The sequence below is a fragment of the Rhinatrema bivittatum genome, chromosome 10 (assembly GCF_901001135.1).
Source record: "Rhinatrema bivittatum chromosome 10, aRhiBiv1.1, whole genome shotgun sequence".
NCBI lineage: Eukaryota > Metazoa > Chordata > Amphibia > Gymnophiona > Rhinatrematidae > Rhinatrema > Rhinatrema bivittatum.
In genome coordinates, this window is record NC_042624.1 from 21,895,360 (window position 1) to 22,827,816 (window position 932,457).

The 932,457-nt window shown below is 45.7% G+C and overlaps 2 protein-coding genes across 2 annotated transcripts in view; both read left to right on the forward strand.

Moving 5' to 3' along the window:
• Positions 1–112,359: 112,359 nt before the first annotated feature.
• Positions 112,360–726,284, forward strand: UCK2 (uridine-cytidine kinase 2). Its single transcript, XM_029618633.1, has 7 exons — positions 112,360–112,655; positions 223,743–223,902; positions 372,738–372,834; positions 463,444–463,586; positions 503,549–503,646; positions 610,080–610,128; positions 725,224–726,284. Exons 1-7 carry the CDS (start codon positions 112,515–112,517, stop codon positions 725,361–725,363), a joined length of 828 nt encoding a protein of 275 aa, XP_029474493.1. The 5' UTR covers positions 112,360–112,514; the 3' UTR covers positions 725,364–726,284.
• A 135,476-nt stretch (positions 726,285–861,760) lies between these two features.
• Positions 861,761–932,457, forward strand: part of LOC115100348 (nucleoprotein TPR-like) — a 101,929-nt gene continuing 31,232 nt past the window's right edge. Inside the window, exons 1-3 of the mRNA XM_029618765.1 lie at positions 861,761–861,941; positions 914,169–914,221; positions 923,224–923,304. Coding sequence (XP_029474625.1) covers positions 861,761–861,941; positions 914,169–914,221; positions 923,224–923,304 — 315 coding nt within the window. The remainder of the gene's footprint in view (positions 861,942–914,168; positions 914,222–923,223; positions 923,305–932,457) is intronic.

Here is a 932,457-nt window from a genome sequence, read left to right on the forward strand (position 1 = left end):
CCACTTTCTCATCAATGGATCACGAAAACTACTCTAGTCGTTCCCTCCAATACAACTCATCTCTCGCACACTCCAGAGATGCATCCAAGACCGAGCGGCTGTACACCTGATCCCACCCATATGTCCACGACAACCAAGGTATAGTTTCCCTACTACACCTATGAGTCCACAACCCAATTCCCGGGCAGACAGCAACGGCTTCTTACCCAGAACAAGGGAATGCTACCACCTCCTCTTCACTCCTCCCTGAATCTCACGGTGTGCAATTCGGAGGAATCACTTACTAGCGCTTCCACATTTCTTCTGCCATTCAAGACATATACTTGTCATCAAAGATGCTGCCAACTAGGCTCAATTTTCAGACAAAGTGGTTACGCTACACTTCTGGGGTACATCAATCGGTCTTGACCTATTTTCTTGCTGCCGGAACGGCTTCTCTCCTGTCTCCATCTGCTTTCAGCAAGGACCTTCCTGTGTCTCCGCTACGAATTCATTTAGTATCCAGATTACTAGCAGGCGTATTGCATCTACGTCCACCTTTGGCATAAGCCACAGGTGCTGTTGCACATTAATATACTTCTCGACAGGCCGATGCTTTCGCCTGTGCACCTTTGAATACTTGTCACCTTCACCGCCTCCCATAGAAGGTGCTTTTTCTTCGTTTGCTTTCAATTCTGTAAGGAGAAGAAGTGACTTCCAAACATTGATTCACTACCCTCCTTATCTTCAATTTCACCCGACAAGGTGACCTTGCAACTCTCACTAGAAAATTCTGTCAATGCTTATTTCCAGTTTTTCCACATTACCACACCATCACCTTACGACCTTTTCATCCAAGACCTCATGCAAATGCCAATGCGTAAAACTCATGCACCTTGCATTGCAACCATGCACTACCGTACTACAAAAAGCGCACTCTGTCACCCAGTCGACCTTCACACCTGTTTCTTTCGCTCTATCTAAAGCGCAATGGTGTCCAGTGACAAAGATCTCTATCCTCAGGGATATCCAACTCCATGCAGTTCAACCATAATACAACGTCTCACATGCTATTGTGACCCTGGGGACACATTGCGTGCGAGCAATAGCAGCCTCAACTGCTTCTCCACAAAGAACCTATCATGGATATCGATGCACCAATGACATGGAAATCACTCCACTTTCGCATTCCACCGCTATTTACACAGACAGACGGCGGATGATTCCCTTTTGGAATGGACTTCCTACAGAAGTACACAATTGACAAACAAATACAACCTTCTTAGGAACTGTCCGCCACTGTTATATTGAGGAAAAAGAAAAAAAAAACTACACAGAAATAACGCGCACTTCTGCTCAATACGTCAGCTGGGGACTCCCATACAGCATGGCTAATTCAGCTGCTTATCTACCTGAAAAGAGAAAGTTTACTTACCATAAACGGTGTTTTCCGTAGATAGCAGATGAATTAGCCATGCTGACCCGCCCGCCTCCCCGGACAGTTCTAGCATACCTACCTTGCTTTGATACTGACTGAGGAGCCTGAGGTAATCCTGTCAGGATACAGGAGGGAAGGGAGTACCTAGCTAAAAGACTTTGCTAGTCTTAGCTCCGCCACCTAGTGGCACGGAGGACGTACCCCATACAGCATGACTAATTCATCTGCTATCTACGGAAAACACGGTTTACAGTAAGCAAACTTGCTGCTCTTCGTCTCCCTCAGTTCCACCAGATATTCTTCCTTGTGATCCTCCCTTTGGGATCCTTTATATTTCTTAAACACTTTTCTTTTAGCTTTTATTTTACCAGTCACCTCCTCTGAGAATCAGATAGGTTTCATTTTTCGCTTGCTTTTCTTTACTTTTCTAACATATAGATTAGTTGCCTTGGTAATTGCTTTTTTTAGTTTGGCTCACTGTTGTTCCACATCTCTCATTTTCTCCCAGCCTTCTAGTTCTTTCTCCAGGTACTTCACCATTTCAATAAAGTCACTGTTTTTGAACTGCAAATCTCGGTTGCGACTTCTCCGTATCCTATTTGTGATATGAAACCATACCGTTTGATCACTGGTGCTGAGGTGGGCACCCACTTGGAGATTAGAGACATTATCTCCATTAGTGAGCATTAAATCGAGTATAGCTCCCTCCCTCGTGGGTTCCATTACCATTTGTTTGAACAGAGCCCCTTGCAGGGCATCCACTATCTCTCTACTAATGTTAGATTCTGCAGAAGGAATTCTCCAGTCTACATCCGGCAGATTAAAATCTCCAACAATCACCATTTCTCCCTTCTTTCCCATCTTTTGGATGTCTTCAACTAGATCTCTGTCAAGTTCTTCCATTTGATTTGGAGGCCTGTAAACCACTCCAATAAAAATGGATGCTCCATCATCTTTAGGACAGCCCATAATGCTTCTTCTTTCCCCCATCTTCTTGCAGCTCAAGAAGATGGGGGGAAAAGCCACATAAGGAGCCACTCTTCCCCTTTTCTGTCCTCTCTGTCCTTCCTTAACAAGTTATAGCTCAGTATGGATGTAAGCCAATCATGAGATTCCGTGAACCACGTCTCTGTGACAGCACTAATGTCCAAGTCCGCCTCCAACATTAGGGCTTACAGATCTGGGATTTTATTGCCCAAACTACAAGCATTTGTGCTGATAGCTTCCCAGCTTTTCTTATTCAGGGTACTGCTTTTCTTTGACTCCTTGAGTGACTTATTTAGCTAACTTTTGTTATCCACTTCACCCTTTTCCATTGCATTTGTATTTGGGGGGGTGACATTCTAATTTCCTTCTGCCACCCCCGGCATCTAGTTTAAATGCCTTATTACATAGGATTTGAATTTATCTCTTAGGATCCTTTTTCCTGCCACAGACAGATATAAGCCATCTTTTTGACAAAGAGCTTTTTACTGTTCCATACACAGCCCCAGCCCCCAATATATCCAAAACTTTGTTCCTGACACCAGGATTTGAGCCATAAATTGAAGTTATCAATACAGCTTAGCCTCTCCTTCCCCTTTCCATGAACAGTTAACACTTCTGAAAAGGCAATGGTAGTCGCCATGTGACCAATCTGCTTCGCTAGAGACTGGAAATCTCTCTGTACCACTTGGATGCTGTTTATAGCAAGGTCGTTGGTTCCCAGATGGATGATAAATCAACTTTAGAGTCTTTGCTTTCTTCTTTGATCGCTTTGACTATCTGAATAACATTTCTGCCAGCCGATGATCCGTGTAGTGTTTCCTTTGAAAATAGTTCCCAAATTAGTGCCTCTGATGACAGTCACCCAGCACAATGAGCTTTTTCCTTTTGGTTATTGATTGTATTATGGAATTTCTGTATGCATTGGGCTTCTTCCTTCTTTTCAGATACCACTTCAATCTCTTTCAAAAGAGCTTCTTCATTATCTAATACAGAGAAGGCGTTTTGTACTTGTGTCACTTGAGAGACCATGTGTTCGCATCACAGGTTTTACTCTACCAGAGCCCACTATAATCTCTTTGTTTTTTGGGTTCCTTAGCACCCTGTGTGAGTGGGGAGGTAGACATGCGGGCTGCACAGTTGTGAAGAATGGGTGTCTGTGGGTCACAGGCCTTATCTTACCTGAGTCCACTGTAAACCCCTTTTTTCTTGACTTTTGGTTTTTCTGTGGTAATAGGGAATTAATTCCTGAATACAGTAAAGTGGGTGAAAATCTATTGCAGCTAATTCAGCTTTAACTTCAGCCAGCTCCTATTTCAAGGAAGAGAGTTCTGAACAAATGGGGCAAGCCCTAAATTTCCAGATGATTTCCCTCAAAATAAAGGCTCCACAATAGTTACATTGGATAGTCCTCATTTTGGTAAATTTATTTGATAACACCTGAGGAATTACCATATTTCCAAATTATCTTGTTGCCAATTATGTATTCAGGCAGACTAACTCCCTCCCACCCTGCCCCTGGGTTTGTTTTTCTGATATAAACAGTTAACATTTGGCCAGGGCTGTTCACTGGACACTATCTGCTATTGATTTTGAACAGACCCTCCCCCAGATTGGCTAGCTAAGTCAAACATTTTACTTAGCTCTTCACAAGAATCTGTAGTTATGGCTGTCTCCTTGAGTTCAAAGCTGACCGAGGACTTGATTGCCCCCTGCAATGCACTATGTGTCACCTGCTCAAAGCTGAATAGCCAAAATAGAGAGTAGGATTAAATGGACAATTTTCTCAGTGGAGGGGGGTGGGCAGTGGAGTGCCTCAGGGATCCGTACTGGGACCCGTGCTTTTCAATATATTTAAAGGAATATGACGAGTGAGGTAATCAAATTTGCAGATGATATAAAATGTGAATCGGTTATTTAATCTTTCAGATAATAGAAGGACTAGGGGGCACTCCATGAAGTTAGCATGTAGCACATTTAAAACTAATCAGAGAAAATTCTTTTTCACTGAACGCACAATTAAACTCTGGAATTTGTTGCCAGGGGATGTGGTTAACTCAGTTAGTGTAGCTGGCTTTAAAAAAAGATTTGGATAAGTTCTTGGAGAAGTCCATTACCTACTATTAATCAAGTTGACTTAGAAAATAGCCAGTGCTATTACTAGCATCAGTAGCATGGGACAGACTTAGTTTTGGGTACTTGCCAGGTTCTTATAGCCTGGATTGGCCACTGTTGGAAACAGGATGCTGGGCTTGATGGACCCTTGGTCTGACCCAGTATGGCATGTTCTTATGATGATAAGTATTGCCAAAACAAGATTTATTTTTTTTAATATAAACTTTTATTGACCATATATACAAGCATCATGCCTCCTCATAGTCCATACAATTCACAATGTCAATAATGGTCAAGACATTTTGTAATTTTGTAATTCACATGTTCAAACTACAACATGTATCCCACCCCACCCTCCCTCCCAGTCTCGCCAGACAATACCACTGTATGATATAAAATAATTAAAAAAAACATATTACGACCTGGTTTCTGCTTTCATGTGTTGCGATCCTGCCCGCGAGGAGCGCGGGCAGGCTCTTACCTTCTCGCAGCCAGTCGGGCTGCTGACGTTGCTGCTTCTCTTTCCCTGAATCAGCTGGGGCCGTCCCCACAGCTGTTGCCATGCGGCCCGCTCCTCGACGTGCTGCTGCGATCCCGGGACCTTCAGGCAGCAGGGCGGCCATCCCTGCCTGTGCTTTCTTCAGCCCGGGTCCGTGCCTGGCAGGGAAGCCGTCCCTGTCAGTGCCTGCAGCCTGCTACAGCTCTCTACTCTGCCTGCAGTCTTATCTCTCCTCCTGGGGCTGTCTTCACGGCATGGAGCCGTTCCTGCAGTCAGCCCTTCTCCTGCTTCCTGCTTCAGTCCTTGCAGCTCTCTGTTCTCTCTGCTGGTGCCTGCAGCCAGCCTTACCTCTCTCTGCTTCTTCCTGCTTCAGTCCTTGCAGCTGGGAGCTGCTCCAGTGACCTGCTTTCACCCAGCTCCAGCCCAGGGCTGCTCCACTGCTTCCCTGGGCCTTCCACACAGCTGGAAGCTGGTGGCTGAGGACGCCACCAGCTTCCAGCTCTTCTCTCCAGCTCCCTAGGGCGCGGGCGCGCGCCTCTTTGCTCCTCTTCAAGGGCCAGCCAGGTGCGGACCCCTGCTGACCCCTCCCTGGGCGTTGTCCACCTCAGCTCTACTAAAGGGCTCAGCGTTCAGTCTGTCTTTGCCTTCGCAAGGTGTTGGTCACTCCTGAGATCCTTCGCTCCAGGAAGTTGTCCGTGTTCCAGCACTTCTGCAAGGTCCTGTGTTCTTTGTTGGAGCTCCTCGTCCAGTCCTGATGTCTACCCGCTGTTCCAGTCCTGATGTCTGCTTGCTGTACCAGCCCTGATGTTTGCCTGTTCATGTTCCTGCCTAGTCTGTCTTCCAATCCGCTATCCATGTTCCAGCCCAGATGATGCAAGCCTTGTACCTTGTTCCTGAATTCGCCTGAAAGCTAAGTACCTTGTTCTTGAACCTCCTGAAAGCTAGCACCTTGTTCCTGTGTTGGTTAATGTCCCGGTACCTCGCGGCAAGCCATGTCGTGGTCCGTGACCAGCCCCACGGGTGGGCTGAGTAGGGCGCTTCGTGATGCAAGCCATGTACCTCGTTTCTGAGTCTCTGAGAAGTATTTACCTTGTTCCTGAATTTCCTGAAAGCTAGCACTTCGTTCCTGTATCTTCAGTATGTCCTGGTGCCTTGCGGCAAGCCATGTCGTGGTCCGTGACCAGCCCCACAGGCGGGGCTGAGTAGGGCGCTTCGTGTTGCAAGCCATGCACCTCGTTTCTGAGTCCTTGAGAAAGCCTTACCTTGTTCCTGAACCTACTGAAAGCCTGGTATCCTGCGGCAACCCCTGTCGTGGTCCGTGACCAGCCCCACGGGTGGGCTGTGTAGGGCGCTTCATGTTGCCAGTCTCGTACCTCGCCCTTGAGTCTCCTGTATGCATCATACCTCATTCCTGACTCCTCGTCTCTTCCTCCAGTACCTCGTTCCTGAGTCTACGTCAGCACGTCCAGTACCTTGTCTCTGAGTCTACGTTTGCACTTCCAGTACCTCGTCCCTGAGTCCACGTCTTTGCCTGAGTCTACCTCGTTTGAGTCCCGTCTGCATCCATGTTCCAGCCTTCGCTGCCCTGGCCTCCATCCGGCTTGCCGCTTCGTGCCGTAACCTGCGGCAGGTCCGAAAGGGCTGGGAACGGTCAGAGGACTGTTCACAAGACCAACATTGCGTCGTTGGTTCTTCCGAAGCGTGCAGGTCCGGAGGAGGGCCTGTCGGCCAGTCTTCACTCCAGCTTGCTTCCGTCCTGCCCATGCTCGGGCATGCCACGCCTCCCGCGGCACCTCTTCAGATATCTCTGGCGTCGAGCCGCGGCCCAAGGGCACACACATCTCCCAGGAGTGGGATCGCTCTCCTAGCGCTCCACAACATCATGTAATTGAGTTCTGATCCTGTAACCACTTGCCCAGGGATTTCCACACTGAATGGAAGGCCATCAGTCTATCTTGTTTCACAGCTGTGAGATAGGCCATACGGCAATGAGAATGAAGTCTGTGAATCACCGCTGAGAAAGAGGGAGGGTCAGTTTGCTTCTAAGCTTTTGCCAATTCGCATCTGGCAGCTATATATACTTGTGAACAAAAAGTTTGGGTAGACTTATCAAGACCCTCTGCTGGTATGTTTAACAGGACATGTTTGGGTTCTAGTATCCCACCTCCCCCCAACAAGTCAGCCAGCCAACTCCTGATCTTTTCCCAGAAAGGGACCACCCTTGGACAGTACCACCATATATGCATATAAATGCCTATCTGGCCACAGTTCCTCCAAACATTTGTCATTTAGGAAACATTGCATGTAATTTAACTGGTGTCAAATGCCAACGATATAGTATTTTATAGCAGTGTTCCTGTAGAGCAGCAGAAATGGAACTTTTTGCTGTCTTATAAAACACTAAATCCCAGTCATCCTCATTTAGTACATCCACTAGATCCTGAGACCATGCTATAATATGTGAAAAGATGTAGTGTGAATGTACATTAAGTATAGTGTAAATCTTTGATATGACACCTCTTATTTTGTCAGAATGTTCACAATATGTTTCAAACAAGGATTTAGATAAACGCATAGTCTTAGCTTCCAGCAGCACTTTTAAGAAGTGGCGGACTTATGCAAAATTTAGAAAATTCTTCGCACAATCTTGATATCGTCCCTTAAAATCAGCTGGCGTCATCATTGCACCCTCCTTCCAAAAATGTCTTATACAAGCAAACCGTGGCCAGCCCATGTGGAGAAGCCGTGTGATTCTATTCCCACTGCGAAAGAGGTATTATGGAACAGATAGGAAAGATGAAATATTTAAAGGGTCCCACCAATTTAGCCTTCCATTGGTTCCAAACTTTAAGCATATTCTCTAAAGCTGACTCCATAAAGCTCACTAGCCTCCAGGTATGTTTGGATTGCCACGGAAGTGCCTGCAGCAGCATTCACCCACCATCACTTGTTCCAGGTGAACCCATTGTTTAATTTCAATCCGGTTGTAAGCATCCACTAAGGCCTGGAGTTGCGCTGCCCCAAAGTACCATAACAAGCTAGGGACACTCCCTCAACCATTCCTTTTGGGAAGAAATAATACAGCCCTAGCAATGCGCGGTGGTCTTTTTTTTCCAAATGTAGCCGAAAATATTCTTTTGCCACATCTTCTCAGAAATTTAAGAAAAAGCTTAAGACATGGCGTTTCAAACAGACATACCCTGAATAGAGTCCGTTCCCCCCCCCCCCTTTTCTTCCCTCTATTCTTCTTGCTTCCTATCCCCCCTTCTCCCTGTCCCCCTCTTACATCCGATCCTCCTTCCCATTATTTCACTGTATTCATATTTTATATAGATTACAGTTCATATCATCCAGTGTCAATCTTGTAAATCCTCTCTCATGTATTTTAGTATATCTTTTGCCTTTTTTATTAGATTCACCTTATTTTATAGTATCCATTTTTAGTCCTGCACTTTATTCCCACTGTATCTACAATATAAATGGGCTCTGACCGATGGCCCGCAAATGCGCAGTAGAGAGCAGCTCTACCATGCATGTGCGGACCAGACAGCTCTGCGTGATGTGTTGGGTGTCACAGAGGGGAAGAGGAAAGGGCAGACGAGCCACCGCTCCGAGAAACGGCTCAGCCCTTTCCTCCGCTGCCAGGGAAAGGGGGAGGGAGTAGGGACTGCCGGACCGTTACGCACAGGAGGAGGAAAGGGCAAAAGAGTCGCCGAGCCAGTCCATCCGCCACCGGGGAAGGGGGGAGGGAGTAGGGACAGCTGGAGCAGAGCAAATCTCGCCCATTTGGAACGCCACAGTACACTGGGAGGGAGGTACGGAGAGAGACAGGTCCCCATAGTGGAGCCCCTCCCCTCTGCATCTCCCACGTTCAGCAGGGTACAGCCGGCCCTGTAGAAGAGAAAAAGAAGGCGTGGAGGAGGGCTGAGAGAGAGGGAAGGGGTTGTGGATGAGGTGAGAGAGGAAGGAAAGGGAAGATGAGAGGGGATGGAAGGAAAAGGGAAGAGGATATGAGTGAGTAAGAGGGAAGGGTAAAGTTGTGGAGAAGAGAAAAAGAGGGAGTGGAGGAGGGCTGGGAGAGGGAAGGGGTTGTGGATGAGGTGAGAGGGGAAGGAAAGGGAAGATGAGGGGATAGAAGGACGTGTGTCAGTAAGTGGAAAGGGTAAGAAATTGTGGAGAAGACAGCAGTAGTATAATGGGTACACGATCAATCAAATTGATTGACAGGTGAGATAAGGATGACAGCAGCCAATCAGCGTTCACTTCCGGTCTAAGCCCCGCCCATGCCCCGCCCACTCCCCATAGAAGTGAATGGGGGCGTAGCCATGCCCCCTCCCGCCTCATCCCACGCCCCCAGGCCCCACCCCTTCCGCCACAGGCCACACCCCCTCCGCCCCTGGCCCCACCCCAGACCCCATCGATGCTCCTCCCCTCCCAATAGAAGTGAATGGGGGGCCCCGCCCACACCCCAACCCCAAGCCACACACCCCTGTGATGTAGCGGATATGACATCACCGGAAGTCCACCCCACACCGCCCCCCAAAAACACACCCCCTAAAACGTCATCAGAAAGGGTCCTGTCGCTTTTTTAATGATGTCAGAATTAATGGACTCTGGCTGTTTTTGATGATTTCACCGGAAGTACAATACAAAAGTCCCGAATTATGCGCTCCTAGAACCTCCTGATGCCTTTTAATGATGTCGGAGCCGGAAGTATGCTTTTAGGAGGCAGGAAAACTGCAGGAAATATGCTTTTTTTCTAGCCACTCTGTTTTTAAAAAAACAAACAAAATACAAGCTATTAGGAGGCAGAAAAACTGTGGCTCATTCTGTTGACAAGGATTTGGTTTTTTTAAAACAAGTGATTGAAGCTACCGGTGGTGAATTGCATGAACTGCAGGATCAAACTTTACAAAAGACAGGTTGTTGTTTTTTTTGCAAAGACTAGGGACCGGAGTAGTTTATGGGTACGCTGTCACTCAAACCCCCAAGCCAAACCCCCCCAGTGATGTCACCAGAAGCCCAAGCACACCCCTCCAAGCCCTTGCTGTAGATAGGCATGCCCCAATAAAAAAAGTTACCAGAGAGCAGGCAGGAAGCTGTGACTCATTCTGTACACAGAGACAGGGAGAATCTCTCCCCCCACACACCCCCTTCCCTCCGCCCCTCTCTGCCTCAATCCTCCCTGCCAGCCTAAAATCTGTGCAGAGGATAATTGAAAGCAGTGGTGGGGTATAGGTTTGCAAATGGTAAACCACAAGGCTTTAGTTTTGTTTTAAAAAAAACAGACTTCTGTATTCTCCCCCACAACCCTTCCCTCCTCCCCTCTCTGTTAGACACGCCCAAACTTGCAAGACCGGATATAGAAGTAAGCATGTGATAGTGATCACGTGAGAACAATCTTCAAGCAGAGTTGTTGTAATTGTTCATGAAAATGGCCGTATATGAAACACCTAAGCGTCTTGAAATGAAAATCGTTCAACAGCCAAAACTAAAGAGGAGCCATAAACGAAAGCGGAGGGCAGAAGAAGAAGGAGGAAGCACTGACCCAGATTTTGATGAACTACCGTTGGGACAAAAGCTTTTTGATTCGCAGGATCCAAACTTGATCAATGAAAACGCTTTAGATTCTGAAGATTTAGAGCTGCACAAAGCTGCTCTGGATGCCGAAGCAGATTATTTGTTGGAAAAGCTTGAGTGTAAGGTAAGAAAAAATCTCTTTCCTTCTAATGATGCATTTTAGGGGTGGCGTGTTTGGGAGCTATCTATAATAGAGAGTTTGTTTAGAAGAGGTTTTAATTTAATGTTTACATTATGTTTTATAGGAAAATGAAGGATCTTTACAAACAGAAGAATATGGAGACACACCAGGTATCAAAATGAACTGTATTTGCTGCTTCTGTCCAAGTATAAAAGAACCAGATACATGTGATCCAAAAAAAAAACCCAGTCCTGAAGATGTGCACGATTTCAGCTGGTGGAGCTATATAGGATTCCCAAAGCCACCGCCGGTGCATGGAGTTTTTCAAAAAACAACATTTAGATCAATCATAAGGGTGGCTGTCTATAGTATTCTTACAAAATGTCTGTCTGGCATACGGTATGAAAATTGCGAAGGCTGTGTTCTCGACGATCCGAGTCAGGATGATCATAGTTGCGTTTATTGGACTGCCTCTGACACACAGGAACAATTAAGGACCGCTTGTAACAGGTTGTGCCTAGAGCGTGTTTTGAATCTTATAGTATTAGCATCATATAAATGAGGTGTATTAAGCCTAAACAATGACTATATGAATCTGATCATATATCTTATACACAGTGTGAAAACTGCTGAAAATCCTGTTCAAAAACTAAACAGTTTGCTTAAACCTACAGATGAGATTTTAATGATAAAATATATAAAAGCCATCATCTATGGGAGAAAACACCAGTCCTTTTTTAAAAATGTATAATAAAACAGTCTTTGTTTTCTAGTAATGTTTTTTCTTGTCTGTATTTCAGAAGTATGTATTGACAATGAAATACTTTGTAATATTTTAATAAATTTTGCCATGTGTATAAATTAGTTAATAAAAACAACTAATAAATATATCAGAATTAACAAAATGTGTCAATTGTGCTTTAAGGTGATATGGAAGTTTTTAGGGGGTATATCTTATGGTTTTATTAAGTCTCTTTGATATCAATGCACAGGCTGTAAAATGTTTGATACAGCAACTATTTCATTAACTAAGGTATGTATATTGCTATGAGCTATGAATGGGGGGGAAGTTGTCTGGATCCAAGATCTGTAAATGGTTAATCTAATCAGAATGAGACAATGTTTGGAAGGGAAAAAAAAAAAAGACCAGAATGACAAGACGTTCAAGAGAGGCCTTTCATTTGTTTTTTAGGATTGCTGTGTGGGTGGGTGGGTGGGGTGAAGGAATACACAGGGGGGGATGTCTCTTAAAACACACCAGTCTACATTTTTTGTAAAGTGCCTCAAGACCTAAGAGGGCGCTGGTAACACACTACCTTTCATGAACAAAAAAGGGGGGGTGTATATTGTAATGAGGTAGGTGCGGATAGCTGTCTGGGACACATGATCTAATCAGGGAGAAACAATGGTCAGCAAACATTAAATCACAAAAAAAAGGTTCAACATGCTATAGTTTTGTGAATGGGCTTCAGATCTAAAGAGATATTGATAATACATACAAAAAGCCCTGTAAATGATAACCCAAGCAAGAGAACTATCTTATTCTATAAGATGGGTAGTTGTAGCAGATGTCCATCACATGACAGAGAGGCCAGGTAGCTTTTTTTTTTGTTTCAATTCACAGGTTTTGAGGTTTGTTGGTGGTTACGCCCCACCTAATGCTGGTGATAAAAGGGTATAGCCGGTGACCAGAAAAGATTCAGCAGTCTGGAGTTTGAAACAGAAATGGATTCTTCAAACAAAGAAAGGCAGAAGTCTGTGTTTATTAATAAAATGTCACTTACTAAAAGAAGAAAACAAAGAAAATTAAAAGGTGAGTTAATAGTTTTAATGTATATTTTTAGATATGATTTTTTAAAAAACAGTAGTAAAAACAGTGTTTGTCTGTTTTATCATTAGAACAGGAAAATATTGCAAAATCCGACACAGATTTGAACATAGAACAAGAACAGCCTGGATGCAGTAATGCCTTAGAGAAAAAAATAGACCAACAAGGCATTTCTGACAGCAATACAAATAATGGTGAGAAATAGGTTTTCCTTAATGTCTATGACCCCTCAAATGTCTCTCTTTTTTTCCTTCATAACAGTCAATGAAGCAGAGAACTATTTACAAAGACATCAAAAGTGTGTGTTTGACCCTGTGTTTTTTATTTTATTTTGTAATTTTTAGAATGTGAAAATGATGCAAACAAAACTATTTCCAAAAGAAAGAGAAAAGAGTCTGAAGGTGCAGTTGAAGGTAAGAAGTATTTTTTTTATATCTGTACGGGTAAAACAACAATTAGTTCACAGCTGTGTAAAAGCAAAGGTATTACCATGTGGTTTTTTTTTTACATAACAGACCATGAGCAGCATATGCCAAAGAAATCTGACAATAGACCATACCAAAAACCCAGAGATAAACAAAAGAGTAAGAATCTATACTGTTATAGTTTAAGAAAAATTCTTCTTAAAATATTGCAAAAAAAACGTATGAGACCACCCATGTTAATTATTATTATTATTTTTAATTTTAGACCGTGAAAAGACTGCAAAAAAGCCTATTTCCGAAAGAAAAGATGAGAGAGAGACAGCAACAGACCTGTGCACAGGGAGGAAGTAGAGAAAGAATGTGAAAGCATGTTCTTAGATAATTGTACCGATGACAATGTTTCAGGGGGGTTGGTAAATAATTGTATACCAGAGACCTCTGAAAATGCAGCTGTAGAAAATGAACCAGTTAATTTTGTGCAATTTGTGAGAAGGTGGAACCGTGATTTAGAAAAATTTAATGGCGTGCTTTATTCAGAGGAATTTCGTTTTATTAATTTAGATAGAATAGATTCTTTCATAGATGCGCAAAATGTTGTGAGACAAGGCATACAGCATGTTCTAAATGAAATAAGCCATAACGTGTCCCCTCATGATTATATACAGATTCATTTACATTCTACAGGTTTTCATAATTCTTTGTATTCGGGAAAGTTAAACCCTCAGGATTTGAACGCTGATGATTTCTTAGATCAAGTTAGTAAACTCCTGCAGAGTTATAGAGAGATACAGTTTGGTGAGACATTCCGCATAGTCATTCTTGTTATAAGGAACAGAGGGGGCGGGTCACGAAGGGTTTTAAGGTCTATTCTGTACAGTCAAATCATACATAAAAAGAGAAGGCATTTAATAGACTTGAATAACACAGATAATAACCTATGTTTTGCAGGGAGCGTTACAGCGCTCATGTCACCAACAAGGCTCACAGATGCAGAGCTATTAGACCGTGCTAAAAAACTGCACACAGATCTAGGGTGGTCAGAACATAAAAAGGTCATGCTAGATGATGTCTCAACATTTGAACAACATTTAGGTATAAACATAAGAGTTGTGCTTTATACAAAAGAATGGGGGTGTTTTAAGACAAAGGACAGACCTGAATTCCAGAAAACTGTATTTATATTGCTACATGATGACCATTTTTATGGAATCTTAGATGTAAAAAAGCTCTATGGGGAGCGAAACATCTGTCATTTTTGCCAGAAACCATATAGTCACGATCATAATTGTACATTATGGTGTCGTCTCTGTTTAACAGCAATGTGTGTAGACAATGTTGGTTTACAACAGAGATGTCCGAAATGCAGGCTGTATTGTCGTTCTCAAGAGTGTTTAGAAAGGCATACGGTTCTGGCTTTAAAAAAAGAAGTTGAGTGTTTGCTTAAAATACTGTGTGAAAAATGTGAATCGTATGTTGATAAAAAACATAAATGCCGGGTCAGACAATGTAAGCTTTGTTCTGAACCCTTGATCGCTGGCGACAAGCATTTGTGTTTTATGCCCCCTATTGATCATGCACAAATATCTGAAAAATATATATTTTATGATTGTGAATGTGTTCAGGAAACAGGCTTTCATGTTCCAAATTATATATATGCAACAGATTTAAACAACACAAGAAACTGGGAGTTCAAAGGTCTTGAGAGTATTTCTAAGTTTTGTTAAGATTTTTTGTGACAAAAAGTTCAAAGGATACACCTTCATAGCGCATAATTCTAAAGGCTATGATGGTTATTTTGTAGTTAGAGAGCTGCTAAAGGAAAAGATGGATGTGCGCTTGTTAGCTCAGGGTGCTAAGCTCTTAGAAATCACGATAGAACCCCTGGGTATATGGTTTAAAGACTCTTTAAATTTCCTGCCCATGAAGCTTAGCAAGCTTCCGCAAGCCCTGGGGTTTCAAGGCTGTAAGGGTTATTTCCCGCATTTTTTTAACACCAGGGTTAATCAAAATTATGTGGGACCCATGCCCAGTGTTGAGTATTATGGAGATGGGTATATGATGTCTGGAGAAAGAGAGGAATTTTTTAAATGGAACAGGGACAATCAAAATAACGCCTTTGATTTACAAAAGGAGCTGGCCTATTATTGCCAACAGGATGTGAACATTCTGAGGCAAGCTTGTGTCTTATACAGAAATGAAATCATGGCTTTGACAGAGAGAGAGGTGGTTGTAGAGCAGGATGGTGGATCTAAAACTGTGAAAAGGTGTATAGACCCCTTCCAATATATAACACTGGCATCTGTGTGCATGGCTATGTACAGGTTTATGTTCTTAGAACCCAAGACCGTGGCACTCGTCCCTCCAGACAACTATCACAGACACACAAAGAGACATTCAACACCCTCTATACAGTGGCTGGTGTATACAGAGGCCACAGAGCAAATACAGATCATCCATGCTCTAAAGGGGGGTGAAAAGCAGGTGGGTCCCTATTTTCTTGACGGCTTTTGAATTTAACGGCTGTTTTTTCCATGGTTGTCCGAGCTGTTATAACGATAAAGACCAGAACCCCTTAACGGCTACAACCTTTGGTTTTCTCAATTACAAAACACAAATCAAAGCAGATTTCCTGAAAAGAAGAGGGTTTAAGGTCATAAGCTTGTGGGAACACGAATGGAAGAGAATGGTGAAAGAAAATATCAGGGGTTGTGCAGACTTTCTGGTTAAATCAGGCCTGCCGCAGCAGCTGGTACCCAGAGATGCCCTCTTTGGTGGTAGAACCAATGCTACATGTTTGTACTATAAAGCCAGGGCTGATGAAAAAATACATTACTATGATTTTACCAGCCTCTACCCCTTTGTCAATAAAACCAAGGAATACCCTGTTGGCCACCCGCAAATCATTTATGACAGCTTTGGTCCCCTCTCAGACTATTTTGGGCTTGTTAAAGCCAAAGTGTATCCACCACGAAAGATCTTTTTCCCAGTATTACCGGTCCGTGTGAGTGGTAAGCTCATGTTCCCACTGTGCCGCACATGTGCTGACAATAGTCTGCAGGATATGTGCAACCACACGGATGAGGAGAGAGTCCTCGTAGGGACTTGGTGCACTGTGGAGATGAATGAGGCTGTTGCAAAAGGGTATGTGGTTGCTGAAATATGTGAAATATGGCACTTTGAATGTAAATCTGTCAGCCTGTTTTCTGAATACATAAAAATGCATCTCCGTCAAAAACAGGAGGCCTCTGGTTACCCTCAGTGATGTACCGATGTAGAAAAACAAAACATGTATATATCTGATTTTTACAAAAAAGAAGGTGTAGTTTTAAGGCCTGAACAAGTTAGTATAAACCCCGCAAAGCGTCAAATTGCCAAGCTTTTCTTAAACTCTTTGTGGGGGAAGTTTGGTCAAAGAACAAACCTACCTGTTACAAGTATTGTGAGAGATCCTGACGATCTGTATAAGTATTTGTTTTCACCCGAATATGATGTTTCATCATGTGATTTTATTGATGATGAAACAGCCCTTGTGACATGGAAGCATTCAAAAGACCGCAGCATATTGTCAGGTAATACAAACATCTTCATTGCCTGTTTCACAACTGCTTATGCTCGTTTAGAACTGTACAAACTGCTTGACAGTTTGCAAGAACGTTGTCTGTACCACGATACAGACTCTGTGATATTTGTGAGTCGTGAGGGTGCCAGCGATCCCCCTTTGGGAGATTATTTAGGACAGTTGACGAGCGAGATACCCGCAGACGAGCATATCACAGAGTTTGTATCGGTTGGGCCCAAAACATATGGCTACAAACTATCCAGCGGAAAGACCTGTATGAAAGTGAAGAGGTTTACGTTAAATGTAGAAAATTGTAAAAAGATCAATTTCACTAATTTGAAAGACCTCGTCTTTGACTATAAAACTGACGCTGTGGACAAGAGTCCTAAAAAGATACAGGTACAACAATCTGGGATCATTAGAAACAAAAAGACCTGGGCGATAGAGACCGGCCTACTTAAGAAAACACAAAGGGTCGTATACGATAAAAGGGTGATAAAAGAGGGTTTTAACACGCTGCCTTATGGATACTGAATTTGTGGATGTGCGCTGGAGGCACCCATTTTCGTGTATTTTAGCCGGACCGTCAAATAGCGGCAAAAGCTTCTTTGTTAAAAACCTGCTAGATCACGCTGGACGTGTGTTGACTGACATGCCTGATAATATTGTATGGTGTTATAGTTGCTGGCAACCTTTGTATAAAGAAATGTTGTGTAAATATCCTTTTATTACCTTTATGGATTCTTTGCCTGATACTTTTAATGATGATCAACTGTTTCCAACCAATAAAATAAATATGGTTATTATAGACGATTTGATGGCTTCTGCTTGTAAAAGTGATGAAATCGAGAAAGCCTTCACACAATACGTGCATCACAGAAATCTGAGTATTATATATATTGTACAAAATGTCTTCTGTCAAGGCAAAACAAGCAGAACTATAGCCTTAAATACCAAATATATGGTGCTCTTTAAGAATCCTAGAGACAAGTTGCAAATCGCTATTTTAGCCAGACAGATGTACCCTGGTAAGTCACGCTTCTTTTTAGAAGCCTTTGAGGATGCCACCAGAAAGCCATATGGATATCTCATCGTGGATTTAAATGCTACGACCCCTGAGCGTTACAGATTGAGGACAAACATCTTTCCACCAGAATGGACCACGGTATATTGTGAAAAAACACAACCCCTCCATAAAAAGAAGTGAATATATATTCTCCCCCACATATTTGTTTTGTGTGTGTCCCAGAGATCATGTCTGCTCGCTTAAAGCGGAACCTAGCCCTTTTAAAACTTTTAGTTCAAGCCTCTCCGCAACGGAGAAAAGCTATCCTAAAGGCCGCTTCTAACGATTTAGTGGGGGCCATAGCGGAGATCGCATTAAACACTCTGAGAGGTAATGTTCCTTTATCACAACAGCAGATAAACATCTTGAAAAGGAAACGTCAAGCCATAAGGATTTTGGGTGATAAAAGAATAACACTTAAGAAAAAAAAGAAGCTGGTCAAACAGTCGGGGGGGTTTATCGGGCCTCTGCTAGGATTCGCGCTACCACTCATCACGGGGCTTTTGAGCTAAAATACTAATGCAGTACACAGAAAAAATGTATTTAGTGTCTAGTCAACAACTTGACCGTTTGAGAAGCCCTTCAGTTCATGAGGAAAATATTAGAACCACAGCTGTTCAAAGACTCGATGAAGAAATGAAAGGTATACTTCAAAGTTCTGGTATGTCTGAATATGAGAAAGCCAAACGCTATTCAGAAGTGCTACAGCGCTATCTGGTGCTTAACAGACACGGAGAAATGGAAAAAGAAAGAATAAATCTGTATCTACCCCCACAGGATGATACAGCAACCTCTGCATTTCTAGAGCACAAAAGCCCCCCAGACCCCATCCTGCAGGAAGTGTTAAATAGCATCAGCATGCACCGTAGAAAAAATGCAGAAATACTGCTCAATAAACTGTCAAAGAATAAGGACATTGCATCCTGGGAGAGTAATGGGACTTTTGTATACAAGGGAAGACCTGTAAGTGGCTCTAACCTATTAGACCTGATTCGTGGAGCTACACAGACCCGTGCTCTTTCACATCGGAGGATACCCAAAGGTTGGGGAGAGTTCATGCAAACCCTGGCAGAATTAAACATGCCCTCCACCGTCATGGGTAATCCAGCCAACAGGGATCTGCTGGTACAGCTCAAGGAAAATCCTTCAGCGACAACTGCTGAAATGTACACAAAGACTGTAAAGTGCAAAGACCCCCTCCCCCGTAAAAGACGTAAAGTACTTGACACAAACAGATGGTTGAAGATGTAATTATATCTTTTCAAATTAAAAAAAAAAAGGCTTTTTTAAAATATAGACTATAGACGTTTGGTTTGTTTTTAAAAAACTCTCAAGAGAGATTGTTTTTATTTAGGATTAGTACAATATTCTTGGTTCGGTACACACATCTGGGGGTATGAAACAGACAGCGAAAAGATTTAGACATACAACATGTTCTCTGTTTGTTGTTTTTTACAAATTGTAAAACCATTTTGTCATTTTGCAATGGTTCTTCGGAATACAGTTTTAAAATATTTTCAAAAGACAGCCCTTTACAGCGTTGATGTAGGAAAAACACACAATGCTTACCGCAGGTTGTAGATACAGGGTGTTGCAGTTGTTTGCTGCTGTATAAAACATCCTCACAATGTTTATTGAAAAAGTTCATAATACTGTTAGGGAAGAACAAACTATCAGGCTGTTGCCCATAGGAATCAAAAAATTCTCCTGTACCGTTTTCAGTCACATAAATTGCTAACCAGTGTTCTCCAGGAAGGTCGTGGGGGTGGGTATTTACCACCAAGCTTGCAGGTTTCCTTTCTATTTGCACATCAGACAGCCAGTCACTGGGTAGGACGTCTACAAAAGATTTTGTAACATACGGATCCTTCTTTAAAATATGGTAGATCTGTACGGTGTTCATCATCATAGATAATCAAAAAGGACGTTCCTTCTGTGGTTAATTTCTATCACGTTGTCAAAGACACCATACACAATCATATTCACCGTGTGTGGCAAAGCGATGGCAAAACGGATTTCAGCCCGCAGATTACCGGTTTTAATCAAAGAGTAGTGGTCCATGCACTCTTGGTCGGGTGATAGGTCAAAGGCCAGTAAGGTATAACCTTGGTAAAACTCTTGACGATCAATCAAGAGAGCACTGTCTTTCAAATGTTTACCCGTTGCTTGAACCAGTTGCATGTATTTTCTGATACAACAGCCATTATCGAAATCCGGTTGGAGAGGTTTCCCTGGGACTTGCTCCCCATCCACATACAGCACAGCAAAGTTAATATCATAATGTTTAAAATTGAAGGGGTTTTTAGAGTAATTACCGCTGAAAGCGTCATTATCCACAAAGCCCAATACGATAATTTTGGGTAATTGTCCCAAAAAGAGGTTTTCCTGGTTAGTCACACGGGCGCCAGCCGGTATGCTAAAGACTTTCAGACTTACACGGTCCACGGCGTACTTGACATTAGCTCTCAGCAGCGCTTCTGCATGCCCCAAGCGCACTCCCGGGGACACTTTCACTCTCCTTACAAAGAGGGCTGCAGATAAAATAAGGAGTTTGTACGTCTCGTTGGCATCTCCGCTCATTAAGCAGAACGTATCTTTGTTCCGCGTTAGTTTAATTTTCACATCCACGCCATTTATGAGCAGCTTTTCTTGAAAAATCAGATCGCTATGTAAATGTCCCAGAAGCTCTACTTTATGGCTAGCGGCTGTAATGCGTGGATGAGACGATGGTGCAAGGAAGAGGGATTCAGTTTTGTTAGGAACTGGGGAACCTTTTGGGGAACCTTTTGGGGAAGGGGGAGTCTCTTCCGAAGGGATGGGCTCCACCTTAACCAGGGTGGAACCAGACTGCTGGCGCTAACCTTTAAAAAGGAGATAGAGCAGCTTTTAAACTAGAACAAAGGGGAAAGCCGACAGTCGCTCAGCAGCGCATGGTTCGGAGAGATGTATCTTTAAAGGATACTAATGATGCATTAGAATTAGGGCATCCCGACAGTGAGGTTCCAATAATTAGAAAAGTAGTCCAAGTGCCTGTAACTAAAAACTCACCTGAGCTAAAAAATTCTAACTTATCCCTATCAATTAAAAAGCAGAATAAAAATACAAACAAAAAACAAACTTTGAAATGTTTGTATGCTAATGCCAGAAGTCTAAGAAGTAAGATGGAAGAATTAGAATGTATAGCAGTAAATGATGACATAGACTTAATTGGCATCTCAGAGACATGGTGGAAAGAGGATAACCAATGGGACAGTGCTATACCGGGGTACAAATTATATCGCAATGACAGAGAGGAGCAGTCGGGAGGAGGTGTGGCGCTTTATGTCCGGGATGGCATAGAGTCCAACAGGATAAACATCCTGCATGAGACTAAATATAAAATTGAATCTTTATGGGTAGAAATCCCTTGTCTATCAGGGAAGACTACAGTGATAGGGGTATACTACCGTCCACCTGGTCAAGATGGTGAGATGGACAGTGAAATGCTGAGAAATTAGGGAAGCTAACCAAATTGGTAGTGCAGTAATAATGGGAGACTTCAATTACCCCAATATAGACTGGGTAAATGTATCATCGGGTCACGCTAGAGAGATAACGTTCCTGGATGGAATAAATGATAGCTTTATGGAGCAATTGGTTCAGGAACCGACGAGAGAGGGAGCAATTTTAGATCTAATTCTCAGTGGAGCACAGGACTTGGTGAGAGAGGTAACGGTGGTGGGGCCGCTTGGCAATAGTGATCATAATATGATCAAATTTGATTTAATGACTGGAAAAGGAACAGTGTGCAAATCCAAGGCTCTCATGCTAAACTTTCAAAAGGGAAACTTTGATAAAATGAGAAAAATTGTTAGAAAAAAACTGAAAGGAGCAGCTACAAAAGTAAAAAATGTCCAAGAGGCGTAGTCATTGTTAAAAAATACCATTCTAGAAGCACAGTCCAGATGTATTCCACACATTAAGAAAGGTGGAAAGAAGGCAAAACGATTACCGGCATGGTTAAAAGGGGAGGTGAAAGAAGCTATTTTAGCCAAAAGATCTTCATTCAAAAATTGGAAGAAGGATCCAACAGAAGAAAATAGGATAAAGCATAAACATTGGCAAGTTAAATGTAAGACATTGATAAGACAGGCTAAGAGAGAATTTGAAAAGAAGTTGGCTGTAGAGGCAAAAACTCACAGTAAAAACTTTTTAAAATATATCCGAAGCAGAAAGCCTGTGAGGGAGTCAGTTGGACCGTTAGATGATCGAGGGGTTAAAGGGGCACTTAGAGAAGATAAGGCCATCGCGGAAAGATTAAATGATTTCTTTGCTTCGGTGTTTACTGAAGAGGATGTTGGGGAGGTACCCGTAATGGAGAAGGTTTTCATGGGTAATGATTCAGATGGACTGAATCAAATCACGGTGAACATAGAAGATGTGGTAGGCCTGATTGACAAACTGAAGAGTAGTAAATCACCTGGACCGGATGGTATACACCCCAGAGTTCTGAAGGAACTAAAAAATGAAATTTCAGACCTATTAGTAAAAATTTGTAACTTATCATTAAAATCATCCATTGTACCTGAAGACTGGAGGATAGCAAATGTAACCCCAATATTTAAAAAGGGATCCAGGGGTGATCCGGGAAACTACAGACCGGTTAGCCTGACTTCAGTGCCAGGAAAAATAGTGGAAAGTGTTCTAAACATCAAAATCACAGAACATATAGAAAGACATGGTTTAATGGAACAAAGTCAGCATGGCTTTACCCAGGGCAAGTCTTGCCTCACAAATCTGCTTCACTTTTTTGAAGGAGTTAATAAACATGTGATTAAAGGTGAACCGGTAGATATAGTGTACTTGGATTTTCAGAAGGCGTTTGACAAAGTTCCTCATGAGAGGCTTCTAGGAAAAGTAAAAAGTCATGGGATAGGTGGCGATGTCCTTTCGTGGATTGCAAACTGGCTAAAAGACAGGAAACAGAGAGTAGGATTAAATGGGCAATTTTCTCAGTGGAAGGGAGTGGACAGTGGAGTGCCTCAGGGATCTGTATTGGGACCCTTACTGTTCAATATATTTATAAATGATCTGGAAAGAAATACGACGAGTGAGATAATCAAATTTGCAGATGACACAAAATTGTTCAGAGTAGTTAAATCACAAGCAGATTGTGATAAATTGCAGGAAGACCTTGTGAGACTGGAAAATTGGGCATCCAAATGGCAGATGAAATTTAATGTGGATAAGTGCTAGGTGATGCATATAGGGAAAAATAACCCATGCTATAATTACACAATGTTGGGTTCCATATTAGGTGCTACAACCCAAGAAAGAGATCTAGGTGTCATAGTGGATAACACATTGAAATTGTCGGTTCAGTGTGCTGCGGCAGTCAAAAAAGCAAACAGAATGTTGGGAATTATTAGAAAAGGAATGATGAATAAAACGGAAAATGTCATAATGCCTCTGTATCGCTCCGTGGTGAGACCGCACCTTGAATACTGTGTACAATTCTGGTCGCCGCATCTCAAAAAAGATATAATTGCGATGGAGAAGGTACAGAGAAGGGCTACCAAAATGATAAGGGGAATGGAACAACTCCCCTATGAGGAAAGACTAAAGAGGTTAGGACTTTTCAGCTTGGAGAAGAGACGACTGAGGGGGGATATGATAGAGGTGTTTAAAATCATGAGAGGTCTAGAACGGGTAGATGTGAATCGGTTATTTACTCTTTCGGATAGTAGAAAGACTAGGGGACACTCCATGAAGTTAGCATGGGGCACATTTAAAACTAATCGGAGAAAGTTCTTTTTTACTCAACGCACAATTAAACTCTGGAATTTGTTGCCAGAGAATGTGGTTCGTGCAGTTAGTATAGCTGTGTTTAAAAAAGGATTGGATAAGTTCTTGGAGGAGAAGTCCATTACCTGCTATTAAGTTCACTTAGAGAATAGCCACTGCCATTAGCAATGGTTACATGGAATAGACTTAGTTTTTGGGTACTTGCTAGGTTCTTATGGCCTGGATTGGCCACTGTTGGAAACAGGATGCTGGGCTTGATGGACCCTTGGTCTGACCCAGTATGGCATTTTCTTATGTTCTTATGTTCTTAAACAGCTCTTTCGGTAAAACCTTTATTACGGGATCCCACGTCTCTCACTTCATGGTTTCCGGCTGTGTCTTTATAAAATAGACCGCTTGTAAACTGTGTTTTGAGAGGACCCTCGCCGTAATTGAGAAACAGTTCTATGAGGTCTCTGTAAGGGTAACAGTTGTTGCTCTGACTAATGAGTCTATCTCCGAGAGTGACATCCAGCTGGCTAAAAATAGAGGCTATTGGATAGTTCACGAGAGCTACTCTGGCCCCTACTTCAAGATCGGACCCATCTTCGTTCACGATTTTGCAGGTCAGGTACAGCAACGTGTTGTTCAAATCCAGGTAATCCTCGCCATGTCCGGCTATATAAAAATCTAAAGGGGCTGTTTCTGACAAGGCAGATAATGGCGGAATCTCCACATAAACACTTTTTTCTATGCTGGTTTGTGTGGGGGCCAGTTGAAACAGATCCAGTTCTGATTTCAAGCATTCTTCAGACCCCTGATGTACAAAAGCCATAGTTTTTAGAATATATCTTGCTTCTTGGCGGAGAGGTTTCTCTTCTTAGCCTTGCGGTTAGTCTTTTGAGACTTGACACGTTTGGTCTTCTTTGTTTTAAAAGGTTCAGGAGGCCCCTGTTGATTGGTTCTCTTTCTTTTAACAGCTCTTCTAATAACCACTAATCCTGACCCCTCCTGCTCTGTGTTATTGTTCATTTTATGCAGAACCGCCGTTGTGACACGGCCCATAACATCTTTGGCGATGTTTTTTGCTGCACTTTTCACATGAGGTTTAACAATCTCAAACCCTTCAAAAGAGGTATTGCTTTTCTAAAGAGACTACGAAAAATACCGCCTATCCCAGCCCCGTACATGACCGGAGCGCCGTAATACCCCGAAAGGCCTTCACCAGCCTGTGCTGCATAGTAATTTCTGTATGCGCCAGGGTCCCCATAGTCTTTAACCACAACCATTTTAAAAAATAGTTTTCCGGGGTCGCAGGTGTAGCTTAAGGATCACTTTCCCATAGCGAAATGAGACGTGTTGGTTCTGGTCCGTCTTTATTTCAAATGTTATGGTGTCTATGTGCTGCTTGTTCACAGGAACATAATGCGGTTTATCATAAGTGAAGGTGATAAACTCGTCCTTACCCGCTTTATTGGGAACACAACGAAGTGGCTGCACAAAATGGTCTCCCACCAGCTGGTGCTCTACGATATCCGTATACAGGTATAGGGTATTAAACCCTCCTGTGATATCCGTTGGAAATAGCGAGCGGTTCGTATTCGTTTTAGCTTCTAGCCCCAAAATGGTCGCTAAGTCACCCCCTGCAGAAATTACTGCTTTGTCCTCTGATTTTAATTTGATTCTTCGGATATTGGGGTCATAGATGATTCGTGGTGCCATGGCTTTGAGGACACTGTTCATGTCGTGGATCATTTGATCCATCAGGTTTTGAACGGTTGCATAATACCCTCTTTGTACAACAAAGTGATGCTCCGTGCTTTCTTCACCTGTGGTGACAACATATTTATGGTCTTCTTTAATATTATCCCATGTGTTCGGGTACTGTATTTCCACCAGACCCACTTCCCAAAGGCCCTGTAGGTCCAAAGGTCTAGCTAATTGTGTGGTGAAATTAGAGCTGTTGTTTTGTGGAAATATTCTCGCAGAGGCGTTACTAGGCAGCGTTATGTAAAATCCCCCTTCATTCATTTTTTCTTTTTATGAGACAAGGCCTTTTCAAATCAAATGTTTTGAATCTCTGATGCTTTTATCCAGCTGTTAAATTTTTCAGGCCATCCTCGCCATTTCACAAAGCACTGCTTGTTCTTACCTCTCCCTTTTACCTTTAGAACCTTATCAACGCGGTATATTCTGTCCTGTTGAGGGCTGACTTTCTGTAATTCTTCAGGATAAAAAGAACCTTGAATGGTTTCCTCACCATAATCTTGTATCTTGTACACTGTTTTCTGTCCCCTGCTTAAGACGTCAGTTATTATAAATATCTCATCTGTCCATGTTTGTTCATAACCTTTTTCAAATTTCCCTTTAGTTTTTGACAGTCTAACTTGATCCCCCTTTTTTAAAAAAGGCTTAGCAGTTTCATGTTTGTTGTTATTGCCGTAGATTACTTTCCAGAACCGCAGTGAGTTTGAGGTTGTTACATCGATGGGGCGGGCCTGTATTGTTCTGTGAAAACTGTGATTGTAACTGTTCATAAAAGCCGGAAGCACATCTTCATAGCGAAAAGTGTTGCGCGCTGTAAAGTATCGCCACATTTTGGATTTTAAAGTCCTGTTAAATCTCTCCACAACTGCTGCCTTAACATCGTTGTTGGTCACAAAATGATGAATGCCCCTGTATTTTAACAAACTCTTCACAGATCTGTTTAAAAACTCTTTACCTCTGTCTGTTTGTATTTTGTTGGGAACACGACCACCTTTAAATATATTTTCAAAGGCCTCGGCCACTTCACGACCTGTTTTTGTTTTTAGGGTCACAGCCCATGCGTATTTTGACAAAATATCTATCACCGTCAAAATGTATTTGTAGCCTCTGTTATAACCAGACAAGGCGGTCATGTCAACCAGATCTGCTTGCCATTGCCAATCCACATCTGGCACTATGGTTTTATTTCTTTTAAATCGTACCCTAGCAGGTTTGTGTAAAGAATAAGCATCTTGTTCTGTAAGCCAATCAATCACTTGTTTCTTGGTCACAGACGGCATACATGCTTTAGCTGCCTGCAAAAGAGGTGTTATACCGCCAAAACTGCCGGTATTTCCTGGCTCATTATAAATTTTCTTTAAGTTCCGCTGGTGCATTCTTGTTTTTTTATATGGCTGTAAAATACAGAAGTCTGTTTTTTTTAAAACAAAACTAAAGCCTTGTGGTTTACCATTTGCAAACCTATACCCCACCACTGCTTTCAATTACCCTCTGAACAGATTTTAGGATGGCAGGGAGGATTGAGGCAGAGAGGGGCGGAGGGAAGGGGGGGTGTGGGGGGAGAGATTCTCCCTGTCTCTGTGTACAGAATGAGTCACAGCTTCCTGCCTGCTCTCTGGTAACTTTTTTTATTGGGGCATGCCTATCTACAGCAAGGGCTTGGAGGGGTGTGCTTGGGCTTCTGGTGACATCACTGGGGGGGTTTGGCTTGGGGGTTTGAGTGACAGCGTACCCATAAACTACTCCGGTCCCTAGTCTTTGCAAAAAAAAAAAAAAACAACTGTCTTTTGCAAAGTTTGATCCTGCAGTTCATGCAATTCACCACCGGTAGCTTCAATCACTTGTTTTAAAAAAACCAAATCCTTGTCAACAGAATGAGCCACAGTTTTTCTGCCTCCTAACAGCTTGTATTTTGTTTGTTTTTTTAAAAACAGAGTGGCTAGAAAAAAAGCATATTTCCTGCAGTTTTCCTGCCTCCTAAAAGCATACTTCCGGCTCCGACATCATTAAAAGGCATCAGGAGGTTCTAGGAGCGCATATTTCGGGACTTTTGTATTGTACTTCCGGTGAAATCATCAAAAACAGCCAGAGTCCATTAATTCTGACATCATTAAAAAAGCGTAAGGTACACTACACTGAGTGCACTATTAAACTACCGGTTCTCTTACCCAAAGTAGTTACATCACCAATAAGAGAACTCAAAAACTTTCTCAATTTTATCAATGTTCAATTTCCCATATTTATTCATGAAATATACACTTCTTAAAAGATCCTATCTAGACAATAATTACTCTCTAGCACACTCATCCTTCCATACACCTATCATACACACATAAAAACAACATATTATAATGTGAATTCCATCACCACAAATTTGATTTCAATTCGGATAACAATGTAAAATAAATTTTACAATATTATATAAATTTAATATAATATATGTTATACAACATTGCATTTATTGGATATCTATGACTTCGTTTACTTATGTCACCGCATCTAAGCTTCTCTTTGAGTTCTCTCAATCAAACAGCGACATCGTCCATTGGACCTATCCGACAAGGCCTCCTTGTTTCGCCCACTCATCTGGGCTTCATCAGGGAATTTATCGTCACCAATGCCTTTAATTCATTCTGTATTAAACAAAGCCTCATGTGAATATCACAAATCCCGTTTATTTATTTATTTATTTATTTTTTTATTTTATATAATGTGAACCCTTTAAAAACTAACCCATATATAACCCCCTTAAAACATAGAAAGGATCTACCTCTGCACATCATGAAATCGTTATTCACAACTTGACAAAATTAATCTCCGTGATTGTGTTCAAGTATACTTTCATCCATATAATTTCCAAAACGTTGGTAAGAATAATTCCACATATATAACTTCGCTAAATCCGGAAGCGAACCCTGCAACCAAAAAAATAGCTAATACTACCATCTAACAGCAGCTTAAAAAACGCAGCTTAACAAAAGCCTGGAACAGGACGCTCAACCGACTAACCACATACTCACATTTCCTCCGGAACTGATGACATCACGTACAACGGCATGATGTAAAACCATCAACTTGAGACGAATTCTTTATACAGCTTCCAATTAGTACCTGACTGATCCCACCTATAAACAATTCCTCATTACTTATCCCACAAAGCAATTCATTAACAAAAAAACTCACATATGGACCAAAGCAAGTCCCTCATAGAAATGCCTGCCATTCGATTGGACCATTGAGTCCGTGGGGTGCACTGGTTTACCAATCGAAGATAAATCTCTGCTCCACTCTCCTCAAAATTGCAGACAAATCACCTCCCCACTGCAAGGTGATTCGTTTGATAATAAAAAATCGTAATTGTTCAATCTCATGTTTTGCATCTATCCAGTGTTTTACCAATGGTCCAATGGTCCAATCGAATGGCAGGCATTTCTATGAGGGACTTGCTTTGGTCCATATGTGAGTTTTTTTGTTAATGAATTGCTTTGTGGGATAAGTAATGAGGAATTGTTTATAGGTGGGATCAGTCAGGTACTAATTGGAAGCTGTATAAAGAATTCGTCTCAAGTTGATGGTTTTACATCATGCCGTTGTACGTGATGTCATCAGTTCCGGAGGAAATGTGAGTATGTGGTTAGTCGGTTGAGCGTCCTGTTCCAGGCTTTTGTTAAGCTGCGTTTTTTAAGCTGCTGTTAGATGGTAGTATTTGCTATTTTTTTGGTTGCAGGGTTCGCTTCCGGATTTAGCGAAGTTATATATGTGGAATTATTCTTACCAACGTTTTGGAAATTATATGGATGAAAGTATACTTGAACACAATCACGGAGATTAATTTTGTCAAGTTGTGAATAACGATTTCATGATGTGCAGAGGTAGATCCTTTCTATGTTTTAAGGGGGTTATATATGGGTTAGTTTTTAAAGGGTTCACATTATATAAAATAAATAAATAAATAAATAAATAAAAAAACGGGATTTGTGATATTCACATGAGGCTTTGTTTAATACAGAATGAATTAAAGGCATTGGTGACGATAAATTCCCTGATGAAGCCCAGATGAGTGGGCGAAACAAGGAGGCCTTGTCGGATAGGTCCAATGGACGATGTCGCTGTTTGATTGAGAGAACTCAAAGAGAAGCTTAGATGCGGTGACATAAGTAAACGAAGTCATAGATATCCAATAAATGCAATGTTGTATATCATATATTATATTAAATTTATATAATATTGTAAAATTTATTTTACATTGTTATCCGAATTGAAATCAAATTTGTGGTGATGGAATTCACATTATAATATGTTGTTTTTATATGTGTGTATGATAGGTGTATGGAAGGATGAGTGTGCTAGAGAGTAATTATTGTCTAGATAGGATCTTTTAAGAAGTGTATATTTCATGAATAAATATGGGAAATTGAACATTGATAAAATTGAGAAAGTTTTTGAGTTCTCTTATTGGTGATGTAATCATTAAAATAGAGAAATCATTAAAATAGAGAAATAGATTGGTCGGTTTTTTGAACAAATAGTGAGAAGTGACACATTAATCTATTGTTTCTCTTTATAATTTAGACAAAGAAACGATTTGATTTCTCTATGGTGATCGGGGGATGTATAGCTCTTTAATCCGCAAGCTCCATGGGACTATTAATTGTTCTTGTCCTATGGCAGCATGGGATTTGTAGTTTGTTTGATTATTTTTTAGTACTATTTCCGGTGACGTGGATCACGGAAGTAGGCTTTAAAAGCAGGCTATGCCCGAGTAGATTGAAGACGCTGTGGCGCCATTTTTTGAATAAGAGCGGTGAGACATTATTTGTCCAGGTAAGCTTTTTTGTTAAATATGAAAGGTGTGGGGATGTTTTTTGGATACGCAAGATGGTAAATTGTGGTTATATAGGCAGGAATAAGGTTAGATGCACTTTTAATTCTTTTTTGTCTGTTTTTAAGGATATTGAAGAATATCGGCTGTGTCAAGTAACGAGTACTGTGAAATGATCCCCTGAAGAAGATTGTTTAACAATCGAAACGTGACTCATGTCGGGAATGATTTGATTTACATTTCACGTTGACTTGGCTAAGTATTCTTTTGTAGAAAATTTAGGGTAAAACAGGGTGAAAAATGAGGAGTGAGAAGTGAGAAGTATTAAGTTTTTCATATGGGTATACCTTTCTTAGGGGTGTTTAGAATTAAGTTTATTGACAAATTATTTGAAATAAAGTTTTGAATAGGGATAGACAATATGACAATAAATGATTAAAAAGGTATTACACTCTGCTTTATAAGCTGATTGAAGCTTGCGGCCCATTGTGAGGCGAGAGGCTGCAGATGTAAATCTTTTAAAGCAAAGACTGATTATGATATTGTCATTTGTCAATTAAGTGGGTTTGAGATTGATATTGGACGTTGATCCTTTTCCCTCTCTTTTGTGCATTGTTGATCATTAAAAAAGCGACAGGACCCTTTCTGATGACGTTTTATGGGGGGTGTTTTTGGGGGGTGGTGTGGGGTGGACTTCCGGTGATGTCATACCCGCTACGTCACAGGGGGGTGTGGCTTGGGGTTGGGGTGTGGGCGGGGCCATCCGTGACATCATGGGGGGCGGTTTGGGGGTGGGGTGTGGGAGGGGCTCCCCATTCACTTCTATTGGGAGGGGAGGAGCATCGATGGGGTCTGGGGCGGGGGCCAGGGGCGGAAGGGGTGTGGCCTGTGGCAGAAGGGGTGGGGCCTGGGGGCGGGAGGGCCGGGAGGGGGCGTGGCTACGCCCTCATTCACTTCTGTGGGGAGTGGGCGGGGCTTAGACCGGAAGTGAACGCTGATTGGCTGCTGTCATCCTTATCTCACCTGTCAATCAGTTTGATTGATCGTGTACCCATTATACTACTGACAGCGGCTCTGATCGATGTGCCGGTCTGACCGACGGAATCTCGCCCGTTTGAACGGGATTGCAGGAAAAATTGGTGATTGGAGGAAGGGGAGTGAGTGACCGAGGGGGAGGAGGATGAATGACCGAGGTGAATGAGCGAGGGGAAGGGGGAGTGAGGGAGAAGAAGTGTAGAAGACAGCCGTGTCCGAAAATGAACCGAACAAAAATAATTTTAATGTAGGCCGTTTTGACGCGCTTAACGGCTTGTTTCAGTATATTTTATACCTTATAAGACGTAAGAAATACTGAAATACATCTCAGTATATTTTATGCCCCGTTCTTCAGTATTTTCTATGCCTTGCTACCCCTGTACCTTGTAGCCGTTGTTTATTAGTTACACCTCATTTTATCTTAATCCCCTTCCCTGTGTATTTTACTACCCTTCCTCCTGTGTTAGCTTCCTCCAGCCTCCTTGTTCATATTAGTTACTCCTTTTATCCTATTCCCCCCCCCCCACCTCCCTTGTTCTTTGGTTCCACGTTCGTTCCCTTGTTTCCCCCACCCTCGTTCTTTGTGTAACATACCTCTAGGAACTAGGGCAGAGAAATGTTGAATCATCATTGTGACATGAAAAGACTGACAATAGAGTGCTGTCTCTTTAAGAGCTGGGGGGGGGGGGAAAGGAGATTCAAAATTGGATTGTCTGAGCATGTGCAAACAGATCACTGCTCAGCTTGAACAGAGTTCCTGCCCTGCTCTGAATTAATAAATATTATCTGTACTGATTAAGGTGAGCAGCCCTCTATTGTCAGTCTTTTCATGTCACAATGATGATTCAACATTTCTCTGCCCTAGTTCCTAGAGGTATGTTACATTTGTAATACGTTAAGTTACCTGTAAACCGATATGATGTACCCAAGAATACCGGTATAGAAAAGTTGTTAAATAAATAAATCTTTAAAATAGCTGCAGAAATGTGAATGGGGATTGTGGAAAAGAAATACAATAAGCGAGAAATACAATAAGCTCTCCAAGCCAGGATCCAGGGCTTGGATTGAGATTTCTCCTGTACCCAGCCCTCCATTGGACCCTCTCCTCCTCCACCACCTCGTGGCTGTTAACCCCTCCCCCAGCTGGAAGACGTCCCAGAAACTAAACGAATGTACTTTTAAATCTCCCTTTTGTGCAGGTAACTTCATTTCTGCTGCTTCTGTTTGTGCAACTGCTCTCCAAGCCAGGATCCAGGGCTTGGATTGAGATTTCTCCTGTACCCAGCCCTCCATTGGACCCTCTCCTCCTCCTCCACCTCGTGGCTGTTAACCCCTCCCCTAGCTGGAAGACGTCACAGAAACTAAACGAATTCACCTTTAAATCTCCGTCTCACACAGGTGTCGTGCACCTAAGGAGCGCAACAAAGGGGCCAGCCCCTTTGTGCGCCCCTTAGTGCACCCTTGAGCACCCTCCGGCTGCACCACTGCTCCACAGGACTCGACCACTGCTTGACCCCTCCTCTACGCTCCACGGTCTGCCAACAGCTCTGTGACTCCAGGCACCCATTAAGGTTACCTGGCCCAAACACCTACTTTCAGCAAAAACTTCACACGCCTCAGGTGACTTCTATCTTTTGCAGCTTGCTGTTAGCGTATGTACCTTTAATATCTGCTCTTGACTCTTCTGACACCACTGTATATGCTTCAACCTCTATTAATTCACTGTTACAGTCACCGCTTTATACTGATATACTATTTGTGACCACAACCTCATTGTTTATTTCCTCCTGCTATCTGCCCCCTGCCTACAGCACTGACCGTTCCTCCTTATCCCCCCACCATGGCCTGCATTTCCAGCCTCCCTATCCCATGCATCCATCACCCCTCCCACAGAACACATTACCCCATATTAACCACCCAGCGCAGATCCTTCCTCCTCCCTATCCTCGTCTCCCCTTTCACTCAGCTCCTAGGTCTCACCACCCTCTTCATCATGCTTATGAATGCTCAGTCCCTATCCAAGAAAACTGTCATTCTGTCTGATCTACTAGATGACCATAAGCCAGACATATGCGCCGTCACTGAAATCTGGCTCAAGGACTCTGATATTGTCCTCCTTAATCAGCTCCCTTCTGACACCTATGACTTTTTCTCCATCCCTAGACCGAAGAAACAAGGCGGTGGTCTCCTCCTCGCTGCTAAAAAGCACATGAATCTCAAACCTGTAAAAATCATCACACCACACAAATTAGAGATTGGGCTATTCAAATCTCAGAATCTCCAGGTCTGCCTAGTATATGCCCCCCCCCTAGCATTCTCGAACACAATCCCTCCCCCCTTATCGAGTTCATCTCCAACAACATCAACAGTGACGCCCCTGCCATTATTCTGAGGGATTTCAACCTCCATGTTGATGCTACCCCCCGCTCCACCTCATGTGAAGCCATCCTCAGCACACTCGAAGCCATCGGCTTTACCCAAGTTATCACTTCTCCCACGCACAAAGCAGGGCACACCCTGGACCTCCTCTTTGTCAACTCCAGCATTAGCCTACCCTCTAAACCACGCTGTACCCCTGTCCCATGGTCTGATCACGCTATTGTCAAATCCTCCATCTCTATAAAGATACCCAAACCATCCAAATCCCCCTCCACCACATCTTTTGCCTACAGAAAATCCTGCCCCAGTGAGGACCTCACTTCAGCCTTCGCCAGCTCTTCTCTGAAACTCAACTGCTCAACTCCAAACACAGCCCTAGACTCTTGGAGCCACATCACCTTAGATATCACAAACAAACTGTGCCCTATCACCACACATAAAACTAAACTATCTGCAAAAAAACAAAACCCATGGTACTCCCCAGACCTCAAACTAATGAAATATGAGCTCAGGCAGAAAGAACGCACATGGCGTAAAGACCCATCCCCACAAAAAGCATCCATATTGAAATCCTCACTTCATCTCTACAGGCTAGCCACCCTTAAAGCCAAACGAGACTACTACGCCCTAAGAATCCACAATTACAAATATAACCCCAAAGCCCTCTTCACCTATGTTTCTTCCCTTACCAAACACACATCCCCCCCCCCCCCCCCATTCCTGACAGCGAAGCCAGCAGCAAATGTGAAGAACTGGGACGCTACTTTCATGACAAAATCGCAACCATCCTTCTCCGATTTCCCTCTACTCCCTTCTCACTCCCAGCTGACACAGGCACTGTCCCACCCTTGTCCTCCTTTAACGACCTTGAACTCGTTTCATCCACTGAAATCACATCTGTCCTTAAAAAGATGAAACCTGCGACTCATCCATCAGACACTATCCCCACCAAAGCCCTCCTCACCATACCTGACATCATTTCCAAACCCATTGCAGATGTTATCAATTGCTCCCTCTCTTCAGGCATTGTCCCTGACCCACTCAAGCATGCTGTGGTCAAACCACTGCTCAAAAAACCCGCACTTGACCCCAAGGACTCTGCCAACTTTCGCCCTATCTCCAATCTCCCTTTCATCTCAAAAATCATGGAGAAGGTCGGCAACTCACAACTTACAGAATTCCTTGAAACTCACAACCTTCTCCACCCCTCTCAATTTGGCTTCCGTAAACACCTCAACACTGAGACCCTCTTACTTTCCTTGACAGACTACTTACTCAGGGGAATGGATCAAGGTCACAGCTACCTTCTTGCTCTACTGGACATTTCAGCAGCTTTTGACACCATAAATCACACCCACCTCCTTGCCCGCCTAACCGACATTGGCCTTTCCGGCACAGCCCTTAAGTGGTTCTCATCCTACCTCGACAATAGGAAATTCACCGTGAAAATAGGCAATGCTGAGTCCTCCCACTACGCCCTCGCCCAAGGAGTCCCCCAAGGCTCCTCCCTCTCTTCTACCCTCTTTAACATTTACCTCACCCCCTTGTGCAAACTCTTATCAGAACTTGGCCTCAAATTCTTTCTCTACGCTGATGATGTGCAAATCATCATACCCATTCAAGGCTCCCTATCTGACGCCCTTGAATCCTGGGGAAACCATCTCGCTGCCATCAACTCCTTACTTACCAACCTCCACCTTGCTCTAAACACTGCCAAAACTGAACTCCTCCTCATATTCCATCACCCCCCTACCAATCCCGCACTCACAATTGACTCTGCTATCAAGATTCCTCTTGCACAGCCCTGCGCAAGGAACCTGGGGGTCCTAATCGACCAACAACTGAACTTCAAAAAACATATCAGTATCATACTCAAAGAGGGTTTCTTCAAACTTAAAGTCTTTAAAAACCTGAAACCTCTCCTTCACTCTAGTGACTTCTGCACTGTTGTCCAGGCTACACTGGCATCCAAGATGGATTACTGTAACTCCCTCTTACTTGGCCTACCCTACTCCTCCTTAAAGCCCCTCCAAATGCTACAGAACACTTTAGCCAGAACCCTCTCCAACGCTTACAAATACGACCATATTTCCCCTATACTGAAGGACCTACACTGGCTCCCTATTCCCTCCCGCATCCTCTTTAAATCCCTGATCATTATCCATAAAGCCTTATATTCCCATCACTCCAACTGGCTGGTAGATCCCCTCCAATTTGCCTGCTCGAATCGACCGACAAGGACCACTAACAAAGGGTCCCTCCATGTGCCATCCCTAAAGAAAGCACACCTCACAGCTACAAGTATTGGGCGCTCTCCATTGCTGGACCTATGCACTGGAACTCACTCCCAACCCACCTCAGACTTGAACCTTGCATTACCAAATTCAGAGGCCAGATCAAAACCTGGCCATTCAAACAAGCCTTTCCCCAACACCCTTGATGAATATTGAATTGTGATGGATAATGACCTGAATTTGACTATGATCTTGTTCTTATGACATTATAGTTCTCTTGTTGTTTGTTCCTATGCTTCTCTGCTCTCCTATTAGTTTTTTGTACCCTTTCCCCTTCCCCTGTTACTTGTAATTTCCGTTGCTTTTGTTCCATGTAAACCGAGGTGATGTTTAGACTAACATCGGTATAGAAGACTCTTTAAATAAAATAAATAAATAAATAAATCTTTATAACAGTTATATGGCCCACTCAAGAGAAGGGTTCCCTACTCCAGTTATTAAGGTCTTTTTCAATTTTCTTCCATAGTGGGGCATATTTAAGTTCAAAAAGGCCAAATAAATTGGAGCCAATCTGAACATCCAGATATTTAATGGACTTTTTAACCCAGCGAAATGGGAAATTTTTTGTTATGCGAGCTACTTCTTCACTTGGGAGATTTATATTCAAAAGCTCAGATTTGTCATAGTTCACTCGGAAGCAGTCCAGCAAACCCACCATCTCCACCAGTGAATCGCAGGGCTCTGTGAGGGTAAATAAAATATCGTCTGCAAAGAGTAATAATTTAAAATGTAGGTCTTATAGCACCACTCTGAGAATGCGCTCTGATTTACACACCCTGGCTGCAAATGGCTCCAGGAAAAGAGCAAACAACATTGGAGACAATGGGCAGCCTTGTCTGGTACCCCAGTGTACATTAAAACTAGGGCCATAGCCACAATTTACCTTTACCCTGGCTTTGGGTGAGTCATATAACTTGGCTACCCATTGCTGGAAAAACCTCCCAAAACACATTTTTTGCAGCACCTTAAACAAAAATGGCCAGTGGACGAGGTCAAAAGTCTTTTCGGCATCTTTGGCTAACAGGACAGAGGGTATTTGATTACGTTTAACTCAGTCCATAATGTCAACCACTTTTCGTATATTATCACTTGCCATCCGAGCGGGTATAAAACCCATTTGGTCGTTATGAATTAACATAGGTAATGTTGTGGAGCGCTAGGAAAGCGATCCCACTCCTGGGTGATGTGTGTCCTTGGGCCACGGCTCGACCCCAGAGGGCTCTGAAGAGGTGCCGCAGGAGGCGTGGCATGCCCAAGCATGGGCTGGACGGGAGCAGGGCTGGAGTGACATGGAAGACAGGCCCTCCTCCGGACCTGCACGCTTTGGAAGACCCAACAACGCAATGTTGGTCTTGTGAACAGTCCTCCGACCGTTCCTAGCCCTTTCGGACCTGCCGCAGGGTACGGCACGAAGCGGCAGGCCGGATGGAGGCCAGGGCAGCGAAGACTGGAACATGGATTCAGACGAGACTCAGGAACGACGTAGACTCAGGCATAGACGTGGACTCAGGACGAGGTGCAGGATCCATAGACGTGGACAGGCATAGATGCAGGATCCTTAGACGTGGACTCAGGCAAAGACGTGGACTCAGGAATGAGGTGTAGGATCCATAGACGTGGACAGGCACAGGCGTGGACTCAGGACTGGATGCACAGAGGTGGAATCAGGAACGAGGGCTGAAGGAAGACATGGGCACCGTCCCTCAGGGCGCCCTACTCAGACCACCCGCGGGACTGAGTCGCGGACCACCCTGCCTCATGCGCGCCCTACTCAGCCCTGGAAGGCTGGTCGCGGACCACGCAGAGAGCGGGAGAGCACAGGAAAGAGGAAGCAGGTTCGCTGCACTCCTGGCAGCACAAGGCAAGGATACGCTGCTCTCCTGGCAGCACAAGGCAAGGATAAGCTGCTCTCCTGGCAGCACAAGGCAGGTTAAAGCATCAGGATCAGGAACAAGGATATCTTGGAACAGCAGGAACATCAGGACTGGAACACAGATACTGGAACAAGAGACACACCTCAGGGCTGGAACATGGACATCAGGAACAGCAGGAACATCAGGACTGGATCAAGAGACAGACCTTGGGACTGGAACAGCAGGCAGACATCAGGACTGGACGAGGAGCTCCGACAGGAAACAAGAAACACAGGACCTTGCAGAAGTGCTGGAACTCGGACGACTTCCTGGAGCGAAGGATCTCAGGAGTGACCAACGGGATAGTGCATCCGCCTTGATATTCTTGCTTGCAGGTCGATACCAGAGTTCAAAATCAAAGCGAGAAAAAAATAATGCCCAGCGAGCTTGCCGCGGGTTAAGACGTTGGGCTTGTTGTAGGTAAATCAGGTTCTTATGATCTGGAAAGATAGTGATTCTGTGCTGGGCCCCCTCCAGCCATTGTCGCCATTCTTCCAATGCGAGTTTAATGGCCAATAATTCTTTGTCGCCAATAGCATAGTTGCGCTCAGCAGAAGAAGACAACAACGAGTACTCACCCTTCTATGTCTTCACAAAGTTCATACGGGACTTAGCAAGGCGCAGGAACGACCCTAGCTTCTCATACAGCGCACATGAGATACACAAAATCAGCCACCGAGTGGGCGAAAGGCCAACCAAGGAGCACGGTGGCAGCAGGAAGCCCATTTCCATGCACAAAACGGAAGTGTCACCTGCAGCATCTACATCAGACCAACTTCCCAATATGGATAGGGCAGAGAATCCAGACTGGCAGTGCCCCATACACATAAAACTTCACCTACTCAGAAAGTGCCGAGGATTGAAAGGGAAACCTTTGAAAGAGCGCAAAGAACTGTTGAAAAAGTACAGAATTTGCTACCAGTGCTGTTCTTCGTCTAACCATATGGCTAAAGACTGTAAAACAGCCATCAAGTGTTCAGAGTGCGGGAGTGACCAACACGATAGCGCCCTGCACCCTGACGGAACACGATCCTATCCTTCCAGAACCTCACGTCCCAGTCCAAACCACGGCGGGGAGGAGAAGACAGAACAAACACCTGAACCTGTAATGATCCCCAAATGCACACAGACTGCTGGTGCTAACCTTTTAAAAGGAGATAGAGCAGCTTTTAAACTAGAACAAAGGGGAAAGCCGACAGTCGCTCAGTAGCGCATGGTTCGGAGAGAGGTATCTTCAAAGGATACTAATGATGCATTAGAATTAGGGCATCCCGACAGTGAGGTTCCAATAATTAGAAAAATAGTCCAAGTGCCTGTAACTAAAAACTCATCTGAGCTAAAAAATTCTAACTTATATCTATCAATTAAAAAGCAGAATGAAAAAACAAACAAAAAACAAACTTTGAAATGTCTGTATGCTAATGCCAGAAGTCTAAGAAGTAAGATGGAAGAATTAGAATGTATAGCAGTGAATGATGACATAGACTTAATTGGCATCTCAGAGACATGGTGGAAAGAGGATAACCAATGGGACAGTGCTTTACCGGGGTACAAATTATATTGCAATGACAGAGAGGAGCACCCGGGAGGAGGTGTGGCACTTTATGTCCGGGATGGCATAGAGTCCAACAGGATAAACATCCTGCAAGAGACTAAATACAAAATTGAACCTTTATGGGTAGAAATCCCTTGTGTGTCGGGGAAGACTATAGTGGTAGGGGTATACTACTGTCCACCTGGTCAAGATGGTGAGACGGACAGTGAAATGGTAAGAGAAATTAGAGAAGCTAACCAAATTGGTAGTGCAGTAATAGTGGGAGACTTCAATTACCCCAATATTGACTGGGTAAATGTATCATCAGGACACGCTAGAGAGATAACGTTCCTGGATGGAATAAATGATAGCTTTATGGAGCAATTGGTTCAGGAACAGACGAGAGAGAGAGCAATTTTAGATTTAATTCTCAGTGCAGCACAGGACTTGGTGAGAGAGGTAACTGTGGTGGGGCCACTTGGCAGTAGTGATCATAATATGAGCAAATTTGATTTAATGACTGGAAGAGGAACAGTGTGCAAATCCAAGGCTCTTGTGCTAAACTTTCAAAAGGGAAACTTTGATAAAATGAGAAAAATTGTTAGAAAAAAACTGAAAGGAGCAGTTACAAAAGTAAAAAATGTCCAAGAGGCGTGGTCATTGTTAAAAAATACTCTTCTAGAAGCACAGTCTAGATGTATTCCACACATTAAGAAAGGTGGAAAGAAGGCAAAACGATTACCGGCATGGTTAAAAGGGGAGGTGAAAGAAGCTATTTTAGCCAAAAGATCTTCATTCAAAAATTGGAAGAAGGAACCAATAGAAGAAAATAGGATAAAGCATAAACGTGGCAAGTTAAATGTAAGACATTGATAAGACAGGCTAAGAGAGAATTTGAAAAGAAGTTGACTGTAGAGGCAAAAACTCACAGAAAAAACTTTTTTAAATATATCCGAAGCAGAAAGCCTGTGAGGGAGTCAGTTGGACCGTTAGATGATCGAGGGGTTAAAGGGGCACTTAGAGAAGATAAGGCCATCGCGGAAAGATTAAATGATTTCTTTGCTTCGGTGTTTACTGAAGAGGATGTTGGGGAGGTACCCGTAATGGAGAAGGTTTTCATGGTTAATGATTCAGATGGACTGAATCAAATCATGGTGAACCTAGAAGATATGGTAGGCCTGATTGACAAACTGAAGAGTAGTAAATCACCTGGACCGGATGGTATACACCCCAGAGTTCTGAAGGAACTAAAAAATGAAATTTCAGACCTATTAGTAAAACTTTGTAACCTATCATTAAAATCATCCATTGTACCTGAAGACTGGAGGATAGCAAATGTAACCCCAATTAAAAAGGGCTCCAGGGGCGGTCCAGGAAACTATAGACCGGTTAGCTTGACTACAGTGCCAGGAAAAATAGTGGAAAGTGTTCTAAACATCAAAATCACAGAACATTTAGAAAGACATGGTTTAATGGAACAAAGTCAGCATGGCTTTACCCAAAGCAAGTCTTGCCTCACAAATCTGCTTCACTTTTTTGAAGGAGTTAATAAACATGTGGATAAAGGTGAACCAGTAGATGTAGTATACTTGGATTTCAGAAGGCGTTTGACAAAGTTCCTCATGAGAGGCTTCTAGGAAAAGTAAAACGTCATGGGATAGGTGGCGATGTCCTTTCGTGGATTGCAAACTGGCTAAAAGACAGGAAACAGAGAGTAGGATTAAATGGACAATTTTCTCAGTGGAAGGGAGTGGACAGTGGAGTGCCTCAGGGATCTGCATTGGGACCCTTACTTTTCAATATATTTATAAATGATCTGGAAAGAAATACGACGAGTGAGATAATCAAATTTGCAGATGATACAAAATTTTTCAGAGTAGTTAAATCACAAGCAGATTGTAATAAATTGCAGGAAGACCTTGTGAGACTGGAAAATTGGGCATCCAAATGGCAGATGAAATTTAATGTGGATAAGTGCAAGGTGATGCATATAGGGAAAAATAACCCATGCTATAATTACACAATGTTGGGTTCCATATTAGGTGCTACAACCCAAGAAAGAGATCTAGGCGTCATAGTGGATAACACATTGAAATCGTCGGTTCAGTGTGCTGCAGCAGTCAAAAAAGCAAACAGAATATTGGGAATTATTAGAAAGGGAATGGTGAATAAAACGGAAAATGTCATAATGCCTCTGTATCGCTCCATGGTGAGACTGCACCTTGAATACTGTGTACAATTCTGGTCGCCGCATCTCAAAAAAGATATAATTGTGATGGAGAAGGTACAGAGAAGGGCTACCAAAATGATAAGGGGAATGGAACCGCTCCCCTATGAGGAAAGACTAAAGAGGTTTGGACTTTTCAGCTTGGGGAAGAAACGGCTGAGGGGGGATATGATAGAGATGTTTAAAATTATGAGAGGTCTAGAAAGGGTAGATGTGAATTGGTTATTTACTCTTTTGGATAATAGAAAGACTAGGGGGCACTCCATGAAGTTAGCATGGGGCACATTTAAAACTAATCGGAGAATGTTCTTTTTTACTCAACGCACAATTAAACTCTGGAATTTGTTGCCAGAGGATGTGGTTAGTGCAGTTAGTAAACTGTGTTTAAAAAAGGATTGAATAAGTTCTTGGAGGAGAAGTCCATTACCTGCTATTAAGTTCACTTAGAGAATAATCACTGCCATTAGCAATGGTAGCATGGAATGGACTTGGTTTTTGGGTGCTTGCCAGGTTCTTATGGCCTGGATTGGCCACTGTTGGAAACAGGATGCTGGGCTTGATGGACCCTTGGTCTGACCCAGTATGGCATTTTCTTATGTTCTTATGTTCTTAAGTGTGCGGAAAAAATGGCAACGGGAAATCCTGCACAAAAATATGCTTGGGTAGAGTGTATCCCAAGGAGTGGCCTGAGAAAGCAATCAAAATGTATGTCATCATAGATGAGCAGAGCAATAGATCCGTGGCGAGGCCAGAATTCTTTGACTTGTTCAACATCCAGGAACACTACTCGCCATACAGCCTGAAAACCTTCTCAGGAGTCACCCAAGTGACAGGGAGGAGAGCGAGCAGATATGTAATAGAGCCGATGGACGGCAGCACCCAGTCAAACCTGCCCACGCTCATCGAGTGCGACCAGATTCCTGACAACAGAGAAGAGATTCCTATGCCAGAAGCCGCCCAATATCACCCTCATCTGAAGTCTATAATCACCAGCTCCCACCATTAGATCCGGAGGCAGAAATCCTACTGCTATTGGGCAGGGACGCACCAGTGCTGGTCAAGACCCTGGAGATGCGTGATGGCCCACCAGCTGCACCCTATGCTTATCAACTCGCTTTGGGGTGGGTAATAGTCGGCGATGTCTGCTTGGATCGGACAAGGAAACCAAGCGTTCAGACATACGCTATGAGCGTCTTAGAAAATGGGCGCACTTCCCTGTTTGAACCTTGCCCTAACCATTTAAAATCCAAGGAGGTCTTAAGCTTCGAGGAACCAAATCTTAGTTCGGCCATCAGTTGGACCACCCCCCTGTCAGATGCAGAAGAGCATCTAGAAGACTCAGTTTTTCAAGTCACCAAGGATGATGACAAACCTGCTCTTTCTGTGGAAGACAGAGAATTCCTAAGAATCATGAATAAAGAGTTCTCTGTAGACGAATCAAACAGCTGGGTGGCCCCTCTACCGTTTCGGACACCCAGACCTCGACTCCCTAACAACAGAGAACAAGCACTCTCACGACTCATGTCACTGCGGATAACTCTGGAAAGGAAGCCACCAAAGTCTTCGTGTCATGTGATGCCGTTGCATCAATCTTCTTAGTCTTGTCTTCGTGTCAAGGTCTCCGTCTGCCCTCAACCTCAGACCAGGCCTGCTGCTCCATGCTGCTCGCAGCAGGTCCAAAAGGGCTCGGAATTGTCAGAGGACCATTCATCTTCCAACATCCTTGGATGTTGGCCTTGGGAGCTTGCCGGCCTGGCAGAGGGTAAGACCGTCAGCCATGCGGAGCCACTGTCAACCGTCAACCGTCAACCGTTCGCTCGGCCCTGAAGGTCTGGGTCCGGGCTGAGGCCCATGGGCACACGTAAACACCTCCGTACACAACAGAATGCAAGGCCATGTGCCTGATGGTTGTTTCTGTGATGGACTCGCCTTGTTCAAGCTTTGTTTGTGTTCCTGGACTGTTATGGGACCAGAAAAATTTTTTCAGGATTTTTTATGTATACGACCTACTGGAGGCGCCAGTTTGCCATAGTTACGACCTGCTGGAGGCGCCAGCTGTCTGGATTTCTTTTTTGTAATGACCTGCAGGAGGCGCCTGCATCCAGACTTTTTGTCATCATATTGCCAGGTTGGGGTTTTACGACCTGCGGGAGGCGCCTACACCCCTACTAGTTTTGCTGGTTTTTTGCCCATTCTGGGTTCCCCCCCTCCCCAGGTCTTCTTGGTGTTTCTTGGTGCTTCTTGTCTGGGTCTTGTTTGTTGCTTGTTGTGTCTTGTTCTTTGTTGGTTGCTTGTTTGTTTGTTTTCCCTTTGTTTTCTTTCCCGCTTGTTGGGTTCCGCTTGTGTGTTCCCCGTCCTCGTTCCCGCGTTTCCGTTCCCTCGTTTCCCTTCCTCGCTCTTCGCTCTTTCGCCCTTCGCTCCTTTGCTTCCGCTCTCTCGCTCTTGGCTCTTTCGCTCTTTGAGCTCCTTCGCTCTCCGTTCCCTTGCTCTCTGCTCCTTCGCGCGCCGTTCCCTTGCTCTCCACTCCTTCGCTCTCTGTTCCCTTGCTCTCCGCTTCCTCGCTCTCCGTTCCCTTGCTCCCTCTTTTGTGTTTTTTGTGTTGTCGGTCGCGCGGTCACTGTTCGCTCGATCGCTGCTCGCGCGGTCTCCGTTCGCTCAGTCGCTGCTCGCGCGGTCTCCGTTCGCTCAGTCGCTGCTTGCACGGTCTCTGTTCGCTCGGTCGCTGCTCCCTCGGTCCCGTGTTCGCTTGGTCCCATGTTCCCTCGATCTCGTCTGCTCTCGGTCTCATCCTCTTGGTCTCTCGTCGTGTCTCTTGTGTTTGTGTGGTGTGTTCTGTTTTGTCTTGTTCTTGGTCTGGTTTCCTGTGGTTTGTCTTTTGTGTTTCTGCTGCTTTGCTTGGTGTCATGCTGTCCCCGGATTACCAGCTTCCATTTTTTGGACCCTCGAATACCTCCATCCGGTATGGACTGATACCCTTATCCTCGGACTGTTAATAGGAGGTTTGAGGAGGGGGGCTTTGAGGAGGGGGTACTGTTATGACTGCACTGCCCGCGGGTTTCCCCACGAGCAGGCTCACTCACCCCATGCTGTCTTTAGCTGACGCGGCAGGACGCCGTCGTCGGCCTTCCCTCGCGGCCGGAGCCACAGTCTGTTGCTGCCCATGCGGCCCGGAGGCCACCCTGGAGTCTCCTCTTCACTGCGGCCGGAGCCGCGGACTTTTCTGCCTTCATCGGGACTGGGACCGCCCCCGACGCTGCTTTCCTTCTTCGCGGAGCTAGGCCGCAAGCCCCGGTGCCATCCGGCCGCTGGAGCCGCCCCCGGGGCTCCCCGCAGTGGCTAGAGCCGCTGCCCACGTCAGGGCCTGCACTTCAGGCCCTGCCATGCTTCTTCGGCGTCCGATGTCGGTGCAGGCCGCTGTCCGCGGTCCTGCACAGCTCCTGCTCTCTCCTTAGGTGCCGGCGCGCGCCTCTCTTCTAGATTTAAAGGGCCAGGCACAGGAAGTGTGCTGGCCCCACCTGTCATTGGACTTCCTGCTTCAGCCCTTTAAAGGGCTGCTCCGTCAGTCTGTTCTTCGCCTTGCATCGCAGTTACTTCACTCTGGAGGCTCCTGCCTGCCAGAGCTCCGTCAGGTCTTCTATTGTCTTTGGGGAGCTCCTCATCTCATCTCATCTCGTCTTGTCTTCTCGTCATGCCACATCATGTTTTCATAGCCTGAGGTCCTGGTCCAGGTGTCCTGGTGTCTTGATGATCTTCTACGTCCTGGTGTTCTTGCCTTACTGGATGTCCCTTCCTGTGTCTTCGTCTTCAATGCTCCTGAGCCTTCTGGTCCTGTGGGCCGGACTCCCTCGGATGACATCTTTCCCGGGTTGGAGTGGCCTGCAGGTGGACTGGTGTCCTGCGCTCCCGAGCCGTCACATCTTGGATCTTTCCTGCGCTGTCCCGTTCTCCTCGTGGTCCGTGACCAGCCTGCAAGAGCTGTGTAGGGTGCGCAGTGGGACAGGGTGGTCCGCGACTCAGTACTGCGGGTGGCCTGAGTAGGGCGCCCTGAGAGACAGTGCCAATGTCCGCCTTCCCTACTTCTCATCTTGTCTGGATTCCAAGTTCCTCGTTATGTCTGCACTTCAGCGTCATGTCTCTGATGTCGTTGCATCGACCACTGGTCCGGGATGTCTTCGCATCAGCCTTGGTGTCACGTCTTCAATAGTCCTGGTGTCATGTCTTCAACCCAAGTCTTCATGTCATGTGATGCCGTCGCATCAACCCAAGTCTTCATGTCATGTGATGCCGTTGCATCAATCTTCTTAGTCTTGTCTTCGTGTCAAGGTCTCCGTCTGCCCTCAACCTCAGGCCAGGCCTGCTGCTCCATGCTGCTCGCAGCAGGTCCGAAAGGGCTCGGAATGGTCGGAGGACCATTCATCTTCCAACATCCTTGGATGTTGGCCTTGGGAGCTTGCCGGCCTGGCAGAGGGTAAGACCGTCAGCCATGCGGAGCACCGTCAACCCTTGGCTCGGCCCTGAAGGTCTGGGTCCGGGCTGAGGCCCATGGGCACACGTAAACACCTCCGTACACAACAAGTTCAAAGGGACAGCTTTTTCGTTAAAGCTTAGGGAGTTGAAAGGAGATCACTGCCTGTGTTAATTGGATAAGAATCTGAATTCTGCATATAGATCACCCCAGCTAAGAACTAATCTGCCTTTATTGGAGGAGTTAAACTACAACAGATAAGATTTTCTGGCTGAATTAAAGTTTTTACTAATAACTTTTTGTTCTTTTTTAAGTGATTTTTTCCATTGCTTTTTTTTATTCCTAGACATTTTTCTACTTAGTTTTAGAAAGGAAGGGGCCAATGCAATAAAGGCGCGTAGAAAGCGGGTGCTGAACAGTCAGCGCCTGCTCTCTTAATGCGTGCATGGCTCCCCAAAGGGAGGCGCCATGCAATATTCAAATTAGGGAGTCGCGTTAGCAAGGATGCACTAGGGTCGCTTGCGATCCTTAGCGCATCCTTGCTAACGTGAACCCAAATGGTTTTTGTGACTGCCGTACGCCGGTCATGAAAACCGACGCCGATAAACCCGACAGTGGTTTAAAACAAGCCAGGTTTATCGGCGTCCGTTTCCCTTTAAAACCCCCTATTGCATGGCGTCCCACATGACAGGTCAGGTCAGGCTCGAGTCTGTCAATGGGGCGGGGAAGGGAAGAGAGAGCGAGCGAGGTAAAAGGCGGGGGAGGAAGCAGAGATGGTGCCAGGGAGACCTACGGTGGCGGGAGTGGAGTTCCCGGGCTGTGGTGGGCGGTCCCCGGGAGAAAAGGCGGCCAGACACCCCCTTAGCATGGGTCTGGGAGAGGGGGGCAAGGCAGCCGCTGCAGAAAATTGCAGCCTTGTGGAAGAGCACCAATCGTCCAGGAAAGGAACACATCCAATTTCTGAATTCTTCTGTGTCTTATAAGCGGTGCATGAGAAGGGAGGGAGAGCTTGCAGCCATTCTTTTAAACAGGAAGCCCCAGACAGCAGGAAATCGCCGAAACTGTCAAGAAAAGATGGGGAGGGCAGGCGCGAGGTAGGAGGAAGTGCCAGAGAGAGAAAAAAAAGGTGGGGGAGGAAGCAGAGACGGGTGACCCTACGGCGGTCACAAAAACCGACGCTGGGTTTATCGGCATCAGTTTTCATGGCTGTCCGACGGTAACGACATTTTTTTTCCTATTCTTTTTTCTTTTTCTTCTTTTTTCGATGCGCACATCTATTAACGCATACTCCTGGCAGGCGTTAATAGATGACAGTTAAATGTGCATCTCTGACACACATTTTTCTTTTTGCATTGGGAGTGAATGCCTAATAGCCTCATTCACATGCATTTGCACGTGAAGAGCGCTATTAAATTCACTCCGTGTTAGACGCACGTTGAATAGGCGCTAATCCCCTTATTGCATTAGGGGTTTGATTAGTGCCTATTTTACCTGCGTCTAACTGCATGTTAACAGTGCACTCGGCTCAGCGCACCATATTGCATCGACCCTGAAGAGTAGAAGGAAGGAGCATACTCCCCCCACCCCTACCATCACTTCTAACTTTATAGACTAATCCACTAGTTAGGGAACTGGACATTGGTTGGCAGAGTATCACAAGGAAATAATTTAGATAAATGTAATTACTGTGGAATCAAGTAAAGTTTCAGAAGGAGATTAATTAGTAATACCATAGTAGATATTTCTGGGAATTATTTTTCAGGATAATACTGCTTGTTACTAGAAAAAAGAGTGAGAGCAAGTGAATTAGCTCATTCTATGTTTTCTGTGTTACGTTGGCTGTTCAAGGAGCTCGCGACCGGCCTTCCTTACCTCCCCCGCCATACTGTCAGTGCTCCCAGCGCTGTCCTTCCTCTGTCTGCTGCTGGGAGGCCTCTACTCGCTGCAGAGCCGCCGCTGCCGCCGGCTTTCCACACTCAGCCCCCAGGCGCACGCACCTCTCTATTCTTCTTAAAGGGCCCGCGGCCACATCACCTCTTACTTTGAAGGTTGGTCCGAATCACTTTTATATCCATCCTTCCTACAGCCGTGAGCCTGGTAAATCTGGGTCTGCCATGGCTACAGAAACATCAGCAGCAATTCAACTGGGCCACCGCCGATTTGATTCAGTGGGGTCCGCGGTGTTCAGAATCCTGTTTGGAACCAGTAGAACCTCTCCGGTCCCTAACCGTGGCTACCGCCCTTCCTAATCCCCTTCTTCCATGCAAGAAGTCTTAGCAGACTCAAACCAGGCTTTGTTTCCTCCGGAGGAATGTCTTAGGGGCGGTCTTCACCCAGTTGAAGGAGCAGCTGTTGCAAAAGACGACTGAAACCAAAGCCCTCGCAAGGAGTCACAGTCAAGCCATGAAAGGTTTTGTGTCCCTTCTGACTTACAAGAAGGAGCAAATCCAGAGTCTGCATGCCCTTTTGCAGCTTGAGAAGAGAAAAGAGCACCCCTCTTTGGCTCTCCCAACCCCCGTCAAGGGTTTCAGTCGTTCCTCGAGGCAATTCTGAGATGGTCATCCCCCCTGTGCTCTGAGGGTCTTCAATTCATGAATCCACAGGAGCCAGGGGTCAACTGGCACCCTGACTACTCCGACCCTCAGAGGGGCCTTGAGGAGGGGTACTGTTACGTTGGCCAGCCATGGAGCTCACGACCGGCCTTCCTTACCTCCCCTGCCGTACTGTCAGGGATGGTTCTTGCCATCGCAGTAGGTCAGGAGGAGTGCTCCTGGTACTGTCCTTCCTCTTGCGTCTCTGTCTACTTCCGGGAGGCCTCTGCTCATGGCGGAGCTGCTGCCGGCGCCGGCTTGCCACACTCGGCCCCCAGGCACAGGCGCGCGCCTCTCTATTCTTCTTAAAGGGCACGCTATGGCTCCCGGTCCTCCTCCGTGACGTAACCACTGCAGGGCTATATTAGGTAAGTCCTGACTGTCAGGACTCACCTTGGCAACTGTTCCCCTCACTTGGAGAGATAGTTGCTTCCGCGATTCTCTATTCTCCTGACTCCTGCCTCCGACCATTGCTACGTCTGACCACGTTACAGCTTGCCTCCTACCTCTGACCATTGCTACGCCTGACCACGCTACAGCTTGCCTCCTGCCTCCGACCATTGCTACGTCCGACCACACCACAGATTGACTCCTGCCTCCGACCATTGCTACGCCTGATCACGCTACATCTTGCCTCCTGCCTCCCACCACTGCTACGCCTGACCACGCTACAGCTTATCTCCTGCCTCCAACCATTGCTACATCCGACCATGCCACAGATTGCCCCCTGCCTCTGACCAATGCTACGCCTGACCACACCACAGATTGTCTCCTGCCTCCGACCATTATTTCATCTGACCATGCTGTGGGCTTCTGGCTGACCCTCTCATCGATCTTCCGAAGACTTCGGAAAGAGGTCCACCTAAGTCCAGCCAGCCCCGGTACCCAAGGGCTCAACCCGCGGTGAATGAGGGCGGGTAGTGGCGAAGCTCCAGCCGGCCTCTGTCAATCAGCCAGCTCCACCTACCAATGGTGGGTACCTGTGGGGCTCAACCCCTCAGGTAGCGTTAACCCCACCTCAGCCCAAGGGTCCACGAAACCCCAGAACCTAACATTCTGCAAATAGAACAAATTAAGTATATTTCTTGTGAGCTGATTGGTTTCATCAAATTAGATCTTGATGGGAGCCCTGAAAGGAGATGATTGCCTTGCTGGTGGCTAAGAAAATCAGTAAGTACTGTTTTGGGAGATTTTGAAACTTAAAACGTTTTGGGGAGAAGTAAACTATTGGGGCATATTCTTTAATGTGTTGTGTATCTTTATTCAATTTTCATTCAAAAGTTCTTTAAACAAAAATATACATAAATAATGTTGATACCAAATAATTATCTTAGGTATATTAATACATATATATATCTCAATATCTTGTATCTCAATTACATCTCCAATAAAAGGGGGAGAAAACATATTACTTCAACATAAATATCATTTTAAGGAGAGAGAGATATTTAACTTTCTTTTGGACCATCTAAACTACCTCCTTCTATCTGTTTAACATGCAAAAATGTCTCCAAATGTAATGGGTCAGAGAAACTATACTTATTTCTTTGAAAGGTTACATAACAAATACAGGGAGATTTTTAAAAAAAGCTAGCCCCAATTGCCAACAATTTTGCTTTCAAGGTTAGGAAGTGTCTCCTCTTAGCCTGCGTGGCTCTTGAGACATCTGGGAACATAAATATTCTCTGGCCACAAACATTTAGGTCTTTATGTTTGAGAAAATCTCTGAACAGTTTATCCTTGTCAATTTCCAATTGAAAAGAAACCAATAAAGAAGCTCTTTTCTGTATAATATCTATGGATTCCTCAAGGAAAGTAGAAACTCCAATAGTTGAAGTCTCAACTTTTTCCTCGTTTTGCCTTACCAACCTTTCTGGAAAATAAAAATTCTTAGATTTATTTATTTATTTATTTTGAATTTGTATATACCGATATTCCTATAAAGAATATAGATCACACCGGTTTACAATGGAACAGAACTTTCGCTGGGAGGCGATAATTAAATTCAGGATCCAATTCAAATCCTTAATGATGATACATAAAGCCTTGTACAACATAGCGCCTCTCAAGCTAACATTCCAAATTCAACTACACACATCCATGAAACCGACCAGAAGCGCTTATCAGAACAGACTAATCACCCAACCAGCTAAATCCGCGCTGAGAAAACGCGCCCTATCCACAGCAGGCCCTTCACTCTGGAACTCACTTCCCACAGACCTTCGCCTTGAACCATGCCACTCCACATTTAAAAAGAAACTTAAGACTTGGTTATTTAAACAAGCATTCCCGCAGAGCTAAGAGCAGGTAGAAAGTCAGTCACTTATCATCCGTTTACCTCAGCATATTTCACATAACTTGTTATCTTATTTACTGTTATTTTTCATGGATGTTCACTGTTAGTTACTTATTTATTTCTATTTTATTTATGTATTTATTGTTATTATCTATTTATTATCACTTCTTAATTGTTAACATTATTATTTATATTTCCCTGTTATTTTTGGATTAACCATGTTCATTGTAAGCCTCTAACTTGAAGCGATATTTACTGTTCATTGTAAACCGGGGTGATATGTATATTATACAGGAACCTCCGGTATATAAATCCTTTAAATAAATAAATAAATAAATACATTAAACAATGAACATTAGCGAATTGTAACATTCAAAAAACATTTGGAAACAAGGAACCATAACAAACCGAGAGCAAAATATAAAACTGTGGATAAATAAAATAAAATAAATAAAATGAAATAAATAAAAATACTTGATTTAAAACTAGGATGGGTCCTGGGGGGGTTGTGAAGAGATAGTTCAGTAAGTCCATTAACTGTTGGCCTTGGGGCTTGGTTCATGTTCTAGGACCTGCGTCAAAGAGAACTTGGGTTTTCAGGGAAAGTTTGATTGAAAAGCCAAGTTTTTAAGTCTTTCTTGAAGGTTTGGAGACAATGTTCTTGAAGGAGGTCAGGAGGGAGAGTGTTCCAAAGAGTCGGCCCTGATGTAGATAACGCTCTTTTGCTTAGAGAAGATTTAGTAGGGGGGGCATGCAGAGGGCCTTTGTAAGCTCTTCTGACTGGTCTTTCAGAGATGTGAGCACGGAATTGATGGCTCAGTTTGAGAGGGGCGATGTTATGAATGACTTTATGTATCATCATGAGTACTTTGAACGAAATCATGGCTTTGATGGGTAACCAGTGCAGTGACTGCAGTATGGGAGAGATATGCTCTCTTTTGTTTGAGTTGGTAAGTATTCTCGCCGTGGCATTCTGTACCATCTGCAGTGGTTTTATTGTAATTGCAGGGAGACCAAGCAAGAAGGAATTGCAATAGTCTAATTTAGTAAGGATAATGGACTGCAGCACTAGTCGGAAATCTCGAAAGTGAAGGAGAGGTTTAAGTTTTTTTAATACTTGTAATTTAAAGAAGCATTCTTTGGTAGTGTTTTGGACAAATGATTTAAGATTGAATTGGTTGTCTAGTTGAACTCCTAAATCTCTGACATAGGGGGAGTGGTTAATAGCAGTTGTGAGTGATTGTGTTGCATTTAGGGAGTTGAAGAGAACTTGGTTTTCATCTGAAGAAATAATGAGAATCTCTGTCTAATTTGTATTGAGGATCAAGTTAAGACTGGTAAGTAGACTGTTAATTGATTGCAGACAGGTGTTCCAGTGGGACCAGGTTTTGTGAAGAGAGTCTGTGATAGGGAGAAGAATCTGGACATCATCATCGTAGAGGTAATAAGTTAATTTTAAGTTGGAGAGTAATTGGCAGAGAGGGAGCAGGTAGATGTTAAACAGTGTAGGGGAGAGGGCTGAACCTTGCGTGACTCCTAGGTTTGATCTGATGGGGTGAGAAACCTTATTGTTAATCTTCACCTTGTAAAATCTATTGTCCAGGAAGGATTTGAACCAACTGTGAGCCACTCCTTTGATACCAATGTCAGCTAGACGCTGAAGAAGAATGGAATGATTCACCGTATCAAATGCTGCAGATAAGTCAAGTAGTACTAGTAGGTACGGCTGTTTCCTCTCAAGGTTTAGGAGAATGGTATCCGCTAGTGATGTTAGAAGGGACTCAGTGTTTCGTGTTTTGCGGAATCCAAACTGGAAAGGGGAAAGGATGTTGTTCTCCTCCAGGTATTCTGAAAGTTGTTTATTTACTATTTTCTCCATAATTTTGGAGATCAGTGGTAAGTTAGCTATAGGTCGGAAATTTGCAGGATCGGTTGTTGGAAGGTTAGGTTTTTTTAGTAGGGGTTTGAGTATAGCTAGTTTAAGTTGGTCAGGTACCATCCCTTGTATCAAGGAGCAATTAATTATGTCTGCTAAAGCTTTTGAAATAGTGTTCAGGATGGAGAGCAGGTTTGAGGGTATTGCGTCCAGTGGATATTAATGGTATATCTTTATCTTCATATTGTAATATTTCACGCAAATACTTTTTAAACATTTCCATTAGAGATAAAAGTCTCGTCTGAGGAAAATTAATAAGACGTAGATTTTTATATCTCATCATATTTTCTATTTTTCTCCAATTCTTTATGTACAGAAAGACTATCTCTTATATGAATATTTTCAGTATCTTCCAGTAATTTTAGTTTAGTTGTAACTTTCACCATGTCATCATTCAATTTAGACACATCCTTTTTCTGTTCCTCTATCTGTACTCTATTTGAATTTATAATAGTTGACAAAGACATATTCATTTGAGAAACGTTATCATTCATCTTAGACATCATTTTTCAAATGTCCTTAAGTGTAACGTCCTCAGGTGGATCAGAGGGCCACTGCTCAGGCCTCTTTGAAACTCCTTCAGGATTAGATGGCTGATCACTTGTTTTTGAATCTTGAGAATCTACACAGTCACTCCTTTTTGGGGGCTGCGAGGTTCTAGATGCAAAAAACCATCTGGTAGTGTTGACGAAGGTTGTGGGGGGAGTGGTGGTCTTACGCAAGGACTCAGGGAGGCTGAAAACTGCCCCCCTGAACTGTCCTCCAATGGCGAACCGACCCGTCAAAAGACATGGTCGTCCATTGGCCCTCTCGGTGTTATAGGAGATATGGGGAAACTTTTAACTTTTCTTTTCCTCCCCATAGAACTGGGAGGGTATAGACTAGCAAAGTTCACCAATATTCAGATTCCTGTACTCACTTTACAGTTGCTTCCACCAACCTTCTGATCTTCCCGGTCTTCCCGGGCTAAGCCGGGCAAAGCCGCGCGCCCCTTGGGTGCACGCGGCTTAGGCACGCGCAGATGGTGGCGTTGCGCCGCTTGACTGCCGATTTTATGGGCAGTCCCTCTGGCAATGTCACTGGTCCCGCCTTCAGTCAGCACTCAGCTGTTCTCTTGGGTGGTAATAGTGCACATTACAGCGCTGTTAGGGTTCCAGGAATGCTGAAGAGCCTCTCTCTCTCTCTCCTTTTCTCAGGCTCCCCAGTTCTTGCACCGCTTGACTGCCGATTTTATGGGCAGTCCCTCCGGCGACATCACTGGTCCTGCCTCCAGTCGGCACTCAGCTGTTCTCTCGGGTGGTAATAGTGCAAGTTACAGCGCTGTTAGGGTTCCAGGAATGCTGAAGAGCCTCTCTCTCTCTCTCCTTTTCTCAGGCTCCCCAGTTCTTGCACCGCTTGACTGCCGATTTTATGGGCAGTCCCTCCGGCGACGTCACTGGTCCCGCCTCTAGTCGGCACTCAGCTATTCTCTCGGGTGGTAATAGTGCAAGTTACAGCGCTATTAGGGTTCCAGGAACGCTGAAGAGCCTCTCTCTCTCTCTTTCTCAGGCTCCCCCTAATGTGTTGTGTATCTGTATTACATAGCTAGTCAGAAGGAAGGCAGAAGCCAGGAATTTGGGTGTTTTGATTTTCCTCCCTCACACCCACTCCTAGCTCATCCTCTGATTTATAGGTAGGAGACACTTTCACATAAAAAAATAAAATCAGCCTTTTAATTGAAACACAGGATTTCCCCAAGCCTTATCAAGAGTTTAATCATCCCCTTGTAGATCACTACCAGATAGTTAATTACACTAATACATTTAAAGGACTCAAATTGTACACATCCCTACTCCCATAGCAACCTAAACTTAACTAGGAACTGAACAAAATTAAGATGAAGGCAGCAGTCCAGCAGCCAGAGGGGGGCCTTCCAGTCTTTTGCATAAGTGTCACGAATGATTTTTTTACCCGCCGGGGAGAGGTTGAACAAATCCGATCTTTGGAGGCTAGAGTGGCAGACCTGGAGGAGCTGAGGCAGACAGAGAGGTATATAAATGAGACCTTCAGGGACATAGTAGCCATGTCTTAACTCCAGTCTGGCAGCCCTGGTGCTGCCTTGGAGGAAGGTGTCCTGGTCAGACAGCATCAACCTGGTGTGGCAGAAAATGATCCTGTAGCAAGGATCTGTACTCCAGGTGATGCATTGTCCTCTCGCACCGAGGATGTGTCTCCCAGGACTACTGTCCAGGATGGAAGAATTAGGTCAGTATCATAGTGATTTGATTATTAGGAATGTAGATAGTTTGATGCAGTGCAGCACTGCCGGGGTCAGGAACAGCCCCGGCACCATAGGATGAAGTCAGATAATACCAGAGGCAGACAGCAGAGGGCGTTGTCGAAGACACAAAAAACTACAACTCCCAGGTTTTTAGAACCGCCTCCTGACCTGTGGGCAGAGCAAGAGGGGAAACAGGTGTCAGAGTTAAAGGATAACGAATCAGACACAGCTGAATCGATGGGAGATGGAGGAAGGGGGCGTGCCAGCATGGTGGCAATGGCCAGAAAAGGCTAGCTCCTCGGAACAGGAGGAGGAAGGGATGGAGGTAGGTTCTGAGGGAGAGGAATCCTCCAGCTCACTAATGGATATTGAGTAACCAGGAAGGGAGAGGGTTACAAATGATACCTTAAAGGAAGATGGGATGAAGGGCTCTAAAGAGCATATTGTGTTTAAATGCTTAAAAAGAGGGTTTTTGATTTAAATAGTAACACTGGTCAAGCACCCGCTGTTGGGGAGTGGATGTTCATAAGAACATAAGAACATAAGAAAATGCCATACTGGGTCAGACCAAGGGTCCATCAAGCCCAGCATCCTGTTTCCAACAGTGGCCAATCCAGGCCATAAGAACCTGGCAAGTACCCAAAAACTAAGTCTATTCCATGTAACCATTGCTAATGGCAGTGGCTATTCTCTAAGTGAACTTAATAGCAGGTAATGGACTTCTCCTTCAAGAACTTATCCAATCCTTTTTTAAACACAGCTATACTAACTGCACGAACCACATTCTCTGGCAACAAATTCCAGAGTTTAATTGAGCGTTGAGTAAAAAAGAACTTTCTCCGATTAGTTTTAAATGTGCTCCATGCTAACTTCATGGAGTGTCCCCTAGTCTTTCTACTATCCGAAAGAGTAAATAACCAATTCACATCTACCCGTTCTAGACCTCTCATGATTTTAAACACCTCTATCATATCCCCCCTCAGTCGTCTCTTCTCCAAGCTGAAAAGTCCTAACCTCTTTAGTCTTTCCTCATAGGGGAGTTGTTCCATTCCCCTTATCATTTTGGTAGCCCTTCTCTGTACCTTCTCCATCGCACTGAGTTCCCAAGAACTGGTGGAGGTGGGGGGTGAAGATGTAAAGGTAATGAACATTTGAATTGCCTTATAAACTGTTTTGAAGAAAACTGTGTCTTTGCACTATCTTTTGATTGGGGGGTGGTTTCACCACCCACTCCTTCTAAGGAGAACCCTGAAGCCAAGAAGAGACAGGGCCTGCTTAGACCAGGACCTGGGGAGTTACGAGCGCCTGGCGGGTGCAGGGGCAAAGAGGGACTCGCGAAAATGTAACCAGAAACCCAGAAGAGTGGCAGATCCAGGCAGCGCTGGCGGTGAGGCATTACAATAGCTAGGTGGCTGGTGGGCAAGAGGATTGCCTGGTAACATGCTTACCTGATGTGAAGGTGGCAAACCTCACACATCACCTAGATAGGATTTTAAACAGTGCTGGGGAGGAGCTGGTTGCTGTGATACATGTGGGCACCAACGACATAGGAAAATGTGGCAGGGAAGTTCTGTAAGCCAAATTTAGGCTCTTATGTAGAAAGCTGAAATCCAGAACCTCCAGGGTAACATTCTCTGAAATGCTTCCTGTTCAACACTCAGGTCCCCAGAAGCAGGCAGAGATCTGGAGTCTCAATTCGTGGATGAGAAGATGGTGCAAGGAAGAGGGATTCAGTTTTGTAAGGAACTGGAGAACATTTTGGGGAAGGAGTCTTTTTCGAAGGGATGGGCTCCACTTTTACCATGGTGGAACCAGGCTGCTGGTGCTAACCTTTGAAAAGTAGATTGTTCTAGTTTAAAAGCTGCTCTAAGGGGAAAGCCGACAATCACTCAGCAGTGCATGGTTCAGATGGAGGTATCTTCGAAGGATACTAATAAAGAATTAAATTAAGGGCATCCCAACAAAGATGATACAATAATAAGAAAAGTAGTCCATGTGCTTATAAGTAAAGAGTCACCTGAGCTAAATGATTCCAAATCAAACTTGACAGAGAGAATTTGAAAAGAAGTTGGCTGTAGAGGCAAAAACTCACAGTAAAAACTTTTTTAACTATATCCGAAGCAGAAAGCCTGTGAGGGAGTCAGTTGGACCGTTAGATGATCGAGGGGTTAAAGGGGCACTTAGAGAAGATAAGGCCATCGCGGAAAGATTAAATGATTTCTTTGCTTCGGTGTTTACTGAAAAGGATGTTGGGGAGGTACCCGTAATGGAGAAGGTTTTCATGGGTAATGATTCAGATGGACTGAATCAAATCACGGTGAACCTAGAAGATGTGGTAGGCCTGATTGACAAACTGAAGAGTAGTAAATCACCTGGACCGGATGGTATACACCCCAGAGTTCTGAAGGAACTAAAAAATGAAATTTCAGACCTATTAGTAAAAATTTGTAACTTATCATTAAAATCATCCATTGTACCTGAAGACTGGAGGATAGCAAATGTAACCCCCAATATTTTAAAAGGGCTCCAGGGGCGATCCGGGAAACTACAGACCGGTTAGCCTGACTTCAGTGCCAGGAAAAATAGTGGAAAGTGTTCTAAACATCAAAATCACAGAACATATAGAAAGACATGGTTTAATGGAACAAAGTCAGCATGGCTTTACCCAGGGCAAGTCTTGCCTCACAAATCTGCTTCACTTTTTTGAAGGAGTTAATAAACATGTGGATAAAGGTGAACCGGTAGATATAGTATACTTGGATTTTCAGAAGGCGTTTGACAAAGTTCCTCATGAGAGGCTTCTAGGAAAAGTAAAAAGTCATGGGATAGGTGGCAATGTCCTTTCGTGGATTGCAAACTGGCTAAAAGACAGGAAACAGAGAGTAGGATTAAATGGGCAATTTTCTCAGTGGAAGGGAGTGGACAGTGGAGTGCCTCAGGGATCTGTATTGGGACCCTTACTGTTCAATATATTTATAAATGATCTGGAAAGAAATACGACGAGTGAGATAATCAAATTTGCAGATGACACAAAATTGTTCAGAGTAGTTAAATCACAAGCAGATTGTGATAAATTGTAGGAAGCCCTTGTGAGACTGGAAAATTGGGCATCCAAATGGCAGATGAAATTTAATGTGGATAAGTGCAAGGTGATGCATATAGGGAAAAATAACCCATGCTATAATTACACAATGTTGGGTTCCATATTAGGTGCTACAACCCAAGAAAGAGATCTAGGTGTCATAGTGGATAACACATTGAAATCGTCGGTTCAGTGTGCTGCGGCAGTCAAAAAAGCAAACAGAATGTTGGGAATTATTAGAAAAGGAATGATGAATAAAACGGACAATGTCATAATGCCTCTGTATAGCTCCATGGTGAGACCGCACCTTGAATACTGTGTACAATTCTGGTCGCCGCATCTCAAAAAAGATATAATTGCGATGGAGAAGGTACAGAGAAGGGCTACCAAAATGATAAGGGGAATGGAACAACTCCCCTATGAGGAAAGACTAAAGAGGTTAGGACTTTTCAGCTTGGAGAAGAGACGACTGAGGGGGGATATGATAGAGGTGTTTAAAATCATGAGAGGTCTAGAATGGGTAGATGTGAATCGGTTATTTACTCTTTCGGATAGTAGAAAGACTAGGGGACACTCCATGAAGTTAGCATGGGGCACATTTAAAACTAATCGGAGAAAGTTCTTTTTTACTCAACGCACAATTAAACTCTGGAATTTGTTGCCAGAGAATGTGGTTCGTGCAGTTAGTATAGCTGTGTTTAAAAAAGGATTGGATAAGTTCTTGGAGGAGAAGTCCATTACCTGCTATTAAGTTCACTTAGGGGGTAATTTTCAAAAGGAGTTACATGCGTAAATGTAGCTACTATTGTAGCAATTTTCAAAATCCATTTACTCAAGTAAAGTGCACTTATGTGAGTAAATCCTATGGACAATTCAATAGCATATATTGTAGCAATTTTCAAAAACCCACTTACTCAAGTAAAGTGAATTTACTCCAGTAAACCTGGTTTTTACTCGAGTAAATGCTTTTTAAAATCAGTCCCTTAGAGAATAGCCACTGCCATTAGCAATGGTTACATGGAATAGACTTAGTTTTTGGGTACTTGCCAGGTTCTAATGGCCTGGATTGGCCACTGTTGGAAACAGGATGCTGGGCTTGATGGACCCTTGGTCTGACCCAGTATGGCATTTTCTTATGTTCTTATGTTCTTACAACTGAAAAGCAGAATGGTAATACAAACAAAAAACACTTCTTAAAATGTTTGTATGCTAATGCCAGAAGTCTAAGAAGTAAGAATTAGAGTGTATAGCAGTGACTGATGACATAGACTTAATTGGCATCACAGAGACATTTATTTTTTTATTTAAGGCTTTTCTATACCGGCATTAGTGTGCAAACATCATGTCGGTTTACATTGGAACTAAAAAAAAGGAGGAAAGGAAATACAATGAACAGGGGTGTGGGGAGGGGGACATAGCATAGGCTGCAGAGGAGATAAGGCAGAAGAGATAAGGAGATAAGAGACATAGTGGAAGGAGGAGAACAAATGGGATAGTGTTGTGACCGTCACTGCCCGACATCTCCACTCCGCCCACCTTACCGCATTGGCAACTCCCTCCGGGGTTAATGGAAGGCTGGCTGCCGTAGCATCTCTCTGTCGACCTCGTCCGGCGTCCCTGGATCGGCCTGACACTGCAATCCGCCATGTTGACCTGATGCCTAGGGGCGCGCACACGGTGCGGCCCTGCCTCAAGTACCAGAAGTGGCGCGAACCTCAGGGGTGTCCCACTGAAATGACGTCATCCGCTTCAGATATTTAAAGGTCTCTGAATTGCTAACAACTCGAGTTAGCAAGGAATGGCAACGGACTCGCTACGACTTTCCAAGCTACTCTGCCTCCTTGGACTTACCAGGGGTACCCGCTCCTCGGGGGCCTCTCTCTCTCTCTTACTTTGTAGGTTGCAGTCTGGAACCGGTACTCGCTTCTCGAGGGCCCTCGTTCCCGGACTTCTTCGGAATTCACTTCTGCCTGGAAGTCATCGTGGCCTATTACATCTGTGAGTTACCATCACTCTCTCAGAGCTTTCCCTGGAACCAGGTACTCGCTCCTCGAGGGCCTACTTCATTCCAGCTCCTGGGCTTCTATGAGACATTGTGTGAGTGTTACCATCAGGTTCTGTCCATGAACTCTGCATACATTGCCTACTCACTATACTTCAGTTTCTCTAAAGCTCAGCCTCCAGGGATCGCTGTTCCACTATCTGAGGGACTACAGCCCGGCCGGGTATTCCAGCTCACTACTGCCACCTTTGGTGGTTCAGTATACTGTCTAATAAAAGAACTAGTATGTGTCTGTCTCCTAACTCTGAGCCTGACCGGTGGTCCCTCTCGGGATCTTCCCCCGGGGGCGTGGTCATCTGCCACCGGTCCAAGGATCCACCTACAACTCTCCTAAATAATAACAGATTGTTAACTCTATGGATCCGGCACAACTCAATGCCTTGCAGGCCATACCGGGCCTGGCCCAGCACATTGTGAAGCAGCAAGACACCTTGGAGAAACTTACTGCAGCATTTCATCAGCTACACACACAGAAGGTTCAAGGCACAGCTTCCAACCAAGAAGGTCAGTTACCGGAGGTAATGTTGAAGACTGCTGTACCACTGGCGGCTCCAATTCGCTTTTCCGGAGAAATCCAGAACACCCGGGGCTTTTTGAACCAGTCCTGCATGCACTTTGCCTGACAGCCGTCTCTATTTCCTACAGCTCTCTCCAAGACTACCTACATTCTTTCATACCTGGATGGTAGGGCTCTGTCTTGGGCATCCACCTTGTGGGAAAGCAAGGACTCTATTTTGCAGGACATAGAAAGATTTATGGACTTGTTTAAATCCGTTTTTGATTACCCTGCTCGAACTTCTGTAGCCAGTTCTGCTTTAGTGAATTTGAAGCAAGGCAACAGATCATTGGCTGAATTCGCCATAGAGTTCAAAACTCTTGTGGCAGAACTTCACTGGGACCCCAAATGTCTCAATACTCTCTTTTGCAGAGGCCTGGATACCCGTTTAAAGGACGAGCTGGCTGCTCGTGAAACACCTGACTTGCTGGACGGATTAGTAGCCTTGGCCACTCGGATTGATCAACGACTCCGGGACAAGGTGAAGGATCTCCGGCTTAGGGTGTTACTCGGGTTGAATCAGGCCAGTGATGTCTCTACACCTCGGATGGTTCCAGTAATCCCTGCTGCTGATACAGATGAACCTATGCAACTTGGTCATGGACACTTGACTTCAAAGGAGAGAAGATTTCGGAAGAAGCGCGGCCTTTGCATGTACCGTGCTCAACCCGGCCATGATGTTTCTACATGCTCCATTTGTCCAGGAAACAGACGGGCCTAAGTCCTGCAGGAGGACTGTTCTTAGGCCATACCGCGACATCTCCTCCGCTCTCTCTCCCAGTCTCTTTGACCTACGGACCGATCACGGTTCAGATTCCTGCCCTGGTGGACTCAGGGGCAGGAGGCAACTTCATTCTCAGACGTCTAGTGGAAGACCTGAGGAGTCCCCTCATCAAATTAGAAGATCCACTATTGTGTTAAAACTTGAAGTGGACTTTGGGCGTTCCCCAACTTCACCACTTCCATTGAAGATCTCAGTGATGTTCCCAGCAGCTCATCCATCGCTGCTGACATCTACAACAACATACTCAGCGAATTTTCTTCCAAGACTCACTTATCAACACAGAAGACGAATTAGAACTCAAAATCACAGAGATTCTGGATGTTGGTAAAAGAGGCAACACTTTTGAATACCTTCTAAAGTGGGAAGGTTTCGGCCCTGAAGTGATCTCTTGGGAGCCTCAGACCAATATCCTGGACAAAAGATGCTTTGTCAGTTCCATCTCGCGCATCCTTCAAAACCTAAACCTGGTACCTGAAGAGGAGATCACCCTTTGAAGGGGGGTACTGTTGCGACCATCGCTGCCCGACATCTCCACTCCGCCCACCTTACCGCATTGGCAACTCCCTCCGGGGTTAATGGAAGGCTGGCTGCCACGGTGTCTCTCTGTCGACCTCGTCAGGCGTCCCCTGATCGGCCCGACGCTGCAATCCGCCATGTTGATCTGATGCCTAGGGGCATGCACGCAGCGTGGCCCCGCCTCAAGTATCAGAAGTGGTGCGAACCTCTGGGGCGTCCCCCTGAGATGACATCATCCGCTTCACATATTTAAAGGTCTCTGAATTGCTAACAACTCGAGTTAGCAAGGAATGGCAACGGACTCGCTACGACTTTCCAAGTTACTCTGCCTCCTCGGACTTACCAGGGGTACCCGCTCCTCGGGGGCCTCGCTCTCTCTCTTACTTTGTAGGTTGCAGTCTGGAACCGGTACTCGCTCCTCGAGGGCCCTCGTTCCCGGACTTCTTCGGAATTCACTTCTGCCTGGAAGTCATCGCTGCCTACTACATCTGTGAGTTACCATCGCTCTCTCAGAGCTTTCCTTGGAACCAGGTACTCGCTCCTCGAGGGCCTACTTCATTCCAGCTCCTGGGCTTCTATGAGACATTGTGTGAGTGTTACCATCAGGTTCTGTCCATGAACTCTGCATACCCTGCCTACTCACTATACTTCAGTTTCTCTACAGCTCAGCCTCCAGGGATCGCTGTTCCAATATCTGAGGGACTGCAGCCCGGCTGGGCATTCCAGCTCACTACTGCCACCTCTGGTGGTTTAGTATACTGTCTAATAAAAGAACTAGTGTGTGTCTGTCTCCTGACTCTGAGCCTGACCAGTGGTCCCTCTCGGGAATCTTCCCCCGGGGGTGTGGTCATCTGCCACTGGTCCAAGGATCCACCCACAACTCTCCTAAATAATAACAGATTGTTGCGGTCCCGGGCCGGGCCCCGGTCCCTCCACCTACCTCGGGGGCGGCCTGGGCCGTTTCGGGGCTTCTTCAGGCCGGCAGGCCCTCCAGCACGTCTCTCCCTCCTCGGGAGAGACGCCGACGATCAGGCACGGCTGGCCCCGCCCCCTGACACGCGCATGCGGGAAGGAGCTCCCCTTAAAGGGGCCAGCGCGGGAAAATCCTCCTTGCAGCTGTGGATGACGTCAGACGCCTTCAGGGTATAAGTACCCTGCATCTAGTTTACCCCAGTGCCTTGCAACAAGGTTCCTGGTCTTCGGCCTGCTGCAGCTGTGTTCCTGGTTTGCTTCGTCCCGCTTCTGCCTTGCCCTTCTCTCTGATTGATTCTTCTGGACTCCGACCCCTGGATTGGATTTGGACTGTGCTTTGGACTTCGACCCCTGGATTGGCTTTGGTCCGTGCTTTGGACTTTGACCTCTGGATTGGCTTCGGACCCTGCTTGGACTTCGACCTCTGGATTGGATTTGGACTTCAACCTCTGGCCTGGCCTTGGACTCCTCCTGCACTCAGACTCCTGGACCGACTTCTGAACTACCTACGACCTGCTGGAGGCGCCAGCCGTCCGGAACCCACGACCTGCAGGAGGCGCCTGCATCCGGACCATCTTCCACATCCAGGTAGTCACCTAAGTCCCAGCGGCCGTGTCCCTACGGGCTCCTCCTGGGGGGACTTCGGCTTCCAGGGTGAATCTCCAAAAGTCCCAGCGGCCGGACTCCTAAGGGCTTCCCCCGGGGGAGTGCCGGTCACCAGGGTGAACACTCCGTTATCACCAGGGTCCAACGTCGTCCGTCCTCCCAGTGAGTACCGAGTCCTTGGTCGCAAGGACTCCACCATAGTCCAGTATCCTCGCTTGCTCCGAGCCTCCGAACCGCCTCCTGGTTGGGATCCTTGCTGTGAACCCCTACAGCGCTCCATCTTCGGTCCCAACCGGCCCAAGGGTCCACGAACATAACAGTTTGCAAGGCCATGGACCCGGCGGACCTTGCAGGTCTGAAAGCCATCCCCGGTATTGCCCAGAGGTTACAACAACAGCAAGCATGCCTTGATGCCTTGACAGCCACGGTTCAAGCTTTAGCCAACCGGGTCGGTGGACCCCCTGCTGCTAGTTCTACACCGTCTGGAACTGGGCCCTCCACTGCCGCTACCGTTCCAGTTCAAATGCCAGCACCTTCAAGGTTCTCTGGAGACGCAGGACGCTGCCGAGGATTCCTGCACCAGTGCCACATTCGGTTCGACCTTCTTCCGCTTCAGTTTCCTACTGACAGAGTCAAGACCAGCTACATCATTTCCCTACTGGATGGGAAACCCTTGGCCTGGGCCTCCAACCTATTGGAACGCCAGGATCCCCGCCTGAATAATTTGGACCACTTCGTTTCTGCTTTCAGACAGGTCTTTGATGAGGCCTCCCGTAAACCCACGGCTGCCTCCGAGTTGCTCCAGCTGCGACAGGGCAATCGGCCTCTAGCGGAACATGCCATGGAGTTTCAGACTCTCGCTGCAGAATTAAATTGGGGAAGCGACATCTTACATGGTATTTTCTTCGAGAGTCTTTCCCCGAGGTTGCAAGATGAACTGGCAGTCCGCGATCTTCCTGATGACCTGAATGAACTTATTGACCTGGCCGGCAGGGTGGACCGCCGCATCCAGCGTCGCTTCCGGGAGAGGAGGCTGGTTCATAGGCCTGCCACTCCGGGGACCACTCCGACCCTTCAAGCAGGTTCCCAGCCAGCCGCGCCTGCAACCCCGGACGTCGAACCCATGCAAGTGGGTCGAGGCCCTCTCTCCCAACAGGAAAGGAGGAGACGTTGCTCACAGGGCCTTTGCCTATATTGCGGTGGAAAGGGCCACTTCCTTGCCCAGTGTAGTGAGCGTCCGGGAAACGCTCGGACCTAGGAATTAGTGGGGAGCTTCCCCTAGGTCACGCCTCTACTGACTCCCCGTGCTTCGTCCCGGTGACCTTGCTTCTCCCAGAGGGAGAGTTTGAGACTCAGGCCTTAATAGACTCTGGCGCAGGAGAGAACTTCATCCTTCAGGAATTAGCTCAGCAACTCCAGATTGGGGTACAACCCCAAACTCCCCTGCTGCGCATTTCCTCCATTCAGGGAGGACTTCTTCCAGGAACCATTTCCACGCGTACCCAACTGGTCACCTTACGTATGGGCGTGCTGCACCAAGAGGAGATCTCCTTCCTCATTCTGGAGAGATCTATGCATCCTATCATTCTGGGAATACCCTGGCTTCAGAAACATTCACCTGTCATTAATTGGGATACCCTCCAGGTGGCTTCCTGGGGACCGACCTGTTTTCACTCCTGCCTGACTAAGGTACTCCGAGCCCAGGTGCCTCTCCTGACAACTCCCTTGGCGCTGCCTCCGCACTATCAAGAGTTTCATGATGTCTTCTCCAAGGAAAAGGCTGAGATTCTTCCCGAACATTGCCCCTTTGACTGTGCGATAAACCTTTTGCCTGGTACTACACCTCCACGAGGTCGGGTGTATCCCTTGTCTCTTCCTGAGACTCAAGCTATGTCTACCTACATTCGGGAGAACTTGGAACGAGGGTTCATTAGGCCTTCTAAATCCCCGGCAGGAGCCGGGTTTTTCTTCGTAGCCAAGAAAGATGGGTCACTCCGCCCCTGCATAGACTACCGTGGTTTAAACAGCATCACCCGCCGTGATTGGTACCCTCTGCCTTTGATACCTGAGCTTCTGGATCGGCTACAAGGGACCAAGGTATTTACTAAACTGGATCTCCGCGGGGCATATAACCTGGTGCGGGTTCGTCCTGGTGACGAGTGGAAAACCGCATTCAACACAAGGGACGGTCATTATGAATACTTAGTTATGCCCTTCAGCCTTTGCAACGCCCCGGCGGTTTTTCAAAACCTCATGAATGAGGTCCTCAGAGACATGCTTCACTCTTCCGTTATAGTTTATTTAGACGATGTCCTTATCTACTCCAAAGACCTTGAGACGCACTGCCAGGAGGTTCGACGAGTACTCCAGAAGTTGCGAGACAATCAACTATTTGCCAAGTTAGAAAAGTGTATTTTCGAGCAGGATTCCTTACCCTTCCTCGGGTATATCATATCCTCCACCGGGTTTCTTATGGACCCAGAGAAAGTTTCAGCAATCAGGGACTGGCCACAACCTCTGGGGGTGAAGGCACTCCATCGCTTCCTGGGTTTCACCAATTTCTATCAGCAGTTCATTCCCCGCTACTCCCAAAAGGTGGCACTGCTAACGGCTCTTATCAAGAAGGGTGCTGATGCTAAACACTGGCCTCAGACGGCTATACAAGCCTTCCAGGAATTAAAAGAAGCCTTCCTCCAGGACATTTGCCTCCGCCATCCAGATCCGCAGAGACCATTCATCGTGGAGGTCGATGCCTCGGATGTAGCGGTGGGGGCCGTTTTATGCCAACTCTCTGAGAAAGGGAAACTTTTGCCATGCTCCTGTTTTTCCCGCAAGTTCTCCCCCGCTGAAAGGAACTATGGCATAGGGGACAAAGAATTACTCGCTATTAAGCTCGCCTTTGAGGAATGGCGTCAATGGCTGGAAGGGGCCCAACACTCAATAACTGTCTATACAGATCACAAGAACCTGGAATACCTGTGTCACGCCCAGCGCTTAAATCCACGGCAAGCACGCTGGTCCCTCTTTTTCAGCCGGTTCAATTTCACCCTACGTTACCGACCGGCATCCAAGAATACCCGGGCGGACGCTCTGTCACGTACCTCTGAGACTGAAGAGGACTCTTCACCACCTCAGTACATCCTGGATCCGGCCAAGGTCCTCCTAGCGGCCGCTGAGGTGGCTCCCGCAGGGAAGACTGTTGTTCCTGTTCGTTCACGTAGGAGGGTATTAGTTTGGGCCCACGATTCTCGGACTGCCGGACACCCGGGAATAGCCAGAACCCTGAATCTCCTCTCCGAATTTTACTGGTGGCCGCAAATGAAGAGGAACGTTCGTCTTTACGTCCAGTCCTGTCCCATCTGTGCTCGGCAGAAACCCCTCCATGGACGTCCCTGGGGTCTTCTTCAACCGTTACCAGTCCCTATTGAGCCTTGGACTCACGTATCCACTGATTTTATTGTCGACTTACCAGCCTCCGACGGGAAGACCGTAATCTGGGTCACGGTCGACCGTTTTTCTAAGATGGCCCACTTTGTACCTCTCGCCAAACTACCATCGGCACCGGAATTGGCCACCCTTTTTACTCAGCATGTTTTCCGCCTCCATGGTCTCCCGTCCCATTTAACTTCAGACCGCGGTCCGCAGTTTACTGCAAAGTATAGGAAGGCTCTTTGAGGGAAGTTTGGCGTACAACTTCACCTGACCACGGCCTTTCATCCCCAAGCCAACGGGCAAAGCGAGCACACCAACAGGACTTTGAAGACATACCTTCGCTCCTTTGTAGGAGATCTCCAGGATGACTGGGTGTCCTTACTACCATGGGCAGAGTTTTATTATAACCGGCACAAGCACTCTGCAACGGACCAATCCCCGTTTCAGTTGGTCTATGGAAAAGTTCCAAGGCCTCCCCTACCTCTATCTCTGACGGTGCCATCTCCAGCGGTCCAATCTACGGCACAGCAATTGCACCATTTATGGCGAATTACACAGGAGAAACTTAGTCTAGCAGCGACCAAGGCTAAGAGAACTGCGGATAAGTCTCGTCGACCTGCTCTGGTCTTCCTCCCGGGACAGAAGGTATGGTTAAATACCAGAAACATCCATCTACGGACGCCATCCATGCGCCTGGCTCCTAGGTACATTGGCCCGTTCCCAGTCCTCGAGCGTGTCGGGACGGACTCCTATAAATTACGTCTACCTTCCACATTGAGGATCCACAACGTGTTCCACGTATCCCTGCTCAAACCGGTGATTCTCTCCAGATTTCACACGCCGCCGCCTGAGCCGGCTGCCGCCACGGCGATTCCTGATACTATATACACCGTCAAGGACGTCCTGGATGTTCGTTTCCACCACCGCTGGTGGGAATACCTCCTCTCGTGGGAGGGGTATGGTCCTGAGGAGAATTCCTGGGAGCCGTCTTCCAACATCCTGGATAAGAATCTTCTCTACCAATTCCATCTGGATCACCCAAGCAAGCCCGGGCCTCCAGGGAGGGGGCGTAGGAGGTTGGGTACTGTTGCAGTCCCGGGCCGGGCCCTGGTCCCTCCACCTACCTCGGGGGCGGCCTGGGCCATTTTGGAGCTTCTTCAGGCCGGCAGGCCCTCCAGCACGTCTCTCCCTCCTCGGGAGAGACGCCGACGATCAGGCACGGCTGGCCCCGCCCCCTGACACGTGCATGCGGGGAGGAGCTCCCCTTAAAGGGGCCAGCGTGGGAAAATCCTCCTTGCAGCTGTGGATGACGTCAGACGCCTTCAGGGTATAAGTACCCTGCATCTAGTTTACCCCAGTGCCTTGCAACAAGGTTCCTGGTCTTCGGCCTGCTGCAGCTGTGTTCCTGGTTTGCTTCGTCCCGCTTCTGCCTTGCCCTTCTCTCTGATTGATTCTTCTGGACTCCGACCCCTGGATTGGCTTTGGACTGTGCTCTGGACTTCGACCCCTGGATTGGCTTTGGACCGTGCTTTGGACTTCGACCCCTGGATTGGCTTTGGATCATGCTTTGGACTTTGACCTCTGGATTGGCTTCGGACCCTGCTTGGACTTCGACCTCTGGATTGGATTTGGACCGTGCTTGGACTTCAACCTCTGGACTGGCCTTGGACTGCTCCTGGACTCAGACTCCTGGACCGACTTCTGGACTACCTATGACCTGCTGGAGGCGCCAGCCGTCCGGAACCCACGACCTGCAGGAGGCGCCTGCATCCGGACCATCTTCCACATCCAGGTAGTCGCCTAAGTCCCAGCGGCCGTGTCCCTACGGGCTCCTCCTGGGGGGACTTTGGCTTCCAGGGTGAATCTCCAAAAGTCCCAGCGGCCGGACTCCTAAGGGCTTCCCCCGGGGGAGTGCCAGTCACCAGGGTGAAGACTCCGTTATTGCCAGGGTCCAACGTCGTCCGTCCTCCCAGTGAGTACCGCAAGGACTCCACCATAGTCCACTATCCTCGCTTGCTCCGAGCCTCCGAACCGCCTCCTGGTTGGGATCCTTGCTGTGAACCCCTACAGCGCTCCATCTTCGGTCCCAACTGGCCCAAGGGTCCACGAACATAACACAGATAGTGCTATACTGGAGTACAAATTATATTGCAATGATAGAGAGGAGCAACTTGGTGGTGGGGTGGTGTTTTTATTTCCGGGATGGCATAGAGTCCAGCAGGATAAAGATTCTACAAGGGCCTAAATGCACAATCGAATCTTTCACGCCCAAGACTTTAGAACAATTTTGCAAGCAATAATCTTTTCCAAATTAGATTATTGCAACTCATTACTACTAGGCCTCCCAGCTTCCTATACCAAACCTCTACAAATGGTCCAGAACTCTGCAGCCAGAGTCCTCACAAACTCCAGGAAAATGGACCACATTTCACCTATCCTCAAAAACCTCCATTGGCTACCGATCCACTATAGAATCATGTATAAAACCATTAACATCATATACAAAACTATCAACCAAAACACGCACCTCGACCTACAAATACCTCTTAAAAAATACACTTCCGCTAGACCCATCAGGGAATGCTACAAAGAGTCACTCCAAATACCAAAGGCCAAAACCTACCAACATAAATCATTGAGTCTCAGAGCCTTCTCTTCAGCAGGTCCAACTCTCTGGAACTCTATCCCACCAGATTTGAGACAGGAGCCATGCTCTCTAACATTTAGAAAAAGACTAAAAACTTGGCTTTTCAAAAAAGCATTTCCAAGCCTTGAATAATACCTCCATTAAATAGCACAAACTCTTATCCAATAACTGGACCAAATACAATTCAATCAACCTTAAATTGACAATCATCAATACCTGCTGAACTTTTATCATAACACTGTCGTATTTATGCATTTGGTTATTTATGTTCCGTTCCATAGTGAGGTATTGCCACAGTTTCTCACATATTCTTATTTACTCACTATGCTACTCTATTACATTAATAGACTGAAATGTTAATATTGCTCTTTGCAATCTCTCCCCTTTTCCAGCTCCAAGTTGATTTCCCTGATTTATTGTAACTTTCTCAATTCCTTTATCTGATTCACGATATTTAAAGTTCAAGGTTCTTTTTGAGAACATTGTTTTACGTTATGTTATGTTTTACACACTTTGTTAATTGTAAACCGGGTTGATGTGATGCCTGTCATGAAACTCGGTATAACAAAAACAATAAATAAATAAATAAATAAATATATGTAGAAATCCCTTGTGTGTTCGGGAAGCTTAGAGTGATAAGAGTATACTACTACTATAAAGAGAGACCCCAAAACATTCAAGAGAAGTCTAAAGACATGGCTTTTTAAACAAGCCTTTTATAAAGAGACCGGAGAATAGAAAATACACTGGAATAAACAGAAGAGCAACGGCACACAGCACTATTCTCATAGATGTGCAATACAATATTTTAACATTTATTTATTTATTTTATTTAAAAGCATTTATATACCGTTTTTTAAAAATAAATTTTTGTCAAAAACGGTTTACACAGGTGAAATAAAACAAAAAATAAACAAAATAAAATATATTTTTTAAAATATACATAAAATAATCAATAACTAGTCAGGGTGCTAGCATGAAAGCCTTTTATAAATAAAAAAGTGGTGCCATGGGACTTATTATTTCTGGGTAGGTGAGAAAATGTAAAATATCTCCCCAAGGATATCTCCCCAAGGATATCTCCCCAAGGCCTACTGCCCAGGAGGGAAGGGTTAGGTCGGCCGTCATAGTTGGTGATTCGATTATTAGGAATGTAGATAGCTGGGTGGCTTGTGGGTGTGAGGATTGCCTGGTAACATGCCTACCTGGTGCGAAGGTGGCGGACCTCACGCGTCAACTAGATAGGATTTTAGACAGTGCTGGGGAGGAGCCGGCTGTCGTGGTACACGTGGGCACCAACGACATAGGAAAATGTGGGAGGGAGGTTCTAGAAGCCAAATTTAGGCTCTTAGGTAGAAAGATTAAATCCAGAACCTCCAGGGTAGCATTCTCTGAAATGCTCCCTGTTCCACGCGCAGGTCACCAGAGGCAGGCAGAGCTCCGGAGTCTCAATGCGTGGATGAGACGATGGTGCAAGGAAGAGGGATTCAGTTTTGCTAGGAACTGGGGAACCTTTTGGGGAAGGGGGAGTCTCTTCCGAAGGGATGGGCTCCACCTTAACCAGGGTGGAACCAGACTGCTGGCGCTAACCTTTAAAAAGGAGATAGAGCAGCTTTTAAACTAGAACAAAGGGGAAAGCCGACAGTCGCTCAGCAGCGCATGGTTCGGAGAGAGGTATCTTTAAAGGAAACTAATTATGCATTAGAATTAGGGCATCCCGACAGTGAGGTTCCAATAATTAGAAAAGTAGTCCAAGTGCCTGTAACTAAAAACTCACCTGAGCTAAAAAATTCTAACTTATCCCTATCAATTAAAAAGCAGAATAAAAATACAAACAAAAAACAAAATTTGAAATGTTTGTATGCTAATGCCAGAAGTCTAAGAAGTAAGATGGGAGAATTAGAATGTATAGCAGTAAATGATGACAAAGACTTAATTGGCATCTCAGAGACATGGTGGAAAGAGGATAACCAATGGGACAGTGCTATACCGGGGTACAAATTATATCGCAATGACAGAGAGGAGCAGTCGGGAGGAGGTATGGCGCTTTATGTCCGGGATGGCATAGAGTCCAACAGGATAAACATCCTGCATGAGTCTAAATACAAAATTGAATCTTTATGGGTAGAAATCCCTTGTGTGTCAGGGAAGACTACAGTGATAGGGGTATACTACCGTCCACCTGGTCAAGATGGTGAGATGGACAGTGAAATGGTAAGAGAAATTAGGGAAGCTAACCAAATTGGTAGTGCAGTAATAATGGGAGACTTCAATTACCCCAATATCAGGGATGTGCAGAGCAAAATTTTATGTTCATATTTCTTATGTCCGAAAGGGGGTCCCACTTGCGGCCAATATGGACATAAAAAAAATCCAATGAGTTGGGTATATGTACATATGTGCAAAAAAAAAATTTAAACCCCCTCACCCTCCTTAATCCCCCCCCCAGACTTACCACAACTCCCTGGTGATCAAGCGAGGAGTGAGGACGCCATTTCTGCAATCCTTGGCGAGAAGCATGTGACGTCGGCGGCACGTCGAGTGACGTCGGCGTCACGTGATTCCCGGCGAGTTCGCGCCGGACGGCTCGTTCGGCCCAAAAAGAACTTTTGGCCAGCTTGGGGGGGTCAGGAGGCCCCCCCCAAGCTGGCCGCCGACGTCACATGCTTCTCGCCAAGGATTGCAGAAATGGCGTCCTCACTCCTCGCTCCATCACCAGGGAGTTGTGGTAAGTTGGGGGGGAGGGGGGATTAAGGAGGGTGAGGGGGTTTATATTTTTATTTTGGCTCAACAATCGCGATTTCCCACATATCGAACATATCTATGTTCGATATGTGGGAAATCCGATCGTTTATGTCGAATCAATTTTTTAAGTTAAAAAAAAATATGAGTTGCGTTTTACTAATGCGGTCAATCCGAATGCACACCCCTACCCAATATAGACTGGGTAAATGTATCATCGGGTCACACTAGAGAGATAACGTTCCTGGATGGAATAAATGATAGCTTTATGGAGCAATTGGTTCAGGAAGCTACGAGAGAGGGAGCAATTTTAGATCTAATTCTCAGTGGAGCACAGGACTTGGTGAGAGAGGTAACGGTGGTGGGGCCACTTGGCAATAGTGATCATAATATGATCAAATTTGATTTAATGACTAGAAAAGGAACAGTGTGCAAATCCAAGGCTCTCGTGCTAAACTTTCAAAAGGGAAACTTTGAGAAAATGAGAAAAATTGTTAGAAAAAAACTGAAAGGAGCAGCTACAAAAGTAAAAAATGTCCAAGAGGCGTGGTCATTGTTAAAAAATACCATTCTAGAAGCACAGTCCAGATGTATTCCACACATTAAGAAAGGTGGAAAGAAGGCAAAACGATTACCGGCATGGTTAAAAGGGGAGGTGAAAGAAGCTATTTTAGCCAAAAGATCTTCATTCAAAAATTGGAAGAAGGATCCAACAGAAGAAAATTGGATAAAGCATAAACATTGGCAAGTTAAATGTAAGACATTGATAAGACAGGCTAAGAGAGAATTTGAAAAGAAGTTGGCTGTAGAGGCAAAAACTCACAGTAAAAACTTTTTAAAATATATCCGAAGCAGAAAGCCTGTGAGGGAGTCAGTCGGACCGTTAGATGATCGAGGGGTTAAAGGGGCACTTAGAGAAGATAAGGCCATCGCGGAAAGATTAAATGATTTCTTTGCTTCAGTGTTTACTGAAGAGGATGTTGGGGAGGTACCCGTAATGGAGAAGGTTTTCATGGGTAATTTTTCAGATGGACTGAATCAAATCATGGTGAACCTAGAAGATGTGGTAGGCCTGATTGACAAACTGAAGAGTAGTAAATCACCTGGACCGGATGGTATACACCCCAGAGTTCTGAAGGAACTAAAAATTGAAATTTCAGACCTATTAGTAAAAATTTGTAACTTATCATTAAAATCATCCATTGTACCTGAAGACTGGAGGATAGCAAATGTAACCCCAATATTTAAAAAGGGCTCCAGGGGCGATCCGGGAAACTACAGACCGGTTAGCCTGACTTCAGTGCCAGGAAAAATAGTGGAAAGTGTTCTAAACATCAAAATCACAGAACATATAGAAAGACATGGTTTAATGGAACAAAGTCAGCATGGCTTTACCCAGGGCAAGTCTTGCCTCACAAATCTGCTTCACTTTTTTGAAGGAGTTAATAAACATGTGGATAAAGGTGAACCAGTAGATATAGTATACTTGGATTTTCAGAAGGCGTTTGACAAAGTTCCTCATGAGAGGCTTCTAGGAAAAGTAAAAAGTCATGGGATAGGTGGCGATGTCCTTTCGTGGATTGCAAACTGGCTAAAAGACAGAAAACAGAGAGTAGGATTGAATGGGCAATTTTCTCAGTGGAAGGGAGTGGACAGTGGAGTGCCTCAGGGATCTGTATTGGGACCCTTACTGTTCAATATATTTATAAATGATCTGGAAAGAAATACGACGAGTGAGATAATCAAATTTGCAGACGACACAAAATTGTTCAGAGTAGTTAAATCACAAGCAGATTGTGATAAATTGCAGGAAGACCTTGTGAGACTGGAAAATTGGGAATCCAAATGGCAGATGAAATTTAATGTGGATAAGTGCAAGGTGATGCATATAGGGAAAAATAACCCATGCTATAATTACACAATGTTGGGTTCCATATTAGGTGCTACAACCCAAGAAAGAGATCTAGGTGTCATAGTGGATAACACATTGAAATCGTCGGTGCAATGTGCTGTGGCAGTCAAAAAAGCAAACAGAATGTTGGGAATTATTAGAAAAGGAATGATGAATAAAACGGAAAATGTCATAATGCCTCTGTATCGCTCCATGGTGAGACCGCACCTTGAATACTGTGTACAATTCTGGTCGCCGCATCTCAAAAAAGATATAATTGCGATGAAGAAGGTACAGAGAAGGGCTACCAAAATGATAAGGGGAATGGAACAACTCCCCTATGAGGAAAGACTAAAGAGGTTAGGACTTTTCAGCTTGGAGAAGAGACGACTGAGGGGGGATATGATAGAGGTGTTTAAAATCATGAGAGGTCTAGAACGGGTAGATGTGAATCGGTTATTTACTCTTTCGGATAGTAGAAAGACTAGGGGGCACTCCATGAAGTTAGCATGGGGCACATTTAAAACTAATCGGAGAAAGTTCTTTTTTACTCAACGCACAATTAAACTCTGGAATTTGTTGCCAGAGAATGTGGTTCGTGCAGTTAGTATAGCTGTGTTTAAAAAAGGATTGGATAAGTTCTTGGAGGAGAAGTCCATTACCTGCTATTAAGTTCACTTAGAGAATAGCCACTGCCATTAGCAATGGTTACATGGAATAGACTTAGTTTTTGGGTACTTGCCAGGTTCTTATGGCCTGGATTGGCCACTGTTGGAAACAGGATGCTGGGCTTGATGGACCCTTGGTCTGACCCAGTATGGCATTTTCTTATGTTCTTATGTTCTTATAAGGGTTGAATTAATATTGCAGAGGTGGTATGTCAATTAGAAATGTATAAAGTGAAGGTTATAGAGAGTGTAAGTAGCTATGCAAATTGAGTACACAAACATATTGAGTACACAATGAATGTAATAAGATAACACAGTAAATGTGATTTTTTTTTACTTGTAAAAGTACCTTCTAGGTACACCTTGTTGTGTCTCGGATGTTTTAGTGTGCCCTTGGGCCTCAGCCCGACCCCAGACAAATCCAGGACCGAACCGAGGGTTGGCGACGTGTCCCAGGATGGCAGAGACACGGTCTTACCCTCTGTGGGGCCTGCAAGCTCCCAGCGCCAACAACATGATGATGTTGGTAGGAGAACGGTCCTGCCCCTTGGATCAGCATGGAGCAGCAGGCCGGCCTGAGGATGAGGGCAGACGGAGGCCTTGACACGAAGACATGACACCAAGGTTGATACGACGACATCACAGACGAGGGATGAAGCGAAGACATGACACCAAGGCTGATATGAAGATATGACACCAACGATGATGAGCAGACATGACACCAAGGATGATGCAATGGCATCAGAGATGAGACAAGGAACGTGAAGAAGTCCAGACGAGATGAGATGAGGTGTGAAGGAAGACATTGGCACTGTCTCTCAGGGTGCCCTACTCAGCACACCTTCATGGGCGGACTCAATGGGCTGGTCGCGGACCACCCTGTACCACTACGCGCCCTACACAGCCCAAGGAGGCTGGTCACGGACCACGAGGAGAACGTGACGAGCGCAGGAGAGGATCCAGTCGAGGTTGGACTTCGACGACGAAGCCGATGTCATCTGAAGCACCACAAAGACTGGCAGCACAGGACGGCTCAGGAACACAGGACACCAGTCCACTGCCGGCATCTCCCAAGATGGAGAAACGTCACCTGGAGATCCAGGGCCGGCAGAACAAGAAGGCTCCAGAGCTCAGGCGAAGAACAAGGGACCTAGAACATCAGGAAGCGGACATCAATGACGAGACACCAAGACATCTGGACAGGGAACTCACACGATGAAGACATGACGAGACGACTAGACAAGGAGCTCCACGAAGAAGAGGAAGATCTGTCGGAGCGCTGGCAGGCGGAAGCCTCCAGGGCTGAAGAACTCTGATGCAAGGCAACAAGGAAAAGCAGCAACAGCCCTTTTATAGGGCTAGCACAGGAAACAGTCACAAAGGTGGGGTCCAGGGCATATCCTGCCGTGGGCCCTTTAAATGCAACAGAGAGGCGCAGCTGCGCACCTAGAGGGAAGCAGGAAGCTGTGCTGAACCACCAGAGGTGGCAGTAGTGAGCTGGAATGCTCGGTGCAGGACCATGGATAGTGGTCCTGCACCGACGTCGACGTCAGAAGCAGCAGGGCTGGCCTGGACGCAGGCCCCAATGACGGCAGCGGCTCCAGCCGCTGCAGGAGGCCCCGAGGGCGGCTCCAGCCGTCAATCCAAGTCGGGGCTTGTGGCCTCCAGCCGCGATGATGTTGAAGACGTCAGCGGCGGCTCCGTGCCACTTAGGAAGGCAAAGAAGTCCGTGACTCTGGCTGCGGTGAAGCAGGACACCAAGGGTGGCCTCCGGGCTGTGTGAGGGAGGAAAATCCGCGGCTCCGGCCGCATGGGAATGCCCGACTTTGGCGGCTTCCGGCCGCATCGGGGAGAACAGCAAAAGCCACGGTAAGGAGCCTGCTCACGGGGCGACCCATTCGCAGGGTTCATAACACACCTGGCCAAAACCTACATCACTAAACATTTGTACGTATTTTTATGATTTAATGTAACTGAAACTTAATGGCACTGGTTAGAATGTACTATAGTACGCTTACTCCAAACTTACTTATGTGCCTACATGTAAACCGTTGCGATGGTATATAACTTAGCGACGGTATAGAAAAGACTTTACATAAATAAATAAATAAATAAATAAACACTGTCCACTGGCCAAAATGATGAGACAGACAGTGAAATGCTAAGAGAAATTAGGGAAGCAAACCAAATTGGTAGTGCAGTAATGGGAGATTTTAATTACCACAAAATAAATGATGAGCAAGGACTGCACTTCAAACGAAATCGCAAAGTACAAATAGTGCAGGAGGATGTGTAATCCTGACAGAACTGATTCAAACAGTCTTATAAAACAAGATGTTTATTATTTTTTCAATATGGCAACTCCACAAAGTTAAACGAGCACCGGCTTAATGGCGTCCCCCGACACGGTCCCGTGTTTCGCCGCGGGCTGCATCGGGGGGGATCGCCACCGCTGGAATTCGCACACAAGCTAGAACATAAACAAATTAACAAAGAGTCAGAATGAAAAAAGGGACTTACAACCGACCAAAATAAGTTTCACATAAGCATTACATACCTGACAGAAGCGTTTTGACAGTGACAGGGAGCGCAACGCCCTTCAAACTTGACAGGTATTTAAGGAGGCGCAGGATTGAACAACGCTGGATCTTCACGTTAGATACCGTGTCCCCAAAAGGTTTAAATCGGGAGATTGAATGGTTTTTATTTATCTAGCAGGTTAGGCTCAGTTACTGCTTGGGTGCACTACAGGAACGGGAACCAATGAACTCATTTTTTCCACTCACGTGGTTCCCTTCCCTGTAGTCCTGGCGCCTCCTTAAATACCTGTCAAGTTTGAAGGGCGTTGCGCTCCCTGTCACTGTCAAAACGCTTCTGTCAGGTATGTAATGCTTATGTGAAACTTATTTTGGTCGGTTGTAAGTCCCTTTTTTCATTCTGACTCTTTGTTAATTTGTTTATGTTCTAGCTTGTGTGCGAATTCCAGCGGTGGCGATCCCCCCCGATGCAGCCCGCGGCGAAACACGGGACCGTGTCGGGGGACGCCATTAAGCCGGTGCTCGTTTAACTTTGTGGAGTTGCCATATTGAAAAAATAATAAACATCTTGTTTTATAAGACTGTTTGAATCAGTTCTGTCAGGATTACACATCCTCCTGCACTATTTGTACTTTGAGATTTTAATTACCCCAATTTTGACTGGGTAAATGTAATATCAGGGCATGCTAGAGAGATAAAGTGGATTGCATAAATGACAGTTTTATGGAGCAATTGGTTCAGGAACTGACAAGAGAAGGAGCAATTCTAGATCTAATTCTGTAATGGTTTTGAGGTGTTGGAGTGGATTCTTGGATACTGCGGAGATGGCCACGCCCACGGGGAGAAGCCCCGTGAGGAACTACAGTACTAGGCTAGACTCGTGACATGCAAACACAGAAGTTTTGTCTTTTATTATACAGCTGGATGGTACCACCAGAGGTGGCAGTAGTGAGGTAATCCAGTAAGAGCAGTCCAGGGATCCTCTGCAGAGGAGACCCATCTCACAAAGGCAGATGCTAACAGCACCCAATAGTATAGGGAGTTCCGGATGCAGGTTCCCAGTGTACAGCTATGAGACAGACTGACAAAGTTAGATTACTCAGATGGTAGCTGCATAGTTGGAAATCCCAGCAGGCAGAAGTAATTGGATGCAGGCACCAAGGCAGGGAGAGCAGGCTCTCGAGGAGCGAGCACCTGCTCCCAGAGAGGTACCTGAAATAAAGCAAAGGGCCCCCGAGGAGCGGGTACCCAGATTAGATGAAATACCCCGAAGGGCAGAGAGAGCTTCCAGCGGCAGCACGGAAGCGGCAGAGTAGCACAGACCGGAGGCGTATCCAATCCTTGCTAACTCGATTTGTTAGCAAACGAAGGGCAGGCTAAATACCTGGATGGCGTGACGTCACTCGAGGGGAACACCCCCGAAGTTCCCGCCATGACGTGGATAAAGATGTGGGTGGTGTGCGCACACGCACCCTAGGAGGCCCTCAGGATAAAAATGGCGGATAGCCTTGCCATAGCCGTTCCGGGGACGCCGGAGAGAGCGGCAAGCAGACGCGGCGGTAGCCATCTTCCCAAGGCTAGCGGGGAGAGCAGAGAGAAAGGTGAGGCACAGATGTCGAAGCCATCTGAGACCGACGGATGCAACAAATCTCACTGGAGATCGGGATCTGGTGAGCAAGATAACGATGGTGGGGCCGCTTGGCAATAGTGATCATTACATGATCAAATTGGAATTAATGACAGGAAGGGGGGCAGTAAGTAAATCCATGGCTCTAGCACTAAACTTTAAAAAAGGAAACTTTGACAAAATGAGGAAAATAGTTAAAAAAAAAACCCTCAAAAAACAAAAAACTTAAAGGTGCACCTTTCCTTGTTCTACAAGCATGGACATTGTTTAAAAATACCATCTTAGGAGCGCAATCCAGATGTATTTTACATATTAACAAAGGTGGAAGGGAGGCCAAACTATTGCTAGTGTAACCCTTGAAGTTCAATTTTCTTTATGACTCCTTGTGTCTGAAACCTGCACTTTGATTCCCAACCCAGTATCAGAAATGAATCCACACGCTCTTTAGTGAGTAACAGTTTTATCTTTACTGGAATGAATGACTGAAATAAATCTGTTCACTTCCTAAGCATCTGCATTTGTCATATAAACACATGTATATAGTACAAGAGAAAACTCAACTTTGTCATAAACTCATGTTAAGTATTTCAACCAGAATCAGCATGTGATATAGCACCCGACCTTAAGCAGTCTCTGAACAAGCAAAGTCCCAGATTGTATCCTACTGTGTGTCCATTTGAATATAGAACTGAAGAGGGCGTCAGTACTGCTGCTCCAACTGCCAAATCCACAATACAGCAGCCTCTATCCGAAAGAAGAGCTTCAAATCCTGACAGGGCACAGTTCAACTACTCCCAAGTCGTCCACAGCAGGGTTCCAGAAAAGAGAACCTTAATCAGTACAGATAATATTTATTAATTCAGAGCAGGGCAGGAACTCTGTTCAAGCTGAGCAGTGATCTGTTTGCACATGCTCAGACAATCCAATTTTTTATAAATCTCTTTAGGTAAAGTAAAAAAACAACTTCAATACATCTCAAAACAATGTTAACTAACATAAATACATTACACATGAATACAATTATAGAGGGCTGCTCACCTTAATCAGTACAGATAATATTTATTAATTCAGAGCAGGGCAGGAACTCTGTTCAAGCTGAGCAGTGATCTGTTTGCACATGCTCAGACAATCCAATTTTGAATCTCCTTTCCCCCCCCAGCTCTTAAAGAGACAGCACTCTATTGTCAGTCTTTTCATGTCACAATGATGATTCAACATTTCTCTGCCCTAGTTCCTAGAGGTATGTTACATGGTCCCCTCCTAAAACCTGACGTCCCCGGCAGGTATTTATGTCCACAGCTTATATATTAACTCTGTTTGTTTGCTCAATATCTCTTGCATCATACTACTTAGTTGCTGCATGGATATACACGTCTCCAATGGATTCCTTGAATATGACTGTCTCAATATGTTGTGGCTGTGCAACCCCTTGGGCAATTGCACTTCAAAGTCATCGAATCTACTAGGCAGTCTCCTTGGTCTCTGCGATCTTTGAGGTAACGGTAGAAGTCCTATTTTGGTCTTTGATTCTTCAAGAGTTTTCCTCTTCCCCGAGGAGGATGCACTCTGTTCTTCATTGACTGAGCTGTTCAAATCGCATGAATTGTTATGATTTACTGGTATACTAACTTCCACAGGATCCTCTTCCCATGACTCTGGATGAAACTCCTCCGCATTAGGATTTAATGTTCCATTTGACTGAATTTCACCAGTAATTGGACTCTCTTCCAGTTCAGCTGGATCTGAACTTCCGCTCTCCATGATAGAGCCATCCATACTATCCTCAGCGTCCTCCTTCTGCTTTTTCATCAATTGCTTGGTACTATTGAATGGTTCACAGTGAATATCAGCCTCTTCTCTTCCAGAAATAAATCCACAGGGGCGCAGTAGATCCCTGTGTAACGTCCTTTCGGGTCCATCCCCTGTTTCTGGCTTCACCACATAGACTGGTATACCTTCAATTTGTTTTACCACAATATACACTGAAGACTCCCACCGATCAGCCAATTTGTGCTTGCCCCTCAACTTCACATTCTTGACCAATACTCTATCACCCTCTTCCACTGAGGATGGCATTACTTTCGCATCCCATCTGCGTTTGTTGGCTAGTTGATGTTTCTCAGCTTCCTGAGTAGCCAGCTCGTATGCATACTTCAACCTCTGACGTAACTCTCGTACATATTGGTGATGAGTTTTAGCGTTATGACCCACTGGACTGATGCCGAAGCATAAGTCTATTGGAAGTCGAGGTTCTCTTCCAAACATGAGAAAAAACGGAGAAATTCCAGTACTGTCATTCCGAGTACAATTATAGGCATGTACTAGTGGCCGAACATATTTTCTCCAATGTTCCTTACGCTTATCCTCTAATGTACCCAACATTTCTATTAAGGTTCTATTGAAGCGTTCTACTGGATTTCCTCGAGGGTGATATGGAGTGGTTCTGGATTTAGTGCCTGCTATTCTACATAGCTCTGAAATGAGTTCAGATTCAAAATTGGCTCCTTGGTCACTATGGATTCGTTTTGGAAATCCATAGTGGCAGATGAAATTCTCCCACAGGGTAACAGCAACAGTTCTTGCAGTCTGATCTCTAGTGGGATATGCCTGAGCATACTTAGTAAAGTGATCCGTGACTACCAAAACATTTCGTGTATCCTTGTCGTCAGGCTCTAAGGTAAGGAAGTCAATGCAAACTAGCTCCATGGGGGCGTAAGCTTTTATATTTACCAAGGGGGCTGCTTTTTCTGCTCTAGCTTTTCTCCGCACACATCTTTCGCATGTCTTCACCCATTGCTCTACCCCATGTGCCATTCTCGGCCAATAAAAACGTGCACGTGCTAAGTCCAAGGTCCGTTCACAACCCAGATGGCCAGTTTCATCATGTACCCCCTCCAGAGCTCTCTGACGATATTTTCTTGGAATCACAAGTTGTTGGTGTGGTCCTCCACTCCTCATCACTTTTCTGAAAAGTACTCCCTCTTGAAGACATAGTTTTTGCCATTCTCTGAAGAATAATCGCAATTCTGGATGCTCCCGATTCCTGTCTCGATCTTCAAATTTCTCACCTCTCTCCAGCATCATTATGACTTGGGATAAACATGGATCTTCCCTCTGGAACACTCTCCAGTCACCCAAGGTAAACCCAGGTAGGGTGGGTTGTCCAGGCCACAGGTCCGGGTCATCAAAATCATCTGGAACAGCATCTCCTCCTGCAGGTAAGATTTCCACCAAGGCACCAGGGCTGCACTCAAACTTGGAAGTAGAATGAGGTGTAATGGGAGTGTCGTAGTCTCCCGAATCTTCTGAAATATGTGTCAAAATAGAGACATCATGCTTCTGGAATGCCGCCTTACATATTACCTTAGATAGAGTGTCCATTCCTTCTTGATCTGTCTTCACACGAGATAGCATCTTGGCAACCCTCTCCTCATATTTCAAAAATTCTTCATCATCTTCTTCAGGATCATGTGGTCTCCTAGACAACCCGTCAGCATCTATATTGGCTTTACCAGATTTGTATCCGATGTCAAAGTTGTACAGGGAGAGGGATGCTAACCATCGATGACCTGTGGCATCCAGTTTAGCAGTCGTCAGGACGTACGTCAGAGGGTTATTATCTGTCACTACTTTAAACTCTGCACCATATAGATAATCATGAAATTTTTCACAAACTGCCCATTTAAGGGCTAAAAATTCCAATTTGTGGATAGGGTAATTCCTTTCACTTTTAGTGAGCCCACGACTGGCATATGAAATCACTCGCAGTTTTCCTTCTTGAATTTGGTAAAGTGCAGCGCCTAGCCCTGTAGTGCTGGCATCAGTGTGTAATACATAAGGTAGCTTCCAATTTGCAAAAGCCAACACAGGGGCAACCGTGAGTTTTTCCTTTATAATTTCGAATGCTTTCTGACATTCTGAGGTCCACCGCGTACCCAATAGCTGCTGACTTTGAATCCGGGCTTCTTTCCTATCCTTTCGACTGTTTGTTAGTCCCACCAACAGATTACTGAGCGGCTTCACCAAGCGTGAGTATTGATTCACGAATCTTCGGTAATAGCCCGCAAATCCTAGAAAAGATCGCAGCTCTCTAATGTTTTTAGGTTGTGGCCACTTAGTAATGGCTGAAATTTTCTCTTCATCGGGGAGCACCCCCTTCTCTGAGATATGATGACCCAAATATTTCACTGACTTCTGAAAGAATTTACATTTAGATGGAGAGAGCTTCAATCCACATTTCAACAGTCGTTGTAACACCCTCATCAATCGGTCCTCATGCTCTTCCAGTGTATCCGAGAATATTATAAGATCATCCAAGAAGGCCACAACTTCATGTAGATTAATATCAGTCATTACTTTCTCTATCATTCTTTGAAAACTTGCTGGAGCATTTGTCAGTCCTTGAGCCATTCTCTTAAACTGCCAGTTTCCAAAGGGCGTGGTGAATGCAGTTTTAGGCCTATCCATTTCTTCTACCTCAATCTGATAGTACCCACTCTTGAGATCTAGTACTGAGAACCACTTGCTACCTGATAGGAGAGTGAATGTCTCCTCAATTCGAGGCAATGGATAGGAGTCTTTTCTGGTTATGTTGTTCAATTTACGATAATCAACAACCATCCTCAAGGTACCATTCTTCTTTCTAACCAATACCACAGGTGAAGCATAAGGGCTATCAGACTCCTCAATCACTCCTGTGGCTAATAGCTCCTTCAGGTGCTGCCTGAGATCCTCAAAGTCAGCTGGGGATACATGACGTGTGCGCTCTTTAAATGGAGTTGGATCCAACAGGGTGATTTTATGCATTATTCCTGGAATACATCCAATATCAAGGTCATGACAGGAAAATGCTCCTTTTGCCTCTTGATTAATTCTCTTTTCTATATGCTGTTTAAACTCTTCAGATATTGGAGAATCTCCGAAGTCTAGCGACACCTTCTCAGACTCCATGTTACCCTCTCCAATAGATTCTAGTTTAGCACCATCCTTATAGGTCGAGCCTGTAACGTTCATGGTCCTCACTATATCGACTGGCTCACCTACACCCAATGTCCTTCTAGGAGGCAAACTGATGCTACAATCCGATATATTCTTCAATAGCACCCTAGCCTTTGTGTGCGACTTACTGCCAGTTCGGATGAGTTGAGGTTGTACTAGTAAGCCTCCGGGTAGAGGATAATTTTCTGAAGCCTCAAGCAATATGGACAAAATCTGACCATGTCTGGGCATTCTCAGAATGCATTCCACTTCCTTCGCTTCATCCCTTTCGAACACTATTGGTCTGGTGCTGGTCAATCTAGCCATCATTGGCCTAGTAACTCTTTGATTGGAACTTTGATGAGAAACATAGGTCTGATATGTAGTTACCCAATTTTTGTCCATGGCTAACTCCTTAAGGTAATTTGGGCCAGCCAGTTCTTTACAGTCATGTATTAGATGTCTGAGAATATTTGTTCCCACTATTAAAGGCAGGGGTTTGTTCTTTTGATCGGGACAGACTAGAGCAAGGACAGAATATTTGTTCCCACTTCCACAGGCCTCCTTGGGAAACTGTACTTCAACTTCAATATACCCCAGATAAGGAACAGGTTGACCTCCTGCACCCGTAACACAAAGTAAGTCTTCTAGCGGGTATAGCTTCCGATGTGATAAATAGTCTTCATAGAAGGTTTGTGTTATGCACGTCACTTGAGAGCCAGTGTCCACTAAGCAAGGGCACTGCACACCATCCAAATAAGCGGTTGCAGAACAAACCTTTCCCACGAGGCGTTTCAAAACATCATCTGGTAGAGGTCATGGTGGGATATGATCACTGGATATTTTTCTTTTGGGACTTATCTGAATTGCATTTGGTGCCTTTGTCTGCCCCTCGCAAAAGCACCTTTTTAGTTTAAAGGAGTATTTGAAACCTGCCTAATGCTGGGTATTTTTTTTTTTTCAAATTTTTCCCGCAATTTCTGTTGGACTAGAGCAGCATTTACAGGATTGATGCATTCTCCCATCATGTGTCCATTCTCTCCACAGTTATAGCAAAATGAAAGTATCTTGGGATGATGCCTCCCTTTTTGAGGCATCTTCTCTACCCAAGAGTTTCTTCGCATCATGCTGTTTGCAACAGGGCTATTTACTATTTCTGAATTGGCAGCTCTACAATGAGTGATCAATGGGGCGAGCAAAACATTATCTTCTCCTGAAAATGTTCCCAACTCAGATCCCACCTTAAACTCACTTGCCTCTGGTGTCATATGTTGAGCAATGCTTATGTCATTTGCTAGGTAAGTCCTGCTTACAGGTTTAATCTGGGTAACTCCCAATTGACGTATCCTCCTAGATTCTTTCATGTTTCTTTCTTCCTCAATCGTTCTGATTTTAAATAGCAGCTCCGAGTACTGTGGCAGTTTCTTCGACTGGCTCTCTAATAAGTCCCTCAATTGCAGTCGGGTAATCAGGGTCTCCTCCCAGCACCCACGTACAAACTGTTGTAGTAACTGCCTGTCTGGGGCGAGCCCAAAGAAAATTCCCCGCTCCACGACTTTCTGTAACAGGACCTGAAGCCTTCTCAAATAGTCTGAAGATTTTTCTTTGCCATTCTGGAAAGTTTCAATAAATTGAAAAAATAATTCCTCTCCATTAGTTACACTGCCATATGCCTTCTCCAGTTCCTCTAAACACTGCTCTGCTGTGGCGCTTTTATCTATGTAAGAGACAATATTTAAAGCTGGAGGAAGGAGACTTTCAATTAATTTCCTTTTTTTTGCACCTGCGGTGAGATCTGGATCCTGCAGTAATTGCTTAATTTGAATATGCCAAGTTTCATAGTCTCCTTCATTACTAGGTTTAGGGACATTTCCAGAGAAAACTTTAATTTTGTAGTACGTATGATTCAACTCTGCGCCCTTTTCCTTAGGAGTTTTGATCACATGCTCTACTATAACCTTTGAAACATCCGCAGGAATAGAAATTGGTGGAATGGAATATTGAGAAGAATTGACTGCCACAGGATGTTGGGTTAGCATAGCATCCAAGCACTTGGGGACTCTTTTTCGGCTTTTAACTGGAGTCTGCAATATACTCTGGGGTGATTGATCTATATCTCGTGTTTCTTTTTCTTGTGACCCCAAACTCTCAATCATGAGAGCAGATGTTCTTTTTCTCAGATCTTGAATATTGATTTTATGACTGTCAGCTATATATGCTAATTCTTCTTGAAGTCGATCTGTCATATCTAAAAGTATGTCACTCACTAGTGGGTCAGTGCATGCTTCAGGGGACATTGACTCAACATCCTGTTCTGATACTGTCTCATCTAAGACAGGTAAAATTATCCACTGACTGTCCAGTTCCCCTTTTAAGCTCATTCTTTCTAAAATAATTATAGAAAGCGGTTCTTCAAACTCACACAAAACTTGATCAGATGACTCAGCTCTTAAACGTTTCAATTTTGTAACTACACCTGCTGGGCTTAATGCATCTTCTACACTTGCTAAAGATATTTCAGGATTTACAGAACTCAGAATAACAGATCTATCAGGAATACAATCATAGTACTTGCAATACTCCATTTTGTATGAGAAAGAAATAAAGAGAATACTGTGCTCACTTCACTAATGATGCTGGGTCGCTCAGTAGCAGGTCAGACAGAGAGAAGAGAAAAAAAAAAACACTGCCCCACGTTGATGCGCCAGAATTTGTTGTAACCCTTGAAGTTCAATTTTCTTTATGACTCCTTGTGTCTGAAACCTGCACTTTGATTCCCAACCCAGTATCAGAAATGAATCCACACGCTCTTTAGTGAGTAACAGTTTTATCTTTACTGGAATGAATGACTGAAATAAATCTGTTCACTTCCTAAGCATCTGCATTTGTCATATAAACACATGTATATAGTACAAGAGAAAACTCAACTTTGTCATAAACTCATGTTAAGTATTTCAACCAGAATCAGCATGTGATATAGCACCCGACCTTAAGCAGTCTCTGAACAAGCAAAGTCCCAGATTGTATCCTACTGTGTGTCCATTTGAATATAGAACTGAAGAGGGCGTCAGTACTGCTGCTCCAACTGCCAAATCCACAATACAGCAGCCTCTATCCGAAAGAAGAGCTTCAAATCCTGACAGGGCACAGTTCAACTACTCCCAAGTCGTCCACAGCAGGGTTCCAGAAAAGAGAACCTTAATCAGTACAGATAATATTTATTAATTCAGAGCAGGGCAGGAACTCTGTTCAAGCTGAGCAGTGATCTGTTTGCACATGCTCAGACAATCCAATTTTTTATAAATCTCTTTAGGTAAAGTAAAAAAACAACTTCAATACATCTCAAAACAATGTTAACTAACATAAATACATTACACATGAATACAATTATAGAGGGCTGCTCACCTTAATCAGTACAGATAATATTTATTAATTCAGAGCAGGGCAGGAACTCTGTTCAAGCTGAGCAGTGATCTGTTTGCACATGCTCAGACAATCCAATTTTGAATCTCCTTTCCCCCCCCAGCTCTTAAAGAGACAGCACTCTATTGTCAGTCTTTTCATGTCACAATGATGATTCAACATTTCTCTGCCCTAGTTCCTAGAGGTATGTTACACTAGCATGATTAAAAAATGAGGTGAAAGAGGCTATTTTAGCCAAAAGATCTTCATTCGAAAATTGGAAGAAGGATCCACTAGAGGAAGATAGGATAAATCATAAGCATTGGCAAGTTAAATATAAAGACATTGATGAGACAGGCAAAAAGAGAATTTAAAAAAAAGTTGGCTGTAGGTAAAAACTCATAATAAAAACTTTTAAAAATTCATCCGAAGCAGAAAGCCTACAAAGGAGTTGGTTGGACCATTAGATGGTTGAGGGTTACAGAGGCACTTAGGGAAGATAAGACCATTGTGAAAAGACTTAACAAATTCTTTGCTTTGGTGTTTACTGAAGAGAATGTTGGGGAGATACCTGTTTTGGAGACGGTTTTCAAGGGTAATGATTCAGATAAACTAAACCAAATTATGGTGAACCTGGAAGATGTAGGAGGCCAGATTGACAAACTGCACCCCAATGCACCCCAGTGTGAAGAATGTAAAAAATGAAATTTCAGACCCATTTCAATTAATTGGTAACCTGTCATTAAAATCATCCATTGTACTTGAAGATTGGAAGATGGCCAATGTAACCCCTATATTTATAAAGGGTTCCAGGGAGATCCGGAAAACTATAGACCAGTGAGCCTGACTTCAGTGCCTGGAAAAATTGTGGAAACTGTTATAAAGAACAAAATCACAGAACATTTAGATAGACATGGTTTAATGGGACACAGCCAGCATGTATTTACCCAAGGGTGCCTCACAAATCTACATTTTTTTATGAAGAGCGTTAATAAACATGGACAGAGGTGAACTGGTGGATGTGGTGTATTTGGATTTTCAGAAGGCATTCGACAAAGTTTCTCATGAGAGACTTCTAAGAAAACTAAAAAGTCATGAGATAGGAGGTGATATCCTTTTGTGGATTGCAAACTGGGTAAAAGATAGGAAACAGAGAGTAGGATTAAATGGTCTGTTTTCACAGTGGAAAATGGTAAACAGTGGAGTGCCTCAGGGATCTGTACTAGGACTGGTGATTTTTTATATATTTATAAATGGTATGCAAAGGGGCACGATGAGTGAGGTGCTTAAATTTGCGGATAACACAAAATTATGCAGAGTTATTAAATCTCAATCAGATTGTGATAAAACGCAGGAGGACCATGTGAGACTGCAAGATTGGGTGTCTAAAATGGCAGATGAAATTTAATGTGGACAAGTACAAGATGATGCATAGAGGAAAAATAACCTTTACTGTGATTACACGCTATTAGGTTCCACATTAGGAGTTACAACCAGGAAAGAGATCTAGGCGTCATAGTGGATAATATATTGAAATCGTCACCTCAGTGTGCTGGGGCGGTCAAAAAAGCAAACAGAATGTTAGGAATTATTAGGAATGGAATATTGAATAAAATGGTGGATGTCAAGCTTTCTCTGAGAGCTAAAATCTGGTGAAGCGACAGACGATATACCTACCGGTTCCTGATTTATGGTTCCCAGTTACATTTAATTGAGTTTATGAAAGTTCTCTTTAATAGTTTTCCTGTATACTTGTGTTAATGTATTCTGCCCCTGAGGCGACTGTTTTAATGTATTTCCGCCCTGGAGGCGACTGTTCAGTTCCTTGTAAACCAGTGCGATATGTATTCTTTACAGGAACATCGGTATATAAAAATTAAAAATAAATAAATAAATAAATAAATAATGACTGTATTACCCCATGGTGAGACTGCACTTTTAATACTGTGTTCAGTTCTGGTCGTCGCATCTCAGAAAAGATATAGTTGCACTGGAGAAAGTATAGAGAAAGGTGACCAAAATGTTAAAGGGGATGAAATAGCTTCTCTATGAGGAAAGGCTAAAGTGGTTAGGGCTGTTCAGCTTGGAGAAGAGATGACTGAGGGGGGATATAATAGAGGTCTACAAAATCATGAAAGGACTTGAATGGGTAAATGTGAATTGGTTATTTACTCTTTCAGATAATATAAGGAGTAGGGGGCAATCCATGAAGTTAGTAAGTAGCTCATTTAAAACAAATCAAAGAAAATTTATTTTCACTCAATGCATAATTAAGCTATGGAATTCATTGACAAAGGATGTGGTTATGGCAGTTAGTGTAGCTGGTTTTAATAAAGGTTTGGATAAGTTCCTAGAGCAGAAGTTCATAATCTGCTATGAATCAATAAGGATTAGTAGTTTTGGAGCTATTCATTTAGGGGTAGATTTTCAAAGGGTTATGCATGTAAGATACGCATGTATTCCCCGAAAACCTACCCCTGCGTGCGCCGAGCCTATTTTGCTGGGGGTGTAGTGGCGGTCCGGGAGCGGTCCCAAGTGCCGGGGGCAGGGGGCGTGCTGGCGGTCCGGGAGCGGTCTCAAGTGCTCCTTCACAGCGGCCTGTGCTGGGGCATGGCGCGCCAGCAGCTGTCCGGTGCGTGCAAGTTACGCCTGCCTCAGGCAGGCGTAACTCCTGAAAAAAAGGTAGGGGGGATTTAGTTAGGGCTGGGGGTGGGTTAGATAGGGGAAGGGAGGGAAAGGTGGGGGGGATAAAAAAAAGTTCCCTCCAAGGCTGCTCCATCGGGGCTCCACTTGGGCTCGGCGCGCGCGCATGCTATAAAATCAGGTGTACATTTGTACGCGCCGGGTAGGGCACACAAATGTACCCCTCGCACGCGTCTTTAAAAATCTACCCCGTAATGTTTGGGTCCTTGCCAGGTACTTGCGACTTGCTTGGCCACTGTTGAACACAAGATACTGGGCTTGTGTCCTTGGTCTGACCCAGTATGGAATATCTTATGTTCTTATGAACCCTCCACCCCTGCTCCTTTTTCTCTATGAAATTCTCCCCAGCCAAACGCAATGATAGGGTTGGCGACAGGGAGCTACTGTTGCTCAAAATAGCGATTGGAGGAATGGGACCACTGGTTGGAGGGAGCACAACATCGAATAACCATCTACACTGACCATAAGAATTTGGAGCACTCCACCAAGCCCAGTGACTTAACACCCGATGGGTCCGCTGGTTGGTATTCTTTACTTACTTCAACTTCGAACTCGGATACCAGTCCACAACCAAGAATGTTCAAGCAGATATTCTTTACCGCTTGTTTTTGACTCAAGACACTTCGGAACCACTCCGACACTTCATTGACCCGGCCTGCGTCCTCCTCACATCCACCATGACTGACCCTTCATGGAAGACTGTTGTTCCCTGCAAGCTACTTGAGAAAGTGTTAAAATGATCCCATGATTCCCGCGTTGCAGGCCATCCTGGATAAGCCCAGACCCTTGCATTTCTCCCAACAGTTCTACTGGTGGCCCCATTTGCAGCAGTTCGGGCCTATCCCACCTGTGTATAGCAGAAGCCATTGGTGGGATGACCCTGGGGGCTGTTACAGCCATTGCTGACCCCCAGGGAACCCTGGATCCATTTGTCCACAGACTTCATTGTGGATCTTCCCTTCTCTAATGACAATATGGTCATCTGGGTTGTAGTTGACAGTTTCTCTAAAATGGCCATTTTCACCCAATCCCTGGTTTCTCCACGGCCCTGGAGCTAGCTCAGCTCTTCATTCAGCATGTTTTGACTCCATGGGCTCCAAAAATACATTGTCTCAGACCGAGGTACACAGTTCACTGCTCGTTACTGGCGGTCTCTGCACAAGAAATTCAACATCACACTCGACTTCACTATGGCCTACAACCCTCAAGCGAATGGGCAGTCCGAACGGATAGAAGAATATTATGCAGTTTTATGGCCTCCAAACCGCAATGTCGTGAGAAGAACAAGCCTAAAACACTGAATCAGAAGATGGTGGCTCCCCTCAGTGCCCCTCCGTCACCGGAAGCAGTGGAAGCTAGAAGTATGGAGGTAGCGTCAGCGGTGGTAGCCATTTTAGAGGCAAAATTTGATAAGGTTTATGCCAAATTTGATGACGTTTTTCTGATTCTTGCAGATTCCAATAAATTGTGGAAATGCAGTCAGTTATGCTAGACCTAACAGATGAGTGCATACAATGGAACTGGAGATAATTTCGCTAACAAGAGATTGAGACCAGCAAGCTCTTAAAATAGACAATTTAGAAAAATTATTGCATAGGGTCAACCTCCGCTTCATAGGGTTTCCTGAGTCTATTCTTGATCAAGATTTGGAAGGCATTTTGGAAAAATGGCTGCCTTGGGTGCTGCAATTCAGCAAAAAACATGGCTAATTCAGCATAGAGAGAGTGCATCGAATTAGGCTGAAATTTTCACAAAAAGCTAAATCACGTCCTGTCATCGCAAAATTGCTGAATTCTGTGCATAACATCAATATCTTGCAATCTTACTGGGCTAATCGCACACTGATATATGAAGGTACTCCAGGATTATTACACAATAGTCGCAGTAAAATGTAAGGCCTTTGCACCCATATACGCTCAAAAGAAGGTACCCTGTTATAGAGCTAGGGTGAGAAAACATAGTAGAAATTTAATCTTTTTGAGACTTTCCTCACTCCAAATGACATCAAATCTTCACCAAGGTGTAGTGTGCTGTTCGTACGTCTCAATCTAAATGCAAAACCAGCCCCTAAACCACCCCTAAAACCTCAGCTTGATCTATTAGATCCTATAGACCAGTGGTTCTCAACCTTTTTCCCATCGTGACACACCTGACAGGCCACGCTCACATGTGTGACACACTGCTCATTACAATTTATGACGGAAACAAAAAGTAAAGGTCCGGTAATTATTTTTATTGTTTAAAATGACACGAGGAAATGATACATATTCTGTCTGAACAGAAATTGCATAAATAGTAAACATCCCACACCAAAACAGCACCAATTTCCAGCACTTAAACAGTAACCACCTTACCTAAGAAAAGGCAACACTGAAATATTACACCAGGCCTTAAGACACCACTACATCTCCTATTAGGAAAACGGGTCAAGTCAGGCTGCTATACAGCCCTACACAGAAACTACACGCCAGCAGAAAACCTCACCTGAATCACATGTGCTGACCCTCCCCTAACAAAGAATAAGACCAAAACGCATAACTAGAAGCATGCAGAAAAAACTGAATTGGAAACTGCAACAAGCCAGTCTCTATATGCAGTGTAATAAAGGAAAAAAGAAACATCACCCATCCTTATAAAACAAATCAAGAAATATAAAATCAGTAGCAGTAAAACCATACTAACAAAAAGAACAGATTATTTTGAAACAGCTGAGTGGAATATCCAATAATTAAAAACTCATATAAAAAATTTCTAGATACCAATAAAATATTTCAAAATACAAAGACCCAGTAATGAAAAATAAGGATACAAAACTTTTTTTTCTCCGCATACCTGGAAACGTTTGATATCCAGGTGTCCTGAGATTGTTTTGAATTAGCAGGAGGAGGGGTGGTTTGCTTGGAACTTTCTCCTCTCTCTGTCACATACCAGCGCTCTCTCTCACACTGGCTCTCAATTACACACCTATACACACATGCTCTTAGTCACTCACATATACACATGCTTTTTCTCTCACTTATATAGGCTCTTAATTACACATTTACACACATGCTGTCTATCTTTTGACGCTTACACACACACAGGTCCGGCGGAACCACTAGGCGAGCTAGGCCTGTGCCTAGGGCGCCGAGACTTAGGGGGCGCTGCGGCAGGCAGCAGAATTTTGAAAGGGCAAATGATCCCGACCCCCCCCCCCCCCTAGTGGTCCAGCGGAGGTCCCGGGAGCGATCTGCCGCTCCCGGGGCCTCGGCTGCCACTAAGCAAAATGGCGCAGGTTACCTTCAGCCCCTATCATGTGACAGGGGTCAACTAATGGCACCAGTAGCCCCTGTCACATGGTAGGGGCTGAAGGCCACCGGCGCCATTTTGCTTAGTGGCAGCTGATGCCCCGGGAGTGGCAGATCGCTCCCGGGACCTCCGCTGGACTACTAGGGAGGTGTCGGGAGGGTAACACTGGCGGGGCGGCGGGGCGAGTCGGGAGCTGGCTGTCTGCCGCGGGGCCCCCTAAGTCTCGGCGCCGATCTTCTTTCTGTGAGTGTGTGTGTATGTGAGAAAGGAATCTGCCAGTTTAAAAAAATGAAATATGATAATACATATACCTGAACTCTTGAAAAGTTGGATGAAAGATAAAATTACTAAATTTTAAGCATCCCTCTTCTGGAAAATAAAATTTAACTTAAAGTGGGTAGAGACAAATACTAAAGCAAAAAAATTAAAGTTTTTAAAATGTTCATCTCAGCAAAATCACAAATTTAAGATACTGATGGCAGGTGGGTTGTTTTTTTTTAAAGCATAATTTAAGCATGAAGACTAGAATAGTTCCAATCTGAAACGGTTTTGCTATTTTTTTTAAGCCTTTAGAAAATGTATATTTTTAAATGACTAAGACTGGAACCTTCCTATGTAAAAGGGAAGCCGACTAAGGATGTCTTTCGGTTCCATATCTCCCACATGAATAATCATACGACTGATAGTTTGAAGAAAGACACTTGCTTTATTGCCTGGAAGCGTAAGACAAGAGAAGCTGTACTGTGTGGGTGGCTGTTCCTTGGGAGGACAGAACCTGAAGGAAGGGTGTCATTTCACCTTCTGATAGGAATGTGGTTTTCTTATTTAATGATTGGGATCATCACTTTCACTTTTAGTAAAAGTGAAAAATGCTGGAAGTTTGAAAGTAAGGTGCTTCTGTGAGAATGTAATGTGTATGTGAGACAGGGAGAGTGCTTCTGTGTGTCAATATGTGTGTGTGCAAGAGAGATGGGGCATGTTTTTGGCTGGCTTGTGGCTGTGAGAGAGGGCATGTGTGTGATTGAGCCTGTTTGTAAGTGAGATAGAACATGTGTGTGATTGAGAGCTTGTGTGTAAGTGAAATAGAGAGAGCATGTGTGTGATTGAAATCTTGTGTGTAAGAGGGAGCCGACAGCATTGTGTGACTGAGTCTGGCCAGAGAGGTGACGTGTGTATGTGTGAGAACGGCTGATCAGGGAGATGACTGGTGTGTGTGTGTGTGAGAGAGAGAGAGACTGGTTGGGGAGAGATTGGTGTGTGAGAGACAGAAACTGGTCCTGAGGGTGTGACTGGTATGTGTGTGAGAGAGAGAAGAGACTGGTTGTGGTCCCTAAGGAAGAGGTCTGTGAGGACAGCTTCAGCAGCTACTGCTGCTTCTGGTATGGCCTGCAAGGGAAAGGAGTAGGAGAACTGCTGAAGAGGGTAAGTAAAGGTGGCTTTTTAAGTTCATTTTTCTTGATTGACTACCATTTTAATTATTGGGTAGTATGTGATGTGTCTGTTGTTTGAAATATTTTATTGGTGTTTGGTAAAGCTTTCAAAATTTGCATGCAACTTTAATTATTGGATATTCTATTCATCAGCTGTTTTGAAATTATTTTATTTGTATGATTTTATAATTATTATTAATGATTTATATATCTTTATTTTATTGATTTGTTTCATGAGGAATGGTGATATTATTGTTTTTCCATTGTTGCACTGTATAGAGTCTGGCATGATACATTTTACAGTTTAGATTTTGTTTGTACATTTCTATTTATACTTTATGTGGTTTTATTCTGTATTTGGTGAGAGTTTGTGTTCTGCATGCAAAGACTGAGATGAAGCATTCTTTTAGCTTGTGGTTTCTCTGTAGGGATCTGTAGTAGCTTAGCCTGTTCTGTTTTCCTGATAGGAGGTGTATTGGTATTTTAGATTCTGGTGTAATATTTGTGGTATTCTTTTTCATAGGTAGGGTTGTTATTCTTTGAGTGTTGGCAGATAGTACTGTGTTGATACGGGAGGACCATGCCGAAATATATCATAATAGGTATGATGCCATATGAATTCCAAGATGCAAAGTTTTCTTATTAGCATCAAAACAGTGCATGAAATTATCACAACAACTTGTATATTAATTTTACCTCAGAATGTCATTTTTCATGTAAAATATGTTATAAATGCATAATTTAAAATTGTGTATGGGGAGGGGGCGCTAGACTGTAAGGTTTGCCTAGGGTGCCAAATACCCTTGCACCGGCCCTGCACACACAGGCATTCAATCACACACATACATGCTGTCTTTTTCTCTCACGCACAGACTCTCATTCACATGCTTACAAACATGCTCTCTCTCACATTTACACACAGGCTCTCAATCACATACTCACATGCTCCCTCACCTAAACCATTTTTCAATCACACACAGACACACATGATCTCTCTCTTATTTATACACACAGGCTCTTAATCATGCATACACATGATCTCTCTCACACACAAAGGCTCTCAATCATATACACATACTCTTTCACACAAACAGGTTTTCAATCACAAACTTACACATACAGGTTCCCAATCGTAAACTTACATTCATGCTCTCTCTCTCACAGGCAGGCTGTCAATCACAGACATACTCTCTTTCACATATACAGGCTCTCAATCACACACATACATGCTATTTATTTATTTATTATTTATTTAAATTCTTTTAATATACCAATGCTCAAGACCACGTCTTGTCGTACCGGTTTACATCAAAACCAGGGGAAACCATAAATTATAAGAATGAAAGTTACGTTGAACAGGGAGAGTAATTTAGGACAATTGGAAGAAGAAGAAATTAGATTAACATAACGCTTCTGAAAGAAATGCAACAGGCAACTAAAAACAATTGATTTGCAAGGAAGCCAATTTAGCAGGTAACATTAGCTAAGTTGTTCGATCTTAACAGTTCCTTATGATAGATGGTGGAGTAGGGAGGGCTGGAGGTGGGGTGAAGGTAGGCGGAGGTTGTAGGGTCGAGGCGGGGAGGGAGGGAGAAGGGGGGGGGGGTAAGAGTCATTACTAGTTGGGGAGAGTCTCATCCGGGAAAGGCTTGAGAGAACAGCCAAGTTTTCAGTTTCTTTCTAAAGGAGAGAAGACATTGTTCCTGGTGTAGATCTGGGGGTAGTGTGTTCCATAGCTGTGGTCCGGCGGAGGACAGAGTTCGTTTTTGAAAGGAATTGTGGATAAAGGATTTGTGTGGAGGCGCCTGGAGAGTTCCTTTGTATGCTGATCTTATCGGCCTATTGGAGTTATGGAATTCGAGTGGGATTGTGAGTTGTAGTGGGGAATGATTGTGGATGGATTTGTGGATTATGGTCAAGGTCTTGAACAGTATTCTATAATGGATGGGAAGCCAATGTAGGTTTTTAAGTATCGTTGTGATGTGGTCCTTACGACGTGAATTAGTGAGGATCCTGGCTGCGGCGTTTTGCAGCATCTGTAGAGGTTTAGTTGTGGAGGAGGGGAGGCCGAGCAGTAGCGCATTGCAGTCGTCAATCTTTGAAAACAGTATGGCTTGTAGGACTGAGCGGTAATCCTGAAAGTGGAGGAGAGGCCTTAACTGTTTTAAAACATGTAGCTTATAGAAGCATTCTTTAGTGGTGTTGTTGATGAAATTTTTGAGGTTCATTCTGTTGTCCAGAATAGTACCGAGGTCTCTCACCTGGCTTGCTGGAGGTAAGATTGGGTTGCAGGCGAGGGGGTTATTGTCATTAGAACAGATGACGAGAAGTTCGGTTTTGGACGTATTAAGAACTAGATTGAGACTAGAGAGTAGGAGGTTGATGGAGTGAAGGCAGCTGTTCCAGAAGTTTAGGGTGTTGGGGAGGGGGTCCTTGATGGGGATTAATATCTGCACATCGTCAGCGTAAACAAAGTGGGTGAAGTTGAGATTTTCTAGTAGCTGGCATAGTGGTCGCAGATAAATATTAAACAGTGTTGGTGATAAAGAGGAGCCTTGGGGAACACCTTGATTGGATTGGACGGGGTGGGATTCTTTATCATTTATCCTAACTTTGTAGTGTCTGTTGTTGAGGAATGATTTGAACCAGATGAGCGTCGATCCTGTGATGCCAATTTCTGCCAGATGGTTGATGAGTATTGAATGATTGACTGTGTCGAACGCTGCCGAAATGTCGAGAAGGGCCAGAAGGTAGGACTGGCCTTTGTCAAGACCCGTCATAATTTTGTCTGTTAACGAGAGTAAGAGTGATTCTGTGTTTAAGTGCTTACGGAAGCCGAATTGAGAGGGGTAAAGAAAGGTGTGGGAGTCTAGGTAATCTGTGAGTCGGTTGTTGACCAGTTTTTCCATTAGCTTGGCGATAAAAGGTAAGTTGGCAATGGGGCGGAAGTTTGCCGGGTTGGCTGGATCCAAGTTAGGTTTTTTTTAGTAGGGGTTTTAGTGAGGCAGTTTTTAATGAGTCCGGGACCGATCCTTGCATGAGGGAGCAATTTATGATGTCAGCCAGGTGTTTGGCTATGGTGTTAGGGATGGTAAGTAAGAGTTTGGTAGGTATTTGGTCTGTTGGATGAGACGAAGGCTTCATTTTCTTGGTAGATTCGATCTCCAGTGAGGAAGTGTGTTCGAGTGAATCTAAAATCGATTTATGGGTATCAGGGGATTGGTTTGGGGTAGGTGGAGGCTGGGTGTTTGATGAGGTCATGGTTGTGAGTAGATTCTTGATTTTGTTATTGAAGAATAAGGTCAATTCTGTAGCTTTGTTTTGGGCTTCTTCTTCTGGGATGATTGGAGGAACCGGAGTGGTGAGGGATGCTACATATGAAAAGAGAGTCTTAGGATCGTACATAAAGCTGTGAATTTTTTTGATGTAGAAATCTCTCTTGGTACGTAGAATGGTGCTCCTGTAGAGGTTCATAGCGGTTTTATAAGCTGCCTGGACGGATGGTGAGGGGTCTTTACGCCAGCGTAGTTCTTTATGTTGCAGGTCTTGTTTGAGCTTTTTCATTTCAATTGTGAACCAAGGTTTCACTCACACACAGGATCTCACTCACACACAGGATCTCAAACACACAAGCTTGCTTGCTCATTCACTCTCTCTCCCTCCCACCCTCCCCAGAACTAGTGGCAGCAGCAGCCTCCTCACAACCCTATCCTCCTTCATTTTCAGCCCTCGCGGAGGAGGAGTCCCATCGGCCGTGGGGGTTGATGTTCTTCTTCATTTTCCTCCGAGCCGCGCTGCACATTCTTCAGACCACGCCTCTCTTCATTTCTTCGGGCCGATTCTGACCACAATAGCATGGTCTCTTCTTCCCGCGCATGCACCCGCTGCTCACCACTTCCTCTTCCGGGCCGCGGGGCGCGGGAAGAAGAGACCATGCCGATACCGCTGACTCTGGCTGTCCTGCCGCATTCCGCCCAGGCTGACAGCATTTTAAGCCCGGGCGGAGGAGGACCGGGGAGCAGCTGGGTCAGCGGGGGACCGGGAAGTGTGGCGACACACCTGCGTGTTCTTGGCGACACACTGGTGAACACTGGTTCACTGGTGAACTGGTGAACCGGTTGAGTACCACTGCTATAGACATATAAATACTTAACTACTATGAGGGCTTTGTAGATAGGCAGGCTGGCTCTCTCTCTCTGTCTCTTCCCCCTCCCTCTGCAAAAAAGTCTCTCAGAACTTGTATAGCAAGCTTGCCATACCAAAAATATTACCTCTAAAACTCATATCAACAACAAACCAACCTACAAAAAGGCAGCACTAAAAATACTATAATGTATCATAAAAAACTGATATACTTCATATTGGAAAGCACAGATTGGAAAACAGAACAAACTGGCAAGCTAATGTGATAATCTGTGCATTAAAACTGTCCACTGAAATTCAGTGCACAATTTCTTAATGCACATTGTCAGAGAAAATAAATCTAGTAACTGGAGTACCACAAAGATCAGCACTATCCGCCACACTCTTTAATATCTACCTACTGCCACTGTGCCATCTTCTAGCAGGCCTGGGTATCATACACTGCATATACGCCGATGATATTAAAATATTACTACCAATCGAAGACTCACTGGAAAAAACACTAAACCTAGCAATCATGTACCTTGACATCATTAAACAACTACTAAACCAAATGGAGCTAGTCATTAACAGAAAAAAACGAATTCCTCCATCTTGAACAAAAAAATATGACAGTCATCCAATCTCCTATACTACTAAAAAACAATCAGAAAATTGAAATAGCCGAGAAAGTACGGAACCTCGGTGTAACATTAGACACAGAACTCAGCCTCAAACAACACATATCATTAAAAGTCAAAGAAGGATATGACAAACTAATGGTCCTCCGAAAACTTAAACCGTTACTAAATCAAACGAACTTCCGAACTGTCCTACAAGCCTTAATATTTGCTAGCACTGACTACTGTAATACCCTACTATTAGGATTACCATACACGACAATAAGACCACTCCAAATACTCCAAAACTCGGCTGCAAGAATCTTGACAGGCAAAGGAAAAAGAGATCATATCACTGAAATGCTAGCTGAACTACACTGGCTGCCAATTGAATACAGAGTAAAATATAAAACCCTTTGCACTATACATAAACTAATCCATGATGAAATAGCTGAATGGCTAAACACAGCACTTCGCGTCCATGTCTCACACAGAAACCTGAGATCTGCCAACAAAGCCCTTCTAACCATCCCCTCAGTCAAAACTGCAAAACTAACACAAGTCAGAGAAAGAGCACTATCATTGGCCAGACCGATACTATGGAACACCATGCCTACAGAGGTAAGACTACAGAGAGATTGCAAAACTTTCAAAAAGAGCTTAAAGACATGGCTCTTTAGAGAAGCTTTTTTACAAAGAGAGCGAGAAAGAGAAAAACGCTGAAAGCTGTACAAACAAAATCTATTCACAGCACTAGCACTGTATATGTATGTACGTCATGGTTTTGTGTACTACATCTCTTAATTGAATATATAATCTATTAGTCTGTAATAGGGATGTGAATCGTGTGATTGATTGTCTTAACGATCGATTTTGGCTGGGGGGGGAGGGAAATCTGATCGTCATGGTTTTTTTTGTTAAAAAATCGTAAAAAATTGTAAATCGGGGGAGGGCGGGAAAACCGGCACACCAAAACAACCCTAAAACGCACCCCGACCCTTTAAAACAAATCCCCCACCTCCCAAACCCCCCCAAAATGTTTTAAATTACCTGGAGTCCAGTGGGGGAGTCCCGGCGCTATCTCCCGCTCTCAGGCCACGGCTGCGTTAATAGAAATGGCGCCGGTGGCCCTTTGCCCTTACCATATGACAGGGCAAAGGTAGCGCCGGCGCCATTTTGGTTCCTGTCACCCGACGTCACAAGTGCAGGAGATCGCTCCCGGACCCCCGCTGGACCCCCAGGGACTTTTGGCCAGCTTGGGGGGGCCTCCTGACCCCCACAAGACTTGCCAAAAGTCCAGCGGGGGTCCGGGAGCGACCTCCTGCACTCGGGCCGTATTGCCAATATTCAAAATACTCCCAATGCAATAAGTTGTTAGTTAATTCATTGGGAGTTAAAATGTGCGTTCAGCACAGGCTGAGGGGGTTGGGGGAGCTACCTCACACGCAGGCTGATTCAGTAAAAGTCACGGGAGAGTGGGCGAGCGCCCGCTCTCCCAGCACACGCACAGGCCACTCTCCTGTGTGCGCGATTCAGGGGGGAAGAACATGCAAATTAGGGCCCACGGTAAAAAGAGGCGCTAGGGACACTAGCGCGTCCCTAGTGCCTCCTTTTTGACAGGAGCGGTGGCTGTCATCGGGTTTGACAGCCGATGCTCAATTTTTCCGGTGTCGGTTCTTGAGCCTGCTTTCAGCTACTGTTCGGAAAATGGACGCCGGCTAAATTGAGCGTCCGTCTTCCGATCTGCGGGCCGCCAGCCGATTTAATTTTTTTTTTTTTAAATTTTGGGGCTTCTGACTTAATATCGCTATGATATTAAGTCGAAGGGTGTACAGAAAAGCAGTTTTTTCTGCTTTTCTGTATACTTCCCCGGTGCTGGCTGAAATTAAAATGTGCGGCTTGGCTGCACATTTTACTTTCTGTATCGTGCAGGAATAACTAATAGGGCCCTTGACATGCATTTGCATGTTGCGGGTGCTATTAGCTTCGGGGAAGGGGGGGGGGGGGGGGGGGTTGTGAAACCCTCTAAAAGTCAGAAAGAAGGCCCAGACAACTGATCCGTAAAGATAGACTTTTATTGCCAGCAAGATGCAGCTAAGACAATGGCTTAGTACAACTGCATGCCACTCCCCGTGGGAAGTAAACTCTTATACATTCATTAAAGTAGGTGTAGCTTATAATCAGACCATTGTGTCGTCATTTTAATTGACGTGTTAGACATTTTATAGCGATGATCGTATTAATACAATACAAATTATTAGAATTACAAAATGGTGGTGCGTTCCACTGAATGTCAGTACGTGAGCACCTAATTACGTACTGCATGCCATTGCAGTTAAAATGTTAGTACATTCAAGATGGCTGAGCGTTTCAATGCGGTTCACTGCTGGCAGTGTTAATTAGAGGTTTTCAGTTTTCTCATTCAACGATTGTCCATAAAATTGAACTCCTTCATTCCCCCCTTTGATACTTCAACTTCTTTAGAAGGTGCAAGTATCACCTTCATCTGTGAGGTAGCTGAAAAGACAAACAAAAATTAGTATCAAGGTCACTCAGTGTGGGCCCTAATATGTCTGCTAGGTCGTTGGTTTCTTCACGGGTTTGAGATGGATGGGCCCTATTGGCTTCACCCCCCTTTGTAGCCCGACTTACCCGAACAAACAGGATGGCCCATGTATGTTAGTTACATTAATTGCATTATAGGTTAGTGTCAAAATATTCATCTTCTGAGTCTGATGAATCTGATGAGGGAAATGTTGAAACTGGAGTGTATTTGTTCATCATCATGATCTGGGCTGCTGCTCTTCGATCGGCAATCGTTTCGATCATTGAACGTAAGTTCCTAAGGATAAGAGGGAGACACAAAGGAAATAAAACACAAGAAATTAGAAAGAGGAACAAAGGAATAAAGAGCTCTTTTAGCCCTGGAATTGAGGTCAGCCAGCTGGGCAATGATGCCGTCCAATCTAGAGCTCCGGTCCAGGTCTGCACAGGAACATGAGCTAGTCGCACCATACGATCAGTGATTTCCTCGATGACTTTGCTTTTATCATCAATCTGTAAACAACAATTAGAAAGATTAAATTTTCCACACACACCACCTTCCTGGGCTAGAAGGTAGTCCAAGGCCAATCGGTTCTGATAAACGGCTGTAATAATTTTCGTGTTTTGCTTGGCCAGAATGTTGAGGGCCAGTGCAGAGTCTTTAGTAAGGAGTTCTAGTACTGCTTGAAGGTGGATGATGCGATTTAACATGTAGATTGGGGTTCTATATCCATATGAACCATCTTCTGCCCATGTAGCAGGTCCATAATATTGCACAATGCGCTCAGGTGGCCATTCTTGATCAGTCCAATCTCCTATTGAAACTTTATTGCTCCTTCGTCGTTTGTTTGGTTTCATTGAACTATATACAGGAACTCCCAGTGTTTCACCTGCTGTGACTGGCAACAAGAAGAAACTTGGGCGAATTGTTGCTAAGAAACATGTTCCATACCAATTGGAAGGTAATTGTTCATAAGCCCTTCGACCGCATACAAAATAATATCCATCAGGGGCTATGAAGGAAGTTGAAGGTATTCCAGCAACTGTCCATGTTTTATTTAAAGTTGGTTCAGTCCAGAAAGAAATAGGTCTGGTAAAGTTCTCTGTCTGCCACCATTGTTACGATCCCGGTCACTACCTTCCTCTGCCGCGCCGCGAACTGCCGGGTTCCTGGCCTCCAGGGCCGCATGGCAGCGGCGTCTCCTCGTGGAGACGCCGCCGGGGACTCCTCCCCCCATCGGGGGAACGCGCGCGCGCGTAGAGCCACGTTTTGAGCCGTCTGCACCCGGATGTGCAGACACGCCTCCTCTGACGTCAGACGCCGGCTAGGGTATTTAAACCAGGCTTTCAGCTTTCCAACTTGCCTTGCAACGAAGTCTCTCTGCGGAGTTCTAGTTGCCCGTCGGATCGTCTGCTTACCTGGTTCCTGATCCTTGCCTGCCTGATTCTGGTTCGTCTGTCTGCCTGGTTACTGATCCTTGCCTGCCTGATTCTGGTTCGTCTGTCTGCCTGGTTCCTGATCCTTGCCTGCCTGATTCTGGTTCGTCTGTCTGCCTGGTTCCTGATCCTTGCCTGCCTGATTCCGGTTCGTCTGCTTGCCTGGTTCCTGATCTTGCCCGCCTGATTCTGATTCGCCTGTCTGCCGCCTGCCTTGACCTCAGCTTGTGACCTCGACTCTGCCTGCTTGCCGCCTGCCTTGACCTCAGCTTGTGACCTCTACTCTGCCTGCTTGCCGCCTGCCCTGACTCTGGACCGTGTCTTCATCCGTGGGTTCTTCAGCCTTCTCCTAAGTCCCAGCGGTCCGGGTCCCTACGGGCTCCTCCTGGGGGGACCTCGGGCTTCCAGGGCGAAGACTCCTAAGTCCTAGCAACCTGGGTCTCCACAGCTCCTCTGGAGGGATCACGGGTTTCCAGGTGAAGCTTCGTCTGTATCATCGAGTTCTGCCTCCCGTCCGTCCTTCCCGACGGTCGGCCCAAGGATCCACTTCCGGATTGGACAATCATAACAACCATGTACGATTATCTGTTGTAACTGTAAGAACTCCTGTACACGGGGAATTTCCAATTGGCACACTGTATATGTTTGAGTATTGTCGTGATAAACACTGTCTTCCGATGACATCAGTCTGGAGAGCCCACTCATATGGACTGTTCTTTCGTTTATAGGTTACAGTTGTATTCAAGGCATTGAGGTCAGATTGGAACACTTCCTTAGCTTCCCAAGGCCACTGTTCTCCAGTATTTGTTCCTCCACATACAAAACAATTTTTGACTTCCAAGGAGAGGGCTATATTCTCGGCCAGATTCACAAACATGTTCTTAGCTTGATGTGAAGTTGTGTGCTTCTTTAATTCCTCAGACAATTGAGATACTTCATCGAAGAATGATTGATAACCAATTACTGTAGTTTGATGGATAATTGGGCGTGGTTTGTCTTTTCGCTGTGTGATTGTAATGTAAGTCATGGGATCCCTTCCTGTTCCGTCGATTCCGAATCCCCAGGTATCCTGCCACGGGGAGCCTTCATTTCTAATTGGCCACTCCAAAGAAATGATGTTTCCAGCTGCTTTCATTAGTTTACCCACTCCTTGGCAACCTGGGTATCCTCCTCCAGTATAGTCGCACACTAATGCCCATCCAGAGAGTGTAAGGTCCCCAACGCATGGCAGCCAGCTGGATGGATTGGATACTCGATTGTATGGGCAGAGATATTTATGATTGAAAACATAGGATGCTTTCCATGATTGAGATCCACAATGGACTGCATTGAGATGTTTATCAATTGCTTCACAGGCATCAAAGGTAAGTGTAACACTAGATCCTCCTCCCATGAGGATTTTGGTGGAGTTGATGTAATACAGGATTCCTTTTCCATCTGGTATGATGCTAGTCGTGGGACTCTTGGGTAAACCAGCGGTGAGAGTAATATTGTAGTATTTAGGAGTGGTTGGAGAATGACAGATAACTCTGTTGTTTAGCATGCATCGATGGAAGGATTGATATCCTTGAGTCGTATTTAAAGCGCAGGCAGGTTGTACTGTGCAGGATGGCGGAGGTTGAGATTGATGTATGATTGTAGAAATAAGCTGAAATCCATCTTGAGTTGTAGTACGTACTTGTTTGATACATTCAGTGCAATTCTGACTCAAGGGAGATTTGAGAGAGGTCGTTGCTATGCACAAGATTATTATTAGGAACTGTAGAACTCTCGGCAGATGATGAAAAGAATCAGGAGGAGAGCAGATCCGAGGATGTAGGTTACGGTGATGAACCATCTCCAGAAACTTTGAGACGGGCATATGATACTTAGGGCTGTGATAAGGAGAGCACAGACGGCCCACTTCCGGAGTGATGAAATCATGTAGTACTTATGCCTGTAAAGAAGGAAAGAAATAGACACATTAATATTCTCCAGTATTACTTTTGAGTCTTTTGCTCAGGATTCGCTCTGGGCCTGCATCGAGTAAATTTTAATTTATTGTCTCCAGTCCTGGAGACCTGCCAGATAGGAGAGGCAGGTTTAAGTCGGGTCCAATGAATCCATGATGGGCATCCAGAGACTTTTACAGCCGTAGGGGTGGTCAGCAGTACAGTATATGGGCCTTTCCATCGTGGCTTGAGAAAATCAGATTCATCCCATTCTTTTACCCATACAGAGTTTCCAATTTGAAATTGATGAGTCGGTGTGAGTAGAATTAGGGGCTCAGTCTCACAAGTATAGTTGCGGATGGCGACAACTGTGTCATACAGTCCTTTTAATTGTTTGCTGAGGGACATTTCTCCTTGGATCTGCAATGAATCAGGGAACGATGGAAGCGGTGGTGGTCTTGCATACATCATTTCATATGGTGTTAGACCGGATTTTCTGGGACTGCATCGAACATGTAGTAGAGCTAATGGTAGGATATCAGGCCATTTGGTTTTTGTTTCTTGACACAACTTAGCTATTTGACTTTTCAAAGTTCTGTTAGCTCGTTCAACGGCTCCACTGCTCTGTGGTCTCCAGGCACAATGCAAATGCCACTTAATGCCCAGAATTTTGCTTAATTGTTGAGTGACTTCACTAGTGAAAGCTGGTCCATTGTCAGAATTTATTTGTCTTGGTAGTCCATAGCGTGGCAAGATCTGATGAAGTAATGACACCACTTCTTTAACTGTTTCAGTCTTTGTAGGTATAGCTTCAATCCATCCGGTGTAGGTGCAGACAGATACTAACATAGCTTTGTATCCTTTGGAAGGAGTCATGTGAGTAAAATCAATTTGACAGACTTGGAATGGTAGAGTTCCTCGAAGGATATGGCCGGGGACAGGACCAGGTCCACTTCGAGGATTGTTTCTTGCACATGTAACACATTGATTGATTGCATGCTTTGTTAACTGAGTAATTCTATTGATATAGTATGTTTTCTCCAGGAGTTTTGCCAGTGAATCCCGGCCAAGATGTGTATTATCATGTGCTTCTTTAACTATAGTCCAAGCAATGGCTTCAGGTATCCATATTCGACCATCTTGTATAATCCACCATCCACTTTGTTGGTGAAACTGCTCGTTTTGTGCCCATTCATTTTCTTCTGTGGTCTAAATAGGACTTTCACTTGGGAATTGTAAGAGAGGGCATGCTTTTGCTGTCATTTGAGATGGTTGTTCACGAGCTGCTTCCTTTGCCGCTTTGTCAGCTCTTTGATTCCCTTGTGCAATGGGATCTGACTTTCCTGTATGTGCTTTACAATGCATGACAGCTACTTTTCATGGTGCCCAAACTGCATTTAGTAAGTTATGTACTTCTGATGCATTTGTCAACTGCTTTCCTTCGGCAGTCAGAAATCCTCGTTCCTTATATAGGGCTCCATGTACTTGGATGGTGAGAAAGGCATATTTAGAATCAGTATAGATATTTACAACTAGTCCTTTGGCTAACTGCAGAGCTCGAGTGAGAGCAATTAGTTCAGCTTTTTGTGCGGATGTCCCTGGGGGAAGAGGTTCAGCCTCAATGATTTCATCTTCGGATACTACTGCATATCCAGCGACCCGGGTCCCATTTATAACCTGGCTACTTCCATCAGTGAATAAAGTCCAAGCTCCTTGCCAGGGTTGATCTCTCAAATCGGGTCGGCTAGAGTGTACTGTAGCCATAACCTCTTCGCAATTGTGAGTGACTGGTTTAGGTGCTGGCAGCAAGGTTGCAGGATTCAAGTTCTTACTGTCTTGTATTTGAATTTCAGGGGTTTCACATAACAGGGCCTGATACTTTACAAGACGGGAATTTGTCATCCATTTTGGTCCATGAGTCTCTAGTAGTCCTTGAATAGTGTGAGGGGTTGTGACTTGCAAAGTTTGTCCAAAGGTTAACTTAACTGCTTCTGGAATCAATAAGCATGCAGCAGCAATGCTTCGAAGGCAACCAGGCCATCCTTTTGCGACATTGTCCATTCCTTTCGACAGATATGCAACAGGTCGTTCCCATGATCCTAAAGTTTGAGTCAATACCCCAATGGCCATGCCTTTTTTCTCATCTATGAACAAATGGAAGGGTTTCATTACATCAGGTAATCCTAGAGCAGGGGGTGAGATCAAGGCTTCTTTCAGTTGATGCAGATTTGCTAGTTCATGCTTCTCCCATTGGAAGGGTTGGGACTCTGCTTCTTTACCTCGTAGTTTGTCATACAATGGTTGGGCAATAAGTGCATAGTTTGCAATCCACAGTCTACAGTATCCTGTGGCTCCTAGAAACGCACGAAGCTCTTTTTTGCAAGTAGGTACAGGTTGATCTCTTATAGAATTAGTACGAGAGATTCCAAGACGACGAGTGCCTTCACGGATTCGAAAGCCCAAGTATTCTACTTCCAATTCACAGATTTGTGCTTTCTTTTTACTTGCACGATACCCTTTTGAGTACAAAGTCTTTAACAAATGGTGGGTGGATGCTGCACATTCAAGATAAGTTTCTCTAAACAACAAAAGGTCATCCACATATTGTATAACTGGCCCAAACATGACTTGATACATCTTCAAGTCTTTTGCCAGTTGTTCACCAAACAGAGTAGGTGAATGCTTGAATCCTTGAGGTAAACGAGTCCATGTATACTGTTGCTTTATTCCAGTATGGGCATTTTCCCACGTGAAGGCAAAAATTTTCTGACATTCCTCCGCTACTGGGACGGAGAAGAAAGCATCTTTGAGATCAATGACACTGTACCATTTGGATTTAGGAGAGACTTGAGCCAAGATTGAATACGGATTTGGCACGAGGGCTACTAGATCTGCTACTTGGTTATTTACTTTTCTCAAATCTTGCACAGGTCGATAATCATTGGATCCTGGTTTCTTTACAGGCAATAGAGGAGTGTTCCAAGCAGATCGAATTCGTTGCAGAATGCCCAAATCAAATAGTCTTTGCAAGTGTATTTGTATCCCTTGCCTGGCCAAGTATGGGATGGGGTATTGAGTTTGATTGATGACCTGTGCGTTTTGTTTCATCTCTATCCATATAGGGGTAGCATCGGTAGCTAGTCCCCCTGGCTTATTTTCAGACCATACCTGGGGTACGCTGTCCATCAGTTGCCTTCGTTTCTCATTAAGAGGTGTGTCGTCTTCATACCGATGTTCGATGGCCTTTTCAATAATGGGGAGGTGTAGTCTCCATTCTTCTTGAAGAGAGCAGATAAGAGAGATTGGGTTATCAGCAAAGGAAGCTTTGATTTCACCATTTGATTCAAATTGTAAATTGGCTCTCAACTTGCAGAGAAGATCTCTTCCTATTAATGGCACTGGACATCCTGGAACATAAAGAAATTGGTGGGACACTAATTGCCCTCCCACCCGAACTTGTCGCTTCTGAAGAATAGGAGCTGCCAATGGTCTTCCAGAGGCTCCGACTATTGAAATACTTTTTGATGTGGGCGTGGTTATTGCAGTTGTCATTACTGATCGCTGTGCTCCAGTGTCCAGTAATCCTTTAAACATTTTGGTTCCCACTTTTATCTCCACCAATGGGTCAAGAGGAAGATTCTCCTTGTCTAGTCATGCATCACTCTCTTCGCCAGATGTTTCGTCTACTGCCATCTGCCACTCAGCTTCTTTTGATTTGGACGGATTATGTCCTTCCTTCTTCTGTTGAGGTTTCTCTGGACAATCAGACTTCCAATGTCCTTCTTGTTTGCAATATGCACATTGATTTATTCCTAGCGGCACTCTTCCTCCTCTGAACGGTCCTCCTCTAACCGGTCTTCCTCTGAACGGTGCTCTAGATGGCGATCTGCCTCTCCCTCTATACCCAGGATATCCTTGATAATATCTGGCTGGGTTCCCAAAGTTAGTCTCTTCCATGGCTGCGGCTAACAGGCTAACACTTTCTCTTAACCTTCGACCACTTTCTTTTTTATCCTTCTTTTCTTCTTCTGTTTCTCGATTTCCATAAACCTTATCTGCCATCACTTTTAACTGGCTGATAGTCATCCCTTCAAATCCCTCTGTCTTCTGAAGTTTCCGACGTATGTCTGGACAAGATTGCCCTACAAAGCTCATTACTATGATGGAATGATTCTTAGAATCCTCAGGATCAAATGGACTGTATCGGCGATAAGCATCCATCAAACGCTCCAGGAAATCCCCGGGAGTTTCGTCCTTTTTCTGCACTACGTCCTGGATTTTACCCATGTTTACGACCTTCCTCTTTCCCTTCTTTAACGCTTCTAGGAAAGCTTTCTGATAAGCAGCTATGCACTCTTGTCCGGTTGAGGTCTGATAATCCCATGCGGGGTCTACAAGCGGGGCGAATTCTTTCACTGCTTCATCAGGGTTGCCGTCTGACCCGGCTCCCTCTCGGGCTGATTCTTCCATGTTCAATTGTATTTGTCGTCGTTCTTCAGTGGTGAAAAGGATGGAGGCTAAATGTCGAATATCAGCCCAATTAGGATTATGAGCTGTAAAAATTCCAGATAAAAAATCTATCATCTGATCTGGTTTGTCAACGTATGAGGGGCCGAGTTGTTTCCAGTTAAAAAGATCACTAGATGTAAAAGGTATATATGTGAATAATTTTATAGTCTGCGTAGTGCGATACTCATTTTCTTCCGTAGGGGCCAGTGGCACTACTGTTGAAGTCTCTCTAATTGGTAAGTGTAAACTTGCGGCTTGCGTTTTACTACGAGTGCCGTCTGCAACAGACGGTTCTGCATCGTCTTCAATTTTCGCCGCCTCAATTTCTTTTCTCGTTTTATGCGATGGTCCGGGTATTGGATCGGCTTGTTCATAAGCGGGGGTCGGTGGCAAATTATGCAATTGCGGATATATGGGAACGTATGGTGGCGGCAAGGGACTTTCGGGTTCGGTTGCTAGTATGGACGGCACTGTGGACGGCAGTGGTTTAACTTTTTTTTCTTGAGTCTCTTTATTCCCTTGCACTACAAATATGGCCGCCGCAGATGACGTATCTTCTTTTATATCCAAGATGGCCGTCCTTTCCTTTCTCTTCCGGTTTGGGGACTTCCGGTCCTTCATTTTGTGTACGTGAGCCACCATTACGAGGGCGGCTCCCTCTACTAACTTCTTTGCCCATGACGGCGGGTCTAAAATGACTGCAACCCAGGCATTAATATACGGTATGTCCTCGGGGCAACCCGGGTTTCCTTCTCTTATTACTATATTTTGGACTCTCGTGGCCGTTTGAAAATCGAAAGTTCCTATCGGAGGCCAATTAACACACAGACCCGGCCACTTATGGGTGCATCGCTGAATCATCCCGGGTTTCGTGCATTTATGTCTATCGAACACTTCGCTATAATGCTCCGTCATGACTTTTAATGTAGTCGAACCGCCCCCTCCCATCTTAGGATAGAATCACAGACAGAGGAGGGAAGGGAAGACGGATAGGTAAGGGGTCCGTATCCGCCAGACACAAAAGGATCACACTCGCCTCGACTAGAACGCGGTCGCCCGGCCTAGAACTGCGAGGCCTTTCACTCTCTTTCACACAACAAGAAACCTATTCCCGCTAATCTATATATATTAATTTTTCTTCTTCCCAATCGCGTGGTCTTCGGAGCGGGATTCCTACTAGCCACTGTGCAGAGCTTGATCAAAGCTCCCTCGATCCTGTGTAGTAACAGATCGGCTAGTAATTTAGCTTTATCTAGTCTCTAATTCTATTTCTTATCTTATTTCTTCTTCCCAAAATACTTGCCTGCAAAGTTCTTCCGATCGTCACAAAAGCCTTCTTCCCGGATCACCAGCCCAGAGGTCTCAGGAGATTTTCTGTGGAATGGTCCCCTCAGAAACCTGATCGCTGAACTCAGCGGTGGCCACTCACCAGGTAAGTCTGGGGGATCGCTCCGCCACCAAACTACCGGACCAACTGGGGGGCTAAAATAGCGTCCCCGATACCTCCTGGCTGGCTCGCCAAATGAAACCGTCTCTAAAAGTCAGAAAGAAGGCCCAGACAACTGATCCGTAAAGATAGACTTTTATTGCCAGCAAGATGCAGCTAAGACAATGGCTTAGTACAACTGCATGCCACTCCCCGTGGGAAGTAAACTCTTATACATTCATTAAAGTAGGTGTAGCTTATAATCAGACCATTGTTTCGTCATTTTAATTGACGTGTTAGACATTTTATAGCGATGATCGTATTAATACAATACAAATTATTAGAATTACAAAATGGTGGTGCGTTCCACTGAATGTCAGTACGTGAGCACGTAATTACGTAGTGCATGCCATTGCGGTTCAAATGTTAGTACATTCAAGATGGCTGAGCGTTTCAATGCGGTTCACTGCTGGCAGTGTTAATTAGAGGTTTTCAGTTTTCTCATTCAACGATTGTCCATAAAATTGAACTCCTTCATTTGGACGCGCATTTTCAATGCGCTATTACCCCTTACTGTATAAGGGGTAAAGCTAGCGTGTCGAAAACGCGCGTCCAAACCCGGGCTACTGTATTGGCCCGAATGTGCCTGGTAATGGAGGTAGTATGTGTCAATGTCTTTTTAAAATGATGTAGTTTATTAATTTTATTTCTTTGTTTTTTATGCATCAGTTGTATTCTAATTGTATTTTATGTAAAGTAGATGTTTTTAATTTTTATTTTTACCGTATCTAACTATAACCTGCTTTGTGGCTGTAAGGGGAAGATGGGTAATACAATTTAACAAAAAAGAAATACATTGGGATCTTTCGTGACTTCAATTATTGGAATGGGGTCGCAGGTCACCCTTTGACTGCTGGTGGGGGCGGCCCAAGGAGGCCATGAAGCAGCGCTGCAGGGTGGGACAAATCACGTATCCGGCAGCGGTACTCATTTTTTAATCAGTTTCATTGTGTATTGGGAGGGCGCTCAGATTCTCCCGTGATGCGGGGCTGATTGAAGTCACGGACTCCGCGGCTGTACGGAGCAACACAGCTTCTTTTAAACGACTCGGGACTACAAGTCCCTTCATGCAGTGCAGGAGGAGCCGCAGACACGTGGCCACAGGAGGCAGCATGGCAGGGGATAAGGAACAGAGGCTTTCTTCAGGGATCTGTCAGCACGGCCAACCCTTTCTTATCGGAGTGAGTGGCGGCACGGCCAGCGGCAAGGTGAGTGAAAGAGAAACAGCGCCTGTTCTTCTTGACCCTGGGAGCTGTGGATCTGGTTGTAAGAGAAAGATTACTCGTCTTGGCTACAGTCTCATGTTCTTGCGGTATAAGGAAAGCCCATGCTGTTGCTGAATTATACTTTAGCTTTCCTTTGCACAGGGCGGTGGGGGTGGCTAAGTGGGGAAGTGCTTCTCAACTCTTTCTCACGTACAAATCTTGGATGGCACACCAGCCTCCATGAGGATGGCAGTGTTGGCATGGAGAGGACTTATAGTCATAAGAAGAGCTAGGAAAGTATTGAAAGCCCCACTAGACTCTTCTAAATTCTAAAACAAAAAGAGAGAGGGGGCAGAGACTCAACATGCATTTGACACAGTGAGCCAGCTCCCTCTTATATACAAACGCAAAACCCCCCCAAACAAACAAACAAACCCCAAACCAGGGAGAAGCCGGTGTGAGGCGGGCAGCTGGCTCAGTTAGTTACCTTGTGCTGCATGTGTCTGCCAGAGTTCCTTTCCCACTGCTGCTTCCAGAGTGAGTCACAGGCTCTCCCTGTCTCACTCAGCCTGGGGATAAAAGGCTGGGAGGACTCAAAAGAGGAGGCTCAGTAGGAGGACGATGAGGTGTATGCTGCACAAAGTAAAGCCTGACTATCCGTCCCCTTGATGTTACCTGTTGGTTACCACACTCCTATAGGCATGCATGACTTGCACATGTTTTCAGTTTGGAGCTTTTGCATTTTTAAGAGCCACTGCTGTTACTTCTTGTTGCTGTGAGGCAGTGGTGTAGCCAGAATTGATTTTTTGGTGGGCTGTAGGCATGCAGGTCTGAGACCTACTAGTTTTCTTATTGATAAATAATGCCATATACTGCACCCTAGAATGGCTTTCCAAGTAATTTGCAACAGCCATTATGCATCATGTGTGAAACTTTAAAACATTTAAAAACTTCCTGCAGGGGTACTTGGGGGGGGCTGTTGCTGCTATGCACAGGGCCAGTGCAAGGGTATTAGGCACCCTAGGCAAACCTTACAGCCTGGTGCCCTCCCCCCACCTTCCCATACACAATTTTAAATTATGCATTTATAACAGTTTACATGAAAAGTGACATTCTAAGGTAAAATTAATATACACTTTGTGATAATTTCATGCACTGTTGTGATGCCAACAAGGAAATTTTGCATCTTGGAATTCATATGGCATCATTCCTGGGCCTATCTTTAATCACCCTAACCCTCCTCAATGCACAATCCTTGTCAAAAAAATCCCAACTGCTCAACGACTACCTCTTGGACACCCAACCCTACCTGTGTGCAATCACCGAATCCTGGTTGAAAAACACAGACACACCCCATTTCAACCAATTACTGACACAACTATATGACCTTTTCTCTATTCCCAGAGCAAAAAAAAGAGGGGGGTGGACTACTGCTAGCCGCAAAAAAGATCTGAGTCTAGCCCAACACCCAATTAAATCTGCGACCAAACTTGAAATCGGATTATTCAAATCCTCCCAGCTCCAAATCTGTCTGATCTACGCCCCGCCTGGGCTACTAGAATCCGACCCTTCGCCTCTCATAGAATTGGTAGCCAAACACATCAATACTAACGCACCAGCCATACTACTAGGAGACTTCAACATTCATGTTGACTCTCCTTCCCCATCCGCCAATTGTGAAGCCCTCCTCTCTTCCCTACTAGCTATGGGATTCAAACAAATTATTAATAAAACCCATGCACAAAGCAGGACACACGTTGGACTTAATATTTACAAATGATCCAATCTCGCCCACTTCGGCGCCTTCCTGTACACCCATCCCGTGGTCAGATCACTCAATGATAGAAGCTGAACTATCCATAAAGAAAAAACCGACCACCAACATCCCTATACCCTCGATCCAATTCAGAAAACCATGTTCCATGGAAGTCCTCAACAACACCCTTACCAAGGACCTATCTAACCTGGACCTCACAAATCCGGACAATGCTTTGAACTCTTGGCTAACTATCACCCGTGCAGCAGCGGACAAAATATGTCCTTTAACATCCAAAGAAATCAACCCCGCCCGCACCAACAAAAAACCCTGGTTTTCCACAGAATTATAGAAACATAGAAATGACGGCAGAAGAAGACCAAACGGCCCATCCAGTCTGCCCAGCAAGCTTCACATTTTTTTCTCATACTTATCTGTTTCTCTTAGCTCTTTGGTTCTATTTCCCTTCCACCCCCACCATTAATGTAGAGAGCAGTGATGGAGCTGCAACCAAGTGAAATATCAAGCTTGATTAGTTATAGGTAGTAGGGGAAGTAACCGCCGCAATAAGCAAGCTACACCCATGCTTATTTGTTTTACCCAGACTGTGTTATTCAGCCCTTATTGGTTGTTTTTCTTCTCCCCTGCCGTTGAAGCAGGATATGCATTGAAAGTGAAGTATCAGGCTTATTTGGTTTGGGGTAGTAACCGCCGTAACAAGCCAGCTACTCCCCGCTTTGTGAGTGCGAATCCTTTTTTCTTCTCCCCTGCCGTTGAAGCAGAGAGCTATGCTGGATATGCGTGAAGTATCAGTTTTTCTTCTCCCCTGCCGTTGAAGCAGAGAGCTATGCTGGATATGCGTGAAGTATCAGTTTTTCTTCTCCCCTGCCGTTGAAGCAGAGAGCTATGCTGGATATGCATTGAAAGTGAAGTATCAGGCTTATTTGGTTTGGGGTAGTAGAGCTATGCTGGATATGCATTGAAAGTGAAGTATCAGGCTTATTTGGTTTGGGGTAGTAACCGCCGTAACAAGCCAGCTACTCCCCACTTTGTGAGTGCGAATCCTTTTTTCCACATTTCCTCTTGCTATTGTAGCTTAGAGCGATGTTGGAGTCACAGTAACCATGTGTATGTTTATTGAATAAGGGTATTGTCTCCAGGCAGTAGCCGTCATTCTGGCGAGCCACCCACTCTTTATTGACGGCCTCTTGATTTTATGGATCCACAGTGTTTATCCCACGCCCCTTTGAAGTCCTTCACAGTTCTGGTCTTCACCACTTCCTTCGGAAGGGCATTCCAGGCATCCATCATCCTCTCCGTGAAGAAATACTTCCTGACATTGGTTCTGAATCTTCCTCCCTGGAGCTTCAAATCGTGACCCCTGGTTCTGCTGATTTTTTCAAGCAAGATCTTCAACACAAAGAACAACGCTGGAGGAAGGATCCCTCACCTACCACACAAGCTTCCTACAGAATGGCAATGACATATTATGGAGCCACCATTCTTCGCACAAAAAGGGACTTCTACGCCAAAAAAATACACGGATTCCTTTATGACCCCAAAATATTATTATTCTCATATGTGGCAGCTCTCACCACTTCTATTCCTCCCACCTTCCGAGAAGAAGAGGCCCAAAACAAATCTACTGAGCTAGCAATTTTCTTTGATAACAAAATCAAAAATCTACTTATCCCACCAACAACCTCCATTTCTACTTTAAACTACCAGCCTCCACCTCACCAAAACTACTCCTCAAGGAGTCACAAACAGTCCCTAGAATCTTTTGATCCCACATCACCCTTAGAAATTGAATCTGTCATCAAGAAAATGAAACCTTCATCGCACCCAATAGACTAAATCCCGACCAAACTCCTTCTCACAATCCCTAACACCATCGCCAAACCACTGGCCGACATCATAAACTGCTCGCTCTCTCACGGAATTGTCCTGAACGCTTTAAAAACAGCCTCCCTGAAACCACTACTAAAAAAACCCAACTTGGACCCATCCAACCCTACAAACTTCCACCCAATCGCCAACTTACCTTTTATAGCCAAGATAATGGAAAAACTGGTCAACTCTCGTCTCACAGACTTCTTGGACTCGCACGACATTCTACACCCATCACAATTTGGATTCAGAAAACACAGGAACACAGAGTTGCTTCTTCTCTCATTAACGGACAACATCTTGATGGGCCTCGACAAAGGTCAGTCACACCTGCTAGCTCTTCTAGACATTTCTGCTGCGTTTGACAGTTAACCATACAATCCTCATCAACCGCTTGATGGAAATAGGCATCTCAGGATCTGCACTCCGCTGGATAAAATCTTTTCTAAGTGACAGGTATTTCAAAGTAAAAATAATCAACAAAGAATCTTCCCCCATAGCATCCAAACAAGGAGTACCCCAGGGATCCTCGCTTTCCCCGACCCTATTCAACATCTATCTTCTCCCTTTATGCCATCTACTCAAAAACCTCAATCTCACCTACGACGTGCAGATCATTATCCCCATCAAGGATCCCATCTCCGATACTTTAATCTATTGGAACAGCTGCCTCCACGCTATTAATATCCTTCTCACGAGCCTCAACCTGGTTCTCAATACATCCAAAACTGAGCTTCTGGTCATCTCCCCCAACGATAACAACCCACCAGCTAGCACCACAAACATACCATCAGTAAGTCAAGTGAGAGACCTTGGAGCCACCCTAGACTCCAGAATGAACCTTAAAAAATTCATTAACAACACCACAAAAGAGGGCTCTTATAAACTTCAGGTCCTAAAACAATTAAGACCTCTCCTCCACTTCCATGAATACAAATCTGTCCTTCAAGCCATACTATTCTCAAAAATTGATTACGGCAACGCTCTCCTGCTTGGTCTCCTGGCCTCCTCCACTAAACCTCTTCAGATGCTGCAAAACGCAGCAGCCAGGATCCTTACTAACACGCGCAGGATGGACCACATCACACCGTTACTAAAAATACTTCATTGGCTACCCATACACTTCAGAATACTCTTCAAGACTCTGACCATCATTCACAAATCCATATATCATCAATCCTCTCTGCAACTCACCATACCCCTCAAATTACACTCCTCATCATGGCCTACCAGATCTGCATACAGAGGCTCCCTACAAGTTCCTCCCAGCAGTTCCACTAAACATAACTCCATCGAAAAACGAGCGCTTTCCACTGCGGGACCACATCACTGGAACTCTCTCCCACCAGACCTACGCCAGGAACATTGTCATCTCACATTCAGAAAAAAACTGAAAACTTGGCTCTTCGCCCAAGCTTATCGATGAAGAAACCCATGGTACCCGCAAGGACCTCCACCCCGGTTGATGTCCTCTTCCAGCTGCATTAAGTCTCTGCTATTCTAGAACCGCTCATGTATATTAACATTACAATTGAATCTCCACTATGTAAATATGTATATAAGTTTAACAGAGAAGCAACCGCTCCTTGCTGTTCGGCTCTTCTATACATTTAGAATAGAAAGTGTTAATCTATCCTTTCTCTTCAAACAGCCTAGTTCGACCTCCCTGTTTTAATGTAACTTTCGCTTCCTGTGTTAACTGGTTTCCCCCCTTGTTTATTGTAAACCGGTATGATAAGACCTTGTCTTGAACATCAGTATATTAAAAGAACTTAAATAAATAAATACCTATTGTGATATATTTCGGCATGGTCCTCCCGTATCAACACAGTACTATCTGCTAACACTCAAAGAATAACAACCCTACCTATGAAAAAGAATACCACAAATATTACACCAGAATCTAAAATATCAATACACCTCCTATCATACAAAAGAGATATTTCTAGTGTCATCTCGGGAGCAGCAACATAAACACTCTCTCCTACCAGGTGCAATAGCCCTCCTTATGAAAAAACAGTAATTTACCACCAATGCATGTTCTATTGAGAAAACACAACAAATAATATTGATACAAATGCCTACATGCTAGTAAAATACTTCACCTCTGTCACACACACAGAATCGACCTTCACCAAGTACAGAAAGACCACAAATTACAAATATGGAAACCCAAAAAAGCCACTCTGCATTCTGTGCAAAACAGAATTATAGCATTTAACAGACTTCCAGGATCTGCAATAATGTACACAAACTAATGCGCACAAAGTTACACCTGCATTATGGAACTCAAACAATAATAACCCCACCTATGAAAAGGCAGCACTGCAAAAATTGCACCACACCAATACACCTCCTATTAGGAAAACAGAACAAGCCAAGCTGCTATAGATCCCTACCAAGAAACTACAAGCTTGCAGAACACCCTTAGCTGGGTCACACACGCAGAACACAGACAGACCCTCACCAAAAACAGAATAAAGTGACCATAAAGCTAATGTTTTTGCATTGTTGCACTGCATACAGAGTTTGGCTTCTTGCTGTTTCCAGTTCAGTTTTTGTCTCCACGTTTCTATTTATACATTCCTCGCAAAATATAAAATAATTCTAAAACTAGACTATAATAAATGTTTCAAAACTGATAAATGGAATAACATCCAATCATTAAAAATTTTCAAAATTATTAAAAATTCTCCACCAATAAAATATTTCTAACAGCAGACACATCACATAATACCCAATAATTAAAATGGCAGTCAATCAAGAAAGATAAACTTAAAAAGCCACCTTTACTTACCCTCTCCAGTAACTCTCCTACTCCTTTCCCTTGTAGGCCAATAGCACATACCAGAAGCAGCAAGGGCTGCTGAAGCTCTGTCCTCACGTTCTTCTTCCTTAGGGCCCATGACTCATACACACACTTTCTCTCTCTCTCACACACCAGTCATCTCCCTGACCAATTTCTCTTTCTCTCACACACACCAGTGACTTTCCTGAGCAGTATCTTGCTCTTACTTACACACACATTCTCTCATACACTTACACACATGCTGGCTCACTCTCTCTGTCTCACTCACCCCCACCCACAGCACACATGACAGCTACAGCACAAGGTAGCCGGAATGCTGCTATTAAAAGCAGAGTCCTGACAGGCTAGAAACTGCAGTAGGAATGCCCCCCCCCCCCCCCCCCCGCAGTGGTAAGAAGACAGCACTCAGCTGATTGCTTGTGCTGCTATCATGGCACAGAGCAGTCAGCCTAGAATGTAATTCTATGCTTTTTCTTCTCCCCAGCCTTTAATTTTTTTGCAATTTGATTATTACTATTTTTATGTTTTTTTGCTGGTGTTGCACTGGCAAGAGAAGGGGAGGTCAGAGCCAGGCCAAGGTGGGGTGGGGGGCAGCGGCACCGTACTCCTGCAGCATCTGGCAGAGTGACCAGCCAGCACCAATCTTCAGCTCTGGGTCCGGGCAGCTAATGGATGAATTTCTCCAACAGCCGTGCGGCAAGAAATCCCGGCGGCCACATTCTCAGCTGACTACTCTGTGCCGCGATGATCGCAGCACAGGCAAACTGCTGAGTGTAGCAGGGCCAGGAAATGCCTTGAGGTGCAATTTCTGCAGCAGCTCATGTATATTAGGAACATGACCTTTTCTTCTTCCCGCGTGCCCGGTAGACATCACTTCCTCTTCCGGGCCACAGGGGCGGGAAGAAGAAAAGGTCATGTTCCTGTTGCCGGCTTCCACAAACACTGCTGCCATTCCCCCTCTGGGCTTGAATGTGCTGATAGTCCGAGCAGGAACGGCAGCAGTGCTTGTCTCGCTGAGGTGAAAGAGGGGGAAGAGCAGCGGGTGCGCGACACACCTGCCGGTGCTTCGCAACACACTAGTGTGCCATGACACACCGGTTGAGAACCGCTGTCTTTGTTTTAAATTATATGGGGGCAGACTTAATCTAAATATGTATCCCCTAGGGCAGTGTTTCCCAACCCTCTCCTGGAGGCACACCTAACCAGTCGGGTTTTCAGGTTTGCCACAATGAATATGCATGATATAGATTTGCATATGTTGGAGACCCAGGGTATGCAAATCTATTTCATGCATATTCATTGTGGCAAACCTGAAAACCCGACTGGTTAGGTGTGCCTCCAGGAGAGGGTTGGGAAACACTGCCCTAGGGGAATGGTGAGAGAGGGGAGATAGGATAAAAACATTTAAATACCTCCAAGTTTTCCATGCACAGGAGTCAGGCTTCTGTCAATGGAAAGCAGGTTTTAGAATTCAGAGGGGCCAAGGGATAAGGGTGGAAGGGGGGGGGGGGGTAGACTCAGGAGTAATCTAAAGAAATATTTCAGCAGAAAATGACACAGCTCTAGCCCAGCCCAAACCTAGTTGTGGTTTTTTTTTTTTTTTTTTTTAATTTGTATTTTATTATGATTTTCAACTTAAGAAAGGTAATAAACTGGCGTCATTTTACACACAGGCCATTCGATACATAACAAGTATAGAGTTTAAATAACATAGATTTAAATGTATATGCATACATCTTCCAGCTTGCATCCTGCATTGTTGACCATTTGCTTTTGAATCGCCTCTGTATCAATATAATATAAACGTGGTTCTTATTCATATTAAATATTTTAATTAAATCAAGACCAAGCAGTTGTTATGTCTCTGTTAGTCTCTATGGTTACTGGGTCTTGTAGCCAATCCGGCATTGTATAGTGTTGAAGGCAACCAAAATAATGTAACATATATACTGAAAACAAATTCTTTCTAACCATAAACATTACCCTTGTTATGGTTTTGAGGTGTTGGGGTGGATTCTTGGGTACTGCGGTGATGGTCACTCCCACGGGGACGAGCCCCATGAGGAGCCGCAGTACTAGGTTAGACTAGAGACACGTAAACACAGAAGATTTGTCTTTATTATACAGCTGGATGATACCACCAGAGGTGGCAGTAGTGAGGTGATCCAGTAGAATCACCTCACTACAGTAGGAGCATTCTAGGGGTCCTCGGCAGAGGAGACCTGTCTCACAATGGTAGATGTTAGCAGCACATGAAAGTATAGGGAGTTCCGGATGCAGGTTCCCAGTGCTGAGCTGTAGATGAGACAGACTGACAAAGGTTAGCTTACTCACTAACAGCCCGATACTGTAAAACCGCGGGAGAGCGGACGAACGCCCGCTCTCCCGGCGCACGCACCGGCCCTTCGCTGGTGCGAGCTATCCAGTATGCTCCAGCATGCAAATTAGGCGACGCGGTGCAAACGAGGGAAAGGAGGCGCTAGGGACACTAGCGCGTCCCTAGCGCCTCCTTTTGGCCTGGAGCGGCGGTTGTCAGCGGGTTTGACAGCCGACGCTCAATTTTGCCGGCGTCGGTTCTCGAGCCCGCTGACAGCCACGGGCTCGGAAACTGGACGCCGGCAAAATTGAGCGTCCGGTTTTCGGCCCGACAGCCGCAGGCCGAATTCAAATTATTATTATTTTTTTTTTTACTTTTTTTTTACTTTTGGGGACCTCCGACTTAATATCGCTATGATATTAAGTCGGAGGGTGCACAGAAAAGCAGTTTTTACTGCTTTTCTGTGCACTTTCCTGGCGCCGGAAGAAATTAGCGCCGACCTTTGGGTCGGCGCTAATTTCTTAGAGTAAAATGTGCGGCTTGGCTGCACATTTTACTTACTGGATCCCGCGCGCATACCTAATAGGGCCATCAACATGCATTTGCATGTTGAGGGCGCTATTAGGTGCTGCGGGTGGGCCGCGTGTTTTCCTCCCCTTACTGAATAAGGGGTAAGGGAAAACACGCGTCCAGAGCAGGCTGACAGTGCGCTCCGACGGAGCACACTTTACTGTATCGACCTGTAAGTTGGTAGCTGTAATGTTGGAGATCCCAGCAGGCAGAAGTAGTTGGAGAGCAGGCCCTCGAGGAGCGAGTACCTGGTATCCCAGATAGGACCCTGAAATAAAGCAAAGGGCCCCCGAGGAGCGGGTACCCAGGTTAGAAGAAATACCCCGAAGGGCAGAGAGAGCTTCCAGCGGCTGCACGGAACTGGCAGAGTAGCTCACACCGGAGGCGTATCCAATCCTTGCTAACTCGAGTTGTTAGCAAACGAAGGGCAGGCTAAATACCCGGATGGCGTGACATCACTCGAGGGGGACACCCCCGAAGTTTCCTCCATGACGTGGATAAAGATGTGGGTGGCGCGCGCACTCTAGGAGGCCCTCAGGAGAAACATGGCGGATAGCTTTGCCATTGCCGTTCTGGGGACGCCGGAGAGAGCGGCAATGGCACGTGGCAGCCATCTTCCCAAGGCTAGCAGAGAGAGCAGGAAGAAAGGTGAGGCACAGAGGACGAAGCCGTCTGAGACCGGACGCAACAACCCCCTAATCCCTCCTCCCCATCCCTGACTCTAGGACCTGCTTTCAGTTCTCAGCATTCATCCTATGGGAAAAAGTTCCAGCATGCTCCTTCCACCCCTATTGCCCCCTAATGAGGCTGGTTTTCTACTGGGTATAAGGACACCATAACCTCTCAAACTTAATGGACCATTTACGTCGTATTGCTTTAAGGAGACTTAAGTAATAAACTTTGTGTAGCCTTTGGAGCACGTTTTGCATTGATGGTAGCTGCGGGTCCTTCCATGCATAAGCCAGTTCGCCTGTAGCCGCCATGATTATTTGTTGTGCCAAGAAAGCTGCTTCTTGCTCTATATTTTAGGTATGTACATTTAGAAGGAAAAAGACTGGGTCTTCCGATGGCTGTACTCCCTGTATCTGCAAAATTAGTTCCAACACCCTATCCCAAAAATTGGACACCTTTGGGCACTCCCACCACCTTTGGTAAAAAGACCCCTCAAGCCCGCAGCCTTTCCAGCATAGATTATCAGTACCTGGATAAAATTTAGCTACTCTCATTGGGGGTAAATACCATATGTATAACAATTTATATCCCTGCTGTACTATGGCAGTAGATATAGAGCTTTTAGCAATCTGCAAGTAGCACTTATCCCATGTCTTTTCTCCTAATTTCTTGGCTAAGTCCCTTTCCCAATTCACCACGTGTGGGAGGATTTGCCCCGCATCTCTACTTAGCAATATATAAAGCTTAGATATAACTTTGGTGATATGTTGGGCCTTCTCATAATAACCCTCAAATAAAGGTTTTCCTTTATATAGATCGCTCTTCAGCACTTTTCTGGATAGGTATTGGCTTATCTGTAAATATAGATAGAAATCAGTGGTGTCAAAGTGGTAAGCCTGTTTTGCTTCTGTAAAGGGCTTTACATGTTCACCATGTTGCGCTGGGGGGTGGACCCTTGTCCTGGAGGAGTGGAGAATGGCTCCCTGGTAGGGACCAGGAAGAACCTGCCCCCAGGGGGCGGAGCACTGGAGGAGACAGAGGGTAGGATGAGCTTCACCACTGGAAGCCCGAGGTCCCTCCGGGAGGAGCCCGTAGGGACCCGGGCCGCTTGGACCTAGGTGGGCCTCGCAGGGTCTCCTGGAGAAATGGAAGTCCGGCGTGCCCACAGACAGGAGAGGAGCGCGGTCAGGTTCGAGACTGGAGGTCAGATGGAGCAGGGAGGACCAGAACAGCGTAGGTGACGACAAGGCTAGGAACAGAGCCAGAATCTACACGTGGTCAAGCAGGCAGGGTTGAGGATCCGGGGGTCAGTCTGAGGAGTGGTCAACAAGGCAGGGCTCAGGTCACAGGCAGGTCGAGTTCAGAAGGCAGGCTGAAGGCAGGCAGCAGGCAGGCAGGTCAAGGAGCAAGCTGAGGTCAGTACCAGTGAGTCAGTCCAGAGGTACTACCTGGGGAGATGGACGGATGCTAGAGAACTAGGATGCAGGAACAAGACTGGAACAGAAGAATCCTGGAACGAGGCTTTGAACAAGACTGGAACAAGGTTCAGACGCAGTGATAATCTAGCAAGACACTAACCCGATTGCCAAGGCAAGGAAGTACAGGCAGGGACTTCCTTATATCAGAGAATCAGTTAGGGCGTGCAGTGGAGCTAGGACCTGCTCCTGGCCTTACAAGAGGCTGGGCGGTCTGCTCGCGTAGGGGTGTGGCCAACGCCACCGAGCTCCGGCGTGAGGCCTGGTGTGCAGTGGAAGGCCCGGCGATCACCGCCGTAGAACGTCGAGGCCTGGAAGAGCTTGCAGCTGCCACTAGGGAGGCCAACCCAGGACCTGCAGTGGAACCAGAGAGGTGAGCAGGCCTGTGCGCGGGCCGGGCGCAAAAGGGGTGCGTAACACACCATCCCATATATGACCCAGTCTTCAACAGACCTTACCCCTCCATCTGCATGCCACTATTTTAGAACAGCCTGGAGTGAACTTTGAATTGTAAAATATGGGCGTGTTATAAAAATACTGACAGTTCCCCACTAGTTTAGTCTTCCCAGAGTTTCAGTGTTAATGTAATCGTGGGGGATATCTTCCTGGGTATTCTGCACGAGGGGGGAAGCCACACCAATCCAGAGAGTGGTGTCTCTTGCATCATTGTTTGCTCTATCTCGACCCATCTGCTTCTTTCCTCCCCCAGGTGCCAATCCACCACCACTTTAAGCTGTGCACTCACATAATATCCCTACAGCCAAGGTATGCCCATCCTCCCTTTGCTTTTGATAGGTACATGACCTTTCTGCTGACTCATGGTGGCCTGCGCATCCAGATAAAATGAAAAAGTTTCCGCTGCCACAAATTGAAACTATCCTCATTAACATGTATTGGCAGTGTCTAGAATAGGTAGCTCAACCTCGGTAGGATATTCATTTTGACAGTAGAAATTCTCCCCATCCAAGGTGCTCTATCCCATTTTTGTAAATCTCCTTGAATCTTTTCCCATACCCCATTGTAGTTAGCATGCATAAGATTGTCTGATTTGGCTCCTATTTTCACCCCTAGATTGTTAACCTCCTTTGTCTCAAGTTTGAAAGTGTCTCAAGTACATTTCCTGTACGCTGATGATATCCAGGTCCTGATCCCCATTAAGGATTCCCTTGCAAAAACGCTGACTTACTGGAACACATGCCTTCAAAAAATTCAACTCCTCCTCACCAGCCTCAACCTGGTACTAAATTCCGGCAAAACTGAACTCCTGCTCATCACCTCTGAGAACAGCACCATCACCTCGACACAACAAGACACACCAACAATCACACAAGTGAGAGACCTAGGAGTCCTAATTGACAATCGCCTGAATTTCAAAGCCACTATCAACAAAACAACTAAAGACTGTTTCTACCAACTACAAGTGCTGAAAAGAATTAGACCGCTTTTCCATGCCCAAGATTTCAGAACCATCCTGCAAGCAATCATTTTTTCAAAATTAGACTATTGTAACACCATCCTACTTGGTCTTCCCGCTTCTTATACCAAACCACTTCAGATGGTACAAAATGCAGCTGCACGAATACTGACCAATTCCAGGAGAAGGGATCACATAACCCCCATCCTAAAGAGACTCCATTGGTTACCTATACACTTTAGAATAATATACAAGGCCATCCTTACCACATACAAAAATATCCACCTATTGGCTCCCATCGACCTACAGATCCCTCTCCAACTACATAATTCATCAAGACCAACAAGAGATGCATACAAAGGAACGCTACAGGTACCACCGCCCAAATCTACCAGACACTTCACACTAAGAGATCGGGCATTCTCTACAGCCATTCCACCGTTATGGAACTCTATCCCCTCAAACCTCAGACTGGAAACATGCATCTCAACCTTCAAAAAAAGACTAAAGACATGGATATTCACACAAGCATTCCTGGACTCAAACTGATCTATTTCATCCATACCAATCCCTACCTTCACCTACACCATGATTAACCATCTCCGCTATCGTTTATATGTTTGAATTAATGACCTGTCCTTTCTCTTCTTCCTCTGCCAAGTTCTAATCACCCTGTTATATGTAACTGCCTTTTTCTGCACCATTGTTTTAGTTTATGTTTACGATACACCCTTGTTTTATGTGAACCAGCATGATGGGACTGCGTTCTCGAATGCCGGTATATAAAAACCCGAAATAAATAAATAAATAAAGACTGTTTAATGTTTTCAACCTGAGCAGCAGGTAGGGTGATATTCAAAAATTCCGATTTCTCGACATTTAGCTGATACCCTGAGACTTTACCAAATCTCAACAGCTCTTGCATTAAGAAGGTCAGTGAGTTATCTGGTTGAACCACAGTAGACAGGATATCATCTGCGAACATAGTGAGTTTGGACTTGCAATCGCCCACCCTCACCCCTTGGATTTCCTTAACAGATCAAATTTTGTTAGCGGTTCTAAATATAAGGCAAACAATAAAGGGGATAGCGGACACCCCTGTCTAGTGCCTCGGGGAAGGCTTCCGAGTAACCGCCATTCACCTTTATACATGCACTAGGGTTAAAATAGAGCTTCCTGATCCAGTTAGTGAAGTTCCCTCCTACCCTGACTCTTTCTAGCACAGCAAAAAGACCATATCGAATGCTTTTTCTGCATCGATCATGAGGAGGCCCATAGGGATTCCCTTCTCTTCTGCCCACCAGTTTAAATTGATTACCTTCCTAACATTGTCTGCTGCTAGTCTTCTGGGGTTAAATCCAGTTTGGTCAAAATGGATCAAGTGGCCCGCTATAGTGCCCAATCGCTTAGCTAGGATTTTAGCCAGAATCTTTAGGTCTAGATTCAGTAATGAAATGGGCCCATATGAGCTGCACAGGGTGGCATCTCTTCCTGTTTTCATCAATACAGTAATACCAGCTTTGTTGGTTTCCGCTGCAATGGTACCACTACTTAATAATTCGTTAAAGGTCCTTGCAAGGGGAGCCGCAATTACTTGTTCTAATTGCTTATAAAAGCCAGCTAAGAAGCCGTCCAACCCTGGGGACTTTCCCATCTTTAATACCTTGATTGTCCTTGTGACTTCTATTTCTGTTATCTCTCTATTAAGACTATCCTGTTGTCTAGGGTTGGCAGTTGGTGCATCTATTTTGCTCAGGTACTCCATTATATTGGGAATAGTAATGTCTGTCCTTTGCTGATATAAATCCTTATAAAACTCAGAGAATCTAGCTCTAATATCCTCATTTACTGAGAACATTTTACCATTTTTGGCTTTTATTTTTAAAATCTGATTATTCATGATTTTATTTTTAAAGACCTAGCCAGCACCCTTAGGCCTTATTGTCCCCCTCAAAATAGTCTTGCCGCACCTTATCTAGTTGATAGGCGATATTCTGCACATCTAATGCACTCAATTTGCTCCGTAGCAGCTCTAATTTCTTTCCTAGGTTCTTCTCCGGGCAGCATTTATGCTGGATTTCCAATTGGCCAATTTGGGAGAGGAAAATCTACTCTTTTTTTTTTCTTATCCCTTTTCCTTTTCACAAATGAGGCTCTTGCAATTAAGTGGCCCCTTGCCACTGCTTTAAAACAATCCCATAGCGTCCCTACTGACACTTCCCCATTATCGCTTTCATCTAGATATCTCACCATATCCTGTTGTAGGGAGTCTGCAAATGATTTATCATCTAATAGGCTTTCATTTAGCTTCCACCCACTGTTTTGAGGCCTGTTCCATTACTTGATCGAACTTAATCCACACAGCTGCATGGTCCGACCACAAGATCGGTTCAGTGTCGGCCTACTGACTTCTGCTTACTAGGAGTTTGTCTACTAGGATAAAATTGATGCGTGAGTATATCTGATGTGCCTTAGAGAAGAAAGTATAGTTACGTTCGGATGGGAGTAACAAGCGCCAAATGTCAACTAACCCCCATTCCAACATTAAGGCTTTCAGGCCTGTACTATTTACCTGTGATTTTTACACCTCCTCCCCCCCCCCCCCCCACTATGGTCCAAGTAAGGATACCTTGTCATATTGAAATCCCCTCCTACAATGACATGGCCTTCTGTCCACTGTTGTAAAGTCTTCGAAAACCCCTCTAAGAAAGGACCCTGTCCCTTATTGGGGCAGTATACATTTCCCAAAGTGTACAGAGAATTTCCCAGTCTAAATCTTATAATAAGGTATCTACCATTTGTATCTCTTATGACCGAGAGTACGTCCACTACTCTGTTCTTGGAGAATAAAATACCCACCCCGCAATACTTATTAAGTTTGGAAGCAGAAGCGAAACATTGAGCGGGAAACTGTTTCAAAGTCATAACACGTTCATGTCTTTTCCTTAGGTGTGTTTCCTGGCACAGCAAAATATCTGATTTGAGGTATATAGCATCATTAAATAATTTCTTTCATTTAAGCTGGGTATTTAGCCCCTTGACATTCCAAGATACAATCTTTAAGCCCCTCTGTTTCTCTCCTCCTATATCTTAGCAACACAAACTGGCTTAGCTGAACAACCAGGAATTTACTCTGAAGAGAGAACGGTGTTAAGCGGAGTGCCGCAAGGATCGGTGTTGGGACCGGTCCTGTTCAATATCTTTGTGAGTGACATTGCAGACGGGATAGAAGGTAAGGTTTGTCTTTTTGCGGATGATACTAAGATCTGCAACAGAGTGGATATGCCGGAAGGAGTGGAGAGAATGAGACTGGATTTAAGGAAGCTGGAAGAGTGGTTGAAGATATGGCAGCTGAGATTCAGTGCCAAGAAATGCAGAGACATGCATATGGGGTGTGGAAATCCGAAAGAACTGTATTTGATGGGGGGTGAAGGGCTGATGTGCACGGAGCAGGAGAGGGACCCTGGAGTGATAGTGTCTAACAATCTGAAGTCGGCGAAACAATGTGACAAGGCGATAGCTAAAGTCAGAAGAATGCTGGGCTGCATCTAGTAAGAGAAAGGAAGCGATGTTCCCCCCTGGTATAGGGCTTTGAGACCTCATCTGGAGTACTGTGTTCAGTTCTGGAGACCGTATCTCCAAAGGGACAGAGACAGAATGGAGGCGGTCCAGGAAGGGCGACCAAAAAGGTGGATGGTCTTCATAAAATGACTTTATGAGGAGAGATTGAAGAACCTAAATATGCATACCCTGGAGGAGAGGAGGAGCAGGTGTGATATGATTCAGACTTTTAGATACTTGAAAGGTTCTAATGATCCATGGTCAACAACAAACCTTTTCCGTTGGAAAAAAAAATTAGTAGAGCTAGGGGCAATGATTTGAAACTCCAGGGAGGAAGACTTAGAACCAATGTCAGGAAGTATTTCTTCATGGAGAGGGTGGTGGATGCTTGGCATGCCCTTCCGGAGGAAGTGGTGAAGACTAAAACTGTGAAGGATTTCAAAGGGGCATGGGATAAACACTCTGGATCCATAAAGGCTAGAAGATGCGAATGAAGAGTGGAGCCATGCTGCAGTAGCTTGCTGGAATGGTGGCTACTACCTGGTGATTACTACCCTTACTCAATAAGCCTTCACATGGTTAACGCAACTCCAATATTGTTCTCTGCTTCAACAGCAAAGAAAAATGTGGAAAAGAGGATTTGCATCCAGACAACAACCAACAAGGTCTGAACTACACAGTCTGGGTAAACAAATAAGCGTAGGGCTAGCTTGCTTATTGTGGCGGTTACTACCCTAAACCAATTAAGCCTGATACTTCACTTTGAATGCATATACAGTGTTGCTCTCTGCTTCAATGGCAGGGGGAAATGTGGAAAAGAGGATTTACATTCAGACAACATCCAACAAGGCATTGATCTCTGCAGTCTGGGTAAACAAGCATCGGGATAACTTGCTTGATGCGGCGGTTACTACTCTTAACCATTAAGCCTTACGATTAACCTTTGTTGCAACTCCAACATTATTCTCTGCATCAATGGCAGGGAGTGGCAGGAAATTCGAATCAAACAGTTACCAGCAAGGGCCCTGAATTTGGTGGTCAGTGAAACAGATAAATATGAGAAAATAAATGTGGGAGCTTGCGGGGCAGACTAGATGGGCTGTTTTTGATTTTTTTCTGCCGTCATTTCTATGTATCTATATGGAGATCCCCTATACCCTTAAACATTCTTCGAACTTACCCCTCCTCATGGTCCTCCTGCTCCTCCTTCCACGATCGTCCCTAGCTGCCCAGTTCTCATCCCTCTCCCTCTTCATGCATTTCGCCTGAAAAGGAGAGCATTATTTTTTGCACCGCAATATAAACCATTGATGGGTATCCCTTAACCATGTCCGGCTACCACAGTTATGTCCATTTAGCTGTTAGTCCCAAAAGAGAAGACTCCGCATAAATGTCCTGTTTCAATTCAGCTGGCTGTATCTTTCACAGATGCTGAGCCTCCAGAATTTCTCCTCCGCAGTTTCCCCCCCAGTAGAACCCTCTGCCATTGTTGGTAAGGTCCTTTACTCTCCGCTCCAGCTGGTGAGGTGTTTCTTGCATTACTAGTTGTGATTAAACTGGCTGCCATCAGAACTTTCCTCTCTTCCTCCACTGATTTTACTTTTGAGGTCTCTCCTTTGATAGTAAGTTGTATGCCAAAGGGGAACAGCCATTTATATCGATTAGTTCCCATTCCTCAGTATTTGTACGATGTCCCTGAACTCTCGCCGCTTTTGGATCGTTGTTTTGGAAGACTTCTATTTTGTGGCCTTGTCAAAGCATTTTCTTCCTCTTCCGGGCCAGGGTCAATACGCGCTCTTTCACTCCATATTTGTGGAAGCAAACCACAATGTCTCTTGGGGTATTCCCCCGTGGGTGAGCCAAGGATCTGCGTGCTCTGTCCAACTCTTATTCTGGTCTCTCTTCCATGGGTTCATTTTTATAGAGTAACAGGTCGCAAATGTCCTTGATTACCCTGCTGCTATCGACATATGCTGCCTCTTCGGGGATACCTCTGAATCTAAGTTTCCCCCTTCGAGATCTATTCTCCAGCTCATCAACCCACTCTGTAACATTGCGTTGTCTTCCTGGAGTTGCTTGACTTCGCACTTTAGATTTTCTGCAATGCCGTCTTGCTTGTCTACCGCTGCTCTATGGCCTCAGCCCTGCCCCCCAGTTCCTCATGGTCTCGTCGGAGATCACTGACAATCGCGTTTAGTTCTTGCTTCAGAGAACACATGTCTGCTTTAAGCTCACCGAACCAAGCTTGGAAATCCTCACGAGATGGGGGCAGGGTATCTGTCCGCGAGAATGTAGTCTGCGGATTGCTGCGTTCTGGTGTCTCTGGCCTGCCATCGCCATCTTGAATTTCCTCCTCGGCGATTTGAGCCTCCACAAATTTCATCGCGGCATTTTCATAAGAAAATTGCTTTTAAGTCCGGAACCTTTTTCCTTGCTGTCATTGTGCTTCTTTGTTTTTCCAAGAACTATGGGGAATCCTGTGATTGGCAGTTGGATTGTTGAGTAATGTGGTGGATTCTTAGAAAGGGGTTGGGAGTTTGCTCTCTAGGCGGCCATTTGCGATCATGACATCCCTTCCTCCCCCCAAGCCTAGATTTTGACCACTCTGGACACTCAAGCCTTGACCCCTTCGATAGGGGAAGGATTCAGTTTTACCTAGAGGTCCTGCAGAATAGTGGAGTTTGGTTACTATTTGCACTTCTCCCATCCACCACTGATGCACTGATGTTCATCTTTAGCCAAGATTTGTCTCACTTGATCCAACTCTACCTTGAGGTGGAGTCGTTTCTGAACCAGCTGGAGATTGAAACTGTCATCATGGCAAAGGGTTCTTATCCTGTTATTTCCTTACCCCAAAGAAGTCAGTGGATTGAGACCGCCCTAGATTTATGAAGTTTGAACAGGAGCGTGTTGCAAGAGAAGTTCAAAATCAATTTCCTTCACACCATTGTACCCTTTGTTCAATCATGAGACTGGATATGTGCCTTGGATATGAAGGATGCCTATGCTCACTTACCCATTCATTGTTCCTATTGGCATTATCTCTGTTCTGTAACGGATTCCTCTCATTACCAATATAAAGTTCTTCCTTTTGGGCTTTTGGTGGCTCCAAGAATCATGAAATGCCTACCAGGAGTAGCAGTACACTTTTTTTTTTTTTTTTTTGTCATCAGGCAATTTGTGTCTTTCCTTACCTGGATGACTGATTAGTGATGGGGCCTTCCTAGGCAAGGGTATTATACTCTCTGCAGAAGATGATCCTGCTGCTTCAGTCATGGGGGTTCATTGCAAACTTCACCAAAACAGAGTGAAAGTATACCTTCACACCTTGATTCAAAGCTTAATATAGCTGAAGCAGGTCCCGGCCGGGGGGAAGTGTTAATGGTCCTTGGTCACATGGTGGCAGAAGTACATGTGGTCTCCATGCCTACCTCAATATGCAGTGGAGTCTTCTCACTGACTGGGATCGCTTCAGCCCTTGTCCTCCTCCATGAAAGTTGCATTTACTTACTGTAAATAGTGTTCTCTGTAGACAGGATGAATTAGTCATGCTAAATACCCATCGACTTCCCTTGAGAGTTGACTGCTTAGCTAGACAACGCTAAAATCGACTGAGGGCTCACTAGGCAAGTCCTATATATACTCAGAAAGAAAAAGCTCTGTAAGTGAAACGAAAAGGATTGGTTTGGCTCTATCTGATGATATCACCCACATATCATGGCTAATTAATCCTGCTTACAGAGAGAACTGTTTACGGTAAGCAAACTTGCTTTTTCTGCAAATAAATTTGGATTTATGTTTACACAGTTTTCTGCACATAAACCATGTTTTTCTGGGGGGTCAAATGATGCACTGGTGCTGAGCAGTTGTTAATCTTACCTGCTTCTGACTCCATTATATATTGAAAGCCTCCATTGATGACTCCAAGAGCTAACTCCTGGCAAAACATGTCTGAGAAGTCATCGAACAAATGCTGAGAGCTAAACATACATGAAGAAAAACCACCATGGAGAAGGTGGGCTGCACCAAAGCGACTGGCCAAATTTTCATCTTCAGAGGCAATGTGACCATTCCCGTTGAGATGTCAGAGGCAGTAATGAGACAGCTGGGGGTTAAAATCCACTCCAGCCTGGATACTAAACTGGAGTCTGTGGTGGGTATGGTTTCCAAGCTGGTTTCCAATAGGAGATATATTGGCCAGACTGGACAATATGACCAAATGAGTCGAAGAATTCAGGATGTCCCTAATGTCCATGTGGCAGCAATTGAGGATTCTGGAATGCTCTCATAAGGTTATGGAGAAACAAGACTATCCAGAAATTGGAACTGACGCAATAATATTAGGATCATGGGGCTTCCCAAGAAGACTGAGGGTGCTGATGCAGTGGCCTTTTTTACAACCTGGTTTCTGACGCTGCTCAACCTTCCATTTAAAAATGGTAGGGCCATGGTAGATTGGGCCCATAGATCCCTGGTGCTAGCTCCGAAAGAAAATGGTAGGCTTAGAACGGTAATCATTCACCTGCCCAATTTTGGTGACTAATGAGAATTGCGAGGGAATTGAGCTATCAGGGTAAGCGAATATTCATCTTTTATGGCGCCCACTGATCTTTATAGATGCCTCACATTCATTCTTTCATGCTCTTCTCGATTCCTAGTATGTAAAAGCCCAGACCAGAGATGGCTATTTTTTTATTTTGGCGAAGCATGGAGGCTATAACATTGCTTTTACTTTGGGGAGAGGGCAGGGGTGGTTATGGGAAGTGTGAATAATGTACAGAGCAAAAGTGTGGTGGGGGGAGGAGTGCGATTCATGTGTGTTTTCTGCTAACATTGACGCAGATTCATTTGATCTCAGGGGAGTCTCCTTGCACTGGTCAGTCAGGAAACACTATAGAAGGTCCTGAGTTAGAATTGTTAGAGTTTCTGATGTCTTCCGAGGACATGTGCAGATGTGCTGACAAGCTGGAGGTGCTGGTCAAAGAAATATGCTGGTCATGACAGGGACCTTGGGGCTGAAGTATACCAAAATTTTGAACTTCAATATGCCAATCTTTTGGAAGATTCAATCTGTATGAGACTGGGGTTGGTTGATAGTGCTTGAACTACTTGTCAGTGGAATGTGTGGATGGTGCAGAGTGGGGAGGAGGAAGATGGGAGGTTTATAGGGTAGGGTTGATTTGATAGAGAAGCATGCGGGACTCAGGGATCCTCTTGCAGGTCTCTAAGGAATGGGAGGTGGGGATGGATTTTGCGACTAGCGGATACCAGAGGGTTTTTTGTAGCTTATTTGATGTTTGCTGCCCTTCTTTCTGGTTAAGAGAGAGGGAGTTGAATCAGGGGCTGCGTTTAGTTTATAAAGATTTAGATTTAGACTTAAACTACAAAAAACACATAAGAACATGCCATACTGGGTCAGACCAAGGGTCCATGAAGCCCAGCATCCTGTTTCCAACAGTGGCCAATCCAGGCCATAAGAACCTGGCAAGTACCCAAAAACTAAGTCTATTTCATACACAATTGAGCCCTATGAAGATTTTTGAATTCCAGACCACTGAGAATATGTGTCGCACCATGAAATGCTCCAGATATGTTATATGGGTACATCTTGTGGATGGCTAAGCTTTCTGTTAATTTTATATCTCTCAATGTGAGGGTTATTGGTTCCCCGGTAAAAACAAAAGAAAAACAGAAAAAAGAAGCAGGATCCTGGGTTACCTTAAAAGCAGGGTGTTCAGGTAGCCCTTCTATAGGAGACTCATCTCATCGATGCTGAACTTTGAGATGGGACTGGATTGACTGAGTTGAATTTGCATCACATACCTCTAAGAGTCATGGGGTATACGTTCTTATTCATAAATCCTTGCCAGTTAGGGTGGAAAAAGTTTTAAAGGATCCCAGTGGCAGATATGCTTGTGTCTGTTCTATGATCAGAGATTCTTGCTGGCATGTAAGGCCCTAATGAGAGATGCAGGAAATTCTAAGCACAATTGCTGGACACTGGAGTCTTTTTTTTTTTTTTTTTCCTCTTTGCCTTTATGGAAGGAGATTAGAATATATGTCTAAACCCTTTTCGTGACAGATCCTCATACACAACCAGGTGGCCAGGTGGAGACTCTTAAACTGATGATCAAATTATTGGGGCTTATTGATATGTGGAGGGAGAAGAACTCCACTGGGAGAGGTTACACGTGCTTTTCTTGGCAATATAAAACAAAGCCAAATAGATTTATTTCTTTGTGCCAAATTCTTAATGTCTTTGGCAGGTCAGGCATATATCTTACCTAGTTTTATATTGGATCATAGTCCAGACATATATCTTACCTAGTTTTATATTTGATCATAGTCCAGTCTTTTTCCTGATTCAATTGGCGTAAATCTTGAATACTGGTAAAAGTTGGTGGCTTAATACACTCTTATTAAGACAAAAGCTTTTCTGTTCCATGATTGTGGAGGCAGTAAAATAGTTTTTTGAGATCCTTAGCTCCGGGGAATATACTCCTATCCTATTATAGGAAACTTTAAAACTTTTCTTAGAGGGAAAATAATTAGCGCTGCCTCTTATTGCCAAAAAGAGAGGCTGAAAAAAGAATCATCACTAGAAAGGCATACAAGCTAGCTGGAGAGGAGTCATAAATTCACAGGGTCTTATAGAACAAGAACTGGAGAATGACTGAGCAAATCTTAAGGCCCTGCAACTGATAAAGAGATCCTTCACTACCTTGGGGGGGGGGGGGTTCCCCCCCACAGGGCTAAGATGATTGTGAAATTGTTGCTACGTAGCTATAGATACACTTTTTTTTTTTTTTTTCTTCCACAAAATATCTTCTTCCTTGCCCCTGCAATGTGAACAAATGGGTATGTACCTGCTTGTATGGTAGGAATGCCCTTTTGTGTACTCTTTTGGGATGAGGGTGGGTAGGCTTGTGTGCCAGGTGCTTGATAGTGAAGTAGTCTTTATGCCAGCATTGTGCTTACTGGGCTGGTAAGAGAACCAGGTTGTAGATACTAGAGCATATTGGCTCAACATCTAATTCATGCAGTCAGATTCTCCATTGCAATTAAATGGAAATCGGTGCCCACTCTTGAGCATTTGCTAGGCAAATTCATTCTATTGCATTGATAGAAAGCTGACTTTTATGCTAAAAGATAATGTTAAGCTGTATGAAAACATCTGGGACCAATATTGGAAGTTCTCTTATTCTGCTTGTACTTGATACTTGCCGGCTGTTTACCTAGTTATGGAAATGTCTTACCTTCTCTCTTGTAAATAGAGATTCACTGAGTTGTTTGGTATGTTAAAGAGTTTTAAAAAATTTTTTCTGTGCAGTAAGACTTTTATTTGCACACATTTTTTCGTTTTGTGTGGAATGTTTTTAATGGTCAGTGCATTAGCATACCTTTAACTTACTGCATTGGAAATTAACACACACAAGCTAATCTTTTTATGTTTAAGTGTCTTTATTAGTTTTCGCTAAAACCAACCATGTCACATGACAAACACTGCATCAACAATAGTTCCATACATAGGTAATAATGGCAACACATGCACACTGAGAACATAACAATCCCAACACCCACAACCCTCCTCCCCCCTACCCCCCCTTCCTCGAACAAACTCAGTTCGAAACAATAGATACAAGGAGAGGCTGATGGGTTCTTCTCAGCCTCCTGCTGCAGAGCGGTTAACTCCCCCCCTTCCCATAGGCCTTACTTAGGACTAAGCGTGAGTGAAGCAGCGATACAGAAGGGTTTAAAGAGTAGTGGATGTGGACACTTCATTCAGTATTAAACTGTGTGCCCTGTGGGGTAGTGATTGGATATGTCTCCCAAATGGTGGAAAAAGGGTCTAGGTTTATGGACCACATCTATGCGTTATGCCACCTTCTCAGTCAAACATAGCAGGTGGATTTGATTTTTCCAAAGTGTCAGGGTGGGCGGGTTGGCTCCTACCCAAGTCTGAAGGATGGATTTCTTAGCTAAAAGTAGAACCTTCCGGATCCATAGCCGGTTCAAGCTAATTTTTTTAAAAATAGAAATTGTGTGCTGAATTTCAGCACACCGCTTTAATGCTCAGCTTATTACATTGACCCCAGGGAAAGATTCAGATATATTTCAACCCTTGCCATCAGTAGACATGACCCCAGTTTCTGAACGTTATTGGATAGTTCAGGGATTTTGGGTTGCATTTATTTATAATTCTCTGTTCTGATTGGCTGAGCAGCATGGAAAATCAGTTTTAGCCGGGACATACAACTGTGCTTTTATTTTTGTAAAATTTGTGTTTTATATTAAGAATTCCCATTTTACTCTTAGGCCGATATGAATGGTTTGATTATAAATTGTTTCTAATTTGTTTGTCATTTATTTGATTTATATTCTGCTTTTCCGCACTTCAAAGTGGATTACATTCAGGTACTGTTGTTATGCTCTGGTGGTTTAGTGTGCCCATGGGCCTCAGCCCGACCCAGACCTTCTGAGCCATGCCAAGGGTTGACGGTGGTCCCGCATGGCTGACGGTCTACCCTCCGCCAGGCCGGCAAGCTCCCATGGCCAAACATCCGAGGATGTTGGAAGGTGAATGGTCCTCCGACCATTCTGGGCCCTTTCGGACCTGCTGCAAGCAGCATGGAGCAGCAGGCCTGGCCTGAGGTTGAGGGCAGACGGGCGTTGACATGAAAACATGAAGATTGATGAGACGGCATCCATGGCACGAAGACTAGGGTTGATGCGACGGCATCCATGGCACGAAGACAAATGGCTGATGCAACAGCATCCTTGACAAGACATCCAAAGAGGCAACACAAGGCATGGACATTGGCACTGTCTCTCAGGCCACCCGCGGGACTGAGTCGCGGACCACCCTGTCCGTTACGCGCCCTACACAGCCCCAAGGCTGGTCACGGACCACAACGGGAGCGGGACAGCACAGGAAGACACATCCGGGACATGACTGCTCAGGAGCACAGGACGACCGTCCACAGGCAGGCAGTCCACCCAGGAATACTGCATCTGAGGGACCCCCGGCCTACCGGTACCAGAAGGCTCGAGAGCGAAGACGAGGCGTGGCATAGGGAAGAACAACCAGGAAGGTAGGAACACCAGGACGAAGAGGAACGAAGACACCTGGACATGGACCTCAGGCACGAAGACTTGGACATGGCATGGCAAGCATGACGAGACAAGATGACATCACGGTGAGGAGCTCCACAAGATGAGAAGACCTTACAACGGGCTCTGGCAGGCAGGAGCCTCCAGAGCGAAGACTTGACGACGATGCAAGGCACTGGAACAATGAACGGAGCAGCTCTTTATAGGGCTGGAGGCAGGAAATAGTCCCAAGGTGGGGCCCAGACACTTCCTGTGTCTGGCCCTTTAAATATAAAGAGAAGACGCGGCCGCGCGCCTAGGAGCAGGAAGTAGAGGCTGTGCAGGACCATGGCCAGCGGCCTGCACAGCATCTGTGCGTAGGACGTCGGCAGAGGCAGGGCTGAGCCTGAGCGCAGGCTCCATCGTCTGCAGCGGCTCCAGCCGCTGCAGAAGGCCCCAGGGGCGGCTCCTGCCGCTACTCAAGCCCGGGGCTGCGGCCTGAACGCCGCAAAGATGGTAATGACGTCGGGGGCACTCCCAGCCCTGAAGAAGGCCGCGGCTCCGACCGCGGAGCGGAGGAAGTTCCAGAGTGGCCTCCGGGCCGCGTGGGCAGGCCGATGGCGGCGTCCTGCCGCGTTGGCTGAAGACAACCGTGGGGGTAAGTGACCTGCTTGCGGGGGGGACGACCAGTGGGTAGCGCTAGTTCATAACAACTGTAGGTATTTCCCTATCCCCAAGAGAGCTTACAGTCTCAGAGGGAGATTCATCAAGCCACATTAGGAGTATAATGCACAATAAATGCTGTATATTGGTCATGATATTACATGATATTGTCATGATATTACATGATATTCACTATAATATGCATAAAATTGGCTTGATTCTCCTATTACAATGAGCTGCTTTACATGGTATTTGCATGCATGACTTTTGCAAAGCAGCTGATGTATAGGTAATCCAATGTAAATAAAATAACGCATCTGACTTAAAAATTTGTCAGCCATGCTATTTTATCTACACCTTTGTGAAAAAACGCTAATCTACTGTGGGAGCAGAGACCCTATCGCGGGTCCTGATGCTTCCATGGTAGATTTAAAGGACCCAACACAAAATAATAATAAAATAGCCATGAAAAGAAGAAAATAAAAATGACCAGGGGTCAACCTTGATCCCCCCCCCTCCCTACACCTGATATGGTGACTGATCAAAATGGAATAATTATATTACTAAGTGTTTGCAGCATGCATCTTATGCAGTGGGATATCATATTCAGTAGTCAAGTGCATTGCTAACTTGGTATAGCACATTCGGTAGTCCAGTGCTTTGCTAACTTGGTATAGCAACACTTCTAAAGACTTGGTTGCAGCTGAAGGCTTAACTTTCTTGCTCTTATTTTTCTCCTCCTTCCTCCCCATCCCCCGCCCCACCCTGCGAAAGCTGCTATTTTCTTCCCCTGGCTTGCTTCAGCTTGTTTTGTATAGGCGTGAGAGCAAGATAGAGATGCAGGTGCTGCTAGCAGTTTGGACAGGTCTAAACTAGTGCTAGGTATCTGTCACATGCAGTACACTAAACAGATGGGAGAATAGATTCATTTCCTTTTCTGCTTTTCCTCAGAAACTACTGCACTTCTCCCTCCCAGAATTCTCATGGAAGCACTTGCTGAAGCTGGTCAAGGATACTGAAATTGTAACATAGTATTGATAGCAGAAAAAGACCAAATGGTCTATCCAGTCTGCCCAGCTCATTTTTTATAGTAGTAAATGCTGCTCTGTGCTGGTTTCCTCCAAAAAACAGAGAGGAAGACGGTCTAAAAAAGCCGTGAGGAATAAAATAAAGAATAGCCGTAAGTCCTTCAAATATCCTTTATTAATTGCCCGACTCTAGGCCTGAGTTTCGCCCACCAAAGGGCTGCTTCAGGGGCTATAAAAGATGATAAATAATAGATAATAAATAAACAATAAAACAACTAATTATATTTGATCAATTCTATAAATATGATATATAAATAGTTAAAATTGATACAATTAAAATTAATTAAAATCGGACACAAAAATGGCTTTTACTAGAACATTCAAATTTCACAGTATTCATCTATTACTGTGAAATTTGAATGTTCTAGTAGAATTGATCAAATATAATTATTTGTTTTATTGTTTATTTATTATCTATTATTTATCATCTTTTATAGCCTCTGAAGCAGCCCTTTGGTGGGCGAAACTCAGGCCTAGAGTCGGGCAATTAATAAAGGATATTTGAAGGACTTACGGCTATTCTTTATTTTATTCCTCACTGGTTACCCCAAGCCTTATATTAAGGGTAGTAATATTTACAATCAAAACCAAACAACTGTCAAACCCATAACAAAATTACAGTTCATATTTTTAACGGGGTGAACAGCCTTCTTGCTAATTCAGTTTGAAGGTGCTTTTGCTTTTGGACTTGGCCATAGAAGCAGTCCTGTGTTTTTCCCATAATGTCTGCGTATCAGTATCCCAGACTGTGAAAGTTGGGGCCCCCCCCCCCTGTCGTTCAAGCAGAGAGCAATTTTGCAGTTGCATCAAGGTTAATTGGTTAAGGATAGTAATCCTTAACCAATACACCCATTTCTGTATTTCCATCCTCTAGCCTTTAGAGATCCACAATCTTTATCCCATGCCCTTTTGCATTCATTTACCATTTTCATCCTCGCCACTTCTTCTGGAAGGACATACCAGGCATCTACCACCCTCTCCGTGAAGAAACATTTCCTGATATTGGTTCTGAGTCATCTCACCTGTAGTTTCATTTTGTAACCCTTAAATCTGTTTCCTTTCCAACAGGAAAGGTTCGAAGTTTGTGCATCATTAAAATCTGAAAGGCATCTGAAAGGCAATCACAATAGGTCTATATCATATCTCTCCTGCACCTCCTCTCTTTTAGGGTATACATATTCAGATCCTTTAGCCTCTCCTCATAAGTCTTCCGATACAGACTCCATACCATTTTTGTCATTGGCTGGACTTCTTCCATCCTCTTCTCTATCCTTTTTGAGATATGGGTCCCAGAACTGAACACAGTACTCCAGGTGAGTACAAGGACATTATCATCTCCTTTTGCTTACTGATTATTCCTCTGTGCAGCCCAGCATTCTTATGGCTTTAGCTATTGCTTTGTCACTTTGCTTTGGTGCCTTCTGATCTTCAGATACAGTTAACCCAAGGTTCCTCTCCCAGTCCCTGCATGTTAAACTTTCACTCCCCATCACATTCAACTCTTTTGGATTACTGTTACCCAGATGCATGCATGACTCTGCATCTTGGCATTGAATCCCAGCTGCCATATCTTTGACCACTCTTCAAGCTTTCTTAAATTACTTTTCATTCTCTCTACTCCTTCAGGTGCATCCACTCTGTTGCAGATCTTAGTAGCATCTGCAAATAGACAAACTTTACCTTCTTTCTTTTCTGCAATATCGTTCACAAAGATATTGAACAGAACTGATTCCAAAACCAATTCTTGTGGCTGTTATGGTTTTGAGGTGTTGGAGTGGATTCTTGGGTACTGCGGCGATGGCCACTCCCACGGGAAGGAGCCCCATGAGGAACCGCAGTACTAGGCTAGACTATATGCAGACACAGAAGATTTGTATTTATTATACAGCTTGGAGTTACTGGCCAGGGGGTGGCAGTAGTGAGGTAATCCAGCAGAAGTAGTCCAGGGGTCCTCAGCAGAGGAGACCAGTCCCACACTTGAAGAGATGGTAGGCAGCGCGAGGTAGTAGAGGAAGTCCCGGATGCAGACTCCCAGTGCTGAGCTGTAGGTGAGACAGACTGGCAAGGTTAGATTACTCACTGAAGTAGATAGCTGTATTGATGGAGATCCTGGCAGGCAGAAGGAGCTGAATTGCAGGCACCAAGGCAGGGAGAGCAGGCCATCGAGAAGCCAGTACCCGGTATCCCAGATAGGCACCTGAAAGAAAGCATAAGGGCCCCTGAGGAGCGGGTACCCAGGTTAAAGATGAAATACCCCGAAGGGCAGAGAGAGCTTCCAGCGGCAGCAAGGAAGCGGCAGAGCAGCTTAGACCGGAGGCGTTCCAATCCATTCACGATCCTTGCTAACTCAGTTTGTTAGTAAATGAAGGGCATGCTAAATACCCGGATGGCATGACGTCACTCGGAGGGGACGCCCCCGAGGTTCCCGCCATGACGTGGCTAAAGACGTGGGTGGCGTGCGCTCGTGCACCCTAGGAGGCCCTCAGGAGAGAAACATGGCGAACACCATCACTGTTGCCGTTCCGGGGATGCTGGAGAGAGCGGCATGAAGACGCGGCAGTAGCCATCTTCCCAAAGCTTGAGGAGAGAGAAGGAAGAAAGGTGAGGCACAGAGGTCGAAGCCGTCTGAGAGTGACGGACGCAACAGTGGCACTCCATGTAAAACTGTTCTTTCTTCAGTATACGTTCTCTTTACAATTTCATGCTGTCTCCTGTCAGTCAACCAATTTGTAATCCTCTCCACCACCTTGGCGCCCATTCCCAAGTTTCTCTTTTTATTTACGAGCTTCCTATGTGGGACCATATCAAAAGCTTTGTTGAAATCCAAGTAAATTATATTGAGCGCTCTTCCTTGATCCAATTATCTAGTAACCCAATCAAAAAAATCAATCATATATGTCTGACAAGACTTTTTTTCTCTGGTGAATCCATGTTGCCTCAGGTCCAGCAACCCACTAGATTGCAGATAGTTCATTATCCTTTCTTTCAACAGAATCTCCATTCTTCGAGGACAAGCAGGATGGTAGTCCTCACACATGGATGACATTATCAGATGGATCCCGATGTGGAAAACTAAGCACACTGAGAATGCCCAGTATGCCCCATACCACGCGTTCACACGGGGGGTCTCTGCAGTCTCTTTTTATTCCCACAGAGCTGTGAGCCTTGTGGTTTGATTGAGCTCTAAAAACTTGGCTTTTGCCTTGTGGAAAACATTGGTTTTTGCGGGGTTTTTTTTGGCCATCTTTTTTTCTTTAGGTCCATTGCTGGGTCCCTCGCGATGCCTCCCCATGGTATACCCAGTCAGGGTTTACGGCGTTTTGGGTAAGTTTCTTTTCATGATTGTTCCCCATATGGTGGCAGTACCTCGCTGGCTGCTGTCTGCCACTATCGTTAATCTTTCCCCCCCTTTGGTTTCGCCCCGTCATGGCCATGTCTCATTTCCGCATCTGCCTCTAGTGCCCAAGGACCATTTTGATCACCAATCATGATGTTTGCATCCTCTGCCTGGGGGCATCGCATAATGTTTGGGGTTGCCGCTTGTGCACCCAGATGATACTGAAGGGATGTCAGCTTTGACTCAATAAGATGGATAAGCTCTTCGGGTCGAAGATCCAAGCCATTGAAATCTGCGGCATTGGCATTGAAGGACCTCAGAGCCACCTCTGGACACCTCTCCTTCCTCCCAGTCTGTGTTGCATCGTAAGTGTTTGAGGAGGAGCTGGCGCATAGAGTCCAGTTGGCAGTGGAGCGGGTGCTGCAGGGCTTTGGCGCTGTGGCACCAATGGCACCGGAGCTGGTGCAGACCGTCCTCATACTGCTTCTGGAGAAGCTCAATGTGCTTATTAGTGCATTACCGACCCAGCTGGCATTGGTTCCCGGGACAGCACTGGTGCCCAGTAGGGCACAGAGGCCTCCCCCTACTGATATAGTGGTCGTCTCTGGTTCCTCAGAGGATGACGCTCCACAGAGGATGGCGAAGATGCTGAGGCCTGTAGTCCCCTGTCCAGTTCCATCGGTACCTGCACCTCTCCACATAGGCAGTGCACCTAGGGCCCCATCCCCTGTGACATACAGTGAGGATAAGGGGTCTCTATGACCCCGGGGGGGGGTGTGTGTGATCAAACTGAGGACTAAAATGTCTCCTGTCAGACCCTTCTCCTCCAGATGAGCGAATGAAGTCTCCGCTTGAGGACTTAACCTTCGCATGTTTTGTGAAGGTTATGGCAAAGGCCATCCCAGTCCAGCTTTTGTCTGAGGAGAATGCCAGGCACAGAATGCTTGAGATCCTCCAGTTTGTGGAGCCTCCTAGGAAGATCATAGCGGTTCCGGTACACAAGATCCTTAAGCTACTTCTGAGGATTTGGGAACACCCCTCACAGTGCCTCCCATTAATAAGAAGGTGGACGGGGTTTTCCTCAACCAGAAGGCTGTTGGATTTGATAAGCATCAGCTTGTACAAAATGCCTCCAAATCATTCCTATAAATATAACACAAGCACCACAAAAAGGGGGAATGTTAAAGCTTAATGGTGAACTTTGTTGTCCGGTACACACTAAAGCTTGCCATATCTTTGGCTACAACCAAATTTCAAGCATTGTACTTTATTGCTATGTTTCAAAATTTTTATTTTTTTAGTTTTATGTAAATAAATTTTTCATGAGTCAGTTTCTCACTGTTAATTTCCTTTGTCAAAATGCTGCCAGTGTAGAGTATGATACACCAAGCAAGATATTACTATTGAATAAGCACAGAATGGCACCGCTATAAAGATAAGTGCAATATAATAAGCAAACCTACATAGAAACTTAAGACTTGGTTGTTCGAACAAGCTTTCCCATAGAGCTAATGAGCAAGAAAAAAGGCATTTCATATCCTCCGTATCTTCCCCAGCTTATATCTCTCTGAAGAAATTAACACGAAACTGTACTTAAGCATATGCAACACTATATTTTATCCTGTTACCAGATTCTATCAAGTTCAATGTTATTTACTTATTTACTTATTAACTGGTTAACCATATTATATACTTTTTCTCAAATTAACTATTTTATGTTTATTTATGTTTATTTATGTTTGTTTATGTTTTATTATGTTTTTCTCAAATTAACTATGTTCAATGTAAACCGCTAAATGTTCAATGTAAACCGCTAAATGAAGCGATAGTTACGGTTCCTTAGCGATAGTTATGGTTCCTTGTAAACCGGGGTGATATGTATACTATACAGGAACCCCGGTATATAAATTCTTTAAATAAATAAATAAATAAATAGTGTTCAAATGACATCGAGAGAGTAACAAATACATGAGAGGATCACAGGTATAATTCTTCTCCACACTAATTCGTAACCTTTTCCCTGCAGAAAGCCCAACTGTGAGCGTCTCGCCATAGCTGGCTCCTCCTACCTCCTTTCTCAGCTCCCGGACCGCTGCTCGCAGCAGCGCGCCGGCATGGAGGTGTCGTCAGTTCAAGCCCCTGGCCTTCTCCTTCTTCGCAGCAGGAGGGTCGTCCACGACCACGCCTCCTGCCCTGATTTTAAGGGTCAGCTGCAGTTCTTCAGGGACCCCTCCCTGATGACATCATCGACACCAGACCTATTTAAGCCTACCTCTTCCATACTACCATGACTTGGCAATGAGTCTGCTTCACTGCTCAGAACTCTCTTCCTTGAAAAAAGAGCTGGCTGAAGTTACAGCTGAATTAGCTGCAATAAAGAAAGTTTCACCCACTTTATATTATTCAGGAGTTAATTCCACATTACCACATAAAAACCAAAAGTCAAAGAAAAAGGGGTTTACAGTGGTCTCAGGCAGGATAAGACCTGTGACCCATAGACACCCGTTCTTGACAGCTGTGCAGCCCACAAGATTACCCCCTCACTCACATAGGGCATTAAGGAACTCAACAGAATTGCAGTGGGCTCTGGTAGAATCAGACCTGTGATGCGGAGACACACACACTGTATTAAGTGACACAAGCGCAAAAAGCCTTCTCTGTATTAGTTATTGATGAAGCTGTTGCGAGAGACTGAAGTGATATCCAAAAAGAAAGAAGAAACTCAATGCATACAAAAATGTCACCCCCCCCCCCCAAATACAAATGCAAAGGAAAAGGGTGAAGTGGATAACAAAATTCAACTAAATAAGACACAAAAGGAGTCCAAGAAAAGCTGTAACCTGAACGAGAAAAGCTGGAAAGCTATGAGCACAAATGCTCGTAGTTTAGTCAATAAAATCCCAGATCTGCAAGCCCTGATGGTAGAGGCGGACTTGGACATTGTTGTTGTCACAGAGACGTGGTTCATGGAATCTCATGATTGGGATACAGCAATACTGGGCTATAACTTGTTAAGGAAGGACAGAGAGGACAGGAAAGGGGGAGGAGTGGCTCTTTATGTCAGAAACAATATCCAAGCATCTGAACTGGAAGATGGAGCAAAGAAGAAGCACTATGGGCCGACCTAAAAAAAGATGATGGGGCATCCATTTTTATTGGAGTAGTTTACAGACCTCCAAATCATATGGAAGAGCTTGACAGAGATCTGGTTGAAGACATCCAAAAGATGGGAAAGAAGGGAGAAGTGGTGATTGTTGGAGATTTTAATCTGCCGGATGTAAACTGGAGAATCCCTTCAGCGGAATCTAACAATACTAGAGACATAGTGGATACCCTGCAAGGGGCTCTGTTCAAACAAATGGTAATGGAACCCATGAGGGATGGAGCTATACTTGATTTAGTGCTCACCAATGGAGATAATGTCTCTAATATCCAGGTGGGTGCCCACCTCAGCACCAGTGATCATCAAACGGTATGGTTTCATATCACAAATAGGATACGGAGAAGTAACACGAAGATCTGAGTTTTGTAGTCCAAAAACACAAACTTTGATGAAATGGGGAAGTATCTGGAAGAAGAATTAAAAGGATGGCAGAACAACAGAGATGTGGAACAACAATGGACCAAAATAAAAGGAGCAATTACCAAGGCAACTAATCTATATGTTAGAAAAGAAAAATGAAACCTATATGGTTCTCAAAGGAGGTGGCTGACAAAATTAAAAGCTAAAAAAAAAAACCAGCGTTCAAGAAATATAAATGATCCCAAAAGGAGGAGCACAAGGAAGAATATCTGATGGAACTGAGGGAGATGAAGAAAGTAATCAAGATAGCAAAATGTCAAGCGGAAGAAAGGATTGCCAAAGAGGTAAAGCGAGGTGACAAAACATTTTTCAGATACATCAGAGAAAGGAGAAAAGTTCCAAGTGGTATAGTGAAATTGAAAGGTGAAAAGGATCAATGTGTGGAGAGAGACGAAGAAATGGCAGTAATATTAAATGAATACTTCAGTTCGAGGTTCACTAAAGAGGACCCTGGAGAAGAACTGTCGCTAGTTAACAAGAAACTGGAGGGGAATGGAGTAGATGTAACTCCGTTTACAGAAGAGAATGTATGGGAAGAGCTAGGAAAAATAAAAGTGGACAAAGCCATGGGACCTGATGAGGTCCATCCAGGATACTGAGGGAGCTCAGAGAGTACTGGTGGGTCCACTTTTATTTTTCCTAGCTCTTCCCGTACATTCTCTTCTGTAAACGGAGTTACATCTACTCCACTCCCCTCCAATTTCTTGTTAACTAGCGACGGTCCTTCTCCAAGGTCCTCTTTAGTGAACACTGAACTGAAGTATTCGTTTAATATTTCTGGCCATTTCTTTGTCTCTCTCCACACAGATCCCTAGAAACGGGAGTGGTACCGAGTGATTGGAGAAGAGCGGTGGTGGTCCCGCTTCACAAGAGTGGAAGCAGAGAGGAGGCTGGAAACTACAGGCCGGTTAGCCTCACCTCTGTGGTGGGAAAGGTAATGGAGTCGCTGCTGAAAGAAAGAATAGTGAACTATCTACAGTCGGAAAAACTGCTGGACCAGAGGCAGCATGGTTTCACCAGGGGAAGGTCCTGTCAGACAAATCTGATTGCCTTTTTCAATTGGGTGACTAGGGAATTAGAGCGCTCAATGTCATCTACTTGGATTTCAGCAAAGCTTTTGATACGGTCCCGCACAGGAGGCTTGTGAATAAAATGAGAAGCTTGAGAGTGGGTTTCAAGATGGTGGCCTGGATTGCAAACTGGTTGACGGACAGAAGACAATGTGTGACGGTAAATTGAACTTACTCTGAAGAGAGAGCGGTGTTAAGCGGAGTGCCGCAAGGATCGGTGTTGGGACCGGTCTTGTTAAGTATCTTTGTGAGCGACATTGCGGACGGAATAGAAGGTAAGGTTTGTCTTTTTGCAGATGATACTAAGATCTGCAACAGAGTGGACACGCCGGAAAGAGTGGAGAGAATGAGACATGACTTCAGGAAACTGGAAGAGTGGTCGAAGATATGGCAGCTGAGATTCAGTGCCAAGAAGTGCAGAGTCATGCATATAGGGAGTGGAAATCAGAAAGAATTGTGTTTCATGGGAGGTGAAGGACTGATGTGCACGGAGCAGGAGAGAGACCTTGGGGGCGAAACAATGTGACAAGGCGATAGCTAAAGCCAGAAGAATGCTGGGCTGCATAGAGAGAGGAATATCTAGTAAGAGAAAGGAAGTGATGATCCCCTTGTACAGGGCCTTGGTGAGGCCCCACTTGGAGTACTGTGTTCAGTTCTGGAGACCGTATCTTCAAAGGGACAGAGACAGGAAGGGCGACCAAAATGACTTATGAGGAGAGACTAAAGAACCTAGATATGTACACCCTGGAGGAGAGGAGGAGCAGAGGAGATATGATACAGACTTTCAGATATTTGAAAGGTTTTAATGATTCATGGCCAATATCAAACCTTTTTACAATGGAAAAAAAATCAATAGAATTAGGGGTCACGATTTGAAGCTCCAGGGAGGAAGATTCAGAACCAATATCAGGAAGTATTTCTTCATGGAGAGGGTGGTAGATGCCTGGAATGCCCTTCCGGAGGAAGTGGTGAAGACTAAAACTGTGAAAGATTTCAAAGCGGCGTGGGATAAACACTGTGGATCCATAAAGGCTAGAGGATGGGAATAAAGAGTAGAGCCATGGGGTGGCTTGTTGGAATGTTTACCACCTGGTGATAAATACCCTTACTCAAAGAAATCCCTTGCACGGTTAATGCAACCCCAACATTGCTCTCTGCTTCAACGGCAGAGGGAAATGTGGAAAAGAGGATTTACATTCAGGCAACAACCAACAAGGACTGAACTTCACAATCTGGGTAACAATCATGGGTAGCTGCTTATTACAGCGGTTATACCCTAAACCAATTAAGCCTGATACATCACTTTGAAAGCATATATAGTGTTGCTATCTGCTTCAATGGTAGGGGGAAGTGAGGAAAACAGGATTTGCATTCAGACATCATCCAACAAGGCATCGATCTGTGCAGTCTGGGTAAACAAGCATCGGGGTAGCTTGCTTGATGTGGCGGTTACAACCCTTAACCATAAGCCTTATGCTCACCTTTGATGCAACTCCAACATTACTTTCTGCATCAATGACAGGAGATGGCAGGAAATTTGAATCAAACAGTTACCAACAAGAGCCCTGAAGTTGGTGGTTGGTGAAACAGATAAGTATGGGAAAATAGGAGTCGAAGCTTGCTGGGCAGACTAGATGGGCCGATAGGTCTTTTTCTGCCATCATTTCTATGTTTCTATGTCTTCTGCGCCTTGGTGGTATCATGGTTCTTGTTCCTGCCTTCCAAGTCTTCCTCCTGCTCTTCGGATGGATTCTTCTGGCTTCTGATCTTGGACTGGCTATCGGTGACTCTCTGGCTTCTGATTCTAGACTGGACATCTGTGACCCTCTGGCTTCTGACTTTGGACTGAATATCGGCGCTTCCTTAGTCTTCACAAGGGCCCACCTAAGACCAGGTGGCCCCACGCACCCAAGGGCTCAACCTGCGGGGAACAGGGTTGGTATTGGTGAAGCTCCAGCTGGCCCTTGCATCAGTTCTGCTTCACCTCCCGACGGTGGGGACCTGTGGGGGTTCGTCCTCTCAGCTAGTATTAGCTCCCCCTCGGGCAAGGGGTCCACATCTTCCTCTGCCAATATAACAGATTGCCAAGTGCATGGACCCGGCAGAGGCTTTGGCTTTCCAGGCCATTCCAGGTATCGCTCAACGGATTCGGAAGCAACAGAAGACCCTGGACTCACTCGCCTCAGCAATAGAAAACCTGAATCAACGCTTGGACTCCATCGGCCTCATGAATCCTGTCTCGCCACTGATACCTACTGCCTCACTGCCGATATCCAGTGCTCGTCCTCTACCTGCTCCTCCCCACTTCGCTTGAGACCTGCAGTCCTGTAGGGGCTTCATAAACCAATGCAGCATGCACTTCTGCCTACAGCCAGCCCTTTTTCCAGAGGACTTTACGAAAACAGCCTACATATTGTCCCTCCTCGATGGGAAGGCCCTAGCCTGGGCATCTCCATTGTGGGAACGTGGCGACCCTGTTCTGCGAGACCTGACCAAATTCCTGTCTCTCTTCCGTACAGTCTTCGACCCCACTCAGCAGGCGGCCTCCGGGGTGACTCTTCTACAACTGTGCCAGGGTTCCCAAACCTTAACTGAATACATAATCAAGTTTCGAACTTTGTTCTCTGAATTCCATTGGGACACCAGTTGTCTGAGGGCCATCTTCCTGGAAGGGCTGAAGCCTAGAATTAAGGATTAACTTGCTGCCTGCGAACTACCAGAGTCCCTGGACACCCTCATTGACTTGACCAGGCGCATTGACAGACGCCTCCAAGAACGTTCTTGGGCGGTTCAGTTTTCCAGGAGAGCCGGCAGCTTCAGACGTCCTAGAGTTTCACCGTCCCCGAAGACCGACCCAGGCTCCCCGGAGATAAGAATCCATGCAACTGGGCCAAGGCAAACTATCCCCTCAGGAACGCCGTAGACGTCGGCAAGGTGGTCTCTGCCTCAACTGCGGCGGTGCTGGGCATGTCTTGGCATCATGCCTGGTGTGTCCTGGAAACTCCTGGGCCTAGGATCTGAAGGAGGACTCTTCCTAGGCCTTGCCTCGGCCGCACGGTTGCCTGCCGGTCACCCTGACGATGGGGGCCCACTACTTCCATATCCTGGCTCTGGTTGACTCGGGAACCGGGGGGTAACTTTATCATGAAGAGTTTGGTGGAACACCTCAGGCTTCCACTCCTCCACGCTCCGGTTCCATTGGTTCTCTCATCCATTCAGGGCGAACCTCTTCCAGGTCAAGTCACCCACGTTATGTCTCCCAGATCCGCACTGGAGTGCTTCATATGGAACCTCACCTTCCACGTTCTTAATCGGGCCATACACCCCATTTTGTTGGGGCTCCCTTGGCTACAAGCGCACTGGCCCCAGTTCGATTGAAAGACTCTACAATTAGTCTGCTGGGGATCATCCTGTCAAAGCTCTTACCTTGCTCCGGTTTTTCCTCTACGATGCTTGACTGCGACCGCCCTTCCACTTGGTCTGCCGCCACAATACGCTGCACACATGGATGTTTTTTTCCAAGAAAAAAGCCGAGACTCTACTACCTCATCGATCCTTTGTGCGATTAATCTGCTACCTGGTACCGAGCCCATTCGGGGGCGCACGTATCCTCTCTCACCTACTGAGACCCAGGCCATGTCCCACTACATTCAGGGAAGCTTGGACTGAGGATTCATCTGCAAATCTAGCTCCCCAGCTGGTGCCAGGTTCTTCTTCGTGGGCAAGAAGGACGGGATGCTCCGTCCCTGCATAAATTACTGGAGGCTGAACACTATAACACTCAAGGATCGCTATCCACTCCCTTTAATTTCGGAGCGCTTTGACCACCTTCAGGGTGCGCGGGTCTTCACCAAGTTGGACCTTAGGGGAGCCTACAACTTAATTCGTAACAAGGAGGGTGATGAGTGGAAGACGGCCTTCAATACCAGGGAAGGGCACTATGAGTACCTAGTTATGCCCTTCGGCCTTTGTAACGCCCCGTCCGTCTTCCAAAACTTAATGAATGAAGTTTTCCGAGACTTACTGTACCAATGTGTTGTCATTTACTTCGACATCTTAGTTTTCTCCAAGTTTCTGCCTGCCCACCGCCAAGATGTTTCCCAGGTTCTCCAACGTCTTTGGGAAAATAAGTTCTACGCCAAACTTGAAAAATGCATCTTTGAACAAGAAGCACTCCCATTCTTGGGGTATATTGTCTCCAATCAAGGGTTTTATATGGATCCTCAGAAACTGAAAGCCATTCAAGACTGGCCTCAACCCTCCGGATTGAAACCTCTACAACGATTCTTGGGTTTCGCTAAGTATTATTGTTCTTTCATCTTTAATTACGCATCAATCTGGCCTCGCTGAGTGCCTGACCCGGAAGGGAACCAATCCTAAACACCCAATGCAATTGCCACATTTCTTCGTCTAAAGGAAGCATTTCTTTGCGAGCCTTGCCTCAGTCACCCTGACCCACGACGCCCGTTTGTCGAGGTGGATGCTTCCACGGAGGGAGTCGGGGCTGTCCTCAGTCAATACTCCGCCCATTTTCCACAGCAGAGTGTAATTACGCTTTTGGCGATAAAGAACTCCTTGCCATCAAGATAGCCTTTGTAGAATGGCGCCCCTGGTTGGAGGGGGCCCAGCACCAAATTATGGTCTATACTGACCATAAAAACATTGAATAAGAACATGCCATACTGGGTCAGACTAAGGGTCCATCAAGCCCAGCATCCTGTTTCCAACAATGGCCAATCCAGGCCATAAGAACCTGGCAAGTACCGTTGCTAGTAATAGCGGTGGTTATTATCTAAGTCAACTTAATTAATAGCAGGTAATGGAGTTCTCCTCCAAGAACTTATCCAATCCTTTTTTTAAACACAGCTTTACTAACTGCACTAACCAAATTTTCTGGCAACAAATTCCAGAGTTTAATTGTGCGTTGAGTGAAAAAGAACTTTCTCCGATTTAGTTTTAAATGTGCCACATGCTAACTTCATGGAGTGCCCTCTAGTCTTTCTATTATCCGAAAGAGTAAAAAACCGATTCACATCTACCCGTTCTAGACCTCTCATGATTTTAAACACCTCTATCATATCCCCCCTCAGCCGTCTCTTCTCCAAGCTGAAAAGTCCTAACCTCTTTAGTCTTTCCTCATAGGGGAGCTGTTCCATTCCCTTTATCATTTTGGTCGCCCTTCTCTGTACCTTCTCCATCGCAATTATATCTTTTTTGAGATGCGGCGACCAGAATTGTACACAGTATTCAAGGTGCAGTCTCACCATGGAGCAATACAGAGGCATTATGACATTTTCCGTTTTATTCACCATTCCCTTTCTAATAATTCCCAATATTCTGTTTGCATTGGGCCTAAAGTCCCAACCCTCGAAAAGCCCGTTGTGCCTTATTCTTTGCAAGGTTCGACTTTGCCTTACGATATCGTCCGGCCATCAAGAATCTGAAAGCGGATGTGCTCTCGCGAGCCTTCGACACCACCGATAACGCCAGAACCCCCCAGCTTCATCATTGACCCTTCCCGTGCCACTACGTCAGTTCCTCCAGGGAAAACCGCCATGCCTCCGAAGTCAGGTCTTGTTCTGGGCTTATGAATCTCACAGCTCCGGAAATCCAGGTAAACGCTGAACCCTGGTTGCTCTCCGATTTTACTGGTGGCCTGGGATGGCTAAGGATGGATTGATTGATTGATTTATTTATTTATTTATTTAAAATAATTTTATATAAAAGGATTCTCTATCCTATGTTGAATCTTGCCATACGTGTGCCTAGCGCAAGAATCCCACTGCTTTACCTCGGGGCCTGCTCCATCCTCTGCCTGTCCCACTGTGGATCCACATCTCAATGGACTTTATTGTTGACTTACCACCGTCTAAGGGCAACACTCCCATCTGGGTCATCGTGGACCGTTTCTCGAAAATGGCCCATTTCGTGGCACTACTGGGATTACCTTCTGCACCTCAACTAGCCCAGCTTTTCATCCATCATGTCTTCAGGCTGGTTTTACCCAAAGTCATCCTGTCTGATCGGGGACCCCAGTTCACAACCAAATTTTGGAAATCCCTCTATCAAAAGTTCGATGTCACCCTAGAATATACATCAGCTTATCATCCACAAACCAACGGCCTGGCGGAGAGAACTAACCGGACTCTCAAACAATTTCTACAAACTTACGTGAATAACAGACAGGACGATTGTGCGGATCTGCTTCCTTGGGCCGAATTTGCCCTCGATTCCCGCCCTTCCTAGTGGTATATGGCAAGCAACCTCTTCCACTGCTGCCCATTCACATGACTGTCCCTTCATCGGCGGTGCAGCTGTCCGCTGAGGAGTTGCATCGCCTTTGGACCTTCACCCAGCAAAACTTGCTCAAGGCTGGCCAGGCAGCCAAAAATTCTCAGACCGTCATCATAGACAGAGTCCACCTCTTAGACCTGGCCAGAAGGTGTGGTTAAGTACGGTGTTTATCCGCCTGAAGCTACCATCGATGTGGCTTTCTCCTCGTTTCATTGGTCCATTTCCGATTCTCTGCCGTGTCGGCTCAGTAGCTTATCAGCTTCAACTCCCTTCATCACTTAAAATCCACAACACCTTCCATGTGCCACTCTTGAAACCACTGGTGTTGTCATGGCCGTCCAGAGTGCCACCTGAACAATAGTTTCTCTCCTCCGAGGATGTCCTCACCTGCCAGGTCCGAGAGGTGCTTGATGTCAGGAAACACAAGAAGAAATGGGAATACTTGCTAGCCTGGGAGGGGTTCGGTCCTGAAGAAAAAACTTGGGAGCCTCTTGCCAATATTTTGGACAGGGATCTTCTCGCCCAATTCCATGTGGACCACCCTTCCAAGCCGAGACCTCCGCGGCTGGCTCCTCCTACTTCCTCTCTCAGCTCCCAGACTGCCACTTGCAGCAGTGCACTGGCAGGGAGCCGCCGTCTGTTCAAGCCCCTGGTCTTTTCCTTCTTCGCGGCACTGGCCGCCGATGCTGAGCCACCCACCGTGGCAGGAGGGTCATCCTCCGTCCTCCCCTTTGCGGCACAAGGCCACAAAACAATGCCTTTGACTGCTCCGGTCGGGCTAGGCGCACAGCTGCGCCTCCTGCCCTGATTGAAAGGGCCAGCTGCAGGACTTCCGGGACTCCTCCCTGATGCCTCTCCCACACTACCATGATTTGGCAACGAGTCTGCTTCACTGTTGTGAGGCCTGCTGCACCTGCGCCTTGGTGGTATCGTGGTTCCTGTTCCTGCCTTCCGAGTCCTCCTCCTCCTGTTTTCATCCTCCTGCTCTTCGGACGGATTCTTCTGCCTTCGGTGATTCTACTGGCTTCTGACCTCGGACTGGCTATCTGCGATTCCTTGTTTTCACAAGGGCCCATCTAAGACCAGCCGGCCCCACACACCCAAGGGCTCAACCCGCGGGGAACAGGGTTGGTATTGGTGAAGCTCCAGCTGGTCCTTGCATCAATTCTGCCTTGCCTCCCGATGGTGGGGACTTGTGGGGGTTCACCCTCTCAGGTAGTGTCAACTCCCCCTCGGGCAAAGGGTTCCACATCTTCCTCCGCTAATTTAACAGAGTCAACATAAACTATGGGGGAAATTGTTGCAAGTTCCTCATTGTAAATGTGGTGACGGTGGGATTCTATTGCCTCTCTCTCAGGTTCTGAGATCAAATCCAGTTTTCCCTCAGCAGCACAATCTCATGTAATTTGGCTAAACTTTTTTTTTTTTTTTTTTTTTTTTTGCAACTGTTTATTTTAACAGGCGGAAAACAAAATGTCATACAATTAATTGCATAGTAAGGTTAACATACTTCCTAAATTATAAAGTCCAACACCCAGAGATAAGGCGCCCAGCTCCAAACTCGCCCATATACACAGGAGACATTCAGCCACCCCTGAAATTAACAAAGCCACCACCCCCCCCCGGCCATTTACCTTTGTATTATTTTTCCAAATAATCCCAACATTTTCTACAAACATAAGAACATAAGAAATTGCCATGCTGGGTCAGACCAAGGGTCCATCAAGCCCAGCATCCTGTATCCAACCGAGGCCAAACCAGGCCAGAAGAACCTGGCAATTATCCAAACATTAAGAAGATCCCATGTTACTGATGCAATTAATAGCAGTGGCTATTCCCTAAGTAAACTTGATTAATAGCCATTAATGGACTTCTCCAAGGACTTATCCAAACCTTTTTTGAACCCAGCTACACTAACTGCACTAACCACATCCTCTGGCAACAAATTCCAGAGCTTTATTGTGCGTTGAGCGAAAAAGAATTTTCTCCGATTAGTCTTAAATATGCTACTTGCTAACTTCATGGAATGCCCCCTAGTCCTTCTATTATTCGAAAGTGTAAATAACCGAGTCACATCTACTCGTTCAAGACCTCTCATGATCTTAAAGACCTCTATCATATCCCCCCTCAGCCGTCTCTTCTCCAAGCTGAACAGCCCTAATCTCTTCAGCCTTTCCTCATAGGGGAGCTGTTCCATCCCCTTTATCATTTATCATCAAGAGGTGGGGGCATCTTATTAGCTACAAAAAAAAGGCCTCAGATTCACTCAACGACCTGTCATATCTGATCCTAAACTAGAAATCGACCTTTTCACTTCAGACCTTCTTCAAATACTACTAGTCTACGCCCACCCCCGGGCCTCCTGGAAACAGACACTTCTCCTATTATCGAAATAATCACAACCCTTATCAATTTGGACGCCCCAGCAATAATCCTGGGAGATTTCAACCTGCATGTAGACGACCCCACACCCTCACCTAGTTGCGAAGCCTTCCTCACTGCCCTCTCAGTCTTGGGTTTCCACCAGATAGTCAACAAAGCAGGTCATACGTTGGATCTAATATTCGTCAACTCCGGCATCAGCAGTCATCTCCCCTTAATTGCAAGAATGTCCCCTGGTCAGATCATTCACTAATCTCAACCACACTCACGATGAATGAAACCTCCACTGACCACGCACCCCAACCATCCTTCCAATATAGAAGATCCTGCTCCTCAGAAGACCTCATCAATCAACTTACCTCACAACTTTCTCGCATAGATCTCACCAACCCTAACACAGCTCTCCACTCCTGGAACAAAGTCACAGAATCCATAGCTAACAAACTATGCCCCCTTATAACAAAAAAATCCAACACCAACGCGACTAAAAGACAACCGTGGTTCACCAACGAACTGAGAAAACTGAAACAAAGCTTAAGACAGAGAGCAAATGGTGTAAAGCCCCTTGTACAAGCACACTCTCCGCCTATAAACTGGCACACCGCCACCTCTATATCTAAAAGGGACTTCTACTCGCGACCTCGTATTCGACGCCAAAGCGCTGTTTACCTTTGTTTCCAACCTAACCCAAATCAACGTACCGGGCATCCCCAATAATCAAGCACAATCAAAGGCTGATGAACTGGCCCTGTTCTTCCAAAACAAAATCGACAATCTTCTAACACAGCTGCCCACCTCCACCCCCCCCACCCCCGACATGAGCCTACACCAATTATCCAACAACAAATCCATTCAACTACATTCATTTGAACCCATCACCGCCACAGAGATTCAGTCAGTCTTAAAGAAAATGAAACCTTCCTCTCACCCTTCAGACCATATCCCCACCAAACTTCTCATGGCAATCCCTGACTCTATCTCACAAACGCTGGCGGACATCATTAACTGCTCTCTCTCCCAAGGAATTTACCCGGACGAACTCAAACTGGCATCCCTCAAACCACTGTTAAAGAAGCGAAATCTGGATCCTACAGACCCAAACAATTTCCGACATGATGTTAAATCACTTCTGTATCTACTCTCCCAGTTTGATCCTCCTTGTTTTTTCTAACTGCAACTTCCTCTGCACTAGTTCCAGTTTTTTGCTTTCTGCACCCCCTGTTCAACTGTAAACCGGCATGATGTGATTGTATCATGAATGCCGGTATATAAATAAATAAATCATTTTCGTGGCCCTTTTCTGTACCTTTTCCATCGCAACTATATCTTTTTTGAGATGCGGCGATCAGAATTGTACACAGTATTCAAGGTGTGGTCTCACCATGGAGCGATTATAGAGGCATTATGACATTTTCCGTTTTATTAACCATTCCCTTCCTAATAATTCCTAACATTCTGTTTTCTTTTTTGACTGCTGCAGCACACTGAGCTGACAATTTTAAAGCATTATCCACTATGATGCCTAGATCTTTTTCCTGGGCGTTAGCTCCTAATATGGAACCTAACATCGTGTAGCCTTGGTTCTCATCCGCATCATGAGTACACTATCCAACTTGAGGCCTTCATAGTCCTCCCCTATTTAATTTCCCTGTTTTTCGCCCAAGTTTTATACAGACCCAATTCTCTATACTTGCTTCACCCATTTTAAGTTTCCCAGGTTATTTCTACCCTGTTCAATGTAAAACAAGACTTTGTCTGTTATTTTTTTGCTGGTTGTAATGTAAACCGAAGTGATAATTAATCTTGTTAATTGAACCTCGGTATATAAAAGTTATAAATAAATAAATAACTACAGCAAGGGTTATTTTTCCCTATATGCAACACCTTGCATTTGTCCACATTAAATTTCATCTGCCATTTGGATGCCCAATCTTCCAGTCTTGCAAGGTCCTCCTGTAATGTATCACAGCCTGCTTGTGATTTAACTACTCTGAATAATTTTGTGTCATCTGTAAATTTGATAACGTCACTTGTCATATTCCTTTCCAGATCATTTATATATATATATTGAAAAGCATCGGTCCAAGTACAGATCCCCGAGGCACTCCACTGTTTACCCTTTTCCACTGAGAAAATTGACCATTTAGTCCTACTCTCTGTTTCCTGTCTTTTAACCAGTTTGTAATCCACTAAACGATATTGCCTCCTATCCCATGACTTTTTAGTTTTCGTAGAAGCCTCTCATGAGGGACTTTGTCAAACGCCTTCTGAAAATCCAAATACACTACATCTACCGGTTCACCTATATCTATATGTTTATTAACCCCTTCAAAAAAGTGAAGCAGATTTGTTAGGCAAGACTTCCCTTGGGTAAATCCATGTTGACTGTGTTCCATTAAATCATGTCTTTCTATATGCTCTACGATTTTGATTTTGAAAATAGTTTCCACTATTTTTCCTGGCGCTGAAGTTAGGCTCACTGGTCTACAGTTACCCGGATTGTCCCTGGAGCCTTTTTTAAATATTGGGGTTACATTGGCCACCTTCCAGTCTTCAGGTGCAATGGATGATTTTAATGATAGGTTACAAATTTTAACTAATAGATCAGAAATTTCATTTTTGAGTTCCTTTAGTACCCTAGGATGCATACCATCCGGTCCAGGTGATTTGCTACTCTTTAGTTTGTCAATCTGGCCTACTACATCTTCCAGGTTCACAGTGATTTCGTTCAGTTTGTCTGACTCATCACCCCTGAAAACCATCTCCGGAACTGGTATCTCCCCAACATCCTCATTAGTAAACACGGAAGCAAAGAATTCATTTAGTCTTTCTGCAATGGCCTTATCTTCCCTAAGAGCCCTTTTAACCCCTCGGTCATCTAATGGTCCAACCGACTCCCTCACGGGTTTCTTGCTTTGCATATATTTTAAAAAGTTTTTATTATGAGTTTTTGCCTCTATGGCCAACTTCATTTCAAATTCTCTCTTCGCCTGCCTTATCAATGTTTTACACTTAACTTGACAATGCTTATGTTTTATTCTATTTTCTTCAGATGGATCCTTCCGATTTTTGAAGGATGATTTTTTGGCTAAAATAGCCTCTTTCACCTCACCTTTTAACCATGATAGTGATCATTTTGCCTTCCTTCCACCTTTCTTAATGCATGGAATACATATGGACTGTGCCTCTAGGATTGTATTTTTAAACAGTGTCCAAGCCTGTTGAACACTTTTAACCTTTGCAGCTGCACCTTTTAGGTTTTTTCTTACTATTTTCCGCATTTTATCAAAGTTTCCCTTTTGAAAGTTTAGTGTTAGAGCTGCAGATTTACTTATTGTCCCCCTTCCAGTTATTAGTTTAAATTTGATCATGTTATGATCACTGTTGCTAAGTGGCCCCACCACCGTTACCTCTCTCACCAAATCCTGCGTTCCACTAAGAATTAAATCTAAAATAGCTCCCACTCTTGTTGGTTCCTGAACCAATTGCTCCATGAAACAATAATTTATTACATCCAGGAACTTTATATCTCTAGCAAGTTCTGATGTTACATTTACCCAGTCAATATTGAGGTAATTGAAATCTCCCATTATTATTGCACTGCCAAATTGGTTTGCTTCCCTGATTTCTCTTAGCATTTCATCATCTGTCTGACCATTTTGTCCAGGTGGACGGTAGTATACTCCTATCACTATACTCTTACCCAACACACATGGGATTTCTACCCATATAGATTCTACTGAGCATTTAGTCTCTTGTATGATCTTTATCCTGTTGGACTCTATACCCTCCCGGACAAAGTGCCAGACCCCCACCAAGTTGATCCTCCCTATCATTGCGATGTACCCTGATATAGCACTGTCCCATTGGTTATCCTCCTTCCACCTAGTTTCTGTGATGCCAATTATGTCAATCTCATCATTTGCTGCTATAAACTCTAACTCTCCCATCTTACTTCTTAGACTTCTGGCATTGGCATACAGACATTTCAAAGTGTGTTTTTTGTTTGTTTTAACAACCTGCTTTTCAGTTGTTTGGGATAATTTGGAAATCATTAGCTTTGGTGATTTTTTACATATAGGCATATGGACTATGTTTGCTTTTAATGGAACCTCTCTGTTGGGATGCCCTAACTCTCCTGTTTCATTACTATCCTTCAAGGATACATTGCTCCGAACCATGCACTGCTGAGTGACTGTCGGCTTTCCCCCTTGTTCTAGTTTAAAAGCTGCTCTATCTCCTTTTTGAAAGTTAGTGCCAGCAGCTTGGTTCCACTCTGGTTAAGGTGGAGCCCATCCTTTCGGAAAAGTCTCCCCTTTACCCAAAAGTTTCCCCAGTTTCTTATAAAGCTGAATCCCTCTTCCCTGCACCATCGTCTCATCCACGCATTGAAACTCTGGAGCTCTGCTTGCCTCTGGGGACCTGCACGTGGAACAGGAAGCATTTCAGAGAATGCCACCCTGGCAGTTCTGGGTTTTAGCTTCCTACCTAAAATCCTAAATTTGGCTTCCAGAACCTCTCTCCCACATTTTCCTATGTTGTTGGTTCCCACATGTACCACGACAGCCGGCTCCTCCCCAGCACTGTCTATAATCCTATCTAGGTGACACGTGAGGTCTGCCACCTTCGCACCAGGCAGGCAAGTTACCAGGCGGTCCTCATGTCCACCAGCCACCTGCTATCTACATTTCTAATAATCGAATCACCAACTATGATGGCCGGCCTAAGCCTTCCCTCCTGGGCAGTAGCCCTGGGAGACTTGTCCTCGGTGCGAGAGGACAATACATCACCTGGAGAGCAGGTCCTTGCTACAGGATCACTTCCTGCTACACCAGGGTGATGTTCTCCTACTGGGAGACCTTTCTGATCCAAGGCAGCACTAGGGCTGCCAGACTGGATTTGGGACTTGGCTACTATTTATTTATTTATTTATTTTAAGTTTTTCTATACCGGCATTCGCGATAAATATCGCATCATGTCGGTTCACAATTAACAAGTGGATAGGAACAAAATCAAAAATAACATTTAGTAATAAATAATAATAATAATAATAGTAGTAAAAAAACATAGATCAAGAGAAGGCTAAGGAATGCAGTTACAATAAAACAAGGGAATAAAATAACTTGGATCTGAGAAAAGAAGCAGGGGTTTAAATTAAAAGAATATACTATGTCCCTGAAGGTTTCATCAATGTACCTCTCTGTCTCCCTCAGCTCCTCCAAGTCTGCTACTCTAGCCTCCAGAGATCGGACTCGTTCCTTGAGAGCCAGGAGCTCTTTGCACAGAGTGCACACATACAATCTCTCACCGGCGGGTAAAAAATCATACATGTGACACTCGGTGCAAAAGACTGGAAAGCCCACCTCTTGCTGCTGGACTGCTGCCTTCATCTTAGTTTTATTGAGTTCCTAGTTAAGTTTAGGATACTAGGAGAGTTGGAATGAGTGGTTTAAATTTACAGGTGAATTTACTAATTAATCAGCTAGTGTCCTACAAGGGGATGATTAAACTTTCAGTAAGGGCAGGCAAAATAATATGATTTAGATAAGACCCTGATTGATTTTTAATGAGAAAGTGTCTCGTGCCTAAAAATCAAGAGTTGAGTGTGTGGGAAAGACAGGCACTAGAATTAACTATCTCTGGCTTGCTTATTACCTCAGACACACACAAACTCTAAAGACTATATCCCTTAATTTCACCTTTCACCAAACTTTTATAAGCCCAAAAATTTCTGAAAGCTATACTTACCAACCCTCTTTTCCTAGCGTGTAGCCAGATGGACTCAGAACAAGTGGGTATAGTGTGCTCGTGCTAGCAGTTGGAGACGGATCTGACGTCAGCACGGGTACATATACCCCCACAGGAAGTGAAGCAACTCAGTAATTTCCGTCTCCAAAGCAGTTTGGAGAGCCTGCACGCTCGCTGAGCGTGTTTTCCAATACTACTTTCTACTTTCTTACTTTCTGAATTTCTCAGACGACGAGCCCCGCACTCCTGCGGTGATACCCTCTGGTCCCTCCCCCAGTCGAGTTTCCCGAGGAGATTTCCGTGGTCCCTCGGAGGTTTTAGGCCTCGGTCTGGTGGCCGAATCGCGGCAGGGATCTAGCCCCCGAGCGAGAAGGGCTCGGGCCTGGCTGAGAAGTGCCTTGGTCCCGGCGTGGACTTAGCCCCGAGTGAGACGAGTTTGGCGGCTTAGATGCAGCGGGTGCACTTCCTCGAGCGCGGCGGTGAAGGTATTTCCTTCACCGCCGCGCTCGAGGAAAGAAGAAAGAAGAAAGAAAGAAGAAAGAAGGTATTTCTTTCCTGTTGAAAGAGAGAATAGTGAACTATCTACAGTCGGGAGAATTGCTGGACCAGAGGCAGCATGGATTCACCATTGGAAGATCCTGTCAGACAAATCTGATTGACTTTTTTGACTGGGTAACCAAGGAATTGGATCGAGGAAGAGCACTCGATATCATATACTTGGATTTCAGCAAAGCTTTTGATACAGTTCCGCACAGGAGACTGGTGAATAAAATGAGAAGCTTAGGAGTGAGTGCCGAGGTGGTGGCCTGGATTGCAAACTGGTTGACGGACAGAAGGCAATGTGTGATGGTAAATGGAACTCTCTCTGAAGAGAGAGCGGTTTTAAGCGGTGTACCGCAGGGATCGGTGTTGGGACCGGTCCTTTTCAATATCTTTGTGAGCGACATTGCGGAAGGGATAGAAGGTAAGGTATGTCTTTTTGCAGATGACACTAAGATCTGCAACAGAGTGGACACGCTGGAAGGAGTGGAGAGAATGAGACGGGATTTAAGGAAGATGGAAGAGTGGTCGAAGACATGGCAGCTGACATTCAATGCCAAGAAGTGCAAAGTCATGCATATGGGGAGTGGAAATCTGAATGAACTGTATTCGATGGGGGGAGAAAGGCTGATGTGCACGGAGCAGGAGAGAGACCTTGGGGTGATAGTGTCTAATGATCTGAAGTCGGCGAAACAATGTGACAAGGCGATAGCTAAAGCCAGAAGAATGCTGGGCTGCATAGAGAGAGGAATATCGAGTAAGAAAAGGGAAGTGATTATCCCCTTGTACAGGTCCTTGGTGAGAACTCACCTGGAGTATTGTGTTCAGTTCTGGAGACCGTATCTCCGAAGAGACAGAGACAAGATGGAGGCGGTCCAGAGAAGGGTGACCAAAAAGGTGGAAGGTCTTCATCAAATGACTTATGAGGAGAGATTGAAGAATCTAAATATGTACACCCTGGAGGAAAGGAGGAGCAGAGGTGATATGATACAGACTTTCAGATACTTGAAAGGTTTTAATGATCCAAAGACGACGACAAACCTTTTCCGTAGGAAAAAAATCAGCAGAACCAGGGGTCACGATTTGAAGCTCCAGGGAGGAAGATTCAGAATCAATGTCAGGAAGTATTTCTTCACGGAGAGGGTGGTGGATGCCTGGAATGCCCTTCCGAAGGAAGTGGTGAAGACCAGAACTATGAAGGACTTCAAAGGGGCGTGGGATAAACACTGTGGATCCATAAAATCAAGAGGCTGTCAATAAAGAGTGGGTGGCTCGCCAGAATGACGGCTACTGCCTGGAGATAATACCCTTATTCAATAAACATACACATGGTTACTGTGACTCCAACATCGCTCTAAGCTACAACAGCAAGAGGAAATGTGGAAAAAAGGATTCGCACTCACAAAGTGGGGAGTAGCTGGCTTGTTACGGCGGTTACTACCCCAAACCAAATAAGCCTGATACTTCACTTTCAATGCATATCCAGCATAGCTCTCTGCTTCAACGACAGGGGAGAAGAAAAACTGATACTTCACCCATATCCAGCATAGCTCTCTGCTTCAACGGCAGGGGAGAAGAAAAAAGGATTCGCACTCACAAAGCGGGGAGTAGCTGGCTTGTTACGGCGGTTACTACCCCAAACCAAATAAGCCTGATACTTCACTTTCAATGCATATCCAGCATAGCTCTCTGCTTCAACGACAGGGGAGAAGAAAAACTGATACTTCACCCATATCCAGCATAGCTCTCTGCTTCAACGGCAGGGGAGAAGAAAAAAGGATTCGCACTCACAAAGCGGGGAGTAGCTGGCTTGTTACGGCGGTTACTACCCCAAACCTAATAAGCCTGATACTTCACTTTCAATGCATATCCTGCTTCAACGGCAGGGGAGAAGAAAAACTGATACTTCACGCATATCCAGCATAGCTCTCTGCTTCAACGGCAGGGGAGAAGAAAAACTGATACTTCACGCACATCCAGCATAGCTCCCTGCTTCAACGGCAGGGGAGAAGAAAAACAACCAATAAGGGCTGAATAACACAGTCTGGGTAAAACAAATAAGCATGGGTGTAGCTTGCTTATTGCGGCGGTTACTTCCCCTACTACCTATAACTAATCAAGCTTGATATTTCACTTGGTTGCAGCTCCATCACTGCTCTCTACATTAATGGTGGGGGTGGAAGGGAAATAGAACCAAAGAGCTAAGAGAAACAGATAAGTATGAGAAAAAAATGTGACGCTTGCTGGGCAGACTGGATGGGCCGTTTGGTCTTCTTCTGCCGTCATTTCTATGTTTCTATGTTTCTATGTATGTATTTCCCTTCTTCCCCCTGCAGCCGGAGACCGCCCGGGTTACAGCCGGGAAGCGCCGAGGATCAGGTAAGGCATACATCTTTTACTTTTGGTCTCCGAGGTACGAGGATCGGCGGCATTGCCTGCATGCGGCACGCCGTGGAGGTCGCCATTTTGTCTGCCTTGTTCAGGTATTGAGCGCCCACAGATAGGCGCCTGTGGATAGGCGCACAACGCAGCATATATATTGCTAAGCATATGTTATTGAGCGCATATTGCTGAATGCATATTATTGAGCGCATATTGCTGAATGCATATTAATGAGCACATATTATTGAGCGCATATTGTTATTGGGCTCATATTATTATTGAGCGCATATTGCGGACAGTATAAGCGCCGGCGCCCTGTATTCGCAAGACGCAATGGAACACTTAAACGCCCTGGCGTCTCTAGAGGTGGCACCTCCTGATTCCGGCGTGAAAGCTCTTGGCCTGTGCTCAGCGTGCCAGCTTAGAGCCACACAGAGCGAGGAGCCAGACTCCCTTTGTGCCCAATGTGAGGAGGCCATGGGAGCCTCGGGCCAGGACCAGTCTCAACCGAGGTTTACCGACAGTTCCCCAGGGGCCACCCCGGACCTAGCGGGCTGTCTCGAACAGCCAGGAATCCCGGGGGACCTGGTACCCCGACGGCTGGAGTCCGCTTCCATTTCCTGGGTGGACTTATTTAAGGGGATCCACGCCTTTGTACAGATGCAGCCGGCTTCCCGTCCTGGACCCGCTGCTGCTCCGGTTGACCCTGCCCCCGGACCTTCTTGCCCTTAACGTGAGCACCAGCCTCCGGGCAGTCCGGCTCATGCGGACCCTGATATCTTGGAGGACGAGTCCGAACCCCCCGAGGAGGGGGAACTTCCCTCGGGGATAGAGCCATATCGAACTATGAGGCGGTTCTTTCCCAAGGACGATCTCTCCGACCTGGTCTCTCAGTGCCTGACGGAGTTGGCTATTCCAGGCCCCAGCACCATGGAGGCATCTACGTAGAACCCCCTGCTGGAGGGTCTTTGTCCCACAGCCCGCCATTTCCCCTTCCTGCAAGCGGCGCAACAGTGGATAGATTTAGAGTGGAATGCGCCGGAGGCCTCGTTCAATGGGTGTCTGGCCCTGTCCGGCATGTACCCCCTGGACCCGGCAATCAAGGATATGCTGGCGTGCCCTAAGGTGGACGCCTTGGTTAGCGCTGTGGTCAAGCGCACTACCATTCCAGTGGAGTGGGGGGCGGCCCTCAAGGAGGCTCATGACCGGTGCCTGGATGCCATCTTGAAACAAACCTTTGAGGTGGCAGCTCTGTCTTTGCGAATCGCAACCTGCTGCACAGTGGTAACGCGTTCCTGTTTGTCACAGGTCAGGAACAATGCTCCGGCAGCAGACATGGAGTCAGCTCTCTCGTTCCTTACGGATGCCCCCTCCGACCTAGTCCTTACAACAGCCAAGGGGGTCTCATCCTCAGTAGCAGCCAGGAGGCAGCTCTGGATATGGAATTGGTCAGCCGATGCTCCTTCTAAGACACGTCTCACTAGAATGCCGTTCAAGGGTTCTCTCCTGTTCGGCAGCGACCTAGATAAACTGGCCAGCACATGGGGCGCCTCTCCAGTACCTCGACTGCCGGAAGACAGGTCCAAGAGGAACCAGTGCATCTTTCCGAGGCCCTCCAGAGGTAGAAGCTCCCAACGCTTCACTCCCTATAGGAGTCATTACCAGGCACCTCGTCCTCAGGCCAGGAATCAGTCCTTTCGGACCAAGCAGTGCAAGAGGGGAGCCGGCTCGGGTTCAGGTCCCGGCCGCGCCTCACAATGAGAATCAGCCGATCCATCCGGGGGACGGAGCCATAGGGGGCAGGTTAACCCTCTTCTACCCCAGATGGGTCGAGATTACGTCGGACCAGTGGGTCCTCGCCATCATCCGAGAGGGCTATTATCTGGACTTCCATCACACTCCTCCGGACAGGTTTGTGGAGTCTCCGTGTCCAATCCACAAGAAGGCGGCATTAGAAGTTACGCTGGCGAGGCTCCTGTCCTTGAAAGCCATAATCCCAGTACCTGCATGGGAAATGGATTCTGGGCACTATTCCATTTATTTCATGGTGCCCAAGAAAGAGGGCACTTTCCAGCCCGTATTAGACCTCAAGTCAGTCAACCGATACTTAAGGGTCCCGAGTTTCGCATGGAAACTCTGCGCTCAGTCAAGACCGCAGTACAGCCAGGGGAGTTCCTCACGGCCTTAGACTTGTCAGAAGCCTACCTGCATATCCCGATCCATCAGGACCATCAGCGTTATCTACGCTTCAAGGTTCTGGGACGACACTTCCAATTCCGGGCTTTGCCCTTCGGGTTAGCCATGGCACCGCGGACCTTCACCAAGGTGATTGTAGTGGTTGCAGCGGCGATCAGACGGGAAGGAATCCTTGTCCATCCCTACCTAGACGATTGGCTGATCAGTGCGAAATCCCGAGAGGAGAGCCATCGGGCAACCAACAGAGTGATCGCCCTTCTGGAAAGCCTGGGATGGGTAGTCAACCTGAGCAAGAGTTGCCTACAGCCTTCCCAATCACTGGAATACCTGGGAGTCCAATTCGACACCCAGGCAGACACAGTCAGTCTCACCACCAAGAGAAGATTAAAACTCCAGACTCGTCTACGGTCCTTGATGGGAGCCAGCCGGCCCATAGCTTGGGATTACCTGCAGGTTCTTGGTCTCATGGCATCCACCCTGGAAGTGGTACCTTGGGCGTGGGCCCATATGAGACCACTACAACGCTCCCTTCTCTCTCGATGGAGCCCACGCTTCCGGAATTACTCCGTGCATCTACCTCTACCAGCCAGAGTGCGGACCCAGCTACGGTGGTGGTTGCAGTCCGACCACATGAGCAAGGGGTCGAAGATGTCCTCCCCCATATGGACTCTGCTCACCAAAGATGCCAGCCTGAGCGGTTGGCGAGCACACTGCGAAGAGTTCACCGCCCAGGGGCGGTGGAGCAGAGAAGAGTCGGGGTCGAACATCAACCGTCTAGAGGCACGGGCAGTCCGGTTAGCCTGCCTGCGATTTGCTCCCAGACTGCGGAACAGAGCAGTCAGTGATGTCAGACAACGCCACCACGGTGGCATACATCAACCAACAGGGCGGAACCAGAAGCCAACAGGTGTCCCTAGAGATAGCCCCGCTGATGGCTTGGGCAGAGGCGAATCTCCAGGACATCTCCGCCGTCCACATTGCTGGAAGGGACAACACCGCGGCAGACTTCCTCAGCCGGGAAAGCCTAAACCCGGGAGAATGGCAGCTGTCCCCCACAGCCTTCCAGATGATCGTGGATCAGTGGGGGACTCCGGACATGGACCTACTAGCGGACAGGTCCAATGCTCAAGTACCCAGATACTTCAGCCGCAAGCGAGATCCGTTCTCTCAAGGGATCGACGCCCTGGTTCAGCCGTGGCCGCCAGGGACCCTGCTATACGCCTTTCCTCCGTGGCCCCTGCTGGGCGCCCTTATACACAAGATTCAGAGGCACAGGGGCCTAGTTCTTCTAGTGGCACCAGACTGGCCAAGAAGACCCTGGTACGTGGACATGAGAAGACTGCTGGCAGGGGAGCCTCTTCCCCTGCCTCCGCTCAGGGACCTGCTACGTCAAGGTCCCCTCCTCCAAGAGGATCTGGCTCAATTCTCTCTTACGGTCTGGCCATTGAGAGGGCTAGGCTGAAGAAAAGAGGTTACTCGGAGCCGGTGATAGATACACTCCTCCGAGCTTGCAAGTTTTCCACATCCCTCACCTACATAAGGATCTGGAGAGTATTTGAAGCCTGGTGCGACACTCATGGCACCAACCCACATGTGACTACTATCCCTATTGTTCTGGATTTCCTGCAGGATGGGCTTCAGAAGGGTCTCTCCCTAAGCTCCATCAAGGTTCAGGTGGCTGCACTGTCTTGCTATGGTCCCAGGAGGGATGGCAAGACCATTGCCACGCACCCAGATGTGTCCCGCTTCCTGAAAGGAGTCAAGCACATTCGTCCGCCACTGAAGTGGCCAGTGCCCCTGTGGAACCTCAACCTCGTTTTGGATTTCCTCGCGGGATCCACCTTCAGACCCCTTCGGGGCCTGTCTCTCCGTTCGCAAACTTTGAAGATGGTATTCCTGCTGGCAGTGTGTTCAGCACGCTGCATCTCAGAGCTACAAGCGCTGTCCTGCCGTGATCCCTTTCTCAGAATCACTCCTGAGGCTATCCATCTTCGCAAGGTTCCCTCTTTCTTACCTAAAGTAGTCTCACAATTTCACCTCAACCAAACCATATCCTTGCCTACCACGGCGGGTTTGAAGAAATCAGAAGAAGGGTGTTTGCTACGCCATCTCGACATCGGCAGATTACTGCCCAGATACCTGGAAATGACACAAGAAGTACGAAAGACGGACCATCTGTTCGTCCTTCACAGCGGGAAGAAACAAGGAGAAGCGACCTCACGGCCCACCATCGCCCGCTGGATCAAAGAAGTTATCAGAGCGGCCTACGTAGAGGCCGGGAAGTCTCCGCCTCTGCAGGTCAAGGCTCATTCTACCAGAGCGCAGGCGGCCTCTTGGGCGAATCTAGGATGCTGTCGCCCGCGGAGATATGTAAGGCGGCGACATGGTCCTCCCTCCATACCTTTTCCAGATTTTACCGTCTGGATGTCCAGGCCAGGGAGGACACAGCACTTGCGAGGGCAGTCCTACGCGGTCCTCAGGCAGCCTCCCGCCCAGTTCGGGAGTAGCTTTTGTACATCCCACTTGTTCTGAGTCCATCTGGCTACACGCTAAGAAATGTTGAGATTACTTACCTGATAATCTCCTTTTCCTTAGTGTAGACAGATGGACTCAGCATCCCGCCCGGCTGCCGGTATACAGGGGTTTCATCGATTCAAGGTAAGCCTTATCACTTCTTACATGAGTGCGTCCACTCTACCAGGTGTTGACGTCTTCCGGTTGGGAACGCTGGCGGTCTCCAGCTACTATCAATAGGATTCCCCTAACCGGTTTCACTAATTCATCGATCGGTCAGTACACATATATCCATAACAGCTTTTGCAAGGAAGATTACTGAGTTGCTTCACTTCCTGTGGGGGTATATGTACCCGTGCTGACGTCAGATCCGTCTCGAACTGCTAGCACGAGCACACTATACCAACTTGTTCTGAGTCCATCTGTCTACACTAAGGAAAAGGAGATTATCAGGTAAGTAATCTCAACATTAATCACCGTTAAATTAATCTTCAGTCAGTTAATGGAAGGTTTTGAGATTCGGCGCGCGCTTCCGGTCCTCCTCTACTGCAAAGGAATGCGGGGCCGCTGGAAGCTGGGCTATGGACGTCAATCCCTGGATCGCTTGCGGTGACTTCTGGACTCCTCTCCCGGGGGATGCTGGGAGCAGTATGCAGATGAGCCTTCCAGTCCTCCTCTACATGATCATATTTCTCCAATTTTCTCCTTAATGAATAAGTGAGGTTCTCAATGATAACAGAGAATACCTCTGAGATATATTGGGAGCACCTTTCCAGTACAATGCAATTGTATGTGAGGTGGCGTGGAGACACTGATTAATAAGAAGTAGATACATAGTGGAAATATTTCCAGTGATGTCCTTCCAATAACCCAGAAGTCCCACACATGGAGTTAAAGAAAAATGATGATTACACATTAATATTACTTCCCTTTCTATATCCTCCCAAAAAGATATTACTTGTAAACTTGACCACCACGTATGAAAATAAGTACCATTTAGTCCACAGCAACGCCAGCACAGTGTGGAAGCTGGCCCAGAGAAGTTTGTGAAAAACATAGGGTGATGATATGTACCATACAATATTTTAACCATGAGATCCACTCTTTTTGCTCAAATAGATATGGAATGGGATTCCCGCCATATCTCATCCCAGTCAGTATAGTCCAGTGAAAGTTGTAAGTCGTCATTCCACTGTTGTATAATTGATGTGGCTCTATCTAGAATTTCATCCATGTCAGTTTGGACTGATACATATGAGAGAGAACTTCCCCTCAACGTGTGATCACTAAAACAACGCTCAAAGTCACGAGGGGCTTGAGGGTTCTACCCCCTACCCCTTCATCTCATTAGGGCACCCCTTATTTGCAAATACAGGGAATGAGTATTCTCCCCTATATGAAACTGCTTAACGAAATCAGTGAATGACTCAATATTATCTCTCCTCTATAGCTGCCAGAGAAATTGAAGGCCACATTTCTGCTAGTTAGCCATATCTGGAATGTAGGAACTATATGATAAATATGGATTTTTAGCCAATGGCAACACTCGAGAACATTCCCCCCCCCCCCCCCCCCCCCGTGGAATCCCCACATGTTTGCAAGCCTTCCCCTAAATGTGGCCCATATGTTCAATTAAAGGATTACTCCTGAGGATCCTCCTGGCCACCACCAAAAGAGAGGGGTAAAGTCAGGAGTAAGGGTAATTCTATTTGTTCCAAATGAGCCCTTTCCAATTGGAACCAACCGCTTGATGCTGCCCAATAAAAATTGAAAATATGGTAATCCCATACTCCCCTGGGATTTGGGCCTATGCAATACTTTCCTCTTAATATGTGCCACCTTGTTGTGCCAGATAAAGCCCCCACCTGCCCATTCAAAGCCGTAAAGATAGACTGAGGCACATTACAAGGGAGATGCTGGAACAAATACATTAGCTTAGGGCAAAATGTATATCTTAATCAAATTTATCTGCTCCGACCAAGAAATATACAAGTCAGTTTCCTTCCTCTCATTCGCTAGGAGAGGAAAGGAATATAAGGAAAATAATTCTTTACAAGTTGGAGCAACCTGCATCCCCAAATATGTGAATCCACAAGTAATGTGCCTAAAATGCCGCAAACTTCTAGGCATAGAAGCCCTTCCTCAAAAAAAAAAATAAAATTTGATAGCCTGATAGTGCTCCATATTCAACCAATAACCTCATTAAGGCGGGGCCAGATATATCCAAGTGCATCAATTATCCAGGACGTCTTCCGCATATAGAGATACTTTATGCTGAACCCCATCTACCCTAACCCCTTGTATCCTTGGGTTTTCCAAATAGCCTATGCAATAGGCTCAAAGGCTATGTCAAATAAGAAGCAATAGGGGGCATCCCGGTCAAATGCTACTGGCCTTTGGAACAGGGGATGTGAACCGCCCATTAACACAGATATACGCCTTAGGATCAGTATTCAGAGCTCGCACCCATTTGTTGAATTTCTCCGGGAACCCAAACCTCTCGAGAGCTCTAAATAAATACGGCCACTGAATCCTGCTGAAAAAGCCCCTTCAGTTCTACATGTTCTGATCACATGATTGATATTAAAGAGCCTTCTGGTATTATCTACCGACCAGCATCCTTTGATAAATGTGGTTTGATCCCTATGAATTATGTATGCCCTCCAGAAGCAATTGCAATATTTTTGCCAATATTTTAACCTCTTGCATTAAGAAGGGAAATGGGCCTATAGGAGTGTATCTCTAATTCGTCTCTTTTCTGTCATTTAACTCTTTAGTGGACTCTAGAGAGACTCTTACAAAATTAGAGATCTTTTAGCCTGGTGAACAATAAAACATTAAACTTCTTGAAGAAGTCAATATGGTAGCCATCCAAGCCAGGACTTTTACCGGATACCAATCTGCTAATAGCCCTTTGTACCTCAGACACTGTGATAGGAGTTTTAAGACTATCCACCATAGACTGTGGCAGAGAGGGAAGTCAGAGACCCTGAAAAAAAAATGCCATTTCCACAATATGGCATAGTAGGCATATATCACCTCCCCCAGTGATTGATCATTATAAACCATTGGTCCTATAGGAAATCTAAGCTTATATATCTGAGTGCGTACCTGTCTTTCTGACTGCCTGGGCGAATAATGGACCCATCTTGTTAGTGTTCGCAATATCTTTGCCTAGTATACATAAGTGCCTTTTTGATCTTTCCCACCTGAAGGAGTCTCAGCTGCTTCCACACCTGACCAACTAGCAATGGGGTAGATCTTTAAAAGGTACGCTGGATTTTATAAGATACGCGTATATCTTATAAAAGCCGGGGTTGGCGCGTGCAAGGGGGGTGCACATTTGTGCAATCTGCGCGCGCCGAGCCCAGTGCGCGCTGCCTGTTCCCTCCAAGGCCGCTTCGATTTCGGAGTGGCCTCGGAGGGAACTTTCCTTCGCCCCCCCCCCCCCCCTAACTTTGCGCTCGCCGGCTGGCAGCCCCGCTCCATCCTCCGGTCCTGGGGGCTGGTCTGGAGGCCTCGACCATGCCCCTGGGCCAGCGCCACGCCCCCGGGCCCGCCCCCTCCCGCCCCTTTTCGAAAGCCCCGGGACTTAAACGCGTCCCGGGGCTTTACACGCGCCGGTGGCCTATGCAAAATAGGCGCGCGCAGGCCTTTTAAAATCCGCCCCAATATGTTTTAGCTGGGCATGTCTATTTGTGCTCCTTTTCCAATGCTAAGGTTTCGGTCTCCAATCATACCTGCTTGACTAAATTTGCCTTCTTAAAGTGGCTGGTATAACTGATTATAGCTCCCTTCAACACTGCCTTCAGAGTCTTCCACCTCAGCACTGGATCATATACCTCAGGATTATGATGATTAATTAAAATCCGAGATGGTCTTTTCTAACATTTTCTCAAAATCTTGGTGTCCCAATAGGGAAAGATTAAGGCGCCATCTCCCCTCCTGGATGTCCCCTCCCATCAAATCTAAAGTGATTGAAACCGGATTATGGTCAGACAGGTAACTCGGCAAGACATCACAACTAACCACTCTAGACAGCAAATTGTCGGAGCATTGAAAAAAATCTATGCGACTATAAGTGTTATGTCTGGGAGAGTAACTTGTATGGTCATGAGATGGGTAACTATTCCGCTGTACATCTGAACCAATGCTGTCAAGGACCCCGGCATCTTCCGATATATGCTAGAAGAACTGCCACTCTTGGGGTTACGCAGGCATTCCAATCTCTGCCTGCCAGCAAAGGGAGGCCAGATAAGAACCCTAACTGTACTATGAGATCTGAGTAGAAACTATTAGACTCATCATTAGGACCATAAATATTAACCACACCGAATTCCAACTGTTGGAAGTGGCACCTCAGAAAGTGTAGTGGAGGGAGTAGCCTAGTGGTTAGAGCAGTAGGCTTTAAACCAGGGAGATCAGGTTTCAAATCTGGTTTCAAATCAAGGCTTGTGACCTTGGTCATCACTTTACCCTCTGTTGTCTCAGGTATAAACTTAGATTGAGAGCCCTCTGAGGACAGAGAAATAACTACAGTACCTGAATGTAATCTGCTTTGAAGTGCTGAAAAACAGAATATAAATGGCAGATGAAATTTAATGTGGACAAATGCAAGGTGTTGCATATAGGGAAAAATAACCCTTGCTGTAGTTACACGGTTAGGTTCCATATTAGGAGCTACCACCCAGGAAAAAGATCTAGGCATCATAGTGGATAATACTTTAAAATCGACTGCTCAGTGTGCTGCAGCAGTCAAAAAAGCAAATAGAATGTTAAGAATTATTAGGAAGGGAATGGTTAATAGAACGGAAAATGTCATCATGCCTCTGTATCGTTCCATGGTGAGACCACACCTTGAATACTGTGTACAATTCTGGTCACCGCATCTCAAAAAAGATATAGTTGCGATGGAGAAGGGCAACCAAAATGATAAAGGGGATGGATCAGCTCCCCTAGGAAGAAAGGCTGAAGAGGTTAGGGCTGTTCAGCTTGGAGAAGAGACGACTGAGGGGGGGATATGATAGAGGTCTTTAAGATCATGAGAGGTCTTGAACGAGTAGATGTGCCTCGGTTATTTACACTTTCGAATAATAGAAGGAATAGGGGGCATTCCATGAAGTTAGCAAGTAGCACATTTAAGACTAATCGGAGAAAATTCTTTTCCACTCAACGCACAATAAAGCTCTGGAATTTGTTGCCAGAGGATGTGGTTAGTGCAGTTAGTGTAGCTGGGTTCAAAAAAGGTTTGGATAAGTTCTTGGAGGAGAAGTCCATTAATGGCTATTTTTTTTTTATTATTTAATCTTTATTAATTTTCAGCTTACATAAACAGCAAAAATTTTAAATGCATGCCAATGCAATAATTCGTATATTCATAATCGAACAAGTACTTTTCCTAATTGGATCAATTGACATAAAGAAATAATACTGACTATGTAATATACATCTAATTTATAAAGTAATGGGAGATCCAAAATTCCACAAATTAGGCAGCAGGAAATATGTTTGTTTTAAAATAAAGAAGGAAGTATACACACTCATTAAGTCTAATCCCGTGGGAAGCCTAGGTAGCATTATTTAAAGAATTATGTGAATCAAGAAAATTGCGTAAATCTTGAGGATCAAAGTACACATATCTTTGAGTATTTAATTTAACAACACATTTACTAGGGTAACGGATCACCATATATGCGCCCAGGTTTTTAACTTCCTGAGCCATCTGTAGAAATTGTTTTCTACGAATTTGCATTTCTCTCGTGATGTCCGGATAAACCCAAGCTTTTCCATCAAGATAAAGTTTATTCCTGTTATGGAGAAATAACCTCAAAATAGTGTCTCTATCTGAGGAATAGACGAATCTTACACAAAGAGTTCCCCGGAATTCTATCTGTTCTTCCATAGACTGTTCGAGGAACTCTGTTAGATTTCCCAAATCCTGTGCTTGTGCTTCTATATTTCCTTGTTCATTCCCTGGCTTCTCCCCAGATTTAATGTAGAAGATCTTTTCTATAGAAGGTATAGCTTCTGAAGTAAATTGTAAATTTTCTTGTAGAAATCTTTTAAGTTGTTCCAGGGGAGAGATCAACTTTACTCGGGGGAAAGTTCAAAATTCTCAAGTTTCTGTATCTAGCTTGATTCTCTATAATCTCTGTTCTTCTTATATTATTCTTATCAGACTTTATCAATTCAGCCTGTACTTCTTTTATTTGAGTAATTTGTTCTTGTAAATTCTCAATCTTTTCAGTATGTTGTTTCACTACCGGATCTAAACTTTGTGCTTGATTCTGTGTAGTTGAAATAATAGTTGACATGTTCACTATTGAGGTTTTCAACTCCAATAACACAGTCCATACATTCTCTAAGGTAATTTTTTGTCCTTGGTCCTCAAGAGAAGGTAAAATTACGCTTACCGGCATTTCTTGACGGCGTTGTTGCCTAACTTGTAAGGCCGCCGCCATCTCTCCCTGCCCGTCTGGCGTTGATGTTATCGGTAAGGCGCTAGATATTTTCCCTCCGTCCTCACTCAGCTGTTGTCGCCGAGGATTTTCGGGGGTCACCATAACCAAGCCAGCCTCCACTACATTCTCCTCCTTTTCCACTCCGAAAGGGCCTCCCGATACTTCCTCCGTAAGGTGAGCGTTCTGACCCAGGAGCCGGGGTTGTATGTGGGTCGGCGGTAGGGGAACCACGGGAGCTCCGGGGCTTAAGGTGGTATTTAGGTCTAAGACCGTTGGAATCCACTCCAGTCCAGCGGCAATCACAGAATCGCCTCCCGGAGGTCTACTTGCCAGCGTGAAGAAGCTTTCTATTGCAGGTTGAGAAAGGGCAGTAGTCGGGGTTGTCGGAGTTTCAGCTCGGACTCTGCCCTTTCTTTTCGTGTGAGGCATTCTTTGCGGAAAAATTTTCAGGAATCAAGAGCGCTTCCTCACACGACCTTCCTTCATTAATGGCTATTGATCAATTTTCCTTAGGGAATAGCCACTGCTATTAATTGCATCAGTAGCATGGGATCTTCTTAGTATTTGGGTAATTGCCAGGTTCTTTTGGCCTGGTTTTGGCCTCTGTTGGAAACAGGATGCTGGGCTTGATGGACCCTTGGTATGACCCAGTATGGCAATTTCTTATGTTCTTATGTACATTTTCCTAGCGTGTAGCAGATGGACTCAGGACCAATAGGTATAGTGTACTCCTGATAGCAGTTGGTGATGGATCAGATTTCAATCTGACGTCAGCTCTAGTACATATACCCCTGTAGGAAGTGCAGCTCTTCAGTATTTTTCATCTCCATAGCAGTTCGGGACTCTATGCACGCTAGGACAGCGTTAGAGTAATTTACCAAAGAAAACCAAAACAAGAAGAATTGTTACCTCTACAGACGAGCCCCGCTCTCCTGCAATGACACCTATTGGGTCTCTCCCCAAGTTGAGAATTCCAGAGGTGATATCCGCGACCCCTCGGAGTTAAGCCTCGGTCCCTCCGCCAACTCTCGGCAGGGACCTAGCCCCGACATCGGGTGAGGCTGAGAGGCAGTGGGTGCAACTTCGAGCATGGCGGTGAAGGTATTTTCCCCCTCCCCCCGCAGCCGGAGACCGCCCGGAATGAGACCGGAAAGCGCCAAGACAAGGTAAGGTAGAAATCTATTTAAAAGTCTCCGGTCTCCGAAGCTCGAGGAGTCGCACAAGTCGCCAGCCAGGACCAGTGCCACCGGGTTGATCTGCCCTAGCAGGGCTAGACCCCGGTCAAATCAGAGGGTCCTCAGAGGTGGTCGCCATATTGTCCGCGTGGTCACAGTCACCATCTTGACCTGTTCGCCGCCCTGTCCACTGCCCTGAGCCATGCGCACAACATTGCGCGCTCAAGTACTGCGTGCACAAGCGACGCACATAGCCACGCGCTTACGGTGCCGGGCGCATAACTTCGATCTGTGCGCACAACAGCGCGCACATCTCCATGAGCGCGTACCATTCCTACGCGCACAACTTCGACGCACCGTAGCGCATAACTAAGCCACCCGGGCCCTGTATTTTACGCGCACAAGCCATGGCACCACCGGAAAAGAAGCTCAAGGTTCAGGTCCTTTGCCCAGCATGCCACATTAGAGCTACACAGCATGAGGAGGCCACGGCCCTGTGTATACAGTGCAAGGAAGCCCTGGGGGATCCAGCCCATGGCCCTCTCCAGCCGGTACCGGGTTCCAGCTTCTCGAACAGTACGCCGGACCTAGTGTCCCCCAGAAGGACCCTCCCTCAAACGGGGCTCCCCAGAGACACAGCACCTCTTAATTTAGACCCAGCATCTATCTCCTGGGTGGAATTCTTCAAAGGCCTGCACACCTTCGTCCAAATGCAACCGGGGCCTCCGATAATACAGCCACAACCTCCGCCAGAGGACCTCAACATCCCGGGACCCTCTATGCCCAGGGAAGTGATTCCACCGCCCAGAAGCCGCACCTACGGGGACACGGACAACTCAGATGAGGATTCAGAACCTCTGGAGGAAGGGGAACTCCCCCCAGGGACAGAGCCCCACCAAACCATGAGGCGCTTCTTCATCAAGGACGAGCTTCCAGACCTGGTCACACACAGCTTGAAAGAGCTCGCTGTCCCGGGCACAAGTGCCTCTGGGGAACCTAAGACGAATCCCCTCCTAGAGGGACTCCGTCAGACCCCCTGTCATTTTCCACTATTACAAGCAATCCAGCAGCTAATTGACCTGGAATGGGATGCCCCGGAGACTACGTTCAAAGGGGTGCGTACCCTGGCAGCCATGTACCCTCTGGACCCAGCTGCCAGAGATCTCCTGGCATGTCTGAAAGTGGATGCCATGGTCTGTGCGGTCTTGAAGCGCACTACTAGAGACTAGCCCAGAGAGGCACTCTAAGGGCCCATCCTCTCAAAAATTCACTAAGTAGAAGAGCTCTTTCCACCGCTGGCCCTAAACTTTGGAACTCACTCCCACCAGACCTCAGGCTTGAACAATCGACTCCCACCTTTAAAAAGAGACTTAAGACCTGGTTGTTCAACCAAGCATTCTCCTAACCCAATAAGCTAGTTTGTGAACTGCATGACTGTCGACATCAGTCCCTACAATTTCAGTCCCAACAATTATACTCACTGTTCCTCAAAATATATTGTATTTAAATTATATTCTCCTTGCTCATTGTAAGTTGTTATTATCTATTTTCTCCAAGTTCAATGCACCTTGTTCATTGTAAGACATTATTCTATATATTGTCAATTAATTGTTGTAATGTAAACCGAAATGATTAGTAACTTTGTTACCAGAACTTCGGTATATAAAACTGTTAAATAAATAAATACTATCCCAGTTGAGGGAGGAGCAGCACTCAAAGATGCTCAAGACAGACATCTGGAATCCATCCTCAGTCTTTTGACGTCTCCGCTATGTCTCTACAGATCGCGGCCTGTTGTGCCATGGTGACACGCGCCTGTTTATCACAGACCAGGAACAGCACTCCTGGGGAAGCCCTGGAACCAGCAGTATCATTCCTGATGGATGCTGTTTCTGATATGGTGCACACCGCAGCTCAAGGAGTGTCATCAGCCGTGGCAGCCAGAAGACAACTCTGGTTCTGAGGCTGGTCGACCAACGCATCTTCCAAAATGAGACTCACAAGGATGCTCTTCAAGGGAACCCTCCTGTTCGGAAGTGAACTAGAGAAGCTAGCCAACAAATGGGCAAATCCCCACTGCTGCGGCTACCGGAGGACAGGAATAAGAAAAACAGCGACCCTTCCCCCGAACTTCCAGGGGCAGAGGATCACAGCGCTTCAACCCATACAGAAGCACATATCAAGCAGCTCGCCCCACAGGCAGGAGCCAGTCCTTTCAGAACAAGCACAACAAAAGGGGAGCCAGCTCGGGCCCAGGCCCCAGCCGCACCCTACAATGAAAATCAGCCGACCTGTCCAAAGGAAGAAGCCTTAGGGGGCAGACTTGCCCTATTCTACCAAAGATGGATCGAGATAACTTCGGACAAGTGGGTCCTAGCCATCATTCGAGAGGGATATTACCTATATTTCCACCACCTCCCTCCAGTCAAGTTTGTGGAATCCCCGTGCCACAACCCTTCCAAGAGGATGGCAGTGGAAGCTACACTGACCAGATTTCTAGCCTTAGAGGCTATAACACCGGTGCCCGCACAACAAATAAATACTGGACATTTTTCCATCTATTTTATTGTTCCCAAGAAAGAAGGCACGTTCTGGCCCATCCTGGACCTCTAGTCTGTCAACCGCCACTTGAAGATCCCTCATTTCTGCATGGAAACCCTACGCTCGGTAATAAGGGCGATACAACCAGGAGAGTTCCTTACATCCCTGGATCTGTCAGAAGCCTACCTACACATTCCGATCCTTCGAGAGCATCAGCGTTTTCTACGCTTCACGATCCTGGACCGGCACTACCAGTTCCGGGCACTACCATTTGGGTTAGCCACAGCACCCCGGATGTTCACCAAGATCATGGTGGTAGTGGCAGCAACACTGAGAAAGGAAGGAATCCTCATACACTCTTATCTAGACGATTGGCTGATCAGGGCGAAATCCCCAGAGGAAAGTCACCAGGCGACCAACAGAGTGAAAACTCTACTGGAGAGCCTCGGGTGGGTGGTCAACTCAAACGAGCTGTCTGCAACCCTCCCAATCTCTAGAATACGTGGGAGTTCGGTTCGACACCAAACAAGACAAGGTCATCCTGACACAGACAAGGAGATCAAAACTGATGACCCAGTTGCGAACCCTGTTGAGCGAGCTTCGTCCCACGGCATGGGGCTACCTCCAAGTCCTCGGCCTCATGGCATCCAGACTGGAAGTAGTGCCATGGGCAAAAGCTCACATGAGACCCTTACAACGCTCACTGCTATCACGATGGAATCTGCTGTCCCAGAACTACACCGTATGTCTTCAGCTCCTGGACAAAGTTCGGACCCAACTACGATGGTGGTTACAAGAAGGCCATCTGAGCCAGGGAGTGAGACTATCCTCACCAACCTGGATCTTGCTCACCACGGATGTCAGCCTACGAGGATGGGGAGCACACTGCCAGGAGCTAACCTCCCAGGGGCAATGGAACAAAGAAGAGTCTGGATGGAACATCAATCGCCTAGAAGCCCAGGCAGTCAGACTAGCCTGCCTATGGTTCGGTCACAGACTCAGAGACAAATCAGTCAGAGACATGTCGGACAACGCCACAACAGTGGCCTACATCAACCGTCAGGGAGGAACCAGAAGCCAACAGGTGTCTCTGGAAATAGACCTCCTAATGTCATGGGCGGAAGCGAATCTTCAAGAGATCTCAGCCGTCCACATTGCAGGGAAAGACAACGTCGCTGCGGATTACCTCAGCAGAGAAAGTCTAGACCCAGGAGAATGGAGGCTGTCGACCACAGCATTCCAATTGATAGTAAACCGTAGGGGAACACCAACCATGGACCTAGTGGCAAACTGGTCCAACGCCCAAGTGCCCAGCTTCTTCAGCCGCAGGCGGGAAACTCAGTCCCAGGGAATCGATGCCCTGGTACAGACCTGGCCACAGGAAACTCTATTATATGCCTTCCCACCGTGGCCCCTATTGGGCGCAATCATCCACAAGATAGAACACCACAAGGAACCAGTACTTCTAGTGGCCCCGGACTGGCCAAGAAGACCGTGGTATGCAGACATGTGAAGGCTGCTGACAGGGAACCCACTACCGCCACACCAGGGACCTGCTCCAGCAAGGGCCGATCCTCCACAAGGATCCAGCTCGATTCTCTCTTACGGCCTGGCCATTGAGAGGACTCACCTGAGGAAGAGCGGATACTCGGGGCCAGTAATTGACACCCTGCTCCGAGCACGCAAGTTCTCCACATCCCTAACATACATAAGGATTTGGAGAGTATTCGAAGCCTGGTGTGAGGACCGCGACATCATTCCACGCTCAGTCAAAATTCCTGCGATCTTGGAATTCCTGCAGAACGGCCTACAGAAGGGATTGTCTCTCAACTCCTATTTATTTATTTATTTATTTATTTATTAATTAGTTTTTCTATGCCGATATTTGAATGGACATCATAACGGTTTACATAAAACTGATGAGAAATACAATAAACAGGGAAGGGGATAGGGGGCAGCGATGAACGATAAGCTCTGAGAAAAGAGAAGAATAAAAGGACAGAACAAAACAAGTGAACAATAAATAGTGGTGGATGAACAATTGTCCAAGGGCTAACAAAAAAAGCACTATCTACAAATTTACAGTAAGTATCAAACAGTATACAAAATAGGCAATTGTATATAGTGTAGCAATCTACAAGACAAACAGGTACAAAGTTAGCACTGAGTACAATGAGGTAAGCACTGAGAGGCGGGGTAACTGATGAGGGGAGGGGAAAGGGGGCGTAATAACTGTGAAAATGAAGGAGCTGGAGCGGGGGGAGCAGGGGGGGGGGGGGAGGAGGGACCGGGGAGGGCGGGGGGTATACGCAGTCATAGAAATGAAAACCTGGGATCAAGGTATTATCAAGGTACAGGTGGCCGCATTGTCATACTATGGAACCAAGAGTGAGAGCGGCAGCCTAACCTCTCACCTGGATGTCTCCCGCTTTCTGAAAGGAGTCAAGCAGATCAGTCCACCCCTAAAGTGGCCGGTGCCTCTATGGAACCTCAACCTGGTCCTAGATTTCTTAGCGGGAGCCTCCTTCAGACCTCTTCGCGGCCTGTCTCTCCGACTATTAACATTGAAGACAGCCTTCCTGGTGGCAGTCTGTTCAGCCCGTCATATCTCCGAGCTACAAGTACTGTCCTGCCGGGAGCCGTTCCTCAGACTCAGTCCAGGAACCATCCAGTTACGCATGATCCCGTCCTTCCTCCCCAAAGTGATTTCTCACTTCCATCTCAACCAAACCATATCGCTACCATCGCCAGATGAGTATAAGAATTCGGAAGAGTCTTGCAGTCTATGCTACCTCAACGTCGGCAGACTCCTAGTCCAATACCTGGAAAGGTCAGAATCCATATGAAAGATGTACCATCTATTCGTCCTTCACAGTGGGAAGAAGCAAGGGGAAGCGGCCTCGCGAGCAACCATAGCCCGCTGGATCAAAGAAGTTATCAAGGCGGCCTACGTAGAATCAGGCAAGCCACCGCCTTTACAAGTCAAGGCCCATTCCACTAGAGCCCAGGCAGTGTCCTGGGCAGAAACCAAGATGCTGTCACCCACCGAGATCTGTCGGGCGGCGACATGATCCTCCATCCACACCTTCTCCAGGTTTTACCGCCTGGATGTTCAGGTGGTAAGAGGACACAGCATTTGCAAGGGCAGTACTAAGTGGGCCAGGGGCAGCCTCCCACCTGGTTCAGGAGTAGCTTTTATACATCCCATTGGTCCTGAGTCCATCTGCTACACGCTAGGAAATGGAGAAGTTACTTACCTGATAATTTCGTTTTCCTTAGTGTGGACAGATGGACTCAGCATCCCACCCACGGCTGCCGTTATTCATGGAATCCTCGGGTGACATCCCATGCTTTTCTCCAACTAGGACACCCATCCTACCGGGTGTCGACGTTTCTCGGTTGAGGGCACTGGCTATCTCCAGCTATAACCAATTCAACCAGTTCATGTTAATCAAGTTATCCAAGTTATTCAGTCACGCATATATCCACAATTGCTTTTCGAGGAGAATACTGAAGAGCTGCACTTCCTGCAGGGGTATATGTACTAGGGCTGACGTCAGATTAAATCTGATCTGTCTCCAATTGCTATCAGGAGTACACTATACCCATTGGTCCTGAGTCCATCTGTCTACACTAAGGAAAATGAAATTATCAGGTAAGTAATTTCTCCGTTTTATTTATTATTTTATCTCCCCTCCATATCCAGTTTTGAATCAATGACTTGTAATGGAAAAAGCTTGTGCACAAATACACTTTGGGATATGTAGGGGGTCACCCACACCTGACCCACCCAATCCCTCGTTTCTCATGCTCTGCGTGTGAAAGGTGTGTCTCCTGCAGCAGTATAATTTGAGCTTAAAGAATTGCAATAGATGCTTCCTCTTAATTGGGTGAGAAATGCCTCTTTTATATTCAAGGAAATTAACTTAAGCCATCCCATTGGCTAGCAAGAGAAATTTTTCATCATCTAACTTTGGGATCCCAAACTCTTCAATAACCTCATGATCATAAGGTGACCCACTGCAAGCCAAGTAGCTGTGCAAAAGTCTATCTATACTTCAAAAGTTTAAGAACATCCCACCCCCTCTTCCCACCAATCCACCCAACCCTCTCAACAATTTCCTTCCCTTTCCCAAAACCTCACCTGAACAATTTTGAATGTTTAATCACCAGCCACACCACCACCACCAGAAACCCATATTCCTGGCACCCACCTTAGAACCACTTTCCAATAGCGTCCCTGGGCGGGACAATCATCTAGACCCAGCCCCCTATCACACATGTCTTACACACATTGAAACTTCCAAGGTATGCCGTTCCCCCTCCCTCCCATCAACCTTATCCAAACATCCTCCCCGATTCCATCACCCATCCTCCCACCTCTCCCACCCATTGTCAAATAATTGAAATCTCCAAGCTTGATAATAATCCTTGTGTTAATATGTCCAGCCTTCAGCCACAATTGTGTCCATATGAATAATGTTTCACCATTCCTGAACTCTTCCTGTGAAGTAATAGCTGAACTGAAACAACATCTTGCCTTTCACCTGTGTGCCAGCACATGCCGTCTTCCAATCTGCCTTCATTTTGTAAGGGGAAATCGCCCCCACAGCCCACAAGCCAGATAGCTTCAGGCCTGTACATACAAGACATAAATATGACAAGGAAAAACAAAATCCGCTCTTCTTTCTTCCTCCCCGCCAAAAATCTGAACCTTACTATTCTTATGCTGGCTCCCTCCCACAGCACTAGACCCCATTATTATTCAATCATTCCCACACTTCCATCCCCCAACCCCCATCTTACATCCCTAATGAGAGAAAACCCCACAAAAGAAATGATTTATGTTAAGAAACAGGATATCCAGCATCTAGTGCAGTAGCGAGCCGAGAAGTCTCTTATAACTTCTGGCACTATCATGGCCAAGATCTGCACACTGAACAATCAGTCAACATCCCCACACTCCGAATAAGGGGATTTCTGCAATCCACGTCCATATTCTGCTTGCACACGTTGTGTTCCATGTGCTGCTGTCAGGCTAGCTGTTAGTAATCCCTCGCATGCCAACAAACTTGGCCACTCAGATGAGTCCTGGAAATCTGGCATATGCTGACCCCATGTTACTCCTGCCACCCGGAGATGCATTTGAAGTACCCACTACATGATGTCCCTCCCTTCTGTGACTTCTCTGCCATCCAACACGACTCACGGGCTCATGACAGGATGAAACGACGCCATCTTTAGCATGCACTGTTGCAAAGGCCAGCGCCACAAATGGGGTATCAAAACTCTTCCATATCCCATTGACCTGTACCATCATCTTGGTGGGATATACCAGCCTCAATTGCAATTTCTGGTCACGCAGGGCCTTTTTCACCGGCAGAATTCAGTGTTGCTGCACTGTAATCCAGAAAAATTGCTATGCGGGTGCCCTTATACATCAGTGGATCTAGTTCCCGTGCTTTGCACGGGATCTACTCCTTAATCTGAAAGCGATGGAATTTTATAATGAGCGCCAACAGGTAATTACCAGGCCTACCAGCACCTGCCACCTGGTGCCCTTTAGCTCCAACTGGGGTACCCCTCTCCTGGACATAGCACGGCATGCAGAAACTGCTCCAGAAATTCTCAGACTCTTTGCCCCTCCATCTTTTTGGGGACCCCCACTAATCTCACGTTGGACTGCCTGGACCAGTCTTCCAGGTCAATTATTTTTTCTCTGCGTATTGATTTAAGAACTGACTGGAGTAATTGCATATTCCGAGGAAAGAACATAGTTCTTTCAAAGTCTTGGGGATAGGGCGTTATTTTCAATAAGGTTTCTGTTCTTTTCCTTTGGGGACATAGTCATAAGAACATAAGAAAATGCCATACTGGGTCAGACAAAGGGTCCATCAAGCCCAGCATCCTATTTCCAACAGTGGCCAATCCAGGCCATAAGAACCTGGCAAGTACCCAAAAACTAAGTCTATTCCATGTTACAATTGCTAATGGCAGTAGCTGTTCTCTAAGTGAACTTAATAGCAGTAATGGACTTCTCCTCCAAGAACTTATCCAATCTTTTTTTAAACACAACTATACTAACTGCACTAACCACATCCTCTGGCAACAAATTCCAGAGTTTAATTGTGCGTTGAGTAAAACAGAACTTTCTCCGATTAGTTTGAAATGTGCCCCATGCTAACTTCATGGAGTGCCCCCTAGTCTTTCTACTATCTGAAAGAGAAAATAACAGATTCACATCTACCTGTGCTAGACCTCTCATGATTTTAAACATCTCTATCATATCCCCCCATCAGCCGTCTCAGCCCCCTCAGTTCCTCAGCTGAGACTTCATATCCTAAGTAGTTGAGTGACTTCCTACACCACTGATCTTTAGAGAGAGACAGTTTAGCTCTAGCAGCCTGCAGCTGGGCCTAAACTTGATTCTCAGATAATCCTCAGTTAGTATTTTTAATTAAGATATCATCCATGTACATTAAAGTGACCCTAGCATCTGCAATGGGATAATGCCTTGTGTAGAAAAATGTTGAAATCTGCTGGAGAATTCAGATACCTAAAGGGGGTTCTACTCCAGTGTGGTGTTTCTTCCTGAAGGAGAAAGCCAATTTACCTTGATATTTTGGGGTCTGTAGGAACAGTCTAGAACCCTGAGGTTCAATCAAGGCTGGTAAAATATTTGGTTCTCTGAATTTTGGTTAAATTCTGATTCAGGTGGCCATGGACTATCTGGACAAGGTACAATTTTGTTCATTTTCCTGTACAGTCTTTATATGCCATTCCTGAACAGTCTCCATATGCCACTCTTTTTCAAGATAGGCCATATGGGACTGTTAAAGGTGCTGTGATACTGTCTGATAATTCCTCTTTCTTCTAGAGTGAGGAATCCTAATTCTTGCACTGACTCGTATGAAGCTAGGAGTATTTTGTATGGGCATCAAAAACTGGCTTGCTTTTTGACTCTGTGGACTCTTGAGTGACATGTAAGTCAGTCAAACAGTAGTCATAGACATCAATGGCAAAGATATCTTAGCTGATCTCGCTCTGCCAAACTCATGCAAGCATATGCTTCCATGAGTTGGTTGTTTACCATCTCATTGAACTTGGGGAAAGTTTCGTTAGGAGCTATATCCACCTGCTCTTCTATCTCCTTTGAGATGGAGTGAGTCTAAACTGAGCTAACAGTTCAAACCTCTTCAGCCTGGATTTCCTCTGTCCTGCTTTCAACAAGCTCCCTTGAAAGTAGGAGGCATTCATTTTCCAGTTGAACTTTGGAAGCCTGATCTTCATAGGGCCAAATCAACTTTAAGCGGATAAGGCCTTTAGGCAGTTTCACAACATAGTGGGATCTTCTCCAGAGTATACCTTGGTTTTCCTAGGTAATTTACCTATGATTGAAATACTTAGCTCAAGGTCAAGGAATGATTCACCAATTAAGGAACCTGAGGGAAGAAGAACCCTTAATGTAATTTGGCCTGGGTTAGTATTAATCACTAACAGGTTCAGCAATGTGTCTGACACTTCCATACAAAGTGTGACTCCCATAGATAACCCAGATTCTAGAAATTTGATGTTTGAGGAGAAGAAAGCCTGTTCTGATTTTGAGGTGATAATTTTGAACACTGCTAGGAATATAGGCTTCTGCAGTGCTCACCACTTCGCATACCTTAGGAACTATCTGGCTGGATCTGAGTGACTTGTCAATGTCGGGGCTGCTTCCCGGGTCACCTTTCTGTTAGCTCCAGACAACATCATTCATCATATCTATATAGGCTCCCAGTCTGAAGAGAGAGTCTGAGCCCAGATACACTGGTGAATCTAAAGCCCTGATTATGGAGAAGTTGTGTTTGAAGTTTTTACCACCTAACTTCAGTACTAAGTTACATGCTCCCACTTTCAACTTCATTTTTTGCCCAGGTTTCTATACTAGAGTACTATTGTGTTTTACTGCATCCAGTTCTATCTTAACCTTTCACCTTGTGAAAGAGGCACTCTCTAATGAAGGAGTCTTCATTACTGAGCATCAGGGGTACCTGTGTGTTTGCTAGCTGGACATACACTGAAATAACATCTCCACTCTGGTGTATGTCGGTGAGGTTCCTGGAGTGTACTAGGTGTGTGTTTTTGGTTACAGGTGGACATACCTCCTGTGCTGCTGAGTCAGCCCTACTCTGGTCAGTGGGATGTGGGGCTTGATTGAGGCAAATCTCCGTTCAGTAGGTGTCTAGGACAATGCTGAGTATAGTCTCCATTGTCGTCATTATCTCCCCCTTGTTTGGTCTGTCTGTACCGAAGTAATAGTAGAGAGACCTCTGTAAATTTATTCTGAGAGTACTATCTTTCTGCTGTATGGAGCAGGAACTACGGGTCCCCTTGCTCCCTTAATCACTTTTCTGTACAGGAGAGGGTATCTGACCTGAGTCCACATGATCTCATTTACATAATCAAGAATGGGGGATAGCCTCATGAGGATTTGATTTCCAATTATGAATTCCTCTCCGGGGTTTTTGGTGATCAGAACTGGGTGCTTCACTTTCATCCTCCCTATCTGAATGGTGAGCCAGGCCTTACCTCTGATCTCCATGGGCATTCCTCCATAGGTCCCTAGGGCCACAGTTCAAGGAACTACCCTTGGAGCGGACCTACGTACAGGAAGCAGTGTGCTTTTCAAACCTTTTCTGAGTGACCATGGTGACCTTGGAACCAGTATCTAGAACTCCTTCAGAACTAAATATATCATGCATTTGGATGTGGATCATGTAGCTGAATCCCTGAGGCTTCAATTTTCCTAGTAAATACTTATGCTTCCTGATAGAGTCTATGATCAGAAGGAGGCAGAACTCTCATGTGGCTGGATGTCACCTGGTACTGCAGAGGTATTGGCATCAGCAGGTTCAAACAGGGAAGACTGCCAGGCACTTATGGTAGAGACCCTGGGAGAAAAAACATGATTGGTTAGTCAATGCCTACTAGTTGAGGGCCCTGAGGAACTGGGCCCTCTTGGGGGGTACTAAGCCCGGTGCTACTTTTTGATTCCCTGAACTTTTTTCTGATTTTTCTGGGGAACTTTCTCAGCGCTGCCAGCTGACTCTCTAAAGACTGCCTTTGCTTATAATTTTGCCAGTGCCTGCGATTCACTTTTGGAGAATGTGAACCGCCCAAATCCTTTTCTGAGTTTCCTGCCGGGGCAGCGGATTGCTTCTAGGGAGGAGGCATCCTGGGGCTGTCGGATAAAGAATTAATTTCACGGTTTCCATCTGGGTTCTGAATTATGACATATTTAATTACTTTCTTCTTATCTGTATTCTGTGCCCTAATGGTGGTTTTGTCTTTGTGGTAAATAACATGTAGCATGTCTGCTTCTTCTACTAGGAAACCTAATGGGGTCGCCCTGTGGATATATGTGACCTCTAAGAATAGAGATAAGAGCTTCATAAAACAGGTTCCTGAGGGTTGCCAGATGTGCCTGCATGGGGCAGAGTTTGCTGTAGAAGAAAGTTTGCTGTAGGCAGTAGCTAAAAGCTTGGGAACTCTTCTCAGGGCCACACATTGTAGGTGGCTTATCAAGCCACTTTTTTTTTTTTTTTTTACTGGCATAAGCCTCAAAGTGTTCTTTAACAGCCGACTCAAATGTGTCTAAAGAACCCTTAGCCTCTAGGGGGAGCTCCACCGGGATGCTCTGATTCATATATGCTCTGCTTTGCAGGCTACGCGCCCTGTGAGGTAACGAATGTATATATGGATCCCAAATCTTCAAGAAGGTGCGCTGATGACGAGGAGATGTGCGCGCTGTCAACTGTTCCATCTGCATGAGTCGGTGCAAGTGGTTCCGCCACCCCCAGAAAGAGGGTGCCACCGCCTCCTTCCACTGGGGGAGAATCAGTAGTTTACCTACAAAGCAAGCTTTCATAAAAAACAATCGAGGCCCTGCTTCCCTGATGCGCAATTGAGGGATACATTCAAAGAGAATCAGAAGGGGGGACGCTTGTAAGGAGACACCCAGCAACCCAGCCAAATAAGAGATGATACGCCTCCAAAAGTGCTGGATAACCGGACAACCCCAAAACAAATGTGAAAGGGTGCCTGTCTCTCGCTTGCACTTCATACATGTAGCCTCCGGCACTATTGTAGAGTGAAACGCCACCTGTGTGGACACATACGCTCTCCAAAGAAATTTAAATTGCATTTCACGATAGTAGGAGTTAATTGAGACTTTCGCAATGCATTTAATCTGAATCACTGAACTATTGTATTTTTGACTACTGATTGCTGGGTCGCTGGGCTCTTTGCTTCCACATCACAGTATGACTGTCAGGCATCATTTGCTTTGCTTTGGGTGAGTGGGGGAGGGGGGGTGTGGGTGTTATAATTTGTTTCCCAACATGTATTTGCATTCTGACTGTTCTTTTAGTGGTCGGACACTGAAGGATACCTGTGTTCGGCTAACTGTTCGGTTCTTGTTCTTAAGTGGAAAATGCAATAAAAATTGTTAAACATAAAGTGACGGGCTCCGGTACAACAGCAGTTGTCTTTCCTTTCAATAAATCAATCGTCTTTTGGGATATCATTCCAATTTAGATTTTGCTTTCTGCAGCACCTCTGTTGCATTCTTATTTTGCAAGAACTTCTGCTGCTGAATTAGCATAATCTCTTGTTTAGTTTGCTTATCAAGCTTCTGATTTCTGGCCTCTAAACAACTCTTGAGAAAGCAATAGCTTGTGCTTTCTTTCCCTGCTGGCCATTCCGCTCTGAAACTATAACTGAGATAATCTCTTGTGACAGTGTTTGAATTCAGCTTCTTTACTGTCTGCAACTGTCAGTTTTAGCTGTGGTTCTTTCAGATGAGACTTGAGAGATTTAATTTGTTTTTAGGTTTCCTCTGGAGTTTTCTCTCTTCCTGGCCTTTTATAATCCCTTCTAACTCTTGAATCCATCCTATATATTCTGGTAGTTTATCTGCATCTGTACTGGGGTCCGAGTCCCTCGAGTTGCCTGCAGAGATCTGCCTTTCCTTTCCTGCTTCTGTCCTTAGTTGGCTAATATTTTCTCCAATATCTGATTCAGCAACATTAGGTGTGAATTATCACTTTGTAATAATTCTCTTAAATGCAAAGTTATGGTATACTCAGCTATTATCTTAATAGTTAATTTAGAATCATTAACCAAGAATTTCAGGATAGATACATAAGTTAGTGACTGTCCCTAATTGCAGATATGTGTTTTAAATTCTCATGTACCCTAGAGATTTTATTCTGAACATCCTCTTTATTAGTATAATAAACCTGCATAATTCTCACTAGTGCTTGCTCTTCTAATTCTGGTAAATCTGTGCATCCAAAACCATCTCTACTGATGGGAGTGGCCTTAATCTATCTCGGTGGAACCTCTGGATATATAAACAATATAAGGGTATTCTATAACCTCTGTTACTGTGCTCTTCTTTCCCATTCCCCCCCACATGTATTGGGATGGGCAGTGCTACAGACCATTACCTCCTATACCTATGCAATCCGAGTAGCTTAGAAAAGACCACTGGATTTTCTCATAGAATCAGACTTATTTGTTAGACTTTTCAAATTTAGCAGTATGAACTAAATAAACAGTATATGTCTCTAAAGTCCTTACTGCTCGGTATCAGTTTATACTGAGTAAAGCTTGCATCAAGAGTAAACATAAACATATCAGACTTTAACTTGCCTTGAATATATTAATAAATGTAATTAGCTTTTTTTAATATATCAGGGATTTATTGGCCACCTTCCAGTCTTCAGGTACAACAGATGATTTTAATGATAGGTTACAAATTACTTGTAATAGGTCTGAAATTTCATTTTTGAGTTCTTTCAGAACCGTTGGATGCATTCTATCCAGTCCAAGTGATTTACTACTCTTCAGTTTGTAAATGTGGCCTACTACATTGTCCAGGTTCACGGTGATTTGGGTTAGTTCATCTGAATCTCCAGATGTAGTTTGGAGTTTCCCTACTGTAGAATCTGCAAGAAATAGAGGTGGTGTATGCCCTTCAAGGTGGCTGTGCTTCAGCAAATGGTACTGGAACCCACAAGGGAGGGAGTAACACTCAACCTAGTGCTCACAAAAGGAGATAGTGTCTCCAGTGAAGGATAGGAGCTCACATGAGCACAAGTGATCATCAGATGGTATGGTTTGGTATTGCAACCAGGAGAGAGAGAAGTCACATGAAGATTCAGGCTTTAAATTTCAAAAATACAAACTTTGCCCAAATGAGGACATGTGAACTAGAAGATTGGGAGGAAATGGGTGAAGTGGAACAACAATGGGCCAATTTAAAAGGAGCTATTACAAAGGCAACAAATCTCTGTTTAAAAATAAGCAAAATTAAAAGAATAAAGAAACAGATCAGGTTGTTAAAGGAGGTGACTGAAAAAATAAAGGCAAAAGGAACGGCATTTGAGAAGTACATAAGATCCCAAGCAGAATAACGCAGGGAAGAATATCTGGTGAAGCTGAAGGAGACCAAGAAATCATGAACGCAAAGGGCAAGTGGAAGATTGCCAAAGAGGTAAAACGAGGTAGCAAAACATTTTTCAAATACATAAGAGAAAGGAGGAAGGCTCGAGGTGGTAGAGTGAAACTGAAAGGTTACAAAGAGCAATGTGTGGAGAATGACAAAAAAAATAGCAGAAATATTAAACAAATACTTAAGTTTGGTTTTCACTAAAGAAAACCCTGGAGAAGGACCGTTTGTTGGTTGATAAGACCATGGATGGGAGTGGGATAGATGCAATCCCATTTACAGAAGTGAATGGCTGGGAGGAGCTAGGAAAACTGAAAGTGGACAAAGCCATGGGGCCGAATGAGGTACATCCCAGGATACTAAAGGAGCTCAAAGATGTGATAGCAGATTCATTGAAAAACCTGTTCAATAGATCCCTGGACATGGGAGTAGTGTTGCAGGACTGGAGAAAAGTGGTTGTGGTCCTGCTTTACAAAAGCAGTAGCAAAGAAGAGGCTGGAAACTATAGGCTGGTCATCCTCACCTCACTGGTGGGAAAATTATTGGAAACTCTACTGAAGGAAAGGATATTTAACTATCTACTATCTGGTGGGTTGGTGGACCCAAGGCAGCATGGAATTGCCAGGGGAAGATCCTGTCAGACAAATCTGACTCTTTTTTTTTACACTGGGTGATGCGAACTGGATCAAGGAAGAGCATGTGATATGATTTACTTGGATTTCAGCAAAGCTTTAGCTACGTTCCTGCATAGAAAGCTTGTGAATAAAATGAGAAGCTTGGGATTCAGCAACATGGTGGTAGAATGGAGTTACAAAATGGTTGAATGACAGAAGACTCCATGTAATGGTAAATGGTTCCTACTCTGAGGAGTGAACAATTTTAAGTGCAGTGCCTCAAGGATTGGTTTTGGGATTATTTATTTAAACAGAAACGAATAAATTTTTTAGCTCAGGTGAGTTTTTAGTTACAGGCACTTGGACTACTTTTCTTATTATTGGAACCTCACTGTCGAAATGCCCTAATTCTAATGCATCATTTCCTAGCGTGTAGCAGATGGACTCATTACAAATGGGTATAGTGTGCTCGTGCTAGCAGTTGGAGACGGATCTGACGTCAGGACGTGGTATATATACCCCTGCAGGAAGTGCAGGCGCTCAGTAATTTCTGTCTCCAAAGCAGTTTGGAGCTACCTCACGCTCGCTGAGCGTTTTTTTTCTTTTTTTTTCCAAATTCTAACGACTAAATTCATAGAAGTCCTACCTGAAGACGAGCCCCGCACTCCTGCGGTGATACCATCTGGTCCCTCCCCCAGTTGAGTTTCCCGAGGTGATTTCCGTGGTCCCTCGGAGGTACGAGCCTCTGTCCGGTGGCCGACTCGCGGCAGGGACCTAGCCCCCGAGTGAGAAGAGCTCGGGCGCGGCATTGAGGCAGCCTCGGTCCTGATCCGGTCGCGGTGAGGACTTGGCCCCCGAGCGAGACAAGTTCGGGCGCGACCTAGAGGCAGCGGGTGCACTTCCTCGAGCACGGCGGTGACTGTAATCACCCTCTCCCCCCGCAGCCGGAGACTGCCCAGGTCGCAGCCGGGAAGCGCCGAAGATCAGGTAAGGCGGATATCTTTACTTTGCTGGTCTCCTAGGAAGCGAGGATTAGCGGGGTCTGCCTGCGTGGCAGCCCGCCTAGGAGGTCGCCATTTTGCCTGCCTGCTCGCCGTCACCATCTGCCCTGGTTCGCCGCCTCGCCCTAGCGCTCAGACCAGTCTCAGCACACAGGCGACGGGCACATTGATAGTGATAGGCGCACGCTGCTAAGCGCATGTTGATAGGCGCACGCTGCTAAGTGCACGTTGATAGGCGCACATCTTCGCGCATATTACAAAGCGCATAGAGATAACAGACGCGATGGAGTGTATGAGAGCCCATGTGTCCGCAGAGCCGACGCCTCCGGAATCAGGCATAAGAGCTCTAGGCCTCTGCTCAGCATGCCACCTCAGAGCCACACAGAGCAAGGAAGCAGACTCCCTATGTGCCCAATGTGAGGAGGCCCTGGGAGTTCCAGGCCAGGGCCGGTCCCAGCCCAGCGTAATTGCTAGTTCCTCAGGGAACACCCCGGACCTAGCAGGCCGCGGTGAGCAGCCAGGGAATCCTAGAGACCTGGTGCCCCTAAGGCTAGAACCTGCTTCGCTCTCATGGGTGGAATTATTCAGGGGGATTCACGCCTTTGTCAAGATGCAGTCTGATCCCCGAACGAACCCATACGTACCGGCTGATCCTACCCCTGGACCCTCATGACCTAGGCACGGCCACCCGCCACCTGGAAGCCCCACTTATGGGGATTCAGATTTCTCTGTGGAAGAAGAAGAAGAGCTCCCCGAGGAGGGAGAACTTCCCTCGGGGATAGAGCCGTATCGAACCATGAGACGCTTCTTTCTTAAGGAGGATCTCCCAGACCTGGTCTCTCAATGCCTGTCGGAGCTGGCTATCCCGGGCCATGGCACCCCAGGGGAACCTAGGATGAACCCCCTGCTGGAAGGCCTTCGGCAAACGGCCCACCACTTCCCCCTCCTACAAGCAGCACAGCAGCTAATCGATCTCGAGTGGAATGCGCCGGAGGCCTCATTTAAAGGGGGCCGGGCCTTGTCTGGCATGTACCCCCTGGACCCGGCAACCAAGGAGCTGCTGGCGTGCCCCAAGGTAGACGCCATAGTTTGCGCAATTGTGAAGCGCACCACCATTCCGGTGGAAGGAGGGGCGGCCCTCAAGGTTGCACATGACCGGCGCATGGACGCCATTCTGAAACAAGCCTTTGAGGTGGCAGCCATGTCCCTACGAATTGCGACCTGCTGCACCGTGGTGACACGTTCCTGGTTATCACAAGCCAGGAACAACACCCCGGGAGAAGAAATGGAATCAGCCCTCTCGTTCCTCACTGACGCTGCCTCCGACCTAGTCCGTATGGCAGCCAAGGGAGTGTCATCTTCAGTGGCAGCCAGGAGACAGCTCTGGCTACGAAATTGGTCAGCCGACGACTCCTCCAAAACGCGCCTTACAAGAATGTCCTTTAAGGGATCCCTCCTATTCGGCAATGACCTCGAGAAACTGGCTCACAAATGGGGCGCCTCTCCATTGCCCCGTCTACCAGAAGACAAGTCAAGGAGGAACCAACGCCCTTTTCCTAGGCCATCCAGAGATAGAAGTTCTCAACGCTTCAACCCTTACAGGACTCGCTACCAAGCACCTCGTTCTCAGACCAGGAACCAGCCCTTTCGGACCAGGCACAGCAAGTGGGGAACCGGCTCGGGTTTGGGTCCCGTTCGCACCCCACAATGAGAATCAGCCGACCCATCTGGGGGAAGAAGCCATAGGGGGCAGGCTAACCCTATTCTACCGCAGGTGGGTTGAGGTTACTTCGGACCAGTGGGTCCTCGCCATTATCCGGGAAGGGTATAACCTGGACTTCCTTTAACTCCCTCTGGACAATTTTGTGGAATCTCCTTGTCCGCCCCTCAAGAGGGCGGCGCTGGAAGCTACCTTGGGAAGGCTCCTGTCCCTGAAAGCCATAATCCCAGTGCCTGCATGGGGGAGAAATTCTGGGCATTACTCCATTTATTTCATCGTGCCCAAGAAAGGGGGCACCTTCAGACTAATCCTGGACCTCAAGTCGGTCAACCGACACCTAAGGGTCCCCAGCTTTCGCATGGAAACTCTGCGGTCAGTCCGAAGTGCCATACAGCCAGGGGAGTATCTCACATCCCTGGATCTGTCAGAAGCTTACTTGCATATCCCAATTCTTCGGGATCATCAGCGCTACTTATGCTTCAAAGTCCTGTGACAACACTTTCAGTTCCGGGCTCTACCCTTTGGGTTAGCCACCGCGCCACGGACCTTTACCAAGGTAATAGTAGTGGTGGCGGCGTTAGGAAGGAAGGAATACTCGTCCATCCCTACCTAGACGATTGGCTGATCAGGGCAAAGTCACCGGAGGAGAGCCACCGGGCAACCAACAGAGTTATATCTCTTCTGGAAAACCTAGGATGGGTAGTCAACACAAACAAGAGTTCCCTACAGCCTTCGCAGTCGCTGGAATACCTCGGAGTCCGATTTGACACCCAGGGAGACAAAGTCAGCCTGAACTCCAAGAGGAAATTAAAACTCCGGAATCGTTTGCAGACTTTGCTGAGCGCCACCCGGCCCACAGCTTGGGATTACCTACAGGTCCTCGGCCTAATGGCCTCCACCCTGGAAGTGGTACCATGGGCGCGGGCTCATATGAGACCGTTACAACACGCCCTTCTATCGGTGGAGCCCACGATTACGGAACTACACCGTGCATCTACCTCTACCGGCCAGACTACAGCATCAGTTACGGTGGTGGCTGCAGCACGGCCACATGAGCCGGGGGTCAAAAATGTCCTCTCCAACCTGGACCCTGCTCACTACAGATGCCAGCCTGAGTGGCTGGGGAGCACACTGCGAAGAACTAACCGCCCAAGGGCGGTGGAACAGAGAAGAGTCGGGGTGGAACATCAACCGACTAGAGGCACGAGCAATCAGGTTAGCATGCCTGCGATTTGCCCACAGACTTCGCAACAGAGCAGTCAGAGTGATGTCGGACAATGCCACCACGGTGGCATACATCAACCGACAGGGCAGAACCAGAAGCAGACAGGTATCCTTGGAAATAGCCCCTCTGATGGCTTGGGCGGAAGCAAATCTCCAGGACATCTCCGCCGTCCACATCGCCGGGAAGGACAACACCACGGCAGACTTCCTCAGCAGAGAAAGCCTAAACCCGGGGGAATGGCAGCTGTCGTCCATGGCCTTCCAGATGATCACGGATCAGTGGGGGACGCCGGGCATGGGCCTACTAGCGGACAGGTCCAACGCTCAAGTACCCAGATATTTCAGTCTCAGGCGAGATCCTCTATCCCAGGGGATCGACGCCCTGGTACAGCCATGGCCTCAGGAGATCCTGCTATATGCCTTTCCCCCAGGGCCCCTGCTGGGTGCCATTATACACAAGATTCAGCGGCACAGAGGCCTAGTTCTTCTGGTGGCCCTGGACTGGCCAAGAAGACCCTGGTACGCAGACATGAGAAGACTACTGGCAGGGGATCCTTTACCCCTGCCTCCTCACAGGGACCTGATGCGACAAGGTCCCATTCTCCACGAGAATCCAGCTCAATTCTCTCTTACGGTGTGGCCATTGAGAGGGCTAGACTGAAGAAAAGGGGATACTCGGGGCCGGTAATAGATACACTCCTCCGTGCATGCAAGTTCTCCACATCACTAACTTATATTTATTTAACAGTTTTTTATACCGACCTTCATAGTAAATAACCATATCGGATCGGTTTACAATTTAACAAGGGAATAACTGGAGTAACAATTCAAGTAAATTAAAGATAACAATAGGAAGGAATAAGTCAAAGTTACAATCAACAGGGAGAGAGAACTTGGAAGCTTACAACAAGCTGGAAAGAAGAAAGGCCGGTAATAAATAAGTAGTGTTACCATAGAGCGTACAAGTTAAAAAGCTTAAAACGGTGCTTTAACCTGGATATATATATATATATATATATATATATATATATATATTAAAATCCCCATCATTTTGGATTTCCTGCAAGACGGGCTCCAGAAGGGTCTGTCTCTCAATTCAATCAAGGTTCAGGTGGCAGCGCTATCCTGCTACGGCCCCAGGAGTGACGGCAACAGCATTGCCACACACCCAGACGTTTCACGTTTCCTGAAAGGAGTCAAACACATTCGCCCGCCACTGAAGTGGCCAGTGCCCCTGTGGAACCTCAACCTAGTTTTGGAATTCCTAGCGGGACCTGCCTTCAGACCCCTCCGAGGCCTGTCCCTCAGTTTGTTAACCTTGAAGATGGTGTTCTTGCTGGCTGTGTGTTCAGCACGCCGCATCTCAGAGTTACAAGCACTGTCCTGCCGTGATCCGTTTCTCAGGATCACCCCAGGGGCTATCCATCTTCGCACGGTTCCTTCCTTCTTACCCAAAGTAGTCTCGCACTTCCACCTCAACCAAACCATATCCTTGCCAACCACGGAAGGTTTGAAGAAGTCGGAAGAAGGTCGAATACTGCGCCATCTCGACATCGGCAGGCTGCTGTCCAGATACCTGGAAATGTCGGAAGCAGTACGAAAGGCGGACCACCTGTTTGTCCTTCACAGCGGGAAGAGGCAAGGAGAAGCGGCCTCACGGGCGACTATTGCTTGCTGGATCAAAGAAGTTATCAAGGCGGCCTTCGTAGAAGCAGGAAAACCCACCACCTCTACGGGTCAAGGCTCACTCTACCAGAGTGCAAGTGGCCTCCTGGGCAGAAACTAGGATGCTGTCGCCTGCAGAGATATGCAGAGCGGCAACGTGGTCCTCCCTCCATACCTTCTCCAGATTTTACCGTCTGGACGTCCAGGCCAGGGAGGACACAGCATTTGCAAGGGCAATCCTAAACGGACCTCGCGCAGCCTCCCGCCCAGTCCGGGAGTAGCTTTTGTACATCCCATTTGTAATGAGTCCATCTGCTACACGCTAGGAAATGGAGAGATTACTTACCTGTTAATCTTGTTTTCCTTAGTGTAGGCAGATGGACTCAGCATCCCACCCGGCTGTCGATATACATGGGAAGGGAATTCACCGATTCATGGTAAGCCATGTTTTCTTACATAGGGCATCCACCCTGCCGGGTGTCAACGCCTCCCAGTGGAGAGCACTGGCGGTCTCCAGCTACTATCAATCGGTCAGGTTAATCATGTTTGGTTAATCAATCGGTCAGTCATGCATATATCCATGAAGCTTTGCAAGGAAGATTACTGAGCGCCTGCACTTCCTGCAGGGGTATATATACCACGTGCTGACGTCAGATCCGTCTCCAACTGCTAGCACGAGCACACTATACCCATTTGTAATGAGTCCATCTGCCTACACTAAGGAAAACAAGATTAACAGGTAAGTAATCTCTCCATTAGTATCCTTTGAAGATACCTCTCTCTGAACCATACGCTGCTGAGCGACTGTCAGCTTTCCCCTTTGTTCTAGTTTAAAAGCTGCTCTATCTCCTTTTTAAAGGTTAGAGCCAGCAGTCTGGTTCCATCCTGGTTAAGGTGGAGCCCATCCCTTCGGAAGAGAACTCCCCCTTTCTCAAAAGGTTTCCCAGTTCCTAACAAAACTGAATCCCTCTTCCTTGCACCATCGTCTTATCCACGCATTGAGACTCCGGAGCTCTGCCTGCCTCTGGTGACCTGCACGTGGAACAGGGAGCATTTCAGAGAATGCTACCCTGGAGGTTCTGGATTTATGTTTTCTACCTAAGAGCCTAAATTTGGCTTCCAGAACCTCTCTCCCACATTTTCCTATGTCGTTGGTGCCCATAGTGAGGTTCCAATATTAAGACAAGTAGTTCAAGTGCCTGTAACTAAAAACTCACCTGAGCTAAAAAAAATTCTAATTTATCCTTATCAATTAAAAAGCAGAATGAAAATACAAACAAAAAACACACTTTGAAATGTTTGTATGCTAATGCCAGAAGTCTAAGATGGGAGAATTAGAATGTATAGCAGCGAATGATGACATAGATGTTGCGCCTGTCTGTCGCAGGCGGCTCCGCGATGGCGTTATCTTCTCACCTCTTTTTTTTTTTTTTTCCCCTTCACCGTCAATCATTGGGGGAATGGCGGCCTCCGCCAACCGGGACGGCGTGGGCGCTGCTGACCGCCATCTTACTTCCGGAATCACCTAGGCGTATACGCAGGGCCTTCTTTTGTATACGTCATGGCGGAAAGCTTGGGGGCGTCCCCTTCCGATGACGTCAGCCTGCTGGTATACTTAAGCTGACCGGCCCACTGCTAAGACGAGTTAGCTAGGAGTTCTCTCGTTGTTAAATCTGCTCCACTTTGGGATCTTCTGTTCCAGTATCTCCTCGTGGCATTCGGACGCTCTGGGTACCCGCTATCTGCTCCTCAGAGGGCCTCTGCTTGTGGCAGCCCCAGAGAGGATTCTTCTGTTCCTGTGCAGATAAGGCTGTCTTAAATTTGAATTACTATATAGTAGAGAATCTGTGCATAATAGATCTCTGTGTTTCTAATATTCATCTACTAGTGCTTTGATTCTTAGCCTCTGAACTCTGTGTAATAGGAAAGTCTCAATTTCCCTTCTTTCAAGCGCTCTGACTCTTAATTTCTGTGGTGCTCTTTCTGGTGGGGAAACCCCCCCCCCCAAAAAAAAAACAAACCTGCTGGTTTTCTTTCACTATTCCTTCTAATCATTGCTCTGTGCTCCATTAATATCTGGGCTCTCTGTGCAGTAGAACTGCTCTGTTTATACATTTCTCTAGGTCTGTTATTATATAATAATTGTAATTGGTTCCTTGCAAACTGTTTGTTTTTAAGATCCAGTATACCTCTCTTATTGTATAGCTGTTCTTTAATAATCTGGTTAATATTGGCACAGAAGTGCTGAGGGATCATTTAATAGCTAAAGGACTATTAAAGTTCCAAAAAGTGTCCTGCTCTACCCAGCTTGTCCCAGGTTAAACTGTTTGATACCCTCCCACCGTACCCTTCTACCCACTTACCCCTGGAGTTAGATTTCTAATATAGACTGACTAAATTAGCATTAGCAACAAGATAAATTAGTAAATTGTTAACAGCTAAGGAAATACCAATCCAAAAATTTACCAATATGAGAACTATCCAATGCAACTGTTGTGGAGCCTTTATTCTGAGGGAAAGCATCTGGAGACTTGGAGCTTGCCCGATCTGTGCACAGCTCTCTTCTTTGGAAAAGGAGCTGACTGAGGTTAAAGCTCAATTAGCTTCAATTACAAGAATTACACCCACATTGCATTACTCTGAAAATAATTCCCCAATACCAAAGAATAACCAGGAGTCAAGAAAAAGAAATACAGTAGACTCAGGTAGGATAACACATGTGTCCCACTGTCACCCATTCTTGACAGATGGGAAGCCAACAAGTATACCCCCCCACTCAAACAGGTCATTCAGTAAATCATTAAAAACCAGGATTACAGTGGGCTCTGGTAGAATTAGACCTGTAACAAGGAGACACACACAGTATCAAATGCAACAAGAACAAAAAGCCTTCCCTATATTAATAACTGAAGAAGTTCTAGAGATAAACATTGAAGTGTTACCAGAAAAGAGAAAAAACCAATGCATGCAGAATTTCAAGATCCATAACCAAAAGAAAAAGCTAATTGAGATGGATAACTCTGGCATCAGTGGCACAACTGCAAAAGGAAAGAGTGAAGTGAATAACAAATCTCAACTAAAGTCTCATAAGGAGTACAGGAAAAGCAATAAACTTAAAGAGAGTACCTGGAAAGCTATGACCACAAATGCTCATAGTTTGGGAAATAAAATCCCAGATCTGCAGGCCCTAATGATGGAGGCAGAATTAGACATTGTTGCTATCACAGAGACATGGTTCACAGAATTTCATGATTGGGATAGAGCAATACCAGGCTATAACTTGTTAAGGAAGGACAGAGTGGATAGAAAAGGGGGAGGTGTGGCTCTTTGTCAGAAATAATATCCAAGCATCTGAGCTGCAAGGAAGTTAGGGCAAGGAAGAAGCACTATGGGTCGACCTAAAAAAAGATGATGGAGCATTCATTTATATTGGAGTGGTTTACAGGCCTCCAAACCAAAAGGAAGAGCTAGACAGACATCTGGTTGAAGACATCCATAAGATAGGTAAGAAGGGGGAAGTGGTGATCATTGGTGACTTTAATATGCCAGATGTAGACTGGAAAATCCCATCTGCAGAATCTAAAAATAGTAGAGCGATAGTGGATGCCATACAAGTAACTTTGTTCAAACAAATGATATTGGAACCCACGAGAGAAGGAACTATACTCGACTTAGTGCTCACTAATGGAGATAATGTCTCTGTCAAGGTGGGCGCCCACCTCAGCACCAGTGATCATCAAACGGTATGGTTTAACATCCCTAAAAGAATATGGAAAAGAAGCACAAAGACCAGAGTTTTACAGTTCAAAAACACGGACTTTGAGGAAATGGGGAAGTACCTAGAGGAAGAACTAAATGGATGGGAGAATGAGAGAGATGTGGATCAGCAGTGGACCAATCTAAAAGGAGCAATCACCAAGGCAACTGCTCTATATGTTAGAAATGTAAAGAAAAGCAAAAGAAAAATGAAACCTATCTGGTTCTCAAAGGAGGTGGCTGACAAAATTAAAGCTAAAAGAACAGCATTCAAGAAATATAAAAGATCCCAAAGGGAGGAGCACAAAGAAGAATATTTGATTCAACTGAGGGAGACGAAGAAATTAATCGTTGGCAAAAAGTCAAGCGGAAGAGAGGATTGCCAAGGAGATAAAAAATGGTGACAAAACATTTTTCAGATACATCAGCGAAAAGAGAAAAGTCCAAAGTGGTATAGTGAAATTGAAAGGTGGAAATGATCAATGTGTGGAGAGAGACGAAGAAATGGCAGAAATATTAAACGAATACTTCAGCTCTGTGTTCACTAAAGAAGACCCTGAAGAAGGACCATCTCTACACAACAAGAAACTGGAGGGAAGTGGAATAGATGAAAATCCTTTTACAGTAGAAAATGTATGGGAAGAGCTAAAGAATCTGAAAGTGGACAAAGCCATGGGGCCTGATGGGATTCATCCAAGGATACTGAGGGAGCTCAGAGATGTGCTGGCGGCTCCGCTGTGTGACCTGTTCAATAGATCCCTAGAAACGGGAGTGGTGCCGAGTGATTGGAGAAGAGCGGTGGTGGTCCCACTTCACAAGAGTGGGAACAGAGAGGAGGCTGGTAACTACAGACCGGTTAGCCTCACTTCGATGGTGGGAAAAGTAATGGAGTCACTGTTGAAAGAGAGAATAGTGAACTATCTACAGTCTGGAGAATTGATGGACCAGAGGCAGCATGGATTCACCAGAGGAAGGTCCTGTCAGACAAATCTGATTGACTTTTTTGACTGGGTAACCAAGGAATTGGATCGAGGAAGAGCGCTCTGTCATCTTACTTGGATTTCAGCAAAGCTTTTGATACGGTTCCGCACAGGAGACTGGTGAATAAAACGAGAAGCTTAGGAGTGAGTGCCGAGGTGGTGACCTGGATTGAAAACTGGTTGACGGACAGAAGACAATGTGTGATGGTAAATGGAACTTTCTCCGAAGAGAGAGCGGTTTTAAGTGGTGTACCGCAAGGATCGGTGTTGGGACCGGTCCTGTTCAATATCTTTGTGAGCGACATTGCGGACGGGATAGAAGGTAAGGTTTGTCTTTTTGCGGATGACACTAAGATCTGCAACAGAGTGGACACGCCGGAAGGAGTGGAGAGAATGAGACGGGATTTCAGGAAACTGGAAGAGTGGTCGAAGATATGGCAACTGAGATTCAATGCCAAGAAGTGCAAAGTCATGCATATGGGGAGTGGAAATCCGAAATGAATTGTATTCGATGGGGGGGAAAAGGCTGATGTGCACGGAGCAGGAGAGAGACCTTGGGGTGATAGTGTCTAATGATATGAAGTCTGCGAAACAATACGACAAGGCGATAGCAAAAGCCAGAAGAATGCTGGGATGCATAGAGAGAGGAATATCGAGTAAGAAAAGGGAAGTGATTATCCCCTTGTACAGGTCCTTGGTGAGGCCTCACCTGGAGTACTGTGTTCAGTTCTGGAGACCGTATCTACAAAGAGACAAAGACAAGATGGAAGCGGTACAGAGAAGGGCGACCAGGAAGGTGGAGGGTCTTTATCGGATGACATACGAGGAGAGATTGAAGAATCTAAATATGTACTCCCTGGAGGAAAGGAGGAGCAGGGGTGATATGATTCAGACTTTCAGATACTTGAAAAACTTTAATGATCCAAAGACAAACCTTTTCTGTCAGAAAAAAATCAGCAGAACCAGAGGTCACGAGCTGAGGCTCCAGGGAGGAAGACTAAGAACCAATGTCAGGAAGTATTTCTTCACGGAAAGGGTGGTGGATGCCTGGAATGCCCTTCCGGAGGAAGTGGTGAAGTCTAAAACTGTGAACGACTTCAAAGGGGCGTGGGATAAACACTGTGGATCCATCAAGTCTAGAGGGCATGAATAAAGTGGAGGCAGCAAAACACTGCACGGAGCGGCAGTAGCCACAGAGGCGTTCAAACAGTGCACGGAGCGGCAGTAGCCACAGAGGCATTCACGGAGCGGGATGCCAGTGGCCAGTAGTTAGTGTTCCAACCTTCACGGAGCGGAAGGATGGAGGGATGCTATCTCCAAAAAAAAATAAAATAAAATAAAAAAACAAAAATAAAAACAGGGGTGGGTAAGAGTATGGGGCAAGGGTGTGGCCTGCTTGTTACAGCGGTTGCTACCCCTAATTGAGGTGGATGTCACTTGGATGCAGATACGGCGCTGCTCTCTAAATTAGGGCTGGAGGGTACTGGAAGCCAATAGTAACAGGTGTGAGAGAGAAAAAGGGAAAAAAAAATGGAGAAAGTGCGTAGCTTGCTGGGCAGACTAGATGGGCCGTTTGGTCTTCTTCTGCCGTCATTTCTATGTTTCTCTGCCTTGGAATTCTCTGAACCCATTCCTTGGGTACCTGGTCTGGAACTTCCTGGTGTGAGTACCTTCTTCACTATCTATCATATCTTCACTGCTGAAGCCTCCACGGTGTACCCTGTGCCTCGGGCCATTACCGTTATTCAGTACAGTGCTTCTACCTATCCTGAGCTACAGGGTATTGCTGCAGCCACGTAAGATCCTCTGCTTGATTCCTGCATCTACGACCTCTGCTACCTTGCCACCTGCAGTACAGCTATCCTCGGCATGCCCCGCGCCGCGGGCCACTACCAGATCTGCACTCTGTGGTATCTCCAACAGCCTACAGGAATCTCCTGGTATACCCCGCAATGCAGGCTACTACCAGACCCTCTCATCTACAGTATCACCCTGGCTATCTTGCTCAAGAACTGTGTTTTTTGCATTCCACGCTCCTTTGGTTATGCAGTATCTTTTTCTCTCTAATAAAGTCTCTCATAGCTGTGTCCACCGTCGCTGAGACCACGCCCACCAATAGTGAGGCTCAATGGGCTATTCCCTGTGGGCGGAGACATCTCTCATCTTGGTCCAGGGTTCACAAATTCCTACAAATTATAACAATAGATTTAATTGGCATCTCGGAGACATAGTGGAAGGAGGATAACCAATCGGACTGTGCTATACCGAGGTACAAGTTATATCGCAATGACAGAGAGGAGCATCCGGGAGGTGGTGTGGCACTTTGTCTGGGATGGCATAGAGTCTAACAGGATAAATATCCTGCATGAGACTAAATGCACAATTGAATGTTTGTGGGTAGAAATCCCTTGTGAGTTGGGGAAGGGTATAGTGATAGGAGTATACTACTGTCCAACTGGCCAAGATGGTGAGACAGACAGTGAAATGCTAAGAGAAATTATGGAAGCTAACCAAATTGGTAGTGCAGTAATAATGGGAGATTTCAATTACCCCAATATTGAGTAGGTAAATGTATCATTGGGACATGCTAGAGAGAAAGTTCTTGGATGGAATAAATGACAGTTATGGAGCAATTGGTTCAGGAACCGACAAGAGAGGGAGCAATTTTAGATCTAATTCTCAGTGGAGCACAGGACTTGGTGAGAGAGGTTACGGTGGTGGGGCGGCTTAAGTGATCATAATATGATCATAATACGATCAAATTTGAATTAATGACTGGAAGGGGGACAGGAACCAAATCCACAGCTCTCGTGCTAAACTTTCAAAAGTGAAATTTTGATAAAATGAGAAAAATAGTTAGAGAAAAAACTGAAAGGAGCAGCTACAAAGGTAAAACATGTGCAAGAGGCTTGGACATTGTTAAAAAAAAAAACAAAACAAAAAAAACATCCTAGAAGCATAGTCCAGATGTATTCCACACATTAAGAAAGGTGGAAGGAAGGCAAAACGATTACTGGCATGGTTAAAAGGTGAGGTGAAAGAGGCTATTTTAACCAAAAGATCTTCATACAAAAATTGGAAGAAGGATCCAACAGAAGACAATAGGATAAAGCATAAGCGTTGGCAAGTTAAATGTAAGACATTGATAAGACAGGCAAAAAGAGAATTTGAAAAGAAGTTGGCTCTAGAGGCAGAAACTCACAGTAAATAAATCTGAGACAAAGAGAGCATAGTAACATCTAAAATAAGGCCTAAGTAAAAAAACTATTGACAACCCTCTTCCTTTTTGAATTTATTGTTTGGTTTTATATAAGATTATAGGTCGCTCCCCCATTTATAATTTTCTTGTTCAACATTTGTTTGATTATTTGGAATTGGTATTTGAAGTAAGAGTTGGATGTTGTATAACAAGATTACCTTTTTATTTTTGAAATTATGGATATGCATATGAAAAATCTTCAATAAAGTATAAATTGAAAAAAAAAAAAAAAAACTCACAGTAAATAGTTTTTAAAATATATCCGAAGCAGCCTGCAAGGGAGTCAGTTGGACCGTTAGATGATCGAGGGGTTAAAGAGGCACTTAGAGAAGATAAGGCCATCGCGGAAAGATTAAATGATTTCTTTTCTTCGGTGTTTACTGAAGAGGATGTTGGGGAGGTACCCGTACTGGAGAAGGTTTTCATGGGTAATGATTCAGATGGACTGAACAAAATCATGGTGAACCTGGAAGATGTGGTAGGCCTGATTGACAAACTGAAGAGTAGTAAATCACCTGGACTGGATGGTATACACCCCAGAGTTCTGAAGGAACTAAAAAATGAAATTTCACATCTATTAGTAAAAATTTGTAACCTATCATTAAAATCATCCATTGTACCTGAAGACTGGAGGGTGGCTATTGTAACCCCAATATTTAAAAAGGGCTCCAGGGGTGATCCGGAAACTACAGACCAGTTAGCCTGAATTCAGTGCCAGGAAAAATAGTGGAAAGTGTTTTAAATATCAAAATCACAAAACATATAGAAAGACATGGTTTAATGGAACAAAGATAGCATGGCTTTACCCAAGGCAAGCCTTGCCTCACAAATCTGCTTCACTTTTTTGAAGGGTTTAATAAACATATAGATACACTACATCTACAGGTTTAAGTTTATTTGGATTTTCAGAAGGCATTTGATACTTTTCTTAGAAGCCTCTCATGAGGAACTTTAAAATATCATGGTATAGGAGGCAATGTCCTTTTGTGAATTACAAACTGGCTAAAAGACGGGAAATAGAGAGTAGGATTAAATGGGCAATTTTTTCAGTGACTGGTGTGGGCAGAGGAGTGCTTCAAGGATCTGTACTGGAACCCGTGCTTTTCAATATATTTATAAATGATCTGGAAAGGAATAAGATGAGTGAGGTAATCAAATTTGCAGATGATACAAAATTATTCAGAGTAGATTGTGATAAATTGCAGGAAGACCTTGTGAGACTGAAAAATTGGGCATCCAAATGGCAGATGAAATTTAATGTGGATAAGTGCAAGGTGATGCATATAGGGAAAAATAATCCATGCTATAGTTACACAATATTAGATTCCATATTAGGAGCTACCACACAAGAAAGAGAACTGGGCTTCATAGTGGATAACACATTGAAATCATCGGTTCAGTGTGCTGTGGCATTCAAAAAAGCAAACAGTATGTTGGGAATTATTAGAAAGGGAATGGTGAATAAAATGGAATATGTCAAAATGCCTCTGTATCGCTCCATGGTGAGACTGCACCTTGAATAATTCTGGTCGCCGCATCTCAAAAAAGATATAGTTGCGATGGAGAAGGTATAGAGAAGGGTGACCAAAATGATAAAGGGGATGGAATAGCTCCCCTATGAGGAAAGACTAAAGAGGTTAGGACTGTTAAGCTTGGAGAAGAGACGGCTGATGGGGGATATGATAGAGGTGTTTGAAATCATGAGAGGTCTAGAATGGGTAAATGTGAATCGGTTATTTACTCTTTCAGATAATAGAAGGACTAGGGGGCAATCCATGAAGTTAGCATAAAACTAATCGGAGAAAGTTCTTTTTCACTCAGCACACAATTAAACTCTGGAATTTGTTGCCAGGGGATGTGGTTAGAGCAATTAGTGTGGCTGGGTTTAAAAAAGGATTGGATAAGTTCTTGGAGGCGAAGTCTATTACCTGCTATTTATCAAGTTGACTTAGAAAATAGCCACTGCTATTATTAGCATCAGTAGCATGGTATAGACTTAGTTTTTGGGTACTTGCCAGGTTTTTGTGGCCTGGATTGGCCACTGTTGGAAACAGGATGCTGGGCTTGATGGACCCTTGGTCTTATCCAGTATGGCATGTTCTTATGTATTAATGATGCGTAAATTTCAAACGTTTTCTGTTGGAAAGGAAACAGTAGAACTAGGTGTCATGAAATGAAACTATAGGGGGACATCTCATATCTCACAACAGGAAGTATTTCTTCACGGAAAAAGTAGTGGATGCCTGGAATGCCCTCCCAGAGGACGTGGTAAAGACAAAATTGATAAATGACTTCTAAAGGGCATGGGATAGATCCTGTGGATAGCTAAATGATAGATGTTGGAAATGGAAAAAGGGGAGCATGGTGGGGTAGCCTGTACAGAGTTGCAGTTACTCCTTTTATTAAAAGGTATGGGATAACCTGCATGGAGCAGCAGTTATTACCATGACCAGTTTGCTGGGCAGATTGGATGGACATTTTGTATGTTACTCTCTTACTTTCTACTACACCAGGTGACTTTCCTCCTTCAATGCAACACAGAGGCTGCTAGATTAGATTTGGGTCTTGGCTACTATGGTCTCCTCTATGTATCAGCCTCAGCTCCTCCAGATTTGCCACTTTCACCTCCAGAGATTATTCTGAGAGCCTGGAGTTCTTTGCACCAGGTGCGTGCCTACAATTTCTCACCAACTAGTAAATAATCATACATGGGCACTCTATACAAAAGCCTGGAATGCCCCTATCTTGCTGTTGGACTGCTGTCTTCATTTTAATATTGTTGAGTTTTTAGTTAATTTAAGTTCCTAATGGAATAGGGATGTGTAAATTAAAGTGGTATATGCAATGTTGGTTTGGTAATGATGTGCAAGGAGGCAATTAATCTATTGATAAGAGCTGGTTCAGTTCCCTTTTTTTAGATGCAGTAAACCCCTGATCAGTTTTTGATATGAAAGTGTATCTTGTCCTCTTACATAGCTGATGTAGTACTTGTTTTATGTGGTCTGTTACTTTGGCTCCTACCAGAATTCTCATAGTTGTACTCTGTAGGAGCTAGAGGCGCTTCATATTGTATTGTGAGATACTGTTGCATAGAGAGCTGCAGTAGACTATTCTGCTGGGGATTAGTGCATGAATCACTGTGGGCTAGCATGTTTGTGAAGATATGGCAAACTCCCTCAGCACTAGAGATTCCTGTGGTAGCTAGTTCGTTCCACATCAAGTGGATTGTAATATCAGTTTCACAGTCTTATGTCTTCTCTGATAGCACTAAGAATCTAGTTGGCATTTTTGCTAGCTGAAGAACCTAGTAGGCATATAGAAGTCCATATTCAGCAGCTGGCTGGCTAGCAAAGTTAGCTGTATAAAATCTGCCTATCTTTTCAGGGATATTCAGTGGCACAGGTGCACTGCTGAATAACTCTGGCTATCTTGAAGTTAAGTTTATTTGGCTAACTGTAGGACAGCTCTTCAGCTGGCCTAAAGTTATCTGGTTATGTTAGCTGGATAACTCTGAAAATCAGTGTTTATCTGGCTAACTTGTGACCAATCAACATGGTAGGATTTTCAGATCTCATCATTTGAATATAGTCCTTGTAACCTTTTTCTTTCCCTTCAAATGCACCTCCAAATTAATATCTCTTCCAGTAGTTGCCTAGCAGAAAGAGTTTCTGTTTTGGAATATTTTGATAGTGGTTTGAGTTGTTCGTAAAGAAGGTGTCTTTTTTTTTTCTTTTTTTTCGTAATCTGATATCAGCTCAGATGTCATTTCTGAAATATCTTCTGTTTCCAAGGCTTTGAAAGCTTATTGTGTAGGTGTCATTTGAAGGGAATGCTTCATGTCCTAGATCTGTCCCTATGAGAGCTAACTGTTATCCATCTATTTCTGTTTTTTGGGATTCTTGGTGGAAGCTTATCCAAAAATTGTATAGTAGGGGAGGCTTTTTCATATCACTCAATTCCTCTATAAGCTGAGTTAATTCCCTTTTCAATGCCATTAACTGCAGGTGAATGGGGAAAGCTTTGAACCTTCAGATGGTTTTCGGACTAAAACATCCTAGTTATTACACTGAATAATAGTCATTGTTACAATTAATTTCTATATGGAGCAACAGTAATGTAAAGTTGTGGAAAAATCCTTTAATCTGCTCAGGCAATACCTGACCTATACCCTTGGAAGATTATTTAGAAAAGTAAGAACAGTAATGGGTGGATGGGTGGGAAGGAAAACAAACTAATTAGAAACCCTGCACAGTCTTCCTGCCAAACTGTAATAGAGATTGCAGCCCTTTTCAACCTCACCAAACTAAAAGCAGAATAACTTTTATACTATTTATTTATTTATTTATTTAAGGCTTTTTTTTTTTTTATATCGATATCGGTTTACATGGAACAGTAAGAAAAGAACAATTACATGGAAAGGAGTGTAGCATAGTATAAGATATAGTAGAAGTTTAAGCAGGATTCTGGGCTTGATAGACCAATGATCTGTCTCAGCCAGGGACAGATTGTAGGAAAATATCAGTTTGGAGTTTTGGGTTTTTTTAAACTGGCCCATGTGATTTAATGACTCCTAAAAGCACAGCAAGCTGACCCTAGAGAGGGACATTATGTGACCTGAACACATACGCCTCTACTGTCAGACTTGAGCCAAAAAATCTCCAACACCAGGGATGGTATTCTATTAATCAGTTGTTTTGAAAATATATTCTAGTTATTAGTTTAGTTTTAGAATTATTTTATTTTCTTGAGGAATGTATAAATAGAAATGTGCAGACAAAAACTGAACTGGAAACAGCAAGAAGCCAAACTGAATAATAGAAGGACTAGGGGGCACTCCATGAAGTTAGCAAGTAGCACATTTAAGACTAATCGGAGAAAATTCTTTTTCACTCAACGCACAATAAAGCTCTGGAATTTGTTGCCAGAGGATGTGGTTAATGCAGTTAGTGTAGCTGGGTTCAAAAAAGGTTTGGACAAGTTCTTGGAGGAGAAGTCCATTAACGGCTATTAATCAAGTTTACTTAGGGAATAGCCACTGCTATTAATTACATCAGTAGCATGGGATCTTCTTAGTGTTTGGGTAATTACCAGATTCTTGTGGCTTGGTTTGGCTTCTGTTGGAAACAGGATGCTGGGCTTGATGGACCCTTGGTCTGACCCAGCACGGCAATTTCTTATGTTCTTATGATGCCCGCCCCTTCCCCAGTTTCACATTTACCTTCACCCAATTCTCAAATTCCTGCTTTAATACCCCTACCCCTCACCGCAGCTTTTTTTTTTTTTTTTTATTGCAGGTAACCTTAGCTTACCCTACAGGCTACAACTGATACATTCAGATGCTGGGTTCTGCAGCACTTTGTTGTCCTGGTGACAGTGGTAGAGCTGCAATATGATGGTCCCAGCCAGTCCCTCTCTCCTTCATAGCTTTCTAAACTTTACTGGATTCACTAAGGCCAAAAAACCCTCAGTTTCTTGTCCCAGGGCAGTGCTATTTTCAGTCACAGTGCTGCCTACCAGTGCTTGCACAACCTTACTTCCCCTTCTATCTCTGAGACTACAGGCAGACCATTTCAACCGGATGGAAACAGAGCTCTGTTACTGCAGGACTGGCAATAGACTGCTTTTTTTCTCCCTAGGAAGGGCTCTGGGGCTGATAGTAAAAAAAAAAAAAAAAGAGGTGGGAGAGAAGGAAGGCAGGCTGGGGCCAGGACACTGTAGCTCTTTTTTTTTTTTTAAATTGGTATATAAAGCAAACAGTAGTACAGGTACATCATTAAGATACACAACATGATGTCATAACTTAAAGCCAAGTATTTGCTATATGAACAATCAATGGTCTAAGGCACTATGAAATATCAACCCATCAGAAAGTGACATCAAGAAATAGAACTTGTATTACCTATAAAGGCAAGGCAGGAGAGAAAAAAAGAGAGTAGAAAAGAACTAGCAAGAGGAGAGTTAGAACGTAAGGATTACATATGATGTGTAGACGACATCCACTACTTTAAGAAGCTGAGGTTGTATAATCCTCCAATGATTTCCACACCCAGAACCATTTCCTTATCCAAATGTACTTGATTGCCATGGCTTTCTCATATCAGTAATACATACAAACCGAATTCCACCAAAGATGATATGATAAGAGGTCACTACGTTTCCAATTGGACATAATATTATGTAAGGCAATATCAATTAGAAAATCTAATAATTTAGCCTGGGGAGGTGATAGATTGAGAGATGGGTGAGTACCTCTCAGGATTACCAGGGCGAAGCTGGGTGAGGGAGAAATAGGCAATATTTTAGATAAAGTTACCCAGATTTGTTGCCAGAATAAGGAAACCCATTCACAGGAGTATAACATATGTTCTAATGTGGCTTTGGGGGAGTTACAGGACCAGCAATTATGATCAGGGAGGATTCTCGCTTTGTGTAACTTCCATGGCGTCCATGCCGCCCGATGTAGAAGGAAATATGAGGTTTGGGTGAGACTAGCTGAGAGAGAGATACGAGTAGAGGTTAGCCATAAGTGAGACCACATAGATTCAACAGGCAAAATTCCAATATCCTCTTTCCAAATTAAGGTCAAACGGTGATGAGAAAGTTTGGTTTGGTGAACTTTTATTAGTTTATGTAACTGGGATGCTAAGTGACCTTTATAGCCATAATCCTGATATATGTTTATTAGGTAAGGTTTTTGGGTTATATGAAATTGTAAGAAGGGTTTGGACTATGTAATGTTACACAGTTGAAGCCATTCATAAAATTTAGAAGAAGGTATACCCCATATTTGCTGAAGGGCCTCAAAAGGAACGTGTTTTGTGTCTTCCATAATATCAGTTAGATGCCAAATATTCTTGGACTTCCAGGAAGGCCAATTGAGAGGATGTCTGCCAACCGTTAACGAGGGATTCATTAGCACATATCTGTGCTAATGAAGATAGTTGCCATGAACAAATGTTAACAGGACACAATGCGTCAAACTGTTTTAAAAGCTCTGTGTAAAGATCGCAATATAGGATTTAAGGCATGTTGAGGCATTAATGTCATACCTGGGAAACACGTTGATGGGTAGGGGGAAATTAAATACGTCTCCATTGCTAGCCAGCGAGGATCCTCTCTGCAGAGGGAGTCGGGAAACAAATGATGAAAAGCTTGTAAAATAAAGGCTTGGTAATATATATATAAAAGTCAGGGAAGTTGACCCCGCCATCTTCTTTCCTTATCTTCAATTTAGATAAGGCAATTCTGGGGGCCTTATTCCGCCATAAAAACCTCACAAGGAAACTTTCAACCTGCCTATAAAAATCGGTATTGAAAAATATGGGTAACAGAAAGAATGTAGGTAATTTTGGGAGCCAATACCATTTTGATTGTTTCCAATCTGCCTCACCATGTAAGGTAAAGAGGGGGACCATTGTAATATAGTATTGTGGAGGCTCTTCAATATCTGCTGTTCAGCATTATTAATAGTTTGTTGTGGTTCCGGAAAAAAGTGATTCCCAGGTATTTCAATCCATGTAGGACTTTCTGAACTGGGGATTGGGAGAGGTCTATCATGGAGCCTAAACAATTCAATGGAAGAAGTTCGGTTTTGTGCCAATTGATTTTGTAACCAGATAAGGAAGAATAACCATCAATGAGATTTAACAGGTGAGGGAGAGAAGAATCAGGATTATGAAGAAAAAGAAGCACATCATCCGCATATGCCGAGAGTTTAAACTCATCAGAGCCACAGTGTACACCTCTTCAATACGAACATCTTGTCGAATAGCAAGGAGTAGCGGTTCCAAAACCAAGTTAAACAGGAGAGGTGAAAGGGGGCAACCTTGTCTCGTTCCCCGATGAAGTGAGAAGGAGGGGGAGATTCTATTGTTGATATATAGAAATGCCATAGGGGCATAATAAAGAAGGCGAATCCAGGTTATGAATTGGGGACCATAGCCAAAATAATGAAGAGTATAGAAGAGGAAGGGCCACTCAACTCTGTTGAATGGTTTTTCCGTGTCTAGTGAGACTGCGACAACAGGGGAATGTAAAGAAATTGTTGCCTCATGTACATGAAGAAAAAGTCGGGTGTTATTAGCAATTAAATGATGCTTAATAAAACCCGACTGGTCTGGATGAATTAAAGGTGAATTAAGGAAGCCATAACAGAAATAATTCTAGTGGCTAATATTTTGTTAAATATTTTATAATCCAAATTCAGAAGTGAAATGGGCCTCTAACTTCCGATTTGGGTCACATCTCTCCCTGGCTTTGGAATCACCATGACACAAGTTTCTGAGAAACAGGAAAAAAGATCTGGTTGTAATGGGGCTGCTGAAAAATAAGAAAACAGATGAGACACCAATTCTTTTGTAAATGCCGTATAAAAGTCCACAGTAAGGCCATCAGGTCCCGGCGCTTTCCCGGGAGAAAGAGCGGTGATAGCTTTCTGTATTTCCAACAGAGTAATTGGTTTGTCTAATAAGGTGGATTGGTCTACAGAGAGCGAAGGATGAGTAATCGTAGAAAAGAATGAGTCAATGGCTGATTCAGTGGCAGTGACCTCCGAAGTATATAGCATTTGGTAAAAATCTCGAAAGGCTTGCAAAATGTCAGTATCCGTAGTTAACACTTGATTGGAGGGTGATAAAACCTTTACAATTCTCTTTTTTTCCTGTCGTTTTTTCAAGTAGGATTCCAGTAAATGGCCACATTTATTGTTTGCCGAATAGTATGTCTCCTTCGAGTGAAAAACCTCGGAAAGCACTTTGTCACTCAAAGCCTTGTTGTATCGAAATTTAGCCTTAAGTAGTTCATCCAGAGCCACTATGTTTGGGCGGAGGATGTGTTGCTGTTCTAGTATTGCTACTTGTTGTTGTAAGGCAGTCAAGTCTTCCTTCTGCTTCTTCCTCTTATAGGCAGTAAAGCTTATGATGTCTCCCCTGATTGTAGCCGTGAAAGCCTCCCATAGAGAGGCCTCCGAAATATTGTGTGTTGCATTGAATTTAAAGTAGTCGGATATTTTAGCACGGATGAAAGGGATAAATTCTTGATCTGCTATCAATGCAGGATTGAAATGCCATTGTCTGTCCGCTTGAATAGTTGAAAGCAGCTTACATTGTATCTGAATCACTGCGTGATCAGACACTAAAATGGGTACAATCTCAGCCATAAGAAGGCGGGGAATCATACTGTTGGAAATGAGAAAGAAAGTAGTCTATGTGGGAATACGATGAGTGGGGAGCTGAGTAGTAAGTGAAGTCCCGGTCTGTTGGGTTTAATAGTCTCCATGGATCCACAAATCCAATTGTGATTCCAGCTTTAGAGCATATTATCTTAGCCTCAGATTTTTTTTATCCAGAAAAGGATCTAGTGGTTGATTAAAATCACCACCAATGAGGAGTGAAGACGAATCCACAGTCAACAGCTGAGCAAAAGTCTCATTGAAGTAAAGAGGATCATCCATTAAGGATAGTAAATTGCTCATTATGTACAGTGAGCTGAAGTAAATTCCATCTGCTGTCTATGTCCGCCGACTGATATGTAACGAGGGCGCCCAGGTGCTTATGAATAAGAATTGCGGTGCCTCTCTTCTTAAGGACAGTGGAGCTGAAAAACACTTGGCCTAACCACTGTTGTTTGAGTTTAAGGGTTTCAGCTGCAGAAAGTTGCGTTTCTTGTAATAAAACAATGTCAGGATGAAGGGTGTGCAAGTAGGTTAGAACTTTTTTGCGTTTGATAGGATGTGAGAAGCCATTGACGTTTAGTGACACAAAGGTAAGTGATGTAATCGTCATAGCCATCGATAGTTATGCCAATTATCCAGAAAAGTGCCGCCGCTCACATGATTAGGATATGTGAATACAATAATGTAAAATCTTACTAGAGAAAGGAGATGAAAAAAGTCAGAGGAAGATCCAGGAGAACTCCAATTTGTAGATCCAGTGTCTAGAAGAATACTTGATAGCAGAAGAGAGATCCTGGGTGAAACAAATGAGAGAAGTACAAACCATCGCAGTGCTACAAACATATTGCACAGCGATGCAAGTGAAAAAAACCCAATTAAGAGCCTCAGGGCAGGCCGTGAGCCCCCGAGACCGCATCTCCACAAATATTATCTGTCAGAAAGAACCAAACTGGAAATTAGCCACCCCGACATCTGCTGTATGAAATAAAAGGAACATAAAGCTAAGAGCCATATAAGCTGGCCAGACATCACTTAAATTGTAAGCCTTTTTTTTGTTTTTGTTTTTAAAAGAAATTATTATTGGACCGGTAAGTATAACAATGAAAGTTCCACTGTAATCCAGAAGTAGCTGTGAAGTGATCATCAGTAGAACTTGTGAAACAAAAAAGAAAATATTGAAACAAAAGAAGAAGGATCCCTTTGTAAGGCATTTTATTTATTTATTTATTTATTTATTAACTTTTATTTACCGACATTCGTGCAGCACATCATGCCGGTTTACATAGAACTCAGATGGGCGATACAATAAAACATTAAAACAAAACAATGTATAAAGAATAAAATAAAGTAAAACCATAACAATGTAACCTTAGAACAACATACTATTTCTTACAAAAGGCATCATTGGATCTTAAGTAAATCACCAAATCCCAATTGTGGCCTAAAAAAACGGTGACACATACACTCGTAAATATCAGAGAGACGTATGCTCCTTTCACATACCAGGCAATTCAAGTAACCATATCTTGAGAACGCTCAAAGGAGCTGAGAAATACATCCAAATTGGCGGGGGTACGGAAAAGTTTTGTTTGATTGTGACAGGTAATCTTTAGCTGCGCTGGATCAAGAAGCCGATATTTTGCTCCTAGGGCTTGCATTCGTGGTCTCAACGCAAGAAAGGCCTTCCTTTTATCTGCGGTCGTTTTCGCCAGGTCTGGTACAAATAAGAGTGTGTCCCTGGTGTTGCACTGGTGCCTTCGTGCGAGCTGCGGCGAAAATTTGCAGATCTTGTTGGTAACGTAGGACCTTGATAATAATAGGCCGCGGATACTTTGAGTTGCTCAAGGGTCGAGAAGAGATTCTGTGTACTCTTTCGATTTCAAAAGAATGCTCAAAATTGAGCTGCAAGCAGGTAGGTATCAAGTGTGCCATGAATTGTATCATGTCGGATCCTTCCAGCCCCTCTGGTACTCCTAATACTCTAATGTTGTTCCTCTGGTTGCGATTTGATAAATCATCGAAGGCGTGTTGTAATTTAAGTACGTCTTGCTCAAGGCACTGAACTGGTGCGGTTTCTAGCAGTAATGATGCCATTTGCGATTCTACATCTTCTATGCGATTGTGAAAAAAATCTAGGCAATTAGACATTTGTTGAAGATTCCCCCCCCCCCCCTAATTGCCGCTGTGTTCTCCACATTAATTTGGATTAGATCCCTGAGCTGTTTGAGCTCCGTCAGCACCAGATCCGCCGACGCCATTACTTTGGGTGGGGGGGCCTTGTCGGGTAATGGTGGATCTGGCTTCGCTCGTTTAGACCCAAAACCAGCGGCAAATGCGGCTTCAATTTTATCGGTCTTGCTAGTAGCCATTACTCTTGCATCAGATGTCGTTTTTTAAATAAAAAGGATACGTTATCTCGGCTTTTCCCTGCTGATTGAGATGTGATCGAGCGGAGATGCAGGCTCAAGCGGCCATCTTGATCGCTGCTCAAGAGCACCCCCACCCCAGGACACTGCAGCTCTGACTGGAGCATCAAAGAGAGGCAGGCCAAAGGCAGACAGTGCTCTGACTGGAAAAGAGAACAACATTTAATTTTTTTTTTTTCAAATATATGCAAAAGGCAGGGGTCATCAAGGTGCTAGCTTACCTGCAGCAAGTATCAGTCTGCTCACAAAGACAAAGAGCTAACTGCTAGTGTAGTTAAGCCACAAAGAAAGCAGAGAGTCTGAGAGGAAATGACATGTGACCAACCTAACTGGCTCACCGGGGCATGCCCGATCCCCCGATAGGCCAAACCGCCCCTGGTCTCAGCATGGTATATCTTATGTTCTTATGAGACTGTTTGAATCCACCAGCATGAAAAGTTATTTCCTCAATGCCTGTCTTCCCTCTTTAAAGCTCCTTTAAAAGTTTGGGGGTGTTCTCATTATCTTGCATACAAAGTGAACATGCTACCATTTAAGCCAACTCTTCTGTGCAAAAACCTTGTTACCAAGTGGGAGGACAGTGGGGTAGATTTTAAAAAATTGCTCGATCGCGTACTTTTGTTTGCGCACCAGGCGCAAACAAAAGTACGCTGGATTTTATAAGATATGCGTGTAGCCGCGCGTATCTTATAAAATCCGGGGTCGGCGCGCGCAAGGGGGTGCACATTTGTGCAACCTGCGCGTGCCGAGCCCAGCGCGCGCGCTGCCTGTTCCCTCCGAGGCCGCTCCGATTTCGGAGCGGCCTCAGAGGGAACTTTCCTTCGCCCTCCCCCCACCTTCCCCTCCCTTCCCCTACCTAACCCACTCCCCCCCTTTACCTTTATCGCACGATTTACGCCTGCGAAAAGCAGACGTAAATCTGCGCGCGTCGGCCGGCTGCCCCGTCCGTGTTCCGGTCCCGGGGGCTGGTCCGGAGGCCGCAGCCGCGCCCCCGGAACACCCCCGGGCTGAAACCACGCCTGTGTCGCCGCCCCCGAAACGCGCGTCGTTCGGCCACGCCTCCGACACGCCCCCTCCTGCCCCTTTAAAAAAAACCCCGGGACTTACGCGTGTCCCGGGGCTCTGCGCGCGCCGGCGGCCTATGCAAAATAGGCGCGCAGGGCATTAAAAATCCGCCCCAGTATGTCTAGGACAGAAAGAGGGTCATAGACTAAGGTCCATAATTGTGCATGTGTTCAAAATGAGAATGTTTGTTCATAGTTGCTAGCCTTTATCTATGACATTCTCTTCCTTAAGAACTTAAGAATAAATCATCTTTGTCCCATTTTATGAAGCAGTTAAAAATCCCTTTATTCACTAAGGCATTTAATGACACTTCTTCATTGGTGAGGTTGTGATAATGCATATGTGGTTGGCCTGTGAAACAAAACTATTTGGTAAGGTCCGAAGGATAATTCAGTTACTGGAGGATTTTAAAAGTTCTACGCATGCCAAAGACAGGAGATACGTGCATGACTTGGCCTGCCGCATTCTGCGTAGATTTTAAAAACCGTGCGAGTTTGCATGTATCTCCTGGGTCATGCACAAATCAAAAAGTTCAAAAAAGGGGCGGAGTCTGGGCAGGGCATGGGCGGGATGAGTCTGTAACATGAAGTCTGTGCATAAGTAATTACGCTAACAAGTATGCGCCGTGTAACATCTGCTATGGACAGTGTCTAAGTAATAATAAAATAAAAACTAGGCTAGTCAGTGGGATTTTAAGGGTAGGGGCAAATAGGGTAAAAGCGAGGCAAGTTAGCTAGGGGGGTTTAGGAAGTCCTCTCCTTTACTAGGGCGAACTGGGAACGAACTGGGAAAACAGGTAATTGCATCAGCGCGCATATCTACTATAATCTCCTCCATACTTTGTGCTCAAGGCAGTATTTTCGCACACATGTGCACGTCAGTATAAAGTTGTCTGCACATGTACACATATAACCAAATTTTATAACACTGGCACGTACATGCACATATACGCACATATGTTATAAAATTGACACCTCCACATTTATTTTTATTTATTTAAAGCTTTTCTTTACTGACATTCGTCAGGGACATCATGCCGGTTTACATCAAACAAGGGAGAGGCTAAGAGGTGAAGGCAGTTACAATAAACAAGGAGCAGAAAAACTGGGAGTTGAGGAAGTAATATACGTAAAAGCAAAGCAAATAGGCATAAATAAGAAGTTATCAAATTAAACAGAGAATATAGCATGAAGTAATATAACATGAAGTAATATGCATGAGCTGGCAAACACGCTCACACGCATGGGTCTTAAAATTCACCTCTTAATTCTTGACAGCTAGGAAATGAGTGCGGCAGTTAGGCACATAAATCAAACAGGATAACACCACTTGTGTACGGTGTCCTGATAATTTTAGACCTCTGTGTATTGTAATGGCTTTTAGTCTTGTACGTTTTTTTTAAATCTTATTTCATCATATTCTGTTTATCAGAAAGGGACCAACAAGTAAGAATTACAAGATTTTCCATCTGGCAATCTGCTCTCATGGGAATCCCTCAGGGATCAGCCCTTTTGGCTGCACTTTTTAATATCTATTTGTAATGCCCTTTATTTTCAGTTTAAACCAATTTTCACCCATAAATTCCTGGATTTTTCCAAAGGTGACAATCAGTTTAAAACTATATTCACCCTAATTTTAGGCTGATTAAAAAATATTTAGGCTGATCCAGATCTGCAGATGCAGCATTTCATGGCCTCCAGCCACTGCGGGCCAAAGCACATACTGTATTTCAAGTCCCGCCCCACCAGTAAAAACGCTAACCTTTCAGTGCTGCCCATGCCATGTTTCAAGTCCCACTTTCTACACGCCCCCCTCCCCAAGCCAAAGTGTCTGCTGTCTGGTGCCACAAATATGTTTGAAGCAGGCCCTGTCCACCAGAAGTACTTCCTGGTAGGCTCCCTGGCCCTATACAAAAGCAGAAGTGCAGTGCTGCAGCATGGAGGGGCTTCAACCATACAGGTGAAGGAAAGAGGAGAAGCCTAGAGCTATCACTGGAAAGAATGAATGCAGGGAAGGTGGGGAGAGAGGTAGATTCTTGGTTAAAGGTGAGGAGAGAGGGACCTACTGGACAGATGATGGGGATAAATGTAGGGGATGCTGCTGGGTGGGTTGAATAATCTGTTTAATATTTTATTGTACTTCTGTCCATCAAATAAATTATTTACCTGGAAAATTGAGTCCTTTTTTTTAAAACTGATTTTCCCCTGTTTTTGATCTTGTCATAATAAATCCCGATTAAATTCCCAGGAAAAATAAAGAGCAATAAAAACAAAAAATGAAGGTCCCTATCTGTTTGGTACCTCTTTATTGTTTCGTAGCAGGCTTGAACTACAGTCCCACAACTAATATTTCCTTCAGTAGATTATTGCAAATCTCTCCTTTTATGGATTCCAGCTAAGACTGAGTCCATTACAAATTGTTCAGAATAGTGCAGCCCAGCTGTTAACTGGAACTTCTTTTCATGAGCATATTTCTCCTGTATTGGTGGAACTTCACTGTTCCTGTTTTTTGGCAGCTAAAATTTAAAGTGGTGTTGTTAATCCATAAATTAGTCTATTCGACTTCAATTCTCTGTTTGTATAAACCTTTCAGAGCCTTAAAATCATTCAATAAAGGCATATTAGAGGTTCCATCTTCTAAGCTGGCATATCTTGTTGAAGTAAGAAATCGGGCCTTCTCAGAGCTGGATTTATTGCCTGGAATCAGCTTCCAGTATTGTTGCGATTATTGTCTGATTTAACACAATTTAAGAAAATATTATAAACCCATCTCTACCAAGAGGCTTTTGGAGTGAATTATAGATATTGTGCTGAGCTTTTGAGCTATTTCATTTTTCAATATGATGATTCAAAGCTTGTATGTTTTGTAGTCATTGCTTTCCCACATATTTTTAGAAGTGTGTATTAGTTTTGCTATATTTGACAAGCAAATTGACTTTATGGATTATGTTAATTCAATGTTTGTCAAGAAGCTAGCCTTGGCCACTCATTTGTAATGTTGGCAAGGATTCAGGTGATGGTGAACCCTTGGTGCCGAGGGATGAATTTTGCAGCCTAGCTGGCTGGTGAATGCACTCTGTGGTGGGACTGACTGGAACTTCGCCTATACCAGTCATCTCCCTGGTAGGTTGAGCCCTTGGGGTTTGGCGGCATAGGTGGGTCCCTATGGTAGTGGCAAGAACAAATGCGAGGCAGGACAGGCAGCAGACATTGCGAATTGTGGACAAGCCAGAGGCCAGAATGGTCAAAGTCCAGAGCCGAGGTCAGAATCCAGGAAGTCAGGCCGAAAGAAGGACAGGCAAGACAAGACAGAACAATGCAAGACTGAGGAAAGGCACAGACAGAAACAGGACCAGTCAAGGCAAGGACAAGGCAAAGCAAGAACTCAGGAACAAGGCAGGAAACAATGATAGGAGACAAAGGCAGGACTGAAACGCAGGAACAAGTCAACATGCACTGATGAGCAAGACACATCAGAAGACCTGGTGCTGAGGTGAGGAACTACTGCGGGACCCAGTTTTAAATAGGGCAGGAGGCTGACATCATCAGAAGGTACTGTGCAGATGTGTGCATGTGTGCCTATGGGGAGAACGAGCACGGCAGCATGGCGCCTGGATCTGGTGTTCCTGCCATGTCAGACCGAGAGAGTGCTGCAAATCTTAACATTTTTTTATGTATATGTATTGTTTATGTATCTTATGAATGTTGTGTCTGTAACTCACTTTGAATTCAGAGAGGAGAGTAATTAATAAATAAATAAATCAAATCAAATTGGTTTTATTTATATTTTTATTGTGACCTGCCAAGAATCTTACATCAAACATGATATAAATTTCTTAAATATCCTGCTGAGTCCTAAGAATTTGAGCTGGTACCCAAGTTTTCAAAGTCTTTCTTTCCACCTATGAATATGTACATAAAGAAATAAAATATGGCTCCTCTCTCACAAACCCTCACCCCGACCTCTGTTTCTATTGAAGGAAGTTGTGGGAAAGATATTGTTACATTGGGGGAATAAGTTTTGCATCGGTGCAGACCAGTTTCACCTTTGTATTGTCCTCTCCTGTTAAAATGTGTAGTGGAGTCCGATATTTCTGTTGCAAAATAATTTTTCTTGTGTTTGCTACCAGGATTTGGCTGATATGGATTTTAATTCTTTTGTCCTTTCTCTTTCTTGTATTCAAGTCTTCGGTTTGCTCCAAAATTGTGCAGCTACTGGGTCAGAATGAAGTAGACCATCACCAGAAGCAGGTGGTGATGCTGAGCCAGGACAGTTTCTACCAGGTCTTGACTGCTGATCAGAAAGCCAAGGCATTAAAGGGACAGTTCAACTTTGATCACCCTGGTGAGTAGCATATGTGGCGCAAATGTGAGACCAAACGTGCTGTGGGAAGATAGTCTGATACCATTTGGGCATGAGCATTCTAGACCATAATTGAACTTGTGCCTCAGCATGGTATTAATAGCCCAGAATAGGAAAAGGGTATTTCCTAGCATGTAGACAGATGGACTCAGGAGCATAACCCCTGCCATCTCCATCTGCTGGCAGGGGTTATGCTCCCCTGCCAGCAGATGGAGACGGAGCAAGCTGACGTCACAGTATATATATCCTCCTGCAGTGTCCCCAGCCTGCCAGTATTCTCCGTCTCCAGCAGATGGTGGACATGCATCTCCCTATGGGGATTGCTTCAGATTTTGGAAGGAGATTTTAAAATGGAATAAGGAAAGCCCTGCTCTCCTGCAGTGATACCAGATGGTCCCACCCCCAGTTGAGAATTCCTGAGGTGATTTCTGAGGTCCCTCAGATGTGTGCCTTGGTCTGGTAGCTGGGTTTTCCCAGCGTGGACTTAGCTGATTGTACAGCTTAAAGGCAGCGGGGGCAGGAAGCCGAGTGCGGTGGTGATGGCACATGCCATCTCCCCCTACAGCCAGATATTATCTCTGTACTCAGCTAGTAAGGCTGAGCTCGGGTAAGTTTTAAAAAAAACAAACCCGAAAGATCGTAAAGGCAGAGACAGTGTAGAGGGGTTTGCAGGACTTCCTTCAGTCTCCATGCTTGGTGCGCTATTCCGGTGTTTGTTCCCACACCCGTGGAGGTTAGGGGAACTGGGCAGCCTGGCGAGTTGATTGGCCCCAGTGGGTTAGGCCCCGCAATTAGGCTTTTTGTCTGCATGCCACGTGGTAGGCCACGGTGGCATTTTTGCATGCTTCTGTGCGCAGGGAAATATTTAAGCATTGGCGGTGTACCCAGGTTTTGGTGCACAGATTGAGTGTGCTTTTTGCAGCACTTACTCTTAGGGCGCCTAATTTTTGTATGCATAAATTATGTGCTTTTGAAATTTTTTCAGCACAAGCCAGCTGGATGCACATTCTCTGTCGCCTGAGCACTGATGGCACCGGTGAACAAGAAACCTAAGTGCCTTTCTCTCTGTGTTGCCTGTCATATTCAGGCATCTCAGCGCTGTTTAGAGGCTCAGGGAGCATTGTCGTCCTCTGATTTTGCTAAGCCTGTATCCTCCCAGCCTGATGATGGCCTGGTTAAGGATCTGTCTGGAGGTACTTTCTTGACTGGTTCCTCCGCAGGAGATTGCAGTTCAGGGGGCCCTGCTCCAGTTCCTTCTGGGTTTGGTCTTGAATCTGGCTGCTTTTTCTTGAGTGGATATTTTTTCAAGGTTTGCAGTCCTTTTTTAGCGCAGTCCTCAGCTTTGCCTACTCCTGTCTTCCAGTCCTATGTTTAAGTGCTAGAACATGATTCTGTTCGCAGCGGGTAATCCCAACAGGAACTTGGATGGCACTGATGATGAGGCAGATTCTGATTTGCCTGGAAGATGGGGTAATTCCTCCGGGACTGGAACCGTATTGGACCATGTTGTTTCTTTCATAGAGATAAACTGTAAGCCCTGATTTCCGAGACCTTAAAGATGCTTTAAAAACAAGAGGCTTTCGTAAAGCCTCTTGTTTTTTTTCCAGGTTATAGAGGCCATTCAGAAACTGGTTTATCTTGAATGGGGCGCCCCAGATGCAACTTTCAAAGTGGGTCATACATTGGAAGGCCTGTATCTCCTGGATCCAGTAGTGAGGGAGCGTTTGCATTTTCCCCAAAGTGGATGCACTGGTCTGTACCGGTTCTAAGTGGATGACTATCCCCATGGAGGGAGGAACGGCCTGAAGGATGTACATGATAGGAGAATTGAGGCTATTCTTAAGCAAGCCTTTGAAGCAAAGGCAATGACTTCACAGATAACTTCTTGTTGCGCCTTAGTGGTAAGATCGTATCTGCTTCTCTCTCAGGAAGCTGATTATTCTGGAGTGGATTCAAGTGCGGTTATGGAACCCGCTGCTGCCTTTTAAGCTGATGTGGATTGCGATTGGTCCGTAACTCGGCCAGAGGAGTGGCTTCAGTGGTAGTGGCCAGGCGTTAACTATGGTTGCAAAATTGGTCAGCTGACGTAGCCTCCAGTGCTAATCTTACAAAAATGCCTTTTAAAGGCTCGCTCTTGTTTGGAAGTGAGTTGGAGAAATTGGCCAGTAAGTGGGACGAATCGCCGGTTCCTCAGTTGCCAGAGGATAAGAAACACTGGTAACGCCCCTCTGGAATGAGGGATCGTCTTTGGGATTCGAAGTGTTTTCGTCCCTACAGAGGGTCGACCTTTTCAGAGGACTCGGCCTTTTGGTAGGTCTCAGTCCTTTCGTCCCTGACAGCCCAAGAGAGGAGCGGACTCAGGTGGTGGATCCTCCCGAGCTTCCCAATGAAGGTTTGTTGACCCACCTTTGGGAACAAGAGACAGGGAACGCCTCTCTCTTTTATCAAAGGTGGGTCAAGATCACATCGGATCAGTGGGTCCTGGAGGTGATACGAGAAGGATATGCACTGGAATTTCGCAGTATTCCTTGGGATGCATTCATGGTTTCTCCTTGCCACTCCCCGCAGAAGAAGCAGGCAGTTGAATCTATGCATTCTAAGGCTCCTCCGGCTGAGGGTTGTGGTTCCAGTGTCTACGTCTCAAAAAAGTATGGGGCAATATTCCATTTATTTTGTTGTGCCCAAGAAGGAGGACTCCTTTTGCCCATCCTGGATCTCAAAAGTGTCAACCATCATTTGCGGGTGACTCATTTTTGCATGGAAACCTTACACTCAGTGATAATGGCTGTGCAGTCGGGGGAATTTCTGACCTTCCTGGATCTGTCCGAGGCTTACCTTCATATTACCTTCCATTTGGAATACCAACATTTTCTGCGTTTTGCAGTGTTGGGGCACCATTATCAGTGTCAGGCGCTGCCTTTTGGTCTAGACACCTTTCCCAGAACATTTTCCAAGATTATGGTGGTAGTAGCAGTGGCATTCAGAAGATATGGCTTCCTGGTACACCCTTACTTGGACGATTTGGCTATTCAAGCCAAGTCTCAGGAAGAGAGCCGACTGGTGACCAACAAGTTGATCTCCTTGTTGCAGGAGCTTGGTTGGGTGGTAAACCTGGCTAAGGGCAGTCTTCAGCCATCTCATTCGTTGGAGTATCTGTGTGTTTGGCTCAGCATGAGGCAGGACAATGTTTTCCTGCTGGAAGTTCAGATTAAGAAATTGATGCCACAGGTGTGTCAGTTGGTGAGCACTATATGTCCAACAGTGTGGTCCTCTCTACAGGTGCTTGGTTTGATGGTGGCAACCCTGGAAGTGGTGCCATCAGTGAGGATGCATATGCTTCCTCTTCAGCACTCACTGCTGTCTCGTTGGAACCCACAGTCTCAGGACTATTTGGTTCGGCTCCACTTTATGATGGAAATCTGCTCTCGCCTCCAGTGGTCATTGCAGGAGGCTCACCTGAAAAGGGGTGTTTCCTTGTCTTCCCTGAACTGGTTGATGATCACTACAGATGCAAGTCTCCAGGAACTGACAGCCAAAGGGTGTTGGTATGCCGAAGAGTCCCTCTAGAACATCAATCTTCTGGAAGTTTGAGTGAACCAGTTGGCATACTTGCAGTTCAGCCATAGACTGCAGGGTCACGCAGTCCGAGAGATGTCTGACAATGCAACAACTGTGGCCTACATCCATCGACAGGGAGGAACCAAGACCCAGCAAGTGTCGCAGGAAATAGACCAACATATGGAATGGGCAGAAGGACATCTCCAGGTGATCTCTGCCTTTCACATTGCAAGAAAAGAAAACGTGAGAGCAGACTTTCTCAGCAGGGAGAGTCTGTATCCAGGAGAATGGGTGTTGTCGGACGAGGCGTTCAACTGATAGTGGATCGCCCGGGCCTTCCGTTCTTGGACCTGCTGGCGACTTTTCGCTATGTCAAGGTTTCTTTATTCTTCAGTTGCAGGAGTGTGATCCATGGTCTCTGGGCATAGATGCTCTCATACGGGTCTGGCCAGAAGACAAGTTGCTGTAAGGCTTTCCTCCGTGGCCCTTATTGGGCAGGATAGTTCGCAGGATTGAAGGCCACAGGGGATGGTACTCCCAGTGGCACCGGATTGGCCCCAACGACCGTGGTATGCAGATCTGCAAAGTCTCCTGGTGGAGGCCCCCCTTCATCTTCCACCGTGCACGAATCTGTTGCAGCAGGAGCCTTTCCTTCATGAAGATCCGTCTCTGTTTTGTCTTACAGTTTGGACCTTGAGAGGACTTGCTTGTTGAAGTGTGGATATTCTTCTGCAGTGAATGCTACCTTTCTCCATGCTCGGAAGTTCTCCACTTCCTTGGCCTATGTGTGGGTTTGGACAGTTTTTGAGGTCTGGTATGAGGATTGAAGTGTTCTTCCTCATTTGGTTAAGATTCCGCTCATTCTGGAATTTTTGTATGATGGGTTAAATAAAGGATTGGCCCTTAGTTCCTTGAAGGTGCAGGTTGTGGCTCTTGCCTGTTTCAGGGGCCCGATGAATGGTGTTTCCTTGCCGTCCCTGGATAAGGCCAGGAAGGTGGAGGAGTATTGCCTCTTGCAAGCCCTTGGATGTCAGGAGACTTGTGTGGTATCTGGAGGTTTCTGAACCTTTCCAAAAGACTGTTTGACCTTCATGGTGGAAGGACTGTTTGACGTTCATGGTGGAAGGAAGCAGGGCGAACCAGCTTCTCGGGGTACTATAGCTCACTGGATTAAGGAGGTAGTCACGACCGCTTATGTGGATGCTGAAAAGCCATTGCCTACTCAGGGTAGGGCTCATTCCATTAAGGCTCAGGCAGTGTCATGGGCAGAAGTTAGATTGTTGTCTCCCGTCGACATTTGCTGAGCTGCAACCCTGACCTCCTTACATTCTTTTTCCAGGTTTTATCGTCTGGATGTGCATACCCAGGAGGATGCAGTCTTTGCAAGTGCGGTGTTGACTGGACCGCAGACAGCCTTCCACCATGTTTGGGAGTAGCTTTGGTATATCCTACTGGTCCTTAGTCCATTTGTCTACATTAGTTTATTTAGTTTATTTAATACCTATTAAGAATGTCAATGTAAAGCCTGTTGCTAAGTTATTGTTTAATGTAAACCGCGGTGATGTATTTCTTTACGTACTGCGGTATATAAAAACCCTTAAATAAATAAATAAATACATGCTAGGAAATGGAGAAATTACTACTTACCTGATAATTTTGCTTTCCTGGCGTGTAGCCAGATGGACTCAGAACGAATGGGTATAGTATGTTCGTGCTAGCAGTTGGAGACGGATCTGACGTCAGCACGGGTTTATATACCCCCACAGGAAGCAAAGCAACTCAGTAATTTCTGTCTCCAAAGCAGTTTGGAGAGCCTGCATGCTCGCTGAGCGTGTTCCAATCTACTTTCTTCTTACTAAATTTCTACTACAACATTGAGCCCCGCACTCCTGCGGTGATACCCTTGGGGTCCCTCCCCCAGTAGAGTTTCCCGGGGTGATTTCCGTGATCCCCCAGAGGTTTAAGGCCTCGGTCTGGTGGCCGAATCGCGGCAGGGACGTAGCCCCCGGGCGAGGCTCGGGCATGGCGAGCGAGGCTTCTCGGTCCCGGCGTGGACGAGGCAGCGGGTGCATATCCTCACACGCGGCGGTGAAGGTACTTGCCCTCTCTCCCCGCAGCCGGAGACCGCCCGGGTTCCAGCCGGGAAGTGCTGAGGATCAGGTAAGGCGTACATCTTTTACTTCTGGTCTCCGAGGATCGGCGGCGTGGACGGCACGCTGTGGAGGGCGCCATTTTGTTGGCCTTGTTCAGGTATTGAGCGCCCGTGATAGGCGCCTGTCTATGACTAAGCGCATATTATATACATCATTGTGTGTATATTGCCGACCGCTTATTGCTGAGAGCATATTGCATACCATTGAGCGTGTATTGCTAAACGCATATTGCTGAGAGCATATTGAATACCTTTGAGCGTGTATTGCTAACCGCATATTGCTGAGAGCATATTGCATACAAGTGAGCGTGTATTAATGACTGCATATTGCTGAGAGCATATTGAATACTATTGAGCGTATATTGCTAGCCGCATATTGCTGAGAGCATATTGCATATCATTGAGCGTATATTGCTAGCCGCATATTGCTGAGAGCCTATTGGATATCATTGGGCGTATATTGCGGCCGCATATTGTTGAGCGCCTGTTGTATTAAGTGTATATTGCTGCCGCATATTATTGAGCGCCTGTTGTATTAAGTGTATATTGCTGCCGCATATTATTGAGCGCCTGTTGTATTAAGCGCATATTGCTGCCGCATATTATTATTAAGCGCCTGTTGTATTAAGCGTATATAGCTGCCGCATATTATTGTGCGCCTGTTATATTAAGCGTATATTGTTGCCGCTTATCATTCAGCGCATACTTTTCAATGGAACAGAACGCCTCAGCGTCTTCAGCGGGGGCGCTGCCTGCCTCCGGCATTAAAGCCCTCGGCCTCTGCTCCGCATGCCAGCTTAGAGCCACGCACAGTGAAGAGCCAGACTCCCTATGTGCCCAATGTGAGGAGGCCGTGGGACCCTCAGGCCAGGACCAGTCTCAGCCACGATTTGCTGACAGTTCCCCAGGGGCTACCCCGGATTTAGCGGTCAGTCTCGACCAATCTGGAATCCCGGGGGATCTTGTACCCCGGCGATTAGAGACTGCTTCAATTTTCTGGGTGGATCTCTTTAAGGGGATTCATGCCTTTGTAAAGATGAAATGGCTTCCCGTCCAGGCCCTGCGGTTCCTGCGGTTCCTGCGGTTCCTGCGGTTCCTGCTGTTCCTGTTGTTCCTGCTGTTTCTTCTGTTCCTGCGGTGGCTGCGACTGCGGCGGCTGCTGCTGCGGTTGCGGCTCCAGTGGATCCTGTTCCTGGACCCTCACGCCCTTATCGTGAGCGGGACCTCCCGCCGCTAGACAGTCCAGATCAGTCAGACCAGGAGGTTTTCACCGGACGAGTCCGAACTCCCAGACGAAGGGGAACTTCCCCCAGGGATTGAGCCATATAGAACCATGAGGCGGTTCTTCCCTAAGGAGGATCTCTCCGACCTGGTGTCTCAGTGCCTGGCGGAGTTGGATATTACAGGTCCCAGCGCTACGGTACCCTCTGCGCAGAACCCCCTGCTGGAAGGTCTTCGTCCTACAGCCCGCCATTTTCCATTCTTGAAAGCAGCACAACAACTGATAGATTTAGAATGGGCTGCACCAGCGGCCTCATTCAAAGGGGGTCGGGCCCTGACAGGCATGTCTGACTGGCATGTCTGACTGGCACCGGCATGTCTGACTGGCACCGGCATGTCTGACTGGCACCGGCTATCCAGGAGCTGCTGGCGTGCCCTCAGGTGGACGCCTTGATTAGCGCTGTGGTCAAGCGCACTACCATTCCAGTTGAGGGGGGGGGGGGGCGGCCCTCAAGGAGCCTCAGGACCGGCGACTGGACGCCATTCTGAAACAGACTTTTGAGGTGGCAGCTCTATCTTTGCGTATCGCAACCTGCTGCACAGTGGTGACGCGTTCCTGTTTGTCACAGGTCAGGAACAACGCTCCAGCAGCAGACATGGAGTCAGCTCTCTCGTTCCTCACGGATGCTGCCTCAGACCTAGTCCGGACAACAGCCAGGGTGATCTCATCCTCCGTAGCCGCCAGGAGGCAGCTCTGGATCCGGAAATGGTCAGCTGATGCGCCTTCAAAGACACACCTCACCAGATTGCCCTTTAAGGGCTCTTTCCTGTTTGGCAGCGACCTTGATAAACTGGCCAGCACATGGGGCGCCTCTCCAGTACCTCGACTGCTGGAAGATCGGTTCAGAAGGAACCAGCGCGCCTTTCCAAGGCCCTCCAGGGGTAGAAGCTCCCAGCGCTTCATTCCCTACAGGAGTCGCTACCAGGCACCTCGTCCTCAGGCCCGGAATCAGTCCTTTCGGACCAAGCAGCGCAAGAGGGGAGCAGGCCCGGGCTCAGGTCCCGGCCGCGCCTCACAATGAGAATCCGCCGATTCATCTGGGGGACGGAGCCATAGGGGGCAGGTTAACCCTCTTCTACCCCAGATGGGTCGAGATTACGTCGGACCAGTGGATCCTCGCCATCATCAGAGAGGGCTATTATCTGGACTTTCATCACCTCCCCCCGGACAAGTTTGTGGAATCTTCCTGTCCCATACACAAGAAGGCAGCATTGGAAGCTACCCTGGCGAGGCTCCTGTCCTTGAAAGCCATCATCCCAGGACCTGCCTGGGAAGTGAATTCTGGACATTATTCCATTTATTTCATGGTACCCAAGAAAGGGGGCACCTTTCGTCCCGTACTGGACCTCAAGTCAGTCATTTGATACTTAAGGGTCCCGAGGTTTCGCATGGAAACTCTGCGCTCTGTCAAGACCGCAGTACAGCCAGGAGAATTCCTCACGGCATTAGACTTGTTGGAAGCCTACCTGCATATCCCGATCCATCCGGATCATCAGCGCTACCTACGCTTCAAGGTTCTAGGACGCCACTTCCAATTCCGGGCTCTGCCCTTCGGGTTGGCAACATCACCGTGGACCATCACCAAGGTGGTCGTCGTGGTAGCAGCGGCACTCAGACGGGAAGGAATTCTGGTCCATCCCTACCTAGACGACTGGCTGATCAGGGCGAAATCACGAGAGGAGAGCCATCGGACAACCGACAGAGTGATCGCCCTTCTGGAAAGCTTGGGCTGGGTAATCAATCTCAGCAAGAGTTGTCTACAGCCTTCCCAGTCGCTGGAATACCTGGGAGTACAGTTCGACACCCAGGCAGACACAGTCAGTCTCACTCCCAAGAGAAGGTTAAAACTCCAGACGCGTCTCCGGTACTTGATGGGAGCCAGTCGGCCCATAGCTTGGGATTATCTGCAGGTTCTCGGTCTCATGGCATCCACCCTGGAAGTGGTACCTTGGGCAAGGGCCCATATGAGATCTCTGCAACGCGCGCTGCTCTCTCGCTCGAGCCCCTGTCTACGGAACTATTCCACGCACCTACCTCTGCCTGCCAGAGTACGGACCCAGTTACGGTGGTGGTTGCAGTCCAACCACATGAGCAGGGGGTCGAAGATGTCCTCCCCCACGTGGACTCTGCTCACCACAGATGCCGGCCTGAGCGGCTGGGGAGCACACTGCGAAGGACTTACCGCACAAGGGCGATGGAACAGAGAAGAGTCAGCGTGGAACATCAACCGTCTAGAGGCTCGGGCAGTCCGATTGGCATGCCTTCGATTTGCTCACAGACTGAAGAACAGAGCAGTCAGAGTGATGTCCAACAATGCCACCACGGTGGCATACATCAACCGTCAGGGCGGAACCAGAAGCCGACAAGTATCTCTGGAGATCGCCCCACTGATGGCTTGGGCAGAGGCGAATCTTCAGGACATCTCCGCCATCCACATTGCCGGGAAGAACAACACCACGGCAGACTTCCTCAGCAGAGAAAGCCTAAATCCGGGAGAGTGGCAGCTGTCACCCACAGCCTTCCAGATGATTGTGGATCACTGGGGGATTCCGGACATGGATTTACTGGCGGACAAGTCCAATGCTCAAGTACCCAGATACTTCAGCCTCAAGCGCGATCCGTTCTCACACGGAATCGATGCCCTGGTTCAGCCATGGCCTCCAGGGACTCTGCTATATGCCTTTCCTCTGTGGCCTCTGCTGGGCGCCATCATCCACAAGATTCAGAAGCACCGGGGCCTAGTCCTTCTGGTGGCACCAGACTGGCCAAGAAGACCCTGGTACGCAGACATGAGAAGACTACTGGCAGGGGAGCCTCTTCCCCTGCCTCCACTCCGGGACCTTCTACGACAATGTCCCATCCTCCACGAGGATCCAGCTCAATTCTCTCTTATGGTCTGGCCATTGAGAGGGCTAGACTGAAGAAAAGAGGTTACTCGGAGCCAGTGATAGATACACTCCTCCAAGCTCGCAAGTTTTCCGCATCCCTCACCTACGTAAGGATCTGGAGAGTATTTGAAGCATGGTGCGACACTCATGGCACCAATCCACATGCGACCACAATCCCTATTGTGTTGGATTTCCTGCAAGATGGACTTCAGAAGGGTCTCTCCCTCAGCTCCATCAAGGTTCAGGTGGCTGCGCTGTCTTGCTACTGTCCCAGGAGGGATGGCAAGACCATTGCCAAGCACCCAGATGTTTCTCGCTTCCTGAAAGGAGTCAAGCATATTTGTCCGCCACTGAAGTGGCCAGTGCCCTTATGGAACCTCAACCTTGTTTTGGATTTCCTCGCGGGATCCACCTTCAGACCCCTTCGGGGCCTGTCTCTCCGTTCTCTCACTTTGAAGATGGTGTTCTTGCTGGCTGTATGTTCAGCACGCCGCATCTCAGAGCTACAAGCACTGTCCTGCCGTGATCCATTTCTCAGAATCACTCCTGAGGCTATCCATCTTCGTACAGTTCCCTCCTTTCTACCTAAAGTGGTTTCACAGTTTCATCTTAACCAAACTATATCCTTGCCTACCACGGCGGGTTTGAAGAAATCTGAAGAAGGGCGTTTATTACGCCATCTCGACATTGGCAGATTGCTGCCCAGATATCTGGAAGTGACACAAGAAATACGAAAGACGGACCATCTGTTCGTCCTGCACAGCGGAAAGAGACAAGGTGAAGCGGCCTCGCGGCCCACCATCGCCCGCTGGATTAAAGAAGTTATCCGAGCAGCTTACGTAGAGGCTTGGGAAGTCTCCGCCTCTACAGGTCAAGGCTCATTCTACCAGAGCACAAGCGGCATCCTGGGCGGAATCCAGGATGCTGTCGCCTGCAGAAATATGTAAAGCGGTGACATGGTCCTCCCTCCATACCTTCTCCAGGTTCTACCATCTGGATGTCCAGGCCAGGGAGGACTCAGCATTTGCGAGGGCGGTCCTACATGGTCCTCAGGCAGCCTCCCGCCCAGGCTGGGAGTAAAGCTTTTGTACATCCCATTCGTTCTGAGTCCATCTGGCTACACGCCAGGAAATGTTGAGATTACTTACCTGATAATCTCCTTTTCCTTAGTGTAGACAAATGGACTCAGCATCCCGCCCAGCTGCCTGTGTACATGGGTTTCACAGATTCAAGGTAAGCCATGTCATTTGTTTACATAAGAGCGTCCCCTTTTGCCAGGTGTCGACGCCTTCCGGTTGGGAATGTTGGCGGTCTCCAGCTACTATCAATCGGTCAGGGGAATCATGTTTCACTATTTCATTGAGCGTCAGTACACACATCCATAACAGCTTTTGCAAGGAAGATTACTGAGTTGCTACGCTTCCTGTGCGGGTATATATACCCGTGCTGATGTCAGATCCGTCTCCAACTGCTAGCACGAGCATACTATACCCATTCGTTCTGAGTCCATCTGTCTACACTACGGAAAAGGAGATTAACAGGTAAGTAATCTCAACATTTCCTTAGTGTAAAAAGATGGACTCAGCCTCCCGCCCTCAGTTGTCGAATGATAGTGTCAATGGTCCTCCTGTGGGGCTCCGGGTCCCAGGGGATTACTGGTAAGTGTTCATCCAGTCCAAAGATTGGGGTAGCTATATTCTTGAGTTCAGTGTTTCTTGTTGGTTGAGTACAGTTATGGTTGACTTTTTTTTTTAATTGATACTTTATTAAATTTTTATTAAAAATTGTTTTGTTTTAACAAAAATTACAGACAATTGAAAATAAAGTTACATCGCTTACATAATTATAACAAATAATCCATAATAACGGCTTTCAAAATCCATAATTGGGGGAAGTTCAAATAAACATATTTGTTTACAAATATGGTAAAAGGAAATTAATCACAGAGAAAGAGAAGAGGGTATTATTACATTATTGGTCATCTCTTCCATCTCCTCCTGTGCTTTTATCAACCAAAAGCGTTTCTAAAATAAGCGGATCAGAAAAGCTATATCTTTTCCCCTGAAAAGTTGCATAACATAAACAGGGATATTTAAGAAAAAAATTTGCCCCTAGGGCAACTAATCTACTTTTCAGAGACAGGAAATGTCTCCTTCTGGCCTGTGTGGCCCGGAGACATCTGGAAACATATATACTTTTTGTCCGCAAACATTCACATCTCTAAACTGAAAATAATTTTTAAGTATTTTCTCTTTATCTGTTTCAAGTTGGAAAGAAACAAAGTATTTCTATTTTCAGTAATATCAACTGATTCTTCAAGAAACGGAGTTATCCCAATGCTTGATATTTCAACAGCTTGCCCATTTTGAGTCTCAATGTTTTTCTCAGTTCTTTTAGGGAAATAGAAAATGTTTGAAATTAGCGGTAAATCCTTTTTATTATATGAAAGGATCTCCTTCAAATACTTTTTCAACATTTCTACTGCTGAGAGTAAATGGGTTTGTGGGAAATTCACTACCTGTAGATTTTTTTATGCAAATCATATTTTCAATATTTTCTATTTCCTTATGGTAATTAAACTATCCTTTATATGAGTTGTCTCAGTTTCCTGTAACAACTGTACTTTCGATGTCAAGGTGCCAAAGTTTTTCTCTATACTAGAAATCTTCTTAACTTGTTCATCAATCAATAACTTGTTTTTATTAACAGTAGATGTTAAAGATGTGTTCATTTGCGAATCATTTTGATCTACTTTTGATAACATTTTCCATCTATAAGGGTTACATTGTCTGGTGGGTTGGTAGGCATTACTCCTTGCCTATCCATAACCCCACTTTCAATTTCACTACCCATAAGTGACACTAGGGGGTGGATTTATCAAAATGCAGTAAGTACCGCATGCGATAGCAAAAGGGGGGGAGGGAGAGAGAGAGACTGGCCATAATATCATGGCCCATAGGTAGGTATTTGTATCCCTATGGTAGGCCCACATAGTAACTCGAGGTGGGGATTATGTAAAAGTGTAGGGGGTTAGGGGCCACTTTGACATTCTACGTGATACCTACGAACAGAACAGTGGTCTCTTGTGAAGGTTTGCTGGCCTTCGGAGTGAGGAAACTCACTCCAAGATGAGATTTGGGCAGTGTTCTCTCCACCTAGCTTGATGTTACCCAGGTAGAGAGTCCATCAAGGTAGGTTGAGAGAACCTTGCCCAAATCTCATCTTGGAGTGAGTTTCCTCACTCCGAAGGCCAGCAAACCTTCACAAGAGACCACTGTTCTGTTCGTAGGTATCACGTAGAATGTCAAAGTGGCCCCTAACCCCCTACACTCTTACATAATCCCCACCTCGAGTTACTAGGTGGGCCTACCATAGGGATACAAATACCTACCTATGGGCCATGATATTATGGCCAGTCTCTCTCTCTCTCTCTCTCTCTCGCTCACCTCACCTCACCGTCAAAAAATGACCCCCTAGATTAGTTGTTACCTGACCAGCCATAGTACATGATCATCCTTATACACTTTACTGGTGAGGATGCAAAAATTTAGCTTTCCTCTTTCTCTCCATCCCTCAAGGGAGATAGGTAAAAGGCAGTATTTGAGACCCAAAACAATGTCCAGCCCACCAGTCTTCGCCGGGTAAAGCTGCACGCCGGCAGTAGCAGGTGCACCACTCTGCCTTGATATTTAAACCAGCAGTGTGTCACTCCTGAGAAACATCACCAGCTCACCTCACACTCAGCTCCAACTGGGTAGGCAGAATCTGCAGTTTTTTTTCTCTAGCTGTGCTGTTGCTGTGGGTACTGGACGGCCCTCCTCTCCTCTTTCTCCAGCTTCCCTCATGGTTGACTGTTTTTAATCAAGTTTTTTGCTAGTCTGGCCACAGATGCTTTTGAAGAGAATACTGGCAGGCTGTTGTCATTGTAGGAGTATATATACTGTGACATCAGCTTGCTCCGTCTCCATCTGCTGGCAGTGGAGCATAACCCACTGGTCCTGAGTCCATCTGTCTACACTAAGGAAAATTAAATTATCAGGTTAATTGTAATTTCTCCATTTGGCACCTTGGGTAAACTTTCAGCCTTGCCCGTCCCCCCATTCCCCCTGAGATTTTGATGATTAAACTCAAAATTCATGATGATCTCCCTGAACAATCCTGTAAAAACACATAATTTGATATCATATGTTTAAATATTCATCTTTCAGAAATATGTTTCAGAAATCATATCAGCATCTAAATGTCATCTGATTTTTTTTAAATTTTTTTTTTTGGAGGTACACTGCAAAAAGAAAAAAAATCAAGATATAAGTATGTAAAAAAATCCATACTGATTGGCTGAACTTGAATATTTCCCATTACTGCTCACCATACAAAAAAATAAAATCTGCTATCCTAGTAAAATTGACACAAGCTTCTTCCGTGACGAGGCATTTTGTGAAGTAATACAAGCCATGCAAAAAGTCACTCAGAACCTGTATAGCAAGTTTACCATACCAAAACAGCAGTAATTCCCAGAATACAAACAGCAACAACCTGTGAAAAAGCAACAATGTAAATATTAAACCAGGCCGAAGAACACCAATATATTAAACATTTATATAGCACTACAGGGTGTACACATTTTTGTAAAGATACAGCTGTGTGCAGAAGTTTAGGCACCCTGGTCAGATTGTATATTACAAAGAATCATTAAGTGAATAGAAGCTTATGCAACCTCTACATGGTACAGTTAAAAATACTCCACTATTAGTCTGAAAAAGAAGATACCGATGACTCTTGAAATATCTATCTCCTCTTGTCAGTGAACAGCCTAAACATATATGAAACTCATCTCTCTTGTAAACACAAAACTACTCAATATTTGTTTCAACAACTATTACTATTTAATCAAAGCACCATCGTACTCGAGCAAGGCTCCCAATGATACTCCGCTGTCTGTAGAGAGCCTTTAAACATAATAGGACCAATTACATTTTTTTTTTTTGCTGTTAAAATCAAATTAATACTTAACTTGTGTTTCAGCTTTGTCGAACATAGCCAAGACACTAACATGTTCACTAGGATGGCGCTGCTCTCTGCATTGGTGGAGGGGTGGAAGGGAATTGGGGCCGGAGGGTGCTGGAAGCCAATAGAGACGGGTGGGAGGGAGAAAAAAGGGGGAAAAAAAATGGATAAACTGCGTAGCTTGCTGGGCAGACTGGATGGGCCGTTGGTCGTCTTCTGCCGTCACTTCTATGTTTCTATATGTTTCTAGTCCATGTTTCGAAATGCAAAAGAATTCTTGCATCAGGGGGATAACCATTCATGTAACAGCTTTTAGTCTGAAGGAAAAACTAACAGACGCTGTTCATTATTTAAAACTGTCTTCTCGACTTCCTGCGATGACTTAGCCGGGTGAGCAGTGCGGGGAAGGAGCTCCGTGACTCCCCTCCACTCGATTGCCCGCTGGAGTGCGCTGCTGCCATGAATCGGCACTACAACTGGTTTGTCATGTATGGGAACACTCCGGGGCTCGGACAGCCTTTAAATCAGGCTGCCCGGGCCGTGCGGGATAGTCTAGGCAACATGGGCAAGATGGCGGCTGCGCTGGAGCCACAGAAAACGCTGGCAGCAATCTCCAATGAAGTGCTGCAGCAAATCTCTAGCAGTGTTTCTGCTGCTTTAGATGAGCGTTTAATGAAAATACAGGCCTCTATGGATGACATAAAGGCCTCGCTGAAGCAGCAGTCTAAGCAATTAGACTCAGCGGAGCAGCACCTCTCAGCTCATGGGGACAGACTTGTCAGTGCTGAGCAATCAGTCAGTGCTGTGCAGGCAGTCCAAAAAACGTTGTTGGAGCGGCTGGAGGATCAGGAAAACAGGAACCGTCGGCATAACCTTAAAATTATTGGCCTGCCAGAATCTCTAAAAGAAGATGATCTTTATAAGTTTGTTGAATGCTGGCTCCCTGAACATCTAGGCCTCCCCATGGCTACTGATCGGGTCCGCTGTGAGTATATACACAAAGTGGGCCCGCCTCGGGATGGCCCCAGCAGGCCGCGGCCAGTGATCGCCCGGATTCTTAAGTTGTCCCATAAAATTCAGCTACTGCGTTTGTTCCGTCAGCAGGGCACAGTGGAATATGGGGGAAACCGCATTCTTATATTCAATGATTTTTCATCAGGCACTACTGCACAGCAGAAGGAAATGTCACCGGTGTGCTCAGAGCTTCATAAATGTGGGATCCATTTCGCGCTGCTGTACGCAGCTAAACTGAGGGTGCATCACGACAACAAAGTGTTCTTTTTCAGTAAAAAAGAAGAGGCGGCAGCTTTTTTGGCCACCCTGCCCGCAGACAGTATTTCCTGAGTGCCCATGCAAATAGTTTTGACTGCCTCTTACTCTGATCTCCGGAAAAGACTGGCCAAATGTCTCGTTTACTATAAATAGCACGTGAAGGCAGGGCAGCTGTCTGGGCCCTTTAATTTTTGTTAACTGATTTGGTCTGGTTATGACATTTACTGTTTAAGATTTCTGACATCTTGCATTTTCTTTTTTGGTGTTCTCTCTTTATTATGCTGATGTTCTGTAGATTCTGAATCCTGTACGTTGAATTGCTAAATTTTTGCCTCAGGTTTACCCTACCAAAGGAGGTGGTGGGGGGCGGGATGAGTGGAGGGGGGCCTAGGGGAGGGTATTCCCCCACATGCTTGTTGTTTTGAGTCCGGGTGTGGGGAGACCCTGTGCCCCTTGGAGTTGGAGTGAGATGACGGTATCTGTGATGTGAGATGGTGTTGGATGAATGAGTGTGCATTGGGTTGTGAATGTGAAGGTGATTTGTTGGGGGGTGGGAGGTTCCAATGGGGTAAGGGCAAGAGACCAAGTGGGGATTAACCTGAGGACCGTGTTTACTATGCACTGCATGGCACGGACCGGCAGTGGCCACAGAGGCATTCACGGAGCGGGATGCCAGTGGCCAGTGGTTGGTTTCCACCTTCACGGAGCGGAAGGATGGAGGGCTGCCATCTCCAAAAAACAAACAAACAGGGGTGGGTAAGAGTATGGGGCAGGGGTGTGGCCTGCTTGTTACAGCGGTTGCTACCCCTAATTGAGCTAGATGTTCACTTGGACGCAGATCCGGCACTGCTCTCTACATTGGTGGTGGGGTGGAGGGGAATTAGGGCTGGAGGGTACTGGAAGCCAATAGTAACAGGTGGGTGAGAGAAAAAGATTAAAAAAAAAAAAAAAAGATAAAGCGCGTAGCTTGCTGGGCAGACTGGATGGGCCGTTCGGTCTTCTTCTGCCGTCATTTCTATGTTTCTATGATTGGCACAATACAGGTTTTGGGGTTTAGGCTGGGAGGCCCCAAACCGCTCTTTTTAGATTGCTTTTGGAGCCCAATTTGGGTCCCAGTGCCTTTTGCAACCACTGTTCGGGATGGTGGGGGTTAAAGTCATATCATTAAATGTGGATGGCATTCATTCTCCCATCAAACAGAAGAAGTTGCTAACCATGTTCCGCCGGTTGAAATCTCAGGTGGTGTTCTTAAAGGAAACACATTTGTCGAACTCTGAGCATGCGAAGCTGAAATGGGAATGGGTGGGCCAATGCCTTTATTCCTCCTCCTCATCCCGGAAGCGGGGGGTGGAAATTCTGTTTCATAAACAATTACCTTTTCAATTAGAACGATCCTGGCAAGATCGAGAAGGTCGTTATGTTATTGCTGTGGGGACGCTCTCCCAACAGAAATTTGTATTCTGTAATGTTTATGCCCCTAAAATATATTCACATAGCTTTTTCATACATCTAGTCGGGTTATTGACAGACCTACATGGGTATCAATTGGTGGTAGGGGGTGATTTCAATACAGTTATGGATAAGGAGCATGTCTGTAAACCTGCCAAATTGATAGACCTCAAAGATCAATACATGGGGATAAATTTTGTTGCTCAGGGAGAGAGACAAAATGGCCGCCCACTGAGAGCCAAGCGAACGCTCTGCTCTTATTACCTCAAGAGAGTTATTTCCTTTTTCTACTGTTTTCTTGCTGTGATGATAATATGCCTCATACAAAAAGAAAGGCAAAATTAAAGGGTATACCCCCCGTATTCCTCAATGATGGATCCGTTGCAGCGAAACATACCAGAGTGTTTTGGTGTACCCCCAGTAACTCCTGTCGAGGTGACCGCTGATGAGAGAGACCCGGAGCGGTGTTTTTCCATCCAGGTCGAGATCTTGTTAAGTCCAGGAGCGCCGGAAATGCTGACTCCTCCGGGTACTGACATAGGGAGACCAGGAAAGATCCCGGGAGACATCCTGGGAACCGCGAAAATGCCAGAGGACCTGCAAAGCACAGAGTGGGAGGGTGAACCCCCCTTCGAGATGGACCTTGAGTTACCAGCAATGATGGGGATGCCCGTTTGTGGGGCCCACGGAATTTCTTCTCCGACTCCTGTGGAAGCGAGTATGCCACTTGCAGAGAACTCTGGCTGGGTCATCAAGCGTGACTCTGGGGTAAGATCCAAGGCCCAGGTTGGTAAAAACATAATTATTAAACCTCCTATTATTACCCTGGACACACTCTGGAATCTTATTTTGAGGTTGGAAACTTCGATTTATCTTCACTAACTGAGGCCGGGGTTGAAACCAACAATGCCATTAAGATGAATACAAATACTTTAAATAATCAGGAAGGGAAAATTATGACTTTGGACACTTGAATTAATGCAGTTGAGAAAATCCAGCAACAGTTAATACAGACAGAAGGGGAACTCTTTTAAAAAAAAAAAAAAAAAAAAAAAAAAAAAAAATTGAGAATATTGAAAATGCTACTCGTGCTTTGAATTTGAGTACTCAATTTTCCAATAAACAACAGTCCTCTGATTTATTCAAGAGTTATGTGACACAGGTCTTGAAAATCCCTCCTGCTTGTATGCCGGTAATTGTTAAAGCTTATTATCCATTACAAAAGATGGGGCAAATTGAACCGGGAGAAAATAGAGAAGAAGATATTCCTCCTTTGGAAACATCAATGAACATATCTGATTTGCTGCAAAACTCACAAGAAATGGAGATTAAACGAAGAGGGATACTTCTTGTTACCTTTGCCTTTATAACTGACAGGGATAATGTATTAAGATCTTTTATTCGTTCACGCTTTTTAACTTTCTATGGGCAAAAAGTCTGGGTTTATCCCGACCTAGCTAAGTATATGCAGATATGATGCAAAAATTTCTTGCCCTTAGACAAGAGATTGTGTCAAAAGGGGGATATTTTATGTTAAACTATCCATGTAAATATCTTGTAAAATATAATAATCAAAATTACCTATTCCGTGATCCAGACCAACTTAAAGGGCTTTTGGGTATTTCAATCTAAGCTTTTCGGCACTATAATGTTACTGGGGTTCTCAGTGTTTCATTTTTTTTATTTTTGTAATTACCTAGTAATTCGCTCTAAATTTCTCTCTCTCCCACATTTCCTTTAAACTTTTTGGAGTTGAGAATAATTTTCTTTATTCCACAGGTGAAGTTTGTACTTTGGTTAAATTTTGCTGTTACCCCAAATTACTGATGCAAGAGACTTCTTGTAATTATCTTAAAATGCAATAAAAATAAAATTTAAAAAAATTTTTGATGCTCAGGAGCTAAATTTGATAGACACTTGGAGGGTGTTGCACCCTGGGGAACAGGACTTTACTTTTTACTCACACCCGCATCATACTCCATGCTGGACTATATGCTGCTCTCATGCACCCTTATTGCGCGGGTGACGTCCGCTACTATTGAAGTTATGTCTATCTCAGATCATGCCCTGATCTCTGTTAATTTGGTAGTAGGTAGCTCCCCACACGCTCCTTTTTCTTGGCACGTGGCCTGATTTTTTTATGACTTTTCATACTTATCTAAGCAAATGCTGGGAGGAATATGTAGCCTTGAATGTCAAATTTGAAGTCACAGCGGCGACTGTATGGGAAGTGGGAAAAGTGGTAATGCGCGGCCATATCAGTCTATGTTGTAAAAGTTAATAAACAATGTAATGCCGAGATTCTCCGCCTTACTGGGCTACTAAAATCACTGCAGTTACAGCATATAAGGCATCTGACCGATGCCCAGGTGGATCACACTCGGGAAGCCCTGAATCACTTGTTGCATCAAAGGGCCTCAAATTTATTGCACTATTATAAATACCAACTTTTTAAACATGGCAACCGACCAAGTCGTCTATTAGCAAATCTAGTGCGGGTCCGCAGTCAAAGGTCAGTCATAGTGGGGATTAGGGATGGGGCTGGCCAGCGCAAAACTACTCAGACCGACATCGCTGCACGTTTTTTTAGAATATTACACTGCCCTTTATCGAGCTCGCACCAGAGATGTCGAGATTTCTACCTCATTTTTTCAGGATGTGCCTTGGCCCGCATTAACCCCTGACCAAGCCACTCTCTTAAACGCACCCATTCGGGATGGGGAAATTTACTCTGTTATACAGGGGCTGACACTGGGAAAACCGGCGGGGCCTGATGGCTTGGGATCTGAATTTTATAAGTTATTAAAATTTCCCCTGCTCCCTTCTCTGTCCTCGTTTTATAACGCCTACTATCCACTAAAGTGTTTTCACCCTTAATGAATCAGTCGACTATTGTAGTGCTACACAAACCAGGCAAAATCCCCCTGGATGTTGGCTCTTACTGCCCCATATCGTTCATTAATGTAGACATAAAAATTTTGGCCGCAGTTCTTGCGGCTCGCCTGAACAGCATACTTCCTCATATGATCCATTCAGATCAGACAGAGTTTGTTAAGGGTAGACAAGGGGTAAAGAACGTCAGTCGCCTTATAGCAGCCTTAGGTATCTATCTTCAGCAGAGGCAATGATTTTGAGTCTAGATGCAGAAAAGGCGTTTGATTCCCTTTCTTAGGATTACCTTTTCTGGTCTCTGCAACAATATGGCTTTTCTGGGCTTGCTAACCTCAGCGCGCGCATTCTCATAAATAGTACACTTTTCTGACCCGTTTTCTCTTCATTGTGGAGTGCGACAGGGATGCCCCCTCTCCCCACTCCTGTTTGTGCTGGCGATCGAGCCCCTGGCAACCTGCCTCTGCCGAGAAAAGGATTTTTGGGGCCTTAACATGGGGAGTCATTCTTTGAAAGTGGCTCTGTTTGTGGATGATATCCTGTTGTTTGTGGGGCATCCTCGCAGCAGTATTCCAGTTATAATACAACTTTTCTCTCAATTTAGTGCTATTGAGGGATTACAAATAACTTTTTCAAAGTCTGAGACATTGGCATTGGATACCCAACTCCGGCAAACATGGGTGGGCACCTTTCCTTTTTCTTGGGCCCCTGATAAACTTAAATACTTAGGTGTCTGGATACCTAGAGATCTGAGGTATTTATATGCTCTGAATGTGCAGGAGATGGTGGTGGCTATCCAATCGCAACTGGCAGCATGGCAACCCCTTCCCTTGTCATAAGAACATGCCATACTCACGAGTCTCATGTGCTTTGGGAACTGAATCACTTTGGAGCTGGGATCTTCATGAGCCAGAGCCTTTTCTGCTAAAGTTAAGTACAAATTTGGTTATTATCTGTGCTTAGAACTAGGGCATTATATTTGCCAAAGCTAGTGCACTGTCTGTTAAAAAGAAGCACAACTGAAATAGAAATTTGGGAGTGCTGTTAGTCTGCTTTAACTTTTGACACCCACCCACCCCTAGGTTTGTGTTTCTAATATAACCTGCCTAAATTCATAAATGGCAACAAGGTAAATTAGTATTTCCCTAATTGCTATCCATCAGACAAATTACCAAAATGAGGTCTATCCAATGCAACTGTTGTGGAGCCTTTATATTGAGGGTAATCATATGGAAACTTAAGGCTTGCCCCATTGGTTCACCACTCTTTAACTTGGAAAAGGAGCTGGCTGAAGGTAAAGCTGAAATAGCTTCAATAAAGAAAGTCTCAGCCAATGTACATTATTCAGAAATTAATTTCCCATTACCACTGAATAACCAAAAGTCAAGGAAAAAGAGATTTACTGTGGGTTCAGGTAGGATTAGACCGGTGACCCACAGACACCCATTATTGACAGCTGTGCAGCCCACAACTACCCCCCCCCCCCCCACTCACACAGGGCATTGAGAAGCTTAAAAAACAGTATTACAGTGGGCTCTGGTAGAATTAGACCTGTGATCCGGAGACACACACTGTATCAAGTGCAACAAGTACAAAATGCCTTCTCTGTATTAAATACTGAAGAAGTTCTTGAGAAAAAGATTGAAATGTTATCTGAAAAGAGAGAAGAAACCCAATGCATACAGAAATTCCAGATCAGAAACCAAAGAAAAAAAGCTCACTGTGATGGATGACTCTGCCATCAGAGGCACTAATCCTTTCCCTTGCACAAATGCAAAGGGAAAAGTGGATAACAAAACTCAACTAAAGAGGTCACAAAAGGAGTCCAGAAACAGCGGTAACCTGAATGAAGAAAGCTGGAAAGCTATGAGCACAAATGCTCGTAGTTTGGGCAATAAAATCCCAGATCTGCAAGCCCTAATGGTGGAGGCGGACTTGGACATTGTTGCTGTCTTGGAAACGTGGTTTACGGAGTCTCATGACTGGGTGGCAATACCAGGCTATAACTTGTTAAGGAAAGACAGAGAGGACAGGAAAGGGGGAGGAGTGGCTCTTTATGTCAGAAACAATATCCAAGCATCGGAGCTGCAAGAAAGATGGGGCAATGAAGAAGCACTATGGGCCAACCTAAAAAAAAGATGGGACATCCATTTTTATTGGAGTGGTTTACAGGCCTCCAAACCAAAAAGAAGAGCTGGACAGAGATCTGGTTGAAGACATCCAAAAGATGGGAAAGAAGGGAGAAGTGGTGATCGTTGGAGACTTTAGTATGCCAAATGTAGACTGGAGAATCCCATCTGCAGAATCTATTAATAGTAGAGAAATAGTGGATGCCCTGCAAGTAGCTTTGTTCAAACAAATGGTGATGGAACCCACGAGAGAAGGAGCTATACTTGACTTAGTGCTCACTAATGGAGACAACGTCTCTGATGTCCAGGTGGGCGCCCACCTCAGCACCAGTGATAATCAAACGGTATGGTTTAATATCACAAAAAAGATACGGAAAAGAAGAACAAAAACCCGAGTTTTGCAATTCAAAAACACAAACTTTGATGAAATGGGGAAGTACCTGGAGGAAGAACTAAAAGGCTGGGAGAATGTGAGAGATGTGGATCAACAGTGGACCAATCTAAAAGGAGCAATTGCCAAGTCAACTAATCTATATGTTAGAAAAGTAAAGAAAAGCAAAAGAAAAATGAAACCTATCTGGTTCTCAAAGGAGGTGGCTGACAAAATAAAGGCTAAAAGAACAACGTTCAAGAAATACAAAAGATCCCAAAGGGAGGAGCACAAAGAAGAATATCTGGTAGAACTGAGGGAGACGAAGAAATTAATCAAGAGAGCAAAAAGTCAAGCAGAAGAGAGGATTGCCAAGGAAGTAAAGAGAGGTGACAAAACATTTTTCAGATACATCAGTGAAAAGAGAAAAGTTCAAAGTAGTATAGTGAAATTGAAAGGTGGAAAGGATCAATGTATGGAGAGAGACGAAGAAATGGCAGAAATATTAAATGAATACTTCAGTTCTGTGTTCACTAAGGAGGACCCTGGAGAAGGACCGTCCCTAGTTAACAAGATACTGGAGGGAAGTGGAGTAGATGTAACTCCATTTACAGTAGAAAATGTATGGGAAGAGCTGGAGAAACTGAAAGTGGACAAAACCATGGGGCCTGATGAGGTTCATCCCAGGATACTGAAAGAGCTCAGAGATGTGCTGGCGGGTCCATTGTGTGACCTGTTCAATAGATCCCTAGAAACGGGAGTGGTGCCGAGTGATTGGAGAAGAGCGGTGGTGGTCCCGCTTCACAAGAGTGGGAACAGAGAAGAGGCTGGTAACTACAGACCGGTTAGCCTCACTTTGGTGGTGGGAAAAGTAATGGAGTCACTGTTGAAAGAGAGAATAGTGAACTATCTACAGTCGGGAGAATTGATGGGCCAGAGGCAGCATGGATTCACCAGGGGAAGATCCTGTCAGACAAATCTGATTGACTTTTGTGACTGGGTAACCAAGGAATTGGATCAAGGCTGAGCATTCGATGTCATCTACTTGGATTTCAGCAAAGCTTTTGATACTGTCCCACACAGGAGACTGGTGAATAAAATGAGAAGCTTAGGAGTGAGTGCCGAGGTGGTGGCCTGGATTGCAAACTGGTTGACGGACAGAAGACAATGTGTGATGGTAAATGGAGCTCTCTCTGAAGAGAGGGAGGTTTTAAGCGGTGTACCACAAGGATCGGTGTTGGGACCGGTCCTGTTCAATATATTTGTGAGCGACATTGCGGACGGGATAGAAGGTAAGGTTTGTCTTTTTGCAGATGACACTAAGATCTGCAACAGAGTGGACACACCGGAAGGAGTGGAAAGAATGAGATGGGATTTAAGGAAGCTGGAAGAGTGGTTGAAGATATGGCAGCTGAGATTCAATGCCAAGAAGTGCAGAGTCATGCATATGGGGAGTGGAAATCTGAATGAACTGTATTCGATGGGGGGAGAAGGGCTGATGTGCACAGAGCAGAAGAGAGACCTTGGGGTGATAGTGTCTAATGATCTGAAGTCGGCGAAACAATGTGACAAGGCGATAGCTAAAGCCAGAAGAATGCTGGGCTGCATAGAGAGAGGAATATCGAGTAAGAAAAGGGAAGTGATTATCCCCTTGTACAGGTCCTTGGTGAGGCCTCACTTGGAATACTGTTGTTCTGGAGACCATATCTCCGAAGAGACAGAGACAAGATGGAGGCGGTCCAGAGAAGGGCGACCAAAAAGGTGGAAGGTCTTCATCGAATGACTTATGAGGAGAGATTGAAGAATCTAAATATGTACACCCTGGAGGAAAGGAGGAGCAGAGGTGATATAATACAGACTTTCAGATACTTGAAAGGTTTAATCATCCAAAGACAATGACAAACCTTTTCTGTCGGAAACAAAGCAGCAGAACCAGGGGTCACGATTTGAAGCTCCAGGGAGGAAGACTCAGAACCAATGTCAGGAAGTATTTCTTCACGGAGAGGGTGGTGGATGCCTGGAATGCCCTTCCGGAGGAAGTGGTGAAGACCAGAAGTGTGAAAGACTTCAAAGGGGCGTGGGATAAACACTGTGGATCCATAAAGTCTAGAGGACGTAAATGAATGTGGGGGGAAAAAAAAAAAGATTTGCATTTACAAAAAAGCAGGGAGTAGCTTGCTTTTTATGGCAGTTACTACCCCAAATCAAATAAGCCTGATACTTCACTTTCAATGCATATCCAGCATAGCTCTCTGCTTCAATGGCAGGGGAGAAAGTCGGACACTTCAAGCATATCCAGCATAGCTCTCTGCTTCAGCGGCAGGGGAGAAAGTCGGACACTTCAAGCTTATCCAGCATAGCTCTCTGCTTCAACGGCAGGGGAGAAAGTCTTCAAGCTTATCCAGCATAGCTCTCTGCTTCAACGGCAGGGGAGAAAGTCTTCAAGCATATCCAGCATAGCTCTCTGCTTCAACGGCAGGGGAGAAAGTCTTCAAGCATATCCAGCATAGCTCTCTGCTTCAACGGCAGGGGAGAAAGTCTTCAAGCATTTCCAGCATAGCTCTCTGCTTCAACGGCAGGGGAGAAAGACTGAAACTTCCTTTCAATGCATATCCAGCATAACTCTCTGCTTCAACAGCAGGGGGAATGAAGAAAAGTGGATCTATATACAGACAACCAACAAGGATTGAATTAATAGTCTGGGTAAACAAATAAGCATGGTGTAGCTTGCTTATTGCGGCGGTTACTACCCCTAACTAATTAAGCTAGATATTTCATTTAGATGCAGCTCCAACACTGCTCTCTACATTAATGGTGGGGGTGGAAGGGTAATAGAACCAAAAGGTTACTAAGAGCCAAGAGAAACAGATAAGTATGAAAAAAAAAGTGTGAAACTTGCTGGGCAGACTGGTCTTCTTCTGCCATCGTTTCTATGTTTCTATACTGGGTCAGACCAAGGGTCCATCAAGCCCAGCATTCTGTTTCCAACAGTGGCCAATCCAGGCCATAAGAACCTGGCAAGTACCCAAAAACTAAGTCTTTTCCATGTTACCATTGCTAGTAATAGCGGTGGTTATTATCTAAGTCAACTTAATTAATAGCAGGTAATGGACTTCTCCAAGAACTTATCCAATCCTTTTTTAAACACAGCTATACTAACTGCACTAACCACATCTTCTGGCAACAAATTCCAGAGTTTAATTGTGCATTGAGTGAAAAAGAACTTTCTCCGATTAGTTTTAAATGTGCCACATGCTAACTTCATGGAGTGCCCCCTAGTCTTTCTATTATCCCTTTCTGGCTGCTGTACTCTCCTGAAAATGATGATTGTTCCTAAATTGCTTTATAAGCTCCACATGTTACTCTGCTGGCTCCATACTAGTGACCTCCAGAAGCTTCGAGCCTCCTTATCTAAATTCCTATGGGCAGGGAAAAAAGCAAGGATAATATACCCTACCCTTGAAAGTTCCCGTGAAATGGGAGGCCTCGGCCTTCCTGATTTTCGTCTTCATAACGTAGCATGCCAGATGGGATTTGTGGGAGAATGGCTCACTGACTCCTACTCTTATTGTGAACCAAACTTGATTAATCAAATGTCTGCCCCATAGTCGCTGCTTTTTCTTTTACAGGCCCGCCCAGTGATGCTACGAGGGCTGGACTTCCCAAAGGTACTGCTTTCTCCGTGCATCCGTGGCTGTTGATGGCTGCATACTGTGCGAGGGCTATGTGGCCCAAGATCTTTGTTACTTCCTTTAGTGGGTAATGCCGACTTTCCCCCAGGGCAGGAATGCGGTGCTATATTCAAGCAGTGGGGACTGAAAGGCATTGTTTTTATTTACCATCTCTATGAAAAGGACTCTTCTGTGATGCAGTCATTCCAGTCTCTCACCCAGACTTTTCAAATCTCTCCCTGCCATTTTTTCACGTATTTACAAGCCAGGCAATATCTACAATCTCTTCACTGGTCGGCTGAAGCCTTCACAGCAGAACTTGTGTTTGCGACGCTCATCTTTGACATATCTTGTGTCACAAATTTGATTGCAGGGTGGAATAAGCTCGGGAAGAGCTCCCGTAAACAAAACTGTTTGCCCGCTGGTCTTGTTTGGGTGAACCCTTAACAGAAAAATACCTTCAGTGCTGCTTTACTGCAATCTACTCTCATATCTCTGATTTTAGCCTCCAAGAATTGCAATTCCGAATTCTACATCACATCATATGTGACGACATCAAGAGATTTTGGATGGGCCGTATCAACACCCATCAAATAAGCAGCAGGACAGATGGCGCCCTGGTACATCGGCTTTTAGAGTGTTCGCTGGTGACCTTTTGGGCAGAAATCCTCGACATACTCACCAAAATTACTGGTGTGCAGGCCAAAAAGGCGAGTCTGATTTTTCTTGGAGGTCTCCCTCTCGCCCAACAGCCTCTTCCGTCAGCTATCACCCGTTTCAGGTGCACCGCAATCCTTTTAGCCTGTCGGACTGTTTTAGCTGTTTGGATCAAACCATCCACGCCGCCAAATATCACATCATGGCATTAACTATGCAGATGGAATGGACGGACAGTAGTGTGGGGACTCAGTTAGTAAACTGTATTGTCAATGCTGGGGTATTTATTTTACGTTTTTGCCCTTGGATATTCAGACTAGCTTGATCACAGCCGGCTACACCACTCAATGGCATTAAAACTCCTGTGCACACGGCTTTTCGCACCACCTGCTTTCCTGCACTGAACCTTTGAAGTTGTTTTTCCTGCGTGTTACATCCTGTACCCCTCAGGAAAGGTTGCTTGAAGCATAATATATTTTCACAGCAGTGTTTGTAGTGCTGATCTTGCTCAGTCTCGTGAGTGTGTGTGTGTGTGTGTGGGTTATTCTAGGGTGTGGTTGTGGTGTGTGAGCGTGTGTAAACCCATGGGTGGGTGTATGGTGGAATGTGGGCGAATGGGGTGTCTGTTTCTACTCAAACAGAGACTGCATCCTTGACACTGTGTAGTTTTACGTCCTGGTGTTGCTATCTCTGTTTGGCTGTCGAGTTTGTATGTCGAGTTTGTATGTCGAGTTCAGCTGATAGCTGAATGTTTTGTGCCAGCAAATCTTTCTTGTTATGCCTTGTTTTTCTGGATGCAAACCTCTGTTTTGAAAATAACAGTAAAAAGTATTTTGGAAAAAAACCCTGTCTTCTCCAATCATCTCCTTCCACATGTTGAAATCTCATAGGTTGGAATAAACGAAATGTCAACTACATGGCGAAATTCACATTATATCCTTAAAGGTATATACTCCTATTTGCACATTCAAACTTCAAAACTTAGACATCAGAATATAAAAAATTCAGGATTACAGATAAGGAATGTCAACCAATCTTCAAAATGTTTTTCAACATTACAACAGTCCTGATTCAAACCACTGGGATGCACTATCTAATTTGTAAATCAACAACCTTATGGTTTAATATCGCTTTGCTGCTGTCTCCCCATTATAGCTCTGGAAACTTAACAATAACTGACCACCTTAGATCCATGTATACATGATTATTGTCCAAACAATGTTGCATAGTAGGTGCATTAGCTTTATAAGTAGATAAGCAGCTCCGGTGTTCATTCAATCTAATTTTATTACTACTATTTAAAATTTCTATAGCGCTATACAACATATGTAGTGCTGTACAAGCAACACACAGAAAAGTCAGTCTCTGCTCAATAGAGTTTACAATCTAATAGAAACATAGAAATGACGGCAGAAAAAGACCAGTCGGCCCATCCAGTCTGCCCAGCAAGCTCCCACATTTATTTTCCCATACTTATCTGTTTCACCAACCACCAAGTTCAGAGCCCTTGCTGATAACTGTTTGATTCAAATTTCCTGCCATCTCCTGCCATTGATGCAGAGAGTAATGTTGGACTTGCATCAAAGGTGAGCATAAGGCTTAATGGTTAAGTGTAGTAACCGCTGCATCAAGCAAGTTACCCCGATGCTTGTTTATCCAGACTGCACAGATCTATGCCTTGTTGGATGTTGTCTGAATGTAAATCCTCTTTTCCACGTTTATCCATGCTGTTTAAGCAGAGAAAAATGCTGTATATGCATTCAAAGTGATGTATCAGGCTTAACTGGTTTAGGGTAGTAACTGCCGTAATAAGCAAGCTACCCCCATGCTTATTTGTTTACCCAGATTGTGAAGTTCAGTCCTTGTTGGATGTTATCTGAATGTAAATCCTCTTTTCCACATTTCCCCTTGCCGTTGAAGCAGAGAACAAGGTTGGAGTTGCATTAACCGTGCGAAGGCTTATTGAGTAAGGGTGTAGTAATCACCAGGTAGTAGCCTCCATTCCAGTAAGCCACCCCCCATGGCTCTCTCTTCATTCCCATCCTCTAGCCTTTATGGATCCACAGTGTTTATCCCTTTGAAATCCTTCACAGTTTTAGTCTTCACCACTTCCTCCAGAAGGGCATTCCAGGATCCACCAACCCTCTCCGTGAAGAAATACTTCCTGACATTGGTTCTGAGTCTTCCTCCCTGGAGTTTCAAATCGTGACACCTAATTCTACTGATTTTTTTTCCAGCGTAAAAGGTTTGTTGTTGACTGTGGATCATTAAAACCTTTCAAGTATCTGAAAGTCTGTATCATATCACCCCTGCTTCTATTTAGGTTCTTCAGTCTCTCCTCATAAGTCATTTTATGAAGACCATCCACCTTTTTGGTCGCCCTTCTCTGGACAACCTCCATCCTGTCTCTGTCTCTTTGGAGATACGGTCTCTAGAACTGAACACAGTACTCCAGGTGAGACCTCACCAAGGCCCTGTACAAGGGGATCATCACTTCCTTTCACTTACTAGATATTCCTCTCTCAGTGGAGCCCAGCATTCTTCTGGCTTTAGCTATCGCCTTGTCACATTGTTTCGCCAACTTTAGATAATGAAAGACAAACATACAGGATAAGAGACTTGGGGCATTTCATGTAAGACAATAGTTAAAATAGAAAAGAAAAAGAGGGCTCGCCTGAGAAAGAGCAGATACTGGGGGGCTGTAATCGACTCACTACTCCGAGCACGCAAGTTCTCCACATCTTTAACGTACATAAGGATTTGGCGTGTATTCGAAGCCTGGTGCAAAGACCACGACATCATACCACGCTCAATTAAAGTTCCCGTGATCCTGGAATTCCTGCAGAACGAGCTACATAAGGGTCTATCCCTCAACTCCATCAAGGTACAGGTAGCCGCATTGTCATGCTACAGTTCCAAGAATGAGGGCGACAGCATAGCGTCTCACCCGGACGTTTCACTCTTCCAGAAAGGAGTCAAACACATCCGCCCACCACTAAAGTGGCCGGTACCTCTTTGGAATCTCAACCTGGTCTTGGATTTCCTAGCAGGAGCCTCCTTCAGACCCCTCCGAGGTCTGTCCCTCCATCTGTTAACCTTAAAGACAGCATTCCTGCTGGCAGTTTGTTCAGCCCGCCGTATTTCGGAACTGTCCTGCCGTGAACCATTCCTTAGGCTCACCCCGGGAACAATCCAGATACTCACGGTCCCTTCGTTCCTTCCCAAAGTGGTGTCACACTTCCATCTTAACCAAACCATCTCTCTACCATCGCCGGATGAGTTGAAGAATTCAGAAGAGGCTCATAGCCTACGCCACCTCAACATCGGCAGACTCCTATCCAGATATCTGGAAATATCGGAGCCCTTACGAAAAACGGACCACCTATTCGTCCTTCACAGCGGGAAGAGACAAGGGGAAGCGGCTTCGCGGGCAAACATAGCCCGCTGGATCAAGGAAGTCATCAAGGTGGCCTATGTAGAAGCAGGCAAGCCACCGCCTTTACAGGTCAAGGCCCATTCTACTAGAGCCCAGGCAGTGTCCTGGGCAGAAACCAGAATGCTGTCACCCGCCGAGATTTGCAGGGCGGCGACAGGGTCCTCCATCCACACCTTCTCCAGATTCTACCGCCTGGATGTCCAGGCTCGGGAGGACAAGGCATTTGCAAGGATAGTACTAAGTGGGTCACGGGCAGCCTCCCACCTGGTTCGGGAGTAGCTTTTATACATCCCATTGGTCCTGAGTCCATCTGCTGCATGCTAGGAAATGGAGAAATTACTTACCTGATAATTTCGTTTTTCTTAGTGTTGACAGATGGACTCAGCATCCCACCCTTGGCTGCCGTTACACATGGAATTTTGAATGATTCAAGGGTAAGCCATATTTTCATTCACCTAGGACACCCACCCTACCGGGTGTCGACGCTTTCCGGTTGAGTATACTGGCGGTCTCCAGCTATAACCAATTCAACCAGATCAAGTTACTCAAGTTATAAAGTTTAACCAAATTATAAAGTTTTTCAAGTTAATCAAATTAGTCAGTCACACATATATCCACAATGCTTTTCAAGGAGAATACTGAAGAGCTGCACTTCCTGCAGGAGTATATGTACTAGGGGTTGAATCAGATTGAAATCTGATCCGTCTCCAATTGCTATTAGGAGTACACTATACCCATTGGTCCTGAGTCCATCTGTCTACACTAAGGAAAACGAAATTATTAGGTAATTTCTCCATTTACACGCATTTTTCACTACAGGCCCCACACACAGACAAGGAAACACCTTAGATCAATTATACTATAATCAATCACACATAGAATTCTCCTCCGACATTACTGCAGTACCCTGGTCAGATCATTATCTCATCAAAGCCACAGGTAAAATAAAGACTCCACAAAATATTCAATCCCACTCAACTCAAAACAACTCTACTATTCTACGTAGGAAGAAAATAAACAATGATCTTTTTATTAACACATTAATGCCAATAATCAACCAAAATTCATACTCCGATATAACTGATCTAGTAAATTACTGGAACAATTCTATCACCGAAACGCTAGACCAAATTGCATCACTAAAACCACAAAAATCAACAAGAAAAAAACCAACTTTATGGTACAATGATTCCCTAAAGAACACCAAACGTAAACTTCGCTATCTCGAGCGAAGATGGCGTAAAAATCCAATACCCGCACGTAAATAGGAATATTATGCCCTTCTACAAAAATATAAGAGAGAAATAATACAGACCAAAAAATCTTTTTACTCCACCAAAATAAAACAAGCAAATGGTAACCCAAAAACTCTTTTTTCAATTGTAAAAAACCTAACAACAATACAATCCAACATACCATCTGACACTTCTAATAACTTTTGTAACAACATTGCCTCTTTCTTCAAGAAGAAAACTGATGACATCTCCCATGAATTTAATCTTTTACCAATTCCAAAAAACAATACCCCCCAACTTACTTGTGCTTTCTCCGAATTTTCACCTGTAAATGACAATACCATAACTAAAATACTCACTAAATCCAAACCATCAAATAGTCCTTTTAATCCATGCCCTGGTTTCTTACTTAAAGATTTAAAAAACCCTCTCGCTCCAATCATTACAAATATAGTAAACGCGTCATTACAACAAGGCATATTCCCAGATTCCTTAAAACAAACTGCTATTATACCCATTCCAAAAAAGAAAAACCACGACCCTGCTGATGTCACTAATTATCGCCTATCGCCTTATTACCATCCCTAGCAAAAATCATAGAATCAGTAGTATTACACCAAATATCCGACTACATCGAAGAAAATAACATCTTACACACTAACCAACACGGCTTTAGAAAAGGACACAGTACTGAATCCTTACTCATATCATCTTTTGACACCATAATCCGAGGATTCGATTCCAATACAAACTACTTACTGGTACTAATTGATATTTCCGCTGCATTTGATACAATAAATCATGACAACCTTATTACCAATCTAACTCAAATAGGCATTTCCGGTCTTCCCTTGCAATGGTTTACGTCATTTATATCCAATCGTCAACAAAAAATCATGACAAATAATCAATAATCACACTGGTACTCCACCCCTACAGGAGTACCCCAAGGTTCAGCTTTATCAGCTTTTCTATTTAACCTATACCTGATACCTTTGTGTAAACTTCTGGACGGCTTAAATTTAAATTTCAAAATTTACGCCGATGATATTCAGTTTATCATACCCTTCACTGATTCATGGTCTAAAACCTTCTCACTACTGCACTTATATTTGTCTACAATTAAAACTTGGCTCTCTCATAACAGGTTAAAACTAAACACAAACAAAACAGAATTAATCTATCTATCCACTATTCCAGACTCAATTTACAAACCACTTGCAATATTTACCTTTGAAAACCAAACCATCTCCATAAAAACATATGCAAAAAACTTAGGGGTTATCCTTGACTCCAAACTATCATTGACAAACAATATATCCGAAACTGTAAAAAAGTCTTTTTACAAAATTCACATGCTCAAGCAATTAAAACCATTACTCCTGCCAAATGATTTTCGTCTGATCACACAAACACTCATCTTGTCTTCATTAGACTATTGCAATGCATTATACCTTGGTCTACCTCAATCAACAATTCATCCACTTCAACTAATTCAAAATGCGACTGCCCGATTGTTATACAATATCCGTCGAAGCGAACATATTTCTCCAATTTTACAACAATTACATTGGCTTCCAGTATCATATCGCATAACATATAAAATCTTATCCACTATACACAATCTGATCTATAACAATGATTCAATCTGGTTATGTTCATTGCTACGAATTTATAAGCCTTCCAGACAATTACGCTCCTTTGATAAATGTTTATTAGAAATTCCCAATGTAAAATCTGTAAGCTTATCTCTGATCCGTAAACGCGCCTTTTCAGTTGCAGGTCCAACATTATGGAACGCTTTACCAGACTATATCCGATTAACTTCTAACCGTAGAGATTTTAAAAAATCTCTGAAAACTCATTTATTTACCCAAGCTTTTCATCTGCAATAATTTGTATGATTCCATGTACTTTATTTAACTTTTTAACATCTGTTTGTTTCTTTTAAATTATGTATGTTTCTGACCACGTGTAAACCGTCTAGACGGATATATATTTATCCATTGTGCAGTATATAAAAACTTTTAAATAAATAAATACATATCTTTTCACGCTTACACACAGGCTTTCAATCACACACATACATGCTTTCTTTTTCTCTCACATACAGACTCTCATTCACATACTCACATGCTCCCTCACCTAAACCAGCTCTCAATCACACACAGACCCACATGCTCTCTCTCTTACTTATACACACAGGCTCTTAATCATACATACACGTGATCTCTTTCACACAAAGGATCTCAATTACACACATACTCTTTCACACAAACAGGTTTTCAATCATAAACTTACACTTTCCTAGCGTGTAGCAGATGGACTCAGGACCAGTGGGTATAGTGTGCTCCTGATAGCAGTTGGAGACTTGAGTCAGATTTCAATCTGATGTCAGCACTACATATACCCCTCTTCAGTATTTTTCCGTCTCCATAGCAGTTTGGGACTCTACACATGCTTGCACAGAGTTAGATAATCCAAACCCAAAGAAGAAAGAAAATTCCAAAATCTTACGTCTACGAGTCCCGCTCTCCTGCAGTGATACCTAAGGGTCCCTCCCCCAGTCGAGAATTCCTGAGTTGATTTCCGAGATCCCTCAGAGGTAAGCCTCGGTCGGCAGCCAGTTCCCAGCGTGGACTTAGCCCCCAGGAGGGAGCGGCTGAGAGGCAGCGGGTGCAAAACTGAGCGCGGTGGTGAAGGTATTTCCCTCTCCCCCCACAGCCGGAGACCACCCAGTACGAGACCGGGAAGCTCCGAGACAAGGTAAGGTAGAATACTTTAAGTCTCTGGCCTCCGTGGCTCGGATAGCCAGACAGATCGCCCGTCGGCGTCTGTCCCATTGGGTTGAGCAGCACTGTCCAGGTTAGTCCCCGATCCGGCTCGAGGGTCCTCCCACATGGAGACCCTCTGGGGGGGGGGGGGGGGGGTCGCCATCTTACTCAAGTGGTCGCCGGTGCCATTTCCCGCCCTTGATCGCCGTACTGTCCGTCTAACTGAGTCGTGCGCACAGCGATGAGCCGGGTGCATAACATTCTTGTGCGCACAGCGGCGCGCGCATAGGGGCCGTGTGCACAGTGAGGCGCGCAGCGCCATGCTCAACAGCACAGGGCGCACAAGTTTGGCTGCGCGCACAGTGGCGCGCGCATCCCTGTAAGCGCACATACCGGTTTGCTCGCATATTTTTTGCAGCCTGCACGTGCACCCAGAGCGCATACCTAAGCCTCCCGGCGCGCGCATATATATATATATTTATTTTTTATTTAAAAGTTTTTATATACCGCACTAGGGGTAGGTATCTATCCATCTTAGCGGTTTACATCATAAAACACACATAATATTTGACATACAGTAAAATACTATAAAATTACAAAGTTTACATTCATTTACAACTGTATATTCCGTAATGCTTAAGGGTTTGAAAACAGAGTTGTTATGTTCATTTTGTTATGTAATAGGCACAGATGAATAAGTAAGTTTTCAGAGCTTTTTTGAAATCATTACGATTTTCTGTTAGTCGAATATACTCCGGGATAGAGTTCCACATTGTAGGGCCTGCAATTGAAAATGCTCGTTTTCTGGTTAGAGCTAGGCTTGCAACTTTTACTGTGGGTATTTCCAACATGCATTTGTTTATTGATCTAAGTTGTCTGTTTGGTTTATATAGTCTCAATAGTGAACAGAGCCAGATTGAATTGGGGTTATATAACAGGTTGTGGATTGTGGTCAAAATTTTGTAAGAGATCCGGAATGTCATTGGAAGCCAGTGCAAGTGATATAATAGCGGTGTGATATGGTCTCTGCGTGAGGCGTTACATAGCATTCTTGCAGTTGCATTTTGCACTAGTTGCAATGGTTGTATTGATGATTGCGGTAGACCGAGATATAATGCATTGCAGTAGTCTAATGTAGTCAGTATCAAGGATTGAGTTACAAGGCGAAAATCATTTGGTAGCAGTAATGGTTTTATTTTTTTCAGCATATATATTTTGAAAAATGATTTTTTCACTATGTCAGATATATTTTTGGATAGAGATAACCTGGAGTCTATGATTACTCCTAAGTTTTTTGCGTGTGGTTTGATCAGGATTTTTTGTTTTTCAAATGTAAAAGACTGGGGTGGTTGATATGGTGAGTCAGGTATTGTTGATAAATAAATCAGTTCTGTTTTATTGGTATTTAGTTTTAGTCTGTTGTGAGATAACCAAGTTTTTATTGTGGATAGATATAATTGTAACAAGGAGAATGTTTTTGACCAGGATTCAGTGAATGGAATTATGAATTGGATATCATCTGCGTAAATTTTGAAGTATAAATTCAGTCCTGTTAGGAGGCGGCACAGTGGTAGAAGGTAAATGTTAAACAATAAAGCGGAGAGCGATGATCCCTGGGGTACACCTGTTTTGGTTGTGTACCACTCTGATTTGTATTTACCCATGGAAATTCTTTGTGGACGGTTTGAGATGAATGATGAAAACCAATGTAATGCTGAACCAGTAATACCAATTTGAGATAAGTTGTCTAACAGAATATTATGATTGAGAGTATCGAACGCTGCTGATATATCAAGTAGTACTAATATGTAATTTGTGTTTGCGTCGAAACCCCTCAGGATCGTGTCAAAAGATGAAATTAATAGTGACTCCATGCTATGACCTTTTCTGAAACCATGTTGATTATTGTGGAAAATGTTGTTTTCTTCAATGTATTCAGAGACTTGATGCAGTACGACTGATTCCAGTATTTTTGCAATGGAAGTTAAGGTAGCAACAGGTTGATAATTGGTAAGGTCCGAAGGATCATGATTTTTCTTTTTTGGAATTGGAAGAACTGATGTTTGTTTGAGTTCTTTTGGAACGAATCCCTGAATCAGGGAAGCATTAACTATATTTGCTATAGACGGGGCAATCTGGTCTTTTATGTTCCTGAGTACGTAACCAGGGCAGGCATTAAATGGGCTATTCGAAGGTTTTGATTTGGTTAATATTTTGGTAATCGTGTTATTGATTGATTGAAATTCTGATAATATGCAATCTAATTGAAATGATTTTGAAGATGGTAATGGTAAAAAATCAAATTCAGATGAAATGTCTTCTGTCTTTTTCGTAAAAAATTTAGCAATTTGATTGCATAGATCTCCTGAAGTGGCTAATGAAGTCATATCTGGTAGGGTGGTTAAATCTTTTACAATTGAAAACAATATTCTGGGGTTTCCATGTGCTTCTTTTATTTTTGATGTGTAGAATGCCTTTTTTGTTTTGATTATTTCTTTTTTATATTTTTGCAAATGGGTATAGTATTCTTGCTTTCGGCATGGCAATGGGTTTTTCCTCCATCTACGTTCTAGATTACGTAGTTTACGTTTGTGACTTTTTAATGTTAACTTGTACCAATCTGCTGATTTTTTCTTAAGTTGTTTTTGAATTTTTAATGGTGCGATTATATTTAATTGATTGGTTATGTTTTCGTTCCAATATGTCAGCATACTAGTAACTTCGGTGTGTGGATTTTGGTTTAATATTGGAATGATGGTATTTGATAAGAGATCAGAATCAATTTTGTTGCGTCGTGATATGGTATTCTCTTCTATTGTATTAACTGAGATATTACTGTTTTTTGTTGTATAAGTTCCAGTGGCTTTTATCAAATAATGGTCTGACCATGGTACTGGGGTTATGTCTGCTTGAAATGAAAATAGTGATGGATTATAATATATTTGATCTAATGTATTTCCCAGTTTGTGTGTAGGATCAGTTATTAATGTTTCTATGTTTAGGCCATTCATGGCATCTGATAAATTTGTTAATGTCGAGTTGTGTTGTGGTTTATTATAGTGTAAGTTGAAATCACCAGCTATTATGGTCTTTGATTGACCTGGAATGGAATGCCCCAGAGGCCAGTTTCAAGGGAGGACAGGCCCTAGAAGCCCTATATCCACTGGAACCCTCAGCCAAAGATTTCCTGGTGTTCCCCAAAGTGGACGCCATGGTCTGCGCAGTCACAAAGCACACCACCATTCCCGTCGAAGGAGTAACGGCACTCAAGGATGCCCAAGACAGACATCAGGAGTCCATCCTTAAAAGTCATTTGAAGCAGCAGCTATGTCACTGCAGATCACTGCCTGTTGTGCTGTGGTGACATGCGCATGCTTGTCACAGGCCAGGAATTCAGCCATGCCTGTTGAAACATTAGAACCAGCTATATCCTTCCTCAGGGATGTGACTTCTGACCTGGTGCGCACCTCAGCCAGGGGGATCGCATCCCTCGTAGCAGCCAGAAGACAACTCTGGCTCCGAAGCTGGTCAGCCAACGCGACTTCTAAGACTAAACTCACGAGAATGCCGTTTAAAGGAACCCTCCTGTTCGGAAGCGAACTGGAGAAGTTAGCCGACAAATGGGGTGAATCTCCAATACCTCGGCTACCGGAGGACAAGATCAAGAGAAGCCAGGGGCAGAGGATCACAGAGTTTCAGACCGTACAAGAAATACATATCAAGCACCTCGCCCCGCAGGCAGGGGTCAGTCCTTTCGGAACAAACACAACAAGAGGGGAGCTGGCTCAGGTCCAGGCCCCAGCCGCACCCCACAATGAGAATCAACAGACCCATCCACAGGAAGAAGCCATAGGGGGCAGGCTAGTCCGATTCTACAAAAGATGGGTCGAGATAACGTCAGACAAGCGGGTCCTAACCATCATTCGAGAGGGATACTTTCTGGACTTTCACAACATCCCTCCAGACAAATTTGTGAAATCTCCCTGCCATTCTCTCTCCAAGAGGATGGCAGTGGAAACCACACTAACCAAATTGCTCGCCTTAAAGGCTAGAACACTGGTACCCACGCACCAACGGAATACTGGACACTATTCCATCTATTTTATCGTCCCCAAGAAAGAGGGAATGTACCAGCCCATCCAGGACCTCAAGTCAGTCAACCGTTACCTCAGGGTACCACACTTCCACATGGAAACCCTATGCTCAGTCATAAGGGCTGTACAACTGGGAGAATTTCTGACCTCCCTGGACCTGTGAGAAGCCTATCTGCACATTCTGGTCCATCACGATCATCAGCGTTTCCTACGCTTCACAATCCTGGACCATCACTACCAGTTCTGAGCTCTACCCTTCGGGCTAGCTACAGCCCCTCATCATGGTCGTAGTGGCGGCGACTCTGAGAAAAGAAGGAATCCTCGTTCACCCATATCTGGATGATTGGCTGATCAGGGCAAAATCTCCAGAGGAAAGTCATCAGATGACTACCAGAGTCAAGAATCTCCTGGAGAACCTCGGATGGGTCATCAACGCAACCAAGAGCTGTCTGCAGCTCTCCCAATCCCTGGAATACCTGGGAGTCCGGTTAGACACACAACAGGACAAGGTCATTCTTCCCCCTACAAGGAGAGGGAAATTGATGGACCAGTTGAGAAAACTGTTGAACGGGGCTCGCCCCATGGTATGGGACTACCTCCAAGTCCTCAGACTCATGACATCAACCCTAGAAGTCGTACCATGGGCAAGGGCCCCCATGCGACCACTATAACGTTCCCTACAGTCACAATGGAACCCGATGTCCCAGGACTACACCGTCCGCCTCCAGTTATCGGCGGAGGTACGGATCCAGCTCCTATGTTGGCTACAAGAAGACCACCTGAGCAAGGGAGTAAGGCTATCCCCACCGACCTGGGTCTTGCTCACTACGAGGGTGTGGAGCCCACTGTCAGGAACTGACGGCCCAAGGACAATGGAACAGGGAAGAGTCGGGATGGAACATCAACCAGCTGGAACCCCAGGCAGTCAGACTGGCCTGCCTACAATTCAGTCACAGACTCTGGGGCGAATTTGTCAGTCATGTCGGACAACACCACAACAGTGGCCTACAACAGTCAACAGGGAGGAACCAGAAGCCAACAGGTATCCCAGGAAATAGACCCCCTAATGGCGTAGGTGGAAGCAAACCTACAAGGAATCTCGGCCGCCCACATCACAGGAAAAATCAACGTCGCTGCGGTATTTATTTGTTTATTTAAAGTATTTTATATACCGTGGCACGTTTGGAACATCACCTCAGTTTACAAGTAACAATGCAGCAACAGGCTTTACAAGAATCGACCCAGGGGAGTCGAGACTGTCAACCACAGCCTTCAAGTTAATAATAAACCGCTGGGGAACTCCAACCTTGGATCTTTTGGCAACCCGGTCCAACACCCAAGTTCCCAAGTTCTTCAGCCGCAGACGAGAACCACAATCCCAGGGTATTGACGCCCTCGTCCAGACCTGGCCACAGGAAGTCCTGCTGTATGCCTTTTCTCCATGGCCACTACTGGATGGGATCATCCGCAAGATAGAACACCACAGGGGGCTAGTACTAGTGACCCTGGACTGGCCAAGAAGGCTGTGGTATGCAGACATGCGAAGACTTTTGGAGGGGAACCCTCTGTGTCTACCTCCACACAGAGACCTACTCCAGCAAGGACCGATCCTCCACGAAGACCCAACTGTATTCTCGCTTATGGTCTGGCCATTGAGAGGACTCGTCTGAAGAAGAGCGGATACTCAGGGGCAGTGATTGACACCTTGCTCTGAGCATGCAAGTTTTCCACATACTTAATTTACATACGAATATGGAGAATATTTGTAACCTGGTGTGAAGACCATGACATCCTTTCGTGGACAGTCAAAATACCCATAATCCTGGAATTTCTGCAGGACAGCTTGACGAAGGGGTTGTCTCTCAACTCCATCAAGGTTCAACTGGCCGCACTGGCCTGCTTCAGAGCCAAAGTGGAAGGCATCAGTCTAGCTTCCCATCCAGACGTCTCCCGCTTCCTGAGAGGGGTCAAGCAAATCCGGCCACCACTAAAGTGGCCGGTACCCCATGGAATCTCAATCTAGTACTCGACTTCCTAGCGGGAGCTTCATTTAGACCTTCACGCGGTCTGTCCCTACGGCTCCTCAACTTGACTGCATTCCTAGTGGCATTATGTTCAGCCCGTCGAATCTCCGAACTTCAAGCACTATTCTGTCGGGAATCGTTCCTCAGATTCACACCAGGATCCATACAGCTGCGCACTGTCCCCTCCTTCCTTCTAAAGGTGGTTTCTCATTTCCACCTAAACCAAACCATCTCGCTACCATCTTCAGATGAGGATAAGGACTCGGAAGACTCACGTCTCCTTCGCCATCTTAATGTCTGCAGGCTCCTAGTCTGATACCTGGAAAGATCAGAATACGTATGGAAGACGGACCACCTATTCGTCCTTCACAGAGGGAAGCGGCCTCGCGAGCAACCATAGCCCGCTGGATTAAAGAAGTAATCAAGGCGTCCTACGTAGAGGCAGGCAAGCCTCCACCCCTACAAGTCAAGGCCCATTCCACCAGAGCCCAGGCAGTGTCCTGGGCGGAAAGCAAGATGCTGTCACCTGCCGAGATATGTAGCGCGGCGACATGGTCTTCCATTCACACCTTCTCAAGGTTCTACCGCCTGGATGTTCAGGCCCGGGAGGAAACAGCATTTGCAAGGGCAGTACTAAGTGGGCCACGGGCAGCCTTCCACCTGGTTCGGGAGTAGCTTTTGTATATACCATTGGTCCTGAGTCCATCTGCTACTAGGAAATGGAGAAATTACTTACCTGATAATTTCATTTTCCTTAGTGTTGACAAATGGACTCAGTATCCCGCCCACGGCTGACTCAGAATACGAAACCTCCGAGACAAGCACACTTTACCTCTACCTCTAGTTAGGACACCCATAGTTACAGAGTATCAACGTTTCTCGGTTGAGTGCACTGGCGGTCTCCAGCTAAATTCACATCAACCAGTGTTATGGTTTTGAGGTGTTGGAGTCGATTCTTGGGTACTGTGGCGATGGCCACTCCCACGGGGAGGAGCCCCGTGAGGAACAGCAGTACTAGGCTAGACTCTATACATGCAGACACAGAAGATTTGTATTTATTATACAGCTTGGAGATACTGGCCAGGGGGTGGCAGTAGTGAGGTAATTCAGTAGAAGCAGTCCAGGGGTCCTCAGCAGAGGAGACCAGTCCCACACTTGGTTAGATGGTAGGCAGCGCGAGATAGTAGAGGAAGACCCGGATGCAGACTCCCAGCACTGAACTGTAGGTGAGACAGACTGACAAGGTTAGATTACTCACTGAAGTAGATAGCTGTATTGATGGAGATCCTGGCAGGCAGAAGTAGTTGAATTTCAGGCACCAAGGCAGGGAGAGCAGGCCCTTGAGGAGCGAGTACCCGGTATCCCAGATATGCTTTCTTTCAGGTACTTAAGGGCCCCGGAGGAGCGGGTACCCAAGTTAAGAGATGAATGACCCTGAAGGGCAGAGAGAGCTTCTAGCGGCAGCAAGAAAGCGGCAGAGCAGCTTAGACCGGAGATGTTCCAATCTATTCACGATCCTTGCTAACTCAGATTGTTAGCAAATGAAGGGCAAGCTAAATACCCGGATGGCAAGATGTCACTTGGAGGGGTCACCCCCGAGGTTCCCACCATGACGTGGATAAAGACGTGGGTGGCGAGGTCCTCAGGAGAAAAATGGTGAACACAGTCGCCATTGCCGTTCCGGGGCCGCCAGAGAGAGTGGCATGAAGATGCGGCAGCAGCCATCTTCCCAAGGCTTGAGGAGAGAGAAGGAAGGAAGGTGAGGCACAGAGGTCGAAGCCGTCTTGAGAGCGGATGCAACAGTACCCCCCTTCAAAGGGCCCCCTCCAGACCCCCTACCTGGTCTTCGTTTTTGAGGATGCGATTGATGAAATTGACGAAACATCTTTGTCCATGATATTAGCAAAGGTTCCCAAGAGTTTTCTTCTGGTCCGTATCCCTTCCATGACAGGAGGTATTCCCAAACTCTGCCTCTTTCTTACATCAAGGATGGTATCAATCTTGTACTCGATGTCTTCTTCTGCATCAACAGGAGTAGGTTCAGGTCTCTTGGTGGAAAACTTGCTAAGAACAAGCGGTTTCAGCAGCGAAACATGGAATGCATTATGAATCTTCATAGCTGGATGAAGTTTCAGACTATAGGTGAGTGAGCCCAATCGTTGGAGAATAGGAAAGTGTCTGACAAAGCGTGGAGCAGATGGAAGCTTGAGTCTTAGATGTTTGGTAGACAGCCAGACTTTATCACCAGGCTGAAATTCAGGAGCCTTGCTATGGTGAGCGTCATAGCCTTTCTTAGCTCTTTGTCCTGCTTTTTGGAGCAGCTCTTTAGTCTTTCTCCAGAGCTGAGGTATATCTTTGGCAGTAGATTGAGCTGCCGAGGACGACACAGAAAATGGAAGTGGTAAAGATGGTAAGGGTTGTTGTCTATAGACCACTTCAAAAGGTGTAGATCCAGTAGATGATGCTGGATGCGAATTGATGACGAATTCAGCCCAGGGCAACAGTTCAGCCCAGTCTTTCTGTCGTGAACCGACATAGGTGCAGAGAAACTGAGAGTTCTATTCATTCTCTGTTTTGGCCATACGCAGAGGTGAAGTCAAGTGTGATGTCGAATTTCTTACACAAGGCTTTCCAGAACTTTGCTGCAAATTGAGCTCCTCTTCAGAAACAATGTGTTTAGGCATGCCTTGTAGGCGAAAGATGTGACTGATGAATAGCTTAGCAAGTTCCATGGCTGAAGGCAAGCCAGGGAGAGCCATGAAGTGAGCCATCTTTGAAAATCGATCCACTGTAACCCAGATGGTATTGTTTCCTCCAGAAAGTGGCAAGTCCACCACAAAATCTGTTGCAATGTAGGTCCAAGGCTCATCTGGTACTGGCAAGGGTTGAAGCAGGCCCCAAGGACGTCCGGGCGGAGGTTTCTGTTTGGCACAATTGGAACAGGAAGCTACTTACCCAAGAGTGTCTTCCTTCATGGTGGGCCACCAATAGTACTTTTGCAGCTTAGCCAGTGTTCGCCGTTGACCAGGGTGTCCAGCCAGTTTTGAATCGTGAGCCCATGCTAGCAATTTCTTTCTTAAATTTCAGGGTACAATGGTCTTGCCCGGGGGTACCGGATGTGTAGCTGTCAGAATAACTCTTTTCGGGTCGATGATATGCTGGGGTTCATCAGGTACGTCTTCAGAGAGAAAAGAGCGAGATAATGCGTCTGCTCTGACATTCTTATCACCAGGGTGATATTTCAGCACAAAGTCAAATCTGTTGAAGAACAGGGACCATCTCGCCTATCTATGGTTAAGGCGTTGAGCGTGACGGAGGTACTCCAGATTTTTGTGATCAGTGTAAACAGTGATCTGATGTTGTGCACCTTCAAGCCAGGGGCGCCATTCTTCGAATGCCATTTTTATTTCCAGTAGTTCTTTATCCCCAATGCCGTAGTACTTCTCTGCTGGCGAAAAGCGTCGGGAAAAGAATGAACAGGGGTGCAAGATTTTAGAATCACTGGTCTGGCTTAGCATGGCTCCTACACCTACGTCAGAGGCATCAACTTCCACAATGAAGGGTCATGTAGGGTCCGGATGGCGGAGACATGGTTTACTTGAGAAAGGCGTCTTTTAACTTCTGAAATGCTGTCACGGCTTCTGTAGACCAAGTGGCAAGGTTGGCTCCCTTCTTAGTCATCGCTGTTAATGGAACAGTCAATGAAGAGTAATCTTTGATGAAGGTCCAGTAGTAATTGGTAAATCCCAAAAAATCATCTTAGAGCTTTTAGGACCAGTGGGTTGTGTCCATTTTTGAATACTCTCAAGCTTCTGAGGGGTCCATCTGGAAACCTTTGAGACAATGTACCCTAAGAAGGGCACAGTTTACTTGTGGAATTCGCATTTAGTGAACTTGGCATATAAGCGGTTCTCGCGAAGTCTCTGCAGAACTCTTTTGACATCTTCTTGCTGGGATTGCAAGTCCTGGGAGAATATCAAGATGTCGTCTAAGTAGACAATGACACATTGGTAGAGTAGATCACGCAGAATATCGTTCATCATGTTTTGGAAGGCAGCCGGGGCGTTGCACAAGCCGAAGGGCATCACCAGGTATTCAAAGTGCCCATCCCGGGTATTAAAAGCCATCTTCCATTCATCGCCAGAGCGGATGCAAACTAAGTTATACGCTCCCTTGAGGTCAAGCTTGTGGAATATCTTCTCTCCCTGTAACCTGTCGAATAGCTCTGAGATGAGTGATAAGGGATAGCGATCCTTTACAGTGATCTCATTCAGACTTCTGTAATCAATGCATGGACGTAAATTTCCGTCATTCTTCCCCACAAAGAAAAAGCCTGTGCCGGCAGGAGACTTGGATGGTCTTATGAAGCCTTTCTGGAGATTCTCCTGGATGTACTCTGACATCGCTTTATTTTCTACTACGGAGAGAGGGTAAACCGTTCCTTTGGGTGGTTCTGTGTTAGGCTTCAAATTGAGGGCGCAGTCGAATGATCTGTGTGGAGGTAATACATCAGCGGCTTCTTTTGAAAACATCTTGGAAAGATGTATATTGAGGCGGCAACCCAGGCAACAATGGGGTAGTTGGCATGCATGGTATTGGAGAGATTTCCATCGAGCATTTGCCATGGCAATCTGGACCCCAACGTGAAAGCTCCAAAGTGGCCCAGTTGAATTGTGGCATATGTTTCTTTTTATTTATTTATTTATTTATTTATTTATTTATTTAATTTTATTTTTATTGAACTTTTCACATTTTTATCAAGATACAGTATTTAAGAGGATATTACACTCATTCTTATTATCAAACAGTCAAAGATTTATCATAACCCATCTTTATACTAATACATAATATTAGGAAAAATTTAGAGACCGTGCAGAGAGTTTACTTGGAGCAGTCATTTAAGGTAAATTTTAGAACAACCATGTTATCTCGTCATCTAATCTTTTCCCCTAAACTATAGGACTTCAACAGTGGGAATCCAGATACTGTCTCAACTATTCCGGAAAATTGAAAATATACCTAGTATTCTGATATAAAATTAAACAACGACAGGGAAATTTAAGTATAAATTTAGCCCCTCTCCCAACAACTTCAGACCTCATTGAAATAAACTTTCTTCGTCTGAGTTGTGTGATATGGGCTAAATCTGGAAAAATTCGAAGGTTTTGACCATAGAAGTTTTGCTTTTGATTTCGGAAATATAACTTTAATACAGAATCTCTTTCCATCAGGAATGCAAATTGGACAATCAAAGTAGCCCTTGACTTTATATTAACTTCAAATGATTTCTCCAATATGTCTGTTAAATCTAAATTTATCTCAGATTGTTCTTTCAAGTGTTGTTTCTCTTCTCCCTTTAAAGGGAGATAATATATTCTTGAAATAGCCGGAATCGCTGACTCTGAGTACTTCAATAAATATATTAAATAACTTCTGAATAAATCAATCGGAGATATCAAATGAATCTTTGGGAAATTTAAAACTCTAAGATTAAGATTTCTAATTTGATTTTCCAAAGATTCTATTTTATCCATACATATCTTATCAGATCTAATCAAATTAGATTGAAGTTTTTGTATTTTCCACAACCTTCCCTTCTAATATATTCACAGTTCCTTCCAATTTTCCCACCTTTTGATTAATAGCCATATTTTGCTGTAATACATCCTGTATCCTTTCAGACAGATTATTAATAGATTTTTGCAATGTAATAATCAAATTTCCTATCTCTTCTAGGGAAAATTTCTTTGAGGATAAAGATGTTACCTCCCTTGACATTATTATCTGAATATCCTCATCTCTCTTCCCTATAGTGGCCATCCCTTCCTGGTTCATAGATGTTACTACTCCTGATTCCCTGGAATCCACCCCTAAGGGGCTCTCTGAAGATGCAGATATACTATCTGCCCCTCTCTGGATACGAGGAGTTACTGCTAATAACAATTGTTCTTGAAAATTGTTTTCATCTCTACCCGATGATGGCGCAGGTTTTACTGGGGCTCCGGGGCTCAAAGATGTTTCAAATTTCCTGGGGCTCACCTCCTGCTCCAGAGTGACATCCCCTGCGATTCCTCCCGAAGCGTGGCATATGTTTCTGCAGCCATGGTAGACCAAGTACCATGGGGTGCATGGCCTTCTCTAGCACAAAGAAGGAAATAGTCTCTGTATGAAGAGCACCGGTACGCAAGCTCACTGGTTCTGTAAGCAGGGTTACTTCAACCGGTAAGGGCTCTCCATGAATAGAGGACAAAAGTAGAGGAGATGTCATGGTAGTGGTGGGGATCCGCAAATGTTCCACTAGACGTTTCAAAATGAAATTTCCCCCTGCCCCAGAATCCACTAAATATAATTATTTTGGCTACTTAAATTATATATCACACAACTATCAACTCAAAACCATACAAAGTGACATATATTTTCTTATTCTTTATTGCATAGAAAAAATATTATAACAATCTTTAAATATTTAACATATTACCCACAAAAATATGCATCTAAAAATTCTCCCTCCATTCATACATCATACATACTCTTACATACTTCTTCTATCTTTATAAAAGATATAAAAGATATTCCAGAATCCACTAAGGCAAGGGTCTGGTATTCTAGATGTCCGCAGATTAAGGATACTGGAAGAGAGAGTGGAGGAGAGGGTGCAGTTAGACCTAAGAAGAATCCTCCCACAGAACTTAGGTCTTGGAGTCGTCTCTCTTTAGAAGACAAATGACTGCGGCCCAATTGCATTGGTTCTTCTTCGCCAGCAACAGGTCCTGGGTGTGTAGACCTGGGTACAGACTTGACACTAGTCTCTCCCTGGAGTGGTCTTCTGGAACTCTTGACCTCTTGAACCTTGTCACGAAGTCGGCGATCAAGTTTTGCTGCCAACTTTATCAGTTCTGCTAAGGTTTCAGGCATCTCTCAACTGGGAGTTCAGGCCTTCAAAGAAGAGGGTTTTCAGATACCTCGGGTCCCAATGTACTTCAGAAGCCAACGTCTTGAATTCAATGGCGAAGTCTGGTAAAGGTTTATTACCTTGTTTTAGATGAACCAATGTTGATCCTACTGTCGAATACCGGGCAGGGTCATCGAATACTGATTTGAACAGTTCAGGAACCCAGCAAGATCATTCAGGATTAGGGTCATTGCGCTCCCACAGCAGTGAGGCCCAAGCCAGTGCTCTTCCATCTAGATATGACAGGATATAAGTGGTCTTGGCATACACTGTAGGAAAATCGGTTGCAGAGAAACGTGCATGCAACACTGATTAATAAATCCTCTACATTTCCAAACTTCACCCACGAAGCTTGTCGGACCAGATAGAGGCAGTGTAGCTTCACAGTCACTTCTGGCGGTGTAACATCTTTACCTGCGGTAGTCTGTGTACTCATCTGTGCGTGTAACTGGTTAAAGGCAACAGTCAAGTTGTCTAACAAATTCTGATGTTTGGAGATTCGCTGGGCCGGGCCCAGAATGGCCTGCAAAGCAGTGAGCTGAGCCGAATCCATGAAGTTAGCAATCTGTTATGGTTTTGAGGACTTGGGTACTGCAGCGATGGCCACTCCCACGGGGAGGAGCCCCGTGAGGAACCACAGTACTAGGCTAGACTCTATACATGCAGACACAGAAGATTTGTATTTATTATACAGCTTGGAGATACTGGCCAGGGGGTGGCAGTAGTGAGGTAATCCAGCAGAAGTAGTCCAGGGGTCCTCAGCAGAGGAGACCAGTTCCACACTTGAATAGATGGTAGGCAGCGCGAGGATGCAGACTCCGAGCGCTGAGCTGTCTGTGAGACAGACTGACAAGGTTAGAATACCCACTGAAGTAGCTGTATTGATGGAGATCTTGGCAGGCAGAAGTAGTTGAATTGCAGGCACCAATGCAGGGAGAACAGGCCCTTGAGGAGCGAGTACCCGGTATGTCAGATAGGCACCAGAAAGAAAGCACAAGGACCCCCGAGGAGCAGGTACCCAGGTTAGAGATGAATGACCCCGAAGGGCAGAGAGAGCTTCCAGCGGCAGAGCAGCTTAGACCAGAGGCGTTCCAATCCATTCACGATCCTTGCTAACTCAAAATATTAGCAAATGAAGGGCAGGTTAAATACCCAGATGGCAAGACGTCACTTGAAGGGGAAGCAACCGAGGTTCCCGCCATGATGTGGATAAAGACATGGGTGGTGAGCGCGCACCCTAGGAGGCCCTCAGGAGAAACATGGCAAACACCGTTGCCATTGCTGTTCCGGGGACGCAGGAGAGAGCGGCATGAAGACGCGGCAGCAGCCATCTTTGCAAGGCTTGAGGAGTGAGAAGGAAGAAAGGTGAGGCACAGAGGTCGAAGCTGTCTGAGACCGGATGCAGCAACCAGTTCAAGTTAATCAAGTTATTAAAACACACATATATCCACAATTGCTTTTGAGGAGAATACTGAAGAGCAGAGCTTCCTGCAGGGGTATATGTAGTGCTGACGTCCGATTGAAATCTGACTCAGTCTCCAACTGCTATCAGGAGCACACTATACCCATTGGTCCTGAGTCCATCTGTCTCCACTAAGGAAAACGAAATAATCAGATAAGTAATTTCTTCAGTACAGGTTCTCAATCATACACTTACATTATGCTGTCTGTCACACACATACTGTCTTTCACATATACAGCCTCTCAATCATTTACATACATGCTATCTCACACACACACACACACACACACATGATCTCAAACACATATGCTTTCTCATTCACTCACTCACTCTTCCCCCTCTCCCCCGAACTAGCAGCAGCATCAGCCTCCTCCCAACCCTAAAGGCAGCAGCAACATCCTTCATTTTAAGTCCTCACGGAGAAAGGAGTCCCATCGGCCGTGAGGGTTGACGTTCCTCATTTTATTCCGAGCTGCGCTGCTCATCCTTCAGGCCACGCCTTTCTTCTTTTCTTCGGGCAGATGCTGCCCGCACTAGCATGGTCTCTTCTTCCCGCGCACACAGTGCTGCTGACTCCAACTCTCCTGCCTCGTTCTGCCTGGGCTATAAGCATTTTAAGCCTGGGCGGAGGACCTATTTCGCTTGGGTAGGGCAAGCAGCTGGATCAGCTGGGGACCGGGAAGTGTGGCGGCACACCTGCGTGTTCTTGGTGACACACAGGTGTGTCGCGACACACCGGTTAAGAACCGCTGTCCTAGTGTGTAGACAGATGGACTCAGGACCAGTGGGTTTATGCTCCCTTGCCAGCAGATGGAGATGGAGCACACTGACATCACAGTATGTATAACCCTGCAGTGACCCCAGCCTGCCAGAATTCTCCATCTCCAGCAGATGGTGGACGTGTATCTCCCTATGGGGAAAGCTTCGAGCTTTTTGGAAGAAGAAATCTGAAATTGTGAATAAAGGAAAAAAAAGCCCCGCTCTCCTGTGGTTGATACCTAAAGGTCCCTCCCCCAGTTGAGAATTCCTGTAGTGATTTCCATGGTCCCTCAGAGGTGTGCTTGGTCTGGTAGCTGGGTTTCCTGGCATGGACTTAGCTTGCTAGTTCAGCTGAAAGGCAACGGGTGCAGGAGGCCAAGCATGGCGTGACGGTAGATTGCCCTCCTCCCAGAGTCTCCTGTGTTTACTGAAGAGGATGTTGGGGAGGGTACCTGTACTGGAGAAGTTTTCATGGCAATGATTCAGATGCTGACTGCAAATAACGGTGAACCTAGAAGATGTGGTAGATCTGATTGACAAACTGAGAGTAGTAAATCACCTGGACCGGATGGTATACACCCCAGAGTTCTGAAAGGACTAAAAAATGAAATTTCAGACCTATTAGTAAAAATTTGTAACCTATCATTAAAATCATCCATTGTACTTGAAGACTGGAGGTTAGCTAATGTAACCCCAATATTTAAAAAGGGCTCCAGGGGCGATCTGGGAAACTACAGATCGGTTTAGCCTGACTTCAGTGCCAGGAAAAATAGTGGAAAGTGTTCTAAAACATCAAAAATCACAGAACATATAGAAAGACATGGTTTAATGGAACAAAGTCAGCATGGCTTTCCCCAAGGCAAAGTCTTGCCTCACAAATCTGCTTCACTTTTTTGAAGGAGTCAATAAACATGTGGATAAAGGTGAACTGGTAGATGTTAGTACACTTGGATTTTCAGAAGGCGTTTGGCAAAGTTCCTCATGAAAGGCTTCTAGGAAAAGTAAAAAGTCATGGGATAGGTGGTGATGTCCTTTCGTGGATTGTAAACTGGTTAAAAGACAGGAAACAGAGAGTAGGATTAAATGGACAATTTTCTCAGTGGAGTGCCTCAGGGATCTGTATTGGACCCTTACTTTTCAATATATTTATAAATGATCCGGAAAGAAATACGATGAGTGAGGTAATCAAATTTGCAGATGATACAAAATTGTTCAGAGTAGTTAAATCGCAAGCAGATTGTGATAAATTGCAGGAAGATAAATTGTGAGACTGGAAAATTGGGCATCGAAATGGCAGATGAAATTTAATGTGGATAAGTGCAAGGTGATGCATACACAATGTTAGGTTCCATATTAGGTGCTACAACCCAAGAAAGAGATCTAGGTGTCATAGTGGATAACACATTGAAATCATCGGTTCAGTGTGCTGCGGCAGTCAAAAAAAAAAAACAGAATGTTGGGAATTATTAGAAAGGGAATGGTGAATAAAACGGAAAATGTCATAATGCCTCTGTATTGCTCCATGGTGAAACCGCACCTTGAGTACTGTGTACAATTCTGGTCGCCGCATCTCAAAAAAGATATAATCGCGATGGAGAAGGTACAGAGAAGGGCTACCAAAATGAATAAGGGGAATGGAACAGCTCCCCTATGAGGAAAGACTAAAGAGGTTAGGACTTTTCAGCTTGGAGAAGAGACGGCTGAGGGGGCATATGCTAGAGGTGTTTAAAATCATGAGAGGTCTAGAATGGGTAGATGTGAATCGGTTATTTACTCTTTCGGATAATAGAAAGACTAGGGGGCACTCGATGTAGTTAGCTTGTGGCCCATTTAAAAACTAATCGGAGAAAGTTCTTTTTACTCAACGCACAATTACCGTATTTTCGCTCCATAAGACGCACCTGACCATAAGACGCACCTAGGATTCAGAGGGGGAAAATAAAAAAAAAAAAATTGTGCTAAACCGGCTCTGCGTCTGGGCGTCTTATGGAGCAAATTAGGGGAGTGCATAGCTTTTTTTTTTTCTCCCCATTTTGTTTTCGGGTCTGGGGAGGGCCATTTCGGTCCACTCCCCAGATCAGAAAACGTTTCTTCTTTCTCTGGGAACCCCTCCCCCCCCAAAAAAAAACCCCATCCCAACCCTTTAAATTAACAACCCCCACCAAGACCTGCCGACTTAATTTACTGCAACCCCCCACCCTCCTGACTCCCCCAAGACCTGCCAAACGTCCCTGGTGGTCCAGCGGGGGTCCAGGAGCGGTCCGGGAACGATCTCCTGGGCTTCGGCCTTCGGCTGCCAGTAACAAAATGGCGCCGACGGCCCGTTGCCCTCACTATGTCACTGGGACCGATCGCTGCTATTGGTCGGTCTCAGTGACATGGTGAGTGCAAAGGGCCGTCGGCGCCATTTTGTTTACTGGCAGCCGAAGGCCGAAGCCCAGGAGATCGTTCCCGGACCGCTCCTGGACCCCCGCTGGACCACCAGGGACGTTTGGCAGGTCTTGGGGGGGTCAGGAGGGTGGGGGGGTTGCAGTAAATTAAGCCGGCAGGTTCTTGGGGGAGTCAAGAGGGGGGGGGGGGGTTGTTAGATTTTTGTTTGTTTTTTTTTAATATTCGCTCCATAAGACGCACATACATTTTACCCCCACTTTTGGGGGAAAAAAAGTGCGTCTTATGGAGCGAAAAATACGGTAAGCTCTGGAATTTGTTGCCAGAGGATGTGGTTAGTGCAGTTAGTATAGCTGTGTTTAAAAAAGGATTGGATAAGTTCTTGGAGGAGAAGTCCATTACCTGCTATTAATTAAGTTGACTTAAAAAATAGCCACTTCTATTACTAGCAACGTTTACATGGAATAGACTTAGTTTTTGGGTACTTGCCAGGTTTTTATGGCCTGGATTGGCCACTGTTGGAAACAGGATGCTGGGCTTGATGGACCCTTGGTCTGACCCAGTATGGCATGTTCTTATCTTATCTTATCTTACTTAGCTGTTAAGCGCTGAGCTCAGGTAAGGTTTAACAAAAAAAGAGAAGTTTCCTGGCGTGTAGCCAGATGGACTCAGTACGAATGGGACAGTATCCGCGTGCTAGCAGTTGGAGACGGATCTGACGTCAGTATGGGGGCGTATATAGCCCCACAGGAAGCGCAGCGACTCAGTAATTTCCGTCTCCAAAGCAGTTTGGAGTGCCTGCACGCTAGTTGAGCGTGCTTTCCAAGACTACTTTGATTTTTTCTCTTTTCTTCTCATTTCAGATTCTACTTTGTTGTTTATTGCCTATTCAGGCTTAGAGCCCGCGCTCCTGCGGTAGATACCCTCGGGTTCTTCCCCAGCGAGCTCCCGGGTGATTGCTGTGCTCCCCCGGTGGGAAAGTCCTCGGTCCTGCTGAGCCGCGGCAGTGACATAGCCCCGGACGACGTTCGGGTTGTAGCCTACGAGGCCCTCGGTCCCGGCGTGGACGAGGTAGCGGGTGCATATCCTCAATCGCGGTGGCGAGGTGCTCCCTTCCCCCGCAGCCGGAGACCGCTTGTGTTCCAGCCGAGAAGCGCCGACGCTGGTGAGGTGCACCGCTCTTCCTACGGGTCTCCGAAGCACAGAGGATCGGCGGCGTCGCACGCTGTGGAGGACGCCATCTTGGGCCTGGTTCAGGTACTCCGCGCCCGTAATAGGCGCGGCTTTTCCTCCTCCTTTTGAGTTTCTGGCTTATTGTGTGCCTATTGCATGCCACTGTGCGTATAACGCTAGCCGCCTATTGCTGAAAGCCTATTGCATGCATATTGAGCGTATACTGCTGCCCGCCTATTGCTGACAGCATATTGAATGCATATTGGGCGTATATTGCTGGCCGCCTGTTGCTGAAAGCGTATTGAATGCATATTGAGCATATACTGCTGACCGCCTATTGCTGAAGGCCTATTGAATGCATATTGAGCGTATATTGCTGGCCGCCTATTGCTGAAAGCCTATTGAATGCATATTGAGCGTATATTGCTGGCCGCCTATTGCTGACAGCCTCTTGAGTGCATATTGAGCGTGTATGGCTGCCCGCCTATGACTGAGAGCCTATTGCCCGCACACTGTGCGTCTAGCGCTAACCGCATATTATTATTGAGTGCCTGTTGTATTAAGCGCCTCTTGCTGCCGCATGTTATTGAGCGCCTGTTGTATTAAGCGCCTTTTGCTGCCGCATAGGATTCTTGAGCGCCTGTTGTATTAAGCGCCTTTTTGCTACCGCATAGGATTATTGAGCGCCTGTTGTATTAAGCGCCTTTTGCTGCCGCATAGGATTATTGAGCGCCTGTTGTATTAAGCGCCGCTTGCTGCTGCATAGGATTATTGAGCGCCTGCTGTATTAAGTGCTGCTTGCTGCCGCTTTTTCTTATTGAGCGCCTATCACTCGATGGAGTGGGACGCAGCGGAGTCTGCGGCGCCGGCGCCCCCTACCTCGGGCATTGCAGCCCTTGGCCTCTGCTCTGCATGCCAGCTTCGGGCCACGCGCAGTGATGAGCCAGACTCGCTTTGTGCCCAATGTGAGGAGGCCGTGCGACCCTCGGGTCTGGACCAGCCACGGTTTGTGGACAGTTCCCCAGGGGCTACCCCGGAGTTAGGGGGCAGTCTCGACCAATCCGGAATCCCGGGGGAGCTTGGACCCCGGCGATTAGAGGCTGCTTCGATTTCCTGGGTGGATCTCTTTAAAGGAATTCATGCTTTTGTACAGATGCAAACGGCTGCCCAGCCTGGCCCGGCGGTTCCGGCTGTTCCTGTCATTCCTGCGGTGGCTGCGCCTGCGGTGCCTGCTGCTGCGGTGCTGGTTCCTGTAGAATCCGGTTCCTGGGCCATCACGCCCGTATCGCGAGCGGGACTTCCCGCCGCTGGACAGTCCGGATCAGTCGGACCAGGAGGTCTCGCCGGACGAATCCGAGCTCCCGGACGAGGGGGACCTTCCTCCAGGGACTGAGCCATATAGAACCATGAGGCGGTTCTTCCCTAAAGAGGATCTCTCCGACCTGGTGTCTCGGTGCCTGGCGGAATTGGATATTACTGGTCCCAGCGCTTCGGTGCCCCCGGCGCAGAACCCCCTGCTGGAAGGTCTTTGTCCTATAGCCCGCCATTTTCCTTTCTTACATGCGGCACAAAACTGATTGATTTGGAATGGGCGGCACCAGCGGCTGCCTTCAAAGGGGGTCGGGCGCTGAGGGGCATGTACCCATTGGCACCGGCTATACAGGAGCTGCTGGCGTGCCCTCAGGTGGACGCCTTGATTAGCGCTGTGGTCAAGCGCACTACCATTCCCGTGGAAGGAGGGACAGCCCTCAGGGAGCCTCATGACCGGCGACTGGACGCCATTCTGCGACAGACCTTTGAGGTGGCAGCTTTATCTTTGCTGATCGCCACCTGCTGCACGGTGGTGACACGTGCCTGTTTGTCACAGGTTCGGAACAATGCTCCAGCGGCGGACATGGAACCCGCTCTTTCCTTTCTTACAGATGCGGCATCAGACTTGGTCCGCACGACAGCTAAAGGGATTTCATCCTCCGTGGCCGCCAGGAGGCAGCTCTGGATCCGAAAATGGTCAGCGGATGCGCCTTCCAAAACACGCCTCACTAGATTGCCCTTTAAAGGCTCCTTTCTCTTTGGCAGCGACCTTGACAAACTGGCCAGTGCATGGGGCACCTCTCCAGGGCCCAGGTTGCCGGAAGATCGGTTCCGAAGGGGCCAGCGCGCCTTTCCAAGGCCCTCCAGGGGCAGGGGATCACAGCGCTTTGTTCTTTACAGGGGTCGCTACCAGGCGCCACGTCCTCCGGCCAGGAATCAGTCCTTTCGGGCCAAGCAGCGTCGGAGGGGAGCAGGACCGGGCTCGGGTCCCGGCTGCGCCTCCCAATGAGGATGCGCCGACTCATCTGGGGGACGAAGCCATAGGGGGCAGGTTAGCCCTCTTCTACCCCAGGTGGGTCGAGATTACGTCGGACCAGTGGGTCCTCGCCGTGATCCGGGAGGGATATTACCTGGATTTTCATCGTCTCCCCCCGGACAAGTTTGTGGAATCGTCCTGTCCCACGCACAAGAAGGCAGCATTGGAAGCTACACTGGCGAGGCTCCTGTCCTTGAAAGCCATCATCCCAGTACCTGCCTGGGAAGTGAATTCTGGTCATTATTCCATCTATTTCATGGTACTCAAGAAAGGGGGTACCTTTTGGCCTGTCCTGGACCTCAAGTCCGTCAATCACTACTTACGCGTCCCGCGGTTTTCGCATGGAAACTCTACGCTCCGTCAAGGCAGCAGTACAACCAGGGGAATTCCTCACGGCATTGGACCTGTCAGAGGCATACGTGCATATCCCGATCCATCCGGATCATCAGCGCTACCTATGCTTCAAGGTCCTAGGCCGCCACTTCCAGTTTCGGGCTATGCCCTTCGGGTTGGCAACGTCGCCACGGACATTCACCAAGGTGGTGGTAGTGGTAGCGGCGGCACTCAGACGGGAAGGGATTCTAGTCCATCCCTACCTAGACGACTGGCTGATCAGAGCGAAATCACGAGAGGAGAGCCTGCGGACTACCGACAGAGTGATCGCCCTTCTGGAAAGCTTGGGCTGGGTGATCAACCTCAGCAAGAGCTGTCTGCAGCCTTCCCAGTCCATAGAGTATCTGGGACTACAGTTCGACACCCGGGCGAACACTGTCAGTCTTACGACCAAGAGACAGTTGAAGCTTCGGCAACTTCTCCAGTATCTGATGCAGTGGCGTAGCCAGAATTGATTTTTTGGGTGGGCACAAGGTTAACATAGGTGGGCACAAGGCATGCAGGTCTACTAGTTGTTTTCTTACTGATAAATAATGCCATATACTGCACCCTAGAATGGCTTTCTAAGTAGTTTGCAACAGCCATTATGTGTCATGTATGAAACTTTAAAATAATTTACTTCAATTATTTCAAGTATAGAAAACAATCAAATCCAATCATATAATAAAACAAAAATTAATGTATTCTTTCATGAACCATCTTTGCAGAAACCCAGAAATCTTCATAAATACAATAAAATATAATTAATCATCAGAACAGGTGCAGCGCAGAGCTAGGGCAATTCACATTACAAGTAACATGAAAAAAAAAATTCAAATTCTGGTGTAATCTCAGCAAAAAATAACCCTCCACTGCTATTTTGTGAAGTAACAAACTCTTGCAAAGAAAGAGGCATCTGGAACCTTGCCAAACAATCACAGCACTGACTCTCAGGATTCAAAGAGCAACCTTATGAAAAAGCAGCAATGCAAATACTACACCAGGCCCTAGAACATTAATACATCACCTACGGGAATAACAGAACAGGCTGGATTACTACTACAGAGAAACTATATGCTAGAAATACTCATTTCTGTCACAAACAGGCAAAACTGAGACCGACCCTTACCTAATATAGAAATAAGAGACTATAAATTAGAAACAGAAACATGTAGATAAAGCCAAAATAGAAAGCCTGAGAAACTAAAATGTCTGAACAGTGGAATACTTAAGAAAGAGCAAAATACAAAAATATAAGAATGCACATTCCAAAGATGACATATTTAAATTGCTAACATATCTCTCTCTCTCTCTCTCTCTCTCTCTCTCTCTCTCTGTATATATATATATATATATATATATATATATATATATATATATATATATATATATAATTTTTTTTTTTTTTACCTTTGTTGTCTGATCTTTGTATTTTTCTAATCAGTTGGTCCTGGTCTCTCTTTCCCATTTTTTCCCTTGTCGCTCATTTCCTAATTCCTCTTCAGTGTCTTTTCTACTACTGTCTTCTTCCCTTCCGCACACACCCACACATATATATACATAAATGCTTTCTCTCACAGACTCCCTCACACACTCAGGCTCTCACTCTCATATGCTCTCCCCCCCCCCCCCCCCCCCCCAAGCTCACATTCTCTGCAGACACACATACAAGCTCTCACTTTCTCACCCCTCCCCAGGCTTATATTCTTATGCACACACAGACGCACATCCAGGCACCCACTCATCCACACACACAAACCCATTCTCCCATTCTCACCTACACATACACACATTTAAGGTCCCATTCTCACCCACACATACACACTTTCAAGCACCCATTCTTACCCACATATTCAAGCTTCCATTCTCACCCACACACACAAACCCAGGCTCCCATTCTCACCCATATATATACACATTCAAGCTTCTATCCTCACCCACATATTCAAGCTTCCATCCTCACCCACATATTCAAGCTTCCATTCTTACCCACACACACAAACCCAGGCTCCCATTCTCACCCATATATACACACATTCAAGCTTCCATCCTCACCCATATATACACACATTCAAGCTTCCAACCTCACCCACATATTCAAGCTTCCATCCTCACCCACATATTCAAGCTTCCATTATCACCCACACACATTCAAGACTCCATTCTCACTCCCATACACACCCAGGGTCCGATTTTCACCCCACACACACACAACAAGGCTCCCATTCTCATCTCACATACACATTCAAGCCTGTGCACAGTTTCCCGCTTCCTCCCCCCAGAGCAGGAAGATCAGCTGGCCTCTCCTGCTGCCACTGGCCTCTCCTGCTATCTTCGGGCCGTATGGCCGACCGATCTTCCTGTTTGGGGGGGGGGAGGAGAGCGGAAGTGCCGCGCACAGTTTCCGCTTCCTCCCCCCAGAGCAGGAAGATCAGCTGGCCTCTCCTGCTGCCACTGGTCTCCTGCTATCTTCGAGCCATACGGCCGACCGATGTTCCTGCTTGGGGGGGGGGACGGAAGCTGTGCGCGGCGCTTCCGCTCTTCTCCCCCCCCAACAGGAAGATCGGTCGGCAGTACGCAGGAGGCCAGTGGCAGCAGGAGAGGCCAGCTGATCTTCCTGCTCTGGGGGGAGGAAGCGGAAACTGTGTGCGGCGCTTCCGCTCTCCTCCCCCGCCCAAACAGGAAGATCGGTCGGCCATACGGCCCGAAAATAGCAGGAGAGGCCAGCTGATCTTCCTGCTTTGGGGGGAGGAAGTGGAAGCTGTGCACCGCGCTTCTGCTCCCCCCTCCCCCCGCAAACAGGAAGATCGGTTGGCCATATGGTTGTAGGACCGCTTCCCCACGTGTGCCGTGATGGCGTGCCAAGCATGGGTTCTCCTCTTCACTGTCGCGGGGATGGGATCCCGTGACAGCCTTGCAGTTCTGATGTCAGTTGGGTGGGCCTGGGTCTAAATTGGGTGGGCAGCTGCCCACCTAGGCCCACCCGTGGCTACGCCACTGATCTGATGGGAGCCAGTCGGCCCATGGCTTGGGATTACATGCAGGTCCTGGGTCTCATGGCATCCACCCTGGAAGTGGTGCCCTGGGCGCGGGCCCATATGAGACCTCTACGGCATTCCCTGCTCTCCCGCTGGAGCCCCCGTCGACGGGACTATTCCACGCACCTTCCTCTACCGGCCAGAGTTCGGACCCAGCTGCGGTGGTGGTTGCAGTCCGACCACCTGAGCAGGGGGTCAAAGATGCTCACCACGGATGCCAGCCTGAGCGGCTGGGGAGCACATTGCGAAGAACTCACTGCGCAAGGGCGATGGAACAGAGAAGAGTCAATGTGGAACATCAATCGCCTGGAGGCCCGGGCAGTCCGCTTGGCATGCCTTCGATTCGCTCACAGACTGCGGCACAGAGCGGTCAGAGTGATGTCTGACAACGCCACCACGGTGGCCTACATCAACCGGCAGGGCGGAACCAGAAGCCGACAAGTATCTCTGGAGATCACCCCGCTGATGGTTTGGGCATAGGCGAATCTGCAAGACATCTCCGCCGTCCACATTGCCGGGAAGGACAATACCACAGCAGACTTCCTCAGCAGAGAAAGCCTGAATCCAGGAGAGTGGCAGCTGTCCCCCACAGCTTTCCAGATGATTGTCGATCATTGGGGGATTCCGGCCATGGATTTACTGGCGGACAAGTCCAATGCTCAAGTACCCAGATACTTCAGCCGCAGGCGCGACCCGTTCTCGTACGGCATCGATGCCCTGGTCCAGCCATGGCCCCCAGGGACGCTACTGTACGCCTTTCCTCCGTGGCCTCTGCTAGGAGCTGTCATCCGCAAGATTCAGAGACACCGGGGCCTAGTTCTTCTCGTGGCACCGGACTGGCCGAGAAGACCCTGGTACGTGGACATGAGAAGGCTACTGGCAGGGGAGCCCCTTCCCCTGCCTCCTCTCCGGGACCTTCTACGTCAAGGTCCCATTCTTCACGAGGATCCGGCTCAATTCTCTCTTACGGTATGGCCCTTGAGAGGGCTCGATTGAAGAAGAAGGGTTATTCGGAGCCCGTGATTGATACCCTCCTCCGGGCTCGCAAGTTTTCCACATCCCTCACATACATCCGGATCTGGAGAGTATTTGAAGCATGGTGCGACACTCATGGCACCAATCCACATGCAACCACAATCCCTATTGTGTTGGATTTCCTGCAGGATGGGCTTCAGAAGGGTCTGTCCCTCAGCTCCATCAAGGTTCAGGTGGCTGCGTTGTCTTGCTATGGTCCCAGGAGGGATGGCAAGACCATCGCCAGGCACCAGGATGTTTCTCGCTTCCTGCAAGGAGTCAAGCATATTCGTCCGCCACTGAAGTGGCCTGTGCCTTTGTGGAACCTCAACCTCGTTTTGGATTTCCTCGCCGGATCCACCTTTCGACCCCTTCGGGGCCTGTCTCTTCGTTCTCTCACCTTGAAGATGGTATTCTTGCTGGCGGTGTGTTCAGCACGCCGCATCTTCGAGTTACAGGCACTGTCCTGCCGTGATCCCTTTCTTAGGATCACTCCAGAGGCTATCCACCTTCGTACGGTTCCCTCCTTTCTGCCTAAGGTGGTTTCACAGTTTCATCTTAATCAAACCATATCCTTGCCTACCACGGCGGGTTTGCAGAAATCTGAAGAAGGTCGTTTATTACGCCATCTCGACATTGGCAGAGTGCTGCCCAGGTATCTGGAACTTACACAAGACCTACGAAAGACGGACCATCTGTTCGTCCTGTACAGCGGGAAGAAGCAAGGTGAAGCGGCCTCGCGGCCCACCATCGCCCGCTGGATTAAAGAAGTCGTTCGAGCCGCCTACGTGGAGGCTGGGAAGGCTCCGCCCCTACAGGTCAAGGCTCATTCTACCAGGGCCCAAGCGGCATCTTGGGCTGAATCACGAATGCTGTCTCCGGCAGACATCTGTAAAGCAGCGACGTGGTCCTCCCTTCATACCTTTTCCAGGTTCTACCGTCTGGACGTCCAGGCCAGGGAGGACTCAGCTTTTGCGAGGGCGGTTTGCATGGTCCTCAGGCAGCCTCCCGCCCAGTTGGGAGGTAAAGCTTTTGTACATCCCATTCGTACTGAGTCCATCTGGCTACACGCCAGGAAATGTTTAGATTACTTACCTGGTAATCTTCTTTTCCTTAGTGTAGACAGATGGACTCAGCATCCCGCCCCGCTGCCTGTGTGCATGAGTTTCACTGGTTCCAGGTAAGCCATGCCTTTGTTTACATGGGAGCGTGCACTTTACCAGGTGTCAACGCTTTCCGGTTGGGAATGCTGGAGGTCTCCAGCCACTGTCAATCGGTCAGGGGAATCCTGTTTTCACTTTTCACTTTTCACTGAGCGTCAGTAAACACATCCATAACAGCTTTTGCAAGGAAGATTACTGAGTCGCTGCGCTTCCTTTGGGGCTATATACGCCCCCGTACTGATGTCAGATCCGTCTCCAACTGCTAGCATGCGGATACTGTCCCATTCGTACTGAGTCCATCTGTCTACACTAAGGAAAAGAAGATTACCAGGTAAGTAATCTAAACATTTTACCTTTGAATCAGACACAGAGGGGTTTCAGGACTTCCTCCAGTCTCTGTGCTCAATGCGCCATACTGACATTCGTTCCTGTCTCTGTTGGGGTTGGGGAACTGGGCAGCCTGGTGGGTTGAGCAGCCCCTAGTGGGCTAGGCCCATAGTTATGCATTTTGCCTGCGCTGCATGGTATGCCGCGGTGGCATTTTTCCCATGCTCCTGTGCATGCTCTGCTGCCTTCTACCTGCCATCGGTGTGCACATGCGTTGTGTGCTCAGTTTTTGGGTGCGCTTTTTACATGCACATATTTTACATTTGGTGCACATGCTTGGCCTTGCGCACTTTCTTCTAGGTCAGAGCTTTCCAAAGTGTGTGTCGCGACACGTTACTGTGTCACCTTCAGTTTGAAGGTGTGTCACCCAGTCTACATAGCAGCAGGGCCGGCGGAAGCAGGGAACTGCAGCAGGAAGATCGGCGGGGCCCGAAGAAAGGGTCACGTTCACTCCTCTCCTCCTTCCTGCCTGTGCAGCCCCGGAAGAAAAACATTGTCAGAGCTGCGTGGGCAGGAAGGAGGAGCAGCATCTGCTGTATACAGAAGAAGAGCAGCGTTAATGGGCCGCTGCATATCCCACATTGCGGTGACTCTAGAAGGAGGAAACCCAGTAGTAGGGCTGCTGTGAGAATGAGAACCTGATTGTGTGTTTGAGGGAAGAAAACAGATGGAGAGAAAAGAAACAGAAAAAAAAAAGACCCTGTAAAAGGAATTGGCAAAAAAACAAGAAAGGGAAGGTGGAAAAAAAAAGCCTGTGACCAACCGATTAGAAAACTAAGATCAGACAGCAAAGGTAAAAAAAATTACTTTTTAGTGATTGGCATATATTATTTTTGGGAATGTGCAAAAGTAGCACTTTCTTTATGCCGATCTCACAGTGTACGAGATCGGCATGGAGGAAGTGGAAGCCCGCAAATATTTAATACCGCGGGGCCTGCACAGAGGAGGCAGCAGAATGGGCTTCAGTGCCAGTAGCAGCAATCAGCACCTCCCCAAATATCCACATGGCAGCAGTGGACAGTAGTAGCAGAGGAATGAGAGAGGCTCTGAGGTTGCTGGCAAAAGAAAGTGAGGGGGGTCTGCCTTCAGTGTATGACTATGAGTCTGCCTGGAGGTGTATATGTGTGAGGCTGTATCTGTGTATGAGAACGAATGGGTGTCTTCCTGGGGGTCTGTGTGAGAATAGGTGCCTGCCTGTGTGAGTGGTGTATGTGTGTGTGAGAATAAATTGGTGTCTGCCTGCAGGTCTCTGTGTGTGTGTGAGAATGAATGTGTGCATGCCTGGGGGGTGGGGAGGGAGCGGTGTGAGAATGAATGGGAGCTGCCAGTGTGGGTGTAACATTATGTAATCCACAAAAATGTATGTATATATTTAAGGAAACATACATAAATTGTTGAAATACGGTTTGTTCGTTTAACCTTTAGCCTCTGATTTGTTAGTAGACTGAATTACTGTGTCGTGAAATTATGTTTGTCTTAAAAAGTGTGTCACCAACATGAAAAGTTTGGAAAGCTCTGTTCTAGGTGCTTACTTTTTGTGTGCATTCCCCTTTGAGCGTGAGCCGATCTGACGCACGTTTACCACCGTGATGGCACTGGTATGCAAGAAGCCTAAGCATCTTTCTATTTGTGTTTCCTGTCATATTAGGGCTTCTTAGTCTGACCTCGTTTCTAACCTGTGTCAGTGCTGCTCAGAGAGAGTTGTCTTCCTCGGATTTTGCTAAGCCTGGTTCCTCCCATTCTGATGATGGGTTGGTCACAGCCTTGACTGGAGGGACGCCAGAGCTTGGTTTTCCCTTGTTTGGCTCCTTCGTAGGCAAGGGCAGTTCTGTGGGACCAGCTCCAATTCCTTCTGAGCTTGGTCTGGACCCGGCTGCTTTTTCTTGAGTGGAATTTTTTCAAGGCTTACAAGCTTTTCTTCAGGTGCAGTCCTCTGCTTTCTCCATGCCTGTCTGGTCGTATCCTCAGCCGGTGGATCCTCCCTCTTCCAGTCCTATGCTTAGGCGCCAGAGCTCACCTTACCTCGGCTCCCTGCAGGTGTTCCCGACAGGAATCCGGATGGCACTGATGATGAGGTTGATCCTCTTTTCCTGGAAGATAGGGAAATTCCTCCAGGGCTTGAACTGTATCAAACCATGTTGTGGTTCTTTCATAGAGATGAACTGCCAGCCCTGATTTCCCAGACCTTGAAACAGTTGAGTGTCCCTGGTTCGGATGCCATGTTGGAGCCAAAGAAGAACCCTATTTTGGTTTCCTTATGTAAAGTCTCTTGTTTTTTCTCTGTGATGAATGCCATTCAGGAATTGATTGATCTGGAATGGGATGCCCCAGAGGCAAATTTCAAAGGGGGTCAGAGATTAGAAGGCCTGTACCCCCTGGATCCGGCTGTGAGAAAGTGTTTGCGTTTTCCCAAAGTGGATGAACTGGTATGTGCTATCTCTAAGCGGGAGGAGTGGCCTTGAAGGATGTACGTGATAGAAGGATTAAGGCTATTCTTAAGCAAGCTTTTGAGGTGGTGGTGGTGGTGATGACTTTACAGATTACGCCCTAGTAGCGCGATCTTGTCCACTTCTCTCTCAGGAGGTTGATGAGTCTAGAGCAGAGCTTTCCAAACTTTTCATGTTGGTGACACACTTTTTAGACAAACATAATTTCACGACACAGTAATTCAGTCTACTAACAAATCAGAGGTTAAAGGTTAAACAAACAAACCGTATTTCAACAATTTATGTATGTTTCCTTAAATATATACATACATTTTTGTGGATTACATAATGTTACACCCACACTGGCAGCTCCCATTCATTCTCACACCGCTCCCTCCCCACCCCCAGGCATGCACACATTCATTCTCACACACACACAGAGACCTCCAGGCAGACACCAATTTATTCTCACACACACATACACCACTCACACAGGCAGGCACCTATTCTCACACAGACCCCAGGAAGACACCCATTCGTTCTCATACACAGATACAGCCTCAGGCAGGCATCCATACATTCACACATATACACTCCCAGGCAGACTCATAGTCATACACTTGCACACACTGAAGGCAGACCCCCCTCACTTTCTTTTGCCAGCAACCTCAGAGCCTCTCTCATTCCTCTGCTACTGCTGTCCACTGCTGCCATGTGGATATTTGGGGAGGTGCTGATTGCTGCTACTGGCACTGAAGCCCATTCTGCTGCCTCCTCTGTGCAGGCCCCGCGGTATTAAATATTTGCGGGCTTCCACTTCCTTCATGCCGATCTCGTACACTGTGAGATCGGCATAGAGAAAGTGCTACTTTTGCACATTCCCAAAAATAACATATGCCAATCACTAAAAAGTAATTTTTTTTACCTTTGCTGTCTGATCTTAGTTTTCTAATCGGTTGGTCACAGGCTTTTTTTTCCACCTTCCCTTTCTTGTTTTTTTGCCAATTCCTTTTACAGGGTCTGTTTCTTTTCTCTCCATCTGTTTTCTTCCCTCAAACACACAATCAGGTTCTCATTCTCACAGCAGCCCTACTACTGGGTTTCCTCCTTCTAGAGTCACCGCAATGTGGGATATGCAGCAGCCCATTAACGCTGCTCTTCTTCTGTATGCAGCAGATGCTGCTCCTCCTTCCTGTCCACGCAGCTCTGGCAATGTTTTTCTTCCGGTGCTGCACAGGCAGGAAGGAGGAGGAGTGAACGTGACCCTTTTCTTTGGGCCCCGCCGATCTTTCTGCTGCAGTTCCCTGCTTCCGCCGGCCCTGCTGCTATGTAGACCGGGTGACACACCTTCAAACTGCAGGCGACACACTAAAGTGTCGTGACACACAGTTTGGAAAGCTCTGGTCTAGAGAGAATTCCAGAACAGTTATGGAGCTTGCTGCCACCTTTTTAGCAGACTCAGGCTGTGATTTGGTCCATACCTCAGCCAGAGAAGTGGCTTCGGTGATAGGAGCTTGGCATCAATTGTGGTTGTGAAATTGGTCAGTTGACTCAGCCGCCAAAACTAATCTTACTAAGATGCCCTTTAAAGGCTCGCTCTTGTTTGGGAGTGAGTTGGAGAAACTGGCCAGTACGTGGGGCGAGTCTCCAGTGCCTTGGGTGCCTGTGGATAAGAAGCAGTTGCAGCACCTCTTTGATATGAGGGGTCGTCTCCGGGGTTCCAGGCGGTTTCGACCCTACAGAGGGTCAAACTTTCAGTGTACTCAGCCTTTCGGTAGGTCTCAGTCCTTTCATTCCCGACAACCCAAGAGCGGAGCGGGCTCAGGTGGTAGACCTTCCCAATGAAAGTTTGCCAATTCACCTTCCGGAACAAGAGAGAGGGGGATGTGTCTCGCTCTTTTCTCGGAGGTGGGTTGAGATCACTTGGGACCAGTGGGTCCTGGAGGTGATAGAGAAGGATCTATGCTGGACTTTTGCAGTATTCCTCGGGACTTGTTTATTGAATCCCCTTGCTACTCCCTCAGAAGAAGCAGGCAGTTGAATTCATTTTTCAAAGGCTTCTCAGGCTGAGGGCTGTAGTTCCGGTGCCCACGTCTCAAGAGAGTATTGGGCGATATTCCATTTATTTTGTTGTGCCCCAGAAGGAGGGCTCCTTTCCTCCCATCCTGGATCTCAAGACGGTCAACCGTCATTTGAAGGTAACTCATTTTCGTATGGAAACCTTACGCTTTGTGATAATGGTGGTGCAGCTGGGGAAATTTCTGACCTTCTTGGATCTGTCAGAGGCTTACCTTCATATTCTCATCCAATTGGAAACTAACGCTTTCTACGCTTTGCGGTGTTGAGGCGCCATTATCAGTTTTGGGCACTGTTCTTTGATCTAGCCACCGCTCACAGAACATTTTCCAAGGTTATGGTGGTAGTAGAGGCGGCCTTGCGAAAATAAGGGATCCTTTTGGACGACTGGCTGATTCAAGGCAAGTCTCTGAAAGAGAGCTGCCTGATGACACACAAGGTGATCTTATTGTAGGAGCTCGGCTGGGTGGTGAACCTGACCAAGAGCAATCTTCAGCCATCCCAATTGTTGGACTGTCTAGGGATTTGGTTTGACATGGGGCAGGACAGTTTTCTTACCATACGTTTGAATCCAGAAATTGATTTCTCAAGTGCATCAGTTGATGAACATCATACGCCCGATAGTGTGGTCCTGCTTACAGGTGCTCAGCTTGATGGTGGCTACCCTGGAAGTGGTGTCGTGGGCAAGGACTCATATGCATCCTCTTCAGTGCTCTCTGCTGTCTCGTTGGAACCTGCAGTCTCAGGACTATGTGGTTCGACTCCACTTGCCGATGGAAATCTGCTCCTGCCTCCAGTGATGGTTGCAGAAGGATCATCTGAGAAAGGGAATTCCCTTGTCTTCTCCGACCTGGTTGGTACTCACGACAGATGCAAGTCTCCATGATTGAAGGGCTCGTTGTCTGGAGTTAAGGACCCAAGGGTGTTAGAATGCTGAAGAGCCCCGTTGGAACATCAATCATCTGGAAGCCTGGGCGGTACGTCTGGTATGCTTGCAGTTCAGCCACAGGCTGCAGGATCAAGCGGTTCGGTTCGCATGGTGTTGGACAACACGATGATGGTGACCTATATCAATCGCCAGGGAGGAACCTAGAGCCAGCAAGTGTCGCAGAAAATAGACTAGCTTATGGAATGGGCGGAAGTTCATCTGCAGATGTTCATATGCAGTTCATATGCATATGCAGTTCATATGCAGATCTGCATATGACAAGGATTTCCTTATGGTTGTTCGTGCCATTATTTTCCCCCACATTGACTATTGTAATGGGTTATACATTGGTCTGCCGAAATACATAATTCAATCAGTACAACTCTTATTGAATTCTGCTGCGAGGCTGGTTTCTAACGTTCCACGTTATGAACACATTTCACCAATTCTCTATAGACTTAACTGGTTATCAGTGAAGGAACGCATTGTGTTTAAAATAGGGATGTTAGTTTATAAATTACATCTGCCTGAGTTTATGTTTTGGTTTAATGCCTTATTACGGACGTACAATCCGGTCCGAACCTTAAGATCGTCTCAACTTTATATGTTAGAGATTCCCCCAGTTCGCCAGGCTCGGTTACTTTCTACTAGGGAGACCTCTTTTTCTATAGTGGCACCTACTGTATGGAATCTCCTTCCTTTTGATCTTAGATCTCTCGATGAAATTAGAAAGTTTAAAACAGCTTTGAAGGAACATCTGCTTCACTTTGCATTTAATGGTAAATAAGTGGGATGGACATCACTATTCTGCCTTTTGTAATAAAAATGATATGTTATGCTTGAGATTTTAGTTATAGAACTGTAGAGATGTTTACAACATTATATGTACTAATAATATCTAGTACTGTTGTTTTGGTTTCTGTGAAACTAACACTTGTCTGCAATGTATGGTTTTATGTTGTAATATGTATGTACTTTTGTATATCGCCTAGGCCTTTTTAAGTGTTAGGCGATTAATAAATTTTAATAAATGAAAAAAATAAATGAAATCTCACCCTCTCACATTGCAGGAAAAGACAACATAAAAGCAGACTTTCTCAGCAGGGAGAGTTTGGACCCAGTAGAGTGGGCGCTGTCAGCCGAGGCATTTCAGCTGATTATGGATCGCTGGGGCCTTCCGTTCTAGGCCTTTTGGTGACTTCTCGCATTTAGAAGTTTCCTGGATTCTATGGTTGCAGGAGAGATCTGTGGTCCCTGGTCCATTCAGATCTGGCCAGAAGACTGATTGCTTTATGCCTTTCCTCTATGGCTCTTGCTGGGCAGGATAATTTGCAAAATCGAAGGCCACAGGGGCCTAGTACTCCTGGTGGCACCGGACTGGCCCAGGCATCCATGGTATGCAGATTTACGAAGACTCCTGGTGGGGACTCCCCTTAGTCTTCCTCTGCACATAGATCTTTTAAGGCAGGGATTGGTTCTTCATGAGGATCAGACTCTGTTCTGTCTTATTGTTTGGCCTTTGAGAAGGTTCACCTGTTAAAGCGTGGTTATTCATGTGCGGTGATTGCCAACTTACTCCACGCTCCCAAGTTCTCCACTTCTTTGGCTTATGTGCGGGTTTGGTGAGTTTTTGAGGATCAGAGTATTCTTCCTCATTCAGTTAAGATCTCACTCATTCTGGATTTTTTGCAGGATAGGTTGAATAAAGTATTGGCCCTTAATTCCTTGAAGATGCTGGTTGTGGCTCTTGCCTGTTTCAGGTGCCAGGTGAATGGTATTTCCTTGTCTCATCCTGATGTGACCCGTTTTTTTGAAGGGAGTGAAGCATCTTAGGCCTCCCTTGAGGTTACCGGTTCTATTGTGGAATCTTAACTTGGTGCTGGATTTTTTGACAAGCCCTACGTTCCGACTGTTGCGTAGCCTTTCCTTGCAGTTGTTGACCTTGAAGACTACGTTCCTGATGGCTATATGTTCAGCACATCAAATTTCTGAGCTGCAGGTGTTTGTTTTGCCAGGAGCCGTTCCTTCGAATGCCTCCGGGGGCGTTACAGGTGCGTACTGTTTCATCCTTTTTGTCCAAGGTAGTCTTGGACTGTCATTTGAATCAGTCTGTCTCCTTGCCATCCCTGGATAACATCAGGGATGTGGAGGAGTATTGCCTCTTGCTCTGCTTGGATATGTGACCATTTTTGAAAAACGGATCGCCTGTTTGTTCTCCATGGCGGAAGTAAGCAAGGCACTCTAGCTTCACAGACTACCATAGCTCATTGGATTAAGGATGTAGTTACGGCTGCGTATGTGGATGCTAAAAAGTTGTTGCCTACTCAAGTAAGGGCTGATTCCACTAGGGCTCAGGCAGTGTCATGAGCCAAGGTTAGTTTGTTGTCTCACATCGATATCTGCCGAGCTACAACATTGTCTTGCTTACACACTTTTTCCAGGTTTTATCATCTGAATGTGCAGGCCCGGGAAGTAGCAGCCTTTGCACGTGCTGACTGGACGGCAGGCAGCCTCCCACCCTGTTGGGGAGTAGGTTTGAAACATTCCACTGCTCCTGAGTCCATCTGCCTACACACTAGGAAATGGAGAAATTACTTACCTGATAATTTTGTTTTCCTTAGTGTAGACAGATGGATTCAGCTTCCTATCCTCGGCCGCTGCACGAATGTGTCAGTAGTCCTCCTGTGGGGCTGTGGGTCCCAAGGGATTACTGGTAAGAGTTCAGACCCTAGCTTGGGGTACCTAGAATTTTATGTGAGTTTGGTGTTTATGGTTAGTTTAGTACAGTTCTGGTTACCTGTTTGTAATCATGTTTTTAATCAAGGTTTTTGCTAGTCTGTCCACGGCTGCTTTGAAGGGAATACTGGCAGGCTGGGGTCACTGCAGGGTTATATATACTGTGACATCAGCTTGCTCTATCTCCCATCTGCTGGCAGGGGAGCATAAACCCACTGGTTCTGAGTTCATCTAGCTATACTAAGGAGAACAAAATTATCAGGTAAGTAATTTCTCCAATCTTGTCTTCCTGGCTTTACAGATAGACGATGAAATTTGATAGAGCTCACAGAATTGGTAGATCACATGTCGAGGGCCAATGATATCCCAGGACTTTCGTGGTAGTCTGAGGACAAGCAAGCTCTTCTTAGTAGTGTGCAGATAAAGATTTTTTTGACTTATCCCAATACGTCCTGGAAAGGAGGAAGATTTATAGTCCTTTGACTTCTTTTCTGAGGGAGAAGGACATAAGATTACGATTGGGTTTCCCATTTGCCTTACGGTTGTCATATCATGGATGGATTATCATATCAGAACTGGTGGAGTGCAGGGAAGTAATTGATTATCTGGCAGGACAATCTAGTAGAAGCCCCTTCTTTTCTATGGCCCTTGAGTGGTCTGAAGTCTTCCCTAGAAGAAGTGCCCTCCCCTGAACACTTGAATGGTGAAATGGAGCATTTTGCTTTTGATTGATTCACTTCTTACTGATTTTGCCAGAGCTGTACTATGTTCATTTTTCTGTATCTGTTGTTTATGCACCAATGTCTATAATTATTTATATGGCTCTGCTTATTTGGATTTGCATTTTTTATGTGCTTTTGTGCTCTTTTTGGATGATGCTATGATTTACAGTTCTGAATTTATATGTATGGGTGTTTAATTGGAACAGTGGGTACTTATGAATACTGTTCTTGATTTGTTCCTTTCTCTTCTCCATCTGTCTAACTGAGTGTTTGACTTGAGTCACTCACTCTCATTTTTCCTTTTCTCTGTTTCTTTGTTTGACTCATGTAGATGTTTTGTGAGGATTGAGCAGGGGAGCAGTAGAAAGAGTTGATGATTCTTGCCTTCTTTTTATGCTTGTATGCTTATCCGTTCCTGAGTTACTCTCGCCATAGCGGAGATGCTGTTGATCGGATATCTTTTGGTGGTGGAGGATTGGTATGGGTTGGGGAAGATCTCATATCCTATTATGTGATCTATACTTTGATCATTGTGCCCTTGTGGTTAAGCCCATTTGGAAAGCAGGATGACTGGCACTATGTGAATCCTATTATAGGCAGTACACACTCATTCTGGCACTTTGAACACTCTGGCACAAAGTAGGATAGTATAGATAAAGTATTTTATTGCTGATTTTTATATATATAGGTAAATATAGCTATTTCATTTCAATTCAATTCCCTATCCCCTATGATATGCAAAACTAGTGCTTTACTAGCTGCCCACAATTCTCGCTTACTGCAACTGAAGAAAAGTATCTTATAATGTGGTTAGGTATCCATGATGCCTTTGAATGCCTCCCCGCCTCTGCATGGTCTGGTCTGTCTCCTTCTTGTCACACCTGCCCTGGGCTGGTTGTCTGCCAAAGTCTGGTCATATGCCCTGGCCATGTGCCAAAGTTCTGGTTTCAGACTCTGTTGTTTTATAGGGTTTTTCTCGAGCAACCAGACAACAAGATTGCATTTCTCTCACTTCATTGGTTGGATCTGAGCATGATGATTTGTCCATTTTCAGTTACAAGAGGTTAGGTTGCCCAGGTCAGTGTATCCCAAACATGCTGGCCCTCATATCCTTTTGTAGAGGGGTGGAAAATGGATATGAGGTCTTGATTGGATGCTCCACATATAGGATACATATATGATGCTTCTAGCTTCTGTAAAAACATAGTTCATACAGTTTTAACTGATCAATATTTGCAATGATGAAATTCCAGGCTCACCTCCAATCACGTTCTCAGTCTGCCAAGTTCCACAAAGTGTGCAAGGTCCACCCTCTGCAGCTGAAACTGTTTTTAACTATTACAAAATATTCTTTCAAGCAGAAAGCTCCCACATGCTTGAACAGTTTCTGGGCCTTCCTTATTAGAGTCTTTTATATTAGTATATTCTCCTAGGATAAGCAGGATGGGTAGTCCTCATAGATGGGTGACATCAGCCCAGCACATAAAGCTTTTGTCAAAGTATCTAGAAGCTTTGACTGGCACACTAAGCATGCCCAGCATGCCACTATTTGCGTGTCCATGCGAGGTCCCCCTTCAGTCTCTTTTCCACGCTGCATTTGCCTTGCGGTTTTGGAGCTCAGCTCTTCAGAGTATTTTTCTTGTTTTATTTTCCCAGTTCTTCTCCGTCCAAATGCCAGGTCCCCGTTCTCCAGACTATGTCCCCTCCTCGGCACAGTAGGTTGAATTTTTATACCTTCTTGGTGGTTGATTCCTGGTGCGTCGCTCCTCAGTGGCCCGCTGGCCCTTCCTCAGTGCTCCGAGGAGGCTTGGTGCCCAGAACCAGTATCAGTGGAGAACTCCTGGGACTCTCAGGCCTGTCGGAGGGTGCAGCCTCCTCGCCACTGGGTTGCTTTGGTGGTGGCACGGTAGCCAATGATGCCGCACCGGGACGGTGCCATGCATCAATGGCAACTGGTGTCTGTGTTTCCGGGATCTCCCACAATGCTCAGCCCGGTCTTTCCCCGGCGCAGAGAAAGCTGAGGATCCCGATGCCAACCCGGTCCTTCTCTGGTTTGTATTCTCTGCCTGGGAGCATCACATAGCACCCAAGTGTGTCAGCTATGCAACCAGATGACGCCCAAGGGCCATTGTGGGCGTCTTGATAAAATAGAGAAACCTTTTGGCTCCAAGAAGTCTGCTCCATTCACACCTGCATTGGAATCATCAACGTCCCGGGATCGAGGGGAACCACTTGATCCACTTTCCTTTCCCACACCCCCGGCGCTATCATTTAAGGACCGAGGAAATGGTGACCTTTCTTCCATGGTCTCCACTTTCAAGGGCATCTGGATCCTCGGATTCCTCTGCGCCGGGGAAGGACCGGGCTGAGCAGTGTGGGAGATCCCGGAAACACAGACACCAATTGCCATTGATGCATGGCACCAGTCCCGGTGCAGCATCGTTGGCTACCGTGCCACCACCGAAGCAACCCAGTGGCGAGGAGGCTGCACCCTCTGACAGGCATGGGAGTCCCAGGAGTTCTCCACTGATACTGGTTCTGGGCACCAAGCCTCTGAGCGCTGAGGAAGGGCCGGTGACGCCTTGTCCCCCTCCATCAGTCCTGTCCTCGCAGGACTTCCAGGAGGAGCTGGACTGCAGGGTGCAGAGTGTTGCACTCTGAGCCCTACGAAGCATTATACCAATCCCGGCCCCATACCAGAGCCAGAGCCTGTGCCATCCATTCTGGCGCCCCTGCTCGAGCATTTGGATGTCCTGCTTGGAGCACTCTTGATGCAACCGGTGCCAGTTTCCCCAGCAGCAACGGATGCCCCACTCTGGTGCAATTCCCATCATTGGGTCCTCCAAGGACAGAGATGTGCACCGACTGCAGATGCCATTCTTGGTGCCCCTGGTTCCACCGGGGCAGTCAGCCCCATCAGTACCTTCGGTTCCCTTGAGGCTTTTGGTGCCTAGGACCGGGGATTTGCACAGACCTCATCCACATAGGCCCCATAGGGACCTCAGCAAGGAAGAGAGTCTTTTATGATCCGTGGGGAGATGACTCTGGAGTCTTCCTCTGAGATTTCCGACGATCCTCTCTCAGAGCCTCCGCCCCTGGAGGACCTCTCCTTCGCAGGCTTTGTATGGACCATGACCGAGACCATCCCCTTCCAGCTCTCTAGCAGGAGGATGCGTGGCATTTTGTCGATGCGCGGCATTTTGTCTGTGCCCCGAAGGAGATAGTGGTTGATCCCATCCACGATATTTTTAAGGACCACCTCCTTCGGATGTGGGAACACCTGATATCAATCGCCCCAGTAAATAGGAAGGTGGATGCCACCTATTTGGTGCAACAGGCCTTGGGCTTTGAGAGGCGCCACCTCCCCCACCAGTCTGTGGTAGTGGAGTCAGCTCTCAAACGGGCCAAACACTTCCATGCCTTGGCCCCTCCAGGCAAGAGCATAGGAAGCTTAATGCCTTGGGCAGGAAGGTTTTTCAGGGTGCCATGCTCATCGCTCAGATAGCATCTTACCAGTTGTACATGACTCAGTACAATTAAAACCTATGGAAGCAGGTCCAAGAACTTGCGGAACATCTCCTGCAGCAGCAGCAGCAGGAGTTGTTGTCCACTTTCATGCAATAAGATTTCGAAGCTGGAAAATACGAGATGAGATCCACCTATGATGTCTTTGAGACCACTGCCAGGGTAGCCGCCGTGGGCATCTGTGCCCATAGGATGGCCTGGCTCTGTGCTTCCAACCTATGGCCAGAGGTCCAGGAGAAATTGGCAGACCTCCTCTGTACAGGAGAGAATCTTTTTGGGAACAAGGTCAGGGATGTGGTAGCCTAGTTGAAGGATCACCATGAAATCCTTCAACAGCTATTCCCCAGTGCTTCGGACTCGCCATCCTCCACATGGAAACCTCCCTGACCCAGTTCAAGGAGATGTTTCTATTGGCAGCGGAAAATATTATCCCTCTGCCTTCCGGTCTTGCATGCCCCTCACTGCTTCCAGGGTTTGCTCCCGCAAACAGAGAACTCCTAGGCCCCAGCCAGCCCCCCAACAGGCCCCAACGAGAGTGTTTTGACTGGAGGTGAGGGAGCATGAGTCGGCACATCGTACCCCTGCCACCCGATCCCCCAATGGAAGGCAGACTTCTCTGCTTTGCCCATTGTTGGTTGGTCATCACCTTGGACTGATGGGTCCTCACTATTGTTAGTCAGGGGTATTGACTGAACGTCAGAGAAATCCCAGAGGACTCTTCCCTGTGTCCATTGTGGGGTTCATCCGCCCATCAGGACATACTTCTCGCAGAGCTCTCCAGCCTCCTGTAGGTGGGAGCAGTAGAACCCATCATCCATTACCACCAGGGTCGAGGGTTCTATTCGAGGTATTTCCTGATACCCAAGAGAACTGGGGGCTTACACTCCATTCTCGATCTCAGAGCATTGAACAAATTCCTCAGAAGGAAAAAGTTCAAAATGATTTCTCTGGGTACTCTGATCCCCCTGCTCAAAAAGGGGGACTGGCTCTGCTCCCTCGACCTCAAGGATGCCTACGTCCACATTGCCATCTTTCCCAGAGACAGGAAGTATTTGCGCTTTGTGGTGGGGAAGGCTCACTAACAATACAGAGTGATGCCATTTTGGTTTGACTTCAGCCCCTCACTTTTTCACCAAATGCCTGGCAGTGGTGGCAGTGCACCTCAGACTGCGGGCTGTGCACATCTTCCCTTACATAGACGACTGGCTGGTCAAAAGCAACTCCCAAGCAGAAGCACTGGACGCTTTGGCCCTGTCCATGCGAGCACTGCAGTCTCTGGGATTTGTTATCAACTAACCGAAGTCCCACCTCTGCCCGTTTCCCCAGCTGGACTTCATAGGAGCCAGACTGGCACGGCTCAGGCAAAAGCGTTCTTGCCCCATAATCGGGCTCTTGCCCTGTCTTCGCTGACAGCCTTGGAGCGCAACAGTTGGTGTGTAAGTGCTCGCCTACTGCTTCGCTTTCTGGGCCACATGGCAGCCGCTGTTCATGTTAGCCCATCTCTGTTCGTGCAGAGCACAATGGACATTGCAATCTCAATGGCAGCAGGCATCCAAGGACCTTGCGGCCCGTGTCTCCGTCACGCAACCTCTGAGGACCTCTCTATCCTGGTGGGAGAGTCTCTCCAATCTGGAGTGAGGAGTTCCCTTCCAGGTTGCCACGCCTCAAATAGTGCTTACCACCGATGCCTCTCCCCAGGGCTGGGGGGCCCATGTGGACAACCTCCACACACAGAGTCAATGGATCACTCAAGAAGCTCTGTGTCAGATAAACTTCTTGGAGCTTCGGGCAACATGTTGCACACTTTGGGCGTTCTGCGATCACTTGTCCCTCAAAGCGGTCCTGTCCTAAACAGACAATCAGGTTGCAATGTGATACATCAAAAAGCAAGGAGGCACAGGATTGTTCCTCCTTTGCCAGGAGACTGTCCTGGACTCTGTCACAAGGGATGCCCGGAATGCTGAATGTGCTGGCGGACCGTCTAAGCTGCTCTTTTCACCCGCATGAGTGGTCGCTGGACCCAAAAGTGGCAGCCCGGATCTTCTGCCTGTGGGGAACTTTGGATGTGGACCTGTTCACCTCCCTGTTCAAATGCAAACTGAGCAGTTTTTGCTCCCTATTCAGACGGATGGCTGTCCACCCGCCGATGCCTTCACCCTTCATTACATAAGAACATGCCATACTGGGTCAGACCAAGGGTCCATCAAGCCCAGCATCCTGTTTCCAACAGTGGCCAATCCTGGCCGTAAGAACCTGGCAAGTACCCAAAAACTAAGTCTATTCCATGTTACTGTTGCTAGTAATAGCAGTGGCTATTTTCTAAGTTAACTTAATTAATAGCAAGTAATGGGCTTCTCCTCCAAGAACTTATCCAATCCTTTTTTAAACCCAGCTACACTAACTGCACTAACCACATCCCTGGCAACAAATTCCAGAGTTTAATTGTGCATTGAGTGAAAAAGAACTTTCTCCAATAAGTTTTAAATGTGCCACATGCTAATTTCATGGAGTGCCCCCTAGTCCTTCTATTATCCGAAAGAGTAAACTGATTCACATTTACCTATTCTAGACCTCTCATGATTTTAAACACCTCCATCATATCCCCCCTCAGCCATCTCTTCTCCAAGCTTAACAGTCCTAAACTCTTTAGTCTTTCCTCATAGGGGAGCTGTTCCATCCCCTTTATCATTTTGGTCGCCCTTCTCTATACCTTCTCCATTGCAACTATATCTATTTTGAGATGTGGCGACCAGAATTGTACACAGTATTCAAGGTGCGGTCTCACCATGGAGCGATACAGAAGCATTATGATATTTTCCGTTTTATTCACCGTTCCTTTTCTAATAATTCCCAACAGACGATTTCAATGTGTTATCCACTATGACGCCTAGATCTCTTTCTTGGGTAGTAGCACCTAATATGGAACTTAACATTGTGTAACTATAGCATGGGTTATTTTTCCCTATATGCATCACCTTGCACTTGTCCATATTAAATTTCATCTGCCATTTAGATGCCCAATTTTCCAGCCTCACAAGGTCTTCCTGCAATTTATCACAATCTGCTTGTGATTTAACTACTCTGAATAATTTTGTATCATCTGCAAATTTGATTACCTCACTCATCGTATTCCTTTCCAGATCATTTATAAATATATTGAAAAGCATCACAGTATATGTTATGAAGAATTTTGAATTGGACATCACATAGCCCCATGTCAGGCAGCAACTGGTAAAGAGCCGTAAAACAGCTCTTCAAGTAATTCGGGGCCATTGGGGAGTCCAACAAGACAGTCCAGCGAGTCGTAAGATGCTGCAAATGGCCTGGGTGACCCAGTGATTGACCTAGTTGTTTCCAACCAGCAATCGTATTCTTGAGGCAGGCAGTGTCAAAAACCTTGGTAGCAAACATCGTTTCTGCTGTCAGGTCCTCTACAGATCATGCGAAGGACTGGATATAATGACGGGCTTGCAGGTACGCATAAAAGTACTTAGTAGGCAGTTGAAACGTATGGGTCAGAGTAGCAAAATCTTGGATGACGTGGGATTCCGGTTCTAACAAATGAAATATGTATACCACCCCATTATCAGCCCAAGCCTGGAAGACCGCCCTGCTGCCCGCCCTGGCACAAAACTTGCATTCCCCAGAAAAGGCAAAAAAAGGGAGGCTATACTTCGCAAGCCCCATTGTCTCCGCAACCAGTGCCAGACTTGGATACAAGGTTGTAAAAATATTCTGGGGTAGGTCAAAGTACTCTGCAACCCCGGGCGCAGCTGAAGAGGTTCCCCCTATACCCTCTCCCTTCTAGTCTGCCTCTCACTCACACATACAAACCACAGCCATATCCACACATACTCCAAACACACCAAATGCATCCAAACCCAGAACTCCTTGCTCCTCAAGAGGCACAAAGTACCCAGCGTCCCTGGTGGGCACACTGGCTTTCCTCTGCCCCCTCCCTCCCCTTTGCATCTCTCCCATCCATCCCCCCGGCACTAAACATATAACTTCAAGTAATTGGAACAGATTAAAGAGAACTTGGTAATTGAAACAGCCAACAGAGTCAGGCCCCAGACATCAGAAAAAGGAAAAAATAAAAATTTAGATAAGAGGCGATGTAGAGACAACAGCTCATCCCTCTAGAAAGGGCCGAAAACAGTCAGCTATGTGTTCTGTTGGAAGGACAGCGAAAACTGAGGCGCTGGCATAAACAAATCAGGACACCTCTGCCCTTCAAGTAACATTGCCTGGCTGTAGCGAGGATATAAAGGAATTGGCGTCTTCTTTTTTGCAGAAGAACCATTGTGTTGAACTCATAGCTTCACAGGAAAAAGTAAGGCAAATGGTATCCCCCGTTTGTGTAATTCTGTGCAGGCAGGGGACAGGGCTTTCTGTCGAGCAGATACTGCAGCGGAGAAATTGTGGAACAACAGGATCATGTGCCCCTGGTACTCCACTCCCGAGTGCTACCTAAAGGTTCGCATAAGATGAATCTGTTCGCCGGTTTCATATGAAGCTTACGCAGTCTCCTCTATGTAGCTGGTGTGGTGCGGTTGAGGGCAATTTATATCATTGTTTGTTGGCGTGCCCACGTGTGGAGCTATTTTGGAAGTCAGTTCTTGATGTGATTAATAAAAGTACTGGTACTGTCATTTCTCCTGTGGGTCGCCTTTTTCTGGCCTTTTACTGGCTCACCAACAGCAATATTTGAACGCCTAGCGGTTATGTTGGCGTGCCGCACCATGTTGGCTCTCTGGACCGATCCCTTGGCACAACCTTCAGTTGATGTGTGGTTTGGCAGGATGGCCTCTTTACCACAGATGGAATATATGGACTTCCGCTTGGGCAAGAGAAAACCGGACAAGATATATAGTACTTGTTGGAATGCATGTTATGTCTTGTTTCCTCTTGCTTTACAATTGAGCTCAGTAACACTGGATATAAGCCTATATGGTCTTAACTGAGGTTCCGGGGGGGGGAAGGGAGGTCTGTATGTGGTATGTATGAGGCGTGAATGAGGGATGCTTTGGAGTCGTGTCTGCGGGGAGGGGATGATCGGGCTAGGATTGGATGGAGGGGATAAAAAAGGAAAACCAGGGAATACGTTTAGAGTGGGATCGGTTGTTAGACCGAACATTTAGTTGAAACAATTTTTATTGAGCAGAAACATAAAAACAGCATCAGACAAACATCCACTCTGGTACCCCTCTGGTTTAAAGGGCTTACAGAGGGTAGTTTGCTCATAAACAGTTTTCTCCCCCGTCCAGAAAGCATCCCTCCCTTCTTCCCCCCCCCCCCCCCCCTGCAAAACCCCATCAACTGGTGCGTAAGCTTGGGTGCTTGCCAGCGTACTAAACCAGAAACAGAGCCAATCTTATATGACGGTCCCGGAGGAGAAATGGTTCTTTGTATCTGGTCCCATTAATCATTAAGAATCGAGCTTCGAGCCCGAGGTGGGAGCGATTGCAGATAGGCATTCCGGGTCTTTAGGAATTTGCGACGATGTACAGGTGAGGAACGGGAGGCCATATTCTCCATCTGAAGAAGTTTATGAAATGCGTTCCGCCACATCCAGTCATTGGGTACCACTGTAGTTTTCCAATGCAACAAGATTAGCTTTTTCCCCACATAACCAGCCTTGTAAATTAGCATATGAGCATCGGCCTCTCTAATCACAGTAGAGCGCATACAACCAAGAAGGAGCACAACAGGCGAGAGGGGAACTGAGAGGTCCAACAACTTCTCCAAATAGACTGTAATAGTAGTCCAAAATCTGCGAATTCGAGGGCAACCCCAAAAGGAATGCGACAGAGTACAATACTCAGTCGAGCATTTTGCGCATTGACTCATCTCTCGTAAATGCGCTCTATGCAAAAGTGAAGGGGACAGATAGGCCCTCCACAAAAATTTGTATTGCATTTCTCTATAATAGAGTTACTGGTGACACAGGAAATCCATTTAAAACTGGTGTTGATCACCTCTGGTGTGACCTCAAACACCCCATCGCTGTTCCACCTCTCTGCCAGCCACCCTCCATGTGCTGCGGCTGGCAGATGGATTTCCTGTATCACCAGTAACTCCTATTATAGAGAAATGCAATACAAACTTTTGTGGAGGGCCTTTATAAGCTTCAGTTAAAGTTAGTTTGGCAGGTCTTTCCAGCCTCAATATCTTATTGACTGCCTCAAAGACCGCCGGTGCCTTGCAAGCTACGGGCAATGAACTAACATAATGCTGCAATTGCAGGTAAGGAAAAACCTGCGTGGGTCTAATATTATATATAGCACTAAATTTGGAGAACGGCAAAATGGCCCTTGCATTGTCTAAAACATGCCCTAGTTGTGTTATGCCTTTCAATGCTCAGGTCTGAAAGCCAGCCGACTGTGAACCCGGGGTAAACTGTAAGTTACCTTGAATGGGGAGCAAATAAGCACAGAGAGAGGGGATGTTTAGGCGTTCACATAGCCGTTTCCACGCCATCCACATCGGTTCCAATAAATCATGGGTACATAGGGTTTCAGGGAGGTGTTGGGTGGCTGTTTGCAATGTGAATCAGAGATCTAATGGAGCCACCAAGGTCTGGTCAGCCTGAATATGAGTGTATTTTGATTCACCCAGCAACCACTCCCGCACAATGCGGAGGTTGCTTGCCAAATTATACGAGGCAAAGTCTGGGATTCCCATCCCCCCCGCCCTCGAAGCGAGGTGAGAGCGATTCGGACTCCTCCTCCCCCCCCCCCCCCCCAAAAAAAAACATTTACAAAGGACCGAGTCCAGAGCCTTCAGATCCCTCCGAAGGATAATAAGTGGAAGATTTTGAAGAATGTAAAGCCACTGCAGGAGAACTACCATCTTAAAAAGATTTACACGACCCCCTAGCGAGAGTCGCATGTCCCGCCAGTTATGGAGCCTATCCCTCATGCACTGCAACAAAGGGGGAATATTAAGAGAGTATAACTCATGGGGATCAGCCGATATCAGTATCCCCAGATATTGAATATGGTCCTCAGCCCACCGCAAGGGATAGGGCCCCTCCCAGTGATTTTTAACTGTATGAAGATAACTAAGGGCTTTGGATTTGTCCCAGTTTATCTTCAATCTGGAAAAAACGCCATAGACACGAAACAGCTCCAAAAGAGCTGGGAGTGACCTCCCCGGCACGGTGAGAAACAACAAAATATCGTCCGCAAAGGTGGCGTATTTAAAAATTTGTGTCGGGAACCATATCCCTCTAATGGCCGGTATAGCCTGGATCGTGCACAACAGGGCCTCCAATGTCAGAAGAAATAATAGTGGGGAAAGGGGGCACCCCTGACGTGTCCCTCTAGCGACTGCGAACATTGGATATTGTGTGGAATTGGCGATTATAGCTGCAGTTGGATCTTTGTAAAGCAATTGAATACTCTGTAGGAAAAATCCCCCAAAACCCCAGTGCCGCAGTAGTGTAAACATGTACTGCCAGTCGACCTGGTCGATCGCTTTCTCAGCATCCAGACTAACCACTAGGAATGGATCCTCTATGCGTCGGCAAAGTGCCATGGCCGTAGTTACCATCTGGACGTTCGTAAGGGCATAGCAGCCCCTGTCGAAGCCCACCTGTCCTGGTAAAATTAAAGTGGGAAGAATTACCGCCAACCGGTCTGCTAGAATTTTTGCCAGTAGCTTTTGATCAAAATTAAGAGCGATAAGGGCCGATATGACGCAGGCAATAATGGCTCCCTACTTGGCTTAGGAATCAGGGTGATGTGTGCACATTAAAGGCCAAGGCCAGCAAGTCTCTCAACTCCCCAGACAGAGTTTTATAATGTGGTGTACCCATCCAGTCCCGGGGCTTTCAAGCGTGGGGCCGAGCGTATGGCTTGCGCTACCTCTGAGGCCGTAATGGGTCCATTGAGGTGGGACGTCTGCTCGGCCGTTAGGCTTGGCAGAGATACAGAGGACAAAAAGTGGTCAATGGCGTCGGGATGCGGTCTCTCCGCCGCGTAAAGATCAGTGTAATATCGTTGAAAGGCCTCCAGAGTGCCTGGGGTATCAGTCAAAAGTGCTCCTGTGGGTGTACGCAGAGCTGTGATCTGTTTAGGGGGGCGTGTTGCGCCCCCCCTAAACTTTCAAAACCATCCATTTTCTACCAGACTGGACTCCGCTTACCTGACTAGGTGCCCCACCTAGTTTAGGTTTGATATTTTATCTCTGTTTCTTTGTTTCGTTATTTAGTTTATTCAGTTTTGCTGTCCTTTGTCTCCAGCTAACTTAGCCCCCCAAGTTACTACCTCCTTGTTATATGTAACATTCGCCTCTTGTTGAATGGTTGATTAAGTTCTACCCCTTGTTACATGTAAACCGATTTGATTTGAATTTATTCATGAAGGTCGGTATAGAAAAGTGTTAAATAAATGAATACATAAATATTAAAGTAGCCATCATTTTTCCCGCTTTGTCGCTATGTTGAAAAAGCCTATATTGATAATAGACTATACTTTTTTTTCCTCTTTGGAGGAACAATGTGTTTAGCGCTGTTTGTACAGCTATCAACTGTACTCGATTAGTGGATGTATGAGCCAGTATATACATCTGTTTGGCCTTGTGGAACTCTCCCGTCAAGGACAGCAAGCGCTTATTCAGCATCTTCCGTCGGTGGGCTAAATAGGAGATTATCTCCCCCCGAATAACCGTCTTCCCCGCATACCAAAAGAGGATAGGGTCCCCCTCATGTTCTTTGTTGGACCTCGAATAGTCCAACCACTTCTTACGCAAAAACATCTGGAAGTTGGTATCTTCCACTAGATACTATGGATATCGCCACAAGGTCGTCGCTGGGGCCGAAGCCTGCCAGTGGACCTCAAACCAAATAGGTGCATGGTCTGATATACATATTTCCCCGATATTGGCATCCCCCACATGAGAGGAAGGCATGGGTGCTGAGAAAGAGATAGTCCAACCAGGAGAATGATGCATGGGCTCGAGACATATGAGTAAAATCAGTCTCGGTAGGGTGTAGTGTTCCCCAGACATCCACCAAACTGAGGGAATTTTCCAGGAGCGCAATACCTTTACTAGATGGGCAGGAAGTCCCCGTCCCCTGGGAAGTATCCAGACAAGGGTCCCTAACCGCATTGAAGTCCCCTCCCACTATCAAAATACGGTCTAGATGCGGCAACAATCGCGTGTAAATTTCCCGGAAAAAAGTGGGGCAGCACTTGTTGGGGGCATATAAATTACATAAAACTACTGGTGTGTGATATAGTTCTGCCCAGAGTATTATGTACCGGCCCTGTGGATCCTTAAATTCCTGTTGAATAGTGATAGGTACCCTTTTATGTATGAGAATAGCTACTCCCGCTGACCTCGTATTAGCAGTGGCGTATTGTACAGCCCCAATCCATCCCTGTCGCAGTTTCTGGTGTTCTTTGTCTGAAAGGTGTGTCTCCTGTAAAAATATAATGTCTGCCTCCTTCCGCTTCAAAGTGGTAGAGATCTTAGTACGCTTAACCGGAGAATGTATGCCCCCTACATTCCAGGACACAATTCTAGTTTTAGGACCCTCCCCACTGAGTTCTGTGTGTGATTGAGAGATTAACATAAAAATGCGCATAGCAAGGGCGTGCTCTCCCAGCTGGAGCACACCCTATGATTTCTTGAGACCCATTCATCCTCACAGGGAGCACCAGACCATTGTGTAATCCCACCCTAACAAGCACCAGACACCAAGCCATTACATTCCTCCCCAACCCTCTTCCCTCTCCAACCCCACCCTCCCCCGTTTCCTCTACCCCATTCCCTAAACCCTACAGATTAGCCTCGCCAGCCATGAGGCGACGAGTGGAGCACATTACAACACGATCTGGACCCCTCCCTCCCCCCCTTCGGGTAGCCACCCCCACTGCTAGACCAGGCCTGAGATCACGTAAAAAGTAACAGTGTCGCTGTAACTGTTCTGAGTACATTTAGTGCTAGCTACGTACCCAATAACGCTGTGCAGAAAATAAGACAACTGGTAAGAACAGTTCAAATGAAGTTCAATAGTACATTTAACATAGGCAAAGGACAGAGTATCTTGTTTACCCATCAAGCCAGACAATGAGCAAAGGCAGGGGGACGAGGCATTGTATGGGCTACTCCACTGCCTATGCAGTTCTACTTGGAATATCCGGCCAGTCTGATTAAGACCCGACGGCTGGCTTGTAATTAGGGCTGCCTGGGCGATGAAGCCAAACTCTCTCCTGCCAGGAATCCAGGTTACTCTGTTGAAACACCATCACCAGGAACAAATAGACGTGTTAGCAATTTCTGCCAACAGGGCAGTTGCCGGCAACAAAACTGCAAACATATTTCCTCTATGCTCTGGTCTTGGGGGCTGGAACTCAATCCGCGGTACTATTGAAACCCCCATAGCTGGAAAACGAAGGCACCACAGAAAAGATGTCAGGTCTCGCCGGCCGGCGTGCGGTGCGCCCCACCAGGCATTCCAGAAGGTAGAGACTGTATAAATTCCTGAATTGCTCCGCCATCAGTGAACCAGCGGGCCCCCGCCGCTGTCTGGATGTGAACTCTGGTAGGGTAGATGATAATAGCTCGCAGTCCCTTTTTGAATAGCTGAGAGCAATATGGGGCGAGTGCCTAATGTTGTGCTGATAAAGAGGCTGAAAAATCCTGAAATATCAGAATTTTCTTGTTTGCATACTTTAGAGGTTCGCCTTGCCGGACCGCCCACAAGATGGCTGTTTTGTGCCAAAATTTAAAAGCTTGGCAATGACCACCCTTGGCGGTGCTCTGTCCATTCTCTTAGGGCCCAATCTGTGCGCCCTCTCCACCTGGAGAGGGCCGTGATCCTCTGAAATGTGCATGGTTTCGGTCAGCCATCGCTTCAGAAAGTTAGCCAGGGTATTCTCCTCTAGCTCCTCTGACAAGCCTACAAATCTCTGATTTGAAGGTCGCGAGCGGTTCTCTAAGTCCTCTAACTTAGAAGACTGTTTTTCCACCGCTAGTTTCAGCGCTGCAATTTCAGCTGAGCCGTGTGGAGGCCATCTTGGTTCGTGGAGACCCGCGCCTCCACCTCGATAGCTCGTTTTTCAAACCCCGCCATTTCCTGTCGTGTAGCCAGATGGACTCAGAACAAATGGGTATAGTGTGCTTGTGCTAGCAGTTGGAGACGGATCTGACGTCAGCACGGGTACATATACCCCCACAGGAAGTGAAGCTCTTCAGTAATTTCCGTCTCCAAAGCAGTTTGGAGAGCCTGCACGCTCGCTGAGCGTGCTTCCAATCTACTTTTCAACTTTTCTACTTCTATTACTAACATCTTTACAGGACATCGAGCCCCGCGCTCCTGCGGTGATACCACTGGTCCCTCCCCCAGTTGAGCTTCCCGGGGTGAGTTCCGTGCTCCCTCGGAGGTTAGGCCTCGGTCCGGTAGCCAAATCGCGGCAAGGACCAAGCCTGCGGGCTAAGAGGCGCCTCGGTCCCGGCGTGGACTTGGGAGGCAGCGGTGCATTCCTCAAGCGCGGTGGTGACGGTACTTCCCCTCTCCTCCGCAGCCGGAGACCGCCCGGGTTCTAGCCGGGAAGCGCCGAGGATCAGGTAAGGCGCACAACTTTTACTTTTGGTCTCCAAAGTCGAGGATCGGCGGTGTTGCCTGTATGCGGCACGCCGCGGTGGTCGCCATTTTGTTGGCCCGGTTCAGGTATTGAGCGCCCATGATAGGCGCCTGTATTGAGCGCATATTGCTGACTGCATATTTTTGAGCGCATACTGCTGACTGCATATTGTTGAGCGCATATTGTGTTTAGCGTATATTGCTGCCGCTTAGTATTGAGCGCATGTTGTATTAAGCGTATATAGCTGCCGCTTAGTATTGAGCGCATATTGTATTAAGCGTATATAGCTGCCGCTTCGTATTGAGCGCATATTGTTGAGCGCATATTGTTGAGCGCATATTGTATTGAGCGCACGTTGTATTGAGCGCCTATTGTATTAAGCGCATATTGCTGCCGCATATTACTTTCGCGCAATGGACCAATCGAATGCCCCGGAGTCCCAGGCGGCGGCGCCTCCTGATTCTGGCGTGAAAGCTCACGGCCTCTGCTCAGCATGCCAGCTTAGAGCCACGCACAACGAGGAGCCAGACTCCCTTTGTGCCCAATGTGAGGAGGCAGTGGGAGCCTCGGGCCAGGACCAGTCTCAACCAAGGTTTGTGGATAGTTCTCCAGGGGCCACCCCGGATCTCGCAGGCAGTCTCGAACAGCCGGGAATCCTGGGGGATCTGGTACCTCGGCGACTTGAGACCACCTCCATTTCATGGGTGGATCTCTTTAAGGGGATCCATGCCTTTGTACAGATGCAATCAGCTTCCCGTTCAGGCCAGGCTGTTACAGGGGCTGCTGCTCCTGCTGCTGCTCCAGTGGACCCTGCCCCTGGACCTTCGCGCCATTATCATGCACCGCCTACGGGCAGTCCGGTTCAGGCGGACCCTGATGTCTCGGAGACCGACTCAGAGCCCTCTGAGGAGGGGGAACTTCCCTCTGGGATGGAGCCATATCGAACCATGAGGTGGTTCTTTCCCAAGGAAGATCTCTCCGACCTAATCTCTCAGTGCCTGGCGGAGTTGGATATTTCGGGGCCCAGCTCGGCGGTGCCGCCTACACAGAACCCTCTGCTGGAAGGTCTTCGTCCTTCAGCCCGCCATTTTCCCTTCTTGCAAGCTGCACAGCAACTGATAGATCTGGAATGGGCTGCACCGGCGGCCTCATTCAAAGGGGGGCGGGGCCTGATAGGCATGTACCCCCTGGATCCGGCTATCAAGGAGATGCTGGCGTGCCCTTAGGTGGACGCCTTACTTAGCGCTGTGGTCAAGCGCACTACCATTCCAGTTGAGGGGGGGGCGGCCCTCAGGGAGGCTCATGACAGGCGACTGGACGCCATCCTGAAACAGATATTTGAGGTGGTAGCTCTGTCTTTGCGAATTGCAACTTGCTGCACAGTGGTGACGCGCTCCTGTTTGTCACAGGTTAGGAACAATGCTCCGGCAGCGGACATGGGGTCCTCTCTCTCGTTCCTCACCGATGCCGCATCCGACCTAGTCCGTACAACAGCTAAGGGGATCTCATCTTCTGTGGCTACCAGGAGGCAGCTCTGGATATGGAATTGGTCTGCTGATGCTCCTTCGAAGACACGCCTCACCAGAATGTCCTTTAAGGGGTCCTTCCTGTTCGGCAGCGACCTTGTTAAACTGGCCAGCACTTGGGGTGCTTCTCCCATACCTCGACTGCCAGAAGACAGGTTCAAAAGGAACCAGCGCGCCTTTCCAAGGCCCTCCAGAGGCAGAAGTTCTCCACGCTTCAATCCCTATAGGGGTCGCTACCAGGCACCTCGTCCTCAGGCCATGAACCAGTCCTTTCGGCCCAAGCAGCAGAAGAGAGAAGCCGGCTCGGGCTCAGGTCCCGGCCGCGCCTCCCAATGAGATTCAGCCGATCCATCTGGGGGACGGGGCCATAGGGGGCAGGTTAACTCTCTTCTACCCCAGATGGGTCGAGATTACGTCGGACCAGTGGGTCCTCGCCATCATCCGAGAGGGTTATTTTCTGGACTTCCATCATCTCCCTCCGGACAGGTTTGTGGAATCCTCGTGTCCGATCCACAAGAAGGCAGCATTGGAAGCTACCCTGGCGAGGCTCCTGTCCCTGAAAGCCATAGTCCCGGTACCTGCACAGGAAATAAATTCTGGGCATTATTCCATTTATTTCATGGTACCCAAGAAAGGGGGCACCTTTCGGCCCATCCTGGACCTCAAGTCCGTCAACCAATACTTACAGGTCCCGAGGTTTCGCATGGAAACTCTGTGCTCAGTCAAGAACGCAGTACAGCCAGGAGAATTCCTCACGGCCTTAGATCTATCAGAAGCCTACCTGCATATCCCGATTCATCAGGATCATCAGCGCTACCTACGCTTCAAGGTGCTAGGGCGCCACTTCCAGTTTCGGGCTTTGCCCTTCGGGCTGGCCACATCGCCGCGGACCTTCACCAAGGTGATTGTAGTGGTAGCAGCGGCGCTCAGACGGGAAGGAATCCTTGTCCATCCCTACCTAGACGATTGGCTGATCAGGGCGAAATCGCGAGAGGAGAGGCATCGGGCAACCAACAGAGTGATCGCCCTTCTGGAAAGCCTGGGATGGGTCATCAACCTCAGCAAGAGTTGCCTACAGCCTTCCCAATCTTTGGAATATCTGGGAGTCCAGTTCAACACCCAGGCAGACACAGTCAGTCTCACCACCAATAGAAGATTAAAACTTCAGGCGCGTCTCCGGTCCTTGATGGGAGCCAGTCGACCCACAGCTTGGGATTACTTGCAGGTTCTCGGTCTCATGGCATCCACCCTGGAAGTGGTACCCTGGGCGAGGGCCCATATGAGACCTCTACAATGCTCCCTGCTCTCTCGATGGAGCCCCCGCTTCCGACATTACTCTATGCATCTACTTCTACCAGCCAGAGTGCGGACTCAGCTACGGTGGTGGTTGCAGTCCAACCACACGAGCAGGGGGTCCAAGATGTCCTCCCCCACGTGGACTCTGCTCACCACAGATGCCAGCTTGAGCGGATGGGGAGCACACTGCGAAGAACTCACAGCCCAAGGGTGGTGGAACAGAGAAGAGTCGGGGTGGAACATCAACTGACTAGAGGCACGGGCAGTCCGGTTAGCCTGCCTGACATTTGTTCACAGACTAAGGAACAGAGCAGTCAGAGTGATGTCAGACAACGCCACCACGGTGGCATACATCAACCGACAGGGCGGAACCAGAAGCCAACAGGTGTCCCTCGAGATAGCCCTGCTGATGGCTTGGGCAGAGGCGAATCTTCAGGACATCTCCGCCGTCCACATTGCCGGAAAGGACAACACCGCGGCAGATTTTCTCAGCAGGGAAAGCCTAAATCCGGGAGAATGGCAGCTGTCCCCCACAGCCTTCCAGATGATTGTGGATCAGTGGGGGATTCCGGACATGGACCTACTAGCGGACAGGTCCAATGCTCAAATACCCAAATACTTCAGCCGCAGGCGAGATCCGTTCTCTCAGGGGATCGACGCCCTGGTTCAGCCATGGCCTCCAGGGGCCCTGCTATGCGCCTTTCCTCCATGGCCCCTGCTGGGTGCCCTTATCCACAAGATTCGGAAGTACCGGGGCCTAGTTCTTCTGGTGGCACTAGACTGGCCAAGAAGACCCTGGTACGCGGACATGAGAAGACTACTGGCAGGGGAGCCCCTTCCCCTGCCTCCACTCAGGGACCTGCTCCGTCAAGGTCCCATCCTTCAAGAGGATCCGGCTCAATTCTCTCTTACGGTCTGGCCATTGAGAGGGCTAGACTGAAGAAGAGAGGTTACTCTGAGCCAGTGATAGATACTCTCCTCCGAGCCCGCAAGTTCTCCACATCCCTCACCTACGTCAGGATTTGGAGAGTGTTTGAAGCCTGGTGCGATGCCCATGGCACCAGTCCCCATGCGACTACCATCCCTATGGTTCTGGATTTCCTGCAGGATGGGCTTCAAGAAGGGTCTCTCCCTCAGCTCCATCAAGGTTCAGGTGGTTGCGCTGTCTTGCTATGGACCGAGGAGGGATGGCAAGACCATTGCCCAGCATCCAGATGTTTCTCGCTTCCTGAAAGGAGTCAGGCACATTCGTCCGCCACTGAAGTGGCCAGTGCCTTTGTGGAACCTCAATTAAGTTTTAGATTTCCTCGCGGGATTCACCTTCCGACCCCTTCGGGGCCTGTCTCTACGTTCTCTCACTTTGAAGATGGTGTTCTTGCTGGCTGTATGTTCAGCACGCCGCATCTCGGAGCTACAAGCATTGTCTTGCCGGGATCCTTTTCTCAGACTCACGCCTGAGGCTATCCATCTTCGCACAGTTCCATCCTTCTTGCCTAAGGTAGTCTCACGATTTCACCTCAACCAGACCAAATCCTTGCCAACTACGGCAGGCCTGAAGAAATCAGAAGAAGGGCGTTTGCTACGCCATCTCGACATTGGCAGATTGCTGCCCAGATATCTAGAAATGACAGAAACAGTTCGAAAGACTGACCATCTGTTTGTCCTTCACAGCGGGAAGAAACAAGGAGAAGCGGCCTCTCGGCCCACCATCGCCCGCTGGATTAAAGAAGTCATCAGAGCGGCCTACGTGGAGGCCGGGAAGTCACCGCCTCTACAAGTCAAGGCTCATTCTACCAGAGCCCAAGCAGCATCTTGGGCGGAATCTAGGATGCTGTCGCCTACAGAAATATGTAAAGCGGCGACGTGGTCCTCCCTCCACACCTTGTCCAGGTTCTACCGTCTGGATGTCCAGGCCAGGGAGGACACAGCATTCGCAAGGGTGGTTTTACACGGTCCTCAGGCAGCCTCCCGCCCAGTCCGGGAGTAAAGCTTTTGTACATCCCATTTGTTCTGAGTCCATCTGGCTACACGACAAGAAATGTTGAGATTACTTACCTGATAATCTCGTTTTCCTTAGTGTAGACAGATGGACTCAGCATCCCACCCAGCTGCCTGTATTAATTGGTTTCACCGATTCAAGGTAAGCCTTATCACTTCTTACAGGAGTGCGTCCACTCTACCAGGTGTCGACGCCTTACGGTTGGGAATGCTGGCGGTCTCCAGCTACTATCTATCGGTCAGGGGAATCCTGTATTTCACTATTTCCTTGATTCTCAGCACACGTCTATCCATAACAGCTTTTGCAAGGAAGATTACTGAAGAGCTTCACTTCCTGTGGGGGTATATGTACCCGTGCTGACGTCAGATCCGTCTCCAACTGCTAGCACGAGCACACTATACCCATTTGTTCTGAGTCCATCTGTCTACACTAAGGAAAACGAGATTATCAGGTAAGTAATCTCAACATTCCCGTCGTCAGCTCGGTGAGTTGAGCAGAGATTTTTTTTAGTTCGGGCGTGAGCGCTGCGATAACGGCTGCGGTCATTCACTGTGCTTACCGCTTTTGGCGCCCCAGTGTCCGCCGTGCCCGCGTCTTCTTCTGGTGCCGAATCAGGTGCTGGTGGACGTGAGGACCGCCTGGTAACTTGCCTGCCTGGTGCGAAGGTGGCAGACCTCACGCGTCACCTAGATAGGATTATAGACAGTGCTGGGGAGGAGCCGGCTGTCGTGGTACATGTGGGCACCAACGACATAGGAAAATGTGGGAGAGAGGTTCTGGAAGCCAAATTTAGGATTTTAGGTAGGAAGCTGAAATCCAGCACCTCCAGGGTGGCATTCTCTGAAATGCTTCCTGTTCCACGTGCAGGTCCCCAAAGGCAGGCAGAGCTCCAGAGTTTCAATGCGTGGATGAGACGATGGTGCAGGGAAGAGGGATTCAGCTTTGTAAGGAACTGGGGAAACTTTTGGGGAAAGGGGAGACTTTTCCGAAAGGACGGGCTCCACCTTAACCAGAGTGGAACCAAGCTGCTGGCACTAACTTTCAAAAAGGAGATAGAGCAGCTTTTAAACTAGAACAAGGGGGAAAGCCGACAGTCACTCAGCAGTGCATGGTTCGGAGAAATGTATCCTTGAAGGATACTAATGAAACAGGAGAGTTAGGGCATCCCAACAGAGGTTCCATCAAAAGCAAACATAGTTCATATGCCTATATGTAAAAAATCACCAAAGCTAATGATTACCGAATTATCCCAAACAACTGAAAAGCAGGTTGTTAAAACAAGCAAAAACCACACTTTGAAATGTCTGTATGCCAATGCCAGAAGTCTAAGAAGTAAGATGGGAGAGTTAGAGTGTTTAGCAGCAAATGATGAGATTGACATAATTGGCATCACAGAGACTTGGTGGAAGGAGGATAACCAATGGGACAGTGCTATATCAGGGTACAAATTATATCGCAATGACAGGGAGGATCAACTTGGTGGGGGTGTGGCACTTTATGTCCGGGAGGGTATAGAGTCCAACAGGATAAAGATCATACAAGAGAGTAAATGCTCAGTAGAATCTATATGGGTAGAAATCCCATGTGTGTTGGGTAAGAGTATAGTGATGGGAGTATACTACTGTCCACCTGGACAAAATGGTCAGACAGATGATGAAATGCTAAGAGAAATCAGGGAAGCAAACCAATTTGGCAGTGCAATAATAATGGGAGATTTCAATTACCGCAATATTGACTGGGTAAATGTAACATCAGGACTTGCTAGAGATATAAAGTTCCTGGATGTAATAAATGACTGCTTCATGGAGCAATTGGTTCAGGAACCTACAAGAGAGGGAGCTATTTTAGATGTAATTCTTAGTGGAACGCAAGATTTGGTGAAAGAAGTAACGGTGGTGGAGCCACTTGGCAACAGTGATCATAACATGATCAAATTTAAACTAATAACTGGAAGGGGGACAATAAGTAAATCTGCAGCTCTAACACTAAATTTTAAAAAGGGAAACTTTGATAAAATGAGGAAAATAGTTAGAAAAAAACTGAAAGGTGCAGCTGCAAAGGTTAAAAGTGTTCAACAGGCTTGGACATTGTTTAAAAATACAATCGTAGAGGCGCAGTCCATATGTATTCCGCGCATTAAGAAAGGTGGAAGGAAGGCAAAACGATTACCGTCATGGTTAAAAGGTGAGGTGAAAGAGGCTATTTTAGCCAAAAAAACATCCTTCAAAAATTGGAAGTAGGATCCATCTGAAGAAAATAGGATAAAACATAAGCATTGTCAAGGTAAGTGTAAAACATTGATAAGACAGGCGAAGAGAGAATTTGAAATGAAGTTGGCCATAGAGGCAAAAACTCATAATAAAAACTTTTTAAAATATATCCAACGCAAGAAACCTGTGAGGGAGTCGGTTGGACCATTAGATGACAGAGGGGTTAAAGGGGCTCTTAGGGAAGATAAGGCCATTGCAGAAAGACTAAATGAATTCTTTGCCTCCGTGTTTACTAATGAGGATGTTGGGGAGATACAGGTTCCGGAGATGGTTTTCAGGGGTGATGACTCAGACGAATTGAACGAAATCACTGTGAACCTGGAAGATGTAGTAGGCCAGATTGACAAACTAAAGAGTAGCAAATCACCTGGACCGGATGGTATGCATCCTAGGGTTCTGAAGGAACTAAAAAATGAAATTTCTGATCTAATAGTTAAAATTTGTAACCTATCATTAAAATCATCCATTGTACCTGAAGACTGGAGGGTGGCCAATGTAACCCCAATATTTAAAAAAGGCTCCAGGGGCGATCCGGGTAATTATAGACCAGTGAGCCTGACTTCAGTGCCGGGAAAAATAGTGGAAACTATTCTGAAGATCAAAATTGTAGAGCATATAGAAAGACATGATTTAATGGGACACAGTCAACATGGATTTACCCAAGGGAAGTCTTGCCTAACAAATCTGCTTCATTTTTTTGAAGGGGTTAATAAACATGTGGATAAAGGTGAACCGGTAGATGTAGTGTATTTGGATTTTCAGAAGGCGTTTGACAAAGTCCCTCATGAGAGGCTTCTACGAAAACTAAAAAGTCATGGGATAGGAGGCGATGTCCTTTCGTGGATTACAAACTGGTTAAAACACAGGAAACAGAGAGTAGGATTAAATGGTCAATATTCTCAGTGGAAAAGGGTAAACAGTGGAGTACCTCAGGGATCTGTATTGGGACCGGTGCTTTTCAATATATATATAAATGATCTGGAAAGGAATACGACGAGTGAGGTTATCAAATTTGCGGATGATACAAAATTATTCAGAGTAGTTAAATCACAGGCAGACTGTGATACATTACAGGAGGACCTTGCAAGACTGGAAGATTGGGCATCCAAATGGCAGATGAAATTTAATGTGGACAAGTGCAAGGTGATGCACATAGGGAAAAATAACCCTTGATGTAGTTACACGATGTTAGGTTCCATGTTAGGAGCTACCACCCAGGAAAAAGATCTAGGCATCATAGTGGATAATACTTTAAAATCGTCGGCTCAGTGTGCTGCAGCAGTCAAAAAAGCAAATAGAATGTTAGGAATTATTAGGAAGGGAATGGTTAATAGAACGGAAAATGTCATAATGCCTCTGTATCGCTCCATGGTGAGACCGCACCTTGAATACTGTGTACAATTCTGGTCGCCTCATCTCAAAAAAGATATAGTTGCGATGGAGAAGGTACAGAGAAGGGCATCCAAAATGATAAAGGGGATGGAACAGCTCCCCTATGAGGAAAGGCTGAAGAGGTTAGGGCTGTTCAGCTTGGAGAAGAGACGGCTGAGGGGGGATATGATAGAGGTCTTTAAGATCATGAGAGGTCTTGAACGAGTAGATGTGACTCGGTTATTTACACTTTCGAAAAATAGAAGGACTAGGGGGCATTCCATGAAGTTAGCAAGTAACACATTTAAGACTAATCGGGGAAAATTCTTTTTCACTCAACGCAAAATAAAGCTCTGGAATTTGTTGCCAGAGAAGGTAGTTAGTGCAGTTAGTGTAGCTGGGTTCAAAAAAGGTTTGGATAAGTTCTTGGAGGAGAAGTCCATTAATGGCTATTAATCAATTATACTTAGGGAATAGCCACTGCTATTAATTGCATCAATAGCATGGGTTCTTCTTAGTGTTTGGGTAATTGCCAGGTTCTTGTGACCTAGTTTTTGGCCTCTGTTGGAAACAGGATGCTGGGCTTGATGGACCCTTGGTCTGTCCCAGCATGGCAATTTCTTATGTTCTTATGTTCTTATGCCTTCTGAAAATCCAAATACACATCTACTAGTTCACCTATATCTACATGTTTATTAACTCCTTCAAAAAAGTGAAGCAGATTTATGAGGCAAGACTTGCCTTGGGTAAAGCCATGCTGACTTTGTTCCATTAAACCATGTCTTTCTATATGTTCTGTGATTTTGATATTTAGAACACTTTCCACTACTTTTTCTGGCACTGAAGTCAGGCTAACTGGTCTGTAGTTTACTGGATCGCCCCTGGAGCCCTCCAGTCTTCAGGTACAATGGGTCTTCCACTTATTTATTTATTTATTTATTTATTTATTTATTTATTTATTAATTTTATATACCGATATTCTTGTAACAAGTTACAAATCAATTCGGTTTACATTGTGACAGTAAACAGTGCATTGAAGAATGCATTACATTGAACAAGGAAGTACAAACTTGGATCATACAACTGAAGAAAACCAGGGAGATAACTCAAAGATACATTGACCGGGGAGCAGGATTATGATTGGTTTAAAACCGGAGTTGAGACAAAAGACCTTGGGATTGGGACTTATGAGCGACATAATAATGTTCGTCTGAACAGAAAGAAAGCTGCAAGAAGGCAGAGGACAACTAGCGAGCGACTGGTTTGAATCTGTAGAACATCTGAGTTAAGAAAAGGCCTGATTGAACAACCAGGTTTTGAGTCTTTTTTTAAATGTGGACGGACAATGTTCAAGCCGGAGGTCTGGCGGAAGAGAGTTCCAATGTGTTGGTCCAGAAGAGGAGAGGGCTCTCTTTCCTAAAGTGGTTTTTAAGGGGGGGACCTGGAGGGTGTCTTTATACGCTGCTCTTACCGGTCTGAAAGGTAAGCGAAGTCGAAGAGGGGTGATGTTATAGAAAGCTTTGTGGGTGATCGTTAGAGCTTTGTACAAGATTCTGAATTTGATTGGGAGCCAGTGGAGGTTCATCAGGATGGGAGTAATGTGGTCCCCTTTTTTGGTCCTAGTTAGAATTCTGGCTGCGGCATTTTGCAGCATCTGTAAGGGTTTGATAGTATTTGCAGGTAGGCCGAGCAGAAGTGAATTGCAATAATCTATTTTTGAGAAGATGATTGCCTGAAGCACTGTACGGAAGTCATGGAAGTGGAGGAGAGGTCTCAATCGTTTTAAGACTTGAAGTTTGAAAAAGCAGTCTTTAGTAGTGTTATTGATGAAACATTTGAAGTTCAGTTGGTTATCCATGATGACTCCTAAGTTTCTGACTTGGGGGGAGAAAACTGGTAGGATTGTGGGGGGAGTGTTGGGCAGTGTGAAATTACCGTCGTGAGTGATGAGTAGGAGTTCCGTCTTGTTTGTGTTCAGGATCAGGTTGAGGCTTGTTAGAAGGCTGTTTATAGACTTAAGGCAGGTGTTCCAGAGATCCAGGGTTTTTTCTAATGATTCAGTGATGATGATGATTCACTTGTCATGAAAACTCTCCTGAAGCTCCAACAGGGACTAGGGGACCATGATCCTGGTAGTGCCTCAATGGCCCAGGATCTCCTCTCCTTCAGGACCTGTCTATCAGGGATGGGATCCCATCTGCCTGGGGACTGCGCCTGATCTGATAACACAGAATCAGAGCACCCTGTGCCATCCAAACCACCAGGCATTAGCCTTGATGGCTTGGATGTTGAGCGCCTAGTCCTTCAGTGCCTGGCTCTCTCAGACAGTATTGTCCAGTTACTGGTAGCTTCCAGGAAGCCTTCCACTAGGAAGTCTTACAAGTTGAAGTGGAAGAGGTTCTCAGTGTGGTATGTGGGACATGGATTAGATCCATTTACTTGCCCAATTCCCAGGTTCTTGGAATACATGTGGCACCTTTCCGAAGCTGGACTTAAAGCCACCTCAGTCAGAGTCCCTCTGAGCGCGATTAGTTCTTTACCATCAGGATATTTCCGGTACACCCATCTTGGTTCAGCCTATCGTAATTCGCTTCATGCGGGGCCTACTGCAGCTAAGGCCGCCTCTGTGACACACCCCCCCCCCCCCCCGTGGCTTCCTGGGATCTCAACATTGTGTTGGCACTGCTCATGCATTCTCCATTTGAGCCTATGTACGCCTGTGAGCTGAAATTCCTCACAGGTCCTCTTCCTGGTGGCGAATACTTCGACTCGCAGAGTAAGCAAGCTTCAGGCCTTGGTGATGTACTCACTCTACACGAAATTTTTTCAGGATCGTGTGTCCTCTGTATGCATCCCAAATTCCTTCCTAAGGTTGTGACTGATTTTCACCTTAATCAGTCCATTGTGTTGCTCATCTTTTTTCCGAGACTCCATTCCCATCAGAGGGAACGGGCTTTACATATGCTAGATTGCAAGAGAGCTCTGGCCTTCTACTTAGAACGCTCAGTAGGCCATAGAAGTCCATCCAGCTGTTCATTTCTTTCGATAAGAACTGACGGGGGGTCATGGTGGGTAAACAGACCTTATCCAACTGGCTTGCAGATTGCATCTCATTCTGCTACACTCAATCGGGCCTTCAACTAGAAACCCAAGTTAAAGCTCAGTCTGTGAGGGCTGTGGTGGCATCGGTAGCCAACTTGCGGGCTGTCCCCGTCGCTGAGATCTGCAGGGCTGCGACGTGGAGCTCCATACACACGTTCACTGCCCATTACTGCTTGGTCAAGGATGGTCGACAAGATAGAAAATTTGATCAGTCTGTCCTGCGCAATCTCTTCCAGACTTAAACCCAACTCTTCCTACCTAGCGCCTCTACTTGAGACCAGGCTGACTCCATGTCTTCCAACAGTACCTCAGTTTTTCTTGTGCCTGTTGGCACCTTGTTTGGTAAGTGTTGGTCTTTATTGTTGCCAGGAACAGCCTGGAGCTTGGTATTCAAGCTAGGTCTACCATCCTGCTTGTCCTAGGAGAAAGCGCTGTTGCTTACCTATATCAGGTGTTCTCCTAGGACATCAGGATTTTAGTCCTCAGGAAACCTGCCCACCACCCCGCGGAGTTGGATACCCTTGCGTTTTTCTTATTTTCATCTTCACTCGTATTTTGCTATGTTACAAGACTGAAGGGGGATCTCACATGGATAGTGGCATGCTGGGCATACTCAGTGTTCCAGTCAAAGCTTCTAGAAACTTTGACAAAAGTTTTCCTTGCTGGACTCCATCTGATGATGCCACCCATCTGTGAGGACTAACATCCTGCTGTCCTAGGAGAACACCTGTTACAGGTAAGCATCTGTGCTTTCTTGTGATTTGATTAATGTATATATTTAAATGTCCATTATTTTTTTAAATGTCCATTTTATCCATATGAGATATTTGTTGCAGAAAATGTCCATTTTATCCATATGAGAAGTTTATTGCGTTTAATGCTGTTTGAGAAATTGTCCATTATTCTTTAAGGACACAGACAAAGAAAGAAGTGGATCGATGTCAAGGGAAAGACTTTTATTAAATCATGTAGCGAAGACATTACCTGACTCGGGCTGAGTTTCGCCCATACCAAAGGGCTACCTCAGGGGTTGTATAACACTAAAATTAATAAATAAATCATAATTAAAAATCATACCAATATAAAATGAGAAAATCAATTATAAACAAAATATAAAATATACACACACATATATCAGAGAAGTTATGATAGTAAAGGCGCGCATGTTATAAAATCGGGCACAAATGTACCCCGCGTGTGCACCTTTTAAAATCTGCCCCCAAGCATTTTGGTCTGCAAGCCATTTGGTTACATGTTTTCTGATCACTCTCATCACATTTTTTAGCAGCTTAAAGGATTTTTCTCACCAAGTACAGTGCATAACATATTATACTGGAGCAACTAGTAGCATGTCTTGGCTAGGAACACACAACTAATCGCTCCAGATTTGGAGTGGATACTGGATTGATATTGTCTGGTTTTTTCTTCCCACAGGGGAGGGGTAGGCCTTTTAGGATCTCTCCTATATTGGCTTATGCTCGGAATCCCTTTCATGAGGAAGCTCAGGGTGCAGCCCCTTTCATGTTCATTGCTCAGGCTGGAGCCTCATATCTCATGTATCAGTCCAATTCCATGTAGGTCCCCTTAGAGTAGTGGGAATTTGGGAGTGGCAGTGGAGGGCCCCTGGACTGTTCCAGCGTCCCTATACTTTATTTATTTTTATTTATTTAAAAACTTTTCTATACCGTCGCTAAGTTATATACCATCGCAACGGTTTACAAATAGGCACATAGACTAAGGTAAGTAAATGTAGGATATCTTACATTCTAACAGGTGCCAATAAAGTTCGGTTACAATTTCATAAATAAAATCATTATTTGAGTAATGTTGGTCAAGTCCAGGTATATTATTGAGTTACTATCGCTTTGAAATATTACTTCTTAAAAGTAGGATTGATTAAATACTTAATTGCCATGGTGGCCTTTCTTGTCTAACTAGGCAGCCATCAGCTACTGGTTTTGTCGCCACTAGTATCACACAGATGGTGACTGTATATCAGTCTCTGAGAGTAGGGGGATGTTTCCAGGTTCAGGAAGACCTGGCTCATTTTGTACTTTCCAGTCCCTTCAGGGAGGGGAGAGATGGATTTCCAGAGGCAACCCTTATGGGCTACCTCTTGGGCACCTTGTTTTGTACCCCGGGAAGGGGTTGTTCTCACTCCCGATTCTCCAGGGGGAGGGTCGTTTCTGGCCACTCTTTGTTCCCTGTTGGATCCAAGAGCCCATGGGGCAGGAGCACTCACTCCAGCATTATACTACTACTGTACAGCAAGGCTGCTTTGTGGAAGAACTATTTTGGATCGAACTCCCCATAATGTTGGGATTCTCTCTCTTGGAAATTGGCTCTCCAGTGATAAGTATGGATTTCTCCCATGTGGGAGTACCTCTTTTGATGCCTGCTGGGCGCAACACAGATATTTTCACTTTGTGACCACTCTTGCCAGTCTGTCTTGCATATGGGCTGTACCTCCGGGAGAAGGGATTTAGCCCATCTGCATCCCAAATTGCAGATATGCCTTCAGTCAACTCCCCATATCCATCGCTACCAATATCCAGGATGGGGGATCTCACCTCAGAGGCCTCACCCCACTTATTCAGTCACATGATTTGTAGTTTCCTTTTTCAGGACAGTTTGTAGGCTGACAAGGCGTCCTTGAAGTCATTTTTCCACTTCATGTGGCACAAGGTTACTAGGTGGAAGTCAAAGTTGTCTTGGCAGCAAGTCTTTCATACCTCTGCCAGGTTTGTCAGCAGTCTATTTGGCAGTTAGACTGATCCTGATCTGGTAACTATGGGCTTCCCAGGTTGGTGAACAAGTCTTGTTATCCTAGGAGCTCGCTCTTGCAATAAATCTTTTTGTCTCTCAGTAGAGTGGCTTTTGGACTTCTTCCTCAGGAGTTTGTCATTTTCCATTGCTTCTATCTACTGTGAGAAGATGGGCTCTATGGACTCAGTCAGCCTCAACAATACCTTTCTGCTGGGATTGGCAGAGGGTTTATACTGTTGTGGTTTTGCCCAATGTTGCATTCTACAGCTTGGAGGCTGCTACTTATTCTGCAGCCTGGGGTCTACCTCCTTGTATTCTTCCCTTCTTCTGACTTTCGGGCAAAATGTCAACAGGGAAGCTTTGATGTCAGTTGGCGGACCTTAATATATAACTTGACTGAAACGTAAACTATCCTTTTCCTAGCGAGTAGCCAGATGGACTCAGAACAAGTGGGTATAGTGTGCTCGTGCTAGCAGTTGGAGACTGATCTGACGTCAGCACGGGTACATATACCCCCACAGGAAGTGAAGCAACTCAGTAATTTCCGTCTCCAAAGCAGTTTGGAGCACCTGCATGCTCGCTGAGCGTGTTTTCCAATACTACTTTCTACTTTCCAAATTTCTCAGACGAGCCCCGCACTCCTGTGGTGATACCCTCTGGTCCCTCCCCCAGTCGAGTTTCCCGAGGTGATTTCCGTGGTCCCTCGGAGGTCAGAGCCTCGGTCCGGTGGCCGGTTCGCGGCAGGGATCTAGCCCCCGAGCGAGAAGGGCTCGGGCCTGGCTGAGAGGCGCCTCGGTCCCGGCGTGGACTTAGCCCCGAGCGAGACGAGTTCGGCGGCTTAGAGGCAGCGGGTGCACTTTCTCGAGCGCGGCGGTGAAGGTATTTCCCCTCTCCCCCCGCAGCCGGAGACCGCCCGGGTTACAGCCGGGAAGCGCAGAGGATCAGGTAAGGCGTACATCTCTTACTTTTTGTCTCCGAGGTACGAGGATCGGCGGTGTTGCCTGCATGCGGCACGCCGTGGAGGTCGCCATTTTGTCTGCCTTGTTCAGGTATTGAGCGCCCACAGATAGGCGCGCACAACGCAGCATATATATTGCTAAGCGTATGTTATTGAGCGCATATTGCTGAATGCATATTATTGAGCGCATATTGTATATTATTAAGCGCATATTGCTGAACGCATATTATTGAGCGCATATTGTATATTATTGAGCGCATATTGCTGTACGCATATTATTGAGCGCATATTGATTATTATTTAGCGTATATTGCTGAGCGCATATTATTGAGCGCATATTGTTATTGGGCTCATATTGCTGACAGTATAAGCGCCGGCGCCCTGCATTTGCAAGACGCAATGGAACACTTAAATGCCCCGGCGTCTCTAGAGGCGGCACTTCCTGATTCCGGCGTGAAAGCTCTTGGCTTGTGCTCAGCGTGCCAGCTTAGAACCACGCAGAGCGAGGAGCCAGACTCCCTTTGTGCCCAATGTGAGGAGGCTGTGGGAGCCTCGGGCCAGGACCAGTCTCAACTGAGGTTTACCGACAGTTCCCCAGGGGCCACCCCGGACCTAGCGGGCCGTCTCGAACAGCCAGGAATCCCGGGGGACCTGGTACCCCGACGGCTGGAGACCACTTCCATTTCCTGGGTGGACTTATTTAAGGGGATCCATGCCTTTGTACAGATGCAGTCGGCTTCCCGTCCTGGACCTGCTGCTGCTTCGGCTGACCCTGCCCCTGGACCTTCTCGCCCTTATCGCAGGCACCAGCCTCCGGGCAGTCCGGCTCATGCGGACCCTGATGTCTCGAAGGACGAGTCCGAACCCCCCGAGGAGGGGGAACTTCCCTCGGGGATAGAGCCATATTGAACTATGAGGCGGTTCTTTCCCAAGGAAGATCTCTCTGACCTGGTCTCTCAGTGCCTGACGGAGTTGGCTATTCCAGGCCCCAGCACCATGGAGGCATCTACGCAGAACCCCCTGCTGGAGGGTCTTCGTCCCACAGCCCGCCATTTCCCCTTCCTGCAAGCGGCGCAACAGCTGATAGATTTGGAGTGGAATGCGCCGGAGGCCTCGTTCAAAGGGGGTCGGGCCCTGTCTGGCATGTACCCCCTGGACCCGGCAATCAAGGATATGCTGGCGTGTGCCCTAAGGTGGACGCCTTGGTTAGCGCTGTGGTCAAGTGCACTCCCATTCCAGTGGAGTGGGGGGCGGCCCTCAAGGAGGCTCATGACCGGTGCCTGGATGCCATCCTGAAACAAACCTTTGAGGTGGCAGCTCTGTCTTTGTGAATCGCAACCTGCTGCACAGTGGTAACGCGTTCCTGTTTGTCACAGGTCAGGAACAATGCCCCGGCAGCAGACATGGAGTCAACTCTCTCGTTCCTTACGGATGCCGCCTCCGACCTAGTCCATACAACAGCCAAGGGGGTCTCATCCTCAGTAGCAGCCAGGAGGCAGCTCTGGATACGGAATTGGTCAGCCGATGCTCCTTCTAAGACACGTCTCACTAGAATGCCGTTCAAGGGTTCTCTCCTGTTCGGCAGCGACCTAGATAAACTGGCCAGCACATGGGGCGTCTCTCCAGTACCTTGACTGCCGGAAGACAGGTCCAAGAGGAACCAGCGCATCTTTCCGAGGCCCTCCAGAGGTAGAAGCTCCCAACGCTTCACTCCCTATAGGAGTCGCTACCAGGCACCTCGTCCTCAGACCAGGAACCAGTCCTTTCGGACCAAGCAGCACAAGAGAGGAGCCGGCTCGGGGTCAGGTCCCAGCCGCGCCTCACAATGAGATTCAGCCGATCCATCCGGGGGACGGAGCCATAGGGGGCAGGTTAACCCTCTTCTACCCCAGATGGGTCGAGAATACGTCGGACCAGTGGGTCCTCGTCATCATCCGAGAGGGCTATTATCTGGACTTCCATCACACCCCTCCGGACAGGTTTGTGGAGTCTCCGTGTCCAATCCACAAGAAGGCGGCATTAGAAGTTACCCTGGCGAGGCTCCTGTCCTTGAAAGCCATAATCCCAGTACCTGCATGGGACATGGATTCTGGGCACTATTCCATTTATTTCATGGTACCCAAGAAAGAGGGCACTTTCCGGCCCGTATTAGACCTCAAGTCAGTCAACCGATACTTAAGGGTCCCGAGGTTTCGCATGGAAACTCTGCGCTCAGTCAAGACCGCAGTACAGGCAGGGGAGTTCCTTACGGCCTTAGACTTGTCAGAAGCCTACCTGCATATCCCGATCCATCAGGATCATCAACGCTACCTACGCTTCAAGGTTCTGGGACAACACTTCCAATTCCGGGCTTTGCCCTTCGGGTTAGCCACAGCGCCGCGGACCTTCACCAAGGTGATAGTAGTGGTAGCAGCGGCGCTCAGACGGGAAGGAATCCTTGTCCATCCCTACCTAGACGATTGGCTGATCAGGGCGAAATCCCAAGAGGAGAGCCATCGGGCAACCAACAGAGTGATCTCCCTGCTGGAAAGCCTGGGATGGGTAGTCAACTTAAACAAGAGCTGCCTACAGCCTTCCCAATCACTGGAATACCTGGGAGTCCAGTTCGACACCCAGGCGGACAAAGTCAGCCTCACCACCAAGAGAAGGTTAAAACTCCAGAAGCGTCTACGGTCCTTGATGGGAGCCAGCCGGCCCATAGCTTGGGATTATCTGCAGGTTCTCGGTCACATGGCATCCACCCTGGAAGTGGTACCCTGGGCGCGGGCCCATATGAGACCACTACAATGCTCCCTTCTCTCTCGATGGAGCCCACGCTTCCGGAATTACTCCGTGCATCTACCTCTACCAGCAAGAGTGCGGACCCAGCTAAGGTGGTGGTTGCAGCCCGACCACAAGAGCAGGGGGTCGAAGATGTCCTCCCCCACGTGGACTCTGCTTACCACAGATGCCAGCCTGAGCGGATGGGGAGCACACTGTGAAGAGCTCACCGCACAAGGGCGGTGGAACAGAGAAGAGTCGGGGTGGAACATCAACAGTCTAGAGGCACGGGCAGTCCGGTTAGCCTGCCTGCGATTTGCTCACAGACTGCGGAACAGAGCAGTCAGAGTGATGTCTGACAACGCCACCACGGTGGCATACATCAACCGACAGGGCGGAACCAGAAGCCAACAGGTGTCCCTAGAGATAGCCCCGCTGATGGCTTGGGCAGAGGCGAATCTCCTGGACATCTCCACCGTCCACATTGCCGGAAGGGACAACACCGCGGCAGACTTCCTCAGCAGGGAAAGCCTAAATCCGGGAGAATGGCAGCTGCCCCCACAGCCTTCCAGATGATTGTGGATCAGTGGGGGACTCCGGACATGGACCTTCTAGCGGACAGGTCCAATGCTCAAGTACCCAGATACTTCAGCCGCAAGCGAGATCCGTTCTCTCACGGGATCGACGCCCTGGTTCAGCCATGGCCTCCAGGGACCCTACTATACGCCTTTCCGCCGCGGCCCCTGCTGGGCGCCCTTATACACAAGATTCAGAGGCACAGGGGCCTAGTTCTTCTAGTGGCACCAGACTGGCCAAGAAGACCCTGGTACGCGGACATGAGAAGACTACTGACAGGGGAGCCTCTTCCCCTGCCTTTGCTCAGGGACCTGCTGCGTCAAGGTCCCATCCTCCACGAGGATCCGGCTCAATTCTCTCTTACGGTCTGGCCATTGAGAGGCTAGGCTGAAGAAAAGAGGTTACTCGGAGTCGGTGATAGACACACTCCTCCGAGCTCGCAAGTTTTCCACATCCCTCACCTACATAAGGATCTGGAGAGTATTTGAAGCCTGGTGCGACACTCATGGCACCAATCCACATGCGACTACTATCCCTATTGTGCTGGATTTCCTGCAGGATGGGCTTCAGAAGGGTCTCTCCCTAAGCTCCATCAAGGTTCAGGTGGCTGCGCTGTTTTGCTACGGTCCCAGGAAGGACGGCAAGACCATTGCCACGCACCCAGATGTGTCCCGCTTCCTGAAAGGAGTCAAGCACATTCGTCCGCCACTGAAGTGGCCAGTGCCCCTGTGGAACCTCAACCTCATTTTGGTTTTCCTCGCGGGATCCACCTTCAGACCCCTTTGGGGCCTGTGTCTCCGTTTGCTAACTTTGAAGATGGTATTCCTGCTGGCAGTGTGTTCAGCACGCCGCATCTCAGAGCTATAAGCGCTGTCCTGCCGTGATCCCTTTCTCAGGCTCACCTCAGAGGCTATCCATCTTCGCATAGTTCCCTCTTTCTTACCTAAAGTAGTCTCACAATTTCACCTCAACCAAGCCATATCCTTGCCAACCACGGCGGGTTTGAAGAAATCAGAAGAAGGGCGTTTGCTACGCCATCTCGACATCGGCAGATTACTGCCCAGATACCTGGAAATGACAGAAGCAGTACGAAAGACGGACCATCTGTTCGTCCTTCACAGCGGGAAGAAGCAAGGAGAAGCGGCCTCACGGCCCACCATAGCCCGCTGGATCAAAGAATTTATCAGAGCGGCCTACGTAGAGGCCGGGAAGTCATCGCCTCTGCAGGTCAAGGCTCATTCTACCAGAGCGCAGGCAGCCTCCTGGGCAGAATCTAGGATGCTGTCGCCTGCGGAGATATGTAAGGCGGCGACATGGTCCTCCCTCCATACCTTTTCCAGATTTTACCGACTGGATGTCCAAGCCAGGGAGGACACAGCATTTGCGAGGGCAGTCCTACGCGGTCCTCAGGCAGCCTCCCGCCCGGTTCGGGAGTAGCTTTTGTACATCCCACTTGTTCTGAGTCCATCTGGCTACACGCTAGGAAATGTTGAGATTACTTACCTCATAATCTCCTTTACCTTAGTGTAGACAGATGGACTCAGCATCCCGCCCGGCTGCCGGTATACAGGGGTTTCACCGATTCAAGGTAAGCCTTATCACTTCTTACATGAGTGCGTCCACTCTACCAGGTGTCGACGTCTTCCGGTTGGGAACGCTGGCGGTCTCCAGCTACTATCAATTGGTCAGGGGAATCCTGTTTCACTAATTCATTGATCGGTTAGTACACATATATCCATAACAGCTTTTGCAAGGAAGATTACTGAGTTGCTTCACTTCCTGTGGGGGTATATGTACCCGTGCTGACGTCAGATCCGTCTCCAACTGCTAGCACGAGCACACTATACCCACTTGTTCTGAGTCCATCTGTCTACACTAAGGAAAAGGAGATTTATCAGGTAAGTAATCTCAACATTTTCTATTTTAACCAAATTCTAGTAATGCTACTTTGATTGGTTGGCCAAGGAGATTCACTTTTACCTGGGCTCCTTCTGCCAGGTGGGAAGATATGCCTGTCTATCGAGATACTGAAACAGGGTGAGCTTCAGTCACAGCTCACCATCCAGGCTCAGTATCTTAGCGTGGTGCTCCCCTTAGAGGTGTAGCCTTTCATGCCTTGCCATTTCAGTTTCTGTGGCATCTGCCCTAAGAGATGAGTTCTTTCCTTGTTATTTGGCAGGTAGGGTCTGCCATAGGCCCTGTTGCTTTTTGCAGCTTCTTCTCCAGACATTGCTTAGTATCTATGCTCATTCTCCTTCTCAGCCATTCATCAGGTGTAACTATGAATATGAAATCTGTTCTTCCATCTTCAGATGCTAGTTACTTGCAGTTTTCTGTCTGGACAACTCTTTAGCTCAGATTAGGTTTTGGTTGTTTTGACACCGAAAGGAAAACTGTGTGGTCACTATCCAAGAATTTTGTGTCGGTTGGTGCTTTCTGCCCTTTTTCCTGTGCAGGAGAACTGGGGCCTACTGGTACTTGTTAGAGTTTGCTATACAGAAACTTTGATTACATTATTTTTGTGTTGCAAACTATCTTCTCACTCTGTGTTTGCATCTCACCTCTGCCTAAGTTACCTAGGCTCCACATTAGGGTTTGTGTCTTTGTCTATCCTCTGAGTCTTTTTTTTTTTTTAAACTTTATTTTTATGTGCTTAAACATTTAAATGAAGTGCAAAACTTTGTATAGTAACACAAACAAAGTAGCATGTAATGATTCCAGAAACATAAATAAAGGAAATACAACAAACTATTTTGTTTGCATTAGAAGCTAAAGAAGGGGGGAGAAAGGAAAAAAGGAGATAAAGGAAAAAATACAGTAATAGCCTGAAGTTTCACAGCTCTTAACAAAACACAGGATTACTAACCTACTGTGGGAACAAACAATGTTATAATACCTCTTCTAGCATCTAGGAAGATTTTAAGTTGGTCAGGAGAAAATAAAATATATAAATTATTGGAGTATTTTACCAGGCATTTACAGGGATAGTGTAGTAAAAATGTTGCGCACAAAGTAGTAATTTCATGGTGCAAAGCAAGAAAAGCTCTTTTCCTTTCTTGCATTTATTCTACACAAATCAGGATATATTCTAACAAGTTTGGTCATAAAAAGTAACATTAATATTTCTAAAGTAAGCAGACATGACTTTACTCAGATCAAATTCAGAAAAAAAAGAAACTATTAGAATAAATCTCTCAATTTCTACCCCAGAAGATTCCAACACCTGAGTCAGATTAAGTAATGGGTGAAGTTACGACTCCTGGTGCATCTGAGGAAACAGGCAAGAAGAAAACCTTATTAATGGAAGGAATAAGTTCCTGAGAAAATCGAAGACAAATCCGCAAGGTATCTTTTAAGAGTAATTAAGGGAATCTCCCCCATAAGTTTTGGAAAATTCAAAATTTGAATATTGAGGCACATAAATGCATTCTCCAGCACTTCGTCTGTGAGACAAAGCCCCTTGCTCTTGAATCATGGTGGACTGCAGTCCTTGTATTCCAACTTCAAGTTTAATTTCTTTGAGAGAATTTCCCATTTTCCATTAATAAAGAATTGTGTTTAGAGACCTGAGGGTCCATTTTGTTAATAAATGAATCTAGCTTGAGAGAAGATGCAATCATAACTTGACCAAACTTGGACCTAGATTCATCATTTTGCTATAAATTTCGCAGGAAGATGGGGGCATTGTTAGGGTAATTTTGCAGATATCGCATCACACAGATATTTTTAGCGCAATGTGCATTAAATTTATTGCACTCATGCTATTTGCACATCACAGGCTGAGAAGTGCCCAGACAGGCTTTTACTACATTTTGGGCTGCTGCTGGTGAGAGAGAGAGAGACTTTTTATAAGGCTCTCATATAAATAAACTATTTATAACACTGTATGACGGGCAACTAGTAACTCAGGGTGAGGTTTTGGTGGTGGCTTGTGTTTTGGGGTGCAGTCAGAGGTACGAACAGCACAGTAGACATCAGTGAAGATTTTATGAGGTTTGGAGTGATGATAGGTACACAAAGATGAGATTTGTACATTGTACTCTCTGCCTAGCTTGATAGCAACTAAGTAGAGAGTGCATCAAGCTAAGCTGAGTACATTGTACAAATCTCATCTTTGTGTACCTATCATTACTCCAAATCACACAAAATCTTCACTGATGTCTACTGTGCTGTTCGTACCTCTGAATGTGCATGTAAAACTGCCCCCCAAAACCTAGGTCACCACCAAAACCACACCCTGAGTTCAGAATGGCTCCTCTTACAGTGGTATAAAAAGTTGATTAATATGTGTGCCTCCCAGAGTGTCTCTTTCTCTCTCTCCCTCTCTCTCTCCCCCTCTTCGAAACGGGATTTGCGATAGTTATTTCTGGCTTTAAATCCCGTGATAGTGTGCTTTATGGTATCGCATACAATGTTAAGTGACTCTCATTTTCATAAACTTTGCCCAAACTCCTTCCACTTGGCAAAATTCTTAAAATTTGCAATCGCATCTCATGATGCGTTAATTATCACATGTGTTATCAAGGGCATTAGGGCCCTAATGCGATTTGAAGACTGACCCCCTTGGATAGTAAGTCCCAAAGAAAATCAAGTGTAATAGTCACTGGCTTACCCAACAACCTCGGCATCACTTCTGCTGGTCATGTTCCTCCAATCGAGGATGCAAGGCTGCATCTACTGACCCAGATGCAAAGATACTCCAAAAATTCAATTGAGGATGTCCTCCGTACGAAAAGAGGTATGTATATGCAATGACACGGAGGCAGGAACCAATCCTTCTGAGGCCCCCACGAGCGAATCGGCAGAGATGCATTATGCATTCTGCTCCTTCAATGGCAGCTGGGAGGAGTTGAGCCTGAGAGCCGATGGCACATCCTGTTGACGGGGGCTGAAAGTTGCCTCGTCCCCTGGCGAAACCAATGCTCCTTCGTTGGGAGTCACAGTGGGGTCATGACTACCCATCTGGGTCTCTTTGAGGTATAGAAACCAACTCTTTTCTCTCTTAGACCCTATTATAGGGCAGCCGCCTCACAAACAAAAAGCAGAAAAGTGGTTCCATTGGCACTCTGGGGAATTTCCATTTTTTCTTGTTTGGGCAGCCTGTAGCTTGGGATTCATCCATGTGTGAGGACTGCCATCCTGCTTGTTCTCAGAGAAAGCAGAGTTGCTTAATTGTAATGAGTGTTCTCTGAGGACACCAGTCTGTCAGTCCTCAGAATTCCTTCCTGCCTCCTCTGTGAATTGGTTTCTCCGTGTCTTAGTTATATCAGACTGAAGAGCTCTGCCTAGGGGCCAGGGAGATGACTACAGCTGCACATGCTCAGGAGAGCATGCTGAAAGCTCTAGAATCTTTGAGATCAAAGTTCCATGACGCGCTCCATTGGATGATGTCACCTGTGTTTGAGGACTGATATCCTGCTGTCTTCGGAGAACACCTGTTACAGGTAAGCAAGTCTGCTTTCCTTTGAGCATGAGGTATTTTCTTCACTGGGGCTTCCATGGCTTCTATGGTGCAGGAGTAGCAATTGACAACTGCAGCATCAAGGTATGTGTTAATTAAACTGGCTGAGATTAGATTGGAGGTGATGTGGGAAGCCCTAGCTAAAAAAAAAAAACTTTCCCTGCTATTGGGGCAATTTGTTGCTGATTAACAAGGGTTTTCTCCTGAGCTTACTCAACATAAAATGCAGATTCTTGAAGCTGTACAACAGGTTGAAAATGTATTCAGATTGTTCAAGATTTTGTGTGCTCCTTATCTAATAGTCACTGTGGCACTAGAGCAGTCAACTTGGACACAGTCAGAGGAATTGCACTCAGACTCTGCTGTAACTTCAGTGCGTTTATTTACAGAGCCACACTCAACACAATCAGGATTGGCAAACAGTTGCAAACACAAAGACTATTCTCTAGCTTCAACTAACCAGGCACTTTCCAGAAGTCTGCCTACTCTCTCCCAGAGAGGTGACCTGGAGCTCCTGATCCCAGATCCATGGGACCCATCCTCTCCCCACTGGCTAAGCAACTTATCCTCCACTGTACTGAGCATACCCTCCAAGTATCACCTGCCCAGCAGGGTCCCGCCCATTGCCATTCCCCATCTAGGGTATTTAAAGGAGTCTAGGCTCCCAACCTGATCTTGCATATGCTCACAAGGGGATACTAGGAGTGCTGCCTTACAATCACCTGTTATTACAGAATAAAGTAGAGCTTATTGAAAATTCCATGTGGCGTAGGAACATCAGATTAAAGAAGGTTGCCTCCCCTTTGGAGATGTTTAGAAAATATCTTATGGAAGTTCTTCGTACATCTGGAAAATCTTTGCATTCAACTGCAAGGGCATATTATCTACCTCCTTTGAAAAAAAAATTTCTATTGATGCTGACCAAATGGACTAAGCTTCTGAGGACATCCTGAACTTAACTTCTTTTTTTGAAAAATCTACTGATGAACATGTGATCCTTGCTACGCTTATAATAACTTTGTTTCTTATAAAGATTACCTATTTAAGCTTTTTTTTTCTGCATTGGGAGTTACCTTTTGTTCATATGTATCCAGATATTGTGAAGCTCACATAATCTTAAGAGGAGAAGTGTTGGGTTTTGTTTTTTGTTTTTGTTTTTTTTTAACTAATGAGACCAACTGTGTTACAACTTGGAGTTTTGGTTGAATTTTCCTTGTAATTATGCAATTAAAATTAGTGGGGTGAAATATGTTTTTTATGATCTATCCCAACTCACTAAATTTATTAGTGATAATTTCCTCACATGTCCCTTAGGCTCTTCCTTAACCAGAAGCTGCTTTATATCCTGAAGTTGAATATGTAATTAGATACATAGGGGGCCGGATTTCAAAAGGGTTATGCGCATAAGGTACCCGTGTAACCCTTTTAAACCCCCCCCTGCGCACGCCGAGCCTATATTGCATAGGCTTCCGGCGCGCGCAAAGCCCCGGGACGCGCGTAAGTCCCGTGGCTTTCTTGGGGTGGGCATGTCGGGGGCGTGACGCGGCTGGCGCGTCATCCGGGGCGGTGTCACGGGCGTGGTTTCAGCCCGGGGGCGTTCCGGGGGCGTGGCCGTGGCCTCTGGACCAGCCTCCAGACCGGAACACGGCGCACGGCAGCCGGCCCGGCGCGCGCAAAGTTACGCCTGCTTCGAGCAGGTGTAACTTCTGCGACAGAGGTGGGAGGGGGTTTAGATGGGGGTGGGGGTGGGTAAGGGAGGGGAAGGTGGGGGGAGGTGGAGGGAATGGGCAGCGCGCGCGCGCCGACCCCGGATTTTATAAGATATGTGCGGCTACGTGCGTATCTTATAAAATCCGGCATACTTTTGTTCGCACGCGCATAGAATTATAAAATCTACCCCAGGTTCAGCAGCCTAGATTTGTTGTTTGTTTGTATTATATTTCTTTAGATAATTTCATATGTTTCTGTTGGAAATTCCTACCCTTAATAGGACACGTGTTGTAATTATGTGTGTTTATGGATCCTTGGGTGCTGTGGAGATGACCACGCCCATGGGGAGGAGCCACAGCAGTGGGCTAGACTCGTACTACACAAACACAAGAGTTCTTTTATTAAACAGTTTGAATCGAACCACCAGAGGTGGCAGTAGTGAGGCAGTCTCGAAGTTGCAGTCTCAGACCTTGGCAGAGGGAGCCCTTCTCTCCTAGATGACATCAGGAGGTTCCACAGCGAGGAGATACTGTGGATGAGAGAGACTGAGAGTTAGAGTACTCACTAGGTGTTTGCTGTTGATATGCGATTCCACCAGGTCGTTGTAGAAGGTACAGGCACTGAGGTAGGGTCCCTGAAAGGCACCTGAAATAAAGCAGAGGGCCCCCGAGGATTGGGTACCCAGGTTAGCATATACCCCGAAGGGCAGAGAGAGAGAGCTTCCTGTGGCAGCACGGAAGCGGCAGAGTAGTGTAGACAAGAACGGATTCGAGTCCTTGCTAACTCAGGGAGCTAGCAAATGAGTGAAGGTAATATACCTGGATGGCGTGATGTCAGCATGAGGGAACGCCCTTGATGTTCGCGCCAAGGGTGGTACAAAGACATGAGTTGCGCGTGCACCCTAGTAGGTACCTGGGAGGAGCAATGGCAGGAGGCTGCATCATCACCGTTCCGGGGAAGCCAGAGAGGTTGGCTTGTAGACGTGGCGGTAGCCATCTTCGCCAGGTAATCGGGAGGAGCCATGAATAAGGTGAGGCAAACGGGGCGAAGCCGTCGAGGAACGACGGACGCAACAACATGGGGATAACCTGCATGGAGTATCAGTTACTACCCTTAACAGAACACATGAGGGTGACCTGCACAAGAGTAGCAGTTAGTACCCTTAACAGAACATAAATATAAATATGAGGGAACCTGCACGGAGTAGCAGTTACTACCCTATCAGAATCATTACTAATGATCTCCACTTTGAAGGACTTCAAAAGAGATTTAAAGACCTTCTTGTTCCAACAGGCCTTTAAGCTTTGTGTTAATACTGATAGCAGTACTCTGAGGTCTCCTGTCCACTGCCTGTATCATTATTATTTATGGCTCTTTCAGAATTGGACTTTGTGTCTTATTTTCCTGTTACGATTCGGTTGTCTATCAAAAGCAGAGTATTTTTTATCTTGTAATTGTCATTTGGACCATATGATTGTTTTTAAATTATGAAGATTTTATTTTGTAAACCACATTGGATGTACTTTGAAGAGAGTGGTATACACTGGCGCAGGAACATCCAACCCACCTCCAACGGCTGACGGTGCCAGCGAGAAAAAGAGAAAATAAAGCTGGGAAAGGATAAGAACTGAGAAAAAAACCCAAAGGCAAGTGCCTTTTAAAGTACCGGGAACCCAGTAGCTAAGATCGCGGGCCCGAGCCACGCCCACCAACCCGACGTGACAGCGCCAGGACGCTAAAGCAGCGACACCTCCAGGCAGCCAACACCAGCGCAGGATCACCCAACCCACCACCAATGGCTGACGGTGCCAGCGAGAAAAAGAAAAAATAAAGCTGGGAAAGGATAAGAACTGAGAAAAAAAAACAAAGGCAAGTGCCTTTTTTTTTTTAAAATTTTTTATTTATAGAAGTTTCAACAATTTATATTGAAAATTAAATAATGAAATAAAGAAGAAAATCATTACAATATCTGAATTTCAAATCCTTAAACTTAAGGAGGGAATAATATTTTCTTATCAATTATAAGAACACTGAGAGAACCAAATATTAAGCGGAATACAAAGAAGTAATTATACATCATTTCTCCAGGAAAAAACTCTGTGTTGTGCACCCAGACTACCTTTGTCCAACTCTCCTAGTGCTAGGAGTAGGAGTCCAGATATTGACGGAGTTGTGCAGGGTCAGTGAAGATGTACCTATTATTCTGATACAACAAAATACATCTAGTACTTAATACGTCAAAAACAGAACTTTTGCTTATCACTCCAGATGAGAACCTTCAGCCTACCAACAACCTAACCTCACCACCAATGATCAATTCCACTCAAGTAAGAGACCTTGGGGTCACCTTAGACAAAAGGCTGAACCTCAAAGAATTTGTCAAGAACACAACGAAAGAATGCTATTATAAACTACATACTCTGAAAAAGCTGAAACCTCTCCTGCATTTTCAGGACTTCAGAACAGTCCTCCAAACAATACTATTTTCCAAAATCGATTACTGCAACTCTCTGCTTATAGACCTTCCAAACATTACCACAAAACCTCTACAAATGTTGCAGAACTCCGCCGCAAGGATTCTTACTAACACCAGCAGAAGTGAACACATAACACCCATACTAAAACACTTACACTGGCTCCCCATCAGATCCAGAATCATTTTCAAAGTGCTAACTATAACACACAAGAACATCCATTCACAAACGTCGCTAGATCTAAGCCTTCCACTTCGCCTACACGAGTCTTCAAGACCAATCAGAAACAGATACTTAGGCACCTTACACATACCTTCAGCCAAGTCCTCATTCAAGAAACGTGCATTCTCGACTGCCAGCCCCCTTCATTGGAATGCCCTCCCCACGGACATTCGCCTCGAAACGTGTACTCGAACATTCAAAAAGAAACTCAAGACCTGGCTCTTTACAAAAGCCTACACTTAAAGGTCTAGCTCAGAACCACGTCCCAGAACTCGAATCATTCTCGCTTTTATAATCATATCAAACAACTCCTAATTTTATCCTTGGTCTCACCATTCCAAATCATTAAATATTTGAGCATGCTACACCAATACCTCTTAATCCAGATGTAACCTCAGTTTTTGAAGTCTTCACTCCTATAGAAATAACCGCCAGTTCTTATTTACTTAACCCTATTCTGTAGATGTAAACTTTTCATGAAGACTGTAATCTGTAAGCATCTGTATTTATTATAAGAATTTGTATTTACTATTTATATTTATTATTTAGCTATTAACATTGTTCTGTTACCACTTGGTACTATTTCTCTCCTTTACCTCAAACTCTAAGTTCCTACTAAGTTAGCCATGTTATTTATACCCAATCGTTGGATGTAATTGTATATTTGTTTAATTGTTCAATCTGTTTGATGTAATTTTCTGTTCCTTGTTCTGTGTAAACCGAAGTGGTATGCACTAGTGCATGAACTCCGGTATATAAAAGCCGTTAAATAAATAAATAAATAAATCTACAAGGAAACCTCAAAAGGTATTTAGCTCCACGTGAGATCACTTCTTGTTTCATTATTAAGAACTCTTTCCTCTTTTCCTGTATTTTCTTGGTTATATCCGGGAATATTCTTATTTGATATCCATAAAACAATAGATTTTGATTCCGAAAGAACTTCTTTAATATATTATCTCTATCTGTAGTTTGTACAAACGATACTAATAAAGTAGCTCTGGACTCAATTTTGGTCTCATATGATTTCTCCAGGATTTCAGATAAATTATCTGGCTCTTCATTATCATCTCTCTTCTGCTCCTTCTTTTCTGGTAGATAAATCATTTTTGAAAATACAGGAATGGAGGTTTCAGTGTAACCCAAGATGTTTTTAAGGTAACTTTTATAAAGAAATCCTTAGCTGTCATCCATTTTGATTTTGGAAAGTTCAAAATTCTCAAATTATTTTGACTTATTTCGTTCTCTAAGAAATCCATACGTTTTGCCAGGATACTTTCAGATTTAATAAAGTTACACTGAACTTCTTTCACTTCAGTTATCTCAGTTTCTACCTTTTGTATCGTCATTTCCACAGATTGAATTCTATTTTCCAAACCATCTGATTTATCCATGTTTTGTTTTACTGCAGAAGTCAAATCACATATTGCCTTGTTCATGCTTATGAGTACTTTCCGTATTTCTTCCAGGGTTAACTTTTCAGCAATCTCAACCGACTTCCCCACAATCACTTCAATTCTAGGCTCCTTACCTCTCCCTTCTAGGAGACCAGCCTCTCCATTTTCTTTCTGGCCTGCTTCCTCTTTTTCTCCCCCGGAGCCCCCAACAGAGATCACCGAAGCAGTCGGATTCCCTCCGTCCTTCTCGGGGAGTCATAAGTCCTTGGAGCGAGTTGCTTCTCTGCCAGATTCAGCTGTTCCTGCCCCGATACTTCTGGGGATCGAAATGGCATCGCTGGAACTGTTGGAGCCCGGGGGCTCAATGATGTTTCATCGGCCAAGGCATCTGGTGACCGCTCTCCACGACAGACGCCAGCGGCCCCTCCTTCCGGGCTGTGGTGCACAAGTCCGAACGCGTCCTCGATCCGCGGCTGTCGCATTGAAGTAATTGGTGTAGAAGTAATGTTTTCGCGGATCCTTGCTTTTCTTTTTGTGTGGGGCATATTATACAAAGAAATAAAAAGCAACGAGGAAATCAGAATTTCAGCAAAGACGCCGCGGAGCCGAGGTGAGTTCGCATCACAGAGTGGCGGCCATCTTGGTTTTCGCCGGCAAGTGCCTTTTAAAGTACCAGGAACCCAGTAGCTAAGATCGCGGGCCCGAGCCACGCCCAACAACCCGATGTGACAGCGCCAGGACGCTAAAGCAGCAACACCTCCAGGCATCGCATGCCGTGCGTCGCGCGCCGAAGGGGCGCAACAAAGGGGCTCACCCCTTTGTGCACCCCTTCGTGCATCTCTTAGTACCAACATACATAATATCCAGATATTCTCCAAATCATCAATAAGAATGGCAAACCATCAACCCCCCAAAATCTGCAAAGAAAAAAGAAAAGGACTAAACACTGACAACAACTGGAATGAAAGAGGTATGAAATCTAAAACAAAACTTAAATATCAACACACAACCATTACTCATAACAACACATCTCTTTATAACTATCTAACACTTACTTTCCTTCTCTTCAATGCTCAATCAATAATCAAAAAAATACCAATCATCAATGACCACCTTGAAAAACCAGATTTCATAGCTATAACAGAAACATGGGCAAAAAACACTGACACAGTAATAATCAACCAAATCAATAACTCCTCCTATAGAACTTTTTCTCTATCCAGACCTAAAAAGAAAGGCAGAGGCTTAATGCTAATCACAAAAACCCCCCTACAGATGAAACCAATTCCAACAAGCAACTGCTCTCCTATGGAAATTGCACTATTTGATTCTCCACACTTACAAATTTGCCTAGTATACTGCCCCCCAATACTCTTGGAAAAAACTGCTCACCACTCATTAAATTTTTCCTGACCAAATTATCTATTAACAAACCCTTAATTATCCTAGGTGACTTCAACTTACACATTGACTCTACCCTCTACTCGCCGGCCTGTTCCTCAATCATTGATGCACTATCATCATTGGCCCTACGCACAAAGCAGGTCATACTCTAGACCTAGTTTTCATCAATACCAATTTTTGGTCTAACCACCAAACGAAGATAACAAAAATACCATGGTCAGACCCCTCTATCATCCATACAAATCTACATTCAAATTATAAACGCTCCACAAGAAAAAACACAACCAAATCCTTCTACCATCCACCTTTCTGCATTGAATCTCTTCAAGCAAATCTTCAAAATGAACTATCAAATATAGATCTATCAAACACAGAAAAAGCAACATCTTCATGGATCACTATAACGAAAACAATAGCAGATAAGATAAACCCCATAATAACGAAAACTATAAAAGAACCAAAAAATCAAAATTTATGGTACAACAAAAATATCAGAGCAGCCAAACGGAAACTCAGAAAAATTGAGAAACTATGGAGAAAAAACAAAACATCAGCATTACTAAACGCATACTGAACACAACTAGCAGAATACAAAAAACTCATCCATAAAACAAAAAGACTTCTACACCAAAAAAACAATTACCAACAAAACCCTAAGATGCTCTTCAACATAGTAAAAAGCCTAACAAAATCATCCTACGACGATCAATCACTTTCAACATCAAAGATCAATAGGGATGACTTTGCAAACTTCTTTAATGAAAAAATCAATATCCTTATAATGAACAACCTAAAAAATGACTCACAAGACCAGAAATTTCTGAACATTCAAACAAAAATCTGGTCCAACTTTGAAACAGCATCTTCCTTAGAAATCCAAATGATCATTAAAAAAATGAACCCAGCTAAACACCCAATTGACGCCATACCCATTACAACAATAAAAAAATCTTGAACCACCAATAACCAAGACGTTAACCAAAATTGTAAACCTTTCCCTTATGGAAGGAAACTACCCTGAATGCCTAAAATCTGCAATCATAAAACCCATTCTAAAAAAGAATAATCTAGATACAGAAAACCCACTGAGCTACCGACCCATTTCAAATCTCCCATTCATTGCCAAAATCATTGAGAAAGTTGTCCACACTCAGCTCACCGATCATCTAGATGAAAACAACATCCTCCTACCCGATCAATTTGGCTTCAGAAAGCAACTCAACACTGAAACCCTTCTTCTTGCAATGAATGACTTCGTACTCAAAGGTTTTGAAAAAGGCCAAAGCTTCCTTTTAATCATGCTCGACCTATCAGCAGCCTTTGATACAGTAAACCACTCAATCTTGGTTAACCTTCTGTCTGAAAGCAGAGCTAACAAATCAACTCTTCAATGGTTCTCCTCGTACCTATCACAAAGATCCTACCAAGTACTACTTAATGATTCCCTCTCAAAGAAAATCAACCTAAACACCAGAGTTCCCCAAGGATCTGCTCTCAGCAACGCTCTTTAACATCTACCTGCTCCCATTATGCCACTTCCTTTCAAATATGAATCTAACACACTTCATCTATGCTGATGATATTCAAATACTAATCCCTATAAAAATATCTCTGGAAGAAACATACAAATTAACATCCAATTACCTAAACAGAATAAAAGAAATACTAGCCAGCCTAAAACTCATTCTCAACTTCGACAAGACTGAACTAATATTTCTAGACAGAAAGAACAACTCCCCTCAAATACCACCCCTTAACCTCATGAGCCAAAACACAATTATTTCCTCAATCAATTCTGCCCGCAACCTCGGAGTAATTATTGACAAAGAACTCTCTTTCAAAAATCATATTTCAACTAAAATCAAAGACGGTTATCACAAACTGCTTACACGCCGTCATCTAAAACCTTTTTTGTCCAACAATGACTTCAGATCAGTACTTCAGGTACAATTTTTCCCAACATAGACTACTGCAATTCTCTCCTACTCAACTTACCTCTAAACACCATTCGCCCACTCCAGATCCTGCAGAACGCAGCTGCAAGAATCCTCACAGGATCAAAAAAGCATGACCACATCACTCCAACACTTATTGCACTTCACTGGCTACCAATTAGATACAGGATTGAATACAAAGTCCTATCCATTTTACATAAAATTATATACGAAAAACAAGAAAATTGGCTAAGTCCCTATATACAACTACATACTCCAAGAAGAAACCTTAAATCAGCAAATAAGGGACTCCTAAAAACACCACCAATGCACTCAAATCAACTCACCTCAACCCAAAATAGAGCAATCTCCCTTGGTAGCCCAAAACTTTGGAACTCACTACCAACTGAGCTTAGAACTCAAGAAAACCTAAAAACCTTCAAAAAAGATCTAAAAACTTGGTTGTTCAACAAAGCATACCAACTCACCCAATGAACAACAAAAATTACTTCACATTCCAGTCCTCCTTCAAGAAATGAGATTCTTCACATCTATGTTTCTATAAATTTTCTTTAACATTACACGTTACCCCTTTACTTAATAACAGTTTGTATCTTGAAACCCTGTTTAACCCCCCTCATCCCTGTAACCTTATATTTTGTAAACCGTTATGATGACGTTATTTTGACGATTCCGAATGACGGTATATAAAACTCGCTAAATAAATAAAATAAAAATAAAAAATGTCCTCTCCCCCTTAATTCTGGACTGATTTGGGTATAAGATGTAGGGTTGTTTTTCTTGATAGTATTTTGCTGTGGGGTTTCTCATTTGCTATCATTCTCACCAGCAATTTACTTGGATTGATTAACAGTACATTTCAATTTAAAAAGTTTTAAAAAAATATTATAGGGAAAAGAGATGTATCTCTTTGTCAGAGGATGAATGGTAGCTGTTTGTAATCACCTTCAGAAAGAGAATTCTGTCAGTGCTAATATCCAAGAAAATGGTTGTTAGAATTCTTTTTTAACTGATGGTATTGTATCCTATATAGGTGTTATAAAAAATCTTTGTAGTTTTGATAGAGCTTGATGTAAAGATGACTTTTTATGCATTTTTAGTGGGCCTGTCAATTGATTAAGATGTACTAGAATGAGAATTTCTTTCCCAGCTAAACCAACAACTATTTTACTGGGTCATAATTTAAATATTTTGGTTCCAGTAAATAAGAAGGATATTTGGTTAATCATTTATTGGATAAATATTGCTAGCCACTGGAACGGTTCTAGAAGGCTTTCACTCAGTCACTGGTTCCAGTCTTTTAGGTTGTTTTCTCCATAGCATAAATATACCAATCACATGAAAGAAGACTACCTGCATATTGTAGGAATATGGTAACACTTCATTGATTCATTGATCTAAGTGGCATCTAATTATAAGCTGTAATAATCGGTTTATTAGAGTATGAGGGCTTTTTCTAATTAATTACAATTTATATTTTGAGTAGATTTATTGTGAGTAGGGCAGGGGTGTAGTGCCTCCATTGTATGCAAATCGATCTCATGAATATTCATTGTGCATATCCTGAAAAACAGGTCTGTTTGTGGCTCTTCAGGATCAGAGTCGACCAGCCCTAGAGAGGAGGAGTCGTGCATCTGCGGTATTAGTTTGGGTATTTTGAGATGCTTTATGTTGTGTTCATTCTATGTTGCAATAATGTTCACTAAACAAAACCTACCTGAAGACGAGCCCCGCACTCCTGCGGTGATACCATTCGGTCCCTCCCCCAGTTGAGTTTCCCGAGGTGATTTCCGTGGTCCCTCGAGGTAAGAGCCTCGGTCCGGTGGCCGACTCGCGGCAGGGACCTAGCCCCCGAGTGAGAAGGGCTCGGATGCGGCATAGAGGCAGCCTCGGTCCCTGCGTGGACTTGGCCCCCGAGCGAGATGAGTTTGGGCGCGGCCTAGAGGCAGCGGGTGCACCTCCTCAAGCGCGGCAGTGACGGTAATCACCCTCTCCCCCCGCAGCCAGAGACCGCCCGGGTCGCAGCCGGGAAGCGCCGAAGACAAGGTAAGGCGTACATCTTTACTTGTGGTCTCCGAGGAAGCGAGGAGTAGCAGAGTCTGCCTACGTGGCAACCCGCCAAGGGGGTCGCCATTTTGCCTTTCTGCCCTGGTTCATCACCGCGCAATAGGCGCCTGTTGCTAAACACACGTTGATATGCGCACGTGGATACGCGCACGTTGATGAGCGCCCGCTGATAGGCGCACGTCCTTAGGCACCCGCTGATAGGCGCCCGCTGATAGACGCCAGTGGATAGGCGCCAGTGGATTTGATACGCGCATGTGGATAAGCGCATATTGTTAGGCGCACATCTTTCGCGCATATTACAAAGCGCAGACTCCAGCTGAGTTAACAGATGAGATGGAGCGTACGAGAGCCCATGCGTCAACGGAGCAGGCACCGCCAGAATCAGGCATAAGCCTCTGCTCTGCATGCAACGTCAGAGCCACACAGAGCGAGGAAGCAGACTCCCTATGTGCCCAAAGTGAAGAGGCCCTGGGAGTTCCAGGACAGGGCCGGTCGCAGCCCAGCGTACTTGCCGGTTCTTCAGGGAACACCCCGGACCTAGCAGGCAGCAGTGAGCAGCCAGGAAACCCGAGAGACCTGGTGCCCCTAAGGCCAGATCCTGCTTCGCTCTCCTGGGTGGAATTATTCAAGGGGATTCATGCCTTTGTCACAATGCAGGCTTCTCCCCGAACGGGTCCATATGTACCGGATGACCCGGCCCCTGGACCCTCAAGGCCTAGGCATGGCCACTCGCCGCCCGGAACCCCCCTTATGGGGATTCAGATTGCCCTGAGGAAGACGACGAACCCCCCGAGGAGGGAGAACTTCCCTTGGGGATTGAACCATATCGGACCATGAAGCGTTTCTTTCTGAAAGAGGATCTTCCAGGCCTGATCGCTCAATGCCTGTCGGAACTGGCTCTCCCGGGCCATGACGCCCCAGGGGAACCTAGAATGAACCCCCTGTTAGAGGGCCTGCGCCAAAAGACTCACCATTTTCCCCTCCTACAAGCAGCACAACAGCTAATCGATCTGGAATGGAATACGCCGGAGGCTTCATTCTTCCTTCTCCAAGTTCGGCTACCCTTGTTAAATGTAACTGTACCTTCGGTCACCACAGTTCTAGTTTTTTGTATATAATGCACTCCTGTTCAATGTAAACCAGCAAGATATGTTTTCATGATTGCCGGTATATAAAAACTCTAAATAAATAAAATAAATAAATAAATTCAAAGGGGGTCGGGCCTTGGCTGGCATGTACCCCCTAGACCCTTGGCTGGCATGTGCCCCCTAGACCCGGCAACCCACATTCCAGTGGAAACACTGAGAGGAGAGGATCACCTTGCTGGTGGCTGAAAGGAATCAGTAAGTTTTTGCTTGGGACATTGACATTGACTTTTTTAAAAGTATTGGGGCAAAGTTAACTATTTGGGAATATTATTTAGTGTGTTTGTGTGTTTGTGCCTTTAATAGTCAGTCAGTGAATAAAACAAGTTAGACTGTTTGCATTTTTAAATAGTCAATAAGGTAGCAGTAGGTAGGCAGTGAATAAATAAACAAGTTAGACTGTTTGTATTTTTAGTCAGTCAATAAGGTAGCAGTAGGTAGTGTGTTTATTTTTTAAAAGTCTGCCTGACTATTAAAGTGTCCTCCAGACTTTTAAAGAGCTAAGTGTTTTATTTAATAAATAACTGAGTGCATTGTATTGAAAAACAAAAAAAAAAACACACAAAAAAAACCCAAAAAAACAACCCAACAAAAAAGTAGCCAGAAGCAAGCTAGGAGCAGTATATACCAAAGTAAAAAAGTTGAATAGTTCAGCTCAGTTACTCACCTTGGAAAGGTGTTGAGGTAGTGTGATTAGGTTTGAATAGGGAACAACATTTGTTAATCAAGGGAGCTGTGAGTCACTCAGGCTGACTAACTAAAGTTAGACTGTTTGTAATTCCCAACCCACCCACCCCAAGCTCATCCCTTAATTTATAGGCAGGTGCCACTTGCACAAAAAAAACAAACCAAAAAAAAAACCCCATCAACAAAAACTTTATTGAGAATTCGATCAGACCCCAGTAGGCCACTACCAGACATATAGTGAATTCACTAATACATTTAAAGGAACTTAGACACATTCCTACTCCCATAGCAACCTAAAACTTAACTAGGAACTGATCAAAATTGAGATGAAGGCAGCAGTCCAGCAGCAAGAGGGGGACTTCCCAGTCTTTTGCATCGAGTGTCACATGTATGATTTTTTACCCACCGGTGAGAAGTTGTACATGTGCACGCGATGCAAAGAGCTCCTGGCTCTCAGAGAACGAGTCCGATCTCTGGAGGCTAGAGTGGCAGACCTGGAGGAGCTGAGGGAGACAGAGAGGTATATAGATGAGACCTTCAGGGACATAGTAGTCCAGTCCCAACTTCAGACTGGCAGCCCTGGTGCTGCCTTGGAGGAAGAAGGTCTCATAATGGGAGAGCACCAACCAGATGTAGCAGGAAAGGATCCTGTAGCAAGGACCTGCTCACTAGGTGATGCATTGTCCTTTCGCACTGAGGATATCTCCCCCAAGGCCTACTGCCCAGGAGGGAAGGGTTAGGTCGGCCGTCATAGTTGGTGATTCGATTATTAGGAATGTAGATAGCTGGGTGGCGGGTGGGCGTGAGGATCGCCTGGTAACATGCCTACCTGGTGCGAAGGTGGCGGACCTCACGCGTCACCTAGATAGGATTTTAGATAGTGTTGGGGAGGAGCCGGCTGTCGTGGTACACGTGGGCACCAACGACATAGAAAAATGTGGGAGGGAGGTTCTGGAAGCCAAATTTAGGCTCTTAGGTAGAAAGATTAAATCCAGAACCTCCAGGGTAGCATTCTCTGAAATGCTCCCTGTTCCACGCGCAGGTCACCAGAGGCAGGCAGAGCTCCGGAGTCTCAATGCGTGGATGAGACGATGGTGCAAGGAAGAGGGATTCAGTTTTGTTAGGAACTGGGGAACCTTTTGGGGAAGGGGGAGTCTCTTCCGAAGGGATGGGCTCCACCTTAACCAGGGTGGAACCAGACTGCTGGCGCTAACCTTTAAAAAGGAGATAGAGCAGCTTTTAAACTAGAACAAAGGGGAAAGCCGACAGTCGCTCAGCAGCGCATGGTTCGGAGAGATGTATCTTTAAAGGATACTAATGATGCATTAGAATTAGGGCATCCCGACAGTGAGGTTCCAATAATTAGAAAAGTAGTCCAAATGCCTGTAACTAAAAACTCACCTGAGCTAAAAAATTCTAACTTATCCCTATCAATTAAAAAGCAGAATAAAAATACAATCAAAACACAAAACTTTGAAATGTTTGTATGCTAATGCCAGAAGTCTAAGAAGTAAGATGGGAGAATTGGAATGTATAGCAGTAAATGATGACATAGACTTAATTAGCATCTCAGAGACATGGTGGAAAGAGGATAACCAATGGGACAGTGCTATACCGGGGTACAAATTATATCGCAATGACAGAGAGGAGCAGTCGGGAGGAGGTGTGGCGCTTTATGTCCGGGATGGCATAGAGTCCAACAGGATAAACATCCTGCATGAGACTAAATACAAAATTGAATCTTTATGGGTAGACATCCCTTGTGTATCAGGGAAGACTACAGTGATAGGGGTATACTACCGTCCACCTGGTCAAGATGGTGAGATGGACAGTGAAATGCTAAGAGAAATTAGGGAAGCCAACCAAATTGGTAGTGCAGTAATAATGGGAGACTTCAATTACCCCAATATAGACTGGGTAAATGTATCATCGGGTCACGCTAGAGAGATAACGTTCCTGGATGGAATAAATGATAGCTTTATGGAGCAATTGGTTCAGGAACCGACGAGAGAGGGAGCAATTTTAGATCTAATTCTCAGTGGAGCACAGGACTTGGTGAGAGAGGTAACGGTGGTGGGGCCACTTGGCAATAGTGATCATAATATGATCAAATTTGATTTAATGACTGGAAAAGGAACAGTGTGCAAATCCAAGGCTCTCGTGCTAAACTTTCAAAAGGGAAACTTTGATAAAATGAGAAAAATTGTTAGAAAAAAACTGAAAGGAGCAGCTACAAAAGTAAAAAATGTCCAAGAGGCGTGGTCATTGTTAAAAAATACCATTCTAGAAGCACAGTCCAGATGTATTCCACACATTAAGAAAGGTGGAAAGAAGGCAAAACGATTACCGGCATGGTTAAAAGGGGAGGTGAAAGAAGCTATTTTAGCCAAAAGATCTTCATTCAAAAATTGGAAGAAGGATCCAACAGAAGAAAATAGGATAAAGCATAAACATTGGCAAGTTAAATGTAAGACATTGATAAGACAGGCTAAGAGAGAATTTGAAAAGAATTTGGCTGTAGAGGCAAAAACTCACAGTAAAAACTTTTTAAATATATCCCAAGCAGAAAGCCTGTGAGGGAGTCAGTTGGACCGTTAGATGATCGAGGGGTTAAAGGGGCACTTAGAGAAGATAAGGCCATCGCGGAAAGATTAAATGATTTCTTTGCTTCGGTGTTTACTGAAGAGGATGTTGGGGAGGTACCCGTAATGGAGAAGGTTTTCATGGGTAATGATTCAGATGGACTGAATCAAATCACGGTGAACCTAGAAGATGTGGTAGGCCTGATTGACAAACTGAAGAGTAGTAAATCACCTGGACCGGATGGTATACACCCCAGAGTTCTGAAGGAACTAAAAAATGAAATTTCAGACCTATTAGTAAAAATTTGTAACTTATCATTAAAATCATCCATTGTACCTGAAGACTGGAGGATAGCAAATGTAACCCCAATATTTAAAAAGGGCTCCAGGGGCGAACCGGGAAACTACAGACCGGTTAGCCTGACTTCAGTGCCAGGAAAAATAGTGGAAAGTGTTCTAAACATCAAAATCACAGAACATATAGAAAGACATGGTTTAATGGAACAAAGTCAGCATGGCTTTACCCAGGGCAAGGCTTGCCTCACAAATCTGCTTCACTTTTTTGAAGGAGTTAATAAACATGTGGATAAAGGTGAACCGGTAGATATAGTATACTTGGATTTTCAGAAGGCGTTTGACAAAGTTCCTCATGAGAGGCTTCTAGGAAAAGTAAAAAGTCATGGGATAGGTGGCGATGTCCTTTCGTGGATTGCAAACTGGCTAAAAGACAGGAAACAGAGAGTAGGATTAAATGGGCAATTTTCTCAGTGGAAGGGAGTGGACAGTGGAGTGCCTCAGGGATCTGTATTGGGACCCTTACTGTTCAATATATTTATAAATGATCTGGAAAGAAATACGACGAGTGAGATAATCAAATTTGCAGATGACACAAAATTGTGCAGAGTAGTTAAATCACAAGCAGATTGTGATAAATTGCAGGAAGACCTTGTGAGACTGGAAAATTGGGCATCCAAATGGCAGATGAAATTTAATGTGGATAAGTGCAAGGTGATGCATATAGGGAAAAATAACCCATGCTATAATTACACGATGTTGGGTTCCATATTAGGTGCTACAACCCAAGAAAGAGATCTAGGTGTCATAGTGGATAACACATTGAAATCGTCGGTTCAGTGTGCTGCGGCAGTCAAAAAAGCAAACAGAATGTTGGGAATTATTAGAAAAGGAATGATGAATAAAACGGAAAATGTCATAATGCCTCTGTATCGCTCCATGGTGAGACCGCACCTTGAATACTGTGTACAATTCTGGTCGCCGCATCTCAAAAAAGATATAATTGCGATGGAGAAGGTACAGAGAAGGGCTACCAAAATGATAAGGGGAATGGAACAACTCCCCTATGAGGAAAGACTAAAGAGGTTAGGACTTTTCAGCTTGGAGAAGAGACGACTGAGGGGGGATATGATAGAGGTGTTTAAAATCATGAGAGGTCTAGAACGGGTAGATGTGAATCGGTTATTTACTCTTTTGGATAGTAGAAGGACTAGGGGACACTCCATGAAGTTAGCATGGGGCACATTTAAAACTAATCGGAGAAAGTTCTTTTTTACTCAACGCACAATTAAACTCTGGAATTTGTTGCCAGAGAATGTGGTTCGTGCAGTTAGTATAGCTGTGTTGAAAAAAGGATTGGATAAGTTCTTGGAGGAGAAGTCCATTACCTGCTATTAAGTTCACTTAGAGAATAGCCACTGCCATTAGCAATGGTTACATGGAATAGACTTAGTTTTTGGGTACTTGCCAGGTTCTTATGGCCTGGATTGGCCACTGTTGGAAACAGGATGCTGGGCTTGATGGACCCTTGGTCTGACCCAGTATGGCATTTTCTTATGTTCTTATGTTAACCAAGGAGCTGCTGGCGTGCCCCCAGGTAGACGCCATAGTTAGCGCAATTGTGAAGCGCACCACCATTCCGGTGGAAGGGGGGACGGCCCTCAAGGATACACATGACCGGCGCATGGACGCCATTCTGAAACAAGCCTTTGAGGTGGCAGCCATGTCCCTACGAATTGCGACCTGCTGCACCGTGGTGACGCATTCCTGTTTATCACAAGCCAGGAACAACACCCCGGGAGAAGAAGTGGAATCAGCTCTCTCGTTCCTCACTGACGCAGCCTCTGACCTAGTCCGTATGGCAGCCAAGGGAGTGTCATCCTCAGTGGCAGCCAGGAGACAGCTCTGGCTACGTAATTGGTCGGCCGACTCCTCCTCCAAGACACGTCTCACGAAAATGCCCTTTAAGGGATCCCTCCTGTTTGGCAGTGACCTCGAGAAACTGGCCAATAAATAGGGCGCCTCTTCATTGCCCCGTCTACCAGAAGACAGGTCAAGGAGGAGCCAGTGCCCTTTTCCCAGACCATCCAGAGGTAGAAACTCTCAGCGCTTCAACCCTTACAGGACTCGCTATCAAGCACCTCGTCCTCAGGCCAGGAACCAGTCCTTTCGGACTAAGCACAACAAGAGGGGAACCGGCCCGGGTTTGGGTCCCGGCCGTACCCCGCAATGACAATCAGCCGACCCATCAGGGGGTAGCAGCCAAAGGGGCAGGCTAACCCTCTTCTACCGCAGGTGGGTCGCGATCACCTCGGACCAGTGGGTCCTCGCCATTATCTGAGAAGGGTATTACCTGGACTTTCTTCGACTCCCGCCGGACAAGTTTGTGGAATCTCCTTGTTCACCCCTCAAGAGGGCGGCACTAGAAGTCACCTTGCGGAGGCTCCTATCCCTAAAAGCCATAATACCAGTGCCTGCATGGGAGATGAATTCTGGGCATTATTCCATTTATTTCATAGTACCCAAGAAGGAGGGCACTTTCAGGCCCGGCCTGGACCTCAAGTCGGTCAACCGACACCTACGGGTCCCTAGCTTTCGCATGGAAACTCTGCGATCTGTCAAAAATTCAGTACAGCCAGGGGAGTTTCTCACATCCCTAGATCTGTCTGAAGTCTACTTGCATATCCTAATCCATCGGGATCACCAGCGCTACTTACGCTTCAAAGTCCTGAACCAACACTTTCAGTTCCGAGCTTTACCCTTCAGGTTAGCCACCGCTCCGCGGACCTTTACCAAGGTCATAGTAGTAGTGGCGGCATCCCTCCGGAAGGAAGGAATCCTCGTCCATCCCTATCTGGACGATTGGCTGATCAGGGCAAAATCACCAGAGGAGAGCCACCAGGCAACCAACAGAGTTATAGCTCTTCTGGAAAGCCTAGGATGGGTAGTAAACTTGAACAAGAGTTCCCTACAGCCTTCTCAGTCACTGGAATACCTAGGAGTCCGATTCGACACTCAGGAAGACAAGGTCAGTCTGACATCCAAGAGGAGGTCAAAGCTCCGGAATCGTCTGCAGGCCCTGGTGAGCGCCACCCGACCCACAGCTTGGGATTACCTACAGGTCCTCGGCCTTATGGCATCCACTCTGGAGGTGATACCATGGGCGCGGGCGCATATGAGACCATTACAACGCGCCCTCCTATCTCGGTGGAGCCCACGATCACAGAACTACACCGTACACCAACCTCTACCAGCCAGAGTGCGGATTCAGATACGGTGGTGGTTGCAGCCCGGCCACATGAGCCAGGGGTCAAGAATGTCCTCCCCAACCTGGACCCTGCTCACTACAGATGCCAGCCTGAACGGATGGGGAGCACACTGTGAAGAACTCACCGCCCAAGGGCGGTGGAACAGAGAAGAGTCGGGGTGGAACATCAACTGACTAGAGGCACGGGCAGTCAGAATAGCATGCCTGCGATTTGCCCACAGACTTCGAAACAGAGCGGTCAGAGTGATGTCGGACAACGTCACCACAGTGGCATACATCAACCGACAAGGCGGAACCAGAAGCCGACAGGTATCCCTAGAAATAGCCCCCCTGATGACTTGGGCGGAAGCAAATCTCCAGGACATCTCCGCCGTCCACATCGCCGGGAAGGACAACACCACGGCAGACTTCCTCAGCAGAGAAAGCCTAAGTCTGGGGGAATGGCAGCTGTCGCCCACAGCTTTCCAGATGATTGTGGATCAGTGGGGGACGCCGGGCATGGACCTACTAGCGGACAGGTCCAACGCTCAAGTACCCAGATATTTCAGCCGCAGGCGGGATCCTCTATCCCAGGGGATCGATGCCCTGGTACAGCCATGGCCTCAGGGGATCCTGCTATATGCCTTTCCTCCATGGCCCCTGCTGGGCGCCATTATACACAAGATTCAGCGGCACAGAGGCCTAGTTCTTCTAGTGGCCCCGGACTGGCCAAGAAGACCCTGGTACGCAGACATGAGAAGACTACTGGCAGGGAATCCATTACTCCTGCCTCCACACAGGGACCTGCTGCGGCAAGGTCCCATCCTCCACGAGGATCCAGCTTAATTCTCTCTTACGGTCTGGCCATTGAGAAGGCTAGACTGAAGAAAAGAGGATACTCTGGGCTGGTTATAGATACACTCCTCCGAGCACGCAAGTTCTCCACATCAGTAACATATATAAGGATCTGGAGAGTATTTGAAGCCTGGTGCGACACTCACAGCACCAATCCACATGCCGCTAAGATCCCTATCATTTTGGATTTCCTGCAAGATGGACTTCAGAAGGGTCTGTCTCTCAATTCCATCAAGGTTCAAGTGGCAGCGCTATCCTGCTACGGTCCCCGGAGTGACGGCAACAGCATCGCCACACACCCAGACGTTTCACGTTTCCTGAAAGGAGTCAAACACATTCGCCCGCCACTGAAGTGGCCAGTGCCCCTGTGGAACCTCAACCTAGTTTTGGAATTTCTAGCGGGACCCGCCTTCAGACCCCTTCGAGGCCTGTTCCTCCATTTGTTAACCTTGAAGATGGTGTTCCTGCTGGCCATATGCTCAGCACGCCGCATCTCAGAACTACAAGCGCTGTCATGCCGTGATCCGTTTCTCAGAATCACTCCAGAGGCTATACATCTTTGCACGGTTCCTTCCTTCTTACCCAAAGTAGTCTCTCACTTCCATCTCAACCAAACCATATCCTTGCCTACCACGGAAGGTTTGAAGAAGTCGGAAGAAGGTCGAATTTTACGCCATCTCGACATTGGCAGGCTGCTGTCCAGATACCTGGACATGTCAGAAGCAGTACGAAAGACGGATCACCTGTTCGTCCTTCACAGCGGGAAGAAGCAAGGGGAAGCGGCCTCACGGGCAACCATCGCCCGCTGGATCAAAGAAGTTAGCAAGGCAGCCTACGTAGAAGCGGGAAAACCACCACCTCTACGGGTCAAGGCTCACTCTACCAGAGCGCAAGCGGCCTCTTGGGCAGAAACTAGGATGCTGTCGCCTGCAGAGATATGTAAAGCGGCGACGTGGTCCTCCCTCCATACCTTCTCCAGATTCTACCGTCTGGACGTCCAGGCCAGGGAGTACACAGCATTTGCGAGGGCAATCCTAAACAGTCCTCGGGCAGCCTCCCACCCAGTCCGGGAGTAGCTTTTGTACATCCCACTTGTTTTGAGTCCATCTGCTACACGCTAGGAAATGTAGAGATTACTTACCTGATAATCTCCTTTTCCTTAGTGTATACAGATGGACTCAGCATCCCGCCCGGCTGCCGGCATACATGGGGATTCACCGGCTCACGGTAAGCCATGTTTCCTTATGATAGGGCATCCACCCTGCCAGGTGTCTACACCTTCCGGTTGAGAACACTGGCGGTCTCCAGCTACTATCAATCGGTCAGGGTAATCCTGTTCATTTAATCGATCGGTCAGTTACACATATATCCATAAAGCTTTTGCAAGGAAGATTACTGAATTGCTGCACTTCCTGCAGGGGTATATGTACCCGTGCTGACGTCAGATCCGTCTCCAACTGCTAGCACGAGCACACTATACCCACTTGTTTTGAGTCCATCTGCATACACTAAGGAAAAGGAGATTATCAGGTATGTAATCTCTACATTGTGTTTGTGTAGTACGAGTCTAGCCCAGAGCTGAGGCTCCTCACGGGGCTCCTCCCCGTGGGCATGGGCACCTCCACACACCCAAGGATCCACAAACACACATAATTACAACAGGAGGAATGCAAAAGGCCATTGTTTAAAGTGAACCCGCAAAAGGTATGTAGTGCTTGCACGCACACCAAGCTTTATGGCAAGTGCATTGTTTGACCTCACAAGATTAGCAGGCCTCTGGAGCATGGGGAGTGAAAGCCAGGCCCTGGTGCAATGATGTGCAGACCTAACTGTACAAGCCACTTGTCATGCCAGCGATGCTATTACATCCCCCACAGCCCATGTCTGTGCCGTTTGCTCCAAACACATAGCCAAAGATGGAATAGAGAACGAAGCTTCTTTCTTACTTACAAGCCAGCTGTCACCATAGAGGCCATCAACAAAATTTTTATACAGGCCCAATTGCCTAAGTTTAAAGTAATCGCGAACAGCTCCCGGGTACCTGGCCACTACGTCAAGGATGCGCATTCGGACGTCACAGACCATCTGCATATTGATGGAGTGGAAGAGCTTTCTGTTGTGGAAGATCTCCTCCCTGTCATGGAGTGGGATGATGGCTACGTGAGTGCAGTTGATCGCTCCCAGAACTTGGGAAAGTTAGCTATAGCATAAATACCTCTCTTCAATTCCATCGTCCTGCCTGTCCTGAGGAAATGCTATGTAGCGATTCATGTGGTCAGATTCAGCTGTTATGGCCTGGTCCAGACAACAGGAAAAAGTGGTATGGACATATCCCCCACAACCCCTGCTGTTGTTTGGAAGGAACCGGTTGTCATGAAATGCAGGGTGCAAATGGTTTGGTGAAGTCCAGCACAGCGTGGGACCTTTCTGTGATGGAATCCGGATCCCACTCAGATTTCTTCATATAATTCAAGGATAGCTTGAGAACTGAGGTGATACCTGCCAACAACATGCCCAGCAATGGGGCTCGTGGAGGAAAGATGCACTCCCTGTATCTCTTCTGCTGTTCCCACCTACGTACCATGCTCTGTGGGGCCAGTGATTTGGGCTCCGGTGCAGGGACTTCTCTAGGAGAGTTGGAACTTCCCTTGCTTTTTCTTGTGGTGGTGGTGGTGGTTATTCTTGTCTGCAGCAAGCCTCCTGAAGCATCCAGTATCCCCCAACAAGTAAATTTGCCAGAAACATTATGGGTTGAGGAAGACAGGTCAGGTAAGAACAAGTGTTTTTATTTGTCCAGGAGGGCCTAATAGGTGTTTCTGATAGAAGACCTCTGTTATGATATCAAGGTGTTTGGTGGATTCTCAGGGGCAACAGTGATAGTGTCTCCCATGGGGAAGAGCCCCGTAGGTAACTGTATCACTAGGCTAAACTCAGATGCACAAACACAAAGAATATATCTTTATTATGCAGCTTGTATGGTTCACCAGAGGTGGCAGTAGAGAGTGGATTAGATAGCAACAATCTGTGATCCTCGGTGGAGTAGACCCGTCCCACAATGGTGGTATAAGGCCCTGATGTAGATATCCAGTGAGGGGCTGTAGGAGAGACAGACTGGCATATGTTATTACACACTCCCTTGTAGCTGAATAGATAGAGTTCCCAATAACAGTAGAAAGAGGATAGGTGGTAACAGTCTCTGATCCTCGGCAGAGGAGACCCGTTCCACAATGGTGGTGTAGGGCCCGATGCAGATAGACAACGAGGAGCTGTAGATGAACAGACTGGGAGAAGTAGTACTCACTCTCTGTAGCTGATAGGTAGTGTTCCAGCAGGTTGAAGAATTGGTAGCAGGCACCAGGATAGACGCACAGGCCCTCGAGGAGCGAGTACCTGGATACTGGATAGGCACCTGGAAATAAGCAAAGGGCCCCCAAGGAGCGGTTACCCAAGTTAGTAGAACCCCGGAGGGTGTAGATAGCTTCCAGCAGCAGAAGAAGCGGCAGAGCAGCTTCAGACCAGAACTAATCCAATCTTGTTGCTAACTCGGCGAGAGTCAGCAAATGGGCAACCTTTTGTAGTCGGAAGCAGTGATGTCACTCGAGGGGGACGCCCCCGAGGTTTGCGCCAACACTGCTACAAGGAGGCCTTAGGTCAACATGGCGGGACACTGCACCAAAACCGCTCTGGGGATGCCGGAGGAGACGCTACGGACGCCATTCTCCTGAGGCTGGTGGAGAAGGCTGAAATAGAGGTGAGGCATGTCGGGTGAAGCCGTCTGAGACTGACAGATGCAGCAACCTCTTTTTATTGCACGCGATAATAGCTGCGAATAGCGATAATGGCCGTGGGCACATGATAAAAACTTTTCCCCCCTTGTACTGCAAAACAAAAGGTGTAGTTATTTCTGATGTTAAATTCTGTGTTAGTGTGTGTTATGCTATCGCGGAATGTGGTAGGACACCTTCATTTGTATTAACTTCTCCCACATGCATACTGAATTTAAAATTTGCATGCTAGCTTGTGTTGTGCTGTTTATCGTGTGCGCAACGCATGTTAGACCCCATTTAATGCGCGTTCGGGCTGTAACACACTTTGATGACCAAATTAGTTTGTAGCCCCATGTCTGGACTGATCAATGTTTTAAAGAAAAGTCACTGTAGTGTGCTTGTGCTTTGGTCTGTGGGTGAGATTTCTTCTTTTTTAAACTTTATTTCTTAAACTTTTGGTAAACTTCAAGAAAATATTTTGAGAAAACAAAGCCAAAATAAAATTTAATCTGTCATCTCAACAATATAGCAAAATACATCAATTGACACAATCACTAGTTCATATGAGAAGATCCAATTCTTAACCTTTAAGGCAATAACATAACACTAAAAGGAAAATAACAGACAGAAGAAAGCACTCCTGAGGAGAAAAAATAGATGTGATTGATACAACAAGAATAAGGGATTGCCCTTTTTGAGCTACCTTATGACTCAAGATTAAAGAAAGCTGAGTAGGTTCAGAGAATACATAATTAGGTCCCTGATATTTTTATCATCCATTTGCTTGGAAATTTAAGAAAATAGGAAGCACTTAAGTGCACTTCTCTTGCTCAGATTGCTAGAAAGAACCTCAGAGTCATTTTAGATAGAATTGGAAATATATGAATCTTATTACAAAACATATCATAATGATGCCTATAAAACATATGTAATAGTCATGGTCTAGAGCAGGGGTGGGCAATTCCGGTCCTCGAGGGCCGCAAACCAGTCGGGTTTTCAGGATATCCTTAATGAATATGCATGAGAGAGACCTGCATACACACTGCCTCAGTTGTATGCAAATCTATTTCATGCATATTCATTAGGGGTATCCTGAAAACCCGACTGGTTTGCAGCCCTCGAGGACCAGACTTACCCACCCCTGGTCTAGAGTCTGGCATCTACGGTTTAATGCTAAAAAAAATAAATGGCGGAGTCATGCATTTGGGCTGCAGAAACCCAAGGGAGTAGTACAACATAGAGGGTGAAATTCTTTTACGCATGAAAGAAGATCAGGATATGAGGGAAGTCATATCATAAAGGTGGCCAAACTGGTGGGTAAGGCAACAGTAAAAGGGAGAGGATGGGTCAGTAGAAAAAAGGTGATGTTGCCCTTGTGTAAGTCCCTGGTAAGTGCTGTGTCCAGTTCTGGAGACCACATCTTGAAAATGATATAAACTGATTGTAGTTAGTCCAAAGAGTGGCTACTAAAATAGTCAGTGTCCTTTGTTCTAAGGAATATGGGGACAGATTTAAAGATTTAATCAGAACTTTGAGGAGAACGGCAGGATAGCGGAGACATGAAAGAGAAATCTAAATATCTCAAAGATTTCCATCACTGGAGGTGAGTTTCAAAAGAGAGGATGCTCGAGAAGAGGAGTTATGGGATGAGGGTAAAAAGGAGTAGACTCAGGAATAAGCTAAGGAAATAGTTTTTTTTTACAGAAAGGATGGTAAATGCATGGAGCAGCCTCTGTGTGGAGTTGGTGGAGACAAGTATCTGAATTCAAGAAATCATGAAAATAAACACAGAAGATCTCTAAGGGAGTGGTAGGGATTGTAAAGCTGAATAGTTGATATGGATGGGCAGACTAGATAAACTGTATGGTCTTTCTGCTGTCATGTTCCTGTGATCTGAATCCAATGCAACAGTCACAATCAAAGTTGTGGCTGTTGCCACATTCTCCTCAAAGGCCTGTAGCAAGTCAGTCATTTCTAGACTATCTTGCAAAACTTGTGACCATTCCATTTGACCATCTTCAGTTTCTCCCACCCTTTTCTTGAATAATGGTAGGCAGTACTCTGACTACAGGAGGAAGAGATTGAGATGGTATTCAGAACGTCTTAGTTAAGTCTCTCTTAAACATATCAAGTGGAGAGACCAAAGGCAGTCAAGGAAAATTAATCAATCATAGAGATTCTGTCTCCTAACCATTTTTTCAAGGTTCTTCATTTTGTTTCTTAAAAGCAAATTATCTTATCTATGGCATTTTCCACCTCCTGTTGCTTCTCAATATTACTTTTCAAAATCACAATATGTTGATTACACTCCTCAATTGTTCAGATTTTAAAATTTTCTCTTCAGCTATTTTTAAACCCCACATAAAGGAGCTAATTTCTCAGAAAGCTTTTGCCCAAAGTTTAGTATAGTTATCTTAATGTATTGCCTTTCCTTGGATAAATCAAAATCAGAATGGTCAACCAGATGGTCTCTAATGTGAACTCTGCAGGTCTCTCTCTATAAAAACTTCCAGAGCCCATGGCTAATAATGCAGCCTTAATAGATTCTGTCACCCCTGTACAAGATGATACAGGAGTGTACCAGTTCTCTCACTCCAATCACTGAAACTCCAACCCCTTCAAGTAGCTCTGGCTCTAGAGAAGACAAATTTGGAAGTCTTTACACCAACACCGGCACCAGCAGGTACATCTTTACTACTGACTGGCAGCAATCAGTGACATCAACAGCTCCCACGCTAGTCTGATGCTCCAGCTCTCCATCCAGTCATGGGGGTGGATCATGTTGCTCTTGGATAAAGTAGTGTCCAGGTTGGTTGTGCCAAAGGCTCTTCCATAACCACCATCTCTCACATCATAAACTGGTTAATGGGGCCACAAACAGAAGAAATACTAGACTCAGTGGGATGAGACCGATGCTTCCCCTTACAGTTGCCTATAAAAACAGAAAAAAAATAGTGCAACAATAACAAACCCAGTCATGCACTGTATCCTTCAAGTTGCCATCTTGGATCATCCCATAGGTCTTGGGTGGGGGGTGGATCAACAGCATACCTAGAAACCACTAGGGGCATAGCTTGTGGGGCACAGTATTTGTCCATAGGTAGGAGGTTGCCAGTGTAGGGACAAGTGTACAGGTTCAGACTGGGCCAAAGCAGTGCTTGTTGGTTCAAGTGACCAGTGTTTTTTCTCAAATGAACGACTCTGTCCAAGTCTTTAATCACACAATAGTATATTTATTATACTGGGTATAAGCAAAGGTATACACAGGAAGCAAAGGTATAGTATACTCACATAATGTACATAGCACATCTCAGTCGCAGCATCATTTGCTTAAATTTTTCTTCTTGCAGGTCCTGTTTATATATTTTACTTAGCAAGCTATCTATCTGTTTTCTGTTGCGCATGTTCCAACCACAAGTTTGTTAATTCTTAACTGCCAACACAGCTTGTCCTTTGCTCCCTTTTTATCTCTCCCTTCACATTCTTTTTCACAGATTATTTCTTTCGTGCCCTAGGCGTTATCTCATGCTCATCCTGTGACTCATTTGTTTGTTATGTTCCATCTTGATTCTGCTGATGTTTGTAGTGTCCTTGCAAAACTAGTTCATGCTAGTTTTCTTCCTCAGAGTTTGGTATAATCTCTGGTATTTTTTCCATCAGCATATTCTACAATCCTCCCTTGAGCCAGGTATACTCCTGGCTCACATTAGGTGTCTTCATTCTTCACACAGGGGACTAGCACAGAGACGAGGGCCTTTCTTTTATATCTGTGGAAACTTACCCTGAGACCTCCCTTTTTAACTATTCTCACTTTCCTCATCCCTTCTATTTTCCTCCTTACTTGTGGTTCGGAGCATGCGCACAGTCTCCAGATCAATGTTCTTATAAGCTATCATATTTGTCATTACTGATTTAGGCATTGGTATTTTTGGTCGACAGTATTGCAACAGAGAAAAAATACATGGGATGCAAAAGCATAATATTATACTCAGAATGAGAATACCAATTAGGAAACCTATAAATCCTCGTAGGTGACCTGACAAACCAGTAAACCAGGATACAATTGAGTCCCACCAAGAAAAAGATATTCCTCCCTCAAAATCACTAACTTGAAGCTTAGCAAGTTCTTGTATCTTTTGCATGGCGTTGCGAACTATATTTGAGCGATTTACCACTATAGTACAACATTCTGAACTATTTAGCACCGTACACAAACCCCCTTGAACAGCCAGCATATAATCTAAACCATGTCGATTATATGTGGAAATCACAGTTAACTCGTCCACAGTTTGTTGAAGGGCCTTCAAGGCTATTCCTAGTTCATGCGTTACTACATGTAACACAGACTGCAGACGCCTGATAGCCATTCCTAATTCTGCTGCTACTGCAGGTCGAGCAAAGGGTAGCCAGGAAGTGTAGCTAAGTGCGTCCAAGCGAGTCTTAGTTAAAGGATAAGTAGTATTTATATATTCCAAAGAGAGTCGAATTGCCTGATCTTCAGGGACAGCTGAGGGAATGTCTCTTCGGACCCGTGAAGGTGAAATTTGTTTTAGTGGAATAATTCGGGAAAAATAATTAAACGTGATTAATGTACAAAATTCATAAGATGAGGGGAGTGTAAGGAAAACAATTCCATCACATAACCAGTAGTGACCAACATATAAATTAGTAAAATTTTGTATGACTGTCAGATTATTACTGTTGTAAGGACCATAAACAAATGGAGACTGAAAAAGCTTTCCACTACCTCTCGCGATACATGGGGCTTCTGGAATTGTTTTGTTTTCAGGCCACGTACGGATTGTACAGGCAACATATGTAGAATTAAACATATCAGTGTATTGGTGGTCTTTAGCGATATTGTCAGTCACAGCTATTTTGAGTACACACTTCAGACACTCTGTATTATTGTCCTTATTGCTGGATGAACAGTTGCACATTTCTTTGACTTGGCTAATGTTAAAGCGCGGCAACTTGGTGCCTTTGTGGATAATCCATGTGGCATTATGAGTACAATAAGTATAATTACAGATGATAGGATTCATGGAAGAAGTATTAGTAAGGCACAGATAACCACTTTGGGGTAGGTCAACTATCAATGGGGGATATGAGCTGTTATGTAAATATTGTTTCCATGTTATTCCTGATAGTGGATCTAAGGTGAACGTATTACCTCTACTGTAATTAAAGCCTAAAATATGATGTAATGGGACTGGCATAGTAATGGCAGGAATATGTGAATGTGCTTTCTGATGTGGGGTACAAATAATGCAATCACTAATATTGGACGGGAGAGTTTTCACTAATTCATGAATAGTTTGAACCCATAAATTGGTTAGTCCTGAAAAAGGACCCTGCCTAATAGGAAAATTAACCATTGGCCATGCACATAGTAAAATATATAGGCCATTAATTAACAATAACATTTTTACACTTTTGGTACCTATCTCACACCTAATATTCAATGATTGGTTTTCAAATCTGCTGGTTATTCAAATAGTTTGCTGAATTGAAAAGAATTCTTTTTCCACAATCGTTGTCTTAGAGAATTGGATTAAATGTTCGAATGTCCGACAAATGTACCCAAGTTGAATGTCCTGTCAATTTAGCAGCGGTGTGGCTCAATTCTTTGATAGTGAAGGGTCCAATGTAGATCGGATCCTTCCAAATCTTGTGTGTGTAATTCTTCCATAATACTTGGTCTCCTATGGAGAAAGAAGCATAAGAAGACGGTTTAGGAACCTTCTTTGATTCAGTTTGCACTAAATCCGCTGCCATTGCCACCAAGGGCTGGACCTTTTTCCAATACTCCACAGGATTATCAATCCGTGTTATTTTCACCGGATTCATAATCCGTCCAGTCTGTAATTGAAATGGAGTAATCTCATGGATGGTGCCTGGCGTGTTTCGTATATTCATCAAAGCCAATGGTAATACATCCAACCAGGTGTATAATTTTGATGTCTTATTTTTATTTAATGCGGCTAACAATACTCTCAATTTGGTCTTCAATATTCCGTTATATCGTTCTACCAAACCATTTGAGGTTGGTTTATAGACAGACACACGTCGATGGATAATATTACAAATTTCCTGCAATTCATTCATAATTTGATTATTAAAGTGTGTCCCATTATCAGATACAATTTTGATCGGACATCCATGGGCTGGTAAAATTCTATGAAAAAAGGTATCAATAACTACATGAGCTGTCTCTTTTGTACATGGGAAAGCTTCTATCCAATGTGAAAAGCTATCCACCCATACCAATACATACCGTTTTCCTTTAATTGCTTCAAGCATATCAGTGTAATCAATGTGCCATTCCAAACCTGGTCCTTGGGGAATGGGTAAGCTGCCAGGACTCACAGCTGGACCTCGACGAGCTATATGAGTAGAACAGACTAAACAGTTATGAATTATCTGTACAGCTAAAGCATAAAGATTCTGGTTCCAATGATTACTTTGTATGCCTGCTAATAGCGCGGTAGCAGGCAGATGCATGGTTGCGTGCCATGCAAAGAAATATCGCAACACTTCTGATGTGGTCAAACATTTTTTTTTCCATTCGGGTGGAGCCATTCTTTCCCTTTTTGATAACTTAGCATAATATACTCTAAAACATTATTAAAACATTTTGTCAATAAAACTTTAGCAGTGACTGCTTTACTTAAATGACGTCAGAAGCTATTGTGTATTCAGTGCACTTTTCTAGTCAGTACACTCTGTCTTCATCTACACACAATGACACACAAACAAAACACATAATGACAGAGAACCACAGACAGAAAACAATTATCAAACATTAAAGTTCAAAAAGTAGGCCTTTTAAAAGTAAAAACAAAAATCTTTGGATCCAGAATTAAGCAAAAATCAGAATTTTAAAACAGATCTGTTCAGAAAAAGAAAACCAAAATCTAGGAGAAAGAAAAACCCTCAGCTTCCTGTACGGCAGCTTTTATTCTTGTAAATCTGTAAAAGAACAATCTCACATACAAAGAGAGGTTAATTGTAATCTTTTAAATCACATTACAAAGTTTTAAATGGCTAGCTATAAGTAACTGAGCAGCACCGTTAAGGTTAAAAATCACTAGATGGGAGAGAAAAACAAGTTTAGTCTCTCCCTGCTTCTGTTTTAGCTAAATCTATAGTTGCACAATTAAAATATTACAAGCTTTTCATTAGGTTATCAGCTGAGGCCACATAGGGGCCTGCCGGGAAGGGAAGGTAAATACTGAAAGTAAAATCCCGGGGTTTATGACAATTTTTTCCTGTATGTCCTTTTCTCAATAACAAATGCCACAAAACTTCTAACTAAATATAAGCTTCCCTTCAACATCCTGTTACAGATGTATGCAATGGCGGATTTTCACTCCCCCCTCTTCTGGATCATTTGCTCCTCTGTTCGCAGTGGTGTTAATCAGAGGAGGATTTGGTTTTATGGTTTTTTTTTCTCCAATGTTTAGCCAATCTTTGTGACCAACGTTGTGACCAAAAGAATTTGTCTGCTAAGGCATTAGAATGCCATGGATTCTTCCCACATACTGCTGCTCTAAAAAGTGCTTATTTTTTAGTTGCTGCTTTTAATTCTAGTTTAGTGTCCTTGTGATTCCTAACAAACAACACCTTCTGTTGTCACATAATGCTAAAGTTAAATACACACAGAATGGGATACATAATCATGACACATTTGTGTAAGAGCGGTAGAGCAAAAAAGTGTTCTACTACTGCAAAGAAAGGAATGATAGGGGCAATAAAATGTAACGGAGTGTTGCCAGGCACTCCCCTTTTCCCAAACCTGGTATTGTGTGTTACTGGGGTATTGTGTGCCACTGGGGCATCTACCCTATCTGCTGTTGTCTCATGACAATTTTCATTCTGTCCCTCAATTGTTCTTAAACACTTGTCTAAAGGTTTTAAAGAGGCTGGGTCATTATGCTGATAGCCACAGGCTCCAAATGTTTCATTAATCTGTTCACGGGCTGGGGAATCTAATTCTATATGGACTCTGTTCGTGATATCAATCCTAGCGGAGTTCCCTGTAGGCTGATATCCAGCTGCCTTTAAAGGCTGGTCACTAACTTTCTGTGTCTGTATAGCGGGAAATTCATGCTTCATTCTATCTTGCTGTGTGAAATCTTCTAACACTTGGGTAGCCTCCTGTTCTACCGCTTGCCGAACAATAGGGCATGCTTGTTCGACAGTATTTATTTTTGACGGGGATTCTACTTCTGCCTTCTCTGCACTGTATGTATCTGTGGAATCCCAAATATTCCCGTCCCATGTTTCGGGATTCCATTCATTTTTCATTTTATTCACTTGTCTACGCTTTCGATATTTATGCTGTGCCAGCCACACAGCCGCTTGTTCTGCCACTGATTGATAATGGTCTGCTTTCTGGGAAACTGTTTCTAAGTGGCATCGCAACATAATGTTGTCTTTTTGCAGACCATCCATTTCTTTTTCTAGTGCAGCTAATTTCAATTGCAAACTGTGCTTTTCTTCGTGACAGTTTCTGTATCCTGTCAATAAAAGCCAGCCACGTCTTCCTACTGCCTCCAATTCCTTCCCTTTTTTTACTGGGACCTCTTGTAATTTGTCTACAATATTTACAGGCTCGCTACCTACATCCCATGCTTCTGCCAATCCCATATTCATTGCCCATTCCTGTGCCAGCACAGAATAGGGAGTTTTTTCCCATCCTGGGATTTTAACATCCACAGGAGTAACAGGTTCGGATGGCTGCTTTGCTTTCTTTCTAAATAAAGCCTTTTTAAATAAAGCCATCCCTACCCTCGTCGCCAAATGTTAGGAGTGAGGTAGGCGAGAATAAGGTAAGAGTAAAATAATATGTTTATTGATATACAATCTTAATAATCCTAGGTATTAAAGGTATACAGTTCTAAGTACTAAAATATATAATTCTAAGCATATACAGTTCTAAGCACTAAAGTATACAGTTCTAAGTATTAAAAGGTACAGTTCTTACAGTTCTTAAGCATCAAAAACAATTCTAAGCATATTCATCTGTATCCGTGTTCCGTCTACTTATTCTACGCACCAGTAACTGAATATAATAACCAATGCAAAATAGGAACAAAAAATATATACACGCTAGTATCAAACCACACAATAAATACAAGAAAAATAGCAATTGCTGCAGCGTTAAAACCCTTGGCGCCCTTTTTCAAGTTTCTCAACAAGATTCACACAGGACTTGGCTTTAAAATGACTACTCCTTAACCACGGTTGATCACTCCGAGCCAAGGGAATCACCAAGAACGTGAATCATCTACACTTCACTAGAAACAATCAGTCGTTCCCGCAAACACATGCAAAACACCCGCAGTCCTGCCGCGGTCGCCAGATGTTTTTTCTCAAATGAACGACTCTGTCCAAGTCTTTAATCACACAGTAGTATATTTATTATACTGGGTATAAGCAAAGGTATACACAGGAAGCAAAGGTATAGTATACTCACATAATGTACATAGCACATCTCAGTCGCAGGATCATTTGCTTAAATTTTTCTTCTTGCAGGTCCTGTTTATATATTTTACTTAGCAAGCTATCTATCTGTTTTCTGTTGCGCATGTTCCAACCACAAGTTTGTTAATTCTTAACTGCCAACACAGCTTGTCCTTTGCTCCCTTTTTATCTCTCCCTTCACATTCTTTTTCACAGATTATTTCTTTCGTGCCCTAGGCGTTATCTCATGCTCATCCTGTGACTCATTTGTTTGTTATGTTCCATCTTGATTCTGCTGATGGTTTGTAGTGTCCTTGCAAAACTAGTTCATGGTAGTTTTCTTCCTCAGAGTTTGGTATTATCTCTGGTATTTTTTCCATCAGCATATTCTACACCAGGCAAGTGAATCTGAGTGTGTATAAAACGTGTGAAAGCATTACCTAACAGCAAATAGACAAATAAACATGGATTCAAAAATAAATAATAATTAGAGCAAGTTTTTAAAATATTTTTTAAAGGCATCAAATGTGGAGCTTCAGCAAAGAAATTTTTATAGTGAACCTTTCCACCCCATTTCGTCATATGCCTGACTTTTCAGCTTTTTGAGCAAAAAGTAATAGTGAAGGTGCTTGAAAGTAACAACATTTTTAAAAATGGTTTAAAAATACTTAACTTCTCCCAAGTTTATATAACTTGACAAATTTGAAGCTTTCATCAGACTGCAAGTACTGACATTGATGTTCTGAAGGGATTCTTCATCAGGAAACCTGCACCACGGACTGACAAAAAATGAGTAAATTCACTTTTTAAAGTAAAGATGTCAAAATGGCAACAACAACCATATGACAAAAACAATCAATCCAGAGATCAGCAACAGATGATGAAGCACAGCGCAAATGAATGAGTGGGCAACTTTATTCCATACAATGAAATCAATGAGACTAGAGAAACACAGTCCAGTCTACATTGTGGTTTAAATCTTGTGGAGCCACAGTTTTTAGTGTATAAATCTATTTCTGCTCAAGACGCCGTAAATATAAAATGAAAATTTCCTCTTCGAATACATGGTAAAATAATATCCAAAAAACCCACACAAGGAATTCACAGGAATGCTGAAAATCAACATAATGTTGAACAATCGGAGCTTCAATCTGCTTATTGTTCACAGAACGCTCCACATTATATAAGAACATAAGGCTTGCCATACTGGGACAGACCAATGATTCATCAAGCTTAGTATACTGTTTCCAACATTGGCCAAGCTAGGTCACAAGTACCTGGCAAGATCCCAAGGGTTAGATAGATTCCAAGTTGCTTATCCCAAGAATAAGCAGTAGATTTCTGCATCTCTACCTTAATAATTGTTAATGGACTTTCCCTCCAGGAACTTGTCCATACCTTTTTTAAACACAGCTATACTAATAACTTTCACCACATCCTCTGGCAATGAATTCCAGAGCTTAATTATGCATTGAGTAAAAAATATTTTCTCTTGTTTGTTTTAAATGTATTACCCAGAAACTTTATTGACTGTCAGCTGGTCTTTGTACTTTTTTCAACTGGCTCGCCTTATCCACATGTTTATTTACGCCCTCAAAAAAAATATAGCACATTTGTGAGGCACGATTTCCCTTGGCTAAATTCATGTTGGTTTTGTCCCTTTAAGCTCTGCTTATCTATATGTTTAGCAGTTTTGTTCTTTATGATAGTTTCTAGCATTTTGTCTGGCACAGACATCAGACTCGCTGGTCTGTAATTTCCTGGATTACCCCTTGATCCCTTTTTAAAAATTGGCATCACATTGGCAACCCTCTAGTCTTCAGGTACATAAATGATGTTATTGATAGTTTACAAATTTCCAATAGCAGGTCCGCAATTTCATTTCTTAGTTCAGCACTCTAGGATGTATACCATCTGGTCCAGGTGATTTGCTACTCTTTAGTTTGTCAATTTGCCCTAGTACATCTTCCAGATTCACTGAGATTTGTTTCCGATCCTCTGAATTATTACCTTTGAATATCATTTCTGGTATGAGTATATCTCTTTCATCTTCCTCAGTGAATACTGAAGCAAAGAATTCATTTAGCCTCTCTGCTATAGCTTTGTCATTCATAACTGCTCCTTTTAACTTGATCATCTATTGGTCCTACTGACTCCCTCAAATGTATCTGAAAAAGGTTTTATTATGAATTTTTGCTTCCATGGCAAGCTTCTTTTCAAATTCTCTCTTTACCTTCCTTAGCAGTGCTTTGCATCTGACTTGCCAGTGCTTATGCTGTTTCCTGTTTTCTTCATTTGGATCCCTTTTCCATTTCTTGAAAGATATTCCTTTAGATATTATAGCCTCTCTCACCTCACCTTTCAACATGCTGGTAGTCGTTTAGCCTTCTTTCTACCTTTTCTAATGCGTGGAATACATCTGCTCTGGGCTTCCAAGATGATATCTTTAAACAACATCCATGCCTGAGCTAAACTTTGAACCTTTGCAGTTGCTCCTTTCAGTTTTTTCCTAATCAGTTTCCTCATTTTATCATAGTCACCTATTTGAAAGTTAAATGCTGTCATCATAGATTTCTTTTTTGCATGCCTTCTAAGTCAAATTTGATAATGTGATCGCTATTGCCAAGTGGTTCCAACACTGTTACCTCTCACACCAAATCATATGTTCCACTAAGACTTGGTCTAAAATAGTTTTCCCTCTTGTTGGTTCTTATACCAGCTGCTCAATGGAACAGTCATGTATTTCATCTAGGAATTTTACTTCTCTATAATATCCTGATGTAACATTCACCCAGTTAATTCTGGGGTAATTGAAATCACCCATTTACTGTGCTGCAGATCTTTAGCTTCCCTAATTTCTTTTAGGATTTCATTGTCTGTTACTTCATTCCAGCCAGGTGGACAGTAATACACTCCCATTACACTTTTATTCTCCTTTTTCACCTGGAATTTCTATCCATAAAGATTCAACATTGCATTTTGTGTCTGCAGAACTTTTATCTTGTTTGACTCAATGCTCTCTTTAACATATAGTGCCACCCCTCCACCAATTTGATCCATCCTATCATTTCAATATAATTTATACTCTGGTATCATAGAGTCCCATTGGTTATGCTCCTTCCACCAGGTCTCTGAAATGCCTATTATATCTAACTCTTCATCCTGTGCTATACGCTCTAACTCTCCTATCTTATTTTTTAGACTTCTAGCATTTGTTTATAGACATTTCAAAATATGTTTCTTGTTTGTATTAACAAACTGCTCATCGGTTGACGAGTAATTTTGAATCTTTCTCCACTTTACTCGAAGGCACCTGGTTCTCTTTGGCATTTATCGCAACCTCTACTGGGATGCCCAGTTTTCCCTGTTATTTTAGTGTCCTTCAAAGATACATCATTCCGAACCATATAGTTTTGACCAACTATTGGCTTTCCCCATTATCTAGTTTAAAAGCTGCGCTATCTCCTTTTTAAAGGTTAGTGCCAGCAGCTTTGTTCCACTCTGGTTAATGTGGAGCCCATCCTTTTGGAAAAGGCCCCCCCTTCCCCAAAATGAAGCCCAGTTCCTAACAAATCTAAAACCCTCTTCCTTGCATCATCGTCTCATCCACACATTGAGATTTTGGAGCTCTGCATGTGGAATGGGGAGCATTTCTGAGAATGCTACCCTGGAGGTTCTGGATTTTAGCTTTAAACCTAAAACCCTAAATTTGGCTTCCAGAGCCTCCCTCCTGCACTTTTCTATGTCATTGGTACCCAAATGTACCAAGACAGCATAGATGTCTGTTCCGTTAAGTGTGCCCGTGGTCGTATTATTTGTCACCAAGCAATCATGGGGTCTCCACTGATTTTTTTTCTAATAGAACATCTATTAATCTTCATCATATGTTTAGTTGCGATTCTGGGGGAGTTGTATATTTTATTCAATGTCCCTGTGCATTATTGTATTTTGGGAAGACCTCTCACATCTTTCGATTGAGAATGATTAAATACCGAACTTATGTGAACAATGAGTGGATTGAAGCTTCTATTGTTCAACATTAGGGCAGATTTTCAAAGGCTACGCGCGTAACCTGAGAAAATATGCCCCTGCGTGCGCCGAGCGCAAGCCCCAGGACGCGCGTAAATCCCGAGGCTTTCAAAAGTGGGCGGTCCGGGGGCGTGACAGCAGTCCGGGGGCATGTCCGGGGTCAGGGATCGGTCCGGGGAGGGTCTGGGGGCGTGACGGTGGTCCGGGGGCGTGTCCCGAGCCCTCCTACGTTCCAGCCGTGTCGGGGGTTCGCGCGCCGGCAGGCTACTGGCGCGTGCAAGATACGCCTGCCTCTGGCAGGCATAAGAAATAAAATAAGGTAGGGGGGGATTTAGGTAGGACTGAGGGGTGGGTTAGATAGGGGAAGGGAGGGGAAGGTGGGGGCCGGAAAAAAAGTTCCTTCCAAGGCCGCTTCGATTTCGAAGTGGCCTTAGAGGGAACAGGGACAGCCATCGGGGCTCCCCTCGGGCTCGGCGCACGCAAGGTTCACGTATGCACCCCTTTGCGCGCACCGAGCCTGGATTTTATAACATGCGCGCGGCAGCTCGTGCATGTTATAAAATTGGGCGTAGATTTGTTCGCGCCGGGTTGCGCGAACAAATCTACGCCCGCGCATACGTTTTAAAATCTGCCCCATTGTGTTGATTTTTAGCATTCCTGTGAATCCCTCGTGAGGGGCATTTGGACTTTATTTGCCATCTATTTGAAGAGGAAATTTGCATTTTACAGTTTATGGTGTCTTGAGCAGAAATGGATTTAGACACTAAAAACTGTGGCTCCACAAGATTTAAACCACAATATAGGCTGGACAATGTTTCTCTAGTTTCATTGATTATATTGTATGGAACGACCTTGCCCATGCCTTCATTTATGTTGTGCTGCATCATCTGTTGCTGATCACTGGATTGGTTGTTCTTTGTCATGTGGTTGTTGTCACCATTTTGATGTTTTTGTTGTAAAAAATATAATTTACTCATTTTTCCTTTGTCAGTCCATGGTGCAGAATCCCTTCAAAACATCAATGTCAGGACTTGTAGTTTGGTGACAGCTTAAACTTGTCAAGTTGTACAAACTGTAGAATATGTTAAATGTCATTGACATGGTGGATATCATTTTTAAATCACTTTAAAAATTTTTATTTCTTTCATGCACCTTCACTATCACTTTTTGCTCAAAAAGCTAAAAAGATTGGCATATGATGACATGGGGTGGAGCACTTCACTATAAAAATTTCTTTGGTGAAGCTCCATGTTTGATACCTTTAAACATTTATTTATAAAAAAGATTGTTTTAATTATTATTGATTTTTGTGTCCATGTGTATTTGCGTATTTGGAATAATCATTTACATTGTGATTGGCTCCTTGTTATATTGATCTTACCTAATAGCAGCCATTTTGGCAATAGCGTGAACCAGCCCTATTGTTAGTGCTATTTTAGATACTTAGAGTAATTTGTTACATTTTTTTTCTTCTTTTTAGATGCCTTTGACAATGCACTGATCTTAAAGACACTGAGAGAGATCAAGGAGGGGAGAACTGTACAGATACCAGTCTATGACTTTGTCTCCCATTCACGGTACTAGCACTTCTATTTTCAACTCATTCACCTAAAACTAAAATTGCTCAAATTTCATGTTAACTGGGTACAGTTACTTCAGCGACAATTCAAAGAATATGAAGTTAGTTTTAGTTTTGCTGTGTTTCAAACTAGACTCTTGCTGGAAAAAAATGACAGCCTAACTGATAGGATTTTTTTTCAAAACTAGGAAACTGCTTTTAAGTACTCTGTATACTGTATTGAAAGCAATGTCAGAGCAAGATAAGATGATCGTAATACTTGTAGTCAATAGATCTGTTAATCTTAAAGTTGTACTAGTTATCTTTTAGACACATTTTGCTAAAGCAAGAGTACCTATTCCCGAGAGTGTCTGTCTATGTGCATGTGCTTTTTTTTTTTTTTTTAGTGTGCATGCGTGGATGTACCACTCTGCTGCCCCCAGCATTCTGTCTCAGCGTATGCATATTCCCCAGTTCCCTTCCTCATAGACTTTTTGACTGCAGTGCCCAGGGTGTGTGTGTCAGCGGAGGAGGCGAAGTTGAGGTCTCAAGGGAAAAGGGAGCCTGACAGTTTTTAGCCCTGGTGCTGCTTTCCAGGTCTGGTGCCCGCAGCAATTTCTCAGCAGTAGCCAGCATTGATTTATATAGAAAACCAGTGCAGAGCTTCAGCCAGCATATGTCCCCAGAAGCCTGACTGGACAGCCCCCTTCTCCTGCATGGGCTGCCTTTTACTTAAGAAATCTATGTAGGTGGTGGGCTGTGACTGGGCCTCTGAACGTTTGCACCAGCTCACAGGCTTCTTACTGGCTTTCTGTATAATTGTAATTACTGAAAAATTGCTTCAGGCATCTGCCCTGGACAGTGTATCCAACGTCGAAGTCTGTTGGGATGGGTCTTTGAGGGAGAAGTGTGAGGATCTGGGAAGGGTAATGTATCAGCCCCTCCTCCGCACATGGATCCTCCGAGTAGGATAGCTCTTGAATCTTCCACTTTTTGTTGAGGAGTTCTCTTCAAAATCTTTGCTTGGAGGACTGGAATTTTAACTTGTACCACTGTCTGGAGCATTTCACTGCTGCTGCTGACCTCAACAGGTCAGAGATTTCCCTGTAGATCTGATTTCAACCCACTGCAACTGTGTGAGTCTCCTAGAAGCCCATTGCCTAAGCAGCCAGTTGTGGCCGGCATATTCACTCCTGGCCATGACTCGCTGCCTGTGCTACCCCAGAATCCAGCTGTACAGACAAATTCTAAATGTGCTGGGATGTTTTTAGACATCTCCATGGCATTTCACACCATCAATCATGAGATTTTTCTATACCGCCTGTGAAAATCTGGAATCTCAGGAATGGTTCTGGATTGGTTTCACTCTTATTTTAGCAAAAAAATCCATTATATTGGTGTTACATCTAACCACTCCAGCTGGATATATTTGGATGATATTGAATTTTATATTCCAATGACATTATTCTGGTCTGCCACCACTGCCAGTCACCTCTTGTTTCTGGGTTGTTAAAAATTGGCTGTTTCACAAAAAACTGACCTTTACCCTAAGTAAAACAGAAATGATGGTCCTGCAGAAGTCACAGTTCCTTCATCTTTTTTGTTTGAAGACATCAAAATACCTTTCATATTGCAAACTAGGAGTCTAGGAGTGATACTTGACCAGAATCTTCACATACAGAAACAAATTTAAGCTGCTGAAAAAGCAGAATTTTATGTTTGTTTGTTTGTCCATTAAAATCGCTTTTGGGTTACTTGGAATTCTGCTCCATAGTACAGAATTTGATTATGCCATACATTGATTATTTTAACTCATTGTACATTGGCTTGCCAGCAGCAGCTTTGCAAGCGTTATAAATGCTACAGAATTCTGCTGTGCGACCCATCTCAGGTTTGGGCAGGAGAGCCCACATTAACGTTGGTACTGATTGATCTTCATTGGTTGCTAGTTACTTGATGGCTTGGAAGTGATTTACCATCATGGGGTCATTCAGTGCTAAGCTATATTGTATAATCCTGATTATATACTGACATCCTCACAGAGAGGTTTACTGGTCATTCAGTTGGTCTGCTGCATGAGACTGGCTGAAACTCATGAGAGAACTTTCTCAGTGGCGGGCCCCACATTATGGAACTCTTTGCCTGTAGCCCTGTGTTTATCTACTTGTACCAACGAGTTTAAAAAGCAAGAAGTTGCCTTACTAAGTTAGACAGAGGGACCATCAAACCCAATATCTAACTGTGGTCAATCCAAGATATTAGTACCTGCCAAATACACAAACAGAAAATAAATCCCATGCTACTAATGCTATTAATAAGCAGTGTCTATTTTTTAAGTCATCTTGATTAATGGCAGTTTATGGACTTCTCCTCCAAGAACTGTTATGCCTGTTGGTCGCAGACAGCTGCGACCTCTCAAACTCACCTCTTTTTCCCCACTCCATCAAATCTGGGAAGAATGGCAGTCTCTGCTAATCCATGCCGACCTCTCCGGTGTCTTCAGCACAGCATGGGAATTGCCGACCGCCATCTTGGACCCTGGATTACCTAGGCACGCACGCAAGGGCCTCCTTCGTCATGGCGGGAACCTCGGGGGTGTCCCTTTCCGATGACGTCAACCCGCTTGACTATTTAACCCGACCGGCCCTTGCCTTCTCTGAGTTAGCAAGGAGTTCTGTCTTACTGAATTCTCCACTCTCAAGAACTTCCTGTTCCTGACTTGGTCTTGGCTATTGGACGCTCTGAGTACCTGCTCCTCGGGGGCTCCCCTTCATTCACGGCTATCCGCTCCTCAGAGGGCCTACCTGCCTGACAACCTTAGACCTACTTCTCAGGTCTCTCTCTCTCTCCAGGAATCATCTTCTATAAGTACCTTACTGACTTTTACTTCTGAACTGTATTGCGGATTCCACGTGGTGTACCCCGAACCCTTGGGCCACTATCGCCTCCATTCAGTAGAAGCCGTTCAGCTTTCCTACACTACAGAATATCTTCAATCCAGCTACAGGAGCCACCTCCGGGTTCCGGCATCTCTACTAGCTCTTTAAACATCTTCTAGTACAGACTTTCTTGGCATACCCCGTTCCGCGGGCCACTATCGGATCTTCTCAGCTGTGATTCTTTCTGGGTAATTCCTTTGCCTAGAACTGCATTACTTCATCTGCTATTCTGTGGACATTACTTTTCCTTCCCTTATAATAAAGTCTCCTCTTCTAGCTGTGTCCCACGCCACTGAGACTACGTCTGCTGACGGTGAGGCACGGACCCTATGGCGGAACCAAAGAAGAATCCCATCTTGGAGTCACTTCGTAAAGCCTCCTGCTTCTTTCCAATGATAGAAGCCATCCAGGAACTGACTGATCTGGAATGGAATGCCCCAGAGGCTAGCTTCAAAGGGGGGTGGGCATTGGAAGCCCTATACCCCCTGGAACCTGCGGCTAAGGAACACCGGCGTTTCCCAAAAGTGAACACTATGGCCTGTGCCGTCTGAAAGCGAACAATGATTCCCGTTGAGGGAGGAGTGGCACTGAAGGACACGCAGGAAAGACGATTGGAATCCATCCTTAAGCAGGCTTTTGATGCAACAGCAATGACGGTGCAGATTGCTTCCTGTTGCTCCCTGGTGGCACATCCCTGTTTGCTCCTCTTGAGAGAGACTGATACCTCTGGAACTCATACTGGAGAGACGATGGAACCTGCAGCATCCTTCCTCACTGATGCAAGCTCAGATCTAGTGCGCACCTCAGCCAGGGGTGTTGCCTCAGTAGTGGCAGCTAGAAGACAACTATGGCTACCAAATTGGTCTGCAGATGTGACATCTAAAGCGAATCTCACGAGAATACCTTTTAAAAGATCTCTCTTATTCGGAAGCAAGTTGGAGAAGTTATTCAACAAATGGGGCGAATCTCCAGTACCTCGAATACCTGAAGATAGGAGAGCCAAGGGCAGAGGATCGCAGTGATTTAGACCATATAAGAACACGCAGTTCTAGACACCTCGCCCCTCCGGAAGGTTCCAATCCTTTCGGAGCAGACAGATCAAAAGGGGAACAGGACCAGGGGCAGGCTCCAGCCGTGCCCCACAATGAGAAGAGGCCAAACCATCCACAGGAAGAAAATATAGGGGGTCAACTTGCCCTCTTCTACCAAACATTGGTCGAGATAACATCGGACAAATGGGTCTTAAACATCACTCGAGAAGGGGTACTCTCTGAAATTCCGCAGCATCCCTCGAGACAAATTTATGAGATCACCTTGCCACTCCCACTCCAAGAGACTGGCAGTAGAAACCACACTAACAAGACTACTCAGTCTGAAGGCAATAACTCCGGTGCCCACGCCCCAGCAAAATACGGGGCGCTATTCCATCTATTTTATCGTTCCCAAGAAGGAAGGGTCCTTCCGGCCCATCCTGGACCTCAAGAACGTCAACCAGTATCTGCAGTACAACCAGGAGAGTTCTTAACCTCCCTGGACCTCTCCAAAGGCTATCTTCACATCCCAGTCCATCAGGATCACCAGCGCTTCCTGCGCTTTGCGATACTGGGTCACCATTACCAGTTCCGGGCGCTTCCCTTCGGCCTAGCAACTGCCCCCAGGACCTTCACCAAAGTTATGGTGGCCGTGGCAGCTGCACTGAGGAAGGAAGGAATCCTGCTGATCAGGGCGAAATCTCTGGGGGAGAGCCGACTGATAACCAGCAGAGTCAAGAGCCTCCTGCAGGAGCTCGCATGGGTCGTGAACACGAGCAAGAGCAGTCTATAGCCCTCTTAATCATTAGAGTACCTGGGGGGCCCGGTTCGACACCAACAGAACAAAGTCTTCCTCCCCCCTCCAAGGAGAAGGAAACTGATGACACAATTGTGACGATTGATGACCAATGCACGGCCCAAGGTATGGGACTACCTTCAAGTCCTCAGCCTCATGGCATCAACCCTGGAGGTCATTTCGTGGGCAAGGGCCCATATGCGACCGCTCCAGCACTCCCTACTGTCATGATGGAACCCTCTGTCCCAGGACTACTCAATTCACCTCCAACTACCAGCAGAGATTGGAGCTGAGCTCCATTGGTGGCTACAAGAAGACCACCTAGGCAGAGGAGTAAACCTATCCCCACCAAACTAGATCTTGCTCACCACGGATGTGAGCCTGCGAGGGTGGGGAGCACACTGTCAGGAACTGATGGCCCAGGGACAGTGGAAAAAGAAAGAGGTGGCATGGAACATAAACAGCCTAGAAGCTTGAGCAGTCAAACTAGTGTGCCTGTAATTCAACCACTGACTCCGGAGCGAATCGATCAGAATAATGTGGACAATGCGATGACAGTTGCTTACATCAACCGCCAGGGAGGAACCAAGAGCCAGCAGGTGTCTCTGGAAATAGACCCCCTCATGGCAAGCACTGAAATAAATCTTCAAGGGATCTCGGCCTCCCACATCGCGGGAAAAGACGTCTCAGCAGAGAGAGCCTAGACCCGGGAGAATGGACGCTGTCGACCACAGCCTTCCAACTGATAGTAAATCGCTGGGGAGCTCCCAGCCATGGATCTACTGGCAACCCGTCTCAATGCCCAAGTTCCCAGGTTCTTCAGCTGCAGATGAGAACCATAATGGCCAGAGGAAGACCTACTGTACGCCTTCTCTCCATGGCCACTACTGGACAGGGTCAGATAGAGCATCACAGGGGGCTAGTTCTACTAGTTGCCCCAGACTGGTCAAGACAACCATGGTACGCAGACATGCGAAGACTACTTGCAGGGAACCCTCTGTGCCTACCTCCACACAGAGACCTTCTCCGACAGGGCCCGATTCTCCATGAAGATCCGTCTCGATTCTCTCTTGCGGTATGGCCCTTGAGAGGACTAGCCTGAAGAAGCGCGATTACTCAAAGGCCATGATTGACACCCTGCTCTGAGCACGCAAGTTCTCCACATCACTGTCTTACATACAGATCTGGAGGGTATTCGAAGCCTGGTGTGAGGACCACAGGATTCCCCTGCGGACAGTCAAAATCCCCACGATCCTGGAGTTCCTGCAGGACGGGATGAAGAAGGGATTGTCACTCAACTCCCTCAAAGTCCACGTTATCACGCTGGCCTGCTTCAGAGCTGAAGTAGACTGCATCAGACTATCAACTCATCCAAATGTGTCCCGCTTCCTGAAAGGGGCTAAACAGCTCTGATCACCCCTAAAGAGGCCGGTTCCTCTGTGGAATCTCAATCTAGTATTAGACTTCCTAGCAGGGGCTTCCTTCAGACCAACAAGCAGTCTGTCACTACGCCTCCTAACTTTAAAGATGGCATTCTTGGTGGCAATATGTTCAGCTCGTTGCATGTCCGAACTTCAAGCACTATTCTGTCGGGAACCGTTCCTTAGATTCACGCCTGGACCATACAACTGTGCACTGTCCCCTCATTCTCACTGAAAGTGGTTTCCCAGTTTCACATGAACCAAACCATCTTGCTACCATCTCCAAATGAGCATAAGGACATGGAAGACTCACGCCTTCTTCGCCATCTGAATGTCGGCTGACTTCTAGTCCGATATCTGGAAATGTTTGAACCTGTGCGTAAAACGGATCGCCTGTTCGTCCTTCACAGTGGGAAGAAACAAGGGGAAGCGGCATCGCGGTCGACCATAGCCCGCTGGATCAAAGAAGTAATCAAGGCAGCATACATAGAGGCAGGAAAGCCTTTACCTCTACAGGTTAAGGCTCATTCTGTGAGGGCCCAGGCAGTCTCCTAGGCAGAAACCAAGCTGCTGTCGTCCGCCGAGATCTGTCGGGCGGTGACGTAGTCCTCCATACACACAGCCTTCGCAAGGGCAGTACTAACTGGGCCACAGGCAGCCTCCCACCCTGTTCGGGAGTAGCTTTTGTACATCCCATTGGTCCTGAGCCCATCTGGCTACACGCTAGGAAATGGAGAAATTACCTGATAATTTAGTTTTCCTTAGTGTAGACAGATGGACTCAGCATCCCACCCACGGCTGCCCCAGAAAACGAGAACCTCTGATAACAAACCTCGAGACTAATCTAATATGGGTAAGCCATGGCCTACCCCTAGTTCAAGACACCCACAGTTTGTCTGGTATCGGCATTGATTGGTTGAGTGCACTGGCAGTCTCCAGTTTGAAAATCAGTTGAACCAGTTCGAGTTTAATCAAGCTATTTAAGCAATACATATATCCACAATGGCTTTTCGAAGAGAATACTGAAAAGCTAAGCTTCCTACACTGGTATATGTAGAGTGACGTCAGCTTTGAAATCTGACTCTGTCTCCCATCTGCTAGCAGACGAGCACAATACCCATTGGTCTTGAGTCTATCTGTCTATACTAAGGAAAACGAAATTATCAGGTAAGTAATTTCTCCAGTCCATCATGCAGCCCCTGAGGATTTCCCTGTCCTGGTGGGAGAATCTTTCCAATCTGGAACAGGGTGTTCTATTCCAACTTGCACTGCCTCAAGTATCCCTTACCATTGATGCCTCCCCCATGGCTGGAGGGCGCATGTGAATGGACTCTACACACAGGGGCAGAAACCTCGGTGCCAGATAAACTTCTGGAGCTTCGGGCAATCTGCTATGCTCTTTGGGTGTTTCAGGATCAGCTGTACACAAAGTCTTGATTTGGACAGACAATCAGGTGGTAATGTGATATATCAACAAACAGGGAAGCACGGGATCGTACCTCCTCAGGAAGCGGTGTAGATCTGGTCTTGGGCTCTATCACAGGGTGTGTTCCTATGAGCGACATACCTGGCTGGGACATTCAACGTACTGGCAGACCACCTGAGCCACTCTTTCCAGCCACACAAGTGGTCCTTAAATCCAGCAGTATCAGCCTGGATTTTCCGCTTGTGGGGAACTGCGGATGTGGATCTCTTTGCCACCCCCTACAATTGCAAAGTGAGCAACTTTTGTTCCCTCTTCAGGACGGACTGACGCCCAGCCTCCAATGCTTTTGCTGTCCATTGTTGATCAAGTCTCCTGTACGCGTATCCTTTTATTCCGTTTCTCATGAGGACTCTCTTGAAGCTCCAACGGGAACAGGGGACCATGATTCTACTGGCGCTATACTGCCCTAAGCAAGTCTCGTTCCCTCTCCTTCTAGATCTGTCGATAAAAACGCCTATCAGAGATCACGTGACCCTTTGGCGAGGGCAGATGTGAGCTCTCGTCTCTGCCTGGGGCCTCAGCCATCCATCCACATCTTACCACACTAACTGCGATTCCACGACTTTTCTCAGCGCCTACTCTCTGCCGGCAAAGAACGCTGACATAATAATCGATGGTGGCGCGAGCAGGGAAGAAAGAGAAGGATAAAGAAAAAGCCCGTGAGAAGGCCCGAACCCCCAACTCGCTTCCGGAAATGGCTGCCGGCGCGGCTGATACGGGGTTGTTACCTGTGAGCTCCACAACAGAGTTAACAGCGGTAGTTCTCGCAGCGCTCAGCCCAGAGTTAAAAAAAAAAAAATATCAGCCGAGCTCCAGGAGCTCACTTCTGGGCTAGCGGGGTTTGATCGGTGATGCGCTGAAGTGGAAGCGAGGGTCTTGGCCAATCAAGATGGCCTCCACGGAGTGCAGCAGGAGATTGCTACGCTACGAACCATACTGGGGAAGCAGGCCCAAAAATTAGAGGACCTCGATAATCGCTCGAAGAGGGCCAATATACGGCTGGTAGGCTTGCTGGAGCATTTAGCGGAACATCAATTACCTGGTTTTCTTGAAGGCTGGTTGTCGAAGGCACTCAACCTTTCTGGGCTGCCGGGTACTCTCCGGGTGGAGCGCGCTCACCGACTTGGGCCAAAAAGAGACGACCGGACCAAACCTAGAGTGGTGATCGCAAAAATCTTAAATTACTCCCACAAGGCAGCAGTCATCCGAGCGTTCAACAGGGAGCAAAGCCGATATATGAGAATTCCCCAGTGCTGATTTTTCAAGATTTCTCGCAGGCAGTATCTCAACAGCGCAAGGTTTTGGCGTCTTACTGCTCCCAACTATTTAAAAGAGGTATCCGGGCTGTATTGGTCTACCCCGCCCAGTTGAGAGTACTGACGGCTCAAGGGACCCGATGGTTCACAGAGGTGGACTCCAACAATACATACAGTCTTTGCCAGAGCCTCCATCGGGGGCAGTGTGATTGAATGTCTGTAGCACACTGTGGAGATGTGCGGTTTGCTCACTATTTTCATCTCTCTTGTTGCCTGAGTTGGGAATTGCTGAGACGTGTCATGGCAGGTGCTCGCAGAGGCTGGACTGGGGAGTCCCGCGCTGTCGACTGTGTCTCTCACCCAATATGGTCCACACCATTTTTTAGCCATATCAGGCTGGTGGGTGGTGGGCGCATATGAGGACTTTTACTAATTAAGGCACCCCGAACTCTTTGGACAGCATTCTACCAGAATCATAATGCCTGGCTAGTTCCTGAACACCGCATAAGTATAGACCGGTCGGCTCATATTGACCAGCTTGGCCTGAGAGGGGTTTGCCAGTAATTGGTTTTCATGTTTATCCTTCTAGCCTTTATCACTGGGATTGGATTCCCCAAACTTGGTTATGATATGTTATATTTGTTCAGTGTGTATTACAAGATAGATGTGTGGATGTGGATGGGGGGGGGGGGGCATTGGGTTGGAGTGATCTCAGCCTACCATTTTAGATGGTGGGTGTGGGGGGTAAACTTAGTGGGAGTAGGTGGGGAGACCAGTTGGGAGGAGGGAGGGGGGTATGGATGGGGGGGGGGGGGAGAGGGGAGGGTGAGGTGTGGAAGACAGAGATCTTTGGCTTCTTTCTGATCTTTTCACTTTTTGAGGTGACCAGGTGTATGCTATGTTTTGCTCTCTATCCTGGGGGAGTGTGTTCAGCTGGGAAACACACCCCGCCCGTAACAAGCATTATTCGCGTTTGCACTTCCTTAGTATTTGAGCCACTATGAGTACTTGTACCTTTTCCCTTTTTTCCTGGAATGTGGGGGTATCAATTCACCCATTAAACGTAACAAAATTTTGCAAGCCCTGGAAAAAAAAAAGGCGGATCTGGCCCTCTTACAAGAAATGCATCTCACTCCCACAGAACATGACAAACTGAAACAGAGATGGGTGGGTGAGGTGTATCACGCCTCGGGGACGTCCCATTCTGCTGGGGTTGTCATTTTGATTCGGCGGTCTTCCCCCATTCTGATTCTGAAGGAAATTAAGGACCCGGATGGTCGTTATCTGATACTTGAAGGACTATACAATCAGGCTCCTATCGTCATTTGTAATGTATGTGCCCCTAACATGTATAAGGCCTCCTTTTTTCATGAACTATAGGTTCTTCTGTTACCTTATATAGACAAAATGATAATTATAGGAGGGGACTTTAATGCAGTTAAAGACCCTTAAACAAGACAGGGAATCTACGGCAAAAGTCCAGGGTGGGTCCAGTAAGGGGATTCAGTTGCTGGAGACATCTCTCCATCTAATAGATGTTTGGAGGACCTTACATCCAATGGAAAAGGAGTTCACACACATATCTAGAGCACATGGTTCCCATGCCTGTCTTGATTATTTCTTAATGAGCTCTCATAGTTTTTCTAAGGTTGCTGAGACAGGAATTGATGAGGTGGTCCTCTCGGATCATGTACCTATCTGGTTGGCAATCACTAACTCGCTCAAACAGTCCCACACCTTTGTTTGGAGGTACCCCTACTTTTTGGCAGAGGATACCTCATTTCAGCAAAATTTGAAAGATAAGTGGGCTGCCTTTGAGGTCTCGAATGCCCAACATAAAGATGATCCCATTTTATTTTGGAGCACTGCCAAGGTGGTTTTACGAGGTGAGATCATCTCTTATGTAGCCCACAGGAAAAAAGCTTTAGATAAACAGCTTCTCAAGTTAACGGTGCAGCTGCAAAAAGCTAAGCGGGAGCTAATTGGGGGGGCCTTCCAAAGAGCGTAGGGAACAGTACCTTACATTGCAGACTACTATTAACACCTTACTTCACCAGCGTGCAAAAAAAGGTCTTCTTTATTATCAATATAAATTGTTTCAATATGGGCAAAAGTCAGGTAAAATGCTGGCCAATTTAGTTAAATCAGCGAGGGGATCTCACCAGGTTCCTGCACTCCGAACTGCGCAACATAAACAGGTGACGGATGCTGATGGTATTCGACGGATATGTTTTGAGTATTATTCCAAATTATATCAGTCTGAGGGCTGGGATAGCTCTAAATGGGAAGCTTTTAGGGACTTAATTCATCTCCCTTCTTTGACATTGGAATTTAGCCGTTACCTTAATGAGCCCATTTCAGGGGAAGAGGTTTCCCGCGTCATACAGAACATGCATAAATTAAAAGCCCCAGGCCCTGATGGTTACAGTGCAGAATTCTACAAATGCCTTTTGGATCCACTGTCGAGATTGCTGCCTCAAGTCTATACTTCCTTAATAGCCCAGGGCTCCTTTCTGATGCATGGCAATCGAGCGAATGTCATCTTGATCCCCAAGCCGGGCAAAGACCCCTTACTTCCAGAATCATACCGTCCCATATCCCTGTTGAATGTCGACCACAAGATACTGGCCAAAGTCCTGGCAGACCTGCTGGGGAATGTATTGCCCTATCTGATACAGCCAGGCCAGGTGGGCTTTGTCAAACAGAGGTATGCCCTTTGACAGGTAGTAACGGCAATGGCACTATGCACGAGAGTGGAGGACCCGTATTTGGTGATAAGCCTAGATGCTGAAAAGGCCTTCAATAGGGTGGAATGGGGTTTTATGTATCATATTCTTCGTTCCATGGGGTTTAGCGGGTTCTTCTATCAAGCGGTTGAACTTTTATATAATACCCCCCCTAGGCGTGCCTACAGGTTAATGGGGGGTTGACGGAGCCCTTCTTGGTAGAAAGAGGTACTCTGCAGGGCTGCCCGCTCTTGCCCTTACTTTTTCTTCTCACCCTAGAGCCCTTTTTGTTGGCCATACAGACACATCCCGGTGTTCGGGGCATACAATTTCGAGATGGGAAACAAAAGGAATTGTTTAACTACACAGCATTTGCTGATGATGTCCTGTTATTTCTCACTTCCCCTCATCGCTCCCTACAGACTCTAATTGGAATATACCATCAGTATTCAGTACTTTCTGGCATGCGTATCAATTGGACTAAATCAGAGGCGCTGGCTTTTCCAGATTCACTTAAGGAGCGTTGGGGGACCTCGTTTCCCCTGCAGTGGGCTCGAGGTTCTCTAAAATATTTGGGAATACATATTGCAACTCATTTACAAACGATTTATCCTCTCAACATACTGCCTCTCTTAAAATCTACGCAGGAGAAGCTAACTGCCTGGCGCAATCTGCCTCTCTCAGTGAGTGGTAGAATAGCATTATTTAAGATGGTGATATTGCCTAAGTGGTTGAATATCTTACAGAACTACCCTCTGGTTCTGCTATCCCGGGATATGCTCAAGATAGATCAGTTGCTGTGCCATTTTATTTGGAAAGGGGGGAAAGCCCGCATTCCCCTATGTTGGCTAAAACAACCCTGGTCGACGGGAGGTATGGGACTCCCCAACTTTAGTAATTATGGTTGGGCTGCTAACCTGCGTATAATCAGAGGTTGGATCTTGGGGAAATCCCCGTTTGTTAATATATTGGCTGAAAAAACTTTCACTGGCCCTTTGGCCCTGAGTTACGTCCTTATGGCGGGGGGGGGGGGGGGGGGGGGGAGAGATACCCTGTTTGTTAACTAGCCATCCACTGGTGAAACCCCTGAGACGGACATGGACACACCTCACTAAACTGTTAGGGATACCCAAACAATGTGCCTATTTAACTTCTTTAAAGGGTAATCCAGATTTTTCTCCTGGGTCCACTACTACATACTTTGCCACTTGGCATACCAAAGGGGTAACATACCTGGGACATGTCCTGGATGGGACAGGGACCTATATGCCATTTGAAAGTTTACAAGATCTATATGGTATGCCTGCTACTCATTGTTTTGGATACCTGCAATTGGGTCACTATGTATCTCTGGGGAGCCCAGAGCAGCATTTGACGACCTTTAAGGCCTTAGATGAGTTTTTTCACCTTGACTCTCCTAAAGAGCCGTCCCTCTCCCAGTATTATCGAGAGCTGGGCCGGACTCCCCCAGAGGACTCTTATGCTATTTCTGTAGATCGATGAAATAGAGATGGTAGTTTTCAGGTCAGGTCACGTATTTTTGCAGGTAGTGTGCGTGGGTACTGCCCATCACTGGCAATATGTATTTTCGTGAGATGCATTTAAAATTCTTGCATAGAGCACATATTTCCCCCCACATCGCTCACAAAGCAGGCCTAGCTGATTTGGCTCAATGTTTGCACTGTGGAATGGGGAAGGGGACTTTAGCAGATGTTTTCTGGGCATGTTAGCATTCTCAAAGGTATTGGCAACAAATTACTGCTTACTTAGAGAAACTGGTGGGGGTGCATCTACCTCCCTCACCGTATCTGTGGTTATTTCATTGTGTGTCACACTATTTAATACCTAACCCTGGGCTTCGAGCCCTGGTTAAAAAAACGGGGCTAGTAGGGAAAAAAGTCATTTTACTCAACTGGAAGGAGCGAACAGGGCCTTCTTATTGGACTTGAAGAATACACTTTCATCGTTTGATGCAATTTGACAATCTGGCGTCCAGAACCTCACCGAGACTTCGGAAAATGTTTCTTCAGACGTGGGAAGTCTATCTACAAAACTTACCCCATAGAGCTCGGAGTTTGGTCCTTAATAGCTGACTTTGTCGGATCTGTCTGCCACCTGGACTTTTATGTTCTAGGGCTATCGATCTCTGTGCTGCGGGGAGGGGGGGTGGGGGGATGGTGGGGATCGGAGGGGGTCTGCCTCTTCTCAGTTGGAGCTTTGGATCCCTGGCATACGGGGAGAAGACAAGGGGTTCTTGGCTGCCTGAGGAGGGGTAGAGACATACTACTGTATTGGGATAAAAACTTGTTGTGGTCGTACATCACTGTATTCAAGCGTATGTATAGCGTTGTCTGGGTTTTGCTGATTTGTCTCCTGTTAACATGGATTCACCTGCTGTTTACTGTGTCTTTTTGGACCATTCAATAAATATATTGAACATAAAGAATGCCTATCAGCCTGGGGACTGCACCCGACCTGATAACTCAGGACCAGGGCATGCTGAGCCATTCAAACCTCCAGATGTTGGCCTTGACGGCTTGGATTTCGAATACTTAGTCCTTCAGCCCCTGAACCTGTCTGATAATGTGTCCCAGGCACTGGTGGCCTCCAGGAAGCCTTCCACCAGGAAATCCTATAAGTTGAAGTGGAAGAGGTTTCAGCCTGGTGTGGGGACTAGGGCTTACTTGCCCAGTGCCAAGATTTCTGGACTATTTGTAGCACCTTTTGGAGACTGGCCTCAAAACCACCTCGGTTAGTATCCATTTGAGAGTAGTCAGTGCTTACCATAGTGGGGTTGTTGGCTGTGATGGGAGTGTATGTCTCCAGGCTGAGAACCAAAGAATCAATGGGGGAAAAATCAAGAGGGAGGGTCAAGAGAACCAGCCTTTCTCAGGGAAAGTGAGTTCTTCCACCAAGGGAGTCCAGAAAACAGTTGCAGCTGTGGGAAGGGGGCGGCAAACTGGACAACTGGGCTAATTAGGATAGTTTAGGGGAGGGGCCTATAAAAAGGGACTCTCGGGAGATTTACTTCAGTTTCCCTTGAGAGGCTCAGAAGTTGACAAGGACTCCCCGTGGGAAGAACTCTCGGAGCAGTAAAGGCTGGCGGGATCAAGAATCTTGACCCTCTAAAGAAAAGAGCAAGATTTGCTGGTATTTATTTTTCTTTGGGATTTGTTCTTCTCTTTTTTGTTTTGATTCGCTGAAAATGTGGACTGAGACTATAAGACTTATAAATTCACTACCCTGTGAAACAACCGGGTGGTAAGACTGTGTTAAGCCTCGGGGTTCCAGTGGCTCCATGGATAAGGCTCTGACTGTGGAGACCAGGTGAAGAGGGAATTCGAGGCCCCGGTCGGGAGGACACTTGAGACTTGCCCCAGACAAATAAATTATTATCCGTGATCACAGAGAGGGCTGTGAAACCCATTAGTTAAAGTTCCAGAAGAGAGAGAGGCAGCGAATCCCGGGATGGCATCACAAAATGGTGGCAGCGGAGGGATCCTGAAACCGTCTTCCTGAGGCTCGGGAGCAGACCAGCACGACCCGGATATCGCTGTATTTCTGTTGGCTCGATCCATCAGACCCCGGAGGTAAGGTTACCTGAAGGAAGGGGGGCTGACATCCGCCGAAAAAGGGCGGGGGACAAAAAAAAAGAGAGGTACCGTTCTTGGTTCGGTGGTCTTGTCTGCTTATGTCTTACAGAAGGATGGCCTCTGAGGACCTACTGAAATGGGCGGTAGAAAACATGCAGAACCAGTAAGCTGCATCAACTCAACTTCTCCAACACGCCTTGGACCAGCAGGCCCGCCAACAGCAGCCGTTACTACAGCTTCTAGATAGCCTGATGAAGGGATTGAGAAAATGGTTATAGTCTGAGACAATCAAGAACACCCCTGTGCCAATGGATGGCCGGAGGAACTGACGGCGGACCAAGGAATCAGTGGCCTTAGCCTTACCAAACTAGGGCCTGAAGGGTGGCCAGTGCTGCTGGCTGGCACCAGGCTCAATAGGCTGTAAGGCTGGCCCCCTATTTGACAGGCATACTGTAGCTTGGATACAATCCAGCCATCAAGGACCGACTAGGTCTCTCACTGGAGGCCATGCATTTACAAAGGGGGATCGACCCCGGGCCATAGCCCAACAATTACAAGACTGGGCTTTCAAATGTTTACGTCCTATTGAACATTGTCCACAGGAGTTAGTCCAGTTGATAGTCATGGAACTGTTTTTGACTATATTGACTCCCACTTTAAAGCTGTGTGTCACCAGACAAGGTACTACTAATCTGGCCAAGGCTATTTAGTTAGCCGAACGTTACCTGAAAGTGGATGAAGATCTGGTCCCAAAGGAAAGTCACTCCAACACCAAAAGCCAGGTGGCGGGAAAGAAGAAGATGATAAACCTCCCAAACGGGTTTTTCTTCTGGGTCTGCTAGGACAGTCGAGGAAGGGACCTCCCCTGAGTCTATCTGTCTATATCGATATATCGCATGTGGTGAGACCGGACATTTCCAAAAAGACTGCCCAAAGATGAACTGCTCTTTTTCTGGAGCGGGGTTAGTATTAGAAGCAGAATGAGTTGGGGAGGGCAAGTCGAAAGAAATGCAGCCCACACAAAGGGTAGTTCGCATTAGTGGCAGAATTCTCATGGTGTGGCTCGATATGGGAGTAATCAAACCCTGATGTCTGGACCGTTGGCCTGATCGTTGGGGTTACACAAAAGAAAAGATTTTTGGGGAATTGTTAGTGCGATGTGTCCATGGGGATTGGAAGCCCCAGACCACTTATTGGGTCCCTGTTACTTGGGCTGGGCACATCCACCTAGTTCAATTAACAATAATAGAGAACCTTTCTTTTCCCTTATTATTAGGAAGGGACTAGTTTCAGAAATTGGGAGATACCTCGCAGGGGGAGGGACATATGGATCTCAGGGCCCAGCAATACTCTGAATCGGAATCCGAGGAGCTTTGCCTAGAGAATCTCTTCCCCTTCTCTGATCCAGAGGTTCTAGGAAGTCCAGGAAAAGACTGGAAGAGTCGCGCCACCTGAAGGGGGGAAAAGTAGATAGGTGAATTACCTCCCGAAGACATAGAACCCTTAGGAAAAGAGGTAATAGAACAATTCCCCCGCTTTAAGGAACAGCTGCAAAGTGATGACATTGCAAGAGGGCTGGGACCGAGCCCAAGATATGGAAGGGAGGGAACCCCAGGCATGAACTCTAAGTGAGAGGTGTTGCGACCGTCGCTGCCCGACGTCTCCACTCTGCCCACCTTACCTCTTTTGCGACTCCCTCTTTGGTTGATGGAAGTTTGGCTGCTGCAGCGTCATCTTGCCGACTTCCTCCGGCGTCCCCGGACCAGCTAGACGCTGCCTTCCACCATGTTCTCCTGAAGCCTAAGGGCGTGCTGCGGCGTGGCCCCGACTCAAGTACCAGCTGTGGCGCGAACCTCAGTGGTGTCTCCCCTGAGATGACATCATCCTCACCGAATTCTTAAGGTCTTTTGTTTCACTAGCTAGTCGAGTTAGCAAGGGCTTCCTCCAGGTATCGCTGTGGATGGGTTTCGCTCTCTGCATACCTTTCTACTCTGCCTCCCTTTCTACTCTGCCTCCTTGGACTTTACCAGGGGTACCCGCTCCTCGGGGGCCTCGCTCTCTCTCTTGCTTTTCAGGTCGCAGTCTGGAACCGGTACTCGCTCTTCGAGGGCCCATGTTCCCGGACCTGCTACCGAATACAACTTCTACCAGGAAGTCACCGCTGCCTACAACACCAGTGAGTTACCATCTCTCTCTCAGAGCTTTCCCTGGAACCAGGTACTCGCTCCTCGAGGGCCTACTTCATTCCAGTCTCTGGGCTGCTTCAAGAGATTATTGTGTGAGTGTTACCATCAAGGTTCTGTTCCTGAATTCTGTATACCCAGTCTACTCACTATATTTAGTTTCTCTACAGCTCAGCCATCTTGGGATCGCTGTTCCAGTGCCTGAGGGACTACAGCCCAGCCGGGCTCTTCCAGCTCACTACTGCCACCTCTGGTGGTTCACTATACAGTTTAATAAAAGATCTAGTGTGTGTCTGCCTGCCAACTCTGAGCCTGACCGGTGGCCCCTCTCGGGATCTTCCCCCATGGGCTTGGTCATCTGCCACCGGCCCAAGGATCCATCTACAATTATCACAAATAATAATAGGAGGTCAGGGACAGTTTGCTCTATCTTTACCAGCCCCAAGAAGAGGAAAAGGGAACCTGGCAGCTAATTGTTCCCAAGCTTTTCTGCGAGGCCCTGCTGAACCTAGCCCAGGCATACCCATTAGCGGGACACTTAGGGGAGTAAAGCACGGGTGCACGCCTGTTGCGGTATTTTTTTCTGGCTGAAAATTTATCAAGATGTCTGCCACGTCTGCCAGTCTTGTCCACAGTGCCAGTTGGTGCCACTATGTCTGCCCCAAAAGGTACCCCTAGTGCCTCTGCCCACCATAGGTCTATCCCTGGAACAAGTTGCTATGGATATTGTAGGGCCTTTAGATTGCACGTCTTGGGGACATCAATATATCCTAGTTTTGATGGACTATGCCACTTGGTTTTCCTGGTCTATTCTCCTAAGGAACACTAAGCCCGAACAGTTGCTCAGGAGGTAATAAAAATATTTTGTATGGTGGGGTTTCCCAGGGAGATCCTAACAGATAGGGGCATTCATTTCATGAGTAAATGGTTACAGAACCTATGGAGACTGTTTGGCATCTGACAGTTGAAAACAGCTGCCTATTATCCCCAAAGTGATGGTCTGGTTGAGAGATTCAACCAGACCTTGAAGATGATGATACGGAAATGCAACGGGGAAGGAACAAAAGATTGGGATACTCTACTCCCATTCCTGCTGTTTGTAGCCCAGGAAGTTCCCCAGGCATCACTAGGTTTCTCCCCTTTTGAATTAATGTTTGGGTGACAACCCCGGAATCTGCTTACAATAATCCAGGAATTTTGGTCTAGTCACTCTGGGGAAGACGCGGTCCCAGTAACGGAATATGTCCAACAGTTGGGGCGTAGAATCAGAGAGCTCACCCAAGAGGCTAGAGGGAATTTAGAACAAGCCCATTTACTACAGAAATTTTACTATGATCAGAGGACTCATTTTCTGAGTTTCCCGGAAAAGGACAAAGTACTAGTCCTGTTGCCCTCCAAGCTGCAGGTTAAATGGAAAGGCCCTTTTTTGATTGAGGAAAATTGGGGAGTTAGACTATGAAGTAGTGGGAGATCAGAAGTTGCAGGTCTTTCACGTGAATCTACTGAAACCCTGGGTTAGGAGGGAAGGCCTCGTAGCCGAAGCCTCCGACAAGGAAGAGGAGTTAGGTCCCACTATTCCTGAAGGTCCAAGGGAGGAACGGATTAAACTGGGTGAGTCTCTCTCCTCATCCCAACGCCAGCAATTCGAGCAGCTAGTGGCACGGTTTAGAGATGTATTCTCCCCAATACCCAGAAAATCGAGAATAGGGTCTCACCAAATCCTAACTGACCCGGGGAAATTGGTAAGGCAGAAACCCTACCGGCTTCCAGAAGCCAAGAAAGAACTGGACATGCTAAAGTTAGGGGTTATCGAAGAATTGGAAAGTGAATGGGCCATCCCCATCATTCTTGTATGAAAACCCGTTGGATCTACCAGGTTTTGTATAGATTTTCGCCAGGTGAATGCCATTTCTAAATTTGATGCATACCTCATGCCAAGGGTGGAAGTTATAATTGAGGATTGGATTGGATAGGATTTTCAGAAGGTGTTAGACAAAAATCCCCCATTAGAGATTTTTAAGAAAATAAAAAAGTTATTGGATAGGAGTAAAGTACTTTTGTGCATTGCAAACTGGTTAAAAGACAGGAAACAGGTAAATTTAAATGATCAGCTTTCTCAGTGGCGAGAGATAAATGTTGGAGTGCCTCAGGGATCTCTACTTGGACTGGTGCTTTTTAATATATAGTGGCTTGGAAAAATTATTCGGCCACCTGGGGGGTCGGCGGATTTGTGTGGATTGCAGATGATACTGTCTAGAGCAGTCTACTTGAAAGCAAACTGGTTTGCAATGAACAAGACTGTTCTGGACAGTGTCATTTGTGGTCTACACGAGGCTGCTGACTTTTTAGGGGGTTGAAGAGTTTTTGCAGATGACACAAAATTATTCAGAGTAGTTAAATCACAAGTGAATAGTGATAAATTGAAGTTAGCAAGTAGCACATTTAAGACTAATCGGAGAAAATTCTTTTTCACTCAACGCACAATAAAGCTCTGGAATTTGTTGCCAGATGATGTGGTTAGTGCAGTTGGTGTAGCTGGGTTCAAAAAAGGTTTGGATAAGTTCTTGGAGGAGAAGTCCATTAACTGCTATTAATCAAGTTTACTTAGGGAATAGCCACTGCTATTAATTGCATCAGTAGCATGGGAACTTCTTAGTGTTTGGGTAATTGCCAGGTTCTTGTGGCCTGGTTTGGCCTCTGTTGGAAACAGAATGCTGGGCTTGATGGACCCTTGGCCTGACCCAGCATGGCAATTTCTTATGTTCTTATGAGGAATGCCCAATATCTGTCCACCCTGGATTTAACAAAAGGATATTGTCAAATCCCTCTGGAATCAGAATCGAAGCCAAAATGGCATTCATTACCCCAAAAGGGTTGTTCCAATTTACCGTACTCCCTTTCGGCTTACATGGAGCTCCAGCAACCTTTCAGAGAATTATTAATCAGATTCTACAGCCCCCACCAGATCTTCGCAACATCTTATTTAGATGCCATCGTAATCTTCTCCCCCTACTGGTCCAGTCACCTAACCCACTTGAGAAGCGTTTGCCAGGCCCTGCGTTCGGCCAGGCTCACTGCAAACCCAAAGAAGTATGTATTAGGCTGCAAAGAGGTTAGGTACCTAGGGAATGGAAAGATAAAGCCTGTCCCCTCTAAAGTAGAGGCAGTATTAAATGTCCCCAAACCCAAAACTAAGAAACTGGTACGGGCATTCTTAGGGATGGTGGGCTACTACCGGAAGTTCCGAGATCGCTGCCCCATTAATGGGCCTCCTAAAAAAGAATTGGCCAAACCAGGACACATGGCTTTCCAGATCCTGAAGGAAAGCCTATGTGCCCATCCCATCCTCTTAATATTGATTTTTCTCGCCCGTTCACTCTTCAAACTGATGCCTCCGGTGTGGGCCTCAGGGCCATTCTCAGCCAAGGGGAAGTGCCACACAAACATTCAATTATGTACTTAAGCTGAAAGCTCTCTGCGGCTGAACGGCAATATTCGACCATGGAAAAGGAATGCTTACCCATTAAATGGGCAGTTGAGAGCCTTCAGTATTAGCTATTGCAGTGACCGTTTCGCCTAGTAACTGACCACGCCCCACTGACATGGTTAGGCGAAATGAAAAACACGAACGCCTGCCTCATGAGATGGTACCTGGCTCTACAGCCCTATCAGTTCACAGTTACACATAGGGCTGTAAAAAACATGGTAATGCCGATTTCCTGTTTCGAAAGGGGGCTGGAACCTCAACGGAGGACCACGAGGTTCCTTAACAAAGGGGGGGAGGTATGTGATGGAGTGTATGTCTCCAGACTGAGAACCAAAGAATCAATGGGAGAAAACTCAAGAGGGAGGGTCAAGAGAACCAGGGAGAGTGGGTTCTTCCACCAAGATAGTCCAGAAAGCAGTTACAGCTGCGGGATGGGGAGGTAGGCAGGATAACGGGGCCAATCAGGATAGTTCAGGGGAGGGGCCAAAAAAGGGACTTTCAGGAGACCTACTTCAGTCTCCCTCGAGAGGCTCAGAAGGTGACAAGGACTCCCCGTGGGAAGAACTCTTGTAGCAGTAAAGGCTGGCGGGATCAAGAATCTTGACCCTCTAAAGAAAAGGGCAAGGTTTGCTGGCATTTATTTTTCTTTGGGATTTATTCTTCTCTTTTCTGTTTGGAATCGCTGAAATTGTGGACCGAGACTAAAAGACTAATTTCACTACCCTGTGAAACAACTGGGTGGTAAGACTGTGTTAAGCCACGGGGTTCCAGTGACTCCACAGGTAAGGGTCTGACTGTGTTTGATATTTTGGAACTGTCTTTTAAGGACTGCTGAGGTAAGCAGCATTTGGACTGTGTTTTCTTTTGAGTTGTGTAATTAAAACTTTGTGTGTGTGAACCAGCTGGAGTCTGCCTCCTTCAATCCCTCCTGGCTGTTTCACAAGCCATATCTGCTCCCAGCTACTATCTAAGCGGAAAGCACAGGCAGGAGCCCAGTGCCATGGGGGGAACCCCCAAATACGGAATTTTCCTTTTCTTTTTCCCTGGGACCTGACTGCAGCGACAGTCTGAGAGTCCACACAGCAGTCCAAGGAGGCTAGCCTCGCCTGTCGCAGCTAGGCCAAAAAAGGTTTTTTCACTTTTTTTTCCTTGGAGAGTCATCAAGCTTTGCTGTATGTGCAGTTGAAAAGCTAAAAAGATGGAGTAGGTGGTACAACTCCTTGGTGCTGGGCGGCAACGTTTGTGGGCCACCGTACAAAATCAAATTAGCCAGTAGCAGGCACTCCAAGAGCAAATTATGCAGCAAAATGTAGTGCTAACGCAGGCAGCACAGGTTGTGCTCCCTTTGGAGAAGACTCCCAATTGTTTTTTGAAGAATTTTGAATGGACATCTCAACTGGCAGGGTGGCCAGAAGGTAGATGGACTACCTATCTGGGGAACCTGCTTACAGGAAGTAGTCAAGCTGCCTTTCAAACCGCCAACCCGGAAGGTAGGGCCACATATGTGGAAGTCAGAACAGCTATCCTAGAAAGAGTAGGACTTACCTGCAAGCCTACAGACAGCAGCATTTTTGGCAAGGAATACTTCAGCCTGGAGAAAACCCATGGAACCTTTTCTACAGACTTAAGGATGTGGCTTGGAAGTTGCTACGCCTGGAAGAGAAAACCTGGGTGGAGGAAACCAAAATGGTTTTGCTGAAACATTTCCTAGATGGCCTAAAATCACTTATGTAACAGTAGGTGTGCCAGTACCCGAACCTTACACTGGAAAGGCGTTAGAAGTGGTGGAGGCCTATTACAGGCCCAAACCATACCTGAATATTTATGGTCCCAGAAGAGACCACTTTACCTTGGAACCCTAAGGATGTGAGGACCCTAAGGGCCAGAGGCCCTGACAACTAATAGAGCAGTTCCAGCCAGACTTTTCACCTCAATTGAAAGCTCCAATCAGACTGCTGTGTTTAAGCTGTGAAGAAAGGGGGCATTTTTCTAGAGACTGACCCCACAGGGAAAAAGAGCCAATAGATGTTAACTTCATAGCCCCATATTATTGTAATTTTGTGGATGCACCCAGTCAGAGAGACTCTACCTTTGTGATTCCTGTTGATTTAGAGGGCTCTGCAACACAGATATTAGTGGACTCTGGGAGTGTGAAAACACTCAAAGAAAATTAGTGAAACAGATCCAGATTGACTACAGAAAAACTGTGACCCTGGCATGCATCTACAGAGACCAATGGCAGTATCCTACAAGCCAAGTACAGCTGAAGATCTCAGTTAACCAGGACCGAATAGAAGAGGGAATTCTTCCTTGACTTTCCTACCTAGTAGTGAAGGTATGGGACTGTCCAAATTTCAAAAACCTGTGGAACTAGCTCTCGTTGGGTTCACACCAATCCAACAACGAAGAAAAATGTTTCCAGAGCTCTTCTCCTTAGAAGATTAAGACCTGTAACATAAAGACTCTAAGACACCTAAATCCTGGAGGCAACGCTGACAGGAAAAATACAGATATGCTACTAATTCAGGGGCAGCCGGGAAGGAAGGGTCAGAGTCAAGGGAAGGGCAGCAACCTACCCAGAATAGTATACTTAAACCTTTTGAATAGGAACCTGGCGATTTTCAGATGGGCCCAGAGAGAGGATGAGTCATATAAAGAGGATGGATGGAAAGCTAGTCCCTGGAGTGAAAAATAAATAAGCACCCTACTCTCCTTATTTTATCATGAAAGGGGACCTATTTTAAGGGAATTGATAGTACAACTCTTAGTTCTCAAACCATATCACCAGAAGATATTGCAATTAACACACAGCCACCATTTTATAAGGTCACCTTGGGGAGTAAAAGACCCAAGAGCAAGTATTGGTACAGTTCTTTTGGCCTGGTATACACCAGCAGGTCCAGTTATATTTTCAATCCTGACTTACATGCCAACTCATTAAACCTGCAGGGGTACAGACAGCAGTTCTTATACCAATGCCCATTATAGAGACCCCTTTTGAAAGGGTGGGCATTGGACTTAGTGGGGCTTCTAGAGAGATTTGCCCAGGGAAATAAGTACATCTTAATCATTGAATGACTGAGATCTATGACCACACCCCCCCTGACATCACTGGGAGCTCCGGCGACGGTTGAAGAGCGCCTCACCATCAGGCGCCGGCGAGCGGGGAGGCCACCCTCCATCCTGGGCCCCCGCGAGAACTAAACAACAAACTGAATGGCAGGAAAAAAAAAAAAGATACGGAACCAACAACCAACAGCAGGAGGTGAGGGAAATTTAAAGACTGAGATCTATGACCATGCCCCCCCCGACGTCACTGGGAGCTTCGACGACGGTTGAAGAGCGCCTCACCATCAGGCGCCGCGCGCCGAAGGGGCCCAACAAAGGGGCCCTCCCCTTTGTGCACCCCCTTCGTGCAACCCTTGTGCTTGTAAAAAAAAAAAATATATATCTTTTATATTTTTCTTTTATTTAAACTTTATTCCAATTCTTTACCTTTTCTTTTCGCTGTTAATAATTTTAATTAGAAATGTTCTTTGTATTAGACTATGAAAATTTATTTCCTGCTATTCTGTTTAATGTAAACTGGTATGATTTACATCGGATGTAAGAATGTCGGTATATAAAAATTAAAAATAAATAAATAAATAAAATACTTGATTATGCCACAGGATATCCAGAGGCAGTACCACTTCGGAATATAAAGACCCAGATTAACCTCTAATGGAGGTTTTTTCCCAACTTAGACTGCCCAACAAAATCTTGATTAGTTAGGGATAGGGATCCTGGTTGTTTCTAAACTAATGAAACAACTCTGTTCAAGGTAAAAATTCTGCATACCTCAGTGAATCATCTGCAGACTGATGACCTTGTTGAGCACTTTAATAAAATGCACAAACGTTGAGAAAATTTGTAGATGAAGACTGCAAGAATTTGGACTCATTACTACCCTACGTGCTGTTTTCAGTCTGCGAAGTACCCCCAAAGATTGATGGGATTTTCTGCTTTTGAGCTACTATATGGGAAGAGACCAAGAAAAATCTTGAACATAGCTCGCAAGACTTGGGAAGAGGAGCCGAACCTAGGGCAGAACCTTGTTGATTACATTATCCAGGTGCAGGAATGATTGAAAAAGGTTGAGGAGGCTGCCCGCCTCTGCTCAGAGAAGGCTCAGGCTACCCAAGTTCAGTGAGTGTTCCAGCCGAGACTGCATCTTCATCCTCCTCCCATCTTTGGAAAGCAAGTTATTATCCCACTGGCAGGGTCCATACTAAGTCTTAGGGAAGACAGGCCCAGTTGACTACAAAATAGCCTAACCAGATAAATGAAAGAAAACAGATCTACCACATAAGTCTGAAGAAGTCTGTTGCCCCAGTCTGTGGACTAGTACAGAAGGGAGACTTTTGGCCAGAAGCTCCCCCTGAAGTGGGTCAAATCCAAATTCCTTTTGGAGAGGAATATTCTGCTGCACAGGAAGCTGACTTAAAGCAGCTAGTGACACAAAACAAAGATGTCTTCTCCAGTTTATCAGGTTGAACCCACCTTGTGCAGCATGACATCATTGTGCCTCCATCGAGGCTGAAGTGAAAGAGGTACTCAGGCTTGGAGTTCTAGAGGACTCTTTAACAGTAATTGGTCTTCTCCCATCGTACTGGTGCCAAAGCCAGATGGTAGCATTGATGCATACTCGATTTCCTGAGTGGACGAGGTGATTGAGCGTTTTGGATTGGCCCAGTTCATTTCCACCTTGGATCTCATGAAAGGGTATTGGCAGGTGCTTCTCATGCCAGCAGCAAAGGAGAAGACTGCATTCTCTATGCCAAATGGACTCTTCTATTCGCCATCCTCCCTTTTGGACTCCATGGGGTTCCTGCAACATTTCAGCACTTGGTTGACCACCTGCTGTACCTGCATCGAAGTTATGCAGCCACCTACTTGGATGACATCATGGTGTACAGCCCAGACTGAAAGACACATCTAAGCCAACTCCAGTCTATACTAACAAGTCTGAGGAAAGCAGGACTGTTAGCCACCCCCAAGAAGTACTTGCTGGGAGGGTGAGAAAATCCAGTGTCTCGGCTATACCCTTGGGAAGGGAAAGGTCCACCTGCAGACCCGGAAAATCCACCCACAGACCTGTAAGGTCAAGGCAATCAGCCGGGTGCCAGTCTCGCAAACAAAAGCAAAAATGAGAGCTTTCCTAGGCCTTACAGGGTATAAATAGAAATTTCATACCAAATTACTCAGAGAAAGCGGAGTCTCTCACACAGCTATTATTGAAGAAAGTCCCAGAGAAATCCAATGGTCTGCTGACGCAGAGGAGGCCTTCCAGGCTTTGAAAGGGACATTATGCTCTGAGCTGATCCTGATAAGTCTGGACTTCACCAAATCTTTCATGGTGCAGACCGATATCTCAGAGGTAGGCTTGTGGGCAGTCCTAGTCCAAGAGAAGGATGGCCAAGAACACCCCTTGGCAGACATTAGCCGGAAGTTGATGCCGTAGGAGAAGCATTGCTTAATGGTCAAGAAGGAGGCCTTGGCAGTTGTGGGTGTTAGAGGTCTTTCAATGCTACCTGCTAGCATTGTGACGGATCATCAACTGCCCTTATAATAAATAGGAACAAGGAGACAATGTGAGGGTGATGAGGTGGTTCCTAGTTTACAACTCTTTCAGCTATAAGATGTGACATAAGGCAAGAAAGGAAAATCTTGGAGATTTCCTGTCTAGAGAGGTTTCACTAGTACAGGCAGGTGCACATTCTTGTAAGGCTCAGCTTAGGGGGAGAGTTTGTAAGGGAGTGTATAGAAAGCTTCCTCAGAACACCTTAAGGGATTGGCCACAGCTGTCTGGCCCATCCCCACAAGGGATTCTGGGTTAGGAAGCCAGCAAGTAGGTAGACAACCTATGTTTGTTTTGGAACTGCCTTTTAAGGACTGCTGAGGTAAGTAGCCATTGGACTGTGTTCTTTTGTATTGCGTAAATAAAACTTTGTGTGTGTGAACCAGCTGCAGTCTGCCTCCTTCCATCTTCCTGGCTGATTCACAAGCCGTATCCACTCCTAGCTACCACACGCCATTAAGCTATACCTTAGAGAACAGGTTAATGTTTTAAACGAACATAAACACCATCATAGTGCCTACCTTTTTCCATGGCCTCATGCGCATGAAGGCCAAAAGTCCTCCATACTTTAGATTGTAAATGGGCTGTGGCGTATTACAAGAAATTAATTCAACTGCATCATCAAACCTCACAGCTATCTGTCTTGTACAACCCCAACATAGTTGTGGTCACCAAGCATACAATATCTAACTGGCTGGCTAGAAAGGCCTTCTAAAACTGATTTGAATAGGTAACTGTTATTTAAATTAGTTTTGCTTTCATCTGTTTTAACTTGTATTGTCATGTGTTTTTATTTTATTGACTGTTTTAATGTTAATGTTGTTATGATTGTTTTTTTTGTATGCTGCTTTGAATTTTATGATTTAGCAGCATATAAATGATTTAAATAAAGACATTCACCACTGTTACACCTAGGCAGGATTACAAGTCACTGTCTCTGAAAAGCTCATCAAGTGGGAACCATGGCATCTTCCATTGCTCATCTTCGAGAAGTATCTATTGAAGATATTTGCAAAGCTGCAATTTAGTCTTCACATCCCATTACTGTCTTGATAATCTCTCAAAGACTCAGTAAATTCGGACAAGTAGTTTTGCATAATCACTTCTTGCTGTGGGGTCCAGGTTGCTTACTGAGTTAACGCTCAACTGAAAACCTCAATTTGGGACTCCCCAAATGTAATGGCTCATTCAGTCTGCTTCCGATGGAAAAATTATTTCCTTACCATAAATAGCATTTCCCTTAGAATGAATTAGCCATCGAATACCTGCCCACCTCACTGGAGATTTGCCTACATAGATAAATTTAGCTCTGATACTAAGGAAGCTCATGAGGCAACTTCTGGACATGCTTAGAGCTCAAAACTCTATAAGGGTTAAAAGGGGAGGTGAAAGAAGCTATTTTAGCCAAAAGATCTTCATTCAAAAATTGGAAGAAGGATCCAACAGAAGAAAATAGGATAAAGCATAAACATTGGCAAGTTAAATGTAAGACATTGATAAGACAGGCTAAGAGAGAATTTGAAAAGAAGTTGGCTGTAGAGGCAAAAACTCACAGTAAAAATTTTTTTAAATATATCCGAAGCAGAAAGCCTGTGAGGGAGTCAGTTGGACCGTTAGATGATCGAGGGGTTAAAGGGGCACTTAGAGAAGATAAGACCATCGCGGAAAGATTAAATGATTTCTTTGCTTCGGTGTTTACTGAAGAGGATGTTGGGGAGGTACCCGTAATGGAGAAGGTTTTCATGGGTAATGATTCAGATGGACTGAATCAAATCACGGTGAACCTAGAAGATGTGGTAGGCCTGATTGACAAACTGAAGAGTAATAAATCACCTGGACCGGATGGTATACACCCCAGAGTTCTGAAGGAACTAAAAAATGAAATTTCAGACCTATTAGTAAAAATTTGTAACTTATCATTAAAATCATCCATTGTACCTGAAGACTGGAGGATAGCAAATGTAACCCCAATATTTAAAAAGGGCTCCAGGGGCGATCCGGGAAACTACAGACCGGTTAGCCTGACTTCAGTGCCAGGAAAAATAGTGGAAAGTGTTCTAAACATCAAAATCACAGAACATATAGAAAGACATGGTTTAATGGAACAAAGTCAGCATGGCTTTACCCAGGGCAAGTCTTGCCTCACAAATCTGCTTCACTTTTTTGAAGGAGTTAATAAGCATGTGGATAAAGGTGAACCGGTAGATATAGTATACTTGGATTTTCAGAAGGCGTTTGACAAAGTTCCTCATGAGAGGCTTCTAGGAAAAGTAAAAAGTCATGGGATAGGTGGCGATGTCCTTTCGTGGATTGCAAACTGGCTAAAAGACAGGAAACAGAGAGTAGGATTAAATGGGCAATTTTCTCAGTGGAAGGGAGTGGACAGTGGAGTGCCTCAGGGATCTGTATTGGGACCCTTACTGTTAAATATATTTATAAATGATCTGGAAAGAAATACGACGAGTGAGATAATCAAATTTGCAGATGACACAAAATTGTGCAGAGTAGTTAAATCACAAGCAGATTGTGATAAATTGCAGGAAGACCTTGTGAGACTGGAAAATTGGGCATCCAAATGGCAGATGAAATTTAATGTGGATAAGTGCAAGGTGATGCATATAGGGAAAAATAACCCATGCTATAATTACACGATGTTGGGTTCCATATTAGGTGCTACAACCCAAGAAAGAGATCTAGGTGTCATAGTGGATAACACATTGAAATCGTCGGTTCAGTGTGCTGCGGCAGTCAAAAAAGCAAACAGAATGTTGGGAATTATTAGAAAAGGAATGATGAATAAAACGGAAAATGTCATAATGCCTCTGTATCGCTCCATGGTGAGACCGCACCTTGAATACTGTGTACAATTCTGGTCGCCGCATCTCAAAAAGATATAATTGCGATGGAGAAGGTACAGAGAAGGGCTACCAAAATGATAAGGGGAATGGAACAACTCCCCTATGAGGAAAGACTAAAGAGGTTAGGACTTTTCAGCTTGGAGAAGAGACGACTGAGGGGGGATATGATAGAGGTGTTTAAAATCATGAGAGGTCTAGAATGGGTAGATGTGAATCGGTTATTTACTCTTTCGGATAGTAGAAGGACTAGGGGACACTCCATGAAGTTAGCATGGGGCACATTTAAAACTAATCGGAGAAAGTTCTTTTTTACTCAACGCACAATTAAACTCTGGAATTTGTTGCCAGAGAATGTGGTTCGTGCAGTTAGTATAGCTGTGTTTAAAAAAGGATTGGATAAGTTCTTGGAGGAGAAGTCCATTACCTGCTATTAAGTTCACTTAGAGAATAGCCACTGCCATTAGCAATGGTTACATGGAATAGACTTAGTTTTTGGGTACTTGCCAGGTTCTTATGGCCTGGTTGGCCACTGTTGGAAACAGGATGCTGGGCTTGATGGACCCTTGGTCTGACCCAGTATGGCATTTTCTTATGTTCTTATGTTCTTAAGTGTTGCCAGATGTCACCTATATGTAATTGCTAATTCATCCTGTTATCTATGGCAAACACCATTTATGGTAAGTAAACTTCCTTTACTTTCATCTAGCACATTTAAGCTCTCAGAAGTAAAACAATTATTCCAATATTTTTCCATAACTTTGTGGTTGCTTGGGCATGGGCATAAGTTGGAAACAGACCAGGAGTACAAAAAGAAGTACAAACAATGGCTGATTACACACAAACTCACTCTTTGTTTACAAGCAAAATTAAAAGTATAGCACAGAGGCCGCTCACCTCAGCAGTCTCAGAACAATCCAATATATGCAATTCTTGCTTAGACCAGCTTCCTGCCTTTTCTCTGGGGCTTCCCTTCAGGGCCCTGTCTTCTTATCTAAGACTTCAGGGATCCTCCCTGGCCCAGAATCCCTTGCTGGGTTGGCTCTTAAGGAGGACCAGCTCATATAGCTTGGCCAGTCCTGAGGGAGTTTCTTATACACTCCCTCACAAACTTCTTGCCTACATCTAGTGAAGACGTTAAAATAAAGATACTATTGCACATCTGTGCCTATACTCCGAAAATATTCTCAAGAGTTGATAAAAATGAGCTAAATTAGTTTCATGTTTTTATGTCTTTATCACTACCAGTACACTTATTTTCCTTTACTCCTGTTCCTAGCATTCAAGGTCAAAGTCCTGCAGATTTGGAATTCTACCCAATCTGAAGCCATGACAGCAGTGTTCTTTGCAAGCTTTCTACATAAAATAGGCTTAAAAAAGCAGCTCCATCAGAGATGGAAAGTTATGAGCACAAATGCTTATAGTCTGGGCAATAAAATTTCAGATATGCATGCCCTAAAGGTAGAGGCAGACTTGGATATTGTTGCTATTATGGAGATATTGTTCAGAGAGTCTCATGAATGAGATATGGCCATATTGGACTATAACCTGTTGAGGCAAGGTAGAGATGACAAAATAGGGGAAGAGTAGCTCTTTATGTCAAAAACAATATCCAAGCAACTGAAATGCAGGAGCATGGGTGAAGGAAGAAGCACTGTGGGATGTCTTTAAAAATGATGATGGCACTTGCATTTACACTGGTGTAGTCTACAGACCTCCAAATTGAACAGAAGAACTAGAAGAGATCTGACCAAAGACATCCAAAAGTAGGAAGATGGGAGAGGTGTTGCTCATTGGTGATTTTAATCTACCAGATGTAGATTGAAGTATCCTTGCTGCAGAATCTGCAGGGAGAGATGATATGGATGCTGCTCAGAAGCTTTACTCAGAAAAATGGTGATGGAACCCACAAAAGAGGCATGATACTGGACCTGATACTCTCAAATGGAGACTATCTTATGTTTGGATTAGGGGCTACCTGACCACCAGTGATCATTAGACAGTATGGTTTGATATAATGACCAGGATGGTCAGAAATTGCACAAAGATCGAAATCTTAGATTTCAAAAATATGGACTTGTTTGTGTCCTATATCCTACACAGTCAACTCATTATATACTTTACATTTTCATTACCTATATACACAGCCAATCAATACATTATTGCCCATTTCCTTTCATCATATTCTCGTAACATCATCACCTCATAGAGCCAATCAGATTTATTCCTTCATATAAAGATGTACTAATTAGTATGTCCCTTTTCTCCATTTTAGATCTTATCTTCCATTTCAGATCCAGGGACAAGCTGTATTTTTGTCTCACATCTTAGATGGCAATAGTGATCATAACATGATCAAATTTAAACTAATAACTGGAAGGAGGACAATAAGTAAATCTGCAGCTCTAACACTAAACTTTCAAAAGGGAAACTTTGATAAAATGAGGAAAATAGTTAGAAAAAAACAGAATGGTGCAGCTGCAAAGGTTAAAAGCGTTGAACAGGCATGGACATTGTTTAAAAATACAATCCCAGATGTGCAGTCCAGGTGTATTCCAATCATTAAGAAAGGTGGAAGGAAGGCAAAACGATTACTGGAATGGTTAAAAGATGAAAGAGGCTACTTTAGCCAAAAAAAACCATCCTTCAAAAATTGAAAAAAGGATCCATCTGAACAAAACAGGATAAAGCATAAGCATTGTCAAGTTAAGTATAAAATATTGATAAGACAGGCGAAGAGAGAATTTGAACTGAAGTTGGCTATAGAGGCAAAAACTCATAATAAAAACTTTAAAAAATATATCAGAAACAAGAAACCTGTGAGGGAGTCTGTTAATGGAGGGGGAATCGGATGATGGAGGGGGTTAAAGGGGCTCTTAGGGAAGATAAGGGGTTAAAGGGGCTCTTAGGGCAGATAAGGCCATTGCAGAAAGACTAAATTAATTCTTTGCTTCCGTGTTTACTAATGAGGATGTTGGGAAGATATCAGTTCCAGAGATGGTTTTCAAGGGTGATGAGTCAGACGAACTGAACCAAATCACTGCGAACCTGGAAGATGTAGTAGGCCAGATTGACAAACTAAAGAGTAGCAAACCTGGACCAGATGATATGCATCCTAAGGTACTGAAGGAACTCATAAATGAAATTTCTGATCTATTAATTAAAATTTGTAACCTATCATTAAAATCATCTACTGTACCTGAAGACTAGAGAGTTGCCAATGTAACCCCAATATTTAAAAAGGGCTCCAGGGGCGATCCGGGAAACTATAGACCAGTGAGCCTGACTTCAGTGCCAGGAAAAATAGTGGAAACTATTATAAAGATCTAAATCGTAGAGCATATAGAAAGACATGGTTTAATGGAACACAGTCAACATGGATTTACACATGGGAAGTCTTGCCTAACAAATCTGTTTCATTTTTTTGAAGGGGTTAATAAACTTGTGGATAAAGGTGAACCCAGTAGATGTAGTGTATTTGGATTTCCAGAAGGCGTTTGACAAAGTCCCTCATGAGAGGCTTCTAAGAAAACCAAAATGTCATGGGATAGGAGGTGATGTCCTTTTGTGGATTATAAACTGGCTAAAAGACAGGAAACAGAGTAGGATTAAATGGACAGTTTTCTCAGTGGAAGGGAGTGGGCAGTGGAGTGCCTCAGGGATCTGTAGTGGGACCCATACTTTTCAATATATTTATAAATGATCTGGAAAGAAATATGACAAGTGAGGTAATCAAATTTGCAGATGATACAAAATTGTTCAGAGTAGTTAAATCAGAAGCAGATTGTGATAAATTGCAGGAAGATCTTCTGAGACTGGAAAATTGGGCATCCAAATGGCAGATGAAATTTAATGTGGATAAGTGCAAGGTGATGCATATAGGGAAAAATAACCCATGCTATAGTTACAAAATGTTAGGTTCCATATTAGGAGTTACCACCCAAGAAAGAGATCTAGGCGTCATAGTGGATAACACATTGAAATCATTGGTTCAGTGTGCTGCGGCAGTCAAAAAAGCAAACAGTATGTTGGGAATTATTAGAAAGGGAATGGTGAATAAAACGGAAAATGTCATAATGCCTCTGTATCACTCCATGGTGAGACCGCACCTTGAATACTGTCTACAATTCTGGTCACTGCATCTCTAAAAAGATATAGTTGCGATGGAGAAGGTACAGAGAGGGGCGACCAAAATGATAAAGGGAATGGAACAGCTCCCCTGTGAGGAAAGACTAAAGAGGTTAGGACTTTTCAGCTTGCAGAAGAGACGGCTGAGGGGGGGGGATATGAGAGAGGTGTTTAAAATCATGAGCGGTCTAGAACGGGTTAATGTGAATCAGTTATTTGCTCTTTCAGATAATAGAAAGAGTAGGGGGCACTCCATGAAGTTAGCCTGTGGCACATTTAAAACGAATCGGAGAAAGTTCTTTTTCACTCAACGCACAATTAAACTCTGGAATTTGTTGCCAGAGGATATGGTTAGTGCAGTTAGTGTAGCTGTGTTTAAAAAAGGATTGGATAAGTTCTTGGAGGAGAAGTCCATTACCTGCTATTAATTAAGTTGACTTAGAAAATAGCCACTGCTATTACTAGCAACAGTAGCATGGAATAGACTTAGTTTTTGGGTACTTGCCAGGTTTTTATGGCCTGGATTGGCCACTGTTGGAAACAGGATGCTGGGCTTGATGGACCCTTGGTCTGATCCAGTATGGCATGTTCTTATGAGCATCGTGATTTTTTTCACTCTTTCAACAGAAAAACATGTTTATCGCCTACAAAAATGGGGAACAATTAGAGTTTCACTTATGATCTAATACTCCAGGTGCAGTCTTAAAATAATTCTTGTTTGCAGACAGTTATGACTTAATCTTTCATTTCTTAATCAGATAATAAGACTTTAGAAAGGTACAAAAACAAATAGCTTAGCTCAGTTGTTTGTTCCACCGCAGTATTCTTTGCAAAAGTGGCTTAATAATGAAGACTTTAATACCTTTTCTAATCTAATTATTCAGTCTTTTTTGAGATGGAATGACTAGAACTGAATGTAGTACTCATGTGGTTGCACCATGGCCCAGTACAGAGAGATATTTTCCATTTTTGTTTGCTGACCACTTTCCAATGCTGCTTATCCATGTTGGCACAAATGATACTGATAGGTATCACACAAATAATATCAAAAGTGGCTCGGAGAGAGATGGTAAAGAAGATAGGTGTACAGATGGCATTCTCTTCCACCTGTTAGTCAAGGATAAAGGCCCAGGCAAGGAAGTTTGCATTCTGGATATAAATGAGTGGCGGTGTAGATGGTGTAGAAGAGAGTGTTTTGACTTCCTGGATCATGGGATGATATTTTATGGATTGCTGAGCATAGATGAGGTTCAACTGTCGAAGAAGGGGCACAATGTCTTTGACATAGAATGGCAAACCTATTGAGGAAGGATTTAAACTAAAATTATTGGGGATAGGTGAACATATAGAAACATAGAAATGATGGTAGAAAAGGTCAAAACGGTCCATCCAGTATGCCCAGCAAGCTTATGGTAGCATTAGAAATGCCATACCGGTCTCCCCCCATAATGGTAGCATCTGCCACACCATACAAGTCACCCCCCATACTTAGTTTCCCAAACCGTCAAAGTCAGGGCCCTTGTTGGTTGCTATCTGAGTCCAATTCCCCATTGCCTCTTGCCGTTGACTCAGAGAGCAATGTTGGCATTATATCATCTCCATGCTTATTTGTTTTCCAAGACTGTAAAATTCATAACTTTGTTGGTTGCTGTCTGAAACTAATTCCCCTTTTCCTCTTTTTCCCCTGCTGTTAAAGCAGAAAGCAATAATGGAGTTGCATCAATAGTATGAAGGCTTATTGGTTAAGGGTAGTAACCACCACACCAGCAAGTTACCCCATGCACTCTCTTCCTCATTTCCATCATCTAGCCTTTATGCATCTATAGTGTTTATCCCATGCCCCTTTGAAATCCTTCACCATTTTTATCTTCACCACCTCCGGAAGGGCATTCCAAGCATCCACTACCCTCTCCATGCAGAAATATTTCCTGATGTTGGTTCTGAGAAATCTTTCTGGAGTTTCAATTCGTGACCCATAGTTTTACTGATTTCTTTCGATCAGAGAAGGTTTGTCGATTGTGCATCATTAAAACCTTTCAGGTATCTGAAGGTCTGTATCATGTCTCCCCTGCATCTCCTCTCCTCGAGAGTATATGTATTTAAATCCTTCAACCTCTCCTCAAAGTCATTTGATGGAGAACCCCCCCTCTACTATGTTTGTCACCCTTCTCTGGACCACCTCCATCCTGTCTTTGTCCCTTTTGAGATATGATCTTCAGAACGGAACAGAATATTCCAGGTGAGGCCTCAACAAGGACCTGTACAAGGGGATTATCACCTCCTCTTTCTTATTTGTTATTCCTTTCTCTATGCAGCCCAGCATTCCTCTGGCTTTAGTTATCGCATTGTCACATTGCTTTGCCGTCTTCAGATCGCTAGACACTATCATCTCAAGGTCCCTCTCTTGCTCCATGCACAACAGCCGTTCACCCCACATCACATACAACTCTTTTGGATTACCACACCCCAAATGCATGACTCTGCACTTCTTGGCATTGAATCCCAGCTGCCATATCTTCGACCACTCTTTAAGCTTTCTTAAATCACTTCTCATTCTCTACTCCTTTCGGCGTGTCCACTCTTGCAGATCTTAGTATCATTCGCAAAAAGACAAACTTTACCTTCTATGCCTTCCGCAATTTTGCTCACAAAGATATTGAGCATGTCCAGTCCCAACACCGATCCTTGCGGCACTCCGCTTAAAACCATTTTCTCTTCAGAGTAGGATATATTTATCATCATACTGTGCCTTCTATCCTTAAGGTAAATAAAACATTAAATACTTATATAGAAATAGGAGAAATGGGGGAAAAAAGACAATATTTGGAAAGCCATGTACACTAATGCTCATAGTATGAGAAATAAAGTCCTGGATCCAGAGGCAATCATGAAAGAAGCTGATTTAGTTATAGTGGTTGTCACGAAGACCTGGTACACAGGAAAACCATGACTGGGATATTGTTAAATCAGTCTACAATCTACCCAGGAAGGACTGGGTAAGAAGGAAGAGGTGTGGAGATATATATAAAACAATACTTATTTATTTAAAGCATTTATAATCTCCTTAGGAGTTCATGATAAGTGGATTATAGATTAGTAAATAAATATTAAAGCTACAGCATTGCTGGGCTTACAAGGTAAAGCAGACACTTTGGGTTACTCTGGATAGAGGGAATGGAATATCATTTTATATTGGTGAATAAACAGATCTCCATCGCAGACAGAAGACATCGATAGAGATTTAATGGAGGGTATTCACAGGATTGCTGTGAAATGGGATGTTATTGCTAGGTGATTTCAATCTGCCGGATGTTGATTGGGACATGCTGGCTGCAGTGTCTTATAGAAACAGGGAGATCCTGGATTCCTGAAGCTTACCAATGAGGACAGTATTTCTGAGGTAGTAATGATCATTTGGGATCCAGTGATCACCAATGGTGTGATGAGTATTGGGCCCTAAGAGATGAAGGTTCATTCAAAGGAAAGGATCCCGATTTCCATTAAACTAACTTTCTTAAAATGGGGGAATACCTCAATGAGATATTAGCTGGATGGGAAAATCTAGGGGAAGTAGAAGAGCAGAGGGCAAAACTGAAAGGACATATAGAAACATAGAAATGACGGCAGAAGAAGACCAAATGGCCCATCCAGTCTGCCCAGCAAGCTTCACACACTTTTTTCTCTCATACTTATCTGTTTCTCTTAGCTCTTGGTTCTATTTCCCTTCCACCCCCACCATTAATGTAGAAAGCAGTGATGGAGCTGCATCCAAGTGAAATATCTAGCTTGATTAGTTAGGGGTAGTAGGGGTAGTAACCGCCACAATAAGCAAGCTACACCCATGCTTGTTTTACTCAGACTATGTTATACAGCCCTTATTGGTTGTATTTCTTCTCCCCTGCCGTTGAAGCAGGGAGCTATGCTGGATATGCTTGAAGTATCAGTTTATTCTTCTCCCATGCTGTTGAAGCAGAGAGCCATGCTGGATATGCATCGAAAGTGAAGTATCAGGCACATTTGGTTTGGGGTAGTAACCGCCGTAACAAGCCAGCTACTCCCCGCTTTGTGATTGTGAACCCTTTTTTCTTCTCCCCTGCCGTTGAAGCAGAGAGCTCTGCTGGATGTGTGTAGTATCAGTTTTTTCTTCTCCCCTGCCGTTGAAGCAGAGAACTATGCTGTATATGCATAGAAATTGAAGTAACAGGCTTATTTGGTTTGGGGTAGTAACCGCCGTAACAAGCCAGCTACTCCCCCCTTTGTGAGTGCAGATCCTTTATTCCACATTTCCTCTTGCTGTTGAAGCTAGAACGATGTTGGAGTCACAGTAAGCATGTGTACGTTTATTGAATAAGGGTATTGTCTCCAGGCAGTAGCCATCATTCTGGCGAGTCACCCACTCTTCATTGGCGGCCTCTTGACTTTATGGATCCACAGTGTTTATCCCACGCCCCTTTGAAGTCCTTCACAGTTCTGGTCTTCACCACATCCTCCGGAAGGGCATATCAAGGGCAACTAATCTTTTTGTTGGGAAAGTAAAAGGAAAGATGAAAAATGCCACTGATTTTCTGAAGAAAAAGATGAAAAGTTAAGGGAGAAAAGTTTACCATTCATAAACTACAAGAGATAGCAGAAAGAGAAAGTCAGCTGACAATATCTGGAAAAAATTAAGAGAAGCTGGGAAAGTAGTTTAAAAAATGCAAAAATTCAAATAAAAGAAAAAATAGCAAATATGGTAAAGACTTATTTTTTGGATATGTTAGTGACTGAAGGATATGTAAAAGTGGCATTGTGAGACTCAGAGATGAAGGAGAGGATATGTAGAGACTGATGAAAAAGCAAAATTTCTGTTTGGTGTTCACTGTAGAAGGGGCCTGGAGCCTAAAATATGATTGGAAGTGACGTAAACCTCAATCAGTTTTCACAACAGTGTGTTTGTGAGGAGCTAACTAAACTTCAAATAGACAAGACGATGGGGCCGGATAGGATACATCTGAGTGTACTAATTGAATTTAGAGATATTCTATCAGCTCCACTGGCTGAGCTTTTCAATGTATTTTTACTGTCAGGAGTAGTTCCAGAGGACTGGAGACAGGCAGATGTGGTTCCTATTCATAAAAGTGGAAGTAAGGAGAAGCCTGGGAACTACAGACCAGTTAGTTTAACTTCTGTGGTGAGCAAATTTATGGAATCGCTGTTACAACAAAGGGTAGTGCAGTTTCTGGAATCCAGTGGATTGAAAGATCCAAGGCAGCATGATTTTATCAGAGATAAATCTTGTCAGATGAATCTGATCAATTTCTTTGATTGGGTGACAGAATTGGATCAAGGGAGAGCAATAGCTGTAGTGTATTTGGATTTCAGAAAGGCTTTGATACTGTTCCGCATAGGAGACATAAATAAATTGAACGCTCTTGGTATGCGACTTAGAGTGACTGGGTTAGAAACCGGCTAAGTGGGAGGCAACAAAAGGTAGTGGTAAATGGAGTTTTCTGTAAGGAGGGAGGTGTTACTAGCAGTGTGCCTCAGGGATCCACCCCTTCATACACTTCAAGAAACTCCTTAAGAGCCTCAGTGATCATAACGCAAAATTGATCATTGCCTAAGAGGGTCATATTGAATCACAAGCCTTTAGCTGCCTCCAGCACCTGAAATAACTGCATAGGCAACAGAACTGTGTGATGGTCAGAAAGGGAGCAGGTCAGAATAGAAAAAAATCTATATGACTTGGAGAAAATCTATATGTCTTGGAGAAAAATATGTATAATCTTTTCCCATGGGATACAGGGTTCTTCAGATACTAACCCCAAACGCTGCATCAAATAACATAACCTGACTACTTTTCCCTTCACCTGAGACGAGCGATCTAGCACAGGATTCAAGCAGCTATTTCAGTCCCCACCTATGAAATAAGTAGCTACTGAAAACTTTTAAAATCCCAGCCAGCTGTCTGTAATATAACTGCTGTCTCTTATTAGGGCCATACACATTAACCAACACATTCAAGGAAAATAAAACAACCTGCAGGGTCTCGAAGGATTTTGCTGACAGGCAGAGGACAGTTTTTATGAATTAATATTCAGACCCCTCTGCTCTTGGTATTGTAGAAGGAAGAGAATACCTACCCAACCCAGGCAAAGCATAATTTATTATGTTCTGCCTGTAGCAAATGTGTCTCTTGCAGTATAGCAACTTTTTCTCCCCCTAGCTTTCAGAAAATTCAAGATTCTCTTCCTCTTGATTTGTGTGCCAGTACCTCAAACATTGAGAGAGATGAAGTTATCCGTCGTGATCAATATCTAAAGCTGTTAAATAAATGAGAACTGTAAGCCTGCGGTGTCATGCCAACCCCCTTTCTGAAATTAACATCCCTCCCTCCACCAAGCAATCCATTATAATAACCAAAGAGCAACCATCTAAACAGCCACAGCTGCCAGGTAGTAATGGTAACACCCCTATACTATACAACTGCCATCTCCATACCAGTGCTGCAGCTCCTTGCTCATCCCCCCAAATCAACAGTACCTCTGGACAAAGGAATATTTGAGGCCCAGCCTTACCACTCACTAAGCCACCCATAACTACACTCTTCAACCTTCAGCCCCGGCCAAGACTCCCCCTGTATCCCAATCCCAACACAGTCCTTAACCTGATCCATTCACTTCCCCTCCCCAATACCCATTGTCCCTTGCAGCTCCAGGTCTGTGGCTGAGTTCTATCATAGTCCACAAATTGCTGGGTCATGCTCGCCTCTGTCAGAGGCAGATTGTGCAATCCGCAGGCAACATCAGCAGATCATGCATATGCAGAAGCTATCCACTGTGATCCGGCGCTCAGTTTTCCACCTTCTCTGTTTTGGCCACAGAAGCACAGCACAAAATAAGCCTGCAGACCAGCAAGCATCTAAAGCACTATATTAGCAAAAAAACAGAACAGACCTGCCCACTCCCCATCCACCAATTCCCCCATGCATACCTCTGCACTCTAAATAAACCCTGGTGCTCACTTTCCTTCTGTTCGCTTTCCAGAAAAGATCCATGCACCTAACAACCCTCTATCTTGTTCTTGAAGACAACACACATCTAGAAACCAGTACCTCAAACATAATCAAAGGATATTTTGTGCAAGCCTATTCAGAACTGTTCATTGTTCTACTCAACAGCCTGTAGTTGCTGGACAAAATGCAGAGCAGCTTTCATATCATTGAATATTGAGGTCATTCCTTTATGCTGCACATGCATTCTAGCTGTGATTTTTTTGCCGGTCACGGGAGGGCCCGACACTCACCCTCCAGCGCTAAAGACGTCATTGTTCATGTTTTGAAGCTCAGACACTTCTGCCTTCTCTGTAGATGCTTTATGTGGTGTATCAGCCTTTAAGTGTTCCATGGCAGGGAAGGCCAACATCGGCACCCTTTGATGACCTCTTGCAGCCACGACTCCTACTCCTTACCTCAGCAACAGGTCTCCTGCCATCCAAGCAGTGTGTGTTGACAGCGTTCCTGTCTTCTTGCTTTACCTTTTCTCACCAGCCTGCCTTGCCTCATCATGTCCAGCCTGCTCTGCCTTGTCTCTTCAGCCTGTCATACCTTGTCATGTCCAGCCTGCCCTGCCTAGTCTCATCCAGCTTACTTATCTCATCAGTCCACCTTCCTTTGCCCCTGTATTCTCTTCCATCTGACTTCCTGGATCTGACCTCTGTCTGGAGCTTGCTTACATCTTGCCTGCCGGCTGCCACTGACTTTAGCCTAGACACTGAAGATTCTTGCTTGCTGCCTGCCTTTAACTCCGGCCCAGACACTGACCTCTATTTGATTGCCGCCTTCCCTAACCCAGCCTGACTCCAGTCTCCCCATTTCACCATACCCTGAGAGACTCTTACCTAAGTCCTGCCAGCCTCCAGCACCCAAGGGCTCAACCTGTAGGGAAAGGAGCTGGTACAGGTGAAGCTCCAGCCTCGCCCCAGGGTTCATCTGCCTGCTGCCGGTGTTGACCCAGAAGGTTCATTCTCTAGGTTGTGCCAATCATACCACAGCACAGGAGTTTACCTATTCTTACGGATTGCTAAGGCCATGGACACGACAGACTTGTCCACTTTTCAGGCCATTCCAGAACTGGCCCAGCGCATCCAGCAACAACAAGACATCTAACAAGGTTGCTGGTGTCCTATAGAGGTTAGCCAACAGGATGGATGCCAGGCAGCCTCCACACACAGTACCAGCTCCACTTCCCACAGCTCCAAGACCCCTTCCACAGCTGACATTTCCCTCCATTACCATGGGGAACCGAAGACGTGCAGGGATTTCCTGAACCAGTGCAGTATGCACTTCAAGCTTCGGTCTGTTTTATTTCCTATGGATAAGGCCAAGGTCACATTTATTTAAAAGTGTTTCTATTCTGTCTATAACAAAAATGTGTAGTTGGATTACAATATTAGCAAAATAATACAAACATTTATAAAAAAAAAAAAAAAAAAGGTAATACAAAATACATAGAACATTTATATATAAAAATAATGCATAATACATAATACAACAAAATAAAACATAAAATGTACCAAATATTAAATAAAAATTAGACTCAAATTAAAGGAAACGCCTGAACAAACAGATGTGCCTTAAGAAGCTTTCGAAATATCTTTGTCAGAAGCTCACAGAGCTCCAGGTAGGGCATGCCATAAGGTTTGCCCTACAACCAGAAGCAACCTGTTACATGTTTCTTGCAGTCGAGCTTGATTAGTAGAAGGAATCACCAAAATGTTCTTATCAACAGAGCGTAAATTATTTCTCTGGGGTATACTTTTGCAACTGATTATCCAATTAAGAAGGGACATTTAGTTTCAATGCCTTAAAAACAAGTAATAACAGTTTAAACCTAGTTCTAAACTTTACAGGAAGTCAATGCAGTTCCTTGAGCCATGGGGTGGCATGATCACATCGCTGACTCCCAAATATCAACTGAGTGGCTGAATTTTGCAAAACCTGTACAGCTCTCAATAACACAACAGGCAGGCCAACAAAAAGAGAATTGCTATAGCCTATCGAAGACAATACAAAAGCCTGAACAGTGGTCCGAAAGTCATCCTTATCAATTACCTATTTCAGATGATGTAACAGCCATAATCCTGTCCCTTCTGGAGGGCATGGCCCTTGCTTGGGCCTCTCCCCTGTGGGAGTGAGAAGACCATATGCTTTAGGATTTTCAAAAGCTCCTCTGCCATATTTGCCCCGTCTTGGATGAGCTTGGCTATGCTTCCTCTCTGGCAGCAGAACTCCTCCGCATCTGGCAAAGCATGCGTATTGTGGGGGAATATACAATTCAGTTCCATACTCTCATTTTGGAGCTACACTGGTGAGAAAATAGCTTGACAGCCATATTTTGGCAGGGCCTGTCAGAACGGATCAAAGACAAGTTGGCCGGTCGTGATGTCCCGTCCACCTTGGGTGCCCTAATCTCTCTGGCCAATCTACTTGACTGGAGATTCCAAGAGTGGGCCCAACAATCTTGGGTCTCCCGGTGCACTATTCATTTGGTCATCTGCTTTCAGCATCCTCTGATGTTTCCGCCCAATCATGAGTTGAATCCTGCTGACGAGCCCATGCAGTTGGGTCCAGCAAAGCTGTCCCTGGAAGAAAAGCAGCGATGGAGGCAACTGGAAGTGTTTGGTAATGTCAGGAGCACTTTGCCTTGCAATGTCTAGAAAAGTCGGGAAACTAATACACCAAGGGTTGGTCAGAGAGGCAACCCTTGGTTGGACATTCTTTTCTCCACAACTTCCAGTTCCCTGTTCACAGAGCATTACCAGGTTTACACTGAAGTCTTTTTCGACTCTGGGGCAAGTGGAAATTTCATCTATAAGTTCCTAGTCTGTTAACACCGAATACCTACAACCACAATGGATCACACGGTCACTATCTCCCCTCTTTACGGAGATCCCCTTCCAGGTTATCTCACTTAGGTGACCATACCGCTTACTCTCCAGACCGACCTTCTCTATAAGGAAATGATCGCTTTTCATGTAATACCCAGAGCAATTAATCTCATCATCCTGAGTCTGCCTTGACTTTGTTAGCACCAAATTTTCATCAACTGGAACACTCTGCAGTTGGCACGCTGGGGTTCCGCGTGTGCCTGCTCACTACATTTCTGCCTCCACTCGATTTGACTGTGACCATGACTATGCCAGGCCTGCTATCCCAATACGCTGCTTAAGCCAATGTATGCAATAAGCAGCAAGCAGAGACCTTGCCCCCGCAAATGGTCTGTGACTGCACTATTGACCTCCTCCCAGAGAAGATGCCCCTGCGGGGTAGATTATACTTTTAAGTACTGGAAGCTACCATGTCTCAGTACATAAAAGGAACCTTTAGGGTGTAGCATTTCTGCATGACTGTATCTGTATGTAGCAGAAGTTACTACCCTTAACAGAAGGCATGCGGGGTAACCTGCATGGAGTGGTAGTACTACCCTAAACAACTTTCTGGACAGACTGGATGAATTATTTTGGTATTTATCTGCCATTATTAACTATGTTAATGTATTTTTCCACAGTAATAAAGAATTGATTTCTGCAGTCTTAGTTTTGACCCCAGTAATGTTCAGGGAATTCAGGGTGCATTCCTTCACAGTCCTCTGTGTTTATCCCATGCCTTTTTGAATTCCATTACCATTTTTTTTTCTCTACCACCTCCACTGCAAGAGCATGACAGACATTCAACACCCTTTTCCTAAAAAAAAAAGTTTTTGACATTAGTCCTAAGTGTTGGGGCTTCATATCTTATCCCCCAGTTCTAAAATTTCCATTCCATTGAGAAAGATTTGCTTTTTTTTTTTTTTTTTGCATTAATACTTGAGTATTTAAATGCCTGTATTATATCCCCCACCATTTTGCCTCTTCTCTAGGATGTACATATTTAGATAAGTCTCATCTCATAAGGCTTCTGCACTATTTCTCTGGACTACCTCTAGCATCCCTATCTTTTAATGATGCAAGCTACAGAACTGAACACAGTATGCTAGGTGAGGCCTCACCAATGACTTGTACAATGGTATGATCACTTTTTTTCTACTGGTTATGCTTTATCCCACCATTCTTCTGACTGTAGCCAATGCCTTGTCATGCTGTTTGTTACCTTGAGATCATTAAACACTACCATCCCCAGGTCTCCATCTTGGTCAGTGATTTCAGCTTTTCACACACTATCTTATATAGCTCCTTCAGATTTCTAAACCCCCAAATACATGATTCTGTATTTTTCTGCATTGAAACTTATCCCTGGAATTTGATCACTCCAGTTTTCTTAAATCACTTCTTATTTTGGCTACTCCATCAGGTATGTCTCCTTTTTACTGATCTTAATGTCATCCGAAAAAGACAACCTTTTCTTTCTAACCTTTCTGCAGTATTGCTTACAAAAATATTGTGCAGAAGACTGAGTTAGAGTAATCACTGGTGTAAAGTGGTACGAGAGAATTGTTTGTATGATGAAGAGAATACATTTGTTACCTATTTTACAAAGAGTACAGTTTAAAGTTTATTAGCATTAGTGCATAAAATTTTGTATTGTGATGGCTTTCATCACCTTTCTACTTTAGGATTATATTTATAAATGTGCTTTACGTTTAGCTGAGAAGAATCTTTTTTGAAGTTCTTTCATTTCATGATTACAAGTTACAAGTGACAAGGTTTTTTTTTCCTATTGCTGTCACTACTTTATGGCACACACTGCCTCATGAGTTATGAGAGGAAAGAGATTTGTTAGAAAAAATTGGAAGCATTTTTATTTGTTCAAGCTGATACTTGAATTTTAATTTGTGATCTGCGCTGTCACTTGCCATTAAAGTTGTAATGTAATTTTTTTATATAGTTTATTTATATTCATAACAATTGTATATGTCAGTAATCTGCATTGAATAACTGAGCCTGGAAATTGTAGGATATAAGAAAAAGTTAAGAACTGGCTCTAGGACCAATTCCCCGCGCACTCCACTAATTACAGTTCTCTGTTCAGTGAATTCCATTTACTACCAACCTCTGCCTCTCTCTCAACTGATTTCTCATCTTCATCCCCAGGCTGCAGTTTATTCATGCACTTCTTATGTAAGACCACATCACTTCTTTGATCTAATTCTCTAATTACTAAGGATGTGAATGGAAAAAATGTTTTGGTTAAATATGTATTCATAATTTTTCATTCATTTCAAATGAAAAAGGTTTTGTTTATTCATGTTATTTGTTCATTTGTTTTCCATTAAAGTGAATAGGGGAAGCAATGCATCTTATTTTGGGCTCCAAAATTGTGATTTTCTACTCAATTCTAATGAAACTTGCAGTTAGACAACATCAGAAAAGAGAAGAGCACATTAAGACTGTGTCAAATTGCCACCAAATATGGCATCAATAGCACAAGGCTTCATGATAAGGCAAAGAAGCCCAAATACCTTGAGGCACCATGAGAAGGGAATGAAGATTCCAAGGTACCAAAAGAGGTGCACAGAAACCCCAAGAGTGGCATGAAAAGCTAAAGGCTCTATGAGAGGGAGAAGGAAGCACCAAAAGTGGCAGAAAATACTCAAGGCACCGATAGAGGGGTCAAAGAAACGGTGGCATGAAGATTCCAAAGCACCATGAGAGGCACAAAGCAGCCACCCAACAGTAGCAAAAACAAGGCTCCAAATAAGGGGCAACGGACATTAACAGAGGCACTGTGAGCGGGATGTGAGGGTATTCTGGCGGTGACACCTGTCACCCCATTAATCACCAAGATTAATTCAGCTAAATGGATGGGTATCCCTTTCCTCCCTCACCACTCTGTGCTTGGTCACAGAGGATGGCTACCTCCAATAGAAGTACCTTTCTTTAGTTAAGGTTGTATAAATGTGTTCCCCTGCTAGACTTTCCAAATCACCATGAGAGGGGAAAGTCATCACAAACAGTAACATGAAGCCAAAGAAAATTTTGAAGAAGATTTGTTGCTGCCATGATGTGCAAAAAGACCACGGATGTATGTATAGGGAAAAAGACTAATTAAGCCACCTAGAAGCAAGATGTTGGTGAACTTGCTGCCCCTGAGCAGGGGGAATAGGCACGAGGAAATCTCCGCAAAAGGTCTGTAATGGATCTGCTGTAGTTTCCCTGTGACATCACTTGGTGAAGGCACTGGGGAATCAAGTTTGTAGATTTACTTCCTCTTTATCTGTACTGAGGTGAAAACAGCTCCAAGCACCAGGTCAGCCCAACATCAATTCCTCTGTCATCTGGTAGGTGGAAAAATGACATACAAAAGACTGCATTCTCTGTGCTACCCCAGAACTCAAACCTTGGATGGTATTAGGCTGAGTGGCCTTATGGCTCACAGGGAAGCGGCCTTATCTTACTTGGTTTGTTTGGGGAAAATAGGCATAAATGGGTGGTATAATCTTTCGAAGGTTAAGTTCTAGATGAGACCAATAGTCAGAACCGTAAGGGAAGGTAATTTGAAACGGTTACATAAGAAACATAGGTTTGACCCTGTATGGAATTTAAGATTCATCAAGTACAGCATCCTGCTTCTGATAGTGGCCAGGTCACAAGTACTAGGTTTGATCCCAAAGAATAGGTCCAATCCTTCTTGCTCATATCCAGAATAAGCAGTGCTTTATGAATTTTTCCTCCAAAAATCTTTTTAAACCCAGCTATATTAACTGCTGTCACCACATCATCTTGTAATTTATTTATTTATTTATTTATTTAACACTTTTTATATACCGGCATTCATAGGACATATCATGTCTGTTCACAATTAACTGAGAAAGGAAATTACAATGAACGAGGATGGAGGGCTAACTGGGAAATAATTGGATAATATACGAAACTGGATAACATATGAAAGTACAGGAGAGAGAGTCAACGAGCAGGGATATAACTTTGTTGAACGACATGGAATTAGCTTATCCATGTTAAGATTAAATATGCATAAGCAATGTTAAGGAGGCGTGTGTGTGCACTTATAAACTTAATATATGAACTTATTTACAGTATAAAGGAGGCATGTGCACTTATGTACAATTATATGCAGGGGGAAGAGGGAGGGAGCGAGGAGGGGAAAGGAGGAAGGGGTGGAGGGATCAAGGAAACATTATGGCAAGGTACTTTCAAGGAAAGGTTGCTAAGGGGTGAAGGGCGGGGTGGAGGGGAGGCTGCGGGGCACAGGGGAAGGGTGTGGGGGAGGGAGCAGGGGGGGTACTGGGATGGTAAGAGGGAGGTCAAGGAGAAGGTGTGAAGGCTGAGCGGGAGCTGAGATGGTTCAAAGGTGAACAATGACTAGGGTTGAGAGGAGTTGGGGTAAGCCTTTTTAAAGAGCCATGTCTTGATTCCTTTTTTGAAATGGCTCAGGGACGGTTCTAAACGGAGTTTGGCAGGGAGGGAGTTCCAGAGGGTGGGACCCGCAATGGAGAAGGCTCTTTCCCTGGTAGTGGTAAGGTGCCCAATTTTGAGTGAGGGGGTTTGAAGGGTGCCGGCGAGGGAGTTTCTAGTAGGGCGATTAGTTTGACGGAACTGTGGCATATCTTCAAGCCAGGGGGAGTTGTTTTTGTATAATGTGTTATGGAGGATGGTAAGTGTTTTGTATTGGGAACGGAAGGCAATGGGGAGCCAATGTAGGTCTTGTAATATGGGAGTGATATGATCAGTTTTTCTGGTGTTTGTTAAGATTCTTGCCATAGCATTTTGAAGGATTTGAAGGGGTTTAATAGTGGAAGCTGGGAGGCCTATGAAAAGGGAGTTACAATAGTTGAGTTTAGATAATATGGTAGTTTGCATAACTGTACGGAAGTCGTGGGCGTGTAAGAGGGGCTTCAGTTTTTTGAGGGTTTGAAGTTTATAGAAGCCCCCTTTTAGCAGTGATTTAATGTGGGATTTGAAGCTTAGTTGATTGTCTAGGGAAACTCCTAAGTCTCTGACACTGGGCGGTAATGTGTGAGCTTGTGAGGCGTTTTGAATCATTTGGTGGATCGAGTCGATTGGTTGATTTGTTAGGATAAGGATTTCAGTTTTAGAGGCGTTGAGTGCAAGGTGGAGATTGGAGAGGAGAGAGTTGATGGATGTCAGACAAATTTCCCAGTACTGCAGGATTTCGTTGAGGGATTTCCGAATGGGAATAAGTATTTGTACGTCATCTGCATATAAGAAAAAATTTAGTCCTAGTTTAGAGAGTAAGTGGCAAAGTGGGAGTAGATATATATTGAAGAGGGTGGACGATAAAGAGGAGCCTTGTGGTACACCTTGTGTGAGGGGAATGTGAGCGGATTCGAAATTATCAAGCATGACTAAGTACTTTCTGTGGTCAAGGTATGAGGAGAGCCAGGATAGGGCTGTATTTGAGATGCCTATCTCCGCTAAGCGTGATACTAGAATTTGATGGTTCACAGTATCGAAGGCGGCTGAGATATCAAGAAGGGCAAGTATATAGAATTGGCCATGGTCCATGCCTTTGAGGATGGTGTCTGTTATAGCAAGTAGGAGTTTTTCGGTGCTTCGGTCTTGACGAAAGCCATATTGAGCGGGATGTAAGATATTGTTTTCTTCTAGGAAATCGGTGAGTTGCGTATTAACCACCTTAACCACCTTCTCCACTGGCTTCCCATAAAAGCTAGAATCATCTTCAAGACATTATCAATGATCCACAAGGATATTATGGGCAGCGCCCACTTAAATCTTACCTCGCAACTCCGCCTTCACACATCAAAATGACCTATCAGATATAATTATAAAGGTTCATTATATGCTCCCCCGATTAAAACTTTGCTAGCTAAAAGGGCACTCTCCACAGCCGGACCCACCCTTTGGAACTCATTACCGCCTGATCTGCGACTTGAAACCTGCCATCTAACATTCAAGAAAAACCTAAAAACGTGGCTCTTCCGGCAAGCCTACCCGGAATCGCAGGAACACTTCGACTCCGATCAAAGAGCAAAATAGCTCAATACAAAGCCCAATACCGACCTTTTACCTATCATTTATTCATGTTATTTGACAATATTATTGTCATATATTGTATATATCTATCACATCTAATTTTTAATATTTATTGATTTTCATTCTTTTGTTCAATATGTGGATTGTTTAATGTAAAGCCGCACATTACCTGTTCAATACTATATCTATTGTTTAATGTAACTCCTTACGGCGAAAGTTTTGTTCTTTGGAAACCGTCTTGATTTGATTTGTATATCGAGAAAGTCGGTATATAAAAACCCTAAATAAATAAATAAATAAATAAATTTTGGATATAAAAGGCAGATTGGAAATGGGCCTGTAGTTTGCAGGGTCATTGTGGTTGAGGGTGGGTTTTTTTAGTAGGGGCTTTACAATGGCAAGTTTAAGTGAGTCGGGGACTTTCCCGGTGGTGATGGAGCAATTTATAATATCTGCTATAGGTTTTGCAATGGCGGAGGGAATGGTGAGGAGAATTTTTGATGGAATGGCGTCTGCGATATGGGAGGCTGGTCGCATCTTTTTTAGTATAGATTCAACTTCCTTCAAGGAGGTGAGGTCAAGGGAGCAGAGATTAATTTTATTGTAAATAGGTAGTGGGTCTGTGGGGGCAGGATTGGAGGGGAGCCGAGTTAGAATTTTGGAGATTTTATTTTTAAAGTAGTCTGCTAGTTTCTCACATTTCTCTATGCTATTTTCATCTTGGGAGGAAGGAAAGGGAGATTTTGTGAGATCTGCAACGAAGGAGAATAAGGCGTTAGGGGGCACTCCATGAAGTTAGCATGGGGCACATTTAAAACTAATCGGAGAAAGTTCTTTTTTACTCAACGCACAATTAAACTCTGGAATTTGTTGCCAGAGAATGTGGTTAGTGCAGTTAGTATAGCTGTGTTTAAAAAAGGATTGGATAAGTTCTTGGAGGAGAAGTCCATTACCTGCTATTAAGTTCACTTAGAGAATAGCCACTGCCATTAGTAATGGTTATATGGAATAGACTTAGTTTTTGGGTACTTGCCAGGTTCTTATGGCCTGGATTGGCCACTGTTGGAAACAGGATGCTGGGCTTGATGGACCCTTGGTCTGACCCAGTATGGCATTTTCTTATGTTCTTATTTAATTTATAGCTATGGATTTTAGCTGCGTAGAAGTCACGTTTGGCGAGGAGAGTTGCTTGTCGGTATGTATGCAATGTATGTTTGTAGGCCATTTTGTGTGTGGGTGTAGATTGTTTGCGCCAGGTACGTTCCTTGGATCTGAGGTCTTGCTTCAGTTTTCTTAATTCATTGGTGTACCATGGCTTTCTCTCGGTGCGTGTAGGGGTTATTATTTTGTGGATAGTGGGGCAAAGGTCATTGGCAATATTGGAGATGGACTTATCCCATGACTGTAGGGCGATATCTGGATTAGTTAGGTCGAGGTTTTCACTTACTTTGCTGAAGGCTAGGGAGAGTTGCTTAGGACAAGGTTTACGGAAAGAAATCGTTTTTTATGTGAGTTTGAGATCGGTGTGTTGGTATTGATGATGAGGTGGGCATTGATGAGAAAGTGGTCGGACCAGGGGATGGGGGTGGTGATAGGTGCATGGGGTACTGTAATGCTTGTGTTAACAAAAAGGAGGTCGAGTGTGTGACCAGCTTTATGTGTAGGCTCGGAGATTAGTTGTCTGAAGCCCAGGGCGTTGAGGGTGACGAGTAGGGTTTCGCAAGCAGGCGTGGTGGGGTGGGTGTCTACATGGAGATTGAAGTCTCCGAGTATCACTGCGGGTGTATCCGGCTTTATGTTGTCGGTGATGTATTCAATGAGGGGGGATGGGTCCTGTTCAAGTATACCAGGGGGGGGCATAGACAAGGCAGACCTGCAGGGATTTGGATTTAAAAAGACCAATTTCAAGTCTTGGGGGGGGGGGAGATGGTTTGTAACTTGAGGTTAAGGTGTTTCTTGGTAGCTAGGAGTAAGCCGCCTCCTCTTTTTTTGGGCCTTGGGATGGAGAAGATGTCGTATGTCTGTGTTGGGAGTTGATTGATAAAAACATGGTCTGAATTCTTTGTAATAAATTCCACAGTTTAATTGTAGGCTAAGTGAAAAAATACTTTCTCCAATTTTTTTTTTTTAAGTACTACCCATTAGCTTCATGGAATATCCCCTAGTCCTATTTACCCATTCTACTCCAATCATGATTTTATAGATCTTTATCATATCTCCTCTTAGCTTCTCTTCTCAGTTTGAACAGGCCTAACCTGTTTAGTCTTTCCTCTCAGGAGAGCTGTTCCATCTCCTTTATTATTTTGTTGCCCATCTCTGCATTTTTTTTTTCAAGTTCTGCTATAGCTTTTTTGAGATAGAGGCAACTGAAACTCCACACAATACTCAGGTTACACTTTCATATTGGATCGATACAGATGTATTATGATAGCTTTCATTTTGTTTTCCATTCCTTTCCTTATAATACCTAACATTGGCTGGATTCATCATTCTTCGCAGAATGATGAATACAGCGAAAAAGGGGGCGGGGAAAAGGGGGATGGCCCTGTGAAAGGCCGCAGCTGTTTGCACCCCGGCAGTGCATTTTTGCCAGCCGCAGTGCGGCCGGCTGCAGCCTTTCACACAAATAGTGCCACCGTAAAAGGTGGTGCTATTTGCCGAGGATAATTTATTTATTTATTTATTTAGCTTTTTTTATATACCGGCATTCATGAACAAGTCACATCATGCCGGTTTACATAGAACAAGGGGTGCAAAGAACAGAAGAACTAAACTTGTGCAAGGGGGAAGCAGTTACAAAAAACAGGGGTAAATAACATGGAATGAGCGGAAAGGGGGAGAGTGGGGTGTAACAGGAACTGTAAGGGAAATATAAATAAATTTAATAATTATTTACAGTACTATATAGAGAAATTGTTATATGAACTGGAGGGGGTTATGAGCTGTCCGGGAAGGCTTGTTTAAAAAGCCAGGTCTTTAGTCTCTTGCGAAAGGTTGGAAGGCAAGGTTCTAGGCGGAGATTTGTAGGGATTGAGTTCCAAAGTGCGGGTCCAGCTGTCGAGAATGCCCGGTCTCTTGCCGTTGTGTGACGGGTTGATTTTGTGTTCGGAACCTGGAGGGATCCTCGGTGTACTTCTCTGATTGGTCTTTGAGAGATATGAAGGCTGAGCTGGTATTGAAGGTCCAGGGATGTAAGGTGGTGGATTGACTTGTATATGATTGTAATAGATTTGTAGAGGATTCTGGCCTGGATGGGGAGCCAGTGAAGATTTTTTTAAGATGGGTGAGATGTGGTCTCTTCTTTTGGAGTTTGTTAGGATTCTAGCCGCTGTGTTCTGAACCATCTGTAGCGGTTTGGTGTATGAAGATGGAAGGCCCAGAAGTATGGCGTTGCAATAATCTAATTTAGCAAAGATTATTGCTTGGAGTATGGTTCTGAAATCTTGGAAGTGGAAGAGAGGTTTAATTCTTTTTAATACTTGTAGTTTATAGAAGCAGTCCTTGGTGGTGCGGTTTATATAAGCTTTTAGGTTCAAATTATTGTCAATAATGGCTCCTAGGTCCCTGACTTGAGAAGATAGGGGGATGTTTGTTGTGAAGGTATGTTGATTGTTGTTTTCAGGAGTGATGAGAATAAGTTCTGTTTTGGAGGTGTTTAGTATGAGGTTTAGGCTGGAGAGAAGGTCATTGATTTTTGATTGGCACGAATTCCAGTATTCCAGTGTTTTGACTAGTGATTCTTTAATGGGAATTACTATCTGCACTTACTATGTCCCCATTACTATGTCCCCATTATTGCCGGCAGCGGTGCCACGGCCGACTCCTCCCTATCCCCACCCCGACTCCTCCCCTTCAGCTAATTAACATCCTATCGCAAGCGAAAAGGGGCTTTTCGTGTGCGCTAGGGGTTTATCGTGTGCGAAATAACCCCCATTGCTTGCATTTTTTTCCATTACTGCACACTGAGCCAAGAAATTCAAAATATTGTCCATTCTGACTCCAAGGTCCTTATCCTGGGTAGTGATGCCTAATGCAGAAGCCAGCATTATGTAACTATAGTTTAGATTATTCTTCCCTATCTGCCTCACTTTGCATTTGTCCACTTTATATTTTATCTGCCATTTAAACACCCAAGGTCCTCTTGCAACTCGTAACAATTGGCTCATGATTTAACTACTTTGAACAATTTTGTGTCAGCTGCAAATTCGATAACCTCACTTATCACTCCTCTTTCCATATCAGTTATAGACACATTAAAAAGCACTTGTCCAGGATTGCCCTGGGGCAATCCTTATTTAACTTTCTCCATTGAGAGAAATGGCCATTCAGCCTTACTCTGTTTCCTAGCTTTTAACCAGTAACCCCTCCAAATAGGACATTGCTTTCTAACCCATGACTCTTTCATTCCCTGATAAGTCTTTCATTAGGGACTTTGGATTTTCAAAAAGCATTTAACAGATAGACTATATCAACCGATTCAACCTTGTCCACATATTTATTAAGCCCTTCAAAACACCCCACAGGTTTGTAAGACAAGACTTCCCTTTGCTTAATTAATATTGGCTCTGTAATCTATGTATATGATGATGAGCAATAATTTTGATCTTCAGAATAGCTTTTACTATTTTTCTCAGTACTGGAGCTCACCTGAATTTTTATTAAAAATAGGCATTATGTTAGCCACCCTGCAATCCTGAGTTACATTATTTGAATAAGGAGTTAAAGATTATTAATAAGTCTGCAATTTCAACTTTTACTTCTCTTAGAACTCTGGGGTGTATACCATCCAGACCCAGTGATTTGTTACTCTTTAGTTTGTCAATTTACTGTATTACAGCTACCTGGCTCACAGTGATTTCCTTCAGTTCCTCTGAATTATCACCCTCAAAGAATGAGTCTGGCTGTGCAGGAAGCATAAGCTACCATAGTTTATGTTTCTGGCACTGAGCATTGCTGAAGTGTAACTTATGCTACCAGTGTATCTTCTGTCAGAAGCTAAGCTGGAAGTGCCAGGAGAAGTAACAAATGTATCTTGCTCCCAGCTGGGATTTTTTAAGGTGTAGAGGGGGATTGGAGGGGATCAAGTCTAGTGGCTGGCCAAAGACCTTGAGACTATGGGGGGGGGGGGAAGGAGTCCAGGCTTGGAAACAGATTGACAATAGTTAAGAGAACAGGGGAAAAGGGGGGGGGGGGGAGGAGGTCTTGATATATGGATCCTGGAACTACTGAAACATATAGGAGGGGATGTGGGGTGCATGCCCATCTATGAAATTTGGTGGGAGCAGGGAGGAAATCGGTCCACAGACCCCTGTACTTTTTTTTCAAAACACTGCTACTTAACTGGATATCTTTTGATGAGATCCAGTTATAGTTTATAGTTTATTATTTTTTTATATACCGACATATCGGGGTTCCATCATATCGGTTTGCAATAAATAAACATAAAACAAAAATACATATATTAAATAAAATTAAATACAAATCGGCATAGTAAAATAACAATAAATAAGTACTAAAATTCTAATGCTAAAAACAATACTAAGTACATACAATAATTAATAAAATAAATACTCATGTTACTCTATACTAAAACCAATGGGGCAGATTTTCAAAGGGGTACGTGCATAAGATACATGCGTACCCCCCCGAAAACCTGCCCCAAGCTCCCCTGCGCGCGCCGAGCCTATGTTGCATAGGCTGCCGGCATGCGCAAAGCCCCGGGACGCGTGTCGGGGGCATGTCGGGGGGCGTGTCGCGGCCGGCGCGTCATCGGGGGCGTTGCGGGGGCTTGGCCGTGGCCTCTGGACCAGCCCCTGGACCGGAACATGGCGCGCTGGCAGCCGGCCCGGCGCGCGCAGGTTACACCTGCCTTGGGCAGGCGTAACTTTTGAAATAAAGGTGGGGGGGAGGGGAATTAGTTAGGGCTGGGGGGCAGGTTGGTTAGGGGAAGGAAAGGGAAGGTGGGGGCGCCGGAAAGAAAGTTCCCTCCGAGTCTGCTGAGATTTCGGAGTGGCCTCGGAGGGAACAGAGGCAGGCTGCGCGGCTTGGCGCGCACAGGCTGCCGATTTTGCGCAGTCTTGCGCGCGCCGACCCCGGATTTAAAAAGATACGTGCAGCTACGCGCGAACAAAAGTACGCGCGTGCGTACTTTTTAAAAATCTGCCCCAATATAAATAGCAGCACTTTCCTAAAACAGTCCTAAAATCTATTTGCTTTCCACAAAAGCACACTTAAATAGCCAGGCTTTTAATTCTGCCTTGAATTTTTTTATATCCGCCTGATTTCGCAATTCTACTGGCAGTGAGTTCCACAGTTCCGGGCCTGCAATTGACACTGCTCTATCTCTGACTTCAATTCAATGTGCAAGTTTTATGTTAGGAATTGTCAGTAAACCTTTATTGGCCGACCTTAAGTTTCTTTGTGGTACATGTACTCGGATTGTCGTATTTAGCCTTTCTGTCCTGTGTACAGGATTTTGTGCAATATGCAGGGCTGGTGGAAGCACTAGGCGAACTAGGCGATCGCCTAGGGCGCTGAGCATTAGGGGGCGCCAAGCCACTGATGGCCAATGGCCGCCGGTGGACGTCATCCCAATAGCGGCTGAGCGGTGAACTGCTATGCTGTGTGCTGGATACACACAGCAAGAAGATCGGCGGGGCCGTAGTGGAGCTCAAGTCTCCACGGCCAGAAGAAAACAATCGCGTCTAAACATGCTGGTGCTCCAGCTCCTTCCTGCCCGCGCGGCCCTAGAAGAAAGATGTTGCCGGAGCCGCGCGGGCAGGAAGGAGGAGGAGCATCAACCAATGCAGGAGCTTCTCCTCCTTCCTGCCCGCGTGGCCCCGGAAGAAAAATGTTGCCGGAGCAGCGCGGGCAGGAAGGAGGAGGAGCATCAGGAGCTTCTCCTCCTTCCTGCCCGCGCGGCCCCGGAAGAAAAATGTTGCCGGAGCCGCGCGGGCAGGAAAGAGGAGGAGCATCAGCCGCGTACAGAAGAGGAGCAGCGCAGCTCGAGAAGTCCGGGGCCGCTGCAGAGCCCATCCTGCAGCGGCCCGTGAAGAGGAGGCCCAGAGGTGAGAGAGAGACTGAGGGTTTGTACAGTGTGTATGTGTGCGTGTATGAGATGAGTTGAGAGACTGTGTGTGGGAGTGAGGACCTGAATGTTTGCAGAGACAGCATGTGAGAGCCTCTGTGTGTGTGAGAGAGACAGCATGTGACAGTGAGAGCCTGTGCTTGAGCAAGACAGCATGTGGGAGTGAGAGAGAGCCTGTGTGCAAGAGTCAGACAGCATTTGCCAGTGAGAGACTGTGTGTATGAATGATTGTATGAGAGAGAGCATGTGACAATGAGAGCCTGTGCTTGAGCAAGACAGCATGTGGGAGTGAGAGTTAGACAGCATGTGCAAGAGAGAGACTGTGTATACATGATTGTATGAGAGAGAGCATGTGAGAGTGAGTGCCTGTGTATGTGTGTGTGTGTGAGAGAGAGAAAGCATGTGAGAATGAGAACCTGACTGTGTGTTTGAGGGAAGAAGACAGATGGAGAGAAAAGAAATGTTATAAAAGGAATTGGCAAAAAAATAAGAAAGGGAAGGTGGAAAAAAAAAAGCCTGTGACCAACTGATTAGAAAACTAAGATCAGACAGCAAATGTAAAAAAAAATAAATTATTTTTTACTGATTGGAACATGTAATCTTTGGGAATGTGCAAGAGTAGCACTTTCTCTATGCGGATCTCACAATGTCCGAGATCAGCATAGAGGAACTAGAAGCCCATGGGGCCTGCACAGAGGAGGCAGCAGAATGGGCTTCAGTGCCAATAGCAGCAATCAGCACCTCTGCAATAGCCATACAGCAACAGTGACAGTGGCAGCAGAGGAATGAGAGAGGCTCTGAGGTTGCTGGCAAAAGAAAGAGAGGGGGTCTCTGCCTTTAGTGTGTGCATGTGTATGAATGGGAGTTTGCCTGGCGGTGTATGTGTGTGAATGCATGGGTGCCTGCCTGAGGGTGTGTCTGTGTATGAGAATGAATGGGTGTCTTCCTGGGGTTTGTATGTGTGAGAATAGATGCCTGCCTGTTTGTGCTGTATGTGTGTGTGTGTATGTGAGAATAAATTGGTGCCGGTCTGGGTGTGAGAATGAATGTGTGCATGCCTGGGGGATGGGGAGGGAGTGGTGTGAAAATGAATGGGAGCCCGCCTGGGGGTCAGTGTGAGAATGACTGGGAGCTTGCCTGTATGTGTGTGTGTGTGTTTGTGTGAGAACGATTGGAAGCTTGCCTGGGAGTGTGTGTTTGTGTGTATGTGAGGGAGCCAGTGAGAGCATGAGTGTGTATGAGAAAATCCAGGGGAGTAAGAGTTTGTGTGTGTGTGGGGGGGGGGTGTGTGGAGGGGGAGAGAGTGCCTTAGAGCCTGAGTGTGTCAGTGTCTGTGAGAGCGAGAGGTTATGGTTGGGTATAAGAGCATGAATGTGTATGTATGTGACAGTGTATGTGTGAGAGAGAATGGACATGTGAGTGTGTGTGAGAGAGAGAGGATAGATAACCTCAATCAAGAGCTCCCATGTATGGACAGCAGGGGCTTTTTTAAATCCTTATTAGTTTTAATTATTGTGTGTTATTTGATATATGTGCTGTTTTGAAATATTTTATTGGTTTTAGGAAATTGTAAAAAATGTATATGATTTTAATTAATAGAAATTCTATTTATCAGTAGTTTTAAAATATTATTTTATTAGTATGATTTTACTATTATAACTGATGCTTTATGTTTCTTGATTTTATTTGTTTTATGAGGAATGGTGGTTCTGTTTTTCCATTGTTAATATACAGAGTCTGGCTTCTTGGGGTTTCCATTTCAGTTTTTTCTAATTTGTGCTCCTTTATTTTGTATTCTGTATTTGGTGAGGGTCTGTCTCTGCTCTGTGTGTGTGACCATGATGAGAGATTCTGCTATCATATAGTGTCTATAGAGATCTATAGCAATCGGGTTTGTTTTGTTTCCTCAGTAGGTGGAGTATTGGACCCAGTGTAATATTTACCCTTGCTTATTCACAGGTAGGGTTATTGTTGTTTGAGTCCTTGGTGTTATTACTGTTATGTTATGATGGGACTGCAGTATAGATTTTGAGTGTCTTTTTTGTGGTGTTTTGTGTTAGTTCACAATGTGTCTGGTAGTGGAAGGTGTTTGTGCTGCTGTTACTGTGAAGTGACACCAGAATTTGAAAATATCTTTCAGTATGATGAGCTGTAAGGGAAACATCCAAGCTCCATTGTTTGGGGGAATTTCAGTGGATGCACAGAGTTACAGAACTGGAGGTGCAGGATTTATATTGACATTCTGTCCTTTCCTATAAATTCCAGACTTCACTCTCATAGCCATGTAGAATTAGTTGACTGAGGCTATCAACATAATTTTATAGTGTGAAACTGGCCAGCTTTTTAAAATAACGCAGAGGACCCTTTGTACTTTTTTATTAACACTTTTTTTTAATAACCAATTTTAAAGCAGGATCCATGCTATAGAGGTGAGTGAGATGAAGAAATGTCATTTTGGCTCCCCCCCCCCCCCCCCCCAATTCTTCTGTCTGGAGACACCACTGATTTTCTGTGACCTTAAGCATTAGTACAAGAAGGATTAAGGGGGGATGCTGGAGAGGCACACAAATGCATTGGCCCCCGGGCACCGGAGACCCTTGGTGCGCCACTGGGTGCGAGCCATATGGGGCCGCAAGTGGTGGCAAAGAGGAGTGGAGTTTGGCAGGCCGCAAGCAGTGCCCAACCTGCTCGCAACCCAGAAAACCCCAGTCAGTGGGCGTGATCGAGAATGAGGTAAGGGTCGGGGCCGAGACCGGGGGGGGGGGGGGGACGCAAGGGAGAAGGCTCGCCTAGGGCGCCAAATCCCCTTGCACCGGCCCTGGCAATATGCATGCGGTTTTATATTGGGCACGATATGAAAATGGCAACCAATGTAATGATATCGGCATTGGGGTTATATGATCATACTTTCTTTTTCCTGTCAAGGTTCTTGCAGCTGTATTTTGCATCACTTGTAGTGGTCGAATTGTAGTGGTGGGAAGTCCAAGGAGCAGTCTATGTTAGATAAAATCAGCAATTGTAACACAGTTCTAAAATCATTCTTTTCCAATAGTGGTTTTAATTTACATAGGGTCAAAAGTTTAAAATATCCTTCTTTTACCTTTGTTGCTATATGGTTTTTAAAATTAAGCTCAGTGTCGATTATAAAACCAAGATCTCAGAGATGAGTGGTGGGTGTTATTTTTACATTATTTTCTAAAGTTAATGGAGGGATTATGTCTTGTTTTAATTTATGTTCTAATAGCAGGATTTCATTGTTTTCCATATTTAACACTAATTTTAGTTAGGATAACACTTGTTTTGATGCATTTAAATAAATTGCAATGATATTAAGGGTTTTTTCTAGTGTATCATCAATGGGTACAAGGAACTGGATGTTGTCTGCATAAATATAGAAATTCAATCCTAGACCTGCGAGAAGGAAACAAATCGGTAATAAGTATATATTAAATAAGGTTGCCGAAAGGGCCAACCCCTGCGGGACTCCAGTTTCCAAGGAAACAAATCGGTAATAAGTATATATTAAATAAGGTTGCCGAAAGGGCCGACCCCTGCGGGACTCCGGTTTCCAACGAAATCTTATTTGAGGTTGTATTCTTAATTTTTACTTGAAAGGAACGGTCTTGTAAATACGATAAAAACCAGTTTAGTACTGTGCCCTTAATTCCAATTTCCATTAATCCTAGTACAAAGTATACTGTGGTCAACAGTATCAAAGGCTGCTGATAAGTCTAAAAGCACTAAAAAGTATTTTTGGCCGCTATCAAATCCTCTAAGAACTGTATCTACTATAGATATCAGTAACGTTTCTGTGTTAAAATGTTTCCTGAAACCAAATTGGTTAGGAAAAAGGATGTCATTCATCTCAAGGTAATCAACTAGTTGCTTTTGAATTACGTTTTCAATTAGTTTTGCAATCAATGGGAGGTTAGAGAGAGGTCTGTAATTATTTAGGATGTTTTGATCAAGATTCGTTTTTTTAAAATGGGTTTTATAATTGCATTTTTTTAATTCCACCGGTAGATGTCCGTCTTTTAATGATAAATTAACTATTTTTAATAAGATGGGAACTATAATACTAGAAATCATCTTGAGAGATGTGATAGGTATTTTGTCTAAAGGGTGGGCTGCTGGGTTTAAATTATTTAGAAGCATTTCAATTTCATCTTGGGTGGTTGATTAGTCACTACATTGTTTTTTGACACTAAATTCATTATTTTATTTTTGAAAAATGTTGCCATCTCATTACTTTTTTCTTCCTGTATAGTTTCTGTCGCACGTCCATTTTGTTTAGTTACATTTTTTACAATTGAAAAAAGTGTTCTTGGATTATTGTAATGTGTTTGAATTTTGTTCTTAAAATACAGTTTCTTAGCTTCTTCAATACCTTTTTAATAATGGTTTAAGGTGGCTCTATACTTACCTAGCATATGGGAATTCTTTTTTTTTTCTCCAAGTTTTTTCTAATTTTCTAAGCAAAATTTTTTTACTCTTAATGTCTTTAGTGTACCAGGGGTTAAAGGTTTTGTCTGGTTTTATCTTAATTGTTTTTAAAGGGCACAATCTCTCCACTAACAATGAAGTTTCATCAAGCCAGGAGTTTATAGCGCTTGTACAGTTATCAAGTTTAGTATTTTGTATTACTTGTGTTACCTCAGTTTCTAGGTCTTCTGAATTAATTTTTGGTCAGAAGGTTATTTATTTTTTATTTATTTGTAGTTTTTATATACCGACATTTGTTTAGTAACATCACATCGGTTCACAATCAACAATACTTCGCAACAGAGCTAAAATAAACATAGCATTTAGCGTCCGTGCTTTACAAATAATATTTTAACTTTAGGGAATAAGAAAAGGAACAGAGCAGAAGATTAGAGCATACTAGAAAATAACTAAGAGAACAAGTTAGGTAATTAATTCAATTAAAATAGATAAATAATTTAAGATTATCTTGAAAGCACAATGGGAGACATGGTTGAATATAATTGGGGGGACAACCTATGTAAACTCTATTAAATGGGGATAATGAGTATTATTGGAAAGTAGAGGAGGGTAAATTTATTTACATATCACTTATTTATTTATTTATTTATTTATTTATTTCTTTAACAGTTTTATATACCGAAGTTCTGGTAACAAAGTTACTAATCACTTCGGTTTACATTACAACAATAGATTGACAGTATATAGAATAATGTCTTACAATGAACAAGGTAAATTGAACTTGGAAAAATAAATAATAATAACTTACAAAGGGCAAGGAGAGTAAATAAATACAAAATATTTTGAGGAAAAGTGAATATAATTGCTGGTAATGAACAATGTAGAGAATTATATCGACAGTCATGAAGTTCAAAGCTTGGTTATTGGGATTAGGATTAAGAGAATGCTTGGTTGAACAACCAGGTCTTGAGTCTCTTTTTAAAGGTGGGTGTCGATTGTTCAGTTCTAAGGTCTGTTGGGAGAGAGTTCCAAAGTTTAGGGCCAGCGGTGGAAAGAGCTCTTCTGCTTAGTGATGTCTTGAGAGGATGGGCCCTTAGTGTGCCTCTCTGTGCTAGTCTTGTCGGACGGGAGGTGGAGTGAAGCTGTAAAGGGATGGTGAGGTCAATTGGAGTGGAGTTATTGATGACTTTGTGGATTATTGATAGGGTTTTATAGAGGATTCTATATTTGATAGGGAGCCAGTGAAGGTTCTTTAAGATGGGAGTAATGTGGTCCCTTTTATTAGATTTAGTTAGCATCCTCGCAGTGGCATTTTGTAACATTTGTAGAGGTTTCAAAGTGTTTGCGGGTAAACCAAGCAGCAAAGAGTTACAATAATCTATCTTCGAGAAAATGATTGCTTGTAGTACATATCTGAAGTCTTGGAAGTATAAGAGGGGTCTTAGCCTCTTTAATACTTGAAGTTTAAAGAAACATTCTTTTATGGTGTTATTAATGAAGCTTTTGTAGTTCAGCTGATTATCCATGGTGACCCCAAGATTTCTGACCTGGGTGGAAAATGCCGGAGGAGATAAGGTGGTGTGTAAGGTGAAGTGTAGTTGCCATTTGGAGTGATGAGCAGGAACTCTGTCTTGTTGGAATTGAGTATCAAATTAAGATTTGTTAGGAGGTTATTGATAGATAGAAGATAGGAATTCCAGAATTGTAAGGTGTTTTGCAATGAGTTTTTAATCGGGATAAGGATTTGGACGTCATCTGCATAAACATAGTGAATAAGATTAAATTTGGAAAGGAGCTGACATAGAGGGAGAAGATACATGTTGAATAATGTTGGGGATAAAGAAGAACCTTGCGGGACTCCCATGGTGGATCTGAAAGGTGGTGATTCTTTGCTGTTGATCTTATCACATATCTTATCACATATCATATATCTCAGATCAATATAAGGTAGAGCGAGTCGCGTCAGGCAAAGAGAAATAAACGAATGAGATTGAATAGGTTACAGAAATAACATCTCGTTAAGGGGGGAGCAACACTAGGGATGTAAAAATCATGGGACTTATACTGTGGGAGGGCATTGATAGATGTAATGGGGAGGAGGGCATATCTGCGCGGGAGAGGGCAGATATAGAGGTTACACAAAAGTGTGGTTATTGATACTGTATTGTTTGTGGATGTATTCCATGGTTTTTTAAAAATGAAATTCTTTAAAAATTAGTGAATGATCTGACCAAGGAATTGGTGTGGGTTTGCTTGTTACTGAATCTATCATGTTTGAATTGATAAAAATGAGGTCAAGTGTATGACCGGCTTTATGAGTAGGGAATGTAGTAGTGAGTTCATATCCAAGTGTTGAGAGTGTGTCTAGTAATATAGAACTGGAGTTGGATAATGGAATTGTATCTATATGAAGATTAAAATCTCCCAGAATGATCGGTGTCTTAATGATTTCAACTGTAGACATAAATACTATTATGGGTGATATATTATGTTCCAATAACCCAGGTGGGCAATATACAAGATAGATTTGAAATGTTTCTGATTCAAACAGGGTAACTTCATATGGTGAAGTAATAGTAGCTGTTGCAATTGCCATTTTGAACTTTTTCTTTATAATTAACATTAATCCATCCCCCTTTTGCTGTGCTCGTGGTATTGAAAATGTATTACTTGTTATTTGAAATTTGGTTACATTCTGTCGTATTGGTAGATTTCAACCACGTCTCTGTAATTGCAGTGAAATCTGGATCATATTAATTTAATATATCTGCAATAAGTGTTATGGCCGCCGGCCTCGGCAGACCGCGACCGGGGCCGGCCACTCACCGGGACGGTGGGGCCACCCGCCGATGCTGAGGCTGGTGTCTGCGGGCCTTTTCCGCGGCAGTGCCGCTGTCTCCACCATGGCCACGGCATTCTCTCCGCGCGGCTAGCCCCGCCCCCTGAAGCTCCCTAGGGCCGTTCGGGCGGCAGTAACCAGGACTTATAGGAGCCTCTACAGGAAGTAGGGTGAGTTCCTTCCTGCAGGCTCCATCTTTGGGGAGCTATTTAAGGCAAGGTCTGAGCCTTCAGACCTTGCCTTGGCTTCTTGGCTCTTGTGGTTGTTCCTGTTTGTTGTTCCTGATTTGACCCTCCGTGTGTGATCTCTGGACCGGCTGCGGTACTTTCTGGCTCTCGACCCCTGGACTGGCTGCGGAATATTCTGGCTTCTGATCTCTGGACCGGCTGCGGTACTTTCTGGCTCTCGATCCCTGGACTGGCTGTGGTACTTTCTGGCGCTCGACCCCTGGACTGGCTGAGGAGAACTCTCTGGTACCGGATCTCTGGATTGTCTGGGGACATTCCTCTTGCTTGGATCTCCGAACTGTGTTTGTCTGTTCTCACAACCTGCTGGAGGCGCCAGCTTCTGTTCTCACGACCTGCTGGAGGCGCCAGCTTCTGTTCTCACGACCTGCTGGAGGCGCCTGCATCCAGTTCTTCACCTATCACCGCCAGTGACCCTCGGGATTGGCCTCGCCTTCCGACGGTGGGACTTACGTTCATCATCTGACCAAGGGTCCACCTCTCAATTCATAACAGTAAGCACTGCTTTTTTTGTTAATGCTTGAATATTCAGAAGAAAAAATGTAAGTAATAAACAGATATTCAAGTAATTCATATTATTTTTACAATTAATGTATGTTAGAGTACAATTTATACGTGGTCTTGTATCGTTCTTATTAAGTATTTTCTTTTGTTTGTTCCTTACTGGTTCGTTGTCATATTTTCCTTTGTTCATGCAGATTGAGATAGGCTGGCAGTACCCGGATAACTTTGGGGACGTTATGTTCTGCTCTGATGGAGACATTGTTATTTTCTGTTCAGTTAATTGTAGAAGCGTCTGAAGATATCTGTTTTTCGTTCTTTTTTGCGGATCGGCACGAAGGGGCGCACAAAGGGGCAAGCCCCTTTGTCGTGCTCCTTTGTCGCGTGACACCGGCCCAGCACCTGCAATTTATGGCCCTTTGGTCGCCTCGGGATGATGTCAGCAAGGGGGCGGGTCACCAGACCGAGGGGGAACGAGTGCGGCGGGGAAACGAGATCGTCACGGAGCAGTTCTTACTTTGGCTTTTCCCGGAGCCTCAGCTGGTAGTGGAGGCAAACGCAGAAATTGCAGGCAGGCAGGCTTTGCTTCTACGCGAACGGCCCGGCGCCTGCACTTTATGGCCCCTCGGTTGCCTCAGGATGATGTCAGCAAGGGGGCGGGTCACCAGATCAAGGGGGAATTAGTGCGGCGGGGAAACAAGGCCATCGCGGAGCAGTTCTTACTTTGGCTTTTCCCAGAGCCTCAGTTGGTAGTGGAGGCAAACGCAGAAATTGCAGGCAGCTAACTTTAGCCAGATAGACAGTTCACTGGCTTACTGAATATTACCCCCAAATGACTTGTCATCAAATATTGTTTTTGCTCTTTGGCAATATTTGTTTCCTTGTTTTTGTTCAGAGTAGTCTATAGCTAGAGATTTCCCATGCCTGAAGACTTACAAACTGCTGTCCTACTGTTACAGATGTTTTATCCAAGGGCAAGCAAGATGCCAAGTCCTTACAAAACCCACTCACTTCTCGTTGGAGTTGGTTTTCTAGGGTCTCATTTAACTATCATATAGACTGAAGGGGCCCCTTGTGACGCAATGACATGGGTTGGACCTCACTTAATCAGATGAGCAAGCTTTTACATCTTCCTACACCAAGCTCAATTGGTTGACATCACCCCCATGTGAAGACTTACATCCTGCTGCTCTTGGAGAAAACCTGTAACAGGTAGGCAACTCTGCTTTTTAAAAGTTCTGGTATATTTGATTATTGTATCAAAATGTATACATCTGATCATATTGCTTCCAGATTTTATTGTGTACAGAGAGATACCTATGTGGTTTACTGTAATGGGTACAAAAACTATGGGAACATGAATGGATGCTCTTAATCCACTTCTTCAATTTGAGCCTTTTTCTGGCTCATCACATTATTAGGGTCATTCATCAAAATGCGATAATGTGTTAATGCATGCAATAATCATGTTGCCGCACGGCACGAATGCAAAGTTTTTGAAGGGGCAGGATTGGGCTGGACTAATTTAAATGGGGGGCAATATTGCACCATGTGATAGCATAACGCATGCTATTGCACGTTTTTAATGCCAGAAATAACTACACCTTTTTTCCTGGTGTTAAGCTGTGCGATATGCCTGAAACGGCCGTAATGCAATTTACGATAAATATTGCAAATTGCATTTCGTCCTACAATTAAACTGTGGAATTTATTACCAGATGATGTGGTGACAGCAATTAATATAGCTGGGTTTTAAAAGATTTTTGGAGGAAAAATTCATAAACCACTGCTCATTCTGGTTATGAGCAAGAAGGATTGGACCTATTCCTTGGGATCCAACCTAGTACTTGGCCACTATCAGAAGCAGGATGCTGTATTTGATGAAATACCATACAGGGTCAAACCTATGTTTCTTATGTAACCTTTTCAAATTACTTGGGTCATATGGTAAGGAATTCAGAAACAAGAGTTTGTGCGTCAGCATGGCAATCTTATATTTTATTCTCCATTGAACTGGAAGCCAGCAGAGAGATGCGATCTAATCTACTTCAGCCAGTGATTAGCTGCGCTGCAGAATTTTACAACAGCTGTAGTGGCTTAATCGAGGTAGAAGGAATGTCAGTATACAGTGAATTCCAATAATCAAGCATGGTCAATAGGAATGCCTGTACCACCATCTGAAAATTGTGGGGAAGTAGTAGAGGCTGCTTAAGATCCCTCAATAAGTGTAATTTATAAAACCAGAGCAAACAGCTCGAATTTGAGGAACACAATCTAGTTTAGAGTCAATGATTACTCCTAAGCTATATGCATGTTGTGAAATAGATATAGGAGTGTTTTCAGTTTCATAGTCGATGGAATCTTGGCAATCTTGTTGTAGTTAAGCCACTGTTTGATGTTATGCATACATTTTGAGATTAAAGCTGAAGCATCAAGCCAAAATTTGGCCAAGGGAACAAAAAACTGAACATCATCAGCAAAGATATGGTATCCAGATCATATAGAGGAAAGACCTTGACAAATTGGGGATAAATATATGTTAAAAAGAAGAGCCAAAAGGGCAGACCTTCTTTGGCAATTATCTTCTGCTGTTAATTAGATAAGACTGGAATCATTGCCAAATAGTGCCTGCAATACCAGTCTCCTTCAATCTATATAGTAAAATCTTGTGATCAGCTGTATCAAATGAGGACAATATATCCAGCATAGCAACTACAAATCCCTGAGACAATCCTAAACCTTTCCTAAGGGAATTATAAAGACAATAGTAAGATTTCAGTGCTTAAGGACCTGCAGAATCCAAATAAAAATTGATTTAAAATATCATGACGTTCTACAGATTTGACCAGCTGTTTCAAAATTATTGATTCAATTAGCTTAGTTACAAATTCAGTGGAAGATTTAGACCTATAATTGGTCATGATGGAAGGATCCAAATTTGTTTTTTTAAGCAACAGATGGAGAGATGCTATCTTGAGTAATTCTGGGAGGACACCGTTTTCAAGAGAAAAGTTGATCAAAATTTTAAAAAATGGTGCAGTCGCACTCTTTATAATTTTTTAAACTGCATCACTGCATAAATTCAATGGGCATAAAAATGGATTCATATTAGAAGTGATATTTAAAATATCTAATTCACTAGCTTGTTGAAAGGTGGCCCATTTTATGTCAGATCTTGGGGGTGATTTCAAACCATTGAGGAGCTTTAACAAAATTGCTACTTAAGTTCTTCATTTTCTTATCAAGAAAATTCATATATTCATTATTGTCAAACACAGAAAGATTGCGAACTGACATGGAATTCTTATCAGTAGTTAAACTTCACACAATTCCAGAGGACCTTGCAAACCCTACCATTACTCTGAATTAGGATGTTATACAATAGACATTTTGCCTTCTCAATCTGAGTTTTATATTGACATAGTTGAGCCTTATAAATAACCAAAAACTCCTGAGAGTGCAATTTTATCCAAGGTCACTCTGTTTTATACAGTGCTTGTCTGCAACTTCTAACTTTAGGAGTGATCCATTTAAAAGGAGCTGAGTTCTTTGTTTTATGTTGTATTCTTACTGGTGCAGCTTCGAGAATTCTTAAAACAGAATCATTCCAAACCTCTAGAGCTTCACTAATATTGCATGGCTCGACAGCATCTAACCGCTTCAAGGGAGCAGAACAAAACAAATCACTAACAATGATAAATCCTCTGTCCTGTTGGAAGGCAAATAAGATGGTTGTGACTGAGTTTTGAGACTCGCAAGCTTGAATGTGGAGAGGTACATCAGAGCCCTTGTTGACTAGTTGATGATAATGGCTTCTCAAAGCTGCAGCATGATGGCTTTCCATCCAACAGTGTCCCTCATTGTCAGACCGATTCAATAAAAGGTGCAAGAGAGCCAGTGCTCCGAGTTGAGCGCCTGCTCTCCCCAAGTGTGCCCAGGCACCTCTCCTGGGCACTTAATTCTCTATTTAAATGAGGCAGGGCGCTAATAAGGAGGTGCTAGGGACAATAGCACGTCTCTAGCACCTCCTTATTAGAGGAAAAGGCAGCTGTCAGCAGATCTTACAATTGATGCTTAATTTTACCGGCGTCTGTTTTCAAAACGGACCGCAGTATTTTCTGCTTTTCTGTACACTTTTCAGGGTCGTTTAGAACTTAACGCCTGCTATTGGTTTTGGGGGAGGGGGGTTGGCCACGCTTTTTCCATGTGCTATTACCCCTTACAGTATATGGGGTAATAGTACATCTAAAACGTGCAGCCAAACGGGGGCTAAATGGTGCACTCGGCCAAGCGCACCATTCTGTATCGGCCTGTGGGATTCTAGTTTTAAAGGAGGGGATGGGGTTTGGAGAAATAGCCAACTCCTGTTCTCGGTATCTCTTGGGAAACTGCATTCCCGTGCCATGCAGCCAATCAAATGACCAAGCTAGGTGAGGCCATTTAAAGGAAGAGGCTATCGTATTGTTAGAATAATGGGTTAAAATCATATTTTTCCAAAACCTTTGGTAATGATTCTGATTGCAAACTCTGGGGTGAAAGACTTGTACCTGAGAAATCTAGTGTATGGTGTGTTATACTGTAGGAGCTGTCAGAAATGTGTATTATATACAGTAGAGGACATTGTCTCTTTAACTGTGGAATGCTGCATTAGATATAAAGCAATGCATTTTACGAAATCTCCATTAGATACAGCAAAGGATCTCTGCCTGTTCCTAAACACTGATTACAAAAAATGGCAATTATATAAAGAATAATCACACACTGTAACACAACATATCATATATAATGACATATAAGTTCATTAGAAATTTTTTTTATTGTATACAAAACATTCTATCAAAAATCTTCAAAATACATTTAATTTCTATTCGATGGATCCATAGAGTAAATAAATATTCACCATAAAAACACATTCATACACACAATCATACTATTAAAAAATGTTTCTTTTAGAAAATCTATATAATACAGTTGTTCCACTCCCTCTTTACAACATTGTATTTTTTCCGTAGTTCAATTTCACAAATTCATACTCCCAACATGTTTCGCCGTGCAACCGGCTTCTTCAGGGGAGCATAATACACAGATCTTCAAAAGTTTCCTCCACAAAATCGCTCAATTTTCACAGTACCGCATACAGACAAACCAAATGTATTGTCTCCACAGTTTCACCTTTATCTCTTTTATAATCGTCAAAGCGCTCACCCCAACCCTCCCATTTTTCAGAGAGTCCACATCTTCAAAATACCTTTACTGTTGACTTCCTTACATCAATGACGCTCAAAACTCAAATTTCCTGACATGTAGCCAGATGGACTCAGAACGGATGGGATAGTATCCGCGTGCTAGCAGTTGGAGACGGATCTGACGTCAGCATGGGGGTATATATATCCCCACAGGAAGCGTAGCAACTCAGTAATTTCCGTCTCCAAAGCAGTTTGGAGTGCCTGCACGCTAGTTGAGCGTGCTTTCCAAGACTACTTTAATTTTTTTTTCTCTTTTCTTATAATTCTAGATTGATACACTCCTCCGAGCTCGCAAGTTTTCCACATCCCTCACCTACATTCGCATCTGGAGAGTATTTGAAGCATGGTGCGACACTCATGGCACCAATCCCCATGCGACCACAATCCCTATTGTGTTGGATTTCCTGCAGGATGGACTTCAGAAGGGTCTCTCCCTCAGCTCCATCAAGGTTCAGGTGGCTGCGCTGTCTTGCTATGGTCCCAGGAGGGATGGCAGGACCATTGCCATGCACCCAGAAGTTTCTCGCTTCCTGCAAGGAGTCAAGCATATTCGTCCGCCACTGAAGTGGCCTGTGCCTTTGTGGAACCTCAACCTTGTTTTGGATTTCCTCGCGGGGTCCACCTTCAGACCCCTTCGGGGCCTATCTCTCCGTTCTCTAACCTTGAAGATGGTGTTCTTGCTGGCTGTATGTTCAGCCCGCCGCATCTCAGAGCTACAAGCACTGTCCTGCCGTGATCCATTTCTCAGACTCACTCTGGAGGCTATCCATCTTCGGACGGTCCCCTCCTTTCTACCGAAAGTGGTTTCACAGTTTCATCTTAGCCAAACCATATCCCTGCCGACCACGGCGGGTCTGAAGAAATCTGAAGAAGGGCGTTTATTACGCCATCTCGACATTGGCAGATTGCTGCCCAGATATTTGGAAGTGACACAACACCTACGAAAGACGGACCATCTGTTCGTCCTGCACAGCGGGAAGAAGCAAGGTGAAGCGGCCTCGCGGCCCACCATCGCCCGCTGGATTAAAGAAGTTATCAGAGCAGCTTACGTAGAAGTCGGGAAGTCTCCGCCTCTACAAGTCAAGGCTCATTCTACCAGAGCACAAGTGACATCCTGGGCTGAATCCAGGATGCTGTCGCCTGCAGAAATCTGTAAAGCGGCGACGTGGTCCTCCCTCCATACCTTCTCCAGATTCTACCGTCTGGATGTCCAGGCCAGGGAGGACTCAGCATTTGCGAGGGCGGTTCTACATGGTCCTCAGGCAGCCTCCCGCCCAGGCTGGGAGTAAAGCTTTTGTACATCCCATTCGTTCTGAGTCCATCTGGCTACACGCCAGGAAATGTTGAGATTACTACCTGATAATCTCCTTTTCCTTAGTGTAGACAGATGGACTCAGCATCCCGCCCAGCTGCCTGTGTACATGGGTTTCACCGATTCAAGGTAAGCCATGTCTTCTGTTCCATAAGAGTGTACACTCTACCTGGTGTCAACGCCTTCCGGTTGTAAATGCTGGCAATCTCCAGCTACTATCAATCGGTCAGGGGAATCCTGTTTTCACTTTTCACTGAGCGTCAGTACACATATCCATAACAGCTTTTGCAAGGAAGATTACTGAGTTGCTACGCTTCCTGTGGGGATATATATACCCCCGTGCTGACGTCAGATCCGTCTCCAACTGCTAGCACGCGGATACTATCCCATTCGTTCTGAGTCCATCTGTCTACACTAAGGAAAAGGAGATTATCAGGTAGTAATCTCAACATTTCCCGAGCACTCAATGTTCTCACACAGCTGTTTTCTAAAAATGGAGCTCCCCTGAAGAAGCCGGTTGCACGGCGAAACATGTTGAGAGTATGAATTTGTGAAATTGAATTACGGAAGAAATACAGGGGTAGATTTTATAATTTTGTGCGAGCGCGTACTTTTGTTCGCGCACCAGGCGCGAACAAGAGTACGCGGGATTTCAATAGATACGCGCGTAGCCATTAAAATCCGGGATCGGCGCGCGCAAGGCTGCCGATTTTGGGCAGCCTGCGCGCGCCGAGCCGCACAGCCTGCCTCCGTTCCCTCCCCTCACCTTCCCCTCCCTTCCCCTACCTAACCCACCCCCCCGGCCCTATCTAAACCCCCCCTACCTTTATCGCCGGATTTACGCCTGCCGGAGGCAGGCGCGCCATCACCTGACCCGGGGGCTGTTCCGGAGGGCATGGCCACACCCCCGGAACGCCCCCGGGCCGAAACCACGCCCGCGGCACCGCCCTGAAATGTCGCGTCACCTGCGCCACGCCCCCGAAACGCCGCGTCACGACCGCCATGCCATCTGACACGCCCCCGGCACGCCTCTCCATGCAAGCCCCGGGACTTATGCGCATCCCGGGGCTTTCGCGCGCCGCCGAGCCTATGCAAAATAGGCTTGGCGCGCACAGGGGGGGATTGGGGTAGGTTTTCGGGGGGGGGGGGGGGGTACGCGCATATCCCTTTGAAAATCTACCCCATAATGTTGTAAAGAGGAAGTGGAACAACTGTATTATATAGATTTTCTAAAAGAAAAAGTTTTTAATAGTATGATTGTGTGTATGAATGTGTTTTTATAGTGAATATTTACTTTCTCTATGGGGGTCATTTTCCAAGGAAATACCGCGCGCGATACGGCCTTATCGCGTGCGAAAAATTCGCAAACCGCGATAAAAGCAGTTATCGCGGTTCGCGAATGCAAATTTTGAATTAAGTATTCAGGGGGCGGAGTTGGGGCGGGGCAAATGTAAGGTAGGGAGGACTTATCGCGTGCCGCGAAAGGGCTGTGCTGTTAACGCGGCTCCTAACGCGGCCAATAACTACACCTCTTTCAAATGCGATACACTGTTTTGCGGCGCATAGCGCGCAGCGCGATATTGTCGCAATGAACGAAAATGTGGAAAACCAATCCCCAGCGACCTACAAAGGTACTACTACCCAATAAAAAGGCCTGTTCTTCGTAGGTGTATCTTCTCCACACCATCTACACCTTCACAGTGTATGGGGCAGGTGCACTCCATGGCTGAGCAGGCCCGACGCAGACGCCAGGATGTTGGTCGACGTCGCCGCTGGTACAGGCAGCGGATCTATCTTCCACGAACCTCATTGCTGGGTATGCCAGAGGATGTTGTGATCAGCAGATATCGCCTCAGCGCTCGTGCCATCCTGGAAATATATGAAGACATACGAGGTGCCCTTCAGTCTCGAACCCGAAAGAACCGTGCCGTCCCCGGCCTGACCCCAAACTCTTGGCCGCCCTGCACTTCACAGCAAGTGGCTCCTTCCAATCAATCCACGGTAGCTGTTGTGGGTGGCATGTCACAGAGCACCTTTTCCTGGTGTCTGCACCAGGTCATTGAAGCTGTTATGGACCGCATGCCTCGCTACATAGCATTCCCGCGCGACAGACAGGACCTGATGGACATCAAGCGTGGTTTTTATGACATTGCCCGCTTTCCGAATGTCATTGGAGCTATTGACTGCACTCACGTGGCCATCGTTCCACGTGAGTGCAGACGGAGGCAGCCTACCGCCTCAGAAAGCAGTTCCACTCCCTCAACGTACAAGTGGTGTGTGATGCCGGAATGCGGATCCTCTCGGTGATGTCCAGCTTTCCGGGATCAGCACACGATTCCTTCATACTCAGGCAGTCAGCTCTGTTTTGCAAATTTGAAGCTGGCCTATATGGCGATGGTTGGCTTGTAGGTAAGATAGACGTTAACATACATCTAACATATTTGGAATGTTCATCTCTGTAATGGCACACAAATGTGATGTAGACGCCTGTCGGGATGGACTCATATGTCCCCATCACAACAGACCTGAGTGGCTCATTGTGTTACCTTAAGTGGTGGAATGGGTCATGCACCCAACCACTTCCTATTGGCTGCCAAGCAGCAGGTACACAGCAGCCCCTGTATGGCCTGTATGTGCCATGGCTTGTTCACCTCACTGCACTAGTGGACAGCATACACATATTTGGTGTAGCCATGGCTATTGGCAGTGTCCCAGGTGACTTTAGACTTGTCATGTAAGGGCAACTCACATCCACAGGTGTTCGTGAGGTACTGACGTTCATGAGACTTTGCATATTCACTTCTAGTCATTTGTGCACATTGAGGGGCAGCCAGTTTACACCATGTATGTTATTGGGTATGCATACCTACATAAAAGGTGCAGTTGAGCAGATATGTCTGTACACAATGACTGCAGTGCACGATGCATATGATCTGAACACAGGGATGTGATCTGTAAAGACAGTGAGGTAACACATAAATCTCACTGTCTAGGGGCCCTTCACGTGCTATACCGCCTAATAGCCACACACCAGCTCTGTGGCAAAGCAATCATGAAGCCACACACATAGGGTGTGGGGCAACTGGAATGGGCTGCCTCGTACCATCCGGTTTTACTGCATGTATCGAGCACATACACCCATGTGACACAAACCTCATTATTTGTTATGGCTTGCCTATCTCATTGCTACAGGAGATGCAGCCTATGGATGCAGGCCCTGGCTTATGACCCCAATCCTCCAGACTGCCACAGCGCGACAGCTGGCCTATAATGAGGCTTTAAGAGCTACACGCTCAGTCATCGAACGTACCATCGGCCTTTTGAAGAGCCGCTTTCAATGTCTGGACAAGACTGGTGAAGCGTTACTGTATGCTCCCCCCAAGGTTGCTAGGATAATCCTGCTTTGCTGTGTGTTCCATAATGTGGCTCTTCAGCATGGAATTCCTGTGGCTATAGATCCCGACCTCAGACCTGATCCCCCATGTGCGCGTGCCCGACGGCATGAAAACACAGACAGTGGCAGCCAGGTTCGCCAACACCTTATACAGACACACTTTTAAGGTTGGCATGGGACCGAACCATGGGCCAGTAGGCCAGTTTGACCACTGATGGGGTCAGATATAGTGTCATGTGCAGACCTCCTTTTCAGTCTGCTATGTGCCTCACCTGCTACGTCTGTCCACCCAACAACAGTTAGGGGTGGTGCTCTACCTCAGAGTGTATAGGCCATAATAGGGTGGCTAAGGGCTGGCTCAAGGCTCTGCTCAGGTGCTGTATGTGTGTTACGTATTCGGTGCCATTGGACTCAGCACTTGCTACATACTGACATCCCAGCAAGGATGACAGTACTGTACACACTTGTCCCCATGAGACACAACACACTCACACACCTCCCCTGATTTGCTAACACCATTCAATAATTGTACCTGTAATGGCCCACACGTCTGTCAGTCCCTAATGCTATCACGGTAACATGCATATCGGTGGGTCATTGATGCCCATTAGGAGTAATGAACCCTACCTAGGTCACTCTAACCCTATTTCCCAATCCTCAATATTCGTGTCATTTGCATCTTGCGGCAACACTAACGACCCTTCAGTAGGCAATTGGTATCAGTGAGGGCCTAGGCAGCAGAGCCTCAATACACAGCAGGGAACATATAGGATCCCTACAACCTCCGGACGCCTCATGAATGGGTGCGTGAGAAAAAAGCACATCTGGTGCTGCCCACACCTATCTGAAGGTCCCTTATCACTGTAGCATCCCACATCCACACACCTCTGGGGTCATTGCAGCTGGCTGAAAGGACAGGCAGCTATCTGGTTGCATGCACATGGTTGTGGCGGATGTATGCTGCTACAAGGTATCGCAGCGAAGGAAAGAAGACGCATGTACAGTTCGCCCCCCCACACAGCTATGGCAGTATGTAGGCCAGTGTGCTGTCATGGGCCCACCAATACTGTGTATCTGCCTCCATAAACACAAGTCGTACAGACATGAAACATCAGTCACGGTGCCAGCTCCCATGGGTCGGTGATTCTGTTTCACACACACCCTCCACTGGGCTCCCTGTAACTGACTATGCATGTCCATGTGTTCTGGCCTACATATCCATGCAGTACCACTTGAAACCTATGGCTGCTCACATCACGTCTCTGGCTGTGAAACCAGTGATGGGGGCTCAATGGGCAGCTGGGCATTGCTGTTACAACAGGGCAATTTAGGCAGCAAAGGGTGCAGCCACCGTGTATCATGTGTAGGAAGGTCAATCATGAGGTCCTCATGTGCACATTGTGTACCGTACATGTATATGGTCTGTGAATATTAGTACAGTATGTCACGCCCTGCCCATGATATCCCCAGCAACATTATGAACTGCTTAGTCACAGTACAACTACTGATGGAATAGCAGCAGAGCTGCGGATTGGTGTCCAAAGCACACCTGCCATCCCAGGGGTACCACACACCTGTGTCATGCTAGATATGGCAGATATTATATGATGCAGTTAGTGATCAACACAGTGCACCTGACAAGCAAGGAAAAAGCCACTTGGCCATGCATGCTCATAGAACGAGCACACACACACGCCGTCAGACTCTTCATGATATACATGGCCCCTGTTGGGACCCACAGCCACCATTTAATGCAGCCCGTACATAAAAGAGAAAGAGAAAGGCCAGACGCCGTGAAGGGAAGCCTCTGACGCCACGCGGTGAGTTAACCGTGCCCCCTGCAAGGCTTCAGGCCTATCAGAAGGCTCGCTGAACCCCTTTAAATTTAAGATCCTCACGGCGGCGTCGCGCGCCCAAAGGAGCGTGACCTAAGGGGCCTGCCCCTTAGCGCGCCCCTTGGAGTGCCCCAGGTCCAGGGCTCATTCATCTAGAAGTAAGACAACTTAAGATCCTCTTACCTCCGACTAGCCACCGGCCTTCCACGCGGCGATACCCCCGAAGGAGGACCTCAAAGGAAGCTGGGAGGGAGAGCCTCAAAGCCGGCGGTAGGCCCATCGGGGTAAGGCTCTTTTTAGGCTCTTTTACACTCACCCCTACCTCCGGGCCCCTTTGTTTACCCCTTCCTTCCTTCCTGCGCTCCAGAAGTGCACCTCCTTGCGCTCCAGAAGTGCACCTCGTTGCGCTCCAGAACTGCACCCGCTCAACAACTGATGACTCAGACAACTCCAACTACTCAGACAATTCCAGACTCAGACGACTCACCGGGGCTCCAGCCACCACTCAAACAATTCCAGACTCAGACAAATCAAACTACTCAGACAATTCCAGACTCAGACGACTCACCGGGACTCCAACTACCACTCAAACAACTCCAGACACAGACAAATCAAACTACTCAGACGACTCCAGCATCCGCTCTGACGACTCCAACATCTAAAATAGATCAAGCTTCTAAAATGCATCCAACCTTCCCAATCCCAATCCTACATCACTGCTTATCTCAGAAAAGAATTCCAACCAGACAAGCATACTATCGCAACCTAAAAACACTTACACCAATCCTAGTTGCTCCGATAACCCAACTCCTAGGCCTCACTCTATTTACCCTATCTCTATTCAATGCGCAATCTCTGACCAAAAAATCCATAATCCTCAGACTACCTCACCGACGCTAAGCCGGACATTTGCGCAATAACTGAAACCTGGCTGAAACCCTCAGATACTGCAATAATAAACCAGTTACCGATGCTAACTTACGACAACTTCTCCCTTCCTAAACTGAAAAAGAGGGGAGGGGGAATCCTCCTTGCAACTAAAAAAGACCTCAGGTTCTCGCTCCACCCGATCCACTCCGATACCAAACTTGAAATTGGCTTCTTCACATCACACCAGCTTCAAATCCTTCTCGTCTATGCCCCCCCGCCCCCCCCGGGCCTCATAGAATCCGATGTCTCACCCATCATCGAAATAACCACAACACTCCTCAACCTGGACACCCCAGCAATAATATTAGGAGATTTCAATCTACACATAGACAACCCTTCTCTCTCCCCCAGCTGCCAAACACTGCTCCTAGCCTTCTCAGCGATGGGCTTTACCCAAATAGTCAATAACCCGACACACAAAGCAGGTCATACGCTGGACCTGATCTTTATCAACAAAGGCATAAAATCGTCCTCCCCGCCGAAAAATATGAAGGTACCCTGGTCGGATCACTCCTTGATCTCTACCTCATTCCTGCTGGAAAAATCTAGTGCCCCTCTTACACCTTCACCTTCCTTTCACTACAGGAAAGCTTGCCCCCCTGATGACCTCAACAATCATCTGACCCAACACCTTCCCACTATAGATCTCACCGACCCCAACACTGCCCTCCGCTCCTGGAATACAATCTCAGAAACCATAGCCAACAAGCTCTGTCCTCTAACAATAAAAAAATCCCACCCAAATGCCTCCAAAAGACAACCCTGGTTCACCAATGAACTTAGAAGGCTCAAACAAAATTTAAGACAAAAGGAATCTAACTGGCAGAAAACTCCAAGCGCCAGCACACTCTCTGCCTACAAACTCACACTACAACAGTACAAGGCCTCCACCTCTAAGTCAAAAAGAGATTTTTATGCATCCAAAATTCACAACATGGTCTTTGACGCTAAAGCTCTATTCGCCTATGTTTCCTCCCTTACTCAAGTACCCTCACCAGAATGCCCCAGTAATCAAGCTCAATCTAAAGCAGAAGAACTCGCTCTCTTTTTTCAAAATAAAATCACGAATCTTCTTACTCAACTTCCCTCTAAGATCGCCCCCCTACCATCGGCTCTACTGCCCCCCATCAAAAACACTCACCTTGAAATTTTTGAACCTACCTCCGCCTCCGACATTCAAACCATCCTTAGAAGAATGAAACCATCTTCGCACCCGGCGGACCATATTCCCACCAAACGTCTCCTCTCAATCCCAGACACCATCTCCAAAACACTGGCGGACATCATCAACTGTTCTCTCTCCCACGGTTCCTTCCCAGAAGACCTCAAACAGGCCTCACTCAAACCACTCCTAAAAAAACCCCAATCTGGAACCAAAAGACCCCAACAATTACCGCCCAATAGCCAATCTCCCCTTCATCGCTAAGATTATGGAAAGGCTTGTGAACTCTCAACTATCGGACTACATTGAAGATAACAAACTTCTATCTGCCTCGCAACATAGATTCCGCAAAAATCTAGGCACAGAATCCCTCCTTACCTCCCTTACAGACCTCCTTATCCTAGGTCTAGACAAAGGTCAATCCTTTCTATTGGTCCTTCTGGATCTCTCGGCAGCCTTTGATACCGTCAATCACTCCATCCTCATCAACCAGTTAGCTGCAATAGGAATTTCTGGATCGGCTCTCTCCTGGTTCAAATCGTTTCTCACCAACAGAGGTTATAAGGTCAAAATCCAGAACAAAGAATCATCACGCCACGTCTCAACCATTGGAGTCCCACAAGGCTCATCTTTATCCCCTACACTCTTTAATATTTACCTACTACCGCTCTGCCAACTCCTCACCAACCTCAACTTAAAACACTTTCTGTATGCAGACGACATCCAGATCCTGATCCCCATCAAAGATTCATACTCAAAAACCCTCGACTACTGGGAGTCCTGTCACCTAGAAATCAAAAGCCTCCTCAACAGCCTAAATCTTGTACTAAACTCCTCCAAAACCGAAATATTACTCATAACTCCTGATAACAGCAATCTCACCGCTTGTCGCCCAACCAATCCACAAACCACTCAAGTGAGGGATCTTGGTGTGCTAATCGACAATAAGCTGAACTTCAAAGCCTCCATCAATAAAACTACCAAAGACTGCTTCTACAAACTGCAAGTTTTAAAAAGGATAAGACCCTTCTTCCATGCCAAAGACTTCAGAACCATCCTCCAAGCTCTCATTTTCTCTAAGCTAGACTACTGCAACTCTACTTTACTTGGTCTCCCTTCCTCATACACCAAACCGCTCCAAATGGTTCAAAATGCAGCAGCCCGTCTACTAACAAACACCAGGAAAAGAGACCACATCTCCCCAGTCCTAAAAGACCTCCACTGGTTACCAATTCATTTCAGAGTCATTTACAAATCCATCACCTTGATATACAAAATTATTCACCAACATACCACTATCCACCTACAAGTTCCCCTCCGCTTACACAAGACCGACCAGAGAAGCCTTCAGAGGATGCCTCCATGTTCCACCTACCAAAACCACTAATCACAGCACCTTAAGAGACCGAGCCTTTTCCACAGCAGGCCCATCCCCCCAGATCTCAGAAATGAGCCATGCCTCCTAACCTTTAGGAAAAGACTCAAGACATGGCTGTTCAGGCAAGCTTTCCCGAACTCCATCTAACACGCCCCACCAACAAATATTCTACACAGCAGCTATAAATACTGTACTCTGTATATATTGTACACTTGTATATAATCAACCGCCTCTATCTCTCTTTATTTCCTCCACCCCAGTTCATTAGCCCTTGTTAATTGTAACTGCATCTCTTCTTCACGTTTATTTATGTTCTTTGTTGTATTCATTGCACCCCTGTTTTTATGTAAACCGACATGATGTGAATGCTTCATGAATGCCGGTATAGAAATTGTCAGCAGTGCTGTCTGCACTGAGCTGCGACATAGGGGTACCCACCCACATCTCACATATTTCGCCAGAATGGTGATGGCCTGACTGTTGGCAGCCACCTCGCAGACAGGCCGTCACCAGCAGCACAGCTGATTGGCCAGGGTGGCAGAGGGAGGATGCATGCATGTGTATACCACTCTATTGTGTGATCGATGGCCATTACTGAGGGGTGAGTCCTCACAAGAGGACTCACAGGTGGATGTGACAAGGATGCAGTCCCCCTCAATGTGCTGTCAAGTGCCCTTCCAATGTCTATAAGGTCCCGAAAGTAGCTGGCTGCAATGTTTTCAAACATGGAGATGTGCGCAAAAGGCCAATGAGGCTCGCAGGACTGTAAAAGAGTGCCTCTTCGGACAGGGCCGCAACAGATGGGCAGCGCAAGTGCCCACAAAAGGGTCACAGCGGCACAAGGCAAGGATCAGGGTGTGGCTGGTACCACGTAAGCCACCGCAGTTGGTTCCATAGCACAGAAGGCATTTTGTGGACTGGGGACGCACCTCCGACTAGCCATTTGTACCCCTACAGCACGCTCCTGGTGAGCAGACAAACAGTCATTGATGCTCGTGCAAACACAGCCAATCATAACTGTGTTGGCTCTACAGCCTTACTGTTGAGTATGATGACTAACTAATGTCACTATTGACAGATGATCACACAGCCGTCCAGCACAGGTCCGGATGTGCAAATAAAGGAAGTAAATACCCACATGTGAAACGGGTCCATAGAGGGCAACCCTTTCGCTGAACCCGCATTACCCATGTGTCGCCCATATGGAGGTGGCAGAATACAAAAGGAGGCTGCACAGGGTGGAATGTATGCATGAAGGGGGCCAGATATACGGCTAGGCAGGTGATGAGGTATATTGAGGTACAGGCCACTCCCTTTTCCTAACATGTGTACTCCCCCTGTGTGGCAAGTCACCTGGTTGTGGCATAGGAAGAATCGGTGATCAATGATTGGGAACAATGAATGTGTGCGAGGTCTCCGGATACAGGCGAATAGCCTTTCAGCACACAACCTTTGCACACCATATTTCAGAGCTGTTTGGAACACCAGCACATGCATGGGTGTGTGTGATAATCCACTAGCTGACACACATTACTGTCCTGCAACAGCGGTTGCCACGCTTGCTACTTGCAGTGATGAGGATGACAGGGGTTCAGACAGGGTGATAAACCAATGTCTGCCTCTATCATAATAGTGGAAACATTTGTGGCTCATAACGTATGTAGGATTCACTGCACTGTCGCCCTCATACGGTACAGTACAATGGTACGCTGGGCAGGAAGGTGAACAGTTGGGATGATGTTCGGTCTACACCCAGTCCGCCCACAATACATGCATGCACATCCCACGCAACTAGTGTAAATGCCACGTGTCTGTGTGTGTCGCAGCCCTTAGGACAACAATGTTGGTGGCCACTGCACCAGCCCATACCAGGATGACATCTTGGGTGACAGGTGGTACCTAACCTCTGCGTAACACAGCCTCCCTTTGCACCAACCGCTCTCACGTTAGCCCCTCAACCATGATACCATGCAGATTTACACATAGAGCCTCCATGTACTGTACCTTATAAGGGTACACCCTTCTGCCAGCACACCACCAGGCTGCACCCGGAGATGTCCTCCTCAAGGGTATATAAAGAGGGCCAACATTGCCATGAGCTGATGCCATGCCCAGCTACAGTGTTGTTAAACATCACACTTGGCCAAGCACATGTGCATCCTTAACAATTGTGCTCCAAGCTGCGCCACAGTTCTGTGGTCCAGGAGTTCCACAAGCTGGATGGGCAGACGTTAAACAGGCAGAACGTTACATGCTGTATCCTCACACATGGCTACCTGTCCTTCATGACGTGGAATGTGGTCGTGAAGCAAGATGTGCCTAAGGGTGCTGACAAATAGCATGGCAGTGTGTTCAGTGTTGCACCTGGCCTGTCAACCACTACATACACAGGCCACACACTGGTGTGGACATGTAGGCAACACCTTACACCCTGTATGGCAAGAGGTCGAGGGCTGAGAGCTTCCAGATGTCCACCTGCAGTGGCAGACCTTCAGTCAGGGATTCTGTCCTCCATGGCCGCACAAATGAGTCATAATTAATTACTGAATTGTGTGTGACACCCAGTGATACAAATATTCTTAATACTTTACTGACTCTTAACAGAACCACTATCATTTAAATGCTGCAGAACCCCAATGGACTAACCTCCCTACAGGTGTGCTGTTCAGAAGTTTACAGGTAACCACTGTGGCTCACACATCATTATCAGCGGAATATTACTGATTGCACATACTGTATGACCTGTGGCAATGGCTGACAGGCCATAGGTGGAGAAGACCCCTTTACCTCGCTGCCCAAGTATGTATTCCACAGGAGCTGGCGGACAGGGGTTCTCCCTGTAACAGTAACAGAGCAGTGTGCAAGAATAGAGGGAATATGGGCCAGACCTGGGCCTACATGTCCCTCCGAGTGACATAGATGCACCCATATTGCAACGTTGGGAGGGTATACGTCCCATCCACATAATGTCCCTGAATAAAGGCTTGCAGGTACAGGAGATTCAAGACAGAGTATGTAGAACAACAGGGATGAGGTGGGTATATTATGTGATGGTGACACAGGTCATACAGTATGTGGAAAATCAAATACTCTGCTGGTATGATGTGTGAGCTAAATTGCTTACCTGTAACCTTTCGCAACTGCACACCTGTAGGGAGGAAAGTCCACTGGGGTTCTGTAGAATGTTAAAGTTAATGGTTAATGTTAATGGTAGTGGTTCTGTTAAGAGTCAGTAAACTATACCAAGTATCTGTCAACACTGACAGATACCGGTCACTGGACTGTACTGGTTATCCAAAGAACATGCGCCATCAACAATGACAGTTATCCTTGTACAGTGGCTTGTATGTGTGTGTGGCGAGGTGAACTATGTTAAGACAGTGTAGGAGTGTGGACCACACAGTGTTGGCCGTCAGATAGTGTTCACATGGTGGATGTGGCCCACATTCTAAAGGGTCCATGCACACCCCACAGCTGGGCGACGGCACCGGAGGCATGTGTATCACTACGGATGGTGACCCCCTTCTTGCAATCTTTGCGCTTTTCAGACCCCCAAATTCCTATATGGGTGATTAACAGTGACTGCACACCAGCAGTCACCACATCTGTGTGCACATGGACACCCACTAAACACACTTAAGGCCTGTTGAGTATGCCTTACACCGCTTGCACCCTGTAAACAGGTATGACAGATTTGCATTAATATCGTCCCCTCTCCGTACAACTAACAGCACACTTAGCTGCCTGCTGACAGTCTGTGCAACTCCTTTAATACACGGCATGCAGATAGCAACATTACCCTTCCCTGCCTCACGTTTCAGTGGCCCACAACCTTAATGCTAAGGCAGTAACTATAGGAAGCCTTTCCTGGCACACAACCATGCTGCCATAGTGGGGATGTACACTGATATTTCACAGGGTAGATGCTTAGCATGTACAGCTGGAAAGGGCTACACAGTATTGTATGCCAATGGTGCCTGGAAATTAAGAGTGTGCATGCCCCACCACTATCATGGATGTCGTGCATGGCACCAGAGGTTGGCAACCTCTCGGTCAGTCACCCAGCAGTGGTGGAAGGCATCTTCCGTTTACCTGCACAGGTGAGAGACCAATCTAGGAAGCAACGTCGGTTAGTACCTTAGCATCAGTTAGCCTCACATACATGGTGTTTGGCATGCAGAGATAGGTACGATAATGAACCCAGGTAAGAAATACGTGTCTGGACTCCTCACCGCCAACAGTGCATGACATGAGCACTGCTATTGCAATAGACAGCTGGCCACCCCTTCCCCTTTCCTCACAGATCAGGAGAGTTGGCATACATCAGCACGCTCCATTACTGTGCATTCCCTGTACTGAGGAACAATACCTCTTCTACTGTCAAGAGACATGTCTGGTACTCCCCTATTTTTTACTCTGTAAGGTATGTGAAAGACAGGTGCAGATGTTGCTATACTGAACCTCAGGCAGGGTCCAGTTCGAAAACTCAGCATTGGTGCAATGTGGGATACAGCATGCAAGGTGTGGCGGGTGTACACCAAGGGCACATTAAGAACATAACGAGGACACAAAAGGTGGCAGGTTAAACAGGATATTTATTCCTGACAACATTCTGCAGGGTATAGTCAAGTATTAGGTCAGCAGTAACAGCATACAATTGATGTTCCTAGGTATTCATTATCTGCAAGTACTAGATAGCTAATAGATCCAAAGTGATCCAATTCCGGACTGCATCACTCCACCATCAGCAGTATATACACATATGCAGGTAGTGGGTGTTATCAGTACTGGCAAAGCATGATTACCTAGGAATGGAGAAACAGGAAGTGGCACCCCAATAGCTTGGATACTGTAATACATAGATTACTGCTGGTCAGTATACAATGTGTAGACAGGCATAGGCCCCAGGCGGTCCATGTTGAAAGAGTGCACTGAAAGGGGACAGCCTGAGAGGCCAGCCAGCAGAGTGAAAGTCCAGGCCCCAGGCGGTCCATGTTGAAAGAGTGCACTGAAAGGGGACAGCCTGAGAGGCCAGCCAGCAGAGTGAAAGTCCAGGCCCCAGGCAGTCCATGTTGAAAGAGTGCACTGAAAGGGGACAGCCTGAGAGGCCAGCCAGCAGAGTGAAAGTCCAGGCCCCAGCGGTCCATGTTGAAAGAGTGCACTGAAAGGGGACAGCCTGAGAGGCCAGCCAGCAGAGTGAAAGTCCAGGCCCCAGGCGGTCCATGTTGAAAGAGTGCACTGAAAGGGGACAGCCTGAGAGGCCAGCCAGCAGAGTGAAAGTCCAGCCAGCAGACAAGGTATCCAGCGGTTCAGCATGTAGGCAACAGGCAAAAACATGAAGGGTCTGGCTACAGCATTGAAGGGCCAGGAACAGACAGCAGCGGCATGGCAGCAGGAGGAGACCCAGGACGACACAGCAGCAGTAGGAGACCCAGGACGACACAGCAGAGGCATGGCAGCAGCAGGAGACCCAGGACGACACAGCAGCAGGAGGAGGCCCAGGACGACACAGAGCACGTGGCATTTGGAGACATGAGGCACAGAACGCACCCCACAACCAGCATTTAACAGCCCTTCAGCAGACCAGTCATCCTACAGCACACTGCCAGAATTTGCAGCCCTTGAGAACAGAAGGTGGCACACAGCAGAGTGGCGCAGCGGATGGCGGTGGCACACAGCAGAGTGGCGCAGCGGATGGCGGTAGCACACAGAGTGGCGCAGTGGATGGCGGTGGCACACAGCAGAGTGGCGCAGTGGATGGCGGTGGCACACAGCAGAGTGGCGCAGCGGATGCCGGTGAGCCAGGGGAGCAGGTGGGTGGGAGGTGGCGCCTCATCAGCTTTGCATGGGGAATCCTCTTCCATCTCGACGGCACTGCACCTCTGTGGGGAGCAGGCAGTGGGGCATCCTCTTCCATCTCGACGGCACTGCACCTCTGTGGGGAGCAGGCAGTGGAGTATCCTCTTCCATCTCGACGGCACTGCACCTCTGTGGAGAACAGGCAGTGGAGTATCCTCTTCCATCTCAACGGCACTGCACTTCAGTGGGGAGCAGGCAGTGGGCTTCCTCTTCCATCTCGATGGCACTGCACCTCTGTGGGGAGCAGGCAGTGGGGCTTCCTCTTCCATCTCGACGGCACTGCACCTCTGTGGAGAGCAGGCAGTGGGGCTTCCTCTTCCATCTCGACGGCACTGCACCTCTGTGGGGAGCAGGCAGTGGGGCATCCTCTTCCATCTCGACGGCACTGCACCTCTGTGGGGAGCAGGCAGTGGGGCATCCTCTTCCATCTCGACGGCACTGCACCTCTGTGGGGTGTCCATCCCAGTGGTGGCTGGGAGTACCTGCCCATACCCAGTTTATGGGACATGTTGGTCCCCTCAGGGCCCCTTGCCACGTCGCGATGGTCTGCTGGGAGGTGGCAGGTTCTTGGGGGGACGGCCCCTGTGGCTTCGGGACCCTGAGGGACTTGGCTGGGGTGTTGAGGTTGCAGATGATGAGGCCTGCTGGTCCGGCATCCACTGCAGGATTTGCATCAAAATGGTATTCAGTATGCCAATCGCTCCTGAGATGATGTTGCCTACCTGTGTGATGGCTGCAGTCTGGAGCTGGGAGTCGCGCCTCTGCTGTCTCATGGCTCTCCTCAGGCCACGCAGTTCCATCCATATGTGTTGCGCTTGAGTGGTAGTCATCGGTTCCGGGTGTGGTTGGACGGGTGGCACTGCTGGAGGTTCCTCTGGTGCAGGGGGATGTGCCAGTGGCATCGCTGCCCCAGCTACTGGTGCAGGGCTGCATGGGGACATTACTGGTGTGGGTAGAGTGGGCGGGGTACCCACAAAGCTCCTCGGGGTGCTTGGGTGCAGAGGAGTGGGGGAGGTCCCCCACTCGATATCCTCCAGGGCCTCGCTCAGGGTAAGGGGGCTGCCTGTGGCTGCTATTGTGGGCCGCACCTCTTCCTCCTCCTCCGATTCTGACCACTGTGTCGTCGCGTCCATGTGAAAGGGCCTGGTTATCATAGGTGGCCGCCTTAGCCCGGGTGGATCCCTGCTGGTGCCTGGGCCCTCCCAGCTGGCATCAGAGGTCTGCTGCCTGGGACCAGAGTGCTCTGTAGAAGATTGGGGAAAAATGGATATACAGCATCAGTACCACAGCATTTGGTTGACTTAGAGTAACATCAAACAGGGACAAAATGTTTGACCAACATGTCATTCTGCTTATACAGTAGAGATAAGTTGTTTATATGTACCTAATGGCATGGGGGGGATGGGCCCTGAGTGCTGGGCTGTGCCCAGCACATGGCCAAACTGACCCTGTGCACTGTTGTCAGCAGTTCTTGCACAGCTCAGACAGCCACTTGCTGACTGGGGGAGGGGGGATGGGCCCTGAGTGCAGGGCTGCGCCCAGCACATGGCCAAACTGACCCTGTGCACTGTTGTCAGCAGTGCTTGCACAGCTCAGACAGCCACTTGCTGACTGGTGGGGAGGGGGGCAATACTGTTCTGGGGAGCACATGGGGAACAGAACCAGAAAAAAGAACTAAACATTGTGTAGAAACCTTGAACAGGACGGGGGAGTACAGGGCAACTTACCATCTTCGAGGTGGGATGTATCAAGGCGTGGATCCAATCCCTCGAAGACGTCTGGTCCCAGCCGCTGCATGAGTCACCTCTCCATCTCGGTGAATCTGATGGGACATGGTGACCTTCCTCCTGTGTCCCTCATGTACTGGTTCCTCTCGGCAATCTTCAATTTCAGCTGTGTCTTGATGTCTCTGTACCGGTGGGCCACCTGCTCCCCGGTCCGAGGGATGTCACTTTGCCTTTGGATGTCCCCAGCTATGGTGGCCCAGATCTGTGCCTTCGCTGCCTTGCTGGTCTTCACTGACAAATTCCCGAACAAGTGCGCATAATGACGCAGGACGCCCTCTATCAGCATGTCATTGTCCTCCACGCTGAACCGCATGGCACGCTGCCTGACCCTGGCCTGGCTGCCTGGTTGGGGTGCCACTTCCGGAGGGGTCTCCTCCCTAGCCTCTCTCTCCAACCCACCAGGTTCCCCACTCCCTTCCTCCCCCCCCCCCCCACCTGACCCTGCACTTCCTGCTCCCTTCCCCTCTGCCCTGCCTGTCTAGCCCTACCTCTTCCCACCATTCTCTCCTGCCTCACCCTCTCCCCCTCCCCCACCCTCCTATCACTTCCCTCCTGCCTATCTCTCCCACTACCCCTGTTCCTGCTCCTACTCCTCATACCCCTACCACTAGGTCCCTCTTCCTCCTCCTCCCTCCCCCTCCCCCTACTCTCAACTCCCCTCTTCTCTCCTCTCCTACCACTCCTCTCACGCTCCATCCTCCACCACACTCCTCCTCCTCCTCCACACCACCACCACCACTACACTCCTCCTCCTCACCACCAGCACCACCACCATCACCACAGTCCTCCTCCTCCTCCTCACCACCAGCACCACGACCACCACACTCCTCCTCCTCCTCACCACCACCACCACACTCCTCCTCCTCCTCCTCCACACAGATAGGAACAAACAGTAAACTGACAAACTTGCACTCCAACAGAGATTACAAAAGACACAGGTAAAGGGAAACAGATGACCACAATTAAACAAGACACCGCACTCAGTAATCAAATTCAAAAGCAACTACCTCCAACTATAACCTCCAACTCCTACCTCTCTCCAAAACTCCTTCTAAACCCTCAAAGGAGGAGGGGCAGGAAGTGACCTTTTATACATGAAACATTATCGCGGGACGCGGTACTTGGTTTCACTTTGATTCGTGTACCGCGACAACTTCGTGCACCGCAATGATTTTTTAGACTTTTTATCGCGAATCGCGAAAATGGATTCGCAATTCGCGAAAACTTCGCGACCCGCGAAGTTTTCCTGATGCACGAAAAAACACTCATTTGCATGGGAACACCCTGTTTTTTAACGCAGGTGGTACCAATGCGTTACCAATGCGATATTGGTAAATGAGGACCTATGTATCCAACGATGAATAGAAATTAAATGTTTTTTGAAGATTTTTGATAGAAAAAATTTTTATTATTGTATACAAAACATTCTAATGAACTTATATGTCACTATATATAATATGTTGTTCCTAAGCACTGGCATTGTATCAGGAATCTTGCATACAGACAAGAATTGTAGCTTGCCTGTGCAAAGAGTCTGCACAGGTGGGCTGCTGCTGCCGCCATTGCTATTAGGAGAAGCTGAAAATAATTCCTAGCCTGCTTCACCCTTTTCCTTTTTGCTTCGTATTGACAATCGTTTTGTTCTCTCATTTTCCTTTACCTTTTGGAATTCCTTCTTTTGTTTGATTTGCTACTTATTGGGGATGAAAGGGATTTTGAAATAACTTTAATTTCAAGTTCAATTTGTATATTTAATGTGTCAAAACAGGAAAAAGAGCAGATTTGACTTGTGAAAGTTGGGTTTAAAAACAGGAAGCCACTTTTATATCATATTTTATGTTAAGCATCATGGAAAATGAAGCCATGTATTTTTTTGCTTTTGTTAACGGCTTGGCTTGTTTGAACATGTGGTAATATCAAATTTAATAAACCACAAATCAGATATGTGCTGTTTCTGAACCCATCTGCACTTAGCAATGGCGAAGCATTTTTCATATTTGTGAACCTTTATCATGGAAATAAAAAAAATTCACATACTATGAATTTTTGTGAGAAGAGGAGTTTCTCAGCTCTGCTCTGTACAATACTTGAAAACATTTGAGAAATATTATAGTGTTCATGCTGCATTTTAGCTCTGTTGTGTGTTACACTGCTTAGGACAAGCTCTATCTGTGTAGGTATGAGCTAGAGCAAGTTGCATTGTAAATGAGTGGGTTCCTTCTTCCTTCTGCCAGGTGGCAATGGCTATTTTGTATGGAGTGAAACTATCAGACCTCTTCTCTGGGGGTAGCACTGAGCTGGCTTTTGTACATGTTCAAGAATTAAATTGTAAAGCACATTTGGATAAAAGAGGCCATGTGCAAATTATTTGTTTTTGGTGAGCTATTTTGCCCTCGCAATTAAATGGTAAAGCAGACGAAGGAGCATGATGACTATTTCTATAGCAGTGCTGCTGCTGCTATGGTTTTCCATTAAAATTTGGGTTTTATTTCACTGTGAATATTTTATTCCATTGGAATGCATTGGAAGAAACAGAACTTTAGAAAATTTTCTTCTAACCATGCTGACTGGCTTCTAAAGTAATGGAGATGACATACCGTAGCTAATGTGATATGTGCTACATTTGGTTTCCATACAACTGCCAAAAATAGTTGTGGCTTTATTTGGATTGAAATTACTGCATAAATCTTGAAACCTGCAGTGCAACAAGGCTCCTCAGAATGTAAAAAAATTGTCAGTGGGTTCAGACATAGAGTCTTGGAGAATGGCATGAAGGGACACTACCATCAGATTATGTAGAGGACAATTTCCAAAGTGAAGTAGTTACATTAAAGCAGATTAACGCAGCTAGATGGGGCTGTTTTGAAAATTGCCTCCCTCTTCTTTCCAAAATACAGGTAAAAGTATGCATGTGGTTTCACAGCAAACATACTTTTGCCTGTGCCCAAGGGAGCAGGGTTAGGGCAGGTCTGCACCTGTAAAATAGGTGCAAATTATGTGGCTATGTAAAGTACTTGTGGTTCCCACTGGCATGGAATTGACAAAGAAAATGATTTAAGTACAGGAATGCTGGAAATGGTGTGAGCTGGTGTTTTTTTGCGACACATTTTTAAATTTGCCTCTGTTATGTGCTGGCAGGAAGGAAGAGACGGTCATTGTATACCCAGCTGATGTGGTCCTCTTTGAGGGGATCCTGGCGTTCTACACACAAGACATCAGAGATATGTTCCAGATGAAGCTCTTTGTTGATACAGATGCAGACACAAGACTTTCACGTAGAGGTAAATCATTCGATCTGTGCAAGGATATGTAAGAGTGTACTATGCCAAGCTAGTCTAAATCTTAACCATCTTCATAAAGGGGGGAAAGGTTGCTTTTCTGTGCCTGCTGTCTAGGCCACCCAGTTAAGGCAATAAGCTCAAGTTCTCTGAAACAATCCCAAGCCATCTAGTCATTTTAATTATAGTTTTTAAGGCTTCTGTATAATCATAGGCATTGTTCTGAACAAGGGCAGATGATTTTTCTCTATCATATTGTCCTCTGTTAAGTGCTTCTATAAAGAGGACAATTCCCAAAAGGATCAAAAAAAGAGTTCATTTTATTTGTGCAAGTGTACTCCATACTTTAGGAATCTGTTTCCTCATCAACTACCAGGGCTGAATTAGCCATGACACGTGGGTGACATCATCCAGCAGTGTTGAACAGACTTCCATCTCTCTAGCTTACTAAAGTTTTACTAGTGAGCATATGTGGGAGTTCCCATGAGCCCCTTGGTCTTTTTTTGAATGAGATTCTATAAGAATATAAGATTTGCCATTCTGGGTGAGACCAAGGGTCCATTAAGCCCAGTATCCTGTTTCCAACAGTAGCCAATCCAGGTAACGAGTACCTGGCAGAATACCAAAAGGCAATAGATTCCATGCTGCTTATCTCAAGGATAAGAAGTGGATTTCCCCAAGTCCAACAATAATGGTTTATGGATTTTTCTTCCAAGAACTTGTCCAAATCTTTTTTAAATCCACCTACGCTAACAGCTTTTCCCACATCCTCACACAACGAATTCCAGAGTCTAATTATGTGTTGAGTAAGAAAATATTTTCTCCAATTTGTCTTAAATGTATTATCTAGTAACTTCATTGCATGTCCCCTAGTCTTTGTACTTTTTGAAGGAGTAAACTACCAATTTGCATTTACCCATTCCATGTCATACATTATCAGCCGTTTCTTCTCCAAGCTGAAGAGTCCAAACTTTCTAAGCTTTGTTCATAGGAGAATAATTCTGTCTTCTTTATCATTTTGGTCGCTCTTCTCTGTACTTTTTCTATTTCTGCTATATCTTTTTTGAGATTCGGTGACCAGAATTGCATATAATACTCAAGGTGCAATCATACCTTAGAGCAATAGTGGCATTATGATATCCTCTGTTTTATTTTCCATTCCTTTCCTAATATTTCCTAGCATTCTATTACTTTTCTTGGCTGCTACTGCACACTGAGCTGAGGATTTCAACATATTATCCACAATGATGCCCACATCCTTTTCCTGGGTGGTGACTCCCAATGTGGAACCTTACATCCTGTAGGTATAGTTTGGGTTGCTGTACCCTGCGTGCATCACTTTGCCCTTGACCACATTAAATATTATTTGCCATTTGGATGCCCAGTTTCACAAGGTCCTCTTGTGATTGAACAACTTTGAATCATTTTCTGTCATCAGAAAATTAATCACCTCACTGGATGTATCCATCTATAAGTCATTTATAAATGTTAAAAAGCAACCACTCCACTATTCACTTTTCTCCTTTGAGAAACTTGACCATTTATGTTGCGATCCCGGGTCGGCCCCGGGACCGCCACTTACCGCCGGCTCGGTCCCAGCCCCCCTCGAGCTGCCTTCGGGCCATGCAGGCCCTGGGCATGGCGCTTCCACGCCGAGCGAGCAGCCGGCGTCCTCCCGCGGCTGGCCCTGCCCCCTAGCCGTGCGTGTGCGCGGCAGGCCTCTGCATTTAAAGGGGCCAGCGCGGGAGATTCAGGAAGTCGGCTGGTGACGTCAGACGCTGCAGGGCTATTTAAGCCCTGCAGTCACAGCGTTCCTGGCCTTGCAACGAGGTTCACAGGGTTCCTGTCTTCAGTTGCTGCGTTCCTGGTTCCAGCTTCGCTCCGATCCGGCTTGCCTGCTGACCATTCTCCGTCTTGACCTGGCTCCGTCCCTGGATCGGTCCCTGGCTCCGTCCCTGGATCTGTCCCTTGGCTTCGGTACGACTTCTGACCTCTGGATTGACCTGGCTCCGTTCCTGACTCCGTTTCTGGATCTGTCCTTTGGCTTCGGTACGACTTCTGACCTCTGGCTTGACCTGGCTCCGTCCCTGACTCCGCTTCCGGAATTGTCCTTTGGCTTCGGTACGACTTCTGATCTCTGGCTTGACCCGGCTCCACCTTCGACTCCGAATTATTGCCTTCCTGGACTCCGTCTCGGATCTTCACCGCTCCACTGGCCCGAAGATTCTCCTAAGTCCCAGCGGCTGGGTTCCTACAGGCTCCTCCTGGGGGGGCTCCGGCTTCCAGGGCTAATCTCCAAAAGTCCCAGCGGCTGGGCTCCTACGAGCTCCTCTCGGGGGAGCGCCGGTCTCCAGGGTGAAGAGATCCCTATTCCAGGGCCCAACGCTGTCCAGCCTCCGTATCATCCTCGAGTCCTTGGTCGCATAGGACTCCGCCCAGTTCCGGCATTCAAGCCTACCCCGGTCCATCGAGCCGCCTCCCGATTGGGACCTGTAGCCGAGGTCCTCCGCAGCTTCCAGCTCTTGTCCCGACTGGCCCAAGGGTCCACAAGTCCTAACAAGTTGCAAGGCCATGGACCCGGCGGACCTTGCAGGCCTGAAGGCCATCCCGGGCATTGCCCAGAAACTCCAGCAACAACAGAGCTGCCTCGACACTCTGATGTCGACGGTCCAACGGTTAGCAGACCGAGTCGAGGGGGCCTCCGCTGCCAGCTCTACGGCGTCTACATCCCGGACCAATCCCGGACCCACCGTCCCTGTCCAGATGCCTGCTCCGTCCCGATATTCGGGGGACACGAAATCTTGTTGAGGTTTCCTTAACCAGTGCTATATCCGCTTTAACCTGCTGTCTGCACAATTTCCTACTGACCACGTGAAGACAAGCTACATCATTTCCCTCCTGGATGGGAGGCCCCTGGCGTGGGCTTCGTCTCTCTGGGAGCGTCAGGATTCCCGTTTAGGCAGCCTCATCCAGTTCGTCAAATCCTTCCGAAGGATTTTCGACGAGTCGTCTCGTGCTTCCACGGCCGCCTCGGAACTACTCCAACTACGACAAGGGAACCGTCCTCTGGAGGAGTTTGCCATGGAGTTCCAGACTCTTGCCACTGAATTGGGTTGGGGAGCCGACAGTCTGCATGGCATTTTCCTGGAGGGGCTCTCCCCACGCCTCCAGGATGAATTAGCCAGACGAGACCTCCTGGACGACCTCCATGAGCTGATTGAACTGGCAGGTCGTGTCGACCGACGGATTCAGCGCCACTTCCGGGAGCGGAAAACCACTCAGGGACAGTCCACCTGTAGGACCACGCCTCCTCGGGGCCGGCCGTCGCCGCCCGCCCCGACTACCACTCAGGGCGAGGAACCCATGAAGTTGGGCCGGGGTCCCCTCTCTTCGGAGGAACGAAAGCGGCGTCGCTCCCAGGGCTTGTGTCTCTATTGTGGTGGTAAGGGGCACTTTCTGGCCCGCTGTACCGAGCGCCCGGGAAACGCCCGAACCTAGAGTCTAGCGGGGAGTTGACTCTAGGCAACACCTCCTCGAACTCCCCATGTACTATTCCAGTACGACTGTGCCTCCTGGAGGGGGCCTTCGACGCTTTAGCCCTGCTTGACTCCGGGGCCGGGGGGAATTTTATTCTCCGAGACCTTGTACAGCAACTGCAGTTGGAGACCCAGCCCCAGGAGCCCCCCGTACGGGTATCTTCCATCCAGGGGATCCCGCTTCCCGGGTCTATCTCCACTTGGACTCGCTCTCTCAAGCTTCAGGTCGGGGTCCTTCATACTGAGCAGATCTCCTTCCTTATCCTGGAGAAGTCCATTCACCCTGTTATTCTAGGGTTACCGTGGCTAAGAAAACATTCTCCGGTGATAGACTGGACCTCGCTCCAGATCACTTCATGGGGGACCACATGTTTCCGTCAGTGTCTCCCTGCCTGCGTACGACCCACGCTTCCACTTCTAACGGCGCCTCTAGCCATACCTCCGCAGTACCACGCCTTCCGGGACGTCTTCTCCAAGGAGAAGGCCGAGTTGCTTCCCGAGCATCGGCCCTTCGATTGCACAATTAACCTGTTGCCGGGTACCACACCACCTCGCGGACGAGTGTACCCGTTATCCCTGCCTGAGACCCAGGCCATGTCCGCATATATCAAGGAAAACTTGGAGCGGGGCTTCATCAGACCCTCAAATTCCCCGGCTGGGGCCGGATTCTTCTTCGTGGGGAAAAAGGATGGGTCTCTTCGGCCCTGTATCGACTACCGGGGCTTGAACCACATTACCTGGCGTGATCGCTACCCGTTGCCCTTGATTCCCGAACTCTTGGATCGCCTTCAAGGGGCCAAAGTATTTACCAAGCTGGACCTCAGGGGGGCCTACAATCTTGTAAGAATCCGTCCGGAGGATGAGTGGAAGACCACCTTCAATACCAGGGACGGCCATTACGAGTACCTCATCATGCCCTTCGGACTCTGTAATGCCCCTGCTGTGTTCCAGAATCTCATGAATGAGGTACTTCGTGACATGCTACATACCTCTGTTATAGTGTACCTTGACGATGTACTAATATACTCCCGGGACCTTGAGTCACACTGTCAACACGTCTGCCAAGTACTCCAGAGACTGAGGGAGAATCGGCTTTACGCCAAATTAGAGAAGTGCCAATTCGAGCAGGAGTCTTTACCCTTTTTGGGGTACATCGTTTCCTCCACAGGCTTCCATATGGACCCCGACAAGGTTGCCGCCATTAAGAACTGGCCGCAACCACGGGGAGTTAAGGCGCTTCAGCATTTCCTGGGCTTCGCCAATTTCTATCGCCAATTCATCCCACACTACTCCAGCCTGGTAGCCCCTTTGACGGCCCTTACCTGGAGGGGGGCTGATGCCAAGGAATGGCCACCCACGGCCGTACAAGCCTTTCAGGTTCTCAAAGAGGCCTTTCTACAAGATACCTGCCTCCGCCATCCCGATCCTCAGGGCCAATTCATCGTAGAGGTCGACGCTTCCGACGTGGCAGTAGGGGCTGTGCTAGCCCAACTTTCCAAGAAAGGTCAATCCTGGCCCTGCTCATATTTCTCCCGGAAGTTCTCCCCCGCCGAGAAGAACTACGGTATCGGGGACAAAGAATTACTCGCCATCAAACTGGCATTCGAAGAATGGCGCCAATGGCTAGAGGGAGCACAGCATCCTATAATAGTCTACACGGATCACAAAAATCTGGAGTATCTGTGCCGTGCCCAGCGTCTCAATCCCCGGCAGGCGCGCTGGTCCCTCTTCTTTAGCCGGTTTAATTTCACGCTCCACTACAGGCCGGCAGCCAAGAATGTCAGGGCAGACGCCCTCTCCCGTAACACCGAGATGGACGATACCATTGAACCTCCCCGATACATCTTAGATCCAGCCAAGGTTCTCGTGGCCGTGTCCGAAGTGGCACCTGCAAGGAAGACGGTGGTTCCAGCTCGCTCGAGGAGGAGGGTGCTCGCATGGGCCCACAATTCGTTAACCGCCGGTCATCCGGGGATGGCTCGGACCCTAGAACTCTTAACCGAATTCTACTGGTGGCCACGGGTCAAGGAGGAGGTTCAACGCTACGTCCGGTCTTGCGCCATGTGCACTCGACAGAAACCGCTGCCAGGCCGCCCCTGGGGTCTTCTCCAGCCGCTTCCTATCCCCATGGAACCATGGACCCATGTATCCACGGATTTTATAGTGGAACTACCTCCGTCGGAGGGAAAGACCGTGGTCTGGGTCACCATCGACCGCTTCTCAAAGATGGCACACTTTGTACCCCTTGCAAAACTACCCACAGCTCCCGAACTGGCCGATTTATTCGTCCAACATATCTTTCGACTCCATGGTTTGCCTCTGCACATTACGTCGGACAGGGGCCCTCAATTCACGGCAAAATACTGGAGGGCTCTTTGCAAGACGTTTGGTGTACAATTGAAATTGACCACCGCCTTTCACCCCCAGAGCAATGGCCAGGTCGAACGCACCAACCGAACTCTGAAGGCCTTCCTCCGAGCCTTCGTCAGTGACTTACATGACAACTGGGTCGCCCTCTTACCCTGGGCGGAGTTTTCGTATAACCGCCACAAACACTCCGCTACTCTCCAGTCCCCATTCCAGATGGTGTATGGGAGGACTCCCAAACCTCCTCTGCCGTTGCCTTTGACAGTCTCCTCTCCGGCAGTGCAACTTACAGCTAACCAGCTACATCGCCTCTGGCGCTCCACGCAGGAGAAACTTCGGCAGGCGGCCGCTCGATCCAAGGAATACGCAGATAGAACCTGGCGACCTGCTCCCGTCTTCCTACCAGGGACCAAGGTATGGCTAAGTACCAAAAACATTCGGCTGCGCATACCGTCCATGAGGCTAGCACCTCGCTATATTGGTCCCTTAATCGTGGCCGAACGTATTGGGGCGGTGTCCTACAGGTTACGTTTACCTGCCACTCTTAAGATACATGATGTCTTCCACGTTTCCTTGCTCAAACCGGTGGTCCTTTCCCGATTCCAGGCTTGGCCTCCGGAACCCAGTGCCACCGCTGCTGACCCTGAGGACACGTATACGGTGAAAGAGGTCCTGGACGTTCGGGTCCGCCGCCGTCGCTGGGAATACCTGCTCTCCTGGGAGGGTTACGGGCCCGAGGAGAACTCCTGGGAAACCCGCCTCACATATCCTGGATAAGGATCTTCTCTGCCGGTTCCATCTGAGTCACCCGGATAGGCCGAGACCCCCGGGGAGGGGGCGCAGGAGAGGGGGTACTGTTGCGATCCCGGGTCGGCCCTGGGACCGCCACTTACCGCCGACTCGGTCCCAGCCCCCCTCGAGCTGCCTTCAGGCCGTGCAGGCCCCGGGCACGGCGCTTCCACGCCGAGCGAGCAGCCGGCGTCCTCCCGCGGCTGGCCCCGCCCCCTAGCCGCGCACGCGCGGCAGGCCTCTGCATTTAAAGGGGCCAGCGCGGGAGATTCAGGAAACCGGCTGGTGATGTCAGACGCTGCAGGGCTATTTAAGCCCTGCAGTCACAGCATTCCTGGCCTTGCAACGAGGTTCACAGGATTCCTGTCTTCAGTTGCTGCGTTCCTGGTTCCAGCTTCGCTCCGATCCGGCTTGCCTGCTGACCATTCTCCGTCTTGACCTGGCTCCGTCCCTGACTCCGCTTCTGGATCCGTCCCTTGGCTTCGGTACGACTTCTGACCTCTGGATTGACCTGGCTCCGTTCCTGACTCCGTTTCTGGATCTGTCCTTTGGCTTCGGTACGACTTCTGACCTCTGGCTTGACCTGGCTCCGTCCCTGACTCCGCTTCCGGAATTGTCCTTTGGCTTCGGTACGACTTCTGATCTCTGGCTTGACCCGGCTCCACCTTCGACTCCGAATTATTGCCTTCCTGGACTCCGTCTCGGATCTTCACCGCTCCACTGGCCCGAAGATTCTCCTAAGTCCCAGCGGCTGGGTTCCTACAGGCTCCTCCTGGGGGGGCTCCGGCTTCCAGGGCGAATCTCCAAAAGTCCCAGCGGCCGGGCTCCTATGAGCTCCTCTCGGGGGAGCGCCGGTCTCCAGGGTGAAGATATCCCTATTCCAGGGCCCAACGCTGTCCAGCCTCCGTATCATCCTCGAGTCCTTGGTCGCATAGGACTCCGCCCAGTTCCGGCATTCAAGCCTACCCCGGTCCATCGAGCCGCCTCCCGGTTGGGACCTGTAGCCGAGGTCCTCCGCAGCTTCCAGCTCTTGTCCCGACCGGCCCAAGGGTCCACAAGTCCTAACAATTTAGACCTACTCTCTATTTTCTATCTTTTAACCAGCTTTCAGTCAACAGTAGAAGATTGCCTCCTTTCCCATGAATTTTTAATTTCCTCAAGCATCTCTCATGAGGTACTTTGTCAAATGCTTTCTGAAAATCCAAATACACTATATCAACTGGCTCACCTTTATCCACTTGTTGGACTTATTTATTTATTTGTTTATTTTTATATATCGATGTTTGGTGCTGGCCCTCACAATGGTTTACAAGTATAACAACAATACATGTAATGGTTTAACATCAATAAACATAAGGTTTACGGATATAATATAATAATACATATGACGGCTTACAATCTGAGACCATAACATTGATCTTTAAATAAAAAGGTATATAACCAGGGATGTATCTAGACTGTGGGAATATCAGACACGATAAACAATACTTGATAGTGATTACGGAAAAGTAATACATTCTGTCTTGGGTATAAAATAGAGTAGGGGAGAGTGAAACACGGATTGGTGAGAATGAGAGAGGGTGAGGGGGGCAGTTATAATCAGCTTTCATGTTATATATATATTTATTTTTTTTTTTGGTGGGGGGGAGGAGGATTGACCTTACAGAACAGAAGAGCACTAAGGACTTTATCTCTAATTTGTTATGTACAAGATAGACCTGGGATGTTCGAACGTATGAGGATGGAGAGTGTGTTAGAGGGCAATTGTGTTAGATGATCGAGGGGTTAAAGGGCACGGAGGGAGAAGATAAGGCCATTGGTGAAAGACTAAATTAATTCTTTAATGTTTATTGAAAAGGAGATACCTGTGCTGAAACTGTATTAAACGGTAATGATTCAGAAGAACGGAAATAAATTATGGTGAAGATGGAAGATGTAATAAGGTAGATTGACAAACTAAAGAGTAGCAAATCGCCTGTTAGGACTGGCTGGTCCAGGTAGGGAGGACACCATTTGGGTAGTGCACGAAATGGCAGGACAGGACTAGGGAGTTCTTCTGCCTAACCAGCCCCCTCCCCTGCGGGTTGAGCCTTTGGGATCTGGGGGCCAGTAGGGCTTTGCTGTGGCACCAGTACATGTTGGTGAATGATAGGTAAATGTAGGAGACGGTATTGGGTGCAAGTAAGGATTGGAGGAGGCAGGCTGGACTGCAGAGTAGGACAAAGTGGGGCTGGACTACAGAGCAGGACAAAGCTAGGCTAAAGTGCAGGATGAACAGGCAAGGTTGTGTTGGACTGCTGGGCTATGGATACAAGAAGAGACACAGGACAAAGACAGGACTGGGCTAGACACAGGCTGAGGCAGAGCAGAGGAAGGACAAATCAAGGACAGGACTCATGAACAAGGAATACTGAACATAGAGCCCCAAAGGATAACTATTTATTTATTTAAAACTTTTCTATACCATCGTTAAGGTGGGTACCATCACAACGGTTTACAATAAGGCACAAAAGTAATGCTATTAACCTCTATCATTTTACACAGGTGCCATAATGTTTGGTAACATAGTTTAATCAAAGTTAGTTGTTAAAATGAGTGTGATCACTATCATGTCCCGGTCGATTCTATAGCGGTTTTGAGTTGAGGACTCATTCTATAAGTAACTTATCCTTTACTGATGAATTCTATTAAAACAAAAACATACACCCTTAGTGATTTCTGTTTGTGTGGGTGTTTTTTCACTTGCACTTAACCTGGTTTGAACCTTGCATTTCCCTGGATTCTATTCTCCCTTCTCTTTTTGAAAGGCTTGTTTGAATAGCCAAGTTTTAAGATTTTTTCTGAAAGTTTTGTTTTCTCTTTGTAGTCTTAATTCCAATGGCATGGAGTTCCATAATATGGGTCCTGCTAGTGATAATGCCCTCTCTCTTACCTGCATTAGTCTTGCTGTCTTGACTGATGGAATAGTCAGAAGGGCTTTGTTGGCTGATCTTAGATTTCTATTGGGGATGTGTACTCGAAGGGTTGTGTTCAGCCAGTCTGCGTTCTCATTGTGTATTAATTTGTGTATAGTGCATAGTGTCTTGTACTGAATTCTTTGTTCAATGGGAAGCCAGTGCAGCTCAGCTAGTGTTTCCGTAATGTGATCTCTCTTCCTTTTTCCAGTTAATACTCTTGCAGCCGTATTCTGCAATATTAGTGTAGCTGGGTTCAAAAAAGGTTTGGATAAGTTCTTGGAGGAGAAGTCCATTAATGGCTATTAATCAATTATACTTAGGGAATAGCCACTGCTATTAATTGCATCAGTAGCATGGGTTCTTCTTAGTGTTTGGGTAATTGCCAGGTTCTTGTGGCCTGGTTTTTGGCCTCTGTTGGAAACAGGATGCTGGGCTTGATGGACCCTTGGTCTGTCCCAGCATGGCAATTTCTTATGTTCTTATGTCTTATGGAGGTGTATGGTAGACCTAGTAGAAGGGTATTGCAATAGTCAGTGCTTGCAAATATTAGTGCTTGTAGTACTGATCGAAAGTTGGCGGTCGTTAGAAGTGGTTTGAGTTTTCTGAGGACCATGAGTTTGGCGTATCCTTCTTTTACTTTTATGGATATATGTTGTTTTAAGCTTAGTTCTGTGTCTATTATTACTCCTAGATTCCGGACTTTCTCTGCAAGTATTATTTGTTTGTTGTTATTGAGTGTGATTAGGTTGTGTGAGATCTCCATGTTTTTTTTTCTTTCTAAATGAAGGAATTCAGTGTTCTCTATATTGATTACTAGCTCCATTTGATTTAATAGTTGTTTTATGATGTCTAGATACATGTTGGCTATGTTTAATGTTTTCTCCATTGTATCGTCAATGGGTAATATGAATTGAATATCGTCTGCGTATATGTAGTGAGTGATTCCCAGGCCGGCTAGTAGGTGGCATAATGGCAGTAGATATATGTTGAAGAGTGTGGCAGACAGTGCGGATCCCTGTGGTACTCCTGTCTGAAGGTCTATTTTATCTGATATCGAATCTCTGATTTGAACTTGAAAATATCTGTTGCTTAGATATGATCTGAACCAGCTGATTGTTTTGTTGTCTAATCCTATTTCTTCTAGTCTATTTAGAAGTATGTTGTGGTTTACAGTATCAAAAGCTGCTGAGAGGTCTAGCATCACTAGAATGTAATGTTTACCGTTATCGAATCCTCTCATGATGTTGTCTGTCAGCGCTAGTAGTAGTGTCTCTGTGCTATAATGTTTTCTAAAACCATGTTGTGAGGGATATAGGATGTTGTTGTTATCTAGGTGTTCTGCTAGTTGCTTTTGTATTGTTTTTTCTATTAATTTTGCAATTAAGGGTAGGTTTGATACAGGTCTGTAGTTGCTCAGGTTCAGTGGATCGCTGTTTTTCTTCTTTAAAATGGGTTTTACGATTGCTCCTTTCAGTGCATCTGGCATGGATCCTTCCTCTTTGCCGGTGTCGGTGATACAGTGTTGGCTACTTTTTTTATATCTGTAGTTGTTATTGTGTCGCATGCATGTGGGGCGGGATTTAGTTTTTTTAGCAAAATTTCGATTTCCAATTCTGATACTTCATAGAATGTTGACCATTGTTTGATTTCTCTTTTTTTCATTTTAATTTCTTGTTTCGTAGTATTTGGTATTTTAATTTTTAGGTTCTTGATTTTGTCATTAAAAAAGTTGCAATTTCGTTGCATCTATTTTCTGGAAGGGTTTGTGGAGATTCGGATTTGTCATTAGTGAGGTTTTTTACTATGGTAAATAATGTTCTTGGGTTGTTTTCATATTTTTCTATTTTAGAACTATAGAACTGTTTTTTTGTATCTAGAATGACTTGTTTATAGAATGCTAGGTGTTTTCTGTATTTTGTTAAGTTTTCATTGCTAATAAGCGACAGACCCTGAAGGACAGGAATGGAAAGGCCTAGATAGGCCACAAAGCAAGGCAATGGTTGAGAAAGTCCAAAAGCCACAAGGCAAAGCAAAGCGAAAGTTGGAAGTCGCAGAGGTCACAAGGCAATGGGGGCCAGGGCAAGGAGCCAAGACAGACTCTATGCAAAGGCATTGAAGAAGGCAATAGACAGGGTTATGTAGGGCTGAGGCTTGGGTATGTGCAGGCAAGGAGGAGGTACTTGGCAAGGCTGAAGAGCAGGCATACTGAGGACTCCTGGTGACGAGGAAGCTGTACCACAAGCTGAGTAGTGAAGAGCCTATGTGGATAGTGTGGAACAGAGCTCCAAGGAGACCTCTGCTGGTGTGGAGGTGTCGTGGTTAGGGCATGATGAGATTGCATAACAGCTGAAATCATAACATTGCCCAACCAAATGGTATTCACACAAAGAACTCAACAATGAAATTGTAGATCTATGACTAGTAATTTGTAATCTATTATTAAAATCTATTGTACCTGAAGACTGAAGGGTGACCAGTGTAACACCTACCCTAAAATAGGTTCTAGAGGTGACTGGGAAACTATAGACTGGTAAGTAACTTCAGTGCCACTAAAATTTGTGGAAACCTTTCTAATAAATTCACAGAACATATAGAAAGACATAGTTTAATGTAATACAGCCATCGTGGATTTATATAAGGGAAATTTGGCCTCATCAATCTGCTATATTTTTTGAAGGAGTTAATAAACATGGAGAATAGTGAACCAGCAGATACATTGTGTTTAGATTTTCAAAAGAAGTTTGACAAAATGCCCCATGAGACTCTTGAGAAAATTAAAAAGTCATGGGTTAGGATGTGCTGCGACCGTCGCTTCCTGATGGCTTCACTCCGCCTACCTTTCCTATTTTGCGGCAACTCCTGCTCTTCATGGACACCTGGCTGCCGCGGCATCCGCCTGCCGTCCTCTCCGGCATCCCTGGACCGGCTTGGGTGCTGCCTCCCGCCACGCTCTTCAGGTACCTTAGGGCACGCGCGCTGCGCGGCCCTCATTTCCTCATTGGCACGTTCCTCAGGGGCGTCCCCCTGTGATGATGTCACGCTGCCCGGATATTTTAAGCCTACAGTTTATTGCTAGCCGTTGAGTTAGATAGGGTGTTCTTACGGATGGGATTCGCTCTCTGTACCCAGCTACTCTGCCTTCCAACTTTCATTGGACTCTTTCTGCTAACGGGGTACCCGCTTCTTGGGGGCCTCTTTGCTTCTTTCAGGTCGCTATCAGGTAACCGGTACTCGCACCTCGAGGGCCCATGTTCCCTGACTCGCTGCCTGCATCTGTCTCTTCTTCTACTTGGAAGAATTCGCTACAGACACCATCAGTGAGTACTACTATCATCCACTCCTCAGAGCTGTCTCCCTGGAACCAGGTACTCGCTCCTCGAGGGCCTACCTCCGATCCAGCGCCAGCGCCATCTCCTGCGTGGAACCGTTGTGTGAGTACTTTGCCAACAAGTCTCTCTGCCTCAAGGGATCTGGTACTCGCTCATCGAGGGCCAGTTCTCCTTATCTCGGGGTCTCTCCATATTTGGGACTCTGTGAATGTTCTATTGTACTCACTTTCTCAGTTCTCTCCACTACAGCACTGCTACCGGAGGAACCGCTGTTCCAGCACCCTGGGGAATACTAGCCCAGCTGGCTACATCTTCTACTCACTACTGCCACCTCTGGTGGCTTCTCAAACTGTCTAAATAAAGATATAATCTCTGTTTGTGTGTCCAGAGCTGAGCCTGACCTGTGGCTCCGCACGGGACTTCCCCCTGTGGGTGTGGTCAGCTGCTACAGTGTCCAAGGGTCCACCCAAACCTCACTAACTATAACAGGATATAATGTCCTATTGTGGATTGCAAACTTATTAAAAGATAGGAAACAGACAGTAGGGCTAAATGATTATTTTTTTCCGAGAAGGGTAAACAGTGGAGTACCTCAGGAATCTCTACTGGACCCAGTGCTTTTTAATATATTTATAAATGATCTGGAAAGAGCAATAAGTGAGTTGAACAAATTTGCAGATGACAAAAAATTTTCCAAATTGTTAAATTACAAGGGGATTGTGAAAAATTACAGTAGAACCTTGTGAGGCTGGAAGGCAGATGAAATTTAATGTGGACAAGTGCAAAATGATGAACATGGGGAAAAGTAACCCACACTGTAATTACACGATGTTAGATTCCATATTAGACATTAACACCCAGGAAAAAGATATGGGTGTCATAGTGGACAGTATTTTGAGATCCTCTGCTCACTGTGCATTGGCCAATAAAGCAAATCGAATGTTAGTAATTATTAGGAAAGAAATGAAGAATGCCATATTTTGTGTCTTTATTGCTCTATTGTGAGTATTGTATGCAGTTCTAGTCACTGCATCTCAAAAAAGATATAGTTGAACTGGAAAAGGTATAGAGAAGGGTGACCGAATGATAAAGGAGCTGGAACTGTTCCCTTATGATGAAAAGTTAAAGAAGTTAGGGCTGTTCAGCTTGGAGAAGAGGTGACTGAGGAGCTGATAAGAACATAAGAACATAAGAAATTGCCATGCTGGGTCAGACCAAGGGTCCATCAAGCCCAGCATTCTGTTTCCAACAGAGGCTAAAACCAGGCCACAAGAACCTGGTAATTACCCAAACACTAAGAAGATCCCATGCTACTGATGCAATTAATAGCAGTGGCTATTCCCTAAGTAAACTTGATTAATAGCCGTTAATGGACTTCTCCTCCAAGAACTTATCCAAACCTTTTTTGAACCCAGCTACACTAACTGCACTAACCACATCCTCTAGCAACAAATTCCAGAGCTTTATTATGCGTTGAGTGAAAAAGAATTTTCTCCGATTAGTCTTAAATGTGTTACTTGCTAACATCATGGAATGTCCCCTAGTCCTTCTATTATTCGAAAGTGTAAATAACTGAGTCACATCTACTCGTTCAAGACCTCTCATGATCTTAAAGACCTCTATCATATCCCCCCTTAGCCATCTCTTCTCCAAGCTGAACAGCCCTAACCTCTTCAGCCTTTCCTCATAGGGGAGCTGTTCCATCCCCTTTATCATTTTGGTTGCCCTTCTCTGTACCTTCTCCATTGCAACTATATCTTTTTTGAAATGCGGCGACCAGAATTGTACAAAGTATTCAAGGTGCGGTCTGACGATACAGAGGCATTATGACATTTTCCGTTCTATTAACCATTCCCTTCCTAATAATTCTTAACATTCTATTTGCTTTTTTGACTGCTGCAGCACACTGAGCCGACAATTTTCAAGTATTATCCACTATGATGCCTAGATCTTTTTCCTGGGTGGTAGCTCCTAATATGGAACCTAACATCGTGTAACTACAGCAAGGGTTATTTTTCCCTATATGCAACACCTTGCACTTGTCCACATTAAATTTCATCTGCCATTTGGAGCCCAATCTTCCAGTCTTGCAAGTCCTCCTGTAATGTATCACAGTCTGCTTATGATTTAACTACTCTGAATAATTTTGTATCATCCGCAAATTTGATAACCTCACTCATCGTATTCTTTCCAGATCATTTATATATATATATATATTGAAAAGCACCAGTCCTTTCATGAATTTATGGATTTCTATCATATCCCCCCTCAGTCGTCTCTTTTCTAAACTGAACAGCCTTAACATCTTTATCCTTTCCTCATAGGGCAGCCCTTACATGCCCCATATCATTTTAGTCGCCCTTCTCTGCACTTTCTCCAGTGCATCCATATCCTTTTTGAGATGTGATGACCAGAATTGCACACAGTATTCAAGGTGTGGTTTCACAATGGAGCAATACAGAGGTATTATGACATCCTCCATTTTATTTTCCATTCCCTTCTTAATAATTCCTAACATTCTGTTTGCTTTTTTGATTGCCACAGCACACTGGGCCGATGATTTCAATGTATTATCCATTATGATGTCCAGATCTTTTTCCTGGGTGGTAACTCTTTAAGATAGAACCTAATATTGTGTAACAACAACAAGGGTTATTTTTCCCTATATGGAACACTTTGCGCTTGTCCACATTAAACTTCATCTGGTATTTGGAAGCCCGTTCTTCCAGTCTCACAAGGTCCTCCTGCAATTCATCACAATCCGCTTGAGATTTAACTACGATGGGAGGGGGGGGGGGGGGGGGGGGAAGGGCTGATGGGCACGGAGCAGGAGAGAGACCTTGGGGTGATAATGTCTAATGATCTGAAGTCTGTGAAACAATGTGACAAGGCGATAGCTAAAGCCAGAAGAATGCTGGGCTGCATAGAGAGAGGGATATCAAGTAAGAAAAGGGAAGTGATTATCCCTTTGTACAGGTCCTTGGTGAGGCCTCACTTGGAGTACTGTGCTCAGTTCTGGAGACCGTATCTCCGAAGGGACAGAGACAAGATGGAGGCGGTCCAGAGAAGGGTGACCAAAAAGGTGGATGGTCTTCATCGAATGACTTATGAGGAGAGATTGAAGAATCTAAATATGTATATCCTGGAAGAAAGGAGGAGCAGGGATAATATGATACAGATGTTCAGATTTTTATTTTTTTTTAATTTTTTTTTATTTATAGAGTTTTATATACCGTCGTTCAGTATTGCCATCACAATGGTTTACATGCTTCCATTAAGTTAACAATCTTGTAAAACGTGATATGTACATTGTAGTATTAGTGAAGTCATGGGATAGTTAACATATTAACAGCGGTATAACATAGAGTTGGTTAGGAAGAAGATTTGAATAGTAAAGTTGGCTTAATAATGGTTTACAAGCTTCCTTTAAGTTAACAACCTAGGGAAGATGTTAGGCGTGTTGTCATAAGAGTGAAGTCAGGGGTTAGTTAAAAGATTAACGACGTAGCTTAGGTTAACAGTGGAACTCACATAATACAGATGTTTTTTTTAACAATAAGGTTAGAGTTCAATTTTCCTAAATATATGTTTGACGCATGGGTAGATACCTGTGGTATTGCTCTGTTGACAGGAGGGCTGAGGGTGCCAATTGAGGTTCATTGTGTGTCATGATATGCTTTGGTAAACAACCAGGTTTTCAGATCCTTTTTAAATGTTTTCAGGCTGGGTGTGTAGTCTTAGTTCGGTTGGCAGTGTATTCCAGAGTTTGGGACTGGCAGGGGGAAAATGCGCGCTCCTTGATTGAGGTGAGTTGTGTGGAGCGATGGGAGGGAATTGTCAGGAGTCCTTTGTTGGCAGATCGAAGGTTTTTGTGAGGTATGTGGGGCTTGATAGTCACGTCTAACCAGTCGGTTTGTTCCTTGTGTATGTTTGTGTAGCGAGGTTAAAATTTTGTAGTCTATTTAGGAATTTTATTGGTAGCTAGTGCAGGGATGTAAGAATTGGGGTTATGTATTTCTTTGTTCCTGTTAGTATTCTCGCTGCTGAATTCTGTAGGATACTTGAAAGGTTTTCATGGAGGATGTCGTAATGCCTCTGTATTGCTCCATTGTGAAACCACACCTTGAATACCTGCGGCACCTTCCTTTCGCCGATCAGATGTCTCGGGCTCGCGTGACCGGCGCTACCCATCGGGGTAAGAGCCCCCCTTCCGCGACTCTCCTCAACGCCTTTTCTACCATTTCCCGAGGCTCGCAGGAAACCTCGAGGCCTGACCTACACCGCGCCTCCTAGCCAATCGCAGGCCCGGCGCGGCCGTGACATCACCCAAGAAGGACGGCAAGGCCTTTTAAATTTGAGCACCCACCTGCGGCGCCTTCCTTTCGCTCATCAGATGTCGCGGGCTCGTGTGACTGGTGCTACCCATCGGGGTAAGAGCCCTCCTTCCGTGACTCTGATGCCTTTTCGACAGTCTCCTGAGGCCCACAGGAAACCTTGAGGCCTTACCTACACTTCTATCCCTGGCCAATCGCAGCCTGGCACGGCCGTGACATCACCCAAAAGGACAGCAAGGCCTTTTAAATTTGAGCACCCACCTGTGGTGCCGGGTGTCGCGTGCCGAAGGAGCGTGACCAAAGAGGCCTGCCCCTTGTTGTGCCCCTTATTGCCGACCTTAGCGCCCGTCTGAAGACTCAATACCTTCCTTCCTTCCCTCCCCCAGCATCAAATACATCCCCCTGCCTAACTATCTTCTATAATCGATTTTCTTGCTACCATAATCCCAACCCCTTATTCTTTGATTTCTCTCTCCCCGACACATACGTACTCTCTAGCTCTCATCCCCTTCCCCCTTACCTCCTCTAACTCTTCCCCCATCTCAACCCCTCCTCCAACACCAGCTCCACATCTCAACCTCATCCACCGTGCAGACAAACATACTGGCACGCCGCATCCCTGTCTTCAAACATCACATACCCAAACACAGGAAACCCACCCTAACATCGCCCTCCCTGCACTCAAGATCCCTACTCCCCGTCATGCTATCCCCATTCACACAATTTCTTGGACTCCCAGCCTTCTTCCTCTTACAATCCATCGTCAAAAAAAATGCCTATATTCAATTTATTTATTTATTTGTTTGTTTATTTGTTGAGTTTTATATACCGTCATTCGGTAGAGCCATCATAACGGTTTACAAAAGTATGTATTTTTTTAGCAGTTGTGCAACAGTAAAACAATTTGAACAATATCAGAAATAAACATATCAAGTCCAGAGAGCATTATTAGGTTTGATGAGGAGGGTAAGCAGGTTCAGGGTGTAGAGAATGTATTAAGAGGTTTATAACTGAGAGTTCGTTGAGAGTTGGGATGATCAGACGTCTGAAGGTCATTGTAGAATTTGCGGAACATTAGTGTTTTTTGGTCTTTTTTGAATGTTTTTAGGTCGTGTTGGGTTCAATGACATACTGCTCGACTCCAAATCTGACATTTGTGCTATAACTGAAACCTGGCTGAAAGAAACAGACTCAGTCCTCCTGAACCAACTCCCCACGCACATGTATGACATCTTCTCTATCGCTAGCCCCAAAAATAGAGGAGGAGGCCTCCTATTCACAGCTAAGAAAGAGCTCAAACTAACACCCTGGCCTGTTACTACTGCTCCCAAACTCGAAATCGACCTCTTCAAATCACCTCAACTACAAATATATTTAGTATACGCCGTTCCTTCCTTCCTTGATAATAATCCTTCCCCCCTCATAGAATTCATAACTGAGAGCATAGAAATGGACAGTCCAGCTATTATCCTCGGTGACTTTAACCACCATATAGACACCATCCCCCTTTCCCCCACGTGTGATGCCATCCTTTCCTCCTTCAATGCCATGGGATTCAAAAAAATCCTTAACACCCCCATGCTTAAAGCAGGTCACACATTAGATTTAATATTCATAAATTCACACATCCTATCTACCGACACACCCCACTGCACCCCTGTCCCTTGGTCAGACCACTCCCTCGTCAAATCCATACTATCAATAAAGAACCTACACCCCTCCATACAAACAAGAGAACCATCAAATTCAGAAAACCATGTAGTAGAGATGACCTAATTTTCTCCCTCACTAATACCCTGGACAAACTTGATTTACTGATATTGAATCTGCACTCATATCCTGGAATAAGCTCACTAACAGCATCGCTGACACTATCTGCCCCCTATCCACTAAAGTTCTTAACACCTCTCACAACTCAATAAAAACCATGGTACTCACCAGAACTCAAAAAACGCAAACATGACCTAAGAGGCAATGAAAACAAGTGGCGTAAAGATCCCTCCCCCACCCATCTTGCAACATACAAATCCTCTCTGCTTAACTACCGTACAACCATCCTTAAAACTAAACGAGACTTCTATGCCCTCAGAATCCGCAACCTACAATACAACCCCAAAGCCCTTTTCTCATATGTCTCCAACCTCACTAAATCTCCCACCCCTACCATTCCTGATGATGATCTCAAATTTAAATGTAATGTCCTCTTACAAACCCAACAAAATCCACACACACCACACTTACCATGCCAGACGCCTCACCAACATTCCCATCAACCCCAATCTGTCCACGCTCACGGACCTTACCCTGTTCCTTATCAACGCCCAATCCATCACCAAAAAGATCCCCATCCTCCATGACCTACTACTAAACAACTGACCCGACATCCTCTGCATCCTGGAATCCTGGCTTAAAAGCACTGACACTGTACTACTGAACCAACTCCCCAAGGCCATCTACAACATATTTTCCTTTCAGGCCAAAAAGAAAAGGTGGTGGCCTTCTTTTCATAACACAAAAAAAAGATAAATTCTCATCCCATACCCCCTCCCTTTGAGACAAACCTATTCAAATCCCAAAACCTCCAAATCCTCCTCCTCTACGCACCCCCTGGCCTACTCCAACACAACCTATCCCCTCTAATTGAAACCATAACCACCAACATCAACATGGACATTCCTGCCATCATACTAGGCAACTTCAATCTCCACATCGACTCAACCCCTCTATCACTGATCTGCGAACTCCTCCTTACCACCATGTCTGCAATTGAATTCAAATAATCAACACCCCCACCCAAAAATCTGGTCATACCCTGGACCTAATCTTCACCAATAACAAAATCTCCAACTTACACCCGCCCACAACCACCACAGTACCCTGGTCCGATCATAAACTCATACAAACCAAGCTTCAACTACAACTCCCTCTCACAAAGCCAGACAACCCCATCAACGTCATAGAATTCATCAAACCTTGCTCCAGCGACGAGCTCGCTGAACTGCTACCCGAAGCCTTAAAGACTTGCAATAAGAACGACGCCAACTCCGCTACCAACTCATGGATATCCATCAACTCAGAAATAGCCAAAGCTAAATGCCCCACCCTAAGAAAAGTAATCAAAACATCAGTCAAGCACAAGACTTCCTGGTACATCCCCGAATTAAAAAACACAAAGTGAATCTTGAGACAAATGGAGAAGAACACCAACTCTAGAACTGAAAGATAAAACAGAACAATATTTCACATATACTCAACTGACCTCAACACAGCAAAACGAGATTTCTATACTAAAAAAATCCACGACTATCAATTCAACCCTATTCTCCTACGTCACAGACCTGACCAACCCAAATCAGAACGCTACTACCCATGACATCCCCACCATCTCCTGCGAAAACCTAGCACACTTCTTTAAGGATAAAGTCTCCAACATCATCGCCAAGATCCCCCAGTCAACATGGAACTACCAAACTCACCGACACACTTTGAACCCGTCGCATCCACTGAAATTGAAACCATCATTCAAAAGGCAAACCTCGCCACCCACCCCTGGACCCCATCCCCATCAAAACCTTAAAACTTGTTCCCAAGCTCATCGCTAGATCCATAGCCGATATAATTAACTTATCCCTCGAGCAAGGCATCTTCCCTGACAAACTAAAAAATGCTGTAGTCAAACCCATCCTTAAAAAAAACCCCAGCTTGACAAATCTGACCCAGCAAACTACAGACCCATCTCCAACCTCCCATTCATAGCCAAGATCCTCGAAAAAATAGGCAACAACCAACTCTCGGACTACCTGGAAAACCATAACATCCTACTACCAGCACAACATGGCTTCAGGAAACTATTCAGCACTGAAACGCTCTTTCTCACCCTCACCGATACCATCCTTAGAGGACTTGACCGCAGCCAATCCTACCTCTTGATACTCCTCGACATCTCCTCCGCGTTAGACACCATCAGTCACAAAACACTACTAAACAGACTCAAAGAAATCGTACTCTGCAACACCACCATCAAATGGTTCAAATCATATCTCATAGACAGAACATTCAAAATAAAAATAAATGCAACAGAATCCTCCCAGATACCACTCCCACATGGCGTCCCACAAGGATCATCCCTCTCATCCACCCTATTCAACCTATATCTCCTCCCCCTCTGCAAGTTCCTCTCTGAATCAGATCTTCTTATACTACGTTTACATAGATGACCTACAAATCTTACTCCCCCTAAACAAAACCCTTGAAAATACATTAAAAACCTAGGACCAACTCCTGATAAAAGTAACTCAACTACTCTCACAACTGTCACTCTCTCTCAACCAAAACAAGACCGAAATCCTACACATAACAAACAACCACACCACACTCCTCCTGATCAACCCCACACCTAACTACTTGGGGACCCAGCTAATACACACTGCAAAAAACCTTGGAGTAACAATCGACCGCGAATTAAACCTCAAGCAACACATTTCCACAGTAAGCAAAGACAGATTCTTTAAACTACAAACCCTGAAAAAACTCAAACCCCTCCTTCACACTCAAGACTATTGAACCGTTTTCCAAACACTGCTCTTTTCTAAGCTCGACTATTGCAACACATTCCTCCTCGGCCTCCCCGCTTCCACCCTCAGACCCCTGCAGGTACTATAAAACGCCGCTGCCAGATCCATTACAAACAACAAAAAATGCGACCACATCACCCCCATCCTCAAAGACCTGCACTGGCTACCCATCATCCATAGAATCCAATACAAAACCCTAACCCTCATACCCAAAAAAAATGATTAACAATAAGATGGACTGGTTAAACACAGCACTACTCTCCTACACTCCACAAAGAAGCCTCCGATCCACTGACTCTGGGCTCCTCACCATTCCCACCTCCAAAGCATTACACCTTTCCTCAATCAGAAAATGCGCCATACCAGTAGCCGGCCCCACTCTATGGAACTCCCTTCCACCCCATCTCAGAATGGAACCTTCAACTCAAACCTTCAAAAAACACCTAAAACATGGCTATTCCTGAAAGCCTTCCTGCCAGAAACGTAGCTCACCCCCTCGCCCAGGCCCCACCCATTGACTGTAAGTGAATCCCCAATCTTCCAAGCTGCCCCTCTCACAACAGCCCCATTCCATGAACATTTCTCTCATCTAAGCCTTGTTCCTGACATGCAAGCCACCCCTCTTCCTTGACACATGTGTAATATTTAGTTCCCTGTTAACTGTTATTTATGTTCCAAATTACTCTGTAAATAGTTAAATGTTTCCAAATCATATTATAAAATGTTATCCGTTCTGTTATACTGTAAGTTATACTGTAAAAATAAGCAGCCCATGCCTTATTTACTGTTCAGTTTATATGTGAACCGATGTGATATTTATTTATTTATTTTATTTATTTGTGTTTTTCTATACCGGCATTCACGGAAGTTCGTATCATGTCGGTTTACATAAAACAAGGGGTGAGCAATACATTATAACGTACATAGCTAAAACGTAAGAGTATACATTACAAAAGTATAACAAGTGCATAGAAGAAAAAGTTACAATAAAACAGGGGTTATTCTAACTGGGATTAGAGTTAGAGGAGAGATAAAAAGTTTAACAAGAAGTAAAACATTGTAGTGATTGGTTGGTATTGTCTGTTTCAGTTTAATAGAAGATGCTCAGTGTTGCTGCATTTGATGGAAGTGAATATTAAGATATCTCGATCGAACGTCGATACACAAAAAATAAATAAATAAATAATGGCCTTGCACAATTCATCGATGACAAAATCGCCAAACTCATCCTTCGCTTTCCCCCCACCTCCCCTCAACCAAACCCACCCCCAAAAACCTACATGCCGACATGAACACTTTCGAATCCACCTCTTTCTCTGAGATCGAATCACCGCTAAAGAAAATGAAACCCGCCTCATACCCATCCGACACTATCCCAACCAAAGTGCTCTTGTCCATCCCCAATATAATAGCACAACCCCTAGCTGGTATAATCAATTGCTCCCTCTCCCTGGGAAAGGTCCCAGCCCTCCTTAAACAAGCTATTGTCAGACCCATCCCTAAGAAACCTAATCTAGACACAGCTGACCTTGCTAACTTTCACCCATTATCAAACCTACCCTTCCTAGCAAAAATCCTTGAAAAAGTAGTTCATCTACAGCTCTCTGACTACCTGGAAAAACATAACATCCTCTTCCCATCCCAATTTGGCTTCTGCAAACATTTCAGCACTGAAACCCTACTAATCTCTCTTACAGATACCATCCTAAAAGGATTAGACAAAGGCCACTCTTACATACTTGCTCTACTTGACATATCCTCTGCATTTGACACCATAAGCCACAACATCCTAATAAATCGCCTCTCAGAAATTGGCATCTCAGGAACTCCCCCCTTAGTTGGTTCAAATCATACCTTGACATCAGAAGCTGCAAAGTCAAAATAGGTAATAGAGAGTCCAAAGCCATAAACCTAACCAGAGGTGTTCCCCAAGGCTCCTCGTTTTCCTTCACACTCTTCAACATCTACCTTCTCCCACTCTGCCAACTTCTCTCTGAACTAGGCCTCACTCACTTCATATATGTGGACGACTTCCAAATACTCATCTCCATCACCTACTTTCTACCCAACTCCCTCAAAACCTGGGAAAATGCCCTCTCAGCAATCAACAATCTTCTCTTGAACCTCAACCTCGCACTCAACACATCCAAGATTGAACTCCTGGTCATTTCACCCCACCACAACACTATTACCACCACTCATACAACAAATCTCCCCCTCGCAACATCCACATCACAACATGAACGAGACCTAGGAGTAACTATAGACAATCACCTAAACTTCAAAAAATGTATCAGCTCAACTATGAAAGAGTGCTATTACAAACCTAACACCCTCAGGACACTAAGCTCACTATTACACCACAATGACTTCTGCACTATTTTCGCCAAACTAGACTATTGCAAAGCCCTGCTATTAGGCCTCCCCAAAACTACCATTAAACCCCTTCAAGTGCTCCAAAATGTGGCAGCCAGAATCCTAACCAACACTCGCAAGAAAGACCATATTACACCCATCTTTAGAGACCTCCACTGGCTCACTATCTCCTTCCGAATCCTCTATAAAACCCTCACGATCATTCATAAAACCCTACACAACCAGGAAATGCACTGGCTCAATGACTCCATACAGTTCCACACCTCTAACAGACCCACCAGATCTACCTACAAAGGAACCCTAACCTCACTCATCTCATCTCCACGAAAGAACGTGCACTGTCCATTGCTGGGCCTTCAATCTGGAATTCCATGCCTCCAGATTTGCGCCAGGAACATTGCATCCAGAAATTTAAAAAAAACTAAAAACCTGGCTCTTCGTACAGGCTTTCCCATAACAATCCTCGCACTCCCCCCCCCCCCCTCACCTTATATCAATCTCCTCCTCTGCTTCAATTCCCCTCCTCCCTTCCCCCCTGCTTCACTTTTTTGCATCCTACCTAATGTGAATTTTAAATAACTTGTATTTCTTCACGGAGAGGGTGATAGATGCCTGGAGCGCCCTTCTGGAGGAAGTGGTGAAGACCTAAACTGTGAAGGATTTCAAAGGGGCATGGGATAAACACTGTGGATCCATAAAGCCTGGAGGATGGGAATGAAGAGAGAGGTATGGGGGTGGCTTGTGGGAATGACGGCTACTACATGATGATTAATACCCTTATTCAATAAACGTTCACACAGTTAATGAAACTCCAACATTGCTCTGTGCTTCAGCGGCAAGAGGAAATGTGGAAAAGAGGATTTGCATTCAGGCAACAACCAACAAGGTAGCACAATCTGAGTAAAATAAGTGTGGGAGTAGCTTGCTTGTTGCGGCGGTTACTACCCTGAACCAATTAAGCCTGATATTTCACTTTAAGGCATATCCACCGCAGCTCACTGTTTCAACGGCAGGGGGGAATGAAGAAATAGAATTTACATCCAGACAACATCTAACAAGGCATTGATCTGAGCAGTATGAGTATACAAATATCGGGGTAACTTGCTTGATACGACTGTTACTACCCTCAAACATTAAGCCTTATACTTCACTTTGATGCAGCTCCAACATTGCTCTCCGCATCAGTGGCGGGGGTGGAAGGAAATTAGAATCAAAAAAGTTACCAATAAGGGCCCTGAACTCAGCAGTCGAAGTAACAGATAAGTATGAGAAAATAAGTGTAAAAGCTTGCTGGGCAGACTGGATGGGCCTGTTGTTCTTCTTCTGCCGTCATTTCTCTGTTTCTTTGTAACTACTCTGCATAAATTTTGTGTTGTCCACAAATTTGATCACCTCATTCGTAGTACCCCTTTCTAGATCATTTATAAATATATTAAAAAGCACTGGTCCAAGTACAGATCCCTGAGGCACTCCACTGTTTACATAAGAACATACCATACTGGGTCAGACCAAGGGTCCATCAAGTCCAGCATCCTGTTTCCAACAGTGGCCAATCCATGCCATAAGAACCTGGCAAGTACCCAAAAACTAAGTCTATTCCATGCTACTGTTGCTAGTAATAGCAGTGGCTATTTTCTAAGTCAGCTTAATTAATAGCAGATAATGGACTTCTCCTCCAAGAACTTATCCAATCCTTTTTTAAACACAGCTACACTAACTGCACTAACGACATCCTCTGGCAACAAATTCCAGAGTTTAATTGTGTGTTGAGTGAAAAAGAATTTTCTCCAATTAGTTTTAAATGTGCCACATGCTAACTTCATGAAGTGCCCCCTAGTCTTTCTATTACCTGAAAAAGTAAATAACTGATTCACATTAACCCGTTCTAGACCTCTCATGATTTTTAAACATCTCTATCATATCCCCCCTCAGCCGTCTCTTCTCCCAGCTGAAAAGTCCTAACCTCTTTAGTCTTTCTGTTATGCCGGTCAGCTGAGGCGGCCGACCAAGCTTACCCCTTCCGGCCACGGTCCAACGCGCTCCAGACCTCAGGGGGCTGCCGTGACCTCGAAAGGCCTACCCCTGCGGTCGGGACGCCGTTGCAGCAGAAGCTGTGCCCCCCCCCCCCCCCGACGTCCTCTAGACACGCGCGGCGAAGCTATCCCCTTTTTTTTTAAAGGGATCAGCACGGGAAGGCCGGCCTACTAACACTGGTCTCCGCCCTTTCCTGGAGGTATTTAGCCTGCCCTTGTTTGCTAGCTCATCGTGTTAACAAGGATCGTGAATGGATGGAAGCCTTCGGTCTGAGCTACTCTGCCGCTTCCTTGCTGCCGCTGGAAGCTCTCTCTGCCCTTCGGGGTATTTCTCTAACTTGGGTACCCACTCCTCGGGGGCCCTCTGCTTTCTTTCAGATGCCTATTTGGGATCAGGTACTTGCTCCTCGAGGGCCTGCTCTCCCTGGCTCAGTGCCTGTATACAACTACTTCTGCCTGCTGGAATCGCTACCTATGCAGCTACCAACAGTGAGTAATCTAACATTGTCAGTTAGTCTCATCTACAGCTCTGCTGCACTGGGAACCTACATCCGAATCTCCCTATACTATCTCTGTGAGTTGGTTCTCCTCTGCTGAGGATCCCTGGACTGCTACTTTTGGGTCACCTCACTACTGCTACCTCTGGTGGAAAACCTCTGCTATACAGTAAAAGACAAATCTCTGTGTTTGCGCGTCTCAAGTCTAGCCTAGTACTGTGGCTCCTCACAGGGCTCCTCCCTGTGGGAGTGGTCATCACCACAGTACCCAAGAATCCACTCAAACACCTAAAAACCATAACACTTTCCTAATAGGGGAGCTGTTCCATCCCCTTTATCATTTTGGTTGCCCTTCTCTGTACCTTCTCCATCGCGACTATATCTTTTTTTAAATGCAGCGACCAGAGTTGTACACAGTATTCAAGGTGCGGTCTCACCATGGAGCAATAGAGGCATTATAACATTTTCCGTTTTATTCACTATTCCCTTTCTAATAATTCCCAACATTCTGTTTGCTTTTTTGACTGCCGCAGCACAGTGAACCGACAATTTCAATGTATTATCCACTATGACGCTTAGATCTCTTTCTTGGGTGGTAGCTCCCAATATGGAACCTAATATTGTGTAACTATAACATGGGTTATTTTTCCCTATATGCATCACCTTGCACTTATCCACATTAAATTTCATCTACTATATGGATGCCCAATTTTCCAGTCTCAGAAGGTCTTCCTGCAATTTATCACAATCTGCTTGTGATTTAACTACTCTGAACAATTTTGTATCATCTGCAAATTTGATTACCTCACTTGTCGTATTTCTTTCCAGATCATTTATAAATATATTGAAAAGTATGGGTCCCAATACAGATCACTGAGGCACTCCACTGCCCACTCCCTTCCACTGAGAAAATTGTCCATTTAATCCTACTCTCTGTTTCCTGTCTTTTAGCCAGTTTGTAATCCATGAAAGGACATCACCACCTATCCCATGACTTTTTATTTTTCCTAGAAGCCTCTCATGAGGAACTTTGTCAAACGCCTTCTGAAAATCCAAATATACTACATCTACCGGTTCACCTTTATCCACATGTTTATTAACTCCTTCAAAAAAGTGAAGCAGATTTGTGAGAAAAGACTTGCCTTGGGTAAAGCCATGCTGAGTTTGTTCCATTAAACCATGTCTTTCTATATGTTCTTTGATTTTGATATTTAGAACACTTTCCACTATTTTTCCTGGCATTGAAGTCAAGCTAACTGGTCTTTAGTTTCCCTGATCGCCGCTGGAGCCCTTTTTAAATATTGGGGTTACATTAGCCACCCTCCAGTCTTCAGGTACAATGAATGATTTTAATGATAGGTTACAAATTTTTACTAATAGGTCTGAAATTTCATTTTTTAGTTCCTTCATTTTTGAGTTCCTTCAGAACCCTGGGGTGTATACCATCTGGTCCAGGTGATTTACTACTCTTCAGTTTGTCAATCAGGCCTACCACATCTAGGTTCATCTTCAAGGTTACCTTTTTCCATTGCGCAAACTGACCATTTAAACCTACTCTCTGTTTCCTGTCTTTTAACCAACTTGCAATCCACAAAAGGACATCGCCTCCTATCATATGACTTTTTAGTTTTCTTTGAAGCCTCTCATGCGGGACTCTGTCAAATGCATTCTGGAAATCCAAATATGCCACATCTACTGGTTCAGCTTTGTCCACATGGTTTTTCACCCCTTCAAAAAAAAATGTAGATTTGTGAGGCAAGACTTCCCTTGGGTAAATCCATGTTGGTGGTGTCCCATCAAACCATGTCTTATCTAAATGTTTTGTGATTTTATTCTTTATAACAGTTTCCATGATTTTTCCTTTTGCTGAAGTCAGGTTCACCGGTCTTTAGTTTCCCGGATCACCCCTGGATCCCTTTTTAAATGTAGGGGGTTACATTGGCCATCTTTCAGTCTTCAAGTACATTGGATGATTTTAATAATAGGTTACAAATTTTTATGTTGAAATAGTTTTATTGGCATTTAACAACAGAAATACAACACTGGGATGCTGTGATCTGATACATCTCACAAATACAACTAGAAACCATTGGGAAAATATTCCATCCTCCTCGTCCCCGTCCTACCTCCTTTAGGTCCTCAGATGTACAAACTGCGGATCTGAGCTCTGTGTGGATGTGCTTGTATATAGGGTTCCCATACTGAAAGACAACGCCTCCAGTGCATAAGAGAGGTACGGGAGAGCATACTATCCATGGTCATCATTGAATGAAAATAATTCCTCCACGTCCAAACAGAGGGCGGGTCAGAATGCCTCCAGTTCAGAAGGATCACCTGTTTCCCCACTGCACTCGTCTTTTGAATTAACAAGCGTGACCCCCAATTCTCTCACCCGTAAGGGGAGGATGCATCCAAATAAAAGCCAGAGTGGAGCCACTGATACAGAAACATTCAGAAGGCCAGCCAAATAGCCTGCTATTCGACACCAAAGCCGATGGATAGTCAGGCAAGACCAGAAAGCATGAGATAAGGTGCCCACTGATTTATGGCAGTGGCCAAAGGAGGGTAGAGGAAGCAATTTTCAACTGATACGCTACTTGGGCCGACACGTAGGCTATGCTCAAAAATTTAAATTGGACTTCCCGATAATACATATTTGATGAAATCCAAGCCACCCGCCCAAAACAATAGTGCAGGATTGAGTGTGTGACTATAAACTCACCATCCCTGTTCCATCGCTCAACCAGCAAGGAACAAACATCCACTTTCACAGTAATAGGTAGAAAGTGAGGGGGGTTTGTCCCGAGCAAGCCCCAGAATTTTATCTAGGTGGTGAAAGGTCTGTTGTTGCAAAGTGGCTGAGGGTATAGACTGCAAATAACGACGGATTTGTAAATATGGGAAAGTATGCGGTGCCCCTAGCCCATACGTAGAATGCAGCTCTGCAAAAGGCAGAAGCTTCCCCTCATCTGTCACCAAGTGACCCAGTTGAGTAATACCCAAGGCAGCCCAATGCCGGAATACCAGAGACTGAGAGCCAGGGGTAAAGTCAACATTGCCTACAAATAGGTAATAAGAACGCACATACTCTTGGCATGTGTAAAAATGTAGTAAAGTGCACCCATGTCTGTCATATTGTCTTAGTTACGGTAGACTGAACCAATAAGGTCGGGAGCTTACCTGCGTCTGCCTGTAACACATTTTTATATTCAAACAATGTTATTGTTTTTTTTCCACAGTGATACAACAGTGAGGAAGGTGTGGTACTGACCTTTCCTCCATTTCTACAGTGAAACATCATACATCCACAGTCAATGTGTATCCCACGCTGCCCATCCCCCTCCCCCGATTCTACCCACCCCTCCCCCTCCCCCATATCCAAGGAAATGAGATGAGTCCAAAGCGCTGAGTATCCATCGTAAGTACCTCTGAGCAGTCAAATAGGCAATGAATAAGTGATTCATGACAAAACTGCGAGCTCGATGAGGCAGGTGTTGAAGATAGAAGTTCCATACTGAGAGAAATCTTTGCAGTTGGCGAGGAGATTCTCGAGACACCAAACTCTCCATGGTCATCAGGGCATGAAAATGGGAGAGCAGGTAAGGCGACAAAATGAGCCATTTTTGAGAATCGATCTACTATTACCCAGATGGTAGTGTTGCCCTTGGAAGGAGCAAGGTCCACGATAAAATCGGTTGAGACATGGGTCCAGGGTTCCTTAGGAGCCGGTAGCTGGTGGAGCAGCCCCCACAGGTGACCAGTGGGGTGCTTCTGTCAGGCGCAGGTATGACATGATTCGCAAGTTCGGACGTCCTTTTTCATGGTGGACCACCAATAGTATCTTTGGAGGAGTGCCAAGGTCCGTGACTGACTGGGATGGCCTGCGATCCGCGAGTTATGGGCCCAGTGGAGGATCCTGTTCCGGAGTCGGAGGGGAACCAAAGTCCTCCCGGGGGAAACCGGTAAGGTAGCGGCCAAGAGGATTCTAGCGGGGTCGATGACGTGTCAAAGCGGCTCTGGTTTATCGTCGACGTTGAAGGAGCGAGACAGAGCGAAATCACTGTGAAACTGGAAGATGTAGTAGGCCAGATTGACAAACTAAAGAGTAGCAAGTCACCTGGACCGGATGGTATGCATCCTAGGGTACTGAAGGAACTCAAAAATGAAATTTCTGATCTATTAGTTAAAATTTGTAACCTATCATTAAAATCATCCGTTGTACCTGAAGACTGGAAGGTGGCCAATGTAACCCTAATATTTAAAAAAGGCGCCGGGGCGATCCGGGTAACTATAGACCAGTGAGCCTGACTTCAGTGCCGGGAAAAATAGTGGAAACTATTATCAAGATCAAAATCGTTGAGCATATAGAAAGACATGATTTAATGGAACACAATCAACATGGATTTACCCAAGGGAAGTCTTGCCTAACAAATCTACTTCATTTTTTTGAAGGGGTTAATAAACATGTGGATAAAGGTGAACCGGTAGATGTAGTGTATTTGGATTTTCAGTAGGCATTTGACATTCCCTCATGAGAGGCTTCTAAGAAAATTAAAAAGTCATGGGATAGGAGGGGATGTCCTTTCATGGATTACAAACTGGTTAAAAGACAGAAAACAGAGAGTAGGATTAAATGTTCAATTTTCTCAGTGGAAAAGGTTAACCAGTGGAGTGCCTCAGGGATCTGTACTTGGACCGGTGCTTTTCAATATATATAAATGATCTGGAAAGGAATACGATGAGTGAGGTTATCAAATTTGCGGATGATACAAAATTATTCAGAATAGTTAAATAATAAGCGGATTGTGATACATTTCAGGAGGATCTTGCAAGACTGGAAGATTGGGCATCCAAATGGCAGATGAAATTTAATGTGGACAAGTGCAAGGTGTTGCATATAGGGAAAAATAACCCTTGCTGTAGTTACACGATGTTAGGTTCCATATTAGGAGCTACCACCCAGGAAAAAGATCTAGGCATCATAGTGGATAATACTTTAAAATCATCGGCTCAGTATGCTGCAGCAGTCAAAAAAGCAAACAGAATGTTAGGAATTATTAGGAAGGGAATGGTAAATAAAACAGAAAATGTCATAATGCCTCTATATCGCTCCATGGTGAGACCGCACCTGTGTACAATTCTGGTCGCTGCATCTCAAAAAAGATATAGTTGTGATGGAGAAGGTACAGAGAAGGGCAACCAAAATGATAAAGGGGATGGAACAGCTCCCTTATGAGGAAAGGCTGAAGAGGTTAGGGCTGTTCAGCTTGGAGAAGAGACGGCTGAGGGGGGATATGATAGAGATCTTTAAGATCATGAGAGGTCTTGAACGGGTAGATGTGAATCGGTTATTTACACTTTCGAATAATAGAAAGACTAAGGGTCATTCCATGAAGTTAGCAAGTAGCACATTTAAGACTAATCGGAGAAAATTCTTTTTCACTCAACGCACAATAAAGCTCTGGAATTTGTTGCCAGAGGATGTGGTTAGTGCAGTTAGTGTAGCTAGGTTCAAAAAAGGTTTGGATAAGTTTTTGGCGGAGAAGTCCATTAATGGCTATCAATCAAATTTACTTAGGGAATAGCCACTGCTATTAATTGCATCAGTGGCATGGGATCTTCTTAATGTTTGGGTAATCACCAGGTTCTTGTGGCCTGGTTTGGCTTCTGTTGGAAACAGGATGCTGGGCTTGATGGACCCTTGGTCTGACCCAGCATGGCAATTTCTTATGTTCTTATGTTCTTATGTTTTTACAGGCTAGCCGATAACGAAGTATGAAATAGAATCTTGTGAAGAAAAGGGCCCAATGTGCTTGTCGCAGATTAAGGCTCTGAGCGCGGTGCAAATACTCTAAATTCTTATGGTCTGTGTAGACGTTGATTTGGTGTTGGGCCCCCTCCAACCATGGGCGCCATTCTTCAAAGGCCATCTTAATAGGTAGCAACTCTTTATCGCCGATGGTGTAATTCCGTTGGGCCGAGGAGAATTGTCGTGAAAAAAAAGAGCAGGGGGTGAAGTGTGTTGGTAGCGGGATAATGGCTTAGGACGGCTCCTACTCCTTCGGAGGAGGCATCTACTTTGATGATGAAGGGCTGTCTGCGGTCGAGATGGCGGAGATATGGTTTGCAGAGAAATGCATTTTTCAGGTTGAGGAAGGCCGTGACCGCCTCAGGTGACCATTGTCTGGGTTTGGCCCCTTTATGAGTAATGGCGGTGTGGAGACACCAATGTGGAATAGTTCTGGATAAAGGGTCGGTAGTAATTTGCGAAGCCTAACAACCATTGTAGCGGGTGGAGTCCAGTAGGCTGGGGCCCGTCTTGGATGGCTTTGAGCTCCTCGGGGTCCATGCTAAATCCCTGATTGGAGATGATATACCCTAGGAATGGAAGGGCCCTTTGCTCGAAAATGCATTTATCAAGTTTCACAAAAAGTTGGTTTTCGCGGAGACATTGGAGTACCTGGGAGACGTCCCTACGATGGGCTTGCAGAGACCGGTAAAATATCTGAATATCGTCTAGGTAGACGACAATGGATTGGTTCAGTAAATCTCAGTTTTCATTCATAAGATTCTGGAAGATGGCCGGGGCATTACAAAGTCCGAAGGGCATAACTAGATACTCATAGTGCCCATCTTTGGTGTTGAAGGCCGTCTTCCACTCGTCGCCTTCTTTGATCCGCATTAAATTATACGCCCCCCTAAGATCCAGCTTGGTAAAGATTTGAGCCCCCTGAAGCCGATCAAAGAGCTCAGAAATTAACGGACGGGGGTAGCGATACTTGATAGTGATGGCATTGAGACCACGGTAATCAATGCAGGGGCGAAGTGTTTCATCCTTTTTGCCAACGAAAAAGAACCCTGCTCTGGCTGGAGAGGTGGACCGCGAATGAAGCCTCTATCCTGGTTTTCTTGGATATAGTTAGACATGGTCTCCGTTGGAGAGAGAGGGTAGGTGCGCCCGCGGGGCGGCTCTGAGTCGAGTAACAGATTGATTGCGCAATCAAACGACCGGTGAGGTGGAAGGATCTCAGCCCCTGACTTGGAGAACACATCTGTAAATGAGGCATATTGTGGCGGCAACCCGGCGGGAAGCGTGGTTGCAGCCAAGCATTGTCCAGAAGAGACCGGTTCCAAGCAGGTGTCTTGACAAGAAGAACCCCAGTGGGCCCGCTGCAGTGTTTCCCAATCAAATTGGGGGGAATGCCCTTGGAGCCAGGGGAGTCCTAGCACTATGGGGTGTATGGCCCGATCGAGAACGTGGAAGGCTAAATATTCCTTGTGGAGCACCCCCATGCGGACTAGGATAGGTGCGGTGACATGGGTGACTCGACCTGTTAAGGGTTCGCCCTGGATGGATGAGAGCACCAGCAGGACCGGGGAGCGATGAAGCGGAAGTTGGAGCTGTTCCACCAAGCTCTTCATAATGAAGTTGCCCTTTGCTCCTGAGTCCACCAGGGCCAAGGTGTGGAAGTCGAGGGATTCCGTTTCCAAAGTAACTGGTAAGGTTAATGGAGGAGTGGGTGAGGCAAGGCCTAGGAAGAGTCCTCCTTCAAGGACTAGGATTGGAAATTTTCCCGGACGCACCGGGCAAACTGCCAAGAGATGCCCGCTACCGCCACAGTAGAGGCAGAGACCACCTTGCCGACATCGAATGTGTTCCCGAGGGGATACTTTACCTCTACCCAGTTGCATGGGTTCTTCTATTGAGGTTCCCAGAGAGCTTGGATCAACCTTTGGGAAAGGTGAATACCGAGGGCATTTGAAAACACCAGGCGCTTTCCATGAGAACTGGACCTCCTGGGAATGTTCTTGCAAGTCCGGTCAAGTCATTGAGGGCGTCCAGGGATTCCGGTAACTCGCGGGCTGCAAGTTTATCCTTAATTTTAGGGCTCAGCCCTTCCAGAAAGATGGCCCTCAAACAGCTGGTGTCACAGTGAAGTTCAGAGGACAACATTCGGAACTCAATCACGAATTCGGCTAGAGTCCGGGAACCTTGGCACATGTGTAGGAGAGTTGCCTCCGAGGCCACCTGCCGAGTGGGGTCATCGAAGATGGTATGAAAGAGAGCCAGGAACTCACTCAGGCTCCGCAAAACAGGGTCGCCATGCTCCCACAAGGGAAATGCCCAGGCTAGGGCCTTTCCATCGAGGAGAGATAAGATGTAGGTTGTCTTGGTGATCTCCTCAGGAAAGAGGGTTGGCTGTAAACAGAAGTGCATACTCTCTGGTTAATAAAGCCCCTGCAGGACTGAGGGTCCCCTGCAAAGCGGGGAGGAGCAGGTAAAGGAATCACCGGATGAGCACCAGTTATCGGAGGGGAGGCAATAGGCTTCGGTGGCGAGACGGGGTTCGTGGGAACGGCAGAATCCAGATGCTGACTTAGGCTTCCTACCGCTGAGGCGAGAGACTCCAGGGCCTTCTGTTCCAGAATGCATTGAGCTAGGCCCGGAATGGCTTGGAGCGCAGGAGCCTCTGATGGGTCCATGGACTTGGCAAACTGTTATGTTGGCGGAGGAGAATGTGGACCCCTTGCCCAAGTAGAAGTTGGTGCTGTGAGGGTAAACCCCCACAGGTTCCTACCGTCGGGAGGCAAGGCTGAGCTGATGCAGGGGCCGGCTGGAGCTTCGCCAATACCAACTCCATTCCTCGTGGGTTGAGCCCTCTGGTGCGTGGGGCTGGCTGGTCTTAGCTGGACCCCTGTGACGATGGTGGAGTCTCCGCTGAAAGCAGTGATGATGATCAGCCCAAGGTCGGAAGCCAGAGGGTCGTTGATAGTCAAGAGTCCAAAGCCAGAGAATCGCCGATAGCCAGTCCAAGGTCAGAAGCCAGAAGAATCACCGAAGCCAGTCCGAGGTCAGAAGCCAGAAGCTCCGTCCGAAGGAACTGGAGGATGGGAACCGGAACAGGAGCAGGACTTGGAGGGCAGGAACAGGAACTGCAAAGCACAGCAGACCTCACCGAAGTGAGCAAACTCGTTGCCAAGTCATGGGAGAGTCGGAGAGGCAGGCTTAAATAGCCCTGGGTTGATGATGTAATCAGGGAGAGGCCCCAGGATTAACTGCTGCTGGCCCTTTAAGGATTGTCAGGAGGTGGGGCTGAATCGTCTAAGGAGGAGCCGACCGGGAGCAAGCTGCTGATGACGTCGGGCTGCTGCCCGGCGCTGCGCTGGGGGAACCGGAAGTCCTCCCCACGACTGCGGAGTGCGATGCTGGGCTGGCTGCAGGAGCCGCAAACACGGAGGGGGCAGGACACTTGCGGGGATAGCGTCTCCCTGCTGTCATGCGGCCTCTGATGCTATCTCCAGTGCCGGAAACTGAGGTGAGGGGGGCTGGCCGCGGGTGGCCGTGGCCGGAGCACCTAACAATTCCAGGCTTGCCTTGCCTTGCTTTGATGTATTCCTGCCTTGCTGTTCTACCTTACCCTGCTCTGCCTTGCCTCTTTGCCTGCCTTGCTTGTTCTCGTACCCTGCTTCCACTTGCCTTGCCTTCCAGTCAAGTCGGCCTTTTCTTTGAATGTTCATTTGTTGCTGACCCAGACTTTGCTTGATCTTTGCCTGCCTCGGCTTCTGCTTGGATACCGACCCTGCTAGTTCTCTGCCAACCCTGAGCCCTGCCTATTCTTGATGCTGTCTGAACTCTGCTGGCCCTGACCTCAGCCCATCTTGGTCCTGTCTTACTCATTATTCCTGCACCTTGCCAAAGAAGCCTGTCAGGTTCAACCTATGAGGGAGGGGGTTGACCAGGCAGAAGACCTTGCCTTGTGGCATGTCAGTTGCCAACTGCTAGGGCCTGGTCCGTGTTCACACACCCTAGTCTGCACCAACCTAGCAGTGACCCAAGGGCTCACATATCCCGGAATTTGATAATAGCAAAGGAACAGGCAAGAGTGAATGCATATGGATGAGGGCCAAATTCAAGCCATGCAAGCTGGACGATCTTATAGCCAGCTTACCTGTGGCTCTAGCAAACCTTGATATAACTACCACCAAAGTTGCAATTAATTCCTGGAGTAATATCATGTTGGATTTAGCCAATACCTTATGTCCTACTATTAAGAAATTGATTCATCCATTCTCAAAACACAAAGCACCTTGGTTTACACCTGAATTAAAATCACAGAAATAGGATTTGCGCCGTCTTGAAAGAAAATGACGCAAACATCCAAATTCATCCTCACTTGCACATTTACAGATCTGTTCTTAGTAAGTATAGATCCAAGATCTCGAGATTTTTATTCTGCGAAAATACATAAATTCCAATTTAATCCCAAGATCTTGTTCTCTTACGTCTCTGAATTGACCAAAACCAATACACACTTCCTCCCCCAAGGAAACTTAAATAATAAAGCTAACGAATTTGCTATCTTCTTTAAAGAAAAAATCTGTAAGCTAATCAGCAATTTAGCCACCTCCACTTTTCAACAGATTTCTTTGCCTACTAACCCAAACTTAAGATGGTCAGTCTTCAATAATGTCTCATCCTTAAAAATTGCAAATTTACTAAAGAAGATGAATCCTGCCTCCCACCCGCTTGACCCCATATCGATAAAAACTCTTCAGTCCGTCCCAGATATCATAGCGAGTTCTCTAACGGATATCATCAACACTTCATTGAATGAAGGCAAATTTCCAGACTTGTTAAAGTGTGCTGTAGTTAAACCAATTTTAAAGAAAGCTCAGTTAGAATCAAAATCAGACAATCTGTCTAATTTCCGACCTATCTCTACACTTCCTTTTTATCAAAATTAATAGAAAAGGTGGTCAACCAACAATTGATGGATTATCTGGATTTTAACCACCTACTTTATCCTTCTCAATTCGGCTTCCGTAAATTTTTTAACACAGATACATTACTTGTTTCGCTCTCCGACATCGTGTTAAGAGGCCTAGATAATGGAAAATCGTATCTACTGATTCTACTATACATATCATCGGTCTTTAATACTATCAATCATGACTTAATGATAAACAGACTTGAAGAAATTGATATAGCAGACACTATACTGTTATGGTTTAAATCTTATTTTTCTAACAGAGCATATAAAGTTAAATTAGACTCTGACGAATCTGATTTAATTAATCGCAGTTTTGGAGTTCCCCAGGGCTCGTCCTTATCCCCGACCCTTTTCAATATTTACATGTCTCCATTTTGTAACTTTTTGGCCGGCTTAGGACTTGTACATTTTTGTTATGCAGACGATGTGCAAATTCTACTTCCTATAGAAGGTTCTATTGAAAACACTTTGAAACTCTGAAATATATACTTTAAATCCATTCAACAATTACTTACACAGATGTTTTTATCTCTAAATCATTCCAAACCAGAAATTTTACTGATTTGTAACAAAGTTAATGATAAGACAACATCAGAAATAAAATTGTTACAAAATACTCATACCATTATTCACGAAGTAAGAGATTTAGGCATCATTTTAGATAGCAAATTTAATTTTAAGAAGTCCATAAAACCCATAGTAAAAGAGGGATTTTATAGCTCCTAAAAAAACTAAAACCTTTATTACACACCAACGATTTCAGAACAGTCCTTCAGGCTCTTCTATTTTCCAAATTAGATTATTGTAATGCCCTGCTATTAGGCCTCCCTGTATCATCGATTTGCCCTTTACAACTTCTACAAAAAGCCGCAGCTCGGCTTTTAACCAGCAGCAAAAAACAGGATCACATCACCCCAGTTCTGAAAGACCTCCATTGGCTCCCCATTTACCATAAAATTAATTTTAAATGTTTGACCCTAATACACAAAACAATATATGGTGAAAAAATTGAATGGCTGAACGCCGCCCTACATATTCATACTCCTTAGCGAAATTTATGATCTTCTGTCAAGGCATTATTATCCATTCCGTCCCCAAAATTAGCCCATTTAAACACTGTCCAAGTCAGAGCCCTATCCTTTGCAGGTCCTAAAATATGGAACACATTGCCTTTGGATATAAGGCTCGAGTCACATCCACATTCTTTTAAGAAGAAACTTAAGACATGGCTATTCGAACAAACATTTTCATAGGCTGGTCCCCTTGTATTATTTTAATTTTATGTTTTACTTTTAATTTTAATTTACTGTACTTTACCTATTATACTAATCTTTATTTTATGGGCAGCTAGAATTTTTGGTTATTAGAATTTAAATTCTTTTTTAATGAATTACTGTAATTTTATTTTAAAATGTTTTAAATGTTTTTAAGATTGTATATTAATTGATTATGTTATGCATTGTGGATTTTAATTAGATTTGTGATATTAAACTGATATGAAGCTTCCCTGAATATTGGTATATAAAAAGTGAATAAATAAATAAAATAAATTCAGCCTTTTATTGGAAGAGTCTCTTTCTTTTTGGAGAACAGTTCATCTTGGAATATGTAACTGCCTGGTCTTAGGAATGATTACATAACAGTATCCAGTCAGGGTTGAGTTCTTTGTTTCAGGCCAGAGATAAACAATTTTTGGGGCCTTGTCAAATAAAGTTTATACACAATATACAGGTGGAGATTAAGGTCTATCTCCGAGAACAGTCAAATGAGAAAATAAAGGTGAGATGGCGATCAGTTCAACATCCAAATAATATTATTAAAGAAAAGATTTTATTTACATAAGGCTTTTAAATAACAAACTTTATTCCATTGATGTATCATTCTAGCAAACGGATTCAAGAGAAAGATGGTCTGCATAGAAGTGTATCCCCCTGACATGTACGTGTTTCATACGAAAGTGCTGCTTTGGGAGGGATAAAACACTCTTTTGAACTGAACACCATCTCACCATTATTTTCTCTAATAAAGTTTATAACCTTGTTTTTCTAAAATGTTTGCATTTTTTTCCCCACATGTATGCAGACTGCAGATGCATGCATGTCCTGGAAAGTAGGTTTCATTAGTTCTGGGTTAAAACTTCTTTACATATTCCTCCTTTTATAGATCTCAGTATGAAATATGTTCTGCATATTTATGTATGGATATGTATAGAAAATGGTTTGTGTATATAGACAAACCTATAGATTAAGAGAGAGAATACATAAATAGTGGTGGCTGATGGGTTTTTCAACTTCTTGGATCAGATACACTTTATAAAAAGAGGAAAAAAAAGGTATCACTATTAAAAGTGGTCTGGAGAGAAAGATTTGTATGATTATTTTTTTTATTATTCCTTTTTCAGTATTGCGGGACATCAGTGAGCGGGGCCGAGACCTTGAGCAGGTTTTATCTCAGTACATCACATTTGTGAAGCCAGCCTTCGAGGAGTTCTGCTTACCAGTACGTAATCATTTGACTGTTTGCCTGACATTGGTCACATGTTTTCCAGAAGTTACTACTGCTACTACTGCTACTGCTATTGCTACTTAACTTTAGCACTACACGACATATGCAGCGCTGTACAAACATACAAAAAGACAGTCCGTGCTCAAAAGAGCTTACAAACTAATAAGACAAACATGCAGGACAAGAGACTTGGTTAAAAGAAAAGAAAGTTATCAGGAAAAGCATCAGTACAACCCAGCACTGAAGACAGAACTTACCTTTCTAATAGAGATTTTTTTTCAGTATATCCTTGCAGAGTTTTCCAGTTGACTTGGGTCAAGAAATACTTTCCCTTCATGGGACAGGTGGCAGTGTCCTATTGTGGATTGCCAACTGGTTAAAAGATAGAAAACAGAGAATAAGGTTAAATGGTAAATTTTCCCAATGGAAAAAGATGAATAATGAAGTGCCCCAGAGATCTGTTCTGGGACTGATGCTTTTTAATATATTTATAAATGACCTAGAAGTGAAGTGATCAAATTTTCCAATGAGACAAAATTATTCAAAGTTGTTAAATCACAAGAGGATTGTGAGAAGTTCAAGAGGACATTGCAAAACTGGGAGGCTGGGCATGCAAATGGCAAATGAAATTCAATGTAGACAAGTGCAAAGTAATGCACTTAGGGGGTCATTTTCAAAGGAGTTACGCATGTAAATGTGACATACTATCGTAGCAATTTTCAAAAGCTATTTACTCGAGTAAAGTGCACTTACTTGAGTAAATCCTATGGACAATTCAATGGCATATATTGTAGCAATTTTGAAAAGCCCACTTACTTGAGTAAAGTGTATTTACTCGAGCAAAAATCAGTTTTGCTCGAGTAAATGCTTTTTAAAATCTACCCCTTAGGGAAGAGTAACCCAAATTAAAGCTACACAATGCAAAGTTCCACGTTAGGAGTCACCACTCAGGAAAATAATCCAGATGTCATCGTTAAAAATACTTTGAAATCTTCTGCTCAGTGTGCAGCAGCAGCCAAGAAAGCAAATAGAATGCTAGGTATTATTAGAAAAGGAATGGAGAATAAAACAGAGAATATTATAATGCCTCTGTATCGCTTCATGGTGCAACCTCATCTTGAGTATTATGTGCAGTTCTGGTCATCACATCTCAAAAAAGATGTAGCAGAATTAGAAAAGGTACAGAGAAGAATGACCAAGATAAAAGGGATGATACAATTCTCCTATAAAGAAATGCTAAAGAGATTAGGACTCTTCAGCTTGGAGAAGAGACAGCTGAGGGGAGATATGATAGAGATCTATAAAATAATTAGTGGAATGGAATGAGTAAATGCTAATCAGTTGTTTACTCTTTTGAAAAGTACAAAGACCAGGAGACACTCAATGAAGTTACTGGGTAATCCATTTAAAACTAATAAGAGAAAATATTTTTCTACACAATGCATAATTAAGCTCTGGAATTCACTGCCAGAGGATGAGGTAAAAGCTATTTGTGTAGCTGTGTTTAAAAAAGGTTTGGACAAGTTCCTGGAGCAAAAGTCCATTAACAATTATTAAGGGAGAGTTGCAGAAATCCACTGCTTATTCTTGGGATAAGCAGCTTGGACTCATTTATCTTTTGGAATTCTGCTAGGTACTAGTGACCTGTCTTGGCCATTGTTGAAAACAGGATACTGGTCTTGATGGACGCTTGATCTGACCCAGTATGGCAAGCCTTAAGGTTTTATGTTCTTATGTTCTATATTTCAGCTTTACATGTAAACCAAGTACTATAGCATCTTCCTGCAATTAAGATAATAGGTTTCTGCTGCTTCTCTGAGAGTCATTAAAATGCCGGTCTTTGCTTAATAATTTAGAGGACAGATTTCAAAATGATTTATGAGGGTAAAGTATTTTACCAGCATTAACTGGCTATGTGAAGATTGCCCTCACTCACTATTTCAGTCTCTTGATTTCTCTAAGGTCAAGCAGGATTCTAGTTCTCATAAGTGGGTGACATCATCAGATGGAGTTTGGCCTGGAACGTTTAGGCCAATGTTTCTGGAACTTTTCTATGCCCTTCTGGGCATGCCATGCTATCACTTGGGGACCCTTTCAGTCTCATCTTTTCTGTGGAGCCCACCAGTTATATAGATCATCACTTTCCTACTTCCTCTGATTTTCTTTCAGTCCTGAACAGGCAGGCCATGATCTTTGTCTCACCTTTAGTAGTCCTCAAGTGTTATTTTTGGTTGTTTTTTTAAGTTTCAGTTCCTTTGTCATTGAATGTCACAGCCCGGCTGGCCGATTTGATTATACCCCCAAGGCGGGGGGAAGCAGGAGTCAGGAGCAGGCAGGTCAGGCGTGCAGTTTTCTGCAGGGGCCAGGAGCAGGCAGGACCACATAGATCTACTGCCTGACCTTTCCTTCGGATTGGGTTCTCCAGTGCTGGTGACTGGCAGGTCTTCTATAGGGCAGTCCTTTGGGTCAGGAATAGGATACTTACAGGAATAAGGAATGTACTTGCAAGCCAGGGAGGACAAGGAATGAACAAAGATCAAATTGTTAGAAAATAAATGAAAGGAGCAGCTACAAAAGTAAAAAATGTCCAAGAGGCGAGGTCATTGTTAAAAAATACCATTCTAGAAGCACAGTCCAGATGTATTCCACACTTTAAGAAAGGTGGAAATAAGGCTAAACGATTACCGGCATGGTTAAAAGGGGAGGTGAAAGAAGCTATTTTAGCCAAAAGATCTTCATTCAAAAATTGGAACAAGGATCCAACAGAAGAAAATAGGATAAAGCATAAACAGTGGCAAGTTAAATGTAAGACATTGATAAGACAGGCTAAGAGAGAATTTGAAAAGAAGTTGGCTGTAGAGGCAAAATCTCACAGTAAAAACTTTTTAAAATATATCCGAAGCAGAAAGCCTGTGAGGGAGTCAGTTGGACCGTTAGATGATCAAGGGGTTAAAGGGGCACTTAGAGAAGATAAGGCCATCGCGGAAAGATTAAATGATTTCTTTGCTTCAGTGTTTACTGAAGAGGATGTTGGGGAGGTACCCGTAATGGAGAAGGTTTTCATGGGTAATGATTCAGATGGACTGAATCAAATCACGGTGAACCTAGAAGATGTGGTAGGCCTGATTGACAAACTGAAGAGTAGTAAATCACCCGGACCGGATGGTATACACCCCAGAGTTCTGAAGGAATTAAAAAATGAAATTTCAGACCTATTAGTAAAAATTTGTAACTTATCATTAAAATCATCCATTGTATCTGAAGACTGGAGGATAACAAATGTAACTCCAGGGGCGATCTGGGAAACTACAGACCGGTTAGCCTGACTTCAGTGCCAGGAAAAATAGTGGAAAGTGTTCTAAACATCAAAATCACAGAACATATAGAAAGACATGGTTTAATGGAACAAAGTCAGCATGGCTTTACCCAGGGCAAATCTTGCCTCACAAATCTGCTTCACTTTTTTGAAGGAGTTAATAAACATGTGGATAAAGGTGAACCAGTGGATATAGTATACTTGGATTTTCAGAAGGCGTTTGACAAAGTTCCTCATGAGAGGCTTCTAGGAAAAGTACAAAGTCATGGGATAGATGGCGATGTCCTTTCATGGATTGCAAACTGGCTAAAAGACAGGAAACAGAGAGTAGGATTAAATGGACAATTTTCTCAGTGGAAGAGAGTGGACAGTGGAGTGCCTCAGGGATCTGTATTGGGACCCTTACTTTTCAATATATTTATAAATGATCTGGAAAGAAATACAACGAGTGAGATAATCAAATTTGCAGATGACACAAAATTGTTCAGAGTAGTTAAATCACAAGCAGATTGTGATAAATTGCAGGAAGACCTTGTGAGACTGGAAAATTGGGCATCCAAGTGGCAGATGAAATTTAATGTGGATAAGTGCAAGGTGATGCATATAGGGAAAAATAACCCATGCTATAATTACACAATGTTGGGTTCCATATTAGGTGCTACAACCCAAGAAAGAGATCTAGGTGTCATAGTGGATAACACATTGAAATCGTCGGTTCAGTGTGCTGCGGCAGTCAAAAAAGCAAACAATGTTGGGAATTATTAGAAAGGGAATGGTGAATAAAACGGAAAATGTCATAATGCCTCTGTATCGCTCCATGGTGAGACCGCACCTTGAAGACTGTGTACAATTCTGGTCGCCGCATCTCAAAAAAGATATAATTGCGATGGAGAAGGTCTATCAAAATGATAAGGGGAATGGAACAACTCCCCTATGAGGAAAGACTAAAGAGGTTAGGGCTTTTCAGCTTGGAGAAGAGACGACTGAGGGGGGATATGATAGAGGTGTTTAAAATCATGAGAGGTCTAGAACGGGTAGATGTGAATCGGTTATTTACTCTTTCGGATAGTAGAAAGACTAGGGGGCACTCCATGAAGTTAGCATGGGGCACATTTAAAACTAATCGGAGAAAGTTCTTTTTTACTCAATGCACAGTTAAACTCTGGAATTTGTTGCCAGAGGATGTGGTTAGTACAGTTAGTATAGCTGTGTTTAAAAAAGGATTGGATAAGTTCTTGGAGGAGAAGTCCATTACCTGCTATTAAGTTCACCTAGAGAATAGCCACTGCCATTAGCAATGGTAACATGGAATAGACTTAGTTTTTGGGTACCTGCCAGGTTCTTATGGCTTGGATTGGCCACTGTTGGAAACAGGGTGCTGGGCTTGATGGACCCTTGGTCTGACCCAGTATAGCATTTTCTTATGTTCTTATGTTCTTAGGTCAAGATCAAAACATAATGCAGGGTAGAGGAATACACAGGTGAGTTAGGCCACTGGAGACCTAGATAGGACACAGGAGAGCCACAGGGAGGCCCACAGGTAACAAGAGCACAGCTAAGAAACACACACATTGGGGAGGTTACAGGAAGACCTAAACAAGGCAGGACAAGACACGGAATACATAAAGACAAAATAGGTCCAAACAAGGCAAGGATAAGACAAGGAGCAGAGCTATGAGACAAGACAAAGGCAAGGCAGACAGGCTAGAAAAATCTAAATAGAATAGGACTTAGGTACAGAACAAAGGGTAAGAATAGCAAGCAAGTGTACAAGAACAATGGTAGGGTTATACAGGCAAAAATACTGTAAAAAGACAAGAGGCCAAAGACAGAGAGGAGACTCCATGCTGAGGCAAGGAGGTAAGAGAGGTTCTTAATAAGGCTGGCCTTGCTTTATCATGGAGCCTTCAAGGTGACTGCTAGAGTGGGTCTGAGAGTGGCCCAGTGAGGGCTCCTGCTGGCAGGGGAGCTATCTAGCAACCAGATTTATGATATTGCATACTTTGATTTAGCTTCTTTATTTTTTCGTCCTGCTATGGAGGAACCTGCCAGTAGCTTCAAGTGATGGGACAATAGACCCCATGGTAGATGTGCCCTGTGCCTGGGAGCTTCGCATGATGTCCCAGTTTGTCATCGTATGATCATTGTACAATCATAACCCCCTATGTGGCATTGGTCTTGTTTTGACCATCGTAGGACATATCAACATTGATGGACCCAGGAACTGCATCATATTCTCATGATAAATTGACTCCCTCAACATCGACCATGGAGACAGACTATTGTCTGTTTTCTCCTACCTGAAGAAATCAAAGATTCAGCCTCTTCTTGAGGGGTGCTGTCCTCACTGAGGCCTTGTCTGTGAGATGGGCAGTATCTGGGTTCTCATCCCAGCATATGAGTCAAATTCAGACTCTGAAAACTCCTGGCGGTATTGTAATAGATCTGGAGATATCTCTGAAATAGTGGAATCTACAGGTCACCCTGACCTCTCTCCTCTGCCAGAAAGGAGTTATTCTCCATCCTTATGGAAAAGAATGTTCCCCAGTTTCTGATGAATCCAAGTCACTTCTCACCTGTGTCTCAGCCACATATTGATAGACTCCAGATCTCTGCCTGTCTCTTTGAGCCTGCATATAGATAGGTTGCATTTCAGAGAATGTTACTCTTGAGATTCTGGATTTCAGTTTCCTTCATAAGAGTCTAAATTTATCTTCCGGAACCTATCTGTTGTTCTTCTTTGTGTTGGTGCCAGCGCTTATTATGATGACATGCACCTCTCCAGCATTCCCTAAAATTCTATGTTTCATGATAGATCTGCTATCCTCATACCAAGTGAACTTCATAACTAACAGCCACCCAATTGTCTATATTCCTGAACACAGAATCACCAGTGACCACCATGATCGTATTCTTTCCCTCCTGAGCCCCCTCCAAACAGAAGATTTATCCTTAGAATGAGGGAATAATGCAGAGCTCAAATTCCACTACCACTCTTTGTGACCTTTGGCAAGTCATTTTACCCTCCATTTCCTCAGTTACAAACATATATTGTAATTAATCCAGGGATAGAGAAATACCTCCCGTACCTGAATGTAATCTGCTTTGAAAGTGCCTGAAAAGTGGATTATAAATCAAAATCACTTGCACAGGTTCTTTCTACAGGATCACTTCCCACTGTACAAAGCTGATGCTCTCCATAATATTCTTGTAGGCTCGCTGATGTTCTTCTCTATTTTCCTAAGCTCCTCCAGATCTGCAACACTGAACTCCAGGGATCATACTTGTTTCTGGAGGGCCATAAGTTCTTTACACCTGGTGCACACATATGATCTCTTCTCATCTGAAAGATAATTGTACGTGTTGTACTTGATACAAAAGACCAGAGAGCCCCATTTTGCTGCTGGATTTCTGTCTCAGTAATATTTTCATTTTTTTATTTTTATTGAAGTTTCAATATGCATCTACAAGGAAAACTTAGATAGAATTTAGCACCTCATTCTTCATTAATAGAAAAGATTTCCTTTTCTCCTGCATCTTTTTAGTGATATCCGGGAACACTCTTATTTGATAACCATAAAAAAGCTGTAGCTGTTTCCTAAAGGACAATCTCAATATATTATCTCTATCCGAGACCTGCATAAAAGTCACTAGCAAAGTTGCCCTTGCTTCAATTTTGCCTTCATAGGATTTTTCCAAAATATCTGTGAGGTTGTCAAGAGCGAAATTATCCTGCTCCTCTTGCTGCAAATTTACTTCTTTTCCAGGAAGATAGTATATTTTAGAAGTCTCTGGCATATTTATTTCTGAGAAACCTAGAATATTAATTAAGTAACTTTTAAGAAGATCTTTTGGTGTCGCCCATTTTGTCTTGGGAAAGTTCAGAAATCTTAGATTGTTTCTCCTTATCTCATTCTCCAGGAAATCCATCTTCTTCATTACCAGATTCTCAGATTTTATTAAATTGGTTTGTACTTCTTTTATATCCTTAATTTCCATTTCAGCTTTATTCAAAGACTTTTCAACCAGTTGAATCTTATTTTACAGGTTATGTGTCACCTCCATATTACGTTTTATAATGTTAGTTAAATCATTAATCGCCATATTCATCTTTGTAAGAGCTTTCCAAATTTCAACAAGAGTTATTTTATCCGGCATTTCCAATGAGGTATTTAAAACTATTTGTATCTCAGTCTCCTTACCTCCTGTCTCCAAAAGGCCCTCCTTGTCTAAATCCATTCGCCGTGCTTCGTCCTTGTTCCCCCCTGGAACCCAAGTTTAACGGGCTCTCTGAAGATGACGGGGATTTTCCGTCCCTTCTATGGGAGTTAACAAGGCTTTCAGATGTTTGTATCCACGGCTTTGTTTTTTGCTGTTCCGTCCCCTCTTCAATCAAAGGCTTGTAAGACAAGGGTGGAACTGTTGGCACTCCGGGGCTGAGTGACGCTTCTTCGGCCAGGGCGTCCGGCGGCCGCTCTCCATCGCTAACACCAGCAGCCTCGCCTTCCGGTGTCTGCTGCATGATCCGGAAAACTTCTTCAATCCGCGTTTGTCGCAATGAAGCATCTGGAGTAGAGGTAAGAATTTCTCAAATCCTTGCCTTTCTTTTCAAATGCGGCATCAGAAAGGTAAGAAGGCAATATTCAACAAAGGAAAGGATTTTCAAGAAAAAACCACAGAGCTAAGAGGTTTCCATGCTCATGGTGTGGCAGGTATCTTGATTCTCCTCAATAATATTTTTATGAAGGCCAGGGACTAGGCAACGTCTGTCCTGGAATGCCACAACCCGGTCTGGTTTTCAGTATATCCACAATGAATATGCATGAGGAATATTTGCATGCATTACCTCCATTATATGCAAATATATCTCATGTACATTCTTTATGGATGCTGTGAAAACCAGACCTGTTTGTGGCACTCCAGGACTGGAGCTACCTTTCCTGATGTTGGCTGTATTGCAAGCTGTTCCAGCTGTTTAGTTATATTTTGTAGGATTACCCCATTAACTCAATTACCACAATTAATCCTGATAAGCGATATGCCCAACCTCTGCCTCTTGAGAAGCCATCTCTATAAGATCACCAGCAGTTCCCAGCAAAATACATTTATAGAGTTTATGCAATAACCCACAGTCACTTTTGCTAGTCCCTAGCCAAATTTCCAGCAAACCCCCCCCCCCCCCCTGAAATTTTAGAGGCAATCTTAGTTCTAACCCAGTGAAAGGTCCCTCTGCTATGCTGAGTAGATTTAATTGGTCAGTTTTTCCAATGGAGAGAAACCACTAGTGGAGTGTAGGGATGAGCATGGAATTTGTTCATTTGGCTGCCTGATTTATTTCTTTCAGTTCAGGCCTAAAAAGTTTACTTATTTGTGTCACTTGTTCTCCTTTAATGTAAATGGAGGAAGCAATGCATCTTATCTTGAACTGTAAAACTGAGGATTTCTATTCAGTTATAATGAAAGTTGCAGGTAGGTATCATCAGCAAAGGAAAAGCACTTCAAGATACCAAGAGGTAAGGCAATGGGAAAACCAAGAGTGGTATAAATATCCCAAGACACCATGAAAGAGGTAAATTAATACCAACAGTAATGGTAATATTAATTTTGATTTACTGATTTTCAGAGAACTTCGAAACTGTGTACAAAACAAACAAAAAAGTAAAATAACATTACATATGATAAAATAAAAACAGTGTAATAAAATCAAACAATAATAAAACATTAGAAAACCACTCTCCTTATGCGATTTTCGCATAAGAAACTTAAGATTTTTAAATTTTCCAGTTTCTAAATTATCATCAGCAGTTGAATTGTTGAAAAAGTACCTTGTGGAAGTTTTGTCTATATCTATATTAGATGAAAAAAGCATATAAAAAATGTATTACATTCCTAAAACCAGATTAAGGCATCAAGTGGGCGAGGAAGGATTGGATCTCCACCAGGAATCGCCTAATTTGACTTCATTTTTTGAGACATCTGTAAACGATATTCCTCATAGAGCAATTCTTTTGGTTGCATTCTGCAGGGAAAGGGATAAAAACCTGATACTGCAGAACAAAGATTTCCTTTTTTGTGGACAAAGGATCCAATTATTTCCTGATGTATCCTGTGGGATTTATTTATTTGCTTTTATATGCAGACATTCATTGGGATATATCACATCGGTTTACATGTTAGCGTGGAGAAATAGTAGGACAAACGTGTCTTACTATTTTTACATGGACCGGAGGCAAATCAACAGTTAAATTACATTTTAGCAGTGGTGAACATTGAGAAAGATTTGATTCAAACAGCTCAACAGGGCAATAACTATAGTTACATAGGGAGGTAGGCATCACTAGTTATTTACATAGGGGAAATCTGTATATAGGAGGCATAGTGGGGCTTATTGAGGTACGCGGGCATGTCTAAATGTTACGATCCCGGTCACTAGGCTAGTGACCGGGAGCTTACCTCTCACACCTGCGCTGCGAACCGCCGGGTTCGGGGCCCTCCACGCGGCCTGGCAGCGGCGTCTCCACGAGGGAGACGTCGCCGGAGACTCCTCCCCTCGGCGAGGGAACGCCCAGTGGGAGTTCTGCCTCCCGACTGCCCCCTCGGGTCAGTCGGCCTAAGGATCCACTTCCGGATATCGTCCTTCATAACAGTTTGCAAGGCCATGGATCCGGCGGATCTCGCTGGTCTCCAGGCCATTCCGGGCTTGGCTCAGCGCCTGGTACAACAACAACAGGTTCTGGATTCCTTGGTAGCCACGGTGGAGCGGATGGCTACCCGTATGGCCGCTGAACCTCCGGCACCAGTTCCTGTGGTCGCACCTGCGCCGGTAGTTACGCTCCAGACGCCTACACAGCTGCCTGCCCCTTCACGCTACGCAGGAGACGCCAAGGGGTGTCGCGGTTTTTTGAACCTGTGTTTCGTGCGATTTGCCTTGCTTCCGAATCAGTTCCCCACGGACTCTGTCAAGGTCGCTTATATTTTTTCACTACTGGATGGGAAGGCCCTGCACTGGGCCTCACCGATGTGGGAGAAAAGTGATCCTACCCTCACCAATTTGGATCTCTTTGTGGCTGGGTTTCGTGCAGCCTTCGACGAGCCTGCCCGTCAGACCTCCGCCACATCAGAATTATTACAACTCCGGCAAGGGGGCCGTACTCTGGCCGAGTATGCTTTGGGATTCCGCACCCTCGCCCTTGAGGTGGGTTGGCGTGACGATGCTCTTCGGGGAATTTTCCTTGAAGGATTGGCGGGTCGGATCAAGGACGTACTAGCCGCCCGGGACCTTCCCGAGGGATTGGACCCACTCATTGAGCTAGCTGGACGTGTCGACCTACGTTTGCAACAGAGAGCCCGGGAGGTACGCCCTCCGAGACGCCTATCTCCGCTAGCTCCGGCATTCTCAAGACCGCTCACTCCGATGCCCAGGTCTTCGGTCGCCTCGGCCGAGGCTTCTGCTGAAGAACCTATGCAGTTAGGACACACTTCCCTAACTGAAGAAGAGAAACGCCGTCGGCGGACACTGGGATTGTGTCTTTACTGCGGTGGTAAGGGGCATTACCTTTCCCACTGTAAAGAACGGCCGGGAAACGCCCACGCCTAGGAAGGAAGGAGGAGTACCTCCTGGGCTGTTTCAACGCTGCTCCTCAATGTACCGTACCTGTAACTCTGAGGTTCTCAGAGGACACTTTTTCTACTCAGGCTTTGATTGACTCTGGGGCTGGGGGTAACTTTATCACTCGTGAGCTGGTACAGCAACTTCACTTGGACACAGTACCTCGTGACCCGCCTCTCTGCATTACCTCTATTCAAGGAACACCTTTACCGGGCAGCATCTCTCTTGTCACCACCCCGATCATACTTCGCACCGGTCTGTTACATGAAGAAGAGATCTCCTTTCTGGTGTTGGAGAAGTCTGTATATCCCATAGTTTTGGGTCTGCCCTGGTTGCAACTTCATTCACCTGTGATTCACTGGGATGACCTGCAGATCGCACGGTGGAGTTCTCATTGTCTACAGCATTGCATCAAGACCCCGGTGGGTCCGCCTATCCCCCTGACTCATGCTGGGTTGAAACTTCCTGACCAGTACAACGACTTCTCTGACGTGTTTTCCAAGGACAAGGCGGAATTATTACCTCACCATCGTCCTTTTGACTGCTCTATTGAGCTGCTCCCTGGTACGACTCCACCGCGAGGTAGGGTGTATCCTCTCTCTCTGCCCGAGACAAGAGCTATGTCCGATTATATTAAGGAGAATCTCGCCAAAGGATTCATCCGTGCATCCAAATCACCTGCCGGGGCCGGATTCTTCTTTGTCGCAAAGAAGGATGGTTCCTTACGCCCTTGCATTGATTACAGGGGCTTAAATGCCATCACCAAGAAAGACCGGTATCCACTGCCACTGATTCCTGAGCTACTGGACAAGCTTCAGGGGGCTCGGGTGTTTACTAAGCTGGACTTAAGGGGGGCCTATAACCTGGTATGCATTCGTCCCGGCGACGAGTGGAAAACCGCTTTCAATACCCGGGACGGACACTACGAGTATCTGGTTATGCCCTTTGGCCTATGTAATGCGCCAGCAGTATTCCAGCATCTCATGAACGAGGTACTCAGGGAGCTGCTCAACTCCTGTGTTATTGTATACTTGGATGACGTTCTTATCTTCTCACAAGATTTGGATACTCATCGTCGTCAAGTCCAGCAAGTACTCCAAATTCTCCGAGAACACCAGCTCTACGCCAAATTGGAGAAATGTATATTTGAGCGGGACTCGTTGCCCTTTCTTGGGTATATTGTATCCGCTACAGGATTCAGCATGGACCCCGAAAAAGTCTCCGCCATCAAGAAGTGGCCTCAACCTGTGGGCCTAAAAGCATTACAACGTTTTTTAGGTTTTGCAAACTTTTACAGGCACTTCATACCCGGATATTCACGATTGGTAGCATCTCTGACCGCTCTGACTAAAAAAGGAGCAGACACACAACACTGGACTCCGGGGGCTTGCCAAGCTTTTCAAGAGTTGAAAGATGCGTTTCTTCAGGAGACTTGCCTCCGCCATCCAGACCCGTTACGCCCTTTCATAGTGGAGGTAGATGCTTCCAGTGTGGCGGTAGGAGCAGTTTTGTCTCAGCATTCTGCGTCTGGTCAATTGTTACCTTGCTCCTTTTTCTCTAAGAAGTTTACACCGGCCGAAAACAACTACGGGATCGGCGATAAGGAGCTCCTGGCCATTAAGCTGGCTTTCGAAGAGTGGAGGCAATGGCTGGAGGGAGCTCAACATCAGGTCACGGTGTATACCGATCATAAAAATTTGGAATTCTTATCACAAGCCCAACGCCTTAACCCAAGGCAGGCTCGTTGGTCTCTATTTTTCAGCCGGTTTGATTTCATCCTTAAGTACCGTCCGGCTACTAAGAACGTTCGTGCTGATGCTTTGTCTCGAAACTCCATCTTTGAGGAGGAAGATGATCCTTCGCAGTATATCATTGATCCAGCTAAAATTTCCCTTGCAGGCACCGGTATTTCCTCAACCGACAAAGTGATTGTTCCTCGCCGAGATAGGAGGAGGGTCCTGGAGTGGGCTCATGACTCCCTTTCGGGAGGTCATGCCGGTCAAGGGAGGACTTTGACTCTTTTGAATCGGTACTACTGGTGGCCCCGAGTACGACAGGACGTACACGAATATGTGGCTTCGTGCCCCGTTTGTGCCAGACAAAAGCCGCTGGTTGGACGTCCTTGGGGTCTGCTACAGCCTCTGCCTATTCCTGCCAAGCCCTGGACCCACATCGCCACGGATTTCGTGGTGGATCTGCCTCCATCGGAGGGACATACGGTAATCTGGGTCACGGTGGACCGGTTCTCAAAGATGGTCCACCTGGTACCTCTGCCCAAACTTCCATCTGCCCCGGAGTTGGCACGTCTTTTTATTCTGCACATCTTCCGAGCACATGGTCTTCCGCAGAGTATTGTGTCGGATCGTGGTTCACAGTTCACGGCCCGCTATTGGCGTGCTATCTGCAAGAAGTTTGGAGTGCAGCTAAATCTATCTACCGCTTTCCACCCCCAAAGTAATGGGCAAACGGAGCGTATGAACCGGTCACTCAAATTGTTTCTTCGCAGCTTCATCACCGAAAAGAGGGATAATTGGGTCTCTCTATTGCCCTGGGCTGAATTTGCGTACAATAATCACCAACACTCCGTTACGGGTCATACTCCGTTCCAAGTCGTCTTTGGAAAACATCTTCAGCCCCCAATACCGCTTCCCTTGGAGGTTCCCTCACCAGCGGTCCAGTCTATAGCTTCCCAGCTCCATCGACTCTGGAAGATCCTTCAGCGGCGACTATCGATGGCAGCTCAGAGAACACGTACTGTGGCAGATCGTCACCGGCGTTCTGCGCCAGAATTGGTCCCTGGTACTAAGGTTTGGCTGAGCACCAAGAACTTGCGCTTCCCAGGCCACAGTCACAAGTTAAAACCCAGGTTCTGAGGTCCTTTCTCCGTGGCAGAACGGATTGGCATGGTATCCTACAGATTACGCCTTCCATCACGTTTGAGAGTTCATAATGTGTTTCATGTCTCCCTCCTGAAACCAGTAGTATACTCACGTTTTCATCGGCCTACTCCAGATGATGTTTCTGCTTCCTCTCCTGGGGAACCTGTGTATCAAGTTCATGAAGTACGGGATGTGCGCTTCGCTAACCGTCGATGGGAGTATTTACTGTCATGGGAGGGTTGCGGTCCAGAGGAGGACTCCTGGGAACCTGTCCGTAATATTTTGGACAAATCATTGTTGACACAGTTTCATTTGGACAATCCCGGGAAGGCCGGTCCTCTTCGGAGGGGGCGTAAGAGGGGGGGTACTGTTACGATCCCGGTCACTAGGCTAGTGACCGGGAGCTTACCTCTCACACCCGCGCTGCGAACCGCCGGGTTCGGGGCCCTCCACGCGGCCTGGCAGCGGCGTCTCCACGAGGGAGACGTCGCCGGAGACTCCTCCCCTCGGCAAGGGAACGCGCGCGCGAAGGGCAGCGTTTTGTACTGTCAGCACCCGGATGTGCTGACACGGCCCCCCGTGATGTCAGACGCCGACCGGGGGATTTAAACCGGGCTCTTTCCTTGCCAAAGTGCCTTGCAACGAGGTTCCTTCTTTTGAAGTGCTAGTTGCCGTCGTTCCTGTTCCCCGCTGATTGCCTGCCTGCCTGCTTGATTCCTGCCTGGTTCCCGGATTCCTGCTTGTCTTCAGCCCGCCTTGACTCCGGTCCGAGACTCCGATTCCTGCTTGTCTTCAGCCTGCCTTGACTCCGGTCCGTGACTCCGTTTCCTGCTTGTCTTCAGCCTGCCTTGACTCCGGTCCGTGACTCCGTTTCCTGCTTGTCTTCAGCCTGCCTTGACTCCGGTCCGTGACTCCGATTCCTGCTTGTCTTCAGCCTGCCTTGACTCCGGTCCGTGACTCCGTTTCCTGCTTGTCTTCAGCCTGCCTTGACTCCGGTCCGTGACTCTGATTCCTGCTTGTCTTCAGCCTGCCTTGACTCCGGTCCGTGACTCCGATTCCTGCTTGTCTTCAGCCTGCCTTGTCTCCGGTCCGTGACTCCGATTCCTGCTTGTCTTCAGCCTGCCTAGACTCTGGTTCGTATTCCACTCCTGGGTTTCTCCGTCCTCGCCTAAGTCCCAGCGGTCCGGGTCCCTACGGGCTCCTCCCGGGGGGACCTCGGGCTTCCAGGGCGAAGACTCCTAAGTCCTAGCGACCCGGGCTCCCACAGCTCCTCTGGAGGAGTCACGGGTTTCCAGGTGAAGCTCCATTTGCCCAGTGGGAGTTCTGCCTCCCGACTGCCCCCTCGGGTCAGTCGGCCTAAGGATCCACTTCCGGATATCGTCCTTCATAACACTAAAGGTTAATTAGGATTGTGACGTTTCCATTTTATTGTGATGTTGGGGTGGGGAGTTAGGCTTGAGGGTTGAAAGGCTTTTTGGAATAGCCAGGTTTTTAAATTTTTTTTGAAAGACTGGGTGGAAGTCTCCAATCTGAGTTGTTCAGGGAGTGTGTTCCACAAAGAAGGGCCAGCTATTGATATGACGCGTTCTCTGGTTGCGGTGAGGTGTGCTTGTTTTGCAGAGGGTATGTTTAGCAGGCCGGTGTTTTTGGATCTGAGGTTTCTTTGGCTGTGATAGTGGTGGAGGGCATCTTTTAGCCATTCTGTGTTTTTATTGTGTATTGATTTGTGTAGTAGGGTAAGGGCTTTGTATTGGATTCTGTGGTATTTTGGGAGCCAATGAAAGTCTTTGATGGGTGTGATGTGGGCGGAGCGACTGCTGTTTGTTAGGGATCTGGCTGCTGCATTTTGAAGTAGTTGCAGGGGTTTGAGGGTGGATGAAGGGAGTCCAAGTAGCAGGGAGTTGCAGTAGTCCAGTTTGGAGAATAGGAGGGATTGAAGTACTGTCCTGTAGTCTTGATTGAAGAGGAGGGGTTTGATTTTCTTGAGGACTTGTAGCTTGAAGTAGCCGTCTTTTATTGTTGCGGTGATGTGTTTTTTTAGGTTGAGCTCGGAGTCCAATGTAATGCCTAGGTCTTTTACTTCGGTAGTGCATCGGCTGGGTGGTTGGGTGGCTGTGGAAACTTGGATGTTCTTTGTGTGGTGCTTGTTTGCTATGTATAGTATTTCAGTTTTTGAGTGATTGAGTGTCAGGGAAAGCTGCGTGAGGAGGTTATTTATTTGGGCTGAGTAGGTTTCCCATAGCAGTAGGGTGTTTTGTAAGTTTTCTTTCATGGGGAGTAGTATCTGAACGTCATCTGTGTAGATGAAGTAGTGGAGGTACACAATTAAGGAGAAAACAATTTCATGTTTTGAAACCAAGAGTTATATCTCTTGGGGCAACATTTTTTCTTAAATTCCCTTGCAAATGGCTCAGTCATTTTTAAAAAAAATAAATTTATTTTTCAAGAGCCAGCCCATCATGAAACCTTTCTGATCGATAAAGAGATGGGTTTAAGGTGTCAAACTGCTAATAAATTGTATAATCTCTTTTTTCTGTAATTATATTTACAGTTTTCCTTGTGCCACTATGGTATTTTGTGAATTATCATCCCATGATGGGGACTATATATTTTCAGGGCGATTAGGAATTTAAAAATATTTTTTTTTCTGCCTTATTGTTTTCCTGAGACTTAAAATATTTGCCTTGATTTTTTTGCAATGTAATTTGTTTGAAAATCTTAATAAAATATAAAGAAAAAAAAATAAAGAAAACCACTCTCCTAAACGTAATACTGGCCATTAATCAAAACACTGTAATAAATAATGCAATAATTTATAAACACATAAAACATCTGATGCCAGGCTCTAAACTAAACTTTTACTGGCCATTAATCAAAAACGTATAAACAGCCAAGATTTTTACCAGTTTCCTAAATTTTGGAAAATTACTCTCTAGACAAATATCAACAGGCAATGAGTACCATATCGAAGAGGCTTGATACTGAAAAGTTGATTGTCTTGTTCGTTACAAATAGATTCCTTTAAGAGAATGCTATTGCAAAAGTTCTTTTTGAGAAGATCTTATTTGTCAAGTATTATACAAAATTAGCAAATCAGAAAGATAATCTGGCATCCCTTTTGACAGAACTTTATGGATCAGACATAGAATTTTAAATACAACTCTTCAGTGAACAGGCAACCAGTGTAAGTCCTTAAGAATTGGAGAGACATGATCAATATTAGAAACCTTTAATCATCCTAGTGACTGTGTTCTGCAATACTGTATGTGTTTTAAATTGGTTTCAGTAATCCCTAAACAGAGAGTCACTGTAGTCAATTTTAGATTGGACTATAGCAAAAGATAGCATATTTAAATCTGACATACACAGATAAGAGTTTAGTATCCAAATCAGTCATAAAATGAAAAACAAAAGATTTAGGTAAGCAGGAAAACTGCTTAGATGTAACAAGATTCATTCCCAGAATTTTGATTGCCTTAACTAGAGGTATATCCAGATTCTGGATACATGGAGCTAGTTTTATATTTAATTTAAATTTACCAATCCCTATCACCTCTAATTTTTGAGGATTAGCCTGCAGTTTTTGGTCTAACAGCCAAGATGTAAATTTATTACAACCAAGTTGTAATTTTATTTAAGCATATATTAAATTTAGTCATCTCCGCTACTGAATCCGAATTAAAAAATGCTAAAAAACTTGTATATCATTGGCCTAGGCATAACAGCTAAAACCTTGTTCCTGAACAATCTTAGGAAGTGGAGTAAGGAACAAATTGAAAAAGTGATAAAATAGAGACTTGTGGAACTCTTCAGGACCCTTCTTTCTGTGAGGAAAGTTGACAAAAAAGTCTTTTAAAAAATATCTAAATCAATTAAAACAGTTCTTTTTATGCCCAATGCCTGAAAACATAGTAATAAGACTGTGGTTTACAGTATCAAACACCGAGCTGATGTCTATAGAAACAATAACAGCATCCTTTCCCATATCAACATTCAGCCTAGTTTCATTTACAATGCTAACAAGGCTGTTTCAGTACTAAAATTGTTACAAAATCCCAATTGCCTAGGATGAAGGAAGTTTACTTTCTCTACAAAATTGCTAAGCTGAGCAAAAACCACTTTTTCCATAACCTTCATTACAAATGGAATGTTTGAAACTGGATGATAGTAAAATGAACATCCCGAAAGCACTATTGGGGGGGGGGGGGGGGCGGCAAGGAGTACCAACAACAGTGGCATGAATATGCCCAGGGCACCATAAGAGGAGTGAACCAGCAAGAATATAAGACTTGCCATACTTGGTCAGACAAAAGGTCCATCAAGCCCAGGGTCCTCTTTCCAACAGTGGCCAATCCAGGTCACAAGTACCTGGCAGGATCCTAAACGCTAGATAGGTTTCAAGCTGTTTATCCCAAAAATAAGCAATGGATTTCTGTAATTCTACCTTCATAATAGTTAATGGACTTTTCCTCCAGGAACTTGTGCAAATCTTTTTTAAACACAGCTACATAAATAGCTTTTACCTCATTCTCTGGCAACGCGTTCCAGAGCTTAATTATGCATTGAGTAAAAAAAAAATGTTCTCTTATTAGTTTTAAATGTATTACCTAGTAACTTAATTGTGTGTCCCCTGGCCTTTGTACTTTTTGAAAGAGTAAACAACTGATTAACATTTAGTCATTCTATTCCACTAGACCTATATCATATTGCCCTTCAGTTGTTTTTTTCTCCAAGCTGAAGAGTCTTAACCTCTTTAGCCTTTCTTCAGAGGGGAATTGTTCCATCCTCTTTATCATTTTGGTTGCCCTTCTCTGTACCTTTTATAATTCTGCTATATGTTATTTGAGATGATGTGACCCGAACTGCACACAAGATGAGGTCGCACCATGGAGCGATACAGAAACATTATGATAGTCTCTGTTTTGTTCTCTACTCCTTTTCTAATAATCCCTAGCATTCTATATGCTTTATTGGCTGCTGCTGCTGCACTCTAAGCAGAACATTTCAACATATTTTAACGATGACACCTAGATCCTATTCCTGAGTGGTGACTCCTAATTTGGAACCATGGTGTAGCCATAATTTGGGTTACTCTTCCCTAATGGCCGGATTTTAAATCCCCCATGCGTGTAAAATCCAGGCCTTGCGCACACTGGGGCGGATTTTCAGAGCCCTGCTCGCCTAAATCCGCCTAAATCCGGGCGGATTTAGGCGAGTAGGGCCCTGCGCGCCGGTGCGCCTATGTTCAATAGGCCTACCGGCGCGCGCAGACCCCGGGACTCGCGTAAGTCCCGGGGTTTGGCGAGGGGTGTGTGTCGGGGGGGCGGGCCCGGTCGGCGCGGCGTTTTGGGGGCGTGTCGGCAGCGTTTTGGGGGCGGGCCCGGGGGCGTGGTTACGGCCCGGGGCGGTCCGGGGGCGTGGCCGCGCCCTCCGTACCCACCCCCAGGTCGCGTCCCGGCGTGCTAGCGGCCCGCTGGCTCGCGGGGATTTACGTCTCCCTCCGGGAGGCGTAAATCCCCCGACAAAGGTAAGGGGGGGTTTAGACAGGGCCGGGCGGGTGGGTTAGGTAGGGGAAGGGAGGGGAAGGTGAGGGGAGGGCAAAAGAAAGTTCCCTCCGAGGCCGCTCCGATTTCGGAGCGGCCCCGGAGGGAACGGGGGTAGGCTGCGCGGCTCGGCGCGCGCCGGCTATACAGAATCGATAGCCTTGCGCGCGCCGATCCAGGATTTTAGCGGATACGTGCTGCTACGCGCGTATCTACTAAAATCCCACGTACTTTTGCTTGCGCCTGATGCGCCAGCAAAAGTACGCCAATTCGCGCGGTTTGAAAATCTACCCCACTGAGCCTAGAACATAAGAACATGCCATACTGGGTCAGCCCAAGGGTCCATCAAGCCCAGCATCCTGTTTCCAACAGGCCATAAGAACCTGGTAAGTACCCAAAAACTAAGTCTATCCCATGCTACTGTTGCTAGTAATAGCAGTGGCTATTTTCTAAGTCAACTTAATTAATAGCAGGTAATGGATTTCTCCTCCAAGAACATATCCAATCCTTTTTTAAACCCAGCTACACTAACTGCACTAACCACATTCCCTGGCAACAAATTCCAGAGTTTAATTGTGCGTTGAGTGAAAAAGAACTTTCTCCGATTAGTTTTAAATGTGCCACATGATAACTTTATGGAGTGCCCCCTAGTCCTTCTATTATCTGAAAGAGTAAATAACCGATTCACATTTACCCATTCTAGATCTCTCATGATTTTAAACACCTCTATCATATCCCCCCTCAGCTGTCTCTTCTCCAAGCTGAACAGTGCTAACCTCTTTAGTATTTCATCATAGGGGAACTATTCCATCCCCTTTATCATTTTGGTCGACCTTCTCTAAACCTTCTCCATCACGACTATATCTTTTTTGAGATGCGGCAACCAGAATTGTACACAGTATTCAAGGTGCAGTCTCACCATGGAGCGATACAGAGGCATTATGACATTTTTCGCTTTATTCACCATTCCCTTTCTAATAATTCCCAACATTCCGTTTGCTTTTTTGACTGCCGCAGCACTCTGAACCAATGACACCTAGATCTCTTTCTTGGTTTGTAGCTCCTAATATGCAACCTAACATTGTATAACTGTAGCATGGGTTATTTTTCCCTATATGCATTCACATTAAATTTCATCTGCCATTTTGATGTCCAATTTTCCAGTCTGACAAGGTCTTCCTGCAATTTATCACAATCCACTTGTGATTTAACTACTCTGAATAATTGTGTATCATCTGCAAATTTGATTACCTCACTCCTCATATTCCTTTCCAGATCATTTATAAATATATTGAAAAGTACGGGTCCCAGTACAGATTCCTTAGGCACTCCACTGCCCACTCCCGTCCACTGAGAAAATTGTCCATGTAATCCTACTCTGTTTCCTGTCTTTTAGCCAGTTTGTAATCCACGAAAGAACATCACCACCTGTCCCATGACTTTTTACTTTTCCTTGTAAAATAAAATGTATAAATACATACAAAATGACACACATATAAATACATAATTCAAATCATAATAACTTAAAAACATTTATAAACATATAATGGCAAAATTCCAAACTTAAAATAAGGTATACACATATCAAAAACAAAGGCACAAACAACTGCACACTGAAAACAACAGCTTTCAACTGAATGAAGCTTTGTGCAACATGAGGTTATCATTTATATCTACTTGTAAAGCATCACATTTATTTTCTTAGTGGTTTAGCCGCAATCAATCTTCTATTGTTAGCAGATATAAAGTCAATCTTGCACATCTAAATTATTATATTATAGTGAACAGAAATATGGTATCAACATTAATAAACATTTTATATCAAGTTCCTTTAAAAATAGAAAAATTTGGTATAAAATGGAAGCTTGTAAGGACACGTATTTAGTCTTATGGTGACATTTAGTAATAAAAATAATAGTGGAAATTTTAATACAGTTGAGCCAATGGCATGGGTTAATATTAAACATAAAACATATCATACAAATGCGATTAAAAATAAATAAAAAATAAAATTAACTAAAACACGCTAATGTCTTTGTTTAAAAATTTTGTTGCAACTGCGATAGGTGAGTAACCATTTGGGTTGAACTTATTTAAAAAAAAAAAAAAAAGGCCTGGCCACGCACGTAAAAGCTGGTACGTGCATACGTGTCAGCCTTCCTACAAGGGGCAGGCCCAGGGGCCTGTTCTGGGCAGGGTGGGGGGTCAGGCCCTGAAGTAAGTTGGGAAAAAAAAGTTAACGAAAAAAGGTAGGAATTAGGGGTTGGGGAGGAGAGGGGAAGGGAAGTTAGGGTAGGGGATAAGAATGTTCCCTCCCAGTCCGCTCCTTAATTGGACTGGGAGGGAATTGGGGAAGGCCGGGATGTGTTCTCGCATGAAATTCGCAGAACTGTTCCCTGCCTTGTGCACGGCCCAATGATTTTATAACATGAGTGCGCTGGTGCGTGCATGTTATAAAATTGGTGCATCCATATGTGCGCCATTTGCATGCCCGGTATCCCAGATTTGCAGTGTCCTCTTGCAATTTCTCACAATCCTCTTGAGATTTAACAACTGAATAATTTTGTGTCATCAGCAAATTTGATCACCTCACTACTTGTTCCCATTTTCCAGGTGATTTATAAGTATATTAAAAAGCAGTGGTCCCAGAACAGATCCCCAGGGCACTCAACTATTCACCTTTCTCCTTTGGGAAATTTACCATTTAGTCCTACTCTCTGTTTTCTATCTTTTAACCAGTTGGCAATCCACAAGAGGACTGTGTCCCCTATCCCATAACTTTTTAATTTCCTAATAAATGAGAGACTTTGTCAAATGCTTTCTGGAAATCCAGATACACTATATGAACTGGCTCACCTTTATCCACATGTTTATTTATGCCCTCAAAAAAATGTAGCAGATTTGTGAGGCTTTATTCCATTAAACTATGCTTATCTGTATGTTTTACAATTTTGTTCTTTATGATAGTTTCTATCATTTTGTTTGCTACAGACATCAGACTCACTGGTCTGTAGTTTCCTGGATCACACCTTGATCTCTTTTTAAAAATTGGCATTACATTGACAACCTTCCTGTCTTCAGGTACCATAGGCAATGCTACTGATAGTTTACAAATTTCCAATAGCAGATCTGCAATTTCATTTCTCACAGGACAAGCAGGATGGTTGTCCTCACAAATGGGTGACATCGAGGATGGAGCCCGACCACGGAAAACTTCTGTCAAAGTTTCAGGAACTTTGAATGGCCCCTACTGGGCATGCCCAGCACGGCACCAACCCTGCAGCCAGCAGGGGTCTCCCTTCAGTCTTCTTTTTTCCGCGCAGCAGTAAGCCACGCGGTTAAGGAGCTCTTACCACATTCCTGACAGGAATTTCTTCAACTAATTTCTTGAAGAAATATTTGCCCCTCAGGGGTCTCCCCTCTTCAAATTTTGCTCCGCGGTACTTCGGTAAGTTTTTGCCGTTGTTTTTGTCGACTACCGTTGAGTTCGGCCCTCGAGGCCTGTTGGCAGTCGACCGTCCCGCGGCTAAATTTTTGGCCTATGGCCATGGCGTCGGGGTTCCGTCGGTGCCCGGACTGTACACGTACTATGTCCATCACAGACCCACATAGAGTCTGTGTTTTGTGATTAGGGAGTGAGCATGATGTCCTGACTTGCACCAAATGTGCCCTAATGACACCAAAAGGTCGCAAAGCCAGAATGGAGAAAATGGGACTCCTTTTCCATGCTCACACTCCGACGCCATCGATTGCATCGACATCATCGGAACCGGCACCATCGAAGTCTCACCATCGTCGACAGCCTCCCGGTGACCGCCTGTCATCGATGTCTCCGCGGCCATCGACTCCCATCCCTTCCCCCGAAGATCGAGGGGATCGGAGAGAAAAACATCGCCATCGACGTCACAAGTCTTGGACCGTCGAGGAATCGAAGTCATCGACCTCAGTACTGTCCAAGCCTCCTCCAAAGAAGTCTCGACCAGAAGTGGCACCGTCCACTCCTGTCTCGCAGACACCGAGGCAACCCTCACCCCTTCGGGGTTTGGGAGCCGCGACTCCACCGGTGACGGTGGTCCCTCCGGCTCAGCCTCAGCCTCCCTCTCCCATGGAGCCGGGTATTGTTACCCCAGGTCTCCGGGTAGAACTGGACCGGCTGGTCCAGGAGGCCATCGACAAGGCGATGCAACGGCTCCAGATTCCTCCGGCACCGAGAGTGGAACCGGTCACCGACCCAATTCCAGCAGCACTGGCACCGCTGCTTGCCCGGATGGAAGCGCTTATGACTGCCCTTCCTCAGACAGCTATCTCATCGGGTGGAGAAACACCGTACCGAATTCCCCCTTCGGGGGTAGTACCATAGGTACCATGTCGTCCCTCGCCACCGATACATTCCACGGGGGTGATACGCACATCAGCTCCATCGACAATTTCGATGACGGCACCCATACCTTTGATGCCGACACCGATTCCTTCGATGCCGGCACCGGCACCGAGGCCGGCGCTGATGCCACCGAGGACATTCTCGATCCCCCCGGCAATTCCTTCGAGTTTCTCGGAGCCTCAACCGGGGCCTTCAGGTATCCAACCCCCTCATGGTCCTACAGGTCAGCAACCTGATCCTTATGACACCTGGGGTGATGATACCTCCACAGACACCGATGATTTGCCTTCACCACCCTCTCCTGCGGGAAGTAGAAAGCGTTCTCCTCCTGAGGACCTCTCTTTCATAAATTTCGTGAAGGAAATGTCGGAGTTGGTCCCTTTTCAGCTTCAATCGGAGCAAGATGACAGGCACCAGATGATGGAGTTGCTCCAATTCTTGGATCCCCCTAAAGTCATCACTTCTATTCCAATTCATCAGGTTTTTCTGGACCTTCTAAAAAGAAATTGGGAATCTCCTGGATCTGTTGCTCCAGTAAACAAAAAAGCTGACTCTACCTATCTTGTACAGTCAGCACCTGGCTTTCAGAAACCTCAGCTAGACCACCATTCTGTTGTGGTAGAATCAGCTCAAAAGAAAGCTAAAAGAATAAAGCCACATTCTTCCATACCTCCTACTAAGGAAAATAAATTCCTAGATAGTATAGGTAGGAAAGTATACCAAGGAGCCATGCTAATTTCCAGGATAGCCTCTTATCAGCTATATATGACCCAATACAATAGGGTCATTCTTAAACAGATACAGGAATACTCAGATACCTTACCAGAGCAGTTCCAACCACAACTTCAATTCCTACTAAATAAAGGGTTTGAAGCTGGGAAGCATGAGATAAGAACAGCTTACGACATCTTTGATGCTTTCACCAGACTTTCTGCTACGGCCATCTCCGCAAGACGCTGGGCTTGGCTTAAGTCATCTGACCTTCGTCCAGAGGTTCAGGACAGGCTCTCTGACCTGCCCTGTCTAGGGGATAATTTGTTTGGTGAGCAAATTCAGCAAATCGTTGCTGAATTGAAGGATCATCATGAGACACTTAAACAGCTCTCATCCATTCCTTCTGACTTACCTTCTAAACAGCCGTTCAAGAAGGACCCAAAAAAGTCCTTCTTCCGTCCACGGAAGTATTATCCCCCAGAAACCAAGTCTAGGTCTGCGAGGCCTTACCATAAATCTCAGCCTCGCCAGTCTCGAAAACAAAAGCCCGCAGCAGCTCCACAACCTGGCCCTGCGTCGGGTTTCTGACTTTCAATTAGAGAGCAGTTGCCAAATCCCTCTTCCAACCATACCAGTAGGAGGTCGGTTAAGCCACTTTCTAGAAAAATGGCATCATATCACCACAGATCAATGGGTGATAGCGATAATTGCACACGGTTACCACCTCAACTTCCTGACTCTCCCTTCAGACTCCCCGCCCATGCAGGCATGGGGACTCACCGATCACTCTGTTCTTCTCGAGCAGGAAGTTTCCCTTCTCCAGTCAAACGCTATAGAACCCGTTCCTCCCTCACAACAAGGACTAGGGTTCTACTCCAGGTACTTTCTGATCCCAAAAAAGTCAGGAGGACTTCGACCAATCCTGGACCTACGGGCCCTCAACAAGTACCTTCACAGAGAAAAGTTCAAGATGGTAACCCTGGGCTCGCTTCTCCCTCTGCTGCAAAGAGGGGACTGGCTCTGCTCTCTAGACCTAAAAGACGCCTATACTCACATTGCGATAACTCAACCTCATCGCAGATACCTCCGTTTTTTAGTAGGCCGAAATCATTATCAATACCGAGTGCTCCCTTTCGGCCTGGCATCCGCACCACGAGTTTTCACCAAATGCCTCATGGTAGTTGCAGCATTTCTCAGGAAGGAAGGTGTCCACGTCTACCCCTATCTGGACGATTGGTTAATCAGGGCCCCAACCCAGCAAATTGCTCGGTCCTCCCTGACCCTGACAATTCAAACTCTACTTTCTCTAGGGTTTCTTGTCAATTACGAGAAATCCTACTTAATCCCATCTCAGACCTTATCCTTCATTGGGGCAGACTTGGACACCTTACAGGCAAAAGCCTTCCTTCCTCTTCAACGAGTCCAAATCCTTGTGTCCCTAGCTTGCCAGTTGCAGTCTCAACGCACAGCAACAGCTCGACAATTCCTCATTCTGCTGGGACACATGGCCTCCTCAGTTTATGTGACTCCCATGGCCCGCCTGGCCATGAGAGTCATGCAATGGACTCTGAGATAACAATGGATCCAAGCTGTTCAGCCTCTGTCCTCCATTGTTCGCATCACCGATGCACTCCGTCTGTCTCTTGTCTGGTGGAAAACTCAATCCAACCTCCTACAGGGCTTGCCTTTTCACCTACCAGATCCTCAAATAATTCTCACAACCGACGCGTCCAACATCGGTTGGGGAGCCCATGTAAACAATTTACAAACCCAAGGATTCTGGTCTCCAGAGGAAGCCAAACACCAGATCAACTTCCTAGAACTTCGAGCAATACGACATGCTCTCAGGACTTTTCAAGATTGCTTATCGAACCACGTAATCTTGATTCAGACGGACAACCAGGTGGCCATGTGGTACATAAACAAGCAGGGGGGCACAGGTTCCTTTCTTTTGTGTCAGGAAGCTGCGCAGATTTGGACAGAAGCCCTCTCCCACTCCATGTACCTCAGAGCCACCTACTTGCCGGGAGTGAACAATATTTTGGCAGACAAACTGAGCCGTGTCTTTCACCCACACGAGTGGTCCCTCAATCCCTTGGTAGCGACCACTCTTTTTCAGCAATGGGGTTATCCCCACATAGACCTCTTTGCGTCCCCTCAGAACCATAAAGTGGACAATTACTGCTCTCTCATTCGGAGCCAGCACTCTCGGCCCAGGGATGCATTCTCCCTCACGTGGTCAACCGGTCTGCTTTATGCATTCCCTCCACTTCCTCTTCTGTCGAAGACTCTCGTGAAGCTACGTCAGGACAGGGGAACCATGATCCTGATAGCACCGCACTGGCCACGCCAAGTGTGGTTTCCCATACTCCAGGATCTCTCCATCCGCAGGCACATTCCTCTGGGACAGGACCCGCATCTGGTCACTCAAAACGACGGATGCCTCCTCCATCCCAACCTCCAAGCCTTGTCCCTGACGGCATGGATGTTGAAAGGTTAGTCCTTCAACCATTTAACCTTTCGGATTCAGTTTCTCATGTCCTGATCGCTTCATGAAAGCCTTCCACAAGAAAATCTTATTCATACAAATGGAAAAGGTATACATCATGGTGCATTTCTCAGTCCCTTGATCCCCTTTCCTGTCCAATTTCCAAATTCTTGGACTATCTCTGGCATTTATCAGAATCAGGTCTAAAGACCTCTTCCATTAGAATGCATGTCAGTGCGGTAGCCGCCTTCCATAAAGGTATCGGGGGTATCCCTATTTCAGTACAACCCCTTGTAACACGCTTTCTTAAAGGATTGCTCCATTTGAAGCCACCTTTACGTCCTCCGGCCCCATCTTGGGACCTTAATCTGGTTCTTGGTCGCCTTATGAAACCACCTTTCGAACCTCTTCACTCCTGTGACCTAAAATATCTCACATGGAAAGTGTTATTCCTTTTGGCTATCACTTCAGCTCGCAGGGTTAGTGAACTACAGGCCCTAGTTACCTATCCGCCTTACACTAAACTCCTGCAGGACCGGGCGGTACTCCGCACTCACCCTAAATTCTTACCTAAGGTAGTTTCGGAGTTTCATATTAATCAATCCATCATACTACCTATCTTCTTTCCCAGGCCCCACTCCAACTCCGGGGAACAGACTCTGCATACCCTTGACTGTAAACGGGCTCTAGCATTTTATCTAGACCGTACAGTTGCCCACAGGAAGAGCACTCAATTATTCGTCTCTTTCCATCCTAACAAGTTAGGGCAGCCTGTGGGTAAGCAGGCTCTTTCCTCCTGGTTGGCGGACTGCATCTTCTTTTGCTATCAGCAAGCTAGCATTCCTTTCCAAGACCGTGTTAAAGCACACTCTGTGAGGGCCATGGCGACTTCAGTAGCTCACCTTCGATCGGTGCCGCTTCCTGACATCTGCAAGGCTGCCACCTGCAGTTCCCTCCATACATTTGCAGCCCATTATTGCTTGGACAAAGCCGGAAGACAGGATTCCATCTTCGGCCAGTCTGTCTTGCGTAAACCTTTTTCCATCATAAGGTACCAACACCCTTCCACCTTCCCGGTAGGGTGCGGATGCCCTCTACCAAATTACACCCCAGTTGTTGTGCCTGTTGCACGCCGTTGGGTACATTTGGTGCACGATAGGACATCCTCAGCTCGGTACTCACCCATTTGTGAGGACAACCATCCTGCTTGTCCTGTGAGAAAGCAAATGTTGCTTACCTGATGTAACAGGTGTTCTCACAGGACAGCAGGATGTTAGTCCTCACGAAACCCGCCCACCACCCCGCGGTGTTGGGTTCGTTTTTTCTTATGTTATTTTTCGGCACTGCCTGTAGCTTTGAAACAAGACTGAAGGGAGACCCCTGCTGGCTGCAGGGTTGGTGCCGTGCTGGGCATGCCCAGTAGGGGCCAGTCAAAGTTCCTGAAACTTTGACAGACGTTTTCCGTGGTCGGGCTCCATCCTCGATGTCACCCATTTGTGAGGACTAACATCCTGCTGTCCTGTGAGAACACCTGTTACATCAGGTAAGCAACATTTGCTTTCTCAGATGTTTCAACACTCCAAAATTACTGTGAGAGAGGCAGAGGAGCACCAACAATGGCATGAGTAGCCAAGGCACCAAAAGAGGTGCAGAGATCACCAACAACCATGGCATGAAGACCCCAGATCACAGTGATCTGAAGCCTAAAAGAACTCTAGAAAAGGTCCTTAATGTTCCTAATATGCAATCAGTCCTCAGCCATGAGAATAGGGAAAAGACTAAATCGAATCATCTAGGAGCTGGAAGATGGTGACCTTATTATCTTTGGACCACTATATCAGGACTGTATCAAGACCACTACAGCATGTAGTGGTCCTGATATAGTTTTCCTATGGGATTAATAGCAGGAGATAGATTTCCCCTTTGCTGAGCCTTTGCAGAAGTAAAAATTCCCCAGTGCCACAGGACAGCTGAGTACCAATTTCCCTCCATTTGGTGTGTGGAGGAAATGTTGCATACAGAAAATCATCTCCTCAATGCCACTTTGGGTGCCCAGATCTTTCAGACTGAAGCTCAAACCCTGGATTGTGGTAGGCTAGTAGTGGCCTATAGCTCACAGGGATGAGGCCTTAGGAAGTCAGCAAAAAAGATTTAATACCAGGCAAACCCAATAGTTAGTAAGTACCATAAAGGAATTTGAAAATAATTTTGAAGAAAGAGTCCAGGAGGGCATGAAACCATTAGAGGTAAATCAATAAAGTCCCATGCAGAATACTCAGAAAATTCAAATTAATGGTCAGACCAGACTAGGTCTGTAGGCTGGTTGGGGGGTTCAGGGGTCTGTCTGCTAAAAGACACTGCTAGGAGATCACGTGACGCTGTGAGGGGGAGCAGATGTAGTCTACCCTCTCTGGCTTCCTTTTCGCTAATCTAGCCCCATCCTGCGCCGATTTTCGGATTTTGCTGAGCCCGCGAACAACATCTGGACAGCCCACGGCGACAGGAGTCGGGTCCTGCTCAAAATGTCGATGAGGACGGCGCGTAGGGAGAAAGAACTGACAAAAGAAAAAATGCGGCCTGCTGACACAGCATGTGATGAAGACACCGGAATGGCGGAATCCCCTGTGCCGGCGAATTGGGTGACTTTAAGAGCGGCGGTCGTGGAAGCCCTTGAGCCCAAATTTAAGAAACATTCGCACCAGATCGGAGAGATTACCTCTGCGATAGCGGGATACGAGGCGAGATTTACTGAGCTGGAACAAAGAGTTTCGGACGTGGAAGATGACGCCCAAACCATGAGGTCGGATGTCGTGGCATTACAGGCCGAGATCACCCGGCATACCAAGCACATTGAAGACTTGGAGAACAGATCTAGGTGGTCCAACCTGCGTCTGATAAATCTCCTGGAAACCATCGAGGAGCGAGACCTGCCACAACTGATGGAGCGCTGGCTGAACCGGGAACTTTCGTTTTCCAAAGAGCATGGCCCCCTGCGCATAGAGAGGGCCCACCGACTAGGTCAGAAGCGCTCACAACAGGAGAAGCCGCGCGTGGTGATTATAAAAATTTTAAACTGTTCGCATAAAACAGAAATTTTGCAGGCAGTTCGCAGAGGGCAGTCACTGCTCTTCGAGGGGAAGAAGATCTTGATATTTCAGGATTTTTCGGGTGCACTGTCAGCGCAAAGGCGGGTGCTCTCTCCCCTATGTGCTCAATTATGCAATATAGGCCAGCGTACAGTGATAGTGTACCTGGCGCGGGTCCGGGTGGCCACTCCAGGAGGTCCCCATTGGTTTACAGAAGCTGATGACCTCAGGAAATACATTACCACGCTTGGTCCGGCTGCGGAGCCAATACGGGGAGGGCAGGGCTCTGGCTCAGACACTGGATGACCTGCTGCACAATGTGCCTGCATTGCTCTAACTGCTTTCTAGGGAGAGAAAAGCCCGAAGTTGAAGTTGGCCTTTATGGCTAGGGCTGGATGGGGCTTTTGGTCTCCCACATACGTTTACTGTTTAGCAAAAATTGAGTTTCGATACTGTTTTGTAAGAAATACCAAGATTAAGTTGTATCCTACGTATTGTTATTTTTATGTGTACTGTAACATTTCTACTGCCTAATAAGATGGATTTGTGGGGCCTCTTTTCTCCTTTTAACCTGAATGGTGACTACTTTTGGGATCTCCATATCTCTTCTTTGTGGTGAGGGAGGGGGGAGCCTTAAGCGTTTTGGTGGTCTCACATGTTTGGGTTAAATAGGATGGGATTTAAGGACCAAGGGGAAGGGGGAAGGAGGGACAAGGGGAAGAGGGTTGGTCGGGGGCGGGTAAGGAAGGGGTGGGATGCAGGGATGTGGGAGGGACATAGGTCCTGGAATTACTGAAGGTTGTGGTGTGAAGCTGGTGCATGGGATGGGGAACTCACTGGTGTAGGGAGGTGGTCAGAGTTGGGATGGCCACTTTTCCCTTTGATTTGGAATTCTTTCTCTGTTCAATCACTCTTACAGCGGAATGATATAGGTTAGATGGCTAGCCGTGGTATTAAATTGATTTCTTGGACTGTATGCGGAATCAACTCGCCTATTAAACGATCCAAACTCCTACAGGCCCTGAAAAGAAAGTCAGCAGATTTAGTATTTCTCCAAGAAACGCACCTAAATGATCTTGAGCATAGGAAACTGTGTCAAAGTTGGGTGGAATCGGTGCATTTCGCGTCTGCAAACACTCGCTCAGCAGGGGTGGCTGTATTAATTCGGAAAAACCTCCCCTTGCAGATTCTTTCTGAGATTAAAGAGACCACAAGGTCGCTATCTCATCATAGAGGCTGAGATTAATCAGACCTCTCTGGTACTTTGTAACATATATGCCCCGAATTCCCAACAAAGCCCTTTGTTTCAGAACTTTCACAAATTATTACTCCCATATATTGATCACCTGGTGGTGGTGGGGGGTGATTTCAGCGCTCTCAGAGACCCGGAGTTGGATAGGTCCTCATCTGCACAGCAGGTAGGGGTTGCTGGGAAAGGGATTCGCCTACTGGAAGAGACCTTACATCTAGCTGATACTTGGCGCACTCTACATCCCTTCGAACGAGATTTCACTCACCTCTCTAGAGCACATGCTACACACTCACGAATAGACTGCTTGTTAGCCAGCACGCATTCCTTTTCTAGAGTCTCGGAGGCAGGAATTGGAGGCATCGTCATCTCGGATCATGCCCCAATTTGGGTCGAGCTGGCGCTGCTTCCTCAAGCAGTTTCTAAATGCCATTGGCGATTTCCATATTATTTGGCTGCTGATAGTGCATTTCAAGCGGTTTTACATGAGAGATGGAAAGATTTTGCAACACTTAATGCTCAACACAGTGGGAATCCCATACTATTTTGGAACACAGCCAAGGCTGTGATACGGGGTGATATCATTTCATACTTAGCCCATTGGAAAAAAAGTCTTAGATAGCCGGCTGCTGACACTCACTGTGAAACTCCAGCAAGCTAAGTTGGCATTATTAAGGTCGCACACTCAAGCAAACAAAGAAGCATATCTGGCTATTCAAACAGCGCTTAACTCTCTCTTACATCAAAGGGCTAAACACAGTCTCATATTCTTGATAGCCTTTTCTGCATCTAAACTAGCGATGAGAAAGGGAGCATCGTGTCGAGTGCATAGTTCTATAGCCACCGCCAGACGGCGAATGTTAGTCAAGGCATAGCGTTTCTTGACAAAACCCACCTGGTCAGGCTGGATCAGTTGGGGGAGAATATCACCCAGTCTGTCTGCCAAAATCTTTGCCATCAGCTTATGATCTACGTTTAACAACGAAATGGGGCGATATGAAGCAGGTAGCAGAGGATCTTTCCCTGGTTTAGGGATAAGAGTTACATGGGCCACATTTCCATTCACCGGGAAGGTCCCCTCAGATATCAAAGCATTGAACACTAAAGAGAAGAGTGGAGTGAGGGGTTGATACATAAACTCTACAGACATGGCAACAAAACAGGGAAACTGCTAGCCAACTTAGTTAAATCGGCTAGTGGTACTCGCCATATATATTAGCCCTCAAAAATTCGAGAGGACAAATAGTCAATGACAACTCTGATATACTGAAAGCGTTTCAAGACTACTATACTACCCTTTATAAGGCTGACGGATGAGGTCCGACCAATGGGAGGCCTTCTGTGCTCATTTACATCTCCCATCTCTCATGCTTGCACAGAATGAGTGGTTGAATAAGTCCATTTCCGAGGAGTAGGTACAGATGGCCATACGGAGATGTCCAGGGTTCAAGGCTCCCGGGCCAGATGGTTATAACTCAGAATTTTATCGCTGCCTTATTGAACCCCTCACTCCACTCCTCTCTTTAGTGTTCAATGCTTTGATATCTGAGGGGACCTTCCCGGTGAATGGAAATGTGGCCCATGTAACTCTTATCCCTAAACCAGGGAAAGATCCTCTGCTACCTGCTTCGAATCGCCCCATTTCGTTGTTAAACGTAGATCATAAGCTGATGGCAAAGATTTTGGCAGACAGACTGGGTGATATTCTCCCCCAACTGATCCAGCCTGACCAGGTGGGTTTTGTCAAGAAACGCTATGCCTTGACTAACATTCGCCGTCTGGCGGTGGCTATAGAACTATGCACTCGACACGATGCTCCCTTTCTCATCGCTAGTTTAGATGCAGAAAAGGCTTTCGATCGAGTGGAGTGGGGTTTTATGTTCCATCTCCTGGGGGAGATGGGGTTTGGGGGCTTTTTCTATCAAGCAATCCAGCTGTTGTATGCATCTCCGGTTGCCTCGTTACTAGTGAACGGTCAATGTTCCCCCACTTTCCCAGTGTTACGGGGTACCCGACAAGGATGCCCTCTCTCCCCTCTTCTTTTCTTGTTGACTCTAGAACCCCTGCTTTTGGTCATCCAAGCCTCCTCTGAGATTCGAGGACTTCTATTTCACTCTCAAGGACAGAAGGAGGTTTTTAAATATGCCGCATTTGCGGACGACATTTTGGTCTTTCTCACTAATCCCTGACACTCATTGCCTTCCCTGCTGGGATTGGTTCAGGATTATGGCACCTTTTCAGGTCTGCGGATTAACTGGGAAAAATCTGATGCCCTGGGGTTCCCGTCGGTCCTCTGAGAATAGTGGGGTGGCCCTTTCCCCTTGCATTGGGTGGAGGATGCTATTCGATATCTGGGGATACACCTCTCGTTGGACCTGTCGACTATGTATGATCTTAATATTTCAGGCTTGTTCAAACACACTCGGGAAAAGCTGAGTCTCTGGCAAAGTCTACCAGTTTCTTTGGGAGGGCATATTAATGTGTTCAAAATGACCCTTTTGCCTAAATGGCTATATGTGTTGCAAAATTTACCATTGTCGCTCAAGCTTTGTGATATCACCGCATTGCATAAAATGCTATGTTTGTTCATTTGGCAGGGAAAGAAAGCACACATACCACTCTCTTGGCTTAACTTGCGATGGGGTGAAGGTGGCATGGGAGTCCCAAATTTAGCCTATTATTGTGTGGCAGCAAATCTGTCTTAATTGGGAATGAATATAGGGGACTTCCTTTTATATAAATATTTTGGCAGAACATACCCTGGTGACTCCACTGGACCTTAAATTTGTTTTGATGGGGCCGAGCAGGGAACTACCAATGGCTATTTCCCAAAGCCCATTAATTGTTCCGATCAGGAAGGCCTGGTTATTCCTCACAGGCAGCTGGGACTGCCCCAATGCTGTTCATACCTCCTTCCGGTACAGGGGAATCCAGAGTTTTTACCTGGCTCCCAAGCAACTAGCTTGCAGGGATGGGTACAACGAGGCATTACACACTTGGGACATCTATTGGATCCAGAGGGGGCTCTCTTATCGTTCACAACTTTACAGGGGATTTATGGTTTAAAGTTAGCCCATGTTTTTGGCTATTTACAAATCAGGCATTATATATTGTCCTTACAGCTTGATAACCAAAGCCCAGCTCACTTTCTGTCCCTAGAATCTTTCTTTCACCTGGAGAGACAAAGCCCCCCCTCACTTTCAATATACTACAAGGGACTTCAGCGAGGTCAGTCGCAGGGTACCTATGACACCTCAGTTGAGCGTTGGGAAAAAGATGGAGTGTTCTCGGTTTCATTGGCTGCTTTTTCTGCCTGTATGTGGAGTCTGACCAGAACTACTGGGAATATGTATTTTAGGGAAATGCAATATAAATTCCTGCGGAAAGCCTTTGTTTCCCCACAGATAGCTTGGCGTGCACAATTACTCCCAGACTCCACCTGTCCTTGCTGTTACCTTGCTATTGGAACGCTATCACATGCTTTTTGGGAGTGCCCCCTAATACAAATATTCAGGGGGAAAATTGTAAATTTTCTGCAACACCTCTTGAAGGTGCAATTCTCGGTTACTCTGCAGCTGATTTTATTTGATTACATTCCCCAGTCTGTTCTTAGAAAGGCGGGATTACACCTACTGGTCAAAAAGGCTTAGCTGGTGGGGAAAAAAGTTATTTTACTCAACTGGACAAAATTGACAGCGCCCTCATACTGGACTTGGCGTATACACTTTCATCGTATGATGCAAATGGACAACCTTACTTCCAAACTCTCACCGCTTCAGCACAGAGCCTTTTTAAGAACTTGGGAAGTTTATCTTCAGGCTTTGCCGCACCATGCTCGGAGTTTGATCCTGAATGACTGAACATTGTGCACTGACCACGGGACTGGATAAGTTTTGGGTGCCTACGATCCATGACCTAGCTTAGACTGCAATTTCCTTTGTTGAATTATTGCTGGTATTCATCGCCGGGACCTGGGAGGGAGGAAAGGAGGGGGGGAAGAGGGTAGGAATGTGTTTACTGTTAAACCCCGTACAGTGAAGGTCTTGTTTTTCTACAGTTGTTTAATGGGGTGGTGCGAGGGATGTATCGGAGTTCAGCATCCCGGGTACCTGCACGAAGTGGTCCCAGTGCAGATGGACCTTGTTTCTTAGAACCAACGGGGACGGGGACACACAGGGCAAAATACAATGAGTGTTTCCTTTTAAATGATGGTTCTAGCCACTACTTTCCGAGCTATGTTTATGCAATGTAGTTTCTGCGTAACCTGTTTTCTTCATGTTATGTGTTATACACTCAATAAAAATTGTTTTATACTGCTAGCTGCCGTCCCACCTTCCTTGCTATCATTAGTTAGCTAAAAGACTGTGTATGCACCTCTGAAATAGACTTTTATCAGATTTGGCAGGACATAGCATTTAGAAAATAACAATAATTCCTATCTTTAACATCCTGGCCACTAAACACCAGTTTTCCCTAAAAGAAAATTCTGTTTCATGGGTGGTAACAAAACATGCCATAAACCTTAGCCTATTTTGATATAAATAATTGTGGCTAACTTACTTACCCCTGATTCCAACATTCAGGTGATTCCTCTGTTCATCTCTGCCGCAGGTTTGGACTGGAGAGCGTGGGCAGGGGAGCAGCTTGATTCTTGGACTGGCTGGCAGGGCTGGTTCTCACCCTTCGGGATAGCAGGGAGATCTGGCCGGCTTCAGACACTCTTTTCGCTTCTAGGGACACCATGGCACAGGTTCTCTCTCTGGGTTTTCCCCCAGGGTTTGTGTTCAGGATTTGGGCTCCTCCGGGGATCCGTGCCTGTTCCCTTTTAGGCTTCTGGGTCACTCTGCCAGGAGATTCTTCTTCTTTCAGGCCTCTTTTCTGGAACCAAACCTCTTTTCTTTCCGGAACTGAATCTCTTTCCAGAACTGGACCTGAACCCCCTGTCTTATATTTCTCCACTGATAAACATGCATAAGCTCATGCATACCCTCATGGTGAGTGGAGGGTCTCTTGCCGCATTGCAGGTCTTTTTCTCCCCCCAGTTTCTTTGGGGAAGAAATTGTAACGTAGTCATACCAAGCTGTGTCGGAGTGTCAGCATTGTCTCTGGCTGCTCTTTTTTTGCAAAGGTAGAGGTCTTGCTTGCTTGTGTCCCTGACATATGCTTGGGATCTTAAGTCATATTGTCTCTTCTGTATGGTTTCTTTATTTACACAGGAACAGTAATTATGGAACATCTGACAATGGCGCCAATACTTCTTGAAACAAGGCCTCTAATACTGCTTGGAAGAAGCCCTTTAGTTTACACTGATGCAAGGTAGTTTAAAGTTCACCTGGGTAAAAGTCCTTTTCCTGCTATAGCAGATTCTGGGCCTGTCAGAATTTATCCTGTGCATGACTATTATAATTCATAACTGGTGCATCATTGGTAAACAGGTCATATGAAACCGATGTGGGCATTTCACACTTTTGGATTAAGCACTGAACACTGACAGTCAGTAAAGAGAAAATCTTTATTAGTAAGCTATTTTACAGAGCAATGCAGAGTAAAGTAAATGAAGAACTTGAGTCTCTGCACCTCTGTAGCAGGTTGTATAAGTCACCTCCTCCAAACCTGGACACCAGTGGGTTAGTTTCTTTGTTTCCATAATTTTTCAACTAGTTAGTTCTATTATCTTATCTCTAGTTGAGCCCAGAAGGCAGGAATGGAATGTTTTAGAGATGTTTTTAGCCCGCCGCAGGAAATTTTGTATTTCCCAAGGTTCGGGCCTTTAAAATTCAAGGGGACCTGAATTTCGGATTAGTGCGCACTAATCGTTGAAATTGCCTAATTCGTCCTAGACTAATGCACATCCCTAGAATGTTTTAATATTCCACAGCCTAATGTGAGGCCTATAAGTCTGGTCAGCTTGGTATTGTTTTGCTACCTTTATCTTTCTGCTTTTTCACTGTCACCCACTGGTCTTTATTATTTATTTTTATTTATTTATTTGTTTTTTATATACCGATATTCAACTAGTCATCACATCGGTGTACATATAACAAAAAACCCTCAAAGCACCTTTACATTTCCCCCTTTTGTCATATTTAGTATGCCAATTTTATGCTCTAATACCAACTGGCCTCTCTTCTGTGTCTTAGATTGGTCCCATTCAGGCCAGCCCATGAAGCAAAGGGTTAGACTAGAACTCTAAGCCGTCATGGGGTGAAGGCTCTGGGATAGTCTCATTTTAGATGAGGCCAATCTGTAAGATCTCGAATTCCTCTTCCTTGGGGGAATGTAGGAGGCTATTAAGAATGGGCTGAGAGTTTCTTTTCAAGTGGAAATCGGAAAGATCAATTGTAGCAGGAGGTGGAGTTTATACCATTGCAGACTTATGGCAGAGGCTTATCATACATTGGCAGCCAGGGCATAAAACAGAGAAAATTAATGCAACTGCAACAACAATACCAATTATATACAGCAGTTTCCTTCCTAAACCCCCAAACAAGGCTTCCTTACTTAGGAAGTCCCAGTCCTCTTTTATTGGATTTTGTTGAAGGAGTAGAAATATTTGGAAAATGGACATAACGACTTTGATTCAAATGTCAAAGAAGGTCCATTGGCACTGATCCACATATACTTGTTCATTTTCTTTTGAGCAAATTAAGTACTAACTGACAGCAGTGAAACTGTATAATTCTTTTAAGTAGTTTAGAAAGTGAATGTAAATTTTCTCCGAGGACAAAGAGAATGGCAGCCCTCGCACATGGATGACGTCATCTGATGTAGCTTGGCACAGAACTTTGATCTCAAAGATTCTAGAGATTTCAGCATGCTCTGTTAAGCATATGCAACTGCAGCCCCCTCCCAGTCTCTCAGGGGAGAGTACCTCAGTCTGTTTTCTGCAGAGCCAAGTGGTCATCACGGATTCAGTTTTGCTGTCCTCACAGCTAAGGCTGTGACTGTTCTGGAGCTGCAAGCAGCTGTTTTTTCAGGGAGAGCCTTGGTGGTGGTGGTGGTGGTGGTGGGGGGGGGGGGGGTTCCCCCTCACTTCCCCCTCACTTCCCCCTCACTTCCCTTGCAATAGTTAGGTCTAATTTATTTTTCTCTCTCTTCCTAGCACCTCTCTGTTGGCTTCATGGAGGGCCTAGTGCATTATGCAGCTGACAAAGGTTTTCTCCTTGATAAAGAATGCTGCATCTGCAGTATGTTCCTGTGTACTCTCCTTAACTTGTCTGTTTTTGCCTTTGTCAGTTTAGACTGTCAGTGTGTAGTCCATGCGTGGTCCATGTAGGCCTCTGGCCTGGGGAATTGCCTGAGTTCCTACCCAGGCAAGAGTTCCAGGAAATTCTGTCTGACCACTAGGCATCGATGGAGGCTAACCATGGAGGAATTCAGGACCAGCTTTCCCATGGGTGGGAGAGCTCATCCTCCCCACACTCTGGGAAATTAGTCTCCTTGGCTGGTACCCTGGATGACGTGGCCTCTCCTCCAGCATGTCAAATTGATCTGGCAATGCATTGCCTTCTGTCAGAGGGAGAGCATGACCCTGGGCAATCAGCTTCACTGATGCACCATTGGTGCCATGCCCGGAATCAGTTGCCCATGCACATGCATGACAGTGTACTGATTGCCCCAGAAGTGCGTGGAGCGCCAAAGATGCCGCAGTTGCCACTAAGTACCAGGGACACTATTGAGGGCTATGGTTGCCATCGAGCGGCATGGATGCCGTAAAGCATCATAGACAAGATGACACCATCGAGCACCATGAACACTAGTCAGCGTCCTGAATCGAGGGCCATGGACACCATCATGTGCCAATGGCGCCATTGATACCATCAAGCATCATGGAGGTCATTGTATGCCGTAGGCACCTTGTGGGCCAGCAATGCCACTGGCAGATTCTGACACTGGTGCCACAGATGCCCTCAATGCCATTGAGCAGCATGGCATGGCAGCTGTCAAGCACCATTGATACCATCAAGCAGCATAGGTACACCACTGATTTCGAGCACTCTGGCTGTCTTCAGGTGCTGTGGGTACCATCAATGCCAGAAAATGCCACGGGCACTATCAAATACATTCCCCACCATGGAAGCCATCAATGTCATCAAACACTGTGGCATGGTGGCTATTGAGCCATCGATGCCATGGGGGCAATCAAGTAATATGGGTGCCAACGATGGATACTATTAAGTGCCCTGCTGTCGATGCCTTCAGGTTGAATACAGTGGGTGCAGGCAAGTGCCATAGGTACTCGCCATCAGAGGTGCAAATGAGACCATTGGTGCTGTTCAGAGGGGTATCATGGGCACCATTGAGTGCCAAAGGCACCATCAAAGGGCATGGTATCCCCACTGCAATTGAGTGTCAGGGAGCACCATCACCATCTTTGACGCCATGAGCAGCATGGGTGCCATTGAGCACCATGCTCCATTGAACCCCATGAATGCCAGTTAGCACCATGGGGGCTCTCGACACCATCGAGATCCTTGACTGCCATCAGGCACCAACGTTGTCCTTGCTGCTGTCGAGCACCACGGAGCCATCGTATGTCTGGGCCGCCATCAGGCACCTCAGTATACTGTGTTGTGGACACTGTCAGGTGGCATGGGCAGCTTGGATGCTATTGGCCACCATGACTGCCAATGGCACCATCTGCCTATCGTGCACATAGAGTGCCATGTTCACCACGAGCACCTGGGCACCATAGAGTGCCAGGGTTGCTGCCATGCACCATGGTTGCCATTGAGCACCACAGTTGCTATCACATGCCATTGACACCATCATTTACCAGGCGCGTTGATGGGTGCTGAGAACACCATTGGGCAAGAGCCAGGATAGCCATTTGAGTGCGGAGAGTGTTGCTGCCACCACAATGCATCAAGATAGTGGAGCACTGATGGAGTTGCCATTGTCGAGGGTCAGCTGTGTGTCTGCCAGGCACACCGCTGGGACACTACCATTACTGTAGACACTGAGTAGTGCTGGGGTACTTTGAATGGCAGCACTACCACATCGCCGTGAGTATGGTCACCAACCTAGGGCATCCCCAGTATCACACACTATAACGTCCGAAAGCATACTTCCATGGTGGACCGGCTGTGCCAGGTGCATCATGGCAGTGGCTCTTGATCGCTAACAGGAGCCATTGAGAAGTGGCGCCAGAGGTGCTTTTTAGTGCCTTCATGTGTCTGGCATGTGGTCTACTGCTGCTGTTTTTGTATCCAACCCGGTCATGGCATGGACTGCTAGATCCAAAGGTGCTGCTTCATTGTTGACTTGATAGACTACCACAGCCCTGGTGCATAGCACTTCTGTTGCAGAATGCAGATTCAGTGAAGGGGGCACTATTGATACTAGGTTCCCACTGTCATGTGTACATGTGTTCTGCTTGTGACAGCAGACATCCCATATCGGTGCATTGCAGTCGCTAGAGCACTGGGAGGTCCAGGCCGAGAATGCAATCCTATTCACTCCATTTTGGGGTGGATACCAGAGCACCTCCCCCTTTCAGGAGTTGATGGGACCCTTGCGGGCTTTCTCCCTCATTGGCTTACATTCTGGATCCCCTTTAGTGGGAACATCCTGAACACGTAGTGCTGACTGGGGTGATGATATAGCCCTTGAATCAGTGCAGCAATGTGGGCCAGCTGGGTCACTTGTTGTTTTTTTTCCTCTGCCTCATTGTCATGTTGGCTCTGGTATCTTAGGTCAAAATTGTGCCCCACTTTCGTCTGGAGAGTGGTAAGGTTTCCGGAATCAAACTGATCCAGTTGAACACAAGCAGATTGTGATAAATTGCAGGAAGACCATCTGAGACTGGAAAATTGGGCATCCAAATGGCAGATGAAATGTAATGTGGATAAGTGCAAGGTCTTGCATATAGGGAAAAATAACCCATGCTATAGTTACACAATGTTAGGTTCCATATTAGGAGCTATCACCCAAGAAAGAGATCTAGGCTTCATAGTGGATAACACATTGAAATCGTCAGTTCAGTGTGCTGCGGCAGTCAAAGAAGCAAACAGAATGTTGGGAATTATTAGAAAGGGAATGGTGAATAAACGGAAAATGTCATAATGCCTCTGTATCGCTCCATGGTGAGACCGAACCTTGAATACTGTGTACAATTCTGGTCGCCGCATCTCAAAAAAGATATAATTGCGATGGAGAAGGTACAGAGAAGGGCTACCAAAATGATAAGGGGAATGGAACAACTCCCCTATGAGGAAAGACTAAAGAGGTTAGGACTGTTCAGCTTGGAGAAGAGACGGCTGAGGATGGATATGATAGAGGTCTTTAAGATCATGAGAGGTCTTGAACGAGTAGATGTGACTCGGTTATTTACACTTTCAAATAATAGAAGGACTAGGGGGCATTCCATGAAGTTAGCAAGTAGCACATTTAAGACTAATCGGAGAAAATTATTTTTCACTCAATGCACAATAAATCTCTGGAATTTGTTGCCAGAGGATGTGGTTAGTGCAGTTAGTGTAGCTGGGTTCAAAAAAGGTTTGGATACATTCTTGGAGGAGAAGTCTATTAACGGCTATTAATCAAGTTTACTTAGGGAATAGCCACTGCTATTAATTGCATCAGTAGCATGGGATCTTCTTAGTGTTTGGATAATTGCCAGGTTCTTGTGGCCTGGTTTGGCCTCTGTTGGAAACAGGATGCTGGGCTTGATGGACCCTTGGTCTGACCCAGTGTGGCAATTTCTTATGTTCTTATGCTCTGCGTAGCCAGTCCAAGTTGTTTTTGGTTGATAATAAACCGCAGTTTTCTTTTTGCTGGGTTCTCCAGCCCCAGCTGACATGTTTGGTGACAAAAAAACCCACTTTGCGTCTTGATCCAAGTATTTTTTTTTCTCTTGTACTTGGAAATTTGTGCCTTTGCATGTACCCTCTGGGTCCTAGGTCTACTGGTACTAGGCAGAGTTCACTATCAGGAAGCTCTTGACTGTGTTTGTTTTTGTGTGACTTAGTGGGGTTCTCGCCCTGTGCTCACATTATGACCCTGTCTTCTGATGCCTTGCTGCGGATTGGGCTTTCTGTGTCTCTGTCTCGTCTAGTCTGAGGTGAAAAACGCAACTCTTTTCCCTCCTAAAGCCCTTATGGTTGGCCTGCTCACCAAAAAAAAAAAAAAAAAAGGGGGGGGGGGGGGGATGATGGTGCTTCCTGTTTTTCAGCAGCCTTTAGCTTGGGAATCACCCATGTGTGAGGACTGCCATTCTGTTTGTCCTTGTAGAAAGCAGAATTAATTTCCTGTAATAGGTGTTCTCTGAGGACAGCAGGATGTCAGTCCACACAAAATCCACCCGCCTCCCCTGGGAGTTGGTTTTTCCATGTATTTGCTATATCATGGACTGAGGGTCTCTGCTTGAGAGACTGGGAGGGGGGCTATAGCTGAACATACTCAGTAGAGCATGCTGTAAGCTGTAGAATCTTTGTCACCCAAAGGACTGACATCCTGCTGTCCTCAGAAAACACGTTACAGGTAAGCAACTCTGCTTTATGTCATTTAAAAAGTGTTTCTTTTTTCTCCCATGTGAAATCTGTGATGTCACTTCCATTGATTTGTATTAAATGGGAAAAGCATTCTGGGAAATTTATTTTTTTCTTCTTTTAAGTAAAAGAGTAGCAAGATTTATTTGAAGTCCCTATAGTTTAAGAAAATAACATTGTTTGCTAGTGTGATGCATATATTATCTTTTAGTGAAAATACGCTGTGTAATACATTGTCCTTTTTGCTATTAACAGTTCACAGGTGAGTCAAGGACAATTCTAAATTAATTTCTTTCTTTTGTTGTCTTTGTTTCTTTCCCCTCCTTCCATTAATGGAACTTGATGGGAAAAAGATGATTTGCAAAGGAGATTTTAAAAACCCCTTCTTTCCTCTCTGTGATAATGTAAAGTTTGTCTTAAGTTGTATGTATATATCTCTCTATCAGGTCTATCCAGTAACGAGCGGTAGGAAGAGCTGCGTTAGTGCCCGGCGCACCCGCGGTTGCCGCACGCACAGTGCAGCTCACCTACCGCTCGATCCTGTATGTAAATAGCTTGCAAATGCAAGCTGCGTCTAAGAAGCGTCCGTGAAGCGTTAGGCCCGCGCAACCCATTTTACTGGATAGAGCGCCTATACAGTATCCTGGGTGCGCGGGCCTAACGCTTCACGGCCACGCTGGTATCTGTCATTTCAAATGTCATTTGAAATGACAGATACCAGGAAGTCGGGATTGCCAGGAGAGGTCGCTTTACACTGCCAGTCCCTTCTTCCCTCCTCCCTTGCTCCGGGAGGAGGGAAGAAGGGACTGGCAGTGTAAAGCGACGAAGCAGCGAAGCGACTTACTTTTTGCAGCCCCTCCGGACATCGGACGACTTCTCCTGCCTCCAGCTGCTCGCGAAGATGGACGCCTGCACGGCCGCTGAAGACGTGACGTCACATGCCGTGACGCCAAACGTCGTGACATCACGTCTTCAGCGGCCGTGCAGGCGTCCATCTTCGCGAGCAGCTGGAGGCAGGAGAGGTCGTCCGATGTCCGGAGGGGGGTGCAAAAAGTAAGTCGCTTCGTCGCTTTACACTGCCAGTCCCTTCTTCCCTCCTCCCGGAGCAAGGGAGGAGGGAAGAAGGGATTGGCATTGTAAAGCGACGAAGCGACGAAGCGACGAAGCGGCGAAGCGACTTACTTTTTGCACCCCCCTCCGGACATCGGACGACCTCTCCTGCCTCCAGCTGCTCGCGAAGATGGACGCCTGCACGGCCGCTGAAGACGTGACGTCACGACGTTTGGCGTCACGGCATGTGATGTCACGTCTTCAGCGGCCGTGCGGGCGTCCATCTTCGCGAGCAGCTGGAGGCAGGAGAGGTCGTCCGATGTCCGGAGGGGCTGCAAAAAGTAAGTCACTTCGCCGCTTCACACTGCCAGTCCCTTCTTCCCTCCTCCCGGAGCAAGGCTGCTTTTCGCACCCTGCTTCGGGAGGAGGGGAAAGGGGACTGGCACGGGGGAAGCCACGATGTCCGTAGGGGAGCTGCAAAAGTAAGTCGCCAAGCGTAGGATTGCCCGTCCTCTCCCCTCTCTCTCTTGCAATTTTTTTTTTTTTGCTTTTTTTTTGCTTCGGGAGGAGGGGAGAGGACTGGGGCTGCCCCGGAGACCAGCATCCATGGACGCGGCCAGGGCAGGTGAGCGGGGGCTGGGGGAAAGCTTGCCGCCTACCCTTACCCCTGCCTCTAACGCAGGGGTAAGGGTAGGCGGTAAGTTAGCAGGTTAAACGCGTGGCAAAATGGCAGGGTAAAATAGCGATAGTCGGGGCGTGGGTTACTGGATGCTAGGGAATAGCTAATTCGCTCGTTTGCATGCAATATACATGCCGCGTGCGGAAGGGGTTGCCCGGGGATTTTAGGATGCGGTAAGGGTAGGTTAAAGGGGGTTGTGGATCGCAGGAAGGGCTAACGCGGCCGGAAAGTGAGTAGAACGCGGGTTAGGAGCGGGGTAAACGCGGTCGCACTTTACTGGATAGACCTGTATATATTTAATTCATTTTTATTTATTTAACTTAATATACCGTGTGGCCACCAGGTGGTGCCTGGAACATTGGAAGGTGCACCATGCAAAGATAGTCTGCTCTGTCTTAAAAGCTCTGTTTGTAAGGTGCGTGCACACAGACACAAGTGCACAGGTGTGCACACAGATGCAGGCACATGCACACACATACACATACAGGTCGTCTTCGACAGGCACCGTTAGACCCCCTTCTTCAGCCGCTGCAGGATGGAGTCCGTGGCAGCCCTCTCCTCCTTTGGTTGTTGCAGGATGGGAACTGCAGTGGCCATTCTGCAACGCAGAATCGTATCGGTCAGCACTGTTTGTGTGAGCCTGAACACTAAGTGAGTGGATTGTGAACTAGTTAAAGGACAGGAAACAGAGAGTAGGACATAGAAACATAGAAATGACTGCAGAAAAGGACCAAATGGTCCATCCAGTCTGCCCATCAAGCTTCTTAAGGTAATAACTGTCACTGGTGCAGGTATCTCACCTGTTTCTCTTAAGAGTAGTAACTGCCACTCCATGCAGTTACCCCTAAACTTTATTATAACCATGTTTTTGTGGTACTGCGATATTTAAATAAGATGTTTGGAATCAGAAAAGCAAGATAACCTGGTTGGTACCACAAGTATGAAACAACCATTGCCCCCCACTTCTGTATATTAAATGAGAATAGATTAAGCAGTTTTTCTCAATAACATTTTTCTAATAGTTTAAGTAAGTGATTTTTTTTTGTTTATGCAGTTGCATGAAAAGCATCAAGGCTTATTGATTAAGAGTAATAATCTCCAGTCCTTCTGCTAAGGGTAGTAACCTTCAAACAAGCAAGTTACCCCCTGCACACTTTTCTCATTTCTGTCCTCTAGCTTTTAAAGATCCACAGTGTGTTTCCCATGCCCCTTTGAATTCGTTGACTGTTTTCATTTTCACCACCTCCACTGGAAGCGAAATCCAGGCATCTACCACCCTCTCCATGAAGAAATATGTCCTGATGTTAGCTATGAATTATCCCTCCCTGGAGTTTCATTTTGTGACCCCTAATTCTATTGTATTCTTACCAAAGAAAAAGGTTTAAAATTTGTGCATCACTAAAACCTTTTAGGTATCTGATGGTCTGCATCATATCTCCCCTGCACCTCCTCTCTTCCAGGGTGTACATATTCAGATCTTTCAGCCTCTTTTCATAGATCTTCTGATACAAACCTCACACCATTTTGGTCACCCTTCTCTGGACCGCCTCCATCCTGTCTCTATCCTTTATGAGATACGGGCTCCAGAACTGAACAGAGTCAGTCCAGGTGAAGCTTCATCAGTGACCTGTACAATAGCATTATTACCTTCTTTTTCTTACTGGTTATTCCTCTCTATGCAGCCCAGCATTCTTCTGGCTTTAGCTATCACCTCGTCACACTACTTTGTCATCTTCAGATCACTTGACATACTATTTCTCCAAGAGCCTTGACTTATTCTTTGCACTCCCCCCATCACATACAGCTCTTTTGGATTACCACATTTATTTATTTATTTATTTATTTATTTTTACTTTTTATATACCGAGGTTCTTGTAGAAGTTACAAATCACTCTGGTTTTCATAAGAACTGTAAATTAGCCCAAGGCTGTGCATGCAAATATACAATAGCCAAAGGCAGTACATGAAACAGTGAAACAGGTAAATATTAACAAATGAATGAATAAATAACAATAATTCCCTGTACGTACCAGGATCAGTCCAGACGGTGGGTTATGTCCCCCGTCCAGCAGATGGAGTCAGAACAGAGCTCGAGAGTCCCGCCTCATATACCAGCGCACCCTCTGCTGGAGCTCAGTATCTTTCTGACTCCAGCAGATGCGAGTTGGGGAAACAGTGCTTCCCCAGAGTGACAGGTTTTTGGTTCTTTCTTGACCTTTTTCTTCAGTTCTTTCTGTCATATTCCTTAGCAATTTGGATCAAGTTATTGAAATTTAAAAAAAAAAAAATAATAATAATTTAAAAGTAGTTTGATTTTTGAGGAGGCGTGCTTTCCTGTCTTCTGCCTCCTTCTGCAGTTCCCTCTCCTTCCGTTGGGGGTAAGTGTGGTTTCTGTGTGAATTTCTTCTTTTCAGCTGTTTTTCTCCTTTGCCGGCATAGCCGGCTCCGGCGCACTTCAGCGGTCCCGCGGCCCGGCGAATTTTTCTCGGGCCTGGGCGCGCCGGCAGAGGGGTTTTCCCGCCGGCGCCTGTGGACTGGTTGGGCGGCTTGAGAGGGCCCTTGGGCTCCCCCGCGGTGCGCTTTTTGTTTCTGGCCCCCCCCGAGGCGCTGTTTCTTCAGCGGCATCGCTATGCCGCGCTTTTCGCGTTGCGAGACCTGCGGCGACCCGGGGTCTCGTTTCTCGAGGGAGGGAGTGTGTCCTCGTTGCCTCCCCGAAGGGGAAGGGGACGCGCACGCCTCGGGTTCCGTCCCGACGCCACCCTCCCCGCAGCCCGGGAAGCGTGGGCCGGCCACCTCCTCGCCGATGGCGGGAAGGGCGGCCATTTTGGAGGGGGATCCGGGCGCAGCAACTTCGCAGGAGAAGGAAGGCACAGTTCAGGGGCCCCCCCGCCGGCACGGAAGCCCCGAGGAAGGACGGCCCGCTCATCGGCCACAAGGGGATCTCGCTGCTACCGCGCCTCCCGGTCTGCCGTTTTTCTCCCCAGATTTTATTTTGAAAATGCACACTGCATATTTGCAGGGATTGGCAGATCCGGGGGGTGCCTCAGCGAGTCCTCCTGCGCCCAAGATCCCGAAACTTGCGGTCCCGCCCCCCGGGTCTCTGACCCCGGCTGGGGCAGTCCCAGGGACCTCTGCTTTGCCATCCCAGCCGCGAGCGGTGGGAGGGGCTTTCCTGTCGGGGTTTGACCCTTCGGACCCTCCGGATCCTGCACACACGGAGGGACAGGCGGAGGGAGATGATCCACGCGCCCTGCAAATTTTTCACAAGGAGGAGTTGGAGGACCTTCTTCAGCAAACTCTGCAGGAGCTCGATCTGGATCCGCCTCCGGATCCCCCGGCACCAGTGGCTCCTGCGATTGCGACATCATCCAAAAAAGGGGATCCGGTGCTGGCCGCCCTCAGGCCCAGGGCAAAGGCTTTTCCGGTGCATGAGTCTTTTCTGCAGCTCCTTACTGGGGAGTGGGACGTTCCTGAGGCGTCGTTGAAGGTCTCCCGTGCTATGGAAAAATTGTATCCCTTGCCGGAGGATTTCCTGGATTTCATCCGATTTCCCAAGGTAGACTCGGCGGTCTCAGCGGTGACGAAAAGGACGACGATCCCCGTCACGGGCGGGACGGCCCTACGGGACACGCAAGACCGCAAGCTGGAGACGTTTCTCAAGAGGGTGTTTGAAGTCTCGGCCTTGGGAATGCGGGCCGTAATGTGTAGTTCTTTGACTCAAAGGGCTAGTCTCCTTTGGGTCCAACAGCTCCTAACGTCCCAGCAGTTACCTCCGGAGGAAGCCGCCCAGGCCGATAGCCTGGAGTCTGCCATTGCTTACGGGGCAGATGCTCTGTATGATCTCTTCCGTGTACTGGCTCGGTCCATGGTTTCGGTAGTAGCCGCTCGGAGGCTCCTGTGGCTGCGTAATTGGTCTGCGGATGCCTCCTCCAAGTCGAGCCTGGGATCCCTTCCATTTCGAGGGAAGTTTCTCTTTGGCAACGACCTAGACGAAATCATCAAGTCCTTAGGGGAGAACTCGGTACATCGTCTGCCCGAAGATAGGCAGCGTCCTTACCGGGCGTTTGCCTCCACTAGGACCAGAGCTCTAGGGCACAGCGGCGTTACAGATCGTACCGGCAACCTGGCTCTCGCGCAGCCTCCAGTAGACCACAGCCCTGGTCGCGTTCCTTTCGCGGGCGGCGGCCCGCGAGAGAGGCTTCAGGACAGGGAAATCCCCCCACCAAATCTTCCCAATGATGCCAGAGCGACCCACTCCTCCAGTCCACCCATCGGGGGCCGACTCTCGGAATTCTTCGAGGAGTGGGTACGCATAACTTCGGACCAGTGGGTCCTGGACACCATACAACACGGTTACGCCTTGGAGTTTGTCCGTCTGCCAAGGGACAGGTTTCTCTTCTCTCCTTGCGGCTCCGATCTCAAGAGGATGGCGGTTCAACAGACATTAGACCGACTCCAGGACATAGACGCTATTGTGCCCGTCCCTTTCGCCGAGGTGGGCTTGGGCCATTATTCCATCTACTTCGTCGTTCCCAAAAAGGACGATTCGTTCCGACCCATACTGGACTTGAAGGAGGTGAACCGCTCGCTGCGGGTCAACCGTTTCCGCATGGAGACGCTGCGATCGGTAATTGCTGCGGTCCACCAGGAGGAGTTTCTGGCTTCCCTAGACCTGACGGAGGCGTATCTGCACATCCCCATACGTCCGGAACACAGACGTTATCTACGCTTCAAAGTCCTTGGTCAGCACTTTCAGTTTCGGGCCCTACCTTTCGGCCTCGCGACAGCCCCGCGGACTTTCACCAAAATCATGGTGGTGGTAGCGGCGGCCCTTCGACGGGAGGGAATTTTAGTGCATCCCTACCTGGACGACTGGCTGGTGCGGGCGAAGTCGTTCTCACATGGGCAGGCCTCGGTGGCCAGAGTTTTGGAGATGCTTCGCTCCCTGGGCTGGGTTGTGAACCTTCCCAAGAGTTCTCTCGTTCCATCTCAACGCTTGGATTTTCTGGGGGCGACCTTCGACACTCAACAAGGCATGGTCTTCCTGCGTGCGGACAAGGCCCTCTCTTTGAGGGAGCAAGTGCGTCATTTTGCGTCCCTGTCGGAACCCACTGCCTGGAATTACCTGCAGCTTCTGGGAGTGATGGCATCCACCATCGACATGGTGCCCTGGGCGTTTGCACATCTACGTCCACTGCAGGCGTCCCTGCTCTCACGCTGGAAACCGGTGTCGCAGGAATATCAGGTGATTCTGCCCCTTCCCCAGGCAGCGCGCGACAGTCTGGAGTGGTGGCTGGTCCCGGCTCACCTGGCCCGCGGCGTCTCTCTCGAAGTTCCCTCCTGGGTAGTAGTGACCACCGACGCCAGCCTCGTGGGGTGGGGCGCCGTCTGCGACTGAAGCGCCACACAGGGGACGTGGTCTCCGGAGGAGGCGAGGTGGCCAATCAATCGTCTGGAGACCAGAGCTGTACGTCTCGCTCTTCACCGTTTCCTCCCCTTGGTTCGGAACCGGGAGGTGCGGATTCTTTCGGACAACGCGACCACGGTGGCTTACATCAATCGTCAAGGCGGGACGAGGAGCGAACAGGTCTCCGCCGAAACCACGCTCCTGATGGCATGGGCGGAACTCCATCTGGTTCGGCTTGCGGCCTCCCACATCGCCGGCGTGGACAACGTCCAGGCGGATTATCTGAGTCGACAGAGGTTGGACCCCGGCGAATGGTCCCTTTCCGACGAGGCGATGGATCTCCTGGTTCGACGCTGGGGAACGCCGCGACTAGACTTGATGGCGACCGCCCTCAACGCCAAGGCCCCGCGCTTCTTCAGTCGCAGAAGGGAGCGCGGCGCAGAGGGAGTGGATACTCTAGCTCTGCCGTGGCCGGCAGGTCAGCTGCTCTATGTTTTTCCTCCCTGGCCCTTAGTGGGCAAGGTACTTCGCAGAATAGAGAATCACAGCGGCCCCGTGATTCTCGTAGCTCCGGAGTGGCCGCGTCGCCCTTGGTTTGCAGACCTACTCCACATGGCAGTGGACGGTCCAATACGTCTGAGTCATCTTCCTCGGCTCCTGCAGCAGGGACCGGTATTTTTCGAACAGGCGGCACTCTTTTGTCTTGCGGCCTGGCTTTTGAACGGCGCCGCCTCCGCCGCCGAGGCTATCCAGAGGCGGTAATCTCCACGATGCTCCGGGCTCGCAAACCTTCTACTTCTGTTGCCTATGTTCGCGTGTGGAAGGTCTTCGAGGCCTGGTGTGCCGATCATGGGGCCCGACCCACGGAGGCGTCGGTACCTCTGATTCTTCAGTTTTTGCAGGACGGGCTGGATAAGGGTCTGGCATACAATTCCCTGCGAGTACAAGTAGCGGCCCTGAATGTTCTGGTACAGACGGCGGTCTCCCTGCCTCTCCAAGCGGATATCGCCCGCTTCCTGAAGGGGGCCAAACATCTACGACCACCGGTCAGGGACCCTTGTCCGTCGTGGAGTCTTAACCTGGTTCTCAGGGCTCTGGCGGGCACTCCTTTCGAACTCCTACAAGAGGTTTCACTTAAAGACCTCACTATGAAGACTGTTTTTCTGGTGGCGATATGCTCTGCCCGTCGCTCTCGGAGCTGCAGGCTCTTTCCTGCAGGGAGCCTTACCTTCGCATTTCGGAAGCGGGGATCTCGCTGCGTACAGTACCTTCCTTCCTCCCGAAGGTGGTCTCTTCATTCCACATGAATCAGACGGTGGAACTCCCGGCGTTCTCTCCAGAGGAGTTGAGGTCTCTTCGTCACTTGGACGTCAAGCCGGTCTTACTCCGCTACCTAGAGGTTACCAATGCCTTCCGGGTTTCCGATCACCTGTTTGTGCTCTGGTCGGGACCTAAGAAGGGCTCCTCCGCATCGAAGACGACCATCGCCCGCTGGATCAAGGATGCCATCTTGGCATCTTATATTGGAGCCGGTCGGGATCCGCCTAGGGCCGTCAGGGCTCATTCTACGCGCTCTCAAGCGGCGTCTTGGGCGGAGTCTCGTGCCGTCTCTCCGCAAGAAATCTGCCTGGCGGCGACGTGGAAGTCGCTGCATACCTTCGCGAGGCATTATCGACTACACCTGGCGCCTTCGGCTCCTGGGCACTTTGGCGATCAGGTTATCCGAGCAGGGCTCTCAGGGGCCCACCCGGTTTAGGGAAGCTTGGGTACATCCCACCATCTGGACTGATCCTGGTACGTACAGGGAAAAGAAAATTATTCCTTACCTGCTAATTTTCGTTCCTGTAGTACCATGGATCAGTCCAGACGCCCACCGCCATGAGATGTTCAGCTCCTGCTCGGATTCATTTAGGTAGTCTGTCTTTTCCGCTCCTATTTTCTATAGGGGTTGTACAGCTCCTCACAAGTTGACTGTTTCGACCTGGTTTGGGTCGTGCCTGTTTATTGTTCTTCATGTTGCCTTACGTTAGGGCTCTTGATCCAAATTGTGTTGTTTTGCTCTTTTGGGCTTTGTTATTCAAGATACTGAGCTCCAGCAGAGGGTGCGCTGGTATATGAGGCGGGACTCTCGAGCTCTGTTCTGACTCCATCTGCTGGACGGGGGACATAACCCACCGTCTGGACTGATCCATGGTACTACAGGAACGAAAATTAGCAGGTAAGGAATAATTTTCTTATACAGTACATATAACAAATGAATGACTTTTAGGGGTGGGGGAGGAAGGAGGAGAAGTTGCCTCTTGATCCTGAGGTCTCCCCCCCCCTTCTTCTCGATCTTGCATCCTTCTGAGAAGGACCTTTCCCCCTCCCCTTCCCCACTAATTCTCTGCCTGCAGGCATGCGAGAGGTAAATCTCGCCTAGGGTTTGTGTGGGAGAGAAATGAACTCTGATCTGTAACAGGGGCACATGAGAGAGGTAACAGAAGCAGAATAACAGCAGATTTGTGTGAGACAGAAGAGGGATTTTATCTGTAGTCAGGGATAAGCGAGAGGGTTGACAGATGTGCGATAACCCGCAGGTTTGTGTGGGACACAGAAGCTCAGATCTCAAACAAGGGATCGAAAGATGGGGGACGAAAGACTCACAGCCACATCCCAGAAGCATGACTCTGCACTTCTTGGCATTGAATTTATGCTGCCAAAACTTCAACCACTCTTTAAGCTTTCTTAAATCACTTTTCATGGAGGAGTGGGGAAAATATTTCCTGTTCCTACTGTGCATGCCTGGACAACTGCTCATCTTGTAGGTCCCCCAGCTGCCACATTGACATGAGGAGGGGCCAAGCCACTGACAAAAGGAGGTGCCCTGCTCAAGTGAGTGGAGAAGTGGGGAGAATATTTCCTGTTCTCCCAGACCATTGTTCACCTCATAGCTCTCCCAACTGCCATGTTGACGTGAGGAGGGGCTAAGCTGCTAACAAAAGGAGGCACCCTTTAGCCCACTGCTTCCAGCACGCCGAAGCCTCACACCAAAGCCACGCACCCCTAGGCGAGGTTTTTCTTGTTGCAGGATCTCACTGGTTTGTAAGGGGTTTTTTTTGTTTGTTTGTTTTTTTCACTTTTCTGGCCCTTTTTTCCCCTTAGCTTTACTGCAGTGGTGAAGAGGAAAGGCCGGTTGTGTCCTGCTCTGACTTCTTTGTCTTCCTAACAGACTATTCCTGGTTTATTTGGAGCCATGGAGCAGGCAATTTTAGGTGCTTGTGGATGCTGCTATGAAAATGGCATGTAATCTACCTATGCTTGAAATATCATTGAACCCTGATTATCGCTTACCACCTCCCCAGTATTCTGGGGTTGGTCTTGCTGAACCTATAAGTACTGCTAATACTGATGTTGGAGTAAATTTATCACCAGCTTTTGGTCCAAGTGACTCCTGGAAGTTAAGCCTGATTCTATAGAAGGTCTGGAAAGCCATTGTAGGCCTTGAAAAGACTGAGTAAACTTTCTGATTTCTTTTCTTCTCTGAAAATCGCAAGGGGACAATTAACTGTTGTACCATCTACCTCTTAATCAAGATCAGAGAATTGAACTTTGGAATCTCAAAATAATTATTTCAAGAATTTAAGGTTGCATCTGTCAAAGATAATTTGTCTATTCATAAGAGGTGTGAGATGCTTGGACATAGATATAGAACATTCAATTTAAGTTTTCTCAACTTTCTCAGATCTGCACTGCTTTTCCCTCTGAAATTACCTAAAAAATATAAAAAAAATAAATGATAATGGCCCTTACTTTCTGTAAAACATTTTCTGTGCTTATTATAATTGCTGAAAATTATAAATACGTTTTTTAAAAATTCAGTTTTCATTCTCTCTACTCCTTCAGGCATGTCCACTCTGTTGCAGTTCTTAGCATTATCTCAAATAGACAAACTTTACCTTCTATCCCTTCCGCAGTGTTGCTCACAAAGATATTGAACAGAACCGGTCCCAACACCCATCTGTATGGCACTCTACTTAAAATTGATTTCTCTTCAGAGTAGGTTCCATTTACTATAAGAGCAGTGTCAGCCAGTTTGTAAATCCAGTTTGTGAAAATTTGTTGCCCAGTGTATTTTTTGTAAATTCCGAGAAGGGATACTCCAATCCACATCCGGCAGATCAAAATCTTCAACGAGCAACAATTCTCCATTCTTTTCTACTTTTTGGATGTCTTTGAGTCCTCTGTCCAGTTTTTCTGTTTGAGTCAGAGGCCTGTAGATCACACCAGTAAAAATGGAAGTACCATCTCCTTTTTTTTAGGATGGTCTATAATGCTTCTTCTTGACCCCCCCTCATCCCTTGCAATTCAGTTGCTTGCTTTTGCGACAAAAGAGCTACTCCTCTCCATTTTCTGTCTTCTTTATCCTTCTAAATAAGTTATAGCCTGGGATGGCCGTATCCCAATCATGAGGATCAGTGAATCATGTTTCCATTAAAGCAACAATGTCCAAGTCCGCCTCCACCACTAGGGCCTGCAGGTCTGGGATTTTGTTATTTAGGCTACAAGCATTTGTAGTCATAGCTTTCCAGCTGCTTTTAATAATGACTTTTTCTGCTTTCTTTGAGCTGATTGATTTTAATACTTTCTCTTTCCTTTTCCTGTTTTGCTTGGGGGGTGACATGTCAAATTCACTGGCCACCTCCTGCCATCCCCGCTCCCTAGTTTATATGCCTGATAATGTTTGATCTGAATTTTTCAATTAGCATCCTCTTTCCTGCTATAGATAACTGTAGGCCAACCTTACCATACACAGCCTCAGCCTCCAATGTATCCAAAACCACTTTCTTTACACAAGGTTTTGAGCCAGGCATTGAAATTATCTATATGGCATAACCTTTCATTTCTCTTTCCATTAACAGGTAATACTTATGAAAAGGCAATAATCTTTGCCATATGTCTAATCTTTTTACTTAGTTTTTGCTAATCTTTCTGTACTTTGTGGACACCTTTTCTAGTGAGGTCATTGGTCCCCAGATGGATGATAACATTGTATAATTGTGTTGACCACCTGGTTTGCATTTCTATTAGCTGAGTATCCTGGAAGGCATTTATCTGTTGTGTCCCCAACAAAATGAGTTCCCAAATTGGTTCCTCTGATGATCGAGTCTTACAGCAGAAGCAGCTTTCTTTTATGACATTTGATCAGTGAGAAGGGTTTCTGGGTGCATTGAGTGACTACTTCCCTTTCAGACATTACTTCATATTTCCTAGTGTGTAGCCAGATGGACTTAGTACCAGTGGGTTATGTGCTCTTCTGCTAGCAGATGGGAGATGGAGTCAGATTTCAAAGCTGACATCACCCTAGATATACCCCTGCAGTAACCTCAGCTCTTCAGTATCTCTCCATCTCCTAGCAGATGCGGACAGTATCCCACACACTAGAATAGTGTTAAGAATTACAGAAAAGAAGACAAATTTTTTACCTTAAAGAAGATCGTGCCCCGCTCTCCTGCGGTGATACCTTAGGGTCCCTCCCCCAGTTGAGAATTCCTGAGGTGATTTCCGCTATCCCTCAGAGGTGTGCCTTGGTCCGGTAGCCGGTTCCCGGCGTGGACTTAGCCCCCAGAGTGGCTGAAAGGCAGCGGGTGCACAACTGAGCGCGGCGGTGAAGATAAAGCCCTCCCCCCCCCCCCCCCCCCCCCGCAGCTGGAGACCGTCCTGGCACACGATCGATAAGTGCCGAGGCCAGGTAAGCAGAAAACTTTAAATTCAGGTCTCCAGTCTCCGGGGCTCGGATTGCCATACTGATTCTGTTTTTTCTTCCAGCAAGGTAAAAAGGGAGCACCAATCGGATTGAGCAGCCTTGGTTGGGCTAGGCCCCGATCTGGTGCAGGGGTCCAGACACGTGGAGACCCTAGGGGGCGCCATTTTACGCGTGGGGGGGGGGGAGATGACATCGGCGCCATCTTCCCTTCTTGACTGGCAGTACACGCGGGGCAGGCTTGACGGCCGATGCGCCCAACTTATGCACATCCAATACAGACGCACACACAGCTGCGCGCATAACCACACGCACACACCGCACGCACAGCTACATGCACAGCCGTGCTTACAACTACATGCTCGCATTGTGTTCACGCGCATAACTGCACATACATTGAAGCACATTACCTGTGCGCCTAGACATAGAGGCAATGGCACAGGCATCCAAGAAGCCCAGAAGGCACACACAAGAGCAGTGCAGCCTGAACTGGAGTCCTACCTGTGTCAGCATTGCGAAGAAGCCCAGAGGGGACCAAAGCCTGGCCCCTCACTGTCTGAGGATGGGTCCGGAACTACTACATATGATAGCATGCCAGATCTATGCAACTCAAATGGCTTCTCCACAAGAAGGCACCTCAGGGGCCCCTACTCAGACTCCCCCTGGATTAACATGGACCCAGGGACCTTCTCCTGGTTAGAATTTTTCCAAGGGCTGCAAGCCTTCGTTCAGGCGCAGTTAACCCCGGCTGCAACCTGGACTCAACCCCTGCCGGAAGCACAAGATCCTCCCTGCTTGGATGCCTCGAGACATGCCTCGCCTAACCAAGAATTTCCCTTGCAGGGACCCGGACACCTCAGATGATGATGGCTGCTCCCTGGAAGAAGAAGAAATCCCTCCAGGCCTGGAACTATACTGAACCATGCTTCGTTTCTTCCACAGGGATGAATTACCAGCCCTTGTTTCTCAGACTCTGAAGATTCTGGGAATTCCAGGCATGGACCCTATGGCAGAATCAAAGAAGAACCCCATCTTGGTGTCCCTTCATAAAGCCTTATGCTAATTCCCAATTATGGGAGCCATCCAGGAACTGATTGACCTGGAGTGGGATGCCCCAGAGGCCAACTTTAAAGGAGGTCGGGCCTTGGAAGCTTTATACCCTCTGGAACCAGCGACCAAGGAACGCCTGCATTTTCTGAAAGTGGACGCCATGGCCTGTGCCGTCTCAAAGCGAACAACCATTCTCATTGAGGGAGGGGCTGCATTGAAGGATACTCAGGATAGACGATTAGAATCCATCCTTAAGCAGCCTTTCGCAACAGCAATGACACTGCAGATTGCTTCCTGCTGCGCTCAGGTGTCACGTTCCTGTATGCTCCTCTCTCTCGAGACAAACAACTCGGGAACATATACCGATGAAACAAACTGGCAGCAGCCTTTCTGACGGCCACAAGCTCAGATCTGGTGCGTACTTCAGCCAGAGGAGTAGCCTCGGTAGTGGCAGCCAGAAGACAGGTATGGTTGCAGAATTGGTCTGCTGACGTGACCTCTAATGCGAATCTCACAAGGATGCCCTTTAAAGGATCTCTCTTATTTGGAAGCGAATTGGAGAAGTTAGCCAGCAAGTGGGACGAATCTCCAGTGCCTCGGCTACCGGAGGACAGGGGTAAAAGATCCCAGCACCCCTCCCCCAGAAGAACTAGGGGCAGAGGCTCTCAACACTTTCGCCCTTACAGGAACTTGCAGTTTCAGGCATCTCGTCCCTCAGGAAGGTCTTAGCCCTTTCGGAACTGACAAACCAAGAGAGGAACAGGCCCGGGGGCAGGCTTCGGCCATACTCTCCAATGAGAATGGGACGACCTATCCACAGGAAGAGGAAATAGGGGGTCGACTTCTATCAACGATGGGTTGAGATCACGTCGGACAAATGGGTACTAAACATCATTCGAGAATGTTATTCTCTGGAGTTCCGCAGCATCCCTCGGGACAAATTTATGATGTCACCCTGCCACTCCCACACCAAGAGACTGGCAGTGGAAGCCACTCTGACAAGACTACTCAGTCTTAAGGCAATAACTCCGGTTCCTACGCCCCAACAAAACACGGGGCGCTATTCCATCTATTTTATCGTTTCCAAGAAAGAAGGATCATCCCGACCCATCTTGGATCTCAAGAACGGCAACCGTCATCAGCGGATACTACACTTCCGCATAGAGACTCTTCGCTCCATAATAATGGCAGTACAACCTGGAGAGTTCCTAACTTCCCTGGACCTCTCCGAAGCCTACCTTCACATCCCAGTCCACCAAGATCCAACAGCATTTTCTACACTTTGCGATACTGAGTCACTATTACCAGTTCCGAGCGCTACCCTTCAGCCTAGCAACTGCCCCCAGAACAATCTTCAAAATTATGGTGGTCATGGCGGCAACACTGAGGGAGGAAGGGATCTTGGTACACCCTTACTTGGATGACTGGCTGATCGGGGCAAAGTCGTCAGAAGAGAGCCAGCAGGTGACCAGTAGAGTCAAGAACCTATTGCAGGAGCTCGGCTGGGTCGTGAACACGGTCAAGAGCAGTCAGCAGCCCTCTCAGTCTCTAGACTACCTGGGGGCCTGTTTCGACACCAAACAGAACAAAGACTTCCTTCCTCCCCCAAGGAGAAGGAAGCTGATGGAACAATTGCGACGATGGATGACCAATGCACGCCCCAAGGTATGGGACTATCTTCAAGTCCTCGGGCTCATGGCATCAACCCTGAAGGTTGTTCCATGGGTCACTCCAGTACTCCTTACTGTCACACTGGAACTCACTGTCCCAGGACTACTCAATTCGCCTCCAACTACCAGCAGAGGTATGTTCTCAGCTTCAGTGGTAGCTACAAGAAGAACACCTAAGCAGAGGAGTAAGCCTATCCCCACGAACTGGATCGTGCTCACCACGGATGCAAGCCTGCGAGGGTGGGGAAAGCTTTGCTTTTTAATCTTTTTCTATAACAATCACTATTTAATTCTCTGTAGACTTGTGCAATGAGAGACATCTAATATACTGTTAATGTATTTTATAAAGTAGTTCCTTAAGTTTCTATATGAACATAAGAAAATGCCATACTGGGTCAGACCAAGGGTCCATCAAGCCCAGCATCCTGTTTCCAACAGTGGCCAATCCAGGCCATAAGAACCTGGTTTAGGGATGGGGGCAGCCTGACAGGTTGAGCAGCCTCTTTTGGCTACGCCCCACTACAAGACTTTTCTGCTGCGCACCGTGTGGTAAGCCGCAACAGCATTTTTGTGCACTTTTGCCTGCACGTCCATCTGGACATTGGTTCAGCTAAGGTTTCTGACACTGTGTGTCCAAGTTGTATGTCCGTGTTTTGGACACTTAGTTGGGCGTCAGCTTAGGCATCCAGGTTGTAGCGACATCCATTTTGGACACGCGTTTATCCTGAGTGTACATAAGAACATAAGAAAATGCCATACTGGGTCAGACCAAGGGTCCATCAAGCCCAGCATCCTATTTCCAACAGTGGCCAATCCAGGCCATAAGAACCTGGCAAGTACCCAAAAACTAAGTCTATCCCATGTAACCATTGCTAATGGCAGTGGCTATTCTCTAAGTGAACTTAATAGCAGGTAATGGACTTCTCCTCCAAGAACCTATCCAATCCTTTTTTAAACACAGCTATACTAACTGCACTAACCACATCCAGTTAAGAAAATAAAACAATAGGCATTGTTTTTACTTTTGCTCAATTTTAAAATTTAAATCAATTATGAGCCAGACAACCTGAGCAACGTTGGGCAGCTTTTGCTAGTTCATATGAATGCTGGGACAACTTTTGTATAAAACTGTAGGTACAGAAAGCTGAAAAGACTGTCTTCATAAATTTATGATTTATTTTTAGATTCTCACTTTGTTCCATTGCCTGTCTTGAATATTTTCTAGCATGTTGTTTATTTATAAATATGGGCTTAACCATACTAACATCTTTAAATAAACCCTAACAAATCAAGGTCTTATGATTTGCAGACAAAGAAAGTACTCAGCCTCTTCCATCCTTTATTATGGAGGGAGACTCTATTCCAGTGAAAGACTTGGTTACCACCTTAGGAAGTTCCCTAGACTCCTCTCTTTTTCACTGTACGTTTCTCATCTGTTGCAGACCTCTTATTTTTTTCTTAAGCTTCATCAGATGTTTAAGATATTTTTTGAACGGGGAGATCTGAAGACACTCACTCATGCACTCATTCCTAGTTGATTAGACTACTGTATTGCTTTTTCTCAAGTCTCACCACAATTCAAATAAGATTACAGATCATTCAAAATACATCTGCCAAACTAATTTTTGGCAAGAAAAAATATGACCACATAATCCCTCTCCTCAAAGCACTTCACTTGTTACTGGTGTCTACTCGTATCATCTTTAAAATAGGTTGTTTAACTTTTAAAGCCCTCCAATGGGACACTCCGCCATATCTCACCAATTTTGTTATACAGTACCTTCCGAATCGCATGCTTCTCTCCTCTCAGCAAGCTCCTTGCTTGCCTTCACCAAGAGAGATTACAAGAAGAAAATAAATCAGTTTCTCTTACTGTACCCCCAGCAGCTGGAATTCCTTCCCTCTTGCCTTGCAACTAGATTGTTTAAAATTTAGAAAACTCTTTAAATCTTTTCTTTTCTCACAAGTTTATCCTTCAAATTGAACTTGCATTTTCCAAAGCCTTCTTGCATTGTTCAAGTTATGAAACTGTCTTGTCTTTATGAATTTCACTCACAAGTAGTGTGTTTTAAGTTTTATTTCTTATTTTTCTTATTTTAATTATATATTATTATAATATTATAAATTGTTTTGTCTTCTGGCCCTCTTTTGTTTTAGTAAGTTACAATTTTACTTTCCATTACCTTACCTTTCCATTATTTTACCTTTCTCATATGTCAGCTTTTGTTTTATTTTTTTATTCAGTAGTATTTTCTACTTCACTCTGAATTACAAGTGTAAGAAATTGTGATTAATCAAGTAAATAAACTAAACTAAGTTTTTTTTAAAGCAAAGCCCCAGAGAAAAACAAAGCATACAGAGGAAAATTAAACTGTATTTCTTAGCATCCAGATAGATGATCCAGAACCAGTGGGTTATGCATCTCTACAGTAGATAGAGACGAAGCAAACTGTTGTCACAGTGTGTATACTCCTGCAGTGACATCAGCCTGCTAGTATTCTTCGTCTCCAGCAGATGGTGGACACACATCTCCCTACTAGGGATTGCTTCAGCTTGCAGAAGGAGAATTTTAAAAAAGGAAAATTTGCCCTACTCCCCTGTGGTGATATCAAATGGTTCCTCCCCCAATTGAAAATTCCTGAGATTATTTCCGTGGTCCGTGGTTTTCAGCCAGCATGGATTTACCTGATTGTACAGCTTTAAGGCAGCAGGTGCAGGAGGCCGAATATGCCGGTGATGGCATATGCCCTCTTCCCCCAGCAGCCGGAGACTCAGCTGGGAAGGACTGAGCTCACGTAAGTGTTTTTGGGGAAAAAAAAAAAAAGAGAGAAAAGAAGAGACCTTACAGAGACAGTGAAGGTGGGTTGTTTCAGGGATTCCCCTTCCCTGGCCTCTGAGCTCAGTGTGCCGTTCCAACATTTGTCCCGTCCTGAGGAAGGTTTAGGGATGGGGGCAGCCTGACAGGTTGAGCAGCCTCTTTTGGCTACGCCCCACTACAAGACTTTTCTGCTGCGCACCGTGTGGTAAGCCGCAACAGCATTTTTGTGCACTTTTGCCTGCACGTCCATCTGGACATTGGTTCAGCTAAGGTTTCTGACACTGTGTGTCCAAGTTGTATGTCCGTGTTTTGGACACTTAGTTGGGCGTCAGCTTAGGCATCCAGGTTGTAGCGACATCCATTTTGGACACGCGTTTATCCTGAGTGTACATAAGAACATAAGAAAATGCCATACTGGGTCAGACCAAGGGTCCATCAAGCCCAGCATCCTATTTCCAACAGTGGCCAATCCAGGCCATAAGAACCTGGCAAGTACCCAAAAACTAAGTCTATCCCATGTAACCATTGCTAATGGCAGTGGCTATTCTCTAAGTGAACTTAATAGCAGGTAATGGACTTCTCCTCCAAGAACTTATCCAATCCTTTTTTAAACACAGCTATACTAACTGCACGAACCACATTCTCTGGCAACAAATTCCAGAGTTTAATTGTGCGTTGAGTAAAAAAGAACTTTCTCCGATTAGTTTTAAATGTGCCCCATGCTAACTTCATGGAGTGCCCCCTAGTCTTTCTACTATCCGAAAGAGTAAATAACCGATTCACATCTACCCGTTCTAGACCTCTCATGATTTTAAACACCTCTATCATATCCCCCCTCAGTCGTCTCTTCTCCAAGCTGAAAAGTCCTAACCTCTTTAGTCTTTCCTCATAGGGGAGTTGTTCCATTCCCCTTATCATTTTGGTAAACCTCTGTACCTTCTCCATCGCAATTATATCTTTTTTGAGATGCGGCGACCAGAATTGTACACAGTATTCAAGGTGCGGTCTCACCATGGAGCGATACAGAGGCATTATGACATTTTCCGTTTTATTCATCATTCCTTTTCTAATAATTCCCAACATTCTGTTTGCTTTTTTGACTGCCGCAGCACACTGCACCGACGATTTCAATGTGTTATCCACTATGACACCTAGATCTCTTTCTTGGGTTGTAGCACCTAATATGGAACCCAACATTGTGTAATTATAGCATGGGTTATTTTTCCCTATATGCATCACCTTGCACTTATCCACATTAAATTTCATCTGCCATTTGGATGCCCAATTTTCCAGTCTCACAAGGTCTTCCTGCAATTTATCACAATCTGCTTGTGATTTAACTACTCTGAACAATTTTGTGTCATCTGCAAATTTGATTATCTCACTCGTCGTATTTCTTTCCAGATCATTTATAAATATATTGAACAGTAAGGGTCCCAATAGACTTAGTTTTTGGGTACTTGCCAGGTTCTTGTGGCCTGGATTGGCCACTGTTGGAAACAGGATGCTGGGCTTGATGGACCCTTGGTCTGACCCAGTATGGCATTTTCTTATGTTCTTATGTCCAATACAGATCCCTGAGGCACTCCACTGTCCACTCCCTTCCACTGAGAAAATTGCCCATTCAATCCTACTCTCTGTTTCCTGTCTTTTAGCCAGTTTGCAATCCACGAAAGGACATCGCCACCTATCCCATGACTTTTTACTTTTCCTAGAAGCCTCTCATGAGGAACTTTGTCAAACGCCTTCTGAAAATCCAAGTATACTATATCTACCGGTTCACCTTTATCCACATGTTTATTAACTCCTTCAAAAAAGTGAAGCAGATTTGTGAGGCAAGACTTGCCCTGGGTAAAGCCATGCTGACTTTGTTCCATTAAACCATGTCTTTCTATATGTTCTGTGATTTTGATGTTTAGAACACTTTCCACTATTTTTCCTGGCACTGAAGTCAGGCTAACCGGTCTGTAGTTTCCCGGATCGCCCCTGGAGCCCTTTTTAAATATTGGGGTTATATTTGCTATCCTCCAGTCTTCAGGTACAATGGATGATTTTAATGATAAGTTACAAATTTTTACTAATAGGTCTGAAATTTCATTTTTTAGTTCCTTCAGAACTCTGGGGTGTATACCATCCGATCCAGGTGATTTACTACTCTTCAGTTTGTCAATCAGGCCTACCACATCTTCTAGATTCACCGTGATTTGATTCAGTCCATCTGAATCATTACCCATGAAAACCTTCTCCATTACGGGTACCTCCCCAACATCCTCTTCAGTAAACACCGAAGCAAAGAAATCATTTAATCTTTCTGCGATGGCCTTATCTTCTCTAAGTGCCCCTTTAACCCCTCGATCATTTAACGGTCCAACTAACGGTCCTGTGACTCCCTCACAGGCACATTGAGCTGAGTTTGTATGCTCTTAGGTTGGGATGCCTAGCCTTGCAGCACCTAACCTGCCTAATCCTTGGACGCTTACATTTTAGATGCCTAAAAGATTTTGAGTGCACAAAAAAAAAAAATAATGTGCCTATAGCTAAGAAACCTAAGCAGCTTGCCCTATATGCCACCTGTCATATTCATAACCTACTCAGAGGACAAAATATTTGTGCAATTATAAGATATATATATTATATATATATATAAATCAAAAACTAAGGCAACGTATGATATATTATATGTGCTTACCGTATAGTATACACACAAAAAAACCCAAAACTGAGATGTTTGGGAAAGAAAAGCACTATTACTTCTTATTGAATTAATTCAAAAACTGCATTGTTCAATTAAAAGTTATTATGCTTTATTGAAAGTATAACACGATATTAATTTTACTCTTTTTGTAAAACCTACCTACATCTAATACAAATATTTTTAACTACTCAATTTGGATCGCACTGTCAATGTCCACAAACATACAATCTTAAATTCAATTGATATTCACCCTCAACTCTATACTGCCTCTAATCTCACTCTGTCCCTCATTCACCCAAATAACACCAAAAATAGATCTTTTACTTCAATATGGCTATTGGTCTTCTTTCGTGAGAAACACCTCTTGGTTTTCAAACCTCTATGTTTGATGTAATTTACTAGTACTTAATGATATATACTTAATGATATATACGAGACCAAGTCGAAAGGCTTGGTCTCAAATAACTCTTTTGTCTTGAACATGTGCTGGTGACTGGTCTTTTCGAGTTAAGTCCCCTGAAGAAGCCTGATAGGCGAAACAAGGTCCTTGTTGGGACACAAGAGAATAATTCATAAGTGGGACACCCGTTAAGAAGACCTGAGGATCATCTGTGTGAATGCTCAAAAGAGTTATTTGAGACCAAGCCTTTTGACTTGGTCTCGTATATATCATTAAGTACTAGTAAATTACATCAAACATAGAGGTTTGAAAACCAAGAGGTGTTTCTCACGAAAGAAGACCAATAGCCATATTGAAGTAAAAGATCTATTTTTGGTGTTATTTCGGTGAATGAGGGACAGAGTGAGATTAGAGGCAGTATAGAGTTGAGGGTGAATATCAATTGAATTTAAAATTGTATGTTTGTGCACACTGACAGTGCGATCCAAATTGAGTAGTTAAAAATATGTGTATTAGATGTAGGTAGGTTTTACAAAAAGAGTAAAATTAATATCGTGTTATACTTTCAATAAAGCATAATAATTTTTAATTGAACAATGCAATTTTTGAATTAATTCAATAAGAAGTAATAGTGCTTTTCTTTCCCAAACATCTCAGTTTTGGGTTTTTTTTGTGTGTATATATATATATATATATATATATATATATATATATATGTTGTTAACACCCAATGTATAAAGCTCTATCTAGACAATTAAAATCTGACTAACCAATACATACTCATACATTCGTCATTCATACCAATTTTAAAACCACATGAAACACATAGCAATTACATGTAAACATTGTGACTCAAAAAATTGTCTTTCCAAAAACATAACATTTTTCATATATTTATTCCATTATTCTATATCTTCTCTATGATGTCTTCTATCTTCATTATTCAAATTATTTTCTAATCATCACGACTTTATTGTTTATATCTCCATTCTTAATCGTAAACAAATTTCATATCTTGTGTCTGGCCCGACAAAGATCTTTGTTTCACCCACTCTCGGGGGCTTCCTCAGGGACTAACTCAAAATAGTTCATCCACACTTGTCCTAAAACAAACACAATTACAACTATCAAATATCAAAAAACTGTTTTAAATACCTCAATCACCTCCCTTAATCCTACCCATACTGATCTCGAACAGCAAAGCCGTAATCCTACAACTTCAATGCTTTACATCAAAGCGTTCACTCACTGCTGATTATTATCACCTTTATAGTTTTTCATAACCTTCATATTTTCAATAGCATTAATCCATTATCTGTAAACCAAACCAACACCATCAGAATATCAAGCTGAAAAATCTTACCTCATAAATCACACCCGACCCGCACTGCCATCTTGTCTACTTACTTTCTGCCGGAACTGATATCCTCGCCGTTAATAGTCACACGTCATAGTGTAACAGTTCTTCCCCTCTCATTTTAAAGGCAAACCCATCAAGGGCCTTATTTACCAATTTCGCTTTCCTAGCGTGTAGCCAGATGGACTCAGAACAAATGGTATAGTGTGCTCGTGCTAGCACTTGGAGACGGATCTGACGTCAGCACGGGTACATATACCCCCACAGGAAGTGTAGCAACTCAGTAATTTCCGTCTCCAAAGCAGTTTGGAGAGCCTGCACGCTCGCAGAGCGTGTTTTCCAATACTACTTTCTATTTTCTACTGTCTATATTCTACTTACTAAATTTCTACAGGAACATCGAGCCCCGCACTCCTGCGGTGATACCCTCGGGTCCCTCCCCCAGTTGAGTTTCCCGGGGTGATTTCCGCGATCCATCGGAGGTCAAGGCCTCGGTCTGGTGGCCGAATCGCGGCAGGGATCTAGCCCCCGAGCGAGAAGGGCTCGGGTCGGGCTGAGAGGCGCCTTGGTCCCGGCGTGGACCTAGAGGCAGCGGGTGCATTTCCTCAAGGGCGGCGGTGAAGGTATTTCCCCTCTCCCCCCGCAGCCGGAGACCGCCCGGGTTCCAATCGGGAAGCGCCGAGGATCAGGTAAGGCGTACATCTCTTACTTTTGGTCTCCAAGGTACGAGGATCGGCGGCATTGCCTGTATGCGGCACGCCGTGGAGGTCGCCATTTTGTCGCCCTTGGTCAGGTATTGAGCGCCCATGATAGGCGCCTGTATATGATTCAGCGCATATTGTATATCATTGAGCGTATATTGCTGACCGCATACTAATGAGCGCATATTGGATATCTTTGAGCGTATATTGCTGACCGCATACTAATGAGCGCATATTGGATATCATTGAGCGTATATTGCTGACCGCATATTATTGAGCGCATATTGTAGATTATTGAGCGTATATTGCTGCCGCCTATTATTGAGCGCCTGTTGTATTAAGCACATATTGGTGCCGCATATTATTGAGCGCATATTGTATTGACCGTATATTGCTGCCGCATATTATTGAGCGCCTGTTGTATTAAGCGCATATTGCTGCCGCATATTATTGAGCGCCTGTTGTATTCAGCGCATATTGCTGCTGCGTATTATTGAGCGCTTGTTGTATTATGCGCATATTGCTGCCGCCTATTATTGAGCGCCTGTTGTATTAAGCGCATATTGCTGCCGCATATTATTGAGCGCCTGTTGTATTACGCGCATATTGCTGCCACATATTATTGAGCGCATATTGTATTAAGGGCATATCCTTCAGCGCTACATTCGCAAGCCGCGATGGAACATTCGAACGCCCCAGCGTCTCCTGCGGCAGCGCCTCCTGATTCTGGCATAAAAGCTCTCGGCCTCTGCTCAGCATGCCAGCTTAGAGCCATAAACAGTGAAGAGCCAGACTCCCTTTGTGCCCAATGTGAGGAGGCAGTGGGAGCCTCGGGCCAGGACCAGTCTCAATTGAGGTTTGCTGACAGTTCCCCGGGGCCACCCCGGATCTAGCGGGCAGTCTCGACCAACCTGGGATCCCGGGGGACCTGGTACCCCGACGACTAGAGACCGCTTCCATTTCCTGGGTGGATCTCTTTAAGGGGATCCATGCCTTTGTACAGATGCAATCAGCTTCCCGTCCAGGCCCTGCTGCCGCTCCAGCTGATCCTGCCCCTGGACCTTCGCGCCCTTATCGTGGGCACCCGCCTCCGAGCAGTCCGGTTCAGGCGGACCCTGATGTCTCGGAGGACGAGTCCGAATCCCCCTGAGGAGGGGGAACTTCCCTCAGGGATTGAGCCATATCGAACCATGAGGCGGTTCTTTCCCAAGGAAGATCTCTCCGACCTGGTATCTCAGTGCCTGGCAGAGTTGGCTATTACAGGTCCCAGCACTACGGTGCCCTCTACGCAGAACCCTCTGCTGGAAGGTCTTCGTCCTACAGCCCACCATTTTTCCTTCTTGCAAGCAGCACAGCAAGTGATAGATTTGGAATGGGCTGCACCAGCGGCCTCATTCAAAGGGGGTCGGGCCCTGACGGGCATGTACCCCCTGGAACCGGCAATCAAGGAGATGCTGGCGTGCCCTCAGGTGGACGCCTTGGTTAGCGCTGTGGTCAAGCGCACTACCATTCCAGTTGAAGGGGGGGGGCGGCCCTCAAGGAGCCTCATGACCGGCGACTGGGCACCATCCTGAAACAGACCTTTGAGGTGGCAGCTCTATCTTTGCGGATCGTAACCTGCTGCACAGTGGTGACGCGTTCCTGTTTGTCACAGGTCAGGAACAATGCTCCGGCAGCAGACATGGAGTCAGCTCTCTCGTTCCTCACGGATGCCGCATCCAACCTAGTCCGTACAACAGCAAAGGGGGTCTCATCCTCCGTAGCTGCCAGGAGGCAGCTCTGGATACGAAATTGGTCAGCCAATGCTCCTTCGAAGACACGCCTCACCAGAATGCCCTTTAGGGGTTCTTTCCTGTTCGGCAGCGACCTTGATAAATTGGCCAGCACGTGGGGCGCCTCTCCAGTACCTCGACTGCCGGAAAATAGGTTCAAAAGGAACCAGCACGCCTTTCCGAGGCCCTCCAGAGGTAGAAGCTCCCAGCGCTTCACTCCCTATAGGAGTCGCTACCAGGCACCTCGTCCTCAGGCCAGGAACCAGTCCTTTCGGACCAAGCAGCATAAGAGGGGAGCCGGCTCGGGTTCACGGCCCGGCCGCGCCTCCCAATGAGAATCAGCCGATCCATCCGGGGGACGGAGCCATAGGGGGCAGGTTAACCCTCTTCTACCCCAGATGGGTCGAGATTACGTCGGACCAGTGGGTCCTCGCCATCATCCGAGAGGGGTATTATCTGGACTTCCATCACCTCCCTCCGGATAGGTTTGTGGAATCTTCGTGTCCAATACACAAGAAGGCGGCATTGGAAGCCACCCTGGCGAGGCTCCTGTCCTTGAAAGCCATAATCCCAGTACCTGCATGGGAAATGGATTCTGGGCACTATTCCTTTTATTTCATGGTACCCAAGAAAGAGGGCACTTTCCGGCCCATACTGGACCTCAAGTCAGTCAATCGGTACTTAAGAGTCCCGAGGTTTCGCATGGAAACTCTGCGCTCAGTCAAGACCGCAGTACAGCCAGGAGAATTCCTCACGGCCTTAGACTTGTCAGAAGCCTACCTGCATATCCCGATACATCCGGATCATCAGCGCTACCTATGCTTCAAGGTTCTGGGACGCCACTTCCAATTCCGGGCTCTGCCCTTCGGGTTAGCCACGGCGCCGCGGACCTTCACCAAGGTGGTCGTAGTGGTATCAGCGGCGCTCAGATGGGAAGGAATCCTTGTCCATCCCTACCTAGACGATTGGCTGATCAGGGCGAAATCACGAGAGGAGAGCCATCAGGCAACCAACAGAGTGATCGCCCTTCTGGAAAGCCTGGGATGGGTAGTCAACCTCAACAAGAGTTGCCTACAGCCTTCCCAATCACTGGAATACCTGGGAGTCCAGTTCAACACCCAGGCAGACAAAGTCAGTCTCACTACCAAGAGACGGTTAAAACTTCAGACGCGTCTTCGGTCCTTGATGGGAGCCAGCTGGCCCATAGCTTGGGACTATCTGCAGGTTCTCGGCCTCATGGCATCCACCCTGGAAGTGGTACCCTGGGCAAGGGCCCATATGAGTCCTCTACAGTGCTCCCTGCTCTCTCGCTGGAGCCCCCGCTTTTGGAACTATTCCACGCACCTACCTCTGCCAGCCAGAGTACGGATACAGTTACGGTGGTGGTTGCAGTGCAACCACACGAGCAGGGGGTCGAAGATGTCCTCCCCCACGTGGACTCTGCTCACCACGGATGCCAGCCTGAGCGGCTGGGGAGCACACTGCGAAGAACTCACCGCACAAGGGCGGTGGAACAGAGAAGAGTCGGGGTGGAACATCAACCGTCTAGAGGCCCGGGCAGTCTGATTGGCATGCCTACGATTTGCTCACAGACTGAGGAACAGAGCAGTCAGAGTGATATCCGACAACGCCACCACGGTGGCATACATCAACCGTCAGGGTGGAACCAGAAGCAGACAAGTATCTCTGGAGATAGCCCCGCTGATGGTTTGGGCAGAGGCGAATCTTCAGGACATCTCCGCCATCCACATTGCCGGGAAGGACAACACCATGGCAGACTTCCTCAGCAGAGAAAGCCTAAATCCGGGAGAGTGGCAGCTGTCACCCACAGCCTTCCAGATGATTGTGGATCACTGGGGGATTCCGGACATGGACTTACTGGCGGACAAGTCCAATGTTCAAGTACCCAGATACTTCAGCCGCAAGCGAGATCCGTTCTCACATGGAATCGATGCCCTGGTTCAGCCATGGCCTCCAGGGACTCTGCTATACGCCTTTCCTCCGTGGCCTCTGCTGGGCGCCATCATCCACAAGATTCAGAAACACCGGGGCCTAGTTCTTCTAGTGGCACCAGGCTGGCCAAGAAGACCCTGGTACGCGGACATGAGAAGACTACTGGCAGGGGAGCCCCTTCCCCTGCCTCCTCTCCGGGACCTTCTACGTCAAGGTCCCATCCTCCACGAGGATCCAGCTCAATTCTCTCTTACGGTCTGGCCATTGAGAGGGCTAGACTGAAGAAAAGAGGTTACTCGGAACCAGTGATAGATACACTCCTCCGAGCTCGCAAGTTTTCCACATCCCTCACCTACGTCAGGATCTGGAGAGTATTTGAAGCATGGTGCGACACTCATGGCACCAACCCACATGTGACCACAATTCCGATTGTTTTAGATTTCCTGCAGGATGGGCTTCAGAAGGGTCTCTCCCTCAGCTCCATCAAGGTTCAGGTGGCTGCACTGTCTTGCTACGGGCCCAGGAGGGACGGCAAGACTATTGCCAAGCACCCAGATGTTTCTCGCTTCCTGAAAGGAGTCAAGCATATTCGTCCACCACTGAAGTGGCCAGTGCCTCTATGGAACCTCAACCTTGTTTTGGATTTCCTCGCGGGATCCACCTTCAGACCCCTTCGGGGCCTGTCTCTCCGTTCTGTAACTTTGAAGATGGTGTTCTTACTAGCGGTGTGTTCAGCACGCCGCATCTCAGAGCTACAAGCGCTGTCCTGCCGTGATCCCTTTCTCAGAATCACTCCGGAGGCTATCCATCTTCGCACGGTTCCCTCCTTTCTACCTAAAGTGGTTTCACAGTTTCACCTTAACCAAACCATATCCTTGCCTACCACAGCGGGTTTGAAGAAATCTGAAGAAGGGCGTTTATTACGCCATCTCGACATAGGCAGATTGCTGCCCAGATATCTGGAAATGACACAAGAAATACGAAAGACGGACCATCTGTTCGTCCTGCACAACGGAAAGAGACAAGGTGAAGCGGCCTCTCAGCCCACCATCGCCCGCTGGATTAAAGAAGTTATCCGAGCAGCTTACGTAGAGGCCGGGAAGTCTCCGCCTCTACAGGTCAAGGCTCATTCTATCAGAGCACAAGCGGCATCCTGGGCAGAATCCAGGATGCTGTCGCCTGCAGAAATATGTAAAGCGGCGACATGGTCCTCCCTCCATACCTTCTCCAGGTTCTACCGTCTGGATGTCCTGGCCAGGGAGGACACAGCATTTGCGAGGGCAGTCCTACAAGGACCTCAGGCAGCCTCCCGCCCAGGCTGGGAGTAAAGCTTTTGTACATCCCATTCGTTCTGAGTCCATCTGGCTACACGCTAGGAAATGTTGAGATTACTTACCTGATAATCTCCTTTTCCTTAGTGTAGACAGATGGACTCAGCATCCCGCCCAGCTGCCAGTGTACATGGGTTTCACCGATTCAAGGTAAGCCATGTCATTTGTTTACATAAGAGCGTCCCCTTTGCCAGGTGTCTATGCCTTCCGGTTGGGAATGCTGGTGGTCTCCAGCTACTATCAATCGGTCAGGGGAATCCTGTTTCACTATTTCACTGAGCGTCAGTACACACACATCCATAACAGCTTTTGCAAGGAAGATTACTGAGTTGCTACGCTTCCTGTGGGGGTATATATACGTCAGATCCGTCTCCAACTGCTAGCACGAGCATACTATACCCATTCGTTCTGAGTCCATCTGTCTACACTAAGGAAAAGGAGATTATCAGGTAAGTAATCTCAACAATAGGTCTGCACATTAAACTATGCCCTACCGATCAGTGGCCGAACTGCCCTGCTGGGGCATGGTTCGGTCCCATGCTTTCCTTAAAAGTATGTCTGTATAAGGTGTTGGTGAAGCTGGCTGCCCCTGACTGTGTTCTCATGCAGTCGTGCACGCACAATGGGGGATCAGGTCTGAGATCAGGATCTATAGCCATAGGTATTCCATGCTGAAGAGCCACATTATGGAAAACACAGCAAAGCAGGATTTTCCTAGCAACCTTGGGGGGAGCTTACAGTAATGCTCCCCCAGTCTTGTCCAAACATCGGAAGCGGCTCTTCAGAAGGCCGAAGGTACGTTCAATGACTGAGCGTGTAGCACGTAAGATCTCATTATAGGCCATCTGTTGTGCCGTGGCAGGCCGGAGGATTGGGGTCATAAGCCAGGGCCTGCATCCATACCCTGAGTCTCATGTAGCAATGAAATAGGCAAGCCATTACAAATTATGATGTTTGTGTCACATGGGTGTATGTGCTCAATACATGCAATAGAACCGGATGGGACGAGGCAGGCCATTCTTGTTTCCTAACACCCTATTTGTGGGGCTCCATGCTTGCTTTGTCCCATAGCAGGTGTGCTGCTATTAGGATGTATATCATGTGAAGGGCCCCTAAACAGTGACATTTATGTCAGTGTGTATGTGGTAGGTCCGTAACCTCATGGTCCTTTAAAGATTATATCCCTGTGTTTGGATCGTATGCATCATGTACTCTAGTCATTGTGTACGGACATATCTGCTCAACCTCACCTTTTATGTTGGTACGTATTCCGAATAACAGACATGGTGTAATCTGCCCACCCCTGAATGTGCACAACTGACTATAAGTGATCATGAGAAGTATGAACTTCAGGACCTCAGGAACACCTGTGGAAGTGAGCTGCCCTTACATCACAGTTGTAGAATCACCTTTGACAATGCCATTATCCATGGCTATACTTAATATGTGTAGGCTGTCCACTAGTAACGTGAAGTGAGCAAGCCATGCCACATACAGGCCATACTGAGGCTGCTGTGTACCTTGTGCTTGGCAGCCCATAGCGACTGGTTGGGTGCATGAGCCATTCCACCACTTAAGGTTACACTATGAGCCACTGAGGCCTGTTGTGATGGGGACATATCACTTCATCCGGACAGGCGTATACATCACATTTGTGTGCCATTACAGAGATAAACATTGCAAATATGGTCGATGTATGGAAACGTGTTTCTTACCTACAAGCCAACCATCACCATACAGGCCAGCTTCGAATTTGCGACACAGAGATGATTGACTGAATATGAAGGAATCGTGCGCTGATCCCGGAAAGCTGGACATCACTGAGAGGATCCGCATTCCAGCATCACACACCACTTGCACGTTGAGGGAGTGGAACTGCTTTCTGTTGCGGTAGGCTGCCTCCATCTTAAGGGGTGCAATGATGATCACATGAGTGCAGTCAATAGTTCCAATGACATTCGGAAAGCGGGCAATGGCATAGAAACCACACTTGAGGTCCATCAGGTCCTGTCTGCTGTGTGGAAAAGCTATGTATTGAGGCATGTGGGCTATAACTGCTTCAATGACCTGGTCCAGACACCGTGAAAAGGTGCTCTGTGACATCCCACCCACAACAGCTACTGTGGATTGGAAGGAGCCACTTGCTATGAAGTCCAGGGCGGCCAACAGTTTGGTGAGGCCGGGGACAGCATGGCTCTTTCGGGTTCGAGGCTCGTATGTCTTCATATATTTGCAGGATGGCACGAGAGCTGAGGCGATACCTGGTGATCACAACGTCCTCTGGCATACCCAGCAATGAGGTTCGTGGAAGATAGATTCGCTGCCTGTACCTGTGGCGACGTCGACCAACGTCCTGGCGTCTGCGTAGGGCCTGCTCAGCCATGGAGTGAGCCTGCCCCATACACTGGGAATGTGTAGATGGTGTTGGGAACATAGGCCTAATAAGAACAAGCCTTTAGCTTTGTAGGTGTGTGGGGATTTGTTTTATTCATTTTCGCTCACCGCGATAATATCGCGGTACTTGCTACACGTGATACATTCTATCGCAATTGAAAGAGGTGTAGTTATTGGCCGCGTTAGGAGCCGCGCTAACAGCGCAGCCGTTTCGCGGTACGTCCTCCCTACTTTACATTTGTCCCGCCCCAACTCTGCCCCCTGAATACTAAATTTAAAATTTGCATTTGCGGTTTGCGAGCTTATCGCGTGCGATAAGTCCTTAGAAAATAAGACCCTAAGTGAAACATTAGTATGGAAAACACCTGACCTGATTTAAATATCCAAAACTCATCTGTATACATTCCCCTTAAACCAATCTAACCACCAGATTACAAACGCTATAGGCACATTCTAAAAAAGATGCATTCCACTTGATCGGTCCATTAAGACCTCCGGGTGCAACGGTACCCCAATTAAAGAATAACGCGTTGTTCTGTTCTTCTCAATATTAAAGACAAATCTCCACCATTCCGCAGATATAATTTTTTAATCACAAAAAATGTAATATCATCCACAGTATGTTTCAACTACCCAGTGGTCTACTAAGGGCGCATGTTCCTTCTGCCCTGTTCGGGAGTAGCTTGGTACCTCCCACTGATTCTGGATTCATCAGTTTGGATGCTAAGAAATATGAAATTACTACTTACCAGATAATTTCCTTTTCTTTAGGACAGACAAATGAATCCAGCTTCTGACCCTTGCTTGCTGAATAAGAATATAAGATATGTCATACTGGGTCAGACCAAGGGTCCATCAAGCCCAGTCTCCTGTTTCCAACGGTGGCCAATCCAAGTCACAAGTTCTGGCAAGTACCCAAACATTAAATAAATTTCAAGCTACTATTGCCTATCAGTTAATAGTAGTTTATGGAATTTTCCTCTAGGAACGTATCTATACCTTTTTAAACCCAGTTACACTAACTGCTGCAACCACATCCTCTGACAATGAATTCCAGAGCTTAACCTTACACTGAAAGAATTTTCTTTGATTTGTTTTACATGACCTACTTGCTAACTTCATGGAGTGCCCTCTAGTCCTTCTATTATCTGAGAGTGTAAATAACTGATTTACATTCACTTGTTCAAGTCCTTTCATGATTTTGTACACCTCTATCATATCCCCCCTCTTCTCCAAACTGAATAGCCTAACTTCCTTAGACTTTCCTCATAGGGCAGCCATTCCATGCCACTTATCATTTTGGTCATTCCAGTGCATCTCTATCTTTTTTGAGATGCGGCAACCAGAATTGCACACAGTATTCAAGATGCAGTCTCACCATGGAGTGATACAGAGGCGTTATAATATCCATTCTTTTATTTGCCATACCCTTCCTAATAATTCCTAACATTCTGTTTGCTTTTTTGATTGCCACAGCACACTGAGCCGACAATTTAAATGTATTATCCACTATGACGCCTAGATCTCTTTCCTGGGTGGTAATGCCTATGATAGAACCTAACATTGTGTAATTACAGGAAGGGTTATTTTTACCTATATACATCACTTTGCACTTGTCCACGTTAAATTTCATCTGCCATTTGGAAGCCCAATCTTCCAGTCTCGCAAGGTCCTCCTCCAATTTATCACAATCTGCTTGAGATTTAACCACTCTGCATAATTTTGTATCATTCACAAATTTGATCACCTCACTCATCATACCCCTTTCCAGATCATTTATAAATATATTAAAAAGCAATGGTCCAAGTACAGATCTCTGAGGCACTCCACTGTTTACCTTTTTCCACTGTGAAAACAGACCATTTAAGCCTACTCGCTGTTTCCTGTCTTTTAACCAGCTAGATCGTTTAGAGTAAAAATAGGGTAGAATCAGAAAAGGTTATGTTATCATCAGGAGTACCCCAGGGTCCATCTCTCTCTCCTACGTTGTTTAATATATACATGGCCCCTTTGTGCAGGTTGCTGGCCAGTTTAGGACTAGTACATTACATATTTGCAGACGATGTTCAGATTATTCTCCCAATTAAAGACTCATTTCCTAGCGTGTAGCAGATAGACTCAAAACAAGTGGGTATAGTGTGCTCGTGCTAGCAGTTGGAGACGGATCTGACGTCAGCACGGGTACATATACCCCCGCAGGAAGTGCAGCAATTCAGTAATTTCCGTCTCCAAAACAGTTTGGAGCTACCTCACGCTCGCTGAGCGTTTTTCCAAATTCTAACGACTAAATTCATAGAAGAAACCTACCTGAAGACGAGCCCCACACTCCTGCGGTGATACCATTCGGTCCCTCCCCCAGTTGAGTTTCCCGAGGCGATTTCCATGGTCCCTCGGAGGTAAGAGCCTCGGTCCGGTGGCCGACTCGCGGCAGGGACCTAGCCCCCGAGTGAGAAGGGCTCGGGCGCGGCTTAGAGGCAGCCTCGGTCCCGGCGTGGACTTGGCCCCCGAGCGAGACGAGTTCGGGCGCGGCCTAAAGGCAGCGGGTGCACTTCCTCGAGCGCGGTGGTGACGGTAATCACCCTCTCCCCCCGCAGCCGGAGACCGCCCGGGTTGCAGCCGGGAAGCGCCGAAGACAAGGTAAGGCGTACATCTTTACTTGTTGGTCTCCGAGGAAGCGAGGATTAGCGGAGTCTGCCTACGGGGCAACCCGCCAAGGAAGTCGCCATTTTGTCTGCCTGCTCGCCTTTACCCTGGTTCTGCGCCGCACGTTGATAGGCGCCCGTTGCTAAGCGCACGTTGATAGGCGCCCGTTGCTAAGCGCACGTTGATAGGCCCGTTGCTAAGCGCTTGGTCATAGGCGCCCGTTCATAGGCGCGTGTTCATAGGCGCCCGTTCATAGGCGCGCGTTCATAGGCGCCCATTCATAGGCGCCCGTTATAAGCGCCCGTTCATAGGCGCCAGCCGATAAGCACACGTTGATACGCGCGCATAGTACAAAGCGCAGCCGCCAGCCAGGGGGAGATAACTGACGAGATGGAGCGTAAGAGAGCCCATACGTCAGCAGAGCCGGCACCTCCAGACTCGGGCATAAGAGCTCTAAGCCTCTGCTCAGCATGCAATCTCAGAGCTACACAGAGCAAGGAAGCAGACTCCCTATGCGCCCAATGTGAAGAGGCCCTGGGAGTTCCAGGCCAGGACCGGTCGCAGCCCAGCGTACTTGCCAGTTCCTCAGGGAACACCCCGGACTTAGCAAGCTGCGGGGCTCAGCCAGAGAACCCGAGAGACCTGGTGCCCCTAAGGCCAGATCCTGCTTCGCTCTCCTGGGTGGAATTGTTCAAGGGGATTCATGCCTTTGTCTCAATGCAATCTGCTCCCCGAACGGGTCCATACATACCGGATGACCCGGCCCCTGGACCCTCAAGGCCTAGGCACGGCCACTCGCCACCCGGAAACCCCACCTATGGGGATTCAGATTGTTCTGAGGAAGATGACGAGCCCCCCGAGGAGGGAGAACTGCCCTCGGAGATTGAACCATATCGGACCATGAGGCGCTTCTTTCTGAAAGAGGAGCTCCCAGGCCTGGTCTCTCAATGCCTGTCGGAACTGGATATCCCAGGCCATGACACCCCAGGGGAATCTAGAGTGAATCCCCTGTTAGAGGGCCTGCGCCAAACGGCTCACCATTTTCCCCTCCTACAAGCAGCACAGCAGCTAATCGATTTGGAATGGAATGCGCCGGAGGCCTCATGCAAAGGGGGTCGGGCCTTGTCTGGCATGTACCCCGTAGACCCGGCAACCAAGGAGCTGCTTGCGTGCCCCAAGGTAGACGCCATAGTTAGCGCAATTGTGAAGCGCACCACCATTCTGGTGGAGGGGGGGCGGCCCTCAAGGATACACATGACCGGCGCATGGATGCCATTCTGAAACAAGCCTTTGAGGTGGCAGCCATGTCCCTACGAATTGCGACCTGCTGCTCCGTGGTGACGCGTTCCTGTTTATCACAGGCTAGGAACAACACCCCGGGGAAGAGATGGAATCAGCTCTCTCGTTCCTCACTGACGCTGCCTCCGACCTAGTCCGTACGGCAGCCACGGGAGTGTCATCCTCAGTGGCAGCCAGGAGACAGCTCTGGCTACGTAATTGGTCGGCCGACTCCTCCTCCAAGACACGTCTCACGAGAATGCCCTTTAAGGGATCCCTCCTGTTCGGCAGCGTCCTCGAGAAACTGGCCAATAAATGGGGCGCCTCTCCATTACCCCGTCTACCAGAAGACAAGCCAAGGAGGAGCCAGCGCCCCTTTCCCAGACCATCCAGAGGTAGAAACTCTCAGCGCTTCAACCCTTATAGGGCTCGCTACAAAGCACCTCGTTCTCAGGCCAGGAACCAGTCCTTTCGGACTAAGCACAACAAGAGGAGAACCGTCCCGGGCTCTGGTCCCGGCCGCAGCCCACAATGACAATCAGCCGACCTATCCGGGGGTAGCAGCCATAGGGGGCAGGCTAACCCTCTTCTACCATAGGTGGGTCGAGATTACCTCGGACCAGTGGGTCCTCACCATCATCCGAGAAGGGTATTACCTGGACTTTCTTCGGCTCCCACCGGACAACTTTGTGGAATCTCCGTGTTCACCCCTCAAGAGGGCGGCACTAGAAGTTACCTTGCAGAGGTTCCTATCCCTGAAAGCCATAATACCAGTGCTGCATGGGAGGAAAATTCTGGGCATTATTCCATTTACTTCATAGTACCCAAGAAGGAGGGCACTTTCAGGCCCGTCCTGGACCTCAAGTCAGTCAACCAACACCTTCGGGTCCCCAGCTTTCGCATGGAAACTCTGCGGTCTGTCAAGAATGCAGTACAGCCAGGGGAGTTCCTCACATCCCTAGATCTGTCGGAAGCCTACTTGCGTATCCCGAACCATCGGGATCACCAGCGCTATTTACGCTTCAAGGTCCTGAATCAACACTTCCAGTTCCGAGCTTTACCCTTTGGGTTAGCCACCGCGCCGCGGACCTTTACCAAGATCATAGTAGTGGTGGTGGCGTCCCTCAGGAAGGAAGGAATCCTCGTCCATCCCTACTAGGACGATTGGCTGATCCGGGCGAAGTCACCGAAGGAGAGCCACCAGGCAACCAACAGAGTGATAGCTCTTCTGGAAAGCCTAGGATGGGTAGTAAACTTGAACAAGAGTTCCCTACCTTCTCCAGATTCTAACGTCTGGACTTCCAGGCCAGGGAGGACACAGCATTTGCGAGGGTAATCCTGAACGGACCTCGGGCAGCCTCCCACCCAGTCCGGGAGTAGCTTTTGTACATCCCACTTGTTTTGAGTTCATCTGCTACACGCTAGGAAATGTAGAGATTACTTACCTGATAATCTTGTTTTCCTTAGTGTATGCAGATGGACTCAGCATCCCGCCCGGCTGCCGGTATACATGGGGATTCGCCGACTCATGGTAAGCCATGTTTTCTTATATAGGGCATCCACCCTGCCGGGTGTCGACGCCTTCCGGTTGAGAACACTGGCGGTCTCCAACTACTATCAGTCGGTCAGGGTAATCCTGTTCATTTAATCGATCAGTCAGTTACACATATATCCATATAGCTTTTGCAAGGAAGATTACTGAATTGCTGCACTTCCTGCGGGGGTATATGTATCCGTGCTGACGTCAGATCCGTCTCCAACTGCTAGCACGAGCACACTATACCCACTTGTTTTGAGTCCATCTGCATATACTAAGGAAAATGAGATTATCAGATTGCAGAATACATTGAAACTTTGGGGTATTTACTCCAACTCCATAAAACAATTACTCACACATATGTCACTTTCACTTAATGATACAAAAACAGAGATTCTTTATATTTGTAACAAGGTGACTAAAAAAATTTCACTTGATATTAGTTCAAGTTTACCCCCTTTCACTATTAAACAGGAAGTCAGGGATCTTGGTGCTATTTTAGGTAGCGAATTGACTTTAAAGGCTTTCATAAAAGCTATAATCAAAGATGACTTTTAAAAATTGCAAATTTTAAAGAAATTAAAACCCTTGCTACACAGCAATAATTTTCAAACCGTGCTGCAAGCTCTTTTGCTATCGAAATTGGACTACTGTAATGCCCTTTTTCTGGGCCTTCCACTATCTACTATCCGCCCTTTGCAATTTTTGCAGAATGCTGCCACATGGCTACTGACAAATTCCAAAAAATTTGATCACATCACCCCTGTTTTGATGAGCCTTCATTGGTTACCAATTTATTTTCGCATTCAGTACAAAAGTTTGACTTTCATTCACAAAACCATCTACGGTAATAACACAGAATGACTAAATGCAGCTCTCCATATTCACATGCCCTCACGCAATTTAAGATCATTAGGCAAGGCACTATTATCAGTCCCATCGCCAAAATCAGCACATTTAAATGCGGTTAGGGAAAGGGCTCTCTCCCTAGCCGGACCAAAACTCTGGAACTCTCTTCCTCTCAATTTACGATTAGAGGCAAACATACAACCATTTAAGAAACAACTAAAAACATGTTTGTACGAGCAGGCTTTCAACAATTCAGAATAACATTTTAGCGACCCCCCTTTGGAAAATAACTCCGATTAGATAAGTATTTATTTTTATAATTTTAACTTTTTAAAGATGTCACTAGTAGTTAAGATGCTTTTTACCAATTTAATGTATTTTATTATTTTGTAATTTATAGTTAGAGTTTTATCAGGGTTCTTAATAATTTTATAGGGTTTATTTATATATTTAATTTTTTAAGGATAATTATTAAAGGCTTATCCCCAAATTTTGATGTAAACCGACGTGAAGTACATATAATGTTTGGTATATAAAAATTCCTAAATAAATATGACAAAGGTTATTGAGTTCTTTGTAACAGAGAAGATTGTTGAGTTTTGATAGTAAGGAGATGTAGCAATGTTAATGGTTTAAAGATTTTTCTCAGTTAAATTTTGTCTTTGAATGAGTCTATTAAGAACTGATGTAATTTATTTGAATTAATTCCTTTTGATATATTAATGTCATTTTTTTAAACACTTTATGTAAAAAGAAGTTTAATTACAAAATAACTTTGTTTTCCAGAAATCTCATAAGAATAAAAAGAAACATTATTAATTAGAGCAAAAATAGAAAAGAAAATCATATCTCATGACCACAGTTTACAAAACTGAAAAAGAAGGGGGAAACGAAATTGTGGAGAATAATAAACACTATTATGTAAGAGAAATGCAGATAACACGAAAAGCCCTAAATACTAAATAGATCACATTCAGGAATCAACTAGATGCTGGAGAAGAACACATAACATTGATTATTTAGGTTAACAATACATTTACATGGGTATTTTAATAAAAAGGACTCTCCCAAACCTAAGACTTCAGATTGAAGCCAAGGAATCCTTTCCTTCTTTCCTGAGTTAATCTATAGAGATCAGGAAAAATGTTATCCTTTTGGCCCAAAAAACGAGTGCTCATATTTTATCCCAAAAAAGAGCTCATATTTTGAAAATATTTTTTTCATAACCATACTGAGCAGTGTAGAACATTCAATAATTTCAGGAAACTGAACCTCTTAAAAAGCTGTTAAATTAAGCTTATTTGAGGAAAGCTGAGTTAAAAGTTAAGAATTTGGATGATTAGGAAGAAAAGCAGCTTATTAATCGCAGGAAAATAATTTGAGGAAATTTGAGGGTATCAGAGAAATATTTCCTTAGGATAAAAAGAGGCAATTCTCCCATAATTTTAGGAAAATTAAGAAATCTCAAGTTCAAATGTCTAACTAGATTTTCCAAAAACTCAGACCTTCAAGATAGAGACTCCTTTTATCACTGTAGCATTCAACTTATGGAGTGTTTTGACCTCCTTTTCCACATAAGAAATTCTAGTGTCGTGGTTTTCCAGCAACCCTTGATGCCAAAGCACAAAGGGTTCCAATTGGCCAGAAATATGGTCAATTTTATTCCCCCCTGCATAACTGGAAGGAATTCCCGAAGCTTGAAACCAGCTCTCATGGATTCCAGGGAGAGAAAAGGATAGCTCACAGGAAAAAGTAGGAGTTATGGAGACAGCCGTAGGAAGAGACAACCCTCCAGATCCACCTTCAGGACAAGACCTGTGAGCGTCTGCTATCCCCGATATCGCTGGAAACTGCATGGATGCCTTTGGCCCTCTCTGCCTCATTTGTACTGAAGATGTCATTCTCTAGAGTCTAGTATGTCCTGCTGTTGGCGGTGGCGAGTGATCACAGGGGTTGAGGGAGACCTTGTCTCCAAGCAAGCGGGTGCTCCACCACCAGTGTCTGCAATGGAGGACACAGCCCCAGTTAACTCTGGGCTCTGGGCCATGAACGAAGGGATTGTAAACTGGCCAGGTAAAAATATGGACTCAGAGGGCAAAATCCTCTCCTTCCCCTTGCATTTGGAAGGCATAATCGGACCAAAGAAACAAGTTAGAAGAGAGCAAGGTAAGCACCTCATAGCGGTCACACCACCATCTTGTTCCCCCCCTTATTCCTTTAAATCATTAATGTCCCGTTTATTATTATCTTGTAGTACAAATAATAACTTTATTTTCTTCAAACACCTTCACAAGCATTAACTATTATTTTCGCTACCCTGTAAGAGGTAGCCTTTAATTAAGAAAAAATGGATGACCAATAATCATAAACTCTTCAAATGATTTATGGCCACCCAGTTAGCCTTCAGTCTGTTTTGTTTTTCCTTACCCCCATGTACCAAAGGGAGGATGCTTTTCATAAGGCGTAGTATGGCCATAGGTTTGGGCCCATGGCAACAAAATTTATATAGAACTGTATTGTTTGTGCACAATATAACATTGCATCAGGTGCCAAAGTTCTTCAACAGACTGCCCTGTCACTGAGCCTCATTGGGCAATTGCAGATAGACTTTGGGGCGGATTTTAAAAGGGCCGCGCACCGGCGCGCCTATTTTGCATAGGCCGCCGGCGCGCGTAAAGCCCCGGGACGCACGTAAGTCCAGGGGCTTTCGAAAAGGGGCGGGAGGGGGCGTGTCCAGGGGGCGTCCCCGAAACGACGCAGCATTTCGGGGGTGGGCCCAGGGGCGTGGGGCGGGCCCGGAGACGTGATCGAGGCCTCCGGACCAGCCCCCTGGACCAGAGGACGGAGCGGGGCTGCCGGTGACGCGCGCAAAGTTAAGGGGGGGTTTAGATAGGGCCGGGGGGGGTGGGTTAGGTAGGGGAAGGGAGGGGAAGGTGGGGGGAGGGCGAAGAAAAGTTCCCTCCGAGGCCGCTCCGAAATCGGAGCGGCCTCGGAAGGAACATGCAGCTCGCGCTGGGCTCGGCACACGCAGGTTGCACAAATGTGCACCCCTTTGCGCGTGCCGACCCCGGATTTTATAAGATACGCGCGGCTATGCGCGTATCTTATAAAATCCAGCGTACTTTTGTTCGCTCATTTTTAAAAAATCTGCCCCTTTGTGAATATGCCAGTAATAATGAATAGAGGCTTATTCTACAGGAATTTATATTGCTGTCACAGTGACAAAAAACATATTGTTCAAAGAATATATTCCTCGTTGAGATGATCAAGGACCTGAATTTCATAATAAGGTAATTGAACAAGTGACCACTGCAGTGAGCATGAAACCTAGACTCCACTGGTTGTATCACCCCCAGTATTCTGGCCAAGTTCAAAGAATGAACCAAACCATTAAAACTAAACTAACTAAAGCTATAAGAGAAACTGGGTTATAATGACCAGGAGTACTACTAGTTGTTTGTTTAGTATTGGGCCAGGATCAGTAGTCTGAGTTCATTTGAAGTGGTTACTGGGTACCCCATGCCAACACTCCATCTGCAGAAGTGAGCTTGATTGAATGTGACTTAATAAACAGATTTGATGATTTCATATTGTGAAGTATTAATTGAAGCAATTTCTAAGACATCTCAATAGATTAGTGCGTTTCACTGCCGAAAACTTGTGTTAACGTTGCACATGGAATATAGCCTGGCGATGCTATTCTAATCCAAAACTTTCTCAAGGCCAAAGCTGGAGAATCATGCTAGGAGGGACCTATCAAGTCCTGCTCACCATGCCAACAGCAGTGAAAGTAAAGAGAAAGAAAGCCTGGATACATGCATCTCACATTAAAACATTGCAACCCAAGCCTAAGCCAGAGGCAAATAAATTCTGCTCAGGAATTGAAGTAGATAGCTGTGGACTAGGCAGAGAAGTAGATGAATAATTATGGTGAGGGAGTGACACTGGGAATAGACCCCCGGGTTTGTGTTCAAGCATAAACCCCTCCTCACCCTTTGCTTTTAATGGTGATTTAGAGGCCCACCATGACATTCCTTTGTTTTTTTTAACCTTGTTTGTGAACTAGTTTGTGAACTAGTTTTAGAACAGTTTTACAGGCACTTGTATTATTGAGATTTAGACTACTGCAATTCATTATTTTTAGGCCTACCAGCAAATGTTACAAGACCATTGCAACTTCTGCAGAACTCAGCAGCTAGACTTTTGACAGGAACTAAAAGATCTGACCATATTACCCCAATATTAAAGGATCTCCACTGGAGCAAACAGCTATAAACCAAGGGGTTTTTCTTGGGAAGCAAACCAGTTCTTCTACCTCATATCCAGCTACCAACAGTAGATATACCAGATGATGTCGAGGCAGACTCTAGACCCTGAGAAGCATCTTTGAAGAACTTGAACCCGTGGCCAGGAGGGTAAGAGGGAGGTAACTATAAGGGAATTAGACAGATATCAGAGGCACATTATTAAGCATGGTTTATACCAAACTCTCTGATAAGAATCATAAAGCAATAATAAAATCATTTAAACAAAGAAAAGGTGTCTGTGTCCATGCCAGTGTATGAGCTGCTCTTTGCTACTATTCACACAGTCCATTATTCTGCCTTCAAGTGGGCTTACGCACAGGATGTCCTTTAGAAGGAAACTACTTTCTTGGTTATGCTCCCACCTTTTCCATCAGCACAAGTTCTCATAACAATATACATCACATCCTCCAAATCTGAACACCAATGGGTTCGTTTCTTTGTTTGCATAATACTGCATTCTTGTAAGTCATACGATTTCTTATAAGTTGAGCCCAGAAGGCAGACATGGAATGCAAGCACTGAGTTTTGGTATATTGTAACATTCCGTAGCCTAACATGATGCCTATAGATCTGGTCATCTCAGTCTTGTTTGGATTGGATAAGTTCTTGGAGGAGAAGTCCATTACCTGCTATTAAGTTCACTTAGAGAATAGCCACTGCCATTAGCAATGGTTACATGGAATAGACTTAGTTTTTGGGTACTTGCCAGGTTCTTATGGCCTGGATTGGCCACTGTTGGAAACAGGATGCTGGGCTTGATGGACCCTTGGTCTGACCCAGTATGGCATTTTCTTATGTTCTTATGTTCTTGTTATGCTACCATTATCTTTCTGCCTCTTCACTGCCATCCACTGGTATATCTCCACAAAGAACCCCTCAAAACACTGTTACATTAGTCTCACAAGGTTTCTCTCTGCAGTACCTTGCAGTCCACGGCTGTTTTAACAACTGTGAATAATTTTGCTTCATCTGCAGAACTGACTATCTCACTTGTCATTGGCTTTTTCAGATCATTTATAAATATGTTAAACAGCACAAGTCCTCGAACCAATCCCTATGGTACTCCACCAATGACCTTTCTCCATCAGGAAAACTGACCATTTATTCCTTCCCTGTTTCCTATCTTTTAACTAGTTACCAATTCACAATAGGACATTACCTCCTATCCCATGACTTTTTAATTTCTTGAGGAATCTCTCAGTGGGTTACTTTTTCAAATGTCTTCTGAAGATCACAATATCAACCGGTTCGCTGTTATCTACATGTTTATTTACACCGTTAAAAAAAATCCTAAGACTTCCCTTTTCTAAAACTATGCTGACGGAGGCAAGGAGAATATTACCTTGAATTGAGGCGTAATAGCCCTGTTTTCCTTAAACTGCTTGAAGTATCTTTGCCTTAACTGTGTGAAATCACTAAAGACTGAAATTGCTAAAGACTGAACTTCCGGGGGTAGGCAGGACCCTGCCCCGACGGCGTTTTTTCCAGCAACCAATCGGAGTGGACTTTCTCATCAGGGAGGGGCCGGAGGAGATCTTAAATCGGCTCTTCTACGGTGCGCAGTCGCCGAGGCGCGCGCGGCTCTGACTGGGTCCAACTGGGGCCAACAGGGACTCTAGCGGTTAGTGGTCACTTAAATTATATATTGGAATCTTTCTTTTGCTCTTTGCTCAGGTAGGCTATATCAGTTATTTGGTCATTACTTTCAAATCTCCTTATACCTTCATTAGGGAAGTATTATTGATATTAGTAGGGACAACCCAGCCATCTCTGTCCATAGCTCATTTGTTCTTAGTGCATTAATGCCTCATACTAAGCGGAAGGCAAAACTAAGGCCTTCCGCAAGTACTCCGACATTAGAGCAAGGACAGAGGAAGGTGGCAGATTGGTTGAGTTCCCCACAAATAACTCCTGTAGAGGGGGCCGTTATAGGGACAGAGATGGAGCTAAACCTGTCCCTATTGGCCAGCAACATCTCTTTGAGTCCAGGAGCTCCAGACTTTCCACTACCTCCTGGTAAGGAAGGGGTTTTACCCCTTAACTCACCAGAAAGCCCCCAGGTAGTATTAGATAAATCAGAGGAAGTTAGTGAAGTTTTACAAGGAAATGAAAAAGTTTTTGAAGGAAAAAACTCCCCCTCCAATTACTACTATACAAGAAGTTGAAGAGACTAGATCTGCCGAAAATCAGAAACAGACAGAAGGGGAAAATATACAAGAAATAATACTTAAACCCACATCTATAACATTGGAAACTTTGTGGAATGTCTTGACAAAATTAGATCTCTCTATCAAAAATTTAACCATAGCAGTAAATGAAACAAATAAAACTGTTAAAAGGGGGGGTCATGTGATGTGATGTAGCTGAACGGACGTTTCTGTTCTAGCTCCATGTGTCGCCCCTCCGCAGTCAGCACCCATCGCCTAGACATTAGCAACCAAAAAGATCATCGACATCGGGTAACCTACTTTAATGTCTATAGATACGTTTATGCTAAAAAACGCAGGTAGTATCCCCTTGAAAGGAGGCAAAAAGGAGAAAGAAAAGTTGGGGACGGCATCGTCCAAAATGGACGCGCTCATCAGGCCTACCCCCCCGAGCACACCTAATGCTGTGGCGCTCTCGACAGACCTAACCTTGAATGTTACTAACGCAGTGGTGGCTGCCTTGGACGGGCGGTTTGAAGATTTATCTACTCAACTCAAAGAACTTAAGGAGTCCTTCGCAGAAATACCCCCGCGATTAACGGAAATGGAAAATAGGGTATCCGAGCTGGAGGACTCCTCATTAACCACGCGGAGTCAGGTACAGACACTAGAAACCACAGTAGCGGCGCAATCGGAAAAAATCGACGACCTGGAGAATAGAGCCAGGCGAAATAACATCCGACTCTCTGGCTTCCCAGAATCTGCGGGAGAAACTAATCTAGAATCTCTTCTGGAAGAATGGCTGCCGGATGCTTTGGGCTTGCAAGATCTAGGAGGCACTTTCCACATAGAGCGTGCGCATTGTCTTGGCAGGAGGAGAGAAGGGGATACCCGACCCCGATTCATAATAGCTAAGCTGTTAAATTGGTCCCAAAAACAGAAAATATTCCAAGCGTACAGAATAAAACCAACGCTGAAATATAAAGAAGCGGACATACGACTGTACCAAGACTACTCAGCGGCCTTAGCCCAAAAACGCAAACTATTCAGCCCGCTGTACACGGATCTTTTCAACAAAAACATCCGGTTTCAGTTAGCGTACCCTGCTACTCTGAAATTTCGTCACGGAGGCAAGGAACATACTTTTACAAATGTGGAATAAGCGAAGGAATTTATGTCCAAGATGTAAGCAGTCTGTAAGTTTTTCTTTTTGAACTTTCCCTGATGTTGTTTACTGCGTGATTCCCACTACATCAGCGCGTTAAGCCTGGATGTACCCTTCATATGCGCTATTTTTCATTTTACTAAAACGAGGCCCTACTGGGCTTGAAGATGGGTCGCTCCATAAAATTAAGTTTTTAAGTGCACAGACAGAGAGGAAATGTGAACTCTTACGGACCTTTTAAGCTTTGCATACTCTTCCACGAGCTTGGGAACTGCTTATATGGTTCTGATTTTAGCGGCAACGTTCAGATGCTATTACAACTGAGGCAGGGTTATGGGCGTTACATAATGCTGGATTCTTCAAGGCCAGTGACTGAGAATGTGGACCTCCATTAACTAGAGAATCAGAAATGCATTTTTGGCACGTGTGATCTCAGACCTTCATCGGACGACAGTGGTATTGAGATATGCTGCTTCAATCATTTTCTAGGCCCGGTTTGTGGGTTGCATTCCTCACGGGGAGAAACCGACATAACAGACCCACTGAAGCAGACTTCGCCTGTTTTACAGTATTGCTGCGAGATCGACCACTCGGCGCTGAGCTCCCACAGAGACAGTGACGGTTTGCGGAGCTGATCCTAGGACGCCTGGATACCCGCGCAGATTTACCTGATCTCAGCTTGGCACTGCAAATAGACTGATCTGTTGCTGGCAGTTTTGGTTGAGCATTGGCTGTACCAGGGACTTCTGATGGTATAATTATTTATTTTATTTATTTATTTAACGGATTTATATACCGACATTCATCAAAGATATCACATCGGTTCACAGCGTAACAAGAAACTAGTGCCAGTGGCGGCGCTTTACATCGAACAAGTTTAACATAATACAGTTAAAAAATATTGGAACATAATAACTAGAGCATGAGGAAAGGTAGGGGAAATAAAACATTAAACTAAAATTAGAATAACATGATTACAAGATGGTAAAAGAAGAGAAAAAAGGGGGGGAGAAGTGACAGAAGAATAAAATTAGATTAGGAAATTATTGTAAGCGAAGATTGCAGGTATATACAAAATGTACAATTATAGGGAATAATATAAAATAACAATAGTTCAGGGAAGGGGTGAGGTGAGAAGGCGATGAACATATATATGTACAATTATAGGGAATAATATAAAATAACAATAGTTCAGGGAAGGGGTGAGGTGAGAAGGCGATGAACATATTTCCTCCCACTAGGTCTTTGTTTTATTTCTTCCTTTTTCTTTTCCCAGGCTTTATGACTCTCATGAGGAGTGGGGTCACTTGCTGCGCTTGTTAGAGTGGGTACACTTGTTAATTCCACTGTTAGACTATGTGAATACTTATTTGGGTTTAAAATGTTACCTTTATTTGGCGAGGATGGTGTTATTGTGGGGGGGGGGGGGGGGGACATGACGCACCAGTAGTGACCTCCAACGTTTCCACCTTGTGTGGATTCTATTGAAGTTTGCATCATGGTTAGGGGTAGGGGGGGGACAGGGGAGTTGGGTATGGGGTTTGGGGAAAGAATGGTTGCAGCAGCATGGGATGTTTGATGTTTTTTTTCTCGTATTTACATCTTTTGATTGGCATAGTATGCTTTAGGTCATGTGACACTTTCAGGCATTTTGATGTGTCCCTAACTGTCCGGATGGTGGGCTTAGGCTGGGGAGCCCATCATCAGCATATTACACTCCACCGTAGAGTAGTAGCCTTTTTAAGAGGATGGGTAGGAATCACCTAAAATTAGCAAGTTTGAATGTGAATGGGTTAGGGCACCCAATTAAGAGAACAAAAGTCTTACAATTTCTAAAACGTTCCAAAGTTCACATAGCCTGTATACAGGAAACGCATTTGACAGCTCTTGAATCCAAAAAATTGCACAGAGTCTGGGTTGGCCAGTGCTATTTTTTGGCAGCCCTGGGGAAAAAGGCAGGAGTAGCCATATTGCTTCATAAAAGTCTATCCTTTCAACTGACAAAAGAGATAGTTGATCCCGATGGAAGGTATATTCTCATCACCGGGAAACTTAATGGGAAAGACATCTGTCTTGGTAATATTTATGGGCCCAATTCCCCTTCCCCTGCTTTCTTTGCGAAAATTGTGAATTTATTACACACAGTTGGCAGTGGTCGGCGATTCCTTGTAGGGGACTTCAATAGTGTGCACGATCCCCTCCTAGACAAATCACAAGGACTCCCTCCACAGTCCAGTCGTAGCCCTAAACCCACATTAATCGCTCAGCTTTGTCGAGATTTAAACTTTATGGATTACTGGAGAGTCCTACATGTCGAGGAAAGGGATTACACGCATGTCTCTAAGGCGCATGGAACATTTTCTAGAATAGATTACATACTGGGCGATGCCACCTTTTTCCCTCTTATTTCCACTGCTGGTATAGACTCTCCGGGAGTATCAGACCATTCGTTAATTTGGACGGCGCTCAACTGGGAAGACAATGTCCCCAAAAGTAACTGCTGGCAATTCCCCACTTATATTAAGGATCATAAGACATTTAGAGATTATCTTGCAGATAAATGGGACCAATTTCAAATACACAACCAGCAACACCAAGAGAACCCAGAAAAACGGGAAAGGCAGTTATGAGGGGAGAGATAATTTCTTTTTTACGACATAGAAACAAAGTCCTTAATGCTAGTATATTGGAACTAGACCACCAATTGAAGCGGGACAAGCAGGCCCTGATACAAAACCCCTCTCAGGCTCATTGGGCCCAATATCATAAAACACTTGGGACTCTTGAAGCCCAACTACAACAGAGAGCAATAAAGTCCTTTCAGTTTAAAGAACACTCATTTTTTCGTTTTGGAAACAAAGCGGGGAAAACCTTGGCAAATCTAGTTAGAACTAGACATAGTAAATCATATATAGAAAAACTTAAGACACATTCCGGTGAGTGGGCCAACAAAGGGGAGGAGATCTGTGAAGTCCTTCGTACATTTTACTCCCGACTCTACACAGAGGATAGATTGGGATACTCTGTAGAAGAAAATGATTTTTTTGCACAACTGGAAATCCCCACTCTTACGGACAGTCAGCGTGAACGCCTTAATAGGCCTATCACAGAGCAGGAACTCCTCGCTGCCATTAAGAAGAGTAAATCAGGGAAAGCCCCGGGTCCAGATGGTTTTACATATGATTTTTATAAAATTTTAGGAGAAAAGGTTACAGGACCATTGACCTCTTTTTACCGGCATGCATTGGATGTTCAGAGGTTCCCCTTGGACTTTAATCAAGCTTATATTACAGTGCTTCCCAAGCCGGGTAAAGACCCACATCAACCGGCCTCCTATCGTCCCATCTCCTTGTTGAACTGTGACTTAAAGCTCCTGGCTAATGTATTGGCCACTCGGTTGAGCCTAATACTTCCTGGTCTCATATCTCCTTCCCAGGTAGGATTTGTTAAAGGGCGATCATCATGCTCTCATACTGTTAAGCTGCTTGCTGCTATTACTTATTGTCAGGCGAATAACATCCCCTCTATAGCAGTCAGTTTTGACTCGGAAAAAGCGTTTGACCGAGTGTCATGGGATTATCTTTTTTCGATACTGAAACGCTTCAGACTGCATGGAGACTTACTCTCTTATATTACCTTACTATATTCTAATCCGTCTTCCCATATACTGGCTAATGGTTTAGTGTCCCGGGCCTTCACACCACAGAGGGGAGTAAGGCAAGGATGCCCCCTTTCCCCTTTATTATATATTTTAGCTATAGACCCACTTCTTAGGTATATAGCGGCAGACCCCTTGGTCACTGGTCTACAAGTTGGAGGTCAAATCTTTAAAACAGCTGCTTTTGCTGATGATATTTTAATTTTTCTAATGCACCCTCAGGTGGCACTACCTAGAGTGCTTTCTTTACAGAGACGGTATGGGCGCTTTTCTGGCCTAAAAATCAACACAGATAAATCTGAAGCCTTAGACGTATTTGGTCACCTACAACAAACTTGGGGATCCTCTAAAATGGACGCAGGGATCCATAAAGTACTTGGGGATACAAGTATCTAACTCACTCCATACTATTTATAAGGAAAATGTGGGACCCATGCTGGCCAATATGCAGAAGAGATTGACAAAGTGGCAGACCCTGCCACTATCCTTGTCAGGCCGGATTCATTTAATAAAGATGGTGGAAGTCCCCAAATGGCTCTACTTATTACAAATGCTTCCGATTTGGTTAACAAATTCGGATGTCAATGCTATACACAGAATACTCAGAACCTTTATCTGGAGGGGCCGGAAGGCAAGACTTGCTTTCAGATACCTCAACTTAACCAAAGCTGAAGGGGGACTAGCGTGCCCCGATTTTAAACAGTACAACCTGATGTGTATGTTACGTCATCTCAGGGATTGGGTGTTGGGCACAGAATATTTCTCCCCTACCGCCTTTTTACATGCTAGTTTCTCTGGTTCTTCTCCAGCTACTTTAATACAGATTGATGGTACGCACCTGCCCCTGCAACATAAGAATTTGCTATTGGTGCAAATGGGAAGGAAAACCTGGCTCTATTTATGCAACATCATGGGTATTCCCACCCCACACACTGCTTTTATCCCTATCTGCTCTAACCCTCATTTTCTCCCAGGGAAAGACCACGTAGTTTTTCAACAGTGGGCTGATAAGGGATTCACGCACATTATACAAATTTTACAGCCAGACACGAATCATATCCGTAGTTTTCAAGAACTCCAACAGCTCTTTGATCTCCCTTCCTGTGATTTCTTTGCCTTCTTACAACTCCGACACTATGTACACACCTTGAGTTTACATAACTTATCACACACCACTAGGGCACAGATGAGTAGACTACTAGGTTTTCAAGTAAAGATGAAAATGTCCTGTACAATATTTGCTAAACTTTGCAAACAGCTGTTGGGTACCAATGCCTTTGCGGACATAGCGGGAAGGTGGGCTGGGGTTGCAGAGCTTCAGGTCACTCCAGATACGGTTAAATCCTATCTAGGAAACATCTGGACTCTAACGGAAAATGCACCTTTTAGAGAGCTGCAATTCAAATTTATTTGGCAAATTTATATTACTACTGAAAGGGCGTATAGACTTGGGATCAGTGATTCCCCCTCTTGTTTGAAGTGTGGAGAAAGCAAGAGTGACTTCATCCATAGTTTTTGGAATTGCATAAAACTGCGGGCATTTTGGTCCCAAATTACAGCATTCTGCAATGCTATATGGAATAGCGATATTCCTGTACATCCACAAATCTGGTTAATAGGCTGTGATTTAACTCCGTCTTATCATTTTAATTCCTATATCACCCTTTTTGTGAACAAGGCAGGGATTTTGGCCAAACAAGTTATACTGAGACACTGGGTTTCAAAGAATACCCCACAATTCCGCCACTGGTTGAACAAAATGTTTAAACATGCTACTCTTGAACAAATGACGGTGGCTACGCAAACACAAAAAAAGAGATGAATTTACAAAGATCTGGGGTCCTTTCCTTGACCATAAACATTCTGCTAGTGCTCAGGAAGATCTGGACACCATGTGTGAGAATGACAATTAATGACCTTGCTCATTTATGTCACTTATCTTTATCATTCCTTGCTGGCTGCTGTGGGGAAGGGGGAGGGGGGAGGGTTAAATATGGTTCTTTTAGACATTAAGCATGCTAGCTTGTCTTTTTGACAGTTCTTATCTCAAATGCGTGCAGACGGGGCTTTCGTGAGGAAGTACCATTGTTGAAATGTTTAATTAACGGTTCATACATACATGCATGTTCTGTTACTATACCTGTCATGCTAGTGTCACTGCTGTATTTCTTAACAGTTGACATTGTACATGTTTCTACGGGACCCCTTGTTTATTTGGTATGGTTCTGATGTGTTTCCTGGTTATATAAAAAACTCAATAAAAAGATATATAAAAAAAAAAAAAACTGTTAAAAGCAATTCAGAAGTTTTGATAAATTTACAAAAACAGACTAACACTTTAGATCAACGTTTATCTCAGGTGGAGAAGATACAAGTTCAACAAATCAAGGCAGAAGTTGAAATACAAAGGAAGATAGAAAACATTGAGAACTATTCACGGGTTTTAAATCTGAGAATCATTAATTTTCCCTGTATTAGAAAACTTTCTCCAATAGAACTTTTTAGGATGTATGTGATAGATTCTCAGTATACCAGAACAAAGCATGCCGACAATTGTTAGAGCATTTTATATAAATAATACAGTTAAAGTGAAGAAACAGCCAGAACTTGACAAAGACAATAAGGAGCAGATTTTAAATACTTGCGCGATTGCGTACTTTTGTTCGTGCACCAGGCGCGAACAAAAGTACGCTGGATTTTATAAGATACGCGCGTATCTTATAAAATCTGGGGTCGGCGCGCGCAAGGGGGTGCACATTTGTACAACCTGCGCACGCCGAGCCCAGCGCGGCCTGCCTGTTCCCTCCGAGGCCGCTCCGATTTCGGAGCGGCCTCGGAGGGAACTTTTCTTCGCCCTCCCCCCACCTTCCCCTCCCTTCCCCTACCTAACCCACCCCCCCGGCCCTATCTAAACCCCCCTACCTTTGTCGGAAAAGTTACGCCTGTCGCCGGCAGCCCCACTCCGTCCTCTGGTCCTGGGAGCTGGTCCGGAGGCCTCGACCACGCCCCGGGCCGGTGCCACACCCCCGGGCCCGCCCCCGAAATGCTGCGGCACGCCCCCGAAATGCCGCGTCGTTTCGGGAACGCCCCCGGACATGCCCCCTCCCGCCCCTTTTCGAAAGCCCCGGGACTTACGCGCGCCGGCGGCCTATGCAAAATAGGCGCGCGGCCCTTTTAAAATCCACCCCTAAGTCAGTAGAAAAGAATCGAGAGATTGTTCAAGCTTCAATTGATTTGTCAGACTTTCTAGAGAAATCACAAGATGAGATAGATGTTGGGAAAACAGGCACTATGTTAGTGACATTTGCATTTATCTCGGATAGAGATACAATTTTGAAATATTTTTTTCGAAATAGGTCAAAAACCTTTTATGGTAATAAAATATGGATATACCCCAATTTAGTTAAAACTACGCAAGCTAAGAGGAAGCAGTTTCTTGACTATAGAGCTAGAGTAATTGAGAGGGGAGGTCAATTTATTTTACGACATCCATGTAAATGTGCAGTTAAATTAAATGGACAAAATTACCAATTCTCTGAACCAGAACATCTTAAAGTACTTCTAGGGGATAGAGGGAATGCTAGAGAAAGAGAAAGAAGAGGGGAAGAACGATACCTACTATTTCTTATTTATCATGTCTAATGAAATAATGCTCAAAAGTTTAGATGCTTCCCTAAGTTTGCTTATGGAATACAGATAGATGTAAATGTCTTATCTTTCTTAATCTAATTGTTTCTTTTTTCTCAAATATTTTTGACAAAGCACCTAACTATAATAATTTTGAACATTGTAATTTTTTGTATTACATGTTAGAATTATAAATAAAGAATTAAAAAAAAACAAAAAACTATGCTGACTTCTTCCCATTATGCCTTGTCTATTCATATGGCCAGTTATTTTTATTTATTTATTTATTTAAACCTTTTCTATACCAACATTCATGATAGATATCATATTGGTTTACATCGAACAAGGGTAAAGAGAACTTTAACATTAATCATAGCTAGGAGGCTACTGGAGGGGGTGAGAGAAGAGATAAGTTACATTGAACGCGGGTTACTGGAACTTGGAGGTGGAAGAGAAAAGGTTACTGGAACTTGGAGGTGGAAGAGAAAAGGGGAGAGGAACAGTTGCATAATAATATATATGAGAAAATGCTTAATGATATATATGAGATAAACTATATAAGATATATAATAATATATATAGGGTAAACCATTGTAAGAGGAACAGTTGAATGAAATATGATAAATATGAAATATGATATAATGACAAATAACAGATGATAAAAGTAACATTACATATTATATAGCACATCTAATATAATAAAATTGTATAACAAATATATCATACATAAATGTGGTTTAGATGAATGTATAGTATAAATATCTGCTGCGCAGTTGGGGACTTGAAGGTGGGGGGATGCTGTATTAACATAAAGATAGGAAGGTATAGTCTAGAGAGGCGGGAGGGATGCGGAAGGGTTAAGGGCGGGGGGGAGGGTTAAGGAAAGGCTTGTTTGAGCAACCAGGTCTTTAGTTTTTTTTTTAAAGGTCAAGGGGCAGTGTTCCTGGCATAGATCTGAGGACAAGGTGTTCCAAAGAGATGCACCTGCTGTGGAGAAGGCATGTACCCTAGTAGAAGTGTGGAGAGTGAGTTTGGGGGAGGGAGCATGGAGGGTTCCTTTATAAGCAGCTCTAATCTGTCTTTATGAGGTGTGTAGGCGTAGAGGGTTTATTAAATCCAGGGAGTGCTGATTGTGGATAGTTTTATGAATTATAGTGAGTGTTCAGTTCTGGAGACCGTATCTCAGAAGGGACAGAGACAGGATGGAGGCGGTCCAGAGAAGGGTGACCAAAAAGGTGGAGGGTCTTCATCGAATGACTCATGAGGAGAGATTGAAGAATCTAAATATGTATACCCTGGAGGAAAGGAGGAACAGGGGTGATATGATACAGACTTTCAGATACTTGAAAGGTTTTAATGATCCAAAGTCAACGGCAAACATTTTCCATTGGAAAAAATCAGCAGAACCAGGGGTCATGACTTAAAACTCCAGGGAGGAAGACTCAGAACCAATGTCAGGAAGTATTTCTTCACAGAGAGGGTTATGGATGCCTGGAACGCCCTTCTGGAGGAAGTGGTGAGGACCAAATCTGTGAAAGATTTCAAAACGGCGTGGATAAATGCTGTGGATCCATAAAGTCTTTGAGGATGTGAATGAAATTAAATGAAGAGAAGAGGCATGGGGGATGGCTTGCGGGAATGATGGCTACTACCCTTATTCAATAAACATCACAAAGTTAATGTGACTCCAACATTGCTCAATGCTTCAACGGCAATAGGAAATGTGGGAAAAAAGATCTGCATTCACAAATAAGCGTGGGAGTAGCTTTCTTTTTTTTTTTTAATTCTTTATTTATCCATTTTCTTCAATTTACAACATGAAATAATGTTTGCTACATCTTCTGTAAACATTAATTCCAAAATTACAGTTATAAAGAACAGAAAAGTCTATAATCCTAAATAAATCTAGAACCAATATAATATAATATAATCAATTTGTTATAACATTAGGAGGAAAATAAAAAGCAGTATCTTTATTTACTCACTAGGTTGGTTCGGTTTTGCTTGCTGTTCCTTCAAATTTTCCAGATACGTCTTCATTTGTTCTGGCTCAAAATAGACAAACCTTTTCCCTTGAATTTGCAATAAACACTTACATGGATATCTGATATTGACCTGTGCCCCCAACTTTCTAGCTTCTTGACTCAATTGCACAAAAGCTTTTCTACGCATCTGAGTGTCCTTAACTATATCAGGGTATATTTGCAATTTCTGACCTAAATCTTATTTCGATTTTTCAAAAAGGTCCTCAAAATCATATCTCTATCAGATGCATGGTTAAATGAAAGAAACAGAGTTCCCCTTTGCTCAATTTGATCTTCAGAAGGTGTTTCTAAATAAGCCGTTAATTCAAGATCTAAATCAATCTTTGCAGCTTCTTGCTTCTCATCCTTCCCATTTTTTGATGGAACAAAATATATTTTTGAAATAGAGGGCATTTTTTCTACAGGCAATAATAATATTTCCTTAAGATATTTCTTAAATTGCTCTTTAAGAGAGATCAGTTTAAGATTAGGGAAATTTATAACTCTCAAGTTTAAATATCTTAATTTATTTTCCATGTTTTCCATCCTCCTTCTCAAGGCTGTCTGTGATTGTATCATTACAGTTTGTACCTTCTGAATTGAATTTACCTTTTCAGATATATCCCCTATTTGTTCAGTATGTTCCTTCATCGTTGGTTCAATTTTTAATAACATCTCTTGGGAGTTATTCATTGGGAAGTTATTCATTGTTGATGCTAATAGAGAGATTGATCTTTCCATAGTGGTTATTGCTAGCCAGATCGATTCTAGCGTGATCTCCCGTGTTGACGTTTTTGATCGAGGGTTTATTTGGAAGTTATCCTGTGGTGCATCGCGTCCGCCGGCGCAACGCCTAATCCCAAGGGGCGCGCGCAACTTAGTTTGCGACTTTGTTTAGTGACTTTGTGGGACTCTAAATCTTTATGGCTTGCTTTTCTCTTAAATAGGGATTCGTTAGAAGTTAACTTTCTCTCCATAAGAAAAGTCTATGAGATTTTGATAGGAGGAATAGGTAAGAAATATAATATATAACATTCTTAGATGCCTCATACTAAGCGAAAAGGACGTCTGAGGCCAGAGTCCTCTGCCTCGGCCCCAGACACACCTAGTCAGCTTAAGATACAAGGGTTTCTTACCCCAATAGCGGTTTCCACACCGGGAGAAATGTCCGCTGTGGGATTAGGTATGGAACCAGACCTATCCCACCTGGACATACAGACATCTCTGTCCCCAGGTGCACCGGGTATCCCTCCCCCTCCACAACCGGCAAATCCTCAGGTACTTTTTCCAGTCCCAGTAGGTGAAAACACAGGCCCTGGGGAAGCAGTAGGAGTAACCGGGGGAATTGCTGGTAAAATGGAAGAGGAAGGTGACTCGACAGGGGAAATTCAGAAGATTTCCCAAACCTGTCGAGTAGGCTCGGCTATTGCTGGTTTAAGTATACCCAAGATAGATAAACCTAATAAGATCATGCTAGAATCGGGAGTAGCTTTCTTGTTGCGGCGGTTACTACCCCAAACCAAATTAGCCTGATGCTAATTTCATTGCATATCCAAGCAACTCTCTGCTTCAATGGCAGTGGGGAACGAAAAAAAGAGGATTTATATTCAAACAACCAACAAGGACTAAATCACACAGGCTGGAAAAACAAATAAGCATGGGAATAGCTTGCTTGTTGTGGCGGTTACTACCCTGAACCAATCAAGCCTGATACTTCACTTTGAATGCATATACAGTGCAGTTCTCTGCTTCAACAGCAGGAGGGAATGAAGAAAAGAGGATTTATATTCAAACAAAAACCAACAAGGACTAGATTGCACAGGCTGGGTAAACAAATAGGCGTGGGAGTAGCTTGCTTATTGCGGCGGTTGCTACCCTTGGTCATTTAGGCTTGATACTTCACATTGATGCAGCTCCGGCACTGCTCTCTACATTAGTGGCGGGGGTGGAAGGAAATTGGAAACAAAAAGTTACCAATAAGGGCCCTGACCTCAGTGGTCAGAGTAACAGATAAGTATGAGAAAAATAAGTACGAAAGCTTGCTGGGCAGACTGGATGGGCCATTTGTTCGTCTTCTGCCATTATATCTATGTTTCTATGTAGGGGAGGCTAGTTTCAGTGCATGAGGAACTATTCCATGAGACAGGGAGCAGTTTATTATTTCTGAAAGGGGTTTGGAGATGATCTTTGGTAAGATGAGTAGTAGTTTTGTCTGGATGGGAGGAGGGTTTCATGTTTTTTAGGATGGATTCAATTTCGAGGGATGACGTGAGTTCGAAAGAATAGAGGTTGGCTGTCGGGTCGATGGTGGTGGTGTACAGGGGTAAGGAGGTAGTATTAGTAGTAGTGAGCAGGGCTAAGAGATTGGAGATTTTATTCTGGAAGAAGGTTGCAAGTTCATCCAACTTTGATTGTGCTTCATTGTCAAGGATGGGGGGGGAGGCTGGAGGATTTTGTGAGCTCTGAAACATATGAGAACAGGGCGTGGAAGTCTTTTTCCTCGGAGAATGGTAGTCCTGTTGCCATGCAAGGATGATTTGTAAGCAGTTAGAGATTTGGGGGAAGGGTCTTCACGCCACTTGTGTTCTTTGAGTCTGAGCTCCTGTTTTAGTTTTTTTAGTTCAGACGTAAACCAGGGTTTTCTGTTATTAAGGGCTGTATTTAATTCTTTAGCTGTTAAGGGGCATATTTTGTTGGCGACACTGTTGGTGATGTTAAACCAAGAGGAGAGGGCTGAGTCGGCGTTTGAGAGATCTATGTTGTGTAGTTCATTGGTGAGATGGGAACTGAGGTCTTCCATGGAGCAGGGTTTTCTGAAGTGGAAAGTGGTCTGGGGGGGAGGGGCGGGGTCAGTTTTTCTTTTATCGTGAGGTTGGTGGTGATCATCGAGTGGTCTGACCAGGGGACTGGGGTAGATGTGGGAGGTGTGGTATAAGTGAAGCTAGAGTTTATGAAGATAAGATTGAGTGTGTGGCCTGCTTTATGGGTTGGGCTGTCAATGATTTGCTTAAATCCCATGGCTTTAAAGGAATCCAGTATGGCTTCGCAGTTGGGGGATAGAGGAGCCGTGTCAACATGGAGGTTAAAATCCCTCATGATAATGGCCGGGGAGTCGTTGTTTATATAATTGGCTATGAATTCTATGAGGGGGGGAGGCATCAGAGTCTAGTAGCCCTGGAGGGGTGTAGACTAGGCAGATTTGTAATTGATTAGATTTTAAGAGGCTGATTTCGAATTTAGGGGCGGTCTTCACTTTCTGAGGTATTAGTCTTAGTTCTTTTTTTGCGGCTAGAAGTAAGCCGCCGCCTCTTTTTTTGATCTGGGTAGTGAGAATAAGTCGTAAAGATGTGATAGTAATTGGTTTAGCAAGGCTATATCTGTGTTTGAGCCAGATTTCTGTGATTGCACAAATGTTAGGCTTTGAGTCTAGCAGGTAGTCATTGAGTTTGTGAGTTTTTTTAATGAGGGATTGTGCATTGAAGAGAGTCAGTGTGAAGAGTGTGAGTCCTAGGAGTTGTGTAAGGGGGAGGTCATGATGGGTATGAGGGATCTCTGTTGTTAAGTTCGGGTAGGGATGGAGGGTTTTTTAAGGTTGCGGTAGAGATGTTTGATGATGGGGATGGGGAGAGGTTGTATCTTTGATTAGGTGTAGTGGGTTAAGTGTGGTAGAGAGTAGAGTGAGGAAGGGGGTGGAAGTGTTTTTGGTGTGGCAGGTGGGGGTGAGAGCCGTGGGGCAGCAGCGGAAGGAAAGGGTGAGAGGCTGGAAGGGGGTTTCGTACTGGGTTGGGAGGTTGGAGTTCAGAGTGGGATAAGCGAGGGGATGTTGGATGAAGGGGATGGGCGGTGGGGTTTTAGATAATATGCGGACCAGTTCTAGTTTAGGGCATGGAGTGTGGCAGTGTGTAGTAGGGGCCAGGACTTTATGAGGGTGATCAGTGGGTATTTCAGGTATGGCCGTAGAGGAGGAGGGTGATGGTGGCATAGGGGTAAGCTTTTCTTAGGGGGGGGGGATGAGGGGCGATACTGGAAGATAGGGAGTAGAGAGGCAAGGGTGTAGTAAGGAGCAGGAAATGGTTGCCGGTAGTGGGGTTTGCGGCGCACTTACGTGGAGGCACTAAGGGGAGCACAAAGGGGCAGGCCCCTTGGTCGTGCGACGCATGCGGTTGGGGCCTTGCTTTAAGGCTGAGGTAGGCGGAAGCAGTGTCGGCGGTTGCGTCAGCGGGGGGGGGGGGGGCCTCTTTTGGAGAGAGGGCTAGCCTTGCCTGGAGCTTGCCTCGGGTGGTCAGGCAGTCGCTTTGGGCTGATGAAGTGCTCCTGACCCCGATGGGTCTTCACCGGCTGCGCGGAGCATGGAGGTCGAAGGCAGCCACAGGGATCTGGCCGAAGAGGGATGTGCTTTTTAAGGCTGAAGTAGGCGGAAGCAGCGTTGGCGATCGCATCAGTGGGGGGGGGGGGCGGTCCTCTTGTGGAGAGAGGGCTGGCCTTGCCTGGAGCTTGCCTCGGGTGGTCGGGCAGTCGTGTTGGGCCGATGAAGTGCTCCTAACCCCGATGGGTCTGCGCCGGCTGCGCGGAGCACGGAGATCAAAGGTGGTCGCAGGGATCCAGCCGTTGTTTTTAAGAATGCTTTTTATCATTTTGCCCAGCACAGACATCAGTTTCAATGGTCTGTAATTTTATAGATCACCTCTATACCCAATTTTAAAATTGGCGCCACGTTGGCCATCTTTCAGTCTTCAGGTAGCTTGGCTTTTTTTTAAATGATAGCTACAGATTATTAGTGACAGGTTATTAATTTCATATTTTATTTCTTTTAGAACTCTGGAGTGGATACCATCTGGTTCCAGTGATTTGTTTTTAATATGTCAATCTTATCTATTACATGCTCCATTTTCAAAATATGTATTTATTTGTAATTATAAGCCACCTTTACCAAAGCTCTAGGCAGTGAACAAATAAAAACATGCACAATTAAAACAAAAAGAAAAAAGACAACTAAAAATAAATCAAATGTCTAAACAAGAATAAAATAGCTGCTCAAAATCAATACATCAAAGAATTTCATCAGCTGTTCATAATCTCCACTATTAAAGAATATTTCAGGAGTGGGTATGTAACAAACATCCTCCTCAGTAAAGATCAAGGCAAAGAATTCATTCAGTGTTTCCTTGTTTCCTTGAGCATGTCTTTTGCACCTTGGTCATCTAGCAGCCCAACTGACTTCCTCACCTGAAGGAGTAGAAAGAATGATAAGCTATCTAAGAGAGCTTGAAGGTTTAGCAGCTGGAATTCACAGAGTAGGAGAGATACTCACACTGGAGACAATTTGGAGGAACTGGAGAAAATCATGAAAGTGGAAGATGTAATAGAACAAATTGACAAACTATAGTGTAATCATTAAAAGGAGCTTGTGTTCGTCATATTCAAACACAGAGCATGTTTTATATGCTTGCAAAATTTTTACTTTAATAGCAAAATTGAGAATTTTTGTTGTCACAGTTCGGGGTCAAGGTGCTCCTTCTTTCATTGGACCAAGATTTTGTCCACATTCCAGTACTACTGGCTCAGTCTCTAACGAAAGTACAAGTGTTTCAAGAAGTCATATCTGAGCAAGATGCATAAGCTCTGAATATTTGATATGCTCAGGTAAATCAATAATTGTTAAATTAATACACCGTGCTCTGTTCTCTATGCGGTCTTGTAGAAGTACATTTTCTTTAATATTGCAGAATAATTGTTAATAATGTAGAAGTACATTTTCTGATATAGTCTGCCTAAATACATAATTGGCAACTACATAAATTAGTAATTTGGTATTTCCTTATTTATTTATTTATTTATTTATTTAGTGGGTTTTTATATACCGCGGCACGTTAATAACATCACCTCGGGTGTTATCCATCAAGTAAATTTACCAAAATGAGAACTATCCAATGTAACTATTGTGGAGCCTTTATTCTGAGGGAAATCATCTGGAAACTTAGGGCTTGCCCCATTTGTTCAGAACTCTCTTCTTTGAAAAAGGAGCTGGCTGAAATTAAAGCTGAATTAGCTGCAATAAAGAAAGTTTCACCCACTTTACATTATTCAGGAATTAATTCCCCATTACCACAGAAAAACCAAAACTGAAGGAAAAATGGGTTTACAGTGGGCTCAGGTAGGATAAGACCTGTGACTCACAGACACCCATTCTTGACAGCTGTGCAGCCCACAAGTCTACCCCCCCCCCCCCCAAATCACACAGGGCATTAAGGAACTCAAAAAAACAACAGGATTACAGTGGACTCTGGTAGAATTAGACCTATGATGTGGAGACACATGCTGTGTCAAGTGGCACGAGTACAAAACACCTTCTCAGTATTAGATATTTAAGTTATTGCGAAAAAGATTGAAGTGTTATCGGAAAAGAAAGAAGAAACCCAATGCATACAGAAATTCCATAAAACATTCAGTAACCAAAGGAAAAAGCTCATTGTGCTGGGTGACTGTCATCAGAGGCACTAATCTGGGAACTCTTAGTGAGAGAGAGACTACAGTTAAAAGCCTTCCAGGCTCATCAGCCAGCAGAAATGCTATTCAAATACTCAAAGTGATCAAAGAAGAAAGTAAAGACTCTAAAGTTTATATTATCATCCATTTGGGAAACAACGACCTTGCTAGAAGCAGCATCCAAGAGGTACAGAGAGATTTCCAGTCTCTAGCAAAGCAGATTAGTCACATGACGACAACCATTGCCTTTTCAGAAGTGTTATCTGTTCATGGAAAAGGGAAGGAGAGGCTAAGCCATATTAATAACTTCAAATCCTGGTGTAAGGAACAAAGTTTTGGATTTATTGGGGGCTGGGGCCATGTATGGAACAGTAAAAAGCTCTTTGTAAAAGATGGCTTACATCTGTCTCTGGCAGGAAAAAGGATCCTAAGAGATAAATTCAAATCCTATGTTATAAGGCATTTAAACTAGATGCCGGGAGTGGCAGTAAGAAATTAGAATGTCACCCCCCCCAAATACAAATGCAATGGAAAAGAGTGAAGTGGATAACAAAACTCAACTAAGTCACAAAAGGAGTCCAAGAAAAGCAGTAACCTGAAAGGGAAAATCTGGAAAGCTATGAGCACAAATGCTTGTAGTTTGGGCAATAAAATCCCAGATCTGCAAGCCCTAATGATAGAGGTGGACTTGGACGTGGTAGCTGTCACGGAGACATGGCTCACGGAATCTCATGATTGGGATACGGCAATACCGGGCCATAACTTGTTAAGGAAGGACAGAGAGGACAGGAAAGGGGGAGGAGTGGCTCTTTATGTCAGAAACAATATCCAAGTATCTGAGCTGCAAGGAAGATGGGGCAAAGAAGAAGCACTATGGGCCGACCTAAAAACATGATGGGGCATCCATTTTTATTGGTTTACAGGCCTCCAAATCAAATGGAACAGCTTGACAGAGATCTGGTTGAAGACATCCGAAAGATGGGAAAGAAGGGAGAAGTGATTGTTGGAGATTTTAATCTGCTGGATGTAGACTGGAGAATCCTTCTGCAGAATGTAACATAGTACAGAGATAGTGGATGCCCTTCAAGGGGCTCTGTTCAAACAAATGGTAATGGAACCCCTGAGGGAGGGCGCTATGCTCGATTTAGTGCTCACTAATGGAGATAATGTCTCTGATGTCCAGGTGGGTGCACACCTCAGCACCAGTGATCATCAAAAGGTATGGTTTCATATCACAAATAGCATATGGAGAAGAAGCACGAAGACCTGAGTTTTGCAGTTCAAAAACACGGACTTTGATGAAATGGGGAAGTACCTGGAGGAAGAATTAGAAGGCTGGGAGAAGAAGAGAGATGTGGAACAACAATGGAGGGAGGTTTTGGAAGCCAAATTTAGACTCTTAGGTAAAAAACTTAAATCCAGAACCTCCAGGATAGCATTCTCTGCAATGCTCCCTGTTCCACGCGCAGGTCACCAGAGGCAGGCAGAGCTCTGGAGTCTCAAAGCGTGGATGAGACTATGGTTCAAGGAAGAGGGATTCAGTTTTGATAGGAACTGGGGAACCTTTTGGGGAAGGGGGAGTCTCTTCCGAAGGGATGGTCTCCACCTTAACCAGGGTGGAACCAGACTGCTGGTGCTAACCTTTAAAAAGGAGATAGAGCAGCTTTTAAACTAGAACAAAGGGGAAAGTCGACAGTCGCTCATCAGCGCATGGTTTGGAGAGAGGTATCTTCAAAGGATACTAATGATGCATTAGAATTAGGGCATCCCGACAGTGAGGTTCCAATAATAAGAAAAGTAATCCTAGTGCCTGTAACTAAAAACTCACCTGAGCTAAAAAATTCTAACTTATCCCTATTCAATTAAAAAGCAGAATGAAAATACAAACAAAAAACAAACTTTGAAATGTTTATATGCTAATGCTAGAAGTCTAAGAAGTAAGATGGGAGAATTAGAATGTATAGCAGTGAATGATGACATAGACTTAATTGGCATCTCAGAGGACAACCAATGGGACAGTGCTATACCGGGGTACAAATTATATCGCAATGATAGAGAGGAGCACCCGGGAGGTGGTGTGGCGCTTTATGTCTGGGATGGCATAGAGTCCAACAGTCAAAAAAGCAAACAGAATGTTGGGAATTATTAGAAAGGGAATGGTGAATAAAACAGAAAATGTCATAATGCCTCTGTAGCGCTCCATGGTGAGACCGCACCTTGAACACTGTTTACAATTCTGGTCGCCGCATCTCAAAAAATGTGGCACATTTAAAACTAATCGGAGAATGTTCTTTTTCACTCAACGCACAATTAAACTCTGGAATTTGTTGCCAGATGATGTAGTTAGTGCAGTTAGTGTAGCTGTGTTTAAAAAAGGATTGGATAAGTTCTTAGAGGAGAAGTCCATTACCTGCTATTAATTAAGTTGACTTTGAAAATAGCCACTGCTGTTACTAGCAATAGTAGCATGGAATAGACTTAGTTTTTGGGTACTTGGCAGGTTCTTATGGCCTGGATTGGCCACTGTTGGAAACAGGACGATGGACCCTTGGTCTGACCCAGTATGGCATGTCCTTATGTCCTTATATCCCTATAGAATCTCCTGTAACCTATCAGAAACAATGTAGAAAGAACAGGAGACTTATCATATTCTGTTTTTCTCATTGGAATGGGCTAAGCCCTGACTTTATGGACTGCCAAGTATCAGCAAATGTACAATACTATACCTCATCCTAATACTTGAGGGGCGGAGAAGAGAGGATGGTATGTTGGGTCTAAAAAGGGGATGTAAGAAGTAGAAGAAATGGAGGATGAACATGACATCTGCCTGTTAAGAGATAAATGACTATCATAATTAAAAGGGAGACTTTGCAGTGAAGAGTTTAATTCATTAGTATTCCTTCTTAACGTGAGGTCTTTTGGTTGTTCACAGACCAAGAAATATGCAGATGTCATCATTCCAAGAGGTGTGGATAACCTAGGTGAGTAGAATTTGTATAATTATCTTTTTGGGATAGAGGGCAGTGATCTAAGAATGAGGGTCATTCATTAAGTTGCAGTAAAAAAGTAACTAATACTTTCCATTATAATATTTTCCATTAAAATTGCATGGTAAGAACTATTTGGTACTGCAATATTCAGAAAGGCAAGGAGAAGTGGTTTAGGAAATATTGCGTAAAGCGATATTTTACCCCTTTGCGCATTGTGATAAAATACTGTTTCGCACGTTGCAATAAAATAATGTTTTGCTCAACATTTTCTTGCTGTATGAAAGGCTACTTCCTGTACCTGCTTCTTTGAAGGATGCTTAGGTGTGTGAGGAGTTGGAGGTGAAAGGAGGTTTTGGTAGGTGAGAAGGCTTTCCTATGCCATTACCCAAGTGCTGTGTCTTGTCTTTTTGTGTTCCTACTGTTTTTAACTTTTCCATTGTCTGTTGTGCTTATCTGTGAATGAAAGAGGATGTGTTTTTGTTCTGTTCGTCTTGTCTGTCTTGTTTGTCCTTTGTGTTTAGACTGTGAAAGGACAGGTTGTGAAAATGTGCTAGGGGTTAGGATGGCAAGTGGCAGGGAAGTGAATAGGCATAGCAGGCATGTGACTGGGGCAAGTGAGGATAGGGAGGTCAGGAGAGAATAGGAAGATAGGACGGATAAGGGGCAGGAAGGAGGAGGCTCGCCAGAGTGTTAGTGGGGCCAGAGGGAGGAGCAGCACAGGGCTGAATTGCAGGAGCATGGGAGTGGTAGGGGGAAAGGGGGAGGTGTTGAGGAGAAGCCAGGAGAATGCCAGACAGCACTACTACTCAGAGGAGAAGCGGGATAGGGGGTGGAAGAGCTGAGAGAGGGGAGTGGGTGGAGAGACAAGGAAGGAGGGAACAGATTTTCCCGGAAGTGGCAACCCTACCAAGTTGCAGAATGAGGGCAAGCAACAACTTTGGGCCTGCAAGTTCACCAGTGATGAAAATGACATGCTCATTGAGGGAGTGTTGGCCAGCTATGGCCAGTTCTTTGGACTACAAGTTGCAAAGACTTCAAAGGACATGAAGACCATTATATAGAGAAGGACTGTCACAAGGATTGCAGGTAAGAGAGTCAAGAGATGTTCCAGTGAATAGGTATCCCACTGCTTCTGGGACCTGAAGGCTGCACTTAAAAATAAAATCCACAAGATCGCCAATTCCAGCTCACGTTCCCCGCAAGTTCAGCCCTTGGGTGCCAGGCTGGCTGGTCTTGGGCGGGCCTCCATCAGATGACTCCCAGTGGATGTTGTAGCAGGTAGCCAGGGACCAGCAGAGGTATCGGAGGGACCGAAGCAGGTCTGGACAAGGCAGGGGACCGGAGACCCGGGCGCCAAGGACGGGCCAGGAACAAGAACAGGTGATGCCTGGGTGGCAGAAGGCCGGAGCCTCAGAGGGCCAAGCCCAGGGAGATACCAAAGGCATAGTTGGCAACAGGCTGGAGTCGGGGCAGGGGGCAGAGCTAGTCAAGGTGCAGTGGAGTGAAAGCCAAGACAGGAATCAGTCTTGAGTGTAGTTACAATGTAGCAAGGGGCAAAGCCGGTAATCAGTCCTGAGCGAGGTCCAATGAAGCAAGAGTCAAAGCTGGTAATCAGTCCTGAGCATGGTCCAAACGTAGCAGGGGTCAAAGCAGGTAGTCAGTCCAAGCAAGGCTAGGGAGTAACCAAGAATGGAATCAGGAACAGGAACTAGGAACAAGGTCAGGAACTAGGATGAGCAACGAGCATACGACAAGCATGGAGACCTGTTGCCAAGGCAAGGAACGATGGCGGGCCCTGCCTTAAGTAGCAGGGCCCGATGATGTCATCATCCTGGGCCACGGATAGGATTCCTGCTGTGGCTCCTTTAAAAGAGGAAGAAACGCACGCGTGCTCGCCTAGGAGGAATCAGGCCGCTGGACGGCAGTGTCCCCCCCCGTGGCACATGTGGGGAGACCCACCGGGAACTGGAGGAGTCCGTGGAAGAACAGGGAGAGCCAGCGGAGCCCGCAGATGGACAGAGAGAGGCCGAGGAGGCAGCGGGGTTTCAGGAGCACAAGTGGCTAGTCACCGCCGCCAGGGAGGATGGGCCGAGAGCCAGGTACCGGAGGTGAGTAGGCCCGGTCGCGGGCCTGTCGCAACGGGGACAGGCAACAACTATATAGCTGCTTCCTTAAGTATTCTGTCACAGTAAGCAGACCACCATTGATATTGTGATAGTGAAAGTGCTCTGTTTAAAGATAGTATCTAATTCATCTTCCAACTCCTGCATCTGGTCTTCACTTTTTTGTATAGACTTCCCATGGCATAAAGGCTTACTCTTCAAGTATTCAATATTCTCTTATGTAATGCAACTTAACTTTAGGCTAGCAGCCCCTACGCCCCCATGTGCCTCCTCCCATGTCATAGAAACATAGAAATGACGTCAGAAGAAGACCAAACGGCCCATCCAGTCTGCCCAGCAAGCTTTCGCACTTTTTTTTTTCTCTCATACTTATCTGTTACTCTTGGCTCTTAGTAACCTTTTTTATTCTATTTCCCTTCCACCCCTGCCATTAATGTAGAGAGCAGTGTTGGAACTGCATCTAAGTGAAATAGCTTAATTAGTTAGGGGTATTAACCACCGCAATAAGCAAGCTACACCCATGCTTATCTGCTAATCCATACTATGTAATTCAGTCCTTGTTGGTTGTTGCTGAATATAGATCCACTTTTCTTCATTCTCCCCTGCCGTTGAAGCAGAGAGCCGTGCTGGCTATGCATTGAAATTGAAGTATCAGTCTTGCTCCCCTGCTGTTGAAGCAGAGAGCTATGCTGGCTATGCATTGAAATTGAAGTATCAGTCTTGCTCCCCTGCTGTTGAAGCAGAGAGCTATGCTGGATATGCATGAAGTATCAGACTTTCTCCCCTGCTGTTGAAGCAGAGAGCTATGCTGGCTATGCATTGAAAGTGAAGTATCAGTCTTGCTCCCCTGCCGTTGAAATAGAGAGCTATGCTGGATATGCGTGGTGTCAAACTTTCTCCCCTGCCGTTGAAGCAGAGAGATATGCTGGATATTGCGTGAAGTGTCAGACTTTCTCCCCTGCCGTTGAAGCAGAGAGCTATGCTGGATATGCGTGAAGTGTCAGACTTTCTCCCCTGCCATTGAAGCAGAGCGCTATGCTTTATATGCATTGAAAATGAAGTATCAGGCTTGTTTGGTTTGGGGTAGTAACCACCATAACAAGCAAGCTACTCCCCGCTTTTTTGTGAATGCAAATCCTTTTTTCCACATTTCCTCATTGCCGCTGAAGCTTAGACCAATGTTGGAGTCGCATTAACTGAGTGTATGTTTATTGAATAAGGGTATTACCACCGGTAGTAGCCGTCGTTCCTGTGAGCCACCCACTCTTCATTCACATCCTCTAGACTTTATGGATCCACAGTGTTTGTCCCACAGCCCTTTGAAGTCCTTTACAGTTTTGGTCTTCACCACTTCCTCCGGAAGGTCATTCCAGGCATCCACCACCCTCTCCGTGAAGAAATACTTCCTGACATTGGTTCTGAGTCTTCCTCCCTGGAGTTTTAAATCGTGACCCCTGGTTCTGCTGATTTTTTTCCAACGGAAAAGGTTTGTTGTTGACCATGGATCATTAAAACCTTTCAAGTATCTGAAAGTCTGTATCATATCACCTCTGCTCCTCCTTTCCTCCAGGGTGTACATATTTAGATTCTTCAATTTCTCCTCATAAGTCATTCGATGAAGACCATCCACCTTTTTGGTTGCCCTTCTCTGGACCGCCTCCATCCTGTCTCTGTCTCTTCGGAGATACGGTCTCCAGAACTGAGCGCAGTACTCCAGGTGAGGCCTAACCAAGGACCTGTACAAGGGGATCATCACTTCCCTTTTCTTACTCGATATTCCTCTCTCTATGCAGCCCAGCATTCTTCTGGCTTTAGCTATCGCCTTGTCACATTGTTTCGCCGACTTCAGATCGTTAGACAAGATCACCTCAAGGTCTCTCTCCTGCTCCGTGCGCATTAGCCCTTCACCCCCTATCGAACACAGTTCTTCTGGATTTCCACACCCCATATGCATGACTCTGCACTTCTTGACATTGAATCTCAGCTGCCATATCTTCGACCACTCTTCCAGCTTCTTTAAATCTCGTCTCATTCTCTCCACTCCTTCCGGTGTGTCCACTCTGTTGCAGATCTTAGTGTCATCCGCAAACAAACAAACCTTATCTTCTATTCGTCCGCTATGTTGCTCACATAGATATTGAACAGGACCGGTCCCAACACCGATCCTTGCGGCACTCCGCTTAACACCGCTCTCTCTTCAGAGTAAGTTCCATTTGTCATCACACATTGTCTTCTGTCCTTCAACCAGTTTGCAATCCAGACCACCACCTTGGCACTCACTCATAAGCTTCTCATTTTATTCACCAGCCTCCTGTGCGGGATCGTATCAAAAGCCTTGCTGAAATCCAAATAGATGACATCGAGCACTCTTCTTTGATCCAACTCCCTAGTCAATCAGATTTGTCTGACAGGATCTTCCCCTGGTGAATCCATGCTGCCTCTGGTCCAGCAATTCTCCCGACTGTATTGAATGTTATAATAAATGGTTTGAATGTCAAACCATTTATTATAATATTCCATACATTGATGGCTCCCATCCCTCCCTTCCCCAACCCAGTACCTGCTGGCTGAAATATCTTCCCCTTGGAAGATATTTCAGCCAGCAGGTACTGGGTTGGGGAAGGGAGGTCACTGGAGATACAGGCCTTATATTGCTTTATTGTAACCTTATTTTCTGGAAGGCTGGCAACCATTTGCATTACAAGTGCACAAGAGGGCCCCTAAAAAAGAAAAAAGGCAGCTGCCTTCACTATATGCAGTATGTATAGGAACCTTCGTTTTCCTGAGTTTTGTTTTCCAATTGCCTTTTCTATGTGATTAAAAGTACTGTGTGTTGCTAAATGATATTATTACATACAGGAGAAACATCTGTGGATAAGTCATGTTGCCATTGGATTTTGGTTTTGTTCATGGAAAATACTAAGGGAAATATAATTTACAAGGTAAACAAAGGTCCCTTGTGATAAACTGTAGGAGGCCTTTAAAGAAAGAGCAGTTCAGTGACCATAAAGGATGCTAAGGTTACACACAGAGCTGCATCCTCATTCCACACAAGTTGCCTGTTATGCCTTTCACCCCCATTTCCAGTTTCTTCTGATATAGCAGGCACATGAGAACGTGTATCAACGTCGAGTTCATGGGAAAAGAAAATACACATTATCACTGTAGGGCTGCAGTGTTTGGAACACCCACACAGCAGTCACCATCAAATATTTCCTAACTGCAGAGATTTAGGTTTTCAAGCAAAGAAAAACTCAATGATTCAGTAGCAAACCTGACTTCCACTCTCTGTATTATCCTGGTAACATGATGGGGAGTACTCTAGATCCTCTTCCAGATCTGGTCTATTTCTGCTGGGATAGCGAAATTGTGCGGCAGACAGCAGGCTAACATTATCTCTGTTACTATATAAGGGACACATAACAAGGTCTCCCGGTTTTGTCCAAACAGCGGAATCTACTTTTTAGGTTACATCTTTTAATTGGAAATAGAAACACATTTTCCTAGCATGTAGACGGATGGGCTGAGGACCATTGGTTTATCCTCCCCTGCCAGCAAATGGAAATGGAAATGGAGCAAGCTGACGTCACAGTATATATATAGCCCTGCAGTGACCCCAGCCTGCCTGTTACGATGGCTGGCCGCCACGCTCTGCGGCCAGCCATGCTCACCCCCCACCAAGGCCATGTACCTCACCCCATGGACGCGGCCTGAAGAAGCCGCCACTGATGGCTTCCTCAGCAGCAACCTGACGCCGGCGCACCTTCGCCCACTGGATCCCTTAGGTACGCGTGCGGTTCGCCCCAACCTTTAAAGGGGCTGCAGCAGAAAACTCACCCACCGCCCCATCTGATGACATCAGCAGGAGGCCCTATATAAGAGCAGCTAAGCCCTCCCAGAATTGCCTCAGCAACGGCTCTGCTCTGCATGGGTGGGTGTGCTCCTGCTTCAGTTGCTGATCCAGCTTCTGCTCCAGTTCCTGTTTGAGCCCCTGCTCCAGTTCCCTTCTACTCCTCGGTCTGCTCTTCTGGTTTGACCTCTGCTTGTCTCCTGGATTCCTCTGCTTGCTACCTGACCTGACTTCGGCTTGACTCCTGGACTCCTTTGCTTGCTTCCTGCCCTGATTCTGGCCTGTCTGACACTGCCTTCGTCCAACGTTCATCTGGATTCTTCACACGGAGACCCACACCTATGTCCAGCCGGCCCTGGCACCCAAGGACTCAACCCGCGGGGAACAAGGATAGGTAGTGATGAAGGTCCAGTAGGGTCTCCACACCACACCAGGCCGCCTGCCAATGGTAGGGACCTACAGTGGGGTTCGCCCCCTGTAGGCAGCGTCAACCCCCACTTTGGCCCAAGGGTCCACACCGCAACACTAGCAGTATTCTCCATTACCAGCAGATGGTGGACGTGCATCTCCCTATGGGGATTTCTTCGAGCTTTCTGGAAGGAGAAATTTGAAATTCGTAATTCAGGAAAAGAAAGCTTCGCTCTCCTGCGGTGATACCTAATGGTCCCTTCCCATAGTTGGGAATTTCTGAGGTGATTTCCGTGGTCCCTCAGAGGTGTGCCTTGGTCCAGTAGCTGGGTTTCCCAGCGTGGACTTAGCTGCTAGTTCAGCTGAAAAGCAGGGGTATAGGAGGCCGAGCGTGGCGGTGATGGCAGATGCCCTCTCCCCCCACAACTGGAGACCATCTCTGTACTCAGCCGGTAAGCGCTGAGCTCAGGTAAGATTTAAAAAAAAAAAAGTTTTAACCTGAATCAGAGACTATTAGAAGGGTTTCAGGACTTCCTCTGGTCTTTGTTCTTGGCGCACCGTACCAATGTTCGTTCCCGCTACGATTGGAGAACTGGGCAGCCAGGCGGGTTGAGCAGCTCCCAGTGGGCTAGATCCCATTCTTAGGCTTTGTTCTTGCATGCCGCATGGAAGGCCACGGCGGCCATTTTCCGTGCTCTTATGCGTGTGCTGCTGCCCTCTATAGGCCGTCGGTGTGCTCTGTACTTGCATTGGGCTCTCTGTTTTTGAGCGCGGTTTTTACATGCACAAACTTTTTTATGTGCTTAACTTGGCGCACAGGTTGTGCATGCGCCTTGCCGCACTCTCTTCTAGGCACATTTCATTTTTGAGTGCGAGCCATTCTGACTCAAGTTTACTGCCACGATGGTGCCGGTAAGCAAGAAGTCTAAGTGTCTTCCTATTTGTGTTGCCTGTCATATTAGGGCTTCTCAGCCTGACCTGGCTTCTAACCTGTGTCAACGCTGCTCAGACACTCAGGGAGAATTGTCTTCCTCGGATTTTGCTAAGCTGGCCTCTTCCCATTCTGATGATGGGTTGATTACGGCTTTGACTGGGGGGATGCCAGCTCCACTGGTGGGACCAGCTCAACTTCCTTCTGGGCTTGGTTTGGACCCAGCTGTTTTTTCTTGGGTGGAATTTTTTCAATGCTTACAAGTCTTTCTTCAGGCACAGTCCTCCACTTCCCCCATTTGTGGCCAATCAGAACCTCAGCCAATGGCTCCTCCCTATTCCAGTCATATGCTTAAGCGCCGAGGCTTGCCTTGGCTCCCTCTGGGTGTTCCCGACAGGAATCCGGATGGCACTAATGATAAGGTTGATTCTGATTCCCTGGAAGATGGGGAAATTTCTCCAGGGCTGGAACCGTATCAAACCATGTTGCGGTTCTTTCATAGAGATGAATTGCCGGCCCTGATTTCCTTTCGCACTGAGGATATCTCCCCAAGGCCTACTGCCCAGGAGGGAAGGGTTAGGTCGGCCGTCATAGTTGGTGATTCGATTATTAGGAATGTAGATAGCTGGGTGGCTGGTGGGTGTGAGGATCACCTGGTAACATGCCTACCTGGTGCGAAGGTGGCAGACCTCACGTGTCACCTAGATAGGATTTTAGACAGTGCTGGGGCAGAGCCGGCTGTCGTAGTACATGTGGGCACCAACGACATAGGAAAATGTGGGAGGGAGGTTCTGGAAGCCAAATTTAGGCTATTAGGTAGAAAGCTTAAATCCAGAACCTCCAGGGTAGCATTCTCTGAAATGCTCCCTGTTCCACGCGCAGGTCACCAGAGGCAGGCAGAGCTCTGGAGTCTCAATGCGTGGATGAGACGATGGTGCAAGGAAGAGGGATTCAGTTTTGTTAGGAACTGGGGAACCTTTTGGGGAAGGGGAGGTCTCTTCCGAAGGAATGGGCTCCACCTTAACCAGGGTGGAACCAGACTGCTGGCGCTAACCTTCAAAAAGGAGATAGAGCAGCTTTTAAACTAGAACAAAGGGGAAAGCCGACAGTCACTCAGCAGCGCATGGTTCGGAGAGAGGTATCTTCAAAGGATACTAATGATGCATTAGAATTAGGGCATCCTGACAGTGAGGTTCCAATAATTAGAAAAATAGTCCAAGTGCCTGTAAGTAAAATCTCACCTGAGCTAAAAAATTCTAACTTATCCCTATCAATTAAAAAGCAGAATGAAAATACAAACAAAAAACACACTTTGAAATGTTTGTATGCTAATGCCAGAAGTCTAAGAAGTAAGATGGGAGAATTAGAATGTATAGTAGTGAATGATACCAAAAACTACCAATAAGCACCAAATTAACTTTTAGAAGGATTTCTAAACGCTATTGAGAAACCACCAATTGAATTTCTTCGTGATCAATTTATCAAATCAATATGTAAATTCCTGATCTCGATTGAGTAAAGCAATTTGAACGGCTATTAACTAATGTGTTTTTCATAAAAAATTTTTAGGAAAGAGAGGAACATTTCATATATGATTATCATAAATCCCCACAGGGTAATATGATTGTGATTATAATCATAAACGAACCTCCTCCATCCAGTATTGTTCGTGAACCGATGTGATGAACACCAAGTGAAAATCTTTCAAAAGTGTATTTTTTAAAAAATTGTCCTTGTTAGTAATGGTGAATGAAATCACTCTATCAATAATAAACTGAAATGTGAATGTCCCGGCAAAATTGTAGTAATCCCAACAAAGGGTATAGATAGATATTTCAAGCGCTTGTAAACAACCTCGCTAGGCATAAGGAGTTATATCTGAAGGCTTAAAAACTAAGCTCATTCAACATCCCGACTTATCTGATAGTCTTGATGGGTGACCGACGCAGCCACGTTTCAGGTCCGTTCAAGGACCTTTCATCAGGGATATCGTCCTCCTTAGATGTGTAGTCGGTGGGTGTTGAGCCATTGCCTACTGGGTCTCAAGCGTGAGTCCGGTGGACTCTATCCGGATCTGACAACGCTGAAAATTAACGGGTGTACCGTTTTTAAACTTGGTGATGGAATAGCTGCGTAACCAATCCAAACAGAGCTCTAAGGACACAACGTGTACGTCTGAACAACCAATCAAAAGAGACGCTATCAATTCAATGCTCGTTCAGTAATTTAGTGCCAACTATAATATAGAATTCCAGTCCAATAATTTGTTCAAGCCTAATGGGGCTTGTGATTTCAATGTAAAAATCCAAAAGGCCTCCCGCTTGTTTAAGAGTCTAATCCGATCACCCCCGCGGGGAGATGTCAACACTTGATCCAAAATTGTCCATTTTAAATCTGTGAAAGCGTGGCTTTGCTGAACACAGTGTGATGGGAGCTGTCAAAGTCTCTGTGTTTAATTTTGATTTATGCTCATTCAAGCGTATTCTAATTTTCCTGGTAGTTCTTCCGATGTATACCTTGGGACAGGTGCACATAATAGCATAAACAACGTAATCTGAATCGCATGTAGTGTGTGATTTTCGGACAACTTTATATCCTGTCAGAGGTTCAATCCATATTTCCCCGTCCATACTGTTTTGACAATGAGCGCAATGGCCACACTGATTGTGGCTACCGCTCGGTTTGTCACCTCGCCGATGAGTGACCGCGTGGATCAACTTGTCACGGATGTTAGAGCCCCGTGTTGTGACAATTAAGGGCGGCTCTTTGAGAGCCTCATGTAAGGCCAGGACAGGCCAATGTTGGCGGATTGAAGATGCTATGACGGATGTAGCAACTGATTGATTTAGTACACAAACAAGTGCAGGATCTTGTTTAATGGGCTTATAAGTTAACAGCGATGATCTGTCCGAATATTTAGCCCGTTTGTATGCCCTTTTAACAACAGACTTCGGGTAGCCCCGTTCTAAAAATCTTTCACGCAAAATTTGAGGTTGTATTTCAAATTCACTGTGGTCAGAACAAATTCGTTTAATTCTGAAGAATTGACTGACAGGTAAGCCACGCTTGAACGATGATGGATGGTGACTGTGAAATTTCAAAAGATTATTTTTGTCGGTGGGTTTGCGATACATGGTGGTACTGAGTTGTCCATTATTCAAACTCACCAATACATCTAAAAATGAAATTTGGTGAAATGACTGTTTGGTGAACTGGAGATTTGGATCCTGCAAATTGATCCACTCAAAAAAGGATGTCAATTTGTCTTCAGTGCTTTTCCATATAAACAGTATATCATCAATGTACCGCACCCAAATGACGATCTCTCGCCACCATTCAGGTGGAAAGAGGATAACCAATGGGACAGTGCTATACCAGGGTACAAATTATATCGCAATGACAGAGAGGAGCACCCAGGAGGAGGTGTGGCGCTTTATATCCAGGATGGCATAGAGTCCAACAGGATAAACATCCTGCATGAGACTAAATACAAAATTGAATCTTTATGGGTAGAAATCCCTTGTGTGTCGGGGAAGACTATAGTGATAGGGGTATACTACCGTCCACCTGATCAAGATGGTGAGACGGACCGTGAAATGCTAAGAGAAATTAGGGAAGCTAACCAAATTGGTAGTGCAGTAATAATGGGAGACTTCAATTACCCCAATATTGACTGGGTAAATGTATCATCGGGACACGCTAGAGAGATAACATTCCTGGATGGAATAAATGATAGCTTTATGGAGCAATTGGTTCAGGAACCGACAAGAGAGGGAGCAATTTTAGATCTAATTCTCAGTGGAGCACAGGACTTGGTGAGAGAGGTAATGGTGGTGGGGCCGCTTGGCAATAGTGATCATAATATGATCAAATTTGATTTAATGACTGGAAGAGGAACAGTGTGCAAATCCAAGGCTCTCGTGCTAAACTTTCAAAAGGGAAACTTTGATAAAATGTGAAAAATTGTTAGAAAAAAACTGAAAGGAGCAGATACAAAAGTAAAAAATGTCCAAGAGGCGTGATCATTGTTAAAAAATACCATTCTAGAAGCACAGTCTAGATGTATTCCACACATTAAGAAAGGTGGAAAGAAGGCAAAACGATTACCGGCATGGTTAAAAGGGGAGGTGAAAGAAGCTATTTTAGCCAAAAGGTCTTCATTCAAAAATTGGAAGAAGGATCCAACAGAAGAAAATAGGATAAAGCATAAACGTTGGCAAGTTAAATGTAAGACATTGATAAGACAGGCTAAGAGAGAATTTGAGAAGAAGTTGGCTGTAGAGGCAAAAACTCACAGTAAAAACTTTTTAAATATATCCGAAGCAGAAAGCCTCTGAGAGAATCAGTTGGACCGTTAGATGATCGAGGGGTTAAAGGGGCACTTAGAGAAGATAAGGCCATCGCGGAAAGATTAAATGATTTCTTTGCTTCGGTGTTTACTGAAGAGGATGTTGGGGAGGTACCCGTAATGGAGAAGGTTTTCATGGGTAATGATTCAGATGGACTGAATCAAATCACGGTGAACCTAGAAGATGTGGTAGGCCTGATTGACAAATTGAAGAGTAGTAAAGCACCTGGACCGGAGGGTATACACCCCAGAGTTCTGAAGGAACTAAAAAATGAAATTTCAGACTTATTAGTAAAAATTTGTAACCTATCATTAAAATCATCCATTGCACCTGAAGACTGGAGGATAGCAAATGTAACCCCAATATTTAAAAAGGGCTCCAGTGGCGATCCGGGAAACTACAGACCGGTTAGCCTGATTTCAGTGCCAGAAAAAATAGTGGAAAGTGTTCTAAACATCAAAATCACAGAACATATAGAAAGACATGGTTTAATGGAACAAATTCAGCATGGCTTTACCCAGGGCAAGTCTTGCCTCACAAATCTCCTTTACTTTTTTGAAGGAATTAATAAACATGTGGATAAAGGTGAACCGGTAGATGTAGTATACTTGGATTTTCAGAAGGCATTTGACAAAGTTCCTCATGAGAGGCTTCTAGAAAAAGTAAAAAGTCATGGGATAGGTGGCAATGTCCTTTCGTGGATTGCAAACTGGCTAAAAGACAGGAAACAGAGAGTAGGATTAAATGGACAGTTTTCTCAGTGGAAGAGAGTGGACAGTGGAGTGCCTCAGGGATCTGTATTGGGACCCTTACTTTTCAATATATTTATAAATGATCTGGAAAGAAATACGACGAGTGAGATAATCATTTTTGCAGATGACACAAAATTGTTCAGAGTAGTTAAATCACAAGCAGATTGAGATAATTTGCAGGAAGTCCTTGTGAGGCTGGAAAATTGGGCATCCAAATGGCAGATGAAATTTAATGTGGATAAGTGCAAGGTGATGCATATAGGGAAAAATAACCCATGCTATAATTACACAGTTGGGTTCCATATTAGGTGCTACAACCCAAGAAAGAGATCTAGGCGTCATAGTGGATAACACATTGAAATCGTCGGTTCAGTGTGCTGCGGCAGTCAAAAAAGCAAACAGAATGTTGGGAATTATTAGAAAGGGAATGGTGAATAAAACGGAAAATGTCATAATGCCTCTGTATCGCTCCATGGTGAGACCGCACCTTGAATACTGTGTACAATTCTGGTTGCTGCATCTCAAAAAAGATATAATTGCGATGGAGAAGGTACAGAGAAGGGCTACAAAAATGATAAGGGGAATGGAACAGCTGCCCTATGAGGAAAGACTAAAGAGGTTAGGACTTTTCAGCTTGGAGAAGAGACGGCTGAGGTGGGATATGGTAGAGATGTTTAAAATTATGAGAGGTCTAGAATGGGTAGATGTGAATTGGTTATTTACTCTTTCGGATAGTAGAAAGACTAGGGGGCACTCCATGAAGTTAACATTGGGCACATTTAAAACTAATCGGAGAAAGTTCTTTTTTACTCAACTCACAATTAAACTCTGGAATTTGTTGCCAGAGGATGTGGTTAGTGCAGTTAGTATAGCGGTGTTTAAAAAAGGATTTGATAAGTTCATGGAGGAGAAGTCCATTACCTGCTATTAAGTTCACTTAGAGAATTGCCTCTGCCATTAGCAATGGTAACATGGAATAGACTTTTGGGTTTTTGGGTACTTGCCATGTTCTTATGGCCTGGATTGGCCACTGTTGAAAACAGGATGCTGGGCTTGATGGACCCTTGGTCTGACCCAGTATGGCATTTTCTTATGTTCTTATGTTCTTATGACCTTGAAACAGCTGGGTGTCCCTGGTTTGGATGCTTTATCGGAGCCAAGAAAGAATCCCATTTTGGTTTCCTTACGTAAAGCCTCTTGTTTTTGACCTGTGATGGATGCCATTCAGGAATTGATTGATCTGGAACTGGACGCCCCAGAGACAAATTTTCATGGTGTCTCCTTGCCACTCCCCATAGAAGAAGCAGGTAGTGGAGTTTACGCTTCAAAGTCTCCTCAGACTGAGGGCTGTGATTCCGATGCCCATGTCTCAAGAAAGTATGGTGCAATATTCCAATTATTTTGTTGTGCCCAAGAAGGAGGGCTCCTTTCGTCCCATCCTGGATCTCAAGAGGGACAACAGCCATTTGAAGGTGACTCATTTTTGCATGGAAACCTTATGCTCTGAGATAATGATGCTGCAGTCGGGGAAATTTTTGACCTCCTTAGATCTGTCAGAGGCTTACTTTCATATTCCCATCTGATTGGAACACCAACGCTTTCTACGCTTTGCAGTATTGGGACACCATTATCAGTTTCAGGCGCTGCCTTTTGGTCTAGCCACCACTCCCAGAATATTTTTCAAGGTTTTGGTAGCAGTAGCAGTAGCCTTACGAAAAGAAGGAATCCTGGTGCACCATTATTTGGATGACTGGCTGATTCGTGCCAAATCTCAGGAAGACAGCTGCCTGATAACACACAAGGTGATATCCTTATTACAGGAGCTCAGTTGAGTGGTGAATCTGACCAAGAGTAATCTTCAGCCATCCCAGTCATTGGAATATCTGGGGTCTGGTTTGACACGGGACAGGACAGAATTTTCCTACCGGAAGTTCAAATCCAGAAATTGATGGCTGAAGTTCATCAGTTGATGAACACCATATGTCCGATGGTGTGGTCCTTACCTACTGGTGTTCGGCTTTATGGCGGCTACCCTGGAAGTGGTACAGTGGGCAAAGGTGCATATGCGTCCTTTTCAGCATTCTATCTCATTGGACTCCACAGTTTCAGGACTAAGTGGTTCGGCTCCACTTGCCTGTGGAAGTCTGCTCCCACCTCCAGTGGTGGCTGCAGGAGGAACAACTTAGAAAGGGAATTCAACTTGTCCTCTCCGAACTGGTTGGTACTCATGACAGACTCGAGACTCCATGGTTGGAAGGCTCACTGTCTGAAGTTAACAGCCCAAGGGCGTTGGAATGCTGAAGAGTTCCGCTGGACCAGCAATCGCCTGGAAACCCGAGCGGTACAGCTGGCATGCTTGCAGTTCAGCCACAGGCTGCGTGATGTCGGACAACGTGATGACGGTGGCTTATATACTTGCCAGGGAGGAACCAAGAGCCAGCAAGTATCACAGAAAATAGACCAGCTTATGGAATGGGCGGAAGGTTATCTGCAGATGATTGTTGCGTCCGTCAGTGCTAGATGGCTTCGCCCCATTTGCCTCATCTTGTTCACGGCTCCTCCCACTTACCTTGGGAAAATGGCTACCGCCGCATCTATAAGCCAACCTCTCCGGCTTCCCCGGAAAGGCTATGGTGCTGCCTCTCGCCATGCTCCACCCAAGGAACTAGTAGGGTGCGCGCGCACCACCCATGTCTTTATTCCAGCATTGGCGCGAACCTCGGGGATGTCTCCCTCTACTGACGTCACACCATCCGGGTATATAGCTTGTACCCATTTGCTAGCTTATTGAGTTAGCAACGATTGGTCTCGGCCGGTCTAAGCTACTCTGCCGCTTTCGTGCTGCGGCCGGAAGCTTTCTCTCTGCCCTTCGGGGTAACTGCTAACCTGGGTACCCGTTCCTCGGGGGCCCTCTGCTTTATTTCAGTTGCCTTTCAGGGATCAGGTATTTGCTCCTCGAGGACCTGCTCTCCCTGCCTCAGTGCCTGTACCATCTACTTCAACCTGGTGCAGTCGCATACCTACAGCAACCTTCTAGTGAGTAATCTAACTCAGTCTATCTCATCCACAGCACTGCCTTGCTGAGAAACCTGCACCGGAATTCCCCTATACCAACGGGGTGAGAAGGGTTTCCTCTGCCGAGGGTCCTGAGACTGCTGCATCTAGACTACCTCACTACTTCCACCTCTGGTGGTATACTTCAAGCTGTTTAATAAAAGAACTAACTCTATGTGCGTCCTGAGACTAGCCCAGTACTGTGGCTCCTCACGGGGCTCCTCCCTGTGGGCGTGGTCACCTGCCACAATACCCAAGAATCCACTTAAACACCGCTTAACCATAGCAGATCACTAACTCCATGGATTCGGCTCAGCTCACCGCATTGCAGGCCATTCCAGGCCTGGCCCAGTGAATCTCCGAACAGCAGAATGCACTGGAGGGTTTGACTGCTGCATTCAACCTGCTGCACACACAGATGCCACCACCTCAGGTAAAGAAACTACACCGCCAGAAGTGACGGTCAAGACTATTGTACCTCTATCTGCTCCTACACGCTTCTCAGGGGAAGTTTGGAGATGCAGAGGTTTCATTAACCAGTGTTGCATGCACTTTTCCCTGCAACCTAGCCATTTCCCCACAGCTTATGCCAAGGCCACCTATATCTTGTCTTTTCTGGACGGAAGAGCGTTGACTTGGGCCTCTTCGCTGTGGGAACGCGAGAATCCTATTCTACATGACCTAGAAGGATTCCTCGAGCTGTTCAAATCAGTTTTTGATTACCCTGCCCGGTATACCACTGCAGGATCTTCATTGGTTCACCTGAAGCAAGGTACTAAACCTTTAGCTGACTTCGCTATCGAATTCAAGACACTGGCGTCTGAATTACATTGGAACCCTAAATTCCTGAAGACCCTCTTCTTTGAAGGACTGAACTCTCGTCCGAAGGATGAGCTCGCTACTCGTGAAATGCCTGAGACCTTGGCTGAACTAGTGAAGTTGGCAACAAGGATTGATCACCGACTTCGTGACAAGGTTCAAGAGACCAAGACTCCCAGAAGACCCTTTCAGGGCGAAGCTCAAGTTAAGTCCACACCCAGGCCTGTTCCCTCGGGTCCAGTTGTGGGCGAAGAAGAACCAATGCAGTTAGGCCACAGCCATCTGACATCAAAAGAGAGAAGAACATGGAAGAAATTGGGGCTGTGCATGTATTGTGGACAAGCTGGCCATGCTGTTCAAACATGCCCTATATGTCCGGGAAACTGGCAGACTTAAGTCCTGTGGGAGGACTCTTCTTATGTCTTACTGCCCCCCTCCTTCGCTCTCTCTTCCTGTATCCTTGAACTGCGGACCCTTAGAGTATCAGACTCTTGCCCTAGTGGACTCGAGCAGGAAGCAATTTCATTCTACAATGTTTAAGCATTTGCAGATCCCCACTACCACTATGAAGTCTCCGCTACTCCTATATTAAATTCATGGAGAGCCCTTACCGGGCGAAGTAACCCAGCTCACCGAACCAGTATGTCTACGGACCGGTGCTCTCCTTCTTTGTTTTAGAGAAGGCCATGCACCCTATAGTACTGGGGCTACCGTGGCTGCAGCAGCATATGCCTCAATTCAATTGAGCTACTCTGGAGCTTTCACGTTGGGGCCCAGACTGCCATGGTAAATGCCTGATGGAGGTCGCTCCTATACCCTGCATGCCAACTACCCCAGTGATGCCAGGGTTGCCCCCTCAATACGCATCGTTTCAAGATGTCTTTTCTAAAGAAGCTGCAGACGTACTACCGCCTCATAGATCCTGTGACTGCCCTATTAATCTGAAGCCCAACACTGAACCACCCAATGGACAGGTGTACCATCTCTCCATGGCATAGAATAAATCCATATCTGAATATATTAAGGAAAACCTCCAAAAGGGCTTCATAAGACCCTCCAAGTCTCCTGCTGGCACAGGCTTCTTCTTTGTGGGGAAGAAGGACGGAACATTGCGTCCATGTATAGATTACAGGGGTCTCAATGAGATAATTGTGAAGGATCGTTATCCCCTGCCTCTTATCTCCGAGCTATTCGACAGACTACAGGGAGCCAAGATATTCTCCAAGCTTGATCTTAAAGGAGCCTACAACTTACTTCGCATTCGCTCTGGTGATGAATGGAAGACGGCCTTCAACACCCGGGATGGTCACTTTGAATATTTAGTGATGCCCCTTGGCTTGTGCAACGCCCCGGCTGTCTTCCAAAATTTAATGAACAACATTTTCTGGGATCTCCTTTATAAATGTGTCGTTATATACATAGATGACATCTTGATATTCTCCCAAGATATGACCACTCATATGGAGGATGTTAAAAGAGTGCTACAAAGACTCCGTGAGAATCATCTATACGCCAAGTTGTCTAAGTGCGAATTCCACAAGGAATCAGTGCCTTTCTTAGGCTATATTGTTTCCAACCAAGGCTTCCAAATGGATCCACAGAAGCTGGAGAGCATTAAGAATTGGGCACAACCCACCTGTCTAAAGGCTCTCAGACGTTTCTTAGGTTTCACCAACTATTACAGAATTTTCATCAAGAACTACTCCTCACTCACTCTTCCGCTTATAGCTATGACAAAGAAAGATGCCAATGTTGCTAATTGGTCTACAGAGGCAATAACTGCATTCCAGAAACTAAAAGATGCCTTTTTGAGCAAGCCATGTCTCCGACACCCAGATCCCACTAAGCCCTTATTGAGGTCGATGCCTCAGACGTTGACTTAGGGGCCGTGCTAAGCCAGGCCAGTGATTCCAAGGCCTTACACCCATGCTCATTCTTCTCCCGTCGCTTCTCACCAGCAGAGAAAAATTACGGAATAGGAGATAAAGAGCTCCCGGCTATAAAGATGGCATTTGAGAAATGGCACCCATGGCTTGAAGGAGCACAACATCAAGTCACAGTCTTTACAGACCATAAGAATCTGGAGTATCTCCGCCACGCACAGCGCCTAAACCATAGGCAAGCGAGATGGTCTCTGTTTTTCAACAGATTCAATTTTGTGCTAAAATCCCGCCCTGGAGATAGGGCATCTGCTCTGATGTTCTTATCTCACTCATTCCTCTCTGAGGACATCCCAGAGGAACCGCAACATATCATCGACCCAAAAAGAGTTATTTTGGCAGCTACTTACTCAGTACCTGCAGGGAAAACTATCATACCCAAGAACCTCAGAAAAAAGCTGCTAGCTTGGGCTCACGACTTCAAACTGGCTGGACACCCTGGCCAATGCAGAACTCTGTCTAAACTACAAAGGTTTTACTGGTGGCCCACCATGAAGGAAGACACATTCTCCTACATTGCTTCCTGCGCTAATTGTGTGAGACAGATGACACCACTCGGTCCTCCATGGGGCTTACTTCAACTCTTGCCAGAGCCAGATGAGCCATGGACACACATTGCTACAGACTTTGTGGTAGACTTACCACTCTCAGGAGGAAACAACACGATTTGGCTAACTGTAGATTGGTTCTCAAAGATGGCTCACTTCGTGGCTCTCCCTGGCTTACTCAGAGCCATGGAGCTTGCTAAGCTCTTCATCACGTACATCTTCTGCCTACACGGCATGCCTAAGCACATAGTCTCCGATCGAGGAGCCCAATTCCCAACTAAGTTCTGGAAGGCAATGTGCAAGAAGTTTGATATTTCTCTCGACTTCACCTCAGCATACCATCCACAATCTAACGGGCAAACAGAGAGAATGAATAGGATACTCAACCAGTTCATTCATGCCCAAGTGAACACTCGCCAGAATGATTGGAGTGAACTGTTGCCCTGGGCTGAATTCGCCATCAACTCTCATCCAGCAACATCCACCAGATCAACACCATTCGAAGTGGTTTACGGACGACTACCATTGCCACCACTGCCACGTACACTGTCAGTGTCGTCCCCGGCAGCTCAATCTACTGCCAAAGAAATTCAACAACTTTGGACTCAGACCTAAGAGATGCTTCTCAAAGCAGGACTTCGAGCTAAGAAAGGATACAATGCTCACCACTGCAAGGCTCCTGATTTCCAGCCTGGTGACAAAGTCTGGCTATTCACTAAGCACTTAAGACTTAAACTACCTTCAGCTTGCTTCGCTCCGCGCTTCATTGGACCTTTTCCCATTCTCCGACGATTAGGCAAACTCACCTATAGTCTGAAGCTACCACCTACATTGAAGATTCATAATGCGTTCCACGTCTCACTATTGAAGCCATTGATCCTTAGTGAGTTCTCCAGCAAGACTCCTGAACCAACACCAATAGATGCAGAAAAAGACATCGAATACAAGGTAGACACTATCCTTGACGTAAGAAAATGAGGCAGAGTATGGGAATACCTCTGTCATGGGAGGCTTATGTACCTGAAGATAACTCTTGGACTCTTTTGGCTAATATACTGGATAAAGAGATACTTCAAGAATTCCACAAGATGCATCCTCAGAAATCAAGACCTGGTAGGAAGCCCTTTGAAGGGGGGTAATGTTGCGTCCGTCGGAGCTAGACAGCTTCGTCCCGTTTGCCTCACCTTGTTCATGGCTCCTCCTGCTTACCTTGGGAAGATGGCTACCGCTGCATCTACAAGCCGACCTCCCCAGCGTCCCCGGAACGGCTATGGTGCTGCCTCCCGCCGTGCTCCTCCCAAGGACCTACTAGGGTGTGCGCACGCCACCCATGTCTTTATTCCAGCATTGGCGCGAACCTTGGGGACATCCCCCTCTACTGACGTCACACCATCCAGGTATATAGCCTGTACCCATTTGCTAGCTCGTTGAGATAGCAGCGATTGGTCTTGGCCAGTCTAAGCTACTCTGCCGCTTCCGTGCTGCCGCTGGAAGCTTTTTCTCTGCCCTTTGGGGTAACTGTTAACCTGGGTACCCGTTCCTCAGTGGCCCTCTGCTTTATTTCAGGTGCCTTTCAGGGATCAGGTACTTGCTCCTCGAGGGCTTGCTCTCCCTGCCTCAGTGCCTGTACCATCTACTTCAACCTGGTGGAATTGCATAACTACAGCAACCATCTAGTGAGTAATCTAACAGTCAGTCTATCTCATCCACAGCACTGCCTTGCTGGGAAACCTGCATCGGAATTCCCCTATACCAACGGGGTGAGAAGGGTTCCCTCTGCCGAGGGTCCTGAGACTGCTACAACCAGACTACCTCACTACTGCCACCTCTGGTGGTATACTTCAAGCTGTTTAATAAAAGAACTAACTCTGTGTTTGTGCGTCCTGAGTCTAGCCCAGAACTGTGGCTCCTCACGGGGCTCCTCCCTGTGGACGTGGTCACCTGCCAGAGTACCCAAGAATCCACCCAAACACCGCTTAACCATAACAATGATCTTGGCCTCTCATGTTGCAGGAAAAGACAACATAAGAGCGGACTTTCTCAGCAGAGAGAGTCTGGACCCAGGAGAGTGGGTGTTGTCAGCCAAGGCGTTTCAGCTGACCTGCTGGTGACTTCTCGAAATGCGAAGGTTCCTTGATTTTACAGTCACAGGAGAGACCTGTGGTCCTTGGGAATAGAAGCTCTTGTACAGGTCTGCTGGGCAAGATAATTCACAAGATCGAAGGCCACAGGGGGCTAGTACTCCTGGTGCCGCTGGATTGGCCCAGGCGCCAATGGTATGCAGATTTGTGAAGACTCCTGGTGGAGGCCCCCCTTCGCCTTCTGCCACACATGGATCTGTTTCAGCAGGGCCCGGTTCTTCATGAGGATCTGACTCATTTCTGTCTTACGGTTTGGCCCTTGAGAAGGGTTCGTCTATTAAAGCATGGTTATTCCTCTGCGGTGATTGCCACCTTACTCCATGCTCACAAGTTCTCCACTTCCTTAGCTTATGTGCAGGTTTGGAGAGTTTTTCAGGTCTGGTGTGAGGAGCGGGGTGTTCTTCCTTGTTTAGTTAAGATCCTTCTCATTCTGGAATTCTGGCAGGATAAGTTGAATAAATGATTAGCTCTCAATTCCTTGAAGGTGCACTTTGTGGCTCTTGCGTGTTTCAGAGGCCTGGTAAATGGTGTTTCCTTGTTGTCTCATCCTGATGTGGCCCATTTTTTGAAGGGATTGAAGCATCTTAGGGCTCTCTTGAGGTTTCCGATTCCATTGTGGAGTCTTAACTTAGTGCTAGATTTTTTGGCGGGCACTACGTTCCAACCTCTGCGTTGCCTTTTCTTGCAGTTGTTGACCCTGAAGACTGTGTTCCGGGTGGCTATATGTATTTACATATTTAGATATTTTATATACTGTCGTTCCATGTATAGATTACAACGGTTTACAAGAAGACATTCATAGTTATACATTCAACAGATAAACATAAACAAAACAAAACGGTTAGTTTCTGAGGCAAGTGGAGTTACGATCATAGCAAGGAAAGTTGGTAATCATAAATAATAAGATGGTTTTAATTTCTTAGTCTGTGGGTTGTTTGAGAATCATGAATTCTCTCATTTGAATTTATTCTTCATACTGCGATTATCAATGTCTTTCTTGTCTTTTATTTGGTCTATATGTTCTAAGTTAGATTATATGAGTTAATGAATAGCCATGTTTTTAATTCACTTTTAAATTTCTTTCTATCTGGTAGCATACAAAAAGCTTCTGGTAGAGAGTTCCAGAGCTTTGGACCTCCTATGGCGAATACTCTATCTTTTATTTGCATCAAATGTGTGTTTTGTATAGTGGGGATATTCAGGAGTCCTTTATTTTGGAATCTTAGTGTTCATTTAGGGTTGTAGGTGTGTAGTGTCACTCCTAGCTGTCTGATGTTATTAGAATGAATGATGTTGAATATTTCGTTTTTACTTTATAGTAGATTCTGCATTGTACTAGTAACCAGTGCAGAGCCATCAGCAATGGTGTAATATAATATTTCCTGGATCATGTTAACAGCCTTGCTGCGGCATTCTGTAATAGTTGTAGTGGTTTTAAGTGACTTGCTGGAAGACCTAGAAGTAAGGAGTTACAGTAGTCAAGGTTAGAGAATAGTGGGAGATTGTAGTACTGTACTAAAGTCCACCAGGATTAAAAGTAGTTTCAATCTTTGTAGTATATGCAGTTTAGTATATCCAGTCTTAATCAGTTTCCTGATGTGCATTTTCAAAGTGAGGATCTCATCTAGTGGTACATCTAGTTCCCGTCTTTGATTTGAGGGGTTAATTTGAAAGTTGCCTAAGTCTAAGGCAGATGGTTTAACAATCTATGGGTTTTGACTCAACCAAATGATTTCTGTCTTTTTAGGGTTTAGTGTCAATTTAATTGGTAAAAGTTCTTTCGTATGAGTAGATATTATTGCTGTTGTATTTTTTAATGACCTACGGTTCTAAATACCACTTTCCGGATTATTCAAAATACAACAGCGATAATATATTATATATATTAATCATATATGTTCAGCGTGTCGAATTTCTGAGCTTGCCAGGAGCCATTCTTTCTGGTGACTCCAGGGGCATTACAGCTATGTACTGTTCCATCCTTCTTGCCCTAGGTAGTCTCGAACTTTCATTTGAATCAGTCTCTTACCATCTCTGTATAAGGTCAGGGATGCAGAGGAGTATTGCCTCTTGCGCTCCTTGGATGTCAAGCGTCTTGTCATGCGGTATCTGGAGATTTCTTAACCTTTTGGAAAGATGGATCGCCTGTTTGTTGTCCATGACAGGAGTAAGCAAGGTGCTCCAACTTCATGGGCTACCATAGCTTGCTGGATTGAGGTAGTCATGGCTGCGGATGTAGAGGCTGGAAAGCCATTGCCTTCTCAGGGCTCATTCCACTAGGGCTCAGGCAGTGTCAAGGGTGGAAATTAGTTTGTTGTCTACCGTCGATATCTGCCGAGCTGCGACGTGGTCCTCCTTACACACTTTTCCAGATTTTATCGTCTGGATGTGCAGGCCTGGGAGGATGCAGCCTTTGCACATGCAGTGGTGACTGTACCATGGGCAGCCTCCTACCCTGTCAGGAGTAGCTTTGGAATATCCCACTGAGTGGAGGAATAGCCTAGTGGTTAGAGCAGCGGGCTATGAACCAGGAGACCAGGGTTTGAGTCCCACTGTGACCTTGGGCAAGTCACTTTACCCTCCATTGGCTCATGTACAAACTTATATTGTAAGCCCTCTGGGGATAGGGAAATATCTATAGTACGTGAAAGTACCTGAAAGTAATTGGCTTTGAAGTGCTGAAAAAAGTGTGAAACCTGGAATATAAAAATCTTAATAGACTAGGAATGGAGAAGTTACTTACCTGATAATTTTTTTTCCTTAGTGTAGACAGATAGACTCAGCTTCTGCCCTTGGATGCTGCATGATTATGTTAATAGTCCTCCTGTAGGGCTCTGGGTCCCAGGGGATTACTGGTAAGTGATCATTCAGTCCCTAACTTGGGATACCTAGAAACTTACATGAGTTCAGTGTTTATGGTTGGTTGAGTACAGTTCTGGTTACCTGTTTTTAATCAAGTCTTTTGCTAGTCTGTCCACAGTTGCTTTTGAAGAGAATATTCAAAAGCAACTGTATCTGTCTACACTGTGGGGCGGATTTTCAGAGCCCTGCTCGCGTAAATCCGCCCAAAACCGGGCGGATTTACGCGAGCAGGGCCCTGCGCGCCGGGAAGCCTATTTTACATAGGCCTCCCGGCGCGCGCAGAGCCCCGGGACTCGCGTAAGTCCCGGGGTTCTCGGAGGGGGGCGTGTCGGGGGGCGGGCCCGGTCGTCGTGGCGTTTTGGGGGCGTGTCGGCAGCGTTTTGGGGGCGGGTACGGGGGCGTGGCTACGGCCCGGGGGCGTGGCCGCGCCCTCCGTACCCGCCCCCAGGTCGCGGCCCGGCGCGCAGGAGTCCCGCTCGCGCGCGGGGATTTACGCCTCCCTCCGGGAGGCGTAAATCCCCCGACAAAGGTAGGATGGGGGTTTAGACAGGGCCGGGCGGGTGGGTTAGGTAGGGGAAGGGAGGGGAAGGTGAGGGGAGGGCAAAGGAAAGTTCCCTTCTAGGCCGCTCCGATTTCGGAGCGGCCTAGGAGGGAACGGGGGTAGGCTGCGCGGCTCGGCACGCGCAGGCTATACGAAATCGATAGCCTTGCGCGCGCCGATCCAGGATTTTAGCCGATACGCGCGACTACGCGCGTATCTACTAAAATCCAGCGTACTTTTGTTTGCGCCTGGAGCGCAAACAAAAGTAGGCTATTCGCGCTCGTCTGAAAATCTACCCCTAAGGAAACAAAATTATCAGGAAAGTAATTTCTCCAATACAACCACCAGATGCACATCTGTTTCTTATGCACAACAGTAAACAACATAGACAAAATTTATAACATTTTTCATTATAGTTTTTTCATTTTCTCCCCTCCCCCCCCAAAAACCCCTTCAATCGCCCATATCCATAAACCTCCTCTACCCAAACCTGTAAGAACATAAGTTGCCATACTGGGTCGGAAAGAGGGTCTATCAAACTCAGCATCCTGTTTCCAACAGTGGCAATCCAGGGTACAAGTACCCAAACATTAAGTAGATCCAATGCTACTAATGCCAGTAATAAAGTGTCTATTCCCTAATTCAGCTTGGCTGAAAGCAATTTATGGACTTCTTCAGGAACTTGTCCAAACTTTTTTTAAACCCAGCTACGCTAACTATCTTAACCACATATTTTGGCAATGAATTCCAGATCTTAACTGTGCATTGAGTGAAAAGGAATGTTCTATGATTTGTTTTAAATGTGCTACTTGCTAACTGTGCCTCCTAGTCCTTCTATTATCTAAAAGAGTAAACAACTGGTTCACATTTACCCATTCTAGTTCTCATAATTTTGTAGATCTCTATCATAGTTTCCCTCAGCCGTCTCTTTTCCAAGCTAAACAGCCCTAACCTCTTTAGCCCTTCTTCATAAGCAATGCTTTCCTTCCCTTTATCATTTTGGTCGCACTTCTTTCTACCTTCTCCAGTGCAACTATATCTTTGAGATAAGGCGATCAGAACTGAACTTAGTACACAAAGTGGTATCTCACCATAGAGCGATACAAAAGCATTATGGCATTCTCTGTTTTATTCGCCATTCCCTTCCTAATAATTCCTAACATTCTGTTTGCTTTTTTGCCTGCCACAGCACACTGAGCCAATGATTTCAATGTAATATCAACTATGATAACCAGATCTTTTTCCTGGGTGGTAACTCCTAACATGAAATCTAATATCATGTAACTACAACATGGGTTATTTTTCCCTATATGCATTGCCTTGCACTTATCCACATTCAGTTTCATTTACCATTTGAATGCCCAGCTTCCAGTCTTGCAAGGTCCACCTGCAATTTAGCACTATCTACTTGTGATTTAACTACTCTGAATAATTTTATATTATCTGCAAAATGTGATCACCTCACTCATCATCGTTCTCCTTTCCAGATCATTTATAAATATATTAAAAAGCACCAGTTCAAGTACAGATCCTTGAAGCACTCCACTGTTTGCCCCTCTCCACTGAGAAAACTGACCATTTAATCTTACTCTGTTTCCTGTCTTTTAACCAGTTTGCAATCCACAAAAAGACATTGCCTACTATCCCATAACTTTTTAATTTTCTTAGAAGCCTCTCATGGGGGACTTTGTCAAACCCTTCTGAAAATCCAAATACACAACATCTACTAGCTCACCTTTATCTACATGTTTATTAACCCCTTCCAAAAATGTAGCAGATTTGTGAGACAATACTTCCCTTGTGTTATGTTTTTGTAAGAATGTGAACCCTGGGCCGAGGTGAGAGGTGTCTCCGCCCACAGGGAGGAGCCCTGTGAGCCTCACCATCAGTAGGCGTGGTCTCAGTGGTGCTGGACACTGCTGTATGGTAGAGACTTTATTATGAAGGAAAGAAAAGCAGAGCTCGCAGAGCGGGAGCTGTAATGAAAGTACAATTCTGAGCAGAGGGTTATACCCAAGGTGATACCTCCGACGTGAATATCCGGTAGTGGCCCGCAGAGTGGGGTACACCAGGAAATCTCTTCAGAAGTGTAACAATACTCAGATGTGCAGATATGGTAGTGGCCTGCAGAGCGGGGTACACCGGAGATGTCTGTTCCGAGGTGATGACAAGGCGGTAGTCTGAGGTGCAGGAACTCGGAGGAGGATCCTGTAGATGGTACAGTAATAACCTGCAGTGCAGGGTATACTGGAGTGCCTCCTACTGAGGAAGATACGGTAATGGCCCGAGGCACGGGGTACGCTGCAGAGAATCCTTCAGTAAGGCTAGGTATCGTTGAAGTCCAATTAAAGTACTCACAAGAGGTAGTTCCAGGAGAATGTCCCGGGAAGCGGGACAGGTAACAGTCCAAGGCAGGAAGGCCCTCCAAGGAGCGGATAGCCAAGAATTTGGAAGGGCCTCCGAGGAGCAGGTATACAAAGCGTCTCATGCCAAAGGAAGTCTAGAATCGGAAGTCCAAGGATGGAGCGGATTCAGCAACAAGGGAACTCCTTGCTAACTCGTTGAAGCATAGGGCCAGTCAGCTTAAGTACAACAGCGAGATGACGTCACCCGGAGGGGAAGCCCCTGAGGTTCCCCCCATGATGTGTACAAAGGTGGCCCTTACATGCGCGCCTTAGGTGATTCCTGAAGCAAGATGGCAGTCGGCAATACACACGCTGCCCCGGGGACACCAGGCAGGTCAGTGGCGGCTGGCGGAGGCCGCCATTCTCCCAAGGATTGACGGAGCAGCAAAGAAAGAGGTGAGCATGAGTGGTCGCAGTTGTCTGCGACTGACGGGCGCAACAACTTGGGTAAGTCCATGCTGGCTGTGTTCCATTAAACCATGTCATAAAAACTTAAGATTTGCCATACTGGTCAGACCAAGGGTCGATCAAGCCTAGTATCCTATCTCCAACAGCAGCCAAGTCACAAGTACCTGGCAAGTAACCAAACATTAATCAAATCCCATGCTACTAATGCCAGCAATAAGCAATGGCTATTCCCTATTGATTAATAGCAGTTTATGGACTTTTCCGCCAGGAACTTATCTAGACCTTTTTTAATCCCAGCTACACTAACTGCCTTAATCACATACTCTGGCAACGAATTCCAGAGTCTGTTGAGTAAAACCTGAATTTTCTCCAATTCATTTTAAATGTGCTATTTGCTAACTTCATGGAGTGCCCCCCCCCAGTCCATGTATTATCTGAAAGAGTAAATAACTATTTCACATTTACCCATTCAAGTTCTTTAATGATATTATAGACCTCTATCATATCCCACATCTACTGGTTTGCATTTATCCACATGTTTATTCACCCCTTCAAAAAAATGTAGATTTGTTAGACCATTGTGTAAATCCATGTTGACTATATTCCATTAAATCATGTTCTATGATTTTTTTTTTTTAATTTTCTCTTTATGCAATTTTACATATTTAAACAAGATTATATTCTTCATTGGAAATATGTTCTATGATTTTATTCTTTATAATAGTTTCCATGATTTTTCCCAGCACTGAAGTCAGACTTATAGGTCTATAATTTCTTGGATCACTTCTGGAGCCTTTTTTATATATTGCGGTTACATTGGCCACCTTCCAGTCTTCAGGTACAATGGATGATTTTAATGATAGGTTACAAATTATTTGTAATAGGTCTGAAATTTCATTTTTAAGTTCTTTCAGAACCCTGAGGTGTATACCAACTGGTCCAGGTGTTTTGCTACTCTTTAATTGTCAATCTGGCCTACTACATCTTCCAGGTTCACAGTGATTTGGGTCAATTCATCCTTGAAAACAGTCTCAACCTTTGTAGCTGTAACTTTCAAGATTTTCTAACTGTTTTTCTCATTTTCTCAAAGTTTCCTTTTGAAAATTTAGTGATAGAACCATGAATTTTCTTATTTTTCCCCTTCCAGTCACTAATTCATTATGTTATGATCATTTTTGCCAAACGGTCCCACCACCGTTGCCTGTCTCACCAGCTCCTGCGCTGCACTAAAATAGCTTCTTCTCTTGTCAGCTCCTGAACCAATTGCTCCATAAAGCTATTTATTCCATCCAGGAACTTTATCTCTCTAGCATGTCTTAATGTTACATGGGGGTAATTTAAATCTTCCATTATTACTGCACTACCAATTTGGTTAGCTTTCCTAATTTTTCTTAGCGTTTCATCATCCATCTCATTATTTTGGAGAGGTGGATGGAAGTATATTCCTATCGCTATACTCTTCCCCAGCACCCATGGATTTCTACCCTTAAAGATTCTGTTGTGCATTTAGTCTGTTTCAGGATCCTTATCCTGTTGGACTCTGACATCCCGAATATAAAGCACCACTCCCATACCAAGTTGCTCCTCTCAATCATTGTGATATAATTTGTACCCTGGTATGGCACGATCCCATTTGTTCTCATTCTTCCACCATGTCCCTGAGATGCTATACATTCTAACTCTCCCATCTTAGACTTCTGGCATTAGCATGCTGCAGTCGGACACTGCTGGCGAGGTGTTCACCCAGGAACCAGGAACCCCCCAGGAGGAGCCCGTAGGGCACTGGGACCTCGGGACTTGGAGTATAGGCAGAGAGTCCAGAGGCAGAGATGGGCTTAGGCCGGGACCAGAGTAAACAGGATGGATAGGAAGTCCAAGGTACCCGGGAAGCAGGGGACCGGCTGTACAGGGCCAAGGGCCAGCTGATGACAGGGCAGCGGGCGGCAGCGGAATCTGTAGCAAACCGGAGCTGGAGCAGGGTGTAGGCTGAAGCGGAGTCTGTAGCAGACCGGAGCTGGAGCAGGGTGTAGGCTGAAGCGGAGTCTGTAGCAGACCGGAGCTGGAGCAGGCTGTAGGCTGAAGCGGAGTCTGTAGCAGACCGGAGCTGAAGCAGGCTGTAAGCTGAAGCGGAGTCTGTAGCAAACCGGAGCTGAAGCAGGCTGAGGTCAGAGGCTGGCTGTGGACTGAAGCGGAGTCGGTAGCAAACCGGGGTCAGAGGCAGGCAGCAGGCTGAAGCGGAGTCGGAAGCAAACCGGGGTCAGAGGCAGGCAGCAGGCTGAAGCGGAGTCGGAAGCAAACCGGGGTCAGAGGCAGGCAGCAGGCTGAAGCGGAGTCGGAAGCAAACCGGAGTTAGAAGCAGGAAACGTGGAGACCACCAGGAACGCAACTAAGAACAACTATGCAGTTGTGAACCTCGTTGCAAGGCAATGAGAGAGAGTTTGAGCGCCGGTTATATCAGGGCTTGGGCGTGACGTCAGCAGCACGGGCATGGCCAGGCTTCCAGGAGTTGAGCGCGCGAGACGGAGGAGAAGCGCGCATGTAATGGCAGCCGCCACATGGAGTGAGAGAAGCCCCCGGGGTCCAGAGCGGGCGGAACGCGGCGATTCCTGAAGCAGAGGTAGGCAGGGTTGAGCCCTAAGCGGGGGGAAGCGGTGGACACCGCAACATTAGCATACAGACATTTCAAAGTGTGTTTTTGGTTTATATTACCAGCCTGCTTTTCAGTTAACAGGGATAATTTGGAATCTTTTAGCTCAGGTGAATTTTTATTTATTGGCACATAGACTACGTTTGCTTTTATTGGAACCTCTCTTTTAGAAAGACCTAACTCTCCTGCTTCATTAGTTCCCTTCGAGGATACCGTCCTCTGAACCATGCGCTGTTGAGTGACTGTCTGCTTTCCCCTCATCTCATCCACGCATTGAGACTCTGGAGCTCTGCCTGCCTCTGGGGAGCAGCTACGCATGGAAAAGGGAGCATTTCAGAGATTGCTACCCTGGAGGTTCTGGATTTCAGCTTTCTACCTAAGAACCTAAATTTGGCTTCCAGAACCTCTCTCTCACATTTTCCTATGTTGTTGGTGCCCACATGTTACATGAGAGCTGGCTCCTCCCCAGCACTGTCTAAAATATTATGTAAGTGATGTGTGAGTTCTGCCTGCTTCACACCAAGCAGGCATGTTACCAGGCAATCGTCACGTGCACCAGCCACTTAGGTATCTACATTCCTAATAATTGAATCACCAACTATGACGGCCAACCTAATCCTTTCCTCCTGGGCAATAAGTAGCCCTAGGAGACACATTCTTGGTGTGCAGGTCCTTGCTATCTGATCACTTCCTGCTGCACTAAGTTGATGCTGTCCAACTAAGAGACCTTCCTCCTCCAAGGCAGCACCAGGGCTATCTGTATGTCTGTCTATATGTTCTATAATTTTGTTGTTTAGAATAGATACCTTACTTTTTCCCGGCAGTGAAGTCAGGCTCACCAGTCCTGAGTTTTTCATGTCAATCCCTATAATCTTATTGTTCTATCTCTGCTGTATTTTCACACTTTCCAGTGCTGTTACATGTGTAAGACTTTTTCATTTAAATATCTAAACAAAAGTGCCATTTGTAGAAAAGGTATATGACTCCACAATAATTAATTATTAAACTGCATGTACAGTGAGTATACACCTATTCCAAACATCCAGAAACCATTTTTTTCTCATAATTATTGAAGCACAAGCCATGTTCTCCATCTGCATGGTATTGTGAAACAAGTTTCGCCATGCCCAATAAGAAGGCAGACCCAGGTACCATCCAGAATGATAGTATAGATTTTTGTCCCAGCAGAAATGCTTTATGAACCAATAGTTTATCCCCGATCTGTAATTTTTAATGATGACATGTCGAATAAAACAGCCTTCACCCTTGGTGAGATGGGCTGCCTGAGCAAACTGTCAAGAAAGCTGGAGATTCTCTGCCAAAAAAATCCTTTTTTTCTTGGACATGACTAGACAACATGTGCTAAAGATGCTGGGGCTTTGCATCATTTCAAATAAATGTCAGTCAACTATGTTTGCGCTGAATGCTACATAAGACATGTCCTACTGGGTCAGACCAAGAGTCCATCAAGCCCAGCATCCTGTTTCCAACAGTGGCCAATCCAAGTTACAAGTATCTGGCAAGTACCCAAACATTAAATAGACCCCAAGCTATTAACACTAAATAAAAAAAAATGCAATAAAAACCTAACTCATCCTGGTTAAGGAGAAACTCCTCCATTGTGAAACCTCCATCACTAAAACTAGGTAATTTTGATATCACACCCTCAGATCAAGTCCAGGACTTAGGAATCCAGATCGATGAAAATGTTACTATGAAAATACACACCTGATCCTCATGCAGAAAGTGCAACGTCACTGATGCCAGGTATAATACAAGTATTTTAGCCAAAATACTTGTCTATATTCAAAAGAGTTATGGGTTGATAAGAACCACATAGGTTTCTGTATCTCCTCTCCTTCAATAGAATCGTTATCCCCACCACATTGGAAGCAGATGAGACTCCCTCCGTGTATTAGATAATTAAAGGCCTCCCTCAGTCGTAACAGTAGCAGTTGAAAAGGTCTTGTAGAATCTAGCCAAGTAACCATCCAAACCCAGGGCCTTATCCATCTTCAACCCCTTTATAATTGCCATGATTTACATTTATGTAATTTCCTTTTTTCCAGGGAGATGCTTGGTAAAGAACCGAGGACAAATAGTCCTCAGTGTTTTGACTGGATGCATTCCCATCCGTGAGAACGGTTCTTGGTAGAACCAATTGAAGCATTTCTCCACTAACTTGGTCTGATTGATTATTGCCCTCTTCTGATCACTAATTACATGAAATATTCAGTTTCTTAATGTGTGAGTCAACAATCGGGAAGACCTGTTTCCATGTTCATAAAAACACTGCTTAGCTAATTGTAGTTGGTGATCAATATTATCTATATACATTATAGGAAGTTCCCCCCATGTGTTAGGATTGTGGACCCTTATATTGGGGTGAGGTTGACTCACTCTACAGGGGGAGGCACTGTAGGTCCTCACCACCAACTGGCAGAGCAGGCAGGTGCAGAGAATGAACTGGAGCTTTGCCTATACCAGCCCCTTTCCCCCTCAGGCTGAGATTTTGCGTTCTGGAGGGCAGCAGGTCTTAGATGGCAGTCTCTGGGGTGTAGGCAGAAGAGTGGTTCCGGGGACAGACTAAAGTCAACGGCTGCTGGTAGGCAAGGATAACGAAAGTGCAGACTAAGGTCAATACCAGGTTTCCATCTGAGCAGGGCCTTCATAGGCCGGCTCATGTTATTCATACATGCCTAGGGGAAGGCCCTGATAGTGATGGCAGTGGCATCTTGGGAACTAGGGAGTTCTCACGAGCCGGCAATCGTAACAGTACCCTCCCACTCTTAAGCCCCCTCCTCAGGGTCTGAGGCTTTGGTTTGGAGGGGAATTGTCTGTGGAACTCTATCAGAATTGGTGCCTTGAGGGTGGTGACAGGTTTCCAGGAGTTCTCCTCCAGTCCAAAGTGCTTCCATGCAATGATATGTTCCAGTTTCTTCCGCCAACGTGAATCTAATATTTCTTGTACCTTAAATTGTGTGTCTTCTTCAGCATACATCCATAGGTGTGAAAGGCTTTCTGGAGGACCAAGAAAGGATCAGTAGTTTCAATAATGAGATGCGGAAGACATTATGGATTCTTTGTGTGATGGGACATTTCAGCTGATATGTCACGGGCCCCACTTGATGTTAGATAAGGGTAAGGTCCAATGAATCGGGGTGCCAGGTGGAGCAAGAGAACCCAAAGGCATAAGTACTGAGTACTCAGCTATATGAGATCATCCATTTTGAATTGTGTTGCTGATTGATGTCAGGTATCGGCATATCTCTTGGCCTGAGCAGCTGCTCATGATATTAATTGATTGGTGTGAGTCCAAAGATTATGGAGTTCTTTGGCTGTGAGACTAGCTATGGGGCAGTCCATGGTGAGAGGCAGAGGAAGCGGTACCCATGGATGTTTCCCATATGCAATCTGGAATGAAACCACACAAGTTAGTAGGATTGCCTAGTCATCTTGCCTTCTGTTAACAAACAGCTGGAGGAAGGACCTGATCGATCCTCTCGGTCTGCCCATTGCCCTATGGATGGTATGCTGTGGTGAAATCCGGCAGGGGGGTCTTCTAGTAGCGGGCTGTAAATCAGACCCCTCTGTCGGATAGGATATAGGATGGTAGGCCATGTAACAGGAAGAAATGTTGGACAAAGACGGGCAAATTCAGATGCCGTGGGTATCCTGGCGAGGGGGACAAAATGAGCCATTTCAGAGAATCTATCCACTATGACCCATATCACAGTGGAGCCGTATATGAGAGGGAGATCCACAATGAAGTCTATGGATAATGGATCCAGGGTTCCCTAGGGGCTGGCAACAGCTGTAACAACCCCCAGGATCAGGCATGAACAGCTTTGTTCTTTGAATAGGTAGAACAAGAATCCACATAATCCTTAACATCTTTCTTGACCTAGGGCCACCAGAAGTGCCATTGAAAGAGGTCAAGTGTTCAGGATACTCCAGGATGTCCTGCCATGCGGGAGTTGTACGCCCATTTCAATACTTTTTCTCAGAGGGAAAGGATAGACATGATCTTAGAGCAATCATCTGGGAACAGGCCAGTCTGCAGTTGGAAATGCATTCTGTTTAAATTAATGAAACCCTGATTGGGGTCGCCCATGTAACACAGGGTGCTGGGAGCTGCAGCAATGGTCTGGTGGGTGCTGGTGGCATCGGTAAAGAGGGAGCCACTGATAGTGCTGGGACTGACTTCAAGGCATCCATCCTGATGGCCAACCTTTCCAGGGCAGCGGTAATGTGGTTGACCACCTGCTGCTGTTTCTGCATCCTTTGAGCCAGGCTGGGTATCACCTGAAGCGAGGACAGGGCCGCTGGGTCCATCATCTCAGCAACCTGTTAGGATTGTGGACCCTTGTGTTATTTATTTATTTGTTCATTTTATTTCCATCTTTTATACCTTACACTCAGCAAAAGCTGATCGGACCAATGATTGCAAACTACCTCAATAATGTTGTATGTTCTAAATAGAAGTAACATGAGGTTCTGAGGTCTTTTTCCTCCATTTCAAATACATCTGGGTAGGTGGACACTATTGATTGTATACAAATATTATTGTGGGGCTTTTTTGTTGTTTTGGATTACATTCATTGCTCCACTGCACATACCTTTTTTTGAGGAATTCTGTTTATATACACTTGAAATGTTCTGTCATGTAAATAGGAATGAAACCATTTAAGTACTGTACCAGACAACCCCAGTTCTTCCAGGAGGCCCATTAATTTATTATGATCTATGGTGTCAAAGGCGGTAGAAACATCAAGAAGAATTAGAAGAGAGGGATCTATTGAATAGGTCCTTCAGCGGACTTGCCAGCATATCTCTGAGCCCCTTCAGTATCCTGGGATGTACCTCATCCGGCCCTATGGCCTTGTCCACTTTCAGTTTTCCTAGCTCTTCCCATACATTCTCTTCTGTAAACGGAGTTTCTTCTACTCTACCCTTATCCACAGTCTTTTCAACTAGCAACTATCCTTCTCCCCTGGACCTTCTCCAGGGTCTTCTTTAGTGAACACAGAACTGAAGTATTTGTTTAATATTTTGGCCAATTCTTTGTCACTCTCCACCCATTGATCTTTGTCGCCTTTCAGTTTCACAGTACCACTTCAATTCTTTCTCTGATATATCTGAAGAATGTTTTGTTATCTCACTTAACCTCTTTGGCAATCTGCCTGGCTTTTTGCATTCTTGATTCCTTTATTTCTCTCCTTCAGTTTCACCAGATGTTGTTCACAGTCTTCCTCTTTTTGGGATCCTTTATATTTCTTGAACGCTGTTCTTTTTGCTTTTATTTTATCAGCCACCTCTTTTGAGAACCAGATCAGTTTCTTATTTCTCCTACTTTTGTTTATTTTTCTAAAATATAGATTTGTTGCTCTTGTAATTGCTTCTTTTAGTGTGGCCCACTGTTGTTCCAAACCCTCATTTTCTCCCAGTCTTCTAGTTCTACCTCCAGTTACGTCCCCATTTCGACAGAGTCCGTAGTTTTGAAATTCAAAACTCAGGTCTTCGTGTGACTTCTCTGTACCCTATTTGCAATATCAAACCATATGGTTTGATGATCACTGGGTTGCGCCCCCCCCATCTGCGTCCGGCCCACGCATGGGCCTGCTCACCTCTCTGGCTCCCCTGCAGGTCCCAGGTCAGCCTCCCAGCGGCAGCCGCAAGCTCCTCCAGGCTCAGCGTCCCGCGGTGGCGGTTGCCGGGCCTTCCACTGTGCACCAGGCCTCACACCGGAGTTCGGCGTCTCCTGTGGCATTGGCCACGCCCCTACACGCGCGCGTGTAGACTGTCTGGCCTCTTGTAGGGCCAGGGGTGAGTCCTAGCTCCGCGGCGTGCCCTGATTGAAGAAACTACTTAAGGAAGTTCCTGCTTGCACTCCCTTGCCTTGGCAATCGGGTCGGCATTGTATTGTGTGCTAGATTGTCACTGCGTTCTAAGCCTTGTTCCAGTCTTGTTCCAGACTTGTTCCAGCCTTGTTCCAGGAGCCTACTGTTCCCGCCTTGTTCCTGCATCCTACTGTTCCAGCTTCCCTCTGTTCCTGCGTCTGTCTGTTCGTCTCCCAGGTAGTACTCTCGGACTGTCCCTCTCTCTGGTATTGACCTCGGCCTGATCCTTGACCTTCCTGTCTGCTGCCTGCATCTTGACCTCTGCCTGCCTTGCGACCTCGTCTGACCTCCGGAACCTGACCCTCTGCCTTGTTGACTACTCTTCGGACTGACCCTCTGATTCTGACCTCTGCCTGATTGATCACGTCTCCTGATTCTGGCTCTGTCCCTTGCCTTGTCATCGCCTATGTTGTTCTGGGCCTCCTTGTTCCATCTGACCTACAGTCTCGAGTCCGACCATGCTCTCTTGCTGTCCGTGGGCATGCCTGTCTATTACCTATCCAGGAGACCCTGAGAGGCCCACCTAAGTCCAAGCAGCCCAGGTCCCTATGGGCTCCATCCGTGGGGACCGCAGGCTTCCAGTGGTGAAGCTCATCCAAGCCTCTGTCTCCTCCAGTGCTCCGCCTCCTGAGGGCAGGTGCTTCCTGGTTCCTACCAGGGAGCCATTCTCCACTGTTCCAGGACAAGGGTCCACCCCCGAGCGCAGCACTGAGATGGGCACCCACCTGGAGATTAGAGACATTATCCCCATTAGTGAGCACTAGATTGAGTTAAGTCCCTCCCTCATGGGTTCCATTACCATTTGTTTGAACAGAGGCCCTGGCAGGACATCTACTATCTCTCTACTTCTGGTAGATTCCACAGAAGGGATACTCCAGTCTACATCTGGCAGGTTAAAAGCTCCAACAATCAACACTTCTCCCTTCTTTCCCACTTTTTGGATGTCTTCGACCAGATCCCTGTCTGTTTCTTCCATTTGAGTCGGAGGTCTGTAAACCAGTAAAAATGAATGCACCATCTTCTTTTTTAAAGGATGACCCATAAAGCTTCTTCTTTACCCCACATTCCTTGCAGTTCATTAGCTTGAATATTGCTTTTGACATAAAGAGCTACTCCTCTCCCTTTTCTGTCCTCTCTATCCTTCCTTAACAAGTTATAGCCCGGTATGGCCTTATCCCAATCATGAGAATCCATGAACCATGTCTCCGTAACAGCAACAATGTCCAAGCCTGCCTCCACCATTAGGGCTTGCAGGTCTGTTAATATATGATCTGAATTTCTCACTTAGCATCACTTAGCATCCTTTTTTCTTCTACAAACAATTGTAGGCCATCCTTACCATATAACCTTTTACTGCTCCATACAGGACTCCAACCTCCAGTGAATCCAAAACCACATTCTATACACCAGGTTTGAGTCAAGAATTGAAATTATCTATATGACATAACTTCTCATTTCCCTTTCCATGAACAGGTAATTCTTCCGAAAAGTTAATAGTCTTTGCAATGTGTCTTATCATCTTTCCTAGATTTTAGAAATCTTTCTGTACTTCATGGATACCATTTCTATTGAGGTCATTGGTCCTCAGAAGGATGATAACACTGAGATCAAAGTTCCTACTTTCTTCTTCAATGACTTGAACTAACTGGTTTGTGTTTCTGCTTGCTGAGGTTCCTGGAAGGCATTTAATAGTTTTATTTATTTATTTATTTATTTAACATTTTTCTATACCGACCTTCATGGTTAAATACCATATCAGGACGGTTTACATCGAACAGGGGTAAAAGGAAGAAACAAAGTTACATTAAACGAGGACCGTGAACTTGGAAGCTTAGGTAGCTGGAAGAAAAAAGATAAAGTTAAGTTAAAAGGAGAAATAACAAATTCTGGACTAGAGATAGTTCGGGTTAGAGTTAGTCCACATGTTAGAGTTGGTATCCATGCTGTCCAGGTAATCAGAGGAGTAGATAACGTCTAATGTGTATCCCAGGGTTCTGGGAAGGCTAGGCGGAACAGCCACGTTTTGAGTTTTTTCTTAAAAGTTAGCAGGCAAGGTTCCAGCCTGAGTTCAGCAGGGAGGTTGTTCCAGATGGCTGGGCCTGCTGTCGAAAATGCTCGGTCCCTGGATGCAATGAGTCGTGTGGCTTTGGTTGGAGGGGCTTGTAGCGTTCCTTTGGATATTTCTCTCATTGGCCTATTAGAAGTATGGAGTTTTAATGGGATTTCAAAGTCGAGATAAAGGAGATCATAGATGGATTTGTGTATTAATGATAAAGATTTGTGAAGGACTCTGTGGTTGATTGGTAACCAGTGTAGATTTCGGAGGATGGGTGTAATATGATCACTCCGGTTGGTGCTTGTTAGGATTCTGGCAGCAGCATTTTGTATCATCTGAAGTGGCTTAATGGTTGAACTGGGTAGTCCTGTGAGGAGCGCGCTGCAGTAGTCTATTTTGGCAAATATCAAGGATTGAAGAACTGTCCTAAAGTCGTGGAAATATAAGAGAGGCTTGAGTCTTTTTAATACCTGTAGTCTGAAGAAGCAGTCTTTGGTAATAGTGTTAATCATACTCTTTAGGTTAAGACGGTTATCAAGTATTACCCCAAGGTCTCTAACCTGAGTATGAATGAGGGCGTGGTTATGTTGGGTCTGTGACTGGTAGTTGTCTTGGTTGGCGGAAATGAGGAGGAGTTCAGTCTTGTTAGCATTGAGGACCAAATTTAAACTGTTGAGGAGACTAGTGATAGATTGTAGGCAGTTGTTCCAGATCAAGAGTGATTTGTTAATGGATTCCGTTATGGGGATCAGGATCTGCACATCATCTGCGTAAATGTAGTGAATAAGGTTGAGACTTGTTAACAGTTGGCACAGGGGGAGGAGGTAGATATTGAAAAGGGTGGGGGACAGGGAGGATCCTTGAGGTACTCCTAGTGATGAATTTGTTGGTGGTGATTCTTTATTATTTATTCTGACCTTGAAGCTTCTATCGCTAAGGAAAGACTTGAACCAGTTGTAGACTTGTCCTGAGATGCCTATGTCTAATAGACGATTCAGGAGAATGGCGTGGTTGACAGTATCGAACGCCGCTGATATGTCTAAGAGGATTAGAAGAAAAGAGTGTCCTTTGTCCAGTCCCATAATAATATGGTCAGTTATGGAGATGAGCAGGGTTTCTGTGCTGCGTGATTTGCGGAAACCATACTGTGAAGGATATAGTATATTGTAATCTTCTAAATACTCTGAGAGCTGGGTGTTAACCACCTTTTCTGTGATTTTGGCTAAGAATGGAAGATTCGATATAGGGCGAAAATTAGCTAGTTCACTAGGGTCTAAGTTGTGTTTCTTAAGGAGGGGTTTGAGAGAGGCGTTTTTTAGGATGTTTGGGTACAAACCTTGGGTTAAGCAGCAGTTTATGATGTTGGCCAGTGGTCCGGAGATTGTGTTTGGTATGAGTAGGAGTAGCTTGGTTGGTAGGTTGTCTGTGGGGTGGCTGGATGGTTTCTGCTTCTTGAGAATGGATTCGATCTCTTTAGATGAAGTTAATTCGAAGTTGTCTAATTTGGCTCCCTTAAGCATATGGGTATTGGTAAATGAAGCGAGGGTGTTGTTATTGGGTGGAAGGAGTGAGCGTGTGTTTGATATCTTCTGCTGAAAGAAAATGGCTAGCTCGTTTGCCTTGGATTGAGCTTGTTCGTCTGGGATCGGTGGTGGTAGTGACTTTGTGATTTGAGACACATAAGAGAAGAGAGCCTTCGCATCATATTGGAGATCATGGATTTTATTGGCGTAAAAAACTTTTTTTGATTTTAAAATTGATGACCTGTAATGATGTAAGGTTCCTTAGTATGATGAAAGTGTAGAGGGGGAAGGGGCTTTACGCTATTTGTTTTCCTTATGATGTAGTTCTTGTTTTATCTGTTTGAGTTCATTGGAGAACCAAGGTTGATTTCCTTTTTTTAAAGGATTAATTCTTTTCGAGATAGATGGGCAGTGCTTATTTGCTACAGCTTCAGTGATCTTGTGCCAGGAGAGCACCGCTGTGTTGGGGTTGGATAGATCTATATTTTTGAGATCCTTAGTGAGCTGTTCACTGAGTGTGTCGGAAGCACATGATTTCCTGAAGTGAATGGAGGAGAGGTGTTGGGTGGTGGGTGTCTGTTTTTTTGAAGTGAGGGTGGTTGTTATCAGATAGTGGTCTGACCAGGGGATGGGGGTACAAGCCGGATCCTTGGTAATGGAGAAATTAGAGTTGATAAAGATAAGGTCCAAGGTGTGTCCTGCTTTATGTGTGGGTCCGTTGACAATCTGGGTGAATCCCATTGCATTGAGGGCGGTGAGAAGGGCTTCACAGTTGGGTGCATGGTGAGTGGCTTCAAAGTGTATGTTAAAGTCTCCCAAGATTATGGTAGGAGAGTCAGTGTTGATATGTTTAACGATGGTTTCAATAAGGGGGGAGGCGTCTGCTTCCAATACTCCTGGGGGGGCATAAACTAGTAAGACTTGCAGATAATTAGATTTGAATAAACCTAGTTCTAGTTTGGATTCTGTCTTGATTGTATGAGATGTTAGTCTGAGTTCTTTCTTGGTGGCTAGTAACAGGCCGCCCCCCTCGTTTTTTGTGTCTGTGGATAGAGAAAAAGTCGTATTTGTGGGTAGGTAATTGATTGATTAGCGCTATATCTGTGTTTTTTAGCCAGGTTTCTGTGATGGCGCAAACGTCAGGGTTACAGTCTAAGAGATAGTCGTTGAGGATATGAGTCTTTTTTGTCAAGGATTGAGAATTAAATAGGGTCACTGAGAGAAGAGTTAGACCTAGGAGCTGAGTCAAGGGAGTGATCAGGATAGGGACAAACTATCTGGTTTGTGTTTCTGCTTGCTGAGGTTCCTGGAAGGCATTTAATAGTTTTGTCACCATCAAAACATACTCCCTATTTGGTTTCTCTGCTGATTGAGTCTCCCAGCTGAAGCAGCTTTCTTTTATGACATTTGATTCTGTTGAAGGGCTTCTGGGTGTATTGACTTTTAGAAATCACTTCAAAATCGATTGCTGAGGTTTCCTCATTCTCTAATACCGAAAAAGCATTATGTAGGGGTAACAGTGGGGAGAGTGGGTGTCTCTTCATCACAGGCCTTATTCTGCCAGAGCCTACTGTTATCCAGTTGTTTCTGGGTTTTTGAATCCTGGATGTTTGACATCGCTGTGGAAGTGGGGGTTGATGCACAGGATGCTGTAAAATATGGGGAGGTGGGCATCTGTCTGTCACATATCTTGTTGTACAAGGGCCCACTATAAACCATTTTTTCCTGGGTTTCAGAAACCTCTGTGGTAGATGGGCAACAGGTACTAGATTGTTCAAAGTTAATTGAAACCTGGATAATTCCTCCCTTAGATGAATCAACTCCATTTTAATTGCAGACAGCAATTGCAGAATAGTAACTCCTGGACAACAACTCCTCCTCTAACAATTTGCTGTTTAAAAAATGTTTTCTTAGCTAACCTAACTTTAGAAAAGGAATAGCCTAGTGGTTAGAGCAGTGGGCTATGAACCACGAGACCAGAGTTCGAGTCCCACTGTCACTCCTTCTGACCTTGGGCAAGTTACTTTACCCTCCATTGCCTAATGTACAAACTTATGGGCTGATACACAGATCAATACTCTAAGGCCGCGGTAGAAACAGTGCGGCAGTGTCAGGTGCACCCTCGTTCCCCGCACGCACAGTTCTCTTCACCTACCGCTCGATACTCTCTTCAAATTGCATGCAAATGCATGCCGTGGCTGCGAAGCCTTAGGCAAGCGTTAGGCCCGCGCAACCCATTTTACTGTATAGAGCGCCTATACAGTATCCTGGGTTCGCGGGCCTAACGCTTCACGGCCGCGCTGGTATCTGTCATTTCAAATGTCATTTCAAATGACATTTGAAATGACAGGTACCAGGAAGTGGACAGTTATGTTCCCCGATGCTCGGCAAACTTTCCCCCAGCCCCCGCTCACCTGCCCTGGCCCCGTCCGGTCTCCGGTGCAGCCCCAGTCCTGTCTCCTCCTCCCGAAGCAAAAAAAAAAAAAAAAAACCGAAAAAGTAGCAAGGCTCGGGCCTGCTACGATAGTCCCTTCTCCTCTCCTCCTGATTTCGGCGCTCAAGGCGGCCGGGTGGGCGTGCATTCATCCAGGCAGAGGGAGCCGGCGGCAAAAGCGGCCTCCGGCTCCCTCTGCCTGGATGAATGCACGGCCCCCGCCGGCAGTGAATGAATGCCCGTGCGATTTCGGCGCTCAAGGCATGAGCGCCGAAATCGGGAGGAAGGGAGAAGGGACTACCGTAGCAGGCCCGAGCCTTGCTACTTTTTCGGGTTTTTTTTTTTTTTTTGCTTCGGGAGGAGGGGACAGGACTGGGGCTGCACCGGAGACCGGACGGGGCCTTGAGCGCCGAAATCCCACGGGCATTCATTCACTGCCGGCGGGGGCCGTGCATTCATCCAGGCAGAGGGAGCCGGAGGCCGCTTTCGCCACCGGCTCCCTCTGCCTGGATGAATGCACTCCCACCCGGCCGCCTTGAGCACCGAAATCGGGAGGAGAGGAGAAGGGAGAAGGGACTACCGTAGCAGGCCCGAGCCTTGCTACTTTTTCGGTTTTTTTTTTTTTTTTTGCTTCGGGAGGAGGGGACAGGACTGGGGCTGCACCGGAGACCGGACGGGGCCTTGAGCGCCGAAATCGCCCCCATTTTTTACACTTTATTCCCGTTTTAATTTTCGAACACCACACTAACACCAAGTAGAGGGTAGGCGGTAAACTAACAGGTTAAGGACGCGGCAAAATAGCGGGTTACAAAGGAGATAATCTGAGCGCGCGTCACAGTATCGGAGGGGAATAGCTAATTCCTTCAATATACAGCTAATTCGTTCATTTACATATCATATACATGCTGCGTGCGGAAAGGGTTATGCGTCTGTTTTAAGAAGCGCTAAGGACGCGTGAAACTGGAGACTGTATCGCTGGATCGCCTTACGCGTCCGAATTGTGCGGTCCCAGCACGTTACAGACGGGAAATCTTCAACCGCACTTTACAGTATCGACCTGACAGTCGGAGCGCACTGTTTTGGACACGCGTTTTCCCTTACCTCTTATTCAGTAAGGGGCGGAAAACACGCGTCCAACCCACCGAACCTAATAGCGCCCTCAACATGCAAATGCATGTTGAGGGCGCTATTACTCCCTATAGGAGGGCGCTATTACTGTTGAGGGCGCTATTACTCCCTATAGGAGTCGCTACCAGGCACCTCGTCCTCAGGCCAGGAACCAGTCCTTTCGGACCAAGCAGCATAAGAGGGGAGCCGGCTCGGGTTCACGGCCCGACCGCGCCTCCCAATGAGAATCAGCCGATCCATCTGGGGGACGGAGCCATAGGGGCAGGTTAACCCTCTTCTACCCCAGATGGGTCCTCGCCATCATCCGAGAGGGGTATTATCTGGACTTCCATCACCTCCCTCCGGACAGGTTTGTGGAATCTTCGTGTCCAATACACAAGAAGGCAGCATTGGAAGCTACCCTGGCGAGGCTCCTGCCCTTGAAAGCCATCATCCCAGTACCTGCATGGGAAATGAATTCTGGACACTATTCCATTTATTTCATGGTACCCAACAAAGAGGGCACTTTCCGGCCCGTATTGGACCTCAAGTCAGTCAACCGATACTTAAGGGTCCCGAGGTTTCGCATGGAAACTCTGCGCTCAGTCAAGATCGCGGTACAGCCAGGAGAATTCCTCACGGCCTTAGACTTGTCAGAAGCCTACCTGCATATTCCGATTCATCGGGCTCATCAGCGCTACCTACGCTTCAAGGTTCTGGGACGCCACTTCCAATTCCGGGCTCTGCCCTTCGGGTTAGCCACGGCGCCGCGGACCTTCACCAAGGTGGTCGTAGTGGTAGCAGCGGCGCTCAGACGGGAAGGAATCCTTGTCCATCCCTACCTAGACGATTGGCTGATCAGGGCGAAATCACGAGAGGAGAGCCATCAGGCAACCAACAGAGTGATCGCCTTTCTGGAAAGCCTGGGATGGGTAGTCAACCTCAACAAGAGTTGCCTACAGCCTTCCCAATCACTGGAATACCTGGGAGTCCAGTTCGACACCCAGGCAGACAAAGTCAGTCTCACTACCAAGAGAAGGTTAAAACTTCAGACGCGTCTCCGGTCCTTGATGGGAGCCAGCCGGCCCATAGCTTGGGACTATCTGCAGGTTCTCGGCCTCATGGCATCCACCCTGGAAGTGGTACCCTGGGCAAGGGCCCATATGAGACCTCTACAACACTCCCTGCTCTCTCGCTGGAGCCCCCGCTTCCGGAATTATTCCGTGCATCTACCTCTGCCAGCCAGAGTGCGGACCCAGTTATGGTGGTGGTTGAAGTCCAACCACACGAGCAGGGGGTCAAAGATGTCCTCCCCCACGTGGATTCTGCTCACCATGGATGCCAGCCTGAGTGGATGGGGAGCACACTGCGAAGAACTCACCGCACAAGGGCGGTGGGACAGAGAAGAGTCAGGGTGGAACATCAACCGTCTAGAGGCACGGGCAGTCTGGTTGGCCTGCCTGCAAATTGCTCACAGACTGCGGAATCAGGCAGTCAGAGTGATGTCCGACAACGCCACCACGGTGGCATACATCAACCGTCAGGGCAGAACTAGGAGCTGACAGGTATCCCTAGAGATAGCCCTGCTGATGGCTTGGGCAGAGGCGAATCTTCAGGACATCTCCGCCGTCCACATTGCCGGGAAGGACAACACCACGGCAGACTTCCTCAGCAGAGAAAGCCTAAGTCCGGGGGAATGGCAGCTGTCGCCCACGGCCTTCCAGATGATTGTGGATCAGTGGGGGATTCCGGACATGGACTTACTAGCGGACAGGTTCAATGCTCAAGTACCCAGATACTTCAGCCGCAAGCGAGATCCGTTCTCCAACGGGATCGACGCCCTGGTTCAGCCATGGCCTCCAGGGACTCTGCTATATGCCTTTCCTCCGTGGCCTCTGCTGGGCGCCCTTATCCACAAGATTCAGAAGCACCGGGGCCTAGTTCTTCTAAGTGGCACCAGACTGGCCAAGAAGACCCTGGTACGCGACATGAGAAGACTACTGGCAGGGGAGCCCCTTCCCCTGCCTCCTCTCAGGGACCTGCTTTGTCAAGGTCCCATCCTCCACGAGGATCCGGCTCAATTCTCTCTTACGGTCTGGCCATTGAGAGGGCTAGGCTGAAGAAAAGAGGTTACTCGGAGCCGGTGATAGATACTCTCCTCCGAGCTCGCAAGTTTTCCACATCCCTCACCTACGTAAGGGTTTGGAGGGTATTTGAAACCTGGTGCGACACTCATGGCACCAATGCACATGCGACCACTATCCCTATTGTTCTGGATTTCCTGCAGGATGGGCTTCAGAAGGGTCTCTCCCTAAGCTCCATCAAGGTTCAGGTGGCTGCGCTGTCTTGCTACGGTCCCAGGAGGGATGGCAAGACCATTGCCACGCATCCAGATGTTTCTCGCTTCCTGAAAGGAGTCAAGCACATTCGTCCGCCACTGAAGTGGCCAGTGCCCCTGTGGAACCTCAACCTAGTTTTGGATTTCCTCGCGGGATCCACCTTCAGACCCCTTCGGGGCCTGTCTCTCCGTTCTCTAACTTTGAAGATGGTGTTTCTGCTGGCAGTGTGTTCAGCACGCCGCATCTCAGAGCTACAAGCGCTGTCCTGCCGTGATCCCTTTCTCAGAATCACTCCTGAGGCTATCCATCTTCGCATGGTTCCCTCCTTTCTACCTAAAGTAGTTTCACAATTTCACCTCAACCAAACCATATCCTTGCCTACCACGGCGGGTTTGAAGAAATCAGAAGAAGGACGTTTACTACGCCATCTCGACATCGGCAGATTGCTGCCCAGATATCTGGAAATGACACAAGAAGTACGAAAGACGGACCATCTGTTCGTCCTGCACAGCGGGAAGAAACAAGGAGAAGTGGCCTCTCGGCCCACCATCGCCCGCTGGATTAAAGAAGTTATCAGAGCAGCTTACGTAGAGGCCGGGAAGTCACCGCCTCTACAAGTCAAGGCTCATTCTACCAGAGCACAAGCAGGATCTTGGGCAGAATCCAGGATGCTGTCGCCTGCAGAAATATGTAAAGCGGCAACATGGTCCTCCCTCCATACCTTTTCCAGGTTCTACCATCTGGATGTCCAGGCCAGGGAGGACACAGCATTTGCGAGGGCAGTCCTACGCGGTCCTCAGGCAGCCTCCCGCCCAGGCTGGAGTAAATCTTTTGTACATCCCATTTGTTCTGAGTCCATCTGGCTACACGCTAGGAAATGTTGAGATTACTTACCTGATAATCTCCTTTTCCTTAGTGTAGACAGATGGACTCAGCATCCCGCCCGGCTGCCGGTATACATTGGTTTCACCGATTCCAGGTAGGCCATGTCATTTTCTTACATAAGAGCGTCCCCTTTGCCAGGTGTTGACGCCTTCCGGTTGTGAATGCTGGTGGTCTCCAGCTCCTATCAATCGGTCAGGGGAATCCTGTTTCACTAATTTCATTGATCGTCAGTACATATACATCCATAACAGCTTTTGCAAGGAAGATTACTGAGTTGCTACACTTCCTGTGGGGGTATATATACCCATGCTGACGTCAGATCCGTCTCCAACTGCTAGCACGAGCATACTATACCCATTTGTTCTGAGTCCATCTGTCTACCACTAAGGAAAAGGAGATTATCAGGTAAGTAATCTCAACATTGTCAGTGAATAGTACTATCATATGCATAGTAACAAACTTCAGAAAGCAGGTAAATAATATGCACCACTAGTTAATTACTGACTGTAGAAACTAGTCATCCTCATTTGTCCTTTGCATGGTCCAGCTCCCCCTCTCTCCCCCTCCCTTTCCCCCGCCCTCCGATGTGGACCCACAGGGTACTCAGATTCCACTTTATTCCTGAAGATAGAGGTTTATCTTGGACAATATTCTATAAAACTTAGGAAGCGAATCCTTTCGAATAGCCGTCAATTTTCCCAGCGTATATATTTGCCGTAATTTTACTAATAACTGGGTGCGGGTAGGCATGTTAGACTTCCAATGAGCGGCCACCAACACTTGTGCCTCATAAGGAATTCCCAGTAGCCATAACTCCACCGTCAACGGGACTCGGACCCCAGGACACTCACTATCAATCCCTGACATGCTTTCCAAAAACATTATACGTGAGGACAGCTCCACCACAAATGAAAGAAAGTGCCTAATTGGGAACAATTCCTCCAGCATGTGGATGGGCAGCCCAGAGACCATCTGGCTATTCGAGCTGGAGATAATGCCAGTGTTATAAAGTTTATATCTATTTTCCATCAACATTGCCGACATTGAGACCCGACCCAAACTGCGAAACATTCTTCCCACTGGCCCTTGTCCCAGGTGATTCCCAGGTTCAAACTCCCAAGCTGCAATTTGTGCCCATTGAGTACAATCCTGACCTATCAATAATTGATACACCTTTGATATATGCTTCTGGATTTACCTGCCAATATGCAGTACCCCTCAAAAAGGGATCGGCCCTGCTGTAAATCTCTGGTCCCGGTTTTAGTGGTGATAAAGTGTTTCAACTGGGCAAAGGCTAAGAAGTCAGTCTTAGGTAGGCCTTATGTTCGTTGCAGTTGGTCAAATGATAACTCTTCATTATGCCATAGCTGGCCCAGACAAGTAAGCCCCAGTGTTTCCCATCTATGAAATACCGGATTCAGTCTCCCCGCACAAAAGATTTCAGATGTCGTATGGGTGAAAGAGTCGAGTATTGTTTGCCCCACACTAATTTAGATTTCCAACATCTCCAGATATGATATGTACATTGTAAAGGAGAGGAAAGTCTTTAATGTCTTGATTTGAGAGTCCCTCTGACCAAAACAGGTTATATAATGGAAGATCATCTACCAAGGCCTGTTCTATCTCTACCCACTGTTTGTTCGATGCCGGGTCTTGGCACTCAATTACTGATTTGAGTTGAGTTGCAACATAATAATGTACCAAGGAGGGCAATCCGACCCCCTCCTTCCTGTCTGCTCCTATACATCACCATCCTAGCTACCCGTGGTAGTCTCCTATGTCAGATAAAATAGAACATTTTCGCAAGCAGGGTTTCAGCTCGTGTTTTGGGAGGAGACATGGTAACGCCTGGAAAAGATATCCCAGTCGGGATAATATATTCCTTTTAACAGTATTTATCCTACCAAACCCAGGAGAACCTGTAATCTATCCCATTTATCCAAATCTCCCCTTATACTTCGTATAAGGGGTTGTTAATTATTCCACCATCAACGCCTCTATATCTAGCCCTAAATTTTATTCCCAAATAACGGATGGGGCCCTTTGTCCAATGAAAGGGAAACAACTTCTGCCCTTTCCCGTTCCATCCCATTCCTTTGGAATTGAGGTCTTTGGATGAGTGTAAAAGATTTAAATTGCAGTAAAGAGTTTTTTGCTCCGTCGTGCCTATAATATGTAACAGTCTGAAGTAAGTGAGAATTCAGCTTCTGGAGAATAATAAGTGAGATTTTGTTATCAGCAAAAAGTGAGTATATTGTGAGTAGAGAAATTATAACAAGTTTCTGCTAATACCAACTGAGGAGTGACAGAAAATTTGATTCAGTGTTAATGTATTATTAGTACCATTATATGGTGTTACTTATTTTTAGTTTCTGTGAAACTAAATTTTTGTTGTGAAGTGTCTGTTAATGTTTTATTATGTATGTATGTTTAGTTCATCGCCTATGCCTATTTGTGTTAGGTAATTAATAAATTTTAATAAATGAAATGAAAAAAAAAGCCTGTGTCACAATATCTCCGACTTATCATAATTCACTCGAAAGCCAGAATGGCGGCCATATATTGCCAAGTGATGCTTTACATGGTCCAGAGAAGAAAGAGGTTGTGTTAATGAAAAGATAATATCATCAGCATAAAGAGAGATTTTGTACTGATAGAGAGCCCACCTGGATTCCTAAAATTCCTGACATTTTAAAGTTCCAATTGAGAACTAACTCCTACATTTCCCTCCCTCTTATCTATAGACAAATTTTTCCAACTATTATAAAAAAGTTCAGTATTAACCTTACCATGTCTTCCTTTCAAATACAGTTCACCCTGTCCAAATTTCCCTGCTTTACCCAACACCTAAAAGAGATGACTTTATGGTCTGACAAAATCACCTCCTCACCTCCCCCAAAAGACACACCCTCTTCCCCCTACATCTCAACCGACCCAATAATTCAAATCCAAGACATGACCCCCTTTGTGTAGGCTTTTGCACTAGTGGAATTAGATCATACATTATCAATATATCTGAAATATTTTGTGCAATAGAACAAGAAAAGTCTTCCATATGACAATTGAAATCCCCTACCACAATAAGGTTAGCATATCTCATAGCAACCTCTCCAATAAATTCATTCAGACTCAATAGCCTATCTAATTAATGCCTTAACCTTGGTGAATTGACCCGCATATGGATTCTCCTGTTTCAAGGATGTATCAAGGTCTAGTTTAATCATTAAATTAAACCAGACCTCATTATATCCCTAAAGGCTGAAGGACGTAAATTAAGAAAAGGGTGCATGGGGGGGTAACCTGCTCAGTGACGATTGCAGTGGTTATTTTCTAAGTCAACTTGATTAATAGCAAATAATGGACTTCGCCTCCAAGAACGTATCCAAACCTTTTTTTAAACCCAGCTATACTAACTGCACTAACGACATCCTCTGGCAACAAATTCCAGAGTTAATTGTGCATTGAGTGAAAAAGAGCTTTCTCCAATTAGTTTCAAATGTGCTACATGCTAATTTCATGGAGTGCCCCCTAGTCCTTCTATTATCCGAAAGGGTAAATAACTGATTCACATTTACCAATTCTAGACCTTTCATGATTTTAAACACCTCTATCATATCCCCCCTCAGCCGTTTCTTCTCCAAGCTGAAACAGTCCTAACCTCTTAGTCTTTCCTCAGAGGGGAGCTGTTCCATCCCCTTTATCATTTTGGTAGCCCTTCTCTGTACCTTCTCCATCACAAACTATATCTTTTTTGAAATGTGGCGACCAGAATTGTACACAGTATTCAAGGCACGGTCTCACAATGGAGCGATACAGAGGCATTAAGACATTTTCCGTTTATTCACCATTCCCTTTCCTAATAATTGGATTCAGAGGACAACCAACATTGGCCCCGATTTTTTATGGTCTGGGGAACTGATATGCAGACACAAGGGGAGAAAAGAACAGTACTACGTCTGTGGCCAAGTTCAAAAGCAAAGCACGTCAGGCAGCATTGTCTGAATTTTCAAGAAGGCTGCTCACCCAGGAAAAATGTTGCTTTGTTAATATATAAGGCTTGGGGGTAAACTGCACGGAGTAGCAGTTACTATCAGGAAACTTGCTGCGCAGACTAGATGGACCATTTGGTCGTTTTCTGCATCAGTACTATATTACTATGTATTAAAAGTCCTCCTCCCCTAAAATCAGAGACCCTTTTGCAAGATGCGCCAATCGCATTGCCACATTATAAAACAATGCACCCTACTCCTTGTTCGGGGCATATATGTTGGCGACCATCAAGGACTTCGCCCCCTTGCCAGAGCTTTTACAAAAAGTATCACCTTTGGAGATCTTTATCTTCACCCCCAATTTCTACGCCACAGTCATTACTGAAAAGTATTTTGATCTGAAAAGTATATTTGCCAGAATTAGATGTATATGCTGCTATATTGCAGTTCCGCTGTCTCATCAATCCTTTATCCCTTTCCTTAAGTGGGTTTCTTGCAATAGTATGATGTTAGCTTGAAGCACGAAGATATCTTTATAGAGGCAGCTGATGCCTTTCATTGGGATATTAAGTCCTCTTACATTGTATGTGACAATCTTAACAGACAAGATGGAGTGCAACCATTTTGAACCCAGTAATACATTTGTATTATAATAGCCATCCCTTCTTCCCCCCAACACTCTCTCCTTACAACCATCACCTGTCCTCCAAGCACCCGATACCCAAATACTCTAATCTGCTTCCCTCCTTGAGCAGATCTTCCATCCATGACTATATAGCAGCCAAGCAGCGAAAGGATTTTCTTCATTATCACTCCACCACCACAATTTAGCCTATACACACACACACATTTTCGTTTGCAAGCCTTAGGTGCTATAAGCGTGGCATGCTAACAAGGCTTTGTGACAGTAGTACATAATTGAAAGGGTTTGGGGTTACACAATACTAAATAGGTGACCAGTCTCACACAAAGATTGCCTTGTTTCTGCTCTTGGTTATTGCAGGTGAGTCCACAACTAGGTTTAGAACTTGGATGCAGCTCCATCACTGCTTTCTACATTAATGGTGGGGGTGGAAGGGAGATAGAACCAAGAGCTAAGAGAAACAGATAAGTATGAGAGAAAAAAGTGTGTGAAGCTTGCTGGGCAGACTGGATGGGCCGTTTGGTCTTCTTCTGCCGTCATTTCTATGTTTCTATGTTTCTATAGAACTGTCATACCAGCAGATGTAGTTCAGACTGTCAAAGGACACAGCCATGGCACAAAGAAATCAGCTACTGCTGACGAGCAGAATGCCCAATGCAGAAGTGTCAGCACCTAGAATGTAGAAAAGGGTGACATGGCAAGCCTAATATATTTCCTACCACTGGTGAAAAGAAGATGCATCACAGAATGCATCTTGAAAGCTGTGTTACATGGACTACTTGTACAATAATTGAATCATCCACTAGGTCCTAGTGAGTATTGTTGAATGGATCCAGACATTGCAGATCTCACCATAGTACCCTTAAAAGCCATATCTTGCATGCACTGTGTTCCTGTACCTTATATCTACTTAGCACATCATAACTTCTATTGTGGCAATCATTAAGTTTTTTCCAAACCCAAAAAGGATACCATGTACTGATTCTCCATGCTACATTGCAATACTGATGCTAATCATAATCTTATGAATGCTCATACGTGATATCAACTACACAGTAAGAGGGATGGATAGTTGGCAGACTGGAAAAGTTGCCATCCCAGCACATTAGGACCAGCTCTGTGTACAGCCTGTAAGGGCCACTCACAACAATCTTTCATCTATAGCTAGGAAAGGCAGTGAAGAGGTAGTACATAGATATCCTTTGTAAGCACAATATATTATAGTTACTCAGAACCAAACACACTCTTATTCCAGCTGTGTGCCAGAAAGCCATACAATAGAACACTCGGGGAAATAAGTGTCTTACCTAGTAGCCATATCTTCCATCCTCAAAGTTCCAACAATAGCTGAGGGCCACAGGATAAAGGTGGCGTAGATGGCCCCCTGAAACCTCAACACAATATTGAGCATATGTTTGTGGTTATCTTGCGTAACTTGCGCATTGAGAGGAGTAAAAGAGCTTGTGGTTGTGGTAGCTTTCTTCCCTCTCATGAGGAGACATGAGAGCCATGTGTTCAGTCTATGTATCTAAAACATTAGTGAACTGTGCTACAGCATGGAAATCTGTCTTCAAGGTCTGCAGTTCATGCCTCTGTGAGGGAAATCGGATATGATCTCAAATATGGAGGCGCTGGTGCAAAGACCTTGAAAGGCTGGTTTGTGCCATGTCCCCCTTGCAATGCTGACAATTGTCTGGAAGGAGCCATAAGCGAGGAAATGCAGTGAGCTTAACAATGGCATGGGACTTGTTTGTGACAGGATCCAGTTAATCTTTCAGCTCCTCATACAAACTCCCCCCCCCCCCCCCCCCTTTTTTTAATTATTACTGACTGAACCTTGTACAAAGTTCTGGGTACATCTGCCACACTATTTATTGTTTAATGGCTCTCATTCATTTTCTGAGCAGCCTGTCATTTTGTTCCTTTATAATCTTACTTTTACTTGTTCCTATGTGAGCCCTCTCCCCAATACCTGTTCATTGTATTTTCCACTCTATAGTTATGATATAAACCGATATGATGTCCCTACTAATATTGGTATAAAAATTTTTCAAATAAATAAATAAATGCTATGATGGCCTGTGAGCTCAACTCCCTGATCACGTCCTCCTCAGGAAGATCAATCAATGTGGCACAGTCACAAATATTCAGTCTCGTTGGGCCATGTGTCTCCATCTACGTGGTGTGAGACCCCCAGCCCACTGCGGGGCCATTTGCCTTAGTTGCCAATCCGCATCCTGCTGTGGCTCAGGCATGGGTGGTATTTTAGCCTCCTTGGCCTCTCACTGCTGCTGGTTTGCTTCCCTCATCTGCAACATAGCCAAAAGCAGACTATAGTAGGAAGTAACTTTACCAGCTAGGAAGCTCTTTGTATTAGTCTAAGGCTTTGAAAGGTGGGTTATGAGAAATAACTGATTTTCATGAGAAATGTGTTTTACCCAAATAACTGCTGAGTTACTGTCTCCCAGTTTATGCAATATTTCCTGATCTTGCTCATATTTTATCTCGAGAAGTGTTACAACTCCTTTATCAATATAATTTCAATGTATATTCCATATTTGCATAAAAAATCGTAAAGAAAGGTTTTAATGTGCAATGTTATAAATTTTCATGTCGTTCGAAAAATTATTGCACAAGGTCAGCCATTTTATATGTGATAGAACCTTTTTCCTTGCAAAAAATCCTATCGCAGCTTAGTAAATGACCATCAGTCTGGGCCATTTTTCCCAAGGAGTATCTCCTTTACAAGCCTCCAATTCAGAAGAAAAAACTCTCTTGTATACATTTATTTATTTAAAATATTTAGGAATCGCTTTACTCACAAAATCGTACTAAGTGATTTACAATAAAACAAACATCTGAAATCACTTAAAATGTAAAATTCATATTACATTAATACTTACTTGTAAAAATGCCTCCTGAAATAAATATGCTTTTCATTGGTTACAAAAAGTTTTGATTTCTGAAATAGAGCATAATTGACTAGGCAACTCATTCCATAAAAATGGACCAATGAAGGAAAACGCATGGTTGCGGGTAAGCAACAAGTCAAGTATTTTTAAGGGATGAATCAACTAACTGAGATGAGTTAGATGATTGAAGTTGGTGAGATGGTTATATGAAGAAATCAAATTAGACAAATAGGATGAACTATTACCTTTAAAGGCTTAAACACCAAAACCAAAATCTTGAATTTGATATGTTGAGTGATTGGTAGCCAATGAAGCTCATTGAGCATAGGCATTATATGATTATGTAATATTCTGTGCGTAATTAAACACATAGCTGCATTCTGAAGTAATTGAATCACTTTAGTCCTGCATTATTTATTTAAAAGTTTTTATATCCCACCCCTCCAAATAGTTTGGGGCAGGTTACACAAAAACATAAATAATAAAATGATGGAATTAAAATACAATATACAAAATATTTGCCAAACTTGATACGAGTGGAATGGTATCAGGAGGAAACAATACTAAGGCAGAAGTAAAGCTGCTAGGGAAAAGACTGGAATTAATCTGAGATGTTAAAGGCCTGCTTGAACAGATGGGTTTTCGGAGTACACTTGAACAATCTTGGATCCATGATGGAATGAATGGCAGCAGGTAGTGTATTCCAAAAGATAGGTCCCACTATTGAGAAGGCATGTTCATGAGTTTTGGACAATCAAGCTGTTTTAGGAGAAGGAACATCGAGAATGTTCTGATTGGCAGAATGTTTTGGTAGTCCAAGTTGCCATTGTCAATAGTTGTCAGAAGAAAAAGTTGGATAATTGTCCTGAAATCATTATGAGGTAATAAAAGGCTAATCGAAGGAGCTTGTATATATGAGACATAAGTCATGGAAGAGCAAAATGAAAGCCCAAATTACAAACAGTATCTGTAAAAGGAATGTAAAATTCTAGAAATGGTTTATTAGGTATCCACATAGCCTCTGTTTTATGTACGAGGATGGTCATTTTCAAACAGCTGCGCGGATGTATGTGTACACACATATGCCAGCTCATACCCAGAGATGCAGCCATTTTATAACATACGCATGTATATGCGCATATGATATAAAACTGGCTGCATGAGCATACATGTGCGCATGCTTGTATAAGGATGTGCACATGTGCATGCAAATGCCAGCTCTCCCGCATAAGTGGGGGGATTTTATTAGATATGTGCACCGACGCGATTACCAGATTTCCCAGTCTGTAACCAGTTCGCCCAGATAAAGGATAAGATTTCCTAACTTCCCTAGTTAATGTCTCCCTTTTATTCCTAACCCTTAAAACTTTGCTAACTAGCCTCATTTTTTTTGTTTCATTACTTGCATGCCATCCATATCAGAAGTAAAGTTACACGGTAGGAGACGGAAATACTTACACATTTCATTTTACATACCCAGATGGCCAGACGCTATCTACGCCCCACCTTTTTTGCCTTTCCCATTTGTGCGCATACCAGGAGATACGCACTTTCCTAGCGTGTAGCAGATGGACTCAGGACCAATGGGTATAGTGTACTCCTGATAGCAGTTGGAGACGGATCAGATTTCAATCTGACGTCAGCCCTAGTACATATACCCTGCAGGAAGTGCAGCTCTTCAGTATTTCCGACTCCATAGCAGTTAGGGACTACCTGCCCGCTCTCACAGCATTAGTACAAATTCAATGGAGAAAACCCAAATTCAGAAGAAAACCTACCTCTACAGACGAGCCCCGCTCTCCTGCGGTGATACCCTCGGGTCCCTCCCCCCAGTTGAGAATTCCCGAGGTGATTTCTGTGGTCCCTCGGAGGTAAGCCTCGGTCCGGCGGCCGATCCGCAGCGGGGACCTAGCCCCCGATCTCGGGTGCATCCTCGAGCGCGGCGGTGAAGGTATTTGCCCTCTCCCCCCACAGCCGGAGAGCCCGCCCAGAATGAAACCGGGAAGCGCCGAGACAGGGTCTCCGAGGCGCACAAAGCTAGCTAGGCGCACAAAATACATGTGCGCATAAAGTTACACGCACAAGTGCCATGCGCATAAGATATAACGCGCATCGTGCACTTACTGGGCTGGGCGCCTACCTGCAACTTGGGCGCACACTTGCGCGCACATAACCCGCACGCACATTTTAGACGCACCGGAGCGCATAAGGATTTACGCGCCTATATCCATGGCACCACCGGAAACGGAGATCAAGGCTCAAGGCCTCTGCCCAGCGTGCCACATCAGAGCTGCACAAAACGAAGAGGCCAACGCCCTGTGCGTTCAGTGCGAGGAGGCCCTGGGAGATCCAGTCCAGGACCAGTCCCACCCAGGGCCGAGTACTAGCTCCTCAATGATCGGATCTAGCAAATTTCAGCGGGACGCCCCCCTCAAACGGGGAACCCCAGGGACACAGCGCCCCCTAGCTTAGACCAGCGACTATCTCATGGGTGGAGTTCTTCAAAGGCCTACATACCTTCGTTCACATGCAGACGGAGCCTCTGGCTAAACAGCCACAGCCTCCACCAGAAGACCTTTATGCCCCAGACCCCTCTAGGCCCAGACAAATGTTTCCACCGCCCAGAAGCCCCACCTACGGGGACACGGACAACTCTGAAGAGGAATCAGAGCCCCTAGAAGAGGGGGAACTCCCCCCGGGGCAGAGCCTCACCGAACCATGAGACGCTTCTTCACCAGGATGAGCTCCCAGACCTGGTCACCTACAGCCTGAAGGAGCTTGATATCCCGAGCACAAGGGCTTTGGGGGAGCCTAAGACGAATCCCCTGCTAGAGGGACTCCGCCAGACCTCTCGCCATTTCCCTCTGTTGCAAGCCGTCCAGCAGCTAATTGACCTGGAATGGAGTGTTCCAGAGTCCACACTCAAAGGAGGATGAGTTATGGCAGCCATGTACCCACTGGACCCGGCGGCCAAAGACCTTCTGACATGCCCAAAAGTGGATGCCATGGTCTGCGCGGTCTCGAAGCGCACTACTATCCCAGTGGAGGGAGGTGCAGCGCTCAAAGATGCTCATGACAGACGTCTGGAATCCATCCTTATACAGTCCTTTGACGTCGCCACTATGTCCCTACAAATAGCGGCCTGCTGCACCGTGGTGATACGTGCCTGCCTATCACAGACCAGGAGCAATACCCCTGGGGAAGCCATGGAACCAGCAGTATCACGGCCCGAAGCCATGGAAACAGCAGTATCACGGCCCGAAGAAAAGGTCGCGTCTAAACATGCAGATGCTCCTCCTCCTTCCTGCCCGCGCGGCAATGGAAGAAAAATGTTGCTGGAAGCCACGCGGGCGCAGGAAGGAGGAGGAGCAGCAGCATCAGCCGCGTGCAGAAGAGGAGCAGCGTGACCTGAGAAGACCAGGGCCGCTGCAGAGCCCATCGTGTGGCGACCCGTAAAGAAGAAGCTCAGAGTTGAGAGAGAGGCTGAATGAGTATGTTTGCGTGTGACTTGAGAGATTGTGTGTAAGAGTGAGCTGAGAGACTGTGTGTGTGAGTGGAAGACCTGAATGTTTGCAGAGAAAGCATGTGAGAGCCTCTGTGTGTGTGAGAGAGACAGCATGTGACAGTGAGAGCCTGTGCTTAAGCAAGACAGCATGTGGGAGTGAGAGAGAGCCTGTGTGTGTGAGAGTCAGACAGCATGTGCCAGTGAGAGACTGTGTGTATGCATGATTGTATGAGAGAGAGCATGTGAGAGTGAGAGCCTTTGTGTGTGTGTGTGTGTGTGTGTGTGTGTGTGTGTGTGTGTGTGTGTGTGTGTGTGTGAGAGAGAGAGACGAGAGAGAAAGCAGGTGAGAATGAGAACCTGACTGTGTGTTTGAGGGAAGAAGACAGATGGAGAGAAAAGAAATAGAAAAAAATACAATATAAAGGAATGGCAAAAAAAATAAGAAAGGGAAGGTGGGAAAAAAAGCCTGTGACCAACCGATTAGAAAACTAAGATCAGACAGCAAATGTAAAAAAAAAAACTAAATTACTTTTTACTGATTGACACATGTAATCTTTGGGAATGTGCAAGAGTAGCACTTTCTCTATGCGGATCTCACAATGTACGAGATCAGCATGGAGGAACTGGAAGCCCCACGGGGCCTGCACAGAGGAGGCAGCAGAATGGGCTTCAGTGCAGTAGCAGCAATCAGCACCTCCCCAATAGCTGTGCGACAGCAATGGACCGTGGCAGCAGAGGAATGAAGAGAGGCTCTGAGGTTGCTGGCAAAAGAAAGAGAGGGGTCTGCCTTAGTGTTTGCATGTGTATGAATGGGAATCTGCCTGGGGGTGTATGTGTGCGAATGCATGGGTGCCTGCCTGAGGGTGTGTCTGTGTATGAAAATGAATGGGTGTCTTCCTGGGGTTTGCTCACAGCCAGGGGGGAGGTCATGAGAGGGGAAAGCGTCAGGTGGAGGAGAGAGGTGTGAAGTTTGGAAAACAAGGGAAACAAGCCCGGTGCTCCACTCATTCTGAACCTATGGTGAGTTGAGTCACATTCACATTATAAATGTCATAATTAAATGATAAGTATGCACTAAAATCCAACCCCCTCCATAGCCCCGCCCCCATATGACCAAAGCCATGCCCCTGCCCCACCCCCACCCCCCCCTGCCGGGCCATGGAAAAATGGTCTTGCTTGAAGTCTGTCCCTGGTGCAAAAAAGGTTGGGCCACTGTGCTAAAGCATATTAGGAACAGGCTTAAAGTTCTAAATATGTATACCCTAGAGCAGAGCTTTCCAAAGTGTGTGTCGCGACACTTTGGTGTGTCGCCTGAGGTGTGCCGGTGTGTCGCGCAAGCCCGGTGCACGTGACACACCGGCAAGTGGGAGCCAATGCAGCCGCCGGTGGAGATCATCCCACTGGTGGCTGAGCAGTAAAATATTGCTGATCGGCAAGGCCGTGGTGGAGCTCACCTCACCACGGCTCGAAGAAGAAAAAGGTCACGTCGAGACGTGCAGGTGCTCCTCCTCCTTCCTGCCCATGCGGCCCCGGAAGAAAAATGTTGCCGGAGCCGCAACGGGCAGAAAGGGGGAGAGCGTCAGCCGCGTCCAGAAGAGGAGCAGCAGCGTCTGTGGCAGCGGGGAGAGAAGAGGAGGAGGAGGCCCGGTAGCAGGGTCGCCGCCGTGATCGGCCCGAGAAGATCAGGGCCGCTGCAGAGCCCATCCTGCAGTGACCCGTGAAGAGGAGGCCCAGAGGTAAGAAAGCGGCTGAGGGCCCGTAGTAGAGTGCATCTGTGAGCTGAGTTGAGCGATTGTGTGCGTGTGAATGAGGTGAGTTGAGCGATTGTGTGCGTCTGTGAGCTGAGTTGAGCGATTGTGTGCATGTATGAGGTGAGTTGAGAGATTGTGTGCGTGAATGAGGTGAGTTGAGCCATTGGTGCGTCTGTGAGCTGAGTTGAGCGATTGTGTGCGTGTATGAGGTGAGTTGAGCGATTGTGTGCGTCTGTGAGCTGAGTTGAGCGATTGTGTGCGTCTGTGAGCTGAGTTGAGAGATTGTGTGTGTGTATGAGGTGAGTTGAGAGATTGTGTGTGGGAGTGAGGACCTGAATGTTTGCAGAGACAGCATGTGAGAGAGCCTGTGTGTGTGTGTGAGAGAGACAGCATGTGACAGTGAGAACTGTGTGTATGAATGATTGTATGAGAGAGAGCATGTGACAGTGAGAGTCTGTGCTTGAGCAAGACAGCATGTGGGAGTGAGAGAGAGCCTGGTGTGTGAGAGTCAGACAGCATGTGCAAGAGAGAGACTGTGTCTGAATGATTGTATGAGAGAGAGCATGTGACAGTGAGAGCCTGTGCTTGAGCAAGACAACAGGTGGGTGTGAGAGAGAGCCTGGGTGTGTGAGAGTCAGACAGCATGTGCAAGAGAGAGACTGTATGAATGATTGTATGAGAGAGAGCCTGTGAGTGTGTGAGAGAGAGAAAGCATGTGAGAATGAGAACCTGACTGAATGTTTGGGGAAGAAGATAGATGGAGAGAAAAGAAATAGAAAAAAAGACAATATGAAAGGAATTGGCAAAAAAATAAGAAAGGGGAGGTGGAACAAAAAAGCCTGTGACCAAACCGATTAGAAAACTAAGATCAGACAGCAAAGGTAAAAAAAAAGAAATAAATTACTTTTACTGATTGGCACATGTAATCTTTGGTAATGTGCAAGAGTAGCACTTTCTCTATGCTGATTTCACAATGTACGAGATCAACATGGAGGAAGTGGAAACCACGGGTCCTGCACAGAGGAGGCAAGCGAATGGGCTTCAGTGCCAATAGCAGCGATCAGCGCCTCCCCAATAGCCATGCGCCAGCAGTGACAGTGGCAGCAGAGGAATGAGAGAGGCTCCGAGGTGCTGGCAAAAGAAAGAGAGGGGGTTTTGCCTTTAGTGTGTGCCTGCCTGAGGGTGTGTCTGTGTATGAGAATGTATGGGTGTCTTCCCTGGGTTTGTATGTGTGAGAATAGGTGCCGGCCTGTGTGTGGTGTATGTGTGTGTGAGAATGAATTGGTGCCTGCCTGGGGGTCTGTGTGTGTGAGAATGAATGTGTGCATGCCTGAGGGAGTGGTGTGAAATTGAATGGAAGCCTGCCTGGGGTCAGTTTCAGTGTGTGAGAATGACTGGGAGCTTGCCTGGGTGTGTGTGTTTGTGTGTATGTGAGGGAGCCAGACAGAGTATGTATGAGAAAATCCAGGGGAGTAAGAGTTGTGTGGGGGTGTGTGTGTGGAGGGAGAGAGAGTGTCTTAGAGCTTGAGATAGTGGTTGTCAGTGGTCTGTGAGAGCAGAGAGGTTATGGTGGGTATAAGAGCATGACTGTGTATGTATGTGACAGTATAGTGTGAGAGAGAATGGAAATGTGAGTATGTGTGAGAGAGAGAGGGATAACCTCCTAATCCTTGACAATATCAGGGTGACTGGAATTAAGAGCTCCCACGTATGGACAGCAGGGGCTTTTTAAAATCCTTATTAGTTTTTAATTATTGGGTGTGTGTTTGATATATGTGCTGTTTTGAAATATTTTATTGGTGTTTAGGAAATTGTAAAAAATGTATATGATTTTAATGAATAGAAATTCTATTTATCAGTAGTTTTAAATATTCTTTTATTAGTATGGTTTTACTACTATAACTGATGCTTTATGTTTCTTGATTTTATTTGTTTTATGAGGAATGATGGTTCTGTTTTTCCATTATTAATACACAGAGTCTGGCTTCTTGGGGTTTCCATTTCAGTTTTGTCTATTTGTGCTCCTTTATTTTGTATTCTGTATTTGGTGAGGGTCTGTCTCTGCTCTGTGTGTGTGACCATGATGAGAAATTCGCTAGCATAGGGATCTATAGCAATTGGGTTTGTTTTGTTTCCTCAGTAGGTGGTGTATTGGTATTCTAGGACCCAGTATAATATTTACCCTTGCTTTTTCACAGGTAGGTTATTGTTGTTAGAGTCCTTGGTGTTATTACTGTTATGTTATGATGGGATTGCAGTATAGATTTTGAGTGTCTTTTTTTTTTTTGCGAGGTTTTATTTTCATTCACAATGTGCCTGGCAGTGGAAGGTGTTTGTGCTGCTGTTACTGTGAGGTGACACCAGAATTTGAAAACATCTTTTAGTATGATGAGCTGTAAGGGAAACATTCAAGCTCCATTGTTTGGGGGAATTTCAGTGGATGCACAGAGTTACAGAACTGGAGGTGCAGGATTTATATTGACATTCTGTCCCTTCCTATAAATTCCAGTCTTCACACTCATAGCCATATAGAATTAGTTGAATGAGGCTATCAAATAATTTTATAGTGTGAAACTGGCCAGCTTTTTAAAAATTACGCAGAAGACCCTTTGGACTTTCTTATTAACACCAAATATTCAACTCTGTGTTCATCCCATCAAGCTCATATATCTCATTAAAGAGGTGATAGGGAAAAAGGAACTGTGAAAAAAGAAAGAGAATCGCTGGGAAAAGCACAAAAGATTGAAATCTGGACATTTAAAAGTGAGAAATCTCTTGCAGCTAAAACGGACCCTAGCCACGCCCATCAGCCCGACGTCACTGCAGGCTAAAGCACTGATCACACCAACGGCTGTGCTGATAGGGAAAAAGGAACTGTGAAAAAAGAAAGAGAATCGCTGGAAAAGCACAAAAGATTAAAATCTGGACATTTAAAAGTGAGAATCGCTTGGAAAAGCACAAAAGATTGAAATCTGGACATTAAAAGTGAGAAATCTCTTGCAGCTAAAACGGACCCTAGCCACGCCCATCAGCCCGACGTCACTGCAAGGCTAAAGCACTGATCACACCAACGGCTGTGCTGATAGGGAAAAAGGAACTGTGAAAAAAGAAAGAGAATCGCTGGAAAAGCACAAAAGATTGAAATCTGGACATTTAAAAGTGAGAAATCTCTTGCAGCCTAAAACGGACCCTAGCCACGCCCATCAGCCCGACGTCACTGCAAGGCTAAAGCACTGATCACACCAACGGCTGTGCTGATAGGGAAAAAGGAACTGTGAAAAAAGAAAGAGAATCGCTGGAAAAGCACAAAAGATTGAAATCTGGACATTTAAAAGTGAGAAATCTCTTGCAGCTAAAACGGACCCTAGCCACGCCCATCAGCCTGACGTCACTGCAAGGCTAAAGCACTGAATTACACCAACGGCTGTGCTGATAGGGAAAAAGGAACTGTGAAAAAAGAAAGAGAATCGCTGGAAAAGCACAAAAGATTGAAATCTGGACATTTAAAAGTGAGAAATCTCTTGCAGCTAAAACGGACCCTAGCCACGCCCATCAGCCCGATGTCACTACAAGGTTGGGACAATAAAGCACCAATCCCTTTAGGCATCGCGCGCCGTGCATCGCGCGCCGAAGGGGTGCGCCAAAGGGGTTTACCCCTTTGTGCGCCTCTTCGTGCGCTCCTGAGTGCCGGGACGCCGGGGCGCCACGTAAGGCTTAATATTGGTTTCTAACAAATTTATTTTAGTTTTCTTCAGCAATGACTATTGGAGAGCTGGAGATATTAAGGTAGATATCCTTAGCCCCGCTCTCATCCCATGTCTGATGCTCTAGTTAAATGTTAGTATTAATTTAAAGGCGTGTGCTAAATTTTCCTCTCTAATACATTAGAGTCTCATTATTATCATATAGTTTTTTTTTACCCTTTCATAGGGTGCTGTGGGTATGAGAAACCGTAACACCCGTAGCTCATTGGATAGTAATTGCCATAATTCAAGTAATAATAAAATGGCTGAAGCCTCAGTTGGAGAGAAAGTTCTCACATCCTTTACAGAAGATGCGTTACAACAGCTTTCACAAAGAGTCACAGAAGCTCTGGAAGCTCGTTTAGATGGTCGTCTTAATAAATTGCAAACTTCTATGGAAGACATTAAGTCAGGATTAGAAGGTCACTCCAAAAAATTAGAAGTAGTAGATACTACTTGTCAGATCATAGTGATCGATTAATGGTGGTGGAGCAGCAGGTGATGGAGTTGAAGATTCGGCAACGTGAACTTATCACTAAAATTGAAGTGCAAGAAGACCGTGATCGACGTAACAATATTAACATTGTTGGTTTACCTGAGACGGTAAAGGATGGAGAACTAAGAGAATTTTTAGAAAATTGGCTTCCATCTAATGTAGGCTTAACTTTTAAAAATGAAAAAATACAATGTGAGAGAGTATATCGAATAGGATCTTTAAGAGAGGGAAATGTCAAGCCACATCATGTTATGGCTCGTATTTTAAATTTGGATCATAAATCTCAAATACTAAGGGCTTATAGAAAACAGGCTATTTTAGAATATCAGAGTTGCAAAATTTTGTTGTTTAATGATTTTTCTGCTAATACTGCATCACAGCGAAAAGTGTTGGCGCCAGCATGTACGGAACTTCATAAAAGAGGAATAAAGTTTGCTTTATTATATCCAGCAAAACTAAGAATACAACATGAAAACAAAGTTCTACTTATTACTTCCAAAGAAGAAGCAGATCGTTTTATTTTAAAACTACCAAGATATGAAGAACAGAGTATTTGAACTATTCATTCTAAAGCCATTTAACTTAATGAAACAGTTTTGGATCTAACTTTCATTGTTATAATAACTTCTGTTGTTGTTTACTTCAGGGAGGGAGCGGGGTTGGAAAGTAGTTGTTTTAATCCTATCTTCCTTTAAGGAGATGGGGGTATATTATATGTTACTAGGATTAATGTATAATTTCGATAAAAGTATAACTGAAATGGATGATTGGAGTTGGTTTGTATGGTATAATAAGTATGTATGTAATTGGGAAATTATAGGAATGCATGAGGAACCTCCATGGTGTATGTGGTACAAATATTCAGGGGCCCAGGCTGGGAGGCCTTTGAAATTGGCAAATTATTGTTTCTTAATTAAAGGTTCTATAAATAAATATTGCAAATGACAATGGTTAAAATTGTTTCTTTAAATGTGAATGGCCTTCACTCACCAATAAAGAGGAAAAAAATACTAAGTATGTTTAAGCGTATGAATACGCAAGTAGCCTTTTTACAAGAAACACATTTGAATGATATAGAACATAATAAATTGCAACGAGAATGGGTAGGTCAGTGTTTTTTATTCCTCTTTACCTACTAGGAAGTGTGGAGTGGCCATTCTCATTCATAAAAATTTGCTATTTCAATATGAACAAACTATACATGATCCTGATGGGAGATTTGTTATAGTAGTTGGTAAATTACATCAACAGAGATTGGTATTTTGCAATATTTATGCACCAAATTTATATTCTCAAGTTTTTTTTCATCCTTGTGAGGTTGCTTACTGATTTTTCTGATGGTCGTCTGTTATAGGTGGTGATTTTAATGTGGTAGCTAATAAACAACTTGATAATTATCCTCTAAACCTATGTTGCTACGGGAATCAACATACAGGTATTAATTTGCTGTGCCATGAATTACAGCTTTTGGATGTCTGGCGGTGTATTGCCATCCTAATGATTTGGAATTTACATTTTTCTCTAATCCTCATCAAACATATTCTCGCCTTGATTATTTATTAGTATCAGATCAATGTTTTCAAACAGTGGTTGATGCTTCTATAGGGGCTATTTCTATTTCGGATCATGCTCCAATAACCAGTCAAGTTGCAATGTGGCATCCCTTATCATTCTCCATTTTCATGGCGTTTGCGTCCTGATTTATATTTAGACAAAATATTTCATAAATATTTACAAGATTGCTGGAAAGAATTTTTTAGAATTTAATGATAAACAGGATGTTTTCTCCCGCAACGCTATGGGATGCGGGAAAAACAGTTATGAGGGGAGCTATAATTGCATATGTGGCAAAGCGAAATAAAAGGTGTAATGCTGAAATATTGAGGTTAACATCTGTTCTGAAAACAGCACAAATGCAACATATGTTGGATATGACTAATGATACCAAGGCACAAGTTGATAGAATTAGAGAGGCCCTTAATACTTTATTACATCAGAGAGCTTCTAAATCGCTACGATACTTATCGCTATCAATTATATAAGCATGGTAATCGTACTAGTCGTTTAATGTCGCATCTTATCCGTCCTAAAAGAAATCGTACATCTGTAGTTGGTATTCGAGATAGTCAGGGTTTATATCAGACTGCACCTGGGAAAATTGCTACTAGGTTTCTTGAATATATGCAGCCTTGTATGGTCATAAACCTATGAATTTGGAAAGTAGCAGAAAACCTTTTTCAAAATATTACTTGGCCTCAAGTTTCTAGAGATCAGGTATTGGCATTGAATACTCCTATAACTGAAACAGGAAATTTATTCGGTAATTCATCATTTAAAATTGGGTAAAGCAGCAGGTCAGGATGGTTTAGGATCTGAGTTTATAAAATTCTGAAATTTATTGTTTTAAAACCTTTACAAAATATTATACTGGAATGTTAATTGACAAACATATTGCTGTATCATCTAATCAGTCAACTATGGTTGTTCTTCCTAAACCAGGTAAAGTCCCTGGAAGTAGGTTCATAGTCGTCCAATATCTTTAATTAATGTGGATATAAAAATTTTGTCTGCAATTTTGCATCTCGTTTAAATCAATTTTACCTTCTCTCATTCATGAAGATCAACTGGCTTTGTAAAAGGTCGTCAGGGGGTACGTAATGTTCGGCGTCTTATTGCCACATTAAGTTATCAACCAAAAGCAGAATCATTAATTCTTAGTCTGGATGCCGAAAAGGCTTTTGATTCTCTATCTTGGGAATATATGTTTTGGGCACTGCAAAATATAATTTTTCTGGAAATTTCTTTACTTGGCTTCAAACCTGTATAGTAATCCTAGTGCCATTATTTTGCTTAATGGAAATTCTACAGATTCTTTTCAATTATACTGGAGTCAGGCAGGGCTGTCCATTATCTCCATTGTTGTTCATTTTGGCATTGGAACCGTTGGCTAATGTCTTGCGAAATACACCACAATTTGTTGGAATTAGTTTAATGGTCATCCATTAAAATCAGCTCTATTTGCTGATGACATCTTACTTTGCTGATGACATCTTACTTTGCTGATGACATCTTACTTTTTGTAGGAAATCCACGCAAGAGTGTTCCTGTTTATTATTAACTTATTTGAACAATTTCATTTAGTAGCAGGTTTAAAAATAAATTTTGCTAAATCAGAAGCTTTGGCTCTTAATGATAATTTATCTACTACTTGGCATGGTACTTTTCCTTTTCAGTGGGCTCCTGAAAAATTAAAGTATTTAGGGAGCTTTTATTCCTAGACAGCTAGATAAATGGTATGATTTAAATATTCCTCCCTGCATAACACGCTTAGAGGAGCAGTTGAAGGTTTGGATTATCTCTTCCACTTTCTTTATTTGGTCGTTGTGCATTGATTAAGATGGTGATTGTTCCTAAACTTTTATATCTTCTCCATATATTACCTTGTTGGTTGAGAGTTAAAGATCTTCAACGATTGCGATCTATTATTCAAATTTTCTTTGGAAAGGTGATCGAGCCCATATGGCTTGTAATATTTTGGTAGGTCCTAAAGAACAGGGTGGATTAAATATGCCAGATTTTCGACTATATAATGTAGCTGGCCAATTGCGTTTTATTAGTGAATGGATTACGGGAACTTATCGTTATTGTGATCAAGGAATGTTGGATTGTATGTCTCGCCCAAGTTCTCCTCTTAGTATTATTCAATTACGCCCAGGCCATAGATGTATTGTATCATTTCCTAGAATATTATTGGCTCCATGTATACGCGCTTGGAGATGGGTGCGACGTCGCGCACATTTATCAGGTGAAGCTTCTCTTTTAAATCCCTTTCTTGGTAATGTTAATTTTCTTCCTGGAATTGAGAATAAAGGTATTTATTTATCATGGGCAAATTGTGGATTAAAGTTTCCAATTCATTTATTTGATGCTGGTTCTCATATCTTACTAGACTATGATACATTGGCACGTACGTATCAGCTTCCAACAAAACATTTTTTTGCTTACTTACAAGTCCGTCATTATTTACATTCTTTCTTATGGAGTTCTGAAAAGTTAGCTGCTGAATCAAATTTTGCTATAAATATAATTGATATACAGCATGTATGACAAACTCATTTACAGGTTGGGGAAAAGTAGTGAAGAAATTCATTAATGTTACTTGTTTGTGTCTCTTTGGCATCTCGTTGGTCTAATATGATAGGAATACAAATTACACCATCTTATTTGAAATATTGCTTTAGGACATTATACATGTCTCTACCTGATTTGGGATTACGAGAAGTCCAATTTAAAATACTTCATTGTTTTTATTATGATGATATACGAAGAAATAGAATGAAGTTGACTTCTACTTCTTGTGTAGTAAGTGTGGAACAATGGTTGGTACATTATATCATCGCTTGTTTACTTGTCCAAAATTAAATGCCTTTTGGGATTCAGTTTTTCATATGAATGCCAAAAGTACAGATGTATTTATACCTGTCACTGGGCAATTACTATTAGATAGATCTCATTTAGCAGACTTGCCATGCAACATTTCAAAACGGAAATTTGAGCGCATGGCTATTATGCTAGCATATAGGACCATATTGGCAGATTGGACTGATCCAATGGCTATACCTACCCTAGCAGCGTGGACAAATAGAATGATATTACTTTTACAAATGGAATTTATAGACTTCCGTAGTGGTACACGCAAACCTGATAAATTGTATTGTGCTTGTTGGCAAGCTTATTACGCGATACTCCCTCAAGATTTACAAGCTGGTTTGATTGATTCTGGTTATAAACATGACTGGTCTTAAATGGAGGTTTATGTAATAAGAAATGTATGAATGTAATGTATGAATGTTGTGTTGAATGTGGTGTGGCTTTTAAATGGATGAAAGATAATGTATGATTGTGGGTTGGGGGATATTTGATTGTTGTTTGATGGTTATTTAATTTGATATTGTATTTTTATTGTATTGTGTTTTGTTTTTGTAAGTTGTCTTTTATTTTTGTATTTATTTAAAAATATAATAAAAAATTATTTTGAAAAAAAAAAAAGAATAACACAATAACTTTGTTTTATTATTGTTACTCATAAATTATAACAATAACATTAATCTTGGAATATTATATATTTTTAATATAAATGAAAGATTTTCACAAGATAGGTTGTGTCGTGAAACATTTTATTATGTATATATTTAAGGAAACATACATAAATTGTCGAAATACATTTTTGTTCATTTAAACCTTTAACCTCTGTTTGCTAGTAGACTGAATTAACTGTGTCCCGAAATTGTTTGTCTAAAAAGTGTGTCACCAACATGAAAAGTTTGGAAAGCTCTGCCCTAGAGGAAAAGTGAAATAGGTGAGATATGAGAGAGACATTTAAATACCTCCAAGGTTTGCCATGCAGAAGAATGGGACCTATTTCAAAGGAAAGGAGGTTGTAGAACGAGGAGTCATGGATTAGGATGAAAGAAGCAATCTAAGGAAACATTTTTTTTTTCAGAGAAGGTAGTGGATGCATGGAACTCCTTTCCCATGAAGGTGGTGGAGACCAGGAAATGTCTGAATTTAAAAAAACATGGGATAAACACAGAAGATCTCTGAGGAAGTTGTAGGGATTGTAAAACCGAATAGATTGAGTAGATTGGCAGATTAGATAAGAAGTAATGGTCTCTTTCTGCCATCATGTTTCTGTTTCTAACCATGGCATACCAATCATATCCAGTATTGGCGCAATTATCAGGTGATTCATCAAGCCGTGTTAGGGCTCTAACGCACCTTATATCACATATATTGCACAGTATACGCAATATTTGTATCTCCCTGCCCAGATTTATTTATTTTATTTAAAAATTTGTATACCGCATATAAAAAATTTCTAAGCGGTTAACAGAAAGCATACATAAAATCATAATAACACAAACATCATACAAAAATAATCAAATTAAAACAATATGAAAAAAAAATAAAATTAAAAATAAAATACATTAGAAAAACATATCAGGAAAATACTGCCTAAATATCATACTTAAGATGTTCAAAACTCTCTGAAGAGCTATGCACTAACAAAAGCTTGAGTAAACATGTGGGCATAAAGCAGGTTTCTAAATTTCAGCATGTAGATCTCCCTCTTTTAAAAAGAGCGGGAGAGCATTCCAAAGAACGAGGACCTTGAACATAAAATACCTCACACGAGATTCATCTAAAATGAATTATTTTTCAGGAGGGAACAGTCACTAAAATTGACTAGAGGACCTTAAACATCGTGAGGGGTGATAAAGTTTCAGGGCAGCATTGAAAACTAGGGCGGGGCAATCCCATTTAATCCTTTAAAACACAAGCATGATTATTTTAAAGTGGATTCTCCATTTAATAGTTAACAAGTGAGATTAAACAAAATAGGTGAAATATGTTCACATATAGACCCTAGCTGCCATTACAAAGATACCTTTGCATGTGATTGCATGCATGAATAATGCAAATGCATGTAAAGAAGATCATTATTAGTCCGTTTTATTAAAATATTTTATTATGGTCGACCGAGAAGGTAGTCAGCCGCGATAAAATATCCCAATTTTCCCGCCGCACATTTAAAGTGGCAGGAAAAAAAAACGACTGCAAACAGAGAGGTTGAGCGGAAGTTAATACTGACTCAATCTCAACCCTGAGGCCGCCTCAACTGGCAAATCTCAACTCCCCCAAAATGTGAAAAAAGTTTAAAGTATGCATGCAGCAGTCCACCCACAAAAATTACTTTCAGGCCCCAGCGCCCCTTCCCATACCCATCCCCCCCAAAGTAGCAACACTTAAACCCCTACCCCCCGCAAAAATAAAGGTGCTGGGGCAAGGTCAGGTTGCACTATTTTGGTAAATAGCACCAACTGGGCCGGACTTGAGGGGACACCCGGCCCTGATGTGAGATTCAATTTAAGGTACAAGGGGGTTGGGTGGGGAAAGATATGGGGTTTAAGAGTTGTACTTCGGGGGTGGATATTGGAAGTGGCGCCGGGGCCTGAATTAATATTTTTTGCAGGGGGAGGGGTGGCTACTGTCGTGCGCCTACGTAAACTTTTTTCCACATTTGGGGGAGTTGGGGCTCCTTCAGCTGGCGGCCCCAGGTTCAGATGGGGGTCAGCACTGACTCCTGCTCAGCCTCCCCATTTGTCACATCTTTTATTTTTCAGGCTGGCAGCCCTTTTAGGCAGTGTCAGTCCCGTGAGGTGTGGCCACCATTGTGTTAAAAGCTGCTTGCCACGTTCTTTGTGCTGCTGTATTTGGCCGCAATACAAAAGAATGCGCCATATAACCGTGATGCATTTTCGGGAGGGCCCCACTATCAATGCGAAACCTTCCCCCCCCCCCACCGCAACTGTGGAAACCCCTCCTGTGAAAAAGCATTGCAACTTGATGAATCTAGGGGTTATAGAGGGGATTCTCAAAACCTTGATACACAGTTAGACACCACAGACTTTTTGAACAAGTTAGAGAACATTGAACAGCTATTGCCTGACAGTCTCCTAGTGACAATGGATGTATATGCACTATACTACAACTTTCTCTTCGCAGATGACATAACTTCATTGACAAATTTCTAAAGGCATTAGCTTAGATCACCAATACATGCAAGAAACTATTGCAAAATTAATCAAATTCATCCTGACACACAACTACAGTTTAATAACATCTTCCCACAGTATCTTACTGCCATGGACATCAGGATGCCACCACAATATGTAAACCTTTTTATGGAAGAACTGGAAGAAACATTTTCGCATAATCATCAGCCTAGATATTTCAAATATTACCAATATACTGATGACATTTGTATGATTTGGATAGGGAGAAACAGTTTTTTTCCAATTCCTTTAATGCATTCCATCCTTTAGTCAGATTCAAAATGGACTACTTCACAGAAAGAGCTAACTTTTTGGATATCATAGTTTCTACAAACATTTGCATACAGGAAACTGACTGACATATGCAGTTACCTTCACAGTTCTAGCTTCCAGACTTTATATACAAAAAAATCCATTATACACAATCAGGCCACATGGTATCGCCATATATGATCTGATCTAAAAGACAGCAATGAACAACTCAAAGTCCTGACTGAATCCATTAAACAAAAGAACTACAATTCCAAAATCCTCTCCAAGAAGATTATATGTTCGCTTAAAACAACCAGAATACAATTACTGCAGTACAAAGAAAGGAAAACCACAGAGCAAGCAACCCAGAGCTGGAAAAACTAAGAAAAATCTTTAAAAGACCTACAACCACTACTGGAAGATGAAGCACTGAAAGAAATAGTCCTGCTTCACCAGTGTTAGCCTTTAGGCCACTTAATCTGAAGCAAAAATTAGTAAATAGCAAGCTTCTAATAGAAATTTGGAAAGAAGAAAATGGCACATACCTTCTGCAATGTACCATGCTGCAAACTGTGCCAACGCATGGGAAAAACATTTAACACAAGAGGGTCCTATGCATGCTCCTCCTTTAATGTAGTGTATATTACTTAATGCAGAAAATGTAAAAAAAGCATGCTACATTGGTGAGACAGGCCAGACATTAAAGGCAAGAGTCAATTCAACAGACATAAAATCAAACATAAGGAATACCAGGCTGACAGCTCTGTGGGGGAGAACTTCTCAGAACCAGGATAATCAAAGGAAATTTTAAAACAATCCAGGAAAGATTGGAAGTCAAACTGATCAGCACTTTGGAACTGACAAAATCCAAGAACAAGCCCAGGAGAAGAAGACATCCCACCGATTGGTCCATTCGGCTACTGACTTCCAGCACCCTCTGACTCTTGTCTCAGACCCTATGATGCCTATTATTTTTGAAGAACCCATGCAGTTGGGTAGGTCTTGGCTCTGGGAGGAAGAGAAATGGAAGCAAAGACAGCCCCAGCCTCTATTATGCCACACAGGGGCATTTTGCTAGTCTTTGCCCCGAGAAGGCAGGAAACCCTCTGAATGGGGGCTTAATTGAGAAGACAGTCCTAAGTCACCATCTTCCTCTCTGCAGCCAGTGGTACTCTTGTTCCTCACTTTCAGGAAGCACACTCTTCAGACTTAGGCACTACTCCGGGGCAGGGGGGGCAATTTTATACAGGAGATGCTGCACCAATATGGCTGGCCTACCACCACCATTGACCACAGCCCGCATCAGTTCTTCAATCTATGATGAGCTCCTGCCTGACTACTTGACCTTGTGCACCTTACCCATCACTTTGCAGATCAGTCACATCAAGAAAGCTTCAAGTTCTATGTACTACAGAAGGAAATCAACCCAGTCATTCTTGGGTTACTGTGGCTCAGACTCCACCAACCTTCTATTGTCTGGTCTACATTACAGATTATTCATTGGGATCCCTCCTGCCAAAAGCATTATGCCACTCAGATCCTGCCTCTGGTTACAGCAGCTTGGACCACCTTGCCCAACCTGCCGGGTCTACCACTCCAGTACACATCTCTTAATATCCTATGCTATAAGCGACAACTTAGGACTCTGTCGCCTTGCAGCTCTGCTGACTGCCTGGATTCCTTGAAGCCCTTCGTAGTGGAAGTAGATGATGCCCCTGCCGGGCAGGGACAGGCTGTCTTCATTAAGAACACAAGAACATAAGAATTGTCATGGTGGGTCAGAACAAGGGTCCATCAAGCCCAGAATCCTGTTTCCAACATTGGCAAATCCAAGTCACAAGTACCTGGCAAGTAGCCAAACATTACATCAATCTCAAGCTACTATTGCTTATTAATTAATAGCAGTATATGGATTTTTCCTCTAGGAACTTATCCAAATCTTTTTTAAACCCAGAGAATGTGCTGTAATCACATCCTCTGGCAATGAATTCCAGAGCCTAACTATGCGCTGAGTGAAAAATAATTTTCTTCAATTTGTTTTAAATGAGCTACTTGCTAACTTCATGGAGTGCCCCCTAGTCTTATTATCTGAGAGAGTAAATAACAGATTTACATTAACCTGTTCAAGCCCTTTCATGATTTTGTAGACCTCTATCATATCCCCCCCCCAGTCATCTCTTCTCCAAACTGAACAGTCCTAACTTCCTTAGCCTTACCTCATAAGGCAGCCGTTCCATGCCCCTTATTTTGGTTGCCCTTTTCTGCACTTTCTCCAGTGCAACTATATCTTTTTTAGGATGCGGTGACCAGAATTGCACACAGTATTCAAGATGCGGTCTCACCATGGAGCGATGCAGAGTCATTATGACATCCATCATTTTATTTGCCATTTCATTCTTAACTCCTAACATTGTTTTTTTGATTTATTATCCACTATGAAGTCTAGATCTTTTTCCTGGGTGGTAACTCCTAAATTAGAACCTAAAATTATGTAACTAGAGCAAGGGTTATTTTTCCCTAAGTGCATCATTTTGCACTTGTTCACGTTAAATTTCATCTGCCATTTACAAGCCCAGTCTTCTAGTCTCACAAAGTTCTCCTGCAATTTATCACACACCGCTTGAGATTTAACTACTCTACATAATTTTGTGTCATCCACAAATCTGATCACCTCACTCGTCGTACCCCTTTCCAGGTTATTTATAAATATATTTAAAAAGAACTAGTCTAAGTACAGATCCCTCAGGCACTCCAATGTTTACTTTTTTCCCCACTGTGAAAACAGACCATTTAATCTGTTTCCTGTCTTTTAACTAGCTTGCAGTCCACAAAAGGACCCTGCCTCGTACCTTATCCCCATCCTGCTTGCTGCCTTGCACTGACTGTTGGACCATCTCATAACTCTATTAGATCTCCCTTGGGACCCACCTAATCTTGCCAGCCCCTGGAAACCAAAGGCTCAACCAGAAACAATTGGTGGTGTTTTAGGGGAGGGCTCCAGACTGTCCTAAACCAGTGCTTGTTCACCAGCTGTCAGCATGGGCCTACTGGGCTCATTCGCGAGGCAGCATCAACTGCACCATAGCACAAGTGCTCACAATTCTTACAGACTCTAAGAGAATGGGGAATTTAGGGCATCCCAATAGAGAGGTTGCAATAAATGCTAAAGTGGACAGGTGCCTTTTAGTAAAGTGGAGACAGAGCAGATAGATTTCACATTTCCTAGCGTGTAGCAGATGGACTCAAAACAAGTGGGTATAGTGTGCTCGTGCTAGCAGTTGGAGACGGATCTGACGTCAGCACGGGTACATATACCCCCGCAGGAAGTGCAGCAATTCAGTAATTTCCGTCTCCAAAGCAGTTTGGAACTATCTCACACTCGCTGAGCGTTTTTACAAATTCTAACGACTAAATTCATAGAAGAAACCTACCTGAAGATGAGCCTCGCACTCCTGCGGTGATACCATTCGGTCCCTCCCCCAGTTGAGTTTCCCGAGGAGATTTCCGTGGTCCCTCGGAAGTAAGAGCCTCAGTCCGGTGGCCGACTCGCGGCAGGGACCTAGCACCCGAGTGAGAAGGGTGCTAGGTCCCTGCCTCCAAGCCGGGCGCGGCTTGGAGGCAGCCTCGGTCCCGGCGTGGACTTGGCCCCCAAGCGAGACAAGTTCGGGCGTGGCCTAGAGGCAGCGGGTGCACTTCCTCAAGCGCGGCGGTGACGGTAATCACCCTCTCCCCCCGCAGCCGGAGACCGCCCGGGTTGCAGCCGGGAAGCGCCGAAGACAAGGTAAGGCGTACATCTTTACTTGTTGGTCTCCGAGGAAGCGAGGATTAGCGGAGACTGCCTTCGGGGCAACCCGCCGAGGAGGTCGCCATTTTGTCTGCCTGCTCGCCTTTACCCTGGTTCTGCGCCGCACGTTGATAGGCGCCCATTGCTAAGCGCACGCTGATAGGCATTATAAGCCTGCTCGCCGTCGCCTTCTGCCCTGGTTCGTCACCGCGCTTTAGCGCTCCGGCTGGACTGAGCGCATAGGCGCAGGGAGTATATGTTAGGCGCCCGAAAATACTTGGGCGCATATTCTCAAAGGCACTCTGAAATTTCCCCCTACTAAAGCCTCACGCCTCTCGATGACCAAAGACAGAGCTTTTTCGATAGCTGGCCCTTCTATCTGGAATAGCATCCCATCAAATCTCAGAGTGGAGCCTTGTCTGTTAACTTTTAGAAAAAGACTTAAAACCTGGCTCTTTCACCAAGCCTTCGCTGACCCACCAGACAATCACTAGTTGTCCTTCAAGCTAACCCGTTATGGCAGTTATACTCACGAATGGACTCTGACTCTTCCAGGTTAAAGCACCATTTAGCTTTAACCCGTATGCTCTATGGTATCACTTTATATTTATTTCCTGCCTTATCTTCTTTCCAGCTTGTTGCAAGCTTCCAAGTTCTCTTACCCTGTTGATTGTAACTTCGACTCATTCCTACCTATTGTTTACCTTTCGTTTACTTGAATTGTTACCCCAGTTATAGTCTTGTTAATTGTAAACCGATCCGATATGGTTATTTACTATGAAGGTCGGTATATAAAACTGTTAAATAAATAAATAAATAAATATTCGATAGAAGTTACCTGGATTCATGTTGAAGATAGGCACACGTTGCTGGGAGCACATTGCTGGGCGCACGTTGCTAAGCGCAAGTCGATAGGCGCACGTTGCTAAGCGCAAGTCGATAGGCGCACGTTGCTAAGCGCAAGTCGATAGGCGCACGTTGCTAAGTGCACGTCGATAGGCGCACGTTGCTAAGCGCACAGTGATAGGCGCATGTTGCTACGCGCATGGGAATAGGCGCCCGTTGCTAAAGCGCCCGTTGACAAACGCACATTCCCAGGTGCCCGTTCATAGGCGCGAGTCCATAGGCGCACGTTGCTAAGCGCCCGGTGATAAGCGCGCGTGGACAGGCGCACGCGGATAAGCGCATATTGGCAAGCGCATATCTTTCGCGCATATTACAAAGCGCAGACCCCAGCTGGAGAAAGATAACAGACGCGATGGAGCGTAAGAGAGCCCATGCGTCCGCAGAGCCGGCACCTCCAGAATCAGGCATAAGAGCTCTAAGCCTCTGCTCAGCATGCAACCTCAGAGCCACACAGAGCGAGGAAGCAGACTCCCTATGTGCCCAATGTGAGGAGGCCCTGGGAATTCCAGGCCAGGACCGGTCCCAGCCCAGCACACTTGCCAGTTCCTCAGGGAACACCCTGGACCTAGCAGGCCGCGGTGAGCAGCCAGGGAACCCGAGAGACCTGGTGCCCCTAAGGCCAGATCCTGCTTCGCTCTCCTGGGTGGAATTATTCAAGGGGATTCATGCCTTTGTCAGAATGCAGTCTGATCCCCGAACGGGTCCATATGTACCGGATGACCCTGCCCCTGGACCCTCAAGACCTAGGCACGGCCACTCGCCACCCGGAAGCCCCACTTATGGGGATTCAGATTGCTCTGAGGAAGACGACGAGCCCCCCGAGGAGGGAGAACTTCCCTCGGGGATAGAACCATATCAGACCATGAGACGCTTCTTTCGTAAAGAGGATCTCCCAGGCCTGGTCTCTCAATGCCAGTCGGAGCTGGCTATCACGGGCCAGGACACCCCAGGGGAACCTAGAATGAACCCCCTGTTAGAAGGCCTACGCCAATCGGCTCACCATTTTCCCCTCCTACAAGCAGCACAGCAGCTAATCGATCTGGAATGGAATACGCCGGAGGCCTCATTCAAAGGGGGTTGGGCCTTGGCTGGCATGTACCCCTTAGACCCGGCAACCAAGGAGCTGCTGGCGTGCCCCCAGGTAGACGCCATGGTTAGTGCAATTGTGAAGCGCACCACCATTCCAGTGGAGGGAGGGGCGGCCCTTAAGGATGCGCATGGACGCCATTCTGAAACAAGCCTTTGAGGTGGCAGCCATGTCCCTACGAATTGTGACCTGCTGCACCGTGGTGACGCTTTCCTGTTTATCACAGGCTAGGAGCAACACCCCTGGAGAAGAGATGGAATCAGCTCTCTCGTTCCTCACTAATGCCGCCTCCGACCTAGTCCGTATGGCAGCCAAGGGAGTGTCATCCTCAGTGGCAGCCAGAAGACAGCTCTGGCTACGTAATTGGTCGGCCGACACTTCCTCCAAGACACATCTCACGAGAATGCCCTTTAAGGGGTCCCTCCTGTTCGGCAGCGACCTCAAGAAACTGGCCAATAAATGGGGCGCCTCTCCATTACCCCCGTCTACCAGAAGACAGGTCAAGGAGGAGCCAGCGCCCCTTTCCTAGGCCATCCAGAGGTAGAAACTCTCAGCGCTTCAACCCTTACAGGGCTCGCTACCAAGTACCTCGTTCTCAGGCCAGGAACCAGTCCTTTCGGACAAAGCACAACAAGAGGAGAACCGGCTCGGGTTCCGGTCCCGGCCGCAACCCCCAATGACAATCAGTCGACCCATCCGGGGGTAGCAGCCATAGGGGGCAGGCTAACCCTCTTCTACCGCAGGTGGGTCAAGATTACCTCGGACCAGTGGGTCCTCGCCATCATCCAAGAAGGGTATTACCTGGACTTTCTTCGGCTCCCACCGGACAGGTTTGTGGAATCTCCTTGTTCACCCCTCAAGAGGGCGGCAGTAGAAGTTACCTTGCGGAGGCTCCTGTCCCTAAAAGCCATAATCCCGGTGCCTGCAGGGGAGATACATTCTGGGCATTATTCCATTTATTTCATAGTACCCAAGAAGGAGGGCACTTTCAGACCCGTCCTGGACCTCAAGTCAGTCAACCGACACCTAAGGGTCCCCAGCTTTCGCATGGAAATTCTGCGGTCTGTCAAAAATGCAGTACAGCCAGGGGAGTTTTTCACATCCCTAGATCTGTCGGAAGCCTACTTGCATATCCCAATCCATCGGGATCACCAGCGCTATTTACGCTTCAAAGTCCTGAACCACCACTTCCAGTTCCGAGCTTTACCTTTTGGGTTAGCCACCGCGACGCGGACCTTTACCAAGGTCATAGTAGTAGTGGCGGCATCTCTCAGGAAGGAAGGAATCCTCGTCCATCCCTACCTGGACGATTGGCTGATCAGGGCGAAGTCACCGGAGAAGAGCCACTGGACAACCAACAGAGTTAAAGCTCTTCTGGAAAGCCTAGGATGGGTAGTAAACTTGAACAAGAGTTCCCTACAGCCTTCTCAGTCGCTGGAATACCTAGGAGTCCGATTTGACACCCAGGAAGACAAGGTCAGTCTGACCGCCAAGAGGAGAGCAAAGCTCCGGAATCATCTGCAGGCCCTGCTGAGCGCCACCCCGGCCCACAGCTTGGGATTACCTACAGGTCCTCGGCCTTATGGCATCCACTCTGGAGGTGATACCATGGGCACGGGCTCATATGAGACCATTACAACGCGCCCTCCTATCTCTGTGGAGCCCACGATCACAGAACTACACCGTACACCTACCTCTACCAGCCAGAGTGCGGAATCAGATACGGTGGTGGTTGCAGCCCGGCCACATGAGCCGGGGGTCAAGAATGTCCTCCCCAACCTGGACCCTGCTCACGACAGATGCCAGCCTGAATGGATGGGGAGCACACTGCGAAGAACTCACCGCCCAAGGGCGGTGGAACAGAGAAGAGTTGGGGTGGAACATCAACCGACTAGAGGCACGGGCAGTCAGAATAGCATGCCTGCGATTTGCCCACAGACTCCGAAACAGAGCGGTCAGAGTGATGTCGGACAACGCCACCACAGTGTGGCATACATCAACCGACAGGACGGAACCAGAAGCCGACAGGTATCCCTAGAAATAGCCCCCCTGATGTCTTGGGCGGAAGCAAATCTACAGGACATCTCCGCCGTCCACATCGCCGGGAAGGACAACACCACGGCAGACTTCCTCAGCAGAGAAAGCCTAAATCCGGGGGAATGGCAGCTGTCGCCCACAGCTTTCCAGATGATTGTGGATCAGTGGGGGACGCCGGGCTTGGACCTACTAGCGGACAGGTCCAACGCTCAAGTACCCAGATATTTCAGCCGCAGGCGGGAGCCTCTATCCCAGGGGATCGATGCCCTGGTCCAGCCATGGCCTCAGGGGATACTGCTATATGCCTTTCCTCCATGGCCCCTGCTGGGCGCCATTATACACAAGATTCAGCGGCACAGAGGCCTGGTTCTTCTAGTGGCCCCGGACTGGCCAAGAAGACCCTGGTACGCACACATGAGAAGACTACTGGCAGGGAATCCATTTCCCCTGCCTCCACACAGGGACCTGCTGTGGCAAGGTCCCATCCTCCACAAGGATCCAGCTCAATTCTCTCTTACGGTCTGGCCATTGAGGGGGCTAGACTGAAGAAAAGGGGATACTCGGTGCCAGTAATAGATACATTCCTCCGAGCAAGCAAATTCTCCACATCACTAACATATATAAGGATCTGGAGAGTATTTGAAACCTGGTGCGAAACTCGCGGCACCAATCCACATGCCGCTAAAATCCCTATCATTTTGGATTTCCTGCAAGATGGACTTCAGAAGGGTCTGTCCCTCAATTCCATCAAGGTTCAAGTGGCAGCGCTATCCTGCTACGGTCCCCGGAGTGACGGCAACAGCATTGCCACACACCCAGACGTTTCACGTTTCTTGAAAGGAGTCAAACACATTCGCCCGCCACTGAAGTGGCCAGTGCCCCTGTGGAACCTCAACCTAGTTTTGGAATTTCTAGCGGGACCCGCCTTCAGACCCCTTCGAGGCCTGTCCCTCCATTTGTTAACCTTGAAGATGGTGTTCCTGCTGGCCGTATGCTCAGCACGCCGCATCTCAGAGCTACAAGCGCTGTCCTGCCGTGATCTGTTTCTCAGAATCACTCCAGAGGCTATCCATCTTCGCACGGTTCCTTCCTTCTTACCCAAAGTAGTCTCACACTTCCACCTCAACCAAACCATATCCTTGCCTACCACGGAAGGTTTGAAGAAGTCGGAAGAAGGTCGAATACTACGCCATCTCGATATCGGCAGGCTGCTGTCCAGATACCTGGAAATGTCAGAAGCAGTGCGAAAGACGGGACCACCTGTTCGTCCTTCACAGCGGGAAGAAGCAAGGGGAAGCGGCCTCACGGGCAACCATCGCCCGCAGGATCAAAGAAGTTATCAAAGCAACCTACGTAGAAGCGGGAAAACCACCACCTCTACGGGTCAAGGCTCACTCTACCAGAGCTCAAGCGGCCTCTTGGGCAGAAACTAGGATGCTGTTGCCTGCAGAGATATGTAAAGCGGCGACGTGGTCCTCCCTCCATACCTTCTCCAGATTCTACCGTCTGGACGTCCAGGCCAGGGAGGACACAGCATTTGCGAGGGCAATCCTGAACGTACCTCGGGCAGCCTCCCACACAGTCCGGGAGTAGCTTTTGTACATCCCACTTGTTTTGAGTCCATCTGCTACACGCCAGGAAATGTAGAGATTACTTACCTGATAATCCCGTTTTCCTTAGTGCATGCAGATGGACTCAGCATCCCGCCCGGCTGCCGGTATACATGGGGATTCACCGACTCACGGTAAGCCATGTTTTCTTAGATAGGGCATCCACCCTGCCGGGTGTCGACGCCTTCCGGTTGAGAACACTGGCGGTCTCCAGCTACTGTCAATCGGTCAGGGTAATCATGTTCATTTAATCGATCGGTCAGTCACACATATATCCATAAAGCTTTGCAAGGAAGATTACTGAATTGCTGCACTTCCTGCGGGGGTATATGTACCTGTGCTGACGTCAGATCCGTCTCCAACTGCTAGCACGAGCACACTATACCCACTTGTTTTGAGTCCATCTGCATACACTAAGGAAAACGAGATTATCAGGTAAGTAATCTCTACATTACCCATGTTAACTGATTTGCAGGTTGTTAATACAAACAAAAAACATACTTTGAAATGTCTGTATACAAATGCTAGAAGTCTAAAAAGTAAGATGGAAGAGTTAGAGTGTACAGCACTGAATGAAAAGGTTGATATAATTGGCATCTCAGAGACCTGGTGGAAAAAAGATAACCAATGGGACACTGTGATACCACATTATATCGAAATGATAGGAAGAATAAAATTGGTGGAAGAGTGGCACTAATATATTAAAGAGGGCATTGAGTCAAGCAGAATAAAAGTTCTGCAAGAAATAAAATACAGTGTTAAATCTTTACGTCTAGAAATTCCAGGTGTGGATGGAATAAAATAGCAGTGGAGGGGCATTACTGTCCACCTGTCCAGAATGAACACAGACAATGAAATGCTAAAAGAAATTAGAGAAGCTAACATAATCAGCAGCACAGTAATAATGGGTAATTTCAATTACCCCAGGATTGACAGTAAATATCACATTAGGACATGCTAGAGAATTAAAGTTTCTTGTTGGTACAAAAACCAACAAGAAGGGAAACTATTTTAGACCTAGTCCTTAGTGGAACACAGGATTTGGTGCGAGAAGTAAGTGTTGAAGCCACTTGGCAATAGTGATCACAAAATGATCAAATTTGACGTAATAACTGGAGTGAGGATACTAAAGAAATCTACTGTGACAGCATTTAATTTTCAGAGGCTTAGGAAAAAACTTAAAGGAGCAGCTGAAAAGCATTTACATCAGGCATGGACATTATTTAAAAATATCATCTAGGAAGCCCAGACTAGATGTATTCCATGCATTAGAAAAGGTGGAAGGAAAATTAAATTACTACCAGTATGATTAAAAGCTGAGGTGAGAGAGGCTATGTTAACTAAAAGAACATCTGTCAGGAAATGGAATAGAGATTTGAATGAAGAAAACAGGAAATAGCCTTGGCAAGTTAGATGCAAAGCATTGATAAGGAAGGCAAAGAGAGAATTTGAAAAGAAACTTACCATGGAGGCAAAAAATCATAATAAAAACTTTTCAGTACATTTAAAGTAAAAAGCCTGCAAGGGAGGCAGTTGCACATTTAAATGATCAAGGGGTAAAAGGGGCATTTAGGGAGGACAAAGCCATAGCAGAGAGATTAAATGAATTATTTGCTTCAGTCTTCACTGAGGAAAATATAAGAGACCTATACCAGAAATGATATTCAAAGGTGATGATTCAGTAGAACTGAAACAAATCTCAGTGTACTTGGAAGATGTAATAGGGCAAATTGACAAACTAAACAGTAGCAAATCACCTGGGCCAGATGATACACATCCCAGAGTGCTAAAAGAACTGAAGAATAAAATTGCGGACCTGCTATTAATAAATTGTAAATTGTCATTAAAATCATCTCTGGTGCTTGAAGAATGGAGAGTTGACAATGTAATGCTAATTTTTTTTAAATGGATTAAGGGGTGATCCAGGAAACTGCAGACCAGTAAGTCCTTTATCCCAGCCAAGCAAAATGGTAGAAAAATGCTGAACATATAAATAAGCATAGTTTAATGGGACAAAGCCAACTTGGATTTAACAAGGGAAATCTTGCCTCATCAATCTGCTACATTTTTGGGAGGGTGTAAATAAGCATGTGGATAAAGGTGAGTCAGCTGATACAGTGTACCTGCATTTCCAGAAAGAATTCGACAAAATCCCTCATGTACAACTTTTTAGGAAATTAAAAAGTCAAGGGATAGGGGGCAGGGTCCTATTGTGGATTGCCAACTGGTTAAAAGAGAAAACAAGAGAGTAGGTCTAAAAGATAAATTTTCCCAGTGGAGAAAAGTAAATAGTGGAGTGCCCCAGGGATACATTCTAGGGCCACTGCTTTTTAATAATTTATAAATTAGCTGGAAATGGGAATGAATGAAGTGATCAAATTTGCCGATGACACAAAATGATTCAAAGTTGTGAAATGCTTCTGTATCGCTCCATGGTGAGACCGCACCTTGAATACTGTGTACAATTCTGGTCGCCGCATCTCAAAACAGATATAATTGCGATGGAGAAGGTACAGAGAAGGGCAACCAAAATAAGGGAATGGAACAGCTCCGCTATGAAGAAAGACTAAAGAGGTTAGGACTTTTCAGCTTGGAGAAGAGACGGCTGAGGGGGGATATGATAGAGGTGCTTAAAATCATGAGAGGTCTAGAATGGGTAGATGTGAATCAGTTATTTAATCTTTCCGATAATAGACTAGGGGGCACTCCATGAAGTTAGCATGTGGCACATTTAAAACGAATCGGAGAAAGTTCTTTTTCACTCAACGCACAATTAAACTCTGGAATTTGTTGCCAGAGGATGTGGTTAGTACAGTTAGTATAGTTGTGTTTAAAAAAGGATTGGATAAGTTCTTGGAGGAGAAGTCCATTACCTGCTATTGATTAAGTTGAATTAGAAAATAGCCACTGCTATTACTAGCAACAGTAAAATGGAATGGACCTAGTTTTGGAGTACTTGCCAGATTCTTATGGCCTGGATTGGCCACTGTTGGAAATAGGATGCTGGGCTTGATGGACCTTTGGTCTGACCCAGCATGGCATGTTCTTATTGTGAGAAATCGAAAGAGGACCTTGCAAAACTGGGAGACTGGGCATGCAATTGGCAAATTAAATTTAAATGTGAATTTTAAAATCCCAGCACACGCCAAAACAGGGAGATATGTACACAAGTTGGGCTGACACGCGCCGAGTGGATTTTAAAAGCAGCCCAAATACGTGTGTATTTACCAGTGCATGCACAAATGAAAAGTTCAAGAAAAAGAGGCGGGGCATGAGCGTTCCTGGATTTTAACTTGAAATTAGAGTATAAATACTTATGCACATATAGTTTTGTGCACAGGTGCATGCTGGGGTCCCCTACCACGTAACTTTACTTCTTCTAGGAATAAGAACATAAGAAATTGCCATACTGGGTCAGATCAAGGGTCCATCAAGCCCAGCATCCTGTTTACAATAGTGGCACATTCCAGGCTAGAAGTACCTGGCAAGTACCCAAACACGAGGAAGATCCCATACTACTGATGCTAGTAATAGAAGTGGCTGTTCTCTAAGACAACTTGATCAATAGCATTTAATAGACTTCTCCTCCATGAATTTATCCAAACCTTTTTTAAATCCAGCAACACTAACCACATCTTCTGGCAACAAATTCCAGAGCTTAATTGTGTGTTGAGTGAAAAATAATTTTCTCCGATTAGTTTTAAATGTGCTACTTGCTAACTTCATGGAGTGCCCCCTAGTCCTTTTAATACCTGAAAGAGTAAATAACCGATTCACATTTACCTATTCTAGACCTCTCATATTCCACCTCAGCCGTCTCTTCTCCAAGCTGAACAGCCCTAACCTCTTTAGCCTTTCCTCATAGGGGAGCTGTTCCATTCCCTTTATCATTGTGGTCGCCCTTCTCTGTACCTTCTCCATTGCAACTACATCTTTTTTTGAGATGCAGCGACCAGAGTTGTACACAATACTCAAGGTGCAGTCTCACTATGGAGCGATACAAAGGCATTATGACATTTTCTGTTTTATTCATCATTCCCTTGCTAATAATTCCTAACTTTCCTAGCGTGTAGCCAGATGGACTCAGGAGCAGTGGGTTATGTGCTCTTCTGCTAGCAGATGGGAGATGGAGTCAGATTTCAAAGCTGACGTAACCCTAGATATACCCCTGCAGTGACCTCAGCTCCTCAGTATCTCTCCGTCTCCTAGCAGATGCGGACGCTATCTCCACACTAGCATGGTGTTAGCGAAATTGCAGCACGAAGAAGAAATTCTTACCTTCACTTTAAAGAGGATCAAGCCCCGCTCTCCTGCGGTGATACCTAATGGTCCCTCTCCAAGTTGAGAATTCCTGAGGTGATTTTCGACAATCCATCAGAGGTGTGCCTTGGTCAGTTAGCCGGTTCCCGGCGTGGACTTAGCCGCTAAAGCATAGCCGAGTGTGGCAGTAAAGGCTAAAGCCCTCTTCCCCTGCAGCTGGAGACCGTCCCTGAACTCGGCCGTTAAGCTCTGAGACCAGGTAAGCAGGAAACTTTAAGGTCTCTTGGCTCGGCACGCCGTACCAACTCCATTTTCCATCCGGCGAAATAAACAGGGGAGCACCGATCGGGTTGAGCAGCCTTGGTTGGGCTAGGCCCCGTTCCGGCGCAGTGGTCCAAACACGTGGAGACCCTCGACGGAGCCATTTTGCGTGCGGGGGGCTTTGGCACTATCTTCCCCTTCTCGACCGTCAGTTCATGCGGGGCAGGCCGCACTGTCAGTGCACCCAACTTGCGCGTCTATAACATAGCCGCACGCACAACTACGTGCATAACTGCGCACACAGCCTCTCGCATATCTGCATGCGCCCATAACTGCGCTTATACCCATGCATGCATAACAGTGCGCATGTCGAGACGCATTACCTGGGCGATTATACACAGAGGTAATGGCATCGATGGCAAACAAGCTCAGAAGGCACTCCCTTTGCACAGCCTGCCACATCAGAGCCGCACAGCCTGAACTGTAATCCTGCCTGTGTCAACACTGCAAGGAAGCCCAGGGAGGACCATCCAAGCCTGGCCCTTCACAGTCGGAGGATGGGTTGGGAACTACCTCATCCGACAGCACCCCGGATCTAAGCAATTCCGAAATGGCGTCCTCCCCATGAGAGGGCATTTCAGTGGCCCCTACTCAGACTCACCCTGAGGCTAATATGGATCCAGGGGCCTTCTCCTGGTTGGAATTTTTCCAGGGACTGCAAGCCTTTGTTCAGATACAGGCAGCCCCAGCCGCGACCCGGGTGCAACCCCAGCAGGGAGCACCTGACCCTCCTGGCCCTGCTCGTGTGCCTCGAGTCATGCCTCGCCTCACCAAGAATTTCCCTGACAGGGCCTGGAGGAAGGGGAAATCCCTCCATGGCTGGAACCATACAGAACTATGCTTCGCTTCTTCCACAGGGATGAATTACCAGCCCTTGTCTCCCAAACTCTGAAGACTCTGGGGATTCCAGGCACGGACCCTATGGTGGAACCAAAGAACCACCCCATCATGGTGTCCCTTTATAAGACCTCATGCTATTTCCCAATGCTGGAAACCATCCAGGAACTGATTGACCTGGAATGGGATGCCCCGGAGGTCAACTTTAAAGGAGGCCTTGGAAGCCTTGTATCCTCTGGAATCAGCGACCAAGGAATGCCTGCGTTTTCCGAAAGTGGACGCCATGGTCTGTGCTATCTCGAAGCGAACCACCATTCCCATTGAGGGAGGGGCTGCATTGAAGGATGCTGAAGATAGATTATTAGAATCCATCCTTAAGCAAGCCTTCGACACAACAGCAATGACACTGCAGATCACTTCCTGCTGCACGTTGGTGGCACGCTCCTGCTTGCTCTTCTCGAGAGAGAGGCAGATAATTCCGGAGTGTATGCCAGAGAAGCGATTGAACCTACCGCGGCCTTCTTGACAGAAGCAGGCTCAGACCTGGTGCGTACCTCAGCCAGAGGAGTAGCCTCGATAATGGCGGCCAGAAAGCAGTTATGGTTGGAGAACTGGTCTGCAGAAGCGACTTCTAAGCCGAATTTCACAAGAATGCCCTTTAAGGGATCTCTCCTATTCAGAAGCAAAGTGGAGAAACTAGCCAGCAAGTGGGACGAATCTCCAGTGCCTCGGCTTCCGGAAAACAATGGAAAAGGATCCCAGCGTCCTTCTCCCAGAAGAGTTAGGGGCAGAGGCTCCCAACGCTTTCGACCCTACAGAAATTCATTGTTCCAGGCACCTAGTTGCTCCGGGAGGTCCCAATCCTTTCGGAACTGAAAACCCAGGAGAGGAACAGGTCCGGGGATAGGCTCGACCCAAGCTTCCCAATGAGAATGGGCTTGACCCATCCACAGGAAGAGGAAATAGGGGGTCGCCTCTCCCTCTTCTATGATGGGTCGAGATCACTTCGGACAAATGGGTACTAAACATCATTCGAGAAGGTTACTCTCTGGAGTTTCGCAGATCTCTCGGGACAAATTTATGATATCACCCTGCCACTCCCACCTCAAGAGCTTGCGTCTGTCAGGAAGGCCGCGGCAGGTTCAATCGCTTCTCTGGCATACACTCCGGAATCTCGGAGTAATAATTGACACAGAGCTAAACCTCAAACAGCACATATCTCTAAAGGTAAAAGAAGGGTATGCTAAACTCATGATACTCAGGAAACTTAAACCATTGCTATCCCTGCCAAACTTTCGCACAATGCTTCAGTCTCTGATATTTGCAAGCACTGACTACTGTAATGCTTTACTACTTGGCTTACCCTACCACTGCAAATATTACAAAACTCTGCAGCTAGAATTCTCACTGGAAAAAGTAAAAAAGATCACATCACAGATACACTCGCCACCCTACACTGGTTACCCATAGAACAAAGAATACAGTTCAAGGCACTTTGCACAATACACAAACTAATCCATGATGAAAAAGCAGAATGGCTGAACACAGCACTTCGAGTAATTGTCCCACACAGAAATTTAAGATCAGCAAACAAAGCTCTTTTAACCATTCCATCGATGAAAACAGCAAGACTTACCCCAAGTTAGGGAACGTGCACTGTCCCTGGCCGGTCCCATATTATGGAATTCCATGCCCCTTGACCTTAGACTTCAGAGAAATCACAAACTTTTCAAAACACACCTCAAAACCTGGCTTTACAAACAAGCCTTCAAGAAACAGAACGATGCAAGCAAATAAATAAGGATAAGCGGACATAGAGCACCTAGCGCACAATTTCCAGATACTACTGGAAATTACTTTCCCCCTCTTATGATAGTCAAACCAACAGATTGAATTGCAATAAACATACAATGTAAATTCCTCATCATAAACCATATTATTCTTAATGTTGTTTTGTTACCGAATAATAATGGCACCATCTATGTAATTTATGATCTATATTTTCTTTGATATATGTGCACTATTGTGAACCGTTATGATGGTAAATAACTTAATGACGGTATATAAAAACTTTTAAATAAAATAAATAAGAGACTGGCAGTGGAATCCACTCTGATAAGACTACTCAGTCTGAAGGCTATAACTCCAGTACCTACACCCCAGCAAAATTTGGGGCGTTATTCAATCTATTTTATCGTTCTCAAAAAAGAGGGGTCATTCTGACCCATCCTGGACTTCAAGAATGTCAACAGTCATCTGCGGATACTCGCATGGAGACTCTCCGCTCCGTAATAATGGCAGTACAAACGGGAGAGTTCCTAACCTCCCTGGATCTCTCTCTGAAGCCTACCTTCACATCCCAGTCCATCAAGACCACCAGCGTTTTCTACGTTTTACGATACTGGGCCACCATTACCAGTTCCGGGTACTACCCTTCAGCTTGGCAACCCCCCCCAGAACATTCTCCAAAATTATGGTAGTCGTGGCGGCAACACTAAGGAAGGAAGGGATCTTGGTACACCCTTACTTAGATGACTAGTTGATCAGGGCGAAGTCTTCGGAAGAGAGCCTTCAGGTGACCAGCAGAGTCAAGATCCTCCTTCAGGAACTCGGTTGGATCATGAACACCCACAAGAGCAGTCTGCAGCCCTCTCAATCCTTAGAGTACCTGGGGGCCCTTTTCAACACCAAACAATACAAGGTCTTCCCCCCTCCCCTGCGGAGGAGGAAACTGATGGAACAAGTATGACGATTGATGACCACTACGTGCCCCAAGGTATGGGACTATCTTCAGGTCCTCAGGCTCATGGCATCAACTCTGGAAGTAGTACCGTGGGCAAGGGCTCACATGCGGCCAATCCAACACTCCTTACTGTCACGCTGTCCCAAGACTACTCTGTTCGCCTCCACCTACTAGCAGAGGTATGTTCTCAGCTTCAGTGGTGGCTACAGGTAGACCACCTAAGCAGAAGAGTAAGCCTATCTCCACTGAACTGGATCGTGCTCACCACAGATGCAAGCCTCCGAGGGTGGGAGAGCCCACTGTCAGGAACTGACTGCCCAGGGACAATGGACCAAAGAAGCGGCGGAATGGAACATAAACCGCCTGGAAGCTCGAGCAGTCAAACTAGCGTGCCTGCAGTTCAGCTACAGACTCTTATGGGCAATCGATTTGAGTGATGTCGGACAACGCCACAACAGTTGCCTACATCAACCGACAGGGAGGATCCAGGAGCCAACAGGTGTCTCTGGAGATAGACCCCTCATGGCATGGGTGGAGGTAAGCCTACAAGGGATCTCAGCCTCCCACATCGCAGGGAAAGACAGTGTTTCAGTGGACTTCCTCAGCAGAGAAAGCCTGGACCCAGGAGAGTGGGCGCTGTCGACCAGAGGCTTCCAACTGATAATAAATCACTGGGGCCTCCCGACCATGGACCTACTGGCAACATCTCACAATGCCCAAGTTCCCCGGTTCTTCAGCCGCAGATGAGAGCAGCACTCCCAAGGGATCGATACCCTCGTCCAAACCTGGCCAGATGAGGGCTTACTGTACGCCTTCCCCCCCCCCCCCCCATGTACGCCTGCCCCTACTGGGCAAGATCATCTGCAAGATAGAACACAACAGAGGACTAGTCCTACTAGTGGCCCCGGATTGGCCCAGAAGACCATGGTACGCAGACATGCAAAGACTCCTTGCGGGGAATCCTCTGTGCCTCCCTCCACACAGGGACCTTCGCTAGCAGGATCCGATCCTTCACGAAGACCTGTCTCAATTCTCTCTTACGGTCTGGCTCTTGAGAGGACTCGCCTGAAGAAGCGCGGTTACTCGAAGGCCATGATTGACACCTTGCTCCGTGCACGGAAGTTCTCAACGTTTCTGGCATACATACGGATCTGGAGAATATTCGAGGCCTGGTGCGAGGGCCACGGCATACCCCTGCAAATGGCCAAGATCTCCATGATTCTGGAATTTCTACAGGATGGTATGAAGAAAGGGTTGTCACTCAACTCCCTCAAGGTTCAGGTAGCAGCCCTCTTCTGCTTCAGAGCCAAAGTAAACTGAATCCATCAGCACACCCGGGCTTGGCCCGTTTCTTAAAAGGGGTTAAGCAACTCTGACCACTCCTAAAGTGGCCGGTTCCCCTATGGAATTTCAACCTGATATTGGACTTTCTAGCAGGGTCTTCCTTCAGGCCAATGCACAGTCTGTCACCACGCCTCTTAACCTTGAAGACTGTATTCTTGGTGGCAATATGCTCGCCCGTCGCATCTCGAAACTACAGGCACTATCCTATCAGGAACCATTTCTTCGATTTACTCCAGGAACGATACAGCTTCACACCGTCCCTTCCTTCCTATCGAAAATGGTCTCTGGGTTCCACTTGAATCAATCCATCTCCCTGCCATCTCCGGAGGGACATAAGGACTCGGAAGACTCCCGCCTTCTTCGCCATCTAAATGTCAGCAGACTCCAGGTATGATACCTGGAACAATCAGAACCGATGCGTAAAACGGATTGCTTGTTTGTTCTCCACAGCGAGAAGAAACAAGGCAAAGCAGCCTCGCGAGCAACCATAGCTCACTGGATCAAGGAAGTAATCAAGGCAGCCTACATAGAGGCAGGGAAGCCCTTACCCCTGCAGGTTAAGGCTCATTCTACTAGGGCCCAGGCAGTATCCTGGGCAGAAGCCAAACTGCTCTCGCCCGCCGAGATCTATTTAGCGACGACATGGTCTTCCCTACACACCTTCTCCAGGTTCTACCGCCTACATGTCCTGGCCCGCGAAGACGCAGCCTTTGCTAGGATAGTGCTAAGTGGGCCACGGGCAGCCTCCTGCCCCGTCCAGGAGTTGCTTTTGTACATCCCACTGGTCCTGAGTCCATCTGGCTACACGCTAGGAAATGGAGAAATTACTTACCTGATAATTTCGTTTTCCTTAGTATAGACAGATTGACTCAGCATCCCGTCCATGGCTGCCCAGGAGAAGCACCAAGAAAAAGAGCCTGAGAAGCGAACCTCGATGCTATACAAATACGGGTAAGCCAATGCCTACCCCTAGTCCAGGGCACATGCAATACGACTGGTGTCTGTGTTGAGGGTACTGGCGGTCTCCAGTTTCAATCAAGTTTTAATCAAGTTTGTTTTAGTTAGCCAATATATATATATGTCCACATTGGCTTTTTGAGGAGCTGAGGTCACCGCAGGGGTATATCTAGGGTGACATCAGCTTTGAAATCTGACTCCAACTCCCATCTGCTAGCAGAAGAGCACATAACCCACTGGTCCTGAGTCCATCTGTGTACACTAATGAAAACGAAATTATCAGGCAAGTAATTTCTCCAATTCTATTTGTTTTTTTGACTGCTGCAGCTCACTGAGCTGATGATTTCAATGTATGATTTCACTATGATGCCTAGATCTTTTTCCTGGGTGGTAGCTCTTAATATGGAACTTAACATCGTGGCTTATTTTTCCCTGTATGCATCACCAGGGCCAGTGGAAGAACTAGGCCTGGGCCTAGGGCGCCGAGTATTAGGGGGCACACGAGCAGTGGTATCTCGAGGGGAGCCAATGCCCCCAGGCGCAGGGAAGCTCATGTGGCCGCCAGTGGACCTCATCCCAGTATATGTGTGTGTGTGTATGTGAGAATGACTGGGAGCTTGCCTGGGTGTGAGTGTGTTTGTGTGTATGTGAGGGAGCCAGTGAGTGTGAGAGCCCGAGTGTGTATGAGAAAATCCAGGGGAGTAAGAGTTTGTGTGGGGAGGGGGTGTGGGAAGGGGGGTGTGGGAAGGGGGGTGTGGGGAGGGGGAGAGAGTGTCTTAGAGCTTGAGAGTGTGTCAGTGTCTGTGAGAGCGAGAGGTTATGGTGGATATAAGAGCATGAATGTGTATGTATGTGACAGTGTATGTGTGAGAGAGAATGGACATGTAAATATGTGTGAGAGAGAGAGGATAACCTCCTAATCCTCGACAATATCAGGGTGACTGGAAATCAAGAGCTCCCACAGAAGGGGACAGCAGGGGCTTTTTAAAATCCTTATTAGTTTTAATTATTGGATGTTATTTGATATATATGCTGTTTTGAAATATTGTATTGGTGTTTGGGAAATTGTAAAAAATGTATATGATTTTAATTAATAGAAATTTTATTTATCAGTAGTTTTAAAATATTCTTTTATTATGGTTTTACTATTATAACTGATGCTTTATGTTTCTTGATTTTATTTGTTTTATGAGGAATGGTGGTTCTATTTTTCCATTGTTAATACACAGAGTCTGGCTTCTTGGAGTTTCCATTTCAGTTTTTGTCTAATTTGTGCTCCTTTATTTTGTATTTGGTGAGAGTCTGTCTCTGCTGTGAGTGTGTGACCGTGATGAGAGATTCTGCTAGCATGTAGTGTCTGTATAGGGATCTAGAGCAATCAGGTTTGTTTGTTTCTTCAGTAGGTGGTGTATTGGTATTCTAGGACCCAGTGTAATATTTACCCTTGCTTTTTCACAGGTAGGGTTATTGTTGTTTGAGTCCTTGGTGCTATTACTGTTATGTTACGATGGGATTACAGTATAGATTTTGAGTGTCTTTTTTGCGGGGTTTTGTGTTAGTTCACAATGTGCCTGGCAGTGGAAGGTGTTTGTGCTGCTGTTACTGTGAGGTGACACCAGAATTTGAAAATATCTTTTAGTATGATGAGCTGTAAGGGAAACGTCCAAGCTTCATTGTTTGGGGGAATTTCAGTGGATGCACAGAGTTAGAGAACTGGAGGTGCAGGATTTATATTGACATTCTGTCCCTTCCTATATATTAAATACTTCACTCTCATAGCCATATAGAATTAGTTGAATGAGGCTATCAAATAATTTTATAGTAGTTTTACTAGAAGTGTGAAACTGGCCAGCTTTTTAAAATTACGCAGAAGACCCTTTGGACTTTTTTATTAACACTTTTTTTTAACCAATTTTAAAGCAGGAGGTGGGTGTAATGAAAAAATGTCATTTTGGCTCCCCCCGCCCCACCAAAAAAATTCTTCTGTCTAGAGATGCCACTGATTTTCTGTGACCTTAAGCATTAGTACAAGAAGGATTAAGGGGGGTGGGATGCTGGAGAGGCACCCAAATGCATTAGCCCCCGGGCGCCGGAGACCCTTGGTACGCCACTAGGTGCGAACCATATGGGGCAGCAAAGAGGAGTGGAGATTTGGCGGGCCGCGAGCAGTGCCCAACCTGCTCGCGACCCAGAAAACCAAACAGTTGGTGGGCGTGATCGAGAACGATATAGGAGTCGGGGCCAAGACCAGGGGGGGGGGGGCGCAAGGGAGAAGGCTCGCCTAGGGCGCCTAATCCCCTTGCACCGGCCCTGTGCATCAACTCGCACTTGTCCACGTTATATTTCATCTGTCATTTGGATGCCCAATCTTCCAGTCTCGCAAGGTCCTCTTGCAATTTATCACAATCTGCTTGTGAATTAACTACTCTGAATAATTTTGTATCATCTGCAAATTTGATTACCTCGCTCATCGTATTCCTTTCCAGATCATTTATAAATATATTGAAAAGCAGCAATCCAAGTACAGATCCCTGAGCCACTTTACTCTTTACCCTTTTCCACTGAGAAAATTGACCATTTAATCCCACTCTGTTTCCTGTCTTTCAACCAGTTTGTAATCCACAAAAGGATATCGCCTCCTATCCCATGACTTTTTAGTTTTCTTAGAAGCCTCTCATGAGGGACTGTGATGCATTCCCAGGGTTCACTGCCCATCTCTCTCTTCTGGAAGTGAACCTAATGGGTTTCACAGCTCTCTTTGTGATCATGGATAATAATTTATTTGTCCGGGGCAAGCTTCAAGTTGCATCCTGACCGAGCACCGTCTCTCCACAGTCAGCCCCTTATCCATGGAGCCACCGGAAACCCTTAGCTTAACACAGTCTTTCCACCCGGTTGTTTCACAGGGTAGTGAATTTATAAGTTTTTTGTCTCAGTCCACAATTTCAGCGAATCCAAACAGAAAAGGGAAGAACAAATCCCAAAGGAAAATAAATGTCAGCAAACCTTGCTCTTTTCTTTAGAGGGTTAAGATTCCTGATCCTGCCAGCCTTTACTGCTCCGAGAGTTCTTCCCACTGAAATCAGGCTCACTGATCTATAGTTTCCTGGATCGTCCCTGGAGCCCTTTTTAAATATTGGGGTTACATTGGCCACTCTCCAGTCTTTAGGTACACCACTCTCCAATCTTCAGGTACAATGGATGATTTTAATGATAGGTTACACATTTTAAGTAATAGATCTGAAATTTCATTTTTAAGTTCCTCAGAACCCTGGGGTTCATACAATCCAATCCAGGTGATTTGCTACTCTTTAGTTTGTCAATCTGGCCTACTACGTCTTCTTTATTTATTTATTTAAAGTTTTTGTTATACCGACATTCATTGGCGACATCACATCAGTTTACATTATAACATAACAGCAGCAGGATTGCTGTACAGCGGAACAATATTAATAACAGTACACAGGGGCTAAGTGGGGGGGGGGGGGAGGAACAGTAAAACCTAGGGGGAATTTATATATTGCGGGATTTCTAAAGACTATATACATAAAAACAATTATTTACACAGAGTATGAAAATTAGAGGTTGCAGTAATTGGTTTATCTATATGAATAAAAGAAGTTATTTACAGCATTTATGTGTAGTGGCAGATCACAAACTAGTTAGAGATTTAAGCCTATTAGCGGGTCAGGGGGTGGTAAAGGGGGAAAGGGGGGGTGAGGGATAGGAGGGGAATCGGGGAGGGGGACAGGGGGAGGGAGCAGAGGAGAGTAGGGGATAGGGCGGGGGAGGAGGAATCAAAGAACAAGTCATGAGTACGCTTGCAGGAAAAGCCAAGTTTTTAGTTTTTGTTTGAATTTTTGTGGGATGAGTTCTTGTTGAAGGTCAGTGGGGAGGTATTCCATAGGGTGGGGCCTGCTAAGGAGAGGGTTCACTCTTTGGTGGAGTTATAATGGGTGAGTTTGGGTGATGGTGTGCTCAGGATTGCTGAGTATTGAGGTCAGATGGGTCTGTTGGTGTTGCGGAAGACTAATGAGTTATTGAGCCATTGCATATTTTGGTTATGTAAGGTTTTGTGTATGATGTTGAGGGTTTTGTATTGGATGTGTTTTTATATAGAGAGCCAGTGTAGGTCCTTAAGGAACGGGGTGATGTGGTCATTCCTGCGGGTGTTGGTGAGGATACGATCTACTGCGTCCTGTATCATTTGTAGGGGGTAGAATGGATTTTGGGAAGGCCGAGGAGGAGTGAGTTGCAGTAGTTGAGTTTTGTAAATATGATTGATTGGAGCACTGTTCTGAAATCGTTGAAGTGGAGGAGGGGTTTTAGTTTTTTTAGTGTTTGTAGCTTAAAATAACAGTCTTTCATGGTAGTGGTAATGAATTTTTTAAGGTTGAGTTGGTCGTCAATGATGATGCCAAGGTTTCTTACATGGTGTGTAATTGGGATTGAAGGGGGGGGGGAGTGGATTTGAGTGGAGGCGTAGGGATTGTGCTGAGGTGAGATTATCATGAATTCCATTTTGGAGGAGTTGAGTGCAAGATTAAGGCTGGTAAGGAGGTTGTTTATGGCAGTGAGTGCGGTTTCCAAGGTTTTGATTGCATTGGGTAGGAAGTCAGTGATAGGGATGACGATTTGTACGTCATCTGCATAGATGAAGTGTATAAGACCAAGTTCGTATAGGAGGTGGCAGAGGAGGAGGAGGTAAATATTGAATAAAGTCGAGGATAGTAATGAGCCTTGGGGGGGAACTCCTTGGAGTCGTGGTTACCTACTTGCTTTGGAGTCGTGGTTACCTATTGTAACTTTATATTGACGGTCTTCTAGGTAGGATGTGAACCAGTGATGTGGGGTACCTGAAATGCCAATTTCAGAGAGGTGGTCGAGTAGGATTTTGTGGCTTATGGTATCAGAAGCCGAGGAGATGTCCAGTAATGCGAGGATGTATGAGTGGCCTTTGTCTAGTCCTTTGAGTAAATTGTCGGTGAGAGAGAGGAGGAGGGTTTCTGGGTTGAAGTACTTATGGAAACCAAATTGTGATGGATGGAGGATATTGTTATTTTCTAAGTAGTCGGTTAGTTGTATGTTGACTACTTTTTCCAGGAATTTTGATATGAAGGGCAGGTTGAAGATTGGTCAGTAGTTGGACAGTTCAGATGGGTCGAGCTTTGGTTTCTTTAGGATAGGTTTCACAATTGCTTGTTTCAGTGAGGTAGGGACATGTCCCAGGGTGACTGATCGGTTTATGATGCGTGTTAAACGTTGTGCAATAGAGTTGGAAACAGAGCGAAGGAGTTTAGTGGGGATGGTGTCGGATGGGTGCGATGAGGGTTTCATTTTTTTCAGAAGGGATTCTATTTCAGCAGGAGCTGTGGTCTTGCAGGATCACAGTGATTTAAGAACATAAGAAAATACCATACTGGGTCAGACCAAGGGTCCATCAAGCCCAGCATCCTGTTTCCAACAGTGGCCAATCCAGGCCATAAGAACCTGGCAAGTACCCAAAAACTAAGTCTATTCCATGTTACCATTGCTAATGGCAGTGGCTATTCTCTAAGTGAACTTAATAGCAGGTAATGGACTTCTCCTCCAAGAACTTATCCAATCCTTTTTTAAACACAGCTATACTAACTGCACTAACCACATCCTCTGGCAACAAATTCTAGAGTCTAATTGTGCGTTAAGTAAAAAAGAACTTTCTCCGATTAATTTTAAATGTGCCCCATGCTAACTTCATGGAGTGCCCCCTAGTCTTTCTACTATCCGAAAGAGTAAATAACCGATTCACATCTACCCATTCTAGACCTCTCAAGATTTTAAACATCTCTATCATATCCCCCCTCAGCCGTCTCTTCTCCAAGCTGAAAAGTCCTAAGCTCTTTAGTCTTTCCTCATAGGGGAACTGTTCCATTCCCCTTATCATTTTGGTAGCCCTTCTCTGTACCTTCTCCATCGCAATTATATCTTTTTTGAGATGCGGCGACCAGAATTGTACACAGTATTCAAGGTGCAGTCTCACCATGGAGCGATACAGAGGCATTATGACATTTTCCATTTTATTCACCATTCCCTTTCTAATAATTCCCAACATTCTGTTTGCTTTTTTGACTGCCGCAGCACACTGAACCGACGATTTCAATGTGTTATCCACTATGACACCTAGATCTCTTTCTTGGGTTGTAGCACCTAATATGGAACCCAACATTGTGTAATTATAGCATGGGTTATTTTTCCCTATATGCATCACCTTTCACTTATCCACATTAAATTTCATCTGCCATTTGGATGCCCAATTTTCCAGTCTCACAAGGTCTTCCTGCAATTTATCACAATCTGCTTGTGATTCAACTACTCTGAACAATTTTGTGTCATCTGCAAATTTGATTATCTCACTCATCGTATTTCTTTCCAGATCACTTATAAATATATTGAAAAGTAAGGGTCCCAATACAGATCCCTGAGGCACTCCACTGTCCACTCCCTTCCACTGAGAAAATTGTCCATTTAATCCTACTCTCTGTTTCCTGTCTTTTAGCCAGTTTGCAATCCACGAAAGGACATCGTCACCTATCCCATGACTTTTTACTTTTCCTAGAAGCCTCTCATGAGGAACTTTGTCAAATGCCTTCTGAAAATCCAAGTATACTATATCTACCGGTTCACCTTTATCCACATGTTTATTAACTCCTTCAAAAAAGTGAAGCAGATTTGTGAGGCAAGACTTGCCCTGGGTAAAGCCATGCTGACTTTGTTCCATTAAACCATGTCTTTCGATATGTTCTGTGATTTTGATGTTTAGAACACTTTCCACTATTTTTCCTGGCACTGAAGTCAGGTTAACCAGTCTGTAGTTTCCCAGATCGCCCCTGGAGCCCTTTTTAAATATTGGGGTTACATTTGCTATCCTCCAGTCTTCAGGTGCAATGGATGATTTTAATGATAGGTTACAAATTTTTACTAATAGGTCTGAAATTTCATTTTTTAGTTCCTTCAGAACTCTGGGGTGTGTACCATCCGGTCCAGGTGATTTACTACTCTTCAGTTTGTCAATCAGGCCTACCACATCTTCTAGGTTCACCGTGATTTGATTCAGTCCATCTGAATCATTACCGATGAAAACCTTCTCCATTACTGGTACCTCCCCAACATCCTCTTCAGTAAACACCGAAGCAAAGAAATCATTTAATCTTTCCGCGATGGCCTTATCTTCTCTAAGTGCCCCTTTAACCCCTCGATCATCTAACGGTCCAACTGACTCCCTCACAGGGTTTCTGCTTCGGATATATTTTAAAAAATTTTATTGTGAGTTTTTGCCTCTAAAGCCAACTTCTTTTCAAATTCTGTCTTAGCCTGTCTTATCAATGTCTTACATTTAACTTGCCAATGTTTATGCTTTATCCTATTTTCTTCTGTTGGATTCTTATTCCAATTTTTGAATGAAGATCTTTTGGCTAAAATAGCTTCTTTCACCTCCCCTTTTAACCATGCCGGTAATCGTTTTGCCTTCTTTCCACCTTTCTTAATGTGTGGAATACATCTGGACTGTGCTTCTAGAATGGTATTTTGTAACAATGACCACGCCTCTTGGACATTTTTTAGTTTTGTAGCTGCTCCTTTCAGTTTTTTTCTAACAATTTTTCTCATTTTATCAAAGTTTCCCTTTTGAAAGTTTAGCACAAGAGCCTTGGATTTGCACACTGTTCCTCTTCCAGTCATTAAATCAAATTTGATCATATTACGATCACTATTGCCAAGCAGCCCCACCACCGTTACCTCTCTCACCAAGTCCTGTGCTCCACTGAGAATTAGATCTAAAATCCCTCTCTCGTTGGTTCCTGAACCAATTGCTCCATAAAGCTATCATTTGCTCCATAAAGCTATCAATTGCTCCATAAAGCTATCATTTATTCCATCCAGGAATGTTATCTCTCTTTGCGCCATAAAGCTATCAATTGCTCCATAAAGCTATCATTTATTCCATCCAGGAATGTTATCTCTGTAGCGTGTCCCGATGATACATTTACCCAGTCAATATTGGGGTAATTGAAGTCTCCCATTATTACTGCACTACCAATTTGGTTAGCTTCCCTAATTTCTCTTAGCATTTCACTGTCAGTCTCACCATCTTGACCAGGTGGACGGTAGTATACCCCTATCACTATAGTCTTCCCCGACACACAAGGGATTTCTACCCATAAAGATTCAATTTTGTATTTAGTCTCATGCAGGATGTTTATCCTGTTGGACTCTATGCCATCCCGGACATAAAGCGCCACACCTCCTCCCGGGTGCTCCTCTCTGTCATTGCGAAATAATTTGTACCCCGGTATAGCACTGTCCCATTGGTTATCCTCTTTCCACCATGTCTCTGAGATGCCAATTAAGTCTATGTCATCATTCACTGCTATACAAAAAACACCTTAAAACATGGCTGTGTTTAAAAGCCTTCCCACCCGACCCTTAACCTGCCCGAACGCAACACACCTCATCCCATACTCAGTCTTCTCACCCCCCTGAATCCCTCACCCCACTACCTCCTCCCACCCCACCTTCCCCGCTCCCTTCCCTCACCCCCCCTCCCACCTTTATTCCTAAATTACTTTACCAACAAGTCCCTAATCCTAAATTTATTTTATCAACAACACATTCATGTACATATGTTATCTCCTATAACCTTTTGTTATATCCTATAACCTTTTGTTCCATGTACTACTGTTATAATATGTTATAATTGTTTTTTTGGTTACCATGTTACAATGTAAAATAGGGCGGACTACGCCCTATTCTCTTGGTTATCTGGAAACCGATGTGATATCTCGATTGAATGTCGGTATATAAAAGAAATAAATAATAATAATAATAATACATTCTAATTCTCCCATCTTACTTCTTAGACTTCTGGCATTTGCATACAAACATTTCAAAGTTTGTTTTTTGTTTGTATTTTCATTCTGCTTTTTAATTGATAGGGATAAGTTAGAATTTTTTAGCTTAGGTGAGTTTTTAGTTACAGGCACTTGGACTATTTTTCTAATTATTGGAACCTCACTGTCGGGATGCCCTAATTCTAATGCATCATTAGTAACCTTTGAAGATACCTCTCTCCGAACCGTGCGCTGCTGAGCGACTGTCGGCTTTCTCCTTTGTTCTAGTTTAAAAGCTGCTCTATCTCCTTTTTAAAGGTTAGCGCCAGCAGTCTGGTTCCACCCTGGTTAAGGTGGAGCCCATCCCTTCGGAAGAGACTCCCCCTTCCCCAAAAGGTTCCCCAGTTCCTAACAAAACTGAATCCCTCTTCCTTGCACCATCGTCTCATCCATGCATTGAGACTCCGGAGCTCTGCTTGCCTCTGGTGACCTGCGCTTGGAACAGGGAGCATTTCAGAGAATGCTACCCTGGAGGTTCTGGATTTAAGCTTTCTACCTAAGAGCCTAAATTTTGCTTCCAGAACCTCCCTCCCACATTTTCCTATGTCGTTGGTGCCCACATGTACCACGACAGCCGGCTCCTCCCCAGCACTGTCTAAAATCCTATCTAAGTGACGCGTGAGGTCAGCCACCTTCGCACCAGGTAGGCATGTTACCAGGCGATCCTCACGCCCACCAGCCACCCAGCTATCTACATTCAGTTGTTCTGAATCATCACCCTTGTAAACCATCTCTGGAACTAGTATCTTCCCAACATCCTCATTAGTAAACACAGAAGCAAAGAATTAATTTAGTCTTTCTGCAATGGCCTTATCTTCCCTAAGAGCCTCTTTAACCCCTCGGTCATCTAATAATCCAACCGACTCCCTCACAGGTTTCTTGCTTCAGATATATTTTAAAAAGTGTTTATTATGAGTTTTTGCCTCTACGGCCAATTCATTTCAAATTCTCCCTTAGCCTGCCTTAATAAAACAAAAAAATCTAGGCTGATCAGCAGGGTTTTAAAGGTCAGCGCTAACAGTGGAAAAAGGAAGCTATTAAACTAGGGAGGTTGGAAGTCCATTTCCTTACTTGAACGAACTGTGAATGAACTGTTCAAAAGAGGTAATGGCCTTGGCATGCATGTCTGTTAAAATCCCCCACTTACACAGTAGAAGCAGTATTTGTGTGCATCCACTTAAAATTGCGCACACATGTGTGCGATGAGGCAATTTTATAACGTGTGCATATATGCGCACATATTATTAAATGGTGGGTCCCTGGGTGATGGCCGACAAACTCATGCGCAGGTTTAAAAATTACCGTCCCTATGTGAACAAGTTCTAAGTGATGCACTTAAGGAAGAGTAACCCAAGTTATAGGTATACAACGCAAGGTTCAACATTAGGAGTCACCATTCAGATTATCATTGATGATATCTTGAAATCTTCTGCTCAGTGTGCAGCAGCTGCCAGGAAAGCAAATAGAAGGCGAGGAATTATTAGGAAAGAAACAGAGAATATCATAATGCAACTGCGCTCCATGGTATGACATCTTGAATATTGTGTGTATTTCTGGTCACCACTTCTTAAAAAATTAGAAATGGTACAGAGATGGGTAACGAAAATGATAAAGGGGATGAACAATTCCCCTATGAGGAAAGACGAAAGAGATTAGGACTCTTCAGCCTAGAGTAGAGACAGCTAAGGAGAGATGTGATAGAGGTTTATAATATAATATGTTGAATGGAATGAGTAAACATTAATTGGTCGTTTTCTCCTAGGACAAGCAGGATGATGGTCCTTACATGTAGGTGACATCATCAGATGGAGCCCGGCACGGAAAACTTTTGTCAAAGTTCTAGAAACTTTGACTGGCAGACTGAGCATTCGGTTCCTCCTGTAGGTACCTGTGGCTTTTGCCGTTGGTTTTTCACAGTCGATTCCCGACTCCCACCTTGGGTTCCCTTCGGTCATTGCGTGCTTGGCCTCTTTTTTCGATGGCATCGTCAAGATTTTGACAGTGCCCCCAGTGCACCCATGTCCATCATGGACCCACATGAGTTGTGTATCCTTTGCCTGGGGGCCTCGCACGACGTTTGAGGGTGTCGTTTGTGCAATCAAATGACCACCAAAGAGCGTCGTGCGCACCTAGATAAAATGGAGAAGCTTTTTGGCTTTCCAAAATTCTCCACTTAGGCTTTGGTGTCCTCCATGCCTAAGGACCGCTGGGAACCGTCTCCATCGCTTCCCCTGGCAGTCCCTCTTTCCAGTACCCTTGAGGATTGAGGAGAGGGAGATCAATTCTCAGTGGTCTCTCCCCTCCCCCTAACCTCTTCGTCTTCGTCCTCGGTGCCAGGGAAAGGCCGGGTTGAGCACCAGAAACCCAGGAAGCATAGACACCAGTCACCGTCCTGACACAGTTCCAGTTCTGGAGCAGTATTGGTGAATGCCGAACTGCCATCAAATCAACACCAGCTACCGGAGGCCCCATCCTCTGGTGCTCCCGGTAGCCCAAGGTGTTCCCCAGTGGCAGCAGTGCTGGGCGCCGTGCTTCCTCGTGATCCTTCCGAGGATGTGCCAGCAACGCCTTGTCCCCCCTCCATCAGAACTTACTACCCAGGACTTTCAAGAGGAGTTGGACCACAGGGTGCAATCTGTGGTGCTCAAAGCGCTTCAGAGCTTCGAGCTGCTGGTGCCACCAGGCCCCATACCGGTGCCCGAGCCCCCACCTTCGTTTTCACACCTCTGCTGGAGTGTCTGGACATCCTTCTTGGTGTCCTACCGATGCAACCAGTGCCTGAGAGGCCTCCGATGCCTCCTTGGCCACAGTCGCCCTCCACCAGGAGTGATCCTAATTCCCGGGTCCTCCGAGGAGGATGAGGCCTTGGGGACAGGGCGCCCATGCCTGTGGTTTCCCGGGCCGCCGCAGATTTCTCCCAGCGTACCTCGGCCAAAGCCCCCCTCGATGCCTGGAGGTCTATCGATGCTGCCGGTGCCCCCACGGCTTTCAGTGCTCTTGGAGCCCAGGCCTACCATCCCTCTTGGTCCCTGCCCTCGGCATCCATACCCTACTGAGGAGGAGGGTCCCTATGACCCGTGGGGCGATGGCTCCTCGGACGTGTGTGAGTTCTTCGATGACTCCCTCTGAGCCTTCCCCTCTGGAGGAGTGGCGTCACTCTGTGCCTGAGGACCTGTCTTTCACCAGCTTTTTGAGGGCCATGGCAGGGGCCATTCCCTTCCAGCTGCTGTCGGAGAATACCCGTCATAAGATGCTGGGGGTCCTCCAGTTCATCGACGCTCCAAAAGAGGTCGTGGCAGTGCCGGTCCAATACATCTTTAAAAAGCGCCTCCTCTGTACATGGGAACACCCAATGTTGGTTGCCCCGATGAACAGGAAAGCTGAGGCGACTTATCTGGTAAAACAGGCCGTGGGCTTTGAACGACGGCAGTTACCCTACCAATCTGTGGTAGTGGAGTCCTCGCTTAAGAAAACCAGTCTTTCCCGAACAGGCTGCTCTGTCTGCTAGGCCACATGGCAGCCTCGGAGCACGTGACCCCCTTAGCCCGCCTCCGCATGAGGGACCCGCAGTGGGCCTTGCAGTTCCAGTGTCGGCAGGCATGTCAGTATCTGGAAGCGCCAGTGACGGTCACGAACCCTCTCCGTCTCTCCCTAACCTAGTGGGAGGCCCTGTCCAATCTGGAACTAGGATTCCCATTCCAGCCCGCACCACCCCAGGTGACCATCAACACCGATGCCTCGCCTCAGAGGTGTGGGTTCCACACGGATGACCTGCATACTCTCAGGGCCTTTGGACTGCAGCCGAGTCCCGCTGCCAGATACATTTTCTGGAGCTGCGGGCCTTCCAGGATAGGCTGTCCTCCAAGGTCATTCTCATCAGAACGGACAACCAGGTGGCGATGTGGTACATCAACAAGCAGGGCAGTACAGGCTCCTTCCCCCTCTGTCAGGAAGTGATACAGGTCTGGGATTGGGCCCTTTTCAAGGGGATGTAGCTACGAGCCACATACCTGCCAGGCCACCTAAACACGCTGGCGGACCATCTCAGCTGGTCCTTCCAGCAACATGAGTGGTTCCAAGCTATTCCGTCGCTGGGGCACGCTGGATGTGGACCTGTTCGCCTCTCTCCACAATCACAAGGTGAGCATCTTCTGCTCCCTGATTCTGGGGAAAGACCGTCCGGCCTGCGACGCGTTCTCCCTTCACTGGGGACAAGGTCTCATGTTCGCGTACCCCCCTATTCCGCTTCTCTCGAAGACTCTGACAAAGCTACAAGAGAACGAGGGGCACCATGATCCTGGTGGCACCCTCCTGGCCAAGGCAGGTGTGGTTCCCTCTGCTCCAGGACCTGTTCATGAGCTCACCGGTTCCACTGGGGATGGCTCCCGACCTGTTGCAGAACCAGGGCACCCTGCGCCATCCGAACCTCCAGGCACTGGCCCTCACAGCGTGGATGTTGAGTGCATGATTCTCCAGCCCTTGCAGCTCTCGGATGGTGTTTCCAGGGTCTTGATTGAATCCTGGAAACCTTTCACTTGGAGATCTTACAGCTCGAAGTGACAGCGTTTCTCCACCTGGTGCGGGAGCCACGAAATGGACCCTTTCTCCTGCCCGCTCCCCCGCCTGCTGGATTATCTATGCCACCTGTCCGAGTCTGGCCTCCAGACCAGCTCGGTCCCAGCGCCCTCAGCGCGTACTATCAAGGGGTCGCCCATTTCAGTCCAGCTGCTGGTTGGGTGTTTCTTCCAGGGCCTGGTTCAACTGAAGCCCCTGCTTCGCCCGCCGGCAGCCCCGTGGGATCTCAACGTTGCCCTGGCGAGGCTCATGCAGCATCCATTCGAGCCTCTTAAATCCTGTGACCTGAAGTTCCTCACCTGGAAAGTTATGTTCCTGGTCGCGATCACTTCTGCTTGCAGGGTAGGTGAGATCCAGGCCCTGGTTACGTACGCTCCCTACTCAAAATTCTTCCATGATCGTGTGGTCCTGCGTATGCATCCAAAATTTCTGCCAAAGGTGTGACTGCTTTCCACATCAACCAGTCAATCATCCTTCCCACGTTCTTCCCACAGCCTCATTCACACCAGGGGAAAGTGCTCTTCACTCCCTGGACTGCAAGCGTGCGCTCGCTTTGTCTATAACTCGCTTACGGTCCATGTAGAGTCTACCCAGCTCTGTGTCCTTCGACACCAACAGACTGGGAGCAGCAGTTGGAAAGCAGACCATATCCAACTGGCTAGCGGATTGCATTGCCTTCTGCTCCAGCAGGCAGGCCTCTAGCTGGCTGGCAGAGTGAAGGCTCACTCTGTGCGGGCTATGGCGGCATCAGTGGCCCATCTGTGTGCAGTCCCTGTTGCCGAAATCTGCAGAGCCGTGACCTGGAGTTCTCGCCACACATTCATGGCTCGACAGGGATAGTCGTCAGGACAGCACTTTTGGCCAGTCTGTCCTCCGCAATCTATTCCAGACTTGAACCCAACTGTTTTCATCGTGCTGTCTGTGAGGCCAGACTGTTCCTGTTGTTCCTACAGCGCCACAGTTGTGTTGTGCCCATTGGCACTTTGTTTGGCTACTGTGGGTCCCTCTGATCACAGGGGGCAGTCTGGAGCTCTGTAATCATCCACATGTGAGAACTACCATCCTACTTGTCCTAGGAGAAAGCGCAGTTGATTACCTGTAACAGGTGTTCTCCTAGGACCAGCAGGATGTTAGTCCTCAGGAATCCCGCCTTCCCACAATGTTGGGTCCGCCTTCCCACAATGTTGGGTCCGCCTTCCCACAATGTTGGGTTCGCCTTCGGTTTATTGTGTTATTTTTCTAGCTCTAATTTTGCTATGTTACGAGACTGAAGGGGGACCTCGCGTGGATGCATGGATAGCGGCAGGCTGGGCATGCTCAGTCTGCCAGTAAACGTTTTCCGTGCCAGGCTCCATCTGATGATCTCACCCAAATGTGACCTGTTACAGGTAAGCAACTGCACTTACTCTTTAAAAGAGTACAAAGACTAAGGCACACACAATGAAGTTACTAAGTGATACATTTAAAACTAATAAGAAAAAATATTTTTTTACTCACTACATAATTAAACTCTGGAATTCATTGCCAGAGAATGCGAAGAAAGCTTAGTGTAGCTGCATTTAAAAAGGGTTTGGACAAGCTCCCAGAGGATTAAGCCATAAACCATTATTAAAGTGGAGATGCAAAAATCCACTTAATATCTGTGGAATAAGCAGCATGGTATCTATCTACCCCTTGGAATCCTGCCAGGTACTTGTGACCTGGATTGGCCACTGTTGGAAACAGGAGACTGGGCTTGATGGATCTTGGTCTGACCCAGTATGGCATGTACATATATAGGTACTAGTATGTAAATGTGCTTCTTTTTATTTTTAAACACTTTGAGGGCCATATTCAGACACAGTCCAGCTAGCAAAGTTAGCTGGATAAACCTATCCGGCTAACTTTGGAAGTATGTTCAGTAGTGAAACCACACTATTGAATATAGCCGGCTATCTTAAAGTTAGCTGGCTAACAAAAGCAGTCTAAGTTTAGGACAGTTCTTTGGCCGACCAGACTTAGCCAGCTAAGTCATTTGGCTAACTCTGAATATTGGAGTTAGTCACTTAACATAGCCAGCTAACTCAACTCTTTCCAGCTGTGCCCTCGAAACGCCCCTAACTTAGATGGCTAAATTCTAGCTGTCTAACTTAATAGGCAGCTAGAATTTAGCCGGATATGTGCCGAAATATTAATTTAGCTGGCTAACTTCCGAGTTACACACCAAGAATCCAATCAACCACAACACAGTGATCTATAATTATAATATAATGTCTTATCACTGTAATTTATTTTCAAGTATTGTCTTCTCTTATTTGTATTGTGTTTGTAAAATGTACTTATTCCATACCACGCACTGTATGTTTTTTGTATTCATTCAAATTTTTTTCAAAGACTTCTTACATTAAAATAATATTTTATGACATTTAGATTTTTGTGGTCTCTAGTGATTGTTGAAACTGTCACCCTTTCTCCTCCCCCTTCTTCCTGAACAGAACAGTAGGAGGGGAGGGCATGGATTTGGGAGCAGAGTGTTAGGAATGGATTGCAGGAGTTAGCAATCTGTTATAATCTGCTATGCTGAGGGGAGGAGCAAGCAGATAGTAGTTAGTGATGACTCCTAAGGAAGGAGGAGTTAGCAATCTGTTAGGTTCTCTGTGAGGAGTTAGCAATCTGTTATGAACTAGCTTCTGGAGAGGGAGGAGTTTAGCAATCTGTTATGGTTCGGCTCCCGTGGTAGGAGGAGATAGCAATCTGTTATGCACTACTCCTCGAGAAGGGAGGAGTTAGCAAACTGTTACCAGCGGAGTTCTTGGAGAGGGCACTCAGCTTGTAGAGGAAAGTAGATAGGTGGATCCTTAGGCCGATGGCAGATGATTGCGCCCCCAGGAGGATATCCTGAGAGTGACCACCGGCTAGGCTTGGGTATGGAGACAGACACAGATAGTTCTTTTATTAGACAGGTTAGTAGAACCACCAGAGGTGGCAGTAGTGAGCTGATATGCCCAGCAGGGCTGAAGTCCCTCAGGAACTGGAACAGTGATCCCAGGGTTGCTGAGCTGTAGAGAAACTATAGATAGTGAGTAGACAGGGTATGCTGTGTGCATAGCCAGAACTGGATGACAAAACTCACATAAGGTCTTGAGAAAGCTCAGTAGCTGGAAAGGGTTAGGCCCTTGAGGAGCGAGTACTTGGTTCCAGGGAAAGCTCTGAGAGAGTGATGGTAACCCACAAATGTCTGTATCAGCAATAGCTTCCAGGCAGTAGAGAATCTTCAGAGTATTCAGGAACATGGGCCCTTGAGGAGCGAGTACCGGTTCCTAACTGCAATCTGAAATAAAGAAAAGAGAGTGAGGCCCCCGAGGACCGGGTACCCCTGGTAAGTCCGAGGGGGCAGAGTAGCTTGGACGAATCCTTATCCGAATCCTTGCTAACTCAATTCATTAGCGAATACTGAGACCTTTTATATTGGAAGCTGATAACGTCATTTCAGGGGGACGCTCCCGAGGTTCGTGCCCTTGCTGGTACATCGGTCGGAGCGCACGCACTCCCTACATCATCAGGCAACATGGCGGATCCGCAGCGTTGTGCCGGTCCGGGGACGCCGGAGAGAGTTGGCAAGAAGATGCCGCGGCAGCTAACTGTCCCTCAGACCCGGAGGGAGTCGCCACAGAGGTAAAGAGGGCGGAGTGAGGGTGTCAAGCAGCGACGGTCGCAACAGTACCCCCTTCAAAGGGCGATCTCCTCTTCGGGTACCAGGTTTTAGTTTCAAAGGATGCGCGAGGTGAAACTGATGAAGCATCTCTTTATTCAAGATATCAGTCTGAGGCTCCCAAGTGATCAAATCGGGGCAGAAGCCTTCCCAAATCAGAAGGTATTCAAAATCTTGCCTCTGTAGCAAACATCCAGAATCTCTTTGATCTTGATTTCTAATTCATCTTCTGCAAAGTTGACAGATGGATCTTGAGATTTGGAAGAATCTTTCAGAGTGTTATTGATGATATCAGCAGCAATGGGTAAAGCTGCTGTGGACGTCACTGAGGAATTCAGTGGAAGTGGTGATGTTGAAGGAATGTCCAAATCCACTTCTAAAGATAACTCTCCAGTAGATGATGGTGGATGGGAGATGGTAGTATTTAGCAGCAATAGCTAACTGCTATAGACGCCACTGAGACTTCAACGGAAGTGGCGATGTTGGAGTACGTCCAACCCTACTTCTAAAGGTAACTCTTCAGTGTGTAACGAGATGAGGTGTTGAATTCAGCAGCAATAGCTCAGCTGCTATAACGTCACTGAACCTTCAGTGGAAGTGGCGATGTTGGGGTACATCCAACCCCACTTCTAAAGGTAACTTCTTCAGTAATGAAACTGGATGAGGTGTTGAATTCAGCAGCAATAGCTCAGCTGCTATGGTTGTCACAGAACCTTCAGTGGAAGTGGCAATATTAGGGCATGTCCAACCCTACTTCTAAGGGTAACGTCTTCAGTAATGTAACTGGATGAGAAGTTGAATTCAGCAGCAATGGTTTAGATGCTATGGACGTCACAGAAGCTTCAACAGAAGTGGCAATGTTGGGGTATGTCCAAAACCCACTTCTGGATAACTCTTCCATAGATGAAACTGGAAGAGAGATGGTGGCAGCACCAGCAAATCAAACAGGCTGGTAGCTAGAGATATCTTCTTTGGAACTAGTTGTGCTGTAGTACTTCAGACACGACTTCCGAGTGAAATAAGAGTAGCAGATATCTCTAATTATAGTCCGTGAAGATGGTAAAAATGTAGAGCGCCATCTAGCCATGGTGAACATAGCAACCGCTATGAATATCAGCAGCCAGGAGTAGAATGGCTGTGGACGTCATTAAGATCCTCAAGAGAAGTGGCGATGTAAAGGAACGTCCAAAGCCCATTTCAAGTTGTGATGCAATAATGGATCTTCTAATTTGACGAAGGGACTCCTCAGGTCTTCCACAAGACGTCTGAGATGAAGGTTGCCTCCTGCCCCTGAGACCAACAGGGCAGGAGTCCGAACTGTAGCTGTTTCAGAGGTCACAGAGACTGAACGAGAGAGCGGAGGAGATAACGCCGTATGGCCCAAGAACAGTCCTCCCACGGGACTTAGGCCCGGCCGTTTCCCGGACGAATGGAGAATGTAGAGACATCATGGCCAGGCTGACCACAGTACATGCACAGGCTGTGTTTCTTCCGAAATCTTCTCTCCTTTGAGGTCAAGTGACCATGACCAAGTTGCATCGGTTCATCTTTATCAACAGCAGGAATTGCTGGACCCATCCGAAGTGCAGGGGTACTGGCCTGTTTCAACCCAGTTAACACCTTAGGCCGGAGTTCCTTCAACTTGTCTCGGAGCCAACAATCAATCCGAGTAGCTAAGGCTATCAATTCTTCCAGCGAGTCAGGTGTCTGGCAAGCGGCCAGCTCGTCTTTCAAGCGGGTATCCAGGCCTCTGCAGAAGAGAGTCTTGAGACATCTGGGGTCCCAGTGAAGTTCCGCTGCAAGAGTCTTGAATTCTATGGCAAATTCAGCCAATGATCTGTTGCCTTTTTCAAGTCCACCAAAGCAAAACCAGAAACAGAAATACGAGCAGGGTCATCAAAGACGGATTTAAACAAGTCCATAAATCTTTCTATGTCCTGCAAAATAGGGTCCTTGCATTCCCACAAGGTAGATGCCCACGACAAGGCTCTCTCATCCAAGTATGACTGGATGTAGGTGGTCTTAGAGAGACCTGTGGGAAACAATGAAGGCTGTAAAGTGAAATGTATGCTGCACTGGCTCAAAAAGCCACGCGTCTTCTGGAGTTCTCCGGAGAACGAATAGGAGCAGCCAGTGGAACAGCAGTCATTAAAGTTACCTCCTGTAACTGACCTTCTTAGATAGAAGCTGTGCCTTGTGTCTTCTGTGTGTGAAGCTGATGGAATGCTGCAGTAATTTTCTCCAAGGTTTCTTGCTGTTCTGAGATGCGTTGAGCCAGGCCCGGTATAGCCTGCAAAGCGGAGAGGTGTGCTGGGTCCATGGGGTTACTGACATCCCATACCTTTATTTATTTATTTATTTATTTATTTATTTATTTATTTAATAGTTTTATATACCATTTTACCAACAATAAATGCCGACCAAAGCGGTTTACAATACTTCAAAGCAAAATTAAAAACCAGAAAAATAAAAACTTCAGTGAAAGCACATAGAAATAAAATAAAGCGGGAATAAAAATACAATAATAATATTATCAATAACATAAAAATAAGGTGACATGGGATAAGGAGACTGGCTGTTATTACTTTTAAAAAAGCTTAAAGAGCAGAAAAATAAAACACTAGTATCAGTATCACTGATCTACAATTAAGAGCTAGTCTAATACAACACAAGTCCAATTACTGGGTATAGATCAAGGCCTAGAAAAATTTCTAAGACTTCTGAAGGGGGATACAACTAAAAGGCCTACATGCTATGGGGTATCCTCAATGTCCTTGAATGCTACTTGGAACAAGTGAGTTTTCAACGCTTTCTTAAACTCATTCCGATTAAATATATGCCTTAAAGAGTCAGGCAAGGTGTTCCACAATATAGGACCTACGACTGAAAAAGCTCTATTTCTGGTCACGTTTAGTGCCGCATTTTTTATGGAAGGGACCTCTAATAGGTTTTTGCCCGCTGATCTGAGTTCTCTGTGAGGTTTGTAAATACGTAGCGTGGTGCATAGCCAAGTAGAGTCAACGTTATTTAATAAGGAGTGAGTTAACATGATAATTTTATATTGAATATGGTACTTAACTGGTAACCAGTGCAGCTTATATAGAATTGGTGTAATATGCTGCTTTAAAGGTGTACCTGTAAGGAGTCTTGCAGCAGAATTCAAAACCAATTGCAGAGGTTTAATAGTGGTTTCAGGGAGCCCTATATATAAACCATTGCAGTAATCTAAGCCTGATAGAATCAGTGCTTGTAGAACTGATCGATAGTCTTGATAAAATAGTAAAGGCCGTAAACGTTTTAAAACATGCAGTTTGAAAAAAGAGTTCTTGACAATTCTGGAGATATGTTGAGTTAAGGATAGATTAGTGTCTATCCAAACTCCTAAATTCCGCGCTAATTTGGTAACCTGGATAACATCATTACCCAATTGTATGCTAGAAGGAGGAGCATTGGTCGAGTCGGATATAAAGCTGAGATACAGTACTTCAGTTTTCTTTTTGTTCAATTTCAAACGATTGTGAGACATCCATTTTTCTATGGTGCTAATGTATAGTTGAATCAAGGAAAATGTGTCAGACCAAGAGGATTTAAAAGGAATAAAGAGTTGGATATCATCTGCATAAAGTTTAAATTGAACATTCAATGATGCCAAAATTCGACATAGTGGTAAAAGATAAATATTAAACAAAATTGGTGACAATGAGGAACCTTGGGGGACACCTGTACTTTGAATGTATTTTTGAGAGGAAAAGGAACCCATATTAACTTGACAAACACGATTGGAAAGAAAACTCTCGAACCACTCTAGCACCGTAGATTTTATGCCAATAAGTTGAAGATCGGTGAGCAATATTTTATGGTCCAGCGTATCAAACGCCGCAGAAATATCCGAAAAGATAACCATGAAATCTTTATAGGAATCGAAACCTCTAAGAAAGGTGTCAAAAGAAGATAATAGCAAAGTCTCTGTGGAGTAGCCTTTCCTGAATCCATGTTGATTTGAGCTAAGTAAATCAGATTCAGATAAATAATCTTTGAGTTGATGTAAAACAACTGACTCCAAAATTTTGGCTAATGTGCATAATGAGGCAATAGGTCTCAAAGTAGAGAAGTCTAGGAAAGAAGAGGATTTATTCTTTAAAATAGGCAAGATGGAAGTTTGTTTCAATGATTTGGGAAACTTTCCTGATTTTAAGGATTGATTTATTATTAAACATAGATGTTCCGGGTACTGCTCTACAATTGTTTTTAATAAGGAGCCAGGACAAGGATTTAAGGGAGAATTTGATATCTTTTGTTTGCTTATTATCTTTTGGACGGCTAAAGGAATGACAGTATCTTAAGCTGGATTCCCAGGAGTACTTCTCCAATTTAAAGCCGGATCCACTGGCGTTAGCAATCTGTTATAATCTGCTACGCTGAGGGGAGGAGCAAGCAGATAGTAGTTAGTGATGACTCCTAAGGAAGGAGGAGTTAGCAATCTGTTAGGTTCTCCGTGAGGAGTTAGCAATCTGTTATGAACTAGCTCTTGGAGAGGGAGGAGTTTAGCAATCTGTTATGGTTCGGCTCCCGTGGTAGGAGGAGATAGCAATCTGTTATGCACTATTCCTCGAGAAGGGAGGAGTTAGCAAACTGTTACCAGCGGAGTGCTTGGAGAGGGCACTCAGCTTGTAGAGGAAAGTAGATAGGTGGATCCTTGGGCCAATGGCAGATGATTGCGCCCCCAGGAGGATATCCTGCGAGTGACCACCGGCTAGGCTTGGGTATGGAGACAGATACGGATAGTTCTTTTATTAGACAGGTTAGTAGAACCACCAGAGGTGGCATAAGTGAGCTGGTATGCCCGGCAGGGCTGAAGTCCCTAAGGAACTGGAACAGCGATCCCAGGGTTGCTGAGCTGTAGAGAAACTATAGATAGTGAGTAGACAGGGTATGCTGTGTTCATAGCCAGAACTGGATGACAAAACTCACATAAGGTCTTGAGAAAGCTCAGTAGCTGGAAAGGGTTAGGCCCTCGAGGAGCGAGTACCTGGTTCCAGGGAAAGCTCTGAGAGAGCGATGGTAACCCACAAATGTCTGTATCTGCGATAGCTTCCAGGCAGTAGAGAAACTTCAGAGTATTCAGGAACATGAGCCCTCGAGGAGCGAGTACCGGTTCCTATCTGCAATCTGAAATAAAGAAAAGAGAGTGAGGCCCCCCGAGGAGCAGGTACCCCTGGTAAGTCCAAGGAGGCAGAGTAGCTTGGTCGAATCCTTATCCGAATCCTTGCTAACTCAATTCGTTAGCGAATACTGAGACCTTTTATATTGGAAGCAGATGACATCATTTCAGGGGGACGCCCCCCGAGGTTCGCGCCCTTGCTGGTACATCAATCGGAGCGCACGCGCTCCCTACTTCATCAGGCAACATGGCAGATCCGCAGCGTCGTGCCAGTCCGGGTCGCCCGAGAGAGAGTCAGCAAGAAGATGCTGCTGCAGCTAACCGTCCATCAGACCCGGAGGGAGTCACCACAGAGGTAAAGAAGGCGGAGTGAGGGCGTCGAGCAGCGACGGTCGCAACACAGAGCAGCTTTTCTGTGCTCTGCTTTACCCCAGCATGACCCCCTTCCTTCCTGTTCTCTGCAGCTGTCTGGAAATCTGGAAACAGAGGGTAATTCTTTGCTGTATGAGATTCAGAGCAGCTTGGAGACTAAATTCTCAGCCATTCCATTGCCTCCAGCATTTTGCCATCTTAGGCACAAGCGTAGTATGCCTATTGGTAAATCAATGCCTGTATTTCTCTACCTTCAGATCATCAGACACTGTCACCCTCAACATTCATCTCTTGTTCAGTGCTTCTCTCTCATTTAACTCTTTTTCATTTTTACACCCGAAATGCATGGTGCTGCATATTTTTGCATTGAGTCTTACCTTCCAAGTATTTGACCTCTCAGCCATTTTTCTTATATCACTTCTCATTATGTCTACTTCCTCAGGGATGTCCACTCTGTTGCAGATCTTAGTGTCAACTACAAAAAGTCAAGCTTTACCTTCTAAGCTCTCTGTGACATCGCTCACAAAGATGAACTAGCCTTAGGAACAATCCCTGAGGCACATCACTATTATCTTTCTTTCCTCAGAGTGAATTCCATTTACCTCACTACCCTCTGCTGTATATCCCTCAACTTATTAATTATGAACCTCCTGTGCAGGATTTTATCAAAAGTTTTGGTGAAATCCAAATAAACCGTAACCAGTGCTCACCCTCAATCTAGTAATTCACTAGTAATCCAATCAAAATATCAATCCATTTCATTGGACTTGATCTGCTTTCTTTTCTATGAGTATTTGGATCTGGGTCACTGGAAAAATTAGACTACCTATTATGAGGCATGGCTTTCTACTAATGAAGGATAGCAGCTGTGAATGATTGCCTTAATAGTGTTCTTTGGGCCAATCATGTGATATATGGGGTTTGAGAATATTTTATTTCTTGCTGATCTTTGAGAGGTCAATATTCAGATACCACTTAACTGAATATGTAGGACTTATCCAGCTATGTAGTGACTGCTGAATATCTGGTTATATTCAGCGACCGCTAGAGAGCCAGATAAGTCCTACCTATTAGGCTGTCTGATTAGCCAGATAAGTTTTGGGCAAGCAATGGGCGAATCAGGGCAGTGCTATTTAGCAGGATAAGTTTTCAGCCTTAAATAGATAACTTATCTGGCTAAGTTAGACCTGCTCAATAACAGGTCTAAACGTAGATAAGATTTATCTGTCTATTTAGCTCTTTCTACGGGGATATTCAGCAGCATAGTCGTGCTGCTAAATATGTCATATAAATTAGCCAGATATGTCTATCTGGCTAACTTTAGATAACTGACTAGGTTCTGAATATTGACCCTTGACTTACATGTGTTGGGAAGTGCATGGGGGGGATGTTTTTGTTCTATGTTGATTTGGTTATTGCTTTGTACTGCCAAGAAGATGTAGGTTCCACTTCTGGATCCTCAGGCTGGGGGTGGGGTGGTAGGCCTGGAGCTTTCGGTGAGAACATGTGCAAAACAGTAACTAGACCTTTTCTCTCTTTCCCCTACAGTTGCCATCAATTTGATAGTGCAGCACATCCAGGACATTCTAAACGGAGGCCTGACAAAACGGCAGGGTGGCACTTATCTGAATGGTTACAGCAGCCCCCACAGCAGGGTACCTTCAGAGTCCAGCAGCCGGCCTCACTAACCCCAGCCCATTGTGTACATTCTGTCACTCAGGCTATATTTAGGAAAGGAGGATGCAGCCACAAGATGAAGCAAAAAAAATCTTGATTAGCGCCTTTGAGACTGCAGCGGGTAACACCGCAGAGCATTCCTCTTGTAACCACTATAAATATCTCTCTAAATATAAAAGAATAGCTCTATTTTTGTGTAAATGTACATTAATATAAAATTTGGTGCCACTGAGTTCTCTGGCAGCTTTATTATTTCTTTGGGGTAGCAGTGGTCTACAGTGCCTGCTGGCATACTCTAGATTTGTAGAGAATTGATTGAAAGTAAGGGAGAAATAGTAGCAAACTGGATTCTTGTTTTGAATTAACATGTATAATTTCTTGACTTGCATTAGTAATTAGTGTTGGTTTATTCATGTACAGATGTGGGTAGAGCTCTGTTTGGATTTTGTGGGCAGGGGAACTGCTCAAACTGGGGATTCTCTTTTCAAACTACCATCATAACGGAGAGCATGACCAAATGTAGAACTTTTTTTTAAAATGTCTGATTGTTAGAATGTAGAATTCATCTCAGTAGCAAATATGTTTTTTCCCCTGTGCCATAGTTTTCTGCCTTTTGCAGTATTATGAAGGTTGTCTGTGGTCCTTTCATCGATGTAGTCATTTGTCAAGGCTGCTCTCAAACTTTGTTTCATATGCTTTCAGCTTATAGCATGGGAAAAAGGCGACAACTCTCTTCTCTGGACCTTTTTCTCGGCTGTCATTCTTTCAGATGTCTTTTATACAGGGCAGAAGCCCTCCCTTGCTTTGTGTACAGCATTTTCTCTGTTAGTAGGTACTGTATTGTACTTATACTCTCTCTTGTTGGCCTCAGAGACCAGTTCTGCTATTGGTAGCAGAACTCATGCATTTGTTTTTGTTTTTTTTTTTTAATAAAATGATGAATTTTAAGTAGCAAGGAAGAAAGTGTGATTCTGTGCAGCATTGAATGCAGACTGATTATGTCTCAGGCTTTCTTTTCTAGAGCAAAAATCAGGAAGACGTAAAAATCCTTACTAATTCTGCCTTTCCTATCCTCTCACTCTGACATCTCCACGTGGTGTATGAAATTCTAGATGTTTTTCACCCATCCTGTGCCAAAATAGACCAGACCTTTGGAATGCAGACTGAAAAGGGAAGCAGGGTGACCACCTGCTGATCCTCTCACTTTGGGGGAGAAAGAAAACCAAAGTTGAAGCAACAAAATCTGAAAGAGTTAAACAGGTTCAAGTAGTGTATTACTATAGAAAGCAGAAAAATGACTTATCTACAGGTTACAAACATATGCAGCTTGGTTAGAAATGAGTTCTGAATTGAAAATTAGATTTTGTGTATTTTTCAGTATATGTTGAGGCTGGCACTTAGTTGAATAACTACTACTTAGGGGGCACTATTGAATATCAGGCTAGGTCAGCAGGTACCACTTAGCTGGGGTAGAGAATGGGTGTAACTGGGAAGAGTTCAGTTACCCAGTTAATATATCTGGCTAACTCTGGAGGGCCTCAGGGCTGCCCTAAAGTTAACCGGATAAACTTAACTGGCTACCTTAAGTTAGCTGGGTATATTCAGTGGTGCTGCCACACCACTGCATACACACCAGTAGTTAGCCTGATAAATGTATCCAACTAACTAGGAGAGCTGCGCAGTGGCTGAATATGGACCTCTTAGTGTTCAATATTTAATTCGTATTGCTGTCAAAGCTCCATCAAATTTGTTAATAATTCAGAAATGGCAATTGAGTGCCCAGAATATTCATCTGTTAAAGTGGGCATTTGAAGAAGTTACTTTGATAAAGATAGTTTTAGTTTAGTTTAGTTTTTGGGTTTGTTTGGGGGTTTTTTCATTAATATTCCACTTTTTCAGGTATTTCAAAGCAGATTACAGTCAGGTACTATAAGTATTTCCCTGTCCACAGGGGGCTCACAATCTTAAAGGATATCAGGAGCCAGTGCAGGGAAAAATGTAAAGGAATGATATGATCACGTAACCTGGAACCAGTCAAAATCCTGGCTGTAGAATTTTCAATCAGTTGAAGAGCTTTTAAGGAATTCGTAGGTAAACCTATCAACAGGGAATTGTAGTAATCTAAACCAATAAGCACAGGAGCTTGTAAAACAGTCCTAATATCTTAAGTAGGCAACACAATTTTCAATCTGTGTAACATTTTTAGCTTAGCAAAAGATTTAACCGTAGAACTAATATGTGGTTTTCCTTTCGTGCAGCCAGACCAATGGGTTATATGCTCCCCTGCTAGCAGATGGAGACAGAGTCAGATTTCAAAGCTGACATCACCTTAGATATACCCCTGCAGTGACCTCAGCCATCCAGTATCTCTCCATCTCCTAACAGATTGTTATGTTTTGTAGGGTTTGGGTGGACCCTTGGACACTGTGGCAGCTGGCCACGCCCACGGGGGGAAGTCCCATGAGGGGCCACAGGTCAGGCTCAACTCTGGATCCACAAACACAGATTATATCTTTTATTAGACAGTTTATGAAGCCACCAGAGGTGGCAGTAGTGAGTAAAAGATGGAGCCCAGCTGGGCTAGTATTCCTCAAGGCGCTAGAACAGCGGCTTCTCTGGTAGCAGTGCTGTAGGAAGAAAAACTGAGAAAATGAGTACACTGAGATATTCACAGAGTCCCCAGTATGGAGAAGCCCCGAGATAGGGAGAGCTGGCCCTCGAGGAACGAGTACCAGATCCCTGGGCACAGAGACTCATTGGCAAGTACTCACACAGCAGTTCTCCGTAGAAGATGGCACTGGTGCTGGAATGGAGACAGGCCCTCGAGGAGCGAGTACCTGGTTCCAGGCAAACAGCTCTGAAGGAGTAGATGGTAGTAGTACTCACAGATGGTGTCTGTAGCAAATTCTTCCAAGTAGAAGAGGAGATGGACACAGGTAGCGAGTCAGGGAACATGGGCCCTCAAGGAGCGAGTACTGGTTCCTGATAGCGACCTGAAAGAAGCAGAGAGGCCCCTGAGGAGCAGGTACCTCTTTAACAGCAAAGAGTCCAAATAGAAGTTGGAGGCAGAGTAGCTGGGTACGGAGAGCAAATCCCATCCATAGGAATTCCCTTGCTAACTCAAAGGCTAGCAATAAACAACAGGCTTAAATATCCGGGCAGCGTGATGTCATCACAGGGGACACCCCTGAGGTTCGCACCATAGAGGAAATAAGAATGAGGGCCGCGTGGCACACGTGCCTTAAGGTACCTGTGGAGCATGGCAGGAAGCAGCGCCTAAGCCGGTCTGGGAACACCGGAGAGGACGGTGGGCAGACGCTGTGGCAGCCAGACGTCCACAGGGAGCAGGAAGAATCGCAGAAAAAGAAAGGTAGGCGGAGTGAAGCCGTCGGGCCGCGACGGTTGCAACACAGATGTGGACGTGCTAGCCCTACAACAGCATTGGTGTTTAGTGGGATTGCAGTACTCTTTAGAAGAAGGAAAGTTTACCTTTAAATTGGAGAAAGATTGAGCCTCGCTGTCCTGCATTAAAACCTAAAGATCCCTCCCTCAGTTGAGAATTCATGAGGCAATTTCCGAGATCCCTCAAAGCTGTGCTATGGTCTGGTAGCTGGTTTCCAGCATGGACTTTGCTACTGAAGCAGCTGAAGGCAGCAGGTGCAGGAAGCTGAGTGCAGCAGTGATGGCCAAAGCCCTCTCCCCTGCAGCCAGAGACTGTCTCTGTACTCAGCTGGTAAGCGCTGAGCCCAGGGGGATTGGACCAAAGAAGAGGCACACTGGAACATAAACCATCTGGAAGCCCGGGCAGAAATATTAGCGTGTCTACAGTTCAGCCACATACTCCAGGGTCAGGCGGTTCGCGTAATGTCGGACAACACAACAACGGTAGCCTACATCAACCGCCAGCAAATGTCTATGGAGGTAGATCTGCTTATGGAATGGGCAGAGTTGATTCTACAGGAGATCTCAGCCTCTCACATCGCAGGAAAAGACAACGTCAGAGCAGAATTTCTCTGCAGGGAGTGTCTGGATTAGGAGAATGGGCGCTGTCGGCCAAGGCCTTTCAGCTTCTGGGAGATTGCTGGGGCCTCCCATCCATCAACCTGCTGGCTGCTTCTCACAATGTGAAGGTCTCCCAGCTCTTCAGTCGCAGAAGATATCAGCGTTCCCAAGGGATCGACGCCCTTGTTCAGAATGGCCAGAGAAAGACTTACTGTATGCCTTCCCTCCGTGGCCTCTCCTGGGCAAGATTGAGCACCTCAGGGGACTAGTCCTTCTAGAGGCCCCGGATTAGCCCAGATGCCCGTGGCATGCAGAGATGCAGAGGCTTCTGGTAGAGACTTCCTATGCCTCCCTCCGCACAGGGACCTGCTCCAACAAGGTCTGATCCTTCACGAGGACCCAACTCGATTTTGTCTTAGCCCTTGAGAGGGTTCGCCTAAGGAAGCATGGATATTCGGTGGCAGTAATTTCCACCTTGCTGCGCTTGCAGAAGTTCTTAATGTCCTTAGCGGAAGTGCGGATCTGGAGAATATTTGAGGCCTGGTGCGAGGAACATGGAGTGGCCCCTCAGATGACCAAAATCCCCATGGTTCTGGAATTTTTACAGGATGGCTTGAACAAAGGGTTGCCCCTCAACTCCTTGAAAGTCCAGACAGCAGCTCTCTCCTGTTTCAGAGGCAAGGTGAACAGAGCCTGCCTGTCGGCACATCCAAACTTGGCCCATTTCCTAAAAGGGGTTAAATACCTCAAACCACCATTACAGTTGCCGGTCCCCCTATGGAATCTCAATCTAGTATTGGACTTTTTAGCATGGCCTTCCTTTCAGCTGCTGCGCAGCCTGTCCCTACCTCTGTTAACGCTCAAGACTATTCTTGGTGTCGAAATGCTCTGCTTGCCACATCTCTGAACTGCAAGCATTGTCATGTCAGGAGCCATTCCTCCGGTTGACTCCAGGAACATTACAGCTTCGCAATGTTCCTTCCTTTTTGACTAAGGTAGTCTCGGAGTTTCACTTGAATCAGTCCATTTCCTTACCATCCCTAGATAGACACAAGGACATGGAAGACTACTGCCTCCATTTAAATGTCAGTAGGTTTTTAGTACGGTATCTGGAAATCTCAGAACCAGTGCACAAGACGGACCGCTTGTTTGTTCTTCACGGTGGAAAGAAACAAGGTGAAGCAGCTTCGTGAGCTACCATAGCTTGGAAGTGATCACCAGGAGCTTATGTAGAGGCAGGGAAGCCATTAACTGTTCAGGTTAAAGCTCATTCCACTAGGGCCCAGGGAGTATCCTGGGTGGAAGCTAAGCTATTGTCTCCTGTCGAGATCTGCTGAGCAGCAACATGGTCTTCCTTGCACATTTTCTCCAGGTTCTATCACCTGGACGTTGGGGCCGAAAAGGATGCAACCTATGTGAGAGTGGTGCCAATCGGACCATGAGCAGCCTCCCACCCCGTTCGGGAGTAGTTTTTGAACATCCTATTGGTCCTGAGTCCATCTGGCTATGCGCTAGGAAATGGAGAAACTACTTACCTGATAATTTTGTTTTCCTTAATGAAGCCAGATGGACTCAGCTTCCTGCCCATGGCTGCCCATGAACGGTGACAATGAATCACCCATGAGGTGAATCTCGATTCCAAGAGGTTACGGGTACACCGTCACCCTATCCCTAGATCAGGGCATCTATAATATTGCTGGGATTCAGCAATAAGTTTTGGTTGAGTACAGTTATGGTCATCCATTTTTTAATGAAGTTTTTTTATCAACTTGTAATCAAATTTTAATCTAGTTTTTCAATAGTATGTCCACAATGGCTTCTGAAGAGAATACTGAATGGCTGAAGTCACTGCAGGGTATATCTAAGGTGACATCAGCTTTGAAACCTGACTCCGTCTCCATCTGCTAGCAGGGAAGCATATAACCCATTGTTCCTGAGTCCATCTGTCTACACTAATGAAAACAAAATTATCAGGTAAGTAATTTCTCCATTCTTTGACAATTCACGATCCAGTATAACCCCAAGGTTCCAAATAGTAGAAGACACTAATTGAATTTCAGTTCTATCAAAATTCAAAGCAAAGTGATTATAGGAAAGCCAGAATTTAATAGATGAAAATCAGATGCTTAGCAAATTGTTTGCAGCCCAAGAAGATTGTTTTTACATTAAAAAAAAACCTACTATATGTCGTTTAATGATATTTTGTTATACTAAAGCCAAGACCTAATGGAACTACTCCCGAACGTGGTGGGAGGCTGCCCATGGTCCGATTAGCACTGCCCTCACATAGGTTGCATCCTTTTGGGCCCAAACATCCAGGTGTTAGAACCTGGAGAAAATGTGCAAGGAAGACCATGTTGCTGCTCAGGACCATGTTACTGTCGACAGGAGACAGTAGCATAGCTTCCACCCAGGATACTCCCTGGGCACTAGTGGAAGACAGGGATCCAAAAGTGTTATGAATGTCCATGTGGATTTTAGTGGAAAACAAAACAGAATAGGCGATAGGAAAGACCCAGAGTTGGCATGTTGGGCCGGCATGTGCTGAGTGGATTGTGAAAGCCACTCAAGTATGCGCGTTTCTCTTAGGACAAGTCCTCATATATTGCCTACATCATTGGATGGAGCCCGTCATGGAAAACTTTGACTGGCACACTGAGCATGCCCAGCATGCCACTGTCCACGCATCCACGTGGGGTCCCTCTTCAGTCTCTTTTACGTGGAGCTATTGTCTCGTGATTGTGGAGCTTGTGCTCTTATTTTTCCTTTTTTGGTAAATGCTTTTTCTTGCGCCAGGTCCCACTCCATTCTCCCTGACTTTAGTTAGCTGGCAGCGTGGTAAGTTTTTTGCCTTCTGTGCGGTCGATGCCCAATAGTGGCATCCTTTGGTGTCCGCTGATCATTGAACGCTTGCCAGCTGTTTTTTTCATCATGGCGTCATTGGGTTTTCGTCGGTGCCCCAGTACCCTCGGACGTCCCTCATGGATCTGCATGAGGGATGTATCCTTTGCCTGGTGCATCACATGACATTCAGGGATGTCATTTTTGTAACCTGATACCCCCAAGGGCCGATGCACCTGCCTGGACAAGATGGAGAAGCTGTTTGGATCCCGGAAATCTGAACCCTTGACACCAGTGAGAGGGGGGCCGGAGATCAGCTTTCATCGGTCTCCTCTCACTCAAGGACTGCTGGATTATCTCCTTCCTTGGCGCCGGGGAAAGACCAGGCTGAGCACCCTGGGAAGCCCCAGAAACATCACCACTGGTATCCGTCCTCACACGGTGCTGTGCTCAGATTGGCACCGGCTCCTTCTGTGATGCGCCCAAAGCAACCCCGTGGCGAGGAGGTATCACTCTCCATCGAGGCTGGGGGTCTGAGTCGTTCCCCACCGATTCTGGTGCTGGGCACCAAACTCCCTTGAGGCTCTGAGGCAGACCTGGCTATCCTGCCTCCTCAGTCTGACCTGTCATTGGCGGCCTTCGAGGAGGAGCTGGAGTGCAGGGGTACTTGATGGTTGTTCGAGCCTACAGGCCATCGAGCCACCGGTCCCACCGGTGCCAGAGCCTGTACCTTCAATGTTGGCACCTGTGCTGGAGTGCCTCAGTGTTCTTCTTGACATTCTCCCCAAGCAGCCAATGCCGATGTCCAGCGTGCAATTGATGCCTCAACAGCTACCGGGGCCTCCTCCTCCCGATGCTATACCTGTTCCGAGATCTGAGGAGGAGGAGGAAGGGCCTTGAAGGCGGAGAGGCCATCGAGATCCTAGGTTCTGAGGCTAGCATTGCCTGGTCCAGTTAGGGTGCCCTTGGTGCCCAAACCGCTGGGTCTGACAAGGCCTCCCCCACAGGTGTCTCTGGGCAATCAGTGAAGATGACACCCCTTTCGACCCTGAGGGGGATGATACCTCCAAGTCTTCTGATGATTCCAGTGACTTCCACTCAGACCCATATCCTCCGGAGGAGTGGAATTGGTCCCCGCCTGAAGACTTAACCTTTGCTGGTTTCGTGCGGGCTATGGCCGAAGCCACCCCATTCCCTTCTTATGGAGGAAGATGCCAGACACAAGATGCTGGAGGTTATCCAGTTTGTGGATGCCCCAAAGGAGATGGTGGCTGTTCCCGTCCATGAGATTTTTCAAGAGTTGCTCACCAGAGGCAAGGAGATGGCATACCCCATCTCCTTGCCTCTGGTGATCAGGAAGTCTCATGCAGTGTATTTAGTCCGGCATGCTATGGGGTTTGAGAAGCATCAAATTCCACACCAGTCGGTTGTGGTGGAGTCAGCCCTTAAGAAGGCCAAGCACTCTTGTACCTATTCCTCTGCTCCCCTAGGGCAGAAACACAGGGTGCTGGATGCACTGGATAGGAAGGTGTTTCAGGGAGCCAAGCTGACTGCCCCTATCACCTCCTACCAACTTTTTATGACATAGTATTCTCTGAACCTCTGGAACCAGGACCTGCTCCAGCAGCAGCAGGATGCTTTTTCAGCTGTCGTCCAGCAGGATCTTGAATGCAGCAAGCATGAGATGCATTCCATTTATGATGCTTTTGAGATGGTGGTGAGGGTGGCAGCTGCGGGAATTGGTGCCCATTGGATGGCCTGGCTGCAGGCCTCGGATCTCCAGCTGGAGATGAAGGAGAGGCTTGTGGAGCTGCCGTGTACTGGCAAAAACCTCATTGGTGACAAAGTGAGGGATGCTGTGGCTCAATTGAAAGATCATCATGAGACCCTGCAGCATCTCTGTCTGTATATTGGATATGCCATCTTCGGCTAGGAAGTCATCACGTCAGGGTCCAAGGAGGTCCTTCTACCACCAGAGGAAATACTACTCTCCCGCTTCTCGCACCTGGTCCCAGCCCTAGTCAGCAACAGGCCTCTAGCCTTCAGCCGGCACCCCAGACAAGCCCCGCTAAGGGGTTTTGACTGGCTGTGAGGAAGCATAAGCCAACTGCCCATACCCTTGATGCATGGCCCTCTGATCAGAAGCCGGCTATGGTTCTTCCTAGACCATTGGCCAAGTATTAACTGTGACTGGTGGGTTCTCTCCATCGTTCACTGAGGGTAGCGGCTGAACTTCCTGGGTATCCCTATGGACTCTCCCTATGCCCCTCTTGGGGGGGGGGTCAGTCATCGATCAGGAAATACTTGTGGCAGAGCTCGCCACCCTTGTAATGGCCTGGGCCGTTGAGCCTGTTCCGCTGAGACAGTGCGGAAGGGGGTTCTACTCCCAATATTTCCTGATTCCAAGGAGAATAGGAAGACTTCATCCTAGTCTAGATTTGAGAGCCTTGAACAAATTTCTAAAAAAAAGAAAAGCTCAAGATGGTCTCTCTGGGCACCTTGATTCCCCTCCTACAAAGAGGAGATTGGTTTTGCTCCCTCAATCTAAAAGATTGCCTACACCCACATCAAGATTTTCCAAGGTCACAGGAAGTATTTCTGGTTTGTGGTGGATGAGCAGCACTTTCAGTACAGGGTGTTGCCATTCAGCCTGGCCTCTGTGTCTTCAAGTGTCTGGCTATAGTGGGCTTGTATCTCCACAGGTTGGGGAGGTACAAGTGTTCCCCTACATGGATTGGCTTGTCAAGAGCCCCGCCCAGGAGGGAACAGTACAGTCCCTGTGCTTGACCCATTCAGGTGTTAGAATCCCTGAGGTTTATTATCAACTAGCCAAAGTCCTGTCTTGACCCGTTGCCTCAATTGGACTACATTGGCACCAGGTTGGACACAGCTGAGGCCCGAGCAATTGGGTGCTCACTTTTGTTGTCCATTGCAGGATTGATCCAACAGAGCCAGCAGATTTCATCACAGTGCATGTTGCAACTCTTGAGAAACATTTATTTATTATATACCAACATTTGATCTAAGATATCACCTCAGTTTACATTCAGGTACTGTGGGTATTTCTCTATCCCCAGAGGGTTTACAATCTAAGTTTTTGTACCTGAGGCAATGGAGGGTAAAGTGACTTGCCCAAGGTCATAAGGAGCGACAGCAGGACGAACCCTGGTTTCCTGGTTTGTAGCCCACTGCTCTAACCACTAGGCTATTCCTCCATCCATGTTACTCCCTTAGCTTGCTTGTAGGCCACCCAAGACCTCCTTGCCCGCATCCTCATTACTCCGCCTTTCCGAGACTCCATGTCTTGGTGAAAAAATCTTGCCAGTTTGGAGCAGGGGTGCCCATTCAAAATCCCCCTATGCAGATTATGCTTACTATGGATGCGTCCAATCTGAAGTGGGTTGCCCATGTGGAAGAGCTCCGCACCCAGGGCATGTGGTCCGCCCAGGAAGCACAGTATCAGATCAACTTCCTAGAGCTCCGTTCGAACTGGTAAGCGCTCTGGGTGTTCAAGGATCGGCTGATCAACAAAGTGGTTCTGATATATCAACAAACAAGGAGGTATGAGGTCGTTTCTCCTGTCTTGGTCTGTGTCACAGAGTATCGTGCTCCAAGCCATGTGCCTGGCTAGAACAGAGAATGTGGTGATGAACAGGCTGAGTTGAGCCTTCCAACCTCACGAGTGGTCCCTGAAACAGGAAGTTGTGGATCGGATCTTCTGCCTCTGGGGGACCCCAGAAGTGGATCTGTTCACATCCCCCTGCAACAGGAAAGTGAATCAGTTTTACTCCCTGTACAAGGTGGACAGCAACCAGCCTCGGATGCCTTTGCCTTCTATTGGGGCAAGGGCCTTCTGTATGTGTACCTTCTGCTTCTCCTGGTGATGAAGACTTGATAGGAAAGGGGAACTATGATCCTCATAGCCCCTCATTGGCCGAGGCAGGTCTGGTTCCCGCTCTTGTGGGATCTCCACAGACCTCATCACGCAGGATCAGGGAAGGCTGCACCATCCCAACCTCTGGGCCTTGACCCTGACAGCCTGGACTTTGAGCCTAGATCCATTCTCCTGCTCCACACCAAACTACTTTATTACCGTGCTATCGGTGCCTACCAATGGGGTGTGGATGGTTCGCCCATCTCTGTGCAATCCATTGTGGGGAAATTTATGCGGGGTCTACTTCATCTGAAGCCTCTCCTGTGGCCTTCCGCTGTGTCCTGGGACCTCAATGTGATGCTGGCTCAGCTCATGAAAGCTCCTTTTGAGCCACTGCGTTCTTGTGACCTCAGGTACCTGACCTGGAAGATCATGTTTTTGGTCATGGTCACGTCAGCGCACAGAGTCAGTGAGCTTCAGCCCTTAGAGATGTACCCACCCTACATAAAGTTCTTCCATGATAGGGTGGTTATGCGCGCACACACCCTAAGTTTATGCCTAAGGTGGTGATGGATTTCTATCTTAACCAGTCAATCATCCTGCCCACCTTTTTTTCCTAAGCCTCATTCGCACCAGGGCAAACATTGCAAGAGAGCCTTGGCCTTCTGCTTGTAGCGCACATAGGCAGTCTACGCAGCTCTTCATCTCTTTTGACAGGAATAGATTAGGAGTTGCGGTTGCCAAGCAGACCCTGCCCAACTGGCTGGCAGATTGCATCTCCTTCTGCTATACTCAGGTGGGACTGCAGCTTGGGGGCTCTGTCAAGGTTCATTCGGTCAGAGCCATGACAGCTTCAGTGGCCCATTTGAGAGCAGTCCACGTGATGAGACCTGCAAGGCTGTGATGGGGAGTGCTCTCCACACCTTTGCCTCTCACTTTCTGGACAGGGATGGCTGATGCAATAGCAGCTTCGGCCAGTCTGTCCTCCGGAATCTCTTCCAGCTGTAAAGCCCAACTCTTCATACGTACGGCCCATTGTTCAGATTCAGGCTATTTCCCTCTGTTACTAACAGCACCTGTGTTGTAGTGCCCGTTGGCACCTGGTTAGGTGCCTGTTGGTCTTGCTTGTTCGGGAACAGCCTGTAGCTAGTGTAGCTAGCATACATGTGTGAGGACTACCATCCTGCTTGTCATAAGAACATAAGAACATAAGAAAATGCCATACTGGGTCAGACCAAGGGTCCATCAAGCCCAGCATCCTGTTTCCAACAGTGGCCAATCCAGGCCATAAGAACCTGGCAAGTACCCAAAAACTAAGTCTATTCCATGTAACCATTGCTAATGGCAGTGGCTATTCTCTAAGTGAACTTAATAGCAGGTAATGGACTTCTCCTCCAAGAACCTACCCAATTCTTTTTTAAACACAGCTATACTAACTGCACTAACCACATCCTCTGGCAACAAATTCCAGAGTTTAATTGTGCGTTGAGTAAAAAAGAACTTTCTCCGATTAGTTTTAAATGTGCCCCATGCTAACTTCATGGAGTGCCCCCTAGTCTTTCTACTATCCGAAAGAGTAAATAACCGATTCACATCTACCCGTTCTAGACCTCTCATGATTTTAAACACCTCTATCATATCCCCCCTCAGTCGTCTCTTCTCCAAGCTGAAAAGTCCTAACCTCTTTATTCTTTCCTCATAGGGGAGTTGTTCCATTCCCCTTATCATTTTGGTAACCCTTCTCTGTACCTTCTCCATCGCAATTATATCTTTTTTGAGATGCGGCGACCAGAATTGTACACAATATTCAAGGTGCGGTCTCACCATGGAGCGATACAGAGGCATTATGACATTTTCCGTTTTATTCACCATTCCCTTTCTAATAATTCCCAACATTCTGTTTGCTTTTGTGATAAACAATTTTTATTAATTGCAAAAAGGAATCGTACAACAAAAATCACAGGTATACATCAGTTTTCCAGTATATCCCAAGGAATGACCACTGGTCAGTGTCTCCTAACAACCCTCCCCCGACCCTAACCCGCCCCCGTTCCCGTCATGACAAATAAAATCCATGTTACAGTAGATCCCGCGCTGGTGATTTTCTCCCTGACACCAAACTGAGGCAATACCCATCAACAGTTCAGAATGAGACTCCTTGCTCGATGAGAAAGAGCTTGTATGTAAACACACCTGTAGAAATCGGTGACGCTGCTGGGGGTTGGATTTAGAGACCATGTTGTCCATTTGCATCATTCTATGGAGATGTTTTCTCCACATCCAATATGAAGGACTAGTTGGCTCCTTCCAATTAACCAGAATGACTTTCTTCCCCACTGCAAAGGCCTTCCGAACAAACCAACGAAGACCCACCCCTCGAATCACAGTGTTGGGAATACAATCAAATAGAATCATATACGAAGATAAAGACATATTCACCCCTAGCAACCCCCTCAAATATTGCACAATCCTCCCCCAATATGCTTGAATACCCGGACATTCCCAGAAAACATGAAGAAGTGTCCCGCTGGGACAAGAACATCGAGGGCACGCCGCTGTGTGCACCAGTTTCGCATAGAATGCTCTTTGCGGGGTTACATATGCTCGATAAATCAATTTCAGTTGCATTTCCCTATAATACATATTAGTAGTCGTCTCCATCAGTCGTTTCATACTGGCTCGTATTACTCCAATTGGAACCTGAAAACCTCCGTCCCGAGCCCACCTCTCTGTCACACATTGATAGACCCCAGTTGAATTAATAGGGCCCAGCTTGTTGTAATATAAAGACAGGGAAGGCCCTCCCGCGTGACCCAGCAGAAGAAATCGCTCCAAAGCCTGCAAATGGGCGAGCTCTTTAGAAACCACCGGGAGCGATTGATAATAATGGCGCAGCTGTAGGTAACTAAATAAATGTGAGCTCGGCAACCCATGTTCAGCCTGAAAATCTCCAAAGGGGAAGAAGGTCCCTGAGCTATCTATCAAGTGTCCCAGCATGGTAATACCAGCCGCCACCCAATCCCAGAACACTCGAGATTGTGAGCCCGGTGTGAAATGAGGATTCCCCCTAATGGGTAGCAAGAACGCATTATACGACGAAATTCCCAATTTCTGACTTAAGTACCGCCAAGCATACCGGAGAGGGGCGACAAGCGGGTCGTTACGCACTGACTCCGCCAAGTCTCTCTTGGGGCACATGAGGACAAAAATGATGTCCAGCGGTGCCAACAGCGTTTGTTCCGCTAATCGTCCTACAAAGGTGGAGTCCCCCGATATCCAATCCCTGACCACTCGTAGATTGGCCGCTACCTCATATCGTTGCAAATCTGGCACCCCCATTCCCCCCTTTCCCCACTTTAGTTGTAACCAGCGCAACGGAATACGGGCTTTTTTCCCTCTCCATAAGAAGGCCCGTAACAGGGTTTCTAACGTCCCCACATCTCTCCTCGTGATATGAAGAGGAAAGTTCTGCAACACATACAACCATTTGGGTAGAATGATGAGCTTGAACAAATTAACACGGCCCCCCAGAGAAAGCGGAAACTCCCGCCATCTCTCCAGTCTGTCCCGTGTGATATGTAACAAACGGGTTACATTGAGGGAATATATGGAATTCAAATCTGTAGAGATGGAGATCCCTAAATATTGTAAAGCAGACCCCGCCCAACAAAGAGGGAATACTCCCGACCAGCCCTCCTGTAAAGTGGACGGGTAACCCAAGGCCTCAGATTTGTCCCAATTAATACTTAGCCCAGAAAACTCTCCGAAATTATGAAATAACGTCAATAAAGCTGGAAGAGAGCGCTCTGGGGACGTGAGAAAAACAAGAATGTCATCCGCAAAAGCGGCATATTTGAATATCTCTTTTTTGGTTTGGGAGTAAAATTGCAGGCCCCGGATAGTAGGCGCTGCCTGCAACGCCAAAAGCAAGGGTTCCACCGTAAGCAAAAATAGCAGGGGTGACAATGGACAACCCTGCCGAGTTCCACGGCCCACCGACAGAGGAGGCGATAACTCACCATTTACCAACAAACGGGCATGGGGATCTGCATACAACAATTGAATGGCTTGCAAAAAAAACCCCGTGAAAACCCATTTCTTCGAGTAACTGAAATAACAAGCCCCATTCAACCCGGTCAAATGCCTTTTCGGCATCTAGACTGACTACCAAGAAGGGGATATCAGTGCGTTTACAGAGAGCCATCGCCACTGCCACCCTCCGGATATTTGTTAAGGCATATCGTCTCTTAACAAAGCCTACCTGCCCCGGTTGTATCAAGGAGGGTATTATCGTACTAAGACGATCTGCTAGAATCTTGGCCAAGAATTTCTGATCAACATTCAGTAAGGAGATTGGTCTATAACCAGACGGGTCCATCAGGTCTTTGCCCGGTTTTGGGATAAGTGTTACATGAGCAGTATTACCAAATGGAGGGAAGGATCCCCTTTGTATTAAGTTAGTAAACACTAAGGGAAGGAGACCCACCAGGGGTTCCTCCAGGCATTGATAGAACTCCGAACTATACCCATCCGGGCCCGGTGCTTTAAGTGGTTTCACCTGTTTAATGACTCTCCTTATCTCCTCCTCCTGAATGGGTTCATTAAGCCACCTCTGCTGAGCTACTGTGATCGAAGGAATCGGAACCCTGGCTGAAAATTCTTCCCATTTTTCTGGGGACCATCCACCCGAACTATAAAGCTTGGCGTAATAGTCTTGAAAAGTGTGTAGGATATCTTTAGTGGTATTGACTATCTTTCCGTTCACTGTGCGCAGCGCTGCCACATGTCTGGAGCCTCCCACCGAACGTACCAAATTCGCCAACATTTTCCCCGATTTGTTCCCGAATTGGTATAATTTGTATCTATAATAGAAAATACTTTTCATCGCCCGCTGATGCAACAGCGCGTTTATTGCTGTTTGCAAAGTGAGGTAAGCGGTTCTCCCTTGGGTGGAAGGTTGCGCTATCCAGTCCCGTTTCGCTTTCTGTAATTGGGTATTAAGGTGAAAAAGACATTTGTCCAACGACTTCCGCCAGTGAGCAACATAGGAGATGAGGTCTCCTCGCAGTACTACCTTTGCTGTATTCCAAAATAAGATTGGATCCCCCAGATGCTGTTTATTTAGGGTCGCGAAATCTTCCCAACGCTCCCTTACATATGCCTGAAAACCGGGCTCCTGCGCTAAAAAATACGGGTATTTCCAGAGGCGACCCTGTAGTCGTGCCATGTTTACAGCCAAGTCAATCCAGACGGGTGCATGATCGGAAATAAGCACATCTCCCATGTCGGCCCCAGTAACCTGCGAAAAATATGCTGCACTCACGTATATATAGTCAATGCGAGACTGAGTCGCATGCGCCCTTGCTATAGGGGAGAATCCTTTTTCAAGAGGGTGAAGCGTTCGCCAGGAATCCACCAAATGGAGGGTGTCTTCCAGGGTCCGCAAGTATTTACTAGGGGGGGCCGCAGTGTGTCCCGCAGAGATTCTGTCCCAGGCTGGGTCCCGCAAGGCATTAAAGTCTCCCCCAACCACCAAATTTTTGTCCTGGTAAGGAAGCAGCACCTGTTGCAGCGAGCGATAAAAACTCGCGGGCTGCATATTAGGGGCATATACGTTGCAGATCACTACAGGGGTTTTGAAAAGTTCCGCTTCCACAATCAGATATCTCCCCTTCGGATCTTTAATCTCCTTCCTAACCTGCCAAGGGATATTTTTCCGGACTAAAATAGCCACTCCCGCCGACTTTGAAGTTCCGGATGCAAAATGAACTTCTCCCACCCAGTTTTGTCGCAGTTTTGGATGTTCATTGTCTGTGAGATGTGTTTCCTGTAAAAGGGCCACATCCGCCGACTTATGCTTAAGGGCTTGCAGAATCTTATATCTCTTTACCGGTGTCTACTGTTTGCTTTTTTGACTGCCGCAGCACACTGTACCGACGATTTCAATGTGTTATCCACTATGACTAAGCTTTTCCAGGACCATGATCATCATTTTTTCCCCTCCAACCAGCAAGAACATATCTTCTTCACAAACCCCCATTTTCCATACCACTACCTACTTCGGTATCTAATCTCTTGCTGCAGGACACTTGAGACTTTCTCACTTATACGTTATAATTTTTATGCTCAATAAGACCTGTCAACTTAATTGTTTAAGTCTTTTTTTTTTTTTTTTTTTTTCCTCCTTTATCTTTTGGTCATCAATGTTACAACGTTATTGTTAAATTTTGAACTTATGTACACTGTTCCAAGTTTCATAACCTTGTTCTATGTAATGCCTTTTGGCAATTTTCATGTTCTGTTTCAATGTAAACCGATGTGATCTTTATTTCATATAGGAACACCGGTATATAAAAATCTAAAAATAAATAAATAAATAAATATGACACCTAGATCTCTTTCTTGGGTTGTAGCACCTAATATGGAACCCAACATTGTGTAATTATAGCATGGGTTATTTTTCCCTATATGCATCACCTTGCACTTATCCACATTAAATTTCATCTGCCATTTGGATGCCCAATTTTCCAGTCTCACAAGGTCTTCCTGCAATTTATCACAATCTGCTTGTGATTTAACTACTCTGAACAATTTTGTGTCATCTGCAAATTTGATTATCTCACTCGTCGTATTTCTTTCCAGATCATTTATAAATATATTGAAAAGTAATGGTCCCAATACAGATCCCTGAGGCACTCCACTGTCCACTCCCTTCCACTGAGAAAATTGCCCATTTAATCCTACTCTCTGTTCCTGTCTTTTAGCCAGTTTGCCCTAGGAGAAAGCAGAGTTGCTTACCTGTAATAGGTATTCTCCTAGGACAGCAGGATGGTAGTCCTCACAAAATCTGCCCACCACCCGACGGAGTTGGGTTTCTCCTATGTTTGTTATTTTATTTTTTCATAATTCTATGGTATGAGATCCCGCGAGGACACGTGGATAGTGGCATGCTCAGTGTGCCAGAAAAAGTTTCTAGAAACTCTTGTCATAAGTTTTCCATGCCGGGCTCGATCCGATGATGTCCCCCATGTGTGAGGAATAACATCCTGCTGTCCTAAGAGAACACCTATTACAGGTAAGCAATGCTTCTATCTCCTGCTGCACACACAAATGAAAAGGGGTGTGGGGCATGGACGTTCCTAGCGTTCACCTTCAAATTAACATGTAAATATGCACATAGGCACACACTGTGGTCCTGGGCCACATTACTTTGCTTCTGCTATGGAAGATGTGTAAATAATAAAATAAAGATAAACAGATATATCAGTGGGGTTTTAAGGGCCAAGGCAAACAGGGGAGGATGGAGGCTTTTAAACTTGGGGTGTGTGGAAGTCCTGTCCCTTACCTGGGTGAACTCGGAATGAACAGGGAAAACTGGTAATGGCGTTGGCACACATATGTCTATTAAAATTCCCCCACTTACAAGGTAGAAGCGGCATTTGCATGCATAGGCACGCATCCACTTAAAATGGTATGCACATGTTCATGCATTCAGGCTATTTTATAATGTGCATATATATGCGTGTATGTTATAAAATGGCCGCATCCCTGGTCACCTGTTTAAAAGTTATTGTCTAACAGGGTCATTCAACAAAATGCATTATAGCGTTAATGCAAGGGATAATAGCACTATTGCACGGCGCGAATGCAAATTTAGGGAAGGGGTGGGGTTAGGGAGGAGTTCAGGCAGGATTTATGAAAATAAGGGGCAATATCGCACCATGTGATAGCATAACGCATACTATTGCACGATTTTAATGCTGGAAATCACACCACCTTTTCTCCTGCATTAAGCTGTGCGATATGCCTGAAATGGCTGTAACACAATTTGCGTTAAAAATTGCATTTTGGCCATTTCTGGGCTGTGGAGGGAGGAAGGAAGGAATGGAGTGGAGTAGAGAGAGAGAGCCTCTGGGAAAGCCTTCATTGTATTCAACTATTTATATGTCCATAGGAGGGCCAGCCAATAAGTTGAGATAAGGTGTTTGTGGTGGTTTAGGCTTCAGGGGCCAGTTTTACATACAGACTAAGACATTCGAACAGCACAGTACACTCCGGTGAAGATAAGACATCATTTGGAGTGAGGAAAGTCTCACAAACATGAGATTACTACTATGTTATCTCGCCCTAGCTTGATTGGTCCCTGTTTTAGAGTCCAACAAGATGCGGTTATTCTAAAAATTACCTTAAATACGCCCCTTTCTCTTACCGCGGGCGTTATGTATGCAATATTTATAGCATTTTGCTGAATCTAAGGGTAAGTTTGTACCTGAGTCAATGGAGGGTGAAATGACTTGTTCACGGTCTCAAGGAGTGGCAGTGGAATTTGAACCCTAGCTTCCTTGATTCATAGCCTACTGCTCTAACAACTAGATTTATTACTCATTATCTCTAAGTACAGACTAAAGTAAGTTACAATAAAACATCTGTTAATGTAAAATACAGTAACAGGTAAAAAAAAAGACTAATATAAATCAATATATACAAAAATGATTAGGTAGAGTTTAATTTGTATATGTGAGGGTGTATTTGACTTACAAACTCAGGTGGTTACATAAAAAATCATTTTCTTTACTTTCTTACTGCACGTAAACCTAATGACTTAAGACAATTCTTTCAGGATGTAAGGTTGCTAGGGGTTTTGAACTCTTGGCTCTGGAAGTGTGGGATTTGAGCTCTGCACAGAGATCTACTTGCCATTACCTATAGTTTGTGGGAGAAATAGGGTGGATTGGTATGTGGGTTTATGTGTCTGGGAGAAAGACAGGATAGAGGGGTGTGTATGTCTGGGAGAGAGAGTGGGTGGGCAGGCATATATGTGTCTGGGAGAAAGATGGTGGGATGTGTGTCAGAGAGAAAGAGTTGGCCTTTTTCTTTCAGAGGGGAAAGGGGCAGCCTCCCCCCCCCCCCCCCCCAGCTCATGAAAGGTACGGTAGTTCTGTTACTATTAATTCTGGTTTTTTGGCTCTTGATGTGTGAAAGGTTGACCACCCCTGCTATAGGCCATGATCTCCTAATCTACCCACTTGAAAGATCTAGGTTTAACATGCTCTGTGCTCATCTGGTCTCCTTCACAACTGCTCCCGGTGAACCGGTAGATGTAGTGTATTTGGATTTTCAGAAGGCGTTTGACAAAGTCCCTCATGAGAGGCTTCTACGTAAACTAAAAAGTCATGGGATAGGAGGCGATGTCCTTTCGTGGAGTACAAGCTGGTTAAAAGACAGGAAACAGAGAGTAGGATTAAATGGTCAATTTTCTCAGTGGAAAAGGGTAAACAGTGGAGTGCCTCAGGGATCTGTACTTGGACCGGTGCTTTTCAATATATATATAAATGATCTGGAAAGGAATACGACGAGTGAGGTTATCAAATTTGCAGATGGCGTCTGACTTCCATCCCCATATCTCCCCCCTTGCCTGCCCTCACCATCTCCCTCATTTCCCTTCTACTCATCAACGCCCAATCCCTAAAACAAAAAACACACCTCCTCCATGATATTTTAACTGACTCCAAACCAGAAATCTTCGCTGTAACTGAAACCTGGTTCAAACCCTGCGACACCCCCCCTCATTAACCAACTACCCTCTGAAACCTATGACATTTTCTCAATCCCCCGCAAAAAGAAAAGAGGAGGGGGCCTACTCCTCATAGCTAAAAAAGAACTCAAGCTTACCTCACAAACCTGTAATATTCCTAATCAATACGAAGTAGGCCTTTTCAAATCGCAATCTCTACAAATCTGCCTTATCTATACCCCCCCTGGCCTACTAGACAAAGACCCCTCCCCCCTCATCGAATTCCTCACCATCTCCCTCTCTCCCGACATCCCCACTATACTCCTTGGTGACTTTAACCTTCATGTCGATTCCGTTCCACAATCCCCAGCATGCGAAGCCTTCATCTCCCCTTTAGACGCCATGGGCCTCACCCAAATCATCCACTCCCCAACCCACAGAGCTGGTCATACCCTCGACCTCATCTTCACCAACTCTCTCATCAATGTCATCCAGTCCCCTTCATGCCTCCCTGTCCCCTGGTCCGACCACTCCATTATCAACACAACCCTCGCTCTACAAACCCCATCTACTTCCGCTCCCTCTCAGCCTAAATCCTTCCAATTTCGTAAAGCCTGCCCCCTAGACACACTTGCCACGGCTTGCTCCAATATACCAAATCACATTGACCTGGAGACAGCTGATAGTGCCATATCCTCCTGGACAGAAACTACCCAAAAAATCGCTAACAAGTTATGCCCAGTAATTCAGAAAACAATCACACAAACCAAAGCATCCAAAAAACCCTGGTACACCCAGAAACTGAAAACCCAAAAAACCCAGCTCAGAGCTGCAGAAAGACACTGGCGCAAACATCCCACTCCTGCCTCGAAAACCATCTATTACCAACTCATGCATGCTTACAGAAATGCCATTCAAAAAACTAAAAAAGAATACTATGCCAAAAAAATTCACCACCTCCAATTCAACCCAAAGGCACTATTTACCCTAGTCTCTAATCTCACCAAACCCAACGTGCCTTCACCCCAAATCCCCCCCTCACAGACACGATGCAATGAAATTGCCCTCTTCTTCAAGAACAAAATATCCAACATCACTGCCAAGTTTAACCCTAACTCCAAAAATTCCCCCAACACCAATAGTATAACCCCCCCCACCCCACGCACTCCCACCTATCTCTCCTCATTCGATCCCTCCTCTACCCTAGAAATAGAAAACATCTTTAAAAAGATGAGACCCTCGTCCCACCCCTCAGAAACTATCCCCACTAAACTCCTACTCGCTATTCCAAAAACAATAGCCACCTCACTCTCCAAAATCGTGAACTGTTCCCTGGAACACGGCATGGTCCCTATCTCCCTGAAACAAGCTGTGGTCAAACCCATCCTAAAAAAACCCTCCCTCGATCCCTCCAACCTATCTAACCTCCACCCCATTTCCAATCTCCCTTTCCTCTCCAAAATCATTGAAAAATTAGGAACTCCCGCCTCTCTGACCATCTTGAACAATCCAACATACTCCTACCAACACAATATGGTTTCCGAAAACACCTCAGTACGGAATCCCTACTCCTCTCCCTTACAGACACGATCATCAAAGGCATGGATGCCGGCAACTCCTACCTCATTGCCATGCTAGATATCTCCGCCGCTTTCGATACAGTAAATCATAACATCCTCATCAACACTCTCATCAGCATAGGAATCACAGGTACCGCCCTCTCTTGGATAAAGTCCTTTCTCCAAAACCGTACATACACAGTCCTCACTGACAACTTCTCATCCCCCCCTGTTAATCTCGACTGTGGCGTCCCCCAAGGATCCTCTCTCTCATCCACCCTATTCAACATTTATATGCTCCCCCTCACAAACCTCCTCTCCAACCTTGGTATTACACACTTCATCTACGCAGATGATGTGCAAATACTCATACCCTTCACTAATTCTGAACTCACTGCTCTCCAAAAATGGAACACCATCCTCACCTCCATAAACCAACTCCTCACCGACATGCACCTAGCCCTTAACCCGCAAAAAACTGAACTTCTCCTCATCTCCTCCAAACATGCTTCCATACCCTTTCCCTCCACCCTCCACCCCCCTAACTGTCTCTCTGACAAAAGAAACCTGGGGGTCATACTTGACAACCAACTAACATTCAAACCATATATCAAATCTATTCTTAGCAGCTGCTACTTCAAACTACAAACCCTCAAAAAACTCAAACCCCTTCTCTATTTCCCTGATTTCCGTACAGTACTTCAATCTATAATTTTCTCAAAGATTGATTACTGTAATGCACTCCTACTTGGTCTCCCTGCTACCCACATCAAACCTCTACAACTCCTTCAAAACGCTACTGCACGCATCCTTACTAATGCCAATAAGAAAGACCACATCACTCCCACCCTCTTCAACCTCCACTGGCTTCCCATCCACTCACGAATTATTTACAAAACCCTTACCCTCATCCACAAAAGTATTACTAACGAACATTACAACTGGCTAAACCCACCTTTCTCCCCTCGCACCTCCACCAGACCCACTCGCTCCTCTCTCCGTGGAACCCTTATTCCCCCCTCCATAAAATCCACAAGACTCATCTCCACCACTAATAGGGCCCTCTCCCTCGCAGGCCCTTCCCTGTGGAACTCCATGCCCCTTGACCTACGCACAGAAACCTACACACCAACCTTCAAAAAGAAACTCAAAACCTGGCTCTTCCTCCAAGCTTACCCCCAATCATCATCATTTCCTACTAACACCCTAACCCAAACACCATCCCTTGCCAACACCCCACCCCAGGACCTACACCCTACACCCACCCCCCCTAAGGAACTACAAACCTAAAAAATTGCCACTCAGCACAACCGTATACACTTTCCCACCTCTACCATTGTCATTCTGCGCTTACACAATTTGTATATAACCTGCGTACACACTAATTGTTCCTTTTTACCCCTGTATATAACCTGTGTACACATCAATTGTTCCTTGTACCCCTGTACATAACTTGCTCCTTATGTATCCACTCACCATTCCCCCCCCTTATCCTTTGTCTCGTATACCCCCACCCCTCCCCCTCCTTATTTACTTATTTATTGTATATTACCTTTTAATTATTTACTATGTTACTTCGTTTATGTTACACAATGTTCCATGTAAAGGCTTTGCCTATATATCCTTGGTTGTAAGTTATCTGTAAACCGGCACGATGTGCAAACGGTTGCCGGTATATAAAATAAAATAAAATAAATAAATAAATGATACAAAATTATTTAGAGTAGTTAAATCACAAGCAGACTGTGATACATTGCAGGAGGACCTTGCAAGACTTGAAGATTGGGCATCCAAATGGCAGATGAAATTTAATGTGGACAAGTGCAAGGTGTTGCATATAGGGAAAAATAACCGTTGCTGTAGTTACATGATGTTAGGTTCCATATTAGGAGCTACCACCCAGGAAAAAGATCTAGGCATCATAGTGGATAATACTTTAAAATCGTCAGCTCAGTGTACTGCAGCAGTCAAAAAAGCAAATAGAATGTTAGGAATTATTAGGAAGGGAATGGTTAATAGAACGGAAAATGTCATAATGCCTCTATATCGCTCCATGGTGAGACCACACCTTGAATACTGTGTACAATTCTGGTCGCCGCATCTCAAAAAAGATATAGTTGCGATGGAGAAGGTACAGAGAAGGGCAACCAAAATGATAAAGGGGATGGAACAGCTTCCCTATGAGGATAGGCTGAAGAGATTAGGGCTGTTCAGCTTGGAGAAGAGACGGCTGAGGAGAGATATGATAGAGGTCTTTAAGATCATGAGAGGTCTTGAACGAGTAGATGTGACTCGGTTATTTTCATTTTCGAATAATAGAAGGACTAGGGGGCATTCCATGAAGTTAGCAAGTAGCACATTTAAGACTAATCGGAGAAAATTCTTTTTCACTCAACGCACAATAAAGCTCTGGAATTTGTTGCCAGAGGATGTGGTTAGTGCAGTTAGTGTAGCTGGGTTCAAAAAAGGTTTGGATAAGTTCTTGGAGGAGAAGTCCATTAATGGCTATTAATCAATTTTACTTAGGGAATAGCCACTGCTATTAATTGCATCAGTAGCATGGGATCTTCTTAGTGTTTGGGTAATTGCCAGGTTCTTGTGGCCTGGTTTTGGCCTCTGTTGGAAACAGGATGCTGGGCTTGATGGACCCTTGGTCTGACTCAGCATGGCAATTTCTTATGTTCTTATGTTCTCCCAAACTGGCTCTCTAAACTCAGTGCTATACTATCCCTACCCCTTTCCATGTGGAGTACAAAAAGGTTCGGGGCTCTTGCCCACACTCTTCAACATCTATGTGGCCCTTTCAGCCAAGTCATCAGAGCCCACCAGATCACCACTCTTATGCAGATGACATCCAAGTTGTGACCCCTCTGAACTCAGTCTCATGAACCTTAGCAAACATCTCTAAAAGGCTTCGATTAAACAAGATAAAACACAAAAAGCTGAAGTACTGTGGGTTGGAAAAACTGCCCCTACCCAACTAAGCGTTAAAATAACAATTGGAAAACTCTTCCCTTCAACCATCAGCCAGAGCCTGGGTTTTTTGCTAGATCCAAATCTCACAGCTGAAGCCCAAGTCTGAGTAGTGACTGAAGTAGCTTTCTTCAAGCTACATCAAATTTGACATCTTTGGCCTTTGTTCAATGACTCAGCCTTTGCAGCAGTTATCCAGACCTCTCTAATTTCCTGCCTGGACTACTGCAACTCTCTATATATCAGATTGCCTATCAAACTGAACTATCGACTACAACTTATACAAAATCATAAAGCACGATTACTGAGACATAGGAGCAAATGGGTGGATTTTCTAAGGCCCGCGCGCATAAAAAGCGGGATTTATACTCATGGCCAGGCCTTGCGCGCGCATTTTAAAACAGGCCTGGCCATGAGCGTAAACCCCTCTATGCGCACAAGTGCTGTGCCTAAAAAAAAAAGGGGGCTATCCGGGGGTGGGGACTGGGCAGGGAGAAGCGGGATGGAGGCCGGCTGGGAAAGTGGCCATAGTAGCTGACCCAGGGAAGCACGTGCTGGTTGGCTGCCGGCACACAGAAACTACTTCTGCTCGGGAGGAGCAGTAAACAGAAAAATAAAAAATTTTTGGATAGCTAGGTAGGGGTTAGGGGTCGGGGTGGAGAGAGGAAAGGGAAGGAAGGTTAGGCAGGGAGGAAAGGAAGTTCCCTCCTAGTCTGCTTCTTAATTGATGCAGGCTGGGAGAGACCCGATTGTGTTGCCGCACATAATATACGTAAATTTGACCCCTTTAAAATCCGGCCCGCATGTGCACACAGCCATGAGAATTTATAACATGCATGCACCAGCATAAAATTGGCGCATCCATATGTGCACCGGGAGCCATGCACACGGACATGCATGTGCTGCTTCTAAAATCGACCCCAAATTTGACAGGATCATACCCTAAAAGCCCTCTACTGGATCCCTACACTCTACCATTCAAAACTTTCAAGTCTTAACTCTATTCTATGAGTCCCTTGCAGCAGCCATCACACTCCCTACATTATCTCCCACCCCCTCTGCTCACTATGACAAACCTAACTGTCTATACCACCAAAGGACTACTCCTCCTATGCACCTGGAAGAAGACTGTTCAAGGTACAGCCCAACCCTCTGGAATGCGCTGCCACAGAATATTAGAGAAGCCCCAGACCTGCTAAATTTCAGAAAGTTATTAAAAACATGGCTCTTCCAGTCAGCTTTTGGCCCACAGTAATAATTTGGAAGCCTTCCTTCCAATATACAAATATAACCCATATGGTAACACAAGTTGTTTTCACTTGTCCTTAGTTCCTTTCTTTTTAGAGCTTAATTATACCTTCAGCAAATATCTCTGGCATTTTTCATAGTCTGAACCTTTTAAGTGATTAGTTAAATGGCTGAGGATCAAATATATTTACCTTTTTTGCTCTCATTGGAGCATTTTTATCACTAGTTCATGTCTTTTGATTAGTCTCTAAAGGCAAATCAATGTTTGTTTACATATTCTAAGGATAAATTTCTTATATTTCATAATCACAGTACCTAAAATAATGTTATTTGTATGCTTTTATTCATCTTGTTTCTAGCTATATAGATTCAAGTTTGGCCTATATCACGTTTTTATGTGTGTATTTTATATTATGAGTGTATGTAATTTACATTGCCTAGTTCCTTGTGTGTAAGTGATATATAAATCCTAATGAACAAGCATGTCACAACCAGGAACTGAATTCAAAAAATGGAAAAGCATCCTTTGATGTTTAACTCAATAATCTATTTTGTACATTTCTTTTTTTGTTGTAATAAATGTGGTTAAATAAATGTCAGTTTAATTTAATCTATGTGCTTTAAATTCAAATATTGTTTATTCATTATGAATGACAGTTTGTTTACAAAATTTCAATGTTAATAAAAAATAGTCAAACCATGGAAAAATAAACCCAACTAATATTGTGTTGCTGAAACTAAGCATTTTTATAAAAAGACTGAATTGGAAAGGGCGGGGCTGCTGCAGAATGGGGAAAGGCTAGCACCAAGCAAGAACTTTACACTATGATGAGGCAGTGCTGGGGTGGGGACACTCACTGTGTGAGCACCTAAGCAGCAGCACAAAAGAAGCATGTCAAGAGTGTGTGTGCATGTGTGTATCAGAGAGAGATTATGTGGTAGATTTTAAAAGAAGCGCTCTGGTGTACATGTGCGTGCGCTACCCAGTGCGCACTCATGGACACCCGATTATATAACATGCGCAGGTTATAAAATCGGGGGTCGATGCGCGCAAGGGGGTGCACAGTTGTGCACCCTGTGTGTGCCGACACCCGCGGCCTTCACCCATTCTCTCCCAGGCCGCTCCAATTTCGGAGCGGCCTGGGAGGGAGCGGCCTGGGAGGGAACTTCCTAACCCCTTCCTAACCCCTTCCTAACCCCTTCCTAACCCCCTAATCTAACCTTCCCACCCCTTCCCCTAACCTATCCCCCCCCCCCCAACTTTTGTTTTACCTTCTGCACCTGCCTCTGGGCAGGCGCAAGTTGCGTGCACCGGCAGCCTGCCGGCATGCGATCCCCCAGCACAGTGGCAAATGGCCTCTGACCCTGCCCCATCCCTTTTTCGAAGCCCCGGGACTTAGACGCGTCCCGGGGCTTTACGCACGTCGCTGGGCCTTTATAAAATAGGCCCGGTGCATATAACCCCCCCATGCGCGTAAATCCAGCCCTTAGTGTATGAGAGAGCGTGTGTGTGTGTGTGTGTGTATGAGGAGTGTCTTTCTCTCTGACACAGAAACACGTTTTCTTGCTCTCATTGTATGGGTGTGTCTTTATGTCTGAGAGAGACCGTGTGTGAGAAAATGTCTGAAAAGGAGTGTGTATGTGCCAATAAAGTTTCTGCATTCTAAAAATGTGTGTTGCTGAGCATGTGTGATCTTCACAGAGGGACCTTTTTGATATTCCCTCCATGTGGCATGTTCATCTTATTCATATGCGCTACAGGACATTTTCTGTTACTGGTCCAACATTATAGAACTCTCTGTCAGGGGAGCTGCATATGCTGGAATGATCAAAGTCATTTAAAAGTTATTGAAGTCCTTTCTCCTCAATCAGGTGTTTTAGGATCAAATTATATGAAAGGAAACTTGCTGCTATTCTCTGCCATTGTTTATTTATGTTTTGATGATTTCCATGTTTTTCAACTGTGCCTATGATTTGCACTATATATGTTTTATTGTAAGCTGCCAAGAACTCTTGATCAGCAGCATATACATTTTGTAAATAAATAAATCTATGAAATGGCAACACTGCAAATATTACCCTAGGCCCTAAAATACCAATAAATTTTGTAAATAAATAAATGGCAATAGGTTAGGCCTATTGTAAAACATGTTGGGTGTGGGCTTGGCCCTTAGAAAGCTTTAAGTAAGATGAATTACAGTATAGTAAACCTCCCATATGAAAACAGCATTAACTACCAACACTCAAACAGCAATAACCCTATCTATGAAATGGCAACACTGCAAATATTACCCTAGGCCCTAAAATACCAATACACCTTTTATTAGCAAAACAGAACAAGCCAGGCAACCTTAGATCGTTACACTGAAACTACATGCTAGCAGAAAAACTTACCTCAGTCACAAATGCAGAACACAGATAGACCCTTACCAATATTACATTTGCCCAATATTGACTGGGTAAATGTAACATTAGGACTTGATAGAGACAACGTTCCTGGATGTAATAAATGACTTCTTCATGGAGCAATTGGTTCAAGAACCAACAAAAGAGAGAGCTATTTTAGATTTAATTCTTAGTGGAACGCAGGATTTGGTGAGAGAGGTAACAGTGATAGGGCCACTTGGCAATAATTTAAACCAATAATTGTAAGGGGGACAATAAGTAAATCTACAGCTCTAACACTAAATTTTCAAAAGGGAAACTTTGATAAAATGAGGCAAATAGAAAAAACTGAAAGGTGCAGCTGCAAAGGTTAAAAGTGTTCAACAGACATGGACATTGTTTAAAAATACAATCCTAGACGTGCAGTCCAGATGTATTCCATGCATTAAGAAAGGTGGAAAGAAGGCAAAATGATTACCGTCATGGTTAAAAGTTGAGGTGAAAGAGGCTATTTTAGCAAAAAAAAATTCTTCAAAAATTGGAAGAAGGATCCATCCAAAGAAAATAGGATAAAGCATAAGCATTGTCAAATTAAGTGAGAAACATTGATAAGACAGGCGAAGAGAGAATTTGAAATGAAGTTGGCCGTAGAGGCAAAAACTCATAATAAAAACTATTTAAAATATATCAGAAGCAAGAAACCTGTGAGGGAGTTGGACTGTTAGATGACTGAGTGGTTAAACGGGCTCTTAGGGAAGATACGGCCATTGCAGAAAGACTAAATTAATTTATTTGCTTCCGTGTTTAATAATGAGGATGTTGTGGAGATACCAGTTGCAGAAATGGTTTTCAAGGGTGATGAGTCAGACGAACTGAACCAAATTACTGTGAACCTGGAAGATGTAGTAGGCCAGATTGACAAACTAAAGAGTAGCAATGTTGCACTTGGAGGTGGACCCTTGTCCTGGAGCAGTGGAGAATGGCTCCCTGGTAGGGACCAGGAAGCACCTGCCACCAGGGGGCGGAGCACAGGAGGAGACAGAGGCTAGGATGAGCTTCACCACTGGAAGCCCAAGGTCCCCCCGGGTAGAGCCCATACGGACCCGGGCCGCTTGGACTTAGGTGGGCCTCGCAGGGTCTCCAGGAGAGGTAGTAGAGAGGCGTGCCCACGATCAGCAAGGGAGCGCGGTCGGACTTCTCGCTGTTGGCCTGGAGAGGTAAGAAAGGCCCAAACAGCGTAGGTGATGACAAGGCAAGGGACAGAGCCAGAATCAGAAGACGTGGTCAATGGTAGCCGAGGTCAGAATCCGAGGATCAGTCCGAGGAGTAGTCAACGAGGCAGAGGTCAGGTTCCAGAGGTCAGAAGAGGTCACAAGGCAGGCAGAGGTCAGGATGCAGGCAGCATTCAGGATGGTCAAGGAACAAGCAGAGGTCAGTACCAGAGAGACAGTCCGAGGGTACTACCTGGGAGGACAGACAGACAGACGCAGGAACAGAAGGAAGCTGGAACAAGACTGTGAACACGGAGGCAAACTAGTACACTTACAGTGCCGACCCAATTGCCAAGGCAAGGAAGTGCAGGCAGGGACTTCCTTATATCGTTCCATTAATCGGCGTGCCGCAGAGCTAAGATCCGCCCCTGGCCCTACTAGAGGCCGGGCAGTCTGCGCGCGCGTAAGGGCACGGCCAACGCCACTGGAGATGCCGAACTCCGGCGTCTCCAGGCCTGGCGACTACCGCCCAGGGGCGCCAAGGCCTAGAGGAGCTCGCAGCTGCCACTGGGGAGGCCAACCCGTGACCTGCAGTGGGAGCTAGCGAGGTGAGCAGGCCCATGTGCGGGCCAGACGCGGACGGGGCGCGTAACAGTACCCTCCCTTCTAGGCCTCCCTCTACGTGGGCATGGCTTGTCAGGATAGGTTCTATGGAAGGCTTTAAGGAGCTCTTTGTTGAGAATGTTGTGGGAGGGTTCCCATGAATTTTCCTCAGCCCCATAACCCTCCCAGGCTAAGACGTATTCCCATATACCTCAACGCCGATGGACGTCGAGGACCTCTCTTACCTGAAGTGATGAGTCTGGTTCAGTGGAGATCTGTGGAGGTGAAGGATCTCTATGAAAGGGCCAGGAGAGGTCCAAAGGCTTCGACACAGAATGTATTATGGATGCCCATGGCACGTGGTAGCTGTAGCTGATACAACACTGCTCCCACTCTTCGAAGCACCGGAAATGGTCCAATGTACTTGGGATCCAGCCAATGAGAAGGAAGTCTCAACCTTATGTGTCGGGTGCTTAACCACACCTTCTGACCAGGACGGAAGAGTGAAGCGGGACACCTGTGGGCATCAGAAGTATGCTTGGAGCGTTCAGTGGCCTGGGTAAGGCATTCTTTGACTTGATTCCACTCCTGATGAATGGTGTGGACCATGAACTGTGCCGCTGGGGAATGAACTCAGAGGAACTGGAAGTGGCAGTCGAGGTTGTCGTCCGAATACCACGAAGAACGAAGATATATCGGAGACAGCAGCAACGTGGGTATTATGCGACAACTCAGCCCAGGGTAACAATTCAGATCAGTTGTCCTGCTGGTCATTCATGTAGGAACGGAAGAATGTTTTCAAGGTCCGATTGGTCATTTCAGCTTGTGGACGATAGGCCTGTGGATGATAGGCCGACGTAAAATTCAAGGCAATATTACATTTCTTGCATAAGAAGCGCCAGTATCTGGTGGCAAACTGTGGTCCTCGGTTGGATATTATTTCCTTTGGGAGTCCATGGAGATGGAAAATGTGTTTCAGAATCAACTTGGCTAGTTCTGGGGCTGATAGGAGGCCCGGCAAGGGAATAAAGTGACTCGTTTTCGAAAAATGGTCGATGATGACCCAAATTAAGGTATTGTTCTGGGACCGACACAGGTCTGTGATGAAGTCCGTTGAGATGCTGGACCACGGCTCGGTAGGTGCTGGAAGCGGCTGGAGTAGGCCCCAAGATCTTCCGGAAGGTGGCTTCTGTTGGGTGCAGATGGGACATGAATCCACATAGTTACAAGAGTCGTGCACCATGTTGGGCCACCAGTAATATCTCCGCAGCATCTCTAGGGTTCTGGTACGACCCGGGTGTTCTGCCAACTTGGAATCATGGGTCCATTTCAGAACTTGTTCACGTAATCTACATGGAACGACTGTTTTCCCCACTGGAACTGTGGTGGTCACGGCAAGGGATATGCAGGCAGGGAATGTGTCAAGGAACATCAGGAATATCCTCTGGTTCAAAGGACCTCAATAGTGCTTCAGCACAGAGGTTCTTGGGACCTGGGCGATAACGAAGGACAAAATTGAACCATTCAAAGAAGAGTGCCCATTGGGCTTGTCTAGGATTCAAGAGTTGAGCTTCTTTCAGGTGCTCAATGGTTATGAAAATGCTTTCAGGTGCTCTTATGGTTTTTGAAAATGGTAAATTCATGTTGCTCCCCTTCCAAACAGGGCCGCTACTCTTGGAGCACCAACTTTACGGCGAGAAGTTCTCGGTCACCCACGGTGTAGTGCTGCTCTGTGGGAGAGAACTTGTGGGAGTAGAATGAACAAGGTATTAATTTACCCGTTGGAGAAAACTGACTTAAGACGGCTCGCGCTCCAATTGCAGAGGCATCTACTTCGACGACGAATGGACGTCTTGGGTCTGGATGCTGAAGACAAGGGCCGGAACAGAAGACTTCTTTTAACATCTGAAAGGCGGCTTTTGCTTTGGGTATCCACACACGAGTGTTAGCCCCTTTATCGTGGCAGTGAGCGGAGCAGCTAGGGTAGAATAATTGGCAATGAAGCTCCGGTAATAATTAGTGAAACCAAGGAAACGTTGTAAGGCCAGTAGGCCTACTGGCTGGGGCCAATCTTGGATCCCTTGGACTTTCTCTGGATCCATGGAGAAACCTCGATTGGATATGATGTACCCTAGGAAGGGTAAGCGATTTCACTTGAAGAGGCATTTTTCTAACTTGGCATATAGATGATTTTCTCTTAGACGTTGGAGGACAATCTGAACATGATCTCGATGGGATTCGAGGTCCTTGGAAAAGATCAAAATCTCGTTGAGATAAGCAGCTACAAATGAGTACAAGAGGTCGCGGAGGATTTCATTCATAAGGCATTGAAAGACCACTGGGGCACTGATTAGCCCAAAGGGCATTACTGTATATTCATAGTGACCATCCCTCGTATTGAATGCTGTTTTCCAGATATCTTTGGGTTGGATGCATACCAGATTGTGCGCACCCCTCAGATCCAACTTGGTGAAAATCTGTGCCCCTTAAAGGCGGTCAAAGAGCTCACTGATAAGGGGCAGAGGGTAACGGTCTTTGCAGGTTATGGCATTGAGCCCTCTGTAATCAATACAAGGGTGTAGACCGTCATCCTTCTTAAGAACATAAGAAAATGCCATACTGGGTCAGACCAAGGGTCCATCAAGCCCAGCATCCTGTTTCCAACAGTGGCCAATCCAGGCCATAAGAACCTGGCAAGTACCCAAAAACTAAGTCTATTCCATGTTACCATTGCTAATGGCAGTGGCTATTCTCTAAGTGAACTTAATAGCAGGTAATGGACTTCTCCTCCAAGAACTTATCCAATCCTTTTTTAAACACAGCTATACTAACTGCACTAACCACATCCTCTGGCAACAAATTCCAGAGTTTAATTGTGCGTTGAGTAAAAAAGAACTTTCTCCGATTAGTTTTAAATGTGCCCCACGCTAACTTCATGGGGTGCCCCCTAGTCTTTCTTTTATCCGAAAGAGTAAATAACCGATTCACATCTACCCATTCTAGACCTCTCATAATTTTAAACATCTCTATCATATCCCCCCTCAGCCGTCTCTTCTCCAAGCTGAAAAGTCTTAACCTCTTTAGTCTTTCCTCATAGGGGAGCTGTTCCATTCCCCTTATCATTTTGGTAGCCCTTCTCTGTACCTTCTCCTTTGCAATTATATCTTTTTTGAGATGCAGCGACCAGAATTGTACACAGTATTCAAGGTGCAGTCTCACCATGGAGCGATACAGAGGCATTATGACATTTTCCGTTTTATTCACCATTCCCTTTCTAATGAAGCAAAAGCCCGCTCCAGTGGGAGAATCAGAGGGACGAATGAACCCTTTTTCTAGGTTCTCTTTGATATACTCAGACATGGCTATGTTTTCTGGGTAAGTTTTGCCCTTGGGAGGCATCATGCCTGGCAGAAGCTCTGTGGAGCAATTGAATTTGCGTATTGGAGGCAAGGTAACAGCCTTCTGCATCAAGAAGACGTCTTCAAACTCAACATATTGAGTAGGCAAACCAGATAGAGTGGTAGACTTCATGACAGAGACTGCTGGGGATACTTGATGTAGGCATGTCTTCTGGCATTTGGAGCCCCAATGCACCAACTGCAGGGAATGCCAATTGAACTGGGGTTCATGGATCTGGAGCCAAGGCAGCCCCAGGATGACTGGATGTGTGGAACATTTTAACACATAGATGGACACCTTCTCCTCATGGAGAGTACCCACGGTAAGACGGATAGCCACTATTTGATGGGTGATGAGCCCTGGAAGATGTTCTCCTTGAATGGAGGTGATGCGGAGGCTCACATCTAATGGCTGAAGAGGAATGTGTTATGATCTGCTATGCTGATGGGAGGAGCAAGCAGATGGGAGTTAGCAATCTGTTATGAACTGGCTGCTGGATTCTCCCATTGAAGGAGGAGTTTAGCAAACTTTTATGGTCTGCTCCTGTAGAGGAAGGAGTTAACAATTTTATTATGCTCCATAGACAGAGTTAGTAATGTAGTTAGGATATAGACTGCAGAGTTAGCCGTCTGTATCAGCGGAGTGTTAGAGAGGGCACTCAGCTGTAGAGAAATGTAAATAGGTGGATCCTTGGGCCGATGGCAGATGACAGCGCCCCCAGGAGGATATCCTGAGAGGGCCCCCCTGCTAGGCTTGCTTATGGAGACAGACACAGATAGTTCTTTTATTAGACAGGTTAGTAGAACCACCAGAGGTGGCAGTAGTGAACTGTTGTGCCCGGCAGGGCTGAAGTCCCTCAGATACCGGAACAGCGCTCCCAGGGTTGCTGAGCTGTAGAAAGACTATAAATAGTGAGTAGACAGGGTATGTTGTATACATAGCCAGAACTAGATGACAATCTCACATAAGGAGGCTCAGTAGCTAGAAAGAGTTAGGCCCTCGAGGAGCGAGTACCTGGTTCCAGGGAAAGCTCAGAGAGAGCGATGGTAACTCACAAATGTCTGTATCTGCAATGCCGGACTCTCTTAAGGGGGCTATAATTAAACCAATACTGAAGAAAAAAAACAGCGACCCAAACATCTTGAGTAACTATAGACCTGTTTCAAACCTACCCATGCTCGCTAAATTAATAGAAAAAATGATACAAAAACAACTAGCCGAACATCTAGACAACAACAGCATACTTTACCCCTCACAACACGGCTTTAGAAAACACTATAGTACTGAAACATTACTTATCTCTCTAACAGACAATGTATTACATGGATTTGACAGTGGGAAACACTACATCATGATATTATTAGACCTATCAGCAGCATTCGACACAGTAAATCATAACATACTACTAAATAGGCTTGAAGAAATAGGACTTCAAAACAAAACAATTGAATGGTTCAGGTCCTACCTAAACAATAGATTCTTTCAGGTACAGATAAAAAACACTATTTCAGACAAAATTCAGCTAAAAACAGGAGTCCCCCAGGGATCAGCACTTTCGGCGACTCTATTTAATATTTATATGCTGCCCCTATTCCACCTCTTAGCCGGCCTAGGTATCATACATTACATATATGCGGACGACATCCAGCTAATTTTACCAGTAGATGAAACAATTGAAAAAACGTTGAACCTAGCAATGATATACCTAGGCATAATTAAACAACTGCTGTGCCAAATGGAACTAGTAATTAATATTGAAAAAACAGAATTCATACACCTTGAACGAAAAACAACTGAATTAATCCAGAATCCCATCAAACTCAGAAACAATCAGATAGTGGAACTAATCGAAAAAACTCGAAACCTAGGAGTAATAATTGACAATAAAATCAACCTCAAACAACACATATCATTGAAAGTCAGAGAGGGATACGCAAAACTAATGGTCCTTAGAAGGCTAAAACCACTACTAACCCAAGCACACTTTTGAACTGTTATTCAAGCACGTATTTTCGCTAGCACAGACTATTGTAACACACTCTTCCTTGGATTACCACAATCAACACTAAAACCACTCCAAGTATTAAAGAACTCTGCAGCCAGAATCCTAACTGGAAAAAGCAAAAGGGACCACATCACTCAAACACTTTGCACAATCCACAAGATAATTAATGAAGAAAATACTGATTGGTTAAACACTGCATTAAGACTACATGTTCCCCAAAGAAATCTCAGATCAGCAAATAAAGCCTTACTAACCATACCCTCCGTAAAGACAGCTAAACTGACACAAGTAAGGGAGAGAGCACTGTCATTAGCCGGCCCTATATTATGGAACTCAATGCCACCCGAAATAAGACTAATGAAGGAGCAAAAACTCTTCAAAAAAAGCTTAAAAACATGGCTTTTCAAAAAGGCCTTTCAAAGTGAGAATGGATAATAGGTAATACTAAGAAACAAGAAAAGGACTTATATACACAAGCAAAAGTCATCTGAGAACATATGTGAGTTTTATTTTTTATTTTATCACACTTAAGTATTAAGTTAAAGAATTACAGTATACCGCATCTACGGTTAGCCCATAAAGGGAATTTTAATACACTTTACATATAGCTTATAATATTGAATCATGTATCCGAACAACTGCGGCACCCTCTGGTTAAAATTAAATCCATTCTGAACTTATTTATGTGCCTATTTGTAAACCGTTGTGATGGTATATCACTAAACGACGGTATATAAAAGTTTTTAAATAAATAAATAGCTTCCAGGCAGTAGAGAATCTTCAGAGTGTCCAGGAACATGGGCCCTCGAGGAGTGAGTACCGGTTCCTATCTGCAATCTGAAATAGAGAAAAGAGAGCGAGGCCCCCGAGAAGCAGGTACCCCTGGTAAGTCCGAGGAGGCAGAGTAGCTTGGATGAATCCGTAGCGAGTCCGAATTCATGTCCGATTCATAGTCCTTGCTAACGCAATCTGTTAGCGAAAGTATGAGACCTTTTACACTGGACGCCCCTGAGGTTCGCGCCATTGCTGGTACATACATCGGAGCGCGCGCGTCCTTCGTCAGGAACATGGCGGATCCGCAGCGTTGAGTCGGTCCGGGTACGCCGGAGAGAGGCGTCCATCAGACCCAGAAGGAGTCGCCACAGAGGTAGAGAGGGTGGAGTGAGAGCGTAGAGCAGCCACTAACGCAACAGAATGTTCAGAAACTTGACGGTCATACATGATGAAGCTACCACTTGCTCCTATATCGACCAGAGCAGTGGTGGCGAAGGAGTGGGCCTGGATGCAGGAGTGGGCCTGGAAGCAGGAGTTGGGGGCCAGTGACAGTAGAACCTAAGCTCGGGACCCCGGCCGTGCTCAGGCACTGCGGTTTTCCAGATGGGCCGGACAGAACTGCCGAAGATGTCCAGAAGTGCCACAGTAAAGGCAAAGAAACGTTCAGTCGGAGTCAATAGCTCACAGTTCACCTCCATAAGTTCCACCACGGGAGAAGGTGGATTCTTGGCTGGAGGACTCTGGACACGTGTGGGACGTGGTGTAGGAGAGCGGGAAACCTTTATTTCTAGGTGCCTTTCCCGGAGACGATGATCGATCTTCCCGATGAGGGAAATCAGGTCCTCTAGAGACGTGGAAATCTCATGGACGGAGAGTTCATCTTTGAGAGTGCTGGAGAGTCCATCTAGGAAGATGGCTTGCAGACAATCTTCTTGCCACCCGAGCTGAGTAGCCAGGGTCCTAAACTCCACCGTATACTCAAAGAGGGTCCGAGACCCTGGACAGAGATGGAGTAGACTGTGGCTGGCTACAGCTTGGCGTCCTGGGTCTCCGAAGGTCTGCTTGAAGAGAGCAATAAACTCAGGTAGCTTGGAAAGCATAGGATCAGAGCATTCCCATAAGGGAGACACCCATGCCAGAGCTTTCCCTTCCAGGTGGGAAAGGATGAAGGTCACTTTGGTTGATTCCTTTGGAAAAAAGAATGGTTGCAGTGCGAATTGCATGAAGCACTGATTGAGGAAACCACGACAGGAGCGTGGATCCCCGTTATATCGGGGAGGTGTAGGGAGCGCCAACGATGCTTTGGGTAGCATAGAGGCCGATAGGCCCACGGGATTGGCCAGAGCTATATCTCGCAGCTGGGAACGAAGCTCTTCCACCGAAGAGGCTAGTGATTCCAAAGCCCTGTGATGTTCTTGAACTGTGGTGGCCAAACCCAGTAGGTCCCTGGAGGCGGGAGACTCTGCCGAGTCTCCTGCCTCCAGGGGGAAGTGGACTCTTGTCTTGAGCAGTGGAGAACGGCTCCCTGGTAGGGACCAGGAAGCACCTGCCCCCAGGGGGTGGAGCACAGGAGGAGACAGAGGCTAGGATGAGCTTCACCACTTGAAGCTCGTAGGGACCCAGGCCACTTTGACTTAGGTGCCCACGATCAGCAAGGGAGCGCAGTCGGACTTCACGCTGTTGCCCTGGAGAGGCAAGGAAGGCCCAAACAGCGTAGGCGATGACAAGGCAAGGGACAGAGCCAGAATCAGGAGATGTGGTCAATGGCAGCAGAGGTCAGAATCCGAGGCTCAGTCCGAGGAGTAGTCAACAAAGCAGAACTTATTCAATCCTTTTTTAAACACAGCTATACTAACTGCACTAACCACATCCTCTGGCAACAAATTCCAGAGTTTAATTGTACGTTGAGTAAAAAAGAACTTTCTGTTGTGAACCGAGTGGTGGACCCTTGGTTCGATGATGATCGAGTAGACCACCGTCGTTAGGCGAGGCTGATTCTCGGGGTTGCAGATGGAAAGAGTAAGATCTGGACGCAGGCGCCTCCTGCAGGTCGTGTAATCCAGATGCTGGCGCCTCCAGCAGGTCGAGGAGCAAACCCCGCGGATCTCGTGAAGAAGTCCAATCCAGAAGTCGTGAACCAGGGTGATCCGCAGCCAGTCCAGGGGTCAAAAGCCAGAGAGGTCCGCAGCCAATCCAGGGGTCAGAAGCCAGAGAAGTCCGCAGCCAGTCCAGGGGTCAGAAGCCAGAGAAGTCCGCAGCCAGTCCAGGGGTCAGAAGCCAGAGAAGTCCGCAGCCACGCCAGGAATCAAGGAACCAGGAGGAACGTCAGCCGGACCAGGAAACAGCTCAGGAGGACAAAACAGGAACCAGGAACAAAACAAACGCAGGAGCCAAGAAGACAAGGCAAGGTCTGGAGGTCCAGACCTTGCTTAAATAGTCCCCAGCCAATAGGGAACCGCAGGAAGGAACCAGCTCATATCCGGTGAGTGTTCCTTTAAATCTGGGACCAGAGCCGCCCGCGCGGCCCTAGCTGAAGTCAGGGGGCGGAGCTAAGCCGCGCGGGGAGAGAGACCGCAGCCATCTTGGATTTGCAGCGAATGCTGCCGCTGAGAAGTCCCGCGGATATGCCTAGTGCCGGCGGTCCGACCGGCCCCTAGGGATGGGGGTAAGTGCCGTTCGCGGCTTGCCACGGCAGGGTTTTATAACAGTACCCCCTCCTTTAGGCCTCCCCCTAGAAGGCTTGGGTTTCTCCGGATGGTTGGTGTGAAAAGTCTGGAGAAGACCCTTGTCAAGAATATTAGTAGCGGGCTCCCAGGAGTTCTCCTCAGGCCCAAAACCTTCCCATGCCAAGAGATACTCCCAACGACGTCCTCGTCGCCGAACATCGAGAACCTCACGGACTTGATAGGTAGGGTCGTCCTCCAGCTGAACGGGCGAAGAGACAGGAGCCTTCCGAGATGGCCAGTTGAGGAGCAGAGGTTTCAGTAAAGAGACATGGAAAACGTTGTGAATGCGCAGAGCGGTGGGCAGGTGCAGTCGATAAGTGACGGGACCGATCTGCTTGGCCACGGAAAAAGGACCAATATACCGGGGAGCCAATCTCATCGAAGGAACTCGCAAACGAATGTTCCTGGTGCTCAGCCACACCCTGTCGCCCGGATGAAACTGGGGCGCCGGCCTCCGATGCCGGTCAGCAAACTTCTTAGCCAGAAGAGCCGCTTTGCGGAGCATGCGGCGAGTGTGCACCCATAATTGCTGGAACTGAGTGGCAGTAAGCTGAGCCGCCGGCGAGGGTACTGCCAGAGGGAGAGGCACCGGAGGAGTAGGTTGGTAGCCAAACACAATTTGAAACGGGGAGGAGCCGGTTGAGGTACACCGATGGTAGTTATGGGAAAACTCCGCCCAGGGCAGCAAAGCCGCCCAGTCATCCTGCCTAGAATTGACATACGCACGCAGAAACTGCTTGAGAGTACGATTAGTCCGCTCAACTTGGCCATTGGCTTGCGGATGGAAGGCGGTCGTGAAGTCCAAGGAAACCTGAAATTTGGCACAAAGGCTCCGCCAATACCGGGCAGTGAACTGGGAACCTCTATCGGAGGAAATGTGGGACGGCAGTCCATGAAGGCGGAAGATATGGGACATAAACAGTTGAGCCAACCGAGGAGCAGAGGGAAGAGCGGGCAGGGGCGTAAAATGAGCCATTTTAGAGAAGCGGTCAATTACTACCCAAATCACTGTGTGTCCTTCAGAAGCAGGTAAATCAACCACAAAATCGGTAGAGATATGCGTCCAAGGCTTGGATGGTGCCAGCAAGGGTTGTAGCCGTCCCCACGGCCTTCCCACTGGAGTCTTATGTTGGGCACAAACGGGACACGAGTCCACGTATGCCCGAATGTCTTTGTACATCCCCGGCCACCAATAGAAGCGCTGAAGGAGGTCCTGTGTCCTCTTGCGTCCAGGATGTCCAGCGAATTGGGAATCATGTCCCCACTTCAAAACCCTGTTACGGAGTCGGCTGGGAACCACCGTCTTTCCTATTGGAACCGGAACAGTAGGTGCCAGAATGATACGGGCAGGATCAATGACGGTCTGTAACACCTCTTCGCCATCCTCACAGACAAAGGACCGGGATAGGGCATCTGCTTTGATATTCTTACTGGCAGGTCGATACCGGAGCTCAAAATCAAAACGGGAAAAAAATAAAGCCCAGCGGGCTTGCCGTGGGTTAAGTCGCTGGGCTTGTTGTAGGTAAATCAGATTCTTATGATCAGTGAAGATGGTGATTTTATGCTGGGCCCCCTCCAGCCACTGTCGCCATTCTTCTAATGCGAGTTTAATGGCTAATAATTCTTTGTCGCCAATAGCATAGTTGCGCTCCGCGGGAGAGAACTTCTTTGAAAAATAGGAGCAGGGATGAGACGTACCCTTGACATTGGTCTGACTTAATACTGCTCCTACACCTTCGGTGGATGCATCAACTTCAACTGTAAATGCGCGACTTGGGTCCGGGTGGCGAAGACAGGGCTGTCGTAAAAAGGAGTCCTTAAGGGCCTGAAATGCTTCTTCGGCCGCCGTGGGCCAAGTAGTGATTTTAGCCCCTTTACGAGTGAGTGCAGTGAGGGGCGCAGATAACTTGGAAAAGTCCTTAATAAAATGTCGGTAGTAGTTCGCAAAACCAAGAAATCTCTGCAAGGCTTTTAGCCCCTTCGGTTGAGTCCATTCTTGTATACTTTTTAGTTTAGTTGGATCCATTTGAAACCCGTGTTTAGAAATAACGTATCCCAGGAACGGCAAAGACTCTGTTTCGAAAATACATTTCTCCAGTTTAGCGTACAACTGATGGTCCCGGAGTCTTTGTAGTACTTGTAGCACGTGTTGACGATGAGTAAGTAAGTCCTTAGAAAAAATCAAAATATCATCAAGATACACCACAACGCAAGTATATAACAGGTCCCTAAAGATTTCATTAATAAAATTCTGAAAAACTGCAGGTGCGTTAGTTAAACCAAACGGCATTACCAAGTACTCATAATGTCCATCCCTGGTGTTGAACGCAGTCTTCCACTCATCCCCTTCTTGAATACGTACTAAATTGTATGCACCACGCAGATCAAGTTTAGAAAAGATTTGAGCTCCTTGCAGACGATCAAACAATTCAGCAATAAGAGGCAAAGGATAACGATCCTTGATAGTAATAGCATTAAGTCCTCGGTAGTCGATGCAAGGGCGTAATGTCCCATCTTTCTTTTCCACAAAAAAAAATCCAGCCCCCGCGGGCGACGTGGATCGTCGAATAAATCTTTTTTGCAGATTGTCCCGAATATATTCGGTCATAGCTCGAGTCTCAGTAGCAGACAAAGGGTAGACTCGTCCTCGCGGGGGTATAGAACCAGGAATCAACATGATAGCGCAGTCAAACGCCCGATGAGGCGGCAAAGCATCAGCCGCCTTCTTAGAGAAAACATCTGCAAATTGGTGGTATGAAGAGGGTAATTCTCCCAAAAGCGAGGTGCAGACATAATTGGAAGCGGAACCGGAGTCCTTGAAACAGATCCCAGAACATTCGGGACCCCACTGTGTCAGTCGTAAGGAAGTCCAATCAAACTGGGGGTTATGGCGCTGCAGCCAAGGTATGCCCAGTACCACAGGGTGAATGGCTTTGTTGATGACATAGAAAGTAATTTGTTCAGAATGATCTGGTGCAATAAAACAATTCAGGGGTTCCGTCTGATGCGTGATTCTGCTGGGCAACGGTTCCCCGTGGATGGAAGAAATGATTAGAGGTTGCAGGCAAAGTCGAACTGGAACGTGGAGCTTATCCACCAGTGCTAGTAAAATGAAATTTCCTCCGGCTCCTGAGTCTACTAGCGCCAGCGTGGAGAATTCATGTTCGTTCATATGGAGAGTGATTGGTAAAGTGAGTGGGGGTTGTGGAGAAAACTGACCCAGGGAAACACCCCCCAAAGTCCCTAGGCTTTGAAGTTTCCCGGACGAATAGGGCAGTTAGCTAAACGATGTCCAGAGCCTCCACAGTACAAGCAAAGCCCCGATCTGCGCCGTCTCAAGCGTTCCTCTGTAGACAGCGGGCCTCTTCCGAGCTGCATGGGTTCGTCCCTGGAACCCTCACTGGGATGGGCTCCTTGAGGCGGAGGAGTGGGGGTTGGAGAGATCTGAGAAAAAGTAGACCGTCTCCTCCAGTTGCCGCCCTCTCGTGCTCGTTCTTGTAATCTGCGATCGATCCTGGTGGCCAGTTCGATGGTGCCATTTAAGGAGGACGGGAGTTCTCGGGCAGCCAGTTCATCCTTGATCTTGGCAGTAAGTCCTTCAAGATATATGGTCCGAAGAACTCTCTCTTCCCAGTGGAGTTCATTGGCTAGAGTGCGAAAATCAATGTTGTAATCCGTGAGGGGACGTCCGCCTTGACGGAGGTGTAGTAAATCCGTGGCGGCAGCGGCTTGTTTTCCGGGTTCTTCGAAAGTAGTGCGGAATAGTTCAATAAATTGGAGGTAGTTCTGTAATACCGGGTCAGAACGTTGCCATAAAGGAGAGGCCCATGTGAGGGCTTTGCCTTCCAACAGGGATAGAATGTAGGTAATTTTAGTGGCGTCATCTGGAAAGAAGGGTGCTTGTAGCCGGAAATGCATAGTACATTGGTCCAAAAATCCCAGGCAGAGACGGGGATCTCCGGCATATCGTGGTGGTGCTGGAAGTGGAAGGACTGGACGAAGGCTGCTGGACGTTGAAAGTGGAGCAGGAGCGACCGGTGGAGCCATGGTTGATGCACTTGGCTGGCTGGCTACCACCGCATCTAGTCGAGCGTTGAGCCGCTCCATGGAGGCGGCCATGGCTTCGAGCATACCCTGTTGCTCCATGATCTTCTGAGCCAGGCCGGGAATGGCCCGCAGAGCAGAGGCCTCCGCCGGGTCCATGGCCTTGTCTTACTGTTGTGAACCGAGTGGTGGACCCTTGGTTCGATGATGATCGAGTAGACCACCGTCGTTAGGCGAGGCTGATTCTCGGGGTTGCAGATGGAAAGAGTAAGATCTGGACGCAGGCGCCTCCTGCAGGTCGTGTAATCCAGATGCTGGCGCCTCCAGCAGGTCGAGGAGCAAACCCCGCGGATCTCGTGAAGAAGTCCAATCCAGAAGTCGTGAACCAGGGTGATCCGCAGCCAGTCCAGGGGTCAAAAGCCAGAGAGGTCCGCAGCCAATCCAGGGGTCAGAAGCCAGAGAAGTCCGCAGCCAGTCCAGGGGTCAGAAGCCAGAGAAGTCCGCAGCCACGCCAGGAATCAAGGAACCAGGAGGAACGTCAGCCGGACCAGGAAACAGCTCAGGAGGACAAAACAGGAACCAGGAACAAAACAAACGCAGGAGCCAAGAAGACAAGGCAAGGTCTGGAGGTCCAGACCTTGCTTAAATAGTCCCCAGCCAATAGGGAACCGCAGGAAGGAACCAGCTCATATCCGGTGAGTGTTCCTTTAAATCTGGGACCAGAGCCGCCCGCGCGGCCCTAGCTGAAGTCAGGGGGCGGAGCTAAGCCGCGCGGGGAGAGAGACCGCAGCCATCTTGGATTTGCAGCGAATGCTGCCGCTGAGAAGTCCCGCGGATATGCCTAGTGCCGGCGGTCCGACCGGCCCCTAGGGATGGGGGTAAGTGCCGTTCGCGGCTTGCCACGGCTGGGTTTTATAACACTTTCTCCGATTAATTTTAAATGTGCCCCAAGCTAACTTCATGGAGTGCCCCCTAGTCTTTCTACCCGTTCTAGACCTCTCATAATTTTAAACATCTCTATCATATCCCCCCGCAGCCATCTCTTCTCCAAGCTGAAAAGTCCTAACCTCTTTAATCTTTCCTCATAGGGGAGCTGTTCCATTCCCCTTATCATTTTGGTAGCCCTTCTCTGTACCTTCTCCATCGCAGTTATATCTTTTTTGAGATGCGGCGACCAGAATTGTACACAGTATTCAAGGTGTGGTCTCACCATGGAACATTCTGTTTGCTTTTTTGACTGCTGCAGCACACTAACCGACGATTTCAATGTGTTATCCACTATGACGCCTAGATCTCTTTCTTGGGTTGTAGCACCTAATATGGAACCCAACATTGTGTAATTATAGCATGGGTTATTTTTCCCTATATGCATCACCTTGCACTTATCCACATTAAATTTCATCTGCCATTTGGATGCCCAATTTTCCAGTCTCACAAGGTCTTCCTGCAATTTATCACAATCTACTTGTGATTTAACTACTCTGAACAATTTTGTGTCAGCTGCAAATTTGATTATCTCACTCGTCGTATTTCTTTCCAGATCATTTATAAATATATTGAAAAGTAAGGGTCCCAATACAGATCCCTGAGGCACTCCACTGTCCACTCCCTTCCACTGGCTTTTAGCCAGTTTGCAATCCACAAAAGGACATCACCACCTATCCCATGACTTTTTACTTTTCCTAGAAGCCTCTCATGAGGAACTTTGTCAAACGCCTTCTGAAAATCCAAGTATACTGCATCTACCAGTTCACCTTTACCCACATGTTTATTAACTCCTTCAAAAACGTGAAGCAGATTTGTGAGGCAAAGACAGCCATGCTATTTTTCCTGGCACTGAAGTCAGGCTAACTGGTCTGTAGTTTCCCGGATCGCCCCTGGAGCCCTTTTTAAATATTGGGGTTACATTTGCTATCCTCCAGTCTTCAGGTACAATGGATGATTTTAATGATAGGTTACACATTTTTACTAATAGGTCTGAAATTTCATTTTTTAGTTCCTTCAGAACTCTGGGGTGTATACCATCCGGTCCAGGTGATTTACTACTCTTCAGTTTGTCAATCAGGCCTACCACATCTTCTAGGTTCACCGTGATTTGATTCAGTCCATCTGAATCATTATCCATGAAAACCTTCTCCATTACGGGTACCCCCCCAACATCCTCTTCAGTAAACACCGAAGCAAAGAAATCATTTAATCTTTCTGCGATGGCCTTGTCTTCTCTAAGTGCCCCTTTAACCCCTCGATCATCTAATGGTCCAACTGACTCCCTCACAGGCTTTCTGCTTCGGATATATTTTAAAAAGTTTTTACTGTGAGTTTTTGCCTCTACAGCCAACTTCTTTTCAAATTCTCTCTTAGCCTGTCTTATCAATGTCTTACATTTAACTTGCCAACGTTTATGCTTTATCCTATTTTCTTCTGTTGGATCCTTCTACTTAGGTAATAGCCATTGCTATTAATTGCATCAGTAGCATGGGATCTTCTTGGTGTTTGGGTACTTGCCAGGTTCTTGTGGCCTGGTTTGGCCTCTGTTGGAAACAGGATGCTGGGCTTGCTGGACCCATGGTCTGACCCAGCATGGCAATTTCTTATGTTCTTAAATACAAAATAGTTAGACCGGAAAGTATAAATAGAAACATGCAGACAAAAGCTTAACTGGAAACCACAAACTAGACCCTGCATGCAATGCAACAATGGAAAAACAGAAACACCATTCCTCATAAAACAAAATCAAGAAATATTTATTTTATTTTATTTATTTAACACTTTTTTATACCGACCTTCATAGTAATAACCATATCGGATCAGTTTACATAGAACAAGGGTATAACTGAAGCAATAAATAAAGTAATTAACAATAGAGGTGGATAAGGCAAAGTTACATTTAACAAGGAGTAGAAACTTGGAAGCTTAAATAGCTGAAAGCAGGTAAAGGCAGGAAGTAATAGTAACATAATACAAAAGAATATGGGTTAAAGCATAAGGTGCTTTAACCTGGAAGTGCCAGAGTCCAGCTTCGAGAGGAAAAAAGACCATTCGTCCAGGAGAGAGTGAACGGCGACTAGTGATTGTCTGGAGGATCGGAGAAGGCTTGGTGAAAGAGCCACGTCTTGAGTTTTTTCCTGAACGTTAAGAGGCAGGGTTCTAATCTGAGGCTTGAAGGGATGTTATTCCACATAGATGGTCCTGCTATTGAAAACGCTCGGTCTTTGGTCGAGGAAAGGCGTGTGGCTTTAGTTGGGGGGAAATTCAGAGTACCTTTGTGAATATCTCTAATTGGTCTGTTGGAGGAGTGTAGTTTGAAGGGGATTTCGAGGTCGAGTTGGAGTTGATGATGGATGGATTTGTGTATTAGGGTGATTGATTTGTAAAGGATTCTAAAATTCACTGGTAACCAATGTAGGTTTATAAGGATTGGTGAAATGTGATCTCTACGGCTGGTGTTGGTCAGTAGTCTTGCTGCGGCATTTTGTATCATCTGCAGTGGTTTGGTGGTAGATTTGGGGAGGCCAAGGAAAAGGGCACTGCAGTAGTCTATCTTGGCAAATAGCAACGCTTGGAGGACTGTCCTGAAGTCTTGGAAAAATAGTAGTGGTTTGAGTCGTTTTAGAACCTGGAGTCTATAAAAGCAGTCTTTGGATGTGGTGTTGACCATTTTCTTTAGGTTTAGTCGATTATCTAGAAGTACCCCAAGGTCTCTCACATGTTTATGGGTGATGTAGGAGTTGTGTGGGGATGATGGGGGAATGTTTTCTTCGTTTGAGGAGATGAGGAGGAGCTCCGTCTTTGAGGCATTAAAGACCAAGTTTAATCTATTGAGGAGGCTGGTGATAGATAAAAGGCAGTTATTCCAGTGGGAGAGCGCTTTTGAGATAGATTCTGTAATAGGGATTAGTATCTGCACGTCGTCTGCGTACAGATAATGAATTAAATTAAGATCAGTTAGCAATTGGCAGAGGGGGAGGAGGTAGATATTAAAGAGGGTTGGAGATAGGGAGGATCCTTGTGGTACACCAAGAGTGGATTTTGTTAAGGGCGATTCTTTATTATTGATTTTAACTTTGAAGGTTCTATTGCAGAGCAAGGACTTGAACCAACTGTGGGCTGATCCGGAGATACCGATATCTGCTAGGCGATCCAGGAGGATGGAGTGGTTGACGGTGTCAAATGCCGCTGAGATGTCTAGCAGGACTAATAAAAAGAAGTAGCCTTTGTCTAGACCCATTATGATATGGTCTGTAAGTGAAATGAGGAGGGTTTCCGTGCTGCGTGATTTGCGGAAGCCATATTGTGAAGGGTATAGGATATTGTGATCTTCGAGGTACTCTGAAAGCTGGGTGTTTACCAACTTCTCCGTTAGTTTGGCTAAGAATGGGAGATTGGAGATGGGTCTGAAGTTGGCTGGTTCATTAGGGTCTAAATTGTGTTTCTTAAGGAGGGGTTTGAGTGCCGCGGTTTTCAGACTGTCTGGGTAACTCCCTTGAGTTAGAAGGCAATTTATGATACTTGTCAAAGGTCCTGAGATCGTATTTGGAATGAGAAGCAAGAGTTTCGATGGGATGTTATCTGCTGGATGGCTAGATGGTTTCTGTCTTTTTAGTAGGGATTCAATCTCTTTGGTGGATATTGATTCGAAGCTGTCGAGCTTGGCTCTCATGAGGGAGTGAGGATTCTCGTCTGAGGTGAGAGGTATAGTATTTGGAGGTAGAAGGGCGAGCGTATTCAGGATCTTCTGTTGAAAAAATGAGGCAAGTTCATTAGCCTTGGATAGTGCTTGTTCGTCTGGAATAGACGGAGGGGATGATTTCGTGATTTGCTTAACGTATGAGAACAGGGCCTGGGCATCATACTGGAGATGATGTATTTTGTTGGCGTAGAATTCCCTTTTTGTTAGTAGAATAGAAGTCCTGTAGTGATGTAAAAAGCCTTTGTATGTTGACAGGGTAGCTGTGTTGGGGGTTTTACGCCATATATTTTCCTTGTGACGTAGCTCCTGTTTCATCTGTTTTAGTTTAGGAGTGAACCAGGGTTGATTTCCTTTTTTTGTAGGATTGATTGTTTTGGAGACTATTGGGCACCATTTGTTAGCAACTGTTTCCGTGATCTTATGCCAGGAGGATAGGGCTGAGTCAGGATTGGAAAGGTCTAGGTTCATGAGTTCCTTGGAGAGCTGATCACTAAGTATATCGGATGGGCATGATTTCCTGAATTGAATGGTAGAAAGGTGAGGAGAGGTGTGTGTCTGTTTATCTATGGAGAAGGAGGATTCTATCAGGAAATGGTCTGACCAGGGGATTGGTGTGCAAGAGGGTTCTGATGTGCAAAAGAAATTAGAGTTGATGAAAATTAGATCCAGGGTGTGTCCTGCTTTATGCGTAGGGCTATTGATGATCTGCGTGAATCCCATAGCACTGAGGGTGGTGAGGAGCGCTTCACAGTTTGAGGAGCGAGGTATGGCGTCAGTGTGAAGGTTGAAATCACCTAAGATCATAGTTGGGAGGTCTGAGTTGATATGTTTCACGACGGATTCTATGAGTGATGAGGGGTCAATTTCTAGAACTCCGGGGGGAGCGTAGACTAGCAGAATTTGTAGCTGTTTTGACTTGACTAGACCCAGTTCCAATTTGGATTCAGTCTTGATTCACAGTTGGATTCAGTCTTGATTCACAGTTGGATTCAGTCTTGATTCACAGTTGGATTCAGTTGGATTCACAGTTGGATTCAGTCTTGATTCACAGTCTTGATTCACAGTTGGATTCAGTCTTGGATTCACAGTTATAAAACATAACTGTGAACCATACTAATAAAAAGAATTATTCAAAACAGCTGACAAATTGAATAGTATCTATTAATTAAAACTAAAGGATTAAAAAAAATCTTTTAAACTTTCAGAATAGCAGACATATTTAATAACCTCCAATAATTAAATTATTTATTTGTAAAATATTTTATTGACCGCATTTCTTAAGGTCATGATGATTTACAATGTTGCGGTCCTGGCCGCAAGCACCGCGACCAGGCCCTTACCTCCTTGTTCCCGGACCTGCTTCCACCTCCGGTGCCCTGGCTTGTGGCCTGTTTGGCGGCGTCCCCGCGAAGGTGCCTGAGGACGACCTGCTCCTAGGTGCGCGCCACTTAGGCGCCTTTCTAGCCCGTTCCCGCCAGTGGTGACTCCGCCCAGTTCCTGACTTCAGACGCCGCGGCCTTGATAAGCCATCCAGTCCTTGCCTTGCAACGGGTTAACTTCCCGGTTTCCTGTTGAGCTGTGCCTCGGAGTGACTCGCTTGGCGGCGTCGCTCCGTTCCTGCTACAGGACTTGCTTGGTTCCTGCCTGCCTGCTACAGTACCTGCTTGGTTCCTGCCTGCCTGCTAAGGTACCTGCTAGGTTCCTGTTTACCTGCTTCAGTTTCTGCCCGGTTCCCGTACCCGAGTCTTGCTACAGTTCCTGCCTGGTTCCAGTACCTGAGCCCTACTACGGTTCCTGCCTGGTTCCAGTACCCGAGTCTTGCTACAGTTCCTGCCTGGTTCCAGAACCCGAACCCAGTTACAGTATTACTACTGTCCTAGTCTGTTTCCAGTTACCTGCCCTGATCCACGACCCGCCTAAGTCCCAGCGGCCGGGCCCCTACGGGCTCCTCCCGGGGGGGGGGGGGGGCTTCGGCTTCCGAGGTTGAAGCCACCTAAGACCCAGCGGTTGGGCTCCTACGGGCTCCTCTCGGGGGAGTACCAGCTTCCAGGGTGAAGAGCATCTACGTCTCGCCTGAACATCTGCCTCCCGGCCTGCTATTCATTACAGACATTGACCATCTATTCCCAGTCTCCAGCAGGTCGGCCGAAGGGTCCACTAAACTGAGACTCCCACAACATACAAAACAACATTCATAATTTAAAACATTACAAAATAATCATTCAGAGATACAAATCATCATATATAGAATCTAAATAAAAAAACAAACCTAATAAAATTACAATCACAAAAAACTCATAGAGCTAAAAAATTAAAAAATGTAAATTAAAAATAAAATAAAGAATAAAAATAGTAAAAGTAAAAAAAAGTAGCAGTATATCCTTCAATCCTTGGTTTAAAAAAAAATCCTGCCTTGGTAATTTAGCCATCCTTCCTTCATTTAAATGATCTGCCTTATCTTGGTATCAGAAATAATGCAAAGATCGTCTAGCATTTTATTCCAACAAATTCGGTCAGCTACAGACATTGCATGATTTCTTAACTCCTCTAAACATGCCTGGGGAGTACTTGAAACTTTTAGTAATCCTTTATTGGATGATCTTCAGTCATACTGAGGGGAATACAGGCATAAAGCTGCCTCTAACCAAATAGTATCCTCTTTATTTAAAATATTAAGAATCATGGTTAACAGTTTATATTCAATTCGGTAATTAGTAGGAAGACAATGTAAGTTGGCCAAAATAGGAGTTATATGATAACTATGTTAACAAGCATATGAATTTTTGGACACTCTGTTAAACATCGAAACTTTGTAAACCGTTGTGATGGCGAAACCGAACGACGGTATATAAAACTTGATAAATAAATAAAATAAATAAATAAATATGGTCATATTTCAAAGAACCAGTTAAAATTCTTGCTGCAGCATTTTGTAATAATTGTAATGCTCATAACTCAGTTGTGGGGACACCTAATAGCAGTGAATTACAATAGTCCAAGCCTGCAAACATAATTGCCTTAAGGACTGATCAAAAGTTGTTAGGGATAAGTAAAGGTTTGTCTTTTTAATATTCTTAATTTATAGAAACCTGTCTTGACTATGTGTTTTCATATCAAGTGTTCTATCTATTGTGACTCCTAAGTCACAAACACTTGCAGAGATACAGATCTTCTAGCCTTCAAACCTAAAAGGAGGATATTCACAAACGTCTGTTATTCTTGACAACATAATAATATCCATTATTCTTAAACTCAGCGTTGCTTTATTAAAATACAATCATTGTTTTATTGCTGATATTTAAAAGAATTTTGAGTTGAATTTTCAAATGGAATACAAAATTGTATACTAAACATATACACAGATAATGAAGACTCCTGAGGGTCACCTGTCTTCATTGGCACCCAAGATTTGTTTTCTATTTTTATTTGCACTGAGCAACCTGATAAAAATTAAACCATTTTAAAACCTTAAAACCTATCCAGAAATTCCAAATTCCTCTAAATGAGAGGCTGATAGTGATCTATCATACCAAATGTGGCTTTCAAATCAAATATCACTAATATATATAATAAATTTGTCCTCCGCCAAAACCTCTCCAGAGAAGTATCAGTAAGATAATAGTGGGGTTTCAGTGGATTGATTTTCCCCAAAACCACATTGGTTTGAATTTAATAACTGATTCTTCTCTAAGAAGTCTGTTGCTTGCTTACTACCTTTTCCAGAATTTTAGCAAGAAAGGGTAGAGAGGAAATAGGTCAATTATTTTCCAATTTAGAAGTGTCTAAAGAAGGCTGTTTCAGTAGTGGGAAAATAGAAGTAATTTTTAAAGCATCTGGTATTTTCCTTCCATTTAATATGGGTAGCCAGGACTAACTCTTCTCCCAGCACCCACCCTCTCACAATGAATACACCAATAAAACACAGACCAGTAATTAGGGATTGAACAGGCCGCAGCTTTATTGCACAACAAAACAGGTCATCGAGGCACCCCAGGGATAAAAGAACACCAGGGACCCGGGAGGCGCCACGCCTACATGCCTCCGGGACCAACTGAGGCTTTTTTTCATTTATTTCTCCTGTTTTGTCTCCCAGGTTTTCTGTTTCTCTCAGTACAGGTTCTCACTCGAGCTCCACAGACTTCCAGGTTGTGCCCCTCCCCCTTGGTAATGAGGCCGACGTCATCGAGGCACCCCGGGGATAAAAGAACACCAGGGACCCGTGAGGCGCCACGCCTACCTGCCTCCAGGACCAACTGAGGCTTTTTTCATTTATTTCTCCTGTTTTGTCTCCCAGGTTTTCTGTTTCTCTCAGCACAGGTTCTCACTACCCTCTCGAGCCCCACAGACTTCCGGGTTGTGTCCCTCCCCCTCGGTGACGAGGCCGACGTCATCAAGGCATCCCGGGGATAAAAGAACACCAGGGACCCGGGAGGCACCGCGTGCTGGTGACGCGCATCAAGGGGCATACCCCTATGTACGCCCCTTCGTAGAGCCCCTCATACACCCAGAAAGAATACAAATGGACAAAGACCACCACCTACCTAACAACAGGGCCACACCAACAGCCACTAGCTCTACATTCAACATCCAAGTAAGCACAGGAAAAGGTAAATATGCAAACAACACAAAGAAACAACAACACAAATATAATCACAACAGCAAAGTAAAAAATAATATGAATACAAATAATTCCGGTAAAACGTACTCACAGTAACAAACAGACTACTAATCGTCTCCTTTCTTCTAGTCAATATACAATCAGTGTCAAAAAAATTCCCCATCATCAATTAGGTTTTGTATATGACACAAAACCTAATTTTATAGCAATAACAGAATCATGGCTAAAAAAATCAGATGTAGTCCTAAAGAACCAGCTCCCAAACAAAAACTACGAGGTCTTCTCGATCCCGAGAATAAATACAATAGGCGGCGGTTTAATATTAATTATTGAAAAAATATTTAAAATTAAATTGCTGTCGATCACAACGCCAATGAATCATGAAATTGCCCTTTTGACAATAACCAATTTCAAATCTGCCTGATCTACTGCCCACCCAGTCTCCTCGAACTAAACATTTCCCCACTAATAGAATTTTTTACAACTCATCTAAACCCGCCATAATATTAAGTGACTTTAATCTTCACATAGACGTTCACCCCCTATCTAACTCCTGCCAAACACTATTAGACATAATGACGGCATTAGGTTTCAAACTGATCACAGATAAACCTACACACAAAGCTGGCCATTCATTAGATCTAACCTTCATTAACAATAGCTTCCTTGAAAACATAAAAACCGAATACACACAAATCCCTTGGTCAGACCACTTCCTCATTAACTCCCAGTTCAAGCACACAGGAACAATAAAAAAACAAAACATAGAACCAGCTGAATTCTCATACTGCCCCCCCCCCCCTCAACACAGATATTCTTAAAGACAAACTAAGTGAAGAACTAACACATATCAACTACGCAAATAGCCCCAACGCAACAGATGACTGGTTAAATAGAACCACTACTTTAGCTAATGAATTAAACCCTCTGCAAATAGCCCACATTAAAGAACCAAAGTTAAATAATCCACGGTATAGTGAACAAATCAAAGAAGTAAAATTGACCCTGAGAAAGAAAGAAAAAGATTGGAAAAAGAACAAAACAACTGAGAATTTAACAAAGTATAGAAAGCAACTAGCATACTACAAAAAAATCAATTTTAGACACCAAAAAGAAATACTACAGCTCAAAAATAGAAAAATTTGCAAATAATGCCAGAACCCTATTTAACATAGTAAAGAACCTAACAAGCGACAATACGAACAATCACTTAACCCTACAAGAAAACCAATGCAATAATGTAGCTCAATTCTTTAAAGAAAAAATTGAGAACCTGAGAAAAAAAAATCCCTAACACTACAAAACAAGAGATTAAGATGCCCACTAGAGATGTTAGTATCTGGTCAGAATTTGAGGAGGTATCACAGGTTGAAGTAGAGAAAATAATAAATCAATTGAACCCTGCTACCCACGTAATAAATACCATCCCCATTACAGAACTAAAAAAATTAGCCAACACAATAACCCCAACACTAACTAAGATCATCAACCTCTCACTAGATGAAGGAGTAAAGCCTGATACTTTGAAAGGAGCCATAATCAAGCCAATCATTAAGAAAAAGAACCTCGACCACCTAAATCTTAACAACTATAGACCAGTTTCCAACTTACCCCTATTAGCCAAGCTAATTGAAAAAACAGTACAAAAGCAATTGTCAAACCACATTGAAAGCTATAACATATTATACCCAGCACAACATAGTTTTCGCAAACACTACAGTACTGAAAATTTGCTCCTAGCCTTATCAGATACTATCTTAAGAGGTTTCGATACAGGAACATACTAGATTCTGGTTCTATTAGATCTCTCCGCAGCATTTGACACAGTGAATCACAAAATACTACCCATAGGCTGAAAGAAATAGGACTCACTAACAAAACGATAAAATGGTTTGAGTCATACTTAAACAATAGATGTTTTCAAGTACAAATTAAAAACACACTTTCAGACAAAGTCAAACTGCAAACCGATGTCCCACAGGGATCAGCCCTGTCGGCAACACTCTTTAACATTTATCTACTTCTAGTTTGTCACCTATTAGCAGGACTCGGAATCATACATTACATATACGCAGATGATATACAGCTACTGCTACCTATTGTAAACACCATTGAAGAAACAATTAAATTTGCCAATATGTATCTTGAAATAATTAAACAGCTCTTAAATCAGATGGAACTGGAAATAAACATCGACAAAACAGAATTCTTACACCTTGAACGTAAAAACATACATCACATACAACCAACAATTACAATCAAAAATATTCAAACCGTTGAGTTAGCATTAAAAGTACGAAATCTAGGAGTAATAAGTGACCCTGAGCTAAACATGAAACAACACATCTCACTGAAAATAAAAGAAGGATACGCAAAACTAATGATCCTGAGAAGATTAAAACCTCTACTATCGCTAAACAATTTTCGCACAGTTCTACAGGCAATGATATTCGCAAGCACAGATTATTGTAACTCCCTGCTTTTAGGACTACCACAATCTACGATTCGGCCACTACAAATATTACAAAATTCAGCTGCTAGAATTTTGACTGGCAAAAAAAAGAATGACCACATTAGAGGAACACTCGCCGATTTACACTGGCTCCCAATTGAACAAATACAATACCATACAAGACACTGGGGTAGATTTTCAAAAACGGCGCGTTCGTGTACTTTTGTTGGCGCTCCAGGCGCAAACAAAAGTACGCGGGATTTTAGTAGATACACGCGTAGCCGCTAAAATCCTGGATCGGCGCGCGCAAGGCTGCCTATTCCGTGTAGCCGGCGCGCGCCGAGCCGCGCAGCCTGCCGCCATTCCCTCCAAGGCCGCTCCGAAATCGGAGCGGCCTCGAAGGGAATTCGCTAACGCCCTCCCCTCACCTTCCCCTCCCTTCCTCTACCTAACCCACCCCCCCCGGCCCTGTCTAAACCCCCCCCCCTACCTTTGTTGGGGGATTTACGCCTCCCAGAGGGAGAAGTAAATTCCCGCGCGCCAGCGGGCCACTGGCGCACCTAGATGCAACCCGGGGGCGGTTCCGGAGGGCGCGGCCACGCCCCCGGACCGCCCCAGGCCGAAACCACGCCCCCGGGCCCGCCCCCGAAGCGCCGCATCCCGCCCCGAAAACGGTGCGCCGCTCGGCCCCGCCCCCGACACACCCCCGACACGCCCCCCTCGGAAATCCCTGGGACTTACGTGAGTCCCGGGGCTCTGCGCGCGCCGGTAGGCCTATTGAACATAGGCGCACCGGCGCGCAGGGCCCTGCTCACGTAAATCCGGGCGGATTTACGCGAGCAGGGCTCTTAAAATCCGCCCCATAATGTATAATTCATAAACTAATCCACGATGAAAAAGCAGATTGGTTTAACACTGTACTGCGCGTACATGTCCCGCAAAGAAACCTAAGATCTGCTAATAAGGCTTTACTAACTGTCCCCTCTGTCAAATCAGCAAGCCTCACACAAGTAAAGGGAAAGAGCACTGTCACTGGCTGGCCCCGTGCTATGGAACACCATGCCACTCGAAATAAGGCTGCAGAAAAATTTGAAAATATTCAAAACCAATCTGGAAACCTGGCTATTTAAACAAGCTTTTTACAGAGTTAAAGATAAGGAGAAAAACAATTGAAGGATAAGGACACACGAAACTAGAAGTTATTACTTGTAACCTACAAATGCATTTTAATGTTAAATTAAAACCGCCTAATATGTTTCTAACAAACAAGCTTAACTTACAGACATAGAGGTAGATCTTCAAAAAATACGCATGTGCGTACTTTTGTTCGCGCCACCGGCGCGAACAAAAGTACACCAGATTTTATAAGATACGCGCGTATCTTATAAAATCCGGGGTCGGCGCGTGCAAGGCTGCGCAAAATTGGCAGCCTGCGCGCGCCGAGCCGCGCAGCCTGCCTCCATTCCCTCTGAGGCCGCTCCGAAATCGGAGCGGCCTCGGAGGGAATTTTCCTTCTGCGTCCCCCCACCTTCCCCTCCCTTCCCCTATCTACCCCACCCCCCAGCCCTACCTAAATCCCCCCCTACCTTTGTTGGGCAAGTTACGCCTGCTTGAAGCAGCCGTAACTTGCATGCGCCGCCCCGGCATCCCCCGGCACAGGCCGCAGTGCCGGGGGACTCGGGACCGCCTTCCCGGCCCGCCCCCGAACCATCACCACGCCCCCAGACCCGCCCCGGACCACCCCCTTCCCCCGGACATGCCCCCTCCCACCCCTTTTAGGAAGCCCCGGGACTTACACTCGTCCTGGAGCTTTGCGCGCGCTGGCGCGTGAGTGCCCTGCACACGTAAATCCGGGAGGATTTACGCGCACAGGGTTTTTTAAATCTACCCCATAGTTTTTTATACTAAATTGTTACAGTTCTATGATCTGTAATCTATACCACTCATATTTTTTCATTATCGTGCCTTTTTGTAAACCGTTGTGATGGTTACCCAACTCAATGACGGTATAGAATAGTTTTTAAATAAATAAAATAAATAAACTAATAACTTACATAGGCCGCACTGTACACCCGCCACCAACTAGCAAGTTGCATAGATCCAGGCTAGCCAACCTTGTGTCATTGATATTTTCTGTAGCCGCACCCAGAACCCCTGCCACCACCCAACAAGGAGTTGTGCAAATAAGCCCCCACCACAACCCAGCAAGGAACCTCACGCAGAACAACTGCACCCAGTTGTCCCGCCCGTAATCCTGACCTGACACCTGTTGGGTCATTGCACCATTCAATACCATGCTGAATCTCCACCAGCTTGGGCAACCCACCCCAACTGCGACTCCACAACCCAACAAAACGATCCACAAATCAACATACATAAGAGTAATATGAAGGTGGGTGGGAGGGAAGCTGCTTGAAACAGCGATGGCAGGCAAATGGTGACTGCCATTACGCCACGAGAACCCCAGTATAACTTCACCCACAACCGACGACCCCAGGGCCATGGGAAGCAATAGGTTCCCGACTTAACAGGTTTGAAATTTCAAACCTCGCTAGCTCCTTAACCAGTCAATGGGCTGGCACACCAGGCTCACCTCTCCTTTTGAACCCGGCAGCCCACCCACCCTCCCCCATCCAAAAGTGCCGGCTCGAATTATGCCTGGCACCCACACTAATCCGGGCACCCTGGTACAAGACCAAGGTGCCCTTCTCTAATATGGATAGCCAGGACTAGCTCTTCTCCCAGCACCCATTCTCTCACAATAAATACACCAATAAAACACAGACCAGTAATTGGGGATCAAACAAGCCGCAGCTTTATTGCATAACAAAACAGGTGCCCGAGTTTAACTAATAACTTACATAGGCCGCACTGTACACCTGCCACCAACAGCAAGATGCACAGATCCAGGCTAGCCAACCTTGTGTCATTGACATTTTCTATAGCCGTACCCACAGCCCCTGCCACCACCCAGCAAGGAGTTGTGCAAATAAGCTCCCACCACAATCCAGCAAGCAGCCTCACGCAGGACAACTGACCCAATTGTCCTGCCTGTAATCCCGACCTGACACCTGTTGCATCATCGGATTATTCAACACCACGCTGAATCTCCACCAGCTCGGGCAACCCACCACAGGCACAGGATATAACCATCCTGTGACACCACCCACTCCCAAAAAAACAATGTAGCCTAGATCCCTAACGAAACAGATCTTCCAAAGCCTCCTGGAATGTATTTAAGAATAAATCTAGCCCTATAAAGGATAAATGCACTCCATCACGAAAAAGCCCCTGATCGAGGTCCCAAGATCACTCATGTCTGATATGCTGACCCCCCAAAGCGCTAGTCAAGAACCAATTTGCCTATTGGCTTTAGCCAGCAACGCTGCCAAATACTTTTATCCATTTTGGCAGGCCTCGGAATTATATCAGACCAGCAAATCACAGCAGCAGGCAAGAAGACCGATATGGTCATCAAGTCCTTATGGACCATGCTGATGAATTTATGTCTGGACACAGAACCCCAATCATTCCCTCCCAAATGAATTATCAATACATGCAGTTGGCCAAAGCACGAGAGACAGTGCCATAAACATGGAATTCATTCGTCCCAATGCATCCCCCTATGACTCAACCAATGAATGGTCACATCACGATGAGAGAAGTCCAATTGAACTCCGTATGGACGCTCGCATGCATGTTTAAAAGCCCACATGACATGAGTGTCCAACAATCCAAACTTGCCACCTGCAGCCTGCAGCACCTGCAAAGAAAATAACATTAGTACGAAGCACTTATCATTGGTGACCCGGGCGTATATACCCTTTGAACACACCCGACTTCCAACGCCCAATTTGCTGAATTACTCTGCCCGACAAACCCGCACGAGCTGCAGAAGTGGATGAACCAATTCAGAAAGATTGAGATCCAAAACGATTAACATCCAACTCCATAGCCATTAAACCCGACCGCAACATTGTCTCGAATTGATATTTGGTGAGAGGATGTAAATCTAAATGAATCAGGAATCTAGAACCTCCCATAGGCCACATTGCAATAAAGGCGGTGGAGTTAGCCACAGGACACGTTCTCAAACCTGGAATGGCATGCAACACTATGGATGCACCCTTTCCTCATTGATCAGTTTTTGGTCAAGGAATGAATAAAATAATGGAATCAGAACACAATGTAACATGCTGGGTAAGCAACCCTGAGGACTCGAATCCTTGGCAGCTCTTGCCACTAATCCACTAATTCGGAACGCACCAAAGAATGCAAACACAGAACTAGCAGCATTCATACTCTGAACTACAAATACCCGACAAAGCATCCCACAAGCGCAGCAAAATGTCATGGGTAATAGGCAAGCGCCCCTTTAAAACTCAAACTCCGTCCCTTGACCATCCCAGCAACAAAGACGGACCAAAAGCCATCCTAAAGGAAAACCCCAACCATGCGCCCGCATAAAAAATGAGAATCCTAAAAGATGCCTAGTCACCGCAGCTTTCGAAACACCTCCCACCTTGGCATTCTCGATAAAACGCACAATACATATATCAGAAACTGGACCCCCCAGCAGCCCAATGTAGCAAAAAAGGACACCACTTTCTCAGCCCCTTTCACATAAGCCGACCATGTGGAAGGGGCTAGCGATGCTCTGAGAGCTTCCATGCTTCTTGGAACCAAATTACCATAGGAAAGCAGGCACTGAAGTTCCCTGCAGATCCGCCTCCAGAGCAAGCTTCCCGAACAGGTCCCACTTGCAACGAGAGAGAGAATCAGCCAACACATTAGAAACCCCAGACACATGACACGCCCACACAGTCGCATTTAACTCCATGCAGTAAAGATCAAATTCCCGCAACAACTCAGAAACTAACAAACATTTTGCTGCCCTCTTATTGATAACCTCAACCATGCTTATCGCACCAAAAAACCACTTTCTTATTCCGAATACACTTGCCCCAGAGTACCACAGCAACCACGATAGGAAATAGCTCAATAAAGGTAATATTTTTGGTAGTACCGGACTGCTTCCACTCTCCAGCCACAAAGCAGCACACCAGGATCCCTGACAATAAGCACAGAAACCAATCGAACCTGCTACATCAGTGTACAATTCCAAGTCATAGCTGGATATGGGCCCTGTTTGCTACAACAAAGTACCATTAAAACTGGATAAGAACCTATTCCAAATGAGTAAATCATCACGAATCCCGTGAGTAATCTGTAAATGATGGAAACTGTTAACTCCGTACATCGCATATGACAACCAACACAAAAACACCCTACCCATGGGATAACCCAACACACAAAGTTCAGGTTTCCAACCAAAGACTGCACCTGCTGCAATGTCAATTTCTTTACCCCTAGCGCTCTGTTCACCATCCTTTTGAGCTTGATCACTATCTCTGCCAGTAAACGTGACATTATGGGCCCTGAATCAAGTTCAATACCCAGGAAAACTAGACAAGTAGACGGCCCCACCGTTTTACCTTACGCAATTGGAATGCCAAAATTGGCTGCCATATTATAGAAACAACTCAGAATATCAGCACAAGCACTAGAGCCCACTTGACCTACAAAAAAATCAACCAAATAATACACCATATTAGACGATCCTGCTTGTTGCTCTACATACTGAACACTTTGAAATAGGCACACACAATAAATGCTTGCCGATGGGTTGCTCTATCAACAAAATAAGAACCCTGGAAACAAAATCTCAACAAAGGAAAACTCTCCGGGTGCACTGGTAAGAGACAAAAAGCGGATTCGATATCCACTTTGGCCATCAAGGCCCCCAGGCCACAATGCTGAACTAGGCGCACTACCGAACTGAATGAAACATACTGAACCGCAGAACGCTCATGGGGAAAGAAATCATTAACTGACCTACCTTTAGGAAAAGTGTATCATCCTAAATTTCCTTGGCTCTTTTTTAGGAATTACTGCTAAAGGTGACAAAACCAAATCTGTAAAAGGTGGTTCAGGAAAAGGACCCGCAATGTGACCCAAACCAATTTCTGCCTGCAATTTTTAATAATGATATTAGCCATACTTCAGACCGACGGGCAATTATCCCCACCCCAACCCCTATAGGCCACATAAAATAAATCTCAAAACCCTCCGAAAACCTGCGCAACAAAAACAATTTGGAATTTGGTTATCTTTGCAACCAGGGCCACAATGCTTCAACTCTGATCGGAGTAGGAGCAACCTCAAGATCATCATTTCTGAGCACCCTTTGCTGCCCCTCCTCTAGTAGACCCTCCCCCTGAAACCCCATTTCCTGCACGCTTGGCACATTTAGAAGCCGGGTGACCTACTCCGTAATTGGGACAAATGTGCCAAAATTTACAGTCTGGGAAATTACATACAGAGTGGTTGAAACGCCAGCAAACATCGAGTAGTCCTACTTCCGCTCTATTCACTGCTCCTGACCCAGATCCGGCATAAAAGGAACACCCATCAGTACCTGTGACTGAACCAGGCACATTACCTGACGCTGATGAAGGAATCTTAGTATTTATTTGTGTAAGCCACAATTCAACATCCTGAGAATCCCAGGACATGAATTTTTTCTCTTCCATGCAATCTCTGTAGTGCTCGACATATCAAGCAACAACCACCCTTCATATTCCTTGCTAGCTGCCAAAATCGCACCCGCATATGCAAGCAAAGGACCATACTGCACACTGTCATGATGCCCAACAACACTCGTGAGACGCAAAAAAGCCCAAATCCAATTAAGTACATTCCATGCAACCTTTTTTTTGTGTCCCAGGAAAATGCTCAATTCCTCTTTTTTTTTTTTAAATTCTTTATTTCTAAATTTTCAATAATGTTACAAACATAGGAGTTTTTCCACAAAAAAAATACAATATCATACTACATCATTCACAATATTATAAGAAAAGAAAAAGAAGAAATTTTCCATTTCTACTAAGTATGATATATAAAAAACAAATTAGGAAATGATAACTCCCCCTAATAACAATGGCATAAAGAAATTGGAGATCCAATATTCATCTAATTAGGACAACAAATACTATTTACTTTTACCAGGAAAGAGGGAGGATTCATGTTTCATACTTCTAATACTAGAGAGTAAGTTCCTCAGGCTGGTACTGTGTGGCTGTCCAGCAGTTGTTTTAATTGGGCAGGGTCAAAGAAAATATATTTATTTTCTCCTAATCTCAAGTTACACTTACAAGGATATCGAATAATCATTTGACCCCCCAAATTCCTAACTGCCTGACTCAAATTTAGAAATTCTTTTCTGCGTTTCTGTGTTTCTTTTGTGAGGTCTGGATATATCCAGACCTTCTGCCCTAAATATATCTTCTCACGATTAATAAGAAACATTTTTAAGATATTGTCTCTGTCTGAAGAAAACCTGAAAGTTACCAGGAGTGTCCCGAAGAATTCTACTTGCTCCTCCAATGATGTTTCTAGGAATTGAGTTAAATCATCTCCAAGAGGTTGATCCAATGATGTTTGAGGTTGTTGTGGTTTTTTCCTCGGTGTCGTTGCAAAATATATATTCGAAATCGGTGGAAATGCTTCATAAGAAATTTGCAATATCTCAGTCATATATTTTTTGAACTGTTCTTGAGGAGATAGAATTTTAACACATGGAAAATTTAGAACTCTTAAGTTTAGATATCTTGATTTATTTTCCAAGTTTTCAATTTTCCTTACAGCCATATCTTCAACTTGAATCATTTTAGCCTGAATATCTTTAACTGTAGAGACCTCCTTTGTAATTTCCTGTATCTTTTTCTCATGATCTTTCTTTTGCGTTTCAAGCTCCACAATTATATTTTGGGAAGAGTTCACAGCCACCACAAGTATGGAAATAGTTTTTTCTAACATTACTATTGCAGACCAAATAGAGTCTAGCGTAGTTACTTTTGGCCGGACAAGTTTCTGCACAGATAGAGCCTGACTCACCATTCCTTGCTGGCAGACCTCTGCAATCCTGTTGGATTCGTCTGTCAGCGTCTCTCTGCTCCGCTGCAAGATGTCATTTCTGCTAGGCCCCGGCAAGATATCATCAGCCATACTCGGGGAGTTTTCTCCTCGCCCCGATCCGACCTTAGCAGAAGCAGATAATTCAACCTCGGTGCTTACACTTGGCTGATCCTCCATTATCGCTCCCCCTCCGGTATCCAAGCCTTGTGGAGAAGCGAAATCAATCGGGGTTGCACCAAGGTTAGGAGGCAGGAGAGTCTCTAGTTCCCTCGGGGACAAAGATATTTCGTCCTGGAGAGACAAAGCGTGTCCCGCGCTCATGCTCTCAGCGGACTCCAACCCGGGGCTTGAAACAGCTGTCGGCGCACAGAACCCCTCGATTCGAGGTTGAGAAGAGGTTGGTGTAGAGGGTAAGGAGGCATCGACTCTCACCTTCCCCTTTCTTTTTGTGTGGGGCATTATTTCGAAAGGCAATAGAGCTAGGTCGAGGAGCTCAAAAAACGCCGACCTCGCCCTCGGCGGCCATATTGGATCAGCCGGCAATTCCTCTTTTTTTAAATTCTTTCCTCCTTCCCCTCCAGTAACTGAAAAATATCAATATATTTTCTCTGCTGGATTTTCTTTCTAAGGGCCCTAGGAACATCCTCCCACAGCTCAGAAAAGGGAACTAACACTGGCGCGCCCCTGTCATGTCCTTTCTCCATCCCGGCTTGAAGAAGAAGAGGAGGAGAAAGGCGAAGAATCAGAAGAACTAGACCTACTTCACGTACACTTAACCTTATCATGCCTCTTAATCTTCTCAACATCTCCCAACATATCCCCTGAGGCAGCAGACTCAGTCCCTCCTGCTCTCCCTTCACAACTCGCACCCCCGGGAATCGCTATAGCCATACTCGAACTTGAATTACCCATCCCAGTCCCAATCTCACCCTTAGTCATAGTACCGACATCCCTGTCCCTCGACGTCAGAGCCAAAGGCCTAATGACGCCCGCCGCAACAGTTAGAGGATCGTTATGCCAACCTTCCGCTCGTGAGGGGCCTGGGCCTTCCACAGCATCCTGGGAACTTTGCATCTATGAAGAGAAAGAAACGACCAAAGCAGCAAGACCCAGCAAACCTGCGGTACCAACATTCCCCATTGCAGACCGAAAGGCATCAACAACGAGTCCCAACCCATGGCAGGTCCCAGAGATCTCCATGCCCCTGGATTGGAACATCCAAATGGGAAAACTCCCTCAAACCCCGATGGCAAATAACCTGTTAGGCCACCCCACCCACCCCCATCGGGGAAGGCATCCTTCCTTGTAGGCAGGAACCCGACCAAGGCCCACAGTCGGACCTGGCCCAAGATGACCCTCACCAGGGAAAAATTGCCTCATTGGGTCCCAAAAACCTCTGCCACAAACTGCCCTCCCATACCCCAGTCCATGGAAAACCCAGTGCAAGGAAAGCTAACCCTGCTTTCTCAAGAGGACCGACCCTGCTTTCTCAAGAGGACCGCCCACTGCCATTCTGGGACCATCAGCACTACCTGAAGCTGCCAACCGCCTGCTTCCCCCGGCCCCCTGTCCTGGAACAGCCACCTTCGCGACTCCCTCAGAAACAGAATGTAGTTCAGCTGAGGCTGACATGTCAGCAGCAGCAGTAGGAACTTGGGGTAAGACTGAGCCAGGCACCCCTGAAAGATCCCCCAACAAATTGTTGCCATAGCTGAACCCTGCTTGTGGCAAGTTAAAAGGAGCTACATTATTTCTCATCGCCACCACTGACATCCCAGGGGGCCCCGCTGTGGGTCACATGCAGAAAATCAAGGCCTCTGCTGCATGCGTACATACAAAGTGAAAGCTCTGGATCTCCATCTACCTATGGCCCGGATCGCTTGATCCGAGAAACCCAATTCTGCAGCTGAAGTAGCTGCTCCAATTCTGAATGAATGGGACGTAAAACGTGTAACATCCCAGCCCAGCGTTTGAACTACCCACTTCAAGATAGTAGAAAATTGAAAAACCGTTAACGGCTCCCCATTTTCTTTTCTTTTATTTTTTATTTAAAACTTTTTTATACCGGCATTCGTAGGACACATCATGTCGGTTTACAAAAAACTGAGAAGGAAAGGAAATTACAATGAACAGGGGAGGGGATAACTGGGTGAGTACACAAGTAAAAGAGAGGATATTTAACAAGCAGCGATACAACTATTTGCATTCGGTTAGGGTTATATATGCAAATGAACTAATATACAATGTTACATGGCATGTGCACTTGACACATTTAGCATGTGGAACTTGATTACAGTAGCGCGGGGCTTGTGCACTTGATACACAGTGACGGTTGCAGAGGGGGGGGTGTGGGGGGGGGGAAAGGTTGCAGGGGTGGTTGATAAGGATCAGGTAAGGGTATAGGCTAGGTTGGGATTAAGGTGAATAATGGGCAAACATCTTATATTAAGAAAGAACCTGGCCTCCTTGGCCTGACTGCCACATACTCCTTAATACATCTAACTGGACAAACAACCTCGTCCCTTGCTGGTATTAATGTTATCATATGCCCCCTACCTGTCTGGTCAACTTTGGAACGGTGTATGCAAAATTTAACCTTCCTCTCATATACCCAAACCAGATCCACCCATATATCAGGGCCCTGCACATTTACCCGTGAATTAGCCACCAACTCCCGCACGCGCAAAGCTCCAAAGAAAGCCATTACATATGCTGTGCTAAATAGAATCACTTCATAGTTGGACCAACATACCGTAGGTAGCTGTCCTACTATCTCAATAACATCTTAATAGTGAATGGGTAAACGTTTATGCATCTCCTCTGCCCTTTCCCTGCCCCATCCCCCTAAGAGTCTTTTCACCACAAAGTTTACTAATGGACTGCCCTAACCCCGTATCTTCTGGAAGAATGCAAAGCCCGCCAACTGAGACCGCACTGATGCCAGGGAATACCCATTCTCTCTTGCCCACAAAATGAATCGTACCACACCTGACTCCCCCACCGGGCCACCCCGCCATCCCAATATATACAAATAACATGTCACGACCCCACATCCTCCTGTGTAAGGTGCCCAAGTGGCCGGGGCAATTGATTGATGGATCAATGACCATGCTGCATCAGGCCAAGTGTCCAAAGAAGCTCTGGAAAAGGTACTCCCTCCAACTCCGCCTGAGGCGCTGCCTCTCTGAAGATCTGCCACTTGAAACGAGAAAGGGCATCCGCAATTATATTTCTCATCCCCGGTACATGCCTTGCTGTTACATAGATGTTCCAACTAATGCAGCAAAAACCAATTCACGCAATAGCAATGACACCTTGTTACATTTGGCCGGCTGTCTATTTATCACCTGTACTACTCCCAGGTTGTTGCACCAAAATACCACTCGCTTATTGGCAAGTCTTTCGCCCCAAATATCAAGTGCTACCATGATGGGGAACAATTCTAAAAATGTTATATTTCTAGTGATGCCATTTGTCACCCAAGATACTGGTCAGGGCGCCGCACACCACTGCCCCTGAAAATAAAGACCAAAACCACATCAGAATATAATTCTAATGCCTAATTCGAAACTTCTGCCTCCTGCATGATACATATCCCATTAAACGAATCCAAGAAAGCGGCCCACACTCCTAACTCATCTTTCACCCGCCTAGTTACCCTAATAAAATGGTGCCCAGCACGCACTCCCACAGTTGCTGACAATAGTCTACGAATAAAAGCACGGCCCATAGGGATAACCCGACACACAAAATTAAGTGAGCCAATCAACGATTGCATCTGTCGCCATGTAACCTTCTTTGCTTTTTGAACCAAATGGACCAAACCCCGTAACTTCTCCACCTTAACCTCTGGTAAACGTGAAATTATGGCAACTGAATCCAATTCAATACCCAGAAACGTAAGTTGAATCACAGGCCCTTCCGTCTTATCATGCGCTATAGGGACCCCCAACCCACTGGCAACTTGCAAAAAACTGTCTAACTGAGTCTGTCAAGACTTGGACCGACTGGGCCCCACAAACAAAAAATCATCTAAATAATGAAGCAAACTGGCTCCACCTGTGCACTGTTCTACAACCCACTGAAGAAAAGAACTGAAAGCCTCAAAAAAAGGCACAAGATACCACACAACCCATAGGCAGACAACGGTCCACAAAATAGTGCCCTTCAAAACGAAAACCTAACAAATGGAAACACACAGGGGGGCGGATTTTAAAAGCCCTGCGTGCGCCGGCGCACCTATTTTGCATAGGCCGCCAGCGCGCGTAAGTCCCTGGGCTTTCGAAAAGGGGCGGGAGGGGACATGTCCGGGGGCGTTCCCGAAACGACGCAGCGTTTCGGGGGCGGGCCCAGGCCTCCGGACCAGCCCCCAGGACCGGAGGACGGAGCGGGGCTGCCGGCCGACGCGCGCAAAGTTACGCCTGCTTTTAGCAGGCGTAACTTTGCCGACAAAGGTAGGGGGGGGTAGATAGGGCCGGGGGGGGGGGGGGGTGGGTTAGGTAGGGGAAGGGAGGGGAAGGTGGGGGGAGGACGAAGGAAAGTTCCCTCCGAGGCCGCTCTGAATTCCCTGTACGTACCTGGATCAGTCCAGACAGTGGGTTATGTCCCCAATCCAGCAGATGGAGTCAGCACAAGCTTTGAGGGGGCGTATCCATATATACTACTACCCCCTCTGCAGGAGTTCAGTATCTTCTGACTCCAGCAGATGCGAGTAGGGGAATCAGGCTTCCCCTCCTTTTCCTTTTTCTTCACTTTCTTGCTTGATTATGGCTGGTTGTTGTCTTTTTCTGTGGATCAAGTTTGTATCAAGTTTGTATTAAGTTTAAAAAAAAAAAAAAAAAAGTAAGGCAGAGTTCTTTCAACTTCTGGGGAGTGGCTTATCTTCCTTGTCTCTTCTCTGCGGCCTTGCTGTTTATTTCTCGTTGCAGCCAGGGGTAAGTTTGTTTTTCCTTTGTAGTTTTTTCCTTCACAGCTCAGCCCCCGGTGCCCGCGAAAGCCGGTGGAGCCGGCCTCTTCGCTCTTTACTCCCTCACCCGCGGCCATTTTACAGCTCCTCATGGGCTGCTGAGCCATTTAGGGAAAGATGTCTGGGGCGGGTCGTGTGGCCGGGAAGGCCCCCCCGCGGCACCCTCCTCTATTTTCGGACAACGGGCAGTGCGGGCCGACCGGGCCCCCCCACAGCGGCGCTTTTGTGCGCGTGCCCCCCCCCCCCCCCCCGTGGCTTTTTCTTTTCTCCTACAGCGATCCCGATGCCGCGGCCGTCCCGCTGTGCGGCCTGCGGAGACCCGGGGTCCCGGATTTCCCGGGAGGGCATCTGTGCACGATCCCTGACTGATTTCTCTTTTTTGCCCGGGCGGCGCGGGCCGGCCACTCCGCCATTTTTGGCGGGAACGGCGGACATTTTACATTCTGAGCGCCCTGAGGTGCAGGCCACGAGGGGGAACGGATCCCTGGAGGCCACGAGGGAGAACGGATCCCTGGAGGACTCTACCAGCGGGGGTGTTCCCCCGATTTTGGTGCAGGAACCAAGCACCCAGAGCCAGGGAGCAGGAACCACGCCGCCCCCGAAGCGCACCCGAGCAGGCCGGGGTTCTCTCCGGAGTTTATCCTGCTCATGCATACCGCTTATCTGCAGGGGCTGGAAGCACCTGTGGGACCCCCCCCTCCTAAGATCCCTCGGATGTCGCCCTCGACGCCGGCCCCCCCCGACCCTCCGGGAGTGGGGGCCTCCCGCCTTCCTACCCGGGTCCGATCCACGCCCGCGGCAGTGGGGGCGGTGCCAGACCCAGCGGGACATGGACTTGACCTCCCGGACGGGGGACAAGGGGACGGCACGCAGGAGGGGGATGATCCGCGTACCCTACGCCTCTTCCAGAGGGAAGAGCTGGACGACCTCATCCCGCAGATCATCCAAGAATTAGATTTGGACCCGCCACCAGACCCGCCTGCCCCAGTAGCTCCCGCTGTCGTCACTTCTTCAAGGAAGGGAGATCCTGTCTTGGCGGCACTCCGGCCGAGGGCTCGGGCTTTTCCCATTCATGACTCGTTTTACAACTTCTCACCAGGGAATGGGACACCCCGGAGGCCTCCCTGAAGAGCAGCCGGGCTATGGAAAAGCTGTACCCGCTCCCCGAAGATTTCTGGACCTCATCAAGGTCCCAAAGGTGGACTCCGCAGTGTCGGCGGTCACGAAGAGGACGACTATCCCAGTGACCGGAGGTGCGGCGTTGCGGGACACACAGGATCGTAAGTTGGAAGTTTTCCTTAAGCGGGTTTTCGAGGTCTCACTCCTCACGTCTCAGAACCTGCCGTCCGATGAGGCTGCCCAGGCAGATCGGCTAGAAGCTGCAGTGGCGTATGGGGCGGACGCCTCGTACGACCTTTTTCGGGTCCTCGCAAGATCCATGGTTTCGGTATTGGCAGCACGACGACTACTGTGGCTACGCAATTGGGCGGCTGATACGTCCTCTAAGTCGAGTCTGGGCTCTCTTCCCTTCAGGGGCAAGTTCCTCTTCGGGGAGGATTTGGACCAGATCATCAAGTCCCTGGGGGAGAACGCTGTTCATCGGCTGCCAGAGGATAGGTTTCGACCATCCAGAGCATTTTCTTCTTCTTGGACCAGAGCCAGAGCGCAACGGCGCTACAGGGATTGGGGACAGACTAACTTATTTCTACGCGGAGTGGGCACGGATCACCTCGGACCAGTGGGTCCTGGATACCATAAAACACGGCTACGCATTGGAATTTGTCCGCCCCCCGCAGGGAAGGTTCATCTTTTCCCCCTGTGGCTCGGACCTCAAGAGAGGAGCGGTGCAGCTGACTCTGGACAGACTCCGGGAGATAGGCGCTATTGCACCCGTGCCCTTCGGAGAGGTGGGCTCGGGCCACTATTCCATCTATTTCGTCGTACCAAAGAAGGACGGTTCCTTCCGGCCTATCCTAGACCTCAAGGAAGTCAACAAATCCCTTCGAGTCGTTCGGTTCCGCATGGAAACACTCCGGTCAGTGATTGCGGCGGTGCATCGGGGGGAGTTCCTCTTCTCCCTTGACTTAACGGAGGCCTACCTGCACATTCCCATCCGCCCGGACCACCACCGTTTCCTTCGTTTCAAAATTCTGGACCAGCATTTTCAGTTCACGGCTCTCCCGTTCGGATTGGCGACGGCGCCGCGCACCTTCACCAAGATCATGGTAGTCGTGGCGGCAGCTCTCCGGAAGGAGGGCATCCTGGTTCATCCTTATCTGGACGATTGGCTCCTCCGGGCGAAGTCATTCGATCATGGACACTCAGCGGTGACTCGAGTAGTACGGTTTCTACATTCCCTGGGATGGGTAGTGAACTTCTCGAAGAGCTCCCTCATGCCCTCGCAACGCTTGGGTTTTTTTTGGGGGCGACCTTCGACACCCTACTGGGCAAAGTTTTTCTGCGCCAAGACAAAGCTCAATCCTTGCGGGATCACACACGACGGTTCTCTGCGTTAACAGAGCCCACCTCCTGGGACTACCTGCAACTCCTGGGAGTGATGGGGTCCACCATCGACCTTGTACCTTGGGCTTTCGCGCCCATCAGGACCTTACAGTGGGCGCTCCTCTCCCGTTGGAAACCAGTATCGCAGGACTACCAGATGATTCTCCCGCTCCCGCAGAATGCCAGGGACAGTCTGGGCTGGTGGTTGGATCCGCCGAACCTGGCCCGTGGCGTGTCCCTCGATCTGCCAAATTGGGTGGTGGTGACCACCGATGCCAGACTAGCAGGCTGGGGTGCAGTCTGAGATCGAAGCGCCACGCAGGGGACGTGGTCCACGCTGGAGGCGAAGTGGTCAATCAACCGTCTGGAAACCAGAGCAGTCCGGCTAGCTCTGCGACATTTCCTCCCGCTTCTTCGGAACCGGGAAGTCAGAATCCTATCGGACAACGCTACCACCGTGGCCTACATCAACCGATAAGGAGGCACGAGCAGCCCGCAGGTCGCGCTCGAGGCGGCGCTGCTGATGCAATGGGCGGAGCGTCATCTCGTCCGGCTAGCGGCCTCACACATCGCCGGTGTGGACAACGTCCAGGCGGACTTCCTCAGTCCGTCAACTGCTGGACCCCGGAGAGTGGTCTCTCTCCGACAAAGCGATGCAACTTCTCGTCCATCGGTGGGGGGCCCCCCACTTGGATCTGATGGCGTCCGCTCTCAACGCCAAGGCTCCACGCTTCTTCAGTCGCCGGAGAGAGCGCGGCGCGGAGGGAGTGGATGCCCTGGTCCTCCCGTGGCCGCCACATCTTCTGCTCTACGCTGTTCCACCATGGCCCCTGGTGGGCAGGATGCTCCGCAGAATAGAAAGCCATCAGGGGACCGTGGTTTTCGTCGCCCCAGAATGACCCAGGCGACCCTGGTTTGCGGACCTGCTACAGCTGGTGATCGACGGGCCAATCAGGCTGGGGCACCTCCCCCAGCTCCTACATCAGGGCCCGGTATTTTTCGAGCAGGCAGAACTCTTCTGTCTTGCGGCCTGGCTTTTGTGAGGCGCCGCCTCCGGCGTCGGGGCTACCCAGAGGCGGTAGTATCCATGCTATTGCAGGCACGAAAGACATCGACGTCGGCGGCCTATGTTCGAGTCTGGAAGGTGTTCGAGCTGTGGTGTACCAGCCAGGCCACGAGACCCGCTAAGGCTTCTGTACCTCAGATCCTTCAGTTTCTACAGGCGGGGGTGGAAAAAGGGCTCGCCTATAATTCACTATGGGTTCAGGTGGCCGCCCTTGGTTCACTGTTGAGCGATGGGGGCTCTCTTCTACAGTATCCTGACATTGCTCGTTTTCTCAAGGGTGTCAAGCATATGCGTCCTCCGTTACGGGACCCTTGTCCCTCCTGGAGTCTTAACCTTGTGCTTCGCTCCCTGTCGGGACCACCGTTCGAGCCGCTGCGCAGCACAACAATAAAGGATCTCACTCTCAAGACTGTATTTCTTGTGGCCATCTGTTCCGCTCGACGCATCTCGGAGCTGCAGGCTCTGTCGTGTAGTGAACCAGACGGTGGAGTTGCCGTCCTTCTCTTCCTCAGAGCCGAAGTCTCTCCGTCTCTTGAATGTCAAGCGCACTCTGCGCCTCTATCTGGAGGCTACAAATGAGTTCCGGACCACTGACCATCTCTTCGTACTCTGGGCCGGTCCTAAGAAGGGGTCTCAGGCCTCGAAGGCTACCATTGCCAGATGGCTGAAGGCCGGCATTGCTGCTTCCTACATTGGGGCGGGTCGGACTCCCCCACCCGGAATCGTAGCGCATTCTACACGTTCTCAGGCGGCTTCCTGGGCGGAGGTTCGCTCGGTATCCTCGCAGGAAATTTGTAGGGCAGCCACCTGGAAATCGTTACACACGTTCTCGAGGCACTATCGTCTGCACCTCGCCTCTTCGGTTTCTGGACACTTTGGCGAGCAGGTTCTCCGAGCAGACCTCGCAGGACCCCACCCGATTTAGGGAAGCTTGGGTACATCCCACTGTCTGGACTGATCCAGGTACGTACAGGGAAAAGAAAATTATTACTTACCTGCTAATTTTCGTTCCTGTAGTACCATGGATCAGTCCAGACGCCCACCGCGTTTGGGTTCTTGATCCTGCTCAGCTCTGCGCTACTTCTTGCTCGCAGTGTTCTGTGTTCTGTGTTCTTTTCGCTGTTTTTCACAGCTCCCTACAAGTTGGTAGGATGTTTGCAGTTACTTGTTGCGGTTACAATTGTTTTCATTATCTGTTTCCACAAACTTGATCCTTCGGGGGTTTCTACTCTGGCTTTGATATACTCGATACTGAACTCCTGCAGAGGGGGTAGTAGTATATATGGATACGCCCCCTCAAAGCTTGTGCTGACTCCATCTGCTGGATTGGGGACATAACCCACTGTCTGGACTGATCCATGGTACTACAGGAACGAAAATTAGCAGGTAAGTAATAATTTTCTTATCGGAACGGCCTCGGAGGGAACAGGCAGCGCGCGCTGGGCTCGGCGCACGCAGGTTGTACAAATGTGCACCCCCTTGCGTGCGCCGACCCCGGATTTTATAAGATACGTGCGGCTACGTGCGAATCTTATAAAATCCAGCGTACTTTAAGTACGCGATCGCGTATTTTTTAAAGATCTACCCCAGGGTGAATAGGCAACAATCTAAAAGCTGCTTCAATATCTGCCTTTGTCATAAGTGCACCTCTAACCGCCACCTGGACCAACTCCACTGCCTTGTCAAATGACGCATAATTCACTGAAGAAAGGCTGTCAGGAATGAAATCATTGACTGACGCACCGTTAGGTGACGACAAATTTAAAATGAGTCGGAACTTACCCGGCGCCTTTTTAGGAATAACTGCTAATGGAGATAAATGCATTTTAGCAAAAGGCTTACGCTCTAACGGGCCTGCAGTCTGCCCCAACTGCACTTCCGATTCAACTTTAGCTCGGGCAACCTCAGCATAGCGATATGCTGATCTCGCATTCCTCCCACTACCTCCTTCCCCGGGGCCCTGATACGAGATAACAAATCCCTCCTGAAATCCCGCTGCTCTATTAGGATAAATCTGGAACCACCTACATAACTCCTGAAAACCAATAGGTGACAGCCTTTTGCTGTAATACTCCCTCATTTTCCCCCTTTAGAAACAGCGCTGCCTGTACTCTGGGAACATTTGGTGGCTGGGTGCGCACCTCCACATATGGAACACACGTGCCGGAATTTACAATCCGGGAAGAAGCAGGCAACTTTATTAAACAGCCAACAAACGTCCGATCCCCTAATGGCTGATTTGGTTCCTGCCCCCTGCTTACCGACGTGCTCGGAAGCACGAAAGGAACTCTAACCTCCACTCTCTCCCCATGCACTCGGAGCACTCCCACTACCCGTGAAAGCTGCGCCCACACCTTTACTAGCCCGCCCCCTTTTAAAGTCATTTGTGTAAGCCACAAATGAATGTCATGGCTGCCCCAAGACAAATGCCGGCAACCCACCATTTTGTCCCTGAATTTTTCATCATAGTTGAGCCACGCCCAACCCTCGTAATCCTTGAACTCCCCGACGATGTTGTCGGCGTATGCTAGCAGACCACCGTACTGCAACGGATCATGGTGCCCAACTACACTTGGCTTTGAATGAGCCAAACTGTGATCATGCTCACATGCTCACCTGCTCCCGACAACTCCGTTCGAACTCCACTTCCATGAGCTGGCCGAGCCCCAGACAATGCGCCGCCTCCTACTCCAAATTTCCTGTCTGGATCATGCTCCCGCTCCCTCCATGCTTCTTGACGGGACGTCCCAGGCAAGTCTTCGTCTGCTGCCTCTGAAAAACAAGGCTGCCCCCACAGTGTACTCCCGAACCGAGCCCTCACCCCAGTTTTGAAAGCTGCCAGCTGCCCACTAGTCAAAGAATTAGATTCCCCCAACTCCCCACTCCCAACGTGCCCCAACAACGCTCCTGCAAACCCACTCATGCATCGCAAGGACCCTCTACTGACTTGGGCACATTCCAAATTGGCCATCCCCCAAATGCTCCCATACCCTTCTCTGATCTGCCTAATGCGGAATTGGGATCTAAACTTTGGTCACTTGCAGGGGACACAGCTTCTTTTAAATGCCTGCCTAAGCAAGCGCTCCTGGCCCAACGCAGGAGCTGCTCACTCACCGAAGCACTAGATTGCTTCCTAGGCGCAGTGCCTCCAGATGGTAACGCCTGCCTGGGGGGGGGGGCTGCTGCCGGGCTGATACAAAACAGCTCTCCTCCCAAGCGCAAGGGTGAGGACGGGTTGGGAGGCAGGTATACGGGGCGGAAAATGAGAGGGCGGGGAGCCCCCGCTTGCCAATCATGTACTAGATGGAGCGCCCTTAGCTCTGCGGTGAGGCACCTGACCGGAAGCCCGTTTGGATGTGACCTTCTTAGATCTCAGGGGGGCAGGGTCCCCAGGAGTTGGGGTTGGGACCGCAGGCGTCTTTGGGAAAAGCCCGGCGCTGGCAGGGGATCGCACCAGGGACACCTGGGAAAGTAGGCACATCCCGGGCACATTCGTAGAAATTTCAGGAGGGCGGGAAAACACAGGCACCATAAGGGTGGGGGAGCAGGGAAGGGCACCTGTTCAATATCCGCTGACTCATGCCCACTCTCACCTGCATCCGCCCAGATAACAGGAGGGGGAGGGGAGGGGCAAGGGGAAGCCGGTAGATCAGGGGTAGGGGAGGGACAAGGGAAGCAGGGGGGTGGCTGCGCTGGGGGGAAGGCCAACGCGGCGCAAGGCAGACTGCCGGGGCGGGCTGACTGGGCGGGGTGAAATTATTCCGGTGGCAATGATACCGGGAAAGGGCCAAAAGGAACACCCGCAGCATGGCGAGAGGTGCTGCCACGGGGGGCCCGATCCTTCACACAGTTCCTCATGGGGATAGCTGGCCAGCACAAAGGAAAAAAAAAGGGGGGGGGGGCCGATAAAACCACAAAGGGGAATAAATTCAATTAACCCGACCTTCTTAAAATGTTGGCCGCTGCAAAATCTCACAGAAACAGAAATGCCGACGCTGCCTCAGCCTGCCCGGACCGTCTGAGGCGCGAACACGGCTCAACGGAAAGGGCTATGAGGCAGCACCCAATCCCAGAGGAGCATTTCAAAATACTCCCCTGCCATTAGGTGCTGCCTCCGGGCTCCCCCTAACTCCGCTCCCCCATAACAGTGTCCCTCCCGCTTCTCTCTTGTTACCCGAGCATGCCCCGCCTTAACTTACGTTTGAAATTTCAAACCTCACTAGCTCCTTAACCAGCCAATGGCTGGCACGCCGGGCTCACCTCTCCTTTTGAACCCAGCAGCCCTCCCCCATCCAAAAGTGCTGGCTCGAATCGGGCCTGGCACCCACATTAATCTGGGCACCCTAGTACAAGACCAAGGTGCCCTTCTCAAAGATAAGTTTCTTATTTTGGTGATACTAGAAACTAAATATTTACATAACACTTTTAGAGTTAACTGAGATTGGATCTAATAGTAAGAAAAAATTGTTTTTGCAATGAAAGCTTCCATTTTGTTTTCTGAGAGGAAAGAAAAGCATTCCCAAATCGCATCAGGTTTTTGCCTTATTGTGATAATCTCATTAGGTGGGAATACTGTACACAATTTTGCAGCTTTTTCTAAAAAGAATGATAAATTGTTTTTACAAATAGCAGGGAAAAGATAAAAATTAACTTCAGATTTATTAGCAGAATTTGTTTTGGTAAGAGATTTCAGAATAGAGAATAAAGCTTTAGGATTAAATAATTGGCCTTGAATTTTCTCTGAAAAATATTTTTCTTGGCCAAGTCAATTGATTCTCAGTAAATTTCCAGCTGATTTCTATACAGCTTCATTTCTCCAATTGCATTCATATTTTCTCAATATTCTCTTCATTACTTTGGTATACCAAGGAATTCTAGTTATTTTTATTTGTTTTTAATTTTATTTAGTTATGGTCTGGACTGGAGCTAATTCATCAACTGTGATCAATAATATAGAATTCCGTTTATTTACTGCTTCTTGAATATTCTCACTCTTTAAGTGGTTTGCACAAGCATGTAATCTTTCATTTATCAATGTATTTCCACTTAAGGAAAATACTAGGCTTATTTACAATAGGAAGGAGCAATACATGAGATTTTACAGAGAAGGAAATCAGTTTGTGGTCAGACCAAGGCACATCTGTTGTAAACAGTTTTAAACAGTATTGAATTAAAAACTATTCAGAAAAATAAGATCAAGCATATGGCCTGCTCTATGAGTGGGTCCAATAAAGCCTAGTCCCAACCTAGGGCTTGTAATGTATTCGATAAAATCTCGCAAGGAGGAGATAAAGGAAGAGAATCAATGTGGAGATCGAAATCACCAACAATAATTGTTGATGTCATGTCCAAATCTAAATCAGAGAGTAATTCAATTAAAGGGGACATATTATGTTGGATAAGCCGGTGGGGGGGGGAATAAACTAAACAAATGTTTACCCTATCTGACTGCTAATATGACCTCAAATGGAGAAACAATCAATACATTGATTTTTTTGAAATTTTAAATCATTCTGATATATGATCATCACCGTTCTTCCCAGTTCTAGGCAATGAAATACATGAATAATCGGATGTCAAAATCTGATTGATTAACACTTTGTCGGAGTCTCTCAACCTCGTTTCTGTGAGACAAATACAAGAAGCTTTTTGTTGTTTAATATCATTAATTATAGGAGCATTTTTAGTAAGTGATTGGGTGTTTATTAAAATCAATGATATTAAGCAGATAGAATAACAATGTTCTGAATGGGTTTAAAGTTTCAAGATACCACTTCTGTGGATGTAGTCGAAGGGAAACTCCTGAAGTAAGCTGACCATATCTTTTACTAAAAAGGACATGAATATTTTCTAAGGCCATACTGGTAGTTTTCAAGTAGAATAAACGAGATAAAACTGTCAGAGGGTGTGCATGTCACACTCCTACGGCATCGGATATCCCAACATACATTGCCTCCAGCGCGTTCTCCTCCCCTTATCTCGCTAAACAGGTGATGATGTGGCAGTGTGGCCAGGTCCTCTAGACCTACTGGGGTGGTGGTCTGGCAATGGCAGCAATAAAGACACTCACTAGGCGCATAAGAAACATAAGAAAATGCCATACTGGGTCAGACCAAGGGTCCATCAAGCCCAGCATCCTGTTTCCAACAGTGGCCAATCCAGGCCATAAGAACCTGGCAAGTACCCAAAAGGCTCTCAAGCACAAATAGGCTCTCAAGCTGTTCGCAGGGAACTGTGCTAAGATGGAGTTAAGGCAAGATACATGACTGAGTGCCTCCAGCCTCATTCTCTTCCCCTTATTTCAATGCCCAGGTGATGATGTGGCAGTGTGGGCAGTTCTCTAGTCCCACTGAGAGGAGGAGAGTGGATGTTCTGGAAATGGCAGCAGTGAAAACACTTACCAGGCACACAAACAGGCTCCTGAGGTGTCCACAAGGAGCTGTGCTGAGATGGAGATAAGCAGGATATCAGCAACTGAGTTCCTCTGGGGTTGCTCTCCTCCCCTTATTATGGCACTCAGGTGATGATGTGGAATTGTGGGTGGGTCCTCTAGTCCCACTAGAAGGATAAATAAGGAAAAAGAAATTTCCCACTCTCCATACCTAGGAACATTTGATTTCCAGTCACCCGGATTGTCATGGGAGGAGGAGGCACACAGACGTTTGTCTATTTCTCATATATAAACATATATATATGGGAATGAGGTAAGTAAGAAGAGGGGGAGGTGAGGAAAGGGAGTATAGATGAGAGAGATGAGTAAAAAGGGTGTGAGGTGAGGAAAGGGAGTGGAGATGAGAGGGATGAGTAAAAAGGGTGTGAAAAGCAAAGGAAGAGAAGTGAGTGAGAAAAGAGGGAGGAGGGGTGTGAGTGAAGAAAGGGAGGTGAGTGGGAAGGAAGGGATTGAGAGAGAGGAGGGAAGACATGAATGAGTGGGATAGAACTCACACTTATTCACCCCTTCTGTTCCCTCTCTCACTTCCCCTTTTGAACTCCCACTCATTCAACCCTTCCATCCCTCTCTCATATCCCCTTTTGAACATCCACTCATTCACCCTTTCCACCCCTCTCACATCCCCTTTCAAACTCCTACTTATTCACCCCCTTTCCTCCCATATCCCCTTTCCTTCCCACTCACCTCTTTTTCCTCTCATCCACTCCCCCTCTCCTCAGTTATTCCCCTTAAGAACATAAGAAATTGCCATGCTGAGTCAGACCAAGGGTCCATCAAGCCCAGCATCCTGTTTCTAACAGAGGCCAACCAGGCCACAAGACCTGGCAATTACCCAAACACTAAGAAGATCCCATGATACTGATGCAATTAATAGCAGTGGCTATTCCCTAAGTAAACTTGATTAATAGCCATTTCCTGGCGTGTAGCCAGATGGACTCAGAACGAATGGGTATAGTATCCGCGTGCTAGCAGTTGGAGACGGATCTGACGTCAGCATGGGGTATATATACCCCCACAGGAAGCGTAGCAACTCAGTAATTTCCGTCTCCAAAGCAGTTTGGAGAGCCTGCACGCTCGCTCAGCGTGTTTTCCAAATCTACTTACTATTTTCTACTTTCTACTTTCTTACACCATCGAGCCCCGCACTCCTGCGGTGATACCTTAAGGTCCCTCCCCCAGTAGAGTTTCCCGGGGTGATTTCCGTGATCCCCCAGAGGTCTAAGTCCTCGGTCCGGTGGCCGAATCGCGGCAGGGACATAGCCCCCGGGCGAGGTTCGGGTGAGGCATACGAGGCGCCTCGGTCCCGGCGTGGACGAGGCAGCGGGTGCATATCCTCAAACGCGGCGGTGAAGGTACTTGCCCTCTCTCCCCGCAGCCGGAGACCGCCCGGGTTCCAGCCGGGAAGCGCCGAGGATCAGGTAAGGCGTACATCTCTTATTTCTGGTCTCCGAGGAACAGAGGATCGGCGGCGTGGCACGCTGTGGAGGGCGCCATTTTGTGGGCCTTGTTCAGGTATTGAGCGCCCGTAATAGGCGCGGCTCTATTCCTCCTTGTGCGTATATTGCCTTATTACTGAGAGCATATTAATGTCATAGAGTGTGTATTGCTAACCACCTATTGCTGAGAGCATATTGAATGCCATTGAGCGTGTATTGCTAACCGCATATTACTGACAGCCTATTGAATGCCATTGAGCGAGTATTGCTAACCGCCTATTGCTGAGAGCATATTGAATGCCATTGAGCGTGTATTGCTAACCGCATATTGCTGACAGCCTATTGAATGCCATTGAGCGTGTATTGCTAACCGCTTGTTGCTGAGAGCCTATTGAATGCCATTGAGCGTGTATTGCTCACTGCATATTGCTGAGAACATATTGCATATTATTATTGTGCGCCTGTTGTATTAAGCGCATATTGCTGCTGCATATTATCATTGTGCGCCTGTTGTATTAAGCGCATATTGCTGCCGCATATTATTATTATTGTGCGCCTGTTGTACTAAGCGCATATTGCTGCCGCATACTATTATTGTGCGCCTGTTCTATTAAGCATATATTATTGCCGCATATTATTATTGTGCACCTGGTGTATTAAGCACATATTGCTGCCGCATATTATTATTATTGTGCGCCTGTTGTATTAAACGCATATTGCTGCCGCATACTATTATTGTGCGCCTGTTCTATTAAGCATATATTATTGCCGCTTCTCATTCAGCGCATACTTTTCAATGGAACAGAACGCTTCAGCGGCGGCGCCGCCTGCCTCAGGCATTAAAGCCCTTGGCCTCTGCTCTGCATGCCAGCTTAGAGCCACGCACAGTGAAGAGCCAGACTCCCTATGTGCCCAATGTGAGGAGGCCGTGGGACCCTCGGGCCAGGACCACGATTTGCTGACAGTTCCCCAGGGGCTACCCCGGATTTAGCGGGCAGTCTCGACCAATCGGGAATCCCGGGGGATCTTGTACCCTGGCGATTAGAGGCTGCTTCCATTTCCTGGGTGGATCTCTTTAAGGGGATTCATGCCTTTGTACAGATGCAAACGGCTTCCCGTCCGGGCCCTGCGGTTCCTGCTGTTCCTGTTGTTCCTGCGGTTGCTGCGGTTCCTGTGGTGGCTGCGACTGCGGCGGCTGCTGCGGCGGCCACTGCGGTGGCGGCTCCTGCGGATCCTGTTCCTGGACCCTCACGCCCTTATCGTGAGCGGGTCCTCCCGCTGCTGGACAGTCCAGATCAGTCAGACGAGGAGGTTTCACCGGATGAGTCCGAACTCCCGGACGAGGGGGAACTTCCCCCAGAGACTGAGCCATATAGAACCATGAGGCGGTTCTTCCCTAAGGAGAATCTCTCCGACCTGGTGTCTCAGTGTCTGGCGGAGTTGGATATTACAGGTCCCAGCGCTACGGTACTCTCTGCGCAGAACCCCCTGCTGGAAGGTCTTCATCCTACAGCCCGCCATTTTCCATTCTTGCAAGCAGCACAACAACTGATAGATTTAGAATGGGCAGCACCAGCGGCTTCCTTCAAAGGGGGCCGGGCCCTGAGGGGCATGTACCCATTGGCACCGGCTATACAGGACCTGCTGGCATGCCCTCAGGTGGACGCCTTGATTAGCGCTGTGGTCAAGCGCACTACCATTCCAGTCGAGGGGGGGACGGCCCTCAAGGAGCCTCATGACCGGCGACTGGACGCCATTCTGAAGCAGACCTTTGAGGTGGCAGCTCTATCTTTACGGATTGCGACCTGCTGCACAGTGGTGACACGTGCCTGTTTGTCACAGGTTAGGAACAACGCTCCTGCAGCTGACATGGAGTCAGCTCTTGCGTTCCTCACGGATGCTGCATCAGACCTAGTCCGGACAACAGCCAAGGGGATCTCATCCTCCTTAGCCGCCAGGAGGCAGCTCTGGATCCGGAGATGGTCGGCTGATGCGCCTTCAAAGACACGCCTCACCAGATTGCCCTTTAAGGGCTCTTTCCTATTTGGCAGCGACCTTGATAAACTGGCCAGTACATGGGGTGCCTCTCCAGTGCCTAGACTGCCGGAAGATCGGTTCAGAAGGGGCCAGCGTGCCTTTCCAAGGCCCTCCAGAGGCAGGAGTTCACAGCACTTTGTTCCTTACAGGAGTCGCTACCAGGCACCACGTCCTCAGGCCCGGAATCAGTCCTTTCGGACCAAGCAGCGCAAGAGGGGAGCAGGCCCGGGCTCAGGTCCCGGCCGTGCCTCCCAATGAGAATCCGCCGATTCATCTGGGGGACGGAGCCATAGGGGGCAGGTTAACCCTCTTCTACCCCAGATGGGTCGAGATCACGTCGGACCAGTGGGTCCTCGCCATTATCCGGGAGGGATATTATCTGGACTTTCATCATCTCCCTCCGGACAAGTTTGTGGAATCGTCATGTCCCATACACCAGCAGGCAGCATTGGAAGCTACCCTGGCGAGGCTCCTGTCCTTGAAAGCCATCATCCCAGTACCTGCCTGGGAAGTGAATTCTGGACACTATTCCATTTATTTCATGGTACCCAAGAAAGGGGGCACCTTTCTTGGGTACTGGACCTCAAGTCAGTCAACCGATACTTACGGGTCCCGAGGTTTCGCATGGAGACTCTGCGCTCCGTCAAGGCCGCAGTACAGCCAGGAGAATTCCTCACGGCATTAGACCTGTCAGAGGCATACCTGCACATCCCGATCCATCCGGATCATCAGCACTACCTACGCTTCAAGGTTCTGGGTCGCCACTTTCAATTCCGGGCTCTGCCCTTCGGATTGGCCACGTCACCGCGGACCTTCACCAAGGTGGTTGTCGTGGTAGCAGCGGCCCTCAGGCGGGAAGGAATTCTGGTCCATCCCTACCTAGACGATTGGCTGATCAGGGCGAAATCACGAGAGGAGAGTCATCGGACAACCGACAGAGTGATCGCCCTTCTGGAAAGCTTGGGCTGGGTAATCAACCTCAGCAAGAGTGCCTGCAGCCTTCCCAGTCACTGGAATACCTGGGAGTACAGTTCGACACGCAGGCAGACACAGTCAGTCTCACTGCCAAGAGAAGGTTGAAACTTCAGACGCGTATCCAGTACTTGATGGGAGCCGGTCGGCCCATAGCTTGGGATTATCTGCAGGTTCTTGGTCTCGTGGCCTCCACCCTGGAAGTGGTACCTTGGGCAAGGGCCCATATGAGACCTCTACAACACTCCCTGCTCTCTCGCTGGAGCCCTCGTCTACGGAACTATTCCACGTACCTACCTCTGCCTGCCAGAGTCCGGACACAGTTACGGTGGTGGCTGCAGTCCGACCACATGAGCAAGGGGTCGAGGATGTCCTCTCCCACGTGGACTCTGCTCACCACAGATGCCAGCCTGAGCGGCTGGGGAGCACACTGCAAAGGACTCACCGCACAAGGGCGGTGGCGCGGAGAAGAGTCAGCGTGGAACATCAACCATCTAGAGGCTCGGGCAGTCCGATTGGCATGCCTTCGATTTGCTCACAAACTGAAGAACAGAGCAGTCAGAGTGATGTCAGACAATGCCACCACGGTGGCTTACATCAACCGTCAGGGCGGAACCAGAAGCCGACAAGTATCTCTGGAAATCGCCCCACTGATGGTTTGGGCAGAGGCGAATCTTCAGGACATCTCCGCCGTCCACATTGCCGGGAAGGACAACACCACGGCAGACTTCCTCAGCAGAGAACGTCTAAATCCGGGAGAGTGGCAGCTGTCACCCACAGCCTTCCAGATGATTGTGGATCACTGGGGGATTCCGGACATGGATTTACTGGCGGACAAGTCCAATGCTCAAGTACCCAGATACTTCAGCCGCAAGCGCAATCCGTTCTCCCACGGAATCGATGCCCTGGTTCAGCCAGGGACTCTGCTATACGCCTTTCCTCCGTGGCCTCTGCTGGGCGCCATCATCCACAAGATTCAGAAACACCGGGGCCTAGTTCTTCTAGTGGCACCAGACTGGCCAAGAAGACCCTGGTACGCAGACATGAGACGACTACTGGCAGGGGAGCCCCTTCCCCTGTCTCCTCTCCGGGACCTTCTACGTCAAGGTCCCATCCTCCACGAGGATCCAGCTCAATTCTCTCTTACGGTCTGGCCATTGAGAGGGCTAGACTGAAGAAAAGAGGTTACTCGGAGCCCGTGATAGATACACTCCTCCGAGCTCGCAAGTTTTCCACATCCCTCACCTATTTAAGGATCTGGAGAGTATTTGAAGCATGGTGCGACACTAATGGCACCAATCCACATGTGACCACGATCCCTATTGTGTTGGATTTCCTGCAAGAGGGGCTTCAGAAGGGTCTCTCCCTCAGCTCCATCAAGGTTCAGGTGGCTGCGCTGTCTTGCTATGGCCCCAGGAGGCATGGCAAGACCATCGCCAAGCACCCAGATGTTTCTCGCTTCTTGCAAGGAGTCAAGCATATTCGTCCGCCACTGAAGTGGCCTGTGCCCTTATGGAACCTCAACCTTGTTTTGGATTTCCTCGCGGGATCCACCTTCAGACCCCTTCGGGGACTGTCTCTCCGTTCTCTAACCTTGAAGATGGTGTTTATGCTGGCTGTGTGTTCCGCATGCCGCATATCAGAGCTACAGGCACTGTCCTGTCGGGATCTGTTTCTCCGAATCACTCCTGAGGCTATCCATCTTTGCACGGTTCCCTCATTTCTACCGAAAGTGGTTTCACAGTTTCATCTTAACCAAACCATATCCTTGCCTACCACGGCGGGTTTGAAGAAATCTGAAGAAGGGCGTTTATTGCGCCATCTCGACATTGGCAGATTACTGCCCAGATATCTGGAAGTGACACAAGAACTACGAAAGACGGACCATCTGTTCGTCCTGCACAGCGGGAAGAAGCAAGGTGAAGCGGCCTCGCAGCCCACCATCACCCGCTGGATTAAAGAAGTTATCAGAGCAGCTTATGTGCAGGCTGGGAAGTCTCCGCCACTACAGGTCAAGGCTCATTCTACCAGAGCACAAGCGGCATCCTGGGCGGAATCCAGGATGCTGTCGCCTGCAGAAATATGTAAAGCGGCGACATGGTCCTCCCTCCATACCTTCTCCAGGTTCTACCGTCTGGATGTCCAGGCTAGGGAGGACTCGGCATTTGCGAGGGCGGTACTACATGGTCCTCAGGCAGCCTCCCGCCCAGGCTGGGAGTAAAGCTTTTGTACATCCCATTCGTTCTGAGTCCTTCTGGCTACACGCCAGGAAATGTTGAGATTACTTACCTGATAATCTCCTTTTCCTTAGTGTAGACAGATGGACTCAGCATCCCGCCCAGCTGCCTGTGTACATGGGTTTCACCGATTCAAGGTAAGCCATGTCATCTGTTTCCATAAGAGCGTACACTCTACCAGGTGTCAACGCCTTCCGGTTGGGAATGCTGGCGGTCTCTAGCTTCTATCAATCAGTCAGGGGAATCCTGTTTCACTTTTTCACTGAGCGTCAGTACACACATCCATAACAGCTTTTGCAAGGAAGATTACTAAGTTGCTACGCTTCCTGTGGGGGTATATATACCCCGTGCTGACGTCAGATCCATCTACAACTGCTAGCACGTGGATATTATACCCATTCGTTCTGAGTCCATCTGTCTACACTAAGGAAAAGGAGATTATCAGGTAAGTAATCTCAACATTAATGGACTTCTCCTCCAAGAACGTATCCAAAACTTTTTTGAACCTAGCTACACTAACTGCACTAACCACATCCTCTGGCGACAAATTCCAGGGCTTAATTGTGCGTTGAATGAAAAAGGATTTTCTCCGATTAGTCTTAAATGTGCTTCTTGCTAACTTCATGGAATGCCCCCTAGTCCTTCTATTATTTGAAAGTGTAAATAACCGATTCACATCTACTCATTCAAGACTTCTCATGGTCTTAAAGACCTCTATCATATCCCCCCTCAGCCGTCTCTTCCCCAAGCTGAACAGCCCTAACCTCTTCAGTCTTTCCTCATAGGGGAGCTGTTCTATCCCCTTTATTATTTTGGTTGCCCTTCTTTGTACCTTCTCCATCGCAACTATATCTTTTTTGAGATGTGGCAACCAGAATTGTACACAGTATTCAAGGTGTGGTCTCACCATTGAGCGATACAGAGGCATTATAACATTTTCTGTTTTATTAACCATTCCCTTCCTAATAATTTCTAACATTATGTTTGCTTTTTGACTGCTGCAGCACACTGAGCCGACGATTTCAAAGTATTATCCACTATGATGCCTAGATATTTTTCCTGGGTGGTAGTTCCTAATATGGAACCTAACATCGTGTAACTACATCAAGGGTTATTTTTTCCTATATGCAATACCTTGCCCTTGTCCACATTAAATTTCATCTGCCATTTGGATGCCCAATCTTCCAGTCTTGCAAGGTCCTCCTATAATGTATCACAATCCGCTTGTGATTTAACTACTCTGAATAATTTTGTATCATCCACAAATTTGATAACCTCACTCGTCGTATTCCTTTCCAGATCATTTATATATATTTTGAAAAGCACCAGTCCAAGTACAGATCCCTGAGGCACTCCACTGTTTAACCTTTTCCACTAAGAAAATTGACCAATTAATCCTATTCTCTGTTTCCTGTCTTTTAACCAGTTTGTAACTACAAAAGGACATCGCATCTGCCAGCAGTCCAGGTATGCCTATATTGAGGCCTCATGCCCCATCACAATCATGTGGCCTGGCACCACCCCCACCATCAGCTCCAGCACCACCCCCACCATCAGCCCCAGCACCTCCACCTGCAGTACCCATACCAGATTCTGCTGATCCTATATCATCCTCACAATCCCGGCTTTTGCGAGCAGAAATCTGCAGCCTGCGCTGACTGGTACAAAGACAAAACTGCATCCTGCAGCATGGGATTGCAGTTCGGTCCCAGGATGCAAACAGTATTACAGCATCCATAAGCACTCTCACGAACATAATGAGCCAAATCTTGGAGCGCATGCCATACCCCACCATTCCCATAACGTTTTAGTTTTCTTAGAAGCCTCTCATGAGGGACTTTGTCAAACACCTTCTGAAAATTCAAATGCACTACATCTACCGGTTCACCTTTATCCACATGTTTATTAACCCCTTCAAAAAAACGAAGCAGATTTGTTAGGCAAGACTTCCCTTGGGTAAATCCATGTTGACTGGAAAAAAATGGCCATGAAGGGCACCTTCTCTCTACATACAAGATAGCAGGTCAGCGGGAGCTCACTCCAGAGTTCCTGTGCCATCTAGATGGAAGAAAACAGATCAGCGGGCACTCACTCCAGAGTTCCGGTGCCATCTAGATGAAGAAAACGGATCAGCGGGCGCTCACTCCAGAGTTCCTGTGCTGTCTAGATGGAAGAAAACGGATCAGCGGGCGCTCATCTCTTCTCATCTGCTCCAAGTGCTGGCTGTATGCTGCGGGGTGTCTTCTCTTCTCATCTGCTCCAAGTGCTGGCTGCATGCTGCGGGGTGTCTTCTCTTCTCACCTGCTCCAAGTGCTGGCTGCATGCTGCGGGGTGTCTTCTCTTCTCACCTGCTCCAAGTGCTGGCTGCATGCTGCGGGGTGTCTTCTCTTCTTACCTGCTCCAAGTGCTGGCTGCATGCTGCGGGGTGTCTTCTCATCTGCTCCAAGTGCTGGCTGCATGCTGCAGGGTGTCTTCTCTTCTCATCTGCTCCAAGTGCTTCTGTGTCTCATCCTGGGCCTCTTGCTCCCATGCTGCTGTGTCTCATCCTGGGCCTCCTGCTCCCATGCTGCTGTGTCTTGGCCTCCTCCTTCAGTGCTGCTGCTGGACCTTGTGCTTGTTCTCCTGCTGCCTGCATGCTTGAACTTGGCTGCCATGGCGCTTAGGCTGTCCCCTTTCAGTGCACGCTTTCAACATGGACAGTCTGGGGCCTTTGATTCTACACACATTGTACTGCATAATGTACCTTTCACTTACCAGCAGTACTCTACCTTTAGGGATGCCACTTCCAGTTTCTAGATGTTCTTTGTGTAATCATGATTCTGCTATATGGTTAACATATGGTATATGTCATTCTGCTGTTAGCATGTATTTTTGTACATGTTGATAATGAATGTGCTGTTCAGAAAACATGTATAATTTCAAGATATTTCTTCATTTGTCCTGGCAGATTGTGATTACCTAAGACATTGCCATTATTGTCAGCAGTGCAATACCAGGCTGTGTTAATAAACTGCACATGGCTTGAATAAGGAATCTTGCTGTTGCTCTCCTTTCATTGTATTTGTTTATTGTTAAGGGTTGCAAAGGGCAGAAGTTTGCCTCCACCTGACCTTGCCTGCAACTACTAGCTGTTATATTCACAATGTTAACTTTTGTAGCATGCCCGAACCTATGGGCTATGGATTTAAAATACTTGTTAGGTCTATGTCGGTACAGACAAGATGCACAGATCAATGTCAAGGGCCTAAATGTGGCCATTGACTTCATCCTCTGGATGCCTCAATTACTGTTGGATACGTGGATCCTTGAGCCGGCTAGGACAGATGGTAATGCACCGCGGGAAGCCCACAGTGGGCGTCAAAGCCGGGAGGCAGCACAGAAGAGGGATCCTGCAGAGTCTTCACCACCGGAAGCCAGAGATTTCCCCCCCCCCCCCCCGTGAGGACCTGGGCCTCTTGGACTTAGGTGCGGTCCCTTGCGACTGGGGACCCAGAGAGAGACTGAAGAGGAACTGAGGCCAGGAGGTTAACAGGAGCTTCATCCTTGGAAGCCCGCGGTCCCCCCAGGAGGAGCCAGTGAGGACCCGAGCTGCTGGGACTTAGGCGAGACCTCCTGGGAGGTGCGGGAACGGATCCCTGAAGATGGTGGAAGGTCAGAAGCCAGTAGACGAGCCGAGGTCAATGCCAGGAGTCAGAAGCCGAAGATGAAGCCAGAGGACGAAAGCAGAAGTCAGGAGTCAATGGACGAGCTGAAGTCAATGCCAGGAGTCAGAAGCCAAAGACTTCAGGAACTGCAACTAGAAACTCAGAAGAGCGAACCTCGTTGCAAGGCAATGAGCAGACTTAGATGCAGGGTTTAGATACCCTGTGAGTGTCTGACGTCATCAGAAGGCAGGGCTGTGTTTCCCGCGCTGGCCCCTTTAAGAGGATAGCCTCCTGCGCAAGCACGTGAGCCTAGGGGGCAGGGCCAGCCACGGTGGACTGATGGCGTGTCCCTCACGGAGTATCCCCTGCTGCAGAATATGTAAGGAGTGGGGAGATTGTGGATGCCTTTCAAGTCGCTTTGCTTAGGCAAATGATGATGAAACCCAACAAGGGAGGAACAATTCTCACAAATGGAAATAGAATTTCTAATGTCCAGGTAGGTGCCCATCTGAGCGCCAGTGTTCATCAGATAATATGGTTTGATATAGAGCCTAAGGCAGAAAGAAGTCACATGAAGATCAAAGTCATGGATTTCAGAAATACAGACTGTTAAAATGGGAAAGTGCCTTGAAAAAGAGATAGAAGGCTGGGAAGAGAAAGGAGGAGTGGAACAACAGTAGGTTAAATTAGAATGAGCTATAACAGAGAGTCACATGATGTGGTGGGCTTAGCTGGATGTGGTCGGCTGAGCTCCGGGTGCTGCCACCTCTTTTCATGATAAATTTGCACCGTTTAAGGAGGAATCCACTCTCACTACAGTTGTGAAGAAGTGAAGGGTGAAAGACTAGATTGGAGGTCTTAACCGAGGAATTGGAGCGTTATGGCATTAAAGGCAATGAAGAGAGAGAAAGAGAAAGAAAAACCTGCATCACCCAAAATGGCCAATGCTGCCAGAGCAGGAACAATGGAGGACTCAGAGGCAACTTTGATAGTTCATCTCACTGATGCGGTGATAACTACCCTGGATGACCGATTCGCCCACATCTCAACGCAAACAGAGGAACTGAAATCTTCTTTGGTGGATATATGTCCATGCATTGACCAAATAAAAGGCAGGATGTCAATTGCAGATGACATACTTCAATTAGAAAAATGGGTCCAGATTTTAGAAAACGAAATGCAAGAGAAAACGAATAAGCTAGACGATATGGAGAATTGTGCATGGAGATCTAATCTTTGATTCATGGGACTTGCGGAAGGTGAAGAAACTGCAGATGTCAGCAATTTCCAAGAAAAATGGCTTTTGGAGGAACTGGGCCTTCAAGACATGCAGGGGAAATCAATATTTGAGAAGGCCCCAGGATGGGGCCGAAACAGCAAGATCGGGCTAGGCCCAAGACAGCCATTGCAAAAATTTCCAACTATGCTTACAAGGGCAGGATACTACGAGCCTTTTATATAAAGAAGCAGCTGGTATATAAAGGAAATTAAGTTAAAATTTTCCAAGACTACTCCAACCGTGTATCGGCATAGAAGAGAGTATTCTCACCTATATGTTCTATTCTGGCCCAACAAAACATCAGATTTGCGCTGCTATTTCCAGCACAATTACGAATATGGCATCAAGGTTTCAGACACGATTTTCAGGAGGTGGAGGAGGCCAACAAATTCATACAGCAAATTGCAGCTTTGGACTCTAGCAAAGGTGTTTTAACATTTTCTTTCAATGTGAACTGGGCAACACAAAAGTTTAACTCAAACTGAGAACTAATAAGGCAGTGGCGATTCATGGTGCTCTGACAATGGTTACTGGATTTTGTTTTTTTTGTTTGACTGTTTCCCCTCCAGCCAGGGTTAGTGTATGCACTAGAAGAGAAAACTATTGCACCACACTACAAAGAACAGCAAGAATCATCACCCAACTGTTTCCTAAAGTGGTCAATCCAGGTCACAAGTACCTTGTGTTGCCACCTGGACGTAGACGGTGGACCCTTGGCCTGAGTTGGTGTTGTCTCTACCCGAGAGGGGTACCCTCCACAGGTCACCAATGTCAGGAGGTGAGGCCGGAGGAGAACAGGGGCCAGTTTGAGCTTCGCCACTACCAGCCCTCTTTCCCTGCAGGTTGAGTCCTTGGATACTGGGGCCAGCTGGTCTTAGATAGGCCCCTGCGGAGATGCTTTGCAGCAAGATCAGCAAATCTGAGGATCGAAGGCTGGCGGCTAGTAGGCAGGGTGAAGTACAGTCCGAGGCTCAGTGGCAGGCGGCTATCTGCTGAGGTGAAGTCCATTCCAAGGGTCAGAAGCCAGAAAGATCTGTCTGAGGAGAGAAGGCACCAGGAGCAGGAGTCAGGAACTGGAGCAGGAGTCAGGAACTGGAGCAAGAGTAATTCGGCAATAAGAACATGCCATACTGGGTCAAACCAAGGGTCCATCAAGCCCAGCATCCTGTTTCCAACAGTGGCCAATCCAGGCCATAAGAACCTGGCAAGTACCCCAAAACTAAGTCTATTCCATGTTACCGTTGCTAGTAATAGCGGTGGTTATTATCTAAGTCAACTTAATTAATAGCAAGAACTTATCCAATCCTTTTTTAAACACAGCTATACTAACTGCACTAACCACATCTTCTGGCAACAAATTCCAGAGTTTAATTGTGCATTGAGTGAAAAATAACTTTCTCCAATTAGTTTTAAATGTGCCACATCCTAACTTCATGGAGTGCCCCCTAGTCTTTCTATTATCCGAAAGAGTAAAAATCCGATTCACATCTACCTGTTCTAGACCTCTCATGATTTTAAACACCTCTATCATATCCCCCTCAGCCGTCTCTTCTCCAAGCTGAAAAGTCCTAACCTCTTTAGTCTTTCCATTCCCTTTTTCATTTTGGTTGCCCTTCTCTGTACCTTCTCCATCGCAATTATATCTTTTTTGAGATGCGGCGACCAGAATCGTACACAGTATTCAAGGTGCGGTCTCACCATGGAGCGATACAGAGGCATTATGACATTTTCCGTTTTATTCACCATTTCCTTTCTAATAATTCCCAACATTCTGTTTGCTTTTTTGACTGCCGCAGCACACAACCAAAGATTTCAATGTGTTATCCACTTTGACGCCTAGATCTCTTTCTTGCATAGTAGCACCTAATATGGAACCTAACATTGTGCAACTATAGTATGGGTTATTTTTCCCTATATGCATCACCTTGCACTTATCCACATTAAATTTCATCTGCCATTTTGATGCCCAATTTTCTAGCCTCACAAGGCCTTCCTGCAATTTATCACAATCTGCTTGTGATTTAACTACTCTGAACAATTGTTTATCATTTGCAAATATGATTACCTCACTTGTTGTATTTCTTTCCAGAACATTTATAAATATATTGAAAAGTAAGGGTCCCAATACAGATCCCTGAGGCACTCCACTGCCCACACCCTTCCACTGAGAAAATTGTCCATTTAATCCTACTCTCTGTTTCCTGTCTTTTAGCCAGTTTGTAATCCACGAAAGGACATCGCCACCTATCCCATGACTTTTTATTTTTCCAAGAAGCCTCTCATGAGGAACTTTGTCAAATGCTTTCTGAAAATCCAAGTACTCTACATCTACAGGTTCACCTTTATCCACATGTTTAACTCCTTCAAAAAAGTGAAGCAGATTTGTGAGGCAAGACTTGCCTTGGGTAAAGCCATGCTGACTTTGTTCCATTAAACCAGGTCTTTCTATATGTTCTGTGATTTTGATGTTTAGAATACTTTCCACTATTTTTCCTGGCACTGAAGTAGCTAACCGGTCTGTAGTGTCATGAACTGCGCTGTCCACGGTTTTTCCCACGAGCAGACTTACCTCCCCACGCTGCTTCTTCACCCGACACGGCAGGACGCCGCCGTCGGGCCTTTCCACGTGGTTGGAGCCGTGGTCTCGCTTGCCCCTCGCGGCCGGAGGCCGCCCTGGATCATCACCGCTTCCGCGGTCGGAACCGTGTCCGTCTTGCCTCTTCCCGTGGGGCTAGGACCGCCCCTGACGCTTCCTCCATCTTCACGGCACAAGGCCACAAACCCCGGTGCCATCCGGCGGCTGGAGCCGCCCCTGGGGCTCCCCGCAGCGGCTGGAGCCACTGCCGACATCAGGGCCTGCTTCTCAGGCCCTGCCTGCGTCTGACACACAGACGCTGTGCAGGCCGCTGGCCATGGTCCAGCACCGCCCCTGTTTCCTGCTCCTTAGGTGCCGGCCCGCGCCTCTCTGCCAGATTTAAAGGGCCAGGCACAGGAAGTGTGCTGGCCCCACCTTCAAGTGGACTTCCTGCCGTAGCCCTATAAAGGGCTGTTTCGTCAGTCTGTTCTTCGCCTTGCATCGTGGTGACTTCCCTCTGGAGGCTCCTGCCTGCCAGAGCCTTGTAAGGTCTTCTGTTCTTCATGGAGCTCCTCATCTCATCTGCCTTCGTACTACGTCTTCATGTCTCGATGTCCTGCCTGAGGTCCCTGACCATGTTCTGATGTTCCGCCATGATTTACCAAGTCCTGCTGTGTCTTCCTGTCCAGGATGTTCTTCCCTGCGTCTTCATCTGCAATGCTCTTGAGCCTTCCGGTACCTGTGAGGCCGGGGGTCCCTCGGATGAGGTTGTGCCCGAGTGGACCAGCCTACAGGTGGACTGGGTGTCCTGTGCTCCTGAGCCTCCATTCCCGCCAGCCTTAGAGGGAGCTTCGGGTGACACCGGCTTCGTCATTGGAGTCCCTCTCTGCCTGGACCTTTCCTGCACTGTCCCGTTCTCCTCATGGTCCGTAACCAGCCTGCAAGGGCTTTGTAGGGCGCGTAGTGGGACAGGGTGGTCCGCCACTCAGTCTCGCGGGTGGTCTGAGTAGGGCGCCCTGAGAGACAGTGCCAATGTCCATGCCTTGTGTCTTGCCTGTTTGGATGTCAAAGTCCTTGTCATGCCTGTGATGCCGTCGCATCAGCCAAGTGTCTTCGTCAAGGACCATTCAACTTCCAACATCCTTGGATGTTGGCCTTGTAACCTTGCAGGCCTGGCAGAGGGTCAGCCCGTTAGCCATGTGGAGCCACCGTCAACCCTCGTCTCGGCCCTGAAGGTCTGGGCCCGGGCTGAGGCCCAAGGGCACCCTAAACACCCCCGTTCCCAACAGAATGCAAGGCCTTTCGAGGCCAATCTCAACAGAATGCAAGGCCTTTCGAGGCTGCTCCCAACGTAAAAGAATGTAAGGCCATGTGCCCAACGGGTGTGCTTTGCTGATGGATCCGCCTTGTTCAAGTCTTATCTATTTTCCTGGACTGTTATGGGACCGGAATAATTTTTTCAGGGTTTTTTATGTACACGACCTACTGTTCATCATGGTGCCAGGTTGGGGTTTTACAACCTGCAGGAGGCGCCTGCACCCCTACTGGTTTTGCTGGTTTTTCTTTGCCCACCCTGGGTTCCCCCCCCCCCCCCCCCCCAGGTCTTCTTGGTGTTTTGTGATGCTTCTTGTCTGTGTCTTGTTTGTTGCTTGTTGTGTCTTGTTCTTTGTTGGTTGGTTGCTTGTTTGTTTGTTCTTCGCTTGTTGTTTTCCGCTTGTGTGTTCCCCGTCCTCGTTCCCGCATTTCCGTTCCCTCGTTTCCCTTCCTTTGCTCTTCACTTTTTCGCCTTTCGCTTCTTCACTTTCTGCTCTCTCGCTCTTGGCTCTTTCACTCTTTGAGCTCCCTTGCTCTCTGCTCCTTCGCTCTCCGTTCCCTTGCTCTCTACTTCTTCGCTCTCCGTTCCCTTGCTCTCTACTCCTTCGCTTTCTGTTCCCTTGCTCCCTGCTCCCTTGCTCTCTGTTCCCTTACTCCCTTGCTCTCTGTTCCCTTGCTCTCTCGCTCTCTGTTCCCTTGCTCCCTGCTCCCTCGCTCTCTGTTCCCTTGCTCCCTCGCTCTCTGTTCCCTTGCTCTCTCGCTCTCTGTTCCCTTGCTCTCTGCTCCCTCGCTCTCCATTCAGTTGCTCCCTCTTTTGTGTTTTTGGGTTGTCAGTCGCGCAGTCACCGTTCACTTGGTCGCTGCTCGCGCGGTCTCCGTTCGCTCAGTCGCTGCTCGCGCGGTCTCCGTTCGCTCGGTCGCTGCTCGCGCGGTCTCCGTTCATTCGGTCGCTGCTCGCACGGTCTCGTGTTCACTTGGTCCCGTGTTCCCTCGGTCTCTTGTTCCCTCGGTCTTGTCTGCTCTTGGTCTCTCGTCGTGTCTCCTGTGTTTTTGTGGTTTCCCGTTGCTTGTTCTGTTCATGCTGTCCCCAGTGTTACCAGCTTCCATTTTTTGGACCCTCGAATACCTCCATCCGGTATGGACTGATACCCTTTTCCTCGGACTGTTGATAGGAGGTTTGAGGAGGGGGGGCTTTGAGGAGGGGATAATGTCATCAACTGCGCTGCCCGCGGGTTTTCCCACGAGCAGACTTCCCCATGCTGCTTCTTCACCCGACGCTGCAGGACGCCGCTGTTGGGCCTTTCCACGTGGTTGGAGCCGCGTTCTCGCTTGCCCCTCGCGGCCCGTAGGCCACCCTGGATCATCACCGCTTCCGCGGTCGGAACCGCGGCCATCTTACCTCTTCCCGTGGGGCTGGGACCGCCCCTGACACTTCCTCCATCTTCACGGTGCTAGGCCGCAAGCCCCAGTGCCATCCGGCCGCTGGAGCTGCCCCCGGGGCTCCCCGCAGCGGCTGGAGCCGCTGCCAACGTCAGGGCCTGCTCCTGACGCACGGACGCTGTGCAGGCCTCTGGCCATGGTCCTGCACAGCCCCTGTTTCCTGCTCCTTAGGCGCCGGCCCACGCCTCTCTACCAGATTTAAAGGGCCAGGCACAGGAAGTGTGTTGGCCCCACCTTCAAATGGACTTCCTACCTTAGCCCTATAAAGGGCTGCTTCATCAGTCTGTTCTTCGCCTTGCACCGTGGTGACTTCCCTCTGGAGGCTCCTGCCTGCCAGAGCCTTGTAAGTTCTTTTGTTCTTCGTGGAGCTCCTCGTCTCATCTGCCTTCGTACATCTTCATATCTCGATGTCCTGCCTGAGGTCCCTGACCATGTTCTGATGTTCCGCCATGATTTCCCAAGTCCTGCTGTGTCTTCCTGTCCAGGATGTTCTTCCCTGGATCTTCGTCTGCAGTGCTTTTGAGTCTTCCGGCATCTGTGAGGCCGGGGGTCCCTCGGATGAGGTTGTGCCCGAGTGGACCAGCCTACAGGTGGACTGTGTGTCCTGTGCTCCTGAGCCTCCATTCCCGCCAGAGGGAGCTTCGGGTGACACCGGCTTCATCATTGGAGTCCCTCTCTGCCTGGACCTTTCCTGCGCTGTCTCATTCTCCTCGTGGTCCGTGACCAGCCTGCAAGGGCTGTGTAGGGCGCATAGTGCGACAGGGTGGTCTGCGACTCAGTCCCGCGGGTGGCCTGAGTAGGGCGCCCTGAGAGACAGTGCCAATGTCCATGCCTTGTGTCTTGCCTGTTTGGATGTCAAAGTCCTCATCATGCCTGTGATGCCGTCGCATCAGCCAAGTGTCTTCGTCAAGGATGCTGATGCATCAACCCTGCTATTGTCAAATTCCTCGTCCGTGATGCCGACGCATCAACCCTGCTATTGTCAAGTTCCTCGTCCGTGATGCTGATGCATCAACCCAGCTGTTGCCAAGTTTCTTGTCTGCGATGCTGCCGCATCGACCATAGTCCTGTCTTCATGTCAAGGCCTCCGTCTGCCCTCAACCTCAGGCCAGGCCTGCTGCTCCATGCTGCTCACAGCAGGTCTGAAAGGGCTCGGAATGGTCGGAGGACCATTCAACTTCCAACATCCTTGAATGTTGGCCTTGGGAGCTTGTAGGCCTGGCAGAGGGTCAGCCCGTTAGCCATGCGGAGCCACCGTCAACCCTCGGCTCGGCCCTGAAGGTCTAGGCCCAAGGGCACACTAAACACCCCCGTTCTCAACAGAATGTAAGGCCTTTCGAGGCCAATCTCAACAGAATGCAAGGCCTTTCGAGGCCGCTCTCAACATGTAGTTTCCCGGATTGCCCCTGGTGTTGCAGTCGGACACTGCTGGCGAGGTAGTGGACCCTTGGGCCGGCCTACCTAGGGTGACGGGGTAGGCCGGGAGGCGGAGCCACAGGCAGGAGGTGTTCACCCGGGAACCAAGAACCCCCCAGGAGGAGCCCGTAGGGTGCTGGGACCTCGGGACTTGGAGTATAGGCAGAGAGTCCAGAGGCAGAGATGGGCTTAGGCCGGGACCAGAGTAAACAGGAAGGATAGGAAGTCTAAGGCAGTGTTTCCCAACCCTCTCCTGGAGGCACACCTAACCAGTCGGGTTTTCAGGTTTGCCACAATGAATATGCATGAAATAGATTTGCATACCCTGGGTCTCCAACATATGCAAATCTATATCATGCATATTCATTGTGGCAAACCTGAAAACCCGACTGGTTAGGTGTGCCTCCAGGAGAGGGTTGGGAAACACTGGTCTAAGGTACCCGGGAAACAAGGAACCGGCTCTACAGGGCCGAGGGCCAGCTGAAGGCAGGGCAGCGGGCGGCAGCGGAATCTGTAGCAAACCGGAGGCTGAAGCAGGCTGTAAGCTGAAGCGGAGTCTGTAGCAAACCGGAGCTGAAGCAGGCTGTAAGCTGAAGCGGAGTCTGTAGCAAACTGGAGCTGAAGCAGGCTGTAGGCTGAAGCGGAGTCTGTAGCAAACCAGAGCTGGAGCAGGCTGTAGGCTGAAGCGGAGTCTGTAGCAAACCGGAGCTGAAGCAGGCTGTAGGCTGAAGTGGAGTCTGTAGCAAACCGGAGCTGGAGCAAGCTGTAGGCTGAAGCGGAGTCTGTAGCAAACCGGAGCTGAAGCAGGCTGTAAGCTGAAGCGGGGTCTATAGCAAACCGGAGCTGAAGCAGGCTGAGGTCAGAGGCTGGCTGCAGGCTGAAGCGGAGTCGAAGGCAAACCGGGGTCAGAGGCAGGCGGCAGGCTGAAGCGGAGTCGAAGGCAAACCGGGGTCAGAGGCAGGCAGCAGGCTGAAGCGGAGTCGAAGGCAAACCGGAGTCAGAAGCAGGAAACGTGGAGGTCACCAGGAACGCAACTAAGAACAACCAGGCAGTTGTGAACCTCGTTGCAAGGCGATGAGAGAGAGTTTGAGCACCGGTTATATCGGGACTTGGGCGTGACATCAGCAGCACGGGCGGGGCCAGGCTTCCGGGAGTTGAGCGCTCAAGATGGGCGTCCTCGCGCGCGAGATGGAGGAGAAGCAGGCACGTAATGGCGGCCGCCACGTGGAGTGAGAGAAGCCCCCGGGGTCCAGAGCGGGCCGAACGCGGAGGTTCCTGAAGCGGAGGTAGGCAGGGTTGAGCCCTAAGCGGGGGGAAGCGGTGGAGACCGCAACACCTGGAGCCCTTTTTAAATATGGGGGTTATATTAGCTATCCTCCAGTCTTTAGGTACAATGGATGATTTTAATGACAGGTTACAAATTTTTACTAATAGGTCTGATATTTCATTTTTTAGTTCCTTCAGAACTCTGGGGTATATACCATCTGGTCCAGGTGATTTACTACTCTTAAGTTTGTCAATCAGGTCTACCACATCTTCTAGGTTCACCTTGATTTGGTTCAGTCCATCTGAATCATTACCCATGAAAACCTTCTCCAGTACGGGTACCTCCCCAACATCCTCTTCAGTAAACACCGAAGCAAAGAAATCATTTAATCTTTCCGCGATGGCCTTATCTTCTCTAAGTGCCCCTTTAACCCCTCGATCATCTAACGGTCCAACTGACTCCCTCACAGGCTTTCTGCTTCGGATATATTTAAAAAAGATTTTACTGTGAGTTTTTGCCTCTACAGCCAACTTCTTTTCAAATTCTCTCTTAGCCTGTCTTATCAATGTCTTACATTTATCTTGCCAACGTTTATGCATTATCCTATTTTCTTTGGTTGGATCCTTTTTCCAATTTTTGAATGAAGATCTTTTGGCTAAAATAGCTTTTTTCACCTCCCCTTTTAACCATGCCGGCAATCGTTTTTCCTTCTTTCCACCTTTCTTAATGTGTGGAATACATCTGGATTGTGCTTCTAGGATGGTATTTTTTAACAATGACCACGTCTCTTGCACACTTTTTACTTTTGTAGCTGCTCCTTTCAGTTTTTTTCTATTTTTCTCATTTTATCAAAGTTTCCCTTTTGAAAGTTTAGCACGAGAGCCGTGGATTTGCTTACTGTCCCCCTTCCAGTCATTAAATCAAATTTAATCATATTATGATCACTATTGCCAAGCGGCCCCACCACCGTTACCTCTCTCACCAAATCCTGTTTTCCACTGAGAATTAGATCTAAAATTAATCCCTCTCTTGTCGGTTCCTGAACCAATTGCTCCATAAAGCTATCATTTATTCCATCCAGGAACTTTATCTCTCTAGCGTGTCCCGATGATACATTTACCCAGTCAATTTTGGGGTAATTGAAGTCTCCCATTATTACCGCACTACCAATTTGGTTAGCTTCCCTAATTTCTCTTAGCATTTCACTGTCATTCTCACCATCTTGACCAGGTGGACGGTAGTATGCTCCTATCACTATAGTCTTCCCTGACACACAAGGGATTTCTACCCATAAAGTTTCAATTGTACATTTAGTCTCATGCAGGATGTTTATCCTGTTGGACTCTATGCCATCCCGGACATAAAGCACCACACCGCCTCCCAGGTGCTCCTCTCTGTCATTGTGATATAATTTGTACCCCGGTATAGCACTGTCCCATTGGTTGTCCTCCTTTCACCATGTCTCTGAGATGCCAATTAAGTCTATGTCATCATTCACTGCTATACATTCTAATTCTCCCATCTTACTTCTTAGACTTCTGGCATTAGCATACAAACATTTCAAAGTTTGTTTTTTGTTTGTATTTTCATTCTGCTTTATAGCTCAGTTGAGTTTTTAGTTACAGGCACTTGGACTACTTTTCTAATTATTGGAACCTCACTGTCGGGATGCCCTAATTCTAATGCATCATTAGTATCCTTTGAAGATACCTCTCGCTGAACCATGCACTGCTGAGTGACTGTTGGCTTTCCCCTTTGTTCTAGTTTAAAAGCTGCTCTATCTCCTTTTTAAAGGTTAGCGCCAGCAGTCTGGTTCCACCCTGGTTAAAGTGGAGCCCATCCCTTCGGAAGAGACTCCCCCTTCCCCAAAAGGTTCCCCAGTTCCTAACAAAACTGAATCCCTCTTCCTTGCACCATCGTCTCATCCACGCATTGAGACTCCGGAGCTCTGCCTGCCTCTGGTGACCTGCACGTGGAACAGGGAGCATTTCAGAGAATGCTACCCTGGAGGTTCTGGATTTAAGTTTTCTACCTAAGAGCCTAAATTTGGCTTCCAGAACCTCTCTCCCACATTTTCCTATGTCGTTGGTGCCCACAAATACCACAACAGCCAGCTCCTCCCCAGCACTGTCTAAAATCCTATCTAGGTGACGCGTGAGGTCCGCCACCTTCGCACCAGGTAGGCATGTTACCAGGCGATCCTCACGCCCACTGGCCACCCAGCTATCTACATTCCTAATAATCGAATCACCAACTATGACGGATGACCTAACCCTTCCCTCCTGGGCAGTAGGCCTTGGGGAGATATCCTCGGTGCGAAAGGACAGTGCATCACCTGGAGAGCAGGTCCTTGCTACAGGATCCTTTCCTTCTACACCAGGTTGATGCTCTCCAATCATGAGACCTTCTTCCTCCAAGGCAGCATCAGGGCTGCCAGTCTGAAGTTGGGACTTGGCTACTATGTCCCTGAAGGTCTCATCTATATACCTCTCTGTCTGCCTCAGCTCCTCCAGGTCTGCCACTCTAGCCTCCAGAGATCGGACTTGTTCTCTGAGAGCCAGGAGCTCTTTGCATCGCATACACATGTACAACTTACAAACAGTCTAACTTCAGTTAGTCATCCAGAGTGACTCAGTGCTCTCTTGATTAACAAATGTTGGTACCTATTCAAACCAAATCACAATACCTCAACACCTTTCCAAGGTGAGTAACTGAACTGAACTTTTCAACCTTTTTACTTAGGTATACACTGCTCCTAGCTTATTTCTAGCTTCTGGCTACTTTTTTTTTTGGGGGGGGGGGTTTGTTTTTTTGGTTTGTTTTTTTTAAAATACAAACACTCAGTTCTGCTTACTAGCTGCCTTACAGACTTTTAAAAATAAACACACTACCTACTGCTTACTAGTTGCCTTATTGACTGACTATTTAAAAATACAGTCTAACTTGTTTATTCACTGCCTTACTGACTATTAAAAGCACAAACACAGAAAACACACTAAATAATATTCCCAAATAGTTAACTTTGCCCCAATACTTTTAAAAAAGACAATGTCACAAGCAAAAACTTACTGATTCCTTTCAGCCACCAGCAAGGTGATCCCAAGGGAAAGCAGCACACGGAGACTCGTTGCCAAGCCATCTGAGGTAAGCCCGTGAGGGTCCTAAATAAGCCAGGTTTGATGATGTCATCCTCTGGGGCTGGCGTTGGTTTCCCGCCGTTGGCCCTTTAAATCTTGGCCAGAGCCGCGCACGAACACATGTAGGGGAAACCTGGGCAGGGCTGGAAGCTGGTTGCGTTCCATTCGCCGGTGAGGTTGGAGAGGCCCCGGCGACAGGGAGAGCGAGCAGAGTCGAAGAGGAGAGACAAGCCACCGCCGCCAAGCACCCAGGAACTGGCAGCACGACAGGAAGGCGCTGAAGGGTAGGAGGAACCGGGTTCCGCGGCTGGTGAGTGCAACAGTACCCCCTCCTCTAGGGCCCCTCCCAGGAGATTTGGGCTTCCTAAGATGGAACTACTTAATCAGGTCCTTATCAAGTATGTTGGTGGCGGGCTCCCAAGAAATTTCTCCTGGGCCAAAGCCTTCCCAGGCGAGTAAGTATTCCCACCTTTGACCTCTTCTTCTCACATCCAGTATGTCGCATTCCTGGTAGATGGTGTCATTTTCCGAGGTTAATGGTTGAGGTTTGGGTAGAGTTCTTGATGGCCATGATAGTACCAGCAGTTTTAAGAGGGAGGTGTGGAAGGAGTTGTGGATCCTTAGGGATGGAGCTAGACGAAGTTGGTAGGTCACGGGTCCCAGTCGACGGAGCACTGGGAAGGGTCCAATATAGCATGGAGCTAAGCTCATGAATGGAAGTTTGAGGCGAATATATCAGGTACTGAGCCAGACCTTTTTGCCGGGTTTGAATTGTGGAGCCAGTGGGTATTAGCGGTCTTTTTGGCTCTAAGACCGGCTTCCTGGTGGAGACGTTGAGTGCGCCCCCAAAGGAGGTGCAATTCCCACGTCATCAACTGGGCTGCTGGAGAGGGTACCGTCAGAGCTATGGACCAACAAAGCAAGAAGGAAGGCTGTCTAAGAAAGCCATGAGGTCAACAAAGTAGATTAGAAGCCAAAAAATGTCCAATTAGGAATTTTTATTTATGGAGACGTATTCCTTTTTAGGCGAACCCGACTCAGGTCAGGTTTCTCCCCCATATTGGGGCTGCCTCAGTGGCTGTATGTAGTCAATTATATAATTTATGTGAGTTCAGTCTCATAGAACAGATTGTTTCTGATGGTTATCCTGCTGCACTGCCACAGTATATGCCGTCTCCACGAGCTGAAAGGACAAGGATTTGGTGGCGGAGGAGGAATGAGAGTTCAATGTGAATTCCGCCCAGGGAAGGAGAGATGCCCAGTTATTCTGCCGTATATTGATGTAGCTGCGGAGGAACTGCTTTAGTGTCCGATTGGTCCTCTTTGCTTGACCATTCGCTTGTGGATGGTAGGCGATATTGAAATCTAGCATGATGTCGAATTTTTTGCAGAGAGTATTTGGCTGTAAATTGGGTCCTGCAGTCCGATACCACATGTTTAGGAAGGCCATGGAGATGGAAGATGTGTTGGACAAAACGTTGTGCCAACTGAGGAGTGGAGGGAAGGCTGGGCAGAGTGACAAAGTGCGCCTTCTTAGAGAAGCGGTCGACCACTATCCAGATGACCGTTTTGCCTTCGGAAGGGGGTAGGTCCACGATGAAGTTGGTGGTGATGTGTGACTACGGTTCTGTGGGTGCTGGTAGCGACTGTAATAAGCCCCATGGTCAGCCCGCCAGGGGTTTCTGCTGGGCACAGACATGACATGAGTCTATGTAGTCTCAGACATCCCTCCTCATTGTGGGCCACCAGTAAAGCCACTGGACAGAGGTAAGGATACGAGCTTGTCCGGGGTGCCCCGCAGTGTGGGAGTCATGGGCCCAGTGTAGGATCTTGTTGCTGAGCCTGCGAGGAACAACCGTCTTTCTCAAAGGAACGACTATGGTGATGGAGAGTAAGACCAGTGCGGGGTCTATGATGTGTCGCGTGGGCTCATCGACATCCTCAGCGATGAAAGAGCAGGAAAGGGTGTCCGCTTTGATATTCTTGGCTGCGGGGCGGTAGCGAAGAGTGAAATTGAAGCGAGTGAAGAAGAGGGCCCAGCAAGCCTGACGGGGGGTCCAGACACTGGGCTTGGTGTAAGTATTCTAGGTTTTTATGGTCCATGTATACGGTGATGGGGTGTTGTGTCCCCTCATGCCAGGGGCACCATTCTTCGAAGGCGAGTTTGATCGCCAGGAGCTCCTTATCTCCAGTCCCGTAGTTACATTCCATGAGAGAGAACTGTTTAGAGAAAAAAGAACAAGGGTGGAGGGTGCCGGTGTAGGACTGCTAGCTCAGAACTGCTCCTACCCCCTCGGAGGAGGCATCAACTTCCACAATGAAGAGGCATAGTGGATCGGGATGCCGGAAACATGGTTCCTGGAGAAATGCGGCCTTTAAGTGCTGGAAAGCCGCTACGGCCTCAGGGGACCATCGTTTGGGGTTTGCTCCCTTGCGGATCAGGGCTGTGAGTGGAGCCACCAGCTTTGCATAATTGTGGATAAAGGTACGGTAAGATTTGGTGAACCCAAGAAATCATTGTAAGCCCACAGGCTCATTGGCTGTGGCCAATCCCGGATACTCTTGAGTTTCTGGGTCCATCTGGAATCCGTGCTGGGAGACTATGTAGCCCAGAAACGACAGGCTTTCCTTCTCGAAGGAGCATTTTTCAAGTTTAGCGAACAGCTGGTTGTCTTGGAGGCATTGGAGCACTCGGGCGACGTCCAGGCAATGGGCTTGAAGATCATTGGAGAAGACTAAGATGTCATTTAAGTAGACAACAACACACTTGTATAGCAAGTTGCAGAAGACCTCATTCATCATATTTTGGAAGACGGCCAGGGCATTGCAGAGTCCAAATGGCATCACCAGGTACTCATAGTGGCCGTCTCGAGTGTTAAAGGCCGTCTTCCATTCGTCGACGTCCCTGATGCAAATCAGGGTATAGGCCCCATGATGATCAAGCTTGGAAAAGATTCTGTAGGCGATCAAACAATTCCACAATAAAAGGCAGGGGATAGCGATCCTTTTGGATGATGGCATTCAAGCCTCTGTAATCAATACAGGGGTGGAGAGACCCATCTTTCTTGGCTACGAAGAAGAAGCCAGCCCCAGTGGAGGAAATAGACCTGTGGATGAAGCTCTTGGCCAAATTCTCCTGCACGTACTCGGACATGGCCCTGGTTTTGGTGAGTGATAACGGATAGACCCTGCCCCAGGGAGGCTCCATGTTGGGAAGATGATTGATGGTGCAGTTGAATTGGCGATGCGGTGGTAGAGTGTCTGCTCTTTGCTTCAAAAAAACCTCCGCATAGGATGCATAGTGGGATGGCAGTCCGGCAGGGATGAGCGTGGTGGTGAGGCAGCGTTGGGTGGTCAGCAATTTCAGACAAGAGGCATGGCAGGAGGGTCCCCATTGAGACAATTGCAAGGATGCCCAGTCAAATTGAGGGGAGTGCTTCTGTAGCCAAGGCAAGCCGAGCACTATGGGATGGATGGCCTGGTCTATGACGTGAAATGCTAAAGCCTCCTCATGAAGGGTGCCGGTGCGGGGTGATGGGAACAGTGGAATGAGTGGTTTTGCCTGGTAGGGGTTCACCGGAAATAGAGGAGAGCATGAGCGGCACTGGGGAAAGACAGGTGGGAATCCAGAGGTGTTGGACCAGCTGTTTAAGGATGAAGTTGCCCCCTGCTCCAGCGTCCACAAGAGCCAGAGTTTGAAAGTCATGGTCGCCCATGGAAGAGTGAGCAGGGGAACTGGAGATGTCAGGCCTAGGAGCAGTCCCCCAGCGTGATCTAGGCCTGAGAATTTCCCAGACGCACCAAGCAATGAGCCAGAACATGCCCAGCTTCCCCACAGTACAGGCAGAACCTGGAGCGTCGGCGCCGGAGGCGTTCCTCGGGGGTCAACTGACCCCAGCCCAGCTGCATGGGTTCTTTTGAGTTGGCTTACTTGACCCGGGACTGTGTTTGGGAGAGGGTGAATGCTGGGAAGGCCGGGAAACCGGTGGAGGTCTTTTTGAAGACTGTAGCTCCCGGGACCGCTCCTGGAGTCGGTGATCTATGCGACTAGCCAAATCTATGAGGGCATCCAGGGAGGCGGGTAGTTTACGGGCCACCAGCTCGTCTTTAATCTGGGAGGTCAGACCATCAAAGAAGATAGAGCGTAGGCAGTCCTTGCCCCAATGAAGTTCCGACGCCAGGGTGCAAAACTCAATCACATAGTCCATTAGGGAACGGGACCCCTCGCACAGGTGAAGCAAAGAGGAACTAGAAATAGTCTGCTGCCCGGGATCATCGAAGACGGTGTAGAAGAGGGTTAGGAACCCTCGTAGGTCTTGCAACACCTGGTCGGTGCGCTCCCAGAGAGGAGAGGCCCAAGCCAAGGCCTTACCATCCAAGAGGGAGAGTATGTAAGTGGTCTTGGTGAGGTCATTAGGGAAGAGTGTGGACTGGAGGTAAAAGTGCATGTTGCACTGATTCAAGAAGCCGCGACAGTGCTGGGGGTTCCCGGCAAAGCGTGCAGGAGCTGGGAGTGGTAAGACAGGTCATGCAGTCAGCGAGGGAGCAGGGAAGCCCACCACAGGAGGAGCCGACACAACCGGATGGACCATGGAATCCAGGCTCTGGCCAAGCCAATCCACTGCTGAGGCGAGAGACTCCAAGCACTTCTGCTGCTCAAGGATCTTCTGCGCTAGGCCCGGTATGGCCTGCAGGGCGGAGGCCTCTGCTGGGTCTATGGGCTTGGCAATCTGTTGGCACCTTGACATAGACAGTGGACTCTTGGCCTGAGTTGGTGTTGTCGCTACCCGAGAGGGGTACCCTCCGCAGGTCACCAACGTCAGGAGGTGAGGCCGGAGGAGGACAGGGGCCAGCTGGAGCTTCGTCACTACGAGCCCTTGCTCCCCGCAGGTTGAGCCCTTGGGTGCTGGGGCCAGCTGGTCTTAGGTGGGCCCTTGTGGAGATGCTTTGCAGTACGATCAGCAAATCTGAGGATCAGAGGCAGGTGGCTAGCAGGCAAAGTGGAGACCAGTCCGAGGGTCAGACGTAGGCAGGGTGAAGTCCAGTCTCAGGATCAATGACAGGCGGCTATCAGGCGAGGTGAAGTCCAGTCCGAGGATCAGTGGCAGGTGGCTAACAGGCGAGGTGAAGTCTAGTCCGAGGGTCAGAAGCCAGAGAGATCCATCCAAGGGGAGAAGGCACCAGGAGCAGGAATTAGGAACTGGAGCAGAAGTAATTCGACAATGTAGCACAGGATCCCAAGGGAAAGCAGCACACAGAGACTCATTGCCAAGCCGTCTGTAGTAAGCCCAAGAGGTTATTAAATATGCCAGGGTTGATGATGTCATCCTCCGGGGCCAGCATTGGTTTCCCGCCGTTGGCCCTTTAAATCACGGCCAGAGCCGCGTGCGTGTAGGGGAACCCCGGGCAGGGCCGGAAGCTGGCGGCGTTCCATGCGCAAGCGAGGTTGGGGGAGGCTCCAGTGACAGGGAAAGCGAGCAGAGCCAAAGAGGAGAGGCAAGCTGCCACCGCCAAGGACCTGGGAACCGGCAGCACGACAGGAAGGTGCTGAAGGGTAGGAGGAGCCGGCCGTGGGGTTCCACGGCCAGTGAGTGCAACACCTGGCAGGATCCTAATGGGTCAATAAAAAATAGATTTCTGCTACTCCACCTTAAAAATGGTTTATGGATTTTTCCTCCAGGAACTTGTCCAAACCTTTTTAAATGAAGCTACACTAATAGCTTTCACCACATCCTCTGCAATGAATTCCAGAGCTTAATAATGTGTTGAGTTAAAAATTATTTTCTCTTATTAGTTTTAAGCCTAGTAGCTTCATTCTGTGTTCTCAGGTCTATGTACTTTTTGAAAGAGTAAATAACTGATTAAAGTTTATTTGTTCCACTCTTCATTATTTTATAGACCTCTATCATATCTCCCCTCAGCCATCTCTTCTCCAAGCTGAAGAGTCCTAACCTCTTTAGCCTTTCCTCATAGGGGACTCATTCCATCCCCTTTATCATTTTGGTAGCCCTTCTCTATACCTTTTCTAATTCTGTTATATCTTTTTTGAGATGCGGTGACCAGAACTGCACACAATATTCAAGTTGAGGTTAGATGATGGAGCGATACAGAGGCATTATGATATTCTTTCTTTTATTTTCCATTCTTTTCTTGTCTGCTGCTGCCCACCGAGCAGAAGATTTGAATGTGTTATCAAAGCTGACACCTAGATCCTTTTCCTGAGTGGTGACTCCTAATGTGCATCATTTTGCATTTGGCCACATAAAATTTCATTGGCCGTTTTCATGTCCAGTCTCCCAGTTTTGCAAGGTCCTCTTGAATAATTTTGTATCATCAGCAAATTTTATCATCTCACTTGTTGTTCCCATCTCTAGGTCATTTATAAATATGTGAAGAAGCAGTGGTCCCAAAACAGAACCCTTGGGCACTCCTGTCTTAAAAAATCTTCACTGGCTCCCAATCAAACAGAGAATCGAATTCAAAACCCTTACTATAGTGCACAACGCCTTATACAAAACGGAGAACACCACACTCAAAAACATGATCCATCAACACAAACCTCAATGATACACCAGAACTACCAGCAAATTACTCCTGGACATACCCTCACTTCCATCAGCGAAGCTCACGAGCACGAGAAACAGAGCCTTCTCAATTGCAGGTCCAATCATATGGAACTCCTTACCACAATACCTAAGCTAAATAATCGATAGCAAATCCTTCAAAAAAGAACTGAAAACCTGGTTATTTAGCCAAACATTCAGAGATGGCGTGGGCTAAACATCATAACCACTCCACCAGCAACTCCCATACAGGATGAACACACTAAGAGCTCCCAATGCCCTACCCCCCTCCCCCCCCTCCCCCTCCTCCACCGCTCTTCTCCTCTCGATCCCCTTAACATGCAACCCGTATAATGCAGTGATCCATTTCTCCCGCCTTCTGATCCTCCCATACCCCACCACCCACTCCACCCCCTTCTTACCCCCCGTCCCCCCACCTTTTCTCTCATATTGCTTTGCTCTAGTCCTGTTTTTTATTCTAGAAACCCATTTACCAGTTCTTGTTGCCGTTAATGTTAGTTAATCACGACATGACTTTGTTCAAGTGTTTAAGATTTTTTCTATGATATTCTCCTAACAGTTTCGATGTAATCTCTGCCACTTTATGTTCCAGGTACTGTTCGATGTAATAATTTGTTTTACTGTAAACCGGGGTGAAGGCTTTCTGCTAAACCTCGGTATATAAAAGCTCCGAAATAAATAAATAAATAAATTACCTTTCTCCAACAGGAAAATTTACCATTTAGCCCTACTCTCTGTTTTCTAGGTCATAGAGATCATGAGGTCATAATATGAAGCTCTAAGAGGTTGAGGGTGGGGGGCAAGTCAGGACCAATGTCAGAAAGTATTTCTACATGGAAAGGGTGGTAAAGGGATGAAATGCCCTCCCAGAAAAGGTAGTGAGGACAAAGATGAAAATGGAGTTCAAATGGGCAAGCGTTAGACACAGGGGAATCCTGGTAGCTAAAGGATAGTGATGAAGAAAGGGGTAACCTATATTGACTGGGATAACCTGCACAAAGCAACAATTATCTTAAGAATAAAACAAACAAAAATAGCTGGGCAGGCTGATTGGACCACTTTGGTCTTTTTCTGCTGACATTGTCTATGTTACTATGTAAAGTACTCAATGCTTGATTTGAGGAGCACTTATATTCATCCATTTAAGTTACCTAAATAAGACTGAATATACAGTTATGCTCATAAGTTTACATTCCTCTGGAAGAATTTATAAGATGTGTAGTATTTTAAGAAAACATGTGTGATCAAACAAAATACATGTTATTTTTAATGTGTTTCAAATTAAACTATTATATATCACAGAATAGCACAATCATTAAACAAACCATAGCAATACATGAAATAATAAAATGGTCCTGTTCAAAAGATTGGATACTCTTAGTTCTTAATATCATTCATTGCCCCTTTTGCAACAATGACAGTTTTCAGTCTTTTGTGATAGTTGTGAATGAGGCCCTTTATTTTCTCATGTTGTAAAGCTGCCCATTTCCTTGGCAAAAATCCTCCAGATCCTGTAAATTCTTTGGTCGTCTAGCATGAGTTCTCTACAAAGTGGTTCAATTGATGTCGAGGTCAGGAGACTGGGATGGCCATTCCAGAACATTCACTTTCTTCTGCTGTAGCTAGTGAAGGATCAACTTGGCCTTATGTTTCAGATCATTGTAATGTTGGAAATTCCAAGTGCACCCCATGCACAGCTTCCTGGCTGATGAATATAAATTCTCCACCTATATTTTCTGATAAGATATTGCATTCATCCTGCCATCAATTTTGACTAAATTCCCTGTGCCACTGTAGCTCACACCCCCTCAAAACATCAGAGATCCACCTCCATGTTTCACAGTAGGGATTGTGTGCTTCTCTTCATAGGTCTTATTGACTCCTCTCCAAACATGGCAGTTATGTTTGTGACTGTAAAGTTCAGTTTTGGTCTCATCAAAATATTTTGTTCCAGACGTTTTGAGGCTGCTCTAGGTGCTGTTTGGCATATTGTAATTGGTCTGTTTGGTGGTGCTGGTGCATCTATAGCTTTTTTCTGGCAACTCTACCATGCAGCCCATTTTTGTTCAAGTATCTCCTTATTGTGCATGCTAAAACAACCACACCACTTTGTTTCAGAGAAGCCTGTATTTCAGTAGTTGTTTGTGGGTTTTTCTTTGCATCCTGACAAATTTTCCTGTCAGTTATGTTTGACATCTTTCTTGGTCTACCTGACCGTAGTAAATCACCTGGACCGGATGGTATACACCCCAGAGTTCTGAAGGAACTAAAAATGAAATTTCGGACCTATTAGTAAAAATTTGTAACCTATAGTTAAAATCATCCATTGTACCTGAAGACTGGAGGATAGCTAATGTAACCCCAATATTTAAAAAGGGCTCCAGGGGCGATCTGGGAAACTACAGACCGGTTAGCCTGACTTCAGTGCCAGGAAAAATAGTGGAAAGTGTTCTAAACATCAAAATCACAGAACATATAGAAAGACATGGTTTAATGGAACAAAGTCAGCATAGCTTTACCCAAGGCAAGTCTTGCCTCACAAATCTGCTTCACTTTTTTGAAGAAGTTAATAAACATATGGATAAAGGTGAACCTGTAGAGGTAGTGTACTTGGATTTTCAGAAGGCGTTTGACAAAGTTCCTCATGAGAGGCTTCTAGGAAAAGTAAAAAGTCATGGGCTAGGTGGTGATGCCTTTTCGTGGATTACAAACTGACTAAAAGACAGGAAACAGAGTAGGATTAAATGGCCAATTTTCTCAGTGGAAGGGAGTGGGCAGTGGAGTGCCTCAGGGATCTGTATTGGGACCCTTACTTTTCAATATATTTATAAATGATCTGGAAATTTGCAGATGATACAAAATTGTTCAGAGTAGTTAAATCACAAGCAGATTGTGATAAATTGCAGGAAGATCTTGTGAGACTGGAAAATTGGGCATCGAAATGGCAGATGAAATTTAATGTGGATAAGTGCAAGGTGATGCATATAGGGAAAAATAACCCATGCTATAGTTACACAATATTAGGTCCCATATTAGGTGCTACCACCCAAGAAAGAGATCTAGGCATCATGGTGGATAACACATTGAAATCGTCTGTTCAGTGTGCTGCGGCAGTCAAAAAAGCAAACAGAATGTTGGGAATTATTAGAAAGGGAATGGTGAATAAAACGGAAAATGTCATAATGCCTCTGTATCGCTCCATGGTGAGACCGCACCTTGAATACTGGGTACAATCCTGGTCGCCACATCTCAAAAAAGATATAATTGTGATGGAGAAGGTACAGAGAAGGGCGACACAAATGATAAGGGGAATGGAACAGCTCCCCTATGAGGAAAGACTAAAGAGGTTAGGACTTTTCAGCATGGAGAAGAGACGGCTGAGGGGGTATATGATAGAAGTGTTTAAAATCATGAGAGGTCTAGAACGGGTAATGTGAATCATTTTTTTTCTCTTTCAGATAATAGAAAGACTAGGGGGCACTACATGAAGTTAGCATGTGGCACATTTAAAACTAATCGGAGAAAGTTATTTTTCACTCAACGCACAATTAAACTCTGGAATTTTTTGCCAGAGGATGTGGTTAGTGCAGTTAGTGTAGCTGTGTTTAAAAAAGGATTGGATAAGTTCTTCAAGGAGAATTCCATTACCTGGTATTAATTAAGTTGACTTAGAAAATAGCCACTGCTATTGCTAGCAACAGTAACATGGAATAGACTTAATTTTTGGGTACTTGCCAGGTTCTTATGGCCTAGATTGGCCACTATTGGAAACATGATACTGGGCTTGATGGACACTTGGTCTGACCCAATATGTTATGTTCTTATGGTTTAACAGAATACTGTTACGCCCTTCACCTCTGATCTGAAGCAACTCCAGCATAGTCTCTGGCAGCATGTTGTTCCAAGGACCCAGGATAGAACTTCCTCCAACTCTGGACTCCTTTATAGGTCCCCTAGCCGGACCTCCTGATGATGTCACATCCACCAGTAATATATAAGGAAGTCTCTTGAAACCAGCCAGCACCTCAGCAATTGTTGCCAGTGTGTGTTGCTATCCTTGTCTTGTTCCTGCCTTGTACCTTGCTTTGTGTTCCTTGTCATGGTTCCTTGCCTTGTCCTTTACTCTATTGTGCTCTTATTTGTTTACTAGTTCCTTGCCCATCCTTTCTTGGTTCAGTTCCTGCTTGTTCCTTCCTTGGTTTTTCTGTTGATCCTGCCTGTCTTGTCTGTTCTTTTGTCTTGGACTGACTTCCTGAATCCTGACCCTGGCCTGGCCTGGCCTCTGTCTAATCTGCTGTCTGCTGCTTGCCCTGACCTCTGGCTTGTTACCCATTCTTCTGTCTGCCACCTGCTTCAGCCAATGCTTGCCTGGACTTTTCTCTTGGAATGGCCTGAGGCAAAACCTAAGTCTTGCCAGCCCCTGTGGGGAACGGGGCTGGTATAGGCAAAGCACCAGTTCCTACCACAGGGTTTCTTCTCGAGCCAACAGGGTGGGCCATCAATAGAACCTCTGGAGGGTTGCGAGTGTTCTAGCTTGCCTGGGATGACCAGCAAGCAGAGAATCATGTGCCCAACTGAGGACCTTCCTACGAAAAGGTCGGGAAACCACCGTCTTCCCAGATGGCACTATGTGTGTAGCGGAAAAGAGTACCTTATTGGGGTCGATGATGTGCTGGGGAACATCTGGAACATCATCAGTGGTAAACGAACGAGAGAGTGCATCAGCTCGAACGTTCTTGTTAGCTGGTCGGTACCAAAGCAGGAAATTAAACGGGGTGAAAAAAAGAGACCAGCGAGCCTGTCTGTGGTTCAGATGTTGGGCATGATGTAGGTACTCGAGGTTCTTGTGATTGTTGTAAACTCTTATTTGATGTTGTGCTCCCTCGAGCCAGGGGCACCACTCTTCGAAGGCTAACTTAATCACCAGCAATTCTTTGTCCCTGATCCCGTAATTGCGCTCAGCTGGAGAGGAGCGTCAGGAAAAGAAGGAACAAGAGTGTAGCGTGTGGTTGTCAGAATGTTGGCTGAGTACTGCCCCAATACCGATGTCTGAAGCGTCGACCTCAATGATGAAGTGTTGCTGAGGGTTAGGATGATGCAGGCATGGTTCCTGCAGGAATGCTTCTTTGATTTTCTGGAAGGCAGATACGGCTTCGGGTGACCATTGGGATGGATTGGACATAGCCGTGAGTGGAGCAGTGAGAGTCGAATAGTGGTTGATGAACTACCTGTAGTAATTTGTAAAGCCTAGAAATCTTCGGAGTGCCTTGAGGCCCAATGGCTGGGGCCAGTCCCGGTTGCTTTTAGCTTTTTGTGGGTCCATTTGAAATCCCTGGCTAAAGACCACTTAGCCCAGAAAAGGGACAGACTCCTTGTGAAAGGAGCATTTTTCCAGCTTGGCATATAGCTGATTCTCCCTTAAGCATTACAGGACATTGATGATGTCCCGGCGATGGCTTTGGAGGTCTAGCGAAAAAACTAGGATGTTGTCCAGATAGACCACGGCACAATGGTAAAGCATGTCTCTGAAGATTTCGTTCATCATATTCTGGAACACTGCAGGCTCGTTGCAGAGGCCAAATGGCATGACCATATATTCAAAATGGCCATCGCGGGTGTTAAAAGTGGTTTTCCACTCATCGCCCTGACGTATCCTGATCAAATTGTACACTCCCCTAAGGTCCAATTTGGTGAATATCTTGGTCCCTTGCAGCCTGTCAAACAGCTCCGAGATCAATGGTAATTTCATTTAAGCCGCGATAATCTATGAACAGCTGGAGGGAGCCGTCCTTTTTCCCCACATAAAGAACCCGGCTCCGGCGGGGGATTTGGAAGGCTGAATGAAGTCTTTGGCCAGGTTTTCCTGTGTATATCAGAATATGTGTTATTAAATTGTGTTTATTGGTAATTACCTATATTCAGTGTAGTCAGTAATCAATAGGCCATAATAGAAACATAAGCATTGATTTTCATATGCTTTTCCTTTTTTTTTCTTTTCTAAAACTAGACAAGGGCCTCTCTTGAATATCTTCCAACCCTCCCCCCCAGACTTTGAAAGCCTGCAGAGGAAATACAGAATTCTGTTATCTCTATGTCTGGTTGTAAAGAGGCCTACTTCAAGGAAAAAAAAAAAAAGAAGGGGGGTTTTGACAACTTTAGACAAATTTTTTATTAGCTGAATCTTTATCTCTAGTTTATGTCTACTTTATGTCTAGTTGAGAGAGGCCCTTACATTTTAATTAAGGACACCTGGGGTCCTCGGAAAGACTGGAATATGTAATTTCTTATCTCTGCAGAGTTAGAAAAAAACAGGAGATTGCTCTGCCTTGCACTGTCTGCATGAAAAGAATTCAGGCAACATTTTAATTAGCCAGAGATCCTCCCTAGTTCATATCCTGGCTAAAGCAGGAAAAGATTTTTTTAATTAACTTATTTGAAACTTTCCAAAGTTTCAGACAACTTTTTCTACAAGGGCAAATTAGTTGCCTCTTGACAGAAAAAGATCAGCTCCAACCTGTGGTTTTTCTGTTATAAAAATGATTGCTAACAAAGAAACAGGACTTCTTCTTGCCACATGTATTTTAAGAGAGACAGATATGCGGGACTTAAAAAGCTTCAGTAATCTAAGAACATACGAAAATGCTATACTGGGTCAGACCAAGGGTCCATCAAGCCCAGCATCCTGTTTCCAACAGTGGCCAATCCAGGCCATAAGAACCTGGCAAGTACCCAAAAACTAAGTCTATTCCATGTTACCATTGCTAATGGCAGTGGCTATTCTCTAAGTGAACTTAATAGCAGGTAATGCACTTCTCCTCCAAGAACACATCCAATCCTTTTTTAAACACCACTGTACTAATTGCACAAACCACATCCTCTGGCAACAAATTCCAGAGTTTAATTGTGCGTTGAGTAAAAAATAACTTTCTCCGATTAGTTTTAAATGTGCCCCATGCTAACTTCATGGAGTGCCCCCTAGTTTTTCTACTATCTGAAAGAGTAAATAACTGATTCACATCTACCCGTTCTAGACCTCTCATAATTTTAAGCATCTCTATCATATCCCCCCTCAGCCGTCTCTTCTCCAAGCTGAAAAGTCCTAACCTCTTTAGTCTTTCCTCATAGGGGAGCTGTTCCATTCCCCTTATCATTTTGGTAGCCCTTCTCAGTACCGTCTCCATTGCAATTATATCTTTTTTGAGATGCGGCGACCAGAATTGTACACAGTATTCAAGGTGCGGTCTCACCATGGAGCGATACAGAGGCATTATGACATTTTCTGTTTTATTCACCATTCCCTTTCTAATAATTCCCAACATTCTGTTTGCTTTTTTGACTGCCGCAGCACACTGAACCGATGATTTCAATATGTTATCCACTATGACGCCTAGATCCCTTTCTTGGGTTGTAGCACCTAATATGGAACCCAACATTGTGTAATTATAGCATGGGTTATTTTTCCCTATATGCATCACCTTGCACTTATCCACATTAAATTTCATCTGCCATTTGGATGTCCAATTTTCCAGTCTCACAAGGTCTTCCTGCAATTTATCACAATCTGCTTGTGATTTAACTACTCTAAACAATTTTGTGTCATCTGCAAATTTGATTATCTCACTCATCATATTTCTTTCCAGACCATTTATAAATATATTGAAAAGTAAGTGTCGCGACGCATTAGATGCAGGGAAAGGAGAGACACGTCAGACAGGATTCTTAATGAGCCATCATCCTCCGATCATCCTCTGATCTCCCTCTGAGGATGTTGTTTTTATTGTATCGAGTTACAGAAATTCACAGCATCTACTATACAGTATATGATTAGTTAATACGTCCTACGTGCTGGTACATGTTGTCTGCGTGCATGCCTACGTTGCTATGGCTACAATCTCTCATGCTGTGCCGGTTTCTGTGTCAAGTGATCTGTGTCTAAGGTAAAAGTTGTTTATGCTAAGAGCAACCACAAGCAGACTCTGTGTCTGTTCAGAGCGAGATAAACAAAATACTGAGACTGTTTCTATAAACAGATTCAGTGAGAAGTACTAATGTAGGCCTTTCAGCTCCTTCGTGGCTTGCCAACCAAAAGAGAAAAGGCTTGCATCTCTACATCTCACCTTTTCTTTTTAAATTTAAAGGAAATCCTTACGTAGTGAATTAGGTAAAAGTATGTTAGCAAAATTGGGTAAGCAATGAATACAGCAACAGCAACATATTAAAATAACAATACAAAGTAATACAATGAGAATTGTCTTTCTGAGCCCTGCCAAGTCAGATGTTATGAAATTGTGCATGTGTTCAGTAATGGTTACATTAAGGAAGGAGTGTATTCTGGACATGTTGTGGTGCAGGATGAATGTGTGATTGCAATATAGGTATTTCCCTATCCTGAGCCCTGTGATACTGTCATTAGTATAATCCCAACAAAAAGCAGCATTCTCTTGTACTCCACTATCCAAATGCATTACTGTGTAATTGACTGGTGAATTTATAAAGACCGTTCTGTAAGTCCACAGGTAAGTAGTCCATCCTGATAGGTTAAAAAGAACTGCATGCATCAATAGTCCTTCTCTGGAATGGGTTGGCATGTGCATGCAAACCCAGCAATCTGTTTGGTTCAATAGTTGTGATAAAGTCTGTGCATCGGTAATGTACATATTGGATTGCCAATAGTTCTTGTTCAGAGATTGCCATGCCAGGAGGGAGAATGCAGAATAAGAAGATGCACATCACAATTGTCAATGAATTGGCATTCAAGCAAGAAAATGTAGCAAGCAAAATGTTCTCTGCAGTTTTTTCAAGTCCCTGCTGTTCCAGGAGCTGTGTGGATTAGGGGTTGTGAAGACTCAGGGAGAAGTTTGGAATCAGATTCTGCAGTCCTTGGTGCTACACCATCTCTCCACAGCTAAGCACAACGACTCAGAACCCAGATTGGACCTAAGGGAGCAAGCACAGTAGCATATCCTCGTCCCCATGTTAACAAGGGGACAGGGTCATGCTAAACAGAGTTAGATAACATTCTATACAAAACTAATGGTTGTGGATTGCTAATCCTGTTCCCAAAATGATTGTCCACAGCTGTGGCCTGAATGGAATGTGATATATTTAAATGATTTAAGTTCTTAAGAGTAAGGTTGGCTCACTCCACAATAGCCTATCAGTGAGTGGAGTGGTAAGGGATGCCAAATATGTATTTGATGTTTCATTGTTGACAAAAATCAGTGGAGGAATGGCTGCTATAAGTAGGGCCATTATCAGTTTTTAAAACAGAAGGCAATCCCATGACCGAAAAGGTTCTTATACAGTGATTAATAACATGCTTGGTGGCCTCCCCTTTTTGGGAGGTGGCCCATAGAAAATGCGAGAAAGTGTAAATGGTTATATGTAAAAATTTCCAGGGGGCAAAAGGAGGATAGTGAGTAACATCCATTTGCCAGATTTCATTAGCATGTAAGTGGCTCCTAATGTGAGCAATGTAAAGTTGGTGTGTGCAACCTTTGGAGGATTTATTGTAGTAGTGTCAGAAAGAGGGATAACAGGTTCTCATCTAAGCAAGGGAAACACATCTAGAGCAAAACAAACGCAAAGAGAAAATTAGGCAAAAAGTATCAACAGTGCAGTTCCTAATGATGGCTGCAGGATGTGCTCTGTGGCAAAGGCATGGAAAAGGCTTGATGGGATGATTTCTGAAAATCAATGGTGTATTCAGTCAAATTCAAATTAATTAATGAGAAGATTTCATGGCTATATCTCTACTATACTAATTTACATAATATTTTCCCACTTTATTATTAAAAACAATGAAGAAACAACTTAAGTGCACAGACAATTACATTGAAACATATATTTCACACAGCATGCTTCAGGTGTCAGGACTTACACATAGCACAAAAGACAAAAGACAGAAGACAAACAATGAACTCATATTCTTGAGCTAAAAAAAATTAAATCAAAATGTGGTTGGAAAATGTTTGAAAAAATGTTGTAGTCAATCTTTCAGCAAGGTGTATCAATTTTTCATTCATCGAGGCCTAAATGTGGTATGTGTTCCTAATATAGTAAAATAGCATAAATTCAAATTAATCATGTGAAGGAAAAGTCAATTGCAGTAGGCTGAACCACAAACAACAAGTATTTCAGACATTACATTAAACATATGTTACACAAGACTGACACATATTCATCCATCCTACATCTTAACATCAAACAGACAACAGATAACACATAATTGAAGCTCAAAATTCATATCAAGATGTATCAGAAATAAAATTAGATCAAAGATCAAAAATCAAAAGGTGTGTGAAAAAAAATATTTGAAAAATGTGAAAAAAAAAGTTTGGAAAATGTGAAAAAAAAATTTTTGGATCGATCCAGTAGAATACAAAAATCAGAATTCTGTTTAAAATGAAAAAGAAAATTAGCTGCAAAGTGTTCAGCTTCATATCTCTCATGGCGGGAAGGCTGTCAATCTGGAAATTATGAAAATCTGGCACACAGGAAAAAATTAGAATTAATTCTACTATACAATTTAATAAAATCAATTTGGATTTGCAAGAAAAAAAGCTTGGGAGGGGTTGCTTTAGATGTAGCAACCTCTATCAGTAAAAAAAAAATAAAAGTTCAGAATTCTGAATAAAATTTAGAAAAGAAAATAAAACTGAAGTTTCCTTAAGACAGGAGGGCCGTAGACCTGAATGGTAAAGACTAATATACAACAGAATTATTAAAATAACAAATATTGTACAACTGGTAGAATAGCACAGTGCCTTCTAGTGGTTGCACTATCATCACTTTATGGATTGTAACCTGGAACAATAAATTCAATCAATAATACTCTGAGCTTAAATTCAATGTGCAATACTAAATACTAAATAATCAGAATAATGAGAACTTAAATATGCTCTGTTTAAACAAAAGTAACTCTTTTCTCTCTTTTTTTTTTCTTTCTTTCTGTTCGCTCAGCACTGTAAAAGCAGTGCTCTGTCTGCTACCACACGCTATAAAATGTCCTTTCAGATTTTAGTAGCTCAGGTTCTAAATTTTTACACTAGTAAATGCCTTTGTCAGTAACCTCAGTTCAATATTAAAGAAGTTTGAAAATATTAATGTAATAAATGTTTAGCATTGGTACCGTATAACATTAACTTACTTAAACTAAAAATCCTTATACTAACAATGTGCCAGCAAATGATACCATAACTAGATGACGTCAACCAGAAACGATAAATCTGGCAAGGATTTGCTGGTCTCTGGTAAACAGATTCTATCTTAACCTACTCTGTTCTAAAATGAATATTGCAGTAAAAATGCAAATGATGTGCACTGGCAAACACAGAATTTTTATTCACTATAAAAGAAATTAAAATTTCTTGCTAAATTATGGCTATTACTATTAAGATTCTTAATATCTTTAAATTCCACAGAAATCAGTTTCTAAAGTTAAAGGATTAATTCATTGAATGAAATTCTCTCCTCTGTTTATTTGAGAAACGCTGTGCTGCATTCCAAGGAAGGCAGAACTTTTGAAAAAAAAAAACCCAAAAAAACTGATGCTTAGAATTGCTTATAACTTTCCTGCATCTGTGATATAATAAATTTAAATGTAGAATGCTTTATGAAAAACAATTTACCAACTTAAAGCTAACAGCCAGGAATGAAACAGGGAAACGGAAATGAAAAAAAAAAAAATAAAGGACAGATTACACATACATACATACTTATTTATTTATTTATTTATTTATTTATTTATTTATTTATTTAGAGTTTTTATATACCGGCAATCATGAAAACATATCTTGCTGGTTTACATCGAACAGGAGTGCATTATATACAAAAACTAGAACTGTGGTGTCCGAAAGTACAGTTACATTTAACAAGGGTAGCCGAACTTGGAAAAGGAAGAAGAGAGGAGAGAAAAGAGATGGTTAAACAATATACAATTTAAATATAGTATACAAAATAAATGTTATATACAAGAGGAGTGGTGTTTTAGGAGTCATTGGAATGTGTCATTGGGTTGAGTCCGGAAATGCTTGTTTGAATACCCAAGTCTTAAGTTTTTTCCTAAAAGTTGGGAGGCAGGGCTCCTGTCTGAGGTCTGTAGGAATGGAATTCCACAAAAGAGGGCCAGCTGTGGAGGTGGCACGATCTCTTATGGTGATGTGTCTGGTCGTTTTCACTGGGGGAACTTGGAGGGAGCCTCTATAAGCATCTCTAGTAGGTCTGGTAGAATTATGTGTTTGGAGAGGGAATTGAAGATCGAGAGTGGTGAGTTGATGTATAGTTTTGTAGGTGATGGTTATGGCTTTGTACATGATGCGGAAGTAGACTGGTAACCAGTGAAGCTCTTTCAGGACGGGGGATATGTGGTCTCTTTTCCTTGCGCCTGTCAAGATTCGGGCTGCTGAATTTTGAACCATCTGTAGGGGTTTGGAGTATGATGATGGTAGACCTAGCAATAGGGAATTGCAATAGTCTAGTTTCGAAAAAATGACTGCTTGGATGATCGTTCTGAAGTCTTGAGCATGGAAAAGAGGTCTTATCCTTTTCAGGACCTGGAGTTTATAGAAGCAGTCTTTGGTTGTTTTGTTGATGTGTGCCTTGAAGTTTAGCCGGTTGTCTATTATTACTCCTAGGTCTCTAGCTTGTGTGGTAGGCAGATTGGTAGGAAGAGTACTGTTGGAGGTGTTGTTCTCAGGAGAGATGAGTAGGATTTCAGTCTTAGAGGAATTTAAGATGAGGTGTAGGCTGTTGAGTAGTTGTTTGATTTTTTTGTGGCATGATTCCCAGTAGTCAAGAGTATTAGAGTATGTGTCTTTGATAGGGATGATGATTTGAATATCATCTGCGTATAGGAAAAACTTTAGATTGAGGTCGGTGAGAAGTTGGCAGAGAGGAAGAAGGTAAATATTGAATAGAGTCGGAGATAAAGACGAACCTTATGGGACTCCTATGGCAGAGTTGAATCTTGAGGATTCCTTGTTTTGGAGTTTAACTTTGTAACCTCTATTGTTAAGAAAGGTTTTAAACCAGGAAAGGACGGTGCCGCTGATTCCTATGGATGACAACTGGTTAAGGAGGATAGCGTGGTTGACCATGTCGAACGCTGCGGACAGGTCCAGCAAGATCAATAGGTATGAATTTCCTTTGTCAAGGCCCAGTAGGATATGGTCTGTCAAAGAGATAAGGAGGGATTCTGTGCCTCGATTTTTTCGGAATCCGTGTTGTGGGGCGAAGAGAAGATTGTTGTCTTCGATGTAGTTTGAAAGTTGAGAGTTGACTAGTCTTTCCATGATCTTGGCGATGAATGGAAGGTTAGCTATGGGGCGGAAGTTGTTAGGGTCCTTCGGATCAAGGTTGGGTTTCTTTAGGAGTGGTGAGATTGAAGCCATTTTGAGATCATCTGGGAAGGATCCTTGGGCTAGAGAGCAGTTAATGATGTTTGTCAATGATGTGGCTATTGTGTCTGGAATAGATAGAAGTAGTTTGGTAGGGATGTGGTCTGCGGGATGAGACGAAGGTTTCATTCTTCTCAAGATGGCATGTATTTCAGTGGAAGAGACGGGCTCAAAAGTGTTTAGGCTGGAGTTTTTGAAGGTTGGGTGTAGATATAATGGAAAGGCGTCAGCGGTATTGGAAGGCAGTTGAGTTAAAAGATTGTTGATTTTATTTTGGAAAAACTGAGCGAGTTCATCAGCTTTAGACTGTGCCATGTCGCAGGGGATTTCTCGCGGTATGGTTTGAGTGAGGCTGGAGACATAAGCGAAGAGAGCTTTAGCATCAAAGACCAGGTTGTGAATCTTAGATGCAAAATAATCTTTTTTTGATTTTGAGGTGAGGGCTTTGTACTGATATAGTGTGGATTTGTATGAAGAAATGGTGCTGTCACAAGGGGTTTTACGCCAAGTCGCTTCTTTCTTTCTTAAGCTTTGTTTTAGTTTTCTAAGTTCATTGGTGAACCAAGGCTGTCTGTTGGAGGCGTTGGTGTGAGATTTTTTTATAGTTGAAGGGCAGAGCTTGTTAGCTATGTTTTCTGTTATGTTGTTCCAGGAATGAATGGCAGTGTTCGGGTCGGTGAAATCTAATAGAGGGAGCTGTGAATCCAGCTGGTTGTGAAGGTCTTCTGGGGGGCATCGCCTCCTGTATTGGAATGAAGGTGAGCGGATATTGGGAGAGTTGGTTTCTTTCAGAGCGAAAGAGGTAGAGATGAGAGTGTGATCCGACCATGGGACCTTTATGTTCTTCAAATTGGATGTAGTAGTAATGCCTTTGTTGATGAAAATCAAGTCCAGAGTGTGACCCGCTTTGTGTGTGGGTTCGTTGACTAATTGTTGGAATCCCATTGCTGACAGGGCTGTGAGGAGGGTTACGCAGCTGTTAGAAGGTGAAGGATTGTCTATGTGCAGATTGAAATCTCCTAAGATGATTGCTGGAGAATCCAGGTTGATGAGCGTAGTGGTGATTTCAAGGATGGGGGAGACATCGGATTCTAGGAGCCCTGGGGGGGCGTAGACAAGAAGGATTTGAAGATGTTGTGATGTGAAGAAACCGACTTCCAGTTTTGTGTTAGAACTGAATGGGTGTTGGGTGAAGTTAAGGCTTTTTTTGGTAGCCAGAAGGATTCCCCCTCCTCTTTTTTTCAGTCTTGGGAGTGAGAAGAAGTCATAGGTCAGCGTAGGGAGTTGGTTTATTAAAGCTGTATCTGAGGGCTTGAGCCATGTTTCGGTTACAGCGCAAATTTCTGGCTTGGCGTCGGTGAGGTAATCATTGAAAATTAGAGATTTTTTTGTTAGGGATTGTGCATTGAAGAGTGAAAGTGAAAAGAGGGTGAGGCCTAAAAGCTGGGTGATTGGTGCAATCAGAATAGGGGTGAGTGTTTTCAAGTTGTAGTGAAGGGCTTGTCTGGCAGATGGTCTTTTAGGTAGGAGGTGGTGTTGCAAAATTGGTATTGGAAGAGCTGGATACATTTTGGATGGTTAGCTGGGTGGTTGCTTGCAGGATGAGCGCTGGATGGTTGCTGCAGGATGAGCGCTGGATGGTTGTTGCAGGATGAGCGCTGGATGGTTGTTGCAGGATGAGCGCTGGATGGTTGCTGCAGGATGAGCGCTGGATGGTTGCTGCAGGATGAGCGCTGGATGGTTGCTGCAGGATGAGCGCTGGATGGTTGTTGCAGGATGAGCGCTGGATGGTTGTTGCAGGATGAGCGCTGGGTTAGCACTGGTACGGTGCTTGTGGGGTAATGCTCGGGGAGAGCGAGGGGCGACACGAAGGGGCGAAACAAAGGGGCAGGCCCCTTTGTCGCGCTCCTTCGTGCGAGCGACGCCCGGCGCGCGACGCCAGGGAGGGTGGTGGTTTAAATACCCCGCCGGTCGGTCGCGCCTCTGACGTCACCGCCGCGACGTTTTCGTGGGCATCTCTTTTTCTATGATGGCGGTTCCGGGCGAGGGCTCACGGCTCGGGTCTAGGCCGGCGGAAGCGAGGGCTCGCGGCCCGGGTCGAGGCCGAAGAGGGCGGATGTTCGCGGCCTTACCGGATGGTAAGCAGCTGGAGAGTCTCTGCAGAGAAGGGCCGGCGATCGGCGCAGGAGCCCGAGAGGGGCGAGCGGAACAAGAGGCCTTACCCCGACGGGCTTCAGCGCCGATCGCGCAGGCCAAGTTCACCGCTGGACCCCAGGTAAGCAAAGGATTGAGTTGAGGAGAGCGGCGGTTTAAATACCCCGCCGGTCGGTCGCGCCTCTGACGTCACCGCCGCGACGTTTTCGTGGGCGTCTCTTTTTCTATGATGGCGGTTCCGGGCGAGGGCTCACGGCTCGGGTCTAGGCCGGCGTATCTCAATTCTTGAATTACGTCATAAATGCAAGCGTTATATTTGCTTCATGCTTTAACTCTACATAGACTGCCTGCTGTGTTTAAACAAAAACGAAACTTAAGGTTTTTTTTATCTTTCAGCTCACTAGAGAAAGCATGTCTCAGCATTCACCCACATTGGTTCAATCCCCCCTCTTCTCTCTCTAGCCACTGATTTTTGCTGTTAACTCTTAACTGACTGAGCATTTTCAAGTTCTAAACTTACTAGTAAGTACTTTTTCAATATCAAACAATGCCTGAAATTAAATCTAATTGTTCTTACAATGCCATAGTACAAGGCAGAAAGCAAAACAGTAGGAAGAAAGTAGAAAAAATAAAAAGAAATTATTTCATTGCAAAACTCTGCCAAATATCCACTTCGTTCAAAAAAAATTCAGAAATTAAATCTAAACATGGCAAATAAACCAGTATCACTTCTGATTAAACATTCATTAAGTATGCTGGACAATTTGAAAAAGAAACTCTTTTACTTCTATAAGACAGGCTTCCTTGTGCTATAGCTTATGCAAGGGTTAAATTCTGAGTCCTGACTCTCCCAAGGAGGATGGGAGCGTAGAACTGATATGGCCGCTTGGGAATCTGATCCTGTAAATCAGATAAAAGGAGTAAGGTATTAGGGTAGATTTTTAAAAATTGCGCGATCGCGTACTTTTATTTGCGCACCAGGCGCAAACAAAAGTATGCTGGATTTTATAAGATTGGCGCGTATCTTATAAAATCTGGGGTTGGCGCACGCAAGGGGGTGCACATTTGTGCAACCTGCGTGCGCCGAGCCCAGCGCGTGCTGCCTATTCCCTCCGAGGCCGCTCCGATTTCGGAGTGGCCTCGGAGGGAACTTTCCTTCGCCCTCCCCCCACCTTCCCCTCCCTTCCCCTACCTAACCCACCCCCCCGGCCCTATCTAAACCCCCCCCCCTTACCTTTATTCCATGATTTACACCTGCGAAAAGCAGACGTAAATCTGCGCGCATCGGCCGGCTGCCCCGCTCCATGTTCCGGTCCCGGGGGCTGGTCCGGAGGCCGCAGCCACGCCCCCGGAACGCCCCCAGGCCGAAACCACGCCCACGTCGCCGCCCCCAAAACGCCACATCACGCCCCCGAAACGCCGCATCATTCGGCCATGCCCCCTCCTGCCCCTTTTAAAAAACCCTGGGACTTACGCGCGTCCCGGGGCTCTGCGCGTGCCGGTGGCCTACGCAAAATAGGCACGCGGGCGCGCGAGGGCCCTGCGCGCGTGTAAATCCGCCCAGATTTATGCGCGCGGGGCATTTAAAATCCGCCCCATTATGTTCATTTTCAGAGCACTGCGATACCCTGAGATTTCAAAGGAATCATTACCTGCTTTTTGCAGAGAGTTCAAATCATTATCTGTGGACTGTATGCTTACAGAGAATTCAAAGAAGGCCGGCAGTTAACCTTAATTTACTATAGAAAACACTCGCAGTCTTTATGCTTCTCAATAATACTCTTTATGATAGTAAAGCAAAGAAAAAGTCAGAAAAAGAATTTCAGGAAAGATAGTTTTCCTAGGAGTTACTTTCTGCTCTGTAATACATTCTGCTTCTAGTTTTTTTTTTCTATCGAGAGAATGGCATTTCTAGGGGCGGGGTAATTCACCCCGTGTCTCTTTGCATGTAAGAATCAGTGCCTTGGTATGCTTCCCTTCCCGGGGCATTGCATTGCTGTTCAAAATGACCAGGTTGTTTGCAATTGAAACACGTCCCTTTTACCTTTTGAAATTGACCTGTGTGCAACGAAGCTGCCAGGGCGTTCATTTGAAATGCATGATAACTAATGTTCATGCAAGCCTTTAACATGTCTGCTAATGTGTAGTGTATTGTACTGACTATGGATTGCAAAGCTTTTCCACAGTCTGCATTTGCACTGTCAAAGGCTAATTTCTGTAGTTCAGCGCTCACCTCTGGGCTGTCTACCTGATGCTGAATAGCTTTTTGCAGCCGTTCTATAAATTGTATGAAGGATTCTGTAGCTGCCTGATGAGTCATTGTAAATGATTTTGTGGCTGTACCTGAATCAGGAACCTTCTTAAAGGCTTTGGTCACACAGTGATTGATCGCTGGAAAGGCTTCAGCAGGTGTCCCCACTGCTTGCTGTTCCAGCGTTGCAAATTGTCCCACCCCGTAAAGTTGATCAGGGATATGTGCCAGATCTTTCCAATCTTGGGGAATTAATTTATAGCCTTTCGCAATTCCCTGTAACAGCCCACGAGAATAGGTGGAATGAATGTCTGTTTCTGTTAAAATAGTGTAAGACAGTGCTGACCACTGATACTGAATCTCACCCTGGGCATTAGGTACCTCCGTGATGGGAAATGCTTGAAGCCACTCTAATAATTCCTCCCTTGTGAGATTTTCTTTCACCTGTTCTTGTTGAAACTCCATGCAGACCGCACCACATAAATCAATACTGGGAGCGGTGTTTTGAGATGGTAAGGGGGTCGATGATGAGGGGGTTGGAGGGGGAGGCAGAGGAAAGTTAGTTTCTTTCATTTCAGGCTCTTTGATGTGCTGAGATTTTTCCCTCGAGGCAGACTCTGCCACCGGAGCCTCAGATGGGGATGGTGTCTTGTGAGTGTGTAGCTCTAGATATTCTATGGCTTCTGTGCATTTTTGCCAAAGTAAGAGATGTTGTAGTGAGGCACGTGGGGATGTGTGCAAAGCATTCCCTAAGTTAACATATTCTTGTATCTCAAAAGAACCAGCTTCTGGATACCAGGGACACCTGTGTTGTATTTCTTTCAACAGATTTTTTATATCTCCTAGTCTGACATTAATAGCCTCTCCTTTGTTAATCAAGAAATGATTTCTTACTATTTGTGCCAGCTCTTGTGCATGACACGTCTGCTGAGCTGACTGTTGCCCTCCCATACTCACGAATGTGGGAGCAAACTCGCTGGAATATACTTACATCTGTGGGAGCGAGTTTGCTGAAGAGGTGCACCTAAGCTTTTCCAGCTCGAGTGAGTAGGGGTCTTTCACGTCTCGGGGTCACCAGATGTCGCGACACATTAGACGCAGGGAAAGGAGAGACACGTCAGACAGGATTCTTAGTGAGCCATCATCCTCCAATTATCCTCTGATCTCCCTCTGAGGATGTTGTTTTTATTATATCGAGTTACAGAATTCCACAGCATCTACTATACAGTATATGATTGGTTAATACGTCCTACATGCTGGTACATGTTGTCTGCATGCATGCCTATGTTGCTATGGCTACAATCTCTCATGCTGTGCCGGTTTCTGTGTCAAGCGATCTGTGTCTAAGGTAAAAGTTGTTTATGCTAAGAGCAACCACAAGCAGACTCTGTGTCTGTTCAGAGTGAGATAAACAAAATACTGAGAATGTTTATATAAACAGATTCAGCGAGAAGTGCTAATGTAGGCCTTTCAGCTCCTTCGTGGCTTGCCAACCAAAAGAGAAAAGGTTTGCATCTCTACAGTAAGGGTCCCAATACAGATCCCTGAGGCACGCCACTGTCCACTCTCTTCCACTGAGAAAATTGTCCATTTAATCCTACTCTCTGTTTCCTGTCTTTTAGCCAGTTTGCAATCCACGAAAGGAAATCGCCACCTATCCCATGACTTTTTACTTTTCCTAGAAGCCTCTCATGAGGAACTTTGTCAAACACCTTCTGAAAATCCAAGTATACTACATCTACCAGTTCACCTTTATCCACGTATTTATTAACTCCTTCAAAAAAGTGAAGCAGATTTGTGAGGCAAGACTTGCCCTGGGTAAAGCCATGCTGACTTTGTTCCATTAAACCATGTCTTTCTATATGTTCTGTGATTTTGATGTTTAGAACACTTTCCACTATTTTTCCTGGCACTGAAGTCAGGCTAACTGGTCTGTAGTTTCCCGGATCGCCCCTGGAGCCCTTTTTAAATATTGGGGTTACATTTGCTATCCTCCAGTCTTCAGGTACAATGGATGATTTTAATGATAGGTTACAAATTTTTACTAATAGGTTTGAAATTTGATTTTTTTAGTTCCTTCAGAACTCTGGTGTGTATACCATCCGGTCCAGGAGATTTACTACTCTTCAGTTTGTCAATCAGGCCTACCACATCTTCTAGGTTCACCGTGATTTGATTCAGTCCATCTGAATCATTACCCATGAAAACCTTCTCCATTACGGGTACCTCCCCAACATCCTCTTCAGTAAACACCGAAGCAAAGAAATCATTTAATCTTTCCGTGATGGCCTTATTTTCTCTAAGTGCCCCTTTAACCCCTCGATCATCTAACGGTCCAACTGACTCCCTTACAGAGTTTCTGCTTTGGATATATTTTAAAATGTTTTTACTGTGAGGTTTTGCCTCTACAGCCAACTTCTTTTCAAATTCTCTCTTAGCCTGTCTTATCAATGTCTTACATTTAACTTGCCAACGTTTATGCTTTATCCTATTTTCTTCTGTTGGATTCTTTTTCCAGTTTTTGAATGAAGATCTTTTGGCTAAAATAGCTTCTTTCACCTCCCCTTTTAACCATGCCGGTAATCGTTTTGCCTTCTTTCCACCTTTCTTAATGTGTGGAATACATCTAAACTGTGCTTCTAGAATTGTATTTTTTAACAATGACCATGCCTCTTGGACATTTTTTACTTTTGTAGCTGTTCCTTTCAGTTTTTTTCTAACAATTTTTCTCATTTTATCAAAGTTTCCCTTTTGAAAGTTTAGCATGAGAGCCTTGGATTTGCACACTGTTCCTCTTCCAGTCATTAAATCAAATTTGAATCTGGTGAGCATATTTTTATCTCTAGCATATGGTAACCCTTTTTTTAAACTAAATGCTATTGTTTCTAATTGGATATGAAATGCATTGATGTTATAAGAGGATGTCACTTGTGGACGTGTATTTAATTTCTATTATCTCTGTCACCTTAGTAACAGTAGTTACTTTGATAATTATTTTGATTAGATTAAGATTTAAACATGGAAATGTTTCATAGAATCATTTAGAGATTTTAAGATTTGATATTTTTCTTTTATCTGTAATAAAGGAAGATATTTTAATATTTACCGTCTGTTTTATTTCTCTGCATGCTGTGCTGTATCAATCATTGGTTAATATAATTCTAAAGAAAAGAACTCATATATTCTGGTTAAATAATAAACTCCTTGCCTATAAGACAGGAAGGGTAAAAAAAAGAATAAGACAGGGTTGTTTTTCCAAGCAGGATCTACTAGTGGTTAGCCCATATTATTCTTTTTTCACATATATATTCAGACATGGCTTTGGTTTCGGTTATGGAAAGTGGGTAGACTCTTCCTCAAGGAGGCTCAGTGTTGGGCAACAAATTAATTGCACAATCAAAGGAGCGGTGTGGAGGTAAGATGTCTGCAGCTTGCTTAGAAAATATATCCCGGAAGGAGGAATATTGTGGCAGAGGTCCTGGAGGAGATGGCTATGTGGCCAGGCAAGGCATTGGGGACATGGTCTCCAAAAATTTTCTATGGCAGTAGTCACCCCATTGCGAGAGTTGGAGAGTAGTCCAATAAAATTGTGGCGTGTGTATCTTCAGCCATGGCAAACCTAAGGCCACCGGATGTATAGCCTTGTCCAAGATTAAAAATGAAATAGTTTCTGTATGTAGGGATCCTGTGCAAAGTTGAATGGGGACTGTGGAGAAGGCAACTTCGCTGGGTAGTGGTTCCCCATGGATTGAAGAAAGTAACAATGGCGTTGACATATGGACGGTGGGAATCTGTAAGTGTTCAACAAGTTGCCAGAGAATAACGTTTTCACCGGCTCCAGAGTCTACTAATGCCAGGGTGTGAAACTCCTGGGTGCACAAATTAATAATGACGGGTAGAGTTAATGGAGGAGAAGGTGTGGTTAGGCCTAGGAGGAGTCCTCCAGTAAATCCCAGGCCTGGGAGTTTCTGGGATGGAGAGAGCAGGAGGGTACTGTATGACCTGATTTGCCACAATACATGCAGAGGTTGGCCTTCTGGCAATGCTGCTTCTCTTTTGTGGAAAGGTGGCTACGACCCACTTGCATAGGTTCCTCTTCCTCAGTACTAGGTGTGGTGGCAACATGAGTAGAGGATGTTGAGCGAACACGTGAAGCACTAGAAGCCACTCTTTTGGTTTCTCTAGTCTCCTGGGAACGTTCGCGTAGGCAATGGTCTATGCGACCAGTGAGGTCTATTAGGGCGTCCAAGACCTCAGGGAGTTCTCATGCTGCCAACTCATCCTTGATGCGAGGGCTTAGGCCTTCAAGGAATATGGCTCATAGACAGCCCAGATCCTAGTGTAATTCTGACGAGAGGGTCCGAAATTCTATGACATAGTCAGTCAGTGATCTGGAACCTTGCTGCAAACACAAGAGGGTAGATCCAGAGATGGTCTTTTACCCCGAGTCATCAAACACAGTTCCGAAGAGGGCGAGGAAGGTCATTAAGGATGGGATCTGTACGTTTCCAAAGGGGCGACGCCCAGGCCAATGCTTTTCCATCCAGGAGTGATAATATGTATGTAGTTTTGGAGACTACATCAGGAAAGTATGCAGGTTGTAGGGCAAAGTGCATGTTGCACTGGTTCAAGAAGCCTCTACATAACAAGGGGTCACCTGTGAAATGAGGAGGTGCCAGCAAGGGCACTGGAGGCCGGAAGGGCAGCACTTGCATAGTTGGGTTAGACTTGGCAGGCGCTGGAATGGAATCCAGCTGATTATTCAGTTGATTGATGGCATTAGCCAAAGTCTCTAGGATCTTCTGTTGTTCCGTGATTCGCTGGGCCAGGCCAGGAATGGCCTGAATCGCTGAGACCTGTGCTGGGTCCATGGACTTGGCAATCTGTTATGATTTTGTTATGATAGTTGGTAAGTGAACCCTGGGCCGAAGTGAGAGGTGGTACTGCCCACATGGAGGATCCCCGTGAGCCTCACTGTCGGGAGGCTGGGTCTCAGCTGATGTCAGACACAGAGACAGGATAGAGTCTTTATTAAGGAGATAGAAGCACTACCAGTGGAGTGGGGGGTGCCAGACAGGAAGTTTCAGAGACCCAGAGACACTGGGTCAGTGAAATGGGGAATACCCAGAGGGAATACCTCCATAGCGTGGTAATGTCTGTGGAGTGGGGTGCATCAAAGGAGTCTTCTGTAGAGGTGGTAGTGGCCTGCAAGGTGGGATACACCAAAGGAGTCTTCTGTGGAGATGGTAGTGGCCTGCAGGGCGGGGTACACCAGTGTCCTCTGTAAAGATGGTAATGGCCCATAGAGCGGGTAGGCTGGCGAGGTCCTCAGTAGAGATGACAGTGGTCCACAGAGCGGGGTGCATAAACGAGGGCCAAAGTAGAGATGGTACTGGCCTGCAGAGTGGGGTACATCCGTGAGGGTCCTCGGTAGAGCCGGTAGCGGTCCACAAGGCAGGGAGCACCGGTGAGGTCCTCGATAGCATGGGGAAGGCCCACAGGGCGGGTTTGTCCAAAGGAGTCCTCCGTAGAGTTGGTAATGGTCCACAGTGCGGGGTACACCAGGGAGGTACTTGGTAGAGCAGAAGGTGATCCGCAGAGTGGAGCACTCACGATAGAGCAGAGTAGGTTCCAGGAAAGTCCCGGGGAACAAGGAGTGGATAGCCAGGACGAGGAGAGGGCCCCTGAGGAGCGAGTTCCCAATACATCCACGCTGGAAGGAGGAATTGAAACATAAAGACCTCGGGAAGCAAGGTAGAGTTAGCAAGGATAAGTCTCTTTGCCAAGTCATCTTTAGGCAGGACCAGCGAGTTTAAATATCCAAGGGTAATGACATAATCTGGAGGGGACGCCTCCGAGGTTCCCACCATGACATGGATAAGGCTGGCCCGAGAGCGAGCACGTGTCCGCCAATAGGGTTTCGATGACGGTTGGTGGCATCTGTGCCAACCCAGGGGGCCTGGAAGCGGTAGGCTGGTCGTCAGCAGCTGGCGTAGGCTGCCAATATTCCCCAATGGAGTCAGAGAAGCAAAGAAGGAGGTGAGCAATAATGGTCACAGCCGTCTGTGACTGACAGGCGTAACAGCAGCCAACAAATCTTTTAAATAAATAGTGAGGGTATGTAGAATGCATGCATTAGTGTGTGAAATATGACTGAATGGATGAGAGAAAAGGGGAATGTGTTTATTTATTTATTTATTTATACATCTTTTATATACCGAAGTATTGGCAGGGGCCTTCACTCCGGTTTACATTTATAACAATTATAAAATGTCTGGAAGAGCAGGTTTAGATTATGAAAAGACAGATGGTGTGCAGTAACTGTTAGGGCACAGATGGCCAATTCAGATCCTCGAACCACAAACAGGCCCGGTCTTCAGGATATCCACAATAAATATGCATGGGATTGATTTGTATGCACTGTCTCCAAGCTCATGCATATTAATTGCAGATATCCTGAAAACTACATTTCTTTATTATTACTACTACTATTATTTATCATTTGAAAACACTGCTAGATATATGCAGTACTGTGCAGACATACAAGAAACCTGTTCCATGGATCTTACAATCTAGTCAAAACACACATATATGACAAACAAGTCTGAAAGAAGTGCATTTATCATAGATTTTAGTTTAGTTTATTAAACTTGAAATACCTTTCACATGACCATGGTTGTTTACAAAATTAGATACAAATAACATAAATTATAAAATATATAAAACATGCAAATAGAATAAAACCTATAATAAATAACCAGCAAATAATACAAGCCTAACATAATCAAATATTGCAACTAACCAACATAAAATCAATACCGAATCAGTTAACAAATGGGTGAAAAAGCCAGGATTTAAAAGCAGTTTCAAAATTATTTTTTCATTTGACACACAATCAACCCGTGGAATTTGAAGCAGAAGGATATTTTCAAGGCAACTAGCATAGCTTGATTTTCAAAGGGTTTGAACAAGTTTATGGAAGAAAAATCCATAGTTATTAAACAGGTGACTTGGGGAGACCCACCACTTGTTATAGGGAGTGAGTAGCAAGAAATTGAATCTTAGGGATTGCCCACTATCAGAGACAGGATACTGGCCTTGATGGACCTTTGGTTTGACCCAATATGGCACGTCTTATGTAAAAAGGTGAGTTTTTAAACTAGATTTGAATATGTTTGTGGCTCTTGAGGACTGCACTTGAGGACTGCACTTGGTATGCCCCAGTTGACAAAGCAGTATTATATCTTTGAAATGACTTTTCCACAGAAAGCTTAAAGCCAGTGGTTAAAAATAGAATATATCTAAATAATGAAGAAATGTTATGAGAGGGAGATGCTTGCTGGAGGCTTGCTGGAGCTAGCATTTCCATTTTTCCACAACCATACAATAGTTTAAAATTTGTCAAAATCACCACCATAGGAACTAATGAGAGTTGTGCTGCTGCAAAAAATGCTCAAGGTTGAACTTATCCCAGCCTGAAATAAAAATAAATATATGCATCTCTGAGGGGTACTGGAGGTGAGCAAACAGTTTGCATATCTGTGGGTGGGTAGAGTTGATGGCTTCTCCTCTGGCCTGCTCAAAATATCTTTATTCAGACCAGTATTTTCCTTTTGCTACTGCTATTGTTGATCAAAATCTGAATATTTCCCACTATTAACCATCTGGAGGCTGAAATTAATTATGTAACATATTTCCATATTCCCACTTGTTTTCTTTTACTTGGCACTCAGGAAGATAGAACAAGAAAGTTTAACGTTCTAAAATTTATAGCTAGATGTGGGAGAAAAGCTTGGACAATCTTATAAATAAGACATCATGAAGGTAAGAATTGGAGTTTGTATCTTATAAAACACTAACAACAAATGAGTTGTCAAGGCTTCACCAACCTCCTCTTCAAATATATCATTTCCTTCAAAGACTGATTTTCCACGGGACCAATGTGATTATTGGAACCGTACATTGGGAGAGGGGGACAATTTTGAAACAACCTGCATAATTAGTGCATGTACTGTACACTAATTTTCAAAGAGACATTATCCAGATATTTTCTATTGGAAATTTAACACAGATTATGTGCACTTAAAGGTCCCAGTTTGCTCCGATTTTATGAAGCATATATTTTAAAAATTTCATAAAATCATGCTACTTTCCTCCTCCAATCTAAACTCACCACCGGGAATGTATTGCAGTTGAGCTGAAAGTACACATACATGCTATGGAAGCTCACCTGTATTCGTAGCTGCTTTGAAGAGGAAAATTTTCAGACAGAGAAATCTAGACCCATTAATCTATTTTAACATGGCTAGATTGCTTTGGAAATTGTCCTCTAAGGCAGACAAACTCCTTGGTAGTTCACAATTTTAATGTCTTTCTGTACGAGAAATAGTAAATAGTGGGACAATTTTCAAACAGCCCATGTGGTTAACAAACTATGGCCTGGATTTATCAAAATGCACTAAATATTGCATGCAATAGGAAAAGGGGTGTGTTTTATGGTAATAGGCAGTTTATTGCAAAGTGTGGTATCTTAGCACAAACTGCAATAACTTTTTTTAAACTTTAATTTCCTATTTACAACCACTGGGGGGGGACCATTTTAAGCTCTTGGAGATCCAGCCTAGCTATCAGGGCCCTTCTACAACCACTGGGGGGGGAGAGAGAGAGAGAGAGAGAGAGAGAGAGAGAGAGAGAGAGAGAGAGAGAGATTAGTCCTAATGCCCTTATACTAGGTAGGTATTTATACCTCTATATGAGGCCTACCTAGTCACTCGAGGTGAGGTTTAGGTATTAGTGTAGGGGTTAGGGGCCACTTTGACATTCAAAGTGAGACGTACGAACAGAACAGTGCTCTCTTGTGAAGATTTGATGACCTTCGGAGTGAGGAAACTCACCCAAAGATGAGATTTGTGCAATGTTCTCTCAATCTAGCTTGATGGACTCTCTACCATGGTAACATCATATAGAGATATAAATACCTACCTAGTATGAGGGCATTATGGCTAGGTGCTCTCTCTCTCTCTCCCGCCCCCACCCTAGTGGTTGTAGAAGGGCCCTGATAGCTAGGCTGGATCTCCAGGAGCTAAAAACGGCATTTGCGAAAACATCGCATAGCGCAATAAAGCCCTATCGCATGGCTTTACACAAATGAAAAAGGTGTAGTTAAAGCTGTGCGATATGGCTTCGCAAATTATGAACCAGCCCACTTGGCCCACAAATCCTGCCCCAAACCTCTCCCCTTTTTCTAATTTGCATCGCACTATGCATTTTTGCATATATTAAAGGCGTTTTTTTATGCAAAAACGCCATATAGCACTTTGATAAATGACCCCCTATGTGAACAGTTTTAACCTGCACATTTTACCCACATTTTCAAAGGAAAACTATGCAAATAATTTCCCTTTTTAAACTTTGCATAAAATACATGTGTTAAAACATCTTGCATAGAGGGAGCTGAACTGGGAGCACATAAGCTGCAGTGCAAAGTGTGGGAAGTTTGTGTCTTTTTTAGAGGGCTTCTTTTTGAAAGGAATTTGAATAAACTGTAGGGTAGTAGACTATCTGCTAGGTAGCTGCTTTCTATTTGAATTTCTTTAAATCTATTTGCTTGCGGGATCTATGTATTAAGTTTTAAGGTAAGGTTTGTTGTAGGAGCTGATTAAACTTTTCCCTTCCACTACATCAGGTTCAAATTTTAATATATTGACTACTGCATATTTAGGGTATTGAGAAATGTTTCAGACTGGCAGTCAGTTGATAGCCTCAAACAAAAGCAAAATAAGTTTTATTTTGATCAGTGTCAAAAAAACAATTGGTTCATTATAGGTGATTGTCAGAGTAGTCAAATTAAACTAAACACGTATAGCAGATCAGAAACTGAAATATGTAGACAGTAGTCCAGCAGCAAGATGGGGACTATCCAATTTTTTGCACCAAGGGCCACATGTTGGTGAGAGATTGTATGCATGCACCTAATGCAAAGAGCTCCTGGATCTCAGAAAAAACAGGTCCAACGTATGAAGGCTGAAGGAGCTGAGGCTCATACAGGAGACCTATAGCAACATAATGTTATGTTTCGGATGGCCTTCAGAAGGCCTTGCATTCTGTTACATATTGGGGGCCTTGAGAGGCCTTGCATTCTGTTACAGAAGGGGAATGCTTGGGAGGGATCCCAGCTGAGGGGTTTTAGTGTGCCCTTGGGCCTCGGCCTGATCCCAGACGAATCCAGGACCGAACTGAGGGTTGGCGGCGTGTCCCAGCATGAGTGAAGACAAGGTCTGACCCTCTGCCGGACCTGCATGCTTCCGGAGCCAACAAGCTGATGTTGGTATATGAACAGTCCTCCGACCATTTCCAGCTCCTTCGAACCTGGCACTAGGATCGGCTTGAAGCAGCAGGCCGGACTGAGGATGAGGGCAGATGGAGGCCTTGTAACACAGAAGACTCACGACGTGAAGACACTGGAAGTGGATGAGGATCTTGGAAGACTCTCGATGAGACGGGGAACTTGGAAGACTCTAGACAAAACGGGAAGCTGGGAAGGTAGATATTGCCACTGTCTCTCAGGGTGCCCTACACAGTCCACCCGCGGGACTGGTCACGGACCACCCTATCCCAGTGCGCGCCCTACACAGCCTGAGGAAGCTGGTCACGGACCACGCGGAGAGCGGGACGAGCGCAGGAAGGGAATCCAGCCGAGGTGAGACTCCAATGACGAAGCCGGTGTCATCTGGAGAAACACAGGAGCTGGCAGGTCAGGAGGACTCGGGAACACAGGAAACAGATCCAGCTGCGACGAGACTCCAATGACGGGATCAATGTCATCCGGAGGATCACAGGAGCTGGCGGATTATGCGGACTCGAATGACGAAGGAGGGCGGAACCTCGGAAACATCAGGAAGAGTGGAACGTCAGGAAGCAAGACATTAGGAAGCGAGACATCAGGAAGCCTGGGCGAGGGACCTCAGGAGACAAAGACATGGAACACAGGAAGCAGACAAGACATGGAGCTCCAACGATGAACAGAGACCTGACGGAGCGCTGGAAGACAGGAACTTCCAGAAGCAAAGTAACTCCGATGCAAGGCAAACAGGAATGCAGGAATGCTGACACAGGAAACAGTCCTTAGGTGGGGCCCAGGGCATATCCGGCCGTGGACCCTTTAAATCTAGCAAGGAGGTGCGGCCGCATGCCTAGGAGCAGGAACAGGAAGCTGTGCAGGACAGTGGACAGCGGACAGCGGCCCTGCACAGATGCCGACGAGGACGAAACAAGGCTGGGCCGAGGAGCAGGCCCCGATGTCGGCAGCGGCTCCTGCCGCTGCAGGAGGAAGCAGAGGTGGCTCCGGCCGCCAGGTAAGCCCGGGGATTGCGGCCTTTGGCCGCGACGATGACGCTGGTGTCAGCGGCGGCTCAAGTCACGAAGAAGCACGGTGGCAGGCCCGCCGTGCCGGAGAGGCAGCTCGAAGTCCACGGCACCTGCCGTGGTGAAGAAGGAGAGCTGACTGCAGCACTGGCTGTGAAGAACATCAGCGGCTCCGTGCCGCGATGGGGAAGGAAGCAGCATGGAGGTGAGGAGCCTGCTCGCGGGGGAAAGCTCTGTGGGCAGGATTCATGACACATAATAGTGAAGTGCTGGCAGCCCTTGTGCTGCCTTGGAGAAGCAAAGTCACCTAGAAGGAGAGCATCACCTTGATATTGGAAGAAATGATCCTGCAACTAGGACCTGCTCTCCAGGCTATGCAATATCATCTCACACTGGGGATGGATCTCGAAGGATTTATGCCCAGGAGAGAAGGGTTAGAATGACCATCATGGTAGGCAGTTCAATCATTAGGAATATAGATAGCTAGGTAGCTGGTGGATATGAGGATTGCTTAGTAACTTGCCTGCCTCGCGCAAAGATGGTAGACATCATGCATCACCTAGACAGAATTTTAGACAGTGCTGGGGAGGAGCTGGCTGTCATAGTACATGTTAGTACTAATGACATAGAAAAGTGTAGGAGGGGTGTTTTGAAAGTCAAATTTAGACTTTTAGGTATAAAGCTGAAATCCATGTGGCAGGACCCTCCATTCCACCACTATATGTCCCTAGTTTCATTCTAGTTAGTTAACAACTTATGAGCTTCCATGCCTCTTTACCCTCTCCCACTTTGGAGAGCTGGGATTGGTTGCTCTGATATTTATAGCCCAGCCATTTTGCAGTTTGGCAGATGGCTAGAGTCAGTTCAGGTTAGATACTCAACAGTAAGAATGTATGTTTTCTCCCTCCTGGTGAGGCCTCCATGCCTCATCACGTTTTTACCTTTTGAAGGGAACCCGCTCTGTGCACACTCTGCCAGAGGGTTCCTCAATTAGGAAGTCCTTTTTTGCCGGAACCCCTCCGGGACTCCCACTCCAAGTCTGGAGACCAGGGTGTGGTGCTTGATACATTCACACCCTGAATGTGGCAAGCACCTGTGATAGGCTTGGCTGTGTGATGTGTTTAAAGGGCAGAAGATATCCATTTTGGAGAGGAGACTGTATTCAACTTTTCTGTTTTGAAGGAAACCGGTATGATGTCCCCTACTAATACCGGTATATAAAAGTCTTTAAATAAATAAAAGTCATCCTGAATGGATTCAGAGGACAGGGGCTGAAGATTGAGAGAATGTGACAAGCACCTGTGACAACAGAACATCAGTCTAGAAAGATTTTTGACTAAGAAAGTATTTTCTCTTATTTGTTGTGAGGAGATTTTTTTAGTCACCCCTCTTCACTGGGAGCCATGCTGGAATAGCAGGTTCCTGAGACCACAGACTTTTCAACTTAAGGAGTCACCTTTCAGAGCAACTAAAGGAGTTAAGTAAAATCTGGAGGACCCCCTTTTGGATCTCTACTTATATGGAACCAGAACATAAGGCTGGGTGTTCAGGAAGAAGCTTGAACTTCATGTAACATACCTCTAGGAACTAGGGCAGAGAAATGTTGAATCATCATTGTGACATGAAAAGACTGACAATAGAGTGCTGTCTCTTTAAGAGCTGGGGGGGGGGGGGAAAGGAGATTCAAAATTGGATTGTCTGAGCATGTGCAAACAGATCACTGCTCAGCTTGAACAGAGTTCCTGCCCTGCTCTGAATTAATAAATATTATCTGTACTGATTAAGGTGAGCAGCCCTCTATAATTGTATTCATGTGTAATGTATTTATGTTAGTTAACATTGTTTTGAGATGTATTGAAGTTGTTTTTACTTTACCTAAAGAGATTTATAAAAATTGGATTGTCTGAGCATGTGCAAACAGATTACTGCTCAGCTTGAACAGAGTTCCTGCCCTGCTCTGAATTAATAAATATTATCTGTACTGATTAAGGTTCTCTTTTCTGGAACCCTGCTGTGGACGACTTGGGAGTAGTTGAACTGTGCCCTGTCAGGATTTGAAGCTCTTCTTTCGGATAGAGGCTGCTGTATTGTGGATTTGGCAGTTGAAGCAGCAGTACTGACGCCCTCTTCAGCTATAAATTCAAATGGACACACAGTAGGATACAATCTGGGACTTTGCTTGTTCAGAGACTGCTTAAGGTCGGGTGCTATATCACATGCTGATTCTGGTTGAAATACTTAACATGAGTTTATGACAAAGTTGAGTTTTCTCTTGTACTATATACATGTGTTTATATGACAAATGCAGATGCTTAGGAAGTGAACAGATTTATTTCAGTCATTCATTCCAGTAAAGATAAAACTGTTACTCACTAAAGAGCGTGTGGATTCATTTCTGATACTGGGTTGGGAATCAAAGTGCAGGTTTCAGACACAAGGAGTCATAAAGAAAATTGAACTTCAAGGGTTACAACAAATTCTGGCGCATCAACGTGGGGCGGTGTTTTTTTTCTTCTCTCTGTCTGACCTGCTACTGAGCGACCCAGCATCATTAGTGAAGTGAGCACAGTATTCTCTTTGTTTCTTTCTCATACAAAATGGAGTATTGCAAGTACTATGATTGTATTCCTGATAGATCTGTTATTCTGAGTTCTGTAAATCCTGAAATATCTTTAGCAAGTGTAGAAGATGCATTAAGCCCAGCGGGTGTAGTTACAAAATTCAAACGTTTAAGAGCTGAGTCATCTGATCAAGTTTTGTGTGAGTTTGAAGAACCGCTTTCTATAATTATTTTAGAAAGAATGAGCTTAAAAGGGGAACTGGACAGTCAGTGGATAATTTTACCTGTCTTAGATGAGACAGTATCAGAACAGGATGTTGAGTCAATGTCCCCTGAAGCATGCACTGACCCACTAGTGAGTGACATACTTTTAGATATGACAGATCGACTTCAAGAAGAATTAGCATATATAGCTGACAGTCATAAAATCAATATTCAAGATCTGAGAAAAAGAACATCCGCTCTCATGATTGAGAGTTTGGGGTCACAAGAAAAAGAAACACGAGATATGGATCAATCACCCCAGAATATATTGCAGACTCCAGTTAAAAGCCGAAAAAGAGTTCCCAAGTGCCAGGATGCTATGCTAACCCAACATTCTTTGGCAGTCAATTCTTCTCAATATTCCATTCCACCAATTTCTATTCCTGCGGATGTTTCAAAGGTTATAGTGGAGCATGTGATCAAAACTCCTAAGGAAATGGGCGCAGAGTTGAATCATACGTACTACAAAATTAAAGTTTTCTCTGGAAATGTCCCTAAACCTAGTAATGAAGGAGACTATGAAACTTGGCATATTCAAATTAAGCAATTACTGCAGGATCCAGATCTCACCGCAGGTGCAAAAAAAAGGAAATTAATTGAAAGTCTCCTTCCTCCAGCTTTAAATATTGTCTCTTACATAGATAAAAGCGCCACAGCAGAGCAGTGTTTAGAGGAACTGGAGAAGGCATATGGCAGTGTAACTAATGGAGAGGAATTATTTTTTCAATTTATTGAAACTTTCCAGAATGGCAAAGAAAAATCTTCAGACTATTTGAGAAGGCTTCAGGTCCTGTTACAGAAAGTCGTGGAGCGGGGAATTTTCTTTGGGCTCGCCCCAGACAGGCAATTACTACAACAGTTTGTACGTGGGTGCTGGGAGGAGACCCTGATTACCCGACTGCAATTGAGGGACTTATTAGAGAGCCAGTCGAAGAAACTGCCACAGTACTCGGAGCTGCTATTTAAAATCAGAACGATTGAGGAAGAAAGAAACATGAAAGAATCTAGGAGGATACGTCAATTGGGAGTTACCCAGATTAAACCTGTAAGCAGGACTTACCTAGCAAATGACATAAGCATTGCTCAACATATGACACCAAAGGCAAGTGAGTTTAAGGTGGGATCTGAGTTGGGAACATTTTCAGGAGAAGAAGATAATGTTTTGCTCGCGCCATTGATCACTCATTGTAGAGCTGCCAATTCAGAAATAGTAAATAGCCCTGCTGCAAACAGCATGATGCGAAGAAACTCTTGGATAGAGAAGATGCCTCAAAAAGGGAGGCATCATCCCAAGATACTTTCATTTTGCTATAACTGTGGAGAGAATGGACACATGATGGGAGAATGCATCAATCCTGTAAATGCTGCTCTAGTCCAACAGAAATTGCGGGAAAAATTTGAAAAAAAAAAATACCCAGCATTAGGCAGGTTTCAAATACTCCTTTAAACTAAAAAGGTGCTTTTGCGAGGGGCAGACAAAGGCACCAAATGCAATTCAGATAAGTCCCAAAAGAAAAATATCCAGTGATCATATCCCACCATGTCCTCTACCAGATGATGTTTTGAAACGCCTCGTGGGAAAGGTTTGTTCTGCAACCGCTTATTTGGATGGTGTGCAGTGCCCTTGCTTAGTGGACACTGGCTCTCAAGTGACGTGCATAACACAAACCTTCTATGAAGACTATTTATCACATCGGAAGCCTATACCCGCTAGAAGACTTACTTTGTGTTACGGGTGCAGGAGGTCAACCTGTTCCTTATCTGGGGTATATTGAAGTTGAAGTACAGTTTCCCAAGGAGGCCTGTGGAAGTGGGAACAAATATTCTGTCCTTGCTCTAGTCTGTCCCGATCAAAAGAACAAACCCCTGCCTTTAATAGTGGGAACGAATATTCTCAGACATCTAATACATGACTGTAAAGAACTGGCTGGCCCAAATTACCTTAAGGAGTTAGCCATGGAGAAAAATTGGGTAACTACATATCAGACCTATGTTTCTCATCAAAGTTCCAATCAAAGAGTTACTAGGCCAATGATGGCTAGATTGACCAGCACCAGACCAATAGTGTTCGAAAGGGATGAAGCGAAGGAAGTGGAATGCATTCTGAGAATGCCCAGACATGGTCAGAGTTTGTCCATATTGCTTGAGGCTTCAGAAAATTATCCTCTACCCGGAGGCTTACTAGTACAACCTCAACTCATCCGAACTGGCAGTAAGTCGCACACAAAGGCTAGGGTGCTATTGAAGAATATATCGGATTGTAGCATCAGTTTGCCTCCTAGAAGGACATTGGGTGTAGGTGAGCCAGTCGATATAGTGAGGACCATGAACGTTACAGGCTCGACCTATAAGGATGGTGCTAAACTAGAATCTATTGGAGAGGGTAACATGGAGTCTGAGAAGGTGTCGCTAGACTTCGGAGATTCTCCAATATCTGAAGAGTTTAAACAGCATATAGAAAAGAGAATTAATCAAGAGGCAAAAGGAGCATTTTCCTGTCATGACCTTGATATTGGATGTATTCCAGGAATAATGCATAAAATCACCCTGTTGGATCCAACTCCATTTAAAGAGTGCACACGTCATGTATCCCCAGCTGACTTTGAGGATCTCAGGCAGCACCTGAAGGAGCTATTAGCCACAGGAGTGATTGAGGAATCTGATAGCCCTTATGCTTCACCTGTGGTATTGGTTAGAAAGAAGAATGGTACCTTGAGGATGGTTGTTGATTATCGTAAATTGAACAACATAACCAGAAAAGACTCCTATCCGTTGCCTCGAATTGAGGAGACATTCACTCTCCTATCAGGTAGCAAGTGGTTCTCAGTACTAGATCTCAAGAGTGGGTACTATCAGATTGAGGTAGAAGAAATGGATAGGCCTAAAACTGCATTCACCACGCCCTTTGGAAACTGGCAATTTAAGAGAATGGCTCAAGGACTGACAAATGCTCCAGCAAGTTTTCAAAGAATGATAGAGAAAGTAATGACTGATATTAATCTACATGAAGTTGTGGCCTTTTTGGATGATCTTATAATATTCTCGGACACACTGGAAGAGCATGAGGACCGATTGATGAGGGTGTTACAACGACTGTTGAAATGCGGATTGAAGCTCTCTCCATCTAAATGTAAATTCTTTCAGAAGTCAGTGAAATATTTGGGTCATCATATCTCAGAGAAGGGGGTGCTCACCGATGAAGAGAAAATTTCAGCCATTACTAAGTGGCCACAACCTAAAAACATTAGAGAGCTGCGATCTCTTCTAGGATTTGCGGGCTATTACCGAAGATTCGTGAATCAATACTCACGCTTGGTGAAGCCGCTCAGTAATCTGTTGGTGGGACTAACAAACAGTCGAAAGGATAGGAAAGAAGCCCGAATTCAAAGTCAGCAGCTATTGGGTACGCGGTGGACCTCAGAATGTCAGAAAGCATTCGAAATTATAAAGGAAAAACTCACGGTTGCCCCTGTGTTGGCTTTCGCAAATTGGAAGCTACCTTATGTATTACACACTGATGCCAGCACTACAGGGCTAGGCGCTGCACTTTACCAAATTCAAGAAGGAAAACTGCGAGTGATTTCATATGCCAGTCGTGGGCTCACTAAAAGTGAACGGAATTACCCTATCCACAAATTGGAATTTTTAGCCCTTAAATGGGCAGTTTGTGAAAAATTTCATGATTATCTATATGGTGCAGAGTTTAAAGTAGTGACAGATAATAACCCTCTGACGTACGTCCTGACGACTGCTAAACTGGATGCCACAGGTCATCGATGGTTAGCATCCCTCTCCCTGTACAACTTTGACATCGGATACAAATCTGGTAAAGCCAATATAGATGCTGACGGGTTGTCTAGGAGACCACATGATCCTGAAGAAGATGATGAAGAATTTTTGAAATATGAGGAGAAGGTTGCCAAGATGCTATCTCGTGTGAAGACAGATCAAGAAGGAATGGACACTCTATCTAAGGTAATATGTAAGGCGGCATTCCAGAAGCATGATGTCTCTATTTTGACACATGTTTCAGAAGATTCGGGAGACTACGACACTCCCATTACACCTCATTCTACTTCCAAGTTTGAGTGCAGTCCTGGTGCCTTGGTGGAAATCTTACCTGCAGGAGGAGATGCTGTTCCAGATGATTTTGATGACCCGGACCTGTGGCCTGGACAACCCACCCTACCTGGGTTTACCCTGGGTGACTGGAGAGTGTTCCAGAGGGAAGACCCGTGTTTATCCCAAGTCATAATGATGCTGGAGAGAGGTGAGAAATTTGAAGATCGAGACAGGAATCGGGAGCATCCAGAATTGCGATTATTCTTCAGAGAATGGCAAAAACTATGTCTTCAAGAGGGAGTACTTTTCAGAAAAGTGATGAGGAGTGGAGGACCACACCAACAACTTGTGATTCCAAGAAAATATCGTCAGAGAGCTCTGGAGGGGGTACATGATGAAACTGACCATCTGGGTTGTGAACGGACCTTGGACTTAGCACGTGCACGTTTTTATTGGCCGAGAATGGCACATGGGGTAGAGCAATGGGTGAAGACATGCGAAAGATGTGTGCGGAGAAAAGCTAGGGCAGAAAAAGCAGCCCCCTTGGTAAATATAAAAGCTTACGCCCCCATGGAGCTAGTTTGCATTGACTTCCTCACCTTAGAGCCTGACGACAAGGATACACGAAATGTTTTGGTAGTCACGGATCACTTTACTAAGTATGCTCAGGCATATCCCACTAGAGATCAGACCGCAAGAACTGTTGCTGTTACCCTGTGGGAGAATTTCATCTGCCACTATGGATTTCCAAAACGAATCCATAGTGACCAAGGAGCCAATTTTGAATCTGAACTCATTTCAGAGCTATGCAGAATAGCAGGCACTAAATCCAGAACCACTCCATATCACCCTCGAGGAAATCCCGTAGAACGCTTCAATAGAACCTTAATAGAAATGTTGGGTACATTAGAGGATAAGCGTAAGGAACATTGGAGAAAATATGTTCGGCCACTAGTACATGCCTATAATTGTACTCGGAATGACAGTACTGGAATTTCTCCGTTTTTTCTCATGTTTGGAAGAGAACCTCGACTTCCAATAGACTTATGCTTCGGCATCAGTCCAGTGGGTCATAATGCTAAAACTCATCACCAATATGTACGAGAGTTACGTCAGAGGCTGAAGTATGCATACGAGCTGGCTACTCAGGAAGCTGAGAAACATCAACTAGCCAACAAACGCAGATGGGATGCGAAAGTAATGCCATCCTCAGTGGACTCGGTGGGAGTCTTCAGTGTATATTGTGGTAAAACAAATTGAAGGTATACCAGTCTATGTGGTGAAGCCAGAAACAGGGGATGGACCCGAAAGGACGTTACACAGGGATCTACTGCGCCCCTGTGGATTTATTTCTGGAAGAGAAGAGGCTGATATTCACTGTGAACCATTCAATAGTACCAAGCAATTGAGGAAAAAGCAGAAGGAGGACGCTGAGGATAGTATGGATGGCTCTATTATGGAGAGCGGAAGTTCAGATCCAGCTGAACTGGAAGAGAGTCCAATTACTGGTGAAATTCAGTCAAATGGAACATTAAATCCTAATGCGGAGGAGTTTCATCCAGAGTCATGGGAAGAGGATCCTGTGGAAGTTAGTATACCAGTAAATCATAACAATTCATGTGATTTGAACAGCTCAGTCAATGAAGAACAGTGTGCATCCTCCTCGGGGAAGAAGAAAACTCTTGATGAATCAATGACCAAAATAGGACTTCTACCGTTACCTCAAAGATCGCAGAGACCAAGGAGACTGCCTAGTAGATTCGATGACTTTGAAGTGCAATTGCCCAAGGGGTTGCACAGCCACAACATATTGAGACAGTCATATTCAAGGAATCCATTAGAGGCGTGTATATCCATGCAGCAACTAAGTAGTATGATGCAAGAGATATTGAGCAAACAAACAGAGTTAATATATAAGCTGTGGACATAAATACCTGCCGGGGACGTCAGGTTTTAGGAGGGGACCATGTAACATACCTCTAGGAACTAGGGCAGAGAAATGTTGAATCATCATTGTGACATGAAAAGACTGACAATAGAGTGCTGTCTCTTTAAGAGCTGGGGGGGGGGGAAAGGAGATTCAAAATTGGATTGTCTGAGCATGTGCAAACAGATCACTGCTCAGCTTGAACAGAGTTCCTGCCCTGCTCTGAATTAATAAATATTATCTGTACTGATTAAGGTGAGCAGCCCTCTATAATTGTATTCATGTGTAATGTATTTATGTTAGTTAACATTGTTTTGAGATGTATTGAAGTTGTTTTTACTTTACCTAAAGAGATTTATAAAAATTGGATTGTCTGAGCATGTGCAAACAGATCACTGCTCAGCTTGAACAGAGTTCCTGCCCTGCTCTGAATTAATAAATATTATCTGTACTGATTAAGGTTCTCTTTTCTGGAACCCTGCTGTGGACGACTTGGGAGTAGTTGAACTGTGCCCTGTCAGGATTTGAAGCTCTTCTTTCGGATAGAGGCTGCTGTATTGTGGATTTGGCAGTTGAAGCAGCAGTACTGACGCCCTCTTCAGCTATAAATTCAAATGGACACACAGTAGGATACAATCTGGGACTTTGCTTGTTCAGAGACTGCTTAAGGTCGGGTGCTATATCACATGCTGATTCTGGTTGAAATACTTAACATGAGTTTATGACAAAGTTGAGTTTTCTCTTGTACTATATACATGTGTTTATATGACAAATGCAGATGCTTAGGAAGTGAACAGATTTATTTCAGTCATTCATTCCAGTAAAGATAAAACTGTTACTCACTAAAGAGCGTGTGGATTCATTTCTGATACTGGGTTGGGAATCAAAGTGCAGGTTTCAGACACAAGGAGTCATAAAGAAAATTGAACTTCAAGGGTTACATTCAGGTAAGACTGTTTTCTGGGTTAGAATGGGACCCCTGTCATAGGATTCCCAGTAGGCTGCTGGGAGAGCTTTTGTGCACATTTCACACCACCATAGGAAGCTCTACCAGCCTGCTGAGGTAAAGGACATCTACCCAAGATGAGACACTCAATCTGTACTAAAATCAACTGTAACTGCATACTTATTTAAAGATGGACTGCAGCGATCAACACACATACAGGGATAAATGATAATCACACCACTGTCTGGGACATAGACAAGAGTCTCCCCCAATAAAAATAATCCATCCTTGGGAGATAAAGTGGAAGCCAAGAGAGGAAATCTAGCTGGAGCAGCCTCAAAGAGTAATAAAATTATTTGTGTCCTGGAACATTAAACACCCACAAAGGGTTACATCCATAGCTTCCAGGATAGCATTCTTGGAAATGTTCCCCATTTCATGTGCAAGACTGCAGAGCAAGGCAGAGCTCTGGAGTCTCAAAGTGCCGATGAGATAATGGTGCAGAGAAGTGATCTTTAGATTTGTTAGAACCTGGGCAACATTTGTGGGGAAGGGGGAACTTATTCCAAAGGATGGGCTCTACCTCAACCAGGGTGGAACCTGATTGCTGGTGCTAACATTTAAAAAGGAGATAGAGCAGCTTTTAAACTAGACCATGGCAGAAAGAAGTCTCAGAAATGCATGAATAGAAAGGAGGAAACTTCAAAGGATTCTAACCATATAGGGAAGTTAGAGGCTTTAATAAAGGCAAACGTAGCCCAGGTAACTTTAAGTAAATTGCAGACAAGTTAAAAGATTTCAAATGATCCCTGTCAACTGTTCAGAAGGTTCTAAATACAAGCAAAAGACAAACCCTGAAATGTATCCTTATAAATGTTAAAAGTCCAAAAAGTAAGATGGCAGAGTTAGAATGTATAGCACTGAATGAAGAGATAGTCCTAATTGACATCTTATAGACCTGGTGAAACTAGGATATCAAATGGGACAGAGCGATAGCAGGGTACAAATAATATTGCAATGATAGGATGGATCACATTGGTTGGGGGAGGGGGTGATATATGTTAAGGATGATATAGGATAAAGGTCCTGTAGGAGACCAAGTGCATTGTGGAATTCTTACGGATAAAATTCCATATGAGATGGGGAAGAGTATAGCAGTGAGGGTATACTATCACCTGCCTGACCAGAATGAAAAGAGAGATGTTGAAATGTTAATAGAAATAAGGGAAACTAGCAAATTTGGCAACACAATAATAATGGAAAATTTCAATAACCCTTAATGTGACAGCAGGATATGCTAGGGAGGTAAAATTTCTAGATGAAATAAATGACTGCTTCATGGAGCAGTTGCTCTAGGAACTGATGAGAGGGGGAGTTATTTTAGACCTAATCCATAGTGGAAAGCAGGATGATGATAATGGGGCGATAGTGATCATAACTCAGAAGGTCATTAAAGAAAACTACTATTCTAGCATTTAACTTTCAAAAGGGAGACTATGATAAAATGAGGAAATTAGTTACAAAAACCAAAAGGTGCAGTTGGAAAGGTTAAGAGTTTACATCCAGCATGGACATCATTGAAAAATACCTTCAAGGAATCTAAGACCAGATGTATTCCACATATTAAAAAAGAGGAAGAAAGGCCAAATGACTTCTGGCTTGGTTAAAAGGTGAGATGAAAGAGGCTATTATAGCCCAAATAACTTCTTTCAAATAATGGAAAGAGGATACTTTTGTGCTGGAGGTGGATTCTTGGTCTGGTGCAGGATTGGTACGGCCCTCTGGTCGGACCCAGAGAGTGCCTGCCACCAGGAGGCGGAGCACACAAGGAGACAGAGGCTAGCTGGAGCTTCACAATAGCAATCCGGGGTTTCTGCAGGTTGAGCCCTTGGTTACCTGGACCACCTGGACTTACGAGGGCCTCACAGGCTCTCCCAGATAAGTAGCGGAGAGGTGTGCCTTCCACGAGCAAAGGTGCGTGGCTGTGAAGAGAGGAGGGACCAGACCCGAACAGGAATCACCGGAGACCGGAAGGCAACAGGACAGGAAGGTCCTCCGGGAGAGATAGGCAGCTCCTATTGGTCTAGTCCACAGTAGGCTGCGGGCAATGTCCAAGCAGGCTGGTCTGGTGATCACAGGAGGAATGAATAGAATGTTCGAGTGAAGCGCAAGGGTCAAAGCCAGGGTATCCATCCAGGGGTGGTCAGCCAAAGCAAGGGTCAGTTTCGAGATCAGTCCAAGCGTAGTCAAGGCAAGCAGAGGTCAGTTCCAGGTAGCGGTCAATCATGGTCCAAAGGCAGGCAGTGGTCAGTTCCAGGCAGCGGTCAAACATGGTCAGGCAGGTAGAGGTCAGGTCCAGGTAGCGGTCAAACAAAGTCAGGCAAGCAGAGGTCAGTACTGTGAATCAGTCCAAGAAGGTACTACCAGAGGAGGAATGTGGAGCAGGAACAAGATAGATGCTGGGACACAGAGAGGCCCACAGGAACACAGGAATGCAGGAGCACTGGAACAAGACCACAGGAACGCAGGAGTACTGGAAAAAGATAGGAAAAAACTGAAAGGTGCAGCTGCAAAGGTTAAAAGTGTTCAACAGGCATGGACATTGTTTAAAAATACAATCCTAGAGGCGCAGTCCATATATATTCCGCGCATTAAGAAAGGTGGAAGGAAGGCAAAACGATTACCGTCATGGTTAAAAGGTGAGGTGAAAGAGGCTATTTTAGCCAAAAAAACATCCTTCAAAAATTGGAAGAAGGATCCATCTGAAGAAAATAGGATAAAACATAAGCATTGTCAAGCTATGTGTAAAACATTTATAAGACAGGCGAAGAGAGAATTTGAAATGAAATTGGCCATAGAGGCAAAAACTCATAATAAAAACTTTTTTAAATATATCCAAAGCAAGAAAACTGTGAGGGAGTCGGTTGGACCATTAGATGACAGAGGGGTTAAAGGGGCTCTTAGGGAAGATAAGGCCATTGCAGAAAGACTAAATGAATTCTTTGTCTCTGTGTTTACTAATGAGGATGTTGGGGAGATACCAGTTCCGGAGATGGTTTTCAGAGGTGATGAGTCAGACGAACTGAACGAAATCACTGTGAACCTGGAAGAATTAGTAGGCCAGATTGACAAACTAAAGAGTAGCAAATCACCTGGACCGGATGGTATGCATCCTAGGGTTCTGAAGGAACTCAAAAATGAAATTTCTGATCTATTAGTTAAAATTTGTAACCTATCTGTTGAGAATGGTGGTTAGTGTGCCCTTGGGCCTCAGCCCGACCCCGGCCATCCAGGGCCGAACCAAGGGTTGACGGTGACTCCGCGTGGCTGGACACTCTACCCTCTGCCAGGCCGGCAAGCTCCCATGGCCAAACATCCGAGGATGTTGGAAGGTGAATAGTCCTCCGACCATTCCAGGCCCTTTCGGACCTGCTGCGAGCAGCATGGAGCAGCAGGCCTGGCCTGAGGTTGAGGGCAGACGGGCCTTGACATGGAAACACTGGAGTTGATGCAATGGCATCACATGGCACGAAGACACTTGGCAGAAGAAATGACACCAGAGCTATGAAGACATAACTGTGGATTGATGCGACGGCATCCAGGAACAAGAGACATGGCTGATGCAACGGCATCCAGGAACAAGACACATGGCTGATGCAACGGCATCCAAAGATGAGACATCCAAGGGAGGCAAGACAAGGCATGGACATTGGCACTGTCTCTCAGGGCGCCCTACTCAGGCCACCCGCGGGACTGAATCATGGACCATCCTGTCCGTTACGTGCCCTACACAGCCCCAAGGCTGGTCACGGACCACGACGGGAGCGGGACAGCACAGGAAGACACATCAGGACCAGACGGCTCAGGAGCACAGGACAACCGTCCACCAGCAGGCAGCCCACCCAGGAACACCGCATCTGAGGGACTCCCGGCCTACCGGTACCAGAAGGCTCAAGAGCAGAGACGAGGCATGGCGTAGGAAGGAAACATCCAGGAAGGCAGGAACACCAAGACGAAGACTGAAGAAACCTGGACATGGACCTCAGGTGAAGACGTGGACATGGAACAAGACATCAAGGTGCGGAGCTCCGAGAAGAAGACCTTACAAGGGCCCTGGCAGGCAGGAGCCTCCAGGGTGAAGACCAACGACGATGCAAGGCAAAGCACAATGAGCGAAGCAGCCCTTTATAGGGCTCAGGCAGTAAACAGTCATTGAGGTGGGGCCCAGACACTTCCTGTGTCTGGCCCTTTAAATCCTGAAGAGAGACGCGGCCGCGCGTCTAAGGAGCAGGAGCAGGGCTGTGCAGGACCGCAGACAGCGGCCTGCACAGCGTCTAGTATCAGACGCTGAAGAGAAGGCAGAGGAGAGCCTGGACGCAGGCTCTGACGAGTGCAGCGGCTCCAGCCACTACAGGAGGCCCCGAGGGCGGCTCCAGCCGCCAGGAAACACCGGGGCTTTTGCGGCCTCTAGCCGCGAAGATGAAGATGACGTCGGGGGCGTTCCAGCCCCGAAGACAGCCACGGTTCCGGCTGTGGAGGCTGAAGCAAGTCCGGGGCGGCCTCCGGGCCGCGGGGGAAGGCCGATGGCGGTGTCCTGCCGCATCGGCGAAGAACAGCGTGGGGTGAGTCCGTGCCTGCTCGCGGGGGGACCCGCGGGCAGAGCCAATTCATAACACTATCATTAAAATCATCCATTGTACCTGAAGACTGGAGGGTGGCCAATATTTAAAAAAGGCTCCAGGGGCATTCCGGGTAACTATAGACCAGTGAGCCTGACTTCAGTGCCGGGAAAAATAGTGGAAACTATTCTCAAGATCAAAATCGTAGAGCAAAAAAACAAGCATGGCAGTGGGAGGAGCAGACAGTTTCAGTTTTTCCAGATCTATCCTCCGGAACTCTCAAGCGACGGCAGTCTTACCTTCCGATTACCTCCATGTTGAGAAAGGAAAAACTCTGGTATAAATGGCTATTCCTGGCGGGGATTTCAGAAACCATACAAGGAATCATTTCATGTGCAGCTACCCCGGATGAAGCGGCAGCCATCTTAAAGGCAGCAGGCATCCCTATCAAACAACTCGCAGTAGTGGAGAGCAGAGGTCGCCCGGAGCCCCCGCGGTGGCAAAGGATCGAAAAAGGGGGTAGAAGATTAAGACGACAGGAGGAATTGCATAACACCAGAGCACAGGAAGGCGCGGGATGAACCCGTCTACAGAGGACAATTGTGAGACCTGGCTAGGCATGGTTGATTTATTAATCTTATAGAAGATGTTAACACTATTTGTGTTTGGTGGTAAGGTTATTCATGAATAATTATGTTGTAAAAGTTGGAAGGAATGTTTATTATGAATGGGGGGGGTGGGGAGGGATGATGGGTTTTTTTTATTATTCTTTATTAAATTATAACATTTTAACAATGACATAATATAGGAATAAAAGAAAATCATATACTATAAACATGAAACATGTATAAGTCATGCAATTATAACATTTTTAGCCCACAGGTGTAAAAGAGAAAAACCTAGCATCCCCCCCTCAAACTACATTCTCTCAGCATTCAACCTTATCCCTTGGAAATTGATCTAACTGCACAGAACATAAGAACATAAGAAAATGCCATACTGGGTCAGACCAAGGGTCCATCAAGCCCAGCATCCTGTTTCCAACAGTGGCCAATCCAGGCCATAAGAACCTGGCAAGTACCCAAAAACAAAGTCTATTCCATGTAACCATTGCTAATGGCAGTGGCTATTCTCTAAGTGAACTTAATAGCAGGTAATGGACTTCTCCTCCAAGAACTTATCCAATCCTTTTTTAAACACAGCTATATTAACTGCACTAACCACATCCTCCGGCAACAAATTCCAGAGTCTAATTGTGCGTTGAGTAAAAAAGAACTTTCTCCGATTAGTTTTAAATGTGCCCCATGCCCCATGCACATGCCCCATGCACATGCCCCATGCACATATTATACAGGCTCTATAAACACAAATTTTTTATTCTGGTAAGTTACTAAGAACTTACAAGGGTATATAACAAAGAAGCTAGCGCCTATATCTAGAGCTTTTTGTTTATAAGAAGAAATAGTTTCTGACGTCCCTGAGTGGCCTTGGAAACATCTGGAAAGATTTGGACTTTTTGTCCACAGAATACTAAATTCTGGAAATATTTATAAAAAAACAAATCTCTCTCATTTTTTAAGGAAAATGAAACTAATAATGTGGCTCTAGAGGGAATATTATCAATCGAGTCTTATTTAATTTATTTAATATTTTCTATACCGGCTTTCACGACTGGTAGTCGCATCAACCCGGTTTACATTTAACATTTAGTGTAATGAACATAAAACTAGATGAACTGAACTGGTGCAGGAATAGCAGTTACAATAAAACAAGGAAAAATACAACTGGGAGAGGAGGAAGTAAGAAGAAAAATATAGCAATAGGTACAAAAAACTAAATTACAAGATAATATTTACAATATGTACAAAATTAAAGTCAAGACTAAAGGTGGTCATGGGCTGGAAAAATTGAGGCTAAAATAGGAAGAGTATGATGAATAAGGCAGAGTGATGGTCTTTACACTGGGATTCTGGTAACATGGGATAGACTGATTGAAGGGTAAGGTTTATATGGATCAATCAGAGATCTGATAGGCTTTTTTAAAAAGCCAAGTTTTTAGCCTTTTTCTGAAAGTTAATAGGCACTGTTCTTGGCGTAGCTCAGATGGGATGGAATTCCATAGACATGGTCCTGCTGAGGATAATGCTCTGACTTCCAATGATTTATGTTGGAAGGTTTTGGCGTGTGGAACATGTAAAGCTTCTTTGTAAAATTCCCTAGTGGGTCTGACAGAGGTGCGTTTTTCAAACGGAATTTGTAGATTTAACGGTGCCTGAAGTTGCGTGGCTTTGAATATAGTAGTGATGGTCTTGTACATAATTCTGTAATGAATCGGTAGCCAGTGGAGGGCTTTCAGGATGGGGGTGATGTGGTCGAATCTCCTAGAGTTGGTCAACATTCTTGCAGCTGTATTCTGCACCATCTGTAAAGGTTTTGTATGAGAGATGGGGAGGCCTAGTAATATGGAATTACAATAATCCAGCTTGGAAAAAATAATTGCTTGAAGAATAGTTCTAAAATCTTTGGAGTGGAAAAGAGGTCTGATTCTTTTAAGGGTGTATAATTTATGAAAACAATCTTTGGTCGTTTGGTTAATGAATGGTTTTAGGTTTAGTCGGTTGTCAATAATTGCTCCTAGGTCTCTTATGTGTGAGGTTTGCAGGTTAGCTGGTGGGTTTGTGGTGATGTCGTTGTTTTCTGGGGCTATAATGAGAAATTCCGTTTTTGAAGCATTGAGAACGAGGTTTAGACTGTTGAGGAGTTGTTTAATCTCGGTTAGACAGCTCTCCCAGAATTTTAGAGTGTTTGTAATGGTTGTTTTTATGGGGATTACGATCTGAACGTCGTCTGCGTAAAGGAAGTGTTTCAAATTTAGTTTTGTAAGAAGGTGGCAGAGTGGGAGTAGGTATATATTAAATAAGGTGGGTGAGAGGGAGGAACCCTGTGGAACCCCTAACGAAGATGGATGGTAGCGAGATTCTTTGTTGTGGATTTTTACCTTGTATCCTCTGTTCTTCAGAAAGGTTTTAAACCAGGTCTGAACACTGCCTGAAACTCCGATGTTTGCCAGTAGGTTTATGAGGATGTGATGGTTGACCGTGTCGAATGCCGCCGAAAAGTCAAGTAAAATTAGAAGGAATGCGTGTCCTTTGTCGATGCCGGCTAGGAGGAAGTCTGTGAGAGAGAGTAGAAGCGTTTCTGTGCTTGCTGCTCTACGGAATCCAAATTGGTTAGGAGATAAAATTTGGTGATCCTCAAGATAATTAGATAATTGTGCATTTACTATTTTTTCCATAATTTTTGATATGAAGGGGAGGTTGGAGATGGGGCGGAAATTGCCGGGATCATTTGTGTTAAGGTTTGGTTTTTTGAGTAGAGGTTTTATTGAAGCCGTTTTAAGGTCATCTGGGTAGATTCCCTGTTCAAGGGAGCAATTAATGATGTCCGCTAGAGTTTTGGAAATCGTATCCGGGATTAGTAAGAGTATTTTGGGGGGTAGTTGGTCAAAAGGGTGTGATGAAGGTTTCATTTTCTTCAGGATCGTTTGTATGTCCACAGTAGAGATGGGTTCGAATGAGTTGAAAGCGAAGTCTTTGTTATGGTAGAGAAATGAGGTATTGTAGGATGCATTTGGGTTTGGTGTCAGCTTCATAAGGAGGTCGGCGATTTTTTTATTGAAGTAAAGAGCCAGTTCATCTGCTTTAGTCTGTGCTTGGTCATCTGGGATGTCTGGAGTGATGGTTTTTGTGAGACTGGACACGTAGTTGAACAAAGCTTTTGAATCAAATATGAGGTGGTGGATCTTGCAGGCGTAGTAGTCTCTTTTGGTTTTTAGTGTGCTGTTTTTGTAGAGGTGTAGGGAGCGTTTGTAATCCTGAAGTGATGCCGGTGAAGGGGCTTTTCTCCATTTTTTTTCCTTCTGTCTTAAAGTGGTTTTGAGTTTTCTCAGTTCCTCATTAAACCATGGTTGATTCTTGGACGCATTGTGTTTGGGATTTTTTGTTGTTAGGGGACATAATGTGTTGGCTACTGATTCTGTTATTTTAGCCCATGATTGAACAGCTGAGTTAGGAGTGGAGAGGTCAATGAGTGAGAGGTCTGGAGCTAGGTGCTTGGCTAGGTGTTCCGAAGGGCATGTTTTCCTGTAAAGAAATGGTTGAGGGGGGAGCAGATTGTAGCTCGGTTTAAACAGTGAGAATGATGTGGAGATTAATGAATGGTCTGACCATGGGACTTTGATGCACTCCGGGTGTTCTGTGAGTGAAATGCCGGAATTAACAAAAAAGAGGTCCAGCGTATGACCAGCTTTGTGCGTGGGTTTGTTAATTTGTTGCTTGAATCCCAAGGCTGTCATGGCCGTGAGAAAGGCTTCGCAGTTGGGAGAGAGAGGAGACTTATCCACATGAAGATTGAAGTCTCCCAGGATAATGGCTGGTGAGTCTAAGTTTAGGTGAGCTGCTATTATTTCCAGCATAGGAGAGGGATCAGATTCAAGAAAGCTTGGGGGTGCGTAGACTAATAGAATTTGAAGAAATTCAGATTTAAAGAGGCCTATTTCAAGTTTGGTTGAAGAATTGATGGTATGATGTGTAAATCTCAGTGTTTTTTTTGCTGCAAGGAAAATACCCCCTCCTCTTTTTTTTTGCCTTGGAATGGAGAAGAGGTCGTAAGTTTGTGAAGGTAGTTGGTTTAAGAGGGCGATGTCCGATGTTTTGAGCCATGTTTCAGTTATGGCACAAAAGTCTGGGTTGTTGTCTTGAAGAAGGTCGTTAAGGATCAACGTTTTGTTGGTGAGCGATTGAGCGTTGAAGAGGATGAAGGTGAATAATGTGAGTCCTAAGAACTGCGTGGTGGGGGAGATCATGATGGGAATGAGGGATTTGTAAGTGTGTGGCCTGTTGATCATTGTAGATATAGTAGATAATGAGCAGGCCTGATAAGGAGTAGGATAACTTGTATATGTTGACTCCTGGATGGTAGGTTGATGTGAGTCCTGGATGCAGCTGGATGGGTGCTGGATGGTGTTGAGTGAGTCCTGGATGCAGCTGGATGGGTGCTGGATGGTGTTGAGTGAGTCCTGGATGTAGCTGGATGGGTGCTGGATGGTGTTGAGTGAGTTCTGGATGTAGCTGGATGGGTGCTGGATGGGGTTGAGTGAGTCCTGGATGTAGCTGGATGGGTGCTGGATGGTGTTGAGTGAGTCCTGGATGTAGCTGGATGGGTGCTGGATGGTGTTGAGTGAGTCCTGGATGTAGCTGGATGGGTGCTGGATGGTGTTGAGTGAGTCCTGGATGTAGCTGGATGGGTGCTGGATGGTGTTGAGTGAGTCCTGGATGCAGCTGGATGGGTGCTGGATGGTGTTGAATGCGTGCTGAATACAGCTGCTGGAGAGTTGGACGAGTGAGGATGTGTGTTATTTGAAACGTCCGTTCAAATTGAAATTGGTTTAATTTTCTGCGGTCTGTTGGAGCCGAAAAGCTGAAAGGCTAGCTCTAAAGAACAGGGCTATTGGTCTTTTTACGGGGGCGCATGAAGGGGCGCACTAAGGGGCAAGCCCCTTAGTTCGCGCTCCTTCGTGCGCGCGACGCCCGGCGCGCGACGCCGCCTGGAGGTTTGTAAAATTTAAAGGTCTCTGCTTCCCTCCCTGATTAGCTGGCTGAGTCCCTGATTGGCTGGCTGAGTCCCAGGGGCGCGGTTTACTCTTCAAGGAAAGTCTTCAAGGAAAGTCTTCAAGGAAAGTAGTGATGCCTGGACTCTCCAGGACATCCATTCCCCCTTCCTGCACTGTGATCTTTTCCCTACTTGGAATATAATAGATTTTCAATAACACAGGTAATTTATCTTCTTCAAAAGATAAAATTTCACACATATATTTCCTATATAATTCCTTTGAGGAAAGTAGCCGGGTTATAGGAAAATTAAGAAAGCGTAAATTATTTGATCTTATTTCATTTTCTAACTGCTCAGTCTGGTTATGAAGAAATAAAGTATCCTTAATAAAGGAAGTACATACTGTTTGTAAAGAACCAGACTGAAGGTTAAGTGTAGAAATAGAGGTCACAACATTATTTAACCTAGCATCTTGTTCTACTAATTTTTCTGTTGTTTAAGATGAGAAACTATGTATTTGGGTTATGGTGCTGGACAACTTCTTATCTACCTGAGAAATTAACCTCCATAGATCTAACAACGAGACACTTTCTGGTTCTGTACCTCCCTCAGCTAATTCAGTCATAGCAGGTATTATAGAGGGAAAAGGTACCAATAATGAATAGTTTACAACTGGCTTATTATGGGAAAAACCCATAAGATTCTCACCCCTAAGGCCTCCCTCCACAGAAAAAGCTCAGAGGTTAGCACTAGGGTTGCCAACAGTTGCCCCAGAAGGTGTCCCACTGTCCATTTGTAAAACTGCTGGTTGGAGTGGTGGTTGCGAAGGGCCAGGACTCAAAGATATTCCCGAGGGTGACCCAACCCCCATAGAGTCCATGGACAACTCACCCAGGTGTAAAACATGGTCGTCCATCAGTCCATGTTTTGTTGATGTGGAGGGTATAGGGGATGAGGTCCAGGTCTAGGATTTTCTTTTCTTCCCCATTTCCTTTCCCAGGGGTGCAAGACATCAGGACCCACGAGGGGGGGGGGGGTGTATCTCTCCCTCTCTCTCTCCTGGCATCAGCATGGCAAGACAGCATTCGCCTCCGGGATCCTCCTCCTCCCTGCTTGCAAGTCTCTGCTTCCTCCCTGAGCTGTACGCTGCCGAGCACCGATCTTAATATTTCTTACAGGCTCCTCTTAGCGACGTCAGGACCCATGAGGGGGGTGTATCTCTCCCTCTCTCTCTCCTGGAGTCAGCATGGCAAAACAGCGTTCGCCTCCGGGATCTTCCTCGTCCCTGCTCCCTGCTCGCAAGTCTCTGCTTCCTCCCTGAGCTATGCGCCGCCGAGCCCCAATTTTAATAGTTCTTCCAGGCTCCTCCCAGCGATGTCAGAACCCACAGGGGGGGGGGGGTGTGGGGTGTGTATCTCTCCCTCTCTCTCTCCTGGCGTCAGCACAGCAAGACAGTGTTTGCCTCCGGGATCCTCTTCCTCCCTGCTCGCAAGTCTCTGCTTCCTCCCTGAGCTGTGTGCCGCCAAGCCCCGATCTTAATAGTTCTTCCGGGCTCCTCCCAGTGACATCAGGACCCACAAGGGGGAGGGGGTGTATCTCTCCCTCTCTCTCTTCTGGCGTCAGCACAGCAAGACAGTGTTTGCCTCCGGGATCCTCCTCCTCCCTGCTCGCAAGTCTCTGCTTCCTCCCTGAGCTGTGCGCCGCCGAGCCCCAATCTTAATAGTTCTTCCGGGCTCCTCCCAGCGACGTCAGGACCCACGAGGGGTGGGGGTGTATCTCTCCCTCTCTCTCTCCTGGTGTCAGCACGGCAAGACAGAGTTGGCCTCCGGGATCCTCCTCCTCCCTGCTCGCAAGACAGTGTTTGCCTCCGGGATCCTCTTCCTCCCTGCTCGCAAGTCTCTGCTTCCTCCCTGAGTTGTGCGCCGCCGAGCCCCAATCTTAATAGTTCTTCCGGGCTCCTCCCAGCGACGTCAGGACCCACGAGGGGTGGGGGTGTATCTCTCCCTCTCTCTCTCCTGGTGTCAGCACGGCAAGACAGAGTTGGCCTCCGGGATCCTCCTCCTCCCTGCTCGCAAGTCTTTGCTTCCTCCCTGAGCTGTGCGCCGCCGAGCCCCGATCTTAATAGTTCTTCCGGGCTCCTCCCAGCGACATCAAGACCCACGAGAGGGGGGTGTATCTCTCCCTCTCTCTCTCCTGGCGTCAGCACAGCAAGACAGCGTTTGCCTCCGGGATCCTCCTCCCTGTTCGCAAGTGTCTGCTTCCTCCCTCGGGATGACAGGGTTTTGATGTTTAAGGTGGAGGGGGAGATGCTGCTTCATCCTAGGCCATACATGATGAGGTGGCATTTACCAGGAGGGTTGGGAAAGAGGGAGAGGGAGGGAGGCTTATTGCTCAAGGGACGAGTTAAGTGGTAACTTAGGATGCAAGGGGTGAGTAACTTTCACTAGTGGTTACATTACTTTTGGAGGGAGGGGGGCAATGGGAACAGAGAGAAGATAGAGCATTTGAACTTTAAATATAATCTATGTAAGTAATGGCACTTAAATTCATATTTCTGAATGTCAAAGGTCTTAATATCCCGTGCAAACGCCACCTCTTAAAGCAGGACCTACAAAATCTTACAGCTGGGATAATTTGCTTACAGGAGACCCATTTGAGGCGGCGATACGAGCACCTGTTGGCGTGGCCAATGTTTGCATACCAATTCTTTTCACCAGTGAAAAGAACACACAAATATGCTGGGGTATGCATATTGTTCAAACAAGGGTATGATTACGTTATAAAAATCCCATATAGAGGATGCCGCTGGGTGCTACTTACTGGTTAAATATGAGTACCAGGGGGAGATGTTCTCCCTACTGAATTTTTATGCTCCCAACACTAACCAACCAAGCTTTTTTGACTCACTTGATCAATTACTTACAACGGAAGGAGAGGGTACCTTAATCATTATGGGAGACTTCAACTTAACACTCTGCCCACAAGTAGACAACTCTGGAGGGAACACTCTGGGTACAGGGCTGCCCAGGAAAAAGCTCCGGTCTCTTATCTCCAAATGGGATCTTGTAGATGTGTGGCGTCAGAGGAACCCAGACACCGAACACTATACTTTTTTCTCCTTTCCACATTTATTTATTTTATTTATTTATTTAAAATTTTTATATACCGGCATTCATGTTGCAAACACATCATGCCGGTTTACATATAACAGGGGTGTACAGTAAACAATTCAATAACCTATTTGTGTAGAAGGAAGCAGTTACAAATAACAAGGTAATAGAACTGGGAGGAGAGAAGAAAAGAAAGAGAATAACATTAGGTATAGGTATTTACATTAGTAATAACATTTTTACATGTGGAAGTGGTAGAATCTGGCTGAATAGAATTAATCGGTGTCCGGGAAAGCTTTTTTAAACAGCCAGGTCTTAAGTCTCTTCCTGAAGGTTGGGAGGCTGGGCTCCTGTCTAAGGTCCGGTGGGATGGAGTTCCATAGAAGGGGGCCGGCTGTTGAAAAGGCCCGATCTCTCAAGGTAATGTGTTTGGTAGTTTTGGCTGGGGGCACTTGAAGAGATCCTCTGAGTGTGTCTCTTGTTGGTCTGGAGGAGTTATAAATTTGGAATGGGACTTGTAAGTCGAGTGGGGTGTGTTGATGGATGGTTTTGTATATTATGGAAAGAGATTTGTAGAGGATTCTAAAGTGAACAGGCAACCAGTGGAGATCTTTTAGGATTGGAGATATATGGTCCCTCCTCCTGGAGTTTGTCAGTAATCTTGCCGCAGCGTTTTGTAACATCTGGAGGGGTCTAGTATAGGAGGAAGGTAGGCCCAGAAGGATAGAGTTACAGTAATCGATCTTAGAAAAAATGATAGCTTGTAGAATGGTTCTGAAGTCCTGAGTGTGGAAGAGTGGTCTAATTCTTTTCAGAACTTGGAGTTTGTGGAAACAGTCCTTGGTGGTTCTGTTGATGTAAGCTTTAAGGTTCATCCGGTTATCAATTAATACTCCTAGATCTCTCACCTGTGTAGTAGTTGGGATAGTTGGAGGATTAGAGATGGCATTATTATCTGGGGAGATGAGAAGCAGTTCTGTTTTAGAGGAGTTTAAAACTAGGTTTAGGTTAGCCAGGAGATGTTTAATTTCGAAGAGACAGTTTTCCCAGTGAACCAATGTTTTTGTGTAAGATTCTTTAATGGGTATCACGATCTGGATGTCGTCGGCGTAGAGGAAATGTTTGAGGTTAAGGTTGGAGAGGAGTTGGCAGATAGGTAAAAGATAAATGTTAAAGAGTGTAGGTGACAGTGAGGAGCCCTGGGGGACACCTATGGATGCGTCCATTCGTGAAGATTCTTTGTTCTGTATCTTAACCTTGAAGCCTCTGTTGGAGAGAAAAGATTTAAACCATGAGAGAGCTGTGCCTGAGATACCTATAGAAGCCAGAATGGAAGTGAGAATGGAATGATTGACCGTATCAAAGGCGGCTGATAGGTCCAGTAGAATTAAGAGGAAGGATTGGCCTTTGTCAAGGCCCATTAATATGAAGTCAGACATGGAGATGAGGAGGGATTCTGTGTTCAGTGACTTGCGAAATCCGTATTGTGATTGGAATAGGATTTTGTTTTCTTCTATGTATTCGGAGAGTTGAGTATTGACAACTTTTTCTAGAATCTTGGCTATGAATGGGAGATTGGCGATAGGACGGAAGTTGTTGGGGTCTTTAGGATCCAAGTTGGGTTTCTTGAGTAGAGGTTTGATGGAGGCCAATTTGAGGTCGTCAGGATATAGTCCTTGGGAGAGTGAGCAGTTTATGATGTCCGACAAGGTTTTAGCGATGGAGTCAGGGATGGCCAGGAGCAGTTTGGTGGGGATAGTATCCAAAGGATGGGAGGAAGGTTTCATTCTTCTCAAGCATGGGAGATCTAATCGTATTCACGAATTGATTATGCTTTGATTGACAAACTATTGCTTAGAAGGGTACACAGGGCGTACCTTAACTCCATAATGTGGTCCTACCATGCCTTAATTGGACTAGACCTGGGGAATTCAGCTGCAGGGAAAGGCCATGGAAACTAAATGATTCCCTTATAGGAGACGACGTCTTCTGCAAAAAACTAGAAGGGGAGATCAAATCATTCCTAAACATTAATGAAGGAGATCCTAGGGTTATATGGGACTATATGAAGGTAGTAGCGAGGGGACATCTGATTTCCAGGGGATCGCATGACAAAAAACAAAAGCAAAAGCTGAAACAAACATTGTTAGCCGACATTGCCAAACTGTCAGAGATACATAGAAGGACATTGGCCAAGGCTACAAATATGAAACTACAGAAAATTGAAGAAGAGTTGCAAATAATGGCAGATACAGAGCTGAGAGCTAAACTGTCCTTAATAACCCAAGAAACATTTGAATGGGGTAACAGGTTGGGGAGACTCTTAGCTCGATATTTGAAAAAAAAGCAGTCTCAGTCTCAGATTACTGGGACCGCAGCTCTGATGGGAGCTTACTCTCTTCTCCCCCAGACATTAGACACTATTTTCAACAATTTTACAGGGATTTATACAATGCCAATTCTTCTATTAGCACAGAGCATATCGATACCTATTTGCAAGAAATAGATCTCCCATGCTTGAGTGAGAAGGAGAGAGAACACCTGGAACACGATATCTCTCAAGGAGAAATTATAGAGGCCATTAAGAGCCTTAAGGCTAATAAAGCTCCAGGACTAGATGGATATACCCCTCTATTTTACAAAATTCTCATAAGTCTTAGCGGCCCCAATGAAGCAGTTTTTCAATCACTTATGGAGGGGGGGGGGGGGGGGAACCACTGGGAGAGGGAGCTAACACAGCCAGAATAACTATTTTAGGTAAGGCAGGGCGTGACCTTACCAACTGTGGTTCTTATAGACCTATCTCCCTTATAAATATTGATCTTAAGTTACTAGCCAAAATCATGATGACTCGCCTTAACAAGATCCTGGCTCGCCTAATACATATGGATCAAGTGGGCTTTATCCCCAGTAGAATGGCAGCTGACAACATATGTAAGATCGTGGACCTGATTTGGTGGGTGAGAGACCAGGATATCCCGACTGTCTTATTGTCAATTGATGCAGAGAAGGCCTTCGATATGGTCCACTGGCCATTTCTATTTAGCACATTACGGAAATTAAATTTTGGCCCAAATTTTTTAAACGGATTACAGCATATATATACAGAACCTAAGGCCCATGTGAAAGTTAATGGTACTTACTCTGAGGCCTTTCTCATCAGACAAGGAACGAGACAGGGTTTCCCCTTGTCTCCGTTATTGTTTGCATTATTCTTAGAACCCCTAGCTATTAAGGTCCGCACCAATAATAAGATCCAGGGAATTACACTTGGGGATAAGGCTTATAAGATGTCTATGTTTGCTGATGACGTTTTGTTTTTCCCTAACAAGTCCAGCTCAAACTCTAGGTGAAACACTATCTGAATTGCAAAAATTCAGCAAGGTGTCTGGTTTCAAACTAAATGTGGAAAAATCTGAGATTTTGAACATCTCTGTTCCTGAGGATGAGCTCCACAGGTTGAAGTCTCAGTTCCCTTTTCAGTGGGCACATAAGAAAATTAAATATTTGGGGGTATATATATAAGTAAGGACCCCAGTGAGCTGTTCCAGCTAAACTACCCATCACTTATATACAAGATATTTCAAGATTTAGATCGCTGGTCTGGCCTCTACCTGTCCTGGTTTGGTTGCATATCCTCAATCAAAATGAACATCCTACTTAGGTTAGGATACCTATTTCAATCTCTTCCCATACATATCTCTAATGCGAGTCTTAAAAAATGGCAACAAAAGATTTTCTCATATATATGGTGGCACAGACCCTAAGGGTATCCCAAACTGTTATGTACCGCCCCAGTTTGAGAGGCGGGTTGAGAGTACCCAACTTACGATGGTACTATGCAGTGGCTCAACTCAGAGCAGCTTTGGATTGGCATCGGAAGGGGGAGAAAAAACAGCTCCTCTCTAGCCTTAAGCTACCCCACTATTTGTACGCTGATGATGTACAAATCCTTATTCCTATTACCGAGTCTATACCCAAAACTCTGGAAATCTGGCAATCTACTCTCACATCTATTAATAACCTCTTAAGCTGCATTCAACTTGCCCTTAACACCACAAAAACAGAACTCATGGTTATTTCACCTCCTACACCTGTACATACTATGCCCACAACACCATCTACTCCGCCAAGCACACAATTCTCCTCCCAAGTCCGGGACCTAGGAGTCCTACTTGATGACCAAATGTCACTGAAAAAATTTAATGCAACTCTCAAAGAATGTTTTTTCAAGATCCACACACTCAAAAAACTCAAACCATTATTGCACTTTTCTGATTTCCGTACTGTGTTACAAGCCATGGTCTTTTCAAAAATAGACTATTATAATGCTCTGCTATTGGGCCTACCCAAAAGCTCCCTACACCCGCTACAAATTTTGCAAAATACAGCTGCTCGTATCCTCACCAATACTACCTCAAAAGAACACATCACCCCTATCCTTAAGGGGTTACACTGGCTCCCTATTCACTCTCGCATACAATACAAGGCTCTATCACTCATCCACAAAGCTCTCCACAATCCTGAAATGAACTGGTTCTCTAACACATTACAATTCCATATATCTAATAGACCAACTAGAAATCAATACTTAGCCACCCTACAAACCCCCTCTCCAAAAACATTTATTTATTCCTCCACTAAAGCACACGCCCTGTCCCTTGCTGGCCCTACGCAATGGAACTCCATGCCCTCTGAGTTGCGTCTAGAACTGTCCACCAAGTTATTTAAACAAAAACTCAAGACATGGTTATTCACTCAAGCTTACACATGATTCTAATCTTTTCCCCCAAAGCTTCCATTTGCCATTCCTCTCACTCTTTATCCTTCCTCTCACCCTTTCTTTTCATCTCCTTATAGCCCTAGAGGATCACATAGCTACCACCTTCCCTATATATCCCTGCCACCTACCCCTTTGGATACGCTCCTGTTTCTCACATATTGCCTCCCCCAACATGTAACGCCTGATTCAGCCCTTCTCTCCCAACTTTTTACCCTTTCCCCCTACCATTCCACTCCCCTATCTTTCCCCATCTTACTAAGTTATTTCCACCAATGTTAATATTTAAGCTACTCTTAAGTAATATCCTAAGTTGTTTTTCCTATTAATTACACTTTGCTACGCATATTTAACTAACTTAACCATTGTTTGCCTCCCCCACTTTGAGATGTTCTTTATAATAGTTTTACCATTATTAACTTGTTTAATGTATAATGTTTAGGCTTATAGTTAACCTTTACTTTCTTGTTCTATGTATAACGCTTAGGCGTATGTTAATATGTTCTCTGTACACCGACGTGATATCTTGATAAACGGCGGTATATAAAAACCAATAAATAAATAAATGGGGGGATGTCGAACAATCACTGGTGGGCAGATGCCACTTCGAACCCTACTTTGGCTATCTAGAGGGACATGGTTTCCACTACGACATATTCCCCTCCCAGTCAAAACCACACTTACCATTTGGGAGGCATGGAAGAAATATTAAGTAGGAGACAAAAAATATTTCTATAGCTCCAGTATCATCGCTAATACCTTTTACATACTGGAGGTCAGTTGAAATCTTTCCGAACCTGGGAAGCGAAAGGAATCGGTGGCTTGGGCCAACTTTGGGTGCAGGGAGCTATGCTTTCATTTCAAATGTTACAAGAGCAATATCAGCTGCCCCCAAATGATGTATTTGCATACCTTCAGGTCCGCCACCTTTTCTTGACGGAATGGATTAGTAGGGACCTAGAGATGGGTAAAACACAACTAGAGCACTGGTGTGACCATGCAGACTCCTTAAAAAAGGTGATATCCCGGACCTATAATTTTATTAATAAAGACCTCTCTGTTAAACTGGCTATATGAAGGCATGGGAGGCTGATATTGGTAGACTTTTTACTGAAGACATATGGGACAGCATCTACCAAGAAAGGTTTCCAATATACTCCACTAGAAGAAAATTGTTATAAGATCCTGCTTCGGTGGTATCACTCCCCAGATAGGCTCCACAAATTTGCGGCCGCTAACAGCCCCCTGTGTTGGAAGGGTTGTATACAATTAGGCACATTCTATCAGATGTGGTGGTCTTGTCCCAGGGTAGCCCATTTTTGGTCCTGTATTACTCAAATCTTAAAACAAATTTTGGGAGCCCCAATTACACTAGAACCCGAGAATGCTCTCTTGAATCTACCTGTTGACATCCCATCGGACCAATGGAAATTAGCTCATCTTGTTATTATCACCACCCGGTGCGAGTTGGCACAAATGTGGAGAACTGGTAATCTGCCTGCAGAGGATAATATGTGGACAAGATTATAGAAACTCTGGAAGATTCACTTGGGGATAGCCACTTTAAAGACATCAAATCAGAAATGCATGAAGATATGGTATCCTCTGGAGCTATGGTTTGCTCGGTGATGGTGCTTGTGGCTATTCTGACTTGATATCTCCGTACATCTGTTCTTATTTTATTTATTTACAAGCCGTTAAGCCCGTAACAACGGGCTACATTAAAATTTTTTTTTTGGTCCATTTCCTTTCCACTCCCTCCCCCCACCTCTCTCTCTCTCTCACCTCCCCCCACACCTCCCTCTCTCTCTCCTCCCTCCCTCCCTCACCTCCCCCCACCTCCCTCTCTCCTCCTCCCTCCCCCCACCTCTCTCTCTCCTCCCACCTCCCCACCTCACTCCCTCCCTCCCCACATCACTCTCTCCCTCCCCTCCCACCTCACTCTCTCCCCCTCCCCTCCCACTCTCTCCCTCCCCTCCCACCTCACTCTCTCCCCCCCCACCTCACTCTATCCCCCTCCCCTCCCACCTCTCCCATCTCACTCTCTCCCACCTCCCCTCAGCTCACTCTCCTCCCAGCTCATCCACAACCGGCAGACAGGGGGTGTCCCTCCCGCGCGCGCGCCGCCGCCGTTACTACTCCTCCCTGCCTCTCGCACGCTGCCGCCGCTACTGCTCCTCCCTGCCTCTCTCTCTCGTACGCGCGCGCGTCGCCGCCACTATTGCTCCTCCCTGCCTCTCGCGCGCGCGCGTCGCCGCCGCGGCAACTGCTCGTCGTCGTCGTCGTCGTCGCCGCCGCCACCGCCACCGGTCCTGCTCGCTGCCGCTGCCGGTCCTGCTCCTAAGGAGCAGGCGCCATTTTTTTCCTGACACGCTGAGCTCTGGCCGATGTGCGCGCATGCGCAGTAGAGCTGCTCTCTACTGCGCATTTGCGGCACGTCGGTCAAGCTTCGTTTATTAATATAGATTTAAAGAATTTATATACCGGGGTTCCTGTATAGTATACATATCACCCCGGTTTACAAGGAACCATAACTATCGCTAAGGAAACGATCATTTAGCGGTTTACATTGAACATTTAGTGGTTTACAATGAACATAGTTAATTTGAGAAACATAGTTAATTTGAGAAAATTTGAGAAAACATAATGAGACATAAATAAACATAAATAAACATAAATGAACATAAATAGTTAATTTGAGAGAAGTATATAAAATGGTTAACCAGTTAATAACTAAAAAGCAGGTTAATAAGTAAATAAGTAAGTAAATAACATTGAACTTGGTAGAATCTGGTAACAGGATAAAATATAGTGTTGCATATGTTTAAGTACAGTTTCGTGTTAATTTCTTCAGAAAGATGTAAGCTGGGGAAGATACGGAGGATATGAAATGCCTTTTTTCTTGCTCATTAGCTCTATGGGAATGCTTGTTCGAACAACCAAGTCTTAAGTTTCTTTTTAAATGTAGTGTGGCACGGTTCAAGGCGAAGGTCCGGAGGGAGCGAGTTCCAGAGAGAAGGGCCCGCTGTGGATAGAGCACGTTTCCTCAGGGAGGATTTCGCCTGTTGTGTGGTTAGTCTGTACTGATATGCGCTTCTAGTTGGTTTCACTGATGTGTGTAGCTGAATTTGAAATGTTAAATTGAGTGGAGCGATATTATGTAAGGCCTTATGTATCATCATTAAGGACTTGAATTGGATCCTGTATTTTATCGGGAGCCAGTGTAGATGATGCAGGATTGGGGTGATATGGTCTCTTTTTTTGGCATTTGAGAGGATTCTTGCCGAGGCATTCAGGACCATCTGAAGTGGTTTTGTGGTGCAAGCTGGTAGGCCAAGGAGGAGAGAGTTACAGTAGTCCAGTTTTGGGAGTATGATGGCTTGTAGCACCATGCGGAAATCTCTGTACAGAAGGAGTGGTTTTAGTTTCTTTAAGGTTTGTAGTTTAAAGAAACATTCTTTTGTTGTGTTGTTGACGAATTTGTTGAAGCTGAATCCACCGTCTAAGATGACTCCCAGGTCCTTTACTTGTTGAGAAAAGGTATCCGGAATTTGGTTGGCATTCGGAGGAGTGGATGGGACATAGTTTTCCGGTGCTATAATGAGGATTTCAGTTTTGTTTGTGTTTAAGACTAGGTTGAGGCTGGTGAGTAGGTTGTTGATAGCTGCGAGACATTTACTCCAGTGTGACATGGCTTTGTGTAGTGTGTCCTCTATAGGGATGAGGATTTGTATGTCATCCGCATATAGGAAGTGTATAAGCTTGAGGTTGGTGAGTAATTGGCAGAGAGGGAGAAGATATATATTGAAGAGAGTCGGGGAGAGGGATGATCCTTGCGGAACTCCCCTTTTAGATTCGATGGCACGAGACTCTTTGTTATTTATCCTGACCTTGTATGATCTGTCCTCCAAAAATGATTCGAACCAGTTGAACGCTGCTCCTGTAATGCCAATGTCCGTTAGGCGTTGCAGGAGGCACGGGTGGTTTACGGTATCGAACGCTGAAGAGAGATCAAGGAGAGCGAGGAGGCAAGGTTGGCCTTTTTCTAGGTTAAAGATAATGGTGTCTGATAGTGAGGCTAATAGCGATTCTGTGTTCCTAGTTTCACGAAATCCAAATTGGTTTGGGGTGAGGATGTTATTTTCTTCAAGAAAATCTGAGAGTTGTTTGTTAACCACTTTTTCCATAGTTTTGGCTAACATAGGGAGGTTTGCTATAGGTCTGAAGCTGGCTGGATCTGAGGTGGGAAGGTTGGGTTTTTTGAGGAGCGGTTTGAGTATGGCTAACTTGAGTTGGTTGGGAACTTGCCCTTGAGTGAGAGAGCAGTTGATGATGTCTGCAACAGGTTTGGCTATGGTGTTGGTGATCATACTCAGGGTGTTTGAAGGGATATAGTCCGATGGGTGAGAGGAAGGTTTTATCTTCTTGAGAATGTTCTCTATTTCTAAAGTAGATGTGGGATCAAACTTGTCCAGCACTGATGGGGTTGTGTTAGGTTGTAAGGTGGTTGAGTGCAATGATTGTTGGGCGGTTGAGTGCGGAGGCTGTTGATCTGTTGTGTCCAAAGATTGTTGAGCGGTTGAGTGATCTGATTTTTGAATGTGGTTTGGAAGTGTAGCTGCTCCTTTTAGGGGGGCTAGGAGTGATGTGATTTTGTTGTCGAAGAAGGCAGCTAGTTCATTCGCTTTGTTGAGAGCTTGGTCGTCTGGAATGGTAGGCGCAGGAGGTTTAGTAAGGGTAGAGACGTATGAGAAAAGTGCTCTTGAATCAAATATGAGGTGGTGGATCTTTTTGGAGAAGAATTCTCTCTTGGTTTTGTTGATGTCATTTCTGTATGAGTTGAGGCACTCTTTGTAGATGAGGAGGGTGGTTGAAGATGGGTTTCTTCGCCAATTTTGTTCCTTGGATCTCAAATCATGTTTGCTATTGTGCTATTTGACCTTCCATCTCTGTTTCTTTCCCTATTGTGACACTAATCTCACTATGTTTGTTGCAGATATATACCACTTACATAATTGAATATGATGTAGCTTGAAAATGTATTTAATTTCATTGTTTGTATTTCACTATACAATCAGGTGCAGGGTTGGGGGGGGGGGAAGAAGGGAGGGGGTATAAGGGAGCTGGGGTGGGTAGGGGATGCGGAAGGAGAATACCGTGATTTGACATATTGTATACCATTGAAAGGAACGACACACAGACAGATGTTATACACATTGATTTATTGTTTATGCATTCAAAAAATACTGTTGGATTTTGTTATGTACATGAGACAGCCACAATAACACTAGAGGTTTGAGCAGAGACACATGGAAAGTGTTATGGATTCCCAGGTTTGCAGGTAATTTTAACTGGTACGTGCTCCCATAAGACGGGGAATGGCCCCACATATTTGGGAGCCAGCTGTTGAGAGGGCAACCGGAGATGGATGTGTCTGGTGCTGAGCCAGACCTTTTGCCCAGGCAGGAACACTGATGCGACTCAATGATGGACATCCGTCACGCGTTTGGCCCGGTCGACTGCTTGGCGGAGACGCTCCTTCACTTGATCCCACAGCCGGCGAATGGTTTGTGCTATGGATTGGGCTGCTGGTGAAGGCACACTGAGTGGAATCGGCAGTGGTAAGCGAGGCTGATGGCCAAAGACTACCGTGAATGGAGAGACCTCCGTGGCAGAGGTGACATGGGTGTTATGAGACAGTTCTGCTCATGGGATGAGGTTGGCCCAGTTGTCTTGCTGATTGTTGACATATGATCGAAGGAAGGCTTTCAGAGACCAGTTGGTCCTCTCGGCCTGGCCGTTAGCTTGTGGGTGGTATGCTGACCTTAAATCCTGGCTCGCGCTCACTCTTGCAAAAAGCATGTTTAGTTGCAAAAAAAGTGATTTTGTCAGTATGGAGGTCACCTGCAGCACCGTCCTTCTGGGCCTGGAGGAACCACTTTCATGGTTTGTTTGGCGTCTCGATAATCTCCTCGACAATGGCAATTGTTTCTTTCAATATGGAACACTTACTTGCATCACCTTCCTCATCACGCTCGTAGTCTCGTCCTAAATGATTGACTTGATGATTCCGGATAGCTGAGTGATATGCTTCGAAAAACTACCTTCCGCTTTGACTTCATTCCCCTTCTTGGGCGGGGGGTGGGTGGGGGGAGGGATGAATGCTGAAGTGGAGGGGGGGAGTTGAGGAGGGGGTAGAAGGCAGTTGGTTACAATGTATGTGAATCCTAAAGTTTGGTTGTAAACTGAAGGAAGGTCAGAACCTCACCTTTCTTCCTGTTGTATTAACAATATGGAAAACTCCAATAAAATCATTGACACACAAATTCAAGGTGATATTAAACTTCCTACAGAGAAATCTCCATTATTTTGCGGCAAATTGAGGGCCACAATCCAAAACTATTTCTTGTGGTAGTCCATGGAGACGAAAGACGTGAGTCAGGAAGAGTTGAACCAGTTCTAGGGCTGATGGGAGCCCAGGTAAAGGGAGTCCACATAGTCTAGGGTGTCCTTCAGAGCATTTCGAGAGTTCGGGCAAGTTTGGAGTCGTGGGTCCAACGGAGTACACGCTCTTGAAGACAGAGGGGGAACACAGTCTTACCGGCTGGTACCGTGGTGGTGATTGCGATTGAGATGCAGGCCAGGTCAATGATATGCGCCAGGGTCTTGGGAGTATCCTCTGGCTTGACTGAGCGTGAAAGCGCGAAGGATCTTCACCGCCGGGCGGTAGCGAAGCTCAAAGTTGAAGTGTGCAAAGAAGAGGGCCCAGCGGGTTTGCCTAGGGTTGAGTAACTGGCTTCTTTCAGGTGCTCTAAGTTTTTATGGTCAGTATATATAGTAAACCTGTGTTGCACCCCTTCAAGGCAGGGGCACCATTCCTGGAGGGCGAGTTTCATGGCCAGGAGTTTGCGGTCCCCTATGGTATAATTCCATTCTGTAGGTGAGAACTTATGGGAATAGAAGGCGCACGGGGCCAGAGCTCTCTTGGTGGAGTACTGACTCAGGACCGCCCCAGCTCCAATGGCAGATTCATCGACCTCTACAATGAAGGGGCAGTGAGGGTCTGGATGGCGGAGACACGGGCCAGTACGGAAGGCTTCTTTCAATGCTTGAAACGCAGACTGGGCCTTGGGGCTCCACACCGGAAGGTTACTTCCTTTCTTCCTCATGGCAGTGAGTGGAGCAGCCAGCGTGGAGTAGTCTGCGATAAAATGACAATAATAATTCGTGAACCTCAGGAATCTTTGTAGGGCCCGTAGACCCACTGGTTGGGGCCAATCACGAATACCTTGGAGTTTGTCGGGGTCCATGGTGAACCCTTGGCTAGAGATGATGTAGCCCAGGAATGGGAGGCTAGTCTGCTCAAAAAGGCATTTCTCTAGTTTGGCATAGAGATGATGGTCCCTGAGATGCTGGAGGACAGTTTGGACATGGGAACAATGGGACTTCAGATCCTTGGAGAAGATTAATATGTCGTCCAGATACACTATGATGAATGAGTACAGAAGGTCTCAGAAGATCTCATTCATCATCCGCTGGAAGATGGCGGGAGCGTTGCATAGCCTGAAGGGCATTACTACGTACTCGTAGTGTCCATCTCGTGTGTTAAATGTGGTCTTCCATATGTCTTCAGGCTGGATCTGGACTAAGTTATAAGCTCCACATAGGTCTAATTTGGTGAAGATCTGAGCCCCTTGCAGCCGATCAAAAAGCTCACTCTTGAGCTGTAGTGGGTAGCGGTCCTTACGGGTCACGGCATTCAGACTTCTGTAGTCAATGCATGGTCTCAGGCTCCCATCCTTTTTCTTTACAAAAAAGAACCCGGGAGGTAGAAGGTCTTATAAACCCCTTGGCCAAGTTTTCTTTAATATATGCAAACATTGCCTGGGTCTCTGGGATTGAGAGAGGGTGGTGTAGAGCCAGGTAAGAGTTCTATAGGGCAGTTGAACTTCCAGAGCGAGGGCAGGATATCAACGTTCTGTTTGGAAAATACATCCTGATACTCCATGTACAGAAGACCGCTTTAAACAAGATCACCTGCACCTGGGAACAAAGCAGCTCTCTCTAGCGGCTGAGGCCTGTTTCCCTGTCACCAATGACATTCAGGATGCAGAGGGCCCGACCCCGGAGACCTCGAGAGCCAGCGGGCGCGGACCCCTCTCCCACACCACCGGGTCCCAGCGAGACGGTCCCCCTGATCCCGACACCAGCACCATCGGAGACCTGAGCCCGACGACACCTGAGTGAAGCGGGCAGGCGGAGGCCAGTTGCCACCCCCCAGTGGAACCCAGCGCAAGCAGGAAGAACAGACCGCCCCCTGACATCAGAGGAGGAGCCAGGTGAGTAAATTCAAATACTTGCTCACCCCAGGCGCCCCCATCTGACCACAGAAGATCGCTTTAAACAAGATCACTTACCTGCACCTGAGAACGAAGCAGCGCTCTCAAGCGGCCGAGGCCTGTTTCCCTGCCACCAACGACGTTCAGGACACAGGAGGCCCGACCCTGGAGACCTCGAGAGCCAGCGGGCGCGGACCCCTCTCCCACGCCACCGGGTCCCAGCGAGACGGTACACCCGATCCCGACACCAGCACTGTCTGAGACCTGAGCCCGACGACACCGGAGTGAAGCGGGCAGGTGGAGGCCAGGCGCCACCCCCCAGCAGAACCCAGCACAGCAGGAAGAATAGACCGCCCCCTGACATCAGAGGAGGAGCCGGGTGAGTAAATTCAAATACTTGCTCACCCCAGGTGCCCTCCTCTGACCACAGAAGACCGCTTTAAACAAGATCACTTACCTGCACCCGGGAATGAAGCAACGCTCTCAAGTGGCCGAGGCCTGTTTCCTTGCCACCAATGAAATTCAGGACGCAGGGAGCCCGACCCCGGAGACCTCGAGAGCCAGTGGGCTCCCAGCGAGACGGTCCTCCCGATCCCGACACCAGCACCGTCGGAGACCTGAGCCTGACGACACCGGAGTGAAGCGGGCAGGCGGAGGCCAGGTGCCATCCCCCAGCGGAACCCAGCGCAAGCAGGAAGAACGGACCACCCCCTGACATCAGAGGAGGAGCCGGGTGAGTAAATTCAAATACTTGCTCACTCCAGGCGCCGCGTGCCGTGCATCGCGTGCCGAAGGAGCACGTCCAAAGGGGCAGGCCCCTTTGTGCGCCCCTTCATACTGCCCATTCAGCGCTCCCTCTTAGCCCATCAACTGGACACTTTTCAACTAGCATTAGTTTATGATGACAAATCACCTCTCAACAATCTACCACTTAATTTCATCCTTATAACTACTGTCCTCTTAACACTCTCACATCAGACTTTTTAACAATTAGAACTTCAACCAATAAACATGGATGCAACAAGGAAACTACCAAATCGAAATAGAGGAACCACCCCTTCAAAAAAGCAACCAATTCTAAGGAAACACACGCCCTCTAATCCTCATACAAAAAACAACTTCCAAGCATCTCAAATAACACATACATCCAATATTCAAGCTATATTCTACTCTCATTCATACTAGTCAACGCACGCTCTATAGTAAAGAAAATACCTTTAATCAATGACCTGCTCATTGACTCTAAACCAGATTTCATCGCAATAACGGAAACCTGACTCAAAAATACCGATTCTGTACTCATCAACCAACTAAACAACCAAGAATACAACATATTCTCAATTCCCAGAAAAAGAAAAAAAAGAGGTGGTATAATGTTAATCTCTTAAAAAAAAACAACCTACAGCTGACACTTCATCCAACAAACATATCTGCACCCTTTGAAGTTTCATTATTTGTTTCCACTAAACTTCAAATATGCATTGTCTATTGTCCACCAGGATCACTCGACAAAAACTGATTACCCCTAATCGAATACATCATGAATAAAATTTCACTCAGCAAACCCATCATCATCCTGGGTGATTTCAACATACACTTTGACACAATCAACCAATCAAAAACATGCCAAACCATCATCGATGCACTATCAACACTACATCTAATGCAAGTAGTTGAAACTCCAAACCACAAAGCAGGTCACACTATTGATCTCATATTCATCAACAATGAGGATTGGAATACTATCGCATCCCACACCACAGAAATACCTTGGTCTGATCATCACCTAATCCAAGCATCCTTGACAACCAACTCCATCCTTACTTCTCCTCAAAACCCACTGAATAAAATAACATACCGCCCCCCTTTCAACACTAACTCCTACAAGAAACTCTTCAAACAGGACTAACCAACATTGATCTATCAAATTCTGATGAAGCCACAGCATCATGGCTAATGATCACTAAAAAAGTAGCTGATAACATCAACCCCACCACAACAAAAACAATAAAACAATCAAAACACAACAATCCTTGGTACAATGATAACATCAGAGCTTCCAAACGTTTACTCTGAAAAAAAGAAAAAGAATGGAGTCGGAATAAAACCTCAGCCACACTAAACAAATATCGAAACCACCTAGCACAATACAAAAACACCATCAAAAATGCAAAGAAAGAATACTTCTAAAAAAAAATCAACAAATTTCATCATAACCCCAGAATGCTCTTCTCAGTAGTACAATACCTCACAAAAACAACCCAGAAAACTACTTGCACCTCACAGAAAAGTGACGATTTTGCTGCATTCTTTAATAATAAAATATCAAACTTAATACAATCCAACTTTATTGACAACACCCAGCCCATATGTTCGAGCACAAAAGTAAATTCAAAATGGTCAAATTTCGACACCACCTCCACCATCGAGATCCAATCAATCATTAAAAAAATGAACCCCGCCAACCATCCTCTGGACAGCATCCACATAACAAGCCTCAAGGCAATTGAATCCACTATAACAAAAACAATCACCAAGATCGTCAACCTATCTCTTACCGAAGGAAACGACCCCAATTGCCTCAAATCAGCAATAATCAAACCTATACTGAAAAAGAATAATCTCGACCCAAATAACCTAACAAACTACTGACCGATTTCTAACCTATCCTTCATAGCCAAGATCATCGAAAAAGTTGTTCACTCCCAACTCGATGAATACCTTGAAATAAACAACATCCTATCCCCAAACCAATATGGATTCAGAAAGAACCTCAGCACTGAGACTCTCCTTCTATCATTAAATGACACTATACTAAGAGGATTTGACAATGGAAAACAATACCTACTCATACTCCTCGACCTCTCAGCAGCATTCGATACAGTAAACCATTGAATACTTCTAGAATGATTGACAGAAATTGGTATATCTGACACTACACTACAATGGTTCTCATCCTATCTTTTCAACAGAAGCTACCAAGTATCAATCAACAACAACATCTCTAAGAAAATTAACCTTAACACTGGAGTTCCACAAGGCTCAGCGTTATCTACCACTCTGTTCAACATTTACCTTCTACCCATTTGCCAACTACTAAGTAATCTTCAAATCACCCACTTCCTCTACGCAGATGACATACAACTTCTAATCCCCATCAAAAACTCCATTGTCAAGCAGAAGAAACTTTTATTCTGCTTGACTCAATCAAACAACTTCAAACAAAATTAAAACTCATAATCAACATTGATAAAACCGAAATAATCATCATGGACAGAAAATCCAATCCAACACCACCACCCCAACTCACAGCTAACAATCCAATGAACCCAATATCCCCTGTCACTCACACCAGAAACCTTGGAGTAATTATTGACAAAAACCTATCATACAAAACCCACATAACAACCAAAATCAAAGAAGGATATCACAAACCTCTAACCCTAAGATGTATAAAACCTTTCCTAAACTCACACGACTTCAGAACTGTACTACAACTACTAATTTTCTCAACCATAGACTACTACAATTCCCTACTGACTGGTATTCCATACTATAACATCAAACCTCATCAGATTCTACAGAACTGAGCAGCCAGAATCCTAACTGGAAAAAAAAAAGAACGATCACATCACCCCCATACTAATTTCACTACACTGGCTTCCTATAAAATCCCGAATTGAACACAAGACCATGACCATCATACATAAATTAGTACATACCGATCATCAAAGACAAACAGGATTAAAAATTACCCCACAAAATCCCACTAGGAACCTGCGATCAAACAACACATTTCGTCTAACTATTCCTCCCATCAAAGATGCTCATCTATCAACCACAAGAGATAGAGCATTCTCCATTACCTGCCCGAAAACATGGAACTCCCTACCACATGATTTGAGATCACAAACCAACATCAAAACATTCAAGAAAGATCTTAAAAAACACTGCTTTTCTACAAAGTCTATATTGACAATAAGTTAAATCAACGAACTAACAACAATCAGTACCACCAACCAAACCCATGCAAGAATGAAACAGCAACCAGCATCAACCATTGTCATGCCACTATGAACTTATAAGAAACATCACAAAGAGACTGCCTCTAAGATTAATAAATCTCAATACTGTTAGTATCCTCCTTCCCTGTTGCGGCCCCAGTTGCGAGTGCCGCGACCGGGACCTTACCTTCGCTGCATTAGCCCCTCCTCCCTGGGGGTGCGCGCGCGTGAAAGGCCAGGAGTTAAAGGGCCTCCTCCCTGGGTGTGCACGCGTGCGAAAGGCCAGGAGTTAAAGGGCCTTTCCTGCCTTGGGCGCCCTGCCTCCCTTTCTGATGTCAGATGCCCCGCCTCCCTTTCTGAAGTCAGACCCTGGCAAATACTTAAGGCTGGTGCCTGCCTCAGCTTACTGCCTTGCAACAAGTTTGCTTATCATTACAGTGTGCCTCTGGAGTTCCTGCTTGTAATTATTCCAGTTGCCTGCTTCAGTTCCAGCCTTGATCCTGGTTCCTGTTCCAGTTGCCTGCTTCAGTTCCAGCCTTGATCCCGGTTCCTGTTCCAGTTGCCTGCTTCAGTTCCAGCCTTGATACCGGTTCCTGTTCCAGTTGCCTGCTTCAGTTCCAGTCCTGGTTCGTGTCCGCCTTCAGTGCCAGCCTTGGTCCTGTTCCAGACTTGCCTGCCTTGACCTCGGATCTTCTCATCGGATTCTCCTTTCACCTAAGTCCCAGCGGCCCAGCTCCTACGGGGGCTCCTCCTAGGGGAGCGCGGGTTTCCAGGGTGAAGATCCTTCTCTTCAATCCGTCCAGTATCTGCCTCCCGGCCTGTTCCGCTAGTCCGGAGATTATTTCCATCTTCTCCGTCAGGCTGGCCTAAGAGTCCACTAAACCACTTTAACAGTTTGCAAGGCCATGGACTCGGCGGATTTGTCAGGTCTTCAGGCAATCCCTGGAATTGCCCAGCGTGTGCAGCAACAGCAGCATTGCATGGATGTTCTTGCAGCGACTGTAGAACGACTTGCTAATCGACTGGACGCCATGCCAGATCCAGTGCCTGCTCTGCCACCAGCTTCAGTGGTAAACATTGGTTCAATTACTCAGCTACCAGCACCGTCACGTTACGCTGGAGAGGCTAAGACTTGCCGAGGTTTTCTGAACCAATGTTTTATATGATTCACGCTGCTTCCTCAACAGTTTCCTACTGATGCCGTAAAGGTGGCGTATATCCTGTCGTTGCTTGATGGGAGGGCTCTAATTTGGGCGTCTCCACTCTGGGAGCAGAATGATCCCTTGCTCAGTAATTTCTCGCAGTTCATCTCTAATTTCAAGTTAGCCTTTGATGACCCGGCTCACTTAACCACCGCCACCTCGGAACTACTGCAGTTACGCCAGGGTTCCCGCCCTTTAGCAGATTATGCCATGGATTTCCGCACGCTTGCTCTTGAAGTTGGGTGGCATGATGACAGCCTCCAGGCTGTGTTTATGGATGGCCTGTCCGGGCGCATCAAGGATGAGTTGGCCGCCCGCGATCTTCCAGAGGATCTCAACGGCCTCATAGATTTGGCTGGTCGTATTGATCGTCGCCTCCAACAAAGAGCAAGAGAACTAAGACCCACTCGATGTACCCCGTCTCTAGCTCCTATATTCTCCAGACCACTATCTTCAGTCCCCTCTCCAGGAGCAACACGTCCTGATTCTGCTTCTGAAGAACCCATGCAGTTCTGGCGTACTCCGCTTACCACAGAGGAGAGACAGCGCCGCCGTACTCTTGGCTTGTGCCTCTACTGCGGTCAAAAAGGCCATTTCCTCGCTCGTTGTAAAGAGCGTTCGGAAAACGCCAGAACCTAGGAGGTCATAAGGAGCTCCTCCTAGATTGTGCTGGTACCGCTCCTCAATGTACTGTACCCATCACACTCGAATACCCAGGGGGATCATTGGAGACCCTTGCCTTTTTGGATTCTGGAGCAGGGGGCAACTTCATCCTGGAGGATTTGGTACGCCAATTACAGATCCCCACTCGGCCTCGGGAGGTACCGCTGTGGATTACCTCCATCCGGGGAACACTTCTTCCAGGGAGAATCTTTTCTTCCACGATACCCTTGACTTTACGCACCGGGGCAATCCACTCGGAGGAGATTGCCTTCCTTGTTCTGGAAAAGGCCGTCCACCCCGTGGTGTTAGGCCTACCATGGTTACAGAAGCACTCTCCGATTATCCAATGGGACACATTACAGATCGTGAAATGGAGCCTCTTCTGCTTCGCTAACTGCCTGAAGGTTCCGAGAGTGTGTTAGGCCTACCATGGTTACAGAAGCACTTTCCGATTATCCAATGGGACACATTACAGATCGTGAAATGGAGCCCCTTCTGCTTCGCTAACTGCCTGAAGGTTCCGAGAGTGCCTCTCTTGCACACCACCATCGCTCTACCTGCACCATATGCCGACTTCTCCGACGTATTTTCCAAGACGAAGGCAGAGATCCTGCCTCAACATCGGCCGTTTGATTGTGCCATTGAGCTTTTACCAGGAACGACACCTCCTTGGGGAAGAGTATGCCCCTTATCACTACCAGAGACTCGGGCAATGTCCGAATACATCTCGGAGAACCTGGCAAAAGGATTTATCCGGCCTTCAAAATCTCCAGCAGGGGCGGGCTTCTTTTTTGTAGGTAAAAAGGACGGGTCGCTAAGACCATGCATTGACTATCAGGGTCTCAATGCCATCACCAAGCGAGATCGTTATCCACTCCCACTGATTCCTGAACTCCTGGATAGATTACAGGGAGCCAGGATCTTCACAAAGCTGGACTTGCGGGGCGCATATAACCTTGTCCGTATTCGACCAGGGGACGAGTGGAACATAAGAACATAAGAAAATGCCATACTGGGTCAGACCAAGGGTCCATCAAGCCCAGCATCCTCTTTCCAACAGTGGCCAATCCAGGCCATAAGAACCTGGCAAGTACCCAAAAACTAAGTCTATTCCATGTAACCATTGCTAATGGCAGTGGCTATTCTCTAAGTGAACTTAATAGCAGGTAATGGACTTCTCCTCCAAGAACTTATCCAATCCTTTTTTAAACACAGCTATACTAACTGCACTAACCACATTCTCTGGCAACAAATTCCAGAGTTTAATTGTGCGTTGAGTAAAAAAGAACTTTCTCCGATTAGTTTTAAATGTGCCCCATGCTAACTTCATGGATTGCCCCCTAGTCTTTCTACTATCCGAAAGAGTAAATAACCGATTCACATCTACCCGTTCTAGACCTCTCATGATTTTAAACACCTCTTTCATATCCCCCTTCAGTTGTCTCTTCTCCAAGCTGAAAAGTCCTAACCTCTTTAGTCTTTCCTCATAGGGGAGTTGTTCCATTCCCCTTATCATTTTGGTAGCCCTTCTCTGTACCTTCTCCATCGCAATTATATCTTTTTTGAGATGCGGCGACCAGAATTGTACACAGTATTCAAGGTGCGGTCTCACCATGGAGCGATACAGAGGCATTATGACATTTTCCGTTTTATTCATCATTCCTTTTCTAATAATTCCCAACATTCTGTTTGCTTTTTTGACTGCCGCAGCACACTGCACCGACGATTTCAATGTGTTATCCACTATGACACCTAGATCTCTTTCTTGCGTTGTAGCACCTAATATGGAACCCAACATTGTGTAATTATAGCATGGGTTATTTTTCCCTAAATGCATCACCTTGCACTTATCCACATTAAATTTCATCTGCCATTTGGATGCCCAATTTTCCAGTCTCACAAGGTCGTCCTGCAATTTATCACAATCTGCTTGTGATTTAACTACTCTGAACAATTTTGTGTCATCTGCAAATTTGATTATCTCACTCGTATTTCTTTCCAGATCATTTATAAATATATTGAACAGTAAGGGTCCCAATACAGATCCCTGAGGCACTCCACTGTCCACTCCCTTCCACTGAGAAAATTGCCCATTTAATCCTACTCTCTGTTTCCTGTCTTTTAGCCAGTTTGCAATCCACGAAAGGACATCGCCACCTATCCCATGACTTTTTACTTTTCCTAGAAGCCTCTCATGAGGAACTTTGTCAAACGCCTTCTGAAAATCCAAGTATACTATATCTACCGGTTCACCTTTATCCACATGTTTATTAACTCCTTCAAAAAAGTGAAGCAGATTTGTGAGGCAAGACTTGCCCTGGGTAAAGCCATGCTGACTTTGTTCCATTAAACCATGTCTTTCTATATGTTCTGTGATTTTGATGTTTAGAACACTTTCCACTATTTTTCCTGGCACTGAAGTCAGGCTAACCGGTCTGTAGTTTCCCGGATCGCCCCTGGAGCCCTTTTTAAATATTGGTGTTACATTTGCTATCCTCCAGTCTTCAGGTACAATGGATGATTTTAATGATAAGTTACAAATTTTTACTAATAGGTCTGAAATTTCATTTTTTAGTTCCTTCAGAACTCTGGGGTGTATACCATCCGGTCCAGGTGATTTACTACTCTTCAGTTTGTCAATCAGGCCTACCACATCTTCTAGGTTCACCTTTAACACCAGGGATGGGCACTAGAGTACCTTGTCATGCCCTTCGGACTATGTAATGCCCCGGCAGTATTTCAACATCTCATGAACGAGGTACTTCATGATTTACTGAATACGTCTGTCATCGTGTACCTGGATGATGTATTAATCTACTCATGGGACTTGTCTTCTCATCGCCTATATGTCCGTCAGGTATTACAGTTACTCAGAGACAACGGATTATGCGCCAAGTTGGAGAAATGGTGCTTTGAGAAAGAGTCTCTTCCCTTTCTGGGATACATAGTTTCCGACACCGGATTCAAGATGGATCCTGAAAAGGTAGCCGCCATCAGAGACTGGCCCCGGCCGAGGGGGCTAAAGGCGGTGCAGCGTTTCCTCGGCTTCGCAAATTTCTATAGACATTTCATTCCACACTATTCTCGTATCGTGGCTCCTCTCACTGCCCTAACTCGGAGAGGAGCTGACGCGGTGGAGTGGCCTGATTCAGCCTGTCAAGCATTCGAAATCCTCAAAGAGGCTTTTCTACAGGATACGTGTCTTCGTCACCCTGATCCGCTTCGTCCATTTGTCGTAGAGGTGGACGCATCAAACATCGCAGTGGGAGCTGTGCTTAGTCAATGCAGTGACTCCGGTCAGCTCATGCCATGTTCATACTTTTCCAGGAAATTCTCTGTTGCCGAGAATAATTATAGTATTGGGGATAAGGAGTTACTAGCTATCAAGCTCGCCTTTGAGGAGTGGAGACAATGATTGGAGGGAGCCATCCATCCCGTTACAGTATATACGGACCACAAAAACCTGGAGATCCTGTCCAAAGCCCAACGCTTAAACCCTCGACAGGCCCGCTGGTCTCTATTCTTCAATCGCTTCAATTTCACACTACGCTACCGGCCGGCTGCCAAGAATGTTCGAGCGGATGCACTTTCGCGCTCAACGGAGCTGGAAGAAGAGCAGGACCAGCCCCAATACATCCTAGACCCCACAAAGATCAATCTTTCTGGGACCACTGTATGTTCTCTTGGTAAGACGGTGGTTCTCCGACAGTCTCGAAAGGCGGTCTTGCTCTGGGCCCACAATTCTCTTACGGGGGGGTCACGCTGGCCGCGAGAAGACTCTTGACTTGGTAAACCGCTTCTACTGGTGGCCAACCTTGAGGAAAGATGTCCGCGCTTTCGTAGACTCCTGTCCCACCTGTGCGATACAGAAGCTGTGGACGGGGAAGCCTTGGGGTCTACTCCAACCGTTGCCCATTCCAGTGGGACCATGGACCCACATCGCCACCGATTTCGTGGTGGACCTTCCAGCCTCAGAAGGGAATACAGTCATCTGGGTAACTATAGACAGGTTCTCCAAAATGGCCCACTTTGTTCCCGATTAGTTTTAAATGTGCTACATGCAAACTTCATGGAGTGTCCCCTAGTTCTTCTATTATCTTAAAGAGTAAATAACCAATTCACATTTACCCATTCTAGACCTCTCATGATTTTAAAGGCCTCTATCATATCCCCCCCTCAGCTATCTCTTCTCGAAGCTGAACAGCCCTAACCTCATTAGTGTTTCCTCATAGGGGAGCAGTTCCATCACCGTTATCATTTTGGTCGCCCTTCTCTGTACCTTCTCTATCACAAATATATCTTTCTTGAGATGCGATGACCAGAATTGTACACAGTATTCAAGATGCGGTCTCACCATGGAGTGATACAGAGGCATTATGACGTTATTCACCATTCCTTTCCTAATAATTCCTAACATCCTGTATGCTTTTTTGACTGCCACATCACACTTAGCCGATGATTTCAAAGTATTATCCACTATGACGCCTAGATCTCTTTCCTGGGTGGTAGCTCCTAATATGGAACCTAACATCGTGTAACTACAGCATGGGTTATTTTTCCCTATATGCATCACCTTGCACTTATCCACATTAAATTTCATCTGCCATTTGGATACCCAGTTTTCCAGTTTCACAAAGTCCTCCTGCAGTTTATCACAATCCGCTTGTGATTTAACTACTCTGAATAATTTTGTATCATCTGCAAATTTGATTACCTCACTCATCATATTCCTTTCCAGATCATTAATAAATATATTGAAAAGCATGGGTCCTAGTACAGATCCTTGAGGCACTCCACTGTATACCCTTTTCCACTGAGAAAATTGTCCATTTAATCCTACTCTCTGTTTCCTGTCTTTTAACCAGTTTGTAATTCACGAAAGGATATCACCACCTATCCCATGACTTTTTACTTTTCTTAGAAGCCTCTCATGAGGAACTTTGTCAAATGCCTTCTGAAAATCCAAAAACTACATCCACCAGTTCACCTATATCTACATGTTTATTAATCCCTTCAAAAAAGTAAAGCAGATTTGTGAGGCAAGACTTGCCTTGGGTAAAGCCATGTTGACTTTGTTCTATTAAACCATGTCTTTCTAAATGTTCTGTGATTTTGATCTTTAGAACACTTTCCACTGTTTTTCCTGGCACTGAGGTCAGGCTAACTGGTCTGTAGTTTCCTGGATTGCCCCTGGAACCCTTTTTAAATATTGGGGTTATATTAGCCACCCTCCAGTCTTCAAGTACAATGGATGATTTTAATGATAGGTTACAAATTTTAATTAATAGATTTGAGATTTCATTTTTTAGTTCCTTCAGAGCCCTGGGGTGTATGCTATCCAGTCCAGGTGAGGTGAGTTACTACTCTTCAGTTTGTCCTTCAGGCCTACCACCTCTTCTAGGTTCACCGTGATTTGGTTTAGTTCATCTGAATCATTACTCATGAAAACCTTCTCCGGAATGGGTATCTCCCCAACATCCTCTTCAGTAAACACCGAAACAAAGAAATTGTTTAATCTTTCCACGATGGCCTTATCTTCTCTAAGTGCTCCTTTAACTCCCTCGATCATCTAATGGTCCAGCTGACTCCCTCGCAGGCTTTCTGCTTCAGATATATTTTAAAAAGTCTTTACTGTGAGTTTTTGTCTCTTCGGCCAAATTCTTTTCAAATTCTCTCTTAGCCTGTCTTATCAATGTCTTACATTTAACTTGCCAGCGCTTATGCTTTATTCTATTTTCTTCTTTTGGATCCTTCTTCCACTTTTTAAGAACATAAGAACCTGCCATACTGAGTCAGACCAAGGGTCTATCAAGCCCAGCATCCTGTTTCCAACAGTGGCCAATCCAGGCCATAAGAACCTGGCAAGTACCCAAAAACTAAGTCTATTCCATGTAACTGTTGCTAGTAATAGCAGTGGCTATTTTCTAAATCAACTTAATTAATAGCAGGTAATGGACTTCTCCAAGAACTTATCCAATCCTTTTTTAAACACAGCTATACTAACTGCACTAACCACATCTTCTGGCAACAAATTCCAGAGTTTAATTGTGCGTTGAGTGAAAAAGAACTTTCTCCGATTAGTTTTAAATGTGCCACATGCGATTGGAAGCGGGAGGAGATCACGTGGTGCACTGAGGGAGGAGGATGTGATTCTTCTTGGCGTCCGGCCTCTGAGATCGACCCCCATCTGCATCGCAATTACTAGCTAAGTGACTTTAAATTAATATGGGCGCTGCCCTCTTTAGTGCAGCCTTCTTTCTTGGGTATGCCGGCTCACCCTGTCAAATCCGCAAAAGAAAAAGGGAAAGAAGCCCAGACTTCTACTAAGGAGCCTGTCATGGCCGCCGCAGCCGGCCCCGCCGAACAGCTCACAGCGCCGGTACTTGCTGAAATTAAGTCAGCAGTCATCGAGGTGTTGGGGCCTGAGTTAAAATCTATTTCCACGGCAGTCGCAGAAATATCGGCGAATCTAAATAAGTTTGAGGGCCGATGCGCGGAACTTGAAAACCACATGTCAGAGGCACAAGATGGCACAAAGTGATCTAGCAGCATTACGGGCTGAGGTGGCCAAAAACTCAGCAAAAATCAAAGCCCTGGAGAACCGCTCCAGGCGATCCAATTTGAGATTTATTGGGCTACCTGAGTCCATCAATGATCGTGACCTCCCGACTCTGCTAGAGTCATGGCTTATTAAGGGCCTTTCACTTTCTTCCGCACATGGCCAGCTACGCATTGAGAGAGCTCACCGGCTGGGTGTTAAGAGGCCTGATGCCCCGAAGCCACGGGTAGTGGTGGCGAAAATCTTCAATTTCGCACACAAACAGGAAATTCTAGCTGCTATGAGGAAGGGCCAGGCTCTCCATTATGAAAATCACAAAGTCCTTATTTTTCAGGACTTTTCTGCTGTTGTAGTGGCTCAGAGACGAGCCATGGCTCCCATTTGTTCACAATAGCTGGCACGGGGGATTCAGGCCTCCTTGATATACCCGGCTTGGTTACGAGTGGTGACCGAATCCGGGGTGACCTGGTATACCTCACCCCAGGAGGCCAGATCTCTATTACAGGAGCCAGAAGCGGCTATTTCAGGATCTATCCCTGTTTCACCACGCAGATGAATCATTACATCCATGGAGAACATGGCGGTGTTTGCCTAGCTCTGCTGCCTGGTGGTTTTTTTTTTTTGGATCCTGTTCTGTCTTACCATTCAGGCGGCTTACAATTCACATTAGGGAGGTTTTCTTCTGTTTTTTTTCAAGGTTGAGCCGAGGAATGCCTTATGGGATTTAACTCAGCTTCATCTCACAGACAAATCCCTATACCAGTGGTGAGTGTGGCTGCAATTGCCTGGATTCACAACCTGGCTGTATTTGGATTTTGCTCTGTATTATAGTTTAGGCAGCTTACAGCCCTTTGTTTGACTTTGACTCTGTTTTTTATGGGACTGGGTGCTGTAATGCCCTATAAGTTGTTTTTTTAGTACTTCAGTCTTGCTAGCATGAGACCATCATGGCTGGGGTTTTTTTCTTTTCCTTGTTTGGTTTTCCTCAACCTAAACTGCAACCACGTGTTTCTCCTGCGGAACTTTTTGGCTTGTTCTCTTGACTATTCACTAGCTTCTTTTCTCAGCTTACCATTTTTTTTTACTTGCTGGGTTCTTTCATCCTGGGGGGGGGGGCCTTATTTTCTGTGGCCATCTCGGAAGATATGTGGATTTATAATTGTTTATATTCCTCATAGTTTATATGCTTATGATTGTTCATATGCTTCCTATGTGATGTGGGCTATGGCCTTTTTTCTGACAGTTGTTTGGCTACTGTGTGTACATCTGCTCACAAGTTATCTTATATGTTAACAGAATCACAATTATTTTGATGTGTTGTTTATTTAATGTAGATGCAGATGGGGGTGGGGTGGGGAGGTGGGATATGCCAGCATGGTAGTGTTCTCCAGGGCTGGTCAGGGTGAAGTCCTCGCGGCTAACTCAGCGAGGCCGGGGAGGGGGGGATTACTGGGATAGTTCGAGGTTTGGGGTTTTGGGGAAATAGGGTTTGGGTCCACATGGTAAATTTTCATCTGGTCTGTTCAGTGATATTGGTAATCTCATTCAGTCCTTTGCTGTCATGTGGTTGGGGATCCCGGCTGGGAGGGCCACCACAACAGGCAAATTTGCTTAATTTTTTCTTGGAAGCTATACACTTGATATCTCTCTAGAAATGTTACTAGTTTAGTTACTTGGAATGTCTGTGGGATAAATTCACCTATTAAACGGTCTAAGATTCACTCCCTTCTTAAACGTAAGCGAGAGAATATCGCGTTCTTACAGGAAACTCATCTTACAGATGCTGAGCATAATAAATTAAGTAGACTATGGGAAGGGGAGGTCTAATATGCCTCCGGTTCCACTAAATCTGCAGGGGTAGTTATATGGATCAATAAGAATGTTCACCTCAAGGTTCTCTCCACAAAGCCAGTCAAGGATAAAACAACAGTGGTAGAAAGGACACAGTTGACTCAGATCGAGAAATAATCGAATCATTTGGGGTGTTACCTTATCTTGGTGGCTGAGCTACATCAATCTAAGGTGATTTTGTGTAATATCTATGCTCCTAATAACTATAGCCCCAATTTTTATCAGGAGATTTATCAATTACTTCTGCCCTATGTGGAGGATTGTCTGCTGATAGGAGGGGATTTTAACACCATTCAGGATGGCCAATTGGATAGATCTCCTTCCTCGGGCTCACGGGTGGGATGGGGCAAGGGTCCTTCCTTTTTGGAACAATCTTTCCATTTGGTGGATGTCTGGCGCATTCTGCACCCGGGTGAAAAGGATTTTACACATATCTCTCATGCCCATGGCACCTTATCTCGCATTGATTATTTTCTCATTAGTGCACACAGCCTTTCTTGGGTGGGGGCAGTGAACATTGGGGAAATTATAATTTCTGACCATGCCCCGGTGTGTCTGGAGTAGCAGATTGGAAGCCACCACTCTACTACCTTTAGGTGGCGGTTTCCTTTTTATCTTGCTAATGATGTCAAATTCCAGGAGTACTTGTGAGCCCATTGGTTGGATTATATCACACTAAATGCCCAGCATGTGGAGACCCCGGTATTGTTTTGGTATACAGCCAAGACGGTGTTAAGGGGCGAATTTATTTCCTATATGGCCCATCGGAAAAAGGCTGTCGACCACAGAATTTTGACCTTAACAGCTAAATTAAATAGGGCCAAGGACTTGTTAAACCGTGATAATTCCCATGGGGCATGGGTTCACTATACATTGATCCAAGGGGAGCTAAATACGTTGTTACATCAGTGGGCTTGGAAGAGCTTTCTGTATTATCAATACAAGCTTTACCAGCATAGTAATAAAGCGGGCACAATGCTTGCTAATCTGGTTCGCATGGCTCATGGGTCTCGATATATCCCAGCTTTATGCTCCCCAACGGGTAGGATTCTCACTATCACTGATGATATTTTGCACCGATTTCGCAATTTTTACAGGGACCTTTATGCCTCTGGGCACTGGGACCCAGGGGCTTGTGCTAAATTTTGTGAGCAATTACATCTTCCTCGCCTGACCCAGGATCAGCAATCCCTCTTGAATTGCCCGGTTACGCTAACCGCGGTGACATTGGTTATTAGGGGTGCTAGGGCTTTTAAAGCCCCTGGGCCGGATGGATATGGCGCTGAATTCTATAAGTATATCTCGGACCTAGTGGGACCTCCCTTGGTATAGTTTATTGCTGCTCTTGAGACTGATGGGTCCTTTCTATCGCATACCAACACGGCTAACATTACTCTTATTCATAAGCCGGGGAGGGATCCCTTAGCACCGACCAATTTCCTTATTGAATTTTGATCAAAAGATATTGACTAAAGTGCTGGTGGATCACCTGTCTGTTATACTTCCCTCTCTGGTGGGGCCAAATCAGGTGGGTTTTGTGTGGAAGAGATACGCCCTAACTAATATACGTAGGGTTATGGCGGCTATGACTATGTGCCAGCAGATGGAGGCCCCCTTCCTTGCTGTTAGTTTTGACGCTGAAAATGTGGTACGCCTTCTTTACCAGGCTCCGGAAGCCACTGTCATAGTGAATGGCTTTTCCTCCGAGGTTTTTTCAATCACTAGGGCTGCCCTCTCGCCCCTCTTTTGTTTGTCCTTCAGCTTGAACCACTGCTGCAAAAAATACAAATGGCTAAAACAATCAAGGGGATGCATCTCCAGGCGACCACTTTTAAGTATGCTGCATTTGCGGACGACATTTTAGTATTTCTCATAGATCCCAAGAAGTCTCTTTCTTCTCTTCTTCTGATTTTTTGGGATTTTGGGATTTTTTCAGGCTTTCGCTTGAATTTGGATAAATCGGTGGCCTTGGCCTTCCCCAACTCTTTGGTAAATGTATGGGGGGACGAGTTCTCCCTTAAATGGGCGGGGGCCTCGTTTACTTATCTTGGAATTGTCCTGCCCCGGGATCTGTCCCATATATATAAGCTTAACTTGACCCCTTTACTATACTCAGGATAAATTGCTCACTTGGGCATGGCTACCCCTATCGTTGGGTGGCAGAGCCCACCTTTTCAAAATGGCAATTTTACCCCAGTGGTTATACCTATTTCAGAATTTGCCACTACATCTACGCATGGTGGAGCTAAGGCAGTTAGATAGGGCTCAACGCCGCTTCTATTGGAGAGGGGGGAAGCCCCGGGTCCCGTTGGCTTGGATGCGTGAACGTTGGGGGAGGGGGGGCTTGGGAGTCCCTAATTTAGCTAGCAATCTTCGCCTGATGAGAGATTGGTTATTGGATAAATCTACTGTCCTCAGTTTATCGGCAGATGTGGAATTAGCCGCTTCTTTTTCCCTTAAATTTGTTCTGCAAGCTCCAGCTGCAGCATTACCCATGTTTTTAGTGCAGAATGTTCTTATCAAACCCATTAGCATTTCTTGGGCTCAACTTGTGCGTTTATTGCAGATCCCACTTGTTTGTGTCTATTTTTTACTGGTCCAAGGAAATCCGGATTTCACCCCGGGCTCCCAAACTGTAGCATATCAGAGATGGCGTGCTAAGGGTATCACTTTGTTGGGCCATGTCCTGACTCTGGACTGTACCATTGTGTCCTTCTCTGACCTCCAGGAGCATTATGGCATATCTAACATTTCCTTATTTACAATTGCAGCATTATGTGGGATCTCTTTCCTCCTCTATTCGGCAGACCTCTCATTTCCACACTTTGGATACCCTCATTTGAAAAGGAGCAGGTGCCTTCGCTATCACAATATTATAAACGCCTCAAACAGCTGACTGTTGTGGATACTTGTTCTGTTCTGGTTGACAAATGGAATGGGGATGGGGTCTTTGTCATTAATGGATATATAATCAAAGCATGTTTTAGGCGGATTTCCCAGATCTCGGTGAATTCGTATTTTAGAGAAATGCAATATAAATTTTTGCGCAGGAGTTATATTTCAGCACAAGGGGCCTTTAATCTACGAATCTCTTTATCCCCAGCCTGTATGCGTTGTGGGAATGCAAGAGGAACATTATCTCATGCTTTTTGGGAATGCCCTGCTATTCACAATTTATGGGTTAAAGTGGTTCGGTATCTTGAGGCCTCATTGGGGGTCCTTATTCCTGTGTCCCCCCTGTGGCTTCTTTTTGGTTGCATTTCTCCATTATGTATTTGTAGTATGGGAACCCGCTTGTTAATTCGAAAGGCATGTTTGGTGGGGAAGAAAGTTATTTTATTGCACTGGCAAGATGCATCTTCCCCTTCCTATTGGACGTGGCGCAACCTTTTTCACCGCATTATGCTCATGGATGCGGCAGCAATGCGACTCTCTCCACGCCACCGGAAGCACTTTCTGGAAGTGTGGGATGCCTACTTACAATCTCTCCCACAGCATGTCCGTAGTTTTGTTCTTAATGAGTAAATACTTTTTCAGTTCCAGAACTTTTTTTTTTTAATCTTATTAACTGAACGACGATTGGACTTTCTAAGTGGACTCTGGACCCTACCAGAAGGTTATTCAGGAGTAGTTGGGGGGGGGGGGGTGGTTGGGGGGAACGTGGAATCTATGTACTTTCATGACAATTTATATATCGGAGAGTGGCTCAGAACCACACCACTTTCCTTCTGTTATCTTTTATAAAATCAATAAAAATTGTTTCTAAATAAATGTGCCACATGCTAACTTCATGGAGTGCCCCCTAGTATTTCTATTATCTGAAAGAGTAAATAACCGATTCACATCTACCCGTTCTAGACCTCTCTTGATTTTAAACACCTCTATCATATTCCCCCTCAGCCATCTCTTCTCCAAGCTGAAAAGTCCTAACCTCTTTAGTCTTTCCTCATAGGGGAGCTGGATGAATGAAGATCTTTGGCTAAAATAGCCTCTTTCCCCTCACCTTTTAATCATGCTGGTAATCGTTTTGCCTTCCTTCCACCTTTCTTAATGTGTGGAAACATCTGGACTGTGCTTCTAAGATGGTATTTTTTAACAATGTCCATGCTTCTTGCACACTTTTTTTTTTCTAACTATTTTCTCATTTTATCAAAGCTTCCCTTTTGAAAGTTTAGCGCTAGAGCCGTAGATTTATTTACTATCCCCTTTCCTGTCATTAATTCACATTTGATCATATTATGATCACTATTGCCAAGCGGCCCCACCACCATTACCTCTCTCACTAAATCCTGTGCTCCACTAAGAATTAGATCTAAAATTGCTCCCTCGCTCGGTTCCAGAAGCAATTGCTCCATAACACTGTCATTTATTCCATGCAGGAACTTTATCTCTCTAGCATGTCCTGATGTTACATTTACCCAGTCAATACTGGGATAATTGAAATCTCTCATTATTACTGTACTACCAAATTGATTAGCTTCCCTACTTTCTCTTAGCATTTCACTGTCCTTCTCACCATCTTGGCCAGGTGGACATTAGTGTACTCCTATCACTATACTTTTCCCCAACACACAAGGGATTTCTACCCATAAAGATTCGATTGTGCCTTTAGTCTCATGCAGTCCTGTTGGACTCTATGCCATCCTGGACATAAAGCGCCAACCCGCCTACCATATGCACCTCTCTGTCATTGAGATATAATTTGTACCCCGGTATAGCACTGACCCATTGGTTATCCTCCTTCCACCATATCTCTGAGATACCAATTAAGTCTATGTCCTCATTCACTGCTATACATTCTAATTCTCCTATTTTACTTCTTAGACTTCTGGCATTAGCATACAAACATTCCAGTGTGTTTTTTGTTTGTATTTTCATTCTGCTTTCTAATTGATAGGGATAAATTGGAATCTTTTTGCTCAGGTGAGTTTTTTAATTACAGCACTTGGATTACTTTTCTTGATCCCACTCTCTGGTCACCCAATCAAAGGAATTGATTAGTTTCATCTGACATGATTTATGTCTGATAAAACCTCAGATCTTGCAATCCATTGAATTCCAAAAATTGCATTATCCTCTGTTTTAGCATCAATTCCTTTAGTTTGCTCACCATAGAAGTCAGACTAATCAGTCTGTAGTTCCCAGCCTCCTCCTTACTTCCACGTTTATGAATAGGAACCACATCTGTCATTTTCCAGTCCTCTGGGACTGTTCCAGACTCTAAAGAAACATTGAAAAGATCAGCCAGCAGAGCTCCCAGGACACCTCTAAGTTCTCTTAATATCCTTGGATGTATTCCATCCGGCCCCATTGACTTATCTATTTTAAGTTTAGTTTACTCCTCATGAACACACTTTTCTGAAAATAATTCTGTGTTCATTTTATGTGGTCCTGCTCCAGGCCCTTCCACAATGAACACTGAACAGAAATATTTGTTAAATAATTTTGCTTTTTTCTCATCAGCCTCTACATATTCCTCCACTTTGAGTCGCACAATGCCACTTTTGTGCTTCTTTCTATCACTAACATATCTATTTTTTTCTTATATTATAATTTTTGCAGTACTGACTACTTTCTCAGCTTCTCTTCATTTTTCTAGATATTGTCACCTGTCTTCCTCTTTTTGAGATCTCAGATAGTTTATGAACATTCCCTTAACTTTTCAACTACTTATTTAGAAAACCTTAATGGCCTCTTTTTCCTCTTCCCTTTATTTACTTTCCTAACAAAAAGATAATTGCCCTCCTTTTAGTTTTGACCATTTCCCTTCTACTTCCCCTAGATTTTCCCATCCAGCTAGTGTCTTATTGAGGTACTCTCCCATTTTAAGAATGTTAGTTTTCCTAAAGTCTAGGACCCTCAGAATGAATTTTCATCTCTTGCATCCTAATATTGAATCACGCCATCCAGTGGTCAATGGATCACAGATCATCCACTATAACATCAGAAATACTGTTTCCATTGGTAAGCACCAGGTCCAAAATCCCTTTCTTCCATGTGGGTTCCATTACCAGTTGACAGAACAGTTCTATTGCAGAGAATCTAGGATCTGCCTACTTCTAGAAGACATTGCAACTGGGATGTCCCAATCAACATCTTGAAAATTGAGATCCCCTAGCAGCAGTACCTCCCCTTTCACAGTAATCCTGTGAATATCCTCCATTAAATCTCTATCTCCTCAGTTGATGATGGAGGTCTGTATATCACAACACTATAAACAGATGTTCCATTTGCTCTTTCCAGATTAACCCACTGTGCCTCCTCCTTACCTCATAAGCCCAGCAATTCTGTTGCTCTAATATTGTCATGCCCCCTCCTTTCCTTTCTACCCAGTCCTTTCTGTATAGACTGAGCCTGGTATAACTATATCCAGTCATGCTTTTCCTGTACTAGGTCTCTGTGACAGCTACTGTATTCAAATTAGCTTCTTCCATGACTGCCTCTAAATCTGGGACTTTATTCCCCATACTATGAGCATTAGTGTGCATAGCTTTCCAGATATTGCACTTGTTTCCCATAATTCACATTTCTATATGTGTTTAATGTTTTACTTACCTTAGGATTTTGTTCATCTATCCCCAGTGATTTGAGTTTAAAGCCCTCTGCAGTAGGTTTATCATTCTCTGTTGAAAGATGCTGCACACCTTTTTCAACAATGTTGCGCTTATCGCTTGCGGGATCTAACCGCAAGCAGCCTCACTCACCTCCCAGCGCAGCCTGGATGCCACTGACGCTGGCTGCCAGTGCGGCCTGGGGAGGCCGCTGATACTGTCCTCTGCCTTGCAGCACGGTCCCAACGACTCCTATTGCTGTGCGGCGGGAGGCTGCCACCAGCACTGACTCCTCTTTATGGCTGGAGTGCTGCTACTGCCACCAAGCCGCTGCCGTTCCCATCTTCTTGCGGCTGGTACACTGTCAACACTTTTGTCTTCTCTGTGCAGCCGGTTCCTCTAGGTGCACGTGCCTCTGCTTTGAATTTAAAGGGCCCACGGCAGGAAAAGCCCCATGGCACTCCTAGATGATGTCATCACCTCTTCCTGTCTGCAGCCATATAAAAGGGCTCTCTGCCAGTTTCTCAGGGCATTCGCATTGAATCTTCATGGCAGTCCATGGTCTCTTTATCCGGCAAGGTCTTCCATGGTATGATAGAGTGTATGTCTCCAGGCTGAGAACCAGAGAATCAATGGGGGAAAACTCAAGAGGGAGGGTGAAGAGAACTAGCCTTGTGCTTCTTCCACCAAGAAAGTCCAGAAAGCAGTTGCAGGGGCAGACAGGATGACTGGGCCAATCAGGATAGTTCAGGGGAGGGGCCTAGGGTCTATAAAAAGGGAACCTCGGGAGAGCTACTCCAGTCTCCCTCGAGAGGCTCAGAAGTCGACAAGGACTCCCCGTGGGAAGAACTCTTAGAGCAGTAGAGGCTGGCAGGATCCAGAATCTTGACCCTCTAAAGAAACGAGCAAGGTTTGCTGGCATTAATCATTCTTTGGAATTTGTTCTTCTTTTTCTGTTTGGACTTGCTGAAATTGTTGGCTGAGACTAAAAGACTTATAAACTTACTACCCTTAAGCCATGGGGTTCTGGTGGCTTCACAGATAAGGATCTGTGGAGACTAGGTGAAAAGGGGGGGTTTGAGGCAGATTGGACAAGTAAATTATTACCTGTGATCACAAGGAGGGCTGCAAAACCCATTAGTCACACTTCCGAAGACAGGGACAGTATCATATGGTGGTATCATATGGGGATGGTATCATAAAAAGGTGTTAGAAGTGGGATCCTGAAACTGTCTTCATGAGACTCTGGAGCAGACCAGGATGACCTGGATATCGCTGTGTTTCTGTTGGCTCGATCCATCAGACCTGGCTGAGAGGAGAGCCATGGAGGGCTCGATATGCTTGGATTAGCTGGAGTCTGGTAAGAGTACCCAGGGCTAACCGTACCAGCCGGGAGGAGTGTGGTATCTCAGGGGCTGGCATTTATGGTTATGTGCTTGGCAAGGAAATTGGGGCTACAGAGTATACTGGTGTATAAAGGGAAATTTTGTGTGGCTGTCATGCGTGGATCCTTTGTCTATTTGGTAAGGTGCATGGGCTGGTGGGCATGATATGTTGTAGGAAAGGCAGCCTGCACTTGGATCTCTTTTTCCTTCCTCCGTAGGGAGCCAGACTGCAGGGGCAGCTGGTGAAGGAAGGACCCCATAGAAGAGCACCAACCTGCTGGACAAGGGGGCTAAGCTGGGATGGATTGACTGGAGGACCAGGGGGCAGCGTGGGGAGCAGACCTGGTCTACAGGAGCTGTGGAGAGTTCAACGTGCCTGTTTTTGATGGGCTCCAGTAAGCATACCTAGGCTATCTGTACCCTCCGGAGGAAGTGTGGTCACATGGGGAGTGTGGGAGATTGCGCCGGGCATGGCAAAAGGACCCAGGGTGGAGAGCCATATGGTTTTGTAGGAGCAGAGTGTATGACCCCAAAATGCAGGCTTTTTCTGACAATCTGGTAAGGGGCTGAGGTTCATGTGGGAGGGGCCCCTGGATGAAATGGTCTACACTTGGATTTTGGTTTTCCTTCCCTTCTAGGATGTCAAGGTGACCGGAGGATGACTAACTACAGGAATCAGTGGAAGCTGGATGACCAGACCATGCTGCAGAAGCAGGTCGCATGCAGTCAGGTTGTTTCAGAGGCTCAAAGAGTGGAGTCGTCGGAGCTTGGAAGGGACTGGCAAACATGGATGCCTATAGTTTACTGAATTGTGGTTACTACTGCCAGCTAAGGAAAACAAATTGGGAAGTTGGACCTTCAGTTAAGAAACTATTGCATCGGTTTTGCCAAGTGGGAGAAACTGTGGATAAATTGTTGGGGAAAGATGTTTTTATTAGGGAACCTTATGGTTCTACTTGTAGCCAGAGTGGCAAGGTTAAGAAGCATGGTTCTGCTGGAGGAGAAATTTATAGTAAGGTACCAAAGGAAAGGAAAAGGGGGAATTTTAGGAACTCACCCTTATGGTTGGGGTACAGTGGGTGAAAGCCATTGGCAAGAGGCTAGTGTAATAGATCCTTTGGAAGCTTTGTATAAGAAGGTGGACTAATGGAAGTGATCCTGAGGAGAGGGCTGTACAGAGTGACTTTTGTTCTGCTGGTGTAGGCATAGAAATCTAAGGGAAGGAGAAGAGTCCTAGGAGACAGGAAGTGAGACTGGGGGAAGAGTTGGTCGCATGTATGGTCAGCTTCCTAGTGACACAGGCTCCGAGACAGGGCTTTGTCAGATAGCAGATCCCCAAGGGAAAGTAGAGCCAAACCAGAGCTATAAATAGATCATTAAAAAGGGTTATGGGGTAAATATTCCCTGGAATGGTTCCTTGGCCAGGGTTGTTGGTGTAACCCCACAGGGACAAGGTACTGCTACCATAGGAATGGCAGAGAGGGGCACTGATAGCATGCCAGGATCTGATTTTAATAAAAAGAGCCAAAGGAAGGCAGGCGATGAGAAAATAAATATAAATATATACAAAATAATAAAGGGAATGGAACAGTTCCCCTATGAGGAAAGACTAAAGAGATTAGAACTTTTCAGCTTGGAGAAGAGACGGCTGAAGGGGGGATATGATAGAGGTGTTTAAAATTATGAGAGGTCTAGAATGGGTTAATGTGAATCAGTTATTTATTCTTTTGGAGAATAGAAAGACTAGAGGGCACTCCATGAAGTTAGCATGTGGCACATTTAAAACTAATCTGAGAAAGCTCTTTTTCACTCAACGCACAATTAAACTCTGGAATTTGTTGCCAGAGGATGTGGTTAGTGCAGTTAGTGTAGCTGTGTTCAAAAAAGGATTGGATACGTTCTTGGAGGAGAAGTCCATTACCTGCTATTAACTAAGTTGACTTAGAAAATAGCCACTGCTATTACTAGCAACAGTAGCATGGAATAGACTTAGTTTTTGGGTACTTGCCAGGTTCTTATGGCCTTGATTGGCCACTGTTGGAAACAGGATGCTGGGCTTGATGGACCCTTGGTCTGACCCAGTATGGCATGTTCTTATGTTAAGGGAAAGGCCCTCTTCTAAGCAAATGAAGAAGTGAAAGTAGAAGGGCATGAGGCCATGGTTGTGGAACCAGAAGTTAATTTAAGTAGCATGGAGAAAAGAGAAGTCTTAAACACATCCCAGGGAGAGGAGGAAAGGGGTGGTGTTCTAGGAGAAGTTTTTAAGTACGAGGTTCATGAACAGAGGAGCTTGCCCTGAGGGCTCATTGAGGAATCAGTGTAAGAGAAGGACCGAAGAACAGGTGGTCCTGTAATTATCTCAGCAAATAGGCAATGGGGTTAAAGTTAATGGTCTCTTTGGTATACTAAGAAAAGGAAATAATCATGAGGTTTATGCTGTGGAAGGAGTATCCCATATGGTTCCACAAGATAGTAGAGCCCAAAGACTGAAAGATAATTTTAGGGAATACTAAGGGAGATGGAAGGATTCCTCCCAGGTAGTTACCTCCCTGAGAAATCAAGTCACAGGACAGGTCTCTATCAGGTAGTAAGTACCCAGGGAGAAATAGAGTCCCACCCGGAACCGCAAGGACCCAAGGAAAGTCCCTCAGGAGGGTTTCCTAGTTTGGGCGGCAGGGGTGACCTCCCAAGGGAAAAGTCAGACTACAAGAGAACTAGAAGAGGGGAATACTTGTAGCACACCCTATTTCAATGTTAGTGACTGTAAATAAGAGGTGGTAGGCCAAGGGAAGGTAGAGAGGGCAGAAGGAACTCTCAGAATACTGGGAGGCCTTGAAATTAAGAATAGTAAATGGAAAGGTAACGTAAAGTGTCCAGATAGGATAGGGGATAGCTCTGAGGAAGAGGAGAAGACTCTAGTCAACAGCAATAGCGGTCCAGCAGAAAGTAAAAGCAGAGCTGGAACTGGAGCAAGCCCTGCAATTGGTAAAGCAGGAAACAGAGCAGAGGCATACTTTGAATCTGATAATCACAGATTTTCTTAATCTTCATACAGCAAACCCGGGAAGAGGTGGAACGCCTCCATAGCGAGTTAGAGGAAGCCCACGGAGTCGGATGTGAGCCTGAGGCAAAGATGGTAAGCGACCTACAGGAGCAGGGAAAAGCCCACCCAGAACTCAGGGAAGCTTTGCAAAGGAAGGTGGAGGAGTTGTCAGGCCTTGTAGCCATGCAAACAGGTAAACCTAGATTTTTGCTAGAAAGGAGAGGCTACATACAGGAATTGGAAGCAAAGATCTTATCTTTGAAGGATCAAAATTCCAAACTTATGGGAAAACAGAAAGAAATGGAAACCCAAATTAGTAGGGATGTGCAGAGCAAAATTTTATGTTCATATTTCTTATGTCCGAAAGTGGGTCCCACTTGCGGCCAATATGGACATAAAAAAAATCTAATGAGTTGGGTATATGTACATATGTCGCCCATTAAAGTCAATGGGGGAAGGATTTCCAGCCTATTTTTGGCTGCAGAATTGTGGTTTTCTTATCAATTGGCCCAGGAGAGAGTTCCCTTTCCTTTGTGCAGGGAAGTACTCCCTGGAAAGGGTCCACCCCTAGAGTTGTGTGTACCCGGTGTTTACATTGGCGTCCAGTGAATATCGTTGGCGTCTAGTGAATTCCGTTGGCGTCTAGTGAATTCAGACGGTACTTACGCACTTCAGCAGATGACAAAGGAATTGGAGGATCTCTCAGAAATAAGAATACGTGTGGGAATACAAGGTCTGGATGAACAGGCAGGCACAGCAATGGAGTTAAAACAGCAGTAGGAACACAAGGCCTGGATGAACAGGCACTTCCTTCGAGGACAGAGGTCAATCCCAGCTAGGGACACAAGGCCTGCATGAACAGGCACAGGAACTAGGTTAAAACACTGGTAGCTCGCCAGCATCTTTCTGATGCATGCTAGAATATTGGCAGCGGTATGGGCATGGTCCGTCAGGTGGGTGTGCAGTAAAGCCCACCTCCACCCTCATGCTTGTTCAGGGAAGGACTCCCTGGAACGGGTCCACCCCTAGAGTTGTGTGTACCCGGTGTTTACATTGGCGTCCAGTGAATATCGTTGGCGTCTAGTGAATTCCGTTGGCGTCTAGTGAATTCAGACTGTACTTACGCACTTCAGCTGATGACAAACGAATTGGAGCCTAGGATCTCTCACAAATAAGAATACGTGTGGGAACACAAGGCCTGGATGAACAGGTACATCATTCGAGGACAGAGGTCAATTCCAGCTAGGGACACAAGGCCTGCATGAACAGGCACAGCAACCAGGTTAAAACACTTGTGGGAACACAAGGCCTGGATGAACAGGCACAGCCACTGAGTTAAAACACCTGTGGGAACACAAGGCCTGGATGAACAGGCACCGCCACTGAGTTAAAACACCTGTGGGAACACAAGGCCCAGAAGAATGGGTACAGCAACTGAGTTAAAACACCTGTGGGAACACAAGGCCGGGATGAAGAGGCGCAGCAGTCGAGCACAGAGGTCGATCCCAGCTAGGGACACAAGGCCTGGATGAAGAGGCACATCATTCGAGGACAGAGTTCAATCACAGCTAGGGACACAAGCCGCGGAGGAAAAGACACTAACCAGGATCCTCCAAGCCCTCATTTTCTCCAAATTAGACTACTGCAACTCTACATTTCTTGGACTCCCTTCCTCATACACAAAACCACTCCAAATGGTTCAAAACGCAGCAGCCCGTCTACTAACAAACACTAGGAAAAGAGACCACATTTCCCCAGTCCTAAAAGACCTCCACTGGTTACCAATTCAGTTCAGAGTCATTTACAAATCCATCACCTTGATATACAAAATCTTTCACCAACACACCATAATCGACCTAGAAATTCCTCTCCGTTTATACAAATGCACAAGACCGACCAGGGAAGCCTACAGAGGATGCCTCCTTGTTCCACCCTCCAAAACCACTTATCACAGCACCTTTAGAGATTGAGCCCTTTCCACAGCAGGTCCACCGTTATGGAACTCCATCCCCCCAGATCTCAGAAATGAACCTTGCCTCCTAACCTTTCGGAAAAGACTCAAGACATGGCTTTTCAGGCAAGCCTTCCCGAACTGCACCTAACACACACCATCAATAAATTCTCAGCTCAGAAGCTGTATATATTGGACGCCATATTTGTAATGTACTCTTGTATATTTTTATATTCTACACATGTATATAATTAACCTCCTCTATCCCTCTTTATTTCTTACACTCCCAGTTCATAGCCCCAGTTAATTGTAACTGCATCTCTTCACCACGTGTATTTATGTTATAGGTTGTTTTCTTTGCACCCCTGTTTTCTGTAAAGCGACATCATGTGAACGATTTCATGAATGCCGGTATAAAAAAACCTTAAATAAATAAAATAAATAAGTAAGTACCGCAAGGGAAAGTTGAAAACAACTTTGAAGAGGGAGTTCAAGAGGGCGTGAAATTGTAAAGAGGTAAATGGGTGGGGTCCGTGCAGTCCGCCCGCAGGATTCAACCCGGCGGGTTCGGTCGGACCGGGGTTTCGGCGGATCCCCCACCCCCACCCCTTTCGCGGGGGGTGGGGGAGGGGCGGGGAACGCCTCCCGGACGGCCCCGGCCCCCGCAGGGCGCATTTCCTCTGCGGCGGTGCGCCGCGACCGGCTACGGTTCGGCTGGGAAGGCCCAGGGGGGGCAGGTGGCCCGCTGCTCCAGCGGCGCGTGTTATAGCCCCCCCTCCCGGCGTTTCCTCCTTCCCCTTTGGCAACTGTTAACTTGTCTTAACCTCATTCACTACATCTATGCAGACGATGTTCAGATTCTTATTCCCATAACAGAATCTATTAACAAACTTGGCTATTCTTACAAGCCTTCCCTGATCCTTCAAACTTTCACTAGATAAGTAAAGCTACTCAGCTTTCAATATGGAACTTCGCCCCTCCAATATTCTCCTCATTTAGCTACCCTACTTATGCACTTCAGAAAATGACAAAGGAATTGGAAGATCTCTCAGAAATAATAATACGTGTGGGAACACAAGGTCTGGATGAACAGGCAGGCACAGCAATGGACTTAAAACACCAGTAGGAACACTAGGCCTGGATGAAGAGGCACATCATTCTAGGACAGAGGTCAATCCCACCTATGGACACAAGCCGCGGAGGAAAAGAAACTAACCAGGATTCCCTCCGTAACGGCGAGTGAAGAGGGAAGAGCCCAGCGCCGAATCCCCGCTCGTCCGGCGGGCGCGGGAAATGTGGCGTACGGAAGATCGCCTCTCTGGCGCCGCTCAGGGGCCCCAAGTCCTTCTCATCAAGCCTCAGCCCGCGGACGGTGTTAGGCCGGTAGCGGCCCCCGGCGCTCCGGGACCGGGTTTTCTCGTAGTCTGTTTGTTTGGGAATGCAGGCCAAAGTGGGTGGTAAACTCCATCTAAGGTTAAATACCATTTCCGGCGCGTGTTATTGCCCCCCCCCCCCCCCCGGCAGCAGCTTCGCCGTTTCCCCCGCCGTTTCCTCCTTCCCCTTTGCCAACTGTTAAGTAGTCAACCTCATTCACTACATCTATGCAGACGATGTTCAGATTCTTATTCCCATAACAGAATCTATTAACAAAGCCATCGCACTTTGGAACAACAGCTTACAAGCCATCACTAATCTCCTCAACAGTCAAAGCATGAGATCTTATTAAGAAACTGACATTATCCTCAACAAATTCTTACTCCTAGCAAAACCTATACCAAGTAAGTACACAGGGGTCTGTATTTTCATACCCCATTGCTTGCTGTTTGAATACCGCTCTTGCCGTACCGACCCGCAGGGTCCACCTAGGGACACAAGCTGTGGAGGAAAAGAAACTAACCAGGATTCCCTCAGTAACGGCGAGTGAAGAGGGAAGAGCCCAGCGCCGAATCCCCGCCTGTCCGGCGGGCGCGGGAAATGTGGCATACGGAAGACCGGCTCCCCAGCGCCGCTCGGGGGCCCAAGTCCTTCTGATGGAGGATCAGCCGGCGGACGGTGTTAGGCCGGTAGTGGCCCCCCAATAAAACCACCAAAGACTGCTTCTATAAACTGCAAGTTTAAAAAAGGATAAGACCACTCTTCCACGCCAAACACTTCACAACCACCCTCCAAGCCCTCATTTTCTACTACTGCAACTCTACATTACTTGGACTCCCTTCCTCATACACGAAACCACTCCAAATGGTTGAAAACGCAGCAGCCCGTCTACTAACAAACACTAGGAAAGGAGGCCACATTTCCCCAGTCCTAAAAGACCTCCACTGGTTACCAATTCAGTTCAGAGTCATTTACAAATCCATCACCTTGATATAAAAAATCATTCACCAACACACCATTATCGACCTACAAATTCCTCTCCGTTTATTCAAATGCACAAGACCGACCAGGGAAGCCTACAGCGGATGCAATGCCGGTATAAATAAATAAAATAAATAAATAAAATCAATAAGTACGTAAGGGAAAGTTGAAAACAACTTTCAAGAGCGAGTTCAAAAGGGCGGGAAACCGTTAAGAGTTAAACGGGTGGGGTGCGTGCAGTCCGCCTGGAGGATTGAACCCGGCGGCGGGTTCGGTGGGACCGGGGGGTGGTTTCGGCGCATCCCCCACCCCTTTCGCGGGGGGGCGGGGAACGCCTCCCGGACGGCCCCGGCCCCGTCCAGGAATAAAAAAATAAAGTAAAGCAATAAAATCAATAAGTACGTAAGGGAAAGTTGAAAACAACTTTCAAGACCGAGTTCAAAAGGGCGGGAAACCGTTAAGAGTTAAACGGGTGAGGTGCGTGCAGTCCGCCTGGAGGATTGAACCCGGCGGCGGGTTCGGTGGGACCGGGGGGGGTTTCGGCGCATCCCCCACCCCTTTCGCGGGGGGGGCGGGGAACGCCTCCCGGATGGCCCCGGCCCCGTCCAGGAATAAAAAAATAAAGTAAAGCAATAAAATCAATAAGTACGTAAGGGAAAGTTGAAAACAACTTTCAAGACCGAGTTCAAAAGGGCGGGAAACCGTTAAGAGTTAAACGGGTGGGGTGCGTGCAGTCCGCCTGGAGGATTCAACCCGGCGGCGGGTTCGGTGGGACCGGGGGTGGTTTCGGCGCATCCCCCACCCCTTTCGCGGGGGGGCGGGGAACGCCTCCCGGACGGCCCCGGCCCCGTCCAGGAATAAAAAAAATAAAGTAAAGCAATAAAATCAATAAGTACGTAAGGGAAAGTTGAAAACAACTTTCAAGACCGAGTTCAAAAGGGCGGGAAACCGTTAAGAGTTAAACGGGTGAGGTGCGTGCAGTCCGCCTGGAGGATTGAACCCGGCGGCGGGTTCGGTGGGACTGGGGGGGGTTTCGGCGCATCCCCCACCCCTTTTGCGGGGGGGCGGGGAACGCCTCCCGGACGGCCCCGGCCCCGTCCAGGAATAAAAAAATAAAGTAAAGCAATAAAATCAATAAGTACGTAAGGGAAAGTTGAAAACAACTTTCAAGACCGAGTTCAAAAGGGCGGGAAACCGTTAAGAGTTAAACGGGTGAGGTGCGTGCAGTCCGCCTGGAGGATTGAACCCGGCGGGTTCGGTGGGACTGGGGGTGGTTTAGGCGCATCCCCCACCCCTTTCGCGGGGGGGGCGGGGAACGCCTCCCGGACGGCCCCGGCACCGTCCAGGAATAAAAAAATAAAGTAAATATATAAAATCAATAAATACGTAAGGGAAAGTTGAAAACAACTTTCAAGAGCGAGTTCAAAAGGGCGGGAAACCGTTAAGAGTTAAACGGGTGGGGTGCGTGCAGTCCACCTGGAGGATTGAACCCGGCGGGTTCGGTGGGACTGGGGGTGGTTTAGGCGCATCCCCCACCCCTTTCGCGGGGGGGCGGGGAACGCCTCCCGGACGGCCCCGGCCCCGTCCAGGAATAAAAAAAATAAAGTAAATATATAAAATCAATAAGTACGTAAGGGAAAGTTGAAAACAACTTTCAAGAGCGAGTTCAAAAGGGCGGGAAACCGTTAAGAGTTAAACGGGTGGGGTGCGTGCAGTCCGCCTGGAGGATTCAACCCGGCGGCGGGTTCGGTGGGACCGGGGGTGGTTTCGGCGCATCCCCCACCCCTTTCGCGGGGGGGGCGGGGAACGCCTCCCGGACGGCCCCGGCCCCGTCCAGGAATAAAAAAATAAAGTAAAGCAATAAAATCAATAAGTACGTAAGGGAAAGTTGAAAACAACTTTCAAGAGCGAGTTCAAAAGGGCGGGAAACCGTTAAGAGTTAAACGGGTGAGGTGCGTGCAGTCCGCGGCCCCGGCCCCGTCCAGGAATAAAAAAATAAAGTAAATATATAAAATCAATAAGTACGTAAGGGAAAGTTGAAAACAACTTTCAAGAGCGAGTTCAAAAGTGCGGGAAACCGTTAAGAGTTAAACGGGTGAGGTGCGTGCAGTCCGCGGCCCCGGCCCCGTCCAGGAATAAAAAAATAAAGTAAATATATAAAATCAATAAGTACGTAAGGGAAAGTTGAAAACAACTTTCAAGAGCGAGTTCAAAAGTGCGGGAAACCGTTAAGAGTTAAACGGGTGAGGTGCGTGCAGTCCGCGGCCCCGGCCCCGTCCAGGAATAAAAAAATAAAGTAAATATATAAAATCAATAAGTACGTAAGGAAAAGTTGAAAACAAGTTTCAAGAGCGAGTTCAAAAGGGCAGGAAACCGTTAAGAGGTAAACGGGTGGGGTGCGTGCAGTCCGCCTGGAGGATTCAACCCGGCGGCGGGTTCGGTGGGACCGGGGGTGGTTTCGGCGCATCCCCCACCCCTTTCGCGGGGGGGCAGGGAACGCCTCCCGGACGGCCCCGGCCCCGTCCAGGAATAAAAAAAATTAAGTAAATATATAAAATCAATAAGTACGTAAGGGAAAGTTGAAAACAACTTTCAAGAGCGAGTTCAAAAGGGCGGGAAACCGTTAAGAGTTAAACGGGTGAGGTGCGTGCAGTCCGCGGCCCCGGCCCCGTCCAGGAATAAAAAAATAAAGTAAATATATAAAATCAATAAGTACGTAAGGGAAAGTTGAAAACAACTTTCAAGAGCGAGTTCAAAAGGGCGGGAAACCGTTAAGAGTTAAACGGGTGAGGTGCGTGCAGTCCACCTGGAGGATTGAACCCGGCAGGTTCGGTGGGACCGGGGGTGGTTTCGGCGCATCCCCCACCCCTTTCGCGGGGGGGCGGGGAACGCCTCCCGGACGGCCCCGGCCCCGTCCAGGAATAAAAAAAATAAAGTAAAGCAGTAAAATCAATAAGTACGTAAGGGAAAGTTGAAAACAACTTTCCAGAGCGAGTTCAAAAGGGCGGGAAACCGTTAAGAGGTAAACGGGTGGGGTGCGTGCAGTCCGCCTGGAGGATTCAACCCGGCGGCGGGTTCGGTGGGACCGGGGGGGGCTTTCGGCGCATCCCCCACCCCTTTCGCGGGGGGGCGGGGAACGCCTCCCGGACGGCCGCAGGGCGCATTTCCTCCGCGGCGGAGCGCCGCAACCGGCTCCGTGTCGGCTGGGAAGGCCCAGGGGGGGCAGGTGGCCCGCCGCTCCGGCGGCGCGTGTTATAGCCCCCCTGGCAGCAGCATTGCCGTTACCCCCGCCGTTTCCTCCTTCCCCTTTGCCAACTGTTAAGTAGTCTTAACCTCATTCACTACATCTATGCAGACGATGTTCAGATTCTTATTCCCATAACAGAATCTATTAAGAAAGCCATCGCACTTTGGAACAACAGCTTACAAGCCGAAGCCACCACTAATCTCCTCAACAGTCTAAACCTGGTCCTCAATGCCTCTAAAACTAAACTCCTCTTCATTTCCTACAAGCAAGAAAACCTCCCATCTCAGATCCATCACAAACACCTTCTCACCCACAACCATGTGAGAGACCTGGGAGTAATTATAGACAACCGTCTTGACCTAAAGAATATGATCCAAACCACAACTGTAAGATATAATATTATATCTTAATGGGCCTCGACAAAGGAAACTCTTTCCTATTGATCTTGTTAGACCTTTCCGCAGCGTTCGACACGGTCAACCACGCCATCCTCCTAAACCAGCTTTCGTCCATAGGAATCAGCGGCACCGTCCGATCCTGGTTCAAAACGTTTCTCGATAACAGAGGTTACAAAGTTAAACTCCAAAACAAGGAATCCTCAAGATTTGACTCTGTCATAGGAGTCCCTCAAGGTTCTTGATTATCTCCGACCCTATTTAATATCTATCTTCTTCCTCTCTGCCAACTTCTTACCGACCTCAATCTAAAGTACTTCCTTTACGCAGATGATATTGAAATCATCATCCATATCAAAGACACATACTCTAAAACTCTTGACTACTGGGAAACATGCCACCAGAAAATCAAACAAGTAGTAAACAACCTACACCTCATCTTAAACTCATCCAAGACAGAAATCCTACTCATCTCTCCTGAAAACAATATCTCCAACACTACTCTTCCCACCAACCTACTTACCACACAAGTTACAGACTTAGGAGTGATAATAGACAACCGGCTAAACTTCAAGGCACATATCAACAAAACAACCAAAGACTGCTTCTATAAACTCCAGGTTCGGAAGAGGATAAGACCTCTTTTCCATGCTCAAGACTTCAGAACGATCATCCAAGCAGTCATTTTTGCGAAATTAGACTACTGCAGTTCCCTATTGCTAGGTCTGCCCTCATCCTATTCCAAACCACTACAGATGGTTCAAAATTCAGCAGCCCGATTACTAACAGGCGCAAGAAAGAGAGACCACATATCTCCCATTCTGAAAGAGTTACATTGGCTACCCGTCCACTTCCGTATCATCTATAAAGCCATATGTGTCATCTTCAAAACTATTCATCAACGCATCTTATGCACTTTAGCTGATGACAAAGGAATCGGAAAATCTCTCAGAAATAAGAATACGCGTGGGAACACAAGGTCTGGATGAACAGGCACATCATTTGAGGACAGATGTCAATCCCAGCTAGGGACACAAGCAGCGTAGGAAAAGAAACTAACCAGGATTCCCTCAGTAACGGCGAGTGAAGAGGGAAGAGCCCAGCGCCGAATCTCCGCCACTCCGGGTTCGGGGATCTGAACCCGACTCCCTTTCGATCGGCCGAGGACGACGGAGGCCATCGCCCGTCCCTTCCGAACGGCGCTCGCCTATCTGTTAGGACCGGCTGACCCATGTTGAACTGCTGTTCACATGGAACCCTTCTCCACTTCGGCCTTGAAGAAGAATGCTCAGTCTGTT

What these genes read in the sequence shown, in the direction of transcription:
- UCK2 (XM_029618633.1), top strand. Translation starts at nt 112,515, where the DNA reads ATGCAGTGCAGGAGGAGCCGCAGACACGTGGCCACAGGAGGCAGCATG. An exon ending in GCGGCACGGCCAGCGGCAAG is followed by an intron (nt 112,656 to 223,742) that starts GTGAGTGAAAGA and finishes CTTGTATTCAAG; the next exon opens with TCTTCGGTTTGCTCCAAAAT. An exon ending in CACAAGACTTTCACGTAGAG is followed by an intron (nt 463,587 to 503,548) that starts GTAAATCATTCG and finishes TTCCTTTTTCAG; the next exon opens with TATTGCGGGACATCAGTGAG.